Below are 1,036,686 nucleotides of genomic sequence, written 5' to 3'. Positions count from 1 at the left end.
ATTCATTCAACAGAATTTCATTTACTTAATCATGGAAATTAAGAGCCTGAAGGGAATCTTGGTAACTGCTTGGTTTTACACCCACATGGTATTTGAGTGGCAGTGAGATCACACACAAGCACACAGTAGTTAGGGTAAACATTGGTCTTAAAAACTATGAGCCTCAACATATCTAAAACCTGACTTCCATTTTCAACTTCTTAGAGGTTGCAATTTTTACATTCATCAACAGTGGAATTTTGTTTCTAATTTCCCATCTAAAGGACTGGTTCTGGGTGCCTGGGTGGCAGTCAGTTAAGTGTCTTCCTTCAGCTCAGGTCATGATCCTGGGGTCCTGGGATCGAGCCCCGCACTGGGCTTCCTGTTCAGTGGAGAGTCAGCTTCTCCCTCTCCCTAGGTCCCTCACCGGACTCATGCTATTTCATGAATGCTTTCTCTATCTCAAATAAATAAATAAATAAATAAATAAATAAATAAATAAATAAATAAATAAATAAATGCTTTAAAAAATAAAGGACTGGATCTTCTGTTATATAATGCAAGTGACTTACTGGAACATATCATTTCAGTGAAATGTTGACATTCTGTATGTTTATCTTATTTTAATATTTCCTTGAATTAAGCTTTAATTGTTAAGAGAATGAGTCCTTAAGTCTGAAATGGAAGAATAACATTCATCTTTTTTTATAAAGAAACACCTATATTTAAAGAATTATTATAAGGATTTCTCTCTATTATTTCCACAAATCAAGGATACTTTTGTCATTATCATAATAAAGACAGCTACTGTTTATTAAGAGCTCCCTGTAGTCTGTATGTGTATCAATTTCCATCTCTACCACAATTCTACAAGTTACATATTGCTATGCTCATGTTACAGATGAAAGACCTGAAGCTCATAGAAATCACATAACAGGCTCAAGGCACAGTCAATAAGCAGGACCCAGATCTTTCTGATTTAAATTCCCATACTCGAAACGAACTAGGGGTGGTAGAAAGGAAGGTGGGAGGGGGATGGGGATGACTGGGTGGCGGGCACTGAGGGGGGCACTTGATGGGATGAGCACTGGGTGTTATTCTATATGTTGGCAACTTGAACACCAATAAAAAATAAATTTATAAAAAAATAATTATAAATTCCCATACTCTTAACTACTATGCTATAGTGCAGAATTTTCCCCCCAGAAGACTTCTAAAAATATTTTTTCATACTCACACCTATTTTAAGTATTTCCTTTATTGTTTGTTTGTATTATGAATTGCTAATGATTTTAGTAAGAAGATTATAGACCTCCATGCAGAAATTCATTCTGACATCCCCCAAAATCAATAATTCTTTGTCATAATAAATTTTCTCCATTCTCCATTGCAAGTAGGCTATTGTTTGCTTTTTAAATTATAACTTTATTTTTCAAAATAGACTCAGAGTAAAAATATATAGAGATAGGTAATAGAAATTTATTTAGCCTAGGAATAATACCTGTAAAATGCAAAAATCTGGATGATGAGCTTCTTTAACATTTTCATGATTATTTACAGGAGTTCGTAAGAACAAGAATCCCAGGTGAAAGTCTTACTGTGGAGTGTTCTCTGCAGTCTTAAGAGGTGTTACTCTCAAAAGAGAGGGAAGCTTTCCTTTCAGAAATGTTCAACCCAGGAAAGGGAGGAAAGGGGGCTTACCACTTAGTCTCTGGGGCTAGAAGGATTGTGTAAGGGAGAGAATGATGTTTACTTTGCATATAAAGATTATGAGAGAAGCACCTACTTGATGAGCTCACAAGATCATGGCAAGAAGGACCTCTTCCACTGTGCTGAGGAAAAGGCTGGAGGCATCCCCATCCCTGTAGTCTAGTTCTCCAATGCCCTCAGAGGTGTGGAAGAAAACATCAAGGTTCCTGTATCTTTATGTGAAGAAACATGCATTTAGGGGAGAGGGAATAGCATGTGATCATCCTCTAGAATATAAATGGACAAAGCAAGATAGAGGCCCAAAGTGAGCCGGACTAGCCTTTGATGTTGCTATAGGAAGAAGTGGCCGTGTCTCACTGAGAAGGTTCTAAAGGTCACATCCAGGAAGCCATCCATCTCACTGGCAGGGAAGCCTCAAAGGTGTGGAGCTCACCAATGGCAGAAAAGAACAGCTTGCCTGTGAATGAAATCAGGTGTCCACATGGAGCCAGAGTGGGACCACAATTGCCTCCCCACCACCGATACACGGCAAGTTTAGATAAATTTGAAAATTCTTTAGTCATCCATTTCTCCTTCCTGCCACAACCCCAGAAAAGCTAGACTGAGAAGAGAGAGCAGAAGATGTGTAAGTAAGAGAAGTACAGGAGCTCCACTCTCCTGGGCCTTTCCACTCCAAGACCTTGGTGTGAGAGGAGAGGAGAAAAATCAGACTTGTCTTTTCCTTATTCTATTTCCTCCTTGAAAGGAAAAGAGGGTAGCCTTAAGTATAAGGCTACTTAAGACTGATGCTTTAAAGATGTCATTATATGGGGCACCTGGGAGGTTCAGTCAGTTAAGAGTCTTCCTTTGGCTCAGCTCATGATCCCGGTATCCTGGGATCAAGCCCCATGTCAGGCTCCCTTCTCAGCAGAGCGCCTGCTTTTCCTTCTCCCTCCACCCCTGATCATGTGCTCTCTTTCTCACTCACTCTGTCTTGAATAAATAAGTAAAATCCTTAAAAATATATTGCACTTGTGTAACGTTAGAAAAAAATTAAATATCGTATGTTAAAACTTCTCACATTTCCTTCAAGTACCTCCTATATATTCTGAGTCCATATTTTTTTGTATTAGGTCTGATGATACATTTATAGCTGTTACTGCTAATTACATATGGAAGTGAGCAAAACACAAGTGAAAACAATCAACATTTCACAGACTCTGCAAATGAAAAGTTTCTCCATCAAGAGCCAAACAAAAAAGTCAAAGCCCCCTTGTTTATTGTTTCTAACATCTGAAGTTTAGAAGAAAGCTAAAACTATGCTGACCAATGCTTGTTAATCCTTTTTTGCTTTATAAGACATCCTGTCAGCCCCTTCTTGACTTCCTTGTTTATGACTGCCCGGACAACTTCTTACTATCTTTCACATGGCTTTTTAGCCATTACGTTCTCTTCTTACCAGCCTGGACTACTTTTCTTTATCTGAAGCCAGAACTCATCTATTCATGGGGGAGAGATTCTTGATGTGGAAATGGGCAATGAGTTTTGGATATGACGCCAAAAGCACAAGCAACAAAAGGTGAAGCAGAGAAGTGGGGCTATGTTGAACTAAAAAGCCTTTGCACAGCACAGAAAGTAATTAGTAGGGGATCACTAGGTGGCTCAGTGGTTTAGCGCCTGCCTTCGGCCAGGGCGTGATCTTGGAGTCCAGGGATAGTGTCCCACATGGGGTTCCCTGCGTGGGGCCTGCTTCTCTCTCTGCCTGTGTCTCTGCCTCTCTCTCTCTCTCTCTCATTAATAAATAAATAAAATCTTTAAAAAAAAGTAATTAGTAGGATAAAAAGGCAACTCATGGAATGGAAGAAAATATTTGCAAATAATATATCTGATAAAGGGTTAATTTCCAAAATACAACCACTCACACTGACACCACATATATATGCAAACACCACAGAAAAGCCCAAAAAAACTTATAGTATAGCAATCGATATATTCTCTTATATTGATCTGATATAAACAACACTGTAAATTAGGAAATCACATCTAAAATAAAATCAAAGTACTCTTACATCCAGAGATATATATTTAATTTATTAGAGAACATTTTAAGCTGACGTCAAACATTGTAATATAATTTTCTTGATGGGGGAAGTGTAATATGACAAACAAAACACTTGAGAATGTTTAGGTACCCTCTTAAATATATTAACATGATAAGATAAAATTTAGTCCTCAAACTGGAACAGAGCAGTTAAGGTAGCAGGCACTGGCCGATAATCAACTAAGGCTTGCTAATTAAATTGTACTGCAGCGGATAACAATGCAGTTGATGATGCCCAGCATATTCCCTGATTGTCACAAATTGCTGTTACTTATGAAACAGAGCAGTAGCTTTCCACTTGAATATTTTCCAAACCAAAAGAACTGCTTGTATATGCACATATGCTTACAGGTGTTTGATAGCTATTGCAAAGTATTTTTTAATAGATGTTTTAATGTACACAGCAAGCTTTCGCAGTTTTTCCCCGCTGTGAGGTGGCATTGTCAAGCACACAATCACAAGATTCAAATCAGAAACCTTAAAACTCCTCCTGCACGGTTTCTATGCACCAGGAATATACCTATGTGCACATATATTTTGTATCATCATTCGCCTACTGTTGTCCTATATCTCAGTATGTCAGAATATGTTGCTAATACCAAGTCTTAGCTCTCAAGAGGTATTTATACTCCCAACCAGTATCAAACAAACATCTTTGCTACTCTAAAGGACTCACAGAATGTGGAATTTGCTCCCTCGGGAGGATTCTTTTCAACAATAGAGGAAATCTAGTATACTCCAGATAGCCAAGTGGATGTAATGTAGAATTGGAATTTCAAGCACTAGAAGATGGATAAACATGTTTTGGCTGACTCCTAAGTCCCATTAGTGAGAACCTGGTCACAGAACACAGAAACTATAAGTCTGATTGATCGGTCTGTGCTATGCTGGCAATATTCAACATAAACAATGATTTCTACATGTTTCTCTCAAAACTGGCTTCAAGGGAGCAGAAAATCAGTCATATGAAATCATGGCTGATGACCTCAGTCCATAGATTTGTACATCATTTTTATGATCAACTCTAGATCACCTAAACAATAATCGACTCATTAGGAGGAATATATCTAATAGGCACAGTGTGGTAGACAGTCTAAGGGATTGTTCTGTGAAATAGAAGATATGGGCTATAATTTATATGTTGTTTTAGGTGATGGTGGAACCTATGGAATTATTGTTCCTCCTATTATATCTTTTTATAGCACCATAGATGTCACCTCAAGATGCTTATCACAATTACAAATTTCACATTTTTAAGTAATCGTTTGATTAATAGCTGAATCCCTCTGCCAGACTTAAGTCCATGAGAACAGGAATACTGTTAGTTATCATTGTGTGTTCTATACCCAGAATTTATCACAAATCTGAAGCATAGTGTAAATGCACAAACATTTACTGAATACATGAATGAACAAATTTAAGTTTTCTGGACCTCAGTTTCTCTGTGTGTTTATTGAGAGATAGAGGTTTGGACTGCTATTTCATGATCTCTACCTTTCAGAAGTTTAGCAACTATCTGGACACAGAAGACGTGTATGAAACCAGAGAGGAAAGACCAGTCAAAATCAAATGTTCTCTTGTGGGTTATTGAGTTCAGAAAATAAATAAATATGTCTACAATACAGATAATGGAAAAGATTTAGGAAAACATTTCTAAGTTAATGGTAGAGAAATGACAAAAGCAAAGATACAGGCAAAAATGAAAATGGGGTGTGCAGGAGAATGTGCAGATATTTTCCGTATCTGCATGTTTATATGATTAAAATATCAACTTATTCTATTAATTTTTTTTGTGTGTGTGTGCTGTGTAATTAAATGAGGGAGTAATTGTCATAGCCCAAAACTTTGTGGCTGGCTTCATCAGAATTTTTAAATTATATTTGCAGGCTCCTGGAAGTTCAGATTACAAACATCACATCCCAAATCTTGGGGAGATTGAATGACAATGCAATACTCCCTGAAGATAAAATGGCCATCCCCATCATACTGTATGGAGGCAGGTTGTAATAATAAAGATGTTTGCCTTCTTTCAAAGATAAAGGGGAAAACTTCAAGTGCTTTAAACCTGAAAGCAGGTAGATAGTAACAGTTTATAATGGTCTCTGAAATGACCAGAAAGAGAATTCCAATAGCCTGAATGATTAGAAGTGGGACTTCAAGTCAGGAAATTCAAAGGTTCTTTATAAAGCCAAGCCCCTCACATTTATTTAAAGATGTATGTGATCAGAGGCACACAATTGTGCAAGTGCAGCATCCTTTTTGCTTATCCAAGAGAATATACAACCGTTGGGCACAAGGCTTTTTATTAATACGACTGAAATCAGAAAGGAAAAACCCAAGTTGGGACAAAAGACAACAAAGTGTGCACACAATTACGAACAACTCCATGAAGAGTGAAGAATGAGGACTACTTCTTATTTTTAGGCAATTTTTTTTTTGAAAAAGAAAGTCCATAAAAAATAAGTAAGTACAAAAATAAAAAAGAGTCAACAAACAATAAGCAAAAGCCCATATGTCTGGTACATGGTTTTGACTGGTGGTACAAGGTACATTTAAGAATAAGTTTTGAACGAAGAATGATTGGCAAGAAAAGCACTTTCTAGGAAACCTTGGTTTATCTTTTACTTTTGGATTTAAGGAATTATTTTTCACATTGGACTATACTTCAAGTTGCGAAAACCTCAAAACCTCTATTTATAAATTTACTGTATTAAAGCTTTCCCCGAATCTATCTTTTTGTTTTTCCTCTATGCTTGAACACTAAGTTAAAGTGTTTCTGCAAATATTCCTTCAATATTGGTGGAATAAAGGATAGTTCTTAGAGCTTTGGGGATACAAAAAAAGAGGAAGCTATGATTCTTACCCTGGAGAGAATTTGCAGAAAGCCATGGGAACATCAAAAGGTAACTTGCAGTGTAGAACAAGTGAGGTGGAACAGTATTAATGAGTATGTACTGAGGATTCTAACAACTGAGAGAATGATCCCTGGGGTCCCTTCAAGAGGCGCTGTGGTTTAATGTGGGCTTTGTAGAATGACTGGAATTGTTACAGTTGCAGAAATGGGAGATGGAAAAAAACAGTATGAAACAGGTGTAGATGTTGGGTTTTATGGTTTCATTTGGGTTGACAGAGAGTCGGACAATCTGGTTACAACTGAAGATGCATGAGGATGGTGAAGGGGAGACAAGATGCATTTTTAAAAATTAAGATCATGCATAAGATGAAAGAGTAAACACCACTATAGGTTAAAGCCTTCTTCAATATTAGAGATACTCTCAGTTTTCCTAAGTGTTAAATTTTCCCATGACCTCTGGTGTGTGGGAACCAATGATTTGCAATCTTGGATTACCTTAAATTCGGTGACTTACCTGATTTTGGAGGCTGCAGACTAAGCCTAGAGCCTTGCCTAGAGTTCAGAAGGGAATTCTGAAAGCAATGTTCTTTTCTTAGTGGCAAGCCTTCAATCTCCAATGGGAAAATTGTGTTTGTATGTAAGCATCATTTTTAGTATCTGCAAATGTCACGCAGACCTTTTGTTTTTTACTTCTATAACCTGCACATAGTGTATATTTAGTTAGAAGCTCCTCCAACTTTAAAAGATCTATTTACTTTAGTGCAAAAATATCCCTAGTTGCTATATGGGTTATATAGACTCATCAAATATATTCCTATCTTCTAATGTAAAGATATGGTAAGATGGGGTTAGTAATTCTTTACATGTTTTTAATACTGATAAAGAAGCCAATTTTTTTTCTGTAGCAAATTATTCTGTTAGAAGTGGCAATATACACTGTGTCTTAAAACTGAATTTTGACCTATTTAAAAGTTGTAAATGTATTTTAACAATATTAAGAGAGTTGTTTTTAAGTTTCTAAAAAGATTTATGAATGAAAATTTTTAAAGTTTTATGGATAAGTAAAGCAATTACCATAATTTCATGTTTTGCTATGTCTATTCCTATTTCTGTTTATTTCTGGTTTGGTTTATCCACATGCATCTATAACGTACATACAATTTGGCCATTTTCTTCTTTCATTTGACACCATATGATAAACATTTTTCATACGTGTATAGTTTTAAAAATAGCTATATTAATTAAAGCTTTTTTTAAATGCTTCTTTTAAATTTTCCTCTGTAATTTTGAAGCATTGATTTTACTGTTTTCACTTATTGTTACTTTCATAATGCTTAGCTTGAACTCCTATTATTTTTTCTAACGTGACAATTGTATGTTTATATTCTATTTTTAGGTTACTTTTAATTCTCTTCTAGTGAAGAGGAGATGTAACCTCAAAACCATATGTCTTCTCATAACTCATTAAATTCCAGAATCTGAAACCCCACTTATTTTTATCCTTTAACAACTGTTTGTTTGTTACTTAGGCTAATTAATAGCCTTCTCCTTGTAGGACTCTTACTTTACTATTATTAAGCAATAACCCAGGCACTTCTGTGATTTTGTTTTATAATGAGAATACAGTTTCAGTGTTCATCAAAGAGGTTAGATTTTCCCCTAGTCCATAATTTAATTGGAGAGTTTACATATCAGTTAAGTTTGGGGTTCTTGATTATATCCTTCTGTATTCCACATTAAGAATTCTTGGAGTGAGCAGCCAGCCATCTGAGATCTTCCATTTCCAAGACAACCTTTCTACTGCCTTCACATACAAATGACACCTGGCTGAGAGTTTTGGCCAAGATCTGTTTACTTTCGGGTACCAGGCCATGAACTAACATTGATATTTGTGATGAGGTTCAAAGGAGTCTTAATTTTAATGGACTTGAAAGGAAATTTCTTTTGCATGAAGACTTGAAGAATTTTTCTTTATCTTTCAAGTGTAAATATTTCACCAGACAATGTGTATGTGTTGACTTGCGATTGATTTTGCCTGCAATATCAAAAGCACTTTGAATAGCCAATGATATTTTTTTGTTTGCATAAAATCTTCTTCATATTCGGTTTTCTTCCTTGATAATTCCTACTATGTGCATGTTGGCTTTCTACATTTTATCTTCCACACCTGCCATTTTTCTGTCTGGTTCTTTTCACTAATTATTTTTTCTCTATTTGTTATTAGCTCTGCCTTTTATAATTTTTTCTTTGTTTTGGTAGAATTGATTCTTCCACACACTGCTTCTTATTTGTTCTTTTGCAAAATTACTTGTGACCTCTTTTCATAGCTGTGATGCTTTGTTTTACTGTCTCAGAAATATATTTTTGCCCTAAAGTACTGCATCCTGTATATTGGACCTATTTCTAGAGTGGATATTAGCTCCAGGATTTTTCTTCCTTCTTTCTTTTCTTTCTCCTCAGAATTTTCACATTCATCTACAACATTTATTTCTGCCTTGTCCATGTTTCATTTACAAATGTAATTCTTAGAGGCAAAGACAAGATGGGCCTTTGCTTCAAAATCCTTTCTTTGGGGATCCCTGGGTGGCGCAGTGGTTTGGCGCCTGCCTTTGGCCCAGGGCGCGATCCTGGAGACCCGGGATCGAATACCACGTCGGGCTCCCGGTGCATGGAGCCTGCTTCTCCCTCTGCCTGTGTCTCTGCCTCTCTCTCTCTGTGTGACTATCATAAATAAATAAAAATTTTAAAAAATCCTTTCTTTGGACAGTTAACAACAGAATGCACTTCTTACCCATCTCATAGGTTCCTTGTTAGGGTCAGATTCTTTCGTGGCGTTTTAGAGCATGAGTTAATAAAATGATTGTGATTGTAATGGAGAAAGAAGTCGACAAGTATGTTCCTTGAATTCAGGAACACACATGTTTATTTACTTTCTACCATTATTTACCACAAAGCCCTTCTCCAAGGTCTTACATTGGAAATGACTAAAGAAGAGCTATTTTTGACCAGCTAACTTCCAGATTCAGAGGATGGAGAAAATTTTGGATTCAAGAACAATTTCTAATTAACTTAAAATTTTTTATTATTTATACATGCATATCACTTTATATAAATGTTATTCTACACATTCATGGAAATACCCATAAGCAGTCTTTTTCTTTTCTCCCTTTTACTTGGCTCTCTCTGCCTTCTCTCTTTTCCTTAGCTCATCAATTTATGCTCCTCCCCAGATAACGCATATTGATAGCCTAGTACATATCAATCCATACTTTCTCCATGCTTTCTTTTTAAAAACAGGATGAGATTTTCCACACTTATTTGTATCATCAAACACTCAACAACTCCTACTGGCAACCTATCTAGGTGGCATGATTTATTCTTTTTAATGGATGCATAATATAAAGAGTATATAATGTTTAATGGTATGGGTGTACCATAATTTATTCAGTCATTTCCTTATTGATGTGTTTTAGCATATGAGCAATGTTTTATACTGGTACTTTAATTTCAATGGGATAGATTTCTAACTGGACTATTGGATCAAGGGACACAGTATTTTTAATTTAATAGATGACTGCATATTATTGCCCTTAAATCTGTTTTATGTCATTTAACAGTAATGCATTAGAATACTCTTTCCCTGGTCCCTGTCAGAAGTAAAGTTCTTGTAAAGTTTTCTTAATAGTCTTTTTGGTAGAAAATATATCTTATAATATTACATTTCTGTGACTTTTAGTTTGTTTAATAGTTTTTTTTAAGTTTATTAGGCATTTGAATTGGATCTTTGATGAATTGTCAATTATCTCTTTCTCTACTGGGTTTTTTATTTGATATTTACCTACATTATACTTTAGATATAAATCCTCTGTCTTCTGGATTATCAATTGTCTTATAGTTAATTACATATCTAGTTGTGGCTGCAACTGTGACTCATAACTCATTTTATGTTTGTATATTATCACCTATATTCTAATGGAGTTTATTAACAAGATGATCCTAAAACTTTATTCATTCTAAACTCCTTCCAGAACACACTGATATTTTATCCTCTTAATTCTTCCCAATAAAACATAGTCTTATTGATTTACTCAAAATGAATGGAGATTATATAAAAAAACAACATTGTGATACTGAAAGAAATAGTCCTTCCTGAAGTCTGGGTTATATTTTCAGGAGTTATTTTTAATGCAATAGAATGCAATAGAATTTAATATATTTTTTATATTTAATATATATATTTTTTAGCAAACATAATATAGTTTTGTTTTCTGTGAGGAAAAATCTGAATAACGTTTAAGTTTGAGCTCTATCTTGAAAATCATCCTAGACTCCACTGATGATGGGGAAATTAACATTTGTTGAATCTTTTTTTTTTTTTAGATTATTTTATTTATTTATTGATAGAGACAGAGAGAGAGGGGCAGAGACACAGGCAGAGGGAGAAGCAGGCATCATGGGCATCAGTCCTGACATGGGACTCCATCCAGGGTCTCCAGGATCACGCCCTGGGCTGCAGGCGGTGCTACGCCACCGGGGCTGCCCCATTTGTTAAATCTTTTAACCATGTAGCAGGTGTGGTGCTAGGTGTTCTCTCTACCATTTATCATTTGATCCTTACACCACCACCATTAAGACATTATTATTATGATTTCACAGTAGAAAAAAATGGAGGCTCAGAATAACTTGCCAAGAATTCATGGCTAATAAATATGTGAGTTGGATTTTAGCCAGATCTGCTCCCACCCCTGTTAGCCTCTCTGTGTAAGTTTAATGGAACAGGGTGAGTCTCAAAAAAGAGGGACAACATTGAAAGAGCTACATACAAATAGTTCTGATAACTGCCCACCTACCTGCCCTGACAGTTGCAAACATAAAAAGAAAATGAATGTACATGGCTTCTTTTTTATTTTGTTGAAACCCATCAAACAAATAACTGCCAAAATTTATGATAACAGGAATAGGGCCCATTTTTCATCTTATAATGAGGGGAGGCGAAGCCAACAGTTTGGTGGCTTGGAATTCTGTGACTTTATCAAAACATTCCACTGAACATGATAATGTTAAAGTAACCCCTGTAATGACTCATATCACTACTGGGGAGAGGTCACTGGAAAAGGGACTTGGCTCCCATCCTCATCTGTGAACTGCTTTTATGTGCTGGCTGCAAGATAATTTCATGATATAACAGTACACTTTTAGAAACACAGAAATTTGAGAGGATACTTTTATATTTGTTGAATCTAATAATAAAAATATTATATATTTTTTATATATATATTTTGGATGTTTAAAATAATCTTTATCTTTAGAAAAGCACCTAGCCAATACTTGTTACATGGTAAATAATAATTACACATTTATTATAATAAAATTATTGTCATTTTTTATATTACAGAACTATGGTCTGTGATAGTTTAGGGGAAAATATGTGGTCTTATATCAGGAGAAGCACTGGTGTAGAGCCTTCCCTACTGGTAAACTCCACTCCTGATAGAGTTCTGGGCCCTATCATTCCAACACAAGATTTTCTCCCCACTTGCTAAGGCAGGAGAAAGGAAAAATTTCCACCTTCCATGTTTTTTTTTTTTTCCATTAGATATTGTATATCCCTGAAATATATAATGTTGTTTCATGGGGGTCTGGAGGATAAATCGGTGTATTTGTTATAGTTCTCATCTTTAGAATGTAATCTTTCTGAATATCTGATTTGTCCCCAGTACCTAAAACAGTGCCTCACACAGAGAAGGCACCCTGAATTTATAAATGAATTATCTTTCTAATTTTACTTTTTACTTAACCTTATGGTTCTAATATCTATTCATATCACTGTTTTTGGATTAGCTTATTAGTTCAGGCTGCATTGTTTTCATTGTATTCATGTATCATATTTACAATATATCATAATTACAGTATTTTCAAATCCAGGGCAATGGACACATAGGTTAGGTTACCTCTAATTCCTTCATGCTACAACCACAGCTCTTGTAAACATTGCCCCACCTGTTCTATCTCTCCTTGGACCTAGGATGTAAAGTGTATGAACACCTGATTTTACTTAGTTCTTCAGATTGTTTTTCAAAGTGGCCGTATCAGTTTATTCCTCATAAAGGTGCCTAAATGTTGTCAATTCCCAATGTCCTTGATAGCATCCGGCAGGCGTAAAAAGTGTGAACTGTGCTGTCTGAATTTTTCTTCAGCCATTTTCCTGTGGAATTTCCTGACATATTCTTTTTGACTCTTAGGAGCACTTTTTATTCCTAGTATTATTTTCTCTTGGTTTTACACATAATGAGTATTTTATCTCTCTTTATCTTTCTGTATGTTTGGCTTCTATCTACTTTAAACTTCTGCTTGCCACTAACTTCTACTTACATGTGGCTTTTTTTCTTAACCCTGACTTTTGCCACGGTATCTGGGTTTGTCTTTCTCTCTGTGTCTTGAGCCAAAAACTCTCAATATCTAATTGGATTATTCAATCATTGTTATTCTGTTGAGGAATGCTTTCATATTACTTCATCTCAAAGACCATTGATTGGTCTAGTTTATAAATGGGGCTTGGGTTTTACAATCTTTCATGGAAAAATCATTACAGGACTAAGGTGGCAGGATCAGATTGTTCCAACATGGCATGTTATGTAAAAGAGAGATAGAGGTGCATGTCCTTTAAAAGGGGATGGTAAACATGACAATTATGAAACATGAAATTTCAGCACTAGGCCTCATGCATTTAATAAAAACTCTTAGCAAAATGGGTAACAATATCTGGTTTGTGTTTTCTTTTAGTTGTTATTTAAAATTTGTGTGAATTCAGAGGAAGACATAGACATGGCCAACATGCATATGAGAAAATGCTCTGCATCACTTGCCATCAGGGAAATACAAATCAAAACCACAATGACATACCACCTCACACCAGTGAGAATGGGGAAAATTAACAAGGCAGGAAACAACAAATGTTGGAGAGGATGCGGAGAAAAGGGAACCCTCTTCCACTGTTGGTGGGAATGTGAACTGGTGCAGCCACTCTGGAAAACTGTGTGGAGGTTCCTCAAACAGTTAAAAATATACCTGCCCTACAACCCAGCAACTGCACTGTTGGGGATTTACCCCAAAGATACAAATGCAATGAAACGCCGGGACACCTGCACCCAGATGTTTATAGCAGCAATGGCCACGATAGCCAAACTGTGGAAGGAGCCTCGGAGTCCAACGAGAGATGAATGGATAAAGAAGATGTGGTTTATGTATACAATGGAATATTACTCAGCTATTAGAAATGACAAATACCCACCATTTGCTTCAACGTGGATGGAACTGGAGGGTATTATGCTGAGTGAAGTAAGTCGGTCGGAGGACAAACATTATATGTTCTCATTCATTTGGGGAATATAAATAATAGTGAAAGGGAATATAAGGGAAGGGAGAAGAAATGTGTGGGAAATATCAGAAAGGGAGACAGAACGTAAAGACTGCTAACTCTGGGAAATGAACTAGGGGTGGTAGAAGGGGAGGAGGGCGGGGGGTGGGAGTGAATGGGTGACGGGCACTGGGGGTTATTCTGTATGTTAGTAAATTGAACACCAATAAAAAATAAATTAAAAAAATAAAAAAATAAAATTTGTGTGAATTGACTTCCCATTTATGTTTTATTTTTCCATTGATTCTTTAATTCTCTTGACAATTATTTTTCTGTATGGTATGAGGTAGGGATTGAAAAGTAATTTATTAAATACTCCGCTTACTTATTTGAAGTACCACCTTCACATATTTAATTTGTGTATATTTGGCTTACTTTTTGAACTTTATTCAATCAGTCTTTCTATTTTGTTATTGCCATTTTAAGTACTGCTGCTGTGTAATACATTTCCATCACTCTCTTGAGAAATCTTGGATAAATAAGAATTTTTACAAAAATAATAGTATTTTAAGATATCAGTTTTGTTGTGTATTAGAGAGCACATTTATTTTATTTGGGAATCTATAAAATCATTGTACAATTTCCTTGAAAACAAGAGTCATATATGGATATTTGTTTTTAAAGGGAATCTAATATAAAAGTAAAATTTTAATTTGGAAGACTTTTATGGAATTCTGTGAAACTTGTTTTTATGAAGTGTTATTAACAAGTAATCTACTCTTGCAATCAAATAGCAACAGGTAGAGATAATGAATCTCTGATTCATGATTTGAATGAACCATTGGTAATAATGTCACAAAAAGGCTGATATCACCCATCTTTTGGCTGGGAGATCTGCTTAGTGTCTACGCCTGGCTAGCATACTGCTCTTATCAATTAATGGCAATGTTTCTTATCTGAGTTCATTTAAAAGGACTTTTAAGAGTCCAGACAATGAGGAGTAGATTGCCTTCAAGCTCTCTGTGGTACATAGGCATGAGTCACATTGGATGATTTCACCTTAAAAAGGCAAGGACATCAGAATATAACTTGACTTAGAACCCCAAATATTCACCATTTTGATTCCTTCATAGTAATGCATCTATTCTTCATCTTTTTTTCGGGATACTTAGGCTTTGCTGTTGGATTTGAAGTGAATACGATATATAAGTGGAAATGCCAGGTAGGACATTAAATATATGGATCTGAAACTATACAGAAAGGTGTAGACCAAAGAATTAAATTTAGGAATTATAGAGTTGATGACATCAACCAAAGAGAGTATATAAAACTAAAATAGAAGACTACAAGATTAAACTCTAAAGAAAACCAAAATTTAAGGAGTAGTTAGAAGCCAATAAAGTATGGAGGTTTTAAGAGAGAGAAAGGTATGAAATAAAGAGAAAGGGATGCCAATCTTCAAATACAAAGAGGTTTGATCGAAAAGTATCCATTGGGTGCCAGGGTGGCTCAGTTGGTTAAATGTCTGCCTTCAGCTCAGTTCATGATCCCAGAGTGCTGGGATCAAGTCCTGGGATCAAGTTCCGCATTGGGCTCCCTGCTCAGTGAGGAGTCTTCTTCTCCCTTTGCCCCTTCCCCTTCTTGTGCTCTCTCTCACTTGTTCTCTCTTCTTCTCTCAAAAAAATAAAATCTTAAAAAATGAAAGAAGGAAAGAAAGAAAGAAAGAAAGAAAGAAAGAAAGAGAAAGAAAGAAAGAAAGAAAGAAGAAAGAAAGAAAGAAAGAAAGAAAGAAAGAAAGGGACTCCACTGGGTTTAAAATAAGTTGATCGTCAACTTATACCCCCAAGACATTTCAGTATGGGGTTGTGAAGATAGCCAGCTTGAAGAGGATAGAATAGTAAATAGAAAAATGAGGAAATGAAGATATTGCTTTACTTTGGGGTGCAAGGAGGAGAGGAATACAAAATATAGTTAGATATGAGGGGAATGTAGAGACAAAAAGCATTTCTTAAGGGCATGTGGCCTTGAAGAAACTTATATAAACATAGAGCAAGTAAGTACAGAGAAAGTGCATGTTAACCATTCATGGGATAACATAGGAATGCTTTCGAGGAAATGAGAGGCAAGGGGACTGTCAGCGCAGATAGATTTAACTATGAACAAGAAGAACATCTCTCCTGCTGAGAATGAGGATTGTGGCATTAAATATGTTCAGTGGGAAAAGGTGGAAGTTGAGAACATTTTCCTGTAAAATATGAGGTGAAACTGCTGAGAAAAACAAGAGTAGAGGTAGGATGCATGGCTTGAGAATAGCTATATAGATACAATTAGTCATTGAGGAGCATGTGAAAGGAGTTAGAAAGTTATTCCCTTTGAGGCTATGGTTGGAAACCATGATATTCCATGTGCACAAGCTCATTATGTTTCCCCATCATTTTCATTAGTCCGAGCGTGGAAGCAGAGCTAATGAAGAACACGACTGGTCCAGAGAGTGAGGTTCATACCATAGACAAGGTGAGAAGGAATTCAGGGACATGAGTTTGCTGATCAGACAATATCTGAGTGATTCAATACAGATCTAGTTGAAGAACAAGGTATGAAATAGGAAAAGATTTGAAAATTACGAGAAATTGATAGGCAGTGATTGTCTATGATAATGAAGTCAAGGAGAAATGAAAGAATAGGAAGTGTGCACTAAAAGAATGCAATTTGGAATTCAAATTTTCAGAAGGTATACAGATTTCAGTAATAACATGGTATAGTCATGTAAGAGATTGAGTTTATTAGATATATCAATGTTTGTAGTTAAAGAGGTTATGAAAATTAAGTCATTTTTAACAGCATAGTTACATTACATACTTCATTAACTCTCACACTGTAAGAAATAAAAAGAAAACTAAAATTACTGAATACAATTTTTAAAGATCTCTTGAATACATTGATAAGCTAAGAAAAGAAAGAGAAATCTTTAAAGGCCAAATAGTAAATGAATAAGGAAAGTCAGAGAAATGAATGGAACAACTCTTAAATGGAAGAAAGCTTTTGTCTTGAGGACATTTGCTATCCTGGGTTAGCATGAACTTTGGATTTCATGGGCCTGGAGACAGAAAGATCAGGAGATAAAGCCCAAAGACAACTAAAACCTGTGAAATTATAAGGATAATCAGAAGAAAAATAAAAATAAATTCTTAAACTCTGAGTACTACATATATTATATAAGGATGGGCAAAAAAATAGACCCACTATAGGGAAGGGATCTGAAAGAGAACAGGTGCTTCCCTGGGTATGATGGGAAGTCAACTCTCATGGAGGCTTGCAGCCTGAATCCCCACACAGGGGAGAGCCAAACATTTAAAGTGGTTCCCACATACTGTTCCAATATGTCAGCTAAATGCAAATTCAAATCCTCTCAGAAGGAATTCTACAACATTTGAAGCCTGTTTTCATATATAAAATTCCAATAAGTTAAAATCTCATAGAAAAAAAGACAAAATCACAAGGCAATAATCCACAGAAATAAAAGATTGAAGAATAAGCCTTCAAATATTGGTTCTTCTGATCAAGAATGTAATACAGAAACATTTAATATATTTTTTAAAAATCAAAAAAGAGGTAGGAGAGGAAAGCAAAAGGACTCTACAAAGGGAAAGAATATCTTCAAAGGAATAACAACAAATCAATGGATGATTTCTTAAGAGAACAAGGCAAGCCAGATGACAGAGAAAGAAATGTCAAACTCTAAAATTTTAATTATTTGATTGATACTTCCAGATTTCACATGAAACAACCTTTAAGCTTCTAAATGCTTGGAAAAAATCTACTGAAATGTATAACGTGTTGATTCAGTGTTCATGGTCACAATGTAAGCTTTTTATTAATATAAAGCTAAAACTAAAGCAAAGATTTTTATCTTCAATTTCATAGATCTAATTCACTTGGCAGCAGCTCTAAAAGCAATCAGAAATTCAATTTTCTCTTGGTTGTAATGAAATTTTGAATTTGTATGACAAATCAATGTATAATGTTTTCCTCTCATGATTAAAATTATGGTTTTTCAGTGGTGCTCTGTACAAGGGTAAAGTTAGCTTCAATTAAGACTATCCTCCTTGTTTTCTTATAGTCACAATTGATGAAATAATTCAGATTCCTTTATTTTCCTTTTATTTTTTTGAAACATATCATACAATGACTTTCTTCTTTGATATGTTTTCACTAAGTATTCCTTTGTCCTTAGGTTTTAAAAGAAGCTGAATTATTCAAAGAAATAAACAGCAATGTTTTCAGCACTCCATTGTTCAAAACTTTTAGCTTTAGATCCTGCCTGTTCAGATTCATGGCACACATTTCTGCTATAATAATGTGTCTGCTTCCAGGCTGTTAGTGTGGACCCATAATCCTTCCCCCAATTCCCACACCTGTTTAGTAGGTACCAGGAGCTCAACAGGTATACAGGATCTATAATTATTTTTGTTCCCTGTGACTCAACCAGAAATTACAGAAGGATAAGGGAAGGTTAATTTATGATTACATAATGTGTGCAATTGTCAGGGGAGAAATTATGCAACATAAGCGTTAAAAAGTATTAAGACGGGGATGCCTGGGTGGCTCAGCAGTTGAGCACCTGCCTTCGGCCCAGGGCGTGATCCTGGTGTTCTGGGATCGAGTCCCGAATTGGGCTCCCTGCATGGAGCCTGCTTCTCTCTCTGCCTGTGTCTCTGCTTTTCTCTCTCTGTGTCTCTCATGAATAAATAAATAAAATCTTTAAAAAAAAAGTATTAAGACAATGGTAAATACATGTATTCAGAAAAGAATCTCAAGATTCTGCTAGCAAATTAAGATGTAATATTTTATAAGCTTTAAAAATTAAGAGTAATTTCTGTGGTAAATATGTTCAATTTAACCTAAAGAGCTGAGAAATAGTAGAAACAATTGTTAAAATTCCATTACAGCTTAAAAAATAATTTCAAGTTATTGGTGAATGGAAAATGTTAAGAGTGGTGATTCTGAAGTGAATGCCAATACTTATAAAAATTAGAGAAAAAAATATTATTTGTCCTACCTCATGAGAATCAAATTCTATGTGATATTAAACTTCATAATTATCTTGCATACAATTTTTTATTTTATAGTTCTTTTTTTTATTTTTTATTTATTTATGATAGTCACAAAGAGAGAAAGAGAGAGAGGCAGAGACATAGGCAGAGGGAGAAGCAGGCTCCATGCACCGGGAGCCCGATGTGGGATTCGATCCCGGATCGCCAGGATCAAGCCCTGGGCCAAAGGCAGGCGCCAAACCGCTGCGCCACCCAGGGATCCCTATAGTTCTTTTACCATTTTATCACAAACAGTTTTCCAAGCCACTGCAAAGTCTTTAATCTTGTGATTCTACATATTATTTGACCTAGTAGGTATATAGTATTTTTGTTGTTAGAGTTTATCATTATAAATACTATGGATTTCTTTGTGATTCTGACTTCTTTAGAGTAAATTCTCAGGAGTAGTATTGCTGAGCCACAGGGCATGGGTAAAGTTTCATTTATTTCCAAATTTTGCTCAAGAATGTAACCACAGAAGAGTAGGATATGTGGACTAGGGAAGAGTTAGTCCCAGGGAGGAGGAGGAAGAGTCTTTCTCAGGTTAGGACACACTGGGAAGGTGATAGAAAGAAAGAAAGAAAGAAAGAAAGAAAGAAAGAAAGAAAGAAAGAAAGAAAGAAAGAAAGAAAGAAAGAAAGAAAGGAAGAAAGAAAGAAAGAAAGGAAAGACATGCACAGGAAGTATAAAGAGAGACAGAACTCTTTACAATTTTTCTTTGGGTTATCCATTAGCTTTCTTTCTCCAGTATAATAATTAGTTCATAGCTAGAATTCATACCAGGAATAAGGCGAGGATCACTTAACTTTTGGTAGAAAGAAATGAACCTTTAGTTGAAAGAAATAGACAATGATCAAAGTTCACAAAGCTGTGGAACATTCAGGAAAGAAAGTGGATATATAATGCCGAAACACTGACTGATGAATTTCTAAAAGAACATGGCAAAATAAAAACATCTCAGGTAATAGGTTGTAATTAGAAGGAAAAAATAAAATAGATGAACTATGATAAGGAGAGTTTATTGAATGTGAGGCCATTCAATTGAAATCCCAAGCCCTGAAGAAACACTCTAAAAAAGCAACATTCCTGTACAGGGTGATGGGGGTGGAAGGTATGTGTTCTTATGTTTTCCTGAGGAGGCTAAGTTCTATAGCTGACTATCAACAGGAAATATCAAGGTAAGGAGAGCCATCTAGTAGATTTAAAATAAAAATTTAGAGGCTCTTTCACATAACCAGAACCATCATGGAAATTTCCATATGGAATTTTCAAAGGGGATCATGAGAGGATTAGTTTGACGTCAGACCCAAGAAGTTTGAAGTATGAGTACCAAGGAAGCCTTCCTGTGCCCTCCTTGCAAAATGCTATGTCTTTGTGTCTAAGATGAGATATAAACTCTACGTGGAAGATGGTGAAACTCAGAGTAGAGAACATAAAAGGGCTTACTAAACTCCTCTGTGTTCATTCTTATTGGAAAGAGGAAAAAAATCTCTAGGGAGAAGAAATGAACCAAAAGGAAGTCAGGGACTCAAAGTCTGAATCAAGAAATTGTCAGCAATAGGACATGACAGGGGAGAGAAGACTTTATATAATTTACTATCTAATGATGATTTTAAGAACTACTACTTACCAAAAACTTGTTACTGTGTGGCATAAATATAATCTCTCCTTTTAGTTCTGTGATTAAGCACCTCTGTTATTTATTTATTATTTATTTATTTATTTACTTATTTATTTATTTTTATTTAGGGATGCCTGGGTGGCTCAGCGGTTGGGCATCTGCCATTGGCTCAGGGCGTGATTCTGGAGTCTTGGGATCAAGTTTCACATCAGGTTCCTGCATGAAGCCTGCTTCTCCCTCTGCCTGTGTCTCTGCCTGTCTCTCATGAATAAATAAATAAAATATTTAAAATTTATTTATTTATTTATTCATGAGAGACACACAGAGAGAGAGGCAGAGACACAGGGAGAAGGAGAAGCAGGCTCCCCTTGGGGAGCCCGATGCAGGACTTGATCCCAGGACCCCAGGATCACACCTTGAGCCAAAGGCAGACACTCAACCAAGTCACTCAGCCATCCCAAAGCATCTCTCTTTTAGAAATGAGGAAACCAAGATTCAGGAGCATTAGTTAATATAAGATCACATAGCTATTAAGTGACAATGAAAAGATTTGAACTCAGATTGTTTTTCTCTAAAGAGCCCACTCATCACTCCCATGAAATATCGAAACTACTGAGAAAGAAAATACAGTCCATGCAAAGTATAAAGAATTTACAGTATAAAGGTGGGAAAGTTGATCAAAGTTCCTTGATCACTGGAAAGAGCAGATATCATCATTGCTTACCTACTTCTGCTGAAAGAGATGACAATAAGTATAGCAGGGCTTCAGAACAATGTTCTATTACATATCAACTAGGAACAAATTATTGCTTTAGGACATTTCAGAATGGATGACCTCTCTGGTCCCTTCCAATCAGAAGATTCAAGAATTCCAACATTCCTTAAGACATAATCCTCCAGGTGATTCAGCGGCTTAAGAACAAACATCATTTTCTGATTCATTGTAACCCTTTCACTGTTTGGCAAATATTCATTTTAAAGAATATTCAAGGAAAATAAGGAAAAAGTATTTGGAGGAATAAGTTGAAAAACTTAGTTTATAATGACATTATGAACTAAAAACTCTAGTGGTACATTTTTATTATGTATATTTGTTTGAATAAGGAGTGATTTAGAAGGTATGACCCCTTTGGGTTCTTTCTGTTCCCAAGCCTCTATGGGATTTTAGACAAAATAGCTGTGACTTTAACTCTATGGATCATTAGTAGGGAAGAAGCGTTTGGCATGTAGTATTAAGAACAGAAGGCAGGATTTACATAAAGGAGAACTACATTCCTGTTCTATTTCTGTTGCTGACTGACTCTATGACCATGGACAGGTCTGAATTTTTATTGATCTCAGTTTCCATATATCAAGAATGGACTAAGTAATGTTATTTTTCTTTCAATTCCAATGCTAATCCATTTTTAAGAAATGAATTCATTTTGTTAGATAATGTACTAGATATAGTAGGATATGTTGTGATTAATAAAATATTGTTTCTGCCTCAGTTAGCTTAAATTCAAGAACAAGGATTCCAAAAAGAGTAAGAACTAATAATTTTAGGAGCATGAAGAGGACATGGATAATTGTGTACTAGATTCCAAGGAAGGAGGAGGTAATATTATTATATAATATTAATAATAATATTATTATTATTCAGTATCATTTGCTGGAGAGTGGTCATGTGGGGTGAGGATGGATTTTCAGTTACGGGTTTAGATTGGATTGCAATTTCAGGCTGTCACTGGTAAATTAGAGTACTTTTAGTTGGTACAAAGGGGCAAAAGCAACACTGAAAAAAGTTAAAGAAATGTGCTCAAAGAAAAGAGGAGAGATGACTTCACAGAAAGTTAATCATGGAAAGGAAAGGCGAGGACAAAGTTGCATAAGGAGTTGGGTTTCTTCAGTGATTTCATCATTTTACATAATATGTCCATGATCATCTTCCTCTGAGACTTTATGGTTTTTATTAAGGGTTTAATGAAAATCATTTTTGAATTTACCTAGAGTGTTACAGCTGACTCTTGAACAACACAGGTTTGAACTGCTTGGGTTCACTTACACATGGATTTTTCTGGCAAATACAATACAGTACTGTAAATATATATTTGTTTTCATCATCTCCTTAGTAACTCTTTTCTCTAGCTTACTTTTTTGTGTTTTCTTTATAACATGCAAAATAGGTGTTGATCAACTGTTACCATTATCAGTAAGGATGCTAGTCAATAGGAGTCTATTAATGTGCAGGGATCAGAGCCCCTCACCCCTGCATTGTACAAGGGTCAACTGTGTAAATGTAGAGAATTGTAACAATTTCCAAAATGGCTTTTTTAATGGAAGCACTCTAATGAGTGGGATAATATTTTGGGAGCAAAGCTCTACTACAACTGCTCATAAGCCTGGCACTACCCACAATTATCCATCACCTTAATTTCCTTATTTGCATTCCTACACTTTAAACCATTTCTCAAATTGCATATCCACGCATTAATAACTTTATATTGAGAATTTCCTCTGTGCTCGAGAGGGGAGGAAGCAAGTCGGTAGAATTATGGGAGTTCAAGATGCTATTGTCTATCTTAGAAAAGACACCAAAAACAACTACAGAACTTAGGAATTTAAAACATGTAGAATTACAGTGTTCAATAGAAAATATTATATTATTTATCTATAAACAGATTTAATTGGCTACATGTGTTCAGAAAAAAAAAAAAGAGCAAGAATGAAGGCTGCCACAATTACATAGCTAAGACAGTATACACAGCAGTTTCCAGAAAGAGAAGAAGCTCCTTGCAGAAACTGTCAGAGAAATAGATGAGCAAGACAGAACACAGAATAATGAATATTCCTTAGATCCCAGGTATAACATCCTTAAGGATCTTTAAGTGACAAGAGACACATCTTGTATGGGAATGCTTCTGTTTTAATATGCATATCAAATAAAACACGTTGTTAATTTTTCAAGATCATTGTATGTCAGTTTGGTCCTTGATTGGAAGGAGAGCAGGATGATAAATTGGTTTTCTTTGAGGACTGAACACATGTAGATCCAAAATAGAGATATCCACAGAAGAGGACGTTTCCTGCACAAGTGACAATGGTATCTTTTGGCATAGGGTATGTAGTGCAGACTACCAACTTGCTGGATCTTTCTCTTTAAATTCAAACTTCACAGGTAGCATCTTCTGGGAAAAATGCTCCTCTTAGCTGGAATCCGGGACTTATTTCTGCTCCCCACTGAGCAGAGCACATCCAGTGCATTTCTTCTATACACTGGGTAGCATGTTCCCAGCTGAGTGGGCAAACAAACTCCTTGAATATCATCACTCCAAGTTATTTCATATTTCCTACCCTTGGATTCTTAAGAAAGAAAAATGTATACCATGTGCTCCTTAAAACAAGTTTCTTGGGGATCCCTGCGTGGCTCAGCGGTTTAGCGCCGCCTTCAGCCCAAGGCGTGATCCTGGAGTCCCAGGATCGAGTCCCCACATCGGGCTTTCTGCATGGAGCCTGCTTCTCCCTCTGCCTGTGTCTCCGCCTCTCTCTCTCTCTCTCCTCTCATGAATAAATAAAATCTTAAAAAAAAAAGTTTTTTAATGTAATATATCAAGTTACACCAGCAAATAAGAGATACATACCACAATCTGTCTTTGTTCTGTTCTGGGTTTTGACATTTAGATGTATAGATCCAAGATGCTAATCTTAGGTGGTGGCATAGATGGGGTGATAGTTTAGTTTTGCGTCAGGCTTGAGGAATGTCATGTAGGAAGGCTAGCTTCCTAAGACCCTATAAATCCAGAATGAATGATAAATATAAGTGCTTATCCTTTTTGAATCATCTAGAGAATTGAGGAAATACAAACATAAGATTTGCTGTCATTTTTGAATCATCTAAGTTCAAAAACCGAACAATGCCTCTTTATCTTGAAAATTCTCTGGAATATAGACCCATGTGGCAAACAAAGACACCATCTTTGACTCATGCATCACATCTCTTAAACAAGGGAAAGAAGTCTTAGTTTAGGAAAACCTTTTTTTTTTCCCCAGCTGAAACAAATCTTTGTTAGAGGGTACTAAATGTTGTGTTAGAAATCACATCTCGATTCCCTCTGCATTAAACAGACACAAACTTCAAAAAGGACCCAGGTTCAAATTTGAGAAAACCTCAGAGGCCTGGGAATGGTAAATGGAATAGGAATTTAGCATTCTTCACAAGGGAAGTTGTTTCCCACAATAACACAAAGTCACAAGACCACTGATAATATCAAAATGCAATAGATAATCCCAGAAAGTTAACAGAAAATACTGTGTGGCTCTCTGCATATGTCTAATTTGGAATGGAAATCCAAGAGAATTGCGGTCCTTTCAAGGCTGGCTGCGTTTTTTTTTAATAAATTTATTTTTTATTAGTGTTCAATTTACCAACATACAGAATAACACCCAGTGCTCATCCCATCAAGTGCCCCCCTCAGTGCCCGCCACCCATTCACCACCCCGCCCACCCTCCTCCCCTTCCACCACCCTATTTCGTTTCCCAGAGTTAGGAGTCTTTATGTTCTGTCTCCCTTTCTGATATTTCCCACACATTTCTTCTCCCTTCCCTTATATTCTCTTTGACTATTATTTATATTCCCCAAATGAATGAGAACATACACTGTTTGTCCTTCTCCGATTGACTTACTTCACTCAGCATAATACCCTCCAGTTCCATCCACGTTGAAGCAAATGGTGGGTGTTTGTCATTTCTAATGGCTGAGGAATATTCCATTGTATACATAAACCACATCTTCTTTATCCATTCATCTTTCGTTGGACACCGAGGCTCCTTCCACAGTTTGGCTATCGTGGCCATTGCTGCTATAAACATCAGGGTGCAGGTGTCCCCGCGTTTCATTGCATCTGAATCTTTGGGGTAAATCCCCAGCAGTGCAATTGCTGGGTCGTAGGGCAGGTCTATTTTTAACTCTTTGAGGAACCTCCACACAGTTTTCCAGAGTGGCTGCACCAGTTCACATTCCCACCAACAGTGGAAGAGGGTTCCCTTTTCTCTGCATCCTCTCCAACATTTGTGGTTTCCTGCCTTGTTAATTTTCCCCATTCTCACTGGTGTGAGGTGGTATCTCATTGTGGTTTTGATTTGTATTTCCCTGATGGCAAGTGATGCAGAGCATTTTCTCATGTGCATGTTGGCCATGTCTATGTCTTCCTCTGTGAGATTTCTGTTCATGTCTTTTGCCCATTTCATGATTGGATTGTTTGTTTCTTTGGTGTTGAGTTTAATAAGTTCTTTATAGATCTTGGAAACGAGCCCTTTATCTGATACATCATTTACAAATATCTTCTCCCATTCTGTAGGTTGTCTTTTAGTTTTGTGGACTGTATCCTTTGCTGTGCGAAAGCTTCTTATCTTGATGAAGTCCCAATAGTTCATTCTTGCTTTTGTTTCTTTTGCCTTCGTGGATGTATCTTGTAAGAAGTTACTGTGGCCAAGTTCAAAAAGGGTGTTGCCTGTGTTCTCCTCCAGGATTTTGATGGAATCTTGTCTACATTTAGATCTTTCAACCATTTTGAGTTTATCTTTGTGTGTGGTGAAAGAGAGTGGTCTAGTTTCATTCTTCTGCATGTGGATGTCCAATTTCCCAGCACCATTTATTGAAGAGACTGTCTTTCTTCCAATGGATAGTCTTTCCTCCTTTATTGAATATTAGTTGACCATAAAGTTTAGGGTCCACTTCTGGGTTCTCTATTCTGTTCCATTGATCTATGTGTCTGTTTTTTTTTAATTTATTTTTTATCTGTGTTCAATTTACTAACATACAGAATAACCCCCAGTGCCCGTCACCCATTCACTCCCACCCCCCGCCCTCCTCCCCTTCTACCACCCCTAGTTCGTTTCCCAGAGTTAGCAGTCTTTACGTTCTGTCTCCCTTTCTGATATTTCCCACACATTTCTTCTCCCTTCCCTTATATTCCCTTTCACTATTATTTATATTCCCCAAATGAATGAGAACATATAATGTTTGTCCTTCTCCGACTGACTTACTTCACTCAGCATAATACCCTCCAGTTCCATCCACGTTGAAGCAAATGGTGGGTATTTGTCATTTCTAATAGCTGAGGAATATTCCATTGTATACATAGACCACATCTTCTTTATCCATTCATCTTTCGTTGGACACCGAGGCTCCTTCCACAGTTTGGCTATCGTGGCCATTGCTGCTATAAACATCGGGGTGCAGGTGTCCCGGCGTTTCATTGCATTTGTATCTTTGGGGTAAATCCCCAACAGTGCAGTTGCTGGGTCGTAGGGCAGGTATATTTTTAACTCTTTGAGGAACCTCCACACAGTTTTCCAGAGTGGCTGCACCAGTTCACATTCCCACCAACAGTGGAAGAGGGTTCCCTTTTCTCCGCATCCTCTCCAATATTTGTTGTTTCCTGCCTTGTTAATTTTCCCCATTCTCACTGGTGTGAGGTGGTATCTCATTGTGGTTTTGATTTGTATTTCCCTGATGGCAAGTGACGCAGAGCATTTTCTCATATGCATGTTGGCCATGTCTATGTCTTCCTCTGTGAGATTTCTGTTCATGTATAGGCCCATTTCATTATTGGATTGTTTGTTTCTTTGGTGTTGAGTTTAATAAGTTCTTTATAGATCTTGGAAACGAGCCCTTTATCTGATATGTCATTTGCAAATATCTTCTCCCATTCTGTAGGTTGTCTTTGCCATGACCAAGTAGGATTTATCCCTGGGACACAAGGCTGGTTCAACACCCGTAAAACTATGTGTCTGTTTTTGTGCCAGCACCACACTGTCTTGATGACCACAGCTTGGTAGTACAACCTGAAATCTGGCATTGTGATGCCCCCCCCCCCCCCAGCTATGGTTTTCTTTTTTAAAATTCCCCTGGCTATTCGGGGTCTTTTCTGATTCCACACTCATCTTAAAATAATTTGTTCTAACTCTCTGAAGAAAGTCCATGGTATTTTGATAGGGATTACATTAAACGTGTAAATTGCCCTGGGTAACATTGACATTTTCACAATATTAATTCTTCCAATCCATGAGCATGGCATATTTTTCCATCTCTTTGTGTCTTCCTCGATTTCTTTCAGAAGTGTTCTATAGTTTTTAGGGTAAAGGATAGATCCTTTACCTCTTTGGTTAGGTTTATTCCTAGGTATCTTATGCTTTTGGGTGCAATTGTAAATGGGATTGACTCCTTAATTTCTCTTTCTTCAGTCTCATTGTTAGTGTATAGAAATGCCACTGACTTCTGGGCATTGTTTTTGTATCCTGCCACGCTACCGAATTGCTGTATGAGTTCTAGCAATCTTGGGGTGGAGACTTTTGGGTTTTCTATGTAGAGTATCATGTCATCGGCGAAGAGGGAGAGTTTGACTTCTTTGCAAATTTGAATGCCTTTTATGTTTTTTTGTTGTCTGTTTGCTGAGGCTAGGACTTTCAGTACCATGTTGAATAGCAGTGGTGAGAGTGGACATCCCTGTCTTGTTCCTGATCTTAGGGGAAAGGCTCCCAGTGCTTCCCCATTGAGAATGATACTTGCTGTGGGCTTTTCGTAGATGGCTTTTAAGATGTTGAGGAATGTTCCCTCTATCCCTACACTCTGAAGAGTTTTGATCAGGAATGGATGCTGTATTTTGTCAAATGCTTTCTCTGCATCTAATGAGAGGATCATATGCTTCTTGGTTTTTCTCTTGCTGATATGATGAATCACATTGATTGTTTTACGGGTGTTGAACCAGCCTTGTGTCCCAGGGATAAATCCTACTTGGTCATGGTGAATAATTTTCTTAATGTACTGTTGGATCCTATTGGCCAGTATCTTGTTGAGAATTTTTGCATCCATGTTCATCAGGGATATTGGTCTGTAATTCTCCTTTTTGGTGGGGTCTTTGTCTGGTTTTGGAATTAAGGTGATGCTGGCCTCATAGAACGAATTTGGAAGTACTCCATCTCTTTCTATCTTTCCAAACAGCTTTAGTAGAATAGGTATGGTTTCTTCTTTAAACGTTTGATAGAATTCCCCTGGGAAGCCATCTGGCCCTGGACTTTTGTGTCTTGGGAGGTTTTTGATGACTGCTTCAATATCCTCCCTAGTTATTGGCCTGTTCAGGTTTTCTATTTCTTCTTGTTCCAGTTTTCATAGTTTGTGGCTTTCCAGGAATGCATCCATTTCTTCTAGATTGCCTAATTTATTGGCGTATAGCTGTTCATAATATGTTTTTAAAATCGTTTGTATTTCCTTGGTGTTGGTAGTGATCTCTCCTTTCTCATTCATGATTTTATTAATTTGAGTCTTCTCTCTCTTCTTTTTAATAAGGCTGACACTATATCATACTTAAAGGATCTATCCAACAAGAGGACTTAACAACAATCCTCAATATATATGCCCCGAATGTGGGAGTTGCCAAATATTTAAATCAATTAATAACCAAAGTGAAGAAATACTTAGATAATAATACGTTTATACTTGGTGACTTCAATCTATCTCTTTCTACCCTCGATAGGTCTTCTAAGCACAACATCTCCAAAGAAATGAGAGCTTTAAATGATACACTGGACCAGATGGATTTCACAGATATATACAGAACTTTACATCCAAACTCAACTGAATACACATTCTTCTCAAGTGCACATGGAAATTTTTCCAGAATAGACCACATACTGGGTCACAAATTGGGTCTGAACGGATACCAAAAGATTGGGTTCGTCCCCTGCATATTCTCAGACCATAATGCCTTGAAATTAGAACTAAATCACAACAAGAAGTTTGGAAGGACCTCAAACACGTGGAGGTTAAGGACCATCCTGCTAAAAGATGAAAGGGTCAACCAGGAAATTAAGGAAGAATTAAAAAGATTCATGGAAACTAATGAGAATGAAGATACAACCGTTCAAAATCTTTGGGATGCAGCAAAAGCAGTCCTAAGGGAGAAATACATCTCAATACAAACATCCATTCAAAAACTGGAAAGAACTCAAATACAAAAGCTAACCTTACACATAAAGGAGCTAGAGAAAAAACAGCAAATAGATCCTACACCCAGCAGAAGAAGAGAGTTAATTAAGATTCGAGCAGAACTCAACGAAATCGAGACCAGAAGAACTGTGGAACAGATCAACAAAACCAGGAGCTGGTTCTTTGAAAGAATTAATAAGATAGATAAACCATTAGCCAGCCTTATTAAAAAGGCTGGCTGCTTATGAAACAGATCTGAGAATATTTACCTGGACTTCCCTTTTTACTAGCTCAACATCCATTTTTTTTTAAATCAAAGGAAAAACAAAAGCCCAGAGACTCTCCCTAAACCCACACTCACCAGCTACCACCCTGTTTCTCTGACTATGTGGTTCAAACTCATGCATTTTGAAAGAATAATTTGCCCTCACAGTGCTTGATGTGTGCTCACAGGATAAGCAACTCTGAGCAAAGCAGTGGATTATTCCTCTTATCACTAGTATTTAAAACCTACTATGAATCCTTAAAAATATTTTTTCTTTAGCAGGAAAGAGCCAAATTTTATTAATAGAGAATAGATATTTAAGGTCAAAGACTAAATGATGCAATAAATGAAAACTTTGTTTCTTTAGAACAACAAAAATTTTTCTATATTGAGACTATTTTTTTTTCTGCCTTTATTTTTTGCTATGAGTCAGAAGAGCCACACAAATGGTTATGCTTATGGCTCTATATTTCTGACTTAGATGGAGCCAGGAAATAGCAATCATCTGTGAAAGAAGTCAGTTACTACCAAATTAGTTCATTGACATTTGGGACATTCCCAGGCCTCTGAGGTTTTCATTGACATTGGGAAAGAGAATTTAAAATGGTTAACATAGCACATTACAAATAGAATACTTGGAATGAGCCTTAAATAGCAGAAACTATTGTGTTGGCTCAGAAAATCTGAGTTTGGAGATTAAAATTCTGAGGTCACAGGATATGCTATCATTTTTTTTAATCCAACTTTCCAAATGTGATTGTGTCTAAGTCCTCCTCACTTTCAACCCAAAACATTTTCCCACATTCCTATAACAGATCATAAGAATCACAACTTGAACTTTTCTTTCTAACTTATTCATTCTGGAATACTTCTATAAGAAAAATATGTCTTCTATGGGGTTTTTTTTGGGGGGGGGGAAGAAAGTGTCAATGTATACAATCTGTATATGTATAGTATCAAGGTATATAATCTTTATATACATCAATATTTACAATATTTTTGGGCATTTAACTTATACAAATTGAAAGCTATTAAAGGCATTTGCCTCTACAAGGAGTGTTACTGACCTCAAAAAAATGCCCATGGCACTGGGTGTTCTATGTAAGTGATGAATCACTAAATTCCACACCTGAAACCAATATTACAGTATATATTAAATAGTCAGATTTAAACAAAAACTTAAAATATGATAAAAACAAAAAGAATACTTAGATCAAATATTAAGGTTGTAAAAAGTTTTACCAGCAAATGCTCCTTTCTCTTACTCCATTGTATATAGATCAACTCTCTGGATAGCATTAGAGTTTTCCAAGTTAGGATGGTTAGCTTAGAATTTTCTCATATCTTTTAATTTGTAAGTAAATGGATTGCTAAAAAGAGTCAGTTCCAACTATTTCCTTGAGATGTATGACTGTTCTTTTCATTTAAATTTAACAATATAGAGGAAATGGTAATTATGTGTGAAGAATTGGCTAAAAGTAAAATACCTCTCTACACATGCCTCACAAACAGGATATACACAGAATTTATTCTTTACTCAATATGGATGGTCAACATTTAGCAAGCTTATTTTCAATTATGACTACCTCATGGACAGAAACAATTCCTTGGACTCACATTATTTCCTCATGGTCCATGATTATTCTTTAAGCTGGACTTTATAGCACTGCTGTATCACAGTTTGAAATACAGTATTCACAAATTCAAACCTACAGGAAAATTTCTTATCCAGGGACACAGGAAATTATATTTTAATGTGGCTGCTCTATTATCATTGACAAGCACTCAAGAAGTACTTGCTCAGATTTTACTGTTCTGGTAGAGCAGAAAAACTTTGCTAATGGCTGACAAGTATGAAAGAGAAACCAAAGGGGATGAGACCACACAATTGTAATGGATCCAGGCTACTGAGAGGACAATGAAAAGAGGACTTGGCTATGAAAGATAAGACATAATAACTGACTGAAAACACAGCACCATTAAAAGAGTGTATAAGATTCAAAACATAAAAACATGCCAATGGTGGCTGTATGAGTAGTGTTTAGAAGCACATTTTGACGGCATCTGGGTGGCTCAGCCGGTTAAGCCTCCAATTCTTGGTTTTGCTCAGGTTGTGATCTCAGGGTCCTGGGATGGAGCCCAACATTGGGCTCTGTGCTCAGTGGGGAGTTTGCTTCTCCCTCTGCCCCTTCCCCAAATAGTGCATGCCTGCATGCACTTTCTCTCTCAAATAAATAAGTAAATCTTTAAAAATAAGTAAGTAAAAGCACAATTTGGGAGAAGGTGGCTTAGGTTTGCCTTCTGGCCCCACTAGTTATAAGCAGGGTGATTGAGGGCAGCTTAGCTTACCTCTCAGGGGCTTAGTTCTTTCCTTTGTAAAATGGAGATAATAATAATAAGACTTCCCTTACAGATGAAATAAGTAATGTACATAAAGTGTTAAGCAAGAATTTGGAATCAGGAAGAGTTCAAAAGTACTATTATTATTTTGGTACCAATAATAAAAATGTAGCTAGATTATATAATTATGCAAGTTATAAAGCATAGTTTTATTTTGTTCCATTTTTATCAAGAAGAATGCAATAGCCACCCCGGTCAGTAACCAGTGGTGTCACATGGCTGTCTCAGAGACTATAAAATAGGCACTATTATTGTTCAAATGAAGAGGCTCTTAATAGAACAATTTTTTTAAAAAGTCAGCAAAGCACTATAATCCACAGAACATTACACCAGAATAGAACTTGTGTACAACATAGCAAAGACATTAATTGCCTTGCCGTGCCTAAGTTTCCATGTGGGTCAATTTGCTTCATTTACATCCTAGAAGAGAATTTCTCTCTGGAAGTCTGCCTTCTGGTTCCTGCCAACATATGAAGGTGTGGCTCTGTGGCTCTGTTAGTGTTAGTCTGGCTAACAGACTAATAGCTAACTAATGGCTCTGTTAGTCCTTTCCTCCTTTTGCAGAGCCCCCACTTCTCAGTGGGGTCACATGGCTTTCTCTCTGGTGGCCATGAGGACAAGTAAGAGTAGATCCAGAGTAGAGCAACCATTGATTGTCTTGTGAAATGTCTCATTGGAGATTTCTGCACAGCTTTTCAATCAGGAGAGTCAAGGTCCTCAAGAACAGTGTCATGCTCAGATTGCACTTCTTCCCTCAGGGCAGGGTTTTGGTTTGGGAGAATAGTCTAGATTCCCAAGTAAGTCTTCTTAGAAAAATCTGTAATTCTTCCAATTAGATCAAGTGTCTGATTTTAGCTCTGTTCGTCTCCTGTCTGGAAGACATACTTGTTTCTGTTCATGCAGCTAGGGAAGTTCTCAATGCAATGTGTTTTAAATGGTGGGTCAGTATACCTGAACCTGTCCTCTTCAGTGCATCAATGGCACTTATCAAAGCATTCAGTTCTGTAGTCTTGGGTATTAGTCCCTTGAAACCACTAAAGACTTTTTGCCAGTGAGTGTACCTTCTCTCAACTCTTACCTGCCAAAGTTCACCACAGGTGAAAATATTAGCAATCCCTCTGCTGTAGCATGCCAGCACCATCAAAAGCCTCCTTTCCACCAGGGGTAGTACCCTGATTGCCATCTGGCCAGTGATTGGTCCATTTCTAGAATTCCATTCTTAGAGTCTGCCTCTCAGCTCCACTTCTGATACCAACTGTTTTAGGTACAATTTCCTCAGATAAAATCCTGAGAGAAGGATTTTTGCATCTAGAGTGCTCTAGATGAGGGGGAGCGAGGGAAGTGGAACAGTAAGAAAGCAAACAAGGAGGTCTTCTTGGCTGAAAATGGACCTCAGGCTATCTGTTCCCATGAGGAGCTCTAAATCAGGAATGATATCCTAGAGTTGGTTCCCTCTTAATACAAAGAGCTGGGCTTTTCTCTTCTTGGATAAGTCAGTCTTTAACCTTTGGCTCTTCTCTGAGAGTATGGAGTAATGACCTCGTAGAAGAGGCAGCAACCATCCAGCAATGGAAGGATAGGTAATTGGACTCCAAAACCTCAGATCAAACAGATTCCATGAGACCAACTCCACACTATTCCATTCTTCATTGATTTACTCTAACTCATAACTCCTCTACCCTTAGAGTTTATTCCTCATAGGGAGTTTAAATATGTGCATCTTGTAAGTACATCAATAATTTTGTATACGATCAGTTGTCTCTACAACTCTATTTCTTGGCATTTAAAGGATAAGAGTTGGGTAACAGGTTGGGCTTTTCTCACAGCTTAAGTCACAGTGTTGAACTCTTGGTTGAAACATAATAAACACTGGGTGATTAGTGGAGTAGACAAATAATCTATGGTATATAATTAATTATTAAAGCTATATTTCTTTTAAGCTTATATAAATACTGATTAGAGTCCAACTTGATGAAACACAAAGAGATTATAGCAAGCTCTCTATTTCTCACTAATCAAACCTCCTTTGGCTTCTTAGGACAACAGATACAAAATAGCAAGTTTCATATTTGTTTACCTTACTACCAAGAATAAGGCAGCTGGGGTGGCTCAGCGGTTTAGCGCCACCTTCAGTCCAGGGCGTGATCCTGGAGAACAGGATCGAGTCCCACGTGGGGCTCCCTGCATGGAGCCTGCTTCTCCCTCTGCCTTTCTCTGTTTCTGTGCCTCTCATGAATAAATAAATAAAATCTTAAAAAAATAAAAATAAAAAAACTTACTACCAAAAATAAACTTTTAAATAAAACTTATATTTTAATAATAATTTTTATACATTTTATAAATAAAGTATATCCTCATCAAAAATAAAACAAAACAAAAAAAGAAATTGAAAATTAATAAAAATCAGTGGAAAATCAATAGGAAAATGTGAATGAATAATGGAAATTCTATATAGGTAAGATCAATATTTATGCAGAAGTTAAAACATTTGAACAAGTGATACAGGAAACTATCTAATATGCTTCATTAGGCAAACTGTGAGAGACAAAGAATAAGAGATATTACACTTTAAAAAAAAATTTTTTTTTTTTGCTTGGAATCTTTTTTTTTTTTAATTTTTTATTGGTGTTCAATTTACTAACATACAGAATAACCCCCAGTGCCCGTCACCCATTCACTCCCACCCCCCGCCCTCCTCCCCTTCTACTACCCCTAGTTCGTTTCCCAGAGTTAGCAGTCTTTACGTTCTGTCTCCCTTTCTGATATTTCCCACACATTTCTTCCCCCTTCCCTTATATTCTCTTTCACTATTATTTATATTCCCCAAATGAATGAGAACATATAATGTTTGTCCTTCTCCGACTGACTTACTTCACTCAGCATAATACCCTCCAGTTCCATCCACGTTGAAGCAAATGGTGGGTATTTGCCATTTCTAATAGCTGAGTAATATTCCATTGTATACATAAACCACATCTTCTTTATCCATTCATCTTTTGTTGGACACCGAGGCTCCTTCCACAGTTTGGCTATCGTGGCCATTGCTGCTATAAACATCGGGGTGCAGGTGTCCCGGCGTTTCACTGCATCTGTATCTTTGGGGTAAATCCCCAACAGTGCAATTGCTGGGTCGTAGGGCAGGTCTATTTTTAACTCTTTGAGGAACCTCCACACAGTTTTCCAGAGTGGCTGCACCAGTTCACATTCCCACCAACAGTGGAAGAGGGTTCCCTTTTCTCCGCATCCTCTCCAACATTTGTTGTTTCCTGCCTTGTTAATTTGCCCCATTCTCACCGGTGTGAGGTGGTATCTCATTGTGGTTTTGATTTGTATTTCCCTGATGGCAAGTGATGTAGAGCATTTTCTCATGTGCATGTTGGCCATGTCTATGTCTTCCTCTGTGAGATTTCTCTTCATGTCTTTTGCCCATTTCATGATTGGATTGTTTGTTTCTTTGGTGTTGAGTTTAATAAGTTCTTTATAGATCTTGGAAACTAGCCCTTTATCTGATATGTCATTTGCAAATATCTTCTCCCATTCTGTAGGTTGTCTTTGAGTTTTGTTAACTGTACACTTTTAAAAATTGAAAAACATTGTATGTTTATAATTGCTTGTATTTGATTAATACAATAGCCATAGAATTTTTTCTTTTGGTGAACAAAAGATAAGAAGGTAATTATATTTTTAAACAAAGTGAAGAGAAATGAACGATACCCAGAATATATGAGGCAATTTAGATAAAAAAAAAATACTAATGTTTCAGAAGACTCAGAAATTGGCACACCTATAAACCAGAAGGAACAGGCATTATTCAATATCATAAAAGGGAAAAATTCCTAATACAACCATATCTTTCATAAGTGCTTCCCACCTGACCTTTTAAACAGTTAAATATTTTAGACATTGAGGCAAACCTTCAATGAGACTCAAATGCATTATTCAGGTGAGCAGATGTCTATTTCTGTAGAGTTGATTCAAAACCTCTCAGTGTAGAATCAAAGAAAACATGTTTAGCTCCCAAAGAACAGTTTTAATCACCCTACCATGGTGTAATCAACAAATAAAGTTCTGTTCAATTACTATCTTTCCAAGGCCCAGCTCCCGTGGACTTCTGTCTCAGTTATCTGAACAAGAAACTGAAATGAAAATAGGAAGCCTTATTCAATTTAAGTACCTGTAAGACCCTGAAGAAGCAGCACAGCTCAGAACCATATAGCACAACAGCACTACCACTGAAGAGCTTCATGCCATACTGGCAAAGATCACAGAATAGCTTCAGCATGTGAAGGTCCCAGGAGATCAGAACCAGCTTTGACACATGAAGAGTATAGCTAAGAGGTCAGCTCCAGTGGGCAGGGACTACATTTCAGTAGGCTCGTCATGCCCAGAGGCATGATTATAAACTCTAGAGGACTGAATAGTGAGCACATGAGTTATTTTTTCAGGATTTCCATGAAAATGTTAGTGGCAAGACACTACACATAGTCTTGGAATACAAAGATTTCACAAACAGAGATTCTGTAAGTTAGGGATTTCTGTTTGGGAACCACAGAAAGCAACTCAGGTGATCCCATAGTAAAGAAGCTCATTAGAGCAGTGGCAATGGGGAATAGTGTACAGGATACAGGGAGTAGAGTAGGTTCATCACAGATTCAAAGGCAAGTCAGGAGAAACCAGTGCAACTGTGAGCATCTACAGACATATTTGCCTGCATGAATTTCAGCTCTACCTTTTCCCTTTTCATTCTGTTTAGTGGTTTAAATTCCAGGAAGAACAAATGATTAGTCTAGTTCAGTCACACACTCACTCTTTGGCTAGGGGAGCACCAAGTTCCTTTTTTAGCAGACTGTATTTGATAGGACATTAAACAGACTACTCAGTGGGGCAAAAATAATTGTCCCCAAAATAAATTGGGGTGTGGTTCTAGTATTAGACATTTCAGGGTGGGGGGCAGGTAGAGGACCACTGAAGTTTAGTTAATTGTTAGTATGCTCAAATTGGCATGAGACGCTAATGAAAAAGTTAACAAAGATTAGACACCAAAGTGACTAAAGTGTGGGAGATTAGGTCAATTGTGCAGGAAAGGTAGAGGAGGCAGGGCAAAAAAACAGAATTAGAAACCAGTTTTTTTTTTTCAAGCTTATAAATAAATACAAAGATAACATCTTTGAGGTCTGGGACCATGTTTTTTTCACATTTATTTTCACAGTTTGCCCTCACCCAATTATATGATAGATATTCTACAAAGGTGTGCTGAATTAACAGTGAATAAATGATTAAGTGGATAAATATATGAGCAAATGGATGGATGGATAAATAAGTTGAAGATAGATGGATAAATGCTAATTTGGTGAAATCCAACAATCTGACAATAGAAATAAATGATGCCAATAGAAATACATGGGTACTAAACTAGTTTGCCCCTGTTATGGAAGAGATCTAATAACTAAGATAGGGCCATTAGATTAGCTACAAGAAATCTCATGACCCATACCTAAATTCTTAAAATATCTTCTAAAAACTAAAGTGTTCAGTTTTCTTTGATTTTTATATACTCAGAGAGCACAGCTGGTCAAACTGAAACAACTTGTGTTATTGAGGGATCATGATTGCAGTGACATGGCTTTGAAAAATGACCCAAAACACACCCAAATTCTTTCATCTCCTAAAATCATCTACAATAGATGTCTACCCATTCTGCTTGCTATCCCGCCCGCCATAAGGTTTTCTAAAATGAAGCTAGAATAATGCCTTAAGAACATTCAAAGTACACATGATCTCTGACAGGAAATGGTAAACAATAAATTGATCCAACTCATCATAGAAATCTTGGTGAAATTGCCACAACTCAGCAAAGATCATTCTCATGGTTTAAAAGTTCTATTTCTTAGAAGATGTTCTACCTCAGGAAAGGAAAAAAGAAAGACTCCAATGATCTAATCAAAATCTTTGGGGTGAGATTGTATGATTTTGAGTCTTATAGCAAAGTTTTGCTTGTTATGACTTTCTAAAAACTGTGGGCACTTCCCCCTTCACCTTAGCTTGTGGTTTTTAATGTGGTATTTTCAGACAGACCAATTAGAAGTTTGGTATGTTTTCCAGTATAACATACATCATAGTTTTTAGTATCCAGCTATAAGTACATTTTTCACTGCTCTTCAGGAAATTGTCTTATCTGGCCACCAATAAAGCTAACAAGAATATTGTAAGTATTAATGAAGTATTAACTATTAGGAGTAGTGATAATGATTTTTTAAAAACCTTGATATTATGGCATACTCATTAAATGCCAGGAGCTGCTCCCTGAGACTCGGCCAAACTACTCACCTTTCTGTGAGAACCCTATGTGTTTCAAGGCATCAGTGTGTCATCTAGAAAATATGTCATTTAATAATTCTTTGAAATATTTTTATTTCCTTGAACTACTGCATGCTTTGTTTCAGTACACACTAGAGGTCACATGTATACCTTGATAAGAACGTCACAGTGCTGTTGATGAATATAACTTGAAACTATTTTTATCCCATATAGTAACTGATTAGCCTAACATTTTAGTGAGTATCAGTAAACTGATTTCTGGACTTTTCAGAAAGCCCAAGATTATGTAGATACAAAAGGACTGAGGAGGTGCCTCAGAGCCAAAGTGGAATGTGGGGAATACAAGAGAATACCTGGTTGCTGTTCTTACACAGAAGTGCGCATCTCTGCATGTTAATGTACCAGTGTATGTGATAAGAGTTCAATCATTTAATATTGACATTAATTTCTATCTGGGACATGTGAGAGAGCTAAGATCCAAAACATCAGTGAGTTATCTTGGAGAGGTGCTGTAAGAGAGCAAAGTGAGTCAAATCACCTCCTGCTGCTAGAGTCCAAAAAATTAGCTCTAGGCAAGGTGTGCCAATAGATGGGAGATAAAGCCACAGGTTTACATAGGACAGTCTTCCCTGTCTCACACTTCTAGCAGTATCCTGGCTTCCCTTTAATCATCTCAGATCCTAGTGAATCCAGGCTCACAGGCCTCCAGCTCATTTCCTGCTGTGCTGTGATGCCTCTGGCAATGTCTTTTGCAGCTACCCTAACTTCTTTCATTCTTCTCAGTTTTCCAGCCCTTCTCCACCCACAGTCTCAGAGCCTTTCCACTGGCTCTCAACTCGCCCTGCAAATTTCCTTCCCTTCCTCATTGAGTTCCTACTTGTCCTTCCAATCTCAGCTCAAACGTTGCTTCCTGAAGGAATTCTTTCCTGTCACTCAAACTATGTCAAGTTACCCTGTAACAAACTCTTAGACCATGACAGATCTTTTGTGATGAAACTTGCCTTGTTTGTAATTTATATTTACATAGGTTATTATTTATCTTCTATTTTCTCATTGCCCCGCAAGCCTGTATTGCCGATTCTATTCCCAGGGCCCAGGGCCTGGAAGGGGTTGGTATTGGAAGAAAATTTGTTGGGTGCACGGAGTGACTCACACATAGTATTTCTGTTAGAGATGTGAAGAGACATGAAGATACATAAGGGCTTCATATAAACTGTGATGACTGCTTAACCAACTAAGACAGCCTTAATGCTCACTCATTCTGACAAAATTTTAGACAGATTTCTTCCTGACTATACACTCCTGAATTCTCTCTCTTTTTTTTTTAAGATTTTATTTATTTATTCATGAGAATACACAGAGGGAAGAGAGAGAGAGAGAGGCAGAAACACAGGCAGAGGGAGAAGCAGGCTCAATGCAGGGAGCCCGACGTGGGACTTGATCCTGGGTCTCCAGGATCACACTCTGGGCTGAAGGCAGTGCTAAACCACTGAGCCACCCAGGCTGCCCCTGAATTCCTTTTTTAAAAAAGAATTATTACTTCAGCAAATTTGTTATCGCATTGTTTCTCTGATCCTTTGAAATGTGCACTCAATTTTTCCCCAGCCTCTTGCCAGATTTAGAACCCAGGAATATCTTTAACAAGGATCTGAGAGCTATCTTCTTGAAATGTAATCATGGAATAGTGATATTGCCTCTGTCTGCCAGTGTCAGTGGGAAAGAAGGAGCCTGACTTTGATGATTATCAATTAGCAAATACAGATGGCCACTCCCATTGATCAATATCTCCTTCCTAATGTCCTGCAGTCTTTCTCTACTAGCTCATCTCAGCCCTTAAAAACCTTCCTGCATTTTGTTTCAGCAGAGTTGAGTTCAGTGTCCCTTCCCTATGGCAATAGTCTTGACTAAAGTCGCCCTTGCCTGCTTCCTTCTGTCTAGTGCAATTTTTCTTTAAGATGATGCAATTGAGCATTGGCTTGGCAGTATATGCCAGAGAAGAGTCTTCTGTTTTGCAGGCCAAAAAAATGTGTGTGTCCTAACCTCTGTTCACTTTCCATGGGCAGACCTGAGAAATTGGCCAAATTACCTTCCACTTTTAAACAAGAAGTCTTCAACTGCTGGAATTGTGTAAGGGATAGCTCTACTTATAGAAAGAAAAACAGAAGACTAATCTATTAAATTTATATCTCACACTATGTTTTTCTGATGTTTTTTCGGGTTTCCTTCCCTGAAATGTTCTTAGATTTAGTTGCGTCACATCACCTGTGGTATTTCCTTATTGTCCAATAGCTTTATATTGTTTTGGAGTTTCAACATTTATAACTAATTCCACTGAAAGGTTTAATTAAATGTTAAATTCCTGGTCAGATTCACTGGAGTATATTTTCAAAATGGCTAATGATAAGCAAGGCAGATCTGATATTTGACTCGTCCATAGGAGGTATTTGGGTACGAAAAAAATACCTTTTAAAAATAAGAAGCCAGGTCCACCAAGGGAAGGACAAGAGCAGGTGGATGGTCTGCATAGAGAAATTTGCTAACATTTGTGTTTCCTTCCTCTCTTTCTTTTCCTCTCTTTCTTTTCTTTCACAAATATTTACTGAAAAATATGTGCCAGACTCTTTTCTAAGCCCTGAAGATACTCTAGTGAACTATAGTGAATTGAAAAAAAAAAATCCTGTTATCATAGACCTTACATTCTAATGTAACATTCCTTCTTTCTTTCCTTTCTTCTTTTCTACAGATTGTAGAGATACAATTGGTTTTCGGTGGAGCTGAGAATTTAAAACCTTAGTTCCAGAGCAACTAAAAAACAAATGGCTCTGTATGTCAGCTCAGTGCTGAGTCTGAAGAGTTCCATTAAATTTCCTCAGAGAGTATCTACATTTTTATCATCATTCATAAAGATACATGTCTCTGACTCTCAGAGATGAATTCAGAGATCATATTGAAGAACAAAAGAATGGTTAAAATCGTGAGACTTTAAATAAAGTTCAAAATGACCTCTATTCCACACTGATGCATGACCCAGGGGAGACAACTGATAGAATGTCTCTAGTGGGGTAGCTCTAAACGGCTTGTAGAGCTTGGGCTTTAGAGTTGGGGCTGAAAAACAGAGTGTGATGGGGGACCTAACAACACATTATTTCATAATTTAAATTGTGGTCTCAGCTCAGCTTATGCTGTTCACCGAAAAGAAAGTGAGCCATCTCAAGAGCATTATTCTATTGTCTTATCTTCTTAGACTGTATGATATCTTACTTGCACATGAATTACATTAAGCCTTCCCCCATGCAAGTCAACTGAAATCACCTACATCCCTAGCATTGGATGATAACACTGGCAACACTGTAATTGTTCATTAGCATAGAGGGTGTATTAGAAATTCTAGTAAGTTCATTGCTAGTCATGAATATGATTAACCAATTCCATGAGCATTAGAGTATAATTAGCCATGATCTGCAATATTTATGTTCCTTTTAGGCATCATTATGTTTTCCTATGTAATTTTATAACCCATGTATCTATAAAGAACCAAGGATATTCGAATATGTTTATGCTTATTTTCATTCAAAACATCTATATTCATTATCAAATTTATAAAGATCCAAATGAGGATTATATGAACCTAGTCATAGAACAAAAAATATTAAATGTAATTCTTTAAAAATGACATCAGCTTTAAATGTTATATGATAATTTCATAAGCATGGACTATAAAAATATATACTTATGCTTATATAAAATATGAAATATTAACTTTATATCTGATTGTTACTGCTGTTAATCCACTAGTTTCCTAATTACTTTTAAAAATACTTTAAACAATGTATTGATTTAGCTACTAAGCATTGTGCAATCACAAAAAAAAAAAAAAAAAAAACCCAGTCTGCATCCCAGAAGCAAGGAAAGGATAACATAACTGGAAGAATAAAGTATACAAGGATCTTAAGCAAGTAAATTAAATAGTATCTGCATTTTATGTTTATCTTTCCAATTTAAGGATATTACAAACAGTGCTGCCAAGAATGTTCTTGTATAGTGGAGGTGTGCAGGAGTTTATTTTTATGTTCTTTCTCTGACTGGAGCCTATAGTACAAGTTTGAATTGAATAGAAACAATAATTTTGAGCATCTCAGACATGTTCTTAATTTTAAAGAGAGTGCTTCTATTGTTTTCCCATTGAAAATCATATACTGTAAGTTTTGGGTATATAACTTTTACTAAATTATATATTTTATTTTATTTATTGATCTATTATCTATCTATCATCTATCTATCTATCTATCTATCTATCTATCTATCTATCTATCATCATCATTTATTACCACGAATGGGTACAGGAATCTGTCAAACATTTATGGGCATCTGTTATCATACAGTCTTAGGTGCTTTCATCTGCTTATGTGGTGAATACTTTAAAATTGTTTTTAAAAGGTTTTATTTATTTTGTTTGTTTGTTTTTAAGATTTTACCCATTTATTTGAAAGAGCACAAATAGGGAGAGGGGCAGTGGGAGAGGGAAAAGCAGACTCCCTGCTGAATTGGGAGCCTAATGCAGGGCTCTATCCTAGGACCCTGGGATCACAACTTGAACCAAAGGCAGATGCTGAGCCCCCCAGGCACCCCATATTTTTTAGGTATTTAAAAAAATAATTAGCAAATTAGTGAAAGATTTTTTTTTTGGTTAATATTAAAACACTATTGCATTCTTAGGATGAATATGACTTAATCCATTTGTTTTATCTTAAATACAGATGAATTTTTTATAGAAGCAGCTAGTTAGGTTTTAATAGGATGCCTGGAGGCTAGCAAAGAGGAAAGAATAGCCACCTATGAGGAAAAGGCCTATCCTGGTAAGCACTTCAAAATAAAGCCAGACACACACACACAAAAAAATCAGATCAAACCAGAAAGCCCAAAATGGCAGTGCCATGACAAGAAACCCCTGACCAAATAAGGAAAAAAAAAAAGTGTGAAACCCTGCTTGCAAGAAATCCTTGCCTCAAGTAGTAAATATTCCACCCCTTAGTTAACAACTCTCAATAAAAGATAGAATCCCAAACCCACAGGACACACAGCTCTCTCTCTCTCTCTCTCTCTCTCTCTCTCAAGCTTATCTGCTCTCGCACTTCTAGAGTGTACTTTTGATGATGGATAGTTGGAAGAAAGGCAGGCAGGGACAAGGGCCCCCTAAACCTACAAGGAAACCACCCTTAAAAGGATTTTACACCACCCTGGAAGGAGCCCTCTATCCTTTCCCATATGATAGATGACAAAACCCTGATTGGATGAAAGGCACATTGGAGATTAAAAGAGCTTGCCAAAAAGCCCATAAAAACCCCTGGACTTAGAAACTCCAGAAGGCAACCCTCTTGGGACCCCTCCCACTCTGGGAGCTTTGTACTATCACTCAATAAACTTTACTATTCGCTTTGCTGCCCAGCACTCTTCATCTGGTCTATCTCTTCATTCTTGGAAGCCTCATGACCGAGAATTGTGGGCACTAAAGGATAAGGAATTCTATAACAGTTGCTTTAATAAACTTTCCTGCTTGTGTTCCTCATCTGCTATGTTGTCTGTCTTTGAATTCTTTCTCATGATGAGACCAAGGGCCCTCAGCAACATCTTTGAGACAGCCTAAGTCAAGGCCTCAGGGCCCAGGGTCTTTCCAATTCATTTGACAGCAAATTTGGTTTGCTAACACTTCGTTTGGGCATTATTATTATTATTTTTTTAAGATTTACTTATTTTAGAGAGTGATAGGAAGAGAGAGAGAACACACATGAGCAGGGGGAGGGACAGAGGGAGTGAGAGAAGTTCCAACAGATATCCTGCTGAGCATGGAGTCTGACTTGGGCTCAGTTTCACTACCTGAGATCACAAACTGAGCCAAAATCAAGAGTTGGAAGCTTAACAGAGTCACTCAAATACCCATTTGTTTGGAATTTTGCATCTATGTTCCTGAATGACACTTTTTCCCATGTGTTTTTTTATCTAATTTTATCAAAAGTTAAGTTATAGAATGAGTTGGATAGTGGATCTGCTTTTAATTGTCTGGAAATAGATTTAAGATTGGACTAATCTATCCTTTGAATGTTTGATAGAATGCAAGTAAACAAAATATACAATATACTGAGTCTGGAGTTTCCGTTGTGAAATTATTTTTGTCTTAGTCATCTGAGTGCCATAGTGTATATCATAGAGTAGGTAGCTTAAACAACAGAAATTTGCTTTTCTCATAGTTCTGGAGGCTAAAAGGTCAAGATCAAAGTGACAACATGGTCTGTTTCTGGTGAGTGAACCTTCTCTGGTTTGTAGACAATCTTCTTGCTGTCCTCACATGGCAGGAAAAAAAAAAAGAGAACAATTTTTTTGGTTATTCTTTAGTTATTCTTATCAGGGCACTAATCTCAACATCAGGGTCCCACTCTGACCTCTTCTAACCCTAATTACCTTCCAAAGGCTCCAATATTATTGCATTTGGGGTTACGGCTTCAATATATGAGGAAGGAGCAGGGCACAAACATTCAGTCCACAACAACGTTAAAAATTATTTTAATTTCCTTAATAGATAGAAGGTTATTTATTCTTCTATTCCTACTTGAACATATTTTAATCAGTTATATTTTCCAGGAAGTTTCAAGTTTATTAGCATAGAAGATGCTTTTATTTTCTTATCATATTTTTAATCACTTTTATATGTGCAATTAATTTTCCATTTTCATGCTTAATATTTTGTATGTGACTTGCACCTTATTTCTTCTTTTCTGGACCAGTATTGCCAGAGTTCTTTTTTTTTAAATATCATGAATATTTTCTAATAACAAGGGAGATTATACAGAGTTTTGTTCTTTTTTTAACATGTATATATATATATTTTTAACATGTATATTTTTTATTGGAGTTCTATTTGCTATTATTTCTTTTTTTCTATTATTTCTTTATATTCTACTTCACTGATTTCTGCTTTTATCTTGATTTTTTCTAATATAGTTTGTTATAAAGATATCTTTCAAATATTAAAATGAAATATAAAAAATAATATAAATATATAAATGAAATAATATAAATATAAAAATGAAAGATTTTGTTGAAAGAGACATTAAGTAATATTTCTATCATTTTTGTTTTCTTACTTTCTCACTAATTTAGAAGAGAATAAAAAGACAGTGAATCTCTTCTGGGTATATACCTGTATCAGTTGTCAATTTATTGTGTCAGCTCCAAAACCAGTGGTCATGGGTTTGCTTGAGATCCTGGGTTAGAGGACATTGGAAGGAACGCTGTAGGAGGGAAGGATTTTTTCCATTGGTGTGGTACGCCCTCTTTCCTTTTGCACACGCAGTGCTAGGCTAGCCTGTGGGACACCCAGTGGAGCTCATCCTCAGCTTCCTCTGTGGGTATTTCTCAGCATTCCCTATGGATGACTTCCCTATGGGAATTTCTCAGTGGCCCCTGTGGGAATTTCCCAGCAGCTCCTGTGACTGACTTTTAGTGGGTCTTGCAAGGACCCCAGCCAACTTCTTAGAGAGTTCATTATCCTCTTAGATTCTTGATAAATTTCATAGGCACTGTAGCACAGGTTTTTCTTCCTGCCAAAACCCCTAGGGCAAGGTGGTCTGGTTTGTTCCCTTATCTGTGGTTTCCTTACATCTCAGCATTTTGGGGATTTTGTTTTGTGAGCCTGATTCCCTGGCCCCCTTCCTGTCTCTCCCTTCCTAACCCTGACTGTTCCTCACTCATAGAGAAGAATCTGCTTCTTTTTTTTTTTTTTTTTTTTTTTTTTTAAGAATCTGCTTCTAAGTGCATTTGGTTGTTGGCAGAATTTATTTTCCTGTTGGCTGTATGACCGAGGGATCTAGCCTCTTACCTTCAGCCTGCCCTGAGGTCCTCTCCTTAGGAAGTTCACAATGTACCATTTACCTCTTCAAGGCAAGCAGGAAACTCTCTCACTGCAGTCAGCTAAGATGGAATCTTACACAAGCATGATCATGGAAGTGACATTGCACCACTTTTGATATTCTATTCATGAAAAGCAAGTCTGCCTTCATCACTCCAGGGGAGGGGATTTTACAAAGGCATGGCGCATTGTGAGTCCTCTTAGGGTGTGTCTGTGACACAGTAGAATGCTTTACGACAATGCAAATTAGCAAACTAATCTACTGAAATAAATGGATGAACAAAAATAATACTGACTGAAAGAAGCCAGACATAGAAGAGTATCTACTATGAAATTCCATTTATATCATTTTCAGAAACTAATTTATGTTCTCAGGAATCAGCACAGTGGTTACCCTGGGTGTGAGTATTACCTCAAATAGGGCTGGTGGGGTACTGGTAAACTCCTGCTGCTTGATCTTAGTGCTATTATCTGAGAGCATGCACTTCATGAAAACTTAATGATGTGTGTATTTCCCTACTTCTATTTTACTTCAATGTGAAAAGTGGGGAAAATTACATTTAACCTCCTTCCTCTGGCAGTCCTTTCAAAGCTGGTGTTCTCCAGAGTCATATCACCGCATTTTCCCTTTCACTGTCTGATCTTCCTGTGGTATCTCCCTATTTTTCATAGTATTGTCTCTTTCTTATAAATTGATGAATCCAAAATTTATAACTTGAGGTCAGTTATCTCTTCCGAGCTACTATGTATCTCCACATGAATATCCTATAAACCTCAAATTCAACCTTTTATTGCTTGAATCAGGATCTTTCTCCTTAAACTTTCCTCTTTATCCTATACTTAATATATCAGCCTGACTCACCACTGTTAGAAACTGATAACTTGTATAGCACAGCAGATAAAAACAAGGGCTCTGGAGTGAGCTTGCCTGGTTACAAATTCTCTTCTATGTGATATGCTCTCATGTCAGTTACTTAATTTCCATCAGTCTCTCTTTTTTTTCCCCATGCGACTGGGTTGGCAATAATAGCTACTGACATTTCACAATGAGAAGGTATATGTAGAGCACTTAGCAGTGTCCCTTGTAAATGGTAATTATTCAATACATGATATTTATTATTACAGAATTTATCACTATCTTATTCCTTCCACCTTACATTTTCTCAATTATCAAGTTATGTCAATTTTACCATTTTTAATATTTAAGATATATGTTTTACCTATTTCCATGGTCACTACCTTCACTCAGGTTTTTATCTTTTCTTCTCCTTATTGTTACAGATCGTTTCATATGCCCCCTGTAGTAACACTGCCAAAATTTTATGCCTGAATATAATTGTGAAAAATATCAAAACCAAATTGGGGGACAATTCTACAAAAATAATTTTCCTCCTCTTAAAAATGTCAAGATCAAGAAGGACAAAAAAGATCAAGGAATTATTCCAGATTCAAAAACATTAAAAACACATGACAACTAAATGCAATGCATGGTTCTGGATTGAATCTTTGGCCTAGAGGCTCTCAAACACTTTCCAATGGTATTCATCTTATTTACTATTCATTTTCCTCTACTGATATTTTCTAACTTCCAAATCTTGGGTCCTAGACCCATATTATGGCCTTTCCATTGGGCTCTGGCTTATGTTTTAATAAGATAAAATCCTATATTATGTTCTATATATTTATATGCCTGTTAGAGATCCCCAATCATGGTCTCTCCTGTTTCTTTCATTAACTCTGATTTTTCAACTAAATCTCCCTCCTTGAAACTCCCTTCTTCAATTTTAATTATACCTTAAGAATAAGAATAAGTTGCTGTGTACTGATTCTTCATATTCAAAATTCCAAAGTTATAAACTAACCTTATGGTCTAAAATTGACCCAAAGACTTGATGTGCTTGGCCAGTATACATACTTTTTTAAAAATTATGTAATTGTTTTCTATAGCATATTCCCTTTCTATTAGATCAAATTTCCACCGATCTCTACACTATAATAGTATGTGAATTCTCATATATTTATTTTAACTACCTGACCCTTGAAGTCACTTGAAAACATTAATGTTTTAGGTTTGAATTTTCTCAGTACTATGTAGATCTAGTTAATGGTTTCCTTCAGGCAGTGGTGGGTCAGTAAAGTATGAACTGGAAAGAATGATTCTGTTTCTGCAAAGGTTGAGGTTAGAAGGGCCTTCAAGGTGTCCTCTCAGTATGACAGGGGTCAGGTGGGAGTCCAGAAGTTCCTATGCTTCCCTCAGAGCAGGATAATTTGAAAGAACTGGTTGATCCTTTTCTATGTAAGAAGGTAGCCATTCAGTTCAAACTGCTGACATCTCTCAGAAGGCAGTAGGATTAATTTATCTCACAGAGCAGTCAGGGCTAGGTGAGCAGTGATCATCAAAATTTCCCCATTCCCACAAGCTCCTCTCTCAAACTGAGCCCTTCCTCAATCTCACCTCTACTTGGCCGTGGAGATCCAGCTACAGTTCCGTAGCTTGTAGACTACAGCCCCTCTAGTTCAACAGATAATGGGAACTATCTCATGTAATTCTATATTCTTGAGTAGCCTCAGAGAGTAGAGACAGGGAAGACTGTGTAGTAGCTGTGAAAATCCAATTATTGCTGCAGTTTCCCCAAATCTTTTTAATTTCTACTCTTACTGGATTACAAATTATGTATTTTTGTTGTTCTATTTTGTTTTTGAAGACTGTCTTTAAATGTATAAGAAGATGGAGAGAGAAACAAATTTTTACAGTAGCAATATCCACAGAAGTGCCATTCTAAACTTATAGGATAACAAATTTAAATAATTCCTACTCTATTTTATTTGCATAGGAAATTTGGAATTTCGTAGAGGTTTGGTGTACTATGCTACTGGTGAGAATACTGGGTTTTGACTACAGTAAAGCATATGCAGTACTGTTTACCACGTATTTCCTATAAAATTTCTTTATTTTAATTTGGTTTTTATAATAATTTATGAATTAAAATGAGCTCACTATGGTGAGATAGAACAGGATTGACTCATGTTGAATAAAATTCTCAAGCAATTTTCCACGCTCTGAATCATAGTTAGAATTTGAGATTGGATTCCTTCTGATTTGAACCAAATTATATGTTATGATAATTATAATAACGTGAATTATTATTACATTTTACACATGAACTACTTTCACTGATAATTTCCTTTTCCCCAAATCCTATTCTGTGATTTCCTGGTCAGCATTTCTGGCATTTTAAGTTAAAAGAGCTAAAGAAAGGTGGGAAACTAAGCATAGAATAGAGGTTCCATTTGTTTGAACCCTTGTAGCTATGTTTCAGGAAAAAACAAAGGCTGAAAGTCAATATTCTTTGTGTTTTAGTTAAACAGGAACCAGGAAGACCTATGTCTGTCTCTAAGTTGATCTATGGGTCAGAACAGTAAGCAACTGATCTTTGCAATGCGGTGCTGAGCAGGAGTGAATTGTTGACTGAGGCCGAGGCAGGGTCTGGAGACCATTCAGCCCCTGTCAAAACGGAGATGCTGGCCCTGTGCTAGCGAATGGAGCAGAGAAAGGTCACTAGGCCTATAGAGACCAAACACCATCTGTGGCTCAGGCAGCTCCTGAGCTGCCCAATGACCCTGGGGAAGGAGCCCTGATGCAAACAGGCTCCTGCTTTTATACTCTTAGTGTTTGATTCCTGGAAAAGTTAATCTTGCTTCTTGATCTGCCTGTAGTTGTAGATGTGCAGTACAGTTCCTAAACATTCATTTCAATGTCCTAGAGCTAAAGTTATTCTAGTGCATTCTAGGCAATGAGACTGATGTCCTCATGACTCCTTAATTCAATGGGGAAAGCTTGCCTCCAGTTTTTTAATAGGAATTCAAAACCTTCAGGAGGCAAAAATAAAGTATGTACTAACCTTGCTTCAACTTCCCGTGTTCAAATTAGGAGCAGGCATTTAGGTGGCTCTCGTGTGAACTTCTTCATGGTTCTGTAATGGGCTCTGTTCCCAGTTCTACTCTGATACTTGATTTTCTTTTTTTTTTTTTAATTTTTATTTATTTATGATAGTCACACAGAGAGATAGGGAGAGACAGAGAGAGGCAGAGATACAGGCAGAGAGAGAAGCAGGCTCCATGCACTGGGAGCCCGACATGGGATTCGATCCCGGGTCTCCAGGATCGTGCCCTGGGCCAAAGGCAGGCGCTAAACCGCTGCGCCACCCAGGGATCCCTGATACTTGATTTTCATAGTGATAAATGCATGCTTCATTGTCAAACCCAAGAATGAGTTCCTGGGTCCCAGTGAGGATATATAGAGACATCAGAAGTTATGGAAAAGAGAAGCATCCATCTTTACACTCCAAAGCCGTTTACTTTCATGGGCCAGCACTTTTCCAGCACTGGGAAAGCCTAAGGAAGGCTCAGATGCATTATTTGTTCATCACTGGGTCTCTTTAGAATCATGTTTTTCTTCTCACAATATGGCCGCAAGGAAGAGTAATTTTGCTTATCCTAAACACACAGTGACTAATGGCACTGATTTTCTCATTTATTCAAACTAATATGTAGAAGTCTCTTGGTTATTATCCAGTGAGAAACAGTCTTTTCCATTAAGCTCCTGCTGTTAGTACCCCACTAAGCATCGCAGAGAACAAATATGCTATGTCTGCCTTCTTGTTTCTTCCAATACATCTTTTATCATAGATACTTATGCACTACTTCCCCCAGGAAAGTATGAACCTTGGCAAAAACTCAAATTTACCTTTTCCTCTATAATTCCCTGAATTGAATAGTATTACTTCAATAAAAATTAGCCATTGTTAGTTTCCTAGTTATAAATAACTTGACCATTATGTCCCACAATTTAGTAAATGACATTCTATTTTAAAAATCAAATACTAACATATTTCATTTTTTTAACATATTTCATTTTTAAAATCACTATACAGTCCACCGGCGCCATGGTACGCACGCTGAACTACATTGTCGCCGTGCCCCAGAACACGGGCATCGGCAGGAACGGGGACCTGCCCTGGCCCCCGCTCAGGTAAACAGAATTTGGTGATTATGGGTAGGAAGACATGGTTCTCTATTCCTGAGAAGAATCGACCTTTAAAGGACAGAATTAATATAGTTCTCAGCAGAGATCAAGGAACCTCCACAAGGAACTCATTTTCTTGCCAAAAGTCTGGATGATGCTTTAAAACTTACTGAGCAACCAGAATTAGCAAATAAAGTGGACATGGTTTGGCTAGTGAGAGGCAGTTCTGTTTATAAGGAAGCCATGAACAAACCAGGCCATCTTAGACTATTTGTGACAAGGATTATGCATGAATTTGAAAGTGACACATTTTTCCCAGAAATTGATTTGGAGAAATATAAACTTCTACCAGAATACCCAGGTGTTCTTTCTGATGTCCAGGAGGAGAAAGGCATTAAGTACAAATTTGAAGTATATGAGAAGAACAATTAATGTGAAGATATTTTTTTGATTTATTTCAAGTTATTTCCCCCCCCCTGCCAAACAATTCTATCTATATTTTAATATTAGAAAAAAAAACTTTTGTTGACTCTAAGTCAATGGATAATTCTTTCCAAGCAGTGTGATTTTATTAATCTTAACTAGACCATATCAGACATTATTTGTGAAACATTCCTTGCTATAACTGTGTGTTTCCCATCAAGGACCAGCACCTGCCTAGGGTAGCATATCTACCAAGAGTCAAAGAGAGACAATCCCTGATAGCATGAGTTGAAACTAGGACTTACAAAAGATAGGACTAGACAGATTTGTCCAAAACTCAGAAATGGGTTAAAAACAGAAAAGTTAGGGCTCAAATATTAAAAGAAAATTAGATCAAAATAGGAACTTTGATTTCTCGATCTATATCACACTTCTGAAAAAGTTCTGTTCACTCAGGAAATCAGTAAGTTGAGAACTCTAATAATTCCATAGGGATAGTAAAGAGGCAGGTAGGACACTACCTTTTTAAAGGTTAAGAAGAAGAGTCTGAGACCTCAAAAAACTGTTTTAGATCTTCAGTGAGATTCCATGGGATGTTATGATGTAAGAAGAATAGGCTATTCCTTATAAAAAAGAGTAATAACAGCACATGGCTAAAATTAGAAATTAAGAAGGTAATGAATTGAAAATGGATAATGCTAGAAACCAAAATTATGAAGATGGAAACTAAATTAAACTTCGCTGAATTAAAAAATGAAAATTAAAACACATTTTACCCATGATGTTAGCAAAGATGTGGATGGTTAGGTATCCAAATAAATAGCATTTTTTTTGCCTTGTAAATTAATATAACCTTTTTAGAGTTTAAGTTAGCAATATCAATTAAAATTCACAATATTCTGGGTTTGGACCCAGGGCTTCCACTTGTAGAAATTAATCCTAAATAAAGAGATGGACCCAGGGCACCTTGGTGGCTCAGTGGTTGAACATCTGCCTTCGGCCCAGGGTGTAATCCTGGAGTCCTGGGATCAAGTCCCTACATGGAGCCTGCTTCTCCCTCTGCCTATGTCTCTGCCTCTCTCTGTGTGTTTCTCATAAATAAATAAATAAATAAATAAATAAATAAATAAATAAATAAAATCTTTTTTAAAAAATAAAAAATATCACTATACAGCCTCATCATAACATTTTATTTATTTTTTTAAGATTTTATTTATTTATTTATTTTGTATATTTTTTATTGGAGTTCGATTTGCCAACATATAGTATAACACCCAGTGTTCATCCTGTCAAGTGCCTCCCTCATTGTAACATTTTATTTTTTTATTTTTTTAAAGATTTATTTATTTATTCATGAGAGACACAGCGAGAGAGAGGCAGAGACATAGGCAGAGAGAGAAGCAGGCTCCATGCAGGGAGCCCGATGTGGGACTCAATCCCGGAACCCCTGAGCCAAAGGCAAATGCTCAACCATAAGCCACCCAGGTGTCCCTCATTGTAACATTTTAAAATGACATTATTACACCAGCCTCTACGTTGAATTCAGTGTTTTCTATCGCCTTTGATTTACCTCTTGCCTTTACATTTTCAGGCCAACACCCATCTAAGCAGCTGCTTAACAAGACCTAACACCTTAAAATAGGGAATTTTCTCAGTTTTACTCCATTAATCTTATCTTTACTATCTGCACACAATTTTAAATTTACCCTTCAATGATAAATTCTCTTTTTTTAAAATATATCTGTTGCTCCAAACCTCTATCTTATTAGTCACTACCAAGTCTACAAGAATATGGCTAAAGATAAGGGAAAAGCATCTCTGAGTAAACATCAAGAATAATGGCATTAAAAAAAAAAGAATAATGGCATAAAATAAAGACCTGTACCAAAAAATATTTTCATCTTATTCATATTCTTTTATATATATATACATAACATATTCTATACATTCTTGTAGTATATATATACAATATGTTTTTCTCAAATCTAGATTGACTAATATTCGCACCTCCAAAGATTGTCAAGAATTCATAGATATTATTATATAATTCTTAGTCTCTATTTTTGCGATATCCCATAGAATAGAGTTTCTGTTTCTAAAACCCAGAAACAGTGTGTGTGTGGTAGTATTATTATTAATATAGTTATATTGGGGCACTTGGGTAGCTTAGTGGTTGAACGTCTGCCTTCAGCTCAGGTCGTGATCCCAGGGTCCTGGGATCCAGTCCTGTATCAGGCTTCCCACAGGGAGCCTGCTCCCTCTGCCTTTGTCTCTGTCTCTCTCTGTGTGTCTCTCATGAATAAATAAATAAAAATTTAAAAATATATATAGTTATATTAATATATTAATAGTAATACATGGGGTTTTTAACATTAAAACCAATAAAAGAAAAGATGTAACTTTGCTTGCTAGACTGAATAGATTCACTTTAATTTTTATAGAGTTATTAGAAAATAAAACATTTGGAATCCACTCCCCCCGCCCCGCACTCAGAGTTGTAAACATAAACATGCTTAAAATATTTAGAAACCTGGTAAGAGTTCATTTGCTATATTCATAACTCACTATCAGGGAACATATATGTATTACATTTTGTAGTAAAAAGGAACTCAGTGAGGAAAAAAAAAAAGAGAATAATGGCATAAATCATTATGTTCTAGTAGTAAAATCTAACCTTACAGGAAATGGCAAATTCCAGCTCAAAGATTCTGTTTTTGAATAAAACAGATAAACATACTGTAAATTACAAAATATGTCTTTAAAAGTATCACCTGTGTGCCTACGTCCTAATGAAAAGAAAATCTAAGAGACAAAGAGAAATTTGGAACTAATGAGGTTAATATGTGGGGAAGGCAAGGAGCTGAGCAAGATGCCCTAGTGAATGAACCCACAACTCTATAGAGAACAGACAAGCAAAAGAGAAAAAAGCAAATTATGAAACCAGGGCGAGTTTCCAAGGAAGAGATAAAGGAAAGAGCACAATTGTGAGGGGGTAAAAAAATTTGAAAAGTTCAAGTGTGAAAGGAGACGCATCTTGTAAGAGACTTGCAATTACATAAAGCAAAAGAGAAGGACGAAGGAAATGTTTTCCTTCTAATAGTCAGGGAGAGAAAGCTGTTCAATAGACTTTGTGAAAAGGGAGATGCTTTTAATGTGTCTTTCCAGCTCTCTTCTTTCAAACAGGTGTAACTGTGACCAGTTAACCAGAGGAGAGTACCTTTTGAGTTTGGAATACCAAACCAGAGGCAAATAAATAATTATAGTACATTTTTCTGAAATTTAGATTAAGTTTGCACCTCCAAGGATTCTCAAGAATGCATAGATATTATTATAGAATTCTTAGTCTCTAGTTTTGTGATATCCTATAGAATAGAGTTTCTGTTTCTAAAAATGAGAAAGAGTGTATGTATGGTAGTATTACTATATTAATAGTAATACATAGAGATTTTTACATTAAAACTAACAAAAGATGTAACTTTGCTTGCTATACTGAATAGATTCACTTTAATTTTTATAGAGTTGTTAGAAAACAGAACATTTGGAATGTATCCCCTACCTCCACTGGAAGTTGTAAATATAAACATGCTTAAGATATTTAGAAACATTGTAAGAGTTCATTTGCCATATTTGTAACTCACTCTCAGGAACATTTGATGCCCTCACAAAAGCATGTAGTCCTAAGTTGACAAATTCAACAAATTAGACATTCTCGGATAGTTTCCATGGTACCCAATATGGATTCACTGATGAATCTTTGAGGCTGTTTTTCAGACCCCATGTGAAATACAATATTGGGAAGGTAAAAAAGATTCCTGTGATATTTCTTTTAATATTTTCTCCCACCTCTTTTCTTCATTTTCTTTTCTTGAAACTTCTGCTTAGACACAAGACTTCATGTATTGATTATTGATCAATTGATTATCAATTGATTATCATTTTTTATTTCTAAATTTATCTCTAATATTTTAGGTGACTTTATGATTTTGACATAACACTCTTCTGTTGAATTTTATTTGCATTTGGGCAGCTTTAAAGTTCAAGAGATTTTTTTTCTTCTCTCTATTCCAACATCAAGTTCTTGTTTTTCATATGCAATTTTTCTTAGTTATCTCTTAGATTTTATCTTTTCTTCTTTGACATGCCTTTTTTATCCTATTCTCTCTCGCTCCCACTCTCTCTCTCTCTCTCTCTCTGGAATTTGGTCTTTCCTTCTTCAAGTTTTCCTCAAATATTTGGAGATCTTTGGGTTTTCACTCATAATCAGCATTTATAATAGCACCTGCCACCATTAACTTAAGTTCTACTTGAATAAATTATTAAAAGGAGGAAGGGAGGAAAAACAAAAGGAGAAACTTAAAAGTCTGATGGAGATCATTGTATGTGGATGAATTTAATTGAAGGCAGGCTTCTTTCAATTCTGAGCAAGGAGAGAGCCTGATATCACTCAGATGAGCCTAAATGAAAGAAAGCTTAATTCTGAGGCATCAACTCTCACACTAGCCATGCTAGTTCTTGGGTAGTTTTTTTTTTTTTTCCTATTTCTTTAGAGAATAACTCTAATTTTTATGCCTTGGGGCTTCTAGGGGTTTCAGCTTTCTCTAACGAGCAAGGGAAGGCAACAAACTTGTATATAAATCTATCTATGTCCCTATATTAAGCTCTTCTAGAATCTTGCCCTTGATTGTAACATTCTCAAATTCCTGAAAAATATTAATGTTTGATATTCAGGAAAGATTAATCAACATTGGCAGAAATTCTCAGGAATTCCCAAAATTATAAATTGTTTTTTTATAACAATTATTTACATATTTCTAAAATGATGAAAATCATAATAAAGGTGACAATTTTTCTGATCATACCAAAAGTTTCAGAGATTTTCTATAACAAAAAATAACATAATAATAACCGCACAATTTGTTACTTTATGCTGATACATTGTGACAAAAATATATATTTCAGTAAAACATTTTTTTTTCTAATATAAACATTTGATAACAAGACACATTAAAAGAAGTGAACTCCATGTATCAGCATTTCCTGTTCTTGCTTTTGACTTGACCTCAATGGCATCATGGGCTGAATAAAGTCCTCCTAAAATCCATATGTTGAAGTCCTAACTCCCAGGTACCACAAAATATGACCACACTTGGAGATAGGGTCTTTGAAGAGGTAAATAAATTAAAAATGAGATCATTAGGGAGGCTCTTAATCCCATATATCCTGATCCCATATGTATTCTTATAAGAAGAGGAAATTTAGACACAGACATGTGTGTGACAGTGGAAAGACCATGTGAAGACACAGAGAAAATTGCCATCTACAATTCAAGGAGAAAAGCCTCGAAAGGAACTACTCTGCTGACACCTCGATTTTAGACTCTAGCCTTTAGAACTGTGAGGCATTTAATTTCTGTTATTTAAATCATTAGTCTACAGTACTTTGTTATGACAGCCCTAGCTAATACAAGTGAATTCCTTCAAACAAGGAACATTTCTATGTAGATTGTTAAACTTTAGTTCTTGCATTCTCAATTTCTCAGCTGACTTTTTCTATAATTGCTGAAATGTACAAGTTTTCCAATAAATGCCGGGGAGGAATTTCTACATGAAAACAATAGTTATTGGACTTGTCATAATGCAAGTACATCTGAGCTTTTCTGTAGATAAGTCATCAGCCACAGACTGTCAGTATTTAGTCTCCCATAGTTGTTCCATGGATCCACTCTTAAATGAACTGTCCATCTTCCCCTCAAAATATATTGCAATCTCTTGACCACTCATGGCTCCCTTTTAATTCTTTGTTATATGAAATAATATTTCCTTACTCTTCCCATTAGGTGAATGATATTTGGGGAATAAGGAGACACATTCATGGGCTCAGTCTACCATTATGGATTGGAAAAACCCTTGTAATACTATGTCATTGGTAGATTTTGTATGTATTGACTGAAGGCAAAGGAAGAAATAAATATTCTTTTCAGGTCTATAAAGAATGATTTCTAATATAATTTTAGAGGACATTAATCTTAGTCAAATTTTGAACTCAGATGTATAAGAATATGACTATTTTTATAACTGAAATTAATTTGTACCTCAAGCACTTATTATCTTTAATATTTTTGAAAAATCTCAATTTATTATCATCTTAGTCAATTGGGGTTTACCTCAGCAAATTCAGGTTTTGACACCTGCTTTTCCCTTGGGATTATACTATAAAATTCAAAGAAAATTTTAATTTCAGTGGTTATAACAATCTACCCTAAAACAATGGAGGCCAGACTTGAGTTTTATTGTAATTGGAGGACAATTGTATTGATAATCTATTGCTGCTGTAGCGAGTTTCCATAAGCCTCCGGGTTAAAAACAACATAGATTTATTATTTCATGGGTCTGGAGGACAAAAATCCAAAAACTTAGTCTGACGAGGTTGCTATCAAGATATAGACAGGGCTATAATCCTTCTGAAACTCTAGGAGAGAATTTTTTCCTTGCCTTTTCCAGCTTCCAGAAACCTCCTGCATTCTCTGATTCTTGATCTACTCTAAGCATCAGCATCTCTCCAATCTCTATATTGTCACATCTCCTTCTCAGACTCTACAGACCGTCCACTTCACTCTTTAAGGAACCCTTGTGTTTACATTGGGATACTTGAATAATCCAGGATAATCTTCTTATTTTAGGACCTTTAAATTAGTCACATCTGCAAAGTCTCTTACTTTGTAAGCTAACATACTCATAAATTTCAGAGATTAAGGGATGGACATCCTCAGGTGCCACTATTCCGCCTCCCCCAATGAGGTGCCAAATTTAATCAATGGTGTACAAAATACTAACACAGCAGTTAATATTTCAAACATTTATTCTACTACAGAGTAAACCAAACATAAGGGTTTTTTTTTGTTGTTTTTTTTTTTTTTTGTTTGTTTTTTTGCTAATTAGCTCTTATATTGCAGGCACCTTAAAATGTAATTCAAATTGCAAAGGGATAATGTATTGCTAATTGGGCATTACATATGAATTTATAAATGTAACTCAAGATAAAAATGAAAGTTCCTCTTTTTTGAAGTCAGGCACAAGTGTCAAAGCCACAGAAAGGACCTCACTCAATGACCAAAGCACTGAGATGAATGTTGTATAATACACTAAAACAAGACCTTTTAAATTCATGTCATATGTAAATCAAGAGGCAACTTCTTTAGAGATGGTCATTTTAGAGATTGTCACTAAAAATGTTATTCATATTGTTACAGACACAATAGGCTGATGGGTTAAATGGTAGGTATTTTCTATTATTTGAAATATATCAAAACCCAGACCCCTTAGAGATTTCTTTTCTAGTAACTCACAGGAGAGCACTATCTATAGTGATAAAGAGCAGGGAGCAAAGAGAAAATAAACTAAGAGGAGGGAACAAATGGAAAGTAGGTAGGAAATAGTTCGGGCTGTTCAGAACAGGACCCGCACTCACAAATAAAACCTTTGTGACCCTTTGCAGCTTCTGTCCAATTGCAGACAGAGATGGAGTTCCATAGAGAGAACTGGGATGTGGGAGGGAAAAGGGGGGCAAGAGCAACGTTCACAGACAAGGCCCTTTTGAGGCACTACCAAATCATCCTTCTGTTCCACATGAAGTAAGGAAAACCACAGGGAAGCTCCTGGAAAGGGTCAACAAAGAGTGGGGCATGAGTTAGCTGAAACTGGATTTCTAGGCTAAGGCTTCAGAAATCTAAGAGATAAGGAAAGTTGAGGACACAGGAGACCGAGCAGAATGGGACACACAAGCAGACATTGCCCATCCCTATGGAGGGAGTGAGATGGGAAAGGCTGCCATCCAGAATCTCTGCTGAAACAGAGTGGGGTCTGGGGTCTTCCATGCTTCCTAGGCATAAGGAGAGAAGCAGAGCACTGTTTGGAAAAGCCTGATGCTGCAATGAGTACTCTGGCTTCTTAACAGACTGGCCTCTGAGATACCAGGAGGGCAGGGCAGGCTCTGCAGAGATGGGACTGAGACTGGGGTAAATGTCAAAGGAATCTGTGTAGAATGCATTGAATTTTGACAATTTCAGTACCAGGTATGAAAGAGAGTGAGATGCAGAAAGCTTCTGAGCCTTATTCCATGCTCTGCCACCAAATAATTTTATTACCTGGAGAAAGTCACATAGTTTTTCTGGGGTCTTAATAAGACTCACTAGGGGACTGCATAGAACATTTCTACAAGAGTTTCTAGGGTCATGGCTTTTGTTATCTACTTCATATTTCTGCTTCTTCATCTCAAAAGTGACTTGAATATATAGTACATACCTCATATATTTGATATGATGTAACAATATGAAGACAGTAGGGAAGTGCCTGCTACATAAGCTCTCACTATCACTCCTTTCCTTTCTCATTACCACTACTGTACTCTAAATCTTAGGGTTTCACCTTTGGATGACTTTAAGGGTTTACATATCATTTTCTCTATTTGCGGGGTCTCTTCTGCCTAACTCCAACCAACACAACTACCAGCCTCGTGATTTTTACAGAACAATCAGTGAAGCCCCTAAAATTCCAAGCATAAGCAAGATTCAGAGACTGTTCCAAAAGCACAAAAATGTAAATATGCATATTTCTAGGAAAAGTTGCTTAGTTTTCATTAAACTTTCAAGATAATTTAAAAATAATCTCAGACTAAATTGATCCATGTTTCTAAATTACCTCCTTCATCACTGAATTGTTCAGATCAGAAAAGAATTTTTCCTAATTCATTTACTTGCTCACTCATCTATTAAAGTATTTCATTCTTTTCTAACTTTTCTCACATCTCCACTACTACCTCCTTACCTATCTCAAAGCTATTTCCTGGAGAAAACAGATGTCACAGAGAAGCATTTCATGAACTTCTACTGTAACAGCTCCTTCACTGAGTCTTAAGGGTTCACTTGCTTCAAGCTTGTCTGTAATCTGGCTTGCTGACTTAAATCCCTTGACCTATAGCAGAGCTAATCTACTTTCCTTGAGACGTGTAGACCACCAGCTTTAAGGAGTAAAGGATCAAACTTTCCCAGAAGATAAGACCTGACCACAGTTGAGAGTAGCTCCCAATGATGCCAGAGAGTCAGTGCAGGGTCCTGTCGACATACAAGTAACCACCTGGGCATCAGCTTCCCCTGCACAGAGCTCCTCTCCTTTTTCCTGTGTGTCCCCCCTTTCTTTTTTTTGAAATTCCTTTTTATTGGAGTTCAATTTGCCAATATATAGCATAATACCCAGTGCTCATCCCATCAAGTGCCCCCCTCAGTGGCCGTCACCCAGTCACCCCCATCCCCTGCCCACCTCCCCTTCCACCACCCCTAGTTCGTTTCCCAGAGTTAGGAGTCTCTCATGTTCTGTCTCCCTCTCTGATATTTCCCACTCATTTTTTTCTCCTTTCCCCTTTATTCCCCTTCACTATTTTTTATATTCCCCAAATGAATGAGACCATATAATGTTTGCCTTTTTCTGATTGACTTATTTCACTCAGCATAATACCCTCTAGTTCCATCAACGTCGAGGCAAATGGTGGGTATTTGTCGTTTCTAATGGCTGAGGAATATTCCGTTGTATACATAGACCACATCTTCTTTATCCATTCATCTTTCGATGGACACCGAGGCTCCTTCCACAGTTTGGCTATTGTGGACATTGCTGCTAGAAACATTGGGGTGCAGGTGTCCCGGTGCTTCACTGCATCTGTATCTTTGGGGTAAATCCCCAGCAGTGCAATTGCTGGGTCGTAGGGCAGATCTATTTTTAACTCTTTGAGGAACCTCCACACAGTTTTACAGAGTGGCTGCACCAGTTCACATTCCAACAGTGCAGGAGGGTTCCCCTTTCTTCACATCCTCTCCAACATTTGTTGTTTCCTGTCTTGTTAATTTTCACCATTCTGACTGGTGTGAGGTGGTATCTCATGGTGGTTTGGATTTGTATTTCCCTGATGGCCAGTGATGCGGATTTTCTCATGTGCTTGTTGGCCATGTCTATGTCTTCCTCTGTGAGATTTCTCTTCATGTCTTTTGCCCATTTCATTATTGGATTGTTCCTTTGCTGTTGAGTTTAATAAGTTCTTTATAGATCTTGGAAACGAGCCCTTTATCTAATACATCATTTGCAAATATCTTCTCCCATTCTGTAGGTTGTCTCTGAGTTTTGTGGACTGTATCCTTTGCTGTGCAAAAGCTTCTTATCTTGATGAAGTCCCAATAGTTCATTTTTGCTTTTGTTTCTTTTGCCTTCGTGGATGTATCTTGCAAAAAGTTACTGTGGCTGAGTTCAAAAAGGGTGTTGCCTGTGTTCTCCTCTAGGATTTTGATGGAATCTTGTCTCACATTTAGATCTTTAATCCATTTTGAGTTTATCTCACTGTCTTGATGACCACAGCTTTGTAGTACAACCTGAAATCTGGCATGGTGATGACCCCAGATATGGTTTTCTTTTTTAAAATTCCCCTGGCTATTCGGGGTCTTTTCTGATTCCACACAAATCTTAAGATGATTTGTTCCAACTCTCTGAAGAAAGTCCATGGTATTTTGATAGGGATTGCATTAAATGTGTAAATTGCCCTGGGTAACATTGACATTTTCACAATATTAATTCTTCCAATCCATGAGCATGGAATATTTTTCCATCTCTTTGTGTCTTCCTCAATTTCTTTCAGAAGTGTTCTGTAGTTTTTAGGGTATAGATCCTTTACCTCTTTGGTTAGGTTTATTCCTAGGTCTCTTATGCTTTTGGGTACAATTGTAAATGGGATTGACTCCTTAATTTCTCTTTCTGCAGTCTCATTGTTAGTGTATAGAAATGCCACTGACTTCTGGGCATTGATTTTGTATCCTACCACACTGCCGAATTGCTGTATGAGTTCTAGCAATGTTGGGGTGGAGTCTTTTGGGTTTTCTACGTACAGTATCATGTCATCGGCGAAAAGGGAGAGTTTGACTTCTTCTTTGCCAATTTGAATGCCTTTTATTTCTTTTTGTTGCTTGATTGCTGAGGCTAGGACTTCTAGTAATATGATGAATAGCAGTGGTGAGAGTGGGCATCCTTGTTGGGTTCCTGATATAGGGAAAAGGCCTCCAGTGTTTCCCCATTGAGAATTATATTTGCTGTGGGCTTTTAGTAGATGGCTTTTAAGATGCTGAGGAATGTTCCCTCTATCCCTACACTCTGAAGAGTTTTGATCAGGAATGGATGCTGTATTTTGTCAAATGCTTTCTCTGCATCCAATGAGAGGATCATATGGTTCTTGGTTTTTCTCTTGCTGATATGATCAATCACATTGATTGCTTTACGAGTGTTGAACCAGCCTTGCATCCCGGGGATAAATCCCACTTGCTCATGGTGAATAATCTTCATAATGTATTGTTGTATCCTATTGGCTAGTATCTTGTTGAGAATTTTTGCATCCATGTTCATCAGGGATATTGGTCTATAATTCTCCTTTTTGGTGGGTTCTTTGTCTGGTTTTGGAATTAAGGTGATGCTGGCCTCATTGAACAAGTTTGGAAGTACTCCATCTCTTTTTATCTTTCCAAAGAGCTTTAGTAGAATAGGTATTCTTTCTTCTTTAAACATTTGATAGAATTCCCCTGGGAAGCCATCTGACCCTGGACTTTTGTGTCTTGGGAGGTTTTTGATGACTGCTTCAATTTCCTCCCTGGTTATTGGCCTGTTCAGGTTTTCTATTTCTTCCTGTTCCAGTTTTAGTAGTTTGTGGTTTTCCAGAAATATGTCCATTTCTTCCAGATTGCCTAATTTATTGGCGTAAAGCTGCTCATAATAAGTTTTTAAGATCGATTGTATTTCCTTGGTTTTGGTGGTGATCTCTCCTTTCTCATTCATGATTTTATTAATTTGAGTCTTTCTCTCTTCTTTTTAATGAGGCTGGCTAATGGTTTATCTATCTTATTAATTCTTTCAAAGAACCAACTCCTGGTTTTGTTAATCTGTTCCACAGTTCTTCTGGTCTGTATTTCATGGAGTTCTGCTTGAATCTTTATTAATTCTCTTCTTCTGCTGGGTGTAGGATCTATTTTCTGTTTTTTCTCCAGCTCCTTTAGGTGCAAGATTAGCTTTTGTATTTGAGTTCTTTCCAGTTTTTGGATGGATGCTTGCACTGTGATGTATTTCCCCCTCAGGACTGCTTTTGCTATATCCAAAGATTTTGAATGGTTGTATCTTCATTCTCATTAGTTTCCATGAATCTTTTTAATTCTTCCCTAATTTCCTGGTTGACCCTTTCATCCTTTAGCAGGATGGTCCTTAACTTCCATGTGCTTGAAATCCTTCCAAACTTCTTCTTGTGATTTAGTTCTAATTTCAAAGCATTATGGTCTGAAAATATGCAAGGGACGATCCCAATCTTTTGGTATTGGTTCAGACCTGATTTGTGACCCAGAATGTGGTTTATTCTGGAGAAAGTTCCATGTGCACTTGAGAAGAATGTGTATTCAGTTGCATTTGGATGTAAAATTCTGTAATAATCTGTGAAATCCATCTGGTCCAGTGTAGCATTTAAAGCTCTTGTTTCTTTGGAGATGTTGTGCTTAGAATATCTGTCGATTGTAGAAAGCACTACATTCAAGTCACCAAGTATAAGTGTATTATTATCTAAGTAGGTCTTAACTTTGGTTATTAATTGATTGATATACTTGGCAGCTCCCACATTCAGGGCATAAATATTCATGATTGTTAGGCCCCCTTGTTGGATAGATCCTTTAAATATGATATAGTGTCCCTCTTCATCTCTTACTACAGTCTTTGTGATAAACTTTAATTTATCTGATATAAGGATGGCTACCCCTGCTTTCTTTTGAGGACCATTTGAATGGTAAATGGTTCTCCAACCTTTTATTTTCAGGCTGTAGGTGTCCTTAGGTCTAAAATGAGTCTCTTGTAGACAGCAAATAGATGGGTCTTGCTTTTTTATCCAGTCTGAAACCCTGCGCCTTTTGATGGGGTCATTAAGCCCATTCACGTTCAGAGTTACTATTGAAAGATATGAATTTAGTGTCATCATGTTACCTATTCAGTCCCTGTTTTTGTGGAGTTTCCTTGGACTTCCTCTTTCTATTACAGAGTCCCCCTTAGTATTTCTTGCAGAGCTGGTTTGGTGGTCACATATTCTTTCAGTTTCTGCCTATCTTGGAAGCTCTTTATCTCTCCTTCTATTCTGAATGAGAGCTTTGCTGGATAAAGTATTCTTGGCTGCATGTTCTTCTCATTTAGGACCCTGAATATATCCTGCCAGCCCTTTCAGGCCTTCCAGGTCTCTGTGGAGAGGTCTGCTGTTAATCTAATATTTCTCCCTATAAAAGTTAGAGATTTCTTGTCTCTTGCTGCTTTAAGGATCTTCTCTTTATCTTTGGAATTTGCAAGCTTCACTATTAAATGTCAAGGTGTTGAGCAGTTTCTATTGATTTTGGGGGGAAATCTCTCTATTTCCTGGATCTGAATGCCTGTTTCCCTTCCCAGGTTAGGAAAGTCTCAGCTATGATTTGTTCAAATACATATTCTGGACCTCTGTCCCTTTCGGCACCCTCGGGAACCCCAATTAAATGTAGATTTTTCCGTCTGAGGGTGTCATTTATTTCCCTTAACCTATCCTCATGATCTTTTAATTGTTTTTCTCTTTTTTCCTCAGTTTCCTTCCTTGCCATCAACTTTTCTTCTATGTCACTCGTTCTACCTCTTTAACCCTTGTCATTAGGACCTCCAGTTTGGATTGCATCTCATTTAATTGATTTTTAATTTTGGTCTGATTAGATCTAAATTCTGCGGTCATGAAGTCTCTTGAATCCTTTATGCTTTTTTCTAGAGCCACCTAGTAGCTTTATAATAGTGCTTCTGAATTGGCTTTCTGACACTGAATTGTAATCCAAGTTTTGTAACTCTGTGTGAGAGAGGACTGTTTACAATTCTTTCTTTTGAGGTGAGTTTTTCCTTCTAGTCATTTTGCTCTAGTGCAGAGTGGCCAAAAACAAGTAGTTAAAAAGGGAGAAAAAGAGAGATTAAAGAAGAAGAAGAAAGAAGAAGAAGAAGAAGAAGAAGAAGAAGAAGAAGAAGAAGAAGGAGGAGGAGGAGGAGGAGGAGGAGGAGGAGGAGGAGGAGGAGGAAAAAGAGGGGAAACAAACAGAAAACAAAAAACAAGGGGGAGTATCCTCTGATTGTATATACTGTAAATCCCTCGACTTCTCCTGGAAGTTTCCAGTGCTGCTTGGTCAATAGCTTGTTTTCCCCCCTGTCCTTCTAGCTGCTCTTCTGGGGGGAGGGGCCTGCTGTGCTGATTCTCAGGTGTGTGCACCTGGGGAAGCTGCTCAGCCCCCTGCCAGGTACAGGGCTCAGTGGGAGCTGTCTATCCTGTGAGGCCCCTGCTCAGTCCCAGGCACACGGTGACACCAGGAGGAACAACCACAGTGGCGGCGGCCAGCTCTCCAGCCCTGGAGTCAGTTCCAGCAGCAACCACCACAGTCTCCCGGTCCACCGGGGCCTGACGCTCCGGGGGCGGAGGCGCCGATCTGCACTGCTCAGGGCCACCTGGGGGCAGGAGCGTCCTCGCTGTCCAGTGCCCTCCCGGCCTCTGCCTGTCCCAGGGGGAGTGCCAGATCCTGGGCTGTGTACCCCGGCGCCCTGTGCTCCGGAGCTTGTGCTGCTGGATCGGCTCCCAGGCCGCAGCCCCCTCTGTGCAGAGCCACCTTCGAGCTGCTCCGGGCCCGCGGGGTGTGCGCTGCAGCCCTTTAGGGAGCTCGGCCGGGGGTGTGGCCTGCTCTCCCTAGGGCGCAGGTGTCTGTTAGTGCCCCTGGGAGCCTGAGGGCATCCCCGCCCCTCCTGGGGTCCTGCTCCAACACCCTGCAAGTGCCTTTCCCTCCGGGAAGGTTGGTGAAGCTCCTGCTTCTCCAGGGCTGGGCTCTCTGGTCCTGGGGGCGCTGGCCCCGGCCTTAGCGGCTCCTCGCGGACCCCTCCCCCTTGGAGGCTTTTTTATTTATTTTTTTCCGTCTTCCTACCTTGATAGAAGCGCTAATTCTTCTCACTGTAGCATTCCAGCTGTTCTCTCTTTAAATCTCAGACCAAATTCATAGGTTTTCGGGATGATTTGAAAATTATCTAGGTAAGTTGGTGGGGACAGGTGACTTGGGGACCCTGCTCTTCTGCCATTCCCCCCCCCCCCCCGCATTCCTGTCCCCCCTTTAGAACCCTTCAGCTTCACCTGGACAGGGAAGATGGTCTTTGGGACATTAGACGGCCATCTTCCCAGGTTGTCGGTTCTTGAACAAAGTGAACATTCCTTTCCTACCTTCACTTGTCTCTCAAGTATTAATCTTTGAGTGGTGGGCAGCTGAACCTAAGTTTGAAACTTATAACCCATAACCCATGGAACCCATAACATTACTGCCTCATCCACCCATTCATCCACCTTTGCCCCAAACACTCTCTTTGCCTGTTGAAGAGTACTATGCAATGCAAATGTCAGCCCTGCCCCTGGTGTATCATTCATTTGCTCTTCATCTAAAGGGTATGAATCAAGCAAAATCTCCCTTTACCTAATCAGCAGATTTCTTGTTCTTCCATTCCTTTCAGCGTGCAAACATGTTTTTGATATTTCTCCCCCATAAAAACAAATTACTTGATCTCTTCCCCCCCGGCCCCCGCCAGATCCCTCCCCTCTTCTTTGCTCTTCTAAGCAGGAAGACACCTCAGAGTCATCAGTATTCACAATATAGACATCCCTCTCCCCATTCTTTTAGATCCATTCCAACCCGGCTTTTATCCACATTATTCCACCAATACTATTTTTGTGAAGGCTTATGATGACAGCCAATTCTGTTAATAGTTGCCCAACTGCTTCAAATAAAACTAGACTTTTGCTATGACTTGGGATGTCCCTATGAGGCTTAATTCCTCATAACCTCTCTCTTACATTATGTTTCTGTCATTTGCACCACTTAAAGCCAAATTGGCCTCCTGTCTGCCTAAAATATTAAATAAGTCCCCATTTAAGGGCTTTTGCATCTGGAATTCCCTTTGCCTAGAATGTTCTTCCCAAAGAGATTCTCAACTAATTTCACCATTTCTTTCAGGGCTCTTCTCAAATTCACCTTCTTGTGATGTTTCTTATAGAAACTTTAAAGTTTCAACCTTCTTTTTTTAACACTTCACATCCTCTTTCCCTGCATTATTGTTTTTCCCTTCACACCTTTAACTTTCTACTATAATATGTATTTTACTTAACTATGTCATTTATCATCTGTTTCCCTCAATAGAATGTGAGCTATGTGGGTAGGAATTTGTCTATTTTGTTCACTGTTATGTTGTCAGAACTTAGAACAGTGTAGGACACATAAATATTTGTTTAAGAAATCAATAAATGAATCTGATTTTACACAGTGGCACATATAGATCTGCTAATGATGCCTTCTTCCTTTGAAAGGCTTTCTTTACTTGTTTTCCAGAACTACACACTTTCTCATTAGCATGGTCACTAGTCCAATATGACTCATGTCCTTATAAAATGGGGAATTTTGGAGACACATACACAGGGATGACACCACTTGAAGATCAAGATCAAGACCTAGGTGATGCGTCTATAAACCAAAGACTGCCAACAAACCATCAGAAGCCAAGGAGAGTCACGGATCAGATTCTCCCTCCTATTACTCAGGAGGAAACAATCCAGCCAACATCTTGCACAGACTTTTGCCTCCAGAACTGAGACAATAAATTTCTATTGCTTTTAACCCAGTCTGTGTCACCCTGTTATGGCAGGCCAAGTTAATTAATACACCCAGGGGTTATGTGTTGTGTTTCTTTTTAAGCTACATTTAGTCCCTTGATGATCTCACAATTTGTGTCTTTAAATCCTATTTCTATCCTGAAGTCTTCCAACCTTTGACCTGCAACCCCACACGTCCTCAGAACCCGTCAGGTATATAACATGTCCAAAGCTAAACCCATCCTCCCCTGGAACCACCCACCTCCTCAATATTTTACATTCTAGTTCATAGCCCTTATTCTTCAATTGCTCAGGAATTTACCTTGGAATCATTTTGGACTTTTCCATATCTTCAAACTATTAGCAAAAAATCTGATTCCACTTTTGAAACATATGCAGACTCCACTTCTCACCACCTGCACTGTGTAAACCCTGGTCACCACTATCATCATTTGCCTGATTTATAGCAATAAAATCCTCCTCCTGCTTCCCCTCCTCAGCACCCCTTCACCCTATTCCCAACACAGCAGCCAGAATGATCCTGTTAAAATGCAGTTCAGATAATATTACACCATTATCTAAAACTCAGCCACATCTCCTCATCTCACTGCTAAATCCTTGTGGTGGCCTGTGAGGTCCCACAAGGTCTTTAGTAACCTCCCTGATCTCATGTCCTCTGTCCAGTCCAGTATGGCTGTCACATTGCTCCAGCCATACTGGCTTCCTTGCTGTCCAATAAGCCAGGATTTGCCCCTCACTTGCACTTGCTGTTCCCTCTGCCCAGAACACTCATCTCTCAGATCTCTAAACTCCACGTCATATTCATTTGATCAATATTTCTTAAAGAAATAGGGACTAAATTGAAAAGACTTACATTAATAAGATAAAAATAAAATTCTTAGATTCACACTCAAATTGTACTACAATTATGTCCTCATTTGATCTTTACAAGCTTCTTATGTGCAAATAACATCTAGAAGTTTTTGGTTTTCACTGTAGTACTTTGCCTAGAAAGTTCACCTAATAAATATTTAATGCTATGCAAAATCAGAAATGAGCAAAAGATACAATTAGTCCAATTCACTTCAACTTGTGTAAAGTGCTTTGCATTTACTGGTAGTTCTATACTAGTCTCTCCATATATATGCATTTGTTCTAATTGTAGCAAATGAACTTGAACAAAATTTTGCCTTGTGATGATAATTTTGCCTTGTGAGGGTCTATTGACTCTTACCTTCTTTATCATTTCTTTAAGGTTTATGGTAGGAATTTAAGATCCATAGCCTGAGACTTCTAAAAAAAAAATTCCCACAGAAGTCTATCTTTCATTATTTTATAAGAACCCCAGTTTTTAGTAGGGCACATGACTATCCAGAAAAAAAAAAACAAACAAACTAAACAGCCTGATTTACAAATGAGTCTGATCATAAAACTATGTTCTAGTCAGTGGGATTGTTAGCAAAAATATCAGTGAAAAGAGAACCTGCATGAACTCTTTGTCTCTCTTTTTCCTATGCTCTTTCTTCCATCCTACTGCCTAGAATGTAGTGATGATGACTGGAATGCTGGCTGCGATTTTCATGATGAGGAGAGGTTTAGATTTCTGAGGGCTTCATGGAGCAGTACCTTCAAACTAACCTACGATATTTCCCTTTTGGTGTAATGTAAGAAAAAAACTTCTGTCATATTTAAGTCACTATTTTAGAACTCTCACACAGAATCAACATAGTCCTACCTCAAACATCACAAAACTATCTAATGCTTGGAACTTGAGAGCGAACATGAGTTACCACTGCATCATTTAACAGAATCAGAACAATAGAAAGTGTCTGCAATGATAATCAAAGTTCTTTATTTTTTCTATTTAATTTCCTACAATCCTTTTGGAAAAATAGTCATGTCTCCAAATGTACTTTCACTGAATGAAGCTGAGGACCAAAGCATTATTTGAGTAATTATGGAAAAAATTTATTACTGAAAAACAAAAGTTCCATTCAGTTTCCATTTTACACATATTTCACACAAGCAGAAAAGAAAGGTCCAATGTCAGAAACAGAGGTCATTCTCTTTCACTTAAACATCACAACAGAAGAGAGCATTTGGCAATTAGAGATCCAGATTAGAGAGGTTTTAAATCTTATTCAAATTAAATGATGCCTAAAAATGTGAAAATGTATACCACTTTCTGAAAATCTGTTTTGAAGAATGTCTTTTTATCTTTGTTGTTAGTTTTCTCTTGGACATTTTGCAGTTTATTTAACACAGCTTCCTAGCTGCTTAGCATTCAAATTTAGACACACTGATTATGTGCTCCATGCTTCTGAATAGTTAAGTATGCTCTATAAATACACACATCATTTGTGCTCTATTACTCTCCCCCAAAGCTTCACAAAATTGGCATTAACCTAGTATTTACTTATCACTAAATATATTTTTGTTAGAAAGGATACACAGCATATGAAATTACATAATCTTTATGAGTCAAAGACAAATTTTAGAACTCCCAAATAATATTTACAATGTAAACATCACAGTTATTACATTAGGATAAAACAAATCACAACATTCACAACACTATATATTTTATTTGGTTTTGATATTGAAGTTGTTTTCTTGAATTACTTATGTAGAACTCAAAATATAATTACTTCTATCGTTTTCCTTCACGAATTCTGAAAAAGAAAGAATTGGTGTTTTAAGCATAAAAATATTTTTATTGGGCACCCCGGGTTGCTCAGCGGTTTAGCACTGCCTGCAGCCCAGGGCCTGATCCTGGAGACCCGGGATCGAGTCCCATGTCAGGCTCCCTGTGCCTGTGTCTCTGCCTCTCTCTCTATCTGTGTGTCTATCATGAATAAATAAATAAAATCTTTTAAAAATACATTTTTATTTACAGCATCTTAGTTTCCTTCATTCTTCCACTGACTTTGTCACATCTATTTCCCTTTGTGAATAGCCTGTCATTACAGGAAATCACGTTCTGGAATATCAGGAACTCATATTCCAAAGGACTGATTATCAGAAAGGGAACTGAGATGTGAAGAGATGCTTTAATTAGTCATTTTAAGTATCCATTTGTAATTTCCACATGGTTGACACACAGGATTTCCCATTAAAAGAAGTTGTCCAAAGTTACCCATTCAGAAAAGAAAAGAAGGGAGGGTGGAATCTCATAAATGATCTTGCGGCTTGCAAAAGATAAAATGATGAAACCTCCTTTATATTTTAGTGCCTCTTGTATTTCTTAATTAAATGAAATAGACTACTTCTTTGTAAACTTTTTTTTCAAGAAGCTATATGTGATTTTTCTTCTTTGAGCAAAGGGACTTGTTTCTCTGAAATGTCTATACATGATAAAGAGTGAGCAAGTGCAGGACACTGAGCATCTGTCTCTCTTAGTGGACAAAAGTAACCAATCAGGCGGGTGTCTCCCACTTGATGATTCTCACAAAAACCTTAGATCCCTGCTCCAGGAACTTCAGTATAACCATGGATTGCCTTCCCTCTGAGCATGTTTCTATTTTAGTCTCCTTGACCTAGTCAGAGATTGTAGTCCAGTCTACCTTTAGGTTTTACAAATAAACTATTGTAACAGCAGCTCCCATTCATTTTACATATCATCTGTGGCTGCTTTCATGCTACAAGGGCAGAGTTTGAGTAGTTGTAACAGAAACCATATAACTGACAAAGCCAAAAATATTTACTCAGTAACCTTTTATAGAGAAAGTTTACCAACCTCTGATACAATGATGACATAAAATTCCTTTAGGCATTGGCCAAATATAAATATGTTTTTATGAGCTAATGTAGACATAACTCAGGAGAATTACATCTTGTATCCATATGTACATAAAAGCAACTGGGATAACAAGCTTATCACTTAACAAAGGAAAAGTCTACTCGTGTTTTCTTTGTTCAAAAAATATTTGAATATAAATAGTATTGGATCGTAGCACCTACATTCACTATATAGGTAAGATAAGCTGAATTTAACTTCGCTGCATGAAGCTTGCTATGGTTCAAGGAATTAAATTAGACCGAATGCCTTGGTATTTTCATAAAAAGGAACCATGCTGCAGTTTTGGGGTATTTCTCTGTATACTAAATGAGGTGTTAACTGTCATTTATAGGGCTAACCCTTAAATTAATAAAAGCAACATGGCTTGAGTCTCAAGAAAAAAAAACAGTTTTTCTGATTAGTATGAGTCAGATTCTTCTGTTTTATATCTCGACAGGTTAGGAATAAGTCTGAGTAAATTAGGAGTACCATGCAGGTAGCAAACTGTTGGCCCATTGTGAGCCTTCTCTTCCTTGCTATCAGAGCACTGCATGAATCATTTTAAGCTGTTTACTGGGTGGGAGTCCACTTCAGATAGAAGTGTCCTTTTCTATAAGGTCTCATTGTGAGAACTCTAAGCTGTTTTTTACCAAGTGACTCTTAACTATTCAAATAATTAGATGTTTGCTCTCAGAATAAAATAAAAATAAGAATACAAAGATACACCTACCACTGGGAAGTTGTCAGCAGCTTTGCTTCAAAGAGCTTTCCATTATTTTTCTAGCTCTTCAGGAAAGTCAGGTGATTCTCCCTCACTGCTGCAGACCAGAAAAAGAAAAGTGTGCATGTGAAGGCTCTTAAATGAGAAAGCTTCCAAGGAACTGATGATGCATAACTTTTGCTGTTCTTTGGTTTCTATAAAGTGCACTGAGGACTAACCAATTATCTTTGAGGTTAGCTATTAACTAAGATTGTCCTTAAAGTGTCTAAAATTATTTTTACAGAATTATGATCTAGCCGGCAAAGGCATTAATCTTCCCTGATCTTGCCCAAGCAATATTGTTCTTAATGCTCACCATCTAAACAAAAATAATTGGAATAAAAAGAGAGAGCATCCCACTTTCTATTTATTATAATCCAATACTTATACACATAGAGAGACATGGGTCTCATAGAATATTCAAATACAAAAGAACTCATGGCTTAATTTGGTAAAATAAAGGTATTGACTATGCATATGAAAGGAGTTCCTTGTGATGTCAAATTGCTAATTGACTGCACTTTAAAATCTTAAAAAAACCGGCATTTCTGGGGGTGCCAATGTGGCTCAGTGGGTTTCTGCTCAGGTCATGAGATTGAGCTCCACAGTAGATTCTAGGCTCAACACTGTCTAAGATTCTCTCCTTTGCTCCTCCCCCTCAAATAAATAAAATCTTAAAAAACCTAAAAAACAAAATACTAGTACTTCTGATAAAACTTGTTCCCAGATTCAGAGTAGATGTCTCCACAGTCTCTTTCTTCATACTGGATGCACAGTAGAGTCGAGTGGGGAGCTCCTAAAAAAATACCCCAATGCCTAGGTACTAATTTTCTGGCAGTTGGTTTTGGGTAAGGCATACATCAAGATCTTAAAAACTCTCCAGGGTAGTCTAATGTCAGCCAAGGTTGAACATTACTGCTTCACAGAGTGTAGATAGTGAGATAGATTGATAAATAACTCTTCTTATGTAGCTTTTATTTCCGAACCCATTTATAATTTCTCATTTTAGCAAGTTCTCTGTTTTTTTACCTCCTCTTCCCATTCAGAATTGAGTTCAGGTATTTCTTTACAGCCATTTGTTTTCGAAGGCGGGTATAGTTGTCAGTGAACACTGCATCTGAGTGGCGTTTGATTGGTCCCTGGTCTTCTGAGATGTTATTGCTAAAGAATACAGGGAAAGGAAATCAAAGAGTTTTAATAAGAAATGGTAAATATGCCAAAGTTCCAAATTTCTTGGAGTCAGATAAAAAAGAATTCCAATGCCCAGTGTCTTTTCTACTACAAAAAGACTGAAATGAAAATATATCTAAGCCTAAGTATAAGGGAGCAATGAATACTCCAACATATTTTGGTACTTACTGGGAACCTTAACACACATTTTGTACTAATTGAGCAAATAATTTATTTTTAAAAAAGGAAAATGGTTGAAGTTGTGTTCTGCTTCATTGGGAGGAAAATTTCTTTAAAAATACATTCTTTATAAGCTTTGCCACCCTGAATAGTGCCATATAAATATTCAGCAATTGGCCATTTAAAGAAAGAACTTCCAAGGCTTGGTTGATCAGGAATTAAAAAACAAATACTGTGGTAAATATTAAAATTTGATTCAGTTTATATTATGTCTTTTTTTTACTGTGTCTAGTTCAATTTGATTGCAGATTTATAAATGATTGACATTTAAGAAAAATAAGTATGCCAATGAGTAATAGTATATCACTAAAAAGTCTATTTCCCTAATCCATGGGCCTGTATATTTTATTTAAGAATATAAATTGTTTTTCAATTAAATTGCACATCATCAAGAGTTAGTAAGTAAGTAAAGTGTTAACAGTGAAAAACAATAACTTGCAGATTAAATAATCATAATGTGTTTGATAAAAATAATAAATCATCTTTACCCAACTCGTTTTCCAATAAGGGACTCAAGGTATTTTTTGGCAGAAAGCTGACCCAAAAGTCTACTAAAGTCACTGGTGAAAACTCCATCAGCATGTCTGGCATTCCTAAAAGAAGAAGGATAGCCATTATTTCTTAAATAATTTCTTAAAATATTATTTTGCCTCATTAAATAGGAAAGAAATGTATTAGCAGCTATTTGAAAGCTTCTCATGCAAACTTAAGTGCAAAAAAAGTCTTCTTGATTACCTAATAAGATATATTTTCTAATCACTTATATTGAGATATATATTTCTAGCACAAAACTTTGAAAAACTAAAGAATTTAAATTTTAGAAGTATGTCTCCATATTAATTGAATTAAACTAATTCTCCAATAGCTGGGAAAAATAATATATTTAAATGAGTTTTCCTTATTTATTAATGGTGCTTTGTTTCTTCTACTCTGAATAAAGATATATACAAGGAGAAACTATTCTGATTTTTAGCAAAAAGCTTATTATATGTTTTGCTATTTCTCCTGTCAACATATTTGGAAACAAAATCTTTTAAGATAGAGAGGCCCATAGGGACTGTTAGCCAACTTTCCCATCCAAATCAGGAATTTTTACACTTTGCCTTCCATATAGAGCTACTCTGTCTATACCTGAATTGTTCACTCTGTTAAGTGAAGGATTTGTTGATTCTAGCTTGTTGCAATCTCTCTACATGAAAATCATGTACAGCTGCTAGAGCTTCAGTAAATCAGGTTGCATGAAGCAATGGCACATGGAAACCTCTAACATTGTACTGTAGGAATAGCTTCATAATGACACAAAAGGTGAAACATTTATATTTCAAAACCTACTTTCTAAAATAAATCTCAATAAAAAAGAAACTCACCTGGACACATCATAATAGGGTGTGTCATTCTCAGCTAGTGCATTTTGCAAGATGTCAGCATCTACTTTTAAGGAAACTTGATCAGGTTCATTTGCTCCTTCGAGTGGCATTCTTTCATCCAACCTATTAGGAAACAGACAGGAGAACCATAATCTATTCCATTCTCAGAAGATAACGCTTATGTTTTACAATCATCGGAAATAAGATACTCAATAATCTTGAGAAGAATTACCCGTTCCCAGTATATGGATAGCATTAGTTAGATTTACTGGCTTCTATGGTTTAGAGTATAAATAGTGGAATTTTTTTTAGCCCATATAACTGATGCCATGCAACTTTTACAAGCTATTTGTAGTAAACATAAGAGTTACTGAGTTCAATCCTATCAGTGCATTAAGCAAAGTACATTCTGTTGGTGATAGCTTCAGTTTGCAAAGTTTTTCACAGATAGAAAGATTTTGTATGAAATAGAAACTGCAAAAAATTTAAGTATTCAATATGAAAACTGGGAGCAATTCTTGTATTTGTTGGTGTTTAGTATCATTTGTCGAACATTTCTCAAGAGGTGGATATTAATTGCCTTTCTTTCTCTAGCTCTATCAGCTTTAATCTGAAGATTCACCTTAGTGTGATGTATTTCTCTGTATTAGTCAAGTACAAAGAATCTCTCCATTTCTGAGTAGTTACTCAAATTCAACAAATTTTGTGGAGTCTTCTTATTTCTGATCTTATGTATTAATACAATTTTAATGAGGGATGCACAATGTTTTCCTGAAAGGCTAAGAATAGTCATGGCTATACATGGAATATGACTATATTTTTTAATGCATGAACATTTTGAACACCAGCACACTATTAAAATTATGAATGCGTTGATTTTCACTATTAGAGTAAACCTCTAAGGAATGTGTCAGTTCCTGGGCACTTGTGCATATTTTGATGATGTAGTAGTTGGTGAAAGTAATAAGCATTCCTCTTTGTATGAAGCCTAGCAATCAATGCAAACAAACTTCAGCATCTTATGATTGTCTGTTATGATATGTGATATAACCATTCAGATAGAATCATTCTATTTGGTTATAAAGCAACATAAGATCTGGCTTTAAGCAGATTTCACAAACACTAATAGCTATGAGATTATTAAGTCTATTGAGTAGAAGTCTTCCTTGAAAAAAGAATCAGAAATGGGAAAATGAGCAAAGAAGTGATGATTTTGTTTTTAGATCTAGTGGTGCCTGTACGGTGGAAGGACAAAATCAAACTAATGTAGTTTTCTTTTATTGTTTACTTCCTAAGATAAATTTATTTCAGAGAAAGCTTTAAATAAGAGTTGTGTTGTAATTTATGAATTTGAGACATGAAATACAACATAGAGAACAGTGAAACTAAGAATTTAGGGTTGAAACCAAGTACATTAAAATTCATTCACTGGGGCAGGGCATCTCAGTAGATCAGTTATTCCACAATTCATAATATTGGCCAATTGATTCTGGCTTGATAGGTGTATCTGTTCAGTATGATTGTATTTATGTTTCACTGATTAGCTAATAACCTTAATATTATTTACTGATTGACCTTGAAAATGAACTATAATGAGGCAGGCAACTAAACATCTAATTTTTTCCATCAGAAACTGAATTGAACTGAGATGACAATGGATAAAAGCTCATTACTTATCTAAAACTGGTTTTGAATGAAAAAAAGTCAAATCCTTCTTCCTCCCTGTTTGGAAATGTGATCCACCATATCCTTAAAACGTCATTTACACTGTCTCTCATGCCCTGAAAGTGGCATATATATATATATATATATATATATATATATATATATAATCATGTTGATCTGATGTTCAAAAAACTTGCTTAACACGTCAACCAAGAGATTTAAATAAATAATACATAACTTTAAAAATTAAGTTGTCCAACATAATATATAGGAAATTCCCAATAGATGAAGAAGGAACGTTGAACTGTCTGAATTGAAAGAATATTTACCTCAGAGCAGAGGGTGCTCCGAAAAGAGGCCATGCCAGCGTGTGGGAGAAGAGCATGCTGACAAGTGTTAGCAGCACAAGTAGCTGGGACTTACTTCTGGTTTCCATCGTGCCTTGAAAGAGAGAGAATCACATCAGCTTTTCCCACCAAAGATATCACCAACAAAGTAATTCTAAGTGTCTAGTAGTCATTTCTGAAGCCTCTTGCAGAGTTTGGAAAAAGTAATTTTCATCTTATAGAAAGAGTTAAACTGCAATATAATTTTTAAGTCAGGAAGATTTTTCTTGGTCACAGCTGCTTGAATAAAACTTAGGGTCCTTTTCAACTGTCTCTCACCAGGCAGAGTTGTGCTAAGTGTATGTGGAATGCCATACCTTCACAGTGCTGGAAGTACTCATGAGAACAATCTTCTTGTAACAGAGTGTTAGCATTCAAGCATTCACATTTAGTATTTTTTCTAACTAAAGAAGCAGTTTAACTTTCTAGTGTCTAGTTAATATAACATTGGAGTATCCTCTATTTAATAATGTGTGTGTCTATTTATGTATATATGTACATATACTTATCAGTATAAAATTATACAAACATTTCTTTTTCCTCTTCTAATTGTAGAGGTTATTAGGAACTTATTTCCTTAAGCCTGATTTGAACAACTTAGTAGTGAAAATTAATATCAAAAATTATTAAACTGGGGATCCTTGGGTGGCTCAATGGTTAAGTGCCTGCCTTTGGCCCAGGGCATGATTCTGGAGTCCTGGGATCAAGTCCCACGTCGGGCTCCCTGCATGGAGCCTGCTTCTCTCTTTCTGCTTGTGTCTCTGCCTCTCTCTCTTTCTCTGTGTCTCTCATGAATAAATAAATAAAATCTTTTAAAAAATTATTAAACTGCATATTACCATTGAAATAATTTTTGCCACAAAAGGAAAAATATGTTAAAAATAGTGTTTGTACTATTTTTTTTACATCTAATCCATTTACAGATTTCATTTCTAAACAGTTCTTACATAGAAAATTAGGAATTTGAGCTTTGATTTTCTTGATGTCTATAAAAATCACAGAATTTAGACTTAAAGAGGAAAAAAATGCTTCCTTGATTCACATAACTTACTTATGAAATAGAACAACACTAAAAAAGCAAGTTGAAACTTGTAAAACAAATGTACCCACTAAACCCTTCAGTAAAAATGTATATAACAGGTTAAAAAAAACACTTACTTTAATATATTTTAAAAAACAGTATTGAAAAAAAACAGTATTGAGTAAAAGTATTGAGCATACAGGGCAAAGCAACTTCTAAGGAATTTAGAAAATCCATGAATATATAAGAAATTGAAGCATTTCTACACTTACCAGGTGACCTGAGAAACTGTTCTTTGTTGTTGTAAGGGAGGAACATTATAAAATTCTTTTCAAGAGAGAGAAATATTCAGTATACCCTGGGAAAAGTTTGAAAGCAGGAGCAGGGGAAAAAGGAAGACAGGTAAAGTTTTTACTCACCTTGCCAAGTAGTGTTCCTCAGGAGCTTTCTGTATGGAAGAAGAATATTGGAGCTGTCTTAGGTGCTGAAGTCCTATGAGGCGGAGAAAGGCTCCAGCAGTTCTCTGCCCTCAGAGCTGAACCAGAACTTGGTACTGGCTATGGGTTGGCTATTATTGTCGGCAACTGCTTTTCACTCTACCCTGACCAGCATTTCAAAGCCCATCATTTTATAGGGCTTACACTTAGGGCTGAGCAATCACAAAGCTCTCTGAAAGACGTCACAGTAGTACTCCCACGGGATGAATAAGGCTTGAGTCCTTATTAAATTGTCATTATGTCTGATTTATATAAATTTATAGTGAGTAACTTCAAGACGTAAGATATAAAGAGGAAATTTACTTTTCCTTAAATAAACAATAACAAAAAGGTACCAACCTTAATATGAAATATTTTAATCTTTAATTAGTAATAAGAAAGTAGGAGAATGATTGTTAACCAGGGCCATCGGAGTTCCTTAAGAAAATAAGAGTTTTATGTGCAGAAACAGGTGCAAAAAAACCCAAGCACTTATGCCTACAAATGTATAATTCTCCTTTATCATAAAGTATCAATTCTAAAGCCTTTACAATTTTTTATGTTATTCATGTAAATTTTGATTTAGTCTTTCTTGAGATTTAATTTCAAAACATCTAGAAATAATTTCCTATCTTTCTATTATTACATTTCCTTTGTGTTGAAACTATTTCTAAGATAAAACTTTCAGAAAGGCTCTAAGATAGCATAATATACACGCTGTTGTATAAAGTCATAGTGGTACTGCTGCTTCACATTTGTACAAAATATCGTAATTCCCAATGCACTTTCATATATGTGATCTCATATGATCCAAAAAACAAACTATCAGATTGTATATCTCAAGGGATTCAATTTTTCTCCCTTTGTAAAGAAAGGAATCTTCATCACTTGTATAAGTCCCTGAACTATATAGAATTATTCTGTTTCTCCCCTCAATCCCTGAATATACATTCACACCCATTGAACGTTTCCGGCTTAGTCATTTGACAGGTTTCAAAGAACTAGTTTGAAAGTATTTGTGGAGTATTTTGATAAATACTTAATTTCTGCTTGTAGGGGTTTTAATTCAAACTAGACTAGCATCTATTCAAGCCAGAGTTTCAGGTAAAAATATAACCACATGAAAACTTCATGGACAACAAAGTAAAATACCATCTTTCCTATAATTTTAAAAAATTTCCAGCATGTGTATTCTTTTACACTTTTGTTCATAAGTTCCTCAAGGGAGAAAGACTGTAAAGCCCCCTTTCTTTTACTTTAAAATTTAGTATCTATTGGCTTCATTCAAAGCCAGACTGATCCAGTAAAAGAATATCCTGCTATGCTTAATCATATTTTCCAATCCAGTTACAAGAAAAATTAAATGAATTAAGTTTCAAAATGTCTGGAAATTTGTTTCCCAGTTGACAGCTCTGACTTTAGCCAGAGTTCCTGTGGCTTAATTCCAGGAAATATTTTTTTTACCTGATTATTACAAACTAGAGGTTGAAATGGTTCTCATGTGGAATTTTTTTATCCTTAGCTCTTTGTCACTCAATTATCAATGAAACAATTTTATCTAAGAACAGAAACAGCAAAGTAAGTTGATTGAAAGTCTCAGAAAAACCAGTGCTGAATGATAAGCAGAAAAATCTAAATGAAAAAAGACATAAAATTATTATTTGGTCTAAGGAAGCCCTTAGCATTCACAAAGAATAACTACATTAGATTTTTCCAGTAGTAAAGACAGTTTCTCCCATTATAATAATAAAACACAAAAGTAAAGAGAAATCGATTTTATTACTTCTGGATAAAAATAAACTAAATCAAAGAACTGCATTTTCCCCTATGAATTTAAGCTAGAAAGCAAAACTGAATTTCAAATGGGATCATAGCACCATCTGCAGGTTTAAAGTCTTAATTCACAGGGTTGATTTTTTGGTTGGGTTTTTTTTTTTTTTTTCCTCATTTTTTGTTTTTTGGGGTTTTTTTGATGTGTATCTTGTCTTTTTTTTTTTTTTTTTTCAAAAAAATGGATGTAAACTAGGGGCACTTAACCACTTAAATTATGGATGTTTCTAGAAAAATAAACATAAGAAAAATACTGCAGCTGAATTAATCCTGAATATTTTACTATAAAACTCAGTAAATACAAAAATACAAATGTGAATTTAGTTTTTTAATCTGCTTTTTTGCTACTTTAACATATCTTTCTACCTTCATACCTTCTAACATCTTTAGCAAAACTTAATCCCTACTGGAACGCTTCTCAGTGAAGTGATGTTTATAAGAAGAACTATCATTCATTCATACACTTAGAACAAATCTCCAAGACCCTTCTTTTACAAATACTTAAACTGACACTCAGAGTTGAAGTAGTTTTTGCAAGATCATTCAGGTAGTTAAAAACAAATAAGGGATTGAAAGGTAGTTGTTTTGATCTTGATAACAGCTTTCTTTCTGTTAAGAACTGGTGATTTGTTGTAACTGTGGTTACTACTGTTATCAATGCTGACACATCAAAGAAGGAAAATAAAAGCATATAAAAATATTGCCATCTGTCCTGTCTTCTCACCAACAAGACCAAGAAAACTAAACTAAAATATACTGAATGTAGGGAAGTCAGATGGAAGGAATTTTCAAGCTCAGGAGACAGGCAGAAATTCAGATTCACTCTTTTTTTCTTAGTGCAAATTGCTAATAGAGAGTCCTTACTGCTGCTATGGATGACATGCCCAATGTGTCCTCTCTGGCCTTTTGGTGTGACAGCTTTGTGGCCTAACTCACCCCAACTCACACTCGCTCTGAGACCTGGCCATCTCGCTGGAGTAATTATTCTCTAGGGGTTAGGTCAAAATGAGGTCTGGAAACCCCTTCAGTTTTTACATCTCTTAAACTAAGAATGATGTTTACATTTTCTTAAAAAGATTTTATTTATTTATTTATTTATTTATTTATTTATTTATGACACAGAAAGAGAGAGAGAGAGAGGCAGAGACCTAGGCAGAGAGAGAGAAGCAGGCTCCATGCAAGGAGCCTGATGTGGGATTCTGAGATCCCGGATTCTGCGATCATGTCCTGAGCCAAAGACAGATGCTCAACCCCTGAGCCACCCAGGCATCCCTGATGTTTACATTTTTAAAAGGTTGGAAAAATTTTTTTAAAATTTTGTGACATGTGAAAAGTATATGAAATTTAAATTTCAGTGTCCACAAGTAAAATTTTCCTGGAATATGGAAATGTTTATCACATATGCACCATCTATGGCTGTTTTCATGTTGAAAATGGCCAAGATGAATTGTTATGACAAAGACTATATAGCCCAAAAAGCCTAAATGTTTATATTTGCCCTTCACTGAAAAGCTTTGTCAATGTCTGGTTTGGAGCATCCTGTTTTGGGAGTTACTTAAGAGGTCACATTTGCTTTAATATTCTTAAGTCCTATAGCTTTCAATAACTTGTACTAGGAAATACACACATATATGCAGTTTTTATATATATTATGTATAATTTGTGTTAAATATTATGAATAATATATGTCTGCATATATGTATAATATATATTATATACACCTGTATCATTTTAATATTAAAAGTATGTGTACACATACCTGTATATAATATTTGTATTGTATATTAAAAGTACTTTAGTATTTTAAATATTTAAATATATATTTAATATTTATAAGTACTTACAGTACATATATATACTTGTTTATAATTTTTATAACATAAACCTTTTTAATCTCTTCAACTTAGAAAATTTCAATTTACTTCCAAGATTTGTATATTGTGATACCAGTGATTTGATGAAGAAAATGTGTAAAGCAAATGTAAATTTTTCCTTTAAAGTTACTACTAGAATTCATTCTGGAGTCTAAAAATGTATTAATAAATATTAAGCAACTGGACATGTAAATGATAAGACGAGAGACGATCTCTCTTTTAATTCTACAATACCATCACCTATCCCATTTACTGATGCTGAGAATTTTATAGAAAATCATCCTCATATTTCAGAATTTTCTTGTTTTAACCAAAATACAAGCAGAAAGAAAAATGCTATGAACTTATTATACCTTACTTTAAGATTATGTTTATGAGATAATTTTACAAAAGTAGATTTTGGAGGAAAGCTGTAGAGAAAAATCACAAAAGCGTGCAATTCCAAGATAGGAAAGTTTAAAAACAAAGTATTAAAGATTTAAGACCAAATTTTATCTGCTTCACAATATCATCTGTCCTCTACAAGTACTCCCCCATAGACACATTCCATGTAACGAGTTTGTTGACCTCCTCATCTTGAGGATCAGAATATGTGAGTTCGACAAGGAAAGGGAGAAGTTCACAATGAAGGAAGAGAAAGAGAGCAGTGTCCAATTCTTGGCTCTTAAATAACACTGAAGTCTAGATATTAGAATGAATGATTTGGCAAGGATTTTTATTGAGTGAATTCTCATGTCCCCTGCACCACTATATCCACCCTCCTCAGACAGGGAGATAGGGAGAAGAGATTATTAAAGATGAGGAGGCAACCTTCTGCTCCTAGGTGGGAGTTTATGGTTGAGCTGAAGGAATTGGTGACGGAACACCATCCTATTAAGCTTGGGAACCAAACAACAGAGATGAATTTGGCTTCTTTTCTTATCTGATTGCTACAGCAAAGCATGGAGAAGCACTCTTTGCTATGGTACAAGAGGAAATAGATAAAACTATAAGACAAAAACAAAACAAACAAACAAACACCCTGTTTGGTGAAACCCTAAATGCTGTCAGGGTAAAAAGTGGAAAGGACCCACCAGTCTACCAAAGGCCAGACATCTAACCAGGGACCCGTACATACCTCAGCAGATGACAGCAAAGCACAGAATATCTCCCAAGGACCCAAGGGCAGCCTCCCAGATTTCATGTTATTATATACACTCTCAGAAACTTAGATGCTATTCTGAGAAAAAGGAAGGGAATAGCAGATCCTGAATTGACAGAATTTTAAATCTTAGTAATTTCTGGGTAAACGCAGTAATTTTACATTGTACATTTTCTGTGGAATGGGAGATCAAAACAGAGGTTGAGTCAGAGGAAAGATTGTAAAGCTAATTTTTTGTATGTCCTACTACATGGCTTGTGAAAATGTGTTTTACTATTGTTTTACAAATGAACTTGTGTTTTGTCTGATCATGCTTTGCATAGGAGAAGCCTCTCCAGAAACTTGTATCCTACTTAGGATCAAATCACTTTATTAGAGACTGTGAAACAGAAGCCATTGACCCATCCTAGAATAACAAGGCCGACCCCCTTGTCTCTCTAGTCATTCTAGTTGGTCCCCAGCTTCAGTTCTGGTTGAAGCCTCCTTAGGCTTCCCCATCCTATTCCTTGGCCTTCAAGCTCCCAGCCTGTTTCTTTCATTTTGCCTCACTCCTTCTATGGCCTTCTAGTATACCTGAGTTTTGCTCTCAGGCAGGTCTGATCCCACAGACTGTAAACCCAGATGCTCCTCTCTGTTAGATGTTCTCCAATTGCCCCCCTTGAATCTGCTAACTGCTTTTCTTCACACTGCTTTTTATTCCTTAGAGGCTGACCTCCAGATCCATCCTTGCCCTGTGTTCCTCTGGCTTCTGTCAGGCTAAGCCAAGGGGAGGAAGTGATAGGAAATTAAAAGGATGGAATATTAGAAGAAAGAGAGCTTTGAATATTTATTCTCCATAGACCATGATCTACATAGTCTACATTCCTCCACCAAAACCCAGATTCTGTAGGTGGCGCCTTAACTGCAACCTTAGAGGGGCCTACAGCTTGCTGCGGAGGCTAGCCCATGAGTCTTTTGCTACTTCATTGGTCCTTAAGTTCTTTATTAAACTCACATCCATTCACCTTTGGAAAGAGCCATTTTCATCCTGCCCAGTCCCTACCTTTGCTCTCCCACTCCTGCACCAGACCTCACACTTTTAAGACTATCTGGAGACATTTAATTTTGGGATTTAGTAGCTTTAGAAAACCTGTTCATTTTTAACTTTTGATATATATATATTTTAAGATTTTATTTATTCATGAGAGACAATGAGAGAGAGACAGAGACACAGGCAGAGGGAGAAGCAGGCTCCAAGCAAGGAGCCCGAAGTGGGACTCGATCCCGGATCCCGGGATCATGCCCTGAGCCGAAGGCAGACGCTTAACCGCTGAGCCACCCAGGTGTCCCAACTTTTGATATTTTTAATTCAAGTTGGGAGACTCCTTAGAAAAGTCAATGTGGAAGCTTGGAGGAAGGTCACTGTTGCCCTAAGCAGGTCTGTTAGATTGGTGCGCAATTGGTTTTTGAAGATTGTGGCCAAAATGCAAATAAACTAGCAGCCCATTCATACACTTGGTGCTACTCAAGCCCCTCCAGGAAAAGAGGTTAGATCCATTGCTAATCCATTTGGTGAGGAAAGGTCAGTGTGCAGCCAGAAGCCAATCACCAAGCCCTGATAGGGGTCTTTTCCGGAAGTAAAGTAGCAGAAATGCTCTGGGGAAGATCTGAGGCAAACGTGGCCTGCACCTCACCAGGGCTCCTGGCGCCTCAGCCTCAGGAAAGAAAACCTCACTGTCTAGGAAGCAGGAGCTCTGGCTATTTGATAAACTAGTTGTTTGAGTTTTTTTTTCTTTCTTAATTATCATTTTAATATCCTGTATCTGTAGTCATTTCTCTGGACTTTCGGCTTGAGAAACTGGTGTTCTATCTGACTCATAAAACCATAATTTTTAGCTAGGAAGAATTTAAGATAATTTTATCCCATTACTTCATTTTGGGAGTTTATAGCAATTCCATATCCCAAAGAAACAAGTGACTTCAAATGAGTAGCAAACCTGGAATTGGGATCCTTCTTTTCTCTCGCCAAATCCACTGACTCTTCACTAGACTGTGAATCTGGCAGATTAGCAACCCACAGAATAGAGAATGTGTTACATAAACCAAAGCAACAGGGAAGTGAGGGGAAGAGGGCATGACTACCTTAGCTGCTGTGATAATGCGGGTTTACCCACAGACATTTGACCATATTGATGATATTAACAGATAGTTATGCCCAGTGATTTACATTTGTTGGAAAGAGTTCTTAACCAAAATAATAACCTACTGAAACTGTGTTGAGTGGCATCACAATAGGAAATGGCTTCCTGAGTCCACACTAGTCTATGGCTCCAAGGTTTTTAGATTACCTCCAAAGAAACACCAGATAAAGAGAGGGAGAAAGCCAAGCTCTGCCAGTTTTTCCCTTATAACAGTTCTGTAATTAAATATTAGATAAAGAGAGCACACAATGCGTCCTTGTCTTCTTCATAACAAGCAGAGTTGTTCTGGGCATTTTTCTTGAAAAAGGTAAAGAAGTAGATGATTTCCAAGTTATCCATGTTTCTAGGCATAGATATCAATGATCTGACAATTATATGTACATATGTGAGAGTTCTTATCATTTGAAATAAGGAGGAAAAAAGTCAAATGTGAGACTCTAGGATCTCTGGAAACAAAGCTAAGGACTCTCTGGAGAAGCCATTCTCTCTCCTGTGCTACTGCCTTAGTCTCCAGCACTGTGTCCAGCCTTTCTTCCAATCCTTCTTTCACAAGGCTGCCAAAATGATTTTTGTAAAATGTATCTCTGATCATAACTCTCCCGTTTGAGCCTTTCTATGGGTGGCCCTTTTCTTGTAAAGTACTGACCCAGTAACAGGCAGGCAAGCCTGGTACATGCTGCTCTCAATGGCTCCTTGCTGACCCCAAACCATCTGGCCATAATTTATTCTCAAGCCATGCTGACCAAACTTCAGTTCTTCAGAAGGACCATATTCTCTGTTGCCTCTGGTTTTCATACAATACCATTTCATCCCTCAGGAACACCCAATCCAATCTCCTCTCTTTCAGGTCTCAGCTTTTCCAGAAAATCTCAAACCACTCTTCTATTCAGTCTGGGCCAGAAACCCTGTTTTGGGACTCCCATCAACTCTGTATTTCCCCTAGGATAACACTGAGCATACTGTATTGTTGCAGAGTATTACATTTCATATACCCTGAGACAATTTTAACATGTGCAGGCACAGTGCCTGACACATAAGAAGTGCTCAGTAATTACTTTAGATAGATGAATGAGATTGAAGTTGTACTCATTTCAACTTTTTTTTTTGGTTTGGGCCTCAAATCTTTTAATTTTTATCACTTTTTGGTTCTCTTGGGCTATGTCCAGTATTTCTTTCCCATCTTCAAATTCAATTTAGTCTTAGGATGCTTTTTCCCCGCCCTAATCTTACCAATTTTATCTTTTGAAAAAATTCTCAGACTTATTTATTATCTCTCCCAGGCCAAGTCTCACTAAATAATAAATAGGCTACTTTTTAGTCTCATAAAGAAATAATATGTTTTAGCAGCCCTCTGATTAATGCTTGATTAGTATATTGATAAATATTTTAACCTGGATAAATATTGGCCAAAGCCAGTAGAATTCTTGTAAAATAACATTTTTTTCACAAGAGAAAAGGGAATGTTTTCTAAAAAGTGAATGATTCACCACTCCTTTAGAATGCCTTCTCTCACCCACTAGACTTGCTTTTGTAGCACCCTATCTGTATTGTTCTTTCATAGTTTTTTTCACACTGCACTTAAATGACAATTTATTTAATTATGTCTCTTACTAAAATTGAGTCCTATGCATCATTATAGCCCCAATGCTTGGTATAAGTTCCTCCAAAATGCTTACTGATCAGAAGGAACTTAATAATTTAAATGGGAAAAATGGAAAGTTTCTTTAAATAAAAAATTAATTCCATCTGGCACTATTTAATCTTAATGTTAAATCTCTTCTACTTCCTAGATTGAAGCAAAAAGAAAAAAAAAATTAGAAATTCTCTTCTAGGGCAGCCCGGGTGGCTCAGCGGTTTAGCGCCACCTTCAGTCCAGGGTGTGATCCTGGAGACCCGGGATCGAGTCCCACGTCAGTCTCCCTGCATGGAGCCTGCTTCTCTCTCTGCCTGTGTTTCTGCCTCTCTCTCTCTCTCTGTGTCTCTCATGACTGAATAAATAAATAATTACATCTTAAAAAAAAAATTCTCTTCTATAAAAAACTTCTAATTATTGTTTTTAATTTGTAAAACCTTTAGAGTTGTATTCATTAGATTCATAGAAGAAGTTGTTTGCAGACTTGTGTCCCAAAGAAATATCTCTTCAATTATGTGGTTATACTTCAAGAGTCGGCAAACTACAGCCCATGACCAAATCTAGCCTGCCACCCGCTTTGTAGGTGGTGTATGTGGATTGATGTAAAAAGTACATATTATGAGAACTAGAGAAGGTATTTCTGAGGAAGTTATATCGATGCTGAGATTTATTGAGTGACTAGAGCACCTTAAAAAAATACAAAAGAGAAATAAGGAAGAATATTCCAGGTTTAACAAAGAACATTTGAGAAGATCTGGAGGTATGGCATAAATAAAAATTTGATACAGGGCCTTATCCTAAGGGAAAGGAAAGCCAGTAAGTAGAGATATGATATGAGCTGATATTTGTTGTTAAAGATTTTATTTATTATTATTTTTTAGAGAGAGAGCAAGGGGAAGAACAGAGAGAGAGGAACAAGCAGACTTGTTGAGTGCTGAGTGTGGAACCCAACATGGGGCTCAATCCCATGACCCTGAGATCACCACCTGAGATGAAACCAAGAGGCGGATGCTTAATGGACCGAACCACCCATGCACCCCAAGTTGATGTTGGTTTTTAAGAGATCAGTCTAGGTGGTACATGAAGTACCCATTAAATAAATACCGACTCGAGAAAGACCAACATATCAGTCTGAGGAAGACTGGAGTTCAAGTTTCAAAGGGTACTAAAGCAGATTTCTTTATCAGAACAAGCAGATCTTTTTATAGACATGTCAATTCACAGAATATGAGAAAAACAAAATCAAATTTAATGCTGCCTCATAGTACACAGCAGGAATAAAAGTGGAGGTGTTTTGATCACAAAGAGAATTAAATTCCAGGCTGTTTAGTTTTGGTGGTAAGGGGATAGTATTGCAATTTTACAATGTTGAGTGGGTAGGCATGGTCCTAGTACACACTGTTCCTCAAAAAACTGAGTCTTTTATCTGGTAAATATAATAGTTTTAGGATGTACAACAGGCCTAGTGCATGTGCTAGAGAGCTGGGCATTCTTCACTCCTTTTTAAAGGACCAGCTGGGTAGAGTATCTACTCTCTTTTCAAGTAGAAGGACATACAGAAGCTGAGGATTTAATTGCTTTGAAGATGATTGGACATTAAGTGATTAGAACGGCCAGATATTCAATGAATGGAGCCCAAGAACAATTCACCAGTCCTTGGAAGGCACATGTCTAACATGTCAATACATGCTTATATTTCATAGCCATGACACTGGTGCCTAAATTTGAATTGCTGTACTTCAGTCAAACTAGAGTAGCATCTTTGATAGTTAATGGTTGTAAGATTTGAATATTCAATAATCATCTAAAACAATGAAACATTTCAAGACAATAGTTTTGGATGGTAGTAAGTACATGTGGATGAAAGTTGTTTGAAAGGGCATGGGCCCTCAGCTGGGTTTTCCCCAGCAATTCTTACTAAACCAATGAGTTAAGAGATGGTACAAGTGAAAATATAGTAATGATTTGGCCTAAACTGATAGCAGTGGATGGGTTACTTAGTGACTCTTTGGAAATGGCAGATGTGGGAGAGAAGACTAAGAGGTTTTCTTAGATTTCTAGCTTGAACTGGGCAGGTGTTGATAGCTTTCAGTAGAATAGGAAATAGGGAGAAAGAAACTAACTATTGGTACAATTAGGTGAGGAGAATGAAGATTATAAATTAAGTCCTGGATGTTAAATTTAAGGACCTATAAATCCTATAATGTAATTGCAGAGGTGATGGAAGGGCATATGACTTGGGAGTTCAAAAGAAATGTAAGAGTAAGAACTATGTTAGATTTGGGCACCTGGATGGCTCAGTGAGTTGGGCGTCTGAATCTTGGTTTTCTGCTCAATATTGAGATTGAGTTCCAAGTTGGACTCTGTGCCCTCAGCACAGAGTCAGCCTGAGATTCTCCTTCTCCCTCTGCTGCTACCTCCCACTCTCACATGCCTGTGCTCTATAAATAAATAAATAAATAAATAAATAAATAAATAAATAAATCTTTTAAAAAAGAAACATATGATTCATTAACTTGACTACAGTAAAGGAAATCACAGGGCTAGGTTGGATTGCCTAAGGACAAAGTGTAGAGAGAGACAAGAAAAAAGGACAAGTAAAAAGAAGACTGTTGGTGGTGCAAGATAAATCTAAAGAATAGGGGTTTTAAAAGGAAATGGAAACTAATATTTTTTAAGGTGATCAGTAGTAGTGAATCTTTCTGAGTTTCAGGTAATATGCTAATTTAAACTTTACATAAGATTGTTTGGCAAGAGGGATTCTCAGCAACAATATTGGTGAAATGGGGAGAGAGAAATCCTGATTCTAATATGTTGGAGTGTCAGAAGTAAAAGAAGCCAGAAACTCTGAAAAACCCTGACTGTGGAAAAGGAGGAGGAAGACAGCATAGCAATTGAAAAGGAGAGGCTTTTCGTGGTGAATGGGGCTTACATATGTTTTAGTGATGATAGCAAGATGCCAGTGGAAAACTAAATGTGTGAATATTCAAGACGGAAGAGTAGGCTAGTCAATAGCACCAGGTTTCTGAGAAGTCATTAAGGTCTATTCCATGGCATCTGCAGAAAAGGAGAAAAGGTTTAATGTAGATGTGAAGTTGTATTAGTAGGAAGTTGAACAAATTATATTTTATGGCACTTATGGAAAATAGAAGGTGAGATCTTAATCTGAGGGCAGGTAGAAGTGTAATATTTTTAGATGAAAGAGACAGTTTTATGAGAGAGAAGAGTTGAAAATATCATAAAAAAAATTAAGGTAACTAATCAGGGAAATACAAATCAAAACCACAATGAGATAGCACTTTATACCAGCGAGAATGGCTAAAATTAACAAGACAAGAAACAACAAATATTGCCAAGGATGTGGAGAAAGGGGGAACTTCATGCATTGTTGGTGGAATGCAAACTGGTGCAGCCACTCTGGAAAATAGTGTGGAGGTTCCTTAAGAAGTTAAGAATAGAGCTACCCTATGACCCAGAAATTGCACTATTGGGTATTTACCCCAATGTTCATAGCAGCAATCTCCACAATAGCCAAACTGGGGAAAGAGCTGAGATGTCCACTGACAGATGAATTGCTTTGAAGATGATTGGACATTGGATAAAGATGTGGTGTATATACACAATGGAATATTACTCAGCCATCAGAAAGGGTGAATACCTGCCATTTACATTGACATGAATGGAACTGGAGGGTACTATGCTGAGTAAATAAGTCAATTGGAGAAAGACTGTAGTAGCAGAAGTCAGACCATGGTAGCTTCCGGAGGTGAGGAAGTAGAGAAATTAAAGAGAAGGCTTTCAAGAAGTTTGATTTTGTTATGAAGGACAGATAGGACAATACTTTAAGAGAAATCAGATTAAGAAGCTTTTTGTCTGCCTGTTTGCTGGTTTGTTTGTTAAATAGGAGAAAATCTGAGCATTTTTAGCAGCTATTTTATTTTTCTATTTTAAAGATTGATTGATTGATTGATTACTGTTCCAGGATTTATAGACTGCTCAATCTACCAAAACTGGATCGCACAGGGATCAAGGGGTCTCCTTGCAGCAATGGAGATGCAACAATGGCACATAACTATGGGACCTACTTGCACAAGTACATGTTGCTTCTCTCAGAAGCTACTGGCCAGTAGATATAATACTTGAGCTCAGAAACTGAGGGATGGAAGTAAGAATTAATCCTGCTTACCACCATCATTCTCAGTGACCCACTTAAAGAATTTGTAGTTCCCATTTCTGCAAATCTGGGCTTCTGGGTTTATAGAGGTATTGAATACCAAGAGGGAATAAGCTTCTACCTGGGAGTGCAGCAAGAGTCCCATTCACTTTTAAGTTATGTTATCTTTTAGTGCTGTTTTCTACTCTGTGTATTAAATGGTCAATAGCACTTACATTCTGAGGACAGAGTGATGGCAAAGACTCAGACATCTCACAAATGAGAGTCTGTTTCACGCCATCCGGTGTGTTATGGAGTCTATCAGGTGTGCTAGCTGAACATGAGGGGAATCTAGAATGAGCAGTACAGGAGTCCTCCATTATCTGGTTTTGCTTTCCATGGTTTCAGTTACCTGCCGTCAACAATGGGTCTGGAAGCAGATGATTCTTTCTCTGACGAAGTGTCAAAAGGTCAATTGCAGCCTAACACTATGTCACAATATCTACATCATTCAGCTCACTTCATTTTACCCTATAGGCATTGTGTCATTTCACTTCATCATGGGAAAAAGGGTGAGTGCAGTACAGTAAGATATTTGGAGAGAGAAACCACATTCACAGAACTTTTATTAGAATATGTCATTATAATTGTTCTATTTTATTATTAGCTTTGTTGTTAATCTCTTACTGTGCCTAATTTATAAATTAAACTTTATCATTAGTTTGTACGTATAGAAATAACATAGTATGTATAGGGTTTGGTATTACGCACAGTTTCATACATCCACTGGGGGTCTTGGAATGTATTCCCCATGGATAAGGGAGGACTACTATGGTGGAGAATATGAATTTCAGTCTTTTTTTTTAATTTATTTTTTATTGGTGTTCAATTTACTAACATACAGAATAACCCCCAGTGCCCGTCACCCATTCACTCCCACCCCCCTCCCTTCTCCCCTTCCACCAACCCTAGTTCGTTTCCCAGAGTTAGCAGTCTTTATTTTGAGTGGCAGACCAGTGCAACAGCAGGGGCTTTATTTTGTTCCACTACCCTTTTACCCTTTTCTTTCTTGAGAAGAAAGAATTATTAAAATATATATCAATATCATAATAGTAATTATCCATGTGTGGGAGCATGTTACTGATAAATTCTTTCTTCTCAATCCACTTTTCTAAATTTTAATGTATCTGCATTTAATATGTACTATTTTTTGGGAGTACATGAAATTGTAAAGAGGTATCCAAGAATAATTGAGGCATACAAATACATGTAAAAAATAAGTCTTTTGAGTAATATTTCTATTCTTGCCTAAGACCAAAGGGGAAAAAACAATTCTTGGAAATTAGTAAGGAGAGATGCTCTTTCAATGACTTTTTTTTTCTTTTAATGATTTTGATGGATGGAAGGTTAGAAACTGGATGCTGTCATCACTTGCAGCTTCTTTTAAGAAATAGGAGATTTCAAATGCATTAGGATTATTGTATCTTTACAAACATCCCCCAAAAGTCAATTCACCCTAAATTGTGATTTAAAGTGTAGAGAATCAAGTTAATTCCAGGATTTAAAATCTTCCAAATTGGGATTTATTTAAGCTGGGAGTTTTCATTAGGATAAGCAGATATATTAGATGTCAAAATTTCTTAGTCACTTTAACCTAGACTGGAAACTCTACCAATATTGGGGTATTTTTAATTTGTCCTCTGAAATGGTTGAAGTTAATGTACTAAACTAGGGAAAAATTATTTAACTTTGGGCTTCAGATTTGGTATACGTACTACACTCTTTTCCATTTCTATACTTCCTATACATTTTCATGGAAAATAAAAAAGGGCCAACGTTCTTCTAAGACCTTCCTCCTAGCTTTATTAACCTAAGTGTCATCAAGTAATAGCTGGCTTCTGAAGTTACTAAACTAGTGCAGACATGGAGAAGCCATATGCTTTATGATGCCAAATTGAGAAACAGGTATCTTAGCTGTTCCTGAATAGTTTTAATTTTGAATATATTCTCTCATTTGTAGAAACCATTTGAAAGACCTAGAGATAGCTTGAAAAATAGTTAATAAGTGTATAACAGGATATAAGTTATAATTATTTAAACAATATAGTCACTAAATATGAAGTATCATTAGCTAGAAATGCCAAATATCACGACCTGAGTGGAAGGCAGATGCTTAACCAACTGAATGACCCAGGGGCTTCAATCACTAGTGAAACTTTAAAGACTTCTAATGAAAACCCAGAAATCTGTCAAGGAACTCTCAAATGTTAATCAGAAAGAAAAAAAACACAATGTTAGGGAAAGAATAACAAAATGTGTATAATTCCATTATATGACTCCATTTTTCACATTTCCTTTTGCCAGTTTATATTTTTTATTGTTAAAGTTATAGTAGATGTTAATACACATTTATAAATTAGAATTTGATATCTTTTCTCAACACTTAGCCAGACATTGTCTATGATTTTATGGAATTTTCATAATTACTTACAACATTTTTAGTAATATTCCATTTTGTTGATATAGCTGCCTTTCTGCCCTTTAATATGAGACCTCTGGGGTCCTCCCCCCATCTTATATTTGACTATTAATAAAGATAGACTGGATATCTCCATGAATATAGCTTTTTGCCTTCTCTATATCATTTTATTGGGATAAATTCCTCATAGTATTATTGTGGGAACTTGTGTAAACAATCATGAAGCTGGCTGGAGGAATTCGAGAGTAAGAAGAATAAACCATTTAAATGGACTCTCTTAATTATGTACAAATACTTCCTATGCTTAGACAATAGCTGACTGAAAGACATCCAGCTATTACATTAACTGTTCTAGACTTCTCTCAATTATGAAACCTAAAACAAAATGTTCACTATACAAATGGTCTTGACAGAACAGTTAATTATTTCTAGGAGAAAATAATAGTTTTTTTTTTTTTTAACATTTACTTGCTCTTTAGTCACTAAATAGTATTTTGAGTGAGATAGATGCATTATTCCTTTATTAAATCCCTTTACAAACAGTGGAAAGGAAATATTCTTTTATTAGCAAATAATATGATTGTATTCTTCACATGGAGGGAGCCTCGCTCGGTGGGTAAGGCATACATTCTGGAGTTACACTGCTTTGATTTGAACTCAAGCTCCACCATGTACATACATGCGTACATTTACATACATATACATTTAATGTATTTTTCTTGGGGTACCTGGGTGGCTCAGTCAGTTAAGCATCTGCTTTTGGCTCGGGTCATGATCCCAAGTTTCTGGGATCAAGCCTCACATCCAGCTCCCTGCTGGGCGGGGAGACTGTTTCTCCCTCTCTCCTTCTGCATGCCGCTCTCCACTGCTTGTTCTCTCTCTTTCTCCCTTCCTCTCTGTCATATAAATAAATAAAATATTTAAAAATATTTTTTCTTAATATATAATATATAAATATAAAATCTTAGTGCACACACAAAGACACAAGATGTATAATAAATTTTTATACTTACGATCTACCTAAGACCTTAAGAAACTTTTGTCCTGACTCCTTATTGCCAGAAAGAAAACTTTTAACTCATTTATAGCTAACAACCATATTCAGCAAGGTACCTTATTCAGTTACAGAGGAATACATTTTGCAAGCAATTTATATTAGCATTTGTTCCAGGAAATTGTTTTGCTCAAAGCCAGACAGTCTTTGGCTGATTTATTCAACTTTTCTTTTGCAATGTTTAAGATAAGCAAGTGTACTTGCTCTTAAAATACTCATGTTAAACTTATTAACACATTACATGAAGCTATTTTCTCAATTTTATTTGAAATACACCCCAATTTATTGTCTGTAAAAATCTTTATCCCAGCTAAAGAATATACCCTGGGCTCATCTCTATGCATACATGAAATAGGTTTCTCTACCAATTAGTCCTAAATCAGTACCTCAACTGTCAGGAGATCAAGCCTACTCTGATGAGCTGACTCAGAGCATGCAATTTTGTTCTTTAGTGGATATACAGAATTTTTTCATTTTGAGAAGTGGGTAGAGAGCATAATCTCGAAACTCATTATCATACATATTTTCAAAAAGCTCGTTTAAAAAAAGATATTCATAACAGATGAACAGTCTCTTCATTTCTGTGAATCAGTTGGTTCTCAATTTCTTCTGAAGCAAATATCCTTCTAATAAAAGATACAAATCCTGTCCTCCGCAAATGCATCCATGTTCATAAATGCCTGCTAATGTACACAATTTATAGGATTCCTAGAACTCTTCAAAGTTTATCTGTCAACTCCCTCTGGGTTCTTGAAATTGGTTAACAAGTTCAGTTCAAGGGCAGCCCGGGTAGCTCAGCAGTTTAGCACCGCCTTCAGCCCAGGACCTGATCCTGGAGTACTGGGATCGAGTCCCATGTCAGGCTCCCTGCATGGAGCCTGCTTCTCCCTCTGCCTGTGTCTCTGTCTCTGTCTCTGTCTCTCTCTCTCTCTCTCTCTGTCTGTCATGAATAAATAAATAAAATCTTAAAAAAAAAGTTCTGTTCAAGATATGTCAAAAACTACTTCCAGGCCCATAGAAGTGCTGTTTACCTTGAAGATCCTGTGACATTTGCACCAATAGGTTTATTTTTACTGATTTTCTTTTGTCATAATGACAACTGCCTGAATTAAGACACATTCCAAAAAACTCCTTGCTTTAGCTATCCTAAGGCAGTTGCTTCAAGTTTTGTTCATTACATCATAAAGGATCCCCTTCAGGATAAATTTCAAATGAATAATTTTTAGGACTTAAAAATCAGAAATTACTTGGCTTTGCCTGGATGAATGGTTTGCCTTAATGCATGATTTGCCTTTATTTTAGGAGCACTCTGAATAATGCATCCATTCGTGTTTCTTTTTAAAAATCTATAGCTAGAAAACTAAAAGTCAAATCTGAGACCCTTCGCTCTTCTGTGTTTGAAGTGTAAGACTGTGTTTTTGAGAACTAACATAATTACTGGCTCCCCTTGATTTCCTCCTAGCTTTATCATCTATTTTTTATTTACATTTTTCTGTTTAGAAGTCCTTTAACAAATGTTACATAACAATGCCAAGGGCAGCCAGGGTGGCTCAGCGGTTTAGCGCCGCCTTCAGCCCAGGGTGTGATCCTAGAGACCTGGGTTCGAGTTCCGTGTCGGGTTCCCTGCATGGATCCTGCTTCTCCCTCTGCCTGTGTCTCTGCCTCTCTCTCTCTCTCTCTTTCTCTGTCTCTTATGAATAAATAAATAAATAAAATCTTAAAAAAAAACAAAAAACAAAAAACAATGCCAAGAAGGAGGACACAAAAGAAAAAAGAAGGGGAAAAAAAGTTTTTTAATTATTATTTTTCTTTATATTCAACTTCTTTCAAAGCAAGCAATTAATTAATTCTGATTTATACTTTAAAGTTTTATAAGACTTTAGAAAAATTAGAATAAAAGGAAACAAGTAATACTTCTTTTGTTAATCCATGTATTCCATTGAGGGGTTGCTAAAGCTTCATTCTCTTTTTTTAGCTCTAAAACATTTTAAACATCTTATTACTAAAACTTCCAAACAGGGGCACCTGGGTGGCTCAGCAGGTTAAGTGTCCAACACGCGGTTTCAGCTCAGGTCATGATCTTTTGGTTGTGGGATGGAGCTCGGCATCAGCGTGGAGTCTGCTTCAGATTCTCTTTCCCTCTCCCTCCTGTTCTCTCTCTCTCTCTCTCAAATAAATAAATAAAACTTAAAAACAAAAGCAAAACAAAAACTTCCCTGGGTGGCTCAGGGGTTTAGCGCCTGCCTTCAGCCCAGGGCATCATCCAGGAATGCCGGGATCGAGTCCTGCATTAGGCTCCCTGCGTGGAGGCTGCTTCTCCCTCTGCCTGTGGCCTGTGTCTCTGCCTCTCTCTCTCTCTCTTTCTCATGAGTAAATAAATAAAATCTCAAAAAAAATTTTCAAACATACAGAGAGTTGAGAAAGTGGTATCATGAGCGTTTCATAAGCCTATCACCTGGATTTTAAAGTTGTTAATATTGTGCTATATTGCTTCTTTTACTTTTTTTCTGCTAAAGTATTATAGAGTAAATAATAATTAACAGTATCTCACTCTTAGTATGTATCTCTGAAAAGTAAGGACTTATTTCTATATAATAACATAATATTTTTCACATCTAACAGAAATCATAATAACCTCCCAATATTACCTAATATAGAGTATCAGTTCAAATTCCCCAGTTATCCTCCTCCCAAAAATACCTTTTATAACTCCCAAACTTCTTAACCTCAGAAGGTATAACATAAAGATACTCAAAGTTCCTCTTCACCTGTGTTTAGCCATTTCCTTTACCTTTAAACACTAACATGCATGGATCCAGCTAAATGGCAAATAAAAATGAAGTGATGGGATTGATCCTGCTGTGTGATTCCATTTAGTAGCAAGAGTTAACTCTAGTCTATTTAGGTTATTAATAAAAATTATTCTCTAGGAAAATTTCAACTTTTGATGTTACTATAAAATAAGATGCTAAGATGTTTTAATATAAAATATTCAGAAGTTCTATTAATTAAAATTGAGGGCATTGATTTTCAATATGGGCTCACTGTATCACAAAGATTATTTACTTATTTACAATATTTATAACTTTGAAATAAGAAAAGCTTTTCTTCCAGCTCTTTCAAGAATGCTAAACATTGTCACCCTTTTAACATTTGTTTATGTTCTGGACCTCCTTTTAAAACAATTGGATTCTGTCCTAGTAATTTACACCATTCCTTGTATATTCCACTATTGAAGATAGTCTAGTTCTTTTATGGACTTTAGAAATAATTGATATAAATTTCTTTTTAAAAATTTTCTTTTAGGAGCATTACCTCATCATAAACATTGCCTAATTTTATAAAGCATCTGTAGATCAGGGATCTGGCATATGTAGTTTTATTTTTAAAAACAAATTTCCAGTAAATGCAGTTTTCAGTTTACACTTATGAAGTCAAAATGTCAAGATGACTCAAAAACAATACATTAAATTACAAGTGAACTTTACAGATTTGATTTGGTAAAGATAGCACAAGATTCAATGAGACTGTGTGTCTCTGATATGACTGAGTGAGCAATCAGAGATCATTCAGGAAGATAACGTCAAAGGCCAGATCCACACCACTTATGCAAATACCTGAGGGTGGAATTAATCTAATAGAATGAAACATTTTCCTAAAAAAGAAAAAATGTCAAAGCATGTGGGAAATGTTACTGAAGTGTCTCCTCTAATGAAAATTTCACTGAAGAACAAACTGTGGAAATGCATGCACTTAAGAATAAGGCAGAGAAAAATCAGTCACTACACACAGGTCCCAGGGAAAATACCACTTCTGACTGGGTTTCTTTTTGGTCAGGTGAATGGAAGTGTTTAAACACAAAGATTGAAATTACCTTTAGCAATATATTAGATCTTAATGTTTATCACACATGAGCATCCTTTTCCAGAATGGATTGGAACAAGAAATTCTCATATCCAGAAAACATTGATTTAATAACGTTGAAAATTTATTCTGGAGAATTAGAAACTTGGAATATGTGGTACAGATTTTGAAATTGAGATGTGATCTCACAGGATGCTGGGTTGCTTAGTGGTTGAGCATCTGCCTTTGGCTCTGGTGGTGATCCTGGGAGCCTGGGATCCAGTCCTGTATCAGGCTCCCTGTAGGGAGACCTGTTTCTTCTGCTGCCTATGTCTCTTGCCTCTCTCTGTGTGTCCCTCATGAATACATTTTTTAAAAAAGTCATATCTCAGGCAAAAATCAATCAATCAATCATCTTTCAATCTGGAAATTAACCAAAGACTTGGGACAACCCACGAAGCATTTATTCAAGAGAAACAACTGAATCTTGGTTAAGAACTGTGGGCTGTTCCGCGTTTTAACTTGCTTTTTCCCAGCTTGTTCTTTCCAGTTCCATGGCAGTCTTGAAAATCAGCAGTCTTGAAACCAGGGTATCTGTGAAAACCGACAGCCTGTCACTGGAGAAGTCAAAGCAGGTTTTGTCAAAGAAAAAAATAGAGCTGGACAGCAGAGTGATAAATCTACATATTGGGCAACAGACAGCACATGAGTTTGATTCCTGAAAGAAGAAAAACAAATGAGGTTAGTCCTACAATCAAATTTTGGGGGAGGACAAATTCCAGAGCTGAGAGAGGGATCCTAAACAGTGCATAGAGAGAGTTCAGGAGAGTTCAGAGTTCTGGGGGCTAAGGCAGCTACAAGTTGCTACACAGTTCTAACACAGAAGGAACCAACGTTTTCTGACTTTGGGATGGATACAAATAATAAAATAGTACACGTTGATAAAATTTATTTCATAAAAATGAAGGACTTGTGTTCTTTAAATACACATTAAAAAATGAAAAGGCAAGCCAAAGTTGAGAGAAAACATTTTCCAATACATGCATCTGATAAAGGACTTTTGTTTAGATTACATGAACTCTTGAGTCTCTATAAGAGGAAGATAACTCAATTTTTGTTAAAGTGGCAAAATATTTGAGATATTTTGAGAAGATATATCACAAAAAAATAATATAAATGGTTAATAAGCACAATGAAAGTTGCTTAGAGTCTTTAGCCTCAGAAAAATGTAAATTAATACTCCAGTAAGATACACTATACATCCACTAGAACCAATAAAATGCTAAAATCATAGAAAACAACAAGTATTGATGAGGACGTGGAATAAGGAAAACTCTCATATGGTGCTGGTGAAATTTTAAATGCAGCCACTTTGGAAAAGAATTTTACAATTTCTTGTGGAGTTCAACATAGACTTACCATAGAATCCAGGAATATTGTTCCCAGTTCTTTTTTTCCTATTTAGTTGGAAATCTTTTTGGCAAGTTATTGTAATCTAAGCCAATTTGTTTTGTATGTGAATGGAGATTTGCTAGAAAGCTTTTGTGGTGTCTCCTGAAATTCTAGAAAGATTTCATTATTCATGCCATTAGGAAGGAGAAGGTTGGACATAGCCAGGCTTTAGGAGCTTCCCAGAACTAAGAATTTCAAAGCCTTTGACACTTTTATCTTATTCTGCTCTCTCTGTGAATTGGTCATATGTCTTGCCCACCATATGACAGAATAGAGCTTTTAAATTTTACTTCTTAACTGGTTTAGCTATCTGAGAGATAGTGGCCTTTCTCAGGATCCCTCCCACAAAATCCTTTGGGAAGGGCTACTGGATTTGCTTGATCAGATACACTCTCCTAGACCAACAGAGATATGGCTTTTTTTTTTAAATTTATTCATGAGAGACACAGAGAGAGGCAAGAGACATAGACAGCAGGAGAAACAGGCTCCCCACAGGGAGCCTGATACAGGACTGGATCCCAGACTCCCAGGATCACCACCAGAGCCAAAGGTAGATGCTCACCACTGAGCCACCCAGGCATCCTGTGAGATGATATTTGATGCAGTGATGGTTCCTGCCATAATCATGTGGGTAGGTAGTCAGGGGGAGAGAATGTGGTTTTCAAAACAGCAGGGGTTTTGCAGACAAAATAGTGTGTCCCATACATTCGTACTATAAAAGGTAAGGGAGCTATTCATCTTTGGTTCCCATCCTCCAGTAGCTAATTAACTGTGGCAATTTCTGGGTTTACTTTTTCCCCTAGTGTGTGATTGACATTCTATTTTACATTACAAAAAGAAAAAGAGAAGCATAACATGTTGAGAAAAGCAAACATAAGAGAGAGGGAAAGAGACTTGGCATTGAAATCCATGATTGCAGTTTGTTTGATTTGCTTCTAAAGCCTGTATTCTTCTCTGTTTGGGATTTCCTTGAGATAGTTCTATAATCAACTCCTACAGTAATATTGGAAACCTGGCTCAAATGAACCACTGTTGAGAATGAATATAGGGACCACTCTATCCAAATCTGCTATTAAAGATTTAGTGGGATCTCTTGTGTCCCTTCTCTACTTGGGGCCCTTTGGCTTTTGATGAGTACTTGGAGATGGAGGACAGAGTAGGTAGGTTGGAATATTCAGTATGTCAAGTGGATAAGGCAGTGGGAGTCTGCAATCTGAGTTTTAACTCTTTGTTTTTTCCCTTAATTTGTGAAATTTCCATCAATTGTGGCCACTTCTATCATATTGGAAGAGTCTCTTACAATCTGAGGTAGATAACCTTGGATTGCAACTTAGTTCACTGCCTAATGTTTAGCTGGATGTTTGTTGATAAGACATTCATACTAGAAGAAGATACCCTAATTTCCAAAACTTTTCATCTGTACATGTGTGTATGTCTGTATTTGTGTTTTTGCTATAAGACTATATATGATTCCCCCCAAATCCCAGGTTCTACAAAAAATCAAGCACTATAGATAATACTGCTTATTAATAAGATAAAATTGGGGACAGATCACTCAAAAACCCAAAAGACCTGTGGAATTTTGTAACTAGAGCACTAGCAAAAGCAATAACCTTTCTAATAATAGTATGATGGAGGTTCAATTTCTACACAGTATTTGTACCTAGGATCAGAGTAAGTCAATCCATTATAGCCTTAAGCCTGAGGCTCATGTTTCCTCATCAAGATATAGTCTTGGAGGACATTTAATTCTCTATCAAGAGACTATTTTCATATAAGTTTAAAATCTGATCCAAGAGATAGCTGTCTTCTTTAACCATTGTTTTAATATGGAGAAATATTTTTGCAGCTTCTCCATCTACAATCACAGCCTTGCCAGATAGCTTACCATATGGAAAACCCAGTGCTTTGTGATGCTAATAAATCAGCCACTACTCCATGAATTCTAGTGCACTTCTGTAGATTTTCAGTGTTTTTCTTGTGATTTTCAGATGTTGCTAGAGCTCTTTTTCTTCATTTGAGAAAGTTTATTCCTATAACTTCAAAACATGAATGTGCTGGGAAAAATCCCAAATGATCTTGTAAGACTTTCTACCACTATAATTTTATCTCTTGATCATGTATGAGGTAATTACATCAAAGTAGTAGAAAAAACTTTATGTGTATATATTTCTCTGAGGTTACAAAGAGTTTGTCTTCAGACTTTAACAGTCCCTGATGGAAAGTCTGTTTGGAGTGGGGGGAAGGGGGGGCTACTGGGCAGAGTAATTATTTTGACTTTCTTTCTTTCTTTCTTTCTTTCTTTCTTTCTTTCTTTCTTTCTTTCTTTCTTTCTTTCTTTCTTTTCTTTCTTTCTTTCCTATTTTTTTATTTTGAGTTCTGACCAATCAGTTGATTAGCAGCTGTTTGGAGCAAGGTGTGGTAGGTTTTTCCAACATATTCCTGTCTCTAGCCCGTGTCTTTCCAGGCTGGGTATTCGAATTGCCTGTTAAAATCTCCTTCACTTTGATGGTTCTCTATAATATCATATTATGTCCTTGAGCTGGAAAGTGCACATTGTTCTTGGTATCTCTTGTCAATCTCAACCGAAGTTTATCGTACCTTGTTGCTATCCTTTGTGGATTTTAATAGGAGTTTTTAGTTTCCCTTACTTTCAGTGTAGACGGAGTTTTGTTTCCTATTCAGGACTTTTCATTTTCATTTACATTTTCACCAGTGGATTTCCTAATTTCTCTCTTGTAAGGATTACATGAGTGCTTTATGTAAAGATCATTAACTCATCGTCATGCATTTTGTCAATACTGTCTATCAATTTGGTCTTTATTTTTGAACAAACATGATACCCTGAACACCTTTCTCTGGGATTCCCAAGACTGTTCGGCCATTTGGCTTCTGTTATGTACTAGCTCCAGCCTTAGTTCTTCCTGTCCTAATTGTAGTCAACAACAATTTATGTTTCAGCCTTCCCACCACCTGCCTTTAGATAAGCTGAGGCTTACCTATAAGCCTGATTTTTTATCAGCAAAGACCATCTTTAATCATAGAGTCTCTGGCATTCTGGAAATCCCACAATTCATAAACATATCCATTTCTGCAGCTAGCTTTCATAGACTCAAAGTGAAGGCTATAAGCAGTAGGGACTTCTGGCTGCAGTGATACAGGTGAACCCTGGAGTTCTATCTCCTCTTGGTCAGCAGCTTTGGATCTAGGATCTATTTTTTCCATAACATACCTTGCAAAAGCCACCATGTATGCTACCGTACTTAAATGGCTAATTTCTATTTTACCTAGACCGTAAGAGAGATCAGAGATTTGTTTTTCCTGCATGGCTTTACCTCTTGGAATCACTCTAAAGCTACAAGACTCAAAGCTCTTCAGTAACTATAATATCCAAATTACAAGTGTCAGAAATGGAAACCATTCATCACCTTGAAACTTGGATTGTTTACTTTCCAAATCAGATTAGGCAAAAGTCTTATGTCTCCCTGCAGTCTCTCGGCACAGGGGCACACCTAGGATATATGAGGCTCTGGTTAATATTTTTTGTGGGGCTTTAACCCTATTAAAAATCGATTTAAAATGTTTTACATGAGTTTGCCTCTACTTGCTAGATGGAATGCTGCACCATTCATGATACTTCTAATAAAGCCAATTAGAAAAATACCAAAAAAAAAAGTTTTACAAAATTCATGGGTACATATGAAGTATAGTGATCTCCCCAAAAATATTTTAAACATCTTGAAAAAATAAGACTTAAATAGTTGTTTATTATACAGTCAATGCACATAAAAATTCTTCGTTTGGAGTGAGTTACCCCAAATTAGCATGTTAGTACCATTCTGGTTATCTGATGTGTGATTCTACAAAAGAAACATGCCCTATTCCGCAGAAGTAATCTGGTTGCCAGCCTGCCTCCTGGAACTGGGACCCACCAGAGAGACTCAGGAAGCCCCATAAATAAAAGCTGGGAAGCTCCTGGGAAATATGGTCCACTCTGTAATAGGCTAGAGGATCAAAGAACACTGCAAAAAGAAGAAACAAAGACCAAGAGCCACATGGGTTCTGATCCAGGTTCAAGGCACCTTATCCAGGATAGCATTCCCAGTGGTGGCCATCCTACACACTGAGTTGTAAATTTCAGGAAAGTTAACCCAAAGTGTGGAGTCTTATGTGACATGTGGCCCAGAGCAGTGATCCACCTGCCTGAGCGAGGGCAGAATTATCCCAGTAAAGACACACTAAAGGTCTGTTTCTCATCACCTACTCCTTGAACTGGTTTGGGAGTTAGTGTCTTTCAAACTTTGGAATCATAAATATATTTAAGTAACCTGAAGTAGTAATAGGAGTCTATAAAAAGGCTGCTGCTCTGATTTTGCTTTAGATCTTTGCTATTCTAGTTTCTCCTTCCCTCCTGAGGTGTTGCTGCTAGCAATTCTCCCACACTCTTCCTTTATCCCAACCTTCTCAGCCCAAAGCAGGAAAGATCTAATTTGCTTAGTTACTCACCATCTGCTATGAGATGTTCTCATTCAGTCATCCGTGGCCAGTATAGCAAGATTGGTGTCCCTACAAGCCCACTGCCATCTTTCTCAAAGGAAATTATGTACCCAGCAGACACTGTGAGACTTCATGATCTGTCCAGTGCAAGCCTTTAGATACATTTTACCAGACTGTCTTTGAAAAAGGTATTCCCAATTTACCTTGCCACCAGAAATGTGTGAGACAACCACTCTTAGAATATTTGTCAACAGTGAGGAGATCCATTCTTTTAAAAATGATCGGCTAAGATGATAGACAAAAAGACTAGAATATTGTTTAAATATACAAATGCAATTTCTTAGTAGTAATACTGCCCAGTTCACCATATACTGGTTAATCAACTAAACTTTCTTGATGAGTAATTGCTTTTGGTCCTTTACTCCTTTATCAATTTAGAATTGAATGCTTTCCATATCCATTTGTATGAGCTAACTATAACTTGAAGATATTGGTCACTTGTTTGTTATATTTATGGTGGATCTCGTCTTCTACCTCTTCTCCTTCTTCTTTCTCTTCCTTTCCTTCTCCTTGCTTTTAAACTTTGAATAAGTTTGTCTTTTGATGAACAGAATTTCAGAATTTTTCTTTTTCTTTTTCTTTAACAGAATTTTTTAAAAGGTTTTATTTATTTATTCATGAGATGCAGAGAGAGAGAGAGAGAGAGAGAGAGAGAGGCACAGGCACAGGCAGAGGGAGAAGCAGGCTCCATGCAGGGAGCCCGATGTGGGACTTGATCCTGGGTCTCCAGGATCACGCCCTGGGCTGAAGGCAGGCACTAAATCACTGAGCCACCCAGCGATCCCCAATTTCAGAATTTTTCAAATAATTAAAGCTATTAATATTTTCTCTATAATTTATTCCATCACTTTGGCTCTTAAAAAGTGATCCTTTTCTGTTTCATAGATTGGCTAAACATTTTGAATTCCTCATTTTAAAATTGTCTTTATTTAAAATGTTTATTTAAACTAATAGGTACAGAGAGCACATTGGTTGTTGCCAGAGGTGGGGGTATGGTGAAATGGGTGGTGGTCAAAAGATACAAACTTCCAGTTATAAAATAAATATGTGGGACGCCTGGGTGGCTTAGTGGTTTAGCACCTGACCCTGGCTCAGGGCGTGATCTGCTGTCTCAGGATCAAGTCCCACATCAGGCTCTCTGTCTGGAGCCTGCTTCTCCCTCTGCCTACGTCTCTGCCTTTCTCTCTCTGTGTCTTTCATGAATAAATAAATGAAATATTTTATAAATAAATAAATATGTTCTGAGGATGTAATGTACAGTATGGTGACTAGAGCTGATAATACTGAATTGTATATTTGAAAATTACAAGAGAGTAGATCTTAAAAGTTTTCATCACAAGAAAAAAGAATTTGTAACTATGTGTGGTAATGGATGTTAACTATACTTGTGGTGATCATTTTGGAAAATATACTTATATTGAATCATTATACTGTTATACCTAAAACAAGTATAATGTTACATGTCAACCGTATCTCAGGAAAAAGCTTATTCTCTAAAAAAAGTTAAATAAATAATTCTGGAATTACATGTTCAGTGAAGTAAGAATCTAAATTAATGTTTTGAACAAAAAAGTACTCATTTTCTATATGCATTATTAATTGAAATATCTTGTTCCATTTATTTATAATGTCATTGTTTTTAGTTACATATTTTTATATAAAATAATGTTTGTGTCTCAAGAGCAGATAAAGAATGGTCTAGATTGGGTTAAAATGTTAATGTATATGGTTACTTAATACACTGAATCAAAATTGACATGAGTTTAATTTTATTTCATAATCAACTGAACATTTCAAATTAAACAGATCGACTTAAAAAGTCCTTCGTTTTTGCTTTAATTTCACATTTCATACATTGCACAGTATTTATAAGATATTCATTTTGATTGTTCCAAAACTTGGAGAGAGAGGTGATAACAATTCCGCCAGATGGTTAAATTCACCAGAGAACTTCTGCTTCTATTTTCCTAATTTGAGAGATACCAAGCAATTTTTATTCCCAATATAAATTCTAGATTAAAAACTATACACTTTCCTTACTTCTCATATTAAATATTAAGGATGACATATAAGCAAAAGATAACCTTGTTACTAAGTTAATGCTCTTCTGTAATCTTACATGGTTATATGACAATTGCTAAATTTGTTGAAAACCAACTGATAACAAATTGGTTATCCTGTGAGATTTTTTTTTCTTTCTTTCTTTCTTCTTCTCTTTCCTTCTTCCTCACTTCCTTCCTCCCTCCCTCCCTCTTCTTTCTTTCTGGTATATTACATTAGAGAGCATTGATCTATAGACATCATTAAGAATAATTGTCCTTGAAGAACAGTGAAAGATAAATGCTAATAAAAATATTAAAGAAAATGCTATACAGAATCTCTTACTATATGTAGATATTATTACATTCTTGAACCATCTTCAGATACTATTTGCTGTGAGCGCTGCATTGCAGAAGCTAAAATGAGAGTACATTTTTTTCTTCACTAAAATTACAATGTTCAGAGAAACAAATAAACAGCAACATAAGCTAAATAGTCACTATATCAGATATGAACCACAGGCCTTTTGAATAATACTCCAGTGAACTCGTGTCCTTAAATGAAAAAGGGCAGCCATGGGCATTTGGCCACTGAAGCCCTCTGGTACCCATATTTGGGAATGTACCTTTCTTTACAGGGGTGGCTCTTTGTGGAAGCAGACTCCTTAAGTGATTGTCTGCACCAGGACCATATGACATGGTTTCATCATTATACAAAGACTCTTCATAGAATCTGAGATTGAAATTCGTAGGAAAGCAAACAAAGGATGATGCCTGATGAGCTGATCCAGGAAGGAGAATTATTCATGGTTATAACATTTATTTCATGACAAACTCTCTCACTACTGACCCCTAGTTGTTTGTGAGTTCCAAGAGAAGGTCCCTAGATAAAGTGCTTTCCTGGTTGCTAGATTTAGATCTAAGAAATAAAATGTATCCCTTAGGAAAATGTAAGCTCAGTGTTAAAGTGTATTGTTAGGTCAATGAATTGGATTTGCTATTGCTGTTTTTCTAACAACATAACTACAACAGTGAAGAAGAGTTCAGTCATTTCAGGAAACTTACGGATTTTGCCTCAGTGGTGTAGATAACTATTCTCAGAAAAGACACAAAGTCTGGGGGAAAAATAAGTGGCAAAACTGAAGTGTTCTATAACACCCACAGAAGTTCCCTTCCTTGCCTTGGTTCTGACTCCTCTCATAAATGAATGCCTTCAAGGAACTTTGAAATCTCTGTTCTGTCATTTTTGTGCTTATATAATCCATTAAAAATTCAGGATTATAAAACAATTCACATCACTCTGAAGAAAGTAAAATTAAGTTTCCTTAAGATAGTTTTTGTTTTGTTTTGTTTTTAAAAAGTGACATAGTGATTTTTTTTCCCCTTTCTAGTCACATTGGACAGTGAATGAGTATTGTAAACCACGAATATCTAAAGTTTTAATTTTAGTCTAATATATATATTGTATCACAGCTGAGTCTTAGATAAGAATCACTGTCTTTAATAACCTTCACGTTGAGTACAAAATACATAAATAGATAACTAATTGGAAAATATTACTATCTTGTGAGACACAAGGAAGGAAAAAATGTATTCAAAGAAATGTGTTTTACACTGTCATGTCCAACTACTTGAGCCTAACTCAGCTTGGAAACTCATTAGCTGTTTGGGCCATGCCCTCAAAATTCCAGTAGGCCTATTTGTAATTTTGTTTCAGTAAAAGGAAGAAACAAATTAAAACCAAAAGCACCCTACTCAGGAATCTGGGAATGCCTTTATAATTGATTCATAGGCAGGTGGGGGCGGTGTGGAAAAGCCCACTCGCAGGCTGTTGCTGGACCAGTGGAAATCTGGCCGGCCCAGGTTGTGTGAGGTGATGGCGGGAAGTGTACTGGAAGAGGGCAGAGTCACCAGCTGACTGTCAGTGTCCACGGGAAGTGGTGGACTTTGCAGGAAGGGATGGAAAGTGGAAGCCCTGAAGCTGGATTTTCTTGGAAAGGAATTTGCTTGTTCCAGGGAAGCTTGTCGCTGGAAGGTGAGGCTGGCCAGGCTGAGGTTGCTCCGCCGCTCACAGCCACTGTGGCGGTAAAATCCAGTTCTGTTGAGGCCGTGGTTATAAGAAGACCTCGATCGCCGGCTCGAGCTCCACTGTGAGATGGGGGCACTGGCTCTTCTCCGAGACAAGCAAACAGACAGAGCCCAGATAAATCCTCCAATTACAAGCACGATTGCAATGGACACTGTGAAGGACGTTATAACATCCTCTGAAACAAGCAAACAAAAATCAAATAGGTAACCGAATTTGTAAATAGGTGTTCAGTTAAAAAACACAGGACAGAGTCCAAATAGTAACTATGGAATACATGATCAATTGAGACAGATTCTGTGTCAGGGAAATAAAAGTGCTAGTTGCATGTGAATATCAGCTGTTATGCTTCCATTTATTAAAGCCAAAGAATATAAAACGGCATTTTTAGCTGTAGCATTTCCTATTGCTTATACTATTTTCTCACTTTAAAGAAAAAGAATAAAAATAAACTTTCTTTTTAAAGGCCATTCTTTAGTTCATAAATTTTTACAAGATTGCAAATATAGTCCAAAGATTATTTCCTTTTGAGCTACAGCAGTAATAATGTGCCAGAAATTGATAAAGGATTTTGCAGTCAAATTGACTGTGCTTTTTCCTCTGTCTGCTTTCATCAACTCCAGTGATGTCTCCCACCTGCAGGCTTCATGATGTCTCACTTCCTGTGCTCATTTTGAGATAGGAAATGCTGAGCTAGAACCATTTGGTGGGCTGACTGATTTATCTTCTATTTCCTGAGCTCCTGGACCACCGGTTCCAGTTCATGCTGCTATCATGCCCCTCATTGTGATAATGAAATTTTTATCCTCTGAATCCATAGAATCTCTGCTATGCATCAGTATCAATTCACAGAACTTGTATTTGTTCGGATTTCCTGTTCAGGGGGCAGGGGAGTTGTTTTCCCAAAATGGAAATTCTACCTTATTGCCTCTTGTGAACTGAAAACATATTTTTGAATAAAGCTGCATAGCAGAGCCCCTGCCCTGGATGTAAAGACACGCTGGATATTAGAAGACTCTCCAGCCTTATCACCCACCACATTTGCCCGCCTTCCACTCCGTAATCTAACCCATGAGTCATGTTGACCTTCGCACTATCCCAAAGCTTGTCTTCTTCTCTGAAGCTCTGTGATTTTTTTTAAACCTATTTTTCTTTATATCTGGACAAATTTTTAAATCTCTGTCAGAAAAACCTATTCTTCAAGATTCATTTCAAGTACCACTTTTTGGATAGACTCGTAAGTTTCATAAACAAAGATTAGTTAAGGCTAAGTAAAAACATAGGCTATCTTATCTAATTGCTCATCTAGGGATTCTGTACTGAGAGGGCCATGGACTGGAAATTAGCTAAGTGGGGTTTGGAGATTTTGAAAACAAGAGAAGGGCTTTGAGGTTCCTCCCATTGAGACATACAGTCTATTTCCCAACCCTCAAAACTGGGATGGCTTCACACCTGGCTTTGACCAAAAAGATGGGATGGAAATGAAGCTGTGCCAAATGAGGCCTAAACTTTAAGAGATCTCTGAGCTTCTACCTCTGCTGCTCCCAAAAGCCTTGTAACCACTAGCCTCTGAACAAATGCATCCTACTGGTTGACGAGTTTGGACTAGTTACCCCTATTGCTCTGACCAAGAGCCTGCTACCTCCAAACACATGAATGGCGTCATCCTAGATAATTCAGATGTTCATCAACCTAACTGATTGTGACACAAGAGGGAAGGCAGCAAAAAAAAAAAAAAAAAAAAAGAAAAAAGAAAAAAAAATCTATTAAGCTGATCCCAGCCTAGACTCCTGATCCACAGAATTATAAGCTAAATAAATGGTATTTTTAAGCTGCTATGTTTTGGGGTGGATTGTTAAATAGAAAAAGCCGACCAGTGCAGCATTCTCAACTCAGCTTTATCCCTAACATTTTGTGTGATCTTTAGAAATCTGTTTGGACTCATTATTTTTTAAATGAAAGAGTTAGATTTTATGATTACTAAGGTTTTTTTTCAGTTTATTGTTGTAATCTATGATAATACATAGAAAATCTATAATGCAGAAATAGCAAAATAAACCAATGTTAACAGATACATAAGAATAATTATTGTTCTTTAATTTTAGGATATATTTAGTGTTCTTCCACCTTATGTTGTTACATTTATCTCCTTTGTCAAGACTGTATGTTTTGTTCTACTTTCACAAATACCTTCACAAATACTTCTATTAAAATCCTCTAAAACAGTGGTTTATATTAAATCTAAACAGTAAATTCTTTATAATAGGAAGATGACTTCTAAATTACAACGCAATTTAGAACAGCTCTGCTAAACCAAGTATTGTTCTTCCAAAATGTGTCTCATAAAAATAATATTGACTCATAGCCTTAAAATGTAACCTCTTGAGACAGAGATTTCAGAGAGTTAGGCTTTATCTGAAAAAAGCAAATAAATAATAAATATAGTCAGAAACTAAAATCAGACCTATCGATTATATAGTAACATTCAAAATTAACTATTAGTGCCCCAAATGTTTGGAAACTAAAAAGGAAGTTACACTAATTCTGGGTTGCCACAGCACTGGCAAGCCGTAAATCAGGATTTCTCAACATTTCTTCCAAAAACCAATAGAGAACAAGTTGCACAAATAAAACTATGCAAAACCCAGACCTCAGAAGACAGAGAACATGTAAATTTCAAGGTACCTAGAAAGTAAAACAGATACCAATACATTCCCAAACTTCTACCTCAAGTCTTGGAGATGAAGGACAATTCCAGAAAAAGTGTGAAAATAATGAAAAGGTATCCTGTTCTCTGAGGGCACCGACTATTGTAAAGGGTCTTAAAACATGCAGGCAGGAATGTGAGGAGGCAGGCTTGGGAAGTAATTTTTCCCTGAGGAAGAAGAGGGTAAATTGTGTAGTCAAAAGATCTCATCTTATAGGATTCCATTTACAGGAAATGTCCAGGATGGGGAAAACTATGGAGTTAGCAAGCAGATTAGTTATTGCCTAGGGCTGATGGGCAGGATGGAAAGGAATGGGAGGGGTTGCTAATGGTCACAGGTTTCTTTTTGAAGGGCAGAGTATTCTCAAATTAGATGATGTGATGGTCACATAACTCCGTGTCTATAACAAAACCATTTAATTGTACCCTTCAAGTGGAGGAATTATGAGATGCAAATTATATCTCAAACAAGCTGTTAAAAACAGAAAAGAAAAAAAAAACAGAAAAGAAAGAAAGAGGAGAGGTGCTTTTTGGACACCAGACAATGAGGAAGAGAAGAGGGAAGAAGGGAGGGAAAATTTAAGATCTTTCAAGAGAAAAATAAATTTAAAAACAAAAGGATATAATTCCTCCCCACCTCCATCCTCCAAAAATAAAAATCCACCAATCAAAATGCCACACCTTGCTATATGGAGGAAAGAAGGAAACTAGAATGAGTCCTGGGATTCTGGCATGAGCAGGCAAGGGTGGATACTCCTATTATTCATCCAAACTGGGGAGAAAGGCAAGACTGGAACTAGGGGAAGCTGATATTAGGAAGATGCAGAACTGAGTGCCCCTGAGGTACTCTTTGGAATCGAGATTACATAAATATGGAACTTAAAAAGAAGCAGCATTTGGAATCTCCATGCTACAAGAGATTTGCAGCCATCCATGGAAAGCGCTTTGACTAAAAGTAAGACTGTTTGTACAAGGGAGTTGAAAATAGGCTTCCAGGAAACTCAGTTTAACAGGTGGCAGAAAAAAAACAAGGAAACAAAGAAGGATTAATTTGCCCCAGAAACACTTCATCTATTCATTTGTTTAATGTATAAAGCACCCACTAGAAACCTAGTAATGCTAAGTTTGTAGGCAACAATGAAGAAAAAGGCCTTAGCCCTGGTGGAGTTTACATTCTATAAGACTTCAATTAAGGTAAGAAAAATGTCCTTTAAGCCTGGCAATGAAGAGGCCATTGGCTACTTTGCCCTGAGTAGATTGAGGTCAGATGATGGAAAGTTACAGGTGCCCCTTGAGAAAGGTTCAGTCTCTATCATGAACAAGAGAGAGCACAAAAGAGGCTTGAACAAAGTGACCTAATAGGAAGGACAGCATATAGAGCTAGTAGTGATGAATGAAATAGACCAAGGCCCAGAGCAGGGAAGATAACATAACGAGTCTGGACATGCCTGCCATGATTCAGATATGCAACAATAGTAATGACTTAGTCTGGGAAGCAATAGTAAAAATAGGAAAGAAAAAACTTGATCATGAGAGACACAAAGTAAAAAAAAATCTAAAAATTATTCCAAAGTATGATACCTTATAATATAGTAGAAATAAGACATGGGGGGAGTGGAGCTTTTGTTCCTAAGATCTCAATTATAATGTTATATTCTAGCAATAATTTTTTTTTTTAAGATATATTTATTTACTCATGAGCAACACAGAGAGAGGCAGAGACACAGACAGAAGAAGAAGCAGGCTGTTTGCAGGGAGCCGAATGTGGGACTGGATCCCGGATCCCAAGATCACACCCTGAGCCAAAGGCAGATGCTCAACCACTGAGCCACCCAGGTATCCCACTGGCAGTAACTTAATAATCAGATTAAGTCATAATGTTTTAGGAAAGGTTAAGTGTCATGCTCACTTTACTCTTTTATGTAAGTTTATGAGACAATAGATTTGCTCAAATTTTTATTTGTATCATAATCATTAACATTAAATTTCCTTTAAGTTTTGGTCACTTGTAATGGCTATATAAATTCTCTACTTCCCTAAAAAATGTTTTAATTGCTCTAGAAAATAAATAAAAACTATAAACAATTCAAAAACTGCATAGAACTAAGTCTTTAGTCTTTTCAAATAAGTCCAGGCAGTTTACTGAATTTGGTACTTTGGTTTTAAAAAAATGCTAATTTTTCCTTATTTCAGAGTATTTTTGGCAATCTTTGTTTTGGTGAGATGTATTGCATATAAATTGAATAATTTATTATTATATGTTATTAGAGAGATCAGTCATCCCTAGACAAGTTTATTTATAATTTATTTTTTTTTAATTTTTATTTATTTATGATAGTCACAGAGAGAGAGAGAGAGGCAGAGACACAGGCAGAGGGAGAAGCAGGCTCCATGCACCGGGAGCCTGATGTGGGATTCGATCCCGGGTCTCCAGGATCGCGCCCCGGGCCAAAGGCAGGCGCCAAACCGCTGCGCCACCCAGGGATCCCTATTTATAATTTATACTCCAGAGAATCCATGAGTTAATTATGAGAAACACTTTAATCAAAGAATCTGAACAAAATCACTCAGAAATGCTGTCTTCTTGTTTAGAATAATGAATGAAAGATGTACTCCTGTTCATCTAGATGTTGTACTTTTGAATAGGAAAACAGTGCATCAGGTAGAGACCTAGTAGGTGAACTACAAGCTCCTTCTAAATTTGAAGTTCTGTTACTCCACCCCAGAAAGTTATCACTAAAGCTTTAGGAAGCTTTTGACATTTTGGGAAATATGACATTAAAAAAATGCAACTTTATTTTTATTTCATTATTTTGTAAAACACTATAGCATCTTTCTAATTAAATTAATTTAGTTTATAGGTTGCAGGCACTGTTTTTTTTTATATATCATATCACTTGATTCTCAAGTAACCTTATAAGGGAAACAGATTATTTTTTAGGTGTGTTGTAAGAAAAGTTAATCTAAAATGAAAGTGAATAATGTAAAATTCACAAAAAATTATCAATTTAATACCAGATTTTTAAAAAAGATAGATTTATTTATTTATTTATTTATTTATTTATTTATTTATGAGAGAGAGAGAGCATGAGCAGGGGACAGGGACAGAAGGATAAGCCAACTCCTCACTGAGCAGGAAGCCCAACATGGGGCTTGATCCCAGGACCCTGAGATCATGACCTGAGCCAGAAGTCAGCTGCATAGCTGACTGAGCCACCCCCAATTTGGTAGCCTGTTACAAACAGAAATACTTGGGGAAATTGTGCTAAAGCAGTATTATGCATCTATACATGTAGTCTCCTGGATCAACAGCCTCTACTGGAGAATTTTAAATATTAACAACTTCAGATATAGAATTATAGATAAGGGATTTCAGCTAAAACCAACTCTTAAAAATGCCTTGGCTTAGAATCCTCATTTTATTGATATTGAAACAGTGTCTGAGGTTTATGTAGTAGAACTAATCCTTGGTTTATTTTAATAATTGAATAATGACAGCTAGCACTGTCAGGGGACTATTGCTTTTACTCATGTATGACGTAGACTGAGAAGACAAATACTCAAATTTGCAAAAGTATATGCCCCTGCCTTTCTGAATAAGCCCATGCAGGCACTATCATCTGATTGAGGATTCTAAACAGCTCAGAATATAATCAGGCAATGGGTGATATATTCAGGGGTTCTTAGGCATGGTCATGTTTGTACCCTTTAAACTCTCTATTGCTGTCTATCCTGACAAATAAAATGTTTCCAATGGTTTATTTGTATTGAAAAATAGCATGAGGTTCAATTTCAAGAAAAAAATCAGAAACTTAAAATATAGAGTTAAGGGAAAATAATATTTTGTCTATGAAATTGATTAAGAAAATTAGCAAAGTCAACCAAAATATATGGAGTAAGAAATGGATTTATGTGCCAGATGATTGTTTGATTTCCAAAATATATCATTCTGATATAAGAAAAAAAAGGGTAACAGGGACATCTGGGTGGCTCAGTGGTTGAACATCTGCCCTTGGCTTAGGTTGTGATCCCAAGGTTCTGGGATTGAGTCTCATGTTGGGCTCTCTGCATGGAACCTGCTTCTCCCTCTGCCTATATCTCTGCCTCTCTCTCTGTGTCTCTCATGAATAAATAAATAAAAATATTTTTGAAAAAAAGAAAGAAAGAAAGAAGAAATAAAGAAAAAGAAGAAAAAAGAAAGAAAGAAAGAAAGAAGAAAGAAAGAAAGAAAGAAAGAAAGAAAGAAAGAAAGAAAGAAAGAAAGGAGAAAGAAAACAAGGGTAACATCCAAACTCGAGTAGATCAGTTGGTAAAAAATATGTTCAATAATAAAAAATCTTCTTATATGAAAAATTTCAGTTTTGTGGGTAAAAAGATTATTTTGGTGGCACTAAAATTAGAACAATATTTCTAGGACAGCAGTTTGACAAATCTATCTTAAATGACTATTATTTATGGCTTTATAATATTTCTATAATATTTTTGATATTATAATATTAAATATAATATTTGACATGGAGCTATCATATGTGCCTGAAATTTAGGCAGAATAGGTAATAATGACTCAAAATACCATATTTCTATTATAAACAGAAGACTACATATGGTTATAGAGATATCTGAAAAAGATTAAATAATACATTTTAAATATACATGAGAATCATGAGAATAATATATATACATTAGTAACAAACTAGTTACATTTTGAATGAATATAAAGGAAGATAAGATGGAGCTTACAGAAGTTATAAAAATGACATTTAAAAAGCATACTGCTTTTGATATGGATTTACTTAATTTTCTTTGGTAAAAAAGCTTATTATCTATCTTGTTAAGCTCCCTTAAATCAAGAATGCAAAAACAAGTGTACAAATGAAGAAAAGCAGTTAGAAAGAAATGTATTTATATTTTTTAAAATTTTTTATTCAGATTTAATTAACATATAATGGTATATTCGTTTCAGATGTATAATATAAAGATTTAACAGTTCTGTACATTTCTCGGTCCTCATCAAGGTAGGTGTCCTCTTTAATACCCTTTATCTATTCGAGCCATAATTATAGTATAGCTTGTTCCAGAATCGTCTTCCATAGTGATTTTATTTAACTGTAGTTAATGATTTTTCTGAATCAAACTAGAAACCAGAAAATATATAATGAAACAGAATCTATTGGCCATACATCTTTAAATTTTCATATATATAATTTCATTGTGACAGATTTTTTATAAGAAATTTTGGAAGACTTTTTTTTAGATGCACTATTTTAAAATTGTCCCCAAAAAAATACATTGGCACAGATAGTTCTTTTTAAAGGACAGTTTGCGTTTTTATTTATCAACAATCTTAGGGGAGGAAAAATGTGCTGTAATTTTATTTATATAATAAAATATGATGCAACTTTTGAGACCAAATGATTATGCTTAAAAATGCAGATCTCCCTTTGAAGGCAAAAGGAACAAATTCTAACAACAATAAGGTAAGGCGTATAAATTAGGTATCCTTATCATGATTTATAATGTATGTCTGTACAACTAACAAGGGGTTGATACATAAATCCTCAATGAATAATAACTATTTCTACTAATAGTTGTATAACCTACCCAAATCATTTGACTCCTCCACCTAATATTTATGGCCACTATGTGTCTTTCAGTTTGAAGATTCTAATATTGAATCTGGTTTTCCGTACATCTAATCAATGCTTCATAGTATTAAAATTTAGTAGAGGTCACCATCTAGTGGCCTTTTGTTAAACTGTTCCAATATCTGAAAAGCGATTTTATCAGTGTCAACATAATGGAACATGAATCAATTCATAGAATCCTTTGCAATTATACGAATCAGAAGCTCAGCTAATGCCAAAGCAAGCTATTCTGTTCTTAGTACCCTGAAGTACATAGGAGGATGGTTCATGCAATAAGAATTTGACAAAGATATTTTTGGAGAGAATAACATCTAGGGCACAGAAAACTCGACTAGTTATAATAAAGTAAACAAAGAGTAAATATTTTCTATGTGTAGCTTATCTGCCAGAAAATACCATTTGTTTTTTTTTCTACAACATGTGCAGAATTCAACTTTTCCTATCTACTCTGCTGCCTCCCTAGTCCAAGTGACCCCTACCTATGAGCTGAAGTATTCAGACCCTCTACCTGGTCTTCCTGCTTTTGCCACTCCCCAACAACACTCTAATCTCAATACAGTAGCCAGACTGAACCTCTGAAAATGTAAGTCAGATCTAACCTCTCTACTTCTCCCAGAGCAAAAGCAAACTCCTAAAAATGTTCTTAAAGTTCCAACTTGACCTGTTCCCAATTATCTATGCTCATTTTTACTCTTCCTCTGTCTTAGCTCCATCCCACCATTTCTTAAACACACTGGATATGCTCCTGACTTAGGGATTTGCATGAGTTGTAGCCTATTCCTGAAATTCTTTCCCTAGCTATCCCATGGCTAACTTCAGGTTTTCACTCATATATCACTTTCTTATTTAGGCCTACCCTGATCACCCTATTGAAAATTTCATCTTGTCCCACTTCTAATGCCTAACCAACACCCGTGGTTTTCCTTTTCCTTCCAGAGTAACGGAAACTAGACTCATTAATTTATACTATTTTTAACAGTAAATAAGATGCATAAGTGTTTAGGCTATATAAGTGTCATTAGAAATGAAAGACAACTTGTATCTAGAATGGTTGGAAAAAGCTTGATGAGGGGCATCTGGGTGGCTCAGTTAGTTGAGTGTCAGCCTTTGGCTTGGGTCTTGATCCTGGGGTGCCAGAATTGAGCCCTGCATTGGGCTCCCTGCTCAGCAGGGAGCCTGCTTCTCCCTCTCCCTCTGCCCCTCACCATGTTCATGCTCTTGCTCTCTCTCTCTCAAATAAACAAACAAAATCTTAAAAAAAAAAAGAAAGAAAATAAATAAAAAGCTTGATGAAAGAAATGAGATTTGAATTGTCTTCTGTGCATGGCTATGGCTCAAATAAACAAGAGCCTGGGAGATTTGTACATAGTTTTGACTAAGGGCATAGAGCATAAGCCATATTCTGAATATATTTAGTTAACAATATTGCTAGAGTATAAAGTAAGTTTGAAAGGAAGAGGGTAGCATACTTTATTTTTTTTTTGTATGTGATGAATTAGCCCATAGAAAAACACTGAGAAAAAAAAAAAAGAAAACACTGAGAATAATTAAAAGATAAATATTAAAAATATTTTTTAAAAATCTGTTTGAAGCCATCAAAGACCTGCCAAGACTGCTACCTCAAAATAACAAAGTACAGGAGAAGAAAAATCTCACGTGACAATAATCTTTAAAGAGAGGCAAAAAATCTGAGTAGAATTCTGTGCAATTTAAGTAGTCTTGGAAACAAAAATTGCAGTTAAGAACTACCAAGGAAAATGGACTCTGGGAATATCCTAGACACTTAGTAGGGCCCTTGAAGGCCTATTCCCTAACAGTAAGAGCAAACAGGAGAAAGAGAAGACCTCACAAAGATAGAAATGTAGGTACACATCAGATCAGATTCGATTAAGATGAAATGACCCCAACTAACTCCAGAAGAAAAATTAATCCTTTCTAGAAAAAGATAACCTTACTCAGAGTCTTAAATTGTTTCTACAATGCCCAAAACAATATTGAGCATAAATAATACATTACAATTATTCCAAGTGACAAGATCAGATGAACAAAAACCAAGAGAACAAATATATCATAGAAAAATAACTATAAGTTATCAACATATTACAGTTATCAGGCACAAATATTAAAACAATGAATTAATATGTTAAAATATTTAACAAGTTGAAAAATTTCAAGAATAGGAACCTATAAAAATAATCAAAAATACTTAATTAAAGTTAGAAGATATTTTAACTAAATTATATTAGAAATATGAAATATCAAAACACTTAAAATGCACCTAAAACTGTGTTTAGAGGAAAATGTGTAGCTTTAGAGGCATACATTTAAAAAGAAAAAAGCTGAAAAACCAATGATATAAGCTTCCATATCAAGAAACTAGCAAAAAAAAAACAAAAAACAAAAACAAAAACAAAAATAAAAACTAAATCAAACACAAGTAAAATGGAATAGAGTAAATAAGTTTTTTAAAAGTGGAATGTAATGACATAAACAAAAAGAAAAAAAAGAAAGAAACAAAGAGGTAGAATTACCAAAACCAAATGTGGTTTCCATGAAAAAGAAAATCTAATAAAAAGTTGATTAACTATTGATGGGAATGACCAAGATGGGAAGTGGGAAGGGAAGAAGGAGGGAGAGAGAGTATCAAAAATTAAAAAGATGGCATTAGAACAGATTCTATAGGCAGTGAAAACATGAAGATAGGATTCCAAGTTAGCTTTTATGCACTGACCCTTCCAGGTACTAGGACTAAGCACTGGAAACAACACTGCTCTCCGCCTCAAAAAATCCTACCTAAAGGCACTGAATAAATGACAAGAAAAGCAAGCAGTAGGTGAATTTTCTAGTTTTCAAAACTTCTAGCCTGAGGACAGTTTCAGACTGAATTATGTGGGCAGGTAAAATACCAATTGAGAACCTACAGTATTTCCAGTCTAGAGAAACAGAGGACAGAAATTGTGGTAATCAGAGCCACTTAAATGTGAGAGAGAAATTGTAGAAAAAAGAATGCCAAGAGGAGGATCTCAAAATATTATTGATAAACACTTCCTGTATCTATGGCCGACTCCAGAACCACATTGCATGTTTCAAATAGCACAGCTAGAGAAAATAAATAAGTCAACTCAACTAAACTGAGACCTGAATTGCCTTCCAAGAGACAGGCTTTACAGGTTTTTGTGGTTTGAGTTCTACAAAGTTATTTGCCTGTGAGAACAAACTGGAAAAAAAAAAAAAAACAACTCTTCAAGGTAATATAGCAGAATCCAAAGGACCCTTTAAAATGTCCGTGATGCATAAAAGTACTTGACATATGTGGAAACAGGAAAGTATGACCCATTCTCAGGAGAAAAGTTAGTCAACAAAGACATAGCCTAAGATGACCAGATGTTGAACTTAGCAGATAAAATTTGAATGCTTTTTTTTTTAAGATTTTATTTATTTATTCATGAGAGATAGAGAGAGAGAGAGATAAAATTTTAAACTTGTATATTTATGTTCAATGATATGAAGTGTTCATAATGAATGAAAAGTGGGAAATATCAACAGAAAATACAAACTCTAAGAAAGAACCAAATGGAACTAAAGAGAATATCTAAAAAAATTCACTCAATGAATCTAACATTGAATTTAAGATGACAGTGAAAACAGGGGTACCTGGGTGGCTCAGTCGGTCAGGTGTCCGACTATTGATTTTGGCTTGGGTCATGATCAGGGTCATGAGATTGAATACCACACTGGGCTTTGTGCTCAGTGGGAAGTCTCCTTGAGACTCTCTGTCTCTCTCTGCCCCTCCCACTGCTTGTGCTCACATGCTCTCTCTCTCTCTCAAAATAAATAAAATCTTTTTTAAAAAGATGACAGTGAAAAGAGTAAACTTAAAGATAAATTAATGTAATTATCCAATTTGAAAAACAGAAAAAATAATAATTGGTGGACGGGAACAGAGCCTTGGGGAATTATGAAACAGTATAAAAATATTTAATATATGTGTAATTACACATACACATAGTACCAAAAGCAAAGGAAAGAGAGAATGGAGATAAAAATTATTTGAAGAAATAAGGCTGAAATTTTTCAAAATTAGTGAAAGAAATTAATTTACAGATTCAAGAGTCTCAGAAATACCAAGCAGGAAATACATAAAGAACCATGTATAGGCACATCATAATCAAACAGCTAAAGATCAATGATAAACTGAAATTAGCCAAATAAAAATAACAATGTAATAATGACATATTACACTCAGAAAAACTCATTATTTGAATACTAATCTCCAGGAAGATAGAATCATATTTCAAAGTAATTTAAAAACCAATTGACCCAGAATTGCATATCCTGAAAATTATCTTTTAAGAATAATAGTGAAATAAAGAATCTTTCAGGTGTAGGAGAAAAATTCATCACCAGAAGATCTACATTAAAAGCTTTGCTCAAGGAAATCTTTAGATTGATGGGGAATAATACCAGATAAAAGACTTAGATCTTGAGGAAGAAATAAAAAAGCATCAGAAATAGTAACAGTGTAAACATAAAAGACTATTTTCTTTCAATTCATTTAAAATAAACACACACAGTACATAGGTGATATCAAGGTGAATAGATTAGACTTGAAAATTTTTAAACCTGCTCAGCAAAAGACAGGTAAAAAAATAAATAAGCAAACCACAGGCAGGTAGAAACATTACAAATATATATCTGACAAGTGATTTGTGACTAGAATATACAAAGGAATAATGAAAAAACATATCAACAAGAGACTTTCAGAAGAATATTTGCCACAGTTTTATTCTTAATAGCCAAAAGAGTAAATACTGTATGATTTCATTTATATGAAGTTCTAGAACAAGCAAAGCTAATCTGTTCTAGAAAAAAAATAATAAAGGTTTCCTCTGGGGATGGTGTAGATAGAAATTGACTGGCATGTGAAATTAGAGAACTTCTGGGGTTGGTGATAATATTTACTGTGATTGGGGTTTGAGTTTTTCAGGTGTGTACATGTTGGCAAAATTCAACATATGTTGAGTTATGGTCTGTGCACTCCATTATTATTTATTTTACACATTTCATTGTAGGTAAATTTGATGTTAAAAGAAAAAAAAACAAAAAATATTGAATTCTGATTAATGATATACATGCTGAAGTAATTTAATTAAGAGGAGGTACACTGATGTCCTCAATCTGCTTTGAAATGTAAGCTAATAGATTGGTGAATAAAATAAGTATTGTAAAAATGTCAATGATGGAATCTAACTGGTAGATATATGGGTATAAACTATAAAAATCCCTTACATGTTTCTCTAAATTTGAACATTTTCATAATAAAATATTAGAAAAACATATGAAAGAATATCCTGAACAACTGTAAGGCAACATATTTAGAAATTTAAGTGGGAAAAACTTTAGAAAACACAAATTTCCATAATTATTAGAAGAATCAATAGAAAATCTGAATGATCCACTATTGTTAAAGACAGTGGTTCTGTCATTTAAAAGTTTCCTATTAAAAATGCTATAGATAATTACACTGGTAAATTTTCTAAAGCATTTAAATGAAAAACAATGCCAATCTTGCACATATTTTTCCAGGTAATAGAAAAATAGGAAACCCTTCCTAGCTTGTTTTATGAGACCTGCATAAATAACACTGATACCAAATGTGACCAGGCTATCACAAGAAAAGGTTATTATAGGCAAATTTCTCTCTTGAATGTAGATACAGGAGTTCTAAGGTCAGGGTCCTATTAAAGGTTATAGACCTCTAGGCTTATACTTATTGAATCTTATCTCTAATCACAGAGCCCAGTGAGAGATGTATTTTCAAATATTTCTGCATAATTCAGATGCAGCAGGTTTAAAGACAAGCATTTATAAACACTTGTTTTTCAAGCTTTCTAGGTAATGAGTTAAGAGAAATAATTGGTAGGTTGGTAATATGCAATAATGCATATAGGCCCAAAGTTTTAAAACTACAAATTAAAGATATGCATTTGGAATACAATAGTAAAAAAAAAAAAAAGAAAAAAGAAAAAAAGAAAGAAACACAATAGTATTTGTTTGCTATTTAGCAGATAATATAGAGGACATCATTGGGATTTGTATGTCTAGTCTATAAGTTTACTCTGTCCCCAGTTTCTCTGGAAACTCCCTACTCCCATCTGTAGGGGTTAGACCCCTAAAAGCCATACTTTTACAGTCTGAGGAATAGAATTTTCAGCTACTAACAAGGTTTTCTCTCCCTTGACACTTGACTACTCAATAAATCAATTCACAACCTTTCATCTCTTTGATTACCTTGGAAAGGATTAGTACTGTTAGCTAGCATGCATAGGAAAATAAAAAGTTGATGCTTAGAATTTCTAACTGGACTAAATATATAGAATAGATGAAAACAAATAGATAAAAATCTTGAAAACCAGTTGTTTTACTCTAATCGCTAGATATTTTGAGAAATATGAGTGTTATGCTTTGTTTGTTTATTGGAGTTTCAAAATGCTGAGAGTCTAAAGGACTCAAAAGTATACTTTTTACCTTAATGAACAGTATTGGGAAAAATAAACCAGAGTCTATGAGTCATGTACTTGTCAACATGAACTGCCATACAGCACACCATGGCCTGCATACCTTAAACAACAAACACTTGTTTCTCATCATTCTGGGGGCTAGAAAGTCCAAGACCAAGATGCCAGCATGACCAGGGGCTGGTGAGAGCTTCCTAGCTCACAGGCGACCCTCTTCTTCCTGCTGTGTCATCACTTGACCTTTCCTCAATGTATGCTCCCAAAGATTGGGAGAGAGAGCAATCTCACTTGCTTTTCTTCTCAGGCCACTAAATGTATCATTTAGCCCCCCGTCCTTATGACCTAATCTAAACCTAATTACCTCCCAAAGATCCCATCTTCTACTACCATCCATTGTCCTGGGCATCACAGCTTCAACATATGAATTTGAAGGTGATGAGGGTAATGACACAAACATTCAGGGCATAATAAGTCAGTTATCAAAAGCAGTGCAAAAAGGAGAGGTTTTGGAGAGATAAGAAGACCTAGTGACTAGTAAGGGTTTTGGAGAAGGAATCATCACTCCATCTCTCCCTGGGATGAATTATAGATTGATTAAGGGAATCTCAGAGAAGGTGGTATCTATTCTCAATTTCTTAGGCCAAATGGGGAAGATGACTGGCCCCTCTGAGAACCCTGGGTGTCTAAGGGGCAAAGTAGAAGTGAGGATGGAAGATATTGCTATATCTGGGCCTAGGGCATCTGATAAACAGCTTCACCTCAAAAGCCTTTCACAACTCTAGGATTATGGAAGAGCATTCAATATTGTTCTGTACCACTGAGACAGATGGAAAAGTACCTGAATGAAAGGCAGTAGACCAGAGGGGACATAAAGAAAGGAGAAACTATCCATTAACAAATGTTGCATAGACCATGAGCCAGATTTTATGTAAGAGCCCTCAGTAGAAGAGGAGGGAAAGGGCAATGTTTTAAAAACAGATGAGAAATACGCATCAGTAGATGTCAGCAGAGATCAGAACTTGATCAAGAATCAAATACTCTACTTCCAATACCCTCTATAAGTATATAACTCCCATATACTTTGTGCCCTTTCTAATCTCAGAGAAAAGTCCCTTTCCAATCTCAGTGCCCTTTCCCACCCTGTGCCCTTTCCAATCTCAGAGAAAAGTCTTAAGGAAGAGGAAAATAGGGAGAGCTGAAGTCATAAAATCGAAAATTATTACTTAAATCAGGTCAAACTTTTACACTGACATTCAAAACTTTGCACAAATCTGCCTCAAACCATTCATCTCCACAAATGTGGCTTGTGTGTTTTTGCTTCTGCATGTTGGCTGATAATATTTCTCCTGAACTCCCTGAAATTGTCCAACTATGCTGTATTTGTATCACTCACACTTAACCCATTGACTTATACTTAGTGGATGGTCAGGCAGTGTTTCTGAGTAAACTAATAAATTGAATTGATAGATGAGTCAATGCATTAATAAGTTAACAAAGGGAGAATGAATGACTAAAATGTCCTTCTGAGGATTATCTTTCTTTGAACCTTATATGACTTATAGGAACAGGTAAAGCCTCATTTTTTTTTCTAAGAAAGAAAAATTTGGGGACCATTTTGGCCATTTAAAAAAAAAACTCAACAATCATTGCCTTTTCCCCATGTATTGTCTAGCGTTACTCCATAAGAATATAGGCATATATTTGCATATGTATGGAGACATAATCTCCCCCAAGAGTGTGATCTTCTTGAAGCCAGACATTATAGTTTATGTAAGGATTAAATGAGGTGAATAAATACAAGCTCCTGAACCAGTAACTCCCCCAATTTTCCATGGTACCAGCCAAAAGAAAAAATGCATGGTAAGGCAGGAAACACAACCCAAACTATGTCTTCTTTATGATGCTAAGTACCAAAAAGATAACCAAGTTTAAGGATCTGTGTCTACTGTTTTATGAAGGCAGGATCCAGCAAACTTTTACAGGTTCTAGTTCCTGCTGCTTTGGTGGGGAATGTTCATAGAGAAGGGAAATGCATTACAGAAAGAAAAAGTGAGAAACACAAGGTGGTCTTCAGCTGTGTTGTCAGGCTCAAGCCAATTTTTTTGCTCCCTCTTGCACTGATTACTATAATGCTTGCAGTATAGTAATGAAATGCAAGCTATTATAATTGGTAATAACCTGGTATCATTATCTTATTTTTCAACATTCATTACAGTAAACCAAAAAATGATATCTGGAAAACAACTTTTTATACATCGTAAGTGTGTTAAGTTTGAGAAATTCATATGATTCAATGCATAAGTTTTGCTTTTCTCAACTATTCTATCTTTATTCTCTAAATTCGAAATGTCAAGCAGACAATTGTCTTTGGAGGCAATAGACAACACATTATACTGTACTTTATAAGATTTTCAAAATAATATATTCGTGGAGTCAATGATCAAAATAGATGTCAATTTAGTTACAAAAAAGAAATAAAAACTTAAAAGATCAACATTTATATCTTAGGAAATTTCTACATTTAGTATATTTACATTTAGATTTTTACATTTTATACTTAATATTTTTTATCCTAGAAGAAATAATGTGATCTTTCATATACTTTCCCCAAATCATTCCTAATGTATCTGCTCAACATATTTGTATTGGTTTTGTTAATGCTTATCAATGAACACTCCCCTTCCTGGTTTTCATTATTTCCATCTATTTTCCATTGTATTCACATACTAAGACAAGAAACACTAGCAACTATGTTTGGAACAGTAAGTTCCTTCTCAAGCACAAATTTCTGCACTTAAAACAAAAATCAGTATTTTTAGGATTGGTAAATAGGCTTCAATTAAGCATTCTCTTATTAATTCACATTTATTTTATGATTACTAACTATGTTTTAGTCAGTGGCTGATTTCTTTTACATAAGTAAGCCTGAAATTTAACTTCAAATGGCCTGAAAAAAAATAGAACTGGCTTTTACATATTAATTTTTATGGAAAGAGCTACTCTACTTTTGAATAATTTGTATAGCAATTTTTGTAATGATGAATTTAGTGCAAACACACTCTAGCTATGTTCAGTGTGTTTAGTGCATTCACTTTCTCTATAAATGGGACAGCAAGCAATATTGTAACAAATATATATAATTAAGACTTCCATAATTCTAAGGCTTATTGTGTGTTGGTGTCCACCTGGAATTACTTATTATCAAAGCCATCCTTTACAATATGCAAACATAATTTACTTTCTTCTTATTATTTTTTAATAATTAGATTAGGATGTTCACTAATATCTCTCCTTTCCAGGCCTGAAGCAAACATAAAGGGTTTATGGTTAAAAAAAAAAAAAAAAAAGAAGAATGAATGAATGAATTCCCTTCATGCACGTTTGTAGGATGGTGAACAGTTAGGTGAGGTTGTTAGGGATGGTCATCACTGCTACTTATTTTCACTGATAGTTTACAAAGCATCTCCACAAATCACGAAAGTATGAAATCGTGCTCTGAGAAGATTAGAAACTCATTCTGGATCAATAAATAGGGCTATTGATCTCTTCAGAAACTCTATTGTCTCCGTTAAAATTTTTTTTTCCTGAATTTAACTGAAATAGCCTCTTTTATTTTTAAAATTTCCCTGAATCCAAAAATACTTGCCAGTTTTACATCCTGGCCCTTCTTCGCTAGCCCTTGCCTTCTTTAGCCTAGAAGAACTGGTTATTTCAACTTTAGCTCTACCCTGCTATTGATGACTAACTAACTAGTAGTTGTGTCTGAACTCCGCCTAAAAATACTTTTATACTGTTTCTTTTTTCCCATGGTAGGTTTCCTTTTAACGTTTTATGTGATGTTATTTCCAGTGAATCTTTTCTACTAAATTTTTTTCGTCCTCTAACTTCATAAGATTCCTTATTTTAACTGTCATTACACTCTTGAAGTATAGATTTTGTTATTTTGATTCACTTTGGAAATTAAGGAGTATAACATTAACAATTTAAGTTAAAATAGCCTCTGTAACAACTCTTGATTTCATAAAATAAGATATCAATTTATAACTTTAAAACACAACTTATTTTTCCAACAAAATCCACATTGTCATATTCTAAACAATTACTTCTATCTTTTTTTTTCTCATGTTTATTCTCATTATTTTCTATTTATATTTTGTACACCAGCCAAAATCTATGCTTGTTGCCCAGATTCTTCTTGAAAGTCTTCATAACCCACTTTCAAGACATTTTACACGAATACACTTATTTTAATAAATCTATGCAAACTTAATCAGTTTATGGTAAACAAAATGTCTCAGAGATTTTCAATGTTTTAGTAAATTTTGCAGTACAATTTCTGCATCCTAACTTTAAATTAAGAACAGTTAAAGAAAATATCTTACCCCAAAAGTTTTCTGGCCATGGACTCCCTAAACTTGTTGTGTTATTAGCCATAATATCCACAAGAAATAGAATAGACAGAAGAAAAAAAGAAAGAAAGAAAAGCCAGTATGTCCAAAAGAAGCACTTTGATTCTATGTCTTTGTGGTTCGGCAAGAGAAAAATAATTTTCACACAACCCCTCATATACTTGTGTTTGCATAAAAGGAAACAAGTGTATCATGTTTCCTGCTTTTATACTCAAATTAGCAACTGTTTTTCTTATCTTGGAATTCCACATGGTTCCAGGGACACAAAACAATTTCCTTCTCGTCATTTCCTCAGCTAAATTACTAAGTTTCTTCCTCTGGGCCACCTCCAAACTGCTTTTGGGGTAAGAGGCTCCTTTTCTTGTTCCTTCTCCAACTCCTACTGACATACATAGGAAGATTCCAAAATCTCAGCTACAGCAGTCTGGGTTAAATTTATATAGGATAGAGAAAGAGAGCACTCCCAACGTTTGACAATTAGATTTTTACAGTAAGTTGAGAAGGGTGGGGTGGGTGGGGAAGTCTTTGGAAATCCATAGAGTATTCAAGTACATTTAATTAATTTTGTCTAATGCCCATTTTTATAAGTCTCAGGTATTTGTTAAAATTCTTAACATGTCTCTTTTTCTATCTGGAATATTAATTTTGAAAAGCTATTTCTTCATTTCATAAATATTTATCTAAAATACAACTTATATTTAATTTTTATTACTCTTTTATTGGTATTTAAGTATGAAAAAGATGATATCCACAGTGAAAGAGCCTGTTTAAAAGCAAGCAAGGGAAACATAAATATTAACATTCAATTACAACAGAATGTTCAGTGTTATAGCAACAAGTACAATGATCACAGTAATGTTTTTTATGGAGATGTCTGAGAAAAGCGATGACTTCTGTACTCTGTGGGAAAGTATGAAAATAATTTTACCAAGGGGAGAGAATAAAAAGGTAGGAAGGTCAATATGACCAGAGTAGAACAATCATTACAATTCACACAGGGGTTATTGTGGTTGTGACTATAGGAAAGAATTACATGAAACTTTTCAGGAGATGTAGGTAAGTTAAAATTTCAAGAGTCTTTCCTAGTTTTAGCTTTATTAGTTTAGATCAGATCCTCTGAGCATTGAGAAACCTTCGAAAGTAGAAGTAGTAGTGCCAGACGGCATTAACTGCACTAAACTACATTCAGACCCCATTTTACTTTTCAATATTTGTTGAAAAATTTATAAAAATAGAAAATTAAAAGACCATCTTATATTGGAAAAACATAATCTGGATGAAAGTATATTGAGATACTTCTAAATTCTTACCAAAATAGAGTGGGATTCTTCAATTTTAGATGTATTTTTTAAGTACACATTTTGTGTTTATACAGTCTGACTCAATAAATACTAATTTTAAAAATGGGTACATTTTAAGAAAGAGTTATATAGAGCACATTTGCGCTAAAACAACAAACCCTGTGAGTGGAACAGATGAGTCTGGGTTTGTCGAAACTGCCTTCTGTGCAAGAAGCGGAGCTCGCTCCATTTTGGGGCTGGGATATAGGCTGAGACTTCCTTTCATTGTTTCATGCTTAATCACCTAGATTTTCTCCTCAGAAGTTTTCACTTTTGCAGATGGTCAGAAATCCTGCAGAAAATTTGGTCTCTAACAATATATGACTTAGGCATATTTTTCTTCACTGTTAACAGCTTGTTAGTAGCATGAGTTCTTATCTGTGCATGTAATGTGCTTGGTAAGGATTTGTACTTTTCCTTGGCAGAGATCCATATAAATGAGTGTTTATGTCTACAGGATTTTTGAGTCCCATGACTTATAATGCCAAAACAGGAAGTTGATTTTTATCTTTACAAAAATGTTAGGTCTGCTTTTCTACTGTTCATTATTTCACAAGTTGGGCCTTTAGACGTGGATTCTCCAATAGTCATAAAATACATTGGAGGTTCCCCCTTGAGTAAGATAATCACAGAACCTCCTTCCTCTTTTCAGGTATCTGCTCAGGTCACTTCCTCACCAGGCATTCATTAGCCACCTTGCTTCAAACGTCTCCACTCCAATCACTGTCCCTAGAGCCTGCATTATCATTTCCTTTAGAGCACTTATCACTCCCTGTTATTATACTATACCTTCTTTTGCTTTACTTTCCTTTTTGTTTCTTCTACCAGCAGTTGAGTTTCATGGGATATTAATCTTGCTCATGGCTACTTCTCCTGAGGCTAATAGAATGTTCTTAATAACAGTTATTAATGTTATTAATAAATAACACAACACAACAGGCTCTTAGTAACAAGCTCTTAATAAATATTTATTAAATAAAGCAAAGAAGTAATTCCAAGGGATCTGAAGATGAAAGTATTCTGGACATTCCAAGACATTCCAAGGCCAGTTAATAAAAAATGTCATTTAAAAGCCGAAGTTCAAAACCCTTTTTTAATGGGCTTTTCAATATTTTAAAAACTTGACAAATAGCTTGATATAGAGTCAAATGACACAAAAGAACATTGTAACACTTAAGAGAAGATACATATTTGACTTTAAGCCTCCTTTTTTAGCTTTATCTTTTAAAACTGTCATGGGTTTTGTCTTCCCCATATTAAATTAATCCAAACAATTCCGTTAAACTGAGATTCTCAAGACACATAAGAACTATCAACAAAAAAAAATGAAAATTCAAATCTATTTGAAAAAGTCACTTGGAGGATAAATTAAAATGTAAACATATCATTTTAACATATTTTTGCCCCTTTTATTCTTCTTGTTTACATGGCATGAAAATCAGTTTTCTTTTTTTTCTCCTTAAATTCATTCCCTTTGGGAGGGGGACAGCAAAACAGAGAGAGACAAAAGTAGAGGTCAGGTTATGTGTCTGAAAATCTCACTGCTGGGGTTTAGGGTTTTAGAAATTACAGTAATAAATAAATAAAAATAATCTTCTGGGACTAGGGTAGATGGGTATTTTTTTGTAGATGGACGATTTCCTATGTAAATATGTCTTCCTGAATGTCAGAATGAAGCTATGGCAAGTGATGATCGGAGAGGGAGGAGCTGACCCAGATGAACAGTGAGAAACTGAGCTTGAGCTGCAGGGTGGCAGCCTGAGAGTTGAGGTCCAGCCTGAGCATGCTGTCAGCCCCTGCTGGTCAATGCAACGCAAATCAACGAAGAAAAAGAAATTGTACTGTAAGAGATTTGCTTACCTTGCCTTGACTCAGGGAAATAGGAGAAAATAAGGCTTCTCTGAAAATTCCTAATGAAAAACTTGTGCTTACATGTGTTAGGGCCTGAATTCATAGTACCAGAAAACATCACATTAGAAATTTAAATTATTTAGCTGTATTAGCAATAACTTACATGCTTAGAGAAGGAAATTTTCTAAAGGAACACATTTTAAATCAAGATTTCAAAGAATGCCCAGAGATAAATTTGTAAGAAACAAGGATTTATAATTTAAAAAAAAAAATCAACAAGCCCATCTGGAAGGCATAATCTCCTCTCCTCCAAGATATCCACACCCTAATCCCTGATATGAGTGTCACATCACATGGCAAAAGGATTGTGCCCAATGTAAGTAAGGGAAATTATCTTGGATTAATCTAGTTGGCCCAGTGTAATCACATAAGATCTTAAAAATAGAACTTTCTCTTCTTGGAGTCTGAAATGTGGGTTCCATGTCCAAGGACCAGTGGGAGGCTTCTAGGAGCCAAGGGCAGCCCTTGGCTGGCTGAAAGCCAGCAGGGAAATGGAGAGTCCAGTCCTACAACTGCAAAGAACTGAATTCAGCCAACAACACGAACAAGCTTGGAGCAGATTCTCCCCTGGAGCCTCAACCAAGGGATGCAGTTCTAACATCTTGATTTCAGTTTTAGGAGGCCTGGAACAGAAGCTAACCCACATTGTAGCTGGACTTCTAGCCTGCAGAAACAGAATATTTCCAAAGAAATCGAATTCCTCTAAAAGATGACCTGTAATGGTAACAATGGGAATGAGGAAAAAATGGAATAGTATCTTCAAAGTGCTGAGAGAAAAATATCACTGGCACAAGTGAGTATTCAGTGAATCTGCTTTTTAAAGATAAAAGTGAAATATACTTTTAGGAAAACAAAATTTGAGTTATTTCATTATCCTAAATTAATCACTAAAGAATTTTGGTTCAGAATGAAGGAAAATTATTCTAGAGAGAAAATGTGATATAAAAAAAAAAAACCCTGATAAATATGCAAATAAATCCAAACATTTATATTATGAAAATGATAACAATAAATTCTAAACTATAGGAGTAAAAAAAAAAATCAAACACAACCAAAAGCCTATAGGAGAATATAGATTATAAGTAAAAGGTACAAAAGAGCTAAGGCATTCAGGTGCCTTCACTGAAATATAGTATGCATCAAAACATTCATCAAATATCATAATCACCTAAGGAATACAAAAATATTCTCTTTGTAATTCTTTTCAAATATTTCCTTTAGAAACAAGACAAATTTGACCACTATCACTACTTCTACTTAACATCTGACTGAACAATCTTGCTAGTACAATAAGAAAAATAAATATACAATTTAAAAGGATTGGAAAGATATAAATAAAATGATTGTTACAGATTATATGATTGTCTACATTACCACAAAAGGTATAAAAGAAAGGAGTCACTAATAACAATAAAATAAACAAACAAGAAAAATACAAGAAAAATGTGTAAGATTTATATGGAAAATGATTATATTTTATTAAAGGACATGAAAGAAAACTTTTAAAATGTAATACTCTAATATGTTCATGGATGAGAACACTCAGTACGGAAAAGATATCAATGTTCCTCAACATACAAATTTCTCTTATTCCTAAAATAAAATCCTACCAGCTTTCTTCAAGAAATTTGGCATGCTGATTCTAAAATATATATGGAGGGTCAAGGTGCCAAAAATAGCCAGACACTTAAGAAAGAAAACTAACTTAGGGGACTTAGACATATTATGGCTTATAATACTGCTCTAGTATTCATTCATTCCAGTGTAGTGTTGATTCAGGGGTAGAGGAACAGATCAGTGAAGCAGAACAGAGAACCCAGAAATGGATCCAGAATAAAAGGAACCTGGATATATGACAGAAAAACAAGCGCCAATATATGTAGAAAGATGATCTGTTCAGAAAACCACACTGTTGTACAACTGAGCATCCAACTAGGACAAAAATGGGTCCCTAATTTGTACCTTATAAAAATAAAATTTCCAGATAGATATGTTTAGAAAGCAAAGTAGAGAAGGACCTGATAAACAAGACACACCAAAAACACAGATCTAAAAGAAGATTGATTAGGCTGAATTTATTAGAATAAAGAACTTATGTCCCTCAAAAACTTCAGAAAGAAAATTAAAATACAAGCTACAAGCTGGTATAGATATTTAATTGACTTTGTATGTTGATTTTGCCTCCAGCAAACTTTTGTAAAGCTCTTCTTATTTCTAATAATTAGTTGTTAGATTCTTTGAAACCTTGCATATAGATAATTCCTCCACCTGCAAATAACTATAGTTTTATTTTTAGATTTCCAAAAACATTGTAGTATATAATAAAATGTCATATGTCAGGTGCAAGATACAGAAACTCTTCTTTTACCTTGGAAGCTATAGGTCACTATGTGAGAATTCATGAAATTTCTACTATACATACGTGCTATGGAATTTTATGTTGCAATCCTCAAAGGGACCTGGACTCTGCTTTAGTTGATAGACTCTAGGTCTAAGACTAGATGAAATCTGGAAACCACAGGAGTGATCATGATTTTTCAGTGACAGATATCAACCAAGAGGTTTTAGTGTTAAACTGTGAAAAGCAATAAGAGTGTCTGGTAATTTTACTGAATAAAACACCAAAATACTAAAAATCAGCAGTTTTCTTATATGTCATAAATAGCCAATAGAAAATATAATAGAATGTAGTCATCTTAATGAAAAAAAAACTATAAAAGGATACACTAGGATATACTAATAAGAATTGTACTATATCTATCTTAAGGAAATTGAAATTTTTCATTAAAGAAAAAGCAAATATTGGAAAGAAACATCACACTCCTGTAATGGGAAAACCATATAGTATTAAAGATATCAGTTTCTGCTGATATACTCTATGTAATACCAAAGATTAATGTATAATATATTTTAAAAGATCTTATTAACAAGATTTATTTTATTGGATTTGATCAGTTGGTTCTAAAATATTCATGGAAGAACAAATGTGCAAGAATGTATATATGAGTATATATTTAGACACATAAGCTTCTCTCTAAGGATTCATTTCACAGAAACATATCCGCGGTTCACTGCAGCATAGGTCATGATCACAAAATGCAGTATTTTTGTGGAAAAATTGTTTGAATTAGCAAAAAATTTGGGAACAGCCTCAATATCCCTAATAAGCTCAATTAAAAATGTTCATACTAGGGAAATACAAATCAAAACCACAATGAGATACCACCTCACACCAGTGAGAATGGGGAAAATTAACAAGACAGGAAACAAGTGTTGGAGAGGATGTGGAGAAAGGGGAACCCTCCTGCACTGTTGGTGGGAATGTGAACTGGTGCAGCCACTCTGGAAAACTGTGTGGAGGTTCCTCAAAGAGTTAAAAATAGACCTGCCCTACGACCCAGCAATTGCACTGCTGGGGATTTACCCCAAAGATTCAGATGCAATGAAACGCCGGGACACCTGCACCCCGATGTTTATAGCAGCAATGGCCACGATAGCCAAACTGTGGAAGGAGCCTCGGTGTCCATCGAAAGATGAATGGATAAAGAAGATGTGGTTTATGTATACAATGGAATATTCCTCAGCCATTAGAAACGACAAATACCCACCATTTGCTTCCACGTGGATGGGACTGGAGGGTATTATGCTGAGTGAAATAAGTCAATCGGAGAAGGACAAACATTATATGGTCTCATTCATTTGGGGAATATAAAAAATAGTGAAAGGGAATAAAGGGGAAAGGAGAAAAAATAAGTGGGAAATATCAGAAAGGGAGACAGAACATGAAACACTCCTAATTCTGGGAAACGAACTAGGGGTGGTGGAAGGGGAGGTGGGCGGGGGGGTGGGGGTGACTGGGTGAGGGGCATTGAGATGGGCACTTGATGGGATGAGCACTGGGTGTTATTCTGTATGTTGACAAATTGAACACCAATAAAAAATACATTTATTTTAAAAATGTTCATACTATAAAATACTATGCATTTACTTACTAGATTTAGATAAATATATGTGAAATAAAATAGAACAATCTCTAAGAGATATAGTTAAATGAAAAAAACTCAAGCTACAAAACAAGGGTAGTAATATTTCAATTTGGTTAACAAAACAGAAGGCTAGATATAAATATGTGTAATATATATGCAATTTACCTGAAAATGCATAGGAAAAAGAATCAAACGTTACCAATGATTAAGTTTGTGGAGAGAAAGGGATATAGAGTGAATGTTAAAGGACTTTTACTTTGCTCTGTATTTAAGATTTTTACAAATAGATTTAGATATGTTGCTTGAATAATTATCTTCAAAGGGAAAACATGATGCACTAGTTAATAAAGTTGAATTGCGTGCTATCTCTCCAATAAATATTCTTTTTTCATCAGAAAAATAATTTTACTTTAAAGATTTTATGTATTTATTCATGAGAGACACAGAAAATGAGAGGCAGAGACATAGGCAGAGGGAGAAGCAGGCTCCATGCAGGGAGCCCGATGTGGGACTCCACTCTGGGACTCCAGGATCACTCCCTGAGCCAAAGGCAGATGCTTAACTGCTGAGCTACCCAGGTGTCCCCAGAAAAGAATTTTTAACTCTCACATAGTGACCCAGCTAAATCCTAAAAGCCCCAGCATCCTACTAACCAGGTTTGTGCACACAATCAAGTGCTGACCAATTAAATGTGAAGGGAAGTAAAAAGGGCCACTTCCTGACCTTACCTTAGAATTAGGTAGAAGTGTCCTCTCTCCCCACTTCCCTCCCTGTCTTCTTGATAGAAAGCAGATGATGAGGAAGTTGCTGGAGCAGCCACTTACAATCAAGAGATAAAAGCCATAGTCAAAAGTGGTAAAATCTAAAAAGACTGGAATCTCGCCATTTGCAACATGGATGCACCTTGAGGTCATTATGCTAAGTGAGTAAATCAGACAGAGGAAGACAGATACTGCATGATCTCACTTATATGTGGAAATAAAAACAAACAAAATAAAACCAAGATTATAGATACAGAGGACAGATTGGCCATTGAATGCAGAGTAGGTGAAATGAGCAGAAGTTAAAAGGTGTAAACTTCCAGCTATAAGGTATGGGGATGTAATTGATGAATGTAGTTAGTAATGCTTATTGCTTCTTTGAAAGTTGCTAAGAGAGAAGATTTTATTTTTTATTTAAATTTTGAAAAATATTTATTTATTCATTAGAGAGAGAGAGGCAGAGACTTAGACAGAGGGAGAAGCAGGCTCCCTGCGGGGCACCTGATGTGGGACTCAATCCCAGGGCTCTAGGATCATAATCAGAGCCAAAGGCAGAGGCTCAGATGCTGAACCACTGAGCCACCCAGGCACACACTCCCCCCGCCCCCACCCCCAGCTTTAAAGATTTTAAGAGAGATTTTAAAAGTTCTCATCACACACACAAAAATTTTGTACCTATGTGTGGTGATGGATGTTAGCTAGACTTATTGTGGTGATCATTTTGAAATAGATACAAATATTGAATCATTATGTTGTGCATTTGACACCCATACGAAATTATGCCCCAGTTTATACCTCAATCACAAAAAAGGGAAGAATGGTAGGACACCCCACCCCCAAAAAACCTTAAGACCTGATAATTGTAGCTACCATAAAGCTTGGATTGCTTACCAGCATTTTCACATAACAAATTCAATTCTATCTATGCCTTCACATTCAGAACCAACTCAAAGGAGCTTGAATGATCCAGTACTCCTGAGCAGTTGATGTTTCTCACTGATTTTATGTCACCCATGAGAATAATTCACTTTGGTTGATATGATAATAGTTTATAGTAAGGGTCCTAAGGCCTCAACACTTTAATAAGAAAATTAATTTAGCATGATATGACTTGCTATTATTGCAATAATCCCAGATCCTAAAATGATTAGTGTTCATTCTCAAGTACCTTTCCATGGGCTCCCAACCCCCCACATACCAAGTCATTCATTTAGAATCTCATTCTAGAATCTATTAGGATTTTTTTTAGCGAATATTTATTATAAATTTTGTTCTTTTTAAAGATAAAAACCTTTCCTATTCTCTATCGTTCTCTAAACTTACATTTGATAAATTAATATTCAAACTCCCTTTACAATAGAATCCAAATTGACCAGACCAGGAGATTTTACTCATTAACTACATATTAATATATAATCTCTTTCGTGATTCATAACTTCAAGTCTTTCTTTTCAATTTTTGGTTCCTCCTTTCAGTCTAAAGATCTTTATCTCTAACTAGAAAGAAGTGAAAAAAGAGATGAGAGTTCTATTTCTTCACCATGTCATTGGCCATTACTTCATTTTGATCTTCTGGTTCTAATGATAATTTTAAAAGCCCTTTATGTAGGTAATAAATTTGCAAATCTCATTTTATGTTTTTTACATTCCTATAATGTATTATTCCGTATATTCCCATATATTATATTCTTGTATATTCTTTTTGTTTTGCACATTTCTCTTAAAATATATATTTCAGATCCACCTATAATGCAAATTATTTTCCTCCTACTTTTCCACATATTGCCTTTTTCTTGACTCAGCTTCAGCTCTACAAAACCATTTCTCGTCTATTTCTGAGTTCCACTGCAATTTTTGTCAAGTGTAAAATTCTGTAATTGTTTATTCTCTAAATGCCTCCTGATATTGAAATTTTTTCCTTAGATCATGATGCATGGTGTTTACCTCCCTCATATTTTTAGAATCTTATACTATCTCTTTGAGCATAATATAGTTACTTAATAACTATTATATTTACATAGAGTATTCAATGATCAATATGATGTATGACTTATTAACTATTTTAATCATTAGGTATCAGTTAACCTAATAAAAGTTTCTATTTTAAAATAATACTAGTATTTTGCTATTATGCATTATCATAAACATAAAGTATTTCATGTGTATTTAATAATGCATGATAAATGTTGATGATTCTTAGGTATATTGATTATATCCTTACTGGTCATTTGAAGGCTTTTGAGTGATATATTAGAGCAAACTTTGAAAATATCTTGACAAAAAAATTCATTTAAAATAATTTTATTTCATCATTTACTATATATACTCCATACTTAAATAAATAGAACCCATCAGCTAAGAATTGTTTATATGACCTGTTTTTCTAGGTAATTGCACACCCGTCAGAGTGAGAACCAACCAACAGTGAGTTGGCCTGATCATTCTAGGGATGTTCTTATATTTTATTGCTTGGTGGAAAGGGTTAAGCTTAGATGTAGAGGACTACATCTACATTGGCCATACTCATCCATTCATAAGATCTTTCATCATTGGTCTATGCTTCCTAATTTACTGTTGTGTTACCAGCCATCATTTATTTGGATAGGTCATGGTAAAACATATACCGTTTAAGTAAATACATTTTTAGTAAGAAGCATTGTGCTCAGGCCACATTCTGTTTCTTATCTTTTCATATATAATGTTGTGTGTGTGTATAACACTTTTTTAAAGTCCTATCCATTTTGCTATGTGAACATCTGGTCTGTTAGAAGTAGTCTATGTATTATCTGTGGGGAACACCCCATTTACTTATTACATTTTAAAAATCTCTTTCATAGATATCCAGTAGCTTATGTTTACAGTCATTTGTTCTTTAATTACTTAATATTCTGAATTTAATTTTATTAAGTCCAAGATCTTAGCATCCAAATGTGTTTTTGTTATTGTCTTAATTGGATAGCCCTCATAGTTGTTTGTTTGTTCATATATTTGTTAATTTTTTCTATTGTGAGTTTAAATTTGGCAGAAGATCATCTATGGGAATCTTGAGAAGTGAGATTAAGGCTGCTTTCTTTTAGAATGTATTTGGGATTTTTGTTTTTTGGGTGTTTTGTTTGTTTGTTTGCTGGTCAGTGGAGATTCATCCAATCTGGAACCACTTGGATTATCATAGTGTAGGGTTTCCCTTCAGGTACTGTGAATTTCAACCGCATATGTACATGAGGATAGTCAGTGATTACAAATGCTCAGAAGAAACAATTATCTCTCTTGAAATGTGGGAGCTTTGGCAAGGCAGGCATTTTTTCTTCTTAACTCTTTGCCCACAGGCAGGATTTCTTTTTTAACTAATGCTTTCATTAAAATGCAATCCTTTTTTAGAGTTGCAGTTTTATGCAAGTGTTTCAGACTTATCTCCTCCTGTTAAATGGGCCCTAGGCCTAGTTTTCTTTTCTCTCTTTAGATCCCAAACCCCAAATTGGGAATTCGTGGTACCAACATCTGTTCCCAGGACAACCCTAACTTTAGAGAGTTTTGCCTCCTTCTCCAGTCATAATTCCATGGTGTTTATTATGTTTGTGATTGCTACTTGTTTTTGTTTTTGCCTTTAGACATGTCTCTTACTTAACATGTCTCTTAATTTCTTACTTTCTCAGAAATTCATTTAAAAATATTGATTTTATTTTTATCCTAAGAGAAATGTCTATTGATTTGGAGAAGTCAGAGGGTGAAAACAGTGTGTTCGAGAAGAGATGAACATAATTTCACTTCAAAAATTTTCTTTGTACAATGGAACACAGCTGAGGAAAATAGGTAAATTAAAAGGCTATTTTAGTAATCCAAGAAAAGTATCATGGTAGCTTGTTTTAAAGTGCTGGAAGTAGGGCAGCCCAGATGGCTCAGCGGTTTAGTGCTGCCCTCAGCCCAGGGTGTGATCTTGGAGACCCTGGATCCAGTCCCATGTCGGGCTCCCTGCATGGAGCCTGCTTCTCCCTCTTCCTGTGTCTCTGCCTTTCTCTCTCTCTCTCTCTGTCTCTCATGAATAAATAAATAAAAACTTTTTTAAAAAGTGCTGGAAGTAGAGCTGTAGAAAATGCTATAGTCAAGATATTTTTAGGAGATAAACATTGAAAATTGGATGAGGTTGAACAGGTTTGCTGGCATGTGTAAGTGACAGGGAAACCTGAATGAGAGTAGATTAGTGGGAAGGATCCGGGTTAAATTCAGGCTATACTGACTTTGAGGTGTCTTGAGATATTCAAGCAGAGATTTCAATTAGAGAATTGGACATAGGGTCTGAAGTTCTGAAGAGTAGGTGGCAGACATAATCATGTACAAGTCTTACGTTTTGTTTTTTGGTGGTCATTGAAGCAATTGATGTTGATGAGTTCATCTTTTGAAGTATGTATAGAGAAAAAAGATGACATTAGGTTCAAAACGTAAGCAGCCTTAGTATTTACCATTTAGGTAAAGTAAGATGAGGCTGAAAGAAGATAAAATTAGTGGCAAAAGAAAGAAAACCAGGAGGGTATACTGATATCAAAGCTAAGGAGAAAATGTGTTTTCAAAAGAATAAAATTCTTATCAAAATCCCACAAGGTTTTTGAAAAACATGTACAAACTTACTGCCCAACTAATTTTTCACAAAGATGCAAAAGCAATTCAGTAGAGGAAAGATACCTTTTGAGCAAAAGATGCTGGAGCAATTCAACAACATATACAGAACAAAACAAAAAAAGAATCACATCAAATTCATCAAAAGAATTTCATCAAATGAAATCTCACACTTTATATAAAAAGAACCTGCAAATGAATTATAGACTTTAATGTAAAACTATAAAAATGTAAAATTTATTACTATAAAATGTAAAACATTTGGAAAAAACATAGGAATAAACCTTGGAAATCTAGGTGAGGTGAAGACTTCCTGGGCAACAAAAGTACAATCCATAAAAGGAAAAGTTTGCAAATTAGACCTCATCAAAATGTAACACTTTTGCACTTTGAAAAAGCCTAAGACAATTAAAAAGATAAGCTATATATTTGGAGAAAGTATTTGCAAACCAAAAATCCAATAAAAGACCAGTATCTGAAAATCTATAAAGACTTCTCAAAACCCAGCAATAAAAAATAAAATTTAGTATGAAATTAGGAGAAAAACCTGGCCAAACATTTCAATGAAGAGGACATACAGATCACAAATAAGTACCTGGGAATATGTTCAACATCATTAGTATCAGAGAAATCCAAATAAAACCACAATGAGGTATCACACTGCATACCTACAAGACTGGGTAAAATTAAAAAATAATAATAGTGACAACACCAAATGAATGTGAAAAAAACTGGATTGTTTACATAAGGCTAAAGGAGATTTTTAATGGTGCAGCTGCTCTGGAACACAATTTTGCAATTTCTTATAGACTAAACATGTACTACTATATAACCCTACTCTTGGGTCTTTATCTCAGAGTAATAAAAACTTATGCTCACACCAAAACCTATGCTAGAGTGCTAATAGCAGCTTTATTTATAATAGCCCCAAACTGGAAACAACTCAGATGTCCTTCAACAGATAAATGATTGGGTGCCCTTCAGCTCAGGTTATGATCCCAGTGTCCTGGTATTGAGTCCTACATCAGGCGCTCACTCAGCAGGGGGCTGCTTCTCTCTGCTCTTCTCCCTCACTTGTGATCTTTCTCTCTGATAAATAAATAAATAAAATCTCCTAAAAAAAGAGATAAATGATCAAACTATAGTATCTCTATACTGTGGAATCGTATCCAGAAAAAAAAAGGAACAAATCATTGCTACGTGCAACATCTTCAATGAATCTCAAGGGAATTAAAATGAGTGAAAAGGCCAATCCTAAAAGGTTACATATGTGTTATTCCATTCATAAAACCATTTTAAGATGACAAAATTATAAATAAAACAGATTAGTGGTTGCCTGGAGTTAGGGATGGGGTTGGGTGTGGGATAGAGGCATTTTTGTGGTGATGGAACTGTTGTTTCTTGACTGGTGGTAGGTGAATGAATTGACATTTGTGATAAAACTGCAAAGAAATAAACACACACACATACCTGAATGCATGTAAAATTGGATAAAACTAAATAAGATCAATGGGTGTATCGATGTCAACATCCTGGTTGTGATATTGCACTATACTTTTGCAAGATGCCGCACTGGGACATACCAGATAAAGCATACAAGGGATTCCTCTAAGAGAATGAATAGGAAAAAAGACATAGGAGAAGGTCTCTAGGAATTGAGTTTCTCTACCTTGACAAACTAGAGAATGCTGGAACATGAAAATTGCTAGTTTGAGTAAAAGTACAAGAGATATGAGAATGAAAATAAGGAGATGAATGATAAGTATGTACATTGTGCTGTCCATTGCCCATTTGCCCCATAAGTCTCCAATCTAAGAATACCTGACAGCCAGATAACCAGGTATTCCTCTTGCCACCTCCCACTCTCCCTCCTCCATCACCACTCCTCACTCCTCCCTCCTGTAAATGGTGGTTTCCTTTCTGCAGAAGTGCTGTGAACTTTCTGGGGAAATGTAGGATACTTAGTCTGGGAGTCCATGTTCCAGAACGAAGGTCAGGGACTCCTGTCTTTACAGGATTTCCACAGCAACATCCATCACCTCATCTACTTCTAATCAAGCAAAAGCTTTATCTGAAAACCAGAGACTCTAATATCTGGCACGTAGTGTTGTAAACATAACTTTACAATATGTGATAGGCTATGCAAGGCTTGGTTAATAAAAATCCAATAATAATAATAGTTAGAAATCTGTTGAAGTAATTAAACAAAGAGGCCATTGGACTGCAGTGGCTTTAATGCCATAGTAACCTAAGCAAGCAAACCAAAACCTAGGATGGAAATGCCATTGGTTAAGAAATTGAAACCTAGGACAACCAATCACAAAAAGGTAGCAAGTCTTTTTCCAAATAAGGCAAATCTAAGGAGGAAGGAACAAATAGAGAGTAATGCTAAAGATTGTCGGTGGGCATGGCGGTATCCTGGCTTAGTGATAAAGGCACTGCATACTGGAGTCTTTTCTTCTAAACAAAGCACCCTGTGCTCTATCTGCACCTTCTGTCCTGGTACAGGTTTTCACTTGGTCACAAAGCACTCCATAGTCTCACTTTCCAGTGGGACTCACAGTCAAAATATCACTTGCTCAAAACTTTGTGTTCTTGTCTGCCATGACAACAAGGCAATTGTTAAAATTAGAATCAGGAAGCTCATTCCTCCTCTCAAATAATTGTGATGTTGAAAATGACTGTACAAGAGTCAGGAGGAAAGTATTCTCTTTGCTTTTCCTCTTCCAAAATCTCCTTCTCTCAGGCCCAGGCCCTGGGCTAGACTCTTCTGTCAACATTCAGGCAGTAAAAATGTCACTCTGTGACCTTGGCCAACTGATCTAGCCACAATGATCTTTTTTCCTACCCTGTATAATGAAATTGAACAACTTAACCTAAAGCCAGTATACCTAAACTCTGTTTGTCTTCAAAGCTTATTTCACATGATCATCAGTTGACCAATGCCAAAAAGGTCATAAATATAATACTCCTACAGGAAACATGAGAGCTTCATTTTTATCTTTCAAATCTTTTCTGATATGATGGATTAGAAATTGTATTTCCTCTTAAATTTTACAATTTGGTTATAGTTAGAATTTGTATTCTTTCTTTAATGTTTTCCAATAACCTGTAACTCTTTATTAATTTCCTGTTTATATTCCTATTCCACTCACTGAGTGAGTTCCTTCATGTTTTAGAACCTGGCATGTGCCTTGCTCATCATGTGTTGCAGGCATTTACCTTTTTGGTTGTTTGCCAATTGATTTCCTTCTTCCATTACTTCTACTCCTTCCTGTCTTTCCTTCTCTGAACTCAAATTTCTTCTTGTGCTAAGGTGACAATAATATTCACCCCACATAGTTGAGAAGTGATTCAATGAAAGGACTCCTAAAAAGCTTTTAGATCCTGAGGTCAATATATGGTAACCATAACTATGTCTGACTTAAAGGAAGCCCTACTATTAATATCTTATAAAATGACTTGGATTAGGAAATCTCTAAGAGCTGTTTTAGCTATTAATTTATGGTGATTGTTTCTTAATTATAATGAGTTCTTACATTAGAATGAATTCCTATTTTTCAATGTCAGGTTATTAATCTGAGAAGATAATGAAATAAAGTTAAAATGAAAGTGATAGTGGGTTTCAACAAGGACAAAACTAGTTTTATTAAGTTACCCAAGCACAAATTTTAGTAGAAATTATATTTATATAAAATAACTTCAAAGTTAAATGGATTGGTAGAAACAGAAGAGAAGTAACGAAACAAAGGTAGAAAATATTTTTCAGGGAATATTAAATCTTGAATGTAATTTATTGTTGTTTCTTACATTGTGACAGTGGCATAGTCTTATAATTTTGAATAATTTAAAATAAACTTTTCCTTGAAGAAATATACTTAATAAAAGGAGAAAGAGTTTGTATTTTCCTATAGGCAGGAAAAAAAAAATCTCTTATCACATCTACCTGTCTCGAGGCTATTCATGACTCATTGAAGCTTATGGCTAAGCAGTTCAAATAAATTGTCCAGATAGAAAATATTCTCAGTAATGTTCTCTACCAAAAGTACTTGTTGGTTATAAATAAAAGGCTGTCTAAGATTTAGAATGGTGTTACTATACTAAGAGAAATATAATATTCTAAGTAACTGATTTTTTTCTCCCACTTTTACTTCCATTAGCCTCTTACCCTGTCTCTTAAAGGTCATTAAAATTTTGAAAACAAAAAGCAAGCTGGAGCTGGAATGGTTGTTTTTAAGTTTTATTAAAGACTCATTTCCTCTTACTTGGTTCACACCCTAAGAGAAGAATTCCGTGGGAGGAGACAGTAGAGTAATGTCCTTGAAAATCTATGTATAATCAGTAGAATTGTATTCCACTGGGAGTGATTATTATTTTTTTATCATCACAGTTTACTTTAGTGGATAACAAATGTCCATACAGCCAACGTTCTCAATGTCCAAATATTCATCTTGTAACTGAGATTTTGTTATACACTCTAAAGTACAAACTCTGGCTTGAAACAGTTCTGTTTTGTTATTATTGTAACCTGAATTTGCCCTTATCAAAATATTTTTTTATTTTTCATATATAGGCAATAGATATACTTCCCCAAAGATAATTATATCTTTTAAATAAAACATGTGTGTTCATTTTTTAGAGGAATCTCTATAGGATTATTTTTGGTAAAGTAGTGATTCATTTTATACTATGAAAAAAATCAAACAACTCATTTTAAAAACAAAGTAGATATGTAATATATGGGTTGACATTATATCTTTACAAAATATAAGTTTTTACTTATTTTAAACAGACTTTATTGTATGTTTTGGCTCGTTAAACAAATATATTTTGTGAAGAACATCTTTTTATTATTTTTTAGCTATTTTGTTTTATTTAAAATTTTTTTTAAATTAAAAAATTGAATTTAAAATAATAATAATGGTTTTTTCTTACTTTAATTCTAGTATAAATAACATACAGTGATATATTGATTGCAGGGGTACAATATAGTGATTAAATACTTCCATACATCACCAAGTGCTCCTCACGACAAATGCACTTCCTAATACCCATCACCTATTCCACCCACCCATCTCCTCACCCCTCTGGTAACCACCAGTTTGTTCTCTATAGTTAGTCTGTTTGTTGGTTAGTCTCTCTCTCTCTCCTCTCTCTTTTCTTTTGCTTATTTGTTGTTCTTTAAATTCCATGTATGAGTGAAATCATATGGTGTTTGTCTTTCTCTGGCTGACTTATTTCATTTAGCATAACACTTTCTAGCTCTACCTATAACATTGTAATGGCAAGAGTTCATTCTTTATTATGGTTGAATAATATTCGTATACATACATACATATGTGTATATATATATAAATATATATATATATCACCTCTTCTTTATTTTTTTCTTCAAGTTTTTGTTTAAATTCAAGTTAGTTAACATATAGTGTAGTATTCGTTTCAGGAGTAGAATTGAGTGAGTCATCACTTACATATAACACCCAGTATTCATCACAATAAGTGCCCTCCTTAATGCCCATCACCCATTTGGCCCATCCCTCTACCACCCTTCCCTCCTTTCAGGCTGTTCTTTATAGTTAAGAGTCTCTTATGGTTTACCTCTCTCTCTGTTTTTATCTGATTTTTATTTTTCCTTCCCTTCCACTATGTTCATCTGTTTTATTTCTTAAATTCCATATTATGAATGAGATCATACGATATTTGTCTTTCTCTGGCTGACTTATTTTACTTAGCATAATACACTCTAGTTCCATTCATGTAATAACAAATAGCAAGACTTCATTCTTTTTGATGGCTGAGTAATATCCATTATATCTATATCTATATCTATATATCTGTATCTCTACCTCTATCTACCTATCTACCACATCTTCTCGATCCATTCATTAGTCTATGGACACTGGGGCTTTTCCCACAGTTTGGCTATTGTTGATAATGCTGCTATAAACATTGGGGTGCATGTACCCCTTTGAATCTGTATTTTTGTATCCTTTGGATAGATAATTAGTAATACAATTGCTGGGTTGTAGGGTAGTTCTATTTTTAACTTTCTGTGAAACCTCCATACTGTTTTCCAGAGCAGCTGCACCAGTTTGCATTCCCACCAATACTGTGCATGATGGTTCCCCTCTCTCCACATCCTCACTAATATTTGTTGTTTCCCATGTTATTTATTAATGTTAGCCATTGTGACAAGTATGAGATGGTATCTCATTATGGTTTTAAATTGTATTTCCCTGATGATAAGTGATGTTGAGCATCTTTTCATGTGTCTGTTAGCTATCTGCATGTCTCTTTTAGAAAAATGTCTGTTTATGTCTTCCGCTCATTTCTTAGCTGGATTATTTGTTTTCTGGGCATTGAATGTGTTAAGTTCTTTGTAGATTTTGGATACTAATCCTTTATCAGATATGTCATTTGCAAATATCTTCTCTCATTCTGTAGTCTGCTTTTAGTTTTGTTGATTGTTTCCTTCACTGTGCAGGTTTTTTATCTTGATGAAGTCCTAATAGTTCATTTTTGCTTTTGTTTCTCTTGCCTCTGACAATGTGTCTAGTAAGAAGTTGCTATGGCCAAGGTCATAAAGGTTACTGCCTGTGTTCTCCTCTAGGATTTTGATGGTTTCCTGTATCCCATTTAGGTCTTTCACCCATTTTGAATTTATTTTTGTGTATAGTGTAAGATAGTGGACCAGTTTTATTCTTCTTCATGTCACTGTCCAATTTTCCCAATACCATTTGTTGAGGAGACTGCCTTTTTCCCATTAGATATTCTTTCCTGCTTTGTCAAAGATTAGTTGATCATATAGTTATAGGTCCATTTCTGGGTTCTCTTGAAGAACATTTTTTAAAAATGTATATAAATAAAAGCTTATCCTGAATCAATTTTGAGGGTATTTTTTTGTTTTGGTACATAAGTTACGTGACATAGAGATGATATCCCTCAGTGTAGAAGATATAATCTCAGCTTTTTTGCACCATAAACACTGAATGCATGAGTACAGAGTATGAGTACCAAGTGTAAGAAATGAAGCCATGCAGCACAGAAAAGAAGCTGTGAATTAGTGGTGTTAAGGGAAAACCTTTACATTACACATTAAAGATAATTAAGTCCTAATTAAGGACAAAACTGTTAAGTTTTTAACATTCTTTGAAAAGAAGCTAAGCAAGAGCAATGATATAATGTGAGGCCATAATATTTTTCTTAGAAGTTAGCATTTAAGGGTAATTTTCATTAACAGCCATTACCAAAATTATAATCAAGGACTCAAATTACTTCCTTTGCCCTTCTCACAGTGATTTCCAAGTGGCCAAATAAAACAGAAGATCTAAAAGTGGAGAAGGGAATGCTGTAACACTAGTACAATAGTAAACAATTGCAAGAAAGCTTTTGTATTCTATACTCACTCTATCCAAAATGGTAGCCAGCTTTGGCTATTTAAAATTAAATTTAAATTAATCAAGATTAAATTAAGTTAGAAGTTCAATTTGTTGGTCACACAGACACATTTCATGTGCTCAAAAAATATGACGTCAGACAAAATTTGTGGATTCAAATCTTATCTCTGTTAAATGACCTTGGACCTATGACTTTTAGTTTCTGAGTCTTTGTCCCTTTATTTGCAAAAAGGGTAACATGATGCTTGACTTCTAAGAAGTTTATAAGTATTAAAAATTATGTATGGAAAGTGCTTCCTGAAGTGGATGACACATAGTAGGTATTCACTTATTGTAGTTATTGTGTTTATTAATAAATGGAAAACAAGCAATATTGATCATACACAAAAATTAAACTTTTGAATAAAGTATGAGTCTATTTGCTAGGAAAAGTATCTTATAAGGCTTTATTTTCTTTCAGAAGCTTTGCACCAAGAGTGTTTGTAATCATGGTAATCACAGGACAGGGAAGAAATGGCCCAGCCAGGACAGGAATATATACAACCTCAAAAAAATGAATGAATCTGGAAAAGGATGAGAGAATAAACTGGTACTAAAAGGGAAAGTGAGAGATATTTTTTTAAAAAGGCACATAAATCCAAGGGTAGAAAGGGGAAAAGCTAATCTCAGAAGATGTTCCTCCTAGAAACATACCAGAAACAACTAAGAAGCATAATGACATGATCAAATAGTGAAGGAAAAACCATTTCTCACTACAAGACTGTGAGGAAACAGTCTTCTATAAAACTAGTTTTCTGGTGTGCCTGGGTGGCTCAGTAGGTTGCGCATCTGCCTTTGGCTGGTGTCATGATCCCAGGGTTCTGGGATCAAGTCCCTCATCAGGCTCCCTGCTCAGCAAGGAGTTTGCTTTTCTTTTTTCCTCCCTCTGCTCATTCTCTCTCTCTCTCTGTCTCTCAAATAAATAAATAAAAATCTTAACAACAAAACCTATAGTTTTAGAGTTTTCTATGAAACTATTCTTCCTGTGCTAAAGAGGCAAATACATTTAAATGATCCAAGGGAGGGCAGCCCGGGTGGCTCAGCAGTTTAGCGCCGCCTTTAGTCCAGGGCGTGATCCTGGAGACCCGGGATCGAGTCCCATGTTGGGCTCCCTGCATGGAGCCTGCTTCTCCATCTGCCTGTGTCTCTGCCTCTGTGTGTGTGTGTTTCTATGAATAAATAAATGAAATCTTAAAAAAATAAAAGATCCAAGAGAAAAAAGATGACAAAACTGCTAAAAAGTATATTCCTATTGTGCTTTAAGCAAGTCACTCTAAATTGATGTGCCACTGTTTGAGATACACAAAATGCATAGGTAGAACCAGATGAATATTAATCCCTCCAGATTCAGTAAATAAAATTTACAATAAGTCATTTGTATCTGAAACCAAATTTGCATTCTCTGAGGTCATTCATCAGAAAGAGGCATCCCAGAAAAGGCATATGGCCCAGTGCTGGGGGAAAATATGTAAAAGATAACACAAATCACATATAATTATGGCCAAAACTTTCATAATAGAGCAAAAGCTATCAAAAAGATAAAATTTCAGAGCTAGGGAGGGATCTCAGGCATTGTCTGTGTAGTCCATGGAGAAAACATCAGGTGCCTGAAATTATTCTGGACACTAGAAAAAGACAGGATGTTTGGAAGAGGCAGAAACTCACCTCTTTAGTAGAAGACGGGGGCTTATTAACACCCCAAAATAATAGGAATATGTTGGTTGAAACAAGATGAAGAACATAGAAAACTGTTGACATAGCCCAGAGGCACCAGACTCAGGAATCAATTTCCATTTAATCCTGAAAATAAAAAAAATAAAAAAAAAAAAATCCTGAAAATAAAGCCAAGACTACATAAAGACAGTAACAAAACCTATTATTATTCAACATCTATATACTGAGTACTCATGTGTGCCGTAAGTAGTGGCAGGTACTAGGGATGCAGAGATGAACAAAACAATCACAATTCCAGAGCTTTGAAACTTAAAAACCATCTGTGTCTACAGTTAGGTCACAATTAGTCACAATTTATATTATTGTTTAATAAACACATATATTTGCACTGATAAAAGCATTAGTTTTGAAAAGGCAACCACATTAAGGGACTATTGTTAAACTTCAACCCCTGTTTGGGGAAGCACTGAGAGGCATTGATGAAACTGACCAGAAGATGGCAATACAGAACTCCACTCTCCCTGCTGTCCAAATTGCTGCAGCCAAAAAATGACGCTGTTTGCATCTAGCCTGCAAAACCTCCCTTACAAGCGCAAATCATACTTTTCATTTTTGTCCTTTGCAATAGGCATGCTAGTATATTTTGATCACCAGGCAGCATGGCATTGCCAGATTTATAGGTTTTGTTGATGATCGGGTAGTTTAAAAGTACGACGTGATAAAAAAAAAAAAAAAATCCCAGATTTCAAGGCCCATAGGAAGGCAACGTTGGCATCTACTCCATCTCACCATCCTTTCCCTATATTTTCAACAATGTGCCTAGCAAAATTTATTAACGTGAAGTAGAATTCCCCTACATTAGTTGCTTTTTTTGAATTAGAATCTTTAGCCTTTTTAAAAAAAAAAAATTTTATTTATTTATTTATTTATGATAGACATAGAGAGAGAGAGAGAGAGAGGCAGAGACACAGGAGGAGGGAGAAGCAGGCTCCATGCCGGGACCCCGACGTGGGACTCGATCCCCGGACTCCAGGATCGCGCCCTGGGCCAAAGGCAGGCGCCAAACCGCTGAGCCACCCAGGGATCCCCTAGAATCTTTAGCCTTAAAATGCATGTATTTATTTATTGTAGTAGATCTGAAAAAAATTCAGGTCTTAGAATCCCTGGGTCGCTCAGCGGTTTAGCACCTGCCTTCAGCCCAGGGCGTGGATCTTGGGGTCCTGGGATCGAGTCCCACATCGGGCTCCCTGCATGGAGCCTGCTTCTCCCTCTGCCTGTGTCTCTGCCTCTCTCTCTGTTTCTCATGAATAATTAAATAATTAAATAATTTAAATAATTAAATCTTCTAAAAAAACTCAGGTCTTAACCTTCATTAGTTATGCAAAATACTTCTCTAGTTGAAATTCAAGATAAAAATATTTCAAAGTTGCTTGCTCTACATTTTTTAATGGAACCAGCTAAACATTCAGCTGTTCACTTTTAAATCAATTGGGTTTACCTGATGTAAATATAACACCAGTAATTTAAAATTATGAGTTGGTCAGTTACATTCATAAAAATGTGGGAGAAACTTGCTACCTATTTAAGCAGAATAAGTACTACTTACTACTCTAGAAATCTAAAAGCAGGTGAAAAATAAAGACTTATGTTTAATTCCAATTGGCGCTGAGGTTGCTTAGAGTTAAATCTCTGATAAAAAGAAAGACATAATAAAAATGGTGGACGTTTGCACTTTGTAGAAGTGAAAAATACATTAAATCTCCCAGCAGTAATAGGTCAAATGGGGCGCTTGTCAAAGATCAATTCACTAATAATGTTCAGGTTTAGGAACTGAAGAAAGACCAAATAGTCAAGCAGAACCTGTTGTATTCTTTTTAAGCTCATCTCTAAAATATATTAAAAGACTTTTAAAAAAGATAAAATTGTAGGACTGAAATTTAAGCAATGTCCAAAATCTAGGAGGAATTTTACTAACTATAAAAGTGAAGTGATGGAAGCAAATAAGAAATGGAATCAGGGAGGAATACCTGGGTGGCTCAGGGGTTGAGCGTCTGCCTTCGGCTCAGGTCATGATCCCGGGGTCCTGGGATCTGGTTTCATATCGGGCTCCTGGCAGGGAGCCTGCTTCTCCCTCTGCCTATGTCTCTGCCTCTCTGTGTCTCTCATGAATAAATAAATAAAATCTTAAAAAAAAAAAAACAAAACAAAGAAGTGGGAATAGTGATAAGCCATGTTCTGTCACACTAAGAATAGTAAGAAAACTTATTCTCCCTTCTCTGCTAGCTCTCTCCCCCTTTGTGGAGAATTCAGAACCCCAGCCATGCATTGATAATGGGAATAATAATAATAATAATGGGAAGATGATTTTACAGGTTTGAAAAAAACTGGATAGATCAAAAGTGTATATTTTTACAATTATAGTCCAGATGTCCTGATTTCTAATACTATTGTATATATTCTTGGCTCCTTAAGACTAGTATTACATACCTGAAGGTGTGCCAACACCACCTCTTATTAGCAAAAATCTCTTTCTCTTTCTTTCTTTCTTTCTTTCTTTCTTTCTTTCTTTCTTTCTTTCTTTCTTTCTTTTTTTTTAAGATTTTGCTTATTAGAGAGAGAGAGAGAGAGAGAGAGAGAGAACAGGTGAGTGGGGTGGAGGACAGAGGCAGAGGGGAAGCAGACTACCCCCTGAGCAGGGAGCCCCACATGGGGGCTTGACCCTGACATCATGACCTGAGCTGAAGGCAGATGTTTAACTGACTGAGGCACCCAGGCACCTCTCTTTTGTGATTATCCCCACCATAAATATTTCTAACAACCTTTAAAACATTTTCAATTATAATCTGAATTCATAAGTCTTGGTGATTTTGATGAGCAGTTCCTATTAGCCCTTATGTAAGAGCCAATAATTCAAGCAATATGGTTTTTTTAAAAATATACAGGTATAAACACTAAGAAAAATAATACAATTAAATCATGTTAATTTTAGTAGGAAAAGAAGGGGAACGTAGAGGAAACACAGTAAATATTCATTGCTCAAATTTAAGAGTCAACAAATATGGTCTAAATATAGAGGCAGCCCAGGTGGCTTAGCGCCGCCTTCAGCCGAGGGTGTGATCCTGGAGTCCTGGGATTGAGTCCCACGTCAGACTCCCTGCATGGAGCCTGCTTCTCCCTCTACCTGTGTTTCTGCCTTTTTCTCTGTGTGTCTCTCATGAATAAATAAAATCTTAAAAAAAAAAAAATGCAAAGCTACCAAATTAACAGTTAATCACACATATGTAAAAAATAAAAGAAAACCAAGCTGTGTAATGAACTGTATGTTGAAATACACACATACACACACACAGAAAACAAGAAGCATAACGAATTATGATGGCAGAATTAGCACTAAACATATCTATCATATTGAGAAACACAAATGGGCTAAATTCACCCATTAAGAAAAAAGACTTTCTGATTGTACCTCAAAGCAAACTCTGTTATGTACAAGAAGTACATCTACAGTACCAGTGGCGCTGAATGTCTGAAATATTTTTAAATAAAATCTAAAAATATCAAGCAAATAGCAACAACCACAAAAATAGTAGGTCACACTCTCAATATCAGTGTATGTTAAAAGCAAAAAGAGAGAAAGCATTTAAAAAGACATTAAACCATTTAAAAATTATAGAGAATAAAATGCACAATGACACGCTAATAGATGTAGATGTCAACTCTCATAGCATAAAAATTTATTTAGCAAATGTAAACTACAAGATATCTACCCCAAATGTGTTTCAAATGTCAAGGCTCCAGATACCTCCCACATACCAAGCAGGTATAAAAGTTTTATTACTTAAATAATGAGGTTTTCTAGGTAGAGCAAAGTTCCAGGGCATGTCTGAAATAAGACTGGAGAGAACAGACAGGAGACAGTCTTGGTGGCTTTGTGGTGGCTAGTGATGTAGTGGAGCCAAGGTGAGGGTTCCCTGTTGGTGGGGGCTTATACAATTTAAACTTCCCCACTTGGACCAAAGAAGGAAGCACTGGGCATTCTTATCAGCTTGTCCAGGTTCATGTAGAAGGAGGAGATATGACAAACATCAAAATGTATGGAATTAGGCTCTTTATTGGAGTATTATGAACAGCCAAACAGAACATTAGGGAATTATAAAAACTGTGACTTCAGAAAGCAGCTACCACCTCTTAAGCTGGAGAATCAAAAGGAAGAGGTTGGAGTTATGAAACTTAGATGCTTTCAAGAAGAGCTCCATGAGCTGAAACTCAAACTCTGAGTAGGGGCCTCTGCTTTACTGGTGCTGGTATCTCTCAGCTTGGAGATGTGCCACAGGGATGGGACCAAGACCTCTAAAATGGTAAATAAGAATTGCTAGGTTTTAGCACCCTTGAATTTCTCTACACTGACAGCACATTCCAAAGGAGTACAGGGCTTACTATTGGGACAGCAAGAGGAAGTTGTAGTGGCTTCCACTTGACTCCTACCATATCGTCCTTCCTCCAAAGATTAGAGAGCCAAAGTGGGATCTGCCAGTTGTGACACATGTCTTTCCAATTAACTATTCCAGAAATGAGAAACTAACAAGATGGATCAATGAGCTATTGTGATTCAATGGGACAAAACTCCATTTATCATCTGATCATTATTCTTACTCTGAAAGGTGGAACAAAAATGGGATTTTGAATTCTTAGATATTAATCTAATTAATAGATTAATTAATAGATTAATATATTAGAATTCAATTCTAATCAATTTAGACCCAGTGTCTATAATCCTTGACAAGCCAGAAGAGTTCTTTATTCCCCGATACACAGTCACTCTGGCAAACGACTTAGGGAAGAATCTACAGTATAATCTTGTGTCAGTTGTGCAGAATCCTTTCTTAGAAGAGCCTGATCTCCCCTTCTCAAAAGACTCTGAGTATGGTAATTGGCTTCTAAGGAACCAGACTTGGAAATATTTTTCTGTTATTTGAATCTAAAACATTTGAGTAGGCTGCCAATCTACTTCAATCCCAAGGACACTGTGATCAAATAGTTGCCACCAAAGATCCCTTCAGGACAAAATATGTTAGAACTTTGAACCTGTTATATCTATTAAGGTAAGTGTGTCCATCTTATCTTGGGTGATTAGGAGTTGCCACAGTCTCTTCTACTCCATTGTGCCCAGTGAAATGGATGAACCAGCCTCTCGCCATCATATTCAGGTGATAGAGAATCGCTATCACAGAGCCTTTCAAGGCTTCTCCTCCTCCCCTCAGCAATGTTTTTATCAATGCGTTAGTGAAGATCCTCTTATATTACATCAAGGGCATTCAGGCAGCTCAGCTTCATTAACGTAAGCCACAATTGAATCTAAATTTTAGTCAACCAACCAACTAAATCATTAGAGAAAAGTGGGTTACAGAGTTAATATATTAAGTATTTCAGGTAATGTCTAAGAACCTTTCAAAAAAACAATAAAATGCCTTCTTTAAACGTTCTTTAGACTCACTGTAGCCCATTCTGCTGATTACAACTAAGACTTCTGGTAAAATACCTGTCCCCGCCCCCCCGCCCCAGCCAAAGCAACCTCTTAAGGACTATAAAAAATACTGAATAGAGAAATAAGAAACAGAGAGGAACAAATAGAAAACAATAAAATGGCAGACTTACATCCACCTATATAATTACAATAAATGTTAAACAAACACTGCCAATAGAAATATACTGCAAGTTGCCTTTGTTGTTTAGAATTTCTAGCTGCCACATTAAACAAATAAAAAGAAACCCTTATATCCAAAATATTATTGTTTCAACATGCAATCGATATCAAAATTATAAATGAAATAAAATATATCACATTCTGTATTTGGATTGTCTTTGAAATTCAGTATATATTTTACACTTAAAGTAAATACCAGTTCAGATGAGGCTCAATAGCTCAATAGTTACATGTGGCTAGCAGCTACTGTATTGGACAGCAAAGCTCTGAACGTACCAGTTAAAATTGAGATCTACAGTGTAGATTAAAAAAAAGACCTCTCTGGTCTTTAAAAAGTTAAAAATATACCTACAATATGACAAAAAATTCCACTCCTAGGTATTTACCCAAGAAAAAAGGAAACATAAATCCACCCAAAGACTTACACAAGAATAATCATAGCAGTTTTATTTGCAACTGCTCAAACTGGAAGCAACTCAAGTGTTTCTCAACTGACAAATGGATAAGCAAGTTATGATATATTCATATAATAGCATTCTGCTCAGCAATAAAAAAGAATAAACTACTGGTATAAACAACAATGTGAATGAATCTGAAGATCTCTATGCTGTATAAAAGAAGCCAGGTAAAAAAGGATACATAGTATATGATTCAATTTCTATCAAATTCTAGAAAATGCAAACTAATTCCTTACGATGAAATGTAGAACAGGGAGAGAAGAGTGGATTACCAAGGGGGCACTGGAGGAATCTTTTGGAGGTAATAGAACTATTTACCTTGATTATTGTGAAAATTTTATATATACACACGTAAATAATGATCAAAGGGAACACTGTAAATATGTGAAATTTATCTCATTTCAATTATACCCCAATGAAGTTTTTAAAAAATTAATAAATAGGAAATAAAACTAGAAATAAACTACATACCAGATATCAAAATACCCTACCATCTGACAATGTTAGTAGACTTTTAAACATGATTGTGGGGTGCCTGGATAGCTCAGTTGGCTAAGCGTCTGCCTTTAGCTTAGGTCATGATCTTGGGGTCCTGGAATCGAGCCCTGCATCAAACTTCCTGCTGTGTGGAGTCTGCTTCTCCCTCTCCTTATGTTCCTCCTCTCTGCTTGTGCTCTCTCTCTCAAATAAATAAAAAATCTTGAAAACAAAACAAACACAAATACAATGTGATTGTGTCAGAGAAAACAAATCTGCATGGCAATTTAAGAAATCTAAGGGACAATGATTATTATAGAAACAATGACTACCACTGGGCACCACTTACTCTGAACATTGGAAAATAAGAGGAAAGAAAAGTATTTGTTCCGTGTTTTCTAAACAAACTATCTCTGGGTAAGCCTAGCTGAAGAAGTAAAGGTTTTTTACAGAATATTCCCAACTACTAAATGTAGAAGAAATGATAAAGTTGTGGTTTTTTTTTTAATCATCATTTTGCAATGCACGGTGAAATAATTAATTAAGCAAAGTTCATCACGGAGTAGAACCATCTAAACATAGGTTAAGAGGGAACATTACAATAAAGGGACCAGGCTGTTATCACCTGAGCCCTCCCAAGCCATTTTAGCATCACAGAAAGAAAAACTGAACATGTGCTTTCTAATATGAGGTAGTGTCAAACTCTCTATAGCACTAATAATTCTTTTCTTTTTTAAAAGATTTTATTTATTTATTTATTTATTTATTTATTTATTTATTTATTTATGAGAGACACACAGAGAGACAGAGACACAGGCAGAGGGAGAAGCAGGCTCCTCACAGGGGGGCCAATATGGAACTCGATCCTGGATCCCAGGATCATGCCCTGAGCCAAAGGGCAGATGCTCAACTGCTAAGCCACACAGGTGTCCCAGCACTAAGAATTCCTAACAAGAAGGTATGCCTGAATTTATCAAAACTTTAGAATGAACTCCCATTCATATGAAGTATGACACCATGAAAAAGCAGAGCGAGAAATCTAGAATGTCAGGTGTCATGTAAGACAACTGGCTCCATTTCAGTAAGAAATCTAAGGCTGAAGAAATAAGGGGAGATAGGGGAGGGCAACTGCTTTAGATATAAATAACTTAAAAGATTTAACAACAAAATGCCAAGTGTGGACTATGTTTGAATGCTGAGTTCAAGAAAGAAGGAAAGAAAAGAAAGCAAGCAAGCAAAAAGGAAAGGGAGGGAGCAAGGGTGGATGGGAAGAGAAAAAAGAAAGAAAAGAAAAATACTGTAAGGAATCTTTTTGAGGACAATTGTGAACATTTAAGTACAGATAGAATATTAGATACATCAAGGAACTATTATTGATTTTTTTCACTGATAATGGTACTGCGGTTATGTAGGAAAATGTCATTAAAAAAATGTATATGCTTTTTCGCAACGGGTTTGCCGCCAGAACACAGGTGTCGTGAAAACCACCTCTAAACCTAAACCAAAATGGGAAAGGAAAAGATCGTCGTCATTGGACACCTAGATTCGGGCAAGTCTACCACTACTGGCCATCTGATTTACAAATGTGGTGGGATTGACAAAAGAACCATCGAAAAATTTGAGAAGGAGGCTGCTGAGATGGGAAAAGGCTCCTTCAAGTATGCCTGGGTCTTGGATAAACTGAAAGCTGAACGTGAACGTGGTATCACCATTGATATCTCCCTGTGGAAATTCGAGACCAGCAAGTATTATGTGACCATCACTGATGCCCCAGGACACAGAGACTTTATCAAAAACATGATTACAGGCACATCGCAGGCTGACTGTGCTGTCCTGATTGCTGCTGCTGGTGTTGGTGAATTTGAAGCAGGTATCTCCAAGAATGGGCAGACCCGTGAGCATGCCCTTCTGGCTTACACACTGGGTGTAAAACAACTAATTGTTGGTGTTAACAAAATGGATTCCACTGAACCACCCTACAGCCAGAAGAGATACGAGGAAATCGTTAAGGAAGTCAGCACCTACATTAAGAAAATTGGCTACAACCCCGACAGTAGCATTTGTGCCAATTTCTGGTTGGAATGGTGACAACATGCTGGAGCCAAGTGCTAACATGCCTTGGTTCAAGGGATGGAAAGTCACCCGTAAAGATGGGAATGCCAGCGGAATCACACTGCTTGAAGCCCTGGATTGCATTCTGCCACCAACTCGTCCAACTGATAAGCCCTTGCGTCTGCCTCTCCAAGACATCTATAAAATTGGTGGTATTGGTACTGTCCCAGTGGGTCGAGTGGAGACTGGTGTTCTTAAGCCTGGCATGGTGGTCACCTTTGCTCCAGTCAATGTTACAACTGAAGTAAAGTCTGTTGAAATGCACCATGAAGCTTTGAATGATGCTCTTCCTGGGGACAATGTGGGCTTCAATGTCAAGAACGTATCTGTCAAAGATGTTCGTCATGGCAACGTGGCTGGTGACAACAAAAATGACCCACCAATGGAAGCAGCTGGCTTCACGGCTCAGGTGATTATCCTGAACCATCCAGGCCAAATCAGTGCTGGATATGCACCTGTGCTGGATTGTCACACAGCTCACATTGCTTGCAAGTTTGCTGAGCTGAAGGAAAAGATAGATCGTCGTTCTGGAAAGAAGGTGGAAGATGGTCCCAAGTTCTTGAAATCTGGGGATGCTGCCATTGCTGATATGGTTCCTGGCAAACCTATGTGTGTTGAGAGCTTCTCTGACTATCCTCCTCTGGGCCGTTTTGCTGTTCGTGACATGAGACAGACGGTTGCTGTGGGTGTCATCAAAGCAGTGGACAAGAAGGCAGCTGGAGCTGGCAAAGTCACCAGGTCTGCCCAGAAAGCTCAGAAGGCTAAATGAATATTATCCCCAATACCTGCCACCCCAGTCTTAATCAGTGGTGGAAGAACGGTCTCAGAACTGTTTGTGTCAATTGGCCATTTAAGTTTAATAGTAAAAGACTGGTTAATGATAACAATGCATCGTAAAACCTTCAGAAGGAAAGGAGAATGTTTTCTAGACCATTTTTTTTTTGTGCATGTGTGGCAGTTTTAAGTTATTAGTTTTTAAAATCAGTACTTTTTAATGGAAACAACTTGACCAAAAATCTGTCACAGAATTTTGAGACCCATTAAAACAAAAGTTTAATGAGATAAATAAATAAATACTGAAGTTTGTAAAGATGAAATAACTTGACATCTAAGATTTGCCATAAAATATTTTATCAAAAGAAAAATGTTCAAAAAGTTGGATAAAGTAAATATAGCAAAATATTAAAAACGGATAAGATTAAGTGATGCATATAAAATTAGGTGATGTATTTAGTCTACTTCTGTATTTGTTTAGAGTTTTTTCCATATGAAATGTAGACAGTCACAAATAATATCTTGTTGATACAACAGAAAGTATCTAGTTCAAGACAGCAAACAGTGCACTCTTTTGTCTCCCATCCATGCTGACCTTGAATGAAATAAAAGAATAAAACAAGCACAAAAAAAGAATAACCACAAAGTGAGACAGATAATAGGAGGGAGTATCTTTGGTATAGGAGAGACTCCAACAAATTTCTGGAAGACTGAAGGATGTATATTGATGGATGAAACCAGCAAAGAAAACCACACCAAGAATACCCTATGTGGTTTCTGTAGAGCAAACGAGGTACCCCACAGGGTTTCCTGCCTCCAAGTCAGAAAGGTAAGCAGAGTAGGAAAAAGAAGTACTGTTGAAAAGTAGAGGTTAATTAAAGACCTATATGTAGAACAAAGACACCAGGTGGCACTCCTTTGCTTCTTAGGAACATCCTAGCCAGTTTGCCCAAGGCTGAAGGGAGGAGATGGGGGAAGGGATGAGAAACAAATTTTATGACTCTTCTAAGGAATTTCAATGAACCTGGGATGCCTGGGTGGCTCAGCAGTTGAGTGCCTGTCTTCGGCCCAGCGTGTAATCCTGGAGTTCTGGAATCGAGTCCCATGGCAGGCTCTCCGCATGGAGCCTGCCTCTTTCTCTGCCTCTCTTCTCTGTGTGTCTCTCATGAATAAATAAATAAAACTTTTTTTTAAAGGAATTTTAATGAAACTTCTGGAGGAAGCTATGGTTTCTAGTGTCAATGTCAGTGCCCAAGAGCAAAGTTCTCCTCGATCGGGTGACTGAGGAACCTGCCACTGGACAATCACTCAAAGTAATGCTGTTCAGTGACATATAGCCCACCCTATCTCACACAGAGCTCTTGGTAAAAATTACTATTCAGGAAAAAGAGTTATAAGAATAAAGGACATTTCTATTCAACAGAAAGAATACCCATACCATCTTTCCAATCCTTTTTTTCAATGTAAACAGATACCAAAGAATTTCCAGCTATGAGAATTGGCCTCATAAAGGAGAAAACCAACATAAGTACATACACAAGCCAAACCTGTGCTTAGAGATAACCAAGATAATTCAGAAAGCCAGTTTAATATACTGAGAGAGATTTAAGAAGTTATTAGAATACTATGAAAAGCATAATATAAGAAAGAAAGCTTAAAAAAGCTTAAAATTATGATTGCTGAAATAAAAATTAAAGACCAAAATAGTGTCAGGTAATCTTGCAAAATGTCTAGTAAAGAGATATAAAGAGAGAGAGAGAGAGAGAGAGAGAGAGGTAAGAGACACAGAGGGCCAAGCAGAAAGTCCAACATTCAATAAATATTCTCTCAGGAAAAGGTAACAAAGATAAAAGAGATGTGAAAATTTTAAGTAAAAGGTAGATGAGAATGTCTCAATAATAAGAAAGACATAGTTAATTAAAAAAACAAAACTAGCCATAACTAGATACATCATCATATTGAAATTTCAGAAGATTGAGATAAAGAAAAGATTTTAAATGTTATTTGAAAGAAGAAATAACACCCACAAAGAAAAGAGATTCAAACTAAGACTGGAACTTTATCAGATTTTTCTTTTATGACACCAAAATTTTTAAAACAAGTTAATTCAAAATTTCATGGAAAATTACATTTGAGAGGAAAATTTTAAGTGTATTTGGCAGAAACATAATGCAGTTGCCGAAGTGAGGATTCACAGCTCTTAATTAATTCTCAAGTCTAAACCACTTTGCTAACTCTAAGTCTTTAGACTGAGAGGAAAAAAAATGGGTTTATAAATTGGCCATAGGGAAAAACTGTGAATATTTCCCCAAAATTTCTATAAAGAATGTGAGACTATTTACCCAGATTACTGGAGAAGGGGGAATAGTCCTTCTTGAAGAGATTTGATTGAGTCCTGACTCTGGGGACCCCAAAACGCCTGGTCCATAGTCAGAGTGGGGACTTATGGGGTCAGTGACAGTCTTATCCATGTCTGTCTCCTAGGGCATGATGGATATATAACAGTTTGCTCTACTTCTATGTGTGTTCAAAAGCTGTTATAATAACATATTTAGATATTATCCCAAGGTTATTTTCCTAGTTCCAAAACATCTATTCTGGAAGAAAAGGCAGACTAGAAACTCCAGGAATTGAATTACTCCTTCTACTCCCACATCCCCCCTCCAAGATAGCGTACAATATGCAATGCCACATACCTGGAGAATTATTTAGATTAGTGCCACCAACAAAGACTTAAGAGTGCAAAGCTAGTGATTCCTGCCATATCCTCATCTAACAAATCTGATGAGCAAAAGCCAGATAGGTTACACAGAGTATCAGCAGGTTATGGCCACCTTAATCAAGTAGTGAAACCAATCGCTGCTGCATTTCCAGATGTGGCATCTGCTAGAGCAAATACATACAGCACTTGGTATGAAACTACTGGCTGGGCAATTTTTCCACAACCCATCAGTTCAGAAAATCAGAAGCAGTTTGCATTTACATGGCAAAAGTCGAAGTATACTTTTAATGGATACTTTTTATCCATTCTTCTGCTATCATAATATATAGCTCAGGGGAAACTTGATCGTTTAGATACACAAAATATCACACTGACCCATTACATTGATGACATTATTCTAATTGGACCTGGTGAGTAGGAAGTAGCAAGCACCTTCAATTCCTTAGTAATACCTATTTATTACCCTGAGATGGGAGATGAATGTTCCATAAGGTCTAGGACCTTTCTTACTGGTAAAGCTTCTGTGGGTCCAGTGATATGAGGCACATCAGACTCTGTCTTCTAGGGTGAGACATGTCACTGTACCTTGCATAGCCCACCATGATGCAAGAAGTGTAATATGGGTTGAGCCTTAGATTTTACTGGTAATACATGTCACATTTGGTTAAGCCACTCCAACCCATTTACTGTAACCTATAATGTTGCTTGTTTTGAGTAGGACTCAGAGGAAAAAAAGGGTCCCCCGCAAGTCCACACCATGACAGTTGGCCTGACATGTGGGCTTCATGATGCAGTAGTTAATAGACATATCCAGGGTTAACAGTGATGCTATATGGTGTTGCGCACGCTGCGGCAACACGATCAGGGTCCTGAGGATAAGGGGATGAGGAAAATAAAAGAAAAGTAAAGAGATGGGGACAGGAGGGACACAGTGGATGATGTCCAAGCAGTGCCAGCTTTATTCAAGGTTTTACAATATTTTATAGCATGAGCAAAACAAAGCCAAGAAGGTGTTTATCTTTAGCAGGTTTGTGAGACTCTCCAAAGTTCCCCTTTCTCAGCATGCAAGACAGACTCACGGGTGCCAGAAGACCTTGGTAAATAGATAAGCTTGTTGCTCCAGATGTGCATACTTCAAAGGAATATTAGGTATGGTAAATAGACCAGCAAGGACAGACAGACTCTTATTTACATTTATGCCCAGGTCAGAATAAGTTGTATCTATTGTGTTATGTGGGTGATCACGTACAAGCAAGCCCTGAGAACCATTGCTCAAGCTCTTTCTCAAGCATCTATCAACTATTCATCCTTTAGGCTCTCTAGCCTTTTGAGTGAATGAGGGACGCAAGTCCGGGCCTGGTTTGGTTCAGTTACTCCAGCTAATTCGTGGTCGCCCACAATACGGAACCTCTGAAAAGCCCCAGTGAGATAATGATAGTGCAGACCCCTAGAGTATGGGAGTAAGGTCATGCCTTCTTCTATCAACCACCATTCTTGATGGGAAAAGAGTTTTTCTGGCTCTGACAGAAACTGAACATCACACCATGGGGCCAGATATGTACAGGGTTGAATAATGTCCCCAAAGTGTGTGTCCATCCTGAAACCTCAGAATATGACTTTATTTGGAAATAGAGTCATTGCAGATGTAATAAATTAAGGTGAGGTTTTATTGGAGCATGGTAGACCCTTAGCCCAATATGACTGGTGTCCTTGTAAGAGGAGAAGAGACACAAAGACACACACACAGGGAGAATGCCATGTGACAACAGAGGTAGAAATTGGAGTATGTGTTCCAAGCCAAGGAAAGCCAAGGATCATTGGCAATACCAGAAGCTAAGAAAGAGGCATAGAATAAATTCTTCCTTTGAGCTTTCAGAGAGAGCATGGCCCTGTCAACACCTCAATTTGGAACTTGTAGCCTCTAGGCCTTGAGTCAATAAATTTCTGTTGTAGCTAGGCCACCTAGTTTGTGGGTATTTTGTTACCACAGTCTAAGAAGCCAATACATAGGCAATCACACAATCTGTTACACTGGTGTTGAACTGGTGTTATATGATCACCAAACCATAAAATTCAGTGTGAATGGCAGCTTGTCATTATAAAATGGAAGTGTTATCTGTGAGATACATCTGGCTCCAACAGGTTTGGAGGGCACAATAAAATGCATATCCTATCACTTTTCCTCATCCCATACCTATGACTTTATGGGGAATTTTCTGACTCATTAAAGGAAAAACATGGGCCTGGCTCAAAGATCAATTCCTGCTGTGCCAGCAGAGTTGAAAGGAACAGCTACTGTACTAAAACCAACTCAGTAATGGAGGAAAACCTTCCCAGTCTGCAGACCTGGAGTGGTACATATGATTGTTTGCTTTGTGTCAAAGTAAAGATGGCCTGGGCTGTCGATCTATAGTGATTCATGAACAAACAAATAGGTTGGCCAGCTGGAATGGGACTTGCAAAGAACAAAATTAGAAAATTGATTATGAGAAAATCTGGAGGAAGGCTATATAGGTGGATTCTTTGGAAAAGCAAGAGAATGTGAAAGTATTTGTTTTCCATCAAATGCCTACCAGAGGGCATAGCTGGTAGAGAAGGTTCTCAGTAGTTATGAGTAGACAAGATTAGTTTTCCTCTGGAGGTACTGAGCCTCTTTCCCTTGCCATGTGTTTGCTTTATGATGTATCTATATACAATATCATCAGGTGGCAGGAGTGGAGGATATGCATGAATGCAACAGCATGGGCTTCCCCCACTAAGGCTGGCCTCATTGACTATAACTGCTGAGTGTCCAATCCGCAAACAGCAGCAGCCACTTCTGACAGCTCTGATAGTTCTGACATAGCATCTATGATTAGGGGACACAATTTATAGCAAAGAAAATTGATAATCACTTCATACCCATGAAATCCATTAGTCTTAAATGTGCTTCATTGCCCAAATGTAGCTGTCTCAATCAAACAGTGATATGTAATGCTATAAGTCCCAGTACCACGTGAGCTGAGAGACAACATCCTGAGACTGAAATATTGTCTTACGAATACAGTCTAGGCCTTAAACCAGAGACCAACAGAGGCTACTCTCCCGCATAAGCACAGCCATGATACACAGGTCTGGAAATCGGGGTTCATGATAGAAGCAGCTCTCCTTACTATTATGTCTTATTGCCACTGAACAAATTACTGCTTAAAGTCCTTATAACCTTAGACACTATGGGCTCGAAGATCTTAGGGCCTAAAAAAGGAATGTGTCTACCAGGTTGTGATACAATGAACTGGAAACTGATACTGGCCATTGGGGGCTCTTCACACTTCTGTAAAAAAGGGGCAAAGAAGAGAGCTTCTCTGAGTGTTGTGATTGTCCCAATTGCAGACAGCATTTGGGTTGCTATTATTCAATAAGATGTGAAGAGTTATAGTTGGAATCTAGGAGGGGATTTACTGAAATTCTTTAATATATCCTCCTCTAGTAGTCCTAAATTGAGTACTACAGCAGTATAAAACAAGACCACCAAATCTTCAGATTCTTCAGGAATGAGGGTTGGGGTCACCTACCCGGGAAAAATCTATCCAGCTGAGGTGCTAGCAAAGGGAGAGAACTGAGGTCTCATTGTTATAACAACTGTGTTTCCTAATATTTCTTCCCTCACTTCTCTCCCCCAGGTATTTCTTAGAAGAACACAAGTCTAGCTAACTTTTTAGGTTTCAGAAGAGTGTGACTGAATTGACATCACCCTATATTCATACAGTAGTTGTGTACCTGATTCATTTGTCCATATTGTGAGGAGATTTAGACTATTGGGCAGGGAAATCTGGATGTTGAGGCTGTGAAATTCTCATTAAAAAATGAGCTAACTTAATAACAAAAAACTGTTATTGGGAATGATGAGCAGTTACAGCACAATCTACGTATGTTCTATTCATCTGGTCATGATAACATAAATACTAGATATTTACCAAATTAGAATTAGGATTATACTCCATTAGGAACACGAAAGAAGGAAGTGTATGTGAGTATAAGAGAGAGAGAGGAGAGCTAGAATAGAGTTCAATACTCATCTTCCATGGCATGAAGTCTGTAGATAATGCCCAAGATACCAAAATCAGGAAGCATGTTACTTAAAGATATAAAGGTAAGTACAAATTAAACATTGCTATAAGTATTCCAGTCTGTTGCCTTTGGGAAGGGAGAATAACAAGAAGTAATACTTCCAAGGATTTGAGTTTTATTTTCATTTTGCTTTAAGAACAAAGGACATAAAGCAGGAAATAAAGGTATCTTCACATTGCAAGGTGATTTGGGTGGTTATATGCATGTTCTAAGGGATTAAACATCCTGAATAAATCACATGCAGTTGAATAACAAAATGTGTTTCACAGTAATCATTTGGCTTACTCTTTACTGATGTTTGATGCTTGCAAATTTTCAAGTTAGCCTAACAGCATTGATTTCCAGGATTTCATTTTTAATTTGCTAAGTGTTAATAGGTTGGCATACATTTTGGTAATATAATAAAAGAAGTTAAAATTAATTGCAAGATCTTTATCAATATTAATTTCTAACTATAAATCCCTATGAAATAAAGATATAAGTGGTTAGATTGTCTTAGATGTGAAGTTAGGACCTATTTGCTAATTTTTATCTTTAGTTCCTGACAAAGAGTAGGTAAATAAGAATTTTGGTATGTCTACTATGATTAGGATTTTCAGAATATAATGAGTAAGTTATTTTTACCAACATCCAACAGTTTTAATTTTTTTGTTGTTTTATTTGGGGATCAGGATCTCATCTTTAGCTCGATTAGTATGACACTTTTTCCAAAAATTACCTACAGATTGTCCCACCTCATCAACTTAAAATAGTAAAGTCAACAGGATATGTCATTTGCCCTTTTTTAAAGGCATTTATTTATTTATTTATTTATTTATTTATTTATGAGACAGAGAGAATATGCATGGCCATGAGCTGGGGAAGGGGCAAAGGGAGAAGGAGAGAATCTCAAGCAGACTCCCTGCTGACTGCTGAGTCCAATGCAAGGCTCAATCTCACAATCTTGAGATCATGACCTGAGCTAAAATTAAGAGTCAGATGCTTAACTGACTAAGGCATCCAGGCACTCCATCTGCTCGTTTTCGTTTAAAATAAATGACGATACTTTCAAAACTTGTCAGATCAAAATCTGCATTGCCAGCATTCAGCTCTTATGTTGGCCATAGAAGGTATAGTTTTGCTCTTTGAAACTAGTTCTGATCACCTGAGCTTTTTTAAAATACAGATTTCCATGCCTTATCCAAGACCTAAAGAATCAGAATATAGGAGGTTAAGGGCCAAGAAAATGTATTTTTAGCAAGCTCCCCAGGTCACTCAGATATAGCATGTAAAATCATGGCTATTACATAAAACATAAAACTTAGAAAAATACCCTTGGATTATACAATTTCTATTTTTAATTTATTTTCTAACAACTGTCCACAAATTTATCTAAGTCTTCCTTTTTATAATATCATATATGGGTTCTCTTATTCCTGCATTTACAGTAATCTATTTATATTTTAGCATCACTTTGGGGAACTGAGTTCCAAAAGCTGCACAGTTTATAAGGTAAAATTTTCAAAATTCCATTATGCTTCCCTCCTTCAAAATAAATCTTCTTTAAAATTATCTCTTCAGGGAGACAAACCATAAGAGACTCTTAATCATAGGAAACAAAATGAGTGTTACTGGTTGGGGGGATGCGGTAACTAGGTGATGGGCATTATGTAGGGCACATGATGTAATGAGCACTGTGTGTCATATAAGACTAATCTGAACTCTACCTTTGAAACCAATAATACATTATATGTTAATTAATAGAATTTAAATAAATTTAAAAAAATAAAATGATCTTTTTACATGCAAGTTATTATCAAGTAATAACTCAGACATAATGACTCTCAAGGGCAATAACTGAGACCCCCTGAGAACGGACACCAGAAATGAGAGTGGAGCAAGTTAACCAAGAAAAACAGTCAAACCAGCAAAAAGAGAAAAGCAATCAAAGCAAACCATCACAATGCCTGAAAATATAGGAAGAGGGACAGAAAAGGGCACAGTGGAAGTGACATGAAAGATTTGTTTCCTGGAATTGTCTTACAGTAGATTAACTTAGTGGAGAATGTCAGGCTTTCTGCTGCAGTGGCAAATTGAAGGAGATGGGAAGCAGAGAAAGAAATAGGAGTGGAGCCGGAGTCTGGAGAAAATGAATGAAGGACAAAGTGAAAGAAACAACTACACATAAAAAAAAAAAGGCCTATTTTTGTTTAAGGACAATATTATTCTCCTTGTCACTCAGGCTCAATACTTGTGATTTATTGATTCCTCTCTCTCAGCCTCTGCATTCAATCAATTGCTTAGTCATTGTGGCTTTTACCTATGAAATGTCTTTCTTATCTATCTTCTTTTCCTTGCCACTATAAGCACCTAGTACAGATCTCAATTTCCTCCTCCCTAGACACTTAGAATGATATTCTTGCCTTTGATTTCATATCCTTCTGCTATGGACTGACTTGTGTCTCCTCAAAATTCCTATGGTGAAGCCCTAACTTGTGTGACTATATTTTGTTTTGTTTTAGTTTTTTGTTGTATATTTTTTATTGGAGTTCTATTTGCCAACATATAGTATAATATCCAGTGCTCATCCTGTCAAGTGCCCCCCTCAGTGCCCATCACCCAGTCACCCTGTCCCCCCGCCCTCCTCCCCTTCCACTACACCTTGTTCATCTCCCAGAGTTAGGAGTCTCATGTTCTATCACCTTATCTGATATTTCCCACTCATTTTCTCTCCTTTCCCCTATAATCTCTTTCACTATTTTTTATATTCGCTGAATGAATGAGACCATATAATGTTTGTCCTTCTCCGATTGACTTCACTCAGCATAATACCCTCCAGTTCCATCCACGTCGAAGCAAATGGTGGGTATTTGTCGTTTCTAATGGCTGAGTAATATTCCATTGTATACATAGACCACATCTTCTTTATCCATTCATCTTTCGATGGACACTGAGGCTCCTTCCATAGTTTGGCTATTGTGGACATTACTGTTATAAACATTGGGGGGCAGGTGTCTTGGTCTTTCACTGCATCTGTATCTTTGTGTATGACTGTATTTTGGAAATAAAACATTTGAAGAGCAAATTAAGGTTAAATGAGGTCATAAGGGGGTGGGTCTCTAATCCAATATGACTTGTGTTCCTATAAAAAGGGGAGTAGGGTCACCCAGGTCATGTCATGAATCAGAGTCCTGGGGTTGAGCCCTATGTGTGAGGCTCCTTGCTCAGTGAGGAGCCTGCTTCTCCCTCTCCCTCTGCCCCTCCCTCCTTGCACTTGGACTCTCTGTCTCTCAAATAAATCAGTAAAATCTTAAAAAAAAAAAAAAGAAAAAAAGAGGAGGAGACACACACCAGAGATGAGCATGCATGTGAGGATGCCAGAAGGTAGCTGTCTACAAGCCGAGGAAAGAGACCTCAGCAAAAGGTCTAAGACTCCCAGCCTCCAAAATTATGAGAAAATACATTTTTGTCATGTAAGACACCCCGTCTGTGATGTTTTATCATGGCAGCCTTAGCAAACTAATATGCCCTCACAGTGAAGGTGGAAAAAACTTTTTTAAATGTGACACTCACTGTTACTCTCCTCCTTGCAAATTGTTAATGACTTCCCATAGAGATTTCTCATCCTGGTCTTTAAGGGCATTCATCCTGGATGTGGCTTTTGCCATTCTCATGTTTCAAAAAAACCAGGACTCCTTACCATTTCTACACATCCCAAATAGTTTCTCATTTCCATGCCTTTCCCTGTCTATGCCTCTCTATCTGGGAATGCACACCCTTTCTCTGACCTCAGTAACAGCCAGGAGTAGCAAGAGCCTTGTCTGAAGAAGTCTCAGGGAACCATCCCAGTATAGTGGCCAGACTGAATGCATCATTGAAAAGTCACTAGAATAGCCATGTAAACTACGGAGGCTGTGAAAAACCTAGAAAGATAAAAATACCTTCTATACTTTATAATTGACCTTCAGGTCCTGTTAGCATTTGAGTCTTTGAGAGAGATACGCCTCAGGCTGTGTCATTTCAGGGTCTTGACTTACCTGGCTTCCAGTCATATATACTGCTCTACTCCTCACTTAGGCTTCACCCAACCTCCATTGCTGAGATCAGCTGTGGCTTGAGAGAGGTTATTCTGTCTCTCCAGCTTTAGTCTGGATATCTTAGTCAGTGCCTTGAATCTCTGAAACTAGATCCCTCTCTGAAACAAGAAGTTGCTATCTTCTTCCATAATGATCAAATCACTGCCCAACACTAAACCCTACCAGAGTCAGTATTATGATATATCCTCCTAGGTATCTCTGATGCCACTCTGCCTACATCTGTGCTGATTCTGCCATTTTTTCTCAGCCATTCTTGCATCCCCTTGATTCACTCTGGATCTTATCCTGAGTTTAGAAATGTTGTTATTGGGGGCAGTCCAGGTGGCTCAGCGGTTTAGCGCTGCCTTCGGCCCACGGTGTGATCCTGGAGACCCAGGATTGAATCCTGCATCAGGCTCCCTGCATGGAGCCTGCTTCTCCCTCTGCCTGTGTCTCTGCAACCCCCTCACCCCCGTGTCTAAATAAATAAATAAATAAATAAATAAATAAATAAATAAATAAATATTTAGAAATGTTATTCTGTCCATTCTGATTGGCCTAGAATTTTCCTTGTTAGTTGCCCCATAAGAATGGCCCACTTCCACTTTTAGACCTGTTAGAACTCAAATGTTGTTTTCATGGAATTCTTTGGAAACACTGCCAGTCTTAGCGTCCTAATGACTTTTCTAGCTCTCATGTGTCATATCCTGTCAGTAAATCCTATAATCTCCCACTTCCAAATATATTCAGAATCTAATTACTTCTCACCACCTGTACTGTCATTACCATATTCCAATCCACTCACTTCATTTTCTGCTGATGTAACTGTAATGTCCTCCTAATCACCTTTCCTGCTTCTGCCTTTGATAATTCAGGCTACTATCAACATATTTGCCAGGGTTTTCTTGAATCTTAAATTCAAGTTATATCATACGATTCTTGTGCTCAGGACTCTTCAGTGGATTCCCATATCACCCAGATTAAGAGCAAAGGCCCTGTAATCACCTACCAAGACTAAAGATTTGTCTTCCACTACTAACTGCTATTTTTCTGACTTTATCTCTTATGGCTATGCCCACTACTCACTGAGCTCTTGTCACTCCAGCTTCCTTTCTATTCCTCACATAGAACAGGAAGTTTTCAACCTCAGGGCCTTTGCATTTCCCACAGTACTTTCCCCACAATACTTTTTCCAGATATCCCTATGGCTTCTTCATTTACTTCTTTCAGTTTTTTTTTTTTTTTTTTTCAAAATTCCAGTTTCAGTGCTGCCTTCCCTGGCCACAGGATCTAATATTTTCTCCATTTACTGAACATATCTTCTGTCTTTTCTCTGCCTTATTTTTTTCTCCTTAGCAGCTATCACTATCCAATGTAGTATATATTTGCATGTGCATTATTTATTGTCTGCTTTCCTTTCTGGAAGATAAACTTCATGAATGCAAGAGTGTTTCTGTTTTGTTCACTGATCTAACAAACACAAAGTATATTATATGGTATGTACACAGTAGGTATCCAGTAAACTTTGAATGAATAAATGAATGAATGTTAAGATCCTTAACTCTGCCTATCTGCCTGTATTTTGAATCCTACTTTTTCTGATCTAGTCTATAATTCCATGCTTATGTCCCACTTGTAATATATGAAGGCTGTAGAGAAATCTGAGGACTTGGATGGGAAGTGCAATGCCTCAGTGATCTGAATCACTCTAAGCTAGCTCCAGATGAAGATGGAAAGTAGTCCACTCACTCTATAACCACAACAGCTGTCACACTGGTAGTTATTCTAGACACATTGCAGCTCTGTGGTTAAAGAGGCAAAATTAATTTTTTATATCCACTTAAGGATCTGTTTGGTTGCCATATTTATCTTAGAACTTAGAGGAATCCAAAACTGTGTTCAAAAATATTCAGCAGGGAAAATACTTTGGAGTTTAACATATCCTAGTATCAAGAAATTCTTCGAGGGGTGTCTGGGTGGTTCAGTCAGCTAAGCATCTGCCTTTGGCTCAGGCCATGATCCTAGGGTCCCTGCTTAGTGGGGAGCCTGCTTCTTCCTCTCCTCCCTTCTGGTGCTCTTTCTCACTTTCTCTCTCTCAAATAAATAAATAAAATCTTTTATTTTTTTTAAAGATTTTATTTATTTATTCATGAGAATGCACAGAGAGGAGAGAGAGAGGCAGAGACAGGCAGAGGGAGAAGCAGGCTTCATGCAGGGAGCCTGACGTGGGACTCAATCCAGAGTCTCCAGGATCACACCCAGGGCTGCAGGCGGCGCTAAACCGCTGAGCTACCGGAGCTGCCCCTAAACGAAATCTTTTTTTTTTTTTTTTTTTAATTTTTATTTATTTATGATAGTCACAGAGAGAGAGAGAGAGGCAGAGACACAGGCAGAGGGAGAAGCAGGCTCCATGCACCGGGAGCCCGACATGGGATTCGATCCCGGGTCTCCAGGATCGCGCCCTGGGCCAAAGGCAGGCGCTAAACCGCTGCGCCACCCAGGGATCCCCTAAACGAAATCTTTTTTAAAAAGACACTCCTCGGGATCCCTGGGTGGTGCAGCGGTTTGGCGCCTGCCTTTGGCCCAGGGCGCGGTCCTGGAGACCCGGGATCGAATCCCACATCGGGCTCCCGGTGCATGGAGCCTGCTTCTCCCTCTGCCTGTGTCTCTGCCTCTCTCTCTCTCTCTCTGTGACTATCATAAATAAAAAAAAAAAAAAAAAAAAAGACACTCCTCTAGTTAATCCAAATATCTTGTGCTAATAGTACATTCATTTTCTCTTATTTTATGCTCATGAAAGATAAGGAATAGGAGGTCTCTGTCATTCATATGATAATCTTTTATGTGAAAAATATTTTTATCTAGGAAGCATTCCTAAGTTAAGCAATTTGTCCCACCAATTAGCTAATATCCTCTCTATAGCTATTAATATAGAGGATGACAATAAATATGGTTAATTAAGATAAATAGTTCATGTTTCTAGTCTTGGGGTAAAAAATATTCATATCATATAATGTGATATTCTAAGTATTTTTAAAAAGTTTTATCTGCTTTATGGAATGCTGCCCTAAGTATCTTAAGAGTACTTAGTAAGATTAGTGAGTAAAATACTTTTGGTTTGTGGGGAACATTGACTGACTGTCTTCTCAGGATTTATCACCCATCCTCCACCTTCCTCACAGCACCTAAATTTTAATTCAGATACTGTGCAGAGTACATGCCACTTGTCTTCACAGCTCTATTCTCTGCCTTCTGCCCTAGAATGCTGACCAGTATGGGCCACACAACAGGGCTCTGGCATCCTCAGGTTTCTGGTTTGGTTTAAACAATGAGAACTAGCAATAAAAACAGGAGAAAACAAGAATATAAGATTATTGTTTTCACTAGCTTCCTCCAACCTCCTCTGAAATTACCTGTGTTTCTAACGGATCACTGTTCCCTTTAACATGCTGCTTTCCATACGGCTCTTCTTTGAGGTTCTAGTAATCTCTCCCTCCTCTTTTTCCTTTTGGGTGTGGGATTGGTAATGGCTCTGCTGTTGCATTCTCCAAGTCCCTGTGCTATGCCTTATAATTCTACTATACTCCATTTATACCTTTGTAATTTGGTCTTTGGGATAAAATAAAAACAAAAACAAATACATCTCACCTCAAAATATCCTAACTTGGTGTATATGATTTCTGGTTCCTTTGGGACTCTGACAAATACAGACATCTGTAACTTGTTTCATGTAGACTTACTTGCAAAAATACTGTGTTGAGTGTAATGCCAAGGATGGGTTCTGATTGACCAAAGCCAATGAGGACATTTTATTCCTTTTGGCTTGATTAGAAGAAGGGTATTAGGCACATAATCTAAGCTGATTCAATTGGAATAAATGTTGTAAACTTTGCCTGAAACTTTTAGACACAAGCACTTTCTTTACAGATGGATAAACCAAGAAGCATGCAGCATGTTATTGCCCTACAACCATAGGGCAATCAGTCTTAGAAAGAAGCCAACATGTGGGCAGCATAACAGTGAGTTATTGAAACCAAATCCTTGACTGAAACTTTCGATGAATCTTGAAATTTATCCTTTCAGACTCTCATGAGCTAATACGTCTTCTGTATTGTTTTTGCCAATTTCAGCTGACTTTTCTGCAGCTTGCATCATAAGGAGTCTGAACTAACACATGTTCATGCAGAAACTTGATTCTGATGATTTCCCACAAATTTTCCAGCTGGAAATAGGTAGGGATAGGGACATCAACCAGGAGGAAGAAATATACAAGTAAGGATCTCCTTTTCATTCTCAGGGGCTCCTTGAAGTATTTCCAATAGGCCAATAAAACTGTGTGTACCAGTGAGCTCATTCAGCTAGTCTGGAACACTCTTTGTGGGAGTCCAATTAAGAGGTTCTTCAATCCACATGATCTTTTCCCATTGCAAACTCATCTACAACCTGATGTCATTACTGGCACAGTTATCTTGTAAACAAAATCTCAGTTTAAAACAGTATTTAGGGAAATCTTTATACATAAGTGAAGCAGAATGATAATGGCCAATGAAATCAATTTTTGAAGTATCCATAAAAAGAGGTCCTTTAATCCTTTAAAAAAGAGAAATAAGGACAGAGAAAGGGTAGATGATATTAACACATGATGAAGAACAAGAAAAGACAAGACTCCAATATACCTAGACTGTAACACAAACTCAAGGAAACTATGAAAAGAACACAAAATCTCAGAAGCAAATTTATCAGATTTCAGAGATCAGAAGCTATTTGAGGCGCACACACACACACACACACACACACACACAAATATATATATATCCCTAAACAGAGCAAAAGTACAGTGGCAGAAGTGCTTTAGAGTAGTTACAAAATTGTGAACCAAGAAGAATAGGTAAAATTAAGAGCTGAAAAGAAAGAAAAATATTATTTTCTACCACTTTACATGATGAAACAAGGGATTATCTTATGCTGGTGATCCACTGAGTATCCAGATGTCCTGGAGACTTGGGTAACCAATTTCCACTGGCTTTGATTAGAGCATTACAGGTATAATTGATGATATGCAGAAATCCATGAGGTATAATAAGATTGGGACATTATTCATTCACCTATTCAACAACTATTTATTTAGTGCCTTTTATGTGTCTATTTTATTTATATTTTTAAGATTTTTAAATTTTTAAAATTATTTTTGAGGGAGAGAGAGAGAGCAGGAAGAGGGGCAGAAGAAGAGAATCTCCAGAATCTCCAGTCTGGAGAGCCTGATACGGACTTGATCTCACAACCCTGAGATCATGACCTGAGTCAAAGTCAAGAGTTGGATGCCTAACTGACTAAGCCAACCAGGCACCCCATGTGTCTGTTTTATTTATTTATTTTTAATATTTTATTTATTTATTTGAGAGAGAGCAAACTGAGAGAGAGAGAGAGAGAGAGAGAGAGAGAGAGAGAGAGAATGAGCAGATGTGAGGGACAGGGGAAGAAGCTGGCTCCCCCGCCAAGCCGGGAGCCTGATGTGCAGCTCTGGGATCATGACCTGAGCCAAAGGCACACATTTAACAGACTGAGCCACCCAGGCACCCTTTTGTGTCTGTTTTAAATGTTGAGAACATAAGAGTTAAGAAACACAAAACTATCTGCCCTTGTGGAGCTTACATTCTAAAGGTCGACAGACAATAAACTAGACAAGTAAAGAGAAAATATAAAATGTGGGTGCCAAATGCTGGAGAAAAAAAAATGGAGAAGGATTGAAAGTTCAAGGTAGAGTGAGGATATTTTAAATTTTTATATAGGGCATCCAAGAAAGACTTAGAAGAAAGTGGCATTTAATAAAAGACCTGAAAGGGATTGGGGAGTAAGCCCTCTGAATTATTTTCAGAGTTGTACTTCTTGGCAGAATGAATATTACATGGAAAAGTCCTGAGGCAGGTGCTTGTCTGGTAACCTTCAGGAACTCCAAGGAGTCCATGTGGTCTGCAGTACAGTGACTGAGGGAAGAATTGTAGCTGAGACTAGGTAACCAATGGGGAGGTAGGGGCAAATAATGTAGGCTGTGCAAATAATAAAAGGACTTGAGTCTTTAAATAAGATGGAATACTACTGAGGAGTTTTGAGCAAAGGGTGACAGCATTTGATTTATGCTGTGATAAGATTTAACTTGATCCTTATGTTAAGAATGGCCTGAAGTTAAGTGATGATGATCCACAGTGACAGCAGTAGAGCTAATGAGTAATGGATTTTAGATATGTTTTTGGTAATCAAGGGAAAAGTTGTAAGATTATTACATAGAACTCCCATGTACATGTACCTTTCAACCAGATACATTGATCATTTACATTTTGTCCTCTAAATCTGTCTTTCATCACACTTTTTCTGAATCACTTGAGAATATGTTGGGTACACATGTCCTACAACTAATAAATATTTCAGAATTTGTTAACTAAGAACAAGTATGTTCTATAGATATATTTTTAAAAATAGAATCAACATGATATGCTGATTGGCCAAAGGTGAAAAATGGAAAAAAAAGAATTGCTAAGTGTGACACCAAAGCTTTAGCTTTAGCAACTGAGAAGGATGGAGTTATCATGTGAGGAAAGAAGAAACAGGAGTAGATCTGGAAGAGAAGATTACAAATTTAGTTTTGGAAGTATTTTATTTGGGATATCTTTTATACTTCCTAGTGGAAACCCAAGTAGATGATTGGATATTAAAGTCTGGAGTTCAGGAATGAGGTCTTGTCTAGATATTTAATTTAGGAATTCATAGCATATACATGATATTGAAAAAGGAAATATGAATTTCTTATAAAATTGCAGCATAAGATCCCTTAGGAATTAGTGTAGCTGGAAGACAGAAAAGCTCCAAGGATGGAATTGTTGGTCCTTCAGGGTCTAGACATGGAGGAGATGAGAAGAAAGTATCAAAGGAGACCAAGAAGGAGTAGCCAGAAGAAGCAATAACATGAGGACAATGTGTGGTGGGTTCAGAAGGCAAGTGAGGAAAAACATTTTAAAGAAGAGAGAGGGGAGGATCCCTGGGTGGCTCAGCGGGTTAGCACCTGCCTTCAGCCTAGTGTGATCCTGGAGTCCCCGGATCGAGTCCCACATCAGGCTCCCTGCATGGGGCCTGCTTCTCCCTCTGCCTGTGTCTCTGCCTCTCTCTCTGTGTGTGTCTGTCATGAATAAATAAATAAAACCTTAAAAAAAAAAGAAAAGAGAGGGAATAAGTCAAATGGTTCTGATAGGTCAAGATAGGGACAGAGACAAGACCATTTAATTTAGCAAAGAAGGAGTTACTGGTAACTAGATAAGTTGGTGCTGTGATTTCAAGAGCAAGGGGTATGAGAGAAATGCCAACAGTGAGTATAGACAACTCCATCAGAGTTGGCTTGAAAATAAGGGGTGGTATTTGGAGTTCAGGTCATGATCAAGGTTGTTGTTTTTTTTAATATGAGATAAATAATAACCTGCTTACATGCTTATGAGAATGAACTAATAAGAGAAAAGAAATTAATGATTCTGAGAAGACATAAAATATCATTGGCAGGAAGGATGGATTGAATATATAAGTGGAGGAGTTAGCCTTAGCTAAGAGCTTGAGGAGTTCATTAGTGGCAATAAAAGACAACTTTGCATATTATATATAGCACTGATGCAGATAGTGCAGATGGTGGTGGGAGCTTCTCAAAATTCTCTTTTGATTACTTAAAATGTTCAAGGAAAATAGGAAGAAAAGTTAGAAGTTGAAAATTTAGATTTGGAGAAAGATGTTGGAAGTTTGAAGAAACAGGAGGAAGTATGAAATTTGCTTAGGGAAGTGTCAGGGTGCATTGATTAGAGAAACAAAGTATTCCAGGGTATTTGATTTAGTGATTGTGAATGCAAAGTCCATTTGGGGTGATCGAGTTTTCTCCAGCTGTATTCAGCAGTGTGAGGGCAAGCACCAAGTAGGTAGAGTTGAATTTAAAAAGGTGTGAGGTTTAGCCAAGTGAATAGGACAAAGTAAGAGGAAAAGTAGTTGAGGACAAATGCAAGAAGGTGAATGTAATGATTAAATATGGAATTTAAACCGGTTAAAGAGTAATAAACATAAAAAGGATGATAAGAATGAAAAACAATGGTAGGATCAATAGTCCCTAAGCTGCCATATATGGTTAATGTAGGTTACACACAATATACACCTTAGGGTACCCCTTTCAAGTGGGCACCATTCATATCTGATATTTATGATTTGTATATATATTATAATTATTTTCTGGAAGATGGCATTCAAATGTCTTGTTTTATCAAAACATAGTCTATTATAGTAGTTTCCAAAAGATTAAAGTGAAGTGTCTTGAAAACTCATTAATTCTAAGGCATCATAGGGTATATGGTGGCCCTAACAATGGATATAAGGTCCTGCTCAGTTGAGGGATTATTGGAATTGGAGCACTAGATGGTGTGGTCTGAATTAAAAAAAGAAATGGTCAGAGAATGGGGTGTTAACAATTGATATTATCAATATGGAATAATTGTCATTATTGATAAGGACAAAATCAAAACTATGATCATGGGACTGGATGACTAAAGTAGGAGAGCAACAACAACAATCTAAGAAGAACAGGTTCTGAAGGAATCATAGGGAGAAAGTGGCAAGAAAACCACACTGAGGAATTAATGATTTTATCTTAAAATATATCAGTAAGCTAAATGTTTTGTTTTTTAAAAATAGTCTTAAAATCCTAGCTTTTAGAATTCTAGAACAATATTAAATGAGTCAAAAAATAAAAAAAAAATCAGTGTCTTAGACTGCAATTTCTGTGAGTTTTGGTTTAAATAAATGTTTGTATGATCCCATTTACCTTAATTCTGTGCTCGTACTGAACACTTTTGTTGGCAAATAACCTTCATTCACAATCCATTCTATGTTCAGGGGCTGGAAGTTTGGTTCCCTTTCCTAGGGGTTTTGGATGAAATTTGCACTTTGCCCTCGCTCTCACAAGACATATGAAAGCAAAGGAAACACGGAATAATTGCCCCTCCCACCTCGATGGGCATTCATTCATTCCATCCATCCTCATTCATTCTACAGTGGCTGATGGAATGCCAAGCTCCATCATCAGAGGGAGCCTCAGAGCAGGGGCATTGTGGTACTGCTGGCCATTTGATGCATTATCTTGACCTCTAGGTGGCAGCAGCAAGTTGCTGAGTTCTGGACTGTACCTCCAGTGGCAGCCACACTAATGGTCACTTCTCTAGCTTTACCAACAACTTTTGAGCCCCTGAATCCCCAAATCAAACCCTCACGTTGTTTTGATTTTTTTTAATGAATTTAGCACAATATTGCACTCCAAGATTGTTCCAGATCTACCAAGATGAGAATTTCGTGTCGGTTGGTTGATCTGGTTGGGTTTGCATGCAGTGATAATCTCATTCCTATGTAAAACAGAATTCTAAGGAGACAGGTAGGTAGTGACTAACGGTTACTTAAAATAACACCTATAGATGCCTAAAAGTAAGGGCTTATTGAAGTCAAGGATTCAGGAACCCACACTGGCTATTGCTGTGGAATAGAAATGAGACCTAGAGAACTATGGGTAGTTGACCTAGTCAACTACTTCTGACTATAATAGAGATCATAAAGAAAGAAAATGGCAAGACCAAGAACTTTACAGTCTTGGATCGAGGCATGACCAAAGACCCAGAAAGCTTCTAGGACCCTTATGCTTACAGCTGTATTGTTAATATAACCAAAAATCAGACCTAAGATCTATTGCCACAGGCTGCAACCTTATAATGCAAGATGAATTCAAAGCCTTGCTCTTATGTGAAAGTGAAGACATTTACTTAAAGTGGGTCCTTTAATTGGGAAAGAGGCATTTTGGAGAATTTGGGTGAGCTTAGTACTTTGAACTCCAAATCCTTCTGAGGCTTCCTTGCCAGCAGAAGTCAACCCTTCTTACCTGGTCTGTCTTTCATCCCTTGTTAGCAAACTCCACCAGCAGAAATTACTCCAGCCAGACTATTCCTGACTATATCAAGATCTTGAAAATTACAAGTCTCTTGACCTTTAAACAGTAAGAAAGCTATTTTGTTTAAAGTTTCCCTGCTCTTTGCCTAGAAGTGTGTTTTGAAGAGTCTTAAGACTAGGGGAGAGAAGTGGAAGAGAAAATCCAGTTTTGAGCTGCACATGTTCTTGTGCTATAAAGATACACTTCCTATAAGCCCCTAAAGCAAATCCCTTCGATAAATAAACAACATATTTTAATTAAGGCAAGTTTTGGCCTTAGTGTTAACACAATCATATAAAAAAGAAATAATAGAAATAAAAATGATTATTTGCTGAGGCACCTGGGTGGCTCAGTGGTTGAGTGTCTGCCTTTGGCTCAGGTCTTGATCCTGGTATCCTGGGATCCAGTCCCTCATTGGGCTCCTCACAGGGAGCCTCGTTCTCCCTCTGCCTATGTCTCTGGGTCTCTCGTGAATAAATAAATAAATAAATAAATAAATAAATAAATAAATAAATAAATAAATAAAATCTTTGAAAAAATGATTATTTGCTGATTTCATGTGGGCACTAGAACTCTAAATTTACAAATACATATAGCAGAATGATGCAGGCATTGGGAAAAACTGAATTGAACCCAGCCTGTGAATTTTTGCTGTTCTTTAGCACCTCCTATTAATGCAGAGAGGAGATACTGGGGGTCCAGCTGCCATGCTATATGAGAATGTGTCTCTCTGTAAACTAAAAGAGTATGAAGAGAAGACAGATGAGGAGGACTGATGGAGGAGAAAAGTGGATATTGCTACCCTGGCAGCTGTCTCTCAGCCTGTGATGTCCCACAATTATATTTTACTGCTCCTAGGAACTGATATCCTCATCCAATCAGCCTGTTGCAAAGTGAAGTAGAGACTGTTTTCCCTTTATTTGCCAACTTAAGAAGCATCTAGAATAATAGTAATAGCTATAACTATGATCATGATGCATTATAATTATATTGTATTTCCTGGCATCTGGCCACATGCCAGGCACTGAAGTATAAAGTGCTTTCCAGGTATCAACTCATTTAGTCCCCACAATAGCCCTATGAATGAGATATACTGTTATAATTCCAATTATAGGTTTGTAAAATCTGAATTTGTGAGAGGTTAAATTACTAGCTAAAAATCACACAGATAGCTAACGATGGAGTTAGGATCCAAACGTAGGGCTTTCTTGCACTCAAACCCAAGTCTTTAATCATTTTACTATTCTGACTTCCTTTGGCCACACATGGCCTTATGTCCCATATATCTCATCCATTAAATTCCCTTTGAATCCATCCACTGTTTCTACCACCATCTATTATGAATGCTATGATCTTCCTAAGGGATACCGGAGCAGCTTTCTAAATGATCCACTTGTACCCATTTTTATCCCATGTCTTATCTGTTCTCATATTATAGCCATATGAAACATTTCAAAACATGAGTTTGATCATGTTGTACCACCTAGTGAAAACATTTTAATGGCTTCATGTGAAGGCTCATCAATTCAGGCTGCTCTTTCAGGCCTGCCCAGTCTGTCCTTCATTCCTTTTGAGCCTCATGGGGCCCATTGTTTGCAAAGTTCCATCCTTTCCCTTGCTGTCTCTTCTACAGTGACAGTGGACCTCCTCACTTCCTCCAATGCACTATGCCCTTTTCTTCCATAGTCCTTTGCCCATACTCTTCGCTCTGACTGGAGTGCTCTTCCTCACTGCACTCTACCCCTCTTTCACCTAGTTAATGCCAGTCCTCCTGCAGATCACTTCCTAGCAGTCTTCCTGATCATTAAACTGAATTAATGTAATTAATTAAATAAATTCACCACAGGCTCTCATAACACATGCCGTTTCTTGGAGGTTTGGGTTTTATAATTATTTGTGTGCTTCTCTGATGAATGGCTCTATTCCTAATCATATGGTAAGCTCTGTGAAGGCAGGAACTAGGGCAGGTTTTGCTTACCCTATAACCACAGTACTTAGGACAACATTTGGCATAGAGTGTTCAAGCATCAGTTGTTGAATTATTGGGGCTGTAACAAACCTCCCCCGGAGGAGGGGCTATGAAAAAGACAAGCATTTTCCCAAAGTCTATAATGTGCTTAGCCCTTGTGCAGAGGATGGAGATGAGTTGAGAATGGAAAGTTAGCTTATCAGGGAACCAGTGCCAGCCACGGCCCCAGTCTTGAGCCTAGGAGGACAGCGGCTAGGTCTCATCAAGGAGTTTCACTTGGTGGGAGCAATGCTTCAGTCTCAGAATTTACAAGTAAGGCAACAAACACACAGAGCTTTTGAGTTTGTAAAATAGACTTTCTTATCCTGTCTTGGAAAGCCTTCAGTGTAAATTGGCTCTATAAAGATGGAAACCAAGAGGGAGAGCAGAGGCTGATCCTTTTCCCCTGAGCGGCAGGCCTGGAAGCTTGGAACCCAGTCTCATGACCACACAGAAAGAGAGCACTATCTGAAATGACTGCACTCTAGGGCTCTGCAGGTTATCTCCACAGGGAGCTCTGGGAATCTATAAAGAGTATCACCCTGAGGCAGAAGCAGGGTATACATGGAAAACAATTCCCCCAAACTGTGCCCTCTCCAGGCCCAACTTCCTGGTGTAACAAATTCTGCCATTAGAGATTCATTCTTTGGTCTCTAAAAAATGTAAACCCAATAAAAAGGGCACATCAGATTGGTTTATCAGATTCCTTTCAGATATTGCTGTTTTGAGGGGATCTGGAAGAAAAAAGAATTTGAAGAAAATGCACAGCTAAATCATGTAGTGTTGGCAGCAAGTGAGGGAAAGACAGGAAGCAAAGAGAAACATCATCAACTTTATAAGACCACCCTTCCATTTAGCAAATCTAGAGAATAGAAAACTCTTTTTGTCAGATTAAAAATTTGAGATGTAATTATTATTCTTAAGATTCTTGCAACATAGTCCCATTATTTTGGTTGCCATAATCCTGTTGGACTTGGGCTTCATTGCTGGTGAAGGGAGACTGTGTTTGACTTTGCTTAGAGACTATAAAACCACAACAAAATAGATTCTCCTGAACGCTACTAGGCAACACCAGGAACTCAACACCATGGTCGTGATAAATGACAAATGGCTCTGCAATGTGCAGCATGCATATAGGGAGTCTGAAGAAAGTGACTGGTGGTTCTTCTGAATCATTTTAATGAATAACCAAGAATAAATAGAATTAAGATGTCAAGCGCCTTCTCAGAAAATCTAAGCTTTATAAACAACAGCAAAAGTCTATAATCTGACCAATCTCTCTAAAATTGTTCAATATGGATCTGAGAGCCAAAAGGTCAGCTGTTAGGATCTTTTTGAAAGTTGATTTAAAAGGAGTCTGCTAAATGTCCTCCCTGAACTGCATCACTTCCTTCCTGGGACCATCAGGGAACCACCCCAGCCTTTCAAGACACATTCTGCTTAGAAAGGTCAACCGGGCAGCGGGAACCCCAAGCAAAAGTTAGCGGCTAGTGCAGCGCATCTCCTTCCCGGGGCTCTCGACCGTTCCTTCTCCTCGTCTCTCCCCCGGAGGTGGACCCGGTGGAAAGGTTCGCCGGGAGGGTGGGTCACGGCTCGGGTTTGCAGCCGCGGAGAGAGCCATAGGCCGTGCATCTGCAGGAGGTAGGGGAAGCCTGCGAGGGAGCCTCCAGGCCCCCGCCCCCAGCTCTTCCAGGGACCTGCTCCTCCTGGAACGGGGCGCGGGGCTCCGGACGCAGGGCGCGGGGCGCCGGGCCGGGGAGGGGTGTGGCGGCAGGGGTAGTGCCCGCATCCTGCCCGGGGGCTGAACCCTGCGGGCCGACCTTCCCCTCGGAAAGGAGCTTTAGTGCGGGGGGGCGGGGGAGAGTGGGGGGGGGAGGCCTAAAACCCCAGGGTGCCTCGGAGGGGAGGACCCGATTGCAGAGGGAGGGCAGAGTCGCCGAGCGGCTGGGCGCAGCAGAGAGCGGGTGTGCGAGCGGCCCCGGGGGAGCGCGGCTGCGGATCTGCCGCGGGCAGGGAGCCGGCCGGCGCGCTGCGCTCCGTAACCAGGGCGGCCCGGCTCCCGCAGCCCTGCACGGCGCCCGCGCTCCCTCCCGGAGCCCGCGGCCGGCCGTGAGCTCGCGTAGCCGCCGGGAACCTGGACGAGCCCGGGAGAGTGAAGGTAAAAAGAGAGAGAGAGAGAGAGACAGGTGGAAGGAAGGAGTGAGAGAGGGGGGAGAGAGAGAATACGAATGTGGGTGCAAGCTGAGCAGATTGCAGCAAATTGTAAGCAAGTTTGTACTTACATACTGGGGTTGTGCGTGCTTAATGGGAGGGAGAGGGCGGTGATGGTGGTGGTGGTGTGTGTACGTGTATGATACTCAGGGATGAGGAGATAAGGAGGTGGGGAGCGTCCTCCCTACATCTCGTACGTAGATATCCCTATTAATATCCCCCTCTCGGATTGTCATTTCCGCTTGTGGCACTTCTCTTGGGCTCCAGAGATGCAGAAGCAAAAGGCAGCCACCCTCTTGTTGTGATGGTCGGTACTGTTGCTACTATCAGATGGGAGATGCGGGGCGTTGGACAAAATCTAGGAGCCTCCCTTCCTCCACTCTCGACTATTTTAGGAAGGGCTTGGGGCGGGGGGGGGGGGGATGCGGGGGAGGGGAAATGAGTAGCACGGCCCAGGGCTTGGAGACCGTGCGGAGGCCAGGGCTTCAGACTGCTCGAGCTGTCACCGTGCAGTGGCTTCCAGGCGGTGCCTACGCTAGAGGGCAAGATAACTTTCATCTCCTCTCTGGAAAGACACATTGCAGACGGAGATATTACCTTGCTACTGGAGGAGTTCTGTGAAATGGTGGTTCACAGGGCGGCAGGTGCATGGCACAGGGCAGGAAAATAGTGCAGAATAAAGCAGCTCTCAGCCTAAGGCAAAGAAAGTCCATCCGGGAAACGGGGTTGGGTGTGCTGCGGGGGATGACAGAGTGTGGAGGCTGCAAGTTCAGGCCCAGCCTAGGGGGAAGCATCAGCTGTGAAACCAGCGTTAGCATCCTGGGATGCTCATTTCCGAGCTTTTCAGTGGGAGGTGGAGAACCTGCATGTATCTGACCTTCTGTGAACGTTAAGAAAGTTCTAAGTGAACTATTGTTCTCTCCTTCAGTGTCTGTATTTTTGTCTTCATCTGAGAGCCCCTTTCCTAGAGGAAACATTTGTATACAAAAGCCAGACTTGTGCAACAGACTGTGTAGTAATTTTCACTTAAACAACAGTTATTAATATGACCCACATCTGTATAAAATGCTGATTGAATCATTAGTCATGAAGGTGGTTCTCTCAGAGGCTTGCTGTTTCCCATGATGAAAAAGATAAATCATAGGGATAAAAAGTACCTATTATTGCCAGAACAGTGTAATAAAACACATGGCTATTTTTTTCCTGTGTTTTTGAGTCTGTTCCTTACTTGTGGCAAATTTAGAACAAAATGTACCAGATCAATGCTAACTTAATATGTTTCATGCGGAAAATAAAACCACGTCTTCAGACAAACTCAGATAGTAATATCGCTGGCCTTTGAAACTATTTGCTCAGCTATCACAGTATAGACTCATCTTTATCTCTCTTAACTAATGATTTTTCCCAAGCTGGTTTGTTTCTCTTCTCATTGTCCCCATACAAAAATTCTTGTCACTTGATTCCTTCCTGCAAGGGAGCAGGGGTTGGGAAAAGGTAGTTTACCATTCAGAATCTTGCAAGAATGCCTTGCATTAAATGCGCAGGATGCCACACTAGGACCCACTCTCTGAGAAGTATGCCGCACACACAGCTTCTTGGAAATGAAAGGAGGCATAACTGAACAGGATGTAAGAAGCCCATGGCAGGGCGAGGTTGGTAGTGTTTTCTCAGCTCTAGACACTGCAGCCACACCCCATGATAGGCAATGGGGCCCAAGATTCCCCTGTGAAGGAATCTACATTTCTCCTCCTCTTATATGTGTTGTATGTGTCCCTCCTTGTGATCCGATCTAGCCAGATCTAGTTATTTGGCAAGGGGTATGATATATACTCTAACAAAAAGAGGAGGAAGGTAACAGATATCGTTGGGCCTGATTTATACTCCAAGTTAAACCAAAAAGAATTGAATAATGACACTTCCTATCTGTCATGCTGGTCAGCTCTGTACTTTGTCGTTTGCTTATTTCTTTACATTTTTGTTCTTCCAGAAAAAGGACCGATTCCTATTTGTTACCCTGTTCATAATTGTGAATAATTCACAGTACTATTCACCGATAGCCCATATACATACATAAGTTATGTATTTATATTAACTCCAGATGTCCCTCTCCTTCTCTACTGCTCAGCCTTCTTCATGATTATTAATTAACACCATTGCTAAAGGATGAATACAGAAAAACAATAATTAAATTTAAAATTAGACACTCATGTGACTCACTCCCGCAAAGGACTTAGAGAGAACGGGGTGGAGATGTAGTTATTAGCTTTTTTATTTTTGTTTAGTAGCGAATTTTAATAGGGGTCCTATTCTTCTACATATTTAGACATCTATTTTAGTAACATTTATGCTTCCTACTCTACTGTGTATCTGTTTGTGTTTTACGGTACATCGTTTTCAGTTAGAAATGAACCACATCATCTCTAGTGGTCACAGGGTTTGCAATTTTCTGCTGTAGTTTCCCAATACCTACAATTGTAGTTGTGCTGGTTTATGATGTGTTCTTAGAGCCCAGCAGTGCTCTTCCTAATGTTTTCTGCATTTCTTTTTAGGACCACAAGCAAGAAACTGCTTTAGCAGCCAGTTGTCCATTCTGCTTAGAGACTGGAGAAGTCGGGTTTTGATGATTCACTCCTGTGCTTCTCACAGGGGCTGCTAAGAAGAGTATGTTGTTCAGATAGGAACATCCTACATAGCAGACAGTATACATTCCCCCTGCATTCTGCGCAATAAATGCAGCAGATGGTTATTGATTGGGTATTCAGTTTGCTCTCACAGTTCCCTGGACTACTCTGTGACAAAACTCACCCTACTTTGTTGTGGTATTATTGATAACATCTCTCTCTCTCTGGATACATAAGCTTTAAGAAGGGCTTATCTGTCTTGTTCACAGCTATTTACTCAGTACTAATGTCCTTTATGAATAGTTTCTCAATATATTTTTGATGTATGAAGTAAGCATGGGCTCTTGATTCTCTGCTAGGCGTGGTAGATGTACTTAGCTGCAGTGCGATCTTCGTTCCTTCTCCTGGAAGGATTTGGAGATTGTTCTGGAACTGCTCATTGGTACACAATCTATCGGTGTCTAGCTGATTCTCCCTTTCCATCCCAGTACTGGACCCCTCCCAACCACCACCCCTGCCCACAATCTCTTGCACCTATTAAAACTTTTTTTCAATTTCCCTGGGAGTAGTGAGCTCGTTGATGGTGCTGGGCCTTCCTCTGACATTCTGGCTTTATAGGTCAGGCCCACAGCAAGAGCACTACTAGGTAATCCGTCAGTTCTTGGAAAGAATTTCAAGTTCTCGTGACCTTGTACCAGTCATTATTTCACCTGTCACCTATGCTGCCATTGGTTTTGGAACTGAAGGATGCTGGAGAGTGCCTCTCCATTCTGGGTCCATTTCTCCTATTGCAGGTGGAGAAACCAAGGCTGGGGGAAGGGACGTGGAAACCAGTTATTTGCTGGAACTCTGCTACATGCCAAACAATCTGCTAAGCATATTACATCATAATCTTTTTAAATTTAACTTATGCAGGATAAAATTAAACCTAATTTGGCATAAAATATCTTCACTTTACAGATTAAGAAACAAGTGTTTAGAAAAGTTAATTTTTTATTAAGGTCATATGGACAAAACTAAGACTCTGCTCTAGATCTTTCTTAGTCCATAGTGTGTGAATGTCCCGGTACACACTCCCTGTGATTGGCCATTGAGGAATGGTCCATACACAGAACCAGCTCAAACTCACCCAGCTAGTTGGAACAAAGCTAAGCCTAGAACTCCTACCTTCTAATCCCCAGTCTTCTTTTATATTTTTAAATTAAATTTTCAGATCTTATGTCCCATCAAGTGAAAGTATCAGTAAAAAACAAGAATACCATAATTTCACAAAGGAGGAAATGTGTGTATACATGGATGATGAAAGCAAAATATTTTATCTTATGTCTGAAAAAGGAAGGATATTGCATTAACTTCTTTTGCAGTGAGGTGGGAGGGGTTTTCTGGGGTTCTCTCATCAAGGGAAAGTATTATGAAGTTGACGCTAAAACAAATATATGTATTGAGGGCCTAGGATGTTCTCAGGGATGTACTTGGCATTGATGGGTGGGATGTCAAAACAAAATGACTTACAGACCATGCCCGCAGAATGTTCACAGTCTACTTAGAGTGTAAGGTTAACCATGATGATGAATGTAAGAAAACTCATATTTATAATAGTATGGATTGTTAGTGCTGAGTCTCTACTGGAGTGTTTAGGGATGGCTTCAAGCAGAGTGTGAGTCCTGAGCCAGGTATTTAGGGCACTTTGAATCTGCTCAGTTGACAGTGCCCCACACAGGGGTGAAGTTGTTCGGCAAGGACATAAGTGTATGAGGCGAAAAGTATTAGAAGTAAAACCTGCATAGCCCTTCTGGCTGCTAAGATCAATTGGTGGTACATGGCCCACAACATCTCAAGTCAGAATCACGAGAGTCATCCAAGAGACTCTGACAACCCCACCAACTGCTTCCTGTCTCCCCTCCCTGATTTTTCAGATTTCTACCCTCTACTCATTGTCCTATTTCAGTCTATCATCTCCTGTCTTGACTTCTGAGATACTTTCCTAACTGATCTTTCTGGATCTTTCAGTCTTATCTCCTTTAAATACACCCTTAAGAACTGTATCTAGAGGGCAATCCGGGTGGCTCAGCGGTTTAGCGCCACCTTCAGCCCAGGGCCTGGTCCTGGAGACCCAGGATTGAGTCCTACTTCAGGCTCCATGTATGGCGATTGCTTCTCCCTCTGCCTATGTCTCTGCCCTCCCCCCCCCCCCCCCGCCGTGTGTGTGTCTCTCATGAATAAATAAATAAAATCTTAAAAAAAAAAAAGAACTGTATTTAGAAAAGTCTAAATTATACTTGGGCACTTAGAGTTTAAATTTCTGCAGAGGATTCCTTTTGCTTCCCAGAGAATCAGGACCAAGCTTGTAAGCATAGCACACAGGGCCCTCAATCATTTGATGCTACCTCCTTCTCCAGCCTCAGCTCCAGAGTCCTTCACAATCTAACTCTTGGTACCCCCTTCACAATCTAACTCTTGGTACCCCCACATAGAGTCATGTTGTTTCTTGTGTCCATGACTTTGCTTGAACTATTCACTCTGTCTGAACTGTGTCTTTCATATTTTTCTCCTCACTAGACCTGACTCATTTACCAAGACTCAGTTCAGGGGTAGGCTCCCTCCCAGGACACTGAGAATTTTCTGATTAGGTTAACAACTTTTTATTTGCATTTTCCATCTCTATATTTGCACTTGCCTGTAGTATTGTTATACTGGTTGTTTTTCTATGTTGTATCTCCCACTATATTCTAAACTCCTCAAAAAATAGAATCTATGTCATATTCATCTTGGTACCCCCAGCATTGAACTCTGACATTCAGAATGCTTTTGTTATACTGTAGAAGTAAGACTGGATACATAACCTGACTTTGGACATAAGCAGAGAAATTCTGAGTGTTACGTGGCCATCATAAGATGTATATATCTCTTATGTGTATATCAAATATATCTCAAATACACACACACACATACGAGAGAGAAGGAGAGAGAGAGTTCAAAATTAATCTATTGTGCAACATGAATGTGAACTAGAAGAAGGTAGAAACATGGTGATCTGTAATGCAGTAATTGAGAGAAATCCTTTTTTATTCCATAATTCTTGATTGATGATAGGAGACATATCTTCTATGAACGTCAGTGCTGGGCAGGGGCTGGCTTGGGATAGCTGAATTAAAATGAATTTCTTCCCTCATCTCTATGTATGTAGTTAGCTAGCTAGCTAGAGTTCAGAAAGTTATATTCTTGCATTTGGAAAACTTAACTTTCTAACAGTTTAGAGGAGCCAGTTGTAAGATTTTAGGCACTTCCCATTGTTTATTCGTCTCCAAATTATGGTAGCTTTTGGATGTAGGCAGGTGGAATGTTTTCCCTCAAGAGATGAAGGCTGCTAATGGGTACACAATTCCAGCAGGGCTTAAGGCCTTAAAGCATGATAGGCTAGCCATAAGTAATTATTTCTCCTCAGAGGTCCATTGGAAACCTACACACTGAGAGGTACCTCTCTAGCCCAGAAGCTGCCAAGTATCCTTCTAAATATCTTTTCAAGTAGCCGAGAGAAGTCTGCTTGTGCCTTCTTACCAATTAAGGCTGTTCACTGCACTACTTCATCCTAACCTGTTAAGTGACTAGTATATCCTATCTTGCTCCACTATACTTTTCTGATGCCTTTTCACACAGGGCAGCAACCTATGCAATGTTTTGCATCTTTTTCCAGATAGTATTCTAAAATAGGTAGTACCGCTTTGCATTCATGCATTCTAACCAGATACCATGTATACTAGTATTAATAATGCCTTTTTAAAGTCAATTGTAATTTGTATTTAGACTTTTTTATACAACCAATGTCTCATAAAAAATGCTGCTTCTATGACCATACATTCAGGTCATGATATAGTTTTTGATAACATCATAGACTCTTTTTGGTTTCTTTTTTTCCTTCCAGCAGATGGACCATCCCACATGTATGTGTTTTCTTTACAGGTTTGCTTTTGCCATCCTCCCCTGCCCCCATCCCATCCTTTTTCTTCACCTTCATCTTAATAAGTGGGAATTGTATAAAGTGTCATCTTGCATGGGGTGCCTTAGTGTGGCCCCTTGGTTGAGCTTCTCTTTCTGGGTGCACGTTCACCCTCTTCTCCTTTCTTCATTATTTATCCTCTCATAGCAAAATCTTCTCTTCAACTAACCTTAGGGTAAGGAAATCCTTGTTCAAAGTAGATGTATCAATATCAAGCTTTCATCAACTACTCTTCTATCTCTTTTTCTTCTTGCCCAGTCCAGAATAATGAACTTGCCCAAAATGGAGAATTCAGGAAGGGGTTAGAAGGGAAATGGCCTCTCTGCTCAGGCCACCCCTACCCTAGCTTTACAACTGACTTTGGAGTCTTTATGGGAAGGAAAGAAGCTATATAATATCCATTTTGACTTCTAAAATCAGAATATTTGAAACTCACATTTTTAGAATGAAATACTTTGATATTTTTAGTGTTTTAATTCAGCAAATTGTTATTAGGAGTTAAGATTTTTTTAAGTTATTTTTATTTTTTAAAATTTTAATTCCAGGGTAGTTAACATACAGTGTTACATTGGTTTCAGGTATACAGTTTGGTGATTCAACAATTCTATGCATTACTCAATGCTTATCTAGAAGCTAAGACTTAATATCATTCCTGGAAAGTGTACAGATGAAACAGCAAAATGTATGTACAAAGCAGGCGGAAATAGCATCTATAAGAGAACTGGGAATATTGAGAAATAGGACTTAATGTTTTGGCTTCACAGTACATTCACTTTCATAGATGAATGGAGAGAGATTATAGCTTAAAAAGAAAACACAGAATAAGCAAATATTTCTTTTTTAGCAACCCACTTTATTATATATCTCTCATGTATGCATTTATTTTGTCAGATATAAGGATTCTTAACATTTGCCTAATACTTTAAAAGTGTTTTACTTGGTAATGAATCATCTATCGAACTGAATAAAAAGTGTTTTCTTTTTACATGAGGGTATATTATATATATATATATATATATATATATATATATATTAATGCTGTATATTTTAATTTGTTTTTCAGGTTCCTGAGTTCATTTAAGAGAACAGTCTTAAAATAAAAGAAGAAAAAGAAAAAGGGATTCAATCTTCAATCTCTGGAAGCACTGCCCCTCGCTCGCTCGCTCTCTGTCCCAAGTTCCTTGGGATTCGTGTATGACTCAAAAGATCTAGAGAAGCTCCGGGATGTTTTCTTGAGTGGTGTACTGCTACACTGCCCTAGGTGAAGAGTCTCTGGTGTTGGTTTCATGCTACAGGAAGCACCATGGCAACTTCCAGGACGACCTCACGGTCTCCTCGGGACATTGCCAATGTGATGCAGAGGCTGCAAGGTAAGAGGCAGAAATGTAAGGGTTTGGTCTTTATTTTTAACTACACTTTAAAGTTCAAATGCCAGCTTAACTCAGGGTCTTTTCAATATGCTTGCACTTCCTTTTAGTTTTATGAGTCTATAGCAAGGAATCACAGTGATCTCTTTTCCTAGCATTCCCAGATGAGTCCATGCTATTTTAAGGTGCCATCTTTTTCATGTAGAAAAAAGACAAAGATCTCTGTTTGGTTTGTGTCTGCATTCATGTGACCTTGATGGTTATTCAGTGTCCAGTTGGGAATACAGTTATCAAGCTGCCCTTCAATCACCAAGGACAATACAACGCAGTGACAGTGCGCAAGGTTATCATGATGATGGTGACAAAGAACTGTATGCTATGGTCAAATAAGCCAACCAGGAGTTTACTTATCCCAACTAGAAAGCCCTTAAATATCTAGAAAGTCTTTAAGCAAAATGAGGCAATGAGAACCAGGGAGTTTTTGACATGATAAGATTAATGGTAAGTGGCAGCGTGTGGACTAGAACCACATTCTCCACCACTGTTCTTTCTCTAACAATAGACTGTGTTTTAGAAGAGAATTAGCAGTGAACTGTTATGGCAGCTTAAAAATTAATTTTATAGTGACTGAATTATGCAATTAATAAAGTAATTATGAATTAAGCATGCATTTAAACATGTATATTCATTAAGCCATAAAAATAATCATCTATAAGAATATGAAAATATTACTTCTTTGTCACTATTCTAATGCCACATCCTCCAGCTTCAAATGTGTACTTTTAGGTATAAAAATCTCTAAATTTAATAGGGTTTTTCTCTGGTCTTTGTCAAGAGAGATTAAAAGTAATGTTATACTTGGCTTTTTGTTTTTCTATTCTCTCCAGCAGGTGATCATTGTGGTTTGGCACTACAGCCATCTTACTAATCTCTCACAATTCCGCCTTCCTTGCTTACAATGCATTCGATGTGCATAGCAGTAATTTCCAGTGAAGCACTCTTAACTTTCAAATACAGATGAGAATATGGATATTCATGGCCTATAGCATGCTCTCAGCTCTAGAAAGGCAGAGTTTCTCCCTCTAACCAGGGACCACCAGTTTCACTGAAGCTCCTGTAATCTCATGGTTCCCTCTCATGCTGAGTGTCTTGGGCTGATTTTTGAGGCTTCAGTGCAAATGTTTCTGGTTGAATTCTCACTGTCATGCCAGAAAGAGCCTGGTTAGATAAAAAGACAGATCCTTGCTGATTATGTGGGCATAGACTTCCTCCCTGGCCAAAAAACCCCTCTGATTGGGAGTATACCCAATGCCAAGGATATCCAACTTAAGTTGTACATCTTTATTAGGGTGGATGGAATACTGAGATGGAGTTCCATTTTTCTGTCCATGTCTGTCTTTGCTGTTTTCTGGGCACAAATTCCTGAGCCATTTTGTGTCTCGGTGACCTCATTGATGAAGTGATGAGAAGGAAAGTAGCAGGTGCCTTACAAAAGTGTAGGGGAAGATAATTAGGTTATAAAGCAGATATTCCTTTGAGCCTATGAAACGTGAAAGTTCTTCGGGTGAGATACATACACATATTGAAAATAAGGTGAAATTATACAGGGTAAATTTGAAAAAAAATTCAGAATCAGACTATGATCCTACAAACAGTTTACTCTTTATTCCTATTTTGGCTTGAAGGAACCTTTTCCAATGCGATAGTCGTTGGGGTAAGAGGGAAGGGGAAGAGGACTGATGCCTCAGAGTTTTATTGTTTTCTGTAGTGTATAGATCAGTGGTTTTTCTAGAGAGGTGTGTGGAGTGGGGTAAAGCACTGGAGCCCCCACTCCCCTCCTACACGTGGCCTATGACAGTGGATGTCCTATGTAACATCTGTGCATTTTAGGACCCCTGGCTTATAAAATGTGGACTGTTCTCACTCTGGATAATTTCAAAGCTCAGTGAGATGATGACAAAAGGTGCTTTAAAAGTTATAAACACAGTCATCTGCTGAGCTGTTCAAAAAGTCATGGAAAAAAAGTGGATGAAGAGACATAGGTTTGATAATTTGTTGCAAATTTTTCTAGTTATGCAAATTTGAGGATGAGTGTTGATGGTTTTATATATCATGTGGTACCTAAAACTAGTAATTTTATTACATAATAAAGTGACTGTACTCACTGTATTAATTGCTTTCCCCTTTCTAGTAAAAGAAAGAATTATAACATGTGTGTCATAAGGATATCTGACAAATGTAGAACAGTAAATCCTACCATTCGAAAGAAGACAAAATTTCTAAGCGCTAGATATTTATCATTAGTTTTTGACATCAATTCTGCTATATATGTGTGTGTGTGTGTGTGTGTGTGTGTTATTAATGGCAACAAATGTAAGGTCTGTACTGCCACAAGATGCAATGAATCCAGCCTACAGCAGTGGAAACAGAACAAAAGTGTCAGAAGTGAAGGTGATCTGGTGGATATATCTGTTAACATATTGATCTGCAGGGTTACTTGTGCTGATTCAGCTGGCTAGGTCTGTGTCTCCCCTGCATCTCACAGCTCACTGTGCATCCTCCTGATGCTTTGAGACCAAGCAAGAGTCAAAGTCCCTGGACAAAAAAGTTTGTTTTTTGTCGAGGATATTTAGTGATTCTTCTTGCCTGATGGAACCTCCAAACCAGTAACCATGGTGCTAATAAATGGAGGACTGGCATTATTGCCCAGATAATTATGACAAATGAGGGAATGTATTTGAGGAAAAAATAAATCTGTTAACTTAAATAGAACCAGAGCTGCTATTTTCAAAGTTCAGATCCATAAGAACATTCTTCTAGAATCTCCTTTTCTTTGCTTAGATAGATAAGCCAAGCAACTAATGTTTCTTTCCCCCTCTTGGATTTTATTGTCATATCAGATCTGTGTATAACTAATAAAAATCATGTAGCTTTGAATAATGGCAACTTGGCTTTGCTCTTTTGCTTATTTAGTTTATAACCATAATTGTTGACTGTTTTTCTGCTTTTAATTTTTATTTCTAGTGCTAGGAAATTGAAGCACACACAGATTGCTACGTAATTTAGCTGCTACTGTAGCAGTTCAATATTTCACCTTTGCCAATATTTGTGCTTGTTTGAGCATAATGTTTTAGGCTGGGATGCTGAATTATGGATGAGCCAGCAGACTGCAATGCAGAGTTTCATTTGCTCTTAAGAATAATGAATGTTTCTGTAACTTTCATCAAGTTTAATATGACCTTAAAAGCAAATACAAGACAATAGAGTAATACAGGAGTATTAAAATTTTAAATTCACATAATTAGTATATACGTTTTCCATTCTTTAAAGGCTAAGGGAACCCATTCCATGGGTGGCTTGCGGAGTGACTTTAGTTTTTAGTCTAAAAAAAGTAGATGTCTGAACTCTTAAGATTATAAAATTTTGAAGATACTGACAATATCTTTGTCAATTTCATCATGCTTCTGCATAATCTCTGCTTAAAAAAGATTTGTTGAATGGCTTTTATCAAATACTTTTTTTTTCATCTGAAGATGATATATCAAAGTATAAGGATTTTTTAATTAGCATATCAGTATTTGTTATTGTAAGACAGGGCAGCATCCATATAGTCTTATAGAGTGAGTGGTAAATGCCAGAGAAGATTCAAAACGTGCAAACTAAAGTGTCCTATAGAGATCACTCTGGTAAAAAAGGAGATTATTGACTGCAAGGTGAAACTTTTATTTTTAAACCTGTGAATAAATTCAAAGACAAAGAAATGAGAAAAGGGATAAATATGTATTCCTGGAGATATATCTATAATGTTTGCTAACTGCTCAGTAAAAGATAATTGTGGTTTCCCTCTAAAATTGCTTTTATGACCAACTTTTTTTTTTTAAGGTTTTATTTATTTATTCATGAGAGACAAAGAGAGAAAGGCACAGACACAGGCAGAGGGAGAAAGCAGGCTCCATGCAGGGTCTCCAGGATCACGCTCTGAGCTGAAGGTGGTGCTAAACTGCTGAGCCACCCGGCTGCCCTATGACCAAATTTAAACTCTTGGTTAAAAAAATAAATAAATAAAAATAAATAAATGAACTCTTGGTTAAATGTAATATTTCCTATAAATCCATTGTACTATACAAGAAAACCTTAGGCTAACAAAAAAGTTAACTGAAAAGTAGAATCAACAATAATAAATAAATAATGAAATATTTTTTTGTTTTTTGTTTGTTTTTAGTTTAAATTCAAGTTAGTTAAAACATAGTGTAGTATTGATTTCAGGAGTGGAGTTTAATGACTCATCACTTGTATACAAAACTCAGTGCTCATCCCAACAAGTGCCCTCCTTAAAGCCCATCACCCGTATAGTGCATCATCCCCCCACCCTCTTCTCTTCCAACAATCCTCAGTTTGTTCTCTATAGTTAAGAGTTTCTTATGGTTTGTCTCCCTCTCTGTTTTTTATCTTATTTTATTTTTCCTTCCCTTCCAATAGGTTTATCTGTTTTGTTCCTTAAATTCCACATGTGAGTGAAATCATATGATACTTGTCTTTCTCTGGCTGACTTATCTCACTTAGCGTAATACCCTCTAGTACCATCCAAATTGTTGCAAATGGTAAGATTTCATTCTTTTTTGATGACTGAGTAATATTCCTCTGTGTGTATGTGTGTGTGTGGGTGTGGGTGTGTGTGTGTGTGTATGACATCTTCTTTATCCATTCATCAGTTGATGGACATTTGACCTCTTTCCATAGTTTGGCTATAGCTGAGAGTGCTGCTATAAACATTGGTGCATGTGTCCCTTCAAATCAGCATTTTTGTATCCTTTGGATAAATATCTAGTAGTGCAATTGCTGGGTTGTAGAGTAGCTCTATTTTTAATGTTTTGAGGAAAATCTATACTGTTTGCCAGAGCGGTTGCATCAGTTTGCATTCTCACCAACAGTGTAAGAGGGTTCCCCTTTCTCCGCATCCTTGCCAACATGTGTTATTTCCTGAGCTGTTGATTAGCCATTCTGTCTGGTGTGAGGTGGTATCTCATGGTTTTGATTTTGTATTTCCCTAATGATGAGTGATGCTGAGCATATTTTCATGTGTCTCTTGACCATTTGTATGTCATGTCTTCTTTGGAGAAATATCTATTCATGTCTTCTGCCCATTTCTTAACTGGATTATTTATTTTTTGGATATTGATTTTGATGAGTTCCTTATAGATTCTGGATACTAGCACTTATTGATATGTCATTTGCAAATATCTTCTTCCATTCCATAGATTGCCTTTTAATTTTGTTGATTATTTCCTTCACTTGGCAAAAGCTTTTTATCTTGATGAGGTCCCAATAGTTCCTTTTTGCTTTGTTTCCCTTGCCTCTGGAGACATGTCTAGCAAGAGATCCTGAGGTCATAGAGGTTGCTGCCTGTGTTCTGCTCTAGGATTTTAAAGGTTTCCTGTCTTACATTTTGGTCTTTCATCCATTTTGAATTTATTTATTTTTTTTATGGTGTAAGACAGTGGGCCAGTTTCATTCTTCTGCATGTCACTGTCCAGTTTTCCCAACACTATTTGTTAAAGAGACTGTCTTTTTTCCGTTGGATATTCTTTATTGGTTTGTCAAAGATTAGTTGGCTATAGAGTTGAGAGGTCCATTTCTATATTCTCTATCCTGTTCCATTGATCTATGTGTCTGTTTTTGTGCTAGTCTTGATGATCACAGCTTTGTAATAGAGCTTGAAGTCTGGGATTGTAATACCTCCTGCTTTGTTTGTCTTTTTCAGCACTACTTTGGCTATTCAGGGTCTTTTCTGGTTCTACACAAATTTTAGGATTGTTTGTTCTAGTTCTGCGAAAAATACTGGTGTTATTTTGATTGGGATTGCATTGAATGTGTAGATTGCTTTGGGCAGTATAGACATTTTAATAATATTTGTTCTTCCAATCCATGAGCATGGAATATTTTTCCATTTCTTTGTGTCTTTTTCAGTTTCTTTCTGCAATGTTCTATAGTATTCAGCATACACATCTTTTACCTCTTTGGTTAGGTTTATTCCTCGGTATCTTATGGTTTTTAGTGCAATTGTAAATAGGATAGATTCCTTGATGTGTCTTTCTGCTGCTTCATTTTTAGTGTATAGAAAAGCAATCTTGCAACTTTGCTGAATTCGTATATGAATTCTAGCAATTTTTGGTGGAGTCTTTTGGGTTTTCTACAGAGTGTCATGCTGTCTGTGATTAGTGAAAGTTTGATTTCTTCCTTGCTGATTTGGATGTCTTTTATTTCTTTTTGTTGTCTGATTGCTGAGGTTAGGACTTCCAGTACTATGTTGAACAACAGTGGTGAAAGTGGACATTCCTGTCATGGTCCTGACCTTAAAGGAAAAGCTCTCAGTTTTTCTCCATTGAGAATGATATTCCCTGTCGGCTTTTCATATATGGCTTTTATGATATGGAAGTATGTTCCCTCTATCCTCGATTTCTTGAGGGGTTTTACCAAAGAGCATCCTGTATTTTGTCAAATGCTTTTTCTGCATTTATTGAAAGGATCATATGGTTTTTATCCTTTCTTTTATTACTGTGGTGTATCACGTTGATTGATTTTCAGATATTGAACCACCCCTGCTGCCCAGAAATAAATCCCACTTGATTGTGGTGAATAATCCTTTTAATGTACTGTTGGATTCAATTAGCTAGTTGGTATCTTGTTGAGAATTTTTGCATCCATGTTGATCAAGGATATTAGCCTATAATTCTCCTTTTTAGTGGGGTCTTTGGTTTTGGAATCACAGTAATTTGGCCTCATAGAATGAGTTTGGAAGTTTTCCTTCCATTTTTATTTTTTGGAAGAGCTTCAGAAGATTAGGTATTCACTCTCCTTTAAATGTTTGGTAAAATTTCCCTGGGAAGCCATCCAGCCCTGGACTCCTGTTAGTTGGGAGATTTTTGATTACTGATTAAATTTCTTTGCTGATTATGAATGCTCAAATTTTCTATATCTTCCTATTTCAGTTTTGGTAGTTTATATATTTTGAGGAATTTATGCATTTCTTCCAGGTTGTCCAATTTGTTGCCATATAATTGCTCATAATATCCTCTTAAAACCATTTGTATTTCTGTAGTATCGGTTGTGATCTCTTCTCTTTCATTCATGACTTTATCTATTTGGGTCCTATATTTTTTTGGGGGGGGGGTCCTATTTTCTTTTTGATAAGTCTGGCTAGGAGTTTATCAGTTTTGTTAATTTTTTCAAAGAACCAGTTTCAGGGCATCTGGGTGGCTCAGTCGATTAAGCATCTGCCTTCAGCTCAGGTCGTGAGGTCAGAGATCTGGGATGGATCCCTACGTTGGGCTCCCTGCTCAGCAGAAAACCTGCTTCTCCTTCTCTTCCCTTCTGTGCTTTCTGCCACTGTCTCTGTCTTTCTCTCTCAAATAGATGAATAAAATCTTTAAAAAAACAACCACAAAGAACCAGTTTCTAGTTTTGTTTATCTGTTCTACTGTTTTTTTTTTTTTATTTCTAACATTTATGTCTGCTCTAATCTTAATTATTTCCCTTCTTTTGCTGGTTTTAGGCTTTATTTACTGTTCTTTTCCCAGGTCCTTTTGATGTAAAATTAGATTGGATATTTGAGACTTTTCTTCTTCTTGAGGACAGCCTATATTGCTATATACTTCCCTTAGGACCACTTTTGCTGTGTCCCAAAGGTTTTGGACTATGGTTTTTTCATTTTCATTTGCTTCCATGTATTTTTTTAAATTTTATCTTTAATTTCCTGGTTAAGCTATTCATTCTTTAGTAGAATGGTCTCTCTTTTTTAAGATTTTATTTATTTATTTGACAGAAAGAGAAGGAGAGCGCAAGCAGGGGGAGGGGGAGAGGGAGAGGGAGAAGCAGGCTCCTCGCCAAGCAGGGAGCCCAATATGGGGCTTGATTCAAGGACCCTAGGATCATGACCTGTGCCGAAGGCAGACTCTTAATTGACTGAGCCACCCAGGTGCCCCTTTAGTAGGATATTCTTTAACCTTCATGTATTTGTGGTCTTTCCAAATTTTTCTTGTGATTGACTTCAAGTTTCATTGCACTGTGGTCTGAAAACATGCATGGTATGGTCTCAATCTTGTTGTATTTGTTGAGTCCTGATTTGTGACCCAGTATGTGAAGTATACATGGAATGCTCCATGTGCACTTGAAAAGAATGTGTATGTGCTTTACTATGTTTATCTGGTCCAGGGAGTCATTCAAAGCCACTGTTTCCTTGTGATCCTCTGCTTATATGATCTGTCCATTGCTGTGAATGGGGTTGTTAAAGTCCCTTTCTATTCTTGTATTATTATCAATGAGTTTCTTTAAGTTTGTTATTAATTGATTTAAATATTTGGCTGCTCCCAAGCTGGGTGCAAAACAATTTACAATTATTAGACCTTCTGTTGGTTAGACCTCTTTATTATGATATAATATCCATCTTCATCTTTTATTACAGTCTTTGATTTAAAATCTAGTTTGTATGACCAAGTATGGCTACTCCAGCTTTCTTTTGATGTCCATTAGCATGATAGATCTCCACCCCTGTCACTTTCAATCTAGAATTGTCTTTGAGTCTAAAACGAGGTTCTTGTAAGCAACATATTGATGGGTCTTGTTTTGTTTCGTTTTGTTTTAATCCATTCTAATAAACCTAGGTCTTTTAATTAGAGTATTTAGTCTATTTACATTCAGAGTAATCATTGATAGATATGAATTTAAGCCATTATATTACCTATAAAGTTGCTGTTCCTGTAGATTGTCTCTGTTCCTTTCTAGTCTTTGTTGCTTTTGGTCTCTCTGTCCTGCTCAAAGAGTCCTCTTTAATATTTCTCACCTAGCTGGTTTAGAGTTCATGAACTTTAGTTTTTGCTTGTCTTGAAAACTCTTTCTCTCTCCTTCTATTCTGAATGACAGCCTTGCTGAATATAGTATTCTTGACTGCATATTTTTCCATTTCATCAGGTTGAATATATCATGCCACTCTCTTCTGGTCTGCCAAGTTTCTGTGGACCGATCTGCTGTCAACATGATTTGACAGGCTTGTACTTTAAGGGCCTTTTGTCACCAGCTGCTTTCAGAATTCTTTATTTATCTTTGTATTTTTCAGATTTCACTATGATATGTCATGGTGTTGACCTGTTTTTGTTGATTTTGAGGGGAGTTTTCTCAACTCAAGGCTACTGCTCAGAAAGCCATCACAGAAAAGCGAACAATCTCCCCTCCTGCCCTGGCTTTCATCAGATCCCTGCCCTCAACTTGTCTGTACTCAAGCCATTGGCACACCTGATACCATAATTCTCCTATGTTTTATTTCTGGCCATCAGCTGGATTCAAAACTCCAAATCTTAAAGAACTCAGCAAGGCACAGACCTGCTTCCCTCCCCCATTGGACAGCCTCAATGCACTGTGCCTGGCACCTTTCTGCCCCAGAAAAGCAGTTGCATGGCTAGGCAGGTGCCTGGAGTCTATGATGAAACACAGTGAAAAGCTTCGACCAAGTTATCTGCCCTCTTTCCCCTTCTGTTGAATGGCTACTCAATGGCACCAGGTGAGCCTTTTGTCCTTAGAGAGACAATATACCCTCTTCCAAATGTACTCCAGGAAGGGATGCATTCCTTCCCAGTGTAACTCAGGGTATCCCCACACTCTGGTAACTTACTTGAACCCTACACACTGCTTCCTCTCCTCTACCCCCCACCAACTTTCTCCACAAGAAAGGCTCCCTCCCCACTGTGGCATTGTGGCTTTTCTTTCCCCCATTTCACATTTTTGAACCTCATATCTGGCATGTTCCTTCCCTCCAATTGTGCAGATAATTTCTTAATCCTCAAATTGATTTCTTCTTTGTTCAAAGTTATTTGATGTTGACCTAGTTCTGTTTGAAGGATGAGGCAAGCTCAGGATCCCCCTACTACTAAGTCATCTTAACCCCTCCCTTTTAGTTTAACATGAAATAAGTATCAGGGAAGGAAAGGTTTGCCAGTCATGATGATTCATGATGTTTGTTTGTTTATTTGTTTGTTTTAGAGTGCCTTGAGAGATTCAGTTCTAAATTTTATTACTCTGACTTAATGACTCTTCTTATTAAACCTCAAAATGTTGTCAAAAATCCATTTATTGTATTTAGGTTAAAATTCTCTTTTTGCTTTAATCTTTTTCCTATAATGAATGTTGTGTGCTAGTCCCTCAGATTTAAATACTAAGCAAAACTCAGCACAAAACAACGATCACTTATTTATATTTTGGAACATCATAGTTAAATAAACATTTAATGAGTAAATAGATAAATCACAATCCCGAAATTAATGAGTTGAAAATGAAATTACTCAAGATGCATATAAAAGCAAAGGAAAAAAAATCAGTTAAATTGAGTCCTACTTTATTTGCCCTCTTTAAAAGAAATTTTCATATGAGTTTTATTTTTAATTAAACTTGATTTTTGCCCATAAAATCATTTTAAGGACAAATATCTGACGTGAACAAGCATCCATGTTGACTTCTCAGATGTTTGCTAGTTTTTTTTTTTGTTTGTTTGTTTGCTTTTTTCTAATTAAAAAAAATTTCTTTTTAACCTTTAACAACATTTTTACTTTTGGGGCACTTGGGTGGCTCAGTTAGTTAAGTGCCCAACTTTTGATTTCAGCTCAGGTCATGAGTTCAAAGTCATGAGATTGAGCCCTGTGTCAGGCTCCGTGCTCAGTGGAAAATCTGGAGATATTCTATTTCTCTCTCTATCCTTTTCCTTGCTCACACACGGTGTCTCTAAAACCAAATAAAGTAACTCTTAAAAAAACAAAAAGCATTTTACCTTACTACTTTGATTTTTATTTTATATCAGTTCTAGGTTCTCATACCGTCTACTCATTTACCTATTGTATTGCCTTTTTTTCCTGAGTTTTTGTTAAATTCTAGTTAGTTAACATATGTGGTAATATTGGTTTCAGGTGTAGAATTTAGTGATTCATCACTTACATATAACAACCAGTGTTTACAGAGTTCCTGGATTGTTTAGATGGTTAAGCACCTGACTCTTGATTTAGGCTTAGATCATGATCTCAGGGTTCTGGGATCGAGCCTGGGGCTCTAAGCCAAGTGGGGAGTCTGCTGAGGATTCTCTCTCTTGCTCTCCCCCTGCAACTCCCCCATTCACACGTTCTCTCTCTCTCTAATAAATAAATTAATTAAAAACAAAACAACCAGTGCTTATTGTGTGTTGTTTTTTTAACTTGAATGCTTTAAAGATATTTTTCCTTCCTAACGGTATATTACATGTTCATATTACTTTTAAATGCATTAAAGTATTTAAATTTGAGTAATGCCCTGTCCTCCAAACTTATCTGTTTGCAGAGCCTTTTTATCTATCACACATCATGGAGAAAGTACCAGAGGCCTTCTGGGATTTTCTAAGGTCTGCAAAAATATTGGCTTTCAGATAGAAAAAGAAAACTGCTAAATCGAAATCAATAGAGGTTTACAAATACTAAAATTATGTCAACTAGTCAAATGTAAATCAGGTTAATTCAAAAATTTTATATTATATATGTAAATATATTTAAATATGCAGTGTGAGTATACATTATTGCTCTTGTATAGTATGTGGCAGGTCTCTAAATATAAGAGCATCTGAGGCTTACAAACAGAACATAAAGCATTCCTACACATTGCTTTCAAATTAATTCCTCTTAATATACCGCTTAATTTTGTTACTTTCATGATGAGAATTCTTCCTTCACTTCTTGACCTCCCTCTTAATGTCCCAACTTCTTGACTTGGCTTCCTTATTCAAACTTCATCTTAACTGCCCAACATTTGTCTCCTCTCACTCCCCTACCTATCCCTAGATACCTGCCAAATGCCACTACTTGCAGTGCTCTCAAGATGCCCTGACTCTTCTGTGTCCTTCTGTGGCACTTTCAAAAATGAGCTTTGTTGACTACTCCTAAAATTCATCTTATCATCAAGTCTCAACTTAAATTCAGCATCCTCAGAGAGAGCTCTATTGCTGATATAATCAGAAATTCTGTCTAAATGCCTTTAGCACTTTGTAGCACTATTCCTGAAATTGTCTACAATTGGTATGCATTATGTTACATGTTTGTGGTTAATCTGCGCACTCAGAATATAAACACCTTGAAGGCAAAAATTGGGTCAAATACACATCAGTGCTCCCTACACATTGACTAGGCAGTGCATTTCATAATGTGGATACTTCATAAATATTTGTTAAGTGAATGCAATATAAATATGTAATATATTGATTTTCAGTGATGGAAACAGGATGACCAGGAAGGGGGTAATTTGGAAAAGTCACAAGAAAGATTAGAGTGGCTTGGACTAGATGTTAAACAGTGGATGGAGAGAGAAGTGGTAAAAATCTAGATGTATTTTGAAAGTAAAGCTGAAATAATGTGCTCAAGGATTGGATGTGGTGTATGAGAGAGAGGAATGAAAGTTGACCCTCTCATTTTTCATTTTGAAATGAGGTAAGACAAAACACTGTTGGGAACAGGGTTAAGGAAAACCAAGAGCTTTTTTGGGATATGTTACAATTTAGAAGGCTGGTGGATAGCCCAGAAAGTAACTGGGTATATAGAACTGTAGAGATCAAGGGAGAGGACACAGCTGGAGAAAACATTTGGAGATCTTAAGCACACAGAATTTAAAGTTATGCAGTTGATTGACACCACCCAGAGAACAAGGACAGCTAGGGAAAAAAAAAGCCTTGAAATATAGAGCATCAGCCATTGGTGGTGAGGGAATGAGGAGGGGTCCCACAAAGGAGACTGAGAAGCTGCAGCCTTTGTGGTAAGAAAAGGCGGAGAGAAGGAAGATCTAGAAGCCGAGAGAAGAAAGAGTTCAAGGAGAGAGTGATCAAGTGTGTTAATGTTGTTAACATTCTTTATCTGTTCATGCTTCCAAATGTTTATGGTATATAAAAAGATTATGTGTTTATATATATAAATATCAGGGCTGAGTGAGCCAAGTACATGTGCATATAGTTTCAAATTCATTTCTGGAAGAATAAAAGAATAGCCCTGTGCATTCCCCAGGAAGAGTTGCAAAATTCTTGGAAGTTAATTTGATAAGGGCAATTCCTGAAGAATTTATTAAATATAAATCTCTACTTCACATAGAACCCAATCAAAAATGCATCCTAGGAATAAAATGTCTCTCACTCAGGCCCTAATAAGTCCTTCATTCTTAAGGAGCTGGTGGCCCTGCTGTAAACTGTGGTCCTCATGAGAACAGTGCTCTTACTGATGCCATTTTGTGCGTGACTGTTGCATCTCAATGCCTTCCTTTGTTGTGTACTTCCTCCCCTCATAAATCTATACTTGCACCTCTTGACATATTTTTCTAGGTTCTTTCCACATAATAAGGTTAATGCATTCTTCTTGTGTTTTGGGAAAAATCTCTGAGTCAGTGTCCTGTATTTCCATTGCTTGGGTTGTTGTTTAATTAGTTCCTCCAGGGCACAGTTTCTTGAAAAGAATTGAGAAAGCATGTCATTATAAGTGTTTAGATTATTTCAAACATTTTCTTTCCATCAAGACCAGATGGTACCCTTCCTGAAAGTACTGTACCTGAATTTGGGAAAACTACATTTGCACTGAGGAAAACTCACGGTACTATTGGTAGCTCTTTAACCCGGTTTGTGCTGGATTAGATTGGGGCTTTGGGGTAACCTCAGAAGGGATGTAGACCACACTGGTGCCCATGAATTTTGTTCCATTAATGTCTATTTAGGGTAATAGATACCTATAAAGGGAGAAAATACTAGACCTTAAATTTCATGTGATAAATCCCTCCTGTGTCTTAAGAGCTTACACAAACAGTTCATATTCTGAGTAACTTTTTTCTCTTTTATTTTCTTTCTCATTGGGACCAATAAGACTGTCGATGCATTCTTTACATGATACCCTAAAAATACATAGGTATTCAGGTAATCATGCACTTATTTGAACAGGTAAGAAATTCTTGTATAGGAATATACGCAGCTTTGCCATAACACTGAGAATAGGCAAATCATAACTTTTTGTTTGTTTCTATTTAAATAAGTGAATGGAACTATCTTGGAGAAAGAGAAGTTGGTGATTGCCTCAAATAGGGTCTGGGCCAAATGATTTATGTAATATTTTGAATTCCTTAGATATAGCAAAGTTTGCTTCAGTGTTTTTAAAATGATTTCTATGGTAACTTATGTTCTTTTTTTTTCATTGTTCACAATGACCTCTTGCATTAAAAACAAACAATTCCTTCCTCTACTGATATCAATCTTCCATGTTTAGTAAACACTGGTCTCCACCTATGTTTAAAAAAGTTATTTACCTTGAATTACACAATTTTTCTCTATTCTTTTGCTTACTTTCTCCTCACGTGTCATCAAAATTGTTCATATGGCACTTGAATCTCTTTTATCTGTTTATTCTTTATTATACTATTGACTTGTTTACAAATTTGGGAAGAAGCTCCAGATTTCCAGGACTGATCTTGTATTTTTATTGTTGTTGTTACTATTCTTATTATTTTTGAGCCATAGTGTTCATTTTGACAAGAATTACTCTAGTTATGTACTCATGGCCCACATTTTCAGCTCCTTCACTTTTCTCAGACTTCTCATGGGTTATCTCATTTATCAAACCATGGTTCGTATAAGCATTCATTGCCTCAATAATGAACAGCAAATGGAGACTTCTTACCCAGAAACCTGGGCACTACACTAGACTGTACCCTTGATATTGTTACCAGAGAGATCTTTCAAAATATAACTATGATTGTGTCCTTTTCCCTGTTTAAAAGCTTACAATGACTCATCATAGCCTTCAAGATAAATTCATCCTTTTAATCTTCTTATCTTTGGAATCATCCTCCACAGATTAAATCATGGTGTCTCAATCACTCTGCACCACTCCTACTTCTGCCTAAGCTAACTCTGATCTCACCTTCATATCTTTTCATGTCTTCCACTACAGTCCTTCCTTTCTTTTTTCCTTACCTGGACTTCTACTCAGGCTGTAAGACTCAGCTAAAACATTGTCTCCTCTGTGAAGCCTGCCCCAATACCACCAGCCAAAATGAAAGGATTCCGTCTTTGTGTTCTGAACATGCTTCTATTAAAGTATTAACTACATCACCCTACGATCGTTTCTTTCTTACTGTGTCCTATTTGAATATTAGAATCTTGCGGGTAGAGGGTCTTGTCTTATTTATTCAGCTTTGGATACCCAGTACTGAGCACAAAAACTTAACATATAGTAGGTACTCAGTTCATTCAAGTGTACATTCCTGCATTTAACAAATGTGTTTTGAGCAGCTATTGTGTCCAAGTCCTCTGACTACAGATGTGAACATGTACACTGTTCCTGTCCTCCTACAGCCCCAGCTGTAGTCTACTGGAGTGATGTGATAAGTAATGAAAAATTTATAAACTGGGTGATAGGTATGATGATAGTAAGTACATGTTTGATGAATAAATTAAATTTCCACAAAAATGGAATTAAGTAAATTGACCAGGATAGCAGACCGTTTATTATTTTTTTTAAAGATTTTATTTATTTATTCATGAGAGAAACAGGGAGAGAGAGACAGAGACAGAGAGAGAATGAGAGGCAGAGACACAGGCAGAGGGAGAATCAGGCTCCATGCAGGAAGCTTGACATGGGACTTGATCCCAGGTCTCCGGGATCATGCCCTGGGCTGAAGGTGACACTAAGCCACCTAGCAGACCGTTTAATGGTCCAAATTATTTTCATGTAATCTTTTATTCTGCCTGCATTGAAAACACTTAGTTTTTCTTTTGTTTGTTTGTTTGTTTGTTTTTAATATAGGCTACTGTGGTTGCTTAGATTGGAAAGGAAGTTACAGGGACACCTAGGTGGCTCAGTGGTTGAGCATCTGCCTTTGGCTCAAGGCATGATTCCAGGGTCCTGGGATTTAGTCCTGCCTCAGACTCCCGTAGGGAGCCTGCTTCTCCCTCTGCCTGTCTCTGCCTCTCTCAGAGTGTCTCTCATAAATAAGTGAATAAAGTCTTTAAAAAAAAAATAAAAGGAAAGGGAGTTACAGTGCATAATTTGATGTTCTTATTTTTCAGTTGAAGTTACAGAGTTCTAGAGCAGTGAAATGATAAGCAAAGGTCATAAGTAGGTATTGGAGGAACTCTGTTCTCTGACAGAATTGAGGGGTAATTCAGTATTCATACATTAGTGCATATTCTTTCAAGGTTGTTCTTTTGCACAGTTCCTAATGATCCCTGGATCATTATGAATAGGAGGCAAAACTGACTACCTTATTTTTTTATTCTGGCCCAGTACAAAATAAAACTGTGTGGCCCCTGTTCAACAGTTATTACAAATAATTAATATGCATCAGGGCATTAAGGCATGTGTGTGGCCCATCTTAGTACAGAGCCTTGTGCAATAGTCAAGTCACACACCCATAAGGCTGGCACAGATAGATGGAAAACTTGAGGCCCTGAGGATTTTAGGGCCATCACTAAAGAGAAATTGAGAAGTGGAACAGGATGAAGAAAGGAAGCAAAACATCAGAGAGCCCTCAGTTATTTCAAAATTTGTATCTGGGATCAATCGTGTATAAAAGGCAAGAGAGAAGAGGAGGCCTCTCTCTCATCCTCAGCCCAACACAAAGCTAGTCCTCAGGCACTGCTGGTAGTATTAGTCAGTTGTGCTCTGGGTTAACACACTGGGGGCTGGGGAGCCTTCCTATCACTTGCAACCATATCTTTCTGGGTTCAAAATAACTTCTCACAGAAACGAATCCATGGTCTCTTAGTGAATTAAATTTGCCCACACATTTCAAAGGAAAGACCATTTGAATATTAATTATTTTAATAGCCAGTTTTCTACCAAAAACATTTAGGTCATACTAAATAATCATGATTAGAAACTAGCAATTATTTTTCTTATTTCTGGATATATTCAGGCTAATCATATCCCTGTACTTTTTCTATCCTTACAATATAGTAACACTATAGTCAAATTTGTAAGAAATGTGATATGTGGCATACAAAAAGATTTGTTGGAAATTTTTTATCTTGACTTCATCTTATTCAGTGAAGTGGTGGAAAATCCTTAAAGAGTACATTGCTCTTGTGTTTATGAGTCAAAAAGTGTAAAAACACTTAGTTGTAAAAGCATTGCCAAGTTCATGGATCTCATATATTAAGAGTCAAATATTTAAAAAAAAAGAGTCAGATATTTTGAGATCATTTTGCATTCTAGTGTTATATTACTTTATGTAATTTTGGTAGATACACCTATGCATAATTAATGAATTTAATAAATTAATATAAAGCATCTTTAAATCTGTTTAGAAACGTGTAAACAGCTAGTCCCCTTTAACACTTTCTGCTTGGTTTTATAATATTTGTTTTCTGTGTAATACATGTGTCACACCTTTGTGATAAAATGGCTCCTTTTCAAAATAATAAGTTTCACCAGCACAATAATAATCAGATAAACAAAGAAGGAATGTTATTTCTAATATGTTTTAAAACTTGGTAAATTTTTTCTTTTGATACTTTGTACTTTAAAAAATAGTTTTATAACAATATTGAATCATAAAGATACTTGTATGAGTTCAATATAATGATAGCAATGGTTGCATAAAGCTTCTTTAAATACCTATAAATATTTGGAATATGGCTAGTGATAGTAAGAAATCCAACTTAGGGTATTTAGCCATTGCTCATAAAAAGATCTGCATATTTTTAGATTTCTAAGTGACATTTAATGGTCAAAATCTAAGTGTTGTGGAATACTTACAGAATCTCATAATGTTTGAGGGAAAAAAATCTTAAATGTTCAACTTGTTTAATTCTGATTTTATAAGTAATTGGGAGTCCTAAAGATTAAATGACTTATACAAAATTGCGCATTTAGTTGAGGCAAAATAGGACTACAACATAGATTATCTGACTACAGGATTGTGAAATTTTATGAAATTTTCCCTTCATGGTAAAATTATCTGGTTTATAACTAGCATTGCCTTTTTGGCTCTGTTTTGAGTTGAAAAGCAAGATTGGGTTTAGTGTGTGCTTAGTTTATATAAAGTTATGTACTTTGTATTTACCTCTAATTAGAGTACTTATTACAAATAGTTGGAGCTGTTGAGGGCGTAGCTAATATCTTTTCAACTTTGCAAAATAGGATAAATGTTTGCTAAATATTTGTTGAATGGATGTTAGGTTAGTAAATTCAGAAAGAAAGAGATCTGTGGGGAAGAAAGAGAATGAGATTTTTAGCTTATCACTTCATTTTTCAACTGTGCTTAGTGGGCTGTTGCAAAGATTTCTCTATAGGTACAACTTACCTATTCAAGTGGTCACTTGAACTGACACATATCAACTATTAGGCTATATAGATTAAAATATAATGCTGTTCCTAAGGATAGTTTTTCTTCTAGAAATGTTGCCATGTGGTTGATTAGTTTACATGCTTTTATGTGATCTTTTGTCATGAAATGCATTAATGAGTGACAATTCGGTAGATATCCCATTCCTACAGCAAATATAAACTGAACACCTCCTATGTTCCAGATACTTTGCTAAGCATAAGGGATCTGACTCTGAAGTTGACAGTGGTGTCCTGGCCCTTCAGGGACTTCAAAGCTAGTGACTAGGTTGTAGCCATGATTGAAGAATTTGCAGTGAGTCACTCTGGACAGGGGGAAGAGGATCCTTTGGAAGTTGGTTGAGATTACTCCTGGGCTAGTGCCAGGCAAGTCCCAGGAGCCTCCCTGGCTACTGCTGTGCTTGTGCTTCAGCTTGGGCACTGGTTCTTCCTCATGTTAATTTTCATGCCAGATTTTCAGAACTAGGCCACATTCTGACAGAACTGCCAATGAGCTCCCCTTCTTGTCACACTCCAGATGGGCCATTGGGTCTTAGACAACAAACTGTGGCTCCTTCTCTCTAAGCACTGCCAAGCCGCAGACTGTGAAGATGGAGGGTTAAAGGATGCTCACTTCCTTCCCCACAGTTCCTCCATAATGTTAATCTCTTCTTCGTTATATTAAGGAAAGTGGGCTTTTGTTCCACATCCAAGACAATTAGGAATACTAATTGTTAATTATTACTTTACTGAACCTCACATTTTAACTTTGGTGTGGGGAAAGTATGGACTAGTTGAATAGCACACGCTGCCCATTTTATTTAAAACTGAGTGCTACTCTAATGAACACACATTGCTCCAACAATAATTTTAAAAAATTAAAAAAATAAAACTTTTTGAATTTGTAAAAGCCCCAACCCATAATTGCAACTATAAAAATATCTTCAAACATCTGCTTTTGGAAAAGTAAAAATGTTCCTATGTTCAAACTATAAAGAGAGCCTTTTTCCCAGAAAGCTTTGTGCAGTTTCAACCTAGAATTGGTTTTAATTGGCTCAGTTACTGATGCCTCAAAAAGTGGGGTTTTAAAAGAGAAATGTTGAATCAGACTTAAGTGCAAACCACTGAACTGAAGTGCCATAATGCATATCTTTTTGGCAAATTTTCTTCATAACCAGCTACACATTAATGTGAGTTTTTATATGTTTGATAAAGAAAACTATTTCCTGTTGTCCAAAATAGCTTCTAATGTGGGTCAGATTATTGATGCAGAACATTAGATACTCCCTTCACATTTCAAGGACAATTGGTGCTTTGAAGTACCAAGTGGCCTTTGTTTCTGGTTTAAGGAAGGAAACACGAGTCCAATTCTTCATTGCTAGTTAGCTATTTAATAATTTAACTTAGAAAATGTGATGCCTAGAAAGTAGATTTTATCATTTCTTTTTTTTCCAGCCTTCATTTCAGGCTAAAAGAAATGAATCCAAATGGAAAACTGGTAAGAATATTTTAAGCAAAAATATTCTTCATAACCTATAGTGATTGTTTTTAGTATTCTATCAGTGAGATTAACCAAAGAATATATTAGATAGGTTTCTGAATTTTTTCCAAAGTTTAAATAGCTTGATTGCCCCAAATTATAGAAATATATGTTTATTAAAATTCAACCAATCCGGAGAAGTATTAAGAATAAAGTGATAGTCTTTCCAATACCACTACATAGATAGATAGAAGGGGAGAGAGGGAGAGAAGAGGTAAATAGATAATAGTAGATAGATAAGAAGGAAGAAAGAAAATATTTTGGGGGACAACTGGGTGGCTCAAGTCACAATCCCAGGGTCCTGGGATCAAGTCCTGCATCGGGCTCCCCTCAGGGAGTCTGCTTCTCCCTCTGCCTATGTCTCTGCCTCTTTCTGTGTCTCTCATGAATAAATAAATTAAAAAAATATTTTTGGACATCTCCCCAGGTGTTTTTCTATGTACACACATACAAATGAGGGAAAGGGTTTTCAGTATGAATGCTGTTTTGTTCTCTGGGTTTGTTTTTAATGTTTTAATTGTTTGTTTTAATATATTGTGCACATCTTCACACATCAGTAAATACAAATCTACATTGACATTGAATGGTTAAATACTATTCTATTTTAGAAAAGTTCTGCTGTTGGTTTAACTACTCTACTGTATCTAGCTTTTCACTATTTTAGGTAAGACTAATAATCCCTTAAAACAGGATGCTTTTCTTTCTGCATTGAATTTTACTTTAAGAAATATAGACTGAATATGAGATAGCTTATGACTTTTAAGAATCAGCTTTATAATAATTGTAGTAAATAAGTTTCCCCAAAAATGGGATCGTGAAAGTCTAATCATCATTATCAGTGACTTAAGGATTTTAATGTAAGTTAGGATAAATTTCCCATTACTTATGGAGTCTTTTTCAATGAAGTCCTCAAACCCTTTCTTGAGATGCAGTCGGACTGCCTAACCTGGAAAGAGCAGTGTTGGCATCCGCATCCATTTGAATGGGAAGTTCTGAAAGGACATTTCTGTCAAGAGCTGATACTTCCTTCATCAGACTGATGCCCATGTAGCTAAGGGCAGAGCTGTCAGCAGCATGTGATTTAAAAGGACACAAACTCTTTTGCAAAGTAACACCACCTATATTGTAATAAAGCTGAAGTTTGTCCTTAAAGGCAGAATGTCACAGTGAAATCAAGGATGCTGGCCAACAAAAGTCTTCAACTCCAAGGTAATCCATAGGCCATTGAGGTACTGGAGTTTTATTTTCCATTTCCTTGAATCACCCAGACAACTCTCTGAGCTCTCAGTTTTATGCTGTGAGTGGGAGTGAGAAGTTGTGAGAAGTTATGAAAATAATAGGCACCAAGATGCTGAAGTCTTGCCTCATGTTCCTGGCAACGGTTACTTCACCTGCAAAGTAGTTGCTTTAGTCTGAAACAACATGGATCGTCTTCCCAGCTGGTCCTGCCTCAGTCGCCACTGTATTCTGACCTGTGTCATGTTTACTCTGATTTGGTTCCTCAGCTGATGGTGAGTGGCCACAGAGGAATGCCTCTCCCTCCAACTTAGCTGGACAGTAGGACTCAGCCCTCCCTCCCTCCCTCCCTTCTCTCCAAATAACCTACTTCAAACTCGACAGGTATTCACAAAAAATATCAAACAGCTCTGGGTCTAGTTTCAGATCATGAGGAAGTCTTTATTTATACCCTCCTTGTTCCAGAAAGGATGGAAAATAACAAACATGCATACAACCAGATTCAGTTTGTTTTTAAGTGAGGAAGTGAGCAACTTGGCCCTTGGAAAGTACTAATTAGCACTGCTTTCTTTCTTTACTTAGCAAAGATGTGTCCAAATTTTTCTCACACTGAGGGCTGAGGGAGTTGTGGTGGTGGAGGAATGGAAAGTGGAGGATCTTACTTCTGCTGAGTATCTTACTTCCAAGTTGCTAACTGCCAGCTTTAGCATCAACCTGGGGATCATAAAGTATTGACCAAAGTGAGTAGGAGTCAAGGGATAAGACAATCCAGGACACAAGTGGCCAGTGAACACTGCAGATGAATTTCAATGTATGAGTAGCTTTTTGCACACAGCCTATGACTGATTATAAAGGAGTTGGTATGGAATCAGTAAGGAACAGATACCCCACCACACACACACACACACACACACACTCATTTTTGAGATGTTCTCATATTGCTTAGGTCTCATTATATAGAACCATTTCATTTCTCTGTTTAGATTCCATTCCTACTGTAACTATTGCTAAGTCTAGTGACTCTCAGAGCACTTTAGGTCATGATTTGTAGTCTTTTCCATAGGTGTCCAAGGTGCCTCTCTGCTCATGGCTTGCCCTTCATTTTTACTCGTAGCTATTCAGCAGGACTGTATTTCTGGGTTCTTTGTCCTTTGGGAAAGGAAAGCATTTGCATCCTTATCCTGCTGTGATTTTCTTACCTAGCTTAGTCTGCTGCCTTTTATTTGCTTTGGGTTTCCCTTACCAGAGACCTAAATGGCATTGGTTATTGAAATTCCATCTCAACCTATTACTCCTTTTTCTTTGGTTTGTCTCAGATGTATTGATTAGCTCATGGTTAAGGTTGAACATCCAGTTAGGTGAACCTCAGTTTCTTCAGGTAAGTTAACCTTGTGCCTAGCTAGGTCTACTGTTGTTCATGGTCTCAACAACAGGCACTGTTATCCATAAAACTTGTCTCTCTGTAATCAGCAAATGCTTGTCTTCTTTCTATTTTTAGGCATTAACTCTCTGTTGAACTTCTACCAATTTCCTGTTTCGAGTATAAATGAGTGCCCCCTAGCTTGGCATAAATCATTAGAATATGCCCTGTATATTAAATGAGCAGTCAAGTGAACAAAGCTTCCTCTCCTTGGAGAATCTCAGACCTACATTGTTATTCTAATTCACAAGTTCTCTTTGGTATTTTAGATTTGGTAGGTGATCTTACCTTCCCAAATTACTTGATTTAAGGGTCCCAATTGTAAGACAACATAAATATATGGGGAGATTTATAGCAAGGTTTCTATTAAGAAAAGAGGGAAACTGTTCATACCCTAACTGGGCTTTGCGTTTCTTACTGAATTATCATTTTTACTTTACCATGGCTATATTTAAGTAAAGGTTTTTAGTTTCATGGTGCAAAAATTCATATTCAGAATTTCTGAGAACTTTACAGATTACATTTGTTTCTTTTTGAAATAAAGAGCCATCTAGAGGAAAACTTCCCTCCAGTGATTACAACTTCTTCCCCTTTCAATTTCTCAAAACATCAAGGAAAATTTAGACTGCTACAGGGCAAAGGCAAAAAGAAAGAGGAAACTAATTATAAGGAATAGAGCTAAAAGACTGTTGTTATTTAAAAGAAAAATACAGGGGCCCCTGGGTGGTTCAGTCGGTTAAACGATTAAACGTGTTGGCCTTGGGCTTAGGTCAGGATCTCTGGGTCCTGGGATCAAGCCATGTTAGGCTCCCTGCATAAAGGGAGCCCTGGGTGTGCTCCCACCCCCTTGCTTGTGCTCTCTCTCTCCCTCTCTGTCAAATAAGTAAATAAAATATTTTTTAAAAATACAGAGGCAAATTTTCAGCAAATTCATTTGCTTCTTTTTTTGAATTATTTCCCAGCAATCAAACACTTCTATCACCAGGGAGAAAAATTACTGTAGCTTCTACTTGGTCATGTTTGATCCTAAAAGTCTGCATCCAACTCTCCATATAAGATAAAGGGGACGCTAAAAAGAGATTTTTATTTTTATTTTTTTAAAATCAGGTAACTTTCTTTTTCTACACAACTGTCCCCTTTTACTAGCCATTTAAATAAGAATTATTGCTTAGATGGTACATTTTGTACTCTTGTGTCTAAAAGAAAGCTATGCAAAGGTGAGATTTGTTTGGACTATCAGTTCTTTCTCACATAGGTGATAACAGCTGTTCCTTATCGCCTCTCTCCATCTGTTGTCTTGTTTTGTCACCTCTTCTAAGGTTTTTGCCACCACACATCCCTCCTCTTACTGTTATTTGAATTGTTCATCTTTGTTACTATATGTGACGTTTCAGGGCTTGTCAACTGCCACTACATTTAATATATTGGTCAACCCAATATATTGTGTAATACTACTGGGCTTTTCTGTCTCCTGCTGCTACTAAAGGAGAGACGTTTCTAATAAATTATTTGATGGGCATCTTCTCAAGCCCATTATTTTGGGATTCAACCAAACTAATACTTTCCATTATCCTATTGGTTCTTGTGTCTATACTTACTTTGTCTTCTGCTTTTTACCTACCAGTTATTATTCCATGTATTTAATGCTCATCTGTTGACCTGTAGTACCTTATCAGAGTGCCAAATATAGAATTGAGTGGTTGCCATTACTATCTTGGGATAAGCAAACCATAGAAGACAGGGTGGTATAAATAAAATAATAACCCTAAAAATACTTGATTCAAACGAACTGACCGATGGATTTTAATTTTTACCATAGGCAGGCAGTAGAAATTTATTTATGCAAATTATCAGTATTACAATCAATAATTTGGAGATTCTTACCAAAAGACCAAGTCTCATGTAACATTTTGCAGTTTATTCATCCTATCTGCAAATTAAGAGAAAAACGCCGATATATCTGGTTGTGGTACATAATGTTCAGAGCATTAATTCCAAGATGCATGTCTATCTGATATTTAAAAATAAATTTACCTCCATATGCTTAAAGGGAAAACATCATGTTGTTTCAAAACTCAAATGTCTGTTGATTTATTAAAATATCTAGAATCTCCCAGCACAGTGCATTCAACTGAAATCCGCCATTTCACAATCAATTTAATAAAAATCCTCCACGTCTTATTCCTTTAGGAACCAAAGGTATTTTTAGTTCTTTGATCTGAAAGTGTCACCTGTGTAGAACTGCTCTGTATGTCAAGAGAGGGAAGTGAGAGGAGTTCTGGAAAGCCTGTGGGTGTGTGATAACCTAACGCCATCAGATAAGTAGATCCAAATAGGATTAGGAAAACAAAACAAAACCACTGCTACCAACCCCCCCCACCCCAAAACCCATTCTTCTTCTGTATTCCAAACACTTATTAGAACAAACCACAGTGATGTTTTCCTTGGCAGGCTTACAGAGCATTTATTAGCTCATGAGTTCTCCAGTCTAAAATTAATGACAATTTGAGAGACTCACAAGGGCTTGGACTTAGTGCTTTAAATAAATTCAGAGTGATAATTTTCGTTTCCTGTGAATTTTCGTTATTGAGATATTAAACAAACAGTAAGCTTTCCTAGACTGAGTTGCTTATTTAGTATCATATATGAAGCTTGCAAATAAAATCCCTATGTTTGCTCTCTTTATTTTTTGAATATTGTGGAAGACTCAGAAGAGGCCTCTGATCTCTTACAAAAGAGTATGACATCACTTGAAATTACTAATTATTCTGCTTCTCTCTGTGACGCAGATGAAACAGCAGCAAAACATCTGGATTAGTGGAGAACAGCTACAAGAACAAAAACACTATTAATTATGTTGTTGGTCAGTGTATTATTTGTCAGATATAGATCAATTATTGGATGTATATGTATATATTACTGATGCTTGGTTTACTTGATTCTCTTTATGCACAAGAAGAGAAGATTTACCCAGACTCTTAAAAACTGTTATTAGCTATCAGCAAAGATGAGTAATTACCACTTTGTCCCTTCCTCTTGTGCTCTACAAAGAGTAAGCTTTCTTTTAATCTTGCAAATCAAGAGTATACCATGTTCACATGATGCTATTTTGAAAATCCTGAACCTGAAACCATGTTTATTTTGGGAGATATTGCTAAGACACCATTGGATTTGTGAAAAATCAATCAAAATGATTAATTAGTTAAATTATTTAAAGAAGAGTAATCTTAATATTTTGATGTGTACATTCAGTTTCTGAATCTGAGCTCCAAGCCTGAGCTTCTTCCTCTTAGCCCCAGGAAATATTTTCCCTCTCTTACTTTGCTGTATACTTTGTATACATAAAGGACGGCACATTTATTACCACTTCAGCAACTCAGGACTCTACTAAGTTAGAGGGAACTTATGGGTCAAGTCTTAGTCTCAGAAAAAAAAAAAAAAAAAAAAAGAAGAAGAAAAGAAAAGAAAAAAATGGATATAAAAGAATCATCTCAATATAAAGAGTAAAGGATACTCAAAACCATCCATAGTTGCCATAGGGACTATGAAAAAAAAGGGAGTTTTTCTAAAGGAGAAAAACTTTCCATTTAACTGCATTCAAGCATGCATTTTGCATTTTTTCCTTTTGAATATATTCATAATAATTATAACGAAAGAAAATTCCTCACATGTGGCTATTTTCTCATTAGACATGTACTGTACAATTGGATAATAGTGGATGTGGTCTCTGGAGCTTAGGCACACTCATTCCGAGCACAACAGCTACCTGAGCTACTGAGTTGAATCCAACTCAATAAGTATTTGTCTTGCACTCATTAAACCATATAAATTTCATACGGTAGAAAATTTGAGGCAAAGAGGAAGATACTTTAGGGAGTTTTAGTTACTGTAAGATGCACGTCTGTTTGATGTTTAAAGATAAATTTGCCTGCATATGCTTAATGGGAAAAACATCATGTTGCTCAAAACTCAAATGTCTGTTGCTTTATTAAAATAAAATATCTGGAGCTCTCCAGAGCTGAGCATGAAAATGAGATCCACCATTCATTTAAAAAAAAAAATCATCCATGTTGCTAAGATTTAAAGAAGATGGTAAGAGTGAGTTTATTGAACTTTATCTACCAATATAATATCTACATTTTCCCCAGACATATGAAAGCATTCATGTTCCTGGCGCAGAGGTCAGGCAGTTTTGCCTATGCTTTTGTCTGCACTTCTATGAAGAACCAGTTCTTTATGTAATAAACCAGTGCTCTAGTGAGGTAGAAATCATATAATGCCAAATTTACTTAAGGCTGTCAAAATCAACAGGAAGAGAAAATAATAGGAAGGAAGATCTTTTTTCATTCTTTTGAGTTCCATAGTTAGGAGGATATAAGTGAAACAGTCCTATACAAATCATACCTCTATTCCCTTTTCTTTCCTTCTTCTTATATATATAACACTGACCTTAAGCATAACCTAACTAAACAATTCCAGGCACTATATGTAGTGGAAGACTTAAAGAAATAAGAATAATTCATGAGAATCAAGTTAAAACTATAATATTTTTAAAATAACAAAACTATCTAAAAATATCTCTTCAAACAAAGTTGGCCTAGGTAGATATCAACAATCTTTGTTATTATTTTTTGAGGCATAATTGACATAGATTATGTCAGGTATACAACATAATAATTTGAGATTTGTATATAATGTGAAATGATCACCATAATAAGCCTACTAGTTAACATCTGTCACCATACAGAGTTACAGAATTTTTTTCTTGTGATGAGAACTTTTAAGATCTACTCTTAGGAACTTTCAAATATGCAATACACTGTTATTAACTATCATCACATGCTGTACATTATATTCCCTGGGCTTATTTATTTTGGCAGTGTACCTTTTGACTTCCTTTACCTATTTTGTTCACCTCCCAACCCCTGCCTCTGGCAACCACCAATCTTTTCTCTGTATCTATCAGCTTGTTAGGGGGATTTTTTTTTTTTAAAGATTTTATTTATTTATTTATTCATGAGAGACACAGAGAGGGGGTGGGGCAGAGACACAGGCAGAGGGAGAAGCAGGCTCCACGCAGGGATCCCGATGCGGAACTCCATCCCAGGGCTCCAGGATCACGCTCTGGGCCAAAGGCAGGCGCTAAACCGCTGAGCCACCCAGGGATTGTTAGGGGGATTTTTAAGATTTCACATGTAACTGAAATCTTGTGATATTTGTCTCTCTTTGTCTGACTTATTTCACTTAGCATAATGGCCTCAAGTTCCATCTATGCTGTCACAAATGGCAAGACTTTTATGACTGAATAATATTCCATAATATGTATACCACATTTTAATTACCCATTCATCTGTTGATGGATACTTAGATTGTTACTACCTTTTCTTGACTATTGTGAATAATCAACAAATTCTTCTCTAAGGAAGATCCAGCTAAGGAAACAGATAAGAGGGGCCTTTTTATTCTCTCTCTCTTTTTTCTCTTTTAAAAAATCTCCTTTTGCTCTAGGTACACTTTTTTGAAAGAGAAGCACAAGGGATATTGAAGAAGCTGATGGATCTGCCCCTGCTCTTTGGCCATGATTAGATCAGCCAGCTCAGCCTCTCATCTCATTCCTAGGTATACACATAAGGCAAAGTTCCCAGTTAGTTACTCAGGATGTAAAATATTTGAAGCATAAAAGCATAAATTTCAGAACTAAATGAGAATGTAGAGATCATGGATTCAACAGCAGCATTTTATAGGTGAGGCAGTGATAGCCTTGAAGCTTCATGCTTTGTCAAAGTCTAAACTTTGTGTTAACTGAGGCTATCATACCCCCTTTATAAAGTTCCAGAGTTCCTACTAGGGGCAGATGCAGAGCCAAGTACATTTTTCTATAACAGCTCTGTTAACAGATTTCTGTTCCAGTGATTCCAAATTCAGGAAAGAATATATAGTTTCTGGCAAGGCAGTTTGGAATAGCTTGTAGCAGCATTTTTAAGTATTATGATAAGAAGAGATCCATGATTGCTCATTTATTCATTCACTATTTAATAAACCATTTAATAAACCTCTGCAATGCTACTTGAGATAAGGTTATCAGCAAAGGCTTGTGTTAGAGTTAACATTTGATCAGAGATCTGAACAAGAAGGATGGGTCCTTGAAATGGGTTAGAACATTCCAGGCTATTTAAACAACAAACGTAAAGCTCTGTGGAACAAATTTGGCCAATATATCTGGAGGATGAGGCATGGAATTAAGTGAAATGTTCATGTTGAGATGTTATAAGATATCCAGTGGCATTAGAGAAAGCTGTTCATCTAACAGCTTGGAGCTCAGGAGAGAATTCAAGACTAGGGATAGATGTTCATGATTCAGTGGTATAAAGATGACATTAATCTGGATGAGCTCTCCTGAAGGAAAAATGTCAGCAGAGAAAGGAATGATCATTGCTTACTTGGTCCTCGCCAATATTTGTAGTTCAGCAAAAGGAGAGGAGAAAGGAGGATAAGGAAAACAAAACAAAACAGGAGGAGAGATGATTTGGAATTCATGTCAATAAAGTTTCAAAAACAAGGGCATAACTAGCAACATTAATGTGCTGAGAGGTCATGTAACATGATACTTGAGAATTGAGCTTAGGGTTTGGTAGGGTGTAGGTGTGGCACTGACAAGAATGTTTCCATGGATACCGGTGGGATGAAAGTCTGACCAGAGTAGACTCAAGAGAGATTGGGAAAGAAGTAAGGAAATGTGGGTTGGTGTATTAGAAATTCCTTGGAAGTTTTTCATTACAAGAGAGTAGGGAAATTGATGGTAGCTGGAAGGAGAAAAGACATCATGTCATCGGAGGTATTTACTTAACTGATTTAGTTATTTTTAGAATAAAAGTATTGCTTGATTCAATAATTTAAAATAATGACTCTGTTTGCTATAACTTGAGTCCTGTGTGTCACCAAACACAAAAAAGGTTTTTTGAAGATTTCATAGATTTATTGGATATGAAGTTTAAAATAAATCCTAGAGACAATATAGTCCTCTATATTGTCTATAGACAATATAGACCTCTTCTCAGACCAACATCTCTGTCAGTAAGGCAGTGCATTCCATCTTTAGAGATACTAAACAGTCAAAATCAAGTTCTTCGTGTGTACCTAATAGAAATGTCTTCTTGTAAGTTCTTTTTGGTGTCCTAGTTTTATCCCATTAGGCCACACAAACCTTGTCTCGTTCCCACTGCACATGAGATGATCCAGGTCTTCTTTCTTGGTATTTCTTTTTTTCCACCCCCCACCCCCATCCACTGCTTGTATGACATGGTTTCACATCCCTTTACCAATCTGACAGCAGTTCTTTTCCAGTGGCCCATGTCCCACATAAAATTTTTTAAAAGACTTTATTTATTTATTCATAGAGACACAGAGAGAGAGAGAGAGAGAGGAGAGAGAGAGAGAGAGAGAAAGATTGAGAGGCACAGACACAGGCAGAGAGAAAAGCAGGCACTATGCAGAGAGCCTGACATGGGACTCGATCCAGGGTCTCCAGGATCACGCCCTGGGCTGCAGGCAGCGCTAAACTGCTGCACCACCGGGGCTGCCCATAAAATGGTATTACCAGCAGATTTCCTTTGTGAGTTCAGCTCCTAGAAATGACTCCCTTATTCAGCCACTTATGCTTCTCCAGAATCTAAGTGAATAGGAATTGAACAGAATAGGGAAAAATGAGTATTTTCCTGATCTAAAATAATGGTAAGAAGAAGTTAATGAGACGGTGGGTAGATGCTTGTCAGTGGAGAGTTTGGTACGGAGGAGCAGTCACTATTGTCTTTTCCTGACCTGAGTGATTAAAGGATACAGTTTGTGGAGTCCTACTTTATGTATATGCTGAGAAAATATCTAGATTCTCTGCTTAGCGCTCTTATACAATTTTCACAACACTTGAAGCAGATACTTGTGAGTTAAGTATTTATCCCTGTTCAGTAAATGAGAAAATACAGGTCCCAAAACTTTAAATAAATTGTCCAAAGTCACATTGTTTGCAAGTGGCTCCTTTGACATTAAAACCAAAATCTGTCTGACCTCAGAGGTTTCTTTCAGGCATGACCTAGGTACTTGTTAATATACTCAAATAACAGGCTGGGAGCACCTTGGATATTATCCTCACTCTATGGTTCTTTAAGATGTGTCATTACTTAACACATTTCATTATGTTATACTTTTCATTATAGTGTGATTTTCATTGTACTATACTCTTCAGATGTTTTATTTTATAAGATATTTCATTATATTACATTATTCTATTGAGTATATTCTTTGGTCTGGTACTATTCAATGCTCTTTAGGATATGCTAAGATGGAAAAAACTCAATCCCGGTCCCTAAGAAGTTGATAGTTCTGTAGAAAAAATAATATAAATACATAAATAATTACCTAAGGTGAAATATGATGAGTGATCTTGCAGAAAGGCACTAACAAATTATTATGCAATATTATATATTATAATATATAATTATATTAATTATTAATTAATATAATTAATAATATACTATTAACATATATTAATAAACTATTATGGAGATTGGGAGGACATGACCAAGTGGAAGATCTTGACATTTTCCAGAAAAAGTTAGCTGTCAGATGAATTTTAAAGGATGAGTGAGTAAGATTGTCCACGGGAGGGTATATTATACGTCTAGTGAATAGCATAAACAATGGAGTGGAGGTAGGAAACCCTAAAATAAATCAAAAGACAGCTTGTGATTTAGTTTAGTTAGAGGAAAGGATGCATATGAGAGAGAGATCAATGGGAGACAAGCAAAGAAAGCCAGGAGCATATTGACAAAAATATGACTTTTATTTTGCATGGCAACAAGAGCCATATGGGACTTATTTATTTTTTTTTAGAAAAGTAATAATTTTTCTAATTATAGGAGCTTCATTTGGGGGGGGGAAGGGAGTGTTGGTTTTGTTGGTGGTTAAGAGAAATTATATTTGTAATTATTTTTTTTATTTTTTATTTATTTATTATAGTCACAGAGAGAGAGAGAGAGAGTCAGAGACACAGGCAGAGGGAGAAGCAGGCTCCATGCACTGGGATCCCGACGTGGGATTCGATCCCGGGTCTCCGGGATCGCGCCCCGGGCCAAAGGCAGGCGCCAAACCGCTGCGCCACCCAGGGATCCCTGTAATTATTTTTTAACTATTTATTTATTTGAAAGAGAGAGAGCATGAGCAAGCACAGGGAGGAGAAGGAGAGGGAGTGAGAATCCCGAGCAGACTCTGTGCAGTGTGGAGCCCAGCTCTGGGCTTGATCTCAGGATGCTGAAATCATGACCTGAGCCGAAACCAAGAGTTGGTTGCTATACTAACTGTGCCACCCAGGTGCCCCTGTAATTATTTTAAGAATGATTAACTGTTTTGGTCTTTTTGATACTGTGCAAAGACCATTTTACATATAAGAATAGGTAATACGCTGCAACTTATTTGGAATATCATTTATTTGGAACATGATTTGCCCCATCAATTACTTACCTTAAAAGCTTTTTGGCAATTTGAGACATTGTCATATCTTCAGGTGATTATCTAATAAGATGAACACAACTTACAAAATTATTGGAACAAGAGATCAGTGAAATATTAGGGAAAATCAGTTCTAATTCCCCTGTTGAGTGAAGTATGCTTTTATATATGGAGAATATAGATTTTAAACTAACAAACTGGTGAAATATGAAAGATTGTGTATAAGAAAGAATAATTGATTCATCTAAGATTTGCTAAATCCTTTATTTCATTTTGAGTCAATATTCCAAATGAATAACTGTAATTCATGTTTAGTTAAAGCTTGCACGAGGTTGTCATACTGGTCCTTTGCTGTCCTCCTGGGCCCTTAGGATTAGTAACATGATTCTTGTTTGACTTAAAGATGTCAAATATTAATGGTGATATAAACTGATGGACAAAATGCTGACTGTAGACTTAGAGAAAAAAATCCCCATTTGTTCTATTTTTGTACTTTTCAGATTGTAATTTATGCCATGCACCTCTATCTATTTAGATTCATTTATTACCCAAACTCATTTTTGTGATTGATTCTGGTAAGAGGATGAAATTTTTCACATTAATGGGTTTTTATTTAAAGTCCATAAAGGATAAAAATTTAAAGTAAGCTAGATTTACGTTAAATTTCCTAGTAGGAAATGTTTTCTGAGATTACTAGTTGCCTTTCCTAGAAAACAAAAACTATTAATAGGAGATTTCTTTATTACATATTTCTTCAATAAACCCAAGCTAACAAATGTTTAAAAAATACTTATGATCTCTTTTAAAAGGAAGGATTGCAATACAAGAATTTAAAACTCTGGGCTTCTCAGGTGCCTGGGTGACTCAGTCTTGTGACCAACCCTTTATTTTGGCTCAGGTCATGATCTCAGGGTCATGGGATCGAGATCTACTTGGAGCCCTGCATTGGGTTCTGCACTTTGTTCAGAGTCTGCTTGTACCTCTCCCTGTGCTCCTCTCCACGCTCCCTCTCTTTCTTCCTCTTTCAGAGAGATAAATAAAATCTTTAAAAAATTAAAAATGAAACTCTAGATATTTCCCAGTTTTGCTTTTGCAGTCTACTAGCTGAGCAACTCTCCTCCTATGTAGCTGTAAAGGCGTAAGCTCTCAAAAAGTGCTGTTAGCTCTGGGTACCCTCCCAAGGACCTACCTGGGTGAGCCTATCCAGAACAGTGGTTGCTCCCCTACCCCAGCCTATGTGATTGTTGAATAGGGAGGGAAAAACATCAACTAGGAAGCTTCTATATAACGTGTATACATGTCTCCTCCTGTCCCCACTTGAACTTCAAGGGAGGAAGCCTAGGCATGTGTGTTTCAAAAGAACTGCTTTAATTAGTCTGATATAACCCATTCTCCCTCTTCCTCAATCACCAGTATCTGTAATGTAGGGGCAGCTTGGCCCTCTGGGAGGATTCCTTTTCCTTCTGCAAGTTTAACCTTGACCTTGCTTGTCTTAGAGCCAAGTCAAACACTGGTCAGGTCCCTTACTGGCTGTCCAGTTTGTATCTATTCAGGGAATGAAACCATAAAACAAGCCCAACAAATGAACCTGTATCATTCAGAATAGTTCCTGCCTTTCTATATGGTACTATATTATAGATCATTTCAATCTTAGAATATTTTACATACTGTCAACTGTATGTAAACGACCTATTTAATACAGGACAGTGTAAGACTCTCCTAGGCATAGGTTATATAATAAACTTCTTTGTCTTTATTGCCTAGCACAAAGCCCCAACACTGCAGGTGTTTGTTTGTTTGTTTGTTTTAAGTTTCTGTGGTTTTTGTTGTCAACATTGATCTTGTTTTAGTTCCTACTGTCTGCCTTAGCATTCGATCTAATTTGAGGCATCTGTATTTGATGAAGTAGATGGGTGATCCATGCTGAAAAGTCTCGAGAGTCAGCTGCACTGTTTAAATCTATAGGTTTTTCAGATACAGGATAAAAATGAAACCTTTAAAAAATTTTGTGGCATCTATGTCTAAGACAGGTGACCAATGAAATCTTGGTATCATTATTCCTAAACAAAACAGCATATACAAGCTCATGGAAGGAGTTTGCCTCTTTTATTCAGAGTGCCTAACCACCGGACCTTATACTGATGTACTATCTTCATGATGATTTGTGTTAGTTGAATTCCATGTCATAAAAGGAATTTCCTCCTGGCATCCCTGGGTGGCTCAGTAGTGGAGCGTCTGCCTTTGGCCCAGGGCATGATCCCGGAGTCCCAGGATCGAGTCCTGTATTGGGCTCCCTGCATGGAGCCTGCTTCTCCCTCTGCCTGTGTCTCTGCCTCTCTCTGTGTCTCTCATGAACAAATAAATAAAATCTTAAAAAAAAAAAAAATTTCCTCCAGACAGTAAGTCTGACCTAAAACACATTACTGATGACAACCCTAATATCTTAGCATCTTACACGTAGAGCGACAGAGGCGTTCTAACCTCCTGCAACAGTATTGCCACAAGAGAGTCTGTATGAGAGAGGATGTGGGAAGGAAAAAGAGAAGAAGATATTAAATAAGAGGAACTTACTCAAGAGATTAAGTTCCCTTTATACTCCCTTCTGCCTGAGGAACTCAGCCCATAGAAGTAGCACAACTTTTTCATTATTCTACAGGCATCCTCTACTTGTCTGCTATTCATTATTTTGTGTGATTGAATTGGATTTTCTCCACTCCTGGTCTTTTTTTTTTTTTTTTAAGATTTAATTTATTTATTCATGAGAGACAGAGAGAGAGGAGAGAGAGAGAGAGAGAGAGAGGGAGAGACACAGGCAGAGGGAGAAGCAGGCTCCACACCGGGAGCCGGACATGGGACTCGATCCCAGGACTCCAGGATCACGCCCTGGGCCAAAGGCAGGCGCCAAACCGCTGAGCCACCCTGGGATCCCCCATTCCTGGTCTTTTGAAAAGTTTCTTCTTTTCAGTGATATTTATGCCAGTGAAAATCTGGAGCAACCTAACTCATTCTCTACAAGGAGGAGATTGGGTCGACAATGAATTCCAGCCATAGAGTGGAACAACAGACAGCTGTTAGAGTCATGGTGTAGGTAGGCATTATGGTAAGAGATTGGGAGAAAGGATATCTTATTTTATAGGTCTCCCTGATATTTATCAAAAACGGTAAAAATAATGGAAAGATGGTGAGAAAAAAAATCGAGTCAAGTAAATGTGAAAATAGTCAGAATCTAACCTCCCCCCAAATATCTGACAAATAAGTAGTGACATTTGGATGGGCTCCGGTGAAGGACGTGGAGAACCGCGCACACATCTCCAGCGCTGAGGCACACCCGCCCCTTCTCATCAGCCGACTTCTCCCGGGAGCCGCCGGGGCGCGGGGGCGGGGCCTGCGGGCTGCGTGGGCGGCGTGCGCACGCGCAGGGCATCCTGGGAGGTCGACGTGGCCACCTTTGGCGGGCGGCGCGGTAGGCCGGTGGTGCCTCAGCCTCCTCCGTGGCCTCCGTGGCTCGTGAGAACGCTACACAGGTTCTGGTGTTGCTTGGGAGATTGTGTTTCCCGTAGAAACTTGCGAGGGAACCAAGCACACGCGTTTGTGCAAAACGGCACCTCCTCGGAGACGGCCACGCCCCCTACGGCTGGCTGGGCGGCCCTCATGCTCACGCGTCGGCGGCAAGCTGTCACGCCAACATCCGGTTCTCCGTGTGGGGACCGCGAGGCGCCGGGTGTGAAAGGAGAAGGGGTGCACTTCTCTCACCCACTGCACCCTTGCAGCTTGGACAGCCGCCAGGAGTGGTGACCCGAGGGGTGCCTGGGAACTGGCAAGGACACCACTGGTCGGCCGCAGGCACGTGAGGGACAACCTGGAGGCTCCAGAGGCCCGGTGGATGGCAGGTGCGAGGCGCCGGCGTCAGAGAGCCGCCCAGCAGCATGGTCCTCCCCGCTGTCGGAGGGCCGCTCCAGATCCGGAGGACAGGCCAGTGAGAGCGCTGCCTCAGAGGGCCTACCCAGGAGGCCAAGGGCCTTGGGGCGAGGGCGGGGAGAGGTCTGCAGCCGCAGCCTGCGCACGCCGCCCCGTGGCCTGGAGAAGAGGCCAGGGGCCTTAGCGCAGAGTGGGGAGAGCAGTCCCCTTGACGTGAATGTCCGTCCCTGGAGAGCCCGAGGTCACCACATCAAGGGCACAGGCCTCTCTAAAAGTAAGCATCACCATCCTGAGAGGACCCTTTGTAAAGATTGCACGACTGAGGCCGTGACACGCCGTTGTAGATAGGCTTATACAGACCTGTTGCCTCATTAAAACCCATCAGAGCATCAGGGCTGAAGAAACAAACAGACGTATGCTTATTCTCTCAGAGCTTGAATGAAAAGAATTTAGCAGTTTATTAAAATAATAATATACCACCAAATGAGGTATCTTTTATAACTCTGGGAATGATTCAATATTGTGAATGTTCTCAACATCATAACTCAAAAGAGAAAAACCACATAGTCATCCAAATGCAGATTACGTTATATGAACTTGACACTTCTGACTAGTAAAATATCTTCTTAGTTTGTAATTAGCCAACGTGAGGCTTAATAAGTTTTAGAAACATCTCCACTAAAGTTAATAGTCACACAGCAGCCATTGTAATCAGACAAGAATAAAAAACACAAAGATTTGAAGTGGTGTGGCAAATTTTATTAGTTACCTTAATGTGAATGCGTGACTGGAAAACACAAGAGAATCACTTGAAAAATTGTTAAAACAGTAAGAGAATTCAGAAAAGTGGCAGATTTCAAATGTGGAAGAATTATATAAAGAAAACATTTGAACACCCTTTTGAAGAATATACAAAAGAGGGTTTGATTAAATTGGAAGACATGATGAGGAAAACTCACTAAAGGTGTTGATCTCCTTAAACTAATATTTCACTCTCAAGCAAGATATTAGCAAGATATTTTTAAATTTGGATTAACCAAAAGGATTATGTTCATTTAGAAAAATATGCATCATGTAATACACAGAAAAATCCGCAGAAGAGTTATGAGAGAACATTGATTCTATCAGACATTGTAATATATTTAACAACCACAGTAATTTAGATCCATCCTTAGAGCCAAAATGCAGGCCAAAATAGGCCCATAGATGTGGGAGATGGGTATTCACTAAATCATTTGGAGACAATTGGATGACCATGGAACCGGGAGGGAACCAGCTGACTGATTACTGCTATGTCTTTACATCTCTCAATGCATAATTACACATTCTCTTTTCCCTTCTTCCTCTCTCTCCATCTCTCTCCCTCTCTTTTTCTCATACACACACACACACACATACAATTTCAAGTGGACCAAGAGTTAAATATTTAACTTGCTTGAAGCTGACTTTTTATAGGTTAACACCACTTGATTATTAGTTATTTTACAGGGTTTAATGCAAATTTTAAATCAACTGAATAAGACACATTATAAACACATTTAAAACAACAGAATAAGAGAAATTATAGAGGTTATTTTTTGTCTTTTATAATCTAGTAGTGGAGAATTCCTTTCTTATCTTGGCAAAACCCAAAATTAAAAAGGAATTGATTTGTACCTTTGAATATGTAAAAATATTTGCACAACAAAATGTATGACTAAACAAAAAGCATATATGAAAAATTAGAGAAAATATGTCACACATATGACACTAGCTATATAATTTTATAATAGACAAAGATCTTTATAAATCAGAAAAAGAAGAAAGTCAAGCAGTAGAAAATGGGCAAAGGACCTAAGAAAACATCTGCATTTAGGTAGTGTTCCTCCAAGTTGGATAGATGGATAGATGTCCAATCAATTGTTTTGTTTGTAGGATTTTATCCCATGGATCTATTTGCACTTATATGTAAAACTAGACTACAAAGTTTAGTTGCAGTGTTTTGGTAAATACATGCATATATATTTAAACCTTGAAATATCCTAAGTATCCCGAATAATAAAATATATCCATATAATGAAACATTATGCATCTATTTAAAAAAGTAAGGAAGATTTATATGCAGCATAATGTGAAGATGCAGAAGGATATATATACTTCAATCTAGAAGCAGCATAGGAGCGTATATATTAACTCATTATATTTAACATTATAGTAAAAATGTAAGGATAACCAAGAAGCTATGAAAATTTATTGACATCAAGATAAATTAAGTAGAAAAAGTTAGATATAATATGACCCCATCTGTGGTCCCATTTTTTTCTCTCTCACTTTCTCTCTCACTTGCCATATTTATTAAAACTGTGGGGGTACTACTGTAACTACTTTACGTGGATTATCTTATTTAAACTTCACGGTAACCGTAAAGCTTTTATTATCATGTCCGTAGTTAGCCAATGAGGATATTGAGGCATATAGTTCAGTACTTTGCCAAAGATCACAGGGCTAGTAAATGCCAGAGTCTGGATTCGAAGCCAGGCAGTCTGGCTTCATAGCTTATGTTGTTCATGACCTTTAGGCAAACTGCTTTCCTTCATATAAATGCATAGAAATTCATCACACAGATTCACATAGAAAAAGTGTCTGGGGGATCTCTGGGTGGCTCAGCGGTTTGGCGCCTGCCTTTGGCCCGGGGCGCGGTCCTGGGGTCCCAGGATCGGGTCCCGCATCAAGCTCCCGGCGTGGAGCCTGCTTCTCCCTCCTCCTGTGTCTCTGCCTCTCTCTCTATGTCTATCATAAATAAATGAGTAAATCTTAAAAAAAAAAAAGAAAAGAAAAAGTGTCTGGAAGAACATAATTATATAGTCTCTGGGTAGGATACTATAAGTATTTGTTTTTCCTTATAATTTTTCCTCTATATATTGTTCTACAACACGTGCATTTTTTGCATGACATTTTTAATAAGGTGTTTTTATTTAAATCATACTTCTATATGTAAGTTATACATTCTATGGCTATTATACAATTTTACTGTGCTTACTACTATTTTGTTTTGTAAATCAAGCATAATGCCCTAATATCTGCTGTTAAAAACTCTAATGCACCTGGGCCTGTCTAGCATGTTACCTAGTAGCTAGTTGTGGTATTTTAGACTTCTACTTTGTACTAAGGAAGTGATAAGATTAACACTTTCTTATACTGGTGTTCCCACGTACCTTTTATCAGTCTCTGTTTTCTTGGGGAAAAGCTGCACAAAAGGCAACTGTCTCTCTGTTAAGGGTGTCTGGGAATGTTTTTGTGGTTTGTTTCAGGCTGATTTTTATCCTTACTGAGTGTTTCAACAGTCTAAGCCAAGTGCAGTTTTCTTAAGTTAGGTTTTTGCCTGTAATTCATTTTTCTCATTGCTCACTATTCCTGATTTTTCTAAAAATGTTGATTTTTAATTATGAGACTCTGGAATAATAACATATTGTCTTTGTTTCATGTTCATACTGCTTTTCAAGGCTTGATGACTGACCTATCTGGCTCATCATTGTCAAAAATACATTTATTAGCAAACATTTATATGTGTTGATTTTCCATGACGATGTTATATAGAATATTGTCTGAGATAGCTAAATTTCACCATTTTGAAGGTACATTTTCAAGTTTCCTGGACTGTTTTGCAGATGAACCCCTGACTGTTTTCTGGGCACTGCTTACTCCCAAGCTGCTCCTGATTTTTGCTCACACAGCTTGTATACAGAAGTCTTTTAGAGCTCTAAGCTTACAGGAAGTATTGTAGGAATTCTTTAGCGCGTGAATTTCTTTTTTTATTCTAATGGGATTATTATGTAGTTATTTTTAGATGAATTTTTGACCTTTAAGTTGGTATAAAGAAGGATGCTGAGTTTTTGCTTTTCATGGAGTAAGTATAACTACTTTTTATCCACTTCAAGTCACTTTCTATTTCAAAATCTTATGTTTATTCCATAGCAGTTACTTACAGGTATGACTGCATGGTCGCCATCTAAAGTCTTGTCCTTGGCTACACATCACTGATAATACTAACACAGTGTTTGAGACAAAGTGATTTTGCATCACAAGGCTAGAACAAAGTGGTTGGTTGGTTGGCTGGTTGTAGAAATGATGCGGCTAGCCAGAGCCGTACATCTATACAAACCTAATGTACTTATTTTTTAAAAAAACTTTCATGAATTATTATATAGTTATATTACATTTTTGTTTATACCCCAGGAGGAACCAGAGGAAATCATAAATAGTATCCTACTGGTTGACAAAACTATACAAATACAGCAATTTCCCCTTATCCACAGTTTTGCTTTCTAGAGTTACCCATACTCAGCCACAGTCCAGAGCAGATGATCTACCTCCTGACACACTGTCAGAGGCTCATAGTAGCCTTAAGCTTTATCACAATACCTCTGTCATTCACTTCACTTCTTCTCAACATGAGGGCATTTTCTCATCTCACATTGTTGAAAGAGTGAATATAGTACAGTAAGATATTTTGAGGGACTACACTCACATAACTTTTATTACAATATATTGTTATAATTGTTTTATTAATAATTATGAATCTCTTACTGAGCCTAATTTATAAATTAAGCTTTATTATAGGTTTGTGTATATAGGAAAAACATAGTTATATAAGGTTTGGTTTCATATATATATAGTTTCAGACATCCACTGAGAGGTCTAGGGGTCTTGAAAAATATCTCCTTAGGATAAGGGGGGAACTACTGCAGATATTCTACTCCCTTTGCAAGGAAAGGTTTTAACTAAATACAAATAACTAAATAGAAAATAGGCAGCATACTAGGATGGACACTTTGTATCAATCTTTGAAGATTAGTTTTAGTGAGTCAGAGAAGCTTAATAGGAAAATAAAATAAGTAACAGTTCTTTATAATATGCTAATATATCATTATTATTTTGTTTCAGAAGTTCTGTGTTTCCTCAGAATTTGCAAGTGATGCTTACATACTTTTCCAACTACCTTTTCTGTCTCCTCAGTATTAGGGAGGTGGGGCAGGGTCATGGTTAAGAATACAGGCTCTGTGGGCATCCTGCTGGAGTATAACTATCTCCTCTGCTACTTAGTTGTACAACTTTGGATGAGTTGCTTAACCTCTCTCTACCTTTGTTTGGCCAACATAGGTGTTATGAAAAGGATAGACTTCTTGATTTGTTGTAAGGATTAAATGTTTATCCATGTCAAATGTCCAGAACTCATAAATAGTGTGTTCAATAAATGTTGCCTGTTGCATTACATGGACACAAGTCAATTCAGCTGTATCAATTGAGCACACAATGGTTGGAAGAAAGAGAAGAGACATTTATCCAGATGGTACAGTGTTCTGCTGTCTTCCTCTGGCCCTGGAGCAAGTTTGAGAAGAATTGAGATGGGAGTCCAGAACCTGCTCTTCCCCCACTTAACCTGAACACCCACCTGTCTCAGTGCAGGCACCTCAGCTCCCTAAGTATGATTCTGGGCTTAAAGATAAGATTTTCCTATGAGGTGGCTAACACAAGCTAAGTATGTCAGTCTATGGAATTATCTTCATGTGACTGTTTTTGACTTACCAAATTGACGATTCCATGTGTTTCAACCTAATAAGTTATCAAATATTCAGCTGGAAAATTCTTGGAGTTTGTTTACCTTGCTTTATAATTTAATTACTGAAAAAAGTAAGATTCTATGTATATTTTTTCCTCACTGCTTCTCCCCCTATCCCCTCCAGGGAGTATGTTTTCTGTTTTTCTCCTTCCTTGTGTGGAAATGTCTATTTTTGAGGCAGTTTTGAGTAATGGAAATGTGTTTTTGACAACTCCCTGCCTCCAATCCATACCTGTTTCTGCTCTGCCTCAGGGCTCATGCATTGATTAATCTACCCACAGCTGCTCTCTCAGGAAAAGACCTAATACATTCAATCATGCAGAGGAACAAATGGCAGGTAAGGTAGAGTGTTCTCCTGGGATTTCTGCAATCATTATTCTGTTTAAGGAGGGCGTGAATCACAAATTATGGACTGAAAAGCTCTACTTACTGGAAGTTTTCATGAGGTTGGAGGCTGACAGCAGAGATTTGAGGTAGGAGAGTTCCTGACCTGTGAAAACACATACAGGCCATTTCCCAGCTTCTGGAGGTAGGAAGTTCCCTGTTTTTCCTTTTTATTTATTTATTTTTTTGTTTGTTTGTTTGGATAAAGACTTTAAGACCACATGTTGGGATTGTTAAAATAGGTAACATTTGTAGTTTTTTACTATCTTCTATAATCCTCATAATATCCTTAGGTAGCTGGTATACCCCATTTTAGTAATGACATGGAGACTTACAGCAGTGAGATAACCTACTCAAGACCACTAAACAGGTAATGGAAATGTCATGCAAAGTGTACAATTATGGGTTGGAGGTGTCAGAAAGATAATGTTGATTGTGATAGTCCTGCAGGCCCTTTTCCTCTGAGATTCCTTGATTTTAGGATGTGTGGGGCCAGTTGTGTTCCAGAAGTCCTGACTTGCAGCAGTCTTTAATGAGGGTCATTATTTATAATCTGAGTAGAGATAATTAATAACATATTTTCACATATTCCCTTGTAGTGAAAAATAACTTTTAGTGTGATAAATATATTACTGGAGAGCAGTTTAATTGTTTTTTTATTAATAAAATAGTTATAGAATGTGTGATAAGATTTATAACAACACTTCAAAAGCTGTCTGCTCTAATAAAAGCATTTATTTAGTTATAATAGCAGTCCATGATTTTATCCATATTTGTAAACAACTGCTGCATATAATAATTTAATTAAAGAAATGGTTTTAAATATTGAATGGTTACAACCATCTACAAAATATTGAGAAACAATGAAATAAATTTTCATTGCAGAATTATGAATATCAGCAAATGCTGAAAAGGCTACAATATAAGTGGCCAATAGTATTTGGAGTGCAAGAAACTGGTATAACACAATTGTGCTAAAATGAAAGTATAGACTTTGTGTTTGAGGCTGTTAATAATTAAATGTATAATGAGTCATTTATTTTGCCAAAAAAAAAGAAGTATATTGTCTAGAAATTAATAAATAAAGGTCAGTTTCTTATTGGAGTGATTACAGCCCTAAATTATATTTTGTGCTATATTATTTTTGAGTCAAGATAGCTATTTAACTTTAAAAAGAAGAGCAAATTTATAATTTACTGTGGCAGTCCTGGACAGTTGCAAATATAAAGTAATCTCAGCAGGAAATTCAGAAACAAATCATGTTATAGCACCTGTGATAATTTATTCTATTAATGTCTAGTTTCAAAGGCCTTTTGAAATGTAAATAGCTATCTTGACATTATTATTACAAGGAAACATATACTACATAATACTACTCTACATAGTAGGAGAACTGCTATGGAAGGGTTTAAGATAAGATGCTACTAATTTTGAGAGAAAGGAAGGAGAACTTCCGGGTATGATGATATCATGAGAGAGCTTGCTTTTGAACTAGGCCCTAAGGAGGAGAATTTTTACCAGAAGCAATGAAGGAACTGAAGGTATCTAAGGTGTCAGGGTTGACCTGCATAAACATGGTCAGAGTAGCTGGAGAGAGGAGCCAAGGCTGAGTTTATGAAGTGTGTGGAGGGTACAGTTTGTCAGAAGCAAGCTGCAGTGCAATACAACTCACTATATGGGTTATTGGTGACATGACTAGAAAGTAGGTTGAGGCCAGATTGGAAAAGGTTTTGAGTCCTGGGATCTGGAATAAGAACCCTGCTAGGCAGTGGTAACCCATTTTAAGGTGGCAGGGGAATGATGTTCTCAGAGTTATGCTCTGAAAAATTAATCTAGTGTTAGTGAATAGTATGAATCAGGTGGCAGAGAGACTGGAGACAGGGGAGGCCAGACATGCTTAAGAATCAGCTGGGAGTATTTACAAAAATACCAAGCCTGGGTCCCACCAGTAGTGATTCTGATTCAGTGAGTCTGGAGAGGCCCAGAGGTCTGCAGTATCACCAAGGGCTCAAATGATTCTTAAACTGGCGGAGTGCTGTGTACCCTTTAAGACCCATCAAGGAAGAGTTAAGAGGTATTTAAATTAAAACTGGAACGGGAGAGGCCTGGGGGTGGAAGGCATTACAACAATCAGCAGTGACTTTGAGAATTGGTGTGGGAGAAAGACCTACCTCGGCTGAAGGTTACATTAAGTGCATGGTCATTTCCCTACCCAGAAGTCCCTGCTGGACACTCTTAGGACATGGTGGGCACTCAGTGAATATTTGTGGAGTGACACCATACTTTGCAGGTTCAGAGGCACCTTTATAGATCTGTCCTCCCTTCTTAGAAAGTAAATGAGTCACTTTCAGGTCTAGTTGCCTTTGTGGCTAACAGAGCAGTCTTGAGCTCTTCCCTGTCCCTGTCCCTGTGGATATCACCTCACACCTATGCACAAAAAAGTACTGTCCCACATGGGCCATATATGGTTGAGCATACTCTGGCTGGCTAGAAATTCAGGTAGTTGCAAGTGCCATATGGGGGGACATTCTCAGGAGAGCAGCTCTACACACTTCAGTTTACCCATCAGTGGTTCCTGAGGCCTCCTTGGAAAACTTTTGTAGAACCTTCATTGACAGGTTCTACAACGGTCAATTTAAGTAGAGTTTACCAAGTAGAGAAAAATTGGTCAATGGAGAAAGTAAGCAACTGTTTAGAAAGCCAAGAGAAAAGCAACATCACAAGATGTTGGCGGATGTCCCACTTTAAGTGCCAAATAGACCTTGTGTGCATGCTCTAGTCTAAATGCACATGTGTTCTGGTTGGCCATGACTCTGTAACAAACCACAGAAACTTTGTAGCCGAAAGCAATCACTTATATTACACTTACACATTTTATGGATCAGGAATTTAGGCCACAGTAGAGACTGCTCATCTCTGTTCCATAATATCTGGGTTCTTAGCTCAAACACTGGCCCTGCCAGGGGCTGGAATCATCTCAGAACTCTCTTACCACATGTGGTAGCTGATTCAGGCTCTTGGCTGAGTCTTTTAGCTGGAGCCCCTGCATGTGGCTTCTCTGTGGGGCCTGGTTGTCCTCTAAACATAGTGGCTGCATTCCCAGGGCAAGTGACCCAAGAGAGAGAGCAACTCAGAAGCCTTTTTGCTTGTAAGAACAAGCCTCAGAAGTCACACAGCATCATTCTGACACAGCCTACTTATCACAGCAGTGCCCAAAGCCCACTCAGTTTCAAGAGGAGGGAAAACAGCTTCTGCTCCCTCATGGAACAGGCAGCAAGGTTCTGAAAGAGCATGTAGAACCAGAAATGGTATTGTTGTCTTTTTCAGAAAATTCAATCCTCCACAATATGATTTTAAAAAGTAAACCACCTGATGTTACAAAATTTAAACCAATGGAGTCTATTTAGTGAAAAGCAGCTGGTAAAGTATTATAACTGTAGATTTACATTGCTTGGTTATAGGCATATGAAGTCAAAGCTCTTCTGAAATAAATTAGAATATTAAATTAACATCTGTTACCAAAGATTTAATACATTTTTAGGTGGATAACCTAAAATAAAATGTGGCTCTTACTGCTAAAAAAATGTTAATGAAATAAACAGAGGAGTGACAATGATGCAAAATATACTATTTAGATGAATTCATGGAAGAGATATATGCAGTCAATAGGGGTCAGAATTCATAATTATTAAAGTTAGCAGGAAATCAGGGCTATCACTGTCACAGGGTTGACTAGCCTGCAAGCCTCCAAAGGAGCCTTGGAACCAAAGTCAAGATGTTAGAATTAAAGAATATGAAATTTTACATCTTAAGAGTTTAACACAAGAAAAATAGTTTGCTGTTGTTTGGGGGCCAATTGGAAAAAAAAAACCAAAACTGTTGCTTCTATCTAGATTTGTATATTTAACAGAAAGAATGACACTTTACAAATATTCAGATATACACAGACACCCACACCTATACCCACACAAACCCTGTGTCACATTATAGTATCTACAGGCAAGGGAAATGCAGGAAGTAAAGATGTGGGGATTGTTCCAAGAACTGTTTGTTTCTGGTGTTTACTTTCTGAGTGAGGCCTATTAGATGCTGTAAATCCCGTAAGTAGGTAAGGTATAGTGTAATAAATAAGTAAATTATTTTATTGCCATATTGCTTGGCAGAACTAAAAAACAAACAAAACAAAACAAAAAACCCACTCAAGTCTGTAATAATGGGGAGATGTAAAACCAGTAAATGTAACTCTTTACTCCAAGTCTGATATGAGAAATTACTGTAAAATTAGGAGCATTTCAGTGTTAGAAAATGTTTTTTGATTTAAAATACTACAAGTATGTCAGTTTTAGATTCAGTTGTTTTCAAGCCTTTAGTGAATTTTCTGAACCAGCAGCAGGATACACAGCCTCTTCCAAAGCATGTGGCAATGTGTCCGTATTTCTTTGTGTGTGTGTGTGTGTGTGTCTGTATTTCTGCCTGCAAATATGGGCTCTAGCTTCACGAGTGACTTCTCTAAGGTTCTACATTAATTATAGCTCCTAATAAAATTCTATTACTGAACCATTTACAACGGGTTTTATTCTTGCTAAAGAATAAAAAACACAGCCCCAATGATTTTGAGTAGCTTGATTTAATTTAAAGAAAAGACAAGAATATCCCTTTTTAATATATGAACAATTATTATTGTCTGACATTTGAAAGCTGGCATTTTATGTATTCCTCTGTTTCTTTTTTCTCTGTTTCTTTTACTTTGGCTCACAGTCTCTTTTCCATAGATCTTTTGTTAGTATTCAATTATTAAGTTAAATTGTATCTCCATTTCCTCTGCTTGCTTTGAGGGTCACTTACTCTTCTTTAATCTAATAGGACTAAACAAGATTAGATTTGGGAAGCACAGAGAAAAAGCTGGATTTTTCCACTGATTTTTGACAGCCAGATTTGGGGAAATGTAAAATAATTTCTGTACTTCCTCTAGCGAATTTTAATAGGAAGGTCAAGAATCTGGCTATTTATTCTTACACCTGCTGTGACCCAAAGTTTCTTGCCAAGGTTTTGAAAGCCTTTTGGTCTATGTATCATTGTCTCACTTGGAAATACCTGTGTCTTTTGGGATGAGTCATCATTTATAGTAATGCTTCTTAGTTATCCCTGACAAATTTAAAATAATAATACTTAATATCTAGTAATGTATACTTTAGAAGTTATTTTGATGGCAAAAGGACTAAATTTAGAGAAGTAAACACACCAAGTTGCAAATAATTAGTTATCAAGAACTGGGAGTATAATCTACTCTCAGACACTGATTTATTAAAACAAAAAAATAACACTGTATATGGGAGTGTTGTGGAGTTGGCATAGCAGGGCTCAAAAAATCAAGACTAAATGTGTACTAGTATTTCTGCCATATATGCCTACTAATCAGTTATTCCCAATCTGTACTTGTGAGCTGTAGCACAGTAATATTTTGTTGCTCTGGACCACTTGAGAATCTGCTTATGCATAACAATCTTTATTTTGGAATATCTTGTAGCTATAGAATGTCAATACATGCCAATAACTGCCCAAGGCAAATAACTAATGCGGATTACACTTAACATGAGTAAGCAAAAATTGCTTGGTACATGTTAAAAAAGAAAAGAAAAGAAACCTCAGCAGGAACAATATAATAGCTGACTGAATAGCTACCAGAAAAACATGCACAGGCATGTTGGCTGATTTGTCAAGGTCCACTTTGTTTTATTGGGCAGATTATGTAATAGTTGTTTCCCAGAACATTGCTGATAATGCTGAAGAATTACAAGAGAAACTTTGTTTAAACTGAATATTTTTAAAGAGATTATATGCACATCAACTTGCTAAAATGGAGGATAATAATAAAAAGTTTACCATAGATTAAATGTGTTTTATGTTCTAAGCACTGTACTGTATGTTTTATACATACATTGCCCATTTAACTCCCCAACAGCCCTGTGAGGTAGTTGTTAGTTTCCTCATTTTAGACTAAAGGAAACTGATGCTCAGGTTAAGACACTTGCTCAGTTTGGGAACTAGCTAGTAAGAGGTGGCGAACTTAGGTTATTCTGACTCCAAAGATCATGTTTATTCTCATGATACCATACTCTAAAAACAGAAAGACATGTTAGATGATTGCTGAGCTATAGTGAGACGCTGTATCACTGCTCTCTTAAATGTTACTAGTAATTAACATAATTACATTATTGTACAGATATTTTAAGGATCTGAAGCACTGTTTTTTTTTTTATTTTTTTTTTCAAATTTTTATTTATTTATGATAGTCACAGAGAGAGAGAGAGAGAGGCAGAGACACAGGCAGAGGGAGAAGCAGGCTCCATGCACCGGGAGCCCGATGTGGGATTCGATCCCGGGTCTCCAGGATCGCGCCCTGGGCCAAAGGCAGGCGCCAAACCGCTGCGCCACCCAGGGATCCCTGAAGCACTGTTTTTTAAACCTTAGTTTGGATAAGAACTACATGAGGAATATGTCCAAAGAAGACCTCTAAACCTCGTCTGAAATCTTCATTCCGAAGATCTGATGCAGAACCCAGGAATCTATACCTCTATCACCACATTCTGATGCCATTGGTCCATGAATAGCATTTGACAGTAAAAATTCAAAGAAATGTAATTCAGCCCAAAGCATCAAGAAAAGCTTCTTTTAAAATTGTTCTGATCAAAGTACTATTGCCTTAGGAAAATCTGTATCAAGTGGGTCTTCTTGAAATAGTCCTTTAGGATGTTTGTTATATTTCGAGATTGAAGACTACAATCTTAAACTATGGAGCCAGAAGTAACCTTATCAACTGGATATCCTACCAAGTGTTTTTTCAGGGATATAATCATGCTTCAGCTCTAGGAACTCTTACACTTAAGGTTTTGATATATTTACTTGTATTTATTTTTCTTAGAAGAGCATGATTCCAAGGGTTATTCTCTTGAAGTATTTACATATTGGCTTAAAAGAACTTAAAGCCATAGAGAAACAAAACAAAACAAAATAACAAACTAACAAAAACCAGCCCAAAGTAAAATGAAGTTCAAAGCCATTTCCTATACAGACTTGACAAGTGGATCCCAGAGTAGTACATTTAATGGTGTCTACTAGAGGATATTGAAAGCATTTGTATTCTTGATAAAACCAGAAGTTGGCTTATACACTGGGGCAAGTCACTTTGATTACCTTAAATACCTTAAATAATTGTTTATGAACATAGTTAAAGAGCATACCTTCAGGTGATGTCCAGCATATGCTACCTAAGAAACAACTCTGTGGCTGCAAAATAACTAGTGTATACCCTTCACCTGTCAGATTCATCCCCTTCTCTGCCCTCAAAACTTCATTTAATCCAATTAATGAGGAGATTTTGATCAATGATCATACTGTTCAAGCTTAGTCAACTAACCAAGACCTGAAGAGAATCCTGACAGCAGTGAGAGTGAGGGAAGATGAAGGGCATCCTAACTCTTTTTTTTTTTTAATCCAATTCAAGCAATTAGCAATTAGAAAAGGAAGGGCAGTTATAAAAACAAAGAGGAGATAACCATGCAGAATTGAGCTTGGGATACCTTTGCCATACAAAGTTGTAGGTACTTTTCCTAGGCAACTTTCCAAGTGTCATCTGCAAACATATATGTGTATATATCTCCACGTAGTAGGTTTTGTCTCTCTTCTTCATTCTTACCCCCCTTTCTGAGATTCAGTTTATAATTACAAAATATTATCAGTGTCCATTTTCACAGATTGGAATTAAGAGATTCTTGCATGCCTGGGTTTTCTTGTCATTTGTTTTTGAGAAGCTGTAATTGGTAAAGAGATGACTCAGAGCTTGGATGAATGTTGCTAATCTTTTTTTTCTTGTGAAGTTAAAATACATTCTCTGGTTCCAACAGGTGAAACAGAGCTTCAATGATAGTCTGGTGTATTTGAAAATGAACTCATTCTGCTTTTTCTGTCATAGAAGTTTACCTTCTGAGATAAATGTTATTTTAGGATTGGTTGATGCTGTTATCACAATTAGTTTGATCATCAGATTTTTAAGAAATGATTGTCCTGATTTTCAAACATACATGTTCAAGTGCCTGGGTAATGGACTTTTATATGGTAAATCTTGAGCAAATTCATATAGAAGTTATCATTTATGAGAGTCCCAAGGTTACATGCTTTAGCATTTCCTGAGGATAAGTTTTCTAAAAGCTTCTTGAATATCTGTTCCCATATTCAAAATTGGAGAGTGACGATTTGAGGCCATCTAACGGGAGGACAGTTGTGAGAAATGGAATTCAGTCTACTTTTTCAACCTTTCTCTCCAGGTTTTCTCTATAGGGACCCAAACCACCTCTAAGTGCCTCACCCTTAGAAAAGTATTCCTTTCTCTTTCTTCACTATTTTCATTGCCTGAGGCTATTCAACAAAATGTCTTCTAATTAGAGCAGCTGACAGGAGGCACGAATGACAAAAAGACCTACCCTTCCCAGTAGGTGTTTACATTCCTGAAATGTTTATTAGACCAAAGGCAACTCCCTGCTTCATAATTCATAGTTGAAATATTTTTTTTCTGAAGTGCTTTCCCTGTATATCCTTGTAAGCCAAATCACCAGGAAAACACACCAACACACATGAAAACACCAATGAACAAAATTCATGGAATCTGTTTTATTTTATAGTTTTTTGGCATTACATGACTTAATTTTCTTTACTTCTGTTCCCTCCCCTTCTAAGTGATATCTCATCCCCTAGCAGCAAGTGAGTCACTCTTAGGGAAAGACTTTTTCTGTAGCTAATCTTTCTAACTACAGAAAATAGAGCTTTTGGGTACCTGACAGTGATAAGCATTATTTCTGACTTTCTGTGGCTTTGTGACATTGGGCAGGTCACAGATTCCTACTACGAGTTTCCTAACTTGTATGAAATACTCTAATTCTAAAATTTTGCTATAGTATGAGTTCCCTTCCTCTGTTTGTTTTGAAGGCCTTCCAATCTGAATAATTTCTCCATAAGGCACATGAAATGAGCGGTTTTACAAAAGCAAGACATCTAAAGCTCAAGTGAATTATTCTAACAGCTAACCAGGTTATAATGCATTTTCAATGTGTATCATTAATTGACCCCACCTTTAACAGGAGAGTGAGAAGAATTGAACATTAACTGACAAAACTGGCAAAATACTAAAATACTTTGTAGAAACTTCAGTTTATGCAGATTGTAGTAAAAATTACCTTGGTTGTCATAGCCATGACAGTAAAATGCTAAGTATTATCTAATGACAATAGAAATAATCACCCAGACATTAAAGAATACCATTAAAGATGTAGACATTTTATTTTTAAAAATATTGATTTCTACTCACTTCCTAAAATGCTTAAGGCAAAAGGCCAGTCCAAGATTGTGGCTTTTAAGCTTCCCTCCCCATCCCTGCCTTATTCAGGAAGTGACTGGAAAGAATTTTGTCATTGTACCTACAGACATGATAATCTCTTCTCAAGGGCATCACGAAAATTTGTGATGATGCACAAACTAGCATTACAATGTTAAAAAAACCCATTATAAATAACAGTTTAGTTGTACATAGCAAGTAAGCAGGAAGCAAATTAAAAGTTAAGCCACATGTTACTCTGAATTATTTGAGAAAATAAAATGTTGATATTCTTTCTACCAAAGAAAATGGCCCTTCTGTCATAGTAATTGGTCCAATACAAATATAGTTATAATTAGACAGTTTTGTTTCTACAACTAGTTTCCTTCTTCCCTCCTTATGGGCATAGATTTGCAAACAAGTTAAATTGCACTGTTTTTCACAAAAAGGTAAAATGCATGTTCCCCCCTTTTGGGGGGTAGGGTAAAAAAGTATATATATATTTATATGTATGCTAAATATATATTCTCCCCTTCATCCTGAAGCTGTTATGAAGTGTTATGAAGTATGGACTGTACTTACATAGTTCTAACTTCAGTGTGTTATAAGATTCATACACGCACATATATGCTCCATTTTTTTAAGGAATCTGTTGGATCTTTTGTTTCTAAACATTGTTTTTCTTTCTTCTCTTGATTTTCTTTTTCTGAATATTCAGATTCAACAGAAGTGGCAGTTCTCAGCTAGAACTCATTGCCAAGGCTGTTGCTTAAAAAAGCAAGTCTAGTGGTACTTTGTTTCCTGTTCTTAAGCATTCTCAAGACAAAAACCAAACCAAACCAAAACAAAACAAAACAAAACAAAGAAACATTTCCATTACATTGGGTTAAGAGGTGTCTCAGAAGTGAACATGTTGTAAGGTAAAGTGTACTGGCTATATTTACTAAAACTAGATCACTGAGATAAATTGTCATTTGAAAAGGATCTCTGTATTTTTACCTGGGTCAAAAGACCAGATTAAGAATCAGATTAAAGAGGCAATTTGGTTTTTGTCTCCAGTCCTTTCCCTTCTAGTTTTTCAACCAAAAGTATGAATCACCCCATGTCTGCCCGTTCTTGAGACCAGGCAGAGGTGTGTCACTCAAATCCCTCCGGATTGGGGCCAGGTTAGAGGACAGTGTCTTGGGCAGGTGCTCACCCACTGACAAGATTTTGGAAAACTTAAAAATTGTAATGTTTTGGACAATCATATCTACAATAAAGGGTAAATGTTAATGCTTTTTAAGTTTTGTATTGTTTTACTTAGTCTTGGGCAAGAATATTTAAAAATAGAAAATATAAGGTTGCATTTTTCATTTATTTTGCTGTGACTTCATGATGACTTAGTTATTATTAACAACCACATAATGGAGGAATTCAGTGGAGTTGTCAGACAGGATCTAGACAACACTGAAATAATTACTAGACTTGCACTTTTTATTTTTAAATTATGTCAGTATTAAATTGTAAATCAGAAAAGTATTAATAGACCAAATCCATTGGGATCACATCTTAATGACAGGTTAAGATCATATTTGGATCACTTGTAAATTAATAAAGGGTTATTTATTATATCAAAGTATGGCCTCAAGCCATGTTTCTACAGCCACTTTATTAGCATAGAAAATCAAACAAACATATCTTTACCATCAAGGAAAGAAGTTTTATATTCCCAAATTATTTTAGACAGCATAAGAATTCACACTTCCAGCGTTATCGTCACAAAGATCCCTGAATTACTTATATGTGGCTCTCAATTGTGAGAGTACTTGAGATTATTTTGAATGCAGCTGTTATATTCTTTTTTCTTTCTCTCCTCTATTCATTTCATTGTTCATAAAGCTTACTTACCTTGCTTCCTGTTACAGATATGCAAATTGACTTGTCATTTTTAATAGTGTAATTATTATTATTTTTAAAATATTTTATTTATTTATTCATGAGAGGCACAGAGAGAAAGGCAGAGACACAGGCAGAGGAAGAAGCAGGCTCCATGCAGGGAGCCTGACGTGGGACTCCATCCTGGAACTCCAGGATCACATGCTGGGCTGAAGGCGGCGCTAAACTGCTGAGCCACCCAGGCTGCCCTAATTATTGATTATTTAAAAACAACTTTTAATGTGGTGTTTTCCCTTTTTAAATATAAAATCACTTGCTTTTTATTTCTATTTAACAGCAGGGTTAAACTATATGCTAATCACTATTTTGTACGTTTTTCAGATATTAACTCGTCTTGCTAACAAGATGTGGTGTATGATATTACTTTCCCCATTGTACGGATGAGGCAACTGAAAGATGGAGCATCTAAGTAATTTGCCCAAGAGATGGAACTGGCACTTAACCAGGCATTTTGGATGCATACTGTTAACCACTATGCTACAGTGTTTTATACAGTTTATGATCCACACAGTGATCCCCACACTTGATTGTGCCTGAGAATCACCTGTCTTGTTAAAACAGACACACACAGAGGCAGAGACACAGGCAGAGGGAGAAGCAGGCTCCAAGCAGGGAGCCTGACACGGGACTCGATCCGGGGTCTCCAGGATCACTACCCGTGCTGAAGGCGGCACTAAACCGCTAAGTCACCAGGGCTGCCCGAATTTTACATTTCTAATAAGTTTCTTGGTGATGCTGTTCCAGACACTTTGAGAACCATTGATCTACCATAATATTGAAGTTATGGAAAATAAATAGCTTATTTATCCATGTTGTTTAATCTTTATTATAATAATTGAAAATAAAAACTTTTTGTAGCTCAGAATCTCTCTTTTTTTAAAAAAATTACCCATGGATTGGGGTGCCTGGGTAGCTCAGTTGGTTAAGCATCCAACTCAGGTCATGATCTCAGGTTCATGGGATCGAGCCCTGTGTCAAGCTCCATGCTAGGTATGGAGTCTGCTTCTTTCCCTCTCTGTTCCTCCCTACCCTTTCTCTCTCACTCTCAAAAAAAAAAAAAAAAATGCTTATCTTATTGTTTTAATATTCATTTTTTTATTCAAATAATTTCAAACCTTAATTCATATATCTTAAAAGGCATTTTGTGAATTACTTGTTCATATCTTTGTTTAACAATGTAATATATCTTAAGGTTTTTTTATTGATTTTTTTATTGATTTTATTTAAAATTTTAACCCTTTGTTAAATTTTTGTCAAATATTTTGCCCATATACTCTGTCTTTAATTATGTTTAAAATTTGCTGGGTGTGTACTTTTTATGCAATGAAATCTATCCTTCTTCAGTTATTTTGAGGCCTTTATTGTCTTTCTTTATTCAGTAAACAGATATTTACCTTATTTTCAAGTGCTTATTATATAATGTTACTTTAATTCCCTAACCATTTGGAATTTATTTTGCTGTGAAATGAGGCTCTAAATTGACTTTTCTATCTTAATTTGCCTTCTAGTTTTGCCTAAGCCAGATAATCTTTCTCATTTTTTAAAAATGATTTATTTATTTATTTTAGAGAGTGAGTGCATAGGAGAGTGAGTACAAGTAGTGAGAGGGGCACAGGGAGAGAGGAGCAGAGAAGCAGACTCCCTGCTGAGCATGGAGCCCTACACAGGTCTTAATCCCAGGACCCTGAGATCATGACCTGAACCCAAACCAAGAGTTGGAGGACTAACCAACTGAGCCACATAGGTGCCCCTCTTTCTCATTTATTTTTTTTTTTTGATAGATTGGAGTGTCTTTTTGAACTATGTTTTCCATTCCACCTTGGTTTATTCCTTCTGTGTTATCACACTGCTTCAATTCACTTAGCTTTTTGTTGTATTTGAGTATTTGGTAGGGTGAGCTCCTTGCTCCCCTGATCCTTATGATTCTTTTATATATACTAAGATATATATATATATATACATATATATATACATATATATATATGTATATATATATATATGATAATATAACTCCTTTATCTTCATAAAGGAGTCAGACCCCTCTTATTTTTTAAAGAAAACATGTAAGAAACCGTTTTTGACAACTTAATAATAAAGATCACTATTTTCTTGGATTTTTCAGAAAAATCTATAAATTCAAAGTAACTCTTACAATAATTCTTTAGCATTGGGACAACAGGAGAGTTTCTGACTGAAGAAAATCATGACCCAAGAAAAATCAGTATTTTATTCTTCTCTGTTGCCTTTGTTTCAGAGCATGGTAGAAGGAGTCAATGTCTCCAAAGAGTGGGCACAAATAATTTAATAGAAGCATCAGAATAGTCTATTATATATATACTTCATTATAGACTTGTAGAACAATCCACTGATAAAGACCTTTCTAAAGAAAATTTAAAGAAATCAGAAATTTAAGGAAATTATGAGTTAAGGAGGTTAGGAAAACAAAAGAATGTAAATCTTGTATTATTGTGAAAAGGAAAATATGTATGTTTCATTGTTGAAGTGTTAGCATGATTTAGTTAATATTTAAAATAGTATGTAAGAAACCAAAGGATATTTTACAGGCCACAAAAAAATTGAGTTTATGGATTGTTTTTCTACCCCTGACATTATATTCTAAATGGTGAGAGTCACTCTTATAACTGCATTTGTTTGTAAAATTAATATTTGAGTCAAGCCAAGCTCTCTGCGGAATAATCCCATAAAGACACCTTGCTGAAAGTGAACCTGTGGTTTTTCTTCCTGCCTGATGGCCATTTGGCAGCCACATTCTTGATAATTCTACTAAACCTTATCCTAGAATACCGTATTTGAGATTTTTTGCCAAAAGTGCTATTTTACCAGGAAGGTGGTGGATTGGACTAAAATTGCCTCTAAATATACATTTTACTGCCCTTGTATCTTCCTTTGCTATCTTTGCAATTCCTTCCTATCACACTTCTTTGTTGTTGCTATTTTTTAAGCCAGATTTTTTTTCTTTATTGTCTCTTCCTGAAGAGAAACAATATTGCCCTTACAGGACTGAAAATAAAAGCGAAGGTCATGCTGGTTCATGCTCTAGCTTCTGAGAAGAGAGAACATTTTATTGGTAAACAAGCCAACATCTTCCTGCCCAAGACCTTCTTTGTTGGCCTTTCTCTCTTATATCAACAAGATGAGATGCTTCACTCTGAGTTCCCTCATGGACCACAGGTTCAAACTTTGGGAGCAGTAAAATCAAACTGAGGCTATTATATTTGCTTCTTCCCCTAACACACACACACACACACACACACACACACACAGCTGTACTGTTGCAGAGGAAAAAAAATATTCTTCAGGGATGTGAGGGGACTAAGTTTACAAAGAGTCGAGGTTTAGGATCTGCATCTTCTTTTTTTTCCACACTTCCCCCCAAATCATCAGTATATCCAATCTACCTTGCATGTAATTTGTATGTAAATCTTTCTTAAAGCCAGTTAAGAAATTTGGTCCTCCTTAAGGACTACAAACCCTCTTTAACTTTTCATCCCCACATTTCCTTGCCCTTAGCCATTAATAGCTGCTTAACAAATAGAATAAGGCTGAAATGAGAAATTTGAAAAAAATAAGAAAGCCTATTTGTAAATCCTTTGTAAATAATTTCTGTCTTCTTTTCTTCCATGTTTCTTAGAAATAATGCCCTTTTTTAAAAGAGCTTTTTAAAATTTCTTTCTTCCAGCAAAGAAGATTCTGAATAGGTAGAAAATTTAAAGTGATGAGTTTAGTGACTTTTTACTTTTTTCTGGGTCTTGAGTGAATACAAGTGAGAATTTCAAAAATTATAATTGGAAAATTCAGTGTTAAATATTTTGAGATTGGGTGAGAAGGGACATACTCCCCATCTAGTAAAGGATTAAAAAATAGTGCCAGTAAACACAAAAGAATACTGTTCAGTCCATACCTTCCGCTGACTTTTCATTACAACACTTGCCATACTGGAGGACAATCCCTTCCTTATAGGGGAAGTGATAAACCCTGATCTCAAGGCTGTAGGATTATTTATTCCTACTTTATTCTAAATGTGTCAAGATAAACCTAATGGCACAGATTTGTTCAATAAACATATGCTGGAATGTCTTAAACTTTACATGAAGCTCTGATTCTTAGTGTTTGGAAACAGGTGAAGATAGAACATGTAAATAAATATCAAGTTTCTTCTGACTTATAGAAATTTCTTAATTTTCCTGCCTTTGTTAAATGCATATTCTAGTAATAAAATAAAAAAAATCAGTGATCAGTTCTTTTTGCTTAACACAAACTGTTGCTATCATATTTAAATTAATGAGCAAAAATAAATATAATAAACACTTATTGATGAATAAATGCCATGTGGGGACAAAACAGTTATGTAAAATATTTAAGTTTTACAGTGATTTTGTGGAGATTGTGTTTTTTGCATCTCCCTTTTACAAAAGAGTCAACTGAGGTATAAAATGGCTGAGTCTCATAGTAAATGATGATTCTGGGGATTCCAAGTGAGGACTGTTACCATCCCAGAGTCAAACATTTACTTCTGAGGAAAGTAATCATTCCATTTCTGCCTCTACTAAGCAGTAATTTTGTTGTTATTTTCTGTAAGTCATGGTAATAGCTACCATTCTTTATAAACACAGTTTATAATCAAATTTGACATCACAAAAAACATCCCTTAAGATTTAATTTCTCTCCCAAATTCTAAGTGGGACAGAGAAATGAAAACAATTTCCATTCCTTATTTATTTATTTATTTATTTATTTATTTATTTATTTATTTGAGACACAGAGAGAGGCAGAGAAGAGACACAGGCAGAGGGAGAAGCAGGCTCCATGCAGGGAGTCCGACTTAGGACTCCATCCTGGGACTCTGGGATCACACCCCAGGCCGAAGGCTGGCACTAAACTGCTGACCTACCCAGGCGTCCCACAATTTCCATTCCTAATTTTGTTATGGTGTCATTTTAATAGGAATGAATATGGCTACAACCAATTTCTATTTTACCTTGAATTTCCAGGTTAAGAAATTACTGTATTCTAGGTGGAGAGACCCACAAATCTGTAAATATTTTTAATTTAGAGATCTAGTCCTAAATTGTTTTAGGAAGCATAACATGGAACTTTTTAAATATTCTTTGTGGATTCTTGCACCTATATTAGTTTTTCTTTTGTATGGCTTTTTCTTTAACTGATATTTTATGTATTTAAATAATGTAAAAACTCTCTAATATTGTTTATATACACACACATACACAGACACAAACTATATATATGGCAGTATGATTCCCTTGGTAACTCGCTATAATTATGCATGTCTATAATGAGGTAATTATAATTTTTAACTTGTGTGTCACAATATTAGATATTTATATAACATTCCAGCAAGTTCAAAGAACAAACTAGAAATAAGTAAGATTGTATCTTGTATAAAAATAAATATGAGAAATTAAATGTCATTGTAATACAGGTCTACAAAGGATTCATTTAATTTCTATCCCAAATTCTAAAAACTTTACATATACATATACATCTAAGGTTATAATTTGGGACTTTAAAAAATTTGAGTGATTTCTTTTCAACCCCAAAACAAGACAAAACAAACCCTTGTATGTTTTTAGGACTTTAACATAATATTGCTGAATTCCTAGGTATACACAGAAAAAAGAGTTATTCTTTCCCCTGAAAATGCTGCTGAAGCACTTTTTATAAATCAATAGAAAAACTGTCTTTGTAGAAATGCTGGCATTGGAGAGTGGTGCATTTGGTCAGTAAGCAGGGGGTAAGGCTAAAGAATGAGAGAATAATATGCTTTTATAGAGGCGTTGCTATAGGGATACTTTTAGGGAGAATGTTGCTAGCCGAGTTGGAAGTTCCTTTGGTGAAAGCTGTGTTTGATTTAGATACTGATTGAATTAGGACAAATTCCAAAAGTTACTATAATATGTGGAATATGATAAAAACAAACTCCAAGACTCCTGGTGCGATAAAAGGTACTTTTGGTATTGTTGTCTATGTGTCTATCTGTGTGCATGTAGTGTGTATGTGTACGTGAGCATTTGTACTTTTTTTTCACATAATTTCAGTCTGAATCCTTGGTACAAAAACATTGAGATTGTATAAAATAGATTTTAAAACTGCTCTAAGTTGAAATTTTTTTCCTATTTTATCTGACTTGAACACTATTGGAAGTGAAATGAATAATTCTGGTTCATGGAAAACCTAAAACTAGTATTTACAGTGTAATCCTGGACAGTGAAAATTTGCTAGGAATGCTAAGATAAGATAAAAGCCAAATTTTAGCATAGAAATTTAGATGATTGATATTCAGGTGTTTTAAAGAAATGGCTTCTAAAACTTAAGATATTATTACCTTAATGTCTGCCATTTATGACAGAACTAAATATCTTCCTCCAACTAATGAAGAAAACTACTCTTGAAACCTGAATCTTTGGTCAAGAATTTGTCAGTCTGTTAATGACTTAATTTTCTTTTCACTTCCAGTATTATTGCTTTTAACTTCTAATTTTTCTTTATTAAATTATAGATTTTATCTATGTATAGATTTTATTTATTTGAGAGAGAGCGAGAGAGAGCACACAAGCAGTGGGGAGGGGTAGAGGGAGAAGGAGGCTCCCCCACTGAACAGGGAGCCCAATGCAGGACTTGATCCCAGGAACCTGAGATCATTACCCAAGAGTAAGGCAGAAGCTTAATCCACTGAACCACTCAGGCACCTTTAAATTCTCATTTTTAAAGTACATTTACTATTTCATTTTTATCTGAATGTAATGAAATAATTTCATATTATATTTTGTTGTTTTCAGATTTTTATAAAGTGTGAGGATGACTCAGAATTTCAACACCTTACCACTATGTTTAGATAGAAAACGGTACTCAGATGCATTCTAGTTTGCTTCTGGAGTCACACAATTTTTATTTCCAGTGATGAGACCTCTAAACATAATTAGGTAGCTGAGACATTTTTCTTACTAAGAAACAATGTAGAAACAATAGCACATCTTATGCTACTGTTTGGGTGCATGGAATATCCTGTTAGCAACAAGTTTGTTCTTAACCTAGACTCTGGTGATTTCCAAAGTTTTATATAAAAGGTACCATGCATTCTTATAGCTGATTGAGATTTGGAATCTGGTGTTTGGTTATATAAAAAACACCAAAATCTTATATTTTATATATACTTATCAAGCTATATGTTTCCTTTATTTAAATCTTCACATAATTACAAGTAATGTTTAACCAGTCCTGATTGTTCTGAGTTTCCATGGAATAATTCAGTTGAAATAATGTACTTAAACATTTATACTAATTTAAAATACTGGGAGGTAGTGGAGAACAGAAAACCTCTTCTACTTTTCTCGAGGATATAATTAAAACAGCTATACAATATCATATAAGTAATATTAATGTAAGATATTACATATACATTATTATATATGATGTAATCTATATATTTTATATATTATATTTTCTTTCCCTAAGGATATAATTAGAATAGTTATATTAAAAATTATAATAGCTTCTTTTTAAATTGGGAGAGTCTTTATTCTGCTGGTTACCTCTTCCTAAGGCTTCTTATCATACTGCCTTCTTCACTTCCTACCTATGCATATATGGAGGGCAAGTCTTCCTTTTTTCTAGATGTCTTAAACTCAGTTACTTTCAGGTGATTGGAGAAGCAGCTCATCTAAGAAAATAGAGTAATGGGTATGTGGAAAACTGGGAAATGATAAGTCACACCCCGAAACATTCAAGTTAAAACATTTTCTTAGAACATTGGTGAAAGAAAACACATTTGGAGAAGTGTTGGACACTCTCTGTTTCTTATTTGCCTAGGCTCCTGGTTGATGATGTTTAGTAATTGAAAGAACAGAATCCCCTACACGGAAAGAATCTGACAGGATGGACTATAATATGGAGGCCAGACAGAGGGCAGGACTAGCCAGTGGTTGCTGGAATTGTCTGGTTGGAGAAGTAGAAAGTTACCTCAGGTAGGAAGGCCCAGAGGGCAGAAAGGCAGAACCAAGCTTTGTTGGTTGGATTGAGAAAGCACATAAATTAGTGAGAAAGCATTCAAACTGGTAGGACTAAATCATCTGGATGATTTGGAGAACCTGTGTAATTGACTATCTTATCAGAGGTATGACACTGCCCTTTTCTTTATGCTATCCTCTTTATGTCAGATGTAGCACAACTTATAGGGTACAGCAAAAGTCCTGCCCTTTAGTCTTGGGGCTCTCATTTCTTCAGCCACCCAGAGTGTAGCCGGTAGGAGGTCCATACCCTGAGCCCCTCCCCAAGATATGTCATCTGCCCAAGAGATTTGCCTCATCCTAGACATGCCCCTCTCCAATGCAGTTCATATCCAGTGAGTGGCCAATGCCTGGGGACAAAGTCGCAGCTCCTTGCCTCAATTTAGGACTACTTTGAAAGAGATCCCAGCAAAAAAGAAAAAAAAGAAAAGAAAAAAAAAAAAAAAAGAAAGAGATCCCAGCTTCAGAGACATAATTGCATCTCTGTTCAACATCTCTCTCTGCCCAATGCTGCTTCCCTCACAGCCTTAAAAATGTTGTTTCTGAGAGCACATACCCAAAAAACTTTCCTGCTGACAAAATTTCTTCTAGCTATGGTTTCCCTGTTGGCCTGACCTGTGACACATGATAATACTAAGACAGATACAAATATAGAGATGGAGAATAAAGAGATGGAAAAGGTTGGAGAACTGAAGACATTAAGGTGTCTCCTGAGAGAAGTCCTTTTAGCTTGTAGTTCAAAAAGAAGGTGGAACAGTCATGACTTGGATTGGAGGTGCTCTGTCTATTGGCTAGATTCTGGTCAGTTAGTTGCTAATATGGTGCAGAAAGCAAGGAGTCAGACTTCTTAATTTGGTTTTAACACTCATTTGCTGAGACAATTTATTTCTGAAATGGTGGTTTCATCTGTGAGTTGAGGATAGTATCTCTAGGGTTTGGTTAACAATCAGATGACATAAATAAAAATATTCTGGAAACCCCAATGGGCAATTGCGATGTGCAAGTAGAGTGAAGTGATTGAAGCCACAGCTTTGGAGAGACACAGAACCATGCTCTGCCTCTTAGTGACTGTATCACCTTAGACAAGTCTTTTTTACAGGCAAAATAGAGGTCGGGTGATATTTCCTCTTAGGGTTGTTGCAAAGTTTAAATTAGATAATATGTACAATGAATGTACATAACATTATGCCTGCCACATGATATTTTCTAAATAGATGATGGATGTTACTATTGTTTTAAAGCTTAAAACACTCATCAGCTGTTGTCTCATGTGGAAGCCTCTGCAACTGGCACAGTGGTCACAGGTTCTATTATCCAGTGAATTTTCTTTTATGACAAAGGTCACTGCTGTCACTCCAGTCCTAAAGCAACCAAAAACTACATACAGTCTGGTGCTCTGTTTGTGACTGAACACTGAATGTAGGTTTTCCAAGTGGCTAACTTAATGTTATGATCCAGGATTGAATATGTTTGAGATTGGAATTTGTGGCATCTCCTTCTCAAATTTGGTGATTTGATCTTATTTTTCAGTTTTACTGTTTTCAGCTTTTATTATTTTGCCTCCATTTCAAATTGCAATTTCACTGTTAAAATTGTACCTCTCTTTACTTCTGAAGAGGATGTGCAGTATAAAATAGAAGTGAAATCGTGTCAAATTATTATATTTGTGTTTGGATCTTGATAAAAATAATGAAGAGGGGGAAAAAGAAAATTTAGATCACAGGTTGAAAATAAGAAATAATATTAGCAGTAATTTGACATACAAAGTCCCCAAATGTGGGATTGTAATCATAAACCTACTTAAAACAAAGGGCATAATTTAGTGAGAAAAAACAAAAACAACTGAAATTGAGGTTCTAGCTAAGAAAAAGTCATATTTATATGAAAGAACTATATATGTTTTTAAAAAGTGTACTCTAAATATCAAAAATAGAATATATGAACACTGTGATCAACTGTTCTCTGCTCTCTCTCCTTACCCAAAATAAAACACTGTATTTTGATTGATTAAAATACTAGTGTTGAAGTACAATTTAATGTTAAAATAAAATGGTTGTATGAAGATGGTATTTTACAACATTTTCTAATACCTGGTTTCCTTCTGCTGCACTCATATTGCTAAGCACTCACAACAGGAAAAGATTTCAAAGTTGTGGTAATTTTCTTGCAAAATCAGGAGATGTACCACTTTGTACAATTAGGGAGCTATGTTGTAGCAAGTTCATCCAGTACCAGCTTGAAACTTTTCTAAAGGTTTCTGCCCTAATTAGAAGTAATCTTTCATCAAGGAGATTAGCTGTTCTCACTTTTTATTTATCATGTGACTTTTATTTGTAATTTATTAGAAAAAAAATTTAGTTGTAGAAGCAGCATTTTCCACCCAGATCCTATGAGCAAGTGGTAGGGGTTGGCTTTCACTATTTGTACTGTTCAAGTTGCCTTCCATTTCATACTGTGGACTTTTTTTTTTAATCCACTCACATATTCCATCTTACTGTCCTTTATGTTGCATGCACAGAACCTGGGCTGTGGTATACTTCTTTTTGATTCCTGTTCTCCCTACTGGAGTGTAAGGAGCCACATCATCCTCTCAGATTGTGTCCATAGCGGGTCAGAGTAGGGTGTCAGCTCATAGGAGGGGTGTGATAGTATTTGTTTAAATAAATGAGGGCAGCCCCGGTGGCTTAGCAGTTTAGTGCTGACTTCAGCTCAGGGCCTGATCCTGGAGACCCAGGATAGAGTTCCACATCAGGCTCCCTGCATGGAGCCTGCTTCTCACCGTATCTGTCTCTGCCTCTCTCTCTCTCTCTCTCTTTGTGTGTGTGTGTGTCTCCATGAATAAATAAATAAAATATTTTAAAAAATAAGGTTAGAAAAGAACTCAGATTCATAGTAAGATGTTACTAAATTTTGAAAAAAGTAACTTTAATGAAACAGAGCTTTTATATCTGGTCATTGGTTTCATATAAAAGAAATATGATTCCAATTCCAAAACTCTTAGGAGCACTAAATAATTACTGATACTTAAAAAAATTGAAGCAATGGTCAGGGCACTCAACAGAGGCAAAGCTCCCTAGAAATTTTCTTTTCTCATCTTTTTCCTCAAACTCACTCCTCTGATAGCTATTGATCTTCTCTTCCATCCTCCCCAGTTAATCTATGCTTAATCATATGGAGAATAATTTTGGGTGTCCTTGTTCCTTATCACTCTTTTCTACTTTACTTATCTGATCAGAGCATCAAAGGCCCAGGAAGTGGACCCAACCAAGTATGCTGAGAAACCTATTGTAGAAGACAGAGTGATGGGGAAGGAAAAGGAAGATTACTTGTGTGTTTGTCATACAATTAAATGTGTTCGTTTTAGTTAGCCATCACCTGTGTAACAAACCACACCAAACTTAAAGATAATCATTTTATGGATTTATGGATTGGTTTACTGGTTCACAGTTAAATATGGATGTCCTTATTTCCTAAGGACATATATATAAGACAATGTGCTAGGCAGTGATTTAGTCTCTATGTATATAATGATGGGGAGAGTTCTTGCCTTGAGGAATTTGTAATCATGAATGTATGGGAGTGTCAGAGAGAAGAGATAAGAGATGTATCAATCTTGAATCCTTAGGTCTCAATTTTTTGGTTTCATCTGGGATGAGTTTATCTGCAGGGTTGGCTGAATAAGGTCCAAAATGACCTCATCCATGTGTCTGGCAGTTGGCTCTGGCTCATTTCTCCACATGGACTCTTGTCCTCCCATATAGACTGCTTTCTTTACATGCTAGTTTTATTTTTTATTTTTTTTTATATTCTTTTTTTTTTTAATTTTTATTTATTTATGATAGTCACACACAGAGAGAGAGAGAGAGAGAGAGAGGCAGAGACACAGGCAGAGGGAGAAGCAGGCTCCATGCACCGGGAGCCCGACGTGGGATTCGATCCCGAGTCTCCAGGATCGCGCCCTGGGCCAAAGGCAGGCGCTAAACCGCTGCGCCACCCAGGGATCCCCTACATGCTAGTTTTAAGACAGAAATATAAGACAGCTAAAACAGAAAGTACAAGACTTCTTAAGGCCTAGAATCAGATGGCATAAAGTCATTTCTGCTGTGTTATTGATCAAAGCAAGGATAATACAAGATCATATTCAAGGAGAGGAGAAATCAATTCTACCCTTTGATGAGAGAAAGAACAAAGTCACCTTGGAAAAGAGGATGCATATTGGGACCAGAGAATTTTGTGGCCACAGTTTAAAATCTGTCCTTTTGTCACTATTATTTATATTCTTTTACATCAAAATACATTCACTTCCTCTCAAGAGTTTGAAAATCTCATCCATTAATGTCAACAAGCTCCAAATCCAGTGTTATGTGATCTGCATCTGGTCCACATACAAATGAGACTCCTCAAGTATAATTCTTCTCAATCCCCAGGCCTATAACTAAAAAGAGAAGGGGCTACACCCTATTCATCCAATATGCAATGATGAGACCAGGGGCCAGGACCATTGCAGTAGATGTCTCTGTACAAAGAATGGAAAAGAGATAACAGTCATGGTCTGAAATTTTGAAATCCAGCTAGGGACATGTGGCTAGTCTCTTTAATCAGGGGGCCAGTGACATTCCCTGTTTTTTTGCTAAGAAGTAGTTCATGTTTATGGCTGATAGTCTTCTTACCCTTCTTCCTAGTCATATAAAGTTGTGGTTCCCAAGTATTGTCTTCATTTTGAACTGTCCTGTCCCTTTAGTGCAAGGTGGTGGTGTTTTTGCTTAACAGATTTGTTGACTTGAGACACCTGAGTGGATCAGTTGGTTGAGCATCTGACTCGATTTTGGCTCCGGTCATTATCTCAGGGTCATGAGGTTGAGCCCCACATTGAGCTCTGAGCTCAGCATGGAGTCTGCTTATTCCTTTCCCTCCCCCAGCTTGCTCACTCTCAATCTCTCTGTCTCTGTCTCTGTCTCTGTCTCTCTCAAATAAATAGTCTTTTATAGATTGGTGACTTCCTGAAAATCTGCTTGGAGTTCACACTGTGCCACTCAAACCCAAAATTTATTTTTTTTATTAAAGATTTATTTATTTATTTATTTTTGAGAGAGAGAGAGAGAGAATGTTCATACACAAGCAGGAGGAGGGACAGAAGGTGAGGGAGAGAATCTCAAGGAGACTCCCCACTGAGAATGGACCCATTGTGAGGCTCGATCTCATGACCCTGAGCTCGTGACCTGAGATGAAATCAAGAGACCAATGCTTAACCAACTGAGGCACCAAAGCGCCCCTCAAATCCAAAATTTAAAAAAATTTTGGACTACATGTAAGGCTGCTATGGGCAGTGCCCTTAACGTTTTTAGAAGCTGGTTTGTCTAGCTGAAAAGGTCAAGTAGGCACTACCTTAAATCTTTCTGAGTTCTTAACAGTGGGTCTTATAGTCAACACTGTTGCTTTATTGTTAACCTGAAGCTACTTTCTACTTTGCAAATATTTTTTTCAGGAAATACTGGGAATGACAAAGCATCATATTTTCTAATCTAACACAGGAACCAAAAAGTGCCTTCTTTGGTTCATCTTTCTCTCCTCCAGTTCCTCATAGAAAGGCAGTTGATGCTTTCAGATTTCTGCAGGGAAACCTCTCTAGCCAAATACACAAGTTCAAGTTACTGCATACAGAATATGTAATAGATAAAATATATGTGGCTCTCCTTCCAATCTCTGATGGCGGTGGGCTGCTGTCCTTTCAGTCTCTACTAACAGTCTCTGTGTCCTTCCAGCCTCCTTCCCATCTGGTCCCAGAGCCAATACCACATGTTTTAGATTTTTGCTAATGAAGCACTATATTCCCAGTAGCAGTTTCTGTTTCATTTAGTCTTTGCTAAGCTACCACCGAAATTTAGTGGCTTAAAGCAGTAACACATTACGATTTCTCATGTTCTTGTGGGTGGGCTGGGTGTTTCCTCTGTTGGCTTGCCTGAGCTCATTTACATGGATGCATTCAGCTAGAGGATTAGTAGGACTAGTAGGTCCACTGACTTGGATGTCTGGCAATTGGTGCTGGCTGTCACTTGGGGTACTTCAGTTCTCTTCAACGTGACTTTTTCCCTCTAGGAAGCTAGATCAACTTCCTTGTGTGTGGTCTCAGGGTAGAGCTCTAAGAAACCAAAATGGACCCTTAAGGTTTCTCAAGTCCCAGCCTCAGAAGTCATATAAAATCATATCAGCCACATTATTGGTCAAAGCAATCTCAAAGCCAATCTAGATTCAATGGGTGGGGAAATCCACTCTAGGTGTTGCTTTTTTTTTTTTTTTAATATTTCATTTATTTATTCATGAGAGACAGAGAGAGAGAGAAGCAGAGACACAGGCAGAGGGAGAAGCAGGCTCCCTTCAAGGAGCCTCTAATGTGGGACTCCATCGCGGGACTCCGGGATCACACCCTGAGCCAAAGGCAGACCGTCAACCTCTGAGCCACCCAGGCATCCCTCCACTCTAGGTGTTGATAGGAGGCAGTGAAATCAGATTGCAAAGGGTTTGATGCTCAGGATAAAAGGAATTTGTGTACATATTTTGTAATTAGGCACAACCTGGTTTTGTACATTTTGTTTTCATTTATGTTTAACTTACAAATCTAAACATTGGGTAATTATAAACTCTATTTCATTATGTTGAAATAGCCAACATTGGGCGGACCCAGATGGCTCAGCAGTTTAGCGCCACCTTCAGCCCAGGGTCTCGTCCTGGAGACCCGGGATTCAGTCCCATGTCAGGCTCCCTGCATGGAGCCTGCTTCTCCGGAGCTCTGTCTGTGTCTCTGCCTCTCTCTGTCTCTCATTAATAAATAAATAAAATCTTAAAAAAAGAAGAAGAAGAAGAAGAAGAAGAAGAAGAAGAAGAAGAAGAAGAAGAAATAGCCAACATACCATAAACTCTACCTATGTATGACAGAGTTAGTGATGATTTTAGCAATTGTAGATCTACAATTGGGACCATAAAATTCTAATCCCAAAACCAGTAATTTGATTGAGGCCATCTTATTCGGGCTGTTATTTAGTTAGTACATTGCATTAACTAATACATTAGTGATTTCATTGTCACTCTGTTTTTGTTGTCTTTTCCTTCGTAGCCATGTCATTTATTGCGCCAAAAAGCTCAATCTACTTTCTACTTTAAAATTTCTTTCCAGGGATCCCTGGGTGGCGCAGCGGTTTGGCGCCTGCCTTTGGCCCAGGGCGCGATCCTGGACACCTGGGATCGAATCCCACATCAGGCTCCCGGTGCATGGAGCCTGCTTCTCCCTCTGCCTGTGTCTCTGCCTCTCTCTCTCTATGTGACTATCATAAATAAATAAATAAATAAATAAATAAATAAATAAATAAAATTTCTTCCCTAAATAAATAAATAAATAAATAAATAAATAAAATAAAATTTCTTTCCAACTTTTTACTGAGGGGAATTTATCTGCATCAGAAATAATGAAAACAACTTTATTAGATATAGTTAGGAAATTATGACTTAAATTTTTTATTTTAAATTAGCATTTATATATTTCAGGTAACTCAAATCTATAAGACTTTTATTTAAGCCATCATTGTCATTAAAGCACCTAAAGAATAAAATGATAATCTGCAAAAAAACAAAAAGTTGATCATAACCTATTACAAGCTATCAATGTATCAATGTATGATACACTAATATTTTTGTAAAAGACAGCAATTTCAGACTTAACAATTTTAATTACCTGTTTAAACAGTCTTCCTTGTTGGTTGTTTTTATATTGACATGACATTGATTAAGGATGGATACATCCAGGAGTTCAGTATTTTGATCTTCATGATTGTTCATGACTCTGTTAAAAATATACATCTTTATGTGCATATCCATTTATGAAATCCTCTCTCAGAAATAAGTTCTTATAGACGATTTGTTAAATGTATTGAAATATGCCAACTTCAATATCGTTAGTATTTTTAAAAATACCATCTGTTAGGGGGCTCCTGGGTAGGGCTCAATTGGTTAAGCATCTGCTTTGGCTCAGGTCATGATCCTGGGGTCTCAGGATCAAGCCCTGAGGAATGAGCTCTGAGTCTTGGGGCTCCCTGCTCACTGGGTAGTCGTCCCTCTTCCTTTGCCCCTCCCCCACCCTCATGCTTTCTCAGTTTTACATATTATATATGGTAAAATGAAAATACAGCTAACTAGTATGTTTGTAGACAGCAAAATTTTCATGATTGATTGCAAAGGCCCAAAATAACCCAGGCCACTTTTTACTATGGCCTCTTTGCTTGCGGGTATATGTATAAGTTACTTGGGACAAAGTATAGTGCAAAATCAGCAAGTCACTGTTACTATGACTCATCATGAAGAAAACTGACAAAGAAATAGAGAAACTGAATGTCAGAGCCAGCTCCCTTCATCTTTCACTTGTTTCTAAAGAGGGATAGTGCCTTGGAATATTGAAATTATTTGTTATAACAACATTATCCAGGGCCATACTTGTACTAAACAGCCTTCCTATGTAGGCCTCTTTTAAGGCCTAACAGCTTCTAACTCCTGAGGTCTGTCGGACCAACTACCTTTGAAACAGAACCAGTGATGGAGACCTCAGGGTGAAGGATTTAATTTCCACACTAGTTTCTTTTCTTCTTCACACAGTCTGGCCTTTTAATTTTTTTTTTTTTAATTTAAATTCAATTAGTCTGTGCCTCTCTGTGTCTCTCTGTCTCTCATGAATAAATAAATAAAATCTTAAAAAAATAAATTCAATTAGCCAACATATAGTACATCATTAGTTTCAGATGTAGCTTTCCATAATTCATCAGTTACAAATAATACCCAGTGCCTTTAGAAGGAAAACAAGATTCAAGTTTACAGAGGAGGAGAGTTTGAGTTGCCTCTGCCCAGTAATATGTGGATCAAAACCTGGCCTTAAGTCAGAGCCCCTTACAGGTTCTTATCTGTGGAGCACCCACCTCACCTCACCTTTGTGCTGATGCACTTATCTTACCTAGACATTTCATGATGCATATGCAGTGCATTTGGAGCCTGCTGCTTCTCTTTCTTTCCTTGGTTAGTGGCATCATTATTGCAGTTGCTTATGATAAAAGTCTAGAAAGCACTCCTAGCTCCTGTCTGTCTACTTCTGACAGTTATCTTGCAGCCATCTCCTGCACCTCGTCCCTCTTGGCATGTCCCCAGAACAGAATTCATCACTTTTAACATGCGTTCTGTTCGTGTATTCCCAAATATCCTCCTTGCTCCCAGCTTCTTCTTTCAGTTAAGCCTCTACATTGCCATTTCTGTGTCTCAGGTCTCATATGATCGTGTCTTTGGCTTATCCAAACTGTTGATGGCTCCCCTTTGTTCATAAGATAGAAATCAAACTCCATGGCATGCTATTCAAAGACTTTAATAACCTGATCATTACCTATTTTCTAGGCTTACTTCCTTGTTAACCTTTCTTAAACCCTCTCCACTTTATACTCCAGTCATAACATATTTTTACTGTCACTTTAATATATCATACCATGCTTTTAAAAGACTGCCTCTTTCTCCTAAAAAGTTTTCTACCTGCAAATCTCTACTTATCTGTAGATGTTTGATGTAATGGCACATCCTTTTTTAGCTTTTCTGAATCTTTCAGCCTGTTCTATTACCCTGTAAGAGAATTACTTGCTCTTGTATTTATATTCCCTCAACATCTTATCTTTCTCCAATTATAGTAGCTGACACATTGCTTTGAGCTATTATTTACATACTTGTCTCTTTCATTTATTACTAGTTCCTTAGAATAGGGACAGATTTTTAGTCTCCAGCACTTCCTTAGAAAATGCATCCATTAATTTCTTTATTAAGTATCTGTTATGCAATAATGAATAAGACAGTGATGTATAAGTCAGATGTGGTCCATGCCATCTCATCTAAAACTTAAATTCTAGTGGTAGAAATGAATAGGCATCTGAAAGATGATGGTGTTTTCAGTAAATTCTTGTTGGTTTGATGAGATATTTGGGAAATTAGACCAACAGCAATTCCTAATGAATTTGTTGTGGGGGATTGGGATAAGTAAAGACCCAAGGATGGCCTCCAACAGACTGGCTTAAGGACTAAATAGATTTTAGTTTGCATTAATAGAAATTAGAGAATAAGATTTAGAAACAATTAACTTCTTGTTCTCTGTAATTCCCAGAACTGGAGACCCAAGTTTACATGTGTGACTTAGACAAATTTCTTTGTGTTTACAAGTAACATGCCTGTTCAGCTAAATGGCTTAATGAATTACTCTTTTTACAGTTTAAGTGGAAATGTTTGCACACATACATATGGACACTTGGTAAGACCATATCATGCTGTTGTTCTGAAAAGTGTAAGATTGCTATAAGATTAACAGTTAAATACACTTAAATAATGCTTTCTGAAATAGAACTACATATTCCCAAGAACTATAAACCTGTATCAAGGAGGTTGGTAAGGTCAGTTCTTCATCAACAGCTTTATGGATGTTGTTTTAGTGCAATGTGGTAGACGTTCATTTCATGTTTTATGTTATTTCCATGATTTAAACATATTATGCTATTGATATCAGATTTAATTACCAAAACTTGGACTAAATTATTTTGATTTTTGTATGAAAAAAGTGAATATTTGCTGACATATTTTAGGAATTTTTCCTTATTTTGGGAATACAGTAGGTAAAATCAGAAAATATTTACTTAGAATTCAGTTGGCTATGTCTGATATATAAAAAGTAAATTGCTAGGATCCAATAAACTCTGCATTTGCGCTATATTGTAAAAGGAAACATGTAGAGAATTTGAAACTTAGATATATACAATGCATGCTCCAAAAAAACCCCCCATAATTTGAGCTTTCTAAAAAAAAATTTCTAATATGAGCTTTCTAACTTATAAACTCAGATTTACCATCAGATGAAACTGTTATAATAGCAGTATTGTTTCATTAAGGTGGGAGTAGTAAAAATATAACAACTTAAAATCAGGAAGTAATATCAATAGATTATTACCTAAATTTATGACTTGTACAACTAACACTATGCTAATTTAAGATTTTAAAACATTGATATCTTGTAACATTAATAAAATTATACATAATCTCAAAATGTTTAAAATTTTACATACACTCTAACTGTACGTGTAGTCTATTTTAAACTTAGAATTGGATTTTATATATTATAGAAGTTCTGAATTTCATCAAATCTAGTTTGCTTGATTAGTTAAGATTATTCTGCTGCTACATGACTTTATTTATAGAACCTAAAGATTCTAAGGTCAAACTCAAATTGATTTAACTATGAATTTATCATTTTAATATGATTAATATTTGATATGACTAATATAGTAATTTCTCTGCTATCCTTGGACAGCAGTATAACAATGTAAAAACCTGACATTTGGGGATCCCTGGGTGGCGCAGCGGTTTGGTGCCTGCCTTTGGCCCAGGGCGCGATCCTGGAGACCTGGGATCGAATCCCACGTCGGGCTCCCGGTGCATGGATCCTGCTTCTCCCTCTGCCTGTGTCTCTGCCTCTCTCTCTCTCTGTGTGACTATCGTAAATAAATAAATAATTTAAAAAAAAAAAAACCTGACATTTGGCTCTGCTACTAAGTAGCTTTGGTAAAAATGCTTAACTTCAATGTGCCTTGGTTTTCTTATTTGTAAAATGGCATTATAATAGTTCTTGCTTGAAGATTTGTTATAAGAATTAAATGAGTAGGCACCTGGGTGCCAGTGGTTGAGCATCTGCCTGTGGCTCAGTTTGTGATCCCAGGGTCCTGGGATCCAGTCCCACATCTGGCTCCCTGTGGAGAGCTTGCTTCTTCCTCTGCTTATGTCTCTGCCTTTCTCTGTGTCTCTCATGAATAAACAAATAAAATCTAAAGAATTAAATGAGTTAATAAGTATATATTACATATGATATATAATAATTGGCTTAATTAAAATATAATGAGATCTATACAGAGACATAGAGAGAAATATCAGTGCCTGGGTATACCTGAAACTAATATAACACTGTATGTTAATTATACTTGAATAAAAAGAAAAAAAAAAGAAGAGAATGGTTCAAAAGAATAAATAGTATGTGGATTTTGCTGGGTATATTTATGTAGGGAAAGAAGACGTTAATAATCTTGTTGAAGGGATGATTACATACATGTAGACTCATCCAGAGTACTTGCTTGCTGAATCATTTCAAACTGACAAATCAATAATTACTTTGATTTGCTAGGGAAAGAACACTACTAGAAATAATTAAATATACCTGGAACCAGAAGTTAAATTTGCATTATCACTTCCCATACTGCAAATAATTTTAAAAAATATTATGGGTCGTATTATGTTAGAGCACAGAATTTATATATTATAGGTGACAATAAGCTGCTTTTGTGCTAATTATTTCACTTAGCATTTGCCAAAACAATCACATTTTTAAAAACAGATTTTATTTACTTATTCATAACAGACACAGAGAGAAGCAGAGACTAGAGGGAAAAGCAGGCTCCCCATAGGGAGCCCATTGAGGAACTCCATCCTAGGACCCTGAGATCACACCCTGAGCAGAAGGCAGACACTCAACTGCTGAGCCACCCAGGCGGTCCAAAATAATCACATTTTTTATTCAATAAATTATTTCTAATTTTTTGCCTTTATATCCTTCCTTGGTTAAAAAACATACCAAATAGAGTGATATTTTTAAAATTTAAAGCAAAGCATGCCATTTTAGTATTTTAAAATTTACTTTCTCTAATTTCCAATAAATTATGTTTCTTTCTCTACAGTAAATTGTTATCTAATCCTCAATGTAACAGGCCATTCATATCATGAAAGGTCTAAAAATAAGTATTTTGGTTAGAGTCAGATGTATCAGGTAATTCAAAGGAAGATACATAATACAAAAAATTAATAAAGCAAATAAAATTATTAGAATTCAACTTTCAGCAAGTTTGGCAGGACATTGTCAGGTGTTCATTCAACTCCACTACCTTTTTTCTTTTTCCAGGAACACAGAGGGGCTCTGTTTCCAGCTTCTTTTGTAGTTCAATTTGAGATTTTACCTGGGTTTTCCAAAAAGATGTGGACAGAAGTCTTCTTTCAAACTCAGCCCTTCAAACATCCCATGTAATTCTTAAGTTATTTAAAAACAAAAAGAGAAAAAAAAATCTGTGTCTGATATATTAAAAATGTTGCCTATTATCATACTGGTGTGTTTTTGTATGTACTTGAAAGTTTAAAAGCACATGCTTAAACTACATTAGAAGTAACGGCATTCTGTAAATCCTGTGGACATATCCAAAAGCTCTCCAAATTAAAATGCTTTGTTATTAATTTTCTTCATTCCTTCACTGAACAGTATTTTTTTTTTGGTCATATTTGTAGATATTGGGAACAAAGTTACTGTCCTCATAGGGCTTATATTCTCAGGTAGTCAGATGTTTTCTGCTGAAGCCCAAGAGAGATCAGTTCCAGAGATACAGATCTGAGCACCATCCCTGAAAGGGTGAGGAGTTGAAATGATGTCTTATTCAACTGCATTCCTCACAACATCTGATCTAGTGTTTTACAAACAGTTGACGCTTGGTAGATATTTGTAGAATGAATAGAACTTACCCTTTCTTAAAAGGTGTTTAATGGGCCCCTTTCTCTCTGGCCTTCATATCTTTATGCCTCTAATTATAGCCTTCCTGGACCCTACCTCTTTTTCTCCCCTGATACTAGTTTTCTATTGTTTCATAAGAAATTACCACAAACTTAGCAATTTAATACAATTTTCCTGGGTAGCTCAGTGGGTTAAGCAACAGACTCTTGATTTCATGATCTCAGGGTTGTGAGATAGAGCCCTAGAGCCCCATGTTGGACTTCATGTTGGGTGTGGAGCCTGCTTAACATTCTCTCTTTTCTCTCTGCACTGCCCCGCACTCTTTCTCCCCCATCTCTAAAAAAAAAAAAAAAAACCCTGTACCCCCCCCCAAAAAAAAGTTTTCATTTGTTATCCTCAAACTTTTGTGGGTCAAGAGTCTTAGATGCATTCTCTGTTCAGTGTCACACAAGTCTGTAATTAAGCAGACAAGTTCACAATATCAGCTAGGTTGCATTTTTATCCAGAGGCTAAAATAGGGAAGAATGCACTTTCGAACTTATTTGGATTGTTAGCAGAGTTAATTTCCTTGTGGCTGTGTGACTGAGGGTCCCAGCTTCTTGTTGGCTTTTGGCCCAAGACCATCCCTTCACTAAAGGCAGCTCTCTCTTCCCTGCCACATGGCTCCATGGGCAGTTCACACCATGGCTATTTGCTTCTTCAAAGCCAGAAAGAGAATCTTTCACTCTGGTCAGCTAAGATGGAATCTAACATAAAATAACATATTTATAGGTATGACATGCCATCATTTTTGCTATATTCTATTGATTAGTAACAAGTCACAGGTACTGCCTGCAGTCTGCCTACACAAAGCTGTGGACTTCAAGTGGTGAAATCTTTGGAGGTCATATAGTCTGAGTAACATCCCTCTAGTGCCTCACATACACAACTCTATCTTATTACATTACTGTATAACCCTCTACTATACATAAGCCCTTGCTTGTCTATCTCTGCTTCTAGGTTTTTCATGGTGGAGATGTTGCCCTTTGTTTTCTGTCTATCTCTGCACATAATATAAAACTTGGCACTTAGCTGGTCTCAGTGAACTTTTTTCAAACAGCTTGATTGAGGTATGATTCTATAGTGAACTTTGAAAAAGAGAATGAAGGCAAACAGGGATAAAATATTGAAATATTTGAAGTATTTGCTGATAATGTTTAAAGGAATCATCAAATTGGAGTTGTACTGACACTTCCTTCGAGACAACAATTGACAAAATGGGTTAGAAAATAAAATAATATGATTACTTCTAGACTTTGTAACCCAATGTCTTTTAGGATGCAACTTAATGATATACTGTGTTACCTAACTAGACTCATTTTTTTTCTTCTAGATGAGCAAGAGATAGTACAAAAACGTACTTTTACAAAATGGATCAACTCTCATCTGGCCAAGGTAAAGGAAACTCCCTAGTGTTCTAGGTTTACTTATTTGGAGCCAATAAATCATTAAATGCCAAGTGTAAAAAAGGAACACTGCTGACACTCTTTTCACTAATACTAATCAATGATATAAATTTAGTTGTTGCCTATATGTGACATTTGCTAACATTGTTTTTGAGAAGAAATGAATGGATAGTTAGAATCAAGAGCAGTTACTTCATGTCAATTCTATGACATCTGATGAAATATTTTGTTCAACTATTTCTTCTGTACTAGTGTATATATCATATGAAAAGGAGAATTTGTGCTCAGTTTTTGTTTATACATTTGTTTCTATTTGGAACAGAAAGAAGCAAGGGGTGGTCTTTCTTGAGCAAGGAATTTAGTCTGAGCAGATGATGACAGTGTCTGGGCTCCCCTCTTAGGAACTTTGATGGCAAAGTAACCATGGTGGCAGGACACTGAAAAAACTAATCATTCAGACAGTATCCACACCAACATTAGGTTGTATCAGATGACTGTGTATTTGTACATTGTAATGACTTTGAACATAAATGCTACTATAAAACAAATTCCAGTATGGCTATATTACTATAAAACTAGTCTCGTAAATATGTAGATGAAAAAATATGTGAACCAAAAAAATATTTCATTTGTAAAAATAAATATAGACAATAGGACAAATGTCTGAATTCAGTTAATGGGTCCTTTTGCTGGGAGTAGTGTCTACAGTGTGTCAGGCATAATCCTAGGAGCAGTTTTTTTAAAAAGATTTTATTTATTTATCCATGAGACACAGAGAAAGAGGGAGAGAGGCAGAGACATAGGCAGAGGGAGAAGCAGGCTCCATGCAGGGAGCCCAACGTGGGACTTGATCCCGGGACTCCAGGATTACGCCCTGAGCTGAAGCCAGACACTTAACCCCTGAGCCACCCAGGTGTCCCCTACGAGCAGTTTTTGATCAGGGAATTCCCCAAAGCCTCTTTTATAGTTCAGAAGCAAATAAAGCATGGCAATTTACTACACTCACATTGTACAAATTAATTGCTTATTACATGTCTAAGCTGGGCTTTGGAGACAAGAAAATGTTGGAAAGCACTTTCCCAGACCCTGAGAAGCTCACAGTGCAGTAAAGACAGAAGACTAAATGATGTGTCTAGATAGAGGATAAATTGGGATTATCACTCCTATAATCTCTTTCCAAAAGCCCCTTGATGAGAAGGGAATTCTCTGCTATAGTGGTTGCCCCCAGAATCTGCCCTGTAAAAAGGCAGTAAATCCCCCTAGAGGCTCATTTTCTCTGATCTTGGCTGGTACCAGCTGGCCATTACTTTGCTACAGAATTGTCACCAATTGGGAAAGATTATTTTTTTCCAAAATGAAAAGTTGTTTTCTTCATATTGTTAAAAAGATTACTTGCTATTGTAAGTAATATTAATGACAAACCTCTTACACAGTGTAAAGAAAGTAGAAATGATTTTAAATCTCATGATACTGACATAGGCATCATTAACATGTTGATGTGCCTACACACAGACACACACTATTTCACAAAAATGGCTTTGTAGGATACTATTGTGTGTATGCTTCTGTTTCACTCAGTAAATATATCCATATTAATAGATACAGAAGAATGTAATAACTTTAATGGCTAAATAGTATTTTTGCATCAAGGGTATTATTTTGAAGAAACCCAGAAACTTACTACCTCCATAACTGCTCCATTATAGCCTTAATGTGATAGAGATTTTTTTTGTTTTGTTTGTTTGTTTTTTTTCTCTTATGTATTTTGATTTCTTTTTTTCTTGGATCATTGAAAACCAAAAACTGGAACAGAACAATGATACCTATAGTTCTCTCCCAAACTTATTTATACTGACATTGTAGTTAGTATCTTGCCAAACATAGCTAAAACCCTCAAATTTGTTTGAGAATATTTTCATTTCCTGATCGCTTATACTTGGAAAACATTTTAAAAATCAAATCTGACCCCATGGCCCTACCTTGGCAGAGTTTTTAGGATAGCTATAGAGTCAGTTTTTGTCTGCATTTGTCTTAGCAGCTAAGCACATGATTTCTTACTCATTTCTCTCTTTCCCATCTTTTGCCCAACTTTATCCCTTATTTGAGTTTTCATTTCCAGCCCTATCTTTCTCATTCTTCCTCCCACCCCTTCCCTATCCCTATACCATTTCTTTCTCCCACCCCAGCTCCTACTCTGTTACACCACTCAACCCCATTTCTGTCTCTATCTTAATATCCTCCTTCTCATCTTCGTCTATCTCTTTCTGCCTATATCCTATCCCTATAAAAACACATGCAACCTGCATATCCTGGGCTTCACAGTCTCATTGAGGTCATCTTTACATGTATGCCCAAATTGAAATGGAAACACACCCTTCCCCCTCCATTGAAGTGTGCTCACTTACTTCCAAGATGAGAATGATGATATTCCACTTGCAAAAAGAAAAGGTCAACTTCATATCTTTGATCTGGCCTCTGGACGAGGACATTGTGTCATTTTTTTAACTGCCTCCATTGGAAAACTTGTTCTCAGAGCCATTCTGTGATGCTTGAGTGTGCTTGGTTCCATCACTCTAGCACCTATGGACATGGACAACAGGCATGCATATGCACACATACATAGACACAGGTGTATGTGTACACCCAAAGTCAGCTGAGCTTCATGGAAGTATATGTTAGGCCTGGAGTATTACTAAGTTTCCTATGAAAGCTTCATGAATTTTTGGTCCTCAGCTCACAATCACTTATCAGCAATACCCAGGCTTTCATTCACAGGGAAGTCCCAAGTACTCAGGATAAAAACATTTTTCAACGGAAAAAATAATTCACCAATAAGCAACTTGATCTGTCTCAACATGTGTTTTTTTTATTACCCCCAGAGCTTTCTCAAACCAACATTTCCTTTTGCTTCTTGCTTATTAAATAACCAAGGCAGAGGTTTATCCTATAACTCAGGAATATTCTACCCCCAGGACGGAAACATAATTACTGTCAGCTTTGAAAGGATTGGGTACCCTTTAATTTGTTGGGTCAGATTGAATCTGGTTTGATGTGTTGTTTGTATGTCTGCTTGTTTACTTTGTCCAACAAATACTCAACAAATTTAGACCCTGTGTTAGTCAGCTTAGGCTGTTCTAACAAAATATGTCTACAGTAGACTGGGAGACTTAAAGAACAAACATTTATTCCTCATAGTTCTGAAAGCCTGAGAAATCCCAAGATCAAGGTGCTGTCCAAGTTGATTCCTGGTAAAATTAGGACCCTCCTGGCTGTGTCCTCACATGGCAGAGAGAGGGAATAAGAGAGAGAGAGAGAGAGAGAGAAAGGGAGGGAGGGAGGGAGGGAAAGGGAGAAGGAGAGGGAGAGGGAGGGGGGAGAGAGAGAGAGAGGGAGAGAAGAGAACTCTGTTTCTCTTCATCTTCTTATAAGGACACTAGTCTCATCATGCGGGCATCACCTCATGATCTCATGTACATCTAATAACTTCCCAAAGCTATCCTACTGGAGGGTTAAGACTTCACCAGGGATTTGGTAGACACATAAACATTCAGTCCATAACTGGCCCCAAATTCACTTTGAGATCTGGCTTGAAGCACATGAGAGTTTCTTCCAGATGTATAATATAAAGATTGGAACTCAATCCTGGCATGAGGACTTCATTTCATTGTCTGGTAATCCCTGTAATATATAGCTCTGTGCTTTGGGATCATTTCAGATCATCTCAGAACCAAACCACTTAAAAGAGTTAAAATGCATTTTATTCCTTGACTGTTTTCTCCCTATAATTTTCTGTTGACACCTATGAATAAAGGTAAGAAAATGACCCATGTCAAAATATTTGTTACACTAGTAATCATGATACTAGTCTTAATTCACTTATTTCTTATGCTACATAACATGCCAAGTTGTTTTATCTCTAAGAACAAGAAAGGAGAAAAGTGCTAAATTGGCAGGGAAAAAAAAGAGTTTCCATTTTTTTCTAGAATGTAAGTTGTAAATATTTGGCAGATCTCAGTTGTCTAAGAGCTTTTGCACAGTAGTCATGGGAATGTTTGTGGATTTAAACTGGAATGGTAAACCATTTCATCCTAAATTCCATGATAAAATCTTGCTACTACAGTGCCTTCTTTAAAATTTTTAAGGAAACTAAAAGAATAAAACTTTTATTTTAAAGGACAATTTAAAAGATTCATTATTTAGAAAGAAAATTTATATCTCTTTTCTCAAAATTTTCTTTGGAAATTGAGTATTTATAGAAATGGCATCAAAATTAGGTTGTGTCAGGTTTTAAAAGCTGAAATGTTGCAAAAACAAACAAAAAAGCTGGAATGTTGAATTGATAAATAGAAAAATTGATTTTTCTCTCCTAAGATCATTCAATCTTAGGTACATTAGGAGATGTTCAAAAGATTTTTCATGGAGATGAATTTGGGGAGGGCTTTTAATGGGAAAATTTTAATTTCATTCTTGGCTGCTTTCCTCAGTTGCAAATTGACAAACTATTTACTTCTAATTAAGTAAAATAATAAGCTCTTTTACTGATGGCATTCTATTCGATTGTATCAATTCTTTACAAATATTTTGACAGCCCTATGAAGAGATAGGGTGCAAATAAGAGCAATCTGTTTTCAAAAAAATACTTTTTTTAAGCAAAAATCTTACTGAAGCAGGAAAAAACCCCAAGAATCTTCTGTGTATATGTGTTTTGTGCCATTTTTAGTACACAGATGTAGATTTTTTCAAACTTGTCGATATAATTATCAGTTCTTTTTTTTATGTTTGCTCTGTTTTCAAATTGAAGTCCTTATGCTTCTGCAGATACATAAAACATTACAAATCACAAATTGTCAATATAATGTAATATAATTTTAACAAAAATTAATGGGTTACATTTATTTTATATACCTGATAGTTCTTTTCAGTAATGGGGTTTCATCAGACATGGACTCTATCATTTTCTTCCTTTTCAGGAAAATAACTGAATCTTTCTTTTCTGTTTACCCTATTATGGAAAGAAAGCCTTTTGATTTCTTGCAGAGGGCTCAGAAAGGGAGACATAACGTAAAGACTGCTAACTCTGGGAAACGAACTAGGGGTGGTAGAAGGGGAGGAGGGCGGGGGGTGGGAGTGATTGGGTGACGGGCACTGGGGGTTATTCTGTATGTTGGTAAATTGAACACCAATAAAAATAAAAAATAAAAATAAAAAAAGGAAAGAAAGCATTTGTTTTTTAATTAGACCAATATTTATTTCAAGTACTGTTTTTTCAAAGTTAGGTCCTGACACAGTTCTAGCATCTTATCACTAAAAATATTTTAAAATTGATTTATTGAACTTTTACCATGTGCCAGTTACTCTGCTTTAGCAACTTTGTCTTTTATTTAACCTTCACTACAAGAATCAAATATAAAGTATTATTTTCACCATTTTACAGATTATGATCCTGAAGCTTAGAATTAATTAATAAATTAAGGTCACATAACAAGTAGACGAAACCAGATTTCAATCCCAGGCCTCTTAAATTTGGGCATTAACCATCATGTTGTATATTCTCATGGTCCATTTGTTTCTATTTATGCAGCGGATACTTTTTAAGCACCTATAATGTGCTAGGGGTTGTAGACTCAGTGGTAAATAAACCAATTGTCCATGCCATCTTGGAACTGATATAGTCTCACAGAAGAGACAAACAATTAGAGCAAAGTGTGTGATGTGTATGGCATGAGAGGGGAAGTGCAACGTGTCAGGGAACACATGGCAAGCTCAACCAAACACAGGGGAAATCTCATGGAAGGTGTCAGAATAAACTTTCAGAGAAAGGAACATTTAAGCTAGGGCCTGAGGAATGCCTTTGGGTTTGGTACCAAGAAGGAACCAATGGCTTTTTTTTTTTTTTAAGTTAAGAGATAAATAACGTGGTACAGTAAAGGAAATGGAAGTTCAGAATACCTGACAATATGGTTCCAGGAGTGGGTTGGCAACATTGGTCAAAGGCCAGTCATTAAGAGAACTTGGACTGTGTTCTGGGGAGTGGGAGACATTAAAGAATCTTAGGCAGGAGAATTAAATGATCACCCTGGCCCTAAACATCTCTGTCTCTCTCTGTATCTTTCTCTGTCATAAATTAGAACAGAAACAAGTAACATTAGAGGTGGAGTAGAATAAAAATAGCCATACTGAAAGATATGTAGGAGTAGATTCAGTAATTAGAAACTTGGAGAAGAAAGAGTCAAGAATGATATCTAGATTTCTGACATGAGCAAATGATTGAGATCATTCACAGAGAGAATACAACAAACTTGGGGAATATCTAGTAGTCCAGTTTTAGACACAGAAATTACTAGAGATAAACCCATTTGATTTGACAGTTAGGAAGTCATTGACCATCATAGGGAGTAGCCATGTTATAACAGAAATCAGACTGATGAGTAAACGAGAGGTAAGGATATTAGGATACTGAATGCACATAACATGTTCATGAGATAAAGTATCAGCTAAAATAGAACATAGGATCTGGTAAGTTTTTTTTTTCTTCAGATTTTTATTTATTAGAGAGAGAGAGAGAGAGAGAGGGAGGGAGCACAAGCAGGTGGAGGGACAGAGGCAGACTCCCTGCTGAGCAGGGGACGCAGTGCAGGGCTCCATCCCAGGACCCTGGGATTGTGACCTGAGCTGAAGGTAGACACTTAACTGACTGAGCCACCCAGGCATCCCAAGAGCTATTTTAATAAAGGGGAATTTTAAATGTGTGTCTGTTGAAAGGAATGATCAAAAATTAGTAGAGGAGGAGAAACTACAAAAGAAAGGAATGAAAGTTAAGACACAGGCTCTCAAGGAATCAAGGTGGGAGAGAAAATCAAGAGCACAAGTAGAACAATGTAAATTTGTACCAGAGGAGGGACACCTCCCATTCTCTGAGACTAGAGGGAATGGGAAGGATGAGTGTAGATATGCCTGAATTTGGGATGGAGTGAGAGAGGAAGGCAGAGATGATATGGACTTGAATTTGAGGAAATTCCTACCTAATGGTTACCATGTTTTTTAGATCCAATTGAATGGTCTTCATTTTCTAGTAAAGAATTTATGTTGGGATAAATACTTTAAAAGTTGAAGGTTAAAAAGGTGTTGGTTCTTTCACATTTTAAAATTGATATATCTTAACAAGCTCCTGAACTTTATGCAAGATCCCTAGGCTATAGTAATCCTATAGTGCTACCTCGGCCCCCAAAGGGAACAACTTAAAGATGCATTTGTCAAAAAATTTCACAAAATTTTACATTTTTAATTAGCAAAAGATAGTGTAAGCAATCTTGACATTGCCATTGGTTTCAAAATTGTGTAATTTCACATTTTCTCTCATTTCATTAAATGGAATAGAATGTTATATTTGTATTTAAATCCCCTTGATCCAATCTTTATGGTATTTGCTGTAAAGTAAGTATATGGTTTGGCATTAAGTCCTTAGGGAAAAATAAATAGGTCTCAAAGAATCATTGTTTAGTGTTCCTATAAATGGAGCTGCTCTTTCAATATGCAAAAAACAAACCTTTCTCTATCTTAGTCTTAGAGCTATGGGGTATTAAGGATGGGCACTAAATATTTAAAATACAATGTCTTTTGGATAAACTTGGGCATGGAATGAGCATCTCCTCACTTTTTAGAAGAATTTTTAAAAAGAATCATAAAACATTACTGTATTCTGTATTCAGTTGCCAAAGTTATCATAACAAAGTACCACATACTGGGTAGCCTAAAATGGGAAATTTGTTGTCTTGGTGTCCTCAAGGCTAGACAGCCATGCTCTCCTAACACTCTGAATCCACCCTGGCTTTTCTCTAGCTTCTGAGAGTGACCTGAAATACCTCACAGTCCTTGGTTTGCAGCTCTATTAGTCTAGATCCTGTGTCTGTGTCTGCCTGTGTCTGTGTCCAAATTTCCCCTTTATACAAGGATACTAGTCATATTGGATAAGGACCCACCTTGATTATTTTAACTTGATTACCTCTCCAAAGATCCTGTTTCCAAATAAGATCACACTCTGAAGTACGGGGGTTTAAAATGTCCACATATCTTGGGGGAGAATGGGCACAATTCAATGCATAATATATTCCATTAAACATTCTGTTTTAATAATATGTTAGATTCATACACTCTTTGGAAGGAACACTTTTGATTTTTCATGTTTTCTTTTAATAAACTATACTAATGATGACTCTGACATCTTCAGAGTCATAAAGTATCTCTTTTGTGGCTGCTCACTTCTTTATCTTTCCATCAACAGTACTAAAAGATAATATAGAAACACTTCCATGATTGCATTTTACTTCCAAGCATTTCCTTGTACAAACTCTAGTGGGACTATTAGTGAACTAGGATGACAAAAAGAAGCAAAAAGGAAAAGGAAAATATAATAATTCACCCCCTAGTCATTCTTCAGTTATTTTCTAAAGCCACTTTAGTTTGATAATACTAAACATATTGCTAAATTCACTATTTCCAAATAGGTAACTAAAAAGTTACAAAGGAAAATCATCACTTAAAAAATAGCCTTTACTAATTTATTAATAGAATTATTAATTCATTGATAATGTAGATATAGATCTAGCAAAGATTATGTAGGTTAATAAACATTTGATAATATTTGTTAAAGGTTCTTTTTTTAGACATATACTTTATTTATTCACATTTATTCATTAAATATTTTTCTCACATTTTAAGAAATGTTTTATTTATTTTTAATTTTTTTTAATTTTTATTTTTTTTATTTATCTACGATAGTCAGAGAGAGAGACAGAGAGAGAGAGAGAGAGAGGCAGAGACACAGGCAGAGGGAGAAGCAGGCTCCATGCACCGGAAGCCCAACGTGGGATTCGATCCTGGGTCTCCAGGACCGCGCCCTGGGCCAAAGGCAGGCACCAAACCACTGGACCACCCAAGGATCCCTATTTTTAATTTTTAAAAAAGATTTTACTTACTTGAGAGTGAGTGAGAGAGTGAGAGCACAGGGGCAGAGGGAGAAGCAGACTCCCCACTGAGCAAGGAGCCTAATGGAGGGGGAAGGGCTCAATTCCAGGACTCTGGGATCATGACCTGAGCTGAAGGCCGAACCTTTAACTGACTGAGTCACCCAAACACCCCAATATTTATTTATTTTAGAGAGAGAAAGAGAGGGTGTTTGTGCAGAGGGAGGAGCAGAGGGAGAGGGATAAGTAGACTTCCATGCTGAGCATAGAGCCTGATGCGGCCTTGATTCTAGGACCTCAAGATTATGACCTGAGTCTAAACCAAGAATTGGACAGATGCTCATCTGACTGAACCACCCAGGGGCCCTCATTAAATATTTTAAGATGATGTTTATCTACTTGGCAATGTTCTAGGTACTGAGAATGTAACAGTGAACGAAACAGAAGAAAGAATCCTTACATTATGGTGCTTATATCTTAATGGGGAAGATGGACGGTAAAGAGGGCAAATAAGCTGTTCTGTTGAGAATAGACTGAAGAGGGGCACGGCCACAAGGAGAGATTTAAGTTAGGAACCATTGAAGTCATCTAGGCAAGAACCTGGTGTCTTAGACAAAGGTAAGTAAGCAGCAGAGGTGGTGAGAAGCGAATGGATTCTGGATGAGTTTTGAAGATAAAGCCACCAAGATTTGTTGATGGAGAAGATATGGTATATGAGCAAAGGAGAAGAGTAGCAGATAACCCCAACTTTGTACTGAATAAAACAAATAACTTAAGGGTAGAGTGATTCTTTTATGCTATATAGTGAAAATAATTTTATTACACATGAAAATTGTGAAGAGCAAAGTTTTCCAAGCAAATTAAAACTTGGGCTGAAAAAGTAGCCATTGCCTTTGGGATGTGTATTTGGAATTAAATTAAGTGATTAAGGAAGTGGAAATGATTATGCTATCATAGGAAATAAAAAAGAATGGGAATTGTCTTCTCACCTTTGACAAGTAGAGGTGGAAAATAATCGCAATAGTATTTTTATGAAGGCAATGAAAGAGAACCAGATTACACATAAAATTTTTAATTACTTCATCTTGTTTCTGGACATATTGGGAACATCTGATTAGATTTTCTAAATAAGATGACAAAACTTTTAGACATTGAATTAATTTTATGTGGCTTCTGCTGGTGGTTGTAATCATGATTTTACTGCTCTGGTCTAAGGGTACTTTGGCATTTTTAGACATTTTAGTGTGGTCGGCTCTTAGCCAATCTTTAGGGAGGTAACTCACTTCACATCTGCTGGTCAACCCCTCTTCCCTTCCCACTCTCCTCTCTGTTCCTGTTGTTTAGCGTGCTGCTCCCACCCATCAGATAACCATCAGAGAATGTGAACCCTGCAGACTGATTCTGGGATGGGATTTTTCCCTGTATACTGTCCTTCAGCCTGTGAAATAGTTCCTGCCTGAAACTTATGGAAACCAGAGATTGTGGTTTGTCTGGCTCTGGAGGTGATGGGTCATTCTGTATACAAAGGTTTTAAGGGTGCACAGAGTACAGTACACCTTGAGAATCTGTCTTTGCCTTGGGACCTCTCTACAGCCTGTGCAGAAGGTCATTTTGAGAATATTTTAGGCCATGATTATTGTTTCAATTTCAGCAAGCCTGACAATGCTCAACAGTGTATGTGTGTCTCAGTTGGAGTAAAGCGTAATCTGTGCCATGTGCATTTACTTTAGGCCTTCTCTAGTTTAGTTTTATTGGTACCAGTGGATATCCAGTAATCACAAATTTTAAACCCTAGGATATGTACTTAGTATTTTAAGGTAAAATGCTGTAACTTTTTTTGTGTGTGTCATGAAATATTTTGAGAGTTCTTTCCCTGAGCAGAACAGCATTCAGTAAAAGACTGTCCAACTGTCTGAGATTAAAAGTCATGATAATAAATGAAGACCTGGGTTGGTCCCAGCGTGAAACAGATTTTGCCCTTTTATTTGTTCAAGAGTAAATCCTGTATGCTGTAAATCTCCTTGATAGCTGTGTGATGTTTGAGGCTAAGGAACTGTAAGATTCTAGAAGATGTGTAGCTATCTGTTGATGAAGTAATGATATGCTAGTAATGTTTCGAAGTAAATTTGTACTCTTCTACATTTCTGAATGCAATCTAATGCCCAATGCTTCTTTCACCTTAATTGATGTGCATATGGTCATCCTTTTAATGCAAAGTTAAAAATGGTAAAATTTTTTTTAGTTTATTGCCGTTTTTGTTATTTTTGGATATAGCCATACAGGTGTCCATGTGAAATGGCTTTATTTATTTGTTTATCAACAACATTCAGCTGTGTCTGCCTTCATCATTTACAAGTATCAATTGATCAAAAGGTTATAAAAGATCTTTTCACATCATATACAATTAGGTTCCCCTGAAAATGCATACTCTCATTAAAATAGCATAGATTTATTTTTGGTCACTTATGTGGATCTCATCATGGAGTAGGAGTAGAAGGTCACTAAAATATAAACTCTTACACTCAGACAGTGTTTACAAAGTAATAACAAAATAGACCCACATGTTAGTTGTGCTTTATTTTGTTGCAAGTAAATAAAATCATTTTAAATTATTTAACTAATAAGTGAAATCTATTGAAAGGTGCATTCTGACCAGGCAGGAAAAGGTTAGCTCAACAGGCTTGGGTTGCTCAAATTCTATACATTGTAAATAAAGACTTGTTTTTAGGAATGGTCCTTGAGTGGCTTCTGAGAGATAACCTCAGAACACTTGGAGTAGTTTGCCTGATAGGAGTGTTTTGAATGCCTAAACTTTGGGCCGTGCTGTACCACTTTGATGAGATCGGTTTAACAATGCGTTTTATGCTGAACACCTATCTGTTTTTTTCTGGGGGATCTAGGACAGGGGAAGGGCTGGAGTTCAAGTAGCTGAGGTTTGTTCTGCAAGCTTTGTATGCCTAAGTGACAGACTACAAATAAAAACTCAGGCACTGGGGCTCAAGTGTGCTTTTCTGGCAGGTGACACTTCACCCATACCATCATCACACACCATTATGGGAAAAAATAGACATGTCCTGAAACAGGTCATTCATCCCTGGAAATTTATACATGGTTTCTTCTGCACCCTGCTTTATGAGCTTTGCCCCTTTGCTGATATTAATGTGTCCGTTCACTATAACAAATTTTAATTATGTATATAATAGCTCTTCTGAGTCCTGTGGGTCCTTCTATTGTGTTGTAGAGCTGAGGATGGTCTTGAGGCACCTTGGCATACTGACTGACCCAATCTTGAGAAAGATCGAGGCAAGTGGTTTTTGGGTCCTCAATAGCAGGACCTAGTGACAATTGCATTTGGGTCATTGCCATGTGACAGCTTGACTACAGGCAACTTCTGGATCCAAGCAGAGAATGTGAGGAGTGCAATTCAGATCATTCACATAACAAAAGATGGGGCTTTAGCACAAACATATCCACTAGGGGACATGACATGGTGTGAATTAGGCCAACTATTGTCTATGCCAATATGTATTTATATACATAATACTTCTGTTATTACTATTTAGTCTTTCTTATATCTATTCATTTAAAATAGCTCTTTGTTAATAAGTTGTTTCTAGTAGAATGGGAGGCACTTCAACTGATTAGTTAATACTTTCCATATTGATATTAAATAAAAATATTTATAAGTTTGTGTATTATTCAGGAAAAATTGGTTAATACTTGTATTTTGTATACTAAGCTTCCTATCTAACAGTATCAAAGTATACTAAACCTTGGCTCAAATCTAATCAGTTACGAGGGGTGTGATCTAGGCCAATGGTTGAACCTCTCTGAGATTCAGATTCCTTGCTTTAAAAGAGGAAATGATAATGCCATGGGTGGTGGTTATGAATATTACATGAGATAACATGTACAAGCCCTCAGGATAGTGCTTGACACATTGAGATGTTCAACAATACATTATTCATTCTTTCTTACCTTTTTCTTCTCTTTTTCCTCTGTCACTGCTATTTAAAATATCTATTAAATTAAAATGTATAAATACCTAAGCCACAGAATCATCTAGTAAATTTTAGAATTCATATATGTAGTCTGTAATGTGACTATCATATTTACTTCATGCACCAAAAATTTTAATTTCACATATAATTTTAATTATAGCCCCATGATCTAAATGGTTATGTCTGATATCTTTTTTCATCAAAATTATATTCGTATTCCTTTTTTCCTCTAAGTAACATAATTGTTTCTAGGAGCATAAAATCAATATGTGGCAGAGGAAACATGGCCATCCTTCCATGAATAAATATGAAAATTGATGGTAGATAAGGCTTGAATATGTACTGATGCTTATAGATTAGTAAAGTGACACAAGATATTCGCATGCATGTACGCACACACACAATGTTAGAAAATAGGTTATTTTCCCCAATTAGAGGGAATGGCCAGCAAAAATTATGTCTAAGATACCCGTACTTTCTCATTCCATAAAGATCAAGGATGAACTTTAAATCTAATTAGGTGTCATTAAAGGAGCTACATAGCAAAAATAAAGGAGAAGAAATAGAGAAAAAAAAAAAAAAGCTCTGTGAAGTCTGTTTCACTCATGAGTTAACTCCCAAGGCTGAAGCCAAGCACAGAGGCATGTGCAGCTTCTCTGCGTTTCTAGGGCCTTTTAGACCAAGGCAGTCATCTTAGAGCCAGAATTTAAAGTTTAAACCTCGTTGGGGAGAACCGATAGGAGCAGCCACAGAATTTAAGTACCTCTTTCTCTGTTCTCTGTCCCATCTCTATCTCCCTCTCCCACTATGATGCCATTGGGAAGTTCTATTCTTTGAACAACCTCAGATTCAGCATGAATATATTTTGGTTCCATTACAGAATATCTAAGCGTGATTGACCATAATAATATTAATAATAAATAATTAATAACAACAATTATTATTATAATTGTGGTTTTGAAAAGTGCCTGATAGATTTTTTATTTAAATTCAATTTGCCAAATATAGTATAACACCTAGTGCTCATCACATCACGTGCCCTCCTTAGTGCCCATTACCCAGCTACCCCATCCCTCCACCACCTCCCCTCCAGCAACCCTGTTTGTTCCCCAGAGTTAAGAGTGTCTCATGGTTTGTCTTCCTCTATAATTTTTCCTCATTCAGTAGTGCTTAAAACTGCAAATTGGGGGATCCCTGGGTGGCGCAGCGGTTTGGCGCCTGCCTTTGGCCCAGGGCGCAATCCTGGAGACTCGGGATCGAATCCCACGTCAGGCTCCCGGTGCATGGAGCCTGCTTCTCCCTCTGCCTATGTCTCTAGCTCTCTCTCTCTCTCTGTGACTATCATAAATAAAAAACAAAAACTGCAAATTGGGGGGCAATGGGCACAAAACCACATTATCTTTATTTTCAATTAAGTCAGGTTCCAATTAGTTACCTTCATTCCTAACTCTTTCTTTTGGCACCTTAATCCTGTCAGAGTAATCAGATTGGTGCTGTAAGTATTTATATATATAATAGGAAGGACATTTTAGCTAACAGATCTTTTTATTAAAACATTGTTCCAAAAAATAATTGTGATATAGTCACAATATTAAAGGTCTTCTGTAGTTGACCCTTTACTATATGTAAACAATTATTTATACAAAATGGGATAACAAATCTTGTCCACTAATACTAGAACATTTTTTTCTCATATAATTTTTGATAAGTGTTTTGTTGACTTTGCACAGTATTTACATTACATGTGATTGGATAGAGCTTATAGAAATATGAAGATCATTCTCTAGTATTCATTTTTGCCAGCTCTTTGCAGTAAAGTAGCCAGAAGTCTATTTTCCCCCTCTTTTACTAGTTGAGGTATTAAGTAAAGAATTAGTTAAGTAAAGAATTGGTTACATAATGCTTGGTCCTGTAATTCAGTGTGTTGCAAATACAATATTTGTGCATTACAAATTAAATTGATATAAACATTTTTAAAACATTTTTATTTTAAGAAGAAATATTTTCTCCCAATTTCTATTTGGACTAGTAATAGACATTGGTCTACATCTCTTTACTTTGTGCAGGAATGCACTGGTGGAAAAATTCCAGAAGCAACTCATATTTATTATAAAAAGAGAAATTCTGCATCATGACTTTACTTATGTGCATCTCTAAGATTCCCAAAGATATTTGCAAATAAGCATCACATATCTCTGTTGAGTGTGATTCACTCACCATTTACATGTTATTGCCAGCTACTGCTACGCACTGTGCCCGATATTAGGTATATAATAATATATATAACGTCTTCTTTATCTTCAAGAAACCCCATGATCTGAATTTCTGGGGACACAGATTTGTAAATAACTAACTGTAATGTAACATGATCATTCTAATCTGAACAATGTACTTAGGGCAAAAGTAGTGGTTTAATTCTAGTTGGAAAACTAAACAAGATTAACTATGAGCTGAGTCATGAAAATTGAGCAAGAATTTACTAAGTGGAGAAAGAGGAAAAGTGAGGGTGTTCTAGATATGTGTTCTTGAAATAAAAACCATCCACTCTTCTTTATCATGCAGACTGGAACCTTAATTCATACCTTCAACAAATACTTAATGAGCTCGTACTGTGAATAAGACATTCAAAAACAAGATACTTCTATGTTTGTGTTGTGTTGCAGTCTGATTACCTAAAACCTGGAGAACATTTTTCTTTACTTATTATATATGTACCACATTTTAAAAGCCATTGATATAGGCACTATATATATGTATATATAATATATATAATTATATATATAATGAATATATAATTATATATAATAAATATACAATTATGTATAAGTATACATATATAATTATATATATTATAGTATGCATTATATATAAATAAATATATTCTATATATAAAGGCATTATATATAAATATATATATATATATATATATATTAGAAAACTGCATTTATTCATTCATCCAGTCAGTCATTCAGCCAATGATATAATATTGAGTGCCTGTTATGGGCTCAACAATGTTTAAAAGAGAACATTTACCTGGACAGAAGGATTCAAGAGTCATGTCTATACTACAACATTTTGTGAAGAACAGAGGAGTCAGGTTGAGTTTGTGATGGCCACAGTCAGAAAGAAAGGAGAAAGAGAGAAGGAAAAGAGGCTTGGGAACCAGGCAGGCTGATAAAAGAGGTTTGGAGAGGAACAGATCAAGGAGAGTTTGGTACCAGCGGTCAGCACAGAGACTAATGAGTTGAATTGCTCAATGATCACTACTGACCTGATGGCTGTGTCCACGAGCATGTGCAGGAGCAGCTTGATGGAAAGGAAGACTGTGGGGCACCAATAGATTCGAGGAACATCAGAAGTAGAAGGGGGGTCACGAGAAAATGTTCTTCAAAGTGGCAGACACGAGTTGCTGTTTAAAGGCAGAATAGGGGAGCCTGGGTGGCTCAGGTGGTTGAGCATCCAGCTCTTGGTGCTGGCTTAAGTCATGATATCAGGGTTGTGAGATGGAGCCCTGGGTTCAGTGTGGAGTCAGCTTGAGACTCAGTTCCTTTCCCTCTGCTGCTCCACCCCCTCTCATGTGCATGATCTCTCTCAAATAAATAAATAAATAAATAAATAAATAAATAAATAAATCTTTTTAAAAAAGGAAGAATGGATGGATGAATGTGACTTTTGTGTGTGTCAAATTTCTTGGAATTTTTGTTATTTCAAGAAAATTCCCTGCTTTGTTTCATTTTCTTTACATATTTTCAGGTTAATGCAATATAAAAAAACTTCACTTGCATCTGTTCATTGAATATATCACATTTATTAACTTTTTCCTCATTGTTACACTGCATTTATATTATTAAGTTTTCAATTATCATTTTCAATGATAAACAGGCCATATTTTTAATGATTAAATATAACTAATGCAATAATTTTTATTCTTGTCACACGGAATAGTTTTCATTGTAGCTCACTAATAATTTTATCTATATGTTTAGAATATTAAGTCATTATTACATTTTTGCTATATTAATTATAAAAAGTATGAATAGTGAAATATAAAAGAGAATGCTTGAAAATGAAAACTCTATTATTTTTGAACATGTATTTCACAACATGAGAACAAAATGTATTCAGCTGTTCATTTTATAAAGAGAGAAAATGCATTTAAAATTAGGATTGTGCCATTCAGAGGACGTAATTCATGCAGTCATAGGAGAAATGTAAATGCTCCATATCAGTGGGTAGAGAAAAAAAGTCATATTTCAATAAAACATTTGGTTATTAAATATCTTTCATAGAACTTTTCCTTTCTTCTTTCTTTTTTAGAAAGAAAGACAATTGAATATAGTCAGAAATATAGCTTTAGGCTTTTAACATGATTCAGTGAGAACCAGAAAACTGTAGGCCTTGAACCCAGGTAATAAATGAAAAAATTCTTGTTCTGTGAGAAATCTGAGGACACTGATCTTCCACTGACGGAGAACATGAGCATTATCACTTCTTTCCTTTCTTCTGAGCTAAGATAGACCTTAATTCAAGGTTTGACGAACCCCAATATATTAGATATTTTAGTGATCTTTATGAAAAAAAAATAAAAGACCTTCCATGAATTGAAAATGGGCTTTGACTTATTTTTCTAGAAGTGGTGATGGATTTGCACTGATGAGTCTGTAATCTTATGCTTACCATTCTCTGGGCTCAGTGCCACATTGTGAGAAAGCTGTGCTAGATTGCCAGGCCATGAAACAGAACATGGCCAGCTAACCCACAGGAGATTAAATCTGCAACCTTGGTTGTCCTAGCAGAGCTCACACAGCTGGCCACTGAGGCAAGGAGATTGCTGTGGCAAGAATAGGCTGTGAAAATGCCTACCTTGAGTAAGCCCTGGTAATGTGCTCACCCACTGGTTGGGGCACCTCCTCTTCCCTGTTTAGGCCCTGTGTTAATGTCTTTCTTATCTTTTATGTTGATTGTGACCTCTTTTCCTTCTCTTATTCCGTACCATCTTTTTGACCCTTGATAAAAATTCCTTTCTAGAAAGAAGCTAGTGTATATGTGAAAACCCAAGTGTTAAATCTCTGGTTTTTGAGTAAGTTTATCTTCAGAGGATTTTCTCCTATAATTGGTAGTTGCCAATCATATCCAAAAGAATTTAGGTATTTAGAAATTTCACCAAAATGAGTAGCAAAGGTATAAGAGAGAGATGGAAGCATTTTTTTGCATTCATTCAATTTTATTCATTTTATTCATTTTTTAATCTTATAGCGGAAACCCCCACTGGTGGTAGATGATCTTTTTGAAGACATGAAAGATGGTGTTAAGCTGCTTGCGCTTCTGGAGGTTCTGTCCGGGCAGAAATTGGTAAGGACTTTTCCTGTGACCAGATTTGTCACTGTTCCCTTGTGGAATTTGGGGGTTTGGGAGTTGGGAGCATAAAGGGTACTGTCCCTATAAAACAAAAGTTCTCTTTTTATAGTTGGTAATACACTAGAAACACTAGCCTATCAGTCATCACTTCTGGGAGCAGGGAATATCTTTCCTTTCTAATTCCTACACAACTTTAGTGGATCTGAAACACTATATATAGTAGTAGCTACCTTAGAAGGCAAAGTAAAAAACCTCATCAGTAATCTGTCATGTTTAATTACTGCTTCTGGGTAGTATCCAGGAAGATTATTTGCAGATTAACACTACCTCACTTTATAGCATTTGCTTTCCATTTGGAAAGGATTGTTGGTCCATAACTGTGCATTGTTTATGTAGTTGTTTGTTGAAAATTAAGTTTGAAATCAGCGTGACATTCTTCATGCACTTGTGGACATCCTCCATAGTCAGTCATTTGTCACAGGAACAGCTTATTTTTAGGGGCAGTGGAACCAGTAGAATGAAAAAGCACATTGATAGTGAACTACAGAATATATGTTTCCACATTACTTAATAAAGTATCACCAGTCTCCAACTTACAGTGGTTTGACTTCATGGCTTTTTGACTTCATGATGATGTGAAAGCAATACACATTCAGTAAAAACCATACTTGCAATTTTGAATTTGGATCTTTTCCTGGGCTAATGACACACAGGATGATCCTCTTTTGTGATGCTAGGCAGTGGCAAGGAATCATGATCATGAGGTAAAGAGCTGATACACTTAAAATCCTTCTGTGCCCACATAGCCATTCTGTTTCTCACTTTCAGTACAATATTGAATAAATTATATGAAATAGTGAACACTTCATTATAACACAGGCTTTCTGTTAGATGATTTTGTGTAAGTGTAGGCTAATGTAAGTGGTCTGAACACATTTAAGGTGAGTTAGGCTAAGATGTGATGTTTGACAGGTTAGGCATATTAAATGCATTTTTGATTTGCAGTATTTCCAACTTACAATGAGTTTATCAGGAAATAATCCCATTGTAAATTGAGGAAGATCTATATTTTGTTTTTCTGGCCTATGTTTTGTTAATTCAGAGTAGGAGAAAGGTAAGTAGTTTGCAAAGATGAATTACCTATAAATGATGTTTACTGTAATTACAAAAAGATACTCAGAAAATAATCTTCAAAATGTTGTATGACATGCTAGACACAGAGGCCAAAATTGAGAGTACTTATTTTTTTTCTTTATCTGTTCCTTCTTGACAATAGTTACCAATCATTCATACTTGGATAATTGAGTTTTTTTTAAGCGTTTTTGCCTAAACACCATTTTTCAGTTAATTTTGTGCAGAGTCTTCCAAATAGCTTTTGTGAAAGAATTTGCTGGAAAATTGTAAACTGATAATAATTTTGTGTAAATCTAATTGGATTCTTATTATAGTGGATGCTTTCAGTGCCCCTTCTGCCATCTTAGCTTGCCTCCAACTTCAGCAAGCGAGATTTCCGACAGTGGGGGCATTACTGTAGACTGTAGCAGCATCTTGCTTCAAATACTGTTAAGTCTCCAGGATTCCATCTTCATGGCTTTTATCAAAGGCACAAGTTGCTCAAGGCAGCCCTGACGTGTGGAAGGATTAATGGTCCCTCTCTCAACCAATGGAGATGGGAATCCATGAATAAATGTTCCAGCTTACCATTGTAGGAGGGACAATTCTGTGACATATTTTACACATATCTCAGAGTGCTTGGGTCCCCAGCAGGATTGAGGCCCAGTTCCTCACAGTGGGCCTCTTTTTTCCTGCCTCTCTTCACTCTTGCTACCTGAAGTCATTTCCCCAGTAAACTGCACACACCCAAGGCCTTATCTCAGGGTCTGTTTGGGGGAAATTAAACAAAACACATATGAAAAGCTAATTTGGAATATGCAAGTATATGCATGAGCTAAATAAACTGAATTCGCACTCAAATGTGGGAGTCATTGACTTAAGATATATATAGCCCCAATCTCCAGATATAATTGTCCATCCTTTGTATATCCTCCTGAATTAAGCTATTTACTAGAAAGCTAAAGGAACCTTTGTTCTAATTCAGTTGTGTATTAAAGAAGTATACCATGCTATATCAATATAATTTTGCCAGTGTACTTGACCAATAGGGTACAGAAACCTTGATGGGCATTTGATTGTCAAGCTAGACAATTCTAAAAAAAGCAAATATTTTGACATAAGAGTCCTTCTTCTGCTTAAGTGCCATACTTGTTCAGACATAGAGTTATAAGACCTTGAAGAAGAGCTAGAAGAGATTTTAAGAATTTTAGCATTCTTAAGTATCAGATAAGAAAACAGACATACAAGGACAATTTCCAATTTAACCTTTATTATTTATTTATATTGAGCCCGTCAAGATTCTGAATTACATAAAATTAGATTACTCTGAAATTACAAATAAATAAACCTTGGAAATGGTTATTTAAATTTTGTAGATATCGTTATTGTAATGACCACATTAACATGAAAAGCATCATTTGAGGGAATGAATATCCTATGTGTTCTTTTAGAGCTTTCAAAGGGAGAATGTGGGTAAGAACATTTCCCTCAGGAATGTTAACACTATTCAGGAATTCTAGAATATCTCATAGGTATAATTCTATTAAGAACACTATGCTTAGCATTAGGGTTCACATAGTCTGGGCCTCTGACTCTGACCATGATCATTTGGGAGATGTGGCCAAAAGGCTTAATGCCTTTGCACTGCCAGCATCTCTTGAGAAATCTCTATGATTATATTTAAAGACAGAATATTTTTAGTTTTTTAATTACTGTTCTTAGATTTCTGCACATTCTTTGGTTATTACTTGTGGAACATTACTCTTTATTAAATGGATCAATGATTATATATCTTTAATTGTACATAAACGTAGAAACACTAAATTTAATTTGCACTTAGGATTCTTTTAAAGAATATTACAAATTGCCATTGAAAAATTAGATATAATAGTAGCAATATGAATAGAGTTTAAAGGACTGCAGAGAAACTTCTTTCTTTTTTTTTAAGATTTTATTTATTTATTCATGAGAGACACAGAGAGAAACAGAGACATAGGGAGAGGGAGAAGCAGGCTCCATGCAGGGAGCCTGATGTGGGACTCGAACCCGGGTCTCCAGGATCACTCCCTGGGCTGAAGGTGGTGCTAAACCACTGAGCTGCCCGGGCTGCCCCGAGAAACTTATTTCTTATCCATTTTGTTAACCTTCTCTTTAAAAAACTCCTTAACATTTTGCATTAGGGGGATCCCTGGGTGGCGCAGCGGTTTGGCGCCTGCCTTTGGCCCAGGGCGCGATCCTGGAGACCCAGGATCGAATCCCACATCGGGCTCCCGGTGCATGGAGCCTGCTTCTCCCTCTGCCTGTGTCTCTGCCTCTCTCTCTCTCTCTGTGACTATCATGAATAAATAAATAAAAAATCTTTAAAAACAAAACAAAACAAAACAAAAAACAACATTTTGCATTAGGGAGAAGCCTAACAATCCACTTAAAAGTACACAATAAAAGAAAACAAAACACCAATTCAAAAGGATATATGCAAACTTATGCTCATTGCAGTTTGATTTGCAATAGCCAAGACATGGAAACAACTTGAGCGTCTATCAATTGATGAATGGATAAAGAATATATAATGGATATATTCCATATATATATATATAATGGAATACTACTCAGCCATGAAAAAGAATGAAATCTTGCCATTTGCAACAACACAAACAGACATTCAGGATATTATGCTAAATTAAATAAGACAGAGGAAGACAAATATTCTATGATTTCACTTATTTGTAGATTCTAAAAAACAAAGCAAATAATAAAACAAAACTCATAGATAAGAGAACAGATTGGCAATTGCCAGAGGGGAGAAGGGTGGGCGTAGGCCAAACAGATGAGAGGGATCAAGAGGTACAAAACCTCTAGTTATAGAATAAGTAAGTCATGTACAGCATGGTGATTACAATTGATAATATTTTATTACATATTTGAAAGTTGCTAAGACAATAGATCTTGAAAGTTGTCATCATGAGAAAAAAAATTCTGTGTATGATAAATAGACTTACTGTTCTCATCATTTTGCAATGTATGTAAATACTGAATCATTAATCTGTATACCTGAAACTAATATAATGTTTTTTGTCATTATATTTCAATAAAGTATTTATGAAGAAAATAAGCTTGCAAAAAAATGCACACTGGGTACTTTTAGGAAATCTGGAGCATCAAAAAGCCCTGAATATTTACTAAGTAACTTTACTAGTCATTGATCATATACTTAGAATAGAACTCAAATCTGCAACTGAGCTTGGTATTATCCACTGAATATCCGTTCAGCTAACATTTCTGGAGTTCTGTTATGGATAAGACACTACCTTATGCCCTCTAAGGAAGACAAAGGTAAATGAGATATGGTCAGAGCCTTGTAAGACCTTGTAGCCTGGTAGGGATGATAACTGTATTAGGGCAGATTAAGTTGTATTAAAAATAGATGCAAACTTGAGAGGGACAATACAATAGATGTTTGTAACTTGCTCACTTTGCCAGGGTACATCCACATGGTATTTGCCCCACTAGATATCAAGCCTTACAGTGAAGTTACATCACTTAAGACAGTGTGGTATTGGTGCAAGTATAGACATACTGACAAATGCAGTAGGGTCAGAAACAGATCAAGGCATGAATGGAACATTGATATATGTCAGAAGTGGCTATCAGATCAGAGGATGGGAGGAGAGACTGTTCGATAAATAAAATAGAAAAAAGTGTATCCTAATATAAAAAGATGAAATTGAATCCTTATCTCATGACCTATGCAAAAATCAAATATACATGGAGTAGAACCTACTGGCAAAAACACTTTAAGTTCTTAGTAGAAAATATGGGTGAATATCTTTTAGACATTTGAATAGGGAAAAATAGTAAGGCATAAAATATTGACTATAAAAGATTGCTACATTTGACTGTATTAGAATTAAAGATATCTTAAAATTAAAAACCTTTAAAGAAAATGACAAAAGAAGTTAAAAATGGGTCAAAGAGGGCAGTCCGGTGGCTCAGTGGTTTAGCGCCGCCTTCAGGCCGGGGTGTGATCCTGGAGACCTGGATCCTGGAGTCCCATGACAGGCTCCCTGCATGGAAGCCTGCTTCTCCCTCTGTCTGTGTCTCTGCCTCTCTCTGTGTCTCATGAATAAATCAATAAAATCTTTTAAAAAAAATGGGTCAAAGATATTCACAATACATGAAGTAAAAAAATTTAAGAAAAGATTATGGCAAGAATACAGAAGGTACATTTTCAAAACATCAACAGTACAAACACTCAAGGAAAACCGGGGTAAGAGATGTGAAGGGGGCATTTTTGCAAAAGAAACAGACATTGTCAGAGATTAAGAGGAAGACATGTTGATATCATTGTTGATCAGTGAAATGTAAATGAAGACCTCAGTGAAAAGACCATGCTACAATACATTCAAGTGAAAAAAAAAATTTTAATATCTGTCAAAATCAAGTGTTGGACAAGATATGCATCCATAGGATTATTCTTGCATTGCTGACAAGAGTGGAAAGAAGTGCAAACACTCTGGAAAAGTTTGGCCTTACGTTAGAAGTTCAAAGTCACATTCCCTCTGACCCAGCAGTTTCACTCTTAGGTTTACAACCAAGGAAAACTCCTTATACTTGTACCAAACATGGGATGTACATCAATTTTCTATCAGCATAGGTCACAATAGAAATAACCTGAAAATAATAAAAAAGTAATAACCTGAAAATAACCCAGATTTCATTGAAAAATGGCAAAGAGCTGTCAAAATGAATGAAATACAGTGACAGCAAGAACATGGATGAATCTCAGCAACACAGTATTAGATGGGAAAGTAAGCCTCAAAAGATTAATATTATGATATCCTATATATAAAATTAAAGACTAAAATAAATACTTTTCATAAGTGAATATAAATGAAATGAATCTATATAAAAAGGAAAGCATTGGACTGGATTTTATAATGGTTGCCATGGGTAGAGAAAGGCAGGAGGATGAAATAGATGGTGATGGTATTGAGGGGTGTGGCTTTTGTACTTAATTTCTAGGCCCTGGCCTCATCTTAGTTGGAAGATTTATAGGTGCTTCATACATTATAAGAGTTAACTCATGAAATAACTAAGTGGGCCATTTGTGGATCAACAGTGAGACTGTCATGCTTAACAGGGGTTTCCAAGGAGAGAATAAATAAAAAGTAAAATAGCTCATTTTCTATTTAAATATTTGTTTAGAGTCATATTATAAAAATCATTACCTGGTACACTATAATTAGAATATAAAAGATAGGCGGTTTTGAGTTTTAGTGGAAGATTATTTAGAGTTCTGGTGTCACAGAGGAGAGACCATGTTACCAACTACACAACCACGGAGAATTACTTCACCACACTTATCCATTTATTTCCCATATATGTAAAGGAGGCTAATGATATCTACTTTATTGAAACTATTTTGAGTTTTAGAGCTAATATTGTGGCACACAGAAAGCACCTAATGCATTTTAATAATGCAAATGCAAGTCAGTTAGAGTGTCCTTGTACCAGACATGCGAGTGTGTGAATACCATTTTCATTCCTGGCAATCTTCCTTTTTAACCATGGCTCTTATGCGCCATGTATTTTGGTCATTTGAAACAAGAAGTGTTACTGATATTCTCAGTAACCTTTCATGTTAGTATGACTGAAAAAAGAAATGGTGTGTGACCAAGTCTTTTTTTAAAGACTTTTTTTTTTTTAAAGGAGTTTTAGGTTTACAACAAAATCGAGAGGAAAGTGTAGAGATTTCCCATATATCTCTGGCTCCCACACATGTACCAAGAGCAGTTTTCATATAAATGTTTCCTAACATATAGGAGGGACGGTCTCAATAGATGGCATGGGAATTTTGCAGACTTCTGCTCTTGGCATACAGAAACCTGACAGGCACATGCACCAACAGATAAGTTGGGAATGAGTCTTTGTTGAGTAAATTAGTACACCTTCCAAGTGCTGTGGGGATAATGCTCCTTTGTGTGTCTACTAACTTTTATAGAAATTGAATAATATTGTTCTTGAATATTCTTTGAATATATTTTAATCCATTTAAATAGATTTCATAATTATCTTTTTAATGTGTGCATTTTTATTTATTCCTATTCCTTCCTGTTTATAGCCTTGTGAACAAGGACGCCGTATGAAGCGGATCCATGCTGTTGCTAATATTGGCACAGCACTCAAGTTCCTTGAAGGAAGGAAGGTAAGAGAGAGACAAAACAAAACACCTTTTTAAACAAGAAGGCATACTAATGTTTTTCAGTGTTGGCTATGCAGTAAAAACAGTGCATGTAAATTATACAGCAAAAGATGCAACATTATTGTAAAATTATTCTAGATTTATAGAAAAGTGGCAAAAAATGGCAGAAAGATTTCCTGTCTATACTTTGACCAGCTTCCTCTAATGCAATGAAGAACTTACATAATATATACATTATTATATGTATAAAATATATATCCCACAATTATTAAAGAATGAATTTTAATGTGGTGTGATACCATTCATTAAAGCATAGACATTAGTCTAATTTCATCCATTTTTTCCACTTATTTCTTACTTCTCTCAAGGATCCAATCCAGTAACATTCCTTGAATTTAATTGTCGTGTCTCCTTGATCTCTTCCATTCTACAACCTTGTCTTTCCTTGTCCTTCATGACCTTGATAGTAGCTGGTGATCAGTTATTTTGCAGAATGTCTCTCAATTTGTGTTTGATGTTTTCTCGAGATTGAGGTTATACATTTTTGGCAAGAATTCCAAGGAAATGATGTATTCTTCTCAGGGCATCATGTTAGCGCATATAGAATTCTGTTACGTCTTATTGGCTGGTGATGTTAACCTCAATCACTTGGTAAGGCTTTCTGCTATATTTTTTATGATAAAGATACTATTTTTTTCTTTATAACGAGGAACAATTTAGGGGAAGTAATTGAGATTATGCCAAATCCTACTTGTCTGCAAACTTTGCTCACTGATTTTAGCATTGATCGCCTTCAGTGATTGTTTCTGTAATTATCTAATGATGATTTCGTTTCCCTCAGTCCTTTCACATGTATTAATCGAAATTATTTTGTAAGAAAAGGTTGTCCTTTTCCCCCCTCCACCATTTATTTATTTATTCAATTATTTACTTTGGCATGAACTTATTTTATTCTATAATTGTAATCCAATCCTACAATTATTATTATTGTCATTATTATTACTATTATTCTTCTCAAATCATTCCAGCTTTGGCTATTAAGAGTTCCTTCAGGCTGGCTCCTGTAACTCTTTTGACACAGCTCCATATGTTTCCATGCATTTCCTCATTTTCCAGAACTACAGATTTTCCCCATTTATCTCATATGTTCACTACCCCAGTTCTAGAATCAACCACTTCACTAAGCAGGCTTTTGTTCCTTTTATTAGTGAGAGACATTTAGGTGCTGGTATACTCATTGCTACTGAAGTTTCATTCCCCCTGGGGCCTCTCAACAGACAAATCTAGGAAATATGAATGCTTACTAACCCAGGATATGCATCTGTGTGTTTTCTCTCTCCCCTCTTGCCTCCTTTCTGTGTGTGTGTGTGTGTGTGTGTGTGTGTGTGTGTGTGTATGTACCATTAGTTTAAACTGATACTACTGTTTCCAGTCCAGTGCCGCAAGGTTCATTATAGCCTTCTATGCTTATTTGCTGCTTTTTTATCTGACAGCGAGAAACCTGGCCCTCACCTACAATGAATTCACCTCTTTTTTAATCCTCATATAGACATAAAATTGTTTAAGAATTGCTCACCACACTCCTGTGAGAAATAGATTTGTTCTTTTGGTCTTTGATATTACAGCATTCAGTCAAAAGACTATTTTTCCAAATTTGCTTAGGTTACTTCTGCTTTTTCATTCCCTTCAGTGTGATTTTGTTAGCCATTAGTAATTTAGTTAGGTAATCAAGATATATTCAGTTTTGAAGAATACCCCCTCATACACACATACATTTTAGTTAACTTTAGTTATTATGATTATTTTATTTTTTATTTTGAGGAATGAGACATTACTGCGATTCCTAGAGTATAAGTTATGCTTAGAGAAGGCACCCCCTCTTTATCCTTGCTATTCTATTCTCATCTCTCTTTCTTCCATTTCCTCTCATCTTAGGGAACCAGTCTCTTTAGCTTCAGATTGATTCTTCCAGCATTTCTTTTGCACTAATGAGCAGATGTATTTTCATCCACCATCTTTTTTTTTTTTTTTTTTACGTGAAGGGTAACATCCTATAATACACTCCTCCACTTTGCTTTTTTCATTTAACAGTGTATCCTGGAAATTATTCAGAACAATTCTTGAAGATCTTCCTCATTCATTTTCACAGGCTGCATTCACTATCTGGATGTGCCAGAGTCTATTCAACTACTCTTCTATAAAGGGGCACTTAGGTTGTTTCTGGTATTTTTCAAACACAATGATGCAATTAATGGCTGGCTGTCCACAGTACTTTCACACTACTAGAAGGGTATTTTCTGAGTAAATTCCTAAAAGTGTGATTGCAGAGTCAAAAGATAAATGTATATGTAGTTTGTTAGGTATTGCCATATTTCCTTCTGAATCAGTTGCACCAACTGATTTAGATTTAGCCTTTTCCTGACTTATGAGAATTCAGGTGTCTGTGTTTGGCAATACCAAAACCAGCTTTATAAATGGATATGCAGATACTCCTGGAAAACAGAATGATTCAACTATTTCCTTCAAACTCTATCTGCACTAAATTCTTTTACTTACTGCCCAAATGCATATTTGAATACTTTCTATTTTAAGAACTCTGGAAAATACAAAAAACTTGATTCTGCTGGTTGAACAATATGTATTTTGATCAGTTGATACTATTATAAAACAATATAAAGTCCACTCAGTTGTGCAGATTCCATGCCAAAAAGAGAGTCTGGACATTAAGATGATGTAGAAAAGCAATATTAGCTTCTTATAGAATATTGGACATTGTTTCTGGATCACTAATATCATTATTAATGGAGTGTTTCTCTTCTTCCAGCTTCCTCCATGAATTTTTCATAGAAAGCTGATAAAACCATGTTTAACAAGATATTTATAGTTTTCCAAATCATTCAGTCTTCCATTTTACCTATATAACAATGATGTCTTATTTTGTTCTGAGCTATCCTTTATTGGCTAGAATATAAAAACAAAATTCCTCTTATTAATGTTTTGGAGAAAATTTAAGAACTTAATGTATAAAGCATTGTTTACAAAGAGGACCAAAAAATCTTATTTTCACAGACTTGTTTTATCCAAGGTCATTTTCACAAAACAGCCTTAAGTAATAAAAATTTGACTGTGGGGAGGAATAAGTTTTTAAAGATTTTTTTGGTGCCCACCTTCTCACTATTTATTTTAATTTTTTAAAAATAATAATTTAAGAACTTATGTTTCAAACATATTTTTAAGAATTTTAAGAACATGTTTTTGATCTTTGGACTTACCTTGCCCTCCATTTATATTTTTTTCCTTAGATAATGGAAAATTAATTTAGTCCTTGGATTCTAGCTTGATTTAAGGAATAATGAGGGCACTCCTAAAATTTTACTGGAGAAAACCCTACCATTGTGTTTATTTTCCACTTGTTTACAGGGCAGTGGAAAAAAGCATACATTACTACTTGTTAGGAACCCTGTAAATGTGACTCGAATGATCTGGTGCCATTTCTACCAGTTTCTTTCTCCAGTGAGGTATCAAGTAAACAGTAACAAAAGGAGCCAACCACTGATTAACGTTCCTAAAACTTTGCTTAGTGCAGACTAGGGACATAAATTTAGACTCTTATGAAGTCAGATAGGTGATCTTGAAGATGAAGTGAGTTAGAGGTTACCCATAGAAACAGGAGAACTGAGCAATCTTGGGCCCTGTCTGGAAAACAAAGTGAACATTCAGTTCTGACTATAGTTGCCTCAGTGAAATGCAAGCACAGGGATCCCAGATTTTCCACTTCAACAAGAAAAGTCAGCAATCTGGATTTTTATTGAAATCTAATTATTTGTTTAAGTTATTTACTAAGTAATGCAGATAGTTGGCTACCTGTATCACTGGTTAGAATGACTCACTTGACACCTCATGGTAGAAAGTAACTAGTATAAAGTGGCAACGCATCCATTTGTTTGGTTTCCCAATTTAGCAAGAAAAGCTAGTAATCTGGAGTCTTAATTTAAATTTATTCCCAAATAATTTGAATATACTTTTGAAACATCTGTGGGCCTTATATTAGTCTGCTATGGCTACCATAGCACTAGCACAGACTGGATGGCTTACATAACAGAAATTTATTTTTCACAGTTCTGGAGGCTGGAGGTTTAAGATCAAGATACCAGCAGAGCTGGCTTCTTTGTTTCTTCCTGTTTATAAACAGACACACGTACTCACTGTCTCCTCACATGGCTTTTCCTCTGTGCAGATGTGGAGAGAGAGAGCTCTGGTGTCTTCTCCTCTTCTTATAAGGACACCCACTCACATTATCTCATTTAACCTTAATTACCTCCTTGAGAGCCCTGTCTCTAAATACAGTCACATTGGGGGTTAGGGCCTCAACATGTGAATTTGGGGGGAACATACATCAGACAATATGGGTCTCTGGTTTGCAAAATCAAACCTCAGATGACATGGGCCAAGTACAGTTGTCTAGTATGGGATTTTCAAACACTGACATGCACCAGAATCAATGAAACCTAGAGGTTTTGTTAAAGCATATGCTTGGGCTGCACGCCCAAGGTCAGCAGGTCAAAGGTGAAGTCCATCAATGTGATCCCATTCTCTTTCTGGTTTCTGGGAATTCTTCATTCTCTTTCAATGTCTCTATTGCCCATCCCACACTCCTAGGCTAGTAAGAATTTAATAGGATAAGTTCCATAAACCCATAAGAATAAGTTCCATGACCCCATTATGGAACACACAGTTTTTAAGAGAAAAAATAGGTATGAAGAACATTTTTTTCTTCAGAAGTTGAACAAATTAAATATGTTAACTTCATAGTACAGGTGTAGCTAGATTGAGGAAGGAAATTGAGTAGGAAATTCAACTTGTCATTTTTAAAAAGCATGATATATAAGGAAAGAGAAATAATCTTCTCTTTATGGAATGCATTAATCTTATGGTTATTAACATGTATTATATATCTGTGCCCTGTGGATGCTAAAATGGATGTGGAGAAAATTCTGAAGAAGCTATAAACAAGAGTAATCAAAATTATTATGGACATAGCAATAGGTTCTGTCATAAAAGGTTAAAAAATGTGATGTTCTTCATTTTCCATAAACATGTATTATATGTCTCATGCTGTGCTAGGTTTAAAAGAAGTTGACACATAAGCTTGTAATCTATGGAAGTTCTCAATTTTCTTTTCTGTCTCTAAACCTGATGAATGAATTTCATCAGTGAGACAAAATTCCATAGGTATATCTCAGATTATTTACAGTAACTTTGTGCTTTTACTCTACTAGTAAATATAAACTAATTACTCCAGAGTAAAGTATTTGTGGGATGATTTTGCATCTGATACTTTTTAAAAAGTAAACCACTTACAAAATTCTGAATTTTATTATTCACAATACACTTTATTAAATCATGTTTAAGAATTATTGAGCAAGGAATCTAAGGAGTATTTAATTTTTTCTGATTTATTTAGAGATTATGGAAAGGATGATGAGCAGTTGTTAATTGTATTTTTTATTGATTGGCTGAGATAGACTTACCATATAGTCTATTTTGCTGGGACTTAGGGAGTAACATTTTTAATAGTTGAGAGGGCATTAAAGTAAAATTATTGGAGACAACTGTAGACAAGTTAACATCTATCCTGAATGCCCAAAAGTCAGGAACTGAACCCTAAAGTTCTCTTCTACTTAATTATTTCTTGGCTTTCCTTTGTCTTTATAATGTATTCCCCCAAATTATGCTCTAAATTTACTACCTACATTTTTATTCCTTTTGAACAAATAACTCTGATTTTGAAACATTATTTATATATGTATATCATCTTCTCCCTTTGTTTTTCATGTCAGTCCATGTACAGAGGATCACCGGTTAGTACAAATTTTAGAATTTTTAACTCCTGACTTTTATAGGTAAAAGACAACATAAGTTTCATGCTATTTGGTAACAAACTTCAAAGTAAGTGCATTTTCTTAAACTACTCATCACAGTTTCTTTTAAGTTCCAGTCAGCTTCTGAATGTAAACAAATAACATTTTTTTCCTGTGTGTGTTTTGTTGGTAATTCCTTGCATGATGTCACATTTTTAAAATTTTAAATAAGTTTTTGAAATTCATTATATAGTTGTTTTTGTTGTGTGCACCTAATGAATGCTCCTGAAATTTCCACTGAAACCATGTGCCTGTTTGTTTTGATGGCTCACCCTACTTACTTTTATGTACCACTACATAGGCATGACCAAATGTTATTGATGTCTAATAAAGTGCTAATTATTGAATAATTAAGGGTCTATAATCTTCTAGTACATTACTAGTACAGTTTTTCTTTTTAAACAGATTAAATTAGTCAACATTAACTCCACTGATATAGCTGATGGCCGACCATCAATAGTTCTTGGATTGATGTGGACCATTATTCTGTATTTCCAGGTATTGTACCATAGCTCCCTTTTCAGTTGATATAATGTCATGGATGGAGGTAGTGGTGGAAATTTTAATGATACTCTCATTTGCCTACCTTTGGGGCTGATTCTTAAGTGAGCAGAAACTTGACCTTCCCATATACATTGTTCTTTGTTACCAAAGACATTATATATGGAACTCCTCCCAAAGAACTGCGGTATAGGTACTCAATCTGAAAAGTGAGCAGGGCACAATGGAGATGAAATATTGGTGTATTAAGAGTTCAAGAAAATATTTGTTCTTTTCTGGAAGGGACAAGTTGTATGTTCCTATTAGACATTAAGGGGATCTAGAATAATTATTCTAGTCGTTAGGTTGTTTGAATTTTTTAAATTTTAATTTTTTAAAGAATTTTATTTCTTTATCTGAGAAAGAGAGAGAGATGACAAGTGAGGGGGAGGGACAGAAGGAGAGGGAGAAGCAGACTCCCCACTGAGCAGGGAGCCTGATACCAGGTTCTATCCCAGGACCTGGAGATCATGACCTGAGCTGAAGGCAGACACTTAGGTTTTGTTTTATCTATTTTTTTAAAGGTTATTCTTTGGAGCAGTTTTAGATTCACAGTAAAACTGAACAAAAAGAGATTTCCCATTTACTATGTGTCTGCACAGCATGTGTAGCTTCTCCCATAACCAACATCCTCCCCTGGGGTGATACATTTGTTGCCATTAATGAACCTATTTTGACACATCATTATCATTCAAAGTCCATAGTTTACATTTGTGTTCACTATTGGTGTTGTATGCTCTATGAGTTTGGATAACCATTAGGTTTTATTTTATTCATTCATTCATGTGTTTAACAAGTATTTTTTACTGTGTATAAAGTAGTTTCAGATGCAGTGGGAAGTAGGAAGCCAAGTACAGTGTCAGCCGTGCTCTTAAGGGCTTACTTTGTCAGTGGGTGAAGGGTGGGAATTTAAATCACTTAGTTGGAAAAGTAAAACATCCAAGGAAAGAAGAACAAGATAATTCTTATGTTTTTGCCAACTGTTAACTCACAAACAGATTGAGGAGTTGACCAGCAACCTGCCACAGCTGCAGTCTCTGTCTGGCAGCACATCCTCTGTGGATAGCATGGTTAGTGCTGAGACTGCCAGCCCCCCAAGTAAACGGAAAGTGGCCACCAAGATTCAAGGAAATGCTAAGAAGGCTTTATTAAAGTGGGTCCAGTACACAGTAGCCAAGTAAGTACCAAGAGTTTGTTTAAATTTGAAACCCTTGAATAATTTGGTTACCAATTTATTACTGAGAGTCCCTTCCAATATTGCAGAATTAGAAGAGACATTTGAATGAAAGGCTTTGCTTCAGGCTGTTCCATTCTTTCCTTGAATTAAAATATAAACAGAAATCATCACTGATATTCTAGGAAAATGCTATAATCAAACTAATTCTTTCACCATTCATGTGATTGGGCCCAATTAAGTTTTTTTAACACACACTTTGGTAATTTGAGGAGTAATTATATTTAGGTCATTGTTTGGACTTCCTGTTTTATTAAATAATCTTTACACAAATAAATTAGAGATTTAAATGTGATTATCTCTTCACAAGATTGTTGAGTTCTATTTAATAATAATGGAACTAAGGCCCACATTCTGAAATAATTATATTTGCTTTTGTTTCCCAAAACTTTCTAGCAATTTTATTTTAAAATTCTTTTTCCTTGTGTCTCCTCTTTCATCTGGAATGTAAATTCCTTTGTCAACCTCAGTTTTATAGACTGTGGATTTGCTTCTGGGCATAATAAACTTATATGTGTGTACATTCATGTGATAATGATAGAAAATTATAGCTCTCAATGAGTATCTTTTCAAAGCAATTTCAAGAGCATTTTCAGTTGAGACTACCAGTATTTTGTGGTCAGATGTGGTCAGTAGTAAGATCTCTTCATAAAGAAGTTGTGTTTTTGTAGGACTTCCTAAATGACATGTAAAATTAACTTACTTTCTGTTTTGCTTTTGCATGCCTAAATCTAATTTGAATCTTACCCTCTACTTCTGAAAAATAGCTTTCAATGAGTACTTATCATTATAAAATATTAAAGCACTTAAACGTAGGGAGTTCTATTTTTAAAGTGTTTAAAGAGCAAAAATGAGAGAAAAACTAAACATAGAGAAGATGTAATTAGTGTTACTATTTTATATAGTTTTGTTTAACTTTTAAAGTGTGTTGGTGGATTTCTAATTTGGGGTATATTTTTATGATTCAACTTGTATTCAAAAATATTTCTGAAAGCAAAGCTTTGTGGCTTTTTAGAATCTGTAGTAGAAATGAAATTTTGAAAACCTGACCACATTGCTGGTATACTGTTTGCATGCCATCCATAGTGGCAATTACTAAACTCTTTTGCAGCTTAATTGAACAGAGAGAAGAAATGTACTAGGCAGGAAGAGACAGGTGACTACACACTAGGATATTTGTTATGATGCTATTGCAGCAAAATTTTGTAATAATATCAATGTGATATTCTCTTGCCCATTGCTCCACAAAACATTAAATTAACCAAAAATAAATTGATTTCTACTTAATATTATAGTAGCTTAAGGTAAACTCAAATTTTTTGAAGTTTTTCTGCCTTGGTTTTGTTTTATATATGGTGTGTTAGCTTTCAAAAATATGCAGAGGCCTAACGGCCTAAAAGTCAGTCCTGCAAACGTTATATTTGTAACATTAGTGCAAGCTGTATTTTCCTTATCTGAATAAATGTCCAGATTTATGATTCAAGGCTTTTCCACCCATCAGTGTATGAGTGAGTTTCATTTATTCTACAGCTGCATCAAGGGGAGAAATTTGGGGAGAGGACTGTTCTCTAACAAAAATTCTGTGATGAACACATAATTCCATTATACCTACCAAATTGTTGATAATTTTCCTAAAAGCTGCCTTTTTAAAAAATGCTATCTTACTATGTATTTTCCAAGCAACTTTCCTACTGATATGGATAAATACTTAACTATCTATACCTATTTAAGTATAGACATGTTTTTAAAATTATAATATATTATACTCTGTGGTCTGAATGTTTATCAGTCTCATAGGACTGAACATGACAAGAAATGACAAAATATCCAGTAAACACCAGACATATTGTCAGAATGTATTCACTGTTTTCATATAAAATTTCAAAATATGTGAGAAGTGAATAAAAACTGCTTCGGTGATATAATATGATTAAGCCTTCTCTATTGTTTTTTTACTAATTTCATTTCCTGATAGGAAATATATACTCTCAGACATAAAAGCATTAAATTATAGCATATTTGATATTTGCAAACTTGATTTTGAGATGTCTAAGAATAAAATTGTATTTCAAGACAAAAATTAATAAGATAGCAAAACAAACGAAAATCTGTATATCCAGATCCATTCAAGATGATCCATTCAAGATGATCCGTCTTGAATGATGACTTGAAGTAAATATGTATTAGCAGAAATGCATATAAACTGGATATACTTCATCACTTTAAGTGATGTGTCCAAGTTTCTGGAAGTTTGTAACACTTCTTTAAGTAACATATTTACTTTTTTTTAGAATTTATATCAAAGATTCTTAAATGAGAGACTTGAACTAAAACAAAAATTTTTAGGAATACCACCTACTGCTTTGATGTAATACGAAACATTATAGGGGTGTGTGTGTATGTTCAAAAAATACAGAAAAAGAAAATGTACTAAAACTTGAAAAATTATTCCAACAGTAATATGTAGGGAAATATTATATATATTTCTTTTTAAAAATATCTGAAACAATAAACAAGTTGAGGAAAGTCAGAAAATATCTAATACCTAATGAATATTTGCTAGCTAATTATTTATTTATACCCACCTTATTTTGTTAAAAAACAATTTGAAGTAACTGTGAACACAAAAACATTTAAAAATGTATAAGTGTAACCAAAAGGAAAATGTAGGTGGAAAAGTAAGGCAAAGCCGGGGGCAAATGTACAAAGTGAAGAGGTGACAAGAGCACAGTGACCTGCTCCACCTGTGTGGGTATTTGCCCATGTGCCAGACTTTGGCTGAATATACTGGATGCGAACTATCAGAGACAGAAACTCTGAAACAACTAAGAGGAGATACAGGATTACTTTATAATTACCGAAATCTTACAAAATTGTTTTGGAAATATTTATTTTTGAAGTTATTGATGGGATTCAATGATGCTATTTTCAGCCCAAGACGTTTTATGCAAGCTGAATGTATATTGGTATAACAGGATTTAAAGTGACTCTTAAGGTTGCAGAGATAAAATCTAAGGGTATTTACCAACTTTGTATGTTAATCAGTGTATCAGTCAAATATACCCTACACTTCATGGAAATCTTGAGATTATAGTAAAAAAAAGGGGGGGGGGTTAGGTGATACTACCTCTGCTTCCTCTAGAAACAACTATAATGAGACTAATTTTTTTAAAAAAGAGACTACCAGAATATTCATCAATTGAATGTCATCTAATTGATCACTTTTGGAGGTCTCTAAACTTAACCAAGGAATGTTGTTCAAAGACATCTTCACAACTTCCTTTTTGGAGATGCTTTCGTATACAGTTTATATAGTTGATAAATTACATGTAAAAAAATCATTGTGAGCTTGTACACTTTTATTTTCACTAGCAGATATTACTACCAATTTGAATGAAGTCTTAATTATCGTAACTGACTTTGAATTAATCATATCTACCACAGAAGAACAGAGATTTGCCACCAGGACATTGCTGTCAAGGCAATTCCAAAAACAGATTTTAAAAAAACTATTTGATCAGTGGTGTAAATGGAAACTTGTGTGGACTTATGTGGAGTGTAGGCTCCTGTGTGACTGATTGAGAGATAGTCACATCCATTTGCATTTGTTCATTCTAAAGCATTTGATGTAATTCAGCTGTATTATCTTGGCATGTTAATATCTGTACATGTACAACACATTGTTTATCATTGTCATTAGAAATGCACTAGAGACTTCAAAAATATATAATGATGAATTACTCTCATCTTTGGTGTTTTTATAAGTTTCTTTTTTATTTTGCCTGACATGTTTTCTCTATATTAGTTTCCTTTTATTTTTTATTTCTTTAAAGATTTAATTTGTTTATTTATGAGAGAGAGAGAGAGAGAGAGGCAGAGACACAGGCAGAGGGAGAAGCAGGATCCATGTAGGGAGCCTGATGTGAAACTTGATCCTGGATCTCAGGATCACGCCCTGAGCCGAAGACAGATGCTCCACCGCTGAGCCACCCAGGTGCCCCTATTAGTTTCCTTTTAAAATGTGCTTTAAATTGAGTATCTCAGTTACTGAAAAGCTTAATATGGAAAACTCAAAGTATGGAAACAAAACTCCTTCTTATCTTGTTATCCTCTAAAATTTTTGTTTTGCTTATTTTTTTTTCAAGCAGCTAACTGCTATAACTAATTGCACATCATTGCTGAGGATTGGATTTGGCATTAGTCCTTGAGGAAAGTGCATATTATCTATTCAGAATGTGACATTAAATAAATATTTTATTTTCTATCACACTAAGGCAGACAGGAACAGAAGTAAAGGACTTTGGGCGGAGTTGGAGAAGTGGGGTTGCCTTCCATTCCGTGATCCATGCCATTCGGCCAGAACTAGTGGACTTGGAGAAAGTGAAAGGGAGATCTAACCGGGAAAACCTGGAGGAGGCTTTCACTATTGCTGAAACAGAACTAGGAATCCCCAGACTGTTGGATCCTGAAGGTAAGGAGTCATTGTTTGTTCTTGTACACACATTTCAACTCTGTACGTTCCTATGTCTTAAAGGCAGAAATTACAAATGATTTCTGAGACCATATCAGAGGCCAGAAAACTTTAGGAAAGTGGAAGAAATAGTACTTTCCTGCACTGAATTTCTTTTGGAAAAATATTTGCCACTATAATGGGAGTGTCCCTAGAAATTATATCTCAGATAACAAGGCACATTACAAAATGTTAGGGCAGTTTAGTTATGTTTTGGTTTTCATGGGTTTTGTTTGTTTTGTTACATTTTTGCTCTGTAAATATTTGTAAACTCCAAATGTAATCACCTTTTCATTGCCTTTAAAAGAGTTAGGCAGAGATGATTTAAAACACTGAACACTTTTTAGGTATGCAGTCTTACCCCGTATAACTCTATAATGACTAAATTTATATAAATACCTTTGCTTGATTTTTACTGGTTTTATTTGATAAACATCTGTACACTTAAAAATATGTTTTCAGGCTCGGTATTTCCTTCAGAGTACTTGACTGTTCAAAGTGTAGTAATTTAGAGAGAATCATGCCCAAGGGAGAGTCTATCCAAGGATTTGAACATAAGGCATCTCCCTCTTTTCCAAAATAAAATTTGTGGGGATAAGATGGAGCTTCTCTATATTTGGTCAGATACAGTATAGAAGCTCTAGAGTCACGTCATTCAACACCACACCTGTAAGCTTTTTTTTTACTATCCATTCACTTCAGTTCTGAAATGTACATAGTATTTGTGTTTTATTAATGACACAGAATATCTGAATTACCAAAGAGTATCTCAGATTTCTGGTGAATTAATGTTGAGATCATTTAAATGAAACCTGCATTACTTCCTAAAATTTCTTGGTTAAAATGTGTCATATTTGTGTGTCACAACATTCCCATCATGTGTCATCCAAACTAAATTGGTCTGCCCTCCCTCGCTGTCTTGAAATACTAATTCTGTTTTTCTTCTGCATTTAGGATAGTGTCTTTTGGTATGTTAGCTAGGATTCAAAGGTTGTGTTATTAAAATATAAAGAATGCTAATTAACTTGTTCACATTTGGTTTTGGTTGTTCCAGATGTTGACGTGGATAAACCAGATGAGAAGTCTATTATGACCTATGTAGCCCAATTTCTGAAGCATTACCCTGACATCCACAACACAGGCACTGATGGGCAAGAAAATGATGTAAGTATTTTTTTCTTCAGGTATTGATAACGCACTCAATGATAGTGACTTAGATGTTTTAACATGATGCTTTTGAAAAATTGAATTTGAATACATTTTATTATTTTATTTCATTTTGTTTTATTTTATTTTGGGATGCATTGCAAAAAAGGAGCAACTGAGTAAATAATAGATATAACCAATTAGGGAGAAGATTACAGGGAAAGTTTTTTCTTGTGTATATTGGATATGTGAGAGAAAGTATTATTAATGATAAATGCTGGGCATATGACACTGATGAATTAAAACTGAGAAAAGATAGCCATGTTGGGAAATCCAGTTAGTAGTCTGAAGATTGAAGTAATTTTATATCCAGCATGTCATGCCTCTAGAGCTGGAGCCCTCATATTCTTTTCATTCTGAGAAAATCTAATTTTGACTTTTAGGTTTATTATATAAGTCACTACTCAAAACGAACATACAAAAGTAAGGCAAACTTGTAAAAGTCCTAATTGTTCAGGACCTTTCCATTTTTTTCAGCCTCTCAATAGTTTAAATAACATTTATATTTTTCATACTGCTCAAATGACATGTTCATTGTCATAATAAAGAAAAAAGTGAAAAAAAAAACAAAAGAAAATTATCTGTACTTGATTTTCTAGAGAGACCCTATTCTAGAAAAAAATTAATATGTTGGTATAAGTTTCCAACATTTTTCTATATATATGTTGACACGAATAATGTTTTAACAAAAATAGAATTATAATATACATATAATTTCATCATTTTTTTTTCTGTTAACATCATAGAAAACTCTTCCTATGCCATTCTTTCCAGGACATCATCTATATGTATATGTACAATAAGTTATCCAATCTTAATTGTTGAAAATTTCTGAATTTTTGCCATTATAAAAAGTACTTCCATTAACACTTTTATAATAAAACATTGTTTTATTATTCTTCCTTAAATGTGGAATTTCTAGGCTAAAGTGCATGTAGATTTTTAATGCTTTTTTGAATTTTACTTTTCAAATTTTCCTGCAGAAAATTTGTCCCACTTTATACTCTAGCCACACACCAGAATACCTATTTTCCTAGACTTTAACAATGGACATTTCCATTCTTTTAATTTTTAAGTATTATTATTATTCTTTAATTATAGAGAGGCGGATTTACTATTGAATTTAAAATTAATTATAAGATAGAATGACATCAGGGAGAGAAATAAATAGAGTTTTCATGAAGTGTTTTTTAAAACTATTTGTCTGACCTCATCGCTCAGTTCTCAACTAGAATTTTCAAAACATTTTGAGATTATAATGAAAAGAAACAAGAAAGCAACAAAAAACTTAATATGTTTTCCAAATAGAAACAGGTCTAAGAAAGGAAAAGGCTAAGGAATGGCTCATAACCCCAAATTTTCAAATAGGCAAAGGCATTACACAATAGAAATCTGTGACTTCATAAAAAATTAACTTAAACAATGGTAACAGGTGTTTCCTAGGTTACTTGGATGAAGTTAATTTGACATTTGATAGAACTACATTAGTTTTTTTAAAAACTATCATTTCAGGAAACCTGTTTTGTTCCTTGACAAGATTCAGGCACAAACATTGACCACCCGAGTAACTTATCCATAGTCAGTAAGATAAGTATTTCTAAGAAGCACCACAGGAAGCAAAAGCAAACTATCTGTATAATTCCTAGCATAGACTGATACATGTGCTTTGGTGACATTTGGGGCTTTTCTGGGTTTTGAGAATATAATTGGGTATGGATGTTGCTGTGTGAATAAGAAACTCTATTAGAAAGCATATTAGACCTGACCCATACAGCATAGAGAAAATCAGCTTTCCATCTGATTTTCATATCACAAGTCCTTATATTACCCAATTGAATTCATTTCTGATCAAGTTTCTGAGATTGTATTCTTTTAATTTCTACGACATTGATCATCTCTCCAGATGAGTAAACTCTGTGACTGGCTAAGTCTGAGAAACAAAAGGAGGTGCTTTTGCTAATGCTCATGAGCAAGAATTTAATGCCAAAACTCCTCGAGATTTGGAAGACAGTTGTTACTGACATAAGCTTGTTAATAAGCTTTACTAAAGACGTTTAATTAAGAGATTACTTTCATTATCTAGAAAATAAATTCTGATTTTTTTTAAAGTTCCTTTATCCCTTCCTGAAAAGAGACTACATATCATTTTTCAGGGTTATTTCAAAAAATAATTTTGAGGAAAATGTATTATAAGCTTTGCCCCTTTTTAGTGTGGCATTTGTAATGTTGGGGATAAGCATCTAAAAATGAATATTTTCAATAAGAAAAGAGGAATTTTATGTATTTTTATATATTTTTCAGTTGTGTAAAGCAACTAAATGGCCACCTAATTTTATCTAGTGAAACTTTAAGATTTTATAGAGTATATATATTAAGGCTATTGATGGCATCACCTTAAAATACTTAGTATTTCTCTAAGTTTTAGGAAATAGTTCTTTTAATTCACCTTTAGAAAGCTTAGCATCAGTGCGTCTCCCAGACTTCCATTTTTTGGTGGATTTGATTGCTGTATCCTCTTTATGAGTTTATTTAAATTAGATACTTTATAGCTATGATTTTTAAATCTTTTTTTTGTATTTTTTATTGGAATTTGATTTGCCAACATATAGTATAACGCCCAGTGCTCATACTGTCCAGTGCCCCTCTCAGTGCCGTCAAATCTGATTTTCTTATTGGAAATAGACATTGTTATGCCTATTTTAGGCCAACCAATAAAACTGATAAACTTTTTCCCTAAAGGTGTCCTTGAGTAATGAGCACTCAGTCATAAATAGATAAAATATTCCTATTAGTTCTTCTGAGCTATTAAACTTTCAGTTATTTATTCATTCATTCCTTCTTCCATTGCAACAAATACTACTGACTGCTCTCAGAAGCACAGCACCATCTTAATTGATACAGGGGTACAGAGATGCATCTTATGAGTGTATTTAAGAGAAAAGAAATGAATTAATATGCCTCTTCTTCATAGTTCACCATATGAAATGCTTAATATTTCAAGATATAAATATTTATAAGATAAATATTTCCAAAAGGTAAAATCAAACATGAAATATTAGTATACTACATTACCTTATTTTGATGCTTTCAAAGGTTATGAAAATTCTTAAAGTAACTGTACATGTAAAATTATCATCTATTTATTTATGGACAAATGCCTCTCCACTGTTTTTTTTTTCTTGTTTCCTATATAATTTTTGTCCATGATTTATATTATTTTTCTATATATTATCTTTTCATATTGTTAGGAAATACTTCCAGGTTTTCCATCTTTTGCAAATTCTATCCAAAATTTTAAGGTAAGATTTAAATAATCTTGAATTAGTGACCTCTTTCAAACATCCTACATTCCATAGTTTATTAGCCATTCCTTTGCATGTATTTGTCTTTATATACACATTTCTTTTAATGCATTAATTCTGTTATTTCCTTTTCCTTTCTAATAGAATAAATAACATAGGTAAGTGTTATTGAATGTTAGTTACGGTCTAAGCCACTCCCATGGACTAATCTTTAATTATAAGATAGCATCAATTAATTTCTTTTTAATAACAGTCACTAGCACTAATAAAAGGAAAAATTTACAATAACTTTTTGGTTTCTTTATATGTGATATGAAAAATAAAAAATAAAGCTAAAGATTTATTTTTATGTTATCAAATATTAAGCAGGAAATAATTATTTGAAAAAAGGTAAGTATTCAGTTAGCTTGTATCCTGAGTTTTATCGCATCCCTTTTGCTCAGTATTTGGTCATATAGTTTGTTTCATAAAGTTCATGACATACAAGTTTCTTTCATTAGTGCTCAGATATACTTGTGGAATTAATGATTTTGAGTTCTTTCCTAATTCCAAATTATCCTGTACTTTTTCTGTCTTTCTTTATGTTCCATATAGGCCTGAGGTTAAGGCTCTATCAACAAACTAGACTCTATGCCAACACTGGAATAAAAATGAAAAGTAACTTTATATCATGTTAAATTAATTTCTATTTTATGCTCCATGAATTGTAAGTTGATGTACACATGAACATGCTACAGAACATGTAAATATGCCTGTAAGTTTGAGTGAAAAAGAGAGAAAGAAAAAGTCATGAGAATACTGCCCAGTTGGCTGCCTGGAATTTAGGTGGTCTTCTGTAGGCAAATAGACACCCAGGTCTTTGAATGCATGTAAAAGTTAACAGTTGAAGAAAAGCCACTGGACTAACTGGGCTCTGGGAACCTAAATATTGTTTGTACAACATCTCCTCTTAAAAGGAGAATGTTGAGTGTGTTAAATAGCTACATTCTTCTTACCTTATTGCAATTTGCTTGACACTGCCCCACCAGTAAAAAGTCATTTACTAGATGAACTCTAATAGTTATTTTAAAAATATAATCTTTTCTCTCAAATGACTTTGTGAAATAATTTCAATTGGTGAGAAATAGGTACTTGGAGGCTCACAATGAAGTTCCATGCTCACTTTGATGATCTCCCCCGACCCCCCACTGAGTGGTCACATTGGCCTTTGGTACCTTGGAGGTAAACCAAGAGCATATAGTTCCTCCAACCTTGTAAGAATGTTCCATTGTGCTTTTATGGGCATGATGGTCAACCAGCAAACCATGTACCTTGGTCACATTTATCTGTTCATTCAGAGAAGCCATCTTAGGAAAAGCTTAAACTTTGGAGTTTTGGGCTCCTGTTCCATTTCTTTCTCTACTTACCTATTATACCAATAATTTATTCTACTATGATATATTGAGTGAGACTGGGTCTCATTTTTATTCCAGTGGTGTCAGACACTGTGTTAGGCTAGAGAAAAATAAGATACATAAGGGGTTTGTACTATGGGTGGAGAGGAAGAGACAATTAAGTAGATGGTACAAAATAATGCTTTTTCAGTGAATATTTGAGCTCAAGTTGTTGCAAGATCAGAGAAGTGCTCTCAAAATGTGGTCCTTAGACCTTAGATTCACCTGGAAACTTATTAGGAATACAAATTCTTGGCTTCCACCCTAGACATACTAAGCCAAGGAAGACTGAAGGTGGTGTCCAGCAGTCTTCTTTCGGAAGCCCTCCAGGTGATTCTAGTGCACAGAATCACCTGGAGGTGATCATCTTAATGTGTGAGAACCACTGGCACAGAAGAGACACTCCAACAAGACTTCTGGGTCAGAAAAAGCTTACTAGAGAGGTTGTGTCTGAGCTGAGCTCTGAAGAAGGCATTATCCAGAGGAAGATGTTTTCAGGCAGGACAAGATTGCTTTTGTGAGACTGGAAAGTGAGAAGAGGCAAGAATCATGACAGTTGTGTGCTAGTGTCTGTGCTAGATGTGCTACAGAGGTTATCTTGAATTCTTCCTCAAACTGGGGAAGCAGTGTGTGGTGTCTACTCATATGATGGTACAGCAGTAGAGAGGATTAAAATAAAATGTGTCCAAAGTCACAGAGCTGATACTTGTCAGAACCAGAATTTGGAACCAGTTTTGCCTGCCACCACAGCCATCACTCTATCTCCTCTGCCACTTAACCTGTCATCGTGATTTCATCTGTGTCACAAGGCTGTGATCAAGTGAGATGCTGTAGTTGGAAGTGACTTGTAAGAGCCAAGAACCATGTTAAATGTGTTTTTGATTACTTTTACATTTTTACGAGATAAGAAATCTTGGTGAAAAATTAGGATATTTTTCACTAAATCAATGCTATAGGCTTGTGATTATTTGTGGAAACAATTATATAAATCTCTGGATTTGGGTGGGTTTTTTTTTTTTTTTCCATTTCTGAGATGTGAGGTAGCCTGGATGCATTCATTCAGGAAATATTTTGGTAAATATTTTATAGGTGCTGTGTTACCAGGGTCTAATAATACCATATTGAGCAAAAAGAGTATTTTCTGTAATTTTGGATGAGCTTATGTTGTAATACTGAATAGAATTTTTAAATAATACTAGTCCACAGTGTTCTGTGACTGTAACTCCTTTGATTCAGTCAAAATTAATCTTATTGGAAGAAAAAAATCTCATCTGGAGTGAGGTGCAAATAACTGTGGGTTAAGAAGCACCCCCAGGCCTATGTTGTCAGTCTTATTCCAACCATTGCTCTTTTTGAGTATCTTTGTATTTAGGACATCTCCTCTTGAGCCTGCTTTCTTAATTAAATTACTGTTTATTAAAAAAAATGAAAGTAGATAGTTTTATTTTTAATGATTACCATTTTTAAAATTTATTTATTTAAAAGATTTTATTTATTCATTCATGAGAGACAGAGAGAGAGAGAGAGAGAGAGAGAGAGAGGGAGAGAGGCAGACACACAGGCAGAGGGAGAGGCAGGCTCCATGCAGGGAGCCTGACATGGGACTCGATCCCAGGTCTCCAGTATCACGCCCTGGGCTGAAGGAGGTGCTGAACTGCTGAGCCACCAGGCTGCCTGAAGGTAGATAATTTTAGTATTCAGCAAGATAATTAAGCTATTTTTCTAGAATTTAAACTTTTGCCCCTCATTCTCCAAAAGAGGTGAGGGAGAAGAGGAAGTTTTTCAGAGACAATTGGAACTTATTAACTATTCAGTGTATTCTAGAATCAGCCAGGTATTAATCAGCAATTAAATAAATGCATAGTTATTAATAAAATTGTAATATGTTCTGGTTTCTAGAGAGAAGACAGGCTAATTTTGAAGGAAACAAAAGTTTGGATAGAACAATTTGAAAGAGATTTGACAAGGGCACAGATGACAGAATCAAATTTGCAAGATAAATATCAGGTAATGTATAAGAGGCATTTCAGTTTCTTAAAACCCTTTTTATGAGTAAGATTCATATAAGTCATTTAATCTATGTTCAATCTTTTGAATGATATTAATGAGAAAAATATTTAAAGAAATAATATGTGTTATCTTAAGTTTGCATGTAATTTAATAATTGTATTTCTGTGTAAATACGTAGTTTTAAAAAATTAATACATTTATATATTGTAATATGATTGCCACCATTGTAGAGATAATTAGCACCTCTGTCACATTGCATAAGTATTTCTTTTTTTTGTGGTTGGGATAATTAAATTCTAGTCTCTTAGTAAGTTTGATGATTATAATACAATATTGTTATCTATATTTACTATAATGTGTGTTAGATCTCAAGGACTTATTTACTACTCATTGCAAATTTGTACACTTAAGTAGCATCTTTCCTGTCCCCCTATTTCACCTCCCATTCCTTAGTAACCACCATTTAACTTTGTTTTTATGAGTGTGGCTTTTTTAGATACTTACATATAAGTGATGTCATATAGTATTTGTCTTTTTCTGCCTGCCTTATTTCACTTAGGATAATATCCTCAAGGGGTCTATCTATGTTGTCACAAATAGAACGATGTCTTTCTTTCTCTTGATATTTATAGATATAGATATCTATATCTGCCACACCTCTCTTATCATTCACCCATTAATGGGCACTTATGTTTTTTCCATATCTTGGCTATTGTGAATAGTGCTGCAATAAATAAGAGATGCAGATACCTCTTCAGTATCTTATTTTCACTTCCTTTCATATACTGAGAGATAGAATTAGTAGTTTTAAATGATGTGTGTCTGTCCTGTATGTAGACCTCTGAGGCTTCATGACTTTTCTGGAGTCTTATAAATGACCCCAAACACAAACATCTGGTCATTGTCTTTCTATAACTCATGATCTTGTAGATGTCATATAAGAAAAAATAACTTCAGTGCCAAACTGAAAACTACTATGGGATAAGCCACATTTAAGAAAAGTTTGCAATATGAATGTTTGGAGTGGGCCCATTAATGGGATCAGTTTCTGTTGCAGCCTGCCTGATTCGACACTGTTGCTCTCAAATTGAGGCCAGAGGTGTTATGGCCATCCTTCAGTCTCCTTATACCACCATTACTTGGATTTGGCTTCTAATTTTCATTTCTCAGACACAAGCTCTTGTAATAGGTTTTTCCCATTAAATTGTGATTTATTGATGTTATCCTCCTATTTAAGATAGCATTGCATTTTAATGGCTAAACTATAATACATCCTAGTCCATATTATTTTTCAATCAGTTTTGCTATATAAAAAGGGGCAATGATATGAGATTCAAATGGCAGATGATAAAAGATTTAGCTATTGGCATTAGTGTACAATTTTATGTAATAATTTCTATAAAATGTGCCTGAATTTAGAAGGATGATGCCATCAATACCATATTTACTGAACATGGCAAAGCAATATATATGTGCTTAAATGTATGTGCCCTCTTTGCTTTGAAACTCAATGTAATCTTTTCTCTCAAAAATACAATTTTCTGGATGAGCTTAATTAAAAAAAGATTAAGCCAGTAAATTGAGAATAAAAATATAAGAACAGAGTGAATATACTTATTAGACCATTGGTGAGTTTTGGTTTGGTCATAAATTATAAAAAATCAATTCCAAATTATGAAATTACCTGTTGTACAGATGTTATTGTATAAAAGGAAAACAGAGTATTAGAAAAGTATGAAACAGAAACATTCCTTTCAGTCTAAAGATAATAAGCTATCTCTTAAGAAAGATTGAGAGACCATCTGAAAGCTGAACATAGGGAACATTTTCCTTGTCCCAGTCCCCAAACAGCATTTTTCTGTTTCTACTTATCAGTAAGTAGTATATTTTCCTGTTTTATTCATGCATAGAATTCTGTGGAATAAAATTGAAGATCGATTTTATGTTTTGGTATTTTTAAATTAAGTTAGAGGAAATGAAAGATAAAAGTTGTGGTAAAATATTTACTCACCGTCTCCCCCCAGTGTTCGTACTGTGAACTTACATGTTTGTTTGACCAATTTTTTCAGATGTGTTATCAGCTAGATTCTGTAAGGACATTTTCATGTTCTTTAACATAATTGCACATTTTAGTGATATTCAATTAATACTTGGCCTTGGAGTCTTATTTTAGAATTTATTAATTTAATGTAAAATGTAAAATTAAAATCACTACTTTTTTAAGGTTAGTATTAGACTTATGGTTAAGTCTACATATTACAAATTTATGTTAAACACACTATGATAAAAGAAATGATACAATAATTAACATTTTAATGGCGCAAAGTTAAAACAAAATATTATTATATAAATGGGGTCCCCTACTTTACACAGGCTTATTTTAGCATAAATTTAGATATCTTTAAGTCGGTATTATTTCGATATACATAATTTCTAACCTAAATAATTTGGTACTCTGAATAATTTGGTATTATTTTGATTATTAGCATAGGTTTATATTCCTATTTACTATTATTTCTCAATGAGTATGGACTGACACATAGATTATTTAACCAGAAATGAAAAATCTTAAGTTTTAATTCTACTTTACTACTTGTTCTTGCCAAATGACCTCTGGATTTCCTGTGGTGATAATAATAGGACATGTGGATGTTGCAAGGTTATGGAGAAATCCAGAGGAATAAAATGGAGAGAGTGTATAGCATGGGACCAGGCTCATCATCAGGGTTTGAGGAACGGTAGCTGCTATCAGGATCATGACTGTCATCATTATTATCAGCAGCATGCATTGAGTGTAATCCCAATATAAAGGATTGCTATTTAGGAAATGCGGTTTCCTTTGCATTTGCTGTTTTTGACTCATTTCCATGTTGTTGCTTCTTTTCCTCTTTTAGTCATTTAAGCACTTCAGAGTTCAATATGAAATAAAAAGGAAACAGATTGAACATTTAATACAACCAGTACATAGAGATGGTAAACTGTCACTTGACCAAGCATTGGTAAAACAATCCTGGGACAGAGTGTCCTCCAGGGTAAGTTCTCTCGTGATTAATTTCATTAAGGCTGACATAATTTAGTCAAGAACATTTTCCCTCATGTTTTCCTACACAATGATATTCCATCTAGTCCTACAGCCTATGTCTGAGGAAGGAGAGGCTTGCCTATGGGAAGTACTTGGTTTAACAACTCTTCTGCTTTGCCACCTTACATGAAGTTTCCCCATGGAGTAGTAGATGATGGATTGAAATCCTCAAAGGCTCTCTGGGTTACCCACTAAATTCTGGGTCATTTAGAAGAGATGACTCTCCCAAGAATGGAGCTTCAGCAATTTCTCTAAAGTCTATAACCAGGTTTCATCAACAGGTCCTCCTTCTATAAACACGTTCATGTTTACAGTCTTTAATGTAAGCAAATCTTATCCGGTCATTCATAAACCTAAAAAAAAAAAAGCTGCTCAGTAACTTTCATGTTAATATTTTGCAAACTTAAAGACCAGGATTTTAAAACATCTGAAACTTCTATTGCAAATGGAAATATTAGCCTTGAACTTACTCTGTTTTATTCATTTTGATAACCTAATCTTTTTCCTACAAACTCTACCAGAGAATATGTTAGTTCCCAAGCACCTCAACCTATCCTACCTGGTATTCCAATAAGTCGGGAGAAACACTGCTTAAGAATTGGATAAAGTGGTAGAAATGAAGAAATAGTTACTATCATAGAAAGAATCTCGAATATTTTCCTTCCTCCAGAGATGACTGGATGACCCTGATTTTTCTGGACCTGTCCTCATGTGGCAGGTTTTAAAGGACACACATCAGCTAGTGTATAACAGCTGTATCCTTGAACATCTCAAAAAATCCAGTCCCTTCCCTCTCAGCAGAAGCTCTATTGAAAATCAGTGGGGGCTTTATGCTATTCCTATAAGAAAAAAATTGTTTAAGCTCTCAATGATGTCCTTCCATGTCTAAAATGTATTTCATGTTTCCTCAAAACTTGCTTATAACTATAATTCCTCCTTATTCTCAAAGTATCAAATTCAGAACACAAATATTTTCTTACTTGGTATATATTAAATTAACCTGAAATTATTACCTGGGATCCTTATGTCTTTAGAAGTCATTTGGGTGAGTTTTAGGAATTTTCCGTATTAAAGATAATTCTATTTTTCTACTTTTGTATTGCAGCTCTTTGATTGGCATATACAGCTTGATAAATCTCTCCCTGCACCTCTGGGCACTATAGGTGCCTGGTTATACAGAGCAGAGGTAGCTCTGAGGGAGGAAATTACCATTCAGCAGGTCCATGAGGAAACGGCCAACACAATACAACGGAAACGTGAGCAACACAAGGTAAAGCTCTGGTGGGGTAATCTGGCACAACAGTCCTGGTGTAGTCTGGAGATGTGGCTGTTGAGACCTCCCACCCACCTGGGTCTCCCTGACATCCACTCATACCAATTCAGAGATGTTCCAATAGATTTGTTTTCTGAGGTATTTTCCAATAGCTCCATGGTATTTTTTCATCTGTGGTTATCTTTGTTATTGTTGTTGCTATACGTTACTTTTCAAAAGGTAAACCCATAGACCACACACATTTGTATAAAATGTGGTCGGCCTTTGGCTTCAGATCTCACTCCCATCTCCATTCTCAAAAGGAGGCAAGCCAGGTTGCCAAGTTCTTATGTCCTGTGTTGTGACGGAGCAGGGGTCGAGGGAGAGTGGTGATCTTAGGAAGCGGTGGGACTAGGCCTTGATGACTTTTTAGTTATTTGTGACTTTTTCCACTTGCAGTAAAGTCAGTTGTTCTTAGTATAAATTCTAACATCCTGCATCTTTGTGTTTTGTGATAGTACAAAAATGCTATTTTCATCACATCACGTTAACTCAATCCTGCATTTTGTGCAATTGAATTTGTATACCACATTTCCTGGGTCATGGCAGTGATTACTCTATATGTGGAAAACAGACCAGTGGAGATGACCACATATGGGCAATTTATAGCTCATATATACTTTCTGCCAAAATACTAATATTTTTAAAACTGCTTCAGGGAAATAGACTGTTAGGTATTCTAGACCAGATTGTAAAGCAAATTCATGACAGATTTTGTCTTATGCCCCTTTGGGACCTTATGTTTAGAACTAGAAATGTGGAGGTACAGAGGCGTCACAGAGTTTCAGCTCCTGTCCCTCTCAACTCAACACATTCAACCCAGACTCAACTACCAAACAAGCGGGACACAACAAGACTTTGTGTTCGTACACAATTAGTCAGGGTCCTTCCTGCATTTATTCTTGTCCCTTCTTCAGTTTAGACACTGATCTTTTGTTGATTATCTCTTAACCTCTCCCCTTTCCGCCTCCACCAACACACACCAAACACACAGAAAACTCCTCAGAATTTGCTTCTCAGGTAAGAGCATGATTTGAGGTCTGTATCATCAGTGGAAATACAAACACATAAAATCCAGGCCCAATAGTCTGTACTTTCTCTGAAGACAGAAAATAAGAGATCAAGTCATAAGATTTTTTTCTGAGACTGAACCATGGTTAAGGCTTCTTAAAAGCAGAAAAGCCTAGGTTATGCCTATGTTAAGATTCCCAGGATATTAAAAATAAGGGGACATGTTGAAACAGTGTTACACAAAAAATACCGCTTTAACAAATTAGTAATTCATCATAAATTCTGTACAACACATCATATAGCAATCAAAATTATTTTTTAAGTAATATGAGTATTTCATATAAAAGAAAGTCACCTTAGGGTTTCAAATCAAATGTAAAAAAAAATCAAATGTAAAGTGTATATCGATCATGGGTCAGCTGTGTTAATTCAGCAAATATACATTGCAGATCTACTATGTGCCAGCTTTATGCATCAGGGAAACTGGTGAAGGCACCTCCAATCTAGAAGTTCAAGACATGGCATGTGTTTGTTGTTGGCATAACATACTTAAGTCTTACTTGAATACTCCACCATAGAGAAAATGCCTTGCAATATTAGCTGTGCTATTTACTAGATGATAAGATTTAGCAGATAACGTTAATTTGCTGCTCACTCTAGGCTGTCACAACCCCTTCTGAAGTCTGAGTTTTAAGCTGGATGCACAGATGCAGTCAGTGTCTCTCTCAGTAATTATATGGCCCGAGGTTCCTCATGACCCCTCTGGGTCCCTTGAGAGAGAAACCCTGTGCCAACCACCAAGTGAGCAGCAAGAACCATCCCTTTGCTAAAGTGTAGTAAACAACCATAAAAACCAGAAATGAAGTGGAGTAGGGAAAAGGGAAGTGGTAGGAGTTCGAGAAGAAGCTTATCTGAGACTAAAAATCAGAAAAGACTGAAGAGTAAGCTGGGGAATGCAGTAGAGAGACAACAGGAAGCAAGCAGAGGCAGGTAAAGGTGAAGACGATGTTCGAGGCAGATCTCCAGAATGATCTTTTTACTGAGGTAGGAACTTTTACTGGGTCTGGACACAGGCACTTAAAGTAGTAGAGTCATAAAACAATGTCATTGTCAATTATAAAATCAATTCTTATTTAAAATATATTTATCACGTGCCTATAATAAGATAAACTGATGATGTGAGAAATTTGAATCATTGTTAAGATAACTAAAATTTCAGGCTTCTTCAATAGCAAAAAAATCAGCCCATCAACTTGATATCACTTCTTTGTGCTGCTATATTGGACTCACTTGGAAATGCAATATGTAAATTAAAAACACAATATAGTATAAATCATCTTCCAATTCTTACAAATCATCTTCCAAGTCTAATGTTCAATTCTAGCCCAATAAGAACATTTATCAAATTGTGTATTAAATTATGCTTTACTGATGATAAAATTGAAAAAAAAACATGATATAGGACTCCTCAATACATAAGCAAGAATGTTTTAGAATATTATCTTCCTATCCCAGTCTATAAGTAACTATGGCTTTTGTCACAAAAACTTATATATGCTATCAAGATCTAGAATTTTTGGTTTTCTGCATTGTTCACATCGTTTTTTAAAAAATATATACCACATGACAATTGTTTGTTACTTAATATATATTCAGTGTCTGAAAACTGGATTCAGATAATTTTTAAAATATTTTTTTTGCAAAGAAAGGATTATTTTACAAATGGTTCTACCAAAGTTTTTATTTTAATTAACTTACATGTATGTAAGATCATATTATTATGAAGAGCAAAATACGCCTTTACTAGCTTTTCTATTTTCCAGATACTCTAATGCTTAGTTATCTAGGAAGGTAACAAATATAGTCATAGCTAACTATAATTGAGTATTTAGCCATGTTTCTATCTTAAGCACTTAATTTTGCTAAGCACTTGACATGTAGGATTTGAGATAGGTGTTATCATCCTCATTTGCAAATGAATGAACTTTAGGCAGAGAGAGATTAAGTGCCTTGCCCAGGTACATAGCTGATAATCAAGATTGTTTTAAACACTAACCTTAAACCATGCCCACAAAGCTATTGCATATAATACACATACAGTAATTAAACTTATTAATTTTTATTAGTAATATTGCTTTGGCCAAGTAAGGCTTTCAGTCTTAAGGAATCATGAAAATAGACATCAAACTCTGCTACCTGCTACCCATCCTTATTGTGGTCATTAATCCTACCTAGGTCACTTCTCCTCCTGTTTTAAGGATTTTATTTCCTGCATGATAATGCAAGCCATAATTCTTAATAACGTCAGTAACCCATAGGTGATTCTACCAATAACCTGGACTGTTAGTTCCTTGGTCTCCTGTTTTCTAGTCATCCCATCCTACACTCTAATTTAGCCCTCCAAAGCATAGGCATAGTCTAGAACTTGTCATCACTAGGAACTGAAACCTCTCCACAATCTCTTTCTCAAGCATCTATCTCACTGTCCACCCAAACTTGCCCTGACTCCAAATTGCATGGACTCTGTGCCTTATAATCCATGATTTTATTGCCTCTCACTCTCTTCATATCATCCCTTTCCTTCATCTTCTACTTAAATTCAATGCTGAATCAGTAAAGGTCACCAAAAGCACACACTAATTGTCTTCACCAGGTCTCCTTTGTCCTGTGGTCCTGGTTAAAACACAGCCCTGATTAAAGCCCACTCTCTGCCTATTCCCTGCCCACACATATGCCACTGAGTATGGCTGCAGAAAAACACACTCTCAGGCATGATGACTAACCCAAGTGGATCTTTAAAGCTGCCTTGCACTCTAAAGGCATTTCCCAACTCCACTGCCTCTTTATTTTGGGGACAACTATTCCATACCTTGTCTCTTCAAATCTTCTACACCTCCTCCCATATCCTTACTCTCAGCTGATGACACTGCTTCCTATTTCTCTGAGAAAATAGAAGCAGTCAAAAAAGAATTTCCGCAAGCTCCCACGACCACATCAACCCACCTACATGCATCTGTGCCTGAATACTCAGTCTTCACTTCTGTTACTAGGGATGAACCATCTGTGCTCCAGGCTAAGACCAGCCCCTCTACATGTGTATGAGATCCCATCCTCCCTGCTCTTCTCCAGTAAACAATTCCTGTATTTCTTGCCTTCTTAAATTTTTTTCCTCTCTCTGCTGGATTGTCCCCATCCACATAAAGTATATGCTGCTAATCATCTCATCTTAAAGACTCTTTTAAAAAGAATAAATCAAATTTTAAAAATGAAAATTCTTTCTTAACCCTACTCCAGCTACTGTCCATTCCCACCCCCCCCCCTTCCTTTTTTAGTGAAGCTCTTTGAAAGAGTTACCTGTGCTCATTTTGGTTTCAGAATTCTCTTCTCCAGTTCCTTTTAGAACCCATTCCAGTCGAGTGTTTTCTTGCCATGCTACTCATGTCAGGTTCATGAAAGTCCTCCTCATTCCTCACTCAGTGGTCAATTCTCAGTCTTCATCCTACCTTGCCAATCATAAGCATTTCACATAGCTATTTCTTCATCTTTGAACCACTTTCTTCATTTGGACTCCTCATTTTCTTTCTACTCCTCTGGCTACACCTTTCTAATCCTTCCCAGTCTTTCCACAAAATATTTATTGCGTACTTTTTTATGTGCAAAGTGATGTTCTAGGCATTTGTGATACACCCATAAGAAAAGCAGACAAATTCCTACACTCATGTAATTTGCCTTCTAGTGGGAGGAGGCAGATAATAACAAAGGTAAGTAAGTAATAAAATAATTACATATTAGGTTAAAAGTAAAAGGACAGAGTTTTAGAGGGTGTTGCAATTTTAACTAGGGTTAGTCAGTGAAAACTTACTGAAAAGATGACATCAAAGAGGCAAGTACATTCCCACCTCAACCCATTTGTCCTTACCATTGTTCTGGAATGTTCTCTGTCTTTGGCCTGAAACATTCTCCCACTGATTAGTCTCAATACCTTCTTCTTTATCTCCTTTGGGCCTTTCTTGAAAACTTACCTCTTAGTCAACACTTTCCTAGCCACCTCTTTGAAAGTGCAACCTCTCTTCCCTGTTTGATTTTTCACTTTAGCATTTATCTGCATCTTAACTACAGTTTTAATTTATGTATTTCATTTAGTGCTTGATTTCCTAAACTGTAGTATCAATTCCGTAAGAGCAAGAATTATTTGTTTTTTCCCTGTTGTATTCCCAGCCCCTAGAAATGACTAGAAATATCAGGCTTTCAGAATTCTATTGGGTCAGTAATGCAAATTCACACTTAGTGGGAAATTATCCATTTGACTAAGTTTTAAAAATTATTCGCATAAAATTATTCAAAATATTAAAAAAAATTTGGTAATCTTTTCTGTGCCTGTAATTAAGCCTCTCTATTTTCCCCCAATGTTGTTTCTTTGCATATCCTTACTTTCCTTAATTGCATACTTTTGGCACTGTTGATTTTCTCTGTGTATTATAACTGCCTTTTCCCATCCACCTTCTTACCAGAGGAATGATGGTATCTGTCATGTGGGAATAGAGACTGTGTTACTAATGGAGGATAGAAGCCAGGGAACCAGTCTCAATAATCCACATAGGGATTCAAGATGGTAGTTGTAGAGATGGTGAGAAAAGGTCAGATTCTGAATATTTTTAGGGAGAGCAATTTTCAGCATTAGATTTTGATTGTGAAAAAATCTCTCCAGTCATACATGACACTATTTTTTTTCACATGAACAGTTGGAAGAATAGTTTCCATCAGTTGAGATAGAGAGACAGGGAAGCAGGTTCGGGAGTAAAAGATCAGAAGTTCAGTTTGGGGCATGATAAGTATGAGCCTTTTTTTCACATCCAAGCGTACATGTGGAGTAGGCAGTAAGAGATAACAGGAGCTTGAGACACAGGTAGAGGCTGGAAATAAATATTCAGAATCTCAAAATCACTGGTATGTAGAAGGATATTGGAAGCTCTGAGACCAAAGAAATTAAATAAGAAAGCATAGACAGAGGAAAAAAATGTCAGGAACTTAGCCCTAAAGGAATGTACTGTCAAGAAATCAAAGAGTAGAAGGTGGAACAGCAGAAGAGTAAGAGAAAGAGCAATCAGTGAGGTGGGAGGAAATCCAGCTCCTGTGTTGTTATAGAAGCTAAGACAAGCCGTGCATCAATGATAGGGCATTTTCAGTAACTTGGCCACAGCAGCGCTCTTAAAATGCAAGTCAGTTCATTTCACCACTCTCAGAAGTTCCCACTAGATTCCACCTATTCAAAACCAGCATTCCAAAAGTCTTACAGAGGCCCCTGAGATCCACAGATGTGCAGTGCTTTCCCCTGGCCGCCCCTCCTCCCTCCATCACCTGCTATCCCAGTTGTTCTTTTGTTCCATCTTAGTCACTGAGAGGGGGTCATTGATACCTCCCAGAGCCACGTGGTTTTGTCTGTTTCTCCCACTAGTTCTATCAGTTTTTACTCTGTGTGTTTTGAGACTTACTAGACATGTTCAAATTCAGAATTAATATAGCTACTAGTAAATTGAAAGTTTGATCCATAAGCAATTACATATAATGATTTTTATTTTCAAACCTATTTTGTCTGATATTGTTATACTCATACCAGTTTCTTTTTGTTAATATTTAACCATCCTGGCTCATTAGGATTCTGAGTTTTGTTGTTTCCACCTTCTCCAAGTTCCAAGACTCAAACTCATGCAGCAATGGTATAGGTATTTGCTTCAAACATTTGGCTTTTTCTATTTGTTTTTGCTCACAGGCCTGTGAATCAATTTGGGGTCATATTTTAACAGGAGTAAAAGACCTAAAAGATTTCTCTTACCTCCTGTGAGCCTACCAGTGAATTAAAATCACATGCTGTGCTCAGCATCTCACTGGTTTTTAGTGTGATGGGTTTTCAGAGATCCCAGTGACATCACACCAGCTGTAGTTCCTTTATGATATTTTTGAAAATGTTTTTTGTTTGTTTTGCTATCTTGTCAAGCTTCTTTTAATTAACTAGGTACTGCCTATAATAAGCTTTTTAGGAAACAACTGGACATATGAGTATTCCAGTATAGTCACAGACCCCTACTCATATATTAACATACAGTCATATATAATAAATCAGAGCTAGGTGTGGTGATAGCTCTAAATTTGCCCTGCACTTACTTGGGGGAGTCTCAGCCAAGATTATAAGCCACAGAAATGTGTCTAGATGTTACAGAGAAGGCAGGGAGTGACTAAAATTCTCATAATCATTACTACTTTAGGTTGTTTTTTTTTGTCCCCTGTGATCAGCTCCTGCACATAGTAGCCTGCCTGTGGGCATGAGTGACATGTGAATATGTGTGCAGTTACCTGAGATTCAAAGCAGATCAATAGGTGATAATAGCAAAATATACCATGATAGAAAGTTTGGCCATAGATTTTTCTACAGTATAAAAATTAATGTCCCTCACATTAAAAGGCACAGACACATCTGGCTTTATGAGAAAAAGCACATGTGGTTTTACCATTTTAAGTTATTTATGAGAGCCCTCTTTTTTTTTTTTTTTTTTTTTTTTTTTTGCCTTTTCATCAAGTGTTTCTCTTACGGCTTTACCTGTTTTTTGCTTCTATTTTCTCCAATTAATCCACATAATCTCAGTCAGTGTGAGTTAAACCATGTTAATCTTCATGTACCATTCTGGTGGCCTAATGGGTCTTACTTTTCAGTGAGTGACAAACTTTTGGGTATTTATTCTGCCGCTGAGAAACAAACCAAACTCTAGAGACTATGGCATGAACCTCCTTCTGTCTCTCTCTCTCTCTTTCTTCTATGTGAGAAATTGGTTAGGAATTGTGACATACCTGTAAATCTTTATGTAAGTCAGTCTACTGACAGTGAAAAGCTCGGAAAACAAGCCTAAAAAGATTATTAAAATTTGTGTAGTTCTGTACAGCCTACAAAGAATATTTATAAACATTACATTTGATCTTTCCACTCTGATATCTATAGGACATTCCCTGTGCTTATTTGAAGTCTTCTAACCATAGGGTATTTTCATAATGTTGTAATATAATTGACTTAAATGATGAGCAAATATCACTTTATGATAGTCTACATGTATTCAAAGTGTAATAACAATAGAGTTTAATGTGTGTGTATGTATTACCATTAAAGGGTTAAACTAGTTGTGCTCCGTTTTCAGCTTCTAAAAACCGATGTATTCAAAATCAAGGAAGGAGAAAAGTCCTAACAAATTATTGTTTATAGCAGTAACTACATTTTCCTTTGGACCATGTGCCTTTAAAATGTCTGAATGCATTGCTGTGCAAGTGTCATGTGTGTTTAAAAGATGCCATAATTATTAGATACAGCAGCTCTAGCACAGGCCTTATAGACAAGTGCCTGAGCTCCTGAACAAGGTAAAAGCCTAGGAGAGGCACCAAGCCACACATGGATGTAGCAGCATGATCAAATTGTTGAGTACATTGACTCATCGGTACAGGCTGAAAATTATGCTTCTTAGCCTCCTGTGAACATGTTTTCTCATTTTTTAAAATTTTTAAAAATTATATCTTAGGATCTGCTTCAAAACACAGATGCCCACAAAAGAGCATTCCATGAGATCTACCGGACCAGGTCTGTTAACGGGATCCCAGTGCCACCTGACCAATTAGAGGACATGGCAGAAAGGTAAGAGAATGGCTGATTGGAAAGGAAGTATCTTTCTTAAATGCTTAAATGCTCTGTGGGTGCTTTATCCATTTTCTTTTCAATGAATTGGTTTGTTGTTTTGTTTTGTTTTGTTTTTACAGAGATGCTTACCTTGGGCACATAAAAATTGAGCTTCTGTAACAATATGCTAAGAATCCAACATTCTAATATATATTATTGTTGGAAAAGAGTAAACCTGAATATACGCACAGCCTGGAAATCACAGAAATGGTTTCTTCAGAGACTGTATTTTTATTCAGTACTGTGAGGAACATTATGTAATACTGCAAAAACAGCTTATAAAAGAAACAGATGAGAGTTGTCTTGGCAAGGGAAAGAACTAAATTAAATACTCCAGTCAATCACGATTTGCCTTTAAATCCAGAGCTAGGAAAGGAATCAGATCTCCTGATAGTGATTGATCAGCCCGAGTTTAGAAGACCTTGTGCCTGCATTATGTTTAGCACTGACGTGTAACAGGTTAAGTAAGCACCGTTCTGTTACTATTAGTTACATTCTGTAAATTCTCGGTGTTTTATTTCTAGGTTTCATTTTGTTTCCTCCACATCAGAGCTACACTTAATGAAAATGGAATTTCTAGAATTAAAGTACCGTCTGCTCTCACTGCTGGTTCTTGCAGAGTCAAAGCTGAAATCTTGGATCATCAAGTATGGGAGGAGAGAGTCAGTGGAGCTGCTTCTGCAAAACTATATCGTAAGTCTCCCTGGAGCTTTGAGAAAGAAATCAGAGGACACATGGATTTAGCATTTAGTACTTACCGGTTTATTTGATGCTATTACTTTTATCTTGAATTTAAATATAAAGGTACCAGTGTGTTAAGTGGGTTTGATATAAATTAGTAAAGTCTTCTCAAAATCTGAAATGTTCACCTCTTTTCTTTAGAAATATAGAAAGATTTTGCTGCATTAACCAGACTCAGCCATTGTGACTGGCTTTATTGCTTAAAAAAAAGTTTTTGCATTGCATAGCCATGACTTTGTGAGCTCACCATTAAAACTGAGTTAAAACACTTAAAGATTATCCTCATGTCTCTAAAAAAATAACCATTCTCAGTTATCCACATGGGGACTTTCTATTTTTTAGATTAGGTCTAGCATGTCTCTGAGTTTCATTGTTTCTTGTGTGCGTCCAGGAAAAGTAAAATTATGTCTATGAATCTCTGTACCAATTTAATCTTTAGAGATTATCTTATATTTTGGACTATCAGTATAAATAATTCTCTTAACTACATAGAATAGTAGCCCTGCATTAATGAAAAAAATTAGGTTGTTCTGTAACCAGCAGGTTCTATTTACATGTAATCATGTAATGATTTATTTTTATTAATTAATTAATTAAATTTATTTTTATTAATTAATTTTAATTATTTTATTTATATTTATTAAATATAGTTTATTTCTGTTAAACACTACCCCCAAAATTTATTAGCAATACAAACTTGCTCTCAAAGTTAATGTCTGTGAGGCATCTCAGTCCTGCACTATGTGTTTAATCACATTAAACATGTGTTTAATGTGTTTAATCACAAATTCTAAATGATAAATTAATAAGTTTAAAATACAAGCCCATTTCTAACCTGACTAGTCTGAGTGGCTTTGTAACTGGTATGACTGAATGCCTATTGAAACCATATCTTTATTGAAGCATTCTAGAATCAGAATATATTTTACTATATTTTAAATACATTTTTTAAGTGATGAATGAACAAGATGCATTTAGAAAAAAAAAACATTTACAGTAAAATCTTTCTTTAGGTTTACTACAAGTGTCTTGAAAACACTTGTCAAAAAATGTGAAATCTGTTATGATATGTTCCCTTACTCATTTTGAATTATTTTGGAAAGTAATGAAAAATCTTATTTTTAAAATTCAAGCAATTACTTGAGTCCTTTAAATATTAAATACAGTTATCCATTTATATTTTTGGGTTTAGTCATGTCAAATGATACACAATGAGCTCAGCAGGTAATTATGCAGGATCCAGCTTTGTTCTAGCTATTTAAGGACAGCCAATCAGATTGAAATGCCTAATGGGACTGTTCCACCAGGTTAATGTTGTAATACAAGGATGTTGGTAATTCTCTTTGAACTTCTCAAATAAAGGATATGTAAGTAGAGTTGTTTATTAATGACAAAAAATTAATAAATATTAATTTAAAAAAAACAGTACTTCTGCTTTCTCCATAAAGTAAAAAGAGATGCACTAAGCTGCTAGTTTTAAACTGCTTCATAACTTAAAATTATTGGTAACCTTGCTACAAATGTAGCACATTTTAATGAACATTTCTTAATATTTTTATTCCGTGGTGGAAAAACATCTATTTATTGCTAGCCTTTCTTTTCTATAAAGAGTCTTACAGTATTTTTTATTTAATAGTTTTAATAACTGTGGGATATTGAGTGTAGCCCAGTGTTTTACATGTAGCCCAGTGTTTTACATGTGTTATCTTCCATCCCAATGACAACCCTATGGGCTAGGCATTTTTACATGGTTTCATCGAGGTAAGAGAGCCTTCCTGTGCTCAACCCCCATGTTCTGGGTGGCATAGTTGGTAAGAAGTAGAGTCAGGATTTGAAATCACATCTTTCTGAACCAGAAGCTTAAGTACTGAACTTGACTATCTAACAAAATTGACTGTGAACATTTTTTTTTACTTAAAAGGCCAAATAATTTAAATGATCTCCTGTAGCTTACTGAACTAAGGAATGTAGCTCACAAAAATATTAGTTCCAATTAATGTTAGCTCATATTTGACAATATTTTATACTTACATATTGTAGCCTGATATTGACAGTTACTATTTCTGTTTTAGGCATGGTATTGGGGCAGGGTGGGGTGAAGTATGTGAGATTGTTACAGTCTGGCCACCAGGCTCATGGAAATGTGTTGAATCATGGTTCAGCTACTTACAACCCATGTGACTTTATAAATGACTTATTTTCGAGAAGACTTAGTCTTTCCTAAATTTTTAGTAATAATAATGATGATGATAGAATTATAGGGACTTTTGTAGGGAAGAAAGATGGACACACACTTCTTTCCTTTTATCTCATGCCCCCTATAGCTTCTCTCATCCCTTTGGAATTTGTGAGAAAATAATTTTCTTTAGAACAGACTATTTCAAAGAGTGAAGACTTCCAAATGAAATCCTAAAATCAGGTTCTTAAATCCACTCCTTTCTTTGGTTTCTAAAAAAATTTATTGTAATGAGCCATATGGCTGCTCCATCATCTAATAACCAAAGTAATATGCAGGATGTAAAAGTTCCATAATTATCTTTTCCTTAGTTTGAATTCTCAATTCAATCTTACTCATATGCAAAAACTTACACCATCTTTTAAAGGATTAGAGAATCAGAAAATGTGCTTCTTACTTACCTCTTGTACTAGGAGCTCAGGTAATGATGCTGCTATGTGTTTAAGAAATTCTTGGAAAAATGCTTCACAAATGCTTGTTAATTAAACCTAGGTCACATGCTATTCATAAGAGATTACATACTGTAATATAAACCAGGAGATAATTGGTTTGGTTTTGCTGTCAGAATTGTTCTTGACATGACTGTGTTTGTTAACACGTGTTTCAGTTTTACTATGGAAGAAATAGGAGAATTCTTTCTTTTTCCATAAAAGAAGAGCTCTTGGAATTGTGGCCTATGTGAATGCAACATTAGTAATGTGAACGTGTATTTTATTATTTGTAATTATTTTATTAATGTAAGTAGAACTTGTGATAAAGCCTCTTCTCAAAGATGAGTTTTAAATCTTAAATTACTTGGTTTAGCTCCATTCCAGTGAGATCAGTGAATGAAATTTATTTGTCTTTGCATTTATTTTGTGAGAATGGAAGTTTAGTATCTTCCAGTAATAATTTGGATTTAGTGAAATAAAGAGGTATCTTATTTTTCTTGAAGTGCCATCATCTATAACATGGCGTATTTGTTGAAGTTAATATCCAGATGTAAGCCTTATTTTGAAAGAAATAAATTAATCCTATCATTATTTTAATATATACATTTGTGTTTTCTTTTGCACTCTTCTGAGAGACTGTGTAGTTAGCAGTTAGCTCATGGTAAAAAGGAGATTTAACAGCCCTCTTGCAAAAACAAAAAACAAAAAACAAAACAAAAGTCCTCCTGCTACAGTGATATTAGTAGAAAAAATAATTCATGCTACTAAATGGATTTACTTTGTGTTCAGAAAGAAAAAAAGTGCCAAAATAAATGAAACAGCTAAAAGGTAAAATGACAAATAAGATTCCTTCCTTTAAAAATTAATTGCGTAGTCTTCCTAATAGGAAAGCTCAAAAATACTTTAATGAATCCCTACAACATTTATAATATTCTTAAAATATCCTGTTTTTCCTCTTGGATCACAAATGAAACTGGAAAATAATAACAAGTTCCCTCTTGTTCATTTTCAGTTAATTTGAAAACAATTATAGCAAAAGCATACTTAATGAAATCTTTCTGTCCCATATAGGCACTATTTTTCATTCCTCTAATATTTAGAACAATTGTTTTCCCCTTAGCTTCTTGAAATTTATGCCAAAAATAAATGGAGACTATTTTTTAAACATCGACAAATATTTTTATCTCTTCAATTATCTACAGTGTCTTGCACATTAGGTGTGACTTTCCTTTTTTGATCAAAGTATTATATGCTTATTTGGCTAAATTATTCCAAATTTAAATTACAGTAAATTACTCTTTCCCTAGTTGGGGAACAGGGAGGTTAAGTGAAGAAAACATAAGGCTAAATAATTAACCAATTAATTACTTATTTTACTTACCAAAAATAATACAGCCTATTAACTTATTGAGATAAGTGTTCATCATGGACCCCTTCATTCCAGGTAACTTGCAGCTTTCTCTATTCACTATATCCAGGAAAAATAATATATAGGTAAAATGCTTTATAAACATAAAATGCTATGAAATGTGTTATGCATGTAATGTTTCTAAATGTTATCTTGAAATATGATAAACATTTTTCAGTTAAATTAACGGATGTCTATGAAATTTTGTATGAAGCTTTATATCTGCACTCAAATATTTTGCATCTCCATATTAAGCATTTATTAGTATATTACACTGGACTTTAGCTGTTTTTTAAAGGCTAATTTTGCATTTTATAATAGAGATACTTATCAAGTATTTTAGTGGGTTCAAATTGTAGGAACTAATTATGCTATTAAAAGGAAAATAGTCTTTGGTGATACATTGGTAACTATAATCACATTATTCTTTTTTACTTTGCTATTTTAATAGCAAGACCAATCTTTGAAACAGGAGTTATTTCATATTTCCTGGAATTAACAATAAAATTTACCTAAGGATTTCTTGTGTTTCTAAATTTTACAGCCCATTGGATGGTGGTGACTCTATTACATATGGGAATTACATACAGCTATAAACGTGTCTTATCCATAATTTTTATACTTGTGGATGGGATATGTGATTATTTAAAATTTTTCTACTTGTAAACACTTTTTGTACTTTTTATTTTAAGAAAAATGTGCACTATGCCATTTATTTATAGTCTAAGTTTCTCAGAGCCATTATTCACAAGAATTAATGTTCAAAGAGCAACAAAATCCCACAGCTAAGACACAGTTGGACACTAAAATGTTCGTCCAAATTTAGTGCTTTCTAAATGTTAGCCCCAGGTTGTCTGGAGAGACTGCAGTCTCTTCTGAAAACAAACCCTTTGGTGGAGGAGAAATAGAATACTTTCTCAATAGTGCTGATTTAGAATTAAAAGCATGGAATCAATTTATATTCTCAGAATAATCAGGTTATTTTATAGCAGTTGAATTAACTTGGTATTTTTTTTTATAAGAATGAGGTTGATAGATTTGGGCAAAATACCCATATGCCTCTTCTGAAGAAACTGACTTTGATATTTCTACCTGTGCCTAGCGTTTGCTGTCTTCTAACCACTCCTCATTTCTAGTCTTTTATAGAAAATACCAAGTTCTTTGAACAGTATGAAGTGACATACCAGATCTTAAAACAGACAGCGGAGATGTACATCCAAGCTGACGGTTCAGGTAAAATACATGATAGAATTGATTGCAGTTAAGAGAGTTACAATTTAGAACCCACAGGTTTCTGTGTGATCAGGTCATTTTTTTTTTTTTCCTGCAGAATCTTTTTGTGACCATGCTATGGGCCTGAAGAACATATACTGGCTTCAGTCCCCTTCAGTTTGTGCATTGCCTGTCTAACCTGTATAATCAAACTGTGTGTGCATGTCTGTGTGTGTGATCTTCTAAAAGGGGCAAAAAAAAAAAAAAAAAAAAGCATTCATGTTCTAAATTGCAATTTTCTAACCTATTTTGAATTCTGAGGATTAAATGAAAAAATAAAGTAACGAATATTATTATCAAGTAAATGAAAACTTAAGTTAGTGTGAAGACATAAGTTGAAAAATATGTTTGGTTCATTTTGTAAATATGTTTATCATATTTGGTATAACATATTCCCAGCATTAGCTGAATGAAATTCTAGCATTTCATCTGTTAATGTAATAATGTAAAGAAGAATTATAATTGCACACCAGTATATAGACCATAGAAAAAAGGCTTGGTGGATTTAAAATATAAAGTAAGAATTATAATTTGTTGTATCTGTTGTAGTGGAAGAAGCTGAGAATGTGATGAAATTCATGAATGAAACCACTGCCCAGTGGAGGAACCTCTCAGTGGAAGTTAGGAGCGTGCGGAGCATGCTTGAAGAAGTCATCGCTAACTGGGATCGATATGGCAATACGGTGGCCAGTCTTCAGGCCTGGCTGGAGGATGCTGAGAAAATGCTAAATCAGACAGAGCACGCTAAAAAGGTAAGATTGCTTCTTACCCAAGGCAAGGAGTTCACAGGAACTTAGCAGTGAGGCACCTTCAGCATAGTTCTCTGAGGAGTATTATATATTTTCAAGGATGATTCAGGATTCTTGACTTGGCCAGAAAAGTTGTGCTTTCACGTTAGCAAATTATTTTAAGCCGAGGAATATACTGCTTTATAGAAGTTATGTTAAAAGAGTTCATCTCTGATCAGTTCAGTAGTTTTGCTTTTGCATTCAAAAAAGCAGGAACCTATGGAGGGGCAGCCAATCCCAGTGGGCAGGAGAGGTCGCTATACTCACCCTAAGGTCTGTGCTTGAATGTCCCAACCTCTGTGGAATTTCTCATTTAAGAGAGGATAATGTAATACTAACTCTGTGTAATGACACACACCAGTTGGACATCTGGGTAGTCAAATATTTTCATCTCTTTAAATATTCTTTTTTGGATTTTATGAGCTTTCGGTCAGGGGTTGAAAGCAGGCAAGAGTGGGCAAGAGTGATATTTTTCCTCCAATTATAGGTGTGTATGTGTGACTTGAAGAGGTACAGTTTTACTTTAGTATCACACTAAAATATCACATAAAGTCGATTGTTTCTGTATATTTACTTCTTAGTGGGGATGATATTTTCCCAGAAAAATCAACTTATATGTAAAAGACATTAAAATGCCAGGCTCCCATTAAAAATATAGCAAATACATTAGAATTAGTGCTTGCTGTCCAAAATTCTTATGTTATTGTGTTATGCAAGTAGATGCATAATTTTTTAAATGTTTACCAGTCTCAGTTTCACATATATTAAATATTCTTGTGTAGCTAAGGATAACAAGAACCATATACCCATACAGATTTTGGCTCTGCTGATTGGACTGGCTGTGCCCTAGTAAATGTCATATGTGTTAATTTCATCCAAGGGACTATAACCACCAGAAACAGAAGTGTTCTCATCTATTTATGTGGGAAGTCCTCCCACACATGGCTTGTAAAATAGATTTTGAATTATCTTTGGTATCCTTGGTTTTTACTGTGGTGTATGTATATATGCACAAGCACACATGTATTAACTTGAAATCAGCAGAAAACCGTTTCATTGCCAACTGAGTAACCTTAAATGAATAAGAAAGGATGTTATTGTATTAAGTGTTCTTGGCCCAGATATTTAATTTTAAAAATTTTCCTTCAATGGTTTATATCCACTGTTGTTAATTACCTTCATGTACCATATTCAGATTTTAAAGTAAAAAATAATAGGTCAAAAGTTTATCATTTTTACAGAAAACTGTGCATTACTCTAAAATACCATACCTTTGGGATTCCTGGGTGGCTCAGTGGTTGAGTGTCTGCCTTTCGCTCTGGGCATGATCCTGGTTCTGGAATTGAGTCTCACATAGGGCTCCCTGTGAGAAGCCTGCTTCTCCCTCTGTCTGTGCCTCTGCCTCTCTCTCTGTCTCTCATGAATAAATAGATAAAATCTTTTTAAAAATTAAAAAACACACACACCATACCTTTATATGACTCTGGCACTGGTATTTACAAGCCTAAAGACCATGTACAAGTCCTACACTTAACAGAAATGCAGTTTTTCATCTGTAAAATAAGAATAACAGAAAATGGTCATAATGTTTTGTTTTGTCTTCAGCAAACAATATGACAAAAGAAATAAGCCATTCTTATAAAAAGACACTCGCCATTTCTAGTTCCTATTTTTGAACCTCTTTACTGAAAATTGCATTTGGAAAGAGAGCTAAGATTTACCTTAAAATTTACACAAATTGGGAAGAAAGATTTTTCTCATAGTTTGGTTACTTCCATATCATTCATTAAGTTTTGATTTGTTGGTTTACAATAGTATGCATTGCTTATTGTTTAGGATTTTTTCCGAAATTTGCCTCACTGGATACAGCAGCATGCTGCCATGAATGATGCAGGCAATTTTCTAATTGAAACATGTGATGAGATGGTTTCCCGAGACCTTAAACAGCAGTTGCTATTGCTCAATGGGCGATGGAGGGAGTTGTTCATGGAAGTCAAGCAAGTATGTCTTTCAAATCTGTACATGCTCAGAACATGCATGCGTTATAGACGTGGTGATAAACAGTCTGTTTAGAGACTGTTTTATTGTTGTAGCATGAGCTTATTTAGGCAGATGTGTTTAGAACTGTTATGTTTATTTTTGGCCCTTATTCTTTTCCCTTTGTAATAGAGGAACATTACAGAAATGTATAGTTTGATTAGGATTATATTGACATATGGAGCCTATTAATATGGAGCAACCTATGTTCGAGATCATAATTCTTTGCTTCTGTGCTCATTCCTTTTCTACTTTCACAGTATTTGGACTTATTTCAATTGTATCCCAAATAAGAATCATAAAGTGACATCTTTCTCGCCACATAACTGGAGAGTATGTTGATATATAGGCTACAGGCTCACAGAGGTTTGGTTCATTGACTTTCCATGACTTTCCTCCCTTTTCCTAACAGTATGCTCGGGCTGATGAGCTGGACAGAATGAAGAAGGAATACACAGACTGTGTCAATGCTCTGTCGGATTTTGCAATGGGAGCCCATAAGAAACTTTCCGAACCCTTAGAAGTCTCTTTTCTTAATGTCAAGCTATTAATTCAAGACTTGGAGGTGAGGGGGTTTCTGGACAACAAAGTGAAAGCCTGATCTCTTGTGAAAGGAAGATCACAGAAGTTAACTCAAATCATTGCAAAGTTTTCCTGTGTCTCTTTGGCACCAGTTGACGTGTGTGCATATCCTGATTTGTATGTCAAAATTGAAAAAAAAAACGCATTTAAATAAAAAAAATAAATTTGAATATGTTAAAGATATGTTTTGATCATAGAGTAACTTCAAAATAGTTTTTTAATTGAGATTTTTTTCTACAACCAAATTACAGAGGACTAGGAAAAAACGGCAACATCTACAGAGAACACTTCTACATAAGTGCCTCTCCTATAAAGGATTTACTAAATGAATTGTGCTGTTTACATATTTTGAATACCTTGCAGCTCTCAAAAATGAAGTAGTAGAAGAATATTTGATGACACAGAAAGCTTTTCTAATACACTATTAATGAGGAAAGCAAAAAGTTGTATCTTTTTTTTTGTAAATATAAACAATGGCTGTAAGCATGCACAAGGGAAAACATTAATGATGTAGTGATGGGATGTTGGCTCTGGTTATCACTGTGTGAGAAGACTGTAAGTAATTTAAATTTTCTTTGTCTTATTATCTCTGATTTATAAATTTTTTACAATGACAATGTGTTACTTTTTTTTTAAGAAAAACTAGGTTGTATAATTGTTAAAGTCAGAGGATTTGCCCCAAATTAACATGCATTTACTTGATATAATGTTTACATACTACATTAACACATACATTTTGAAAGCGTAAAGATTACTTCAGCTTGTCTGTATGTTAACTTAAGGATTTACAGTTACTTATAAAGGAAACCTTTTGTTTATTCATATAATATTACCAATATATAATATATTAGCAATGAAGGAAAGCAATAACGGGAATCTCCAAAAACGTATTAGAAGTATAGGATTTCATACAGTACATATTGATTTTTGTCCAGACTTCTGTGGAATTCTGAAATTAAAAGGAAATGTACTATGTGTTAATTTAGTTGTTTCAATGATTCATGCAGGACATTGAGCAGAGGGTGCCTGTAATGGATGCTCAATACAAGATGATTACAAAGACTGCACACCTCATTACCAAAGAGAGTTCCCAAGAAGAAGCTAATGAAATGTTTGCAACCATGTCTGGGCTCAAAGAACAGCTAACCAAGGTGGGGAAATACTTTAATGCATGACACACTGTATAGGACTTACATTGCCTTCAGAGTGCTTTACACCTCCTCAGTCACACCCATGGGCAAATTCTTTACTTGTTAAGAGATCATGCTTTTATTTTTTTAGTGGGATTCTTCATTTAGTAATTCTGATATTTAGTAACTTTGTCATGAGTTTCAAAGCTCAAACTGTGGAGCTGATGTCAGGTATTACCTCTGTTCATTTAGGAGTAATAGCTTTATTTTAATAGAGAGCGAAGTTTCTTCTGGAGGAATAAGGAGTCAGTTAAATGTGAATAAAACAAATGAGGGGAGAAAAGGAAGAGGAGGGAAGAGGAAGAGAACAGATATTTAAATGAGAAAGAATTCCCAAATGCCTTTAATTGAGGTGGATTTGACATCTGTCTGCTCTAAGGTTATTTATGCTATTTTCTGCCTGCATAGCCATGAAGCAGTGGAAATTCTGCTCTTTTCAGCTTATGGAGCTCACCTTAGATTCAAGATATATACATTTGTACCACTTCTGTACAGAGAACTCTGTACAGAACATCAAGCACTAGCCATAGACTTTTCTGTTCTATTGATGAACTTTCCTCAAGAACTCTGTAATTGGGATTTGTTATCTACCTGAAGTTGAATTTTATAAAGATTGTATTGTTTGCAATTGGGTAATTCATTTCTGATAGAAGAAAGGAGTGACTATATAAATGAGGAAAATTTTGTAATGAAGAATTGAGAAACAGAGGAAAAGAAATCAGAGAAACCTGTTATTTAGGAGAGAAAAAGCAGAAAGAGAATAACCTATGTAAAATCAGTAGTGGAAAATTAATGAAAAGAGGAATAAATAAGATAGGTGAAAATAGGAAGAATCATGGTCTTGAAAAAAAGAGAAAACTTCATTTGCTAAACGTATAAATTAGAATGTTAATTGCTAATTCTTTTTATTTTAATATTCAAGTGAAGATTATTTATAAAGATTGGGTGCAATTCAAAGTCAGCATTATCGATTTGATAATCTTCAAGGTTTCAGAGCCATAGCTTGGGCTTGCACATCTTAGCCTAGGCCAAGTTTAATAATTTAGGGCAATCTCTGAGAAAGCAAATTCTACCTTGTAAAGACATCTAAGTTGTTCTGTTTTTTTTTTTAAACTACTATGTCAATTGTAGCATCTTAGTAAGTTTTCAGCTGTATTTGGGAAATATTTCTAAAGCACAATTGATGTTTATGCATGTTAGCAGATTCTTTTCATTTTGTTCAGAGTCATTTTATCAGAGCCTTGTAGCAGATTAGTAGCTTTCTTTTGGTGAACTTATCCTTCAGGTAGGTATCCGACAGTGTAAAAATATTTATAATTTAAGAAAAGAGAATAGTCAACTAACAAGTACTCAGTTTCCTTTCCTTGGTTCCCAAAAGTATGAATAATATTTTGGGAGCAATTCTAAGTAAAATGAGTGGGAACAGGAAATTCTTAGAGAATTGCCTGGTCCTGGATTCCAACATAAAGGTGATAAGGCAGAAATTTTACAGATCCCTTGATCCCCAGGAGTGTATGGCCTCAGCATTAAGATAAAGAATACAAGTGTATTAAGTTATAGCATTTTTTTAAACAACAAATTTCAAATGAAGGGGCTGATCAATTCAGACTAGGAAAATATCCTCTGGCATGGGACGGGGGGACCTTTGTAAATAAATTGGTAGGTGACTTGTGCACTTGAGATGAAGAAGATAATAGGGAGAGCAGCAAAGCATGGAACTGAGGGATGTAGGGAAGCACAAGGCCTGTCTGGGAAGAATGAGTCAGCAAAGCTATAGGTTGGTCTTGAGGTAAGGGTTCAAGTAGCAGAGACCTTGAAAATAAAGTTGGGAGGTTAGTCTAGATAATGTAATTCATGACTATCTCAGGTCAGATTTTGAGGACGAAGTGAAGATAACTGCATAGTCTATAAATTGGAATTTGGTGCCATCTGGCTTACTAACAGCATCATTTAAAAGAGAAAGTGCTATCCATTTGGATAATTTGGGTAAGTATTCATGGGAAAACTCTGTAACATATATTTGTCTCAGTGATATAGTAGTATTGTTTTTTTATATCAAAATTTAACAATACATAGGGAATATCATTAAATAAATATCTTTGGAGATCTGTAAAGCCTGTTGACAATATCACTGAAGAAAATGTTTCTGAGGGCTGTGAAGAGTGTTCTGCGTTTGTGGTAGTTAGTGGCCTTTAATTGAATTTTTGTCTCTGTATTTTTAAAGGTCAAGGACTGTTACTCTCCACTCCTTTATGAGTCTCAGCAGTTGTTGATACCATTGGAAGAATTAGAAAAGCAGATGACATTCTTTTATGACTCAGTTGGGAAAATCAATGAAATTTTAACAGTTCTTGAGCATGAGGCACAATCTAGTGCTGTTTTTAAACAGAAACAACAGGTAAGGAAAAGTCCCCTTGAGGAGACATAGTTATTTTAAAGCATGTGTAGTAAGGCTGAGTGGTGCTTATAGTAGTAGAAATACAGTTAGGACAGGAAGCATTTTTCTAGAATAGCACCAGCATCTTGGGGTACCTGGATGACTCAGTCAGTTAAGTGTCTGCCTGTGGCTCAAGTCATGATCCTGGGGTCCTGGGATGGAGCCCTGCATCGGGCTCCCCACTGAGCAGGGAGTCTGGTTCTACCTTTCCCTATGTCTCTCCCTGCTGGTTGTGCTCTCTCTCTCTCTCAAATAAATAAATAAAATCTTTAAAAAAGTGGAATAGCACTAGCATCTCAGAACAAAAATATCTGTCCAAAGATGAAAACCCTGCCCACTAAAGATAAAATAAAAATTTTATCTATTTATCTATATAAATTTGTGTATAGATAACATTTTTATAAATAAACTTTAAATTTTAGATATTTAGATATGTATAAAAGCAAATTGTGGCATTCCATTTCTATCCAGTGTCTATAATCTGTGTCTTATGAGATCTTTTCTTTGCCTCTAAGATTAAGTCTCATTATACAATCATAAAATTCTGGAAATGTGTTTGGAGTGATAATCATTTTTCTTTGCCTCATTTTTAGTAAGCAGATCTCTATGCAGAACAGCTTCCCACTCTTGGAGTTAATTGACTTGTTTAAGTAGTTTGTTATAAATGACCCTTTCCATCAGAGGAGCGTGAAACTTAATGGGCAGAAGGTTTACCACCTCATTCACTGAAGTAGATTCCTAGAAGGAAGGCAGCATCAGTTCATAGAAAGAGCAGAGAGTATCTGAAGTGAGTCAGGTCTTCAGATCTTAGATCTGATATAACAAATTACAAAGTCTTGATTAGCTTTTGTTTCTTCACCTTAAAATGCAAGTGATAATACCTAAGTTGAGAGCTTATTGTGGAGATGACATTATATGTTCTATAATGTAACTAGCAAATAGTGGCACATAATATGTACTCAATAACTGGTAGCAATTATTATCATGATTATTATTATTGATTGTAAGTCCACAATGATTGTATCACCAAACCCTGTTCTAGTAGGTTCTCATCATATTGGATAAAGATTGTCTTTCCCTTTGAGTCATAGGGCCATTTCTCATATTCTCAAATTGCTATAAATTGCTATCAAAGAATCCTTCCACGGTTAAGATAACATTTGATATTTTAGTAATAATATATTAATAATATTTAATAATATCTTTCTTTCTTTTTTTAAAAAAAGATTTTATTTATTTATTCGTGAGAGACAGAGAGAGAGAGAGAGAGAGAGAGGCAGAGACATAGGCAGAAGGAGAAGCAGACTCCATGCAGGGAGCCTGATGCAGGACTTGATCCCAGGACTCCAGGATCACAACCAGGGCCAAAAGCAGGTGCTAAACCCCTGAGCCACCCAGGGATCCCCTAATAATATCTTTCTAACATACATTACTCTTTTTGGTCCTAAATCTTCAAAAGGAAAAAGTATGTCCTTACTCCCTTTTGCCAACACAAAACAACAACAACAAAAACCTTGGTCTTAATATTTGCATCTAGATTACCAAAGCTGGTATCCAAATGAGCAGTTTGAAATACTTTTCCAAAGCAGTTGAGGATGTTGAAATACAAAAAGTGTGGCTTCAAGTCAAAAAATGACTATTGGCCTTTGGCTGGGCTAAATAATTTCTATGCTCTTAACTGCAGAAATCACTACAATGCCAGGTTACTAAGCAGAGGTGGAAGAGACCCAGAGGCCTGGGTCAGCATGGTTCCTCATTCTGTGAATGTGTGACAACTGCAAGTCCTCCCACACCCACCAGTTTGCTGCCCTTTTGTGGTTAGGATCTGAGGTCCACCGTTCTGTTAATGAGTTTGACAGCTAATGAATGTTAGGAATTCAATGTTGAAAAAAAAAAAAAAGGAATTCAATGTTGTACATTTTGAGACACACAAATAATATATAATTTGCTGCAGCTCTCTCAGTAAAGTATAATGTGCATTGGTATTAAATTTATTTAGTCAGATTAAAACCTAATATGTTGATTTTGTAATTGTTCTCTCAATAAACGATAGGCCTATGAGTTGGACACACACAGGCAAATAACAATTTTATGCCCCTTCGTTTTCTTAATGTTAATAACACAGGCATGAAATAAAAAAAAATCTCAAAAAACTCAATGTGACATTTAAATGCCTTATATAAAAAGCACTGACTTAAGTGATTGCTTAAAATTGAGCTCTTCTGAAAAGAAACACTTCTCTGTACTTTTGATTTTACTTACAGCTGGCTAAAAGCCTAAAAGCTATATAATGTTGTTCTTTTTGTTTTGTAATGGTTACTCTCTTTCCTTCTCTTTCTCACCATTTTAAATACTATTGTTGTGGGCTTCCTTTCCCTGTAGGAACTGTCAGCTTGTCAAGAAAGCTGTAAGAAAACCATGACACAAATTGAGAAAGGCAGTCAAAATGTTCAAAAGTTCATGACCTTGAGCAGTGTGTTAAAGCATTTTGATCAGACAAAGCTGCACAGACAGATTGCAGATGCCCATGGTGCTTTCCAGGTAAGCTTTGTCCCTGCTATAGAGACATGAGAAGAATGAGGACATATAATCATCATGTTTCATGCTTTCCCTCTAGCTAAATGCCTTGCCTGCTGAGGTTTGGAACCAATCATTGTACTTCTTCTTTTTCTAATATTCATTAATGTCAAAGGAGTTGATTACTCTCATAATGAAATTTATTCCTTCCACATGTTTTTTAAAGAAACAACACTCTTTAATAAAATGATGTTCTCAATAACGAGAAAGCAGCATTACATTGGGGTTATTTTTTTAAATCAAGAATATGATGAAGAAAATTGGAGACTGGAAGAAACATGTGGAAACCAATAGTCGTTTGATGAAGAAATTTGAGGAGTCTCGAGCAGAGTTGGAGAAGGTGCTGCGGATAGCTCAGGAGGGCTTGGAAGAAAAGGGAAATCCAGAAGACCTCCTGAGGAGACATACTGTGAGTTTGTCCCTCATGGCATACCTGACCTGAGGACACAGACAAGTGTGTCTTGGGTGAAAAATTAAAAGTGTTGTGTTCTAATAGGTTTTTGAGGCAATGAGTAGAAGAAATGAGTTAGGAAGACAGAAACATTTTAGGTTATGAGACCCAAAAATTGGCGGCAGCAAAAAGAACTTCCAAGAGCAGTTGATGAGTTGCATTTATAATTGGCCATTCTTAAGCGGCTAAAGTAGTGGAGAGTTACAGGATACATAATTCAGACTCTCCAAATTACTATTCATTATTTAGCTGAGAAATTCTTATATAACCAACACACTCTTTTTAAGAGATAACTCTAGGTGGATGTCTAAGTTCTTGTGCTCATTTCATGAACCTGCCATATCAAAGTGTGAACACCGTGTCATTTGAAGTTTGATAGCTGATCCACAACTTGTCCTATTGTGAAGCCATATTCCTGTTAATCATCTCATTTAAGTCATACCAGTATTGAAAATGTTAGTAATCTCTTAAATTCTGAATGGAGAGGATGGGCCCTCTTAAAACATGTATTTTGAGTTATTCTTCCTGAAATTTCAGTGAATATTAGTATAAACCATACTATCAAAGGATGACTGCTGTGTATTTGTGATGTAGCTGACTGACCTTGGGGTTGATGTATATGGCCACTCAACATCTCCTTCCACTGATTCATTTGCTATAGTATGGCACTTTCTGTTTTGAACCACTGTTGTTTCAGAATATCTCTACATGTGTACCCTGTGTGAGAGTTAGTCTGCACAGAGATGCACGCATGCTGTATTCATCTGTTTGGTCTGCCTTAAAAATATGCACAGACTGGGTGGCTTAAGCAACAGGCATTTATTTCTTCACAGTTCTAGAGATTATAGATCTGAGATCAGAATACTAGCATGATTGGTTTTGGTGAGGACTCTCTTCCTGTCTCATGACTGCTCACTTTCTCACTGTGTTTTCATAAGGCAGAGATAAATAGAGAGCAAGATCTTTGCTGTCTCTTATTATAAGGGCACTAATTCCATCATGAGGGACCCACCCACATGACCTCATCTAACCTAATTACCCCAAAGGCCTCATCTCCAAATATCATCACATTAGGGGTTAGGGATTCAACATATAAATTTGGACAGATGGTGGGGCAGGGGGGAAGGGAAGCACAATTCCATCCATAGTGTATGGGGGGTCGTGTGTATTTGTCTGAATATGGAAATGGCTCACAGTGAAGCAGCAGGGCCTGAAACACACTCCAGTTAAGGTATGAGGAACTGTAAGGCTAAATGCTAGCTTCTGTTCAGCTCTTCTGACCTTACCGCTCACTTAGAGGAATGAAAACTCTGTTACTATGGAATCAAGGTTTTGGGCCCCTTGGTCTTCCAGAATATTCTACCAAATTTGAAAACTGCACATTTTTTTTTCTAGAAAATGAAAAACACTAGTTGAATTTCAGATGTGGTGGTTTCTGACTCATAACTATAGATAATTATAGTTCATTCCTGAAAAAAAAAAAAAAAAAAAAGAGTAGTTGCCAGGAAGGTTTGAAGAGGGCAACAGCTGGCTAAGGGGCTTGTGTAGAGGCATGACTGTTTAACTCTATAGTGTCTGATGCTGCCTTTTTCTCTGCCCAACACTCTGAACCACTTCCCCCTCTTCCTGCCAGGAGTTCTTCAGCCAGCTGGACCAGAGAGTGCTCAATGCTTTCCTGAAAGCTTGTGATGAGCTCACCGACATTCTCCCTGAGCAGGAACAGCAGGGCCTACAGGAAGCTGTTAGAAAGCTCCACAAACAGTGGAAGGTGAGTCAGGGCATAATGGGAGCACACACATAAGTAGGGGTCATACGTGTTGGGGGGATAGCATGAGGGTGATAAGGTTCAATTGTAAGAGAAATGTAGAAATTCATGGAAAGTCACGACAGGAACTTCTCCCATTTAAAGAGCCAAACTTGAATAAAGCAGTGATAAAATATGATATGATTTTTTTTTTAGTAGCATCCATTTTATCATGTTACTTAAGAATGCTCTTTTGCTTTTCTTGAGTATTTTTTTGGGGGGAGGTAGGAATGACAAGGGCATTTTACTTATTTGGCAACATTTAGTAAACAATTCTCATCTAAGGAAATTATGTCAGATTTTACTAACATTTCGCTGTTTACAAGGATTTTGCCATCTGGTTTAGATTGTTATGATCTAAAAAATATATATAAAATGAATATTTGTTGGTTAGGGACTCAGTGATGAACAAGCACAATCCATTTCTCCAAAGAGCTTAGAGTCCGGCAGGGGAGATAATTAGTTGCAGATAATGAAAATATAATATCTAATAAGTCCCCCAAAAGTGTAAGTAATACTTATGAAAGCTTTGGAAGAGAGAAGTGGGCCCCCTGGGAGAATGGGAAAGGAGTGACTCAAGTAACTAGTTTTGAGCTAGGAATTTAAAGAAGAAGCAGAGATCTGGAAGTGGGCGGGAGGGGGAAATGACAGAAACCGGAAGAGGGACAGCAGGAGAGCATGTGAGCGGGGGACAGAGGGAATCACTTGGCTTGTCCAACTTGAGTGCCCCAGACTGAGCTTGTCACAAGGAAGCCGACTCTAGAATCTGCTTGCCAGGGGAGCAGCTACAGTACAATGGAGACAACCAGAAGGCTGTCTTCCTCAAGGCAGGCTATGCTAATGGCAGGTTAACAAGTGCTACCACAAGGTAATAGTGAGTGGCAAACGTCATGTGTATTGTATGAAGAAGTCGCAGGGTCTGGAAGATAGGCAGCTAAAACCCTCTCCATCAGCTTTTGTATTTTTTTTTCTAGATTTTTTTTACTCATCTCAGTAACATAGGCTAAAAAATCAGCCCTATGCTTAGGAAAAAACACCGTTAAGGACATATTTTGTTTACTTGCTAAATATGAAAATTAAAAAGAGATTCCTAAAGAAACCCCAGCTTGTTAAGGTGTCTTTAAAGCTTAACATATCATAAATATATTATGGAATAGAGATTCTAATTGAAAGCTGTATTTATTTTACACACACACACACATTAAGCTCTCTAGGATATAATCTGTTCTAGTCTTTTAATAGCTGGAAATCATTTCTTATCAGTTATTTTAGTATTTTATTTTAAAAGTAACCTTTGAAATGGCTAAGGATACAGGCTGGCTAAAATTAACCAATTGTAGGATGGAAGGTAATGATGTAGCTTATGCTTATATCAAAAAAGATCATAAAACATTTCATGAGCTCAGCTCAAATTTGCCTGCTGCTAGCTTGTTTTCTTGTAGGATGCTCTAAGGATAAAGGACCAGGCAGGTGGTCAAAACCGTGGGCTGCTTGATCCTGGCTTTTTTGCTAATAAAGTTTTCTCTTTGCCTTTTGTATAGTGAGTATAATATATGTTCTTCCTGCCTCAGAGGATCATTGACAAAATTTAAAAGGACATGTATCGAGGAGAGTATGTGGAATCAGTGCATCATTTAAATTCAGATTCAAATGTAGCTTTTCTACTTATCCCTGAGCCTCAATGGTCTAATCTGTAAAATAGGAGTATTGATACTGTGTCAGGCTATAGTAAAAATTAAATAGAATAATTCCTGTGAAAAATCTGGCCCTGCAGGCTGAAAGGATTCATTTCAGGCCTAATATTTGGAAAAGTACAAAGCAGCAAGCAGCCAGGTGCAGACAATAGTGATTTAATCACATTGCCCCTAAAGGGAATATTTTATGGGTTTTACCCCTCTCATTGAAAATGTATATAGTCAGGAATGGTATCATATTTTTTAAATCTTCCTATGGAATGTAGGATCTTCAAGGAGAAGCCCCATATCATTTGCTTCATCTGAAGATTGATGTGGAGAAGAATAGATTCTTAGCTTCTGTAGAAGAATGCAGGACTGAGCTGGATCGAGAGACCAAGCTGGTGCCCCAGGAAGGCAGTGAAAAGATTATTAAAGAACACAGGGTATGTCTCATGCACCCCAAGTGCAGGCATGCAAAGTCATATTTGTTACCTAAAAGATATATAACCGATACTTTGGTTTGAGTCTGAAAACACTAAATAGCTTAATTATCTTTTATACTAGTCAACTAAATGGAATCATCTATGAAAATATGGAACTATTGAATGGATTCTCACAGGGATTATATAAACATTTATTGCTCATTAGATTTTCTTCAGTGACAAAGGTCCTCATCATGTTTGTGAGAAAAGGTTACAGCTTATTGAAGAACTGTGTCTGAAGCTCCCAGGCCGGGACCCAGTAAGGAACACACCTGAAACCTGTCACGTGACTCTCAAAGAGCTCAGAGCTGCCATTGATACCACCTATATGAAGCTCGTGGAGGACCCAGACAAGTGGAAGGACTATACTAGCAGGTACTTGTAGAACCACTTCCAGAGATGTACATAGTCTGTCCTAATACTGTTAATTCAGAGATCATTGCACCACAAGAAGTGACATATGTTTCATCTTAAATAATAAAGAAAATTTGATTGTGTTATCTTGTCCATGCTCTTATATAAAAATGCTGCATTTAAGAAAAAGAATGGGTTTCAGTTAGAAACAGAGTGAATCACTTTATTTCCAGGGGACCTAGATGTTATATCTTTGATGCAAATTTGGCACTTCCTTTCTCCCCTATTTCTTCATATCCCCAGAGGGGAACTTCTGCCTCTGGGTTTCTCAGTCTGGTGGAGATTTATGAGGCCAGACTTCACCTGGTACCTTCCATACTCCCAGGTGCTCAGGCCCTGGAACACACCTTTTTCCTTAGCTGAGCTCCATCCGCTCTGCTTTCTCTTTCCTCCAAAAGGCAGCCACCTCTGCCCTAAGCTTCATGTTAAAGAACAGTTTCCAGAAAATTTGTTAATTGACTTGCTAATGAGTTGATTGTTAAACTTCCATGAATAAATTCAAAATAGAAAATGTATTTTAACTGCTGGGATATTTTCTCCCTTTAATAAGAAAATATCTATGTTATTTCAGAATTTCTCAGTTCTCATCTTGGATATCTGCAAAGGAGACAGAGTTGAAAGGGTTTAAGAATGAGCCCATCGATACTGCCAACCATGGAAAGGTTAAACATGCTGTAGAGGTTAGTTCTGGGCCATATTTTGTTACCAGAAAATTTTCATTAATAAAAAAATTAATGGTAGACAATCTAATTTGACTGATGTATTCTTTTTCTTCTGTAAAAAATTAAGTTCCTTAAAACTGTCAAGAGTGTCTCCTCATGTTACTGTGGAGAAGAGGGGATTTTCCCTCTTGAATCATTGTTAGCTTTGAGACTTAGTCATGCTCAGTGGTACCTCTAATACATCTTTAGCTAATGGAAAATCCTGAGAGGAAAATTGCATGCATAGGCGTACAGCACAGCAGAGACTTAAGAATTGTCCTGGAAAACAAGAACGCTATAGTTTTTTTTTTAAGATTTTATATATTTATTCATAAGAGACAAGAGAGAGAGAGAGGCAGAGACACAGGCAGAGGGAGAAGCAGGCTCCATTCAGGGAGCCCGACGTGGGACCCGACCCCGGAACTCCAGGATCATGCCCTGGGCTGAAGGCGGCGCTAAACCACTGAGCCACCCAGGGATCCCAACGCTATAGGTTTTTAATTTTCAGCCATTTAAAAGCCAGATCACAGAATTGGACAAGGTCTCTAAAGTATCATTTCTACATCATATTCAGTCTGGATCAGTCAGCTCTGTAAGCATGGGTCCAGCCTGATAAACTCAGCCACGTGACAATACCTCAAGCCTGAACCCAGTTCACATTCTGTGAATGACACACAGAGAGCCTCTCCTTCTTAGTGTGGCTCTACTGTGTTTTGTAGACACATGCCATTGCGAAAACCCTTATCTTTCAGCATTTTGAATTCTTGAAAGTCACATAGTTGTTGTTAGTGAGAATATATTTCCTTTCTATTCCTATCCTGAGTTCCATGTTTTTCTCTTAAATTTATAATCCCATTAAATACTAGAGATGCTCAGTAATATCATGCTTTACCCTGTAGAAAGATACTTATATTTGCTATTGGATGCTGTAATAGTACAAAAAACCATTCACATCTTAAAATGAAGAGATCACTTGGTTCTGGAACCGGTCATTTTCTGTGGGTGTGAACTTACCCTATAAGATCCTCTGTAGTGACACAGGTGGTTTCCTCATGCTACCCAGAATATGTGTAGGAGGAAGAGGCTGCCCCACTCAGCATTCCCATGGTTCCCAGGGCTTACAAGGGCTAAGGCACCAGAATCTTTCTGGCATTGTCCTGGCCAGTATGCCATCCCTCCCTGAATTAGGGCTGTGTTCCTGTTTGCACATCTTACTATGTGGGGTATTGACTTCCAAAAGCTAACAAAAATGAGGCATAAAATATAAGTTAATAAAGTTAAAATCAGTTTTTAGGGAATCCATAATAATATTCAACAATTAAACTCTTCAAACAAAAAGAAATCAGCTCACTAAAAAAAAGGACTTTCAACCTTTTTTTTTTTTTTTTCTAAAAATACCATGTTCCTTCCAGCTAACAGAAAATAATGTTATAGTTCCCAATTTTGGTATCCTATTTTCTTCTACAGTACTTTTAGAAGCATCTTTATTTGTGATCAAGAGAATATCTATAAATATCTAACCATCTAGGTATGAACTAACCATCTAGTCATCTTTTTGATATAGAAAGTATTGATTTTACATATAAGATATTGGCACTGGGGAAATATTTTTTTCTAGCACTTATGGGCTTTTATTAAAGATGTGAATAAAAAATAAAAGAAGCAGGCACTCTGCTGGTGAATGAATGTCTGGCTTTCATACCTCCACCGTATGAACTTTCTTAGTCTGAGTCCTTTCTTGATTCATAATGTATTCTCTTCATTCCAGGAGATCAGAAATGATGTTACCACAAAGGGCGAGACTCTCAACTGGCTGAAATCCAGGCTTAAAGTTTTAATTGAAGTTTCTTCTGAGAATGAAGCCCAAAAGCAAGGAGATGAGCTGGCAAAATTATCTGGTTCTTTCAAAGCTCTTGTAGCTTTGTTGTCAGAGGTATACCATTTACTTGTATTCTAAATAGATAGTTTTGATGAGGAATCTGGAGGGTTCTTTTTCTTTTGGTTGTGGTTTAAGAAGTAATTATGTAAAGAAAGTATAGTTGAAACACAATGGTTAAGATACTTATTTATATGAAGATTGGTGGAGAAGATGTTTGAATTACAGTCTGTGCCATTATTGGATATGTTAGTTCAGAGTGACAACTTCTATTTAAAGTACAAACCTTATCAGATCCACACTCTTTGCTCTTACTAAAAGCATTGTTTCATGGTCAGTTGAAGGTATATTATGGAGGTTGAGAACACAAGCCTGGGAGTCAAATGAACCAAGAGGTTAGAATTTAACTCTGATAGCCCACTTCCTATGTAATCTTGAGCTTGTCATTTAACATCCCTGGGCCTTGGTTTTCTTACTTATAAAACAGAGCTAGAAAAATTTACTCCCAAAATGCAAATGTAAAACATTTAGTATAGTGCCTGAGAATAAATACCCAATAACTGATAGTTGGAAATAATAAAATATTCAATGTTAGCAGACCATAATTTCTATTTTATGCAAGACCTACTCATTTTAAACTTCTTGATATACATTTAAGTTGGATTAAAATATACAAACTTATTTACTTCATTTCTAGTAGGACCCCTTCTACCCTCGGTGAGAATATTTTTACCAACCAGGCTGTCATGCATGTCTAATGAATTTGTGCATGGGAAGATGACATAAGAATGGAAAGTTGAATAGATAGCTACCATTATTTCTTGAAGTCATTTATGAACTTGCATGGGGAAATGATCATCTAGATGACTTAAAGTTCCCTAATTCTGAAGATTTGGAATTCTCTGTAGATGTCCCTAATCTAACAGTTTGGACAATTAACCTTTTATATTTTAAATGCACATAGATCCACTTAAGACTCAAGCAGTGAATTTACATAAGCCAAAAATACTCTGAATCGCATGCGATTTTAGTTTTATGTGTGAATTTTGGTATTGTATATCAACTTTCTTAAAAATGTTTGACAAATTGAAAATAGTGATAGGATTAATCAAATTTTGGAACATGAGTTATTTCAATCCTTTGATATACAAATTTCATAGCAATAGTTCAGATAATATAGCTCCTATCATATTTTAAGTAAAATTCTGACATCATTCTTTTCTACTCTCTCTTTGATTAAGAAGGTAAGGGCGTAAGTAAGGATTACAGTTTTAAAAATAAATATACGTACAGGTGATCTTTGATCCAAGACTTAACAAATCATTTTAGTCATATTGATAGATGAGTGTATATTTTGTTCCACTTTCACACGCACACATAAAACAATTTGGCAGCCTTTAAAATTAGAAATTATTAGTCTTCCTAACACTTTACCAAGGTCATTTTTTACTTTATCTTCCAACTACTCTCATGACATTGCCTGTGGACTTGTAGCAAAAATCTGCCTCTAACAATTATGTCAGATATTGACTCTTTGCACCCCATCTACCTTAAACTTCTGCATCGTTTGTATACATACCCTTGTATGCTAATTATTCATTAGCAAAACCAAGTAAAAAGGAATGGAAAACATTCTTTTTGTTATACAACATATTCACAATACTAAAAACACAAGAGATAAGTTGTAACAAGGTAAGGATACTGGATTTATATTAAAAGATGGATTTGACACATTCAGCCCATCCTTTGATTATAATCCATTTTGTATTTAAATCAATGTTGAACACAAAGTGTTTGCAATTGTTCACTGTAAGAAAAAGAGACTGTGGATAGACTGACAGTATGTACTGATGAGTCACTTCTTTCTACGAAAACTGTGATTTACTGAGATCTGGAGTTTGTGGTTTTCATAGGGTCTTATTGCTGTTTGTTTGGAGAATAGCACACTCAAGTTACCTGGGACAAACTCAGAGCAGAAGAGGGTCAAAAGGTGGGAAAAGAGAAGGATAAACTGGAAGGCTTCTGTGGAACACCAAAGTGTGAAAACGACATCTTAGTGAAGATGGGAAGTGATAGACTTTGAAACAAAAGATGCTAATGACATTGAACTAGAGGAAGCAGAAATGAGACAGAAAAGAAAGCTGAAAATTCAGGAAAAAGAATTCAGTAAAGAACCACAAAATTAGAAATTATGTTATGTTTTATGTAAAAATATTGGAAGTGCATTTTCAACAAATACTCTTTATTCTTTCCATTTTTTCCCCTCCACAATTTTTTTCCTTACTTACTTTAAATAGGGTGGACTAAACTTTATTATAATGCATTTTAATAATTTATAATTAGATTTTATTCATGGCATTGTAATTAAAGGGGATCAGGAAACAAAATATACAATATACCTACTTTGATTATCATGCCTTGATTGTCAGATCGAGTGGGCACAAAGTGCCATATCAAATGAGGCTTGAGATTCATATAAATGGCTATACAGTTTAATAATAACAAACCTAAAAAATATATGAAAATAAAGACATCTGTGTATATATTTCAAGTTATTGAGATGGACTTTACACATACTCTTAAAATATTTAAGATTACATGAACATCATATGAGTTATCATTTTTTCATGAAAACCTAGGTTGAAAAGATGTTAAGCAACTTTGGGGACTGTGTCCAGTACAAAGAAATAGTTAAAAGCTCCCTTGAGGAGTTAATTTCTGGCTCTAAAGAAATCCAGGAACAAGCTGAGAAGATCCTGGACACTGAAAATCTGTTTGAAGCACAGCAGTTACTTCTTCATCACCAGGTAAGATGCTCTTTACCCAGAGCACTTATGCAGAGTTCATTAGTCACTGACAGACCCATAGAGTTGAAGAGAACTGTATGTCCACAGGGTAAGGACAATGAGAAGTAGGGTGCAGGAAGGAGTCCAGGTGAATGGTTAAATATCTGGGTACTTCAGTTCTTTGTTAAATATTAGTCACCTTCAGAAGAGCCTGTAAGATAAATTCTTAGCCTGAGTGATTTGATGATATCAAAAAATTCGAGGAATATTTTGGAGAAAAAGTTGATTTAGCTATGAAAACCGTAAAACTTGCTCAATTGTCCTTTTCGAACAGAGAAGGAAAGCATAGAGATAAATGCTCTGTATTTGAAATCATTATTCCTTGTCATTATATTAAAATCATGCTCTTCAATTTACAATTTTGAATACATATCAGTTTGGAAGATTAAAATTTACATGAAGTACCAGACCTTTTTGGTATGCTATGCTGTTATGAAAGATTAGAACTGAAAGTAAAGAAATTCTGGTACATATATTGATAATAAACACTTCTAACCAGCTTACTTGCCAACTCAATATAAGTAGAAGTATGATTCAAATCAGATATTTTAATGACAAAATTCTAGGTAACTTAATGTGTAGCAAAATACTAGCTAATTTTATACATAATGATATATAAACATGGAAGTAGCATTAAAAGTATATGTAAAACAGCAGCCTCTAGGCTTTACAGATTTATTTAATTATAAAAAGACTGTGAGTACAAAAAAAATTAATGCTTGGTATTACATTGTTCTCAACCATTATAAAAGTTGGTTTGGGTTTTGATTTAAGTCAGAGAAATATGTAATTATAGATATTTACATTAATATTTTAAAACTCCTCACATTTCTTGGACCAGTTGCTTTGTTATATGCCTGTGTTTACTTTGTGAAAATTCATAAGGTTTATACTTGAGATTTGTACACCATTGTTTATACATTATACTTCAATAAAGAGTTTATTTTATTTTATTTGAGATTTTATTTATTTATTTGACACAGAGAGAGAGAGAGCACAAGCAGAGGGAACTGCATGCAGAGGTGGGAGAGGTGGGCTTCCAGCTGAGCAGGGAGTCAGATGTGGGGCTCCATCTCAGGACCCCTGGATCATGACCTGAGCTGAAGGCAGCCACTCAACCAACTGAGCCACCCAGGCGCCCCCAAAAGTTTATTTTTAAACATAACTTTCCCCAAATACCTAGGCAGATTTATCATTCTGAATAGACCCAGGAATTAAATCTCTTAATATCAGCATTTTAACAACATAAATGATAAGAAAAAATAGAGTTGGGATTTCATGTTTTTAGGCAGAAGTAATTCTTTAAGGAGAATTATGCCAAAGGAGTAGTTTTTTCAAATTCCTTCTGGAATATTCCACAAAATGCTAAATGTCTAAATTTGCACACAGTTAAAACATCAAGATCAAATTAACTATGTTGTTTATCATTAAAAACATAAACTATTCATAAATAATGCCCGTTTTGACCAACATAGAGTCCCCATTGCCATTTTAACTGTTCACATTAGCTTTTTTCAAAAAAGATTTTGTGTCTTTGAGAGAGAAAAAGTGAGAGAGAGAACAAGTGGGGCAGGGGCAGAAGGAGAAGCAAAGCCCTCACTGAGCAGGGAACTGGATGCCATGAGCTATCTGGGGATCCTGAGATCATGACCTGAGCCAAAGGCAGATGCTTAACCAACTGGGTCACCCAGGTGCCCCTGTCGATTTTAACTTTTAAAAGACAGTTTGAGCCCACACCACAGTAAGGTTGTACCTCTATTAGACTGTAGGTGTTTCTGTCCTGCTTAGCTGCTCAGAGAGTAACATTTATACCCATCTGTCATCCAGCAAAAGACAAAGAGGATTTCTGCAAAGAAGAGAGATGTGCAGCAGCAGATAGAGCAGGCTCAGCAGGGAGAAGGTGGGCTGCCGGGCCAAGTCCGGGAGGAGCTGCGGAAGCTGGAGAGCACCCTGGACAACATGGAGCACAGCAGGGAGAAACAGGAACGCCGCATCCAGGTAGGAGACCAAAAGTCTAGGGCCTATTGACTTCCGGGTCACAGTTTACATCTCCAAAGGGGAGCAAAAGTTTGTTTCCACCTCTGATGCTCCAACATTGTGTTTAAGTATTGACACAAATTAACTCTTTAAGTCCTCACTTCAACTCTATGAGATAGATACTATAATTAGCACATTTTACCAGTGTGCTTTACCAGAAGCTTAAAAATAAAAGGTTTGAGGTCTTTACCCAAAGTCACAGAGCAGTGATTCGTGATAAAGCCAGAATTTTAATCCACACTTGTCTGAATCTAGGAATTAGCACTGGGTCATTTCACTTTTTCGGGCAGTCCAGCAGCCACATGTTTATGCCTTATTGTGATCTTGACACTTTAAAAGGGTTTTGAATTCTTGCCACCTGCTCACTACACACTCCCTTCCTTCTCTTTCTCCCTTTTATTTTTTCTGTTTTTGAAGCAGATGGAGAGGCCTTTTCCCCCCTTTATCCCTTATCTACATCTTAAGTAATATCCTTAGATTCATAGGACTTTACAACTGAAAGAAAACTCAGAGTGCAGTCTACCGATCCTCATTTTGTAGGTGAATTGAAATGCAGAGTGAAATTCTTACGGGAGACATTAGGATCCTCTTTGTTCAGCATAATATGTGAAATTTGAACAAAGTTAACTGGAAGTTGACAGCCTACCAAACAAATGGAAATGTGAACAATATTTTGTGACATACTTTGATAAATCATAACATGATATGTTTATTTTTTTTCAAATTTAGGTCACATTAAGAAAGTGGGAACGATTTGAAACGAACAAAGAGACAGTGGTCAGATACCTTTTTCAAACAGGTTCCAGCCATGAGCGCTTCCTGAGTTATAGCAGTTTGGAAAGTTTATCTTCAGAATTGGAACAGACAAAGGTATATCAGTACGACCATACAATCCCTTGGTATTCATTATTCAGAAGAAACACTGTGTTTATATCCCTTATTACTATTAATTATTATAATTATTCATTTAATCAGCACTTCTTATTTATTGATCACCCACTCTTCAACAGACTGGTCAAGTTGCTCTGGGGAATGAAAACATAAATAAGATTTAAACATCAAGAACTAAGAGAAAGTTTTCATTAAAGTGGGAAATGGTTCCTTCATAGATGTATACATTTAAAAAAATCTTTCTGAAGGCAATAATATTTTTAACTAAACCTTGAAGGGCAGATAATACACAGAAAAGCAGAGTGTGGGACAAAAAAAAATGAGCATTTCTATAATGGGAAATGTCATGAAGTATGATAGTGTATGGAAATTCTGTTTTAAAGCAGAAAAATGGAAATACAGTTGTAAAGGAAAGTTGGGCCATACCACAAGACACTGGAAGGTCTGAAGCAGTATTTGGTAAGCAACATGGAACTCCTAAAGATTTTTAAGAGAAAGAGTAACATAATCAGAGCTTTACTCTAGGGAGATGCATTTTTTTAAAAAATTTATTTATTTGAGAGAGAGAGTGCATGTCTGAGCAGTGAGAAGGGCAGAAGAAAAGAGAGTCCTCTAGCAGACTCCCTGCTGAATGTGGAGCCTGACTCAGGGCTCCATCCCACAACCCTGAGATCATAACCTGAGCTGAAGTCAAGAGTCACCGTTCAACCAATTGAGCCATCCAGATGCTCCTAGGAAGATGCATTTTTAAGCAGTGTAGAAAATTGAAAAGGTGAAAGACTGATGTCATAGGATCCAATTAGAAAGGTATTGCATATGTGTATTAATCTGGATATGAATTAGGATAATGGGGATGGCAGTGAGAACAGAAAACAAGAGATAAAGAATAATGGAAAATAAGATGATACCCAAGGTTCTGAGCTTGACAGATGCAACGAGAGTAAGATAAGAGCCTGAAGGAGTGGCTGTCAGTTGAGAAAGCCACTCAACTGACAGCATGACGGATTCAGTTTGGGACAAATTGGGGTTGAGGATCCAGTGGGATATCCAACAGAGAATATATTTAGTAGATGTGCTTCATGAGCCCAAGCCTATAACCCCAAACACTTTAAACAGTCAGAGAAGACCAATACATTGTCTGAAGCATTTAGAGAGTTGTGTAAGTTCTTTTGGTTTCTTTTGCACATACTTGGGGTTTATAGAATGTTTGAGTTTGTATAGAAATGTGTTAACCAATGAATATGAAAGAAGACTCCTGTCTACCTGTTAATGGCCTTTAGCAAATTAACTCCTGTGCTGCTTTTTTCTTTCCAGTAAAAGGCTTCTCTGTCTCTCATACTAACAATTTTGTATTATCTCTCCTATTCCTAATTCACTAAGGAATTTGAAGTCTTATAAAGCCACAGAATTCTTCACTTCTGTGTGATTTTCATCAGCCATTTAAATAGAACATCATTTTTAATTATAATTGTAATCATTTTATATATTAAAAATATATCAGGTGTTTTTTATAAATACAAACAGATTTATTGGGTTAATTATCATGTTGTACCCATGTTCCATCCAGGGTTTCTGATACCTTGTGGCTCTAATCCCTTTGAATTGATTTGTCAGCTGTGGATGAAGCAAATGTAACCTTTTCTAGTCTTACTATTAAAATTTTTCCTAGCCAATAATCTTGCATGGTTTGGGATTGATTTAGTAATGTAAACTAACATTTATTGAAAAAATATATATGCTGGTCTAATCACTTGATTTTTTTAAAAAGATTTTATTTATTTATTCATAGAGACAGAGAGAGAGAGAGACAGACACAGGCAGAGGGAGAAGCAGGCTCCATGCTGAGAGCCTGACGTGGGACTCGATCCAGGGTCTCCAGGATCACTCCCTGGTCTGCAGGTGGCGCTAAACCACTGCACCACTGGGGCTGCCCTAATCCCTTGATATTTATCATCTTCTTTATCTTCTTGATATTTATCATCTTCTCCAGAACAATCCTAAGAAATAGGTGTCATTATGAATACTATTGTGATGAATGAGGAAATATAAGGTACAGAGTTGTTAATGATTTTATCCAAGATCTCAGGATTACTAATTGGTGAGGTTGGGATTCAAACCTCAGAGGTCCAGAACACATACCTTTAGCTACTAGATTTTTCATTGAAAAACTAAGCTACTTTACTGTTTATGTATGCTGTTGCACATGCACATGTAATCTATAATAATTGTTCTCTATTCCTTTGCTCAGTCGACATTGTTAATACAGCCTTCATTCTAGTTGTAGCCCTTGTGTGGTTGTGCTAAAGGACTTGAGTGCTTTCTGTCTGCCAGCATGTGGTAGGGAGCCCATGGCAATATCATGTTTATTCTTTACAACAAGGCAATATGAGGAAATGAAAATTCAGAGAGTTATGTGACTCAGGTTCACACAGCCAGTAAGGGACATAGCCTGGTTTCAACTCTAGACCTCTCTGATGCGAGTCCTCTCTGATCCTTCCCTGCTGCACCTACTGTGGCCTTATGACTTCTTTTTAGGACTTAGAGATAAAGCCTTATACCATTATTCTATTTTGGTTCAGTTTGTTTTTATCAACATCATTCTGTCCTTTGCATTCCTCTGCAATATGCTTTCCCCATACATAGTTCCTATAGAAGGCTCTTAGATTGAATGTATCTAAGCATTTTCAGACATAACTCCACTTTCTCCATGATTTTCTTGGGCTCTGGGAAATGGTGGGGGAAAAATACTATTTTGCACTTTTGATTCTGTTCATGGGGTTCTGAGAGACTATACTGTGATTCACAGTCTTCACAGATGAATCCACCATGAAGTAATGTTGATATTTCCATGAGGACTTTCTTTCAAATGTGAATATACAGTAGTATTATGTAGTAACTATCTTACTACATACTATTATGTAATAAATCTGGGGGATACTCTGTGAGAAGAGATGGCTCTCAGAAGTCTTACCTTTGAAAATATTTACGTCAGAATTCATTACCTATTTTGGAGAGGAGTTTCTTATCAAAATTTAAATCTCCTGTGAGTTTCTCTTCCATGAGAAGAAATAAGACACTAAGCTAATTTTTTTCATACAAGATTATCTCTGGGTTTAGCTTTATAAATTTGGTTTCTGATACATTTACCTGACAAAATTTACCAGTGCCTCACCCATATTAAATTCATCTTTGAATTGAAGTAGTTCATTATTAATGAAAATCAATGTATGAATTTTGTAAACCATTTTGTCCTTAATTTTGTGTAAGGTACATTAAAAAAGCAATAATAGGTACCTGCTAGATGCCAGGTACTTAAAAATGAAATTGGTAATCAGATGCTAACAGCAACCTTACAAGAAAAGCGTTATTATCTGCATTTTATATGAAAGCCTGAAAAATAATTCACCAAAGTCAAACAACTAGTAATTAGCAAATCTGGAGTGCTAGTCCAGGTTCGACTGGTTGAGAACTTATCTTCTTTTCATCATATAGTATAGGTACATAGTGAATAAGATTTAATAGCATTAAGATCAGGTCAGCTCTCTTTTAGGGGAATGATTAACAAAATGTTTCTTTATAGGTATCAGTGATACACTGTATTGACTAAAATATTCTTCAAATAAAAAATATTTATATTTATTGTCCTAGAAATCTCTTACCTCTATGATTGAAAAACAATCAATCACTGTTGATCATTGCCTGAATGAGGCCTATATAATGAACTAAGATATTTGTGGAAAAGTTAGTTATTATAATGCAGCTCAGAATTCTAAGCAATAAACACAAACCAGGAAACAATGGAAAAAGATTTTTGTGAGAATTGATGGATAACTGTGAATGTAGATATCTGGCTGTGTATATAAAATGAAAATAAGTTAGTGAAGTGTTTATTTTGGTCATGATGTATAGAAGTCTGTCTTGTTGCTACAAATATTATATACTAATATTCATATGTGAATGAATCTATCTAGCCATTCATCTTTTCTAGTAGAGACTCTGCAAGTATATGCAGTTTAGCTGAGAGCAGAATTTAATAGAAGATGCCTTCCTAACAATTATGATATCTTTTTCTAGGAGTTTTCTAAACGAACAGAAGGTATTGCAGTCCAGGCTGAAAATCTTGTGAAGGAAGCTTCTGAGATACCACTTGGGCCCAAAAATAAGCAGCTGCTTCAGCAGCAGGCCAAGTCAATCAAAGAGCAAGTCAAAAAATTAGAAGACACACTTGAAGAAGAGTATGTGCTTGACAAGTCCTAAACTTTCTTCTCTGAGATAAAGTTTCATACAGTCTTTCCTGTATATTGTATTCAAAACATTCCTTTAAAATCTCAAAGTGTCTGTGTATTTCAGCATGTTTTGAGGAAGCAACTCACAGTTCAAAAGAAAGTGTCACCAAGACAGAAACCATCGTCTATATAACAGAGCAGAAAAATATAAGGGATGTGGTTTTGTATTGTAAACTGACTTTGTTCATGAGAAAGCCATATCTATTAAATTCTGTGGCCTTCATGCAATATCAAAGGAGAACCAATATTTAAAATATTTTTTTTATTGTATTGTACTGCTGTCACCAGTTAGAGGGAAGAAGAGATATTTTGATTGTATAGATGCTGGGCCTAAATATGTGTGACATAGACTAAGTGTCTCTATCTCCAAGAAGCTCACAGAGCTTATTTATAGTGCCTCAATATTCAAATTGTCGCTAATTGATATACTGTTTCCAAAAATTAACTTCAAAATTTTATTTTACTTTTCAACATTTAATATTTGTTTATTTAAAAAGAAAGAAAAAATAGTTTGGCCTATGGTATGCTATTATGTACAAAATAAACAAAAAAATTTGGAGGGGATAAATATATGAAGATATGGCCAATGTTCCTCAACATAATATGACTGCACATTTTTATTAAAAGTTCTTTACTGGCAAATCACCAACACATATTATTCTTAAGAGGATATAATTTCTAAAGTGGATTTTAAAATGTAAAATTTGTTTTTAAAACCAGTGACACCTGGAAATTAACATTGTATGTTTGCCTAAACTTTAAAATTTGTTAAATAATTTAAAGGAAATTATGACTTAAAACTTTGAGAACTTTATATTAAATATTATCCATCAAGTTATGGAAATGATGAAACTGAGAGTTTATTAGAAAAGAAGCTACTTTTATTAGAAATACCCATTTGAATCTATTTCATTTGAAAACTTGCAATATAACTTAGCTTGCATTAACTGTACTGATGAGAGCATTAGGCACATCCAGGGTATACATTAGAGACTGCAATATTATTTAATTTAACATTCAACGATTATTAAATTAACAATGCCACTGCATTCTTCTTGATGTCTTCAAGTGCCTTTTGGTAAACCGGGAAATTCTTTCATTTTTTTTTTAACCCTAAGACTTATCAGTTCAATGATATACTGTTAGTTTCTTAATCTTTTTCTAACTGAAAACCATAAACACATGGTTATATATGCATAGCTGTTACAAACTGGACATCTATAGCTGAAATTTTGATCACTAGATTTGTAACAAGTAAAGCCCAAATTTTCTAAAAGCAGTTAGGGTGCTCATGTACAAGAATGTATGAGTCTTTTGGAATCAAGACTGTACAAACATCTAAATTTAGCTGAAATCGTTATAGGTTATAAATTGCAGGCTTAGCTCTAATGATAGAAGCAGTTCCTGTAAGGCAGCATGGGATTCAGGTTACAAGCTCTCTCTTGATTCACAAAGGTACATTTTATAAAGATCTTTGAATATAGAGTATCCCTGCAGTATCTCTGCTCTTAAGAGCAAAAGACCTTGTCCACAAGAGCAGGACTGCTAAAAGACTCTGTACACTGGAAATTATGTGGGCAGCTTATTAAAAGTCCTGGCAACTACTGGTCATATGAAGAGTTTACCTAGATTATACCTGGATTCAAACCCCTTTGGACCTAGTAATATTTTGTTCGAAGCACAGTTCCATTCATGACATAGTGTAGATACTACCTCGTTAAATGCTCATTCTCAGAGGAGATAGATAGGAAGACTTGTGGACTATTACTCAGTTCAAATGTGCATTTCTTTCCTGTTCCAATAGTTTCACTTTCACATGGTCACAAATGCTTCGCTATCTTTACATGTGGTGATTTAAAGGAAAATGTATTATTGTTTTCTATTAAAATACTGCATTTTATTTACTTAATTTGGTTAATTTTAGTATTAAAACCATGGAAATGGTGAAAAACAAGTGGGATCATTTTGGCAATAATTTTGAGACCCTGTCCATCTGGATAACTGAGAAAGAAAAAGAACTCAATGCCTTGGAAACTTCGTCATCTGCCATGGACATGCAAATCCACCAGATTAAGGTGACCTGCTCACACGTTGTTACATTTATAATCCATATCTAGCTTTTAAGAACTCCTTTCTTACATTATTTCATCAAATGCTAGTTGGCCCATGACAAATCTTTCATTGCTATGTGACTCTATTAAAATTCAATTCACACAAAATGCTGAGCTGAGAGGTCTTGATTCATACTGGGCAACACTTTATAGTTGGAATTATGTATTAATATTTTCTGACTTATGCATTCAAAGTCAGTATTGTGTGCAATATCATTAAAATGTTTTTATGGTTACATTATTCTTTTCCTTGATTTTGAATTAACCCCATTGGAGTGCTTTGTTGATTCACCTATGCAACACGAAATGTATTTATCACTTACAATTGTACATTTTAAGTATTATTCCAAATAGCTAGCTCAATACTAGTGGCATTTACCCTCACAAACCACAGGGAGGAGCGATTACTTTCTTTAGGTGAAGCCATCAGACTCCACTGTCTAATGCTTTCATTTATGATGACCTTTGGGCACAGACTGAAATACTCCGATACTTTAGTTCTCCCAGCTCTAAAATGACCTTGTGCATAGATAGTCATTGTTCACTTCATTCAAATCATTTAAGAAAAAATGGACTGAAAGTAATGAATTCTTTCTTTTATACAATTTTTACACAACACACTTGCAAAATGCAGCCACTTTTTCTATCTAATCTCATTTTTTAAAAAAATGGGAAAACCCTCTGCCATTTCATTCAATTAAAAATAGTAAAATAAATACCAATGTATTTCACATTATGGATCAGAACAAGTCATTACCATGTGCACAGTGGAGGGGTACCATGTCCCTTAGCTACGATTACATTGCTGCGTAGATTATCCTGGTTTATCACACATCTTTTGCAATCAAGGATACATAGAGTCTGGTATACGGAGTCTGCTTATGTTTTGTGTGGTATACTAGGGAAAATAGATGTCAACCTGCTAAGGAATATACATAAAATATGTTCAATCTCTAAAACTGTATTTGAAAGTAGTTATTTGATCATTTCACTAATTCTAAGTAAACAAAGAATAGTACATTTAAATACTTTTATCAAAAATATGCTTTCAAAAATTTTTGGCATACACTTTTTAATGTGCTTATTCTTGCTATAATTCAATTTATTATTATTTAAACCTTAATTCAATTCCAGGGCTTCTGCAGTATATCAATGATCAATTGTCGTTGCCTCTTTACTCTTTGGGAAACAAAATGATTACACATTTTATTTTTAAATATATAAACATTTAATTGTATATTTCAATACCATTTAGACTAGAAATACATCTTAACATTCCAATATGGCATTTGAAAGCTATCTAAAGATGTATTAAATGAATATGAATAATAAGAATGAAGTATTTGCTAGAAATAAGCAAAGATGGTGTGGAATACACTAGTACTGTGAAATTTAGGCTAGTAGGTTCATGTTCTCTTTCCATACAGAGACCATATTATAGGAAATATTAGAAATAAGGTAACACCTGTCATAATGTTTCACTTTAAACAAGCTTAGGATTAAAATTACTGAAGCATTTGCATTGTCATAAAGGTTTTTATCTATAAGGCCATGCTATTCCAAATTGACTGATTTTTTATTCTTAACTGATAATTTCCAAATGATAAGAACATACCCTGGGTTCATCTTCCATCTTCCCTTTCCGGATTGGAATCCAATAATATGATTACATAGTTTGCACTTACGAATTTGTTGATAATGTGTATTACTGTAAAAACTAAGAAATTTTGTTTTATTTAAGATTGCTTCACTGAGGTGTTACAAGCACCTAGAACAATTTTGGCACATAGGAGATACCAAATATATTTTTGTTGAATTTATGAGTAATTTTTCTAAAAAACATCATCTTGAAAAAGAGCAAAACAAAGAAAGGTTGTATTCATGTTCAAATAACAAATATCTATTAGATATACCACTGTAGTGATTCATAGGAAAAATAAAAATCAGTAAGTGATGAGCACCTGGCACAAATCTGATGCAAGTTATTTCGAATTGTCTCATCTAGAAAGAAGTTATTTCTGACTATGTTGTCTCATGTAGACATAAGTCACACATTTTTTTCCCTAGGGTAACAGAATTCTCCATTTAAATTATTTGAAACTGAGACTTGTCTGAATTTTTGGCTGTATTTGATTGGAAGGTTTGGCTTTTTTTCTCAGAGAAATCATTTTCATTCTCTTATGTATAAATAAGCCTCTGTGTTTGTGACAGACGTGCCTTCTTCCCCCCACACACATCCTTAGTGGCTTTCAGTACTTTTCATGTGTTACTAATATATGAAGTGTCATCCTGCTCCAAATGGAAATGATAGTATGTAGGCCTTTCATTGTGGAGCCTACAGCTAATGAGTAAGACAGTGGTTCAGAGTACAGCCTGCATAGCAGGAGCAGCATCGCCTAGGTATTTGATAGAAGTGCAAAGTCTTGGCCTCCCCTGCTGATCCTGAGTTCCTGAGGATGGGGGCCAGGTAATCCTAATGTCAAAATTTGGAAACCACTGGCATAAAGATAATAAACTTGAAAAAAAACTGGTTTTAGGTAAGAGTGGAATCAGAAAAGCTTTTAGTTTGGTAAATATGAAATACTCAACTATATTGGAGGAAAATTATATGAATGTCAATATTAGCATTTCTACGAGTTACTGGAACACACTGCTTCCCAGATCAGCTGGCAAAAGTTATGACTCTTAGGATAAGCAGAGAATTTTCTTTACCTCTAGACATACTTCTTGTTTGGTAAAACATGAAATGCAAAAATGAAAAATATGAAATACAGGGACATCTCCCTACTTCTCTGCAAAAAGTTAGCTCTTTCTCTTTATTTTCAAAATAAAAATAAAGTGCAGTGAGCACAAACACCATCATTTTGTATTTTTCAGACATTGCATATCTCTCCTCTCCAAATAAGGTGAGGAAACATATGGTGTTTGTTCATAGCTGCTCTCTAATGGTCCAAGTATGTTGAAATGTCAGCTAAAAAGACCTCTCCTGAGTTTCTCTCTGCAGATAATGTATCATTTCAGGAATACAAGCTTGCTTAGCCTACATTGTCACTTTTCTTATTTTAAATATTAGGTCATAATTCAGGAAATACAAAGCAAGCTCAGCAGTATTACAGAGCTAGAAGAATCAGCTCAATCTTTTGCTCAGTTTGTCACCACTGGAGAATCTGCTCGAATCAAAGCCAAGTTGACACAAATAAGAAGGTATTGGGAAGAACTCCGAGAGCATGCACAGTGCTTGGAAGGAACAATCCTGGGACATTTATCTCAGCAGCAAAAGTTTGAAGAGAATCTTAGAAAGGTAAGAATGGGTCCATGCATTCCGAAATTATCACTTCTATTGCATTTATAATGAAATGCAATAAATAGTGGACTAATCATTTACCAAGTTGTCAATGATGACTAAGTTTTTCATTATTCATGTGGTACCTTTTTTGAGGGGATAAGAAAAAGTTATTATACATTATGTTCAGATAGGCATTAATGCTTATCAATCCCTTTCAAATAATGGGACACACTGATTTTAGATTTTTTTAAGTATGTATTTATTATCATTTAATTGAAAGTTATCCAGAAAGATAAGCATGTTGCTTCCTTAATAACTTTTTTCCGCCTTGATGTACATTTTTCCATTATCTTTATATTTCATAATATTTTAGATCCAGAAATCTGTGTCTGAATTTGAAGATAAACTTGCTGATCCAGTTAAAATATGTTCATCAGCCACAGAAACATACAAAGTTCTCCAGGAACATATGGTAAGAGGAATATGATAATTCCTGCTAGGAAACATAATAAATATTTTCATGATGGTTAAAATTGAAAGGGTTTTTTTATGTTACTTGAGGAATGATATAGATCAAACATATTCACTTCATACAACACAAGAAATACAAGTGTGCAGATAAGTTTTTATTAAAAATGCATATTAAAGGAGTATTCATTTATAATATTTCTTTCTCATACTTAGGACATGTAACTTTTTCTGATAATAGCTTTAGTAAATTGTTACTTCTTGGGAGCATTACAAAAAGTCAGATGTGCATAAAACATACATATGCAGAGCAGATTTTATATTTCAACCCACAACAGTCGATATGCAAATAGTATGTCCTCATTAACCTTTAACCAATGACTGGCTTTTTTGGTCTGGTGCCTGAACTGGTGATTAGTGTGGGTTGTTCACAGAGCAATGAACAGATGCCTTTGGTGTAATTTAGGCAAGGAGCAAAGGGAGAGAATCAGGCACAAAGAAAACTAAAAGGCATGCGTTACCATTGTGCTAATTAAAAAAAAACAAACTTGTTACCCCTATGTATGTGCATGTTTGCCAGAGGACGGCGCTGCAGTGATAAAAACCATGTAACAAATGCACATTTGGAAAGGAGAGTGGAGTTTATATCATTTGAAAACGTATAATAAGAATGTGGGCACCTGGGTGGCTCATTTGGCTAAGAGGCTGCCTTCAGCTCAGGTCATGATCTCAGGGTCCTGTGGTGGAGCCCAGGCAGGGCTTCCAGCTGGGCAGGGAGTCTGCTCTTCCCCCTTCGTTTGCCCCTCCCCCTTGCGCTCTCTCTCTTTCTCTCTCTCTTTCTGTCTGTCTCAAGTAAATAAATAAAATCCTTATTTAAAAAAGGAATGCATTTTTTGTGCTACTTAGATAATTTTTTTTTAAATACCCAAAACATGATGAAAAGTAGGAAAATGGAATTTCATGGAATTATTTTAATAGTTAACTAAGCTAATAATTGAGTACCAGAGAGTATAATATTCTATTTTTTCTAGTATTTATATTTCTTAAAGCAGATTATTTTTCTGTCTTGATTATCTGATCTCTAAAATGAGGATAATAAAAGAACATAACTCTTAAGATTCTTATGAAAATTAAATGAGTTAATATATGACATGCACATAACATAGTACCTGCCACATTCTGAGGCACCATTATTACTATTATTATCAATGATTCCTAATGGCTATGTCAGCCATAACACTCCCTTTATAATTTTTATAGAGATTATGGGATGTTACATATAGCTCTTATAAATTAAATAGAGTTTTTTAAAATATACATTTGGCATAAAATGAATAATTTCACAAATTGAATCATTAAGGGAAAGTTGAAATTATTCAGATTACAGCAATAAATTCTTATTTGGGGAAGAGCCTTTCCATTTTCATTTTTGACTTCAGCATTCAGAAGTCACTTTAACTATGTCTTGCTGAAAACCATGGACTGAGGGAAAATTTTTAGTGAAAATGGATCTCAAAGAACAACATAGGCCTCATTTCTTGATGCTTTGCTTTCTTTGTATTCCTTTTGCCTCTTGTCAGGACCTCTGCCAGGCTCTGGAGGCACTGAGCAGTACAGTGGCCACCACCTCAGCCAGCGCCCAGAAGGTCGCTAACAGAGGTTCCTGTGTTCAGGAGGCAGCTGCCCTGCAGCAGAGGTACCAGGAGATGCAGAGTCAGGCCAAGGAGAAGCAGACTGCACTAGAGAAACTGCTGGCCCACTGGCAGAGGTGAGCAGCCTTCCTTCCTGAGTTGGCAGCATGGATTTCAGCCACCACTCTTAAGTAGGAAATTCTGGACCAGCTGTTGGGAAATAATCGTCCCAGGTATAAAACACAACTTATGTGTCTAATATGGGAAGATCTTGTTGGTCTTTTTAGAAGCTGAAGACCCCTGAAAGTGGAGAAGATGTATGTGTATCCTTCATATTACACAGATGTAAACATGGGTCCAAATATATATATGAATGTGAAGAGAATGGTATTTTTACCTTCACATCTAGAAATAAGATAATCAACATTGTGTTATTCATAATGGTTTGTGTTGGACCTCCAACTTTGGAAAGGTTTCGTTTTCTGCCATGATTATTTTGAATAAGTTTGTCTCTCATCTCTGCTTTCTCTAGGTTGGAGAAAGAATTATCAACCTTTTTAACCTGGTTAGAGCGGTGTGAAGCAATAACCAGTTCCCCAGAAATGGACATTTCTTCAGACAGAGTCAAAGTGGAGAGTGAACTTCAGTCAATACAGGCAAGTTCAAGTTCAGATTTCCTCCTTCTTTGACTTTAAGGGTTTTTCACACTCTTGGTTCTCTCTCCTGACTTTCTAGTTAATTGTACACTGACATTCTGCATTAATCTCCCGAAAAGTTGCTCCTCAGAAACCCCCAGTGGCTGTTTCCTGTCCTGAGGATAAAGAGCAATCCTCATTCCACACTGAGGAAAAAAAGATCTTATCTTTTTATAAATACACTGTGAAGTGTTCTAAGAGGGGAAGTCCCAGCTCCTTTTCTTAAAAATGACACAAAGATATCTGGCCATATAAAACTATTCCTATACATCTCTACACAGAAAGTAAGTGCTATACAGGTTAGGGGACCAAGAGGAGGCTGAAGGCCTCTGCGACTCCCATATCCAGGCACAGTGTCCGCCAAGCTGCCTCCCACTCACTGTACATTCTTTGTACATCCCCCATCTTCTGGCTTTGTGTGTTTTTTTCTGCTTGGCTTAGATCCTGGTTCTGCCTTGTGGTCTTTCCTGCTATCCACAGGCTATGTAACTACCTTTAGCAGGTTTGTTTGTATCACACAGACAGCCTCATTAAGAAGGGGGAAAAAGCATCCTGACAAGCATCTGCTATGCGCCATGCTACACTACCATCCCATTTAATATCATGTTATGTTGTTAGGTATCTGTATGTGCTTCTTTTATCTCTTATTAGATAGGAATCACAACTTTTATGTTTTTATGTGCCACTCACAGCACCTTACAGGTTCATTGCCTGATTAAAAATAAGTCATTCTGTTGCATGAAAACAAATGAAGAGCCCTTAAGTTCCCCAGTTTTGCCTAATATAGTCTTTAAATGAAGAAGGACACCACATTTCTGGTACCCAGAGTTGCATCTCTATTATTATTAGATATGCATTATTTCTCTTTAGCAATAGCTTTTCTTGGTTCTCTTTACCCACACAGTTTCTTCATCTTGAAAGAAATTCTACAGCTTCTAAAGTTGCCTAAATTAATAGAACTCAGATTCTTGAAAACTAATTCAGGTTTCAGTAGTATTTTAAATGTTTCATTAAAGGTGAAGCAGATCCATTCTAAATCAAGTAATAAAAACTCTTTTTAAGTCCCAGTGACCTCTGTTTTGCAAGAATGCAAAGCCTTTGGACAGCAACTACTTGTGTCACATGATCCTTCCTAGTCAATCATCCCAGCTTGAGATCTATAATGTATTCTGCTTTTCTTAGGCACTGCAAAATGAAGTTGTATCCCAGGCCTCAGTCTACAGCAACCTTTTGCAATTGAAGGAATCACTATTCTCTGTGGCCTCCAAAGATGATGTGAAAATGATGAAACTACATTTGGAACAGTTGGATGAAAGATGGAGAGATTTGCCACAGATAATTAGCAAAAGGTTGGATTTAAAAAATATTTATATCATTCATTTTTTAAGTGGTGAGCATATAAATTTAAGAAAGCAGAGTTTTTATTTGCTTTTACGTAGCCAAGGTATTCAGATAAGTATAGAAGGGAAAGAAAGTACTTTGTCATTTAAAAAATAAAAGTGCTATGACAAAGAAAACAACCAACAAAACTAAAAGACAACCTACTGAATGGGAGAAGATATTTGTAAATGACATATCCAATAAAGGGATAGTATTCAATTAAAAAAAGGGTCAGTATTCAAAATATGTAAAGAACTTATACAACCCAGCACCCAAAAAACAAATAATCCAACTTAAAAATGAGCAGATGATATGAACAGACATTTCTCCAAAGAATACATATGGATGGTCAATAGATACATAAAAAGATGCTCAACCTCATGCATCATCAGGGAAATGCAAATCAAAACCACAATGAGATATCCTCTCACACCTGTCAGAATGGCTAAAATCAAAAACACAAGAAACAAGTGTTGGCCAGGATGTGGAGAAAAAGGAACCCTTGTGTACTGTCAGTGAGGATGCAAACTGGTGCAGCCACTGTGGAAAACAGTATGCAGGTTCCTCAAAAAGAAAAATTTAAATGGAATTGTATGATCTAGTAATTGCACAATTGAGTAATTACACAAAGAATACAAAAACACTAATTTGAAAAGATCTATGCACCCCTATGTTTATTGCAGCATTATTTATGGTAGCCAAATTATGGAGGCAGCCCAATGTCCATCAATAGATGAACAGATGAAGAAGAAATGGATTACATATATACAATGGAATATTACTCAGCCATAAAAAGAATGAAACCTTGCCATTTGCAACAACATGAATGAATCTAGAGAATATAAGAGAAAGACAAATATCATATGATTTCAGTATTTCACTCATATATGAAATTTAAGAAGCAAAATAAATGAGCAAAGAAAAAAAGAGACAAACCAAAAAACAGACTCTTGAGAACACACTGATGGTGACTAGAGGGAAGGTGGGAGGAGAGGGGTGAAATAAGTGAAAAGGATTGAGAGTATACTTCTTGTGATGAGCACTGGATAATGTGAGAGTTGTTGAATCACTATTTTGTACACCTGAAACTAACATAACACTGTATGTTAACTATACTGGAATTAAAATATAAAACAAAGAAGAAAAACCTCAAAGTGTTCAAAAATTAGCATTTCTGATGAACCTCAGTCTAAAATTTTTGTCTTACCATTTGGGCAGATGATCAAAGTGATTGACAAATATTGAAGAGGGTAAGGTTGCTCATGTTTGTATTATTTTTGCCAAAGCTATTTGTGTACAGGAGAAAAATGGTAATTAAAATTTTGCTTCCCATGGTATTTCTCAACAGAGGCGATGGTAGTGTGGAGTAGCACTGTATCAGATGAGATAAGACAAGTTGATTATGTGGGGTCCCTCACAGATTGCAGTAAGGACTTGTGGAGTTTGCCTGCTTTTGTGGAATAAGGAAATTTACCTCCATGTTTAAGCTTCACAATGTTCTGATTACATTAAAATTATTCCTGGCTCTTACCTAGAGAGTGAATTGTAGAGACAGTGGTAGTAGGAAGGATGTCATTGAGGAGGCCAGGCAAGAGAAAAAGCAATTTAGACCCCGGAGGCTTGTGGAAATGGAGAGGAGAGCATAGAATAAATATCTGTAGTGGGGGTGCTGACACACTGTGTTGTGTGTGTTGGGGTGCATGGTATGCACAGATTAGACGTGGTGGTCAAGAACTGGAGGCATGGGGACACCTGAGTGTCTTAGTGGTTGGGCGTCTGCCTTCGGCTCAGGGCATGATCCCAGGATCTGGGATCAAGTCCTACATCGGGCTCCCCTCATGGAGCCTGCTTCTCCCTCTGCCTGTGTCTCTGCCTCTCTGTGTGTGTGTGTGTGTCTCTCATGAATAAATAAATAAATCTTAAATAAAAAAAAAAGAACTGGAGGCATGAAGAATGGCTTGTAGGCCCACCTCAGGGACGGTGGTGATGTTAGTGAGATGTGGAAAACTGAGAGCTTGAGAAGTCGAAAGCATTTGATAAGTGGAAAACATAAAAAATTTTGGTTTGTCCATGTACGACAATGTCACTTTTGCACTCGATTAGGCTTATTGTAAAAATGTCTCATTAACTTTCTTTTTTTTAATTTTTTTTATTTATTTATGATAGTCACACAGAGAGAGAGAGAGAGAGAGAGAGGCAGAGACACAGGCAGAGGGAGAAGCAGGCTCCATGCACCGGGAGCCCGACGTGGGATTTGGTCCCGGGTCTCCAGGATCGCGCCCTGGGCCAAAGGCAGGCGCCAAACCGCTGCGCCACCCAGGGATCCCCAACTTTCTTTGTTCATTTGTGAGACATTTTAACTTTAACACCTTTCTCTCCATAGGATTGCTTTTCTTCAGTCTGTGGTCGCTGAACACCAGCAGTTTGATGAACTGTTGCTTTCCCTTTCTGTCTGGATTAAGCTGTTTCTTAGTGAATTACAATCTACTTCGGAGATAAGCATAACAGACCATCAAGCAGCATTTACTCGGCACAAGGTAAAGCACGTACTTTTAAGATCAGAGAATTTATTCATCAAACAGAGCTCTTGAATTACAAAGAAAAACATTTTAAAAAAAACCCAACTATGGGGACCAGTTTACCCTTGCATTCATATGCAAATGTTTTAATAATTGAACATATGGGTCCTGGCAATGTGTTATGCAGATAAATTAAGCAGATAAAGCCACTTCAGATAAAATAGGCAACTGAATATAGACACTATTTCTTCAAAATGGAGCAAATGATTTCTTAGGGCAAAGTGAGGAGAATGTTCATTTTTAAGCTTTCTGATTTGTTTTGCTCCAATGCTGAAAATGAATACCGAATTCCAGTGCTTTACAGGTTTACTGAATTACTGTTTAGCTTGAATATTATTTAAAATTCATGATTTATTTTCTTTAATTATAAATTATGTGTAATATCTATCCTGGCATAAAAAAACATTTAAAAAATCAGATATTGATTAAGCATTGGAGTGGTTGGAGATAAGCTACACAATAAACTTATAACAATATTTAATGATAAAACATTTAATATTTATGGAGTGTTCACTCTGTGCTGAATTTGCTAATTGGTTTTATGGAAAAGAATAGTATTTTCTTATATCTTTACGACCTCAAGTAGTTTTACAACTTGGAGCAAGATGCCCATTGAAATTAGGCTCCTATCCTCTAAAAGAAACAAGGGAGATGGGAGCACTATCTTCCTTCAGGATTATATTTCAAACGTGTTACCAAACTGGAAAGAGTTCATTTGCCCTCTTGCAATGGAAAACCGAATACCATAACACTGGTCTTTTGCAAAGGGTTAGGATTTCTTACAAAGAAAGGAGATAAGAGACTATTTCAGATATGTCTCTCCAAAGGGTTGGGGTTGGGTGCATTTAAGGATAAGGAGTGAGGATGTCATGGCTATGCAGGTTGAATCGAATATGCTGATTAGATAGAGAAAAAAAGGGAGGTGTCCTTCTTTTTGACCATGGACATTCAGAAATTGTGTCTTGTCATGGGTCACCTGTTCATTAAGTGGCAGTGTAAGCACGATTTGCTTACACATGGGGTGTGTTGTCACAGGAGTTACTCATTTTTGATCCCTTCTATGCAACCGCAAGGATTCTTCCCAGGTTGCTCTAGTCTTAGCTTATCATGCTCATTCAACTTGCCCAACCAAGCTCATCAATCAGTCAGGTCAACCAGTTTTCTTAGGGTAAAATCAAGCATTTGTTAACTCAGCGTGTTGGTTTCAAAAGGATAACTCACGTGTCCTTGAGAAACATATTCTTGTGTTGTAACTATACAGAAGCTTTTAAAAAGGGGCAGCCCGGGTGGCTCAGTGGTTTAGCACCACCTTCAGCCCAGGGCATGGCCCTGGAGACCCGGAATCCAGTCCCATTTTTGGGCTCCCTGCATGGAGCCTGCTTCTCCCTAGGCCTGTGTCTCTGCCCCCGCCCCCCCCCCCCCGGCGCCGTGTCTCTCATGAATATATAAATAAAATCTTTAAAAAGAAAAAAAAGAAGCTTTTAAAAATATTTATATCTAAAAAAGGGCAGAGAATTCGTTTGTAAATTTTTTGAAGTAAATGCTCAAGAAGCTTTCTAAAGTTTAATAGTCAAGCAGAGACAGATATTAAGGCCATTGTGGTCAAGATTAAGATAGGTGTTAATTTCTCTTTAATGGGTACTATGCTGAGCTTGTTAGCAATGCTCTTAGAGATTTCAAACATGATTTACTGTGAGCAAGTCAAATTTTCTATACAACACTCTCAATGAGTTCCCCTTTGTTTCTTTAAGGGAGGCTGCTAAAACTTGTGCTTTTGTCTGTTTCACCCACTGCCTCTGAAGAGAAGCTAATACCCATCTATTCCTACACTCCTTTCCTATAAGCTCTGTTAGAATTAACTTTATTGTATATATATTTAAAATCTTTCAAACTTCAATACCTTATATATTTAGTTATATATAATATATGGTATTGTTATTTTATATATAGTATTCTTAAAAAAACAAAAATTTAACTAAGTTTGAAGATCTAGTTGCCTTTACTAAGCGATTTGTGAATAATCAAATAGAAAAGAGCTCAGAGGAGTTGTATAAAATGGAAGGTTTTCATCGGAAGAAGAGTGGGGCAAGGAAGTTATTAGGAAAAGAAAGAAAGGATCCTTTCAGGCAAGGTCCCTTTCCCTTATGAGTAAGAGCAGGGGGTCTTATCCTGTAGATTACCTCATCTTCCTTGGGTTGGGGAGTCATGGGGGAGAAGATAACCAATGTTACAGATTACCTCATGGGTACTGACCAAAAAATTCCTGACAAGTTAACACTCTATTTCCGGAGGAGTCTGAAACTGCAATTAGGTTAGGTATGAAACACCAGTTTGGTGACATGACCTACCCTAAGTGACTCCATTTTGGGCCTGTGATTTGCTTTTTGACTATATATATATATATATATATATATATATATATATGCCATTATTATGTATACTATAATATAGTTTTTACATATATTGCATGGTATATATACTGGAATTATACACTTGCATGTATAGTTCTAGTATACTTTCTATATATACTAATATATATACTACATGTACTACACTTGCATGTATAATTCTACTATATATATACACACATATATATTATACATGCATATATATATTTTAAATCTTCTAAATTATGCATATATATATTTATATTTATATAAAATTTCCTTTTACAATTTCTATTTATGAAGACATTCTTTTCCATGCAATGAATTAGTTCCAAATCATGGTTGTGTTTTATGTGAAACATACAGATGAGAAAACAGGAAATTTTAGGAACATTTCTAAAAGGTTTACCATAGATGACCTTTAAATCCTATACCATCCACTGCATTGAAAACTATCTTGACATCACAAATAGTGAATATGTCTGTGTTATTAGCCACAGTGTATCTGAGGACTCACTAACTCACTCTTCCCTTCCAGGACCACGCAGCAGAAGTAGAGAGTAAAAAGGGAGAATTGCAGAGTCTGCAGGATCACTTGGTGAAGCTGGGTGCTCTGGTTCGAGCTGAGAGCCTCCCCCTCCTCCAGGGCAAGGCAGAGGACTGCTTCCAGCTGTTCGAGGAGGCCAGCCAGGTGGTGGAAAGGCGGCAGCTTGCCCTGGCCCAGTTGGCTGAATTCCTACAGAGCCATGTCTCGCTGTCGGGGGTTCTCCACCGGCTGAGACACACAGTGGAAGCAACCAACAGTATGAATAGGAAACAGACTGATTTATTAGAGAAGGACTTAAATCATGCAATTCAAGATGCTAAATCATTAGAATCTGTGGCCATCAGCCTCGACAGCGTTCTTGCTAAAGCTCAATACCATCTTAAAAGTGGAAGCTCAGAGCAAAGGACTTCCTGCAGAACTACAGCTGATCACCTCTGTTCTGAATTAGAGAGAATTCAGAACCTTCTGGGAATAAAGCAGAGCGAAGCAGATGCCCTGGCAGTACTGAAGAAAGCATTCCAAGACCAGAAGGAGGAGTTGCTGAAAAGCATTGAGGACATTGAAGAAAGGACAGACAAAGAGAGGCTGAAGGAGCTTACCCGCCAAGCTCTTCAGCAGAGGTAGAAAGAAATGGCTGGAGCCAGTTCTATTTATTTTTTTAATTTGTTCTAGAATTAACCTTTATGCAACATTTGAACAGTGTCACAGCAACTTCCTTTAATATTTTGAGGATAAAATTAGTGACTAATTTGCCTCCTGCGAAGTACTAAAATTTCTTTGGTTTCCTTAAAGATTTTCCTAAGGGCTCTGTCTATATAAGCCTAAGATCTTGTTTATAACAAGCTGTAGAGCATATTATCTATTTTTAAGCAACGGTTAGCTTTTAGGAGAAGGTCCCCATCTTCTGTAGTAAGAATGAAAGCAGAAGAGAGAGGGAGTGATCCAAGTAGCTTTTTAGTCCTGGTGGTGAAAATATGGGGGAGTTCTTCCCGGTGGCTGCCAGCCCCTCAGAAAGACTGAATAAGCTCATGAGATGAGAGTAACAGGATATTGGCAGAGAGAAAATGGTATAAATGGTTCTTTTATAAGAGAGGAAATGGAAATGATATCTCTGGAGCTTGTTAAGATGATAAAGCTGCCATTTGAGTTCTCTATTCCTTCACTTAAAGTGAAACCAATCAGCTTGGCAGAGTAGTTTTCAGCAACTACCTGTAACTGCTTAGAGATGTGGAAAAGGCAGACAAGCGAATTTAAACTGCTTAAATTTTGGTTTTGTCAGGTGAGTTTAATAGAGAACCTAAGGGGGCAGTGGTATTTTCCTGCAGTAATTTTGGAAGTAATTTTTTTCCTCTAATACTATAACCTTCTTCTCAGTCTTATTTTTCCTCCTTCATAGAACTTTCTCCCCATTTATGTTCTCAGGGTCATTTTGTCTTCCATTTTTTTTCAGGGGCAAATACACAGCTGAAATGCACTCATACCAAAGTGTCCATAATTGATAAGGATTGTGTTGACCATGCCAAGACCATTTTGATTTGCTTCCTTTTAATTGAATCAAGCATTTAGCAAAGGCTTACAGTTAGATAATAATGGCTCTTAAGTTTATATGCATGATGAGTGTGAAGTTGACTAGTTTAACAGTAAACTTACAAAAAAGAGTAAGATCTGAGAAGGAAAAACAGCCTCTGGAGTAAAGACAAAAAAGAGAAGCCAACATGGCAAAGGAGCAAACAGCTTACCCAGGAAGTCGGCACTAGGATTGGTGTTGCAGAATGGCATAGCCCTCTCTGGCCTGCTTAGGCCAAGCAGACAAGAAATCCTAAAATTGCTAGAGAAGAAGGCCCAGGTCGGGTTCAAGAGCCATATCGATATCTCTAACACTAAACCTCCAACATCACACAGAGGTTTTGGAAAATGTTGCCCTCAGTTGATATAGTTATTAAACTCCCCCCATACTTATGCTTCACTGTGCGATCTTGGGCAAATTGCCTGTCTTCTTGGAAGATGTAGGTAATGATAGTCCATCCTCTTAACCACCTTTTTTTTTAATGAAATGGAATCATGCATGTACACTCACTTTATAACTCTATAGCACTATATACTAAAATGCAAGAATGTATGAGTCCATGGCTGCCTCTATATGACCACCTTTTACAAGTATTCCAATATTAATATATTAAGGACCAAAAATAAAGCTATTATTTTAAGTTTTTTTCAGATTTATTTATTTATTTATTTATTTATTTATTTATTTATTTATTCAGAGAGAGAGAAGAGGCAGAGACATAGACAGAGGGAGAAGCAGGCTACATGCAGGGAGCCTGATGTGGGACTCGATCCTGGATCTCCAGGATCACACCCTGGGCTTCAAGCGGCGCTAAACCGCTGCGCCACCAGGGCTGCCCTAAAGCTATTACTTTAAATGAAACAACTGTACCCTGAAATATTATTATTTTACATGAGTTGGACCTCAAGACACAGAAGGATTTTTTTTACCAAAAGTCTTGTAATAAGTGCTCATCTGATTTGTCTACAAGCTCAGCCCCAGTCTTAAAAGTCATATATCATGAAAGCAAAATAGAAAAAGAATACAAACTTCATAGAAAGTTGAAGATCAATAGTGAAAATGACTTTAAATGTTCCCCAAGGTATAGTCTGAGTTCTGCAAAGTTCATTTTAAAGGTGTCTTTCACAATTGATATATATTAACTTAATTTCTGTGTTAAGAGTTTTTCTAGATATCTATAGGTATGCTTTAATGGAGAAGAAATATTAGTCCTTACCTTTAGTAAATTAATAATAAAATAACATTTTAATTCACAGACTGAGAGTCTTTAATCAGTTAGAAGATGAATTGAATTCTCATGAGCATGAGCTATGTTGGTTGAAAGACAAAGCTAAACAAATTGCTCAGAAAGACGTAGCCTTTGCATCTGAAGTCGATAGAGAGGTAAACCGCTTGGAGGTCACCTGGGATGATACAAAAAAACTCATTCATGAAAAGTAAGTAAAAAACCTCTCTCTTTTTTTTTTTTTTTCAACTTTCTTTTTTGTGTCATTGGGCTGTTGTCTGTTGATTTGCATCAGTGTGATCAAGAATTGAATATCTTTTGCCATCTTAGGTATTCTGTGTCCCTTTAGTACATTAGAAATTTAGTCCTACAGAATTTTGTTGAAGAAGTTGAGATGACAATGATAGGTGTAATTCAGTGCTTGAAAACAGAAGCTGTCAAAAATTATAAAGTGCTACCATGAGAATCTTAACCTTCGATTTTCTTTTTTTGTTTTGTTGTACTTGTTTGTAATTAAGATACGTTTACAAATGGTAAAATTCATCCTCGTTAGTATATGCTCTTAAACTGTATGAGTTTAACACACATGCAGTTTATGACTACACACACACTATATGAGTAACTATTATAACTATAATCTCATATGATCATTCCACCACCTGAAAAAAAAAATCCCCTTTATCTCATTGTAGTCAGTCTCTCCCCCACTCCCAGTCCCTGGCAACCTTGATCAATTTTCTGTCTCTGTAGTATTGTCTTTTCAGAATCACATACAAATGGATTCTTTCCAGTTTGGATGATTAAAAATAAAGCATATATAAACATTCACATTCAATTTTTTTGTGTACATAGGTTTTTACTGTACTTGGGTAAATAAATTCTTTTACTCAGCACAATGTGCATTGCTATGTGTATTAATAAAGTCCATTCTTTTTATAGTCAGATAATATTCCATTTAATAGGCATACCACAGTTTATTCATTCACCAGTTGATGAATATTTGAGTTCTTTCCAGTTTGGATGATTATAAAAAACCATCTATAAACATTCACATTCAATTTTTTGTGTGTACATAAGTTTTTATTGCACACTGTAGATTATTAATGTAAGCTTTTAAAAATTTAACCATCTTATAAGATTTTATTCAATGTTATTGAACATTCTCCTAAATTGTGCTTTGTTAGAGATTGTACAGTAGTATTCAATTATAAGAAGGTATCAGAATTTATTCAATTATTAGTGTATTTTTAACATTTGGGTTACTTCTATTTTTTTCTCTTGTTATAAATATTAGTATAAAGAATATAATTTTACTTAAATCTTAGGGCACATCTTTTATTCTGAAAAAATTACTACGTGTACAATTGCTTGCTCAGAGGCATTTTACACTTATAAACAAAAACCATCTATTTTGGTTTGGGGTTTGTTTTTGTTTTTGTTTTTGTTTTGCCTTCCCTTAATACACACCATTATGATGTAATAAAGTAATGAAAAAAATTGAAAAACAAAAATTTGTTGGCATCTACATAAGTTTTAGTTGTCAAGAACACATATTTTTTTTCTTGTCATTGAGGTCACAGATTTTACTTTAATGACTGCATTCTTTACTCATGGAGAACAATTTGGACATTAGAGTTAAGTTGGTTTGACCAGAACTCTTGACTTCTAGGTAGAAATATGGTTTCTTCTTGATTCCAGCATCCATCTATGAATATATTTATGTAGTGACATATCAGGTCCAATCATAAGGAACCGTTTACTTTCATACATGATAATAAATGATACCTTTTCTTTAATTACTATAGCCAGGGTCAATGCTGTGGACTTATTGACCTAATAAGGGAATATCAGAACTTGAAGTCAGCTGTATCTAAAGTCCTAGAAAATGCCAGCAATGTGATTGCAACTAGAACTACTATAAAAGACCAGGAGGATCTTAAATGGGCTTTGTCCAAGGTAATAAGCAAAACTATTTTATTGTAGTAGACTACTTAGTAGATCTGATTTTCACATACAATGGATTCTCTGTACAACTCTTGTCAGTGCATATAGATGTAGAAAATTCTGCTGACCAACTCTGCATAAAGTCAACCGTGAATTAAATTTCTCAGAGTCAAATGGTTTTGAATGCCTGACTTATCACTGATTATTTTATTAATTAAGGAAACATTTATGTCCACAGCATGAAACTGCCAAGAATGAAATGTGTAATAAACAGAAAGAATTGGATAACTTTACCAGTAAAGGAAAACAGTTGTTATTTGAGCTGAAAAAAATCCACAGTAGTGATTTCATCTTGGTGAAAACAGACATGGACAGCACTGTGGACAGATGGCTGGATGTAAGATAATCCCCTGGGTTGTACAAACCATTCAAATACTCACATTTGTCAATCATAATTTTGGGCAAAGAATTATTCAGGGATGGAATTACATTTTTAACTTTTAATGCTACATGCAAAATGATATTTTGAAGAAAAACAGTATTCACCTATAGTTTAGAATTAGTAAAAAAAAAAAATTATTTGCTTTATTTTGTTAAAACTTAGTGGCAGATTTTTTGAGGGTACTTGGATGGTTCAATCAGCTAAGTGTTCAACTCGATTTCCGCCCAAGTCATGACCTCAGTTTGTGAGATCGAGCCCAAAGTTGATTTCCATGCTGAGCATGGAGCCTGCTTAAGAATCTCTCTCTCCCTCTCCTTCTGCCCCTCCCCCTACTCTTAAAAAAAAACAGTGGCAGATCTTCTAGAATTGCACTTGGTAGCTTTAATTAAAACAAATTTATAACTTTAATTTTTTTCTCAAAACTCTGGGATTATGGATAAATACTGAAGGATAATTTATAAATATCCTACAGAATATTAAACTATAATGTATCATAATTTAGAATAACAAACTATAATTTTGCATTGAAAAGCATCAGACTTGTAGTTTATATCCTTGGGTTTTAGTTCTTGCTCTGTCATTTACTAGTTTTGTGACAATAGAACAAGTCACTTGATCTCTCTAGAACTCTCCATCTCAACTCATACATATTTTATGTAGCTTCCAGCTCAAAAATCCAGTGATTCTGTTGTCCTTCTATTAACCTAAAGTGCATTACTGTAGATTAAATTACTTAAGCTGAATTACTAAAGTTAGACATTGATAATTATGTAATGTAATCAAATAATTTGGGGACTGCAGAAAACCTTACCTGCCCCCATTTTTAGAACATTCTTACTATAGGAAGAGTATTAAGCAATAATTCTTTAGTTTAAACATATAAAGTTGGTTGCTGTCGTATTTATTTACTCGATAAATATGTTCAAGTCTAATTAATGTCCATTTTTATATTTCAGCATTACAAATAAAAGTGCTTATTATGTTACTTTCAAAGATAAACACAATACTTCCTTAGATGGACCTCTATCCTGTAGAAGTTGACTCCAATAGACCTATTCTTTGTTTCCCAATTTACAAATGAAAATCAAATGTCTCAGAAGTTCGGTCAACTCTCTAAATGACAAAAACAAATTATGTAATTGTTAGCATTTGTTTGAGTCAAGTGCACTGATTCCCTTGCAATAATATTTGTAAAACTTTGTTTTTCAGTCAGAATATAATTTTTTGATTAAGGCAGCATTGACATTATTAGTACTTTGGTGGGATAAGGAGCATCTTTATACTTTGGATTGATGATGCTATGGCTTCTGTTTTCTATCCCAGATATCAGAGAAAATTGAGGAAAACATGGATAGGCTGAGGGTAAGCCTGACCATTTGGGCTGATGTACTTTCAAGTAAAGATGAGATCGATGGATGGTGCAACAGTTCTGTTCCGCGGCTGGCGGAAAGCATCAGCAACCTGAATAACAGCCTCAGAGCAGAAGAATTCCTTAAAGAATTTGAGGTAAATTGACTACATTTACCTTGGTGAGCTTGTGAGCTCATTGACCAGAATACAGGAAAGTTGTGTCCTTCTTGTACAGTTTGTTCTTTCTTTCAGAGACACATATGAACATTACAGAAGTTTTAACTATCTTTTGTTATTTACCTGAAAGCTGAATAGGCAATGGATAAGGATTTTCTCCCTATTTTTATCACTTCTTAGTTGGGACTCTGTACTTAAGATATTAGTGAAAAAAGTAAAAGCCCATAAAATCTGTATTTTTCCATTTTCCATTCATCTGAGACTATGGCACCTTCCTATTGGAAAACCAAATTGAAGGTTTTTATAATTTAGTAATATTTACAGGTGATTTTTCTTTCATTCAAACAAGATGTCTATTGAGTATTTACCATATGCTGAACACTTATCTTAGGTACTGGGTTCTCCCACTTCCTCTTCAGAAATGGGAGAAAACTGGAGATTGGAGTATGACAGGCTTCCTCAGAAAGTGGCCTTTTAAAGTTCTAGTCACCAGTTTATTTTAAACTTTTTATTTTCATTTATTGCATTCACTTGTTTATTCACTCATCAGATTCTTAATAAGCACCTAAAATATGTCAGGCACTATTTTAGACACTGAGAATAAACAGTAAAACAGACAAAGCCCCTACCCTTGTGGCATCTACTTTATTCACATTACACTATGTATGTAAAATGTGCAGTCCTAGTTTAGGCTAGGATGAAAAATGAAGTAAGGTAAGAGGAAATGGTGATAAGAGAAGACTAGTTTCATAAAGCCTATAAACACTACTCTCTATGAGGGCAGAGACTATTCACCATTGCATGTCTGGGTGCTGGGTACTGTGCCCAGCCCACAAATGGAACACAACATGTAGGTAATGAATGGCTGCGGTCGGAAAAAATGTAGGTGAATCAACTGTATACTTGTGTTGTCTAGCTTTGACACAAAGAACTTTCTGGTGATTTTTAAATCAAACGCCTATTTCTAAGGGAAAACAGAGGTAAAGGAAATTAGCCAGACTGAAAATGCGATCAGGAGACCGATACTGCAGTTTCTTAAGTTATCTTTGATGTTGTTAACATTCCAGCTCAAAATAGTGGTGTGCCCTGGAATAGGGTTAGCTTTCAAAAGTCAATTGGTAAATTTTAAAGAAGTTTGCAAACCAGTGTTAACCACAACCATTATTGAAAATTAAATTATAAATTAGTTTACAATCAAATTATATTAAAAATTAAGCTAATAAATACTTAAAACTTATCACTTTTAATTTAAGCTCTACATACAACTATTATCTAGGGTCTTGAGTTGTTGGTATCTGTTAAATCTGCATGGTGAAATATAGGATGCTGTGCTGTAGTGCAGTGCTTCCAAACTGTGTGCAGTGACATTGTGGTATAATGCAAAATGGTGGTAAATACTACAAGTCAGGGTAGAGCTGATTGTTTAATCAGCATGCGGGACCTTCCACTACTGGCCTCTGGGATCCAGGAAACCAAAGGGCATCAGTCCCACATTCATATGCAGGTTCAGTCACTCACAAAGGTGGGTTTTTTAATGTTACCGACTATCTTTGTGGTACAGCAACTAATAAAGTTAGCAGCCCAGATTGAGCCCTGTGCCTTATTATGCAGTGCTGTTGCAATTCAAAAGTAAAGTGTATAAGGGTGAAGGTGTAATCTTTAATTTCTCAGCCTGCTCCTGGAGAAAGCCAGTGGGCCTGACAGTTAGTTCATCATGGCTCACTGGGTAAGTAAATTACTTTCTGGATTGAAGGCATCAGGAGGTTTGTTAGTGTCCACAAAGCACCAAAATGCTGTATTTAAGATGAGAAGGATATCTATCAAATGTTCCTTTGTGGCCCCAAAAAAACCATGCAATTTATAAGCATCTAATTTGTTTAGTAATGATTCTTTGCCTATTTTTTCTTTGTTTTGTGTTAGTGTTGGTGCAAAATAATAAAAAATCGGAAAGCAAAAAAATAAAAAGGTATTTATTTAAAATACAAGTATTTTATGTTTTTATTTGAAACATTTCTGATGTATTACATATAGTCTACATATAGTGAGGCACTCTTGACATATATTTGCTTTGAAATACTTCCTCAAAACTTAATTCTGCCTTGGGAGCCAGTGCTATTAATGCTAATGAGTAGATGACAGTTACTGTAAATTCCCACTAACTCAAGACTTTTTAGTTAGTGTTTAATTTTTTCCAGGAGATTTTTTTTTCCAATAAAAGAGGATGGGAAGAAAGTTCTGCATACTCCCTAACATTCAAAGTAAAAGTTGATGATGACATTTTTCCACTTGCGTAAATAATGAGTCCTCAGAAAATCAGAGATTTTTTTTTTTAAAGCCTGGCTTAAAGTTGGGTTAACTCTTGAAATTATTAAGTGCCAAATGTAATATGACAATGTTTGGACTAGTTATGCTTTTTCTCTTTCTTTTATTTTGGCAGTCTGAAGTTAAAAACAAAGCATTGAGACTGGAAGAACTTCATTGCAAAGTTAATGATCTTAAAGAATTAACTAAAAATCCAGAAACACCACCAGACCTTCAGGTAAGTACTCAATCAGGTTAGTAACAACTACTGTATACTGACTCTGTCTCAAGTATAATCTCTAGTATCATTGATATATAATAACAATAAACAAATGTTATCTGTTATATATATGTATTTTCATTGTTATCATAATTTCAAGCAAACATGTGGATCTTACCATATATGGATGTTAAAACATTAACATCTTTAGAATTCCTTGTGCTAGTATTAATAGCATATCTCTAACACAAATATTAAAATAAGATAAGTTCCCCTTTTCCTTACTAAATTTTGGCAGTAGTATAATCTAGCTTGCCTCATATGGACCATTTTATGTCTGGACCAGACCAGAAACCACATTTATGAATATTGATATTTTCCTAATTCATTTACTCAGTGATTGAGTCTGCCATTGCAAACCTCTTTTCAGGGCTTCATGGGTGTCACAGATCCCCAGGGAACAGGAGGGAGGCTGGGGTAGACCAGCTCTGACCAGGAAGCCTGGGCTAGGTCAGTGAGGGAGCTCTAGGAGCAGGCAGCATAGGGGGCCTTTTGGCAGCAGCACTACAGGCTCCAGGCTAAATGTTCTGCTGCCTTACTTTAACCTGTGAATTTGTGGCTGCCCTCATGGATTTTCTCTGCATTTTCCTTCTTCCTGTTGTGCCTTTCTACTTTACCTACTGCTTCTTGCTTACCCATCTATCTTGCTTGATTCTACACTTGCTTTGACCAGAGACTGTATATCTGTCACTTAATATCATCAGTGAATGATATGCATGGACCAGAATGTTAGAAGTTCACCTGAAGCAAGAATAGACAAAGGGTACTAATTACAGAGAAAACTAAAAAGGAGTGCTTATGCATGTTGCTTGTGCCACAATATAAATGAGCAACAGGTAGACTTTTGCAGAGTTAAGATGGAGGCAGGGTTTTGGGAGAGAGCTACTGTTTTATACTCTGCCTTCTTACCCTCCCCCCCCCCCCCCCACACACACTCAACAAAAAGGTGTTGGGACACCTGTTCTTTACCTTAAAATAAGGAAAAAAGCTTTAGTGGTACCATCTGGAAAAAATAACACGTGCCCCTGCAGTTAGTGGACTCTGAAGTCTACTATCTAACTCCCCCAAAAGACCTTATGGGTGAAAGACAGGCTGGCTAACTGTTGGTGTATTTGCCAAAAGAGAAGTAATTGTATTGAGTGGTGTGCATCTTAGAATCATCTGATGTGAATGCCAGAGTGTTACACTCCCCGTCGTGTCCCCCTCCATCAAGAAGTGAATTATCAGAAGAAAAGCAAGGAGAAAGCATCTGTGTGTGATTATCTCAGAAGGCTTTCTGGGGGAAGAACAGGCCTCAGCAGCAAGATACAGAGCTGTCCACAGGCTGTGGAAGGAGAAAGAGGAGTACATAGCTTGCATCTAGGCAGTGTCAATGGGAGGTCCCAGCAGTAAGGGGAGTCTCAGAAAACCCCGCAGATTAAGTTGTGTAACAGGAGAGAATGGGAACCATCATCCAGCCTTGGAACAGCTTGGATGCCAGCTCACAACAGTTGGATGCCAGCTCACAACAGTTGTCAAAATTTCAGAGCCCCTCACCCACCTCCTGCTTGTTCAAGCCTGTAGAGGTCAGAAGCTGGAAAATGTGGGGGAATAGAAGTAAAGTGAAGAAAGAGAAAAAGGCACCTGGCCCTTTTCTTCAGATGGGCTTCCTGTTTATAGCAGATCTGAGCTAGGGGTAAGAAAAAAGCCTTAACTTTAAGTTCAATGTGTTGATTATTAAATGGGTCTAGATGTTTTAACTGTGGAATTGAAACCATTTTGCAATTTATCTTGATTATAAGTCCTTTTATTATCTATAGGACCAGAGAAGTCAGGAGCCCTCCCAAAACAGATCGTTTGGGAGAGAAGAAGTAGCCTCACTGAATACTTTAAAGGGGGAGACAAAAATAAAATTGTTTCAAGATAAAATCCTACAGTGGTATTCAAAGCAGTGGTTACATCAGGGCATGAAATGAGTGTTTCCCAGGAAGAAGTAAGAGCAGGTTTTGGTCCCCAACTTGGTAACTCCGTGTAGGCTGAGCTCTGCTTTGGAAGTGTGATTCCTTGGACCATCAATCAGAATGCCACTTCAACATCCAGTGTCAACTGTAATCCTTACTCTTTCTAGTTTCCCATCACTTACAATGTTTGACCGCTTGTGCCTGCTGATTTCCCTTCTTAGAAAAGTTGAATTAGCATCCATGGTTAGGCTTATGTTTTGTTTTGTTTTTCTGTTAAGCTGCACATGAACAGAATTCCTACTCAATGAGTGTTTTGGTCTTCACAGATTTTAATGAAATCCTACTTCATGTTTAGTTTGTAGAAGCAGACCTAAGGCAGAAACTGGAGCATGCCAAAGAAATTACTGAAGAAGCAAAAGGAACCTTGAAAGATTTCACTGCTCAGAGTACACAGGTGGAGAAATTTATTAATGACATAACAAGCTGGCTGACAAAAGTAGAAGAATCATTGATGAACTGTGCCCAGACTGAGACATGGGAAGGGCTGAAAAAAGTAAAGGTAGGTAATTATCTATCATTAAGCATTTATACTTCCAATGGTAATACTGGTTTTCCTATTTTGTGGTGACTGGAATAAAAATAAAACTTTTGCTCTCAGTTACCTATATTAGCACCAGGCTGACTAATTCATGATATTGGATACAGCAAAGTAAGTCAACAAATGAAGAAATGATTGCAGGTAGTAGGAAATAGAAGGTTAATAATCTAAAAACAGAAAGCATGCATTACTGTAGGACCTGCTCATAAGCTATGCATATTCATATATTTTTTACTAAATGGGTAGAGCTTATAGAACACCTGTTTGAATTTCCATGAATTTTCACATTTGAATGCCAAATACTTTTTTATTTCTTAATTATTTTTATTGGTGGCTATGACTGCTTTTATCTAGAGAAGGATACATTAAAAAAAACAGTTGAGAAACAATATTCTACTACTATGTCGTCTGTCTGTAGAGATAATGTTCCTGATCAACTGTCTATAAAGCTTGTGAGTTGATTTGACTCTTCAACATATGTGATCTGTTGTCTTTAGCATATTTTCTTACTGTACTTAAATTTTAAAAAGTAACTAATGGCATTTTGGTGAGGCCTATGACCCTAAGACAAAGCCCAAGAAGCCCATCAAAGAATGTGAACTTAGGCAGAGACTCCATTAATAGTTTCTAATCAACTAAACCCAATATTATGGGCTGGGAATCCCTAAGAACATATTTAGTTGCTTGGAATCCTAGACTATAGCCCAAATCCTAGTACCTTTGAACAGCTGTTTGCTGTTCCTGAGGAGAACTGGGCAAAACTCTCAAAGAGTCAACACAGATCTATTATACTAGAAAAAAAAAATCCCACAAAAATGCATGCATTACTGAGTGGATTTCAACAACATAAGTTTCTAAAGAAGTACCATAGTGAGGTAGAGGGGTATTTTCCCTTGAATGTGATGAATATCTTTCATGACATTCTTTTATTCTGTAGGAAATACAAAAGGAACTTCAGAGTCAGCAAAGCAACATCAGCTCCACCCAAGAAAATCTCAACAGTTTGTGCCGAAAGTACCACTCCGTTGAGTTGGAGAGCCTGGGGAGTGCCCTGACCGGCCTTATAAAGAACCAGGAAGCTGTGAGCCAGTTGTGCTCCAAAACACAGGCCAGCCTTCAGGATTCTCTGGTGAAGCACTTCAATGGTGAGCTCCGACAGGGCTTAGCATGAATCGTTTGTTTATAAGAAAGAATCCAAACCAAATGCTGCCTAGAAACTGCCAGCAATAGTTGGAAATACTTTACAGAAGAATATTATTAAGAATATTATTTTAAATTCATTTGTGTGTTGAGATTTGGGCAGTGAAAGGGCTGTGTTTGGACTCCCATCATGAGCTGATTTCTTCCTTTTTCTCCCCAAGCAAGTAGAAATCCACCATATTGAGGATTCCGAGTTTGATCGGGATTTTCTACATTTAGCTCATTTTTGTGGAAAATTACTTCCACTGCTGTGATGAAGCAACACAGTAAGCTTGGAAACCAGGAGACACCATGAAACAGCAGCAGCTGTATAGTCCAGGAGAGCTATGCCAGTCTCATGTCCCTAACTCGGCTTCCACACAGCTGTGCCTCTGCCCTGATGAAGATGCAGAATGATGGTCTGTCAGGTTAGGAGAGGAGATGTTTCCTTCCTTTGCCATAAAAATGGCTTTAACACCCCTACAGCCTTTCTTCCTTCACTCTCTTCCATATTCAGGCAATTTTCTTTCTTTACCAAGAGAAAGAAACACAATGGGAAGTCAGATATTTCAGGAATACAAATTTCTTTTCAGCCTTTTCCCTGAGATAATTTCTCCATTCTGCCCCAAACAGTTATGGTTATAGATCATGTTGTAATATATTCTATTAATATTATTGTTGTTCTTGTTATTATTTTCTTTCTGGAACATTCTGTAAGGCAACATGCAGTGAGCTGAAGGCCAGAATTAATTCACTGTGGTAATCCTAGAAACTCATTCAATGTTCTGGATGTATTTCTCATTTTCATTATTTTCAAAAGAGTCTATGCAGGAATTCCAAGAGTGGTTTTCTGGAATAAAGACAGCAGCAAAAGAATCATCTGACAGAACTGGTGACAGCAAAGTTCTAGAGGCAAAGCTCCATAATCTTCAGGTATGAGAGCTGGCAATGCTTTTCCTTCTTCCCTAAACTGCACTCCTGTGCCTTCAGGTCAGACCTAAATCGTCTTCTTCTACAGGTCTTATTTTATTCAAACTTTTCTTCTTCTCTAATAGAATTAGATTCCTTGAATTGTAAGGAGATAAGCAATATGAAAAGTATGTTGAGAAAATAAGTCAGAGCTACAGAATTTCTTGATCTTGTTCTTCTCTCTTTTAGCCTATTGACCATTCTTTAGAATTCATCCAAAACTAAACCTAGTTTTAATTTTTCTAGCAGTAAAAACATAAATAATTCTATTTCATATCACTACTGTGGAAGAGTTTTAAAAGGAAGACATACTTATAATTTTTAATAACCTACAGTCTAAATTTGAAGCTAGGATATACTCAAAGTAATAGATAATATAGGTTTTACAGGTTTTACTGACTGAAAAATATATGACTTCAAGAAGGAAAAAAGCCCTTGTGAAGTAGAGTTCAGAAGTGATTGGCTCAAATTGAGTTTTGGACAAGCTTTTCAGGTAGCTCATCTGAACAAAGCACTGCATTAAGTATTATTTTAAAAAATATGAAAGATCATATGCATGAACATGGCTCTTTATCAAGAAAAGAAGGGACCTGAAGGGAGAATTTGTGTACAAGGTGGATCAGAAGAGGAAGAGGGGTGCAAGCAGCTAACCAGTTAGAGGGTGTCACACTAATGTGTGAAGAAGTGTAGCCGGGGCTGGGCTGGGTCAGTGAGAATGGGGCGAAGCTAAGAGAAATACCTTGATGAGAACACCTTCCTTTGCAGGCTGGCCTTGTTCACAGTTTAGTCCGCAGTCAGTGGTTCCAATGACTGACTGGTACCGTGTTCGATTATGAGCTGGATTCTATCTAGTTGTACATTCTCACTTGGGCCTTTTTAAAGACTTTCTGCCTCTAGGCTCTGTCTTTCTTCTCTTGCTCTACTATCTCAACTAAAATTATAATCAGTGCTCCCATGCTCCAGGTCTCTGAGTAATAGTGAATATTCTATGCCACCTTTATTTCTTGAAACAGAACATTTTGGACTCAATCAGTGATGGGCAGAGCAAGCTTGATGCTGTGACTCAGGAAGGACAGACTTTGTATGCTCATGTGTCTAAGCAAATTGTCGGCAGCATTCAGGAAAAAATTACAAAGGCTAATGAGGAATTTCAAGCATTTCTGAAACAATGCCTTAAAGACAAGCAGACTCTTCAAGACTGTGCTTTAGAACTTGGGAGGTAGGTTGTTTTGAAAAGTGTAGACTCCATCATACACAGATATGTTTTCAAAGACTTTGAAAAGAGACATTGTGAGTGAACAAATAATATTTGAAACTGTGTTTAAATTATAATAAGCTTCAGCCTTAAGTACAGGTTTATACTAGGACAATAATTAATTGCTTGGACTCTGATGGTGCTGTTTGGCTTTATTTTCTACATAGAAAAAGTAAGGAATTATATTCACTGGTTATTATAAATGGCATGCGTGCATGTATATTTGTCTGTGTGATTAACTCAAAATATGAGAGCTTTGATGCTCAGGTTTTAGATTATTCAAGTCTTTTATTTGTGTTCACTTCTGTTGGGTTGGAGTGATGGCAAGAAACACTTGCCAAATTTCTGTGAATGAAGATTCTGGTCAGGAAACTATGTCAACAGGGGTAAATATAAAATTAGAAGAAAAGAACCCCCAAAAACTAGGGAGAAAAAGATGTCAGCATAATCAAAATGACTTCTGATCACAAAGTAATTTGCTTTACTCTTACTTAGGTTTCTTAGAGAAGTTATGTTGTTTTCAAAACTTTGAGCCTTGTGTTGTTATGCCATATTCAAATCTCCGTAAGATACAAAGACACAGAAATGACTTTCCCTACTTTTTCCAGGGCTTCCCCTGCCATACTTAATCCTTTGGCCCAAATTCAGAGTCCTGTAGTAAGACACAAAGTTAAGTGCACATTGACATGAGAATGGAATCTTGCTGACAATTATGAGCTGATTACCAGGAATTCCATTCAGCAAGATAGGGTGACTGTGTTAGGATCTCAAGAGAAATTTCCATGAGTTTTCATTTTGTTACTGAAATAAGTAATAATTTGGAAGGGCTTACTGTTGGGTTTTCTTCCATACTTGAAAATTCATGAGATTTTTAATTGCCATAGACATTGAGACCTCAGATATTAGAATTTATTGATCATAATGAGTGCAGAAGAATTTCTACAAAGTATTTTCTTTTCTGTAGCTTTGAGGATCAGCATAGAAAACTGAACTTATGGATCCATGAAATGGATGAAAGATTAAGTACAGAAAACTTAGGAGAGAGTAAACAACACATTCCTGAGAAGAAGAATGAAGTCCATAAAGTTGAAATGTTTCTAGGAGAACTGCTGGCTGCAAGGTATGGTGCTGAAATGAAGTAGGTCCTTTCCCTACTAACAAGTTTTTGTTTGGTTGGTTGGTTAGTTGGTGGTGGTTGTTTATATGTATTCTAGACATAGAATAAATGTCTAGAATACAGATGATTGTGCATTGTTCTCTGGCAGATTGGTAATCTGGAGAGAACCTATATAGAAGTGAGGAGCTATCTTCATCCATGTCCCTTTGCTCAACAAACTGGACAGGCCATTCATTTCTTGTATTTCTTGATATCAGCCTCTAAGCATTATGCTGCTAAGTAATACCATACTTTATTCTTGGGGGTTATTATAAGGATAGAAGGTCATTATAAAGGTAGTCTTCACTTACATAATAATACTATACTAAAGAGTATAATGCTAAGTGAAATGCTAAGAGAAAGACAAATACCATTTGATTTCACTCATATGTGGAATTTAAGAAACCAAACAAATGAGCAAAGTAGAAAAAAGAGAGAGAGAGAAACCAAGAAATTGATTTCTAACAAGAGAGAATAAACTGATGGTTACCAGAGGAGAGGTAGGAGGGAAGATGGATGAAATAGGTAAAGGGGATTAAGATTACACTTATGATGAGTACAGAGTAATGTATAGAATTATTGAATCACTATATTGGACACTGGAACGAATATAATGCTGCATGTTAACTATAATGGAATTAAAAGAAAAAAGATAAAAAAAGAAACAACGCAATAGACCCTGTTTGCATATATTCTTCACAGACTTTAGCATCTAGTTCCATTTCTAATCCACCCCCATCCTTATCATATTCTTAGTAAAGCAAAAGGTATGGTCATTAAATCTGACTGTCCTGGAGGTTTCGCTTCTTTACTACAGTATTTGTCTCTTCATTGTTTCCTGACTAAACAGATCTTTCTGGCTCCTTTCCCAGGCAAAGTTCTCTGGACTATGCTTTTGACTCCACCAGCTTCAGAGCTTTGCTCCCTAAATTCATGATCCAACTGACTTTGTTGGTACTTAGAGTGCAGCTTGACCCAAAACTTCTTATCTATCATCTTAAAGAGCAGATACACTCATCTGTGAAGCAAGAGAGGCTAGCACCCTGCCTGCTTAATCAGAAAAATTAGCAGCAGTGATCAATTCAGGTCTAAGGGATCCCTGGGTGGCGCAGCGGTTTAGCGCCTGCCTTTGGCCCAGGGTGCGATCCTGGAGACCCGGGATCGAATCCCACATCGGGCTCCCAGTGCATGGAGCCTGCTTCTCCCTCTGCCTGTGTCTCTGCCTCTCTCTCTCTCTCTCTCTGTGACTATCATAAATAAATAAAAATTAAAAAAAAATTCAGGTCTAATTCTGATCATATTCATTCCTTGTTTCTGCTGAGTCTTCTTTTTGGTCAAACTTACCTAGTATTCCTTGCCTTAAAAAACAAACACATCCACAAATATGACACATAATGAGCTATTATTAGCGTGTTAGTTTGATGACTATTATAAAATTTCCCTGCAGTGCTTTGGTCCCATTCTATGAGCCCTTACCATTGGGTCCACTCTTTGTTGACTCTGCACATGCCAACCCCCAACAGTGAATTCCTCAAGGCCAGGCATCTTTAAGTTTTTATCATTATTACAGTCCCAATGTCTGATATAGTGCCAGGAAAAGAAAATATTTGCTGAATTAATATGATAGCATAATCATTCCAACTATATAGCTTTCTGAAAATTATACTGCATTTTATTTGTTTTTTAAATCTTGACTTGGATCTAGGTAAAATGTAACATGGGCTGACCTACTTCTCTCTTTCTTCCAGACTTCTAAAATGACTTTACATATTCTTCTTGAGCTTTTACCCCTGACATTTCAGGACCAGATGCTAAGAGTCCTTAAGTGTGTCTGCTCCCAGGCTCTTTGTACCTGGTTACTTCTCTAGACAATTCTATTGTACTCTGCTGCTCACCCAGCTTCTCCAGCTGAGTCACCTGACCCTCACCTGCTGGCCACTTGATTCCCCCAGTCCTCTGGATTTTTCATCATTGTATTTCCAGTACTCAACTATCTTGGAGGGTTGCATTTTTTAAAAGTACCCCAGATTAATAATTATTGAACTTTTATCATCCATGAAACAATCCTTGTAGTAACAAGTGATATACATTGTTTTGAATTATTTAGCTCACATCCTTGCTTAAGCCAGCTTCTTGTTTTATCAGACTATAAGAAATGTAATTTAGAGTAGATGCAATATTATATAAATTATATATCTCCCAGAGGGCCACAGGATGCTATGTCTTTGGTAGATGCTCAGAAAAAAGTGACAGACCTTGTAGGAGATAAAGTTTGTATTATTTTTCTAGTATTCAGAAGAGTTCATGTTCACACATCTGTACTCTCTCTTCTGGTATCCTGGGAATTTCCTGATAGACATGCTGATCAGAGTTCAGAACTCTGTAAAACAAGATGAAGCCAACCTAGCCACATATGACTACACTTTCCCTTGACTTAATTAACATAACTCCAAACTGAGATGAGCCAAGTGCCCAAGGTACAACAAGGAAACTCATCAGCACTCATATAATGGCCTTTTGAAAGAAACTGGTGTTTTGCATTTTATCTTCTGGATTGGGTCCTGGGGATATGAGATGAATGCGATAATCCTGGCTTCCAGAAGGTGAAAGCTCTGGACTGAGACAGGGTGTAGGAGGGGATAGAGCAAGACAGGGCAGAGAGCAGAAGGCACATGAGGTCAGCACAGTACTGCCCAGGGAGGTGACGCCTGCCCTGCGATTTGAAGGTTTAGCCAGGAGGGAAGCAGAGGAGAGTAGACGCATTTTTACAAAGCAGGAATCCCCACATATACACCAAAAAGCAGAGGTTTGGGGACATCTCAGGATTAGGATATTTAGTCGGAACAGAGGTGCTAGAGATGAGGCTGCAGAGGCAGTCCTGGGCCATTTTCTGAAGTGAATTCCTCATAATCCAGAGGCCAGGATCTAGGCACAGCACAGACAGAATGAAATTCCCCGGTGTAAATTGACTACATTAAGAGAAATTGTAGAGAATGTAAGTAGCCGGCCCTGTGAAGGTCCTGGGCCCTTGGCATCTTCATTTTATTTTATTTTATTTATTTATTTTTTAAAGATTTTTATTTATTTATTCATAAGAGACACACACAGATTGAGAGAGAGAGGCAGAGACACAGGGAGAGGGAGAAGCAGGCTCCATGCAGGGAGCCCGACGTGAGACTTTATCCCAAGTCTCCAGGATCAGGCCCTGGGCTGAAGGCGGCGCTAAACCACTGAGCCACCCGGGCTGCTCAGCATCTTCATTTTAAAGGCATGTCAGCTGAACTCTAGTCTGGTTACTTCTCTAGTATCAACAATCACTGGTCACTCTGCTGTGCTCTAGGATGTCAGAATTCTTTTTTTCTTTTTTTTTTTTTTTTCCTGTTTTCTTTAGAGAATCTTTGGATAAGCTTTCCCAGAGAGGGCAGCTTCTCAGTGAAGAAGGCCATGGTGCTGGGAAAGAAGGACGCCTGTGCTCCCAGCTCCTCACTAACTACCAGAACTTACTCAGAATGACCAAAGAGAAACTCCGGAGCTGCCAGGTGGCCCTGCAAGAGCACGAAGCCCTGGAGGAAGCCCTGCAGAGCATGTGGTCCTGGGTGAAAGCCATTCAAGACAGACTGGCTGGTGCAGAGAGCACCATCGGAAGCAAAGACACTTTAGAAAAGCGGCTGTTACAAATACAGGTAAGCAGAGCACCAGCCAGGCCTGACAACTTCTGAAGACCAATTTGCTCAGATTCACAATGTTTGAATTGGGTCCCAATTGTTCTGTGACCCTCTAAATAAAGATTTTGGGGCAAAATGGAGAAAATATTCTGTTTGCAAAAGAGGTATGGAGGAATCATGTTTTCCCTTTGTGAAGGAACATTTTTGTTTCAATAGCTTTAAAATGATTTTTAATTTCACTTAGTGAGTATTCAGCAAATGTAGACTACTTACTCCAAGCACTATGCAAGCTGTTGGGATAATAGAAGTAAGAATTGGTGCCTGCATTCTAAGTGCTCACAGTCTAGTGGGAGAGGCTAACCTATGAATTATTACTTGCAGTACCCCTAGGAATTAGGCAGGTAGTGACAGTAGGGGACCATTAGGTTTGTGACAAGTGTGGGACCATTAGGTTTGTGACAAGTGTGTCTTCATTTTCAAAAGAATTTATTTTTATTTTGAAACCAACATTCAATAAATGTATAATTTTCTAGGTTAATGGCCCAGAGTTTTCCAGGAATTTAAATTGGAGTTAATTCTTGATTCCCAGACTCCTGATATCTGATATTTAAATTAAGTGTCATATTACAATAGGGTACAGAGTTTGTTGTGTTTTGATTTTGTTGTTGTTGTTGTGATTGTGTTTTCATTTTAAAGTGCATAAGGTAGAGAGGCCTGGGTGGTTCAATTGGTTAAGTGTCAGCCTTTGGCTCAGGTCATGATCCCAGGGTCCTGGGATTGAGCCCTGCATCAGTCTCTCTGCTCAGCAGAGAATCTGCTACTCCTTCTCCTTCTGCTCCTCCTTCCACCCATGCTTGCACATACACACACTCTCTCTCTCTCAAATAAATACATAAAATCTAAAAAAAAAATAAAGTGAGTAAAGTATTCCCTATATTGATTCTCATGGGAAACATAACTGTTCCTAAAAATATGAGAAGGTTTTAATATTCCTACTGACCTGTATTCACTGTTCCTCCATAGGATATTCTCCTGATGAAAGGTGAAGGAGAAGTTAAGTTGAACATGGCCATTGGCAAAGGGGAACAGGCCTTGAGAAGTAGCAACAAACAAGGTCAGAAGGTGATTCAGACTCAGCTACAGACCCTTAAAGATGTGTGGGCTGACATCATGAGCTCCTCCGTACATGCTCAGAGGTACAGAGCCTATTTTTAGTGTTTATTTGCCTACACGCAACCTACTGGGCTTAGTAAAATGATGGAACAATGCTGAGAGTGTATCTTGCGGTAGAGTTACCAAGCATATTATTTTAGCTAGTTGTATGCTTTCTTGTCTTTGCTTGGATTGTATTTTCTGTAATGGGAAAGACAGTTGTATTTGTTTGCTTGTTTGGTGTGTGTGTGTGTGTGTGTGTGTGTGTAATATTTATATCTCCCATAATATTTCTCATGGAATCTTATACACACCATGGACTCAGTAAGATACCACCTTTCAATTCATCAAAGCAAGCCTTTAATAACTTTTCCCTTTTTAGAGGAACATATGGGAAATTAATTTGGTAGCTATGGAGCTTAACTATGAGTGTTTTTTATAACCAGAAGTCATGTCACCCACAAAGGCGCTGTGGAAATATGTGTAGGGTTTTTGATTATCATAGCGATGGGTGCATTCCTGACATTTAGTGAGTGAGGCCAGGAGAGCTTACATCCTGCAGTGCATGAGCACATTCTCACAGCCAACAATCAACCCACCCAGGATTCCCTGGTGCCCCTGTTGAAAGGCACTGGAGCAATTAGAGAAGATACTTATTGTTACACCAGGTGGTGTTATTGCTGTTACATTTATGAGCGGGGGTTTTTCACCTTCCTCTCTTTTCCAAGAATCCACAAATAACCTGGCTGGCTGGTTGGACAAATGACCCTCAGTCAGAATTATACTAAATTACCTTCCGGAAGCCATGTTCTGAAAGCTATGTATAGTGTTAGGTCACTGAAGAAGTATGTGTTTAATAATAAATAAACGAATAGCATAATAAATGGATGAAGAAAAGATTAAAATTCAGCACAAAACAAAACAGCTCTGCAATTATCCACAATGTAAACAGTGAAGCATGGTTACAACTAAAATTTTGGAAGCTTCATTCTGTTTTGTTTTATTTCCTTTAAATAGGGAACACAGGTGGAGACTCGTAAAGTCAGCAGGACTTTGAATCCAATAATACTCATAATGGTCCACAAAGAAAAAAAGTCAGATCCCGTGGTTCTGATAGCATGGACCACTGGAGCATGGACTAACTCCCAGTGCTTGGCAATGGGCCAGTTCCAGAAAAGTGAATAAGAATATGGGTGAATAGTTTTGGGATGTTGGAATAAAACATTAAATATAAGAAGCAGATTCAAATCCTTGATTCTTCCTTTTCAGCAAGAAATTAAATTTGACAACCACATATTGAGCAGTAGTGGTGCTCTAATTGTTAAGCTAAAATAGTTGACCAAAGCAAAGTAGTTTTTGCTTCCAAAGTGCTCAGAGGCTAGGGTAGCATGCATCCTAAAACACTCTGACTCAGATTGCATTACTACAACACTGTGGGACTGTAGGATGATGCTTCTGAGGTTGCTTCTGGAGATGTGAGATTGATTTATACTTTCTGGTAAATTCTTTGAGGAAAGGATAGCACTTTAAGGCACTTATGCTGAGGTTAATATTGATGCAAAAGGGACAATTTTAGGAGATGCTGGAAGTATATTTACCAGAGATAATACTCCAGGATAATAGGGTCATATGCATGGGACGCTCAGAATGGTCACCAAAGATGAGTTTAGAATAGTTTGTAGGGACACCTGAGTGGCTCAGTAGTTGAATGTCTGCTTTAGTTCAGGTCATGATCCCGGGGTCCTGTGATGGAGTCCAGTATCAGGCTCCCTGCAGGGAGCCTATGTCTCTGCCTCTCTCTGTGTGTCCCTCATGAATACATAAATAGAATAGTTTGTAAAGCTAAATAATGGAAGTTTTTTTAAAAAAAATACCAGTATGAAGAGCCTTTTACTTGATAATCTGGAGAGCTGTTTACTTGATTATTATTTATATGACTAACGTGACTATGTTTTTATAAATATATTAAGCTTTTTCTTCCTTCACAACATTCAACTCAGAAGCACTAAGCCTATGCATATACATCCTTAAGTGAAGATCAGTGTAATGATATCATTTACTTAGAAAGAATACCTTAGGGACACCTAGGTGGCTCAGCAGTTGAGCGTCTGCCTTCCCCTCAGGATCCTAGGATCCGGGATTGAGTCCCACATCGGGCTCCCTGCAGGGAGCCTGTATCTCCCTCTGCCTGTGTCTCTGCCACTCTCTCTGTGCTCTTTGTGTCTCTCATGAATAAATAAATAAAATCTTAAAAAAATACCTTAAATTTTGGGGTTTTTTTTGCTTTTTTAGTTTTTGTTTTTTTTTAATTTTCTCTTTAAATTTTGAATTCTAGTTAATAAATAGTTATCAACTGATTTGAATATGGGGTAAACAGAGTCCAGGAAAATTAAGAATTGATATATATTAAAATGTAATTGGTGCCCCAGCAGTGATGTTTTAAAAACAAAACATATAACTTTGTTTATTTAGATCAATTAGCATTTGGAAGACAAACTTTAGATGCCTATATGACTATACCACCTTACTTCAAATTCGACATAGATAAAAAAAAAAAAAAAAAAAAAAAAAAAAAAAAAAAATTCGACATAGATTTTTTTCTTTGAAGAAACTGTTATGGGTCAGAGGAAGTCTTCCTCCCTGCACTTAAAATCAGAGTTTTCATCACAGAATAGCATTCAAGTCAAACAGCTTACATGTATGCAATGCCCTCATACTTGGTTTCAGTAGAGATGACAAGATAGCTTATTTTTGTAATATGTGACATTAATTCTAGCACTTTGGAGTCTGTGATTAGCAAATGGAACGACTATCTAGAATGGAGGAACCAGTTGGAGCAGTGGATGGAATCGGTGGATCAAAAAGTAGAGCATCCCTTGCAACTGCAGCCAGGTCTGAAGGAGAAGTTTTCCCTTCTGGATCACTTCCAGTCCATAGTATCTGAGGCAGAAGATCATGCTGGAGCCCTGCAGCACCTCACCTCAAAATCCAGGGAGCTTTACCAGAAGACAGAGAATGAATCTTTCAAGGAAACGGCTCAAGAGGAACTGAAAACACAGTTTAATGACATAATCACTGTTTCCAAGGTTAGTGTTTTATATTGAAGAAAAAAACCTTTAAGGTTCAGGAAAAGAATATATTACCACTTCAGGGCACCTTGGTGGCCCAGTCAGTTAAGCATCTGACTCTTGATTTTGTCTCAGGTCATGCTCTCATGGTTGTGAGATGAAGCCCCACTTTGGGCGTGGAGCCTGCTTGGGATTCTCTCTCTCCTTCTCTCTCTAAAAAAACAAAACAAAAACAAAACAAAAGCAGAACATACTACAGGTTGAGTTATAGGGACCTGGTTGCTCTTAAAGTATTAATACGTTTAGTGAACAGTTACTACATGAAGATCATATTTGCCTGTGGATGCTCATGAACCCTCCTCTTTTTGCAGTTTTAGGATTATTTTTTATTCTTTGTGTTTTATCCTTCTTCACTTAGGATGTTAGTCTGTTTCTTTTCTTTGTATGACTGAGCCATAAATGCCAGTATTTGTTGTTCTTTTTCTTTTATTGCAGTTTATATTTGTTGTATTAAATGCAAGTCTGTTTACCTCCCAGATTTCAATCATGTACAATGTATTTTGTGCATTTCTCATTGCAGTATAAACCACCTTTTCCTATCCTAATTCTCCACATATAGGTTCTTTCATGTAATACCAAGATTGTTTTTAGTTCTCTCTGCATGTTTATTTTCTCCATGATTTTTCTTTTTTGTACTTTGTGACAACATCTTTTTCTCAGTTTTCCTTTTGGGAACTATCTTTGTATTTTTAATGCATCATTTTCTTCAACATTTGTGTTAGTATATCTTAATTTTTACGTTGATAATGGTTAAGCCCTATGACTCTGGAGTCAAAAAGACCTAAATTTGAATTCTGGCTTTGACTCTCTTTAGGATGTCTGACTTTGGACATGTTACTTCTATAATGTCTGTAAGTGTCCTTTCCTACAGTATAGTGATAATAATAGTATATATATCACAGGGATGTTATGAGTAGTAAATGAGCAAATGCATTTAAAGTGCTGAGCATATTACTGTACATGTTATAATATCCTGTATTGTTGCCTGAATAATAAGAATAGTTATTATAATAATTATTACTCAATGGATTATTAGTGAGGGATATTAGTAAACCTTCATTCAGTATAGATTTTGTTCTAACCTAGACAAAAATAAATTTAAAGTCTTTAAATTTAGTCTTTCAGTCTAATTAAGATTTAATGTTTTCATGTTAAGATATAAACGGAAAGTTCAATAATAGGAATGAGGGATCCCTGGGTGGCGCAGCGGTTTGGCGCCTGCCTTTGGCCCAGGGCGCGATCCTGGAGACCCGGGATCGAATCCCACATCGGGCTCCCGGTGCATGGAGCCTGCTTCTCCCTCTGCCTATGTCTCTGCCTGTCTCTCTCTCTCTCTCTCTCTCTCTATGACTATCATAAATAAATAAAAATTAAAAAAAAACAATAGGAATGAAATCTTCTGAAATCCTTAAGAGACCTGTTGTTTTGTTGGATTTCATATTCTCAATAATGCCTGCTGTTATAGTAGCCTTTTCTTTGTCTACTAGGAAAAAATGAGGAAGGCGGAAGAGATTGTGAAGGACCATCTCATGTATTTAGATGCAGTCCAAGAATTCACAGATTGGCTCCATTCAGCAAAGGAGGAACTTCATCGGTGGTCAGATATGTCTGGAGACTCATCAGCCACCCAGAAGAAATTATCTAAAATCAAGGTCAGATATTATAACTTCATTGTTTCGTTGGTTCTTCAGTAAGATGTATCTGTGATGAAGATTCTGTAGATAAGATTTATTTTAAATGTTTCCTATTTTCTATTTGTCGATAGTTATTGCCTTGCGCCTCACAAATTATAAACATAAGTAAGGGGGAAATAATTCAAAACATTTACACCTGTGAGTAAAATGGAATATTGTCCGTGTATATATCCTTCCACATGCAATGTGCTTATGGCCATAGCCATAGTAGGGGAGACTATGAAATATATGCCAGCTTGATGGGCTGGCCGAACCAGGTACTATTTTCCAGCTCAGTAACTAAGTTTGTAACATAACTTAGTTAAATTATTTGAACAGTAACTTGGAAATGTTGTGCTAGATGTTTTATTCTGCTTTCCTACTCAACAGTACAACAACATAATGGAAGGCAGTGCTTTAAAGGACATTAAAATTATCGCCTAGTTTACTCCTCACAGGGAGAACTTTAAAAATAGAAATTCATGGGGATCCCTGGGTGGCTCAGCGGTTTCATGCCTGCCTTTGGCCCGGGGCACCAATCCTGGAGTCCCGGGATCGAATCCCGCGTTGGGCTCCCTGCATGGAGCCTGCTTCTCCCTCTGCCTGTGTCTTTGCCTCTCTCTCTCTCTCTCTCTATCATAAATAAATAAAAATAAATTAAAAAATAGAAATTCATGTATCTGAAGGAACTGGAACAAGTATATTTCTAGTTATTTGAATATTAAATTGCAATAATTCCCCCATTAGGTTGCAAGAACAGATTTTAACCTAAAAATTAAGCAATGATGAAATTCTAAATGATTTAGTTACTGACGAGGAAATGTTGGGAATGACTAGTATAATTGTGGTCAGGACTTTAAGATTCACATATGTTCTGATCCCTAGACATCAAGAATATAAAAGTCCTAAAAATACTAGTTGATGATAACAGTAATAACTACATTTTGAGAGGGTATTTTTAGGTGCTTAGAAAGTATTATTTAAATTTTACAATGACTGTGTAGGTTTTAAAGGAGATAATTGCATAAAGGATCTTTTGAAATTCTTATTTTCTGTGTGATTCTTTTTTTTTAGTTTTATCACTTTATTTATTTTTTTTATTTTATAATAAATTTATTTTTTGTTGGTGTTCAATTTACCAACATACAGAATAACACCCAGTGCTCATCCGTCAAGTGCCCCCCTCAGTGCCTGTCACCCATTCACCCCACCCCCGCCCTCCTCCCCTTCCACCACCCCTAGTTCGTTTCCCAGAGTTAGGAGTCTTTATGTTCTGTTTCCCTTTCTGATATTTCCCACACATTTCTTCTCCCTTCCCTTATATTCCCTTTCACTATTATTTATATTTCCCAAATGAATGAGAACATACAACGTTTGTCCTTCTCCAATTGACTTCCTTCACTCAGCATAATACCCTCCAGTTCCATCCACGTTGAAGCAAATGGTGGGTATTTGTCGTTTCTAATGGCTGAGTAATATTCCATTGTATACATAAACCACATCTTCTTTATCCATTCATCTTTCGATGGACACCGAGGCTCCTTCCACAGTTTGCCTATCGTGGCCATTGCTGCTATAAACATCGGGGTGCAGGTGTCCCGGCGTTTCATTGCATCTGAATTTTTGGGGTAAATTCCCAGCAGTGCAATTGCTGGGTCGTAGGGCAGGTCTATTTTTAACTCTTTGAGGAACCTCCACACAGTTTTCCAGAGTGGCTGCACCAGTTCACATTCCCACCAACAGTGTAAGAGGGTTCCCTTTTCTCTGCATCCTCTCCAACATTTGTGGTTTTCTGCCTTGTTAATTTTCCCCATTCTCACTGGTGTGAGGTGGCATATCATTGTGGTTTTGATTTGTATTTCCCTGATGGCAAGTGATGCAGAGTGTGTGATTCTTTAAAATATTTCTTTGATACATTTTTTCCTCACTGATATTTTATTCATCTGTCCATTTATCCATTTATTCAACCAGGGTTATTCATTCCCTCAAGGAGCCTGCTGTGTAGTTGGGAGCAATGATGCACAGGCTGATGTTTTAAAAAAAATACATTAAATGTAATAATAGCTCACTATACATTTAGAGTTTAGGCTCTACAGACCCCAATGCTGTATTCTGTGACTACTGGTTTTCTAGCTGTGTTGGGCAAGTCACTTGATGTCCTTGAGCTTCAACCTCTTCCTTGATAAATTAATAACAATAGTACCTGCCTCACCAAGCGGTTTTGAGGATTAAATTAGATCACACACACAAAACATTCAGCATTATGTTTGACACATGGAATACACTTAGTAAGAAAATTCAGTAGATTTGGTAAATGAGTGATTTAACTGTTATGGGGTGACAGTATAGGAGAAGCAAAGAGTGATGGTCTAGACTATATGCTCTTTTTTTGCAATACCTTGATAAAATACTTCCCAAAATATGGGAAATGATGGAGAAGTAGCTGGCAGGAAGAAACTGGAATTCAGGGAGGAGAAAGTGAAGTCCAGGTCAAATATTCCTGGAGGCTGATGAGGGGGTGAGGAGGGATCTTGGAGGAAATATAAATAATCACCTTCTCTATCTTTCAGTGTTGTCCCTCCCCACTCCCAAGAATAACCACCAAGAAGAGACAACTTCGAGCCAAATATGTGTGTGTATAAGGGTGTGTTATGCATATGAGATTTTTAAATAGTTAAATCCAAAACAAGAAAGTACAAATACAAGTCATTTCAAATACTTTAAAATGATGACATTCTTGGGATGTCTGAGTGGCTCAGTTGATTAAGCGTCTGTCTCTTGGTTTGGCTCAGATCATGATCTTATGGGTCGTGAGATCAAGCACCACATCAGGCTCCATGCTCAGCAGGAAGTCTGCTGGAGATTCTCTCTCTCTCTCTTTCTCTCTCTCTCTCTCTCCCTCCCTTCTCCCTTTGCCCCTTCCTCCACTCTTTCTAAAATAAATGAATAAAATCTTTTAAAAATTGATGACATTCTTATTCAAAATTTGGATGAGTAGAATTAGTGATTGCAGATATCGAAATGTCCCATTTTATGCCAAAGAAAACTAAGATAATGCAAAATAGAGAGTATTTTGGGAAACTGATTTTGACTATTGATACTCTCTAAACTCAAAATTTGAAATCAGTTGAAAGGCAAATTAGAAGTATTTAAATCCAATAATTAGACATAGCTCATTTAAAAAAAATCTATTATTTGTTTTCTTCCCCAAATCTCTACTTACTTTATACACTGATAAATAAGGCAGAGTATCCTGCCTTATTTTCCTGCTGCTGAGGAAAGAATGGGTATACAAATTAAATGCTAACTATGTGTCAGATTCAGGTGATTTCCCCTTGGACTATGGTATAAATACTTTTAAATGATCTATACTAAAATGTGGCTCTTATACATAATTTTGAGAAAGTATATTTATTTCAAGAGAATCTAATGAAATATGAACTATATTTGTAGGTTAGTTAACATAACATGCTTCATACTTAACATTCCTATTTTTTGTACACTTGTTAATTTGTAATTGATTTTCATCTTGAAATTTTTTCCCTAATAATCCTCTTTTCCTTCTATTTAATCCAGGACAGAAGTCATAATTTTGCATTAATACTATCTAAATCCTAACTTGAGCAATAGATATGTAAATATATAAAAACCCAGATGATGAATACAGTGAGACAAATTTCAGTAAAATAATCTCTTCTCAGAAAGAAATGTCACTACCTAATTTGTAATGCATATTTTAATTTTATCTTGTCCTTTAGAGTACTTGTGTGCTTTAAGCTAAAAGCTATACCTAAATTGTTAAATTTCTGGTAAGCTTCTTAAAAGTAAAAATAATAGCAATAAATAAGCCCAGTCTAAAAGTTACTTTGAACTTTTGACTAAGTAGGTCTCTGAATTATCCATTTTAGTTACTATAAAAATGTTTAAGGTACTGAAGTGTTTGGAATTGAGTGGGACTACTTCTTTGGTGATGATGTCGTGGCTTGATTCCTTGCAGCATAGAACTGACTTCAGCCACCATCTTCTGGAAGAAGATGAAATGGAGCAGAGACCGTGGGCAGGGCACAAGTCCTGGTCACTCATCTGTGAACATAGGGAGAAATACAGATTTGCATATTTATAGGAGAAACACAGTACAAGCAAATGTTTATATCACTATCAAAACAATTTCACATATTCAAACAATGCCTGACTTCAGGGTCCCTGTCTAGTCTGTTCCAGGATGTCACAGATTCCGCAGCTTATTTAGCCACAAATCTCAGCACTCATGATGATAACTCCACTATTCCAACTTAAGTGTGGGCGGATGAATTGATTCCGGTCCTTGTGGCACACTTGCTAAAACTTCCTAGCAGGACAGGGTCCCCCTCTGTACACATTTGTAAACTTGCAGCCCAAGTGACTCACAGCCTCCTTGGTTGCCATGACGATATTCCATTACAGGAGCTGATGGATTCCAGAGAGATTGGTGCAAGCCGCCTAAGCAGAGTGGAGTTGCTGGCTCCTACAGTGAAACAGAACACAAGTGCCAGTGGGTGTGAGCTCGTGGACACGGAGATGCAGGCCCTGCGCGCTGACTGGAAGCAGTGGGAAGACAGTGTAGTCCAAACGCAGACCAGCTTGGAGAACCTGGTTAGCCAGATGGCCCTTTCGGAGCAGGAGTTCTCGGGCCAGGTGGCTCAACTGGAGCAGGCCCTGGAGCAGTTCAGTGCCCTTCTGACAACTTGGGCTCAACAGTTAGCTCTCCTGGAAGGCAAGAACACGGATAAGGAGATAGTGGAATGCTGGCAGAAAGGACAAGTAAGTTGGCTTCCTGTCTTCTGTTGGTGGTTATGCTAACAATTTTGTTTGGTTCTCACTGTTGCTTTAAAAAAAAAAAAAATGCTTGCTAACTAAAAACATGCAACCTTTAGACTTAAAAGAAATAACTATTTACCTAACTAAATTTTCAAATCTAGCTTGTTTCCTTTTGCTCGTAAGTCAGACTACTGTAAAACTGAAGATGTAGGGGAGAAGGAGTTCGTTATTATTTACTGTAGGAAACATTTGTTAGTGCAGACATTTTACTTTCATTCTTATGGTGTAAGAGTCTGTAATATTGTATTCAGCCATTCAGCCTGAAAACTAGCCTGTGGGTAGAGGCATAAATAGACGGAGAGTCATAGCTGGTTTTCTGCCAGTGAATTATTTCCAACAATTAAATGATTGAACTTATAGCTTAAAAAGAAGCATTTGGTAATCACCTAAAACACAATTATTAGTTTTCACCCTGATTAGCTCTCCTAGAGGTGATTTTGACAGCTGTGCTGAATTAACCCGTCAGCCTAACCTCTGTGTCATGCTTTCGGGTTGCCTTCCAGACTTTTTTTTTTTTTTTAACTAATGGCAGCTCTTTCAGAACATGAATGTAACAAAGTGTAGAAAGGATAGTGAAGAAAGAGTAGAAGCTTGAAATCCTTTCTTTTACTGTTAAATGGTATCTTCAAAACACTGTTGTTACTTGCAGTTTTATAACACTCAGAACCATGGATGTCCTTAAAAGGAAGTTTCAGTGAAGTAAACTTCTGTTTCTATTTATGTTATAATCATTTCAAAATAGCTTCAGCCAATTAGAAAGTCATGTAGTATTTCCAACATTGTCTTGTTTTAAATCAAGTATTTCAAACAAATGTAGTATACCATGAAATAAAACTTTATTATGATCTCTTTAGGTTTATTTATAGTGTTTCTAGCTTATTGTTTTTTTCCGATACCTGACCTATCTTTTAGATGTAAACACTAGAATAAAGTGTAGAAAGCAATTTTGTAAAAAGGAGACAAGGAAGTCAGTAATTGTTCCATGTGGTATTATTCACTCTGATAAAAAAAAATCAGTTATAATTTTTAAATTCTGTTTCTCTTCCTTTTCCTATCATTACCATGAGTGACATTTTTAAAAAGAAAGATTTGGTGATATTTAAATTATATTACTATTCTGAACTACCATTAATTTTTGCATTAGGGATACTGCTAATGAAAATTATAAGTGAAACCTATAAAAAAATCCACATGATAATGCAAAAGTAAATGGGGGCTTTTAGCTTACTAGCAATTCAAAGATGATGGCTCTCTGCTTAGATCTACTTCCAAGTTTGGCTGCTCCAGAGCTCATGTTTTTGATGACAATAGTACGTTTCCCCCCAATGCTCATCTTTTCTCTTATTTTTATTGATAATATAAGAAAGAAATGGTAATTATGTGATGAGAGATAGAAGTGTTAGCTAATGCTGGGGGGTAATCATTTTGTAATATATGAGTGTATCAAATAAGCACACTGTATATATACCTTAATTTTTTTTAAGATTTTATTTATTTATTCATGAGAGACACACACAGAGAGAGGCAGAGACATAGGCGAGGATGTGGGACTTGACCCCGGGTCTCCAGGATCATGCCTTGACCCAAAGGCAGATGCTCAACCACTGAGCCACACAGGCATCCCAGCACACTGTAAACCTTAAACTTATCACAATGTTATATGTCAATTATATCTCAATAAAGCTGGTAAAAAATTTTTTTAAATGTTTAAATGGAGGTGATACTTCCATTACAATGAATACATAGGAAAAGTGTTATAAAATAATGAATTTGTTTGGATTCTTATAGCATTGTTTTGCTGTTACAGAGGGCTTATCATTGTTGACAATCATAAGTCATAAAGCTTCACAAGTATTTACTTTCTCTTTTGCAATTAAATGATAATACCCAAGAAATATTTCAAAATGTAAAAATGGGTCACCATCTATAAACTATATAAAGTCATGTTGCAAAAAATCTTGTTTGCTGTATTTGTAAAATTCATCTCTTAATATCCATTGGGTTATTAGTGTTTGAAATTTAGGCGATTTCTTAACTTAAAACCTAAGGGAAAAATGCATTCTAGGACTTAACTGAAACAGAAGTATATAACCTGATGTTTATATAATGAAAGACTCTATTAAAACACTTTAATTTGTAATGAAGTTATGGAAATTTATTTAGTGTAAAATTTTGATCTGAAGCTTTTTTCTTTTGATATCCTCTATTTTATAAGTGACTTATTTGAATCTCTGGTGGGTTTTTTGTTTTGTTTTTTACTTTTTTTGGTATGTGGTAAGTTTCTACAGCTTTTACTAAGCTCTTCCTTAAATAAAAGATACAATATGGATAAAATAGTAGCTACTAGTTTATTTAGCATTTGGAGTTTCAGAGAGAAGCTTTCTAGTTATTATGAATTTTGTAAATAAAAATATCTTAGGCTTCCCTAGTCCAGACACTAAGATAAATAATTTTAAAACCAAGAGAACACTATCCCTATCTCAGAATCCCAGTCTAGGTGGAAAGGCCAGTGAGTTCAAAGCCAATGGGGATGCTCCACTGTCATGAGCTGACGAGGTGCTGTGTGTCCTCAGGTGAGAAGCCCCCACCACGAGGTGGGAAGGAGGCAGCGTCTTGAAGTTTGTTACAAACTGACCAGATAGGTGAGGTGGAGGAACAGTCCCAGAATCCAAAATTAGTGGGGAACAAGAAAATACAGGAGAGAAAACTGGAGAACAGGACTCAAATTGAGAGGACATCGTGCCATTCCAGAAAGAAATGACAGATGTGTGAATGGAGACTGAGTAAGATGCAGAGGGAAAAAAGTCACTGAAAGAGAGCTAAGACTTAGAACAGACTGGACCTCGTTGTTTCTTGTTTCTTGGCAAGGCCAAAATGTAGCTTAGTTTTCCGATTTAGATCAGTGGGAGGACGGTGGAGCCATTTACTAGGATGAGGAATGCAACACAGACCTGGCTTGTTGAAAGGTGTGGTTTTCCTACAAATCTAGGCCATGTCTAGATAAAAATCTGAGAACACAAATAGTAACACCAACAGCCATCTGAGTAGTCACTCATCTTCTTGGCTCTCCTCAATTAATTTTTTTCTTTCTTTCTTTCTTTCTTTCTTTCTTTCTTTCTTTCTTTCTTTCTTTCTTTCTTCTTTAACTGTGGCAACACCATTATTTATACAATCCCACTTAAATATTTGCATGTCATTTACCTGCTGTTTTTACTAGTTAGGCATTTCTCAGTGTGCCAGGGATTCTGCTAAGTACTTGTGTGATCCCATTTGCTCCTTGTGACAATCCCATAAAAGCACCTTGTATAATTCAGGGGATCATGGCCTTGATTTTAGAGATGTACTTGACAGTCTTAAGACTTTATTATTTTTATTTTTATTTTTTAAAAAGATTTAATTTATTCATGAGAGAGAGAGAGAGAGAGAGAAAGGCAGAGACACAGGCAGAGGAAGAAGCAGGCTCTATGCAGGGAGCCCGATGTGGGACTCCGTCCCGGGTCTCCAGGATCACATCTTGGGCTGCAGGCGGCACTAAACTGCTGCGCCACCAGGGCTGCCCTCAAGACTTTATTTTGGATTAGATATTCACAGTAATGTGATTGTTCATGTGTCTTTCTCTTCTGTTAAAGTGAGTGCTCTTCAAGTATAGGATTCATATTTTCAGTCATTTTAGGGGGTCCTAGAATCCAGAAAAATGCTTGGCACATAGCAGGCATTTAGCAAATATTTGATGACTGTGTGAATAAAACTATGAAATGAATGAATTACTAGTTAAATCAGACATTTTTAGTGTGAAAGTTAACTGTATATACACGTAAAATCACTTGCTATGTATATTTTTAATCCAAAATCAGTATTACCTTGCTTTCAAATGATTTTTCTTTACCTTTCAACAATATACCTATCTTCCAATGGCCTAGTCAAACTATTATTAAGCAATTTAAGTTATTTTCTCTTTCCCTTTTCTGTCACACTTTATTTGACCACCTGATCATTTGATTACTTGGCAACATTTGGTACTGGAGTGCCTATCTTTGCCTAGAAAAAGATGCAAATAAGCCAAGGGCTATTTTTGCAGTGAGGAATCCTAAAAATAAGATGTATTTCTTTACTGAACTTATTATGTTGGTTCTTTCTATACTAATAATTTATAATATTATTTATGAATGTATAGTGTGAGGATATGGAAAATACCTAATTTAAATACTGCTTCTCTGTCTTGTTATTTCCTAATAGGAAATACTGGATGCCCTACAAAAAGCAGAGCCTAAAACAGAGGATCTTAAGTCTCAGCTAAATGAACTTTGTCGATTTTCCAGAGACCTGAGTACATACAGTGGAAAAGTTTCTAGCCTGATTAAAGAATATAATTGGTGAGCATGAACCTTACTGGTATTCAAAATATTTTTATACAAATAAGCAGCCAGAAGTTTGTTTATTTTAAGGTACAATAAGTTAGTCATTAACTACATTGCTTAATGTCACTGCATACTCTAGGAACTGTTGATTCTAACTTTATAAAAATCTATTTTATCATTTTTTCCTTCCCTTAAACATTTCAAATCATGGTTTTAGTCTTTGTTTGCAAGCATCCAAGGGCTGTCAGAATAGAGAACAGATTTTACAGCAACGATTTCGAAGAGCCTTCAAGGATTTCCAGCAGTGGTTGGTTAATGCAAAAATCACTACTGCCAAATGTTTTGATATACCTCAAAATATTAATGAAGTTTCAACAAATCTTCAGAAAATACAGGTAAGAATGCCAACAATTAATAATAGTGCTTAAGTGAATTAAAAAGGTGCCTCTAGATCTTTTTATAAGCATATTAAAGTCATGCTTAAGAAACTCGAATTTCAAATAAATCCTTGCTGGAAACAATTAATTGTGTTTGTGAAGAGAAACTAGTCCATTCACCCAAATGTGTGCTATTTTTATATACTTACAGGGATGTGGGGACTAATAAAGTTCCTTTGTATAATGTAAGCACTGTTCCTGGGCACCCTAGGCAGATTGTCTCATTTAATTTTCGCAATAAGCATATCAGGTGCATAAGATTATTATTCCCATGTATAGAGAGGGTAAAAGAGTCTTAATGATTGAATATATGAAATGAAAAATGGTTTATTTCTTCTCTTTGAGTGTATCAAGAAAGAAGTAGAAAATCAATGTATTTTAAAGCATAGAGCATTTTATCATGCCTAATCTTAGCATTTTTCTTTGTAGGAATTTTTGTCAGAAAGTGAAAACGGACAGCACAAGCTAAACATGATGCTGTCCAAAGGAGAACTTTTGAGTACTCTGTTGACCAAAGAGAAAGCTGATGGCATCCAGGCCAAAGTTGTAACTGCAAAAGAAGATTGGAAAAATTTTCATTCAAATCTCCACCAGAAGGAATCTGCCCTAGAGGTATAATATAGCCAAGCACAAGGACATGTCCTCAGTAGTTTGTTGCTGTAGTCGTTGTCAGTTAAAAACCACACTTTCATTTATATCCAAATATGGTTGCCAATGATTTTGGTATTCCTCTCTGAATATTAATGGATAACTGGGTAACCATAAGAAACAGCTCAATATTAGAAGTATGGGCCTCACTGAGGAATTTGATAGCTTCTTGCCTGGTAGGGGCTATTATCATAGTCTTTCATTGTCCCACCAGAAATAATAGGTTTTTACTTTTAAACAATATCACTCAATCATTCATTTGAAATCCCTCAAGTTTGGAAGCTGTTCTGAGAGAATGAACAGAAATATCCATGTAAGACTACAAAATGCTATTGATGACAAAGTATTTTATAACTAATGCAAATGTCAAGTAATAGGTTTTAGGAGTTAAGTATGCAAAGAGCCAATGATTATGCAAAATTCTTTTATCCAGAGACAACATAAGTTGAATTTATTATAATCATAATTACTGCCACAATGCAAGTGTTTTTTTCTTGTGAGATTACTTGTTTTGTGCATCAACTGAGAGGAATATTTAGAGGCATGGAGAGTAATTTTTTCCCTTTTAAACAACATTTCCTGGCAGAATAGATCCTTTATTTGATTATGATAATAACTAATTGGAATGGAAAAAATAATAATAGAGGATTAATATCTTGAAAGAGAAAATGTGTGTTCCCTCAATTCTTCCCTAGACCAAGACTATTGTAATTCTTCTCTGTAATGGTGGCTACTCCTGCGTAGTAGGCATCTTCCACTTAATAGAGAGTGATAACCATTGTGCAGTGCCTAGAAATTTATTCAAAACCTTACAGAGATCATTAGTGTAATGTGGCCTGAGCTCTGAAGCATTTATTGTTGAAGGTAGTACATCTGGCATTGATTGCATGGTTACCTAGTTCAAGAGATGTCCAAGAGTAGATGAGTAGGTGAGGAATAACCTGCCTTTCTGTCTTCTTTATCATCTTTCCCTTTTTCCTCCCTCTCTCTTTCCTTGTATCCCTCCCTTCTTCCCTTCCTCCCTTTCCTCTTTCCTTTATTTCTATTAGGAAAAAAACAGAAAACAATATGTGTCAGCCACTATGTTAGGAATACAAAAGGGTTAGTCTCTTCTCTTTCCTCAGGGAATTTACTTTCTAGACCGAGAAATAGTACATAAAGAGATGATTGCAATATAATCTAGCTACATCCAGGAAATGGTAGTCATTCAAAGAAGGAAACAACTAACTCCACTTGTAGAAATCAAGGAAAGTTACCAGAAAGGTGACATTTAAACTGAACCTTGAAGGCTAAACATTCTTTGAATCTGCCAAGGCTGACCTGCTTTCAGGTAGAAGGAACTGAATGTGCAGGGCCAGAGTGTCATGAGTGTCAGCAATGGGGGACTTTAAGAAGTTTGACATCCATGTGGGGTTTTGTGGGATGAACAACAGAGATAAGATTGAAAATGAATATTAGGGCAAGATAGGAAATGTTTTGTGTACTAAGCAATTTGATCTTGACTCTTACCAGGTTTTTTTTTTATCTGAACCCCTAAATAGCATTTATGTTCTCAATTTTTCCAAGGATGTAACATAACCCAGAGACAATGATGAGTAAGAGAAAGGTTAATTTATTACAGAGAATGGATGTTTTAGGACACTTGGGCTTCGTTTTTTCTTAAAATTCTAGTTGAAAAGGCTGAGTAAGGAACCTACTGGTTTTCAAGTTGGAGATAAATGTGTCAACTCTGACCACAGTGTAGACAAGAATGGGGAAGCTGCAGGACCAGAAAAAATTTCTCATAATGGTCCAAATGAGGAAAATGAGGGAATTAAGGAAATAATAATGGATAGAGAATGATCTCTAAGGTAAAACACCACAGGATTTGGTAGCTAACTCAGTGAGAACTCAGTGAGAGGCATGAGGAAAAAGGAGAAGTGAAGTATAAGTCTAGTTTTTAGTTTGGAAGATGACATGAATGGTAATGCCATTATCCTACACATGAATATAGTAGAAAACGTAGTTTTAGAGGGGATAGAAAAATTAATTCAATATAATATATGTTCAATTAGATGGGCCTGAAAGATACTCAGCAGGTATTGCCAGGAAAGTAGCAGTGACCATAAGTACAGAGTCCAACAGAGAGAATAAAGCTACAATAACAATGACAGTGAGCATTTACCAGTGCCAGCGCCAGTGCAAGCACTGAGCATGCATCAATGACCATAACCATTCTCTAAGGTAGGAACTCTCTTATTTAGGTTTTGTGGATGAGGAAATTAAGGCAAAAGGTGATTTAAATAATCTGCCAAATTCTTACTGCTAGTAAGTGATGAAGACAGGTTCAAACTTAGGCACTCTGACTTAAAGTGTTACATAAATACAGTTATATAAATGTGGGATTTTAAGATTTTTAGATGTGGGATTTTAAGATTTTTAGATGGCCATTGAGACCTTGGGAGAAATAATTGGAAACGTGCAGAAAGAACATTTAATGGGAAGTCTCCACAGCCCCATAGAAAAGAAGTGTATGAGAAATGTTAGGAGTTGTTTGACTTAGTATCAAGCTCTTATTCCTGTTCCTCAGGCCCCCTGCTCACAGCCTGTGACTTCACTCCTTACCTAAGGAACCCAGCCATCTTGCATTAGATCTCTAATGCTCTGCTTCTTAGCTCCATTTTTTTGTAGAACTAAATTCCTAATAACATGGTCTCCAGTTTGTCCTTTAGTGGTCCCGTGAGACTTCAGTAATAGAAGGATGGAAACACCTTGAATTTATTAATTTATTTAATTGTTCAATAGATATTTGTTGAGCATCTTCCATTTGCCAAGGACTATTCTAAGCTCTTGGGATATAGCAAATAATAAAACAGAATAGAACTCTTGTCCTCATGAAGCTTAAGTTTTTGTAGAATGCTCTAGGGATTATCCTGGTATCTTGCATTTGTGAAGCACTCTTAGTTTTCCAAAGCATTCCTACAGCTGCATGTCTCCCTAAGAGGTGACCACGGCAGGTATGACTCTCCCACATTGTAGACAATCCAGCTCAGATGCCAGCAGAATCTGGAGCATTCTCCCACAGTCTCCTGCAGCCCTTGCCACTTAAATTTTTCAGCTAACCTTTATGGATTTGTTCTTTGACAGTACTACCTAAAGTTCTGATTTAAATTTAAGTTTAAAAGCCTTTAGTATGTTCACATGATAGCATAACTTTCAAACTCACTTCAATATAGCATTCTTATAAGTAATAGAGGATATAAACACCTTTGCAAAAGTTAAATGGTGCTGTATACAACTTTATCAAATACATTTTACAGCTATTAATACCTACAAAGTATCTATGAAAGCAGTCACAGCTTCTTATGTAATAAACACAGAACACTATGAGGTATTTTTTGGTATCTTTATTAATTAGAATAAACAAATTATTTATTAAAAACATAATTAGCATATAAACTTTATGCTATTTCTTATCCCATGATTAATCAAAGTTGACAAAATGTATGTTAGTATTTATTGATATTTGTACAGGGTACCAGTGGTGTGTCCCAGGCCCTCTCCTTGCAGAGCTTGTAAGCTAGTTGTGGAGATAAGACATGCTGGCATGAGATGAAAACTCACAATCTAACCCAGTCTGTGATAAAGTATAGTGACTGATATTAACAAGTGTGATAGAAGTTGAGAAGTGGGTGTGAACTCTGTTGTAGGCTGCATAATGAGGCAAAAACTCCTTTTTGAAAAAACTTGTGCCTAAAATCTCTAAAAGGATATTAAAAAATTCCGTAGGGGCTACAGTGAAAGATAGAATGTTCTATGTGTTGGGAACAAGGAAAGAGGGCAAAAGGGTGAGGAGGCCAGACTGCCATTGGCTTTCAATGCCAAGTGAAGGATTTTGGACTTGCTATTAAAATCTGTTTTTGGGACACCTGGGTGGCTCAGTGGTTGAGCATCTGCCTTCGGCTCAGAGCATGATCATGGAGTCCTGGGATCCCACATCAGGCTCCCTGCATGGAGCCTGCTTCTCCCTCTGCCTGTGTCTCTGCCTCTCTCTCTCTCTCTCTCTCTGTGACTATCATACATTAAAAAAATATATTTTTTATTTATTTATTCATGAGAGACACAGAGAGAGAGAGAGAGGCAGAGACACAGGCAGAGGGAGAAGCAGGCTCCATGCACCGGGAGCCCGACGTGGGATTCGATCCCATGTCTCCAGGATCGCGCCCTGGGCCAAAGGCAGGCGCCAAACTGCTGCGCCACCCAGGGATCCCAATAAATAAAATCTTAAAAAAATAAAATAAAAATAAAATCTGTTTTTATCCCTAACGTGATTTAAAACCTCATAGAATCTAAAGATCCAAATGAAGGACTTTGAAGTAAGTGCTGAGCCCGTCCAGGACTGGCTGAGTAAAACTGAGAAGTTGGTGCAGGAAAGCAGCAATCGCCTGTATGATCTGCCCGCAAAGAGGAGGGAACAGCAGAAGCTCCAGGTAAGAGGACCCCCACCCTTCTAGCCACATCTTTACCCCTGTGCTCTGCACACCTTGCATTCAGGTGGACCCTGGTTAGGTTATGCTGTCTGGAGATGGAGCGTACCCCTTCCCAATTTCTGACACATTCTGTGTTTCCTGGCTTTCCTTTAAGGTGCAGTCTGTTTCTGTAGTCTGTAGTCCTGTAGTCTATACGGTGCGTGGAAATAACAAAGCCTTCAAGGCACACCCCTTGCTCACCATGTTTATTTCCGTGTCCTTTGGGCCAAAGCTTCGTCCGTGATGTGCTTTCCCCCAGCCTCTTAATAGTAACTTGCTTGTGCTTTTCAGTCTGTCCTTGAGGAAATAAACTGCTACGAGCCTCAGCTCAACAGGCTAAGAGAGAAAGCTCAGCAGCTGTGGGAAGGACAAGCTGCCAGCAAGAGCTTTATGCACAGAGTGTCGCAGCTGTCTTCTCAGTATCTAGCTCTAAGCAATTTAACGAAGGTAACGCCCGCCATGTCCTTGCTGTGTGTGCATGTGGTCCTGAAGCCACAGATCTGGAGCCTCAGTAGGGTTGTGCGAGGTTGTGTGCTGGCTCGGGATAAGGCATGTCAAGTGTCCTTCCTGGCCTTCCAGTCTTTGTCAAGCATTTGTGCCATGTCACCTTTGTGTGCATGTCTGAAAAGAGGCAAGAGAGGTTTCAAAGGCTGAAGAGACCCAATCTCTGTTGTTGCACAAAATATTCTCCTCAATACTGAAATGAGATGTTCTCTAGGGCTTTTACCTTGAAGACTCGAAGTGTAAACATAAGGCAAAGTTCAGAGTTGGGGTCTAAACAATCTCAGATTAAATTAGTTTAGAAAAGCATGAATTCAGAGCAGTTTAAATTTAATGGATTTAACATGATGAGTTTGTGATAATTTTTTTAATTATAGTTGTCAAGGATGTGTTGATGGAGAGTTTCATTCCGTATTCTAGAGCAGAGCTCAGAATCGGCAATGACTCACATAACTGATTAAATATCTTTTCTAATAGTTAGAAAAAAAGTAAATGGGATACCATCATGAACTAATTTAGAATATTCAGCAGGTATTATTCAGGCTCATCTTGAACTTCATCGGGCAGGTCTACCTTGAGCTTCATGTGGCTTGTAACATTTGTTCCCTGTATTTTTCTTTTGCATTTCAGATCTTAGAATATAGGGAACCTACCGTAATATGGCTTCACCTATTTTAGTGTGGACTTACTTCAAGGTCTGCTAATTTGGGTCCTCAATAAAGCATCATTGAGACAGTTACACTAGTATAGATCTTACAGTTAATAGTTTGTTTCATCCAGTTTTTTTCTATGAATAAGTTCCTTCTCTTTTGTCCTTAGAAAACCTGGGATATATCTGAAATTAGAATGAATTAAGGACTTCTTTCTAGTCCTTTGTATTTATTTAGATATCCAAAATCAATAGATATTTGAATGCTTTAAGAACTGTAAACATAGTCTTTATAAAATCTTCACTGTGTCAAAAATAGCCTCTAATTAATAAATAAAATCATATCTATGGTCCCAGTTTTAAAAATTTAGGATTACTACAAAATCTCAGATAGTTACCTTTTAGAACTGGCCACAAGGTAGGCCATATAGGTCCATAGTATCAGTTGAGCCAAATGTGGTATGGGAAAGGTAGAAACTATTCTTATTCATCTCCCACGTAAAGAATTAGGAAAAAGGTTTGCTCATTCCAAAAAAAAAAAAAAAAAATCACAATTGTCATAAAGAAGATTAGTGGGGGCAATAAATTATAATTGTAATCATTCTGCTTTTGACCCAGTTATTCTAATTACAAAGATACTTCCCACATCTCAGATCAATACAGACTTGCATCGTATTTGTGCAGCACAGGAATTTATGCCTGATTGTAGTTATTTGAAACTATTGGTTAGCTTTACAATTTGAGCATCTGTAGGCTGTAAAGTAGTATGGACAGCTGGAAAACGATTTCTGTCATTTCCAGGAGAAAGTGTCAAGATTGGATAGAATTGTTGCAGAACACAATCAGTTCTCCCTGGGGATTAAAGAGCTCCAAGACTGGCTGACAGATGCAGTTCACATGCTGGACTCTTACTGCCACCCAACATCCGACAAAAGTGTGCTGGACAGCAGGATGCTCAAGCTTGAGGTATGCATTTTTAGAGGAAAGTCTCTAATTTACAGAATTGTTTTTCTCAAAATTTCTCAAGTCTCTGTCTGGTGTGATTATGTCACACTCTCTCTACAACAAATCCAAGAATGCTCTATGAGTGTGATCCTATTTGCAGAGGGCGGCTTTGACTGGACATCCCTGAATCATTTGACCCCAGATATGTCCACTCACAAATACTTGACAAAAATTAAACTAAAATTGCAATCAAATGTAGTTACTTGTTTGATACAGTTAAGAGATGTGTTTCTAATTACATCATAGACACATTTATTCTTAGAAAATATTTTGATGAAACTTTTTTTAGAGCAAGACATTTCCCATCTTGGTCAACTTGCTTGTCTGCCTGTACCCTTCAGTCAATTCTTCTCCCATCCCAGCATATTAGTTCTTTTTCGCATTTGTGATAAAATAACTGTTCTGCAGTCATTCACCTGATGTTCGTATTATAGGAGACTGGCACCCTGTCTTGATTTCAAGGACTCAAAAATGAATAACATGGTCATTGTCCTCCAGGATTTCATTGTCTGAAGCTGGAGGCTGACACAGACAAGTCAGTAAAAAACAGGAGTATGCTTGCAGTGCTACAGACACATGAAAGAGTGGGATGTGTGGGAGGGACCTGGTCCAGATTCAGAGGAGCTTTCTCAGGAAGTCTCCTACCCAGGCTATGATTTGAGAATGGTACCAGCAGAAGCAAAAGCCAAAGAAAACAAATAGCATGGCGTGGGAGAAATTGCTAGTAGTTTCTTCTTGTCGAAGCGCTAAGTGATGGCAACGAGGGGCTGATGCTGAATCTGTAGAGGTTGGGAGGGTCCAGATTAGGGAGGGGAATGAAACTTTGCCTTTTAAGTGATAATGCCAATTTTATAACTTTGAATTCAAATTCCCTTCTTATATAGAAAAAGAAGAGTGCCTGTGAAGATCTCAAGATATATAAATTAACATTTAATATCAATAGGCTTGTTGTACTAGAGACCTTAACATAAAGCTCTTCATCCTGTGACCTTTGAAAATCTATGAATTCTACTGTACTCTATTTTTCTCTATTGAAAACCAGTTGCTGTGATGAGCACTGGGTATTATATGCAAATGATGAATCACTAAATTTTACCCCTGAAACAAATTTTAAAAATTGATAAACACACCAAAAAACAAAGCAAAAGAAAACCAACAAAATAAAATTTCAGTGGAAAGAAGGGATTATTCAGAGAAGAATTGAGACCTAAAAAGCAAGACCCCTTGGAGACCAGCAGGTGACTGTGGATTGGTTATTGACTCTCGCCAGCAAGTGATTCTCCCATCTGCCACCCAGTGAGCCTAAGAGATTCATGGCTCACCTGCAATTGTATCATTCTACTGTCTTCAGGAGCTCTGAAACATTTAAAGCCAGAAATGCTAAAGATGCAAATGACAAAGGACTTCTGATTTTGTTTTCATAGGCTCTATTATCAGTGAAACAGGAAAAAGAGATCCAGATGAAAATGATAGTGACCAGAGGGGAATCTGTCCTGCAGAATACCTCTCCAGAAGGCATTCCTGCTATTCAGCAGCAGCTGCAGAGTGTGAAGGATATGTGGGCTTCCCTTTTGTCTGCAGCAATTCGGTGTAAAAGGTAAGTGAACTGAAGCCAACTCCTGCCAAGCCATTACCAAAAGATCAATATTACAGCATGGTAACAGACTATTCCTGGAGTTTCCTTCCTTTCCTTTCCTTTCCTTTCCTTTCCTTTCCTTTCCTTTCCTTTCCTTTCCTTTCCTTTCCTTTCCTTTCCTTTCCTTTCCTTTCCTTTCCTTTCCTTTCCTTTCCTTTCCTTTCCTTTCCTTCCTTTCCTTTCCTTTCCTTTCCTTTCCTTTCCTTTCCTTTCCTTTCCTTTCCTTTCCTTTCCTTTCCTTTCCTTCCTTTCCTTTCCTTTCCTTTCCTTTCCTTTCCTTTCCTTTCCTTTCCTTTCCTTTCCTTTCCTTTCCTTTCCTTTCCTTTCCTTTCCTTTCCTTTCCTTTCCTTTCCTTTCCTTTCCTTTCCTTTCCTTTCCTTTCCTTTCCTTTCTTTCTTTCTTTCTTTCTTTCTTTCTTTCTTTCTTCTTCCTTCCTTCCTTCCTTTCCTTTCCTTTCCTTTCCTTTCCTTCTTTCCTTTCCTTCTTTCCTTTCCTTTCCTTTCCTTTCCTTTCCTTTCCTTTCCTTTACCTTTTCCTTTCTTCTTATTAGAACAGAAGAAACTTATAGGTACACTCTTGCATTTAGGTTGGCCTGCCATACCATGCCTATGTTTTAATATAACTACATGGTTTGTTACATGTGTTCATTGCTTAAAAAGTCACAAGATAAATAAGGGTTTCATCATCTAAAGATATATTATTTAAACCAAGTATTTACTTGGGATTTCCTAGGGAAATACCAGTAGGTGACAGGGGAGACAGATGAGGAAGGAAAGGCAGGTGATAGAGGGAACGTTCTCAAGCAGGTTACCCCAGCAGACAGTTGAAACATCATTGAGCCGGGCAGTGCTGGGAAACAGTGTAGAACACGTGTCTCAGAATTATGCACCGAGGACAGGAGGACTAGAATGTTTGTAAACAGATTCCCATGAGTCTCCCATGAGGAAGGCAGTTGAGGGCTGCTCTCGAGAAGGGCATATAATCCCTGGCACTTCTCACCTGCATTGCACTCAAGCTGAGCAGGCCCTGGGGACCAGAGAATGCTCTCAGGTCAGGAGGGCAGAGAGCTGGCAATCAGAAGTCCAGCTGACAGTGTGCTGCAGTGGTACGGTTGGAGGGTAAATAGGGGTGGAGAGTGTCTGCTGCAAAACAACCCAAAGCATGGTAGTTAAATTAGGCACAGATGATTAATGGAGTAGAAAACATAACATCCATAGTGAGAGGAGGGCTTAATTTATCTGGAAGAGAAGTAATCAGGTTAGACCAGAAAACGTTACCCTATTTTTCCATCATGATTTTCTGACTTTTAAATCTCATGCAAGATAGTTACTGTACTTATTCTTACTTCTTCCTTCCTTCTCTTATTAATTCATTTTTTTCTCTCCTCTGGATGTCCTGCTCAACTTGATGGAGTTAAGTACTGATTCTCTTCCTGCATAGGGTCTTGGCTCCAGAAAAGCCTCATAGAGAGGATCTCTCCCAATTTTGCCCTCAAGTCTCTCCCAGGGTCTTGTGTGACCTGCTTATTGATTCTAAGTTTTATGTCCAGTCCCACTACTCCACTCATCGGCCTGGACTTCATGGTCCCTTGCTTCCTGAGGTTAGACTTGTCAAGGACCCAGACTCAGGTGTGATAAGTCCTGTCCATTGAGCCCACCCCAGCTGGCCTTTGTCCTGATCTGTTGGTGGAGTGGACAGAGCAGGTGCATAATAAAGATGGGACTTACATGGCTTCTCAATGTAGATTATTGTCCTTTCGCATACCTTACAGTCAACTCGAAGGAGCTCTTTCTAAGTGGACAAGTTATCAGGATGATGTTCGACAGTTTTCCGGTTGGATGGACAGTATGGAAGCCAGCCTAAATGAATCTGAAAGGCAGTATGCTGAACTGCGGGAGAAAACAAGCGCTCTGGGAAAAGCCAAGGTGGGAGCCGGATTTCAGATTCCGTTTGCCCTCTGGCAGACTTCTTCAAAATGCCTTAGTTACATATAAATATGACTACCTGTATGCTAGGGTTGTGCACGTAGGTAAAGTGTGTTTGGGGCTTTTACTATAATATCTAATGGCTTCTTAATCTTTTGTTTGTGACTATTTTATTTGTGAGTGAAAATTTTCTCTTCAAAAAAAAATTTTCTCTTACAAGGAAACTTTATAGATTCATATTCATTTAAATTCATCATGTACATTTAAAATTTGACAACTTGTAATATCTTTTAATATCTTCAGCCTACTCATCATTAAGAAGTAAAAATGCTTTCTTTTTATCACATCTTTTGTACTTCTACTTTTGTACATTTCCATAATGCTTATATTAGTATAGTGCTACATATATTTTTTAAATAAGTAGCCAGCTAAGTAGTTAGCCTACTAGATATTGGGGATATAGTCTTAAATCTTTTTATTAATAATAGTATTCAAACATAAAATCAAATAAACCTTTGATTTATATCCTTACTCGAGGGTGTATTTATTGGATGACCTCAACCTTTATCACGTTCTAATCAGTACTTATTACTTCTACCCCCTAAAGCCTTCAAATTCTGTTATTCTCCATCTCAGTTCATTTGTATCATCTCAGGCTGAATATCCTAAATTGGAAAGTTCATTATCCCCAGATCCTTCTTTCTTATCCCCACTTTGAATTAGGCATTAGGTCCTGCTGGTTTTATCTCAGAAATGTCTCTTGACTATAATCCATCTTCCTTTTCCTAAATTGCAACAGGCTCCTACCTCCTCATTTTGTCTCTTGTCTCTCCACCTATGGTTATCTTCATATGAAGGCGAATGTCTCACTTTCCTGCCTATGGGTGCCATTGTCCATGGCACCCAACCAGTTTTCTTTATCTAGTTTATAAGAATTTAACACTCTCCTTTGTCACCCTCTTTCCTTCACTCTCATACCCTTTCTTCCCATGCTTCAGCCTTACTGTATTTCTCACTATTTCCTGAAAATGGCACTTTAGATGGAACAGAGATTCCATGCCTCTGCTGTAATGATCTAGCTCTACCTCTGTGGCCAGCAACCTTCCACTCACCTTTCTGAATTGGCAGAAGTCTTTTTGCTGCCATACTACCACCACTCTGAGCTTACTTAGTTCTTCTGTTCTCTATCGTTCATATCTCTTTATCGATTACATAGAATATATGCTTACATGTCTCTTGTCCTCAATAGATAGAGATGCTTAACTTTTTTTTAATATCCTACCATTTGTCTCTCTGTATGACACAGAGCAAATGCTGAATAAAAGTTATTTGAAGGACTAAATGGCCTTATTGGACCTATGGCAAGTCACTTAACATTTTAGGGTCTCATTTATGCATCTGAAAATTAATAGAATCATAATTATCTACCTCATAATATTGTTATAATGATTTATTGCCTAATTAAATTATTCATCTATTCAATAAATATTTATTGAGATCTTGCTTCATGCAGGCATCATGTTCAATCCTAGGCAAAAAAAAACAGAGGAGGACTGTGTTCTGGTGAGGACACATATACTCTTCAGAGTGCATGAATAAATAAATAATTATAACTGGTGATAAGTGCTAGGATGAATGAAGTGGCCCATGGTGAAAGAGTAAACTGCACAAAGCTAGTACAGATTGCTTGTAGTGGAGGGAGGGACAGGAAGGTCCTCTCTGAAGCAGCAGACTTGTAGACCATGCCAGAAGGAGTGCAGTGCAGAGAAGTTATCCTGGGGAGGAGGTGGGAAAAGAGCGGTCCAGATGGAATAATCAGCATGTCCTCAGGCTGTGAGGAGGGGGAGAATCTGTCTCAACATGGGAACTAGAAGAAGACCACATGCTGCTGGAACAGAGAGTGAGCAGAGTGAGTGCTGCCAGGTGAACTGGCAGAGAAGCAGGAACCTGGCCGTGCATCGCCCTGTAGGCTCACCTGAGGATTTCCACTCGATCCCCCCAGCTTGGGGAAGATAGTCGATGCTTTGAGCTGGAGAATGACAAGATTCCATCTACAGTGTTAAAATCTTTTATCACCCAGGCCGCTCTGTGGAGTGGGGAAAAGGAACAGAGTAAGAATTGGGGGCAGGGAATCTGCCTAGCAGTATATTGCAAAAGTCCAGTAAAAAATGGTAGCAGCATGGGCTAGGGAGTTTGCAGGAGACGTGAGGACAAATGTCAGGACATAGTCAGGAGATAGAACTAAAAAGATTTCATTGTGGATACAATGACAGAGAGTAGGGAACAAGTGTGACTTCCAGTGTTCTGAGATGGCCATCTGGGTGGCATATGTGGCATTTGCTGCTTGAAATAAAAGACTGAAGGAGAAGTAGATTTGGGGTTTGGTCGGGGCTGGAGAGGAATGGGAATGGAGAGGAGATTAGGAGCCTATTTTTGGACAAATTATGTTTGGGATATCAAAGTTAATTGGAATCAGTATCTCAGACAAGTTCTGAACCATATGTGTAACACACACACACACACACACAGTCAGTCTATATTTGTGTATAGATGGACGGATCTATCCATCTACTTGTCTAGAGGTAGATGACCTAAGATCACTTGTCAACTACACAGTTAAAATATCTTAATTTTAGCAGTTCTACTAATACAATGGTATACATGGTAACTGCTTTATTTTCTTTTAAATGTTCTCTAGTTACTAAGTGAAGAAGTGCTGAGTTACAGCAGCTTGCTGGAGACCATTGAGCTCAAAGGGGCTGGCATGACAGAGCACTATGTCACCCAGTTAGAGTTTCAGGATCTTCAGGAGAGATACAGAACCATCAAAGAGAGGGCCAAGGTATGCCTAACCATGTTCCATGCAGACTCCCTGAATAGGAGGGGTTAGACCTATGCTTATTTAAAGAATCATTTATTTTCAGGAATGCTGATTTGTAAAAGTACAAAAGAACAAATGAGTTTTAATAGTTATTGGTGAAACCAAACAAAACCTTTAAATACTGTTAGTTCATGAAAGTTACTGAAGGAAATGGTGAAACCATTGGTGAAACCAATCATTGGTGAAACCAAACAAAAACCTTTAAATACTGTTAGTTCATGAAAGTTACTGAAGGAAAATAATTTTCAATAAAAATTCCCAGAAGTTAACCAATTTAAGAAAAAAATTGAGCAGCTTCATAATGAAGAGTCATAAAAGTTTTAATACATTTTGTGATGAGAGTTTTCTAAAGCAGTAAATAATTACAAATAATATTTATCATTCTTCATTTAGACCTCACAAAGAAACTAAAAATAAGTTTCAAACATATCCTACCTTATTAGGCAAAATACATGAAAAATTAAATCCACAGTAAGTCCTAATCCTCACTTAAGGCACAATATAAGAATTTCACGTTTCTTCATTAGCAAAAGCATATTCTTATGACAAGGAAAGTTAATTCATTTTTTTGGCATTTCATATAACATCTCATAAGGAATTCAGACATCAGGTAGTTAATTCAACAAAATGATCTTCAAGGCCCCTTTTCATAGTGATATTATGTTTTTATACTTTTTATATAAATCTTGAAGCTTCATTCTTTGAGGAAATCATACTCCAGTGATTTAATAATCATGTTTTCCTAAAATTCCAAAAGTGAGTTCTTATAGTACATCAAAACTTATAGTACACTATAGTACCATAGTGCATGTGGTAATGTATTCTTATCTTAATCATCTTAAATGCTGATAATAGGAAGCAGTAACCAAGTCAGAAAAACTAGTTCGCCTGCACCAAGAATATCAGAGAGACCTAAAGGCATTTGAAGTTTGGCTGGGACAAGAACAAGAAAATCTTGACCGGCATTCAGTTCTTGAAGGTGATGCTCACACTCATGAGACAACATTGCGGGATCTTCAGGTAAAGTCTACTTCATCTTAAAGGAATTTTCATTCTGAATATGCAATTATTATTTTAGGCAATGGGAAGTCCCTATGACCGTAATCCTATAACGAGCTGATAATTACTAAGGGAGATCTTGATTTATGGCATTCTGGGATCTCAGTAGTATATGGAGAGAGTGCTATACCAATAAACTACAGCATATGGCTATGATGCTTACATTTTAAATAAAGTTTTATTGAAACATAGCCACATCCTTTTACTTATGTATTATCTCTGGATATTTTTGTGCTGTAATGGCAGAGTTAAATACTTGCAGCAGAGACTGTATGGCCCTCAAAGCCTAAAATATTTACTCTTGTGTCTTTTTATTTAAAAAAAAATTGCCAACCCTGAATTAAAAGAATTGTACAAAATTAACTTTAAAAAAACTAAGAATTTTGGAATAAAGTTTCTGTTTGTGGACATTTTGATTCATATTTTACCATATGTCTTGTTATTTTCCATTTACAAAGCATACAACATTCTTGGAGTGGCATCATAGCTGAGGAAAAATGTATCCATTAGTTTGAACCACAAGAGAGCTCTATTTTTGTAGATTAAAAAAAATTGTCAGATATCAGAATTTCAAATGGCTTGAACTGATGTTGAAGATTTTTAAAATAATACCACATTTTAACTAAATATGTTGAAACTTTTAACATTCTTGGTGAGATATGACTTAGTTCCCTTTAACTTTAGATTATCAGATCAAGTAACAGTATGGATTCTTTAAACATTAGAAAAACAAGTATATAACATTGTTTTGCTAACATCCTTGAGGGTATAACAGTTTTTCTTTCCATAAAACATAGTTTATGTTCTTCAAGATTTGATTCATACCACATTCATAGGGTACATCTTTGGGGCTTCTGCTTTGGTGGAAGAAAAGCTATTTTTTTGTACCTGGGAGTTCCTAGTGGGCAGGTATGATGATCAGCCTTCCAGGTTTGTATGCCCTGTACTCTCCAGGGTCAACTTTTATGACCATCACATCTTCTAGAACAACTCTAGCAAAGGATCCTTCTTAGCAAAAAAAGAGTCCATGTTCCTTTTTCAGCTACAAATATAGTACTGACCTCATTCAATGTGTAAACAAAAAGGCTTGGACTCTGAGTAGTTTATGAGCCATAAAAAGCCTAGGTTATTCTTTTAAACAAAACCCCTTTAATCACAGATGGTTTTGCCTATAAGCTGAAAAGTCAAATTTCAAAAACTGTTTCTAAGATGATTAAGACAACTATTGGGCTATGTGTGTGTACATTTATGCAAGTATGTATGTATTATGATCATTTTACTGGAAATATATCTGAGTCTTTTGACTTGAGAAACAGGGTTCAGTGTTAGATACACTTTTTTGGCATAAGGCAGAATAAAATAATTCTTTTCTAATGTGAAGTTCAAGATGGCACAGTTGACTTGGGTGAGACATGATAACTTGTGCAGGTGTAAAATATGCATACCTTTCCCCTGCAGGAGCTACAGGTGCGCTGCGCAGAAGGGCAGGCACTGTTGAACTCAGTGCTGCACACCAGAGAGGAAGTGATACCATCAGGCATCCCCCAGACAGAGGATCGGGCTTTAGAGTCTCTCCGGCAGGACTGGCAGGCTTACCAGCAGAGACTGACAGAGACCCGGACTCAGTTCAATAATGTAGTCAACAAATTGAGGCTGATGGAACAAAAGTATCAGCAAGTAGATGAGTGGCTCAAAACACTGGAGAACAAAGTGAAAGTTAGGACAGGGCGTCAGTCCAACAGGGCAGCCAAGGAGATACAGTTACATCAGATGAAGGTACAACTCTTATAAATTCTTGATCTTTGTCAAAGTATCTGTGACCTTGCATTGTTTGTTTCATTAAAATATTTAGTAACTTTTTTTGTCCAAGATTTAAATTTTGCAAAATCTCTTCCTGCTGGCAGCAAAGAATTACTATGTAGAACATTCTTCTACAGCAGTTATTTAATAGAATTTTAAATTAGTCTTTAATAAAATATAATTTAATTAAATGTTTTGTACTTCCTTCCCATACCCTATTGCCTTGGCTTTGTAAGGATACATGAATAATAGTATTGAAATAATTTAAGTTAAAAAAAAAAAGAAATCATTTAAGTTTGTGGTTCTCATGTGAAATTGCTCTGATGTAATGCATTGAAATAATACTTGATAATTAGTTTTATTCTAACTTTTATTCAAATTCAGTAGGAATGATCAAAGTAATGCTTAGGCCTTTGGAATTTCTCTTTTTTCTTTCTTTCTTTTTTTTCTTTTTCTTTTTTTAGATTTTATTTCTTTATTTGAGAAAGAGCGTGAACAGGGAGGAGAGGGAGAAGCAGACTCCTTGCTGAGCAGGGAGCCTGAGATGTGGGGCTGTATCCCAGGACCCTGGGATCATGACCAGAGCCGAAGGCAGACAACCAACTGGGCCACCCAGGTGCCCCAGGCCTTTAGAGTTTCTTATCCATATTCATCTAGTTTAAAATTTATCTAAAAGAAGATACAAAAATTTATGCCACTCTTTCTCTTTTAAAAAAGTTTTGAACTGGGGAATCTCTGAGTGGCTCGGTGGTTTGGCGCCTGCCTTCCACCCAGGGCGTGATCCTGGGGTCCCGGAATCAGGTCCCGTGTGAGGCTCCCTGCGTGGAGCCTGCTTCTCCCTCTGCCTGTGTCTCTGCCTCTCTCTCTCTCTCTCTCTCTCTGTCTTTCATGAATAAATAATTTTTTTTAAAAATCTTTGAAAAAAAGGTTTTGAACCAGTGTAATATATACAGAAAAGTATTCAAACTCATAAAGAATAGTTTTTGTCAGGCAGCCCCGGTGGTGTGGCGGTTTGGTGCCGCCTGCAGCCTGGGGTGTGATCCTGGAGACCCGGGATCAAGTCCCATGTCAGGCTCCCTGTGTGGAGCCTGCTTCTCCCTCTGCTTGTGTCTCTGCCTCTCTTTGTGTCTATAAATAAATAAAATCTTTAAAAAAAATAGTTTTTGTCTTATTATAATACAGTTTTTCATGAAGCTTATATTAGACACATTTTCAAAACTGCATCTCAAAATAAATATATTCTAAACATACACTGAAATCATTTACTATTAGGATGATTTTTATATTTTTTAATACTTTTTTCTTGTACTAAAGTATAACACATACAGAAAAGTGCCCAAATAAGTGTACAGCTTTTATCATATTGCCATAATACAATTTTTCATGAAGATTATGTATGATATATATATATACATATATATATATACATATATATATGTATATATATATATTTCTTTGCCTAAGATTAAACCTGTTTCTGCAACATTTATGTCATTTCAGAAGTGGCATGAAGAAGTCACCGCGTACAAAGATGAAGTTGAGGAAGTGGGAGCCAGAGCACAGGAGATGTTGGATGAGAACCACGTGAGCAGTAGAATGGGCTGCCAGGCCACCCAGCTGACTTCCAGATACCAAGCCCTTCTTCTCCAAGTGCTGGTAAGTGGGCTTCCAGTGCTCGCTACAGGCCAGCAAATTTCACCAGCGAAAATGTTCTCCCTTTCATTAACTTCTGGTAAAGACACACACTTATCAAAGAGACACTGGTATAGGTCTGTAATTTACTGTCCAATTCTGCTTTTCCTTTTAAAGGAACAAATAAAATTCCTGGAGGAAGAGATCCAGAGTTTGGAGGAATCAGAATTATCCCTAAATTCTTATTCTGATTGGTACACCTCTACTCATAAAAATTTCAAGAATGTGGCCACCAAAATTGACAGAGTAGATAAAGCGATGATGGGGAAAAAAATGAAGATGTTGGAGGTAGGTGTGCATATATCAGACTTGTCTCCAAGCCTTTGTTCTTCCACATTGCTGCTCTGTTCCCTAGTGCAGGCATTGGGAGCATGTGTACCTGGGATGAGTGATAGTTCATGGCTCACACTTCACTCCACATATTAAGTTATAATCTCTGTGAGACTAAAAGCTGGCTTTCAGTTCTTTGTGATGCCATGTCATCTGAATGAGTAGACTTGGTTGTTTATATCTGAATTCCAGTTTTACACTTAAATATTAGGATAAAAAAATTATCCCGAATTCATGGCCCCACATACTAAAAAAAGAGTTTTTACTCAGATCTTGAAGAATACTACTAAGGATGAGAAGAACATCATATTCTTTTTTAAGTCTCTGATTTGAAAATGATATATTGATCAAGACTTGTTAAAACCTATATTGAAGTAAAGAAAAGAAGATTCTGACTCCTGGCAGATCACCTCTTCATAAAACTTCAAAAATATATCATAAAGAGGAAACTCGAGAATGGGACTTGAAAGCCTTTTCTTTAAAAGGAAAGAAATGCTAACACTATATTTGCTTCCTGCTTACTCTCTCAGGGTTTGCTAAAAGACATGGAAAAAGGCCATAGTTTGCTGAAATCAACCCGAGAGAAGGGAGAGAGGGCTCTCAAATACCTGGAGGACAGCGAGGCAGAGACATTAAGGAATGAGATCCATGAGCATATGGAACAGTTGAAGGAACTGACCAGCACTGTCCGGAAAGAGCACATGACTCTGGAAAAAGGCCTTCTTTTAGCAAAGGAGTTCTCAGATAAATATAAAGCACTAACTCAGTGGATATCAGAATATCAAGAAATCCTACACACTCCTGAGGAACCCAAAATGGAATTATATGAGAAAAAAGCTCAATTATCTAAATATAAGGTAGTGTGCCATTACTCACAAATGTGTAGGAGGGTCATATGTGTAGGGACTTAAATGGGAGAAACATGAGAGCCCTGGTGTGTGCAGGTGCTGGAAGATATCCCTAAAGTATCTGTTCTGTTGCTTGTGAGTGATTGATTTGTCTAGGTATGCTACATCAGACTTATTTTTCCACTCAGAAATCCTATTTGCCAGTTATTCAAAGATTGTATCAATAAATGGAGATCTATTCTAACAGTCTGATTCAGGTACATGGGTACTCCAGATGAGTCTTCCTGGTATCAGGATCTCATATCTGTAAACTTTATCTCTTTTATATAGAGTCTTTCCTTCATCTTTTGGCACCCAATACCTATAAGCTGATCTATGGTGAATTAAAAATGAGATGCCATATTTGTAGGAAAATAAGTTCTAATTAACCAACTGTAGTTAAACATCTTAGAAATTAATTTTTGAAAGAATAAATGGTGATATGGATATAGCTATATAGTATATGTAGATATAGATAGTTCACCTGCTCAAATCTTTGAAACAATTTATTGAGGCTTATAGGTGGAATAATTTGTGTTCTAAATTTGACCCAAATTATTAGCAATATTTTTTTGAGAATTTCAGTATGATGGCTTCCCTCGGAGCTTTTCCTGCTGGAAGCTTTTTCCTCCTCTAGCCAATATGTCTTTTCCTATTCTTGGGTTTTTGTGCCAAGGGTAGCAGTCTGTCTTTTGAAGGTGCCACATTAGATCATAACTGCTTTTCTCTTTTTTCCCCCCACTGAGTTCTGGATATTTTTAAATAGCTCTTTTAGCCTGTCACAGCAGTATTGCACCTGGAACCTAAATCTCTAACTTCACATCCAGTTCAAACTGCAATTAACTTCATGAGCTAAAGTCAAATGATAACACCTCACTTCCTTTTGTGTAGAGTCTTTTTTTTTCCCCTCCATTGGAAGAAATGTGGTAGGAGCCAGAAATATGAACTATGTTAAATTTAGCTAAAGGTGATTCTTTTCCATATGTCCCTCTCCACGTGTGAAGGGCTATTTGCTATGTTACTCTTACTCTATATTTTAAAACTTTATTAGCTCTAAAAGTTATTCCCTAATGTTTTACATTTATCAATTTATAAAATATGCATCAGATCTTTGTTGAGGTAGATCATCTCATACGTGGCACAGACATATGTATGTATTCACCTTGATCACATAGATGAACTGGCTCTTTTTGTTTTTCTTTGTACTTAAGTCACTTCAACAAATGGTGCTGTCCCATGAACCATCAGTAAAATCAGTGAGAGAAAAAGGTGAAGCTCTCCTGGAGCTGGTGCAGGATGTCACTTTAAAGGATGAAATAGATAAACTTCAAAGTGATTACAAGGACCTCTGTGATGCAGGAAAGGTAAGGAGAGACCAGAAATTCAATAAAAATGTGCTTATTTGACAGAAAGGGGTCTTGACTTTTTTTTTCTGTTAGAAAATTAAGGGCTGGTATGAGTCAGTCTTTTTCCTTTTATTCAGATAGGATTTTCAATGATATGATGATTCTTTATGTTTTTTTCTGTTCCTAGTGATTTTTAGAAATATGTAGCTGTACCTGCCCTATGAGTTGCACTGGGTTTTTAAAAATATAAAGCAGTTATCAGTAGATTTTTGGCTTGAAATTCATCTCTAATGGGCACCTGGCTTCACAGGAGCATGTCTGCAGCCTCGAGACAAAAGTCAAAGACCACGAAGATTATAACAGTGAGCTCCAAGAAGTAGAAAAGTGGCTGCTGCAAATGTCAGGCAGACTGGTGGCACCTGATCTCATGGAGACGAGCAGTCTAGAGACAATTACCCAGCAACTGGCCCACCACAAGGTATGCCTCATCTCTAAATAGCTAAAGAATGCAGGGTTGGCTTTAACAGCTCTGTGTGTGTGTGCGCGCGCACATGTGTGTGTGTGTGTGTGAGAGAGAGAGAGAGAGAGAGAGAGAGAGAGAGAGAGAGAACCCAACTCTAGATCATAACAGCTGTACTAAAGAATCAGGTCAAGTCTCAAGAACATATGATAACTGAAAACAGTTGAATTCAATATTTCAGTGAATCAACTACAGTTAAATCCTGGCTTTCAACTTTTGAACACATTTTTCCCAGCTAATAGTTTCCCCTCCCCCCCCACACACAATTTAATCTTCATAAAGTAATTTATCAAAGGAAGAGATTATCTGTATTTTAGAAAAGTGTAGCCAGAGATATGGTACAGGAATAGTAATCAGAAAGTCTGGATTCTCGCCAGACTGTCATTCCCAGCTAGGGAAACTTAACCTGATTCTCCTCCTTTCACTGTTCTGTTAAGAGCAGTAATGATGCCAATCCTGTCACACAGCTGTTGTGGTCATCACAGGCGATGATGGGCATGAAAGCATTTTGTAAACCATAAAGTATGATACTGATAGGCAGTGTTATTATTTTTATTAATATATATTTGTAGTAACTATATGTGCCAGAGGACAGATGTCATATGTTCACAATTTTGTGGAGCAATTTTGGTGATCTTAGTGGGAAACTGAATTGTAGTCATCTGTGCCCAACTATCTACTGTGTCTTAGGAAAGCCAGTTAACCTTTCTAGGCTTCAGGATCCTTATCTGTAGGAGGAAATATTACTTAGCAAATATGAATAGAAAAGTTTAACTATATAATATATTCTATTAGGCACTGAGGAAATACCCTCAGTCACCTCATGATGTAGTGGTTCTATAACAGCTCAAAGACAGATGGTTCTTTTTTTATTATTATTATTTATGATAGTCACAGAGAGAGAGAGAGAGAGAGGCAGAGACACAGGCAGAGGGAGAAGCAGGCTCCACGCACAAGGAGCCCAACGTGGGATTCGATCCCGGGTCTCCAGGATCCCGCCCTGGGCCAAAGGCAGGCGCTAAACCGCTGCACCACCCAGGGATCCCCCAAATGGTTCTTTTTAATATGGTGGATATATTAAAACAGTAACTCAGCACCACCATGGAAAGTGGTGGACTCTGAGCTGCTGAGGGACCACTAGAATTTCTCTTAAATGTATTAGTGTATCAACCCAGGAAATCTGTGGTGAAATGTGCCACTTGTCATTAGTGTTGTATATAGCATTAAGGAAACTAAAGCCTGATTTGAAACAGTTGATTCTCTGCTTTAAGTGATCTATGAGAATGCTCACTAGAGAACGCATGTTGGAATAGTGGTGTGTACAAGTTGGAGTTAGGCAACCCAAGGTCCACAGGCTGGGTGTATGGCTCTGAGGGTGATATAACCTCCCTGTGCTTCAATCTACTTATCTGTAAAATGATGATAATAATATACATTTATCAGGGATAAATAGTTCCTGGACTATACCAGGGGTTTAATAAATGGTGCATAGTAAATATTATTTTATTAGTATAAATACTATTCAATATGCTAGATATTATATAAATTACTAATTAGATATTAGATTATTATATCAACCAGATATTGTATTATTAGGTAAACTAGGTATTAGTATATTAGATTAAATAGTAATTAGATTATTTTAGGTATAAATCATACTATTGTATTATTAGGTAAACTAGGTATTAGTATATTAGATTAAATAGTAATTAGATTATTTTAGGTATAAATCATACCAGAATTATCATTTATAAAGCTAAAAAAAAGTATGAACATCCTTTTTGCTGATAATAATACCATGAAACAGATATCTCTGTAACTCTATAACTGAGATTAGCCATGAATTCACTCTAGTCTTAATGGTTACTGCATCATCCCTATAGAACTTAATCCATTAAACTCATTAGCTCTTCCCATTAGGGTTTCCCTGAAAACATACATTTTTTATTTGTTAATATAGTAACAAAGACAAATTATGAAACTTTTCCAAACATCATTATACAGTAAAATTACTTATTTTAAACTTTGATAAACTGGTTATTTAAAAACTGAAAATGGGGGATCCCTGGGTGGTCCAGCGGTTTAGCACCTGTCCTTTGGCCCAAGGCGCGATCCTGGAGACCCGGGATCGAATCCCACATCGGGCTTCCGGTGCATGGAGCCTGCTTCTCCCTCTGCCTATGTCTCTGCCTCTCTCCCTCTCTCTCTGTGACTATCATAAATAAATAAAAATTTAAAAAAAACTGAAAATGGAACTATGAGAATTCTATATTTCTCTAATTTTTGCAGGCAATGATGGAAGAAATTGCTGGTTTTGAAGACCGTTTGAACAACCTTAAAATTAAAGGTGACAATTTGATTAGCCAGTGTGCAGACCACCTTCAAGCAAAACTAAAACAAAATGTGCACGCTCATCTTCAGGGCACAAGTGATAGTTACTCAGCTATCTGCAGTACAGCTCAGAGGGTGAGTACCCCTGGAACATTCTAGAGTGATGATGAATTAAGGAGAAAGTCTGTACTATCTAGAGGTTCTTAAAAATAGCTTTGATCCTCAGTTTTTGGGTTAGTTTTGTTGTATGTCCAGAAAGGGAATAGGAGGATAGGTTTCATAGTCTGTGTGGACGCAGGACTAACATATCATACATTTGATTATTGTGATGGAATGGTAAGTTGCAGATACTCAGTTTTACCCAATCCTTTTATTTCATAGATTGATTATGAAAAATTTTTAAAGATTTTATTTGCACACTATCAATACTTTAACTTGCCATTTTTTCTCGAACACCAAAGTGAGTTTATTCTGTAATTCTCACAATAATTATTTTCTGTTTAACTCTATGCTACCTAGGTTATACTCCAATTCAGTATTTTTATGAATTCATATAGAAATTGGATGGAGTGAGTACCAAATTTGAGTTATAATTTATGAGTATACTTAACACTAAAATAGAATTCTTAATGTATGACATTAGCAGTAAGTCTGAGACGGATAAGAATCACTCTTCTAACAAAAATTAGGTAAAATAAGTGAATTTTTTTTTAATAATTTAGAATTTCTAAATGGCATCACAAAAAAATCCATGCATTTTTGTTGCTGGGCTAGCCAGTAAGAACTGGAGATGTACACATGACATGGGAAGAATGCTCTATCTTCATCCGGATTTGAAAAAAAAAAAATGCTGAGTGACATTAGATGACTTCCCAGACTTGAAAAATTCACATTCAGAAAGTTAAGAAAAAAGAGCAGGAGATGGGGGTAGGGGAATGGAGTAACTGGGTGAAACCCGAAGGGGTTTCACCCAGTTAAAGAGGGCACATGATGTAATGAGCACTGGCTATTAAGTGCAACTGATGAATCACTGAACTCTACCTCTGAAACTAATAATATACTATATGTTAATTGAATTTAAATTTTAAAAAAAGTTAGGAAAAAGGAGGGATAAAGTAAATCTAACAAATGATTTCAGAAGATGACACGGAGGGGAAAAGGGAGTGAAGTAAAATAAAACAGCATGGAACTTCCTGGTGAGCTGGCTAGTGTACTCCTTCAGCAGAGATTATTTTGAACACTGACATAGCAAGCATTTTCTACACAGTAAGGATTTTGCACATTTGAAAAACAATGGTAAATGTTCAAAAGACATATAGTTTAAAAATACATCTTTAAAAAACAGATGAAATTCTAAGAACATAATCAGAACTTCATAATTAAAGTGTGTAAAAATGATAAAGAGAAAAAAACACCTTTTTTCTTTTTAGTTCTGCTATAATAAGATTAAATAAGAGACCATCCGAATATCAGTGAAGATAATGAGTTTAATAGATGACAAAGAAAAACAGAATTCCATTATTGTTTCACTTGTCTTAATAAAAAGCCAGGCTAACTTAATTTCCTTCTTTTTTATTTTATTTCTTTCTTCTTTTTAAAAATAGAATAGTTTGCTCAGAAAAACATAAAGGTATATTTCACTTAGTTTCTCAGGATTTATGGATAAAATGGAAACTGGTTGGCTGGTTGAAGATTAATTAATTTGAATAGACACACTAGAAAACGTTTGGATTATTCTGAATTATTGTTATACTAAAACACAGCTTCTAAAATGAAATGAGGGCATCCAACTCTCCCTTCCCCTATGTTATAGTTTAGTTTCTTTCTTTCTTTTTTTTTTTATAGTTTAGTTTCAATTTGACCATATTCTTAAGCATTTCAGTTAGGGAAATATTGGTTACCTTTTCATGATATGATATTTTATTTTTATGTTTAGTTTCTAGTTTAAACAAAAAGTGCAGTAATTATACCATGGAGGGGGTACTGCAAAACCCCTGATTTATGTTTGATAATTTACTTCAAAGATTTCATGTTTTCTAACACATTTCTACAGTCACATCAACCCTGCCCACATTCTCTTCCCCTAATCAGGATATTATATTATAACGTGTGGGTTGAGAAATTATAAACTGAAGATGGCCTTTGAGCTTTGCAACATTTTGGAACATATGCAAACTCCTTAGATATGTATTATGGTTCTGGGGAGTCCTGTGGAGAAAATGTACTTAAATGGACTTGTCAGTATGTTTCATTTGAATCCATGATCTTTATAGAAATCAGCAGAGATTTTTTTGAACTCTCATAACCGTAGCATGATTGTTTTGTCTAAGGTGTACCAGAGTTTGGAACATGAACTTCAGAAGCATGTTAGCCGACAGGACACTCTGCAGCAGTGCCAGGCCTGGCTCTCAGCAGTCCAACCAGATTTAAAGCCAAGCCAGCTTCCACCTCTAAGCAGGGCAGAAGCCGTGAAGCAGGTAGTAGACTCCTGGAAGTTCATGTTATATTGGTATTCATCCATTCAATGAAATTGTATTACGTACTTATTATGTGCCAAATTGTGCTGGCTCCCAAGGGCATGAAAGTATGAATAAGGTCTGAGCTTGACTCTAGTCAAGTTCATGTTTTAGCTAGGAAGACAGACACAATACCAATGGTAGAATAGAAAGAGCATGGGGGATGCCTGGTTCAGCAGTTGGGTGTCTATCTTTGGCTCAGGGCATGATCCCAGTGTGTACGGGATTGGGTCCTCATCGGACTCCCTGTGAGGAGCCTGCTTCTCCCTCTGCCTGTGTCTCTGCCTCTCTCTCTCTTTCATGAATAAATACATAAAACCTTAAAAAAAAAAAAAAAAGGAAAGCAAGAGCATGGGCCCTGTAACCAAGACATAACTCTAATAACTACTCAGCAGGGTGACCATGGGTTAAATCACTTAATTTCTCCAAGCCTCAGTGTTTTCATATATAAAGTGATGATTATAAGTATACTTACTTCTGAAAGTTATGAAGAAATCCAAACATCATACCACATGATTTAGAAACTGAAAGGAGGGGTGGTTTTTGTTCCCCATGGGACATTAGACAATGTCTGAAGACATTTTGGCTGTCGCCCCTGGGAGTGGTGGGATGCTATTGGTATCAGCCTGGGAAATTGCTGGGCACCCTGTAATCACCAGGACAGTCCCTCCAGCAAATATTTACTTGGCTTCAAATGTTAGTAGATTTGAGGTTGAAAAGGCACAGAGGCATAAACCTAACAAATTCAGATGTAAGGTCTTCCGTGGTTTTCTCCCACTCACCTCTTTGACCTCTGCTCCTACTGAGTCACTATGCTCCAGCCTCAGGGTTTTGCACTTGCTGTCCCTTTCATCACCCCTTGGCAATACTTCCTACTTTCTTGAATTTAATTTTGTTCCTCAAAGAGATCTTGGAGGTACATTCTTCTTAAAGTAGCAGTGCCTCTTCATCATACGTCCCTTCCTTTATTCTGCTACATGGTATTTCTCACTACCAAACATTGCATTGCATGTTTATTTGTTTATAAATTATCTGTCTCTCTCATAAGATTGCAAGCTCCATGGAAACAAGGGTTTTGTCTTGGGTACTGCATTGTACTCAGTATCTAATGCAGAGCTTACATACACTCTGGGTATCTTCACAGAAACACATCTCTCTGTGTTTCTGTATATAAAGATTCACCCATCAGCCTTTCTTGGGGTTATGGAAAGGAAGGAGCACTATATGAACTTCTGCATATAAAAAGAGCCCAGCCATCTGCATTTTTACCAGACTCCAAGGAAGTCTACAAATGCACAAAGACCTCTTTCTTTCTGTCTCCAGAATATACAAAAACATATGAAGTAGCCAGAGTAGGGTACTGATCCTTTCTGTGAAATGGAAAACAACCTAAAATGTGGGCAGAGAATCTGGAAAGATGTAGAAGTTTCTTGGGTGTTCCCCTTCCCAGACTGTACAGACTAATTACATTGAGAAGCAGCTGCTGGACAAATGGATCCCTGCCAGTGTGTTTTGAATTCCTTCCTGCAAGTCACTAATATGTGTCATTTATAACAAAGGTGAAACTACTGAGCATAGCAAGGTTATTTTTGAAATGTCAACAAAATACTACAAATGGTACAAATATTTGCTATCTAAATATAGCATGTTTCTCTTTCACTCTGACAAGTTCGGGTTGTTTTTTTGTTTTTGTTTTTTTTTTCAGGTCAAACACTTCAGAGCTTTGCAGGAACAGGCAAGGACTTACTTAGATCTCCTCTGCTCCATGTGTGACTTGTCAAACTCTTCAGTGAAAACCACAGCAAAAGACATTCAACAAACAGAGCAAATGGTAAAAGTTTAAAAATCACATTGGATTTGTCTGTTTCTTGCTTGATGTGAGATGTGAAAGAAGATATCTCCTGGGATTATTCTTTCTATAAGGCTTTTATAGTCATTATAATAAATAGATATTTGAATTTCAACTAAGTCACAGACAGTAAGCACCCTGATCTAATCCCACTGAATTGGAACATTTAGTCCCCTTGCACTGCCGATCATTAATGCCTCTTTCCGCTCCTCCTTTCTCCTTAATTACCATTCTCTTTTTCTCTTTTCTAAATTTTCCTGTCACATTTTTGTTCTTTTTTTTCTTTTCCAACTTTTTCTTTAGGTAATAATGTGAAGAGGTCCTGATTCTTGCTTTGTATCAAGGATGGCAAAGAGCATGCTATCCGTCAAGATTCTTCTAATCCATGGGTGGTTACTGAGTGTAGTATTGAGAAGGATTCTGAAGCTGTATCTCAGCTCAGTGGAAAAAGTGTTGTAAGGAGTTTGCAGTACTTGTCCACAGCAGATAGCAGCACAGGAGCCATGTGCTCATCACTGCTGCCTTAAACTTGTCAAGGCAACACATTTAGGTTTAAAAAAGAAAAGAAAAATATACTTGGTTTTGATATTTATTGACTGAATATTCACAGAATAGTAAAAGGATATAAAAGAAAAAAGTATCAAAGAAATTAAATAATAAATACTAATGTAGATATTAAAATTACCAAAATAATGTAGATTTTTTTACTTTTATATTACCAAAACAAACCTCTCTTTAAATCCTTATGAAAGGTGATATAATTCATACATCTTTTTAAAGAAATTATTTATTGAAATAAATTATGTGGTTTCGAAAACCAGTGAAGCTGATCTAAAAATATATTCAAAGCATCAATTACTTGGTGTTTGGTAAGTATCAACAAATGTACCAGAGAGAACAATATAAGTCTTCTAGTTAATCCCAAGACTAAATTCATGAGTCCGTCAAGCAGTTGTGTCTACTGAAATGCCCACCATAAAAAGCCACTAGGGTAACTCTGACCTAATTGTTAAAACTTCTGGAGCTTCACAACTAATTGAAATCACATGGCATAAGTCTTTGACATTTAAAATTTTTAGAAAATATAAAAAGAAAATCTGCTTTACTTCAAGCAAATAAAAATTTGTTTTGGATTTATTATAGAGTGTGTGTATGTGTGTGTGTGTGTGTGTGTGCATGTATTTTGGCCTGTGTACATGGGCAGCCTGAAGGATCACATTTCTGATTCACTAAACCTAAATGTTCTATCTCTGCTGCTAAGTTTTGCCTCTGTGTTCTCTCAAGATTGAACAAAGGCTTGCCCAGGCACAGAACTTAACTCAGGGTTGGGGAGAGATCAAGCACATGAAGGCCGAGCTTTGGATTTACCTCCAGGATGCTGATCAGCAACTACAGAATATGAAGAGGAGGCACTCAGAACTGGAGCTCAACATTGCACAGAACATGGTTTCCCAAGTGAAGGTAGGAATTAATGAGTCTCCAGGGGAGATAAAGGAGACGACGAGTGGTATGTGGCAGCCAGTCCTTCAACATTAGTAGAGCTATTTAGGGAATGAGATAGAATCAGAATAACCTTCATTTAGTGCCAGGAAAGGACAGTTTAGAAAGCAAACATTCAAATATTTTCTTGGAGCCCCAATTAACTACTTGGATTGAAGGACATTCACTCTGTAGTTTGTTTTTGAATAAAGCAGTTATGGTTTAGCCAATAGAGCCAGAAGGTACTTCCACTAAACAAACACGAAGCCTTATTATTTACTAGGCTTTCATCATGATATTGCCAAAGCTGTAGGATTGTAAATGTATCAATTAATTAAATATATCTAACCCATAAAACATATATTAATATATAATTAATTTTAAGTATAATATAAATAGGATTTATATTGTATATTTACATACACCTTAAATGTAACAGAAAATTATTTAGTTTATTAACTTCATTGGAAGTTATACCAGATTTTTAACAAACATTAAGATTTATTTTTGTCATGATAGTGAGCCATTATATTTTCTACTGGAATATTGTTTGCATATGCAGAAAGAAGAATAGAGATAAATTAGATTTTTTTAAAAAAATTAGATTTTTTTCTCAAAAGAAATGAACTTTAAAAATTTTAAGAAAATTAGGGCTGTACTTTAAGATAAAGTATTACCTTTTTTTTCTTAATGACTATAGTCTAGTTTCACATTTATCAGTTTTCTTTATACTTTTCAAAATAGCATAGTGAAGGAAAATACCACAGTTACCCTTTGATTCTTATATACTTGAAATTTGTAAATTCATAAAGAGGTATGATTTTTAGACTTCCTCTTTGTCTCCCATGACTCATTCATTATACATTCTTCAGATACTTGAAGTGTTTGGAGGTATTATATCTATGTCTCACTCTGTCTTTATTGGACGGGGAGGGGGAGGTTATTATACATCATTTATTTTGTTATTATTGTTATTCTTTAGGATTTTGTTAAGAAGCTACAGTGCAAACAGGCATCAGTGACTGCTATTACAGAAAGGGTGAATAAGTTAACCAAGAAGCAGGAGTCTCCTGAACACAAGGAAATAAGTCACTTAAATGACCAATGGTTAGATCTCTGTCTTCAGTCTAACAATCTGTGCTTGCAAAGGGAAGAGGATCTTCAGAGAACAAGAGATTACCATGACTGTATGAATGTTGTTGAAGTGTTCTTAGAAAAATTTACTACAGAATGGGATAACTTAGCCAGGTAACAACAATTCTCTAGTGACTCACCAAAATGCTAAACCAGAAATTCCCTAATCTTTATAAAACTCAAAAATGTCTTACATTTTAAACATCTATTGTCTACCATAATAAATTCCGATAAAACATTATTAAGAATCTCATGCCATATGGGTACAGAATCATGGTTTTTCTTGCTCAGTATCAGTTTAACCAGTGAGTAAAAAGAAAATGTTTGAAAACAGTACCATTTCCCCCTGTGACCTTAAGGGATATTCAAAGACTGTTACAGTGTAACTTTAAAGAGTATCTCAAGAATATTTCTAGCTTTGTTTAATCATCAGTTATAGTACTATCATCTATCAATTCATAAAATGAATCCTTCTTAAATCTATGTATTCTGTAGGTTTTTTGGCAATTCTGTAAAGTAGTGCATTCTCTATAATTCCGTCAAGTTGTCTTGTACTTGTGGAATTCTAGAAATTAGTGAACAATCCAAATTTAATTAATGTGTGTCCTTTGTGATTTTTTAGCAGTTGAACCCCTCTTATCTTGTTGTTTGAAAAGAATTTCCTTTTCTGCCACATATATGGGGTTCATATGGAAATCTTTCTGTACTTCTGATCACTATAATTGTTAAAATCTTCACTTTTTCTGCCTACATTTATTAATTTGTAGCAATTAATATGGAAAACATAATTTTAGATGTAATTAAATTATAGAGGTTTTTTTTAGAAAGGTGCACTATTTTCTGATTTGTTTACTTTTCATTGATGCTAAACATCCTACTAGCCTTTAGAACAAATCTAGTTGATATCAGCAGAAACCCATATTTTGGGTTTATAATAGGCATCTCCATTTGGTTGGCCCACAGACAACTCGGATCTAGTAAGGCCCAAACAGAACTCATCATTCTACCTCCCAACCCTGTTACTCACATTTCAGAGTTGATCATTTTATAATTGAAAGAGACTTATAAGATTCCTTTTTCTCATGTGTGTTTTATAATTAAAGGGTTGAGAATTCTTTGTATTTCACACGTATTTTTAAAGATTTCTAATGATAAGCAAAAAAAATCTCATTATATAGATGAGTGACTGTTAAAGTCATTGATTATATCTTACAGATTAAATTAGTACTATATTGTTTATTAGAGGTTCTTCTCGTAGGAAAGCACATGACTTGTGAATGACCTATTAATTTCTTTTTTTTTAAGATTTATTTATTTATTTATGATAGAGTGGGGGGGCAGAGACACAGGAGGAGGGAGAAGCAGGCTCCATGCTGGGAGCCTGATGTGGGACTTGATCTTGGGACTCCAGGATCATGCCCTGGGCCAAAGGCAGGCGCTAAACCACTGAGCCACCCAGGGATCCCCAACCTATTTCTTTAAGAATGCAGAAGAAGAAACACAGAGAAATATCAAGGCAACTTGTTTTGGTTCAACTTCTGATATAGAAATAAGAGTCTTGTATTCCATAATAATCACAGAACCTCTTCAATAAATGTGAATTTGAACTACTGTAAGCTAAGAACATCCGCTTTAAGAAAACATTTGTTGAAATATAATTTAACATGGTATGAACAAACATAGATATTAATTAAAGCTATTTGTTTTTTGTTTTCTTTCAATATATTTATAGGTCTGATGCAGAGAGTACAGCTGTCCACCTAGAAGCTTTGAAAAAGTTAGCCCTAGCACTGCAGGAGAGAAAGCAGGCTATTGAAGATCTGAAAGATCAAAAACAAAAAATGATAGAACATCTGAATTTAGATGACAAAGAACTAGTCAAAGAGCAGACAAGTCACCTTGAACAACGTTGGTTTCAGCTTGAAGACCTTGTTAAAAGGAAAATCCAAGTGTCTGTCACCAACCTGGAGGAGTTAAATGTGGTGCGGTCCAGGTTTCAGGAGCTAATGGAGTGGGCAGAGGAGCAACAGCCCAACATTTCTGAGGCCCTGAAGCAGAGTCCCCCACCAGATGTGGCTCAGAACCTCCTCATGGATCACCTTGCCATTTGCAGTGAACTGGAGGCCAAACAGATGCTCCTGAAATCACTGATTAAGGACGCTGACAGGGTGATGGCTGATCTTGGCCTAAATGAGCGGCAGATAATCCAGAAGGCACTCTCTGATGCACAGAGTCATGTGAATTGTCTCAGTGACTTAGTGGGCCAGAGACGAAAGTACTTAAACAAGGCCCTATCCGAGAAAACCCAATTCCTTATGGCAGTGTTCCAGGCGACCAGCCAAATTCAGCAACATGAGCGAAAGATAATGTTCCGTGAGCACATCTGTCTGTTACCAGATGATGTGAGCAAACAAGTTAAGACATGTAAGAGCGCGCAAGCCAGCCTCAAGACCTACCAAAATGAAGTCACTGGACTTTGGGCTCAGGGTCGTGAATTAATGAAAGGAGCCACAGAGCAGGAAAAGAGTGAAATACTGGGTAAGCTCCAGGAGTTGCAGAGTGTCTATGACACTGTCTTACAAAAGTGTAGCCATCGGCTACAAGAACTAGAAAAAAATTTAGTTTCTAGGAAGCATTTTAAGGAAGATTTTGATAAGGCTTGTCATTGGCTAAAACAAGCAGATATTGTTACATTTCCTGAAATCAATCTAATGAATGAGAGTGCTGAGCTTCATACACAGCTGGCCAAATACCAACACATTCTTGAACAATCTCCAGAATATGAAAATCTCCTGCTTACACTACAGAGAACTGGGCAGGCCATATTGCCATCACTAAATGAAGTTGATCATTCCTACCTCAATGAAAAGCTAAATGCTCTGCCCCTGCAATTTAATGTAGTTGTTGCCTTGGCTAAAGACAAGTTCTATAAAGTCCAAGAAGCAATTCTTGCTCGGAAAGAGTATGCTTCCTTGATCGAGTTGACAACTCAATCTCTGAGTGAACTTGAAGACCAATTCTTAAAGATGAACAAAGTCCCCACTGACCTGATAGTTGAAGAGGCTCTGTCTCTTCAGGATGGTTGCAGAGCCCTTTTGAGAGAGGTGTCAGGCCTCGGGGAGGCAGTGGATGAACTGAACCAGAAGAAAGAAAGTTTTAGAAGCACAGGTCAGCCTTGGCAGCCAGACAAGATGCTGCACCTTGTCACCTTGTACCACAGGCTGAAGCGACAAGCAGAACAAAGAGTGAATTTATTGGAAGATACCACCAGTGCATATCAAGAGCATGAAAAGATGTGCCACCAGCTAGAAAAACAACTAGAGGCTGTGAAAACAGAGCAGTCCAAAGTAAATGAGGAGACACTTCCTGCAGAGGAAAAGCTCAAAATGTATCACTCACTAGCAGGAAGTCTTCAGGATTCAGAAATCATACTAAAACGAGTAACTGTACATCTTGAAGATCTGGTTCCACATCTTGATCCCTTGGCTTATGAGAAAGCAAAGCAACAGATCCAGTCCTGGCAAGAGGAGTTAAAACTGTTGACTTCTGCCATTGGCGCGACGGTGACAGAGTGTGAGAGCCGCATGGTACAGAGTATAGACTTCCAGACAGAGCTGAGCCGCTCCCTGGACTGGCTAAGGAGTGTAAAGGCAGAGCTGAGTGGGCCAGTCTGCCTGGAACTGAGCCTACAGGACATCCAGGAGGAGATCAGAAAGATCCAGATTCATCAAGAAGAGGTACAGTCCAGCCTGAGAATAATGAATGCCCTGAGTAACAAGGAGAAGGAGAAATTCACTAAAGCCAAAGAGCTAATTTCTGCTGATTTACAGCACACTCTTGCTGAGCTCTCAGAGCTGGATGGAGACATTCAGGAAGCTTTACGCACCAGACAGGTTAGTATACTAGGGCTTCTCTTTTCTTTTTTCTACTCTGCTTATTTGTAAACAGTTGTGAGAAATTTCTTAGTTTTTGTTATTGGTTAGAGATGCTTCGTTCAATTTTTTTTAGATAGGAAGGGGGAGGGAGAGAATGAATCTCAAGCAGGCTCCATGCACAGTGCAGAGCCTGATGCAGGGTTCCATCTCACAACTCTGAGATCATGACCTAAGAGAAAGTAGAGTCGGACACTTAACTAAGTCACCCAGGCATCCCTATATTTCTTTTTTGACACTATATAGAATCATCTTCAACATCTTTATTGCTCATATGCATGGCATTAATCTCATGTATTCCAGACTTTTACTTTTCCTTAGTTATAACACAGTTCTCTGTGTTACCTCAGTTCTCTCTCACCTTTAGGAGAGATAATGCATGAAAGCACTAATATAATCAATACCACACATGAGTACATTAATACTGAAATTAATTAATTAGCAATGAATAGTTAGTGATGCCCTTCTTAAACAATGTGAAGCCTGACATTTCTAAGATTAGTGCTAGATGAAGAGCCTCCAAAGGAGGTGTTGTGGACATGATGCAATCCTGACCTGATTCCAAGCCATGTTTATTGTGGGGTTCCTCATCAGTTTCCCCTTCTCTTCATCCTTTCCTCATCTTCTCTTGGTCCCCTGCAGCAGGAAGCAAGACTACAAGATTCGTTCATGACTTTACTTGGGGAATAACAAAGAATTGAGAACATGCACAGAGCTTCCTAGTTCTGTGGAATTTCAACCAGCCATTTAGATAAAAGACCGTTTTCCTTAGGATAACATAGTAGCTAAAGCTTTGGAGTAAGGCACACCTGGGTTTTATTATCAGTTATTTGATCTTGGGCAAATGACTTACATTCCTCAAATCTCAGCTTCTGTTCTGTGGAAGAAGGATAATAATATTTCCCTCTTAGATTTATACTCTCAGTGTAGGGCCTGATGGAGACAGAAGTAGACCCCGAAGAATCTTAGCTGATAGCTAAGATTTAACTGTATTTTCCATATAGATTGGTTAACACTAAATAGTAAATCTTTTTTTAATCTTAATATTTGGGTAAAATCTTGGGAAATTTCATTAGCTAAAGTTCTGACTTCTTAAACAATAGTCTATTTAGTATACTTTTACCTTTTCGTGTTGAATCAAGGTCACTGTTAAATTCTTTTTATAATTTCCCTATAGCTATAGAGTGTTTAATCTAGGGTGAAGAATCAGGACAGAAGTTACCTGGAGTTTTCATTTCTGAGAAACATCTGTCCTGTAAGGTTGCTTCTGTTGATTTATTGATTTTTTTGAACCAAAATCTTGAATCTGTTAAGGTGTCCCTACTTCTGCCATCTTGTGATTGATAATCTTATTGGTTGTCTCGGTCCCAGTAACTAAAGGTCATGGTTCCAGGGGTATTATTAATGTCCACACTGATTCTTTGCTTGACCATCTACATCCTTTCCACGTTAAGTGCTAATCTTGCATGTACTTTCTGTGTCTGCTTGCATAGTAATGGCTTGTCTTGTCCAGTCACTGCTGGCTGGTTATGATCTCTCCTTCTGCATTTGAATGGATTTCACTTTATGGGGTCAGCTTTCCATTCTTAAACTTGTTTTGTTTTAGTCTCTATTCAAGACTTATGGGATACTAGTTCATTTTCAGAAATTGCTATTTAGTATGGTGAATGACAGTTTGGAAGTTTGGTGTTATACTTCCTTCCTCCCAACCTCCTCTTTATTGAGGATTAACTGACAAATAAAATTCTAAGATATTTAAAGTGTACAATGTAATGGTTTGATATATGTAAACACTATGAAAGGATTTCCCCCATTGAGTGAATTAGTATATCTGTTATCTCACATTTTTTGTCGAGAACATTTAATTTCTAATGTCTTAGCAAATTTCAATTATACAATGTAGTATTATCAACTATAGTCACCATGTTATACATCTTCATACCTTATTCAACTTAAAACTAATAATTTCTACCATTTTACCAACCTCCTCTATTTTTTCCATCCCTTAGGCCCCCTAGCAAACACTAGTCTGCTTAGTTTCTATGATTTCAACTCCTTTTTTTTCATTAGATTCCATATATAAGTGAGACCATGTGGTATTTGTCTCTCTCTGTCTGGCTTATTTTGCTTAGCATCATATCCTCTAGGTTCATCCACGTTTTCTTTAATGACAGGACTTCCTTCTTTTTTAAGGCTGAATAATATTCATATATACCATATTTTATTTTTTTTAATTGAAGTATGGTTGATACACATTACATTAGTTTCAGGTATACAACAGTGATTTGACAAGACTATATGTCATGCTATGCTCACCATAAGTGAAGCTCCCATTTGTCAACATACAACACCATTACAATACCATTGGTATTACAATACCATTGCTATGTACCCTATACTGTACCTTTCATCTACATGACTTATTCATTCCATAACTCAAAGCTTGTACCTCCCATTCCCTTTTACTCATTTTCCCCATTCCCTCACCCACTCCTCTGGCAGTCATCAGTTCTCTGTATTTATGGGTCTGTTTCTGCTTTTTGTTTGGCTATTTCTTTTGTTTTTATATTCCACATATAAGTGAAATCATTTGGTATTTGTCTTTGTCTGACTTATTTCACCTAGCATAATAACCTCTAGCTTCATCTATGTTGTCACAAATGGCAAGATCTCCTTTGTTTTTATGGCTGAGTAGTATTCCATTGTGTACATATACTACAGTTTCCTTATCCATTCATCTATCAATGGACACTTGGGCACTTCCATATCTTGGCTATTGTAAATAATGCTTCTGTAACATAGGGGTGCATATATCTTTTGAATCAGTGTTTTCATTTGCTTGGGTAAAAATCCAGTGGTGGAATTACTGGATCATATGATATTTCTGTTTTTAACTTTATGAGGAACTTCCATACTATTTTCTGTAGTAGCTGTACCAGTTTACATTCTCACCTGATTCTGAGTGGGGAAAAGGGCATGAGTGTTCCTTTTTCTCTACATTCTTGCCAACACTTGTTATTTCTGGTCTTTTTGGTGCATTTTCATTCTGACAGGCACAAGATGATATCTCATTGTGGTTTTCATTTCTGTTTCCCTGATGATGAGGGATGTTGAGCATCTTTTCATGTGTCTATTTACTATCTGTATGTCTTTGGAAAAATATCTCTTTAGATACTTTGCCCATTTTATTTGTGGGTTTTTGGGTATTGAGTTGTGTAAGGTTTTTTTTTATATGTATTTTTGGATATTAACCCCTAATTGGATATATTGTTTGTGAATATCTTCCATTTAGTAGGCTACCTTTTTTTGTTGTTGTTGACGGTTTCCTTTGTTCTGCAAAAGCTTTTAATTTTATTTTTTTTTTGTTTCCTTTGCCTGAGGAGACATATCTGGAAAAATGTTGCTGAGGCCAATGTCAAAGAAATTAATGCCTATGTTTTTTTCTAGGACTTTAATAATTTTAGGGCTCACGTTTAGGTCTCTAATCCATTCTGAATTTATTTTTGTATACTACATTTTCTTTAACCATTCATCTATGGATGAACACGTATGTTGTTTCTATACCCTGACTAGTGAAAAATGCTGTTATAAACATAGGAGTACAGATATATTTTCAAGATAATGATTTCATTTTCTTTGGATAAATACCTAGAAGTAGGATTGTTAGATTATATGGTGTTTTTATTTTTAATTTCTTTAGAAACTGCCGTACTGATTTACATAGTGGCTGTACCAGTTTACATTCCCACTGGTGTTATACTTCCAACCAACTAAGGCATTATTTCACTTTGGTAAATATTCAGCCTGTCATATATTGCAAAGCATTACATATTTATTTTTAAAAGAGAGAGAACAAACTTTCAGAAGTAATCAAGATACCACCAATAATTTCTATTCTATTTGTTTCCTTTTGTATTTATTTTAACTGCAATAATAAAACCAAGGATAGCAGAAGGAAAAGTAAAAGATAATAGTGAAGTGCACCTAAAAAAATTCCACCAACTTATCAATTCACTTTTACACATATATCCACATAACTGAGAACTAGAAAAGAAATGGCAAAAATTAAACTATTTACAGAAAATACATTGCAAATGAGAGTTGATTATGTTTGCAATTACTGTTTTTCAGGCTGCCTTAACTCAAATATACAGTCAATGTCAAAGGTACTATCAAGTATTTCAAGCAGCTAACGACTGGCTTGAGGATGCTCATGAGATGTTACAACTGGCAGGCAATGGCATAGATGTGGAGAGTGCAGAAGAAAATCTCAAAAGCCACATGGAATTTTTTAGTACAGAAGATCAATTCCACAGAAACCTGGAAGAGCTCCAAGGTCTGGTAGCCAGCTTGGACCCACTCATCAAGCCAACTGGAAAAGAGGACCTGGCACAGAAAATGGCTTCCCTGGAAGATAAAAGTCAAAGGATAATCCAGGACTCACATGCCCAATTAGATCTCTTACAGAGGTATTAGATTTGTTTTGGTTTTTATATTCCAATGAAATGAATTTTCACATGGAAAACAGGAATATACCAAAGATGTACATGTAAATTCATTCTTCTCTCTTAAGTATAGTTAGACATATTAACATCAGAGCTCTGCACAGAAATGTGTGATTTTATGTTGCTTTTTAGCTTTTTTTTTTACTTATTCAAGGTGTGCAGCTCAATGGCAGGATTATCAGAAAGCAAGGGAAGAGGTTATTGAATTGATGAATGATGCAGAAAAGAAATTGTCTGAGTTTTCGTTATCAAAGACTTCTTCCAGTCATGAAGCAGAAGAAAAATTGTCAGAACACAAGGTTAGTTTTTTGTTGTTGTTTTAAATATCCTTTCATTGTAATTGTAATGGGTCTTTGGCATCTGAGAGTTCTAGAGACAGGTCAATATATCTTCATTCCCACCTGGATGCATTTAAATATGAAAAGGATACACTAAGTCATATTTTATAACAGTTTGAATTTAATTAAATGCTACCACCTTTCTGGATTCCTGATGAAATGCACAGCTAGTTTTATAAAAAGACCTTCAGAGAAATTTTCTTCTGATAAGATATGATACTTAATAAATTTCAGTAAATACTTTTCAGTAAATAATTTCAATAAATTGAAAATTTCGGTAAATAATTTCAATAAATTCAAATTATATTCAGATATTAATAACTGAGTCTCACTCATATATCACAGCAATATAAGGTGGAATGTAACATACTTAAATATCAAATGCAGTTTACTTACATTTTTACTGCTTTTTGAAATTGGGAGAATGTTATCTCAAGTTGCAAATAAACTTTTTAATAAATAAGTTTTTAATAAAGATATATTTATCTTACCTCTTTAAAAAATTCAAGCCTAAGTGAATAAAAAATTAAGTGTAAAAGTAAGAGTTACTAAGGGAAATAAATATATATAGGAACATTTCCTTTTGCAGGTAATTTGGGCTTTACTGAAATCCATAAAACTTTTAAAAAATCAATCTCTCCTCATAACCTTTTTTATCCTCTCGCTACCTCAGTCTTTAGTATCAGTAGTTAACTCTTTCCATGAGAAAGTTGTGGCCCTTGAGGATAAAACTTCACAATTGGAAAAAACTGGAAATGATGCAAGCAAAGCAGCCATAAGCAGGTCCATGACTACTGTCTGGCAGCGCTGGACACGTCTCCGTGCTGTGGCTCAGGACCAGGAGAAGATACTAGAAGATGCAGTAGATGAGTGGAAGAGCTTTAACAATAAGGTAATTTCCATGATTAATGGGCCCAAATAATTCTTTCCTTGCTGATGACAATGTATTTTCAAAAGCAATATTATTTTGTTCCTTTTTTGAAATTGGCTTTATGAAAACGAAAAGCCTTTCTTTTTTAAGTCTCTATTTCGTGGCGTGAAAACCAAAATATGAAATACAATGTGCAATTTAATGTGAAATTTAACCCCAAGTCACGATCTGATTTTTTTAAAGGTTTATTTATTTAAGTTTAGATAAAGAAAAAGAGAGAGTGAGGACAATGGGAGGGGCAGAGAGAATGCCAAGCAGACTCACTGCTGAGCATGGAGCCTGACTGGGTGTTCAATCCCACAACTCTGAGCCATCAAGAGTCAGATGCTCAACCAGCTGAGACACCCAGGTTCCCTAAGGTCTGATTATTTTAATGAGAAAACCAAGCAATTAAATTTTGAAAGAAATACAAGCCCACTTTGCCCCTTTTGCTAGGCTCTTAATATAATTTTCTTACCCCCTGCCTCTCTAAAATAAATAAATAAATCTTAAAAAGAATGGAGTGCCTGGGTGGCTCAGTCAGTTAAGCATCTGACTCTTGGTTTTAACTTGGATCATGATTTCATTGGTCCTCAGACTGAGCCCCAAATGGGGCTCCATACTAAGTAGGGCATCTGCTTGAAATTCTCTCCCTCTGCTCCTCCTCCTACTTATGCACACTGTCTCTCGCTTCCCCTCCCTCTCTCAAATAAACAAATTTTTAAAAAGAAATGTCTTACCTGGCCCTGAAAAAGTATAAAATATTTTCTTTGCCATAAAAATGAGCAAGAATTTAAAATCCCATATTTAATTCTTTTTATCTTTTAAGTAAGCTTCAATGTTTTAAACCATATCCTCCTTAATGACTGAAAGGCATGCATTCATGTCAACATAAATATTGGAAAGAGTTTTTCTTTTATCTGTTCAGTTTAAAAAAAAAAAAAAACCTTTGTGTTATGTGGTGTCTGGTTGCCCTATTATTTTGAGATTAAATCCTAAAACCCAGAAATCTTTCCTTTCACATTAAGGAGATTGTTCATGTTTAGTCCCTGATATTTAGACTTTATGTCATGATCTTAATGTGTTTCAATGCCTTAGTATCAAATGTGGCATTTATTGGAATTGCTTGGCCTTTTCATTTTGTTTTTGAGCTTCATAGTATATACATTTGTTATCAGGTTAAAAAAGCCACTGAAATAATTGATCAGCTACAAGATAAATTACCGGGAAGTTCAGCAGAGAAAGCCTCAAAAGCAGAACTCCTAACTCTTCTTGACTTTCATGACACGCTCATTCTGGAGCTGGAACAGCAGCAATTGGCTTTAGGCCTGCTGCGGCAGCAAGCTCTAAGTATGCTCCAGGATGGAGCCACAAAGTCCCCTGGAGAAGAGCCATCCATTGTCCAGGAAATCACGACAATGCAAGATCGGTGCCTGAAGTAAGTATACACTTGCTTTAGTTCTCTGTTACTAAACTTGGCCATAACCCAAAAGGATATACATGGTATTAGAGTCTGAGAATGTTCCATCATGCTGCCTTAAAAATGGGGGGAACTGTTCTCTTCATCCCTGCCTTTCATTTTTCTTAACTCTTGAAATATTTATCTGATAAATACATACTAGTAGTAATTAGAAATATAGTAATGAGCCATACAGATTCAGTCTCTACCTTCATGAGGTTTTCACTCAAGCAGCAGAAACCGACAACTACAGAATCATTTAGATAGAGCATGGAAAGAGTCGTAAGGGCATAGAAAGCAGAAGCAACTAGGAAGGCTTCCCTTCAGGAGAGGTACTTATGCTGAAGACTGGGCAGGCTTAAGCTAGGCAGTGAAGTGGGAGGAAAGATTAGCAAACAGGAATAGAATGTAAGGAAGCTTGGATGTGAGCATGTCATTTTCAAGGAGCTGTTGGGCAATGGGGCAATTCATAAGAAATGAAGCTTGAAAGGTAAACAGGTGAGAGCTATTGAGAACATTTTGTTAAAGCTTGATAACTTTTTGGCTAAATTGGAGGACAGGGAGATAAGAGTAATGTCAAAGTCCAGATAAATAAAAACTATTTACTGATAGTGAATTTAGCAGAAGGAGAAAGTTAATCTTAAGGATGCAAAGTCAGCCCAATTCACTTACTGAGCCAGAGAAAAAATGTCAATAGATAATTTTATCCTGTATTAACTAATACTCATCCATAGCCTATATTCACCTCTTCTACTTATAAATGAATTCAGGATAATCTGATTTCATTTATTTGAACTTTTTTATCAGACTTATGTCAATTCAAATAAAAACTTACAATTTGGATATTGAACATTATTAAGTGCCAAATTTCCAAAGCTCGATACTTTGTTTAGAGACTAGCCTCTAATAGTCACAAATATTCCAATTATACATTACTTTTAAATGCTGATGATTCTGCACCATGTGAGTAGATTTCCAAAGAGAAAATAAATAAACAATCACTAGTTACTTAAGATAGGAAAATTCATTGCAATTTAGGGGTTTGGAAGTATGTCAGCTCTGTTTTCCGGGGATAAATCATTGACTTCATATGACATATATTCTTCTGTTGTCCTTGACTTAAGTTTTACTGAATATCATCTCACAATTCTGGGAAGAGTCTTTACTTGCAAAAAAAGATATGAGGCTTCACTTTTTTTACATCTATTTTTAATAATATGATGTCATGAATTAGGGACTTCCTTTCATTTCAAATCCACTTCTGGTTTATCATTTTAATGTTTCTGAAGCATGCAGGAGAAAGTGAAGAGTAATGGAAAGGTGGTAAAACAAGAGCTAAAGGAACGAGAAGTTGTGGAGACTCAGATCAATTCTGTGAAATCTTGGGTTCAGGAAACAAAGGAATATTTGGGGAATCCAACAATAGAAATAGATGCTCAACTTGAAGAACTTCAGGTACAAAACTCTTCTTATTCCCTATACTCATCATTTTAAAATGTTGTCGTGATTTTAATGATATATGCTTGCTTATATTCAATGAGTATTGAATTAAAATTCTTCAGAAATGTACTATATAAAAGGCTTTTATTATTTCAAGGGAGTTTCTTTCGTTCTGTATAAAGGGGACATGCTTCTCCCCAGAAAGGCTTGAGTTTTTAAAAAAATGTTTTTCTAAGTCCACACTTCATATATTGATGAATAATACATGGTCTGATGTCTTTTTTTTTTTTTTTTTAGATTCTCCTAACAGAAGCCACAAATCGCCGACAGAACATTGAGAAAATGACTGAAGAGCAGAAAAATAAATACCTGGGTCTTTATTCCATATTACCTTCTGAAGTATCCCTTCAGTTAGCTGAAGTGGCACTGGACCTAGGAACTATCCATGACCAGGTAAATCTATGATCACAAAGTATGCCTTTCCATTCTTTCAGAGGCTCAGTGTTCTTGTAGGAGAATTCTTGATTTTCATAATTATATCTCCATGGAAACAGTTAAAAATGCATCGGTATAAACTGACAATATTAAATTAGAGGTCTTATTTGCTGGCAATATATCAGATGATCGCAGATATGAACAATATAAAAATATAATTAATATAATATGTAATATAATTAATATAATTACAAATAACTTACTACTTCACCTTTTTCTTTAAAAATGACTTAAATTTTTCTAAAAGCTGTATTTCATGTATTCAACAAATTTTTTTAGTACCCAGGACCTGCCAGGTACTCCTCTAGCTGTTATTTCAGTTCAGTAAAATATAAGGTAAGTAGGTAAGATATTTGAAAAAAGGGAAAATCAGAGTGAAAAAAATAAGGTAAAGCTAAGGAAGAATTTATTACCCAAAATGCATGTTTGTGAGTCATATAATTTTGCTAGAGGAAGGCTCATTAAATAACTCTAGCTTTCAAATGACCAATGAAAGATGTGCCATGTAATCTAATCCATGACTATAAATTTTACAAGTCTTTTATTTTTAAACAAAGAGATACATAATCATTCATAGTACTGAGATCAGAGGGAGATTTCTATGTTAGGTCCTAAAGAGAGGACATGCTTTCACGTAGTGAAAATAACTTTGATAGCATCTGTTTGGAAACATAATAGCTTTTTAGGACCTCCTTGGTGACATAATGCTAAAACACAGTTAAGTTGAAAGCGGTCTATAGAGGACAAAAAGAAGATATATCCCTAATTCTAAAGTGCTACATAAAATGGAAAGTAGTATCACATCATAACAATTATAAAATTCATACAAGTACATTGCATTTTTTGGACACTCCAATGTATATTGTAAAGTGTTTTTAAAAATTTCATCAAAATCCAGTGCTACATCTAAACTAAATAAAATAAACTAAAATGTTATTTTCTATTTTAAGTATTTAATTGCCTATTTGGTTTTTCTTCTTAGACATTGGAAGGTTTACTGGGAAGGATGACTTAGAAAGCTCAAATCTTAAAAAAAGAGTTTAAATTTAATTTTTCTTTTTCTCTGGGTAAATTTTTCTATATTAGAGTTATTTTCATGCATCCCATTTACATTGGCACTCAAAATTAATGAAAGCCAAAGAAGTATTCTTTTTTAAAAAATATTTATTTATTTATTTGAGAGAGAAAGAGAGAGATAGAGTGGGTGAGCAAGTGTGAGTTGGGAGGAGGAACAGAGGTAGAGAGAGAGAGAGAGAATCTCAGGTGGACTCTCTGCTGAGTGCAGAGCCATGCAGGCCTCCATCTTACAATCCTGAGATCATGACCTGAGCTGAAACCAAGAGTCAGGCACTCAACTGACTGAGCTATCTATCTAGGCACCTCAAAAAAGTGTTCTTTCAATGCTGTGTTTCCTCTGTACTAAAGTGATTTTTTTAAGGCCTTTCACTTATATAAAGAAAATATTTCTTTACCGTTTTCTCTTAAGCATTTTATTAGAAGTAAAAATATCACTGTTATCAAATCAAACCAAAGCCATTAGAAACTTATAAATGTTAACTGTACTTTTTTTTTTAACCTTTCTTTTTTATTAGATGTGCTTAACCTTTTTTTGATATACTATAGGGATGCACTTGGAAAGTTGGAAAAGGAGTTAACAGATCACCAACAGCTATATATAAAAAGGTGCTTGGAAACAAATCCAGGTGCTTCCAATTATCTGGAAATGTTTTCCATTTTATGGAAGAACAGGCTTAAAGGAATTTGTGTTCTGAAGGTAGTAAATGGAGAAGATAGGATTCAAACTCAGCTATATGTATATTGCTATCTATAATGAATATTCTATAAACATTTGATGCATAGATCACTGTACATGCATTGCTTGTTTCTTTGCTGAAACAGCAGCAGAAAGGGACAGTACATGCATAAAGGTGGTGGGAAGCAAAGCTGTGTGGAAAGCCATGAGAGCTCATAACAGCATGTGGCTGGTCTGACAAAGTGCATCCATGCCAAAATGGCATTAACCATGCCAGTGTCTCTCTTGTCAACATCTTATGATTGAGGTTTTCAGCAGCAATTATGCAATTTTAATCATAGTTGGTTTTGCTGTTCTCATTGATTATTTAGATCCAGGACAAAGTAAGAGAAGTTGAACAGAGCAAGGCCATGAGCCAGGAGTTCAGCCGGCAAATTCAGAAGATAGCCAAAGATCTCACAACTATTCTAAGTAAGCTGAGAGCAAAGACAGATAATTTAGCACAAGCTAAATCTGACCAAAAGGTAAGGAAGGAGAAGGGGAAACATAAGAGATGCTACTGAATGAATTAACTATGTTTTGAAGTTATTTTATTTTGGGGATATAGAGGGGGAAAAAAGCTTTCTTGATTAGCAAGCTTCATTAAATCCAGAAAGTAAAGGCAGACAGTAAGACATTGTATAAACATAATAGCATAGATCCCTTACAACATTTATCTCATGATTACAGTGGAGCTGTATTAATAGATGTCCCTGCATACATGTGTAATAGGGAAAAGTGTCACAGGACCAAATAATGATTTGGGAATATAAATATAAAAATTCCAAATGGAAGGATTATTTTGGTGGTTAAATCTGTGTTCTCGCTCTGCTGATGAGTTAAGTGATTAATCCTTTTTGGGTGCGGCAGAAGGAAAACAACCATCTCACTCAGCCTCCTAGGAAATAAACACCAAGGTTATAAAACATCCTGCCTGCTCTGCCTATCTAACCGAAGAAACAGAAATGACCTGATCAGAGTATAATCATTCTTTATAATATTTGACGCATACAAAAATCATTTAAAATACCACCCTTGACCTTGGGAAATCTAGGGGAATTTATTTCTTGTAGTCTAATGTTCTTTTGTTTTGATTACCACCTAGGTGCTAGGAGAGGAATTAGACGGCTGTAATTTAAAATTAATGGAACTAGATGCAGCAGTACAGAAATTCTCAGAGCAGAATGGACAACTGGGTAAACCACTGGCCAAGAAGATAGGAAAACTGACTGAACTTCACCAACAGACCATTAGGCAGGCTGAGAATCGGCTCTCCAAGCTCAGTCAGGTAGGTCTTCCAGGACAGGAATCAAAATCCTTTAAGGCAGATATTCAGTGTTTGCTTTTTTTTTTTTTTAAATAAATAAAAAGATAATATTAACAATGATAAGAGTAGCTTATTTCATACCACACTTGTGTTCCTAAAACTTACATGTAAACTTCCCCTTATTTTATATCAAACTATATTATAAGTTCATTTACAAAGGTGGTCATATAAATGGACTATTGGAATGAATATTTTGTCAACTGGAGAAGTATTTTGTGAAATGAATACTCATCCCTTAACATGTTTTACAAATTCAGTTTGGGATGAATTCAAATACCTTTAAGTATTTTATATATGTGTGTGTGTATATATATATATATATATATATATATATATATATATATATAATTTTAAGTATTTATATTAAGTATTTTATATATAATTATATATATAATTTATATATATATATATTATTATATATAATAAAAATACAAAGATATAAGACAGAAGGTATATATAAATATAAAGATGTAAGACACAAGATAGATATAGATATATAGATACATAGATATGCTTGCATTTACTTAATAGGTTTGGGTCACACATCTCTCATAATTGTTGACTGTAGACTCACCTTTATAAATTCATTATGTATTTTTTCTGTAATCACAGACAAACCAAATTAGGATTTGGCAATAATAAATAATAGTACAAATAAATAAATAAATAAATAAATAAATAAATAAATAAAATAAACCAAAATTTGGCAGCTATAATCCCCACTACCACCTCCTGAATCAGTGAGAGTGGAGTATAGAAGGAGGGATAGAGAGGTACTAGACTGATGACTCAGAGATGAGAAAATAGAATATTTTTAAAAGACAAATTATTCAAGCATATTAAGGATTTGAACTTTATCCTAAAGTCACTGGGAAGTCCTTGACAGGTTTTCAACAAGGGAATGATTGTTCATGATACCTTTAGATAACACAGATATTATAAAAATCAACCCCTAGGATTATTGTACAGAAAGAGAAATAGAAGACTGTTTTCTAGTTCATGAAGCAGAGTTTACAATTGCTATCTGAATGTTAATGATTTTTTCAGGCAGCATCACATTTAGAAGAATACAATGAAATGCTTGAATTCATTTTGAAGTGGATTGAGAAAGCTAAAGTGTTGGTACATGGAAAGATTACATGGAATTCTGCAAACCAACTTCGAGAACAATATGTTTTACATCAGGTAATTTTGGGAAAAATAGTTTTCAAAGAGTAAGGGAGCAATTTGATTTAACTAGCTAGACTGGCAGAAAATTTAAAGGGCCATGATGTGGAATTATTGTAGGTTCCAGATAAAAAGAAAGCTAACGTAACCCTAATGACTTGTCCAGTGGTTTAAAAGGAAGTGGTTACCCATAAGATTTCATAAAACTATATAAATAAATATCCTCTATCTCCCCTAGATTTTTTTCTCTCCAAGACCCAAATAGCCCTGTATAGGTTTTTCTTTTTTTGCAGCTTCTTTGAAACAATCAGATGCTTGGATATGGTGGGAAATTCTTCCCCATGAAGAGATATGACATGTGGAGAGATTATAGACTGCAGACTCAGACTGATGGGAAAACCAATCTCTGCTGTTTAGGGCTGTGCAATTTGGAGCAAACTCTTTTGCCTCCCTGAATTGTGTTTTCTCATTAAGATGGAGATGTAAATGATACTTTTATTGCAGAATTATTAGGAGGATCGAATGGTTTAACATATGTGCAAATATCAAGCACACTATCTGCCATGTGGGTCCTCCTCACTCTCAGCACTCAGCCTGGTCTCAGTTGTCTGGCTCTGCAGAGGAAGTGGGGGTCAGCTAGAAAGTAGCAAAGAGTCCATATCAGAAGGTGGCTGCATTACTTCATTTCCGGAAGTTTTCTTCTGGTTGTATCATCCAGGAAATTATTTCATCCTTTTATTATCTTTAGCTTGAATTAGATACAAGTATGTAATAGCACAGTTCACTTACAATACAACACAGAATGATTTTTACTTACATGGATATCCTGAAGTATTTTAGATTCTCTCTCTTTTATTCTGATTTATGTATACTCATATCTTTTAAACCATTCCCTTTTCCATTCCTGTGGACAGGTTTCTAGATTAAAGCCTCATTGCCTCCTTGGAATGCTTTAACAGATGCTAATCAGTTTTCGTATTCTCTAATCAATCTTGTATACTCTTCTGGAATCTTTCTTAAACCACTCAAGACAAGACTTAATTTACAACTGGTTGTAAATGATGAGAAAAATATTGAACCTCATTAGAAATCTAGAAATGAAAATTTAAAAGAGAGTGTGAGAGAGCACTTTATCAAATTAATACCATTTAAAAGTTATTTGAGATTCATATTTAAAGAAGAAAAAGCTTTCAACCCTAAAGTTTAAGTGTTAAAATCATTTTGAAAAACAATTGGCAAAATGCATCATGATCACCAAAATCTTAGTTATTACTCCGCAATCCAAAACGTAGAAAATACTTTATGCAATATTAATAATTATACTGGAATTTTATTTTTCTATTTTTATTTTTTAAGATTTAGTTAATTTATTTGAGAGAGAGAAAGAAAAAGAGTTTGTGGTGGGGAACAGAATGGGAGGGAGGAAGGGGGGGAAGGAAGGGGACTCCATGCTGAGTATAGAGCCTGACAGAGGGCTTAATCTCATGACCCTGACATTATGAGCTGAGATGAAACCAAGAGTCAGCTGCTTAACCATTTGAGCCACCCAGGCACCCCACTATAGTGGAATTTTTTTTTTAAGATTTTATTTATTTATTTCGGAGAGAGAGAGTGAGCACAAGTAGAAGGAAGAGGGAGAGGGAGAAGCAGGGGCTCAGTCCCAGGACTCCAGGATCATGACCTAAGCCAAAGGCAGACGTTTAACCAACTGAGCTACCCAGGCGTCCCTATAGTGGAATTTTAAAGAAAACTGTCAAGTCACTTTTCTGAATGACATTTTGGATATCATAAAGTACAATGTAGTCTTTAAAGTAACCATCAAAACTTTTTTTTTTCTTGAAATCAGTCCTGCACTCATTTATTTATTCAACAAATATTTATAGAATACTTTCTCTCCAAATCTAGGAATCTTGTTAGGCCTTAGAATACAAAAAAATACTGACTGTTCTTGCCCCAGGGAATTGATAAAAGGAGGCACAAGACAGACAGATCTAGACAATTACAAACAATGTGGTAAGTGTAGGAAATGATGATCAAGATGCTGAGGGAGCCCATAGGAGCATGATCCACCCACACTGCCTCATAAGGTAATGACAGGCTACCTACTTGTGTTGAAATTCCAGTAGTAAAAGTGAGGGGTGCTCCATTTGGTGCAGTGGAGGGAGCAGTACAGTAGGAGGAGGTGTGGAGGAGAGCTGGGAAAAGGCAAAGAGGTAAGAATAGAGAAAGAACAGAAGATCCAAAGGCCTGTTGAGAACTTGGGCTTTACCCTACTCTGAAGCCTCTGATAGATATTTTTCAGGCAAGCAACAAATTCAGGCTTATATTTTAAGAATGATTTAGCAGCCTGTGGAAAACAGACTGATGAAGATAAGACAGCATGGAAGGTGGTTTCAGTGTTAGGCTAGAGAGTGACAGGTCTCTCTTTGGAGGTTGAGAGAAGACAGACGCAAGGGCTACTACTGAGCTAGAATGCTGGACTCTGGAGGCTCTTGGATGTGGGTGAAAGAGAGGGAGGAGCTACGGACGGCTCCTAGGTGTTTTGACTTGGGCAGTTGGGTGGATTGATGCCTCAGGAACATGGGAGGACAGACACCACATGTCGAGGGTTCTCTCAGTTGCTCAGGAGAGAACTCATCCTGTAGATATTATTTTGGAGAGTTCTCTCATCCCTGCCTTAGGTCAGACTGCCTTAGGTGGGGCTGCCCAAGTTTAGCCAAAAACAGTATACAGAGAGAATGCATGTGTTCTAATGTCAGGTGGAAAAGAAAGAAGGAAAATTATACATATATTATGGTCTCAATTACCTAAAAATATACCCAAATATAACAACAGTTATCTCCTACTTAAAGTTATCTCTGACATATTGTGGAGTATTTTATTTTCTTCTTAATATGTTCAATACTTTTGAAGCTTTATTATATATATAGCATTCCTCATGAGGAAAAAACTGTACTTTATTCTAAAAAAATAAATATCTATTGCCTAAGAATAATGTCTCAGCTCCCATTCCTCCTCTTTACACATCACACATCCCAGTAACTTCCCATTTTGTGCTCACTCACCTCTGCATCTTTGTTTTGCTGTGCCTTCTCCCAGTCTTCCTCCAAGTAGTAGCACATCTCATTTCTGCCATCTTTAACATTTCTCCTCTTTCATTCTACCATACAATGTGTATTATTAGTCTCACTAGATGATACTATCCTGAATGACGAGGGCTGCATTTTATTCCTCATGGTATCTCAAGTAGCTTCTACCCACTTTGTCTTATTAAGCCAGTGTTCAAAAGTTTTTGTTTGTTTGTAATGTTCTTGTGTTATTTTTGTTTCTTGGATTGATAGGCATCTTAGATCTTAGACATAGGATATGGGAGCTGAAAAGCATCTCTTGAGTTTAAAATGAGAAAAAGTAGCCTTAGCAACCTGATGAAGATACCCAACATGTCAGAGCATCAACACTCCTGGGGTACTTATGTCCTGACCCTCCCCAGAGAGCAGCTTAGGGTGGTAGATAGAGAATGAGCCTTAGGGTCCAATACTTAATAACATGTAGCCTTGACAAATGGTTGGCAGTTTCTAAACCTTGATTTCTTTTTCTGTGAAATGGGGATAAGAATAGGCAGGGAGTAGGCACAGGGTGTGAGGGTTAAACACAGTAAGACACATAGAACCTACACAGTACTATGAGAACTGTGGATAACAGCTCGCTTCCTTTCAGTCTGACAGTCTTATACCACACCAGATTGATTACCTATATGTCTCTGTCTGCCTGTCAATGTCATAAATTTTGATAATTCACTTTAGACCATGCTAGAAGAATCTGAAGAAATTCACAGCAATCTGGAAGCAATGATTGTGAAATTACAGTACCTTGCTAGTGTGTACTCCACAGAAAAAATGTCTCAGCAAGTGGCAGAACTGGGACGGGAGTCTGAGGAGCTGCGACAGATGATCAAAATCCGTATGCATAATCTCCAAGATGCTGCCAAGGTAAAAAAAAAAATAGTAATTCAAATTGGAAAGTCTATCTTTTTTTTTTTTAACGGTGGTGTTATAGTAGAGAAGTAGTACTCACCTCTGATAACGCCTTCTTGACTGTGATGTTATTCTCTGATGACTTTGAACTTCAAATGCTTATATACTAACATTCATATTGCTTTTACTCTCTAGGATATGAAAAAATTTGAAACCGAGCTTAAAAACTTACAAGTTGCTTTGGAGCAAGCCCAGACAACCTTGACTTCTCCAGAAGTGGGCCGTCTTAGTCTCAAGGAGCAACTTTCTCATCGACAGGTAAGCAAAGATAATCCAGAGGAAATGAGAAAGGAGATGTATTTAAAAAAAGAAGAAGAAGAAGAAAAAGAAGAAGAAGAAGGAGAAGTAGAAGGAGAAGAAAAAGAAGAAAATAGTGAGGAAAAATGATTTTTAAACTCAGTTATAGTCTTAGTACTCTTTGCATTATTTAAAGAAAAATTCTGTGCAGCCTGGGTGGCTCAGCAGTTTAGCACTGCCTTCAGCCCAGGACTTGATCCTGGAGACCCGGGATGGAGTCCCACGTCAGGCTCCCTGCATGGAGCCTGCTTCTCTCTCTGCCTGTGTCTCTGCCTCTCTCTCTCTTTCTCTCTGTCTGCCTCTCTCTCTTTCTCTCTCTCATATGAATAAATAAATAAAATCTTAAAAAAATAAATAAAAAGAAAAATTCCTTGGAAAATATTTATGACACGTGACAGAGCTGTAATTTAGTAAATGTCTCTTGCTTAGGAAATAAGCTGTTAAAGTAGAACATTTTTAAACATTTTTACAAAACAAAATGTGAACTCGCACTTTCAGCATTTGTTATCTGAGATGGAGTCACTCAAGCCAAAGGTCCATGCTGTGCAGATTTGCCAGAGTGCACTGAGGATCCCTGAAGATGTGGTTACCAGCTTGCCACTGTGCCATGCTGCTCTGCACCTGCAGGAGGAGGCCAGCCGGTTACAGCACACAGCAATCCAGCAGTGCAACATCATGCAGGCATGTACTGCTGTGCCAGCCAGAGTCTCTTGTAGTCCCCGTGCCAGGCGAGCAACAGCAAATGAGTCATGGGCTTCTTTTCTTAGCATTGTGTGGGCTCAGCCATCAAAACACATCCAGAAAGTTAAATTTGACAGATTGTTGTGGTTATATAAAATAAGGAGATGAAATGCTCTCATTTGGATCACCCACAAAAGCCTGGGGAAAGCTCTATAAAAAATAGCCTTTGGTGAAAGCTATCTTTTAGAAATATATTTTAGTAAAGAATAACTTATAAAGGTTAATTTTATCTTCAGTCATATATTTTTATCTCTTATTATTCATCTGAGAATCCTCTAAAACCTTGTAAAATGCCTTTGTTGCTAGCATAATATTACAGAATCTTTTTTCATATTTCAGCTTATTGATACACTAAATGCATTTTTTTTGGCCTTGAAAGTGCACCCAAGTGGAACTCTTAATCTTTTTAGCTAATAAGAGAAAAACCATTTACAGGAAGAAATGACACTCTCCACTTTATATCTCCTTTCAACTAATACTTTACTTACTTTATCCAAAAATTGTATACATATCTTTTCATTAAATAGTTAATGGTCAACTTGGTCAACTATTCTTGCTCCTTGGATTATCCTGTAATTTGTTACATAGTAAATTCCTAAGGATAGAAGTCATGCTTTCTTCATTTTTTATCTTCTACCTCAGCATTTAGACAAGTGCCTTGCATATATATTTAGTATTTCTTAGATGGAAAAATGAAGCAATCGTGTTTCTCATACCGCTTCCTACCATGACATTGTTCAGACCATGACATTGCTATATTCAGGACAATATGAATAGGGAGAAGAGAGAAGATCTAGCCATTTAGGTATTTTGAGTCTGTTAATAATCTTAGTAAACTATTTTAGAGAGAAGCTTTTGAAATATCTGCATAAATTTGAGGACTTGAGTCACCCAGGGATTTTACCCATCATTTGTTATTCCCAGACACACAGGTGAATACCAGTTAACACTGTAGACGGCAGCACAGAATGATTCCATGTAGTTATTGATATAGAAAGATAATCATGTGTTGTTTTCTCTTTCAAAGGAGGCTGTGGTGCAATATGAACAGTATGAGCAAGAAATGCAGCACCTCCGGGAGCTTATAGAAGGAGCGCACAGAGAAATCGAGGATACACCTGTGGCCACCAGTAACATCCAGGAGCTGCAAGCCCAGATTTCTCGGCATGAGGTGAGACAGGCACACAGGCAAGGTGCTTGCTTGGTTAGACTATGTCATTGGTTTCTAGTGAATCTAAGAGAAAAGTTTTCCCTATTGTGCACATAGTGTGCTCAGTTCTTGGGCATCCTCTCTGACTGATTTTACCTGTTCTTGCTGGTGTTTTCCAAGACCCAGGAGCCTGAGTCTTCCCCTTGAGGCCAAAACCTCTTTACATATTGGGATGATATATCTTAGCTGGGATCCATCAACTGTCTCCTGCACCCCAAATTCTCACAGTTATTTATACCAACACATGGTCTGCTCTGTATTCAAAGACTGCTAGAAACAGCAGTGCTCACAGCCTTGTTGCTTTGATTGACCTCTTCACAAAAAAGAGATATTTCATATTAAAAACAAAATCATTTGCTCTTTGAAATAGAGGTTACTTCAGTCCCTTCCACTGCAATCAGTATGGCCCATGTTGTTTTGCTGATTTTCAGGTCAAGTTTTTGGCGTCTTCTCCATTTTCAAATATGTCTTCTTTCTTATATTTATAACTTCCTTATAAACTTAGGATTTGAACACCCCTTGCATAGACTTGGTCTCAGAGATCATAGATTTTCAGTGTTTCGGCCCACTGATATCTAGCAGTGAATTTCTTCTGACCTGTCAATTCCTATTTGGGTCACATTTACTCTTTCCCTTAGGAACTGGCTCATAGCATCATGAATCAGGGAAGCAGCAGGACAGAGGAGAGTGTCTAATTTCTCAGGGCTAAAGGTGGATATTTAGTTTATTCTTCATCTGCTCCATTTTAACTTTGTTGTCATAAGAGCAACTATTTTTTCAAACCAAATATCATAGTGAGTTTCTCGGAAGATTCAGTTGTTGCCTTTGAAGGATAAAATGTCTCACTACCTGCGCTCCAAATGCAATTAATTTCTTGAAATATCCAACATATCAGTAACTTACATTTATATATTATTTATAAAATTACATAAATAAACTTCCCACCTACATTTACTTCTACACCATAGCTATTATCTATGTTAACCATTGATTTCTCTTATGCCATTGGTCAAATGAAAATATGTTAAGCAAATATTTGAAACCACTGTTTGTATAATTCATACATTAGACTATGTATTAGACTATAATTAAAAATTAATTTTGAAACTATTTTTAACCTCAGAAGATCCAGAATTTTGTTGTAACAACATTCTATCAGAGTACAGAAAGTACATATTTTAAAAACCTTGTCTGAAATAGCAATAATTATCGTTACTACAGTTTGGGTTTTTAAAAAAAAAACAGTTTATAAAGTTGTTACATTATCTTTTATATCAATGCTGTGAGGCAAGGATTTTTTTTTAATCATCACCATTATACTGATAAGAAAACAGAAACTGATTTTTTTAAAAGTGACTTCCCAAGCTCCCAAGTCTAGTAACTGATAGAAACCAGATTCTAAGCCAGTATCTGTTGCTTCAAATTCCATGATTTTTTCCCCCTGCAGTAGCAACTGTTTGGGCTACCTTATTTCACAGAAGAAAAGAATGATGGCCCAGAAAATAAATGACTTATCCAAGGTCACAGAGCTGGCTCTGAGCACAATCAGCTGTAGACTATCCTCCAGGCTCCTGTTCTGTGATCCATTCATTTTGTCACATTTTCTCTTTCCAGTTCTAAACAGGAGTGTAGACTTTTGTAAGTTCTGTCAGGTGATTTAGGATACATTTTCATAATAATAATGGCATAGTCCTGTGTGAGATTCATTGTATATATAAAACAAACACAGGAAGGAATGTGCTGAGTGGAGATAGCCTGATTTACGATAACATAAAAATGTGGAAGACTGCTTTTTCCTGTATTTTCAGTCTGCTTTCAATAGAATTTCAACTGTGTGGTGAATCTAGCATCTAGGATAACTTTAACTGATAAAAATAATTGATTATAATAATGACATAAATTGATAATTTATCAAAAATTGATAAATTATTTACAATATATGTATGTGTCTAAGGAATTAACTTTTTTCTGTAATTTTTTAAATGCTGCATTTAACCTGAAAAAATTATCTTGCTGCTTTTAAATCATAAGAATAGTCAGGCCTCCCTGCTTTTTACCTTACGTACAAGGCCTTCTCTTGAGTGCAGGAGACTGCCCACAGAGGGCAGCTTTCCTTAGAACAGCCACTGAATCTGAAATTCCCACCATCATTTTCAGAAATATCCAGTAAAAATTAAAAATATATGTGCTTTCTGAAAATGGAGAACACATTAAGCCAGTGGGGTTCCATTTTAATTTAGCAGATTTAATAACGAACCCACAGTTATTCTGATACAGACAGGTTTTATTGTTGCAGAAGGAAGTTCTAAGGAGCTGTTTCTCCAAGGGGATAAGTATAAAATGCCTTGTAAATCACAATCTTTTGTAGAGAACAGAACTGCATTGTTAACAAACAACTCAAATGAGTTTTATACACAATAAAGTGTAGAATTCCAATTTAGGAGATGGATGTTTACTGTCAGCATGGGCACACCTTTGCAGGGTGTAGCAGTTGGGGACACAGCCATGCATGTAACCAGAAAAGGGGAAGGACTAAAATTAATGCTACTTCACAAAGATTCTTCAAATCTACCCAGTGTGGCAAGCCATTGTAAGAAGGCTTAGTGATTTGTCCTATGAAAATACAGTATTCAAGGAGTCCACTGATTGGTAGATGTCTTCTATATGTGCATGCCAACTAATTATAATAGAGTAACCATGTATTAGGCACTAGGCCAACTGTTTAATCAATATTAAAAATAGAAACCCATATTAGGTTTAATTAAGTACCCACAGCTCTAAAAGGTAAAGAAGTGATGATTTCTACATTTTAAATTCTTGCTTTAAAAATTCTTGTGCTATAGAAGAAATCAAGAAGACAGGCTACTGGCTGAGTTTTGCAAGGTTTTTCCTTCCATTAGTCAGTTTTGCCTGGGAGGGGAGAAACTAAATTATATATGTGTGTGTCTGTGTGCATACACATATACATATACACACATAAATATACATTGTACATACACATACATCATATATACCAGTTTGTTGTTATTTTGCTTCTGAACTTCAAGTTCAAAGCTCTAGTTTGAATGTCAATGTGTTTAAAATGATAGTATTTGTATCATATATACATATAGGTGAAGTATGTATAGGTGCCCAGTGTGTATATATGGGCATATATGTATATAAACACTATCGTTTTTAAAGACATTGACATTCAATGTTTTTGTTGCGAAATATGTTTCGTACAAACACGAAATGACAGTTTTTCAGGAAAAGGAGCCAAATAAAAGGAACAGAAAAAAATTAATGGTTTGATACTTTTAGGATTAATGTTTTGAAATATACATCTTTTTTGTTAAGCATGTATATATCTTTTAGTATAAACTTAATGTTTTAGAATTACCATTTTAGATTATTTATTTAATATTTTAGATTTTTGGGAGCTGCCAGCTGTCCAGAATATATTTTCAATAAGCTCTTGGTAAAAGTTTTAAAACCTCTGTCTCTTAAAACAAGTTTTTCAACAACAGATGAGTTTAAAAGACATTAAATTTGAACTGAACTTCAAGTTCAAAGCTCTAGTTTGAAACATGAGAAACATGTGAGGCATGATGGAGTACATGAGGGAAAATTTGATGAATGTACAAAACGTTATTGTGGGAGTAATCAAGATAAAAAAATTAGGGTTTCCTATGTAATATTTAGCTTATCTACAAAACAAAACAAAACAAAAAAAACCTCTATGGCTCACAGGAATTGAGGTGCAGGTTACTTTTGAGACGCTGCCCCTTAACAGATGACTGCTCTATCTGATATGTTCAGTATGGTAAGAGCTGAGCATTGCATTTTTTGCAGTTTTAGTCATCACATGACCTCATTTCCATGGCATGAACCATCTGGCGGGTTCGGATTCTTTAGACATTTTAAAGAAAGTTGCCAGTGCCTAATGTTCCATAAGTTCCCGATTGCACGGCGAGCGTCTCCCGGGATTAGAATCCCCCGGCCCAGGGCCCTGGTCTCCCGCGCTGCAGCGGCTCTTGCGGGCCCGGCTGCGCGGTGCTCGGGCTGCGGTGCAGGCGCGCGGCGGACAGGCTCCTGCGCTCGCACGTCCACATCCTGCCTCGGCCGCGGCTGCTGCTGCCGCCTGGCGCAGCTCTGCGATCTCATTGGCCAGCGCTGGAGGAAGATGAACGCTACGAGTTGTGTTTCCTTTTGATGCTGCTCTGACACACAGTTGGGGGGCGGGGGGGCGGTGGTGGAAATGTTTCCCCAGGAGCTGGCTCAGAAAATCAAGGGCTACCAGGAGCAGATCGCCTCTTTGAACTCCAAGTGCAAGATGCTGACGATGAAAGCCAAGCATGCCACCATGCTGCTGACGGTCACGGAGGTGGAGGGGCTGGCGGAGGGGACGGAGGACCTGGACAGGGAGCTCCTCCCCGCGACCTCGGCCCACCCCTCTGTGGTCATGGTAAGTGAGGGTGAAGGCCGGGTCCGCTGGGAGCCAGCGCGCTCCCTTCTGCCCGCAGCCTGGCCAGTGGTTCCAGGTTCCCTCTTCGTGACTTTTAGGGATCAGTGTTAGCTCTTGAAGATTCGAACTGAGAGAACAGTTTCCTTAACTCTGACTACCTTTGGGCCAAGGCCAGTTTTTCATACTGTAAACAGGGATAGCTAAAATGAAGCTATTTGCTTGAGGGGGCTGAATTATTTAATATGCCAGAGGTTGGCCTTGCATTTGTTTATAATTAAACAATAATATTGAAAGCCTCTGAGCTTAAAAAAAATTTCCTTTGCACAGTTTTCTAGTTTTTCTGGGGGATAGGAGAATCATCCTGTATATATATATTTTTGTGTGTTTTTCAAGCTAAAACACTGGCCGACTAGACATGTTTGTGTATTCTGTTGTACAGATATTCAATAAAATATGGAAGAAAAGGTATTGTTAGGAAAATAAGAAAACTGAGAACCCAAAGTTTAGCTTTGGATTAGAATAAATAGGTTCCATTAATTTCTGTTCTGCAATATCACTTGCTTATCACTTTGTATCTATAATGCATGACTTATTTTAGTAACTAAAATGTTTTCCAGTGCTGTATGTTTTCCATACATGTGTGCTGTGCCTCAGGTAGCATATAATCATACCTGGACTCTTCTGGCAAAATATTACTTTGGGTGTATTTATCTCCCTAGAATATTTAGAATTTGAGATGTCCACAAAAGACCCAAGTTTTATTTTGTAGACCCTTCCCTTGCTTTTATAATTCGTGATTTTTCTACTTGTTTATAAAGATACACACCTCAAGGAAAGGAAAATAAATAATCAAGAACAAAAGTCTTTATTGTGATATACACCCTCTCTCCCATATGATCCCTAGAGTCATAGTCACTTGAGGACAAAACTTTTAAATACTAACACAGAATTTGTATGTAGGTATGGGTCTCTGTATCCCTAACCTTTGTTATATTATGACTTTCATTTTGACCTGTGCCTGACTAGGTCTTCTGTTAACATAGCTAACTGACGTTTGTGTCCTTTGGGCTACATTTTATGTGATAGATGACTGCAGGTCGTTGTCACACTTTGCTGTCACCTGTGACGGAGGAGTCTGGGGAGGAGGGAACCAACAGTGAAATTTCCTCTCCACCTGCCTGTCGCTCCCCTTCACCTGTGGCTAATGCAGATGCCTCTGTTAACCAGGTACCACCCATTTGGAATTCCTCTAGTTACAATCTCTGGATGGTTGCAGAACTCCATTCTCTGTTCTTAATAGACTGTGGGTGTGCATCTTAGACTTTGAGGGACTTACCATTAGGTGTGAAATTGCACAAACTGTGATTGTCATAGGACACTACTCCTGGCTCAGCACATCAGCTCCACTTCTGGGCTGCTGGCAATGAGATGAGCAAAATTTAGGTCACAGAAATTATAGATGGAGAAAGCCCTGTTTTAAGGCATGATGGCTTTAGTTTCTGATAGCTGTCTGCGATGGAGTACTGCAGCCTAACAGAAAATGAAATATTTGTGTCACTATTGCAAAATAACATATCTATTTGTATTTTAACATTCATTAAACATGGTTTTACCATTTACCAGCTCAGATTTTGAAGATGAAAAGCTTCTGCTCACGATTTATACTTTTTCTTTACTTACTGTCAACCATTTTAAGGGGTGTCTGCCAGTGTACCTATTGGAATGTCTCAGTAGACTCGTGTTCTTTACTTACTAATCTTAATAATCAGTAATCTTAAATTCTGTTTCCTATACAGTGGAGGTAATAATACCTTGCTATGTGGTGCCTTTTAACATGTATTCTGTTAAATTTAGATTGTACTAAATTAAATAGGTCACAGGATTTTCATGAAAAATACTGGATAGAAATAAAAATATGCTTTTACAATAGCTAAAAATTTTTAATGCACATTAAGTAATACTTTCCTTTTTTCTTTAGCCAAATAACTTTATAAAAGTTTAATTACATTACTATGAAATTATGTAAGTGTTCAAAGGAATAGAGATTTATTATTAAGAAAGAATTATTAAACAGAGTACATGTTCTATAGGCTGTCTTACAAATCAATCACAATTATTTTTATTATTTTTTTAAGATTTTATTTATTTATTCATGAGAGACACACAGAAAGAGAGGCAGAGACCTAGGCACAAGGAGAAGCAGATTCCCTGCAGGTAGTCTGATGTGGGACTCGATCCTAGGACCCCAGGATCACGACCTGAGCAGAAGGCAGATGCTCAACCGCTGAGCCATCCAGGCCTCCCTTATTTTTATTTTAAAGAAGAAGCATTTGAAACGGTATTTCTGTGATTAAAAAAAAGCCCTTTTCCCCCAAAGGAGGAAAATAAAATTGATGAAAATTTTAGATAAAACAATTATCTTGGTAAAAATGTATATAGCTCTAGGAAATTATCAATTTATTCATTCATCAGACACATTCTGAGCACCTGCTTGGCATGAAATCTTGTGTGGGGTCCCAGATAGGTAATATAAAAGACAACAGTGCCCCTACCCTCAAAGACCTTGTAATCTAAAAAGAAAGGTGGATGTGGGATGAATAATAACAGAAGTGTTGAGAGGAAACTAAAAACAAAAAGGGAGAAGTTCAGCGCACTCTGGAGGGAACTGTTCTTCAAATTCTCTTTTTAAAATACATATTACTCATTATTTGACGTTGTGTTCTTCTGTGTGGTCACAGATGTTATTAGAATCAGAGAAATTTGGCTATGGTCAGCTATTTATTGTATAGGAAAAACATTACCCCTATAATATACAATGTTCTTAAAATTTTCAAATTGAACAGTAAACATTGGCCTTGAGATTAACTCTGTGGGAAGAATATGCCTTTTCTAAGGTAGTTTCAGTGATAGTTCTTATAAAGTTCTTTCAACGTACATGTGAAAAAGTCTTGTGAATGATAAAATATGTGAATGTTTTATTATGGTTACCTTAACTGTCAAACTCAATCACATCCTAAAAGCATGAGTGAGATTTTTGTTTTAAGTCTATTTTGACACCCCCTCCCCATCAAAGGAAAGCATCTATTAAATCACATTGTTAATGTTCTTTTATATGATATTGCAGATTGGCAAAAAATGTCTTTGTCAGATGGCTTTCCTCAGAGGAGGCTTTTAAGAAGCAAATGTGTTATGCTTGGTGTTGTTCAAACAAATCAACTCTATCATTAAGGCCACATGTTATTCTTGTACAGTAATATAAGTCAGAGGAAAATGAATAAATAGTACAACATGGCCAAAGGCTTTCTTCTGAAGCTGAGGAGGACATTTCGAATCCCCATAAGTTCCACTTTTCAGACTCAAAATACTGTACAGAATGTGCACAACTGTTTCAAGGGGCAGCCAAATAAAGCAACCGCTTTATAAAATTGCAGCTGTTAAAAAAAGGTTTTGTGCTTGCTGCTTCTGTAAGTAGATCTTCATTACATAACTAACTGATTCCCCCCACGCCCCTACCCCACAGTCAGTGTGTTCTGCCTCTGACAGTAGCTATTAGCTGAAATGTGGTAATGGTTTAGCTTCCTGGAGACTAGAAATAACCAGGCAATTCCCAAATTTGCTGCAGAAGCAAAGCAAAGTTGTGTTCCTCGGTAGAGTCAACAGAAGTCAAAGTTTGAAAAGCACAATCTTGTACCAGGAAGAGTGGCAAGCCCCAGGTTAAAAGCTCAGAATGGGTGCCAGCTCTTTTCCCTTTAAGCTGAAAGGTCCCGCAAAGTCCCTAAGCAGCTTCATTTGTAATAGGAAACAATGTTCCTCATTTCACAAAATTTTGAAAATTAAATGTGATGTGTAGCATGAAGTACTTTTTAACCTGGACAATGTTAATAAAATAGTAGCTATAGCTTTCCAAATTTATTCCCTTAGGAATCTACTGGATAGATAATAACTCTCATAACTTAGGCACAAAGCAACAAGAGACATGTTTCTAAGGATGATTCCTCACTAGGCCAGTTAGTGCCTCTGTTTAGTAGTTATGAGACTGATTGTTTTATTTTGTTGAATCTATATAGTCCTCAAATAGATACAAATTCTTCATCTACAGAAGGTGACATATTTTCAAATGCTTTTAAGAAACCAGGAATTGTCATTCCTGTTTAATTGGCCTGACCAATAAACAAACACATCCACAATCACAGACACACACACATGCACATATTCGTGTACAAAAGAACCAGAAAGAAAATTTTTTTTAACAACCCATTTGTTTTATTCTGGCTTTTTTTTCGGGGAGGGGGGCTGCTTCTTTATTTATAAAAGAGTATTTAATTTAAAATTTTTACGTTTAAAGCAACATTTTGCTTTTCCTTGTGGACAGTAATAGTACGACCTTCCACGTATATAAAATAATAAAGTTTATAAAAGGGTTTTACACATACGATTCATTATGGACACATATGCCTGACTGTTATTTGGCAAACACCCTAAGACATGCTCAGAGTCAAAGATAAAAAGCTCACTCTGGTCTTAAGAGAGCTAGTTCACAGTCTGTGTGAAAGCAGGCGAGTAATCACAACAAAATGGAACAAGTGCCATGACAATGGGAAAACTGCGTGGTGAGTGTGGTCTTGGAATAAGCACCTGACCCTGGAGTTCGGGGAGTGGGGCTGTCAAAGATGGCACCCAAAGCTTTAGGGAGGGAATACAAGTTAGGCAGCTGGTGTGATCTAGTGAAGTGAAATTTTTCAGACAGGAGGAAGGACATATAGAAGGTATGCTGGCTGGAATGAGGATGACCCATCAGACAACTGCAAATAATTATCAGTATAATGAGAGAACCAGATTTGGAGGAGGGAGTGGGGGAGAAAAGAAACTGAGAGGGGTGAAGGAAACACATCATGAAGGACCTTGAATGACACACACACAAAAAAATCTGATGTTCATCCAGAAGCTAATAGGTAACCACAGAGAGAAGCTATGTACAGAAGGAAGTTTTAGAACAGGTCATTCTGGATCAATGTAAGTAGTAGAAGAGAAATAGACAAATTCGGAGCCAGAGAAGCTAGTGAGAGACAGAAATTGCATACTCTGATGCCTGGCTAGGACTGGTGATGTCAATGAGAGAAACAGGCTAAGGAATGAAGAGGATCCCTCAGCAAGTCTATAGTTAGAATTACTGTAGCCACGTGGACACAGAATCCAGTCTTATGTACCTCCTGGTTTGCAAAAGGAGCTATGAATCTGGATTCTTATAAGAGTCTCTCTACTTCGATGAAATTTTCAACAATTTCATACACTGCATAAGCCAAGCTAAATGTATGCAAGCCAGAGGCAGCCTAGAGGCTGCCAGTTTACAGCCTGGGAATTAGGAAGTTGTTGCTCTAAGGAGAACTTGAACCAGTGCTGTGGCAAGGATAAGTGTCAATAGAATTCATCCTAAATAAGCAAGGGATGTGAAAAGAGAGAAGAAATAGAGAATAAATATCAGGTCCAGTGCTTTGATGAGTAGAAGTTCCATTTATTGCAGGGTGGATAGAATGTTATTTTTTTTTCCTAAATTCAGTTCTCATCCTGGATCTTTTTTTGAAAATGTTGAGTTTGAAGAGCCTAAAAGCTATAAATGTACAAACTGAATATGTGAGTGTGGAGCTTATAAATAACCAATATTTAAGAGTGAATGGAAGAAACAAACTACACAAGAGAAAGCTTGAATGACTGGAGCTAGAAGGAAAACAGATTCAAAGGAAAGTGTTTCCAAAAGGGGACAGTCAGAGTTGTTGAATACTTCTGAAAGATCAGGCAGAAAAATAGCTGAAAATAATTATTTTGTTTCATAGAAAAGAGTCACAAAAGTCAAAGTTCAACTGAGTATTTAGAAGTAGATCAAAAGTGAACATTGTCAAATATAAATGGCCATTTGCAGAAACTGGATTATCAAGTGAAAGGGAGAAAAGGAAGATATGATCATCACAACGGTGTGTTCATGTGTGATGACTCATCATGTTGTGATTTGTGGACTTTTCCATTATGTGATATCCTGTAAGAAAAATACAAAAATAAGATGTTTTTAGATTGAAAATATTTGACTATATGCTGGAGAAAAGGTTAATAGAGAGGGAGAGGAGGAAGGTATTAATAACCAAGGTCCTTGAAAAAGTGAAGGTGGATGGGATTCTGAGAGACGTTGGGAGGGTTATCTTTAAGCAAGGAAACTGACAGTGTTAAGATAAAGGTGAGTCTGAGAATAGACAGATTTTTGGAAACTTGAGAAGTTTCAGGAGTATCTCCTCAGTGGCTTCAGCTGCGTGTCTGTGCGTGTGTGTGGAGTGTATGTGTATGTGCCTGAACATGCACACGCATGCACTCTGGAAAGTAAAATTGGATTGAGTACTGCTTGGGATTTTCCAGATGGGTAAAGCAGAGTTTAAGGGGAGAAGGAAGCAAAGGTGTTGGCAAGAGAAGGGTTTGAGTAACTTTAGACATAGCTAGAAGTGCACATGGGGTGAACCAATTCAGTGATGACAGGCTATCATGTTCAAGGGGTGGAGGATGGAAGTGGGGTAAAAGTAGGGCAGGATGAATGGGGTGAACTAGTGGGGCAAAGACTTGAGAATAGCAAGGAAATCTACTCAAGATGGTGACAGGATGACAAATGAAGAGGAGCCAGTGTCATAAGTTAAGGCTGAGGACTTATCCAGAAGTTTCAACAACAAAACAGGTAGAAGGCCTCATGGCCACTCAAATACGACTTTATTTAATCCTCAGAACTCTCCAGTTTTGTACAGATGAGAGAGCTGATACGTGAGATGTGAGTATAGCTACTTAGGAGGAGAATTTCCCCTGGAATCTCATTTGTCCTGACTCCTCAGGTGTCAGACTCCTGAGTGAACTCCTCCTAGTACACAATCCTGCATCTGTTCTTGTACAGACTGCCAAACACCAGCCCCTTCTTGTTATTACTTTGATTTCCCCAGTGGCTGGTACCTTCTTCAAGACTTTTTATCAATATATTATTATCAATAAGGTGTTTTATATTCATATACATAATAGTCTTCAACAGTATAATTGCAAAAGCAATGAACTTGATAATAGAAATTCCTAGAATATAAACATTACTCACCAGTTCAATTTCTATTTATATGTATAAATAAGTATAGAAACAATTGAAAACACATGAATTATGTCTTGATATAGTAGATTCTATTATGAATACTAAAAGATATGTAATGTTACTTATAACCCAACAAACTAATAAAAAATTCAAAAGTTTTGTTTTTCATCATTCACTTTGATTATTTCTAGTGTACTTCCAGGAACTGATTGGAAGGAATCCCTTTTATTGTTTCTTAGAGTAGTTTTAATTTTCAAGGTATTACATTTTATTTCATTTAATATTAAAATATTTTAATTAATTTCTGTGAATAATGAACTCACAAATACTGAAAATCTGGCTATATCTTAAAAATGACATAGATTTAATTTTATTTAAATAAAGTACATTTTAAAATTATGCAGAACTATAATCAATTCATTAAAAAACATTTTAGGAAATTAAGTAGATTCTCTCTTTTTTTTTTTTGCCCTGCTGGTTAATCAAGCTTTTTTTTTTTTTTTTTTTTTTTTTTTTTAATCAAGCTTTAAACATGTGTACCACTCAAATCCTTTGTATATTTTACCAAATACAAACTAAGAATGACTTTTGACAACTTGAAATGTTGGTAAATCTGTTCATTTTTTAATAGAAGCCAAAATTCAAAGAATTATACTAACTTCTATAGTTTATAGCCCCCTGGGACAGAGGTGAGTCCTAAACCTTTACTCCACATGACAGATAGTACCCAGAGCATGTTCACTTAGACTCTGTTTTCCTCCTGAGTCCAACACTGGGCTTTGTACCCACAGGACATTGCTTATTACCAAGCACTATCTGCTGAGAGGTTACAGACTGATGCCGCAAGGATCCACCCCAGCACGTTGCCATCTCAGGAGTTCTACGAACCAGGACTGGAGCCATCTGCTACTGCTAAACTGGACGATTTGCAGCGTTCTTGGGAAACCTTAAAGAATGTGGTAAGTCTCTGAAACATGGAATTGTTTAGTGGACCAGCCACAGATTACCTTAGCAATTGTCTTATGAAACACATGCAGAGAGTTTACACACTGTCCACAGTTGAATACCCTCTGTTGGGCCACAGAGGTAAGAATGTCACATGAGGAAAGAAATGTCATAATCTACAAGATAAGGGACTAGGAAACATTTGGTAATATCCTTTTCTTCTCTAGATAAGTGAAAAGCAGCGCACTCTCTATGAAGCTTTGGAACGCCAGCAGAAGTACCAGGACTCCCTACAGTCCATCTCCACAAAGATGGAGGCCATTGAGATGAAACTCAGTGAGAGTCTGGAGCACGGCAGGAGTCCAGAAAGCCAGATGGCTGAACATCAGGTAAAAATAGCTATGACTTCAGTTTCCTGCATGATTAAGTAGGTGCACACTCTTGTGACTAATCAGCCAGCCAAGTGGCCAAGCATGTTTTTGGGAGAGCAGACTGACCTTTTTTTTTTAAATTATTATTATATCATTTCTTACAGAGTAAACAATATTCCAAATGGTGGTTGTTCCCACCACTGCTTCAGGGAGGGATCTAAGAGGGGAGAGATAGAAATTCAGACCTTGAACTTAATTAAAGAAAGCTGCATACCTTGGCTTTGCTTCTTTATGTTTATCACATAAAGTACATTTCCTAATAGTTGCCACATCATTCTATTGTTGTTGTGAACTGTTGTAGGAATAAAATGTACCCCACATCCTCCTTCTGTGGTGACTGTTGTTTTAAGAAATTTAGCCAGCATGTGTTTAGCAGCTTCCCATTATCATTAGAGAATAATTCTCAGACTTAAGTGGACACAAAGGCAGTTGAAGAGTAAGGATTCAAAGTTATAATCTTACAGTTGTCCCTGACTTGAATCTATTTTTAAAAAGTTATATAAACGAGGGAAAGCTTAACTTTACACGAGAAATAGGGATGATTACATTAACCTAACTTGGAAAGGTGTTAAGAATGCATCAATTTAAGATGCATGCTGAGAAAGTGCATATATTAAGATCTAGTCAATGCTTTAGCAGTATGATCAAGTGTACTATTAATATACAATCAGGTATAATTAGGAGCTAGAGGTATTGAGGTATTCACCTAAATATGCAGTGAGACTCATATTTCACTGACACTGAAATACTACTTGATCCTGAGCAGAATGAAGGAGCATGGGATAACCCTATAAAAGGCAGAGGAAAAGAAAGTATTTTTAGATGCAAATTAAGTGCTATAAAAGCAGGATATGAGATGTTTGTCTGTCAAATACTGAGTAATTTATTAGCTTTAAGAGTGAAACTCTGTACTTTGTTTTTTTTTTTTTGGAACCCAGGATAACCTTGGAATACATTGGTTGTCCATTTGTATGGTCTATTGATAATTCCATTCTTTTACAATATAGGACTTTACAGTATAACCCCAAAACAAGAACATTTCATCTAGAGACAACATATTGAGAATTAGGGGTTTCAGGTTTTTGACGCTCTTGTAACTTCTTAAGTTACAAGGGACCAATGTGTATAGCACCCATTTTTAGGCCTTATTTTGGTAACACTGCCTTCTATGGGGCTTTCTGCTATCCCAAAGTCATTCATAGTCTGGCTGGGAAGGGTGCTGTAAAAATATAAAATGAAAGTCAGTCTTTGTTTACCTGGACCAAACCAAACATGAGGACAGTCAGGGACCTTGGTGACTACTACAGTGCAGTTTCCTTCCAAGTGCCACAGTCCTCTTTATGTGCTACTCCAGTTTTCAGATGGTCAACTGCCATCACCTCTTTGTCATCTGAAGTGTTGTCTGTGGAGTGCCAGTGTGCTTCCTGGAATTCTGTTTGCCCCTCTGCCCTCCAGCCCCTTGCTTCAGTGTGCCTAAAGGGGGAGGACAACTTACCTCCATTTGATTACAGCTTTCCTTTAAACATTCAAAAGGAATTTGGCATAAGTTGTCCAAAGGCTGCATTAGAATGAATTTGAGTGTCACACACTCATATTATCAGGAGCACATGCTCCAGAGGAAGGGTTTAAATACTTAGACACTTTCTACTTTTGAGTCATCTCTGCCTTTGTTCAAAGCTCATCATTCTAGTGTCCCAGGTGTGTGACAACAGCTTGCAAAGACCCTTCACTAGATCCCCCAGGATTTAGAAACTGCATAAAAGAGGATCCTGGTAGTCTGTCCAGACACTCCAGAGTTCCTAACTGAAAATGCAAATTAGCTGCCAATCACTGCTACCACCCCCTGCCTCTCTGGCATTGGTGTGAAAACATGCATAAGCAATGCAGAGCAAAATTATTATTTTGTTCAAGGGTTTTAATGGAGAAAACTCAAAATTGTATATTGATGCTAAGTATTAAGTGCTAGAAATGAATCTGTGACTTTTTTAATACTTAAGGCCAACCCCTTGACTTTCTGTGTATTTCTAAATTGAGAATGGTAATGCAAACAATTCTAGCAGTGAGATGTAGCTAATTCCATGATGATTACCCATCATTTGAATTTAACAATTATATTAATGTTATGATGAGAGGCAAAAAATATATAATGTATTATTTTTCATATAATTGCAAATCTAAAATTTTCCATCTGACCTACTTTTGCCATCTGTACCTATGTTCTACAAATTCTGGGACAGAGCTGCCCACGTGAAAAGCTAATGGTATCACAAAGTCTAAATTGGTTCTTAGCTTTTGGAATGGTATTTTAAAACTTCCAAGAAGTGTTGTAGAATTACTATTTCTAAGTTCCAGCTAAATGTGGATGAGGAAGCCCAGTATACTTTTTTATATTTTCTAAAAATTAGTAGAAACACTTAAATTGTATTTCTTGGAAGTACTAATGTTTCTTTAAAAAGCTAACCTAATTCCTATATTTATCCTCTAAACGTTTGTCTAAATCTACTGAATTTGGGTGGAGTGCTGGGTCTTTCCTGTTATCTTCTCTAAATTGTATGGTAGATCTAATTTTAAGACATTAATACAGTTCATAAGCTCACTTGTGGCTGTTCTAAGTGATAAGCCCTCTGTCATAGAGACCTTCATAGTCATAGGCAGTTAATGCTTTATGGGTATGTGTTGTCTTTGGCACATTAAGCTCAGTGATGGATAGATAGTAAGCAGAGCACTGAGGTAATTTTGTTATTGTTTCTTCTTCAATATATATGACAACTCAAAAGTTTGAAACGAGCTATGTGGATGTTGATAATTCTGAAAATCACAATGAAATTCATGTTTACCTTTGGTGTTGAATCAGACGTTAACTTTATGTTCTCCCTAGAGTGAGTCATTTTAGAGAAGCCCAAGGTATTTCTCTAAACCACAGAAGTGTCATGCACATACCCTCATTGTAAACACAAGTCAGAAACCCAAAGATGTGTGTTTCTTCTCTTTATTTTAGTTTTAAGTCAGATATTGTAAGGCAACAGCTGGCTACCAGCTGAGACAGAGTTAAGGGAGTAAAGACATATTTGACTGCTGGATCTTTTTGTTTAAATTGAAGTGATACTCAAATCACATAAAATTAACTCCTTTAAAGTGTACAACCAGTGGCACTTAATGCTTTCACAATGTCATACAATCACCCTCTCTCTATCTGATTTCAGAACATTTTACCTCAGAAGAAAACCCCATGTCCAGTAAGCTTAGCTGATGGATCTTGAAGTTTAAAACTATAGCTACCTTCCAAAAACATCCACTCTCCCTTGAGAGTAAACTGAAGCATATGAATAGGGAGGCTTTACCCTAAGAGGATGAAAACCAACAGTTCTAAGATGCCTAAACCCTTTTATTCCTTACTGCAGAACATTCAGAGAGCTGTTTTAGAATGTTGTGAGCCTACAACAGAAGCTGGTGATTTCACTGTACACTGGATTGGTCAAATCCACTGAGGTTAAAGGAGGTGGCTTTTTTTTCTTCCTGGTTGCTTCATGATTCAGATACCGATTTTATCTATTGTGAGTTAGAATTAAGTCAACTAGATGTATTGAGCACCAACTACATGCACAGCTGAAAAAAACAAACTTTCTCCTTAATATATGGTTTAAAAATGTGCTTTAGGGGTGGAGTGAATTACCAACATGTTGTGCAAAAACAGCAATGGGATTGTAGGTTACAATGATGGGAAATAGATAAAGGAAACTCTATCAGGTCTTTTCAGAAGCACAGATTAAAAAATTTGTAGTGGCAACAGAAGTGGGCAGAAGGCACTGTAAATATAAACACGTGTGAAGAAAGCCTGGAGGAGGTAATGCAAATGAACATGGTAGAAGATAGTGGGGGGTTCTCCTTGCTTATACAGAGGATCAGTGCCAAAGGAAAAAAAAAAGACATAATAGGGTTAGTCTAGTTATGGAGAATCCTTTAAAAAAAACCAAATATTATGAATTTTATATATTTGGCAATAACCAAAAAATGGTTATGAAGTAATGGAAAATAATTTACTGGAGAAAAAAACATTTTGAATGTATAACAAACAAGTTCAGTCTTTAAATTCATTACAATTTCATTAAAATCCTCCAGCAAGTTCTTTGGTAGAGACTGGCAAACTAATTCTAAAATATTTTGCAAGGGGTACCTGGGTGGCTTAGCTGGTTAAGCAGCTGCCTTTGGCTCAGGTCATGATTTCAGGGTTCTGGGATGGAGCCCTGTTTCAGGTTCCTTGCTGGAAGTCTCCTTCGTCTTCTGACCAACAAGCATAGGAAAAAGTGCTCATTTTCATTAGTCATCAGGGAAATGCAAATTAAAACTACAATGAACTACTACTATGACCTACTAGAAAGACTTAACTGGAAAAGATCCACAAACCAGGTGATACTGGAGTACCATATAGCAATGAAAATGACCAGCTCTTTTACAAATGCAACATAAGCAACTTTCACAATCATGGCAGGGAGTGAAGAAAGCTAGACATAGAACAGTACCTCAGGCATGATTTCAAACAGGCAAAAGTAATCTATGATATTCAAAGGTAACACTGTGATGATCTTTGGGAAGAAGGGAAGTTGTAACAGGGAGGAGGTCAAAAGGGCTTATAGAGCCCTAGGAATGTTCTGTTTCTAGATCTGAGTGGAAGGACATAGGTATATGCAGTTTGTGTAAATATATGAAACTATATATATTTAGAATATGTGTACTTTTATATATAATAATATAAATAATGTATAGATGTTTACATGATATATAGATGTATAGAATAACTTCACTATAAATATTTTTAAAATCGGTTGAGTATGATGACACTTGATATTAGGAGAATAGAGGGGTTTTTTTTGTTGGTTTCTCATATTTGTTGAGAGCCCATTCTAGGAGGCACTGGGCTTAGCCTGAAGCCTACAATCCTGTGGCAGAGCTATGAACTATGCAAATATGGATACATTAGAAACCATGAAATATTAATAAATATGAAGCCAGTATTTCTTTATTTGAAGTGCTGGTGGCCCCTCATGTGGTAGGACCTGTTTTTTTTTTTTTTAACATACCATTCAAATTCTAAATAAGAATTTCTCCTGTCAAGATTCAAGTTAAAGAGTAAGTCATAACATACAAAAAAAAGGGGGGGAAATAAAAAAACATGTCTATAATTGTGATGGATGCAAATAAAGAAGTTAGTGTGCTATTTGCCTGAAAGAGCTGGAGGTCGTAGACTAAGTACAGAAGGCAGAAATGTAGCAAGCAAGAAGGGAGTATGGATAGTACAAGGGTGGGAAGTGATGAGACATACCAGTAGGGTAAGGAGTCTGGCTCTTATTTTACAGACGATAAGCCACTAAATATTTTAAAGCAGGGGAGTGAGAGGCTCTGATTACCTTTTTAAAAGCTTACTCGAATTGCTTTGTGCAGAGTGGACTGGGGAGACTAGGTAAGCCTGTAAAGCAGGAAAGCCACCAGTAGACAGAGCAATTCAGAGAGCCGGCTGAATTGGGATGGGCAGAGGAGACGTATAGGATGCGTCATGGAGGAATTGGTGTTGGATTGGATATGGCAGGTGAAGGAGAGGAGGTGTGATGAGGACTCCTAGGTCCTGAGCTTGAACAATGAGAGAGTGCTACATTTCACTGAGATGAGGAAGACAGAGGAGGAAGCAGGCTTTGTATGTAATACTCTGGAGGTACCCAGGGAAATGTATACTTGGAATATAAAGCCTAAAATTTAGAAGAGATGTCTGAGTAAGGGATACACCCCTGTGAGCATTCAGCGTTAGAAAGCATTTGAAGCTTCAGGAATGGACAGGAGACAAATGAGATGTGACAACAAAGAAACAGGTGAGAGATCTCCCTGGTCTTATATAATGTGAGCTTTGGGTTAAAGTGTGGTATTGTGGAAGACTTGGGGAAATTTGAAATGGAAAAAAATCTCATTGAGGAAGAAAGTAGTGAGTTGTTTTCAACATAGAATCGTAGAGTCGGACTGAGACTGAGCATGTCCCCACTCTTGGACTGCAGGTGAGCCTAATTGAAAGCCAGAAGGATTCATTAACTTGTTCAAATCCATTTATGTTAGGAACACAAATGATTTTGAAGTCAGGAATGCCCTTTCATTTTGGAACTTAGGTTAGTGGGACTTCTGTTTGCTGACTAAATGACCTGCATGTGAAGTATCTAACCTAATCTCAATCGATGTGAGACTCAGCTAGGGACACGATTCCTCAGTCCAAAAAAACTACATACAGGAGTGTGATTCCACAGTCTTCTTCACAGGCACTGATGGATGAGATTCTCATGCTTCAAGATGAGATCAGTGAGCTCCAGTCGTCTCTGGCAGAGGAGCTGGTGTCCGAGTCTCCCGAGTCCGACCCCGCTGAACAGCTAGCCTTGCAGTCCACACTCACTGTCTTAGCTGAGCGGATGTCCACCATCAAGATGAAGGCATCAGGGAAGCGACAGCTTTTGGAGGTAACAAGCCACTCCGCAGGTTCCCCTCACATCCAAATTAACTCTTCAACTTGTGTTGACAAGCATGAGAGTCATTTACGTGATCTACATTTTTATGGTTTCCCTCTCAGAAGAAGCTGGTATTGTGTGTGTCTCAAGGAGGGTCTCATGAATAGAGCACTGAGTCAGTGTGTAGCCTTGAATGTGTCTTTTCACTACTTTCTGACTCATTTCAGCATGAAAAATTGAGAATGTGGAAAGCAAAACTTGGTAGACGTGAGCCTTGTGAAGAATAATTGTAAAGATTTGCATAATAGTTTGCTCTGTTTAAATAAGAGCATTTTATGACTAGTATTATTAATACTCTGAAGAATAAATCCTTAGTCACCCTTAGCCAGTTTAAGCACATTAGTTCATGAAAATAGTTTTGCAATTCTGGTTCTCATGTTACTTAACTTTAACATTATTTAATAGATAAATTTTGGTAACAATAACATGCAAAATAAGTTATTTTGCTTTTTCTTGTTCTCTTATCATTCCTGGCCCTAAACATATGTGATGTTCATATTGATACTCCTATAAATTTGATTAGACTAGAGACTGCTTAAGGACCTTTAGAGTATCTGTCTCCTGGTATCTCAGGGTCAAGCGGCTTCTCTGGCACATAATCAGTTCTCAATTATGTTCTCAATTTATTATTATATGAACTTAACATTATTTAGCTGCTGGTTATGCTGTAATTCAGTTGAACACAGACCTATTGTTGGGTGTGTAGGCTCTTTCCAGTTTTACCTATTATAAGATTAATCAAATCATATATTCATTTATTTTTTGTATGGGAGACACTTAAAATCAATGTGTTAGCTTTATTTAATCTCTATTTTCAACTATTTAATAAAAACTGAAATTTAAAAATAACAATATAATAAATTATTAATGAAATAATTTTTAAAATAAGGTATTCCCAGTACTTGTATTAAAAATTAATTTTTTAATTCATTAATATTGTCCCTAATCATACTTTGAAATCCTTGTGGAGTTTTCAAATGAAGTGATTGGCTTGGAGGCTTTTTTTTAATATGAATTATTTGCTATCATTGAGAAAACCCAGAGACATATCCAAAAAATTTGAATTTCCTCCTTTACTTAAGAAACTAGTACCACTGAGCCATCTGTTCCTGTAGGGAATCACTTGCCTGAAATCACATTGTGGTGCTCTGAATGGGCTTGCCCACCACTCCTTATACTTTCCCAGACACTAAGGTAAAGTACCTATTGCCATTTACTCTCTTATGCCATTGTTTCATTCTAATTGTTGGTCAATTTCCATTATTTACATTACCTGCCAAGCCCCATAGGTATATTATGTAAGAAGCTTAAACTCTGGGTTCATGTTAGTATCATCAGAGAAGCTTTTAAAAAATACTAAACTTGAGACTCACTTCCAGAAATTCTCATTTAGTGCTCTAGGATGTGGCCTAAGCACGTTTTATTATTATTATTATTATTATTATTATTATTATTATTATTTTAAAGATTTATTTATTTATTCACGAGAGACAGAGAGAGAGAGAGGCAGAGACATAGGGAGAGGGAAAAACAGGCTCCATGCAGGAAGCCCGATGTTGGACTTGATCCCAGGACTCTGGGATCACGCCCTGAGCCAAGGGCAGATGCTCAACCGCTGAGCCACCCAGGTGTCCCATATTATTATTATTATTTTTTTTAACTTTCACAGGTGATTCTGATGCACAACCAGGACTAAGAACCTGGTGTTCTGTATTGTGTTGCATCTTAATGATTTTACTTCATGGTGATGTATGTTACATTCTACTTTATTCATCAGGAGAAGTTAAATGATCAGCTTGAGGAACAGAGACAGGAACAGGCCCTGCAGAGGTATCGCTGTGAAGCCGATGAGCTGGACCACTGGCTCTTGAGCACTAAAGCCACTTTGGACACAGCACTGGGTACAGCGAAGGAGCCTATGGACATGGAAGCCCAGCTAGTGGACTGCCAGGTACAAAAATGGTCTTGAAGGAATATTCCAATATCACAGAGTATACTGTGTTTAACTACAGAAATTATAACAGTAAAAAGACTTGATATGGATATATGATTTTTCTCAATCAGTATATTGTATATATTTATTGTATAAATATATATTGTATATATTTATATATTTGTATATATGTAGAAAAATAATATCTTATAAAAGATTAAGTGAAATTCAGAATTGGACTTATTAGTCTTTTGAAAAATTTTACCAGCGGTGTCTACTCTTTAGAAAATCTTTAGCTTCCTAAAGGACATTTTTTTTTAAAGACTGTAAATACTAAAACACTTATGGTATCTATATTTAGTGGCTACTAAGGACTACAAACCCAATGAAAAGAATTAATATCAGTAAATCAGACTGTGGATAAACACAAAAGGAGGTGCCCTTAAGTGCTCTGTTGCAATATTGGTTCTAATTTGGATATATTATTTGGACAACTTGGAAAAACTCAGTTACAGGCAGATAGACTGAACATAGGAAGGTTGTCTTTTGGAACAGAGAATTTCCTTCCTCTAATGTGGGGTCTTTAGGAATTTTTTTTTAAAGGATTTATTTATTGATTCATGAGAGACACAGAGAGAGGCAGACATATAGGGAGAGGGAGAAGAGGCTCCCTCTGGGTGCCAGGAACTCAATCCCAGGACTCAGGGACTCAATCCCAGGAACTCAGGATCATGACCTGAGGTTCAAAGGAAGATGCTCAACCACTGAGGCACCCAGGTGTCCCAAGGTCTTTAGGAATTAATGTAAAATGACATTAAGGTTTTTATTGTAGCATTTTTTTATCTCTTCATTATGGAAAATTTCAAACACATGTGTAAGTATAGAGACTAGGTAATGAACTCCAATGTACCAATCACTGAATTTCAATGATTATCAAAATAATAGACTTCACGGGGAACCCTGGGTGGCGCAGCGGTTTAGCACCTGCCTTTGGCCCAGGGTGCGATCCTGGAGACCCGGATCCCACGTCGGGCTCCCGGTGCATGGAGCCTGCTTCTCCCTCTGCCTATGTCTCTGCCTCTCTCTCTCACTGTGTGCCTATCATAAATAAAATAATAAAAATAAAATAAAATTAAAAAAAAAATAATAGACTTCACACATGGCTGAAGTATGTCTAAAAGCTCTTTCATTTAACTAGCAACTATCTAGTAAGACTTCCTAATCTACAGGGTTAAAATATCAGCATGTGTGACTCCATATGTCTCTTATTTGGAATCAGGAAATATGAGAAAACCATTAATGAATGAATGTTTTCTTCTTAATATGTAGTATGCTATTTTGATCATTCCTTTTATTAGATTTTAGATTTATTGTAATATTGATCATTATAACTGGGATTTTTAAATGCTCTAGGCAATTTATTTATGTGTATTCAAAGTATTGTTATTCTCTGCCTGGATGGTAGAGAATAAAGAACCACGTGTGAATGTTTTTTAAATTATTTATATCATCTTTTCTAAAGTTTCCTTACTGGAAAGAAACATCTATTTTTTGCATTCCCTTCTAAGTGCTTAAAATTAGCACATGTACTAACTAGCATTCTAAAATTATATTTTACCATTACTCCTACCTCTCCCTTTTGGATGTCTCTATTTTTATGGCTATGCATAAATTTCACAATTCAGATAATATATTTTAGGATTTTTATGAAGCATTGAAATGGTATTTTGATAACATTTTTAGAAACTAGAACCATATGGAATCACACAAATACACAGCAGTTCCTCAGTCAATTCAAGTGTAGTATTTAAGCCAGTTGTGTAATTAGAACTGTGGCTGTTATGAGGGTCCTATTATGACTTTTGGGGCTCTGGGCACTTTGCTTCTGTGGGCTTCTTCCTCTATAAAAATATTAAAAATTGTATTTTTAGTATAACTACTTTGGTCCAAAGACTAATATGATCTAGAGTGGATTCATTATTACATATTCATTGTTATATTCATTTGTTTCTTCCGATTTTAGAAGAAATTAAAATTAAGATTTTTATTGGGCCTCTAAAAGTATTATGAGCCCTTAGCGCTGTGCCAACTGTGCCTAGTGGTAAAGTCTTGGTATAACTATATTAGTTTCTCAAATAGAATCTTCAGGGAATCATCCGTTAAGCCCCATTTAATTAAATATTTCATGCTTTCATTTAGTTCTAGTTTTGTAGTTTAAACATATATTCTTAAAAGTTGATGGTAGTTTTTCTGATTTAAAATACTTTTCTCATTAGTAAATATCTTGATTGAAATTAGAGAGTGCATTTTTTAAAAGTTCAGAGTTAAGGAATATAAAAACAGAAGGATTTCTGCAGAAAATAAAATGATTGTTATTTGTTTACCTTTGATGTTTTTATCTTGTTCTTTTTTAGTTTTTGTTTTAAACTTCACTTTGGAAGAAGGGAGACTAGTTTGCTCCTTCTCAAAATCTAGCTTGTATTTGAGAAGAAAAGCAGCCTTAGAAAGTTGTCTCAGAAAATGAAAATAAAATTCTTAGGAAAACTTTTAGAAATGTAAGGTTAAAACTGCATTATATAAAAACAAAAAAAATTAAAATCAAGAAATAAGAGCAACAACCTGAAAAAAAAAAAAAAAAAGAAGCAGTGTCTTGAAAGAGAGAATAACGGTTGATTATATGATATCTTTACTACTATTTGTCATAAGCATCACAATCTAACACTAAAATGGTAAAACAGTTGGAATAATGGGATAAAGCAAAGGTGTGGTCTTTTCTCCTTATCCCTTGGCTATATGAAATATGCTTTTGTATGCTTTTAAGATGTTTTCCATTATATAACATCTAATCTTAAAGACAAGAAAAATTAGGAAGCTCAAAGAATCTGAAAATCTGTAACTACTCTTCAGGTCTGTCAGAAAAGTAGGAAAAAAACATGAACGCATACTCTTTTGGTGAAAGACTAGAAGTATTGTGTTTCGCTGTGAGAAATTATCTTTATGTGCAGAGACTGGCAGGGTGTATGAATTTCATCCTCGTTTTGGTTTTCCAGAACATGCTGTTGGAAATAGAGCAGAAGGTGGTGGCCTTATCAGAACTCTCAGTCCACAATGACAACCTGCTGCTGGAAGGCAAGGCTCACACCAAGGAGGAGGCTGAGCAGCTTGCCATAAAGCTGAGAGTGCTCAAGGGGAGCCTCCTGGAGCTGCAGAGAGCCCTGCACGACAAACAGCTCAACATCCAGGTGAGGGCTCCAGCCACCCAGTGCTCCATCCTAAAACATGGCCGCCAAGGCGCCTTTTCCCAGCCTAGGATCTGTAAAGGAAGAGCTGTGGAATGTACATACTTACACACACTTTGGCACTGATTTTCAGATAGGTTTTGTAAGGACTGTTTGAACCCATAGACCCAAAGCCTGCAGTACAGGAAAAGAAAAGATCATGAAAATAAATACCCATATTTAGCAAATATACTATTTAAAAAAGTATTTCAACATAGGTCATAGATTAAGATATTCAATGGCATTTTAATATTTTTCTTCTATTTTCCTACATTTTATTTTTCAGATATACTTAGACTTTTTGACTTAGGGCTCATACCTTACATTGTCATATATTCCAAATGAATTGAACCATTTTATTCTCATGTAGTGACCTTAATATTCCCAAATAGTGATTTCTGTTTTATATCCCTGGAACTTTTGGGGGCATAATATTAGCCTAGTATATCCTTTAACTTTCCTTCAATTTCACCCTTTCTGTGTCCTTCTGTTTTAGATTTACCTCTTGGCTATACTTTGTTGGTTTTAAACATTTATCTAATCAGAAAATCTCTGACATTGAAAGGACAGGCTTAGCCCATTTAAATTTACTGTGATTACTGATGTGTGTAGATGTCTTTTATTTTACTTTTAAAATTTTTGTTCTCTTCTTTTTTATCCTTTTTAACTTTTATTTTTAAGTGGTTGACTGCTTCCCCCCTCCCCTAATATCTGCTCTTTACCACTCATACCTAATAAATTCTAAGTTTATTTCTTAATCTCCTTCTAGGGCAGTATAATTAGAACCTTGGAACACTTTCACTCAGACTTCTCCTCATATACCTTTCATACTGATACTGTCCAATATTTTAATTTTGTTCTTTTTAATCTGTAAAAATTAGATATTGCTATTGTTATCCTATACAAATATTAAGCAAACATTTATTGAGAAGCAACTGTGTGTCAGCTGCTATTTTATACAATTGAGTGAAAGAGCCTGGAAAATAACTACCTGTATTTGGATGTCTGTATTTATAGCTATATATTCCTGACGTCAAAGGATTATGGTTGGAGGAAATAGACAATAAATAAAATTAAAAAAAAATAAAATTAAAATACATTATTATATATTAAGTTAGGAGATGATAAGAGCTATAGGTGAGATACCATAAAGTGGATAGATGGGGAAAGGCAATCTGGTTGGATTTGCAGTGCTAAACAGGGTGGCCAAGAAAGCCCCCTAAAGTCACATTTGAAGGAGTGAACTATGCAGATATGAAGGAGAGAGTTCAATGCAAAGGGGAAAGCAAATACAGAGGCCCCAAGGTGAGATCATCCTAGGTCTGTTCAAGAAGGCCATTGTGGCTAGAATGGAATGAGCAAGGGGAGAGTGGCGTCAAATGAAGCCAGACACAGGTAACAGGGAACATGGTAAAAGGATGTTATAGGCATTGTATACACTTTGGTTTTTACCCTGGGGGAAATGAGAAGCCACTGGAGTGTTTGGGAATAGAGGAGTGATAAGATCAGCTTTTATCCACTATAGGGAACCAGAGTAGAAGCTCAGACACCAGTTTGAAGACATGGCATAGAGGTTGAGGTGATGAGAACTTCCTAGATTCTGGATAACTGTGAAGGTGAAAACTATCTGAGGAACAGATGTGGGGAGAGAAAGAGTAGTTAGATCAATAGTTTAATTTCAGATAGTGCAGTGTGTGATGTTTATTCAGTGTCATGTAGTGGCTGGAGTTCAGGGGAGAGACCTAGAGTCATCAGCCTCTAGATGGTCCTCCTTAAGGTATGAGGCTTGATGGGATCCCAAAGGATTGAGGAGAGATGAAGACCAAGGTCCTGGAATCAGGCGCTAGAACACTCCAGTGTTATGGGTTTGGAAGTTGTGGAGGAGCCTATAGAAGAGTGTAACAAGGAGAAGCCAGGGAGGTGAGAGGAAGATGGAGAGTTTGGTTCCTAGAAGCTACTTGCAGGTAAGTGGGGCAAGATGAGGATTGGGAGCTGACCATTGGATCTCATGACATGTAGGTCTTTGGTGACCTCAACAGTAACTGTTCCAGTTGTATAGAGAAGGCGAAGGCATTCAAATGAAAGTGAGGATAAGGAGGGACGGGTTGGAGAGGAGAGCAAGTGATTCAGGAGTTTCCCTATGAAGAGTAGCAGAGAAATGATATACTTTAGAAAACATTTTAAGGCGATCCCTGGGTGGCTCAGAGGTTTTAGCGCCTGCCTTTGTTTGGCCCAGGGCATGATCCTGGAGTCCTGGGATCGAGTCCCACATCGGGCTCCCTGCATGGAGCCTGCTTCTCCCTCTGCCTGTGTCTCTGCTCCCCCCTCTCATGAACTCTCTCTCATGTGCATCTCATGAATAAATAAAATCTTAAAAAAAAAAAATTTTTAAATCAGAAGAATGTGGCATGCCTACATGTAGATGGAAACAACTCAGTAGAGGAAAGAATGATGAAAAAGAAGTTGATAAAAAATGTGTAGGAGGGAGAAGATAGAACCAAAGGGCAGGGTGTGGTCTCAGAAGTACAGTACCAAGGAAACCTCTTATCTCCATGCAGGTGCTGGCGGAAGACAGGGCACCAATATTGTGGTGGAAACTTAATGAACATACTATTCTGCTTGCTTTTGTTTTCTCAGTATAATGACAATTTTTTTCAGACTACACTACATATTTTCAGTTCTTTCTGCTAATCATATAATTCTGTGATCTGGAAGATCAAACCTGATCAACAGAAAACTATTAGAAGCAATGGAAGAATTTAGTAAGATGACTGGCTTATTTTAAAAATGGAGAATCCAGGGCACCTGGGTGGCTCAGTCGGTTAAGTGGCCGACTGCTTGATTTCGGCTCAAGTCATAATTTCAGGATCCTGAGATGGAATGCACATTAGGCTCCACACTGAGCTGGCAGTCTGATTGAGGATTATTTTTCCTCTCCCTCTGCTTACTCTCTCTCAAATAAATAAGTAAATCTTTTTTTAAAAAATATAGAATCTATAACTTTGCCATGTACAAACAAAAAACAACTTAGAGAAATAATAGTTTTCTATCTGTGATATCAACAAAATATGAAATATTTGGAATCTCAACAAATAATATTTTAAAACATGAGTAGAAAGAATGTGAAAAAATGGACAGATAAACTCTATTCTTAGGAACATAATATTTTAAAGATGGCAGTTTTTTCCTGTACTAGCATATATGTTTAAGTTATTTGGAATGTAATGCAATGATATAAAATGTGACAAAATGATTCCAGGTTTCCCTGGAATAAAATAAATGTGAAAATAACCATAATATTCTGAAACTGAAGAATTATGAGGAGCTAATTTGATCTTAACATATGTTAAAATACAATATTACAAGAATTAGAATAGTTCGGCATTAGCACAGTAAATGGATCAACAAAAAACTTTACAGAATACATATTCCAGAAAGAGACCTCAATATTTAAGGGAGATTGATTAATGGTTAATGTAGCATTTCAATTCAGTGAATAAAATAATAATAAAGTAATAGATGAACCACTTGAAATATGATAAACTAGATTTCCTATACCATTCTTTGCAGAAAAAAAAGTCATCATAGATGGACCAAATATTTAAATGTAAAAATTTAAACCGGTAAAGTTCTGGATATATGGGTATTTTTTAAAAAAATCTTAGGATGGGAAGGATCTATGCCAGTATGCCCTAAGCCCAGAATTTTAGTTTCTTTAAAAACTACAACACAAAAATGAAAAAGTTCTATTACCACCAAAAACACAGAAACCACATGAAAAGACGTGGACAAAAAGGGAAGAAACTGCATAATTCACATGTCAAGGAATTAATTCCCTTAATTTCCACAAATCTTTTGTAAACCAATATGAAAAGGTCACGTGATAGAAATATGAACAAAAGATAAAGAGACCATTCAAATGAAGAGACGAGACCTACAAATGGCCAGTGAATGTATGAAAAGATATTTTAACTCACTGTTGGTTAAATAAATGCAAATAACGACAAAATACAGCTTTTCACTTTATATTTACATACTTCAAAATGTACATGTAATCTGACTTTATGAATCAAAGCAACAAGAAAAGTGTTAAAAATATAAAATTAGAGAGTAAGGAATATAAAAAAAATTTAAATTGTAATTAAAAAATCAAATTTGAACAAAATGAGGTTAATTTTCTAACTGTAAAAGTTTATACTAATTTACTTGGTTTTATAGAAAAGTATCATCAATCTAATATATAGTGCATTTTTTTTCCTAATGGTGTTGTATGAATGAACCTTATCTCTAAAAAAACCAAATCAAAGGAAAGACTTCAAGGTTTCACATCTGGAATAGTAATTTAAAAAGCTGCAATTACCCTAAAGGCAGGTAGGAAGGGAGGGGGAACCTGATATGCAAGTGGCACATGTCAGGATAAAAGGGGGTTTGAGGGGTGGAGGTGAGGGGATAAGGATACACTTTCCAAGGCCTCAGGGCCTGGTAAAGGCATATAAATGAGTGAAGCAGGCCTAGTCAGAATCTTGGCAAGCTGGTCTCACGTCAAGCAGTTATCTTCAGCTCCATCTATTACAGAAGATTTTATAGGCAGCATTGCTAGATCTTTCAGAGAAGGGACATTTGGATTATTTTTAAAATCTCCCAATTTTAAAACCCTGTCATTTAATTCTAAAAATTCTAAATTAAAATAATTTGTGTGCCAAACAGAGGGCAGACTAGATTCTTTGACTAGCACTTTGCAACTGCTATCCTGAAGTCTCCCCATCCTGGTGTACCACCTCTTGTCTTGTCTTGTATGGCCATAAGCACACCATTTCTCAGTGCTGCTTGCCTACAAAATGGTCAGATCTATCACAGTCATCTTTTTAACTAGTTATAGTTATATCAAAAAAAATATATATATATATATATCAAAAAATATATATCAAAAAATAACCAATCCCTTGAGTCCCCCTCCCACTAATAGATTCCTTCTCTTTATGAAGTGACAGAGAGACACATGGGCATGTAATACTCTCTTGAATTACATGGTATCTTTCCTCATAAAAGGTTAATCATTTTCACACATTATCATCCTTTGAAGGAGCAGAGTTTGCCCTATATAAATAGTGAAACGCTTTGTAAAGAAATGTTTTACTTAATGTTTAGCATTTCCAATCCTCACTAATCTTCCAAAGAATGTTCCTGGCAACCGTGGTTACTGTTCTAGTATTTCCAAAATAAACAGCTTATGTAGCTCCACCCCTGGGGGACTCTAGGGACTAAAGCTGCCTTACTTCCTCTTTCCTTAGGTAGGAGAGAAAATGGTTATCAGACGTATTAGAATGTAATTACCATTATTCTATTCCTTCTGTCAGTGCCTTCTCATCCCCATGGGAAAAGGAATGAAATTTGAACTGGATCCTTAATCATTTTTTGTTTCCTGTGGTCCAAGTCTTATGTTTCAAAATGGCTAAATCAGTCAAAGAAAAATTTACTAGCTGAAAAATGGAACCTAACCACATTAGAAAATACATACTAAACATCTGCTTTTGATGCTTCTTAATTTTTGTTTCTCTAAAGCTGTGGATTCAATTAGTGAAATATGACTCCCCTTAGATTTTAAGTCTTAGATTCTGAATATGTGTCTGTGCATGTAAAACTAGTTAAGCTATTCTTAAGATCTAACATTGCAATTGTTATTTTTTCCAAGCACAAATTTGCTGTGAGGAATTTGGAAAAAAAAAAAAAAAAAACACAAAAAACAAAAAACCTCTTAATCAGACAGTAGTAACCTGTGCAGAAGGGTGAGGTGATGCCCTTGAGAGGTTACCATATGAGTCTCTAGGCTGGGCTCTGAAAACAAACCTTTACTGAAGAGCAAAGCGAGGGAAAGTGATCGGATCCCACGAGAGGCATCAGGTCATGGCCAGGGCCACCATTTCATCAGCTGGGGCAGCTTTCCCTAGAGATAGCATTCAGCCTTGTACACTGACTTCCCTGGGGTCATTCTCCGCAGGTCCCCTTTGACCTGCTGTTTCATCCTTACCAGAAGAGCCACAGTCTTTCAGAGTTTATGTTGGGTAGATAGTGCATTCTCAGATGGGAGAGAATCTGTTTCAGGCAGAAAATTACTGGCTTCAGTGCTGAAGAGTGCCCATTCACCTCATACCTCCTACCTTCAGGAGAATCACTGCTCATCTGTAAGAAGCATTACTGGAGGAGTGGGGAATATACTGAATGGGGTGTTTCCAGTCACCCACTCTGAAGGTCCTGTGAAATGCACATGGAATACTTTAGGCCCTGGCATCCCCATTGTTCTATATGAGCCATAGTTTCTTTCTGGGAAGCTGGATCATCTTAAAGAAAAGGAAGTTACTTGTGAGCTAAGGTGGCTCAGAATCTGGGAGAGGATTATGTATCATATTACCTGTGGGTTTCATGGTTTCCTTCCATTCACTGTTCTTCAGGCACTGATACCAACATTACAAGTTCATTATCTCCACATTATCTCAAACATTTTGCAATTTAATCATGAGACTAATGAATAAAACAGAAGAGTAAATTGACCCCATTTATTTTCCTTAACAGCTAGGGTAAAATTTTGAAAATAAGAGGAAGAGAAGGGTCTTTGTGGGTGATCAAGCTGGATGACCTAGAGCAGCTGGATCCCAGTCCATGGTCAGATGTAGCAATGAAGAACCAAAGGACTGAGATATAGGAGCCCTGGAGCTTAAGGGAGCAGGACCACTCCTTTGCGGAAGCTACTTGTAAACTGTCCCCCTTCCCTGCCCCCATGGTACAGCCACACTGGCCTCTTCACTTGTTGTTGCTCTCTCTGAGATGCCAGATTCCTCTCTCTCATGGTCTCTGCTCCAACTGTTCCTCAACTTGGAAAGCCCTCTACCTAGGTCTTTGCCAGGCAGGTGGTTTCTCATCGTTCAGTGCTCAATGCAGTTGTCTCTTCTCAAGATGCTCTCTCCCTGACCAGCCTAAGAAACCTTCCCCTTCACTCTCTATGCCATTATCTAGTTTTAAGTTCTTTATGGCTCTTATCTCAACTTATCTTGTTTATTATCTGTCTCCCCAGAAGGACCCTTGCCTGGCTTCTTGGCAGAAGATGCCTAGAATAGTGGCAGACACACAATGCATGGTTATTTAATAAACATTTAGTGAATGAGTTATATTAAGATTGTGTACTTTATCTTTTTGACATATATATACATATGGGTAGAAGGATTCTCATTTGAACTAATTCCATTCTGTATGCAGTATTAGAGGGCCTTTCAAATTCCATCAGAATCATCAAGCATGATGGATAAATTCCTGCCTCAGTAATTAATAATTACTCTTGTCTTTCTCCCTTAACCAAACATTATCCACGCCAGCAGTGGCAACAGATGACAGTGGGGTCTGGTCTGGGTGGTGATAGTAGAGGAAGTGAGATCTAGAGTTATATTCTCATGGAAAAATTTCTGGAATATCTGGTGACCACATCAGTGAGCTAAAAAAGCCTAGCCTCTAAGTAGACAGTTTCCCCCTCAAATATTTGAGTATAATCATCTATTTATTGTTCTCTTTTCTGCAAATACCATAAATTCGATGGGTTTTGTCTTACCATTTTTTTTTTTTAAGTCTGGTTTCACATCCAAATGGATCTACTTTGGTATCATTATACAGACCACACCAAAGTTGCCTTTACTCCATTTGGTTAAGGTTTTTCTGTGGATAGTATGACTCTTGATTTCTGCCTCATTAAAAGCAGGGAACAGCACAAGAGAAGGAGGAGAGCCATGTGGACCTGACTGCCAGCCAGAGCCCTGGTGTCCAGGAATGGCTGGCCCAAGCGCGGACCACGTGGACCCACCAGAGACAGAGCAGTCTCCAGCAACAAAAAGTAAAGCATTTCTGACCCCTCTGTAGCCTGCAGACCTGCCAAGCAAACACCTTGAGAGAAATGTTTTATTTTTTTTTATTTTTTTTATTTTTTTTTATTTTTTTATTTTTTTTTGAGAGAAATGTTTTAGATGGACAAGTGACTTCTGTACTAAATACAAAGTGCCCCTTTATTTTCTCTTTGGACAGAAACAAGACCTGGCTAACTGTTTCAGTGTACTTTCTTATGACCACTGGAATGATTAGTCATTTTAAAGCCTGTTCTTTAAGAAAAGCTTGTGCTCAGGTTTACAAATAGCATGACTCAATTTTAATCTGCCTTATGAAGGTTACCTACTCTATTTTCAGATTTGCCCGAATTCAAGCCTATTTTATATAATAACCTCAGGAAGGCCTTTGAGAATTGGTAAAAGCCTGAGTTATGTGTTTTTAAAAAACTTATTAAAAATGAAATTTATTTTTCACTTTTAAGTAGATACCATCACAAAATAGGATTAAAAATTAATTGCCTAGTGAAATAAATGAGCTGATAAATAAGAATGATTTCTCATTGATACTTTAGCTTTATGTATAGGGCATATTAAAATATTTTATTTTCTCAAACAGAAAAGAAATTTTTCATAAATATTGAAAAAGTAAACCCAAATCTTGTCCAGTTTATCAAGCAAGTTGCGAATTCAAGAGAGCTGCTGAACTCAAGGATTTCTCTCAGCTCTGGCTGTATTGATTTTGAAGAGTGAAAGTGCGTTGTACACCACTTGAGGGCACCATTGCCCAGCAGAATTTTTCCCCCCATTAATTTTTTTCCAAGAGATTTCAGAGATAACTTTTATAAAAACTAAAGAAAGGTATAGAGTACTTTGGAGACATGTTTGTGCATTTACCTAAACCACACCTTTTATGCAACATCTGAACTTAGAAACTTATTACAGGAGTTCTCTGAGAATTTTCTAGACCTAAAACCATGATTGTAGCCAATAATCATAAAGTAACACATGTTTTCATTTCTCCTTTTCCTTGAGCAGGAGTTGGAACAGGAATTAGCAGAGCAGAAGAGCCTCCTGCGGTCAGTGGCCAGTCGTGGAGAGGAAATTCTCACCCAGCACTCAGCTGCAGAGACCTCTGGTGGTGCTGGGTATGTTTCAAAACACTTTCTCCCAACTTGCCCTGATTTGAAGAAATGTAAACATCTCACTCAAAATTTTAAACATCTGCAAAATGTTTTCACTTTAAGATATTAAAATTATTTGCATTTTGAACATTTCTTGTACAGCATGAGTATAGCTAGTAATTATGATGGCTCACGGCTGATAGCTAACTTGTTTGCCCTCTTTCCAGTATGCTGAGCATATCTGTCCAAAGAAGATGCTTATGAGTTCATTTTTTAGAATCAAATAAGAAATGCATTCTAAAAATAAAAAAAGAAATGCATTCTAGAATTAGATCCATTGTGTTTCTAGCTGAGTGATTATATCTAACTGCAAAGCATTTTCCCTGCAAGAGCTTATCTTCCCCTAACATCACTCTGAAAAATAAAAATAAATGTATGTGCCCACTAAATATCTTGATTTTTCTTGATCATATCTGTCTGTAGTTTCTCATTGAGTTTCGAGGCCTGGTTTGGAATGGAGTCTGAAAGCCTTGTACACAGCAGAGCAAAGTGTTCAAATAAAAGTGAAGGAAGTTGGAGAATTTTCAAGTTGGAGATTTTGATTTCAAAGGCAGGATGAGTTGAAGTATCCTTGCATTTTAAGTCAGATCTGGGTTTTAACTCTGTTTCTCCAGCTGTCACTATGGAAGAGGAACTCAACTTTAAGCTTCAGTTTGCTCATCTTTAGGATTACAGCAATAATTGACCCCCTCCATTTCAGAGGGGTTATGAAAGTGGTGGGCACAACTGAGAGGATATGCAGGAAAACTTTAAAATCCAAAACATTAAAAAAAAAAAAAAAGTTTCAGTGAAACCTGTGTGCTCATGCATTGTAAAGATTGTGATTTAGTAGTATCCTTCGGCAACCAAAATACAGCAAATAGCTTTAACTCCACTGACTCCAACATTGTCAATTCTGAGCATTTATTGGAGGAAATAGCCAAAGGAGAAGATATATGTTATGGAAGTGACTTTTGAAATATCATTTAGAATACCAAATAATAGAAAAGGGGGAAATGCCTGCTAGTATTAAAAAAAAAGCCTAAGAAAGGTTTTTGTATATATATATACAATATATATGTATATATATGTATATTAATATATAATATTTGTATATATATACAATATATATGTATATTAATATATAATATTAACAAAAAACTATATGATACCAGAAAATATATATGTGATACTAAGTAAAGGTGTAATATAAAATTGTAGGTATAGTATATGCATGAGTAAGAACCGGACTATACAATATAGATGATCAAAACTAACTTTTGGGGCACCTGGGTGGATCAGTAGGTTAAGTGTCTGCCCTTGGCTCAGGTCATGATCCAGGGTCCTGGGATCGAGCCCCATGTCAGGCCACCTGTTTAGCAGGGGAGTCTGCTTCTCCCTCTCCCTCTGCCCCTGCTTGTGGTCTCTCTCTCTCTCTCTCTCTCACTCTCACTTACTCTCTCTCTCTCATATAAATAAATAAAATCTCTTTAAAAAAGCTAACTTTGGAAAAGATAGATGCAGAGCCTTTTATTGTATTTTTTTTGCAGTTTAATCAATACTTATGAAATGTCCGTGACATATAACATCAGTGTTGACTATATGTTTGTATATATGGCTATGTTTAAGAATTAAAATGCAAGATGATAGAAATTGAACTACAATTCAATTGAAATAGAAAATAGACATGACAAAATATATAGGAATTAGGTTGTCATCAAAAAGAAAAATGAAACAAAAAGACAGCAGAAATATTGATAAAACTAATAAGTATGAATTTAAAAAGAATACAAATGAAAACTGTTATGACATCACTAGTCAGGAATTCCATAATCTTAAAACTCTAAAAATTATGTTAAAATATGAAGGAGTTTTCAAAAATCCTGATTGTCCATCATGCTTACAAGCACAGATAAGGCTGTAAATATGTGTGTCTGTGTAAATCCAACGTGAGAAACGCCATCCCTTGCATGCTGACTGAGTCAAGACGTGCCTTTGCTTTTCATTTTCTATTCTGTCTCCGATTCTTCTAAAACATTTATTCATTTTTCACAATTTTCTGAATATTTTTGCCAAATGCTATTTTTACAAAGAACTCATTCACACATTGCCTCCTCATCATATGAATAGTCACAAAAAGCAGCAGTAGGAATCTTCTGTGACTTTCTTGCCATGATATTTTTCTTTCCTTGGCCTTTAGCTTTGGAAACAACTCAGATGAAAGACAAACAATTATAAATTGCTGTTTCAAATACAAAAATATTTTAAAGAGAAATTCACAGTGCAATACTGCCTTTCTACACAAGATTCGCTTTAAAGACTGCTTTATAAATTTTATAAATTTTTAAATTTTTAGTCCAAATCTTTAGAAAATTCACCTGTAAATCTATTGATTAAAGTTCAACCATGCCTTTCAAGTCTCTGTGTAAATAAGCCAAACAAACAAACATAAAGTAAGCAATATCTAGTATCCAAAAGTAAAAATACATGTATTTTAAAAAGAACAAAATAACATTGCTAGGGGAAAAAAAAACAACCCTGTAGTCAGACTTCACCTTATTAGCTGATTTCTAAGACTATCAAATATGAATTGGTTTATGTAAGAAAACCCCTATGAGAGGGGCATGATTTGCTTCAAGGGTAGAAATTTAATATATAAAGAATAAATACTATATGATGTATAGAAGGTTGATGGAGGGATCCTTCTAAGATAAGGAAACTCAATTGGATATTAATTGATATAAATATCAAAGGGAAGAATATTTTTCCATGGGAAATAAAAGGCTTTGTTCTAAGTTAAGACTGATTTGCTGCTGGCATTTTATATGCATTAATGATTAAGTGTAAGAATAGAGATATTTAATATCCCATGGTTTTATACTAAAGTGTTATGTAAACATAAGTGAATTAAAAATACAGTCCAGCAATACAAATGACATCACAATAAAAAATTTAATTTCATAAGAACTTTAAAACTTTTTTTATTTAAAAAGATTTAAAAAAAAAACACAGAAAACTCCAGAGACTAAGATGACGAGCCAAATTAGAGATACTAACTTGATTTTAGCACTTTTCACTCAGTATCAGCTTTTAAACAATCCCTGTTGATACATATAGATCTAGTTCTATCATTTTAAGTGCTTAATGGTATCTTGTGAAAATAACTTGTTCACTCTTTTTTTTTTTTTTTTTTTTTTTTGCTGATGGGCATTTACCTTGCCACTTTTTAATTTTTTTTTTAATTTTTTATTTTTTCGCTAATATTAGCATCATTGAAGTTAGCCTTCTTGAGTGTCTTTAAGTGCACAGGTTGGAGAGATTCTCTACGTCGTATCCCAGAAAGTAGAATACACCACATTACAGCCTTATAGATAATTTTTAAAGGCTTACTTCAACAGATTTACCTAAAAAGCTATTGTATTCAATACTTATTCTGAGAAAAGTAGACGTTAGGGTAATGTATAGTTTTATCTGGCCAATGAACTTGTTATTTTTTTTCCACTTAAGCAAAAGTTCTGTCAAAATATTAATTACAATCTAATATGTCTTTCAGATGACATGGTTCTAATTAGGTCTTTTTTTAAAGGCTTTATTTATTTATTTATTTATTTGAGAGAGAGAATGCACAAACAGTGGGGCTTCAGGGGGAGCGAGAGAAGCAGCCCCCACCCCCACCCCCGCTGTCCCCCGCCCCGGGGCTTGATCCCAGGACCTTTAGATCATGACAGAAGCTGAAGGCAGATGCTTAACTGACTGACCCACCCAGGCACCCCTCTAGTTAGGTCTTTAAAACTTCTGACAAACTAGGATCTATTGGAACTTGGGTCCCCCAGGTTCGTTTTGTTAGGCCCCACCTATCAAGTGGCTATTATGTTCCAGGTAGGGTTCTAGGCATTGTGCATGTCTTCTCTACATTCTTATACTTCTGTAAGATAGACACTAGTTATCTTTATCTGAGGATAAGATAGTAGAGGCTCAGAGAATTGAAACAAATTACTCAAAGTCACAAATCTAATATGCTGGAGCAGAGATTCCAACCCAGATCTATCTCACCTCCAAAGCCATGGTCTTTCTCCGATGCTACCCTGCTGCCTTAATAAGGATGATACTGCAGTACCTTCCTTCCACCCTCTGTGCTTCTGTTCCATGTCCTGAAACATTGTAGCATTTTCTTTGGACTCAGAATGAAAACTCTCAATAGACTAGGTGGCATTTTTAGGTTTTTTTTCATTATTCTGTGGGCTGTTTGTTGATGGACACTAGTCTAATTGTACACTTTGTTTCTAAAAGTTATAACTATTTTTTATCTTTACTAGTGAGCTATTTTCAATGAATTGTTAAATTACTGTGCTCACAGTTCTTATACTTACAAGTAAGAATATATTTGTTTATGGTTAGTCTCAAATTTTCTATCTTAATTGATAGTTTTAAAGTTTAAACTAATGACTAAAATAATCTAGTTCCAATTTTGGAGGCCAGATCTAGTATATACAATAAATTACCTGGAACTTAACACCTTTTTGCACAAATTGTAAACTTAGATTATTTATTCTTCTAATAGCGAAAAACCTGATGTGTTATCCCAGGAATTGGGGATGGAAGGGGAGAAATCAGCTGCTGAAGACCAGATGAGAATGAAATGGGAAAGCCTACATCAAGAATTTAGTACCAAGCAGAAGCTACTACAGAATGTTCTGGAACAGGAACAAGAGCAACTGGTATCTGAATATTTTGATTTTATATATTAACTAATATAAAAGATATGTAGGTTATGCTAATGGAATGTAACTACAGTAATCTGTAACTTCATTATCAATTCTAAAATAACACATAAAGGAATTATTTATTTTATATTTTTCTTAACAAGCATATTTCATGTTTCCTTTAATAATTATGTATTTATGTGTGTAAATTTATTTGATTTCTAGATACCCTTTTTTTAAAGATTTTATTTATTTATGCATGAGAGACACACAGAGAGAGAGAGAGAAACATAGGCAGAGGGAGAAGCAGGCTCTCTGCAGGGAGCCTGATGTGGGACTGGATCCTAAGGCTCCAGAATCACGTCCTGAGCCAAAGCAGATGCTCAACTTCTGAGCCACCCGGGTGTCCCTCTAGATACTCTTTTCCTCAGAGTTAGTTAATATCTGATGAGATTTATTAGCATAAACCTAATTAGCAACCCTTCTTTTCTTCACAACCTTGAAAATTAAGGTGGAAGTCAAGAATATACACATCTAGGACAAGAAAAATTCAACAAATTTGGTTACTTTCTGGAAGTAAATGCTAAGTTATCTTTTTTCCATTACTATTTCCAGTATTTAATAGTTTCAGAAGATCTTAATGAGAAACATGTTGGGACCTCAGTGGATCTAAAAGGAAGGGGAAGCCAGTTGTCAGCTAGAATGGTTACTGGTCCATCTGTAGGCTTGTTCCCAGGATGGTAGGTACTGTGTGATGTTCGACTTGTTTCACAAAGCAAGCCAAATCCAGTGGAATCTAATATAGCAACAGAAGGGTCCAGGTAGATAATAGCTATTAGTTCACTGTAAGCAGAAGCTAGAGAACAGTTGAGTCAGAGGAATCGACTCTGTGGAGAGTTAGTGCATGAGGTGGAAACCCAGACAGCCCTCAGATGTTTATCACAGCTGTAACCTGGCAGGATTTTTTTTTTTTTTCCTGGCAGGATTTTGAAGACGGAACCCTAGTCCTGGGTCCTGGGCCAGCAGTGCTTTTCTAGGCCATTCTGTGACCATTGTACAATCAGAGTAAAGTCTAGGTCCTTAGATCTGGGGAAGCTGCTGTTCCCACTGATCTGACTAGGACTAGCTTCTGGGCTGGGAGAGGCTGCAACAGGAAGTGAAACGATATTAGTAACTGGAGTGCCTCTGAGGGGAGAAGGCAGGAGATGGCAAGGCAGGTACTATAAAACAGATACAGCTTGCCAGATACCTGAAAAGGAGACAGGCTGATGGTCACAGTGTGTCTCCTTATCTGTGGGGAACCATGCATTAGTGCTCTAGAACCATGCATGTCTATCTCATTTTACAGACTCTTGTGTCATGCCACCCTTTCTCACTCCTCTACTCTGGCCAGCAGCCTTCTTTTTTGGTGTCCATGTGAATAGTCACCAGCACTGGCTCTGGGGATCATAGAGCACTCCATTCTTGGAGGTAGTTATCCCAGAATCCTCTTCTACCCTGGCAAGTGGTGCCTTAGAGCTTTCACGTGGACCTCCGACCTGTTTGAATTAATGCTTCTTCACATCCCTGATCAAACATTTCTGACTTATAGCCTGAATTCTTGATTTCTGATGTAGAGCTCCTGGACTTGAGCACTACCTCACCTTTATTTTACAATGTTCCCCATGCCTTTGACTATAAGGGATAGTTCAAGTCCTAAATCAGGGACTGCAGTCTTTTCTGATTATCCTAAGTCAGATAAATCCAAGGCATTCTTAGTAATATTTATGTTTACTTACTATTCTATATTCAGTAAATGCCCAAGTCCTGGATTCCACCTTTGTCCATCCAGCCTAAAGCATCTGCATGGTTCACCCAGGACTCCAGACTTCCTGCGTGTCTCATCTATCACCCAGTCTTGTCTCAGAGAGCTACATTTTCAGTCAGTGCTGTGCTATCATCTTGACATCCTCTTGTGTGAGCCTGCCAGAAAAGCCCTGCCTGCTCTCACTGACATTTCATACTCCCTAGACTGTTAAAGTTTAGGTTCAGGTCCATATTTTATTGCCTTTGGAATTGGAAATGGAAAGCATTCATTAAATGTTCTTTATTTTATGGCCTTTTTTTTTATTTGAGTACTTTCTTTCCATAATCACTGGCCACTTATAGAGAGTGCACCCTTGGTAGTTTTCTTCTTTTTGGTGTGAAGAGGTGAGAGAAAAGGTGAGGAAGAAACAGTGTGGCCTTGAGAGTTTCCAAGAAGAAAGGGATGATTGTTTAGTGAATGTATTTTGTGTTTAGTGAATATATTTTGTGTTCTAGGTGTTATTTCTAACAACACTGTGGCGAAGTTGACATTATCTATATCTTTATTTCTGAGAAATTAGGCAATCATGGTAGGATCTGTAAGCAGGAATTAAAAAAGGAAACAGAAGTAAAAAAAAAAAGTAGAAGGCTATTGTAGTGGTGTAGAATTTGAGGTGGTGGATTTTAAAGAGGTGCTGTATGGTGGGTGTTCTAGCTCCAGTGGGAAAGGAGTTGTTTAGAGAATAATGAGTAATCAGCCTGAAAGGCAAGGTGAGGATGAGACATTTTATAAAGTATAAGACTCAAACATTTTATAAAGTATAGCACTCAAACTTTTGAATGATGTTTCCAATCAAGTTTAAGCGATATCCTGGACCTTATCAGGGAGACACTGTGTGTGCCTACAAGAGTTTAGGGGAGGTTAGGTGAATGAAGAAAGCATAAGGATCAGTCTAGATCTGTTATCTAGGATGGATGATTTCATCAAGGGTAGTCTAAAACCAAGAAGACAAGTTGAGAGGAAGGCTGTGATAGATTTCAGGCATTTTTCCCACCATGTTTTGCTGTTGTTGTTGTTGTTGTTGTTGTTGTTGTTGTTTAGTCCATCAGTAGAAATATTACTCTTGCTGAATTTGGTCACCATGTTTAGTGGACATGATATGTTGAAGAGGTCATATTTCTCTAGAAGAAGTTTTTATATATGGATAGTTTTTCCAGCATCTACTTCACAGTATAATTCTAAATGATGAAACCTGAACATAGTACATAGGCTCTTAAATAAGTGCCCCTGTTTGCCCACAGCTATACAGCAGGCCAAATCGGCTCCTGTCTGGTGTGCCACTATACAAAGGGGATGGGCAGACCCAAGACAAATCTGCAGTGACATCTTTGCTGGATGGATTGAACCAGGTCTTCGAAGAGGTTTCATCACAGGTAGGGCTGCACTCTTGGTTTGCTCATGAATCTTGGTCTCCATTAAGTTGTTCTACCTCAGGTCATGAATGGTTGAGGTCAAGCACAAGTGATTAGCCCTGAAAGGCAGAGCCACTGGTCCCTGGTATCTCATCCTGGTATTTTTCTTTGATTCTCGAAAGCACTATAATTAATTCTGTGTCCTCCTCTCCTTTTTCTCAGAGTGGGGGGAAAAAGAGGCAGAACATTCACTTGGAACAGAAGTTATATGATGGGGTGTCAGCTACCTCCACATGGTTGGATGATGTTGAGGAACGTTTATTTGTTGCCACAGCACTTTTACCAGAAGAAACAGAAGCTTGCCTCTTCAACCAAGAGGTAAGTTTGGCAGCTGGTGTGTGTGAGTATGTAATATTAGAAAGCACTTTTAATTTTGGTGTTGGATAATTAACGTATAAGGAAGGTCACACATAAAACAGTTCTAATAAAGAATAAATTAGGCATATTTCCAAGCAGCATAATGCAGAAGAGAACTGCCTGATGTAAAAAGCTCCCAGAGATATTAATGTTTTGCATTTTTGTTCTCTATCTTATATATGTAGCAGGAAGAAAAAAGTGGAGGACTCTTAGTAGAAACTTGTTGTGTATTGTAAATTTTCTACATATGAAACATAGCCTAAAAAATATTGTATGACTTTTAAATAGCCCTTTACAAAGTCTCATTTTTCACTGAATACATATTATTAATATTAGCTAATAATGTAAAGTTTCTGAGAAAAATATCTCCAGTATCAGCTTCCCTAATATTTATAGAAGTGAAAGTGGGTCAACTTGCCTGATGTATAATTATCACTGAAAAGTAGGAGAGATATAGTGGACTTTCTATGACAAAATGAGTTGATTTGTATATAGACTCATGGATCTAAGCATTGAAATGTGCTTTCTCGTTTATCAACCCTAGACTCTTGCCAAAGATATTAAGGAAATGTCTGAAGAAATGGATAAGAACAGGAACTTGTTTTCCCAAGCATTTCCAGAGAATGGTGATAACCGAGATGTCATTGAAGACACTTTGGGTTGTCTTTTGGGCAGGTTGTCCTTGCTAGACTCAGTAGTAAATCAGCGCTGTCATCAGATGAAGGAAAGACTTCAGCAAATACTAAATTTCCAGGTAATACATCATCAAGAGATGTTTGATCATTCTCTAGCTATAGTCAGTAATAAGCAGGATGTCTTACTGAGGTATGACATAGACCTATTTTTTTTTCCAAATATGCAGTGAAGAACAAGAACATTACAGAAAAATAAGGGAATAGAGCTCTAGGATTAGGAAACTAAGAGTTTAACATTCCTAGAAATAGAAAGTTGAGAAAACCAACTAACCAAACTAAGGGATGAATATAACTTTAAATTTAACCTATAAGTCATGATTATAATATTTAATTGATAATTGGAATTTAAAACATATAACCAAAGTTTATTTAAAACAACTAAAGAAATATACAAGTGCTATAATACTCTAGAACCCTAGACTCCATTTACCAGGAGCTATTAAAAGTGACTATGGCCTACTTACTTCTATCTCTGTTAAAAATGTATGGCATTGAGGTACCTGGATAGCTCAGTCAGTAAGGATCCAACTCTGGATTTCAGCTCAGGCCATGATCTCAGAGTTGAGAGATCGAGCTTCACATGGGGCTCAGTGCTCAGCATGCAGTCTGCTTGGGATTCTTTCTCTCCTCTGCTTCTCTCCCACTTCACTAAAGAAGTAAATAATAAATAAATAAATAAATAAATAAATAAATAAATAAATAAATAAATAAAATCTTTTTAAAAAGTTTATAGCATGACTTCCTAACTCCTCAGACTTACTGCCTTTTAGCCCTAGACTAGAGTTCCATTGCCAGCTGAGTAATTGTCTGCCTATGAAACTTTTCCTTAGACTATAAACTTCAGCAAGTGCAAAAGCCACTGATAAACTTTGAGTTGATTTCCATTTCTAATAAAAAGCATCTTTTGGGAATACGTAAGTTTTAATTGAGTTTCATTTATTTATTCATTTTTTTAGAGGAGGGCAGACAGATGAGGAGGGGGCAAAGGGAGAGGGACAGAAAGACTCTTAAGGAGGCTCCACGCCCAGCACAGAGCCTGACATGGGGCTCAGTCTCATGACCCTGAGATCATGACCTGAGCCAAAATCAAGATTCAGACACTTAACTGACTGAGCCACCCAGGGAGCCCCTAATTGAGTTTTATTTTTAAGAAACCTGGATGAGGGATCCCTGGGTGGCGCAGCGGTTTAGCGCCTGCCTTTGGCCCAGGGCGCGATCCTGGAGACCCGGGATCGAATCCCACGTCGGGCTCCCGGTGCATGGAGCCTGCTTCTCCCTCTGCCTGTGTCTCTGCCTCTCTCTCTCTGTGTGACTATCATAAATAAATAAAAATTAAAAAAAAAGAAACCTGGATGATTTATAAATTACATAATTAAGGCTAAGAGTTTGATATAAAATTTTGATTTGTAAAAAATACTGTTAAAGTGTCAAATGTAATATCAGCCAAGATAAGAGGAATTTTCTAGGTATTCACCTACAGGGACAGATTATTACTGCCTTTCAGTAATTTGTATTCTTAAAACTATAAAAAAAATATGAGAAAATTTTGTGTATCATTTTTTATTCTCAAAAAATTTTCACCTGTATTATTAATCTTCACAACATACTTCTTAGCTAAGCATTATTCTCATACTCATTTTGCAAAGTCAGAAGAACAAAAAAATTAAGAACAGTTTCTAAAACCAGCCCTCCTGGGTTCAAATTCTGGCTTTGTCATCTACTGCTATATATGCTTAGCTGCTTCTCTGAGCCTTAGTGTCCTTGACTATTAAGTCACACCCATCATAATTGTCTAATGGGGTTTGGTGAGGGTAAAATTAGTTAAAATGTAGAAGATACTTTGAACAGTGCCTGAAACATAGTAAGCACTCAGTAAGTTCTGTTACTGTTATTGCTATTAATGGCAGTATTCATGATAACACATATAAAATCTGAAATCAATATGGAGTTTAAATTACTTCTCTAAGCTAATTCAACCATCAAGAACTAGAGCCAGGATTTGACTCAAAGAATATTTTTATATTTTATATCATTAGGGTGCTCACAGTGGATATGGAGAATAATAGACCCCTTCAAGATGTATTTTGAAGACAGAGTCGATAGGAGCATTATTTATGTGTGGCTTAGAAATGGAGAGTGAGAGAAAGGAGCACTGCTGAGGAAGTCCAGAGACCTGGACTGACAGGGCTGGTGAAGAGCAGTGCTGTTGACTAATGGGCAGGGCTGAGCTGCTGGCTGGACAAGCATATGCCATAGAATTAAAATACTCAGGTGAATAGCCGCAGTCTACATTTGAGTATAAAAGACTGGCTTTGAGGAATGGCCTGGACTAGATATTTGCATTTGTATTGATTATGACATGTAGGTCATAGAGAGGAAAATACATTTCACTTGGAATCAGAAAAGCTGGGGTTGATTATTTGGATATTTTGTTTTGGATGCAAGATCTGATTGTGTGTACATGTATACACCATCCATCTATAATCGGCAAAAGTGTTGTGTAATTTATGGAAACTTGTTTCATTACTCTAAAATGCACTTGCATAAAATGCACTGAGTTTTAACAGTATTCTGGTTGGTTTATCAGCCATCAATGAGGGGGGTTAAAAGTACAAATGTGTGTATCACTTGGAAGCATATTTACCTTTTCTTTTTAATATTTTTTTTTTTTTTTTCAATTTTTATTTATTTATGATAGTCACAGAGAGAAAGAGAGGCAGAGACACAGGCCGAGGGAGAAGCAGGCTCCATGCACCGGGAGCCCAATGTGGGATTCGATCCCGGGTCTCCAGGATCGCGCCCTGGGCCAAAGGCAGGCGCTAAACCGCTGCGCCACCCAGGGATCCCATATTTACCTTTTCAAATTGCTTTTACTATGCTAGTGTCTAAAGTACTTTAAAATCTTTATTGGTAATTATAGCCAGTCAGAGTAAAATATGAATTAAGCATGAATAAATAAATACTCTGGAACTGATTTTCTCTAGAGGACCAAGAGAAGGACATATAATCATGAAATTCCCTTTAAATCATGTTCCCTATTTTTTTCTGCCAACAAGTTTCTGCCTGTTGGTGGCCAGCTCACGAACAACAACTGACATTTCAAAATGTTTGTGTTCCAATTTAATTGAAAGACATAGTTCCAAAGTTAATATAATTAAAGGTCAAGTCACCAACCATTTTATTTTACTTTGCACCAAGCACCTGGTATGCTGTCAGTGCTCAGTAGATAATGGAATGATATGCCTTTATCTTCCATTTTACTTTTGAGTATTGGCTTTTGTCAGGCTGTTAATGTTGTCCTATACCCAACAGACAATCTGCAAGAACATGTTGATGGTATGTAAATGTATGTTATCTCCATGGAATCACAAGTTAATCATCAACTATTCTATTTTTTTTTCTATAGACTTAACCTCAAATAAATTTACTAGACATTTTTATAATTGACTATTTTATTTAAAAACTGAAAAAAATGAAAGAATTATTTATTAAGTGAGCGAGGCAGCACAGATGATTTTAAAACTTGAAATGTTATGTACCTGTTATGTACCTTATATGTACCTGTTTTTTAAAAAGCAAGAATCCTGCCTCTCTATGTCCTACAAGCAATGCCAGTGACCATATGATAAAACTTGTGATGTCTGATATGTCTGTGATATAGAGATGCCTTAATTATCCTGCTGTATTGCATGTGGAGTGAGAAAACCAGCTAAAGTCTTTGGATTTTCATTTTTAAAAAAATACCAACATCCATGGGATGCCTGCATGGCTCAGTCAGTTAAATATCTTGACTTCAGCTCAGGTCATGATTTCAGGGTCCTGGATTTGAGGCCCATGTCAGCTCCCTGCTCAGCAAGGAGCTGCTTGTCCCTCTCCCTCTACCCCTCCCCCTCACTCATGTTCCTGTATTCTCTTTCTCTCTCTCAAATAAATAAATAAAATCTTTAAAAACAAGTTAAAAAAAAAACAACATCCTTATGATTATTAACACCTCTTCAAGGTCTCTTATTTAGTAATTTTTAAATCAATCATATTCTCTGCTTTAGTATCATCTTGACTGGCCCCTCTCAGTAATTAGTGAGGCTTCCAGAAATGTGAATTCTGTTTTCTATTAGCTTTAGTACAATATAATTAAGACAGAAAGTATGTTTTGAAAATATAAAGATGATGTACAGGGAGTATCTCTACAATCTTCATTTCTTTTTTCTCTTTTTTTTTAGATAGTTAGTTTATTTATTTAAGTAATCTCTACACCCAACATGCAGCTCAAACTCAAGACCCTGAGATCAAGAGTCTCATGCTCTTCCAAATGAACTATCCAGGCACCTCCACAATCTTCATTTCTAACCCGCTATACTATTTAGACTTATTTACTCATTTAGATTAACTGAATTAATGTTATTCTAAATATATATAGCTAATAGAGACCTTTTCTTTTGAATCTGTTCAAATGAATGGGAAACATCTTTTCCCAGGCATACAAACAGATAAATATGTCATCATCCTAATTGCCCACATGGCCTCACCCTGAGCACAGTTGAATAATACAAACATTGCTATAATTCATAAGTAAAAACCTTGCTTCTGGCATCATTTTTCCAGGGCTGTTACAACAATTTCCTAATGAATCCACAACTAGGCACAGACTGGTTTGGGTTTTGGTTAGTGACAGTTATTGCCTCTTTGGATCGTATGCTTTCTCTAATGTTCATGTGCAATTTTTTCTTTTTCTCTTTTTATTTTGCTGCATAATCCACTCACTATTTTCTTTTCTAGCCTTGCATTTTGTGTCATAAGGCTGGCACACATCCTTAGAGATGTTTTTTTTTTCTTCCTTGTTATTAACTTTCTCCTTATGGACAGATTTTTACATCTTGGTGATGTATCCTTGTGTATATAACATCAGTCCCCAGCAAAGAGGATGTGATGAGTCAAAACTTCAGCCTCTGTTGAACAACCATCCCATCGTTGTTGACCAAGAAGTAGAACTTATTTGTGACATTTCAAGGAGGAAAGCTAGGAATTATAGCATTCAAATTTTGTTCCAGTTCATTATTTCTTGTAGAACTGAGGACCAACATTCTGATATTTAACTTTCTTGTTGTATAAATGTAACTCAACATACATATTTAGACTTTTAAGTGAGTAATCTTTTTGAACAAAAGACTTTACTAAGGTCTTTTTATATTGTCTCATCATATGTCTTTGGTTGTCACGGATAAAATTTATTTTCTACACTTCAGGGTGGCTCTTTATAAGCTTATGCAAATTCTCTGAAAAAAGGAGAAAAAAGGAAGTATAGGAGAGAGGGAATGAGGGGAGAGAGGAAGAAAGGAATTATATTAATGTTAAGAATCCCATTTTTCATTAAATTTAAGATGCAGTTTTATTTTTTTAAAGATTTTATTTATTTATTCATGAGAGACACACACACACACAGAGGGAGAGAGAGAGAGAGAGGCACAGACACAGACAGAGGGAGAAGCAGGCTCCATTCAGGGAGCCTGACGTGGGACTCGATCCTGAGTCTCCAGGATCACACCTTGGACCAAAGGTGGCGCTAAACCGCTGAGCCACCAGGGCTGACCCTAAAATGTAGTTTTAAATAAAATTTGGACATATCAATAAAGTAAAAAAATAAAAAAAAATTTAAAAATAAAGTAAAAAATGTAAAATAAATTGAAATAAAATAAAATAAAATAATCACATTTTTTCCAAATAACGGTAACAAACTTAGGTTGTTTTACTAAATAGAAATCATTAATGTAATATTTCTACTGCAGTGTTTAAATATGCACATTTATTTCCCACAGAACAAGAAGATTAGGGTGACTAGTACTGCCTTTTATTTGTATGCTTCATCACTATTTGTATTGTGTTGGAAATACTTAGTTTAATAAATTCATCAAACATCAATTTTAACATCTAGGTAAATTGTGACCAGTTCCTTTTCCCTTTTCCTGGGACAATATTGTTTCTCCTGGACACTAAATTCCTACACCTATATTTTATTTCTAAGAATGTGTGTTATTTTTACAACAATTTGAATTCCTTGTTACACATGTTGAATCTTCCTACTGCTTTCCTCTTTAGAATGATCTGAAGGTGCTGTGTACATCACTGGCTGACAACAAATACATCATTCTACAGAAACTGGCAAATGTGTTTGAACAACCTGTGGCAGAGCAAATAGAGGTATTTACAGTTGCCTTTTTCCAGAAGAACAAATGCATAGAGTAGATCTGATTTACTAGGAGATTTGAAATATTATATAAAAGATTCATGGCTTACTATAGCATTTTAGTTTGTCATACATTTTGTCTTTAAGTGCCAGGTTTGAGTGACTGGCCAGGTGATATGGAATCCATCACTTCTTCCTGTACAGAACCAGGAAATAGGAGATGGGTAAAGGTGTCAGTGACAGATGATGACTTGAAGAAGTTTGCCACTTAACACTGAGATTAGACATGAGCCTCAGTGACATATGACAGAAAGTCAAATTGTCCTTGGGCAATACAGATGAAGCACTGTGGACATTCAGAGGAGGAGCAGACTGCCTCCAGCAAGGGTATGATCAGAGGACATTTTGTAAAGGAAAATTTGAACCAGACTGAGAAGTTTGGACACACAGAGACTGGGACAAGAACAAAGGCATAAATGTCAGACCGTTCAGAGCACTTCCAGAGAATATCAAGTTATCCTATTTGGGCGAATTTATGATGAATGAAAACAATTGAAGGGACATGAGTTTGGATGAATTTGAGGCAGCTTGCAGGGCCTTTTGAATGTCAGAGAAATTTGGACTTCATTCTACAAACCAGTGTGGTCTCTAAACTTTATTGACGCCATACCTCCTTAGTTAAAAAAATAAGCATACACAAGTATATGGATATTTACTTATTTATGAATTAGAATCAGGTAGTGTTATAAAGCAAATACACAAAAATTCAGAAGAATATGATTGAACATAAATGAAATATGTAGTGTTTCATCCTCACAAATCATTTCATATACTTTTGGGTGTCTGCACTTGACCACTGGGAATACAGAGTCAGTAGGGATGTTTGAAAGCAAAAATGTTTCTGGATGGTGGACATGGCAGTGCCAGGTTAGGAAGCATCATATACCTCAAGAAGCTTCACATAGCTGCACTGATGAGAAGGAATGAGAATTCTAACTTGTGTGATGTCATTGAAAACAGGGAGGAAAGAAGTAATGGGAAGGATGTTACATATAGTATCTCCTGTTTCCCAAGCTAAGTAATTATGAAAAGTATGTGTTTTAGAAATAGAATTTCTTAACCTAATTTCAGCAGACCTCTAAGGGTTCTATGAGTAGACTATAGAGAATCATCTGTGATAGAAATCCCTTGAAATATTTCTGAAGGTAGATATCTAGATCTATCTATCCATCCATCCGAAAGATCACCTAAAATAACTTGCAAAATTGTATGTGAATGTATATTTTTTTTACCATAATTTCATCTGCTTTTTAAAACAAATCCCTCATTTCCCCCAAATTAAAAAGCATTCTTCTGTGTCATATCTTCTACTTGAAGGAACTTTTTAATTTTTACTTTTTAATTTTTGCCTTTTAGCATACCTGACTCCAAAAAAAAAAAAAAAAGAGATTTCAGCAGCTATAATGATGTTTGCCTTGATTTTCTAATGTGAAATATAGGATATGTATGATCACAAGTAACATTTTTACTAATTATTAACTAGTATCACTAAAGTGAATCCCACAGATAAAAATAAATAACTAGACTATTTCTCTGAATAAATGGAAAGCACCAAAAAAAAATTTTTGCTTTTCCACCTCAACCCTTCTTGGGTTAAAAGGTAATAATAGGGGTTCCCTGGGTGGCGCAGCGGTTTGGCGCCTGCCTTTGGCCCAGGGCGCGATCCTGGAGACCCGGGATCGAATCCCACATCGGGCTCCCGGTGCGTGGAGCCTGCTTCTCCCTCTGCCTGTGTCTCTGACTCTCTCTCTCTCTCTCTGTGACTATCATGAATAAATAAAAATCTTAAAAATAAAAAAAAAAAAAAAAAAAAAAAAAAAAAAAAAAAAGGTAATAATAGCAGAAAGCATGAAGATGATATCTCTCAATATATTCATCTTTTGAGCTGTGTCATTCTGATTTAGAATAGACTTGTCTCCACAAGCTTGGTGCACAGGTGACTTCCAGGGATGCCCTTTACCACTATTCTGAGAATTTCCATCACTTTTCCCTCTGTTGGATCTTCTCTTTTTTGAATCTCAAGTCTGACTTTATTGTATTGCTTCCTTGTCTTGTTAGTACATATCCTTACTAAGAAAAGATGCATGCTAGATGTATTTTTTTAATATTTTGCATATCTTAAAAGGTCCTTATACTATGCTCACACTTTATTGATAACTTGGCTCACTATAAAATTCTTGGTTGGAAATCAATTTTCTTTTTCTTTTTTTTTTTTATTTACAATAGTCACAGAGAGAGAGAGAGAGGCAGAGACATGGGCAGAAGGAGAAGCAGGCTCCATGCACCAGGAGCCCGATGTGGGATTCAATCCCGGGTCTCCAGGATCGCACCCTGGGCCAAAGGCAGGCGCCAAACCACTGCGCCACCCCGGGATCCTGGAAATCAATTTTCTATAGAGTTTTGAGGCACCTGATTGTTTTCTATCTTCTGGTGTTGGCTTGAGGAATCTAAAATCATTCTAATTCCCAGAGGTATCCCAGTGCTCTGAAATTTCACAGTGACACACCTTGGGAAGGGGCTATTTTATCCACTGGACTGGAAGTGTAGTAGGCTATTTTGATTTGGTAGCTCTCCTCTTTCCATTTTGGAAAATTGACTAATGGATTAACATTTTTCATTCCTCCATTTTATCTCTCTTTCTGGAACTCTTTTTAGGCAGATGTTGGATATTCTGGTTCAGTCTTCTAATTTTTTTATTAAAAGATATTTTGCTCTATTTTTTGGAAGACTTCTTGATTTCAACTGTAAATTTTCCTACTGAGTTTTGCATTTCTGCTCTCATTTGTTTCATTTTCCCTGAGCTCATTGTGGTTCTCTGAATGATCCTTTTTTTGTAGTATCCTGTTCTTTTTCTAATAGATGCATTATCTTTTGTAATCTCTCTGGATATATTAATGATTTTTTTGGCCAGAGTTTTATTTTTCCTATATAGTCTGTTTCCCTTCAACTTGCTTTTATTCATTTGTTTTAGGCTCCATCTTTCATGTTAGCAACTTTTCTGAGATTATGGAAATTCTATTGTTGTCTATTCACATTTAGAATGGAAAACTAAACCGCTGAATGGGAACTTTGTGTATGGATGTGGCTTGATGGCTTTGAGATTTACTGAATGTTGGGCCGTGTGGGCTATTTGTTGGAGAATTCTTGTATCCAGTTTTTAGGTTTTTCTAATGGTCTTTCTACATTTTTTTTCTCTTCCCCTGTCTGGAGACTAGAGGTCAGGCTGCACTACTCTAGAATATGTCAGAGGGGCTCCCCATTTAGCATTCTGTGGGCATTCAGTCACATATCCCTTATTTTCAGTCAAGTACTCAAACTCACAACTATGTGGTACCCCTCAGTCCAGAGACTATTTGTTTTACCTTCTTTAGAAAATAAACTCTCCATCTTTCCTAGAGAAGGAAAAAAGGGCCATGTGGAATGAGGAGGAGGCTCTGGAAATTTCATTGCTCTTTAAACAGCTTTTTATCAACCCTCCTTATTTGGTGCCCCATCCCACCCACCCAGAGTGCCAGAGATTCCTATTGCTATAAGTCGGGTGATGTAGCTCTCCCATTAACTTAGGATTCAGCTTTCTCAGATGTCTTAAGTCAGTTATCCTGCATGCTTCTGAATTCCAGCTTTCAAAATTTTGTTGGTATTGCCTTATTTCCCATTTCTTTGTCCTGGTAGATTTATGGGCAGGCGAGGGGCACCAAAAAACAAGCAAACAGAATATTTACTGTAGTTGTAGTAAATGACTCAGGAAGGAGAAAATAAGACACATGTGTTTCATCTGCCATCTGGAGCCCATGTTCTTTTCATCCTTCAGTGCAACTAATGTTGTGTTTCTTCCAAAAGTCTGCTTTAACTGCTCCAGAATCCACTGCTGTCTCTCTTCTCCAAACTCCTCTAACAGGGGTAAGTTGCATCAAGTTGAGTATGTCATTGGATTCATCCTTGTTTTGTGTTGCTCTGTTTACTCTGACTTCCTAACCAGACTGTAAGCTCCTTGAAGGCCAGAGTGAGAGCTTGTACTACTTCTATAGAATTCACACTGGGAAAATGAGGCATAGTGCCAGCAGCTACTTTAATTGTTGATCACTTGCTTTTCTATTAAACAAAGAGTGAGCTTTGTTTGACGATGCTGTGAGATATTTTCCTCTTACCTCACAGAGAATCTCTCTACAAGGATGCTCAAAAGGCATATCTGGAAACCAAAACACGTTCCCCTAGGAAATCTCAGGAAAATATCTTTTCTAACCATGTCCTAAAGTCATGCTTCTTTTTCAGATCTTGCTGTTTATGAATTCCCATGTTTGTTTAAGGAAGCCACTGTCCTCCCAACCCTCCAAATGAAGTCCCTCCTACCTCCTTTCCTGTAGGGTAGCCAATTGTGGTATAATAAAGGACCTCTTTCTCTTTTCTGTATACTAGATGGTCATGGTTTTTATGTTGTATTAAAATGACTCCTTTTGTAGGCATTGAAAGTACTTACTGTGGAGAGAACAAATAGAGAGACCTAGTAATCACATTTTGTGTGGGAAATTGTTAATGGGAATTTTAATGAAATATCATAAATCTTACATAGGCAATACAACAGGCTGAAGATGGGCTAAAGGAACTGGATGCAGGAATCATTGAATTAAAAAGGCGTGGTGACAAGTTGCAGATTGAGCAGCCTTCCATGCAGGAACTGTCCAAACTTCAGGTACAGTTTTCTACCAATCAGCTTCAATGATACATCCTAACTAGAAGTCAAGAGAAATTATTTTCTTTATTTTCTTGGTTTTTCTCTATACAATTCATGTCATTTAGATCCTAATCTTTATTCTAAGTAACACTTAGAGATTTTTCTGAAACTTTTACCAGGTTTAATGTGATAAAATAAATTGTATTCTTAAACTTCTAAGATTTTTTTTCTGACATTTACTTTATTATTATTCTAGTGGTTAAGCATTATTATATATATGCCTTTAGTTGTCGCATATTATTTTCTACTCCAGAAAACATAATAATTATCACTCCTATCTAGAAGAGTTAAAAGAGAGACATCTACCCTGCATTGTAGTGGACCTCAAAAAACCTTTTTTTTTTAAGATTTTATTTATTTATTCATGAGAGACACACACACAGAGAGGCAGAGACATAGGCAGAGGGAGAAGCAGGCTCCATGCAGGCACCTGAGATCACACCCTGAGCCAAAGGCAGACGCTCAACCACTGAGGCACCTAGGCGTCCCTCAAAAAACTATTTTAAAGAAAAAAGGCTCAAGCTAATATTTTTTTAGAAAGTAGTTTTTCTCTGGTATTTCAAAACCATAGTTAATCTTTCCAACATGTCTGGATAGAAGAGGGACACAGTGTCAATACCAGAACAAAAGAAAAAAATAAACTAGAAGGTAGGTGAAACCTAAATAGATTTCCCAGGATCCTTCAGGATTGGGAAATAAGTTGGAGTTAATTTGCTTTCTTCTACCAGGCTGCTAGGCAGAAATCCAATATGGGGATGTAGGGAGGAACTGGGATATTAGACCAGCAAAATTTAGCAGCTGATAAGCAACATAGGTAAATTACATTAAGAAAAAATTGTGTACAGTGACACACACATGTTAAGTTTTCTCTGCATTACAGAGAACCATTGAGGGATTAATAGCATAACTTCAGCACAAGGTCACAAGTTCTTCCTTTTGAGAAAATAAAATAGCCCTTATTTTTAAAAGAACATTTTTATTTTAACTGTCTCATTCCATTATCTAACATTTCACAATGTCATGAGCCCACTGCCCCCACTTTGCACTTAGACAGTTTTCCAACAGTGCTTAAATGTCAGGTGGAAGAGTCAAACGTCATAGTTGTAAATGGGCATTAAAGTTGAACTTTTCCAGATTGAACCATTTTGACCTGCTAAACCTTAATATGATACATTAATCAGGTCCATATGGTTCAAATAAATTTTGTGTTTGGTGTATCATCATCTCCTAAAATGTCTTTCCAGTTTAAATAGTTATTTACTTATTCCACCACATTTGGCAAAAACATTGCCTTTTTAAGTCTTAAGGCATTCTGCTCACATTAAACTCCTCTGTTTCTCTAGATCTTTATTTAGGGAATAGTCCAAAATCTGACCATTATTTAGCAGATAAAATGTGAAAGATACTATTCAGTTACTCTAAAATTATGTACATATTAAGAACATAGTAAAAATTAGAATTACACTTATATTTCCCTCAGCCCATAAACAACTTTTCAACATTTTGATCCCATATCCCACCATAAACTCATCTTTACCTGAAGGAGTGTTCTTGGTTGGGTCATGGGTTTGGTAGGTAGTATGCTTTTCAGAGGAGAGCCAACATACTAATTGAGAGTGAGTATCACTGTCTCTGTTTTGTAGGATATGTATGATGAACTTATGATGACCATAGGCTCCCGGCGGAGTGGTCTGAACCAGAATCTTGCACTGAAGAGTCAGTACGAAAGGGCCCTGCAAGATCTGGCTGACCTGCTCGAGACTGGACAGGAGAAGATGGCAGGTGACCAGAAAATCATTGTGTCTTCCAAAGAGGAAATTCAACAACTACTTGACAAACATAAGGTAAAGAGAAAGAGAGGGGGAGAGAGAGAGAGAGAAAAAATAGTTGTGAAAGCATATTCTTAGTTACTGATATGTATCTACATGGTAAAACCCAATATTAATCTTTTATGAGTCCCTCCTTGAATAAATTACTCTTCAAAATGGTCAACAAATGTCTCTTCAAACCCATAGACATTAAATAGCACAGAAAAATTATAGAGGATATGTTCCTCTAATTCTGTAAGTTGAATACAGAGGCATTTGGTGGCTCAGTCAGTCAAGCATCCGGCTCTTGATCTTGGCCTACTTCTTGATCTCAGGGTCATGAGATTGATCCCTGTGTTGGGCTCTATGCTGGGCGTGGAGTTAATTAAAAAAAAAAAAAAAAAAAAGAATAACAACAGTCCCAGTAATATTAGCCAGGCTTTTCTTCATCATTTACTGCAACCAAAGGGAAACTTGGGGACTTTCTTCAAAGTGCCTGGCTTCCCTCTTAACTCTATTTTGATTTGTCTTTGGGTCTTTTATGCCCATTTATTCATCTAGTTCTGAGTATTCTCTCTGCCTTTCTTTGTCCTGGGTAGCAGCTGCTCGCCACGCCTTAGGAAAGCAGAGCTACCTACTCAGCTGTGGGACTGGGTGTCTATCTCTTATGTCCATCACTCAGCTCTTCTGGCCTGTAAGCACATGTTCCTCTGGTTGCTGTAGGATGAGTCCTTTAACTATGTGATCAAACTAGTAGGCCTGAGATTGCCCTATCAATATGTGCCATAGCCAAGCTCAAGTTAGAAACCACACCTTCGTAAAGGAATGCCTATTTAATGTGCACACACAAACATTTTTAGACTACAGAAAGATTAGGTTTGCCAATTCAGAAACCCAAACTCCTAGACTGTAGGAATGTCATACATGGAAACTTTGAAAATCTCACTGGGTTGTAGATAGTTAACATTCTACCATTATGTAGCTCTGTAATGGCTTGTAAAGGTGAATTTTTTTTTTTTTTAGTTTTACTTCTTGCTATTTTTCCCAGAGATTTTTGTCCAAAACTTTGTGATTTATTAAAGCCTTATCATTTAGCTTTGAAAAGATTCCTTTAAAGTTCACAGCTGGTTTCCCTCAAATTTTGACAACAGAAATAAAATATCATACTGAGTTATTCCAGAGAGGAAGCTAGGATCAATGAGTATAAATAACAGAGGAGTAGGCCCAATAGGTAAAGCACTCTAAAAGGAATAGGCTGCCATTGAGCAGACAACTTTCCTGGCCATGAGAAGACCATACAACATCCAAGGCCATTAGGGGGAGATTGGGTTGTAAAAAGAGTATCAGTTTTTGGTGAATGTTGGACTAAATGACCTCCAAGTTCTCTTCCAACTTCAAGATTCTATGATACAATAATTGTCAGTTAAAAAAATGAAGATTCTGGCTTCTATTGACCAGACTATTTTGGGAGGGAGAGGTCTGCAGTGACCTTGAACATGTTCTATAGACTGAGTCATTCAGTGTCCTCATCCACCAAGTGGGAAATAAAACTACATACCTCAGAGAAGTGTTATGAGGATTAACTGCATTTGTCAGTAAAACACTGGTAGAGTTTCAGCATATCGTCTGTACTAAATATTGTTATCAATTTGCAAGTCTTCAGCTCTACCCACAGTGGAGAGAACAGGAAGTCGGATAATCCCTGTCTCCCTCCTCTGGGGCCTTCTACACATAGAAAATAACATTTGAAAACACATTTGTAGGACTGTCCAAGGCCTGTAATTCTGTTTTGTGTAGGTATAATGAAAGGGAAATTTAAAACTGTATAATACCCATTGGTACATGTCAAGTTATGCTTGGCAATGAATATTGGAGCACAACAAATGGGAACTTGGAAAAGTAGAGCTCAAACCCAACCATAGAGGAAGAAAAGTTGTGAATGTGTGGAATGAGGACATCTTAGGAAGTATGGAGTAAAGCCAGAGGCTGAAGATGAGGGACTGGGAGCTAATGTGTCCAGAGATAAGGAAGGCCAGTTTGCATGGTGGAATTAGTGAGAGTCTCCCAGATTGTACAGGGATAAGTCATTTAGAGAGCAGAGGGCTTTTTTTTTTTTTTTTTTTTTTTTTAGCAGCTGGTCACATCTGTTGTGGGGTTGGAGTATCTGCAGCACAGCCTGTGTAGGTGCACATGAATGGGGGGACGAGAGGCCAGTGAGGAGACTGGAGCCCTGTTTGGGCAGGAAGCCATGAATACCTATGTGAGGTGGGGGTGAGCAGGGATGGAAAGATGTTGCTCATGTACTGAATTCCATTAGCTTTCACATCTGAAGCAGCTTTTATTGTAGGTGGTATATGTGTGAGTTGCTGACCTCTCTCTATCTGAAAAATTGCAGGAATATTTTCAGGGCCTGGAATCTCATATGATCTTGACTGAAACACTCTTCAGAAAGATAATCAGCTTTGCAGTCCCACAGGAAACTCAGTTCCACACAGAACTGATGGCACAGGCTTCAGCTGTACTAAAACGGGCCCACAAGAGGGGTGTGGAGTTGGAGTACATTCTAGAGGTGAGACTGTTGACATAGCACCTTCCCTACAGCAAACTTAACCGCAAAACACACCATTAAGGCAAGACATATTTACCCAATTGACCTCATATAACTTTGGAATCCCCTCAGACTCAGCATCATGTTTTGCCTTGTCCCACTTGTATTTCCTATTTGTATTTGGATAAGAGCTATGCCATACCTTGAGTCAGCTAGATTCCCTGAATACTGACTTCAGGTAGAGCATGACCATGTTTGGGGTTTCGACAGTCACACTGAAAAACTGCCAACCTTTGCTTTACATTATTGAAAACGACTTCAAATAATTTTTACAAAGATTTTCCAGTTTCAAATAAAATAAAAATCAGAATTTCGTAGTGACTGGTTTGGGATTTCTCCTTATTAAAATGTCTACACCATATATTTATATTTCTTAAATGTCTGTTATAGCTTTTTTTATTTGTGAATGTAATGTATTTACTTCGCTTTAGTACATGAAGTAAACATATCCTTCCCTTTTACTTAAATCATACATTGTTACTGTGGTAATGATAAAACCATGCATATCAGGTGCCTACTGTGTTCCAGGTGCACTGCATCCAATTATTCTGCTAAATCCTCATGATGAACAAGATAGCTATTATCCTTTTGTTTTTTTAATACTGTAAATGAGGTTTAGAGAAGTTTAGTGACTTGCCCATATTCATCAGCTGGTTGGTTGCAGATACCAAAGCCTGTGCTTTTCAAGGTCACCATCTGATTACCTGCTTCAAAGCCATCCTTTGCTTCCCAGAGCATCTCAACACAAACATGTCCAACACAACTTTAAAGAGAATCTGTCAGATGCATATTTTGTACACAAAAAAGTACCACTGTTCCTTAATGAGGATTCTTTAGCTCACTGATTGATACTATGTTTGTAGACATGGTCTCATCTGGATGAAGACTATCAGGAGCTCAGCAGACAGCTGGAGGTGGTGGAAAGTAGCATCCCGAGTGTGGGGTTAGTGGAAGAAAGCGAGGACAGGCTCATCGACCGGATTGCACTTTACCAGGTCAGCGTCCAGTGGCATCTTGGTGTGAAAAGTACCCATATTTTCTTTTGAAACTTTCCCATGGTTTTAACAGGACTCTAAACAAACTTGCAATCAAATATTTTATTAAGCACTTTTACTTTTATTTGAAGCTACTGACATTGTTCAAAACAGATTTTAAGTGTTTTCTTTATAATAGAACATAAGAAAACTCTTTTTTCTTTTCTTTTTTTCTTTCTTTCTTTTTTTTTTAATGAGAGAGCTCTAAAACCAAGCATTTTATGTGGTATATACTGGTGTCACAATATCCTTAACTATAACTTGATAGTTTTAAATGTACCTGAAGTTACTACAAAGAAGAAGATGACAACGATGACGGATGACGACAATGACGACAATGGAGAAGATCTATACTTAGATATAGATGAGCTATCTCAAATTTTCTAATCTTACTTGGGTGCAAATATTTGAAGTCTGACTAATGGAGCAGAAACATTATGGACATCAGAGGAACTAGAATTCTTAAAGAGAAAAATTGTATCATCCAAACATTTAACCCACTATTTTTAATCATTTTTAGCACTTGAAATCCAGCCTTAATGAATACCAGCCCAAATTATATCAGGTATTAGATGATGGGAAACGACTGCTTATATCCATTAGCTGCTCAGATCTAGAAGGCCAGCTAAATCAACTTGGAGAACACTGGTTAAATAATACCAACAAAGTGTCTAAGGAACTTCACAGATTGGAAACAGTATTGAAACACTGGACCAGGTAATACAATGACTACTAGACATCATTTTAGATTAACGCTACAGAATCTTTATAAGGCTCCTGGGTATGGGACTTTAAAAAGACTTGATCCCTTTAGACACTATTCTCATATTTTAAAAAATAAAGGCAAAAACAAAGTCTCTAATTAGATTCTTATGTAATTGTATAAACATGTATTAGAAATAGGCAGGGAAGCAAGTGCCTGATACACTGTATCTTGGACCTTTGATCCTGCCTTGCCTTTTGACTGTATATGAGTGGTCACAGTAAAATCTTAGGAGAAATAGAAGGAAAGTGTGTTTGAGAAACTAAAGTTTCTCAAGGGCAGTAGGAAGTATGCAAGAAAGTGGAGGTTGATTTTACATAATGAAATACTCTATTTCAGTGCCACCTTTATTTCCAAGAACTTTTAATAGTCATCTAATATTTTATAAATAGCCTCAATGTGAAGGAGTAGGAGAAAGATATATGTATATTTTTACATTCAGCTTAGAAATGAGAAAGTTGAAACTTGCTTACAGTATAAATTTGAAGAGAAATTGACAGTGTGAATGCAAGACATTTATTCTCCCAAACCTGTTGCATCTCTTGTTTTAAAATTGGCATTGCTGAATAACATGGGTTAACAGAAGAGATGTATTGGATGTTTACTTAATAGGCTCATCAATATAATTGCAGATATCAAAGCGAATCTGCAGAACTTATTCACTGGTTGCAATCTGCAAAAGACAGGCTAGAATTTTGGACTCAACAATCTGTGACAGTCCCACAAGAACTGGAAATGGTCCGTGATCATCTAAATGCCTTCCTGGTAAGCCTAAGAATCTAAAGCACTTGATTCAGTTTTATATACTTAATAAGCCAAGCTATAGAGGGTATGTCAGTGTTAACTATGTATGGTCAATAATTGCCTCATCAAAGTAATTTTCAAGGAATGGCTTTGTTGTTGGCTTTCATTCAAGGCAATGGTCTGCTTGCTTTTGTTTTCCTCTGGAGTGCTTAACATAACTCTCAAGAGGTAAAGAAAAATTGTTTATGCAGTAAATGGTTCTCTTTCCTTAAATTAAAGGTCTGACCATTTAATCCTGGTTTGAACGTTGCTACTTCTTTTAGGAGTTTTCCAAAGAAGTGGATGCCAAATCTTCTCTGAAATCGTCTGTCCTCAGCACTGGAAATCAGCTTCTTCGATTAAAGAAAGTAGACACAGCTGCCCTACGTTCAGAGCTGTCACACATTGATAGCCAATGGACTGACCTGCTGACAAATATTCCAACTGTACAGGAAAAGCTCCATCAGGTATAAAAATAATCATAGGTTTAAATCATAATAATTGATTTAAGCAATATTAAATGAAAGGAGTATTAATCTGCTTTTACTTCCAAATTTAAATCAGCTTTGTCATGGACATCTTGACTTTTCTCTCTTGGATTGTTCTGCATACTAAAAGTGAACTGCTCTACAAAGCCATACCTACAGATTTCATATCTTCCAAGGAGTTCTTTACTCTGTGTGTGTGTGTGTGCGTGTAGTAGAACCTTCACCTGGCCTTATTTAAACTTTTTTGTTTTCTCATGAGTAAAACATGGGTGACACTTCCCTCATAAAGTGGGTAGTTATGAGGATTCAATCACACTATATAGAAAAGACCTATAATCTCACCTACCATAGAACAACTGGCATTCAATAAATGTAAGTACTTCCCTTATCTGGAAATACATTTCTCTCCCCTAGATCCCAGACAGTATATGTTTATCTCTCTTTGATATTCATCATTCTACCAGGTATAATACCTGTGTTTAATGCCTTCTTACCCTCCTAATCAGCAGCTATACACATCCAGGGGGCAGGAAACAGGTCACATCTATCTCTATATCTTTCTGCACCACATAGAAGTCCATAAATATTTTAAATTATTGCTTTTGTTTCTCCAAATCATTATAATAAGTATCTACAAAAATGTATGATAGATTAAGTAAGATTCAGAATTCTAAGTATATTTTAGTTAAAGAGTAAGAAAATTGGCTATGCTCTTAGGAATAAATATCAGAGTGCCAAAAATCTAGAAAATGATAGTTTGTAGTGTGGTATTTTTCTTTCTTCCTTTAACATTCCTGAGTCATAATACACAGAAATTTTTACAAGATAATTAATAAAATACATCTGTTGAATGTTTTGTAGTTAAGTTTTTTTAACTCATAAAACTAGCTATAAAATAAGAATAATATTTTCTTCTTACTGGTATTTTGATTAATTAGTTAATGTTTATACAATGTTTATAGTATCGGATGTCAAGTAAACATAAGATGACTATTATTGTTCAGTGTTTGCCTGATATTTAATTTCAAGTTTCTAATGAGGTTAAGATCCAAAGATGTCATTAGGAATCATTATCTCAGTTGGACATTAATAAATATTAATGTAGGGGTTTTAGGTTGGAAGAATTTTGGTTTGAATTTTAACACTTGTGTCTTATTCTGTCTCTTATTGGGCAGCTCCAAATGGATAAGCTGCCTTCCCGTCATGCCATTTCTGAAGTTATGACTTGGATTTCTCTTATGGAAAATGTTATTCAAAAGGATGAAGAGAATATACAAAATTCAGTAGGTTACAAGGCAATTCATGAATACCTTCAGAAATATAAGGTAATGGAACTTTTTTCTAACTTTTCATATTTTAAGATTCTTTTATCCAAAAGAACTCAAATTATGGACATCAGATTTTGGAGTATATGTTTCATACATAGTGACCAGAGAGGGGTACAAGGGTAAGGAAATTGCCTCCCTAGTTGTAGACCATAGAAAAGTTGTTGTACTAGGAATAATTTTGAATATGATTTTGTGTCATTTAAATAATCATAAAAATGTTATAATTTATAAACATGTTTAGTGAGATAATACAATTTATCCATTTCTACATCCTCTACCTAAAAATATATACATATATTTACATTCAGCACATTAATAAATTGAAAATCTTATAAATTCAAATTCGTATCAATATATTTATAAGTTCAAAATTTATAGATTCAGGATGATCATATATATATTCAACTTCTGATAATAATGAGTTATATAAATATATGCAGTTTGTGCCTCCTGGCTAAATCATGGAAATGATAAAATTCATCTTTTTTTTTTTTATAAAATTAATCTTAAGGTTACTTGAGGCTTTCCAATTCCTGATAAAATATAAGATATTTATATGCATAGCCTTGTTTTCTTATTTTTATCCCTTCACTTTTCAGGGTTTTAAGATAGATATTAACTGTAAACAGTTGACAGTTGATTTTGTGAATCAGTCTGTGCTACAAATCAGTAGTCAGGATGTGGAAAGTAAACGCAGTGATAAGACTGATTTTGCTGAACAACTTGGAGCCATGAATAAAAGTTGGCAAATCCTGCAGGGTCTAGTGACTGAGAAGGTAAGCCAAGTGGCCTCTGCTGTCCATATTTACATGAAAATGCCAAGAACAGTCACATTCTGTAAAGAAGACTCATTTCACAAGTTGTATAGCTACACAGGGCACATTGATATTTCTGCAGGGGACACCACTGAATCCTGTTGTTCCAAATATTTACTTTTTCATTATTTTCTCTTATATATCATCTACTCTTTACCTGTTAACATGTTGTTTTATTTTTTTAATTGCCTCATGGGGTGCCTGGGTGGCTCAGTCAGTTAAGTATCTGCCTTTGGCTCAGGTCATGATCCCACAGTCCCGGGATGGAGTCCATATCAGGCTCCCTGCTCCATGGAGAGCCTGCTTCTCCCTCTCCCTCTGCCTGCCACTCCCCCTGCTTATGCTCTCTTCTCCCTCTCTCTCTCTGTCAAATATATCAATAAAATCTTTTTTAAAAAGATGCTGCTTAACTTCTTTTGCCTTTCAAGTTGACTTTTTTACTTACTTATCAATACTAGTCACTGATTCACACTTTATAAGATTCATTTTTTAATCATATATCCAATAAACTATATTGTAAGAATTCTTAATTTAGAGGGAATAGCGGCTTGAGTAATTGGAGGAAATAGTGGCTTGAGTTTAAAATAAAATTGCACATTTCATTTCATTATGTTTGTTCAGATCCAGCTGTTGGAAGGCTTATTGGAATCTTGGTCAGAATATGAAAATAATGTACAAAGTCTGAAAACTTGGTATGAAACCCAGGAAAACAGACTAAAGCAACAGCATCGAATTGGAGATCAGGCTTCAGTTCAGAATGCAATGAAAGACTGTCAGGTAACTTGTCCAGGTGGCTGACATGCATAGGTCACAGTTTTATGACCCTGGGAGTTGAGAGTTAGATACTGAAAGAAGTTTTGTTCGGTAATGAGTTTTTCTGATTATATATGAGTTTGTAGAGTTTTTTGTTAACTATTATGTTCTTTCACCTATTTAAAAGAATTTGAAATTATGAGAATTTTGAGATACACTTGTAAGTAGAATGCTATGAACCCCTCTATACTGATCATCAGATTTAGTAATTATTAAGATTTTGACATATTTGCTTGAATTATTTTTAAATATTTTATAGTGAATCCCAGACATCATGTCATCTTATTTCTGCATACTACAATACACATCTCTAAGAAATGGACATTTTCTTATATAATCATAACGTCATTATCACCACAAAAATTTTAACGATAATCCCGTAGTATTATTCAGTGCTCAACTCATAATACTGTTTCCTCAGTTTTCTTTGAAATGTCTTTTTTTTTTCAGTTAATTTGCTCACATAAGGGTACAACAAGGTCCACATGCTACATTTGTTATTGGATCTCTTAAGCCTCTTTAATATTTCTTAATACAATTAACTTGCTGCAGAACCTGTAGACTGGCCTCAGGTTCTGGATGAGCCTTGGACTTCATTTAAGATGTTCTTTACCTTGCTCTTTTCCCCTCTGTATCTCCTGTAAAGGGAAGTTAGCACCAGAAACTTGATTTAATTCTGTTTTTAGCTCTGAGGAGCAGAGTACTTCACAGGTGACACCATTAATTTCTCCCATGTCCCATGGGAAGCATTCAGCAGCATATGCTTGTTCTACTATTAGAAGAATCTCTGGTTCAGGTGGAGTGAGCACACTCTAAATGTTTTCCAGTGACTTCAGAACACTTAACATTTGCTTAGGTATTCTTGTGAATTACAAAAGAAATATGAGTCATTACAGGTAATGCTATAGTAAAATTTTTAAATAATTCAATAACTTTTAATGTACAGATTAGATGTGACTATTCTCTGTAGTATTTCCAAAGAACAATTGAAGACTCAGCTATGAAATAGTTCTACAGAAACACTTTTCCCTAAATCTTGTTTTCATATTGTAGACTCCAAAAGGAAAGGCCTTTCATAATTATCTTCCTTCCAACAAGCATTTTTTTTTTTCCTGGGGGCACCTGAAAAGAGAGATATATTTAAGCTCTCAATCAAAGCTTTTCCATTCAGAAAAGGAAGAGCAGATGCTCTTGTGCCGGGCTGACAAGCTAATGGATTGTAATTTCCAGAGTACATAAAAATGACAAAGAAAATAATCATATAGAGAAATACCTTGAAATTTTATTTTTTAAATAAATTTATTTTTTATTGGTGTTCAATTTACCAACATACAGAATAACACCCAGTGCTTATCCTGTCAAGTGCCCCCCTCAGTGCCCGTCACCCATTCACCCCCACCCCCCGCCCTCCTCCTCTTCCACCACCCCTAGTTCGTTTTCCAGAGTTAGGAGTCTTTATGTTCTGTCTTGAAATTTAAAAAAAATGTTTCACATCAGAAGATGGGCATATAAAAGACTGAAGACCAAAATTATGCATCACCTAATCTTACTGCATTTCCAGTTTTCCAGGGGCCTGTAGTATTTCTAATTTGGGCCATCAATTTTGTATATCTAAATGTACAAAAAAATCCAGAATTTCACAATTTTCCTTTGAGGGATGAAAAGTCAGACCTCTTAAGCTTCTAAATTAAAATGTTTCCACCAAAGTTAAAAGATCATTTAAGTGTTAGCATTAGTAACATTACTGCTTCTTTGTTATATCATTGTGATAAACCTTACTGTTAAAAGTGAAACAATACATTAAATTTTCCTTTTTTCTACATTCTCTACTACTTTTTCTTACTATTTTTTCTTCTCTTTCCTGTACTTTTTTTCTGCCATTTTCTGTTTTGTTTCTTTTCATGACCATGTCTTCTATTTAACAGAGACAATACTATCGAAAATATAGCAGAAGCTTGGCCAAGTTTCACAGAAGGTCACACCAGGCGTCAGGAGGGAAAGCTTGAAATGTCGTTTAGAGAATTTCACACACAATGCCAATTAGATATTTCAAATTTAATCTTTCTTTATATTTTGAAACAAAGAACCGAATGAATGTAACCCACACAATTATTTTGGGGCATCACATAAAAATCACAACAGCTTAATGGCAGGTTCTATTTGGCAGTACCACAAACCTAGATAAAAATTTATTGTCATTTTTGAGAAATTGTTCCTCTGGACCAAAGTGTGAAATTCAAGCCAGCAGACTTAAATCGGTGACTGGATTTAAGCTTATTTTCTTTAAAACATCTTGAATATTTTCCCACTTTTTCAGAGGTGATTTATTAATTGAAACCAACATAAAAATAATATTTATGAATTAACTCAAGAATAATTTATTAGAGCAAAAAAATGTTAGGTTTGGCTTTTTTCTTCATTGATCAGAAACAATTATCTTTTAATTATTGAAAGGAAAGAAAAACACAATTTCATTTTGGACAAAGTATATATTTCAGTCAGTCTTGTTTCCTTCCTGGGTTTTGCTTTTATGCCAGCATAAGCATGCAGGCCATTTTAGAGATGTGTTTTTAAGTAATGGATCATTCATTTAATATTGCTCACTAAAAAAGTTACCATCTATGGATAAATAGGATAAATTTAATTTCAATGGCTGGATTTTAGAATTATATTAAAGACTTGTTGGAAGGATTATTTATGGTTAACCCTTTAAAAAAGTTGAGAGAGAAATCCTTAAATAGTAAAATTAATTATGTTTTCCATATTGCTTAAAGGACCTATGACTCTGGTAATCACCATATTCATTCTCTGATCAATTAAAGCTGTCAAAATATTGACAGAATTATGATGTAGAAATGAAAGCACAATATTAAAAATAAAAACAATCTCTTCAGGCTACTAATTGCATGAATTTTCAATTAATACATCAAGAAAAAAATAGCTTTATGATAATTAAGGAGAGAAAAATAAATAAATTAGTATTGACTCATGGCTGATGACCAAATAGCTGAATAGACTAATACTATCCTGCATTTGCCAAATTTTTAACAGCTTAGAAGACATTTCATGTATATTATTTAAGAATTTTCTTCACTTTAAACTCCAGTGCGTACAAATCTACGTATCTAGTTCTGGAGATATACTTCTGAACGTAAGCATGCAACCAGGCTTTAATATATGGCTTCTCACATCAGCCGCATCTGGAACTTACATCCTCTCCACAGGTCACATCTGGGGACTCGCTTCCAACACTGTGCTAGGAGTCAGTAGACCCAGCAGGCTTGGGTTCTAATCCCTTCTCCAGGCTTCACCAGCTCTATAATCCAAGACAGGTTATATGACTTGATCTCCCACTTATTCATCCATCCAAAATGAGCTTTCCAAAGTTTCAAATGACATTAAAATATAAACTAGGGTTATAATGTATGGTTAAGGCTGATCTCCTCAATGTTGCCTCATTGCATTTTCTTTTTTGAAGAATTCATACTGACTGTTATAAAAGCATATGCCCTCTAAAAATAGGATTTGATTCATGAAAAAAAAGCCTATAACCTTTCAGAATTATATAGAATCAGGGAAAAAGGAAGGCTAAAAGAGATTCTGATTTTCTGTCAGAAGAAAGAGACCCAGTAGAAGTTTTTAATTTAAAGAGGCACATCTTAATAGTAGCAGAAATGTAACTAAACTCAGATACCGAGAATACCATCCTTTTACATTTCATCCTGTGGCCTAGGACTATGTAACTTTTCCCACACCAAGATTCATGAATTTAAGAATATAAATCATGTTACCATTTCCCACATATATTTCTTTCCTTCTTACTTCCTGAAAAAAAATTACATGTTGCCTTGTCTTTATTAGGTAATCAAATTTTACTTTTTAAAAGTTATGCTAAAAAAAAAAGTTATGCTAATTTCTCTTAAAAGGCTGTTTTAAAAATTTAAATGTAGGAACAAGTATTGCTGTGGAGACCATCTCCCTAGAATGATAAATTTTTTGGATTAGCAAAAACTTGGGGGGATATGGGGCTGTAATAGCTCAATTTCAGTGTACAGAGTTCCACAATAGAACAATTTAAAATGACTATTTTTAATCTTTCAGGATCTAGAAGATTTGGTTAAAGCAAAAGAAAAAGAGGTAGAGAGAATTGAGCAGAGTGGACTTGCTTTGATTCAGAACAAGAAAGAAGAAGTCTCTGGCATTGTCATGAGCACGCTGCGGGAGCTGAACCAAACCTGGGCAAATTTAGACCACATGGTAATATTGCTTGCAGAGACCTGACTCCAAGGCTGTTTTGTGTCCAAACATGTCATGGTGTTTTGGTTTTCTGAAAATAACAGTAAATAGTTACAGAATTTCTACATGATCTCTTTATATTAGGTCTACTTCGTTAACCTCTTCCTTATTTTATTTAAGATTTTTATTTATTTATTTGAGAGAGAGACAACAAGGGGAAAGGCAGAGGAGGCCGACTCCTCACTGATGAGCAGGGAGCCTGATACAAGGCCCTGTCTCCCTACCTGGAAGATCATGATGTGAGCTGAAACCAATAGTTGAATACTTCCCTGATTTAGCCACCCAGACACCCCTATTAGACTTTTTTTTTAAGTCTAGCTTTGGATATTTCCTATAATAAACATTATTATGAACATTCTCTCTTGGCAATCTCATCCATTCCCACGTCTATAGGTACTGTCTAGGTACAGACAATTCTCAAATGTAAATCCCCAGCCTGGATTTCTCTCCTAGACTATAGATACAGACAGAGGCAGAGAGAGAAATTCAATTTATAGACAGCTCCTCTTGCATGACCAGTAGACACCTCAAACTCACATGCCCAAGCCAACATTTGTTCTTTCCCCACAAACCTATGCTTTCTGCCATCCCAGTTAATGACTGCTCTGCCTGGTTGCGTAGGCAAAAGCCAGAGTCATTCTTCACTCCTTTCTCTCATACCTCACATGTGATCCATCAGCAGTCTTGTCAGCTTTCTTTTCAGCACAAATCAAGAATCTTACCCTCCCCCCATCTCCATAGCCTACACTGGGGTATAAGTCAACATCACTGCCGGCCTTGATTTTTCCAGTGGCCTCCATGCCAGAGAGCTCCTGTTAAATGGAAACCAGGTCACACCACTCATCTGACCAAACCCTTCCCCTGCCCCCAGTAGCTTCTTGTCTTATTAAAAATGAGGCCAAAGCCTGGTGAGGGCCTGAAGGCCCTTAGGACCTGGCCTTCTATGGTCTCTCCAACGTATTTTCTGCTTCTGTCCCACACATTCATTTTGCTTCTGGTCTTTCCTAACTCTTGAACTCAATCGGCACATTTCACACTCAGGGGCTTTGCACTGGCTCTCGCCTCCACCTGGAACACCTCCTCCCACGTATCCGCATGGGTTTCTTCCTCTCCACAAACTTTTTCAAATCTGCTCTCTCAGTGAGGGCTTTCCTGTTGGCTTTGTTTTAAATGATAGCTTCCACATCCCTACCTCGTACTCCCTGAAGCCCTTCTCTGTTTTGCCTTTATTATTTATCAACTTCTAACAAAGTTTTCAGCCTACTTGTTTAAATTTCTCTCATTAAAATGTAAGCTCTATGAAGACATTTGATAAATCTATGCCTAATGGAGTGCTGAAGTCTCCAATAAAAAATATGAATAACAACAAATACTGCTCTGCACACACCTGTGCGAGTACTTATCATGGCAGTTTGCAGAGATGAGAGCTAAGGCACAAACAGGTTAAGTGACTGGGACCTATGGCATACAGCAAACAGCTCCTTACAGTCTATCTACCTTTCTAGGTGCAGCCTTCCAGGCTGTCCTTACCTTATCTTTAACCCAGTTTTAAATCTGTTTTACTTAATTTTATGCATTCTTATAAATCATCACAAATCTTGGAAATAATTTACTATGTAAATAAATTAAGTGGTTCTTTCACAGAAACATCTCATGAAAAGCAAGTGAAAATAATACACAGAAGAAATAGACTATTTAAAAACTCTGATTACTCTCCTGGCTTTATTTTCATGTCTGCCCCTGACTTGCATAAACTAAGTAAGCCCTCACCCCTGTCTGCACCTCGAGGCTTTGTACCATTTCTGAAACAGCACTTTCATAGTCCTTTGGCCCGTTAGGTAGTAGTTTGATTGGTTTCAGCATTTTTTATTTATATTAAGAACAAAAGCAGAGAATGTAGATATAAACTAATTTATATTATCTCTTTCCTTAATTATGGCCATACTTCTACCTTATTCAAAATATTACATTTAGAAGATTAAGAGTGCCATTCAAGAAGTCCAAAGTAGATATCTTTCCAAATAACACAGACCAAACAAAGAGCTTAAATTTTCTGTTGCAGATAAGTCTAGGGAAAGGATGTTCTTAAATGTTTTGTCTTAAGATATGAATTTGAGTGTTGGTGTGTGTGTGTTTGTGTGTGAACATGCATATGTGAGATTAAAAAGAGAGAAAGAGAGAGAAAGGAAATGAGGGAAGAGATAGATAGATTTTTATTTCATTTTTTAGGACCAGACTGCCTAGATTCAAATCTAGGTCTCTCATATTCCAATAGTATGATCTCAGGTGATTTTTATGGCCTCTTTGAGCCTCAGTTTCTTAATCTGTAAGATGGGGATAATAATTATACCCACCTCGTAAGGTTGTTATATGAATTAAATGAGTTAATGCATTTAAAACAATAATTTAATATATTTCCTAACTGTGGTGTTAAATATATTAATCTTTTATCACCTGTATATTATATAGATATATAGAATACATATTGTGTATATTTACATTCAAAGGTTGTATGTTACTTTTTTAAGCATTCTAATTTAGACTGAGTGGTCAAAAATTCACAAAAATATATAAATTTCAGTGTTTCTATGTCTTTCTTTTCAAATCTTTCTTTTCTAGTTTATTTATAATGTCTGAAACCTGATGAAGTTCTTAAATATTAATGTTTCCATCAATTCAATATGAATTCCATCATTTTAAATATTTAAAATTTTAAATATTATGCGATTATAAGAAGCATCTGCCTCTTTCAAAAGGTTGGGCAATTAAAGATACTGCTGAAGTCCGTGTTTGACCAATGGAACAATCACAAGGTGGCCTTTGATGAGATAAACACCTACCTCATGGAGGCCAGATATTCTCTTTCCCGCTTCCGTCTGCTGACTGGCTCTTTAGAAGCTGTACAAGTTCAGGTAGACAATCTTCAGGTAAGGAATGAAGTTAAACCATCTTTAATATTCCTTTTAATTTCTGAAAATAAAAAAGCAAACATGAACAGCATTCTAGAATATTGCTGTATATCGTTTGCATTTAATTATTTTTAAATACGTAGAATCAATCCTACGTGCTTTATTTGTAACTTAAACTTGCCTATAGATACCAAATTTCTGGATTAGTTAATATATAACTAAATGATTTTTAAAATTCTATTATAAAAATATCCACTTAAATGCATTTTATAAAATGATTTCACATCTAAACCAACCTCCTTGATCTCGTTGCTACTTTTATATCTTCCCTTTCTCTCTTTATCCTGCTTCTTCAAGAATATTCTAAGGAAGTAAAAAGAAAACAAAGAGAAAGATAGCAAAAATGGTAAACTTGTAAACTCTTAAGTTGTTTTCTTTTTGTTCAGCATAGTAACAGTGGTCTGCCTGATTTGTACACATAAGCCTCTATTTCTAGCACTTACTGCTTGGTTTCCTGTCATACAGAATGACATCGCTGCTGTTGACTCTGCAGAGCACTGTCTCCTAACTCAGGCCACTGCCTTCAAATCAGCTCCAGCCCTCACCCTCCTGCACACTGGGCACTGATTGGGCACTGTCACCTATGGCCACTCTTTCTCCCTGGCTAATTCATGCAGACTATATGATACAAGATGGGCAGCATAGGCCCTCAAGAGATGAGTTGCCAGCAAGAGCCCAGCATGTACCCTCCTTACATCAATCCCTTTCCCTGGCTTGGCAATGAAACTTTATATGTTGCTGACCTCATACACAGACTCTCTGATCTGCAGGGAACACCTTTTCTTGGGGTTGGGTAGAAAGGAGGAAGGATAAAAAATACATATATTTAAACCTTAAACAATTGTTGCATATATTGAAAATCATTAAAATTTGCTTTGCAAATACTAAATTTGAAAACATATTTTATAACTTTGAGGAGATTAGAAGTACTTTTTAATTTAGCCTAGTCTGTATTTAATACCAGCACATGCTATCTTTAAGATCTGAAAGGATTTTGATTTGATAGCAATCAGATATTGGTGTTAAATAAAACTGTATTTTTTTTAAGATTTTATTTATTTATTCATGAGAGACACAGAGAGAGAGAGAGGCAGAGACACAGGCAGAGGGAGAAGCAGGCTCCATGCAGGGAGCCCGATGTGGGACTTGATCACAGGTCTCCAGGATCACGCCCTGGGCTGAAGGCAGCGCTAAACCGCTGAGCCACCTGGGCTGCCCCAAAACTGGATTTTTGTAGCCTCTGTCACCTATAGAGTTTTATTAAGAACTGAGTCTAGCACCTCAGCAATATTTCCTTCAAGACCTTTCGCTAGTTTTTGGTAGAAGACTGGGCCAAGTCTATAGCCTGTCTAATAAATGCTCTTTGCAAGGAAGAACACCCAAAGATAGAATTTATAACTGATACTCAGAAAAGCCATGACTTCTTACGGTCTATTTATCTGAAGTTTCTGGTAGAACAACTCTAGGTATGTAATAAAATGGAAACCTGGGTTTTGACTCTGAGTAACAAAGAGAACCAGTGTGACAGATTGCATGCATACCACCACCATAGCTTCCTACTAGGTGAAGGACAAGGACACTCATGTGAGCTTTTCCAGCAGAATTCCAGATGCCACTGTAAGAAGATTTAATTTTAAAGAATCCCTTTTCACACTCATAAGAACAAAATTATAGAAGAAAAAATGGCTATCTAAAGAAAATATAAAGCATCAGAACAAAGTTATGGCTTATATATTTTTATGTATATATTTGTGAAAACAGCTATAAATTCCTTTTAAACTTGATTATTAAAATTTATTATCTTGGCATGTCATCCGTAGCACTTTTTTTTTTTTTTTTTTTTTAATTTTGGGGCAGAATCTTCAAGATGATCTGGAAAAACAGGAAAAGAACCTACAGAGGTTTGGCTCTATCACCAACCAACTGTTAAAAGAGTGTCACCCACCTGTGACAGAAACTCTTACCAATACATTAAAAGATGTCAATATGAGGTATGGAACATGCTACTTTTACACTGCTATACATTATTTATATCACAGTGTTGTTATAAATAATGATACAATTAAAATTTGCTGGCATTTTGAATTCAAGCTGTATAGATTCTATTAATGTTTCAGTTTTCACAAATGAATTTAAAGTAACTGAATGTGGTGAAGAGCCTTAGAAAGAGATTACAATTGCTATATACCCAAAGATTGACCTCATTTTTGCCCCTGAAATACAAGTGGAAAATACTACATGGCAAAATTATGTCTAATAGAAATGAGACACCCCCCATTATTTCCATATTCACATAAAGCAGGATCATGAAAAATAAAATAGCAAATAACAGCATTTGGTGAGGGGTGTTAATCTGCCCATGAGTGTTGGCTATTGTTTCTAGATGGAATAATTTGCTGGAAGAGATTGCTGAGCAGCTGCACTCCAGCAAAGCCCTACTTCAACTCTGGCAAAGATACAAGGACTACTCCCAACAGTGTGCTTCTACAGTTCAGCAGCAAGAGGACCGAACCAATGAGCTCTTGAAGGCAGCCACTAACAAGGACATTGCTGATGACGAAGCTGCTACATGGATTCAAGATTGCAATGTATGTTTTCCCCCCAGGCTGGTCTTAGACTCTCTCTCAATTTCAGCAAGGCTAGTGCTGATGTGTGTAAGCTTTTAGTACAGTCTCAGTATGTGGGACAGCTATCCAAAAGTTGTTTTTAAGTATCAGAGTCTGCTAGGTTTTCAGAACACTGTTGCACATGTATCAGATTTAAGTGGTCCCTCCCACTGTTTTTAAAGAGGAGTTGTTTTTGCATTTTTCCAAATAGCATGCCATCCACATGAAGATTTAGGTTATTTGTTTTTACACATTTGGTCAATATTAAGATATGAGAGAGTATGGAAAATAATGTACCTTTTAAAAATCCACTGTGAAAGGTATTACCTATTTAAGTCCATTATCTCTTATGTAAGCATCACACATAATTATTTCTTCTAAGAACTTAATAAGAAGTCTTTCTCTCCTGATTTACTGGTATGCTTCTTTTTAATAGCTTTTTAATATTTATCTTTTTCTCTGAAGTTGCCAATAACCTACTTTAGGTTTTCAGAAACTGTTCTCTTGTTTCACCCATTACATGGTTCCTACCATGTGTCATTTGTCCTGATTTGTCTTTATTTTAATGAACTTGTTTCAAAGATCTCCTTGTAAACTTTCCCAAATCGGTTTATTAGGCAAGTTATAAAAAGCATATGAATTTCAACCTATTGTAATACTTTAACGTGAATACTGAATAGTGACTTTAGGGCTGAAGTTTAATATTTACAGTAAAGATAACATAATTCTTTTCTCACCTCCTTCCACATAATTTATTCTTACAAGATTTGTCATTTTCAATTTTCAATCCTCCTGAGTTGATACATACACACTGGTTTTAAGGGGTAATACTCCAAATTATCTCTCTGAATTTGTCTAAGATCTATGTCAAGGTCAAAGCTGCCTTTTGTTTTTCTACCTCTCATGGGAGTCACTGTTCAGGGTTAACAGGCTCTACCCTTCCCACCATGTCTGGTGGAGCACCCTCAACAGGTAGAATAAGTCATTTGTCATCTCTTAGTGATAGATGGAAACCAGAAACAGGGAATTTCCATTGGTTACATTTTGAGCATTTAAGAGTGTCCCACAAAAGGTGGAGACAAGAGAAGCCATAGAAGAAAATGGAGCAACAGTATGCTTTAATCCCTGCTCACCAGGGCCATTGTTGGGGCTCTATGCTCCACTGAGATAGGAGGGTCTGTCGCAACCACTATAATGCAACCATGCATATGAAAGATGCTGTTGACAAACTCATCCCCTGTGTGTATAATATTAAGCAGAAAAAGGTCAAATGTAGCTCTGTGTATTTTGACTTGATATCAACTACATGGAAAGATAGGGGGAAAAAATGCCCAAATGTTTCCACTTATTGGGTCTACATGAAGAAAATGTTTCTTCCTTTTATGTATGTTTCTCTGCATCTCCCCCAGGATCCTACAATGGATTTCTTTGGCTTTTATTATAAGGGTAATACATATACTTCTAAAAATGATAACATATCCATTTTTTAAAAAATCAGATTTAATTCTTCATTATTTTTCTGCAGGTGTAAAGGTTATTTAGTGTAGTAATTTGACAAGTAAGAATTAACTATTTCTAGATGTGTGACCTTTTGCTGATTATCAGTTTAAGGAGTACACTCACCATATTGTTTCATAATGGGCATATTTTCATCATCTGTAGGATCTCCTCAAAGGACTGGGGATAGTGAAGGATTCTCTTTTTGTTCTCCATGAGCTGGGAGAGCAGCTCAAGCAACAAGTGGATGCTTCAGCGGCATCAGCCATTCAATCTGATCAGCTGTCTTTGAGTCAACACCTATGTGCCCTAGAACAGGCTCTTTGCAAGCAGCAGACTACATTACAGGTATGTTACAGAGCTCATAATAGGTATGTCTTATAAATTGATTTTCTGTAATATCTGAACCTAACAACAGGAAAAGAAATTTTTTTCATCATTAAGACAATACCTCTTTCAAGACCAAAGAATTAAAAAGTAAATGAACTTGGAAGTTCCAGTGAGGACAAAGGAAGGTGGAAGTCTTTAACACTATTCCTTATAATGTGATTTTTGCCCCTAAAGCAATGTTTCCTTCTATGGTACTGAGTGAAATATGTTCAACTAATAAACAGTAAGTGGCTTTAGTGTTGACATTCTTGTTTATATAACAAGTTTTTGCCAAGAATCAGAATATATTTCTATTTGGTAGCATATTTTAAAAATAACTTTAATTAGTTAATTAATAAATGGAATATAAGAGTAATTCCAAGTTTTCAAAAAATTACATTAATAAAGAGAATAAAGGTTAAATCATATAGTCTTATTTCTTTAGTTATTGCTTCTTAAGGATAGCAATTTGGCACAAGAATATGAAAAATAATTTCAGCATCCAATTGTCCTTTCACTAGATATCTAAATACCAGTTTTCTTTTATGAAAACAAAAGGTTGGAGTTCTTGACTATGAGACCTTTACCAAGAGTTTAGAAGCATTGGAGGCCTGGATAGTAGAAGCTGAAGACATATTACAAGGGCAGGACCCTAGCCACTCATCTGACCTCTCAACCATTCAGGAAAGGATGGAAGAACTTAAGGTAAATGCATTCAAAAGCTAGGCCTAAATCTTCTTTTGTGCCCCAGATCTTAAGGATTACTCACAACTCCTGACATACGCCTACTTTTTATTGTGAACTTCCAAAGAAATCCTTACCTGCTCTGTTTTCCTGTAGCGAGCACATGCTGATTTCACACCCTATGATGGGAGCCCAGCCAGGAGCAGTCCTAGGATTCCAGCTCACTCCTCCTTCCCACCTCTCATCCCTGCCCCTGCGTAGTAGGTCACCTTCTCCTTTGGAGCCTTTGAGCCTCCCATCTCCATCTATACCCTTATCCTCTCCTAGGCAAGTCCTCTATTTCTCAGACCCCACCAATAGCCTCCATAGCCTTCTGTATAGCATCTTTAGCCCATAGTTGCCAGAATGATCTTTTTCTTTAAAGAGTTTTACATAATTATGAATTATTTTAAACATTCAGTAAATAAAATGATACAATAGACATGCCAGTTTTATCATATTATTTCTGTTTAAAACTCTCCACAGGTTCCCATGGTTCTAAGGGTGAAGACCAGTGGACCTGGCTTCCATCTTCCTAAGGATCTTGTCTTCCTCCACTAGTCATCTCAGTGTCCATCACAGTGCTTCCTAGCATCTGTGCATATAACATTCTTTCTTTCTGGAATTTCTTTTTTGTCCCCACCAAGTCCCTTCCCACCAAAAGGAATGAACTTTTGGTCATTTTGTTCAATGTCACTGTCTTAAGAAAGCTCCACCTTTTGATTATGGTCAGGCTCCCCAGCCACATACTTTCATAGCATACCGTTTTTCTTCTTCAAAATTTTTTCATACCATTTAATTACCTTTGTGTGATTAGGTGACTACTGTTGTAGAATAGTATTATTGGAATAGTATCTTACTGTCTGTAGGACCCATGAGAAGGAGCCCTGTATATCAGTTTTGCTCACTGCTAATATCTACCCATGGAAAATCTTCCATCTAATTGTTATGCTTTCAACTTTAGCAGTTGGAAAGATTTATTCTGTCTTTAGGGTAATGAGCCTATTTCAGAGCATGCAAAGAGAAAACACACACAGCCAAAGGTGTCCTGCCATTTCCCCCTTTCTATAGCCAATTTCCTAGCTGGAGTTACAGTTCCCTCCCCCACCCCACCCCAACCCCTGAAAACCAGAAAAGACAGCTTTGTCCTGTGTTTGAAGGGGGGGAAGAGCTCTGAAAGCACAGACTGCTTTGTCAGTTGAGTCTTACCAACTTTGGGATTGGGGCCAAACACCTAAAATTGAAGCTGCTGGATAATGTGTGGTGACTTCAAAACTCAAATGGAATCAAATTCTATCTTGCAGGCACTTAAGGGCTCTTGTTTACCCAGCTCTGCTGCTTACTAGCTGGGTTGCCATGAGTAATTTATTTACCATTTCTAAACTCATAAGGTTGGAATAGTCATGGTACTTACCTTAGGGGATTGTTTTGGAAACAAAATGAGTTATTACCTGTAAAGCTCTTATAAGAATACTTGGTTCATAATAAGTGCTCAAGAAATGTTAGCTGTTGCTATTATAAATGGTTATCATTATAAATGTTCTTACTGATATTAGGTAATAAAGAGCAGATTAGCATAGAGAAATGGAAAACAGAGTAGGAAATATGCTTTTTCAGTCATCAACAGAACTTTCATCCATCGGCAAGTAAGTAATACACGTAAACTACTAAACATTCAGTGGAAACAAGTAAGCTGTAGCAGCAGTGGCAGTGACAGCAGTGGAGCTTGTTAGGAGACAAAGCTCTATTTGCAGATCTGAGATTACAAATCAGTGGCTTAGAAATGTAGAGACTTCTTCTCCATGCACTTTAAAAGAACTCTGCCTTTCCTGACCATAGTGCTAAACTGGCTTTTAAATCTTGCTTTCAGGGACAGATGTTAAAATTCAGCAGCATGGTCCCTGATCTAGACCGTCTAAATGAGCTTGGGTATAGGCTACCACTGAATGATAAAGAAATCAAAAGGATGCAGAATCTGAACCGGCGCTGGTCTCTGATCTCCTCTCAGACCACAGAAAGATTCAGGTACATGTCTGGGCCATTCTGATATATCAGGAGAAATAAGTGCATGGTTTGTGCATGTTTATCAATCTTTCCAGTGATATTCACAAAATTTGAAGTAGAAGTGGAGAAATCAAATTGTGAAGTGGGTTCCCATGCTTGATGTGCTAAATATTGTTTTAACAAAAAAGAAAAACTCTTTTACATAATATATTAAAGATACATACATAATTTTATCATTTTGAAAACTTACCATTTTATTTTAAGGATTTTCTTTATTTATTTGAGAGAGAGAGCATGTGAGAATGAGAGAGAGAGAGAGAGAGAGAGAGAACACAAGTGGAGGGTGGAGGGAGAGGGAGAAGCAGACTCCCAACCAAACGGAACCCGATGCAGGGCTCCATCCCAGGACCCTGGGATCATGACGTGAGCTGACAGCAGATGCTTACCTGACTGAGCCACCCAGGCACCCTGAAAACTTACCATTTTAAACTTTTTTTTCTTAAAAATTTACTACCTAACATCAAAAGCTTCATGGTGGTCAAATTAGAATTGCAGGCAGAGAATATTTATTTAGTGTAGTTTTATTGCTAACATTAGAAGAACAAACAACAATATAATCATTATTCTTTTCCTTTGTTCTGTCAGTAAGTTGCAATCATTTTTGCTACAACATCAGACTTTCTTGGAAAAATGTGAAACATGGATGGAATTCCTGGTTCAAACGGAACAAAAGTTAGCAGTAGAGATTTCAGGCAATTATCAGCATCTTTTGGAGCAGCAGAGAGCGCATGAGGTAAGTTATGTTGGTAGGTTAGTGGGGTAATAAAATAGTTTTTGATCCTTGAAAAATGCTGCACAATGCCATGGGGAGGAGTTCAAGCACTATATTTTGCGTTGAGTCTGCTCAGGTGTAGTCATTGTTTGCCTTCTTTCTTAAGCTTGAGGTTTTCATATGTTAATTACAAAAATGTGGTCCTATTCTTTGTTTCCTTAGTTGGTTTTAAAAATGTGGTGGGCTTAGATATCCTGCAACATATACAGCCAGAATTGTGGTAAAAGTCTATTTACAAGGGAGGGGGGGCGGGGAATCAAGGGTATGTGTGAAAGGAATGCAGAAATAGACAATTTTCAAATTAGTTACATACTACATTAATCTTGCCAAGGCTAGTTGCTAAAGAGATTGTTTTGATCAGAAGTCTTTGATAAATGAAAATTGTGTGTTACGTAAAAAACATGTATATATTTTATACTTGGAGCTTAAACTACCAAATATCTCCAAGAGTACCTCTTTTTTTTTTTTAAAGATTTTATTTATTTATTCATGAGAGACACAGAGAGAGAGACAGAGACAGAGACACAGGCAGAAGGAGAAGCAGGCTCCATGCAGGGAGACAGATGTGGGACTAGATCCAGGGTCTCCAGAATCACACCCTGGGCCGCAGGTGGCGCCAAAGCGCTGCGCCACCGCGGCTGTTCTCCAAGAGTACCTCTTGATCAAATTGCATTATAATTATTTCTTAAGAAACACTGAAGAGAGAACTAAATACAAAAAGCAAATTAATTAATTTGCATTTCATCTCGATTTTGCTGTTTACTGGTATAACCACATTGGGCTGTATGTTTCTGAACTATACACAAATGGAGAGTTAGGATCTACCTAAAAGCAGAGAAAAGCTGAAAATAAATTACAAGAGAATGAAACTAACTTTAAAGCATTTTGCTTATATTTTAAAAGTAGAGAATTTAAATATGTATAAGGTATTTTTAAGTCAAGTTTTATTAAGTTGACTGAAGATGAAATAAAAGACAATGAATCAAAACCATAGTGATATATCACCATACCCACTGTGATGGCTTTGATGAAGAAGACAGTTAAGTGTTGGCGTGGGTATATAGGAATTGGAATCCTCATACATTGCTGTTGGGAATGTAAAATGGTGAAGCTGCTTTGGAAGACAGTTGGGCAGTTCCTCAAAATACTTTACAGAGTTACCCAATAATTCCAATGACCCAATAATTCCAATCTTAGGTTTATACCAGAAAGAAATGAAAATATGTGTCCACAAAAACTTGTGCGACAATATTGTTCATAGCAATGTTATTTATAAGAGCTGCAAAATGAGGACAACCCTAAATATCCATCAGCTGATGAATTAATAAATCAATGTGGTATGTCTGTACAGTGGAATACTATTCAGCAATAAAAAGGAATATGGTGATGATGCATCCTGAGCATGCATCAACCTTGGAAACATGCTAAGTGGAAAGAAACCAGTAACAAAAGACAGTACATTGCATGATTCCATTTACATGAAATGTCCAAAGTAGACAAATCTTCAGAGATAGAAAATAGGTCAGTGGTTATACCTAATGGGCTTATGGGTTGTGTTGTGCCCAAGATCGCGAATCCGAGAAACCACCAAGGAGCCGACACCAATGCAAACACACGAGGGTTTATTACAAGCTTGAGCTTGGGTCCAAGTATATCCGACACAGAGGAGCAGGGACTTGGACCCCGAGACTAAGAGGCATAGCAGCTTTATAGGGGCCAGTGGCCCATGGGATACACAGATAATTGCACAGTCATGTCAGTCCACACGCAGGTGGCTGATTGAATTACATCTTACCCTACAGTATCTATTTGAGCTGGCCTATTACTTTGGTCAGAATTGGCGTGCAGTTTTGGCGGGCACAAGGCAGAGTTACATTATTATGAGCCAATTTCCGATTAGGGTGTGCCCAGCAGTTTGACTAGGGTGGGGCAGCACCTTAAGCAATAAGCAGGTCATGTGGGGGTCATATAGGAGGTGGTGGGTGTAGCACAAAATGGAGTTGGTCCTGCTCTGCTTGTCCAGGGGTAGGGGATTTTGTTAAATTTCCTGGGTCCCACAGATTGGGAAGAGAGAGTAATTGCTGAGTGTGGAGTTCTTTTTGGTCTAAAATCAATTATGGTGATGGTTGGCCAAGTCTGTGGATATGTTAAAGGACATTGTTACTCTAAATAGGTGAATTATAAGGTAGGTAAATTATATCTCAGTAAATCTATTTTAAAAACAAAAGCAATAATTTGAAAAACTTTGTTGAATTTTTTGTAATGAAATAATTTTATTAACCAAATTAAATAAAAGAATATTGAGTTCCAAAAAAAAAAAAAAAAGAAAGAAAAGAAAAGAGAAATGTGGAGTTTCTTAAATCTTTTTTAACTTTCTGAAAGGTCTTTAGCTATTCTCTATCTGAAAATAAATTAGAATATAAATTATGTTATTAGGTGATTTTGAAAGAAGGAAAACATAATTTTACTTTTAGTCACTTAGTTTTTGTAAGCAAAACTAAACTTTATCTTTAATTATATCTCATGTGATTGTTTAAAAATGCATTATTCCTATACCGTGGGACTTCACACAAACTCCAATTCAACTGGAAATATTTTTCAAAGCCTTGCTAAAACAAAAATTTGGGGAAGTTACTATAAAACTGGTCACTAAAATTGGGAACTCTAAAGTGTATTTTTCTGTTTTTTTCACTTAATAGTTGTTTCAAGCAGAGATGTTCAGTCGTCAGCAGATTTTGCACTCAATCATTATTGATGGTCAGCGTCTTCTAGAACAAGGTCAAGTTGATGACAGGTAGGATCTTTGATATATTTTTATGAAGAAAGGTTCCAGTGAATTAGTCATTTTCTTTTTAATGAGCAGATTAGAGGGCATATGTCTAATCTTCCTAAGGCAATTGTACTTCAGTGGGGCCTCAGTAATTGGAAGAAAGGCTTGTCTGAATCTCTGAAATGACTGAGTATTGAATCTTTTTAAAGAATGGCTATTATATTACATGAAGGACATAGAGTAATTGGAAATCACCTAGCCAACCTTCTCCAGACCTCTGCAGGAGACTGGAATTAATGAATAGATCAGAACAAATTGTATCAATGATGTATCAATGGTTTGTAAACAGATGCTTCTAATCTTCTCCTGCCCTAACAGAAATTGTATTCCTCAAAGGAGCATAGAGATCACTTGATCATCTCTTTTACTTAAGAAGAAAACTTAAGGCACAGAAATGCAAACTGATGTGGCCAAGGTCACTCAACTAGCTGTAGAATTGTATATCTGGTTTTTAGTCAGGACCAGCCAGCTTTCCCACAACATGGTAATTCCAGGTTTCAAAAGGGTTTGTTACCTTAAGTCAGACGACACTCAACCTGAAATCTGGCTTCCTCTTTTTTTTTTTTAATTTATTTTTTATTGGTGTTCAATTTACCAACATACAGAATAACCCCAGTGCCCGTCACCCATTCACTCCCACCCCCCACTCTCCTCCCCTCTACCACCCCTAGTTCGTTTCTCAGAGTTAGCAGTCTTTACGTTCTGTCTCCCTTTCTGATATTTCCCACACATTTCTTCTCCCTTCCCTTATATTCCCTTTCACTATTATTTATATTCCCCAAATGAATGAGAACATACACTGTTTGTCCTTCCCCGATTGACTTATTTCACTCAGCATAATACCCTCCAGTTCCATCCACGTCGAAGCAAATGGTGGGTATTTGTCATTTCTAATGGCTGAGTAATATTCCATTGTATACATAAACCACATCTTCTTTATCCATTCATCTGTCGATGGACACCAAGGCTCCTTCCACAGTTTGGCTATTGTGGACATTGCTGCTAGAAACATCGGGGTGCAGGTGTCCCGGCATTTCATTGCATCTGTATCTTTGGGGTAAATCCCCAGCAGTGCAATTGCTGGGTCGTAGGGCAGGTCTATTTTTAACTCTTTGAGGAACCTCCACACAGTTTTCCAGAGTGGCTGCACCAGTTCACATTCCCACCAACAGTGTAAGAGGGTTCCCTTTTCTCCGCATCCTCTCCAACATTTGTTGTTTCCTGCCTTGTTAATTTGCCCCATTCTCACTGGTGTGAGGTGGTATCTCATTGTGGTTTTGATTTGTATTTCCCTGATGGCAAGTGATGCGGAGCATTTTCTCATATGCATGTTGGCCATGTCTATGTCTTCCTCTGTGAGATTTCTGTTCATGTCTTTTGCCCATTTCATGATTGGATTGTTTGTTTCTTTGGTGTTGAGTTTAATAAGTTCTTTATAGATCTTGGAAACTAGCCCTTTATCTGATAGGTCATTTGCAAATATCTTCTCCCATTCTGTAGGTTGTCTTTGAGTTTTGTTGACTGTATCCTTTGCTGTGCAAAAGCTTCTTATCTTGATGAAGTCCCAATAGTTCATTTTTGCTTTTGTTTCTTTTGCCTTTGTGGATGTATCTTGCAAGAAGTTACTGTGACCGAGTTCAAAAAGGGTGTTGCCTGTGTTCTTCTCTAGGATTTTGATGGACTCTTGTCTCACATTTAGATCTTTCATCCATTTTGAGTTTATCTTTGTGTATGGTGAAAGAGAATGGGCTAGTTTCATTCTTCTGCATGTGGATGTCCAATTTTCCCAGCACCATTTATTGAAGAGACTGTCTTTCTTCCAATGGATAGTCTTTCCTCCTTTATCGAATATTAGTTGACCATAAAGTTGAGGGTCCACTTCTGGGTTCTCTATTCTGTTCCATTGATCTATGTGTCTGTTTTTGTGCCAGTACCACACTGTCTTGATGACCACAGCTTTGTAGTACAACCTGAAATCTGGCATTGTGATGCCCCCAGATATGGTTTTCTTTTTTAAAATTCCCCTGGCTATTTGGGGTCTTTTCTGATTCCACACAAATATTAAAATAATTTGTTCTAACTCTCTGAAGAAAGTCCATGGTATTTTGATAGGGATTGCATTAAACATGTGTATTGCCCTGGGTAACATTGACATTTTCACAATATTAATTCTGCCAATCCATGAGCATGGAATATTTTTCCATCTCTTTGTGTCTTCCTCAATTTCTTTCAGAAGTGTTCTATAGTTTTTAGGGTATAGATCCTTTACCTCTTTGGTTAGGTTTATGTATCTTATGCTTTTGGGTGCAATTGCAAATGGGATTGACTCCTTAATTTCTCTTTCTTCAGTCTCATTGTTAGTGCATAGAAATGCCATTGATTTCTGGGCATTGATTTTGTATCCTGCCACGCTACCAAATTGCTGTATGAGTTCTAGCAATCTTGGGGTGGAGACTTTTGGGTTTTCTATGTAGAGTATCATGTCATCGGCGAAGAGGGAGAGTTTGACTTCTTCTTTGACAATTTGAATGCTTTTAATGTCTTTTTGTTGTCGGATTGCTGAGGCAATTCCAGTACTATGTTGAATAGCAGTGGTGAGAGTGGACATCCCTGTCTTGTTCCTGATCTTAGGGGAAAGGCTCCCAGTGCTTCCCCATTGAGAATGATATTTGCTGTGGGCTTTTCGTAGATGGCTTTTAAGATGTTGAGGAATGTTCCCTCCATCCCTACACTCTGAAGAGTTTTGATCAGGAATGGATGCTGTATTTTGTCAAGTGCTTTCTCAGCATCTAATGAGAGGATCATATGGTTCTTGGTTTTTCTCTTGCTGATATGATGAATCACATTGATTGTTTTATGGGTGTTGAACCAGCCTTGTGTCCCGGGGATAAATCCTACTTGGTCATGGTGAATAATTTTCTTAATGTACCGTTGGATCCTATTAGCTAATATTTTGTTGAGAATTTTTGCATCCATGTTCATCAGGGATATTGGTCTGTAATTCTCCTTTTTGGTGGGGTCTTTGCCTGGTTTTGGAATTAAGGTGATGCTGGCCTCATAGAACGAATTTGGAAGTACTCCATCTCTTTCTATCTTTCCAAACAGCTTTAGTAGAATAGGTATGGTTTCTTCTTTAAACATTTGATAGAATTCCCCTGGGAAGCCATCTGGCCCTGGACTTTTGTGTCTTGGGAGGTTTTTGATGACTGCTTCAATTTCCTCCCTGGTTATTGGCCTGTTCAGGTTTCCTATATCTTCCTGTTCCAGTTTTGGTAGTTTGTGGCTTTCCAGGAATGCATCCATTTCTTCTAGATTGCCTAATTTATTGGCGTATAGCTGTTCATAATATGTTTTTAAAATCGTTTGTATTTCCTTGGTGTTGGTAGTGATCTCTCCTTTCTCATTCATGATTTTATTAATTTGAGTCTTCTCCCTCTTCTTTTTAGTAAGGCTGGCTAATGGTTTATCTATCTTATTAATTCTTTCAGAGAACCAACTCCTGCTTCTGTTGATCTGTTCCACAGTTCTTCTGGTCTCTATTTCGTTGAGTTCTGCTCGAATCTTTATTAACTCTCTTCTTCTGCTGGGTGTAGTATCTATTTGCTGTTTTTTCTCTAGCTCCTTTAGTTGTAAGGTTAGCTTTTGCATTTGAGTTCTTTCCACTTTTTGGATGGATGCTTGTATTGGGTGTATTTCCCCCTCAGGACTGCTTTTGCTGCATCCCAAAGACTTTGAACGGCTGTATCTTCATTCTCATTAGTTTCCATGAATCTTTTTAATTCTTCCTTAATTTCCTGGTTGACCCTTTCATCTTTTAGCAGGATGGTCCTTAACCTCCACGTGTTTGAGGTCCTTCCAAACTTCTTGTTGTGATTTAGTTCTAATTTCAAGGCATTATGGTCTGAGAATATGCAGGGGACGATCCCAATCTTTTGGTATCGGTTCAGACCCGATTTGTGACCCAGTATGTGGTCTATTCTGGAGAAAGTTCCATGTGCACTTGAGAAGAATGTGTATTCAGTTGAGTTTGGATGTAAAGTTCTGTAGATATCTATGAAATCCATCTGGTCCAGTGTATCATTTAAAGCTCTCGTTTCTTTGGAGATGTTGTGCTTAGAAGACCTATCGAGTATAGAAAGAGCTAGATTGAAGTAACCAAGTATAAGTGTATTATTATCTAAGTATTTCTTCACTTTGGTTATTAATTGATTTATATATTTGGCAGCTCCCACATTCGGGGCATATATATTGAGGACTGTTAAGTCCTCTTGTTGGATAGATCCTTTAAGTATGATATAGTGTCCCTCTTCATCTCTCACTACAGTCTTCGGGGTAAATTTTAGTTTATCTGTTATAAGGATGGCTACCCCTGCTTTCTTTTGAGGACCATTCGAATAGTAAATGGTTCTCCAACCTTTTATTTTCAGGCTGTAGGTGTCCTGTCTAAAATGAGTCTCTTGTAGACAGCAAATAGATGGGTCCTGCTTTTTTATCCAGTCTGAAACCCTGCACCTTTTGATGGGGTCATTAAGCCCGTTCACGTTCAGTTACTATTGAGAGATATGAGTTTAGTGTCATCATGATATCTATTCAGTCCTTGTTTTTGTGGAATGTTCCACTGAACTTCTTCTTAAAGGGGGATTTTAAGAGTCCCCCTTAAAATTTCTTGCAGAGCTGGTTTGGAGGCCACATATTCTTTCAGTTCCTGCCTGTCTTGGAAGCTCTTTATCTCTCCTTCCATTTTGAATGAGAGCCTTGCTGGATAAAGTATTCTTGGTTGCATGTTCTTCTCATTTAGGACCCTGAATATATCCTGCCAGCCCTTTCTGGCCTGCCAGGTCTCTGTGGAGAGGTCTGCTGTTACCCTAATACTCCTCCCCATAAAAGTCAGGAATTTCTTGTCTCTTGCTGCTTTAAGGATCTTCTCTTTATCTTTGGAATTTGCAAGCTTCACTATTAAATGTCGAGGTGTTGAACGGTTTTTATTGATTTTAGGGGGGATCTCTCTATTTCCTGGATCTGAATGCCTGTTTCCCTTCCCAGATTAGGAAAGTTTTCAGCTAGGATTTGTTCAAATACATATTCTGGCCCTCTGTCCCTTTCGGCGCCCTCGGGAACCCCAATTAAACGTAGGTTTTTCTTCCTCAGGCTGTCGTTTATTTCCCTTAATCTATCTTCATGGTCTTTTAATTATCTCTTTTTTCCTCAGTTTCCCTCTTTGCCATCAACTTGTCTTCTGTGTCACTCACTCGTTCTTCCACCTCGTTAACCCTCGTCGTTAGGACTTCTAGTTTGGATTGCATCTCATTCAATTGATTTTTAATTTCTGCCTGATTAGCTCTAAATTCTGCAGTCATGAAGTCTCTTGAGTCCTTTATGCTTTTTTCTAGAGCCACCAGTAGCTGTATACTAGTGCTTCTGAATTGGCTTTCTGACATTGAATTGTAATCCAGATTTTGTAACTCTGTGGGAGAGAGGACTGTTTCTGATTCTTTCTTTTGAGGTGAGGTTTTCCTTCTAGTCATTTTGCTCAGTGCAGAGTGGCCAAAAGCAAGTTGTATTGGGAAAAGGAGAAAAAGAGAGGAGAGAAAGAAGGAAAGAAAAGAGAAAAAGAAAAAAGATAAAAGGAAGAAAGAAAAGAAGAAAAAGAGAAAGAAAAAAGGGTGGGGGAAGGAAACAAATCAAAAAGCAAAAAAAAAAAAAAAAAAAAAAAAAAAAAAAAAAAACCCTAACAAACAAACAAAAAAACAAACAAAAGAAAACAAACAAACACAAAAAACAACAATAACAACAACAACAAAAAAAACAACACGGGGGAGTATCTTCTGATTCTATGTACTTTAAGTCCCTTGACTTCCCCTGGAACTTGTCCGTCTAGCTGGTCTTCTGGGGGAGGGCCTGTTGTGCTGATTTTCAGGTGTTAGCAGTTGGGGGAGCTGCTCTGCCCCTGCCTGGCGCAGGGCTCAGGGGGGTTGTTTACTCCGTGAGGCCCCAGGAGGAACAGCCCCAGTGGCGGGGCCAGCTCTGCAGCCCTGGCTTCAGCCCCTGCAGTAACCCCGGAGCTCTCTGTCTGCAGGGCCTGGAGGCTCCGGGGCGGGGCCGCTGATCTGCTCAGCTGGGGCAGGAGCGTCCTTGCTGTCCTGGGCCCTCCCGGCCTCTGCCTGTCCCGGGGGGAGGCCGGATCCTGGGCTGTGTCCCTGCGCCCCGTGCTCCGGAGCCTGCGCTGTTGGATTCACGCTCCCGCCCCGCAGCCCCCTCCCCGGAGCCGCCCCCGAGCCCCTACGAGCTGCTCCTGGAACCGCGCAGCCCCCTCTGCACCGAGCCTCTTCCTCTGCCCGAGCCCCTCCGAGCTGCTCCCGCCCCGCAGGCCCCTCCGCACCGAGCCTCTTCCTCTGCCCGAGCCCCCCCGAGCTGCTCCCGCCCCGCAGCCCCCTCCGCGGAGCCGCCGCCGGAGCCCCCCAGAGCTGCTCCGGGTCCCGCCGTGCGCGCTGCAGCCCTTAGGGAGCTCGGCGCACTCTCCCGGGGCGCAGGTGTCTGTTAGTGTCCCCGGGAGCCCGAGGGCATCCCCGCCCTCCTGGGTCCTGCTCCAACTCCCCGCGAGCCCCTTTCCGCCCGGGAAGGTCGGTGCAGCTCCTGCTCCTCCGGGACGGGGCTCTCCTGTCCTGGGGACACTCGCCCCGGCCTCAGCCCGGCTCCTCGCGGGGCCCCTCCCCCTTGGAGGCCTTTTGTTTCTTTATTTCTTTTTCCCCGTCTTCCTACCTCGATAGAAGCGCGAACTCTTCTCACTGTAGCATTCCAGCTGGTCTCTCTAAATCTCAGGCCGAATTCGTAGATTTTCAGGATGATTTGAAGGTTTTCTAGGTAATTTGGTGGGGACAGGTGACTTGGGGACCCTACTCTTTAGCCATCTTGCCCCTCCTCCCTGGCTTCCTCTTCATTTACTTAGCAGATTACCTCTTTATTAAAAACGAAGAGGTAAAATCCAGCTCCTCTTTTGACTGCCATTATGTGAAATGCTGATTTCATACTATATTTACATTTCCCAGGAACAATATCTAGTCCATCCCACTTACTTTATGTAGTGATATTTGGAGTACAAACCTCATTTAAACTTATACATTTACATAAGAACATCTTTCCCATATGAAGAACGAGTAGTTCTGATTATAATTAGTATTTTTTAAAAAAGAACATAAATCACTATTTTTATTAAGAGGATTTTTTTTAGTGTTCTGGAATGAATTTCAGTTTTAAGTGGATATTTCTTTGGAAGTAACATGAACGATTTTCATGGTTAAGTTTGGAACAAAAAATGTGATACCATATTTATTCTGTTCAAAGTAAGCCAAACTTAAATGTGAGCTTTACTGAGAATATACGGCTTTCAAAATAAAAAGAAATTGAAATGCAATTAACTTATCTTTTGCTTTATCCTCCTTTGGTCAGCTCTATAACAGTATTATAAAAGTTTAAGCCAATAAATAAAACAAAATTTAAAATTCATGTATAAGCCAACATCTATTAAATTATAAATGTTAACAGTTAAGGGAAAACACCAAAGAGAAGAAAATGGAAGTTTTGGATGAGGATAATTCTGAAAGCTGAGAGAGAGAAAAAAATCAGATTAGAGCATGAGGGCCCCAGATTACAAACGTATCGTGTATTAAAAGTTCATTTATCAGTTTTGTGTTTTAGAGTTCAAGTTCAGCCACGAGGACACTGTCATGTATTAAGTATTTCCTTACGCTGGCAGGTGGCTCAGGATTGTTGAGCTCTCCAAAGCCAGGACAAGGGCTCCAAAGAGATCTCGGATGGTGGTCTGGTGGGGATAGCAGCATGCAGGGCACTTTTCATGTTGTAGGACATTCTCAAGTCTTAGAGTTAAATGTTTTCAGAGATGATAGATACTTCTAACTTCTAGGAGAGTTTCATGAACCTAATCCATCACGTTTAGTTCTATTGCAATTAGTTATTAATATCAGAATTTCCTTTCAAACACAGAGGTTACCAATTACACATTTGGTTACGAAAGCAAGGTTTTACAGCAGGCCTAGATGATAGGAGGTAACAAGAATATAGGAGTCCACGACAGTAAGTCCATCTCAGATTTGAAGCCACCCTTAAGAGAATAGTATATCTAGGGAAGAAAAGCAAACTAACACAATAGAGAAAAAAGTAATGTTACACTTTAATATTAAAATGTGAATAATACCCTAATGTACAAAGAAATGCATTGTTACTAGACAAACCAGTTCTAGAGCTACAAATTGAATTTTAAAGAAAACTTCATAAAGAACTATCAATGTTCTTTAAAGGTGGAAAACACAGGGGTATAAAGGATGAACAAACTAAAAGATCTGAGATTATTTAGCCTTAAATTGAGAACACTTATATATTACTATCTCTAAGTATATGGGCAACCTTCATACAGACAGTGATAACTGGATAGTTTTCATTTCTAAGAACAAAATGAAGTGGGTTTAAAATGTAGAAGAAATTATTTAGATTAACATATGGAGTAATCATTAAAGATTGGAGCTGTTTATTGTGAGGGAATATCAAGTTTATGAGTATAGTTTTAAAAAACATTTTTAGGGGCCCCTAGGTGACCCAGTTATTAATTTCAAAAATCACATGAAATAGACCCAGTAACAGATTATGACATAATATTTGTCAAAACTTCTGCCCTAAAATCACTTCCCAAGGTTTATTACTGTCATAAAGTGTATGTACAGTGTGTATATCTGGCTGATGTGTAAATGCATCCAGGGTAACAATTTTTCTTCCCTATGTAATTATTTCTGTACCAGGGATGAATTCAACCTGAAATTGACACTTCTCAGCAATCAGTGGCAGGGAGTGATTCGCCGGGCCCAGCAGAGGAGGGGCATCATTGACAGCCAGATTCGCCAGTGGCAGCGGTACAGGGAGATGGCAGAGAAGCTTCGTAAATGGTTGGTTGAAGTGTCCTATCTTCCCGTGAGTGCTCTCGGAAGTGTCCCAATACCACTGCAACAGGCAAGGACCCTCTTTGATGAAGTGCAGGTAAGGTGCAAAACACATGCTTTTTAAACCTCTTATACATTTCCACTGTACACCTTACCCTTGCCTCAGTTCTTCATAAGGATCCTGGAGTGACACTAGAATGAGGACAAATATGGTTCCAAAGTATCAACAGGAACATATAAAATGATTGTATTACGTTTTATGATGATTTTATAGTGATGATAGTCTGGTCAGGCCCAGCCGCTCACAGAGCCACTCCATGGCCCACACCAATGCCTCCCAGCAGCTCACTGACTTCCAGCATGGAGAGAAAAACAATGACCAAGAAAGGAGCACTTTGCAATGATCATAATCATGAACAATTTTTTTTTAATTTTTTATTTATTTATGATAGTCACAGAGAGAGAGAGAGAGAGGCAGAGACACAGGCAGAGGGAGAAGCAGGCTCCATGCACCGGGAGCCTGATGTGGGATTCGATCCTGGGTCTCCAGGATTGCGCCCTGGGCCAAAGGCAGGCACCAAACCACTGCACCACCCAGGGATCCCATCATGAACAATTTAAATGTGTAACTTGAGTATTCTGAAAAAGATAAAAGTCTCAGTCCTGTCTGGACTCTTTGTCCATTCTTGGTATGGCTGCTTCCTTCTGTCTTCCCCGGGAACCAGGGTCCCCTGCCCCTGAGACAGATCCCTCCTACCAGTCAGTCCTCCCCAGTGTCTTTTCTGGTCTCTTCACTGTTGGCAGCTTCCTTTCTCCTTGCTTCTCTGGGAAACCCCATGAACACATGGCTTTGTTGGCCTTCTACCAGCACAGAAGGGCCCACGTAGTATCTCCTAGTCACATCCACCTCCTAAGCTTTCAATTTATGTATTCAACTGCCTTTTAGGTTTAGATATATATATATATATATATATACATCAAGGATATAATATATTCTATGGGTTCCAGCAGAGTCTGTGATGCCGGGACCAGCCATTCTCCTGCAGTCCCATTTCCTGTGTCCCTAATTTGAGGAAATGTCATTACCAGCTATCCGGTCTATCAGTCAGGGACATTAGAGTCACTCTACAGCTATATTCTTTTTCTCTCCCTCCTCTTTTCTAATACACTTCCAGTTTCTATCACCACTGACACTACCTTAGATGGGAAGCTCTTGATTTCTTAACTACATAGACAATAGCTTTCTAACCTATCTTAGTGTATCCAATATTTACCATTCTTCCATTTCATTTTCTACTCTACTGCAGAGTGTTTTAATCCAGACACATGACTTCCCTACTTAATTTTCTCCTGTGAATCTCAGTCACTTTCACTATTAAAAAAATTCTCATGCAGGGTATCATCTCGTGTCATCTTTTTTTAAAGATTTTATTTATTTTATTCATGAGAGAGAGAGAGAGAGAGAGAGGCAGAGACACAGGCAGAGGGAGAAGCAGGCTTCCCATGGGGAACCCGTGGACTCGGGTCCTGGACCCGAGGATCATGCCCTAAGACAAAGGCAGACGCTCGACCGCTGAGCCACCCAGGTGTCCCTCTCATGTCATCTTTTGCCACTCTTTCACAAGTATAATATATCCTAGCTCCTGAGAACTACATCCAAGGTCCTAAATTCATCCTGTTGATCTCCTATAGTAAATTTGCCTATCTTCATTTCTCCGCGTGGAAGGATTCCTCTCCCTGATTCCTGGCCCTCATCACACCAGCTCCTCCTTAATCTGGCCATGTTCATATATTTTCCAAGACTCATGAAGCCTCTTCATCTTGCTTCCATGTGGGTTAGATATTTGAGGAGTGGTCTTTCTTGGAAGTGGGTTGCTTGTATCAAACAAGCATCATAAATGTTTTTTGCAGAAGAAATTAAGAGATCCTAATAAAACTTAAACGAAGCATGTGACAGTGTGTTCCCTATACATCAATCTTCTAGAGCAGTTTCCATATTGCACGGTCATTGTACTTAAGTTGAACACAGAAACTGAACCTCTCCCGAGGCTCATCCTGAATGAATTCTCATTCATTTATGCAGGGCTTCATTCACACCCAAAGTACTAGCTCAATAAATGTTGGATAAAGAGGGCATGCTATGTATGAAAAACTGTAGGGTTACTTAAAAACACTTGTAGTAGGGAACTGCTGAAAAAAAGAATGAGAAAGTAAAAAGCTACGACTCCTTTCAGTTCAAAGAAAAAGTGTTCCTGCGACAGCAAGGCAGCTACATCCTAACAGTGGAGGCTGGCAAGCAGCTCCTGCTCTCAGCGGACAGTGGGGCTGAGGCTGCCTTGCAGGCAGAACTCACTGAAATCCAAGAGAAGTGGAAATCAGCCAGCGTGCGTTTGGAGGAACAGAAGAAAAAACTGGCCTTCTTGTTGAAAGTAAGTTCAGCTTTTTCCTCCTCTAGATGCAATGCAGTTTAAGAAGCCATGTAAGCAGTTGTTACTCCTGTTTTTAGCTTTCCAATCAGACAGTGCAAAGATCCATAAGTCATACCCTGCAGTATTTTGATCCCCTGCCCTGTGTCTTAAGACTTTGTCCTGTCTTGCATGAGCTGGAGAAGTTTCTCGATTTTCAGCAGTTTGTCTTTCAGAAAAATCACCCAGCTAAGTACTTTTAAGTCTAATAAGACTGTCCAAGTGATGAATTCTGATTAATGGTCGGTGCTAAGCCAAGAACCATGCAATGACTTTATAAATCCAAACAGGAATGCAAAGAGTAGATTCCACTCCCTGATCTAAGACTCTAAAGTGGTTTTTAAGATTGATATCTTTTATTTTATAGCAGGGAAAAACTTATCCAAGAGGATACTTTTGATTTCATCTTAGTTTATCCAAGCATGTTGCTATGAGAGAAAATTCAGGAGGTATATTCAGCCTTTAGTTGGATACAGAGAGGATACTGATCACACTGCAAGTTTCAGACCCCCCACAAGATGCTTTTCTTCCTTACTTTTCAGTACCATATTCAATACATAATTAGAATGCATCAGAAAAAGGGCATGGTCTCTGACCTCAGATAAACCCAAATTAAAATTTTAATAAACTAAGTAACTTGGTTATCTCAACCTATCTGAGCGGCAGTTTCCTCCTCTCTGGAGTAGGTATGATTACCCCTCCTTCAGATGGCATTGTGAGGATTTAATGAAATAAGGAAAGTAAACATGTGGCACAATACCTGCACAAATTGAGCATGTGGTAAAGGGTGGTAATCATCGTTGTTGATATTATCATCATATTAAAGAGTGAACAGAGATAAATAGTAAAGTTTTATACATGCTGATAATCACCAACACTTTAACAAAAGTATCTATTAAATTTGGCCTGACGCTTTTTTGGATCACAGGTAGTAACTAAAGTTAAAAGAACACAGTTTGCTTTTATAATGCTTAAAGTATGCACACCCATTGGATTTATTCTATTGAATTTTATTTAATAATATATTACCTTCTGTGTAGGAAACAATCAATCAAAAATGCCACTGAGCATTTGTTAAAGAACTATTATTTGCATACAGCACAATTCATCCGTAATACAATATGTCTGATTCTTTTTTCTTCTTTTTTACTTTCAATAAAAGATTAAAAACACTGTAACTCATTCTGTAGAGATATGTTAATCATATATTTTTTCTTTATTTGTGATGTGATTTTTGGACAGATTCCCAAGACTTTAATAAGGCAAAATGGCTGAGTCATTGCATTTGCTTTTCTTGCCAGTCTGTTTGCTGGTGTGTAAAACATCCACTTTGATAGATGTTTGCAGACCATGACATTTTGTTATGTCCTTGTAATTCATGTAGTAAAAAGACTGGGTTATAGCTTTGGAATCTAAGCCATTCTTGGAAAGGGGAATCCTTATTCTTCTCTTGTTAAAGTTTATTTTATTTTAAATCATAAACTAGGACTCATTTGCCGAAGAAGGAATTTATGAAGCTATATTCTAATGTCATTTTCTTTATTTTAGGATATCTTTATATCACAGCCATAATGCTTATGTATTTTTAGCTCTTGACTTAATGCTCTGAGTAAATATGCCAAAAGTAGAGTGATGATGATTCTGTGGCCTGCATGTTCACCTGCTTCACTATGGCCTCTTAATTTTATTATAAAAAATAAGAAACTTATCTTTTCTCTTTTAGATCAGTGGAGATTTACTGATGGCATGTTGATGGGTTTCAGAGGGTGTGATGATTTCATTGAGAATGCTTGTTCAGTTTAGTAAAAGGATCTCACTATGCTTAACATTGATGAACTAATTGTAGCCTGGGAACATGGAGGTACTTTAACAAAGGGGAATTAGAACAAATTTGTCCAAGACAGACAGTTAGTGTGTTTTCTGGTAAATGGAAAGAGGGAATGTGATTATGTACTCTAGGAAGTTCCCTGAAGGAATTTAAGAGAAATGAACCTTAGGCCAAATTCTCAGTTCAGTTAGAAACCAAAAGACCTTTTGAATAGGGACACACTTTTGTCAGCACTTCTAACAGAAGACAGTTTTGGTCATAGCACCTATGGGTTGCCGTGCTAAAAATAAAGCATCGGAAGAGAAAGACAGAAAGAGCCCAGCCAAGAAAAGACTGGTAATGGTGGAAGAGGTAATGTGAAGGAAAATGCGGCATAATTTTGCCACCAGGCTCACTACTAAAAGCAATTCTGTCTTTCTTCAGAGCTCAGTAATTTAAGTTGCAGGGAGTGGCTACTGGGAAGGGTTACTAGGAAGGGGGGACAGGAATGGATGGTCATAGGTGAAATTAAGGAGATTTGTTTAGATGAATTTATTTTGATTTTATTTATTTATTTTTTAATTTATTTATGATAGTCACAGAGAGAGAGAGAGAGAGAGAGAGGCAGAGACACAGGCAGAGGGAGAAGCAGGCCCCATGCACCGGGAGCCCGACGTGAGATTCGATCCCGGGTCTCCAGGATCGCGCCCTGAGCCAAAGGCAGGCGCCAAACCGCTGCGCCACCCAGGGATCCCTGTTTAGATGAATTTAATTTGAATTTTCACTGAGACACTGGATAGGAGTTAATCTGTAGGTCTAATTATATAAAGCATTATGATTCCTTTAATTTTTTCTTTCAATTAAAAAGAAATACATGTGTCTGATTTTAAAAAATCAGATAATAATTGAAATATGTAAAGCAAAAAACAAAATTTCCCCTATACCACAACCAAATCCTGTAATCTTCCACAGGAATAAACCACTGTTACAGGTCTGGTATGTAATCACCCAAAACATAACCACATAAATGTATGTTTTCTTTGTCACTCTGTAGAGATCTACCGGTCTATGCTGCCACTCTCTACTGCTTTTCTTGCTATATTCTTCTTCAGAGCACTCACTCATATTTGACATACTAGATGTATATTTTTTAAATTTTGCCTTACCTCTCTTCATCCATTGATTGTTTCAGTTTTTAGGTGTTTATATACTTACCCTTTTGTGATACATATTTCAGCATATTGAGATGAAGCCCACCCATTGCCAGCCTTTGGTACTTGTGTATTTCTACTTCTGTAACAAATCAAATGTATGTGCCTCATAGTGTTCATATAATGAGCTGAATCAGAGGCAGGGTTATATTATTTTTACATTTCATCCTGAAAGAATTTCCATATCCTCTTTTTGATCTCTTATAGAACATCCGAGGTAGTGTAGACACATTAATAGTGGGGTTAGAAAAGAGGCAAAATACTGTGATTACTTTCTTACCTCTGCAGATTGATTCAGATGCAAATAACAATTTTGATTACTTGTAATATTCTGGGCCTTGTATTTAGTGTGTTCACAGCCATGGCTTCCTCCAGCCCTCCAACAATTATAGAGTTTGTGTTATGCCCATTTTCATAGGGAAAATTGAGACATAGCATATTACCTGCTTAAAGTCACATAGAGTAAGTGTTGAACTCTCTGATGCTGCCTACATGACAATGGATGTGGACCCCCCACAAATCTTTAATTGTTTCTCTGGGATTAAGAAGAGTGTGGATCTTTTGTTTTAGTTTCTTATAAAACAAAACAAAACAAAACAAAAACAAAGCCATGAAATCTCTTCCTTCTCCCATTACAGGACTGGGAAAACTGTGAGAACGGAATAGCTGATTCTCTGGAGAAACTACGAACTTTCAAAAAGAAGCTTTCTCAGCCTCTTCCAGATCACCATGAGGAGCTGCATGCAGAGCAAATGCGTTGCAAGGTAGCTGACTGGATTGAGCTGTTAGCTGTCACTGGCCTGTGCGCTTCTGTTGTGGTATTGCCTTTGAAAGCATAAGCTAGTCAAACTGCTCCAGCAGTGTATATGTTGGTACAAGTTCCTGGATATTGCATTAGGGCAGACAACTCTGGTGAGGCTTGCTTGCTGATTTATTGTGGTTGATGAAATTAGACTGGCTTATGGTTTATATCTTGAGAAATATAAAACACAGCATTGAAAGATATTTAAAAGTGGGGTCGAAAGCAATAAACACAATCCTTTTTAAAGCGTCTGTACTGGAGAGTTGTTCTAGCAGAATAGTCTAGTCCTGACAGCCTGGAAATGCTGCAGACAGTGGTCCTTAGGGGAACACCCTGCCCTGTAGGCTCTTCTGTAAGGAAAATAGGAATGCAAATAGCAAGGAGACACACAGTCATTCAGTTATCAGGGCCCTAACTATTTATGAGATCATGAGCAACACCTCAAATCACAGTTGAAAGCAAATCAGGAGCTAATATAGACCACTCCCTGCATCGTGAGCTCGTTGAGATTAACGTGATGTGGTGGCAGAGGATTCGTTCTGTTCATACCTATATAGGCAAGTGAAGTGTTCAGCAGTTCTCTGTCAAGCAGTATGCAGATCTAGTCAAAACTGCCTTTACGAATGTCTCTTTTTTTCTCCCCAAATAATACACGTCCCTGTGTTTCCCAGTCATTTGCAAATTATTGTTCTGGAGCAATGCTGTAAAACTTCACACGTACTGGGGTGCCTGGGTGGCTTAATTGGGTAAGCCTCTGTGACTCTTGGTTTCTGATCAGGTCATGATCACATGGGTTGTGAGGTTGGGCTCCACACTCAGTGCTCAGCAGAGAGTCTGCTCGAAGATCCTCTCCCTCTGCCACTCTCCCCCTAAAATAAATAAATAAATAAATCTTTTAGAAAGAAACTTCACATATACTTAAATGATTTGGATTTAATCAGAAGTTTTCTGCTTCACTCTGGCTAAGAAGTCATAAGCATTAAGGAAAAATTAATTTTTAAAGGAGTCTTGAAATCATAAAAAGCGTAGATGTAAGAATTTTTCTTCAGTATTAAAATTTAAGGATATCCTTTGAAACTCAGAAGAGGCAGATTTAGGAAAAATAAAGGGGTAATATACATGACATCATGGATAGCAGGTGAGGAAAATATTATCTTGAGATGTAAGTTCAGAAGTATGCAAATATTAAAAAGTTTGTTTTAAATCTGTGATTGTAAATTTATAACAAGTGATTAAAGAAAATTGGCATTTATTAGGCTGCTCTTATGTGCCAGTCAGTAAACTAGTGTTGTCTTAGTTGACAGAAACACAAACTCATGAGGACAGTCTGTTATTTCCCTTTTACAGATGTGAAAACTGAGGCTTCTAGAAGTTTAATAATGTTTCAGTGTTAGTAAATATCAAGGCTTCCTGAATCCAGAGGCTGTATTTTTACCATATAGACTCATCTAATAGAGTCTGTGAGTCTGAAACAGTTGGTTTTGGTGGTGCTGTTGTTTCTTTTATAATCCTTACATTGTGAATTATGTCTGATGTTGGAGTTAGGGGCTAGAAATTGGAAAGAAAGGGGAAAATCTTTACATTGGCATGACAGTTTAATATGTGTACAAATATAAGCAGAAATACTGCATATTTTACTCCACCGGGATGGTCTTTCAGCCAAATGCTGTTACCATGGGACCTCATCACCCAAAATACAACAGTTATAAACATACCCGGCTATTAAGCTTGGAGATTAAAAGGATGCATTTTGGTCCAGCTCTCTGCTACTCTTCCCTAAACCACCCTTAGCAGCAAAACAAAGCAATTACCTGGAAAATTCAGACTAAAACCTCATCTGCCTAAATTGCCTGAGAAGTTAGCCTCAAACGCTACTGTTAATTGCATTTGCCTTTGGAAACTTGTATCCTGTGTGAAGAGGCAAAAAGAGAAGGAAAAAGCCATGTGAACTACTCTATTTATACACAAAATTAGCCAGAATCTAAAAGCATCCACAGCTGGCAAAAAGCAAGAGTTATACAAATTGCAAAACTGGTCATCGGTTCAAAGCATTGCAAAATCCAATGTCAACTCATTCAAATATTGCTTTATGGATTTTTTTCTTAAATCATTTCCCAAAAGGACAGAGTACATAATTTTTTCTTTAGTAACCTGAAGAAGTCTATGTTCCTACAGGAAATGAATTCAGTCCATTATTTTCAATTGAGTAATAATAGCAATTCAGCGATTATATTAAGTTGATATTGCAGAATGTAAATGCATAGTGTTTGAAGATGAAAGTTAACCTAGAAGTTTGGTTTTTTGAAAATATTTTAACATGATCAATAACCCAGGACAAAAATAAAGGCTGGATTAGCAATTTATGAAATCAGTTTAAAAGTAAAGGAGATCATGCAGTAATGAAAGTTCAATTTAGGAAAGATGAGCCAGGGGGCCACTTGGGTGGCTCATTCAGTTAAGTGCCTGTCATGATCTCAAGTGCTCAGGTCATGATCTCAAGGTCCTGGGATTGAGTCCTGCTTTGGGCTCCTTGCTCAGTGGGGAGTCTGCTTCTCCTTTTGCTCCTCCTCCTGCTCTTACATGCTCTCTCTCTCTCTCTCTCTCTCTCTCTCTCTCTTTCTCTCTCAAATAAATAAATGAAATCTTAAAAAAAAAAAAAAGGAAGAAGAAAAGGTGAGCCACAATGATCAGTTAAAAGGTAAATAGATCATAGGAAGATTCTTCCAACAACCTGGGTGGTTTTATTTTTTATGATTTTTAAAAATTTATTTATTAGAGAGAAAGAGAGAAAATATGACAGGGAGAAGGAACAGAGGCAGAAGGAGAAGCAGACTGCCCACTGAGCAGGGAACCCAATGCAGATGATCCCAGGACCCCAAGATCATGACCTGAGCTAAAGGCAAATGCTTAACCAACTGAGCCACCCAGGCACCCCACAACCTGGGATTTTATCAGAAGAACTTGGCAAAGTGTCAGACAACACCAGAGCAAATAGAATAAACCAAGTGAGATGTTCAAATAGAAAATAGAAAGCGATGGAAAGATAATTATATGATGAGGAGATTCCTAACACACACAAATTGTTTATGATAGATATTTGTGAGTATTCACATTTTTGTTTTTTTTAATCTAGGAGCTGGAAAATGTAGCTGGGAGCTGGACAGATGATATGGCTCAGCTGACACTGCTGAAGGATACTCTCTGTGCCTACATCAGCGCCGATGATATCTCCATCCTGAATGAACGCATGGAGCTTCTGCAAAGGCAGTGGGAAGAACTGTGCCACCAGGTAAGACAAACTCTACATTGAGCATTAGCTCAGAAAGGTGGAAAACTGGAAGATGACTTGAAATGTCAAATAGCTTGACCCATGTTTGTATCGACTCTATAACTCAGAGTATACATGGAGGAAGAACTCTGGCTTTTGTGAGAATATTGTAGATTAACATTATATTTGAGATGCATCTCAACTGAATTCTCTTGCTGCCCCTTTCACTGGCTGACATAATATTGTAAGAGGGAAAATAGTTTTTTGGTTCACAGATGTAGTCTTGCTAAGTACTGATGGTCTGTTTCTTACTTTGAACATATGAAAGACCTTTGTTTTATTTGCAATTTTAGCTAATACTGTGGAAATGGTTTTTTATTTGGAATGACTGTGGCTAATGATTTACAGTATTTTTTTCCTAGGAATTCATGTGTTTGGCATTTTTAGTTACATGTGATTCATTTATTAAGTACCTTTCTTGTGCATTGTACCTTAAAATTGGGATCCCAGATTGGATTTTGATTTTGAAATGAAAGGAAGAGATTGGTGGAAAGACAATGAGAAGGAATCAAAGACAAAGAAGAATAACATAGATTAATAACATAACATAGATTAAACACAAGTGAAGAACAGGCTCTGACTGAGGACCTTGAGACCATCCCCTCCAGGAGGCTGGGTGTGTGTCAGTCATGTCCCTTGCTGCACCTGACTGCATTGCCTGGCACATGAGAGGCTGTGGTCTATGTTTGGTAAATGAATCAGTCACACTAATTGTGAATTTCATAAACTAGAGTAAGTGTTCCTACCATCGATTTAACAACAGAGCTGAAACTAAAACCAGTCCAGAAGAACCTATGCCATGAAGAGAACTGGTTCTAACAAGCTAAAACAATGTACAGCAGTGTAAGCAAACCCAGGGCAGTGTGCACTGCAGGCAATAAAGGACACACATGTTGCAGCGGATAAATCTTCAGCTGAGCACTGAGACAGGGAGCACAAGAGACAGATTGGTGTGGAAGGAGCAAGCAGGTGGATTGGACGCGGCTGCAGCTTGAGTGAAGGCAGAGGAGGAGACAGAGGAGCTGGCTGGTGAGAAGCAAGTGCTGTAAGGATGAGGAAGGAGCTCTTGAGAAGGGGTCTCTTCGTGCCTCTCTAGTTTCAGGCCAAGTGTGCTAATCTAGAGCTCTCTCCTCTTCCGTCCTCCCCTCCCATTTTCCCTGACTTTAGAGATACTTATCTTCATGCTTCAGGAAACATTAAACAGAGATTAAGAGGCTTATAGCCTCCTGATTCATTTGACAGCAACAAGAAATTTGTTGTTAGGTAAATTTCTCTCTGTGTTTAGATAAAAACCAAGATATTTCTCAGACCATGAGCCAGAGGGTAACTCTGGAGCACACTTCCTAAATGTGTGAACAATTTCTTCTGAATATATACTTGGAAAAGGGAAAAGTGTAAGAGATGATTTTCATAAACATGTGAGTAATTTGAGTTCAAAATTAATTTAGCCATTTTTCATGGAGCTTCGTATTCTTAGTGAACACAGTGAGAAATTCACATGCAATATGATAATGCTAATCACAATATTTTATTCTTCTCTGAATTATTCAACCCAAAATCAATACATAACTATCCAGTAAATTCTCACATAATTTTCTAATGGAAGGACTTTATCAGGGTATTTCATGTAAGTGAAAGATAATTTGTGGTTACAAATAATGGAAAATTATCACAGCAGTGGTTTGGTTACTTTTATGAGCCTTATTCATTTGTTTTTCTTAAAATTGAGAAAAATCTAGCACTACTTCATGACCCAATACTTTTCAGCATATCCTGTGAAATTAATTATACTATATCTACTTCTCTGGCTAATTGATGTCTACAGAGCTTTCAGAGAGGTAACACTTCAAATAATAGCTTCCATTCCCTTCCCAAACCTGTCATGAACTGCCCTACCCCCAGACCTTACTCAGACCACTCTTCTGCCTAGACTGACTATTTCTTCCCTTCTGATTTTAACCCACCTTTTTTCAAATGCCACAATCCCTAGAATGTCACCTTTTGAGATGCTCAGACCTCAGTATTTTCCTATTCCCCAATTCCCTTTTGGCCTGTGCCATCATTTGATGGTGCATTGTTCCTCTCTTCTTCTTCTTCTTCTTTTTTTTTTTCCCAATGTTTGTGACTTTATTTCAAGACTATGAGACCCCTAAGAATGAAGACCATTTCCTTTTTTCTCCAGTGCCTAGAACAGCTAAGTAAGTGTTCATATATATACTGTTAATAATTAAAAGAAGACTTTAGGGCATTTATTTTATGTCATTGTGTTCCTCTAAATGTAAAATAATGACATAGTCTCTGAATAGTTTGGAAGTTAGGAAGATTATAATTGTGCAATATTTGTTTGATTTAGGAAAACCAGTCCTGTGTAAAAATGCCATGAGGTAGAAAGATTCCAAACTTCTAGTTATAAAGTGAATTAGTTCTAGGAATCTAACATATAGGAATGTGACTCTAGTTAATAAGACTGTATCATGTACTTGAAAATTGCTAAGAGGAAAGATATTTTAAAAATTTATTTAAATTTTTATTTATTTAAAAAAATTCCAATATAAACATAAAGTGTTATATTTGTTTCAGGTATACAGTAGAGTGATTCAGTACATTACTCAGTGTTCATCAATATAAGTGGTTATAATTAATAACCTTAATCACCTTCACCTATTCACCCTTTCCTCCTTTCCTCCCCTCTGGCAACCACTAGTTTGTTCTCTACACTTAAGAGTCTTCTTCTTCTTCTTTTTTATCTCTTTTTCTTTCTTCATTTGTTTTGTTTCTTAAATTCCACATGAGTGAAATCATATGGTATTTGTCTTTCTCTGACCAACTTCTTTCATTTAGCATTATACTCTCAAGATCCATCCATGTTGTTACAAATGGCTAGATGTCATTCTTTTTATGGCTGAGTGATACCTTAAAGGCTCTCACAACACACATAGAAATAGTAATTGTGTGATATGATGGATGTGCTAACTAATCTTGTGGTAATCATTTCACAGTATAAATGTGCATCAGGTCACCACACTATACACCTTAAACTTACACAGTGTGATATGTCTATTATATCTTAGTAAAGCTGGAAAAAGAAAAAAGGGGGCCAAAGTTTCCATGTTTAAAATTGCTCACGAGACTTAGATATATCCGTTTGGAAATACATTTTGAAGGATGCTATTGATCATATGATATGCCATGAAGAGATGAATACCTTTCACCTGTGAGTAGACTAAGACTTAAGTAAAAAAAAAAAAAAAAGAAAAGAGGAAGTACATTGAATACATAGTTTCTGGAAACTTCTAAATTGAATGTCTTAAGGCATGAAGCTAAAGCATACTGATCTCACATTGCTTCAACCTAAAAATACTATTTAATCCAGTGAGATTTTAGAGTTCGGAGTAGTCATGCCAAAGGTGCCAGGATATAACTATAAGTGAGAATATAAATTAGTTACTAGTTCTTGAGTTAGTGTTTCCGGAGTTCTTCTGTCAAGTATGAAACCACAAAAGGAAATGAGCTTGAGCCTATGGTCTCATTTTAAAAGTTAAAAACTTTACTTAAACCTGACATTATCCGCTATTAAAGAGCCGGTAGTCTGTTGATATTCCAATTGAAGCAGTGGGTGAGAAGGCAGGAGCAATTGGGACTACCAAGGAGGAGGAGGAAGACACGGTGTAAGTAAATGTTTCAGAGGGGAGTTGACGTATAAAAGTATACTGTTCATAAATAGACTCCCCAAACAGTTTGCTGTGTCTGTATTCAGCCATAGCTTATATTTGTTTTTATTCCTGTTTGGGTTTGTAGATCCGTGTGTAATTCTCGTTGAGATATAAATACATCATCATTGTAATTGCTCAGTGTTTTTCAAATTGTCAAGGCAAAAATATTTGAAGTAGAAAAGGATGTATTTCCTGTTCAGCTGCCTCACACTCTGGAGGTTTCAGCTGGTACTTGCCAGCTATTAACAATGCAGAGTGTTTATACTCTTGAGAAAACATAAATCTGTGCTAAACTGATAAGTAATATGAGGGTTTCAGTTAAACCCGAAGAAAGGGGTGGTAATGTTCACTTATCATATAGCCTAAACACTAGTTTTATAAACTGAAAGGTAAAAGCTGTCTCCACTGAGAATTTAAATCTTTTTAGAAGCTTTTGCACTGTGTTTGTGGTCTACCTGTTTCTTCTTTCAGCTGTTGCTTTACAGTGAGCAAATGAAAGTAACACTTCCATGGTGTGTGATAAGTACCAGAAATACATATGCAAGCTGCTCAGCGGAGGTATTGAATACATGGGTGTCGAGGTGGAAAAAATGTTAAAAACTCAAATAATGGAAAAAAAAAACTCAAATGATGTCCTGTAGTAGGAGGAGTAGGAGGAGTAGGAGGAGGAGGAGTAGTAGTATATTAATGGCCAGCTTTTGTTAAATCTTTAGCATGTACTGGTTATTTTCTTAAATTAATTTCTTGTTTGCATTCTATTATAAGCCTATTATCCCAGGACACATGTCAGTGCTTGGCACATCGTAGATACTTATTTACTGCAAACAATAAACATTTGCTTAATGAAATTTGGAACAGATGTAAAATTCATTTATAAATGAAGCAAGTGAGACATAGAGAAGATAAGTAACCTTGCCCTGGTCATATCATTAGTAAGTAATAGAGACTGTTTTTGAATCTCAGGTACCTCTGGATATTTGATCATAGTATTATATCACAGCCTTTATCAAAGACTCAAGCTTTGCTCATTCTGTCTCATACTGACTAGAAAGAAATATCTCAAATTTGTCTAACCTTCTCTCTGGAATGGGGGTAATAAAACCCACCTCTCAAAAAAAATAAAAAAATTTAAAATATTAAAAAAATAAAACCCACCTCTCAAAGAAATAGATAATATTTTTCTATAATGTGGTCATCTTCCCTGAAGATGTTGTTGAGGAAAGTCCGAGAATTCATCCTTACTCATGGATGATTTGGGGAAAGAGGAAAGAAGGAGATACATAGAGCAATAACTATTAATGTTGAATCTGAAGGGTGGGGGCTTTTAGTCTTTTCTTAGAAAACAGTTGCTTTCAGAGGTCCCAATTATGAAAATATAGTTTCAGTTTGGACATCAGTTGAACCAGAATTTTAATGACCAGCCACACTCTTGACTCTGATGCTATGTGAATGAGAGGGAAGAAGTCATATCCACTACAAAATTCCAAATCGTAGCATTCCTGTAGAAGATCAGAATACACTCTGCTATCAGAGTTCAAGAGGTAAGGGAGTACTGGAAGGATTGTGCTCCTAACTGCAGCGCTGTCTTGATATAGCTTATTGTAGGTGAACTTTGTCTCCAAAACTTTTTAACCTATGTTTTCTTAGCTTTTTCCATTCCTACCAGTACCCACCCCAAGTAAATTCACTGCTTTTTGGTTGTTCTGTATTTTTCTGCCCCAAAGAAAACAAGCTGATTTTTACTAATGGGGAAATACTTAATGGATGCATCAGTGTCACCCTACTCAGAGAAATTTGTATTTTAAAAGATCATAATTCAAAAGAATGAATTTGTAATGATGACATTTTAGAAACTATGTTAGGTTATGGGGCCCACTATCTGAGCACCTCACTATGATGAGAGCTAGCCCAGGCATAGGGAACCTGCTCTCAAAGCCTAATTACCAGGTATTTTCTCAGATATAGAATCATAGACATTTTGGGTTATGTGGGACCTTGACTATTATTTACCTAATCATTAGCAGAGCCAATCTGAGGCAGAATTGCTAACTAGAAAGTGTAAGGTACCTTAGAAATATTTTCATTTTTAAAGGAAATTGGCTTGAAGTGCATCACAAAGTAAAATGGACTGATGGATAAAGGAATATATGTATTAAAGCAAAATGTAGCAAAATGTTCACAATTTTGGAGCCTAGGGAGTATATTATGGCTGCTTACCATTACAGTTCTTTCAACTTTTCTGTATGTCTAATGTTTTTCATAATAAAATGGTGGTGGAAGAAAAGAAAATTGAGGTAGGTGTTTAATGCGATGAGATGACTGGTGGAATGTCTAGCATTATCAACATGAGTGTGTAGAACATCTATAAAAAAGGATCATCTTCTTGCCAGTCAAATCACATTATATTTTGCTAACAGGTAGCTTGGCTTAACTAAAAATATTTCTTAGTATCGTAAGCAGCACTGCAAAAACAAGGGTATTATGAAATCATAAAATTTTAAAATACTGGAAAGGAACATTCTAGGTTTTTTTTTTTTGGAACATTCTAGATTTAGAGATAAGAAACAGACCCCTTGTATCTCTAATGCATAAAGAACTATTACAACTCAATGCTAAAAAAGAAAAAAAAAAAACCCAGCCCAATTCAAAAATGGGCAAAAGATTTGACCTGATAGTTCTCCAAAGAAGATATACAGATGGCCAAGAAACATGAAAAGATTTTCAGCATTATTAGTCATCAGAGAAATATGAATCAGAATAGCAATAAGATACCACTTGACATTCACTAGGATGACCAAATCAAAAAGACAGATAAATAGTAAGTGTAGGTGAGGATGTGGAGAAATGAATACCTTACTGCTGGTGGGAATGTACATTGGTAGACACTCTATAGTGTGTCAACATGTAACCCGGCAATTCTACTCATAGGTAAGTACCCCGTAGGCAACTAAACATGTGTCTCCACACACACTTGTCTACAAGTGTACAATTGCAGCCTTATTCATAATAGCCAGAAAGTGGAAATAACCAAAACATCCATCCATAGATGAATTGGTAAATAAAAGGTTGTCTATCCATCTGATGGGATACATTCAACAATTAAAAGGAGTGAAATACTGACACATGCCGCAACATAGATGAACTTTGAAAACATTATGCTAAGCAATATTGTATGGTATGTGAATTATATCTCAATAAAGTCATTATGCAAAAGAAGGAAATGAAAAAGACAAAGGTAAATAAATAAAAAAGAAAGCAGGCAGAGAAGTAAGAGAACTTGCTCAAAGTAAAAGGATCGGTATAGAGCTGAGCAGCAGGGATCCGTCTTCCACTTCAGACTTCTCTGCACTCTGCGCCTCTGCTCCACTCTCCAGACACTTGAGATTCAATTCACTCTCCCTTTTTCCTTTCTTTCCCTTCTTTTGTTCCTTTCCCCTTTTCTTCCTTTTCTTTTTTTCCCCTTTTTCCTTCTTTCCTTCTTTTTCTATCCCTCCCTCTTTCCTAGCTCTTCCTTATCTTTTAGTAAAAGTACATTCAATATGTAGAGGGATCCCTGGGTGGCACAGCGGTTTGGCGCCTGCCTTTGGCCCAGGGCGCAATCCTGGAGACCCCGGGATCGAATCCTACGTCGGGTTCCCTGCATGGGTCTGCTTCTCCCTCTGCCTGTGTCTCTGCCTCTCTGTCTCTCTCTGTGTGACTATCATGAATAAATAAATAAAATCTTTTAAAAAAAATATTGCTGTAGAAATCTGCATAGAACTAATTTCAGTGTGAGGCTTGATTGCTTGGAACCTTGAATAAATGAAGGTGCATGCAGCTCTTTAGAGAGGTGGAAATACAGGGTGGGGTTCCTCCCACTGGCATTTCATTAGCAGGTCCTTGTTGTGAAAGCTTGCTGGAGATCCCTCCTGGGTCTCAAACTCAGGGAACAGTACCTAAAGACATGCACAACTGTTGCTTATTTCCCTCCACCCAACTCAGTTTATTGGTCCCCCCCCACCCCCCGTGACCCAGGGTACAAGTTGTACTCTGATTATCCTTTTACATTTTTTCCCATTTAAACTTTTCAGCTCTCCTTAAGGCGGCAGCAAGTAAGTGAAAGATTGAATGAATGGGCAGTCTTCAGTGAAAAGAACAAGGAACTTTGTGAATGGTTGACCCAGATGGAAAGCAAAGTTTCTCAAAATGGAGACATCCTCATTGAAGATATGATAGAAAAGCTCAAGAAGGTACAGGATGCCTAACTATGTATATTTTTACTCTTCATAACACTTAGGTGTACTTTTAACAGGTATAAAATATGGTTTTACTCATTATTAAATTACTTTCCTGTAAAAGGAGTACTATCTTTTAAATGTTTTATCTTTTTAATACAAAATAAACTTGCATGGAAAGGCCTCCTTTATATACAATATATATGGATATGATGAAGTAAATTATCTGCTGATAGATAAATGTTCAGTGTTTTCCCGTTTTAGCTACCTGTTCAGAAGGAATCATTTATGTGTATTAGTTTTCTTTTGTGTTTTTTTGTTCTTATTTTTTTTAAGATTTTATTTATTTATTCATAAGAGACACAGAGAGAGAAAGAGAGAGAGGCAGAGACACAGGCAGAGAGAGAAGCAGGCTCCATGTGAGACTTGATCCAGGGACTTCAGGATCATGCCTTGAGCCAAAGGCAGATGCTTAACCGCAGAGCCACCAAGGTGTCCTGTTTTTTTGTTTTTAAAGAGGTAAAATCACTAGAGAGGAACCAAAAGAAAAAATTTTTAGGATTCATTAAACTGACATTTTCTCTATAAAACACTATCCACAGACAATTGCAAGAATAAAAACTTTCCTGGGGTGCCTGGGTGGTTTAGTGGTTGAGTGTCTGTCTGCCTTTGGCTCAGATCATGATCCCGGGGTCCTGAGATCGAGTCCCATATTGGGCTCCCCTCAGGGAGCCTGCTTCTCCCTCTGCCCTATGTCTCTGCCTGCCTGTCTGTGTCTCTCATAAATAAATAAATAAAATCTTAAAAAAAAAAAGAACAAAAACTTCCCTGTGCACCCCAGTTGGTTGAGCAGTTGAGTGTCAGACTCTTGATTTCAGCTTAGGTCAGGATCCTAGGGTCATGGGATAAGCCCTGCTTTGGGCTTTCATTCAGATGGAGTCTGCTTGTTCCTCTCCTTCCCCCTCTGTCCCACTTGTGTGCTCTCTCTCTAATAAATAAATAATTTAAGGTAAAAAAGAACAAAAACCTCCCTGAGATTTTGCTTCATATTATTTTCAAGTTATGTATGACTATTAAATTATTTTATATATCATCTGGCTCTAGAACATTTTTCATGTCTCTGTTGGGCTGACCAAATTTATTAGCATTTAAAAATGTTTTTGGTGATATCAATAGTGCTTCCATATTTTGAACAGTTAATCATTTTTATTTTAGTTTATGTTCTTTATTAGCACATATCACTATCTGGCTTCCACCATACTTTCCCTCATTACTTATTTTTTATCTCTGTACAGTAGATGCCCTACTAGATTGTCAGCTTTGCTGGAAGTGTCTTTGTTTATTCTTGTATCTCCTGAACTCAGAGCTTCTTATAAGTACTCAGTCATTACTGAATAAATGGATTATAGCCTTATTCATTCTAAAATTCTAAAATAAATATAAATAATTATTAAGAAAAACTATCTTTATCCATGCATACGCATAAAGAGAAAAAAAAAAACTCCAGTGTCAACATGCAGTATAACTTTAAGACTTCCACTTAAAATGTTCAAATTCTAGCAATAAGCATTTGTATATTTGATATGGTAAACCTTTAAAATGTGAACTAAGATAATACAGATTTCACTATAACATCTGCTAATAGCTTGCAGTAATAATTTCTGGATATCAGGAAATGCTCTACTGGACACAATATACTATAGGTATTACAGTGAAGCTTGCTATACAATAAATTTTGGATAAGTGTATCTATATTCTTATTGATTTTCTTCATGAAATTTAAGATGCATATTTTGGGGGTGTGGAAAAAACTCTCTCTTAGACAAAATACAATTACAATTTAAAATTTAGAAAAACCAAAAAAAATTTAGAAAAACTTTAGTGTTTCACCTAATTATGTTTTACTTTTTGGCACAATGTCAGAAATAATCTTTAAAATATTAGCTATACTATTTTGTCTATAAAATGAATTATGAGATTTAAAAAGACATCTCTATGAGCTTGCCTCCGTGGTGTGAGTGCATCTAGCATATTGGCCATTGAATCCCACTGTGGTGAAGTAACATAAAATGGAAGGTAGGTGAGGTGGGGTGAGGTTTCTGGGCCTAAAAAGAGCACTCAACACCAAGATAGAATAAAACTACACTGGCTTCTCCATTTTTAGAGGGCCTCTTGCTTTGATAACTGACTTGAAAGGATAGCCCTATTGCCATACTAACTTTAGAGCAAGAGAGCATTAAAATGCCCATGACCCTCTAAGCTGTCTTTGTATATTATTTTGTTAAGATAATATATGCGGCATGACAGAAGTTTGATTCCAAAATGAAGAAAAAGAAAAAGTGATTCTGAAGATTGGCTTCTGTCACTGTGGCAAGAGTAAGAGGATCATTGGTCAGGTGGTGAGGGTTGAGGAGCACAGGGCATGTCCATTCATCATCACTTAGACCATACCATTGGAGGCCTCTGTCTTGCATATGAAGCCAGTGTTTCCCTATCCAAAACAATCTTTAAGAGGAGTGAATACTGGATAAATGAAAAAGGTGTGAGACCCACTGATCCCCTAAGACTAATGGTTATTATTCTTTTGAGTTAATTTTCCATTGATTTATTTGTAAAATATTGACATTGTATAGAGGATAGCTCATTAAAATGAAAGTATTATTTTTGAAAGCATTCTGCACAAATAACAGAAACACATAATATACATTTACATGTAAATACACATATATGTCAATTGCACATATATAATTGTGCATTGCCCACAGGCACACACACATATTCTAAGCCTCTTAGCAACTATAAGGATTGATTCTAAATATAACACCAGGTTGGTGATTATAAAAATAAGGTATAATTTCCCAGCATTAAAATCCTTCAAGCTTCTTCTTTTATTTCTATTTATATACCATTATTGATTTTTAATGCCCATTTTAAGTAAATAAAAATATCTCAATTCTCTTTAAGAAGATCTCTTTGAAAATTCCATTTAGAGTCTATGCACATACTGAAAATAATAGGTACCACTAATTCTTGTGTACATAGACTGATATTCACACAGTATTCCTCATGTCTAAACTATTCCAAGCAATAGAAAATAGTAATTATCATGTTTCTAGTAGAGCCAGGCTGAATGCATTAAAAATATGATTTCTGATCTCCGTGATTGCTATTTATTATGCAGGATTATCAAGAGGAAATTGCTGTTGCCCAAGAGAACAAAATACAGCTCCAGCAAATGGGAGAACGACTTGCTAGAGCCAGCCATGAAAGCAAAGCCTCTGAGATTGAATACAAACTCGGAAAGGTTAATGACCGGTGGCAGCATCTCCTGGATCTCATGGCAGCCAGGTAAAAAGGATCCTGGTCAATAGGACATGTGTGCAGAATTTTAAAACATTTTGTCCATCTTTCACTGCAGCTCAAGATAATCCAATGACTTTCTCTCTCTGTGTGTGTGTTCTTTATCCTGCCATTTTAGTTTAGCTTTTCTCATAAATGTGTTTCATTAACTTTGAAATTCTCCTTATTTAATAAATCCCGTGGTGTTTTCACTCAGCTGAAAGAAAGTCATATCCAAACAAAACCCATTCCCCCAAAAAATTATTTATTTCAGGGCTTCATGGGTATGCATCCTTCTATGAGGAAGGAAGTAAAACTGCTGACTAGTATTCATGGAGGGCACTTTTGTCTGTAGTAGCAAAAAATTTTTTAAAAGATATATATAAAATTACTTTCCTACCATATTTCTGGCTACCAGAGAGTGGGAATAAAGCTAATTATTGCCATTCAGCATAGTTTTAAAATAATCTGCATTATTGCAATTTTGTTTTTAGCTTTAATAAGTATCCGCTTTGTATCTGAGAGGGATATTATATTCAGTTTCTGTTGCAGAAGGGCAGGTTAGGGAAAACAGAAATGTAAAGAAAGAAAAAATATGTAAGGGTTTTTATTAAAAATATAGAGTCTGATATAATGAATGAGATACTATGTTGTTTGATATAAAGCAAATGACGAAGTAAGTGTTTTACTTCAGGTGAACTTGGCTTTATGTTGGAATATAGGCTCTGTAAGGGCAGGCACCTTTGTGTATCTATCCACCATATATCATGAGCATCAAGAACAGTAACTGAATACAATTTGGGCTCAATAAATATTTGAATGAATGAATGAATACTTGAATATTTGAATGGACATTCTTTTGTACGGCAGTTAGGAGAGGTAGAAAGTTACAAATACTTCTGATTCACAGCCATTTGGAACTAACTGAGAATACACTTTTAAAAATCTGGGTTCTTTTCCTCAGCCATGCTGCATGAATGTGGGCATGAAATAGTGCTTTTTGAATGCTGTGTGCCCACAAAAATTGTGTATGGGCAAAAATTCCATATGTTGATTCTGAAAATATCTAGTATATTTTTTTTCTCCAAGGGAGTTTCAGAGAGAAGCCAATTTAGGAAGAAGATGAAATTATGATTTATTTTAGCAATAATGAAACAAAAATGGAATAAATGTTTACCAATTTTCAAATGTGTAACAATACTCTGATAGCAGACATTTATTGAACACTTGGTATGTGTCAATGACCATGCTACAGCTTCATATATGTCTTCACATTTCCTGTTCACAATACCGTTTGTGGTGGGCATTCTTATTATACCCATTTTCCAGATGCAGAGGCTGACACCCAGGCTTGCCCATGGTTACACACCTGCTGAGGGGCAGAGCCTGCACTCTGACTGCAGCCCATGCTCTGGAGCACTACATGCTCCCGTCTGCCAATTTTATGACTTCCTGTCCCTGTTCTAAAGAATGCAATTAAAAGGAAATTAGATTCTGTAATTATTTCAACAATCTAATTTCCTAGTCCTTTGTAAAGTGCTCACAGCAGCTCTGAGATATTTTGAGGCCCCTTTCCTTGAGGAGTTCATGGTGGGCATATAAACATGCAAAGAAATCAAGTAAAGTGACAAGCTAAATGCCCTGGTAAAGCTATTACAAAGGGACAGAAACATACGGTTCAGCTCAAAATATATATAATTTCCAAATATTCTGGCATATGTAGGTTTTGGAACCCCATTGCTATGTTTAGCTTCACTTCTCAGTTTGTGATAACCAAATCTTATTCAGAAGGACAAATCAAAGCCCTTTGTACTATAAATACACTTCTTAGGGAAGCCACCCAGTTGGTAAACATCCCTTGATTTTTTTTTTTTTTTTTGTCAGATTATGACTCATGGATTGGCTTGCATTGCCATGTAATCCAGTTAAACTAGTTAATGTTCTTTTCTAATCTTTAGTGGTTCAGTGGTATGGAATGGGGGATACACTATGTTGAAGATGTTTTAAATTGAATTTAATATAGTTTATTCATAAGCTAGCTTAGTGTATACCCAGCTGTTAGCCAACATTACATCAAATGAGTTAGGTGATTTCTCCTCAAAGTTATGTTTAACTTGAATAACTTTTCTGTTATTCAAGTGAGGATTTTTTAAATGTTATTTATTTTTCCAAAAACACATTAGTAAAGTTGAACCAATTAAATATTTTTGGATCTATAGTCACTAAAGTCACTAAAACGCTCATATGTTTCTATTTTAGTAGAGTCTCATCATATACAGATGTAGATTTTTGTAGATGTGTTGTCCATTTCTGATTGCCTCACTCCAAAGTATACCAGATGATGTGTTGACCATTCACTTGTTTTAGAGTTTAATGCCACACTGGATTCAAAGTCTCTTTGAAGCCTCTCCTAAATGACACTTGGTCTTCATATTTACTTTTCTTTCCCTTGTTTATCTGAGCTTTGAGAGTACACAAACTAAATGTCTGTCCTCCACCCCCATCTTCAACTATGAGCAGCCAGCTCAAATATCAGATTTCTATGGTTCAGTCCCATTCACCACTCTTAGCTCTTCCAACTATTTTTTTTTTTTTTCACACTGATTCATTAAGGCAGAACACAACTTAGTTGGGCCTTTTGATATTTCTATGCTGCTTTGGTGTGGGAATGGAGAAGTCATTTTTGAAGATCATGTTTTCAGGTGAACAGTTTCCCAGCTAACATAAATAGGAAAAAGAAAAGAAAGAAAGAAGATTTACTGATAATAACCCTATTTGCATACAAATAGAATGCATAACTTTGAGCCAACTTCCTATCACTAGTGGATTAGCTTAGACCATTATGAGTACAAAGTAAATGTGTTTTCCATTGCATTTTTAAACTGTCACCTAGAATTGTCAGTTTTTTGGACAACAAAATTTGCTTAGTTATGTCTCAGTGGTTAATGCTCTAGTATCCTGTCCATATTTTCTAGACCTGCTCAGTTTAATATAGCAGTCATTAGCTACCTGTGGCTATTTAAATGAACTGAAATGGGATTTAATTAAATTACTGTTTAATTTTAATTATAGTCAGTTGTCTAGTCACGTTTCCCCAGGCTCAATAACCATAAGAGGGCAATGGCTACTTTATGGGCACTGTAAATACAGAACATTTTCTTCATCCCAGAAAGTTGTTGATCAACACTGGCCAAGACAATTGGCGAAAGCATTTCTGAGCCCTTGGCTTTCCTTAACAGTCAACAAAAGAAACAGTCACTGGTGTACTTTACTTTCTGTAAAACCGTCTGCTGGGATTTTGGCTCTCATTTTGCTTGTGAACCCTATGAAAAAACCCACATAGTAGTTTTCTAGAGCTCAGGATAATAGGAAATCTGTCGTTTAGAATTAGTTGTTCAGTGCTTTTTATACTAGACAGTATTTTATTGAATATTTCCCATTTGGGTATCTAGGAAGGTCAGACTCAAGTGTGCTCTGTTGCAATTATGTTTTTTTTTTTTTTAATTAACTGTACTCTCTAACATAAGGATATTCCTCTTGCATCTGCCAAACCTACCTCCCCATCACCAAAACAAAAGCATACTTTTTCTCCAATAACAGCTTTGTTGAGATATAATTTCACATATCACACAAATCATCTATCACAAATATATGATGTAGTAATTTTTAGCATATTTAGAGACCTGTGTATCCATCACCACAATCAATTTTAAAATATTTTCATCATCCCCAAATAAATGCCTTACTCACCTTTTTCGCCTCCACTCTCCCTCCTTCTGCTGGCCCCAGGCAACCACTAAGTCACCTTCTGCCTCCACAGATTTATCTATTTTGGACAGCCCATATACATGGAATCATACAATCTGTGGTCTTTTGCAGCTGGCTGCTTTTAAACTGTGTATTTATTAAAATCCCCTTAAAAACTACATAGAAGTAGAGTAAAAAACAAATATAATTTTTAAAAAATTAAAAAAATTAAAATAAAAAATCACTGAATGTCTCCTGCATATTTAGTACTGTGGATGCTGCTACAGGGCAGAGATTGGCAAACTCTTTGCACAAGACTATCTCGTAAATATTTTCAGCTTTGCGGGTTAAATGGTCCCTGCTGAAACCCCTCTGCCATGTCACAAAAGCAGCCCTAGACACTACGGAAACAGAAAAATGCAGTTGGGTTCCAATAACATTTTGTTTACCAAAACAGGTGTCTAGCCATAGTTGGCTGACACCAGCTCTAGGGAATGTAAAAGTGGGAGAGGAAATGGCACCTAACCAAGTAAGGGAATGGAGCAAGTGTACACATGACTCACCGCAGGTCTTCTCCCTCCATCGCATCTGCCTGCGCACTCTCCTGCCCCTGTCTGGCCTGGCCCATTCCTAATTGTTCGTTAAGGTCTTCCTTTTCTTTGGACTGGGTGAGATTCTTCTTACCTTCTCAGCGGGCTTTCTGTGCTCTCCATGGAATTTCCCTGCTGTAATAGGTCTCTTATGCGATCAGTTGTTTACAGTTTCTTCTCTCTACTATAGTGTAGGTGTATCTGTATGAAGCCAGAACCTAACATAGCTCCTTGCACATAATGGTCAATCCAGTATTTGTTGCATTTCTCCAATCTAAGACAGGTTGAAAAGTGCCGCAAATGCAAATAATAAAGCAGAGCATGCACTTACGGCCTCACCTGCCTGAATTACTGCGTTGTTCTGCTTCGCCAACAATGGGATGTTAGGCAAGTTCCTTACCTTCTCAGTACCTCAATAACCACAGGTGTAAACAGTTATTAGGAGAACTAAATGAGAAAGTCCCTGTAAACTACTTAGCACAGCACACAGCAAATGACAATTCTCAGCCCAGAGGGAGCTTAGAGGCTGTGTAGGTGAACCGTGTATGCATAGCTTTGTGAAGTTGGATCAGCTGCCCTTAGAACAGGTTTCGGTTTCACAGGTGTTCCACCACCACTAGAGGAAAAATAAAACTTGATTCTTGGAATTTATGGCTGCCATTACCTCATGGGGGTCAATTCGGAAAACTGGCCAGGATCAGGAATGTATTGCTGCTTCAAGCATGTAAATAGCACAGAACAGATCAAGAGTCCTGAATTTGGTCCACCTTGCTATGGCTGTGTGACCTAGGGCTTACTACATAACCTTTCTGAGCCCTAGATTCCTCATTTTCAAAATATTCATTAAAATAATTGCCATATCTCCAAAGAGACAATGCAGGGGGAAAGGGTCAATGCCATGCATACTACAAAATGCCACATGTGGCAATCTTGTTCTTTTGGAGAGCTACAAAGTATGCCATAGTTTTAATATACCATGATTTATCCAATATTTCTCCCATTCCATTGACATTGATATTACCATTTTACTATCATAGTAACTGTGTCTTTAGAGCCGTGCTTTATGTTTAATCTGTTGCAATAAATATGTTGTCCTAATGATAATGAGCATAGGAACAAAATTTGAGCCCATGAGGAGAATTAAATAAAGTAAAAAGGAATTGAACTAGGAAAATGATGGCAGTACAATTTTTTAATGATCTCAAATTTTCAGAAATGTTAGTCATAATCAAGAAAAAATAAATATACCTACTGCTTTGGAATCATGACCAATATAGTCCTTTAACCAAAGCTTATAAGTTTATCTTCCTCATTGTTAAAAATAATATTTTAGAAGAGTGATTGCTTTATAAAGAATTCACAATAGAATATCTTTAAATATCAGGATTTGAAAAATAATTTTATTTATAAATAATTTATTATGTAAAATATCGGTTTGTTGCCTTTAAAAAAGAAAATATGTTCCTGCTTTAAAATTAATTATCTCATACAATCAGACCCAAATACTCTGTTTTATTTTGCAGCTCATCATAGAGGGCTTTTTAAAAAAAACTTAGCAAATTTCATTATTTATTTATTTGTAATCTATTTGTGTGTATGTATACCTTGATCTGAAAAGGGTTTAAAGCAGTCAGCATTCATCATATTTTATTAAATTACCAGCAATTAATAATTTGAGAGCTCATTTTCTTTAAAAGCTTAAATTATGAAATTAATATAGGTTCAGTGCAGAAAATTTGAAACTCTTGAAAATTACAAAGGAAGTTTTCTGAATCCCACCAAGCAAATGAACATACTTTTTTTATTATTACCTTAAAATGGACATATTACTTTTATCACTTTACATCATTTTTAAAAGGACAAAGGTTTTGAATATGTAAGGGAAGAATAGTATTTCTTCAATTACTTTTCTTGCTTAAACAGTCTATTCAAAAATGAAGACCAACTACTTTTCTACAGAATACCTTTTCCATCCCACCTTCCCAAACAACCCCTGAAAACTCCTACTTACACCACCGTAGCTGGCATTTCAAACAGAAGGAAAAAAAGAGTTGTTCTTTTTTGCTACCACAACTTGCTGTACTTGTAGAGGTTTTGTTTTTGTTTGCATTTGAGTGATTTGTCTTTTTCAGAAATCCTTTCCAACTTAACAAACAGCCCACAGGAAGAGTTGCCTGTCCTTCCAGAATGGCAAAGTGTCTGCAGCGGCCTTATTTTTGAGAGCCTTCTTTCTTTAGAAAGCCTCCCCCTCCTTGCAGATTACACTGAGCCTTTCCCCTTCTTACACTCGTGGCCTACATTCCAGGAGATCAGGCCGGGCACATGTTAATGAATGTAGGTTTTATTTAGAAACATGACCACTTGTCACTGCTCAGTGTCATATTATCAGGCAGAGACCTACCAACATTTGTTTAGAGTGAGCATTTTCATACTTCCATACGCAGACAAGGGGAAACTTTCATCCCCACACAGGATTTAGCCTTTTACTCTGCAGACCTAACTTTTGCAAGCTGGAAGCTTCATGGTGGTGGCAGAAGATCTGTGTGCCCTGAGGATGGCAGAGGACGGCTGTGTGGATGCAGATCTCCCAGAATGTAACTGCGATGTCACAAGGCAGGCATCTCCTTGAGTTTCTTCCATTGTGCATAGCTTTCATGTTACGTGGGGTTCATAGGATAGATGCTGGATCTTTAATCCGTAATCGTTTTTGCCAATGTTAAATGGAGATGATTTGATGTTAGTAGATAGTTGGCCATGGACTCCCAAGAGTTATTTATCGGTTTGTTTTCTTGTCCCCCCTACTGGGCATGCGGAGGGAAAGGTTAACGGACTTGGTTATGGTTTGGTATTTCAGTTGTCTCTGGACTGTATGCGTCATACAAGGGGAATGCTACAGTAGAGAGCCTGAGACACAGGAAAGAGATTTAAAAGAGACCCAGTAAGAAGATCCAGTTGGTCCATCATCTGCTATTTAAAGGATAAGCTCCTGATAAAATTGAAATTCAACCTTAGCACAGTTGCAGCTTTGTAGCTGAAGGCTTTCCCTTTATTAAATAAAAATCTGCTCATACTATGGGGGCCTGGAGGTTTTGTGTATGAGAAAAAGTTGTTTCTGAATAGGTTTATCACTAAGTTTTGGTCACTGACTTGTAGAAAGGTTTTAAAATGTGCAAAATGTAAAGATTTATATCTAAAATGGTAATTTTGTACATTATGCAAATGCTTATTTCATTATTTTTTTTCAGTTAGAATATTAACATTATATCCCAAAATTTAACCCATTTTAAAAAATATTATTCTTGTACCATAACATCCCCCGAATAAATTCCTACTGGTGAACAGGATTTACTAATGGTACTTTTGGTTCTGTTAAATTCAGAATATGAATTTTTTTGTTTTGGTTAATGGATTTACTAAATTAGCTTGAAGGAAAGTAGCGATAAATATATACATGTTGTGTATATGTGTATATATAGATATTCATGCAACTAGATTTAGTAGTAGAATCCTACTCAGGAAGGTAAAATCCCATGAGGCACAATGGACTGTGAAGAGACTCATCAGCTGTAGGGACTTATGGATGTACAAGACTTGCTAAACTTACCCAGACTTGTAACATCTGCAAACATCCATTTTGAATTATAATCCTGGATGCTACCAAAAAGAATGTTGCTCAAACTTCTTACAGTGATAGATAAATAACAATATTGTGACACTTTACCCAAGGATTTTCTTTAAAGAAATAATGGAAAAAATATGGGACATTTCTCTTGAAAGAAAGAAAGAAAGAAAGAAAGAAAGAAAGAAAGAAAGAAAGAAAGAAGGAAAGAAAAAAGGAAAGAAAGAAAGAAACTAAGATCCATGTCCTGCAAATCTTGGTTCAAGGAAGATGTTTGGGCTTAACTACCCACTTCCCCTCAGCTCACATCTGCACCCCCCCAACACACTCACAATGCATTGTGCTATTTGTACCCAAATACATGTTTTTAAAAAATGAGAAAGGAAAACCACTTAAATGTTCACTCCCATTGACTTTACTAAGATTTACACATTCATTTGAAGGAGGAACTTGTCCCTAATGGGCTATATGAATAAGCATTTCCATGTCACGATGCCCTTGACATATTGCACACTAACTGCTCTGACTATTGGAACTCATTCAATATTATACAAGATTACTAATCTTGTAAATTATTTGACTAGTGTAGACAATATCCAGTGGAACAATGTTTACTTACATTCTTTTGTGCCTTAGCTCTTTTGATCATTTTTGTAAGTGAATTTTGAACCAAGAAAATGAATAAATTTTAGTACTTGACAGTCCTTTTGCAAATGTTGGTCTTGGAGGAATAGTTTAAGTATATATTTAATATCAACTAAATTAAAAATAAAATATGCTAACCAAATAAAAGTATACTAATTATTAATGTTTATCAGGCATTTAAGTCATGCCCAACTTTGGGCCAAGCACTGAATGTAGCATTGCAGGGGAAGGGAAAACCAAAAGTAGAAATTCACAGTTCCAGTTTTCCAAGGAATTTAACATGAGGAGAGGAACTGGTGTATAAGCAATGCCAGGGAGTTAAAAATAAGGGAAAGAAGGAAGCAAGCACTGAATGAGGTATTCTTCCGGTCTCTAGCTCCACACAAAATCCTGGTAATATTTTGAGGTTCCTATAAAACCCTATCCCAAAAAGCATGGTCAGCATGCAGATCCTACCAAGTCTGAAGACAGGAAGCTGGTCCAGTGGCAGAGGTTCCCAAAAGAACTTTCTTACAGAGGTAAAAACAGGACAGGCATCTCAGTGCAACAAGCCTTCTGTAGTCCCGTTCCCATGTGTTTATTAATTGTAGATTGTCCTTTTAGTTTGGGCCACTAATGCAGGATGTCCAGGATCATGTCAAGTTGTGAGCCCTTATCAGAATCATTTGCAAAATGTGTACCCAGAGCTTCGCACCTAGGAGACATTCTAAAACCGTTATTCACTGACCGACATGCAAGTGAATTTTGTCTTATATGTGAAAAACATGTAAGTAGGTTGTAGGTAAATATTCTTGGGATTTTTATGCAAGGCCAATATTTGAAGTTCCCTGGGGGCTGGTACAATTTGTACTTTACAAAGCTAATTAGAGAAGTCTTACCTTGAATGGAATTCTGAGTCATGAAACAGAGCAACACATGATTTTGGTTTCCTGTCAGTAGACTATATTGTGGCATATGAATGTAATTTTTTAAACACACATTTTTTTCAGAAACAATATAAGCTAATGCCTAAGAGTGCCTTTATAAACAGAAAACATTTTTCAGATATAGGCACTATTATAATTAATGAAATACAGGTATTATTACTAATAACCAATCATAGTGAAAATCCTTTTAAAAGCATCTGTGTTGCAAAAAGAAGAGATTGTATCATGCTTAGATTTTCATTTGAGAGAGAAACATTGGTTTATAAACATAGAAATGGTGATATCAGTTTTAAGTCATTAAAAAGAAAGGAAAATGCTCAAAGAGCGGTTATGAGACATTTTCTTCAGAGCATGACTCTTGACCAAGACAGCCTATCAGAGTCCTCCAGGGAGTCCTTAGGGGAGGCAGGAAGAGAGTTGACATTGGTATCTGGGTCTTGAAAGCACCCTTAAGTGATCCTGTAACAGTCCCAGCTTGAGAATCACCTCTCTACTACCTGAAAGTAACAGAGCTGAGAAATACTTGATGACTTTGTGGGTCAGTTGTTAGTCTTAGAACTTGCTATTTCAGATTCCTGTCTTGAAATATATCACATTCCTAGAGTTCTAAAAGCCGTGTTGCTCTTGACCTTTTTTTTTTGGGGGGGGGGGGATAGATACCTCTTCCATTGAGCCAAGTTGACACCTCAGACATTGAAGTCTTTTGCTTATCTGCATTCATCTATATTATAAAGCACCGTCATTAAGGTGACCACATTTCCTGAACCTGAGGCAGGATTCCTGGTCTAAAAGCAGAAGTGAATTTTAAATAGGACTGTACCAGGAAATCATTGGTCATGTGCTCATTACCCCCCCATCACCTTTCTCTTTAGAGCAATCTATGGATACTCAGCCATGTCAGACCTGCACCAGGAACTCAGTAATGGATTTTTTGCTGCTAGCTATTACTTGATAATAATGGAGCTGAGAAATACTAGCTGTGTCCCTCCCAAACTCCTGCTTACCCCCTGCACCTTTCAAAACTACCCCTGCCTTATGCCCTTGACCCTGTCTCCTCTGCATCCTTGCTCCATCATCTGCATTCAGCTGTCATTTCTCTCCTCCTTTCCGTCTCCCTCTCTTTTCTTCTTAAAAACATTCCAAATTTGGGGTGCCTGGGTGGCTTAGTCGGTTAACCTTCTGACTCGTGATTTTGGCTAAGGTCATGATCTCAGAGTCATGAGATTGAGCTAGGCACTCAGTAGGGAGTCTGCTTGAGATTCTCTCCCTCTCCCTCTACCCCTCCCGCACTTGTGTACATGCACTCTCTCTCTCTCTAAAATAACTAAATAAATCTTTTTTTAAAATTCTAAAGTTATTCCAAATACTAAACTACATTAAACAAAACAAAAAAAATCTATTTTTCTTGTAGCCACATCATTCCACAGATTTCATGCCATATTTACTCACCTTCACTGCCTAATTTTTAAAAATAATTAACACACTGCTTTACCAATAAGTGTATTTCTTAACCCAAGTGCACTGTTTTTAGGTCTCATTATACTATCCTGCTGTGCATTGACAAAGTAGAACAGTGGTCCTCAAGCTTTAGTATGTACAAGACTTATCTGGAGTCCTTGTGCCGGTTCCCTGATTACATCCCCAAAGGTTCTGATTCAAGAGAACTGGCCTGGAATCAAGCTGGTGGTCTGCATTTATATGAGGCAAACCAGATGAATCTAATCAAGGGGATATTCAGATAACACTAAACCAACACTTGTTTTTTTCTAGTTAAACCAACACTTTTTAAAAAAAATTTATTGAATATATTTGACATATGACATTGTATAAATTTAAGGTATATAATATGTTGCTTTGATACATTTATAGGTTATAATATGGTTACCATTGTATCAGTATTTATCACATTACATAATTCCAGCACAAGATTGTTGTTTTTATTCATTTCTCATGCATTAAATCTCACTAGTTTACTTACTACTTGTTGTAAGTTTGTACGCTTAAGCAACCTCAATCTTATCCCCCTACCCACACTTCCTTCTTGAAGCTTTTCCTGTCTTTAGTTACATGCCACTTTCCTGGTTCACCTTCTTCCTTTCTGATTCTCCCATTGTCTCTGATTCCCCCTTCTTTAGCCAGCCTTTTAAAATCCATTCTTTTCATCCATTCCCTTTCAGGATGAAACACATCCTTTCATAGACCTCACTCTGTGCCAGCAATCCCTAAAGCAATGGAATAAACTCCGTTCTCTCCTCTGGACCTATGAACCTAAGAACCTTTCATACATGTCTACCTTATCCCCCAGACTCATCATACTGTAAACTTCCTATACCATTAATCTCATGAACTGGCTCCTCATCTTGTATTCTCTAAGATGGCAGCATCCATCTAGTTACCTAGCTGGAAAATACATCATTTTTAACTCCTTCTGCCTCCTCTCATGTCAGTTCATGAAGTTAGCAATCCTGCCTCACCTCTATCCCTGGCTTCCCAAGCATAGGCTTTTTTTTTTTTTTAATTTAAATTCAGTACATCATTCATTTCAGATGTAGTGTTCAATAATTTATCAGTTGCGTGTAACACCCCCAAGCTATAGGCTTTTGATGCTTGGGTTGTTCTGTTGACTTCCTGAGTGGACTTCCACATGAACCTCACTTCAAACTTACACATTCAAAATCAGGACAGATCCTATCATTCCTTGGCTAACACATCCTGGCAAAGTTCCTATTTATCTTTCAACTGCACACAAAGCCTTTGTCATGTTACCACAGACCTGTATAATGTTACTTCAGGTTGTCCATTTGTCTTGCCCCAGTGCAACTGCAACCCTCTTCTGCTTCTCTTCCCCACCCTCCCACCCTCCCCAGCCCCCTGGACATTATAACACTGTGCCTTCAGAATCTCTTCTCTTCTTCTCTATGTTTCCTAGGCCAGAAATGTTCAGCTTGGCTTATATCCACCTCTTTCAAGATGCAGCTCTAATGTTACTTCATTTCCTCAGTGGCAGGGATGAAACTTCATCACTGTATTTCTGTCCCTTAACACCTGTCTACCTAGCATCATAGATGTTTGTAGAAGGAATACAGACATGAGCAAATGGGGAATGGATGAGTGAATGGTTACTGAAAGCAGCCAAATGGAATCAATCCCTCCTTTTTTATTAGCCAGGGTACTTGGTTCATCTCTTTAGTTTAGTTCTTACCACACTGTTATATTCCATTGTTTCTGTCTCCAGATTCTGAGTCAGATTGTACATTTCATTAGGAAAATAATCAAGTCTTATTTATTCTGTCTTCCCTGCATCTGACACATAGGATATCCACACATGATTGTTAGATCTAAGTAGCAGTCTTAAGCAAATTGGCTTTTACTCTTTCCTGGAAAGAACGGGGAAAATTTTTTTAAAACCTGCTGTGTAGCAAATAGTGCACTGAACAAGGCTTCATGGGTGAAGATTGGACGATGGTTGGCCTTGTATCTTCCCTCTACCACCTGCAGCCCAAATGCTCCTCTGATGTGATCTGGCATTAAGTACGTATGATCACTCACTGATGGTTCATCTTAAGTGTGCTTTCTTCTTTTAACTGAGTTTCTGCCACGAGGGTGCTGAAATACATCCCACCAGGGCTGGAGTAATCAGAACTGTGAATTTGTGATTTGTTTGGTGACAATCCATTGGAAATGTTCATTTTTTCCTCCCAGGTATTCTTCATAGGAGTATAAATTATATAATGTGTGTCAATAACAATTTTTATGACACTGAGGTTTCTGTCACTGTTATATCATTATACTATGTAGAGCATCATCATAGCTGGTATTTATTGAATGTTTCCCATGGACCATGTATTATTCAACTCATTAAAATCTCACAGATATTTTTTCTTTACTCTCATTTTTATAGATGAAGAAACAGAGACACAGGAAGGGTGTGCAATTGCCGGAAGTCCCCCAGACACTGAGTGGCTGAGCTAGGCTGGACTTTGGCTTTAGGCATCTTAGCTTTAAATCCAGTGCTCACTTTTGCCCACAAGAAACACTTGAGTGAAGCCTCTCACTGAGGGTAAAGTCTCTCCTCTGCCCACAGGGTAAAGAAGCTGAAGGAGACCCTGGTTGCCGTACAGCAGCTGGATAAGAACATGAGCAGCCTGAGGACGTGGCTGGCTCACATCGAGTCAGAGCTGGCCAAGCCCATAGTCTATGATTCCTGTGACTCGGATGAAATACAGAAAAAGCTTACTGAGCAGCAGGTAAAACTTAAAACAACCAAAGGAAGTAAGTAGGCTCTTGAACATCTGCACTCCTGATGAGGCTACAGAGGCAGATGTGAGATGGTTAATTGAGATGGAAAATCAGAAGGAAGCTAGACAGGATTGCTGAGAAAGGAGAGGCTTGGGCAGGACAGGTGTTTGGGACAAATGGGTCCCATGTCGAGTCTAGAAGATATGGTCTCATAGGGTTGATGCCGTCAGTCCACCAACAAGACATCAGGAGCTGCTTGAGCTGCCATGATGTATCCATAACAATGCTGACGTTTTGTTTATTTCTTTCTGGGTCATGAACCAACTACTATATACATAGATAAGAGCCTTTTTTTCCTGCATATACTGTTTGAAGAAATATTACAGGGTATTCTTAGAGTTTTTAGAGTATACAACAATTTTGTTTTGCAAGGAATGTTTCATGACCTGCAGACCACAGACTGTAATTTTACCTTCATGTGTGTAGCAAAGACAACACAACACACTGGCATATGATAAACTACCCCAAAAAGTAAAAAAGAGTGGCCATGAAAAATACATACACAAAGGACTTTTAACTCCTATTCCCCTTCCTCATTTTTTTCCTTCCTTGATTTTACTAAGCTTAGCAGACTCCAGTTGTTAGTAGTAAATACCATAAATCGTCCATGAGAAATTTTGCTACTCCATGCTGTTAGATTCTCCTAACAATCTAACCTATCCACACTCTGGTTACTTCCATTACATTTAGGCCATTATAGCCAAGTTTCTTAACTTAAAAATACTATAAAATATATACAGGCCTATTTATGAAATCTTATGAAATAGTTCATATACTTTATTTTACAAACTATTTAAACCAATGCAAATAGATATTAAAATACATTTTTTAGATATTGGGATTATTTCAGTAGCATTTCTTTGTTTTAAAAAAATTGATAGCAGAACATTTGTCCATGTTTGTAAGAGTAAAGCCCTGTGATGGATTCTCTCATGTTTGAAATTCGAAAATTGAGCTGTTGAGGTTATAGTTGGCCTCCAGCTCCTTGAATATTCCTGGAGAACATGGTAATGGTATCTACCAATGAGAACTGGTTAAAAACAGTTAAAATCCTAATAGCCATTATTATAATTTAGCAAATGTAAGAAAATCAAAACAATATCTAATTAAATATGGCAAATCGATCATATGCATTTATTTATAGGCTTACCTAGTTCTAAACCTCAATAAAATGATAGGAAAGGGCAGGGGAGGTCAAGACCCACAATGGCAAAGAGACCAGGAAAGAAGTTGATAAAGATGACAGACATCCATCAGAATTTTAGGAGGCAGAAGTGGATAGATGAATAGTTACTGGTGTTAGCAGACTAGAGGATGGAAAAAGCTGATTCATGCTACAGAATTCCAAGAAGGCTCAGGGAGTGGAGAGAGTAAGTCTGTAGGGTTTTTAAATGGAAGATTGCTTGAAAGTCTGAATAAGGAGTGGTTTGACTGGCAGATTCCCCCTAATCCCAGCTAGCCAGGCAACTCTGCCTCATTCACTCTAGTGGAAGACCCGAGGATTACTCTCTGGAGAAGGCAAACCAGAGGGACTTTGGGTTTGAGGCCACAGGGCACCAATGAGGCTGGAGTCACTATATGAAAAATAAAGAGATTAAATAAGATGCTCTGTACCAAATGGTATGTATGACTCCTACCCCATTGCCTCAGCTCCCACCATGTCACTAGCCAGTCTTTTTTTCTTTTTTTAAGATTTGTTTATTCATGAGACACACACACACACAGAGAGAGAGAGAGACAGAGACAGAGACACAGACAGAAGAAGCAGGTTCCATGCAGGGAGCCTGATGTGGGACTCGATCCTGGGACTCTGGGATCATGCCCTGGGCCGAACAAAGGTAGGTGCTAAACCACTGAACCACCCAGAGAACCCCTTAGCCAGTCTTACATTACAGCCAAGGTTAATGCAAGAGTTTTAAAATCCAATTAGTTATTCCATAAAAGCCCCTCACAAAAAAAAAAAAAAAAAAAAAAAAAAAGAATAATAAAGAAAGAAAGAAAATAGAGAGGAAGAAATTATTAATGTAGTAATGTAAAAAAAAAAAATTCCCAAACTGAAAAATGTGTAAAGTTGACTCTTGAACCACACAGGTTTGAACTGTGTGGGCCTACCTATATGTGGATTTTTTTTATGCAATAAAATATGCAGTACTGTGGATTACTTTCCCTTACGATTTTCTTTTATCTAGCTTGCTTAATGTAAAATATAGTATATAATTCATATAACATACAAAATATTTATTATTCAACTATTTATGCTTTTGGAAAGGCCTCTTCTAGTCAGCAGTTGGCTAATAATAGTAGTTATGTTCTGGGAGAGTCAAATGTGATATGCAGATTTTCAACTGTGTGGGGAATTGGCAACCTCCACCCCCACATTGTTCATGGATCAACTGTGCTTCTAGAGCACAAGTCCTACAAATGCCCAGGAAAATTAAAAACAAGGCAAAACCATTATAAAATTTCAAAACATGGGAGACAAAGAGAAGATCTTGAAGGTTTCCAAGATGAAAAAGTCTGACTTCTCCAAAATAATGGTGGAAGCGAAAAGATAATGACACAATGCCTTCAAAAAACTGAGAAAATTATTTATGATTTAGAGCACTATACCTGCCATTTAATATATAAAATACTTACCTCCTACACATACGTTCTGAAGAAGCCAATGAAAGATGTACATACTGAAACAAAAACAAGAAGAATATTCTACACAAGAGAGAGAAGCAAACTCTCAGGACAGATGGTGAGGGAACAGGAATGTCCCAGATGCCAGCTGTCGTGCAGCCTGGAGCACCTCTGTTCAGACTGAAGTAAGGCATTGGGTGCTACAGGAGGGATGTCTCCAAGGAGTAAGACAGTCGAACTCTATTACGAGAGAGCTACTAGTTCCATAAACACAAAAAGTTATGTAAGAAAAGAAATATAACCATAGTATAGTTTGTTGCTCATATATGAAAAATATTAAGTAACCATATTAAATAACCACAGTCAAACAATCATTATTGTTCCAGCTATAAGATGTGCTGAAACAGTAACTGGAGCCATGTGAGTCAGGTAGAAGTGTATTCTGTCTCTACTATAGAAGCATAGATAATGTCTAAAATTTAAAAATCAAGAATTAGCAACATAAACATGCCACTTATAAATATGGAAGTTAAAACCAGAAGACAGTGATACAAGAGATAGAAAAGGTTATTTCTGGAAAATGAGAATCAGGAGTGAAAAGGGAACTATTTCACTGGAAGCTTAGTAGTAGTTTTTGACTAATTAATATATGTTCATACTGCCTTTTAAATTAAAGTTAAAGTTGAAAAAATAACTCTGTATCAGTGGTTAAAAGTAAGGGCTCCCTGGGTTCAAATCTGATTTTCACCACTTTTCTGCATGACCTGAATAGTGAACCATTTTAACCCCCATGTGTATAGAATGCTGATAATCAGAGTACATGGCTCACAGTATTATTATAAAAATTAATGTAAAAAGCACTTAGCACAGCACCAAGCACAAAGTTCATACTTAGTAAATTTTATGTCAATCCTATCATATTCACTTCAGTTTCCTTTGTGGCAAATGTTTAACCATGATTCTGTAAAAATTATAGCATTTGGGATCCATGCTGTAAAAGATAGATAAATAGTAGTCTATCTCCAAAGAGGAAGATTCTCTTAAATATTTAAAAAGAGATTATACTCAAAAGAAATATATTTTCTTCTGTTCTCCTCTTTAGTATTTTTGTATGTTTCTCTTGCCAATGTAGTTAATTCTTACACAGTTAATTGGACAGAAATATACATAGAATATACATAGATGATTCAGAGAACATCTTGTCAAATTTCTGTGTGCTATAGATGAAGAAGTACAAATTCAGACACTGTGTCAAGTCAGGACCATTACCAATGGAGGTTAAAGCTAAGACTGAAATCTTTATCTGTACTAGAGCTTATCCATAATTATATGGATAATAATTATAACCCTCTTCAAGCTTATTTCATATAATTGATTTTAACAAAACCTTTTGAGCAGATGAGCAACGGGTCTTTTCTCTGATATTTACTATGGGAACCTGGTTGATCTCCTGGAGTAAATTTCAAAAAATTGTGCAGGCTCCTCCATCCATTGACTAGCTCATCTGGAATTTTTTTTTTTTTTCATCTGGAATTTTTACCTATTTTGTCTACACTGAGCCTCCAACAATCCATCAGTTTACAGTTCTGGTTTTCATACCCTCACCCTGGTTACCACAGTGGTCTCCCCATGAGTTTCTGCACTGGGGTAGATCAAAAAGTATGTGGAGAAATGACATCATCAATATGGCTATATAGGTTATCTCTGACTTAAGTTCCCCTCACCAACAAGGAACTCTCTATAGACAAAAGACCTCTGTAAAACTCCCAAAACCCAAGGGTAAGGTTGAAGCACCAGCCTGGACCCCAGAGACCAGGAAGGACCACGTTAAAAGATTAAGAGAAGTGGTCACACTTTAGACCGCAAAAATCCTTCCTGGCTGTCACAGAGTTGTACCAACAGGGCACCACTTGACCAAAATGGGCATCTAGCTCCCCCGGCTGCCCCACCCTTCCCAGGAGTCTTAGTCTCAACTCATGGGGAGTACTAAGGGAACTTGTGTGGCTTGACTACTGGGGATCAGTTAGTGAGGGAGACAGGGGCTGAGGCTTAACTGCAACCAGCACTCACATCTTGGCAGACTGCATTCCTGTTTGCAGCTGCACCCAAGCCAAGATTCCAGCCTGTGCTGCCCATCAGTAGAGCCTAGCCAGTGGCCCTATCTGACCTGGGAGTTCACTTGGCAATTCTGCATGATTTGAGTCCCCAGACAATGGGCCATACTAACCTTGGAGACCTTTTCTACAATCTGACCTGGGCAGGGAAGCCAATTCCCAGCCCCGCCCAACAGCTGAGCATAGCCTTCATCCTTCCTCACCAGAAGGTCTGGCCAGAGAACCCAGGCAGCCCCGGAACCCATCCAACAGCCCTGCTTGAGAAGGGAGCCAAGCCAGCAGCCCTACCCAACTGCTGAGCATAGCCTCTGGCCCCATATAATCAGGGAGTCTGGACAGTGACCCTGGACAACCTCAGATATCAATTTACATCCTTGCCTAGCCACAGAGTCCAGCCTACAACCTAGCCAGCCATGGAGCCCAGATGAAACCCCACTCAACAGTGCAATCCAACCTCTGGCCTTGTCTGATCACTAAACACAGCCTGCAACCTTATTCAGGCAGGCAGCCTTGCCAGTGACCCCAAGCCAATCACCAAGCATAGCCTGTGACCCCACCTGACAAGGAAGCCTGGACAGTGACCCAGCTCAACCATGGAGCATAGTCTCTAGCTCCACACACTTTGGAATATAGGTGGAGGGTCCCTCCTTATCAGAGAGCCCAGTCAGTGACCTTGCCCAACAGAGTAGCATAGCCAGTGGCCCACCTGAAAGCAAAGCCCAAACTATCACCTCACCCAATTCCAGGGCATAGCCTGCAACCCTATGTAATCCAAGAACACAACCTGAGACCCAGTCTAACTGCCATGCCCTGCCTGTGGCTCTACCTGAATGCAGAGTCCAGCCAGTAGCACCGTCTGATCTAAGATCACAGCTTGCTATCCTACCTAACCAGGAGTGATTGCAGAGCCCAGCCTATAGCTCTACCCAGTCACAGAGCCCAGCCAGTAGCACCGTCTGATCTATAAAATTATAAATGAAAATGGAGAGATTACAAGAAATACAAAGGATCACAATAGCATACCGTGAAGAAATGGATAAATATCTAGAAACATGCAATCCACCAGACTGAATTATGAAGAAATAGAAAATATATGGGACACCTGGGTGGCTCAGTGGTTGAGGGTCCACCTTTGGCACAAGCCGTGATCCTCAGTTGTGGGATCGAGTCCCATATTGGGCTCCCTTTGGGGAGCCTGCTTCTCCTTCTGCCTATGTCTCTGCCTCTCTATGACTCTCATGAATAAATAAATAAAATCTTAAAAAAAAAGAAAATATGAACAGACTAGAAATGAGTAAGAAGGCTGAATTGGTTATCAAAATCCTCCCAACAAAGAAAAGTCCAAGACCAGATGGTTTCACAGGTGAAATCTACCAAACATTTAAAGCCAATTCTTTTCACTCTTCCAAAAGATTAAGGAGAAGGAAACACTCTCAAACTCATTTTATAAGGCCAGCATTATCCTGATACCAAAGCCAGATAAGGACAACACAAGAGGAGAAAACTATAGGCCAATATTCATGAATAAATGTAGATGCAAAAATTCTCAACAGAGTACTAGCAAACCAAATTCAATAGCCCATTAAAAGGATCATACACAATGATGTAGTTGAAATGCATATAAAAATAAATGTGATACATTACATTACTAGGCTGAAGTATAAAAATTTCTCAATAGATGCAGAAAAAGCATTTCACAAAATTCAAATGATAAAATTCTCAACCAAGTGAGTATATAAAAGAAGTACACTTCAACATAATAAAGACTATATGGCATCATACCCAGTGGTGAAAGGCTGAAAGCTTCTCACCTAAGATGCAAACAAGACAAGGATGCCCACTCTCACCAGACCTGTTCAACATAGTACTCAAACTCCTAGATAGAGTAATCAGAGAAGAAAAAAATAGAAGGCATCTAAATCAAAAAGGATGATATAAAATTGTCTTTGTAGGTGACATAATTTTATGCAAAGAAAGTCCTAAAGATTCCACTAAAAAACTCTTAGAACTAATAAATTCAGTAAAATTGCAGAATAAAAATTTAACATACAAAAATCAGTTACACTTCTATACACTAGCAATGAATTATGTGAAAAAAAGAAAATAATTTCTTTACAATAACATCCAAAACAATAAAATACTTCAGAATAAATTTAACAAAGGAGTTTAAAGATCTCTATACTGAAAACTGTAAGAATCAGATAGACATTGAAGAAGATACAAATAAATGGAATGATAGCCCATGTGGCTAACTTTACTCTTAATACAATTAATGTAGTCTATTTCACTTGTTCCGTTTATATTTTGGCATTGCTCACATAGCCAAAATATCTCTAGATTTGTTTTCTCCTGTTTTGGTTGCCATATTTCATAAAAGACATTGAAGAAACCTCATGGATTCAAGGAAAGGAGAGATTTTCTCATCTGTATCCAAGTATTTTAATAAAGCATGTCTCATTCCCCACAGGAGCTTCAGAGAGACATTGAGAAACATAGCACAGGCGTGGCCTCTGTTCTCAACTTATGTGAGGTCCTGCTTCATGACTGTGATGCCTGCGCCACGGATGCAGAGTGTGATTCCATCCAGCAGGCGACGCGAAACCTGGACCGGCGATGGAGAAATATCTGTGCCATGTCCATGGAAAGAAGGCTCAAGTAAGTGGGCAGGTTCAAAGAGCTGGGAAAGAGGAAGGACCAGAAATAGAAGGAAAAAAAAAAAAAACCTACCCAGAGTATTCACTGTTTACTATTTCATTTTGGTTGTAATGTCCAAAAGGAGCAAAAAAAAAAAAAAAAGGAGCATTGATTTTCCAAAGTTGCCGTCATCTACGTTTAGCTGGGAAAACAAGTAAGCATAAAGGTCATACCATAGTTTACCCCCCTACGGTATCCATAGTTTCTCTTTCCATGGTGTTAGTTGCCCATGGTCGGGCAGGATCCAGAAGCAGAGGATACTCCTTCTGGGGTAGGGTCAGAAGATCCACCGTAGTCTAACACTAGTCACAACAGCTATGCCATTCACATAACTTCATCCATCATGTAGGCATTTTATCATCTCACATCATCACAAGAAGGGTAAATTCAGGGGTGCCTGGGTAGCTCAGTCAGTTAAGTACCTAGGCATCTGCCTTGAGCTCACGTCATGATCAGTTCTAGGATGGAGCTCCATGTGTCATGTGGTTGGACTCCCTGCTCAGTGGAGAGTCTACTTCTCCCTTTCCCTTTGCACCTCCCCCACACTCTTACTTCTTTCCTCCGCTCTCTCAAATAAATAAAATCTTAAGAAAAAATAAAAAAGATGAGTCAATGCAGTACAGTAAGATATTTTGAGAAAAAGACCACATTCATGTAACTTTTATTACAGTGTACTATTATAATTGTTCTATTTTATTATTGGTTATTGTTAATCTCTTACTGTCCCTAATTTATAGTTTAAACTTTATTATATGTATGTCTAGGATAAAACATAGTATATACAGGGGTTTAGTACTATCCACAGTTTCAGGCATCTATACGGAGTCTTGGAATGGATCCCTCATAGATGGGGGGAGTTACTATATATAAATTTACTATATACAAATATAATATACTGTATATTATGAAACAATTATGCCTGACCTAATAGTTTAAATGTAATTCAGAAAAATAAAAATACGCCCTCGAATAAGTATATTGTTAAAAAATTGGTGGTATGAAAAGTAATATTAATTACATAAAAATGAAATTTAAAGGTTTTGGAAAAGCCCTTTGAAATTCTAGGCAGTAATAAAGAGTAGTGGGTTAGAAAATCATCTTGTGTACTCTTTGGAGAACTCTTGAAAGGTTAATATTTGTCTTGCTGTGATAGGTTTAATTTTAGTGAGGGTGAGTTTGATGTTGGACCTACATGCAGCTTGAGACTCTGGTTTAATTTCAGTGGAATCTTAGCATGAGTGTGCCCTGCAAACATGGCATTGCACTTTTGAGCTCCCTTGCATGTATACAGAACAGTTCAGGTTTTATATGTTTATAATACGTAATTTTACTAATTCCAAATCCAGAGCTTCAGGATGTGTATTTAAAAAAAAAAAAAAAAAACACAAAAACAAAAACAAAAACAAAAAAAATTTCCAAACTCACAGCTGTTTCATTTTAGCTCAGACAGTTGTCCCTTTTTCACTCTGGTCAAATTTGTTGGACGGCACAATTATTGTTTGGCACAATAGTTGCTTGCTTGGGCACTCTTAATCCTATTGCAGGCATTAGAGTTCTAAAGCATCAACAGTCTCAAACAATCAGAAACTGTTTTTTCGTTTTCTGTCTCAGAATTGAAGAGACATGGCGATTGTGGCAGAAGTTTCTCGATGATTATTCTCGTTTTGAAGATTGGCTCAAGATTTCAGAAAGGACAGCTGCCTTCCCCAGCTCTTCTGGGGTGCTCTATACAGTTGCCAAGGAAGAACTAAAGAAATTTGAGGTGATTTATAATTCTAAATATTTGGCCCTTATTTTGCTATGAGTATAGCCAGTTAGTAGTTGGTGTCTCAAGACATTAACTGTTCATCTGCACATTATTTGTTGAAACAGTTGGATGATGACTTTATGGTCATCTTTATTACTGCCTCATACACAGGCAAAGAAGGGGGAAAAAGAGGGCTTTATATTAAGTTCTCATGAATTACAAATAAAGTCATAATGACAAGAAATTCTGTTACAAAACACAAATCATGATTCCCAAAAAAAGATCTTGGCTTTTTAAAAAATTTCATAATTTTTTATTATCCACCATCTAAGGTGAAAATATGATGCTCTATACTATCAAAATCTCTTCCAAATATATTTTCTTGATTTTTATTTTATCTATAATTAGAGAATAGATGTGGATAGATAGATCGATAGATATAGATATACAATCATTGTAATGTAGAGTTGGCTCCAGAATTAAATAAAATACTTTTAATCATAAGCCATTTCTAATGACAAATGAAGAACGATGCCATCCTTGGATCCCCAAGACTTTTCAGTTACAGAGACAAAAACAGCAACAGTATAATCATATTCATGAAGGCCCCGCTCAGTAACTGACTTCAGTGTACTGCCTATTTGTGTGATCTCGGTCTACTCTATCCCCATGGGATGATAACAACCCTAACAGCTGCCTCTCACTTCCACAGAGGACCTGACAGAGTCTAAAGTTCACCATGTTTTAATTTGAAGTTTCTTTTCCCATCACTTCCCTCTGACAGGCAGGTGTGTACCCATAGATATTGACAGCAACGTCCTGATGCGTGTGTCTTACAAAGATCATTCTTGGTTGCTAATTCTGCCCCAAGCTCCCTGAGATGATTAAAAATAAGACTAAAAATCAAACCAAATCCAGTTGAATTTATTTTTACCTTGTAATGTCAGTTTGCCTGGCATTTACTGAGGCCTGTCAGAATAAATATGAAGTTTGGCTTTTTGCTTGTGGGGTTTAAAATCAAAGAGTCCTAGATGAGCAGCTATAGAAATCTATAAAAATGTTCAAATACTGTGTAAAATAAGTAAAAGTTATTCCGATGTCTGAATATGGAGTTATGTGTAACAAGCCCACTAAATTCCAGGAAAATAATTTCATATCTAAAATGTTTTCTCTTGGAAAATTTCTAGTGAAGAGCCACTATCCAGTGGAGTTCAGGTCCTCCTGGCATGAACCAGTGGTAGTGAGGTATTCATGTACTCCGTCTTATTATGCTCTGCTTCATAAAGGTTAAAACCTTCTGTAATTGGCTTACACTACAAAGCAGATTATGTCTGGTCCTTTTTGATGCTATTTTAGACTCTCAGATTTTATGGCAAAAGTTAGCCATATGTCTAGCTTCTATCATAAATGATTTTATCATTTACTTTTTAGTTAATGTTCTTGAGAGACAGAAATAAATTTAAAAAAACAAGATTTTGTTCGAGGACACCCTTTTCCTGTTCAAATAATAACAGTTTGAGATGGGTCTGGGTACCCACTTGTGGTGTCTATCACTGCTCCAGTGGGAAAACAAACTCTATGACTCCCAGTAATGGCTAAAGCTGAACTTCCCTTCCTGCTTCCTCTTCTGGGGAAATAACTCAAGTTGTTTTATTGAATTGGAGATTAGACTTACTAAGACCAAGTCTCTTAAAGCAACTCTCAGAAGGAAAGCCATATCAGAGGCACAGATGTAGTAGTATATAAACAGTGTAATGAGCCAAAGGAAGCAGAGTTTTGTGATTTAGATGAGTACAGACTGCTGGACTGTACAGTTTTCTGTCCAGTGTCAGGAAAAACACCAGTCATAAATCATACATATGAATTTGGAAAAAAATAGATTCATTTTATTTTGACTAAATGATTCTTATGATAGAACTATGCTATATTGCAGAGAGAAAGAAGAAAGAGTATTTTACCTTTTGAAACTCTAAAGTGTACATAGGATAACCTCACAACTAAACAGCCATAAGTGGATTGGACATTTTAATTATTTAAAAACTTAACTTTTAATCATTAAAATGACAGTATAGTTATGAAATTTGCCCAAGATATAACAGCTCGCATTCAGATACATTCTGCAAAAAGTGGGTTTAATTACTTTAATAGACATCAGAATTGAAGTTTCTGGATTTTTAGAGTACATCTTTCATAAATAGAGAATTCTTTTGCAGATATACCTTTTCTCAGTATTGACATCAGAAATTTTTGAACCTTTCAGACTCACATTTGAGCACACATAAATATTTGTGTAATCATTTGTTTCATGAGAAAATTTTGGGGGCTGTTCAGTATTTTAAAAGCTATAATACAGCAGCATATATATATTATACATGTATATGTATTTGTATATATACACATATAGTTATTACTGTTTACCAATTTCTTTCATATTTTTGTTTGATCTACGCCCTTTCCTTAAGCCATATGGGTCATATTACTCTGCTTTAACAAGGGAAAATAAACCCTCATTAGAAATTGTCCTTTCCTTGTCACTACAGTATGAGGCCAGGTGCTCTCGCTGAGAGCCCTTCACTGATCCCCTCACTGACATGCGTGCTTCTCTGTGGTCTTAGGCTTTCCAACGACAGGTCCACGAGAGCCTGACCCAGCTAGAACTAATCAACAAGCAGTACCGTCGCCTGGCCAGAGAGAACCGCACCGATTCTGCTTGTAGCCTAAAGCAGATGGTTCATGAAGGCAACCAGAGATGGGACAACCTGCAAAAGCGTGTCACCTCCATCTTGCGCAGACTCAAGGTCTGAATTACACCTCTTCTGTCGCTTAGAGACCCAGAGGACAGGATTGGGCCATTTGAACACATTAGACATAATCTTAGTGATTTTGTAAGATTGGGTAGCAAGAGTGGTTTATATAATAATTTACATTGTAAAGGATTACAGAGTTCACATTGTTGAGAAAATGACTTCCCATAAGAACATTGGAATTGGTGGTACCATCTCTATCTGTGCATATGGACTTTAGTTTTTATCATTTTCTTTTCACATCTAGCATTTCATTGGCCAGCGTGAGGAGTTTGAGACTGCACGGGACAGCATTTTGGTGTGGCTGACAGAGATGGATCTACAGCTCACTAATATTGAGCATTTTTCTGAGTGTGATGTTCAAGCTAAAATAAAGCAACTCAAGGTAATATAGTAGTGATTTTTCAAATTGCAAAGAAGGTGTGAAGAGGAAGGGATTTGTAGATCCTCTTGTAAAGAACATAGTAAAGAACTCTTTTGAAAAAAATTAGTTCTTGATTGGAAAAAAAATTCAGAAAATACAAAATATATTTAAAAAAATAAAGAACATTAAAGAGATCGCTACCATTAGCCTATATACTTTAAATTATTAACTTCATTGCCAAGGTGTTAGGAATCTTGTTTTTTGGCTGTTTTTCTTTTCTTTTTTTCTTTCTTTTTTTTTTTTTTTTTGCTTTGTTGCTACCACCTTCAAATAGCTTATTTGACCTCCATGTTCCAACTTTCTCATGTTGGAATTTCAGTCCACATTATTATTCCCTATCCTTAGAGGCCAAGTTAATTTTTAAGCATAATTGTTATGTTTCACCATGCAGTTCAAATGCAGTGACTAATTAAAAATTTATATAGGAGTGATACACATTAAATATAAGGAGTCCCTAAAAAGGAAAAGTGTTTTAACAACTTGAATTATGCAAGGATAAAGTCTCAGGATGAAAAAAATCCTAAAATAGATTCTCAGGATGAAAAAAATGTAAAATTTTTTTTTTTTACAGCGAGCCCTGATCCTATACCCGATCCGTCCCCCACTGACTATTCTAAGTTGTTTCATAGACAAACCAATATTTAAAACCTTCAACAGGAAATTTCTACCAAGTGGCAGTTGAATCTTTTCTTTTTAGACTCTGGCAGGGTCACAGAACTTACCACCATGCTCCCTTTTCATTAGTGGATAATTTCAACTCTTCTAGAGTTTATTCTTGTATTGAATTAAAATTTATCCCTGAAATCTATCCCTACTAGCTTAACTCATTTCAACTTTATATAACGAGTATAAATAATCCTCTAGAATTCCTTGTTTTTTAAATAATTATAATCTTTTCTGGTTATGTCCTAAAATAATAAAAGAATCATCTGAGAAGAATTTGTGACATTAGTTATCATTTAGTTGGTTTCTCTTAGTCATGTTTGACATATGATCAGAAAATCTAAAATTAAAATATTTAATTAACTCTCTAAAATGTTAAATTTATTTCAGTGGCACTGTATTGGTTACCATTGCTTTTCATTAGGGATAACCAATACTATCAATGTTATGATGGGTTTAAATGTTTTTTTTTTTTTTTTTTTTCTGTGATTCTCTACCCACACTGTCCATGTGGTAAATTTTATTAGCTGAAGGCGCCGTTCTGGTCATGGAATTCTGATGATTCCATTTCTGACTCCTGTTCTGATTTAAAATTTTTATGTTTGACTTTAGAAAGTAATAGCCTCTTGGCTTATCACCCTATATGGTAAATTCAATATCCCCTGCATGGTTTTTCTAAATATATATCTTATAATTATTTTATGTCACTGCGAACAACAAAAAAATTACATGAGATTTGTGTTCCCTAGGCCTTCCAGCAAGAAATTTCACTGAACCACAATAAGATTGAGCACATAATTGCCCAAGGAGAACAGCTTATAGAAAAGAGTGAGCCCTTGGATGCGGCAGTCATTGAGGAAGAGCTAGATGAACTCCGGCGTTACTGTCAGGAAGTCTTTGGGCGTGTGGAAAGATACCATAAGAAACTGATTCGCCTGCCTGTATGTGATGGTTTTTTTTTTTCTTTTTTTCATTGTCACAAAGTCTAAAGAGAGTTAGTTATATAGGGTTAGGTAGCATTGGACAGTGGGGAAAACCCTAGACTCTGGAGCCAGAATGCCTGGATTCCCTTCTGAGCTCTGACATGTGTTGGCTACATAACCCTGGGCAAGTCACATCTCTTGCCTTGGTGTTCTCAAATGTAACACTGATCTAATAATACTACCTACCTTATAGACAGGATCGCTTCAGATAGGAAACGAGTTAGTATATGTGTAAAAAACTTAGTACATGGCAGATATCTTCTATGGAAAGTAAAGAAGGTTCTAGAATAAATAAGGAGATGATAGTGAGCAGTGAAAACAGTTGCTCAGTTGATGAAGTTGTTTAGTTGAAATTTTTTCTCTTCCACTTTCCTAATAGCTACCATAATCACATCACAAAATGTTAGAATATTTGGAATATTCTGTGATAAAATATATTTTGCATCTGGGATATAAGGTAAAAAAAAGGACCAGGTAAAGTTTTCTTAGTAATTTCCTTTTATTCCTGAAATGTGCCATTGTGAACCCATTGTGTTGCAGGCGCACTACTCTGCTGCATGTATTTACATAATCTTATTTAATCTTAATTATTTGAAGTACATTTCAGTATTATTTCCATTTCACCAGTGATAAAACTGGAGCTTTGCTAGATTAATTTATACAACATTTTAAAAAGTGATCAAAGGATTCTTACTTATTTGATGTTAGGAAGTTATAAATTATCCCCACTGAGGTAGGAATATGGCCCAGATAAGCTTGAACCCTGAGAAGCAGAACAAACAGTGGTAAGGGCATCATCTGACCACTGTGGTAATGGAGTTGGGTTGCCTATATTTCTAGCTCCCAGATGATGACCATGACCTCTCTGACCGGGAGCTGGAGCTGGATGACTCTGCAGCTCTCTCAGACCTCCACTGGCGTGACACCTCTGCAGACAGCGTGCTCTCTCCCCAGCCTTCCTCCAACCCCTCCCTCTCACTCGCCCAGCCCCTGCGGAGTGAGCGGTCAGGACGAGACACGCCTGCCAGTGTGGACTCCATCCCCCTGGAGTGGGACCATGACTATGACCTCAGTCGTGACCTGGAGTCTGCTGTGTCTAGAACTCTACCCTCTGAGGATGAAGAGGGTCAGGATGATAAAGATTTCTACCTCAGGGGAGCTGTTGGCTTATCAGGTAGGAAAGAGCTCTTCCAATAGGCCAACTTAAAAGAAAATAAAAAGGACTGAATATGGTATTAGAAATGCATAAACTAAGCAGAACTTTCTTCTTCCTTCTTCCATTAGAGCAAATTGCACATAATAGAATAATTGCATTTAATGTGATTATCAAATATAAAAGTTGACATGATCATTGGTTTATCCCACATAGTGTTACATTCTTACTATATGACAAGCACTGTATAAGTATTAGGGATACATGGTTCATTCTAGTGTGGAACACTGACAGATAAGAAACAGCTGTGTGAAGTGTTCGTTCTAGGATAGTAATAATGTACACATGGTGGTACAGAAATACAGCCAAGGGGTGACTAACCAGAGCTTTGAGGAAAGGCTTTAGGGAAAAGACTCTTGAGCTGAGACCTGAAGAATAAGTGAGTCACCTAGATAGACACAGCAAAGTTCAGAGGAAGAGAAGAGAGTTGCACACCGAGCTTTATGATCAGCCACAGAGCTTTTGGTCACCAGAAGTTTGTCCAGAATGACAAGGCTGTAGATTGGGAGACATAGAGTGGACAAAGAGGAGGTGGAAAGGCAAACCAGGACATGGTCATAAAGCAGCCTGCTCACCACAGAGGGGAGTTCTCTCCTGAAGGCGGAGGGGCACCACCACAGATCTCTAAGGAGGAGTTCACATGATCAGATACATACTTTCACATAACCTGTCTCAATACTAGGTGGAAGGGATCACGTTGGAGAAGAGCTCAGATGGAAACATTTTATGATCAAGGATAGAGATGGGATAGTGGCCTGAACTAAGGAACAACATCAGGGATGGAGACAATGGAATCATGAAAACTCTCCTCCTTCAGTGATGGTTCATTGAACTGGGATTGAAGCAACTTTCGGACTTGGGCATCTTGGTGAAAGATGCAGAGAATGTTGTGGGTATCTGTGGGCCAGGAGACAGGGCAATGAGAAAGGGTGAGGTGATGATTTGGTGGTACACACCTGAATTCGAAATACTGTAGAATATGCAAATGGAATACCCAGCAATAGATGCATGGGTCTGAAATTCTAGAACTGGAAATGCACATTGTGTGGCTATCCATGAATAAATGGTAATTGTCCCTGAGAGAAAGGAGATCACCCAGGAAAAACATATGAAGTAAAACAAGAAAGATAAAACACTAAGGCACACATATAGTGAAGGGGTGGACAGAGAAAGAGGAACATTGTACAGAAGGTGAGGAAAAATAGAATAGAGGCCAATTTGCAGCCCTTGTAAATGCATCTCAAACATTCTGCAAAAGGCTGCCTCTGCTTGTTTCTGATGGTTCACGTTTGGATTCCCAAGGATATGACATGATCTAAAAAGAACATGATTTCCCTCATTTCTATTTTGTTTTCACAGTAGAGCCTACTAGGTATTTCTTATCTATAGCAGTGCTCACCAGTATGTATCCACTAGCCACATGTGGCTGTTGAGACCTGAAATGTGACCATGCAAAATTGTGTTTTGCTATGTCAAATGAACTTACATAAATTTATATGTTTCAAAGAGTTAGCACAAAGAAAGAATGCAAAATATTGATAATATCTATGTTGATAATATATTACAATTTTGATATATTGGTCCAGCAAAGTAAAGAACTAACATTTTCACCATTAATATGTCTCTTAAAACCTTTAAAATTACACACGTGGCTCACTTTATTTCTATTGGACAGCACTGCTCTAGAATCTGTCTAGATTGAAATCTCATTCTGCCAATTACTGGCTATTGAAACTTGGGTAAGTCACTTAATTCCTCTGGATCTCAGTTTTTCTTATCAATGAAATGGGAATAAGACTTCCATGTACCCTATGCAGTTTCTTCAAAGATAAAGGAGTGCTTAGAACGGTGCTTGACTCATAAAGCATTTTCAGTGTGAGCTTTTAAGATTTATTTCAGGAAATCTTGAGTGAGCATGCTCACACTCCTCTGTATATTCAAGAGCTGTCTGTCTAGAGTGACTAACTTCCTTTTTTTCTCTAGGAAAGTTATTTCCCGCCACAAGGAATCTAGCTGTCAACTTAGACTGTGCTCTTTTTGCAGATGTAATGATCCCCGAAAGTCCCGAGGCCTATGTAAAACTCACAGAAAGTGCAATCAGAAATACCTCTGGTAGGCACAAAAAGCCAGCAAGCCTCCTTCCCTCACCTGTAACAACCTCCTCTCTGAGCACATCTGCTGTACCTCTCACAGCTCTGTGACACCAGCATGTTAAGAACAACCTTTCTCTTACTGCTACAGTAGAAAACAAACAGAATCCAAAAGTATTCTGTTGATCAACAACAAGAATAAGATTTCAAGTTTCAGTGAAATAACTTCTCATTTTGTTAAAGGGGAATGAGTTTCATTAGATGTAGACCTAAGATGCCCATGAATGGCAGAAAATAGGAGATGGAACTACTAGTATTCAGCATCTGTGCCCTAGTGTCCTGCTTGATTGTAACCATACTGACTTCATGATTTCCAGGGCTTATAGACTTACCTGGGCCTTAACCTGTGCAGTTAGGGCAACTGGGGACTCTCATGCCCAAGTCTGCCAGCCTGCATTTGTGACCTCTGTTCCACATGTAAGACAAGGGGTGAGACCAGATGTTTGTCTCTAAAAAAAATTATAATTTTTAATAAGTCTTGCCCCATAAAATAAAGAAAGGAAAATGGAGCCAGTTTTGTTTAATGTTGCACTAGATAAACTATAGTTTAGCATAGTTAAACAATTTGGGGGAAGATAGAATAGGATTCAAACACAACAATATGATACTGAATTGCAAAGGTATTAGTTTACACTTAGTTTTTGAAGAAAAGCTAAAGAACAGGAAGCAAAGTAGCATTACTGAAATGGTAACTTCCTGAGTGAACCCCAGTGAGAGACCTCTTCCAGGTGTATTTAGCCTTTTTACAAAAGAAATTAATAAAGCTTACTAATACACATTCTGCTTTCACTCTGTGTTAGCTTCACTCTGACAATCAATGTTCTTGTTTAGTTCAAAAATTATAATACAAGCGCACACGCACACATTTTGTATACACACATTTTGTGCATGCACAAAAGGTGTTATATCTCTGAAAGGTGATGAGCCAGGAGTTCCAGGCCCTGAGAGCATGCTTAGATGCAAATGCTAAAATCTTAGCTTTCTCCTGGTTTTGTTTTGGGTTTTAAACAAAAGCAAGCCATTGGTAATTTAGTGTCTCCACCCATATGTAACTCAAGCTAGTCTTTTCTGGGTCACATACCTTAAGTGAAGGATGCAGCCAGGGGAGACTGTCTTCTACTGAGCACTGTCTTCTGTTGAGATGCGGGAAGAAAACAAAGGATTATATCTATTTTGCTTGATAAGTGCCTGCAGAGGGAATATGAGAAATAACTGCCTCCTGTTTTGCAGGAGAGCATAAGGCACCACCTTGGGCTTTTGGAGAAGCCTTCCACAACTTACGACATGTAGATTTTCAGGGAATCAGCTGGAAAAGGAGCAGATACACAGGCTGTTAGAACCCATTGCAGAGCCCTTTTGCAATATCTGCTGCTAGGACTCTTAGCCAACCACATTCATTGATTGGTCTGGTCATTTGAACTTCTAACTCACCAGCACGTTAGTACTAAATTCGCTTTGTAATTGCGTACACATATGCCATTTCTATATCACCTTAGCTGAAGTAATTTCGTAAACTTCTTCTTGAATGTCAAGCATGTAAAGATTCTTGTGGTTGACGCTATAGGAGCTCCCAGTGCCTTAGAGTCACAGATCCGACAACTGGACAAAGCATTGGATGAGAGCCGTTTTCAGATGCAACAAACTGAAAATATTATCCGTAGCAAAACTCCGACAGGACCGGAGCTAGATTCCAGCTATAGAGGCTATGTAAGTATCCTGACCCTTGTGATCCCAACATGTACCTAGAAATCATAGTTGTGTGACAAAGAACAGTCTGTCTGCGGCACAGAGCTTTCTGAGCTCTCTAAGCACCACACTGCCCTTGAACTCATTGGTTTGGGTATACAAAATGAAGCCACGCTAGCACGTTACCTTTTGAGTAAAACTGGCCCGTGCTCAGACACACTAACCTACTACAATGACCAGCCTGTTCCTTTACATGGAGAACTCAGTGAGATCCATTTAATTGAAAGCAACAAAATGCTTTGGCTCCCAAACATGATTAGGCATTTTTCCAAACTCAGCTAATAATTTTGGGGCCAAAGTTATCCTTGAAGCAGCAGATATGGTTAATGGATTACTAACATGGATTTTTTTTTTTTTTTTGTAGTTCTTTTCTGGGGTTTATTGATTTACTTACTGGCTTTGGGAATGTTTTTATCCTCTGTTATCAATATACTCATTCTGGAGAAAACAAATCTGACTTACAAGAGGGATTTGGGAAAAAGATGGCAGATGATTGTATACGTTACTAACTTCTGTTTTCGAAGTTCCTACCTAGTGAAGTATATACTAAGTTTATTTGCTCTGCTCAAGTTACTGACTAAATAATTTTTCCTGGAGAACTACCCATTTTCCTACACATACTTAAGCAAGAGAATTTAAAACCAAATCTCTTCCAAGGCTCAGCCCTACTTTTCATACCCAAAAGACTGCCTAGTAAAAGGAAAAGAAAAATTACTTCCCTAAGTCTAATGACAAATGTACTGCTTTTTGAAACCAGGGAAGAGAACTGTTGTAGTTATATATGCTGATATTAATGTCCTCACGATTACAAGAGAGGAATCAATCATGAATTCATTTCCTGTCCAGTGTAGTCTGTTATACCAACTTCTGTTATAGTGAACAGAATATATAAAATATAGTCTCTTCTTAAAATATATTCAGGTTTTATGGTGACCATGCTGATATCACTGAGATTATATTCAGTCTCAATCAAAAATAGTCAAAGTAATTTCATGGCAGTGTTATTTGTTAAAGACCTTGAAACATAACTTTATGGTTAGTATAGCAAGAATTTTCTGAAATGCTGTGCATGACATTAAACGTAGGGTTGGAAGGTTTTCCTTTGATGTTAGAATTTATTCCCCTAACACCTATTAAACATTGCTTAAATTTTCTTGTGAAACAGCTGTCTTTAATAGTACTTTCTGCTTCTAAGTATTTTAATTATTTAATGCAAAAAAATGTTCCTTTGAGATTTGTGGTAATATTATTGTTCCCACATTTCAGTTTAAGAAAGAGGAAGCAACTTGCCAAAAATTATATATTGTACTGCCAGCTGAGGGCTCTAAGTTTTAAATCCCAGATTGGTTTTTAGTCTGTTTTGACTCAGAAATTTAAAATAAATTTTGAGGGATTCTCATGCAAAACCCAGTATGCGAAGTGTATCTTCAAGGCATTGTTCTCTGTGTGTATGAAACTGTCCTGTGTTTAAGGAGAATGTTTCTGAACTTGACTTTTCTATTTTCAGTGGATTTTTTTTCCCACAGAATAATAAAACACAGCCACTGTCCATTTTAAGGAATAGAAAGATATTTTCCCCCAGAAGCTCTTGCACTTGTGAGAACCTGAGAATTCTGTGACAGGAGCCTGTATTCTATGTCTTAACAGATGAAATTGCTGGGTGAGTGCAGTGGCAGTATAGACTCAGTGAAGAGACTGGAACACAAACTAAGGGAGGAGGAAGAGAATTTTCCAGGCTTCGTTAACCTGAATAGTACGGAAACCCAAACAGCTGGTGAGTGAGTGATGCTCAGTTCAGGAAAGAGGGAAATAGGAGATCCTGAAGCACCTTGTGCCCTGTGTTACCCTGTGATGCTCATCTCATTCTACATGATTCTCTCCTGAGAACTCTTCTCTGCGTTACAGTGATCTCCTAACAGAAGAGGGGGTGAACAGCATTATAGTGTTTTCTTTCACATACCATTTATTTTATGTACTGTCTCAATATCTCTCATCTGGCATTTTTATTTTATTTTATTTTACATTTTTTAAAGCTTTTATTTATTTGAGAGAAAGAGTGTGAGTGGGGGAAGGGGCAGAAGAGGGAGAGATAATCTCAAGCAAACTACACTGAGCAATGAGGCGACATGAGGCCCAGTCTCACAACTCAAAGATCATGACCTGAGCTGAAATCAAGAGTTGGCTGCTTAACTGACTGAGCCACCCAGGCGCCTCTCGTTTGGCATTTATGCTTGCTCTCCAAGTTCTGTTGCAGAAAACAACCAAATGAATGTTATCTTCATGCACATTACTGCTTATTACTTCATAAAACTCTTTATGGTATTAAATCCTACATATTTTTTTTTACCCCATTATGATTAAAAATGCAGGTAGGAGAAACAGCCATTATACTGATTGTTTGGATTTTTTTTATAACTGACAACAACAGAAGTGCCCGTTAGAATTACTTCTCTTGTTGTTGTTATTTAAAGTTGGCCACTAATGTATGTTTAAAGCATTTCCCAAACACACTGTGTGGAGAAAAACAGCTCACTATTCTGTGTGTGGCGTGTCTCTCCAGGTGTGATTGACCGATGGGAACTCATCCAAGCACAGGCCCTTAGCAAGGAGCTGAGAATGAAACAGAACCTCCAGAAGTGGCAGCAGTTCAACTCGGACCTGAACAACATCTGGACCTGGCTGGGGGAGACAGAGGAAGAGTTGGAACAGCTGCAGCGCCTAGAGCTTAGCACTGATATCCAGGCTATTGAGCTCCAGATAAAAAAGCTCAAGGTAGCTGCCCTCAGCCTTTCCCACAGCAGCCAGAAAGAACGCTGCCGTATGCAATGCCTGCTCCTACGAAACCACTAGTACTAGCTGCTCTGTTATCACACAGCAGCAGCAGGGAAGTTGTCAACAGAAATGAACTCAGATACCCTCCTCTCCCCCAACCATCCCCAGTCAGTATTTATACAGAAGGCTTGGAAGGACAGAGAGATGGATCATGTTGTAGAACTATCCCCCACGTAAATAAACATTTGTGATTTAACGACCTGGTTCTTAAGGAAAGACTAATTAAAAGTTCATGAAACATCCAGGTGTCTCTGGGACCTATTTAACCTCTTTTATTTAATTTCTTTTAAGGGAAATGCAGCAATGACCAGGTTTCCGGCAAGTCTGTATCTAGAGCTAGAAAGGTTTCCTCTCCAAGATTGTGTCTCTGTGAGTTTGTAGAGACGTATTGAAATTGTTTGAGATTCTGGAATCAGCAGAACATCTGAAATAGATTATCGTAGTAACAGAAGCAATTTGCAGTGTAATGAATAAAACAAAACTGTGGAGTCATTATGGTAAAACACCTGGCATGTGCATTTGATTTTGGCCTGGATGATGTAGGACACTGGATAATGTCCTTTAGCTCCGTCTCTAGATCTTAACACTCTGCTTTAGCACAATTCTTGAAATGCATTAATATATGGAGACTTTTGTAAACATACTATGGGTTGAGAGCCCAGTTTTTTTTTTAATAGCTCCTTCAGTCATTTCTTTTTGTTTGGAGAGCATCAAGATGTGTTCTTCCTCTAGGCTCGCCAGGCTTAAGGATTAAACATGCTGCTTTTGTGTCACTCCGTTTCCATGTATGTTATTTATTTGGGGGTGGATGTTATTGTGGCTTATTGTTTCTTACAAATTTTCAGAGAAATGAATCTTCCCCACTGCTGTTCAGACGACTTCATTGATAGAATAGCCTCTGCACTAGCCCCATCAATTTCTAAATGAAGCATCAGATTGAAGATGCAATTTATGGGATCCCTGGGTGGCGCAGTGGTTTGGCAACTGCCTTTGGCCCAGGGCGCGATCCTGCAGACCCGGGATCGAATCCCACGTCGGGCTCCCGGTGCATGGAGCCTGCTTCTCCCTCTGCCTATATCTCTGCCTCTCTCTCTCTCTCTCTCTGACTATCATAAATAAATAAATAAATAAAAATTGAAGATGCAATTTATTTTTTTTTATATTTTTTTAAGATTTTATTTATTTATTCATAAGAGACACAGAGAGAGAGGGAGGCAGAGACACAGGCAGAGGGAGAAGCGGGCTCCAAGCATGGAGCCCGACGTGGGACTCGATCCCGGGTCTCCAGGAGCACACTTCGGGCTGCAGGCGGCGCTAAACCGCTGCGCCACCGGGACTGCCCGGAGATGCAATTTATATTATCTGGATTATAAAATGCATTTTTCTCTAGAGTACTTAAATTATTTTAGTTCTTCTCTGGGAAAAATGTAAGGCAGTGTGTATTATGACCAGACTCCTTAAAAAGTTGATAAAGCAAATGTTGGCCAGAGTCTGAGACCTAAGTGAAATTAGGTTGGGAAAATTAGACCTTGAAAGTCAGCCTGTGTGATAGGGAAAAGCCACCCTCTGTGTGCTTTCCCAGTCTTTCCGGTCTGTTCCCTGAGGATAAATCTGTAGAATAACCAAGTATCTTTCCACAATATCTCTCGATCTTATAATGTCTCCGTATTTGAATCTGTATTACTGCATTTTAAACATATTAGAAAGTGAAAAATTAAGACAAGCTGGAGGCCTAACGGAAATGTTGAGAACTTAGAAGAAAATGTAGCGTGGGTAGATGTGATTTGCAGGATCACTGACCCTAAACTAATCTAGGGATGTTTAAATAGTACACAGATATTGAATCATTAGTGCATAATCATGTGCTGCACAAGTTCTTGGAACAGTTCTAGATTTGTGGGAAATGCATGAGGCAAAAATCAGTTGCCTAATTTTTTGTGAAATCAAACTAAATTGGTTTAGCTGATGAAATACCCAATCTATTCTCTTTGCCATCACAGGATGTGGCCTAAGACATAGCACGGTTCTTTCTTTGTGGGCCACTAACTCTCTGTGCCTGTCAAGAGAGTTAGTGGCCCTAACTAAACAAACAGCTAGAGGCTGGGGCCTGGGAATCTGCCTGCTTCACAGGTTTCCCGTTTCATTCTTCTGCACACAACTTTGAGTACCAATGGTCTAGTGAAATGAGAATCTTCCCCAGGACATTTCCTCCTGCCCAGAACTCTTAGAGCCAGGTCTGCGTTTGTTCTGTCTTATTGTTGTTGAACTCCCGTGCTGTGGATTGAGTTAATCATACTCCTTGGTTCATTGCTCAGGATCATCAGTGCTTCCTGCAAAGTTCCTCGTAATTGTGTTTATTTATCCTTCCCCCCACTCTTCTTTAATCTCACTCTTCCCCCACTCTCTTTAATCTTTTCATTCCTGAAACCTGGCAACCATTCTTAAATATTAAAGGAGTATTTTTATTAAATTATTGGTTCATATAGGCATGAAAAATGTGGATTTGTGTGTGTGCACGTGCCTTTTAAATAACACCAATGCTATTGTATCACACACAGTGTTCTGTTTCTGACTCTTTTCACGCTATACCATATTTTAAAATCCCTTCAAGTTGTCAAGTGTACATCCAATCCATTTCTTTTAACTACAGTATAGTCCTCGGTAGTGTGTACCACTGTATTTTAGCTAGCCATTTGGTTAAGGCCAGTTTTAATGAGTGGATCTTTTAATTTGGGTGAAGCATTTCCTAAGGTCTTAAACTATGCTTTAAATGTTTTTATTGTTATTTTCTTTGGTTGTTCTCCTTTCTCTTTATAGGAGCTCCAGAAAGCTGTGGACCACCGCAAAGCCCTCATCCTCTCCATCAACCTGTGCAGCTCCGAGTTCACCCAGACTGACAGTGAAAAAAGCCAAGATCTGCAAGATCGCCTATCCCAGATGAACGGGCGCTGGGACCATGTGTGCTCATTGCTAGAAGAGTGGCGGGGCCTGCTCCAAGATGCACTGATGCAGTGTCAGGTTGGTGGGACATCAGACGGCTTATGCTCTGGAGTCAGACACTTCAACTATAGCTGAGTCTGTGACTTGATTTATCAAGGTCACTTAGAGGGATGCAGTTGCTCCCCAGAGTTGGGATTTAAGTGAGATAAATTTGTGCCCAAACTATTCATTATACTGGAGAATCTGTACATTTGAACAGAAGTTCAAAGCCAATGAATCCCATCTTTTATCCAGCTAACTGCACTATTCCCACAAGTTTATCTCAGCCCCAACTCATTCATTCAACAGATATTTACTGAGCATGTTGGTAGACATTTTCTGAACATGAAAGTGAACATTACAAATATTTATTCATCCATTCTATCAAAATTATTTGATGAGTACCCACTCTCTAACAGACATTATGCTGAGCAGTCAGGATACAACACAGCCTCTGATTTTGTTGGGGAAGACAAACAATAAAAATGTAAGTAATTGTTTAATGAAGATGCTGATAAGCAAGGGTGATAAGAGTAACTGAGAAAAGCCACTTTGAGAGAGAGGTCAGGGAACTTCTTCTTTTTTCTTTTTTTTTTTCTTTTTTTAATTTATTTTTTATTGGTGTTCAATTTGCCAACATACAGAATAACACCCAAGGCTCATCCCATTAAGTGCCCTCCTCAGTGCCGGTCACCCAGTCACCCCCACCCTCCACCCACCTCCCTTTCTACTACCCCTAGTTCGTTTCCCAGAGTTAGGAGTCTCTCATGTTCTATCTCCCTTTCTGATATTTCCCACTCATTTTTTTTCCTTTCCCTTTTATTCCCTTTCACTATTTTTTATATTCCCCAAATGAATGAAACCATATAATGTTTGTCCTTCTCCGATTGACTTATTTCACTCAGCATAATACCTTCCAGTTCCATCCACGTCAAAGCAAATGGTGGGTATTTGTCGTTTCTAATGGCTGAGTAATATTCCATTGTATACATAAACCACATCTTCTTTATCCATTCATCTGTCGATGGACACCAAGGCTCCTTCCACAGTTTGGCTATTGTGGCCATTGCTGCTAGAAACATCAGGGTGCAGGTGTCCTGGCATTTCACTGCATCTGTATCTTTGGGGTAAATCCCCAACAGTGCAATTGCTGAGTCGTAGGGCAGATCTATTTTTAGCTCTTTGAGGAACCTCCACACAGTTTTCCAGAGTGGCTGCACCAGTTCACATTCCCACCAACAGTGTAAGAGGGTTCCCTTTTCTCCGCATCCTCTCCAACATTTGTTGTTTCCTGCCTTGTTAATTTTCCCACTTCTCACCGGTGTGAGGTGGTATCTCATTGTGGTTTGGATTTGTATTTCCCTGATGGCCAGTGATGCAGAGCATTTTCTCATGTGCTTGTTGGCCATGTCTGTGTCTTCCTCTGTGAGATTTCTGTTCATGACTTGCCCATTTCATGATTGGATTGTTTGTTTCTTTGGTGTTGAGTTTAATAAGTTCTTTATAGATCTTGGAAACTAGCCCTTTATCTGATAGGTCATTTGCAAATATCTTTTCCCATTCTGTAGGTTGTCTTTGAGTTTTGTTGACTGTATCCTTTGCTGTGCAAAAGCTTCTTATCTTGATGAAGTCCCAATAGTTCATTTTTGCTTTTCTCTTCCCTTCATGGATGTATCTTGCAAGAAGTTACTGTGGCCAAGTTCAAAAAAGGTGTTGCCTGTGTTCTTCTGTAGGATTTTGATGGAATCTTGTCTCACATTTAGATCTTTCATCCATTTTGAGTTTATCTTTGTGTATGGTGAAAGAGAATGGGCTAGTTTCATTCTTCTGCATGTGGATGTCCAATTTTCCCAACACCGTTTGTTGAAGAAACTGTCCTTTTTCCATTGAATATTCTTTCCTGCTTTGTCAAAGACTAGTTGACCATAGAGTTGAGATTCCCTTTCTGGGTTCTCTATTCTGTTCCATTGATCTATGTGTCTGTTTTTGTGCCAGTACCACACTGTCTTGATGATTACAGCTTTGTAGTACAACCTGAAATCTGGCATTGTGATGCTCCCAGCCATGGTTTTCTTTTTTAATATTCCCCTGGCTATTCAGGGTCTTTTCTGATTCCACACAAATCTTAAAATAATTTGTTCCAACTCTCTGAAGAAAGTCCATGGTATTTTGATAGGGATTGCATTAAATGTGTAAATTGCCCTGGGTAACATTGACATTTTCACAATATTAATTCTTCCAATCCATGAGCATGGAATATTTTTCCATTTCTTTGTGTCTTCTTCAATTTCTTTCAGAAGTATTCTGTAGTTTTTAGGGTATAGATCCTTTACCTCTTTAGTTAGGTTTATTCCTAGGTATCTTATGCTTTGGGGTGCAATTGTAAATGGGATTGACTCCTTAATTTCTCTTTCTTCAGTCTCATTGTTAGTGTATAGAAATGCCACTGACTTCTGGGCATTGATTTTGTATCCTGCCACACTGCCAAATTGCTGTATGAGTTCTAGCGATCTTGGGGTGGAGTCTTTTGGATTTTCTATGTAGAGTATCATGTCATCTACGAAGAGGGAGAGTTTGACTTCTTCTTTGCCAATTTGAATGCCTTTTATTTCTTTTTGTTTTCTGATTGCTGAGGCTAAGACTTCTAGTACTATGTTGAATAGCAGTGGTGAGAGTGGACATGAGGTCAGGGAACTTCTATGAATCTTTGAGCTAACACTGGAGGGACATTGCCATGAAGGAGACTGAGCAAATGGGTTGTCCCAGAAACAAGAAAAGGCTTAGTGTCTTTAAGGTCAGAAAAGAGGCCAGTGTGACAGAATGTAGTCAGAGTCAGGGAGTGATAAGAAAGATCAAGGAGATGGTTAGCCGCCAGATCACTCAGGGCCTTGTAGGTCCTGGCTGAGAGTGCATTGTATTCTGAGCACAATGTAAGCCTTCTTTTCAGGTTTATATGTGCCCCAAGAATACCTTGAAAGCAGATACACAAGTTGTTGTTTCACCTCTAGACCCCCTTTCACTTTTCATCCCTGTACCCCCTCCTAGGCCTGTGCTATCCACATAGGAGATCTTCAGGAACTATGCATTGAATATGAATGAAACGTATAGGTAATCAGATTAAGGCCTTACAAGATGGAAAGGTTTGTATACAGGGAGAAAAAAGGGGAGCAGAGCTGATTTCTTCCAAACTGAATAGTAACCCTAGAAATTAAGTATTTCATGCCAGTTTTTCCTTATGTCTAAACTCTCCCTCAAATAATAAACTAGATGTGTTGGGGGAGAATATGAACTCAGATAATTACAACAGCACCAGTGCTTTTGTCAGAAAGGAGTTGTGCATAAGAACTTAAACCCCACAGTGGTAGCAATTGGAGAGAATGGAAATTTAAGCTATGAGAGAAAAAAAACATACTATTTAAGATGATTTTATATCCCATGTTTTTTTCTTCATAGGATTTCCATGAAATGAGTCATGGTTTGCTGCTTATGCTGGAGAACATCGACAGAAGGAAAAATGAAATTGTCCCTATTGATTCTAACCAGGATGCAGAGACACTTCAGGACCATCACAAACAGCTTATGGTAAGATGTGTGAACTCTGGCAGCTGCTGGTTATTCATAGCAGCCATCCATTTCATTTATAGGAAAATAATATAGGTGATAATTTTTTTTTTACACCTTTTACCTGTCTCTAACTTTCTCTTTTTTACTCATCATAGTTTCTGATTTTTGTGAGGCAAACATGCTCATAGAAGATGACGTCTATGAGCTTTAGAATTTGGTTCTAAAATCATTGCTCAGTTGTAGAGATCTTAGATGTTCTTCATCTTAAGTTGTTTTTACTAAAGCAGATCTTTGGCAATGACACTTATTTTAAATTTAAACTGTATTTGCTACATCTTTGTATAAAGTAAGTATATTGAGTGGCTTAAATTTTATTTTTATGGGCATTTAAACTATTAAAATAGAAAGAGACTATTCAGACTCCTTAGAAGAAATTAAATTTACCAGATTTAACAGTAACCTTGTCACCAAGTTTTGTGAAAATGAAGACAAAAAGGAAAGTGCGAAAAGTCATTTTCATTACCTGAGGGGAAAAAAAAAATTCTAGTTCTCAAGGAGAAAGAAACTTTTTCTAGCACTGAATTCAAAAGGAAATTTGTCGATTCTCATACAAAGGACTTTGGACAATATAATGTACACTGTACTTAAGGGATATTATAGAAAATAAAGAAGTATATTTCAGTTCCATTAGGAGAAAATGATTTGCATTTTGTAGCTTTCTGTATTTTTAAAATGTCATTTCTCAACATTTAATACTTATACTTACTAACCTAAGCCACAGAATTGGTAGCTTTTAATTCAGTACAATAAAGGTCTTAGAAACCAAGGGAGAAGAGCTATGCAATGGCATTTCTACTGACTTTTGACCTCAGACATTAGTTGTAAATGATGAAAATCACTACTGTATCCTTTAAAAAAAAATCTTGAACAAATATCAGAGTATACTTAGACATATGTGTTTTGCTATATTTATGTTAATGTTTCACTTTCTGTATAAAATAATATCTTGTCTCATTTGCATAATACTTGATATTTTAAGCACTTTCACATATATTCACCAGTTTGAACCTTCCAATATACTTACTGTGGATGAGACAGGAAATAGTATAATCATTTTACCAAATGAGAAAACTTGAAATTTGAAAGATTCAGGGGCCTTATAGAATATTTTTGGCAGAAGCAGGGCTAGAACCCAGACCCCAATTCCTGAATGCCATGAGATGCTTCATTCTTCCCTGTGTGAGTACAGCATTCAGATATTCAGGTATTGATGGCTCACTAACTTAAACTGATGTCACTCCGCCTTTTTGGAATTTTCCACAATGATCCAAAATTCTTAGTAAAGTATTTCTTATCACGTACATAGCAAATAAGGCATGAGCTGTTGGAATCCCAGCTCAAAGTGGCCTCACTGCAAGACATGTCTTGCCAACTCTTGGTGAATGCTGAAGGCACAGACTGTTTAGAAGCCAAAGAAAAAGTCCATGTGATTGGAAATCGGCTCAAACTTCTCTTGAAGGAGGTCAGTCGTCACATCAAGGAGCTGGAGAAGTTATTAGATATGTCAAGCAGTCAGCAGGTAAGCTCTAAGCAGACATCATTGTGTAGCATTTCTTACAGGAAACCATAGAAGCATCATCTTTATCCATTTTTAAAAGGACTTTGAATGTAGTACTTGTCAGAATAAAGTGCCCACTCTCAATCACTGCTCTTAGGAGTCCTGTCTCAAAATTAAAAGAAAAAATTTTAAGGGACTCATAAACTTTTATAGTAGGACACTGTTTTTGATTCTATTACATCAAGAAGACTTCTTGCAATTGTTACTGCTAACCCTTTACCATCACTACTGTGGCATTGTATTTTACCCTGTTTATTTAAGAATTCACATGTTTTCAGTCACACAGCTATGGTAGATCATAACCAATCATTGCAATATGAGTTTTGTTTTCAAACACTAGAAGGCATATGTTCTCCTGACATAGATGGCAATTAATTCATAGAAAATGTCCTCTGCTCATTTACTTTTTATATTTTTTTCTTAAATCTATTGCATCATGGTACTACTATTGGTTTTGAGAAATGCATTTGTAGATACAGAGGTGCTTGGTAAGACTTCAAACATTCAATTGTCAAATCCTGTCATGAACACACCAACACCCTACCCTGCCCTCTTGTAAGCATGCAAAAGAGCAGTCTACTCCGAATAACAGAAAAATGTTAGAAATACTACAAAAGCAGGCTCCTGGATGAATATCTTTTGTTTATAACTTAAATGAATTAGTTTCTCTCTGGCGTGAGACGCCTGTAGTGTAAGACCCATTCCTCCACCTCCTTTACTTCCTTTCATCCACATCCGCGTCACTAAGAAATAGTAAATCTACAAGTGACATAGTAATAGCAAAACTATATCTGTATTTTCCAGTAGGACCAAATTTATGCCCAGAAGAGCCTAATACACTAGAAGATTTAGGTTCTGTTCTTATATGTCTGATTCTGTTTTGCCGAAGGAATGGTTTGCTTTTTATCAGTACGGATGTGCTGGTAAATTCATTGCATATGACCAAGCCATCATAGCTTTGGGACATGGAGTCATTAAAAGAATCTATTTCCTATGCAGGATTTGTCTTCCTGGTCTTCTGCTGATGAACTGGACACCTCAGGATCTGTGAGTCCTACATCAGGAAGAAGCACCCCAAACAGACAAAGAACGGTAACTTTCCACTGGTCCTTGTCAGTTGGCCCATGGGTGGGAACATTGGGGAGCAACAGTATTTATACCTTCCTCAGGTTCCACAAGCTCCCCCCAGGAAAGTGAGAGTCTCCTTACAAAAGAGCATTGTCACACTGTAACACAGTGAAGTGTTGTTTCCTCAGCCCTGCCACATGCCTTTCCCACATGCACTCAGGAATGGAAAAGAACATTCTGTTTTTCAAAAGAATTGAGGGCTCAATGTGTGGTTGGTACAAGGAGACAAATTATTTCTCTTGCTCCAAGGGCCATTGCTAGAATGATGTTCCCTTGCTTCCTTGGTTGCTCCTCCCTTCAAACCACTACCACCATAGTCCACTTAAAAACAGCAGGTACCATGTAAAGGGGCACCTCAGCCAGAAGCAGACAAAACAGGGAGCGTCTCATGAGACCATTAAATGTATGAGACAAGTGGAGGTTCTGTTGAACTCTCAAGCAAAGAAGCTCGTGAAGGATTTTGGCAATTGTGCTGCCCCCAAAGAGGCAACAGCTCAAGAGGACTCACCCACAGAGCCTTTGGGGGGCTGCCTCGCTGGCGTTCTAAGAGGATGGAAAGACGAATCTGGCCCCTACTACCCTCTATACTTTGATTTCTCTGTGTAATTAGAAGCTTGTTTTTGTTTTGTTATTTTTTTTGTCCGGCTTTATGACTATATTCATTTTTATTACATCCCGTTTTCCTTAGTTTTTAGAAGTATTGATTTTGTTTGTACTCTTTTTGTTATAAACACTTAAGTCCTATGCTGATAAATGTTATTATCTTATTTAGGATTGTTTTTTACTACATTCACTAGTTTCCTATAGATCCTAGTTTAAGAATGTGAAGGAATACTGGCTTTTCAGGTCAAATTCTAGCCCTATTTTAACTTGTCTGGTTCTCGTCATTTTATAAAGAACAACCTCATATTGCCATTGGTATTTTTTTTATCTACCAAGAATTTCAATACTATTTCAGTGTTCTAGAAGATGAAAAAATATGGCATGACATGGCACACTGACCTTTATATTTATTGTAAGTAGATCCTTGGCTTGTGCAGTTATCTGTGTTTCCACCATGAAAAATGGGGGAAAATATACCCACTGTGGTGGGGACTCCTGAACCACAATTTCTGTTTCCTCAGTGACTAATGATAGAGATGTGAATTTGTTTCACTTCTTCAACAAAAGAAAAGCCAGTTTCCTGAATTTATGGGTACTGATCATTTCATTTGATTTATTTTTTCCTTTGCCGCATTTTTAGTTTAAATTTTTTTTCAGTAGCTTGTCTTTATTTGCCTGGACTGAACATTCTTCTTTCTTTACCCCTGTTCATTGCAAACAGCCACGAGGCAAATGTAGTCTCTCACAGCCTGGACCCTCTGTCAACAGTCCACATAGCAGGTACCTTATTCTCCTGGTTTCCACACTGTTCTAGAACTCCAAGAGGATGATGAAAATTGTCCATGATTTTGGTAGACCTCTATCTGGTCTGCCTCAGGGTAGTTGAAAAATTACTTGTTTCATCCCAGACCCTTTTTCTAATAAATTGAAGAGACTTTTTTAAGTGCAAAGTATAAGTAAAGCTCAGAGCACAAAATATTTGGATCCCAGCAGAATTTTATCTAGCTATACATAGGCTATCTGATACTTTTCATCACATCATATTCTGTGTGCACTTAAGGATTCAGTGCAATGAATGGTATAGCCAACATTTGTTTCATGGCAGACTTTCATCATCCTCTTTATTTCTAGATTTTACAATAAGACAGGTAATAGATCAATGAATTATTTTATCATTCACAGAACCCACAAATCTGAATAAAATATACTAACATCCCCAGCTTTTTATTTTATTTTAATGTTTTATCCAGATTGTGGGTTTTGAATTCTCAAAATGACAAGTCCTAATTTGGTATTATTTAAAATTTATAAGCACCTTCTCTCTTTTGCTTACCCTAATACTTCTCTTCTGCCAGCACACTCAGTCACTCACCTTCCTGACACTTGGCAAGCTCTTTCACGCTAGAAACAAGGGCAATCAGTACTCCTTCCTGGGGATGTCCAGAGAGCCTACTCACAACTGCCACTCGTGCTTTACGCCTGGCTTCCAACAATCCCTTATTTCTGCAGTTAGCGGTGCTTTTGCCTTCTTCGTTGTTGGTGTGATGTCTGTGCTCCCCTGCCCTTTCACTAATCAATTCATGTTCCCCAAGACAAGTCTTTAAAAATGAAAATAGTGTCCCTGGAGCTGATTTTTCATTCCAGTCCCAAGCAGTTCACTGTTAAAGTAGTTTTCTCCTCTGGAAACTTATCACCACTGAGCTGGAATCAAATTCCTGAAAGGAGGGTGAGGGATGAGGAAGTGTAGAACTATAAACAACCCCTGAGTAATAGTTTTCATTTTCCAGCTGTATGCTGAAGGGATTAGATATTTGATTTGGTCATTCCTACTCAGCTGAAGCAATGCAGAACGTACTTTGATGTGCTTTTTGGTTTTAAGCCTCCCTTTACTGTGTTTTTTTTTTTTTCTTTCCCTTTGGTTTGGTTTGGCAATAATTTTGTGAGATTTTTTTTGTCCATAATAAATCAATAATGGAATATGAATGGAGAAGAACTCACAAGAATTTTTGAAGATAGTGATGGACTTCTACAGGTGCTCTGATGTTGTCTTAGTCCCCTATGAGAAAAGCCAATCATGTACTATTGACAGATCATTGCTTGGTCCATCTTCTCCCCACAAATTGCTGATGTGCCATGAGCAAAGATGGGGACTGTCTCCATAGCAGTCTTTGTAGGATACTAGAGATCAATTCTTTGGTTGATTTAAATGATGGTGATGACAAGGGGGAAAGCTCTTATGTTATTATGCAACACCAATAGCAACTGCCCTCTGGTTCCCAAATATCACATCAGTCTGCTCCCCCAATCCTCTTAGTTGCATGGGTCTTCGGAAAATGTCAAAAGCATCATTTCTTAGGGCAGCAAGTGCTTCAACATGTCTCCTAACAGGGCTTTGCAGCTGGGCAGCCACATTCTCACTCAGCTCCGCTCTGTACAGCGCTATTTATTAACATCTTTCTGAGCATACAGCACAGTGTTTACTTTGCTACCTAGAGGGTCTGGAATACAAATGATCTACACTCGAATGGCAAACTTCATCAAACACCTTGGTAGACAGGTTGTGGTTGAACATTCTTGGACTTCTTAACTTCTTGACACCTCTGTTTTGGGATGCACCGAACCCCAACGATGGAATGTGGAGTCTGCTAAGAAGGAATTAACTTCACTCATAATCCAGCCTGTTACAGTGTTCCTTTACATTGAGACTTGAGAGTACCTTGTTGTTTGATCTTGCACTGGTCTAGCAAATTTGAAAGCACAAACAATGTAGAATGTTGACCCCACCGATCTACAATGGAAAATTTTAGACACATATTCTTTCTTAGAGAGGAAAGAGACTGAGTTGGAAGAAACTGGGTATTAGTTTGAAGGGAGGGGGTTCTTATATTATTTTTGTTGTTTAAAGTCTATTGTTAATAATACAGTTGCTTATCTGCTATTTATGGTTTCAGGTTGATTTTATAGCCACACTTCTATGTCCTCTTAAGTAATAGTCTAAGCTTATATATAGATTGATGCCAATATTTACTGTACATCTACTATGTTTAGGCACTGGGCTTACAAAATGCTGTACGGTTCCTACCATGTGTCAGAATCTACAGATTCCACAAATCAATTACAAGAAGCTCCTTAAGATTCTTTAAAAATTATAAACATTGAAAAAACATCTGTGCATAAATTCATAATAATTATTCGTAATTTTTTAGATTAAAAAGGTTTAAAAAGCAATGTTTATAATGGTCCAGCTGGACTTTTTTTCTACCTTTGACTTAAAATAATCTAACTCAATCACCAGTAAGTCTTCACAACTCTAAAGTGGATTATTTGAAGTTGACAAACGGAAAGATTACTCCAATTTCCAGCAAGGCAAAGGACTAATTGCTCTGTAGTCTGGATACAATGAGGTGATGACTTCATTCCAAAACTTAACCAAAAATTCTGAAAAAATTTTTCAAAAAATTCTAACATGCAAAATTTCCTTGGGCACCTTTGGTCTCTGGCACTTTCTACACAGAGAACTAAGGTGAAATGAGAAGCAGCAAACGGAAGTAAGGGGGAAGGAAACTGAACACTTCACTGTATATACTGTTCAGTTTCTTATGGAATTTTTTTCAAGTCTTTCCTATCAGGCTCCCCAGAGAGCCTCAGTCTACACAGGTGCACTTCTGGGACAGGCTGGCCTCCAAGGCTGAGGGCAGTTATAGGGTAAGGAACCAAAATGTTCCTTTTCTAATATTTTGAGGTATGCATCCCCAGTGTTTCCCAGGAATAAGCCAGTCACTTTGGCAAATGTATCACATCATTGAAAGCGCTACTAATAAACCAGGACTCTCCTTCTCCTGGGAGACAAGGCTAAATACAGCCAATCCCTAATGGTATGAGTTATCACGCCTTTGCTTTAACAATGATAATAAGTTATTAGTGATAAATTATATTTATTTAGCACTTAGGTGTCCTAAGCACTCTGCTAAGCATTGTATATTTGTTACCTCATTTAACTATTACCACATTCCCATGGCATGGCTATATTCCCAAGTTTACAGACAAGGACACAGGATCAGAGGTATGAAGATTAAAGATTTGAACCAGGTCTACCTGACTCTGGATCCTAGCTTGTAAAGCACTTCACTCTGCCAAAGGGGTGTGGAATCCTTTGCATGATAGTTCTGGGGCTTCGGCTGCCCCAGGCAGCCTGACACTGCCTAGGACCAGCCAGTTCATTTTTTGAAAAAAGAAGACCAAAATGCTAAATTGATTCTGGAAATATGTCTCTGAACCACACATCCAGGGAACAAAGACCATCCACACAAGAACAGACAACAAGATCATACATATCCTCAGTATTTTCTCAGAGTAAATTCCTATTACTACACTGTCAGTGTTAGCTAACAAGTAACAAAATGAATTGAAAGTTTCTTTTCACTTGCCTTTAAATAATGTATGCCCAGAAGTAATTCATTTTATTCTCCTTGATTATGTAAAATTTTTGAAATGAGTCATACTTCACACATGCTATTCAGGCTTTTTACATCCTTGGGCCATACTTTCTTTTTTTTGGGTGGGGGGGCATACTTTCTTTTGTGTGATATGTTATTATAACTGCTTCCTCCTTTACCATCTTCCTTCTTCCGCAACTATATGTATTTGTGATGAAACAACTCCTGGGCAGTTTTTTACCCAGAAATTTGAATGAGTCAGGGGAGTGAGAAAAATGATAAAATAAATATTTACTTGTAGAGAATAAACACATTTTTGCTGGACAGAATTATCTGAAATATCTCCATCAATTAAGTTCCTTGGATAAGTTCACACTTATTTCATTTTTCCCATATAAACACAATCTCAACTCACATCTATTTATGTAATAAGGCCATTGGAGAGTGATGAGTGACTAGTTAATGAGTTGTCTTTGTTCTTTCCCTTGTCAAATTTCCCAAGGCTCTTGAAACAGGTGATCTTAGATCAACAGGTAAATATTAAAAGCACCCTCTTACCCTGACACCATTATCCTGTTGGTACTAGAAGCTCTAGTACAGATTCATCTAAGAAGAGACAACTTTGGGCAACATTGAAACCCTGGGAATTGCCCCCAAGGAGGTGGCATTTTTCTCAGTAGATAAAGTGGACGTTTCCAAGAGCAGTCAACTGCATGGAAGCTCACTAAGCACTCTGTGTTCTCTTTGTCCCCTCTCAGCCCATTACTTCTCCCAGGTTGGCATTCTTCAACATTAGAAGGCACATACTAATTAAATTTTAATCAGAAATGCTCTGATGCTGTTAAATGTGCCATGTCCTTCAACAGACTCTATAACACATGAACCCATATTCCAAGATGGTGACCTTTCTAGTTTTCTGTGGGAGTGGATTTGTCAATGTGTGGCCCCTGTATTAATTTTGATCTTTGGCTTACTAGCTCAAAGAAGATAATAATTGACAAACAGGAGTTCTTCATCTCTGTCAGTCAAATTGTATAATTAAGTATATGCATGAACCTGCCCATAACTAATGTCCTTAAATATCTTCTAAAGAAAAAGACTCAGAGATCTCTTTCATTTTGCTTGAATACTGAATAATGAGGAAATGTAGAACTGTCTTTTGTGTTCCTGTTATAATTCATCCAGTGATAGATGGTGAGTGTCATTTGCCAGGGCATATTTTCAGGTCAAAGAAAGACACATTGAAAGAAAATTCAATCCAGAGTTCATCAGTAACTATCCCATTCTTCTCAAGACACTTTAAGGCAAACCACTGAAATCATAAACAGAGCCAAAACAATTTTAGGATATTAATGCACACCCCTTGTCTTTGCAAATGAAAAAATGAAGGCCAGAGAGACTAAATTACTTGCTTAAGACCAAAGAGACTAAATTACTTGCCCAAGATTGTACAGTTGCCTTGAGACAAAATGTCCTCAGCTCCATATACAGACTTGATCTGCATAATACTGTGAGGCTTCACTATTAGAGGCATTTATTTCAGACTCAAACCACTCACTTCCACATATCTTAGGATACAGGTATTGTCTTCTTTGCCTCTACAGGTGAGATACCTAAATATGACCTGGGCAACCTCATTATGTCATCAAACAACACAGTGTTGCAGACTTGTGAACCCTGACTTCCTGCTAGAGCTCTTCATTTCATTGTGTGATTTGGGGCAAGTGATTTATACATAGAATCCAAGTTCTGGGACTAAAAATCTCAGGGTTAAAATCTTAATTTTTCCATTTGCTAGCTATATAACCTTGAGCCAGCTACTTTATCTCTTTTAGTCTCCTTTTCATTATCTATAAAATGAAGATAATGAGCACACAGAGATTACCATGATGATTAAGTAAGAGAATAGAATAAATGCTTAGTGTGTTGCCCAGCAATTAGAAGAATAAATATTAACTCTCCTTAGCCACTTATCTACAAACTTAGAAGATGGATTGGATATTCTTTAAGACTTTATTTCAACATGAATATTTTATAATTTGATAGCTTGAGCAGTTTCTGTTTTCTCCTTCCATTAGTAGGTATGTGACATACTTTGTTTATGTTTTACTGTATTTTCACAATATACAGCCTTTCCCATGCAGTTCATGAGGAATAACTCATTGGCTTTAGCCTAAGGGCAGTTAATCAATTTGACCACTAGATGGTGATTAAACTCTTATGGCCTCTCAGTTGGTAGACTACTGACCAACTAGTAGAAGACATTAAATGTATAAAATATGGAACTTTCAACTTGGAAGAACATCTAATCTAATTTGAAGGTTTTGAAGAAGTTGGCATGTAGAGGTGAAGTGAGTTATTCAAAGTTACACAAATGTAAGTTGCAGACTTTGGAAAAGAAGTTTTGGCCAACAATTTGTTTTTTTCATTACACTGCAAGAATTGTACTAGGAACACAGTATGGTATGTGGCTGTTTAGGGCTTCTGCAGGTCTAGTCTGCTTGTCTCACATATGTCTTTGATGGTGTAATGAGAAAGCTTTGAGTACTCCCTCTGTTCCTTTTTAAGGGGATTGTGTCTGTTTTTATCTTAACATTTATTTTCTTTGGTGCCACCTCTTATCCCTCACTGATGTTTATGTAATTTACTTTCAGAAATTAATGGCTAATAGGATATCTGGAAACATAATATTTTCTTATGAAAAAAATGTACAGAATAATCAATATAGTTTTTACACCTTCATATCTCTCCAGTGGCCTCACATTCAGTGTCCTTACCTTTAGTGATCTTATACCCATTAGGGAATTCATACTAGGTATGGGGGAATGTGTTTCATTAGTACATACATTCTTTTTGCTGCCAGAATGTTTTGTGTGTGCACATGTGTGTGCGTGTGTGCATGTGTGTATACAAAATGCCTCTTGTAAATAACGTTTTCTTCTATGACTTTTCTACTAGTAACCAAATAAGATGTTAATGGATGCTCACAAAGAGAAAATAGTGCACCTCACCCAGGACTTACTTCCATATTTAAAAGTAGATGGGAAAATGGAAGTAGATAAGAAAACTTGGAACTTTGAGTCCAGAAGACGCCTTCAATAGGACAATCTATTCCCATCAGAAAATGGTGTCTGTTTCCCAAAATCAGAGAGCTGGTGATAAATGGGATCAGCCTAGAATCTATGCCATTCCAGACCAGTGTTCTGTAGGCTAACTCTGCTGCCACCTTGTTCATACAGCTTTGGAATCCACTTGGGTCAGGGCCAGATGCTGATTCAGTGCAAGATAAAACCAGGGTATACTCTAAGATTATTTAAACTTTATGGGTCTCTGCAAGATGGCTGCACTGTTCTTAACCTTGCTGCATAGATTTTGGCACATCCGGGATGACAAGATGAACATATTTTGCATAATTCTGACAGCAACTAATTTTGCCTTATGATGCTATTGATACTCTTATACCAAAAGTGCCCTGCATCAAACATCCACATTTTAATTATCCTGGACTTACTTAATCTATGCTGATAGAATGTGTGTAGAGCAGTTTTCTTTGTTGATGAAAAATGTTTTACCAAATTAAGGGATAGAATTTGAACCCAATTAGTTGCCTTTAGCTGACTGACTAAATATTTATTTTTCATCAGCGAAGTTTCCCAAAAAAAAACTTCCATATGGTGGTGGGAAGATGACGTGGGCATACTGCAGATGACTGCCAGCTAATTGCCAGGTTGGGTTGTATTTGGGATGGTCCCTTAGCTTCCAGGAAGGTGAGGAAGCAAAAAGCAGCATCCACCCAGCATTTGAGATATTTGAGTTATTTATGTTGATTCTCCTCTCAGGTCCATAAAAGGTGGCTCCGATTCCTCCCTTTCTGAGCCTCGGCCAGCTCGGTCCGGCCGAGCCTTCCTATTCAGAGTCCTCCGAGCGGCTCTTCCACTTCAGCTTCTCCTGCTGCTTCTCATCGGGCTCGCCTGCCTTGTACCAATGTCAGAGGAAGACTATAGTTGTGCCCTCTCCAACAACTTTGCCCGATCATTCCACCCCATGCTCAGATACACAAATGGCCCTCCTCCGCTCTGAATCAAGCAGATGCCATCTGCAGCAGTGCTGATTGCATAAGGAGGATTTGGCCAAAAGCAATCCCAAAGTAGTAAAAAGAGGACCGGAATCTTGGCGAATGTCCTTGATGTGGCACCTTTAGCTCATCTCTGTATCCCATGTGTGCAAATTATGGCTTCAGAGATAGTAAAAAATGACAAGAGGAGAACAGACAGACAACAGTTTAGGAAGAAATTTTGTCTGAAACTCTGAGCCTCAGTGCTAAAGAGGTTAAGGACTTCCAACGTTCTCTGGACGCATGAATTCTGGGATGAATCCTCTGCACACCCAAGGACTTAAGTAACTGAGCAGCTCTCCCCTGGTGCTGCTCCATCCATTCAACACAGGCTTCTCCCTGAATGCCAGGTTGGCATTGAACAATCTACCAACCAACCAGTGCTGAAGAGATTTTAGAACCTTGTAACATACAATTTTTAAGAGCTTATATGGCACCTTTCTTTTTACCTTGTTTTCCTTTGGGGCATGATGTTCTAACCTTTGCTTTAGAAGCACAAGCTGTAAATCTAAAAGGCACTTTTTTAAAGCTCTAAAGAAAAACTGGATGTAATAAATAGGATCATGGAAGGCTTTATGTGAAAAAAAAGTTGAATGTTACAGTAAAAAAAATATTTATGTATGTACAGTTTGCTAAAGCCAAGTTTTGTTTGTATTGATTTCTCTGCATTTATTATAGATACTATAAAATATTTTGTCTGTGTTTTTTTTCTTCCCCCTAAGAAAATGACTCTAAATTTATGTATTAAGCAGGCACTTATCAGAGCACACCCTAAATGATCTTTTTTGCAGAATGAGAGAACCTGAAACATAAATACATAGTAAAGAAAAAGAGTGGTTACAAGTGGCGCACATTTAGACATAAGGGACTCTGGATGATTTTTCCCCCTCCTCTTCCCACAGCTAGTCATATCTCCTGACCTCTTACTCCCCAACATGTTTTTTACAGACCCCTTTTCTCTCTATTCTCTTTGCCTAGTTAGAAGAAACTCCATCTAATCTCCTGACTGAGGCCCCATCCCCACTCCATCTCAAGGATACACAATGGCTGTGTGGATTTTTTTTAAAGGACTCTTGTTCACATCCCTAGTCTACTCCCAAATCTTCTATTGCTTTTCATTGTCTCCCAGAAGAAATAGTTTTCATTCCCCATTCAAGTCCAGATGCAAAAGATTATTCTGCCCCTCTGATCTTGCCAACCAGCAGCCATCGTGGGATTGCTTGGTGTTCATGGCATTTTAATCCATCCTTTTATAGTTGGAAGAGGAGGATTTTTAGAAAGCCCAGGTCTGAGGCTTCTCTTGAAAATGGGAATCCCTGGTGCCTTGGATACATATTCCTGGGATGACGTGGTTGCTGGGGTGACTTGGTTGCTGTCCCTTGAAGAACAGGAAGATAAAATTTTTACATTTGCCTTTATATCCTATTAACTCCTCTCACTAAAACCAGTCTAATTCCTGTGAGTATTTAGTTTACAGATACTATACATGGAGAATTTAAACCAAACTGAGGTACTCAACATTTCCTGAAACTGCCCACCATGGTTTCCATGATGTTTGTAGCCTGCATGCCATCTCAACTAGGGTTCCTGAGGATTATTAGGTTCCCAATTCCTGGGATCACCGCAGAACTTCTAGTCCCATCTCTGGGCATACAAGCTGAGAGTTTACGTTAAAAACAGACACCCGAGGTGATTTTTGCCCCATTAACTGTTGAAAAGCACTGTCCCATCCCTTCTACCTCCACAGTTTTGTTCTGACTACTCCTCTCTCCTACGACTCAACTTACAGAGTCACCAGCTCCCTAAAGACTTCTCTGATCAGTGATTGGACTATATTTAAGACTTCCCTCTACTGAATTTTCCTCACATGGGCATTCTGCTTTCTACCTACCATCAGATTATTCCTGTCTCATGTCCCTGGAACCCTGCTCAAGGAACAGATCGGAGTTGAGGTGTTCTTTTTTAAAGAGGAGAAACCTTAGCACAGGTTTCTCCCCTTCCTGTTTCTGGAAAGGCTGTGAGCAGGGGCAGAGATTGGAGCTGCTGGTGCCCTTATCTGAGATTGGGCCTTGCCCTTCCCTTACTTCCCCTCCACTCCTGCTCTGAACTCCGGGAAGTAGAGATCTGGGAACAGTCCAGCCCTTAGGAAAATCAGTGCACAATGAGACATTAGCTATGGAAGAGATCAGCACCAAGAGATTGCAGAGCCATTGCTTCTCCACATTATGCCTAACTGACTAATTAGGCATCTCCCATCCCTGAAGAATCAAGTGATAAATGTGGCTAAGAAAAAAGTTTGGTTTTGATTAAGAAGAATCTTGGAGTATAGTCTTTTTTGTGTCTTTCTAGAAACCCCTGGGAATCACCCAAATGGATGCATGATGTGCATTTCTATTACATTGTTGAAGACTCAATCCAACCTTGGAACAGAACAGAACAGAAGGGCAAAGTCCTGATGAGTGGAAGCACTGAAGCTGTGAAGTCATGGCTTTCCCCAGGTGATGATATGACCAGTCCAGTGAGGGCCAAGCCAGCCACAGTTGAGTCTGGTACCTCTGCCCAGAGCCCTCATATTCTCACCTGCTTCTTGAGGAAGGGGCCACAGGACACCATTAGGAGCACCCCAGCAGTCCTGGTAACAGAGAAAGAGGATGATTCAGCAAAGGCTTGAGAGATTATTCAGGGGGTTAAAGGGCTCTTGTTTCTGGAGTGAAGACTGCCAAGGGCCCTGCTGTGGCCTAGAGGTGGCCAGTGATCCCAAGAGTGGTGGGTGAGGAAGGGCAAAGCACAGAACCCATCGGCTGGCTAGGAGCATAATGAGATTTGCACAGGCAAAAAGGAAATATTAGAAATAATGAGGAAGGAGAAAATCCATAGAGCTAACATGGAGAAATGAAAGTTTGTAAACTAAAAGCAGCAACTTACCAAGAAATCCAGAGAAGAGTAAAAGACTTTCGGGAAAACTGCCCCTGGGGAGCAGGAACATTGCCTCCTGGAAAATGGGGTGGCAGTAGCCTCCCTTGTTTTTGTAAGAAGAGAGGAGAGACACCTTCAAAAGGCTTGGATGAGAATTCAGCGAGCTGAGGTCTGAGATTTCCTGTTCGAAAGGCAGGTTGTGGTAAACTGATTTATAGCCTATGCTCTGGGGCCAATTATTAAGAAACTAAAGCTACAAGACTTTATTGACAAGCCACAGAATAGATCGTAAAGCAAAGAAAAGTAGAGCGAGTTGATTTATGAAAGGCAATCGTGGCCAAAAACACAGGGTCTCTGGGAGCTGGTGTGGATGGGCCTGAGACCAGTCCTAATAGTTGGGATCTCTGCCCCTGCCTCCCACCAGTCCAGCATCACCAAATGTGTCCTCAGGAAACTGGGGAAGTAAGAGTCTCAGAGTAAGCACTGAATAGGTTCAGACACGCCGGGCAGAGCAGCATCCCTCCTATCATGGTGTTTATCAAATGCCTGCTGTGACGTGTGATCTGCCCCAGACCTCCTGAGGCCAGGCTCCACCAGGACCCCATCACTTCTCGTTTAATTATCCATCAAGGCAACCCTCACAGGGCCTTTGACATACAGAAGAACCTGTCCTTTCCTCCACAATGTCCTGAAACTGGCAATCAGGGCAAATGAGACAAAAGGGGAACTAAGACACAGGAACAATACCTGTTTTAGGGGAGAAAAGGGAGGTTAAGCCTTGTTAATTTTCCAGCACATTTCTTCTTTTAACTTCTTTGTCACCTGATTTATGTTACGGTGGGTTGCGTTTCTGAAGAGCATGAATGATAGTCTGTGGAAGCAGAGACAGGTGAGGTGATGGCACAAGCACAGAGGCCATTCCCAGCTTTGTTGTGAGCAGCACCAAGTTTGGGTGATGCGAAGGGACGTTTTACCAAGAGGGGTCATTTCAATTTTAGATTTAATAATACACTGTGATGATAATAGGCTGATTGTCAGACCCAAAGGAATCCAGAGACAATGAAACTTAAAAGAAATGCCTTTTATTTTCAGTTCCTGGCTTCTCACTAACCTCTCCCCCAGAGTTTAAAATCTCTACCAGGAATCCATATGTGAATGCCATAGAGGAGCCTGAATTTAGGGAAGAACCCACATTCAGAGGAGTAAGTGAAAGAAGTAGATGAATTGGGGGCACTTCCTGCCGCTGGGCAGGACACTGGGCAGAGGCGGCCGCTGGAGGAATTCATTGAACTGTGTGTTGAGGAAGGAGCATCTTGGAAGGCTAGAGAAGTCAGACAATTGAGAATTGCTAATAGAAAAAGGTGATATGCTGTAACACCACACCACACACTGAACAAGGAGGAACATTTAATCTGGGGAGCCGAGGAAACTAGTTGGGACGTGGACATAATCTTTCTAAAATACAAAAGTCACAGTAAAATAAATCAACCTTGCAAATTTTTTTAACCTGTTACCTAATACAGGAGCAGGAACATAACTGAATTTGAAAACCCATTGTCAGAAGAAAGTCCTTGATAACCTGTACTCACCTGGCTGACTGCATTGATGCCATAGGCAGTAGAGAAGAAATCCAGGTCTCCCTGCAGAGTAGTAGGATCAGGACGCACAGATGTGCATTCCAAGCCCAGCCCTAGATCCTGCCAGACCCATTCTGAGGCAGTTGCTGAGCCCAGAAAGTGAGGCTGCTGAGCAGCTGCCAACACTATGGACAGTTCCCAGGTAGTCACCCCAACCCCAAAGCACCCAGCACAGCTCACCTCCCTCCCAACCACACCTCTGTATGGGATTTACAGGTTGACCGGAAACTGTAGGGATGAGGTCTGTCCAGGCCAGTGTGTTCCGGGTGTGGTTCTGATCCTCAGCATCGGTGTTACCTGGAAACTCATTAGGATAGTACCACTTTGGGCTCTAGGCCACCACCTGCCCCAGATGTCTCCATCTTGGGACTGGTTAACTCTCCCTAGCTGGCCACATAGAAAATGTTGTAAGCCATTTCCCCATGTTCCCCCACAGACTTGTTATGTACATTTCATCAACTAATAGGTATCCATGTAAATTTAGATTTTTGTTCTGGATGCTGTCCTGTGCTGTTGATCTGTCTTTTCATTGCTGTCTTAATAGAATAATTGATTATAAAGATAATGTATATATCTATAGATACAGATATACAGTAAATAGTATAATTATGACTATTCATATACTAGTACAGTGTATCAGTTACTTTGTTACAAGTTTTAATACATCTTAGGACAAACACCATTTCTTTCTCTTTTTTATGTGTGTCCATTTTAAAGCTAATTATTGAAGTCAACCATTTGAATCACAAAAGTTTCTCTTGTTTTCTAAAGAAAAATGAACAGTTTCTGATCTCCCTCTCATTCATCTCTCAATTTGATGTTACCATTCTATGCTTTTCGATTTTTTTTATTCAAACAGCATACACATACTGCTTTTAAAAATTATAGCCGAATTTTTATTATTCTGTGACTTCCATTTTTAGCACAGTATATATGTGTTAATTCCACTGGCCATCTCAGTATCTTCCTTCAACAGTTGTTTCCTTCCAGATTCTTGCTGTCAAACAATGCTGTAGTAAACATGCTTGCATGTATTTATTTGCGTGTATATCTTTGTGTAGTGCTGCTTTAATTTCCCTAAGAGAATTGTCCTAGGAGGAATTACTGAATCAGAAAGGTATGTACATTCTAAATTTTAATAAATTTGCTAGATTATTTTTTTGAAAAGTAGTGATTTATGGTATCCCCACAGTGGGGAAGAGAACTATTACCTCAGACCTCACCCCTCCTCAATCCAATCTAGAGCAACGATTTCCAAATTATGGGAATTATTCCCAGTTTGTTAATGTCTTAAATCCTGCTCATTAGAATGTCTCAGGGAACTTAACAAAAATGTAGAACCACACACACCTTACCTTAAACCAATTAAATCATGGTCTCTGAGGATCAGTACTTGTATGAAGCTCTCTGTGATTCTTGTGTAAGACAAGTTTGGAAGGACTGGACCAAATGTTATCACTTCCTAAAATATTGCCCAACTGAGGGCAACAGTAGCTCATTGTTTTTAAAATTTGCATTTCTTTGACCTGTTCATATGATGATTCCATTAGTGTTACCTCTGTGCTTTATTTACGTCCTCTGTAGACTGTTTTTCTTTCTTTTTACTTTTTTATGCAACTTCCAAGGAACACCCTGTATATTGGAAAAATTAACCCCGTATACAATTTGTCTTGACTTTATATAATTCCTAGAGTTACACAGAAAGTTTTCATTTTTATGTCCTCAAATCTGACAGGTTCTTTTTCCTTTATAGTTTCTGAGTAGTCTATATTAAGAAGGTCTTTTCTTCTCCAAAGTTATGAAAATGGTTGCTTGTATTTCCTTCTAGAACATTTATAATCTGCAGTCATTTTTGTAATTGGTGTAATTGTAATTAGTGTAGTAAGAAACCTCTTTATCAATTTCCAAACAGACAATTATCCCAAAGCCAGTAGAACAAAACAAGGATAAATCCTTTTATTACTAGCTTTTAGCATCCAAAAAGTGAGCATAAAGCTTGTTGAATAAATTATAGTGCATATATACCGTTTACTATAATGCAACTATTTTTAAAAATGAGATCAATGTATACTTACTTATTTATGAGGAAGATGTCAAAAATTTTTAAAAAGATAGCTTCTATAATATAGGCTCCCATTTTTGTAGGAAGAAAACCCATATTAATTACCTAAGGCAAGGAAATTTTTAAAAAGTTATATATGAAATTCAAGACTTAACATCGTGAATGGAATCATCAGGGAAACAATTTAAACACATTACTTAAACCATGACAAGGAGCATGATTTGTTTTTGAGATGCTAATTGCTGTAATTATCATTTAAAAATCAAACAAAAGAGTACTTCTGTTCTTGCATGAGAGACATTTGACTTGCTTTTTAATTAAAAAACAATTTGGGTATGCTAAAAATCAATGGTGATGGGTCAGTTATTAAAAGTAGCATCTTTATGGCTGACTCTGCTTTGGGTGGTCATCCTGATTTTTTTTTTTTAAGATTTTATTTATTTCTTCATGAGACACAGAAGCAGAGACACAGGCAGAGGGAGAAGCAGGCTCCCTGCGGGGAGCCCAATGCGGGACTTGATCCCAGGACCACAAGATCATGCCCTGAGCCCAAGACAGATGCTCAGCCACTGAGCCACCCAGGTGCCCCAATCATCCTGATTTTATTGTTGGTTCCATTTCCAGGGTGTAAGAGCCAAGGTGGGCAAGCCCCAGTTTCAGACAAGGAGGCTCCTTGATCAGGATTCATGATGAATCCCAGAGAAGAGCTTTCCTGGAAGAGATGTCCTCCCAGGAGACTCAAGAAAAACCCCAGCTTTCTAAACTACCATCTCCTCCAGAAGTCACTGTTTGCAGGGGAGAGCAGTCCTATCAGGAGCAGCCTGGTCACCTGAAGGGGTGGGAGCAGGGACAGCAACAGCCCCTCAAAAGGCCCAGGCAGCTTCTAATATACCTTTCCTCCCTGATATAGGCGCTGCAGATTCACCTGCTTGCCTTTCCTTGAAGTCTGCCTCTAATCAACAGCCTCCCTTCATACCCTGCCTACATAAGCCAGGCTTTGTGTGGGGCTTGGCCCCTCCTCTCCTCCATCACCCTCATGGGAGTCCGCTGATCAGAATGGAAAACTGATAGGGTAACAAAGGACCTGGACTTTCATAAGGTCCTTTCTGTCCAGTCTCACTAAGGAGTCTCCCACAGCAGAGACTCAAGAGCCACAGTACCTGTGCTCAACCCCATAGCTGGGCCACTTCCTAGCTGTGTAACCTGGGCAAGTCACTTAATCTCTCTGTTCACAGGAATATACTAGCACAGAATGCAGGAGGTTGTGTTGAGGATTGAATACATCAGAGTATGATGGATTCACACTCTCGTGCTGTATGGTGCTTGGCAAGTACTGTTGTGCCCAAGATTGCGAATCCGAGAAACCACGAAGGAGCCGACACCGATGCAAACACACGAGGATTTATTTACAAGCTCGAGCCTGGGCCCAAGTATGCCCGACACAGACACAGCAGAGCAGGGACTTGGACCCCGAGGTGGGTGCCAGCTTACTTTTAAGGGCTGGTCTAGGGGACCTCCAGAAGGGGTGGAGGAATTTCTCAAGTTCTGTTTACATTTTGATATGGGGCTTTCAAGGGCATTGAGCTCTGTTCTCATTCTAATAGGGGCTTCCTGCCCTTGGCTTGGGCTCTGTTCTTATTCTAATATGGGGCTTTCTAGGGCATTAAGCTGTAAACTGTTTTTTTCCTGTAACTGAAGTAATGTAAATTTCAGCTCTTATTCCCAGGGGCCTGGGATGGCTGTACTTGTGCTAACACTGAACTTAAAGTGGAATGGCCTTGATTTTCTCGGCCTCCACAGTACAACGGGACAGATACACTGGCTGTTTGATTATTGTTTCCTCTAGTTTCGAATTGATTTCAGAAATAGCTGTGGGGAAGAACTTTCCAGACTTCACACTAATTTTTAACCTTTTATGGGAGGAGAAAGGCTCTTAGAATCTTGAAAACCCTTCTGGAAACTCTGGAACTAGCTGGCAGGAATAAAGGCCCCTCTCCCTGGTGTGTGCTTTTCCAGATCCTCTCACTGCCCTTCCCAAGTAGGACCCCCTTAGACTCTTGTTCTCTTCATGGCTGAGTGGGGAGGAGGAGACTTGTGAGCTAACACGCCTGACAAATGTGGCAGACTATAGAATAAGACAAAGGTCAGCATACCGCAGCCTGTGGCGTGTGTTTGTGTGTTGCCACAGCAATGGGCTTCCTATTTTTAAAGGGGTATAAAACAAAAATGGAGAAACAGAAAGTGTTTGCAAGCCACATTACGTACATACTCTCTGGCTCTTGACAGGGTTTCTGATCCACGAGACAGAGTTGCCCAAGAGTAACCCGATTAGCTGCAGGGCCACACTCATTGTGACCTTGGGCCCCACTCAGACTCCCTCGTCCTGATAGGATTTCTCAGAATCACATCCCTGCTGGGGCAGCTCAGCGCTTGATCAGTCTTCCCACACCTCCATCTGGCTACCTACCATTTGGGGTTCCTCCCTTGAAAACACTTCTACAGCTTCCATGAAAATTTCTTTTTCTTTCTTTCTTTCTTTCTTTCTTTCTTTCTTTCTTTCTTTCTTTCTTTCTTTCTCTTTCTTTTTTTTTTTTTTTTTTTTTTTTTTTAAGATTTTATTTATTTATTCATGATAGTCACAGAGAGAGAGAGAGGCTCAGAGACACAGGCAGAGGGAGAAGCAGGCTCCGTGCACCGGGAGCCCGACGTGGGATTCGATCCCGGGTCTCCAGGATCGCGCCCTGGGCCAAAGGCAGGCGCCAAACCGCTGCGCCACCCAGGGATCCCTTTCTTTCTCTTTCTTTCTTTCTTTCTTTCTTTCTTTCTTCTTTCTTTCTTTCTTTCTTTCTTTCTTTCTTTCTTTCTTTCTTCTTTCTTTCTTTCTTTCTTTCTCTTCTTTCTTTCTTTCTTTCTTCTTTCTTTCTTCTTCTTTCTTTCTTTCTTTCTTTCTTTCTTTCTTTCTTTCTTTCTTCTTTCTTTCTTCTTTCTCTTTCTTTCTTCTTCTTTCTTTCTTTCTTTCTTTCTTTCTTTCTTTCTTTCTTTCTTTCTTTTCTTTTCTTTTCTTTTCTTTTCTTTTCTTTCTTTTCTTTCCCCAGTTGTTTTTGTTGGATTGTGTTGGGGGTGGGGGAGGGCCAGGGCTATAATGTTCATCTTTGGAATGGAAATGGCATCTTCCCTCCCAGGTAATAGGCATGGAAGGTTCTGCAAATCCTTTGGCCTCTCAGAAATCACGTTGTCTGTGTCCTAGCTGGAGCACCAGCCAGGCCCATGGTCCTTGTTGTTCCCTCCACTGTGAGTGCTGACATCAGGAGCTCAAGAGCTCTGACCCCTGCACAGAGCTACTCTCTCAGGGCGGGGCACTTCCCAAGGCCTCCCAGAGCTCAGCAGGAATGGGAAGTAGGGGTTCCAGATGGTGACATAGTTTGGTAGGTAATAAACCTTGTTTGTTCAAGATTTTGGGATTCTTTCGATTCTGTGATGTCCTGGCACCACTTCCCTGGGGGCTTCACCAAGCAGTTTCTTCTTGTGGTGACCTTTGTGGTACCCTAGAGGCCTAGCAGCCCTGCCAGCTTCAGAGAGCTTGAGTGTCCCAATACCACAGAGGGGTAAGGGGCTGGAGAACAGGAGGACTTGTCAGGGTATCTTACTGGAAGTGGAACACAGGAAACTTGAGAGGGCACCTATTTTCCTATTTTATTTTTCTGCCTCTCTGCAGTCACAGAAAATAAATGAAAAATCTCCATATTACTTGAAGCTCTCCGACGTTCACTTCTCATTATTGTTTTTAAACATAGTCCAAAGTTTAGCAGCTTTTTCCATAGTAAGAAGCCTGGAGCCTCCTTGGGTTCTCTCTTTTTGGGGTCCAGATCTTTCTTCTACTTCCTGGACCCAGGCCCTCATGATCCTAGGCTGGAAGGGCTTGGTATCAACATTGCCAAGTAATGAAAAAAGCTTCTCTATCCAAACCTCCTGTTTTTTGTTTTTTGTTTTTTTTTTTTCATAAACCCGCTAATGCTTTTCCTTATACACATTTTATTTTTTGCATTAAAGAATGGATTAGAAAGTAAGGATTGTTTTGTTTTGTTTGTTAAGTGGCCTCCATCCCCAGGGTAGAGCCCAACATGGGGCTCAAACTCACAACCCTGAGATCATGACCTGAGCTGAGATTAAGAGTCAGATGCTTGGGCAGCCCCGGTGGCTCAGCGGTTTAGCGCCACCTGCAGCCCAGGGTGTGATCCTGGAGACCTGGGATCGAGTCCTGCGTCGGGCTCCCTGCATGGAGCCTGCTTCTCCCTCTCCCTGTGTCTCTGCCTCTCTCTCTCTCTCTCTCTCTCTCTCACTCTCCTCTCTGTGTATTCTCATGAATAAATAAATAAAATGTTAAAAAAAAAAAAAAGAGTCAGATGCTTGACTGACTGAGCCACCCAGGCACCCAGATAGTAAGGATTGTTAAGGGGAGTTTTTAAACATTTAATAATACATTCAAAATACATATAAAATAATAATACATTATCATAATAATAATACATACACAAAATAATACATTCAAAAATAAATGGCAAGTAATAAAGTAGCAAGGCTACTTGCTCTGGTTTGTAATCCTTTCTAGTGAAGCTCGTGGCAGTTCCAGTTTGGCACCTTCAGCCCTTCTCTTCATGTTAAAGGACATGCTTCCCTAATGTTGTGGAGCCCCAGAAAGCCAGCTGCACCTGGTGTCCTTGAAGGACTAGGGTGACACACAGAGCAGCTCCCGCTGATGGTGACGGGACCCCTCCGGAGACTGCACCCTCTTTTATTCTTCCCACCTCCCCTCTGGCCTGTGTTTGGGGAGATGCTAGGTATATACATGTCCTTTCTTGTAAATGTGGAAATATTCAAGAATCTTTACAGCTTAAACTCTGTTGAGCCTGGGGTGAACTCAAGAATTCAATCAGCCCAAAAACATGTTTACCAGCTCACAAACCTTTCATTGGCTTTTCCCACAATTCTTGATTTCTCAATGAAAAGGCATCTGATGATGGACTGAATGCTGCAGAAAGGCCTAGCAGTGCACTGAATCTGCAAAGTCACCCGGAGCATTATGTCATGGCCTTCTGAGTGACTGGCTCTTGGCAAAGTGTTCTGAATCAGCCACTCTGGAGTCCTTTCCTTTGCTCCTAGCTGGTCTGGCCACTGAGGTTTCCCACCCAGTTTCAAAATCACTTTTGAAAATGTTTGTCCAAATGCTTCCTTGCTTCAGTTTTTTTTCCCCCTTCACTTTCATCTACTTAGGACAAAAGCTACCATTTTGTTATTTCTACATGATTACCAGGTGCCTTGGCCATGGACCACAGGTCATGAGATAGGAGAGGGTCTTGTGGCAAAGAAAGGGAGTAGGCCTAGCCTAGGTGCTGTCACCTCTGAAGGCACCACTGCTTGTGGGGTGCCGCTGCCCCAGACCTCAAGGTCTCAGGCCATCAGCTACAAATAGAGCTCCTCCTGGTGCCAAAGTACAGAGGAAAATCGCTCCTCAGCTCACCCGCCACTCCTGGCAGAAAGCTGGGGCAGGAAGGGTGCCTGGTACAACCTCAGAAACCAAAAAGCATTGGCACTAAGTGTAAGGGACGATAGCAAAAGAAGTGCTTCTCAAGCTTTCCTATCCAAGGACCACCCACTGGAAAGAGAGGGGGACACATTTTTTCAGAACTTGGGGTACATGGTATTAGGCTTCCTGTCCAAAATGCCATTATTTCTTTAAAAAGTCACATTTTCCCTTAAAAGTTCATGTGAATTTTTCTACTCACAAAATGTCAAATTTGTCTAAATACAAAATGAGCACTTTCTCTGGTCTTGATTAAAATTTCATATGTGTTGGGGCCCCTGGGTGGCTCAGTGGGTTTAGCCTGCGACTCTTAATTTCAGCTCAGGTCATGATCTCAGGGTGAAGAGATGGAGCTTTGGGCTCCATTCATGCTCAGGGGGGAGTCTGTTTGGGACCTTCTCTCCCACTCCCTCTGCTCCTTTCCTTGCTCACACATGCACCTGTTCTCTCTCTAATAAATAAATAAATCTTTTGAAAAATTTCATATGTCCTGTGTGGCTTTAACTCCAGTTTTTGAAGTGGGAATCATGTTTACAGTCAGAAAAACTGACTGAATGTCTGCCATTCATAAGATTTCTGATCCTGGGGACCTTAGTTAACTGTTGATCCTCAGTTTCCTTACCTGTAAAGTAAGGACAGTAATATATCTACCCTCATATCATAGCTATAAAGATTACCTAGAAAATTTTGTATAAAGCTGGTACCTGGCATTGTGAAGCACCTCATAAATGGTACTTTTGTGTGTATGAATGTGTGTGTGTTGTAACTCAGGGTTGAAAGGAAAATCAAGGATCATTTCTTATGCTGAAAAAACCCTCAACATTTTGGCTTGGGGATTATCTCATCCATGCAGCTATAACTCCTGTTACAGGGAATTCGCCTCACCTGTACTATCAACCAGGTGTCCCAGGTTGTCTGCAGGCAGTTCCGTTAGAAAGTATATCTCTATCGTGAATGAACAGCTCTCCCCTGGACTTAGCACTACTTTTTGGGTGGTAGCTATAAATATTGCAACCATGAATGTGAACATAAAACTAGCTTTTTAATGCACATAGTCCATAGGCTAAATAATAAAAGTTGTGAAAATTTGCTTCCCTGAGGCATATATCCTGTATTTGAGGAGAAGCAAATCTAAATATGGCAATTCTGAATATAACTGTCCCTAAAGGCTTAAGAATATATCATGTTGGAGAACGTGATCTGGAACAAGTTCATGAGTAGAATCTACCTCCAGGCAGTATTCCAACTGGATAAATTTAAAAGTTCCACAGACTGCTAAACATTTTCCCCAAAGCTGGTGAGCTCTGGAAATAACACATGGCACATGATGACAACTCCATTCCTTGGATTCAGAGAAGTTTAATAAGGGACAAATAGACTGTGGTTCATGGGGACACATATATAATGAGAGTCACAGAAGAGATGGGGAGAAAAATTATTTGAGAAAATAATGGTTGAAAACTGCACAAACCTGATGAAAACTATCAGAGTACATATCCGGAAAGCTGAGTAAATCCCAAGTAGGGATTGACATCTACACACATCATAGCCTCTGTTGTTCAACAAAGAGAAAATCTTGAAAGCAGCAAGGAGAAAATTACTCACCGGATAGAGGTGAGAATCATAAGGATTGAAGAAATAGAAGCCAGGTGAGGGATGGTTACCTTCAAAGTGCTCAAAACAAAACTGTCAAACAAGAATTCTGTATTCAGAAAAATCACCCTTCAAAAATAAAGATGAAATAAATACATAATTGGATCCACAAAGAGAAGTCATTTCAAGTAGACTTGCCCACAAGAAACTCTGCAGGAATTCCTTCAGGCTGAAGAAAAATGACACCAGACAGTAACTCAAATCCACAGAAAGAAATGAAAAACACTGAAAATGGTAAAATATGTAGATTGATAGAAAAAATGTAAGTAATTTTTTTCTCACGTCTTATCTTTTTTAAAAGATGCAAAGTTAGGAGTGCCTGGGTGGCTCAGTCAGTTAAGCTTCTGCCTTTGGGTCAGGCCCTGATCTCTCAGGGTCCTGGGATTGAGCCCAGAGTCAGGTTCCCTGCTGGGGGTGGGGGGGTGTAGGAATCTGCTTCTCCTCCCTCTGCCTCTCCAACCCCACTCGTGTGTCTCTATCAAATAAATAAAATCTTTTTTTTTAAATTAAAAGGTGCAAAGTTGTATAAGCCAAGAAGTATAACATTTTATTGTTGGGCTTATTCCATATAGATAGAATATATATCACAGTAATAATATAAAGGAGTGGGGAAAGAATGGAAGTCTCTTACAACAAAGATATTTATTTTATTTTGTCAGATTTAAGTGAGTATTAATCTGAAAAAAGACCATGGTAGGTTAAGATGCACACTAGAAGAGCAATCACTAAGAAAATTTAAAAATAGTAAAAAAAAAAAAAAAAGGTGTCCTAAAGATACTTATTCAAATAAAAAAAGGAGGGGCCAGTAAGGAGGAACACAGGAAAGAAAAAGATAAAAGACTTATACCAAAAATGGCAAATGTAAATCCAAACCTATCAATGATTCCATTAAATGTAAATGTTCACAAAGGGTGGTAACAAGTACAATTAGGGTAGCTATCCCCAGGATAGCTTCATAGGAGCAGGTCCTAGACCAGGTACTTTAGATAGTTTTCTCTTAGAATCCTCATAATAGCCCCATAGGGTGGGTAGTTCTCATTTCCACTTTAGGCAGGAGGAAACAAGGTAAAATAGGATTGAAGAACTTGCCCAGGGATGATAAAACAAGAAAACAGAAGAGCTTCTTGGTGTCAAAGTGACTCAGTGTGATAAACCTACACTCCTGTTAGTGAGGAAGTGAGTACAGACAGGCATGGGAGAGGACTCAGGGAGAGCAGAGCAGTGCTAGCCACTGTCCGTAAATGCTTCCTGTGTTAACCCCTGTGGTCTTCACAGCAACACTTCAAGGCAGGTGGTGCTATTATTTTCTCTTTTTATAGGCAAAGAAACTGAGGCATGGGGAAATTGCCTTGTGCAAGGTCACATGAGAAATGGTAGAATGAAGCTTCAAACTGAGTAATCTAGCTGTAGAGCCTGCGTTGCTGTATTCTGTTGCCTCTTAATTAGTCACATTAGTTTCCCTCAACTCATTCATTAAATTACAGAGAAAATGGGCAAGAGGTAGCTCTGAAAAGGGAGCAGCCATTGGACAACAGAAACCCTAGGGTGGAGTGGGGTGGGATGGGGTGGGTTGGGGAGGCAATGTACTGGTCATTCCTGCTTTAAGGTCATGATTAAAAAAAATTGGTTTTTGAGCAAATCATGTAAATTTCAGATTGTTCATTCCAATTTGCACTTCTTCATTCAGGAGTAATTGCTCTCAAGCTTCTTTCTTCTCCCCTACAGGGAATGGGATAAGGTTAGCCATTAGAAAGCTACTATTTTAAAGAACACCTCATATAATCTTCACAACCACTCTGTGAATTAGGTGTCACTGTAACCATCTTGTTGATGAGGAAGTGGAGGCTCTGACAAATTCATTGCCAAGGATCATAAACCTTGTATGTGGTAGAGCCGAGAAGTGAGGCCAGGTTGGCCTGCCTCAGATGTCCACACACTTCCTCCTGTGCCTGGGAGGAAGGAGCCTGGGAGGAAGATCATCAGAGTGATCTTCAGGATTCACTGCATCCCATCACCTTGATTTGAGGCAGTCAGTGGTAAGCCATTAGCAAGAAAATAAGTTTACAAAAAATAAGCCCATTATCATTCGTTTAATTTTTTATTTGAACATCAAATAGATTGAGAAAATTGTTTACAGGTGCTTGAGTATCCCACTGGATTCCTTACTTTTTAAAGGTGCAAAAGAGGTTTACAAGTGTGTTTCAGTAAACAAAGCAAGGCTGCAACAAAACAGAATCACATCAATAATAGTATGCATCAGCGAAAAGGCATATTAAACCATCAGACACGATTTGGCATGTAAGCCTTTTCCCATAAAACAAGAGCTCTACATTGAAGAATATGTTGTGCACAAAAAGCATTGTTTATAAGCTGTGAGAGAACATAAACTGGCATAATGTCACTTATTAATTCAAGTCTCTATGACCAATGACCTCTCTGTGAATGCAAAGGGGTCCACATCTCAGGCACCTGCTCATGGGGCTGTATGTTGTTTCCAGGGTACACAGCTTTGTACAAACACACTGAAGATGGGTTTGGAACATGGCAGCATTTACATATTTTAAAAATTCAGGCACATTTGGATGCAAAAAAAAAAAAAGAATAGAAATTTTTCTCAAATCTCTGAAAGACAGTGCAAAATTGAAGTGCCATAATAGAGGCAGCAGTTACTTAGAAAACAATTATAAACGACATAGAAAGAGGCCACACTCACTTTAATCCAAATGAAAAGGAGATGCAGTTAGAAAGAGAGAAATTACACTAGTAGTGAAAAGATGAATATTTGGGACCACAGTTTAATTCATTTGCTCCAGTTGAGAGTAAGTTTTCAGGGAGTTCACCTAGGAAGTGTGCAGTGTAATCTGGATCATCCTCCCAAGACTTGCACCACAGGGAAGCAGGATTGCCTCAGAAACTAGTATATGACTATCTGCCTTCCAAATAACTAGTTTCCCAAAGCAGATTTGCCTGTGAATATTAGATATTACTACAGTCGTAGTGATCATTCCCGGCATCCACAGTCCATCTCAGAGTGGGAAAGTATGAATAGGAAGGGATTTGAAATTGGTTTCTAAACCAACAGCCTAAATCAATGGCCATTTCAGTGTATAAGATTTTAATGCGAGAATACCTTAATGTGATCAAGAGTAAATTATCAGTAAGTCCCTTATTTGTTCAGTCCCCAAAAGGTATGGGATATGGCATGGTTAGATAGCCTTGCAAGGTTCATCGGAAAATCTAACCAATGACTGCCCTTCCTTAGGGGCTGGATTTTGCAACCTCTGTAGGGTCTTCTCTTTGGATGAACTAGCTTCTCTGATTGTTGCATGACAGCAATCCAGAATCGTTACCGCAAGCCGGGAGCTAGGCAATGGCCAAAAGAAACCCAGACCACTAGCTACTCCGTAGATTGTGCAGACACTTGTTCTTCCATAGAATTCCAGCTGCCATTTTAGAAATGCTTGTCATTTGTAGTTCACAGGGCACAAGTGGAATATGGAACTCTGGTTCATACTCCAGGTGCCAGAACTGATCTGCCTCAAAATATTTCAAGGCTCTTATTACTGTATTTCCCAGTCTTGAAATTCCTGAACCTACTTCCCCACCCTACCCTAACCCCCCAGGTTGATTACGTCTTTCAAAACTTAAATTGCCTCAGAGTGGGGGAGGGGGGCGGAATTCAACATGTTCCCTACCCCCAACAGCAGTATCAGCTGCTAAGTGTCAGCTGTCCATTAGTGGCACTTCAAATAAGAATAAAAAGAGATATCTAAAATTTGAATTTTGCTGTGCTAACATTCCAACTATCTGGTGTTCTCTGCCCATTTCAAATGTAGTAGTATCTTTAACATGAATACAAACACATTAGATGAATAATGCAAAACCCTCCACTTCATTATTGTTTGGATTTAGCTGGTATTACATCATCTATAGTACTAGAATTTTTTTGTCTGTTTTTATTTTTTTAAAAGAAAATCTAAGTATAAACATTAAAAAGAACCCACTGACCCATTAGGTACTGTCCAAAAATATTACTACTGATATTTTGGTAAAGCAAAATTAGCTGCCCTGAATAATTTTCCTTTGCAGGCATAATCTCTGCTACATAAGATTGTCTATCGTTCGATATCCAACAATAGGCATCTAGATTAGTGCTATTTTGTCTACTGTGGATATAAAAGTTGATATGAAATGTGATCTTCATTAAAATGAATAATCACCAGGCCCTAGGCATCAATGACTGCATACATGACAAGGTAGCTATACAAAAAAACTAAATATCTTTTGTTGATTTTGCACATTTAACCCAAATTAAATCCAGAACGGAATTACTACATTCAATTGTCTGATAAACAAGCATTGTAATTTCAAAAAAAATATATATTATACTATATAAGGTGCTTCTTAAACAAAACAACAACAAAAGAATTATGTTCTAAACATATTCTTACTGCAGATACACAATATTGCCCCTAAATTCAGATGCGCATATATAAAAAAAAAAAACAAAACTTTTTTTTGGCCCTCCCAGGCTCCCAGTCCTTTGGTGATCACTTACTAAGTAATCAAAAATGAAAGAAATCCATTTTTTGAAACAGGCATCCCAAGAGAAGCCCTAGAGGCTTGGCTGGGTTGTTCGCTAACCCATCACTTCTCAATGGGGTTTGAGTTATAGACAATGAGGTCACCAGAGGAAACCAAACTCACTGAGAAGAAAGATAAACCATAGATGATCTGGAGAAGGAAAGGCCTAGGGAAGGCTGCCCTGTGGCTGGAGTGAGTCTTTCTTGTTTAGCCTATAGGTCAAAGGATTCCTATAGCCCAATTCTAATCTCGCTCTCTTGGCATATGAAGTTTAATGAAATGAGCTTTGGGTAAAGTTTTTTCTCCAAGACCAAACCGTGGTTTTTGGATGAGCTCTAAACAACCAAGAGCAGGTAAAGTTTGACCAGATCCCAGGCAGCCTGAGTAGTGAGCCTCCTATCCTCACCCTCCAGCCTCACCTAACCACGTGCAGGGCCAGCTGTAGGAATGCAGCTGTCTTGTCTATTGCTGTTCCTTCCAATCATGGGGGCAAGAAGAGGAGGGCTGCCCATGGATCCCAGGGCTGCCCCACAGTGCACACAGGGCCTGCCAGGGCCACTCCTGTGTAAAGCTACAGCATGTGGCAGAGCCACCGTGAGCCTCTCAGTTTTAGTTTCCACCCTACTTTCCTCCTGTTCTCTAATATGTACAATAATTGTGCACGTTTACTATTTACCCAAGTGCCCTAGGGCTAACGATGTCACCAGGTACCCACTCATTTAAACTGCCCTTGGTCATATGCTGGGCACTATTACTAATTGACCTTCTGTGTCAGTTACACACCAGGAAGAACCAAGCAGAGCGCCCTCTGCTGGTAATTGTGAGACCACGCTAGAACAGGTTCTGAAGCTGATTTACAAGTCCTGCGGGGAAAGGGCTTTCTTTCATAAAATGAAAACAAAAAAACAAATGCCAAGAATTTATCCCTTAAAAGGAAACTGGTATATGTGGAGGTGACTTAACTGGGATCAACTTGCTGTTTTCCATAGATCCATGGGAAGCAAGAATTAACTGGAACCCATGACCTGTACATAGTGTTCTCAAAAACCAGTGGAAGAGCTTTCAGCAAATCTGAAGGTGCAGTGTATTAAGTTGACAGAGTTTTGACAATTAGGGGACCTTCCTTCTCTGTGGGCATCTTGTATTCCTATAGGGCAAATGAAGAGACAATCACTGCATATTCAGCTCCAGCCATGCAACAGAGCAAAAGCTTTAAGGTATTACTTTAATAAAATGTTACATTACTACAGGAATACAAGATGATGCCATAATGAACCCTTGACCTAGCTTTCTCCAAGTCAGCAAATTAAAGGGGCCACTTTCAAGTCTTTCCTGTGGCTTTTTCTTAGATTTGTTAAAAAGTGCTTCACAGAGATGAAATGTCCACTCTCCAGGTCTGGGTCTCAACAAGTAGCTTAAATGCACAGTCACCTGAGTCCCAGCTCATAGACTGAGTTCCATCATGAAAAGCTATAGAATCCTCATGCTTAGTATTATAGCAAAGGGAGAGAGAGAGTGAAAGAATTTAGCCCTGGAATCCCTTTGGCTGTTCCCAAAAGAAGGCGTGCCACTAAGAACTGAGCAAGCAAACAAATGGCCACTCATATTAGAAAGCCATGGTGGTGGATGCATGCTGGAGTGTGCGCAGGAGCAGAACTCTGCTATTGTGATACATGACGTGGGTAAAATGGTACAGGGATTCTCAGGACCTTGGGGTAGCCTGGGAGCTCTCAGACTGTGGTAGGGAAATTCCCTGCCTCCTCGGTGATATAATACGTTTGCAAGGAATGTGATGAAGTTGGGCCCGTGGTGGCCAGCTGGCTCTGGTTTGTCTCCTCCATGGGCACACCCCCACGGCTGGCTGGGGCGTGCAGGCGGTGGGCATCCAGCATCTCCAGCAGCAGGTCGTAGAGAGGCACCACATTCTTGCACTTCATGTTGTACAGATGCTCCATGCCTTTGTTACTGTGGGTGGGAAGACACACAGAGGGACCACTTTAGAGTAGCGCAAGCCCTAGAGCTGCTGCGACCCCTCAGCAGGGACCAAAGTAAGGGAAACTCCAAAGACACCTGTAGGCCAACCTATCTCCCTGTTTAAAGAGCCATTTCAGGATTTGCTATACAAGTGATTTCCTTCCACTGATTCCAATAAGGTTCTATTCCCCACTGTTAGCATTGTATCTAAAAAGAGAACAGAGGCCATATGGCCATGTAGGAGGGAGGTCTTTTTTTTTTTTTTTTTTTAAGTATAAAAGTGGTTCAAGAACTTCCCTTCCTTCAGACTTTCCCCAGTGTTTTCCATTTAATCAAAATAAAATCTGAATTTCTTTCCATGCTCTCAAGGTCTAACTGATGTGGCTTCTGCCGACCTCTCAGGGCTCCTCCTGCCTCTCTCTGCTACCTCATACTCTTTAGCCATGCTGGGGGAAAAAAAAAAAAAGAAACAAACAAAAACAGCTTTTTAAGAAAGAGCTTGAAGAAACTGGGCTCTTTACTACCAGATGCAAGTGTTTATACTTACTGTTCCTCTACTTGTGTGCTCTTTCCAGAGCCACATTCTCTGAAGGGCCTTTTGCTGCCACGGGTGGCAGTCACCTCAAGGTCCTGTGGTTTTTACCTGTCCTCTTGCATTTACTCTGTTTTCCTCCTGGCTCTAGGACAACCTGAAATTCCTCTCTGGATGAGTGCATGCTGGTTCTTGCCCCCAAGCACCCCTGGACCTGTGAGCCACACACGCACACGCACACACCAACATGCACCAGGCAAATTCCTGGAGACAGCGATCTGCCCAACCTGCCGGCCTCGACCCTCGCCATGTATGCAGTAGATGCTCAGAAAAATACGGGGCAAATGGACACAAGGAAATGTAGACAAATGTCATTTCTTCTTTTGACCACTGTCTTCCCCACCCCACCACCAATGGGAACAATACAGAACAACTCTTATCAAGCTTGAAATTTTTTAGAAAGAATCATGTATCATGAGTAGTCAGGACCAAGAGTATTATCCTGGAAAATATTTACATTTTTAATAGGGGAAAAGTCAGCCCAAGTTGGAGACATGCCAAGAAAACACAGCATCAAGCTATTCAGGTCTTACAACACCACAACCTAATTACATATCTAAGTGGTTTTTGTTTGTTTGTTTGTAATTTAAAATGCTGTTAATATTAAATGCTGGCTGGATCTCACACAGTCTTGCTCTTGCAACCTAACAAATCACATTTATAGTCACATGGAATCTGGTGTTAAGTTCTTTGAGTAACAACATATGGCTGGGTCAAACTTAATAAAACAGAGTTCTGTGATTTAGACTGGCTGTAACAAGGCACCAAAATATTATTTTGTGCATGGGTGCGCATGCGCACATGCACCCCAGGGAGAGAGAGAAAATGCTCAAAGCTTTCAACAGAATAGCAGTTTCTCTCCAGCTTTTCACACAAGTCAAACAGACTCTAGAGAGCTCTCTCGCTGCTGTTGCCCTTCACCACAGGTTGCCAATAAAACTACCAGAGCCCTATAAATTTAGTGCAGATATATTGGGGTATTAACTCAATAGGCTTGCTAATGCTGAAAGCAGTTGACGGATTTGAAAGTTCAGCAATTCCTACCAACAAATAAAAACCTTCATCTGCAATACGTGGTTTCTACGACATCTTTGAAAATTCCTAGCCCAGAGTAAAAGCTAACACAGCTCTTCAAGAGGAAGCTTACTCTCTAGCCAGGAAACTTGGTAGAGATTTGCTATTCTGACACGTTCCCTGCCTCCCTTTTTATATTCATAAAAACATACACATGGGAAAGGATTGGAAAGTGTCCTCTGAATGCAGTTATCTACCCTACCTGGCCAAGGTGAGTCCTCCGTTTGTGATACCAGATATGTAGGCAATCCCCTGAGCACAGAAACGACAATCACTCTCTCTCAAACTTTGCCAAGTGGAAATCACCAACTGGGAATTTTGAATTCATGGGGTAGGGAAACTACACAAATAACTTATTCATCCATTCACTCACATGTTCATTCACTCAGCAATAATGTTGTGAGCCTATGCGACATAGCAGAGGTCGTCATATGTAGGACTGTGAAGGGATAGAAAGAAAGAAACATACATTTATTTTCTCAAGAAGCTATCAATTTTCAAAGATCTCTCCAGAGAGGGTGGCTCATGGGACTTTGATGGGACAAGCTTCTTGACACCTGATGCATAATCTCAAGGTTTGAAAGTCCCTTCAAAATTAAGCCAACCCTCCAGACACCACAGCCCTTCCCTCACAGCCACTAAGAAAAGAAATTTCGTTTTCATTCCTAGGGTCTGGGTGTAAACCCAAGGTCATACAGACTTCATCATGCATGGGTATCTGATCCCTAGTATCATCACTTCACCTCATTTTTATCGCCTTTTTGGAGTAAATAATCTTTTCTTTCTCCTTTTTCTCCACTTTCTTTTTAAAATTTTTTTTATTGGAGTTCTATTTGCCAACATATAGCATAACACCCAGTGCTCATCCCGCCAAGTGCCCCCCTCAGTGCTCATCACCCAGTCACCCTCCCCCCCCCACCTCCCCTTCCACTACCCCTTGTTCATTTCCCAGAGTTAGGAGTCTTTCATGTTCTGTCCCCCTCACTGATATTTTCACTCATTTTCTCTCCTTTCCCTTTATTCCCTTTCATTAATTTTTATTTTATTTTATTTTATTTTATTTTTTTAAAGGATTGTTCTTTTTTTTTAATTTTTATTTACTTATGATAGTCACAGAGAGAGAGAGAGAGAGGCAGAGACACAGGCCGAGGGAGAAGCAGACTCCATGCACCGGGAGCCCGACGCGGGATTCGATCCCGGGTCTCCAGGATCGTGCCCTGGGCCAAAGGCAGGCGCCAAATCGCTGCGCCACCCAGGGATCCCTCATTAATTTTTATATTCCCCAAATGAATGAGACCATATAATGTTTGTCCTTCTCCGACTGACTTACTGCACTCAGCATAATACCCCCCAGTTCCATCCACATTGAAGCAAATGGTGGGTATTTGTCATTTCTAATGGCTGAGGAATATTCTACTTTCTTTATCTGTGCCCCGCAGGCTGAGTTCAGCCCTGGGCCAGCCACATTACATGACTGTTTGAAGTGGAGATGAGACCATTTTCTCCTTTTGGCACAGAAAGGCCCCGTTTCCTTTGCTAATACCCTTCCTTAACTCCTATACAAAATATTTATCGAGTAGTTATTATAAGCCAAGCCCTACTCAGTGGTACCGGGTACACAGATTATCCAAGATGGGTTGTGGTCACTGCCTCAGAGAGTTTATGGTCTAATTGGGTAGTGAGAAAAATAAAATGGGGCAGCAATCAGGAAGAACAGAATGCAAATCCCAACTGGATTAAGGATCAGGAGATGCTTCCTGAAAAGAATATCTAAGCCAAGATGGATTAGTTTACTGTTGACAAAAATGCATTCCTCAGGCCACATGCCCCTGATCTTGACTTTAGCCCTCATAGTGTGACTTGTTGGCCAGTCAATGTGACTTAACTCAGAGATTAAAATGTACTTGCCCTTACAGGCTTGCTTTCTTGTACCTCTGCCATCACTATGAGAAGAGTATGTCCCAGTTAACCTGCGGGGGCGAGGAGGATAAAAAACACATGGCGCAGAGTCACCTGGCCAACCTGCAGGCCTGTGGGTTGCATCTCCCAGATGAGCCTGGGAGCAGCATCTCCCAGATGAACCTGGGCTCCATCAGCTGTCCCACAGATGTGGGAGTGAACCCAGGTGGGATGAACAGAGCTGCCAGCCAATCTGCATCCTGCTCATGACTCAAAGAACAATCATTTATGGCCAGAGCTCAGATCTCAGGAAGCTCTAGGGACTAGAGCACAGAAGTTCTATAAGCAAAATGAAGGGACTTATAGTTTAAAGGAATAGGAAGCTAATTCAGGGTCTTAAATAAAGGAATGACATGAGCAGATGTGGTATTAGATGGTCACTCTGGCTCTGGTGTGGAGAATGCATTAGAAGAGGTCAAGACTGAAGACAGGGAGGTGTGTTAGGTGGTCACTGCAGGAATCCAGAAGGAAATGGTGGCATGGATGAGGGGAGAGGAAATGAGGGGTGGCAAGAAGGGATCGGAGAGGAATGGAAACTGGACTGGAGGAACCAGTGTTGACTGAGAGGCTTAGGGACAGAAGTTCTCTCAGGGCTTCTACGTGTCTCTGACGGGAGTATGAAGTAGAAACCTTAACAGCTGCACCCAGTGCCTTCAGAGGATAAATGTCTTGCCTTGATCTAGGACAAAGTGAGTGGCCAAACGTCGCCATCCTCCCTCAACCTGCACACTGTGCACCTCTGCCCTGGTGGGACCTTGTTGTGCGGGCTTCAGACTGAGTGCAAATGGCACCTCCTTTCTGTAAGCTCTCTAACTAACGCCTGCCCCATGCCCTAGACTGATCTCATTCCTCCCTCCTCTGGCCTCCCCACAGCATTTATACACATGCCAGGAACTGTGCCAAGTGTGCTGTCTGCATTCAGGCCTCAGCACATTCTGGCCCATCTGTAACATGCTTGAGGGCTGGCGTTCATTATAGTGCTCCAGTGGGAACCCAAGACCGCCTCACCTCATGTGCCTGATGTGGGAGAGGATGAGGAGGAGCTGGGCCAGACGCCGGTGCTGCTGCTGCAGAGTGAGGCCTGCTTTGGCCATCAGATGGATCAAGGTGTCTGTGATCTTGTCTAAGATACGGTGGATATGGTCCTTCTCTTCCAGAGACTTCAGGGTGCTGGACAGAAATGTGTACACTCCTGAATGTGCAAGGAGACAATGAGAGAAATTCAAAGAGGATGAGGTCTAGAGATTCGCAGCATCCTTGGGCTATGCCACCCAGCCAGGATCTCCTCCCACCCCCTGCACAGCAATGGGGAAGCTTGGGACCCATTTGACCTAAGCAGCTCTACAAAATTCTCAATATACATGTCTGAGAGCGCTGAGGAACTCATTTGGCCTCCTGTGTTTGAGCCAATTTTTAGGATTTGACTGAAGATTCCCAGGAAGGGCGCTGTCAGCCTGGGGCTACCCCCTCTCTGCCAGGTCTGACACCCACACAAACTAGCCCATCCATGCTGACCAACCCTGCAAGAGAGGCATTACTATTTCTTTTCTCATGAGGAAACTGAAGGGCAGAGAGATGCATTAACTTGCTAATAAAAGTCCTCAGGACAAAGCAGAGCTGGGAAAGAAGCCCCACGTGCTGACTCCACATGTGGTCATGATCATGGAGTCTCTCAGGAGACATATGACACTTGGTAAGATGCACAGGGAGTGAGGATGACTTGCAAAGGGATTGACAAGTCATTTTTCCAGGGAGGATCTAATGTGCTGTTACGTTTCAGGTCAGGCGTAGGGCATTTTCATCCTCAGCTGAAAGGTTTATGAGGGAGGGGGTAGAGAGGCCCCTGGGAACTGCTGTTTTTCACTGCCAGGCATGTTTGGTTCAGTGGCGGTTTTTTTCTCCCACTCTTGCCTTTCTTCTGGTAATCGACCTACTTCCTGGGCCATGAGCAGACTCAGGACAGAAATTAGACAATCAAGTCACTCGATTCTTTGGGACAGTATTAACCCTGGGCTAGACAATCAGAGCTTTTCTGGGACTGTATATGGAAGTTGTAAGAAATTCTTCCCTCTAGGTTGCTGAGTTTGGAGGGTGAGAGTATGGGACCTTCTAGTAGCGGCCTCTTCCCTGCTCACAGGCTGCTCCACCTGCAGAATTCAGCCGAGCCACGGTAAGCAGAGGGTGCTAGGTACATGGTAGTGGGGCACAGGGGGGACGTCTGGATCCAGCAACAAGGTCCTACTCTTACATTGTTTTCCTTTGACCTTGGAACTTTCACAGTATCCTTTCTAACACACATGAATCCAAAAATTCCTTTTACTTAAGAAAGTGTGAGTTGGGTTTCTGTCACTTATAACTAAAAGAATCTGACTTTTTTTTTTTTTTTTTGAATCTGACTATTTGACTGAGTTGTGAACTCAGCCCGAGGACCAGAGGAAGCTGAGTGATAAAGAGGTGGGAGGGTGCATTAGTCTTGTCTTGGGACCACAAGGGTGGATTTCCTATCAAGTGAACACTCCAGAAATAAGCTCCATTCTGCCTAATTATACCATCTTCTAGGGAGCAGATGATGCTGTATTTTTCTCCAGATGAGAAAAATACATGTATTCAGCAATATTTTTTTCAGTCTTGCCTTTATTCAGCCCACTGGCCCTCTGCTTTTTTTTTTAATAAATTTATTTTTTATTGCTGTTCAATTTGCCAACATATAGAATAACACCCAGTGCTCATCCCATCAAGTGCCCACCTCAGTGCCCGTCACCCAGTCACCCCCAACCCCCACCCACACCCCCCCTTCCACCACCCCTATCGTTTGTTTCCCAGAGTTAGGAGTCTCTCATGTTCTGTCTCCCTTTCTGATATTTCCCACTCATTTTTTCTCCTTTCCCCTTTATTCTCTTTCACTATTTTTTATATTCCCCAAATGAATGAAACCATGTAATGTTTGTCCTTCTCCGATTGACTTAATTCACTCAGCATAATACCCTCCAGTTCCATCCACGTTGAAGCAAATGGTGGGTATTTGTCGTTTCTAATGGCTGAGTAATATTCCATTGTATACATAAACCACATCTTCTTTATCCATTCATCTGTCGATGGACACCGAGGCTCCTTCCACAGTTTGGCTATTGTGGACATTGCTTAACATCAGGGTGCAGGTGTCCTGGCGTTTCACTGCATCTGTATCTTTGGGGTAAATCCCCAGCAGTGCAATTGCTGGGTTGTAGGGCAGGTCTATTTTTAACTCTTTGAGGAACCTCCACACAGTTTTCCAGAGTGGCTGCACCAGTTCACATTCCCACCAACAGTGTAAGAGGGTTCCCTTTTCTCCGCATCCTCTCCAACATTTGTTGTTTCCTGCCTTGTTAATTTTCCCCATTCTCACTGGTGTGAGGTGGTATCTCATTGTGGTTCTGATTTGTATTTCCCTGATGGCAAGTGATGCAGAGCATTTTCTCATATGCATGTTGGCCATGTCTATGTCTTCCTCTGTGAGATTTCTGTTCATGTCTTTTGCCCATTTCATGATTGGATTGTTTGTTTCTTTGCTGTTGAGTTGAATAAGTTCTTTGTAGATCTTGGAAACTAGCCCTTTATCTGATACATCATTTGCAAATATCTTCTCCCATTCTGTAGGTTGTCTTTGAGTTTTGTTGACTGTATCCTTTGCTGTGCAAAAGCTTCTTATCTTGATGAAGTCCCAATAGTTCATTTTTGCTTTTGTTTCTTTTGCCTTCGTGGATGTATCTTGCAAGAAGTTACTGTGGCCGAGTTCAAAAAGGGTGTTGCCTGTGTTCTCCTCTAGGATTTTGATGGAATCTTGTCTCACATTTAGATCTTTCATCCATTTTGAGTTTATCTTTGTGTATGGTGCAAGAGAGTGGTCTAGTTTCATTCTTCTGCATGTGGCTGTCCAATTTTCCCAGCACCATTTATTGAAGAGACTGTCCTTTTTCCAGTGGATAGTCTTTCCTCCTTTGTTGAATAGTAGTTGACCATAAAGTTGAGGGTCCACTTCTGGATTCTCTATTCTGTTCCATTGATCTGTGTGTCTGTTTTTGTCACTGGCCCTCTCCTAAAGAGACTTCTCCCTCCCCTCCGGTTCCTCACTGGTACCTTCAAGTTAAGGCCCCCAAGTCTATTAATCCCTGCCCCTGTACTGGTAATGTGGTGACAAGTTACTGCTCGCACTGCACCCATAGGCTGGAGATGGAGAAAGCACCTCCACAGTGGAATCCATAGTAAATAGAGTTGTAACTGCCCAGAATGGAAAATAGCTTAGCTTTAAAACAAATACAACAACAACAACAACAAAACCAGGATGGTCAAGTCCTGGCTTACATGCAGTTGAATAGAATAATGTAGCTTTTGGTACCCAGAGGCACTTCAATCCAAAGAAAACAGACCACAGAATGAGTAAGCAACAGACAAGCAGTGAAGTAAGAAATTGTTGGATTCCTTCACTTATGTTCCATGTGAACTGTTGATAGAGAATGAATGTGTCCATCAGAAAAATGGGCAACTGTCCAGGGGCCTTGGGGTCAGCCTTGAGACAATGGATAGCAGGAGAGTGGTGCACCAGAGGGCTGGAGGTCAGGAGCCCCTCTGAGCCCCTCTGGCCCTACCTCTAACTTCCCCCTCTGTCATCACACCCATTCTAGCCTCACATGTCCCCGAGGCCCTGAATCTGGATTGATATTCTGGGAACCTACCCAGGCCACAGAACCGACTTAATCCAACTTGGATGATGCGTTTTCTACCAATTTCCGTTTTTGTCACCACCGGGGATGCTGGCCTCCTTCACCAGTAATCCCGTTCTGCTTCAAGGGAACTGTGGATTCAAGGAGCCTGCAAGCTTTGAGGTGACACCCAGCCACACTTGCTCTTCCTCCTTGTGTGTTCAAGGATGGAGCACACTGGGCTAGGATCTCAGACATCTTGAGGGCCAGTTGGCAGCATGCTCTCTCCAGTGAAGGTAAAGAGCCTTGGCACCCAGATGGCAGGAGGCAAAGTTTTCTCGGGCTTCTGGGCTCCTGCCTTCTTCCATGTGCACACATGGATTCCTTCCTATGGATGCTTTCATTAAGGACCTACTGTGTGTGTGCACTGTGTGACTTAATAGGGATCCTCTTGCTCAAGCCTTATCTGAAGTGTTGATGTTTTAAGTGCAGATATTGCCGGTGGGGAAAGAATTTTCTTAACACTGACTCTGGGGCTTCAGGCCTTCTCAGAACAGGCCTGTTTCTCTAGTCCTGTTTTGGCACCAATACAGCTTATCATTTCATCCTTGTCAGCAGATGCTTCCTAGCTATGCAAATATACTCTGAAAAAAAATATGGTCCTGTTGAAATGCCAATAATTGACAACAGTAGCCATCATCAGCTTTTTGGGTTTTTCTGGCAAAATGTGGTCTGAGTTTGCTGCCTTTTGCCCCTAAGGGCATGCTTGAGAGAAACAGCAGAACTCCAAATTCCCAGAATGCTTCACATGGTCCGGCAAATGCAAAATTGAGATGCTGGTAATTTCCATATCCCAGGTGGTCTCTGCCACCCTGGACGGCTGTACCACTGTACCCAGCAGCACAGAGCCAGTGATCAGACAGTGGCCTTCAGAAATATTCTTGCAATAAGGCTGGCTTTGCAACTCTCAAAGCTGCTCCAAATCTCCAAGATGGAAAAAAACAAAAACAATCTGGATGTCATTATCCAGTCTTTAAGTGTTATTAGCAAATCTGAGCTTGTACATATTCTGAATCTTGGCCAACGCTGGAAGATGCAGGAAGAGTATATGTAGAAATCTGGTGGCAGAAAAGAATGGAGAGCGAAACCACAAGGACCCCCCATAAAAGAGATCTCAATTCAGTCTTTCTCACCCTCTTGCTCTCACCGACTCTGGATTCTACTCTCTCTCTCTGCTCTCATTCTACTTGGATCCTCTCACTCTTCCTTCTTCCTTTTCTCTCTCCACTTCGCAGGAACCTCTGCATAGACTCTGTCACTCTTCCAGATAATGGAGTCTTCCAGAAGTAGGAGCAATGTAGGTGTGGACACTGAGGATGTGGATGCATGTGGCTGTGGCCAGAAGGAAGCACTAGCATAACCAACCACTGACCTGCACTGGTGGGCACACCTAGCTGTTCCTAAAGAAATGAGAAGTGATGAGGCCCACAGCTCAGCAGATGCTTCAGGACAAATTCTTCAAGCAAGGACACATGTTTTCTTCTCCAAAACAAAGAACATGCCAGTGGAACTGGAGATAATCCTTCAGTATATGGCAGCTTGACCAAATTAAAAAAAAAAAGACTCAAAAGGAAGTGGTAGCAAAGAAAACTCCTCAAAGTCCATAGTGGTAAGTAGTCTGGGCCAGCAAGCATGACACTCCACTGGCAATAAAATAAAAAGGACTTCTCTGTTCACCCAGTGATTAATCTGCAGGTCAGCCTCTAGGCCTTTAACCTGAAAGTAAGCAAGAAGCATGTCTGCTCAGAAGTGCCTTCGAGACCAACAGTGTGGAAAGTGCTTCATTTGTCTTGTGCTTCACCTATGACTGCAGTTCTTCCTGGGGCTCGTGTTGTCACTTGTGGGGTGCTGGTTGTTACAGACATTTAGTGATAGAACCTGTGGGATGTCCTACAAGGCGTGGGACCATTCCACATGACGAAGGATTTTTTTCCTTGAACGTGCTAATGAATTAACCCTACTACAAATCAAAATTTTGTAGTGAAAAGTTTTTTGAAGACTGTAGACAAAACATCTAGTATGCAGCTTGGTTATAGAAAGGGGAGCTTAAATGGAATACCTTTTCTCAAAAGCATTCAATAATTTACTCACTTCATGCAGCCAATTGAATGTATTACATACACTTGCCAGCTATACATTGAGGTGAGATGGATTTTAGTGCAGGTGTACAGGTACTACAGAAGCAATGTGACTGGTTGCAGTCAATATATAGAACAGATTTAAGAGTCCTCTAAACAAAATTAGAAGCAACTATTATAAAACAGAAGACATCAATGAAATATTGTGTTATTGCCCCTATGTGTTTTAAAATAATTTTGTGGCATAATTAGAAATCCATTTTGTGAAAAGTACATACTAAAATTATTTTGGGGTTCTTGTCTTCTGTGCTGGACTGACATTGTCTCCCTTAGGTTTCCCACAGACTTCTTGATCATATCTTACATGTATTACTATTTCCTCTTCCGATTCATCATCTCATCTCCATTGCATCCAAAGGATATAGCCTCCCAAGGCTTTTTAAGTTCTGTACACTTAATATTTGTCTTGAAATTCACGAGCTTTTAAGATAGGTTATGTGTTTGTATAAGAGATTCACTTAAGATATGAGGACATACACAGACCAAAAGAGAAGAGATGAAAAAAGATATTCCATGCAAATAGAAATGAAAAGAAAGTGAGTGTATCACTTGTTATAGGAAATACAGACTTTAAAATAAAAACTTTAACAAAAGACAAAGGGCATTACATGACAATAAAAGGGTTAATCCAACAAAAGAATATAACATTTATATATATTTATGCCTCAAAAAGGAGGGTCAAAATATATACAGCAAATATTAACAGACCTAAGGAAGGAATACAATAATAGTAGGGGAGTTACCAACCCACTTACATCAATGGATAGATCATCCAGACAGAAAATTAGTAAGGAAACACCAGTCTTAAATGACACGTTAGACCACATGGATGGAATGCTCTGAATACATCCATGGATTCAGAGCATTCCATCCATGAGCAGCAGAATACCCATTCTTTTTTTTTTTAATAATAAATTTATTTTTTATTGTTGTTCAATTTGCCAACATACAGAATAACACCCAGTGCTCATCCCGTCAAGTGCCCCCCTCAGTGCCCACCACCCAGTCACCTCCACCCCCCGCCCTCCTCCCCTTCCACCACCCCTAGTTCGTTTCCCAGAGTTAGGAGTCTTCCATGTTCTGTCTCCCTTTCTGATATTTCCTACCCATTTCTTCTCCCTTCCCCTCTATTCCCTTTCACTATTATTTATATTCCCCAAATGAATGAGACCATATAATGTTTGTGCTTCTCCGATTGACTTATTTCACTCAGCATAATACCCTCCAGTTCCATCCACGTCAAAGCAAATGGTGGGTATTTGTCATTTGTAATGGCTGAGTAATATTCCATTGTATACATAAACCACATCTTCTTTATCCATTCATCTTTCGATGGACACCGAGGCTCCTTCCACAGTTTAGCTATTGTGGACATTGCTGCTAGAAACCAGGATACCCATTCTTAAGTGCACATGGAATATTCTCCAAGACAGATCACTTTTTAGGCTGCAGGACAAGTCTCAGTAAACTTTAGAAGACTGACATCACATCAAGCATCTTTTCTGATCACAATGGTACAAAATTAGAAATGCAGGACATGAAGAAAACTGGAAATATCACAAATACATGGAGATTAAACAACATGCTACTAAAGAACTAATGTGTCGATGAAGAAAGAAAATACCTTGAGATGAATGAAAATGGAAATACAATGGTTCAAAATCTCTGGGATGCAGCAAAAGCTGTTCTAAGAAAGACGTTCATAGCAATACAGGCCTACCTCAAGAAATAAGAAAAATTTCCGATGAGTAATCTAACTTCATACTTAAAGGAACTAGGAAAAAGAACCAATGTTAGTAAGAGGAAAGAATTAAGCAGAAGAATTAAGAATTAAGCATTTATTCAGAGCAGAATAAATGAAATAAAGACAAACAAACAATAAAAAAGACCAATGAAAGTAAGGGCTGCTTCTTTCAAAAGATAAACAAAACTGACAAACCTCTAGCTAAATTCACCAAAAAAAGCGGGGGTGGGGGGTGGGGCACAAATAAGTGAAATCAGAAATGGAAGACAAATTACCACTGATGCTACAGAAATACAAAGGATCATAAGACATGGCTATGAATAATTATGTGCCAAAAATTGAACTATCTAGAAAAAGATAGATAAATTCCTAGAAACATAAAATCTTCCAAGATTAAATCATGAACAAATAGAAAATCTGAATAGACCAATTACTAGTAAGGAGATTGAATCAGTAATCAAAAAACTCCCAAAAAACAAACACCCAGGAGATTTCACTGGTGAATTCTACCAAACATCCAAATATTTAATACCTATCCTTCTCAAAATCTTCCAAAATATTGAAGAGGAAGGAATGCCTCCAAACTCATTTTATGAGGCCAGCTTTACCCTGATACCAAAACCAAAGACATCACACACACAAAAAAATTGTAGGCCAATATCCCTGATGAACAGAGATGCAAAATCATCAACAAAATATTACCAAACCAAATTCAATAATAATTAAAAGGATTATCCACCACGATAAAGTGGAATTTATTCCAGGGATGCAATGATGATTTAATACCTGCAAATCAATCAATGTGATATACCACATTAACAAAATGAAGAATAAAAATCATATCATCTCAATAGATGCAGAAAAAACATTTGTCAAAATTTAAAATCCATTTATGATTAAAAAAAAAACTACCAACAAAGTGGGTATAGAGGGAAAGTACCTCAACATAATAAAGGACATATGACAAACCCACAGGTAACATCATACTCAACAATGAAAAGGTGAAAGCTTTTTCTCTAAGATCAGAAACAAGACGAGAATGCCCACTCTTGCTACTTTTGGCAATATGGTATTAGAATTCTAGCCATAATAATTACACAAGAAACAGAAATAAAAGGCATCTAAATTGGAAGGGAGAAGTAAAACTGTCACTATTTGCAGACAACTTGACACTATATATATAAAACACTATGGGCAGCCCGGGTGGCTAAGCGGTTTAGCGCCGGCTTCCGCCCAGGGTGTGATCCTGGAGACCAGGGATCAAGTCCCATGTCAGGCTCCCTGCATGGAGCCTGCTTCTCCCTCTGCCTGTGTCTCTCTGTCTCTCTCATAAATAAATAAAAACTTAAAAAAAGAAAAACACACTAAAATCTCCACCAAAAAACTGTTAGAACTAATAAATGAATTCAGTAAAGATGCAGAATCAAAAATCAATATCCCGAAATCTGTTATGCTTCTATATGAAACCATCAGAAAAAAAAAAATTAAGAAAGCACTCCTGTTTACAATTGCTCCAAAAAGAAAAAAAATTCCTAGGAATAAACTTCCTAGGAAGTTTAACCAAGGAGATGAAAGACCAATAGTCTGAAAACTGTAAGATACCAACAAAAGAAACTGAAAAAGACACAAATCAATCAAATGATATCCATGCTCATGGATGGTAAAAGTTAGTATTGTCAAAATGTCCATGCTATCCAAAGCAATCTACAGATTCATTGTAATCTCTACCAAAATCCCAATGGCATTTTGCACAGAACTGGAACAAATAATTTTAAACTTTGCATGAAACCACAAAAGACCTTAAATAGCCAAAGCAATCTTGAGAAAGATTTCAAGGTTCAATCCTGATTTCAAACTATACTACAAAGCTATAGAAATCAAAACAGTATGGTACAGCTTAAAAACAGACACATAGCTCAGTGGAACAGAACAGAGAGTCTAGAAATAAAGACATGCATACATATTCAATTATTTTATAACAAAGTAGCCAAGAATATACCATGGGGAAAGTCTTTTCAATAAATGGTGTTGAGAAAACTGGACAGCCACATGCAAAAACTAGACTACTATCTTATAGTATCATGCACAAAAATTAATTCAAAATGGATGGAATATTTGAATGTAAGATCTCAAACCATAAACCTAAAGGAAACTCCTTGACATCATCACTCTGTGATGATTTTTTTTTTTAAGTTTGACTCTAAAAGCAAAAGCAGTAGAAGCAAGTATCAACAAGTGGGACCCATATCAAACTAAAAGGCTTCAGCCCAGCAAAGAAAACTATCAACAAGCTATGAAAAAAAGCCTATTTAATGGGAGATAATATCTACACACCAATATCTAATAAGGGGTTAATATCCAAAATATATGAAGAGCTCAACTTAAAATGAACAATTTGGTAAGAAGTGAGTAGATAATCTAAGTAGATATTTTTCCAAAGAAAACCTATTGCTGGCCAACAATCACGTGAAAAGATGCTCAATATCACTAATTATCAGGGAAATGCAAATCAAAACCACAATGAGATATCGCCTCCCACCTATCAGAATGGCTATTATAAAAAGACAAGAAACAAGAAGTACTGAAGAGGATGTGGACTGTGTACTGTTGGTGGGAATGTAAATTGGTGCAGCCACTATAAAAAACAGTAGGCAGGTTCCCCAAAAAATTAAAAATAGAACTACTATATGATCCAGCTCTTCTACTTCTGAATATTTATTCAAATAAAATGAAGACATTAATTTGAAGAGCTATGTTTGCCCTTATATTCATTGCAGAATCACTTACAATAGCCAAGATATGGAAGTAACCTACTTGTCAGGCAATGGATAAATAGATAAGGAAGATGTGGTATATATAGTGGCATTCTACGCACCATATAAAAGGAAATCCTGTAATTTGTGACAATATGGATATACCTTAGGGGTATTATGCTGAGTAAGATAAGCCAGAAAGACAAATACCATATGATTTCACTTATATACGGAATCTAAAAAAAACACAAAACAAAACTCATAGATACAGAGGACAAGTTGGTGATCAGAGGGGGAAAGGGTTGAGGGTGGGTAAAATGGGTAAAGGGGGTTAATTGTATGGTGATGGATGATAACTAGACTTATTCTGGTGCTCACTTTCTAGTGCATACAAATATTGAATTATAATGTACACCTGAAACTAATTTAATGTTATATATCAATTTTGTCTCAATTAAAAAGAAGAATATGTTTCTATACACTTCTGCTCTTATTTATCCTATGTCATAACAGATGGAATTACTTCGACAATACATATAATAAAGTGCACCTCATTTGCCAAATTTTCTTATTTCCTCACTATTTTTTTCACTTTGACAGTCTTTGGTTTTTCTCAGAATGTTTTGCTAAATCAATCTAATTTATTTATTTCTTCTTACCATATATAGATAGGTTTAGTTAGCTTTTAATTTTCTTATTCTGATATTTCTCTCTACCTCTGCTTTTTCATATGCCTGTACCTCTTATATAGAAAAGCTCCTGGTCAGGGCACCTGGGGGGTTCAGTTGATTAAGCATCTGCCTTCTGCTCAGGTCATGATCTTGGGGTCCTGGGACTGAGCCCCTCATCTGGCTCCCTGCTCAGCAGGGAGTCTGTTTCTCCCTCTCCCTCTGTCCCTTCCCTCTACTCATGCATGCTTGCATGCTCTAATAAATTTTTTAAAAATCTAAAAAAAGAAAATCTCCTGGTCATCTTATATCTGAACATTTATTGTAGATAGGTACAAGTATTTTACTACTTCATTATGTTTTCTACTGTAGTCAAGCCTGTGCATCTGCATTGAAATACATATCATTTTATTTTAGATTAGTTTAATATTATTTCTCCTTTATATGAGTTATAAAATCACATTGATTTTTTAAAAAAACTGTGTGTATAGAGAAACAAGTATTTATTTCATTTTAGCCAGCTCAAAGGGATATGCATTTTTTATTATTTTTTTAAAAGATTTTATTTATTTATTTATTTATTCATTCATTCATTCATTCATTCATTCATTCATGAGAGACACAGAAAGAGAAAGGCAGAGACATAGGCAGAGGGAGAAGCAGGCTCCCCGCTAGGAGCCGGACGTGGGACTCAATCCCGGATCCCAGGATCAGGACCTGATCCGAAGGCAGGTGCTCAACCACTGAACCATCCAGGCATCCCTGCGTTTTTTATTAAACTGGTACTGTTTACTGGCAATTCTATGAGATTTTTCTCCAAGGTCTGTGATTCTCAAATGTGGTTGTTTTTCAGAATCCTCTGGGAAATTTTTCCACATTTCTAAGACCTTAGTTTCTTAGTTTACTTAGAAATTATTTCTTTTCCCAAATGCCAGTATTGCCACATTTTGTTATTGAAACCATGATCTAGATTCTAGAACCACCTCATTATCTCCTGAATGCTAACCATTCACTTCAGATACTAGCATAGTTGATAGGAACTGATAAGTTAAACAATCAAGGGGCAAGCCCAGGACATTAGAATGTTTAATTAGTTATGAATGAAAGATGCAGCTTCCAATATTACCAAGAATTTAAAAGTTATACTATGCCATGTAGAAACTGACACCTTGTTTTATGAATTGAACAACAGTATTGCTTTGAGTAATATTTGTACATAGGTAGGAAACTCATCCTTCTACTGATGTGATTATTTACCTGAAAGTGAAAAACGTGTTCAAAACCTAATTCTTGAACAATATTTACTGTTATACTAGTATTTGTAAAATCACACAGTCATTCAAGCCCTCCTTTAAGTAGACTCAAAGTGAGAGGAATCACAATGAAGATAAGTGTTCTTGCCAGAATCCAGCATGAGAACATGGTGGTCCATCTGGCATCACTATGTACTTATGAGTTCCCTGTTGGCACAGATGACTATTAGATCATATGCTAATGATTAAGTGATATTTATCAATTTAGTATAATTTTTAATGAAATCTACTAGAAATCCTAAAAGGATTTCTATGTCAATGCTTTCAAGCTGACACAAAGGACAAATCCCTTAATGACTTCAGATAGTGAAATTGATGAACTGATTCAATTGACTTGAGAAGAAATCTTAATTAAATCTTAAATCTTAAATGTCCACTTTTTAATATTTAATATTTAATATTTAATCTTAAATGTCCACTTTTTAATATTTTTTAAAGATTTTATTTATTTATTTATTCATGAGAGACACAAAGAGAGAGAGAGAGAGGCAGAGACACAGGCAGAGGGAGAAGCAGGCTCCAAGCAGGGAGCCCAATGCAGGACTCGATCCCGGGACTCCAGGATCATGCCCCGGGCCAAAGGCAGTCACTAAACTGCTGAGCCACTAAGGCGTCCCCAAATGTACACTTTTTAAGAAAATATTTTAAGTGGAAGCCACGTGTCTCACTTTTTATTGAAGTATAATTGACATACAATATTATATTAGTCTCGGATATAGGACATAGTAATTTGATACTTACACAGATTATGAAATGATCACCATGACAAGTCTAATTACCATCTGTCACCATGCAAAGTTTTTACAATATTATTGACCATAGTCCCTGTGCTGGACTCCGTATCTTATTTATTTTATAACTAGAAGACTGGAACTCTTAATTTCCTTCAACTATTTCATCCATCTCCCCATCCCCCTCCCCTCTGGCAACCACCAGTTTATTCTCTGTATGTATGACTCTGTTTCTGTTCTGTTTTGTTCGTTATTTATTTTGCTTTTTAGATTATACATATAAGTGAAATCTTACAGTATTTGTCTTCCTCCGAATCCTTTCACTTAGCATATTGCCCTATAGTTTTATCCATGTTTTTGCAAATAGTAACATCTCAGTCTTCTTTATAGCTGAGTGATATTCCATTGTCTGTGTGTGTGTGTGTGCACGTGTGTGTTTCACAACTTCTTTATCCATTCGTCTATGGATGGATGGATCCTGGGGCTGCTTCCATATCTTGGCTGCTGTAAATAATGTCATGAACAGAAGGGTGTATATGTCTTTTTGAATTAACATTCTCATTTTTTTTGAATAAATACCCAGAAGGAGAATTACTGAATCATATGGTAGTCCTATTTTTAATTTTTAAAGTAAACTTCATAGTATTTTCCACAGTGGCTGTACCAATTTACATTCCCACAAACCATGCACAAGGGTTCCCTTTTCTCCACATCCTAACATTTGTTATTTCTTGTCTTTCTGATAATAGCCATTCTGACAAGTGTGATCGTAACTCATAGTGGCTTTAATTTGCATTTCCATGATGACTCATGATATTGAGCATCTATTCTTGTGCTTGTTGGCCATCTGTATATTTTCTTAGGAAAAGTTTCTATTAAGGTCCTTTGCCGATTTTTTATTAAATTGGATTTTTAAAATTTCAGGTCTTATGTTTAAGTCTTCAATCCATTTTATTTTGTATAGAGTGTAACAGAGTGGTCTAGTTTCATTATTTTGCATGTAGCTTTTACATATTAAATTGCAGTTGTGGGGGAGATTGGGCAAAAATGGGTAAAGGGGAAAAGGAGATACATGTTTCCAGTTACCGAATAAGTCACAGGAATAAAAAACACAGAATAAGAAATATAGTTAATGGTATTATAACAGTGATGTATGAGGACAGATGGTAGCTACACTTGGATGAGCACAGCATAATGTTTAAACCTGTTGAATGAGTATATTGTACACCTGAAAGTAATGTAACAATGTGTGTCAACTACAGTCAAATTTTTTAAAATTGCAGTTTTTAATTTTTGTACTAAATCATATCTTAGCCTTATACCTTTTAGAATGAATCAATATGGATCTATGTTTTGCCTTATTTTGCTTAGTTACATTTCTAATACATAAAGAAACAGCCAGGGTTTTGATTTTCCTATTCCAAACAGTCAAATACTAGGTTTCTGAGGTCAAGAAGAAGATGTTCTGAAGGGACATTTGATGAAAATGTGCAGCCCTTCTATTACAGAGGGATTTATTCACAAGGTTCCATGCAGAACTCCTAGTCCCAGTGAGCTGGCCTGGTCTCAGAAGGCCTTGAGGGTTTCATGTTTTCCCCAGAGAAGGGAGGCCAAAATAATCTGCATAAATTCATTTCCCTGGATCTCACATTTTTTTTCCTTGGCATTTAAGGGCAATGGATCAACAACACAGAACAGGAAGCAACTCTTACACGTTGGATCAGACTATCCTTTCCAAAGGTGACCACAATGGTATTTCCCATCCAACATGCTTTTCTATAACATAATCCTGCCACTCCTCCTATAGAGATGTCCAGTCTATGCCCTCCCTTGAGTCTGCGTGGAACTGTGACTTGCTTGCATTTAAAAAAGGGGTGGGGTGGCTGGAAATGATGCTGTGTGATGTCTAAGAGGCTGTCATACAAAGCCATGCAACCTCATCAGCTGGGACACTGGCTTCTGGAGCCCCTGCCACCTTCTAAAAGGCGTGGTGTACCAGGCTGTGGGGGAGCCACCTGGGGGAGACTACAGCTCCAGATGATGTCCCAGCTGACCGTGCACATCAACTGCCAGCATGTGAATAAAGACACCTTAGGATGACGGCACCCACAACTATCAAACTACCCCTACTTCATGAGTCTCCCCATTTGAGGCATGGTGGAGAAAGGACAAGATATTTCCTCTGTGCCCTAGTCAAATTCATGACCAAAGGAAGCCAAACTTTTTTTTTTAACTTGTTAAGTTTGAGGGGTAATGTATTGCACAGCGGTAGTAGGCAGAGCACATGGGGATGGCTGCACAACACACTCAGAAAGGAAAATGACCCAGAATAGGCAGGCTGGAGATTGGATTCCTGTTCTGATGCATCATGAAATGAAACTACATTTGAATACTTCCTCCCCCACATTATGAGCCCTACTGCCTATTCATGCCTTCATCCAGCCCTTGACCTTCACTCGTGGTACAACGGTAAGGGCTTGAACTCATCCTATCAGGTACTGCACACAGTTAACAATTTTCACTGGGAGCCATTAGCCTTGACCACTGCCTAGCCTACTATCAAAACATCTGGATCTTCTCCTAACTGGCAACCCAAAATATCTCCGTCTGGTTTCTCACCATAGAATAAAACACTCTGAGTTTTCAGTTGCACTATCCTTATCAAGCCTTAATTGTGAGAAATAGACTTTGTAGAGATTTGCCCTAAGGAGAATTTTTATGTTAAACAACTGGTCTGTTTACTTCTATTTTCATTAAAAGTCTCAGAACCCTATAATGGAATGTGTTCTTCTCTATGCTTTGGCCAAGAGAAGGAAATTTAGAGCCAAATTTGTGGCCTGTTCCTAAGAACTGTACAGATGTACTTCTGTGTGCTAATTTGACTCCTGGATTTATTATTTTATTCACTTGACTTTCCTTTTTTTTTTTAAACAGATTTTGTCGTTGATTGGTTTACTACCTTTGCATTGCACAAAATTTAGCAAGCTGTTTCAAATTCTCTGTGGAAGAGGCAATATATCCATAAAGTAATGAAAAAGACATCCCTCCATCTCCTGCCAAATCAATAAACAGTGTTAGTGTGAATGCAAATGTTTATCAAACATTCATCTAACTTAGCTTCAAAGCCAGAAAAAAGTGCCATATGATCTAAGAATATATAGTAGGCTGAAATGCACTTGTGCTCATTACCCTGAATTGAACAGCACAGCTTGAATGCCTTGCAAAGTTCAGCACTGGTTGCTAATAGATGAAGGTTGCACATTCTATGTTTATATCCAGAGCCACAAAGTTTCAGATAGATACAAAACTGAAACTGAAATGGCTGAGAGTTCTCTCTGACTATTTTGGAAAAGATAATTAGTGTCAAAAATTACTGTTTTGAAAAGACAAGTGGGCATGTGGATGGTACATGCTCTTTAGGCTTATCATTTCAAATAAACACTACAGTCCTTTTGAGTAAACACTACAGTAGATGAAAATTATATCTTAAAAAGTGTCACATGACTGTGATGAGTTTTTCATTTCTCCTTAAGGAGAGAAAGGTTACATTACATTGTAAAAAAGGAGACACAGAATTCCAGAATTATAGATTTATAAGGGGCCTTAATTTCATCTAGTTCAGTAGTTTTCAAACTATTTGGAGAATCAAAACCTCTGAAAACTGTGAACCTCATATGAATTCCTCACATATAAACTAGGCGAGGTGAAACTTCAAAAGCAGGAGAAATGAAGGAAGGGGGCTGGATCCCATTCACTCAACCTCTCTTCCTCCTCCAGAGGCTACTTCTACAACACAAGTCTTCAAGCAGAAGAACTTTAAAAACCAACGATCACAAAAGAATGAGAAGGCAAGACAGGCTGGAAGAAAATATTTGCAAAAGACATCTGATGAAGAACTCTTATACAATAGGTGCAAAGAACTCTTAAAAGTCAACAGTAAGAAAATGAACAATCCAATTAAAAAACGGGCCACAAAACTACAACAAATAATATTAAAATTTGTATAGAACCACAAATGACCTCAAATAGCCAAAGCAATTCTGAGAAAGATGAACAAAGCTGAGGTATCACAATCCCAGATTTTGAGACCTACTACTAAGCTGTAGTAATCCAAACAATAGGGCACTAGCACAAAAAGAGACACATAGACCAATGGAATAGAATAGAGGCCCAGAAATAAACTCATGTGTATACGGTCAATCTATAGCAAAGAAGGCAAGAATATACAATGGGAAAAGACAGGCTCTTCAGTAAAAGGTGTTGGAAAAACTGGACAGCCACATGCAGAAGAATGATACTGGACCACTTTTTAACCCATACACAAAAATAAACTCAAAATGGATTAACAACCTAAAAGTAAAACCTGAAACCATAAAAATCATTGAAACGGGTGCAGGCAGTAATCTTTTCTAAGATCAGTTGTAGCAACATTTTTTTAGATACGTCTCTTAAGGCAAGGGAAACAAAAGCAAAAATAAACCATTTGGACTACATCAAACTAAAAAGCTTTCTCACGGCAAATGAAACAATCAAGAAACCAAGAGAAGATATTTGCAAATGACATATCCAGTAAGGGGTTAATATCCAAAATATATTAAGAGCTTATACAACTCAACGCCAATAAAACAAACAATCCAATTTAAAAATGGGCAGAAGATCTGAACAGACCTTTTTCCAAAGAAGATATACAGATGGCCTACAGACACATGAAAAGATGCTCAAAATCACTAATCATCAGGGAAATGCAAATCAAAACCATAATGAGATATTTATCACCTCACACCTATTAGAATGGCTAAAATCAAGAAGACAAGAAACAAATGTTGATGAAAATGTGGAGAAAAGGGAACCCTTGTGCACTGTTGGCAGGAATATAAATTGGTACAGCCACTGTGGAAAACACTAGGGAGGGTTCCTCAAAAAATTAAAAATAGGTATACCATATAATCCAGTAATTCCACTATCAGGTACTTACTCAGGGAAAACACAAACTCAAAAAGATATATGCACCCCCATGTTTACTGAGGCATTATTTACAACAGCCAAGACATGGAAGCAACCTAAGTGTACACCAGTGGGCAAACAAATAAGAAAATGTGGTATACATACACAATGGAATATTACACAGGCATAAAAAGGATAAGACCATGCCATTTGAGACAAAATGATGGACCTAGAGAGTATTATGCTAAGTGAAACAAGATTGGCTATGGTATTTATCATATTATTCCATTCATAAATGGAATCCTAAAAAGCGAATAAACAAAAGGCAGAATCAGACCTATAAACACAGAGAACAAACTGGTGGTTGCTAGAAGGGAGGGAGATAGGTGGTTAGGCAAAATGGGTGAAGGACAGAGAGAGATACAGGCCTCCTGTTATGGAGAAAGAGTGGCATGGGAATAAAAAAGCAGAACATAAGGAATACAGTGATATTGCGAAGGCAATGATGTAATGGACCAGATGGTAGCTATCCTTGTGGTGAACACAGCATAATACATAAATTTGTCAATCACTAAGTTGTACACCTGAAACTAACATAACATTGTGTGTCAACTATACTAAAAAAAAGGGGGGGGGCAAAAGACCTGAAGAGACACCTCACCAAAGAAGAAATATACAGATGCCAAATGAGCGTATGAAAAGATATTCCACATCATGTGCCATTAAGGAACTACAAATTAGAACAACAATGAAATACCACTACACATCTATTAGAATGCCCCAAATCCAGAACACTGACAACACCAAATGCAGGCAAGGATACAGAGCAATGGGAACTCTTGTAGGAATGAAAAATTATGTAGTCACTTTGGAAGACAGTTTGGCAGATTCTTGCAAAACTAAATATCCCCTTACCATAAGATCCAGTAATTATGCTCCTTGGTATTTACCCAAATGAGCTGAAAATTTATGTCCACACAGAAACCTGCATGTGGATATTTATAGCACTGTTATTTATAATTACCCAAACTTGGAAGCAACCAAAATGTCTTACAGTAGGTGATCAGATAAATCAACTATGGCACATCCAGACAATAAAATATTACTGAGCATTAAAAAAGAAATGATGTATTGAGCTCTAAGAGGGGTTTTTGGCAGAGCAGCTAGGCCAGACTTGCCTGGGGTCACCCTGTGAGTAAATAAGTGGCAGAGCTGGCATCAGAACTCAAATATCCTTCACACCTGGATCACCATGCAAAACCTACACAAAGAATTTCCTAACTTCAAGCACTGTGAGAAACTAGAAATGATTGCCAATGGACTCACCTCCAGAGATATTTGAAAACACTAAGAATTTTCCTGGAATGACCCAGGAACAATTCAGCTTTTGCAAATCATGCAGGATGGTGTGGAGAAACGAAGGCACACCATGTGCACAGACATCTTCTAAGATCTCTTTAATTAAGAACTTTCACCAGAATGTTAACAATAAATACTTTTTGTGTGGCAAAATTAGGATTCCTTAGGAGATTATTTTTCTTGGTGGTTTTTCTGTATTTTCCAAGTTCTCTGCCTTGGGCATGTATGATTTTTATAATTCGGTGGAGGAAAATGCTATTAAAAACACAAAATCTAAGTCACATTTATTCCTATTATTTCATGAGCTTTGTCAATGCCTGGACTGATGAGAGAGAAGCACAGCTGGTGAATGGAAATTCCAAGGACTAAGGAGCTTGCTGTAGGGATATTACTTATTACTCTTTTCATAATATTTCTATCAGCTCTAAGCCTGAAATCTTCAGGCTTGTCATTTTGACAAGAAATAAAACTAATATGTGTCACTAAAGCTTCTGAGAATAATTTTCTTAGCTGGAAATGCTTTTGACATGTCATCGATAACCTGAACATGTCTAAGTACAAAAGAAGATTAACTTCAAAGACTGGCAACCCCTTTTGTCCCCAGAGTACTTGTAAGTTGGAAAGCAAAGAAAGTGTGGTGCTACGGTTTTATTAGGAGGAACTGAGTGTTTGGCTTTCACTGGATGTGAAGATTATATTTTCTAACTCAAAGAGTGACATTTGTGGGAGAAGATGGGGTAACTGGGTGATGGGCATTAAGGAGGGCATGTGATGTAATGAGCACTGGGTGTTATATGTAACTGATGAATCACTGACCTCTACCTCTGAAAACTAATAATAAACTATATGTTCATTAATTGAATTTAAATTTTAAAAAGTCGAAAAAAAAAAGAGTGACTTTTGCTATGCCGAGAAAAAGAGGAGATACTTCACCTGTCAAGATGAAAATGAATTTTACATTCTGGGTTTAATTCATCTCTGTTGATACCCATTTTAAAGAATGAATAAAATGCTCCTGTCAGTCCCTTCCTAAGAGTCCTGATCCTCAGGGTTGACTATTGTTCTGAGCTCTTGATGGACCAGCTTGGCCAGCATCTGTCTGCTTCCAGTTGTGAGTGTGGAGCAGGCCTGCACTTGATCCTTGGAGTGTCAGCGGCATTGGACAGGGCACTCTTTGAGCCATCACCAAAGAATGGCATGGTTGGAGCAATAGGGGGCTCATATGGTAAGCTGCTTCTTCCAAGTTCATTAGGGACCAAGAAAGGTCATGTCACTGTCACAGAGCCTCAGAATCCAGAGCAAATGAAACCATGGGAGGAACCAGGTTGTCTTTCCCTGGATGAGTTTTCAATCTTGGTAGGTTATTTGATTACTTAACATTTTCCCTTTGGAAAGAAAAAAAAAAGACTGTAATATTGATGATGATATTAGCTTATATATATATATATATATATATATATATATATTTTTTTTTTTTTTTAGCTTATGTTTTTAAGCTATCTCGTCCTGTCATAACAAACCCATAAGGTTGGCAGGACAGTTTAGAATTCTTTCTCTTTGCTAGTTGAGGAAACCAATGAAGAGAAGTCCATTTCCAGCCATTCAACCTGGTGTCTTTCTCTTATAAATATCACTTTAAGCAATCAGTGGTGAAGGAGCCAAGAGCAGAAGGTCAGACATGAAATGGCAGCCCCGTGTGCACCCCAAGAGCTTGGAATAAGGCCAGTTCCCTAGCCCAGAGTCTGTGTAAGTCACAAACCTGAAGCTTAGCCCAACAAGCACCCATACAGACAATAAAATAAAACAAAATTCTCTACATGATAATTTGCTTCAAATGAGGTGAGCTTGGAAGGTTCATGACATGATACTTATAATTTGACCTATGTAGAAGTTGCTGACTATGGGTCCGTCACAGCAGAAGGCAGTAGCTGGGCAGGAGGAAGCGGTCTCTCTCTCCCAACTGGCCAGCGGTCTGCACTCACCTCTGTCTCTCAAATTGCATGATAAGGTTACATTTATGCAAAAGTGAAATTTGATAAAGCTTTCTGGAACAGTAGGTAACACGGATCAAGAGCCTTTTTATATCCCTTCACCAGCAAACCACTACAAACATCCAAAGTCATAAGCAAATGTGGGCAAGAGATAATGAAAAGAATGCAAAACACGCATAGTTTATAATGCAAAAAAAAAAAAAAAAAAAAAAGAAAAGAAAGAAAGAAAGAAAGAAAGAAAGAAAGAAAGAAAGAAAGAAAGCACTTAAATGCTTAACAATATCAGGTTTGTCGAATTAATGAGCATATAGCCTCAATGATTATACAGCCATTTAAAATATTCTTTTTATGGAAAGTATATGTGTACAACACTTAAAATACGTAAATGTAAATATGGTTATACACATTCACAGTAGGGAAAAGGAAGAAAATAGTATCTCAAACAAGTGGGAGTGTTAGCCTAAGTAGACTTCGAAGAACTAATTCAGATTAGCAGGTAGGCACTATTATGATCTGCATTTCATGGACCAGGAAACAGAAGCACAAAGGGTGTTAGCAACACTCGTCCATTAACCCTTACACTAGACTGCAATGATGTACATCAAAAAGTCCAAATGGTTGGCTAACTTTGGGTTGTTAACTTCTCTAGGGATATATTTTATATTCCTAAATGGTCTCAGGTGAACATACTTCTTTATAATTGCAACTTTATTTTTGAAAAGATAATTTTTTTAATATATCTGTCTCTGTTATTAGACTATGAGGACCTTGAGGTAGGAACTGCCTTAGTAATCACCACTATTTCTATCACCACCCGTTGGGTAACCTTGATGTCACCACTCTTAGACACCGGGGAGTAGTTCCTATACCTCATCTCATATAAACCACTGGGTAAAAACTACTACAGATAAAGCAACTAAAGGCAATTTTGCATTTCCATCACTTAGTACTGGCCTGAAAAGTAGTAATTACTCAATAAATGGTAGTGAAGCTACCAAATGATAACTTATAAAGCCATGAATGTCACTCAGTTCAGTGTGGTATTGAGAGAGGCTGTGCTCAGGACCCCTATGGGAGGAGGTGGGGAGGACAGAACTTGCAGCAGGAAGTCTGTTTTTTCCATCTTTCTTTAACCATGACAGAAGCAGTCAGAAAGCCATGAGGCCCTGAGTGAAAAGCAACACCCGGAAGTAAGTTTTCCAAGTAAATTCAGTTTAGACTAATCCTGACGGGACAGTTTGACATTCCATTTAAATCTTTCAGGAAGTATACATGTTCTATTATGGCTTTTAATTATTCAATGAAAAAAAAAAACAAAAAAAATAATTATTCAATGAATAGCTTGTGGGGAAAGATAAACCCATTAAAAAACAATATTTTATTTTACTAGTGAGCTCAAGAAATTAGTGGGTTTTTATTGTTTTCTCGTGGTTTTCTTCAGTTCAAGTATCAGAACACTTTTAAACTATAGGTCAATATGCCGGGCATGAGAGTAAAGGGAGGGCACGTAAGGCCCTTCCAAATATAGACCTTAAGTGTACTTCTAGTCCTTTGATTAGAACAGGGTGATCTTGACACCAAAATCTTAGTAGGTATTCGATTGCTTAATATTTTCCCTTTGGAAAAAAAAGGACTATAATTGTAATGATGATATTAGCTTATATCATCTTGCTATCTTACTCCATCATAACAACCCATAAGGTTGGCAGAACTGTTTAGAATTCTTCTTTCTCTTTGCTAGTTGAGGAAACCTATGAAGAGAATCCCAGTGGCTTGAGGAGATCCTCACTGTTAGAGGAATGAATGGTGGCCTTTCTTCTCACTCCAGCTAAGTCCTGGTCGACCTCAAGGCTCAGCTGACGTATCAGTCCTCATGTAGGGACCTTACTGTCATGTGCTTACTATATGACAGTCCTTATCTCATGATATGCAAATAACAAGTTAATTATCTGTGACTCCAGCTCTCAATCATTTATTTGCTTCCAATGCTGGCATAGTTCTGAGCATGAGCAGCTGCTCCCTCAGGGTCTGCAGAATGGCTAGTTTCAAAGTACACTAGAGAACTATTTTAATGTAGCTAAAACATCATCTTCTACACTGGTAGTTTTCAAACAAGGTTTCACATATTCCTGAGAAGTAAAAATTGATCCATAGAGATATTTATATTGTCTTAGAGTTTTATAGTTTTGTGTTTTTATTTTAATGATATTCTAAGAAATACCATTAGACATAAATATCAGAATGTTCTGCATCACTTACATAAATGGTTCTCAATCCTGGTGAGATTGGAGTCTTGGTGGGGGGCTTTAATCAATACTAATATTCAGGCTCTGAAGATGAATTACATCTGAACCAATTCCATCAGAATCTCTGGAGGTGGGTCCCCACACAGATTTTTTTGAAAGACCCCCAGATGATTGAAATGTGTGGAGCACTGATACTCACCAATCTAGACCATCTTTGTTTCATAAGTAACACGTTTTCCACCAGTATTTATGATTACCTCAAATCCAATAGTTGTATTATAAGTATCTCATAAATAAATACAGAAGCCAACAAAATATGTAACTGATATGTTCTTACCAAAGCCATATGATGTCACAGCATGCTGCATGAGCAAAGGTTTTGTGATCATTCTGGACATAGGCAAGTGGTGGGGAAACTGAGTCATCACTAGAGTACTTGGTAGAACAGCAGACCAGGGGTCTACCCCAGGCATGTTAGAAATAGCAACTCAATTTCTACAAAAACATTATCAGTTTACCTTTTAGTTTGTACTTAACTTGTGAAATTGTTTTGGTTTTGTCCTTATATAAGAGCTATAAACAAAGTTTATACTAGTTGTCTATTTAAATAATAAATATAGTTATACATATTTAAGCAGCATTATGATTCAAAGAACAAGAACATTTAAGTCAGTGTTAGGGGAGTCTGTGATACTTTTTTCTTTTAAATGGGTCAGACTTAAGAATACTGATTTCATCATGTCTGGATCCTGATCCAAAGGGTGGTTGGATGAAGGACCTGGGAGATAGCTTCCCCCTTTCCTGGTCCCCTTAATGGGCACAAAATGGTAAGCAGCTGTCCCTCCCCAAGGCTCTGAGTATGATTGGAAACCATTCCTAATATCAGAATGCAAGAATTTCTAGTCTTCCAAGAGCTGCTGCATTATTCCTACTATCCCAGGAGGTCACATTAGGACTCCCCAAGTCTTTCCCAGGTTATAGGCACTTGGTTGGTTTCTCCAGTTCCACAGAAGCTCCAAAAGGTGTGTGCAAGATATAGGACCTGATATACTTGGTCTGCGGTCTGAGACTCTTCCATTCACAAGGATATTTTGGTCATAAGAATGCAATTTTTTTAACCACAAATGGCAGGGGTGAAACCCTGCCTCAGAACTTCCTGGCAGGAATTTATTTATTATCTATCTGCTAAGAAGAACACAGTAATTCCTTTCATAGGGAAGCAGCATATCAAAGGGCACCCGTCATTCTCTAAATTAAGTGACAGAGTTGCTTCTCTTGAATGACAGGCTGCTCTAATGACAAAATCCATGCCACACCAAATTCTCAGGAAATTATTGAAGACACTAGGCTTGTTTCAAGTCACATCAAAAGTCTGTAGCAGGAAAAGGCTCTAAAGAGTTGAAGCCACTGCCTATAGAATCCAGTCAGCCAGAGAGAAGGAGACAATGAGCCACTTAACAACTATGAAGTGTCATTTATCTCAAAATCATAAAAGAAGGCTTCCTGAGAGAAAGCCTGGCATCACAAAGAACTCAAGAGATAATATAATCAACTCTTCTCCACCATGCCAACAACGGGCATACCTGACAATGTGCCTGTCAGAGACTTTCAACTATTGAGAATTAATGCTCCTCAATGTTAACAGTCAATATGTTTTTAAAATGTTCTTTCATCTAAATATAGGGACTCTGAATGGTTGTCTTATTTCTCAGCTTAAATTCTTTATAAAAATAATTTTACATTTCTGAGTAATATACATGCACCCATTTGACATTCCATATCCCTTTTTTCCCTAAATGAACATCTGGGTATGCACTTGAGAAATGTGGCCATAATTCTTTCTGGTATTTTGTTTTCCTTTTCACCCTATAGTTTTTTACCTTCACTCTTCTTAATTACTCCACCAGTTGAAAGAGAAATGCTACCTGAAGGCCATTGTGATGAACAAGTAATCAAAAGAACACATTTCTACAGAGAAAGACACTGCAGGAGGGATGCAGGGATCCAGCTGTCTGAGGGAAGACTTGGTGGGGGGGGGGGCTGGAGTTGTTTGTGAGTCAGGAGACAAAAGTGGCTCTACTGCTGAATAGGGGACACGGGGCACAGACAGGGGTCTGGGACCTGGGACCTGATGGGCTCTTCGGGGAGCCAGGGGGATAAAGTCACCAGGAAGTGAGAGATGTGACACTCTTTGGAATTACTGTGGAATGTAAAGAACTATGGTCAGTAATAGGTTCAGAAAAGGGGCAGAAATAATTATTGAGTTGAATTTTGAAGGCCAAACCAAACATTTATTAGAGATTGCAGATTTATCCATGTTAAGCTTTGATGTGTGAATTTTTCTGAGTCTTAAAAACACTCACTAAAAGGGTAGTGATCCAAATGGGAGCGGACTCAAGGCTTGTGAAACTCTCATGCTGGAAGGGAGGGGATGAAAATGAGCACAGTGAACGGATGGGTGAGCACACTGGGATTTGTCTGCTGCTCACCACAGCGTTTTCATCAGGGTCGGCCAATATTAAGGTTCGATAATTATCCACAGGATCAATCTTGCTGTAAAATTTCTCTCAATAAAATTAAACAGCACAATTAACCAAGTCTCAGGGGAAGAGTCACAGTCTCTATTGTTATTATCATCCTTTAGTCCCTGTGTATTTTATGAGCCTAGCAGGAAACCTTTAAAACTAAAATACTTATTTTATATATATATATATATATATATATATATATATATATATATATATATATATATATTTTTTTTTTTTTTTTTTAAAGGTATATGGGGTGCCTAGGTGGTTCAGTCTGTTGAGCATCCAACTCTTGATTTCAGCTCAGGTCATGGTCTCAGGGTTGTAAGGTCTCTAAAATAAATAAATTGGTGTGAGTAAGAGAAAGAGAGTGAGTATGTGCACATGTGAGCCAGGGGGTAGAGGGGCAGGGGCAGAGGGAGAGAGAAAAATCTTAAGCAGGTTCCACACCCAGCAAGGTGCCCAATGCCTGGCTCAATCTCATCACCCTAAGATCAGGACCTGAGCCAAAACCAAGACTCGGATGCTTAAACAACTGAGCCACCCAAGCGCCCCTGGACTGGCTCCCTTTGAACCAGAGCTTCCCAAGTGATGGTGATAGCTGTCATTGATTGAAGGCCTATGTGTTTCATAAACTGGATTTGACATTTTATATACAATTTCCCTTTTAGCTCACAGTAACCCAAGGAGATGGGCATTATTTTTCTAATTTAATAGTCTAATGTTAGCCAGATCTAAAAAGGGATGATATATTTCATGATGGTAGAAAGACCATATGACAAATGGGAACTTTCCACAACCTCCTGGGCATGTATAGCAAATAAATATATATTGAGGGACTGAATGGTGTGGTACCTGTTGACAGTTCACAGGCTAAAGATGTGGGGAATGTCAAAAAGAAGTTTAAATAGTTTCTAGGGAAATCAGGATATACGTGCATGAAGAATCCATCCAGGTTAAATAAAAAAACTGGAAACCAAAAAACTGGGTCATTTATTTTTGCACAGTTTCTGAATTATTGAACAACGAATTAAATCAGTAAACCAATTAACCAAATGCTAGATTGTCCAGTACTGGCTCTCAGAACTAAAATAGTTTAGTGAAGGAAAGCTCATTGTGGACTTGAGTGGTAGCAAGATTTCTTTAATGAGATGAGGTCAGAGTGGGACCTGGAAGAATTAGAAATACTGGAATTATCAAGAAGGACTGAAAGCACACTGAGGGAATATGGTAAACAGGCACAGATAACTCCTTCCTGGTGCCCTGGTCCCCTTCTGCAGCACTGGCCTTGCCTCCTGTCATGGTTCCTCTTGGCCTTCTGCCCTGAGCTCATCTGTTCTGCTCACTTCCTTTGCTTGAGTTCTGTCCAGCTAGTTCTCAGGATACCTTGAAGATGGCATTGATTTTGCTAAAGCATCTCTGGATTAACCAGGAATGCCTCTGTCCTTTAGTGGAGAGTGGAAAAATAGTGTTTGTACTATGAATGATTCCAGGCTTTTGTAAGCAATGTAATGAATTATTCTTCATGAGGCATAAATCATAATGATTATCTCCCCATTCCCAAACAGCTGTGATGGGGGCTTCCCATGGAAATCTTGGCATTTGGGAGACCCTCATGAGACTTGCAGAAAGTCATTCCTATAGCCCACAAAACAACCTTTCAACTAACTACCCTTGTGCCTCTGCCTCGAAGTTAAGGCAACATAAACACACCCCCTCAGACTTTGGTGACAGGGGCACAGAGCACAACCCAAAGTTACTCCATACACTGAGGTCATGTCTCCCAGGAATCAGAAAAGCATCTTCCAGCTCAGGCTCCCTGAATCCTTTCCAGCTTGGCCTCTGCCAGAGATTCCTGGAATGATCATCACTTTGTTCTTTATCTCACAACAGGTGAAAAATTGCCTTGGATGGGAGTCATGAATTGGTTGGGTTCTTAGAAAAATCCATACTTCCAGTTGTGGGCAAAGATTGTTAGGACTGTGGTCACCCCAGGACTGACTGCTTTTTTACTCTGAAAATCTCCCAACACCATACCATTGTGCTTCAGTCTGGTCCTCTCTGATTCTGTTTTTCAGGAACAATATGAGACACTACGAGCTGTGCTCAGCAGCAGACCTGCCTTTCCAAACATAGCTCACTTCTGGATTGAAGAGTGCTTTCACTTTTTACAGGTTAGGAGACAGATTCTGTTTTGTTACTGTTTGTGAGCCAGCAGTGCCGTCCTTGACAGAAAAGCCATGTTGCCACACTGATATCTCTCTCATAAGAGGGACAACCGTAAACTCTGTCAGAATACAGTGCCTTGTGTTTCCAAAACAGTGTTCCAACCCTTAAGTGCAAGGAATCTCACAGAGGATCCTGAGAAAGATGAAGAAGAACACAGAGTAGGAAAATTTAACCCGTGTGAGGAGGAGTCAGGTGGAGGTCCAAATTCCGCAGTGGGAAATATGTGTTGAGATTCTGGAGCCAGTCTTTTCTTTTCTTTTTTTTTTTTTTTTTTTTTTTTTTTAAGATTTTATTTATTCATGAGAGACACACAGAGAGAGAGGCAGAGACACAGGCAGAGGGAGAAGCAGGCTCCCTGCCGGAGGGGGGAGACCGATGCGAGACTCAATCCCAGGATCCCAGGATCAGACCTGAGCCAAAGGCTCAACCTCTACCTCAACTACTGAGCCACCCAGGTGCTCTTGGGGCCATTCTTTTAACAAAAGACTTTCTTATGAGGGCTGAAATTTTTTCCTCCAGGATTTAAAAAACTTGGGTCTACAAATCCAGTATGTTGATGGCAAAAAGCGTTGCCCTTTTTTATATAATATTTTAAAAATCCTACCCTGTCATAGAAACAGAATAATAAAGGAGAAAGAGGCTACACAGATGTGGAGGGGCTATTTCTGGTTACCAAGATCAGAGCATCTACTTGTGCTTGATTATATAACTCTGGGTAATTTTCGCTTCCTGTCTGGAGTATTATTTCCCAGTAAAAGTGGGAAGAAAGTCCCAGCACCTGATAGGCCTGCCTTCCCTGAAGTTAACAGATTGCCCATATGAAAGCTGTCAGCATGTGCCAGCCCTCCACTGAAGAAGGAACAGGTTCAGGACCTGGCGCCGCGCAGCCGAGTGGCACTGCTCCCAGAACTCTCGTCCAATAAAGAGCCATTGTGGGATCTGAACCCTTCAACGTACCGGACAAATGACTGAAATGAAAAGCACAATGCATGTGAGTAGAACCAGAAAACTTGAATGCAGTGGTAATCACTTCCTTGGTGTGGGTCACATCATTTTTCAGGTAACTTCATTCTGTAATTCAGTCCTTGCCTAGTGGAATAGTACAGATTTCCATTTATCACTTGATAAGTGAGAATGATTGCTTTCTAACCATGAAGCGATGTAGGTTATTAGTACTGGTGTGGAAGGGAAGTGGAAAACAGGTAGGGGAGGTGCGCAGGGGTTGGTGTTCATCAGGAAGAGACAAAACATCTGAAAAGAGAAGAAAGTGCCGATTCTCCCTGCATGGGATTGATACAAACTCTAGTTCAGCTATTGGGAAATTCGAGACTGTATCTGATTCTAAATCAGGCCCAGGGCTTTAAAATAGCTAGGGTTTCTATGTGAGAATGAGGTCCGAGGCATGAAGTAGGGCCATGGACGGGGGTAAAGGTCCAGGCTACAGGCATCTATTGTGTGGCTGGCACCCTGTTGTTGAACTTCAGGTCCCACAGACTGGAGATCTAGTGCTCAGATCCAAATACCGAGGGCCAGGAGGAACACGGCAGTGCTAATTCAGGCTGAGCCATGGTTTCCATCTGGGTGACCTAGAGAAACTCTACACAATAGCCGACCTTACTGCAAACAAAATAAAACAAACCCCTAACCAGATGCCATGCTCAGCTAAGCTTTCTCCAATGAATCAATAGGAGGGCACAGTTGAATTAGTCATCAGAGACCTAATGAAAACTTCTTTTTCAGCTGGGCCTGCACTCTATGTGTCTCAATTTTAGGATCAGGTGTTTCTATCTCTGAGCCAATTATATTTGTCACCTAATCCATTTTGACCAGAGACATGGTCAGTCTCAAGCCTTTTTCTTTATGATCTGGAGCTTGATATTATTGGTCACTTGGTCTACTTACTTTCTGATATCTACAACTATCAAAAGATATATGCCTATACACCTCTACCACTTTAGTAAAACTATGCAGCTCAAAATAAATAAATCAAATAAAGCATCCCAAATATCTATAAAGGGATGCAAATATTTCAACAAAAAAGCCATTTGACTCAGTGTCCAATTTTTGTTCTTCATTTATCATATCTGACCACTGTAGGTTCTACCTCGATAAGCCATCTACAATGACAATAGGCTAAATTTTAAATGTGCATCAGTTGTTTCTTTCAATTTATGATTATGCCCTTGTAATAGCTTGTATGTATCTGGCTGAAATACAAATAAATCTTTCTTCCAGTAACCCATTATTAAATTCCTCCATGTTATCAACTCACCAGAATTAAGCAAAATGATGGATTTGAGGCACACAAACTCCTCGCCCTGGAGATTCATCATACGAAATCGAGATGACGTAGCCAGCAACATGTCAAAGATCTCCACGATGCCCTCTACACATTTTCCCTGGTTCCTATGAAAACATAGAAGATAAAAAGAAAAAAAAAACGGTATTAAAGCACAGAAAAGTTGGGGTGCCTGGGTGGCTTTGTTGGTTGAGTGTCCGACTCCAGATTTTGGCTCAGGTCATGATCTCAGAGTCCTGGGAGGGAGCTCCAAGTCAGGCTCAGCACTCAGCAGGCTGTCTGAAATTCTCTCTTTCCCTCTGCCCCTCTCCCTGCTCTCTCTCTCTCAAATAAATGAATCTTTAAAAAAAACATAAAGAACAGAAAGGCTCCAGACCCTGATAATGTTCACATTCATAAAAATCTACTGGCTCCTAATCTGTAACAAAAAAACTGCAGCCCATTTTTTTCATGGAACATGAACATTCATTTGGATTCTGGAAGGCAAAATGAAACAAAAAAAAGTTTTTCCATCAATAAAGCATTTCATTTCAAATTCTTAGAAGAGACATATTGTCCAATCCCTAAATCTGCCATGTTAAATACCTAGTTCTTCAAAGTGAACACTGGCAGTAATTTTTTTGACATCAGCCTTAGCAACTTTTTTCTAGATAGGTCCTCTGAGGCAAGGGAAACAAAAGCAAAAATAAACTATTGGAACTACATCAAAATAAAAAGCTTCTGCACAATGAAGGAAATGATCAACAAAACTAAAAGACAACCTACTGAATGGGGGAAGATATTTGCAAATGACATATCCAATAAAAGGTTAGTATTCAAAATATATAAAGAACTTATCAAACTCAACAACCAAAAAACAAATAACCCAATTAAAAAATGCGTAGAAGACATGAGCAGATGTTTCTCCAAAGAAGTCATATAGCTAGCCAACAGACACATGAAAAGATGCTCAACATCACAGATCATCAGGGAAATGCAAATCAAAACCATAATGAGATATTACTTCATCCCTGTTGGAATGGCTAAAATCAACAACACAACAATAGGTGTTGGCAAGGATATGGAGTAAAAGGAACACTTGTGAACTCTTGGTGGGGGTATAAGCTGGTGCAGCCACTGTGGAAATAATATGGAGGTTCTTCAAAAAGTTAAAAATAGAACTACCCTATGTACCAGTAATTGCACTACTGGGTATTTACCCAAAGAAGTAAAAAACACATATTCAAAGGGATACATGCACCCCTATATTTAGAGCAGCATTTTTTTATAATAGCCAAGATATGGAAGGGTTCTAAGTGTCCTCCATTGATCGATGAATGGATAAAGAAGATGTGGTACAGTTATACAATGGAGTATTATTCAGCCATAAAAAGAATGGAATTTAGTCATCTGCAACAACATGGATAGAGCTAAAGAATGTAATGCTAAATGTCTTTCTCAGCCAGAGAAAGACAAATGCCATATGATTCCATTAATACATTAAGAAAAAAACAAATGAGCAAAGGGGAAAAAAGAGAGACAAACCAAGAAACAGACACTTGACTACTGAGAACAAATATGGCTTCCAGCAGAGAGGTGGGTGGTGGATTGGGGGAAACTGGTGATGGGAATTAAGGAGGGCACTTGATGTGATGAGCACCGGGTGGTGTATGGAATTGTTGAGTCACTATCTTGTACACCTGAAACTAATATAACACTGTATGCTAAGTGGAATTAAAATAAGAACTTTAAAAAAAATATAGAGTTCTTCAACCTAATAAAAATGATTACAATTCAGATAAATGATTATTCTAAGTGTGTGTAATTCTGCTACTATATTCTAGGCACTGTGGTAGTTATGGGAATAAAAACAGAGCCTCTACTCTAAATATGCTCAAAACCTTGAAATAATATAATCAGGTCCAACAGACTTTATAAAGTGCTTTTGAAATACAGGAGGAACTCTAGCAAAGGACGGTGGCTGGGCTGGAGCCATTTACGCTGCCAAAGATGACAGGTAAGGATTTGCCTAGTAGGTGGCATTTGAGTTGACAGTTGAAGAAATGCAGGTTTTCATGGAGCAGGAGTGTGAAAGCATCACTGGAAGAGGGTCTTAAACACGGGAAGGAAGAGCAGAGTGAAGGAATATGGAGCAGTGTGCTAGATGTACGAAAGAGATAAGAGATTAATCTGGGAAAGGAAGAAAAGGGTAGGTGATAAAGGATGTCCTACATTATAAAAAATTTAGCCTTTTTCCCTGTGCAACAGCGCCCTGGCATCAAGAATTTAACATTAGTAGTTGCAACTACTAAATAAGCAAACCCGAAGGTTCATAATATGTAATATTCAAAAAAGAAATATTGGTATCTTTTCCATAGGGTTGTTGCAGAAGTTAAATGGGATAATACATGTGAAAGAAATTCATTGATCTTTCTGTTCACAAGCTGAATTGGGGGCATGTTGTCTTCGAGGGGGGCAAGAAGGATTTAAAATATCCTATGTATGTGCAAACATATATTTTGAAAAATATAATAATTTAAAACATGAACCGTAAGCACATTGTCCAGGATTTTGTTTTATTTTTAATTAATGTATTTTGGAGTTCTTCATCAGCTGTTTTTAACAGCTGCATAACTTTCCAACAGCATAAGTTTTGCACTGAACAAATTGCTATAATTTTTTTAACCACTTCTTTTTCAGCTGACACTTTGTTTGACTTCAAGTATTTGCTGTTACAAATATTTCATGAAATAACTATTCTTATGTTTAGGTCTTTAGATAGATGTATAGATAGCTATAAAAAAATTTCTAGAGGTAGAATTGCTAGATCAGAGGACTTACGCATTTTTAATATTGATAAATACTTCAAATACTGCTTCCAAAGAGCTTGTACTAATAGGCATATGGTAGAAGAATATATTGGTATAAGCTCTTTCTCTAAGAGATCTGTTCTTATCCTTTGCCGTTGGGTTATTAGCATTTTCACATTGATTCTTAACTGCTTTTTATATATTGTAGTAGTTAGCCCTTTGATCTATATACATTCAATGCTTTTCTTTTTTTTTTTAATTTTTATTTATTTATGATAGTCACACACACACAGAGAGAGAGGCAGAGACAGAAACAGGCTCCATGCACCGGGAGCCCGACGTGGGATTTGATCCTGGGTCTCCAGGATCGCGCCCTGGGCCAAAGGCAGGCGCTAAACCGCTGCGCCACCCAGGGATCCCCATTCAATGCTTTTCTACTGGTTTGTCATGTTTTTCTTTTTTTTCTGGTGTTTTCTTCTACCAAATATTTAATTATTACATTATCGATTGGCCAACTGTGTTGTTTAGAATAGTGTATCTTACTTGAAAAGGTCATTTCCCTTCCAGTAACATACATAAAATCATCTTATGTTTCCCTCTAGTATAGCTCCATGTTTTTATGCTTAAATCTTTCATCTTCTGAGATTTATTTTTTATAACAACTGTATTGAAACATAGTCACATATCATATTATTCACTCATTTTGAGTGGACAAGTCAACAGATTTTAGTATATTCCCAAAGCTGTGCACCCACTGTTCAGGATTTATTCTGTGTGAATGACATGTGGGATAGAACTCAGCATTAGTATTTGTCCCAAGCAGCTAGGTCATTTTAACACCACTTGTGGAGTAAACCATCTTTTCCACTCTGATCTGAAATATGCTAGGTGCTTTCAATGAATCCCTTTCTTACAATTGCCCTCTAAGGTAATATTATTTTTGTCATTGTCCAAATGAGGGGATTAGGACCCAAAACTGGAAAGTCAAACCATATTACCTACTTCCCAGGAAAGAATTCCAACAAGTTTTTCTTTTTTTTCCCTTCTTGCCCTATTTTAATTCATACTTGCCCATTATATACCAAACTTTGGGCGAGACATTAGGGTACAGAGAAGAAAGACACGAGTTTTGTTCATAAAGAGATCCAAAACAGAGGCAAGACAGACACAGAGAAAAGGCAGGTGCAAGGCTATGAGCTACATTCCTCCAGAAAAGGTATAGAAAGAAAGCCTTACAACTGATGTCAGCCTCTCCACATCTGACCCACATCAATACTGAAGCGATTGCCATAGTCTTCTCAGATAAAGGTAAATGAGGTTTTATGTAAAGTGTTTAGAATGATACGCGGTACACCGTAGCAGCTATATATAACAATTACTATGAGATAGGTGGGTAAATAGAGACGTAGATGTTCAGGGAGAGGTTGGTCTTTTTCTCTAAAGTATCCAGAAAACAACTGCCACAGAGCCCTCTGCTTCGACAGTGGCACCCAGGCTCACGGAAGCTCTATGGAAGTGGAGGCATCTTTAAAAGCTACATTGCCCAACAAGGGGATGAGACGGTGGTCACGCCGAAGGGTGACTTGGCCATAAGCAGGGACAGCACACTACAAGGGAGTGTTTCTTGTCCTGAACTCAAATTTTTTTTAAAGGAGCACATTTTCTTTCTAGTGAAAAAATAAACAAGGATAGGGGAAAATGTTTGGAGGAGGAAGCTTTAAAAATAACAACCCATAGCCAAAATAGAGAAATGTTCCTTTCTCAGTAGAAAGTCTCTGTTTACGTAACAGACTGCAGGCCGGCAGGGGAGGAAATCTCAGTGTGGGAGGGAGCCTGCGTTCACCTGCTGTGAGCAAAAGTTCAGCTTAGAAACCAAGAAAGTGGAGCCTTAACAATTCTCCTTTCTGCTCGCACCTTCTCAGCAGTCCCCACATTTTCCCATGAGAAGTGTATCCCTCTCAGCTTCTTCTCCCTGGATGTGGGACATCTGTGTCGTTTCGTATCAGCAGTTGTCACCCAAGCACGAGACACACGTGCTCCTCAGCACCCAGTAGGGGCCAGAGCTGGAGCCCCAGCAAGGGCTCCCAGCCAGAGCTCTCAACTCATGGTGTGGGAGTAGGAGTGTCCGTGAGTGTGTGTGTGAGTGGGAGGGTGAGTGGGAGTGTGTGAGGGTGTGTGAATGTGCATGACCGTGTGAGGGTGACTGTACGAGAGTGCTACGAGTGGGAGTATGTGAAAATGTGTGAGGGTATGTGTGAGTGTGTGTGAGTGGAAGTCTGTAAGGGTGTGTGTGAGTGGGAGTGTGTGAAGGTGAATGTGTATGCATGTGTGCACGTACATGAGTGTGTGAGGGTGAGTATGTATGAGCATGTGCATGTGCATGGTGTGTGAGGGTGAGTGTGTGCATGTGTGTGTGTGAGTGTCTATGAGTCTGTGCATGAGTGTGTGAGGGTGTCTATGAGTGTTGTGTGAGTGCGTATGAGTGTGTGCATGTGCAGGAGTGTGAGGGTGAGTGTGTGCATGTGTGTGAATGTGTGAGGGCGAGGGTGAGTGTGTGGGTGTGTCCCTTTAGAGGAGGAGAAGGGAGCAGACATTAAATATAAGTCATTGAGACATTATGATAAGAAGATCCTGGGGCTTACCTCCCAGGCAAACAAGTGCTTCTCAACTTTGAGGGCCCCTGGGGGACATTCATTCCAGTGAAGTTGCAATAGTCTAAGCAGTGCTGTGAGAGTCTTGAAGAACTTCACACTGATGTCTCTATAAGACTAAACTCACTGTCCTTTCAATGGGAAAAACTCACTTGTTCTAAACACTTCAGCCAATCCACTATTTGTGTAATAAATTAAAAATATGTGCTTTGAGGGGCCTGGGTGACTCAGTCGGTGAAGAGTCTGACTCTTGGTTTCGGCTCAGGTAGTGATCAGGGTTGTGAGATGGAGCCCCTGAGTCCCACTCTATGCTGGGTGTGGAACCCGCTTAAGATTATCTCTCCCTCTCCCCTCCTGTCCCCTCCATCTCAAAATAGTAAATAAAGTAAAATGAAATGAAATGAAAAAATAAAATAAAATAAAAATAAAAATATGTGACTCTGAAGATGTTTCTGGTAAATCACTAGAAAGTTGCTCTCTTGGAAATAACTGCCTGGTTGCGTGGCATGTGTGGGTTTCCCACCAGTGTTGTTCACATAGGTGAAAAGGCTGGCGATGTGAGCTAGTGAATGGATAATGTGTCACCCTCAGATCAGGTACAAACCTATGTGGACTCCAAAGGGTAGACAGACACTTGTCACCTGCCTAACACAAAGGACCCTTTACTGTCCACTAAAGTCATTAACACGCTGGGGTCAGGGCTTAATTTTCAAAGTCCTGCTGAAATATTCTCTACTAACCTCAAGAACCCAATCAGCCTAGAGCATTTAACTGCATTTCAGAGGGGATGCATAAATCAACAGCACCAGAAATGGGTGATTACTAAGAATCTGGAAGTAAAGTTATCAAAATAAGACAAAATTAGGCTAAATCCATGAGGTGCTGCTGGGGTAGAGAAACATGTTGGGTAAAGACCAAAATTTATTTTTAAAGGAAGCATAGTCACAGACCAGAAGCAGTTTACCAAGCAGACCAGCCATGCCCCCCATCGTGAGATGTGACAGCTTGTGACAATGAGCTCCTCTACCCACTGCATCAGTCCACATTCAGAGCACCTCAGAGTCCCCACATGAAGAAACCTTGTTCTGCTCCTCTTCATATACAAGCCACTTGCACTTAAGTAGTGGAGAAGGAAGAGAACTTGAAAGAACACTTGCTCATGGCATGTTCTGGAAGTGTCTCCTCTGTGGAAATGAAAGCTTTTAGGTACTTAGTCCTTCACATGGGAGATAAAGGGTCCTAATGTTGGTAGGCAGATCAAACCTTCACTTGTACATCTTCAAAAATAATCTTACAAAATGTAGTTACCCCATCACCTCTCTGGATGAAAAGACATTGACAGATGGAAACAGAAAACCCAGGAGAGCAATGTAAGACATTTAATTTAGTTGTCCTGCAAAGAAAGTGCAATTAGGGGTAGAAAAAGACTATAAATTAAGATGCTGCCTAAAATCAACAGTGGCAGGTTTGGTTGTATTTAAAGAGTTTCTGTATCTTTGATGCTACAAAAGCTCTCAATACATGCTCTGAAATGCTGTGACTCCATAAATATTTGTATGATCAAGAGGTTTACATATACAACTCATTGGCATGTGGAACAAAATGCCAAAAGTGGCAAATTATAAGCAATACATCTTGAAAGATGTAAAATTTGAATGGCTGTATCTCAAAGCTGATGAAAGTGGTTAAGATTTTGGTGTCTGACTGCCTGGGTTCAAATCCTGGTGCATCTAGTTATCAATTGTGTGACCTTGAACCAATTACTTAAACTGTGTGCCTGAGTGAGTGTATAGAGAGAATCACCCACCGTGGACTGTAAGTTGAATAAGAAATAATTAATCCATTGGGATGTAACAGCTGTTTGAGCCAGCCATTTGCCTATGTGGATCAACAAAGAAACCATACTGGAAGTGGGTCAGTGCCATAAAAACTATTTGCTCCCCAGTGCCAAATAGCAAGAAACAGAGCAAGCCAGAGGACTCTGTCACAACATTATCTGGTAATGGCAAAAATATCTGATTAAATTGTGCTCTGAAATAACTTGGAAGGCAGACCACGTACCTGGGGAAGTGGATGGAGAGAGTCAGAGTGACAGTGTGTGGTGGACTCGACAGCTGCCTTAGTAAGTGTTACAAAGAGGTGAGCTGAGGCAAAGATTGAATGATCCTTAGGTGCCACCTAAGTGCATGAGGAAAGATCTAGAAGGTTTCTCAGGTTACAAAGTAACTCAGTGTTCAGAGCACTTCAGGTGGGTAAGGGGGACACTTACAGGGTGTTACCTCCCCATCCAAACACACTGTTTTAAAAAGCCTCAAGTAGTCACCAGTAAATCTAGAGGGAGGGGCCAAAGGAGAAAGAAGCAAATAGGAGCAGCAGTCTTGAGGACGGAGACTGGGAAAGCACTTCAGTTGCAGTTACAAGCAAATAGAACCGACGAGCAAATAGAATAGAAGCCCACTTTTTTTTTTTTTCTTTTGAGACAGTTGTACTGCCAAAAAAAATTACAAGTCTGAACTAAAAAACAAAAGCCTTGGAACACCTGGGTGGCTCAGTTGGTTAAGCTTCTGGCTCTTGATTTCAGCTCAGGTCAATGATCTCAGGGTTATGAAATCGAGCCCTACGTCAGGCACCAATCTTAGTGCAGAGTCACTTGAGATTCTCGCTCTCTCTCCCACAGCCCCTCCCCACTCCTCTCCACCTCTTTCCCCTCTAAAAAGCCTCTGAGTTTCCCGCCTCCAATCCTAACATTTCAGTTCAGAAATTCAAGAGTAATTTCTTTTTTCTTTTTTTTTTAATTTTAAAAATATTTATTTATCTATCTGAGAGAGAGTGAGAGACAGCACAAGTTGGGGGGAGAGGAAGCCCAACTTGTGGCTCAATTTCAGGACCTTGGGATCATGACCTGAGCCAAAGGCAGATGCTCAACCAAATGAGCCACCCAGGTGCTCCAAGTTCTTTCTTTCTTCATCACTGCCCAATGTAGGCATCTTTGTGGTAAGGCGACTTTCTCATTCAGGAGACCAGGATCCTTTTGGACTCTGATTCTGCCCTGTTTAGGTCCCTGAAATGTTCTTTTTGTGACAAGTTGTTGGGGAAAGGGCTGAGGCAAGCACAGGATGTGCACTAGCAGGAAGTGCTGAGAACACTGGTTAGCTCACCTGAAGGACCAGCTTCTCACCACTCACTTCAGATATGGCCAAGAAGAATAATGGAAAGAAAGAGCCTCCCAGAGGGTGAAGCCAGATTACATGGAGAACAGTGGAAAGCTCCTTTTTTCTAGAGAACAGATTCAGGGGCTAATCAAAGAGCTTTCAGGCTCCTCCCCATAGAAGCCTCTTCTTTATGCCCAATAGAACATCACAACTTCTGCACAAGAGTGACACTGACTATTCCCTCCTCCCTTTTTTTCTCAGGGGGAGTTTTTACTGCAGTTTTTTTCCCTTATCCCAATACCAGATATTAAGTGTATTTGTGGGGTGAGGCTGTCAAACCAGGAGGAGTCACATCCATGCTCGATGGAGTGGACTTCATGTCAGTGAGAAATCTTTCAATGAATGGTCTTGGAGCTGGGCACAGTCATGGCTAGAGCTTTGCCCTGTTTCCCTAGGAGAGAAGCAATGTGTGTTCTGTGTGTGGGAGGAATGGCTATTTGGTGACCAGAAGTAATGACTGACAAAGACTGCTATATTGCTATATTCACCAAGACACATTTCCTTTTTCTCCTGTATTTCCTCCTAAACACATCTCCCAGCATCCCTTGCAGTTAAGAGTGGCCATGTGGCTAGATTTTGCCCAGTGAAAAGTGAGTGGAAGTGACTAACATCACTTTTGTGGTGAAATAGGAAAGAAACCGGTGTGCCTTTCCCAGTCCTCTTCCTCATCTACTTCCCAAATGAAGAGCATTTCCAGGACTTAGTAGAAGGCAGAACCAAATGTTAGAAGGATCTTGGTCTCTGAATGAGAAGATAACCCCCCAGGATGCCTATACTGGACAATGACCTGAGTAAGAAATGAATTTTCATGTGTTGACAGCTGAAAATTTATGGATATCTGTGGTAACCACTAGCCTGAACCCCATAACGTAAAATAGATGGATGAGTCTGATTACTACCTGCCCCAACTCACTCCTGTCACACTGACACACAGGCACACTTAGGATACAAAGATAAACTTCTGTAAACAGGCTACTGACTGATCACAAGGATATAAGAAATGTATTTTCTGGCAACTTGCTTTATAGATTTTAATCACTTCCAACTGGCATGATTAGGAAAAAATGTCAAGGAGTATATGGCATTTGATGTAGGTCTCCATGGATAGATCGAATAGGAGGAAGAACATTCCACGCAGATTAAATGGTATCAGTAAAATTTGATAGGTGGAAGTGATGACGGAATGATGAGGAATCCAGCTGGTAGAGTTTGGTGTTTGTAAGGAGAGAGACTTAGAAAGCGCTTAGTCAGCATGTGGAATGGTTAATAAAAGGCTTAAAAGATACTATGTAAGGAAAGACCATGAAAGCTTATCAGTGGGTGACATGATCAAATAAGTGCTTTGTTATATTTAATTTGGCTTCAGTGTGCAGAGGAGAGTAAGGCAGAGAGGAGAGTCTGGAAAGAGACTGCAGGCGTAAGGAAGGAAGAGAAGGCACAAGACTGTGACCACGGTAACAAGGATAAAGAAGGGATATTTTGGAAAACTTCTGCAAAGAAACAATCAACATATTTGGGTGAATGATCTACAGTGTTGGGCAAAGAAAAGAGGAATTTAAAGGCATCTTTGAAATTGTATGCCAGAATGACTGGAAAGATGATGAAAGAAATAGAAAAATTAGCAGAAATAAAGAAACTCCAAGGATTTGTCATATGCCAGTAGAAGAAAAAAAATATTGAATTTAAAATTTCTCAAGACTATCTAAGTAGAGATGACATGCAGAAAACTGAAAATGTATGTCTGGAACTTGGGAAAGAGGCCAGGATTAAATATGTGAATTTGGACTAGTTTTTTCCACTTCTAATAGCGGGCATCTACAAAATAACACATCAAAATGTATCTCACCTTTTAAATGAGTGCCTCGTATTTTGCTATATTCATATTAATTTAAGTGCTTCCCTACTGATGGGCATTTATATTGTTCTTCATTTTTAGCTACAATAAACAATGTGCAATTATCATGCTTGCACACATAGGTATCACACTTGCCAAAGTGTATAGAAAAAACTCTGATACTTGTAATATCAGAGTCAAGCAGTAAAAAAAATACAATTCTAACAAATATTGCCAAACGCCTTCCAAAAAAGTTGTGGTAATTTACACTGCCCCAAACAGAGCATGAAAATGTCTGAAAAGGGCAGCCCCAGTGGCTCAGCGGTTTGGTGCCGCCTTCGGCCCAGGGTGTGATCCTGGAGACCTGGAATCGAGTCCCACTCGGGCTCCCTGCATGGGGCCTGGTTCTCCCTCTGCCTGTGTCTCTGTCCCTCTCTCTCTCTCTCTCTCTGTCTGTGTGTGTGTGTCTCATGAATAAATAAAATCTTTAGGAAAAAAATGTCTGGAAATAGAGATTTTTGAGGTATCTGAATAGAGATGGTTAAAACTGGAAAAGGGGTGGTACCTGGGTGACTCAGTTAGTTAAGCATCCAACTCTTGATTTCAGCTCAGGTCATGATCTCAGGTCCTGGGATTGAGCTTTACATCAGGTTCCATGCTCAGCAGGAAGTCTGCTTATGGATTCTCTCCCCCCCCTTCTGCCCCTTCCCCCACCATCAAATAATAAATAAATCCAAAAGATTTTTTTAAATAATAAAACTGGGAAAGGGAGTGAGCTCATCACAGAAAGGAGAGAGAGAGAGAGAGAGAGAAATATAGCAGACAGCTGGAGAGACAGAAGAAAGAAGCAGAGGTAGGAAATAGGAGTGAAACATCTCTGGCAGGGAGCCAAAGTTGAACCAGTCAAAAGAAGTGGGCATAGAAGTGGCAGGACAAGAGAGACTACAATGTTGAAAGTTTCAAGGTGGCCAGGAGAAGGCATGCCATGGGATAGGTGGCAGAGATGGAAGGAGAGAGACATGGAAAATGAAGGAGTGCAGACTTAAGATCATTGCAAGAGAAGGAATGTGTTTTTTTAACTGAAAAAAGAATAAGAGAAGAAATAATGTGAAAACAGAGAAACTCTGCAGTTATGGTTAGGAATACTACTACTTCAAATTGTTTAGTAAATAAGAAGTGATATTAGTTGCAGAAAATAGAGAAGGTAGATTGAGGTTGGACACTTTGGGACATGAGAGGAAAGTGTCAATGCTGTGAGGGCCCTGGGGTTGGGTGAAGCTTAAGAATGCCCTTGGAGTGGCCCCTGGATGGCTCAGACAGTTAAGAGTACAACTCTTGGTTTTGGCTCAGGTCATGAACTCAGGGTCATGAGATCGAGCCCCAAGTTGGGCTCCTCGTTCAGTGCAAAGTCTGCTTGAGGTTTTCTCTCTCTCTCTCCCTCTCCCTCTGTCCCCCCACCACTTGCTCATGCTCTCTCTCTCTCTCTTTCTGAATAAACAAAATCTTAAAAAAAAATGTCCTTGGATTTCTTACCATTGTCCAGTCTTCTCAAGTCCATTTCTTACTGCCTGCCTTGCAATTCATGCTGCAGGTCATGTGCAGATGATCCAAAGCATTTGCTTGTGATATTTTGATTGTTATCCTCATCTCACCCCTTTTTGTCCTTGGATATCTCTTTCTCATCTTTCAAGGCTCAAATAGGTATCTCCTCTTCTGGGAAGACTTCCCTGACAGCCTACCATTCTTTGCTGTGTTATACACTCTTCCTTTGTGCTCTGAGAGTATCCCTTATATTAGTGACCAGCAGATGCTTAATGTTTAAGACCAGAGGGTAAATATTTTAGATTTTATGGGCAATATAGTCTCTGTTGCATTGACTCAACATTTTTTATGGTGAAAGCAGCCATAGACAATATACAACTAATGAGCAAGACTCTGTCCCAATAAAACTTATTTACAAATAGTAGCAGAGTAGATTTGGCCCATAGGCCATGCTTTGCTCATACCTGCTGTGTACATTGTTCTACATTCAATGAATTTATCGAGTACCAACTACATGCTCATGTTGGGTAGTAAGAACATAATAATGAGCAAGACAGAAATGTGTCTGCCTCAAGAGAACTTATAGCCTACTTGGGAGGCAGACAGTTAAAAAGAAAAAGAAGAAAAAAGGAGCAATTTGATAAAATTTTAATTAGTGGTACAAAGGGAGGAAAAAACTAGGTGCTATGATAGTAAGAAACAGGAAGCCATATGTGGGAGAGGCCACCCTAATAGATCTCAGAGACCTGGAGCTCAGAAAAACCTTTAAGTCTGGAGATTCAGCTCTGGGAGCTGCTCCTGGAGGGTGTCTGAGTGGGGAGAGAGAGGAGCAGATGGCATGGTGGGGGGATATTGCCTAAAAGGAAGATGAGGGATGCCTGGGTGACATAAATGGTTGAATGTCTGCCTTTGGCTTGGGTCATAATCTCTAAGTCCTGGGATAGAGCCCTACTTCAGCCTCCCTGCTCAACAAGGAGTCAGCTTCTCCCTCTCCCTCTGTTTCTCCTCTTGCTTGCACTTTTTCTGTCTCTCTTAAATGAATAAAATTTTTAAAAATCTATCTATCTATCATCTATCTATCTATCTATCTATCTATCATTTACTTATTTATAATAAATAAAAGAAGATGAGTCTGTGCAAGACACATAAGAGGACTAGTGGGGAAGATGAAAAAGAACCAGGGAGGAAGGTTTCAGGAAGTACCGAATAATCTCTGCATAGTAGGTTAGAGAAGTCAAGGAAGATAAGCATGGATTGAGTCCCAATCATGATGGCATCTTGGCTTTTTCTAGCACTGTTGAGTAGCCTGGGGATGAAAGGGAAGCAAGCATATGGTGGATGGGGTTCAAAGTAAGAAGACTGACTCTGGAAGCATGGAGAAAAGTTGAGGGGGCAGAGATTCTGGAGGGTAGTTTTGCAGTTATTCATAATGAGGTTTAGGATAGACCAGGAGGAAAATGAAATCAGAAGACTGTAATCAAAGAATAGGAGGTATTAAGTGTCAAAGATAAAAAATCAGTCCAATAGGAATAAGGGGAGAGGAAGTAGGAGCTACAGAGAATATACTCTGGAAAGGGAGTTTCCAATTTATGATGCTGCTGGTGGTAGAGTTTCCAGGGGGTGGCGTCTCCTTAAGTAGAAAAGAAACCAAATAACTGGATTGTAGACCCTTACAAACACTGAGACCAATGCTTCTGTTGTTATAACAAAGCGCAATATTGAGCAGCTGATAAAGAATTGACAAAAGGTCCTTTTAAAAAAATTTCCCAGGGCTCATTTGTTTCAGACTCTTCAAAGACCTCCCAAGTATGAGGTCTTTACCTTGTATAACTATTCTGAACAAGTGCAATGATCTGAAGGCTACTAGAATAGGGCCCAGCAAATTCACTGGGAGGAGAGCTTTCTTCTCTCATTCCCAGCCTTCCCTTTGTGTACCTGTCAATGTGAACCTTGTGGAGTTGGACCAAACTCCGTGCTTTATATGTTAGTGAACTTTATCACAGGCTATATGTCAAGGAAATAGAGCTAAAAACATGATAATAACTAGCAAAATATATCAATCCTCTTAAAAAGGGTACTGTTTAGGTAGAGAATTATGGGAGAAAATGGAATAAAATGACAATCAATAAGGCAAATCTTAGGAACATGGCCAGAAGATCATCCTCTTGTAGTGATTCTGAGAAAGGGAGCTAAAAACCATGTTGTATATGACTCAGAGAAGGATTGGACTTTAAGAGGAAATGAATTTGGGTCCATTTTCTTGAGAAGAGTTGCTATGAGACCGAAAGCCAGGGCTATCTTCACTGAGTGTTTGAAGAATCAATGCACGGAGCAATTTAGCAGCATTCTAGAAATGTAAAGTTCTCAGAAGCCACATTTCAAGTGAAGCAGACCTTGTTGAAGAAGTTAGGAAATGTGACTCTTAAAAGAAAGTTTTTAGCTCTCTGCCTTTCCTAGCTTAAATTCATATTTAGCTTTGTCACTGTTGCTGTTTTCATTTGACACACAACCAAACAACATCAGTGTCCAGTAAATGGACTTCCATTGAAAATGAGGGAAAAGCCAACAAGATCCTTTTAGCGTAAAGAAGACATGCTCATTGCAATCAAAGAAAGGGGTAAGTATTTTCCTCACAGTGTCCTCAGGATATTTTTAGCTCAAGGAAAAAGTCATTCTCCTTCACAGTTGCCTTGCTGAGGTATTAACTCACTGATGATGATGGAAGTGTAGAAGTGGCTACTAATAGTTACTAAGCTACACACACACACCTAACTCCATACCCAACCCCTTCCAGAATGAAGGCCATATCCATGCCCCGTACCCATGCCCCAACACAGGACTTGGAGGACTCTCATTCCCTCCTCCTCCCTCTTTATGCCAGTCCCTGAGGTGGGCTCCAGCTTTGCAAACATGGTTGGGAGCCTACCTTCAATCCTGGTGACAGGGTACAGATAATTGATATACTTATTATTCACCGAAAAAGATTCAGACCCTCTTTGTTCATAACATTGCAAATGGCTATCATGAAAATTATATAGGAAACCTTAGCTTGACCTATCTGTGAGACATGTCTGGATATTAGCTTCCAACCTTAGTCATCTAATGTCCAATTATCTTTATTAAGCTGTTACACAGGAGTAAGACTCTGGGCAACTCTTTGCTATTTACTTTTCTCACATCAGGAGGCTGATAGTCAAAAGAGTTTTTAAGCCAAGAGATATTTTCTAATAAATAGAACAAGCCTTAACATGCACTCTTTTCATATACTTTTGGATGCTAAAGTGGCAAGAAAACAGGTTAGAGTTGGTAATCACAGATGCTTCTGTCAGGACGTGTAAAACACACTTCTGGGTTTGAATGGTTTGTCAAAGGGAGATGGAATTCTGTACTTTTATAGACAATGATCCACTTGAGTTTGCTTGTTCAGTGTGTACAGTTTAAGAGGTAAAGGAGGTCCCCAGGGGGAAAAATTTTCTAATGGTTGTGTCTATTCAAATACCCAGCTAAAAGAGATTCAATCAATCTTTTAAGATACCTACATCAAGTATGTAAAACATAAAAAAGGATGCCTCAGTTATTCACTTTTCAGTTGGATGTTTTGGAATTATACAAACAAAATGATTGAGTTGTTGTTCTCCACTGTACTTAAGAGAATCAGGTCCTGTTACTGGGAGTGACAGAAAACCAATGAACACAGAGGGTGTGCTACGTCTGGATGTGAGAACAGGGTTTCTGTTTTGGGTAAGCCATTCATTGTTTCTTCATAGAGAAAATACAATTAACACCTCACATCGTCATTAATCCAGTTTTAGTTGTGCACTATTTTTTGAGTCCATTATATACGTTATACTCTGTGCTAGAAATTAAAAACTCAAAGATCAACTCAAATACTCTGTGCTAGAAACTAAAAACTCAAAGATCAACTCAAATCAATCATGTATTTTTTTATTCATTCAGTAAATATTTATTGAGTCAGAATCTACCATTGGAGGCCCCACATAGGTGTGGAGGGTATAACAATGAGCAGACCACTGCCCTCTTGTAGTATACAGTCTGGTCAGGTAGACAGATACTGAACACAAACACACATACACAAACAATAAAATAAAACTATTCATTGTGATAAATGCCAAGAAGGAAGAGTATGGGGTCAGATGAGAGAGCTTAACTGGGGAACTATGTGAGATAAGGGGACTGTGGGTGTCAAAAAAGGCCTCTCTGGGGAGGCGACATTTAATCTGGAGCCTGCAGAACTAGCAGTTAGAACAAGAACTGGCAAGAGTGTACTAAGGAGAGAGACTTGTGTGTAGATTTTGGAAGCAAGAAAATGCTTGATAAGTTTGAGAAACTAAGAGAAAGTCAACATTCTGAAACTCTGGAACTCGGAGGTCCCAGACACAAGTGGTCCTGGATGAGACTGAAGAAGCAGCCATAGAAACAGGGCCTCAGGCTTTGATCAGCAAGGTGGTCTTCATCCCCAGGCCAAGAGAGGCCATGGCACTTTCATGAGAATTCCTGAAAGAATTTAAGAGAAGGGTGACTGAGATTTGTGTTTTCCAAAGATGAGACTCACGGGGGGTGGGGAGGGGGAGGAAATTCCCCCATGTCCTTATAGCAGGAAGAAAATAAAATTCACATTGCTTAACCTGGCCATCCCAATTGCAAAAGTTCTTATGCACGCAAAAACCAAACAAAATACACAAATTACAATCAGTCATGGCCATTGAAGGGCCTAAGAAAACACAATGTTTTTATTTCTTTATTTTAACATAAAATCTTGGGCAGCCCGGGTGGCTCAGCAGTTTAGCGCCACCTTCATCCCAGAGCGTGATCCTGGGGATCCGGGATCGAGTCCCACGTCAGGCTCCTTGCATGGAGCCTGCTTCTCCCTCTGCCTGTGTCTCTGCCTCTCTCTCTCTCTCTCTGTGTCTCTCATAAATAAATAAATAAATAAAAACTTTTTAAAAAAACATAATATCTTAATCCATTCACCATCCTTCAAGACAAATGACACTATTCAATAGAGAGTGTTGAAATTCCGATAACTAAACCAATGACCTAGAATTCTCACAGGGATACTAGTCACTCATTCAATTGGGATTTAGCAAGCTCTTATTCCATGCCAAGCACTTTGTAAGTTAATCAAAGCCTTCTACTTTCCTGAAGCTTCCATTCAAGTGGCAGAGGCAGATAACACACAAATAAATACAGATAAGATAATTTCCTATTGTGATAAGTGCTTTTAGGAATTAAAAGGGAACAGCAGGAGAATTGGTAGAAGGCCATCTTTGCTAGCTTGTCCTTGAGCAGGTGGCATGGAACCGAGTATAGGACGGTTTAAGGTGATCCAGACTCCATTTTTAGAAAAGAAATGTTTTGTATTTTTCATTAGAATAAGAAATAGAACAAGGTAGTTATTTTAGTGTTAGTTTTAAAGTTAGGATACACTGTTCTGGCTTTGAAATCCAGTAAGGAAGACCAACAAACGCAAACCATTTTGCCAAACAATCCAAGAAACTTGAGTTTAAAAAGTAGACTCAGAAGTGACCTGAGCACTATCTTCCTCTTAGAATCGCAGGCTTTTCATAATGAAATTGGAACTGCAATCATTAAGCAAAAAAGGGCTTGAAGCCAGTTCACAAACCAGGCCCATGAACAGAGTCAACAGAAGATACCAGAACTTCTGAGCTCACATTTGAAACAATTCTGTTTCATTGAACATATCTTTCTTTACTGCTTGTCATTCTTGTGGTGTTCTTTTGCTTCCTTCATCCTTTTTGTCTTTTTTTATTATCAACAATCCTTGCCTTGTGTTTACCTTATAATTTCTATTTTCTAATAACTTCATGTAATGTTTCTAAATCTAAGTTTTCACCAAATAAAAATTTGGACATGGAACAAACATACCCACAAGTGATACTGAAAACAGTGTGATGGGGGCAGTGGATACGTGTCTGCCAAATTATTGGCAGTTGCTTCTCATATGTAATTCTCACATTTAGGAACTAGGAAAAGTATATTTTTGAATTTTCCTTTCGATTTTGCTAAAATCTGAAAATTGTAGTAATCTTGCACTGTGTAGCAATAGGTAGTACCATGTAAATAGTAAAGAGCACTGTATCAGGAAAAGTGGACTTGTGTTCTTGGCCCCCTGCTCTGTCAGTAAATGGCTGTGCAACCTTGGGCAGATCCTTAACCTTTCTGAAATGCTATTTCATCTGTAAACAAGGAGGCTGAACCAATCAACGGTATTCAAACCATTTTTTAAAGTGGTGCCCTTATTAAATAAAATATGTGATACTCCAACTATAAAACAGAATAAAGTGCATCTGCCTTGGAAGAACTGTGAGCATGTCCCACAGACCCACTCCTTGCTTCCTTCCTTCCAGGCCACCTCTTAGTCATCTCCTTGGAAAGACCCACAGCAGGCAGTTTGAAGAGCACCACCCTAAGTCTCTAAAGCTATTTCAGTTCTTAAATAATGATTCAGTGACTTTGTAAGTGCAAATGAAGTAAGTCCCCAAAATCATACCTCATAGAATCAACATTCTGCAGATTTACTAACATCTGCAAAAAAAGGTAAAATTATTTACTCATTATCTTGAATTACTTAGCTCACTTTTTGGTGACCACACTAATTAAGATACTGTTACTCTTTCCTTAGTACCAACAAAATCTCATAGATTAGGCCATGATGCGATTCAGCTTCACTATGGACCTAACAATAGTGACACAATAGCCATAAAAGCTAACATTTATTCTCTTCTTACTGTGTGCTAACAAGTGTGGTCCAAGCACTTGACATCCACTCATAGAATCCTTATCAAGCTCCATGACAAAGATACTATGATTACAGAAAAAAGAAATTGAAGTTAAGCAACCTGCTCCAATTCACAAGTAGTTGGAAGCCAGTCTGCAGTCTGGCTCCAGAGCCTGGGCTCTCTGGCATCACACAGAATGGCCCCTCTACAACCATTCCCTTCACCAGCTGGGCTCATATCCATGGCTTTTACCCTTTATTGTGCCCTATCCCACGCTCAACCCTCCTAAAAGGTCTCTCTGGGACCCTCCTCACACATGTAGATCTATGTATCTGAACAATAGTGTGGAGAACCATGCCCTCATTGATCTCCAAGCTACTGCTGTGCTAAGACTATGAAGTTACCCACAACTCTCTTCTCAAAGGTTCCAAAGTGTGTTCAATGATCAAGTGCACAGTGTCTGTCCTGGGAATAAGACTCGGAAGCTGGGTACTAGATCCATAGATTGAATATTCCACAAAATTTTATCTTCTTCCTCTGCCCTGGGAGAGGGCCATTCATTTGCCCACAGTAAATAACTTTTGTGCTTTGCCATCTATTACTCCTGTGCCACCTTTCGTAAGATTAGGCCTGGACTACTGGCATACCCACAGACTCACTTATTATGTCTCCCCCTCATTTGGTACTTGTCTACTTTTTATTGACACATTAAGCCTTATACATTCATGTAACTGTCCTTTTCCCCTCAGTAGATAATAGGCACTCAGAGGATAGGTTTGTATCTTATTTTTCTCTCTATTCCTAATGCCTAGGAAAATGTTGATATTAACAGTCAATACCACTTATGCATGGTGCAATGAAAAAGCACTGACATTGGAATGAAGAGTCTTGATTCCTGCCACAGACCAGTCTTGCAATCATAAGTAGATACCTTTTTTTTTTTAAATTTATTTATTTATGATAGTCACAGAGAGAGAGAGAGGCAGAGACACAGGCAGAGGGAGAAGCAGGCTCCATGCACTGGGAGCCTGATGTGGGATTCGATCCCGGGTCTCCAGGATTGCGCCCTGGGCCAAAGGCAGGCGCCAAACCGCTGCGCCACCCAGGGATCCCCATAAGTAGATACCTTAACAGCTATAAATCACATTTTCCCCCAGAGGAAAAATGAACATTATAATGTCTATCTTTATATCCTCACAGAGCTCTTCTAAGGATAAATGAGAGAATGTGTAGGAGAGCACATTATAAACCATGAGGATGACAAACACTCTAGAATGGCCATCACACTGAAGACTTACCTTATTTTCTTTTAAGGATTAACTCTGTGGCTTTTTTTTTTAAGTAATGCAGTGTAAGACAGGTAAAGGTAATAGCTCATGAATGTTTATTAGAAACAAATAAAAATTAAGAAAACTTCACTGCGTCTTATTAACAGCAAGGCTCAAAACCATCTATGTGACCTCAAAGGCCAGGTGAACCTGTTCTACTCCAAGCAGAGTCATGTGTACTGGCATTTTCAGGAAAGAAATGAGAGATGATCTGTGTGTCCTTTACGGGTAAATGTGTCTTTCTCATCATCCTTACCGTGAAGGGCAATGTTCTGGCCTCTGTGTTTTGTTGTTCATTTGTTTTTATGATATCTCCTACTCTTTCATTTTTCTCTCTCCCCTTATTAAATATTTCCAAAGCTACAGGCCACAGTACATGTAGAAATTATACTTTTAGTCTAACAGAATAACACTAAACCAGGCCAATGCCATTACTCTAAGTTACCAGGAACTTCTTAAAGAAACTAAAGTAGGGATTGGAGTATAATCCTATCATTTCATCAGTGGTTGGCACTATAACGTATTGTTCTGGAAACAACTAGTAAACAAAACTTGAACCCATTCCTGGGCTTTTAGAAAAACATTTTCATCCTTTCTTTCCCCATCCCATGTATTCCCAAGGACTTCATGCTGCACTCTGACCCCCCAGGCCTCAGTGATGGTTAAAATTGATTCTGAACCAAGGTAAACAGGATTCCTCCCAAGGGCTTGGAGAGCTCAAGTCTGCAGAAAGCTAATGAAGCCCTTGAAGAAAGCTGCTTCTCTTCCACCCACACTTTATTGAAATGCTTTTGAGTCTTATTGTGTTGTAATTACATACTATAGAAAACTCGACCAACATCTATTTCAAGGATTGGGCCCATGACTCTTACTAAAACATTTCAATTCCATTTTCCTGAGCATACAATCTCTAAATGCATCTGTGAGGGCTCTCCACAAGTATTTCCATTTCACATTTCAGAGAACTTTAAGTGGCGCCAGTTCCTGACTTAGCTGGCGGTGGATGGAAAAGGAAAAGGCAGTCCTGAGCTGTTCAGGTTGTGCTTTCTTTCCTTACTATATTGTCAGTGTCCTATTTGATTCAAACAAAGGGATTTGAATCATATATATGTTTTTTTAAGCATAATAAAAAATGAATACTCACTTTTCTACAACTTTCTTTTCATTTTCTTTATAAAACCTGTTAATTGCGGAGAGATTCACTTTATCAATATTTCTTTTAGTCTCCTTGTTCAGACCCCATCATAGACATCTTCTTGCATTTTCTTATAAAAAGTTCTAGGTTTGGGGGCACATGGGTGGCGCAGTGGTTGAGCATTTGCCTTTGGCTCAGGTCATGATCCTGGGGTCCTGGGATTGAGTCCTGTATCAGGCTCCTCTCAGGGAACCTGCTTCTCCCTCTGCCTATGTCTCTGCCCCTCTGTCTGTGTCTCTCATGAATAAATAAATAAAATCTTTTTATTTTTATTTATTCATTTATTTTTAATAAAATCTTTTTAAAAAAGTTCTAGCTTTGTCTCTCAAGTCCTTCATTCATCTGGAATTAATTTTTTCACGTTATATATTAGAATCCAATTTATTTATTTATGTTTCTACATAGATAATCAGTTGTCCCAGGACTATTAATGTAATGGTTCTTCTTTTCCCTAAAAATTTCAATGTTCTCTCTCTCATAGGTCAATTGTTCATAAATATCAGTTTCTGAACTCCCTTTTCTATTTCATTAGTCAAAAGGCTTATTTCTATGCCATACCACATTGTCTTAATTATAATAGTTTTATGGCTTCAAAACTTAGTTAGTTATTATGGTTTTTGTTTTTTTTTTTTTGTTATTATGGTTTTTTACCCAACTTTCCCATCTTAATCTCAGCCTTCAGAAGCATTTAAGCTATACTTGGTCTTTGACCTCTACCACATAAATTTTACAATAAACCCAAAATTTTGCTTGGAAATGCAGTGAACTTATAGATTGATTTGTGAAGAATTAATACATTTTTCAATAATAACACTTCCTAGTCATAAACATGTATAAAACAGTATAACTTTCTTTACAATGCTTTATATTCCTAATGTCTTTCAATAGAAGAACCTAATTATCTCTATAGAGCTCCTGCCATTTCTTTATTAAATTTATTACAAAAGGGGCACCTGAGTGGTTCAGTTGGTTGAGCATCTGACTCTTGGTTTCAGCTCAGGTCATGATCTCAGTGTTGTGAGATCAAGTTTGTCTCAGGCTCAGCTGAGTGAGGAGTCTGCTTGAGAGATTCTCTCTTTCTCTCTCCCTCCCCCTCTCCTCCTCTCCTTGCTCATGCTCTCTCTCTCTCCCTTTCAAATAAATAAAATCTTTAAAAAAATTTTTATTCCAAATTACATTATAGTTTTTGTTACTATAAAGTATATACAATTTATAAATTAAAGTATATCTAAATACATATTTAATTATGTAATATTTCATTACATATATGTTTAATACATTACGTATGTACCTTAATTTTATATTTGTTGCTGGTATAAAAAAATAGATTTGTTTTTTGTGTATGTCATATATTGAATAACTAGATCTTATAAACATTCTACTGGAACTGAATATCAGAAAGATAACAAGGCAAACTCTTGTCTAAGAATGTTTTAAATCAGATATATTGAGTTTGTCTAAATTGCTCATGGTAAAAAAAGCAAAAACAAAAACAGAACCCTGGAATCTTTTTATTTTATGGGATGCAGCTGCTAAAAAATGGAAGCTAACCTCATAGACTTTTTATCTACAAAAATACTAACAAAATCCAGAAAGTGGGTAGCATGACCCATCTTTAGCTTGTATCCTTTGCTAGTTGTTAGTAAAAACTTGGTGTGTTGAATGAGGTCTATGATTCACTGGGGTACACTTTGACAACTCAGCTCTTTGTGGGACTCCTTCCGCAGAGTAAATGAAAACTGTAGCCTTGTATTTCAGAATTTAAAATACTAAAGAATATGGTAAAATCCTTGAATAGTTGCACATATTGGAAACCGAAAATGCAGAAATGATATGGTCAGGCAACAGAAACAAATAAAACAAGAACTGAGACATTTTAGAAATAAATCTGAAAATTAAGAAAAAAAAACATTCAGAAGCAAACTAAATTAGACAGGACATGACACCAAATAAGCTCTATAGACAACATAGTGTGGGGGATGCAAAGATAAATACTAAAGAAAAAGGATAAAAGGATTTAAGTGAAAGTCATACATATAAAGTACAGGTGAAGAGTATCCTTTGTGTATGGGAAAACTGACCCAAAATGGTCAGCAAGGAGACAGCTTAATAAGATTACCAAATTTAAGTCTATGGGGGAAAAAAACCAACATTGTAGCATTCAGAACCCGAATCACTAATAAGGAAAAGAAAATCAGACTACCATCCACCTTCTTGCCAGCAACATTTCATACTAGAAAACAATGAAGTTTAAAATACTTGAGGAAAAATGTGAACCAAAGACTTTTCACATAAAGGACACAGAAAAACAATTATAAACATTTTAAAACTAAAAAAAGCATTCTCATGAAGCTTTCCTGATAAATTAAGCTCCAGACAACCAAAAAAACTAAAAATATTAGAAAATCATTAGCATATGGTCTGAAGGTGGACATTAAATATGTTAAAAATAGAGTTAACACTAAAAATTGGGGTTAGCTATTACCAAGAAAACCCCCATCTAAGTATTATAAGCTCTAACAATGTATAAAAATACAAGTGATAAAAATCAGATGAGTAAGGAAGAGTCTTAGAAATTATTAGCTAATGGTTACCTCATAGGTATTAGCTGAATAAACTGGTATTTGTCTCTGACAAATCAAGTAGTAGAAGCTTAGTGAAAGGGAATAGAGGGGAAGGGAGAAGAAATGAGTAAGAAATATCAGAAAGGGAGACAGAACATGAAAGGCTCCTAACTCTGGGAAACGAACTAGGGGTGGTGGAAGGGGAGGTGGGCAGGGGTGGGGGTGACTGGGTGGCAGGCACTGAGGGGGGCACGTGATGGGATGAGCACTGGGTGTTATTCTGTATGTTGGCAAATCGAACACCAATAAAAAATAAATTTATTATTTAAAAAAAAAGGTAGTAGAGCTTAAGTATACCTAACACTGCAAAACTTAACACAAAAATAACCCTAGTGGCTAACATTTGAGGGTGGTTGAGGATGGTAAACTGCTAGCTAACTTCACTACTACTCATGATTTCTGCAGGAAGAACTAACTAAATATATAACCAAACCAAAAATACAAAAGACCTAACAACAAAAGAAAATAGGCAAATAAAAATAGCAAAGAGACCATTTAATATGTGGAAAATATAAAATAACAATTTGAATCAAACATAGAGGTTGTATCAATAAATTTTAAGTTGGCTTTACTCACTTATTAAAAAATATTCCCAGATTGGCTAATAAAGGAAAAGTCCAATCGTAGACCATAAATATAGAGACACAAAGCAAAGATATTCAGATATTAAAAATAAATAATGAGAAAAATATGTTAAGTGAAATAAAAAGAAACCAGGGGTCATGGTCTTGATATTAGATGGTAAAATTCAATTCAGAAAAAAAGATCAAATGAATAAAAAACTTTGCAACACAGAAATCTATAAAGGTCAAGACAGCTAAAAAATATAAATATGTATGCATTAGATAACAGGTTATAGATTTCCATTAAGCACAAATTACAGAATATATCAATTAATAAGAATACATAAGCTTTCATAACAAATGTATATGGAACATTTAGAAAAAGTGAACTTACATTAAGTTACAAAGAAAACTTTAACTTTACTGAAAACTTTACTTTCCAAAAATAATTGAAATAATCTAAGCAGTATTCTCTGATCCAAAAGCCAAAAAAAATTATTAAAAATAAAACAAAACAAACCCCCCCAAAATACTCTGGAAATTAAACTGTTTATTAAAACAACTCTTGAATAAAGGGGAAAATAAAATGTGAGGTTGTTGGAATATAGGATAATAAGATAATTTATATTATAACTTATCTTACTTATTATCCTAAAAATAAGGATAATAAAAACAAGATACATCAGAATCTATAGGACATAATCAAAAAAAACCTTTGAGAAAACTCTTTGCATTAACTATCTATATTGGGATATGAAAATAAGTGATTTTAAAAACCAATTCAAAAAGCTAGAGAAGTGACTACAAAGTTCACTGAATGAAAGCAAAAGGAAGGACTTAATAAAGCTAAAAATATAATGATGAGTTAGAAAGTAGAAAGCCAGTAGAACCAATAAAAAAAATTTAAGCTAGTCTTTTGGGGGGAAAGAACTGACAAAATACAGAAACCACTAGCTGACCTAAGTTTTCTAAAAGAAGGATAAATACACAAAATAAATTACAAGGTGGAAGTAACCATCAAGCCAGAGGAAATTTTTCCAAAAATCTCAGAAACTTTATCCAATTCAATGCAATAAACTTGAAAATCTAGATAAAATAAATAACTTTATCAGATTTATATAACAAAACTGACTCCAGAAGAGATAAAGAGTCTGAAAAGACTAATTATTACAGAAGAATTAGTTTCCAGAGAGCTCCTCTCTGAGAGAGCCACCAGGTCCAGAAATTTTTAAAAGAGAGTTCCAAAATTTGAAGTTTTAAGGATCAAATAATCCCAAAGCTACTTAAACTTTTCAGAGCATAGAAAAGAAAACTTCCAAACTAGTTTTGTGAGAAATGTGTAACACTGATAACAGAAACTTGTAAAGACAACCCAAAGAGAAAATTTCATGCCGAACTTTCTTATAAATTCTAATGTAAAAACAATAACCATCATTCCTAATAAAAACACCTAATAACACAAAAATCCATAGAAACTCTTGTAAATATGAATGTAGAAGAACAAGGAAATGATGTCTACTTTGCCACTATTTTTGTGAGGTATTATTCAACACAACTAGATAAGAAAAAACACTTCAACTCTTAGGGACAGAGAGGAAGAGGTAAAACAATCTATAAAACAATCTATGTTATGATTACATATTAGGAAAGTCTATAGAAATTAATGGAAAAAGTACTTCAAACAGCAAGCGAATTCAGTAAAGTAGTAGTGTACAAAAATAACATGTAAATATCAATTATCTATGTGCAAACAACATTAATCTATCTATATATATAATGACTAGGCATAATCTTAAAAATATATGCAAAATAGATATAAAGATAATTGAAAACACTTCTGAAAGACACATGAAAATAATCTGAACAAATGAAGAGGCACCTTGTTCTTAGATGGGAAGATTCAGCTTCATAAAGACACTACTTCCTAAGCCAATTTAACATGATCTTAATAAAATTATCAACAAGTTTTCTTATGGAGTTAAACAAAGATTACCTGTAAAAAGAAACCAGGAAGAATTATCTATAAACCCCTGGAAAATCAGCAGGCAGCATTGGAGATATAGTCTGACCAGAATTTTTTTTTTTTTTAAAGATTTTATTTATTTATTCATGATAGTCACAGAGAGAGAGAGAGAGGCAGAGACACAGGCAGAGGGAGAAGCAGGCTCCATGCACCGGGAGCCCGACGTGGGATTCGATCCCGGGTCTCCAGGATCGCACCCTGGGCCAAAGGCAGGCGCCAAACCGCTGCGCCACCCAGGGATCCCGTCTGACCAGAATTAAAACCAAATTTGGAGCCGCCATAAATAAAGCTATGTGATGCTGATTCATAAATAGATAAGCCCTAAATGATAAGTAAAATTTCATAAAAGGACTTAAGTTTATGAAGAAATTGAGCATGTAATTAAGGATGCATCTCAAATCACTTGAAAAAATAATGTTTTCATAAATGGTGCTGGCCATACTGAAAAGCAATCTGGAAAAATATAAAAGTCAATCTTTATTTCACACTGTATATCAAGTTAAATCCCAACTGGATGGACCCACCACATATGAGTAAAAAGTACTAAAAGCGAGCAGAAGTGAATATAATTATAACTTGGTGGCAGGGAAACCCTTCCAATAAAGTAAAAGATTAATATATTTTTGCTATAAATCTTAACTTACAAAAGTGTTTTGCATGGCAAAATCCTCCACAAACAGTTGAAATGCAAATGAGAAACTGGGAAAAGATTTTGGCCAATTTATACTGGGAAAAACTAGTCTATCTCTAACATACATACAGTTCCTAAAAATCAAGGAATAGAAAAATATAGGATACAACTCAACAAAGAATATGTGAAAGGGCCCTTAAACATAAATAAGATGCTTGATTTCATCCAGAAATAAAAGGAAATGTAATTAAAACCATTCTGAGATACTTCTTACCTATCAGATTGGCAAATATCCAAGTTTGACAATATATTCTGTGGCGAAGCTGTGGAAAAACAAGTCCTCTTATACATTGCTGCTAAAAAATCACAATGACACAATGTCAAAGGTAGTAAATATATTCCCCAATATCTAGCAAAATTGTGTATGCATGTATTTTTTCTATCATTTTATTTATTTTATTTTATTTCATCACAATCCTTAAACCCCATCTCCAATTTTCCCCATCCCCCACCCAGTTCCCCTCTGGCAATGATTCGGTTGTTCTCTATAATGAAGTGTCTGTTTCTTGATTTGTCTCTCTCTTTTCCCTTTGCTTATTTGTTTTGTTTCTTAAATATGAGTGAGATCATATGGTATTGATCTTTCTCTGACTAATTTCGCTTAGCATTATACATTCTAGCTCTATTCATGTTGTTGCAAATGGCAAGATTTCATTTTTTAAAGCTGAATTATATTCCACTGTATAGATATATAGATATATATGACATCTTCTCTATCCATTGATCTTTGATGAACACTTGGGCTGCTTCCACAGTTTGGCTATTGTAAATAATGCTGCAATAAACATCAGAGTGCATGGATCCCTTTTGAATGAGTGGTTTTGTATTTTGGGGGTATAATACCCAGTAGTGTGATTCCTGGATCCTAGGGTAGTTCTATTTTGAATTTTTTGAAGAACTTTCATACTTTTTCAACAATGGCTATGCCAATTTGCATTCCCACCAACAGTATATAAGTCTTCCCTTTTCTCCACATTCTCACCAGCATTTATTATTTCTTGTATTGTCGATTTTAGCCATTCCAACAGGTGGGAGTCAATATCTCATTACAGTTTTGATTTACATTTCTCTGATGACCAGTGATGTATATGCATATATCTCTTGACCCAATAATCTCACTTCTAAGACTCTATTACAAATACAGATGACTTATTCACAAAGTTATTTATTGTGGCCTTTTTTGTTGTTTATAGCATAAAACTGGAAAGAACCTACATTCCATCCCATAGGGGATTCCACACAAAGAAATATAAAATAACCATGAAAAGGAATAAAGAAGCTCTTTATATACACACATGCCATAACCTCCAAAGCAATATGCAGAATATTATATATAATAATTACTTTCATGTATGAAGTGGGGATATATATAGTTTCAAAGGTGCTTATATCCTAATTTATCCATTGAAAAGGCCTAGAAGTGATGTGAACTCAAACATAGTGAACACACCAAGTGCCAAGACTGAGTTGTAAATACCAACTTCTGGGCAGCCCGGGTGGCTCAGTGGTTTAGCGCCACCTTCAGCCCAGGGCCTGATCCTGGAGACCCAGGATCGAATCCCTCATCAGGCTCCCTGCATGAAGCCTGCTTCTCCCTCGGCCTGTGTCTCTGCCTCTCTCTCTCTCTCTCTCTCTCTGTGTCTCTCATGAATAAATAAATAAAATCCTTAAAAAAATAAAGAATAAAATAAATAAATACCAACTTCTATGAAACAAATGAGCACTCCTTGTAGAAATGATTGGTTCCACTTCTGGGGAAGGGAATTTACAATACAAGGTTGGAACATGTTCAAGGAGGCATTAAGGATGAATGGCTTAGGCCAAAATGACACAAAAGTCACATGAAGGAGCTCTGTTAGCCACAGATGGGATGATTGAAGTACTAAAGGATAATAAACTAATTGATATACACTGGATAAACAAAACTCCACGAGCTCATAATGTCATACCACTAAAAAATTCTTGTGGGATATGACTTGATGGAGCTCAGACAGCAGCTCTCCCTGATGCTGCTGCTATCAAGAACTACAGCTCCATGGCTTTTTACCACCAAACATTTCAAAAAGCTAGTTTACATTTCCTTTCCCTATTTTTTTCGCCTATTTTCTCTTCTATACGTTATACTTTCATTTAACACATTGATAATCCAGCTGTTGTTATTTTCCTATTTCTTTAAAAATGTCCTCTTTAGGGACAACTGTGATCCCTAATTAACAAATGCTTAGTCTCTTCCTTTTGCTTCTACATACATCTCTGTAGTGTTTAGCATAATTCACCATCCTTTTCCTTTTGAAAGCCATCTATGATTGTGAACCCCGGGCACCACCACCACCCCCAATCCTACTGCCCTTGGAATCAGAGACTGTGCTTCTGTTCTCAAACAACTTGGCCTTGGCCCCAGGCTGGCAGGCAGGGATTCTCTTCTACTTAGAACTCCTAAAGATCAGCCTTTTAAGAGGTCTTTCCTCAGTCCTTCAGACATCTCCTTCTCCACTCTCTTGCCTGCTTCTCATATTCATTCCACATTTTTAACTATGGAGCTGACTCGATTTTTCTATCTCCATCTTTCTTCTGATATTCAACTTTCTGCTGAACACAATCTTCAGGATAGCCTCCCTGCACCTGAAACTCAATGTGCATAATGAAAAGCTAATCAGCTTTCCCACTACCTACTCTTTCCCCTGTCTTCCTAATTCCTGTCCATAGCACTGCCATCAACTTCAACGGCCAAGGCCACAGATCTTGAAAACCTCTTCATCTGGGCGTTCTCTAACATGCCCATACTGAAGTAAGGGTTTGCTGAGTCTCTGCTCTCCTCAGAGGCTGAAGTGAATCTAGCTGCAGCCTCAACTGCTCATCCTGACCAAACCTGGAAGGTACAGGAGAAGCCCTTTTCCTCCCAGGGGTAGGCAGTAAGTAACCTTTCTTTAGGATCATAACATGTTTGTTGCATATTACTTTCCAATGATAAAGTCTTGATGGATCTTGGAGTTAGTGGCAGTGAAGAGTGGTAAATCATGTAAACACATTAAGAAACGGATTCTCTACTATGGTATAAAAGCAAAGAAAATACCAATGGAGTGTTTTTTTACATCTCTTTTCCATTTGATAAAATGAAAGTACAGGTAAAATAACAAATAACAATATTTAATGACTTAAAATGCCACTAGAAGCATCAGAACAGAAACTTCATCCTTATTCTCTGTATTAGGAGCCCACAAGGAGAAGTCAATAACACACACACACACACACACACACACACACACACACACACAAAGGAACTTAATCATTGAGTATAAGGTCATATAACTGTGATGCTAACAATAAAGACAATTTTGACTTTTACTAGGAAATGGAAACAAACATAGTAATTTTATTTATCCTGAAGCCAAACCTCAATGCACTCATAAAATTAAAAGCTGTCATCAACAGGAAAATATCCAAGCAGTACTAATACCTTGACAAAAGTAATGTTTCAATGATGCATAATCTGTGATTGTCGATCTTGATAAGTCTTTGCCAAAAACTCTTGCTGCCCTCCCGGCAGCTCCAAAAGGACCAACACATGGAATGATCTCACCTTTAGGGTTATCTATATTAGAGTATACTTTTAGGTTAAATAAATGTATAGTAAGTATATTTATGCCAACATGGGAATGTCAAGAGTGAAAAAGCATATAAATGCGAATGTAAACCAAGGAGTGATTTTTTACTCAGAATCTATAGCCATTAGAAATTGATGGAGGAAAATACACTACACATGAATGAAGTGGGATGGGGACCCACTTATGTCTTGCTTTTACTTGCATTCATTTGTATACCAATTGTATACCACCATTGATTGTATATTAATATCACTCTACCACTAGACAGGAGATTCCCTGAGGATAAGTTTGCTTCTTACACATCTTGTTTTCATATCCTCCAGTATCCTGCAGAACCTCACAGATATGGTGGTACTCCATAAATATCTATTGAGTTGATTTACACTGAATCCTAATAACACAGACTTGAAGTTAGTTGCCTTCCTTTATCATTAGATTTTAATGGGACACATTAAAATTAATGAGAATCTTTCTGACCCCGACTATGGAGAGGTACCTTGATGAAAGCAGATCTGAAGGAGATTACTGATTATCCCTGTGAAGCATGTATAACTTATGTAATATTAAGATATTTAAAAATTAAACTATCAAAAATACTATTTTGATTATATTTAAGTCAATTAAGCTGATGTTTAATTGTTAATAATAAATGGTAAATACAAAAATAATATGGTATGTAAAACTGTAAGAAGTCAAATTAACCTCCAACACAGGATTAATTCTTTGGTTGGAATTATGCCTTTTCCTCTGGGGCAATTTTACATTGAGTGGATTCTTACTATTTACAGGCTTATGCCTCTTGAGAAGTTAAAGACTTGTGGCTTAGCAAGGTTTATAATATAGTGCTACTTAATTACTTTTGTTTTTAAGTAGAAACCTTGGTTTCAATGTTTAGGTTTTGTTTTTTGATTTTTGTTTTTTGTTTTTACTTTTTTCAGTAGAACCTCTACAAATGCTTTTATGATATGATGGTCAAAATGACTTCTCTTGAAATTTCAATATGTGTATGTTTAATATCTTTCATGAGATATAACTCACATATAATGTAATTAGCCCATTTAAAGTATATAATGCTATTGGTTTTTAGTCCAATAAATATTTTGATTCCTTTTCAATCACAAGTAAGCAGTAATAATGGCAAGTTGCTAATTTCTCCCTTTTTTTTGGCCTCAATTTTTCTCCTGTACTGTTTACAATTTCATATTCCCAGGATTTGTCAGAATGCTAAATGAAAGACTTTTACAAATCAGTCAATTGGCATCCACTGTTGAGTAATTAAGGACTCAGAACTAGAAAGAACCAATTGATCCAGGGTCAGAATATAAATCCTTTTACCTGTATTCTCATACAATTAATAAGATGTAGCATAGAAAACAGCCCACCCCAGTACTGTACACTTTAAAGAAGCTTAATAAATGTTGCCTTCCTTTTTCTTCCTTTTTTTATTCAATTCTTTAGAGTAAAAAAAGGTTATGAACACATTTCTTGAGATATGAATGAAGCAAATGGGTATGCAAACCAAAGCACACCTAGAAAGTTATAGAGGGAATCCAGTGGAACTACCAGAGTGATGAAAACTGTCCAGGACTGACTTTTCTGATGGGCGGATCATTCGTCCCTCCCCTCCCCAATACTGCACCTGCTTCCCCAACTACCACAATGCCCTCCTTTCATGCAGCACACATTTTTCAGAGAGGAGAAATCTGAAAACAGACTATTTGGAGGGGTCCCTCTTCATACCCAGGAAACCTTTGGACACATTACATTCTGAATTCATCAACTTATTTCAGAACTTTATTAATTTACTCTTCCAAGTAAAATATCTGCCAAGAATTTAAATCAAGCCTTACATAGGGGGGTGTGGGAGGCGATTTTTTTTTTAAGCCAGTAAAGTTGTTGCTGGAAACATTGTTTTATGTGCATGTTTTTATTTACATGTTTTTTTCTGAAATATTTACAGTAAACAAGCTAAATTGAGAATGTTCTTGCTTCTAGAAAATGACTTTTCCATTTGAAATGAATGTATCATCTGGAAACAGTCTGCTATTTAGTAGAAGAGGCCAAATGTTCTCTCTTGTACGGCAACCTGTTTTTCTCTTAAGGAAGAGAACTTATTCCTATTCCATGCCTACAAGGAGAACTTTCTGCTCTTCAATACTATTTCCTACAGGCAGAGCCTCCTGATACAGGAGCAAAGGAAAGAGCTAGATCAACAACCCTCTGGACAGACACTTGGTGAAGGGAATATTCTGCTTGTCGAATTAAGCCCTGCTTTTCAAGTGGATGAACGGTTGTTTCTCTGAGAGTGAACAGGACTCAAAACAGAGTGCTTTGGCTTCACTGAGAAATCCGCAAATATTTCTCAGAATTTGTTAGCGCTGATGGCGCCAGCAAAACAGAATTAGACTGTCCCTTAGAAACTGGATATAGTCTTACCAAACACACAATTTACATTGTTTCCTCTAACATTACATCTGCCTTCCAGCGATAGTAAACTGTACTCCTGTAAGAACAAAGAGACCCCACCAGAAATGATCTATGTTGAACATTTTTGCTTCTGTTTTCAGTCTATATTTTTCCAAGGCGAGCACTCAAGCAGGACTAAACGAAGAGACGCATTCCTAGTTGACACAGAGGACATATTTTGTGTTTTCTGGTGCCAAAACACACCAGAGGATTAGGTGCTAGAATGGAAAATAGTTCTCTCCATTTCCTGATTACTTTCACAGGCATTCTTATTATCTTTAACTTTCCTCTTGTAAAACACACACACACACACACACACACACACAGCACGAGAAATTACTGGGTTCTTTATTTATACCTTATAATAACCTTTATTTCTCGGTTTTCGCAGGAAGAGATGACTGCATTAAGTGCTTGGAACTCACTGCTGCAGGACACAGGGAAGAGCTGGAAAGTGTGGGTAGGCTAAGCACGCCAAGGGTAAAATTAGCCTTCGAGCATATGACTACCAGGAAGGCTCTGAACTACCAGAATCAAGATATCATGGGTTGTCATCAGGGAGTAAATCAAGCAATAACTCTTTTTAAGTAGACTCAAGATAGGAAATATGTCCTCTGTTCACAAATGTGGGATGGCAACCCAGCAGGTTTTTATATTCCTGTAATTACTAAACCCCATTTACCAGCACTGACATCTGAGTAATTACAAGGAAAGACTGGGGCAAATTTTATCCTCCTGATGGCCTTGCAAGGCACAAGGTTTGAGAGCATGGGACAGCATTGCAATCAATCACAGATAAACCCTGTCTCCAGTTAGCAACCTTGGTAATCCATGGGTGATGGGACTACATGGGATTCCTGGCTTTCCTTTTTCCCTGTTTCTATGTAAAAGTAAACAGCCTATGGAAGTGGCTGACTTTTCAAAGGTTGTGTCACCAAGCCTGAGCTAAAATTTAAAAAAGGAAGCTAATGCTCATTTGAGCTTACCAGCAGCGGTCAGTTAGCTTTGAAACAGGGATTTCTACAGTTTGTTACCAAAAAAAATGTGTACTGTGTACACTCTGATGGAAAAAGAGCAACAAGGAGAGCAGAGTGATTTATGCTAATTAGAGAGTTGAATGTTATCAAAAGGGTTAGGAGCCTGAATGGTGAAAACATCAACAGCGCTCTCTGCTATCACTCAAAACCATCTTGCAGGTATCTGGAACTTCAAATGGGCTGCTGATCACATATTTGTTTTTGTTTTTTGTTTTTTAAGATTTTATTTATTTATCTACGAGAGACACAGAAAGAGAGAGAGAGAGAAAGAGAGAGGCAGAGACACAGGCAGAGGGAGAAGCCGGCTCCATGCAGGGAGCCCGACATGGGACTCGATTCCAGGTCTCCAGGATCACACCCTGGGCCAAAGGCAATACTAAATCACTGCTCAGATCACATATTTGTTATGCATAGCTCAGTGCCATCAAAGGGATCCATCCCTCCAATATAAGGGGTAATTTAATAATATTGAAATGTCCTAATATTTGGGTGCATGCTAATTAGGAAAGTGTAGAGAATTTTATATCATAGATCAAATTTTATTTTTTGTATTCTATATTATTTGTATAATTTACACTTTTTAATGTACTTTTCTAATTACTAAAACGTACCTGAGTGTCTTTTTTTTTAAGGTTTTTCATTTTTTTATCAGAGACACAGAGAGAGAGAGACAGAGAGAGAGAGAGAGAGAGAGACAGGCAGAGGGAGAAGCAGGCTCCATGCAAGGAGCCTGACGTGGGACTCGATCCTGGGTCTCTAGGATCACGCCCTGGGCTGAAGGTGGTGCTAAACCGCTGAGCCACCGGGCTGCCCCTGAGTGTCCTTAAATGCATTAAGATCTTGAGAAGTTTACTCAATAGTGGGTCTAGTTATGGGAAAAAATAAGAATTAGGCTATCCTTGTTTGGAATTCAGAAGCTGCAGAACGGGTTGGTGGAGTATAAGCAGAAGGGTAAGCATAAGCCAAACGCATTTAGTAATTGCAAAAATCCTCTCAGAACAGACAGATTTTAATTTCTGCAAAATCTTTAAGGGACCAAGCCAGAAATTGATGAGCAGCAATGAATAAGGAGTGAGAGACTTCGATGCCAAGAGTAGCTGAAATGCCCATCAGAAGATGTAGACTTTACAGACTACCACTAGCCACCAGGGTGACCTCAGCCAGTGAAATTAACAAACACTTACTGAGCATTATAGAAGACTTTGTACGTTGGAGAAAACAAAAATATGAACAAGCTCTGGTTCCTGCCCACAGGAAGCCTATGAGTTGGTGAGGAAAAGAAGACACACAATCAGTGTATACATGGTGGAATGGGACTGGGAGCAGACCACACACAAGAACAGAGGCCAAGGAAAGATCCTCTTCACCTGCTGAGGAGCGAGTGTGAAGGGTTTAATGGAAGAGTACATGTGAAATGCACCAGAAAGAATGGATAAGTTGCTGACAAGGAATCCTAAAGGCAGAGGACCTTTGAGAAAAACTTGATGAAAATCCTGAAGTGTGTAGTTATGTTTATGCCTCTTGAGTTGAATTCAGTAACTGGGTATTTTTAGCCTGGACAAGAGCTCACTAAATTCACTTAATCCCCATCACTGCCTTTTGGACTCACACCCACTGGCCTTCCTCATTCATAGCATCTGACTGTCTCTGCAGATGTTTGTTTAGAGAGTCATAAGAGAGAGTCATGATTATCAAGATAAGAAGTCTAGACAGTTTCTTTTAAGGAATAGAAAGAGCCAACTAAAGGTGAGCCAGGAAGCATCAGGATCACGACTGTATCTTAATAGCTTCAGTGCCCATATGAATGTTGATGTCACAAACACAGAAAATAAAGAAAAAGAACAAAATAGATAAAGAAGACAGTGCATTCAAGTGAGGGATATGGTGAATCTGAAGATCTTATAGGGCACTGAAGTAGAAGTCTAGAAGAATTGTTCTCAATCAGGGTCAATATTGCACCTCCCCTCCTGCCACACACACAGAGCATGTATAGAAATGTCTAGAGACATCTGAGGTTGTGATCACTGGGGAGAGGGAGTGTTATGAGCCTCTAGGAGGTAGGGTCCAAGGATGCTGTTAAACAACCTAAAATGTACAGGATGGTCACTATGGGAAAGAATGAACCCGCTAAAAATGTTGGTAGTGCAGAAGTTGAGAAATCTTGGTTTAGGGGAAGCGAGAACTTCCAATCTGGAATTGAAGGAACAGAGGGAGATGAGAACTTTCATTCATTCATACTGCAGTAAGAAATTTGAGAGAGCATTAACCACAATGAGAATGCATGGAAAAGAAAGAGAAGCAGGTAGTTGGGGCAGCCCTGGTGCCCCAGAGGTTTAACGCCGCCTTCAGCCTGGGGTGTAATCCTAGAGACCCGGGATCGAGTCCCGCGTCAGGCTCCCTGAATGGAGCCTGCTTCTCTCTCTGCCTATGTCTCTGCCTCTCTCTCTCTGTGTGTGTCTGTCATGAATAAATAAATAAAATCTTAAAAAAAAAAAAAAAAAGAAGCAGGTAGCTGACAAAATCCTAGGCTATATCATCACCTCCTTTACAAAATGAGTTCTTTGAGATGGAGTAAGGTCACAAATTGTTTCACATTTATTTTAAGTAAACTCTACCCCCACCATGGGACCCAAACCCATGACCCCAAGATCAAGAGTCATGCACTCTACTAACTGAGCCAGGCAGGTGCCCCAACCCTTTCATATTTAACATGCAATGACATGATGACTTTTCAGGACGTGTGGATCCAAGAAAAAAGATATGAATGAAACGGGGCATCATGGAGAAGATCAGTTAGGAACATCCAAAAAAATGAAGGGTTGAAGATACATTCCAGTGTGTAACAGGGAAGCATTGTATGTGGTCTGCAAATTTGTTATAACTCAATCACAGAACCACATGACTGTAACACAAGAAAATTAAGAAAGAAGAAGTCAGAGGAAGAGGAGGAGGAAGGGACAGGGAGGAAGAGGAAGAGGTGGATGAGAAGAAGAGAAAGAAAGAAGAGACAAAGGAAACAACAACAACAAAAAGGAGTGGAAGGGGGAAAATGGTAAGACAAGAGAAACAAGGGGAAGGGAAAGAAAGGAAATGGAACAGTAGAGACAACCTCTAAAAGACACAGAATACAGTGTGAGTGCAGTTCTAAGGAGCAAGACTAGTGGTCATCCCCCAAAATTTGGCTAAACTCTAATATGGGAATCTATTCCACAAGCAGCAAAATCTGCTTCTTGAACAGTATCATCACTGTTTTTCTAAAGCCATGAAACACAAAATGAAAAGCAGTAACCAATACTTGTATAATTCTCCAGTACTTAAACTTTGCCGTGACTCTGCTCCAGAGGACTTGCCAGGGGTAGGGAAACCTGGAGTGAGACAAGAGATGAGGAGATGTTGTGGTGCTCCAAAACAAAGGAATATGGAATATGCATCACAAGCAACCTGGCAGGCTCGGACTGCTGAACAGAGGCAGAGGAAGTTTGCAAGAAAGACTTAGGAGATGGTCCTTTACCATTCAAATTGTTATGTGGCCCACAAATACGAGGTATGCCTGGAAGCCAAAGGAGGCATCACTGACCAAGAAAGAGGATGAAGAACATGAGCACAGGACAGAGGCAGGACAGTACTGAGCCAGGTAGATTTTGAATTCCAATCTTAGTTTCACCTTTGGCTAGTTTGATGCTGTTTGCGAGTAGCAGAATGACTATGAAACTTGGCTTCTTTCTAGTCATGTGAGACTGATAAGCTTCTCAGGTGTGCTATGATGTTTAAATGACATCAGGTATATAAAATATTGAACATAGTGACTGGTGCCAAGGAGGACTCCATCAGTGATAACTGATGTAGCATGTCTAAATCCTATTCCTCTAAGCAATGATCCCCCCAAAAGGGAAACAATTGGACCCACATTTTAAGTCAACCGAAATACAATACATTAAATAAGGTAACATATTTGAAAACAGAGATCTTCACTTTTGAAAATAAACAAGTATCTTTTATGAATTCATAGAACTGGAGTGGCCTTCAGAATGCTGGTCAAATTTCCTCATTTAACTGATAGGAAAATTGGAGAAGGAAATGAAGAGGCTATTGTAGTTTGGGTATACATGGGTCAAAAGAGACCTTAGTTAAGGGAGGATATGCTTTTTTAAAAATATGTGTAACACAAGATGAAGGCAAAGTTAGAAAATTAGAGTCCACAGTTATATAGATTCATATATACACACATACATAGTGTATATACATACAAACATATTCTATATGTATATGTACATATAATATATAAATTATATATCAGAATTCCTCTAAGGATGCTTGATTATTGATGGCCTAGCATCATCTAGCAGATGTTATCCTAGAGATATCTAGCAGAAAGTTGTCCTTAGGTTTCCGTGAACTTCTCTAGACCACATCTCCCAAATTCACCCCTTTGTAATGTAAACATATCAGACAAAGTTCTTGGGTGCTTCACGGAGTACTGAATAAAAGTTTTAGGAATAAACTGGTGATTATAAAAGATGTACTTCCCCAAGCTACAGCCAGTTCACTTACCTGTCTAGGAGCAAGTTAGGAGCAAAGAAGAGCTTCCCTGGATGCTCCATGGAGCGCCAGACAAGTCCAATCATCAGGATCTCTAGCCAAGCACATTCCAGAAGGTGGACCTGATCATGGAGGCTCAAATCAACAAAGCCTAAAACAAGACAAGAAAAGCTTGCTGACTTAAAATTAAAAGTCATCATTACTAGTGAAATGAATGCAACTGGGGATTTGAACTGGTGAGGTCTGTTTTCTAATACATTGTATGACATGTAATGGAAGAACACTTAATAGGAAAGTCAAGTAACTTTTTTTATACCTAGTATATCAAGGAACTTTAATGTAGTATTTAAGTTTCTAAGAGCCTTAGTGTTGTATCTATAGAAATATACTAACTTATACAACCTATTTAGTATCCTATAAAGTTCTGTACTTAAGTAATGTTAAAACTTGTTAAATCTTTTTTTACTTAGACATCTCTAATAGCTCTATGTGATTACTATATTTCACTTCTGATTCAGTTGAATATATTTACGTACAAGAAATTTAAACTACTGGCCTTAAACCAAACAGGAATTGGAGCAAGGGCAAGACCAAAGTCACTAAATTTCTATTTATTTGCTTCATCACTAAGCCATGCTCTTTTTTTTCACACTGTGTAAAAGAAAGGCTAATGAAACAGTACGTGTAAATAAATATCTTGGGAGAAAATGAATCAGATGAATAAAGTGACATCGTAAATACTTCTGGTAATAAACACTAATGTGTCCTTGTTTGCCAAAGGCCTTAATGGGAGATGAAAGCTTTTCCAAATCAACACTAACAATACAGTGGATGCCTAATGATAACAACAACAACAACAACAACAACAATAAGCAGGAGTAGAAGGGGAAAGGGTGAGGAGGAAGAGGAAGAAGAACAGGAAGATCAATTTACTGAGCCATTACCATGGTCTTGAAGCAATGCTAAGTATTTCCTGCACATTTTCTTATCTTTATTAATACAATAACTCTAAGAGGTAGAAATTGATGGGGATGTCTTTTTACAGGTAAGAAAACAGATGTTCAGAGAGCTTATACATTTGTTAAGATCAGAGATGAGAATATAATCTTCAGAACCTGTGCCCTTGACCACCTCTTATGAGCTGCAATTAATTATAGAATTTGAATCAAAAACTAAATAAATACAACCACACAAATGAAGATCTGCCAGAGTGACAGGCATTAAATGAACAAGATGACCATAAATCTTGCTGCTTTCCAAATCAGCTCCCAGTCATATCATAGGCTATATCCTTCCTCTCTCCCTCTGCTTTCAACTCTTTGTTCTCAGTCATCCATGAGACTGGTTCTAGAAATCCCTTTTCCTGTGTCCTCTCCTTTATTCATTCTCACTAATTTATACTATTATTAGCTACATATGGTTATGTTTATAAAAAGCCAAAACATAAATTTATTTCTCAAAGCAGTCAAGGATGAATGGTTGCCTACTGTATCTTTCCCTTTGGGGGTCTTGAAACTACCACAGGATCAGCACTAAACAATTAGCTCATCATTTCTGATACATGGATGGGCCATTATTACCACTAAATAAGTGACTATCCACATCGAAAAACCCCAACTAGAGAAAGATCTCAGAGTCTATGCCCCCCCCTTGCAGTCATCATCCCCTAATCAAACTCATCAATTCTATCTTCGAAGTAACACTAAAACTTTTCCTCTCTTTTCTATAGTCCCACTGTTACTACTTTAATTCCTAAGAGTCTCTCACCTTTCTGTCTGACTTTTATAACTCAGCATAATTATTTTGACACTTACCCATGATCTTCCATGTATGAATAGCTGATTCTTTTTATTGCCTATTGTGTAGATATATACAATAAATAAATACAATTTGCTTATCCTTTCATTGGACATTTAGATTGTTTCCAGTCTGTGGCTATTACAAATAGCCACAGACTGGAAACAGTAGCTTTTATGAGCAATCTATGTACTAATTTTTTGTATGAACATACGCTTTCAGTTTTGGGGGTAAATATCTAAGAGTCCATTGGCTGGATCTTACAGTAGATGTGTATTTCACTTTTTAAGAAATTGCGAAATTGTCCATTTTCTATTCCCATCAGCAATGGATGAGAGCACTAGTTGCTCCCATCCTCATGGAAAGTTGGTACGGTCAGTCTTTCTAATTATAGATGGTCTAGTAGGTGAACAGAGGTATCACACTGGCTCTGTGGTTTTAATTTGCATTTTCCTAATGACTAATAATGCTGTGCATTTTTTCATGTGCTTCTTCTAATAGATAGTTATCATACATTATATTCAAGTTAATTACGCAAGTATCTGTAAATCCTGCTAGGTTTTGTATTCATTAGAAGCACCAGATGCATGATTCTATCAAATTCTGCTTTTTAAAATCCAATTTGTTGCACCTTTTCCTACACCAATTAATTAACCATTCCAAGGCCCATAACAGTGTAGACTTCCTCAGAGCAGGTGTCTTCCCATTGGAAAAAGTGGGTCTCACATAAAGCAGGGTTTGCAACTGGAGAAAAAATTGGTAGCTCTGTTCATTAAAGAAAAAAAAAAACTAAAAGATTAAAAACACAGTGACTGGGTTTCAGGCCTCTTGGATAGAAAAAGGAACGGGTATCTGTACAACCTGCAACTATTTGCCTCTAAAGTACACTGGGTCAAAATGGACTAACCTTGTTCTGGAAGAAACACTGCCTGAGGAAATGAGAACTGTTTCTTTCTCTCAATGCCCAATGTCTAATGGGATAAATTGACTCCAGTAAGTAGTACTTGAAAGCTCTCAAGGAAGTTTTAATTCTATAAGATTTTACCCCAATCTTTTGGGTAAAATCTCATAAAAGAAATGTAAATGGACATTGTCAATTAAACTCACTTTCAGAAATGTTAATATTCAAAAGTGATGTCTTCTGGGGCACCTGGGGGGTGCACTGGGTTGAGTGACTGACTCTTGGTTTCAGCTCAGGTCATGATCTCAGAGTTGTGAGATCAAGCGCTGCATCAGGCTCTGCACTTAGAGTGGAGTCTGCTTGAGACTCTCTCTCCCTCTCCCTCTGCCCCTCCCCACCATGCTCTCACTTGCTCCCTTTCTCTTTCCCTCTCTAAAATAATAAATAAATCTAAAAAAGAAGTGAAGTCTTCTCTTATGGCATTCGCTGTTTTATATGGAAAAAAATATAATAACGTGATAATGTCATCCATGATGACACGTACACCACACTCTCCAATACCTTCCAGAAACCTCAAACAATCACACAGGATGAGATTTGGAAGTATCTTTTGAGAGAACCATAGCTGGCCACATAACCACTTGATTTTGGAAAACCAAAGGAGTATTTTCTGGTAGGAGCCTTACCTATCAAACTGAATCATACTTTTTAATTCTCACTTCAAAACTTCAGTGCTATTTAAGCCTGACAGTTTTAGTGGTCTCTTGGGAGCCTCAGAAGCTCACCATAACCATTTGTACAACACAAGTCTGGTGATTATGAAATCTTTCTGAAATATGTCTGTTAGCAATAGTTTTCAGTCTGAGTCCAATAGAATTGCTAGGCCCTTCTGTTGAGATGATGTAGATCTCTCAAAAATAAATGGTCTCTTTAGTTCTCTTTCCCAGCTATGCATACTGCCCTCAGAAAGGGTCACTGAATCTCTTGCATAGTGTCCTCTGCAAGTTCCTGGAGACAGCAGTGGGGGTGCAGAGATGACTATCAATCCACCTTCTCAAAGAATGTGAAGACTACTGAAGACTGTTCATTAAAGACTCTCAATTCATAGCCAATGGAGGAGACAAATAATGTACTAAATCCCAAATAAAATTATATTATCTATCTATAGACATCGAGTTTCAACCCTTGGTTATTTTCCTTATAAAAAAGAGAAATGATCTAATGTGCAATTTCAGCTGGATCTGCTATAATAATTTAGAGGCATTCAACAAGGTCTTTCTTGAACACTTGAAAGTGTTGCCAATATGAAGATGGAAGGGAGCAGCATTTACAGGATATGGATAGAGGCATCAGTGACAGATATTTTTATGGGTGACATAGTGAGAGATGATTCACCTCCCATCACTTGGGGACTCCCATTTTAGCGACAGTGACAGTGAAACATTCACAGATTTAGTAATAGAGTATCCTGGGGATGGGCTATCCTGGAAACAGAAACGCCTTAGCTCCTACTCCCCACCCACTGTGTGGGCAAGGATCTAATGAAGTTGAGGAAGGTCTCTTTCCCAGAGAAATAACCCCCTATACATACAACCAGCTTATTATCTCCAGTTTCATCATCACATAAATATATTCTATCCTTCTGTCCTCCATTATAAACTGTTTTCCCTCCAAGATTTTTATCTTAGGTTTAACTGTGAAGAGACCTCATGACATGTCCTCCTCCTTCCCTTGGGGCTCATGAGATCCTAAACCCTCTTTACCACTCTGTTGGAGACTGCAAAAAAAATTACTTAATTTGTCTTGTCAAGCCTCAGCCTCCCTTGTGGGGTACAACAAGGCTCTCAGAAATGACACTGAAAGTGTACTGAGATCCTTGAGCAAAACGACTAATATAATATGAACACTTGTAAAGTTCTGCACTGCAGTGAGGTAAAAGGTAAATCACAGGTAGTTGGTTCCCTTAGTAAATCCACTGGAAAAAATATTAGTTTCCTGACCTTCAGAAAAAATTAATCATGTTCTCAGTCATACAATGACCCCAATGTTCTCCAGAATGTCATTTATGAAATTGCCTATTAAACTCTTTTAGATTGCTTTAATTCAACAGAAGATTTAAATAATTCATCTCTTCCTTTGGATGCCAAAGATTCAGCGAAGAAGGAGAAGGTGGGGGGGGGAGGAAAAAGAAGGAGGAAGGGAGAGGAAGAGTAGGTGGTAGGGGAAAGGGGAGAGAAGAATGGAACATGAGACTGTAGCATAAAGACAGCTACAAGCTGAACACAATTTGGGATTTCTGGGAGAAAGCCTATAGAACAGATAATACCAGAGGAACCAAGATAAGCAGTCCTCATGCTCTTCATTTGTAATTTTTTCTCTTTTTCTTCAAGAAATTGTCACCTGATGTCATACTATGGACATGTGCCCCATGGTATGATCTCCCACCTCAAATAAAACCTTAGATTCTCCTTTTATGCAGTCCCATTATAGAGAGACCCATTAAAACTGTGATTCCCATTCTGTAACACTTTAAGCTATATCCAATAACACATAAGCACTGAAAAATTGTTTTAAGAAACAAGCTGAATCTATTTAAATATTGTCATGCAACACTCTGACCAAATATATACCACTGTTACAAACTGCAATAAATGGCAAAAGATTATCAGTTGTTTAGAAATATCGAATCACAATGCAAGAGATAGGCCTCTCCCCAGCCTGCTCTATATCACCATGTCTGTGTGTATTCAGCTTTCCTCTGCTATAATAAAGGGGAGTGTGCACAGGCCCCCTTCTGCCATAATACCACTTATCCAATGCTCTTATCACCATACTAATAGACATCCACCTTGCCAATACCAAGCTGACATTTTCCTGGAGCTACAACAGCCCTCAATTCTCAGGCCTGAGTATGAGGTATTTCCAACTTGGTATTTTTTTTATTATTATCAGGAGGATACACCCCCTCCCCCCATCTCATCCTCCCAATGGAATGAGGAGGATAAAAGTAATGAAAGAGTATTAGCTGAAGAGTCAAGTAGGCCTGGCTTGAAATTCTTCTGTGGCCCCTAGCCAGTTACTTAAGATCTCTGAAAGCTCTTCCCATCTGTAAAATGCAAATGGACTGACCTACCACTTCGGGTTATTGTAAAAATTAAGGAGTTGCCAGATGTCCCCGAGTACCAGAGTCCTATTCAGTGAATATTTCTTCTCCTTCCTATTCATCCCAACAGGCCTGGAACTTCTTCCTAATAGAAGGGAACACAACTTTTACAAAGCACCAAGAGAAATGTTTTGTTTCAAAATATTTTAGATTTAGAGCTTCAAACTTAAATTGGGCACTTTGTGTTTGCCCTGCCTAAGTCATGTTGTGTTTTCTGTTTATATTTTGCTCTTTATTCATACACAAAAATAACCTAATAAAAAGGATAAAAGACTTCCTGGACATCAAACAGCTCTTACAAAAGAACATTTTCATGATTTAAAAGTGGAAGGAACAAGAGCATGTGGATTATATTTCTCCTAAAATACATATGCAAAGAAATGAGAAAAGAAAGCACGTTTGGGGTTTTATTACACTCAAAGCATTTCAAGATGTTTAGCAAATCCAGAATGCAGCTGTATTTGTATACCCCCATATAAACGGTTGATGGTTTTCTACTGCACTCAGCAGACTTCCACAGTGTTTGCTGCCCTTATTTGCCTTGAGATAGAATGAAACTTGCCCTGTGAAGACTACCTGCCTTGGGAAATAAAACAGTGTTCTCTAGGCAATGCTCAGCAATAAAAACCAGTGGTAAGTAAAGAACTGAATTTGAAAATTTTGATATTTTAAAAATATGTCACATTTAGCATAGTTGACAGCCAATTAATGTGAGTAGAGGTTGAACAATTCAGGACAGAGTTTTAAAAGTAAACAGAAAAAGCGCCTTTTAAAATGAATGGTGTATATCTTGAAAATTGCTTATTAAGATGATCATATGTTAAAAGAATTACAGATGATATCATGATATCTATATAAATCCCCAAACTTGCCAATCTTGACTCTGAAGACTGACAAAAGTACCATGTTCTGACATAATATAATGAAGACATTTATGACATCATCACCAACTCAACTGTTGTTCAATCTGCTTTTTTTTTTAAGATTTATTTATTTGAGAGAGAGAAAGAGAGTGCATGATTATGCAAGTGAGGGGAGGGGCACAGTGAGAAGGAGGGAGAGAATCTCAGGCAGACTCTCCACTGAGTGCTGAGCATGGACTCAATACCACAACCTTGAGATCATGACCTGAGCCAAAATCAAGAGTTGGAACCTTAACTGACCAAGCCATCCAGGCACACCAACCATTGTTGGACTTTAACCACCATCCCCCGCACTATATTCAAGGAACTACATCCCATATAACACTCCTTCAAAAAATTATTAGACTTATCCATGGAAGCATATTCAGAATCTACTTCAAAAATTTTCTAGCATTGTTTCCCTGCTCTGGACATTAGGCCATATTTATTCTTTAGTTACCATACATGTTTCTAGGTATGTATTTGTGTGTGTGATATAGTATAGGTTACATTTCACTTACCTACCAATATTATAGGTTACATTTTATTTACCTACCAGTATTTGATTATTTTTACACATCAACACATAGGATATGAAGAAAGTATATGGAAATAAATTGTGTCTGATCTAAAGAGGTAATTATAGAACATCTCTGATTAGTAAGAAAAGTAGAGCTATACTGAAAAGCACCTCAAGATCTTAAAATTTAGGATTATATATTGTAGCATATGTAAAATAATTATAATGCAAAGAAGTAAATTATTCTTGATCATAAATAAAACTTTATAAAATATTTCCCTTAACCTTTCTTTAGCAATTTCATTGACAACACCCTTAAATGGCCAGACACCTATTTTCTTATTTTTCTAAGGCTGTACATATCTTAATTCTGATCATGGCAAGTATGAACTTGTGAAATGGTGAATATTTTCTTTATAAAAATGATGTTTTCAGTTTTGAATATGTCATTGCATCTTTAGGAAAGGGTAGAGGAAACTACTGGGCTGCATCCCTCATGTAAGCATTTATTTATTCTGCAAATTTCTCTCTAAATTTAATAATAAGGAAAGATTTTCTCCTTCTAAAGACCTGATGTGCTCCTTTTGCTGGAAAGTAAGACAACAGAGCTTACTACAGATTGCATGTAGCCCTACTGTTAGGAAGCATGGACATTAATAGAATATTCAAAGGCAAAAACAATTGTACCTGTTTCCTTGGATAATTACCACCTTACTCCTACTTTTTCTGGACTTATTTTTGACTGTAGTATTGAATTACAATGCACCTCATATATCAGACTTTGCCAAGTAGCTAGAGAAATAAATCATTAAAATATATGTTTGCTTTTACACACACATAATTATCCCCCCCTTTTTTTCTTTCCATTTAACAATAAGTAAGTTATATGATGACAGATAAGGAAGTGGTTTGTCAGAATAAAAGAATTAATCTTACAACCATATCTGACTTCAAAAAGAAAAATAAGTCAAGACTTTTAGATATCAGGATCAGATGTGGGGATCAAAAAAAATGTCCCTCAGAGAAAACAAAGCAGATGGCAACTCTACCTTGTTACCAACCCCATCTGTATTACACTCAGAGCCTTGGTTTATGAAGAGATGGTTGTCATGACAATAAGCATTTGAGAAGAGTTCTGGAGAAGCTGATGGATTTAAGAGTGTCTCCTAGTTTCCCAATTTTTGAAACACACACAAAAAACCATTCCCTCCATCCACCAAATAAACAATTCTATTACTTCTTATATTGGCTACAATTATTCTCTATTGACAGTATACATTTTTTTACTCTGTCTTGTCAAAATCCCCCTTGGAGGGACAGAAAAGATCTTTACTCTGATACAGCACAGCATGAAGGTAAACTAGTCTTTTATTTTTATTCAGCAAGGGCAACAGTATTAACTCTAGCTTAATTTTTTTCCTTATAAGCTCAAAAAAATCAATTTTGGCTTAAATGCAGAAGGGGAAAAGAGTAAAAGAAATTATTTTCCAGTTTCTGGGAGTATATTGCAAACTAAAGGAGGAAAAAAACTAATAAACTATAAAGTACTCAAGCCTGTCCTTTGACGTGCTTGGCAAATGCACAGAAAGGCCAGCACTTGGGAGCGGCACTGGGTTCGCTCATAAAAAGCATGGATTGGCTGTGTTTGAAAAGTCAACAAGCACTTGTACCTTGGAACATACATTTTTTTCCTGTCTACCTAGAAGCAGACCTACAGAAGCATTTCAAATACTATTGTCATTGTCATCAGCATGAGTTTTCCGGATAACTGTATGCTCCCGGGAAACACTACAAATGTCAACACAAAGAATGAGAGGGGAGCAGACAATTCTTTTTAAGCAAGTCCCCCAAACAAATGGACAATGATGATTTCTTCCCACCACCACCCTGCCTAAGCCCCTCAATGGAACCAGAATTGATGATCATCTTACAGTCTTAGGTTTCTGACGTACATACACACTCATTTGCTAGAGGAACACTTGTTATTACTAATGACCCAGGGACATCTAGTTCTAGAATTAATTATGAGCAAAACAGACGCTTATTCTCTCTTTGTTTTACTTAAATTCAGAATGTTAAAATGGGAGTCTTCCAAAGCAAAATCACCCAGAAGTAATAGAAATGCTGAGTATCAAATCACATAACAATACTGCCTCTGAGAAACAGAGAACAAGGTACAGGACCCCATACCAAGAAGGGGTTGGCAGTCCCAAGTCTGAGGCCAGTAGGGACCTGAGAGTCTCACAAGCACATAGGCAATGGCTTTAGAAAAGTCTGCTTCCTCCCTTCCAGTCTTCCCACAACTCACCTCTTACATTTTTACCATTAAGCTACACAAATTTCAGCCCCAGAGAGAACAAACAACAAAATAAAGGAGAAAGAATTATTTCAGCCTCTTCCATCCCAGAACTGAAGTCACTTATCACTGATCTTATATATACCACTGTAGAGAGAGGCCATAAAGAAATTAGAGAGCCAGAGATTGTTTTCCTTTAACCCATGATGGATCCTTCTATGAGCACAACAGATCTTGCCAGGTCATTAAATAACCATACTAAAAATAAAGTAAGTAGCTAGGAGAACCTATAAGAGAGATTCTCTAAATGCTAATTACCTTCAAAGCAAGAATTATTTCATTTCTTATTAGTTCAACATGGCCCTTGCCTTGGTATTGGGTCCCATCAACAATGATGACTTCCTAAGGACTGCAACAGGAACCACAATATTTTCTCATAAAAAAAATAACTCTTAGTTTTGTAAAGCTGCTATAATAAAGTACCACAAACTGGGTAACTTAAAAAAACAAAACCAGAAATCAGGAAACAATAGTCTGGAAGCCACAAATCTGAAATCAAAGTGTCAGCAGGGCCATGCTTTCTCAAAGACATTGGGGAAAATCTGTTCTATGCCTTTCTCTTAGCTTCTGGTGTTGCTAAAAATCCTTGGCATTCCTTGGCTTAGAGTCATCACTTCAGTCTCTGCCTCCATCATCACATGATGTTCTCTGTATGTCTTTGTATCTCTTATCTTTTTATAAGAATACCAGTCATGTAGGATTAAGACACACACTAATTGAGTATGATCCCATTTTAACTTGATCACATATGCAAATACTATTTCCGAGTAAGGTCACATTCACAGGTACTAGAGATTAGGACTTTAACATATCATTTGGGGAGATGCAATTTAACCCACAATAACAAACTGTAAACCTGTATCTCTTACATAGTCATGCTCAACATTCACCAAATGTCATTGAGCATCTCCAGTATATATAAAACTGGCATGAGGCTGGGTAGTGTGCGTACAGAGATGGGACAACATTCTCATTCTCAAAAAGGTCATAATCTATAGAAGAATCAAGAAAAATGTCGTAAGACCACAATGATATGTGTTGAGTGTCAACATACAGGAAAATATCTGAGCAGTGGGCACCTTCAATCTTTGAGGAAAGGTTATTCCTTAGGCTATGAGATATGTTTTTCCCTCTTCCAAGTACACTCTTCTAATGACTTCAACACTCTGAACATCAGGATTAGGTGCTTATTCCTATAGTAGCCCTTCTCTGTATCAGGGCTTATTTGCTAATTCATATCTCTCACCACATGGGAAACAGATTGAGCACAGACACTATGTCTTGAGGATATTATACCTGCAGGACTTAATGTAGTACTTGGTTGAAAAAAGGTCCTTAAATAAATATTTGTCAAATAAACAGGGGGGAAGAGGTAAATAAATGAATGAGTGTAAATGAGTTATCTTTTGCAATTTGAAGGACTTCCTGGAAGGTCTCCAATTTCTCAGTGAAGCAGAGGTGAGGTCCTCTACCCTGAAGAATAAGGAGGTGACAGGGTAGGGTGTTAGAGGGGCATAGTGAAGAACTGAAACAGTTGCTGTGGAAATAGGAAAGCAAGAGCAAGGGAAAGGTAAGAGAGAGAGAGAGAGAGACTGAAAGGGAGAAAGACAGAAAGAGAGAGTGTGCTGGATGGGCAAGTAGAATACTTGGGAAATAGAACTGCTGGATTCTCCAATCTAACTAAAAATCAGGCTAAATAGGATCATAGAACAAAATATTAATGTATCTTTCCCTTTAACTGGAAAATTGTCCTCCTGAATATAATGTCACTTAAGTCCTAAAAATTCAGTATAATCTATGTGTAGACCCAATTTTTTAAGGAGCAAAGAGTGAAATTTAAATACTCACTACATCTTTTTCCTACAAAGAGAAGTATTTAATAACATTTCTAAATATAGTACTCTTTGGAGTATTTAAAAGCATGAATTAATTACAGAAAAATTAATTGATTTACTATTTTAAACACCTATCATGTGTCAGGCACATACTGATTGATGTAAGGGATCAAAAAAAACTTAATAATCTTGGTCTCTGACATCAAAGCTATCAGAGAAGACAATCCAATTAATAACTGATTGAGAAATAGTATCTAAGACCACATTGGAGGACAATCCAGAGCTCACTAGAAACACACAGGATTGGTACCTAATCCAGAGATGTAAGACTTCCTGGGATTTCTAATTTGCATCTCGATAGCATACTTGATGGAAAGAGAGACAATGTGACAGAGGGACCAAAGGTATGGCATGACCCAGAAACTGTCTCTATACCAGACATGCAGGGGTCCAGAACATAGAAAGAAGAGTGGTCAGAAATGTCAAAGGAAGCAGAAGCCAGGGGATACTGAGGAGTTTTGGTTTCATCTTTGAGGCAAAGAGAAACCACTGGAGTCTTTTAAAAATAGGATTCTTGGCTAGGGTGAAGGTAAAGAGAATGAATAGAAAGACTCATTGCTGAATTAGCAAGGAAGGAGGAGAATTAACTGAATTTAACTGAGGGATGAAAATAGGGGGAAGGATCAATGATCTCTTAAGTGTCTGGCCAATGTGATTGGCCATGGTGATGGGCATACATAAGGAAGAGAGGGCTCATGGGGAAGGCAGTGAGCACCAGCTTGAATATGTTTAGTCTAAACTTCCTGAGGAGCAATAATGGAGAAAAGTCTTAATAGACTGCTGAAGTAAGGCTATAAAACAAAAAAGTCTGGGGCAGCCTCAAGTCATCGATTGGGTATTATCAGCAAAGAGGTAAAAACTGAAATCACTGGGGATGGGTGGTACCATTTAGAAGGAGTATGCAGAGAGAAAAGAGGCAAAAATGTCATGAAAAATGCCAGTGCATCAAAGAGACTATTTCAAAGTAAAATAATAATAATAATAATACAGTATGGGGCTACCATATGCTTTCCTTTCTTCGTACTTATTATGTCCAACACCATTAAATAGAAACTCAAAAAGGGAAAAATAAACATCTGTTATCTACTGATTCTGAAAAAGATCAATTCTGGCTATGTACGTGACTTTTTGTCAAAATACTTTCAATAACAAGAATTCATAAGTGACATGAAATACCTTGTTTTTTGATCATTCCTGCCTAGGGTGATACAACACTTCCACATAATCAAATTAGGAGATCAGCTTCAGAAGATCACCTATGTCCCTCTCCTTTAATTCAAAAGGGTTCCTTTTTTTTATTTTTTTTAATTTATTTTTTATTGGTGTTCAATTTACTAACATACAGAATAACCCCCAGTGCCCGTCACCCATTCACTCCCACCCCCCGCCCTCCTCCCCTTCTACCACCCCTAGTTCGTTTCCCAGAGTTAGCAGTCTTTACGTTCTGTCTCCCTTTCTGATATTTCCCACACATTTCTTCTCCCTTCCCTTATATTCCCTTTCACTATTATTTATATTCCCCAAATGAATGAGAACATATTATGCTGAGTGAAGTAAGTCAGTCGGAGAAGGACAAACATCAAAAGGGTTCCTGAAGAGAGACAGGGGTCCCAGCTCTGAAGAGCCTCCTGCAGCTGGAGGCCTGAGTTTCTGTTCTCCCTAACGCCCCCCCACCACCACCACTTCAGTGGCAAATGCAGGGTTGTCTTAGCAGTGATGTCACCTCCTGCTTCCCAACAGACCTTGCCCCAGCTTCCTCTTTGGGGAGCTAAATGTCACTGAGCTGCCCCAAGGGTTGCTAGCCTTGGAGCTGGCCATGCCCTCCCCTGAGGGGAGTGAGCAGAGCCACAGAACAGTTTTTTTCTCACAAAGCTGGCAAGCAAGGTAATAGTGTGGAATAAAATTTGAGGAAAATAAAACTCAAAATTACTTTGTCTATTTTGAGTTCCTGGAACTAAATGAATGTTGAATGGAATTACTTTTTTTCTTCTTAAATAGAAGTTGTCTTTATTTGTATAAATTAAGATTAAAGACACTATCCACAATTTTGGAGTAGTCAGATTTCCAAACTACCTTACACTGTCATAAAACCAAAGGGAAGAACTTTATCTATCTATCTATCTATCATCATCATCTATCTATCATCTATCTATCATCTATCTATCTATCTATCTATCTATCTATCTATCTATATCTAGTTTCTCTCTTCCTACCACCTATGAAACAGTTAGGAAATTCTCCAGGAAACAATAGACTAGAATTCCTCAGCACACTTTCAATATCTCTAGTGTTACATTCAGCTTCTCAAGTCTATTTCCAATTCAGAAAGTGGAACTGAGCCAGAATTGGAGATGGGCATGAAGGTGGTTCTTTTGATTCACAGCACAAATCTATTTCACATTTAGCAGTGAAAATATATTTTGTCTTCAAGATTGTAAAATCTCTTGTTCTAAGTATTTCAAACCACAAATAGAATCTTAAGATCACTGAAAAAAAAAAAAAAAAAAACAACCCCCCCCCCCACACACAAACACACGAACCAATAGCACATCTACCAAGTTAGAAATAAAGTTTATGACTAGTTAGCAAGTCAGAGGAGTAGATTTTTTTCTTGAATACAAGGACACACAAATGCCATCACTGAAATGACATATATTCTTGTCTCTCTCATGATAAGATTAGTGATGGCCCAAGAAGAGAAGGAGCTTAATCCAAGAAATCATGGACTGGGCTCTGGTTTGCTCAGGCAATGCTAGATTGAAGAAAAGCATGAGCAGAAGTACCACTGTCCAGGAAGATATATTTATGTTTTACATTTACATAAAGAGAAAATTGTCTGTTGGCCAACTTCTAAGAGTTCAATAGGATTTTTAATGTTTCAAATGTAGAATGAGTTACGAAGATGCAGTGTGTGAGGGGAGGGGTAATGGGTTTTGCTGAGACCAGGTTTGTCACTTACTGGGTATACGACCTTAGGTGAATTATTTCATCTCTGGTGCCTAGCACAGTGTCTCTCTTGGTGTACGCTCCACGAATATTTTTTGAATGAATGAAGAGCCCTAGGCTTCACAGTTACTTTATCTACAAAGTTGGAATGATAATAATATCCCTGCACTATGTTATGGTGACAACTTAAAAGTATATAAAGAGCCTATCACATTGCTTAGAAAACACTGGTGGCCAACAAATAAATGGTCACTGCAATTGCTTTAGTTACTTTTTAATTTTTTTCAAAGATTTTATTTTTTTAAGAAATCTCTACATCCAATGTGGGACTCTCTCGTTCACAACCCCAAGCTCAAGAGTCACATGCGGTATCAACTGAGCCCACTCAGGCAATCCCACTTTAATTCCTTATTAATAATTAAAGTGCCAAATATTACGCAGATGACAAATTTTCTTCCCATACCCTGATCATGAGTTGCACCATCTATAATGCATAGCTTCATACAGAGTTATGACAAGGTTCTTAAACATTTTTGTTCAATTTGGTAGTCTTAAGTCCATGGGCTGCTTCTCAGAATAAGGTTCTGAATGCATGAAATAAAATATTTAAAAATCACAAAATAAAACCAATTATACTGAAATCCAGTTCTTTTTTAAAATAAATAAATAAATAAATAAATTTATTTGTGAGACAGAGAGAAAGAGAGAGAGCCAGCAAGCATGAGTGGGGGCTGAGGGGCAAAGGGAGAAGGAGAAGCAGATTCCCCACTGAGCAGGAAGCCTGACTTGGGGCTCAATCCCAGGATCCTGAGATCATTACCTGAGCTAAAGGCAGACACTTAACCAACTGAGCCACCAGCCATCCCTGAAATCCAGTTCTTTTTAAGAATTCAGTGTGTCTATGGATGCCAAATGAAGAACCTTTCACAGGGAAAGGATGGAAGTCAATGACTTCTCAGGTGACCAAGGGCTACTGGTATTTTCATGCACATCATGTTACAACAGGAACCTCCTCATCCTTTCCCCCACTTTGCTTGGAATGTTCTCATAAAACTACTGAAAAGCAAAGAGAGTGTTATTAACTATTGCAAATGCTGCCTACATTTGAGATGAGATCTTGGGGAAAAAAGGTTGTAATACAGACCTAGTACAACAACTGCTGTTTAAGAACACACACAGGAGTTGGCCTTAATGACTCACTTTCACTGACTCACTTCATAAGCTATTAAGGGAAATTATTAATATCCTTATTTAACTAAAGAATGTCTGTGAAAATTCATCAGGATTTAAAGACTGAAGGTAAATGGCAAGTCTTTAAATAACAAGATTATTAATTTAATGAATTATAAAATGAATTCAGAATGTTAAAAGACACGTTTATTTACTCTTAAGCAAAATCTGGGATGCCTGGGTGGCACAGTGGTTGAGCATCTGCCTTTGGCTCAAGTCGCGATCCTGGGATCCTTGGATCAATCCTGAATTGGGCTTCCCGCAGGGCACCTGCTTCTCCCTCTGCCTATGTCTCTGCCTCTCTCTATGCGTCTCTCATGAATAAATAAAATATTAAAAGAGAGAGAGAGAGCAAAATCTGTTAATAAGGAGTTATTCATGAAATAGGTAAAACTTCAAAAATATGTATTTCTCATCTTTCAAATCTCTCATAAAGATTTGTCAGATATGTGGAGTTTGTCTGGTATCTGACCCATACATGGCTAGCTGAGGACTGGCCAGGAAGACTAGGATGCCCACTCAACCATTAGCTTTGACATGACCATTATGAGGAGCGGCCATAATCTGTGGCCAGCTTAGGTACCAATAGAAGTCAAATTTTGGACTAGAAATTTATAGGAAAGCCAAATCAACTCAAAAGCATATAGCTATGTGAAAGAATTCTGCTTCGCATAGAATAAAAATGTGAAGAACACCTATACTTTGAATGTGAGCTGACAGGAAGAAACAGATCTTAGTCAAAAATACATGGGGAATCCCAGATCATATGGGAATTGATTATAATTGTTTACACAGACCAGTGATATCATCTCTATCTGGAGTCTGCAAGATGGTGCACGATTAGTGACATGCTTTCAGAAAAAAGTAATTGGTTGTTTGAAAAAGGTCTCTAACTCTTTTTCTCAGTCTTTCCCCAGTTCTAGAAGATACACTACCCTTCCAGTGTATGATTTACAGGGTCAGCTCTAATTGTAGACTCCCTAGAGAGAAAGATGCAGGATCTCTCATCTTTGCTTTTCCCAAAGAACTCAGAACTGTGCTTTTCACAAAACTGATATTTGGAAAGATTCTGAGTGAAAATTTGCAGGGAACTAAAAAAAAAAAAAAAACAGAGAAAAAGAAACAAACTCATGCTGATTTTATTGGCAACTATAATATCCTAATGGTATAATCTCCCAGGCTGGGCCTCATTATCTTTGTATGTAAATGGCATATTTACACATAAATTTTACCTAAACATTTAATATTCTCCCCAAATTGAGATACTTCAGAGAAACAACAAAGATGAATAGACAAATAAAAGTCCTCACTACATGGAAGAATCTAAAAGAAATAGATAAAAAATAAATAATTTTCCTAATAACAAAATCCTAACAAGTAATGAGATGGACTAGGAATGCTCTCACCACTCTTGGAAAACTTTAGGGACACTTCCAAGTGCTCTTTTCCCTGCCCTTGGTTTTTGGGTGGCTAGTTTTCTAATCTTTTCACGATGATGGCATCTCTAAAGCTTTTCCATTCTTTCTTTTATTTGCACGGTATTCTCTTCTGCTACTCCATTATCCAATGGCATTTCAGCAAAGTGAACACAATTTAAATTTTGAACTCTTAAGAAAAATTTCAAATCACTTTTGCCCTGCTAAAAGCATAGTCAATGTCAAGAAAGAGGCAGAAAGAGGCACAATGGTTTGTTGAAAAATAACTCCAGTTCTTGGATCAATCAGCTTCCAGCAATCATAGCTACTCTGCACATTACTTCTCATGGCATAGTTTTATCTGAATGCATCATTATTAACAGTTGTAATGGGTTATATTTGTCCTCCTGAAGTTCCTACAGTCATAATGTTAACCCTCTGGTATACTTTCTGTCTTCTGTCTCATTTTTGCCATCCTGGGATGGAGGTCGAAAAAAAACCACATTCTTTTAAAAATATATGTGTAAAAAGCATTCTAAATTTCTTAAGGCTGCTATGAAAAGAAATGATGCAAACTGAGCATGAAGGTTAGTGTTTACACTTCTATAATGCTTAATTTCTATGTCTTGAATGATCTACCATAGATCCCTTCATTTAGGAGTTGATTTGTAAATTATATGTTAACTGAATAGATGAAATAAACAAGTATAAGAAATTCAGAAAAAAAAAAAAGAAATTCAGGACCCAAGTATATATCAATACTGATTTCCCCCCTAGAACTGATCATATATAGTCCTATCAACAAGATTTGGGCAAAACAATAAACAGTCAGATGCTCTCCACATTATATTTTTGTTGAATTTTGCCATTTTGTTTTTGTCTTGGCCAAGACTAGGAAGAGCATTTATACAGGAAGAGACAGTATCTGTTTACAAAAAGTTCCTATAGGAAAATAAAGACATTGTTCCATAAATTCCATAGTGACTGAGAAAACATCGTCATTTATGAAAAGATATTAAAGGTCTTGATAGGAAAGGTCTTTTCTCACAGGACACTGCACTAGAGGTAGCTGCAATATTCAGTGTGATGTAGCCATGATTACTTAAGAGTGTGACCTTTGGAATAGATGACCTTGGCTTAATCCCAGCTCAGCCATGTCATAGTGGAGAAACTTTGAGAAATCTATTTAAATTTTCAATGCCTCAGTTTTTACATCCAAAAAGGAGATTTTAAAAAACACCTTCCCTAAGAAGACATGAATAGACATTTTTCCAAAGAAGATATATAGATGGGTAACAGACATATGAAAAGATGCTCAACAGCACTCATTATCAGGGAAATACAAATCAAAACCACAGTGAGGTATCACCTCACAACTGTCAGAATGGCTAAAATCAACAACACAGGAAACAACAGGTGTTGGCTAGGATGCAGAGAAAGAGGAACCCTCTTACATGTTGGTGGGAATGCAAGTTGGTGCAGCCACTTTGGAAAACAGTATGGAGGATCTTCAAAAGGTAAAAAATAGAACTACTCTATGATCCAGCAATTTGTTACTGTGTATTTACCCAAAAGATACACAAATATTGGTTCAAAGGGACACATGCACCCCAATGTCTACAGCAGCATTATCAACAACAGCCAAATTATGGAAAGAGCCCAAATGTTCATTGACTGATGAATGGATAAAGATGCTGTGGTATATATACGTATATATAATGGAATATTACTCAACCACCAAAAAGAATGAAATCTTGCCATTTGCAATGAAATAGATGAAGCTAAAGTGTATTATGCTACGTGAGATACGTCAGTCAGAGAAAGACAAATACCATATAATTTTCACTCATATGTGGAATTCAATAAATGAAGCAGATGAACACAGAGGAAAAATAATAAAGGGAGATATAAACCATAAAACAGACTCTTGCCTATACAGAACAAACTGAGAGTTGCTTGGAGGGGAAGTAGTGGGAGAAGGAAAGTGGGAGTGGGGTGAGTGGGTAATAGGAATTAAGGAGGGCACTTGTGATGAGCACTGAGTGGTTTTCTTTTAATTTCAAGTTTTTATTTAAATTCCAGTTAGTTAACATACAGTGTAATATTTCAAGAGTAAAATTTAGTGATTCATCACATATTCAGCACTCAGTTTTATGATTTTGAAGTTTGTTCCCTCTATCCCTATTTTGTTGAGGATGTTTATCGAGTGGATGCTGTAGGGGCGCACCTGGATATCTCAGTTTGTTTAGCATCCAACTCTTGGTTTCAGCTCAGGTCATGATCTCCTGGATTGTGGGATCAAACTCCTTTCAGGCTCCTCACCCAGCAGGGAGTCTGCTTGAAAGACCTCCCTTTGCCCCTCCCCTGCTCATTCTCTCTCTCTCCCAAAAAAAAAAAACAAAAAAAAAAACAAAAAAAAAACAAGAATGTATGTGTACTTTTTCAAATATTTTTTCCGCATCTATTGAGAGGATCATATGGTTCTTATCCTTTATTTTATTAATGTGGTGTATCATGTTGTGATTTGCAAATACGAAATCACCCTTGCAGGTCAGAAATAAATCCTACTTGGTTGTGGTGAATGACTCTTTTAATGTACCATGGGATTTTATTTGCTAGTATTTTGTTGAGAATTTTTGCATCCAATATTCATCAGGAATATTGGCCTGTAATTCTCTTTTATAATGGAGTCTTTGGTTTTGGAATCAAGGTAATGCTGGCCTCCTATAATGAATTTGGAAGTTTTCCTTTCATTTCTATTTTTTGGAACAGCCTGAGAATAGGTATTAACTTTTCTTTAAATGTTTCATAGAATCCCCCTGGGGAAGCCATCTGGTCCTGGACTGTTGTTTCTTGGGAGATTTTTGATTACTGATTCAATTTCTTTGCTGGTTATTGGTCTGTGCAAGTTTTCTATTTCTTCTTGTTTCACTTTTGGTAGTTTATATGTCTATTTCTTCCAGCTTGCCCAATTTGTTGGCATAAAATTTTTCACAAAATTCTCCTATAATTGTTTGTATTTCTGTGGTATTGGCAGTGATCTCTCCTCTCTCATTTGTGATTTTATTAATTTGACTCCTTTCTCTTTTCTTTTTGATAAGTCTACCTAGGAATTTACCAATTTTTTAAACTCAGAGAACCAGCTTCTGGTTTCATCGATCTGTTCTACTTTTTCTTTGTTGTTACTATTTCTGTATCACTTATTTCTGCTCCATTTTTTATTATTCTCCTTCTTCTGCTGGCTTTATACTTCATTTGTTGTTCTTCTTCTAGCTCCTGTAGGTGTAAGTTTAGGTTGTATATTTAGGGATTTTTCTTGCTTCTTGAGGTAGGCCTGTATTGCTATGTACTTCCCTCATATAACTGCTTATGCTGCATCCCAGAGATTTTTAGAACAACATGTTTTCATTATCATTTATTTTCATGTATTTTTAAAATTTCTTCTTCAATTTACTGGTTGGCGCATTCATTGTTTAGTAGGATGTTCTTTAGTCTCCATGTATTTGTGGTCTTTCCAAATTTTTTCTTATGGCTGACTTCAAGTTTCATAGTGTTGTGGTCCAAAAATATGCATAGTATGATCTCAGTGTGTTTGTATTTGTTGAGGCCTGATTTATGATGTATGTGACATATGCTGGAGAATGTCCCATGTGCACTTCCGCTTCTGAAAATAAAATGTGTATTCTACTGCTTTAGTATGAAATATTCTGAATATATCTGCTAAGTCTATCTGATCCAGTATGTCACTCAAAGCCATTGTTTCCTTTTTGATTTTCTGCTTAGATGATCTGTCCATTGATGTACGTGGGATGTTAAAGTCCCCTACTATTATTGTGTTATCATCAATGAGTTAGTTCCTTTACATTTTATATATTTGTGTGCTCCCAAGATGGGGGCATAAATATTTATAATTGTTAGATCTTGTTGTATAGACCCCTTTCTTATGATATAGCACCTTTCTTCATCTCTTGTGACTATCTGGTTAAAATCTAGTTTGTCTGATATAAGTATGGCTACTCTGGCTTTATTTTGATATCCATTAGCATGATAAATGGTTCTCTATCCTCTCACTTTCTATCTGCATTTGTCTTTAGGTCCAAAATGACTCTCTTGTAGGCAGCATATAGATGGGTGCTGTTTTTTTAATTCATTCTGACACTATTTCTTTTGATTGGAGCATTTAGTCCATTTACATTCAGAATGATATTTGATAGATATGAATTTATTGCCATTGTATTACTTGTTAAGTGACTGTTTCTGGAGATTTTCTCTGTTTCTTTTTAGTCTTTGTCACTTTTGGTCTTTCTTTCCCACTCAGAGCATCCCTTTTAATACTGCTTGCATGGCCTTAGTGGCTGTGAACTCTTTTAGTTTTTGTCTGTCTGGGAAAATCTTTATCTTTCCTTCCATTCTGAATGACAGCTTGATGAATTGAGCATTCTTGGCTGCATATTTTTCCCACTCAGCACATTGAATATATCATGCTATTTTCTTCTGGCCTGCTAAGTTTCTGTGGAGAGCTCTATTGCTAACCTTATTCGTCTTCCTTTGTAGGTTAGGGACTTCTTCTCTCTTGCTGCTTTTTTTTTCTTTATCTCTATATTTTGCAAATTTATCTGTGATATATCTTGGTGTTAGCCTGCTTATATTGATTTTGAAGGGAGTTATCTGTACCTCCTGGTTTTGGATGTCTGTTTCCTTCCCCAGATTAGCGAAGTTTTCAGCTATAATTTCTTCTAATAAACCTGCCCTTTTCTCCTCTCTTCTTATTCTGGGGCTCCCATGATCCCAATGTTGTTACACTTTATGGAGGTACTGCATTACCTAAGTTGACATTCATGATCTAATATTTTTCTTTCCCTCTTCTTTTCAGCTTCATTATTTTCCATTATCATATCTTCTGTATCACTTATTCATTCCTCTGCTTCTTCCATCCTCATTGTGATTGCATCCAGTTTCACATTTCAGTTATAGCATTTTTAAAATTTCAACCTGACTAGTTTTTAGTTTTTTTTATCTCTGGGGTAAGGGGCTCCCTGGTGTCTCCTATGCTATCCTCAAGCCCAGCTAGTATCCTTAATACTTTTGCTTTAAATTGTGGATCAAGCCCATTTTTTATATCTGTTTCAATTATATCCTTGGCCATGACCTTTTCTTGTTCTTTCTTTTGGGATGAATTCCTCCATCTTGGCATTTTGTATAGGTCTCTGTCTTCTTATGTATGTTAGGAAAGCCTATTACGTTTCCTGCTTCTGAGAGTAATGGCTTTAAAAAGAAGTCATATATTGTCCATGCCTGATGCTTCAGAAAGTGTCTCTGGTGTATGCTGTGTTCACTCTGCTGTGTTTTGGTTGCTGTTTCCCTCAGGTCAGTCTTCTGCAGAGTTTTTATTTGCTTGCAATGGGGGTGCTTGGACCTCGGCCAGTGTGGTGAGTTTTAACTAGATGTTCTCTGGTCTGCTTGTTAAAAGCGACCTGATGCTATTTCCACTAGAGCTATAGCTTTCCAGGACTGTAGGATCAGTATAGGTGGCACATGCAAGGGATTTGTGCTGGCCTTCTGGGGGAGGGGCCCACTGCTCTGGTTCTCAGGCACACTTGCCCAAGAAAAGCAGCACCAGCAGAGCACAAGAGGGTGGGACTTGGTGTAAGTGAGTTTAAGCCACCACTGTTGGCACTATGCTGCTTACCAAAGTTGGTTTATGCTGAGGGGGAAAAATGGAACCAACTCCCTCCCTCCTTCTCCTAGAGAGGGGAGTTCGCACCTACCACTCTCCAGGAAGTGCTCCCAGAAGATCAAACAATCTCCCCTCCTGTGTTTCAGGTGTCTCTCAGATTCCTGCCTTCATCCTGACTGTGTCTGAGCCATCTGCCTGCCAGCAGTGCAGTATACCTGTGTTCTATCCCAGGAAATGGCTGAGTTTTAAAACTCCAAACTTTAGGGACCTGATATGGCAGGGATTAACTCTGGTCCTCTGGTGGAGAGTCAAGCAATTCTGGGACTGATGCCAGTCTCCCCCAGGAGGGCAGTTGTACCAAAGCAAACAGGTAGATTTGGGAGTAAAACAATGTGAAGAGCCAGTGTCCAGGTTAGCCACCTTCAGCAGGTGTCTCTGTGCCTATGTTGAGGGGTAGGGTATGGTAATGATGCCTGCTCTTTTGTTTCCAGAAAGGCAATGCCACCTTTCCAATGCTCTCCAAGAAAGGGGAGTCATCTCTCCCAGTGTGTCCCAGGGGATCCTCAGATCATGCATACGTTAGTGGGCTATCTGCCCTCCTTCTCTACAGGAGTATTACAGTGCCTGCTGGGCTCCACACCAGCCACTCTGAGCACTGGGTATTAGATATTAGTGATGAATCACTAAAATCTACTCCTGAAACTAATATTACACTATACATTAACTAATTGGAATTTAAATAAAAACTTGAAACAAACATAATAAATAAAAACACCCGCCTCATAAGGTTACTATGATGAATAAATGAACCAATAAATAAATATGAAGCTTTTAAAACAGCTTCCTTATGGTTCAAGGTGATAGAATCTGTTTGGTTCGAGGTGGTAGCATCAGCTTAGTGTAAAAGTATTTTTGTGTCTAGGGTAATCAATTTCCTCTAAACTCTTGCAATTCATGTGAAATAAACAAAATAAAGTAACAATAATACTGATAATTTAGTTTTTGAAGATTTGACCAAAAAAGTGTATAATTGGAAAACAGAAATTAACACAATATATTTTAGAATTATAGCATTGAACTTAAAAATACCCTCATCAAATATTAAATACACATTTTTAAGTCCTATTCTTACTTCAAGCATCACTTCCTATATGAAATTTTTCTAAATATGAGTTCATGCTCCTAGAAGAATTGTGTACAATTCTCTTTTGTTTCTCTATCATATTTTCTAGCACATAAGTGCTCAACAAATCTTCAGTGGCTGAATGGATAGATGGATGGGTAGATGAACTAAGAAAAGCAAATAGGTAGGCAGACCAGTAAGCCAGAGCCACCTGTTCTCCCAGAGTGGGAGGCCTATAGAGAGAAAGGTATTTAGTGTGAACTATATCACACAGAGCATCTGGATTCAAGCTGAATACTCTCAGATTTTTTTTCTACTAATCAGACTGTCTCTGTGACCTTGGGCAACTTTTTTAATATCTCTGTGTCTTAGTTTCTCCATTTAAAAAAATAGTGATAATAATAGTAACTACCTCATTGTTGGAAAGATTAAGTAAATTACTTCATATGAAGCATTTAGAATGTCTGGCATAGAGTTAGCATTCTAGAAGTTATTCACTATTACTATTATCATTATTTTGCAGTATAAAATTTCAGGAGATATCTAGTACCAAAGTCCCAATACTTCCTCATCTATAAAGAAAAAATAAGTATCAAATTAAGTGACAATGTGATATAATGTAAGACAAGAGTACACATCCTAACTTTTCTATCAGTAGCTGTGTGGCTTTGGGTAAACCATTCAATCTTTCTTTAAAAAAAAAAAAAAAGATTGTATTTATTTATTTAAGAGAGAGAGAGAGCATGTGTGCTCTAGTGGGGAAAGGACAGGAAGAAAGAGAATCTCAAGCAGGCTCTCGGCTAAGGAGCTCAATCTCATGACTCCACAGTAGTGACCTGGGAGAAAAACAAACATCAGTTGCTTTACCAACTGAGCCACCCGGGTACCCCTGCCACTCAACCTTTCTAAACCTCGATTTCTGGGTGCTGGGATGGCTCAGTTAAGTGTCTGCCTTCATCTCAGATCATGATCTCAGGGTCCTGGGATTGATCACTACATCAGGCTCCTTGCTCAGCTGAGAGTCTGCTTCTCCCTTTCTCTCTGCCCCTCCCCTCACTTGTGCTCTCTCTCTCTCTCAAATAAATATAATCTTTAAAAATAAATAAATAAATAAATCTCAATTTCCTTACCTATGCGGTGGGAACAACAATACCCACTCTACTTTCTGCCCGATTGTTGAAAGGTTCAGGTGAGATACTGGATAATAGTGCAAGTTGTAAATTCCTAAGTTCTGTATATATCAAGAATCATAGGGCAGGAAATGGGGCCAAAGCCAGAGAACTAAAGAAGAGAGCTCTCAACAAGGACCTGCGAGGTGGTGCTGGTCCCAGGAACTCAGGAGCAAATCATGTATCTTTTCCTTGGCTTGTTTCCCTTGTGGAATGACTTTTGTAACAGTCAGGAAACTATGACTTGTGAGAAGGGGATAGGTTCTGTTCACTTGCTATATACCAGGTCTGACCCAGAGAAGAGAAGGTAATATTAGATTAACACATCTTTTTCCATATCTTGTTGACTATAACACAAAGGTTTTGGGTATCCTTTTGGGTTATAGGTCAGTAGCACTTTGCAATTGAATGTGGTTTTATGATCTCAATGGAGTTCAAGATGGTTCTCTCACTTTTAGATGGGTAGTTCCCCAGGACAACTAAACACACACACACACAGAGTATATGTGTATGTTTATACAACATTTATAAATGTATATGTATATACACATGCACCTTAGATTGTAGAAGAGCCAGATGACCAAATTTGCAGAATAACCACCTAAAATATAATAACTCATTTCTATCATGGAGTACTGTTCACTTCATGAAATTTCTTTTCCTTTTAGTAATTTCATTTTTATTTTTTTATTTATTTTTTATTTATTTTTTTTGTAATTTCATTTTTAAAATGTGTGAGTGAGGATAAACTCTTCTCCTTCATATCAACATTTTGCAATGCAAACAAAATCACTAAAATTAGCAAGCTAAGTATGCTTAACTACACAATACAATGTGCTCCTATGTGGACACCATAAATACTAAATAACATATAGTATGTCAGACATGTTTATGAAAAAAGTAGGCACTCCCCATTATTTCAGGCTCTACTCCTTTTTTTTTTTTTAAGTTTTTTTTTTTAATTTTTTATTTATTTATGATAGTCACAGAGAGAGAGAGAGAGAGAGAGAGAGAGAGGCAGAGACACAGGCAGAGGGAGAAGCAGGCTCCATGCACCGGGAGCCCGACGTGGGATTCGATCCCGGGTCTCCAGGATCGCGCTCTGGGCCAAAGGCAGGCGCTAAACCGCTGCGCCACCCAGGGATCCCCTCTACTCCTTTTTTAATCTGCCTCTCTTCTCTACCAGGTAAATAAATAATTCACTGGGATGAGACAGTGATCCTCATATAAGCCACAAGAACTATCATTTATAAAATAGGCATAAGCATATCCAGGAAAACTTAAGATATTTACCTCCTCAAAAATTTTCAGTGACCTACCACTGTTTCTGAATCAAATTCAAACACTTCAAGAAATTCAACACCTTCCCATTTTTACCCTGCCTACCTTGCCAACCTCATCCGCCCCAATCTTCTTCCAAACCCTAAGCTACAGTGTCCTTGTCCCCAGAAAAACCTCTTGTGTGTCTCTAGAATATAACAAACTATTTCTTTCTGCTCTTCTACTTTCATTCAAAATAATATTATTTACCTTCTATGTGCTAGGCACTATAAAAGAGATTTAAAAATGAATCAGACAACAGAGATGAGCCCTGAAAACATGCCAAGTGAAATAAGGCAGGCAAAAAAGGATAAATATTGTATGATTCACTTACATGAAGTACCTAGAGTTGTTAAATTCATAGAAACAGAAAATAAATTAGAGGTTACTAGGAACTGTAAGGAGAGAGGAAGTGGGGCATTATTGTAATGGGTTCAGAATTTGGGATGAAGGAAAGTTCTGGAAACGGATAGTGGTGATGGCTGCACAATAATATGAGTGTACTTAATGCCACTGAATTGCACACTTAAAATGGCTGAAATACTAAATGGAATGTTATATTTTATCACAATGAAAAAATAAGCATAACAAAAACATGAATAAGACACAGTCTTTGCCCTCACGGAGTCCATTGTATAGCTAGGGCGACCAGACAATCATTAAACAAAATGGTAGATGTACTGATAGGAGTATGTATCACACTTCACCAAAGGCCAAGGACAACTAAGCCCAGAGTCAAAGAAAGTTCCCCTGGGTGAGGTGATTGTTCATGTCACCTCATAACATTAAAAAGGAAATAAACTAGTAGTTTGAAGATGTTTGGAAAGAGATGGTGGCAGGGACAAGGTGAATGGGAAGAACAATAGGGATAGTACAGTTGTGCAAAGGGGCAGCCTGGAGGGAGAGAGGACCTGGGTCTGTGTGAGGCACTTCAGGCACATTAGTGCTGCAGAAACACAGGTGAGAGGCAGAGTGGTAAGGTATGAAGCAGAAGAGGCACTTTTATTCACAGTATCATATCCACCACATTTCTTCTATCTACTCCTTGCCCCTTGTCGCATCTAGACAAATCTGATCTATCCTCCAAACACCTGTTGAGGGCCAATTTTTTGCCAAATTTTCTCTTTTCAAGATAATTTATGACTTTCTTCCCTTTCTCTACATTCTCATGACATTTCTCTACTACTTGTTTTGTTTCTAATCATACACTCTAGCCCCTTGAGGGCAGAAACTATGTATTGTTTTGTCTCTCACAGTATCTAGCAGGTGAGATTCAAAAATTATTTCTAATAAATGTTCCTGGAGTTGAATTCTTCTTAAATTTCCAAGTCCTGTCTTCTAAGAAATAAAAATGAAACTCAAACACAATTCTACAAAAGAAATGCTTTCTCCAGAGAAATAATTCATATATGGATAAAGAAGTTCAGGCTGCACTAAACAGTGATTCAACTTCTCCACATGTCAGAGTAACCCAGAAGTCTATCAGTATTTTCTCTGTCATGACAGAAAATCAGGAGTCATAGATCTCAAGAAATTAATACATCATCAGTAGAGAGCTAATGTGATTTGGGCTTTTTGCTTAGCATTCTCCTTTAAGACACCATTCTCTTAAGGGATCATAATAGCAAAAAAATTCAGTGCATTGGTACAGATGTAGAATTGAATTTAGAAGATATGGTTGTACAAGAACTAGATATGGAAATGAACCTAACTTGTTATATGGGGAGGGAGGTAAGTAAAAACTTGGTTCATCACTAAGCAGTGGTATGTTACAATATAGAGGAAAAGAATGATGTCTTTATTTAAAATCTCAATATTTTGTTCATCATAGACTTTTGCATTACTTTTGATTTTTTAGGATATTGCATTAAAATACTATCTGTCTTGAATATTGAGTGTTCTGACTTAGCCTTAAATTTTGTGCCCAAGGCAAGTGCCTCACCAATCTCACCCCAATCCCGGCTCTGTTATGAAGGCAAGTAAGAGCACCCACCAAAATTTCATATTATACACAATCTCATCAACAATATGAATATGACATTTACCCCCCTTATCCCACACCACACATGTAAATGACAACCTTAAAAATTGAGACAAGGAAAATTTGACCAAGATGCCTGAGGGCAAGTGGATGCCCCAATTTAAAGCTTAAAATTGTGCCCTCCTTAGTGCAGTATAAGGCCTATATTTGGGTGGGAAAACTCAGATGATTCATTGATGACATTATCTATAGATTATACTCATTTTCAAAGATGGATTGTTTTCTTTACAGATGTCCTAAAGTATCCAAGTATGGTAAGCAAAGGTAAGAAAACACTTAAAATAGAAGAAAAAAATAAGTTTTCTAAATATTTGTTAAAATTGTCTGAAATTTCAACATGGGTATAGATTACTTTGCAGATACAAGGATGACATGAACACAGCATATGGCTATAAGAAATGATGTGGCTCATTTAATAAAGAAAGTCATCCCCAGTTCTGAGATGAAGAACCACAGAAATAATACATGTAAAAAATAATACATGCAAAATACATGCACTAGTTCTCAGATTATACAACTCAGGGTACACTGTGAATTCTACTCAAGCACTGATAGGAAATCATTAACAGAGGTAAAAAATCACTTTGCATGAAAAATTTTGCAGTTGTACACATAGGTGCCATAACTTGATTGATTTTAGCCTATTTTAAAGTGCCAAAATTGTTCACCAAGTTCATTATTTCTGGTGTTTAGGTTCTCAGACTGAATCTCACTTAGATATGTTCACTTGGGCTTGAGCAGCCTTGCTAGTTTTCTAGAAAGACCCACTGGTTTCATCTTCACCTGTATTTTTCAGAAAAGGAGAGACTTTATGACTGACAAGAAGTAGCATTATTTAAGATATCCAGTAAGAAATCAGACATACAGATTCAATTTGGGGAAAAGATCCCTGTGACTAGGAGGATTACGAGACACCAAAAAATAGTCAAAGATGGCAGTAAAAATCTCCTTTACTGTAAAGTGTAAAGAGTAAATAATTATCTTGTCAAAAAAATAATCTTGAGAATCCTTCTAAATATACCAGACTGTCCTAGTCTCTGTTTCTCTTTCGTTCAATTTTGTTTTTTCAGTTTGTTTCTCTTTCCCCCCCCGCCAATCTTGAGGGAGAATTGGTAAAAACAAAGCAACAAGGCAAAATCTACACTAAGTCAACTGAATAGAAATCTGCAAATATGAGAGTTCACTTGATTTTACTAGGGATTCAGAATTGCAAAATAAGCAATATACTGATCTCAGCTAGCCGCTGAAGAGTCATCTGAATCTAAATCATTTGTCTAGGGGACAGGTCTAACATCTGACTCCTGGTGAGAGTCACCTATTTGGGATGTTAGATGTGGGAATAGCAACCACTGCCACCATTGCCCCATGTATTCAAGTGAAAGAGCCAAAGACAAGAATGGGATTTGGCCCAAATTTGGCTGACAGTTAAAATGCCAACAAGCAAATGACTAGTAAACCCCAGAAGTGACAAAAAGCTTTCAGTATGGGCCATATTATCTTTGCCAATCATAAGCAATAATAAAAACAAAATAAAACAAAATGAAAAACAAGTAGCTTTTTTCCACTGGAAACGAATAAGCAAAGTAAATTTGCTTACAGCACAAAAAAGTCTTAATTCACAAGGAAATCACAAAAGTGACAAGCTAGAAATCCGGCTACAGAAGTAACAGCATTTTGGCACAACCTACATCATGCTCATATCCACCTCTCTGAAAAATGGGACCATGAATGATATTTAGACTCTAAACTACTTGAGCTCAAGGACCATATCTAAATAAAGCCCCAATACCTAGCCCATGCACCTCTAAGTGCATTCAGTAAGTTACTGTGAAATAACTAGAATCTACTAATTGCTACTCCACATGCTTTCAAGAGATCAAATTACAGAGTCTTCCCTCTTCCTCTTTATTTGGTAAATTCCTCCTGGGTTTTTAAGATCCACTTCACTGATTCCTTTTTTGTCTCCCTAGAGCTCTCTGCTCATGCCTCTATTATTGCATTTATCATACCAAACTGTCATCCTTGAGCTGCATTATCCAGCATGATAGCTACTAGCCACCTCTGGTTCTTGAGCACTGAAAATACAGTTAGTGTAACTAAAGAACAGGACTTTAAATTTTTTAAAAAATTTATTTTAATTTTTTAAATTTTTTAAAAATTTATTTATGATAGTCACACAGAGAGAGAGAGAGAGGCAGAAACACAGGCAGAGGGAGAGGGAGAAGCAGGCTCCATGCCGGGAGCCTGACGCGGGACTCGATCCTAGGACTCCAGGATCACGCCCTGGGCCAAAGGCAGGCGCAAAACCACTGAGCCACCCAGGGATCCCCAGGACTTTAAATTTTATTTAGTTTTAATCACTTACATTTAAAAAATTAATAATTCAATCATCAAAAAAAATTTGTTTAGAGAGAGAGTGAGAGAGCACAAGCTGGGGTGAGGGGGTTGGGGGGGGTAGATGGAGAAGGAGAGAGAGAATCTTTTTTTTTTTAAAGATTTTATTTACTTTTTCATGAGAGACACAGAGAGAGGCAGAGATAGGCAAAGGGAGAAGCAAGCTCCTTGCAGGGAGCCCAATGTGGGACTCGATCCCTGACTGTGATCACGCTCTGAGCTAAACACTCACCACTGAGCCACCCAGGCATCCCTGGAGAGAGAGAATCTTAAGCAGGCTCCATGCCCAGGGTGGAGCCCCATGCAGGGTTCTATTTCACAACCCTGAGGTCATGACCTGAACTGAAACCAAGAGTCTGACACTTAACTGACTAAGCCATCCAGGTGCCCTAAAATTTAAGAAATCTAGATGCAGATCAAATATTCTCAATGAATATTTAACACCCAAATTGAGATACTATAAGTATAAAATAAAAATCTCAAAGACTTAGTGCAAAATGAAATATGCATAATAGCTGATTAATAATATTTTATGTTGATTACATGTTGAAATGCTAATATTTTGGATATGTTAGATTAAATAAAATATATCATTAAAAGTAATTTCACCTGAACCACAAAGAGATATGGCCTCACTCCTGTCAGAATGACTATAATCAAAAAGACAAAAAATGACAAGTGTTGGTGAGGATGTGGAGAAAACAGAACCCTCATACATTCCCCCTATTGGTGGGAATGTAAATTGACAGAGCCACTATGGAAAATGTTATAAAAACTCCTCAAAAAAATTAAAAATAGAACTGTCATGCAATCCAGCAATCCTACTTCTGGGTATTTATCCAAAGAAAAAGAAAAAAAAAAAACCGAAAACAATTCAGAGATATATATGCACCCTTACATTCCTTGAAGCATTATTTACAATAGCCAGTATATGAAAGCAACCTAATCATCCATCAATAAATGAATGGCTAAAGATGTGGTGTATACTTAGAATGGAGTATTACTTAACCATGAAAAAGAATGCAATCTTGTCATTTTTGACAACATGAATGGACCTAAGGGGCATTATGCTCAATGAAATAAATCAAAGAGAGAAAGACAAATACCATATGATTTCACCTGCATGTGGAATCTAAAAAACAAAACAAATCAGCAAACAAAACAAAATAGAAACAGATTCATGGATTCAGGGAAAAAACTGGTTATCAGAAGAGGGACGGTGAAATTTAAAAAATAATAATTAATCTCATCTATTTCTTTCCACCATTTTAATGTGGCTAGTAAAAAACTTTAAGTTATATATGTGGCCTGAATTATATTTCTATCTGACAAGTCGTGTTGTAGACATTCTGTGAACACTTTCTAATGCTATTTAGCAAGATAAGAATTTTATATGTTAAATCTGTTTTACCAGAAAGGAAACAGGCTTCTAAAAAGAAATAATTAACATGGCCAGGGGAGCAGTTATAGTGAGATTTGAACCAGGTCTCTATAGCTTGTGGGTCCCAGCTCTCATCATCTCTTTTGCTCGGTATCTGTGTGTGTCAGCTTCCCATCTGACTGTGAGCTTCTCTAGAGCACAGACCCACCTTAACCATATTTGGGTCTTCACCAACTTGCATACAGTAGTCAGGCAATGAATTTTAATTGAGTTAGACACAGAATGAATAAATTCAATGGGATTATCTATGTAAATATATGTGTAATGTATAAAAATATCTACCCAATGTTAAAGTCAACTTTTGACAGAGAGGATGAAAACACATCTGATTTGTATGGAAATACTTCAGAACTCCTTAGTTTGGCATTGATGTTTGACTGAAGACATAGGACTCTTTGGAGGAAAACATGTTCATTATGAACATAAAGAGTTTAGCCTACATCTGAAATTAATATAACATTGTGTGTCAATTACACTCAAATAAAAAAAATTTTTTTTTGAGGGAATTTAGCCCAATGACAGGCAACTGAGAAACCAGATGGGACAGAGAACAATGTCTACCCAGAACATAAGGAATATTAAGAGACTGCACATATCTGAATTTTTAAAGTCAATATAGTTGAAAGTGCTCAAACTAAAGCAGCAATGACGTTATGTGAAGAGTTAGGATAATCTTATATTCTTAGGTTTACATTTCACAACACATTTTTTAAAAAGATGTTATTTATTTATTCATGAGACACAGAGAGAGAGAGAGAGAGAGAGAGAGAGAGAGAGAGGGGCAGAGACACAGGAAGAGGGAGAAGCAGGCTCCATGCAGGGATCCTGATGCGGGACTCGATCCCGGGTCTCCAGGATCTCGCCCCAGGCTGAAGGCGGCGCTAAACCACTGAGACACCCGGGCTGCCCCACAACAGATTTTTAAATAGAAATTCTCCACATAGTTTATAAGTCCATTCTATTGGCCTTGATCTGTCACTAAGAAAAGCTTATGTTTAAATGTGGATTTGTTTTATGAGAAAAAAAAACTCAGGTTTTAAGAAAGGAGAATACAGAAACTTTATTCTTGATACTTTCCTTATATTGAAAGTTTCTGTATTATTATTTTTCTCATTGTTGTTTACTCTAGGAACAAATCCAATTCAAGCCACAAAATTCAGCCAAATGACTGCTGGGTGCCAGTCACCTTGCTAGGTGCTGGTTATTAAAAAGTGAATAAGACCATGAATAAGAAAATCCTCCAGATGACTAGTTTTATCATTTCTTTCCTTTCTTACCCACTACTGAAAATTAGTCATTACTTTGGGAATGGCAATATAGGAAAAAAAATAAAACAAGTTTGTAAAGAAGCAAGGCAAGATCAAATACCTCTAAACCTTAAAATGCAAGTAGAGAGTGAACAGGAAGACCAGATCCACTGTTCAACTACAAATAGAAACTGCTCAGAACATTCTGTGCAGGACACAAGAAACGAAGCATAACCCTAGAGTTCATGGTCTGGTCATTCTTTCTAATCATTAGAAAATAAAATTAGTCTCCTACTAAGACACCTGCAGCCATTTTAAAACTTCAGATGGCTCCAGTTTGCAAGGTTTATCTATCTGAATTTCTTTAGGGCAAGATAGCCTTTTGGATATTACAAACCTCTGGTCTAATTCTGTCTTTAATGGCCATCCCAGAGAGAAAGGATCTTAATGGTAGTTAACTGTGCCAGTTAGTTATCTATTTTTCATCACCCATCTAAAAAATGTTTTAGAATATTTGGACAAAAATAGTTTCTATCTTTTATTTAAGAAAAAAATACACATTCATTCCTTCATTGCTTCCCTCTGCCCTCAAAGTCAAAAAAATTGTCCTTGAACAGACGCCAGGCACTGAAAATTACTCAAAGCATTATAGTGACACATCAAAGAAAGAAGAAACCAGGAAATTAATTGCAACAATTTCTTTTGAACACTCTAACAAGTGCTTTAACTGGTGTGTAGGAGTGTCAAAATCCAAGACTGCAAAAGGGGAGGACTTTAGAGGAAGAATACAATTTGGAATGTAGCTGACCATTTGAATTTATTTTCTTGTTTAGTAAAATTAGCAAGCAATGTGTTTCATCACTTACCAACCAACTAAAGGCTATTTTTTCTTAAGATCCCTTTCCAAACTATGACAAATCAAAGTGTGTTGTGTGAATCTTTCAAGCTCAAGCAAGCACATATTGAGCAAAATGGCTGTCACACAAAAAAATTATGTGCAATTAACTAGGCAGTCGCATATACAATTTGGGAAATCTGTCCCTCCGATTATTTTTAAAGTTCTTATACAATCCACTATATGACCCAATAAAATATTTCTCATTAAAAAATCAATAGCAAAGATTATACAAGTTGAGATCACAGCACTACAAGCTCATTAAATTCTAATTCCACGTGCTATTGGCATGTAGAAGGCAAATGTGTCTAGGATTTATGTTCCGTTATCTAGAAAAAAAGCCAGATTAATCAAGAAAAGCAACACTACAAATAATAGTGAAGAGGATAATATTATATAATATTATATAATATTTATCCCCGTTAAATCAAATTATTCTCAAGAATTTTAGAACTACATGTAATTAATTTTTCATTCTCAATCATTTTTATCTATTCATTAAAGCAGCCCTCTGCTTTCCTGAGTTCCCATACATTCTTAAAAGTAAATTAAAGTTTAATGATTTTTTTATGATTTTTAAAAAATATTTAATTTATTTATTTATTTATTTATTTATTTATTTATTTATTTATTTATGAAAGAGAGAGAGCCTGAGAGGAGGGGGGAACAGAGGGAGAGGGAAAAGCAGGCTCTCTGCTGAACAGGAAGCCTGATGCAGGGCTCAATCCCAGGACCCAAAGATTATTATCTGAGCCAAAGACAGATGCCCAGCTGAGCCACCCAGGCGTCCCTATGATTTTATTTTTATAGAAATAGTTCTATAACATTAAAATAAGCAGCAGGAAACCGAGTTAGGATTATGAGCCTATTATTTATCTTATTGAGCTTTTTTATGGTTTATAAAGGACAGAACTTGGTATGTTTAATGTCTGCTTTCTTCCAAAATTATCTTAAATTAAATAGACAAGTTCAATCCTCCAAAATCCTCTGTTCCAGAAGATGAGATGTTATTATAAAAGTTGCATTTATAATGATATGGCTGAATGATGTCTCTCTCAAATCTATATGTTTAAGTCCTGACCCCTTAGTATCTCAGAATATGACTACATTTGGAGATAAGCCTTTTAAAGAGGTGATTAAGTTGAAATAAAACCATTGGAGTGGGCCCTAATCCAATTGGACTGGTGTCCCCATAAGGAAATGTGGACACAAAGGAGACACCAGGGACGCAAGGTTCATAGAACCCTTCAGATCTCATCATCCTCTTCTCAACTTCTATACTATTATTGTCCCATATTATAGATCTACTTAATCATTTAATCTTCAAGCTAGACACTGTTTCACTAGTAAAACCTTATTTTTATTTACTCACATATTTCACAATTTTTACTCACCATTCCTCCTTGCATAATCAAACATTCCTTCTAGGATCGTATTTCTTTGACCTAAAATATACCTTCCAAAATTTCCTTTAGTGATTGCTTTTTGTAGGAAACTCCATTTCCATCTGATAGTGTCCTATCACTTTCATTCTAGAAAGATGACTTTACTATGTACTCTAAGTTGGTTAATGTGTTTTCTCAGGATATCTAAAAGATCATCTGACCAGTTTCTCATTTTTGATTGTTACTATTGAGAAATCAATCCTCTAACTGCCTCCTCCTTTGAAGGTTATCTGTCATTTTTCTCTGGCTGCATTTTTGATAAGCTCCACATCTTTGATATTCTGTTAAACACCAAGAGGGGTTTGGGTGTGGATTCCTTTTTACTTTTTCTGCTTGCAAACTATAGGCTTCTAAAACCTGAGTTTTGGTGTCTTTCAACATTTCTGGATGATTCTCAGCCACACTTTTTTTTTTTTTTTTTGAGTGTTGTATTTTTCCATTCTTTTTACCATCTCCTTGTTAACCCTGATTAGAATTTATTAGACTTTCATATTCTGTCTTCCGTATCTCTTAAATTGAAGTTCATACTTGCTATCTACCTGTTTCCTGAAGGTTTATTCCTGACCAACTCTCTCGATGTTTTTCAATTCACTAAACTTTCTTCTGCTATAACCACTCTACTGTGTAACCCGTCTAATGATTTTTTTTCACTATAATTATTATACTTTTTATTTCCAGGTGCTCTATTTGATTCTGTTTTCTAATCTGTTTCATCACTTTTTAATAGCTTCTTACTCCTTGCTGAAATATTCAATCCCCCTTTTGTTTCTTAAACATATTTAACATACATCTTTTGCATTATATGTCTAAATCTTCAGTATCTGAAGTTTCTGAATCTGGTTCTACTTTCTTCTTTTTTTCCCTACACTTTTGCTCATGATAGTGTGCTTCTGGAAAGAGTGGCTGGTGATTTCTGACTGTGAGTGCCTATTCTCTGAAACTTTTTTAGTGGGAAATCTTTGAGGCCCAATTTGAAATCCCATTTCCCAGTGAGGATATGTATTTCCTTTTCCCCATGCCCTACATTCACTATCAACCTGAGTCTGAATTAAAGCTCAAAGTCTGGCTGTGGATTTTTTTTTTTTTAGACTACATGATAACATCAATCTTAGGTGTAAACTCACATGAGGGCCAACTGTGGTTATCATTTCACAAGGAAGATATTTTCCTTTCCTGTATGCAGAACTGAGGTTGCCTAAGACAAGTTTTGTTACTGTTCCCTTCCATACAAAAAGTTGATTTCTCATTCATCTTAACACTGAGGGTGTAGTTTTTGGAGACCCAGATTTATGTAGGAATCTCCTACTGGACTATGTGTAGATCAAAGTGGAGAACTGAAGCCATCAGGTTTCATAAATATCTCCAGGCTCTCTTAGTTCCCAGGATTCCTGCTTTTACTTTTTTCTGTTCTTTACAATGTCATACTTGCTAGCCAGTTCAGTGATGCATTTTGAAAGCTATTATTTAACATGTAATCCAGCAATTATATTTGTTTCCAGTGGATTACCCAGGATATCTAGTCAACATACTACCAACAAAGTCTCTAAATAAATTTGTAAGGGCTTCAAAAAGCCTCAATTCAAAATTCCCTTACTATTTTGAGTGGTAGATTTCATTTTTAACTATGTATTTATAGAGTTACATATATTTCATACATAGATAACATACAGAAATTTTGGAGTTTCTATGAGTGCTAAAAGGGAAAGAATTATCAAAACTTTATATTGTTAAAGGATTACCCAAGTAAAGGGGAGAACACTATAAAAAGGCTAAATATTTAAGATCTCAGTTGAGAATGGCTAATGCAGAGATAATTTACTTTCTATCAATGGCTAAAATTTTGCTTTTAAGATTTTGTTATTCTTTGTTGTATTTGTTGGAATAGGAAATAAGAGCTAAATGTAAGAGAGTTATTAGTTTTATGGTATTTTTCAATTAACCCAAATCAAGACATAATGAAACACCACAAGAAATCCTATTCTCATGTACTTTCAGATAAGTAGCACCTGTACTTTCACTGTACTTTCCAGATAAGTAGCACCTGTAAAACCAAAAAGGTTCTGAAAGTATCAATAACAAGTAGAGAGATTGCATCAGTAACCAAGAACCTCCCAACACACCAGATGGCTTCATTGGTGAATTCCACCAAACATTTAAGAAAGAATAATACCAATCCTTCTCAAACTCTTCGAAAAACTGAAGAGGAAGGAATGTTTCCAAACTCATATTATGAGGCCAGCACCACCCTTATACTAAAGTGAGATAAAAACACTATAAGAAAAGAAAACTACAAAAAAAAAAAAAAAAAAAGAAAAGAAAACTACAGATCAATATCCCTGAAGAATATACATGCAAAACTTTTCAATACAATACTAGCAGGAGCACCTGGGTGGCTGAGTGGTTGAGCGTCTGCTTTTAGCTCAGGTTGTGATCCCAGGTATATGGGATCAAATCCCACATCAGGCTCCTCACTGGAAGCCTGCTTCTCCCTCTGCCTATGTCTCTGCCTCTCTCTGTGTGTTTCTCATGGATAAACAAATAAAATCTTCAAAAATGAAATAATAAAATAAAATAAAATAAAACACTAGCAAAGTGAATTCGACAAATCATTAAAAGGATCATACAACGTGACCAAGTGGAATTTATATTTGGGATACAGGGATGGTTCATCATACACAAATCAATAAATGTAATATACCATGTAGAATGAAAGGTAAAAATCATATGGTCATCTCAATAGATGTATTAAAAGCATTTCACAAAATTCAACAATATTTCATGATAAAAACTCTCCACAGAGATATCATGTTTGATTATGTCAATTTTTAGTTTTGATGCAGCAAAATTATTTATTTACTCAGAAAGGGCACATATTTTTAAATGCTTACCGAAATCTTGAATCGTGTTCAAAATAATGTAGTATATTGTGTTACTTTTAACTGGGAGAAATTGTCCCATCATATCAATAGCCATGAAGCAACACTCCATTTAAATTTTTAGCAAAGAGTTTTAACATATTGATATTTAATGTAAAAGTTATTTTTTAGTGCCTGAAACAACCACAAACAGCTTCACTGCAACAATTACAAAACATACATTTAAATATGTAAATTTATGTAAATTTATATGAATAATTTTCATGCCTTGTAAAACTAAAGAAACTTTTAAATTGAATGTAGTGCTAGAATGTTTAAAGCAATTTGCTTTTAAACTAGCTTAGTCAGAATTCAAGAAGCTTATATTGTGGCAGAAATGTATAAATGCTAGGGAAAACAAAAAAAAATCTAAAAATGGATAAATTCAAATGATTCTAACTTACTATCCTGGGATCACTTTGAAAGTATTCATTAGCATTGTCTTAATTTTCAACCACAGAGTTGAATCCTTGCTTTTGGAGGATTACTTGATACTGAAAAGCTGAATCCTCCAACTTTTCATTATCAAATAATCCTCCAAATTTATGGTTATTAAAAGCAAGAATTCAAATGAAGGATGTGGAAATGTATATAAGTACAATAGAAAACAAGCAGTTGGTTAAATCAAGTCACTGAAAATTTTAAATATCTGACTATTTTTTAAACTCCCCTTTCCCACTAAATGTAACTGGTAGATGGACTTTTTTTTCTTTTTCTTTTTTTTTTTTTTGCAAGTGATCTGAATAATTCTTGAACTTGGCCAAAATCCCACATAAGCAAAACAAAATCTCTGAACCTTATATGAAAATAATTATGATGCCATCAAAGAATAGGCAATCACACTTCTGCAGGTTACCCTCCTCTTTCTTGTTCTTCCCATTTTTTTTAAATGAAAGAATTAAAATGGGAAGAATAAGAAAGAGGAGGGTAACCTACAGAAGTACAACATAGGAATTTCCAGTCTGCTGGCCTGTCCTACAGATTTTGGAGTTGCCAGCTCCTACAATCACATGACCAGTTCTTAAAAATAAAGATAGATAGATGATAGATAGATTAGATAGATAGAAATGACCAGGTTCATTTCCCTAGGGAATCCTGACTAATAGAATTGATACAGATTTTTATTATCTAAAGAGATAACAAAAGAGAGCTGTGTTAAAAGTAAAGGGGAGTTTACTAAGCACAATATTGTAAAGGAATTGCCTAGGTGGAAAAGGAGCAGCATTCAAGAATCTCTCCACCCTTTTTGTTCCCTCTCAAATGGTGAGATGTGCACCACTGACCCCTGTGTGCACCCTCTCAGATGGGGAGATGTGCACCATTGACCCCATAGTGACTATGTTGCTAACATCTGGCCAGAGGCTTTGCAGAGGGGATTGGGGAGCAGGTGCCTTAAAACCATGCCAACCAAGTTGACCTTTAACAAGACTTGGTTAAATTAAGATAACACATTTGAACTCCATAAAAACCTAACTATGGAGACGCCTGGGTGGCTCAGGGGTTGAGCATCTGCCTTTGATTCAGGGCATGATCCCAGGGTCTCAGGATCAAGTCCCACATCAGGCTTCCTGCATGGAGCCTGCTTCTCCCTCTGCCTGTGTCTCTGCCTCTCTCTGTCTCTTTCTCTCTCTGTGTGTTTCTCATTAATAAATAAAACCTTAAAAAAAAAAAAGCCCTAACTATGCCTCACCTCTACCCACCCCATGTCTACCCAGGTCAAGCGACCTAGGAAAAACCCTTTTTAAAAAATTTAATCTTGCTCAGCAGGGCGAGGGACAAAAAGAATGAACAGGATACCTTATATTTATTTATTTATTTATTTATTTATTTATTTATTTATTTATTTATTTATTTTTACTTTTTTATAGCAGAGATGGGCCTGGATATAGTACAATAATCTCCCAGGAAAGGTTAGTGCTGTAGAGCAGAGAGAGATCAACAAGGAAATGTGAAGGTGGCTTTAGGTATTGACATTTTCTTAAATTTTAGAGTTTCAAGAATTTCACTGTTGTCTTAAGTGTTTATTTCACATGGAAAAATATATATAATATATAGCCAAGTGACAGACTAAAAACTAAAAGTGTATTGTGTTTGCAGTTAGTAAAGCACATTCATGTACCCTTTTCTCTCTAGGCAACCTCTAAGGTTGGTAGGTCAAGTCGTATTATTATTCTCCCATGATTGGTGAGGAAACTGAGGCTAGGCGCTAATACAATTTGCCATAGCATGAAGCTGGGATGCAAACCCAGACTTCTGATGACAAGTCCTATGCTTTTCCCTCTCAGTTCAGTACATTATTATCAGTACTGCTGCTCATGGATCCTGCAATTAGACCACCTGTATCGATTTATCATATGAACTCTGGCAAGCTATATAAGCTCTCTCTGACTCAGTTCCCTCAGCTTCCATAGAGATAAGAATAGTACTTGCTTTATAAATCACATAAAGCATGTAAAGTGCTCAGCAAAGTGCCTGACACATAGCAAATACTCAGGAAGTGTTAGACATTATTACCTCAATTATTAAACTAGATGATTGTATCATCAACCTAGTCATTTCCTGCCCAGTAAGTTTTAGAAAAATATAGGAAACACAGATTCAAACACAGTGACATCCTATAAGCAAAGCACATTCTGTCTTTGCTTTAAATCAGGGATTATAAAACTACAGCATGGGCTGACTCTTCATTTTTCAATAAAAATTTATTTGAACACAGTCATGCTCCATCCTTTACACATTGTCTGTGACTGCTTTCATGTCTGTGGCAGTTGAGTTGGTATGGCAGAGACTGAATGGCCCACTGAGCTAAACTATATACTATCTGGCCCTTCACAGAAAAAGTTTGCCAACCTCTGCTTTAAATCAATGATGAAAATGGAAAGAAAAAAAAAACTAACAACCCTGCTATGTATCTGACAAGAGGTTAAGGAAACTACAGAAACAGGAAGGGTCTGTGAACCCTCTGAGAATCAAGAAAGCCAGGGAGATATGTTCTTCCAATCCTGTCTCTATTCAAGAAACATTCACTGAGTATTTACAGGATGCAAAACTTCACTTTCTACCAAGAGGCACTCGTTGGCCCGCCTATAAAATTGTGTCTTGTTTCCAAAAGCATCTGGAAAGTTATGGTACCTCACACAATGACTTTCTTAGCTCCTGCCTCTAACATAGTGGAGGAGGGCAGGAGACCAGGGGACATGTGAGGCTGGAAACACAGTAGGCGCTCGGGAAATGATAACAATGACTGTGTAATAAGAGCTTTGTGTATCCTAAGCACTCAGGGCAATTCCCTGGTATTCTTCAAGGGCAAGATCATCTACCTTAGCTGACCCTGCAGTACAGTAAGTCAAATTATAAAAACGGGTAGACTGAAAATCTAGTTGCATTCTTTAGCTTGTTTACAATGCAGAAACTAATAACCCAGCACACACTTTTGAACACAGAACACAGTGGTGCTACTATTTTATACCATCTGTGTCCTCTTGACAAATTCTTGAACTTCTCTAAGCCTGTTTCCTCTTTAGTAAAATGAAAATAAATCCCTACTCACTGAGTCGTTGTAAAGATTAAATGAGACAATCTTATGGTGTTGTTAAACATTTGTTTTTCCAACCAGGCTATTAGCTACATTTAATATTTAGCTATCAATGTCTTCCCCCAGATTAGAACTCTACTAACCAGGACAAATAAATGATGCCAATTTAATACAAATCCAGTCAATAAGTATCTACTAATTATCTATGGTGTACAAGGCACTTAAGCACTATATATGAAATGTATAAAAATTAGTGAAATATACTGAGTCTGGAAGAAATAGGCATATCTACAAAAAAACCTGATACAGCTGAACCATAATATAATAAAAATGCAAACCAATAGTTAGATGGAACCAAGATTTTTATTGGGAAAAGGGTAACGAACATCACAGAAAAAGCATTTAAGCATGCCTTGGAGGATCTGAAAAGCACTGTAGGGGGAGAGAAGAGAATGGGGAAAGACACAAGAAAAAGACACAGTTAGTTCAGCACAATGGAAAGTCAACCCATTGACCAGGAGCTCAGAGTGCACAGAGAACAAAAAGCGCTGGTACCCCAAGACAAGAGGCTTGCTGCCATGCCAAGGACTAGAGGCTTCGGTTCTTCTAAGTGCAAGGTTTCCTGGTCAGCCACCTAGTGTTTCCCATATGATCTATTACTAATAATAAATTGTGAATAATTCCCTTTAAAATACAAATTGAAGGAAATCTAAAGGACTCTCTGTCACAATAGTTCTTTCATTACCTTGTGTCTTCTTTCTGGAGCGGGAAAGAAAGGGGACAGCTTCCCCTAAGTACCAGAGTTGTGACTGCTGCATTGGTTACCCTTCAGGAGGCCCAGAAAGAAGAAGCCTTGTAGGGATTTGCTTCTTTACAAATTCTTATCTATTTTCATGAAGTTTGGGTATGCTCATGTGAGTGTCCTTGACCATGCATGTCATGACAGAAAGACTAAGAGATGCTGGAAGCCATGGTGAAAGATATTCAGGGAAGGGGTGGTGGCAGAAATCAAGCTTTCTTTGACCTCCATTCTCTACTGGTTACATATCACAGGACTTCACTAACCTTATTCACTGAATGTTGGTCACTGTGGCAAGCAGGTAGAAAGGCAAGCAAACAGAAAAGTGTCTAATCTAGTTATCATCAGAGCCATACACTACCTGGAAGGGCCTCCCTGGAGACATAGGGTATAAATGACAGAAGGCTGAAGCCCAGGAGAGACCAGAGTCCAGACTATAAGGATTGAACAACAGTAGTGTCACTAGAAAGGAGGAGACTCCCATGAGTGACAATGAATAAAAGAACTTAAAGTTAGGGAAAACATTTAGGTATGTTTCAAAAGGAAGATCAAGTAGGGAGGGAGAGTGCCACTAACAAAGAAGCATTATAACAGGATTTAGGGCATGAGGAGAAACAATGAGTTTAATTGCACGGAGCTCCAGAATTCTGAAATGACAAAATGTTTTCAATGTTTGTGGTTCACAGTGAGCATAGGCTAATAAGCAAGTCAACTGAGGCTGCCCCCACTGCTATTTGAGGGAGTTGTCTGCTGAAGAGAACAGGTAAGTGGGAGGGAAAGTCATTTCCTTCTGACTCAAAACTTTACTCCTACAGTTGACATGACTGGCTCTGCACAGAGTTCTACCACAGTGGATTCCACTGGCACTGCAAATGGTGAAATTACTGCCTGTTTCTGCTGGAATAGTTAGATGACAGGAGATATGAAAAACTACAGTGTGTGTGTGTGTGTGTGTGTGTGTGTGTGTGTGTGTATGTGTGTATTTATATGCACATACATTCAGGGGCTCATGCCTGTTGTATATCTGAATAGCTCATTTGGAAAAACATCTCAAAGCATTCTAGGATATAGAACTTCATTTTCATCTGCTCTTACCTTGCACATGAAAATAAAGGCTGATTTTTTTTTATTGACTCTGGACCTAAACACTAATAAGCTACAACAATAAAGTTTGTAAGTCTTTAAAAATATAAAATCTTACTTAAAATAAATCAGAGGGCTCTGGTTCAGGAAAGGGCCAGAGCACACCCACGTTGTACCTCTTCTTTCCAGCGGTTGGACGAGCACAGAAATTAGAGCAGAGGAAACCTAACACACTAGAGGTTCTTCCTAGAAGCTGGAAGTACACAAATGCAAAGCACCCTGGAGCAATTAACAGAGTAGTTCATTAAAAAACTGAATTCAGGGAACCCTGGGTGGCGCAGCAGTTTAGCGCCTGCCTTTGGCCCAGGGCGCAATCCTGGAGACCCGGGATCGAATCCCACGTCGGGCTCCCAGTGCATGGAGCCTGCTTCTCCGTCTGCCTATGTCTCTCTCTCTCTTTCTCTCTCTCTCTCTCTGTGTGCCTATCATAAATAATAAAAATTTTTTAAAAATTAAAATAAAATAAAAAAAATAAAAAACTGAATTCAGAAAAGCTTGGAAAACTACATCCTTCCACCTCTCTCCCAATAAACCTGGGCCTTTAACCCTGCACCCGAAGCCTTAGCTCTGTGTGTTAAAAATGTGGGTGGCCTCAATGAAGAAGATTCCTGCCAGATGTTTTGATTCCAGAGAGAGCCTAAGAAACTCTAGCTCTTAACCTTAAACTGAAAAAAAGGAAAAATAAATCAAGAAGGCAGCTCTGACTAGAACCATGCACAGAGGAAGTCTTCTCTAACTTGACATTTTTCCAGACCATCTTTCTGCTTGCTTTCATCCATCAGCTTGGAGGAATGCCTGCAAGAGGAAATGCTCCATCCACTGACCCAGAACTAGATCAGCTCGCCCAGTGTGGCAAGAGGCATGTCAAGGAAACAGATTCCCACAGCTACAGTGCAATCAACGACAGCTATCTGCACCAACCTTGACTCTAATAAATGCAAACACTACAAACAGACCACAATGGACCACTGGATGTTTGAAGAAAACCAAAAGCAAGAAAGAACACAAGATGAACAAAAAGAATTAATGAGCCATTAAAAAAAATAGAGGTCATTCTGGGAATACAAGAATACTTTAATCATTCTTTTGTCCATGCTCAGAGGGATCTACAACAGGTTACTATATCCATAAAATAGAAGAAGACTTCAATGAAAAAAAAGTATGGTGGGATTGGATTCTTCGTCTTTCACAATGTTTATTTTTCTGAACTCATTCTAAATAAAAGCAGGCAAAACAAGATGAACAATGCAGATCGAAGTGACAACAACATGAAACACAGGTTTGTTGATCTCACTACAAAGAGAGATAGCAAAATAAAGTTGGAACTCAGGGGTGACAGTAAAGATAGAGTAGAAGATACAGTAAGGATGATGAAGGAGGTGATAATTCTGAGCATTAGGGGAACCTGAGGATAGTAACAAAATGTTTGTTCCACCACATTCTGCACTCTGAGTGACTCCATTTAATCAGCTCTAGATAAAAGTGAGTACTGCAGCATATAACATAGGGTTTCAGGAAAAAGTAGAATACAAATAACACATTCCTAAAAAATTAAAAATATTGTTACCAAAATTGAAAATTTTAGAAGCAAAGATAAATTTAATAATAAAAGTGACATAACTAAAGATCTAATAGATGATGTCCTAAAGTGAAGAGTATCCTAAATATAGTGGAAAAAAAAAAAAAAACAAGATAGGAAACTATAAGATAACTCAAAGATATGAAAGACCATAATAAGATACTAGCCCTTTATCTGATAAGACATTTGCAAATTATCTTCTCTGCATATGTAGAATTTAAGAAACAAACAGATGAACATAGGAGAATGGAAGGAAAAATAAGATAAGATAAAAATAGAGAGAGAGGCAAACCATAAGAGACACTGAACTCTAGGAAACAAACTGAGGGTAGCTGGAGGGAAGTGGGGAGGGAGGAATAACTGGTGATGGGCATTAAGGAGGGCATTTGATGTAATGAGCACTGGGTGTTATATGCAACTGATGAATCACTAAATTCTACCCCTGGAACTAGTAACACAGTATATATTAACTACATTGAATTTAAATAAAGAATTTTTTAAAAGATAGTGATAGGAAATCCAGTACCTATCAAAAAGTCTTTCAAGAAGGAAAGAATAGAAACAACAAAGGGGAATAGGGAAACCAAAATACAGTAGAAGAAAATTTCACTGACCTGAAGTAAGACTTTAATTGAATGGTCTATTGAAGACCTACAGAATTAAACAAAACGTCTCACATCTAGAGACATGATAAAGAAGTTTCATCATTCAGAGGATAGTCTCCTAGAAGAAATTTATTCCTCAAAGAAATAAGACTCAAACTGGTATCAAAATTTCTCATAAGCAGCAATAAATTCTAAAGCAGAATAGGGCATTATCTTCAAAGTTCTCACAGGAAAAGAATTTGAACCCAGAATTTTATACTCCATCAAACTATTAGTAAATAGGAAGGCAAACTTCTTAGACACATGAGAAATCAGAAAGTTTAAAAACCTTATATCTGGGATCCCTGGGTGGCTCAGTGGTTTAGTGCCTACCTTTGGCCCAGGGCGTGATCCTGGAGTCCTGGGATTGAGTCCCACATCAGGCTCCCTACATGGAGCCTGCTTCTCCCTCTGCCTGTGTCTCTGCCTCTCTCTCTCTCTCTCTCTGTGTGTGTGTGTGTGTGTGTCTCATGAATAAGTAAATAAAATCTTAAAAAAAAACCTTATATCTATTTCAAAAAATAACTCAAGAATATACTCCAATCAAAAGAAAAGGGCTTCACATGTCTGTCAACAGACGAATGGATAATGAAGATGTAGTGTATATATGTATATATATATACATATATATATACATATATACACATTGGAATAGTACTCAGCCAACAAAAAAATTAAATATTGTCATTTGCAATTATGTGGATGGAACTAGAGGGTATGCTAAGCAAAATAAGTCAAGCAGAGAAAGACAATTATCATATGATCTCACTCGTGTGGAATTTAAGAAACAAAACAAAGGATCATAGGGGAAGAGAAGAAAAATAAAACAAGATGAAATCAGAGAATGAGACCACCATAAGAGACTAAGGGTTGCTGGAGGGGTGGGGGATCGGGGGGTGGGATAACTGGGTGATGAACATCAAGGAAGCATATGATGTAATGAACACTGGGTATTATATAAGACTAGTGAATCACGACCTCTACTTCTGAAACCAATAATACATTATATGTTAATCACTTGAATTTAAATAAAAATGGAAAATTAAAAAAAAGAAAAGAAAGTTTATACTGGAAGTTCTAGTCACAACAATCAGATAAGAAAAATAAATAATCGCATCCATATTGGTAAAGAAGAGGTTAAATTGTCACTATTTGCAGATGACATGATATTTTACATTGAAAATCCTAAAAATTCCATCAAAAAACTACTAGAAATAATAAATGAATTCAGTAAAGTAGCAGGATACAGAATTAATACCCCCAAATCAGTAAAAATCAGTTGTTTCTATAAAGTAACAACAAAGTAGCAGAAAGAGAATTTTTAAAAAAAATACCATTGCAATTGCACCAAAAGAATAATATAGCTAGGAATAAACCTAACCAATAAGGTGAAAACTTACATTCTGAAAACTATAAAACACTAATGAAAGAAACTGAATATGACACAAACACATGGAAAGATACTCCATGCTCATGGATTGGAAGAATTAACATTGTTAAAATATTCGTATTACCCAAAGCCATCTATAGATTCAATGCAATCCTTCTCAAAATACCAACAGCATTTTTACATAACCAGAACAAATAATACTAAAATTGTATGGAACCACAGAAGACCCTAAATAGCCAAAGCAATTCTGAAAAAGAACAAAGCTGGAGGTATCACAATCCTGGATTTCAAGGGCTACTACAAATCTGTGGTAATCAATACAATATGGTACTGACACAAAAATAAACACACAGATCAATGGAACAGAAGAGAGATCCCAGAAATAAATTCATATTTATATGGTTAATTAATCTATGACAAAGGAGACAAGAAAATATGATGGGGAAAAAACAGTCTCTTCAACAAATATTGCTGGGAAAACCGGACAGTTACATGAGAATGAAACTGAATCACTTTCTATAACATCATACACAAAAATAAACTCAAAATGGATTAAAGTCCTAAAATGTAAGACCTGAAACCATAAAAATCCTAGAAGAGAACACAGGCAGTAATTTCTCTGACATCAGTTGTAACAGTAGTTTTCTAGGTATGTCTCCTAAGGCAAGGGAAACACAGGCAAAAATAAACTATTGGAACTATACCAAAAAAAAGCTTTTGCATGGCAAAGGAAACTATCAACAAAACAAAAAGACAATCTACTGAATGGGAGAAGATATTTGCAAATTATATGTCCAATAAGATTAATATCTAAAATATACAAAAAAATCAATAAATAAAACTCAATAAACTCTACAACTCAATAAAAAGAAACTGATTGAAAATGGGAAGACGACCTGAAAAGATCTTTTTTCCAAAGAAGACCTACAGATGGCCAACAGACACGTAGAAAGATATCACCTTATACCTGTCAGAACAGCTAAAATCAAAATGACAAGAAATAACAATTGTTGGAAAGGATGTGGAGAAAAAGGAACCCTCATGTACTATTTGTAGGAATATAAATTAGTACAGACACTGTGGAAAACAGTATAGAGGTTAAAATTAAAAATAGAGGCACCTGGGTGTTAAGTGTCTGACTCTTGGTTTGGGCTCAGGCCATGGTCTCTGAGTGGTAACATCAAGCCCCACATTGAGCTCTGCACTCAGTCCAGTCTGCTTAGAGTTTCTCTCTCCCTCTCCCTCTGCTCCTCCCTGCTCATGCTCTCTCTCTCTAAAAAATAAATTAATTTTAAAAATTAAAAATAGAAATACCATATGACCCAATAATTTGAACTATTTACCCCTCCAAAAAATGAAAACACTAAGCTAAAAAGATATATGCACCCCAATGTTTATTGCAGCATTGTTTACAATATCTGAGATATGGAAGCAACCCAAGTGTCCATTGATAGATAAATGGTTAAAGATGAGGTGTGTATATATATAATATATATATTATGTATATATGTATATATTATATATATATACAAGAGGAGTTGAAGGACAATGTTCATTTGCATGCATCAGTTTGATATTTGTTTTGTTTTTTACTTTAATGGAAGTTTCTTCAAATTATTGTGAAGAATCACACACACACATAAATTGTAATATATATATATATATATATATATATATATATTACACACCCATACAAAAGGTTGAGATCATGTCCTTTGAGACACCATGGATGAACCTAGAGGGTATTCTGCTAAGTAAAATAAATCAGACTAAGAAAGACAAATACCATATGGTTCTATTCATAACTGGAATCTAAAAAAACAAAACAAAACAAAACAAAACAAACCACCTCTATGCTTACCAAATTATTTTTTGAGCTTCCTTGTACAATCACAACAATAATGTTGGAAATGTTAGCTATATAATCAATTTTTATATGAAACATGAATATATTTTATAACTACAGAATAGTAATTATAAATCACAACAATCTTAAAAGGAGTGGTTTTGAGAAGCAAAAACTTTGTTTTGCTTATGAACTTAAAATTTACAAACTTATCATTTAGATTTTTAAAAACATCTGTATACATCACACAACTAAGAAAAGAAAGCATATGATCAATATATTACTCCTAAACAAAGAGAATTGTTCACATCAGTATAAAAAGGTCTACAACACTGTATGATCTATAATTTAGATTAACTTTAATATAGTGCTTGGCAAAGCAACATCTATCTCTAAATGGATAGCACTGATTGCACAATACCAAGAGTCAAACAGTTTCACAATTAATGAGCTATCTTATTTATTATAGGAAAAAAAATTCCATCTGTAAAGTAATTATCTCTTGCAGATTATTTATATACTTCTTGCCCTGCAACCAAAATTCTTAGCCTAAATTGACACTCAATGTGTTAGGGTTAAAAAAAAAAAAATGCATCTAGTTCATTTTATATTGCTTTCCAGAAGAGCCACAAATGATTGGAAGATCCTGTTTTCTTCAATACATCTCCCTTCTACAAATGAATATCATTAAGAGATCACAATAAGACTATCTAGAGGGACACCAAATACCACAACTTTAATTTCTGAAAATTAAAACTTAGGGGCTTATCTGAAAAGAAAATATAGTATGTTGATTTCAAAATTTTTCTAGAACAAAAGTAATTACTATAAAATTTATGACCAGTATTATACAAATTGGCTGATGAGGAGAAGGTTAACGGGAACAGAATTAGTGATAAATGAGCTAAGCATTTCTCAAAAAAAAAAAAAAACCTTAACCAAATAATCACAGTAAGTTATTCTAATAATCACTCATAATGAGTTATTCTTAAAAAAAAAACTCAATAAAGGATTCTTTCATTGACTCTGACAAATATCAGCATTTTCTACAGATTCTATTTGCTTATACCGATTTTGATTATTGGCTACTGAGTCATATGGTAGAAACTCTAGCTCTAACTACAAATGGTATGGAAATCTATTTACACAAAGTAGGGCAATAAGTGAAAAAAAAATTTTTTTTATCAGCCCATCATTATACAAATGGAAATCTGGTTAATTAAGTCCTTTATATCACTTAAGGGATCATAAAAACAGCAACATAATGATATGTCAGGCTTACAAGTTGGATCTAAAAGAAATCTTAGAATATTTTCAATAATATTTTGAGAAATGCAACATTATTGTCTTAGGCATATAGTTTCTCAAGAAGATTTGAAGGACAATATTCATTTGGAAGCATCAGTTTGATGTTTGTTTTTTTTACTTTAATGGAATTTTCTTCACATTATTGTGAAGAATCATGTATGAAAAAGAGTCCTTAAAACTTAAAAATGTTCACTCTGCCAATGTCAAAAATGTCAGGTAGAGGTACCTTCTGTACATCATACCTTACTTTGAGCTTATAGCACTTTTTAAACTTGAAAACAGAAAACAAAAGGATTTGGAATCCCTATGGCCAGTGGACCCTACTGTGTGTCCAGTCATATGAGAGCTCTTCCAGCAGAAGGTAGTAGGTAGACAGCCAGAAAGAAATGTTTCTAATGGGGAGAAAATTATGTTTCTTTTTTTGTATTGAGGAAGAGTCTAAAACTCAGCTTTTGAAATAGTTTTATCCTTTTTAGGGATGACAAAAGGGATGAGGGTAGAAACAAATAACAGTGAGAAGTAATTGTCCCTAAGAATCCCAAAATGGCTCAGAGGGATAAAGTACAGCATAGGCATTGGCTAAAATGCCAGAGGAATTGGTAGAAAATCTGTATATCGGTTAAACTAACAGGCCTACCATCTGACCCAGCAACATCAAGCTTCACATTTTACTTTCTACTCCCCATCCCTCCAAACCCCTGCCAAGATACTACAGTTTAATTTTCTGGGAAAAAATAATCAAGGAGTTCACACTTTAGGATACCAAGTGGAGTGAGGGTGGTGGAAGACAAACAAGCAAATTAATGAGTCTGCATTCTGAAAGGGGGACTTTCTCTATCCTCACTTGCACTTCCATAAGGGAACTCCACAGGCAACTAGGCTTTCCTAGTCCCTGAAAAGGACACTGGGAAATTATAGTTTGGAGAACTTCATCAGTCCCAGGAAAGCCTTGTTTTAAAACTCACTATTCCAAATCCCAAATCAAGCTACACACTCAAGAGTCTCCAATCAACATTTTTAGTTCTTCACAGTTACAACTGAATGGATGGTTAAGTATTTGTGATAAGCTTCCAAAATCAAGAGCAAGAGAAAAGAAAAGAAATTAGGAAGGAATGGAGAGTTGGAGGAAGACTAGAGAAAAGAAATATTTCAGGGAGCAGAAGAAAGGTGTTTTAAAAACAACTATAACTAATATAATCAATATCCTCTGGGAGGTTAAAAAGGACACTGTAACAGTGAGCCAAAATCTTTTACAAAAAATATATAATTATTAATTTTATATTTTTAAGAGAAATCTTTAGAAGACAAAGAATATCTCTTAGAAATTAAAAATAGGTGAGAAATCATTTTTTAAAGTTCATCATAAGAGTTGGAAGGTAAGTTCGACAAAATCTAGAAAAGTAGACCTTTCCCCCCCACCACCAAAAAAAGAAAAATACCCCTAAACCAGAAAGGATCTTCTGAGTGTATGGCCAGCACAATAAATGAAAAAAACAAAACAAAACAAAACAAAAACCATAATCATGAAACTTCAGAATACTAGAGATAAAACAGGCAAAAGACTTGAGTGAGGGAAAGGACTGTAGTAAAAGAACCAGTAATAACACTAGCAGTGGATTACTTAGTAGCAATAAGGAGAATTAGAAAACAATGGAAAAATGGCTTCAAGAGAATAAAGGAAAATACCATACCCAGCCAAACTATCATTTGCCTAGCAGAAAGGAAAGAAGACATTTTCAGATAAGCAAGAACTTTAAAAATATAGCTAACGTGTCCTTTCTTAGGAAGTTCCTCAGGGATTTACCCCATAAAGTGAGACAAGAAAATAAGCCATTTGAAGGTTTAGGATCATAATTGGAGCAGAGAGATGGAAGATTTTGTCAGGCATTATTCCAGGGGTAAAAATTGTAACTTTGTATTTGAGCATATGAAAAATATTATTGACAAGTATATCTCAGAAACATTGAAGTATATGGGTAAAAAAATCAGAGTTTAAAAACTGGGCAAGAGGAGATCCCTGGGTGGCTCAGTGGTTTAGCACCTACCTTCGGCCCAGGGCATGATCCTGGAGGCCCGGAATTGAGTCCCACATCGGGCTCCCTGTATGGAGCCTGCTTCTCCCTCTGCCTGTGTCTCTGCCTCTCTCTCTCTCTTTCTTCTCTCTCATAAATAAAATCTTTTTTTTAAAAAAAGCAAAAACTGGACAACAGAGAACATGATGCAGTTGTTAACCATAGAAAAAATAAAAGGTCTAAAGAAAAAGAAAACTGTGGCTGTAATTCCCTTATGTGGCTCAATAATGGGCACTGTTTATGCATCACAGTAATGACTTAGTCAACAATTGTGATATAATTATATTGGGGGAAAGGAAGAAAGAGAAAATTGCACTGAGTTAAATTATCTTCCACAATTACGAGCAAAGAGTTAATGGGTCTTAAATTGCTAAGCAGGTTAAGAAATATTGCCATACCACAGACTCTATATAACTGCACTAGTTAATACCAAGAAACTTGTATCTGAGGTGTAAGAGAACAATTATCTCTCATAAATCTTATTATGGTACTAGACTTTTGTAACTGAAAGCATCTATTGTCTCAATGCTTACAATTAACCTTGGGAAATTTATACTAGTATAGATGACAAACGGCTTGAGAGATTGATTTCTCCAAGGTTAACCAGCTGATTAGTAGCAAAGCTGGATTTTTTATCCAAGTCTGTCTCATTCATTAGTTTGAATGCTGAAGCATTCACACAGGCTTCTTCAGATCACCTCTGAGAGGACATTGCTGTATAAATAACATCAGCAGGTAAGCTTTGCCCAAAGCTTCAAACCTGTAAACCACTGGGCCAGTTCCATGTCACTAGTTTTCTCCAGCCCCATTTCCTCTGTCCATGTAACACTGTGATGGCATAACCCATCAATAACACAGCTATGCAGTACATTTATCTATACCCATCTCTTTTTCTCTCCTGTTTATAGCTAGAAAAAGATCTCTGCATATTTTCTCTTGCAGAAAATAAAAAATGATCATGTGGCTCCACTTATAGTAGTCACTTAAAAACCATGTCTTTTGCTTTCTAATAACAGGTTTTTGCGGTCTGGAAGACCCTGGATAAACTGTATTGGTTTGATTTAGTGAAGAAAACAGTAAACTTACGTTAGTGGCTGCTTCTGAGCATGTGTGTTGGAGAATTTTCATTTATAAGAAATTTCAAGTCACTTTGCCTCATTGACTGGACTATTTCAGGGTTTCTGACATTAAACTGCTCTTTGTTTTCTCTTCTGTTTGTTTTAGTTTGTCCCCTACACCTTGTTTCAGGTTTGTAAAGGACAAACAACTCAATCACTATTCCATTCCTGGCTAGATTTCTCTATAAGATTCATTTGGAAAGGTATTACATCATCTAGAAGCCCCACACCACACTTGAGGACATCTGCTGAAGGCTGTGATCACATCAAAGCAGGCAGGAGGGTTGCAGAACAGAAAAACCATTTCAGGGGGGTGCTCTGGTGATCCTCACAGGGAACACAGGATGGAACTAATATAGGCTTAGGTAACCCACTTCAGTTTCAACTAACCACAGAAATTCTCCGCAGGGTCTCCCAAAGGGCCTCAGGATAAGGATACACAGAATGCAGATCTTCCAAACACATGTCTCAGCAGATTTTAAAGCATTCATGAAGAATCTCACATCAGAGTCCCTTGAACCAGCAGAATTCCTAGGAGATGCAAGAGGCTCTTGACCTGAATTACAAGGGACAAGGAGGGTCCTACTCTCTCTCTTGATTCATCATACAGAACTGCTGTCTTGGTTAAATGCAACTCTCCTCCAGCCACCTATGGAGCTGAATTGACTGAAAAGATTAGACTCCTCAACATCTCAAACCTTTTCCCTCACCCTCACTCTCAGCTGATGACCTTGCTCCTAATTCCCTAAGACTTGAGGCAATCAAAGAAGCTCCACAGGACCATGCATGCCCACCTATGGGCCCTGCACCTAAACTCTGTCATCCTGCACACCCTCCTAGGGGAAAACAATCCCTTCACTAGTGCATTAAGTTCTACCCTCCTTCTACTCCATGATTCTTTTTTCTCCCTCCTTTGGAAATGTTTGTACTTGATGTTCCCAACTCCTTTTTTCCCAATCTCTTATGAACTCACTCCAATTAGACCTCCTTGACCAATCCATCAAAACTGCTCTTGACAAAATCACCAATAAGCATGAATTTGCTAATTCCAGTGGCCAGTTATCAATTCTCAGTGTACCTGACCTAAAAGCAACATTTGACACAACTGATCACTTTTTCTTCCTACATTTTCCTCATTTGTCTTTCAAGATGCCACAAAAAGGGGGCCTCCATCTCAAATCTCCTACATTAGTTCTTCCTCTTCTTTCTGACTTTGGTCTTTGGTCTCTCTTTTTTCTTTTTTCAACCTTGATGAAATAATGAATCTAAGCAACGAGTGGTGACTAAAACTATTAGACAAAAGGTTCATGGAAAACTTAATAATGGCTAAGTTGTTAACACCGAATCATTGATTAATCTTTTTCTTAGAGATTTATAGATTTATTTATTTATTTATTTATTTATTTATTTATTTATTCATTTATTTTTTATTTGAGAGAGAGTGAGAGACAGGGGCAGAGGGTGAGAAAGCCATAAGCAGACTCTGTACTGAGCATTGAGCCCTCACAATCCTTAGATCACAACCTAAGCCAAAACCAAGAGTCAGGTGCATAACCAACTGTGCCACCTGGGCACCCCTGAATCACTGATAAATCTTAACATCACTAAAAATGGTATTTCCAGAACCTATGGCCTCCTGGTGCAATTCAGTAGTTTTCTTACCAAAATATTGAACAAGAGTCTAATTAGGCCTTAAGATCTAACGAAAATTTATCAGGTAATAAAGGATGGGATTATATGAGATTATGCTAAATGCTGTCAAAAATATTCAATTGGCTAAATCCAAAGTGTAGAATATTTTACACGACTTCTGTCATTTCTTCAGCAAATAAATGGCAAAGAAGGGGGCAGGGAAGGATGGTCATACCAAACAAATGCACTATTCGGATTTTGGAGGACGATTGGAACAAACTAACTATAAACAGACATTTCTGAGGTGAGTGGTGGAGAAACAGGAACTTAATATTAAATTATTCATTTTGGAACACCTGGGTAGCTCAGCAGTTGAGCGTCTGCCTTTGGTTCAGGTCGTGATCCTAGGATTGGGGATCGAGTCCCACATGAGGCTCCCTGCGAGGAGCCTGCTTCTCCCTCTGTCTATGTCTCTGCCTCTCTGTGTGTGTCTCTCATGAATAATAAAATCTTTAGAAAAAGAAATTATTCATTTCACTGTTAAATATTGCAATGTATGGGACTATAGTTTTAAAAGTCCTTCTCTGGTAAGGATATACACTGAGGTATTAATATTATGGATGTAAAATATAATGTCTCAGACTTTCTTTTTAAGAACTCACACATAAACACAAAAGTATGTTGAAAGGAATTGAAATATAACATTCTCTCAATTTTTTTCAAATGTTTGAAAAATCCTAGATGTTAAGAAAAAGTGCCATAATCTAAAAACATAGTAGACACATAAGGAAAAAGGAATAGGAAAACTCTGGTCTCCTTCTCTTTTCTCTTTACATGCGCTCCCTTAGAGATTTCATTTATCTTCTCTGTGCTGAGGCCTCATGACATTATATCAAGTCCAGACCCACTCCTCAAGCTCAGACATCCCTACTTGCATTGTCTAAAAACATCTCAAACTCCACATGGCCAAAACCAAATTGATTTCCCCCCAAGAAACATTGTCCATTATAGATTTTCCTATATCAATTGTTGACAATTCCACCTTCTAATTGTTTAGGTGAAAATAAATGGAGTCATCCCTAAAGCTGTTCTCACACTCAACACCCAGGCCATCAACAAATTCTTGTCTGCTTTAGTACCACCATTGTCAGAGCTCATCAACCCGTTTCTCACCACCTTACTGTAGTAGTCTCCTAACGGTTCTTCCCGCCTCAAACGCTGGCCTCCTTTGGGTCTTTTCTCAACCTAGCAAGCCAAAGTGAGAACTTGAAATAGAAGTCATATCTTGCCTCTCAAAGTCCTGCATGAGTCCCCATTTTTTTTAAAAGATTTTATTTATTTATTCATGAGAATACACAGAGAGGAGAGAGAGAGAGGCAGAGACACAGGCAGAGGGAGAAGCAGGCTCCATTCAGAAAGCCCGACGTGGGACTCGATCCCGGGTCTCCAGGATCACACCCTGGGCTGCAGGCAGCACTAAACTGCTGAGCCACCGGGGCTGCCCAAGTCCCCATTTGCCTCAGAATAGAACCAAAATCTTTGTTGCCACATAAACTCAATGTCTCCCCTCTGTTTACCTTTTTTACCACATTTTCTTTCACTTCTGACTCCTGCCTCCTTCTGCTCTACTAAGGCTGGCTCCTAGAATATTCTAGAGCATCTCTTGCTTTCAGGACTCTGCACTTGATGGGGCCTTTGCCTGGAATGCTATTGTCTCTGGATGGCTCTCTCACTTCCTCCTTCAAGTGCTGCTCAAATGTCTCCAAAAGGCTTACTCTAACACTGTCTCTCCCTCCTCCCCAGCATTGCTGCTCCCTTATCTCTAGTTCTTGTTTTCCTTTGTCCATAATACCCATGTCTTCCAAATATAGATAATTAACTTGTTTATCATGCTTGCTTTTTTGTTTCCACCACTAGAATGTAAGCACCAGGGAGGCAGGGATGGCTCTCAGCAAGCTCAGTTAAAACTGCTAAATGAACAAAGCAATGAGTGAAGCTTCCAATTCCAATCATACCACAGGTTCATTAGGGCAGTGTTTCTCCTATTTTTTTTTTTTTTTAACTGCAGAGACTACATCTGAACATCAGAAAAGTCCGAGGACCTATCCCCAACACACACACATAAGTTAATGTCCCTTGAGTGTGGGTTGCTTGGGAAAACACATAATAACCCAAACAATACTAAGATTAATAACGCATAGACTGAATCTGTATTTTTACCTTGTTCTATTAGCCAAGGAAATCGATTTGTATTAATAAAATATCATCATGCAATGTCATCAAATATTTAATAAGCACTTACTATGTTCCAGGTACTGTGTTAGAAACCAAAGATAGTAAAAGTCCACTCTCAAAGAATGTACAATCTACTGTTTCCATGGGCTTGTAAACATTTGAAAACATAGTTCATACATGTGTAAGATGTATTATTGTGCTCATACACAGTAGTGGACTTATATTAATGCATTTTCATCAAGGTACTTATCACCTGTGAGAGGCAAAACTTGGTTTTGAAGGATAAAGAAATCTTACATATTACAATGGTTTGTGGTCTTCTAAAGCCCAAGTATCTGACAAAGTCTTATTTCTTAGTATCAACTGTTGTCACCAGACTGGATTTTTCAACTTGATGGAGTCAAAACAAAAAAACAAATTGAGGGACACCTGGGTAGCTGAGTTGGTTAAGTGTCTGTCTTCAACTCAGGTCATGATCCAAGGTTCCTGAGATCAAGCTCCACATGGGGCTCCCTGCTTAGGGGGGAGCCTGCTTCTCTCTCTCCCTATGCTGCTCCCCCTGCTTGAGCTCTCTTTCTTTCTCTCAAATAAATAAATAAAATCTTAAAAAAAAAAAAAAAAAAAAGATTGGGAAACATTGCGACAATGTGTTAAGTCCCCTGGGTTCATGGGTCTCAGATTAATTTCCCATGCTCCAGGAATTCCCCCAGCCCAGGTTTGTAACCTCTGAGGGTTGTAGGTCCCTCAAAAGCTGGTGGCTAGATAGGAGCCACCCACAGCACAATACTGGCATGGGGACACAAGATGGAGAAATGTGGGAATATATGGACTGAGAAAGGTAAGATTAGGAAGGAGAGGGACACAAGAAAAAAAAAAACTCTTATTATTTAGCCTAAGAAACTTAAAAAAAAAAAAAAAAAACCATGAGAAAATCTGCACTTGAATTTGCTGGTGGGTAGAGAAAGGTGTGTGCTGCACCAGTGATTTTTAACAATTAAGAGTTTATGCTTTCACAGATGATTAAGTGATCTCTCACTAAGGCTGATTAATGGAATGATTCAAACAAAAATAGAAGAAACAAGCCAAGCTTTGCATCCAAAAAGGTGAAGGTTGAAGAGGGAATTTCCCGCTAAACATTTCAGTTCTAAGATGACCAGTTAATATACTGGGGTGTGCAAATATTTACACAATTAGGTGACTGGTTCTGAAGTCCCCAAGTGATGCCAGACCTGGCCCTATAAACCTTTCCTCTTTCCACTCTCCTCTCCATTCCACTCCACTCTCCTCCCTAATGGCAGCACTCCCTTCAGGTGCACGGAACTTCTAACCACACATACACGCATACACACACAGAAACTCCGTCTCTTCCAATGGAAGTGTAGGACACCACTTCAAATTTATCATCTTTAATCCCAAAGAGGAGCAAAAGCATAAGTGTCACAAAAACTTCAGGTCACTGAAGCTGCTAGCTCTCCATGGCCCTGAGGCTGCATTCAGGGACTCAGGGTAGTGGTGCTTTCTGAAAACAAGTATGTAATATTTATTCACCACTTGTGTTCAGAACACATTCTCTCACATACGGGAAATTTTCCGTCAATATTAGAACTGTTCTGAGTTAAATGTGAGTGTGCGTAATTTGGTCTATAGCATACATTTAAAAAAAAATATGCACAGTACAACCACAGATCCCAAGGATCAAATAGTTTGGCCGGAATTTTTAACAGGACCATAAAATGATAATTGATGCTCAAGATGACCAACGGGAACATCCTGAAACACCTTCTGAGTTACAAAATGAAGCATCATGATGCAATCACCTTGAGGGCACACGATGAGGAACCAGACTAATCTGTGCTCTGCAACTTCCTTAGTTCATGCCACGTTTGGGAAGGTCACTTATCATTTTGAGGCCTCTGTTTCTTTATCTGTGAAGTGGCCACAATGATAGTATCTAACTCATAAAGATGCTGTGAAGATATTTCATACAACGCTTCACAATACACTCAATGGATAGTAGTTTTTTTGTTTGTTTGTTTGTTTGTTTTCCAATATGGCTTTCATGTGAATTTTGGTGTTTGGTGTTCTGGTTCTTTATTAAAATGATGATCTCTGATATATGTTCACACTCAGTAAGCCAGAATACTTATTCAAGAGGATATATATATAAAAAAAAAAGGATATCCAATATTCAAATTGTAATTTGAAGCATATTCTTATAGAGAGATTGCCCACCAAATGTGTATTCGATACTTATTGTTATTAACAGACCTCAGGTTTTATTCCAAGTATAATGTGCATAATTTAAAGACTTTATTTCCCAATGTCTCTTGCAGGTAGATGGAGCTTAAGTTCTGACTAGTTGGACATAAGAGGACGTGCTGAGTAAGAGCTCCCAGCAGTCTCCTTAAAGGAAGCTGCTTCAGCAAAGTGTGTCCCTACCGATTTTCCTCTTGTCCACTTTCTGGCAGCCTGTAATGTAGCTATGACTGCTGAAGCTCCAGTAGCCACATGGGCCTAGGAGTTGACTTTGAAAACTAAGCCTTTTTAAAAAATTTCATTTATTTATTTATTTATGATAGTCATACACAGAGAGAGAGAGAGAGGCAGAGACACAGGCAGAGGGAGAAGCAGGCTCCATGCACCGGGAGCCCGACGTGGGATTCGATCCCGGGTCTCCAGGATCGCGCCCGGGGCCAAAGGCAGGCACTAAACCTCTGTGCCACTGAGGGATCCCCTGAAAATTAAGCCTCAAGCTAAGTTAGGGAATAAAAAGTCAGAAGGAGCTTGGGTCGTTTTGACTGCATAGCTGCTGTACCACTGGTAAAGAAGTCCAGATTTGTTTTGTATGAGAGAAGAAACTTTGTGTTGTATAAGCCACTATTATTTTAGTGTTTTCTGTTATAATAGGTGTTAATTCTAAGCTTAAAACAGTTATATTTGAAATAGGACTTCTTCTACAGTATATATGATTTTTTACCCTTACATTCTTTCTTATGTCATTTAAATATTTGTATGTATAAATACTTTAAGCCTATAGGATAGCTTAAAGCTTCCAAGTGTAGTGTAGTTAGTTAATATAACTAACTCAGAAAACTGGCAGGAACTGATATACCTCAGGAATGTTTTTTTCTTAATTGTAACACCTTTAAAAAAAACAGAACATTGTTTGTAAAAATAAAACAAAAGCAAAGAAACAATAATCAAATCTGAATTAGTCTTAGCATCAATAAGATTATTTGGAAAAAAATACACAGAAGCATGAAGACAGATTTAGTAACACAAGTAAAAAGAAATGCATGGGCTGAATATTAAAAGTGCATTAGAAAACTGGTTTCTAGCCTAGTTTTCAAAATGCCAGGTTATCTCATGATTTTAATTAATAGTTACATAATAGTCTTAACAATTAGACCCAGAATTAATTATATCAAACCATTTCAAATCAACAACTATAGCAATAGCTAGTATTTACTGAATCCTTACTGTAGACCAGGGTTGTCCAAAGACAGAGGTCATGTTTTTAAATCACTTAATATACAGACCTCCTTCATGATGTCTGTGTCATCTGGCAAGAGAGGGGGAAAAGGTTTTCTAAAAAATCAAATAACACTAAAATGATACAACTCTGCATTTGTGCCATCCCTTTTTTAGCCTATTCTAAGAGATTCACACAGGCAAGTGTTCTAAAATTGAAACTGTTTCTCCAATACTAAACTCTAAGATTAACCTCTCTATGCCTGTTTTTTCATCCATAAAATTAAGATAATAAATGCAATAAAAACTGAGTTAATACAGGTAAAATGCTTAGAACAGTACCTGTCATAGTCAGCTACTATTTGTAACAGATAAGTGTTTTTTTTTTTTAAGATTTTTTTATTTGGTTATTCTTGGGAGACACTGAGAGAGAGAGAGGCAGAGACACAGGCAGAGGGAGAAGCAGGCTCCTCGCGGGGAGCCCGATGTGGGACTCGATCCCAGGACTCCAGGATCACACCCTGAGCCGAAGGCAGACGCTCAACCACCGAGCCACCCAGGCGTCCCTGTAACAGATAAGTTTATACTAAAGTCAGCTCTGCCTCTACTTCTTCATGTGTAAGATGGGCAAACCATTACAACAGTGTCCATATTCCTCATAGAATAACTAGCTTGATAGAATGGAGGCCCCCTGAAGGCAGAAATTTTGTCAGTTTTGTCCTCCAATACATCCCTACACAAAGAACAGTACATAGTACACACAAGGAACTCATTAATGTTAAATAAATAGAACTGGTTTAGTGCAGTTATTATGAAAAAACGCTGTAGGAACCTAAGGCATACCTCTCTATTTCATTATTCCACCCAACTTCGCTGGTTGATCAATTTACCTTCTTGCACTGTTTATACTCTATCTAAAAATCAAATTTTAAGTTCCAGATAAGAGAAATGATCACTGAATTTAGTACCATTTTTACCTATTGCTTTTTTTGCCATGTGATGCCTATTTCCCCTTTCACATATCTTACATAAAGTATTATACCTCCTTTTTTATTTTGGGAAAGTATTCATAACACAAAATTTAGTATTTTGACCAGCTTCAAGCATTCAGTTCAGTGGCATTAAGTTCATTCACATTGTTATGCAATCATCATCATTATCCATCTCTAGAAAATACCCCCCTTTTAAAAATACGGCTCCTGGTATACTTTAAGTTCTATTTATTAACTACTGTAGAGACAACTCAGAAATTGGTTACCTAGGCCAGTGAGAACTGTTTTCCCGTTTTGACAATCACGTTAACAATAAAGATTCTGTCAAAGTGGTCTGCTACTTGTTAAGCAAGAAAATTAAAGATATTTAAGGTCAGCCTTTCTGATTTCATGAGATGGGGAGTCACGTGTTTTGACATGCATTATCAGACACTAATTAACTAGTCGATTATACATCTACATATTTGTAAACCCTTTAAATTTGAGCCTTTTACAGCCAATCTCAGTGGAGCCTTCTAATCCCACAGACCCAATATAAAGGTAGCATTGTTCTGGATTGCAGTTTAGGGAATTTTAAGATCTATTCGGGAAAGGCCAAGATACTTTTTTTTTTTTTAATTTTTATTTATTTATGATAGTCACAGAGAGAGAGAGAGAGGCAGAGACACAGGCAGAGGGAGAAGCAGGCTCCATGCACCGGGAGCCCGATGTGGGATTCGATCCCAGGTCTCCAGGATCGCGCCCTGGGCCAAAGGCAGGCGCCAAACCGCTGCGCCACCCAGGGATCCCCAAGATACTTTTTTTTTCAGCCTTCATCTCTGAATTGTGTATAGTCATACAGAAAAAAACATCTGTTTATACCCCATTTCTGCCTTATTGATACAAGAAGAAAAACACTGCCCGACACAACTAGAATGCCTGCCTTAGAAAATATTCTTCCAGAGTTTAAGGCCTTGAATGAGAATGAGTTTTCAAATTTACAGCTTTATCTGCTAGTTTTCAAATATGCATTTCAAATGTCCTAAGCAAACTTCGGCAAACATCTTGACCAGGAAAAAAGAACCAATGTCAATGTGTGACATGCTATTCTGTGAAGAGACACTTTTAATCCCCTCCAGAGAAGGAAACTGGCCACCACTTTATTAGATTTCATGTTTATGAAATGGTCACACAACAAACACATGCTATACTACAAACATAAACTTAATTTCTTCTGGAGAAGGGCACTGCCATCATTTTATTAAATTTCACCTTTATTTAGCAATTACACTTCTAATTTTTCATATCATTGTGTTAGAGGCTTTGCAAGGTACAACTAAGGGATAAATCCTAGACCAAGAGGACAAAGCCATTTGTTTTTTTTTAACTGCATCACGGGTAACCTGACTCCAGAATTTTTACACACAACTTATATTTAATACATCGAGCAATTTACTTACAAGGGAGAATGTTCTTAAGAGAAGTACTCACTCAAAGTTGAGCAAACTGCACGGAACAGTTTAGTAACCAAGGCAACAGGATTGAAATCCTAAGATTCCCTGGAACTAGGGGTTCCCAACCAGGAACAGCTAATTCTGTCACATAGCCTTTTGAAGAAGATGAATTGAACACCAAGCAGCTTATGGTGACTCAGGTGAGTTTGAAAATTAAACATAAACAACTCCAAGGTTGTACCTACCTTATTGTTAATGGTGAAATACCACAAGCCATAAGAGGCCTTTCCCACTGCAGTTATTCTTATTTTTCACCCTCTGTGTAGCTGCAGGGGTAGAGAGTGGGCATCCATTTACCTAATGAATGACTATTATGTTTCAGCTATGAATCACCTTAAGAGAACAGTTACACGGCCTTCTCTGGGAAATTAAGTATTTGAGAGAAAAGGAACACATAGCTATGTTGTTCTATCTAGTCCAAATACTAACACTTTCTAATTCGTTTCAATGTTTAACCACCTGCTAGAATCAGTGGGTTTATTTTCACCTTAGCAAGAAAAATGCTTAACACGTGAGTATTTGAGAGCTAGGGGGTGGGCTGAGGAGAGAGAGGTAATAATTGTGCCAAAAATAAACTGAACAACAGTCTGATATAAAGACTACAGTGTAAACCCATTGATTAGAGCTCTCCAGTTCCTGCAAAAGAAAGCAATAACATAGTAGGGGTATGAAACAAATTTCAAATCTACTTATTGACATTTCTCCAGAAATTATTGGTTAGATAGAGAAATGTATGGGGAAAAGGGTGAATTCTTTTCATTCTACTCCACTACTGAGAATGTTTCCAAGGTTCCCGTTGTTTTTTATGGCTCTGTTTAAACTTAGATCTTATTAGGGCCAGTGCTGATTTTCTCTCCTTTTTTGCAGTTCTCTGTTCTTCAATCCTCTACAGAAAGCTAACATCTTACCTCACTGAGATGCACCCTCCACTGGCTAGCGGGGACATTGAAACTTCAGTGTGGCTGTGTTGATGCTTAGGACACACATAAGCTAAGCACATGGGGGGTCTAAATATACTACTGTTTTGGGTATTAAATCCAGATAAAGAATTGGTGATGCTGGAAGGTCAAGCGTAATCACTTCAGAAAGTCAGCCACATGTATCCTGGAGAAGCCATACAATTTTGGCATCATTCTGAGAATGCAACTGTACAAAGTCAGTCTAAATGGTCATCATGTCAAGAAATCTCAATTTGTGAAGAATCATATTCCCATAGAAAGGAGAACATTTGTTTTGAGTAGGTTTTTAAATGAAACACGCACCACAAGTAAAATATAATTCACCTAATATAAACTCATTTTTCATACACACAACTTTTCAAAAACAAGCTTATGGCTTAAGCAAGTCAAACTCAGATCGTAGAAATACTTTTCCCTTGACAAAGTCCCTGAGACAAAAATAGATACCCAGCCAACAAAAACTATTCATCTTTCCATTTAAAAGAAGAAATCCAACCACAGTATAAATGAATCATCCGGCAACAAATCTACTATTAGTGAAACAAGACTACAGTTTAATAGCTGCTGCTATGTTTTAGACCCCAGCTGATTTAGTTCAGCGATATACATCTGACAAGATACTCTGGACCATGGACTGGCTGTCTCGCCACAGCAAACTTAACACATGATTATGCTGGTTAGAGTAATTTGAAGTTTCAGAAGGTAAGTAGAAGCTGAGGTGTCCCTTCAGAGGAAAAAATGAGCACAGAATTGAAACAGAGTGAGGAAGATGCAGGAATTCAAGCAAAAAAATAAAATGAACACGCTGTGTGAAGGGGGGAATAGCCAGTGGAGAACGGGGCCAGGAGATCAAACCGGAAAATAGAGCGCAAATAAGATGGAAGGGTGCCAGTTGGCGAACAGCTTTTCTACTCTAAAAAAGGCTGAGGGTAGGTGCTCTGAGGTATAGTCAGATTCTGTATTTTAGGCTTCAAGGGCACTATCATTTATCTGTTAAAGGCTTTACTAAGCTAGGTAATCAAGTCCACTACCAAATTTTTAACTCAATAGTTGTCTCCTCCAAAATTTGTATCTACCCAGAACCTGTGAATGTGACCTTATTTGAAAATAGGGTCTTTAGGGATGTAACCAACTAAGATGAGGCCATAGTAGACTAATTAGGGTGGATCCTAAATATGATAGACCTGATATCCTTAAAAGAGGAAAAATTGAACACAGACATACAGGGAGAACATCACATGATGACAGAGGCAGAGATTAGAGAATTGCATCTGTAAGCCAAGGAATGCCAAGGAATGCCAGCAGCCTCCAGAAGCTAGAAAGAGGCATAGGAGAATCCTCCCACAGTCTTTGGAGATAGCATGGCCATGTTGAATCCTTGATTTTAGACATCCAGCCTCCAACACTATAAATTTCTGTTGTTTTGAGCCACCCAGTTTGTGAAACGTTGTTATGGCAGCCGTAGGAAACTAATGCAGGGAGTGAAGCATTCTGAAATGATGATTTACAGAAATTATTCTGGCAGTGATGAGTGGGATGAATTGAAAGGGGGAGAGGCTGGAACTAAAAAGACCAGTGAGGAGGATATTATAGTCATTCAGTCTTGGAAAACAAGAAGGATGTGGGCCAGGCTAGTGACAGTGGAACAAAAACAAAGCCAAAACCTAGAGATGTTGAATAGAAAGAACTGATAATACATGGTGAAGAAGAGCCAGACACATGAATGATTCCAAAGTCAGATAAAGAAGGATAGAGCCTCTTGCAGAAATGGAAAGGAACAGAAGAAACAAACAAGTGTGCTCTAAAGGAGAGAAAGGGGAAAATGGCAAGTTTGGTTTCAGATGAATCTAAAAAGTTAACAGGTGAAGCTCTGAGGAGAGTAACTTTTCAAGGTGGTTTAAAGCAACAGTAGCAGCCAGGGCCAAGTACTAGAGTAATGGGAGACACATACAACAGATGGGAAAAAAGAGAAGGATAGCCTAGTATAGCCTCCTTCTTCTCTCCTGGGAACAATTTTTCTGTCCTGTGAATATCGAACAGTAATTTACCCAGTGACCTCTTCTTGGCTCTGGGCTTTTCTAAACATATCAAGTCTCATGAACTCTTGCCTCTATTTCTAAGATTAATGGAGAATTATGAAATATATCTACCCTGGACAGACTCATTCACACTATCTATTCAGTTATTATAAGTTAAGCAAAGCATATAACTTATGACTAAATAGCTTATTTTCTTTTTTCTTCTGGATTTCAGAATTCTGAAAAATAACCAAGCACAGAAACCAATATCTCTTTACTCTGAAAACTCTAACAAAGAGCAAACTTGGAAAGTCAACTGTAAAGGAAGTTTTAAAACTACTTCTGTGGGAAGCTGTTCAATAAATGGAATTGATACAACTGTGCAGCCATCTGTATAAAAACGATTCTAGAACCACTTTCATACTGTATAGTAGGACAAACTCAAATGGATCAAAGATATAAATGCAAAAAGGGAAACTACTAAGGTACCAGATTAAAACATTATTTCTGTGGGTTAAAATTTTCTTAAAGGTATTTGCCAGGTAGATTCACGGAACTGTTAAAATCCTAAATCAACTTCAAAGCCAGAAGTTCAGTGAACCACTTGGGCGGGCAAAAAAGAGTAAATGATTAGCCAGGCCTACACTAAGTGAGCCAAACATTCCTCTTTAAATCAAAAGCTCCTTATTTCTTTTGCCTCAAAAATACAGGCACCTTTTCTTTTTAATACAATGTGTAATAGTTTCCTAGGTCTGTCGTACAAAGTACAAAAAAACGGGTGCCTTAAAACAACAGAAGTTTATTGCCTCACAGTTTTGGAGGCTAGAATAGAAGTCTGAGATCAAGATGTCAGTAAGACCAGGCTCTCTCTGAAGGCTCTAGGGGAGGATCCTTCCTGGCCTCATCTAGATTCTGGTGTCTGCTGCACCTTTGGCATTCCTTGGCTTAGAGGCACATTGCTCCACTCACACGGCCATTCTTCTTCCTGTGAGTCTTTATATTATCTTCCTTCAGGGCATTTCTATCTCTACGTCCAAATTTCCCCTTTTTTATAAGGATTGGAGCCCACCCCCAATGAGTTCATTTGAACTTGAAGACCCTATTTCCAACTAAGACCACATCTGAAGTACAAAGCATTAGAATTTCAACATATCTTTTTGGGGGAGCACAATTCAATCCACTTTAACACATTTTAATAGTAATACATCTAAATAGTGACCAAAAAACTGACATTCTCCATGCCAAATCCTCCTGGGAGTAGCAGAGCCACAGGCCAACACTTCCCACAGGGTGACCTGGGGACATCCAGCACCACATGTCACCCAACTAGAGATAAACATGATAAACATGCAGATTCTAAGGTCCCAACCCACACTCACTGCAACAGAACCCTGGGTAGGGTGAGGCAAAGAGGCCAAATGGGGCATTTTCCTCAAATACTCTCAAGAAGAGAAAAGGATTTTAAAGGCTTAAAGCATCTGAGCCAAGGAGCATCTATGGGCCCTCAAAGTTTCATGTGAGAGACAAATCTAGTAAGCAGCTGCTTTCCTTGGGCTCCAACCAGAGCTTCCACAGGAGTAGTGAAAAGCCGAGCTGGGCTGACTTGGAAGTGGAACACTCCAAAGAAAGCTCTGCATTGCCAGCCCAGAGGGACTGCCACCATTCATGCTAGGGTAATTCTAACCCAGTCCCAGGCTTTTATTTACTGAATGGTTGCAAAATTTAAACCACGAATCTACCCTTAAACATATGCATTTGTCACCTCTCCAGGATGTCACCATACTTCCATGTCATGTTATCTTTCATCACTGTGCCATGCCAAAACAGGCTGGAACACTATGACAGCCTGAGAGCAGGGTCCACTGGTCTGATTACAGGTTGGGGATCAGAGCACCAGATAGGATAGCCAAGTCCCTGGAATCCACAAGAACCTCCCAGAATAGAATATGTTCCTTGAAGATGCTCCCAGTTCCCACATTGAGGTATTGTGCCCTCTCCTTGCCCCCTTGTCCCTACCCATTCTAAGTTTTAAATTACATACACTAAGTGAAACTAACTTGCTGCTAGCCAACGGACGCCTGTTAAAGTCCTCAGAGCTCAAGCTGTGCACATTCCTCTGAATATTGCTCTGCCCCTTACAAAAGAGAGGTTGGAAATAAATCTTGCTAAGGCAGCTGCTGGAGAGATATTAGAACAGTAGGTAGATTCTGAAGAGAGGTAAAAGAGAATAACACCACAGCCCTAAAAATCACTTCTTCTTTATGGAAAAATTAAGTTCTAACAGGGCTCAGAGATTTTTTAAAATCAGAAGTTCCAAAAAAATCCCTTTATTCATTCATTCATTCATTCAATAAGCATTCCCTGTGCTTCACTGCTGATTTAAGTGATGAGGAAAGTACAAGAGTCAGGAAAGCTAATTACTAGATCTGTGGTGAACACAGGAGCAGAAGAAGCCTTGAGCCCTGGAATGGCTAAGAAAATCATACACTCTCGAGACAACACAAGAAGCTTCTAAGAAACACAGCTTGTAGCCAATAGGAAGCATGTCCAGAAAAAGTGGATTCTCTCCCCCCAGGGCCAAAACTGAGCAAGAAGAGAATGCAAAGAAAATGATGGGGAGTCAGGGGCACAGAAAGAAGTGGGGCTTAATTCAGCATTGAGTCATCAGTGACTGAGGCAGGAAAGGGGAAGGGGAAATGTTGCCTATTTTGCCACCAAAAGAATGATGAAGTGCTTAAGGTAGCATATTTCCCATGAAACTGAGCTCAACTATCATTTTCCTTTATTCTTCTTCCCAGGATAGCAGCTTCAGCACACAGTCCCAGATTTGTGCCCAGTGGTCAATGAGGCTGTCAGGTTTCTGGTTATCAGTTTTCAAAAGACAACAAAGAGCCCAGGACTAGATATTTATCCAAATAGTCATTAAATAGACAGAACTAGAACTTGAAGTATGAAATTGTCCTTGAGATATGTATAATTACAGAAAATTTTAGAAAAGGCATAATTTTCAATAAATCAAAGTAACAGTTTTATAATGTGATTCAAGCTTCTAGGAAAAAAAATTAAATGTATTTCACTAGCACTGAAACTAAGAATCAGCCAGGTAATGATGTAACTGTGTGTGATGCAGATATTAAAAATATAACAACTTCACAGTCATTTTTTTCCTTTCTTGATCTTCAGATAAACACTATTCTTGCTAAGAAGTTTTCACCATGTACTGAATAATAGTAAATTAATATTTAGTGATATAACCCTTTTAAAACTAAATTTCTACCCATGGATACATAATGTAAAGTACTTTTTTAAAGATTAACAAATTTCACAATAAAGAGAAAAGCCTTTTCTATAGCTAGATATCAAAAAGCAGATATAAACACATTATTTTAAAAAAGCATCCCTTGCCAGAGCTGGGTAGGTAGATTTTATCATTCTTGCTGTTGTTTTTAAATTGCAAAGGGAAAAAAATAATTTATTGCTGTAAACTATACCCAGGTCTAATATAGCTACTTTACAGGTTGGAACTTGACTACCACAACTGCATGATGTATTTTATCATAATGCTGTTCATACTTTGCGTCTAAGTAAAGAAATATATCATCCACTCAAAAAATATGCCCCACATGTTAGGAAAAAGGAAAATTCAACTTAAAATCACCAACATTTGAAAATCCTGACAATATTCTATTGGTTAAAAAAAACAAACTTCTTGAACTACTAAAATAATCCAATTAATTATTTGTATTAAAATTCATCATGCAAAATGAAATCGATTGGGGGGGTTCCAGTCCAAGATGGAGACATAGGAAATTCCTGAATTCACATACTCCCATAGATATAGTAAATCTCTAGCTAAAAAGAGCAATTTCCTCTGAAACTAGCTAAGTGATTCCTACATACTGGGAAAATGAAAAAAAAAAAAAAAAACCCTCATCAGAATAGGTAGTAAAGACTACCTATTGTTTGTATGGTGAGAAACATACTATTACCATAAACCTCCCCCCACCCCCACCGTCCCTCCTGGAACAGTGACAAACAATCAAGAGGGAACTCAAAACTCCCAGAATCTCTCTGAGGAGTAAAAGATTTGAAACCAACATATAACACTCCAGCTTTTGAGACTTTCACCTAACGGATGAGCTACCAAAACAGGTGGCTCTGAAATACATGAGAAATAGAAGACTACAGCAAACAAAGAAACTTCTTTATGAGCTTATAAGGACTCACTGTCTATTCTCCCAGGATTCGGCATGGAAAAAGTGAACATCTCCTAGTCTTTGTCTGAAAGGGGTCTACTTGCATATTTTAAGAGCTGCTATTTGTGAGTCTAACTTAGCATCATCTAAAGATTCAGAGACTGGGGAAGCAAATAGACACCATTATCCCTATAGTCTGATCCAAAACTCACCTATCTCTCTCTAAAAGGGTCTTGTACACATATTCTGGTGCCCCAACTTTTGTGGCTGCTGCCCAGGGAACTCATCCTTTGATCACCTGGTTCTATTGGCCAGCAGGGCTTATATTTGCCAATCCCACAGGCCTGTAGCAAACAAAGAAACAGTTCCTAAGGGGCTATCCCCCAGGGCTTAGAACAGAGCAAATAAAAACTCTCATCTCAGTCTTTCCCTGAAACTGGTTTATTTGTATCCTTTAAAAGCTGCTATCCAAAGATCCAGCTACCAATTAGCCTGAATCTAGGTGTTCCCTGAGATCCACCCCTTTGGGATACTGACAAGTCTTGGCACACCCTCAACTAAGGGAACCACTAAGAACAAAGAAGCCTGCCTAGACAATCACAGAAGTCTGAGAGACAACCAAGAGCTCAGGCTGGACTGAACAATGAGGTGACCACTCCATCAAGGCTAGGAGAGGGGGCTATTTCATCTAATGCACAAGAACCAACACAGAGTCAAGGAAAATGAATAAACAGAGGAATATATTCCAAACAAAAGAAATAACATAAAATTCCAGAAACAGACTAACAAAATGGAGAGAAGTGCTTTACTTAATAAAGAGTCCAAAATAATCACAAAGATGTTTACCAAAATCAGGAGAACAATACATGAACAAAGTGAGAATGTCAACAAAGAGACAGGAAATATAAGAAAATACTAAACAAAAATCACAGAACTGAAGAATATGATAAGTACACTGAAAAAAATAATAGAGGGGTTCAATACAAGGCTAGATCAGATTGAAGAAAGGATCCACAAATTCAAAGACAGGGTGGAGGATTCATCCAATCAGAGGAGTGAAAAGAGAAAAAGAATGAAGAAGAGTAAGATAGCATGAGGGACTTATAGGATAACATCAAGAAACTCAGCATTCACATTATAGGGATCCCAAGAGAAGAGAGAATGGAAGAGGTAAAAGCTCACTCAAGAAAGCAATGGCTAAAAACTTCCCTAATCTGGGGAAAGAGAGACATCCAGATATAGGAAGCCTGAAGAGTTACAAAAAAGATGAACCCAAAGAAAGCCACATCAAGACACATTAAAATTAAAGTGTCACAAGTTAAAGACAAAAGAGAACCTTAAAAGCAGTAAAAGAAAAACAACTTGTTACACACGGGGCTACCACCAGATAAGGCTATCTACAGTTAACACAATCAGCATGTTTTCAGCAGAAACTTCACAGGTCAAAAGAGAGAGGCATAATATATATTCAGAGCACTGAAAGAAAAAACCACCAACCAAGAATACTCTACCCAGCAAAGTTATCCTTCAGAATTTTGAAGGAGAGGTCAAGAGTTTATCAGACAAGCAAAAGCTGGAGGACTTCATCACCACTAGTCTTGCCTTACAAGAAATGTTAAAGGAATTTTTTTCAAGCTAAAATTAAAAATGCTAATTAGTAATAGGAAAACATATCAAAGTATAAACATCAATGGTAACATAGTTAAATTCAGAATACTCTAATGTCATAGTGATAGATAAATCATTTATAAATCTAGTAGGAAGTTAGGAGACAAAAGTAGTAAAAATAAGTATAACTACAATAATTTATAATGGATGTCCAAGGTAAAAAGATGTAAATTATGACATCAAACATAAAACATGGAGGGAGAATAAAAAAAAAAAAATAGAGCTTAAAATGTGTTCAATCTCAACTTGTCAAAAATCACCAAAATATGTTATAAATACCAGTTGTTACATGTAAGCCTAGTGGGAACTACAAAGCAAATATCTATAGTAGATAAAGAAAAGATAAGAAAGTAATCTAAGCAAACCATTGCTAGAGTCACCAAACCATAAGGGAAGAAAGAAAAAAAAAAACAACAACAACAACAACAGAGGAACTACAAAACAACCAGAAAACAATAAACAAGATGGCAACAAGTACACAACTATCAATAATTACTTTAAATGTTAATGAACTAAATCCTCCAACTAAAGGACATAAAGTGACTGAACTAATAAAAAAACAAGATCCAATTATATGCTATCTACAAGAGACTCACTTCAGGTTTAAGAATGCAAAAATACTGAAAGTGAAATATAGAAAAAGATACTCTACACAAATGGAAATCAAAAGAAAGAAAGGATTGTAATATAAAATAAAATTCAAGAATTTAAAGGAAAGATTGTAAGAATACAAAAAAAAATCATTATATAATGTTGAAGGGGTCAATCCAACAAGACAGAAAAACATTTGTAAATATTTATGCACCCAACAATGGAGCACCTAACTACATAAAGCAAACATTAACAGACCTGGAGAGAAGAACAGACAGCAATTCAAGAATAATAAAGGGCTTCAAATAACCCCATTTTCAACAATGGATAGATGATCCAGACAAAAAAAATCAATAAAGAAACATTGGGTTTAAACAACTCACTAGACTTAATGTGAGAGGTATCTCATGGTCATGGATTAGAAAAAATAATACTAGTAAAATGTCTGTATTACCCAAAGCAATCTACAGATTCAGGTGTAGTCTATCAAAATTCCAATGAGGTTTTTCGCAGAAATAAGGGAAAAAAATCCTAAAATTCCAATGAAACTATAAAGACCTTGAATAGGCAAAGCAATTTTAAGAAAGAAGAACAAAACTAGAGGCATAAGCATCAAACTTCCAGATTTTAAACTATATTATAAAGCCATAGTAATCAAAAAAGTATGATATTAGCATAAAAACAATGATATAGATCAAGGGCACAGAACAGAGAGGCCAGACATAAACTCAAGCATATGTAGTCAATTATTTTATAACAAAAGAGCTAAGAATATACAATGAGGAAAAGATGGTCTCTTTAATAAAAGGTGATGGGAAACTGGACAGCCACATGCACAAGAATAAAACTGGACCGCCATCCTACATCATACAAAAAAATCAATTCAAAGTGAATTAAGGACTTGAAAGTAGATGTGCAACCAAAAAACTCCTAGAAGAAAATATAAGAGAAAGAGTTCCTTCACATCAATCTTGGCAATGATTATTTTGGATCTGACACCAAAAGTAAAGGCAACAAAAACAAAAATAACCACGTGGGAATACATCACTAAACTAAAAATAACTTTAGCATAGCACAATGAAAAGGCAACCTATTAATGAGATAAAATATCTGCAAATCATATACCTGATAAGGGGTTAATATCCAAAATATATAAAGAACACATATATCTCAATAGCAAAAAAGACAGTGTGATTAAAAAAAAGGGCAGGGAGCACCTGTGTGGCTTAGTCAGTTAAGCATCTGACTCTTGCTTTCCACTCAGGTCATGATCTTAGAGTTGTGAGATCAAGCCCTGCACTCGGCTCTGTACCAGGAATGAAGCCTGATTAAGATTCTTTCTCTCCCTCTGCCCCTCCGTACCCCATCCCTTGCAAATTGCAAGCATACTCTCTCTCTTAATAAAAAAAAAAAAAATGGCAGAGGACTGAATAGACATTTTTCCAAAGAATACATACAAACTGGCCAAGAGGTACATAAAAAGATGCTCAACATCACTAATCGGAAGGGAAAGACAAATCAAATCACAATGAGATATCACCTTATATCTGTTAGATTGGCTGTCATCAAAAAGACAACAGATAAATATTGATGAGTAAGGAATTCTTGTATACTGTTCATGGAACTGTAACCTAGTGTTTCACAGCCACTGTGAAAAACAAGATAGAGGTTCTCCAAAAAATTTTAAAATAATTATATGACCCAGTAATCCCATTTCTGGGCATATATCCAAAGGAATCGAAAGCAGCATTTCAAAGAGATATCTGTACTTCCCTGTTCACTGCAGTATTATACATAATAGTCAAGAGAGGAAAACAACCCAAGTGTCCATCAACAGATAAACAAGTAAGATCTGACAAATCTAGATCCAGATATAGTGGAATATTATTCAGCCACGAGAGAAAAAAGGAAATCCTGCTGTTTGTAACAACATGGAAAGATCTTAATGCCTTATACTAAGTGAAATAAGCCAAAGAGGGAGAAATAAATGCTGCATGATATTACTTAGATGTGGAATCAAAGAAGACAAAAATGTCCAACTCAGAAACAGAGCAAAAAAGTGATTGCCAGGATTTGGGGGATGGGACAAATAGGGAGAGGTTGGTAAGAATATAAACTGTCAGTTAGCAGATGAAAAAGGTCTGAAGATCTAAATCATGGTGATTATCAATGATAACACTGTACCCTATAATTAAAATTTGCTGAGAGTAGAACTTAAATGTTCTCACAAAAAAAAAAAAAAATGAGGTGATGGATGGTGTAGGTTAACTAGATGGGAGGGGATCCTTTCACAAAGCCTAAGTATTATCAAATCAGCACAACTTGAAACATCTTATAATTTTGTCAATACTTCACTGAAACTGAAGTTTTTAAAAATGAAATCAACTCACAATTTCTTCTTTATTGATAGCATCTAAATATTAACCAAGGACCCCTGGGAGGCTCAGTCAGTCGAACATCTGACTCTTGATTTTGGCTCAGGTCATGATCTCAGGGTTGTGAGATAGAATCTGCCTGAGATTCTTTCTATTTACCTCTGCCCCACCCACCTACCTCCCCACCCCCGCTTTGCACTCTAAATAAATAAATAAACTCTTTTTAAAAAATAAAAAAAAACAAAGACTAACTAAATGTTCCATGCAGGTTTTTGTATCATGCAGTTAATTCCAAGTACTTCTCTTAGAACTGGCTTTCTTACTACTCTTAACAATGATTTTTTTTTGTCTTCCTTATATATTAATCTCGAAGTATCACCATGCAACATTGCCTATATTAGATTTTTAGTACTGCCTTTTTTTTTTAAATGACAGATGGCATTTGGATATGTAAAAGCTTTCCAAAATGTGATTTTGTCAGTTTTCTGTAAAACTTGGTAATTATCTTCAAAATTTTTCCTGAAGACTTTTTCTTCTTTTTTTTTATCTTTTTAAAATCAATGACTATTTTTATTCTGCTTGGTCAGACAAATAGGCTTATGATTTATAACAGCTGTATTTCAATAGTGCACAAACACACAACTTCATTTCTGCCTTTATAATCCTTTTTTTTTTTAACCATCAAGTAATAAAGCATCATTTGGTCCAAGGGTTTGGAATCATTTCAGTCTTTTAAACTAATAGAATCAAGTGGTTTTGCTATACACCTTATTATCATAAATTTTCTTTAATTCTGGGTTAAACAATGGGATAGCTAAGCATGGACATATCTTCTTTCCCTTGATTTCTGTCTCCATTTTGTTCCTAAATTTAGAAGATTACTGCCATGAATTCTTCGTTTACTGTTAATATACTTGAACTTCATTCCACTATTTCACATGCCCTTCAAATTTTTATAATTACAAAAATGTTGTGAAGGAAATCTACAGATAAGTATGAAAATATATACTTGAGTTCGACAGTGTTCTGAACTAATACTGACAAGACTTCAAGAGGGAAAATATATAAAACTTAACAGCAACTAAGAGTTGGTTCTCAGATATATGGTCATTATTTGTTTTGTTTTGTTTTTCTCTTTTCCCAAAGTATTTTTTAAAAGGTGGTACACAAATACAAAGATAAAGCCTATAATAACCACATTACTTTTAGATTTGCTTACATGGATCTGCTTCACATGAGAATGGTAAGCAAGGTAGGTGCTCAATAAAACTCTTAATTTCAAAGATGGCCAATATTTTTGATATGGCAGTGGATTTACCCTAAAAATCTAAATATGCCTGTCAATCCCCATGTCTCCATTTAATGCAAGCTCCACCACCTAAATGGATGCCCTCTATCAAGTTGGGAATCAAACATTATTCAAAGGACCACATGTTTATATGTTAATATATGCAAATACATGAAATAGTCTCCAAGGCAGACATTTGTTCACTTGATCTATAACCAAACTGTGAAATGCAAGAACCAAACCCCACATTTATTTAGTTTGATTAAAAAAAAAATCTCATGCTTCATAGTTAATAATTAATTTCATCTATTAAAAGAAACCAAGCAAGACAATCTCTGTCTAACACCATTACTCATTTGATCTATAAGCCCAGAAAAAAGATTTAACTTCCTCTTGCCTTGGTTCATCTATGTTAGCTCCTGAATGGATATATTGGAGCATGGAGGAGGTCATTTTCTAGTCTTGTTTCCATAATAACTAGAGTTCTTCTCCCTGAACAACAAGAGCAATAGTCAAATTTTACAGGAACACCAGTTCTGAAAGAACCAACTGAACGACCAAGTGTCACTTCAGCCAGTGCATCTTTCTATCAGCTCCTCTCAGGGATGAGAACCTAATTTATTTTTCTTTTGTATTGCCTTTCTCCTAAATTATTATGAGTAGACAGTTGAGTGAATAATTGACATTCAGTAAAGATACCTATTATCTCTCTAGTCAATAAAGATCTTAAAAGAAAATACTTTAAAGTAAAACTGTCTCTAACAATTGAGGTGTTTTAAACAAAAGTCCTCAATATTACAAATTTGCAGCGCATGGATTATTTTGTGTTAAAAATTTCTGACAATATGAACACATAATATTACATACGCTTATTATGTTGTGACCATCCAAGGTTCTTTGGTTAAAAATAATATCAGGTTAAAGACTTTAATCTTCCAGATTTGGATTTTAAAACATTATTTCCTAGTTTCCAGGAGAATTATAGTATGTTGATAGTAAAATAATAAATTCAGATGTAACCTTGAAACCAATTCGACAGCAAACTGTTGTTTCCCACCACTTCTCCCATGACAGCAAAATCAAGTCATGAGTAGTTATTGACTCAAATCAATGTTGAGCTTAGAGTTCTTACCTGGTACCCTCTTTGCCCAGTTGATCATGTGAACCAGCTCCCTGTCAGCAAGGTTGGTCAGCAAGCCCATCATCGAAGCTTCACTGAAGGGTCTGGATGGGTCATAGTCGGAATAGATTATGGGGGGCTCAGCCTCTAACAAGGCACTGACCATCTGATCGGCTGTCAGGGACAAGGCTGGGCTGTTCTTCTTAGTATGCTTAATCAAGAGAGGGCTTGGCCAAAGGCTGGAAGTCCTCACATCTCCAGAGGACCCCACTTCATTCCTGCCCTCCCCATCATCTCTCTGGCGTTTGTGTTTCAACATTCTTCCTCCTCTTCGGTCTTTCCGTATCCCTGAGAACAAAGGGAAAAAAGCACCCTGTTTATTTCTTTTTCTCATATAAACTTTCATACTAAAAGCAACTTAATTGCTAATAGCCTTTATTTTATTTACAGAAATATTTTGAGGCACAGGTGTACTAGTGTTTACCAACCAGCTGCCTAAGAGGAAAAACAGGCTTTGATGTGTAGCATTCACCAATTTCCATGGTGTAAATGCTCCCACTGTGATAAATTTCAAGCTACTTGTCTGATATTAAGTGGTTTACAAAACTCCTGAAAAGTTAACAGTAGACTTTTATGGGCCAGTACAAGCTGATTTTGACAAACCATTTGTGTATGTGTGTGTGTGTGTGCATGTGCAGGTGTGTCACAGATGCTACAAATAGAATGGAATTATAATTAGTTATTCTTGAAATATGGCTTAGCATCAAAGACTTCTACTGTGAATATTCTTTAAACAGAAATTTAAATGACAATGAAAAAAAGCACTTTCTAACCATCTTTATTTTCCAAGTAGGCCATTTAATGGAAGACACTGAAGGGAAATGACTTATTGGAAATGCATCTGACAGCCTCTGGCTCCCACAGGTGCTCAGCAAGTCTTTGATTGCAGCCAAGCTGCACCTTATCACCTTACTCAGTACTTAACCTAAGACCGCCAAGTCATTTACCTGGCTCTAAGATTTTCACAAATGTATTTCTCTTTCCCTAATATAAAAGCTTTTAAAATAATTGAAAATAATTGCCCCCCAAAGGCTTACCCAGCTGTGGTTCTCACTAACTAAATTATAGGGAGAAGGAGAATCCAATCTCTTTTCCAGTGATTCTTCAAGGTTTCAGCTCAGCGTCTTAACCTGGAAAAGGCCATGCTGTAGTGCTGAAATGTATCAGCAGAAACAAATATCTTAAAAAGACAAAAATTAACACAAGCTTCCATATTTTCAAAAATGTTCATCAGGGTGCCTGGGTGGCTAAGTCGGTAAAGTGTCTGCCTTCAGCTCAGATCATGATCCTGGGGTCCTGGGATTGAGCCCCACATTGGGCTCCCTGCTCAGCAGAGAGTCTGTTTCTCCCTCACCCTCTCCCTCCTGCTCATGCTCTCACTCACTCTCTTTCTCAAATGAATAAATGATAAACAAAAAATCTTTTAAAAAATCTTCATCTCGCCAAAATATGTTGGACAGCAACAGTTCTTAGATTTATATGAAAAAATAATCATTTTGGTAAAAAGCTAATACAATTATTTTTAATATTAAAGACATGAGAAGTACACACTTTTGTAATATATTACCTGTTCTCTCCATAACAAATGAATAACTAATGTCAGAACTTTGTTCTATTCTGTTCTAATTTGTCAAAGAATTGAGAAAATTTGTGGTTGTGAATTTTTTAAGTGTAACTTTTATTCTTATGTCTAGATTAGATATATTAGACAATGCCTTCAAAATATAATAAAGTCACAGACCCTATTTATTCAGTATTAAAATAAGAATTTCTAAGAACTCTTGGAATAAGTAATAATAGTAAAGATTATCATCACTAATACACAGCACTCACCATGTATTTTAAGCACTTTATCTACACTTACATAAAAGCACTTTATAACTAATTCAGTCCTCACAATGATCTTGTAAGGTAAATAGTGGGAAACAACTACGTAGAAAGGTAAATGAACTTGTCCAAGACCATTCTATAATAAGTATGATTTGAGATCCTGGCTCTAAAATGAAGATGTTTTTTCAGTTAACAGTTTTAAAATCTTAGCAATTATCAACAAAGTTAACAAATCTAAAAATATCCAGAAGTAAAATAACTCAGATGAGAACAGTTGTATCTGACCCATCATTGTCCTTAGACATTTCAACTAGTTCACTGCCAGGGGTGCTAATGAGAGAAGACTATCTGAATTAAGAAAGATGATACTCTCTACTTCAGCTCATTAGTGCAGACCTGGAGTTATCATACCCATTGCTGGATGCTACCTGTATAAGAAAAATAAACTTTTTAGAGTAACTAGGATGATGGAGAGATGTGAAATCAGGTCCCATGGAGATTTGCTGAGCAACTAAGAGGGGTTAACATAAAGAAAAGAAGACTTAGAGGAAACATGAATGTCACCCTCAACTGAGCTAGCCTATCCTGTAAAGATGGTGCTATGGTTTGAATGTTTGTATCCCCCCAAATTCTAATGTTAAAATCTAATCCCCAACTGATGGTACTTGGAGGTGGAGCCTTCAGTAAGTAATTAAGTCATGAAAATACAGCCCTCATGAATAGGATTAGTGCCTTTATAAGAGGCCAGAGAGCTACTATGAGCTTGCTCTCTCTACCATGTGAGGATACGAGAAGACAGCTTTCTGCAAGACAGGAAGCAGACCCTATTCAGACACCAGATCTGCTGGCACCTTGATCTTGGAATTCCCAATCTCCAGAACTGTGAAAAATAAACGTTTGTGGTTAAGCCATGCAGCCTATACTATTTCTGTTATAGCAGCCCAAACTAAGTAAGAGATGGGTTTGACTTGTCCTTTAAACTAAGTGAGAGATGGATTCGACTTGTTCTTTATGAGCCCAAATGGTAACCTAGAAGAAATATGTGGAAACTTTGATTAGAGTTCAATATAAGGAAGCAGTATGCAATAGTCAAAGCTGACAACAAAGAATCTGCTGCCACGGGAAATGATACTTTGGATCACTGGGGATTCCCAATAATAAGCCACATGAAGACTTTATGGGGATGTTACTGAAGGGATTCATTTATCAAGTGAACATTTGCACGAGGTGACCTTCAATATACTTTCTCAAGACTGTATGACTCTATGGTCTTCCATTTGGAATGTAAGACCAGTAGCCTTGGAATGAAAAAGGTGGGTGGGGGGGTCAAAAGCAAAAACTTACTTTACAGTCACATTTCTTAGGAAATTTTGAGGTCAGAAATTTGAGAAGATGAATTGTGACTGGTGTTTACATACTTTGGTTGCGGACTGGGATAAAAAGAAAAGTGCATTATTCTTTAGTGTTAGTGTATTATTCAAATATTCTTTAATTCCCTACTCTACAATTTTAGAATAAGATTGGGAATGTGACTAGATATTAGAGGAAATCTGCAGCAGCCATGAAAATCTTTTATTATTTGATCTACATGGAAAGATAAAATCAAGGGATTTGACTAAACAAAAAATGGTTAAAAATGATATTGTTTTCCCTAGGATGAAATCAAGAGTTGCCTGATCACAACTATACATAAGCAATTTACTTTTTAAAAATAAATGTGATTATAAATGTAATTTATTTGTTAAAATTTCAAAGGGGCGCACCTGGTGGCTCAGTGGTTAAGCATTTGCCTTTGGCTCAGGGTGTGATCCCAGGGTCCGGGAATCGAGTCCCACATCAGGCACCCCACGAGGATCCTGCCTCTCCCTCTCTCTCTGTCTCTGCCTCTCTGTGTCTCTCATGAATAAATAAATAAAATCTTAAGAAAAAAAAAAGGTTTCAGAGGTAAGGATAGGTTTATACAACAGAACAAAATACTATTACCACCCACTTTAAAAGTCCCCAGCAGTCATTGTACAGACAATATGATTTCCAGAAAAGGATTTTAGGCTCAGTTTAGGTACTAGTAGTAGCAGTTATCAAATTCAAATTTATCAAAGTATTTATTCATTTGGTAAAAATGTATTCACTACTTATAATGAATATTCACAGATGATACAGTGGTAAACAAAAATAGATTATGTTACCATCCATTAAGTTTTCAGCTTAGAGAGAGAAAGACATCAATCAAGAATCATTCAGTAGTCACTAGATGAATGAATGAATGAACAAAATTCCCAAAACACAATGGAAGGGAGGAGGTGGATCAAGGAGGAGAAGACAAAGAAAGCTTCTCTAACAGAGGAAGTTACATTTAAGCCAAATCATGAAATTTCCTTTTCTGGAGAAATTTAGAAGAAATATATTCAGAGGAGTTGAGTGTCACAAATAGATGATCTAAGGTTGTTGAACACAAACAAAAATGGCCACAATAGACACAACTGGATATATCAAGGAGAGAGTTGAATATTTATTAAATCATCAGATAGTCAAACAGAGAAAGATGGATTCAATTAGCATTAACAAGTATTTTCTCTACCCTTCAATGTACTATATTTTTCAAACATCAAAGTCCCTACAAAATGTACAAACAGGGGGCACCTCAGTGGCTCAGTGGGTTAAGCATCTGCTTTCTGCTCAAGTCATAATCCCAGGGTCCTGGGATGGAGCCCTGTGTGTCCTGCTCTCTGCTCAGTGGGGAGCCTACCTCTCCCTCTCCCTCTGCTCCTCCCCACCCAGTTCATTCTGTCTCTCTCTAAAATAAATAAAATCTTTTTTAAAAACACACAAACAGAACAAAAATAGAAAATTGTACATTTTATTTGTCCAACTGCATGTGGTAGGACCCTAGGGCATAGCTCAATGAGGAAGGCATCCTTTTACATTGTAAATGGTAATTGTCACATACCAGTGTCATTTACCAGTGACAATATTGCACAAATATTTTATAGTAGTTCAAAAAAAATCAAATTGGAATTGAGTGGAAGAAGGTAAAAAAATGACCCATTTTCTACTTCTATTTTAACCTAGGTTAAATGAGAATCACAGATCAGAGCCAATGATTACAGGCTGTGTTGCTATGGAACGTACAGCCAGTTAATTATATAGAGTAATGGGGCATAGGAATGACATGTATAATTATAATCCAAAAGTAAAATTAAAAACTCTATGCTCTCCACCAAGACATTTTCCAGAATTATTTGTAGAGCAGTAACCTAGATTGATATGTATTTTATTTAAGCTCACTTCCCTTTGTCTAATTTAACTATCGGTAAAAAAAAAAAAAAAAATCAAAAGACCAAAACTGAATTCACAAAGCAGAGAGAAAAAAACAATTAGCTTAAATCACGTAAATATTAAACAGGCAGCTCTTGACATCAAGACATTTATTTTGCAGCAAATAGCATTTTAGCTTGCAATGTCATATAAACAAGATGTAGTGTCATTCAATACACTAAAATATCCTTTTCCAGAGTGGCTGAGTAAAATATTCAGCAGCACAATACAAATATCTTGCTATGGATATACTAGTGTACACACATTATTAGCTCTCAGGTTGTGTTACTGATTAGGTAACACTGGCATCAAAGCAAATTCCTGTATACTCTCTTTTTAAAATGTTAAGCTTGCAATAATTCAAGGATTACCCACTGGTTTCCTATGAAGGATTAAGAAAATAAATTATCTTTCATCCAGCAAGCCCACCATTTAGTGTGAAATGCCACCACTTTGAATTTTATACCCTTGGGTTAAGCCTTCTCTAATATCCTTGTCACACTGTTGCAAGGATTTAGAAAGACTGAGTATAGAACTTCCACTTAGCAGCGCTCAAAGTTAATTTGAATGATTCTAATCCACTAGGAAGTGTTAACTTAAAGGAATTTATTAAATTAAGTAACATGGGCAACTGGAATGGGAATAAAAGGGAGAGAGAAGGTATATATGGTTCTCTCCAGGTTAAGGCAAGCTGTAGGGAATGTCCCCCAAGGCTGCCTGGGATCTGCAAGGTATGCTATAAAGCAGCTCAGGGGCTGAGTTCAAGCAAGGAAAAATGGTCTACACACATATCAGTTGCTTCAGCAATTATGTCCTGGTCCTAAAGTAAAAACATCTGTCCTATGGATCATACAAGTTAGTTTAAAAGATTACTTCTAATTAAGTTTGTTTAATCACTCTTTTTTTTTTCCCCCATTCTTTAAATTCCTTGGCCTGGCTTCTGTATCTCAGGAAAAATTAATACGTTATCTGAATATTCATTAATTAAAAGAATTCATTGGATTATTTGCTTGTAATGCATTCTCCTTTTAAAACTTTTTCTGAAATGATCTTTTTTTTTAACACCCTGTGCCTCTACAAAAAAGCAAGTATAACTAGTAATTTTTCCAGTTTCCTAAGACTACTTTAATGTATTATTAAATATTTCAAACATTTACATAATCACTTTTCTTTTGTTTCTCAAAAATTTCACATTATTCATGAGATATTAAAAAGCCAAAGAAATACACTAAAAGTGTTTTAATTCAATATGTTGAAGAAAACCGAAGTGCTAATTAGTTAATTAAATAAAGGTAAGAGCTAATAAAACTTGCTCCAGAGAAACTCCCCTGCATCAATTCTAATGCTTTATCTTCAAATATTAGACATGTATCCTATAAGGTGGAAGCTGTTACAGTGGCCCACTAACAGGAGAAATAAGTTTAGAATAACTAGTGTGCCCTAGGTCCCAAGGACAGCTCAGAGATTTGAGCCTAAGAGAATTATGTAACCATAAATTGTTATTTATATAGTCATGGCACCTAAGTGTACCAGGTCAAGGGACTATGCATTATCCAGTTCTTTAAGAGCAATTTAATGCTCTTTCCCTCCCTTCTTTCACATCCAAGAAATCACCACAACCTAGTATTCCCTTGTGTATTTCTTCCTTGAGCCTCTTTCTTTCTGCCTTTACTGCCATCATCCTACTTCTTGCTTCCATCCCTTTTTGCCTAGATCAATGCAGCAACTCCTAATGCATTTCCTTGCCTAACTTCAATTTCCCTTCCAATCTTTTTTTTTTAATTTATTTTTTATTGGTGTTCAATTTACTAACATACAGAATAACCCCCAGTGCCCGTCACCCATTCACTCCCACCCCCCGCCCTCCTCCCCTTCCACCACCCCTAGTTCGTTTCCCAGAGTTAGCAGTCTTTACATTCTGTCTCCCTTTCTGATATTTCCCACACATTTCTTCCCCCTTCCCTTATATTCCCTTTCACTATTATTTATATTCCCCAAATGAATGAGAACATATAATGTTTGTCCTTCTCCGACTGGCTTACTTCACTCAGCATAATACCCTCCAGTTTCATCCACGTTGAAGCAAATGGTGGGTATTTGTCATTTCTAATAGCTGAGTAATATTCCATTGTATACATAAACCACATCTTCTTTATCCATTCATCTTTCGATGGACACCGAGGCTCCTTCCACAGTTTGGCTATCGTGGCCATTGCTGCTATAAACATCGGGGTGCAGGTGTCCCGGCGTTTCATTGCATTTGTATCTTTGGGGTAAATCCCCAACAGTGCAATTGCTGGGTCGTAGGGCAGGTATATTTTTAACTGATTGAGGAACCTCCACACAGTTTTCCAGAGTGGCTGTACCAGTTCACATTCCCACCAACAGTGTATGAGGGTTCCCTTTTCTCCACATCCTCTCCAACATTTGTTGTTTCCTGCCTTGTTAATTTTCCCCATTCTCACTGGTGTGAGGTGGTATCTCATTGTGGTTTTGATTTGTATTTCCCTGATGGCAAGTGATGCAGAGCATTTTCTCATGTGCATGTTGGCCATGTCTATGTCTTCCTCTGTGAGATTTCTGTTCATGTCTTTTGCCCATTTCATGATTGGACTGTTTGTTTCTTTGCTGTTGAGTTTAAGAAGTTCTTTATAGATCTTGGAAACTAGCCCTTTATCTGATATGTCATTTGCAAATATCTTCTCCCATTCTGTAGGTTGTCTTTGAGTTTTGTTGACTGTATCCTTTGCTGTGCAAAAGCTTCTTATCTTGATGAAGTCCCAATAGTTCATTTTTGCTTTTGTTTCTTTTGCCTTCGTGGATGTATCTTGCAAGAAGTTACTATGGCCGAGTTCAAAAAGGGTGTTGCCTGTGTTCTTCTCTAGGATTTTGATGGAATCTTGTCTCACATTTAGATCTTTCATCCATTTTGAGTTTATCTTTGTATATGGTGAAAGAGAGTGGTCTAGTTTCATTCTTCTGCATGTGGATGTCCAATTTTCCCAGCACCATTTATTGAAGAGACTGTCTTTCTTCCAATGGATAGTTTTTCCTCCTTTATCGAATATTAGTTGTCCATAAAGTTCAGGGTCCACTTCTGGATTCTCTATTCTGTTCCACTGATCTATGTGTCTGTTTTTGTGCCAGTACCACACTGTCTTGATGACCACAGCTTTGTAGTACAACCTGAAATCTGGCATTGTGATGCCCCCAGCTATGGTTTTCTTTTTTAAAATTCCCCTGGCTATTCGGGGTCTTTTCTGATTCCACACAAATCTTAAAATAATTTGTTCTAACTCTCTGAAGAAAGTCCATGGTATTTTGATAGGGATTGCATTAAACGTGTATATTGCCCTGGGTAACATTGACATTTTCACAATATTAATTCTGCCAATCCATGAGCATGGAATATTTTTCCATCTCTTTGTGTCTTCCTCAATTCCTTTCAGAAGTGTTCTGCATTTTTTAGGGTATAGATCCTTCACATCTTTGGTTAGGTTTATTCCTAGGTATCTTATGCTTTTGGGTGCAATTGTAAATGGGATTGACTTCTTAATTTCTCTTTCTTCAGTCTCATTGTTAGTGTATAGAAATGCCACTGACTTCTGGGCATTGATTTTGTATCCTGCCACGCTACCGAATTGCTGTATGAGTTCTAGCAATCTTGGGGTGGAGACTTTTGGGTTTTCTATGTAGAGTATCATGTCATCGGCGAAGAGGGAGAGTTTGACTTCTTCTTTGCCAATTTGAATGCCTTTAATGTCTTTTTGTTGTCTGATTGCTGAGGCTAGGACTTCCAGTGCTATGTTGAACAGCAGTGGTGAGAGTGGACATCCCTGTCTTGTTCCTGATCTTAGGGGAAAGGCTCCCAGTGCTTCCCCAATGAGAATGATATTTGCTGTGGGCTCTTCATAGATGGCTTTTAAGATGTCGAGGAATGTTCCCTCTATCCCTACACTCTGAAGAGTTTTGATCAGGAATGGATGCTGTATTTTGTCAAATGCTTTCTCTGCATCCAATGAGAGGATCATATGGTTCTTGGTTTTTCTCTTGCTGATATGATGAATCACATTGATTGTTTTACGGGTGTTGAACCAGCCTTGTGTCCCAGGGATAAATCCTACTTGGTCATGGTGAATAATTTTTATAATGTACTGTTGGATCCTATTGGCCAGTATCTTGTTGAGAATTTTTGCATCCATGTTCATCAGGGATATTGGTCTGTAATTCTCCTTTTTGGTGGGGTCTTTGTCTGGTTTTGGAATTAAGGTGATGCTGGCCTCATAGAACGAATTTGGAAGTACTCCATCTCTTTCTATCTTTCCAAACAGCTTTAGGAGAATAGGTATGGTTTCTTCTTTAAACGTTTGATAAAATTCCCCCGGGAAGCCATCTGGCCCTGGACTCTTGTGTCTTGGAAGGTTTTTGATGACTGCTTCAATTTCCTCCCTGGTTATTGGCCTGTTCAGGTTTTCTATTTCTTCCTGTTCCAGTTTTGGTAGTTTGTGGCTTTCCAGGAATGCGTCCATTTCTTCTAGATTGCCTAATTTATTGGCGTATAGCTGTTCATAATATGTTTTTAAAATCGTTTGTATTTCCTTGGTGTTGGTAGTGATCTCTCCTTTCTCATTCATGATTTTATTAATTTGAGTCTTCTCTCTCTTCTTTTTAATAAGGCTGGCTAATGGTTTATCTATCTTATTAATTCTTTCAAAGAACCAACTCCTGGTTTTGTTGATCTGTTCCACAGTTCTTCTGGTCTCGATTTCGTTGAGTTCTGCTCGAATCTTTATTAACTCCCTTCTTCTCTTGGGTGTAGGATCTATTTGCTGTTTTTTCTCTAGCTCCTTTATGTGTAAGGTGAGCTTTTGTATTTGAGTTCTTTCCAGTTTTTGAATGGATGCTTGTATTGCGATGTATTTCCCCCTTAGGACTGTTTTTGCTGCATCCCAAAGATTTTGAATGGTTGTATCTTCATTCTCATTAGTTTCCATGAATCTTTTTAATTCTTCCTTAATTTCCTGGTTGACCCTTTTATCTTTTAGCAGGATGGTCCTTAACCTCCATGTGTTTGAGGTCCTTCCAAACTTCTTGTTGTGATTTAGTTCTAATTTCAAGGCATTATGGTCTGAGAATATGCAGGGGACGATCCCAATCTTTTGGTACCGGTTCAGACCCGATTTGTGACCCAATATGTGGTCTATTCTGGAGAAAGTTCCATGTGCGCTTGAGAAGAATGTGTATTCAGTTGAGTTTGGATGTAAAGTTCTGTAGATATCTGTGAAATCCATCTGGTCCAGTGTATCATTTAAAGCTCTCGTTTCTTTGGAGATGTTGTGCTTAGAAGACCTATCGAGTATAGAAAGAGCTAGATTGAAGTCACCAAGTATAAGTGTATTATTATCTAAGTATTTCTTCACTTTGGTTAATAATTGATTGATATATTTGGCAGCTCCCACATTCGGGGCATATATATTGAGGATTGTTAAGTCCTCTTGTTGAATAGATCCTTGAAGTATGATATAGTGTCCCTCTTCATCTCTCACTACAGTCTTTGGGGTAAATTTTAGTTTATCTGATATAAGGATGGCTACCCCTGCTTTCTTTTGAGGACCATTCGAATGGTAAATGGTTCTCCAACCTTTTATTTTCAGGCTGTAGGTGTCCTTCTGTCTAAAATGAGTCTCTTGTAGACAGCAAATAGATGGGTCCTGCTTTTTTATCCAGTCTGAAACCCTGCGCCTTTTGATGGGGTCATTAAGCCCGTTCACATTCAGAGTTACTATTGAGAGATATGAGTTTAGTGTCATCATGATATCTATTCAGTCCTTGTTTTTGTGGACTGTTCCACTGAACTTCTTCTTAAAGGGGAATTTTAAGAGTCCCCCTTAAAATTTCTTGCAGAGCTGGTTTGGAGGTCACATATTCTTTTAGTTGCTGCCTGTCTTGGAAGCTCTTTATCTCTCCTTCCATTTTGAATGAGAGCCTTGCTGGATAAAGTATTCTTGGTTGCATGTTCTTTTCATTTAGGACCCTGAATATATCCTGCCAGCCCTTTCTGGCCTGCCAGGTCTCTGTGGAGAGGTCTGCTGTTACCCTAATACTCCTCCCCATAAAAGTCAGGGATTTCTTGTCTCTTGCTGCTTTAAGGATCTTCTCTTTATCTTTGGAATTTGCAAGCTTCACTATTAAATGTCGAAGTGTTGAACGGTTTTTATTGATTTTAGGGGGGGATCTCTCTATTTCCTGGATCTGAATGCCTGTTTCCCTTCCCAGGTTAGGAAAGTTTTCAGCTAGAATTTGTTCAAATACATATTCTGGCCCTCTGTCCCTTTCGGCGCCCTCGGGAACCCCAATTAAACGTAGGTTTTTCTTCCTCAGGCTGTCGTTTATTTCCCTTAATCTATCCTCATGGTCTTTTAATTGTTTGTCTCTTTTTTCCTCAGTTTCCCTCTTTGCTATCAACTTGTCTTCTAGGTCACTCACTCGTTCTTCCACCTCGTTAACCCTCGTCGTTAGGACTTCTAGTTTGGATTGCATCTCATTCAATTGATTTTTAATTTCTGCCTGATTAGCTCTAAATTCTGCAGTCATGAAGTCTCTTGAGTCCTTTATACTTTTTTCTAGAGCCACCAGTAGCTGTATAATAGTGCTTCTGAATTGGCTTTCTGACATTGAATTGTAATCCAGATTTTGTAACTCTGTGGGAGAGAGGACTGTTTCTGATTCTTTCTTTTGAGGTGAGGTTTTCCTTCTAGTCATTTTGCTCAGTGCAGAGTGGCCAAAAGCAAGTTGTATTGGGAATAAGAGAAAAAGAGAGGAAAGAAAGAAGGAAAGAAAAGAGAAAGAGAAAAAAAAGGGAAGAAAAAAAACGAAAAAAAAAAGAGAGAAGAAAAAGAGAAAAAGAAAGGAGAAAAAAAAAGGGGGTGGGGGAAGGAAACAAATCAAAAAGCAAAACAAAACAAAAACAAAACAAAACAAAAAAAAAAAAAAAAGAACCACCGGGGAGTATCTTCTGATTCTGTGTTCTTTAAGACCCTTGGCTTCTCCTGGAAGTTGTCAGTCTAGCTGATCTTCTGGGGGAGGGGCCGTTGTGCTGATTTTCAGGTGTTAGCAGTTGGGGGAGCTGCTGTGCCCCTGCCTGGTGCAGGGCTCAGTGGGGGTTGTTTACCCCGTGAGGCCGCAGGAGGAACAGCCCCAGTGGCGGGGCAGCTCTGGAAACCTGGATTCAGCTCCGGCAGGAACTCCGAGCTCTCCGTCTGCAGGGCCTGGAGGCTCCGGGGCGGGGCCGCTGATCTGCTCAGCTGGGGCAGGAGCGTCCTCGCTGTCCTGGGCCCTCCCGGCCTCTGCCTGTCCTGGGGGAGGCCGGATCCTGGGCTGTGTCCCGGCGCCCTGTGCTCCGGAGCCTGCGCTGTTGGATTCGCGCTCCCGGGCCGCGCAGCCCCCTCCGCGGAGCCGCCGCCCGAGCCCCTCCGAGCTGCTCCTGGAACCGCGCAGGCCCCTCTGCACGGAGCCTCTTCCTCTGCCCGAGCCCGGCCGAGCTGCTCCCGGGGCCGCGCAGCCCCCTCCGCACGGAGCCTCTTCCTCTGCCCGAGCCCCTCCGAGCTGCTCCCGCCCCGCAGCCCCCTCCGCGGAGCCGCCGCCCGAGCCCCCCGAGCTGCTCCGGGTCCCGCCGTGCGCGCTGCAGCCCTTAGGGAGCTCGGCGCACTCTCCTGGGCGCGCAGTTGCTCTGTTAGTGTCCCAGGGAGCCCGAGGGCATCCCCGCCCTCCTGGGTCCTGCTCCACCTCCCCGCGAGCCCCTTTCCCCCGGGAAGGTCGGTGCAGCTCCTGCGTCTCCGGGACGGGGCTCTCCAGTCCTGGGGACACTCGCCCCGGCCTCAGCCCGGCTCCTCGCGGGGCCCCTCCCCCTTGGAGGCCTTTGTTTCTTTACTTCTTTTTCCCTGTCTTCCTACCTTGATAGAAGCGCGAACTCTTCTCACTGTCGCATTCCAGCTGGTCTCTCTTTAAATCTCAGGCCGAATTCATAGATTTTCAGGATAATTTGAAGGTTTTCTAGGTAGTTTGGTGGAGACAGGTGATTTGGAGACCCTGCTCTTCCGCCATCTTGCTCCTCCCCCCTCCCTTCCAATCTAATTACCTTGCAATTGGCAATTGGTTTATCTTCATTACACACCCAATTCATCCTGTTACTTTCTGTCTGAATCTCTCAAAGACTTCCTTAGCTTACAGAAACTTTATGCTCTGAAAACTTAGTTCTGAGGAAGTATCACAGGTGGTGTGGTTGGGACTTCTGGTCACCACATTTTCCCCGTGTCTAAAGCAGCTATGTCTGAGTGTGTGTGTGTGTGTGTGTGTGTTGTGTTGGGATTAGGGAAATAATTTATTTTTCAGAGGTTTACTGGTTCTACTTTACATTTAAAAAGCCACTGACCCACTAAATAAAATCAAACATTACATTAAGTCTCATGAATTTCCATAAATAATCCCAAAGTACTTTTCAAGTCTACCTTTACAATTTCCCTCCACAAACTTATTTTTATGAAACAGGGTTGGACCTGTACCTATTTTTAGATGATACTTTCCAACATCACCATCTTTTCTCTTTCTAATCCTCTTATATTGGCCTCCAAAACCCAAGTAAAATCTCATTTCACCTACAGTCAATTTTGGATGCACCCCAGTCTAATGGCTCTACCTCCTCCTTTCTTGTAACGTTTCTTTCCTGTGCGATTTACTGAACAACTATCATGTGCTACCTCTATGATTAGTTACATCTGAGTTCCCTTTCCCTGAGCTATGGTCTAGAATTCTCTCTATGTAAGAAACTGGAGCAATTGTACGACTCACTTCATTTAATTTCTTTTTCTCAAGAAGTAGTGCCTCACACTGCCTGATATCGGAGGTTTATAAACTCTTATTTCATATATTTTATCCTTTTTTTTTTTTTAGATGTTTCTGGTGTGTACTGAAAATACACAAATCTGCTATTACAGCTAGAAAGAAACTTCATCATCTCCCTATCAATAACTGATAAGTTTAAGTAGACAGAAAAATCAATATGGATAAAGTTGACTTCAACAACACTATCATTCAACCTGATCTAGCTAATATTTATTGAATACTCCATCAAACAACAGATGAATACATATTATTCTCAAGTTCCAAGACAGAACTTGATGGTCCACATTCTGGGCCATAAAAACACCCTTAACAAATATTTTAAAAAGAAATAATATAAACCACTAAATAAACTAAAAAGCACTGAAATAAACTAGAAATCAATAATAGAAAGATAACTGGAATATTCTCAAATATTTGGAGATTAAACAACATACTTTTAAAGAACATATGGCCCAAGGAATAAGCCTTGATAGAAATTTTTAAGAATTTTTAACTAAATGAGGGCAGCCCGGGTGGCTCAGTGGTTTAGCACCTGCCTTCAGCCCAGGGCGGGATCCTGGAGACCCAGGATTAAGTCCCACGTTGGGCTCCCTGCATGGAGCCTGCTTCTCCCTCTGCCTGTGTCTCAGCCTCTCTCTCTCTCTGTATAATACAATACTTATAGCATTCAAGAAGAAAACTTACAGCATTAAATTCACACATTAGATAAGTGAAGTATGTCAATAACCCAAGCTCCCACCTCAGGAAACTAGAGAAAGAAGAGTAAGCCTAAAGCAAGCAGTAGAAAAATAATAAAAATCAGAGCATAAATTAATTAAATTGAAAATGGGAGCACAACAAAGAAAATCATGAAACCAAAACTGGTTCTCTGAAAAGATAGTTAGACAACATTGATAAAGTTCTAACCAGTATAATTGAAAAAAAGAGAAAGAAGCCATAAATTGTCAATAGCACAAATGAGAGTCACCATTATTGACTGGACATTAAAAGGTTAACAAAGAAATATCATGAGCAAAATCTATGCATAAATCAGATAATTTATAGGAAATATACTAATTCTTTGAAAGGCACAAACTACCAAAACTTACAACATGAGATACAAGTACCTTGAATATCCCTATATCTATAATATAAATTCAATTGATAATTAACAATCTTCCTAAAAATTCACTAGGCTGAGGTGGTTCATGAATTGTTTCTTAAAAAATCTATTTAAGAAAGAAAGCATGCCAATTCTCTATGGTCTCTTTCAGAAAACAAAAGCAGAGAGAGCACTTTCTAATGTATTCCATGAATCTGGCACTACTCTGATACCAAAATGATATAAAGACATTATAAGAAAGAAAAACTACGGACCAAATCTGCCCTGAGCATTGGCACAAAAAATGTTCAACTAATGTCATGAAGTCAAATCCAGAATGAATGAAAGGAATTATACATCATGACCAATTATACAACTGGAATTCTTTCTAGGTACATAAAGGCAAGTTCAATATTTGAAAATAAATCAATGTTAATCCACTACATCAACAGAGAAAGTCATATGATCATATCAAATGACACATAAAAAGCATTTAACAAAACTGAATACCCATTCATGACTTAAAAAAAAAAACTCTCAGTAAAGTAGCAATAGTTAATTACTTCAATTTCTTAGAAGACATCCATAAAAAAAACTAAACTAAACTAAAAACCAAAAACCTATAGCTAACATCTCCTTAATGATGAAAGCTGGATGCTTTCCCCCTAAAATCAGGAACAAGGCAAGAATGTCCTCTGCCACTCTCTATTCAACATCACATTGAAAATCTTAGCAAGTGTAATAAAGCAAGAAAACTAAAATGAAGGTATACAGATTGTAAAGGAAGAAATAAAACTGTCTCTATTTGCAGATGACATGATTGTGTATGCAGAAAATTCCAATGAATTTACAAAACATAACAAAATAAAACCCTCCTGGAACTAAGAAGTGATTACACCAAGTAAAGGATATAGATCAATATACAAAAGTCAGTTGCTTTCCTTTCCTGCTTCTCCCTCCTCCTGTGTCTCTGCACCTCTCTCTCTCTCTCTCTCTCTCTCTCTCTATCATAAATAAATAAATAAATCTTAAAAAAAATTGGCAAGGAAGAAGTAAAACTATTTGCAAATGACTTAATACCATATATAGAAAACCCTAAAAGACTCCACCAAAAAAAACAGAACAATAAATGAAAAAAGTAAAGGTGCGAAGTTAAAATCAATATACAGAAATCTGTTGAATTTCTATATACTAATAATGAACTATCAGAAAGTGAAATTAAGAAAATAATCCCATTTGCAACTGAATCAAAAAGAATAAAATCCCTAGGAATACAAGGATGTGAGGACCTATACAGTGAAAACCACAAGACACTGATAAAAGAAGTTGAAAAAGATACCAAAAAATGGAAAATATTCTATGCTCATGAATTGGAAGAATTAATTATTGTTAAAATGTCCATCCAACCCAAGGCAATATTACACATTCAATGCAATCTATCAAAATTCCAATGCATTTATCACAGAACTAGAACAAATAATCTTAAAATTTCTATGGAACCACAAAAGACCCTAATAGCCAAAATAATCTTGAAAAAAAACTAAGCTAGAGATATCACACTCCTGATTTCAAACTATACTATGAAGCCAAAATAAACAAAACAATGTAGTATTAACATAAAAAGAGACCTATAGATCAATGTAACAGAATACAGGGTTCAGAAAAAAACCTACACTTATATGGTCAATTAATTTATGACAAAGGAACCAAGAATATACAATGGGAAAAGGATAATCTCTTCAATACATGGTACTTGGAAAACTGGACAGTCACATGCAAAAGAAGGAAACTTAACCACTGTCTTATACTATATACAAAAATTAACTCAAAATTGATTAATAGCTTGAATATAATACTTGAAACCATAACATTTCTAGAAGAAAACATAGGCAGTGAGCTCACTGACATTGGTCTTAACAAAGTTTTTTTTTTTTTTTTTTTTTTTTTTTTTTTTATCTGACTCCAAAGGCAAGGGGGAAAAAACAAAAATAAAAAAATGGGGCTACATCAAACTAGAAAGGTTCTGCACAGCGAAGGAAACCATCAACAAAATGAAAAGGCCACCTACTGAATGGAGAAAATATTTGCAAATCATATACCCAATAAAAGATTAATATCCAAAATATATTAAATACTCCCACAACTTTTCTGCTTTAAAAATGGACAGAAAATCTTAATAGTCATGTTTATAAAGAAGAAATACAGATGGCCAACAGGCACATGAAAAGATGTTCAATGCCCCTAATCATCAGGGAAATACAAATTAAAACCTCAGAGGGATATCACATCATACCTGTTAGAATGACTATTACCAAAAAGAGAAGAAATGGGGATGCCTGGGTGGCTCAGTGAGTTAAGCATCGACTCTTAATCTCATGACTCTGAGGTCATGATCTCAAGGTTGTGAGATAGAGCCCTGTGTTGGGCTCCATGCCGGGCATACAGCCTACTTAAGATTCTCTCTCTTCTTCTCTCTCTACCCCTCCCCCCTCTTTCTTTCTACCTCTCAAAAAAAAAAAAAAAAAAAGACAAGAAATAACAAGTACTAGAAAGGATGTGGAAAAGAGAACCCTTGTGCACTGTTAGTATGAATGTGAATCGATACAACCACTGTGGAAAATAGTAGGGAGATACCTAAAAAATTAAAAATAGAACTACTATATGATCCAGCTATTTCACTTCTGGGTATTTATCCAAAGAATAAGAAAACACTAATTCAAAAAGATATATGCACCCCTGTGCTCAATGAAGCATTATTTACAACAGTCAAGATATAGCAACAATCTAAGTGTTCATTGATGGATGATTGGATAAAGTCAATGTAGTTTATAAATATACAATAGAACATCACTTAGCTATAAAAAGAAGGAAATCTTGCCATTTACAACAACATAGATGAACCTAACCATAGGTATTATGCTAAGTGAAATAAGTCAGAGAAAAACACTATATGATCTCACTTATATATGGAATCTAAAACACAAAACAAATGGACACATAAAACAAAACAAAAACAAACTCATAAATATAGAGAAGAGATTAGTTGTTACCAGAAGGAATGAGGTTGGGGGTGGGCAAAATGGGTTAAAAGACCCAACTGTATGGTGATGGATGGTAACGAAACTTATGGCAGTGATCACTCTGTATGTAGTATATATAAATATTGAATTATAATATTGTGCATCTGAAACTTATGTAATGTTATATGCCAATTTCATCTCAATTATACATATAATTTTATAATAATGATTGCATTGTCTCTGGAGAAGACCATAAAGCTAGTCAAGAGGAAAAGTTAAGGCTACCAGAAACAGTATCCATAAACAAATAGAAACTACAAAGATGATACCTTTGCTGCTTAAAAACTTCTCATCTCCATCTTCAGGATATAAAATAAGCTTTGTAATTCGGCACATAAATTTATCCCTATTGTATCTTTTTATATTTTTTAAAATATAAGGATAGAGGGAGATACAGATAGAGAGACAGAGAAACAGAAGTGAAGATAGAGGTAGAGAGATAACGAGAAATCTGTCTAGAAGGTTCTTCCTCTTTCATGTACCCTCTCCTTTCTCTTGTCTATTTAACTCTTACTTATCTCTTTGAATCCAATCAAACATTCCTTCCTCAAGGAAATTTTCTCTTATCCTCCACACTAACACAATAATAATAATAAATAATAATAAATGCTAATAAATAAATAAATAAAATAATAATAATAATAAATGCTGTTCTCATAGCACTAATACTCCCTCTCAGCATTTACCAAAATTACAACTAAAATACTAATTGACACTTTAATATTTAAATGACTGTGTAATACCAAACTAATTACAGGGATGGAGTCAACATATTCAACATGAAGTTCACTTTATAACCTCCAAATCTAATGCAATTCTGTAGTGGGCTTCAACATTTATTGTGTATATTAATATAGTGTGTTTATTATCATTTTCAGAGCTAATACTCTCTTCTAGGACCAGGAAAATAATTCCTGCAATAAAGCTGACTCCTAGATATTTAGCAACACGATTCCAAAACCTATATGTGTTTAAGAAATATATATATATTAGCCTATGTTGGACACTAGATTTCTCTTTAAATGGAAAAGAAAAACTAAGTATTGCTGAACCTCAGAAATGCACATTACATTTTCATTTCTTTTACATTTTCATTTTTAACACTAGAACCTAACACAAGTCGAAATTATTAGCTTCCCCAATTAAAGAAGTAAAACAATCACAACAAAATATCAGTCTACTCAGTTGCAAACCATACAAGAGCAGAGACTATATCTGTCTTGTCTACTATTAGACATAATTACCTGTTAGACTTCAATAGTTAAGTTAGTTAAATACATAAATCAGTTTTGGTATGACCCAAAGTCATACTGAAAATATATTAATAACACAAATTTGATACATTAAAAACATCTTGGCCACTATCAGTTGCTGAAACTTTATTATTGCAGTCCTCCAAACAGATCTTTCTGGTAAGGCAATTCACTTTACATAATCAATTTCAGTATGAGAAATCTTATACAAATTGCTAAATAAAAGTAGTAAGTTAGAATCCATGTTTCTGCATTAAATCTCCTGATCCAGCTCTGTAAGCTAATTAGCCTGAGATCCAATTTATGGTTTTATCCCTTTGTCCCCTCCCCCATATTGTTATGCTCTGTTTCCAGTATCTTGTATAACTTGGGAATAAATCTATTAGTAGTGGGGAGAAAGTTGTGTATATGATACAAATAGCATTGGTTCATTAGCTCAATTTTCTTTCAAGGTAATTAATTACCAACTTTTCCATCATGCTACAATCACAACCACCAACTAACCTCAATTGTCCCCTGGACTATTTACCAACTTCGCCCTTCTCCCAGCCCAGCACCTTATCTACCATCTTCTCAATAAATAGCTGTATTCATAAGTAACCATAATATCCCATGATGTCATCTTCCAGCACCCAAATTCAAATCAACTGACAAGTTCTCTTAACACTAGGGTCTATTGTGAATTAATTGTCCTTGATGAGTCTACTTGGATACAGATGAACAGTGATTCTTCCTGGAGGTGCAAAGGGCACATTTCCTCCTCTTTCCTCCTGATCTAGAACTCCAGTCATACCTGCTCTAATTGTTCTAGTTGCACAGGAGAAACCAGGGCCCACCATGGTAGCCAATCATGTTATCCAAACCCAATCTGGGCTCTCTTTCATCCCAGCCCCAGAACAAAGTTCCTATTTACGCTAGAAGCTCAGCAATGATGGCAGAGAGCAGCTGCAGCATTACCACTGAAGAAAACTTAATTAATATGCCGTCTTCCCTCCCTGGTCATGCCTGTTCCCTCCCCAGAGTATGTGCCCACAAGTGTACAACAGTCCAAGTCTCTGCCCTGTTGAACTGGAGTTGTCTGACTGAAGAGCACTTGACAAACACAAACTACAAAATAACACATTGATTCTTCTTTGCAACTAGCATGTTTAAAATCAAGAAAACAAAAACCATATATGTTATAAGTTTTTTTTTTTTAATTTTTATTTATTTATGATAGTCACAGAGAGAGAGAGAGAGGCACAGACACAGGCAGAGGGAGAAGCAGGCTCCATGCACTGGGAGCCTGATGTGGGATTCGATCCCGGGTCTCCAGGATCGCGACCTGGGCCAAAGGCAGGCGCCAAACCGCTGCGCCACCCAGGGATCCCTGTTATAAGTTTTAAAACTAATTTTTCTGTAAAACAAGTGCATATAATATTAATCATTCTCTTTGTCGAATCATATTGGAAAATTATAATTTACTTTGATGATATTTATCTCAAATTTAATTTTAAAAAATGATCACAGCATTCCTATTCTGACTGTTGCTGCTCTGTTTAAAAACGTCCCTTGGGCAGCCTCAGTGACTCAGTGGTTTAGTGCCGCCTTCAGCCCAGGGCCTGATCCTGGAGACCCAGGATCGAGTCCCGCATCGGGCTCCCTGCATGGAGCCTGCTTCTCCCTCTGCCTCTGTGTGTGTGTGTCTCTCGTGAATAAATAAACAAAAATCTTAAAAAAAAAAAATGTCCCCCGTGGAAACTGAGACAACTAAAGAGGTTGCCCACCAATAGGAATGCCTTGTTTTGGAATCTTCCCAGAAGTCTGGGTAGGGAGTGTCAAAAGTGGAAAAATCACAGGTCACCACACCTTTAATGGCATGTCAAAAAAAAACTAAGATTCAAAGTCCAAATCAAGTAAAGGGTAAATAACAACCACATGTGTTCTCAGTGACATGCATTTTGACTTAAAAGTATAATGTTCACTCTTAAAACTACTGTGCATTTTAATAAAAACTCTACTAATAAAACTTTGTTTCTAAGGACAGCTGTAGCAGGCTGCTCTATAAGAATCTGATTTATTAATAACAAAATTTATGGGTTGAGGAGAAAAGCAATACATATTTTTCTTGCCTGGCTTCATTTCCCTGTAATATCTTAGTGATGAGTCTCCCGCTGGCAAGCATTCTGTAGCCAAGAGGAATAAATAAGACACCAAGGTTCAGTCTGTGAAGTTCTCTCTCTTTTCTCCCATTCCTTAGCTGTTCTGCAACTCAGACCTGCAATTTTCCTTCTCCAACTTGTAAAAGAAACAGTTTGTCTCCCAGTCTCCCCGTGGGTCTCTTCGTCTCCCGCTAATCGCTGCAGAGTTAGATACAAATAAAGTCCCTGTTGTCTTTAATTTGGTCATGGATGAGTCTTCCCAGCCTCGCTGGAGTCACCAACACCCAATTACATTCTCCTGGACAAGTAGTGCCTGCCAGTGGGACAGTCTCAAACAATAATCCTACCACTGATCACAAACTAGTTCACCTTTAGCTGGTGTTTTAACAAATCCTGAAATGGGGGCATGTTAGATTTCTTGAAGCTTAAAGGGGGTTATTCTTTTCTATAAAGTTTCACTTGCAAACTCTGTCACCTTCAATATAACAGAGATCTTTGATATGCTCTATAGTCCTGGAAGCTCAGAGCTGGGCAAATTAGAGGCTTGGTAAGTACTTGTTAAAGGACGAATTTATGTCATATCCTTGTGACTAACAGAAATCACCAGGGCTCCTTTCCTAAAATACTGATCTGACAAGTACTAATACTAGAAGGATGATGAACTGAGAATTATTCAAGAGCCTTAATGATCACAAAGTTCCACCACCCTTGTTTTAATAGAGAGCTCAGCAAAATGAAATATTTAATTCTTATCACTGATCTATCAAGAGCAATTCTTTCTCACATGGTTATGCCAAAAAAAGTCATCTAGTGCCCTGAGCCAGAAAATTTCTCTTTCTGAAACATGCTTCGATCTATAAAATCTTCATAATAATAAAAACTGTACTTAGTTCTGTGTATTTCCCACTATACTTAACTCTGTGTTTGTAAATAAATTACTTTTCTTGAGTAATGATCAATGAATGTTTTATGCACTGAACTGAACCAGTGATTTTCAAAGACAACATTCCACTGTGGGCAGGAGGATCCCAGTGCTAGCCTCTCTACTACAGAATCCCCATGTTCCTTTTCTCAGACTGTATTTCAGTATCAGTGACTCCTCATTCAATCCAAAGTAGCCAATTCATTAGACGATGATTTATTCCTGAATATCAACTATCTTGCCCCATCTGATTTGAATTCTATTATTCACTCTCACAATTTCTTACCACTTTTCAGAAAAATTAATGCATCTTGATGCAGACAGAATGTCCACATCTGTTTGCTTCACGAAATACCAACCAGACTCTTTGCTTGCAATTGCCAGAGCGGAAACTGTATTGGAAATATTTTAAACAAGCTTGTTTATCAAATGTCAAATGCTAAATACATGCTGCTCCAGAATACTTGCCCTTCAGTGGGAAGAGACTTAGCAGCCTGACATAACTATTGGTTTCCTATAAAACCTAGATTTTATTGCTGGAGACGCGGGGAGAGAAAGAGAAAGAATGAAAGAAAAAAGCCTTTAGTCGAAATGCAAAACCTGACATCAGTGATATCTACAATAGTTAGGGTAGCAGAAAAAATTCCAAAATAAGCTGGCCAGAACACTCTTAAATCCAGATAAGATACATATGTAATCTTAAAATAAAAAATAAAAAAACCTGTAGAAATAGTTCAAGACTTAGGTAAGTCATCAGGCATGGTCAACAGGCTAATTATAAGTCTAACTCCCAGAATGAGGTGCATTTCGTCATTTGATTCTTTGAAGTCCTGATATTTTGTAAAGATAATGAAGTGGTTCCCTGGCCTTGTACTTACTGCACCTGCACCCATTTCTAAAAGCCATTCATTCTGCCCCCATTTGGTAGAAGTCAGAAGTTATGTTAAAAGATAAAGGATTAAGGATTCATTCTGAATACTGTAGCCCAAATGAAAAGACAAATTGCTCCTATTGGTATAATCTCTGAGACAGCTTCTTAGACTTTATTCGTAGGTTATGAAATTACAAATAATTAACATGCATTCCAAAAGAAGCTATAGGTGGAAAATTAATAAGGAAATTTCAAGTTTTCTTGGTAATGAAAGGGCCTCTCTAGAGGCACCCTTTCCCTTCTGGAAAGAACATAAAGACTTTTGCCCTTTTTTATGAAGCTTGGAAATGGTTATGGTATGTAAAGTATATCCTTGCTATGATTACAGGTCTCCAATAAACTATCTGAAAATATCCCGTTTAAACTGACAGGCCTTTGTTTCAGTTAAGAAAGAAGCCACTAGAGTTGAACACATGGACTTTTAGATTTATTCATAAAGTTACCTCTTGTCTAAGACCTCCAGCCTTCCAGAAAAGGCTTGTTTAATTGCTGTCAGTGAAAAACTGCCTGAATGGTCTGACTGGGGAAAAGGTAGCAGAAATTGTTTTGGGCCAAGTGACAGGCTTGCTTTGTAACTGAATTAGAAATACTTTAAAACCTAGAAAGAATATTTAGTTGAGTTTTAAGCAGATGAGATATTCAACCTAATATTTTCATTAGAGCTAATACCAAGGTTTTAGTCAGTGAGCGAGGTGAAAGCAAGTTTAGCCACCATGGAGCACATTTATGCAGTAATGATTTCTCTTAAAATGTTCTCTTATTTTAAATTTTTTTTTAAAAAATTAAGTGTTCCTTTATTAAAATGGTTATATCTAACATGCAGTTCACTTATCCAGAATTCAAAGCACAAGTAACCATTTTTTGGAAGGGAGAGAATTATCATTACAGAGGGCTATTATCCTATGTTCTGTGGAGGGTGCTTTACACATCACTTCATTGAAAACACCTGAGATATTAACCCTCATTTTATAAATGAAAGGCTTAGGAGAGTAACAATGGATTCACACAATTAGGTAGTGACAAAACGTTAGCATTCAAGACACCAGTCCCAAAGTCCATGCTCTTTTCCCTGCTATACCTCCCCAAATACTAGTATGATTTGTCAAATTTCTAATGAAATGGTGACTTGCCTTATAGATTGTTTGACCCAGTGCACAGATAAGCAGATTCTCGTTATTATTTCTTGATATTATATTCATTATAAGCTATTTCACTTCAGCTTTACTGCACATAATGTAGTAACCTGAATATGCTAGAAATTCTTTCACAGCACATGATGATTTTTAACTCATTTAGAAGTTATGCATTCAATATGATTAAGTAGGATGGAAAGCCAGTTTCAATCAATAAGCAAATGGCCTTTAAATATGGCAATATACAGATGATGAAGTCAAAAAAAGATTGAAGGGTTTTTTTAATGAAAAAGTAGCCACAAGTACAAAGGATAATCTAAGAAACTCAAAGAAATTGTGAGCCCTGAATTGCAGAGAATGGAGCAGAGTATAAAGTTTCTGACAGTAGGGAGAAGAAAGAGAAGAAAATTGGCTTGCTGAAAATGATGAGGGAATTGGAGACAGGGATAAGGAAATGACAGTTATTTTTCCCATGATTTTAAAGTGAAGGAATAGAACACAGAGCTCCTGAAACTAAAGATTTTATTTTTCTGGGAGAAAGCATATAAAGACCACATACAGTAGAGGAAGGAAAAATGTAAGTTTTGATGAAATGCCCTGAACAGAAACTAAGAAAATAATGAGGGGGACAGGGCAGTTTCTAATCATGCTACTTTTGAAAAATACCAGATTATCACAACTTTTTAAAAGGAATCATTTTGGAATTAAGGACCTGAATGTTACAAGAATTTTCTGGTAATTTGGTGATGCTTATAATTTTAGCTCAGTAGGTAAAAAGAAGATCTAATTTAATATGTTATTCTTCAAAATACTACATTTTTACAAAATCTGAAGTATCACACTGGGAAAGACAGCCTTCTTTGGGAGAAGGAAATTAAATCTGATGATATATGAACTGAAGTGGGAAAAAAGATCACATTGGTTATCAGACCCTATCAGAATAAGCTATACTACCTAATCTTCATAGGTATTCTAATCTAATAAACTTCCTAGAGTTACTATCTGGATATTATGAGCCAACGATTAAAATTATTGAATATAATAACTAGGCTATCTGCCAAACATATTACTTAAACTGTCATTTGAATAATTCTACTTTGTACCAGTGAATGTCATTATTTGAAACAGGGTGAAACTTAACAGAATGAACTTGTTAAAAATGAAGTGTATGCATCTACAAAAGCTTAATTATAATTACATAGTCAATTGTCATCATTTTCAATAGTTCTTGGCAGAGACAAACGAGCATAATGAGTTCCATTAATGGACTGATGTGTTCTGTTTACATGCTAGGGGGGGGACTTAATAAAAGTGTCCGAAATAGGAGGAGGGCATATGAAGGGAAATAGCAGGTACATGTGAAAATCCATCTCATGGTGTTGAGTGGAGCCATCATGTAATGAATTAAAGTGATTTTCAAATTTATATACCAAAAGTCAGTATGCAAATCCTTAGCTGTAAAATGGCTACTTTCAGCTTTTAGGTTTTAAGTGAAAATGATAATAAGTTCAATATTCTCTTACTGCTAATGTTCCTCTTACCATAAAATTCTGCAGTAGTGGAAAACTAAGATGTTTCTATTGACGTGTTATTAGAGCATGAGATCTGTCCCTCCCTGGATTTCACAAATGTCATGGTGCAAGGCAATGACTGACACCATATTTTCCTTTGGTGGGATTAGAAACCTTGGGACTACTTTTCACCAGCTGTTCACTTCTTCCATTAAAAATATAGATTTCAGAAGGGATAACCTCTGTGATTCAATTGTCTTTAAATGGCACACATAACAAAAAACAAGTCAGGATTGAGTGAACTGTAGCCACAAACACTCTTAACAATGGAGCAAGGTAAGCTAAGCAAGTCACATCAAATTAAATCAGTCTTTCAGTTATATTAACCAAAATTCATTTCAACTAAATTTAAAAATTAAGAGACTCATAAACGAAATTCCCATGTAATATAAGATACAGCATCTACCAACCACACTGAATGCTTTGGGTTTCTGTTACAGTGGACCCTCCCTCCTTCACTTCTCCAAACTGATGTTTCCTGATCATTAGCACAGCTCAATGGAATTCTCTGTGGTGAGGGAAATGTTCTATATATAGCTGGGCTATGCAATAAAGTAGCCAGCCACTAGCCACTTGTGGCTACTGAGCATTTGAATGAGACTCATGCAACTGAGTTGCATTTGTAATATTATTTGGTTTCACTTGATTTAAGTTTAAATGGCCACAAGTGGTGAGTGGCCACTAGTGGACCAATGTGTAACAATGAGTAATATTTGATGATGCTTAACAGTTCTCAGAGATAACAAAAAACAGCCATCTCAGTGGGGCTCAACTTCAGATACACATTAGAATGTCTAGGGGATTCTCTGGGTACCTGGGTGGCTCAGTCAATTAAGCATCTGACTTGTGATTTCAGCTCAGGTCATGATTTCATGGGTGAGCTCAAGCCCTGGGACAGGCTCCTGCTCAGCGGGAAGTCTGCTTGAGGTTCTCTTCCTCTTCCCCTCCCCCATGCCACCCCCTCCACTGTGTCATGCATGTGCTCTCAAATAAATAAACAAATCTTTTCTTAAAAAATAGAATCATCTGAGGAATTCTGAAAACCATTCTGGGACCGTCCCTCAGAGTTTAACCTAATTGATTTGGAGAAGGGCAATAGAAGCAGAATTGCTCTCTCTAAATTAGAACAATAAATGAACTTAAATAAGTAAGGAAGATGCTCTCAAGACTAGAGTTTCCAGAACTGTATTCATTTTACATTACTGTGGAGCCAGATGTCAGCAGGCAGGCAGCCCTTTCCAGAACCAGAGCAGGTTACAATGTGAGACTGTAGAGTTTTAAAGCTTCTGATTGATTCTCAGAGATAGTTACAAAGAGCTATAAAGATATAGGAAAATGAAATATAGGAAAGATACAGACATGGGAAGAAACAGGAAAAACTGAGTACAAAACAAAATTATCAAACTTTTAACAACTGAACCAGCTAATATATTTCTTGAATATACTGTAAAGAAAAGCCTTTTAAAAATGTATTTTCCATAACAATGTTATCAAAATATCTGAGATTAGGATAAACATTCAATCACATTAGACCAGGATAGCCTTTTCTGTAGGATATACTACTGACCAGACAGCTCTATACTTTTCTGATTGTACATCTCTATTAGGAAAAAATATTTGAGCCAGCACTTGCAATACATGTATATATTTAATTACATTAAAGTGTTAATGTACTAACATGTGACATGAATACAACACAATATTCTAAATGAGACCAAAAAAAGTAAGAAATTACTTCTTTTTCTCTTACACTTGAGTAGATTGTGTGGTGTGCTTCTGAAACTGTTTGCAAACGACTACTAAATGATTTGACAGGAATATTTAGAAACTGACCCATTAACTACTGCTTGTGATAAATACTAATAAGATTTGAATCACCATTTTACAGATGGACAAACTCTGGCACAATACAGGTCCAGAAATGAATTCAATGCTCTCTGTGAAGAATCTCAGTATTAAAATGAACTTTCATCACTACAGACAGAGTTTACATTTTATAAGTTAAAATCTGAATGCCATCTATTTGAGGTCAGGAGTATGACCAAGGCCAACAAGAAAGATTGGGTTTTGTCCACTCTTTTTTTAATAATTATTAATTTATCATTCTCTATATAGGATTTGCTGCTATCACTTACTCTAGCATCTAGATCTGCTCTGTCTATTCCAGTAGGCACTAGTCACATGTTTCTGTTTAAATTTAAGTTGAATTAAAAAGTTCCTCATATTAGCAATATGTCATGTGCTCAATAGCTACATGTGACTAATGGATATAAAAATGGATAAAGGTGATTAAGAGGTAGAAAGTTCCAATTATAAAATAAATAAATCATGAAATAAAAAAGCATAGCATTGAGAATATAGTTAATATGGAAATAACTTTGTATGGTGACAGACAGTAACTGCATTTATCATGGTGAGCACTAAGCAATGCATATGACTGTTGAATCACTATACACCTGGAACAAATATAATATTATATATCAACCACACTTCAATATAAAAATAAATAATCAGGGACACCTGGATGGCTTAGTCGGTTAAGTGTCTGCCTTCGGCTCAGGTCATGATCTCAGGATCCTGGGATCAAGCCCTGCACCAGGCTCCCTGCTCACTTCTCCCTTTCCTCCCTGCTTGTTCTCTCTTTCTCGCTCGCTATCTCTATCTCTCTCTGTCTCTCTCTCAAATAAGTAAATAAAATCTTTAAAAAAATAAAAAGTAATAAATAATCAAATGAGGATAAGTTTCAAGTTACTTCTGATAAAGGCACTGTATGCTGTATAAAAAAGTATGGAATTTGTAGTTGGACAAACATGGAGCTCAAATCTTCATTCTACTACCAACAAATATTCAAATTACTCAAACTCTCTGAGGCTGAGTTTGGTCATCATTAAAACTATTTTAAAAATCTAATTCACTTGAAGGTTGTGCAACAATGTGAATGTGTTTAATATCACAGAACTGTACACTTAAAAATGGTTAAAATTGTGAATTCTCTCCTGTATATTTTACCACAATTTGTAGAAAAACCTACTTCAAAAGAAATGGATGGAACATTTCCATATTAAGCAGAAATTCTATTAAACAGTGCTACATTAGATATGTAGTATATCCTTCTGGAACTGTCAGGGACGAAAAAGGTGTTGCTGTCAATAGAACATCCTCTCCACCTCATTTTTGCAATACTGCTAATTGTTCACACCTTTTCCACTCCCTCTTTTATCCTCTCCTTCTATGTTCATAGCATCTTACAGCTGGATTTATCTGTGGCCCCCACCTTATTCCCTCTCTGTCCCCAACCCAGCCAATGCAGAGAAAGACGGGATGTCAGCATTCCTCTTCATCTGTCTGGTGAAGCTTATAATTAAATCATGCTCCCAGACACACCACAGCATATATTCCACAACCACACCTAATGCCTGGGCACATATCTGTGTAGTTTACCAAACATTCCCCACTTCCCACCCTTCACCACTCCTTAACAGCTCAGTTGGCCAAATTCCAGAGGTCTTGCTTCTGTCCAAGCTTTTCAGCCCTGAACCCAGTGGTAGCTGAGGAACTGTCTACAGCACTTGCCCACATGCCTTCCAGACATGGACTCCATTCCCAGAGCCCTTGCCTAATGATGGGTCCTAATCCCTATTGACAGATATCCTGACATTGGTTTACATAGTGATTCCATCTGCAAATCTTCCTAGTAGCCAAACTCCATCTTCTTTGGTATGCGCAAAGCAGTGCCTTGGACTGACATGGACTTCCTGAAGCTCATTTAACTTTTTTCATCTTCTACTGTGCTCTGGCCTAAGGTACAGTAGGGCCTTTCACTCAGCCTCAGTTGGCCCTCTTCCTTGATCCCACAAATAGCTTCAAGTTTGGATAATCCCTAGGTTATGATATAATTCATTAAAAAATCCACACTCCTTTGCCTCACTGAGAATGCCTAGCAGATACCCCAGGGAGTTTGCACCAATGTGATGAGGCTTTCCCTTTGAGTCTCACTGCCCTATAATGGAATAGAACCCACTGCCATGGTGTCAGTAGCACCAAGCTCTCACCAGATGAGCTAACATGCCTCTAAATTTCAATAGAAGTTTAAGGTCACAGAGATTGGGTTGCCTTTTTCCATTTTATTCTCTGAAGATAAAGTGAATTACCTTGATTGCAGAAGTTGCCCAAATAAAAATATTTCAACTTTGTGATTTTTTTTGAACATTGTGCACTCTGAGTAGATGTAGAGCAAGCAATCAGAATGAGCGACCATGTATCAGTTTCAAAATCCCTCTGAAAAGAGACCTGATGACAGTGGGGTATCTTGCTGAGAAAAGATTGCTTTAAACATAAAATCATTCAACTCTTTGCCAGCCATTGCCTTAAGAAAACACATTTAAAAAATAGAAAGAAGAAAGAAAACACATTCAAATAAAAGGATGGAGCATAGGTCATTGTTTCAAAACAATTTTTTTTCTCAATTGTTTGGAAAGCTTTCATTGTTTGTAAAATCTGTTTGTTCTTAGTGTTATCCCACTTACCTTCAAGAGGGATTGAAAACATGCTAGTAAGGGATGGAAAAGTTAATTTATTTTTCCACAGCTTCATGAAGTATCTCATGAGTGAATTACACTAGTCATTTTTGCTTCAGTTTTAAGCAAAGAGGAGGAAGGGTTTGCAATTAGTGGCTTTCATGTATTCTTGCCATTTGCAATGATGGCTGCCTTCCATCATCAAAGACACAAATGTAACCAACAAGCATAGTAATATCCCAAACACCAGAGATATGATATTGATATTTCAACATCGTGATGGTGACTTGAATAAACTCATTCAAAGGTATTTCTGAACTCACCTAAAATATAGTTAAGTACCAAATGAGGAATAAAATAATTAGTCATGCAATTTATCAGCTAAATACAATTATAACAATGTATTACAGTGCTACAGTAAGATACCTAGTCTATCTCATTCCTGACAGGAAAAAACATAAAAACAAAAAGAACTGCCATGAATAAAGTTTCCTAAAAATGAAAAAAAAAATGGAGAGATGTTATCCCACTAAATCTATATAAGAATATCAAAGTTGGTTTCTTATAATTTTATTCATATATAATTCATGCATATTGCTGAAAACGGAAAATATAGAGAATTTTAAAAGTAGAAAATAAAAATCATACATAATTCCCTTACCCAGGGCTAACTGCTGCTGCATCCCAATTGTCTCTCCTTCCAGAATCATTTATTCATTCATTTATTCACTCCTCTCTTTACTGCTCAATACAATCCTATACAAATTATAATGCCTAAGTACTACTTGTAATCCACTTTCTTCATTATATATTCCATGTCAATAAGTACATTTCAATATACCATAATTTGCAGAATGTTCTTTTATACAATATACCATGATTTCTCAACAAAGCACCATTAGATTGATTTTGACAACATATATCAAATGTGTATACATTTTGACTCAACAATTCAAGTTCTAAGAATGAATCCTAAATAAATAATTAGTGTTGTGTGCCAAGATGTAGCAAGAAAGCTGTTCACAGTCTTGTTTAAAATCATGAAAGATAGGGTGCCTGGGAAGCTCAGTCAATTAAGCAGCCACCTCTTGATTTCAGCTCAGGTCTCAATCTCAGGCTCATGAGTTCAAGACCCATGTTGGACTCAAATAAAAGAAAATAAAAATTATGAAAGTTAGGTGTTTGCTTCAGCAGCACGTATACAAAACTTGGAATGAAAATCATGAAAGTTAGAAACAATACAAATACCAATAATTTTAAATATAGTTAAATTAATTATGGCTTGTCCACACTGAAATGTTAGTGCAGCCACCCTAAAAATCTTGTTTTGAAGAATACTGGATAGCATGGGACTATGGTAAACAAATTGGAAATATGATTCCAAAGTTATAATTTTTTTAAAAAGACATGATATATCTGAACCAATAAGATAATGTAATTTTTAAAACATAGGACTTACCACTATCAGTAAAATGAGATAGATATGAGTAATTTTTTAAAATATGGAAGGCCTTTTGGAGGAAATTTTACAATATTACTGAAAGTCATTTAAAAGACCTAAAATAAATGGAGAGTTTTATAATGTCCATGGGTGGGAAGACTAAATATCACAAAGATGTCATCCTCCCTAAATTAATTTACAAATTCAATGCAATTTCATTAAAAATTAATTTAAAAATTTCATTGGAAGTAAAAATAGCCATAAATAGCCAAAACAGTTTTGAAGAGGAACAAAGTCCTTTCCAAGAAGGATTATAAAGTCAAAGTAATTACAAAGTTATGGAAATTGAAACTGGGCTTTGTGAAGGCATAAACAAATAGAGGGAAAAAATAGCAAAGAGAGCCCAGAATCAGATTCTCGTATAGGGGAATTTCACATATAATGGAGGTAGCTTTATAGATCAATGAGAAAAGGACATATTATTTAATTAATAGCTTTGAGACAATTTGGTTATCCAGTTGGAAGAAATAAAATTATATCTCTACCTCATATCATAAACAAAATTCTTTCAGCTGGAGTAAGTAACAAAATGTGAAAAAACACTTTAATACTTTTAAAACAGAATATAGATAAATAACTTAATAGTGTTCAAGCAGGGAAGGATTTATTAAACAGAATTCAAAGCACAAACTGCAAGGAAAAAGAATAAATTTCATAGTTTAAAAATTAAAATTTCCCATGAAATAGATGACACCATAAACACAACAAAGACAAGCTACTTACTATATTAACACATTTGCAATACACAAAGTAAATAAAAAATTAAAATTCAGAAGGTACAAAGAGCTCTGAAAAATCAATAAGAAAGGTAACCTGATGTTGCTTATACATCTTTCTTGCTGGTACTTTGCTGCTATAGTATTTGGACATAAAAATTCAGAGTTGTTATAAGTGTCTCTTGAAGGGATCTTTTTTAATCCAGTTCATTATTTTTTAGCACTTGTCTAGTCCATATTGTTTAATTTTAAAAATATTTTTTAAGCCCTGGATAAAATTCACTTTCAATTGATTTTTAATGGCAATTATGTATTTTTTTTTATTTCTCTCTCTGGATTTTAAACTGTTTTGTTCCTAAGTCAAAATTAATCTTAACTAACACAGTTTCTTAAAAACAGTCATCTGTTTAAAAAACAATATGTTTTTGATTTCCTCACTTGACTAAGTAAACTCTGTCATTGAGTTCATTGTTTGCATTTGTCCCTCTTCCCCTGTTTCACCACCTGTGTAAAAAGTTTTTAAAATATCTCATAGTTCTCAAGCTCTGATACTTTTTTAAATATGGCATCTAACATAATCATGTATTCTATCTTCTAACATCCACCCTTGGTTAATGTGTTGATCCACTACTCTTTAAATGTCTTCCATCTGTCTTCCATCATCTTTTCATCTTTTCAGATGTGGGTGTGGGGCCTAATAGCAAAGCCTGATTTAGATGTTCACTGCAAGTTTAAAGGCATTAATTTTTACAGTGTAAATCTTGAGCTAATATCTTCCTGCTTTCAAAGAGAAGAGTTAGCCTGCCTATAGGCTATGCTCATGATGCTCAGGAATCTTTCTCAATTTCTGTATTTTTTTTCCTTCAACCCTTAAATGCCCCAAAAATATGGAGAAGTAAGCTCTTGGAACAGTTTAACATCTTACTTTTAACACAAAAGTTTCTCTCTCTCTTTGTAATGGAAAAGCTGGTTCTACTTGTCTAGTCTGTTTTTGAGGATTATGTCACAAATCTAGGTCCTTAACTACAGGAATATTGCTTATATTTGATATGCCTCGGTTTATTTTCCCATATCACCCAATTATTTGAAGTTCAAAACTCTTTTTTCCTATCATTAGGTCCACCTGTTCTACCTGAATTATCATCAGCTCTTTGTGTGACTCACTTTTGTGCAACCTCGCTTAAATTTCAGATCCTCCCCTGTCATGGCTTCTAGCATTCTGAGCACATTCGGAGCATAAAATCTTGGTCTTCTATCATTTCCCTTGTCCGTTCTTACCTCTCTTTTTCCTTTTGGTCTTCTATCATTTCCCTTGTCCATTTTTATCTCTCTTTTTCCTTTCTATCTTTTAAAGTAACATCAGTTCATCTACCTTCCCTCCAGATGCCATCACATGGATGTGCCCTGGCTAGCTTTCCTGCAGCTGGCTCTGCCTTTTTCTGTTTCAGTATTCTGGAATTGACCTGAATGCTTTGTTGGAGTATTTTATTTTTTAAATATTCTCAGTATTTTTTAAATGTATCTTGCTAGGGTTTGTTCTGCTGTCTGTTTTGTTTAGTCTTGTGATTCATCCTTGTATCAGAAGATTCTTTATGAATATATGACCCGTATGGATGGGTAACAGGACAACGAAGGGAAGTGAATCAATTCCACATGTACAACAATTAATTTGGGGTAGGACTCAACTGAGTAGATGGTGAACTGCAGCATTGGAGCAAACATAGTAAGATATTCCAAAATCAGTTATTAATAAAAATGCTTAGAACTATTAAAAAAAAACCTTTCATGTGATGAATTAAAACCATATTGAGAGAGGGAAAGAGAATGTGTGTGAATACACTAGAGAAAAAGAGCTAATCTCTGCTTGCAAGAAAGAATATCTGGAAAATTCATTATGGAACTGCCATACTATATCTAATATTTTAAAGGAAATCCCCATTATGTAGTGTGAAAGGGATATTTTTTTAATCCTCTACAAAACAATAAAATAAACCTAAAAATTAGGCTCAAGGGAAAAAAAATGGAATTTGACATTCAACAATAAAGATGCTCTACCTCTACCTAGAACTTCTCAAAACAAATACCTATAAAAAGTTTCAGCAACCAATGAATCAGTTCATCTTATCTGTGATATTGAATATTATTAAAATAACTCAATAAGATGGAAATTTTACTTTAACTTAATAATTTTTGAAGTGGATTTTTTACTCCCTTCAAATGAACTTTTCTTTGACTAAATGTATAGTTTTATTTATTTGTTATGATAGTTGTAGTATGTGGTGTTATTACTTTTCATGTTTAAAATTCCATAATAAATTTTCCATAAGTCTATGCATATGCAAAAAGGAAGGAGGAATGAGCGTAAGATAATTATAGCAGTGGTATTACTTCACTCATGCTCATAAAACCTGAATAATGTACTAATGCCAAGGGAATTGTTTAGCTAAACATTAAGATAAACCACTTCGTGAGGTGCCTGGGTGACTCAGTTGGTTAAGCATATGACTCTTGGTTTCGGCTAAGTCATGATCTCAGGGTCATGGGATAGAGCCCCACATCAGGCTCTGCACTGGGTGTTGAGCCTGCTTAAGATTTTTCTCTCTTTCCTCTCCCTCTGCCCCTCCCCAGCCTCTCCCTCTCTCCTTCTCTAAAAAAGAAAAAAAAAAAAAGATAAACCACTTCTATTCCTTTTTCTGTTTTCCTTAATCTCACCAATCAATAACAAATATTTACAAAAATATCACTATGCTATGAATAGAACAAGCCCATGACTATCCTTATAAAAATTAAAATTCTAATTGGAAGACAGAAGATAAACATATTTTTAAAAATACAATATACAGGCAGTCTGGGTGGCTCAGCAGTGTAGCGCCACCTTCGGCCCAAGGCATGATCCTGGAGACCCAGGATCGAGTCCTGCATCAGGATCCCTGCATGGAGCCTGCTTCTCCCTCTGCCCGTGTCTCTGCCTCTGTGTGTGTGTGTGTGTGTGTGTGTGTGTGTGTGTGTGTGTGTGTCATGAATAAATAAAATCTTAAAAAAAATACCATATACAATTTACACACAATTTAAAATATAACATACACATTTTTAAAATACAATAACCTGTTAGCTTGGCTCCACTGTCTGACACATAGAAGGTGAATCCTATGCCTTATTCAATTCAGTATTCCATAAATAAAGATATCTTACATGCACTATCAGGCCAGTTGGCTGGGTGCTGGTGGAATAGCACAAAGGTCCAGAAAATAATTGGCATGGGCACCTTGCCACTCGAGAGGCCAGACTGGGGATGAGACTTGGTGACAGTGTTGAGGGCAGAGCTAAGTGGTTGGCATCTCTACTGATAAGTGGCAGCAAAGTCTGTACGCAATTAACTCTATTAATGACAGAATAAGTAGTCAGTTAAATAACCTAGAACTCAAAATGAAAGCATCTGTGTAGATGGGGTTACTTCAAAGATTAGAAATGGTGGTGAGGCAGAGAGGACAGATATCCAAGTATATGTTAAAATCAAAGGAGCTGAGGTCAAATGACTCAGAGCTGAGATGGTGGAGAGTGCGCTCTTACAGCTTGAATTGACTCCACACCAATGGGTCTGACTTGTCCTCAAGCTGGCAAGACTCAAAAAACTCAGTACCTAGATTAACACAGGGCTCTAACAACAGCGCACCTGACTTTCTGATTAACAGAGAATGAATATTATTTAGTACTCAGAGGAAAAAGGCTATGGTTTCCAGGGAGTCTTAAACGAGTCAGAGAGAAGGGCTTTGAAAACGGGAAAATTTATTACTAATAAATAAAGTATTAATAACTAACTTCACATTGAAACTTCACATTGAGGCAAGAAGGGATAAGGTATGTTCTGTGCTCAATGGGCAGACCTGTTTGCTGCAGCCAAAAGTTTCTAAGAGTAGCAAAGAAGCAGGAAAAAATAAGCGTGATTCAGAGGATGGAGAAGTCTGAATGCCAGGATAAAGCAGGGGCGAAATTGTAGGTTCCTTGGAGCTAGACACTACATCTTACGTATTACTGATTACCCAGGTTTAACTAAATACATAATAACTAATTACTTAAGAGCTCTTGATTAATTGTGGTGATGATGATAGTATGTGGAATAGCATTGTATTTGGAGATTAGATTAAGTACATAAGGCAAAAACTGCGTGTGCTCCTTATTACCTGTTGTAACCAACTTTATGAAGAGCTGGCAAAAAGCCAAATACAATACTACAAGCTATACCTCAATTCCTGTACAATCTTATTAGGTAGGAATTATTATAATCCTCATTTGGAAAATGAAGGAATAGGGTTTGGAGAGGTTAAGTATCTTGTTCAAGGTGACATTTTTGGACAAAGCTAAAATGTGAATCTAGGCAGTCTGATTCCAAAAGCAAAAGACCACAATGCTACACCATATATGAATAACAATACCTAACATCTGTAAGCCAATTCATAATTGCCAAAATACATAATTTGTCCATTTGATTCTCAGAATATTCTGATGGGGTAGTTGGTATTTTTACACAGGTATGTTTTCTTTTTTTTTTTTTTTTTTTTTTTTTTTTTTTACACAGGTATGTTTTCTATGAGACTGGAACCCACAAAGAAAAATAAATAAATCTAGGATGGGCAGGACTTAACATGGCAATAGGACAGATCCCCAAGAACATTAGCCAGAAGTTGAAAGTAAGTACAATGGGCCAGCCAGCACACTTGAGCTTACTGGATCCTTGAGAGCACTGATATCATTAGGGTCAGAACTTCCAGGTGAGCTGAGATGGCAGAAATTTTTAGGTCAACTCCACTACTAGGTCTCATGAGGAAATGAAGGGGTTTGGTCACCTTTTTATGTAAATGGTTTCCTTCCACCATTAGATTGCCTGGACTTTGTGGTCTTCCCCTTGTGTCTCCAAGACCTTCATGCAGTAAATGTTCAATAAAGGTTATCTGTAGGGGCACCTGGGTGGCTCAGTGGTTGAGCAGCATCTGCCTTTGGCTCAGGTCATGATCCCAGGGTTCTGGAATTAAGTTCCACATCAAGCTCCCCATAGGGAGCCTGCTCCTCCCTCTGCCTATGTCTCTGCCTCTGTGTGTGTGTGTGTCTCTCATGAATAAATAAATAAAATCTTTAAAACAATGGTTATCTGTAGATGATTTGGCTAAGGAGTTTGGGCTTAGCCTAGCATTTGCTATGTAAAACTTTCTAAATAAAACTGCCAAAAAGTTATTACAAAATAAATGTAATAATGGCCAGTCTTTTAAAGCAAGCTTCTAAAGATATAAACACCTAAGTATAATTCTGTGTGCTTCTCACTAACTTTTATTTGCTCAGTCAAGTTTAAACTAAACCACATGTTGCCTCAAGGTGTAACCAGACATGACTTTATTATACATGACTCCACACTTTACCTTAGGCTCTCTCTTAGGCCTGGCATATATTTCCCAGAAGTCTGAGCTTACACTACTGGATACAAGCAAACGTCACTGGACTAGCTTGTGTGATACTTAGTCAGAAACTTCTCAAAAGCTACTGTCTAGCCTCTTCCTTCATCTGTTCGTCAAGGCAAACTAGAAACTTTTACCAGTTCTTTGGACTCCAGTCTTAGGTATAACTATTACATCTCTAATAACAGAAAGAGCTTAGTTTTATTAAAGTCCTATCTCAACAAACTTTGTTCTTGAATTCTCTCATTTATGTGGTTGAATAATTTGTAGTGATGCTATAGCTACCTTCTATAGCTCAACCACTATCATGGCTACACCACAATCATTTTTGTGACACTAGCCACTAAGAAGAGATTCTCTTTCCATGCTAATTACTCAAGAGAAAGCTTTGTCCATGCCAGCAGATTTTTCCAGTTGCTAGTTGCTCTACAATTTTTTTTTTTAAGATTTTATTTATTTATTCATGAGAGACACAGAGAGAGAGGCAGAGACATAGGCAGAGGGAGAAGCAGGCTCCATGCAGGGAGCCCGATGTGGGTCTCGATCCTGGGTCTCCAGGATCACACCCTGGGCTGAAGGCAGGCGCCAAACCGCTGAGCCACCCAGGGATCCCCTACAAACTTTAACATGATATATAAATATGATGGCAGCTAAGGTGGTTCCTTATATCCAGAAATGAATATACACTAACTTCAGCTTTAGATTCTGACCTTTCCACTACTAATCTGAACTTAGATTGTGCAACATAAAATTTAAGATTTGAAAGATATTTTAGAGACCACTGAGTCCTAAGCCCATAGTTTTCAGAACGGAAAACTGAGTTCAGGAAAACTAGGTGATCTGTCCAAGGGTACTCAGAAGAGCCAGCTCATACACTCAATCCTAAGCCAGGCTTCCTTCTACCTGGCAGAGTCACTTTTTTTAATACCGGAACAGTCTAAACATTTAAAAAAGAAAACAAAGAGGCTTTACAACAAATATTGAAATTGTTATTGGAAAATAGTGAAAACCTGTGGCCTGAAGGAGTAAATGTCCTTTTTAAATTATATTAAATATTAAGCAATATTAAGTAATTGAATATTAAATAACTCTTTAAAAAAAACCATCACCATATAAATTTATTTTGGTACATCAACTGTGTAACTAAGCCAAATGCACTGATTAATGTTCTTGTTGAAGAAGAGTAGTATTTTGTGTCTACAGTTGTGGTCCATGTGATATTAATATCTTACTTATGCATTTGTCTCTCTTTCGTGATGATCTAAATCACTCTAGTTCAGCAAGGCAGTGTAGTACAATGAAAAGAGCACTGAACGAGGAGTCAAAAGAGTCTTGACCACTTGTCTGAGCAGTTAATTAGCTGTGTGACTTGGACTTGAACAATAACTAAAAAACAAAGAAATGGGCTAGGCGATCTTTAAGTTCTTTTCAGCTCTAAACATCCTTCACTATCCTCATCACACTCATTGAAACTGAAAGTAAACACATGAAAATTCATGAGGTCTTAGATTTATGCAATTTAAAGCAGCAATTCATTCATACAATTACTGCCCCCAAAATTCTACATTTTAGAAGTTCTATCCACAGAAAGGGTCTTTATATAATCTCAAGGCCAATTTACTTTTGCAAAAGCAACTCATAGGAGTAAGACAGATCAGTCCTGAAATTTTTGCCTGGCCTTAAAAAACTGTCAGCATTCCTTCTAACTTCCTAGGTCATTCTTAGAAAAGTAAATGAAGATCTCTCTTTCCATCCTTTAAGAACTAAACTGACCTCTAAATAAGCAACCAAATTATTTCAGTATAAAAATAATTGAAAAAAAATTAAAATGGTATTCTAGCTATAACTTAAATAAAAATAAAAGCATGACTGTCAATGTTCTTTGGTTAATTTTATACACACAGGGAATTTCTACTGAAATATTAAATAGCCTTACATTTAATTCCTTTTTAATTTGCATTCATAAGCAATTGTAACATACACACGCATATATTAAACCCACATCTGAATAAATTAGTGAAATCTAGTATATCTGAAACTAGCCGACATCTTTCCAGGAATACTGGTGTACATCTACTTCTGGGTTTTTTAACTCACTATGTCCATTTCATTTATCACATATCTAAGAGAGGCATGAAAATAAGATGCACATCTGTTTTCAGCACTCCAACACAAGCTGTCAGGATTGCTGTCTACAGAATTCCTACATTGAGTGAAGAAGAGTAAATAAACCCATTGGGCCCCCTTCACATCCGAGATTCTATGACTCTATAATTATTTTTCAGTCTAAAATCTGAAAAGCTCATCTTTCTAATTGTGATAAATTACAAGAATAGACCCAATTTTTTCAACCTTTGCATGTAACTCTGAAGACCCACCTTACAAAGTATATAGTCCTGGAAGCCAAGTAAAGAAAGTAGATTAAGGAGGAGAGAACTATCTACCCTGTCAGAGGCTGCTAATTGATCAAGATGAGTACTGAGACTTGACTATTGGATTTAGCAACATAAGGTCATTGGTAACCTTAACAAAAGTAGTTTTGGTGGTGTCATCAGTAGGGCACCAATCTTCAAATTGACCTGATCCCATCATACTCTGCCAAATCTGTAGGAAAGTTGTTCTGTCTACATAAGAGGTCTGAAGGCAGCATGTTTCCTACAAGGATGGAAGCAGCACTAGGCTACCCACCACCATGCTTCACCCAACTGAACTAACAGTCACAGATGCTGACCTGCCTCTACTCTCATCAGGCAGCTGAGGGCATGATGTATCAGGATTATCTCTTTCATTTTTACCAATGTTTGGATAGAATGACTAATTAGTCATCTTGTTCTCATTTGTGCTAAATTAAGGAACCCCAATGGTGTCATTACCCACTTTCTCTTTTCTTTAAATTCAGGGTGAGTCCCAACATATTCCACATCCCCTACTACTGTCATTGCTGCCACTACTGCTAAAGCAGAAATAGAGTGGTATTCATAGGTTAGCTATGAACTTGGTAGGCCTAATTCCCTTAGCTCTCCAGATCAACAGATTACTGAAGTCTTAGTAGGTGGTTTCTTACCTCTAGATTTGTTCTCTCTGGGGTATATGTATGTGTTTGTGTGCATTAACTTAGTTATATGCCACTCATATTTTTAGTCAATTATTTTACATGTTAAATGTCAATTGTTGCATGGAGTACTTACAGTAAAGAGGTATGCTGGGGGAAAGAAAGAACTCTGAGTTTAGAATCTAGAATTCTAAGTTCAACTTTTCTGCTAAGTAGTTCTGAGACTTTGATCAAGTCACTTGATCATTCTAGATCAGTTTTCTTACCTAGAAGAGGAAGGAGTTAGATAAGATCAGTGGTTTGTAAACTGTGTTCCCAAGAGCCTGAGTTTCTCAGGAACAACAAAATGAGTGAAGAGAGGCTATGCCAAATCAGCTTTCATCTGTCTTAGAGACTGAGAATCTGCTACTGCTGGTAGAAATATTTGATGGATTTAAATATTGCTTTGCAATATTAAAGATTCATTAATCTTTATGGCCCTATATATGATACAAGGACTGGATTCAGTGTATTTCTTTGTCTTCCAATAAAAAATGATCATATGCAGGAAACTCTGAATAAATTATCCATGATAGGAATTAATAAAATAATATTCTAATAGCATAAATATATAGGTTACTGCTTAAAACAGCCAGAATCTCTTTGGCCAAGAAATATTAGCTTCTCTTTAACATTTTTCTAAAATCAAACCCTAAACATGTACCCCTAACCATGCCTCCTGAAAAAGCTTAGATTCACATGCAGTTACAATTCTCACATGAATTACTGGACTATCCCAAGAAAGAACCTCACATTTACATTCTAAATTCGTCTATTTGGTTCTATCATCACTAATATTAACAATCAGTTGATTACTGCAGCACCTGAGTGGCTCAGTGGTTTAAGCGTCCTACTCTTGGTTTCCACTCAGGAAATCTCAGGGCAATCTCAGGGTCATAGGATGGAGCCCAGAACTAGGCTCTGTACTCCATACAGAGTCTGCTTGTCGCTCTCCTTCCTTCTCTGCCCCTCTCCAGGTTCCCATTGGCACACTCACACATGCACACACACTCTCTCTCTCAAATAAATAAATAAATAAATAAATAATAAATAAATAAATAAATACAGTCTTTAAAAAGGAAAATAATCAGTTGACTACTTTTGGTAAAAGACAGTCAATGTAGGATTAAAGGAAAACTAATTTTCTGGATTGGGAGTTATCTCTTCAGTACAATCAATTATAGTAGCCCATGATGATAAATATTAAACTTAGGCAATAACCAAATATTTTACTTTCCAATTCTTCATTGGGTTCTGAGTTATACTGGGCTCATAACATACATCTCCCTGTCCATATTATTGGTATCTTTTCACTTGAAAATTATAACATTAATTTATTTAATTTAGTTATTGTTTGGGAGTATTTCTCAAAATTAAATTGTAACATTGTTATCAAAATAAAAAATAGTATTTATTACTTTATTTCAAATTTCATTTTTTTTATTTGAGTATAGTTGACACACATTACATAGTTTCAGTTATACAGCATAGTGATTTATCAAGTTTACAGATTATGCTACGTGTACAAGTATACCTACCATCTGTCATTATATATCAATATAACATATCACTGACTATATTCCCTATACTGTGCCTTTTATTCCATAACTTATTCATTCCATATCCGAAAGCCTGTATCTCCTACTCCCCTTCAAATTTCTTCTTAATGCGTTATATGCAAACATAATCAGGATGGGCAGTGCATGTCTATCAATTAATTTCCTGCATCAGTTAATTTCTGTGTGTCAATTTCCTCATCTGAAGAGTGAAAACCTTACCACCTACACACAGCTGAGTTTATTCTGAGAAAAGAATTTTAACAAATTTGTGTAAATCTCTGACATCATAAAATGAAATACACAACCAATCTTGCTCCTCATTAAGCTATATCAAATATATGGCACCAAAAGAAAGAAAAGCAGATGTGTCTGAGCCAAGTTTTTATTCCCCACAGGGACTTAGATATTTATACCCAGTAGAAGTGATGAAATTACCATTCTTTTTCTTTCTTCCAAAAAGAAGAAAGAGAGAAAAGATGTAATAGCTAACACTTGTGTGGTACTTTAAATTTATAAAGTACTTTTATAAGTTATGAATTGCAATTTTTGTAACAAACTTGTGAAGTAGAAACTATTTTTATTTTACATCTGAGGATAATGAAGTTCATAAAAGCAACTATAACCGGATTGCTCAGAGGAGGAGCAGTATTTGGACCAGGAATTCCATCTCTGAAGTCTTCCCCCTTTCCACCAAACCAAACTAGAATAGTAGATTCTTTGATAACAATACACACTGTGGGGGCACCAGGGTGACTCAGTCAGTTAAACATCCAACTCTTGATTTCAGCTCAGGTCGTAATCTTGAGGTCCTGGCATCAAGCCCCATTTTGGGTTCCATGCTCAGCAGGGAGTCTGCTTGAAGATTTCTATTCCTCTCCTTCTGACCCTCCCCCCTCTAAAATAAATAAGAAATCTTAAAAATATATATACACCTTGAAAGTTAGATATCTGAGTAATATCCTGGGTTGAACTAACCCAGGAGCAGTTAGCTAAAGCTCTGAACTACCATTGGCCACTGGTCTTCATCTTCCAACTCACTCTCAACTTGTCTTCTGGACTTTTTTGCCACTTCATATACAAATGTCCTCTTTGTACCATAAACACAGTGATGGAAGGGACTGGGTCTTATTCTTGTTGCTCCATAATAGCTCATGTGTAAGAAAGTCTAAACAAATAATTATTTAAATAAATTAAGTCATCAATTCATGAAAAGAAAAGAAAATTTTGAACACTTACTTTGTGACTTGCTTAGTGCTAGCTCAGTAAACAGGACAGAGAGAGTCCTTGTCATCATGGAGTTTATGGACAGTTGTAGAATAGCTAACAATAATAATTATGGTAACTCAACAAGAGCCAGGTGCTATGAAAGGTAGAACACTGGGAATTAACATAGCATGAGGCAACAGGGAAGGCCTCCCAAAAGGAAACACATTGAATCTGCCTTCTAAGGTTGAAGAGGAGGGATACAGATGAGGAGGAAAATGCAGCTGAACCAGAGAGATGTGTACATGTATGAAGATGGGGAAACGCGTTCCCTAAAGCATATCTTAAATTCTGCATCTTACAGAACTACTGTGGCTCAGAACCAAATCTAATAATGATGTTGGGATTTTCAGGGTAATAAAGGCATCATTAACGGATTCAAATAATTTCTTCATGTAGGTAAATCATGTACTTTTTTGTATCTTTAGCATATTTCAGTAAATGTATTCAGCCTTGCTATAAAAACAGGGGGTGGGTAAATAATTATCTCTCTTTTATCAGAAACTAACCATTTTATGTCATATGTAGAGATTCAATATTCTAATTGCTGTCAAGCCTGGTTACGAAACTGTATTCTTATGAAACCAGGAGGAAATGTTATAAAGATTTATTTAGTCACAGCTGTCTTTACAAGTAATTTCAAATTTTATAGTTATATTTGTACTTCCAATTGTAAATTAAGTCTTTATTCAGTGGGATTTGGGGAGCTGTTATACAAGGTGTCATAAGGTTATGTGTGGTATTCCATGTTGTAGAAAATACAATAAATTACATTGCTTTAATGGCAAACACTTTATACATATCATTAAAATGAGATGTATGCACAGCTTATAATTTTACAACTTTAAAGCTTGGCATAAAATTTACACACATATATAAACTGCCAGAAAGACACGTTTTATTATATGCAGACAGACACTGAATAAACTGCTGAGAACTCTCTATGAGATACTGTTATATACTGAATTTTGTTCTCCCCAAAATGCACATTGAAGCCCTAACCCCCAGTACCTTAGATTGTGACTTTATTTGGACACAGGGTCTTTGAAGAGATAACAGAGATCAAATGAAGTCATACAGGTGGGGCTCTAATCCAACAGGACTTGTGTGCTTATAAGAAGGAAAAACACCAAGGGTGTGTAAATACAGGGGGAAAAAAAGGAGGACACAGTGAGATGGTGACCATCTGCAAGCCAAGGAGAAAACTTTCAAATGAGACCAAACCTGCTGGCACCCTCACCGTGGACTTCTTAGCCTCCAGAACTGTAAGAAAATACACTTCTATGGTTTAAGCCCCCCATCTATAGTACTTTGATACGGCAGATGTTATAGACTAAATTATTTCCCACCAAAATTCATATGTTGAAGTCACATAAGCTACAGTGTGACTGTATTTGAAGATCAGGCCTTCATGGAAGCAATTACAGGTTAACTGAAGTCATCATAAAGGTGAGATCCTAATCCAATAGGACCAGCACCTTTATAAGAAGAGAGACACACACCAGAGAATGCTTCCTCTATGTCTGTGCCCACAGAGAAAAGGACACAGTGAGAAGGCAGCTATCTATAAGCTTGAAAGAGAGCGCTTACCAGAAACTGGATTTTCCAACAACTTCATCTTGGACTTTAGCCTCCAGAAACTGTGAGAAAATTGATTTCTGTTGTTTAAGCCCCCCAGGCCATAGACTTTGTTATGGCAGGCCAAGGAGACTAATATAGCAGCAGACTAACACAGATAAGTACATTTTAGTCATAAATATGCCCATGTAAGAATATGCATGCACATGCAGACTGCCTAGATATAGTGAAATTATCTAGAGTTGTATTTGAAAACAGTGGGAGGACTCTTATTATATCTTTGCATATTAGAATTTTTCTTAGATTAAAAATGAGCATGTATAATTTATGTTAAATATACAGCCAGATTGTATTCGGATACAAATTAGGAAAAAACAGAGATTGTTTTTATGAAGTGGGGCCAATATATGGGTACTCTCAAAGGAAAAAATGTTTTGGACATATTCACAAGTTGATTATTTCAGCATTCAGACAGAACATTAAGAGACTCAGCTTAACCTACCTGTAGTCACCAAGGAAGCACATTAAATTTACACTCCACTGGTTCAAATTAAACTTTTTACATATAGCTGTTACATTACTGTCACTTATCAAGTTACCTTAACAAGCTTTTTGTAAGTTTAATTAAGCTTTGACTGATTCTCCAATGGTACAAAGAAAGATGAATTCCTTAAATATTTAATTCATTTAGGACTCCAAGTATGATTTTCTCAATGTGGCTGTTAATTTCTTGGAATTAATTACTTTGAATTAAAGCTGCTTTTTCAGACATCGGAGACACAGAGTCACAGCTCACACAATGCATAATAAATTCAATATTTCGTCTGTTTTGAGAGAATTTATCTCAAACTGTATCTAAAATCTCAACCTGGCAGTCTTATCTGTGACCATGGAACTCAGGAATCTTTGACTGTAAACTCCCTTCCAACCAGGTTCTTGGTTTTCCTTCCGATTCCCCTTTTCAGGCAAGTATTAATGCGGGAAAAGATTAGCTGCCCTTCACCTGCGCCATCAACATTCTTTTTCATGCTAATTCCCTTCTCCTTAACTCATGCCACGCCTCTTGTTCCTCAGAAAGCTCTTCCCCTATTACAGTCAGCAGGCAACAAAATCCCAGGTCCCTCCCTCCCCTCAGTATCCTCTGAAAACACTGAACACACCATGGCTTTAATTACACAGTTTCTATTTGTTCTCTTCCAGTAGTTTGAAGGCTACCCAAGACTGGCATCTGTGTTCCTCAAGACTAGATCTCCAAGAAGACAAGATCAGGCAACCACATCTATGGAGCAAAAAATGCCCCCAGAACCAGAAACTGGATTCCCATAAAAGAAAATGGAAAACTGGATACATGAGAAGACAGAAAACCACACACACATACACACTCATGCACGCATGCATGCACACACGCACATGGCCACAAAGACAGAAGCACACGGGCACAAAGCCTGAAAGCCTCATGATTTGTCAGCACTCAGCACCGACTCCACTGCTCCAAGCCCCATGCCAGATGCTGAGGTTATAGGAGCCACTAGTTGACTCAACTTCTAAAGGAGAAAGCTGCCTTTTGATTGACATTCGAACTCCCTGAAGGATGTGAAGACACTGGAAGACTATAAATTAGCTATTTAGCTCTCACATTTACAAGTCTCACATTAGGGAAAGCTTCTTCTCAGACACCGTTTTCTAGCACTAGCAACATAAACAGTCACTGAAAAATATTTCTAGATTAATTCACTGAGCAGTCTTCCTTTCCTTCCACTGCCACCTCCCACACACCTCTGATTCAAAATATAAGTATTTACATCTAAAATATAAAACACAAAATGGCATGTTAGAATATCCAGTTCCAGGAACTTCCTATTTAAAAAAAAAAGTGTTATAAAAATACTTTTGTTGCAAAGAAAAATAGGACTAGGAAACAATTAATTAGAAGGGAAAACATTGCACTGCCATGGTGGTTAGGACAGAAGTAGCCAGCACTGGGGGGCAGGCATGGACGCCCCTCCTGGGTGGGTGCTCTTGGGAGGCAGGTACCTACCGCCTTTCATCATGCCAACTTCATAGCACTTGCGCAGCCGACAGGCCTGACAGCTCTTCCTCCTGTTCTTATCAATTGTGCACTGGTTGGTAGCTGGACACATGTAGTCATTATGTCCTATTAAAAGCAAGAGGACAGAATTAATATTATTTCAGGAGATGTAGTCAGAATCTAGAGAGAAACTGCCTGGAGGATGTTTTCCTGTCATCTACTTGGCTTTACTGTGTTGCAGATACTCTGATAGGTCAGGTAAGATGTAGACTGGAAATATCTGTTGAATTCAGTAATAGGAGTCATTAGACATAAGGATTTAAGCAACTTTTGTGGGACAGCTAAGATAGAAAACAGGTGTGGGTTGAGCTATGCAGGAGAGGTGAGGAAAAGGCAGAGCTTAAGTGTGTAGACCTCTCTGAAGAGTTGAACTGAGAAGTAGAGAAGGGATGTAAGGTGAAGGTTTGAGAGTGATGTGAGGTCCCGGGAGATCTTTTCTGTGAGACAGAGTTGTATATCATGGATGTGAATGAGAAAGAGAATTTGAGCAACAGAGATGCAGTAAACATGAGGTTAAAGAAAGAACTCCCCCATGTTCTTTCCACCCCTCAGGCTGTGGCTTCCTAGTTTCATTTGCAGATTCTCTCCAACATCCACTCTAGAGCAGCACAGGACTCAGTGTCAAGCCCTTCTTCTTCTCTTTTTTTTTATTTTTATTTTTTTAAGATTTTATTTATTTATTCATGAGAGAGAGAGAGAGAGAGACAGAGCGAGACAAAGGCAGAAGGAGAAGCAGGCCCCATGCAGGGAGCCTGACGTGGGACTCGATCCTGGGCCTCCAGGATCAGGCCCTGGGCTGAAGGTGGCGCTAAACCACTGAGCCACCCGGGCTGCCCCAAGCCCTTCTTCTGATTCCAAAGTCTGCCACGAGAGAATCTATTCCATGGCTACAGCTCCCGTGGTCATAAATGCAGATGATTCGCAGATTTATACTCCCAGACCAACCCTCTTCTTTGAGTTCTGACTACATAGGGCCAATTGCCCATAAGAATTTTCTGCTCTAAGATTTAGAGGTCACCTCCATTTCTTTATCCCTCAAAAGAAGTCTGGTTTCTGATGTGAATATCAAACTCCACAAATTAATAAATATCGGCATGTTTAATGAAGAAATCCATTTATCTAAAATCCAAATGCTTAGGCCTGAATTTAGACTATGGAGATGATATATATTATTTTTAAATGTTTCCCATTCTCAAAAAAAAAAAAAAAAGTGAGGAAATATTGCCCCCTCTAATTCAGATCATCTGTGTCTCCATTTTCCCATTCACTAAGGGCAAGATGTAACATGTATTAAAGTGTTTTCACTATAGAACTCTTTGTTCCTTATTCAGCTTAAGGGTCAATCTCAATTAGAATAGGGTGGAGTGGGACCTTAACAAGAAATGTTGGTCTCATAAAACTTGCTTCTCCATCTTTAGACATACATTATAAAAATAACTACATAAACAGGCTTCAGATCAAATTAACACATACATTCTTCTTCCGACCATAATAGGAACCAGCAAACTAGCCAGCAAAATTGTAAACTGACAACTTCAGTAAAAGACCACACACCACCTCAAATATCCAGGAATAGTTTTTATGTTTAGAACTGCCCTTATTAACACAGACAAGCTGAGGAAATAATAGAATCAGAAACAAAATTTACCTAGGCAGATGTTAACTTTAAGCAAAAGTTGCCGTCTTCTGACACCTCAAAGAAATTTTCAGTGTTTGGTTTCCTATGATGTTTATGCTCTACATGCTGATTTATTTTAAATCTAAAAATGAGTTTATATTAAATCTCAGAAGAAAAGAGTCAATAATCATTCAAACTAAAAATTAACTCTGATACACTTTCCTCTCAAAAACCAGTTGTTCTGCAAGCAAGAAGATGGGAGAACTGAATTGGATCAGAGGCCAACTGGCAAAATGTTATGTTTGCACTGGCCATCCCTGTAGATGTGTATCTTTATAGAACCAAGTGAAATTCCTGAACTAACATGTTTAACAGATAAAACACACTGGATTTGTGCAATTGAATTCATCCCTTAACTAGAAAGAAAATAGATGCACAGCAGAATCATGTTTGTAATGCAAACTCTTGGTGATAAAGTGGATTTTCTGCTCCGACTACATTAAAATTTAGAATTAGTAAACTGGCAACAACAACAAAAAAAATGAATAGGTACATATTGATACATATGGTTAAAACAAAATCTTCTTAACTAAACACCATTAACTATTTATAAGTCTTCAACTTACATCAGAGAAGGAAAACAGCAGGTAGTTTTTTGTTCTCTGAGTATAACTTTGTAAAGGTGTGTTGTTATTTTTTTTTAAATACTCTCCATACTGGGTGGAGCTGAAACTCATGACCCTGAGACCAAGACCTGAGCTAAGATCAAGAGTCAGATACTTAACCAACTGAGCCACCCAGGCACCTCAGTAAAGGTGTGCTATTAAAGCAATTGAATCAATTCAAAATTAGTTTCTTTAACAAGAAACTTTATTTTAAGCTTTATTATTTGTTCTTGTGAAAACAATGCCTGTGAAAATCCTATCCTATTGAAGTAGAGTTAATTTTTTTAAAAAATCACACCAACTGTATGAATGAAATATACAGTGTTTTCACTGAAGACAGTGAGGAACTCCATGTACCCGTGACCAGATAGGCCCTAATGTGCCTTTTACATTAGGCCTGGATAAAGTGTGAAAGGCCAAAACCAAGATGTGAGGCTCAGGTGATGTTTTAGAGAAATAATCACTATTGTGTTGCCCACCAAAAATAAAAGTAAAGCTTTGGACTAATATGGGGTCTGAATAATTGGCAATAGAGAGAAGAGGAGATAAATGAAACCTAAGCAGAAAGCATGAAGAACAGGAACCACCAGGCCAACCCACAGCTCCTAGGCCAGCAGATGGGCTCATACACAGCTTTTCCCCACTTGTCTCTGGGATTCTTTCTCTCAACTTTTTGTTTTTCCTTTTCTTCTTATTTTTCCCTCTGTCAGTAGTAGCTGATTTTGCATTGTTACCATCACATAGAAAGATCACAATTGCTAGCTACAAAAATAAGCAATGACTCATGGTTAGAAATTAATAATATATTATTATAAAAATGAGTTTATATTTTATATAATAATATATAATAATATATATAATAATATATAATTATATTATATTAATATAATTAATATAGTCTTATATTAAGAAATATAAAACAGACCATATTAAAACAAGCAGGTGAGGACGTGGAGAAAAGGAAACCCTTGTGCTCGTGCACTATTTGGTAGGAATGCAAAGCAGTGTGGCCTCTGTGGAAAATAGTATGGCAGTTCCTCAAGAAATTTAAAATAGAACTACCCCTACAATCTAGTGATTCCACTACTGGGTATTTACCCAAAGAAAACAAAATCATTAACTCAAAGAGATATCTGTACTACCATGTTCATAGCAGCATTATTCATAATCGTCAAGGAACAGAAACAACTCAAGTGTCCATTGACAAATAAATTAAAAAAGAAAAGATGGTATTTATATAAATATATTGGAATATTCTTCAGCCTTAATAAAGAGGAAATCCTATCATTCGTGACAACATGGATAAAGCTGGAGGGCATTTTGTGAAGTGAAATAAGCCAGGCAGAGAAAGACAAATACTGCATGGCATCACTTTATATGGCGTCTTGAGACCAATAGGGTGTGAGGATCTGATGTATAACATGATAACAAGAATTGATAACACCTGTATTGTATCATTGAAATTTACTCAGAAAGTAGAATGTAAATGTTCTCACCATAAAAAAGTAAACATATGAGGCAATGGATATGTCAACTGACTCAGTGAAGGGAATCCTTTCACAAAGGATAGGTATATCAAATCACCACAATGAACACTTTAAATATCTTATAATTTTGTCAATTATGCTTCAATAAAGCTGAAAAAAAGAAAATAAGTAGTATTCTGAGAGAAATTTAACACTGGGTATCTTTCCTTTTGCCACACTTTTCCCTCACCACATTCTGGCAGTCACATCAGACCAAATCTCTTTGCTGAGCTTCACATCCATATACCTACTCACCCACAGTCCATTTAGATTTGACTTTTTCATAGCTTCGTCAAGATGAATGTGTCCCAAACATAACTGATGATCATCTTTCCTCATTAATCTCTTCCAACTTACCACTACCACAAAGCCTGAGACGTGGTGTTATTTCAAGACTCTCTACGCTCTTCCTCACTCAAACCTTCACACACATGTACACACTGATCCAATCAATTACTTTTAAATTCTTTTAAAAAGCAAAATCAATTTTTCCCAGGGCCCACCATCCCTACCATCACTCACACTGTCTCCAGCCCAGATTATCACAGCAGCATACTAAGCCACCCCCTGCCTCCAGCTTTCCCCCGCCAACCATTCCCCACTGTGCTGCCAGGTGATTCTTCTAAAATCATACACCACCATGCCTCTACCCTGCTTTCATATTCTGATGCTCCTCAAAGCTCTAAGGATAAAATCTAATTGCCTTAAAACAGCTTATAAAGCTGTTCCTGATCAGCTCCTACCTCCCTTCCTGGTCTTATCTTTTACACTAAGTTCTAACCATGTCCTCTGTTCTCTCTTTTCCCTTCTCCTTCTTACCTCCAGGACTGCATACACCATTCTTTCTTGGGGGGACACACTTCCCTTACACTTAGCCCAACTGACTCCCATTAATCTCTCAAGTGTATCAGTTGAGATATCAACTAAGCTGAGGTTCCTTTCTGCCCCTCCAATGATGCCTAGCTTTTGTCCTATCACAGTGCTTACTACATTGGACTTTAATTGCTTGTCACCATCCCCAGGTGACTATAGGCTTGATGAGGGATGCATTGTATCTGTCTCATTTATCATCATTTATTCTGTACCCAGCACACTCTCAGGCACACAGTGGAGCTTAACAAATATTTGTTATCTGAACAAAATGTAATTGCTAAAACTCTGTTGCCCCCACCCTTATCCCGTCTGGAGAACAGGTCTTTTGAGGGGTCAGGTTGGAGTTCTATAAAGGAAGTAATGACTGAGAAGATGATAACCCCAAACAAAACAATGGCTGCCATACCCAGGACCCCAAAACTGAGGTTCACAAGGGCAAAACTTGGTCCTAAGAAATTTGTTTGGAAATGAGAGTTCAAAAGATTTTTTAATGAAAATCATATATTAATATTCATTAGAAAATGAAGGATTGGGGCACCTATGTGGCACATTACATTGAGCGTCTGGCTCTTGGTTTCTGCTCAGATCATGATCTTAGGATCATGAGACCAAGCCGCATGTCAGGCTCCACACTCAGCTTGGAGTCTGCTAGAGATTCTCTCTTCCTTTTCCTCTGCCCCTCCAACTCATTCATTCTCTCTCTCTCTCTCTGTCTGTCTCAAATAAAGAAACAAATCTTATTTTAAAAAAAGAAAATGAAGGATTAAAAATGTTCAAGGTAATGCCAAAGAAAAAAAATACCAAAATATGCACCAAAATAATCATCTCTGAGTAGTAGAGCAGACAAGGCAAAAAGAAGAGGTAAAAAAAAAAGCTTAAATTAGCTTTGCCAAATTCTTAGGGCTAGAAAGGAGGAACAGGGGAGAAGGAGGTCAAAGATTCTGGTGGCTTGTGCCAGGATGTCTCAAAAATTATTCTTATCATTAATCAAAAAGAGGATCGGATTTGGGAGTAGCGTGGGAAGAAGAGGTATGGAAAATTTTGAAGCATACTGTATTTGAGATTTCAGTAGCACACCAACAAGCAACTACCAAACAATTATTATAAATGTAGTACCAAAGCTTGGGAGGCATGTTAAATGAAGTTGGAAATCCTATAATCCAGAAATTCCACTTCTGGGTATATGCCCAAAAGAACTGAAAGCACAGACCCAAACAGATATTTGTATATCCATGTTTATAGTACATTATTCACAATAGCCAACAGCTGGAAACAACCCAAATGTCCACTGGCAGATAAATGGGGGAAAAATATGGTATATACATTAAATGGAGTTTTATTCAGCCTTCAAAAGAAATAAAATTTGGATACATGCTACAACATAGATGAACCCTAAAGACATGCTAAGTGAAATAAGCCAGACCCAAAAGGACAAATATTGTATGTGTCCACCTGGATCAAGTACCTAGAGTAGTCAAATTCATAGAGACAGAAAACTGAATAGGAGTTATCAAGAGTTGTATGAAGGAGGAAATGGGGAATTTATTGTGCAACGAGTAGAGAGTTTTCATTTGGGATGATGAAAAAGTTCTGGAGATGGGCACTGGTGATAGTTGCATAACAATGTGAATGTAGTTAACATCACTGAATTAAAAAGTATTAAAATAGGAAATCTTATGTTATGTATACTTTACCACAACTGTTTTAAACAAAGCTGGGTGTATAGGAAGCATCTTCATGAGGTAAGGCAGGAAAAATAATTAAAGATGTGCATTTTAAGTTGGCCTGTTTAGATTTCCCTCTAAAAAAAAAAAAAAAAAAAATGTCCTTGGGCCCAAGGGCTGGCTAGCAGTATTGGCCATGTGGTCCCCATGGACCACACACCACGCCAGGTGACTTTAGCTGTTTTTCTCATCTAAACATCACAACTAATAAGTCAGGTCATTGTAACTCCCATATTATTGAAGCAGAAACTGAGACCCCAAGAGATTGACTAACTTGTTCAAAGTCACTCCACTACTAGAGATGGGTCCATAATCAAAGCCTTGGTCTGCCTCGTTCACAAGTCTTGTTACTCCAGGAATACCCACCACTGGGCTGGTGTCATAGAAAGAACTCAATACCTAGACCTAGCCAGATGTCTAAATACTATTATACTTTAAACTACAATCAAAATGTTTTTCCCTAATGTAATTACAATATTATAATATCAGGAGGGCATTTCAGAAGCAGCAATGAAATTAATTTCCAGAACCTGTGATTCCTAAGACTCCCAAAGGTAAAGATATGAGAGATTAATCATATGAAATATATTTAGCAGTAGATTATGGCATATTTTATCAAACTCTCCCTAGATGACATTCCAGCACATTCCAGCACAAAATAGAGAAAGAGAGAGTAGAAGGCAAGGTATTAGGGAAATAAATAAGAAATTTACTTTCTGAAAAAGAACAACTGCAGTATTATGTTTGGAAATAAATTTTGACTCAGATATTAAAGTGAATATTCTCTGATTTATAGCCAGTGCATTGAGCCAAACAAAACGAAATAGAATTTGGCTGTCTCAGTGAACACATTCCTAAAAATCCAGTGAGGACATTCAATGTGCCATGATTTGAACTATTTCACAACTACATCTGTATGTAATGGCATACAAATAAAAACAGCATGCCTTAATAATGCATCCTGAATTATATTTTTACAGCTAGTCAATTCTGGTATATTTTAAGTGTAATAAAAATATTATTTACATCTGAGAATATTTTTAAAGTAAAAAATATTTAAAGGAATTCTAGGAAAGATAATTGTCCTAAACAGTTTCTTTTTCTACGTGAAAATGAAGAGGAAATCCTTTACTTGCCCTCGTCAGACCCCAGTCTGCTAAAAATTTTGGCCAGGGTAATGGACATGATCCCTCTCCTTGTCCAGCATTGCTTACCATCTGCAAAACCACAATTGTTTTAAGCACCTGGCACAGGATCAAACCAACAGCTGCAATAAAGGAAAACATAATGAAATCAGTGACCACCATCTCATTGTAATACACCAGAGACAATGAACCACTTTCAATAATGCCTCTTAAGACTCAACAAATAAGCCAGGGTTGTTCTACAGCCCAGAAAAGGACTTTCTGAAATTGCTCCTTCTGGGACAATAGATAAGCATCACATAAAAGAAAGCAATGTGACAACCAGTGCGATTAGTCCAATGCCAAGCAGCATTCAGCTCACCTCCAGATACCCCCTCTCCTTTGCTCTGTTCCACTGTTTCCAAAGAGTTCCCCAAGCTTTCTCTCAACTTAGAGTCATTTAAATTCCAAATACTGGCGTCAAAAGCAGTATAAACTATTTCAGTCCAAAGCTGAGGAAGCAAGTAAGAGACAAATGGGGTGGCTATCAGAGCAAGGGGGCACAACTCAGAAACCCTGAGCACCACTGTGCTTACTGGCCTGGCTTCCATGGACCACTTAGAAGCCACTGTCTCACCCTCTCACTCCCTGACGAAGCACTGTGGTGCTTTGAGACAGAAGGGAAAGAAGGTGTTTACTCAGATCTAGCATGGTATGGAATATGAAGGTCCTTTAAGCTTCTGGCCACCTAATTGGTAAATAAGGGGTCTCATCCTTCTTCAGGAGCCCTCCAAGATGAAATTCCTAGGGAAGTTCCTCCCAGACATGCTGATAAAAGTCATGAAAGAAGAGGCAAGAGCTTCTGTTTCAATGGTCAAGACTCCCCCAGCACATTTGAACACAAGTTTAGTTACTCTTTTTATCTTTAAGTCTATTTCAAAAATGAGGAAATAAGCCAAAAGATAGTCAGTCAGACTTAGAAATGACTACCATTCTACATTCTTGGCTTGAGTAACAATTTCTCTCAACAGATAGAAATAAATGGGTTCATTCAATATTGCCAATGAACCTTTCATGGTAAATTTAACCCAAAATAGCACAGATAATCTCACATGTTTTCTAGTCCTCATGGTTGGGGACAGTTTCTCTGACACATAGCCCTGTGGCCTAGTGAAGAGCTAGATGAATGTTAGATGCTCAGTAAACAAATGTGCAGGAATGTATGAAATCTATACTTCCTGGGCATCCAGACAGAGCAGGTCTATGTGGCCAGACTGCCTTATGAGGAGAATTCTCAGAAGAGCCACTCCACAATGCTCAGAAAGGAGTTTTCTCATTTCTCCAGGGTGTTCAGACTTTTCAGTCTATATGCCTGTCCACAGCTCATTCCAACTAATGAAAACAAGAGAGCTTGGAAAAATCTAAAATCTCCTCCCTATCCCACCCCACCCCACAAACCTAGGAAAAAAACTTCCAGAAAGAAAATGGCCTGAGTGCCCCACACAAGCTAAATTGTTGGATTCTTGGCCTCATGCTCTCATCTATGAAAGGAAAGGGAAGAAGAGCCCATTCTGGTTCTAAACTTTGATTATTCTCTTTTCTCCCTTCCTGACGGACATACTTACTTTTCATTTGTTTTCTTAGGGTTCTGGATTGATTTTTTTTTTTTTCCTGCTGAAGAACTGATTTCCATCTATGGTTGCTGCACTAAATGGAAGGAATATGGGTGTATCTGGGGAACATCACCGTGCTCAGAGCACTGGCTCATGTTTGAGTCCAAGGCTTCATGGGATCCCAGGTGAACCAGGCCTCTTATACCTCCCTTAGTGGCTACTATGAGGCCCAGAGATAATATATGTAAACATTTGGTCAAACATAAAACTTTGTGCCAACAGAATGTATCACTATGGACTAAAATATAGCCATTTTAAAAAATGAGACCAAAAAATGAGTACATCTATTTACTGATACGGAAAAATCTTCAATATATATTATTCAGTGAGGAAAGCTATTCACAGAATAATGTGTAGAGTATAATGCCACTTATATAACCAAAATATATATATGCGTGTAAGTGTATGTGTATGTGTGTATATATGTGTATGTGCAATTTTTGGATGAAACTATTCATAGAGTTTACCGATCAAGAAAGGAAGTATGGATTTTGGTAGAGACCAGAGGAAGGTCTTGTATCATCTTAAAGTGTTTAACATGTAGCATGTGTATTCATAGTTTTTTAAATAATAATCAAAATAACAATTTTAAAAAGTGTTTTAAAAATTTCCAACCAAAACCAACCTGGCATTAACAATCTTCATTCCTTTTCTAGTTCTGCTACCACCCATTCAATGGTTATTTCTCTCTACTTTACAACCCACGGACTGAGTAATAAACTTAACCACCAGAACCTTGTTAAGCAAAGGAAAATTTACCACATTTATTTTATAAAGAATAGGAAAAGGGCTAGCATGAGCTGTGTTTTTTGATCTGCAGAAACTCCAGGAAAGAACAAGTAGCAGACACCCAAACCACCCAAACCACAGGCAGAGGCTCCAGTCTGTTTCTGCTCCTGTCACAAAGCCATCCTGAGTATCTGTGACCCTCCCCCTACCCTTGCTGGGTCTGGCATCCCTTCTGCTGACCCAAACCTTTATTCCTGAGGGACAGGAGTTCTCCTCTCCATAGAGAGGGTGAAGTCATCAGTCACCTTTAACCTTTGCCAAGTAGGATATAAGGAGGCACACAGGGTGCCCCAGGTTCTGCCCAATGCATGCTAACAGCCCCATTCCCTTTGGCAAGCAGGACCAATCCTAGCCACTCTGTTCCTCTCTCTTCTTGCCTTTAAACCTAGTGGGATGAGGAGCCAGCTACAGTGGCAGCCCCCATTCCCAGTGACCCTATTAGAAGCATTCCTCCATTGAGGGAGTCAATAAAACACAACAGTTAAGAGAACACAGTGGGGGGGGGGAAAAAGAGAGAACACAATGGGTTCTGAATTCCAACTAGTTGGGTTGAATACTGGTTTTATTTCTTAAATGCCTCAGCTTCCTCACCTACAAAATGGGAGCAATTGTAGAGCTAACTTCCTAGGATTTTGTGGAAGATTAAATAAGATGATCCATAGAAAAGCCATAACTAATTCTCTTCACATCATGTAACTTGCGAGGCTACAGTTATGCAGTCAAGTGCAAATCATCCAAAACAGTTCGTCATATCAAAAAAATTCACTCCAGTCAGCATAAGGCTAACTGTCAGACCTGGAAACTATTCTAGTGCTTGAAAAAGCAAGCAAAACTGTAAGAAAAATATTCATTTATTCGAGCTTCTTAAAATACATTCAAGCACCTTTCTAAACAACCAAGAATTACAGTCTAACTGTCCAGGAATGTGGGGAAGTCATAACATGCTTCTTCGAATAGAGCTAAACTACCCTAATAACTCATTTCTGGGCTTTAAGGAGAATGTTGTCGCCTTTTCTGTCCAAGAAGATAAAGGATAAAAGCCATCTATAGCCAGAAGTAAGCCCCAAACTATTAAGCCAATCTGTACTCTGATTTCTGATTCAAGGTACCTGAATTATCCTCATTGCTTACAAATAAGAACAAGGAAGGAGTACATTTATAAAACAAAATATATTTCAAGAGGTGTTAAATTTGGTATAATTACCTTTTTGAAATCTACTCTTTTCTACTGATTAATAACTTGGTACCACTCCAAATTCCCATTCTGAAGTGGCAATTATAAAGGTTATTATGAAGTTGTGTTTTTTTTTCTAATTTACTAAAATATTCTGGACTAATTTGGAAGCAGAGCCCACTCTTCGGGAATGCTTTCATAAAAAGAGATTGTACTCTTTAGTGTCACTATCAAAGACATGGCAAGATTTAAAACAGACTATTTAGACTCATCTAACCATAGGATAAAGTCTATCTCAATGATCTATACATCCAACAAGTTTTAATTTAAAAAGTGTTTGCCCTTAATTCTATACAGTGCAAGTTAAACACTATATTTGCTCTTTTTTTAAAGGATATTTTAACTAAGGAAAGACTAGATAAAAGTTTTACAAAAAGAAGTGGTGCAAGCAGAAAAAAACATTCAAGTAATTTTGAGTCTCTGCTACATGTAAGAAGCTACATATAGGTTTTTGCCCCCTCCCCATTCAAAAGTAGAACTTTCCTATGAAAACCTTTGTAAGACAAAATGGTATAAAGCAAAGAGTGTCCACTGCTTTCCAAAAGTTTGCATTAGGGCCACATTGCTTTTACAGAAGACAGACATTATAGTACCTTTTTTACTATAGCCGAAAAAAATCTGAAGAGGACTTTAGCTTTTACAATAAAAGCTATTACTAATGTACATCTTTCATAAAAGTGAAGTGTCCTAACATGAACTTTCAGAAAACAAAGGATACCTATACTTGATATTTTAAGAGACCCAAGGATACACTGTGCTCTCCAAAGCTCAATATTTTTATTTTTTTAAACTGTTTTTAAGCTCCATGCCCAGCATGGATCTTAACATGGGGGCTTCAACTCACAACCCTGAGATCAAGACCTAAACTGAGATCAGAGTCAGATGCCTAACTGACTGACCCACTCAGGCATCCTTCCAAAGCTTGACATTTTTTTTAGAGAGAGAAAGTGAGCACGTGTGCCAGCAGAAGGCAAGGGGAAGGCAGAAGGAGAAGGCGATAGAGTATTTCAAGCAGCTCCACGCCCAGCACCCCAACAGTTGGCTCTATTTCACAACCCTGAGATCATGACCTGTGGCAAAATCAAGAGTCAGATGTTCAACCAACTGAGCCACTCAGGTGCCCCAGCTTGAGATTCTTTTTTTTTTTTTTTCTTTTTACAAAGATTTATCTATTTATTTTAGAGAGAGAGAGGATGCCCACAAGCATGAGGAGGGGCAGAGAGAGAAGGAGAGAAGCAGACTCCCTGATGAACACAGAGCCTGATGAAGGGCTTGATCCCATGACCCTAAGATCACAACCTGAGCTGAAATCAAGAGTCAGAAGACCAACCAACTGAGCCACCCAGGTGCACTCCAACATTCTCAGTAAGTTAAAGAAGCACAGGTAAGAGGTAGACATCCACAGAGAAGTTTTCAAATCTCTGACACTCTTCCTTTGGTATGGGAGTGGAAATGTGAACTAACTTTCAGGTGTTGGCTATGAGAGAGTAATTTTTTTTTAATTTTTTTTTAATTTATTTATGATAGTCACACACACACAGAGAGAGAGAGAGAGAGAGAGAGGCAGAGAGAGAAGCAGGCTCCATGCACCGGGAGCCCGACGTGGGATTCGATCCCAGGTCTCCAGGATCGTGCCCCGGGCCAAGGGCAGGTACTAAACCGCTGCGCCACCCAGGGGTCCCCAAGAGAGTAATTTATATTTAAGAAGTAAGGTAAAGATTGATATAGAAGCAAAATAATGAAATGGTAAGGTATTTACTCTACTTAGCTGTAGAGTAGAAAGATATCCTAGAGGAAACTTGATAAAGCCAGTTAGAGGTAATAATGATGATGGCCATTTATAGGTTAAACATAATCCCTAACCACTCTATCAGTCTAGCAAGGTAGAAATCACTGTGCCACTTAGGACTGAGGAAATGGAAGTTCAGAGACACCAGGAAAAGTAGACACTAACAGGGGTATTTGGTTCACAATGTTATCCTTTTCTCTGGAACAGCTCCCTATATAGGGTAAGCTCCCAGGATCACTGTGAAATGTGACTCTGTCCCACAACAACAGCCAGTTGGTTTAATGGTATGCCCCTGACCAAAGGTGAGCAAATCAGAGCCCTTCTGCTAATATCTTCTAAATGGAAGAATGTCACAGGATATAAGGCATGGCAGCTGCCGCCCATCCTGCTTCCCTTTTTAGGGAAAACACAAGATTACAGACAGCAAGAAGCTGGCACATGGAGAGGCACAGAGGCAAGGCTGGGGTCCTGACAGATTCTAAGACCCTGGTCCCACAGTCACTGAGGTCTGGCTACACCCCTGCCATAATTGCAGTTGACCAAGACACTCAAGTAGCCTTCCACCAAAACTTACCCTTTGCCCCCCACCCCAAAACTAGTTTGAATTTGATTTTGGTCACTTGAAACAAGATCTATCTAATACATGAAATACATTTTCTTAGATTACATAGCTGATAAACCATAATATTTTTATGGCAATTTATAATTATACAGCAGATTCTCATATGATAATCATTTTTATTAGCTATCTTCTATAAATTGTGACAAACTATGACCTGGATCAAAAGTGCAAAAAATAGAGGATAAAGATCAGTCATGCTATTTTGCAAGTCATAAGTCATGCAAGTTGAAAAAAAAAATGAGTGAAAGAAGGAAAAAGTAAAAGGTTAATGAACATGAAGCCTTGTTTTTCTGACCCCTTCTGGATCTACTGCCATATCGGCAGGTACAAAGCAGATAGTCCCATAATGACTGCTCTTGTAAAGATTTTCTTGGAAGAATGCTACCGTAGCCTGACTCATACACCTTCTTATAATAGTTCACCCCACTTAATTGGTAATTGAAACAAAGCAGATTTTGAAGAAAGGAACAAATCTCTACTAAGTTTTCCAAAAATAAATCAATTTGACCTGTTATTTCTCGATAAATCATTCAGTCTTTAATTTCTATTCCTTTCACTTTAAATACACTATTAAGTACTTAAGTGACTTCATACCATGAAGCATAAATCACAGCAATCCCTAATCCAGTTACAGTTTTAAGCAAAAGGGCAATCCTAAATGGGACTCCACTGGACCAGGTGTGAGCGAATTTGTGCATTCTTAAAATACAAAGCTAAACTCATTAGGGCAAAGAATAAAGCAATCGAATGTAGTATATTAATTCACAGATAAAATACTAAGTACAAACAGGAATGGATCAAGAAGCAGGATAGTAGGCTAGGACACATCTCAAATTCAACTTCCAGTCTTATTGCTCAGTCGTCCAAATGCACCATTTAAAAAGAAAGAAAAAAAAATCTAAGCATCCTGACTCAACATCTCAGAATCCTCCCCGTCCTTGCCCTCAAAATCCTGTGTGTCTATTGTGATTGGTTGCCAGGTCTACTTCCAAATCAGCTGCTGTCTCTCCTCTAGCAAAGCAGCCTTTCCATATCGTGAGGCCAGGACCCACATCAGCTGCCAGAATGCACATCCCATGATCCTGTTCTGCTCCTCAGTCCCCTCCAACTTTCTTTACCTTGTCCATGTCAATGGTTCCTTGGCTCTTAAAGCTTTTGCCATGTGTAAGCAAATTCTACAAGAGTAAATGAACTGATTTAGTAGTCATGACAGTATTTTAAAAGAGCTCTCTTCTCAGGGTGGTGAAAATGAAGAACTTTAGGGGACCTGGGTGGCTTAGTTGGTTAAGCATCTACCTTCAGCTCAGGTCGTAATCTCCAGGTCCCAGGATCGAGCCCCACATCGGGCTTCCTGTTCAGCAAGGAGTCTGCTTCTCCCTTTCCCTCCCCCATCTTTTACACTCTCTCTCTCAAGTAAATAAAATATTTTTTAAAAGAAAGAAAGGAAATGAAGAGCTTTTAAAAGAGAATGACCTCAAAAACTAAAATTAATTTGAATAAAGAAGCTCCAGCATTAGGCAAGTCGAGAGAGAAAATTTAATACCTCTAAAAAGAAAATCACCAAGATGCTTGTGATATTTCTAAGAGTTAATGCAACAAAATATTCTGTCTCTGCCCTGTGGAAAGAAGAAACAGCTTATACTAGGGGCACATGAGCAGCAAGAAGATGCTCTACGTTTGCACTATTGATCCTGAACTGGGGCAGCCAGGAGCCAACATAGAGCTTAGAACTTCCTGGGACTTCAGATAGTGTAGACCAAAAGACAGTGTCAGCACCTTGTCATTGGGGATTTTTCTATCCTCTGGCCTTCTTAAAGATATAGATTTACTTTTTAACAAAAAAAAATAGAATCATTACAGTGATTAGTCCATTAGAGTCAAAGATAACTTTTTGCTTTCAATTTTTACAGCTACTTCAAGATGACTTTCCTACCTTTTATCCAACTATCTTCAAAATTAAAAAAATACAAAATTTCTAAATAAAGAAGTAGGAGCAGAATGAATTGCTGGAGCTGCATCAGTTGCTTCTGGTGCCACTGGCACAGGGAGTTCATGGTATAGGGCAGACATTCAAGGTGACAATCAAGCACTGTCTCCAAACTGGCCTGATGTATGCAGTAATTCAAATATGTGTGGGCTTCATGGCAAACTAAGATGCAAATGTATTGGAAAGCACCACTCCTTTCATGAAAGCTAACTGTCAGAATGTCCTTACTCAATTAGCGGACACTGAGGAACAATATAACCACCATCATGTGCAGGATCTCAAATTTTATCTCCTTGTTCTTGAAAGGTCTTGGAAATGTCAATCTAATGCATACATAGTCTAGCGCCTTAGACAAAAGCTAAGACACCAAGGGATGAAAGCCAAATCCCAACTCAGAGCTTCATGAATTTCAATGGTTGTACCGCCATATTTAAATCAAAGAGGAAAAAAATTCTCACTAATCCTAGTCATCTTGAATGACTAAATTTTAAGACTTTGAGGGCATCTTTTAGGATTATAAAGAAGACTTTTGAAGGTAATGGGATCTGAGAAATATGAAAATGAAGTTAAGAGCCCCTACATCTGGGCATCAGGATTGCAATTTTTCCTTTCTGCAAGGTTTCAGTTCTATTACCAAGCAACTGCAATCAACAAAGTGGTAACACCCAGCCCCTCCCAGAGGCTGGCTCCTGCTCCCTGGGATGTATGGTCAGAGTAAACAATCATTGTTTGGCTGCATGACAATAATACTTCATCCTTGTTGGTCTGGTTAGCTACTCTAAAGACCTAGATCCCAGTGGTATCATTAACACAAGGCCTTTCTTTCTCTTCCTTTGTTATAGCTTCTCAACAACTCAAAAGAAATAATATTTTGTGGGACTCAGCTACCTAATATCCACCTGATGCAATATCGCTTGGGTTCATGAATAATAAAATGAAAGCTCTACTTCAATGCAAACTTGTCCTCTTGCAAACAAAGAATAAAGACATTTTGATTATAAAGAATGAAGATTTGCTAGGCACATAATAATCTTTCTCTACTTAGAAAGGAGTAAGGAAAATACTAGTGTGAAATCAGTTAATCAATTGCAACATAGATATTTAAAATACTGTTTTTACAAGTAAAAAATGCTTATTGTAGGAAGATTAAAATGTACATAAATGAAATAATACAATTTAGCCATGATCCTTTCACTCAGAGATACTCACTGTTAATATTTTATAGTACATATTTCCAAAATTTGTACATACTCCTTTCCCTCTTTATATGTATGTATATGAATATGCATAATTATGTATATACCTATGTTCATGTGCATGTGTATATGCAAAATATACACATATACACTCAAACATAAAAGAATGTGCTTACAAGAAACCTTTGTCTCAAGCTCCTTCTCCTATCTCGTATTCAGAAAAACTAAGAAGCATTTTATGAGCAATGATGGTCTACAAGGCTCTTAACAGTATTTGTATTTCTTGGAAAAACAGATCCAAAATTAGGGATTGTGACTCTGATACCCTTAACTGGTTCAGAAACCAGATGTGGGAACAAAAGCATGAAAAAGGAGATGGATCCCCATGTCCCAAAGCCCAGCCAGCCACACTCTGCTTCTCCTGCCCCTCCCTTGGATTTACAAAAACTCAGGAAGGAATACTGCCAAAATAGGCTACAGAATGAGGGCACCCTGGTGGCTCAGTCAGTTAAGCACCTGCCTTAAGCTCAGGTCATGATTCCAGGGTCCTGGGTTTGAGCCCCACATTGAGCTCCCTGCTCAGCGGGGAGTCTGCTTTTCCCTCTCCCTCTGCTGGTACCCATGCTTGTGCTTGTGTTCGCTCTCTCTCTCTCTCTCTCTCTCTCTCAGCCAAATAACAAATAAAATCTTTAAAAATATAGGCAGCAGAATGAAAAAAACCCGTTTCTGGGATTTACGTTCATACACTGTGGCATCTCATGCATACACCAACTGCATCAATAGTCCCAACCTTAAGACCAAGTATTATAGAGAGAACAGAGGGAGGGGAAATGAACTCTTTCAAATATCCTGCACACAATTGATGAAAACTAACCAAACTGTTGTCTTCCTTCTCCAAGATCAAGTTTGCTGCTACACGTTTATCACCTACTAATGGTTCACATGATGGAAAAGTTTATGTCAATTCTCGAAAGCAAAAGTCTCTGGTTGTTTTAAAAAACATCCCTTCATAAATATCTCATAAAACTAAAACCAGGAAAAATATCAAGAAAGTTGCAAACATAAAAATTATGAAGTCTAAGACAAGCCTCCCTAAATATACCTTAACTTGGGACCAACTGTTTTCTTCTGCATCAACTATCACATATTTTTACCTCCAGAATATATTACTACAGAGGAACATCTTTAGATATTTATTAACATCACTCAGGTCCAACTTCAAAAATAAGTTGAAATAAAACACTACTCACATCCTGGAAATGAAGAAAGTATTATTAACTTCTGGATACATAATAGATTTAATTGCTAATAATAGCAGTACAGATATACGCGTGGAATATGTTTTTTAAATGTGTGGTTTTTGAAAACCTACATTTTTCTAAAATACTATATATCACTGCACAGCATGGAACATGCAGAAGGGAGGATGTAAATCACAACAAGAAATCATGGAGCACAACATATTATCAGTAGAATTCTCTGCCTGGTCCTCAGGACAGACACCAGTTGAAGCACCATCTCCTCCACAATGTCTTTGGATATACTCCAAAACATTGTGACTGCTCCCTCCTCTCAACTTATAACTTCTCCTAAACACCCTTTTGTTCCTGTATCCTGCTTTGCAACATCTCTTACAGTGCTGTGTTTAACTTGTCTATGGTGTAATATGTATTATTACAACCTTTCCCTTTGTGCACAAGCTGAATCCTTCATTGGACTTCAGGGTCTCTGGATTATAGATTTTTGCATTTGTGAGGAACTCATGCAGAGAGGTCTGTGGGTGTGCACACATGTGTTTGGACGAGTACAGTAAGAAAAACCAAGAACTGAGTCCAGTAGAAGAGAGGCCACACTCCTCAGAAGTCAGGTCGGGTGGTGAAAAGGGGAGAGAATGGTAGGTACCAGATAACACAGGTAAGGAAACACAAGTCCCAGAGGGTTTGGTGATGACATGGAGCAAATTAACTTGAAAAGCATTGGAGCAGTGCAAGGGACTGTGCATGAGGTAGAGGAAAAGACAGAGCTGGTCTGCAGGGGCTTGTGCAGTGGCAAGGGTATCCCTGGAGTAATGGGCATGCTAGCAATCAAAAATAAATAAATATACAAACAAACAAACAAATAAATAAAAATAAAGGAGAAAATTATCTCTATGATGACTATAAGGTACCACTATGGCATTGGTTAACAGTAGTGGCAAATGCACTCTTACACACTGCTCAAATGAATTTCCTTATTAGTAAGTCTGAAGTGTCAAAGGAACAAAACAATCATGAAATCTGATTATCTTAAGAATTGTAATTTATATTCTCTGGCGTATAAGGAAAATATTGCATGTGTCACTTAATGAAATATACTGAAGTGATGCAGCCATTATTTTAAGTCACTGTGTTTAGATTTCAATCACAAAAAAATTCATATTTATATATGTAATCTAGCCACCCATTCACTCCATACTTCCTAATACATCATACATGATTTTGAAACTGCCAAATGATTCAGACAAAAAATTTAAATCCATGTATTCTTTCTCAAAGAAAATGGGGAACAGTACCTAATTGCAGAGAGATATTATAGTTAATAATTAATAATAATTGTTTTCTTTTTTCCTTTATTTCTTAGCAACTAAAAAAATAAAATCTCTTTTTATTGCAGCTAACAAAAAATAAAATGTGGGGAAAATAATAGAAGTGCTCTTCCTCACTATATTCTCTCTCAAGTCAAATATTTCTTTCCTTTAAAAATATCAAATCTGGGATGCCTGGGTGGCTCAGCAGTTGAGCGTCTGCCTTCGGCTCAGGGTGATCCTGGAGTTCCGAGATCTAGTCCCACATCAGGCTTCCTGCAGGGAGTCTGCTTCTCCCTCTGTTCCTCTGCCTATGTCTGTGCCTCTCTGTCTCTCTCATGAATAAATAAATTTTTTAAAATCTTAAAATATATATATATATATATACATATATATATATAATCTGCCCTATAACTTGCACACGAGGAGAGAATTAACATTATAGCAAGAAAAATTTTACAAATTAGATGATATACCTATTTGAAGTAGATTTTTCTTGAATGTTATTTTTCAGTCAAAAAAACAGTCCTTGCCTGCAAGGAAGTTATAGTATAACCTGTATATAGAGCTGAAATAGTAAGGTATATTATATAGTTCAGAAATGAGCAGCCTACATCTCAAAGCATACTTTTTTCTGAATGAGTATCAGAAAAACAGACCATTCTATTTAAAAGGATATAGCGTTTTAAAGGTATTAACACAGGCAGCCCTGGTGGCTCAGCGATTTAGTGCCACCTTCAGCCCAGGGCCTGATCCTGGAGACCTGGAACTGAGTCCCACTTCGGGCTCCCTGCATGGAGCCTGCTTCTCCCTCTGCCTGTGTGTCTCTGGTTCTCTCTTTCTCTGTGTGTGTCTCTCATGAATAAAGAAATAAAATCTTTTTAAAAAATAATAAATAAAAATAAGGGTATTGACAGCAGCTTTCTATGAAGGAAAAGAAACTTGGGCAGAATTGGGCCTTGGGCCACCATTGGTAGGTTTTGTAAGAACAATGTCAACACGTAATTGTGAGGGCTAGTTGATGCCCTTTGAAAATGTGCCAATTAAAGACTATCTATAATTTTGTGCGAAATTTTGTGCGAAATAGGGCTTTCTAATGGAATTGTTGATATGCGTAACCACTGCATATGGGCACAAACTCTACCACTTTAATGGAAACAGTCAATGCCATCACCAGGACAGAACCACTTAGTAGGGAAATTGGAAATTTAATTTCAATCAGATGAACAAAAAAATGGAGAAGAATGTTTGAAGTGGTAGCATAAAAAACACCAGTGATTAAAAACATTTGGAACCTTTGCTTACCCTTCAAAGGCATTTGTTGCCATGGTTTTTAAAGACCTCTGAAAGCTTCAGCTGTGTCCACAAGAGCTGCCAAGAAATAGGGGTTCTATACTGATTTTATTTGTCAGATGCATTTTGTCTTAATTATCTCCAAGATAAAGATTACTTGGCCAAAGGGAGAAAAAGGAAGAGCCACTATCATTTCACAGGTAAAAAGACTATGATTTTGCTTTTCTGAGGCCTTCTTCCAGTGTATGCATTCATGTGCACATACATCAAATTTCATACTCTAGCTGTAGAGTAACAAGCACTTAAAATCAGTAAGGAGAATGACATTCTTACATGGAAGAAAGTTTTCAGTTCTTGAACTTCAAGGCTGTGCCTTTCTTTTTGTCTGATGAGAACCAGGAGCCAAACATCTAGCACATTTACCAATACCTAGGGGTAAGGACTTTCTTTCAAAACGTTTCATCACAAATGCTTTCATTTGAAAATTACACGATAGTTATATATGTACACATGGAAACTCTCCTGCCCTTTGGCCTCAATGGTCTTACTTCTTTGCTGTACAACATGCATGTTACTATAAGATGTAAAGGAAAAATGAGAAGTAGAAATAATGGAAGGATTAGGCAAGCTCTGGGTCCAAAAAGATGCCTGTGGATTCCCACCATAAAAAAAAAAAAAAAAAAAAAACAAAAAAAAAAAAAAAAAAAAAAAAACCTGTTTTTTATTTGAAAATCATAAAAATGCTTATATTTATTCCTGCTGTTTACTATTTGTTACAGCTTACTATGATGGAGTTAGCATATTCTCTTTTAAATTGTAAACTCCTTGAGAGCAGCATTTGGCCCTGTTGGGCTAATTTGTCATTTTCCTCTTTAGAAGGGCCTTGAACATACACTTTGAATAATGAGAGTGTTTCTTACAAGGTTTTAGGAAGATGCAGGGAACTCATAATACATAATTATGAGAATCAAGAGGAAGTTTCCGGAGTTATTTCTCCACTATTAATAATGGGCAACCTTCAGAAAGTAGTTAAACCATTCTTTTCACCAAGTTTCTTTCAAAATAATTGAGGCAATTGATTCAAATCTTCAGCCCTGGATGGTCTGCAGAGTGCTAATTATCTCTTTGTAGCTGCTGGGTAATACTGTCTGGATACCCAGCTACCATGTCAAACCCAGTATGTATGGAATCGAACTTACCATACAACCCCTCTCTGATTGGCCTTTCTCTTGCTTTTCTCAGCTCAGGTGATGATGCTATTATTTTCCCTCGGTATGTGAACCTCTTAACTTCCTTCTCTCCCAGACATCTCATACTGAATCACCTTAAAACAACATAGATTCTTGCATTATAATATCCTTCCATCTAACCCCTTTTTTCTTCATTTCACAGAAACCCAAAAGCCCAGAAATATTAGAATACCAGCCATGTTTCCACTCTCTCCCTCTGTAATCTCTCCTATATGCCTCTGGGAGGTTAATCTTAATTAAAGTGCATCTTGTCCCATCTCTCCCATGACTGAAAAAATGTAATGGTTTGGTGTTACCTGAGGCCCACAAACGGATCCTAACCTTCCTCTCATACTTTTTTTTTTATTCACTGAGTGATTCCTACAATACAAGGCCTTGATCTGGACCTTACCTGTGAGGTGCTCACATTCGGTAAGAAGAAAAGACACATCTACACGAGTACTTGCAGTCCTAGACACAGAAGGCCACAAGAGAGAGAGAACTTCTGCATTAACAGCAGAGAAGGTTTGATGACAATGACTCCTGACTAGAATAGGAAGAGCTTTTACACGTAGGTTTGGAAAAGAATTCCCAGCAAAGAAATGGAATGCTCATATTGGAGTAACAACAGGTAGTCCGGCATAAAAATATTACTTCAAAAGTAGAAATGGTGACTTGGAAATCCTTGAATGGTGGTCAAAGGATTCTTCTCTGGGCCATAGAAGTCATTAGAGCCTTCTGCACAAGGTACTGACATGATTAGTTATCTTCTTTAAGCACAGTAGGAGACTGGCAGTATGCAGAATGACTTGGAAGAAGGAAAACCAAATGAAGCAAGGGGTTAAGTGAAGGAGAAAAAGCAAAAAGAAAAATTAAGTTCTTGCACTGAGCCTGGGAAAAGGTAGTAAGAATTGGACAAATACACATTAGAGAAGTGATCTCAACAGAACTCCACTACAGTTCTGATGGGAAACATCAGGAGTGAGAAGCTAAAGATAACTGACCCTAAGGTTTTAAGTGTAAGTGCCTGAGGGAACAACACTCCCCAGAGGAGTGGCTAGTGTCAGATGAAGATCCATGGGAGGGGCAGCCCCGGTGGCATGATCCTAGGTGTGATCCTGGAGACCCGGGATCAAGACCCACATCAGGTTCCCTGCATGGAGCCTGCTTCTCTCTCTGCCTGTGTCTCTGCCTCTCTCTCTCTCTCTCTCTCTCTCTCTCTGTGTGTCTCTATGAATAAATAAGATCTTAAAAAAAAAAAAGAAGATCCATGGGAGTCCTGAGGAAGCCAGGTTGAGGCAGGAGCTATATGTGGAAGATATCTGCATAGTAGTGACCCTTGAGGTCTTAAATATTGTTTCCCAAGGGCTTCTGTGACAAAGTACCACAAATGTAAAGTACTATTTTACAACACAAAGTATTATCTCATAGTTCTGAAGGCTAAAAATCTGAAATCAAGTTGTCAGCAGGGTTATGCACTCTTTGAAAGCTGTGGGAAACACTACTACTTCCTTGCTTCTTTATAGCTTCTAGTTTTTGCCAGCAATCCTTGGGGTTCTTTGGCACATAGATTCACTACTCCAATCTCTCTCTCAGTGGTCTTATGGCATTCTCCTGCCTGTCTTTTTTTTTAAGATTTTATTTATTTATTCATGAGAGACACACACACAGAGAGGTAGAGACATAGGCAGAGGGAGAAACAGCCTCCCTGTGGGGAATCGGATGTGGGACTCGATCCCAGGACCCCAAGATCACAATCTGACCCAAAGGCAGATGCTCAACCACTGAGCCACTCAGGTGCCCCTCTAAATGTCCCTCTTAATAAGGACATTAGTCCTATTGGATCAAGGGTCCACCCTACTCCAATATGACTTCAACTTATTTAACTGCAATGACTTATTTGGAAATACTGAGGTATTGGGGGTTAGGGCTTCAATATGGCTTTGGGGGAAGCACTATTCAGCCCAAAACAGATATGCATGAGACCACCTAGGAAACTGGTTAGAGAAAAGGATGGAAAGGTAAAGAGACTGCAAATGCTGGGGAATGCCTAGTTTTAAAAAGCTAAAGCTGAAAAGTAAAGAGGCAGAAAGAGGACAATAGCCCTCTGTTCTCTCAAGGCTTATTTCCCTGAGCTTATCTTGGTTTATGCCATTTTACATTTCTGGAATTACTTTCCAAACTGCTTGTTACGTATGGAAATCCTTCATTTCTTTCGAGGCCTATATCAAATATGCCACTTGCATTAATGTTTCTCCTGCCAGCCTTACCCAGTGAAATCTCTTCCTTCTCTGAGATCCTCTAGCAGGTCTTATCTACTACTCTTTTGACCGTTTGTCATACTCTACTTATGTGAGTAGAGTGTACTCAACACTAGAAGAGGCATTGGAGCAACAGTAACCAACAGGGCAGAGCAGACCTGACATCAACTTTCACTGAGCTTACGTTCAGGTTCAGGCAGGAATCTGGGGAAGCAGCACCTGGTACAGAAAGACAATCATCAACCAAATGATTAAATAAGAGAACTTCATTAATGGTTTAAGGGCCTTAAAAAATAAGGGTAATGGAGTATAAAACACACACACACATACACACACACAAGCGGCAAATGTTTGTAGGATTACTTTGGGTAAGGTAATCATGGAAGACTTCTCTAAAGATACTGACACAATCATGACATGACATGATCTTTTTCTCTGAGAAAATGATCTTAGGCAGAGATCTGAATAACAAGAAGCCAGTCAAGTAAAGATGTGGGTGTTGCAAGCAGAGGGAAAAACGTGCTGAGGTCCTGAGGAAGGAACATGGTTGGTGTGCTGGAGGAAAAGAAAGGCCAGTGTAGCTGGATGGCACTAAACAGTGGGGAGAAATAAGCAGGTTTAAGATAGTGGAGAATATCTGAAGCCATAGGAAGGAATCTGGACTTTAAGTGCAGTATGAGTTTTAGGGGAAAGACCATATGACCTGGTTAATATATTTAAAAGATTTCTCCTGCTGTTGCATGGAGACTAGATGATAGAGGCGCAAGTGTGAAATACAGAGATCAAAATTCAGTATTATTGTGTGCATATATTATCAAGGCCTCAACTTTGAGCTATATCTCTGAAAGGATTCCAGAGATAAAATAGTTACATGATGAGAAAGCAGCCTCCATTTCTTCCCCACCCGCTGGCCTTTTCCAGGCATGGGTACATATGTCAAGCCAGAAGGTGACCAGAAATGTGAAACTATATGCAAAAACTAATCTGTCTTAGAAGAATAATGGTGATTTCCTAAGCACAAAAGGCCTAAATTCTCTCTTAATACAGCTCTACAAAGTGGATGGAACCAGCTAAATAGGCAAGGTTCTTCAGAAAGTCAGGCTCTGCTTACCCTCAGTTGCTGTTTGGGGAGCTATCCAGGGTGCTGGAATTCTCTCCCCTCCCCCTCCCATGCTTTCCAAGACCTAATGCTTGTCAGTTATCCTTATTGGACCTAACACCTCACTACCTTGAATCATAACCAGATTCCACTGTGATACCACCTGATGTCCTTCTGGTCTCAGCTAACCCTTTTTTTTAAGATTTTATTTATTCATGAGAGACACCGAGAGAGGCAGAGACACAAGCAGAGGGAGAAGCAGACTCTATGCAGGGGGCCTGATATGGGACTCGATCCCAGGACTCCAGGATCACGCCCTGGGTGAAGGCAGGTGCTAAACCTCTGAGCCACCCAGGGATCCTCAGCTAACTTTTAAATCAACACCTGCCTGGGCCATGTCTGTTTGATCTAATGTTAATTATCTTCTTTGTACATCTGAGAAAGATAATATGAAGTGGCAGCATAGCTAGTGGTATACAAATAGGCTTGGGACTCCACTGTACCTCATGACCGTTAGAAATAATAATGTCAGAGAAGCAGTGAGCTCAATGGAGTCTTTGTCCTTTGGAATAATATTCAAAGGTAGTACTGGGCTGTTGAACCAATAATCAAATCTGCTTATATAACTCATCCAAGGTCTCTGCCTACAACACAACTTAAGAAACACTGCTTCTCCATCTGCAATGATTAACAAGCTCATGTACTATCCCATTTTACCCCTCCCTTAAATAGCATCCTTGACTTTGCTTTTAAAAAAAAATGTTCAACTGAAAGCCATTACTCAATTTTTTGAGTAATCAAGTTTATACAGTAAGTAGTGGATGAAAATTTGTATGCTTTCAAATCAAACACTTTACCTCTTCAACTAAAACACTTAGAGCACTAGAGTAATCTGATGGATACTCATTTCTAGCTCTCTTCTTAAATAACAAGAAAAACAGGGACAGCTACAGCATCTTCAGAAGTTTCTACCTACATATCAGACCCTTCACTGTCCTTAAATAGGTTTGAGGGGCAGTATGACTTATAAAGAGCCAAAGAAGTTCAGTAAAAACTTTTTAGTTGCAAGTTTTCAAAACTACAATGAGAAAATGGGACAAGAAACCAGTGAACTTGCTCTGGTATTTCCTTTATATATGCACAAACAAGCCAAATACATAGAAATACCATTCAAGTAAAAAGGAAATAAATTAGTTTGTTTTTACATAATCTAAGAATAAATATATGGCCAAGAATGTCTTTGTTTAATCTAATGATCAATTAATTTCATTAATTTCTATTCACAGAGCTCCCCAAACTCCCTTTCACCTCCTGGTCTTTGCTTATATGCTCATTCCTATGAGTGAACATCCATCCCCTCCTTTATTTTGCTCACTCGACTCATCCTCCAGACTTAATTTTAAATCAAGAAAACTTCTCATAGCCTGACTCAACCCCCAACAGGACTGAGTGACATTTGGACTCCTCTATAAGACCCTCCACTCATCCTCATCTTGGCACTTGTCACACTGTAATTTAGTTGCCAATTTTTTTTGCACAACTCTCTCACTACCTTTTAGGGTCTATGAGAATGAGGACTATGTCTTTACTATAATTTTATCTCCAGGACTTTCCACAGTGTTCTGGCTAGTAGAGGCAATCAATGAATAAATAAATGAATTAATAAACAGAATCATTTTTAAGGTCCCTCCTCATGTCTAAAGGTACTATCTTTGTCTCATTTCTATGCTTCTTCTAAAACTTTGGACTCAATATTCACCTCATTTAGTAAAGCTTATTTAAGTGACTTCATACCATAATACGAAGTTTCTGAAGCCAGGCAGAAATTGTAGCTTATGCAGTTTATATATAGTACAATTTTATATAATTTATAGTACAATGAAATCCCACTGTTTAGTCTGTATATGTAAGATGGAGATAAGATATATATTTTAACCATCAAAGAGTAAGCAGAAATTTTTTTTAAATGTTTGAACTTTTGATAATGCCATATACCAATAAAACATTTTTTATTAGCTCACATTTCCTTCACTATTTTTATAAGTGTATTTTTCTTTTTTCCTTTTTTTTTTTGCTCTGATACTTTAATGCTCAGAGTATTCAGTATGATGTGAAGTTATACAGTACAATCTTCAATGCTGAACAAATAGGATAAAAATAATTTGTGAGAATATTGGTATTGTTCCTTGAAGACAGGTCCTTTTTATCTTCAATCTTAGTAATTTGACCTTTATAACTGAAAATATTTATTTTCTTATATTCTTCTATTATATTCCTTATCTTTATCATATAATTGCACTTCACCTATACTTACTCTCTAATTATATCATAAGAACAAGTATCTTTGCCACCCCAATAAATTTCCCAAATAAATTCCAAATTTTGTGGGAATACAGATTATGTCTGACACATATTTTGATTTCTCTCAGAACATCTAGCACAGGTACAGAGTAAGTTTTTAATAAATATGAATAGTCAAAACTTTAGATTTAGAAACATCTATTCCCTTTCCATGCATTAAATCAAGGGTTAGCAAATTATGGCTCATAGGTCATTTCTGGTCAGTTCTGGCCTATTTTTGTGTATAAAGTTTTATTGGCACACACCCATTTACTTATATATTGTCTATGGCTCCTTATGGGCCACAATGTCAGGGCTGAGTAGTTGCAACAATGACTGCAAAGCCTAAAATAGTTACTATCTGGATTTTTACAAAAAAAATTGTCGCTGAACACTGCTATCAATGATTTTTACAGATGAGAGAACTCAGTTTCAGATAAGTCAAGTTTATAATTGAACCTGTTCACTAAACCTACCTCTGTCAGATGATTTGTCAATACCAGATTAAATATTTGGTGAAAATAATGCTATTTTAGAATATATAAAAGCAAATAAACAGTAATATCACAAATGAATATGGTTGTTGAAAGACCTTTCAGGGCTTATCCTAACTTAAACCAAATAGAAATGCCATTTTTCTAAATTAAGACAGTATCATTTGGTAAAATTGAATAATCTATGTTGTTTTAACACATAGATATGTGTATATATACATATCCATGTATACATTTATATATATTTATACATATATATTACATATGTGTGTATACATGTATAAACAAAAATTTGCTATCAGAGAATATCATTAATTTTATTTAAGAAACCCAACAAAAAAAGTGCAAATCTTACAGTAGATTTCTAAAAGATGTTGAAAGTAAGAACTGTCAAAAAAACTGCTTTAAAATGGACTGAGATAAATATATATATATATAAAATGAACCAAGATAAAGTTAATTCAGCTAACCTAAACTCCTGTCAGACTGCTATGCCTGTCAGACAAAGAATCTTTAGCATAGATATTTTGGGTAGTAGAAATGATTGATGTTTCTCCCAGAGCATCCTCTAAAATGCAACAATATAGACATTCTTGGAATAAAAATAAATTGCAGCTGTCAGTATAAGGGTGACTTGGTAAGCCACATATAAAAAAAGGATCAAGGCACACAGGTGAATGAAATGTTACAAGTAAATACTAACTGCTTATACTGATAATATGTCCCCTATTACAGGTCACCAGCTATTGAGTCTTCTCATTTTAGCAAAAGTCATATCATCTACTGAGACAACAAAGAGGTGGAGGAAGAACAAGAGAAGAACAAGTCAAGTTAGAGTTGATGCAAAGAACTGGTGCTCTGGAGCAAAGATCAGAACAGAATCCATATCTGGACACAACCAAGGTGGAAGGTAGTAATGTACAGACAATTCGTATTACATGTATTGTATAAGCCCCCTTGCCTGCAACACATGAATATCTGAGCACAGACCTCTGGAAACCCAGCTATTAAAATCCCCTTCCTGTTGAGTTGCTCAAGACTGCTTGGATCTTGCCAATGGAAGGAGCATAATTACTCAGCCAGCCACAACTACCCTGGTCTTTGTCAACTCTTTCTACCGAGAACTTTTTTATCTTCATGTTTCTACCAGAGATACTAATGGACCTACCAGGTATTAGTGTTTTCTACTACAAATGGCTGCTCATATGCCTTCTTTCTTCAGTTGCTTCCCTTCAAGATTAAAGGGAAATAAGTTGTTTTCAACACACTATTACCTTGAATACTTCTCTTGAAGAAGGCCTTACAGCCCTCACAGGACCAGACTCCATAATGGTAGCCTGAGGCATAGTCATTGCACACTGCACAGTAGCGAGTCTCCTTGGCAGACTCCATGGCCATGTTTCCTTTGTCACTGGTACTGGCCAATCTCTCTCTGCCACCCTGGCGTCGATTATCTGAATTTGGCCTGGAAAAAAAGAAATAGGAAAAAATAAAAACAGTGAATCTATTAACATTAGAAAAGCAAAACATGTACACTCTTCTAAAGAATAAGAGGCTTGGGGGATGCAGCAGATCCACTTTATTCTGACATTTTGAAATAATGAATCATAATGTAAGCTAATCTTTCATTACCTCTTGCCAGCTGTTACAGCAAAAGGTGTTTGCCTATTCTATTAACCTTGAGGGGAAATTGTTTATTGCAAACTTGCTTAAAAAATGGACTGCCTACACCAGAATATATTATTCAGAAAATGACAAAATGAAATTAGCTGGTTTTTAATAGATTTATTCACTTTTTTTCAGGGATTCACAGTTAATGAAAAATCATCAGAGACCAATGGTTATTCAAATTCTACACACACTACGGATCTTTAGGAAATAGAGAAAAAGTATAAACCAGCTGGAGCATTTGAAACTCAAATGAACTGATGAACAACATAGAACATCTATAGAAAGGTAACAATTCAAATTTTTATGTCATCATTACCATGTAACCCTGGATACCAGTTTTTATCACTTGACTATACCTTCAAGGTGCCATTCAATATTCAACACTGCTCTTTAAGAGTGTGTAGAATAAGAAGAGCAGAGAAACACAAATGATTATTCTAACTTTAGAAAAGTGCACAGAGGATATATATCCCAGAAAGAGACCTGAGAATTAACAGTACGTTCTAGGATAACCAAGGAAATGAAGAAGTCAAAAATTTTAAGGAGGAAGAAACAGTGATTGATACTGCCAAATGGGGCAGAGAAGTCCAATAAAGCAAGGACTGATGGAATGCAGTTAGACTTGACGAAGAGGAACCTCAGCAGGGAATTTCAGTAGATGAGTCCAAGCACAGGCCAAAAGCCAGTGGGTGGAAAAGTAAATGGAGTATGAGGAAATGAAAATGAGTGAAGGCCATTCCTCTGAGAACTTGGATGACAATGGGTAGAGAAAGAGATGGGGTGGTTGCTAAAGAACATAAAGATAAAAAAGGATTTTCAGAATGGAAGTGGAAGCCTCATCTAGAATGAAGGGAATGGGCAGTAGAGAGGGAAGAGCTGAGGCTATAAAGTAAGGCAGAACAGAGCAAAGTCAAGGGAAGTCTAGCAGTTGGGATTAAAGTCACAGGTAGAAGGCACAGCCTCAACAAAGACACCTTGAAGAAGACAGAGAGAAAAGAGGTCAGAAAAGGAGATGAAATGAAGTTTGCATCTCTTGTTTAACCAAATATAGGACCGGAACTTAGATCAATCCAGGATTTGCTAGGCATATGCAACTGAATAAAAGCAGTGGAAGAGAACTGAGGTTGTATGGTCAGAGCCCAACACAGTACCTGGTATGTAGTTGGCACTTGGTAATATCTTAAATGAACTCATAGAATGTTTTAGGGTATACAGGAAAAGAAGAAAAGTCGAAAGATATTGGAAGGATACATGGAGTGAAGGGTCCCATAAAACACTAAAAAAAAAAGAAAGAGAGAGAGAGAGAGAGCTGAGGTGCGCAGGTGGCTCAGTTGGTTAAGCGTCTAACTTTGGCTCAGGTCATGATCTCAGGGTCTTGGGATGCCAGGTTTGACTCCTCCCTCAGCAAGGAGTCTGCTTGTTCCTCTGCCACTCCCCCTGCTCATTCTCTCTCTCTCTCTCTCTCTCTCTCTCTCTTTTCCTCAAATAAATAAATAAATTTTTAAAAAAAATAAAAAATAAAATTTAAACAAAGCAACCTAGGATGAGATAAAGTGAACTGAATATAGAGCTTCCAGGGTCTCTGATTATAGAAGCTCATGCTTCCAGCTTCTACTCCCCACCCAAATAACCAAACCACATTGACTTTTTCACTGGCCCTCCTTTTCACAAGCCCTATCTTTCCTTTTAGCTGAAATTTTATTACCCTTCCATGCCCTGATCACTCATTGATATTGTCCACAATTTTGTGGTGGAGGTTCTCAAACAATGCTTGCCATAATACTCACAAAATACTGGCTCCTTGAGTTGAGCATCTCTGATTTGGCCTTTTTTTTTTTTTTTTCCATTCTAAATGACATAGCTCTTAGTTTGACAGCCTCAAATGGAAGTTCTTTATTTTTTAATATCTTTAGAGACACTAGCTTGCAGTTTTCAATTCTAGTTCATATTCTTTTGCCTATCCCCTTCCATTTCATCACAGTGCTATTGAACTCCCCTCTCCCCAATCAAGCTCAAAATTCTGTACTGTTTGTTTATTAACATCTTATTCCAGTGCTTAGGAAGCAGCCCTAAAAATTTAACTATAGAAGCTTAGTGCCTTTGGGGGGCAGTGTAGTTAGCAAGCTTGACACTGACAGTTTCAGTGCCTTATAAATCTTAGGTACTGTAGCCTCAATACCTAGCTCAGGGCCCAGCACACAGCAGGTATTCTATACATATTTGCTGAAGGAAAGAAGGAAGGAAGGAGGAAGGAAGGAAGGAAGGAAGGAAGGCAGGCAGGCGTGAATAACATATGCACCATCAAAAGTTCCCAAGTATCAAGCATCCTGCACCCATCCCTGCACAATAAAATACTGCAAGTTTTAAAATTGTGGCAGGATAAATATAACATAAAATTTATCATCTTAACCATTTTTTAATTTTTTAAATATTTTATTTATTTATTCATGAGAAACAGAGAGAGAGAGGCAGAGAGAGACACAGGCAGAGGAAGAAGCAGGCTCCATGCAGGGAGCCCAACGTGGGCCTCAATCCCGGGTCTCCAGGATCACACCTTGGGCTGAAGGTGGCGCTAAACCACTGAGCCACCCAGGCTGCCCAACAATTTTTTTAGTGTAGAGTTAAATAATGTTAAGCTATTCACATTAGTGACAACCAATCTCCAGAGCTTTTCCATCTCACAAAACTGAAGCTTCACACCCATTAAACAATCCCCCATTGCTTCTTCCAGCCAGGCCCTGGCAACCACCACTCTACTTTCAATCTCTATGCGTTGGACTACTCTAGATAATTCAGAAAAGTGGAAATATATAGTAGTTGCCTTTTTGTAAATGGTATTTTTTTAAATTTTTTTATTGGAGTTCAATTTGCCAACATATAGCATAACACCCAGTGCTCATCCCGTCAAGTGCCCCCCTCAGTGCCCATCACCCAGTCACCCCAACCCCCTGCCTACTTCCCTTTCCACTACCCCTTGTTCATTTCCCAGAGTTATGTGTCTCTCATGTTCTATCACCCTCACTAATATTTCCAATTAATTTCTCTCCTTTCCCCTTTATTCCCTTTCACTATTTTTATATTCCTCGTATGAATGAGACCATATGTTTGTCCTTCTCCAATTGACTTACTTCACTCAGCATAATACCCTACAGTTCCATCCACGTCAAAGCAAATGGTGGGTATTTGTCGCTTCTAATGGCTGAGTAATATTCCATTGAATACATAGACCACATCTCTTTAACCATTCATCTTTCGATGGACACCAAGACTCCTTCCAAAGTTTGCCTGTGTTCTCCTCTAGGATGTTGATGGATTCGTCTCACATTTAGATCTTTCATCCATTTTGAGTTTATCCTTGTGTATGGTGTAAGAGAGTGGTCTAGTTTCATTCTTCTGCACGTGGCTGTCCAATTTTCCCAGCATCATTTATTGAAGAGACTGTCCTTTATCCAGTGGATAGTCTTTCCTGCTTTGTTGAATATTAGTTGATCACAGAGTTGAGGGTCCAATTCTGGATTCTCTATTCTTTTCCATTGATCTATGTGTCTGTTTTTGTGCCAGTACCACACTGTCTTGATGATCACAGCTTTGTAGTACAACTCAAAATCCGGCATTGTGATGTCCCCGGCTCTGGTTTTCTTTTTCAATATTCCCCTGGCTATTTGGGGTCTTTTCTGATTCCACACAAATCTTAAGATGATTTGTTCCAACTCTCTGAAGAAAGTCCATGGTATTTTGGTAGGGATTGCATTAAATGTGTAAATTGCCCTGGGTAGCATTGATATTTCCACAAAATTAATTCTTCCAACCCATGAGCATGGAATATTTTTCCATCTCTTTGTGTCTTCCTCAATTCCTTTCAGAAGTGTTCTGCATTTTTTAGGGTATAGATCCTTTACCTCTTTGATTATGTTTATTCCTAGGTGTCCTATGCTTTGGGGTGCAATTGTAAATGGGACTGACTCCTTAATTTCTCTTTCTTCAGTTTCATTGTTAGTGTATAGAAATGCCACTGATTTCTGGGCATTGATTTTGTATCCTGTCACATTACCGAATTGCTGTATGAGTTCTAGCAATCTTGGGGTGGAGTCTTTTGGATTTTCTATGTACAGTATCATGTCATCGGCGAAGAGGGAGAGTTTGACTTCTTCTTTGACAATTCGAATGCCTTTTATTTATTTTTGTTGCCTGATTGCTGAGGCTAGGACTTCTAATACTATGTTAAATAGCAGTGGTGAGAGTGAACATCCCTGTTGTGTTCCTGATCTTAGGGAAAAGGCTCCCAGTGTTTCCTCATTGAGAATGATATTTGCTGTGGGCTTTTCATAGATGACTTTTAAGATGCTAAGGAATGCTCCCTCTATCCCTACACTCTGAAGAGTTTTGATCAGGAATGGATGCTGTATTTTGTCAAATGCTTTCTCTGGATTTATTGAGAGGATCATATGGTTCTTGTTTTTTCTCTTGTTGATATGATCTATCACGTTGATTGCTTTACAAGTGTTGAACCAACCTTGCATCCCAGGGATAAATCCCACTTGGTCATGGTGTATAATCTTCTTAATGTACTGTTGGATCCTATTGACTAATATCTTGTTGAGAATTTTTGCATCTCTGTTCATCAGGGATATTGGTCTATAATTCTCCTTTTTGGTGGGTTCTTTGTCTGGTTTTGGAATTAAGGTGGTGCTGACCTCATAAAACAAGTTTGGAAGTATTCCATCTCTTTCTATCTTTTGGAACAGCTTTTTTGTTTCTTCTTTAAACATTTGATAGAATTCCCCTGGGAAGCCATCTGGCCCTGGACTTTTGTGTCTTGGGAGGCTTTTGACGACTGCTTCAATTTCCTCCCTGGTTATTGGCCTGTTCAGGGTTTCTATTTCTTCCTGTTCCACTTTTGGTAGTTTGTGGTTTTCCAGAAATGCATCCATTTATTCTAGATTGCCTAATTTATTGGTGTATAGCTACTCATAATATGTTTTTAAAATCGTTTGTATTTCCTTGGTATTGGTTGTGATCTCTCCTTTTTCATTCATGATTTTATTAATTTGAGTCTTTTTTGTTTTTAATAAAGCTGGCTAATGGTTTATCTATGTTATTAATTCTTTCAAAAACCAACTCCTGGTTTTGTTGATCTGTTCTACAGTTCTTAGGTCTCTGTTTCATTGAGTTCTGCTCGAATCTTTATTAACTCTCTTCTTCTGCTGGGGATAGGTTTTATTTGCTGTTCTTTCTCCCATTTCCTTAGGTGCAAGGTTAGCTTGTGTATTTGAGTTTTTTCCAATTTTTGAGGGATGCTTGTATTGCGATGTATTTCCCTCTCAGGACTGCTTTTGCTGTATCCCGAAGACTTTAAACGTTTGTTTCTTCATTCTCATTAGTTTCCATGAATCTTTTTAATTCTTCTCTAATTTCCTGGTTGACCCTTTCATCTTTTAGCAGGATGCTCTTTAACCTCCAGGCGTTTGAATTTCTTCCAAATTTCTTCTTGTGATTGAGTTCTAGTTTCAAAGCATTATGGTCTGAAAATATGCAGGGGACAATCTCAATCTTTTGGTATCAGTTAAGACCTGATTTATGACCCAGTATGTGGTCTATTCTGGAGAAAGTTCCATGTGCACTTGGGAAGAATGTGTATTCAGTTGCGTTTTGATGTAAAGCTCTGTAAATATCTGTGAAATCCATCTGGTCCAGTGTATCATTTAAAGCTCTTGTTTCTTTGGAGATGTTGTGCTTAGAAAATCTGTCAGTTGCAGAAAGCGCCGTGTTGAAGTCTCCCAGTATAAGTGTGTTATCTAAGTATGTCTTAACTTTGATTATTAATTGACTGATATACTTGGCAGTTCCCACATTAGGAGCATAAATATTCATGATTGTTAGGTCCTCTTGTTGGATAGACCCTTTAAGTATGATATAGTGTCCCTCTTCATCCCTTACTACAGTCTTTGGAATAAACTTTAATTTATCTGATATGAGGATTGCTACCCCTGCTCTCTTTTGAGGACCATTTGAATGGTAAGTGGTTCTCCAACCTTTTATTTTCAGGCTGAGGTGTCTTTAGGTCTAAAATGAGTCTCTTGTAAACAGCAAATAGATGGGTCTTGTCTGACACCCTGCATCTTTTGATGGGATCATTAAACCCATTCATGTTCAGAGTTACTATCGAAAGATATGAATTTAGTGTCACCATAATACCTATTCAGTCCCTGTTTTTGTGGATTATTTCTTTGGACTTCCTCTTTCTTTTACAGAGTCTCCCTTAATATTTCTTGCAGAGCTGGCTTGGTGGTCACATATTCTTTTAGTTTCTGCCTATCTTAGAAGCTCTTTATCTCTCCTTCTATTCTGAATGAGAGCCTTGCTGGATAAAATATTCTTGGCTGCATGTTCTTCTCATTTAGGACCCTGAATATACCCTGCCAGCCCTTTCTGGCCTGCCAGGTCTCTTTGGAGAGGTCTGCTGTTAATCTAATATTTCTCCCCATATAAGTTAGGGATCTCTTGTCTCTTGCTGCTTTTAGGGTTTTCTCTTTATCTTTGGAATTTGCAAGTTTCACTATTAAATGTGAAGGTTTTGAACAGTTTTTATTGATTTTAAGGGGGATCTCTCTATCTACTGGATCTGAATGCCTGTTTCCCTCCCCCAAGTTAGGGAAGTTCTCAGCTATGATTTGTTCAAATACACTTTCTGGTCGTCTGTCCCTTTTGGCATCCTCTGGAACCCCAATTAAACATAGATTTTTTTTTCCTTCTGAGGCTGTCATTTATTTCCTTTAACCTTTCCTCATGGTCTTTACATTGTTTTTCTCTTTTTTCCTCAGCTTCCTTCCTTGCCATCAACTTGTCTTCTATGTCACTCACTCTTTATTCTACCTCATTAACCCTCATCGTTAGTACCTCCAGTTTGGATTGCATCTCATTTAATTGACTTTTAATTTTGGCCTGATTAGACCTAAATTCTGCAGTCATGAAGTCTCTTGAATCCTTTATGCTTTTTTCCAGAGTCACCAGTAGCTTTATAATTGTGCTTCTGAACTGGCTTTCTGACATCGAATTGTAATCCAAATTCAATGGCAGAGAGTATGGTTTCTGATTCTTTCTTTTGTGGTGAGTTTTTCTGTCTAGTCATTTTGCTCAGTGCAGAGTGGCTAAAAACGAGTTGTACTTGTTAGAAGCACAAACTCTTCTCTCTGTAGCGTTCCAGCTCTTCGTTCTTTAAATCTCAGGCTGAATTCGTAGGTTTTCAGGATGATTTGAAAGTTATCTAGGTAAGTTGGTGGGGACAGATGACTTGGGGACCCTACTTTTCCACCATCTTGCCCCGCCCCCTATAAATGGCATATTTCACTTAGCATAATGTCCTCAAGGCTCAGTCGTGTTGTAGTATGTGTCTGAATTTCCTTTCCCTTGTAAGGCTGAATAATATTCTATTGAACATATATACCATATTTTGTTTATCTGTTCAGCCACCATTGGGCAATGGACATTTGGGCTGCTTCCATATTTTGAATAATACTGCTATGAACATGGATGTTCAAATACTTCTGCAACAGCTTGATTTCAATTCATTTGGATGTATACCCAGAAGCTGGATTGCTGGATCATATAGTAATTCTACTGTTAATTTTGTGAAGAACTGCCAGATTGTTTTCCATAGTGACTGCACTATTTTGCATTCCCACCAACAATGCACAAGGGTTCCAATTTCTCTGCATCCTTTCCAATATTTTTTCTGTTTTGTATAGTTTTGTTAATAGTAGCCATCCTGATGGGTTTGAGATAATCACTGGATCTTAAGATCACCTCTACTACCAACCTCTTCTAATCCCAACACTGGTAATAATTTATTCCTGTTCTGAACTCAGTAACCTGTTTTTCTTTATTTCTCTTCCACTGTTTGTTATATTCTTACTTCTTCACTTGTATATTCATGTGTTTCCAGAGCTGCTAAGTTGCTGGTCTCTTATTCATCTTTGGAACCCCAATTGTTTATAGCATAGTGCCTCATCCAAAATAGAGACTCAATAAATATTGATATCAAATGAATTAATCAATGACTGAATCAATATAGTAATAATTTTTACAATCTAAATGGAATATGCAAATATTGTTTTTAAAAGTACTGGTAGAAGGGCAGCCCGGGTGGCTCAGCGGTTTAGCACCACTTTCAGCCCAGGATGTGATCCTGGAGTCCCAGGATCGAGTCCCACATCAGGCTCCATGCAGGGAGCCTGCTTCTCCCTCTGCCTGTGTCTCCTTCTGTGTGTGTGTGTGTGTGTGTGTGTGTGTGTGTGTGTGTGTGAGATAAATAAACAAAAAAAAATCTTAAAAAAAAAAAGTACTGGTAGAAAATGTGTAATAGCAAAAGCTCATTTTCCCCAGATCTAGCAGACAGGCATGCTGTCAGCAAAATGGCTTTCATCTACACTTTATCTTTGAGATGTCCCTGGAATACTGAAAATCCACTGCAGACACAGGGCATAAAACCAGAAGGCCTCCAAAAAAGAAGAGAGGAAATTTCACAGGCCATATTTCCTCTCTATAAAGGAACTTTTTTATCCAACTTGAAAAATCATACATGTAACATTGTCAATTATCATTCTGGCCCAGCCCTGCTCTGTGAATGCTCCTAAATAGGGATGTCATAAAAATATAATCCAGATCAACCTAAAAGACAAGTGAGATCTTCTCGTGGGCTGCAAAATACTGTGGCACCTTGAAATATGTTCAGGTGTTCTGGAATATCCACTAGGCCAAGGTAATTTGGTACAACTACCTCCAGACAGAGATCTGTGTCCCCAGAATGCAGACTCACTTGGCCTCATCTGCAGTGGAAACGAGCAGAGTGGGAGGTGTCCGTGCCTGGACTCAGACCAAGCCACAAGGGTAGGCCAGGCACCAACCTGCGGTTAGATCAGCCCCCAGGAATGAGCCTCATTAGAGGTCTCAGGCTCATCTCTTCCTGCTTCCCAATCCCCAGCCTTGCCCAGCTGCATCTGTCAAAGACATGGCACTTTGGCTTCATGCTTCTTTGGGAGGATATGTTTATCCATGTTTAGGGCAATCTTTCTTCTTCTCAGTCAGCCTCAGAGGTCCTTTGGCTTCTCCTTATTTTCACAGAACTAAAATTAACTACTCTCACTTTCATGATCTAGATGTCCTCAGGTTCTGCCTTCCTGATAAAAGACTTCAGAAACCCTAACCAAGCCCTTATCTCTTTCCTCTAGGTGAAGATTTAACTAATTCCTTAGCCAAATTGCTAAAATATTTCTCTCTTTGTAATTCTATCCCTTTCTCATTGAATTGTCATCAAACCTCTATGGTTTGTCATCTTGGGCACAAGACTCAGATAAGAAGTTTGCTAGTTTACCAAGTTACATGTTCGTCAGCCTTACAGGTATGTTTAAAGATTCTCTAAAAAGAAGTAAGGCAGAAGCTTAAGTGAAAAATGGAAGGATGTTCTGAGAGCGACTGAACACACTGCAGCTCTGAGGCACACAAGTGCTAAGGAACTAAGTGACGGCAGAGAAAAGAAAGGCAGGAACATGAGAGATCAGATAATAAGAGACAACAACACTGCACCTATGAAAGCTGGAAACTCAACTGACTAGATTTAGTTCTCTTTCATTACATCCATTGACTACTAAACATTCCCCAATGGATGCCACACTGTTATATCAATCACATCCAATCATATTTAATGTGATTTAAGAGAGAAGTCTGAAAGCATTCTTATTGGGTCCAGAAAGGGGACTCTCATAGACCAAGTCATTACATAGCATAATAAAGTGCATTTATCAAGAAGATTTTCATTAATTAAAGGAAGAGTTTGAAGCTCAGCGTAATCAAATACTGACAGTTTTCTAACCATAAATCATGGCACCAGCCAATCCAAAGGCATTGTTCACCTGCTGAGTCAAGCATTTTTAAAAAACTTTTAAAGCTTTTGTTTCTAGAAGAAATGTTTTTGCAAAGCTAAATTTAAAGAACAAACAGATGCCCATTCCTTAGAGATGTGGGTTAATTTTTAGTGGGATAACCTCATAAGGCTCTAATCCCCAAATCAAATCCCCAAAGTTATGTGCACCCAAAGTGTCTTACACTTTTTCTTGATGGCACTTACCATAATTTCCAGTCCTATGTTTGAGTGATTATTGACAAATATATGTTCCCTCTAAAAAATAGTAAATTCCATGAAGGCAGAGATCAAGTCTCATCTCCTCCCAATTTTAAGTGACACACATCAATTAATTCCTTAATAAACATTAGCTAAATATACCTCTTCCATCTAATCTCTGACCAAATATCAGTTATTTCTTCAAAACACTATGCCTATCTTCCTTTGTATTCCTTATTTTCATCATTCTTGCCTAAGACATAAATAACCCTATAACTGAATTACTAAAAGTAGTCTTCAGCCTCCCACAAGTCCTCAAACTCAGTCTGTCTGCCCCAGACAGTCTGTCAAAAGAATGGTCACAAAATACAACTTTCATCTTTCAAAAACTCATTACATATATCTGAGTGTATTACCTTTCTGGGGGAACAGGGATCTGTTTAATAATATAGCAAAGACTCTGAAACTATCTTTTCTAGAAAACATACATAAATAAACTCTCAAACTTGTGCCTATAATTCTAGCGGAATAATAAACCAGAAAAATAAAATTTAAAAATCGTCGACATATAGAATTAAGCTCAAATTCTTGAATTCCCTGATCCAACCAGTTCTCTCTACAGCTCCCTGAGCAAAATTTTATCAACTCCATCTTTGAGAAATTGCTCACACAACATTCTCCACAGTCTGTTTCCCATCAGCCATCACATTTCAACTCTCATAGAAATGCAAGCTTTAGTTCACCGTCTTCCATAAGGCTTATTATCCTAAGTATTCCAACTCATGCTGGTTCAACTTTGAACTCCCAGCACTTCAAGCCTTCACCACTTCTCCCAACACCTAGTTAGACATTGGCTTATCATCTCTCTGGCAACCACTCCTATTTCCTTTGCAGTATTTTTTTCTTCTACCAGGCTCCTAAATGGCAGTGTTCCTCAGGGTCTGCCCTCAGCCCTCTGTCATCCTTAGCTGACATTTTCTTTGTGGAAATCTTGCCATGTGTGTGGCCACACACAAATGCCATCCCATATCGCTCTCCTGGACTTCGAAAACCCATTTTGTAGGTGTAGATTTGAATTACCCACTCTGTAGCTCCTCTTGAATGACCCAAAGAAACTTGAAATTTAATATGCACAAACCTGAGCTCAGTATCTTTCCCAGAAAGCCTGCTTATATTCCTACATTCTTATTTTGGCCTTATCCTAGGATCCAACCAAGGCATTTAAGTATGCTGTTCCTTCTGCCCAGCCCCTGAAGAACTGTTCACCCTGCTTCCCAATCCCCGGGAACAGCTTGAACTTAATTTTCTCCAGGGAGCTTTGCTGACCTCCAGCAGCTAGATTACACCCACCCTAGACTCTCCCTAGTGGAGTAGCTGTCTTTTTGCTCCTTGTAATACTGTAAATTCTAATAAATATATATTTGGTCTTTGTCCCACTTCTTGCACAGAGCTTCTAAAACCCTTGGAATTTCCGAAGTGATGAGAGCAACAAAGGTGTCTCTTATATGTCAATGAGATAACTTTTGGACTTCACCTAAGGATGAGGGCTCGTGCCAGAGAAATCATCTCAACCAGAGGGTTAAAACTTTCAATCTCCTGTCATGCCATCTTTCACCTTCAGGGGAGAGGCCCTGAGGGCTGAATCAATCACCACTGGCCAACAATTTAATTAATCACCCTTATGTAATGAAGCTTCCATAAAAACCCAAAAGGATAAGGTTCAGAGAGCTTCCAGGTTGGTGAACATGTGGAGTTGCTGGGGAAGTGTGTACCTGGAAAGGACGCAGAAGCTTCACACTTTTCCCATGCCTTACCCTAAGCACCTCTTCCACCTGGCCATTCCTGACTTAGATCCTTTTATAATGAACTGGTGATCTTGTAAGTAAAATGTTTCTCTCTGAGTTCCATGAGCAACCCTAGCAAATTAATCAAACCCAACAAGGGGTTCATTGCAACCTCTGATTTATAGCTCATTTATAGTTAGTCAGAAGCACAAGTAAAAACCTGGGCTTGTGATTTGCATCTGAAGTAGGAGCAGTCTCATAGGGCTGAGACTGTAGAGTCTGATGCTATCTCCAAGTAGATAGTGTCGGAATGGAGTTAATTGCTTGGTGGTATATTAAACACACACACACACACACACACACACACACACACACAGAGTCAGAGTCACACCTCCCTGTTTAAAACCCTTGGCAGCTTCCTACTACATCAAGAATAAAATTCAAAAAACCCAGCATGATCGTGTCCTGCCTGTCATTCCAAAGACTCCTCATGTTCCTTCCCTGGTTCCCAAGTTCCAAGCACTGAGCCAGTCGCAGCTGCCCCACAAACGCCAAACACCGCCATGTCTCCAAGCCCTTCTCCTTGACAGGCTCCCACCTCCATACAGTTCCTCTCCTTATCAAGTGCCATTTCTTTTTTTTATTTTTATTTATTTATGATAGTCACACAGGGAGAGAGAGAGGCAGAGACACAGGCAGAGGGGGAAGCAGGCTCCATGCAGCGGGAGCCCGACGTGGGATTTGATCCCAGGTCTCCAGGATCGCACCCTGGGCCAAAGGCAGGCGCCACAACGCTGCGCCACCCAGGGATCCCTCAAGTGCCATTTCTTGATAGAGAGAAATACCTTGCTATTTCTTTTCAAGGTATTTCTTTCTACCTTGCTAAAGTAGTTTTTCTATTACTTCCAACCTCTTCTAGTTTATTCCTTTATAGCACTTATCACTACCTGACATCAAACCAAATTTTAATTTATTTTATTATGTGTCTTGCCCACTGAAATGGAAGCTTCATTCCCCAGCACCTTGAAGAGAGCTTAGTATAGAAATCATGATGCATAAATAAATGTTGATGCTATGAACTATCATTTTGTTGTCCTCTGTTTAATTATCTATCTTACCCAATGCACCATAACTTTCACCAAGCAGGGACTGTGACCACCTTTCTTATCATAGTCACCCAGCTCATGCTCAGCAGCCAGACACACAGTAAAGTGATCAGTCAGTATTTGCCATCTGAATGAATTATGGACACAGTGAAAGCCTTCCCAGCTCCACGCCTGCACACTCCCATATCACAAACCCGTCCTCCATACTACAATAGGAGTGATGGCTCTATTTGTAAAATGGACCGCTATTTGAAACCCTTCATGTCTCCTCAACATCTTGGAAAGTCTTCCTTATCTTCTTTGGATGGTGGACCACAGGAAAATACCCTTATTTACAGAAACACAGATTTTGCTTAAAATCTTAGGGTATTCATTAGCCTCTGAAGTCCATGAATGGTCCCTCCAGAAGACTTCGGACTAAGAACTCCCAGTCAACAGAAGAAATGCAGACTCCATAGCACAGCCAATGTGACCTGGCCACTGTTCCAGCTCCAGCCCTACCCTTCCCTGCAATGGTTAATTTTATGTGTTGCCCTTCTCTGACCAACTTAGTACATCTCTGGACCTATGCCCACATTGCTTCCTATCTTTGCCAAAAGGAAAAATCTCCTGAGTGAAAATGCCCACTCAGGTAGCAGCCACTGAATTTCTCAACAGAATCAACATGTGTTCCTAGAATATCACATATATAACTATTTTGAGCTAGCCATCATTGTCACTGTGTATCTCCAGGAAAGAGATCCTATTACCGTCACTTTTGCTTTCTAGTTTCCAGCAAAGTACAGGCAAATAGTATGAATTTGATAGTCATCAGGGAATAAGTAAAATTATATGTTCCATACTATGTGTCTTGCCTTCTCAACTAGGCTGTAAAATTTTCAAGATTATGGAAACTATATTTTAATATTTTTTATCATCACCAAAAAACCTGGTACAGTACTTTGCACAAAGAAATAGCTAATAAAACCCTACTGGATAAATTAACCAGCAAAGAATTAAGAACAACTTTGCAAAAGACATAGTTGAATCTGTTGCAACAGTAGAATGATGTATCAAGATAATGAGAAGCCAATTATTAATGCCTGTGTGTGTATCAACATCCATATCAATCTGTTTTTGAGTTCCTTGTATTTCTCTCTGCCTTAAATATAAACATGAATGGGCATAAGTTAGTGGTGGTTTGTACTTATGACCAGCACTTACCTGTGTGTATCTCCACTCTCTGTGAAGGTTTGTGTTTGAATTTTAATATAATCTCTATTTATTTTCCATGGCAATAAATAGATATTTTTTAAATGGACAAATTGATCTAAAATGGTAGTGTCTAGCAAGGAAATATCCTGAACCTCATTTTTAGAAAAGCTCCAATTAACTGAGTTCTGGGTCAGGTTTGAGTAACCCATTAAGTCATATCATAGACCTTTTCTGGGCAAGTTTTTAAAGCAATTTTAGGTATTTTAAGCAAGCTAAAAATTATCCTCTGGGTGACAAAAATAGGTCTAAGATTCTAGATCCTTGACAATGCTCATCTGAAAACTTCATCTATCCTTGCTTCATATTATCCATTTAATGAGTGTAATTTTTGTTTATGTTGATTATGTGTTAATCTAGTTAACAGAGGCAGATAATATTCTTCCCTAAGAGATGGAAAAGAAAACTCCTTCAAAATAATGACTGGCAATACATACCATTGAAAGCAGCTCCACCAAATGAGCAAGAGAGAGAGTTACAGCTGCTGGTTCAAAACTCTGCCCAAAGTTCAAACCATGCCCTGGATTTCTGGAAAACCAATAATGACTCCTGGCCTAACAAGATAAGGGGAGCTGGAAGGGCAGGCAAGCAAAGTTTCACAGGACAATGATGGTTGTGTCAGGCACTATTGTTAAGTGCCTTATGTGTAATCGATCCCCTTAACCCTCAAACTATCTATCCCAAGCAGTACTATTATAACTGCAGTTGTTTTAGAAATGAGGTAAGCAAGGTAGAGAGGGAAAAGGAGGTCACTAAAGTGATAAAATCAAGCAACAGTGAAGTCAAGGAATCAGGCAATCTGATCCCAGAGCCCCAACTCACAACAGAGAATGGAATCCTTGGGAACTCCACCCAAAGGCAACAAAAGCCAGAGGGAGAGTATGTTACATGCTCTGGGAAAAAGTCATTACCTCAGATATTATCCCTAATCTCATAAATAATAAGCCCATTTGAAATTGCCCACAATTATTTATTACCCAGCCAATAATACTTTTTTGGGAAAAAGTACTCATCTAATTTCTAGTGCAAAGGTTAAGAACTCTGTTGAGTTCCATGGCTTTAATGGAGCTAACAGTCATACATGAGAATAGCCAGATGAAAGTTTGAATATTTCCTTAAGATATGATTACAGAAAATATCTACTTTAACTCATAAATAAATGAAAAGTGATGTGTTATTAATGTTCATATATAAGAGTTCTGAAAATTCTTTCTGCACAAAGAACATTAGGACTCACCATTCAAAATGTAAGGCTCTCTATAAAATGTCAAGAGGTTTTCCCACTCACTTAAGAAAAATATCTTCACCCCAAAATACAAGCTGATTTTCCACACTAATGGGAAATAAGAATAGCCTGGCATAAAGTTCCTTAAAAATCCCATTTAGGCAATATCTTTTTATCTGTTCTCAGTTACTAATGTGTAACCAAATGACCTGATTTGAGTTTCCTCACCTCTCCTTTCTCTATTCACACCAACCTGTTGCAAGTGCTAATGAACGGTGAGGACAAGAAGCCCAAAGTGAGATGCAAGAAACAAGGCATATGGATGACACAAAAGAGCTAAGTCAAGAGAGAGCTATGGTTTGACACTGCACCTTCTTAAAACAAGTCTGATTTCCAGCCTCATATCCACACAAAATATGACATATATTAGGAAAATGATAATCTACTCATATGCAGAAATACTAAGAAATTCATTCATTCATTCATTCAGCAGCATTGCATAAACATCTACTTACTGCCAGCTAAGGAGTATACTAGGACAAAGGACAGCTACAAAAGAAGGGGAGGAGAGAGGAGGAGCAGGAAGGAAAAGGAAGAGAAGAAAAATGTCCCTCTGCCTTGGGAAAGCAGACAATTCAAAGAGGAAGATATGGACCTCTGGGAAAAGGCCCTCCAGGCACAGAATTCCAAATACCAAATACAGTCCTGTTCTAACACTGGCCTCTGGTCAGCTTTTGAGTGTGATCCATAAATCATTATGTTTATGATCCTCTCCAAGAGATAGAAACAATATGTCATCACATAAAAAGTCTACACAAACATGTCCAGAACTGCAAATGGAAATTTTTACTAACAAAAATTATTTGGGATTAAAGATCACATTGCGACAAACATAATAAACTTTATAATAAAATAAGGGACTGTTGAAAAGAAAACCACAGGTCCAAAATGGCATCACTTAGGTGAAAGCCTCAAGTCAGTAAACCAGGGCTCGATACCTAACCTAATTGCAGTTTCAACCTCCCCCAAAATGTAGGTCTTAAACTATCAACCAGGAATTAATTACCTGAGAAGCACCAATTAGGTAATCTGTCACCTGTGCCTTCTCAATGCCCCAAAGGAAGATGAAGTAATCTGCCTAGTAAGACCCCCTGCCACCCCAAGAGAAGATCTTGTCTGGAATAATTCTTTCTTTTCTTTTGCTTCTAACTCCCTTGCCCCACCCTCCTTCCTATAGAAACCTTCTATTTTGTACAAGCCCTCAGAATGCCCCTCTCCTTGCTAGATGAGATACTCACTGATTCGTGAATCATTTCATAAAGCCAATTAAATCTTCAAATCTACTCAGTTGAATTTTGTTTTTTAACAAGAGGCAGGGTACTATGGTAGAAAAGATCTAGACTGGATCAGAATCCCTGGGTTCTAGATAAATGGCTGCCAAGAACAGCTGCATGGCTTAAGCAAGTCAGAAAACCTCTCTGGTCTCAGCTGCTTCTCTGGAAAATAAGAAACCCCAATCATGTTTTCTAAATTCCTTTCCAGCTCTGACTGTATGACCATGATTCTGTCCCATGGCTCTGGCCAATGATACATCTGTGGCCTGCGAGAATTTCTTCAATGGATATCATGAATGCAGAGCCCATTTTTCAAAATTCTTTCCCAAGAGTAATAAAAGGTGTACAGATGAATTGGGGAAAGGTGGTAGCACTGCATTTCAGCGTGCTCAGCACTCCCTCCCACAACCCTGACTGATTAAAGATGACAAACACCCATTCCATCAAAGAGAGCTGTCAAGGATGGCCACTGTGTTTCTAACTGCTAACATGATGTGCCCACAAAAAAGTTGCTTCTCTGATATGTGACATGAGAAACCACAGGGGGGAAAAAAAACTAGCAGGAAAGAACATAAGAAATGGAGAGACAGAGGAAAAGGAGAAAGTACTTCTGTATATTTGACATTTTCTTAGTTCACTGAACTCTACCAACAATGATTGAAGTGGGAGCCTGATAGAAGAAAATAAAGCTGAGGTATCAAAGACAAAGTAAGTAGAATTCATATACAGTGTCTCTCTGCCCAGGCAAGCATGCATGGCTGGAAAGAGTTCCAAAGCAAATGGATGATTCTAGAATAAGAGACAATTTGGATACAGTTTAAAATGAACAGAGATTCTGTTGCACAGAACAACTTCATCAAATCCTTAAACTTAATCAGTGACCAGAACTGTAACACTTTAGTGTAGGTACCAATGGCTCTCTTAGATGTGGAAGTTAAAATTGAATCTTCAGGGTTACTCTTTAATTTTCCAAGCCACTCAATAGGAAGGAAGCAAGCTCAAAGACCAGCCTATTCTTTTGCTGATTTCTAAGAAGACACAGTAAATCGCTCTGTGATGTGCTGATGCCCACAGATGCAGATGATGTCAATCAGAGATACAAGGAACTCACATGGGACACACAGAGCCACACAACATATAAATCTCAGGGTGAAAGATTGGGTTAGTGTGCATGATCTGCTTTTTGGGGGACAGCGATTCCATTAAGTTTCAGAGAGTTTTGGAGTTCTGACTTGGCTATAATTACCTCTATGACCAAGGTTAACATCTGCCAAGTGATCTCTGGAACCCTCATGTGTCTTCATCACAAACATCTTTGCTGCAAACCTTTTCACCACATAACTAATCACGCATAAGGCAATTTTGTGGTAAAAGAATCACAAAAATCAGAAGAGCAACATTCATTAAAAAGAACATAATGAAACATGAAAACAAGTAACAAAAAGATTTTATTGTAAATACAAAATATTTGGATACACTCAAAATGTATAGTGGATATTTATGCCAATACTGTGCAAGTAATTGATTTTGTTTTGTGGATTGCACCTGTGCATTTGTCTTCAAAGTTGTTTGAAGTTTTTTTTGTTTTGTTTTTTGTTTGTTTTTTTTGTTTTGTTTTGTTTTGTTTTTTGCTGGTTGACTCATCTCATTACGCTTTTTCTTTTTTATTATTAAAATTTTTTATTTATTTATTTGAGGGAGAGAGAGAGAGAGAACATTAGCAGGGGAGGGGGCAGAGGGAGAGAGAGAAGCAGACCCCCTGATGAGCAGGGAGCCCAACTCAGGGTTCAATCCCAGGACCTGGAGATCATAACCTGAGCCAAAGACAGATGTTTAACCAACTGAACCACCAGAGTGCCACATTACTTTTTTCTTTTTCTGCTAAAATTTCCACCTCCATTAAAAGACACATCAGTTTCCCAATACAAGAAGCATATTTGTAAATAAGCTTTGTGTTGCATTGCAAAAGCCTTTTACATTGATATTTATTCTTGGCATATGTCACATGTTTGTTGATAAGAAACTCCAAAATTCTATGGGAAATGTGTATTCAAAACTCTGTGTTACTATATAGACCATGTTGAGGGTTAAGATTTATGTAATAAAAAATTGGAGCACTGTGTCAATAGAGAAAGGAAACCAAACTGTCAAGCAGTTTGATCAACCAAACTGACAAACAAACCAAACTATCAATCTTTTTTTTTTTTTTTCTTTTCTGGCAAAACTGCTTTACAGCCAATTATGCACTGAAAACATTTGCAGCAAAGATACTGGCAGCAAAGATGCTTACAGTGAAAGTACCTAGTATCCTCTGGAACACCTCAAACTCCTCTAGATTCATCTCCTCCTGCTACTTTGCCCATCTTCCAGCAACCAATTATGTGCCAATTATTTCCTAACCTGACATATCTTTTCTCTCCTCATGCCTTTGCTTATATTGTTTCCAAGAAAACCCTTGCCCAGCCTCATGAGCCTAAAGAAATCCTAGCATTCAGACTCACCTCCTCTACTCTGCTACCTCTATACATGTGCCCACATCTTCTCAACGCTCTTTCACACTACATTGCAATAAACGGTTACACAGGTTGTCTGCCTGTTAGACTATGGAAACCTTGTGAGCAGCATCTGATATATAGGAGGCAGCCAATCAATGTTTTGAATGTATTTACATTGAACTTATTTCAGTGAATTATATGGAACTATTTTCATGGTATCCTTAAAATAACTAGAAATACCTTAAGAGGTTAGGAAATCAGTCCTGAAATGTGTCCAATCGCCTGCCCAAATTTCTCATAGACAAGAAGAGATAATAGAGCAAAAGAAATTGCAAGTTTGGATAAGTCACTTCCAGTTCTTCAGAATTTTCTAGATCACTATATAAGGGACTTTATTTTTTTTTATAATATAAGGGACTTTAGAACAAGTTATTCAAGATGTAAGTAACTCTCACTTTGCCCCATTTGAAAATAGAATTATTATTTTCTGAAGCGGAGTAATTGATGATACTAGACAATGTTTACAAAAAAAATCCCAAACCACTAAAAATCCTAAAGCCAGAGGCTGATGTGAATCTTTAAAACCTATTTTGAAATATGTATACAGTAGTCTTCCAGTAAATGTATAACAGTGAAGAGGATTTTAATTACTATCCAATCTTTGACTCCTCTCTCACATGCTACCTGCAAACTACCAGAAAATACCATCTGCTCTATCTTCAAAGTACCTAACAATTCAAATTCTTGACATTTAAAGAAATAATGTTAGTTTTTAAAAATTAATTAGTGTAAAAAATAAAAATAAAAAAAAAATTAATTAGTGTGATTGTGTGGTTTTCTTTAAAGTCATCATCCTTTGAAAAGGCATACAGAAATATTTACAAATAAATATAATTGAGAAAGCTGGGAACTGAGCACATGAAGAATCACTATATTATTCCATCTCGGTAAAAAGGTTTGCAAACTTGCAGATAAAGTTTATTTATTTATTTTATTTATTTAAAAATAAAAAGTCAGATGTTATTCCTCTTTTGAAACCCTCTACTGGACCTCCAGCTCATTCAGAGTTTTAAAAGCCAGAGTCCTGACAATGACCTACAGGGGCCTTATTCACTTACTCACAGGAGTCTTACCCAGCCTCCTCTTATTTTTTTTTAAAGATTTTATTTATTTATTCATGAGAATATACAGAGAGGAGAGAGAGAGAGGCAGAGACACAGGCAGAGGGAGAAGCAGGCTTCACACAGGGAGCCCGATGTAGGACCGGATCCAGGGTCTCCAGGATCACACCCCGGGCTGCAGGCGGCGCTAAACCGCTGAGCCACCAGGGCTGTCCCAGCCTCCTCTTATTTACCTCCAACTTCTTACTCCAGTCATCCTGGCCCCTCTGTTTTATACACACCAGGTATGCTCCTGCCTCAGGGGCTTTTCACTGCCATGAGCTCAGGCTGAAATGCTTTGCTCTGGCATATCCTCATGGTACCATTCCCTTCCCTATTTCAAATCTTTGCTTAAATGTCACCTTCACAATGGAACCTTTACTGATTTGTCTGATTTGTCCGCTCGTCTATTCTCAGTGCCTAGAATAGTGCCTGACATACAGTAGACAGTCAATAAATATTTATTGAATGAACCAACGAACAAACGCATGAGTGAGTAAACTGGGTCAGCCATCCAAGTGAAGCTAGGTGGTTTTGCAACATCATGGTGAGGCCAGAGCAGGTAAGCAGGTTGCACTGATCTCTTTAAACCAAAGGCCAAACAGTGATTTCAATGGTCCAGTGCGGTACCCAGGGAGTCAGCAAAGTACATAGAGCCAAGTTTTCTACCGCCTGAGAAAGAAGTAGCCAGAACACCCAACAGATCCCTGAGCTGACCCTGAACTCTACCAAGCAGCCAGCCTCCACCATCAACCACCTGATCAAAGTGATGTACCACTGGGCCTGCAGCCATCCTGCACCCTCCTTAGAACCTCATGACATTCTTAAAGACTGAACCCAGGGCTTACAGACAGGTCAGCAGAGGCCTGCAGGTCGCCTCACCACTGCGGTGGCCAGCGTGCAAAGTTGGAATGACTGACCTCCCACAAATGCAGCTGAGAAAGTCAGGGCTGCGGTTCTGGGATCACAGCAACTCTCTAGAATGGATATGCTCAAAACCTCTGCCCAGGATTGAGCAGAATTTGTTTTTAAAGGGCTTTGGTTCATTTGTATAATCAAAACGTGCTATAAGTAGAGGTATACTATGTGAGATAAATTTCAGGTGATTTTGTAAATGATCTGATCTTGGAAATAGAATTAATAAATGCTATGAAATGGGGAAGAAGGGGAGAGACAGCTACTCTGCTACTCCTTGGAAACAGTAGGGTCTCGGGCTTCCCAGCACAGGCTGGCATGATGGAGCTCTGCATCTGTAATTTCCTCTCACTTCTGGACAGCAGCCTGGAGCTCTTCCTCCAGTTTCTAGATAGTATCCTCTGGTGGTTTTGTCTAGACAGCACAGTCAGAAGCAACCTGAAATCTCTGGGGATAAGGACTCAGATCCCCAATCTCTACCCCAACTTACTCTATCTTCATATAAGACTTGGTGCCTTGGTCAGAAAAGAATCAACATTTTATATCTTTATTACCCTTAGAAGTAGGATTTACAACTTTTTATATTTAGCTCTGAAATACTTTTCCTGATTCTTCTGCCATAGTTCTGCAAGGCATAAGCTTGCTATGAGGCCAAAAGGAAAAAAAATGGAACAAACCAACCTTTGATTCACTACCTTTCCATCTCCAGCTCTCTGCTCAAGCCTGGCTCACATATAATTGGGACAAAATCATTCAGCTGGTAACCAGTGGCCTCGGCTGCCATCCTCTAAAGCAGCAAGTTTCTTTAGCAGCTGAGAACCCCGGAGAAAAACCCATCCAGCTCTGCTCCAACTCTTACCTCCCAGATACATCTTGGAGTAGGACTATGGGAATTCTTCAAAGCCCTTGGGTTGGGAGGGAGTAAAAAGAACTATTTCCAAGGACTTGGAAATTCTCACTCACACTCCATTCCCTGTGGTCTCCACTCAAAAGACTTCAGAGACTTTCCCCCCAGAAAATTACACACATACAGTTATCTGACCTATACTCAGAAGAATATTGGAGAATTTCCTTATCCCACTGACTCCAGTACATCTCCTTTTTTCACCCCATAGCCTTGATTTTTTTGCAGTCCCCCTTGAACCCTGTGCCCTGGAGATCTCCATGCCACATACCATCCCCACAAGCCCCCACATAGCATGGTAGTCTTCCAAGCCACCATGGCCAAGCTCAAGTTCTCTGCTATCAAGTAAGCCATCCCAACATGCTGCAAACCAAAGAGATGGAGGAGGGGAAATGCAGCTCTGTTTAACATGCTAATTAGATAAGACTCCTGCTTTGTCTTCCTAATCTTTCACACTCTAGAAAGCATTTCAGAGCATTATTTTCCTAAACTATTTTCTGAAATCTGATAATGCTACCAAAATACAAGAGAATTCCCCCAAAGACAACAAAGAACAGTGTTATTTCTGTGGCACTCACTATATTACTCACTCAACAGAAGTTACCCAACTAGTAGATCTGGCCACAAGGTCTCTTTTAACCAGATCCGACTTCTCAATTTTCTCCTCATGCAGAATTGTAATCTTGTAATATTACATTGTAATATTTACCCTTGTCTTTCCTCTATCTTTCCAGGTAACAGAATGAACAGATACATCATTCTGTGTTTACTCTAAAACTATATCCTTAATTACAATTAACAATGATGACAAAAATAAGTGTGCAAGTCCTATACTGGTCTGCCTCCTTTCCTGATAGGAAAAGACAGGCAGGCATCTATGTACTTGCTAGAAGGGGGAGCCATAAAAAAATAACCTTCAGGCTTCAAAAATGAAACACAGTAAACAGTGAGGCAACACAGCTAGGCCTGCCAGATTTAACCAATAAAAATGCAAGACACCCAGCAAATTGAATTTCAGATAAACAACAAAGAATTTTTCAGTGTAATATTGCATAGGATATAATCATGCTCAAAATTTGTTGTTATTTATCTGAAATTGAAAATTACCTGGGCATCCTATATTTTGTTTGGCAATCCCAAATAGAATGCTTTTAAGAGAAGGCAACAGAGATACATGAATTCAGCAGAAATTACAGAGTTGAGTTCAGGACAGTGGAGAAGGTTAATCATAACGGGCTTAACCACGCTTTTCTCGTCCAGAGACAAAAGTCTGTTTTGGACAAAATGAGGCAATTTGTAGTGTATTATGTCTTCAGCCAATGGGATATCACATTAAATTAATGTTCACCCATTTACTAAAATTACCTAGGAGGTTAAAAGACTAATGTACCCTCTGACTCACACAGCTTAGGTCATTCACGGCTAAGTACTATCTAGCAAAGCACTGTGAGGCATGTGGCTTTAATTGATCTTTCTCACTCTGTCCCCCTGTTGCCACTCTCCTTCATGTAGATCCAATTAGAAAATTTTGGCCTAGACTCAGAGAAGATTAAAATGATCATTTTCCAAGGAGAAATATTGACTTAGAAAAAGTTGCCACTGACCTAATCATCCTCTCTGTGCACAGCATCACTTGCCCACAAGGAGCCACCAGAGCACAGAACGCAGGGCAAAAGCCTTTCAAAAGACCACTGCAGGTAGCTTTGTTTTCAACTTCCTGGTGGAAATCATTTTGCTGGGAGCATATCGATAGCAGTTTCCCAACCAGAAGTAAATACTTTTTGGTCTACAATTCTTCACAAAACGGAAAAGAAATAAGAAGGGCGGGAGGCCTGGGTTGCTCAGTGGCTGAGCCTTTGGCTCAGGGCATGATCCCGGGGTGCAGGATCAAGTCCCACATTGGGATCCCTGTGAGGAATCTGCTTCTCCTTCTGCCTGTGTCTCTGCCTCTTTCTCTGTATCTCGCATGAATAAATAAAATCTTTTAAAAAGAAAGAAAGAAAGAGCACCTCAAGGAGTCTATAGTAGCTTCTACCACCTTGCATTATTTTCCTCACACACATATAAAAACCATAATGTTAATAAAAGCAGATTGAATTTCTCCATGATTCTCTTCACAGTGCTGTGAATTACAAGATTAATAACTCCTTTTTTATATATTTTCACTAGCTTCAAACAGCTAAAGAGCTGTTAAAATTCATTAACAGTTCCATAACACTGAAAGAATTAAAAGTGAAAAAAAAAACATAGTTTTAATTATAAATCCTATCCTGATCAATATAAATCTCTACAGAATAAATGGTGCCAAAAGATCTTGGGTTAGTATAGTTATAACCCATCAGCCACGTGGGCCCTTCTTCAGGAGCATGAATTATACTTAGGACATATGGTTCCACCAACTGCCATTCTTATTAAACTTACATTTCATTTTCTGGAACAATATTAAACTACAAGGGAGAAAGTTTAATAGTAAACAGTAAATAACCAATGTTGGGTTTACTAATTAGCTTCAAAGAAGACACATGTTTTTCAATACATGGACCATGTTACAAAAAGAAATTTTTTTCTATGCTGACCTGGCTGCTGGGTCAAGCACACATTGAATTTTTTTTTTAATTTTGCCAATACAAAGGTGAAATATCAATTATGAAATAATGCAAGTTCCATTTTCACACTGGTAATTGTGAAATAAAAATAGCATCCAGCTGCCTTTGAAATCTGAAAAGAGCTGGTGTAAATCTACAGAGAAATCTAGTAATTCCTACCTAACCTTTAAGCACTGGAAACAGAGAAAAGAAAGACAAGAAAGGAAATCTTTAATCACAAAGTAAATAAGACTTGGTTATTAGACCTGAAAGGAAATGATCTAAATGTAAGTACAGGAAAGACATTTCTACTAGAGCCTTGAAATTGAAATGGCAAACCAAGGTTACAAATTCTCACTCGGACCAATATACCAATTAAATTGATGGCCTGTCCGGACAGGCACAGCTGGTCCAATCACCTTCACCACCATTACTGTTCTGTAGTGTCAGCATCAGGCATTCTTCATCCCACTTGACTCGAGCTTCTACTCTCCCTGCTAGCACCATGACATGCGCACTGCATGTCCTCAGTGAACAGAGGCTGGTCATACTTCCATGTGTTAAGTATGAAGTCATGGGCTGAAGACGTCATGGTTCTCATCCTGTTCTGCTTGCACTAGTTGGGATATTTTGGAGAACCCACTTCACCTCTCTAGATTCTAATCACTTTGCTTGGAAAATAAGGAGGTAAGAATACGTAGTGCTTATGGTCCTTCCTAGATTTAAAATACTGATTTCGTGATTTTTTTTTTCTATGTAAAGAGAGGATGGGACCAAACAAACGTAATTCTGTCCAGATTTAACACTCTTAGGTGAGTTTCACATACAGAGAAAAAAAGCATTTGGTTGCTATCAGGAATTCCCTATAGGATTTTGTTCAGTGGCTCCTACTGACATTAAGAGGGAAAACCATCCCCCTACTTAATAGAAAAAATGTTGAAACATGCTTTTAACAAACATCATAAAAATAGCCACTTCCCATAAAACTAAAAGAAGCAGCCTGGGAGCATAATCTAAGATTAAAAAGCATTGTCACACTAACTATAAAAATATTACAAAGAATTAACAAACCAATTGTCAAGTAAATTGATCACTGATAGAAGACATCTGATCAATTTTTCTGCATACTATAGTATTTTTGAGCTCCAAAGTCCAACCTGTCCACTTAGAATCCCTAATCCTCCATTACTGAATTATCACTGGCTGTGTGATCATGGCAAGTCACCTCCCCTCTCTCACTCTTGGTTTATCCATAAAATGAGAGTAGTATCTGTACCAGCATCTTATGGTTGATAGGCGGATGAACAACATCTTCCACTTAAGGCTTTCAGCAAGGTCTCTGGTGCACTATGCTCAAAAAATACTAGCAATTGGTATTATCAAAGTTATTTCTCTGATTCTAAACAATTTACCCTTATTTGGTTAATTCAACAGTTTGGCTCTATAAACTATTGAGCAGTTATTCTGTCGAAAGAACTGGGCTAGAAATGTAGGTAATATCAGGGAACAAGACCTGGCACCTCTTCACAGGCTCCCCCTGCTATTCTTTGCCTGGTTAAATCCATTTTCCATCAAACTTTTAGATCTCTGCATTCATAGATGGGAGCCCTCCATCAAGTTAAGTGCCCCTCCACAGTTTTCCTAGGAGTCTCTTCTCCATATAAATTCTTAGACCACTATTTTTTAATTGTCTCTACATTTATCATCCTCTTCATTAGTCTATCAGCAACTGGACCAGAGATAAGGTGTCTGATCTCTATAGCTACCAAAGAAGTCAGTACATGACTACAAAGCTGTGATCATCAAGACAGTATGATACTGGCACAAAAACAGAAACATAGATCAATGGAACAGAATTGAGAACCCAGAAATGGGCCCTCAACTCTATGGTCAACTAATATTCAACAAAGCAGGAAAGACTATCCACTGGAAAAAGGACAGTCTCTTCAATAAATGGTGCTGGGAAAATTGGACAGCCACGTGCAGAAGAAAGAAACTAGATCATTCTCTTACACCATACACAAAGATAAACTCAAAATGGATGAAAGATCTAAATGTGAGACAAGAATCCATCAACATCCTAGAGGAGAACACAGGCAACACCCTTTTTGAACTTGGCCACAGCAACTTCTTGCAAGATACATCTATGAAGGCAAGGGAGACAAAGGCAAAAATGAATTATTGGGACTTGATCAAGATAAAAAACTTCTGCACAGCAAAAGAAACAGTCAACAAAACTAAAAGACAACCTACAGAATGGAGAAGATATTTGCAAATGACCTATCAGATAAAGGGCTAGTATCCAAGATCTATAAAGAACATACTAAACTCAACAGCAAAGAAACAAACAATCCAATCATGAAATAGGCAAAAGACATGAACAGAAATTTCACAGAGGAAGATACAGACATAGCCAATAAGCACGTGAGAAAATGCTTTGCATCACTTGCCATCAGGGAAATACAAATCGAAACCACAATGAGATGCCACCTCACACCAGTGAGAATGGGGAAAATTAACAGGACAGGAAACAACAAATATTGGAGAGGATGTGGAGGCAGGGAAACTCTCTTGCACTGTTGGTGGGAATGTGAACTGGTGCAGCCACTCTGGAAAACTGTGTGGAGGTTCCTCAAAGAGTTAAAAATAAAACTGCCCTACGACCCAGCAATTGCACTGCTGGGGATTTACCTCAAAGATACAGATGCAGTGAAATGCCGCAACACCTGCACCCCAATGTTTCTAGCAGCAATGTCCACAATAGCCAAACTGTGGAAGGATCCTCGGTGTCCATCGAAAGATGAATGGATAAAGAGATGTGGTCTATGTATACAATGGAATATTCCTCAACCATTAGAAACGACAAATACCCACCATTTGCTTCGACGTGGATGGAACTGGAGGGTGTTATGCTGAGTGAAGTAAGTCAATGGGAGAAGGACAAACATCATATGGTCTCATTCATTTGGGGAATATAAAAAATAGTGAAAGAGATTATAGGGGAAAGGAGAGAAAAGGAGGGAGGGAGACAGGGACATGAGAGACTCCCTATCCGCAGATTGGTGACATCCGCTGCTGTGCAGGTCATAGCACTCCAGAACCATTGACCTCTTTAGAGAAGCCAGCTCTTCAAAAGACAACAGAAACTACAAGTCGAATGCCCTCCAACACATTTTGCAGGCAAGCTGGACAGAGCACCTTCATCTGTCCTGAAACAGAGCCACTTTTACTCAGGCTTCCACCTTAAAGCTTAGAAATAATTGAAAGGAAATGTCTAAGGTTTCAAAGACCTAGTGAAATGGATGCCTGTGGAATAGAATGATTCCTCCTCCTCTTGCTCCTCAAAAGAAAATATATATATATATATATAAATAACATTTTTTATCACACCAAATATCACCAATTTGGGTGATATTTCCCCAAAAGGGAGACAGAACATGAGAGACTCCCTAACTCTGGGATACGAACAAGGAGTGGTGGAGGGAGGTGGGCGGGGGGATGGGGTGACGGGCACTGAGCCGGGCAATTGACGAGATAAGCACTGGGTGTTATGCTATATGTTGGCATATCGAACTCCAATAAAAAAAATATACAAAAAAAAGAAGTCAGTACATGATCAACATTTAATAAAACTTGTTGAGTGAGTGAATATACTCACTAAGAAATAATTCTATTAAATTACTCTAACCTATAAAATTAATAAAATCCATAGACAAATTTATCGACAACCATAATGAAAGGCATTCTATGGTGATTTCCAGAACAGAAGTACCCAGAAAAGGTGCTATATGTGCACCATGAACATTTGAGAAAATGCCAGGTGGAAAACCCAGCTAGTAGAGGTTGACATTTGACCTGAACCTTGACTTCTGGTCTAACAGAGACGAGACAAGAAGAAAGAAAGGTACACATTAGAAATGGAAATTACTGTGAAGAAGTGAGAAAGTGCCCCTTAAATATGGCTTCAAACAGGAGCTTCATGGATGAAAGGAGGAGATTAGTCTAAATCAAATTACAAGGACTTTGAATGCCACACTATGGAATATGCATGTGTTCTGTGACTAGTGAGAAGCCACTGGAGGGTTTTAAGCAGACGAAAGATCAAATCAAGTATATACTTTGGGTAGCAAATTGAAAAATCAGAGTTTGAAAGCTTAAAAGCTGAAAAGCCAGTAGGGAACTTATTGCAGCAATAATAGAGAGCTGGCTGTGTGTGCAGAACAGAGAGAATGACGTGAGAGACATTTGAGAAGAAAATTCTTGTCTGTGAGTTTTAAGATGTTATAAATGACTGATACCGCATTTCTGGAAATTACAGCTCTCCAATATAAAAACGCGAGAACCTGTGAACACTTCTCCAAGTTACCTGATAACTTTGCTAGCCATTCCTCAACATCAAACACAGACTTCTTAGAACAAGGCTGGACTTGTTATAAAAAAGCAACTTAGGTGGGGCAGGGAATGGGGTGGGGTTGGGGATACTGGCTGGCTCAGTCAGTAGAGCATGTGACTCTTAATCTCCGGGTTGTGAGTTCTAGTCCCATGTTGAGTGTAGAGATTACTTAAAAATAAAATGTTTAAAAAAAAAAAGAAGAAGAAGAAGAAGGAAGGAAAGAAAAGAAAAATGGCTTTGGTTTCATCAGTCACAACTTCTGAGCAGCACAAAGAACAAAGAACCAGAAAGCCTCACACCATTGGGGTAACAGTCCCTCACTGGGTGGGGCTAAAACTCATACTGCAAGTCGTGTGGGGCACTCGAGGAGACCTATGTTCACTTCTGAATCAAAGAGTTGCATTTATATACATTCTGTGATTTCAAGGATATGCTTTTAGCAAATGACTCTTGGCAGTCACATGAGGAAATGAGCAGCCATTAGAACTGAACAATGTGGAAAATCTTCACCAAACTGCATCCTGGACCTTCGTGCCCAGGTGGAGTGCCTAGATACCACCAACTTCCCTTATGGATAAATGAGTCTTCTAAAATGCAAAACGTGGCGGTGGGGAGGGAGCATTAAATAGCACACATTTTATTTGCCAAAAAAACTCTGCAAATACTTCATGACAGAAAAAGAGTACACGAGGGGAGCTCTAATTAAGCCTTCCACATCCAAGACTCCAGGGCACTTACCCAACACACAACTGGAAATTTTAGTGCAATTAACTGTACTGATATTTAGGGGCTTAAAGTTGAATAAACAAGCTAGAGTCTGGTGTGTGGCAACTATCAGAAGAATAAAGTAAAGAGAACCCTGGCCAGGGAGGGGGAGGAGCAGGCTGGGGGTAGGGGCGGGGCATAAAGGCTTTAATCACCATCAATCCTTTAAACCCTCATCATGCAGGCTAACTCACATAGGTGTGTGTGCTTCCTAATGGTCTTCTTCCATTTGTCTGCTTGACATCTAGTCAACATCCAATGCACCTGTCTACTTCAAATCTTATTTTGGAAGGATGAGGAGGAGAAGTCAATGTTACGGTCATCCTTCTTCTCAGCACTCCTTTTAACCTCTGCTTCTGAGACCCATGGCCCTGATGAACTAAGACTTGGAAGTCAGGCAGACCGGGTTTAAATAGTCCTCCACAGTGGGTACACAGCAAAATCACCTGGGTGATTCTGGAGTCATTCTTGATTCAAATGTGCAGCCAGCATTGAAAATCCACTTTTGCAGACACACTAGAATGTTAGCTTCCGTCCCTCTTCCTGCTGCGTGTTCCTGTTTTCCAAATCACAGAAAAAATGCCTTCCCTGCCCTCCTCCGTCCATCGTCCATCGGAGCCTCTCCATAAATTGCTTTCCTCAACTTCAACTATTTCCCTCTCTGGGCCTGCTCCAGTCCACGGTACCTGATAGCCCTCACTCTTCTTATTGATTTACTTATTTTTACTTACTTGGAGTTTATTACAATTGCTTTGTTTTGTTTTTCTAGCATAGCACCTGGCACAGATTAAGCATTCCCAGAAAAAATAGCTTCCTTCTTCCTTTAGGTTGGAAAATTTAACTTCTAATCACAATAAGGTATTAAAGTTGGTCCCTTGAAGGCAAAATAAACAAATATAGGGAAGTCACAAACATTCCAGACTCTTAAAGAGCCCTTATATTCACTTTCTTCACTCTAGAATTGCCAATTCCCTCCTACAGGAGCCGTAAAAATAATGGCTTGCTATGAGCCCGGCATGTTTTAAAAGTTTGACATCTACGAACTCATTTAATCCCCACAACTACTGAAAGATGTAGGTCCTAATTTGATTGGCATTTTACAGATGAGTAAACCGAGGCACAGTGAGCCACACAGATCATACCCAGGAAGGAGTCAAGTCAGAAACCTAAGCTGCCTGCCTCCCAAACCTGCACTTAACTCACCCTATTACATATTAGCAATTCTCATTATTTGATGACTTTAACGTTCCCATAAATAGTAAATCAGTGAATAATAAACCATTGCTCCAATACAGCCCTGTATTTCCTACAAGCTTCTGATCATACTATCTCCATCAACTAGTCAATACATACCCTCATTTCATGTGTGTTTCTGTTTAAAGATATCTTATTTCACACATACTATTGATTCATTAACATTGAACTCATAGCCAACAGCACTATAACTCAGGCCCAAAGTTTATCTAACACACGTACTTTCCACAGCCTTGATCAGACACATCACAGCCTTCTTGCACTTAGGAGCATTAGCCAGCACTTCAGCATTAGGCTTGGGAGTCATTTTAAACAGCAAAGTTACCAGCAAAAAGCACAAAAATTTAAAAACAAAAACAAAAAACGTGGCACCACACAGACCTGAACAGGATACTTGTTTACAACAGAAGATCTGACACAAGAAGGCAGAGAGTCACCTTGTTTGACCTCATCTGGGAACATGCATGTCAGATGACTCAAATTTTTCACTACTCTCCACATGTCTGAGAATGATGCAGAAAGTGCCATGAATTCTGATTTGGGGGTTACAAATAAATTTTAGTGAGGAGGCAACTTCGTAAAGATGGAATCTGCAAATAATGGGAATCAACTGTATGTGGAATACCCGTTGGATTTCTAAAAGTAGAAACTTTTATTCCTGAGAGAGGGGTATTCACAAATTCCCCATATTCCTCCAATCCTATCTAAAGATCCACTCTTGACAGGCCATTTTCCCACGAAGCAACCTGAGCGAATCACTATTGGTGCTTCCTACCTGGCACCGGCCATTCACTCACCTAAAAGTTGCTCAAGACTTCCATGTGCCATGCACTGCTAAGAGCTGAGAGAAATGTAGTGAATAAGATATGGTCTCTGTCTGGACCAATGCTCAGGGATTAGAATTAAGAGAGTTCCAAAGGTCCCACAAGTTTTCCAGATAACTAAAGAAAATAAGTTCTCAATGTAACTAAATTGTATCTTGTACTCAAATTAAAATGTACATCCTTTCTCTCTGGATTGCTTGAAATATTCCAGCAGAAATAAATACAACCATTTTTATGGTCTTCCAAGAAAAAACAGATGTAACAGTTAACATAATGGACCCCTAAAATCAACTATGTTTCTGACAATGTTGTATTGTGAAAATCTTACAAAAGCAAAAAGCAAAAACAAACAAAAAAAAAGCACAATTTAAAATACTCTCCTCATACAAATAAAATGAATCACGGATGTACCACCTTTGCCTGTTGGAAAAGAACAATTTTTTTGTTTTTGTCACCAGAATCGGAAGTTCCAATCAGCTTCAACTGCCACATGGATCTAGAACCCTGAAACAGGAGAGAGTGGTCCAGGTTGCACTTCACCAAATATACATTCAGAAGACTGGGGCCTTAGGACTCTACCCATTCATGCAAGGAGATTCCTGGCAACTGTGTGCTAACACTGATACGTGAACTGCTCAGAATATAAAAATGCATTCTATTTCACCTATGCCACTGATGAGCTACACAATTTCACAATTTCAAGGTAGTCAAATGAATGAATCCATGAATGAGTTGTCAAAGCAATTCCACTAAGTGAAAATTTCTTCCTGTTCTGTTTTGTCTTAAACTTAGAGACGAGAGAAAAAATGCTTTTAAAACTTTTAATGTAGGGACACCTGGGAGACTCAGTGGTTAAGCGTCTGCCTTTGGCTCAGGTCGTGATCCCAGGGTCCTGGGATCGGATGAGTCCCACATCCGGCTCCCCGCAGGAGCCTGCTTCTCCCTCTGCCTGTGTCTCTGCCTCTCTCTCTCTGTGTGTCTCTCATAAATAAAAAAATAAAATCTTTGAAAAAAAAAAAAAACTTTTAATGTAGCTAATGCTATTCTGGGTGATACTTAACACCCCTGGCTTTTCCATGCTAGGTAGGAACTCTATTGAACCCTGTTCCAAATTTCATTAAAATAACAGATGAAACAGGTCAATAAAGAAATAAACCAGGAAAAGGTGGAAGAAAAAAATCTGGGAATACTTAGACGGGGCAACTAAAACAAGAAAAAAGAAAAAAAAAAGGAAGAAAGGAAGGAAGCAAGCTTGATAGGGGAAAAGAAGCCAAAAGGAGTTTAAAGAACCTTAGAAAACAAAGCAAAGAGAAAAGAAAATATGAGAACGGACTACCACGAAAAAAATTCAGCAGAGGAAAGAGGTAATATGCCAACGTAAAAATTACTATTTCTAACATCATTTAGTTGCAGGAAATTAAAAGAAAATTGTCTTTTACTTGCAGGGTCTCAGAAAAAAATCTCAAGTCTTTCGATGAGAAAAGTGAGTCCAGTTGCCAAGAACACTGCCCAAGAAGCAGTGCCCAGCACGCCCGCGTCGGCTGCGGGCTGCCAGGCCCTCCGCGCACCGCCGGGGGAACAGGGAGGAGCACCCCCGGGAGGATGCAGGCTGGAGTGGGAGCAGGGAGCCCAGGGAGGCTTTGGGACCAGACAGCTCTGCAGCTTCTGAGAGCTCGATGGACGATGGATGTGAGTGTGTGAACACTAAATCACAGAGGCCATTTGCTCCCCCTAGGAACTAACTACATTTGGGGAACTCTCAAAAAAGAAGAACCCGATCTGGGTTTACCCAGGACTTATTTGGAAATATCTAATCCTGAACATTTTTCAGTTAGCTTCATTAGCTTTAAGTGAATGTCTATAATTTTCCCAAGGCATAATTCACAGAACGTAGAAAAATACATGACAAAGTAGCCTACTATCTCACCCACGGTAACACATTTCATTAAAGCAGATGTTATGGGAGTAGACTGAGGACCTAATTTTGTCCATCTAAAAAGGAGACATAAAAAAAAAAATCCAGGCTTGTTTGGAGTTTTCTTTTTAAATTTCTCATGTAGTACTTATTAGAATTATGGTATTAATATTACTGATAACATCAGTAATTGACTATTACTCAATTGACATTGATTGTTTCTTAAATTATAACTACGCAAAAATAGATGAAGTACATTAAAAGGATTTGATTTCTGAGTAGGATACACATCTCCAGGCTATATAACAGGCATCTAGAACTACTGCCTACCACAGTGGACACCAGTACTTTCTTGCCACCACTGTCACCATTCTCATCCTCACCACCACTATGATTCCTCCGTCATCCCACCATATCACTTACAAGTGTCAGTCACCTCGTTTTCTATTTGACCTAGCTTCTTGAAATTATTACTTTACCAAACTACATAAAATTTCATCAATTGGGACCAAAATACTTGTCTTTTCTATCTTTCATATATTTAATAGGTTCTAAACATACACATATGATTGAAAATGTTGATTAATGCCAAGCTTCCCTCAGAATCCCTAATAACATCCTGCAAAGTGCAGAACTCGGTAATTATGGTTTCTTCCCTCTCGAGATCGAGAATATCATAAAGGTGCATCCTTAACCTCCAGCCCACTGAAGTCTTCAGATTTCAGAGGGCAGCAGGAGGTTATGTGTTAGGAGCGCAGCAGGGAACAGCTCACACACACCTTTTTTTAAAAGGGGTATGATCTATCAACTCATTGGCAGAGTTTAAAATCTAAAACAAAACTATTTGATGGCTTTGATGGGCTGCCTCATTTCTATAAAATCCCTCACAGTTTCACTTTGGTTGCTTTGTGTTTGAGTGGCTGTATTTTGGGGATTTATAAATCATCTTTCTCTGGAGTGTGCATCTTGGTTCTGAACAGTTGTGGCTATCCTGTTTTCCTTCTTCAAAAAGCAAACGGAGTCTTGGAATTAAACTAAATGACTAACTTGTCCTATCCATTCAATGTATCCTGTAAAAGGAGGGAACACACTTAGTATGCTGCTCCTTGTACTGCGTTCTTCTAAAGTTACATTAAAAATAATACTGATGTCACAAGGAGGAGTCAGATGTATTCATTTTGTGCTGAGTGGGTATTTTAGAAAAAAATATAATTACAATTATAAATTTCCTTATGTAAAACTATTTTCATATAATCAGGGTTTTGATTTTTTTAATGTATCTACAAATAAATGTTATTTATGATAACCCAGGCTGCAAACAAATGTTGTAGATTTTAATAAAGATTTTATTTAAATTTGACTTCCACAGAAAATGATTTCACATTGTCATTAATTAATATTTGTAATGAAACTCCTGAGCACTTAAATCTTTCCTTTCCTACTATCTTTTAGCTTGCAAAAGCACTGGAATGAATATTAATATGTGAAAGAAATAATAAAATGTTGAATGGTTGTGTAGCTTATGTACTACCTTCCTATACATGATCCACTTGACAAAATTATTAATATCTTATCATTAACAGAAACCATGTCATCTTTTATACTTTTTCCTATATCTGTTGTTCCTGTCATTGTTGATATCTTGCCCCTGTCTTTTATGTTCTTAAAACAATAAGAAACCCAAATGCTAAATCTGAATTTTCCCAAACAATGAATGTCATATCCGAAATACATTCACAAAAGCAATCCAAGGATCCAAATTAAATGAGTGTGAGAAAGAAGATTAGAATAAGTGGCAATTATCCTTCAGGGGCTTTCTACCAAACAGGTACAAGCCACATGGAGTAGGTGAAAATGAAACGGGGATTCAAGATGTGAATCCATTTTTCAACCTAAAATACACTCATTCCCAAGGCAATATGTGGTTCCTTCCCTAAACCAACACAAAATGTCAGGTGAACAGTAACAACTCAAATGAATGAAATAAGTAAGAACAGACAGAAAGAGTGCTAAAATATCACCGAAATACAAGGAAAGAATTACTGGAAACTTGAAAACTAGCTCTCCAAATCTCTCTCTAGAAATGAGCCTTATTTAAAGTTGAGACATCGTTTTTAAATGATCGCCAATGAACACATATTCATTCAAAATATGCATACAGCCAACAGGCAAATTCCTACGACATTGATTTTGATGCTAAAGATCTGTGTGTTTGTCAAGTTTTGGGGGGAGAAGTGGGTACAATTTAGCCTTTAAGAATACTGAGTAGTTAAAAAAACAAAACAAACAACAACAACAACAACAAAAAGAATACTGAGTAGTAAAACTGAAATGAACACGGAGCACTAAATACTTAATTTGAATTTTTAAAAACACGGTGGAAATAATTATATTTCATCTTTAGTTTTATTTAAACCTCCTAAGTTGTTTGAACACTAAGAAGGAACTGAGGATAAGGCAATTCTCAGTTACCTTCATCAGGAAATTTTAAGTAATACACCTTGCAAAGCCACAGCATGCGTGCTTACAATGTATCCCCTCTCAACAATTTGTTGGGGCACATGACAATCTTCCTCACATATGCCCAGGGCAGTTTTACCTATTGCATTTCTTTATACGGATATGGCTGGACATTATGGCCATTAGAATAAAGTAACCATAGCATCTTAATGCTAAATAATATGAACTTCACATAAATTCTCTGAACATGCCAGTGGGACATTCAAGTAGACAATTCACATGACAACATCATTTTACTAATGGAAAAGTTAAGAATTAGAAGTAATAAAGCTTACTCCAACTGGCCTGAAGACATCAGCTAATTTATAGGGGGAAAATAAAATAAAGACAAGCAAGATACCTTTTTGGTTTGTGTAGCTAAAACAACTAGTCACTTACCTAAATTTTTTTTGTTTTTTACTGACCATAACATGTTAGGCCTCCAACTTTCAAATGTCCATGGTAAGAAATACATTTTATATCGGAGTCAGCACATAAAAGCATATATAATTAAAACAAATTTTCAGGAAACAAAATCCACCCTTACTAAATATTATGCCCTCCGATATTTTTTATTATATTCTTTTCTATTTTATTCCTTAAAAAGAAAAAAAAAAGTGTTCCAGACTCACTAAGCTGATTTCATGATCCCCTGGATCATAACAAGCAGTTTGAAAACGCTGCTTTCAACCCCCAAAACTTTGATAACTACTGAAGACAACAGATGGTTTCTAAAAGAGCTTAATCGATTTTTTTCTTTTTACCCAGAGTTATTCAAACAGGAAAACTGAGAGGGCAAAAATACTAAATAACATCTGTCCATTTGAAACAACACTTGTATAGTGTCAACTCGTCCTCCCTGGTTACCCAGAAGCCAAATTCAAACCAAAGAATAAGGATGCTATAGGAAATAAACTGCAAAGGGAAAATCATTCTAAAACTGAGTTTCCATATTAAAATCCAATGTATGAGTTTTTAACTTTATTATTGAAGTTCCAGATCATTTTTTTCATTATCCTAAACATATTTGAATATCATCTAATGCAAAAAGTTTAAGATGGGGCATATTATAGTGATATTATTTGCCACTGGGATGATGGAACAATTTTGAATTAAATGTGGTCCCCTCTTTATTTGACCATGCTCACTTTGTAATTATTAGCAAGCAGTAAATAATCCACCGAGGAGCAGTCTCATTAGCACCCATTGAAATTCAGTAGGATTAATTTGCAATAAAAGAACTGAAAATTAAATGGAAAAGAAAATAGTTTCTGTAGTCCACCATAAGGTTATGGAATTCACATCATACCAGTGCCTTCCTTCACATCAAGGAGTTTAAAAGGTTGTGTGAATAAGACTTAATTGTTATATTTTGTTCTCACACTTAAAAAAAAGTGAGCAGAATGAATTCTATTTCTCTTTCCATTTTAAGCCTGAATTTTAACAAGTAAAATGAATTTGAAATATGCCAACTTTTTAAAAGTTTTGTTCATTCTTCATCTTTTAAGTGATAACTCAGTCTGAACCTGTCTGGCTGTGGGATGCTCTAAAGTCCTACGAGAAGGCCAAAGGTTATGGGGTATGTTCAGATACCCGAAGAGTGTGCCCTTTGATATTCTCTGGGGCCAACCTGCACCTTCTTCCTGTTTCTTCTGCTATGAATATCTCTGGAAATAGAACAGTGAATAGAAAAGGGTCCACGGCCTGCAATGCAGAAGAAGGGTCCAGGTGAGAGCGGGAGGCAAGTACAGACACCAGTCTGCAGTCTGGCTGTGCCCAACTCAGCACCCAGCCACGTGGGTGCCCTGAGGCTTTGCAAACCCACTCCAGAGTATATCTGGCCATTGGGTGCCTAGGGCACAGGTGTTCATCAGAATCATCCACCTAAGCCCTCCCCGAGGAGGTCCATCAAGAAGAGAACAGAGAAACTGTCCAAGGTAGGTAATGGGAGAGGAGAGGGGAGGGGAGTATAAAATCCTTGGAGGTGGGGGTGGGGGGACATAAGGACACAAAACACTGGCCACTCAAGCCACAAACGTGTCCTGTGTGTGCTGGGCTTACTAACACTTCGACAGCAACCAAGAGGCACAGAATCGCGCGCTGACCCAGAACACCATTCCCGGGGCACGCTCTGCCGGGTAGGCCAGAACTGTAACTTCGCTGGCAGGGGAGTTATTTCAAAACACTCCTCGATGCGGCATGTTTTAAACTCACAAGACACCTATAAATTTTCGGCTGTCAGTAGTCCTATGCCAACAATCTGCTCCGCCACGGACCCAGCCAGATAACTCAGAAATCAGAAACTCGTTAAGTAAGACTCCTTCAACTCCTCTACGGCTCTTCTAAGGAGCGCGTTGCAATCCTAAAGCCCCGGAGCTTGGGATGGAGAGGAAGGGGGGGGGGGGGGGGGGGAGTAAGTGCTAGCATTGCTTACTAAAACAAACAAACAAAAACAAACAAAAAACCATTGTCATCATAATAATAGCGCGCATATTTCCAATCAGAAATGCTGGATGAAAGAAGATTTCGCAAGCACATTAAAACCATTTCAAAAAAATAATAATAAATTAAAATGAGCTCCGCTAAACCCCCCCACCCACCCCAGACACACACACACACACACACACCCCTCCAACCTTAAATACCAAAGCGGGGCATTCACTAGGAACTCCAAGAGCTTTGCGTTTATTTGCTTTGGGGTCTTCTTCCCCCTTCCCGCCCCCCGCCCCCCAAAAAAATAAGCGCAGCTCTGCACGGTTTTCCAGAATGAGTTTGGAAGCCCATGGGTTTTCAGATTTGCCGCTCATGCAGATGGGGGGGTGGGGGTGGGGGTGGAGAATACAGTTTTCTTCCTGCTGCCAAGCGAGAGAACTCGGCTCTCGGAAGACGGGCGAAGTCTCCTCCGCCCCCCGGCCCCCGGCCCGCTGCCCCGCGCCCGGCCCCGCGGCCCCACGGCCCCGCGGCCTGCGGTCTCCCGCGCGGCGGCCCCGTGGCTGTGGCTGCTCCCGGCCGCGGGGGCGCAGCTGCCCCCCCACGAGGCGCGGGCGGCGCGGATACCTGTAGAAGGCGGGCGGGCCGGCCTGGCGCACCGCGTAGCCGCTCGGCTCGTTCTCCAGGTAATAGGGCACCTGCTGGCCGTGGGGGTGCAGGAAGGACGAGAGCTGAGGCGGCGGGTGCAGCAGCACCGGCGGGCTCGGGGACATGCTGTTGAGCGGCGGGAAGCCCCCCAGGCCGTTGGCGCCGAACGCCGCGGCCGCCACCGCCTCGGACCCGGGGCCGTAGCCGAGGCCCGACTGGCCGTAGAGGGGCGCGGGCGCGGCGGGCGCGGCGTTGAAGTCGTAGGCGCCCGCCTCGGGGTAGTTGTACACGGCGGGCTTGCTGCTGTCCACGTACACCTCGCCCAGGGGCCGCTCCAGGGGGATCTTGAGCTGCGGGCGGTTCAGGGAGTCCAGCTCGGGCCCTTGGATCTGGTGCAGCAGGGCCATTCCGGACGCCTTGGTGTGGAGGGTCATGGTCACGGTCCGCGGCGGCGGGCAGGGCGCGCTCCGTCCCCGGGCGCGGCGGGCGCTCAGCAGCCGGCCGGCCACCTGGAAGAAGAGCACAGCCCGCTGTTAGAGGCGGCGCCGCGCGGGTCCCGCGGCGGAGCGAGCCGCGGCCCTGCCCCTGCCCCTGCCCCTGCCCCTGCCCCTGCCCCGGGAGCCGGAGCCCGCGCGTCCCGCGGAGCCGCGCTGCGGGGCTGCCGGGCTGCCGGGCGCGCTCAGCCAACTCCCGGCTCCGCGTCTCCAACTTTAAGTACCGGTCTCCCGCGCTCATATGCATTACAAAGGTGCTGGAAGCCGGCCAGGGGCTGTTGCCTTGCACTGACATTGGTTTAAACATCACTCCCGGGCGGGCGCGCAACTCGTTTTGGAGCGATCCCAAAAAAACCAGCTTCCCTGAACTTTACTTTACTGGTCGCTGCTGCAGGGAGGCTACATTTCACGGCAGGAGGGCGGGGGCGCAGAAGGATCTCCTAAAGGTGGCCTGGGGATGACGACGTGTACAACAAACTCGCAAGACCAAGGCAGGGGCCGGCTTTCTCCACCGCGCTGCCTTATGTGCCCCATGCCAGACTCCAATCTATCTCTGTTTGTCTCTCTTTCTGTTTGATCCACTCTCCTAGTTGGCTGGAAATATGTAGTGTGTACATAGAATGACCCTGGGGAGGGCCACTCTGTAACTGAGATATGGCAGATAGAATGGGGTGTGCGGTTGCATGTGCAGCCAGCCACAGACAGCTATATTTAGCAGCTGCAGGGACTGAGAGGAGAGAGACATCTGGGGAGAAGAGGGGAGGAGATTCAAGGTGCACCTGTAGGAAGAGCCGCACTTTGCAATCAGCAGAGTGATACCAGCCCTCAGTTTCCTCATCTGCAAAATTCCCCTAGAGTGGTCCCTCCTAGCCAGGACCTTTCTGAGATGCTCCCAGCCTGACTTGTATGTTTGTGTTGGACTGCGGTACTGTACTTGCTCCCATTATGAATTCTCATGTGAATGATGATTCACAAAAACCTTTGGTTAGGCACACATGGGTGTTCGTGTCTTCCACAGGTTATGCAACCAAAACTTCAGAAAGCTAAATACGAAATGTGACCTTTTCATACAAAATGTAACCTCAGTTCATTAACCGGATCTTTGGCCACTATGTTACACTGTTGGTCTAACCAACAAATTCGGAAATGCAATGCTACGTTTCTGTTTTTTATTCCTGCAATTCAACCTTCTCCATTCACTTGGCTAGGATATGCAGAGTCAGATATTCAGATGAAAAAGGAATAGAAAAAAGTTTTGAACTGAATTAAACTCTAAACATGCACACCAACACAATATATATGTACGTATTCACACAAGAGGTGGCAAATATATTGTGCACCCACAATCTTGGAGAGTCTATACTTTCCTAATAAACTTCCCTTGCCCCAGCCTAATAGACTCTGATACAACTATCTGATATGACCATTAATGCTTTGCTTTAATTGCTATCCCAAACACCCAACAGACTACCTAACAAACATTCATGGCACACATAAATGCCACGGTTACTGTGACTAACAATATTTTTAAAAATCTTTTTATACTAATAACTACACATTTTACCTGGTTCTTACAAGAACAAACAGACCATTTCTGGACAGTATGCAGAGTCGTTGGTTTAATAGGAAGACAAAATTGAGCTTAGCATCAATAACCATAGATTGTAAGCAAAAAAAGGGTTAAAAACACATTAGGTAAATCACAGATATTTCTCTTTATGGCCAGCAACCATTACTTTCCAAAGCAATTTTTTTTTTTACAGATGATTTCGTTCCCATAAATCACACTTTCAATTTTCAAATGTCTTTTCTAAGCACATACAAAAAGCACTTCATAGGGTTCTTAAAAATCAGCACCCACCAAATTATACATAAATTACACAAAGAATCCTACAAGTCCTGGAAGAAAAAGGAGATGCACACATAGACCCACTGAAAACAGCAAATCCTCATCTCCCTGCTAGGATACAGACACTGGCCAGAAAGGTAAGTTGCTTTCTCAAAATGCTAAAGCTACAAAGAGAGAAATCAAAACAATCCTACCCTGCTGGATCAAGAGCGTCTTTCCAGAAATGTTCCATGGGCTTGTAGAAGTCAAGGGCTGAGGCAGTGAGAAGGAAGGAAGGAATGTGCTCGCATGTGCGTGTAGCTCCGTGTGTGAGCGAGGCAGAGCGTGTGTGGATGTGTTTGTGTGTGGAATGGCAGGGATTCGGGAAGCAGCCAGTAGGCAGGGCACTTGGCAGCCCCTCCCGACAAACACAGCAGCTGGGCTGCTGCAGGGAGCTGGATGAATGGCAGTGGGGAGTAAGGAGAAGCTTGCTGTCTGCTCATGGAGAGCAGAGTGGCACAGCTAGAGTCAGCGTTATTGGGGAGAAACAAAACCCCAGCCCCATTTGCTCCTTATCCTTGGAGCCTGGAAAGCACCCCGTGCTTTCTGCTGCCACCCTATGCAAGAGGGAAAACAGGCTTGCTGTAAATCATAGGCTTATGGCTAAAATAGAATGCCAGTCAAAAGTGTATGAATATCAAGTTTACAAAATGTGACATGGGCGGTTTTTCCTGAAGAATATAATTTAACAATAAAAGCCTTCTGGAATACACTTGGATCAAATGCCTTGCTGGCCCCAGCCCCCTAGTCTCTGAACAGACACACTATTGCCGTGCCTCCGATTGCACCAGGAAACCAGACTTTGGAATAAATGTTTTGGCATTCTAGGGATGTGTTTCCAGCTGAAATGTAATACTCCTCCACCTCGTTAACCAAAGCCACAAACCTTTCCACGAATAGCTCAGTTGACTGCTTTCTGTAAACATATGACAAAAAATATATATTATTGAAAGCCTAGGGTATGAAGATAAGACAAAGGTGGACACCTCTGTTTTAAACTGATTTTAGGCTCTCTGGGTGTGCTGGCATTGACCATGGAGAGCGAGGGTCTCTCACTTCAAAGAGGTGCCCTGCCTGGATGGATCCACCTGGTCCTCAACTTTTCTCCTGACCATGGTACTAACAACACAATAATAAGGTGGCTCCCTTTTTTGCCCTCACCCAAGGTCCCAGGACACGTGACGCCTAGTGGAACCTTTGTTGCCAGACATTAGTCATGGCCTTGGGTATTAAATAACTCTCATCACAATGCCAGGAGTGGCCAGTCTCTGGCCCTGGGACCCTACGCAGTTACCGAGGTATTATGAGTGGCTCTGGAGAGCAGTGCAAAGAAAGAAGTAAAAAGTTATATAAAACAGAGTTACAAAAATGTTAATGTCATGTTGCAAACATATCTTTCATGCTTTAAAAGACCCAAAACGTTGCAATATTAGAGCAGAGAAGCAGCTCCCTCCACAATCAGCTGTAAAGACAAATATTGAAAAGACAGTTACACTTCTTCGGTGACAGTGGCGAATCCCAACTCCCCCTTAGGTTAACGGTGGCCCCCATGCACTGGGCCAGTCCAAAACTGTGCAGGAAGGAAGAAGGGAAGGAAGGCGAGGGGGAAAAAGAAGGAAGAAAGAAAAGAAAGAAGGAAAAATGAAGGAGACTCTGTAAATAATCTTCCTAGACTTTGATTTGCTGAGAGCAGCAGTGAAGGTGAGTCCACTAAAGGCAGTTTTCTTGACTGCTCTCTCTCCAGCCTTCTCTTCCTTCTTCCTGGTCAGCTCCACCTCCCAGGCTTGGGGACAGGGTCGGGGGAGGTACTGCACCTTGCCGGTTTTCCTTTGCTGCTTCTGGGAAACTCCAGGGCATCCAGCTCCCAGCTCTCTGCTCCCCCCTTCCCTCTCCACGGGGTCCCGCTGCAGGTGCTCAGGTGCTCACCCACTGTCACGACTGCCCGGTCCTGGCAGGTGAAGAAGGGGCGGCTCTCGCTCTCGCTCTCTCTCCCGCTCCACCGCCGAGTATATCTCCGGACCCACTTTTCCAGCGTCTCCTGGGCATTTCTGGCTGGCTCGAAATATGAGTCATCATGCTCTCTCCCACAAACATGACGTCCTTCTCAACCCTGGACTATGAACAGCATCCCTGTCCCTCCGGTCGGTCGCCGGACGACAGTCTCCCAGTCTTCTGGGATGGCTGTCTCTCCCTCCCTGGCCTCCCACATTGCCACATTGCTGAGCATTCTAGAAGAGCTGCCTCTCCCCGTCCCTCCGCTTCCATCAGGCTTCTTCGGCTGGCATTACCTTACTCGTTACAAGAGCCTCCTAGGGACCTGTCTGCCTCTCTATTCCCCCTACTTCTTAAATCCTGCTGCCTTTTAGCTCCGAGGATCTCATTGCTTCAGGATCCATCCTCTGAGGAGCTGGCTCTAGCCCTTCCCCAGCTCATAGCTCTCCCGGGGGCTCAGGCCTTCCTCCTGCCTCCTGTACCTCCTCTAACAACTTGTAGACAACTTGTACCCCGTGCTGCAAACACCCCCCCTTCCCCCAGCGCGCTGAGCACTCACAGCTTTCCTGATGACATCCTCTCTGCCTACAACCCCTGTTTCGGTGGTTTGTCAGGGGCCAGCACACTCGTTTTCAAGGTCCGGGCCAAATCCTACCACAACCGTAAAGTCTTTCTTTATTCCTTCTTAAAAGGAGTTTCCTCTCCACTGAACACCAATGATATTCTCACACATTTATTACAATCTTCTTTAAATGGGTTATTAATAGGGGCACCTGGGTGGCTCAGTGGTTGAGCATCTGCCTTTGGCTCAGGTACTGATCTCAGGGTCCTGGGATTGAATCCCACATCAGGTTCCCTGCAGGAAGCCTGCTTCTCCCTCTGCCTATGTCTCTGCCTCCCTCTCTGTGTCTCTCATGGATAAATAAAATCTTTTTTTAAAAAGAGTTATTAATATGTTTTTTAATATGTTAAAAACTCCCCCCTGTCCTGCTCAGAAGCTCCTTGAGAACAAGGCCCGTATAGAATAGAATTATTTGGGAATTTGCTGAGTGCCTAGCACTGTGCCTGGTCATATCAGGTCATCAAATATTGGCTAATTTATTAATCCAGATACTTAGATGAATAAAACAGTATCACATTTATCTGATAACCATCTCTAAAAGCCAAATTTCCATGTCACATTCTACCATTTTCAAAAGTGTTTTTGCCAAATGATTATCTTTGTATCCTCATACTGTCTGAAGCCATAAAGTCAAAATTCAAATTCATACCATCTTGAAGATTAAGCCTGCAATTCTTGGCAGCATGACTCACAAGAGAGCTCTGAATTTTTAGTTCGTAACCAGATAATACTATGACCAAACATAGTTTCTTCTCTAGCTCCATTAAAAGCTTTTTACATTTACAAAAACATTATTCCCCCAACAGAAACATGAAAGGAAATAAATGTGGAATTATTTCCAAAACAGCTTATAGTACTAGAGATGGTTCCTTCACTCCAAGACATGAAGGTATGGCTGTGTCTAAACTGATCATTACTTTGATTAAAAATTCTCTGTTTAGGGGTGTACCTAGGTGGTTCAGGCAGTTAAGTATCTGACTTGATTTCGGCACAGGTCAAGATATCAGGGTCGTGAGATCGACTTGAAGCCCCACATCAAGTTCCATGCTGGGTATGGAACCTACTTGGGATTCTCTCTCCCTCTCCTTCTGCCCTCCCCGACTTGTGCACGCTCTCTAAATAAAATTAATAAAGAATAAAAAAAATTAAAATGCTCTGTTTGGGAGCTTGTCTTTGTGCATTTATTTGACACCATTCATTTTCCTCCAAAGTAAAAGAAAAAGGAACTGTCTTTTAAGTTTTGCTCATTTTAAAAAGAATTCAGCCTATTTGTTTTAAGGGTTTTGGTGCTCTTAGACTTTTTACAGCTGACCTTCGAATTTTGTATATGCAGTGAAATGCACATATTTTCATGTGTACAGTTGGTGAGTTAAATAAATGGGCATGCCCTCGTAACAATCATCTCAGTGAGGTGACAGAGTATTTGCAGAACTTCCATGAAAGTTCCCTTCATGCCCTGCCCTGGTTGACCCCTAACCCTTCTAGGCAACCACTGTTCTAATTTCGGCACTAATTTCATAGATTTATTTTGCCTCTTGGCCCAGAATGTGGACCATGACCTCTTACAAATTGGAGCACATACACCCCATTTCCAACCAATGACACAATCAGTCAAGTGCTGGGCATGAAGCTTTGCCAAGGCATCAAAGTACAGAACCAACCTCTCAGCAAGAATCCTTTCCTTGGAGTCAGCTTCTTCACAAAGTATAACAGGCTTTACGTGATCAAATGTTACATAAGCCCGCAAAGATAAAAATTAATAAAAAGCCAAGTGGAATCCATATTCTTTAACATTTTCTTAAACAGTCTTTTCTTCCCACTGCCAGCCAAAAAAAAAAAAAAAAAAGTAAATAAAATAATTTATAAGCCAAGAATCAAACCCCAAGATGCTTAATCTTACAAACCCTGGGATTCAGATGCCATTTCCTGGCTTTTTACCCAGGAGTTGATAGAGATGGCTTGAATTTTGGGTTGTCAGGCAGAATGGCAACTCTTTACTGTGAATCAGTGAATGATGCAGATTTCATTCATCAGCTTATAATGGAATTTAGTAACTTTCATCTTGCATTTTCTTAAAAAACTTTTTTTTAAATTTTAGAATCCTTTAATATAATTTACTTATATCGCATGTGGCAAAAGACACATTAGAAAGTACTTTCACTGTAAGTGCCATGAATGATAAAAGAATTCCAATTATTCCAATTATTATTACACTGTGTCCCTTTTCCTCCCTTTATCTGTTATGTACTTGAGAAATCTCATTGCCAGCTAAGGGTATTCTCTGTAGAGAGCAATATCCAGACTGGGCCTAAATTCACTTTGGTTCAAATAGTCCTATCTAATTAATGTTGGGGAGGGCCTTTGCACACACACAAGCATACACATACACACACACAAATGCACACACATCTAATAATCAACCAAGAAACTTGCCCAGTTTCAGAATCAGCCTTAGCCAAATGGTAAAAAAGGAGATTTGTGCATCTTGAGCTTTTTCAGGTCTTTCTTCCTATTTTGTTACCATACTCATCCGGATAATTGGCTCCCTCCCACTCCCCCTAAGCCCCCAGATCTCCATGCTAGCCAGTGTTCCCTTCTCCCAGCCTCCTCATTACAAACACGCTGTTTCAAGGAAGTGGTGTGCTTATGAGCATGCCAGAGAATGACTCATTTATTCAATTGACTCAAAAAAATGTATAGATAATACAATGCTATGTCAATTATATCTTAAATTTTTTTAAATGCTGATTACTCCCTATTTACCAGGACCATTTCTAAGTGTGGGGCACCATCTTAGTTAGCCAGGCTGCCATAACAAAATACCATAGCCTAGGTGGCTTAAAAACAGAAATTTATTTTCTTACAGTTCTGGAAACTGGAAGTCTGAGATGAGGGTGCCAGCATGGTCAGACTCTAGTGAGGGTTCCCTTCCTGGCTTTCAGATGGTCACCTTTTCCCTGTGTCCTCACAGAGCAGAGAGAGTTTGCTCTTCTTCTCAAAAGGCCACAGTCCTATTGGATTAGGACTCTACTCTTATGACTTCATTTAACATTAATTACCGCCCCCCCCCCCAAAAAAAATCCTGTTTCCAGACAGTCACATGGAGGTTAGGGCTTCAACATATAAATTCTGGAGAAACACAGCTCTGCTCCTAGCAGCACCAAAATATAAACAAAATGAGTATCTCTGCCCTCACAGAACTTATGTCTAAGGGGCTAGTGTTTACTCCTATTTAATGACCCCTCCTACGTTGCCACTTACAAGAGCATCTCTGCCTCTATCTGAGCCTATGTATTGATATTCCTCCAGCTTTAGCACGTAGGGCCTCCTGTCTCCTCTGTACTTCTTCCCCTGGATGATCTCAACCATTCCCAGGGTTTTAAGTTTCATCTGTACATTGAAGAGTACAGGTGAATCTATTAAAAATAGATCTCTCAGGGCACCTGGGTGGCTCAGCCATTGAGCATCTGCCTTTGGCTCAGGTCATGATCCTGGGATCCTGGGATCGAGTCCCGCATCAGGTTCCCTGCAAGGAGCCTGCTTCTCCCTCTGCCTATTTCTCTGCCTCTCTCTGTGTGTCTCTCATGAATAAATAAATAAAATCTTAAAAAAAGAAAAAACAACTAGATCTCTCCACCCAACATCTCTTTGCTGGCTAGGAGAGCCACATTACTTGCATATTCATTCATTCAATAAATATTTATTGAGCACCTCCTATGGGCTGGCCATTGGAAGCTCAACTTGTCCAAAATTAACTTCTCTTTTCCCCAGACCTATTCTACTTTATGTCTCCTATCTCAGCAAATGGCACGGATATTCGTGTAACTGTGTAAGCAAAAACATCCAGCCTGCAGCCTTGCCCCTCTTTCTCACTGCATAGATATGACCCATCACAAATCTTTATTTCCATGTCCTTGACTGCTCTGAGTCTACTCTCTTTTCTCATCCTTGTTATGGTTTCAGTCCATTCTCTACTCTCCCAAGCTGTGCCTCTAGCCTTTTTCTTTCACTGTCCATTCTCCACACTGCAAGAAGAGTAATCTTCCTCAAAAGTAAAAGAACTTGAATTGTTATTCTCATTTCTCCAGAGTTCCCTGGAGTTCTCATTCTCAGACAGGTATTGTGCTCCTGCCATGTTGAATTCTTTTCAAGTTACTCCAACCCTCTGGATCTTGTCTAAGTCTATATACTCACATAAATTATTTATTCTACCTGGAATCTTCTTCCCATTCTTTCATCAGACTTACTCCTATCTATCCTCCAAGTCTCCCTTGAGACATCACAGCCACCAGGAAGCCTTCCTTGATTTCCTAATGGAAAATGGGCTTCTATAAATGCCCATAGCTCTCTAAACACCCCCCAGTTATAGTTCTTATCGTGCTGTTGGAATTTCCTGTATATTTCTCTGTATCCTCCCACTGACCTATTATTTCAAAAAAGGCACACAAGGGCTCTCTTTTTCCAAGTCACAAGTACATTGCCTAGTATAATGCCTGATGTGCAGTTGACCCCCAATAAATATTGTTTGAAAAATGAATTGCTTAAATCCCTCCCAGACATCCCAGTATATTCATTCCTTTTGTGTTAAGTTATTGAGGAAGTCAGTTAACAATGACAAAAGGAATGAATATACTGGCTAGACTTTAGAACCAGAGCTTAGGGGGAAGTTTGGAAGCAGATTCATATTTTCCAAATAAATCCAATTTCTTATCACATAACAGGCTATTAAAATCAATAGTCCCTTTATAGGTTTATTCAGTTATCACAGAAAACTGTGACCCAGAAAAGCATAAGAGACTTGCAAAAGGTCATATGGCTAGGGGAACTGGACTGGCACGTGGGCCTTCCAAATTTAAGATACATCATGCTTTCTACCCCACCTCACCCCATGCCCCTGCAGCTTTGGGTGGATATGTATTTTTTTCTTCTCTTAGTGTGGGCCATGATTAGGATAAACCAAATTAAGATATAAACTTGGTGGCTCAGGGGGCTATTCCCAGAGTCTTAGAAATCTCTTTGGAAAACACAAGATTGCTCCCACATTCTCAAATCACTGGTAAAGCAATGGGGAGAAAGATTTGAGAAAAAAAAGTTAAAAACATTGAAGCAACCTGTGGTCAGAGAAATAATTTGCCTTTATAACATGAAGAAATGAATTCTGCAACTCCTGTTCATTACTCCTCAGAAGAGAGTTCATTTAGGTCTGACTCTTAGGACCATAGCATCAGAATCAAACTTTCTAGCTAAAAACAAAACAAAACAAAACAAAAACAAAAAAAGCTTTAAATCCTTCTTGTATCTGCTAAGTTATACAAACTTGCAAATTATAGTCCCTTTAACCAAAAAAGTTCATTGTTTTGATACATTTCAATTATCAAGAGAATCCAATTTGAAAGACTTAAAGGTCCTTTCCATTTTGCTATGGCACTCATCAAGAAAACCACTTAATGATCAAAACGTGCTAGCCTTCCTAAAAACTATGGCTTCTTTTTTAAAAAAATATTTTATTTAAATTCAATTTGCCAACCTATAGTATAACACCCAATGCTCATCTCATCATGTATCCTCCTTAGTTCCCGTCACCCAGTTATCCCATCTCCCCACCCACCTCCCCTTCTGCAGCCCTGTTTGTTTCCCAGAGTTAGGAGTCTCTCATGGTTTGTCTTCCTCTTTAATTTTTCCCCACTCAGTTCTTAAAAGAACTCAAAAGATTATTGGGACTCACATTCAGCAGCTTCGTCACATACTCCTTTCTGGACAGAAACATCCCAGGGCCTTTGGTAGATGTCAGTAGGGTGCCCAGAGCTTAAGCTGAAAACCTCCCATCAAAACTCCAGTTTCCTGAAGGCCTTAATTTCAGTTTATAGAAATACCATCTGATTATACCAGTATCCATCCTTACCTGACATGCAGGTATTTGAATTTTAAAAAAGGAAATCTTGGGGCACCTGGGTGGCTCAGTCAGTTAAGCGGCTGCCTTTGGCTCAGGTCATGATACTGGGGTCCTGGGATCGATCCCCGTGTGGGTTCCCTGCTCAGTAGGAAGTCTGCTTCTTCTTTCCCCTCTTGTACTCTTATGCTCTCTCTCTCTTTCTGCCTCTCAATACATAAATAAAATCTTAAAAGAAAAAAAAGGAAATCTTATTAAACCAAAGAAATCTCTACTTGTGGAAGCCACAGAAGCATGAAAAGGAAAGCATAAGGCCTGGGAAGAGGTATCTCTATGTAAAGTATGTCCCATGCTTGTCTTTCTCAAGAGGTTTGAAAATTTGAAACGGAAATGAGCTATATCAAATCATCTCTTGGTTAATCCTTGAAGTGCTACAATAAAGACACACCCTTCTTCCTCCCAGGGACAGTCTTTGTTCTTGCATAACCAATTAACCATCCAATATAAATAAGCACAAGCAGTGCCTGGGGGCCAGGTTAGGGCTCTCATAGGATGTGCTCCACAGCAGTCCAATCAGAGAGACTAACCACCTTCCCAAAGGAAAACTGAAGGTGAGACCATTCCAAATACCTAAAATGTCATCCCTCCCTACTTTGTGATGCTAGAGACAGAGGAACACAAAAGTGATAAAGTCATGTTCTAGAGGCTTGTGTCAAATGCCTCAAAGTTTAAGCCTGACAGACCCATTCCCATGGGCTTTTCTTTTCATGAAAAATGTGGTCTCAAACTCTTTCTGATATGATAATTTAGCTTTTTCAGAGCCTGCATGAGAATGATTGAACTAAATACAGTTCTTCTCATGAATCTGGGCATGCTTATTTCTTGAAAGTAAATGTTGCATTCATTCAAATGAATGTTTCTCAATCAGCCCAAATTCACCTGTAACTATATAGTTAACACACTTTTCATCTCTTACCCCCAGACCTGCTGCCTGTTTTGAGTAATCTAACATTTGCTGAGTGGTGGGTAGGACTTGCAACCATGGTTTTATACTCTTCACATGGTTTAAAGGAATTTCCATAGAAACTCTGAACCAGAACCTTATGAGTCTCAGCCTGCACCACTTGGGGGCCTCGCTTACAGTGGCTGTGAGCGCCTCGTGTGTATTACTGAGAACTTCATCATCTGTCACTCCAACCTGTATGTGGGGAGGAAAGACGTTGGCAGAGGAAACCAGATTGTCTTAACCTCTCTGTAAGCTAGGTTAGTGGTGAGGATTATTTCTGTTCACTCCAAGCTAGTACAGTATGAACATGATCACCAATTCTGGAGACTTTTCTTTCAGATCAGTGTGATAACAACTAAAACATCCCAAAACAGCCTTTCTTTACCAATATCTTTAAGCCTCATCAGAGGCCTAAGGTAAATCTGGATGGTTGTTAATTGAGCATCTATCATTTCTTTACAGATATTACTTCTCTAAAATTTTAAGTATATAATGTGGTTTCTGTTTTAAACTGCCAAAGCTATTTTTAGACATCTTGAGATTTCCTCTCACCTTTGCCTGCCACTCACCAATTTCCCCTTTGGAGACAATGGATGTTAACAGGTTTGTTGCTTTGTTTTGATTAGACAAGGGAGGAGTAAAGGGAAAGGAAAAGAAAGAGAATCTCAAGCAGAGAGATGGAGCTTATGCAGGGCTCGATCTCAAGATCAAGACCTGAGCCGAAATCAAGAGTCTGACACTTAACCAACTGAGCCACCCAGGCACCCCGGATATTAACAGTTTTCAGAAGTTTCCTTCTGGACATGGTTCATGCAGATAAAAGAAAAAATACACACACACTCTCTCTCTCTCTCTCTCTTTCACATTCTTTTTAAAAAACCCAAATGGTAGCATATATCCTGTTTTGTGTCACGCATTTTGTTTCCTTTAACAATATATCCTGGGTAGCTTTCTATTTTGTCACATACACATCTTCCTCTTTTTTTATGAATGCGTAGTATTCCACTGCATGGAAGAAACAATTTTTTTACCAGTTTCCCATTAATGGCAATTAAGTTTGTCCCCAGTCTTTTGACATTATCAACAATTCTACAGTCAATCCTCATGGAAGTAAACATGTGCAGTAACCATTTTAGCAGATGTTGCCAAATACCCTCCATAGTGGCTGTACAGTTTGAACACCCACACCCTCACAGATATGGTGGATCTTTGAACTTTTTGATCTTTCTCAAAATAGTATCTTCATGCAGTTTCAACTTACACTTTCCTACAGTCAGTAAGGCTGGATATCTTTCCACATGGTTTAGTATGAATACTATCTTTATACCAGAGGTGGGTGAATTTGAACAAATTAAAGTCTAAAATCTATGAAGTGGGGACAATTCCTAACTCAAAAGGGTGTTGGAAAGATTAAATGAAATGATAGAGGAAACGCACATTCTCCTTGTTAATTTCCACCATAATTTTTTTTCCAGTAGTTAACAATGACTGGGACCCCAGAAGCACAAGCGAATAAAGGTAACTGAAAGTCTGATAAAGGCCAGGGTTGTGCAGCCTAAAGTATTTGGATGAAATAAAGAGCTGTTGTTGAAGGCTGCTTTCTACCTTTCCAAAATGACAGTTTGCTTAACACAACATCATTGAAATTCAGTACAAATCAGGACTGTTTCCCCAAGGATAAAAAATAACCATGCAGAGTGGCTCCTTAGGTGTGGAGTCGAACATTAATACCAGAAGCAAGCTATGTAAACTTGAAAAACAGAAACTCACTTATGAATCCAGTGTGTTTTTGGAATGAATTGTTGAAATGCCAATTTTTACTCTTTTACAATGTTTTCAGACCCATTGCAAACCACCTTCTATTGCTCCCACCAAGGCATTGTACAGCAGAAGTAAATACTCATCATCAGATTGTAAACCTCTGCAAATAAGTGGTAGATTGTTGACAAACTGTGGCTGTCATCCAGGATGACAGGCTCCCATAAAAAATTAAAAAATATTTTGAAACAGACTGTCAAGATCAGGAGTTGAGATGCTTTGATATACTACTAAAATGCTTGGAACTCAAATGACAAATGTAATTTAGAATCCCTCTATGCACAAATGTATCAGGAAAGTTGAAACCACAAATCGCCCAATTTTCCTTAGTTCTATCTTTTAGTCTTTCCATGTATATCATATTCATAAATACTACTATTGCATTTGGATATTGTGGGTTCCAGTAAGAGACAGGAAGACAATGATTGTGACCTTCAATGTATTTTTCTTGGAAAGAAGAGGTTTCATATTTGTGACTAATTTTTCATTGTTTGCAAAAGGAGCCAAATAGTTGTTTTTATATTAGAAGGAAACCCAACTGTTATGTATTTATGTTTTCTGATCCATAGCATAGACATCAAGGAATTTTATATTGAGACTCCTTTCCACAATTAAATGTACTTTGTTCCAAATATTTAGAAATCCATTAAGAGAAAATTAAATAGCCTCTCATTAAAGATAACATCCTCTTCCCCTAATACTTTTTAAAATGTGTTTTTACATTACAAATACATAGATCTAAAATGAATAACTTAACCAAGTAGATTTAATCCTCCATAGGGAGTGGATAGGCAATCTACTATTATAGGATTTATCACTTTGAACCACACATATTGCTGTAGTGTTGTTTCTTATTAGATTTTGAGATCCTGTTGGACCCCTGGCACATATTTGTACTCAGTAAAAATACGGAGAGTGAATGAATGAATGAATAAATAAATAAATAAAATTATTCAATTTATTATTTAGCTTTACATAGATAAAAGGTTTCTGTGACACTTTGCCTGTCATTCTGAATCATATAGCATTTACCAGGTGTTTATGGTAAAATAATATTTTACCATCTGAAATATTGAAACAATATCCATTCCTCAAGAAGTATAGGCGAGGGGGGATCCCTGGGTGGCGCAGCGGTTTGGCGCCTGCCTTTGGCCCAGGGCGCGATCCTGGAGACCCGGGATCGAATCCCACATCGGGCTCCCAGTGCATGGAGCCTGCTTCTCCCTCTGCCTGTGTCTCTGCCTCTCTCTCTCTCCCTCTGATGACTATCATAAATAAATTAATTAATTAATTAAAAAAAATTAAGAAGTATAGGTAAGGAATACATGTTCTTATCAGCAGATGCCCTGAAAGCCACATGTGTCCAGGTGTCCCAGGCCCACCAAGATAGGCTCTTTGTGGTAGTTACACTAAGTCTCCTGTGAAATTCTTGAATTCCAACTCAATCCACAGCATGAGTTTCTCCTAACGATTCCCAGGAACTCTGTAACAATGTGGCCTAGTGGCCACAGATTCACTACACAGCTGACAAAACTTAAGAGGTCTGAAGAGAATGGATCTCGGGGCGCTCTAACACCTTACATCCAAAAGCAGACCAGCTACTGAGAGGTGCTCCCTTTATTCATGACCAGATGCAACAGTGCTATTCAATCACCCTGAACTCTTCATGATCATTACAAGCATTTACTGGCTATATAGGTGTTTTGAGAAAATCTCATGATATCCAGCTTTATACAGTCTTCTGTTTAGGTCCAGAAATTTCAATGACAAAGCTAATTTGCTAAATAATATGATAAACTCCTTGAAGGTGGAGACTAAGTTCAGGAATCAGTTCAGAATGACATGATGGAGACTCCTGGAAGCAGAAAGTTTGGGCTCATTATTTTAGCCTATTTATTATTAAGTGATTTGATAATTAATAGGTTAAAAAAGCTGAACCATGTTTTTCTGTGTATATATATATAACCAGAATGTTAAAATGGAGCCATATTGCTGTATTGCTGCAATGTTAGGCTAAGATCCCTAAATATTATATGGCACACTCAAAGTAAAGTCTAAAGCCACCATGCAGTACTTGGTGGGGACGGAGGGAAGCAAAGGGTAGCAAGGGGGATTTCACTCTTTCCTCTCACACATCAAGAGTATGAAAGGATCAGGAGTTGGGGAGTTAGAGGATTTTCAGAGAAAGTTGTTTGCTGTGTATCTACTCCACCTCAGACAGAAGAGGTAGGACAGTAGGACATGCCCACATTCATTCCCAGCCCTGGAAAAGGGGCCCCAACACAACTCCTGAGAAGACTTGGTAAGTGTCTGCTGAGAACGGGCAGACACAGTGGCTGCAAGTATCTGGTCCAACTGGAAATCTTAAAGACAAAACAAACTGGCCCACTACTCTGATGGCAACCAGGAGAGATGGCTGTGTTGGGATTGGGCTATGCTCACAAAGTTTGTGGAAGCAAAGGATAGAGCTGATGGCCACTGCCAGAAAGAACTAATGTTGGTTCAATTTGGATTCAGCCTAAGAGGACAGCCTGAAGGGGACAGCTGACCTCAACAGGAAGTGTATTGTTGACTCCCTGAGGCTGAGGAGGGACCATCTACAACCAGCCAGAGGATGTGGCATTACCTGTGCAGGGATCCACAAGTGAGAGATCACCAGAGCTGGGGTACAGGGGGTGTATCAAAAGCACCCGTGAATGAGCTCCAAACACTTGCCAGACCTAGAAAGCATGACACCATCTCACCACAATGTTTCATCTCTCTTTCCTCTACCCTGGGCCCAACCATTTCAACCCTGCAGGGATCAAACATTTAGCTGGCAAGATGCACAAAGAGAAGTAAATGGGAGAGAAGGAAAAAGAGGCCAACTGCCTTCTATGCTGCTGCAGGCAGCAAGCTTGTTTGGGTCTGAACTGGGAAAGGGGAGGAGATGTGACAGTAAATGAAACTCACATGGTTTGATATTTACATTGGACTGGTTATATTAATTAGTGACTAGAGGTCCTTTATTACTTGGAAGTGACCAGAAAGCCTAGAGATTTGCTTTGCATTTCATCCAGGGAAACAAGCAGTCCCACAGAGCAAATTTAAAGGCACAGTGAATACTCTCTTCCTATATTCCGTGAGACCTGCTTTTCTGCATAACAGTCAAGTTTATGTTCCTTCAAGGAATTCAAGCATCTCACACACCCTTCCCCATACTGTCTTCAATAAATAGAACAAATGGATTCTACAACTGGTTGTTGAGACTAATTGGAGTGAAATTTGCCAAGCCACGGAAGTCAATATACCAGCTATTTCTTTTCAAGGACACACTAATGCCCACCAGAATAAAATGCCTTAATAACTCGTCACTTGTTGAACTATGGATTTTTTAAATAAGTCAACAAAAGGCACTCCAAGTGGTTCAGTTTATTCCCTTGTATAAAGAGGTTTATACCCTTGTATAAAGCCAAATGGCTCCTTCAGCAACATTTGTATATATAAATGGTTGTTTGTTGGTGGTGTTGTTTAAAAAACAGAAAATTGAGGGAAAAGGGGGACATGTTTTTTCACTAACTATTCCCTAAATCAAGTCCAGCAAGGATGAAGTGAAGAAAGGGTATATTCAGTTAACAGAGCACCAGGGCCCAGCAGGTCTCCACTGTCAGGATGGCCCCTCTCCAGTACAGCTCCTTGCCTGGCAGCACACTGGGAACCAGATCAAGGCCAGAAAAGGCAGCCTCTTCCTGCAGAGTGGACAGGAGAGTCAGGCACACAGGGTTTGCAAAGATCATCTGACTTCATTGGTTGGTCCTGGCCCCACCAGAATCATGAAAATTCTCTTGGGAAACATCCTATGACCAGCCATTTCTATAGCAGCTGTTATCTGGAGCAGCCTCATGGCTTTAAAATTCTGTCAAAGTCAGGAGTGCTGTGAGCATGCCATGAGGACAAGCCAGGACAACAGGGTGTGAGGGCTACAGACAGGATCTTAGAGGTCATCTGGGTAAACCTACCACAATCTTCCCCCTACCACCCACCCACATGGAGGGTAAGGCTCATAATGGCTTGCACATCCACCTGTCCTATCCCAGATTCTCTGCAATCCTCCTGCACCAAGGTTCTCCTCCTACTAAAAGTACATGATATGGAAATAAGGCCTTTATGTAAAGCACACGTACATCATTTGACAACACAGTGCTTGAACCATATCATTCTGGCAAGTCCCATTCCACAAGACTGTCACCATAGAACAGTCCAGAACTGCACGTCTGTGACACCTTTTCTTTGCATAGATGGGGCATGGAGGCAGGCCTTTGTGGGGTGAGTGACAACCCAGAATCATGGTCTTGTTACAAAGGGGATGAACTCAGTGTTTAGTGTCGGTTCCCAGTAAGCCACGTCCTTACCTGCCACAGCCCTTTATTTTACCTTCACTTTGTTCTAGCATTTTTCAAAGCTTCCCTTCTGAGATTTTTACCTTCTCAACAAAATTTTCAGTTTCTCAGGGCATGTAATATAGGGATTTTGAGAAAAATTATCACTCTGAGATGATAAGGGGCTGCCCCAGGATTAATTATATAATAAAAGAAGTGCATCCTTAAGGCACCATGGTTCTCCAAGAATGGACCCAAGCAACTGCATCAATATCACCTGGGAATCAGTAGAAATGCAAATATTTGGCATAACTGGTTCTTTCCCTTCTTATCTGTCCATACCTCAGTTCAAATGTCATCTCCCCACCACCACTCCAAGGGAAGTGCTCCCTCACACCCCTTCTCCATTCCCATCTCCTACTGTCCTGTCATTACGATGTTTTCTACTTATAACATGTTTCTATCCTGGTCACTCTAATGGCCGGTTTGACGTGTCACATGTTTCTATCCTGGTCACTCTAATGGACGTGTCAACTTGGCTAGACTGAAGTAACCAGTTATTCAATCAAACACTAATGGAGGTGGTTCTGTGAATATAGTCTGTAGAATGATTAACATCTCCAGTCAGTTGACTTTAAATTGCTTTCCATACTGTGGTTGGGCCTCACCCTATCAATTGAAGGCCTTCATAAGAAAAACTGAGGTTTCCCAGAGAAGAAGAAATTAAACCTAAAGACTGTAGCATGAACTCCCACCTGAGTTTCCAGCCTCCCAAACTGTCCTAGAGTTGTCAGCCACCACAATTAAATGAGCCAATTAATAAATGTTACTGAAGCATGAAGAGCAAGGTTTAAGGTGAGGAGCACTCATGGAGGAACTTTCTAAAAAGAGAAACTAGTATATGCAACAGGTTTTTGGTGTAGGAAGATAATATGTTTTAAAAAAATTCTTTAAGGAACCTTAAAAAGTTTCAGGAACTGGAAACCAATGAGGAAAGTAACAGTGGCCATAGTGACTATACTGTGTGGCCTAAAAAGAGCCATGTCAAGGGGTCCATCTTGAACCCAGGAGCAACAGACCACCAGAAGGCTTGGAGAGGATTGAGAAAGGTATGTCTTATAACACTGAGTGGCACATCTGCCTGACTCCACCTTGAAACCTTGTCATTTGTTCTCTGATCTTAGCACATGAGGAAACAAACGCTAATTTCTAGGTGACAAGCAGTCAGAATTTTCTTTAATGAAAGAATAGTATAAATGAGACCCATTAAGGAAAATATAAAGCATTTTTCTCCTGTTACTGAAGTTGACATAGTTCATTGATAGAGTGTTTTTATATTTTAATATATGTGTTCTCCCAAAGCTGGAACAATTTGAGCAACAAAATAAAGGACTATGAGATTATAACCCAAAGTATAAAATAAATACCCATGAACCTATACCGATATAAATAAGTGATTGAACAAATAATTAAATGGAGAACAGACAAAACTCCCATGCAAAATTCCAAATAAATTCTGTACATACTTTATCCTCAAGGAGGGGGAGCATAACCACTAACAGTGGGTTGTGCATAGTGACTTTTTTCTTTTTTTTTTTAAGATTTATTTATTTATTCATGAGAATACACAGAGAGGAGAGAGGGAGAGAGAGGCAGAGACACAGGCAGAGGGAGAAGCAGGCTCCACGCAGGGAGTCTGACATGGGACTTGATCCCAGGTCTCCAGGATCACACCCTGGGATGAAAGCGGCACTAAACCGCTGGGCCACTGGGGCTGCCCATAGTGGCTTTTTCCCAAAGAATAAAGCACAGAAAGGGGATAACTTTACAGTGAAGAAAACTGACAAACACTACCTCAGCCAGATAGTCAAGGTCAACATCAATAGTCATAAATCATGTTGATAGTATATACCTTTGATATGATGTAATGAGAATGCCATCTGACTTTTGTCATCCTCCTCCCAAAAAAGCCATAATTTCCATCTAAGCATAAGAAAGACATCAGACAAATGCCAGTTGAAGTACATTCTACAAAATACCTGGCAGTCCACCTCAAAATTGTCAAGATCATAAAAAAAGCAAGTCTGAGAAACTGTCACAGTCAAGAGACATAACAAACTGTCATATGGCATCCTGGATACTAGAATAGAAAGAAGACATTAGACAAAAAGTAAGGAAACTGTTACAAAGTATGGGCTTTTGTTAATAATAATGTATTAGTACTGGTTCCTCACTTGCAATAAATATACAGTTCTAATATAAGATCTTACTAATAGGGCAACTGGGTGTGGAGTATATAGGGAAGCTCTACCATCTTCACAATTTTTCTATAAACCTAAAATTGTTCTAAAATTAAAAGTTCCTTTAAATAAACACACACACATATACAACTTCTGTGAAAGCTGAAATTATTTTCTAAAAAGACACACGGAATTTCTGGTACCCCTTTCTGTTAGAAGACTCTGGAATGAACCCATTTGGGTTATTGTCTATACCTACGGCTTATGAGGTTTCTGAAGCCACTAGAGGGTTTCCTCTGCCTGTCTTGCCTTGCACTTGCCCTGCACAGACCCATGGTAGTTGAGAACCTGGCTCCTGGCAACAAACCATCCATCCTTTCCCAGCCAGCAAAATAACTGGCATCTCCCCAGCAGAGGGAGAGGTAGCCCCAGGGCTACCTGCTGCTGCCCTGCAGGAACTGGCAGAGAGTGCCTCTTCTTCCAGGCACACAGCAAAGCTGTTTGGTTTGGGGAGCAGATCAGGGCCAGATGACAGCACCACTTGCCCCCATGGCCCAGCACAAGCAGCCACACAAATTGTGGTAGTGGCCTTGGAAGATGCAGGATGTCTTGCAGGCTGCTGCTGGGGGGCTGGAGCAGGGAAGCCAGTCTGTGCTACAATGAAACTCACATAGACACATCCCTGGGTCATAATCCTCAAGTGTCATATAAAATAAGGTCAAGTTTTATTTCAAATTTTAGTGAGTGAAGGTAGGTGTTGGGAAGGGCACGGACAAGATGGAGGATGGAGGTGTGTTTAATATTTTAGTTGACTTTGATTTACCCTTAATGTTTTTCCACATTTGCTCCAAACTTGATTTCTGTTCACACATATACTTCCTGTATTTAAGCGATTAGGGTTTCTGGAGGGGAGCCGTAACATCAGGGTAGCTTGATTTATAGAAGGCGGCCAGGACAATGGAGAGTAGAGAAATGAGCACCCACACACATACACACACACACACTTTCAAATTGATGTACACATTTCTGTATTTATCAAGAGTCATACATATATTTATACTTTTCAAATTATTTATCTTAACTAATCTAAGATAACAAAGAGATGTTTATTGAATGTCACTTACTAAACGCTTGGAAATAAACTAAATAACCAAACACCTGATAATGGGGAAATGACTAATAAATCACTGTCCATAAATAAATTCAATTATAATACTGAATTGTAATACTATTATCAAAAATAACTTATTCAAAAATAGACCTGCCATTTCATGTAAAGAAACCAGATTCTATGGGACCCCTGGGTGGCTCAATGGTTAAGCATCTGCCTTTGGCTCAGGGCGTGATCCTGGAGTCCCGAGATCGAGTCCCACATCAGGCTCCCTGTGAGGAGTCTGCTTCTCCCTCTGCCTGTGTCTCTCTCTCTTTTTCTGTGTCTCTCATGAATAAATAAATAAAATCTTAAAAAAAAAAAAGAAAAAAGAAAAAAGAAACCAGATTCTAAAAACACATGATATGTTTGCCTCTTTATGGTTTTTAATATTTTCTGTATTCGTCTTTCCACATGAACACATTTTACTTTCATAAATAAAAAGAAAACATCTGATAAACTTCTTTCTTTTATTTTTTAATATGCCAAGAAAGAAGGATAGAGAATCAGATTCAAGTTCTAGTTCCCAGGGATTGTTGGTTGACCTTTAGTCAAGCAAACTTTGAAGTCCTTATTTTTAAAACAAAGGGTTTGGGCCCAACAAGGCAAGCTTCAAACTTTTCCTGATTTCTTGATTTACACGACTATAATATACATTTCCATAGTTTATCACAGCTAACAGAGAACTTTGCCCAAATGTTTCTCACCTTTTAGAATTTTAGTTATTGTTTTTTCAGGGCCACTTACCTCTGCTTCATACTCTTTTAAAAAAGCAGAGCTACAATAAAAACAGTTATACCAGCTACTCTTAAGAGCTCTGCTGTTTCTGTTAAAAACGTAATTTGGAAAGCATATCCTATCCTGAAAACGTATCTTTTGCACAGTATCTTTTTAACAAATATTTGTCACTGTTTATTAGAAAGATATTTTATTCTGCTCTACTAAATAAAAACCTGAAGTCATTCTGACCTATCTGGTATACAATTTGGGTGTATAGCAGTTAGCAAATATTTGTTGCAAATAAATGAAAACATAAAGAATAAAAACAGGGGAACACAGGATTGCACGAGAAAGAAGACTCTGAGGTAAGAATAGGCACATGAAGGTCCGGGTCTCACTTTCTGTGTCCTTTCCTAGCTGTGTGCCCTTAAATAAATCACTTCATCCTGTGGATTCTCAGTGTTCTCTTCCATAAGTCTAAGGCATCATACTAGAATAATTTTCAAAGGTTCTTCTATGTCTAAAATCTTACTTTAAAAGAACTTTGGAGAAGAAATGTATAATCTTAAAAGAAAAAAATCATTTTGCTGGTATTTGCATCCTACAGCAATGACTTATGAGCCACTTATATTTAATAACTCTGTTAGATTTTTATTAAAAGAGATGTAAAATAAAGAGACGGTATCTAGTTGGAAATTTCCACACTATGATTATATGGACAAAGTAGCAAAAACCCTTTCAGGACTATAAAGGATTAGCAGACTGACTGTGGGTCAATTGTTCATCCCAAATGCTATCCTGGAACATGTTGGGTGGACTGACCATTAACAACCAATGACATCAACCAAGAACATAAGTCTAACCCTTCCCCTGAGTTCTGCCCAAGGCTGGGCTTCACCTTTTCAGAAGTACAGAGAAACTTGAAAGTCCAGTGGCTTTCAATCGTGGCTACATGTTAGAATCAATAAGAGAGCTTTCACATAATATATGTGGTGCCCATGCCATACCAATGAATCAGAACCTTGGGGGAGGTAGCTATAGGTTTTTTTTTTTTTTTAAATCAGGTGATTTTAATGTGCTGCCAGTTGAGAACCACTGGGTTAAATAAGAAACCTAAGAGGAAAAGTAAGAAGTGCTCAAAAAAAGGACAGGCTTTTCTTAGCAATGTATAGGTACATGGGTTGGGTTTTTGATTCTACACCCAGCACTGTGCACAAAACAGGAAAAAAAAAGGGGGGGGCCTAACCATGAAAATTTATGTGACAAAAGGGAAGAATTCAAAGGGACAGCAACTGTCTGTGATTTCCTGAGGAGAATAGAAACCTCTTTTTAAAATTAGGCCAGGAACTAATTCTGTCTTGGGTAGTTGAGAATCAAGATGTGGATTTCCTGGTTTTATAGTCTACCACACATATCAATCACTCACAGTCACCTGTTTCCTCTGTGTTAACCATTCTGGCTTCTGTTTACCTCCTGTGAGTCCTGGTCCTCACATGTCCATTCTTACATTAACACCATTCTAACCACGACTCCTGGCTCTTTCCATCATCAACATCCAGCGTTTGTGTCCAGGGAAATTCCTAATTGCTAGTTTCACCTCTCCTCCCCAATTTCCACAGCCACCACCCTAACCAATGCCCTTATTTGAGACTTATTTGAAAAGAAAAAACTAATCTGAACCTCAGACCTGGACATGCCCTCCTCTGGCTTCTTCTAGCTCAAAGCTAAAGCTAGCTTCCACACAAGCCTGGATTAACCTTTCTCAGATGCCATTCTAATCCTCAAAAAACCATTTTGGAACTTCTTGCTTATCCATAAAACCTATCTACCTGCCAGCCCATCCCATCAACCCAACGTCTTAGGTCTTCCAATACAAGTCTTTCTTCAACCAGCCAGTCTGTGGCCAATCTTCTGAATACATTTTTTCCCTACCTCTGTGCAAGTGAGAATTGATTGCTATTTGTCCTACAACCAACATCCACCAGCACCCATGGCTCTACAGTTCACTTTAGCCATCAAACAACCCTGCCTGTCTGTTCCCATCAAAGCCAGAGAACAAGCAGTCTCTGCTTTGGTATTTCTCACCATAAAACTGCTGCAAAGAACCGTTGGCATTGCCCCCGTAATTCTCTTCTGCCCTGAACTGAATCCTTGGGACTCCTATTTTAGTGCCATGGCATCTGTCTGTTTGTGTCCATCTTTTTCCAGCTGGGGTGTTGCCTATTTCTCCAAGCTCTCTACTCCTCTACCATGCTCTTCAGGCATCCAGTAATGTCTCTGATTCCTGCTGCCAGATCCACTATGACCCAGCTTCTTCCCTTGAACTTGTATTACCTGTTCTTCCCTGCCTCTGAAGTCCTGAACCTTCATACATGCAAGCAAAGTTGCCTATCCATCCTTCGTTCTCTTCACTCCACTTCTCTTCTCAGATTTAAGGGCCTCACATATTCATTCCTGTAGTAACTGACTTTCTGACCACAACCTTTGCTGTCCAAATCTTAAAAAATCAGCACATTTTCTGGTTAGACCAGACCTCTGGGCCTGACTTCTCAGCCTGCCCAGTCCTGGTGCTATCTGAGACCTCGTGCAAGCAGCCAGAAAACATCCATCTCCTGCAAGAGAGTTTCTCTTTGTCCACTACTCTAAGTTGTAACCCCCAAGACTATGTTAACTTGCTAGTATTTGTCTCCATCAGTGAACAATTCTGTTGTTTGGCTACGCCTGCTCTGTGTAACAGGCTGTTGTCCTCTTAATATCTGCTTCTGTCCTAACTCTTCCTGTGTCTATGTCCAAAATTCCCTCTCTTACAAAGACACCAGTCATATCACTTTAGGGGCCCTCCTAATGACCTTACTTTAACTTCATCAATCTCTGTAAAGACCCTATCTCCAAATAAGGTCACAGTCTTAGATACTATTGATTAGGACTTCAACATACCTTTTTTGGGGAAATCATGCAAACTGTAACAGAGAGATTTTAAGAACCTGAAGGAGGGGTGCCTGGGTGGCTCTGTCGGTTAAGCATCTTCCTTCAGCTCAAGTGGTGATCTTAGGGTCCTGTACTCTGTACTCTCCTCTCTGTACTCTCCAGGGCTGCACTGCTTTCCCAACTCCTCCAAAGAGGACCTCTATCATATATCCCCTGAAAAGTACACCACGTCTATTTATTAAATAGTTGAAGAATCTGCCACATATTTTGCTAAACTTTGCTTAAAAATTAAAACCCAAAAGGACTCTGAGTCTAGCTCTTTCTTTTTCTTTCTTTCTTTCTTTCTTTCTTTCTTTCTTTCTTTCTTTCTTTCTTTCTTTCTTTCTTTCTTTTTTTTTCATATACCCATGACCACACAACGTACAGCCCACCCATTGTAAGAGGATGCAAAAGTTATTATCAACTATGTCTACATTCTCTTACTTTAAGTGTGGTGGAATCAAGAAAGTTCAGAGGGATTCAGATTGGTGCATAAATTCAGAGTCACTCTTTCCTGACATTGGGTGCATGTCACAGTGGCCAGTACAGCTGAGACCCCTACTGGTGCTTCATGTCCTGTTGTTCCAAATCTCCTTTCCTGATCCAATTTGATAAAGCAGTTGTTGCAAAGCACCTTTTCCCATTGACTACGGTGGAGTGCACTGCCCTGTTAAACACCCACATTCCTAGATTTACCTTTAAAATCTGCATGTAGCATTTGTTACTAACAAAACCAAAATTTAGGCTGGAGGTGGGAAGGTTGAGCTGTTCATTTTGTTACAAACATTTACCCTTCCTCTTCAAAACAACCTCCTGAGAAAAGCAGGGGAGTTTTGATTTAGCAAAAGAAAATAATGGTCAAGCAGTGTATTGACAAATTAATTATTTAAACATATTCCATTCCAAGTAATTTCTTACTACCTGTAGTTTTTTGTCAGTTGTTTTTGTTTAGCTACAAAATAACACTTGCTCAATTTTTAAAATGTGAACAATACAGAAGTGTATGAAGTGAACAGTGTAATGTAAAAAAGTAAAAGTCTCTCCTCATGTTGCCTAATTCCATTCCCTAGAGGTAATCACCACTCATAATTAACCAAATACCTACACATCTATACTTAGATGTTACTTATACAGTTGTTTATTCAAAAGATAGAGTTCATTTGGCATTTGCACTGTAACTTTTTTTTTCACTTCACAATGTATTATGAACTTTCTTCATGTCATTTTATGTTTCTTTTGGGAGAATACAATTTTATTTTTTGATCAACGGTGAAATAGTGACCACAGATATAACTATGTGAGCATGGACAGTTAGCCTGCCACAAGGAATTCCAGCTTTTTTTTCTTGTGCAGGACTACATTTTCAACAGGTTATACTGGGAAAAGTGGAAACTTTAGAACAAAGCTGTGTGAACAGTATTTCCTGTGCCATGGACAAAGGTGGGGGATTTCATTACTTCCAAGTGCCCAATTTTTCTACTAAGAGAGGATAAACGCTTTCAATTACATGAATTCCCATCAGGCAGACAACAATAGGCATGGACACAATTCTATAGCTCTTGAGCAATAAAAAGTATATCATAGGATGGAGAACAGGACAAAGAGAAACAGCTCTGCCTCTATAATAAGGTGGAGTGAGAATCGTTATCTGCAAAATGCTGCTAAAGCACATTAACTGAAAATTTTAAGCAAATAAGTTGTACATTATTTCTCAGTGATTTACAATACTTCAGAAAATTCTAGTATAATCCATGCTACTGGTGCATATCTGGCATATCTTACCCGTTTAGGTACTGTCTGTGTTTCTACTTCTCCCCCTTCAAACTTTTTTCCCTCTGATTTGAACGATTACTTTTTTTTTTCCTCAGAAACAACTGAAATAGTCAAACTAATTATCCCAGATCTAATTTGAGGTACAGAGAGATTTCTAGAGTCTTCACCTCTCTAACCTTCTTTTTCTTCTGGTTATAACAGAATCTAAAAAATATAGATCCAATCAGATTTATAACAAAATTATATACATAACATCAATTATACCAAAAACGCTTCTGTCTAGGATTCTAGAGTTCGCTTAATTCTTCTTTCTTTTATGTATACAGACCTAATCACACCACCATCACCTCTTGAAAAGCAGCAGTTTTAGAATTCGTCTTAAGGTGGTCTTTTAAAAGATTTTATTTATTTATTTGACAGAAAAAGCGCAAGAGAACACAAGCAGGGGGAGTGGCAGAGGGAGAAGGAGAGAGGCAGTTTCCCGGCTGAGCAAGAACCGAACATGGGGCTCTATCCCAGGAGCCCAGGATCATGACTTGAGCTGAAGGTAGATGTTTAACTACACCCAGGCACCCCAGACAGTTTAAATTTTAACCTTTTCCAGTTATTTTTATCAATTACATTTAATTATAAGTTATATCAAATAAAATATTACAGTTCAATTATATATTAGTTACAGTTATACATTAATTATATTTAATAACTAGAGTGTTATAAAAGTCAAAATTATGGGGTACTTAGGTAGCTTAGTTGGTTAAGTGTTTGTCTTCAGCTCAGGTCATGATCCCAGGGTCCTGGGATCAAGCTGCACTGGGCTCCCTGCTGGAGCCTGCTTCTTCCTCTCCCTCTGCTGCTCCTCCCATCCCTGGATTGTGCTCTCTCTCAAACAAAATTTTTAAAAAATGTTTTTTTAATCTTTTTTAAAAAGTCAAAATAATGCCCAACTTTGTTAGTGATGACTACATTTTTAATGCTGCATAAGAAATATTTCTAGAGTATCTTACCCTAATTTAATAAATATTTATAATGAATTCTCTTCCAAACAAAATGTTTTTCCACTTTAAGTACATTAACATTTTCAGTTCTTAGAAAAGTGTAGCAAGTATTGCATAATATTTTCTTATTTATAAACGAAATATTAAGAGCGCATAATGCTGTGACTTGATTTGGATCCACTAGAATATCACCACATAATTTAGATTCACAAATCACCTGAGTTGGTTATTAAGGCAAAGAATTTCTTTTTTTTAATATTTTATTTATTTATTCATGAGAGACACAGATTGAGAGAGAGACAGAGAGAGAGAGAGAGGCAGAGACACAGGCAGAGGGAGAAGCAGGCTCCATGCAGGGAGCCCGATGTGGGACTCAATCCCGGGACTCCAGGATCATGCCCCAGGCCGAAGGCAGGCACTAAAGCACTGAGCCACCCAGGGATCCCCAAGAATTTCTTTCTTAACTATCATTCCTATTTCCCCACACCCTACTATTCCATCCAGAAGGATATAACCTGAGTTCACTCATCCCCCTTCAGTGCTGTTCTTTATAACCCTTCAACAGAACATCAGGCCATCATATTTTATTAAGATCTTCCTTTCCTATTATTCAAAGGAGTCTTAAAAATCACATATTCTCTGAAGTTTATTGACTGATAGGAATATACACATAAATATCCAACTTCTTATTTGACATCTTCACATAGGCATTTTACAGAAATATTATTATGGATTGAATGTTGTGTTCCCCCCAGATGTATATGTTGAAGCTCTACTCCCCAATGTGATGGTCTTTGGAGATGGGGCTTTTGGGAGGTAATTAGGGTTAGATGAAGTCATAAGGGTAGTACCCTCATGTTGGGATTGGTGTCCTTATAAGAGGAAGAGACATTTTCTCTCTTGGAGCACACAAAAAAGAGGTCATATGAGGACAAAAGGAGATAATGGCTGCCTGCAAGCCAGAAAGAGGGCCTCACCAAGAACCAAAGCTGATGGTGGACTCTCAGCCTCCAGAACTATGAGAAATAAATATCTATTGCTTAAGTCACCCAGTCTATGTTCTTTTGTTATGGCAGCCTGAGCTAAGACAAACCTCAAATTTAGTATGTCCCAGACTGAATATATAAGGTGCTCTGCCTATCTCAATCTTTTTTCCTTTCAGCATTCTCTATGTCACTACATTCCCCCACATCCAATTACTTTCAAAATGTATTCACTGTCCTTTCAATCACTGAGCCTGTCTGATAGATCCTAAATGTTCTCTGTCATTCCATTACTCACGATTTCAACTGCCATTATGATAATCCATGGGAGAAATAAAGATGATATCTATGCCACAGTATTTGTTAAGAACTATGTACTGATGGGACTGTATTAGGATAAGTGCTGCTAAATGAATCAACCTGTTGGCTCAGGCTATTTGAGATTGTCCATTTAAATGTTGGGGAAAGCCCATCCTAAACAAAGAGCTTAAGTCTGGGTAATTTATTGAGTTGTCCCTTCTGATAGCAATGGGCCAAAGTTCAACCAGCTCTTAGCAAAACTTCTAGTTGAGAAACAATAAATAAAAACTTTGGGTTTTACATCACAATAGTCCAATAAAATGAAGAGATAATAAACTTATGCATGTATTCGACAATTATTTAGAGTTCTTATTACATGCTATGCTTGGTGTTAGCTACCAGTAATGCAATGTCTTTGATATTGCATTTGGACTATGTGTCCAAAACCTCTGTGTTCCTTACAGTGGACACTACTGGTGCCAACAAAAATCTATTTCCTTTAGTTTAATGGAATCCCAATTTAAATCATCCTATATTCCCCCATCAAACTATCCCCAGGTTAGCAGGAGATCCTGTTTAATTCAAGCCAATCCATTGGTCCAAGGATGAATACAACACTTAAATTGAGCTAATCAGACTGAAAGGAACAACCAACATCCCATGCTTTGGGAAAGAATTTTTCTCTGTCCCCTTATTGATGTGAACAAGAAAATACTGGTGGCAGCAATTTTTTGACAGTTTGGTGATCCAGCTTCAGGGTAAAGCAGATACATGGAGCAGAAAGCTGGAAAGAACCTGAATCTTTGATAACTACTGTTAAACCAGTGAACTAACCAACTATGGATTCCATTCCACGTCTGGAATCTCTGTTATGTGAGATAAATTTCCTAATTTTCTCAGCCAGTTTGGGTTTTCTGCTAAAATGCATCCTGATAATTACCTTATAAAAGATAGTTTGTTGAGAAGAGAGCTGATACAGGCTTTTTTTTGGGGGGGGGGGTGGAGGTGATGGATGTTTGAAGTACTAATCAGCCTTTAACATTACTGAGGGAAGGATTTCCTATTTAAAGATAAACTTGATCTTACTTTTTATTTATACTGAAAGAACTATTCCTGCAAGAGTAGTAAAGAAGGTAGATATTAAAAGAATGATACTTTTTCATTTTTTCCTTATTCAACAAATATTTATTTAAACAGTCCCTGTTTAGGTGTTTTATCAACTACTTCATTTGATATCCACAAAAAACTCTGAAGTAACCATTAATCACATTTTAGAAAAGGAAAGAAGTCATAGAGGTTAAACAACTTGACTAAAATAATAGAATCCCTAAGAACCAGGACCAGATCCTGGAACTAACTTTAAAACCAAACCACCCTCCACTACTCTGTTGCCTTCCATAATTAGGTTTAACAAAAACTGGGTCTAATTCCCAAATTTGGTAAACTGATGGTAAAAAATGGTATGTGTTCATTTATATGGTATGTGTATACCACTGCAAACTGGTACAGGCATTTTGGAAATAATACATGGTAAGAGTACACACATACACACATGCAATAGCTAGCTAATCTGCATATTCTTAGACATAGCAATCTTATGCCTTGAAATTCATCCTCAGAAAACAGTTCAATAGAAGAGAAAAGTATGTAGATGCTCCTGGGAGGGACTGTTATCATCTTTTAAATTGGAGGGAAAAATGTCATATCCACACAATAATGGACTAGTTGAATAAATTCTGGCACAAAATTTAATAATAGAATATTACATATATAGTATAAATAATTATTAACACTATATAGGAACACTGAAAAGGATTTATAAGTTTAAAAACCATAATGCATAAATGTTTCTATTTGAAACTACAAAACATAAATCCAAATGAACAGACTCAAGCAGAATCCACATACACCCACACTCACACAAAATAAATCATGATTAAGATAGTGGAATTTCACATGTTTAAAATGTTTTTCTTTAGTGCCGTTTGTAGTTAAACTTATTTATATGATATGTACAATCCAAACAGATTTTATTTCTTTAAAAAATTTTTTTCAAATAGATTTTAAATCTGGAGTCAAATCATTTTCTGGAAACTTTGTAAAGTTGCTAATAATTAGTTGATCATATTTAGCTCTCAGCAGACAATCCATTAGGGCTGTATGGTTCAGTAATTCTTTCTCATCAGTAGAAATTTACATCTTTATAATTCCTCTATAAATACCTGAGAAAAGGTACACTAAACAGTCTGCAGCATTGCACCTGAGAGATGGTCCTAAACTCTCTCACTGATATTTATTAAGACATATTTTGGGGCAGCCCAGGTAGCTCAGCGGTTTAGCGCCGCCTTTAGCCCAGGGCGTGATCCTGGAGACCCTGGATCAAGTCCCACATCAGGCTCCCAGCATGAAGCCTGCTTCTCCCTCTGCCTGTGTCTCTGCCTCTCTCTCTCTCTCTCTCTCTTTCTGTGTGTGTGTGTCTCTCATGAGTAAATAAATAAAATCTTTTAAAAAAAAAGATATTTTGAACAGATAAATTATTTACATAGGATCTAATCTTCGTAAGGTTGGGGTAACTTCAACTGGATTTTATTTGCTGTGAAGCAAAGAAAATTCACTTTATTGCTTTACAAATATATTAGGATCTTTTATTTTGGAGGTCTCTTTTCCTACCTGATTTCTAAGGCAAACAACGGTCAAATTGCTGCCAACAAATCTAACATTTGAAGACATCAATTAAAAGTGTATCTTCTCCAAAATGTGGCTATCAGAATGCTACCAATAGGTTACTTAAATGTGATCAAAATAATAATCAAAACTTCTAGGAATCTTTAACTCCACTTTAACCTCCTCATCACCATAATCTGGCATGCACATGGTAGATGCTCACATGCAATCAAAGTCAAGCTAGGGATATTGAGGTTCTGAATACATTTAATAGTAAATCATCACTTCCAAAAAAATATAAAATGACTCTTATGGTTGTTCCTTGGTAAGAAGTGAAAGTAAATATTTCCTTAGATTCTCAGAGGCTGCCACTCAATATCATAAGTTTTTCTTAATAAATGTGTTTGATTAGATCTTTTCTTCTGTGGTTCAAGAAGCCATGCTTGAAGAAATGCTTTGTGGAAATAAACTTCCAGCTCCATATTTCCCAGTGAGGTCTTGGCAAAACCACAATCTGACATTCAAATTTACCCAAACTTGTAAGCTAACAAGATAATAAAATGCTCCAGAATCTGCAGGATTGGAATGCAAATTACTAGGCAATATCCATACATTAAAGCATACCAAATTACTCTTATGAGGAAAATAAATCAAAATATGGAGAACTATGTTCTTTCCAGGTGGCCCAGAAACTCCTAGACTTATACTCTGAAGTTAAAAAGAATACCAGTGACCAACTCAGCTTATCACACTCCCTCAAGTTCTTTGATAAAGAGAAAAGCACAAGTCATATGAAAGTTTGGATCATCCTCCTTGGTTTTATAAGAAGCTTAACAATATTTCAATTTTAAAATAATTGCAGGCTTTAAGGGAAAGCTTGCAAAAACAAAACAAAATACTCCCATATATGTTTTACCTAGATTCTCTAAATGTTAATATTTTATCACACTTAATTCATCATTCTGTGACCTATCTACTATCATTCTATCATCTATCTATTCTTTTTCCCTGAGACATTTGAGAGGAAGTTGCCAACATCAGGATATACATTCAAAAAAAAAGAAAAAGTCATTTCATTTTACTTAGCCATAGCACTCTTCATCAAAATCCACAAATTCACAAAGAGTCAATACTGTTATTTAACCTGCAGGCATTATTCAGATTTTGCCAATTGTCTTACTTTTGCTCATTTTCTGATTCCATATCCAATCCAGGATCACACTTGTATTAGTCATCATGTGTTTTTAGTCTCTTTTAATCTGCAACAGTTCATGATTTTGGTAATTTTGAAGAGTTTTAGCCAGCTATTCTGTAGAATATCCCTCAACTTGGGTTTCTCTGATGTTTCCTTGTAACTAAATTCAAGTTATGCAATTTTGGCAGAAACACCACACAAATAATGCTGTTCCTCCTTTGTGCATCATATCAGGAAGCACAATGTTAATTTGCTCCATTGCTGGTGATGTCACCTTTGATCACTTGAATAAGGTGATGCCTGCTAGATTTTTTCCATTCTATATAAAGTCACTGTTTTCCCTTCACAAGTATTAGTGAGTATCTTGTGTGGGAAAACTTGGGACTATAAAAAATATCCTGTTTCTCATTGTGTCTTTCTTTACTATCTTTTTTTAAAGATTTACCCATTTATTTTAGAGAGAGAGAGAGCACAGGAGGGAGGGGCAGAGGGAGAAACAGTCCCAAGCAGACTCTGCACTGAGCATGGCACTCTACGTGGGGCCCAGTCCCACAACCCTGAGATCAACCCCTGAGCTGAAACTAAGAGCAGGATACCCAACCAACTGCACCACCCAAGCACACCCTTCTTTACTACTTTTAGCATCCATCAATGATTTTTGCTTAAAATAATTATTGTTCCATGCTCCCCACACCTTACCTTTTTCCTGGTTATGCAAATGAAATACAGTTCCTGGGTCTCTTTCTTGGAGGGCCAATACAACTTATTCTAGTCCATAAGATAGGATCATAAGTGGTATATGCCCTTCCCTGCTTTGGCTCCCATTATCCTACAAGGCATTTGCATGTCAGTCGATTGCATGCATAAGATCTAGTAACAGGTTCCAAGAAGTCTTTTTTAATTGGGGAGTCCCTAGAACTTTAGATCTATACCATTCAGGAAATCCTATAAAGTTGGACAGAAAAAAATCTGTCTTTATTTTCATAAACCTTTGCCTGGAACTTGGCATTTCTTTTATTTATGAATGTGGGCAACAATTATAATAGTATTGGCAAAATGTGGCTTTGTAATAGAAGTTGCAAATATTTCACATCATCTGCATCAAGTATAATGTATCTTAAAATATATTTACCTATTGCTAATTTGAAATTAACTTTGGATTTTAGTTATTAGATCAGTCACTGCATCTTTTTTTTTTCTTTTTCACATTTAGAAACATTATTCTTAAAGGACACCCATGGACATCACCAGACCTCTAATGGGTTCCACGACGTAAGATAGGTTAAGATGAAGAGAGCCGATTCCTGAGTCACCACTGGGTGGGGAGCCACCAAGAAAACAGATGGGGAATATGTGCACTAGAATTTGTGTGTGAGAGAGAAATAAGCCACTGAGATTTATGATGTTATTCATTCAGCAAGTATCCTACTCCAACCAGTAGAAAAAAATGAAGTCACTAATTTGGAAATTAATATGCACAGGAAGATAGTTGAAACCATGAGGTTGGATGTGATAATTGAAGAAAAAGTAGAGAAAAAAAAACAGAAAACAAGTTCTGGACTTCAGGCAATTGTTACACTTTGAAAAAAACAAGACAAAAACTGTTAAGGAAGAATAGAGAAGAATTATCTGAATAATAGGAAGAAAACCTGAAATATATGGTGTAGGACATTATATAAATAAATAACACCATATTTTCTCAATAAATTAAATTTGCTAAGTGACTAGAATGGCAGTTCTCTAAGATTCCTTGTCTATAAAAAAAAAAAATTGCTATTCAGGGCACCTGGGTGGCTCAGTGGTTGAGCATCTGCCTTCAGCTCGGGTTGTGATCCCAGGGTCCTGAGATGAAATCCCACATCGGGCTCCCAACAGGGAGCCTGCTTTTCCCTCTGCCTATGTCTCTGCCTCTCTCTCTTTGTGTGTCTCTCATGAATAAATAAATAAAATCTTTTTAAAAATTGCTATTCAGATTAAAATGGGAAATGTAAGCAAAATACACACAAAAGAAACTTAGCACAACTTCCTATGTGTACCTGTCACTAAATAAAGTTAGCTCTTTTTCTCTCCAAACTTTCCATTCTTCTCTACCATTTCACAGAATATGTTAGAGTTTAAGACAAGAATTAAAAAGTACATGAAGAAAACTATAATTTTTGAGTCAATAGCATAGGTATTAGACTTATACTAGTTCAGTATGAATTCGTAAGCTGTAAAACTAGAATAAGCAAAATCATGATTAGAGTTCAAACAGAACCTTGACATTCTATTTGGAAAATAGATTGAGTGATAATTGTAGGAAAGAGAGCCTATGATTTTAAAACATCAATGAAAGATAATCAAGAAAACACACCACGATTTGCTGGGTGTTCCTACCAGAAGGCTCTCAGGTGCTATATACAAAGATGTGCACCAGTCCTCAGGAAACCTACCTTGATTCTCTCCAACTTCTCTTGTTCGTAGCTAATCCTAATCTCCTATTCTGTTACCACAAATCCTAATCTCCTATTCTGTTACCACAAATGCAGTGTGAAAGAGATGGGAGAGGTGTTTTGAAATGTGAAAACATGAATCTCATATAGGTATATATAATTTCTGCTTATATAATATGAAACTCTGTATGCATGCTGAAAAATTCAATTATAAAACCCAGTAGAAAAAGAAAAATAAAAAAAGACCAACATTGCCACAGTATAAAACAAAATCTACTGTTCATGTACTCATGAAAAATTTTATTAAGTGGCACTTGGAATCACCATTTCCAAAGTGTGGATATAAGCAAATTAAGCATTTTGATAAAAGTCTTTAATTGCATCTTTTTCTCCTCTCATCTTAGAGGCTCTTTTTCTCTTACCTCAAATTTAGGAACGTGCAATTTTCTAGATTAGAGAAGAGACTGTTTTCTTAACCAAGAGCCATCTGTACAGAATGACAATGGAGCTGAAAAGATTCTAATCTATTCTATCAAAGAATTCTCCATAGAATTGACTCTTTCTATGAAAATGCTAGAATCTAAGTGACAAGTCTTTAGCAGCTCCTCCCTTTACACTTTCAGGAAGAAAGTGCTGCCATCTACAGGGAGCACATGGAACTGATGTCTATAAAAAGGACTTTATTGGGATTTCATTTTTGTCATCACCTAAAAAATAAAAAATGGCATGACACAGAAGAGAATTAAAATGTGCCCACTTTTACATTGATCTTACTAAATATATTATACTTCTCTGCTGTCCAGTATAACAGCCACGGGCCATATGTGGCCAGTGAGCACTTGAAATGCGGCTTGCGTGACTGAGAAATGGGGCTAAAATTTTTTTTATTTCATTCAATTAATTTATTAATTTAAATTTTAAAACTGACAATGGATTCAGTTATTAGAAAACTTTTAGGTATGCTTGTAACAACTTAGGTATATGAATCCACTTTTTAACTGTATGTTTTAAGATATCTACATACAGATTAAATATTCCCAAGGAATATTTAGCATCTGAATTAAAATATGCTAGGAACAAAAAATACACACAAAATTTCAAAATACACAAAATTTCAAAAAGTACAAAACAAATAGGATATGTCTCATTAATAATTTTTATATTGATAATGCTTTGAAATTAAGGTATTTTTGACATATTAAGGTATTCAGATTAATTTCTTTGGCTTCTTTTTACTTTTTAATATGGCTACTAGAAAATTTCAAATTACACATGTGAATCACATTATATTTCCATTGCACAGAACTGTTTTAATTGATTTAAAGGTAAAAAAAGAGAGAGAGAGATGGGTAAATATATTAAGTGTCCATGGAATTGCATGAAGTGCTATACATAAAAAATTTTAGGTTATATCTGACCCCAAGATTAATAAAAAGCATGCAGCAGACACTGGTATTGGTGTGAGTAAATATACCCAAGTTTTAGAAGAAATTAACTAATGCCATCTTTAATGATCGTTGTGACTGATAATTATCTAAAAATGGTAGGAAATTTGAATATTGATGAATGCAACTGCATAACCATCTTTGTTGTAGTTAATGAACTGGTCACAGAAAACACATTTTTAAAAAATTCCAGTAAGTTTGCCCCCTGTTCCACATTTTGCTCCGTTTCTTCCACCAACTTCCATCATTCTATCTGCAGATTCTGTATTTTCAAGGACTGCCCCCAACAATCTCCCACTGTCCTCCATTCTCACCAGCACAGGGCACAGACTGTTCTCTGTGGGCCTTCCTTTTGTCCTTAGCTGTGGAAACAATCCTCCATTGTATGAACACATCCTTCATGGAGGATGTCCTCTTCCCAATGACAAAAACCATACCTTTCCTTCCCTTCATTTCCAGATCCCAGCTTCAACACATTTCTTCTGTTACTCAGAAAACAAAAACAAAACAAACAAGCCCTCAATTCAGCTGGTAGATACCCACACAAAGATAGGGTTTTCAACCATCAGTATTGGAAGTATCACCTTTGAGAAAACCAGGATGGTTGGTCAACCTACTTGCTAATCTGACCTGTTGATAGCAAAACAAGAGAGAGAGGTGAGCTTCACAGCTTCTGCTCCAGTACACCCTGCTGCCTTTTTCCCCTGTAGTAACTAGCTTCCTTTCCTTTACCAACAGGCTATCTTTTTCCTCACCACTCCCTTTATTGATCTGACTCACATTAATCTTTCAAGTATAGTTTACTCCCCAAATCCTTCACTCATTCCCCTGGGCTAAGGTAAGAGGTAATCTTTTCAAGTTTTAAATTTTGTCCATTCCCCAAGGCTCCATCAGGTGTGAACACCCAGAAGTCAGAACAAGTGGCATTCATTTGTGTATTCTCATAGAAGCTGAACTTGTGAATGAATGAACGTTGAGGTGTCCTAGAAAAGCACCTGAGCTCTGAGTCATTTCCTTGGCCTTCTTCCAAGTAATTCACCCCTCTTTTGCCACAATGACCAACTAAAAGTGTTTTCAAGCCTGGATGTCCATTTCTCAGCCTCAAAGAATCTTTCCCTTTTCTTAGCCCCCCAACACAGTGGGTAATACCAGCTCATATTACTAACCCCTGCCTGACTCCATTGCCACCCTCAACCCCAGGGGGTGGGGAGGGAGGGAGATACACTCCAAAACACATACACACACCAAAAACCAACAGCAATAATCCCTCCCACAAAAAAACCCAAACCAAAACCAAACAAACAAACAAAAAACTAGCTTCCATTTTCTGAGAAGAAAGAGAATCAATCTGTCTATGCCACTGAAGATTGCAGCAAGGTGGAGAGAGAATGTTTGGAACAAGTGAAAGAAGTATACCTAGAGGCTTCTGCATATGGAACAGTGACAAGTGGTTGTCCAAGTGGCAGGTATGAAGAGAGATGCAAAAGAGTATTGGACACAGTCCTACTTTACCAGGAGCTACAGAGGATATTATTTGGAAATTACATAAATATGGTTTATAATTATTACATGACACATAAGAAAATAAATTGCTTTTAGAAACACAGAGAAATATTTAAACACATGTTAAATATTCTAACATTAATTTTTATATTTGTTATGTATTTTAATCTTATATATTTTAACAGGCTTAAATTTACATATCTTTATACATAAATAACATATTGAAATATACTCAAAATGTTTATGGTACCTAATATATTTTAATGGGTGCCTGGGTGGCTCAGTCAGTTAAGCATTTGCCTTCAGCTCAGGTCATAATCTTGGGGTCCTGGGATCAAGTCCATATTTGGGCCCCCTGCTCAGCAGGGAGTTTGCTTGCTTCTCCCTCTCCCCCTGCCCCTCACCCCTGTTTGTGCTCACTCACTCTCTCTCTCTCTCTCTCTCTGTTTCAAATGAATAAGTATTTAAATATACATATTTTTTTAAACATTAGATCATGAATGGTTATTTTTGAGTGCTAATCATGTACAGTAACTTAACCTATCTGATTCTCAAAATACTACAAATTAGGTTCTATAATAATCCCCATTTTACAGAGAAAACTGTGGTACAGAGAAATGAGGAAACTTATTCAGAACATAGAATTTGCAAATGGAAGAGCTGGGATTTAAAGTGAGAGCAACTCTCAGGATGCAAAGAAAGATGCCTGCACTATCCTCCAACAACAAAATAACAAATAAGCAAAACTAATTTATAAAATAATCTGCAAAGTCCAAACCGATTTTCAGCCAGACCATGCTGTTTTGCTACAGGCTATACAAAATGTGCCCCAATGGATGCTCCAAAGATAAATACATACCTTAGTAAAGAAATGCTTATTTCTGAGGGGGTAAACCCATGCATGAAGAAGTAAATAATAGGGTCTTCCTGACAGATTTATTTTCTTCTTCATTTAAGTTAGAATTATGGTTATTTTTGACCTGGAAAAGACCTTAGAAGTGGTTGTCAACCTTGACTACTCATTGGAAGGACAAAGAGAACTTTAAGAGCTGTAAGATAATGGTTAGCACCTGCAGAGATTGGGATTTAATTGGTCTGGGCTACAGCCTGGGTGTGAGGATTTTTAAACTTCCAAAGTGATTTTAATGTGCAGTCGAGAAGGAGAATCACCACTTTGTTCAGAGTAAACTAAGGATTCTCAAAGTGTGGTGTCCAAATCAGCAGCTTCAGCTTCACCTGGAAACTTGTTAGAAATGTAAATTATCAGACTCCATTCTAGATCTACTAAATCAGAAACTCTAAGGGTGGGGCCCAATATTTTACCACACCAGCCAGGTGGTTCTGATACATATTTAAGTTTGAGAACCACCGAACTAGTTCAATTCTTTCATTTAGAGATAACTGAAATCCAGCTTTAAATAATTTGCTCAAGGTCACATGACTCATCAGCATGGCACTGGAAATTAAATACTACTAATAATGGCTAACATTTATAGAAGGCTTACTGCTAGCAAATAGGTATACTATCTTGCATTGACTAATTCATGTAATCACTGCAACAATCTGATGTCACAGATGAGGAAACCAGAGTACAGAAATTGCTCAAGACCATAGAGCTGAGGAGTAGAGAAGTAGAAGACAGATTTGAACATCGATCTCTCCAGCCCGAAATGTAATGGGAAAATGCCACAGAGCCCATGAATCTTATTCTAAGAAAGAAGAGGGGCTGTGGATTAATTTCCCATGCAAAAGATAAGGAATATAAGTGAAAGAGAAATGTTAAAGAAGCCTAATGCCTAAATTTTCAGTTCCACTCATGGTAGCTATGATTTTAAACTACTCTATGAAAATGGTTATTATTGAATTATTGAATATTGATTATTCAATAAGATTATTGAAGGCATATACAAAATATATATAATATAAAAATATATAAAGTATATATAAAAGTAAAATTAAAATGAATACCTAAGTGATCACACTAGTATATTATGGTTAATTCTTTATATTTTTGATCGACAGTTGTGTGTCAAGTAATTAGCCATGGGAAAAATGGTACAGGGCTAGATATAAAGAAACATCTGAACACCATCAGCCCAGCCACCATTCCTCAGGAAGAGAACAGAATGTAAGCAGAATATGATGTATGCATATCTTCTCAAAAGTAATACCCTTAACCATAAATCTATAAGATATGTAGTGAAATATATTGATACGCAAAATACCATGCATACACAGCACATATATTTTCACACAGATTTCCAATATTCCATGGCATAAAGAGAGTTTTTATCTTTTAAGTGGTTAGAAATTGAAATTTAAGGAATCCATTGATATTTTCTGAGCATCTTACCAAAATAACAGTGTCTACTAATTTGTCTAGCTCTTTTCAAAGAGCCTACAGTTTTGCAAATAGCTTTCATTTAGTGATCACAACAGTCTGTGGATTAGTCATGGGCAGGGAGTTTACTGTCATAGAAGAAGGGGGAGATTCTAGGAAGCACAACTAGCCTAGAAAGACTCTAGGACTCTCTTCTTGTAAGCAAGTATTGGGGAACAGGCTAAAGAAGTATTAAGAAACCTATCTGGGGATTCCACACTTACCATGATAGACCCATGACCAAAGCCATGTATCTACTGGCATGTCAACATTTCTACAATGAGATTTTTTCCTTAACAGAGATCCAAGTAATTTTCATTAAAAAAATTTTTACACCCGTATTTCTTCATGAAAAGCATAGGACTTTAACTATCGTGGGACCATGAATATTTTTCTAAAGCAAAGAAAAGAGATATATCCTAATTCACTACCCTAATATCTGTACTAAATTCTACAGATGGCATAAAAGAGTTACTTTGACTTTTGGAGAAACATGATCAATGAAATACTAACTCCATTGCACTTCAGTTGTTTCCCCTCTGTTTAAACCAATCTTGATACTCTGGTTACCTTCTCATGAAGAGAGAACTATTCATTGCTTTCTTGCCATGAATAGATCCCACACTCCTCAAAGTTGGAATATTTTGCAACAACAAAAAAACAGGCCTCAACATTCCTAATTAAATGGTGTAAGTGCATAGAGCAGGTAGCTTTTTGTTGTTGTTTTTATATTCAGGTAATAACAATCATATGGGGGTATTTCTAGCCATCCCACTCATTTTAGTAGTGACCCATTTTGCTAAAATAGCCTCTACACAGCAGACAAGAAAAAGTTAAATAAAATCCCAGTCGCTGCAAATAGAGACCACGTAGACTAGGACAAAACAACAGGTAACCAGACATAATATTTGAGTAATAACTAAAAGACTTTATGATGGAACACTCAACCTGGAATTTATTTCTTCCACTCCAAAGCCAGAAAAGCCAAAATTCCCATTGCTGCAGGGCAATTCAGAGGCAGATGTTGCTAGGTACATAGTAAGTGCTTCAAAGAGCTGTACTTCCATAATGTGCATTTAACTGGACAGAAGTTAAGACCTAGAACTATACTCCAAAGACTCTACAGTAAAAACGGATCCTTAAGCAATTGTAAACAAATTGATTTTTCTCAGTGATTAGTACAGTAGCCCATATAAAAGGAAAAAATTATTCCAGAAAGATTGATTGAAGATGTACAAGTTGGGTAAATTAAAAGAAGACTCATATGTAAAATATAGCAGGCAATTTTCCTTTAGTTACACGGGGCTAAAATATTCACCAATCCTTCATGCACAAGGACTGGAATTAACACCAGGACCATATGTTACTTGAGCTGTGTATTAATTATAGTTAAATATGTGTGTGTGTCTAATAATTTATCCATGTATTTACAAAACTGTAACAAGTGGCACCTTACAGGGGGTAAATATTCTTCATTTAGAAAAATAATTTAATGGCACATTGGGTTGGTTTGTTTTGTTTGTTTGTTTGGGGGGTGGTTTGTTATTGTTGTTTTGGTTTGGTTTTTTGTTTGTTTGGTTGGTTGGTTGGTTTGGTTTGGTTTTTGGCTTTTTAGTGCAGAGTCAAGGAAGACCAGAAGGAGAGGACAAAAACAAAGAATGAACCAAAATATTCTACATAAGAAAACAGTAACAAAAACAACACCGAGGTTGGGCTCATTCTCAAGATGGATATAAGGAAAAAGGTCGACAGGAATATTGAGGACATTAGAGTCTGAGTTGGGCAATGGATTTTTAAGGAGAGGGATTTTAAGATTCTATTTCTAGGTGCTTGTTTGTTATGCTGTAAACTCTTCTTTGATAGGATCTGGCGGTAACTGCAAGGTCTTGTCTGAGTGGCCTTTTGCAGAAATCAAAGAAAGAGAATTAATTCCATCTCTGAATCCACTCACTATGGAACATAGACATGACCCACAAGAGGGTAAAATGACCCACATGAAATTAATTCGGTAATAAAGAGCTAGCCAAAGACAGCCCGGAAGAAACAAGCCTCCTAGTAATACATGGTCCTCCCAAATTGAGGGTTGTGCCATCTTACCTAGATTTTCCCCGGTAGTGATCCCTACCCATAGCTTGTTCACACATATGCATGTCTACTTCAGTCAAAGTGCTTCATAAATTGTACATAGCTTAATCTGTAGTACAGATTCAGATACACTTGATTAAGCTTTTACTAACTTGATAACATTCAGATTTCCACTAACACTTTCTGGTTCTGATAAAGGTTCTAGAAGGACCCAACATTCTGATATCAGAGTAGTGAAGCTGCACTTCTCTATGAATGACCCCTGGGCAAGGCGGCTTATTCTTGGGTATACCACCTCTCTCAAAAACATCAAAAATATTTACAAAGTGGAATCACAATATTGTGCCATTTTTAGGAAAAGTGAAAATGTGTCCCAAGATTTCCATTGTCTAGATATGAGCTACCAGGTGGTGGTGTGCAGTGCAAAGCTCCATGGCATGGCACAACAAGGCTGGACATACCATGGAAATACTAATAAAGCTTAACATTTTTTGAACATTCAAATACAATAATAAAAATCTAATCTATAAACCCAGTTTTAAAAATATATTAGCAGCAGCAGGTTGTTCATATGCAATGAAATCACAGGAAGATTCTGGTTTTATTTTTGGCTCTCTAGAGTACATAGTAGATGTTGAATGTTTTGTTGTTTTGTTAACTCCAGAGTATATAATAATTTTTATTTTTCTGTATGATTGAAAAATATAGAAAGGCTATTTTGAAAAATAACTTCATGTTATTTCTTCATTTTAGGAAATAGCTTCTTTGTGATTTAATGACAAGAGAGAGATTAGAGACAGCTTTTTTTTTTTTAAATTTTTATTTGTTCATGATAGTCACAGAGAGAGAGAGAGAGAGAGAGAGGCAGAGACACAGGCAGAGGGAGAAGCAGGCTCCATGCACCGGGAGCCCGACGTGGGACTTGATCCCGGGTCTCCAGGATCGCGCCCTGGGCCAAAGGCAGGCGCCAAACCGCTGCGCCACCCAGGGATCCCTAGAGACAGCTTTTAATGCCCAATTCTACCAGCAATTCAGTGTAAGATCTTGGGCAAGTGAAGGCCCATCTTCACTCTTCCTCTTCTGTAAAATAAAGGATTGGTCTAGGTGTTCCATAAAGTTTCCTGGAGCTCAAATACACTGTCGTTTTATGATTCTAAATGCATCATGATCATTATTATTACTCTTCTGGTATACTATTATGGAGCAACTCAGCAAGAACAAATTAACTGAAAAATATTAAATAAATGCATAAAAAAGAACTGAAAAGATAAGTATATGTTAAGCCACATTCATGAAAGGAGCCCCCGTCCACCACCAGACATCTATATTAATAAAAGCAGTTTGCTTCTTTGCATCTGTCTTGATACCACTATTAGGAAAAAACAGACAATCCAGCCCATAACTAAACAAAACTGAACAAAATCCCTGGTAGATTTCTATCATGTAGGTGCCTCTAAAGAATGCTAAATAGCCATGAAAAAAAAAAAAAGAATTCACACGGTATAAATGTTGAACTTCAAAACTCGGTGATTCTGGAGATTTTGCTTTATATTCCTAAGATTTTAGAAGCTACCAAATAGTTTATAAACCACCAGGTTTCAGAACACAATTGAGGGTAAATACCACTCAACATGGAGCCATAGACATGGCCTCTGTGTTTGGAAACATACTTTAATAGGTTCCTCAAGGTCAGACCATTGCCTTATTACAGGAAATGGATGAAGTCATTACTGGCTTTCACTTTGTCAAAAAACTACCTGCTCTCTCTGTTTAACAGACAACAATCCACTCGATGTCTTTTTTGCCTGCGTGGTTGCAGCACCTGTCCTCAGCCCCGAAGCTTTCATCTTCTTTCTAGTCAGACATGAAGAAACACCTGGGAGAAAGCAGAACAAGGAAAGCATCCAAGAGAGAACTTCTCCTTCTAGGGCAAACAGCTAAGGAAGTTCTCAGCAGCAGTGAACATGCATGAGCTCACTCTTTTAGAAGCAATAATTTGTGTAGCAGTCCTGAAGGCAAGACCTAAGGTTCTAGGCCAGCTCCACCCCGGTCTGCTCTGACCAGAACACATTTCCTCCAGATTCTCAAGGTCTTGCTTTCTACCATTTGGGGTACGATGAAGGAAGATGAGAAGGAAGGCAAGAGACAAGAGAGCTGGAAACTTTTTAATATGTCCCTAAAAGCCTCTTTTATAGAGATGAGTAATGAAAAGATTGGGGCCAGCAAATATAGTCAACCTTTCCACATTTTCTCTAAACAGTTATAAAACTGAGAGTCTACTAAGGTCAGAATTAAAGTAGTACAGCCTTGTTTTTGTACTTTAAATGGTTTTAATGGAATTTTAAAATAGCCTCAGCACTAGTAAAAAGTGTGCTCAAGAGTAGTTCTGATTTGACTCAGGAGCAGGGAATGGGACCCACCAAGTAGAGAGGGGAGATCCCTGTTATGTGATCTCCCGCTGTAATGCCAAGCACAGTTCTTTGAAACTCCTCCCCCCACCATACACACATGTCCCTCCTCATCCCATCAAGGAATGATAGATCATGAGGTCATCTCATTTATTTTGACCAATCACCATTTATTATTTTCAATTCATTCCAAAAACATTAATTGAACCCCTACTATGTGCCAGGCACTGTTCTAAGTATTAGGCATACAGCAATGGACAAAATAAAGGACTTCGCCCTTATGGAATTTATATTCCAATGTAAGGAGATAGAAAAACAAAGTACAGAGTAAGTTAGGAAGTGATAAGAGAAAATTAAGGAAGGAAATGCAGTGTGTGCAGGGAGGAGGGGAGACGATGGAGAGGGCAACAATTTTAAATAGGGTGCCCAAGGAAGCCCTCACCCTAGGTAAAAGTTGAATAATAACCTCAGGAAAATGAAGGAGCAAGCCACGTGTTTGAGGAACTAGCCAACATACAAGTTCCGAGTCAGAGGCATGTCTAGTGCGCCCACAGCACAGTAAGGAGGTCCATGTGCCTAAGGCAGAATCAGGAAGAGCTAGCAGTAAGGCGAAAAGGTCAAGATGGGTCAGGGACAGATTTGGTTTTCCCTCAGTGAAAGTGAAAGTTACTGGGAAGTTTTAAACAGTCATGACATGACATGACTTCCATTTTAAAGGACAGAACTGACCATTGATGAACAGGTAAGCCAGAAGCAGGCAAGGCAGTTACAGACTGCTACAGCTCTCCAGGCAAGACACAGTGGTAGCTGGGACCAGGGTGGTGCGGATGGTAGAGTTACGAAATGGTTAAATTCCAGATGGATTTTTATCATAAGATCAATGGGATTCTCTGGTATTTAGATGGGTGATATGGAAGAGTTAAGAATATTTCATGGCGTTTGACATGAGAAATGGAAGAAGGATTTGCCATAAATCAAGGTGGGATGTGTTGTGAGACAAACAGTCTTAGGGGGGATATTAGGGATGTGTTTTCAGACTCCTTAAGTTTGAGAAACCTCTTAGACATCCATGCAAAGATATGAAGTTGGCTATTGGATAGACAAGTCTAAAGTCCAAGGGGAGAGAGAGTGATACCTGGTATGTATTTATCTATTTTTTTTTAATTTATTTTTTATTGGTGTTCAATTTACTAACATACAGAATAACCCCCAGTGCCCGTCACCCATTCACTCCCACCCCCCGCCCTCCTCCCCTTCTACCACCCCTAGTTCGTTTCCCAGAGTTAGCAGTCTTTACGTTCCCTGGTATGTATTTAAACAAAGTATAATTGACATACAGTATTATATTAGTTTCAGGTGTACGATACTATGTATTTCTCAGTGCTCCTCAAGATAAGTGTAGCCTTTAATCTCCTTCACCTATTTCATGCATCCCCCCCCTCCCCACCTACCTTCCCTGTGACAACCACCAGTTTGTTCTCTGTATCTAAGAGTCTGGTTTTTCATCTTTTTTTTCTTCGTTTATTCATTTGTTTTGTTTCTTAAATTCTATGTATGAGTGAAACCGTATGGTATTTATCTTTCTCAGTCTGACTTATTTCACTTATTATACTCATCACTAGGTCCATCCATGTTGTTGTGAATGGCAAGATTTCATTCCTTGTATGGCTGAGTAATATTTCATTGTATATATATCATATCTTCTTTATCCATTCATCTTTTTTTTAAGATTTTATTTATTTATTCATGACAGACACAGAGAGAGAGAGGCAGAGACACAGGCAGAGGGAGAAGCAGGCTCCATGCAGGGAGCCCAACGTGGGACTCGATCCCGGGTCTCCAAGATCACACCCCATGCGGAAGGCAGCGCTAAACCGCTGGGCCACCGGGACTGCCCTCCATTCATCTTTTGATGGACACTTGGGTTGCTTCCATATCTTGGCTATCATAAATAATATAATAAAATGCATGTATCTTTTTTAATAGGTGTTTTCTTTTTCTCTGAGTAAATACTCAGTAGTGTATTACTGGATCATATGGCAGTTTTATTTTTTGATGAAATATAATATATTATATAATTATATATTATATAATTAATATATTAATATATTAACATATAATTAATATATTAATATAATATATTGTTTTCCACAGTGACTGCACCAATTCACATTCCTACTAACAGTGTACTAGGGTTCCTTTTTTTCCCCACATCCTCACCAACACTTGTTATTTCTTGTGTTTTTTATTTTAGCCATTCTGACAGGTTTAAAGTATCTCATTGTAGTTTTGATTTGCATTTCACTGATATGAATGATGTTGAGTATCTTTTTTTGTGTCTGTTAGCCATTTGTATGTCTTCTTTGGAAAAAGTGTCTATTCAGTTCCTCTGCCTATTTTTTAATCGAATTATTTGTTCTTTTGGTATTGAGTTATACAAATTCTTTATATATTTTGGAAAATAATCCCTTTTTGGATATGTCACTTCCAAACATCCTCTCTGATTCAGTAAGTTTCCTTTTTGTTTTGTTGATGGTTTCCTTTGCTGTGCAGAAGCTTTTTATTTTGGTTATTCCCAGTAGTTTAATTTTACATGGCCATGTCAAAGAAATTACTGCCTGTTTTCTTCTAGGAATTTTACAGTTTCAGGTCTCACTTTTAGGTCAATCTATTTTGAGTTTATTTTTGTGTATGGTATAAGAAAGATTGATAGTATTTAAAGCTAAAGCCATGATACCAGATATGATTGAGACACACAACACACAAAGAAGCTTAAGGAATGATCATCCAGGGAAGTTCCAACTTTAAGAGATTGTGGAAATTGGGAGTAACTAGCAGAGGAGACTTGAAAAAGACAAGAAGGAAAGCCAGGAAAGCAGAGTATGCTGGCAGCCGAGTGAAGGGTCGTTTCAAGATGAAGGCAGTGATCTACTGGGTCAAATGTGGCTGACAGGTCAAATAAAATAAGGCCTGAAAACTGATATTGGGTTTAGCAATTATCCCAAGTAAGGTCATTGAGAAGTGACTGCTGCTAAAATATGGCTGCCAGCCTGAGCCAAAGAAATCGATCAAGTTTTTGGCTAAATAATTAGATCTCAGGGGGGAAACTTTCTTATATTCAGTTGTTCTTTATTTCCCAAATATTACATTAGTAAAAGACAGTTTTATTTTCTCTCCACTGACAGACTTAATAGTAACACTTCTTAGCTAATAACAAAAGGCTTAACTTCATAGGAGGTAGAGATACTCTCTGCTTTCTAGACTTTGGAAATTACAGGTGATTTTTCTTTTTTTCTAAAAAATAAACTTTTCCCCTTCATCAATCACACCTGAAATGCAAAAATGTATATTTCTGTTGACTACTTTGCTGTGAATTTTTGTACTCTATTTTCTCTCCTTCCTACTACTTCTGTAGACTTCCTGTTTGTGTGTACATCTCTGATGTCTCCCACCCCTGCTTGGTCTCATCCGCTTGCAATCTCAGACTCTTCTCCAGCTCCCTAGCCTGCACTACTCCCGTCAATCCCATCTTGAGCATCACAAAGTTCTACTGGTTCCCACAGCAGCAGACTTGATGTCACTGACAGACGTAATGGATCCTAAGAACACGCCAGCAAGAAGAAAGGTAAGCAAGGGCAAATATGAGTGAGAAAGAAAGAGAGAAGCTGGAGGAGGAGCCTTAATTCACTGTGTGCTGCCATTATTTTCCACATACAGAAGATAAACCAGAAACTGCAGGATTTAGAAATTCCATGCTGGTAGAGTTCAACCACACTTTTACCTAAATAATTGCATATGCCTAGTAAACACTATGGCATTACTTATGACCTCAAGGGATGATACTGATTGGGGACTAACCTATTCAAGTTCAGTAAAATAACAAATTTGGGGAATAATTTCTCATTTGCATAATTTTTCCAAACTGGAGTTTATGCATATAGAAATTGCTGAGTTCTCAAAGACTGGCAGTACAAACTAAAAGAGTGACAATTTGTAGGATCCTCTTGCCATGATATCACAATCCTAGCATTAAAGCACATCAACAGTTGAAGATGTTAATTATTATTCATTAAAGAAAACAAAAATTGCTAGATGTTCAGGGCACCTGGATGGCTCAGTTAGTTAAGTGGCCAACTCTTGGTTTTGCCTCAGGTCATGATCTTGAGGTCATGGGATCAAGCCCCACATCAGGCTCCATGGTCAGCACAGAGTCTACTTGTCCCTCTCCCTCTTCTCCTCCCCCTGCTCTCTCTCTCTAAATATGCTCTACATATTTATTTATTTATTTGATATATTCTACATCAGATTTGGTTATTTGATTTTCCTGGCACCTTTAAAAGAATTATGATGAGAACTTTTGAAAAGATATAGTTGCAATAGATTATTTTATTAGTCTATTAGTCTTATTAGAAAGTAGTCACTCCAGAAAATACTTAACTCAAAGATGTCTTCATTCTATAATATCCTTTAAGGGAGAAAAAGCAGGAAAGTACAAAGAAGGAAGATTATACTGCCCAGAACTCCTGGACATACTTTCAGAGTGTAAACAAACATTTTCAGGGAAAGAGAATCAAATGTTCAAGGAAAAAATGCCAAAAACATTAAGTAATATATGCTGAGAATAAATAATATATGCTAAAAATAAGTAATAAGTATTATATGCTGAAAAAAAGTAATATATGTTGAAAATATCATTTTTATAGTATACAGGAGTCCTTTCCTTTGCAGTAAATTTGAAAACCTGAAAAGAAGTTGAACATTTTTTTCTATGTATTTGTAGTTTGGAACTGTTATGTTTATTATCCTGGTGAACAATTTTTCAGAAAACAATGGAAACATACATAGAGAAACAGTGACCACATTGTGAATTTCTAAGAAAATAACTGCAATATGCATATGAAAAAGAAATTCAAGATTTGGAAGTAAACTGTGAGAAAACAGTATTTTTAAATAATATAGATTTTTAAATGCCATTGATCGCACACTTCCCTCTATATTCTAAATCAATATTAACAATACATTTCAGAGCGTTTCTATTTTGCCATTACTAATATTCCTTATTCTTCCAGGGTATAAGATTTTTGCTACAAAAAAAAAAAAAAAAAAAAAGAAAGAAAAGAAAAAAAGAGGAAAAGAGGAAAAGAAGAAAAAAAAGGCTGCATTAAGATTCAGCCGCCAAAGAGGTTGAATTCCTAGTAACTGCAGGTGCATGGCACTTCTTGCTAATTGGATGTGGCTGCTTTTAGCAAATCTGGTAGCTGCTAAAAGCTACTGTTGCTGTAGTGCTGCCTCACCAACCTACAGGGCATGCATGTACCTCTCTTCTACCCAAGCTACACATGTGCAAAATTTGCCTACCAAAATATGGAGCCAACTCTTTTGCTTAAATGCATAAAGACAGAAATCTTAAAGAGCCACTTACAAGATCACTGCAAGAAAAGGTGGACCTCCTCATGCAAACTAAGTATTCCCATTAAAATATTATTTCGGTAGAGTATCTTCCTACTATAATATATTGCTGCAAGTCCCCTACCTGGTAGAGTGAGCTACAAAATGAATTTCAACTAGCACATTCTTAATTATCTTCTCTTTGGTGTGTCTTACCACTTGGTTGGTAGACTGAATTTTTGGAAAATACCGTGAACTAAATTCTATCTGTGTCTCACATCACCATTTGTGTTTATGTAGAATGTTCTGAGAAAACTAAAAACACATTGTTTAAATTGGACCACATTTTACCAGCTAAGTAAAACTTACCAGGTAAGTCTTCAAGTTGAACATGAAGTCTTTCCCCTTTTTTTCCTCTAAATTTGCAGCTTCAGGACATTTTACCAATACTCTCCAACAATAATTCCATAAAACATTCAAGGTCTGATAAATATGTTCTACGTGCATCATTGCTTCCATTCGTATACCAAGACTCTTTGTGTCTTATTGCCTGCATTAGACACCTTCTATGAGAGTTAGAGTTATTGCAAGGGAATTACTAAGGGCAATTGAAGAGAGAAAAATCCAGAAGTAGTGACTTTAACTCTCAAATGTCCAAGGAATTAATTTCCCAGCTGAACAATTGTTGACCAAACAAATGTAAATATTAAACAAACCATTATATGCTCCCTCCTATTTCACACCTGAAGCCCACAGATCATGACCTGCAGGAAATTCCAATGGAGAGCCTTTCCCTAAAGAAGTTAATATTACCCGTTTCAGGCAACTTTGCCCAGGGTCATATGGCAAAGTCGGGGTCATCCAAAGATTGAACCTACTGATAATAACACGTGGCAGATTGTCACACTTCCTTAAGTTCTAAACAGTCTATGGAGGGTGCCTGGGTGGCTCAATCGGTTAAGCTTCTGACTTCGGGCTCAGGTCATGCTCTTGGGGTTCTGGGATCGAGCCCCATGTTAGGCTCCCTGCTCAGCAGGGAATCTGCTTCTCCCCCTCTCTCTGCCCCTCTCCCTGCTCTTGCTGTCTCTCTGTCTCTCCCTCAAATAAATAAATTTAAAAACAAAAGACCTAAGTAGTCTATGGAGTGCTGTTAAAAGTGTCTGAAGACTTTGATGAAACCATTTATACTATTTAGATTGCAGTTCCTCAAGACTGTCTGTTTTTACTGCATTTCGCACAAAAGCAATTTCCTTTTCTCCACTTGGGTTAGTTTTCCAGGTTTCTCCTCAAATAAATCTTGGATTCCTAGAACAAAAGTTTATAGAGGCAGGATGAACAGTCTGTACTCTGACCTTTCCAATCAAGAGAAGTTGATTTTTTAAAATCATAATCATAAAATTAGAACTGATTGCCATAACAAAGCTTGGCAATGACTTCTCCAATCCTATATCTTCAGAAATTGTACATTTGTACAGGCCAAAATTGAAAACTTGCCTCAAAGGGTCTTGTCTTAAGGTTAGCATCCCAAAAGTAGAGACTACTACTTCAAGAAAATCAGAGAATGGTTTTTCACCCTAAAGGAAAACTATTGGGAAAACTTACACCTAGCAAAATTATACCCACTTAAAAAAATTTTGTTATTGAAAACCTGGTAAATGTTCTTCATCGGAGATATCCTTCTGCTAGTTCTAAAAGAAAAATTACAAAATATCCCTTTGAAAATACCTAGAAACAAGGCAATCCCTACAACTCTGAATGCTCCTTGCTCAGCAGGGTTAATAGGGAGCGTTGACCCAAATCTCGGAAGACGATGGGGAGAAGAAACCAAATAGCACTTCTCCTCATCTACTGTCCCACTAACTATAATCTATATATTACTAGCCACCAACTCTCTATCCAAACTGCCACTTTTTAGAAATATTAAACAGCTTTGGTTATCAGGAACAGTTACACGGGTAAGTCTTGTTTTCCAGAAAACTTTTGCTGAAGGAAATATACTCATATATGCATACCCCAGATAAATTTAATTTCTTTTTTTTAAGATTTTATTTATTTATTCATGAGAGAGAGAGAGAGAAATAGAGAGGCAGAGACACAAGCAGAGGGAAAAGCAGGCTTCATGCAGGGAGCCAGATGTGGGACTCAATTCCCAGACTTCAGGATAACACCTGGGCTGAAGGCAGGTGCTAAACCGCTGAGCCACCCAGGGATCCCCAATTTCTAATAAAAGTGGATATAAAGAACCATAGCCATGTTTTTCATGGACAGTTTTGAATATGTAAATGTATGCTATTACATTTAAAAATGAAGCATGAGGATATATCCTTAAAAGTAGGCATTAGTTTGGGACGACATCTGGGTGGCTCAGTGGTTGAGCATCTGCCTTCAGCTCAGGGTGTGATTCCGAAGTCCCAAGATCGAGTTCCATATCAGGCTTCCTGCAGGGAGCCTACTTCTCCCTCTGGCCTATGTCTCTGCCTCTCTCTGTGTGTCTCTCATGAATAAATAAATATATTTTTTTAAAGTAGGTATTAGTTTACGTAACACAATATCAAACATATCTTAAGGGTCTCTTCTTGATGGCACTAGTTCACATCTCTCCCTCCCTTGTTCCTTTTATACATAAGCATCTATGTCACAATTGGCATTGTACATAAATCCTATTATATGGCATTTATTATATGATCACATGAATCATATTTATTATGTCACCAAAAGATTTTGTATAGAATAATCTTGTTCATTAATCACTTGGGATCTCTGTGACTTGTTAGAGTCAACAGACTATAACCTCTGTGTTGACAAGGTTCAGGGGTTCCCTTCCCTGTGGTGTTGAAAACATCACAGTGGCACCGTAGCTGCCCCTCTGCCTCCCAGACTGTAGCGCTAAGTTCATCCTCCCCTTTCTCCAGAGTAATATGGAGGTGTGGAGTCACCCAGCTAGGGCTTATTTTCCTAGCTTATCTTGCAACCAGAAGTGGCTTGCCAATGGATTTTGAGTAGTAGTGTGTACAACTTCCAAGTTTCTTGCTTACGAAGAAATAGCATACTCCCCATGACTAACTACTCTTCCACAAGCGTTTTTGGTCTCTTCCCAAAGCAATCTCCCCAGTGTTTGGGGGCCTTTTTTAAAAAACAGCAGTCTAGCCTATGGCCTACTAACACACACAGCTTACACACAGTTGTCCATACTTCTCCATACCTCTCTTGCCTGTCCTTTTTGAGAATTGGTCTATGTGTGTCTCCCTTACTAGACCAGGTACTCCCAGGGAGTAATATGTGGGGTTTTTTTTAAGGATTTTATTTATTTATTCATGAAAGACAGAGAGAGAGAGAGAGAGAGAGAGAGAGAGAGAGGCAGAGACCAGGCTCCATGCAGGGAGCCCGATGTGGGACTCGATCCGGGTCTCAGGGATCACGCCGGGGACTGAAGGCGGCGCTAAACCACTGAGCCACCCAGGCTGCCCCGGTTTTCCTAATTATTAAGGCAAATTTAGACTCTGTCTGTGCCTGAATTTATTTCAGAAATTTGAAAGCTTAACATATTATCTAGGGTTGAACTTCAATACATTGAGAAAGTTAAACTTCAAACTTTATAATAATATACATCTGATTCACTCTTTTACATCATACTCACTTTTATTAAGCTATTTTTTAGTTACCACATTGGCCATGACAGGAAAATCTGATGGCTCTTAAGTTATGTTTGATATTGTGCTATATAAACTCATACCTACTTTTGGGGCTATGCCTTCATGCTTTACCTTTAAATGTAGAGTCATGGGTTTTATATGTTGGGGAAACCGTGGGCTGACAAGTACTTTCATCCCTTATCAGTGAAACATGAAGCGGCATAATTAATTTTTTCTATGAGTATCTTCACAAATGTACTCAAAGACAACTGCACAAGGATGCTCAAAGGGACATTACTTGTAACAGCAAAATACTGGAAACAGTGAAGAATGCTCTTCAATAGGAAAACTGTTTATATGAACTGCTTATATCTTCAAAAAGGAATACTCTGCTGAGAATAAGAATAAGGTAGATCAACACGTTCTTCTATAGAAATTGCTCTAAAATGCATTAAGTGGAAAAGAGTAATACAAAAGAGTATACTTCCATATATGTTCTTTTTAAATTATATATCTAAGGATATATTGTATATGTAGAGACCACTTTGGAGGACTATAGAAAAATTATAACTCTTGGAGGCAGGCTGGACCTGGATAGTGTTTTCTGTACTATTTGTATTTTACTTTTACTCTATACTGCTTTCTTTAACTTAAAAAAAGTATTTTCACCACCTCCTGCCAGTTGTGATGGCTAAAATAAAAAAGACACACAATGACAAGTGTTAGCCAGGATGTGCAGAATTCGGAACCCTCATACAGTAGGATCGTAAAATTATATAAGCATTTGGCAGTCCCTCAAAAATGCTAAGCATAGAGTTATCATGAGTCAGCAATTCCATTCCTAGGTATACATCCTGGAGAATGAAAAACATATACAGAGGGCATCCGGGTGGCTCAGTCCATTAAGCACCCAACACTTGATTTTGGCTCATGTCACAATCTCAGGGTTGTAAAATCAAGGCCCACATCCAGCTCCACGCTGAGCATGGAGCCTGCTGAAGATGTTCTCTCTCTCGCTCACTCTTTCTCTCTCTCTCTCTCTTTCTCTCCCCACCAAGCCAAACCAAACAAAAACAAAAAACATGTCCACAGAAAAACTTGTACACAAGCATTCATAGCAGCATTAGTTATAATAGGCAAAAAGTGGAAGCCCAAATGCCCATCAACTAATGATGGAAAAACAAAATGGAGTACATCCATACAATGGAATCATAATCTGGTAATAAAAAGAATGAAGTACTGACACCTGCTACAACATAGGTGACAAGCCAGACACAAAAGGCCAGATACTATATCATTCCATTCATATAAAATTCCAGAATAGGTCTCACCCAAACATAAAGGAGTTGAGAATGTCCTAAAATTAGATTATAGTATCAGTTTCACAACTATGAATACCCTAAAAACTCCTGAACTGTATACAGTTTAAATGGGTAATTTTGTGTTGTATGAAATAGCTCAATAAAGCTGTCAAAAATTGTTTTAAAAATACATTATCTCATTTGATCTTCTTTCTGCCTGCAAAAAAGTGATTGTGAAGATCAGATGAGATAATATATGATAAAAAACAGCAATCACTTTATTATTAAAGAATGTTTACAGTCATGAATGGTGGGCATTTACTGCTCAGAAATATTTCTGTAGTAAAAGAAAAAGCTTACTAAGGGTTTACCTCCCACAGCCCATCTGCCTAGTCAATGATTCATTCATTAAAGACTCTTACAATCACCCAAAAAATATTTGTGATGCACTCACTGAATCTCTGGATGTTCCCTGCACATTTACGATCTAAGAGCTTTTGGGGTACAAAATGTTCAATCCACCATTCTTTCAATTTATGCACTACTAATTGACTAAAGGGAAAGAGATTTTAGACCTTTGGTTAGTCCAAATTTTCAAAACCATTCAGGAAAAAGAAGATTCCATTTTTTTCAGAGGACAGCAGCATTGATGCCTGGGATAATACAAGGTACGTAGAACAATCTAAGAATTCATGGTTGGTTAGAAAATCACTAGCAAAATCTTGCATAGTACATCTTCCCTAACAGATATTGTTCTAGCAAGTTACGTATATTAACTTATTTAAATGTCATAACAACCCGTTAGTAACTGTAGTATACAGATGAGAATGTGAGGCTTCGAGTAATTTGCCCAGTATCACACAATTAGTAAGTGGCAGAGACTGGATTGGCACCAAACACTGACTCTAGCATCTCTGCCCTTGACCTATTCTTCCCGCTTCTTATTTAAATCCCAGTTTGATATGGAAAAAGGAGACACAATATTGTGTTTTCTCTAATAATAGTTTTAATAAATATAAAACTTAAAATTAAATGCATATGGTCACCCTAATTTTACCCTCATCTACCTTAGTCTTCCCCAACCAGATTCATTTATATTGCATATAGCACATCACTTTCAACTATCATATTGAATGTAATCACAGTCATGTTATCCGTTAGCTAGAGGGCTTCAATAAGTATTTGTGCTCTGTATTTTGATGGAAAACAAACTTGAAGTATTAAAAAGTTTAACTTTGGGATTAAAGTACATAGGGTATGTTATAAGACACAAAAAAAATCATGAGTCATTTAATAAAATTACTGAAATCTCTTCTAGTTGTCACAGGAACAGTTTTAAACAATCATCCTCTTCATGTGTTATATCTGAAATGATAGAATCCTCATAAATTAATAGAGGCAAAAGAACATTTAAATCCATCAAATATTGAGGTTATATACTCCTAAAAAAAGAGAGGAACTCATTGTTCCTTTTTCATTAAGATGAAATATTTGAATTGCACAATGTCTTCATGGAGTAATATAGAGCTAGCCAGTAGCCCAATGGTAACAATAGTAATTGATCTGTTTGTATTTTAAGATCTTCAAGTTTGGTAAACTTTAGTACTTCCACTGTTTGAACAAAAAAGCATACGCAGGTGGAATTCACATAGCAACTTGTTTATGGTTTCCCTAATGGGATATGTTTTAAAAGAAGCAAAACACAAAGATATGAAAATAATGAAAAGCCTAAATCAAGAAATATGAGTCACTGGCTGAGAATTATTTGATTATTCAATGAGTTTAGGAAGATGCTAACTATGGACCCAGAAAATCCAAAGGAAAATAAATTGCCTTCATTTTAATTATCTATACAGTATAATTATATATACAATCCTTACAAGGTGAAAAAATGTGTTTTAATAGTTTCCTGTAGGGAACATATCTTTTAAAGCTATAAAGATGCTGGAAGTACACAGGTAACACAAGAGACAAAAACTTAAATTATTATGTTTCCTTTAAGATCAACTGAAAAATTATATGACTCTTCTTATGCAGCATTGGCAGGATTATGAAATGGTGCAAGCACTATGGAAAACATTAGGGCCGTTCCTCAAAAAATTAAAAATATAGCTATCATATTATTTAGCAATCTTACTTCTGAATGTATACCCAGGAGAACTGAAAGCAAGGTGTCACAGAGATCATTGCATCTTCACAGCAGCATCATTCACAACAGCCAAGATGTAGAAGCAACCAAAATGACCATAGCCAGATGAATGGTGTATCTATATACATTCAGATAACTTCCTATCTCCCTTTTGTATTCCCAGTATATGAGGCTTGAAGGAAAGAAATCAGGACTTGCATTTCTTTGTATCTATACTACCCAGCACAGTCATTCATTCATCCATTCAAAAATATTGATTGGAAGGACTGTATCCTCAGTCCCATTTAGGTATAATGACCATCATTGTACAAAATATGCTTCTTCACTTAATAAATGAATGACGAACTTGATTATAGTAATTCTGTTAAACTGAATTCAATACATAATAGTAGATGTTTATTTTTTTTAATGGTAGACATTTAAATAGCACTTTTTATATGGCAGAAACTGTTCTACACATCATTATGATCACCACCAAGTTGCAAAAGAAAAAACTGAGGTGCAGAGAAGTTAAGTAAGGTGCCCAAGATGACACAGTTAAGGGCTGGCGAGACCAACATATGAACATCAGCAGGCTCATTCCAGAGTCAGCCCTCATAACTACTGCACTGTATTTGCTCCACATGAATAGGCTAGGCTTAAGAGAAATGATATTAATAATATCCTGTACTTATCTTGTATGAGCTCAGGGGTTAGCAGGGCAGAGAGAGCTATAATATGAAATGACAAAGTGCTATAACAGAGAAATAACCATAGAAGCACAGAGGAGGATTCAATTAATTTTATTTTCAAAATGTGTAGGCTTTATAATGAGAAACATTTAAGATAAGCCTTGCTTGAGGAGCCAGGAAGAGAAGGAGGAAGGAGAGGAAAATAAGTAGTAAGAAGAGACAGGGGAGAAAGGGAAGGAGATGGTTATGATACTGGAAGGATTACCATCAGGGAGAGAAAGAGGATAGAAAATCAGCATTGCTGTGGACTGTTGTGAAGCAGCAGAGAGCAACAGATCCACCTCTCAGGCCCAGTCAGAAATGGAGATGTTTCCTCCCTGCTAGAAACCTGGCTGCACAGCCACAGCAGTGACCCACATCTCTCCGACAGGGGCCCTGGGGATGCTACAGGGGGCCACGGTGAGCAGAGGTGACACCAAAACCTGCTGCTGAAGCATCAGTGGACCTTGAGCCACACTCACCCACCTGAAAAACATGATATCCGCCCTGAAATTTCTTCAATAAAAGCCTAGAGTTTAAGAAGAGGTAGAAATGCTAAACAAATGAGTAAAGAGAAATTTTCAGAGTGAACCAAATTCTGAGTAGATTGGGCATCAAATTCAAAGAAATGTGAACCCAGACATTCACAGGCATGCCAGAAACAAGTCCTTGTAATAGTCTGTTTAAATACATAGCGAGAGGAGAGAGAGGGAAAAAATATTTACCAAAAATTAACTCAGGAAACTCCAACAAAATATGAAGAATGTCTCTGGAGAATAACAGAGAGGCTCAAGACAGAGGTGAAGCACCATTTTGCCAACTACAGGATAGCACAGTGGAGTCAGGCCTGGCAAGCAGCTCAAAAACCAGTCTGTTCATAAGTAACAGAAGATGCAAAGATCTTCAAAGAATGTTTGTTTTAACATGTATAGGAGAACCCTTGAGATGATACAGCCATAAATCTTAACTGACCTGATAATCTTCAGTGACAAAACAAGCAAAGACCGGGTCCAGTCCAGTTCTTAAGGACTACAGTGCTTTTCACACAGTAGGCTCTCAATAAATATTTGTGGATGGATAATGAGCAAAGAGGGATGGAGGGAGGGATGAAGGGAAAAAGGGAGGGACGAGACAACAATGAGGAGCGTGTAGTAGATGATTGCTAAGGAAGGAAAGAACTTCGGCCAAACAAATTGAAGTATGATACCTATATATGAGAACAGGAGTTCAAAATCAACTCAGAGCTTGAACAAGGTGAAATAAAGCAATTTAATCTATGGCATAATCATATTTTGGAAATGAGGGGTTTGTGGCTATAGCCCATAGGGACTTCTTGTCACTTGAGAGTAGATGGCTTAGGGAAAAACAAGTCCTTGAAGTATATTACACCCAGCATGCTAAAGACTTTTATAGCCCTGACAATGGCTGTTTTTCACTTTGTTTGATAACATGCAATCAAAACTGAACTTGGAATTCCTTCATGTTCATGAGAAGAAAGAAAGACCATCTACACTGAAGATAAACAGAAGACAATCTTGTGCTAGTAAAATTCTAGAAAGCAAACCACATGGTTTTAGACTTTTATCTTGAGTATTTGGAGCAGTAAATAAAATCTGATTGGCCTCTACAATATAACTACGAAATATAACATCAATAGCCATTACCTTAATATTACACTTACAAGCCAGGGACTTTGCTAAATGCTTTTCATGTCTTTGCTCATTTAGCCCTCTCAACAACTCTGTGAGATAGGTACTAGTATTAATATTCCTACCCCTATTTTAAATGTTAGAAATCTAACAATTATCTACCCAGATGAAGAAGCTTGACCCTGAGTCACCTAGTGGTCAAGCCAAAATAGTCTTACTTGGTGAAGCCTCATCTTATGAATAAGATAAAGTATGAAATATTAGAAGGTACTCAGGAAAGAGAAATCTCTAAGAGTAGCTCATATTGCATGATTTGAAAATGGCAGCAAGTGTCCTTCAGACACTAAGAAACACCTGCTGAGTGCTGAAAGCAAGACCAATATTCAAAGCTAAGAAAAATAGGAATGGAGGTAAAAAAGTTCTCAACATTGTCCCAATACCTTCTTAACAGACATTTCACCACCAACAAATCCCAATATAATGTCAATATAAAGCTAATCAATCATTTCTTTTTTTCTATCTTTTTCCTTTTTTTTCCCTAGTCAGCCATTTTATCTTAACTCCAATTCAAAATCAAAATTAAGGCCACTTTGGCCACAGACATTGAATTTCAGCTTATGCCCATTAGAAATCATTTTATAGATGAGGTATATATAAAACCAAACTCATTCATAAGGGACAAAAGTCTTCCAGTAATAAGTTCTCATGGACTCATTGTAATTTATGATACTGCTTTTATGGAATATGTGAAACTGGAAGGATGTCACTTGGAAACTGTTTTAAAATAATAAATTCTGACAGAAATGCTATATTCAAATTACTGATTCTCATATCCATTATGATGGCTAATATCAAAAACCCAGAAAATACCAAGTGCTGGTGAGATTGTAGAGATACCAAAACCCTTAGTGGCTGTTGTTTGGATTGTATAATGGTGTAGCCACTATGGGAGACAGTATGGAGGTTCCTCCAAAAATTAAAAATAAAATTACAATACAAGCCAGTAATTCCTCTTCTGCGTACATATCCAAAGACATTTAAAGCAAGGTCTCAAAGAGATATATGCACCTCCATATTTATAGCAGCAATATTCACCATAACCAAGAGGTGGAAGCAACCCAAATACCCATCAATAGGTGAATGGACAAACAAATGTGGCATATACATATAAGGGAATATTATGTGGCCTTAAAATGAAGGAAATCCTGTCACATGCTGCAATGTGGATGAACCTGAAAGGCATTATGCTAAGTGAAATAAGCCAATCATAAAATGAAAACTACCATGCGATTCCACTTATATAAAGTATCCACAATATTCAAATCCACAGGAGAAAAAAAAATAAGTAGAATGGTATTTGCCAGGGGCTGAGTGGAGGGGGAAATGGGAGTTATTTCAGGAGTACAGAGTTTCAGTTCTGCGAGATAAAAAGTTCTGGAGATCAGTTGCACAACAATGTGAATACTCTTAAAACTAGTAAACTATATACTTCAAAATGGTTAACATTGGCAAACATACACATACACACATTACTATAAGGTAATGCTTCCATACTATTTGTTTTTTTTTCTTGCAATGTCTTCGATTTTAAGTAATACATCTAAAATATGAATTGCTTAAGAGAGAATTAAAAAATAATAAATTATTTTTAAAAATTGTCCATAGAAGTGAAAACAAATCTGTTTTGTGTTTATTAAGAGGCAAAAATAGAAGATTCACAGAGTTGTGTTAAGGTTTATTCAGCAAAGGCTTTATAAAAATCAGACCTGGTCAATAGAATGGGTTTTCTTTTTTCTTTTTTTTTTTTAAGATTTTATTTATGAAAAAAAAAAAAAGATTTTATTTATGTATTCATGAAAGACACACAGAAAGAGAGAGAGAGAGAAAAGCAGAGACACAGGCAGAGGGAGAAGCAGGCTCCATGCCGGGAGCCTGATGTGGGACTCCATCCCAGAACTCCAGGATCACACCTCAGGCCAAAGGCAGGCACCAAACCGCTGAGCCACCCAGGGATCCCGTAGAATGGGTTTTCTTAAGGTAGTAAGCTCCTGGTCATGGATTCATTCAAGCAAAGGAAGACCTGTATCTATTAGCACCGCTATACGGATTTTGCCGACTGGAAATTTTTCCTCCATTAACTCTAAGGTCTTTCTAGTCCAAATCCCATGATTCTATGTTAAAAGAATTCAAGTAAACAGAGACAGTGGTAGCCTTTGATCATTCAGGAAAATCTTTCACAAACCAAACCAAAAAGATTGATAGTTTTCATTACATAAAAAAACTTCTCCATATCCACACCAAAACAAAACAAATAAATAAGCAAACAAAAACTACTACCACAAAACAAAATTAAAAGGCCAGCAATGAAATGTGAAATGAAAGTTGCATTCATTTAACACAAATGTCCTGGTAACCTTATTATACAACAAAGTTCTACAAATCATCAATAACAAAAAAATTAAACCCACAATTTTAAAAAAGACTAAAAAACACTGATGGGCAAACACAAAAAAAGAATTCCCTTAGCCAATAAACAAATGTTAATATTTGCAACCATTTCCTTATAATGCAATAGTATGGAGACTTTAAAAATAATAGGATAATTCTTTCTTTACTGATATGTAATAATCTCCAAGATATTTTGTGAAGTGAAAAAGGCAAGGGGCAAACCAAGATGTATTGCATGCTTCTCTTCATGAAGGAAAAATTAACATGCATGTACACACACACATGTTTTTGCTCAACTGCATCTTTGTGTGTATATGAATAATTATTTTAGGAAAACTACTAGAGAAAGAATAACAGTGGTTGCCTTCTAAGAGTTACTGATGGGTGTCTGGGAAGCAGGTGTTGGAAGTACATATCATTTCCACTGGATTATATCTTGTTTCTTTAACATTTTGAACCATATATACTTATTCAAGAGACAAATAAATAAATTTTATTAATTTTTGTACTTCTTGCAAATCAAAAAGTGCACACTGAAATGAGAACTTTTTTCTTTGTTCTGTCTATTTGATAAAAATAGTAGAAAGAATAATAACCCAGGGGCATCCAGTGTCCAGGTAAATAGGCACTGTTGTTCACTGCTAGTACTAATGTAACTTGAGACAACCTTTCTGGAGGCCTACTGGCAAGATGAATAAAGGAACTTAAAATGTGCCTATCCTCTACCTCAGCCTCAATCAGCCAGAAGTGATTCTAGGAATTTATCTTTAGGAAATAACCAAACATACATCTAAAGATAAAGTAGCATGACATTTATTACAGATTTGGAAATACCATAAATGCCTTTTAATAAGAAATTTAATTTTGTAAATCATATAATGCTCTACTGTAGAGCATTATGCAGTAGAGTAGAGCATTATGCAGCCAAAAAATATGGTGGAAGAGCAGAATGTTTTGAGAAAAAACTGCAAAACAGAATGTGCAAATAAACTACCATTTTTATTTTGTACAAGCTTAAATGCACATAAAAATTCAGAAAAGTACATGTAGCTTTTTCCCAGCTTTATCTGAGATATAATTGACGTTAAGTCAAAGATGTACAATGGGCTGATTTCCTACAGGTACTGTAGCTAAGTTTTAACTGTTTCCTTTTAACAGCTATTGCTGAATGGTGGGGAAATGTGCAATTTTTTCTCTTACTTTTCCCCATGTTTTTGCACTTCTCTGCATTAAATACAGCTCCATTGTTAGGAGAATGGGCTTAGAAGCTGGTGGCCAGGACTCAAAAGCCTATGCTGCTACTTGCTACTTCGTACAAATTGCATTGCCTTTCTGTGCCTTCATTACTATGCTTCACTTTCCTATCTGTAGAATGGGGTAATAATAGTTACTACCTCAAAGGGTTACTGTGAGTTCAATTGGTTAATAGAAGCATACTGCTCAGAACAGTGCCTGGAATATAGTATCTAATAGGGTTGCTTTTACTTTTAGTATTAGGTAGAAAATCTTTTAAAAACTCCAGTTAATGATCTATTATATATTTCAACGTTCACTTTATTACATGTTGCTAAGAATAAAAAAGCAAATGTGTAAGTTTTAGAGAACAGTGAATGAAAAAAATATTTAATACAAGACTCTTGCGATGGCATGACTACTATTAATTTGGCCTTCCAAATTAAAGAGGCCTAAAGAGGCCTTTCTATTACTCCCATTCTTATACAAAATCAAACAAATGAACCAATAAAAACCACCTCCCCACTGAGGTGAGGCCTACAATGTGATCTCCTAAGAGAGAGCATGCCTTCTCATTTGGACACCTGATCATAGATTCACAAGTAAGGTGTGTTTTTCTATTTAGTGACGGAAGATCAGGCTTTAAAAAAAATGCTCTAGGGATGTTCCATGAGTGATAAGAAGCAGCACAAAACTTTTACCAACCTGTGGGAGACCGGTAATCAGGATGATCCTACTTAAACAAGAAATCTGTTGCTAGGATTCCAACGCCTCAAAAATCTGCAGGACAACAGGGGACTGATGAAGTAGGCTTGGCAAAAAGAATCACAGCCCATGAGGATCACGACAATACATTATGCTAAGAAACTTAGTCCAGAACTATTGAAAAAAAAAAAACCCTGCAGATGTTAGATTGGTTTTATTAGCTATCATCTATCCCCAAAATAACACAATTAAGGAAGATATGATTTTGTCTAATGAAGGAATGGCCAAAGAATATAATTTGCTCACAGTCTGCTTTATAAATGGTTTATTTTAGTCAATTCTTAAATCGTCCAATGATCCATTAGAACCTGGACTTCATTTCAGTTTGCACGTTCTTTCTTTCCTTCTTTCTTTTTTAAGAGCTTGGCTTTGCATTTATATAGAAAGCAGCAACCTGCCCAAAAGTGCAGCAACAGTTCCTGAACCTTCTTGCTCTGGGTGTATGGCTCACTCCCCAGGAGGTCAGGAGCGATGAACTGGGTCAGATGCCAGGAAGGACCAAGTTGCAGTTCCTTTGAAGTTTTCATAAATTAATCTTGTCATAGCAGCTGAGGTGGTCACAACTTGGCATTTGAAGGTATTGGCACAGTCTCCAAAGACAACTCAAGGGGAAATGCCCTTTGTGATCCTTAGAATCATAGCTGCCAATCTGGTCTTGGCAAATCAGAAGGATGGAACTCACATTGGTTTATTACTATTTCTTTTTCTGCATCTCCCTTATACATAATAACCTTTCACAACCCCTTGCAAGCAGTCAGGCCTCTGACATGGCCAGCTGGCAGTCCTAGAAAGCCCAGGGAAATGCTTCATTATTTCAACACCAGTTTGTCTCTTTTAAAGTACCCCTATGCAAAATATCTTCTCAATTCTGCAACCATTTAAAATTCCCATTCCTGGAGTGCAAGGCTGAAGTGTTACAAACAAAACAATCTGATTCAAAAGCTTCATGCTAAGTTGGAAATTAAGTGAACTGTCTCAGTTTTAAAATGGGAGGGATAATCTAATTATCCCAAGTGAATATGTACTCAACAGAATGCGTAGAAGAAAATAATTGTGTAAGGAGGAGGTATGCAGTGGAGGGCAGAGAGAGGTACCATTGTGACTGCAAGAAAACCAAGATAAAAAACATGGCCCATCACTTTGTGAAAACAGCTACATGTGATCTGAGAATTCTAGGATATAACATGAGGAAGAAAGAAATCCTAACACCTGTGGAGAAAAACTCATCATGCCATCGTTTTGGGTTTTTTTCTCATCTACTCAGTTCCTTTTGTGTTAATTAATTGAGCATGTAAGGTACAGTGGTAAAGGGAAAGGATTCTGGAACCCAATGGAGAGGTCTCAAATTCCCATTTTATTACTTCCTAAATGTGGGACGCCTGGATGGCTCAGTGGTTAAGCATCTGCCTTCAGCCCAGGGTGTGATTCTGGAGTCCTGGGATCGAGTCCCACATCAGGCTCCCTGCTTGGAGCCTGCTTCTCCCTCTGCCTGTGTCTCTGCCTCTCTTTCTGTGCCTCTCATGAATCAATAAATAAAAATCTTAAAAAATATATTACTTTCCTAAATGCAAGTTCTTTTAACTATAAAATGGGGATAATATCATAAAGTTCATAAGATAATTGTGATAATTAAATCTAACTCTGTGAAATGTGCCTGACACATGAATGTGCCTAATATGTGAGAGATGATGATGATGATGATGATGAAGATGATTAAGTTATAGGGCATCTGCTATGTTTAGCCCCCAGTGCTGGAAATGGCATATATTTCTCACCACCAGAAGCATACAAGTAAGCAGAAGAGATAGACGTGAGCTGATTATATTATGTGATGATGCCATACATTTGGGTTTTTTTCTTTTTTTAAATTTAAATTCAATTAGCCAACATATAGTACATCATTAGTTTCAGGCGTATAGTTCAATAATTCATCAATTGCATATAACACCTAGTGCTCATCACATCACATGCTCTCTTATTAAAGAGCCCAACACCTAGGTACCCCATCCTCCCACCCACCACCCCTCCAGCAACCCTCGGTTTGTTTTCTATAGTTAAGAGTCTCTCATGGTTTGTCTCCCTTTCTGATGACTTCCCATTCAGTTTTCTCTCCTTTACCCTATGATCCTCTGCTCTGTTTCTTGAAACCATATGATGATAATGGTCTTTCTCTAATTAACTTAATTTGCTCAGCATGATACCCACCAGTACCATCCACATCGATGTAAATGGTAAGTATTCATCCTTTCTAATGGCTGAGTAATATTCCATTGTATGTATATACTACATCTTTATCCATTCATCAGCTGATGGACATCTCAGCTCTTTCCATAGTTTGGCTATCATGGAAATTGCTGCTATAAACATTGGGGTGCATGTGCCCCTTTGGGTCATTACATTTGTATCTTTGGGGTAAATAACCACCCTCAAATTGCTAGAACTCATACAGGAATTCAGCAATGTGGCAGGATATAAAATCAATGCACAGAAATCAGTTGCATTTTTATACATGCACAATGAGACAGAAGAAAGAGAAATTAAGGAATCAATCCCATTTACAACTACACCCAAAACTATAATATATCTATGAATAAACCTGACCAAAGATCTGTATCCTAAAAATTGCAGAACACTTATGAAAGAAACTGAGGAAGACACAAAGAAATGGAAAAACAGTCCATACTCATGGATTGGAAGAGCAAATATTGTTAAAATATCTATGCCACCCAGAGCACTCTACACATTCAATGCAATCCCTATCAAAATACCACCGACATTTTTCCCAGAGCTGGAACAAATAATCCTAAAATTTATATGGAACCAGAAGAGACCCTGAATAGCCAGAAAAATGTTGAAAAAGAAAATGAGAGGTGGTAGCATCACAATGCCAGGCTTCAAGCTCTATTATAAAGCTGTAATCATCAAGGCAGTGTGGTACTGGCACAAAAACAGACACATAGATCAATGGAACAGAATAGAGAACCCAGAAAGGGACTCTCAACTCTGGTCAACTAGTCTTTGACAAAGCAGGAAAGAATATGCAATGGAAAAAGGACAGTCTCTTCAACAAACGGTGTTGGGAAAGTTGGTCAGCCACATGTGGAAGAATGAAACTGGACCATTTCCTCACATAATACACAAAGATAAACTCAAAATGGATCAAAGGCCTAAATGTGACACAGGAATCCATCCAAATCCTAGAAGAGAACACAGGCAGCAACCTCTTCAACCTCGGCCAATGCCATACATTTGACTTGGTTCAAGCTGCAGAATAGCATGGTGGCCAATAAACTGGGTTCTAGAATTGTACTGCCTGGATCCAAATCTTTGCTTCACTACTTGCTAATTGTATGGTTTGAGACAAGTTGTTTAGCCCCATTATGCCTGTCTCCCCAACTGTAAAACAGGAGTATGAATAGAACCTATCTCATTGGGTTGTTGTGAAGATTGAAAGACTCAGTATGTGTAAAGTACCTAGAACAGTGCATGGTATATGGCAAGTGCTCCAGAAATGAATGTTATGTTATTGTTGTCTGTGTTTTTCACAGTTTCAGAAGGATATGAGAACTCCAGATGAAAGAATAAGAGAAACCTAGGGCAGTAGTCATGGGAGGAGAGAGACTGGAGCACATGGTATGTGGCCGGGCAGCCCTGGGAGATGTGGCCAAGGAGGTTAGACTCAAGAGGTCAAAAACTTTTAGTTCCCCTCTTGTCCAAAAGGGAATCATCCCTTTAAATCTCAATATCATGGTTTGTACACCCATCATAGGTCATGGTTAGAGCAGCCATGGTCTACAAAATTGGATCTGATGGCTGGTAAAAAGAATTTCTGCCCCAAAATATGTACCTTGCTAACCTCTATGAGAACACAAAGTCTTTCACATCAAAGAAGTTCGTTTTCTAGATTAAGGCACTGTATCCAAAAAGTTCTCTTAAAATGCAGTAGGTTGACTGGAAAGATAACCAAATTGGTTAACACCTACTAGCATAGAAGTATGAGGTATATGCATCCCATATAATCACATACACACACTCAAAATCAAGGAAACGCTATATACCTATATGAAAATCCTGAAAGTCAAAAGTCTTTTTTATTTTTTATTTTATTTATTTATTTTCTTAAGCAGGGCTTGAACTCACCATCATGAGATCAAGACCTGAACTGAGATCAAGAGTCAGACGTTTAACCAACTGAGCCCCCCGGGCACCCCAAGTCTTCTTTATTTTTAATGAGAGAAATTGGTACCTTGCTTATAACCAGAATAACTTCAATTAGCAAATACAAGTAAATTCTTAGTGCTTTGAAATTATACTGGCAAGACTAAGAAATCATTTTTCACATTTCTTTTTTTTATTATTTTTATTTTTTTATTTTTCACATTTCTGACAAAAAGGGCCATATACAATATGTGACAAGAAGATACCAGTTACTTTATTTATTTTTTTTTTTTTTGGTTTAATGACTCATACTTTTTTTTTTCACAATGTAAACTAACTGCCTGATAAGACTGATACCCTATGAACTTGAGCTGGCTATTTTTAACAGCAATTTTATAATTGAAATAAAAATATTATCCTAGAAGAAAAGAAGCATAGCTTTCTAAAATCTTATTATAAAAAGTTACTCATTATAACTTGAAGAAACTTGCATTTTCAGATTGCATCTTTTCTTTAAAAAGGGAAACTGAACAGACTTTCAGAGTAAACAGCAGCCAATGAATAGCAGGGATCTGACATATAAGGTGGAAAAGGCAATGCAGGTACCTTCTGTCATTGCTCCTAATTCCACATACCCAGTCTTCCATTTCACGTGGCCCATTTCATTATGACTAGCAATTTCCCTTTCCAATGAGTGGAAAGACAGCATTGCCTACTAAGGCAGGTGCCTGCTTGCTGCAGTCTATCTTGTCATAACCATAGATTTCACCTCCATCTGGTTCTTACAACTGCATAGTGAAAGTGGCAATGGAGCCACCTTAAGCTTTCCCCCTGATGAGGGAAGAAGGGAGATTATGAAGGCTAGTAGAACCCAAAGGCCCTGCAACTTCATCTCACTGGATTCCTTGGCTATTTTTCCATGAGGTCAGGATGAAATTTAATTAGTATCCTATCACAGGGATGAGGCACTGGATTGCTGTAAACTCTTAGGGAGTTTATAAAAGTCTTATACAAAAACTTAATGTGGGGATCAAGCACTGATAAGAGGCCACAGAGACCCGTGACATCTCAAATTGCTTCCCATGTGACTCTGTGCTAGGCCTCCATGTGGGCATCACTAGCTGCTGTTCCATGTCCATATTATTCTTAGGTGCCTGGCCAGCCAAGCCCAATCCTTCTAAGGATTTAAACTGTAAAAACTTTTTTTCAAAAACCACATCTGTATCCACGTTTCTGTCTGCTAATCTATTTCTCAGGAGCAGAGGAAGAAGTCACAAAGAACAAGTGTGTCTCTCCTCCTTGGGTGACTCAATACATAGGTGCCTTTCAGAGAAAAGAGGTGAGTAAGATGTCTTTTTATGATTAGTTTTAGGGCAGGGGGTGGGGGTGACTGGGTGATGGGCACTGAGGGGGACACTTGATGGGATGAACACTGGGTGTTACTCTATATGTTGGCAAATTGAACACCAATAAAAAATAAATTTATTTTAAAAATGATTAGTTTTATACAAAGATCCTTCTAACTACAATTTGGATAGACAGAGAAAATTGAATCTGTTTAATGACCTATTAAAGATGGTATGAACATAGTCTCAGAGACAAAACGAGAAATGAGGATGAACATTTCATCAGGAAAGACTAGTAAGAATGCCTACAGTGCTATACTTTATGCTTGTGACCTTAATATCATCACATGTCCTTGAAACACAGGCAGCCTAGTCCTACTTAGTGATGTCAAGTCATTCAATATGAGCTATTGCTTCCTCGAACCTACTAGACCTGAGTGAACGCCAAATTGGAAGTGATCAGTTGTGAAGAAGACATATATTTGTTTGTTAATGATTCATGCATCAGGGCCAAAGCTAGATTAAAAAAGGAAAGAACTTCCAAAAAGGAGGTAGTGACAAAGTCAAATGAGACAGGTGAGAGGGGTGTCTGTCGGCCTTAAGACCTGAACAGGTGGAACATGAGCCCCTCTGAGAAGGAACAGACCCTGAGGATAGATCAGCTGTGGAAAATGGAAGGTTGGCCCAGTCCAAAAGAAGGTTAGAGAGAGGAGGACCCAGGAATGGGCCAGATCCAGACAAACAAGACAAAATAAGGAATTCCCATCGAGAATGATGGATACTGGGCAGCCCGGGTGGCTCAGTGGTTTAGCATCGCCTTCAGCCCAAGGCGTGATCCTGGAGACCCAGGATCGAGTCCCACGTCAGGTTCCCTGCATAGAGCCTGCTTCTCCCTCTGCCTGTGTCTCTGCCTCTCTCTCTCTGTGTCTCTCATGAATAAATAAATAAAATAATTTTTTTAAATGATGGATACACAGACTGAGATGGGGAAGGTGAAGCAGGCAGGATAAAAGGCAGAGCCAGCAGGTGGTTACAACAGGGTTTTAAAGGCAGCAGGAAGAGAAACCCCAGTGGGCACACTGGGGACCCAGATGCCTGGCACTGACCCTGGGAAGAAGAGGGGCGAGACAGAAGCCCAAAGCCTAGGGCCTCAGAAACTCAGATTGGTGTACATAACAACTGGACCTGGGGGAGAGGCAGACGCTACAGCAGAGACCAAGAAGGTATTAGCTACTAGACCTAAGTACAATTCAGAACAGAGGTAGCAACCAAACTAATGTGATGCTGAGTTATAGAAGGAATACCCCAAGCTCTCTAAATTTCCCTTTAATCACTTTCAACTTTGACACAGATAACTCTGGAGCCTTGGACAAGTTACTGAACCTCTCTAATCCTCAATTTCCCCATGTACAAATAGGTAATAGAACCTATCTCATAGACCTAGAGAGAGGTTTAAATAAGATAATGTGTGCAAACCATATCAGCATGGTATCTACCATGTGGCAGGGCTCAACAAACATTACTTTCCTTTACACAGCTAGCCTTTTTACTTTAGTCTTACTAAACTCTAAGATTCTTAAAAATAGGCCCAAGCCTTATTAATTCGCCTGTGTATCTTGCACAGTTCTGCCTCAGTGCCAGCGACACATAGGCCCCATGCACACAGTGTGGTGGATTGACTGGCAGTGAATGGACAATGAAAGGATGGTACAACGGTTGTAAAATATGAAAGTATTTCTTTGTCATGGCAGACCTAGTCTCACCTTAGACACTGGAAATCAAACAAATAAATGCTTTCATCTACATGCATTTTTAGCATTGTCTTTCTGGAACGAATCCTGTATTTTAGTACTAGGTATATGTGGCTCAAATCACATCTATGTCCATTAAAAGCCAGTAGAACTTCAGAGCGGAGAAGCACTTTTGCTGTCTTTCTCTATGGAGTTTTGAGGCAGGATCGCACTGCCTCAGAGCCCCAGCAGCCATCTCTTGATGGCCAGGTGGGAGTAGGGGTTTCTGGGAAGAGGGATTAAAAAAGGAGGCACAGCAAAACGTTGGGGGCAGAGGGTGAATATGTCCCTTATCTTGATTACAGTAATGCTTTCTTAGGTGTACATATATAGCCAAAAGTTAACAAATTGCACAACTTAAATGTGCACAATTTATTGCGTGTCGATCATACCTCGATGAAGGTGTTTAGAAAATTTAAAGGATGGAAGTCATTGAACAGTTCAGATATTATAAATTAGTTTTGAAAATTATTCAGGGTTTTGGATCAAGTTGAAACATCAAATAACTGTGTTTTTAGCTAATGAAAATTTTTCTGATAAATTTACAGATTTCTCAGAGTTCAGTTGAATTTTCTATTTATAGGCTGTGAGGAGAGTTTTTTTCTAATCATAATAAACAATAATAATAGCTTGAAATAAAGCATTCACTATGGTCTAGAATGACGTATGGACTTTAATGTGTTGCCTCATTTAGTCCTCAATATGAACCTATGAAGTAGAGCATTATCCTCATTTATAGAGAAGGGCCCTTAGAATGAAGGTCACACACCAAGTAAGATGCAGAACTGGAATTTCAAACCAGCAGTCTGAGTCCAGAGCATATGCTTTTAGTCACAGAGCTATGCTGCCTCCTGATCTGACTTTAAGGGAATTGGGGGAAGACCTCTTCTTCCTTTGAAGACTGTTAATCAAGGGGCTCTGTCCTCCCCTGTCCTAAGCCCTATTTTTTTATGAGTCTGATTGATGAACTTGTCCTCTGGTAAAAGAAAATATATCACAATCAAGTTGGATGTAGTTCAGAAAGGAAAAATTCATTTGAGAATCAACTAATGTAACTCATCATATTCCTCATACTAACAGAATAAGGGAAAATATTCATATGATTACTCAATAGATACAGAAAAAAATATTTGATAAAATTTATTTTAATTAATAATATATTATTAATAAAATTATAACAACAAGTTGGTTACTTAAATGTTATATGAATTCATTATTTTTTAAAGATTTTATTTCTTTATTTAAGAAAGAGAGAGAGAGCAGAAGGGTGAAGGACAGAGGGAGAAGCAGACTCCCTGCTGAGCAGGGAGCTTGATGCAGGGCTCAATCCTGGCACTCCAGGATTTGACCTGAGCCAAAGGCAGATGCCTAACCAACTGAGCCACTCAGGTGCCTGAATTCAGTATTTTAAAATAACTGTTAGCTAACTGGTTAAGATTAATTATCTTAATCTGGGTTTTTTTTAAGTAGCTACAACAACCTATAGATAAACATCACTCTTAATGGTGAAATGTTAAAAGCTGTCCCTCTAAGATCAGCAATGAGAAAAGAAAGCCCACCATCACTTCTATCCACATTGTATTAAAAGGTCATAGTCAGTGCAATAAGGCAAGAAAAAAGAATAAAGTTATAAGGCCAAAAAGAAGAAAATAAAATATCATTATTTATTATTCATACATGCTATGATCATATACTTGGAAAATTCAGAAGAATTTATAGGCAAAATTATTATATTTAATAAGTTACATTAGCAAATTTGCTGGATACAAGGACAATATGCAAAAATCTACTGTATTTCTACATAGCATCAACATTTAGAAACTAAAATATTTTTGACAATAACAGAAGTATCAACTATCTAGGAAAAAAAAGTAATAGAAGATGTGCAAGTCTTCTAACAAAGAAAATTATTCAACTTACAAAAAATAAAGAGAAATTAAATGAGGCTTAAATAAATGGAAGGTGATCTTCATAGATTAGAAGACAGAATATTATAAATTCCTTTTCTGCTTAAGTAAGCCAGACCTGGCTTAAACTCCTTAAAACCCAAGCACCCTGACTGGTACAGAGGTTTTGAATTGAGGGTGCTCCTCCCCTATACACCGTTCCTTCCTCTCAATCTGATATGCCCTGTGGTTTTTCACCTCTTCATTTTTTCTCCTCTTTTTCTTCTATTTCTACCCAAATCCAGTCCTCAAACAAAATTCCACTTTTTAATCAGTTCTTCCTTCTTCAAATCCATTTCTCTTGCCTTGAATTCTATAATACTTTAATATATAATTAGTCTTAATATTTACAAATTCTTATAGCATCTGTTATGTAAATATGTTAATTCAACTTTTCACAACTCATCTCTCCAACTAGAATGCCTTCACTCCAAGAAGAAAATATTGAGATCTTTTATTTCTTTGCTTCATTCTTGCATAATGCTTTCCACATAGGAAATGCTCAGCACACATGTACAAGTAAAATTTGTTTCATATGCAAGATGTGGCTACAATTACTGGATAAGAACTAGACAACACATTGGTTCCAACCAAGTAGATGCAATACCCCAATAGCTTAGAAATCTAAGATTTATATGGCCTTTTCCCTTTAATTTGAACAGTATGACAATCATCTTGGGAGCTTTACCAATTCCCAAGAATTTACCCAGAAAACTAAGAATTGGAAACTTTAACCAGAAATTCTGTAGTCCCAAATCAAAGAACATAGTTGCAAAGTTTCCTGGAAAAGCAAACAAAAGTTCTTGGAGTTTTATAATACTAGAGGGACACAATTAAACATACCACCCCCTCATGACCTCAAAATACATGAATGGCTGTTCAGCAAACACAAAAGCTAAAGCTCCAATCAACAAAACTACTTAGAATAGACCAATTACCCTGAGGGAAAAAAATATGGATTTAATGAGTTGTCATGGAGAAGAGTCTGCAATTCCTTGATCTAAGACCAGAGGTGGGAGAATTATAATAGATCTATGGCAGAAAGCCCTCCATGTGGTCATACATGAGATGAAAGACCTTATCTTTCTAAATCCTTCACATTGAATATGAAATATGAGACAAAATGCATAGAATCACAGCAAATGCGTCCCCTAATTTCATTTTGTTGACACTATAGGATAAAATATTTAAAATCCAGAAACTTAGCTCTTAAAATGACTAAACAAAAGCATATTTCCTAGTTTGCCTGAGATTCCTAGAAGATAAGATGAATTTTGAAAATAGATTCATAAATTTGTTCTAGGTATTATAATCTGTAATAAATCTGGATTTGAATCTGAAAATGAGAAAGAGCAAGGGCAGAGACCAGGATGGCCCCAGGACACTGTTTCTATTAACACCAAGCAGATTTTCTCTGCCTCACAGACATCTGTCTCAAGGGTAGAGTGAACTTAGCCACAAACACTTGCAATCATTCTTTTTGGCAAATAGTAGCTCAAGGAAGATTATAATCTTCCTTCATTCTATATAGTCACTCCAACAGAACTGAAGTGTGGCAGGAGGGGGGGTCTATCTTTGGTGTTACCAGCATTATGTGGTAATCCTTGATTGTCCAATCACATTTCTGTGTGTGCATCTCTAGAGTAATCAGGTGGGGACCTAGTCACCTCAAAGGGAGACCATTAACTGTCAGTTTCTGAGGGTCCTCTCACTTGAACTGGTTGGTTAGTTTTCTCAGAGACCACTCCAACTCCTGCCTGGGTGATACATGCCTTGCAATTAGTATTGAGGTAGAAGGAGCTGGGGTGCCTCCCATTTGGCATGACAGCCTTTATTAAATCCCTCTATTTTCAGGAAGATGTTTCTCTCTTTCCACCAAACTGTAGAGGATTCTGAAATCAAGAGGGTATCTGCAGCTCTTACTGCTCCTTTTAAAGACTTTCAACCAACTCTTCTGTTTTCAGCTGCATGCCAACCCTAACCTTGAGGCAACTATTACTTCCAAATGCCAAGCCTTTCTGGACTCTGTAGTTTAATGGAGTTGCTTCTTAATGTCTGCCTTTACCCACAGGCCTAGGTTTCACCTGAACTGATCTGCTAAGTTGATTACCAGTCATCCATCACTGTTCCACATTCTAGAATTTCATGGATCACTCCAGTATGCTGTTGTCTCCAACTCCAGCATATTTGTATCACAGTAGCTCTGGAACAATTCTGCTTTAATTGGGGGGCGGGGGGAGGCTCTCTTCTAATTCTTTTTTCTACTGGTGAATTAAAAAGGGAGAAAATTTATGAAATAATATTAACTAGAGTTCTGAGGGAAGGTTAAACACACAGCTTTCTTCTTGCCAATCAAGTTTTCATCAAAAGTGACTTCTATAAATAGTATGAAAACAAATTTGAGAAAGTTTTAATATAAACTTAATCAAAGCACTAACTTTTGAATTCTCCAATTAAAAAGCAGTTCACCTGCCCCTCCTCTTCCCTGACCCCTCTGACTTCTCCCTTGCTAGGCTCTAAGCACACTGCTTCCCAGGAGAAATGCTTCTGCCACAAGGGCACAGCACTGGCTCTTCCCACTACCAAGAAATTCCTTCCCTGAATATCTAGTGTCTCACTTCCTCATCTCGTTCATGTCTTGGCCCAAATGCTCCTTAAGGCTTACCTTAACCATCCCACTGCATCCTCCCTCCACGCTCACACAACCCTTCCACCTTTTCTTGCTCTACTGTTGCTCTTTGCCAGAATGCCTACCACCTATGACATCTATACCTACTCATTATGCTTACTTTTTATTATCTGTCCCCCTCCATCACAAGATGCAAATTCCATAAAAGCTAGATCTTTGTGCTAATTACGTGTTGGAACTGAGCATCCAAAACTCTACCTCAACATAGTAGGAGCTCAATATCTTTAGAATGAGTACATCAACACTAAAAATTGGATTGTATCTAGGGTTGCAGATGAAGGCAGAGCTTGATGAAAGAAAGGTAGCAGAGAGCAGAATGAAGAAACAGCAAAATGGATTCTTTTCTCCTTTCCCTGCCTCTTACTGATGGGGAAGAAGGAAAGATAGGGAGGAAGGAAAGAAGGACTAAGATAAGAAAGAAGAGGGGAGTGAGACAAAGATGGTAAAGAGGAAGAACTTCAAAAGGCCATCATCTGAAAAGAGACAGAATGAAGTTTAAAGCTTCCAGCAAAACAGTGAGCAGCATTCCACCCTCCTCAGCTCATTTTTCCTGCTGGAGTTGAAACTAACTGAAAGATATTTTTAAGGCCCAATAAAACAGTGTGATTTAAACAAGCACTACTAATTATCAGCAAGCAACAAGGACTTCCTTGGGGCACCATAACCTGCTTTTCAGTCATTTAGGTAGTAAAACCACTCCATCACCTCCGCATTCAGCCCCTTGGCAAAGACAGATGTGAATTTTTTCTCCCAGACCTTGTATAATTTTTCTCACTAGTATAATATTTCAGTAATAGGTAGAAATGCAGAAATCTAATGTATGTTTAGAAAATTAGAAGCTTAATAATACTCAATTCTTTGGCCACCAAAAATAATGCAATATTTTTAATTAGTTTATCAATACTCTGTGAGTACTTACTAAGTGCTAGCCTCTGTTGTAATCCCATGCAGTGTTTCTCTTCCTTTGTATAAATAGATGAATCTCATGCTCCCTCTCTAGATGGAACCCTTGTGAGAGAACTGGCTTTCTCAGTACAACTTCTTATCACTGATTCATAGAAGAAAACATGTATCTTTCATATATTCTCACCAATTGAAGAGATATTTTTATTGAATTTCATTTTCCTATTTCACATTAAGAAAACAATAGATTTTTTATTTGTTTTCCAAATACAAGGTATTACAACAATTTTGTTAAAATGTTGTATAACATTCATTCATTTATCAAATGTTCAGAGTGCTCCTAGATACCAGTCAAGTACTAGGTTAAAATGGTGACTAATAGAGAAAATGTTTTCCTAAATTGCATACATAACACTAACCAAGAGCTTTTCCCTACGTCCCACCACCTTTCCTCCTTAAGAATCACTGATCCAGGGCAGCCCCGGTAGCGCAGTGGTTTAGCGCCACATGCAGCCCAGGGTGTGATCCTGGAGACCCGGGATCGAGTCCCACGTCGGGCTCCCTGCATGGAGCCTGCTTCTCCCTCTCCCTGTGTCTCTGCCTCTCTCTATCTCTCTCTCTGTGTGTCTCAAATAAATAAATAAAATTAAAAAAAAAAAAAAAAAAGAATCACTGATCCAGGGAGATACTAGTAGAATTCCATGTGGAACTATTGTATATGTAATCTTCCAAGATACTATTATTGCCATTCCATTTAAAAGTAAACTTTATTGGGGCACCTGGGTGACTCAGTCAGTTAAATGTCTGCCTTTGGCTCAGGTCATGATCCCAAGGTCTTAGGGTTAAGACCCTGAGTGGGGCTCACTGTCAGCGGGTAGACTGATTGTCCTTCTACCTCTGTTCCCCACTGCCCCTCTTATCCTTGCATTCTCTCTTTCTCTCAAATAAATAAAATCTTTTTTTTAAAGTAAACTTTGTTAACCTCTTACCATTATAAAAATAAGGCATGATCCATATGGAAAAGTTGGAAAATACAGAAAAGTTGAAGAAGCAAAAATAATTCATTCATAATCCTAACACCAGGGCCAGCTAATGTTAATGGTTTGACATATTTCCTTCCAGTATTATTCCTCTTACTGGATTACTCTTATTCCAGAAGGAAACATAATGAGAAAGATACAAGACCAACATGAGGATTAATCCTATGGAAGAACCTAACACAAGGTCTAAACAAATGTAAAGACCACAAAACTGACAAACCACTGAAAATCAGAACATACCTTTAAGTTAATCAGAATCATAAACCGAATATGCTTTGCTCCTATTTTTTTGATGCATTTTTAATAAAATTTCTTTAATTTTCATACAGAAGTGTTGAAAACTAGATTAAAATTATGAAGAAGGAGCAGGAGGCATCAACTTGCTACACATTAAAATATACTCACAGCTATTACACTCACAGCAATATGTCCAGGCCTAGAAGTAGAAAAATGGATCAGTGGACCAGAGAAAAAATTTTAAAAACCAGACACTAGGATATACGGAAATTTAATTCACTTAAAAAAAAAGACAGTTTATTAAATATATGATGCTTAAACAATTGGCTTTCCATCTAAAAGGAAACACAATTGGACCCTCTATACAGGCAAAAACAAATTCCAGATGGAAAAAAATATTAACACACTGAAAAGAGAAAAAATAGAAATTAGAATTTAAATTAGAGGATAAGAAAATAGGCAGGAAGACCTTTTAAACTAAGGCAGGAAATCCAGATTCTGTAAAGGAAGAGAGATAGATGTGATATCATAAGACTATTTTTAAAATTTTGTGGCAGAAAGTTACAAAAATAAAATCAAAGAACAAGTTATTGGTGAGAAAGATATAGCAACTAATGTGACAAAAAATCTGTAATATACAAAGAGTTTTTGCAAATTAATAAGAAAAAGGCAACTATATTTAAGGATATGGGCCAAAGATACACGCAGGTAATTGACAGATAAGAATCCAAAAGAGAGGGGATCCCTGGGTGGCTCAGCGGTTTAGCGCCTGCCTTTGGCCCAGGGCGCGATCCTAGAGACCCGGGATCGAGTCCCACGACGGGCTCCCGGCATGGAGCCTGCTTCTCCCTCTGCCTGTGTCTCTGCCTCTCTCTCTCTGTGTCTATCATAAATAAGTAAATAAATCTTAAAAAAAAAAAAAAAAAAAAAAAAAAGAATCCAAAAGAGGGTGACTCAGTGGTTGAGCATCAGCCTTTGGCTCAGGGCATAATCCCGGGGTCCTGGGATCAAGTCCCCCATCAGGTTCCCTGCAGGGAGCCTACTTCTCCCTCTGTCTATGTTTCTGCCTCTCTCTGTGTGTCTCTCATGAATAAATAAATAAAATCTTCACCAAAGAAAAAAGAATCCAAAGGAATAGTAATAATAGGAACAGACACTCAACCTCATTAGAAGTCAAGAAAATTAAAATTAAATTAATAATGTTTACTCATCAGATTGGCAAAAATTAGAAAGTGGAGAAACAAAAGCACTAGTGGAAATGTAAGGAAAATAATATTCTTAAACATTGCTGTGGGGATGTGATTTGCTATAATATTTTTAGAAAACAATATGGGAAAACCCATTAAAATTTAAAATACACATACCCTTTGAACCAGTGTTTCTATTTCTGGGAATTAAACCATAAAAATAAAACCACCAATAGCTAAGAATATGTATCTACAAATATTTGTAGTGACAGTACTTTTTTATGTGTTGAAAACATTTTTCACAACAGAATCCCTAATGATAGCAGAACACTTGAATAAATTTTAGCAAATTCATACCTCATACAACCAGTGAAAAGAGTAAAATAGGTCTATCTTTCTCAGAGTCTCCAAAATGTATTTCAAAGTGAGAAAACCAAGATACAGAGTAATACACATACACACACACATATATATACTATGTATATGGCCTGATTATACCTTTTAAAAGACGTAGGATCCATCCCCTTGGATGTGTCTGTATAGGGTGTGTAAGCATAGAGGAAGGAGTAGAGGACACACATCAAATTGTATTCATTGATTTCTCTAAAGGGATATAAGCAAAACAAAAAGGAAGGAGGAGGAAGAAAGACAAAGACTATAGTATAATAGAAACTATGCCTAACCCAAGAACAAAAGAAAGAGTAGAATAAATTCTATCCATTGCAGTAATGAAAATAAGAATAGAATAAACTTATGAACAAGAACCAGAGGTGACAAAGTCAAATAAAATACTGATTTCCAAATGGGATTGTCAATAATTTTTGCTTGGAAACTTTAAAGAGTTTTTGCAATATAATATTGGTTTAAAAGGAAATAGAGGGATCCCTGGGTGGCGCAGCGGTTTGGCGCCTGCCTTTGGCCCAGGGCACGATCCTGGAGACTCAGGATCGAATCCCACGTCGGGCTCCCTGCGTGGAGCCTGCTTCTCCCTCTGCCTGTGTCTCTGCCTCTCTCTCCCTCTCTCTGTGTGACTATCATAAATAAATAAAAAAAAAAATTAAAAGGAAATAGAAAAGATCTGGCAATACTCCCTCAAGAACCTTGAAAGTGGCTTTGCCTTTTGACACTGTATTTCTACTTTCAGGAATTAGTTTTAAGGAAGTAAACAGAGATGTGAACACAATGCTTCTTAAAACACCTAAGTAGGCGCAGCCTGGGTGGCTCAGCGGTTTACTGCTGCCTTCAGCCTGCAGCGTGATTCTGGGGACCCAGGATCGAGTCCCTGTCTGTCTCCCTGCATGGAGCCTGCTTCTCCCTCTGCCTGTGTCTCTGCCTCTCTCCCTCTATGTCTCTCATGAATAAATAAATAAAATCTTTAAAAAAAAAAACACCTAAGTAATTAAATAAATTATAATGTTAAATGAATTCTATAAGATACAACACAATTTCAATTTGCAAAATACATACCTGTGTGTATGTGTATATACACATTATGTGTTTTATGTGTGTATTTTAAACATGTTCTACATGTATACCATACAATATAATATTAATGAAAACCCAAGATAGAATATAATTTCAATTTATAAATATACATTTTGTATATGGATATATATGTATACGTGTATTTTGCAAATGGAAATTGTGTTATATATTTAGTTTTGTTACTATTATTTTGTGTGAATTTTTTTTCATTTTACTTAATATACATACATACATACATATTAAGCAAATGACTATAAGACAATATACTAAAATATTACTCATAATTATCTATGGCTGGTTAGTATAGAGATGATTTCTATTTAGATCTTTATTCTTCTCAAAATTTGTTAAAATTATTAAGCATTCTACACTATTCAAAATCACAGTAACTATTTCAAAATGGTAATCCATATTATTATTCCATAATAAAGGTAATGAATTCATTTAAAAATGAAAAGTCAGTTTTAAATATTCAGAAGCATACTTTTCCTCCAATGCTCCTGCAACATTAGAAAGCAGTACCAGGTCTCTCATAATGTAAACCTGTGTCAACAGCACTCAGATAAAAGTTGAAGTACAGAGTCCTTGACAAAACTGTCACACCATCCTTTCAGCTTCATATAAACCCCAGAACACTATGAATCCTCAAGTTTTGAGGATGCATCTTTCAGGTCAGGCCTCAGAGAGGCTATCCAGAAAGGCTTCCTATGAAAATCAGCAAAGCTGTGTTTTCCATTGCCTCTACTGAACAATATTCATACTTAACTTCTTCAGATTTCCAGTTAGAGTAGATTTCTATAGTTCTGGTCTGAGGTCTCAAAATTAAATATACTTGCTCCATTTTTTCTCTTGGTTCTCCTCCCGGATAGAAAATTTCAGCTGAAATGCAAAGTGAAGACACTGGTGTGGAAAGACAAGCCTGCCATGAAGGGAGCTGGTGAAACCTCATGGCACAGCAAGGACAATGAAGATTTGTTGTTTTTATCTCAGAAAATCTTCCCTGAGAGGATCCAACAAGCCCACAAGATAAACATGAACTCTATGAGGCATGCTTCTCTCCTCCCACCTTCTTCCCACTCATCCCTTGGAAAGTCTTTTGCTTTGTGGTTGACACAACAAGGATTCCCCACACTACATTTTGTCCCAGTAGGACTGAACAAAGATCAACAGAAATAGGAACACACTTTTAAAAAACATTCTAGTCAACCTCTCTCGTTAGCAAAGTAGGTAGAAGAAATGTGTTCTGCATACCTGAGCTAAGTAAAAATCACAAAACTATTCTGAAAAGTTTTCCAATACCCAACCAGTAACAAAATATTATTCATACCCTAAAGGGCAATAACATGCTATTATTTAAGTAGGTGCCAAAACAATGGCTGCATGTTGCAATGAGAAGGAAATGTAGGCATGAATGTGGGTATGCATGTCCTCAGCTGATTCTCACTCCTGGTGTCCAGCTCTCTTTGGCATCATGGAACCCAAACTTTCAGATGACTATGATTTTCACCTCTTATGAGAATACATTATTGTTGTATACATATAACTTCGGATTGTATAGAAAATTTTGGTCCACTTGCTACTATGTGTCGGGTCAATAAGATGAGTAGAAAACTACTATAATTAGCTGTGTGGCACTGTCATGTATGTAGACAGGCCAAAATAATTTAAATGAACCAAACTGAATCTGCTAGACGTAACCAACCATAATCAAAGTGTGTATTAAGGCCCATATTAGCACATATCCAGACAGATACATTAATAAAAGAAGTCCTTCTCTTGACACCTGGCATAAAGGCAAGAATTACAGTAAATAATACTGAAACATACTTATTGGTTTGCAGTTTACCTAGAGACAAGCAAGATTAGAACCACAAGATAGAGTCAAAACTGGAATAAATCACAGCAAATAGGTACCAGTAAGAGTGGAAATATAGCAGAGAAGTAATTTGATCCAAATGAAGAGTGAAGAGAGCATAATGATAGCTTATTTATTAGTAGAAATGAACATATATTATTACATTGTATTCAGTTATTGATTATTCATGAGTGATTCATCAATTTTGTGGATTATCCTTCCCTCCACCAGTCTTTTTACATCTGAGTCATCTCTTGCCATCTTTACTTCATATGTGTCCAAAATAATGTTTAACATTAATCTATGTCAAACTTCATTAGCAGAGCAAACCTGATTTCTATGGCTACGGCCTGGTAGTCAAAGAACCCCTTTACCTCTCTAGCTTGAGATCAAATCTGGTGACACATTTTCACTAGTGGAAGAGAAGTCAAAGTGGAAATTGAACTTAATAAACTGAGACACTGGTCAGCTAATCCTTGTCTATTGTCTTTTTACTACGTAAAACTGATCCAGATATAATCAATCAACTCTATTAAATGTCACTTATAGGCAAGAAAAGGTACTCATGTGATAAGGAAAAATAGAAAAGTCACTGCCCATGCCTTGTAAAAGCTCAGACTTAGAGCTTTTGACTTGAGTGGATGAGTTCCAAACGGCAAAGAGAAAATGATAAGAACTTGTCCTATGCAATGAGGACATAAATAAAATTTCACAGTGGTGATCTGAGCCTCATTCTAGTGAATTATAACCTTAAGGCAAGAGATTTTTCCTTTTTATACTGCTTCTATACTTTCTTCAGCATCTAAGCCCTTTGCTTGCAAACATAATCTGAAAATCCATATTTATAGTGGTCAAGATCTTGAGTTTACTACCCTAGGTTCAAATCTTATTATACCATTTACGAACTGGATGATCTTCAGCAAATTACTTGATTTCTCTAAGCCTTGCTTTGCTTCCCTAGAAAGTGTATAAAATGATACCCACCCCTAGAGATGTTGTAATGACTAAATAAGCTATCCTCTGTGAGGTGCACAGCCCCATATCTAGCAGAAAATGTGACCAATAAGTGTAGAGGTAGTATTACTGTCATTATATTAATTACTTGACTGAACTGACTATTCCAGGAATGAGCAAAGTAGATCCTAAAAACAATAGCCTTTATAGAATTGATTTTTGTAGTGTGAGAGCTGGATGAAAGAAGGAAAAAAGAAAGAAGAAAGAAGAAAGAAAGAAAAGAAAGAAAGAAAGAAAGAAAGAAAGAAAGAGAAAGAAAGAAAGAAAGAAAGAAAAAAGAAAGAAAGAAAGAAAGAAAGAAAGAAAGAAAGAAAGAAAGAAAGAAAGAAAAAAGAGCAGAGAGGGAGGGATGAAGGGAGGGAGGAAGTGAAGGAAGGAAAACAAGGAGAGGGAGCTAGGGATGAAGGGAGAAGGAAAGAAAGCATACACACACATATCAATGTCTATATGTGGGCACCACAGTAAACTACTAATATATATTTTATGTATTTTGTTCTTTAACCCTTTGATTCTTTCTATTAACAGAGCCAAATATTTCTCAATGGAAGAAACACTGATGTTATGAGCAGTTAATAAATGGAAAGACAATTAAAAGGAGGGAGTATGACTCTGGTGTTATTGCCTAAGTGACAGAATTATTCATATAGATGCACAACAAGTCCAAGGTTCCATGGCATCTAGAATCCCAATGGTTTTGTTTCAGACCTTTATCAAAGTCCCAGCAACAGCACAACCCTAGGCCTTTCCAGAATAACAGACTTTGAATCCAGGATCACAAAGTACAAAGAGAAACTCGAGACCACCCAGAGACTGATCCCCGTGTAGAAACACACAAAATTGAGAAAGGAAGTAGAAAACCGTGTGGGACCCCAACTCCCAATGATTTGCACTGGCTCTACTTTCTTCAGCAGCAGTTGAGGAGAGGACTTGGATTTGTCAGAAGCTTTTCCTTCCTCCCTCTTTCTTCACTGGCTTTCTCCTGGCTCTCCAACGAGCCTTGAGCTGCCAAATGGCTACAGGCACTATCTCCTTGCAAGTAGAAAGCTGTGGCACTTTACCCTGTTTGCAGTTCTGTGATTCACATGAAATTTCCTTCACAGATGCTCAGACTCTTAAGAGAAGGAATAGAACTCGAGCTGTTTAAAACTCCTAAGCCAGAGGAGATTCTGCGGCTTCTTCTGACAATAGCCTACAGTCAGCCGTGTCCTTGCTGATGCGGCTGGAGGTTCTACATGTCCAGAAACCGTTGTGCATCCGCCCTTAGAAGACTGGCCTGACCAGTCCCACTGCACTTTGGAGGACAGTGGAAAAGTCTGGAATTGGTGACATTATTAAACATTTTGGTTAGTCACTAAGTAAAGTCTTTGCCTAGAAACCTTCATTTCCTGTACAGCAGGGTAGACCAGGTCCAAATGAGACTTTCCTGAAATAATTCATGAAAACAGGCCAGTTCTACAATGAGGAAGTTATCCCGCTGAACAATACACACCAGTTTGGTCCTTAGTGAAATCAGATTTTGTCCACTAGCTGACTGGCAAACAGACCTGTGTCCCACATTGCAGCCCTCCCTTGCAATTCGGACAGGTTTCATAAAAATAAACTTTATGGTACTACTCCACTGACTCAGACTTCCTGTGCATTTGACCATTTTGGAGGACAGCATGGTATTTACAAATAAGAGAGGCTTTTAATCTTTTATATCACATGCCTGGTACTGGATTTGCAAACTGCTAAATAAACACACAGCCTCTCTAGTTGGCTTCCAGGCAATGATGACAACTTGTGCTTTCATTGAAATATGTGTGTGTCTTTTTAAGAAGTCTGCTAACTGGTGTAGAAGTACTCTATGGAGGAAATGAGAAATGGACTTGAAAGTCAGTAAGTTATTTTTCTCTTTTACATTTAAATAAAAAATTATGTGATTACTTGGTGATCATAAATACAAATGAAATGGTTACTTGTCCACCTGTTAAGCTTTTTTTCCCCCATGATGAAACTTGCACTTGTCACTTTGAATAATTAAATTCAATAGAAACATTTTTCAAGGATTGAGAATATAAGCCTCATGCCTCTGTTTTGGGGTAGGCAAAGTCATATTCTAAAGATGTTCTCCTATTTTAGGGTTAAGTTAGACACAAACGTTTGGCTTCTTGTTAGCACCATACAACTGGCAAGGGGAAAAGCTTGTGAAATTCAAATCGGGAAGTGTTTTCACTTGCTTGCAGCTATGCTGAGGGAAAAAGAATTAAACAAAAGAGCTTTTTTTAAAAAAAAAAAAAAAAGAAAGAAAGAAAGAAAAGGTTGTGTTTTCTGTATGGTGAATAAACTGTTAAGCATTGTAGATAAATTTGTTAACCTCCCTGCTGACATGAAAAGAAACTTTGACCACACAGTGTATGCAGAGGATTTTTTAAAATGATGATAGCTCGTAGGCTATATGCTTCACTTCAACTCAGGAAACAAATGTGGAGTGTTCATAAGATATCGGGTGTATTGCTAAGTCCCTGTAATACATTCTTGATAATCACAGAAGTTAAATGAAAAATCATTTTCCAAAATCAGTGGCCAAATTAGGTCTTAATGTATTCATGGAAGAAGTTGGGAGAGAGAAAGAGGAAACTGACATGTTCACACATACCTCAGTGGTGATTCGAAATTCAGATTAATATCTACATCCTTTCTTGAAAAGAGCTGTGCTAGGATTAGGTATTACAGTCCTGGACAAAGTGCAGAAGTTTTTGTGCTTAAGTTCTTCTAGTTTTCTTCTTCATTTTGTTTTGAACAAGAAGCAAAAGGATGATATAGGTAGTTTCTGAAGATTTCCTTAGTTAAAGCTGGTTTAATTCTTACTTAAATGAAAAAAGGTGGTTAAAGATCAAAGCGGTTTCATTCATCAATAGGCACTGAAGAATCAATGTTTTGCTTGTCTGTTCAGTTCAAATTCCTTGATCAATTCCTTTTGCAAAGCTAAGCAGAGCAGAAGCTATCCGCCATTGACACCATTAGCAAGCATTTATGGAGAAAGCAAATGCCACCACCAGCTATACCAACTCAGGTCTGTAGATCTGATTCAGGTTTACTTCCATTTCTGTAGATCAATTTTGCCATTAGACCAAAAAGTCCTGGCTCATAGTCTCTCAAATATGTGTTCAGCAGCAGAGGTGTACCTGCTGTGGCTGTGTGATATGGGTTTTCCACAGATTCAGTCATTGCTAATATGATGGGAAAAGCAGTCACTGCACCAAACAAGTAAAGAATTCAGCAATGCCACTTAATACTTAGCTTTATCCTATTACTTATAAAACAGCTTTTTTAATCCTTACTTGCAAGAAAAAGTCTTCTTTAAATTTTTATTATAAGATATTCCAGTAGAGTCCCTTGGGGTGCTTCAAGAATATTCCATGGGCAATTTTTACGCCAGATTTCAAACATCAAACTGAGCTACTGAAAAGAGGCCCTGCATTATTTTTTATTTCTAAAATGCTATACAACAGGGGTGCCTGGGTGGCTCAGTCAGTTAAGCCGTCTGCCTTCAGCTCAGTTCATGATCTCAGCGTCCTGGAATCAAGCCTCACATCAGGCTCCCTGCTCAGTGGGTAGTCTGCTTCTCCCTCTACCTCTGCCTCTCCCACACACCCCCAACCCCCAGCAGGTTAGTGCTCTCTCTCAAATAAATAAATACAATCTTTTTAAAGAAATGCTATACAACAGCTTCAAATGTACAGGATTTGAGAGTGAAATTTTTTTTTCTTAATTCCAAACAGCAGTGAACCTAATTTATGAATTTTTTCTCAATTTAAAAATAATAAATGGAAAAAAATAAAAACAACAAATGGAAATCTTAACATTGAATTAGGGAGTATTCAAGATTAGCAGGTATACAATGACATATTTATAGGGGCAATGGACAGGTAACTTTATTTTAGGTCTAGAAAACACCTTCTCAGAATAAGTAGTTTATGATTTCCACATCGAATAAAGAAAAAAAAAAAAAAAAAAAAAAAACCAACCACCACATTGATCTAAGACTTTGGTAGACTTTTTTAACCAAAAATAATGCAAATCCTATCCTAGGGTACTTGTATGCCTCATCAATATATTCTCCTAAAATTAAGGGGATTCAGAAAATGCCGAATGAGAAAATGATAAAATAAGAGACTATAAGGGTTTTCACTGGAAAATCCATACGGATATACTTGGAGTTGTGGTGGGGGCGGGGGGGGGGGAAGGAGGGAACTAATTAAATACAATATTCAATTTATCTCTAAAAGACAATTTCTCTCCATATAAATCTACAGATTATATGGGCTTCCTCAACCACCTCAACCCATTAATCCAAAATTGTGAAATGTGATCCCTGGAAATACTCAGAATTAGACATGTCATAGTAACACAGATAGAAAGAAATTTTGCACAAACATGCAACAACCTTGGTAACTAACTGATTTTTTTAACCCCAGTCCTTTAGATTTGCTCTAATTATACGAAGCAAGTAATTGGCTGTTATCCAGTGAATTTGAACTGTGGACACTGACCAAATTGTTTGACATTCTACCCCCATCCCTTCTATTTTCGGTCCACATTTTCCCTCCATGGTGACTTTCTGGTTATGTTTTATCTGGTTTTGGCTGTCTCTACTGCCCACTTCAGATAATTGCTCAACTCTCCACTTGGCTTCTTGCTGGGTAGGTTTGACCTAAGAAAATGGATGAAGAAAGAGCCAGCATTTTCCTTTGATCTCTTAGAACTTGGATTCCATTATATAATCTACCATAAATCCTGGCAGTAGAGATTGACATCAACTTCCAAACTTGCCATAATATGACACTCCTAGTTGATTCATTATGTATTCTGACATTTCTTAATTAACATGAACTCAATACTTCAGTGTGTCAATGATAAGACATTTTTCTTAGTTGCCTTCTCAATATTTTTACGGATTGCCTTGATTAATTTTTCTCTTCTGCAATGCAAGCCTCATATGCCAAATGTTCTAACTGGCTAACTGCCTCTAAGGTTTAAGCTCACAGATGTTTCCTTGTGGCCACAGCAAACACTACTCCCCTGAGAATAAGTCTGATAAATAAAATTGGCAATAAATTTAGAACTAAAGGGCTGGATAAGAAAAATCAAGTGCAGCCCTCATTAACTACACTTTTGTAAATCTACAAACTTGTCTAATGTACTCAGTCCTCAAATATCGATGGTAGTGGATTCTAGGAATCCCATCAACAAATTAAAGCCTTAATCCAAAAACCTCCTTCTATTTAACAGGATAAATCCCTTTCCCACTGAACATATTACCATGGCTGCTAGCAAGTAAAAATTGGCACATTTAAATCTCATTTCTATTCCAAGTGCTGAGGAGGAGTAAAATGGATAAAATCCAGATGGTGTGAAGAAAGTAAAGCAAGGACCCTGCGTAGTCTGAATGTAAATAATTTGTGAACTGATCTGCATGATTAATACCCATCGTTAATATTGCTTAAGCAACATGAATGCCATAAGCAGGAAACATTTGCTTTCTACTTTTTCCTTTCCTAGAAAACATTTTTCTATGAGACCTTTCCTTCACAAGGTAGATCTGAAGTACCTCTTTCCTTGATTTGCGAAGCCTCAATGACATGGAGGTATAACCAACAAACCAATATGAACTATGTTCCTCATGCTGAATAATAGAATGTCATCCTCTCCCTGTACTTCTAGTCTTGAAATGCAAAGCCCAGGCATTGCCCACCATGGAACATTCTCAAGAGTATAGTATCATAATTTAAGATTTATTGTAATTGAAATTAAATTACCTAGTGTGCTTGGCCTTTCCCTTCATCACACACCCCAGTGACTCTGCCTTTTTTTTTTTTTTAAGTTGGAGTCCTTGTCTTTTATTCCCCTTTAAAAAAATAGAAGAAAAAGAAAGGAAAATAGAAAACACAATCTGTTCCCTTCTCTCTATCCTCAAATCATTGGATACAGCTCCCCTATTCCCATGAGCAGAAAGCAGTTTAGGCAGCAGCAAGAGGCACCACTGTCTTCCCCAACTCAAGTTCTAAATCAATGATAACATGTCGTTCTTTTGTTTTCAACATAGGTGCCTATGTGTGCTTGTGATAGAATCTCAACTCATTGTTCTAAATGGAGATTGCTGAAAGCAAGAAGTATAGGATCATAAAACGGTCTGAGCAGGGGAACCATACAGCTTCCCGCATCCAATATCTTCATTTAATTGGTGAGGAAATGGGACCTCAAAAATGAAATACATGCTCAGACAAACTTAGTGGCATCAAACTTCCTGATTTCAAAATATACTATAAAGCTACAATAATCAAAACAGTAAGGTATTGGCCTAGACAGACATGTAGACTAAGAGAATAGAGGAAAGAGCTCTAAGTAAGTCCACCTGTATAAAATCAATTGATCTTCAACAAGGGTGCCAAGAATACACAATGGGAGAAGGATCATCTCTTCAACAAATGGTTTTGAGAAAACTAGATATCCACATGTAAAAGAATAAAATTTGATGTCATCTTACACCACACATGAAAATCAACTCCAAATGCATCAAAGACTTAAGACCTGAAACTGTAAAACTCCTAGAAGAAAACATAGAAGACAAGCTTCATGACATTGAACTTGGCAATGATTTCATGTATATGACAAAAAGCACAGGCAACAACAACAAAAAATTAAAATTAAAAACACCAGCAAGGAATGCCTGCATGGCTCAGTGGTTGAGTGTCTGCCTTTGGCTCAGGGCGTGATCCTGGGATCCTGGGATGGAGTCCCACACTGGGCTCCCCGCAAGGAGTCTGCTTCTCCTTCTGCCTATATCTCTGCCTTTCTCTCTGTGTCTCTTATGAATAAATAAAATCTTTAAAGCAATAAAAAATTTAAAAACTAAAAAAAATAAAAATATCAGCAAGATTACACTAAACTAAAAAGCATCTGCACAGCAAAAAAAAAAAAATTAAAAATCAATAGAATGAAAAGACAATCTACAGAGTGGGGGAAAATATATGCACACTATATATGTAATAAGGAGCTAATGTCCAAAATACATAAGGAACTCTACAACTCAGTAACAGAAAAACTAATAATCTGATTAAAAATGGGCTAGGGACTCGACTAGACAATTTTCCAAAGAAGACATACAAATGGCCATCTGGTATATAAAAAAGTGCTCATCATCACTAATCATTAGAGAAATGCAAATCAAAACCACAGTGAGATATTACCACATCCCTGACAGAATGGCTATCAGCAAAACAGTATTGGTAAGGATGTGAAGAAATTAGAACCCTTGCGCACTGTAAGAATGCAAGATGCTTCAGCCACTATGGAGGTTCTTAAAAAAATTAAAAATAGGGGCACGTGGGTGGCTCATTTACCTTTAGCTCAGGGGTGATCCTGGGGTCCCAGGATCGAGTCCCACACTGGGCTCCCTGCAGGGAGCCTGCTTCTCCCTCTGCCTATGTCTCTGCCTCTCTCTCTGTGTCTCTTATGAATAAATAAATAAAATCTTTCAAAAATTAAAAATATAACTACAAGGGGGTGCCATCCAGTTAAGCATCCAACTCTTGATTTCAGCTTGGGTTGTGATCTCAGGGTTGTGAGATGGACCCCCCCTTCCCTGCATCAGGCTCCCCAGAGGGCATGGAGCCTGCTTAAAATTCTCTCTCTCCCTCTCCTTCTGCCCCTCCATGCCACCACTCACACTCTATGTCTCTCTCTTTACAAAAAATAAAAATAAAATAATAATAATAACAATAATAATAATAATAAATAGAACTATTAGATGATCCAGCAGTCCCACTTCTGGGTATATATCCAAAGGAATTAAAATCTGTATATGGAAGAACTATTAGCACTCCCATGTTCCTTTGAATCATATTCAAAGTAGTCTGTTTAATGTGAAAACAGCCTCGTTGTCTGCCAACAGATGAGCTGACTAAGAATACATGCTATATACACACAGTGGAATACTATTTAGCCTTAAAAGAGGACATTCTGCAACAGGCAACACTGACAGACCTTAAGAACATCATGCTAAGTGACATAAACCAGACACACCAAAGCAAATATTGCATGATTCCACTTCTACAAAGTATCTAAAGCAGTCAAATTCCTAAGAGCAAAGACCCGACATGGTGGTTACCAAGGGCTGAGGGAAGAGTTATTCATCAATAGATGCAAAGTTTCAGTTAAGTGAGATGAATAAGGTCTAGAGGTCTGCTGTACAACACTGGACCTACAGTCAATAACAATGTATTATAGACTTAAAATTAGTTAAGAGGATAGATCCTATGTTAACTCTTCTTACCACAATGAACTTCTTCAAAAAGACTTGTTCAGTACCCAATATAAGTACCTATTTAATAACTAGAAACAAATTATAATGATTTTCATCCAATCTAATAGAAATAGGAACAATTGTCTTCTGAATCTATAGCTTGTCCAAATAAAATAATTTTGCTATAAAAGTATTCCAAGTTAATAGCATTTTATACATGTATGTGGTATATTACTTTTCAAAGTCCTATCACTTAATCTTCACGGTATCACCAATAGAATCTTTGATAGGAGTTTGGTAGTTATCATGCCCATTTTACAGTTGGGAACACAGAGCACTGAGCATGCAAGTTTTTTACTAAGGTCACTCAGCATATTGGTGGCAGAAGAATATATTTTGGCCCTCAAACCTTCCTTACAACCATAAACAATCATGACTTCAAAAAGCATGTCCTAAAAGATTGTTTAAACTGTATTAAACTATCCCAATCACCTCCAAACTGATGTACTCACTCTTTGTCTGAAAACATCAACCTACAGAGTATTTCCCTTAGCTTAACTTTGTATCTCCTTCCGGCCCTACCTGAAAATCTTTCAGAACTGCACTATCAGGCCCAAAGATGTAGCATTGACATCTCCATTCCTAGATCATCTCACACCACCTCCCAGCACTCTTCTTACCTGCAAGTTGATGAATGATTCCCCAAAGCCTTTCTCTTCATGCCTTGGCTTATGCTCTTCCCTCCCATCCTCGAAGCTCATGGACAAATGTGTATATAAAACTTCCTATATGCAACCATCCTTCACCACTCCCTGCCCCCCCCTTCACTTCCCTCCCCCACCCATCCTCCACCCATCTCAACCAGAAATAATTTCCCCTCTTTGTGCTTTCACACCTCAGTGCTTATCACTTTCAAAGTACCCAGCACATTCTACTCTACTGCCTTACCTTCTGTAACATTACAGTCTATAGAGCACATGACACTTATGTAATAGTCACCTGTCACCTTATGTGCCTTACTGATCATAATTGAGAGTGAGTGTCAAAGAACACACCAGGCTCTACTGCACCCAACAGTTATGTCCCAAGACCCTGGTGTTGGGACTAAAACATTAGTCTTTTATACTCTCATTTTTATTTACTATGGCCAATCATTTGTTAAGATCTATTTTCTTAATGCCATGTACAGAAAGGTATTTAATAAAGACAAGCACATTACCTGTAATAATCCATTTATATATATTTCACTCTAAAACTATGTTTAAAAATATGATTATAAATTTATTTTTAGGGGATCATCTGGCTCAGCAGTTCAGCACCTGCTTTTGGGCCAGGGAGTGATCCTGGAGTCCTTGTTATGGATTTTTGAAAATCGCTGTGAAATTCCCGAGGCACAGGAGGGCAAACCTGGCTTAAATACCCCATCTTTGTACTTGAGGTACTTTGGGTTTGTGAAGGAGCAGAGACTCTGTGATAGTGCCCTTAAAATATTACCTCTTCCTTAAATAAAATCAGAAAAGAATTTTACAGCGTGTGGCAAGTTAAACTACACTGGATTCTGAGTAACCCTAATCTCTAAATATTCTTTAGTATAAACTTGACACGAGTAGGATTTTCAAAAAAAAAATTCTTTTACATTAGAAACACATGAAATAGTTCCTGTTTAATTTTAACTCTAACCTAGAATTTCAAGAACCAAAATTAGGAGTATCCCAAATAACCATTTCTATTTCCATAGTTGTATTGATAATATTTCTATTGTTTTCATTTTAAAACTTAATTTAGTTGCATTTTCAGCTTATATATAACTTAAGCTATAAAACTACAAGGGGTCTTATTTGCAAAAGGTAAACTATATATATGTCATTTTCTTAGAGATAAACACATAAGGAATAAGACAAGGAGGGCAACGTACTATCCCAGCAAAGAGAAGGAACGCTACAACTTTTCATCTTCCCCAGAATTGTCATTTTGGTATGGCGTTTCTTCCTCCTTCTGATTGGCAGTATCCACAAAAGAAACACCAAAGAACTGAAAATGAGTGACACGTATAAACAGTGAAGTCAGATTAAGCTCCAAAAGGCTGGGGAATAGGAAAGTGGAGTTCCAGGTGTGCAACCAAGATAAACCTTTGTGGCTTTTAGAATAGGTTAGGATAGCTTCTAGTCACTTGGCTTCTCAAAAAAGTCAGAGAGCGTCCCAAAGACTCCAGGGAGGTCCCAGGAAGATTACTCAGAGAAGTAACATGTTGGCCTTGAAGTCTATCCACCACTCTCCCTCCAAAACCGCACCCATCCCGCCTGCCAAATTCACCAACCTTGCCACCCACACTTCCACCATGGTGCACAGGCTCAGTTCTTCAGGACATAAGTTGACCCGCCTCTCACAGCATTTCATAGCACCCCACCAGAGCTACTCTCATCCAGTTAGCAACAAGATTTTATATGTAACTAAGAATTTATGTGTTCCATATAAAAACTTTATTTTATAAAACTGAGCTTTTTATTAAAACCCTTTCATACACATTATTTAATTAAACCTCATCAATAGCCATAAAACTTTTGTAAGTCAGATTCATTATTCTCCATTTACAAAGATACTGCAGTGTAGAAAAGGTGTACTATTATCTCTTGTCAGCCCCAGATGCTCACCTTGCTTCTCCAAGGCAAGGACTACATGAATCAAAAACTTCAGAAAATAATATTGTATCAAGTAATGGCTAAGAGCATGGGCTTTGCAAAGGCTTATCTTCAAGTCTTAGGACCATCACTTATAAAGCTGTCTAATGCTGGACACTAACTTTGCAAAGCTTTAGTTTCCTCGTCTGTAAAATCAGAATCATAATATTGTTTATCATCTGGGGTTATTGTAAGGATTAGATGTGATAATACCTATAAAAAGTATTATACAAAGAGCTCTCTACACCTCAGGTGCTAGTATAATTGCTCTTTTTACCACTTCATGGGCACTAAGTATTTGTTATGGAGCTGTGGAGTGAGAGACTGATCCAGATGTTGGGCATTACATTGAATTAGAAATTAGCATACAAGTCTACATGTGAACAGACTCAGGTCTTGTCTAACAACCAAGCAAATGCTTCTTTTGATTTTAAACAAATGTGAAGCATTTGTAACAAATTTTTTACATACTTGTCTCAGCTAGAATTTGCCCTCCGCCCCCCCCCCTTTTTTTTTTTGCTACTCTTCTCATCACTAAGGGATGTGGCTATCCTAACAGACACAAAGGAAAGGAATAATGCAGGGAGGGATGTTGGAGGTGTCTGTGCTTTCTTCTTCCAACACTTTGTGCTCATTATGAAAGCATTGGCATTTCTACAGGTGGCACGCTCAGCTGGCTGGATTTATTGCCCGTTTCTTTTATAGGTCAAAAGCTATGATCAGATGGATATAAATTCCTAGTAGCCATGGTGCTCACCATGAGTTTGGTCATTTATTCCACCAACACTTATTATTAGGCACTGTACTATGCTTGCAATAAAAATGACTTTGTTGGAGTGCCCGGTGGCTCGGTCGGTTAGGCCCCCAACTCTTGACTTCAGCTCAGGTTGTGATCTCAGGGTCGTGAGGTTGAGCCCTGTGTCAGACTCTGCACTCAATGGGGAGTCTGCTTCGCTTCCCCTTCTACCTCCCTTCACCCCCCCCCCACATCCTGCATGCTCACTCTCACTCTCTCTCTCTAAAATAAATAAATAAACGAATCTTTTAAAAATGACTTTCACCTCACTTATCCCATACAATTATATCCAACAGCTGCTCTTATTTTCCCAACTTTGTTGGATGAGGTGTGTGAGGCCAGAGAAGAACAGCACAGGTTGCAGAAGGGGCGCAGGGCATACTATGGCTTGGATTCAGACATCTTCTGGGGATTGAATTGAACTATCTAATGTCTGCATCCTCACCAAAGAGTTACTGCTATGGAAGACCTAAGCAGAAGTATAAGCTTTCTAGCAAAATATTTTTATGGGTGAATAGAAAGTTCAAGGCTCTCCATCCTCAAAAAGAATCACATGCTTTCAGAGAGCAAAATGTTATACTCCTTAGAAAGAACCAAAAAAACTCACTGATGTGCAAGGTTTTGCTGCTGTGGTCCAGTGGGAATGATCCAGAGGAAGTCTACTGAGATGTTGCCTAGAAGGCAACCTCACCATCATCACTATCATCAAAAACCACCTGTATAGGACCTCCCTTAAAAAAATAGCACCTTATTACACCTGTTGTAGGAAGCTCTGTAGGGATTCACAATGGAGAAGAGCCCTGATAAAAGAGCCCCGCCCTGTGGTGGGCAGGACCACATCTCAACTGATATTAGTGAAACATATGTCATGGCTATTTCACAATGTGGATAGTCTACTCTGAGCGGGTCACTCTCATTCTTGGCTACTTTTCTTTGTAGCCAATCTGCTACCATAGAACAGAACTGTCACTGTTCAAAGGAAACTGAAGCCCAAGACGTTGCTCCAACCAACTGGGCTGAACGAATATAGACAAATACTCAAAGAACCCACAGATAACTATGTAAAAATGTTTAGCAGACACCCAATATAAATATTTATACTGTATAGAAGTTTCCAGTGAGTGTTGGGGAGAAGGTGGAGGTAGCTAGCTCTAAATCGTAAGCTGAATGAAAAATTAGAATCTAATTGAAATCTAAATGAAAAAATCTAAATTAAAGTTAATTTTTTTTACCATTCTTGCAGCAAGTTTAAGACACATGAGCTTTATCCCTTTCCTTGAGTATCAAGAACAATAAAACAAAACCTATATTTGCAAGGATCCAAGAAAAAGATCCTGGTGGTAAATATGACCTTTCTATTTACAACTAAAATTTTGTGCTTTTTTACTACATGTTATATCTCTCATACCTACATTATTTTTATTCCTAATTTCTTTGAAAATCTAACAACCTCTACAGCATTGCATCTAACCTCTGGAGCATTATAGCCATGCATGCCAAGGCCTAGTGGACAGTCTTCATAAAATAGTAACAAAATGGGAGCAAACATTTGCTTTGGAGAATTAGGAAGGAATTGTATGGAGCAGAAATGGGCTCTGAACCCTTGGTCTCCGAAGTTCTCATCCAATTTCATTTCTTTTGGCTCTCAGAGCTTTTTAACATAAAATTCAAATACTTCTACCTCATATTCATAATTTCACTCTCAACATTAACATATATAATATATAACATTAATACATATCACATTCAAAACCAGATGACTTTCCCAGCGTCCTCGTGTGAGTTGCTCAGCAAGCCTATTAGATCTGGCCCAAAGAGCCAAAAGGAATTGGAATAAGCATCAGTGTGATGATCCCAAGTTCTGATAAAGCCCAAACCTTATTTTTTAAAAAAAAATCAGATTGGCTTCTATGAGCATGTCTGAGAGAACAAAAGGTGGCTACCCTCTTGACAAAGCATGAAACTTACAACTCAACGCACATTTCCTGAAACGTGTGGCATTCCTCTAACCAAAATGAAAGTATCCTGCCCTATCTTTTGTGACTGCCACATCATTACTCAAGTAGCTCACTGCCATATGTGGGGGAGGCATTAATGTACACACTGTCCCACTGCAAAAAATGACCGCGAGTTGTTTTCACGTGATAGCACACTGAGGCAGCAGGACTCAAAAGAAGTTGCCTAAAATCACAGGGCAATCTAAAGACAGGCTGTCTCACTTTTGTATTGCTAGATTGCGTAGCTTTTCAGAAAACTTGACTGCCTTTGGGAAACAAATAATGGCTTGTTCAGACTGCCTCGTTCAAACTCAACACAAGTTATGCCACCAAAGATTAAGAAAGCAGGTAGTGTGTTCCTACTAGCCTGTGATCAGTCCAAATAAGAACTTCTAAAATTCCAACGCATTTCAACAATACGGTAGCTCCTAGCTAGGGCTGGATTCAGTAAGTATATGTTATCTGAGGCAGGCAGACAGCCTGTCAGTGCTATACTAAGAAAAGGGTAGTTGTATTGCCCTCTGACTCAGCTGAACATTATTCCAAAAGTGAGTTTCCACTTTGTACCAAGTTTAGATTCAACATTTTAATGTCGCAGTAATGCTTGCCAACAACTTTGCAAAATATCCCTGGAGCACTAAGAGAAAAATGAACATCTTTTAACATGAGAGGGAAGCTCTAAAGTTACATCACGCTGGTAAATAGCAGCACATAGAGCAAAAAGAAAAAAAGTTATATTGAGAAAAAGAAATAGGAGTACCTACTTGAGGAGAAGAATGTCACTCAAATACTGTCTTCTTATGATACAGAATGGGCAAGAGAAAGGAACACTAACCTTTCGAGCCCGTTAAGGAGCTTCTGAGCATGGAGACTGCATTTTCAGTTTTGGTGAAATCCGTTCTGAGGCAGTAGACAGGAGGCTGTTATGACCATGAAATTAGGAAATGCAGCAACTCAAAACTAAAGAGCTAGCACCACCATTTGACTAGGAGTGGAAAATCTCCTGTACAAAATAGAGGAGGGGGTGGCCTTCCTTTCTCCGCACAAGGCCCGATTCTAACTTTCTCAGTGCTTTGGTCAGGACAGATGTTTAACAAAGGGTTAGTAATTTGTTAATCTGCCTGAAAATTTTTTATGTAATCCAGCTGATTTTCTCTTCACTGCTAATAAAGTTTGAAGTCTAGACAGGCATGTCGGGTTGGAAAAAAAATAAAGCACTCATTCAGCACATAAATTTTGCTAATCCAAAATTAGTTACAGCTAAGAGCAGGAGTGAGGACATGTCTTCTGTGAGCATTTCCATAACTTTCTCGTTCAGCCATTGACTCAACAACTCACTCTGCACTTCTTGTCACTGATGAATTAGGTTCCTGACTTCACTAACCTGCAGACGCTTAGCTTCTCTCCAACTCCTAGGCCATTCCTTCTGTCATCTGATCTTTCCATAAACTGTCTGGCATTTCCTGCAGCCAGTTAAGAGTTTATGCAGTGTTTTTGTTTTGTTTACACTGAGATAAACATTCTGAAGTAGAAAATGGGCTCAGAAATGACATGGAAATTAAGGAAATAACATTAAAATATTAACAGATGTGCTTTATATAGTATATATTTTAAAAGATTGTTTTTTAATATGTTAGATTTTTCTACTCTTCAAGTCTTAGGAGAGGCTGGCTTTCTAGAATTGAGAAAGAGGAGAAAGTGAAGGAGTCTATTTTGCTACTGGGCTTTCTAGAATCTCCAAGTGCAGGTTAATATCTGTAGGGCAGGAGATGCAGCTCTAAACAGGCTCAGGAAAGAAAGAGAATTCTCATAATCAACACTTTAAAACATTTTGAAATAAAGCATCTTAATTATCTTCAATCTTGCCTATAAGTGTGTTAGCCCATAAAATAATTTGAACATGCAAATTTGTCTAAGATTGATTTCTGCAGAATATGTAGAACAGGACATATTTTAGCTAGTATGTACAGTATTTAATTTGGTTTAAAAAATTAAATTTTAACAAGATTCACTTACAAAAAAGAATGATCATACATACTAATCCAATACCAGGTTTTATTAGCTTTTTATTATTTTTATTATGTTCCTGGCAAAAGATAAATTCTTTAATAAGATGTTTTGAACAGTCTAAACATCTTGAGAGCAAAATATTTTTGTCTAAACTAATTAAATTCTTCAATTATTTTATTTTGCAGAATGACCTATGCTTTTCAAACATGATTTACTTACCTGTTAAAATCCACTGTACACATCAATACAGAAAAAAAAAAATCGCTTAGAGTGACAGTTCTCAAAATATGACATCTGTTGGATTCTGAACCAAAGGCTATAGATTACTATTTTCATTAGGAAATATAAATATATAACATAAGATTCTTACAAAATATGCATTCGATTAATTATTCTTAAAAGACCATTATGACATTCATTTGCATTCCATATGTGCCTTCTCAAGGAGGGAATAAAAATAACAGTAAATGTCTTCTGGACACAAACTAGAAGCCGAATACTCTTCTAAGCAAGTTTACAACAATCCAGTGAAATAAGTACTATCGCAAATCCATTTTACAGAGGAGGAAATCATGGGATGCCAAGATTACACACCTGTACCAAGATGTTAGAGCTGAAATCAGGATTCAAAGGACATAAGCACCCACGTTTTTAACACCCCACTTCAGAATCAAAACTAGGGAACACACATGTTTTCTATGTGTGTTGGGGAGAAAATGTGGAAAGATTATCAATGGATGGCTAAGAACAATTTCTATAGATTGATATAGAAGTGTTATTATGAATCATCTTAAAGTTTATCATTCTAATGAGCTTACTAAAAAATTAAAATGTTGGCTCAGACTAATGCTTTAAAATATTCTGTGCTTTCTTATAGGGAAAAAAATCTCTTGTGAGGAACATTTTCCAATTAAATTATATTCACCATTATTAGATTACACTAAATAATGAAAAAAGTGGGATCCCTGGGTGGCGCAGCGGTTTGGCGCCTGCCTTTGGCCCAGGGCGCGATCCTGGAGACCCGGGATCGAATCCCACATCGGGCTCCCGGTGCATGGAGCCTGCTTCTCCCTCTGCCTGTGTCTCTGCCTCTCTCTCTCTCTCTCTCTCTGTGACTATCATAAATAAATAAAAAATTAAAAAAAATAATGAAAAAAGTAAGAAGAAAAGAACAATTTAAGTAAAGCCATATAATGCTACTCTAGAACTCTTCTCAAGTTCCAACCTTTTTAAAATACATTCTCTCATTCCAGAAGTAACTACTAACAGCCTGGTCCCCACAAGCAAAGTAAAGCAGAAAATTGACCAAGCAAAATCCTGCTGTGATCTGGGTGATTTGGGTTGGAATAAAAATCAGGTGTTTGATTTGGAGTGTGTGTTTTTGTCTAACACCTCAGATGACAGCAGACTCAACTGGGGCTCGGTTATATAGATAGTGGCCCAAATTCTTCACTTGTCCTCATTAGCAAAGATTTTTCTATTGGACACTGCTTTAACCACTATCTGAATTCCATCACACTATACAAGCAGCTCTGAACTTCTGGTTTTCCTTATGAGGAGCAACCAAAATTGAAAACTCTGCTTGCCTTGAGATACCTGTCAGTACCTGAGTATCAACTTACTCATCTTTCTAAGGGAACCTGCTCAGTCCCTCCCCCATCCTGTTTCCAAGACAACCACATCACATCCCAATGATCCTCAGATCATAGCTAATTGGGCCAGGGATAGGAAACTAACCAAGATATATAGTACCAAGGACATGAACTAAAGTGAAAAGATGAACTTGACCAATCACATTCTAGCTCTCTGGAGTATGAATTTTGAAAACTAGAGTGAGCTAGTAAGGCACACAGGCAGGAAGGATGTCCTGGGGTAGACCAGAGACCACAGTAGGCAAAGGCCCTTTAGCAAGTAAAGTTATGCAGTGATAGGAAAACCCAGTGAGACAAAATGAAAGATAGGGGTCCCTAAGCCCCTGAACACATGGCAGGACCTGGCTATGGCTGCACTGGCCACTGGTAGGATTGTGGATGTCACACAAATTCTCCACTAACTCTTATTACCACATATCCAAGGGGGAGTCTCTGTTCTTTCCCATCAAGACTGTAACTAAAACACTCATTCTGGATCACAGGTACTAATTTTTGTAGCAGAAGACACAAAATCCAGGAGTCTTGGTTGCGGTGTACAGGTCCTGGATATTTGAAACAGAGTCTTCATATGACCAATGCCTGATGAGTCTTTCTACTATCATTTACTCAACATTGATGCCCTGTAGTTGAAGTTCATAGGGAAAAAGTCTCTTTCAAAAACAAACAAACAAAAACAAAAAAAAGACTATCTTTCTTTAAGTAACAAGTTCAGACACAAGAAACTTATGAAAAATGATCAATAAATTCAATTAAAACTTATACTTCATCTTAAGAAAGACTTTTAAAACTTGCCTTCATGGAAAAATAAAATAAGATGAAAACAGAGAGGGAGGCAAACCATAAGAGACTTAACTGAAGGAAATAGACTGAGGGTCGCTGGAAGGGAGCTGGAGGGGAGGGACAACTAGGGGATGGGCATTAAGGAGGGCACGGGATGGAAAGAGCACTGGGTGTCATATGCAACTGATGAGTCATTAAATTCTACCCCTGAAACTATTAATATAGTACAGGTTACTTAAATTGAATATAAACTAAAAAAAAAATTTAAATCCTGCCTTCACAAATCACATGCCTCTTCTTTATATACAAAAAGATGTATATCAAACCACAAAGGTCCCATATGAAGAAATATTATTGAAAAAATTCTACTAGGAGAATAAAAGGGATTTCCTATTTATCAGGGTGACAAAAGAAATAACATCTGAAGAATACAATGATTTCAAATGGAAAAGCTATTCCCTTTATTGAGCATAGAAAATAGCTCCCTGACCCTTCTTACTCCCCAAAAACCCTGTGCCTTAGTTTTCCTTCTCCCCAAATACCAGTTTCTAACTGTCACCTGACCACATCAATCTCAATAACCAGGCAGACCCACAAATTCACATACTCTTCTTCAGAGAGAAGCAAAGTCTCAGCTAGGGTCCAGAGAGGGGTAGCCCTTCCAGTAGTTTATTGTCATCGACTACAAAAGTGTACATCTAAGGAGAAAAAGAACTCCATAAATATCATCCAAGGTCAAAGAGAGAGAAAAATGATTTCTAAGTACAGCATAGTATTTGTCACTAAGTTCATCAGCAACTAGCACAAACCCTTGAATCCTAGCGAAAGGGGAAGTCGCCTTTAAGGGGCTGAAAAAAGATGCTGTAAGACATGGAGCGCAAAGGGAAGCCTTGATGCCTAAACCAGATAATGATTAGGGGTGAGAAGTACTCCCCACTTGAGGATAGAGTGGGCTGCCTTAGTGGCAAGTGGGTCCTGCCCATGTTGATGCCTCCAATGACCAGCAGCAGCAAAAAACTTGACCAACCTTGGTCGCTTCCTCAGGCCTGCAGTGATGCTCAGTACCTGTGACAAGTACTACAGCATCTGCTTCTTCACCAGGTGCTACAGGAAAGGAAGATTTTGAACGGTCGTGGAGAGCAGGGGGAGAAAAATATTGCTTCGTTATTATTTGCTTCCTATTGTTTCCCTTGGCTAGTTTATTCTAGGGAACTGTGGATTACAAGAACTTCAGACTCCACCTCCAAAATATCTCCAGCCTCCATCCCTTCTATCTCCTTCTCCATAGCACTACTCAAGCCTCTTCAACTCTCAGCTGGACCATGTAGTGGGGTCCTGACTGGTCTGACTGCCTCCAGCCTCTCCCATTTCTAACCCATTGAATGCACCTAACCTGGTGATAACCTGACTAATCATCACCATCGTGTCACTACAAGATCAAATATTGTACGAACCACTCACCATCTCCCTGTTAATCTGGTCCCAGCCACCCCTCCAGCCTCAAGCTCTGATCCAGTGGCCTCCTTCCATACGTCCAGTATCCTATGCCTTGGTCTCTGCCTCTTCCCTATCCAGGTGAGTCATGACTCTACCACTCCTTCCATATTCATCTCAAAGATGGCCTTCTCCACGCAGCCCTTTGTGATTGCTCAACATCACCCTGGTCTCACCCACCTGAGTCCCCATAGCACATTGCTTGCACTTCTCCCTTCTGACAACAAGTACTTAGGAAGCATCTCTTCTGTGCCAGACAAGGATGAATAGACATGACCTTGAAGAGCTTATATCTGGGGAGGGAGAGAGACACTTCAACAGATGACTTACAGGACACCCTGGTAACTGAGGTATTAGAACTGAAACATACTTCTGCTGAATACTTGATGACACTCTCAGGCAAATGGCAAACTTAGTCTGGCTCCAGTTATGTGTGTATCTCCCACACCTCCTACCTCTAGTCTACTGCAGTTGAATGGGAATGTGTCCTACCCAATGGCAGTAATTCACACAGCGCCTGGCACACAGATAGTTTCTTCATTCAAACAAATTTCAACCTGAATAAAAGAGACCGAAAGCCCTGTTCATCTCCAATCCACAACCCTCTGCCATCTCCCATGGCCTAGAGACCTACCTTCACCTTGCTCTCTGAGCAGTAGAACACACCTTGCCCTCTGAGCAATAGAACATTTACAAGGGTACTGGGTAGCCCAACCCCCAAGTACATCACTGTCTAAGTTTAGAAAGCTTCCTCTACAATGTCAAACTCTATACTAGAAACTATTTTTCCCCAAGCCCCAGTACCTTCATGGTCCTTGAAATAGGGACACAGAGTGAAAAATAAAACATAGAAACAAGGAACAAAAAAAGATAATTACATTAGAGACAGGACATTTAAATTGCAGTTTGGGCATTAAGTTAAATGGGAAGGTAATAACATTTAAAAAGCAAGCATGTGGATCACTAGGTCACCATAAGTATAAAATGTGCTTAAAATGGATAGTAATATGAGTACAATTTTGTACTGTCACTTGGGAAATGTATTTAACATCATTTTCCTCATAGCTAAATTTTGGTTGATTACTGTACATCTATATTTGTCTTTCATAAAATCATCCTAGCCTTGAGCGGTTTGCTTACTCCACTCTTTAAAGCAAAGATCCACATGGAGGCTTCCAAGGGATTTTGGAAACCTCTGAAATTATATCCAATCTTTTGAATACATAAACACATCTGCATTTTTCTGAGAACAGTCTAGAAATTTCATCTGATTTTTTAAGAAGCCTAAGCAAGATTAAGAGGAATGGGCTTACAGTGGTAAACAGAATGTTTAATGTGCTACCACATATACTACTGTTTCTTTAACATTTTAACACTGACTAAATGATTACTTTTCCTTTTCCAAATTAGCACCTTTGGGGCACCTGGGTGGCTCACTCCATTAAGCGTCTGCCTTCGACTCAGGTCATGATCTCAAGGTCCTGGAATCGAGCCCTGCATCCGGCTCCCTATTCAGTGGGGAGCCTGCTTCTCCTTCTTCCCTCTGCCCCTCCCCTTGTTCCTGCTCATTCTCTCTCTCTCTCTCTCTCTCTCTCTCTCTCGAATAAACTTTAAAAAAAAATTAGCACCTTTTGCCAACTTAATAAAGTTATCCAATTTGCACTTTTCTTCTACAATAAATTGGGATAGTCAATTTCTCATTTCTGAACATTCTACCTGTAAAACTCCAAAGAGGTCCTGATTTCCAAAACTTTAGGTCTATTCAGCAATTTCCAGCTGCGATATGAAGCAGCTCCTGGAGTTCAGAATGAGTAACACACGGACTTCGTGCCAAAGAGATCCAATTCTTTTGCCTTACACCACTAACGCTTAGTCTTTTAGGAAACGAAGAATGTACCAGTGTATTAAGTGCATTTTTGACTCAACGATATTTTCAACTTAGGATGGGTTTCTGGAGACATAATCCTGTTGTCGGTAGAGGAAGATCTGTACCAAGTTATCAAGAAAATAGCCGTCCTGGAAAGGCGGGACAGACAGTTGATAGGGCTGTGTTGGTAACTCTGGGTTTTCTTTTTAAAGCTGCCCATTTTCGGTGCCCTCTGTGGGGTTGCCACCCTGTGTGAGGACGTGTGCGAGGAGCAACAGTAGATTTCCAGCGGCGAAGGGCCTGAGGCCGGCCCCGCACACAGAGGTGAGCCACCTTCCGGAGTCACCACAAGTGCCACAGTGGGGCTTTGTGTGCTACTTGTTGAGACATTTAAAAGGTGTTTGGACAGAATCCACACTCCCAGAAGGAGCCTGAGGCAAGACCTGGCCCACGCCGGCGGCGAGCTGCGGCCCACCGCTAAACCAACACAGGCAGCCGATCCCTCAGAAGCGCTTAGACAGAGGAAGCAGCCTATCCTAAGAGTTTGTGTCCTATTTATTCAGGCAGAGAAAGGATATTCATTTCAACCAGCAAGGGAAATGTTAGGTTATGTAACACTGGGGATGAAGAGAATGAGGTTGGCTTTTGCTTTTTTTTCTTTTTCCTGGAGAAAAGTGTTGTGAAATAGTCTAGGGACAACCTCCAGTTTCCAGAGCCACTGCTGCCTCCAGAAGCTTCTGTGAGCCCAGGGCTCTGGGGTTAGGGTTAGAGCTGGGGAAGCCAGATGAGGCATGGCAGGCTCAAGGCCCTCCCCCATCAAGCACCACCCCCTCCCCCATGAGGGCTCATGGAGGCCACGAGGTTTGGCCACTCACTGTTCATCACTCATTTCAGAACAACGACATTCCGATTACCCTGAAGCACATTTCCCGCCTTCTCAAGAATGCAACCTTAGAATAATTTTTTTATGCGGTCTGCTACGCAGAGCCAACTGAAGTATAACTAAGAATTATTAAAATGGATGCCCAAGCAGGACTGGGGTTGACCAATATATCATGATCTCAAGAGACGAGCAGCTGGTGAGGGCAAGGGGTGTTTGTTTAAGGGAGAAGTAAGGATGTGAGCCCAAGTGAAGTCTCAGCCAGGAAATGAGTGCAGAGAGGTGGGGGCAGAGGGAGCAGGAGTGCTGAGAGTGAAGGCTCCAACCCAAGACTCCAACTGGCTGGCTGAGAAAGGACAAGGAAGGGACCAGCAACTGGCTTGAGCAATTGGCAGAGCTCCAGATGGGCAGGACAAGTGAGGAGGTAGCATAAGAGGCCATGAGGCCTGAGGTTCTCCCAGGCATGGGGAGTCTTTCATCCAGAAGATGAGGGTGTAAGGCCAAGCCTGGGTCATAGACGAGCAAGGCAAACTCAGTCACTTGGACAGAATTCTAGAGATTATCTAAGACATCAGCTCATTTTTTTTCTATCCAATAATTATTTACTGAGTACCAGCAATGTGCCAGGCATTTTTGTAGGTGTTAGGGACATAGTAGTAAACAAAAGAGACAAAAATCCTGACTTCATCAAGTTTATACTCTAGTGGAGAAAGTGGAGGAATAAATGATATGCAATAGATAAAATAGAGAAAAGGTCAAATAGTGACAAGAACTGAGGTGAAATAAAGCAGGGAATGGGGACGAGTATAAGGACAAGGGTGAAACTTTTAAGTAGGGCTGCCAGACAAGGTGACCCAAGAAGAGGACAATGAACAAACAACTGAAGATAGTGAGGAGACAAGCAGCTGCCTGGGGGAAGAGCATTCTGGACGTTCAGAAGCCCCAAATAGCAGGTGCAAAGACAGGAGTGTCTCAGTCATGTCTGGGAATAGGGAGGAAGTGAAGGTGGCTGAATAGATGCCCCAGGGGAGAAGGAGAATAGAAGGAAAGGTAAAGGAGCTCCAAGTTGTGTAGGATCTCAAAGGGGGAAGACTCTGAGTACAATGGAAAACTACTGAGGGCTTTTGAGCAGGTCTGACATGACCTGATTCATGTTCTAGAGAGTTTGCTACACCTGATTGTATAGACAGGAGTGTGGTGGGGAGGTGGGAGAGGCAGGGATCAACTAGGAAGCCACTTCCACAGTCCAGGTAAGAACCAATGGTGCTCGCACAGGAGTTATATTCTCAGTGTATTTGAAAGGTAGAGCAAACATATTTGCTGATAGAGTTGGTGTTCTAGGAGTGAGAGAAAGAATGGAAGTCAGACTGACTCTGGCTTTTGGCCTCCAGAACCCAAATATGAAGCTATCATTTGCTAGAGATAGGAAGACCCCACCCAGCTGGTGCAATTTTGGTGTATCCAAAATTTATTTGGATGAATGTCAAAGAGGGTTCCAGAATCCAGTTTTAGATATGTTAAATTCAAGATGCCAATCTAGAGAGCCAAATGGGTATGGCACATGGGCAACTGAAGGTCAATAGAAAGGGTTTGAATGGAAATATCAATTTGAGGGTCATCCGTACACAGATGGCATTTAGCGCTTTGGTGACCATGACTTCAGGTTGGTTACACTGAACACCATCATCATTTTCCTTCTGGTCAGCTTCTTAGGGCCCTGCCCTCCCTATTCTCAGGTTGCCTATTATGTCCCTATTATCTGGCTTTGCCCAGGTTCACTTTCCCTGCTCCTGGCTCTTACCTCTTTCTACCCCAAACACATTTACTTTTTCGGAGTCCCATTCTCTCAGAGCGTTCGGCTTTGAGTATAACTGACTAATATATATAAATTAAATTAATGGGTATAATTTAGATGTCTGTAAATTGCCGTTTCTAAGCTGATATGAGTTCTTTTGAATAGGGGACTCTTAGGCCATGTCAAAGGAAGGAAGCAGATCACATTTGAGACATGCAGCCTCTTTTGAATTGATTGGGGGAAGACAGCTGCTCCAAGCCTGAAGGCATTGCCTTTAAGATGCATGTAATCCACATTCAAAAATACTCTTTCCACATTTGGATCAGGCCCTTTGAAAAAGTATATATGTCCATTACCATTTAAATAAAGGCAACCAGGGACCCCTGGGTGGCTCAGGGGAGCGGCTGCCTTCAGCTTGGGTCCTGATTCCTTGGTCCCAGGATCCAGTCCCACATCCGGCTTCCAGCATAAAGCCTGCTTCTCCCTCTGCCTATGTCTCTACCTCTCTCTCTGTGTCTCTCATGAATAAATAAATAAATAAAATCTTTTAAAAAGGAAAGAAAGAAAGAAAGAAGAAAGAAAGAAAGAAAGAAAGAAAGAAAGAAAGAAAAGAAAGGCAACCAATATTATTTCATATCATTTCATTCAGCATTTTCACAGTATCGTAAATGCTCTGAGCATTCAACTGAAGAAAAGCTTTTTTTTTTTTTTTTTTTGAAAGTCAGCAAGAGCCAGATAACACAGGAACAGTGCCAAAAGAGGAGGTCAGCTCAAAGCTAGATAAAATCCACAAGTATGTGTTGGCCCAGACAGGTATCTGGTATGAGGCTAAGACCTTTGCCTAGAGACTCTTCTAAGAAGTGGTTTTCTATTGGTTGTCAGTAGGTCTCAATCCTGGCTGGCAACTGAGGAGTCTTTACAAATGTCTGTGCCTAAACCACACCCTCAGACATTCTGATTGGGTAGAGACCCAACCATCAATTTTTTTTTTTTAAATCTCCAAATGATTCTAATGTACAATGAGACGTATAAACCCCTGACTTGGATAAATCTTTCCTCTCCATTTCTATAAATCTGTCCCCTTCAAGCCCATTCATATACCTCACACAAATATAATCCAACCAGACCATAACACAGCCAGTGCCTCATAGTACCATTTCTATATTCTCACTCCTGCTTCTTTCATTACATTTGCTTTAGCATTTTTCATTTTTCATGCCATGTTACAGGTTTAACATGGTTTAGAGTACTGCTTAAGACAATGTGTGAATGTTCATTTGTGAAAAAAAAGTAATAACTCCCAAGAAACAGTTGTAGCATCTGAGAAAAGAAAGCTGAAACAATACAGTATTCCAAATTTACACCAAGACCTCCTCCCTTTGGAAACTCTACTGCAGAAATTACTGTGTGCACCCCGTTCCCAGATTCTATTATTGACAATGTGGGTAAAGAAGTAAACAAAACAAAACAAAAAACCATGCTCATTTCAAGCCACCAAGAAACACAGGCCAAAAGAAAGATAATATCAATCAACCTTTGCCAAGTGGAAAAGAACAAAACCAGCAGGACTGAAGTTCTATATCCAGCTTTTAAAAGAGTATTTTGAACAATAGAGAAGAAATACAGGGTAATAATTCAAAAGATTTACAAACAACGCAACAGAACAATGTAAAATGAGTCAATACTACTGGGCGTGTGTTTGTTCTAGAAAGAAAAACTGGACACCCTGAACTTCATTAATAAAATGTTCTGTGTTTCCACAGTAACTGTCACTCAGAGAACCTTTGGGCTGTCACCAACAGTCTCTATTCATACCTTAGAGAATTTGTTGAAACATTGTCAGCCTTTAGCTCCCATTTTACAAAGAGGGAGACACAGACAGGAAAAGGTTAACTACTCTGATGCACAAAGTGGCGGTTGAGCTACCTCCAGGCACAGCCCCAAGTAACCAACAATCTCTTTGGTGGCTATAGTTTTATGTCTACAGCCTAACTCAAATTTTCCTTCCTTTGCTCTTGCAAAGACAGTCTTATATCCTTTGTCTTTCTCTGTGCACTGCTCCATTTCCAAATTGCCTTCCTTGATTCAAACTGTTATAATTAGCTCTGAGGGGCTACAGAAAAGTCTTTTTACTGCTAGGATGTTGGTGACTATCTGTGTCTTGAGATAAGCAGCCATCTGCTAGGACTCGGTAATGTTCTTTACTGGATGACAGTTTCTCTGGTGAGGCAGCTTACTTGAGTGGTAAAAGGTACATGGAGAGAGTACAGAGAAGGGATCACCAGAGTGCCTTCCCACGAGGAATGCTAACTGCGGTGTGTGAGGATGCCAAGTCAGGGGAGGGAATGGTGCCCATGTGTTGGCTCTGTTAATTAGCACCATTTGAAGATAATTGTGACAAGACCACACAGGGAGAGCATGATGTTTCAAGTGGAGTAGACCAGCAAGTAAATAGGAGTACTGAACAGCATTTCCTGGGCGGTTGCAAAAAATCTTCTAAAATATGGACAGGATGATGCTGAGGGTACTTGTTAGTGAAATGAGAACTTTAATTACAGTCTCAGCTCAAGAGAGACATGGGGCTGACACCTCCCATATCTCTATCCAGTAGGAACCACTGCCCTTGGAAGACCAACTAGGACCAAGTAGGAACCTGCCACTGTGCTGGGAAGGCACTGGAAGAAATGCTAGGGATGCAGGCTGTCATCCTCCTGGTACCTCCTGTGTACCCACCCACACTGGCCTTCCTGCTTCCCCTGCTCACTTTGCTTTCGTCCCCCAGCTCTTGGACTTCTATCAGTTCTACCTCAATCCTTGCTTCCTTTGCATCCTGAACTTTGTGATATTTCTAACACTCTTGTGTTCCTCCCCTTCTCTCAGATACAGAGTCTCATTGCCACCTCCACCTGTCCCCTGGGATCCTAAGGGAAGTGTGGCCCTAACCTTTGGTGGACCTCAACCAGCTCTCTGCTGCCCCCACCTGGTCCACAGCAGCATCTACAGATGGTTAATCTGACAAACTGGCCCTTCAGTCCAAAGCAGCTTCACCTATTTTCCGGCAACAACTCGAATTTTGCTAGTTTTGTCTCACTGTAGCCTGACTTAATGCATGGGTTCCAAAAAACTCTTCATTTTTAATAGCCAATTTATGCTTGCAGGTAATGAGTTATGCTAGTGGGTAAACAAGCTACTTTAGGGAAAGCATTTTAAGGTAAATGCAGAACAGTGGTAGCGTGGTAAGCATTCCGAAAAGTCCAGCTTGAAATGATGGATTTTTCAAAAGTCACTAGGACACAGTATATAAATATGGAGTTATTCCAAAAAGCGACTATTTATGTAATATTAATTTTTTTCTTGCTTTCTATTTCAAATTTCCTATAGTAGAAACAAATGAGATGGAAGAAGAAAGAAGAAAGAAGAGGAAGAGGAAATACTTGGTTTTTGAAACAATTCAGAATTTATGCTTGCAGGTAATGAGTTATGCTACTGGGTAAACAAGAAACTTGTTAGAACAAATTCCAGCACTTGAAGACACTGAGTTAACCATCCAGCCATTCATACCCAAATAGCAGGACGTGCATATGTGCCTGACATGTTCACCTCCACATGACCAGCGCCTGGCTGGAATCAGGTATTTAGCAGATATTCAACAAATATTTGTTGAATAGATGAACGTATGCACATGTAATTAATAGCACTTTGTAAACCATACCTTCATTCACTGCACTATAAATATTTGTTACTTTATATAGCCTGGAAGTTACAGCACTCGCTTGTCATTTGCACAGATACTTAATAGTATATACACATCCTCTCTCCTCTCATGGCCTTGATAATTCCTACCTTTATGCTCCATATTACTGGTCAAAAATGAGCCTGGAAGTAGGAAAATATTTATTTATTTTTATGAATCACCAAAGCACTTCACTGCTCTGGCTCAGAAAATAGTGATCTAAAAATTACACCTCTACATTGGAAGGTATGTAGTGGGACTGGTGAATCTAAATGGTCTTAGGTAAAATGGAAATGCAAATTAGGTCCTATAGAAAATTGTGCATTATTTTTTATAATAGAACAATCTTTTGGTTGTAACGAATATTCAAATTAAGCATATTGGGGATACACAGTCTTTAAAAAATGGAAAAGAATGACATGGAATTTTTTATAGATTATCTGGATAAACTCAAGATTGAGATATTATAGTCTTAGAAAGATGAATCCAAAGGCCCGCTACTACATGACAGAAGCAGAGGTGCCTATGAGCTATTAAAAAGAGTAACGTTAATACTATAGCATTTCGGGCAGCCTGGGTGGCTCAGCGGTTTAGCGCCTGCCTTTGGCCCAGGGCGTGATCCTGGAGACCCAGGATCGAGTCCCACATCGGGCTCCCTGCAAGGAGCCTGCTTCTCCCTCTGCCTGTGTCTCTGCCTCTCTCTCTCTCTCCCTCTCTCTCTCTCTATGTCTATCATGAATAAATAAATAAATAAATAAATCTTTAAAAAAAAAGAAAGATGAATAGATAAAGAAGATGTGGTTTATGTATACAATGGAATATTCCTCAGCCATTAGAAACGACAAATACCCACCATTTGCTTCGAGGTGGATGGAACTGGAGGGTATTATGCTGAGTGAAGTAAGTCAATCGGAGAAGGACAAACATTATATG

General features: G+C 37.3%; 4 protein-coding genes, 4 long non-coding RNA genes and 1 pseudogene across 29 annotated transcripts; 5 read left to right on the top strand and 4 right to left on the bottom strand.

The window, feature by feature from the left end:
* Nucleotides 1-51,492: 51,492 nt before the first annotated feature.
* LOC112643792 (dihydrofolate reductase-like) lies at nucleotides 51,493-52,164 on the top strand (annotated as a pseudogene).
* Nucleotides 52,165-70,666: 18,502 nt separating this feature from the next.
* LOC112644319 (vasoactive intestinal peptide) lies at nucleotides 70,667-79,746 on the bottom strand. 2 transcript variants are annotated; one of them, XM_025422571.3, is made up of 7 exons: nucleotides 79,530-79,746; nucleotides 78,033-78,144; nucleotides 76,039-76,161; nucleotides 75,160-75,264; nucleotides 74,291-74,422; nucleotides 73,232-73,316; nucleotides 70,667-71,395 (listed from the first exon to the last, which is right to left on the bottom strand). In XM_025422571.3, the coding sequence occupies exons 2-6, from the start codon at nucleotides 78,137-78,139 to the stop codon at nucleotides 73,274-73,276; spliced, it is 510 nt and encodes a 169-aa protein (XP_025278356.1). In that variant the 5' UTR covers nucleotides 78,140-78,144; nucleotides 79,530-79,746; the 3' UTR covers nucleotides 70,667-71,395; nucleotides 73,232-73,273. The 2 variants fall into 2 exon arrangements, with proteins under 2 accessions (XP_025278356.1, XP_025278355.1); XM_025422570.3 differs by having other exon boundaries at nucleotides 73,232-73,319; nucleotides 79,530-79,744.
* A 27,788-nt stretch (nucleotides 79,747-107,534) lies between these two features.
* MYCT1 (MYC target 1) lies at nucleotides 107,535-129,361 on the bottom strand. Its single transcript, XM_025422569.3, has 2 exons — nucleotides 129,160-129,361; nucleotides 107,535-110,085 (listed from the first exon to the last, which is right to left on the bottom strand). The coding sequence occupies exons 1-2, from the start codon at nucleotides 129,341-129,343 to the stop codon at nucleotides 109,577-109,579; spliced, it is 693 nt and encodes a 230-aa protein (XP_025278354.2). The 5' UTR covers nucleotides 129,344-129,361; the 3' UTR covers nucleotides 107,535-109,576.
* On the top strand, nucleotides 114,178-118,294 carry LOC125755676 (uncharacterized). Its single transcript, XR_007412732.1, has 3 exons — nucleotides 114,178-114,450; nucleotides 117,578-117,629; nucleotides 118,048-118,294. It is a non-coding gene; the product is annotated as an uncharacterized LOC125755676 (long non-coding RNA).
* A 55,393-nt stretch (nucleotides 129,362-184,754) lies between the features above and the next one.
* Nucleotides 184,755-634,051, top strand: SYNE1 (spectrin repeat containing nuclear envelope protein 1). Of its 19 annotated transcripts, none has more exons than XM_035708396.2 (147): nucleotides 184,766-184,959; nucleotides 193,211-193,517; nucleotides 269,788-269,849; nucleotides 288,081-288,176; nucleotides 295,417-295,500; nucleotides 301,338-301,358; nucleotides 301,824-301,916; nucleotides 302,957-303,135; nucleotides 307,467-307,663; nucleotides 308,757-308,866; nucleotides 312,157-312,207; nucleotides 315,543-315,650; nucleotides 318,548-318,685; nucleotides 319,841-320,005; nucleotides 328,618-328,730; nucleotides 329,297-329,465; nucleotides 334,725-334,821; nucleotides 335,410-335,612; nucleotides 337,485-337,649; nucleotides 338,098-338,250; nucleotides 339,275-339,418; nucleotides 341,682-341,855; nucleotides 344,277-344,435; nucleotides 344,716-344,880; nucleotides 346,556-346,690; nucleotides 348,687-348,845; nucleotides 349,051-349,259; nucleotides 349,870-349,978; nucleotides 351,768-351,932; nucleotides 354,515-354,682; nucleotides 356,549-356,719; nucleotides 357,488-357,628; nucleotides 361,724-361,884; nucleotides 363,860-364,010; nucleotides 367,120-367,347; nucleotides 367,706-367,804; nucleotides 369,381-369,568; nucleotides 369,964-370,087; nucleotides 371,309-371,475; nucleotides 373,890-374,043; nucleotides 377,011-377,639; nucleotides 379,843-380,022; nucleotides 381,617-381,767; nucleotides 381,994-382,152; nucleotides 383,521-383,703; nucleotides 386,162-386,263; nucleotides 388,601-388,804; nucleotides 389,781-389,988; nucleotides 390,843-390,955; nucleotides 392,005-392,210; nucleotides 393,211-393,366; nucleotides 396,794-397,085; nucleotides 398,091-398,263; nucleotides 400,996-401,305; nucleotides 402,835-402,999; nucleotides 407,464-407,820; nucleotides 412,114-412,250; nucleotides 412,453-412,630; nucleotides 413,102-413,284; nucleotides 417,646-417,789; nucleotides 418,120-418,275; nucleotides 419,780-419,944; nucleotides 421,408-421,580; nucleotides 423,391-423,544; nucleotides 426,243-426,386; nucleotides 427,281-427,445; nucleotides 428,943-429,260; nucleotides 430,785-430,940; nucleotides 431,094-431,264; nucleotides 431,837-432,163; nucleotides 433,405-433,557; nucleotides 433,850-434,017; nucleotides 436,349-436,525; nucleotides 438,721-438,867; nucleotides 440,612-440,737; nucleotides 442,040-442,216; nucleotides 443,217-443,482; nucleotides 445,101-447,261; nucleotides 451,432-451,769; nucleotides 451,960-452,104; nucleotides 452,817-453,035; nucleotides 454,232-454,491; nucleotides 455,802-455,967; nucleotides 456,250-456,405; nucleotides 458,572-458,724; nucleotides 459,345-459,527; nucleotides 460,614-460,751; nucleotides 464,537-464,722; nucleotides 464,903-465,025; nucleotides 465,563-465,745; nucleotides 466,833-466,976; nucleotides 471,268-471,462; nucleotides 472,549-472,689; nucleotides 479,359-479,526; nucleotides 479,740-479,901; nucleotides 486,240-486,434; nucleotides 488,260-488,433; nucleotides 491,466-491,657; nucleotides 499,438-499,569; nucleotides 500,594-500,703; nucleotides 505,280-505,436; nucleotides 508,509-508,640; nucleotides 508,842-508,997; nucleotides 509,581-509,790; nucleotides 515,825-515,926; nucleotides 520,543-520,662; nucleotides 522,348-522,548; nucleotides 524,908-525,081; nucleotides 525,984-526,115; nucleotides 526,675-526,871; nucleotides 527,550-527,682; nucleotides 527,985-528,167; nucleotides 529,364-529,513; nucleotides 530,116-530,292; nucleotides 530,953-531,108; nucleotides 535,246-535,401; nucleotides 538,197-538,367; nucleotides 540,267-540,400; nucleotides 540,793-540,997; nucleotides 542,678-542,860; nucleotides 543,440-543,586; nucleotides 545,475-545,629; nucleotides 546,254-546,401; nucleotides 549,140-549,234; nucleotides 558,081-558,315; nucleotides 560,453-560,647; nucleotides 564,340-564,465; nucleotides 567,637-567,792; nucleotides 575,615-575,773; nucleotides 578,940-579,106; nucleotides 592,709-592,871; nucleotides 600,130-600,317; nucleotides 601,968-602,118; nucleotides 604,719-604,901; nucleotides 605,155-605,292; nucleotides 606,744-606,935; nucleotides 607,818-608,151; nucleotides 610,234-610,302; nucleotides 611,905-612,047; nucleotides 613,734-613,860; nucleotides 614,647-614,858; nucleotides 617,736-617,936; nucleotides 621,351-621,479; nucleotides 622,828-623,040; nucleotides 624,079-624,171; nucleotides 625,532-625,590; nucleotides 633,086-634,051. In XM_035708396.2, exons 2-147 carry the CDS (start codon nucleotides 193,451-193,453, stop codon nucleotides 633,324-633,326), a joined length of 26,487 nt encoding a protein of 8,828 aa, XP_035564289.2. In that variant the 5' UTR covers nucleotides 184,766-184,959; nucleotides 193,211-193,450; the 3' UTR covers nucleotides 633,327-634,051. The 19 variants fall into 19 exon arrangements, with proteins under 19 accessions (XP_048969698.1, XP_048969700.1, XP_035564301.2 ...); XM_035708393.2 differs by having other exon boundaries at nucleotides 499,435-499,569; XM_035708390.2 differs by having other exon boundaries at nucleotides 486,228-486,434.
* LOC125755675 (uncharacterized) lies at nucleotides 564,615-586,005 on the bottom strand. The gene is made up of 2 exons (XR_007412731.1): nucleotides 585,446-586,005; nucleotides 564,615-565,372 (listed from the first exon to the last, which is right to left on the bottom strand). It is a non-coding gene; the product is annotated as an uncharacterized LOC125755675 (long non-coding RNA).
* A 15,243-nt stretch (nucleotides 634,052-649,294) lies between the features above and the next one.
* ESR1 (estrogen receptor 1) lies at nucleotides 649,295-926,769 on the bottom strand. 2 transcript variants are annotated; one of them, XM_025422567.3, is made up of 9 exons: nucleotides 926,089-926,769; nucleotides 923,531-924,060; nucleotides 883,551-883,741; nucleotides 854,127-854,243; nucleotides 806,211-806,546; nucleotides 727,947-728,085; nucleotides 689,048-689,181; nucleotides 658,401-658,584; nucleotides 649,295-653,758 (listed from the first exon to the last, which is right to left on the bottom strand). In XM_025422567.3, the coding sequence occupies exons 2-9, from the start codon at nucleotides 923,983-923,985 to the stop codon at nucleotides 653,524-653,526; spliced, it is 1,791 nt and encodes a 596-aa protein (XP_025278352.1). In that variant the 5' UTR covers nucleotides 923,986-924,060; nucleotides 926,089-926,769; the 3' UTR covers nucleotides 649,295-653,523. The 2 variants fall into 2 exon arrangements, with proteins under 2 accessions (XP_025278352.1, XP_035561844.1); XM_035705951.2 differs by having other exon boundaries at nucleotides 883,545-883,741; nucleotides 926,089-926,646.
* LOC112644315 (uncharacterized) lies at nucleotides 791,995-795,338 on the top strand. Its single transcript, XR_003126284.1, has 3 exons — nucleotides 791,995-792,123; nucleotides 792,851-793,644; nucleotides 795,196-795,338. It is a non-coding gene; the product is annotated as an uncharacterized LOC112644315 (long non-coding RNA).
* LOC112644316 (uncharacterized) lies at nucleotides 923,495-929,677 on the top strand. Of its 2 annotated transcripts, none has more exons than XR_004809177.2 (4): nucleotides 923,495-923,589; nucleotides 927,467-927,634; nucleotides 929,354-929,436; nucleotides 929,542-929,677. It is a non-coding gene; the product is annotated as an uncharacterized LOC112644316 (long non-coding RNA). The 2 variants fall into 2 exon arrangements; XR_003126285.3 differs by lacking the exon at nucleotides 923,495-923,589 and adding an exon at nucleotides 924,312-926,031.
* Nucleotides 929,678-1,036,686: the final 107,009 nt, after the last annotated feature.

The sequence above is a fragment of the Canis lupus genome, chromosome 1 (assembly GCF_003254725.2).
Source record: "Canis lupus dingo isolate Sandy chromosome 1, ASM325472v2, whole genome shotgun sequence".
Classification (NCBI taxonomy): domain Eukaryota; kingdom Metazoa; phylum Chordata; class Mammalia; order Carnivora; family Canidae; genus Canis; species Canis lupus.
The sequence above is the reverse complement of the archived record's forward strand: the minus strand, read 5'-3'. Positions and strand labels throughout refer to the sequence as shown.

What these genes read in the sequence shown, in the direction of transcription:
- LOC112644319 (XM_025422570.3), bottom strand. Translation starts at nt 78,139, where the DNA reads ATGGAAACCAGAAGTAAGTCCCAGCTACTTGTGCTGCTAACACTTGTC. An exon ending in CTTATTGGAAAACGAGTTGG is followed by an intron (nt 74,423 to 75,159) that starts GTAAAGATGATT and finishes TGTATTCTTTAG; the next exon opens with CAATAACATCTCAGAAGACC. An exon ending in ATTCTGAATGGGAAGAGGAG is followed by an intron (nt 73,320 to 74,290) that starts GTAAAAAAACAG and finishes TCTGGTCTGCAG; the next exon opens with CAGTGAGGGAGAATCACCTG.
- MYCT1 (XM_025422569.3), bottom strand. Translation starts at nt 129,343, where the DNA reads ATGAGGGGTTGTGTGAAAATTATTTTTCTCTTGCCGAACCACAAAGAC. An exon ending in ATGGCCAGAAAACTTTTGGG is followed by an intron (nt 110,086 to 129,159) that starts GTAAGATATTTT and finishes TGCTTGTTTCAG; the next exon opens with AGGATGTTATAACGTCCTTC.
- SYNE1 (XM_035708387.2), top strand. Translation starts at nt 193,451, where the DNA reads ATGGCAACTTCCAGGACGACCTCACGGTCTCCTCGGGACATTGCCAAT. An exon ending in CTGATGGGCAAGAAAATGAT is followed by an intron (nt 308,867 to 312,156) that starts GTAAGTATTTTT and finishes TCATATTGTTAG; the next exon opens with GAAATACTTCCAGGTTTTCC. An exon ending in GGAAGCGACAGCTTTTGGAG is followed by an intron (nt 486,435 to 488,259) that starts GTAACAAGCCAC and finishes TTTATTCATCAG; the next exon opens with GAGAAGTTAAATGATCAGCT.
- ESR1 (XM_035705951.2), bottom strand. Translation starts at nt 923,985, where the DNA reads ATGACCCTCCACACCAAGGCGTCCGGAATGGCCCTGCTGCACCAGATC. An exon ending in GGCCCGCCCGCCTTCTACAG is followed by an intron (nt 883,742 to 923,530) that starts GTATCCGCGCCG and finishes CTTTTTTTCCAG; the next exon opens with GCCAAATTCAGATAATCGAC. An exon ending in GAGAAGTATTCAAGGTAATA is followed by an intron (nt 854,244 to 883,544) that starts GTGTGTTGAAAA and finishes TGCTTTTAATAG; the next exon opens with GACATAATGACTACATGTGT.